At 45.5% G+C, this 1,087,706-nt stretch overlaps 1 protein-coding gene and 2 non-coding genes across 3 annotated transcripts; all 3 read left to right on the top strand.

Moving 5' to 3' along the window:
* The first annotated feature begins 319,670 nt into the window (after positions 1 to 319,670).
* Positions 319,671 to 1,059,330, top strand: LOC147707040 (protein eva-1 homolog C-like). The gene is made up of 8 exons (XM_086926252.1): positions 319,671 to 319,873; positions 545,075 to 545,289; positions 600,868 to 600,991; positions 675,381 to 675,533; positions 693,913 to 694,056; positions 1,003,597 to 1,003,761; positions 1,009,016 to 1,009,189; positions 1,057,603 to 1,059,330. Exons 1-8 carry the CDS (start codon positions 319,774 to 319,776, stop codon positions 1,057,971 to 1,057,973), a joined length of 1,446 nt encoding a protein of 481 aa, XP_086782378.1. The 5' UTR covers positions 319,671 to 319,773; the 3' UTR covers positions 1,057,974 to 1,059,330.
* LOC147707042 (5S ribosomal RNA) lies at positions 786,425 to 786,543 on the top strand. Its single transcript, XR_015296950.1, has one exon. It is a non-coding gene; the product is annotated as a 5S ribosomal RNA (ribosomal RNA).
* LOC147707041 (U6 spliceosomal RNA) lies at positions 787,114 to 787,220 on the top strand. Its single transcript, XR_015296920.1, has one exon. It is a non-coding gene; the product is annotated as a U6 spliceosomal RNA (small nuclear RNA).
* Positions 1,059,331 to 1,087,706: the final 28,376 nt, after the last annotated feature.

Below are 1,087,706 nucleotides of genomic sequence, written 5' to 3'. Positions count from 1 at the left end.
AGAAACCGGTAAATCATGTGGTGTAATGGAGCACATTTTGTGTTAGTATTACATTATTTTGGCATCTTTACACAAGTACATTTTTTTGTGGCAATGATATCACTTCCTTAGTACCACTTTGCTACCCAAATACAGAAATATTATAAGCAACAGAAAGGTGACCAGACAACCTTGTGTTTAGGGCTGTGGTGCCACATTTTAATAACTTTCGATGCGTTTGAGATAAGATTTTTTTTTTTTTGCTGGTATCTACAGATTATGCAGCAGATGATGGATTATGATGGATTATGTGGCAAATGCAGGAAAACCATTATAGTGCAAAAAACTTCACATTGGCAAAATCGCACACTTCCAGTATCCCTGCCGTTAAGACAAAGCAGTAAAAATGCCTTGAAGTATATCTTTATTACTCTAAATCCTACTTACGATTGCCGTGTTTCCCAGAGAAAAATACTGGCTATTTCTTCACGTTTTTAGATTTTTCTAAGGCGTGGGCATGACACTTTTTTTTATTTGTTATTCTTTTTATTGAGGTATATGCCAGTACAGTAAATCATTAACATGAGATATGTCGCAATTCAGTGACTGAAGCATAACAAGCGTAACTAATCCACAAACACCACAACAATGCATTGTAGGTTTGATCCAACACTGGGCCTCTTAACATTGATTATCTGATGAGTCCTTCTTGTCGACTGAGAGGTAAAGGGAGCTAGCATTAATCAAACAATCAAATTAACAGTGTAACCCATTTGGCTCCACAATAAGGACCAGGAATCAGTGATTAAAGTTAGAAGGTTCATTACAAATTAACAGTCAGGTTAAGGTATATAAATCTCAATACCATGCTGTAACAATACAGAATAACAACAGGATAGTCTAACCACCAAAAGAAGTTCAGGCAGACCAGCATTTGGCAAACAAGAAGTTCAGTTACAGCAATAGCGAAGATTAATAATACAATTTAATGCTCAGAGAAGAGACTTGGGTCCTCTCTCATCAACATGAGTACTGTCTAAAATCATCTAATTTAAAGTCCAAACTAAGGAGGATGGTTAAGTTTAAACGGTTCTCAAAGGTCAGGGAAAATGCAGGAAACGTGAAAAATATGGGAAGGTGCCATCATTTCGGAAGCTCGATCAAGAGTCTTCTAGGGACAGGGAATAAGTGTTAGCATAAGCCACACTCAGCAAAGAGTCAAAGGGAAAAGCATAGAGGTCTGTACCTCTCAAAGTCCAAAGGAATAGTGGCCTCAACCTGTGAGAACACTAGTTATTACCACACAAATCCTCTTGGGTAACACACTTGCTCACACCATCAGGGGCTCCATTGTCCATTTCCATTACCACGTTGTGAGCTCCAACATTCATGGATTCTCCCACACCAAACCTGGGAACGATATCGTCCTTCAGTACCTGTATCTCCTCACAACAATACTGAATAGAAACTGTCAGTTAACTCTCTAGCTCTCCACGTTCTTTGTCAAGGACTTCTTCTCAGACTCTCTATTGCTGATACAGAGTTACATCTATTCTCATTCTAACAAGCCATGTGAATGCACCTGCAAGGAAAGCATGCAAGCAGAAACGGAAAAGCAGTATTTTAAGAAAAAGAAATACAGGTCTACTCAAGTCAACTTAAACGTGTTAACTCAGTAGTGCACATTTAATATGCATGTGCACATACAACTACACACAAAATAGAACATGTCAGTACATTAGATTCAGAATTAGAGTCATGTTTTATTCTAAGTTTTTGTAATGTAATTTTTGAAAACATGAACATACATGTAAATGTGAACTACATTCTAAATTGAAATGTAAAAACATTAGTGCACACGTTTGATAAATCATTCTAATTTTTTAAGTAAATACATTTTAATAGAGTGAGGATGGTTTCATCAAGTGTCTAAGGAGTATACTTCATTTTGATGAGGTTAAGGCACCCAGTACAGATGAATCCCTAATTCTACAGTGAATGCACTTCATTACTGAGTTCAAGTGAAACACTTTACATTACTAACGTTAGGAGCGGCGTGGTCACGGAGAGCATGAGGGAAGACGCGTGAGCTATAGCTCCGCGCCGACCCCGCTAATTAGCCTGGATCAGGACCCCTGAGAAGAGCCCCCAAATGCCTGAAATGTCGTGTCGTTCCTATATTCCCTATAGGCTCTGCGCATTGGAATAATATATACTATAGATTTGACGTAGGACTGAGGTCTACTAGGTCTCTATCGAATATATTAGACTTAATTGTGAGTGCCAGCTACCTCAGAGGTCACTAGAAACTTTCTCGAATAAACAAGAAGGGATTCGTTTCTGACAACCACATAAACATGATAACTTTGTTTCCCAAGAATAAGAAATGTATCTCTAGATTCGCGGAAACAATAGATAGTTATTTTCCTTAGTCAATCGGGCATGCTTCGTTTCACCAGAGGTGCAGAGAAACAGAGAGACGGGCGTTTCCAATAAAAGGTATTTATTGAACAGTCTTCTTTCTCATGCAGAGGAAATGAACTGCTACAATCGTAATACTGGTTGCAAAGTACAATGCGTACAGTACGAAGAGTATTATAAAATAATCCTGTAAAAGCAGGATATGGTTTCTAAGCTATAAAATACATAGAATACATACATTAATAAATGAAGACTAAAAGTTCTCAACTGGTGCTTCTAAAATACGCCTACCCCGGTGTACCTAACCTAGGTCTAGTACAAGGGAAGAAGTAAGTGAGGTGTAGCTTAGTTTCAGTATTCTTGTGCCAAGAATCTATCCAAGAATTCTCTAAGTGTCTAATCAGCTCCCTACCTTGGTTTAGAATGAAGGAGGTCTGATATCTCTCTCTCTCTCAGGACTCGATTTCCCAACAACCCGCAAGGGTAGCTTGGAAACACTGGAGCTGGATTTCTCTGCAAGAGAAAAGACAGCGTCTCTCTCAGTGCGTCTGCTGGCGGGTCGGTCGGCTTCCTTTGGCACTTGCTGCGGCGAGCTGTGTCGTGTAGGTAGGTAGTCGAACTGCTCCAAACCACTGTGTGTTTGCCTGGGCAAGTGTGGGCTATTTATACCTTTGAAGGTGCCGAGTTTGACGTAAGGTTGAACATAATAACGTCATCAAAGACTCAGTTCTTTGAAAACTCCATAATTTCTTTGTTAAATCAATATTCAAGCAAGGGTAAGTCCCTGACTGCTGAAGGTGGGTTTTTCCAAGAAATCGTTGTGGATTTTCAGAACTAGTGGAAGTAGCCCTGCCGTATTTGGACTGCATAGGCAAGTCTAAATATGGTTATGATTTCTATGCCTATATAAGGATAGGATGATGTATACCTATATATGGACATGAATCGGAAAATTACACTAAGGTCCTAAAATCATATACAACAAAGGCACCCAGTACATATGAATCCCTAATCCTACAGTGAATGCACTTCATTACTGAGTTCAAGTGCAACACTTTACATTACTAACGTTAGGAGGAGCGTGGCCACAGAGCGGATGAGGGAAGACGCGTGAGCTATAGCTCTGCACCGACCCCGCTAATTATGCTGGATCGGGACCCCTGAGAAGAGCCCCCAAGTGCCTGAAATGTCGCTGGCTGGGGGCTGGAAACGAATGCAGGATCAGCGGCGAGATTAGTTATCCGCAAGCTGGAAGACAGACGAGGAGGCTCAATCACTGGTGGAGAGCCCAAGATGGCGGCACTAGCGGGAAAACGGGTACCGAGGAGGAGCTGAGAGGCGGCCAAGGGTCACGGAGGAGAGCAACTGAGCTCGGAGGATCGGGGCATCAGCCCCGCTGGTAGCGCTGCAGCCGTGCCACGGTGGAAGGGGGCTGGAGACCCGGAGACCCTCACAGCAGACCTAGGTAGAGGGAGCTTAACAGCGCCATTGGCAGAGACTGCAGCGGCGGAGGAGATGTGAGCGATGCGCGCCTCGGGGGCTGCGGGAGAAAGTGCACAGAATAGACCGGAGAGCTGTCCAACGGCATTGCGGCATTGGGAGAGGTGCAGGATGTCCCGAAGCGGCAGATGCGCTGCAGATCCGGGCGGGCCGCCATCCTAGCTGTTTGGCGAGGCAGAGAGAGCACTGATAGTAAGATGGCACTCACATTGCAGTGTATGCCTGTGCAGCAGGGCCGGGGGCTTGTTAACACCAGACGCCCCACGCAGTGGAGCGGGGCCCAGGAGCAGCCAAGGACTCCACTGAGCAGGAGCCAGGATTGTGATTGGGGGCTGACATATAGTGGAACTAGCAGGAGGAACTGCACTGATTGCTGGCAGACTCAGGAATAGCACAGATGTGACTGGGGCACAAGGAGGCTCTGTGGTGCACTGAGCAGAGGCCTGTGCTGCTGAACTGCCGGTAAGGGAGCGGGGCGTAGGAAAGGAGCGCTGTTTGCAGGTCCGGGCAGCCATCTTTGGCTGATGTGGGCACACCAGACAAGCCAGAAGGGCCCGCGCAGCATGCAGAGGGGATGCTGCAACAACAGGTGGATCAGATACTTAAAGCTATAACGGACACCAACGAAGCTCTTTAGCTGGATATTGCGCATGTAGCACAAGGATTGGGACTATTCCTTGCTATTGTTCTTGTAAAACAGATTATTTCAGGGAGGCTAACATTCTATCTGACAAGCTTAAAAATCGTGGTTACCCAAGAAGGTTAGTAAAGACGGCTTCCAAAAGGGCATGGTACTGCCCAAGAGAGGCCTTGCTGACACCTAAAATACGTGACAAATCAGAGAGGATATCTTGTGTCACTACTTTCTCGCCGGTGTCACACAAAATCAGGACATCCAACCTAAAACACTGGCCCATAATTAATGCTGGCTCCATTAATCTAGAAAGACCCCTTTTTGCTTTTCGCAAGAGCAAAAACCTTAAGGACCACCTGGTGAGAGCAGCCTTACCTGCTCTCACACCCAGATCCAACATTGAGTCCAATTGGAATTTACCACCGCTATTGGGACACAAAAAATGCGGGGGTGTAATGTCTGTGGTTTTGCAATAGAGACACGTAATTTCAGTCATAATGATGTCACTGTGGAATTGAAATCTTTTTCTAATTGCAATACCAACAATGTTATCTACACAATACTGTGCCCTTGTCCTAAAATGTATGTAGGTCAAACGACTCAGAAAGCAATAACCAGAATTTGTCAACATAGGAGTCGCCTCAGGTGCAGGACTCCCAATGCACCATTGGTTGAACATTTCATTGAAAAAAATCATACTGAAGACGAAATTCGCTGGACAATCTTAAAAGTCGTCAAATTCCCACAAAGGGGTGGCAACCTGGCTCAACTTCTGAATCGCGAAGAACTAAAAAGCATAATTCAATTTAACACCATAAGGACTGGCCTGAACAAGAGTGAGGATTGGACCACCTTGCTCTAAACTGATATCCGCAAATGGACTTGAATGAACAATTTGGATTACAGCTGTGCCCTGGCTCCACCTCGGGAAACTGGTCATTTTTCATTTGTCATTTTTCGCTGCCTGAATCCCTTCATTAATTGAATGTATACTTTGTCCATCATGGGAACCTTGAATTGTTTATTGAAGGTCACTAACTGTTGTACTTCACTTGCGCCGTATTTTACTTCTGCTATTAAGAACCAGTCAACCCGTCATTTACGACTCTAAGATGGCCCCCATAGCTGCATGGACTTGCTCTTCCCACTCCCAGAGACACGAGCACCGCGGTGCCGGTCACATGACTGCCACATTCAAGGCTTATCTAGAGAGCAGCGCTTCCTTCACTATGCTCACCGGCTGACAAGACCACATCGTTGCTATCACGCCCCGTCACCGCTGTGTATCCTGATACTGCTCACCCCGGTACGTTTTGCCTCACTCCGATTTCAGCCTCAATGTACTTTCCTCCCGCTCACCGCCCCCCTTTTTAACCTCCACCCCTCCTTCTTCCATCTAACGAAGACCGCCAACTACCCTGAAGGAAACCGCCACCAAGCGCCCTGTGATTCCCAATTAATTATTCATTGGGCATTATCCCTAGTAGGTTCACTTCCACTAGCGCGCCGTGCACTATTGCACGCTATTTCCCGCCATCGGCAGTCAGTGTTCTAACTCGGGTTTTTATTTACAGTGTAAGCCTTAAACTCGGCGCCAGCAACCTCACTTGGTCCTGGACCCAATTACAGTTCAATTAGCCTTCCTTGGCGAGGTAAGGTTAACAATTCCTGCTGGAATCCACCATGCTTGCCCTCAGCCTGCACGCCCTCACATCCGTGCCGTTTTTTACCGCTCTCATCTGTGCATGATTCGATATTCTTTGTGTGCAATTGTTTTCAAGGACACAAACCAAGGCTATTAGTCCGGATAAGCATTCACGTGGCTTTCGATTCGCGGATCGATTCACGCGTACCTTGTTAGAAACCACTTCTTGCGCATTTGTTACAAACCAGAATTTGCGCTTTTAAACTCACCAGTGCACCTTGTTATAAACCACTTCTAGCGCAATTGTTACAAACCACATCTTGCGCTTTTAAACTCACCTGGGCACCTGCACCTGAAGAGCTCACTGCGTTTCCGAATATTGTATATGCGTGCATACTCCACAAACTGCTGACTACTCAGGCAATGATTTCTTAAAAACTTTATTGTTTCTTTTTTTCCTCCCTGTTCCTCCCATAAACAGGCGTAATCATTTACTCAGGCAAACTAAATGTTTTTACAGTCCTGATGATGATCCTAAATTAGCAATGGATCGAAACGTCGACTCTTTTAAGTGGTCATACATGTAATCAATGTGTATCAATTTGTATGCCCCACTCTGGAGAACACTGTTTACGCTGATTTAAAAGTGTCCAGTTTGCTCTTCTTTTCTCTTGCCTGTGAACTTCACTGCTCTAACTCTTGCCTCTATTTTTCTGTTTCTCTCACTAGTTTTGTACAGGATTGTGCCCTACTACAAACAATTACTTTTTGTATTCTATTCATTGTTTTGATTGTAAGAAAATAAAAATCCTGGTCCGGCTGGACAGGTTGAACATATGGTCTCTATTGTGTTCTATATTAAAAATTGTTTTTACCTCTAATTAAGCACAGGACCACTGTTCACGTCAAATACCCTATACCCATGGTCCTCTGCCACCTTTTGGGTCCCCCTTGTTTTTTATTTAAAAAAAATCTTTGGCTGATATGGGCACACCAGACAAGCCAGAAGGGCCCGCGCAGCATGCAGAGGGGATGCTGCAACAACAGGTGGATCAGATACTTAAAGCTATAACGGACACCAACGAAGCTCTTTAGCTGGATATTGCGCATGTAGCACAAGGATTGGGAGTGACTACTCCTTGCTGACCATGCTAACCTTGCAGACAGAGTGAAGCACACAGAAAGTTTCTTGGAGACTTTAGAACCTGCCCAAAAAGTGGTGGAGGCCTAACTGGAGGATGTTCAGAAACGCTTACAAACCCTGGAGAGGAGAGTGGAAGACGATGAAGGGAGGAACCATAGGAGTAATATTCGAGTGGTAGGACTGCCGGAAGGAGTGGAAGGGCCAACATGGTGGACTACCTGGAAGACTGGCTAAGGAAGGAGGTGGCACCTGAAGGCTTGTCGACATTTTATACTCTGGAAAGAGCGATTAGGGTACCGGCTCGACTACTGGCGCCTGGAAGACCACCAAGACCAGTGGGGGCCAGATTGCTTCATTAGAAGAACAGAGGTTTTCTGCTGAATAAGCCCCGAACTGGGGGCCCTTACCAGGTGGGCAATGGTAAGGTGATGCTGTTCCCGGACTACACACTAGAAGTGCAGCACCGGCAAGCCTCCTTTTTGGAGGTCAAGAGGGCGCTTCGGGATGAAGCCCTCCAATACTCCCTGATGTTGCCGGCATGCCTCAGGATAGTCATGGATGGGAAGATGAGCTTCTATGACAGCCCTGAAAATGTCTGGGGATAGCTGGAATCGTATAGAGCGGGCACTGGGGAAGTGGGGCGAGGAGCGAGTGGATTGGTGGAGGGGCCGCAGACACCGCCCTACGGCCCAAAAACCCACGGAGACACAGACCGAGAAAGAATGCACTGCTGCTCTGCAGGCGGTACAGCCATTTCACACGAACATAGATCGGATTTACGTGTGGCATCAGAATCAGAGAAGGGCTCGTTGGGATCGGACACTGAAGAGTCGGAAACAGGAAGTGTGCATCTGCCGCATGTGACAGCTGGGACAGCAGATGAGATCGTGGATGCGTAAGCTTGTGGATTGTCCTGAAAAGCTGAGATATAGAGGTGGGGATTGGGACCAGCCCTGGAGCGTTTCCCCCGGGCCCAGCTGGAGGCTGAGCGAGGGTGGTTGGAGGGGCTGGTGCGAACAGACAAGAATACACCATCGGGGTCCCACCATAAAGTTCCCCAGGTGGGGCCGCTTAACTTTCTTGGGGGGTATGGTGCAAGCAGCTGGAGGACTAGGTGGTCGACCGTCTGAGGTTTCGGGCCCACTCCCCTAAATTTATGTGGGTGTGATTCCTTAGATTTTACTAGGGGAACAAGTTGATTAGAAGTTTGGGTGGGTACTGGCGTTGTAGCACCTGTTCTGGGGTGGGGGAGTTGGGGTCACTATTGGGGTAGAGTTTGGGTAATGTTCAGGGGAAATTGGTCACAAGATGGGAACGTTACTTAATTTGATATGTGTTACCAGGAATGTGTGGGGGCTCCACACAATGCTGAGACGTCATAAGGTGCATGCTTACCTGGTACAGCGAGGAACTCACACAGTTTTTCTCCAGGAAAAAGACCATTAATCGGACTGAGGGGCTGGCGCTACAGCGTAGATGGAGGGGCAACTGTTTTACACAACTTATTCAGCCTATGCTATGGGTGCGCTAATATGGGTCAGAGGAGGAGTCCCATTCCAACCGTTGCAACAATTGGTGGACCCAGAGAGGAGGTTTGTAGTGGTGGCAGGTCGCTTGAACGGCTTGGATGTGATGCTGAGTAGCATTTAAGCCCCTAATGTGGACCAGGTCTCTTTTTTTTTGCCACCTGTCAGAGAAATTGGCGCCATATACGACTGGCTCGATATTGATGGGAGGGGACTTCAACTCAATAGCAGATGTAGGGCTGGATAGGTCCCACCTTCCGCTCCCTGAGGCCCCAATACATAGACTGTCCAAAGCTAGATGTGCGTGGCAGAATAACTGGTGATTAGTGGACACTTGGCGAGAGCAGCATCCAGAGGAGAGGGATTACTCTTAATATTCCGACCTTCATGAGATGCATGTGCGACTTGATGCAATACTATGCACCCCGACATTCAAGCCAAGGTTCTCCATAGCGAGTACCTCACTAGGACAATATCGTACCATAACCCGCTGCTGATACAGGTAAGATGGGTCCAAGAGAGAGCTGTGATACCGACTTGGCGGCTGCAATTGGAAGCGCTGGAAGACCCGGCTTTCTGTGCAGAACTTGGGACGGGTATAGATCAGTATTTTGATGAGAATGAGGGCATGGCGACGACAGTGGCAGTGGAGTGGTAGTCCTTTATAGTGGTGGTGCGGGGATTATGTATTACCAAACTGGTAGGAGAAAGGTAAAGGACATTGAGACAGCAGATCACCGGTTGCGTGGGGCTGAAAGGGCCCACCCTGAGTACACAGGAGCGCAGAGGGAGATGTTAGAGGCTAGCCATCTGATTCCTTGAGGGACACCCATACTCGGACTTGCGGCCCCGGGGGGAAACTTGGTGTATACAGAACAAGGGATAAACGGCCTGTTTCTGGATTAGTATGCGGAACTCTGCCGCAGCAAATTGAGACAGGATGAGGATGTTATAGGGGAGTTTGTCTCTGGATTGTCTTTGCCCCAGTTGGAAAAGGAGCAAGTAGACATGCTGGGATGGGAAGTCACGCTCGAGAAATTAGGTGCCCAATTAAACAAATGGCGCGTAACAAAACTCAGAGGGTGGACGGCCTGCCTATAGAATTCTATTCCGTGACTGTTGATCGCTTGGCTCCGCGACTATTGGTGATGTATCAGGCAGCATGGAAGGAGGGAAAACTGCCGGTGACCACTCGAGAGGCTATCATCATCCCATTGCTAAAACCCGGGAAGAAGCCACTTGATATGACGGCATATCGCCCACTATCGATGCTGACCACTGATTATAACATTTTGGGTTTAAAGTATTTTATTCATGCAGCGTGACACACCAAAACAGATACACAGCAGCATAGGATCGGCAAATGAAAAGGAGCAGAAGTCTGGCATGACACAACATTTTAGTACAAACGCCCCCCACCCCCCACCCCAATGTTCCATTACCCCACCCAACAACCCCCCCCACCCACCCACCCACTGTCCAGTGCGCTACCAACAAGCAACCTATACCCCAAAGCTCTAAGTGATTGGGGAAGAGGGCTTCACCCTACTCATTGGTCCGATGCCAGCGGGCTCGTGAGCCGTAGGAGGCGTAGGTATCTCGGACAAGTGAGCTCCCTGAACTCTGTGAGGAGCATAGAGTGAAATGGTTGCCACAGTTCATTAAATTGCGTTACATCCCCAGCCACCACTAGAGACAATTTCTCCATACCTAGCACATGCCACAGTCTGTGGAGCCAGCCCGTGACCGTGGGCGTTGTGTCTGTGCGCCAGTATATCAAGATGTTCTGAACAGCAGAGCCAAGGGCGATGGCGATCTGCCTACCTCTTCTAGACCTGAGGGGATACATTAGATCATTCGGGAGTTCTAGCAGGGTATACGCCGGGAAGCGCGGGAGCTCTATGCCAAAATGCGAATCAATTTCGTCCAGCACTTCCTTCCAGTAACTAGTTAAAAGAGGACAATCCCATAGAATGTGCGTGAGTGTACCCCGGTGTCCGCACCCCCGTCAGCATGTATCGGTCTTACTACGGTCGAACTCGTGGATCCGCTCAGGCGTATAGTACCAGTAAGTGGACACTTTGGTGAAGGTATCAGTGAGGCCCATGTGATATGCAGAATGGCGCGCTCTATAGGATATGTGGTCCCATTCCTTGGGGCTCAATGTCCTCCCCAGCTCCCGTTCCCATCTAGCCCTCCCGGGATTATGAAAGTGTGTTGAGGGTAGTTGTAAGAACTTATACAAGTCCGAGATCAGTTTCGAGTGATTATAACATTTTGAGCAGAATTCTTGCCACGCGCTCCTTCCATACATGATGCACCTGGTCCACCGGGACCAGGCAGGCTTCATCCTCACACGTAATACATCTGGCATCGTGAGGAGGCTGCTCTGAGTCTAGGAAGGGGACCACAGTTTGACACCGTCTGCGACGGTACTATCGATTGACATTGAGAAGGCTTTTGATAGCCTGGAATGGCCGTTCCTGTTTCAGGTTTTACGGGCAATGGGCCTGGGTGAGGACTTTGTGGGGTGGACTAGGATTCTGTACAGCTCAGCGACGGCCGGACTGCGAACAGGGGCAATGGTTTCCCTGGCCTGTGCGGTGGGGAGAGGAACAAGACAGGGGTGCTTACTATCCCCACTGCTGTTTGCTCTTACAATTGAACCTTTCGCAGTAGATCTCTCTATACGCGGATGACCTGCTCATGTTTCTGGCCATGACGGGGGAGGCTTTGACAGGGGCAAAGACTTTACTGCGCAGGTTCAGCACTGTATCGGGGCTCCGGGTGAATTGGACAAAGACTTGCCTGTTTCCCGTGGACCGAACAACGACGAGCCAGAGCCGGGTAGAGGACATACAATGGGAGCCCCATTGCCTGCCCTACCTTGGGACTAATATTTATCATATGCAGGAGGACCTGCTAGAGGGTAACGTGGGCAGAGCATTACGAGGGATCAAAGAGAGTGTGGCATTCTGGAGCACATTGCCTCTGTCGGTGGCGGGCCGAGTGGCACTGTTGAAAATGGTGGCACTGCCCAGGCTGCTGTATTACTTCAGGACACTGCCGATTTGGATCCCGGGCTCATTTTTTAGAACGCTCCGATCCTATGGGGACATGGCAGAAGGCAGGTAGCTTTGACCACGATGATGCGACCTCTAATGGACGGTGGATGGCCAGTTCCGGATTTTGAATTCTATTACCAAGCTGCAGTGGCTTACTCAAGTGGTGGCGAGGGAGTTTCGAGCTCCGGACGGCCCGGTGGATACCACAACACGTGCTGTCATTTGTTGTACTCTGTCAACGGCTGAGGCTTGGGTCATTGACTCATGAGGAGAGGACGCTACGGTTGATGTGGATCCGGAGGCAACGCAGGGGAGGGGTTGCTTGGTCTTTCGCACTTGAGATTCCTCTGGGCATGTGTAAAGCCCTACCACATGGGGAGGATTGGTTAGTACTAGTGCTGTGGTAGGATCAGGGGCTACAGGTGATGGGGGCTTTTATGAGGAGGGAGTCCTATTGCCCTATCAGACATTACAAGACAGATACAACCTTCCCAGGGGCGATTTCCTGTGGCATTCGGCCCTTGTAACCACCATCCAACGCCACTGGGGAGGAGGGCTGTCGGAGCCGCAGACAACATTAGCTTGTCAGTATGTAGTGATGGCAGCAGGGACCTACAATCACCATAACATGCCTATATAGGTGAATGGTGACTGAAGGGTTGCAACCATTGAGCAAGTTGCAAAGAAAATGGGAGGCAGACTTAGGCAGAGAGATCCCTGATACAATGTGGACTAGGATAGTAGAGAGAGCATGGAAGAGCACGCGCAATTCCAGGTTCCAGCTTATCCACTTTTACGTTCTGCATAGGGCGTATTTGACCCTGGTGTGGGTTAATAAGTATTTTAAAGTAAATACTTCCAGGTGTCTTCGTTGTCATTCGGAGGAAGCAGATTTTATACATATGGTATAGACTTGCCCGCAGCTGGGAACCAATTGGGAGGAAGTAGTAGAGGTCCTATGTGAGGTGACTGACAGGCAGATAGAACCAGATATGGGCGTGTGCATATTGCACTGGTTTCGCCACACAGCCAAGACGAAAATTACAAGTAAGTTCCTGGACCTGGAGTTGCTCTTAGCCAAACGGGATTTGACGAGGCACTGGAAATCCAAGCAGGGACCCAGCACTGAGTGCTGGAAGGCAGAATTAGCAAAATGGGAGGTCAGTGAGAGTACGGCGCAATTTCAGCAGGCTCGGGGAGCTAATAATGACAGGGCATTGGAGGCCACCAAGGCATGGGAGACCTTGGTGGTGACTTTGATGCTGCCTGGGTCGGGTTCGGACGGAGACTCAACGGATACACCGACAGACATATCCTAAGCCGAGGGATTGAGGCGGGCCACTAGCACTTTCAGGGGAAGCTGTTGCAGAACTAGGACTGAATTGGGCCAGGCTCAACTGAGCAAACACAGGAAAGAGACACAACACAAGGAAATGTTATGTATTTTTGTTTGTTTGATCTGATAAACTGTGACAATGAAAGACACACCGGTGGAGTGGGTGGTGAGGTAAAAGGGGAGGGGTTAATAGTTAGATGGGCAGATGGTAGCGATTTTGGGATACTGGCGCAAGTGTTGGAACTGAATTGACCACTGAGTTAATTCTGCATAATAAAGACATGTATTAAGGACTGGAAGGGCAAATAAGTAAGGCTGAAAAAAAGATTTTGGAACACGTGAGGGAACAGATGGTTCAGCCACAAAATGAGGCTAAGTTTAAGGAATGTACCAATGACTAATGATGGAAAGCAACTGCCAATGTTTGTATGTGGAAAATTCAATAAAAATATATTTTTTTTAAATGACTAACGTTAGGACACTCTGAATATGTAGAGCTAAGTGCACATATATATTGCGCATTTGTGACATGTATGGGTGGAGCTAAAGTGAGGCTGCTCCAATTTCAAAAACCTAAGGCAGAGTACCTCAGGGTCGGCGGTGGTGAATATAGCTTGGCTGTTCTGTATGCACCGGCAATGGTGTTATATTGCCCCTGTGCCGATCTGAAAACTGGACCTGGGTTTTGTTTTGCTGTATTTTCCAGCACAGAATATGTACTGGTTCTAACAGGTTCTCAAAGCGAGCTAGGTTGATCCTTGCCCTCAGTACTGTAAAACATAGTGTCCCCCAGTTCATGATTGTTCTCCCTAACCTGGTATAGCCCAGAATATTTTATGCCGTGCATTTTTCATAGGCTTAGCCTCACCTCATTGATCAATCTATTCCATTCATCTCCTTTAACTGTACAAAGTACAACAGGTGTCAACATAACAAGCAGAAAGAACTTATCAGAATCTTTGCAGCAAGTCAGTACATTCAGTTACGAATACACGGCTCCAGATCCCACAAGTCGGCGTTCGGGGACGGAGGGGCAGGCAGAGTCCCCACTCCTTAGCTGCCCTACACACTCATACCTCATATTGACCATCTCACCTCTTGCTAGGGCAGGCACGGGGAAACAGCCTTGAAGTAAGTTAGGAGATCTGTGGCTTCACCATTGTGAAGCCCGCAAGATCCCCAGTCTATATTGAGAGGGAAGAAGGGGGGGGAAGCACGACCGACTACCATTTTGTGTGTGTAAAAGGCCGCTTTATTGAAACAGGTGCACATCACATTTATTAAGGCTGGCATACCGCCTTACAAAACTAAAACCTCTCTAAACATCGAGTTACCTGACCCCTTTTGTCTTTCTCCCCCCACCCCTACGATCCCCACACGATAAAATCCCCCACCCTGCAATACACAAATATATAACTCAATTACATCATAATCATATCCAATTTTATCCCCTACATCCTAACTCCAAAACCTCCCAAGACCTACAGTCCTATTTGCCTTCTTGCAACTGTAACTAACTACCCTCTAATGTTACCCCCAAACTCGTTACCCTTTCCCCGCTCCCATTCCCCAACTCCTCAAACTTAACTATAAAGTACCGAACTTCAGCCAAACTTGGCCAAGATCAAAAACAACTCCGCCAGCACCTGTTCCAAGCGACAACTTACATATAACTCTCCCTGTGCACCTGTCCCAACATCGCCTCCCTAAATAAAATAAAACCCTGACAAAAACCTCCAGAAAAACCCAAAAGCCCAGGAAGGGTGGGCGGGGCAAAAAGACTCCTAACTGCTACGCTCCCAGCCACCAGGTCTCAGTACCTAAAATGGTGGCAGGGATAACGAGGGCACCCTATTTAAACCTATTGGGTTGGTAAACTCATTTGGGCTGCTTTTGGGCTATCCCCAGGCAGCCCAACACGGCAAAATGGCCGCTCTTCCCTTCGCCCCCCTTCCCCCTCCCAAATCTGCCCGGGGGGCAGACCTCGCGGCTCGGCTGCACCCAAACCCCCCTTGGGAGAGAAGAAGAAGGGGGGCAAGCACAATCGACTACCATTTTGTGTGTGTAAAAGGCCGCTTTATTGAAACAGGTGCACATCACATTTATTAAAGCTGGCAAACCTCCTTACAAAACTAAAACCTCTCTAAACATCGAGTTACCTGACCCCTTTTGTCTTTGTCCCCCCAACACTACGATCCCCACATGATAAAATCCCCCACCCTGCAATACACAAATATATAACTCAATTACATCATAATCATATCCAATGTTATCCCCAACATCCTAACTCAAAAACCTCCCAAGACCTACAGTCCTATTTGCCTTCTTGCAACTGTAACTAGCTACCCTCTAATGTAACCCCCAAACTGGTTACCCTTTCCCAGCTCCCGTTCCCCAACTCCCCAAACGTAACGATAAAGTACCGAACTCCAGCCAAACTTGGCCAACATCAAAAACAACTCCGCCACCCAGGAAAAGGTGGAAGGGTAGGTGATTACACCGCCTCCTCCTTTTCCTGCCCCCAACCCCTCCCCCATTGACGCAGAACACTCCCGCCTTCCACAACACCCCTACTCCCGGCGCACCCCCAACAAACTGGCAAAGACTTCCCTGAGCTCCAACAAATACAGGTCCATCCCCATGCGGGAAAGGTGAACCCCATCGTCTCTGAACAACTGTGGCGCGTCATATTTTGTATCCCTATGCCAACTACGCGAGAAACCCAAATGTCTAAAAGCGCACCATCTCCACATTAATCTTACGGCGCGCTTTGTCCACCGCCTGCGGCTTCACCGCACCTCTCCATACTCTCCGCGGAACCATCTCGGTCCAAACCACCGTTCACGCCGACCATGACCTCCCTAACTCTGCCAAAACCCTCCGCATGGCCCGCATCAACCAAACCACTGTCTTGCACCATATCGTTCTCCCCCAAGTGGAGGATCAACCCGTCAGGACACCGCCCCCCGACACCAGCCCGTTCAGTGTAGCTTTCCGCTCCTTCCACCTCATGCCCCCCCGCCCGACCAGACAATTTGAAACATTGCACAATTGAACCCCAGCTTCTCCCCCAAAATAGCTATCCTGCGCTTGTAACTTGGCCCGCTTCACAAAGGAATGGCCTACCACCCACATCAACATGTCCCGGGCAAGGGGACCCGCTACAGAGCCTGAAACGAGAAACAAGTGTCAATACATAGGTTACAAAACCCACCGAGCTTCAAAGCCTCTCTTTGCTGCACCCATACTGCTGGTAACAATTAGAGGACCACCTCCCCAAACATATGATGGCCCCCCACCCGCACCCCCGTCTGTGCCCTTCCACCGCCGCCCCAATACGGAACGAGTCTGTGCCATAATGTCTCCCGTCCACCCCCCTCGTGCCCAAGGCCTTCCGCAAAACCGATAACGACTGGGAAACCGTCGCCCCCCTCCCATCTGCATGCTGAAACACCAGCCCCGCGTTGACGACACACCTCTCCCATCTCCTACCCCATCGCACCGGGCACATGGCCCCCTCCGCCGCCTTCAACAACTTCACCCATGTACTGACCCTCCGATGATCCGTCTTAGACTTACGCGACCAAAACGCACCTCCTCTCAGCACCTCACGAACGCCCGCCAACAACCGCACGCGGCGATGCGGAGGCCTCCGACCGACTAAAACCCGGCCCAACCTCCTACTGAACGTCCCCCCAACGCGCACCACTCTGCATGCCAAATTAAGGTGTCTTAACAGCGCCTGCATCTCCATCCCTGTCTCCATGAGCTCTGTCACCATCACCTCCAGCAGCCCCAACATCTGCTGCTTCTTTCCCGCTGGTAACGTGCATCCATCAACACCGAGTCCAGCTCAATACCCAAAATTGACAGCGCCGTGCCTGGCCCCACTGTCTTCTCCGGCGCCAATGGCACCCCAAGGTCACCATCACCTCCAGCTGCCCCAACATCTGCTGCTTCCTTCCTGCTGGTAAACGTGCCTCCAACGACACCGAGCCCAGCTCCATGCCCAAAATTGACAGCGCCGTGCCTGGCCCCACTGTCTTCACCGGCGCCAACGGCACCCCAAGGTCCTCCATGGTCTCCTAAAACTTGTCCAGCCCTCCTGGCAGTCCGTGGAGTCAGGGGCCCGACCAAGAAGAATCATCCAGGTAGTGCGTAACTCCTTGGTGACCCGTCCGTTCCGTAAAAAAACATTGCAGGAACGTACTAAAACATTCAAAAAGTGCAGGACATCGCGCAGCCCATCGGCAAAGCCTTGTCCACATACCAGCGGGCATTAAACTGGATCCCCAGTAGGCACCAGTCGTCTGGGTGAACCGGAAGCACCCGGAAAGCCGACTTGATGTCGCACTGAGCCATCTGCGCATCAGCACCCGCCGCCACCGAGGAGTAAGACACCGCAGTCTCCCGCCCATCAATGTAGCCATTTACCGAACCACCCTTCGGCCATGACAAGTGCTGCATAAAACGAAACTGCCCTGCCTCCTTCTTGGGCACAACCCCTATAGGGGACACCACCAACTCCTCCAATGGCCAGTCCTCAAAAGCCCCGCCATGCGGCCCTCGCTGACCTCCTTCTCCAGTTTGCACTGCACCACCTCCAGAAGCTCTCTAGCCGACCGCAAATTGTCCGCCCTTCTCCTCTGCCGCGGCCCGCGTAGCCCAAACGAACCCCCCCCAGCAACCCGGTCCGCAACCGATCCGCGGCCCCCTCATCCGGGTAATTATGAAGGGGTCGCTATCAACTGATCCACCCTAACTGGGGTACGAGCCCTTTGGCCCAGACCCCTTACCTCCTAGGACGCTGCCCGACGCCTGAGTGTTTCCTGAACGCGCGCTCCCGGCCGAGCCTTGTTGACCCCTATGCTGCTGGCCGGGGGGGCCCCAACATATTTGCCACCACCAGAGCACTCGTGTTTGAAACGGCAATGTTACCTGGCGCACGCCCCTTTATTGAAGTCCCAACAGGCTCCCCTGAACCGGACTGGTTTTCAAACCCGGCCCCCACCCCTCCCCGGGTGGTGCATGCCTGGACGGGCTGGTATATGATAGGCAAGCCACTGGCAGTAAATATGGTCTTGCCCGACCCCGCCAGTCCCATCATATGTTGCCAGAGATCGCAATCCAACTCACCCCATTTCGCCTCAGGGTTCCACGCCATCTGCGCCCGAAACTCCTCGTTGTAGTGCGCCTACGCATTGCCGCCCCCCATGATCTGCGCCTTCCGAATTACGTCCTTGTATTTAAACAAGGACACTGAACGCTCTGGGAACTTTTCACAATAAACGCTCGCAAATATCAAAAACGCCGCCGTCCAATTTTCGATCGTCAACGGCACCCTCGGCCTCTTCTGCAACTCATACTCTTCCTCCTTCAAACCCTCTTTCGACCGGACTTCACTGTGCAACAACTTTAACAACTCCAAATACTCCCCCTTCCATATCTTCTCTTTAGTAGACGCCATTAAGTGCGCCCCCAGCGGCTTTGTGACCCCCATATACGGGAACCGTTTAATCTTCAGCTCTTTGCTTTCTGGTTTTGCCGCGCCGCCCGCCGCCTCCTGCGAGGCCCCAACGGCCGCCCCGCCCGCACCGTCCCCGCCTTCTGGCTTCGCCACGCCGCCCGCCGGACCTCCCGCACCCTGCGTCCCCGGCACCACCATTCTTCCTTCCCCTGCCTTGTGGTCTCCCTCCAATCCCTTCGCCCCTGCCAGCGCGACCTCCTCCAGCCCCCACCCCGATCCACCACATACTTTCCTTTGCATAGCCGGTCACCCCCCACCTCCCCTTCCCCCCCACCGATACCATGCGCACCGCGTCCCTGCGTTTACCTGGCACCAGAGCGTCCCGTCGCCGGTCTTCGGCTCTCCTATACCTCGCTGACCCGTCCACCGACTGTGTCCAGGCCGCGGCAGCACCCAGGCCCCGTGACACCTGCAAGAAATCACTAACACCATTACTGGACCCCCGGCCGCCCTTGCCGTCCCTTAATTCTCCATCCTCCAAACTGTCCTCATCCCCTTCCCCCAATTCCACCCCACCCCACATATACTTCCTACGAGCCGGCAGCGGCGCCGACTGCCCCCTGCTGGAGGCCCACACACCTGCACTCCCTCCGCTCAAAACATAACAGTCTTCCGTGCTGGTGCTCCATGTCCGCTGATGATCCCCAAACCTCTGGGGCCCTGTGGGTGGAGGGGCCGGCGAGCCCGCCTGGGGCCTTCGTGAGCCAGCCGCGACGTGATCCCTCGCCGACTCCGGGCCTGCTGCAGGAGGCACAGCCCTCCCTTCTCCTTGGTGTCGCTGGGCCGCCCCCAGCCTTACCAAGTCCGCATCTCCATGCCGGTTGTCACTCTGCAAAAGAAAAGATACTGCTGGTGTGCAGGGCTCCTAAAACTGCATGCCCTCCCTCCCCCCACCTGGCCCCCACATCCCCAACCTCTTCATCCTCACTCCAGATTTACCCCCTACACCCGCTCCTCCATCATCCGACGAGCTCCCCCCAGTGCCCAACCCCCCCCGAAACCCCGTCACCCCTCCAACCTGCAGGTGCCGCCCCACCTACCCGTCCCGATGGACACGCCTCTTCCTCCCCCCGCCCCTCTCTGCCCCCTACCACGTTCCGCGCCTCCTGCACCCCCTCCTCCCAAGACTCAAACACATCCAAACCCTCCTACTCCCTCTCACTCTCCCCGCCCCCCGTGGCCCCCAAATTCCTACCCTCTCCCACCCGCTCGCCTGGTGCCAACCCCCCATTGCCTACCCCCTGGCCACCTTGCTCAACCCCCCCTAGCGCTCCCCCCTTTGCCCCCTTCTTTCCAGTTCTCCTGCCCCTCCCAATCTCACCCGCGGCCCCCTGCCTGGCAGGTGAGGGGCTCTCCAGTCTCACCCTCTGCTTCGGGCCACAAACCTTCCTGCAAGAGGCCTGACCCCCCTGCCCCTTCCCCCCTTTTTTCCCAACGTCCCTGACAGCATCTCCCCAAGCCCCTCCCCCCGCCCCGCCCCAGCATCCTTCCCCCCCGCCCCTCCCTCCCAACCCCTTCCCCACCCCCTTTCCAACTGACACTGAGGCCCCGCTCACTGGCCGGGCCTCCCCGTCCGCCTCAGACACACTGGGGCGACCTCGCACCTCTCTGCGCGGCCCGCCTCTCTCACCACAGCGCTCTCAACCCGCTGCCTCCTCCCGCTGACAGCCCCGCCCGCAGACTCCACAATGAGGCGTGGCGAGGCGCCACTGGAAGCACGCCTTGGCCGCGCCCCCTGCTCCGCTCCCTCCGCTCTGCCTACCACAACCAGGGCCGCGCTCCTGGCATCGGCGCAGCCCTGCAGACCTACCTGGATTCGCGCTGTCTTCCGTGGTGGCGAGCAGGCGATGACCGCCGCCGCCCCGCTGCGCCGGCGCGCCGCCTCCCGTGGGCCCACCAGGAGGTCCATCTGCCCTACCTCGCTCAGCAGGCGGATGGCCTCAAGGACTCGCACATCGTCGCAGGACACCATCGTGCAGGTAAACCACCGGAATACGCTCCAACAACAAGGGAAAAGCTCCTAACCACAAACCACTACTCGCTAGACAAAAAGACTCCTGACAAAAAGACTCCTAACTGCTACGCTCCTAGCCACCAGGTCTCAGTACCTAAAATGGTGGCTGGGATAACGCAGGCACCAGGGCCGGACTGGGAACCAGAACTGGCCCTGGCAAAGTGCTCGGCCGGCCCCCCTCTCCCCCTCCGGGAGGAGAGGGGAGGGGGGAGAGGTGCGACCGCGCTCTGTGACAGGGCCGGTTTTCGGCCGTTTTTGTTACAGGACCGTTTTTGCAGCATAACGGCCCTGTAACAAAAACGGCCCCAGGGGCCCAAAACCGGCCCCCAACCATGCGGCCCACCGGGGGATTGCCCGGTGCCCTCAACGGCCAGTCCGGGCCTGGCGGGCACCCTATTTAAAACTATTGGGCTGGTAAACTCATTTGGGCTGCCTTTGGGCTATCCCCAGGCAGCCCAACACGGCAAAATGGCCGCTCTTCCCTTCGCCCGCCTCCCAAATCTGCCCGAGGGGCAGACCTCGCTGCTCGGCTGTCCCCCAAACCCCCTTGTGTCACTCTGAGATAGCATTCAGGGAGGCGGGTGGTGATTCCAGCCCCAGTAGATCAACACTCCCCAGTTGATCCACCATATCCCCCCGTATTTCTAAGCCCTGCTTTGCACGCTCATCAGCTCTCACCAAGTTCAGCCTTCTCTCCTCTACCATTGTCCACTCTCTTTATGTCCTCCGGCCATTTGTGTTTGTCTGGAGGTCCAGGTTGCATCCCGTGTATAGCCAGGCTTCTGTTCGCTAACACTAACCCCAATAGGGCAAATTTAGTGTCCTTATTTTTTCCCCTTGGGGTGCAGGAGAACTCCCAGCAGTCAGTGTTAATCGAAAGGTCCAGGTGTATGTGAGTAACCTCCCGGAGTATCCACACCACCATCTTCCAGTACCTCTTTAAGGTATGACAAACCCATGCCATGTGTAGGAATGCAGCTGGAATAGTATGCAAGCATGATGCTTAAATATGACTTTATATAAAACTTTATTCATTTTTAACATGGCTTTTATGCCTTTCATTATTTTACTGTCAGTCGCTGATCTTTAAGGCAGTTTTAAAGCACATTTTAAAGTGCCTTCCTTTTAAGTTTGCTGCTTTAAGTCTCTAATAATAACAGGAAAAATAATTCCGTTTTTTTGTGATTTTCTCCATTTTGATACTGCCCACGACATTAGAATACTGGTGATAGTGGTAAAAAAAAATAGCCAGGGGTCAAACCTAATCCTACACTCTTAGTCATATTTAGTCGTCTGCATAATTCCTGTAATTTGCTGTACAGCAATTATGCGAAATTACACAAGATTACACCGAATTAGGCGAGGAGTGAAACCCTGCATTTAACACTATTTTAGCGCTAAATGCATCCTCACATCCATAATGGACTTAGGGATGCATTTAGCACTAAAAGATTGTCCTAAATGCATCAGAACAGCAATAGCAGCAAATAGCAGCCACTCATTCTCTGTTCCTGTGCACTTGGGTAGGCATTTTTGCCCGAAATTAAGCAAAATTACGTAAACAGGGAGCATCTTGTAATTTTTGGTATTTTCACGCCACAAGAGTAACACGAAATTACCGGAATTACTCTGATTACTCTGGCAGGACAAAAATGTCATGCAGGGCTAGGCACATTCGGTACTTTTGAGATGTTTCCACCTCCAGGACAGGAAAAACAAAGAATTCTGTTAACGAAAGCACTGCCCACCCTCCTGGGTGCTGTAAGAGGGCTACTATGGCTATAATCCTCCCTTAGTATCCAAGTTATGTCAAAGATCAAAGAGGGAGGGTGGGAGAGATTTTAATTACTGTGACAAGGGCAAGTAGGTGCAATAGCAATGAAGATTACAAGTAAATAACCAGGGCCTAGATGTAGGTAATTCTATTTTACCACTTCTTAAATACCGAATTTTACAGATTCGGTATTTAAGAAGTGGTAAAATAGAGGGGGGGGATGTAGGTATTACAGATTCTGTAAATACCGAATCGTTAAGATTCGGTATTCACCGATTCTGTAAATACCGATTCGGTAATGCCCATTGATTCCTATGGGCATTGAAGCCCATAGGAATCAATGGGCATTTCCGAATCGGTATTTACCGATTCGGTAAATACCTATTCCAGCATGGGTGCAGGGGGTGTCACTTTGACACCCTCTAGCACCCCAAATACAGGCATGTGTGCCATGTGGCACACAGACATGCCCTAAGGGCATGTCTGTCTGTCACATGGCATAGGTGTGCATGCACACATGTGCATGCACACCAGGCTTCAATGAAGATACCATAGCCGAAGCATTACGAACAACTCCGTCAATATTGACCAACCCTCCTGTCTCTACATCGAGTATATCTTCTGATGAATGGACAACCTTGACTGAAATGAAAAAAGAACTTATAAGAATTACAATCCATGGTGTCATGATGACAGAATACTTGCGGAGCAATATAGCCCCACAGGGCCTTATTGTCAACCTAGTCCCACGGTTATTTCTGGAAGACAAAAGATTCAAAGTGGACTGGTGCCAGGTATCCTGGAAGTGCACAAAGTATCTACTGTTCTTGATAAGTCAGACAGCGAAACGTCTCTCGGACCCCCTGTTGGAAAAGATCTCGGCCCTAGAGGCCTCTATGAAAAACGCAACCTCCAAGAACAATAAAACGGCATTTACCACTAAGCTCAGTGACATTAATCAAGAAATGTCTGACCACCATGATTTCCTATTAAAACAAAAAACTACCAAACTTGAGAAAGACATTGCAAAGTTTGAGAAGGAAAAAGTTTATCCCTATCTCAAGGACGGCTTCAAAGGAAAGAAGAATAACTACTCGTCCGATGATAACTCAGGCAGTGATAATAGACGGGGATCGACGAGCAGCGATTCGAGTGGGGGTTATCCCTCCAGAAATTCGCGAGCCCAACCACGTGCTTGGCAACAAGGGTATCAACAAGGCCCAGTCTTTCATGGCCCACCTCATATGACACCACCCTGGCAATACCCCTTTTTCCCGCAAGGCCCGCCACAATTTTACCCCCCTAATCCGCCACCTTTTCAAGGCAGAGGTTGGGGCAGAGGAAGAGGGCGAAAGCGAGGCGGGCAAAAGTGAGTGCAGTGGCAGGATCAACCGCCAACATCAACATCAATGGAGACCAGGAGCACAGCAGCCAGGGGGAGGCGAGTCTGATTGTCAACCTGTCAAAGAAAATCCTTTCACCAACGGAGAAAAGAGTCCTAGAGAAAGGTCTCGGGTTCGTCCCCACTCCAACTCCGGACAGTTTTCAAGAAACAATTGAACTAAAACAATTCTTCAGGAAGATACGCCTTCGGGCGTTCTTTGAAAATCAACCTGAACTTCCTAGTTCTGATACTGGGTTAAGAAAACCATCCACCTTTACCCCAAGTGATGGGATGGTCCCCCCGGAAGTCCTTACCTTCGAACGGGCAGTGCTCACTAGCATGCAAAACAAACTTAAGGTGAAACCCTTTCACAATTTGACAACTGCAGAAAGAAAAGCATCAATCGACCTGGGGAGGGATAACTCCATTGTCATTAAACAAGCAGACAAAGGGAGAGCCACTGTTATACAAGATTATGAGGACTACGATCGGGAGTGCAGACGACAATTGTCGAACACTACTCATTATAGACCATTGATGGAGGACCCTACGAAACGGCTGATGACAACCATCACCAGCCTTATCATTGAAGCCGAGACCAATGAATGGATCAGCAAGAGAGAAGCTGAGTTCCTAGTAACAACGGACCCAGTGACCCCTTATTTCTACACCCTCCCCAAGATCCATAAGGGTACTACCCCTGTCCCGGGCAGACCGATTGTCTCCGGCATCGGATCACTGTTGGAACCTTTGTCCCAATTTTGCGACGCTTTCTTCCAACCACTGGTGAAGCAGATTCCGTCGTATCTACAAGATACCAGAGACGTCCTACGCTTGATCGATGACATCGATGGAAGGGAAGACATCGATCTATTCCTGACCCTAGACGTAGAGGCGTTGTACACGAACATTCCGCAACAAGCCACACTAGAGGCCGTGGACTCTCTGATGCGACAGGAAGAATGGACCTCCCCTACTCCTGTTGCCTTCATCATGGAGCTTGCCCACATAGCCCTGACTGAAAACTTTTTTCGATACGAATCACAACTGTATCATCAGGTCAGTGGGACCTCAATGGGTTCGACTTTTGCTCCCAGCCTGGCCTGCATCTACATGGCGTCCTTTGAAAAGAATTACATCTACCCTCCAGAACAGAATCCCTTTCGAGATAACCTCTCATTATGGCGTCGATATATCGATGATATCTTGATTTTCTGGAAAGGTGTGTCAGGTCCGTTCAGGATGCTCCTCAGGATGGGGTCGATGCTATAAGGGGGCCCACCTCTAGATCAACCCAAGTCTGACTGTAATTGTGCCCAGACTGTTAAGGCGATCAAGCGGGGGAAAAGTTGGGGTCCGGAGGAGAACAGCTGGGCTCTTGTAACCGCAACCTGTAACCACAGAAACAAGGGATAAGTACTGCAGAACCCTCAACCGTGACAAATACCATGTAACAAAACCCCTGTTACCTCACCTGTATATCCCACAGGTGTGCCTTTATGCAGGAAGGATCTAAGGGCGGCTTCTTTATCCCCTGGTTATACTACTGGAAAATACAATGCAGAGATCATTAGCAAACCCCCTGGTTCCCTCCCTTCCTTGTTTCTGAAAGATTACGCCAGCAATGAACACCTACCCTTGTGAAGGATACAGATAACTTAAAGTTGCCCCAGAGCACCATTCAATGAAAACAAAATAACGATCACATTCCTGGTAACGGTGGTAAATAACAACAAGGTCTTTCTCCTCCGAGGAAATGCTGATAAGACTGACCTCAGGGTGTGCAAGACGCGACTACCCCAGGATCTCTCCAACATTCCCTATAATACAAGAGTTAGGAAAACAAATCATAAGCCCAGCTTAAAGTATGTGGATAGCGTCTCTACAGATCCGGCTCTGTAAGCGCTTCAAAGTGGTTAATGAGTACTGTAAGGTAAGGCGGCACCGAAAACAAGGTGTCCTGCGCTAACCGGAGCAAGACGCTCCCTGTAAGTACACAACAAACGGATTCTGTAAATACAATAGGACTGTAATGCCCCACTCGGTTCCGAGCAAAAACCTGGTGTTTGAATGATGGAAGGACACACGGGCGCTTCCTAAGCCCCTCCAGTTAAATCCACAAACGAGCGGCAACACACCAAGGAACACCACGTTGTAGGCGCTTCTGAAGCCCCACCAGTATAATCCACAAACGAGTTTCTGAAGACGGGAAACGCTGAACCCACACGCAAAAGGCGGCGTGTCTCTTCAGCGCAATCCAAAACTTGCCTCTGCCGATTTCCACGATCCTGAAACACAAATCCAAAGTACTCGACCCAAATAATCGGCAGCGCGTCTTCCGCCAGACTTCCTGATAATCCCTCACTGCGTCGCGTCATAGGAGCGCGCGGTGCAAAGGATCATGGGATATGTAGTTTTCTCATCCCGTTTCTCAGCACAGGGCAGGCAGTGATTTACCAGAGGTCGGGGAGGGCGAATCGTGACAGTACACCCCCTCTCACAACACTCACTGACTGCCACCAGGTTTACCAGGGTGCAACAAGTGGAACCTCCGCACCAGTCTAGGCGCATGAAACGCACCCACCGGTTCCCACGAATCCTCCTCAGGACCATAACCCTTCCAAGACACCAGATACTGGAGCCTCCCCCTGACTCTACGGGAGTCCAAGATGCGCTGCACCTCGTACTCCACCTCCTGTTCCACCCTCACAGGCGCAGGTGCGGTACGACTCGGTCCCCGGGCAGGCTTGATTAGTGAAACATGGAACACAGGGTGTATCCTGAAATGCGAGGGGAGTTTAAGTTTCACTGCTACTGGGTTGACCTGACGAACCACCTGATAAGGACCGATGAATCGGGGATTGAAAACACTGAACCTTTTAAAACGAATGTTCCTAGTGGACAGCCACACCCAATCCCCTTTCTTGTACCCAGGACAAGGCCTACGATGTCTATCAGCCTGCGCTTTGTACCTAAGCTTAGCTTTTACAAGATTGTTTCTGGCCTGCAAAACAGTCTTCCGTAACTGCACCAATCTTGTCTGCAACTGTGGAATCGGGGCTTCAACCCTGGGCACACTCAATGGGACAAATCTGGGATGGAACCCATAAGTACAGAAAAACGGGGTACACAATGTAGAGGAATGTATGGCATCATTATACGCCACCTCAGCCGACCATAACCACTCCACCCATGCTTCCGTAGAGGTATCCACAAAACACCTCAAGTACTGCTTGATGGTCTGATTTAACCTTTCGGTCTGCCCATCCGTTTGCGGATGAAAGCTGGTGGACAAGGATGAGGCAATGCCCAATCGATCACACCAGACCCTCCAAAACCTGGCGGTGAATTGTGCCCCTCTATCCGAAACAATGACCTTAGGCAAGCCATGCAACCGAACAATATGGATAAGCAGTAACTGGGCCAATTGACTAGCTGTTGGTACCCCTCTACAGGCAATGAAGTGGCCCATCTTGGTCAAGTAGTCCACGACTACTATTATAGCCGACATCCCATGATCCTGAGGGAGTCCCACCACAAAATCGACTGAAAAGCTTTCCCAAGGACTCACAGGCGTGGGCATTGTTTGCAACAGCCCTTGTGCTGGTCTATGATCGCTTTTGGCCTGCGAGCAGACCTCACAACGTTGAACCCAAGCAAACACATCCGGCCGGATGGTGGGCCACCAGTAAGCGCGTAGCAGTTTTTCCAAAGTTTTCTTCCCTCCAGTGTGTCCTGCACAAGGTAGATCGTGGCACCACTTAAATACTTGCTGTCTCAATGCAAGAGTGGGGAGAAGCAATTGAGACCCCTTCCTTGGCAGACCTTGACGTATCTTCCATTCCGGGTGCAACCGAATCCACGTCTTCCAAACAAAGGTCTGGATGCCTTTCTTTACCTTGTGTAAAAATTCCGCCGTATGGATCCCCCCTATCACCTGTTGAGGTTTGATGATGCTGGTTTCAGGAGACTCCTTCACTGCGGAGTGGCTTTCTTGACGGGTAAGAGCATCAGCTTTCCGGTTGTCACATCCCGGGCGGAAGGTGACCACAAAATGGAACTCCGAAAAGAAAAGCATCCATCTCAGTTGTCTAGGAGTGAGATGACGTGCGGCTCTTAGAAACTGAAGATTTCGGTGGTCTGTAAAAACCGTGATTTGGTGTGTGGCACCCATCAACCAATGCCTCCACTCGGTGAAGGCGTCTTTAATAGCAAGCAATTCCTTCTCTGCAATTGTATAATTGCGTTCTGCCGCATTTAGCTTGCGTGACATGAAGGCAATGGGATGTAGATGGCCTGTATCTTCACTCCTCTGGGAGAGAACAGCCCCCACTGCTAGTTCAGACGCATCCGCCTCTACCACGAAAGGGAGGTGTGGGTCCGCATGAATCAGTACCGGAGCAGAGGTGAACGCGGTTTTCAACCGATCAAACGCTGTTTGCTCTTCAGTTCCCCATTTAAAAGGGGTGTTCTTCCGGGTTAGTTTTGTGAGAGGAGCCACCAGATCCGAAAAGTGAGAGATGAACCTCCGGTAGAAGTTGGCAAAACCCAGGAGCTTCTGGATATCCTTGACAGTGGCGGGTTGGGGCCACTCCACAATGGCTCGTACCTTCCTTTCAGCCATTATCTGCCCTGACAGAGTGAGCATGACTCCTAGGAATTCCACGGTTGTGACATGAAACTCACATTTCGTCAGTTTGCAGTATAGTTGGTTTTGCTGTAAAGCCTCCAGTACTTGTCTCACGTGTTGGATGTGTTCTGGTTCGTCATTAGAGTAGATTAAAATGTCATCAATGTAGACGACTACAAAGATGTCCAGGTAGTCTCGCAACACCTCGTTAAGAAAAAATTGGAAAGAGGCTGGGGCGTTGCATAGCCCAAAGGGCATCACAAGATACTCAAAAAGCCCATACCTGGTTTTGAAAGCGGTTTTCCATTCATCGCCTGATCGTATGCGTACTAAATGGTAGGCTCCCCTGAGATCTAGTTTTGTATATATCCTGGCTGATCTCACTTGTTCCAGTAATACCGGAATTAACGGAAGAGGGTATTGGTTTTTGATGGTGATTGCATTTAAGGCCCTATAGTCTATACAGCAACGTAATTCCCCATTTGCCTTCGGAATAAAGAAAAGGGGGGAAGCTGCTGGGGACCGTGATGGTCGGATGAATCCCAAAGCGAGTAGATTGTCCAAATATTCCCGTAGGTGTTTTGTTTCGGGTTGGGATAGTGCATAAATACGACCACATGGAACCACTGACCCGGGTGTTAAATCGATGCAGCAGTCGTATTCCCTATGTGGGGGAAGCACTTCTGCTTTGGTTTTACTGAAGACTTCTTCATACTCATGGTAATACTGAGGTAATTCCACCTCTTTTTCAGCAGCTGTGGAAATGGTGTGAGTGACTGCCAATACCATAGATGGTCGGGGGTTCTCCTGGATGCAATGGTCGTGGCAATAGGAAGAGGAGAACTCCAAAGATTGTTCGTTCCATTTTATATGGGGTTCATGTTTTTTCAGCCAAGGGAGTCCCAATATTATACCATAATTAGGAGCCTGGATGAGGTTAAACGAAATCAGTTCCTTATGATCACCCCCATACCACATCTCATACTCCGGGGTATGCTGTGTGATAGGACCAGATTCCAACACATGACCGTCTACTGCAAACACTTCTTCCATGACGGGTTTGTCTCCTGGAGTCACTCCCAACTTCCGTGCTTCTGCTAAATCCATGAAGCAACCTGTTGCTCCGGAATCTACCATGGCACGTACATACTTTGGGTATTGATCAATCCATAGTTCAAGGTCTATAAAGAACAACTGGTTTCCCACTCGGTTTTCTTCTGTAATCGAAGGGATGAAATGTACACTTGAGTCCCTCCCTTCTTTAGGACTCAAGCCTCGGAGTTTTCCGAACCCTTATCGACAGTGGATACTGCCCCGGGACCCGTACGATAGCGTCCTCCTTTCGGTTTCACCGGACATTCTCGTAAAAAGTGGCCTTTCTTCCCACAGTACAAACACAGCCCAAATTTGCGACGATGCTCTCGTTCACTGGTAGTGAGGGATGCTCTCACCACCCCAACGTCAATAGGTTCGGGTTTACCTTCAGTTTTATCCCCACTAGTTGGTTTCTCCCCGAACACCAGGGGTCTGTCTCTTCTTCCAGTCTCTCCCTCTCTCTCTCTCAATCGGTGATCCAAGCGCAAAGCCAAATCGATAAATGCTGCACATGTGGTAGGCTGGGGTTCAACTTGTGCTATTACATCCTTGAGATTGTCTGTGAGCCCTTGGTAAAACAGAACCATCTGTTTGGCTTCAGGCCAATCAGTTTCAGCGATTAATCTACGGAAATGATTTAGGTAAGTCACGATATCCGAATTGCCCTGTTTCAGAACCAACAACTCCTTATCAGCTGAGAAGGTCTCAGCTCTTCTATCAAACGTTTTCTCAAATTCGGCTCGAAACAGATCCCAATCATATAGGATTCCGTCATTAATCCTGACTATATGTACAGCCCACTGGGCTGCCTCCCCTCCTAAATAGGAGATCAGAAAGGAAACACGTGATTGATTGGTCAAAAAACATTTGGGTTTACAGGTGAAGTGCATCATCACCTGGGTCATAAACACCTGCACTTTCTTTCTATCTCCCATAAACCTTTCTGGGGCGGCCAAAGGAACTGGAGAAGGCATTTCGACTACCAACGAGGTTGGTGGAGGGGCAGGGTTACCTGCATCAAACGGGTTCCGCTGCATAGCATCCATGCGTGCTTGCAACGCAGCCGTTTCCTGGTGAGAGGCGGCCAACTCTGCCTGAACTAAGCCTAAGGCTGTCACTACCTCATCTAAGGTAGCCATCCCTTGTATCAACCCAACCAGGAGGAGCGGAACTTTTAGGCCGATTATTCTGTCAGGTCCGTTCAGGATGCTCCTCAGGATGGGGTCGATGCTATAAGGGGGCCCACCTCTAGATCAACCCAAGTCTGACTGTAATTGTGCCCAGACTGTTAAGGCGATCAAGCGGGGGAAAAGTTGGGGTCCGGAGGAGAACAGCTGGGCTCTTGTAACCGCAACCTGTAACCACAGAAACAAGGGATAAGTACTGCAGAACCCTCAACCGTGACAAATACCATGTAACAAAACCCCTGTTACCTCACCTGTATATCCCACAGGTGTGCCTTTATGCAGGAAGGATCTAAGGGTGGCTTCTATATCCCCTGGTTATACTACTGGAAAATACAATGCAGAGATCATTAGCAAACCCCCTGGTTCCCTCCCTTCCTTGTTTCTGAAAGATTACGCCAGCAATGAACACCTACCCTTGTGAAGGATACAGATAACTTAAAGTTGCCCCAGAGCACCATTCAATGAAAACAAAATAACGATCACATTCCTGGTAACGGTGGTAAATAACAACAAGGTCTTTCTCCTCCGAGGAAATGCTGATAAGACTGACCTCAGGGTGTGCAAGACGCGACTACCCCAGGATCTCTCCAACATTCCCTATAATACAAGAGTTAGGAAAACAAATCATAAGCCCAGCTTAAAGTATGTGGATAGCGTCTCTACAGATCCGGCTCTGTAAGCGCTTCAAAGTGGTTAATGAGTACTGTAAGGTAAGGCGGCACCGAAAACAAGGTGTCCTGCGCTAACCGGAGCAAGACGCTCCCTGTAAGTACACAACAAACGGATTCTGTAAATACAATAGGACTGTAAATGCCCCACTCGGTTCCGAGCAAAAACCTGGTGTTTGAATGATGGAAGGACACACGGGCGCTTCCTAAGCCCCTCCAGTTAAATCCACAAACGAGCGGCAACACACCAAGGAACACCACGTTGTAGGCGCTTCTGAAGCCCCACCAGTATAATCCACAAACGAGTTTCTGAAGACGGGAAACGCTGAACCCACACGCAAAAGGCGGCGTGTCTCTTCAGCGCAATCCAAAACTTGCCTCTGCCGATTTCCACGATCCTGAAACACAAATCCAAAGTACTCGACCCAAGGCACAAGCAGGAATAATCGGCAGCGCGTCTTCCGCCAGACTTCCTGATAATCCCTCACTGCGTCGCGTCATAGGAGCGCGCGGTGCAAAGGATCATGGGATATGTAGTTTTCTCATCCCGTTTCTCAGCACAGGGCAGGCAGTGATTTACCAGAGGTCGGGGAGGGCGAATCGTGACAAGGTGATCGCCCAACCTGCGAGGCCTTTTGCCTATGGATCAATCAGCAGGACCCATACTTAAAATTTACAGGCACTATCTCGGAGACATCTATACCCTTCCTGGATCTAACGATCCAACTGGATCCATCAACGATCAGTACTACTCTATTCAAGAAGAAAACTGATAGAAACAGCCTGCTCCTGTATAACAGCCACCACACGAGAGCACTGAGGGAGAATTTGCCCTTTGGCCAATTCCTCCGGATACGGAGAAATTGCAGCTCAGTCCAAGACTATAAACATGAAGCGAGTATTCTACAACACAAGCTCCAAGATAGGGGGTACCCCACACGACTCTTGAAGACATCATGCAAACGAGCCCTCAACAACAACAGAGAGTCGCTGCTCGAAGTCCACACAAAAGACAAGGATGAAACGATCACATGCGTCACGTCCTACACTAGGCACTCGACGTTTATAAAAAAGATCGTGAATTCACACTGGGGGATCCTGAACACGGCTGGCATGGACTTGCCTCGCCCGCGCTTTGCATTCAAGAGGACGACGAATCTAAAAGATACCCTCATCCACACCCGCCCGAAACAATCAAGCACCCGACCAGTTAACACTCTATGGGATCTTCCACCAGTCGTTGGGCATTACCATTGTGGATCATGTGTAGTTTGCCCACAAACAATCCAGGGCAAAACCATTGTACTACCCAGGGACTTCACTTGGAATATCAACAGACACACCAACTGCAACAGCTCAAGATGTATCTATGTACTCATATGCCCCTGCAAGATGCTCTACATCGGGATGACGATGCGCCCAGTCAAACTACGCATCATGGAGCATAACAGTAATGTACGATGTCAAAAGACGCATACTAAACTATATGAGCACTGCAGAGAACAAAATCATGGAACTGAAAGTTTGCAATGGACTGTACTGGAATGCCATCCGTCTATGAACCAACAAACCCTCTTTAAAATGGAGCAAAGATGGGTACATCGCCTACACACTGATGAATATGGCCTGAACAATGCTGTGCCCTGGACTATGCTGTCCAGATAATATATTCTATGGGATTAAAGGTCATTCCATGGGCTTACTGTCCAATTACCAGTTTAATCCCCTATTATTGCCACCTACCACCTAACTGGCAATACTTGTCTGCCTATTCCCAACCTTTCTTAAGATGGCGCCCATTGTCACCTGCCAGGTACACGATTGGTAGTCCTTGCTTTCCATGCTTATAGGCTCATTCCATGGGCTTACTGTCCAATTACCAGTTTAATCCCCTATTATTGCCACCTACCACCTAACTGGCAATACTTGTCTGCCTATTCCCAACCCTTCTTAAGATGGCGCCCATTGTCACCAGCCAGGTACACGATTGGTAGTCCTTTCTTTCCATGCTCTAACGCGCTGCGTGTCCTAGCAACACTATTCAGACACGCCCCCTATGGCGCGCGCGCATCCCGCTTTGTTTAGCGGTGGAAACACGGACTGCCGGTACCGGTTTTCCTGCAGTCATATCGACGTGGGCGGGGTAGGTGACTAGAAGCCTGTGCCAGAGGCAAGTCAGGTAAGGCATGGTTTCCTTACGCGCAGAGAAATAAGGTGAGGAGGGGCACAGCGGTTTGTAAAAGTACGTTGTAGAAAGGTATAATGGTTCGTGTGCTCTCGAGGGTCGTGGTTCCGTCAGACCACGATAATTACATGCAGAGTGGTGTATGCATCGTGATGCAAATACATCCCCTAGTGGAGGCACAACGTTGGAGTTCAAAACAATGATTCAATGAAAGTTTGTATCCACTTGAAAGTGTTTAATCACATTTGATAAAGTTCAATCCATTGATATTTTTCGTCATATCAAGAATGTCAACATTGCAAAAATGGAGTAACGGTGATGCGGGGGGAACGCCTCCGATGCATTTCGGGCGGGTGGCCCTTTGTCAAGGAGCGCTAGAGAGAAGACAAATTGCCGTGAGGATTGGAGAGAAAAACGGGGTGTGAGTTTTAAAAGTTAAGGTGCCGATCAATGGTGAGGGTCGAATGAACTCTAAGGTGGTGAAGGGAGTGATGGGTACAGGGGTAGCGTCAGCGCGTGACGAGGGTGGCGGGCGGTGAGGGAATGAGGTCGCGGTATCGTTGGCACAAGCGGTGCCGGTGTGAACTTACTTCGTAGCGCATGTAGTGAGGCTCACTACTTCAGGAAAGCTGGACGCCTAAATTGTGTGGGTGCGTGGGATCGTTAAATGGGAATGGAAGGAGTGGAGATCGAAGAGGGACTGGAGGGGAGGGAGGATGTGGAAATCGATGACGGGTTAGGGAGGGAACTGTGGGGGCCATATTGGAAAGGTGTACAATGTTACGGAGGCAAATGGGAACAATGCATAGAATAAATAAAACAATACATGGTCAACATAGAAATCAAGAATTAAAGATAACAACTGAATTCGATACGATCATTGAGACCATGAGGTTTAAGAGTCTGAAGACGATAAATCCATTCCAGTTCTCTTTGAAGAAGGAATTTGTTCATGTTGATACCTTCTTTTTTGGAAGCCGTCTCAAGGATGATAAATTGAAGTTGAGCAATAGTGTGTCTTGCTTCAGCAAAATGTATGGCAACATTAGACTTGTCATGTTTCAACCGTATGTTTGACTTATGTTCGTTCAAACGTGTTTTGATCTTACGTTCGGTTTTGCCGACATATAATTTGCCGCAGGGACATTTCAAAGCATAAATGAGGTTGGAGGTATCACAAGAGGCGTTAACTGAAAGTTTGATGGGATAGCCTTTCATTGGGTGTCTGATGATGTTGCCTTTAATGATGTTATGGCAGTGACTGCAGTTGAGACATGGTTGGGTGCCTTTGTATTGAATGGGATGAGTGGAGGATGTAGAAAGAATTTCTTGGATATTCTTACTCCTAGAGTAAGCAAACAGAGGTGGTTGTTGAAAAATGTCCCGAAAGTCTGGGTCCATTTGGAGAATAGGCCAATGTTTAAGGATGATTTTCTTATACATTGTACTTGAGGTGGAGAATTTGGAAACAAGGACAATGCGTTGTTCATCTTTTTTAGGTTTCTTGGTAAGGCTTTCCTGTCTAGAAATTTTAGCCACTCTGGTTTTGGCCTCTATGAGGATGGTTTCTGGGTAACCTCGTTGAAGGAAACGTGTATGCATTTCTTTCATGCGAATGTCTGTGGTGTTTTCATCTGAGACAATGCGTTTGACGCGCAGCATTTGTGAAAATGGCATGTGTTTTTTGAGCGATCCCTGGTGGAAGCTGGAAAAATGGAGGGTGTTATTACAGTCGGTGGGTTTCCTATAAAGATCTGTGCTGAATCCGTTGGGATTGATGGTCACATTCACATCAAGGAATGAGATTTGTGTATCATTGATTTCCCAAGTAAGTTGAATTCTGTCATCCTTCTTGTTCAATTCCAATAAGGCATCATTGAGTGTCTCTTTGGTGTTATTCCATACGAAAAAAAGGTCATCAATGTATCGAACGTACATTTTCATGTTGTCTTGGAAGGTTTGGTTGGTATAAATGTGTGATTGTTCGAAATTGTCCATGTAAATGTTAGCGTATGTGGGCGCGGCACAGTTTCCCATTGCCATCCCGGATAACTGTAAGTACCATTTGCGATCATTCTCAAAGTAGCTGTGGTATAAAGTATAAGTCATAAGTTCCAAGATGAATGATTGTAATGGTGGATCAATGGTACTGTTCAGAAGAGCTGCTTCAATCGCCTCGATACCCCCTGAATGGGGTATTGATGTGTATAAAGAGTTGACATCTGCGGTGCAGAGGATGTATGACTCGTGATCTTGAATTTGGATGGTTGAAAGTTTGAGTAGAAAATCAGTGGTGTCTTTGATATGGCTTTTGGACTTGGTGACAAGCGGTTGAAGGTACTTGTCTATAAATTTGCCGGTGGGTTCGTGGATGGAACCTCTGGTTGAGACGATCGGTCTAAACGGTGGATTGTGGAGGTCTTTATGTATTTTGGGACTCATGTGAATGGTCGGACTTCTGGGAAACTCAAGTAGAAGAAAGTTCTTGGTTCGATCTTCGATGATTCCGTTCCGATGTGCTCTGACTACAATTTCTTGCAGGATATTGAAAAATTCCCGTGTTGAATTGTTATCCAATTGCATATAGATGGAGCTATCTTGTATATGTTCTTGGAGTCGTTGGATATACATAGAAGAATCTAGGATGACTAGGGCTCCGCCCTTGTCGGCTTTGATGCATTTGATTTCTGTGTTGTTAGCAAGAGATTTGAGGGTGTCTCGATCTTTTTTGGTGAGATTCTGTTGCTTAACTTTTTTGGTGAAGTTTAGTTTAGATAAATCGTTGCGAACGAGGTTCTCAAATAGATCAATGCTTTTGTGACTGCAGGGTGCTTGAAAGGTACTAGTTGGTCGTAAACCCTGTAGTTCGTCTGTCTTGGGTTTGGGAGCTGGTGGTAAGACATTGTCAAAGAAATGACGGAGTTTGAGTTTCCTGGTGAATTTAAACATGCTAACCTCTAGTTCCAAAAGGTTGGTAGAAGTCACAGGGATGAATGAAGTGCCCTTCTCAAGTAGATTGATCTGATGTTGAGGGATGGTAGTTTTGGAGATGTTGATTACGAGACGTTCTTTTTGTTCTTGACTGTGCTCCGTGTATTGGGAGGGTTGATTTCTTTGTCTTTTTCTTTTGCTCTGGCTCCTCCTGGGTCTTCGGTTGGTGTTGGGCCTGATTCTAAAAAAGGAACCGCAGTTGATGTGGCGGTGGAAGTGTTGGCTTGTTGATTATTAGGTGGTGTAGTTGTTGGTTTACGGGTAGGTCGGGATGAAGTATCGCTCCCTGAGGATGAGGTATCGGTTTGAAGATTAGGAGGTCTGTTGCGACGCCGTTGGGCGTAGATGTCAGCCCATGTGTATACCTCGTCAAGTTTATAATCGAGAGTATCTCTGCGAAACTTTCTTAGTTTGCGTTCATGGATTTCCTTACGATGTTTTTCAAGAATATTCTCAGTATCTTCCAGGGTTTTAGTGAGTTCTTCTGGGGTGAGCATGTTTTTTAACTCGTCATCAACCTCTTTGACTTCATGTTCTAGATCTTTCAGTATGCCAGAAAGTTCCTCTTCGATTAATAGAATCAGGTCCAAGCTGCATTTGTTGAGGATGCCATCCCATTTATCTTTAAATGATTTTGAATTCTTACATAGAGATGGTCTTAAAGAAATCCGTAGGCCACGTGGGATCCTGAGGGCCCAATGGTATTTTAACAACGTGCTCGCATGGAGCTTCTGGTTGATGTGTCTTTTGGATAAATAAAGTAGTTGTTTAATGCATTGCTCTTTATTGCGTGCAGTAGAAGTGGTGGGGATGTCTTCCTCTATCAGTGAATAAATTCGGTTGCGTTCATCATCATCATATGCCAATGTGTGTGCTCTGGCTGGAGTACTCTTGCTGATCTCGTCGAATTGCATTTTAAAGCGTGCACCCGCCTAGTGGCGGAAAAAGAATCACAAAGAAATAAGGTGAGGAGGGGCACAGCGGTTTGTAAAAGTACGTTGTAGAAAGGTATAATGGTTCGTGTGCTCTCGAGGGTCGTGGTTCCGTCAGACCACGATAATTACATGCAGAGTGGTGTATGCATCGTGATGCAAATACATCCCCTAGTGGAGGCACAACGTTGGAGTTCAAAACAATGATTCAATGAAAGTTTGTATCCACTTGAAAGTGTTTAATCACATTTGATAAAGTTCAATCCATTGATATTTTTCGTCATATCAAGAATGTCAACATTGCAAAAATGGAGTAACGGTGATGCGGGGGGAACGCCTCCGATGCATTTCGGGCGGGTGGCCCTTTGTCAAGGTGCGCTAGAGAGAAGACAAATTGCCCCGAGGATTGGAGAGAAAAACGGGGTGTGAGTTTTAAAAGTTAAGGTGCCGATCAATGGTGAGGGTCGAATGAACTCTAAGGTGGTGAAGGGAGTGATGGGTACAGGGGTAGCGTCAGCGCGTGACGAGGGTGGCGGGCGGTGAGGGAATGAGGTCGCGGTATCGTTGGCACAAGCGGTGCCGGTGTGAACTTACTTCGTAGCGCATGTAGTGAGGCTCACTACTTCAGGAAAGCTGGACGCCTAAGTTGTGTGGGTGGGTGGGATCGTTAAATGGGAATGGAAGGAGTGGAGATCGAAGAGGGACTGGAGGGGAGGGAGGATGTGGAAATCGATGACGGGTTAGGGAGGGAACTGTGGGGGCCATATTGGAAAGGTGTACAATGTTACGGAGGCAAATGGGAACAATGCATAGAATAAATAAAACAATACATGGTCAACATAGAAATCAAGAATTAAAGATAACAACTGAATTCGATACGATCATTGAGACCATGAGGTTTAAGAGTCTGAAGACGATAAATCCATTCCAGTTCTCTTTGAAGAAGGAATTTGTTCATGTTGATACCTTCTTTTTTGGAAGCCGTCTCAAGGATGATAAATTGAAGTTGAGCAATAGTGTGTCTTGCTTCAGCAAAATGTATGGCAACATTAGACTTGTCATGTTTCAACCGTATGTTTGACTTATGTTCGTTCAAACGTGTTTTGATCTTACGTTCGGTTTTGCCGACGTATAATTTGCCGCAGGGACATTTCAAAGCATAAATGAGGTTGGAGGTATCACAAGAGGCGTTAACTGAAAGTTTGATGGGATAGCCTTTCATTGGGTGTCTGATGATGTTGTCTTTAATGATGTTATGGCAGTGACTGCAGTTGAGACATGGTTGGGTGCCTTTGTATTGAATGGGATGAGTGGAGGATGTAGAAAGAATTTCTTGGATATTCTTACTCCTAGAGTAAGCAAACAGAGGTGGTTGTTGAAAAATGTCCCGAAAGTCTGGGTCCATTTGGAGAATAGGCCAATGTTTAAGGATGATTTTCTTATACATTGTACTTGAGGTAGGGAATTTGGAAACAAGGACAATGCGTTGTTCATCTTTTTTAGGTTTCTTGGTAAGGCTTTCCTGTCTAGAAATTTTAGCCACTCTGGTTTTGGCCTCTGTGAGGATGGTTTCTGGGTAACCTCGTTGAAGGAAACGTGTATGCATTTCTTTCATGCGAATGTCTGTGGTGTTTTCATCTGAGACAATGCGTTTGACGCGCAGCATTTGTGAAAATGGCATGTGTTTTTTGAGCGATCCCTGGTGGAAGCTGGAAAAATGGAGGGTGTTATTACGGTCGGTGGGTTTCCTATAAAGATCTGTGCTGAATCCGTTGGGATTGATGGTCACATTCACATCAAGGAATGAGATTTGTGTATCATTGATTTCCCAAGTAAGTTGAATTCTGTCATCCTTCTTGTTCAATTCCAATAAGGCATCATTGAGTGTCTCTTTGGTGTTATTCCATACGAAAAAAAGGTCATCAATGTATCGAACGTACATTTTCATGTTGTCTTGGAAGGTTTGGTTGGTATAAATGTGTGATTGTTCGAAATTGTCCATGTAAATGTTAGCGTATGTGGGCGCGGCACAGTTTCCCATTGCCATCCCGGATAACTGTAAGTACCATTTGCGATCATTCTCAAAGTAGCTGTGGTATAAAGTATAAGTCATAAGTTCCAAGATGAATGATTGTAATGGTGGATCAATGGTACTGTTCAGAAGAGCTGCTTCAATCGCCTCGATACCCCCTGAATGGGGTATGGATGTGTATAAAGAGTTGACATCTGCGGTGCAGAGGATGTATGACTCGTGATCTTGAATTTGGATGGTTGAAAGTTTGAGTAGAAAATCAGTGGTGTCTTTGATATGGCTTTTGGACTTGGTGACAAGCGGTTGAAGGTACTTGTCTATAAATTTGCCGGTGGGTTCGTGGATGGAACCTCTGGTTGAGACGATCGGTCTAAACGGTGGATTGTGGAGGTCTTTATGTATTTTGGGACTCATGTGAATGGTCGGACTTCTGGGAAACTCAAGTAGAAGAAAGTTCTTGGTTCGATCTTCGATGATTCCGTTCCGATGTGCTCTGACTACAATTTCTTGCAGGATATTGAAAAATTCCCGTGTTGGATTGTTATCCAATTGCATATAGATGGAGCTATCTTGTATATGTTCTTGGAGTCGTTGGATATACATAGAAGAATCTAGGATGACTAGGGCTCCGCCCTTGTCGGCTTTGATGCATTTGATTTCTGTGTTGTTAGCAAGAGATTTGAGGGTGTCTCGATCATTTTTGGTGAGATTCTGTTGCTTAACTTTTTTGGTGAAGTTTAGTTTAGATAAATCGTTGCGAACGAGGTTCTCAAATAGATCAATGCTTTTGTGACTGCAGGGTGCTTGAAAGGTACTAGTTGGTCGTAAACCCTGTAGTTCGTCTGTCTTGGGTTTGGGAGCTGGTGGTAAGACATTGTCAAAGAAATGACGGAGTTTGAGTTTCCTGGTGAATTTAAACGTGCTAACCTCTAGTTCCAAAAGGTTGGTAGAAGTCACAGGGATGAATGAAGTGCCCTTCTCAAGTAGATTGATCTGATGTTGAGGGATGGTAGTTTTGGAGATGTTGATTACGAGACGTTCTTTTTGTTCTTGACTGTGCTCCTTGTCGGCTTTGATGCATTTGACTTCTGTGTTGTTAGCAAGAGATTTGAGGGTGTCTCGATCTTTTTTTTCTCGATCTTCTCGAACTTTCTTCTACTTGAGTTTTCTCAACCAGAGGTTCCATCCACGAACCCACCGGCAAATTTATAGACAAGTACCTTCAACCGCTTGTCACCAAGTCCAAAAGCCATATCAAAGACACCACTGATTTTCTACTCAAACTTTCAACCATCCAAATTCAAGATCACGAGTCATACATCCTCTGCACCGCAGATGTCAACTCTTTATACACATCAATACCCCATTCAGGGGGTATCGAGGCGATTGAAGCAGCTCTTCTGAACAGTACCATTGATCCACCATTACAATCATTCATCTTGGAACTTATGACTTATACTTTATACCACAGCTACTTTGAGAATGATCGCAAATGGTACTTACAGTTATCCGGGATGGCAATGGGAAACTGTGCCGCGCCCACATACGCTAACATTTACATGGACAATTTCGAACAATCACACATTTATACCAACCAAACCTTCCAAGACAACATGAAAATGTACGTTCGATACATTGATGACCTTTTTTTCGTATGGAATAACACCAAAGAGACACTCAATGATGCCTTATTGGAATTGAACAAGAAGGATGACAGAATTCAACTTACTTGGGAAATCAATGATACACAAATCTCATTCCTTGATTTGAATGTGACCATCAATCCCAACGGATTCAGCACAGATCTTTATAGGAAACCCACCGACCGTAATAACACCCTCCATTTTTCCAGCTTCCACCAGGGATCGCTCAAAAAACACATGCCATTTTCACAAATGCTGCGCGTCAAACGCATTGTCTCAGATGAAAACACCACAGACATTCGCATGAAAGAAATGCATACACGTTTCCTTCAACGAGGTTACCCAGAAACCATCCTCACAGAGGCCAAAACCAGAGTGGCTAAAATTTCTAGACAGGAAAGCCTTACCAAGAAACCTAAAAAAGATGAACAACGCATTGTCCTTGTTTCCAAATTCTCTACCTCAAGTACAATGTATAAGAAAATCATCCTTAAACATTGGCTTATTTTCCAAATGGACCCAGACTTTCGGGACATTTTTCAACAACCACCTCTGTTTGCGTACTCTAGGAGTAAGAATATCCAAGAAATTATTTCTTCATCCTCCACTCATCCCATTCAATACAAAGGCACCCAACCATGTCTCAACTGCAGTCACTGCCATAACATCATTAAAGGCAACATCATCAGACACCCAATGAAAGGCTATCCCATCAAACTTTCAGTTAACGCCTCTTGTGATACTTCCAACCTCATTTATGCTTTGAAATGTCCCTGCGGCAAATTATACGTCGGCAAAACCGAACGTAAGATCAAAACACGTTTGAACGAACATAAGTCAAACATACGGTTGAAACATGACAAGTCTAATGTTGCCATACATTTTGCTGAAGCAAGACACACTATTGCTCAACTTCAATTTATCATCCTTGAGACGGCTTCCAAAACAGAAGGTATCAACATGAACAAATTCCTTCTTCAAAGAGAACTGGAATGGATTTATCGTCTTCAGACTCTTAAACCTCATGGTCTCAATGATCGTATCGAATTCAGTTGTTATCTTTAATTCTTGATTTCTATGTTGACCATGTATTGTTTTATTTATTCTATGCATTGTTCCCATTTGCCTCCGTAACATTGTACACCTTTCCAATATGGCCCCCACAGTTCCCTCCCTAACCCGTCATCGATTTCCACATCCTCCCTCCCCTCCAGTCCCTCTTCGATCTCCACTCCTTCCATTCCCATTTAACGATCCCACGCGCCCACACAACTTAGGCGTCCAGCTTTCCTGAAGTAGTGAGCCTCACTACATGCGCTACGAAGTAAGTTCACACCGGCACCGCTTGTGCCAACGATACCGCGACCTCATTCCCTCACCGCCCGCCACCCTCGTCACGCGCTGACGCTACCCCTGTACCCATCACTCCCTTCACCACCTTAGAGTTAATTCGACCCTCACCATTGATCGGCACCTTAACTTTTAAAACTCACACCCCGTTTTTCTCTCCAATCCTCACGGCAATTTGTCTTCTCTCTAGCTTTCCTTGACAAAGGGCCACCCGCCCGAAATGCATCGGAGGCGTTCCCCCCGCATCACCGTTACTCCATTTTTGCAATGTTGACATTCTTGATATGACGAAAAATATCAATGGATTGAACTTTATCAAATGTGATTAAACACTTTCAAGTGGATACAAACTTTCATTGAATCATTGTTTTGAACTCCAACGTTGTGCCTCCACTAGGGGATGTATTTGCATCACGATGCATACACCACTCTGCATGTAATTATCGTGGTCTGACGGAACCACGACCCTCGAGAGCACACGAACCATTATACCTTTCTACAACGTACTTTTACAAACCGCTGTGCCCCTCCTCACCTTATTTCTTTGTGATTCTTTTTCCGCCACTAGGCGGGTGCACACTTTAAAATGCAATTCGACGAGATCAGCAAGAGTACTCCAGCCAGAGCACACACTCTGGCATATGATGATGATGAACGCAACCAAATTTATTCACTGATAGAGGAAGACATCCCCACCACTTCTACTGCACGCAATAAAGAGCAATGCATTAAACAACTACTTTATTTATCCAAAAGACACATCAACCAGAAGCTCCATGCGAGCACGTTGTTAAAATACCATCGGGCCCTCAGGATCCCACGTGGCCTACGGATTTCTTTAAGACCATCTCTATATAAGAATTCAAAATCATTTAAAGATAAATTGGATGGCATACTCAACAAATGCAGCTTAGACCTGATTCTATTAATCGTAGAGGAACTTTCTGGCATACTGAAAGATCTAGAACATGAAATCAAAGAGGTTGATGACGAGTTAAAAAACATGCTCACCCCTGAAGAACTCACCAAAACCCTGGAAGATACTGAGAATATTCTTGAAAAACATCGTAAGGAAATCCATGAACGCAAACTAAGAAAGTTTCGCAGAGATACTCTCGATTATAAACTTGACGAGGTATACACATGGGCTGACATCTACGCCCAACGGCGTCGCAACAGACCTCCTAATCTTCAAACCGATACCTCATCCTCAGGGAGCGATACTTCATCCCGACCTACCCGTAAACCAACAACTACACCGCCTAATAATCAACAAGCCAACACTTCCACCGCCACATCAACTGCGGTTCCTTTTTTAGAATCAGGCCCAACACCAACCGAAGACCCAGGAGGAGCCAGAGCAAAAGAAAAAGACAAAGAAATCAACCCTCCCAATACACGGAGCACAGTCAAGAACAAAAAGAACGTCTCGTAATCAACATCTCCAAAACTACCATCCCTCAACATCAGATCAATCTACTTGAGAAGGGCACTTCATTCATCCCTGTGACTTCTACCAACCTTTTGGAACTAGAGGTTAGCACGTTTAAATTCACCAGGAAACTCAAACTCCGTCATTTCTTTGACAATGTCTTACCACCAGCTCCCAAACCCAAGACAGACGAACTACAGGGTTTACGACCAACTAGTACCTTTCAAGCACCCTGCAGTCACAAAAGCATTGATCTATTTGAGAACCTCGTTCGCAACGATTTATCTAAACTAAACTTCACCAAAAAAGTTAAGCAACAGAATCTCACCAAAAAAGATCGAGACACCCTCAAATCTCTTGCTAACAACACAGAAATCAAATGCATCAAAGCCGACAAGGGCGGAGCCCTAGTCATCCTAGATTCTTCTATGTATATCCAACGACTCCAAGAACATATACAAGATAGCTCCATCTATATGCAATTGGATAACAATCCAAACGGGAATTTTTCAATATCCTGCAAGAAATTGTAGTCAGAGCACATCGGAACGGAATCATCGAAGATCGAACCAAGAACTTTCTTCTACTTGAGTTTCCCAGAAGTCCGACCATTCACATGAGTCCCAAAATACATAAAGACCTCCACAATCCACTGTTTAGACCGATCGTCTCAACCAGAGGTTCCATCCACGAACCCACCGGCAAATTTATAGACAAGTACCTTCAACCGCTTGTCACCAAGTCCAAAAGCCATATCAAAGACACCACTGATTTTCTACTCAAACTTTCAACCATCCAAATTCAAGATCACGAGTCATACATCCTCTGCACCGCAGATGTCAACTCTTTATACACATCAATACCCCATTCAGGGGGTATCGAGGCGATTGAAGCAGCTCTTCTGAACAGTACCATTGATCCACCATTACAATCATTCATCTTGGAACTTATGACTTATACTTTATACCACAGCTACTTTGAGAATGATCGCAAATGGTACTTACAGTTATCCGGGATGGCAATGGGAAACTGTGCCGCGCCCACATACGCTAACATTTACATGGACAATTTCGAACAATCACACATTTATACCAACCAAACCTTCCAAGACAACATGAAAATGTACGTTCGATACATTGATGACCTTTTTTTTGTATGGAATAACACCAAAGAGACACTCAATGATGCCTTATTGGAATTGAACAAGAAGGATGACAGAATTCAACTTACTTGGGAAATCAATGATACACAAATCTCATTCCTTGATGTGAATGTGACCATCAATCCCAACGGATTCAGCACAGATCTTTATAGGAAACCCACCGACCGTAATAACACCCTCCATTTTTCCAGCTTCCACCAGGGATCGCTCAAAAAACACATGCCATTTTCACAAATGCTGCGCGTCAAACGCATTGTCTCAGATGAAAACACCACAGACATTCGCATGAAAGAAATGCATACACGTTTCCTTCAACGAGGTTACCCAGAAACCATCCTCACAGAGGCCAAAACCAGAGTGGCTAAAATTTCTAGACAGGAAAGCCTTACCAAGAAACCTAAAAAAGATGAACAACGCATTGTCCTTGTTTCCAAATTCTCTACCTCAAGTACAATGTATAAGAAAATCATCCTTAAACATTGGCCTATTCTCCAAATGGACCCAGACTTTCGGGACATTTTTCAACAACCACCTCTGTTTGCTTACTCTAGGAGTAAGAATATCCAAGAAATTCTTTCTACATCCTCCACTCATCCCATTCAATACAAAGGCACCCAACCATGTCTCAACTGCAGTCACTGCCATAACATCATTAAAGGCAACATCATCAGACACCCAATGAAAGGCTATCCCATCAAACTTTCAGTTAACGCCTCTTGTGATACCTCCAACCTCATTTATGCTTTGAAATGTCCCTGCGGCAAATTATACGTCGGCAAAACCGAACGTAAGATCAAAACACGTTTGAACGAACATAAGTCAAACATACGGTTGAAACATGACAAGTCTAATGTTGCCATACATTTTGCTGAAGCAAGACACACTATTGCTCAACTTAAATTTATCATCCTTGAGACGGCTTCCAAAAAAGAAGGTATCAACATGAACAAATTCCTTCTTCAAAGAGAACTGGAATGGATTTATCGTCTTCAGACTCTTAAACCTCATGGTCTCAATGATCGTATCGAATTCAGTTGTTATCTTTAATTCTTGATTTCTATGTTGACCATGTATTGTTTTATTTATTCTATGCATTGTTCCCATTTGCCTCTGTAACATTGTACACCTTTCCAATATGGCCCCCACAGTTCCCTCCCTAACCCGTCATCGATTTCCACATCCTCCCTCCCCTCCAGTCCCTCTTCGATCTCCACTCCTTCCATTCCCATTTAACGATCCCACGCACCCACACAACTTAGGCGTCCAGCTTTCCTGAAGTAGTGAGCCTCACTACATGCGCTACGAAGTAAGTTCACACCGGCACCGCTTGTGCCAAAGATACCGCGACCTCATTCCCTCACCGTCCGCCACCCTCGTCACGCGCTGACGCTACCCCTGTACCCATCACTTCCTTCACCACCTTAGAGTTCATTCGACCCTCACCATTGATCGGCACCTTAACTTTTAAAACTCACACCCCACTTTTCTCTCCAATCCTCACGGCAATTTGTCTTCTCTCTAGCGCTCCTTGACAAAGGGCCACCCGCCCGAAATGCATCGGAGGCGTTCCCCCCGCATCACCGTTACTCCATTTTTGCAATGTTGACATTCTTGATATGACGAAAAATATCAATGGATTGAACTTTATCAAATGTGATTAAACACTTTCAAGTGGATACAAACTTTCATTGAATCATTGTTTTGAACTCCAACGTTGTTCCTTACGCGCAGCACACCGGAGGCTCTGGATTTACGAACGTCATGACCTACTGACGCTTGTGACTCCATCTCATGGTAAGCTTGACTGCTCTTTTACATTCTGACGAACGGTGATTCGCTCTCTTCGTTTTAGGTGCTAGCTAACCAGCACTGACCCCACCAGGTCTACCGGGGGGATCACCGACCAGGGACTGCGGGTGAGCACCGCGGATCCGCTACCCCTGTACTAAAAAGTTTCGACCATTCACCATTCTCTCTGGGGGTATTCAGCACGATCGTGATCACTGAGGGTGCTATGCCCTGCTTTTAATAATCAGTGCGTTTGAGTGGTAATCTCTTTTTTAGGTTTAATTTTCTGATGTGCAAACACACACCCTCTCAAGCCTGCATGACACACACGTGTGAGCCATCATGTTGTTGCACACGATATATGCTGTGATCAAACAATCTGCATGCCAATAGATAAACTCCCGATGGCATGTTTGGAAGGACACAATACTATTGATTCTGTCCCGCATCCCTTTTCACCCTCTCTGAATGTTCTCAGTTCACCGGGGCTGTGCCCCACCTTCAATACTTAATCACTTGCATGCCATGATTACATGCATCAATGTCTGTAGTAACAAACAAACTATTGACTGTACCCTTCTGTTGTTTCTTTCTCTAGTCCCAGGGAGGGCTTCAATAAAGGGTTGATCCTGCGACACAAGTCAGGTCGTATACCCGGTTCCTTAAATTTTTGAGGAATCCACAGCAATTTTATGAGCACTTTTGGTCCTGATGAATTGCCCTTTTGGGCATGAAACATGTCGACCACACTTGGACTGAAGGTTGAATGAGGCTTGATTACCCTAATCGTCACGCCTCAGTACCCCTCACCTTCTCACGCATTTGAATGAGGCAGTGAGCCATGTTATTAAAGGTTCCCCTATTGGACTCCACTGACCTGTTTTAACCTCACTCACGCTCACTATTGCACTTCTTAGGTCCCTCACACACACGCACCCATTGGCAAAAGGAATAAAAGATCTCCGCGAAAGTGCAGCACTCCGGTGCTGCCCGACGGGCATTGCACCGCCAGCCTGCCGTTGGAGCAGGGTGCCAATGATGATACTGGACATTCATCGGGTGGAATGACAATAGCCATTCAACCTTTGGTATGTGTGAGGCACCCTAGATTCCGAAAAGGGATTACTTCATTCCCTGCTTTGTCACACCCTGGAAGAGAGAGGTTCTACTGAGTTACTTCAGTTAATCACGTTGGGGAACTTTGTACCACATTTTGTTGTTTTTCACCCTCTAGCACCCAAAATACAGGCATGTGTGCCATGTGGCACACAGACATGCCCTAAGGGCATGTCTGTCTGTCACATGGCATAGGTGTGCATGCACACATGTGCATGCACACCAGGATTCGGTATTTTACCACCCAATTGGATTGGGTGGTAAAATACCGAATCTGAAAGGCCTTTGGGACTCAGAAGAGTCCCACCTACATCTGGGTTTTACCGAATCGGTAAAATTACCGATTCGGTATTTTACAGAATCGGTAAATTTACCGATTTGGTAAATTTACCGAATCTGTAAAATGACGCCCCTACATCCCAATCACCAAATACCGGTCGGTAAGGGCCGAATTCCGCCGTTACCGACCGGTATTTGGGCTCCTACATCTGGCCCCAGGTCATTACCTCTAGGCCCCTCACCCTCCTCACCCAAGCTATAGCAAACTACAATGTCCTGGGGCTGGGCACTCCGGGACATTGCTGGACCCTGCCCTGGGAGGGGGGGTGGGGTGGTGATCCCCAGGGTCATGGAGGGCTCCCGGAGTGGGGCCACACACCCCCCTCCCATCTACATTGTAGCTCTGGGGAGGTGGTGGCCCTGGGAGTCAGCAACGGACCCCCACTTTTACTTAATTTGTGCCCAAGGGAGGTGGCAATCTCTGGGGCTGGGGGGGGGGGGGGCACATGGCCCCCGGCAATACATTAAATTAGCCCTGCTGGGGAGGTGGCGATCCCTGGTGCTGAAGGGGGCCATGTGGCCCCTGCATTACATTAAATTAGCCCCGGGGAGATAGCAGTCCCCGGTTCTCCGTGGGGGGGGGGGACTGGAGCCCCACCACGCATCATTTGAATTTATCCCCGGGGAGGTGATGGTCCCCGGGGCTGAGGGGGGCTGCTGGGGGCTGTGTGGGCCCCAGCATTTAACATAATTAGCCCCGTGAGGTGGCGGTCCCTGAGGCTTCTTGTGGGGGCACTCACTGTTGGGGTCTGGGTCTTCCTACCCTGACCCCTTTTCTTGATTTTTTATGTTTTTTCACCTTTTTTATTGTGACTCAGTTCAACCGAGTCACAGGATGGCTGCCAACACTTTCTAGTGTGAAGTGTTTGCAGCTAATCAGGTCCCAGGCTTGAGATCGTGTGGGTTCGCGGATCCTCGGTTCCCATATTTGGATATCTGAGAAATATTTACATTTCACTGGAACTACTGAACGGATTTAAACCATTTAACATAAAGAGTGCTTTCTGAACCAAGAGCTACCTTTTTGTTAAATTTAGTGTAATTCAATTCAGCAGTTCGGGCTGTAACCGCGTCTAAATTTTCCTATGCAAATTAACACAGAGAAAAAGCGTTTTGGGAACCCCCCTTTTTCTCTGCCCCCGTTTGACAATCACCCCGAAACTTTCAACACAGCAGCTGATCTGACCGCCCCATTAGTTTTGAAAATTTCTCGAAGCTTCGTCCACCACGTCAAAGATATTGCAAATCAAAAAACGATTTTTGAATAGAAACAATATATTTCTATTCAGGCACACAGCGCTCTCATGACGGTGGGGGTTTGTAGATACGGCAAAGCCCAGCCGTATTTGAAATCATCACAAGTTTTCCCACCAAAGGAAGAATTCTACTCACACTCACGGGTGAGAAACGTTGTTGATTTATTCAGACAGCAGTGTTTCTTTTGGCAAACTCAACAACCCTACGCGTTTCGGTCTGCCCTCAGACCTTGATCACGGGTACAAAGTGTTTCCATCAATCCTCAGGTTTTTTACAGAGACATTCATTGACCACATGACGTTACATCACATACTGTTTGTTAACACTTTGCATTCTGGTACGTGTAGTTGCATATATGGTATAAAACAAAGTGCAATCCAATTTATAACAAACAAGTGACTTTTGTGTTTTAAAATTGTTTCATTACAGTTGACCATATGGAGTATTACCCAGGTACCTTTAAGTAATTATTGACCCCCATTTTATAATGATGTTGAAAATAATTTTTGGACTCATGGCGCCGAGTATTTCAATGTCCCATTCCTTGAGACAAATCCCGCCCCCAAGTGGGCAGTCTTGCAACCTGATCCTAGCCATCCTTTTATTCAGATATTATTTATCTACAATGCTATGAGACCTGCGCTCTAGTAGGCCCAGTTACCATAGGTTGTACAATTTAGCCGAAAGTCTATTTATAAACATTTGTGGGGGTCGTATATGGTTACATTTTTTTCCATTTATGGTATATCATATTTCTTTTATATTTCCACATCTCCTATGTATAATCTAGTCATCTTTTGAACATTAGAAAGAGAGGCCATGTGACGTAAAATGTGCGAACCGAAAACAAATGTAAACCAAATTCTAAAAAAGTATGTGTGAGGATCATCACTCGGAATAGTACATTTTGATGTGATTGGATGCCATCTGTTCAGGTCTACATAATAATAACTTATAACAATTCACATGGTCAGATTTATAAATGTGAGTACATCTTCTCATCCTTGTTGAGCCCATTGGGTGCCAGAGTTCTAAAAGACAGGAGTGACGAGATTCTTTCTGTCTCAATTGCAATTGCAATTGCTTTAGAAAAAACAACTGCGCAACTAAGAGAATTGGAGAAAGAACTTGACAAAATGTAAATGAATGGTGAACTATTAAAATTCAAACAGGAGCTGGAACATCAAATAGAAAAACATAAGGAGGCAATTCAATTACGAAAGCAGACAAAATTCCAAAGAGACAAAGATGACTACTCAGAGGGACGCATATTTACATATGCCAGGAAATTTAATATTTTGAATGTCTCTGTAAAAAACATGAGGATTGATGGAAATACTTTGCACCCGTGATCAAGGTCTGAGGGCAGACCGAAATGCGTAGGGTTGTTGAGTTTGCCAAAAGAAACGTTGCTGCCTTAATAAATCTACAGCGTTTCTCACCCTTGAGTGCGAGTTTAATTGTTCCTTTGGTGAGAAAATTTGTGATATATATATAAATCGCAGGCTTGAGATCGTGTGGGTTCGCCGATCCTCAGTTCCCATATTAGGATATCTGAGAAATATTTAAATTTCAATGGAACTACTGAACGTATTTACACCATTTAAAAAAAGCACGCTTTCTGGACCAATACCTAAATTTTTTAAATGTTTTAATTTTTTTATTGGTATTTCAAATGTGATTCACATACAAGGGACAAAAAAGGCAACGCATACATCGCAATGATACATTTAGTAGTCTGCAGCACGTACACAGTGACTAGAAATCATAAGAAAGTTCTACAAGACAAGCATTAATGTTATCATGTGCATAAACAATATTCCCATTCGTTTGTGCGCAAGCTATTCCCCCCTCTACAGCACCAGGACTACCAGCAGTGATTCTAATCATTGGTTGTTAGTTGACTGTTGTCTCAGTGTCGTGTTCCGTCCGAACCTCTTGTGCGCCCCTCAGCTCAGCCGCCGTCTGTGTATCGCTTTGGTCATCCACACTCTGCGCCGATCTCCTCTCCAGATAAAGCGCCCAGTAGTTCTTAGGGCGTTTCCTTGGTGGGAGCAGGCCGGCATATAGTTCCGTTTGCGTGCAGCAGAATAGCATATCGTTCTGCCACTTAGACAATGTCGGAGCTGGGCCCCGCATCCAGTGGGATGCAACACACCTCTTTGCCACTAAGAAGGCCAAGTCTACCAGCCTCCGCTTGGCAGGTACTGTATCCTTAGAGTACCCCAGTAGGGCCAGCAGCGGAGATGGAGTCAGAGTCAAGCCAGTGGTTTCGTTCACCTCTAAACTGCACACCAAGGGGTGGCCAAGATGGCGGGGTGAGCGGACGCTTCCTCCCGTAGCTCCTCCGGCCCGGCTCAGCTCGAGCCCCGATTTCTGCGCTTCTCTCCCCCCGCAGCTGCTTTGCGGGTGAGAGGACTGTGCCGGAGTTCCTGGTGCACCTATTGACACTACTTTGACTCCTATCGCCCCGGAGGAAGTACCCCGAAAGTTTGCTCAAAGTTCGGAGCACGGAGGAGAGCCTGGGAGGCGGAGCGTATTGCAGTGCTGTCCAGGCGCCTCGGCTGGGCCTGGTGCTGAAAGCTGGTGATCCCGAGTGTTCGGACCCGACGTGCTCCGGAGAATAGCAGCGCCCCCCGGCCGAAGCCTACGTGACCGGTGCCACCGACACGCAGCGGACCCTGGACCTTAGCTGGCGCTTGGCCCCTCGCTACCGACGACGGCGCATGGTGCGGCGTGGACCCCGGACCTGGTGGCGAGGGACGGAGGCATCTACGCGGCAGCCGACCTGGGCGGACCCGCTGGCGAAACTGTGAGACACTGGCTGTGGACTTTCCTTGCTTATTGTGCCCCGGGGGTCGCCGGCGGTCTCGCCAGCCCGGGCCGCTCTCCCGGGCCCCGCCCTGCCGCCATCTTCTCCCTGAGGAGCTGGAGCTGGCGACCTCCACCCGTGCCTTTGGCGGGCGGGTGCCTACTTTCGCCTTGGCTCCTGACCTAATTTCCCAGGGGTGCGCTGCTGAGAGACCCTGACTTTGGCCCCCGATTGCCACCCTGGTCGGTACAACGACTGTCTCGCCCCGGCCTGAGCCGCCATTTTGTCGCTTGTGACGCAGCACCCTTGTCTTCGGCTGGGTCTCACATCTGGTGCCCACCAGCGACTGGACGCATCTACGGCGGCCGGCCCTGAACGTTGCCCACTGCAGCGGCCACGATGACTGGGAGAGGAGGCTCGAAAAGGGGTGACCGCACTCTGCCGGACATGCTCAGCAGGGCCCAGCAGCTGAGGGACAGGACGCAACCGTCGCCGGGGTCCTCCCGGGCCTCGGCAGACGCATCTGGAGGCGAACCGCCGGTCACGAGGTCCTTTATGGAGGACTTATTTAGCTCCCTCAAGGACGACTTCCAGACGCTAAAGAAGGAAGTGGCCAGCGAGGTCCGAGAAGTGCGCAGGGAAGTGGAGGGCCTTGGCGAGCGTGTTGACACGGTGGAAACGGCGGCCCAGCGCCGTGATGAGGAGATAGTCCATCTCCAGCAGGACGTTCTCCGTCTCCGAGAGCAGTGTGTCGAGCTCCAGGCCCACTCTGAGGACCTCGAGAACAGGTCCAGACGGAACAACATCCGGGTGCGGGGTGTCCCATCCGCGGACGAGGGGACGGATCTGGTGGCCTATCTACAGGACTTGTTCCGGGAGATTTTGGGAGAAGATGCAGAATTCCCGATCCGCATAGATAGAGCGCATAGAGTGGGCCGACAGCGCCAGTCATCAGCACCCCCACCGGACATTCTGGCGTTCCTGCCTGATTTCCCCTTGAAGGAGCGCATCATGGCAGAGGCCCGCAGGAAGCAGCCTTTAACTTTTAGGGAGCGGCCTGTGGCGCTCTACCAGGACCTGTCCGCCATCACGCTGCAGAAGCGCAGGTCCTTCCGGATTGCTACAGACTTTCTGCGGGAGCACGAGACGCCCTACTCCTGGGGTCACCCCTTCCACCTCATCTTTAGATGGAACGGAGTGTTACACCAGCTGCGCTCCCTCCAAGACATCTGCGGGGTGTTGGGACTCACGGCCACGGAGGAAGACGGAGCGACGCCCACATGGAGGCGCTCGGAGAGACGGAGCCGGTGGAGATCGACGAGGAGACAATCGTCGGCGACTGCGAGTCGCCCTGATTCCCCTACCATCAGGGCGGATATGGAGGTAGCCCTGAGAACGGCGGCCAGGACCTTGCCTGACTCCAACGGCGTGGCCTTGACGGCCTAACTTCACTCCGGGGGGAGAGATGCTTAGCCTCTACGATGCTGGGTTGGGGCTGGGGGTTGGGAGGGAATGGTTGGAGGTGAGTGGCTGAACGTCCACTTGATTGGTTTCTACAGACTTGCCCGTTCGGGCTGGACTGAGACAATGGGGTGTTTTTATTTGTTTGTGGTTTTGGCTAGTTGCCATGGGTTGGTTCTGGGAGGGCTTAAGAGTTGTTTTGTTGTTGGTGGGGTCCCGTCCGATAATGCCCAAGCACGCGTGAGGCCGGTCTTGGCTTTCCCTGCGCACCTGCCCCGCGCGCCCCCTCCGCTGATCCCTCGCTTGCTGCACAGCGCTTCGATTCCCTGGGGGAGATGCCATCCTTGAAAGTGGTGACCCTTAATGTTAAGGGTCTGAACAATCCCGTGAAGCGCAGAGCGATCCTATCCCTACTAGAAGGGACGCAAGCAGACATATGCCTTTTGCAGGAAACTCATCTGCTACCCAAAGATTGTCATAGGCTGCGCTCTGCCAAGTTCCCCACCCAATTCTTCTCTTCGGCAGCGACCAAGACTGCAGGCGTAGCCATTCTTTTAGCTAGCTCTTTCAGGGGCGAGGTATTGTACAAATATGCCGAACAAAAGGGGAGGCTCCTAGCGTATCGCATGCGGCTTGGGGGTATTGCCTTCACGGTTGGCTCCGTTTACAGCCCGAATGATCACCAGGATCGTTTCCTGGAATCAGTGTTGGTGGACGTCACTGCCTCGCCCGATCGCCATGTTGTCTTGGGGGGAGACCTGAACATTGTCTTCGACTCGGCTATGGATAGGTCTGCCCAGCGCTCCCCACAGACGGGGGAGCTTTCCCGCGTGGTGCAAGACCGGATTGCAGAGATGGATCTGCATGACCTCTGGCGCGCTATGCACCCCACCGATAGGGACTATTCCTATTTCTCCCACGCGCACCGCACTTATTCGTGGTTGGACTACCTCCTGGTGAGTGGACCGCTACGCACGGCCGCCACGGTGGTGGACATCGGGGTCCTGTCCCTGTCCGATCATGCACCGGTTTCCGGCGTCTTTGCATGGCCGGCGGCCTCCCCCTCCAGAGGGTTGTGGCGGCTTCGGGATACTCTTCTCCATAAGAAGTCGGTCGTGAAGCGAGTGGAGGAGGTCATTCAGGACTATCTGGTCCACAATGGCAACTCCGACACGTCTCAAGCGACGCAGTGGGCGGCCTTGAAGGCGGTCCTCAGGGGGGAATTTATCTCCATCTCCTCGGCCGAGAACAGGGAGCGGCAATGTAAGAGGGACGAACTGACTGCGCAGGTCAGGGAACTTGAGCAGGTTCACCGCCGAACAGGGGCTCCTCGAGTTTGGAGGCAGCTGAAAGCGGCGAGGAAACTCCTTTCTGCGCTGGACCTAGATCGAGCGGAATATGCGGCGTTGCGTCTGAAGCATGCCTTTTACACGGGCGGAGACAGATGCGGTAAGCTCCTGGCCCATCGGCTCAGGGCTGCGCAGCAACGCAATGTGGTGAAGGAGCTAGTGGGTGCAGACGGGGTTTCTGTTTCCGGTGACGCGGAGGTGGCGGACTCCTTTCGTAGCTTCTACGAGGCGTTATATGCCGCGGAACCCTCCTCGCCGAGGGACGCTGAGGATTATCTGGAGTCTGTGACCCTCCCGGTGCTAGAGCCCGCCCAAGCGGACCACCTAGAGAGGGACATCCATGTGGAGGAAGTCATCTCCGCTATAGCACGATTGAAACACGGTAAAGCCCCGGGCCCGGATGGCTACACGGCCTTGTTCTACAAGACCTTCTGTTCCACAGTGGCGCCTATCCTGGCTCGCCTGTTCAACTCCTTCTCCGAACCGGGGGCTATCCCGCCGGACCTTCTTTCCGCGACTGTGTCGGTTATTCCGAAACCCGGGAAGGACCGGACCCTGTGTGGTTCTTATAGGCCTATTTCGCTTCTGAATGTTGATCTAAAGCTCTACACGGGGATCCTAGCGGCCAGACTTGGACTGCACCTACCAGGCCTGGTGGAGGCGGACCAGGCTGGCTTTGTACCCGGTAGACAGACAGTTGACAACACCAAGAGGGTAACGCACATATTAGAAAAGGCCTCGCGCGTCCCGGGGGAGCGGATGTTACTGTCGGTCGATGCGGAGAAGGCCTTTGATAGAGTTCATTGGCCGTACCTTGAGCTGGTTCTCGGGAAACTGGGAATCCGCACCATGGTCTTCAATTGCTATAAAAGACCATCAGCATCGGTACGGGTCAATGGGCACAGCTCTAGTAGTTTTGTCATTGAGCGCGGTACGAGACAGGGCTGCCCCCTCTCGCCGCTTTTGTTCGCCCTCTACATGGAGCGGTTTGCCCAGAGGATACGCGATAATCCGGACGCTATTGGGGTTAAGATGGGTCAGTATACCCATACTTTTAGCCTTTATGCGGACAATGTCCTGTTGACCCTGGATGACCCCAGGAGGTCACTCCCTGCTTGCGTCCAGGAACTGAACGCCTTTGCACGCGTGGCCGGCTTTAAAATGAATATGGCCAAATCGGCTGCCCTGGACGTGTCGCTCGCCGCGGACACCAGGAGAGACCTTCAGCGTCTCTTCCCCATGCAGTGGTCCTCATCCACGGTGCCATACCTGGGGATCCTGCTGGCGCCTACGCTGCCTGAAATGGTCAAAGCAAATTACTCTTCCCTTAGCAAGAAGATTAAGGAGGAACTCGGCCGATGGAACAAGGGCCTGCTCTCGTGGCTGGGCCGTATCGCAGCGGTGAAGATGACGGTGCTGCCTCAGATCTTGTACCTTTTTCACGCTCTACCTCTCCAGCCCCCTGTGGGTTGGATACAGCAAGCGCAGGCTGACATCTCCCGTTTCGTGTGGCAAAGCCGCAGGCCTCGGATGAAGAGAGTTCTCTCCACGCTTGCTCCGGAGGCGGGGGGTCTTGGTATCCCGGATCTCCGGAAGTATTTTCAGGCGGCGCAACTCCGATATTTGGTGGAATGGAGCAGGTGGGAATCTGACAAGCACTGGCTCTTTCAGGATCAGGCGGTAGCGGGACGTACCCTTCAGGAGGTTCCATTCCTGCGGCGCGCACATCGCCCGGCTAACCTCTACGCCTCCTTTGTCACCCGGGTTCCCCTGCGGGTGTGGGATGCGGTTTGCGAGCTCCGCGAGCTAACTACCTTCCCATCACCGTTTACACCCATAGTTGGTAACCCGGACTTTACTCCGGGCTTAGAGCCGGGAGCTTTTTCCCACTGGGTGAGTGCGGGTTGCAGGGCACTTTTTCAGATTTATGGGCCGGAGGGCGTGCTTCCTTTCCAGCAACTTCGACAGGAATTTGGTCTGACGGAGTTAGACAGATTGCGCTACATGCAGGTCCGCCACTGGGCTCTCCAACCCCAGGTGCGCGACGTCGCAGCCCGTCAAATCACTCCTTACGAGCGGTGGCTAGTGACCCGGACCTCGGATGCCAAGCTTATTTCCGATCTATATAAATTTCTCCAACCCCTGACGTTTCATTTCCATAATCCGGGGAGGGAGCGCTGGCACAGAGAGTTGGGCAGGACCCTGAGCCACAAGGAGTGGGACAAGATCGCATATCGGGCGAGGCACTCGGCATACCACACTGGGCTGACGGAGACCTTTACTAAGGTATCCACCTACTGGTATTACACCCCGGAGAGGCTCTATGAGATGCACAAACTCACCGACAAGGGATGTTGGCGGGGCTGCGGACAGGAGGGTACTCTATCGCACATTCTTTGGGATTGCCCGGTACTGACTGCTTACTGGAAAGAGGTCTTGGATGAGGTGGATAGACACTTTGAGATTGAACTGCCGCGCTTCCCGGCGTATGTCTTGCTAGGCCTTCCCAACGACTTAATGTACCCGCTGAAGACCCGCAGGGGTAGGCAGATTGCTATTGCGCTAGGCTCAGCGGTCCAAAATATCCTTGTCCACTGGCGCACCTCCACTGCCCCCTCCATCACTGGTTGGCTACATAGACTCTGGCAGGTACTGGGTATGGAGAAGATGTCGCTTACAGTGGCTGGCAATGTAGATCAGTTCGAGGAGCTCTGGCACCCCTTCCTGGCACTGCTGTCCACAGAATTCCGGGAGCTCACATGTCCGAGGTACCTGCGCCTTCTTAGGCTGACGCCACCGGCGGCCCCGCCGGATTAGGAGGGATGGGGCTGGGGATTAGGGGTTGGGGGTAGGCGGTTTGGGGCGGATGCTTCTATTAAGGGCTATTGGACGGGGATGTTGGGGTATTGTTTTTTTCTTTTTCCTTTTTCTGGGGGCGGGGGGCTTGGAGGGACGGCGTTGTGTTTTGCTGTGTTGCAGGAAGCTACTCGCTCTTAGCTTTGGTTGGGAGGTCGGGGAATATTGGAGGGTTGTGCGCACTACCTTACTGCCTTACAGCTTATATCTTCCCTTCCCCTCCTGGACCACCGACCTCCCCCCTTTCGACCAGAACTGCTGCAACATGTCTCTTTTTCTTTTCATTGTACTGTATGTAACCTTGACCTCCTACTTCCCTTCCCCATGTTTCTTTCGTTTTAATAAAAATGCTTTAAACCTAAACTGCACACCAAAAGGTCGCAATCTGCGGACACCACCAAGCCAGATGCAGAAAGTCTGCTGTTAGTCCTCCACATCTCTTACAGTTCGCAGTTTCACGCAGGCCGTAGCGGCACAGTCGTTCAGGAGTGTAATAGACTCTATTCAGGAATTTGAAGTGCGTCAGGCGGTGGCGCCCATTCATAGATATCTTCTTCACGTTGGCGCAACAGTATCTCCAGTGGTCCTCGGTGAGGTCCACATTCAAGTCAGTCTGCCACGCCAGCCTATGTTTAGTATAATCCATTGTTCGCTCCGCTAGAGTAATGCGGTACAGATTTGTGATTAATTTATTCGGCGTTTTAGCCGTCACTACGTACTCATACGCCGTCACCGTCTGGGGCTCAGTCATGTCTTCTCCCAGAAGGTTTCTTAAGGCTTGTCGGAGTCTGTGGAACTGAAAACGTGGCAGGAGGGAAACTCCCTCCTCACCGTCCAAGACTATGTCGTCCCAGGTGCGAGTCTTACCGTCCTTGAATAGGTCCCCTACACTGACGATTTTCAGCTGAAGGAGCGACGTTATCACGCCTCCGTCCGTGCAAGGGGCGAGCCACGTGCACCATGCTAGGTTTGCATTCGGGGCGTACAACCGTGAGCAAGCCTGGGCATCCATCAGGTGATACCAGGCGTGCATCACAACGTTCAATGAGTGAATAATACCAGTATGTCTATCTCTAGGTTGAGACATCAAGGCCGGTAGCGGGGTTGGGGCAGCCACTATCGCCTCAATTTGCAAGTGTGGCGCATCCTTCGGGCCATGGATCCAAGCGTATGCGTGTGCTCCCTGTTTGGCCCGATAATACAGTTCTAGGTCCGGAGCGTGTAGGCGGCCCTCCTCATAAGGCCGAATGAGTATATTCTATGCCACTCTGGGTTGCTTCCCAGCCCAAGCCAGTCTCAGCACTAATGAGTGGAGTTGTTGGAAGAAGGTCCCCGACAGTACCGTCGGTATGTTAGTGAAGAGAAACAAGAAGCGGGCAACACTATCATTTTCAATAGGGATATACGGCCCATTAAGGACAATGGCAGCTTTATCCATCTGTCCACATCATCTTCCAACTTGGACACAGCTACCCCGTAATTTTCCCTAAGCACCACCTCAGAGTCTGTGTGTAGACGAATTCCTAGGTAACGGACCGAATCCATGGTCCACTGTATAGGAAACTCCGGGTCGACGCGCTTAGTGGCTGGAGTAAGCGGGACCATAATTGTCTTGCTCCAATTCACATGTATCCCAGAGAGCGAGCTAAATAGCACCACCTCTCGTAATACCGTCGGGAGATTATCCTCCGGTTTCCTGACATACAGCAAGGTATCGTCCGCGTATGTGGACACTATTAGATTGTACGTGGGGAAACGAATACCACGATGGCCATGATATTCTCTCAAGGCGCAAGCTAAGGGTTCCGCTACCAATGCATACAGGAGAGGTGAAAGGGTGCAGCCTTGCCTGGTGCCCCGGTCTACAGAAAAAGGCCCCGTGGTCATAGACCCGATTCTGACTCGTGCAGAGGGGGAAGCGTAGAGTGTATTCACTAGTTGTATGAAAAGTTCTCCCACTCCCATACGAGTGAGTACCAGCCGAAGAAAAGGCCACTCGACAGAGTCAAAAGCCTTTTCCATATCTAGAAAGACTGCGATTGCCGGTACGTCCTGGCATGTGTGTGGAATGCCGCAAACACAGTGCGCAAGTTGTATGTGAGGTTACGATGAGGTATAAATCCCGCCTGTTCCGGGGCCACCAAAGTAGTAATTAAGGGGCTCAGTCGATTCGCTATAATTTTTGCAAAAAGTTTTGCATCCACGTTCAATAATGATAGTGGCCTATAGGAGGCGCAGTCCTCAGGGGGCTTTCCGGGCTTGAGTATAGCTACTATAATAGCTTCCCTCATCGTGGGGGGCATTTCTCCCGCTTCTGCAATCTGTTCCACCAGCGTCAGCAGTCTGGGTATCAGCAGATCTGAGTAAGTTTTATTAATGGAGGCTGCCCGGGGCACTGCCCGCTTTCATCGAAGACAACGCCCGACAACCTCCTCCCTCTCAAAAGGTCGGGCAAGGAACGCACGATGCGTATCAGTCAGCCATGGCAGTTGTATATGTGTCAAATAATCTAGAATACGTTCCTCCGTAGCCGGATCCCTAGAGGCATATATAGCGGCATAGTATTCTCTAAATCTGGTAGCCACTTGCTCCTCCGGTAGCAACTCGCCGGTCTGTGGAGAACGCAGTGAAGGAGTGAATGTGCGGCGTCCACTCTGCCTCGCTATATTTGCCAGCACCGCTCCCAGTTGTTCCCCCTCCCCATACGATTTAGCGACTGAGTATTTCCCCAAATGTTTCACCTCAGTATCAGCTTCCTCATGATATTCTCAAGGTCGGGCTGCAGGTCAACACTCGAGTCATGTAGTCTACTTTCTTCGATCTCCATGAGTCTGTTTTCCAGAAAAGATAGTCGGCCACAAATGGACTTTAACACCCCTGCGTGTTTGGATATATCCACCCCCCTCATATAGGCTTTGAATGCCTCCCAGACCGCCAGGAAGGAGTCCACCGAGCCCACGTTGTTATCAAATAACTCCTCTATGGTAGTAGCTAGCTCTTCCCTGAATGCGTCATCCATCAGAGAGTAAGGGGGAGTCGCCATGAGAAGGTCGGCGGTTTGCCCATCATAGTTCTTAGAGTGAAGAGCACCGGCGAGTGGCCAGAATAAGTTTGAGGCAACGTCTTACACGCCTGCACTCTGTAGAGGAGGTGGGTCTTGATCAGCCAATAATCAATTCGAGTGTGGATGTCATGCGGCGCAGAGTAGTGTGTGTAACCCCCCTGAGTCGGGTTCCCAGTGCGCCATAAGTCCTGCAGTCCAAGTCGTAACATTTCAGTATCCAAGATCCCAGCTGAAGCCGAGGGGCGCCGATCCGGGCCATCAGATCTGTCTAATCTCGGCAGTCTTGCCATGTTAAAGTCGCCTCCCCAGACTACTTGATCCCCACAGAAGTCACAAACCTTCCCAGCAAGCATGGTGAAAAAGGAGGGACAGTCATAATTGGGTCCATAAGAATTAACAACATGGAAAGTCATCCCCTTCCCCTTGCATTCCATAATGGTGTATCGGCCCTCGCTATCCGTAGCAAGAGGAGTTAGAGTCAGAGAGGCCTTGGGGTTCACCCATGTCAATACGCCTCTGGCATGAGAAGTAAATCCAGCTGCATGTATGTTGTTATGTAACCCTCTATAGTGTAGAATCGGGCTGTCTGGACGCAGGTGTGTCTTCTGAAGTAGTGCAACATCTATGGCATGTCTTGTGAGATACTGGAGCACGCGTCGAACCATTCTATGATCGTTCAAACCTCGGACATTCCATGTCAGGAATGTGATAGTGTCAGTGTCAAGTGTTTGTTGTGTCATGTCGGGTGCCAGAGAGCGTATAAGTGGTCCATTGTAACTTGTCCGTGCCATGTACATTGCTTCCAGTGCGTAATATGTGTGCCAAGAAGAGTCCCTAAAATATATGCTCCAAACAAACTTGTCTTCCTACCTATCGACAATAGAATTAAAGAAAAATACAAGTCCTCCCTCAGTCCCTGCCACGCCCATTCCCAACTCGGCCACGTCCCAGAGACAGAACTTCATCCCTTTTCCAAACTCAGGATACCTTGCCCAGCCCCTACCCACCCCACTCCCTCCTAAAAGGAAAGTCATAACCCAACACACACAGAATCACACCATCCCCAAAAATCTCGCAACCTCCCGTCTGTCCCCTCCCCTTCTTGTCATTCTCAACCCCAATACCAAATACAAGCAAACCATCAGCCAAACCAACAAAAAATATAACTCCCAATAACGGGCTTCAGAATGGAAAAAAAAGGAAGGGGTGTTATACACACAGGCACGTAGGTAGCCAGCTCACAATAAAGCAGTTATAATGTTCAAGCAGCATCCCCACCCTACCGTACCACCCCTTCGCCTCTGAGAGAAAAGATAAAATAATAACCAGTGCCTTCCTATGCATGAAGAGTTCTAGCATATCCATGTAAAATATTGAGTATCAACTTCCAAACCTACCACCCCCCTCCTTATTTACAGTCATGTGGCATAAATCACTTTAGTCACAGAATATCAATATCTGTACATTACACTTATCTGAGTCACCTCCCTGCATAACGGCAGCAAATGTTCAGTCGCCGTAGGGGTGCCTCCGCTGTAGCTGAGGGATTGAGGGAATAATAGAAGATGGGTAGTCAGTGCAGGAGAAAGTTTCCCGCATCTGTCACTCAGATTAAAGGACAATGTCCTCGTGATATCAAAGCCGAGTAGAGTGGGTCAAGAGTCTCTACGTAGGTGTTATTCATCGTCCCAATTAGTGTCGCCAGGTGCCATGTGTCGAGCTTCTCACTGTCGCGACCATCGGTAAAGGTAGTATCTCGCCCAGATGCTGATCATGTCCTCAGTCCTGATCCTCCATGGAGCCTCCAGTGGCCTTGTTCATTCGTTCTTCTTCCATCTCATGTGGCGAGGCCCTACGCCAGTTCCTCATGGCTTTTTGCAGCGCGCCAGGATCCGTGAAGATCGTCGATCTCCCTTGTATGTTAACCCTCAATTTGGTGGGGTATAGCATGGCGTAGTCCACACCAAGCTTTCTCAGCTGTCGCTTCATCGGGTCAAATTGCCGTCTCGCCTCCTGTACTCTGGCCGTGAAATCCGGGAACAGAGAAAGGGTGCTGCCCTCGTATGTCAGTGGCTGCTTCTCCCGGGCAATTTTCAACGCAGTGTCACGGTCCCTGTAATTGAGAAGCTTGGCTACGATGGGGCGTGGAGGGGCCCCCGGCTTAGGTCTCTGGCCCAGGGTGTGGTGCGCTCTTTCAACTACGAACATTGCAGAAAAGGCATTCTCGTCCAGCAGTTTCTTCAGGAGGGATTCCACAAAAAGTTCCATGTTCCCCGCTTGCATATTTTCCGGCAGGCCCGTAATACGTATGTTGCATCGGCGCGATCGCGCCTCTAAATCCTCCGTCTTGTCTTGCAAAAGTTGGATCATCTTGCCTAGCTGCTTGTGGTCAGTGTCTAGAGTTGTCTGCGTCTCTTCCACCTCACCAATTCGGCACTCCGACATGTCCAGGCGTTCGTCGTGCTTGTCTAGAGATTCCGCCATCCGATCCATGCGATATGTGAGGGCATCCATTTTGGTGCCTAAGGAGGCGATGCCGCCCTGCAAGTTCTTTTCCATTGCTAACAATATACATCGGATGTCCGATTCCGTTGGTTCCCCATCTGTCGCATGTCCAGCTCCTTTGTTCGATTCATGCGGCGTGGGGTCAGTGGATTTGAGCTTCTTGTTGGAATCGAACGTCAATTTGGGTTGCGAGCGATCCGGGCGTCCCATGGCGGCGTATTCGGGGCACTCCGCAGTGAGAGTCGCCAACCCAGTGAGTCCTCGGGCCATCAGCGCAGGAAGTGGGGGGTGTATGGCTTGAGTAAATACCTCCAGCTGTACAGCCGGGTTGATAGTAGCGGACGTAAGAGGCCCGAGTCAAGTTCTCCGAGCTGCGGTGGCTATGTCGCTCAGTCCAGGTCTCAAACCTATGTTTGGGCCCTCTCGTGCTGTAGGAGCCATTCCTCCTTTGCGCAGGTCCGTCTCCGTCGGTCTGCTCACAGTGGGGAGTGGGGTTCACTCCGTTTAGCCAAGTTGTCGTGCCTGTAGTGTGGTTCCTATATCATAAGAGGCAGGCTCTGCGTCGCGTCAATGCGCTCCAGCTTGGGTGCAATCCACGTGCGTCGGACCGTCTCTCAGGCCCCCAAAGTGTTAACAATTTTTGGTACAGAGAGAACTGGTGTGGGCCCCGCCAGCTCTCCAAGTTAATGTTGAGAAGGGGAACAGTCCGGCCTCTGCAGATGGTGCTCAGTCTCTGGTGTCACGTATTTTGGGCCTCTGTAGCATGTCACCTTCGGGGGTTGGGCAGCTCCGAGTTGTTAATCCCAGCCAAAATAAATTATTAGAGCCCCACAGCGTGATCTAGGGGGAGGAGAGTCTATTCCTTCAGAAGCGCTGAGACTTGCGCTGGAGTGCCTCCCTGCCCCTCCAAGGTCGTAGGGTGTTTCCCTGTGGAAGCTTCTTGGGGCCTAGTAGGCCCAGGTGAGGCCGGGGGCTAGAGTTAGGGGTCGCGGCCGTCGTGGTGCATCCGGGCCGCGCGACCCTTCCCCCGCGTTTCCCCGCTCACCTTGACTTGCCGCTGTCAGTCAGGCGGCGCCTCCCGTTGCCGCATCCTCTCCACAGTTCTTCCCCGACTACTCCGAGCGTCGGCAAGCGGTCCACACCTCCGGGGCAATGACGATGTGGAGAGCGGCGCCTCAGAGGCAGCACCACCGCCTCTCCCGTCGGCAAAGCAGGCGGGTCGTAGCTGGGCCTCCCGCAATTGTCCACAAGCAGAATTTCTCTAGAGGGCTCCCCCGGAGCTCGATGTATCTAGGCAGACTTTTTTTGAGCGGAGGGCACCGCTTATGGCAGGATAGTTGGATGGATCGTGCTCAATGCGGAGGAGCGAACAGATCAGGCGGCCATTCCTCTCGCCGGCTAGCTCCACCCCCTACCAAGACCTACATTTTTGCCAAATTTGGTGTAATTCCGTTTGGCAGTTCGGGCTGTATCTTTGACTAAAGTTCCTTTGGAAATTAACATGGGGAAAACGCGTTTGGGTCCCCCCCTTTCTCTCTCGGCCCTCTCTTGACAAATCACCCTGAAACTTTCAAAACTAATGGTTCAATCAGGTCAGCTCCTGTTTTTAAAGTTTCAGGGAGATTCTGCAAGTCAGGTCCCGGGGGCAATGTTTCCCCTCCCCGGGGCTTAGTTTATTATGCACGGGGGGCACATGGCCCCCCGCAGCCCCGGGGACCACCACCTCACCGGGGCTTTCTTATTAAAATGCATGGGGGCTCCTCCCCCCATGCTGCCCTGGGGACCGCCACCTCCCCGGGGCATTTGGTAATTATGATGGGAGGGGCCTCGCTGGCCCCCATAAGCACCACCTCCCCGGGGCTTAAATCAGTTGGGAGGGGGCCACGCCGCTCCCGTCCTGTAGCCCTTGATGGCCCTGGGGACCGCCACACCCAAGGGCCGGCTCCTGCAGGTTTGCTTCTTGGAAGCGAGAGCAGGAAAACTGCTCTCACTTCCAAGAAACAAAGCAGAATTGCTTTTTGGGCAAGGAGAGCTGCATGTCAGCAGCTCCCTTTGCCCAAAAGCAATGCCGGCTCCCGCAGGAGGCGGGGAGCAGGCTGGGACTGCGGGGAGATTGGGGCTTCCCTGTGAACCTCAACTTTAGGGCTGGCCCCAGGGGATGTGGTCTCCGAGCCAGAAGTGGCCCAGGGGCGGGGGGCCACACGGCCCACCTCCTGGAAAAATAACAAAAAACTAGGCCAGGCCCTGGGGATGGAGTCCCCGGGGCCAGAAGTGGCCAGGGAAGGGGGACCATGCTGCCCCCCTCTCGGGGAAAAATAATTACAAAAAAATACAAAAACTAGGCTAGGCCCCAGAGGATGGGGTCCCCGGGGCCAATAGTGCCCCAGGGAAGGGGGGCCACACGGCCGCTTCCCATTTTTAAAATTTGTAATGATAAATGCTCAGGCCCTTGGGTATGGGTCCCTAGGGCCCAAAAAATACTAAAAGAACGGGACCACACAGCCCGCTTCTAAAATATTTTTAAAAAAAAAAGCCGCCATCTCGCCGAAGGCCCCGCCCCCTCCCTGCACCACTGTTCAAACGCGCCTCCTGGCACGTTCTGAATTGGGGGATTAGATCCCCTTTAATCCTAAGGGTCCGTAGGGGTCAACTAGACCACCAGGTACCTCCAGTAATCCCCACAGTGGGATTGCTGAGAGGTGGCCGGAGGCCACGCCCCTTTTTATACCACTCTGCGAACGTGCTTCTTGACGCAATGCTGGTGGGGCGATGAGGTCCTCTTGTGTCCTGAGGATCTCAGGACACAAGTGGACTTCATCCCCCGAGCAGCAGTGCGCCAGGAGGCTACAGTGCGCCAGGAGGCACGTTTGCAGAGTTCAGCTGTGTGGTGCTAACTGGAGGCACCTGGTGGGCTAGTTGGCCCCAATGGACTCTCAGGAGGCAACAGGACATCACCCCTCAACCAAGAGCGTGCCAGGAGCTGCATTTGCAGAGTGGTGGAGAAAGGGGGCGTGGACTGTGTCCACCTATCAGCAATCCCACTATCTGGGGCATATTGGAGGTATCAGATAGGCTAGTTGGTCCCTAAGGAACCCCAGCAGAAAAGTGGACTTTAATCCCCATCCTAGAGCACGCCAGGGCGTGCGTTTGTAGAGTGGTGGGGAAAGGAGGTGTGGCCTGCTAAGAGAATTTAGCAATGCTGCTGTGTGGGACTTACTGGAGTTAATAGGAGGGGATGTTGCCCCCCAAGGTTGTCCTTGGGGGCTAACTACCCCTCCTGTTACCTCCACTAAGTCCCACACAGTAGGATTGCTAAGAGTTCTTCGGAGGCCCCTCCCCCCTTTATCCACCGCTCTGCAAACACGCGTCCTGGCACAGTACTTGTTGGGGGACTTTATTCCTGATGGACTTTGGGGGCCAAAAAGCCCTCCTGGTACCTCCTGTAAGTCCTACGCAGCAGAATTCCTGAGCACTGGTTGGAGGCCTTGCCCCCTTTCTTCACCACTCTGCAAACGTGAATACCAGTTAAAGAAGCATTTGTAATTCAATAGGCCTCGCATTTGCAAGATTTAGAGTTATTGGCCTTGTAAATGTAAACGTTATTTACTAATGTTTTTTGGTGTAGGGTGGATGTACGTTGTGTGTAGTGGAATTATGTGGTAAGTTGTGCAGTGAAATTATGTGGATAGAAAGTATGTGGTATTTAGTGTAAACAAATTATGTAGAGTGGGATTATGTGTTATGGAGAGCAATTATGTGGTATGGTAGTCTGTGTTGTGGACTGGTAACCTCAGGTTTAATCTTCCTTGTTTCCATAGAAGCTAAACTATGAACTCTATGAGACAAAAAAAAGAAGCACTTCTGGACCTAGTCAGAAGTATGAGCAGGGCCACTGGAATTATGCGACTGTACTGGTGCACCAATTTTCACATAATTAAACATTTTCAGCATTTGCCAAATATTCCATCATCTGTTGCCTAATCTGCAGATTTGAACAAAAAAAGGCTTGTTCCCTCTTTCTGCACCCATTTTTCCGGTTTCTGCAACTCTCTTGCCTCTTTCTGCAGTTCTCTTGCCTCCTTCTGCACCTCACTTGCCTCTTTCTGTGCCTCTTTTGCCTCATTCTGCACATCTCTTGGTTCTTACTGACTGATTTTGCTTCTTTCTGCTCCCCTCTTGCTTCTGTGTGCACCTCTTTTGCTTCTTTCTGACCTTCTCTCCTCTTCCTGTACACCTCTTGCTTCTTTCTGCATTCCTGTTGTCTCTATCTGCACCCTGTTGTCTTTTTATGGACTAGTCTTCCCTCTTGCTTCTTTCCGCACTTCTCTAGCTTCTTTCTGCAACTCTTGCTTCTTTTTTGCACCCTTCTTTCCTTTTGTGCATACCTCTTGCCCCTTTCTGCTGTTCTCTTGCCTTTTTCCTTACTTCTCTTGCCTCTTTCTGCACCTCACTTGATTTTTTCTGTACTTCTCTTGCCTGTTTCTGCACCTCTATTGCCTCTTTCTGTACCTCTGTTGCTTCTTTCTGCATCCCTCTTGCCTCTTTTAGTACCCCTCTTCCCTCTTTCTGCACCCCGCTTGCCTCTGTATGCACACCTGTTCCCTCTTTCTGCACCATTTTTGCCTTTTCCTGCAACTCTCTTGCCTCTTTCTGCACATCTCTTGCCTTATTCTGCACATCTCTTGGTTCTTTCTGCACTGCTCTTGCCTCTTTGTGCACCCCTCTTGCCTCTTTGTGCACCTCTATTGCTTCTTCCTGCACTTCTCTCTCCTCATTTTGCACCCCCTTTGCCTCTTTCTGCACCTCCCTTTCTTCTTTCTGCACTCCTGTTGTGTCTTTAAACACCCCTGTTGTCTCTTTTTGCATTCGTCTTCCCTCTTTTTGCACCTCTCTTGCTTCTTTTTGAACTTCTATTGCCTCTTTCTGCACCTCCTTTGCTTCTTTCTGTACCCTTCTTACCTTTTTTGCATCCCTCTTGCATCTTCTGCTGTTCTTTTGCCATTGTCTGCACCGCTCTTGCCTCTTTCTGCACCTCAATTGCCTCTTTCTGCACTTCTCTTGCTTCTTTCCACACCTGTGTTGCTTCTGTCTGTATCCCTCTTGCCTCTTTCTGTACCCCTCTTCCCTCTTTCTGCACCTCGCTTGCCTCTGTCTGCACAACTGTTCCCTCTTTCTGCACCCCTTTTGCCTGTTTCTGCAACGCCCTTGTATCTTTCTGCAGTTCTCTTGTCTCCTTCTGCACCTCACTTGCCTCTTTCTGCACTTCTCTTGCTTCTTTCTGCACTCTTCTTCCTTTTTCTGCACATCTCTTGCCTCTTTCTGCACCTCTCTTGCCTCATTCTGCACTTCTCTTGGTTCTTTCTGCATTGCTCTTGCCTCTTTCTGCACCCCTCTTGCTTCTTTGTGCACCCCTTTTGCTGCTTCCTGCGCTTCTCTCTCCTCCTTTTGCACCCCTCTTTCCTCTTGCTGTACCTCTCTTGCTTCTTTCTGCACCCCTGTTGTGTCTTTAAACACCCCTGTTGTCTCTTTTTGCACTCGTCTTCCCTCTTTCTGCACATCTCTTGCTTCTTTCTGAACTTCTCTTGCTTCTTTTTTATACCACTTTTGCTTCTTTCTGCACACCTCTCCCCTTTTTCTGCAACTCTCTTGCCTGTTTATGCACCCCTGTTCTCTCTTTCTGTACCTTTCCTGCTTGTATCTGCACATCTCTTGCCTCTTTCTGTACCTCTGTTGCTTCTTTCAGCACTGCTCTTACTTCTATTTGCACCTCTTTTGCAAATTTAGGCATTCCACATAACTCTTTCTGCACCCCTCTTCTCTATTTCTCCACCTCTCTTGCCTCTTCCTACACTTCTTTTGCTTCTTTCTGCACTGCTCTTGCTTTTTTCTGCACCCCTGTCCCCTCTTTCCGCAACTCTCTTGCCTGTTTATGCACCCCTGTTCCTTCCTTCTGTACCTTTCCTGCTTGTTTAGGCACCTCTCTTGCCTCTATCCGTACCTCTGTTGCTTATTTCTGCACTCCTCTTGCTCCCTTCTGCACCATTCGTGCCTCTTTCTGCATCTCTTTTACAAGTGCATGCATCCCACATACCTCTTTCTGCACCCTTCTTCCCTATTTCTCACCTCTCTTGCTTCTTTCTACAGTTTTCTTGCTTCTTTCTGCACTTCTCTTGCTTCTTTCTGCACCCCTGTCCCCTCTTTCCGCAATTCTCTTGCCTGTTTATGCACCCCTGTTCCTTCTTTCTGCACCCCTCCTGCCTCTTTCGGTAACCCTCTTGCCTCTTTCTGCACCTCTCCTACCTATTTCTGTACCCCTCTTTCCCCTTTTTGCACCACTGTTGGTTCGTTCTGCACTGCTCTTGCTTCTTTCTGCACCTCGTTTGCAAATGTCTGCATCCCACATGCCTCTTTCTGCACCCCTCTTCCCTATTTCTCCACTTCTCCTGCTTCTTTCCACACTTCTCTTGCTTCTTTCTGTACCTCTGTTGCCTCTTTCTGCACCTCACTTGAATCTTTCTGCACCCCTCTTGCCTCTTTCTGCACCCCCTCTTTCTGCAACTCTCTTGCCTGCTTATTTGTTTTTGTACCTCTCTTGCCTGTTTATGCACCCCTGTTCCTTCTTTCTGCACCCCTCCTGCCCCTTTCGGTACCCCTCTTGCCTCTTTATGCATCTCTCCTACCTATTTCTGTACCCCTCTTTCCCCTTTTTGCACCTCTGTTGGTTCGTTCTGCACTGCTCTTGCTTCTTTCTGCATCTCGTTTGCAAATGTCTCTACCCACATGCCTCTTTCTGCACCCCTCTTCCCTATTTCTCCACCTCTCTTGCTTCTTTCTACACTCCTCTTGCTTCTTTCTGTACCATTTGTGCCTCCTTCAGCACCTCTGTTGCTTCTTTCTGCACTTCTCTTCCATCTTTCTACACCCCTCCTGTAACCCTCCTGCCTCTTTGTGCACCCCTCTTACCTCTTTCTTCACCCCTCTTGCCTCTTTTTGTACCTCTGTTGGTTCGTTCTGTACTGCTCTTACTTCTTTCTGCATCTTACTTACCTCTTTCTGCACTTCTCTTGCTTCTTTCTACACCTCTGCTGCTTCTTTCAGCAATTCTCTTGCCTCTTTCTGTACTTCTCGTGCTTCTTTTTGCACCTCTCTAGCGTCTTTTTACACCTCTGTTGCCTGTTTCTGCACTTCACTTGCTTCTTTCTGTACCTCTCGCCTCTTTCAGCACCTCTGTTGCTTCTTTCTGTACTTCTCTTGCCTCTTTCTGCACCCCTGAGTTAGAGGTAGTTGTAATCCCCCCTGCCCTATTATGTACTAGGGCCATACATAGGAGGTCATGCCAATCACAGGGTACCCTGACCCATAGTGTACCCTAGTGTATGTAGGTGTTTTCACTGCATTCTAAGTGTCTTTCAGGATAGCACTGTGTGACGGGGTGGGTCATTCTCCCGAGGGACAAGACAAGATACCGGAATGGTGGTCAGTCCCACTCTCACCGGCTTCTGTCCCCTCTCAACAGCATCCTAAGCCGTATCCAAACAAGGAATGGTTTCCAGGTAATCAGCCCCTATGGAGTCAGGAGGAAGAAAATGAACAAGGCTCCTTTAATTGGGGATTCCAGGCAGATGGAACTCCTCCCCTGGTTGACGTCATCGCGCGGAGCCCGTCAAAAGAAGGAAGAACCAGGTAGAAGGCGAACGGCGGTTCCCCGGAGGAAGAAGGCGCTCGCGAGTGGAGGAGAAGAGAGAACCCGAAGACCCAGGAGGAAGAAACAGACGAGACGCGCAAGGCTTGGAGCAACATCAGCGACCACGACAAGCCAGGAGGCCAACGATCCCACGCCGCCCTGCCACGTTTCCACGGGAGGAGCGTGGCTTGAACAGGTAAGGGGCAGGGTAGCGGGTTGGGTGGGACGACGTAACCAGCCTGCCGTTTAAAAGCCCGCCTGTACATAGCTGTAAATAGTCTGTAGAGTCTGCACCCACCCTACCCTCTTCACGAGCACCTGAACACAACAGCCGTACTCGTGTGAGCACTTGAGCACTCGGTTTCCTTCACGCCCGGCCCCCTCGTACTTCTAACCAGGACACCCGTCCTAATCCCTGTGTTTTTTTTTTGTGTTTCCGGTTTGGTATCGACTACTGAGGGAGATCCCTGAACTACGGAGGGCCTAACATATCATCTGCAGCGCCTACAGTCTGGATCCCCTAAGAAATACCAAAACGGACCCGGCGGCGTTCGCCAGAGAAAGACTTACAAGCCGACAAAGAAAAGTGTTTATATAAATAAAGCTGTCACTTAAACATATCACTAAGGCCTCTGACTCAGTTACTCTTGCCCCGCAACACACTGGCTCCGGGCCTGGTTAGTCAGTCAGTTAACACCAGTACCAGTCAGCAAAAGTTTGAGGGCACAGGATGACTTCGCAACAAGGCCTCTTTCTGCTCCTCTGTTGGTTCTTTCTGCACCTTTCTTTGTCTTTCTTGAATTCTGTTGCCTCTTAATGCATTTCCCTTGCTTCTTTCTGCACTTTTCTTCCTCTTTCTGCACATGTCCTTCCTCTGTAGGCATAATTAGAAATTAGCACTTAAAGAACCTTTGAAATCCACTGAAAAAAACATAGGTTTCAGGGACGTTATAGTTAGAACTTAACATTTAAAAAACCTTTGAAATTCACTGAAAAAACCATAGGTTTCAGGGAAGTTATAGTTAGAAATTAGCATTTGAAAAACCTTAGAAATTCACTGAAAAAAAACACAGGTTTCAGGGACGTTATAGTTAGTTGGACATTTTACTCGTACAAATCCAGAGGAATTTCGGCAGTTATAGTTAGTTGAGCTAACTATAACTCGGGCCCCTGCAATGCCCTGCTGATGACATCACATATTATATCATTCATGACATGGTCAGTGACATCACTGATGACATCTCAAATGACATGATGACATCATCCATGTGATAATCTAATGCACCTCCTCACACCCTAATATAACCTTTGATATATCCACTCTAAAATACAAACTACCATTTTCGAAACCATAGACACACCAATACCAGTTACTACATACCACTCACTGATTCCTAGTTCTGCGCACACATCCACTCAAATCAAAACCAAGCTTTATTCGATTTCTGTGTAGAAAATCACAAAAGCACATAAAATCACATAAGTGGTTCACAAAATATCACAGCAGAAACATGAATTAATTAGACATCAATACATTAAGTAATGCAGTATTCTGGCGTTAAAAATCATTTGTTTAGAGCCCCTTGACATGTTTCAATTATTCAACGCATAGATCATCACATTATAATAGATTTCCTACATTTTACTACATTTTTTAAAAGCATTGATAAAATCCAAATTATATATTAATTTTCTAAGAGCTGCAATGTTAAAAAAAAGGCGGGATGGCATTGTCTAAAACCAAACTTTGGAAAAAAGGGTAAAATCAATTTTTTCCTTTGAACTATGTAAAATTTACAAAAGAACACCACATGAGGAGATGTAGTTTGCTCCGAGCGATTGTCACAGGGCCATGATTGCATTACTCTTGACCAATCATTCATGTTTGGGAAGCTTATTAATCTGTGTAATATCCCTAGCTTAAATGTTGTCAACAGTAGTCTATTGTAAGTACCACAGACCAGTGTAAGATAAGGTTGAATGTTATACGTGATTAAGATCGTTTGGCTATACAGGACTGTGGGCTTTACTATTTGTCCTGTTAATCTAAGTGATTGAAATAGGGTCAGGCTTTTCCCTTTTAATACTTTTCTTGTACAGCTGGTCATTGTACTCGGGTCAGTGTAAAACTCTGTGTGACCTAGGTCATGCATAACATTCCAGACGTATTTTAGCCATCGAATTCTTAAAGCACTGTTCATTTTTAAAACTTCATTTAGAATGTTCCTACATATCCACTCATTCACCCATACAGTCACTCATACATTCAGCCACTCATCAATACAGCACTATCATTTGCACTCATACACCTATACACACCGCCACTCATCCAGAGTTACTCACACACTTAGTCAGTCATGCAAAGAATCAATTACACTCCCATTTACTCACTTATACAGTTATACACACACCACCTAACATATTCATACAGATACTAACACATACTTACTCTCTTATACAATCAAGGACACAAGCACACACTCATCCATACAGCCACTCTCACAATCACTCACTCTGACATATAGTCAGGTATATACTCCAACACTCACATATACTGCCTTTCACATATGGAGTTATTCACATATGTACCACTGAGACATCCATTCACTCACCAACACACCCACCCACCCAAACAGACCTTCACAGATGCATTCTTGAACCCATACAACTAGTGAACCACCCACTCACACATCTATGCACAGAGTCACACACCCCCCACCAACCCACACACTCAGTCACCCATACAGATACTCAGACAACCAATCAATAACCCATATAGACATTCAGATAGCTACTCACCAACCAATGCAGCTGCTCACACACCAAGTGACAGACTGATACAGACATTCACACAGTTTAGTCACTAACCCTTGCATTCAGTAAGACACATTTAATCACTCACTTATACAGTCAGTCAGGCACCTACTAAATCATCCATTCTGACACTTATACACCCACTCATTCTTCAATACATGTTGGTATATATATATATATACATATATATATATATATATGTATATATATCTCAAAGCAATCCTATTCGCTATCAGGCGCGAGCGAAACAGGCGCAGACCTCTTCTCCTTATGATCGAATCTGCCTTTTTTAATAAAGCGCCATCACACCGTCAATCGTGTTAGCAGTGGTGATCTTTACTATCAGCAATCACAGAGCGAATGCTCTCCTCGACGCGTTTCGCTCCGCAGGCGGAGCTTGGTCACATGACGCGCCAGAAGTAGGTGTTGCAATTTAAAGTGTTCAAAGTGTATTAAAAAGCTCAATCACCCGTAAAAAAAGGGATGAAAGCCAAGGATAGACAAAATAGCATAGTGGCAAATATTAAAACGATGATGACAGATTGTACATAGTGCAAACATGAAAAATGCAAAGCAGCAATGAGAGCATAGTGCTCTTATTTCAATTTGCTAATGTAGCCAGAAATGTATTTGCGCGTGACGGCAAGTGCCTAATCACCCAGATTAACATATCTAACATTACCAAAACCAAAACCAAGTTATCAGCAGTGCATGCAAATTGTAACAGGAATAAAGTGCTAATGCAATCTATACTACTATAATAAAGGAAGGACTTTGCACCTTTGAGGCGGGTAAACTCGGGAACCACAGCGCCAATCCACACACCCGATACATCATTGTAATCGTCAGGGTGTGCAGATGGACATAGGCTATATAAATAAAAAAAATATATGTTATTTAAAAAATTGACGATAAAAAAAAGTAGTCCCTTGCAAGTAGCGCCGGACGCGACCTGCGTGGTGACATCAGAAGCGCGGGAAGGAGCGGCGTGCAGGAGCGGAAGAGGAGCGGCGGACATGGCGCGGGGGAGGAGCAGTGACGAACGGCGGAATGGCGGTGAGGACCGGCGGACAGGCGGGAGGAGCGGTAAGCGGCGAGGAGCGGCGGAACGGTGAAATGAGCGCGGGGGAGGAGCGGCGGCTGAGGTAAGGCTCCGGGCAGGCGGGGGTCGGGGCAGGCGGGGGACGGGGCGGGCAGGGGCCCGAGCTGCTTGACAATGTCAGGGCGGGCGGGGGGTCGGGCTGCTGCACAATGTCGGGGCGGGCGGGGGTCCGGGAAGCCTGATTGCTCGCGGGGGACGGGGTGGGCAGGGGCCCGAGCTGCTTGACAATGTCAAGACGGGCGGGGGGCCGGGCTGCTGCACAATGTCGGGGCGGGCAGGGTCCGGTAAGCCTGATTGCTCCCGGACAAGGTCGGGACGGGCTGCTAGTATTCAATAAATTGTAAACAAGGTACATTGAAAGCGAAATTCTTCCAAAGGTAAAGTGCATAAGTATTCACACTGGCCACAAAACATCAAATATATATTGTCAGTAGAAAGCGATGCACAAAGAATGTCTATCACAATCTAGAGCATGCTGATTTGACTAAAGTGCTAGTGCCTAATGGGTGAAAAGAATTTATATACTAACTATATAAAAAGTGACAATGGCGGCTGAGACACAAACTTATTCACCTGGTATTTCATGGCAGTTCGTGCAAGCAACGAGTTCAATAAAATTTAATTTTCAAAAGATTATCAAAAAAAGGAAATTACACTACAGAAACAAAATGGTGAAAACTGAGATGCATGGTTTACAAGAAATTGTGTAATTCATCTATTATGTTCAACCCATTTGGTGCTTTGGAATCAAGCAGCAAAATAAAATGTGTCTCTTTTTGCCTGAGAAGTTTTTCTCGGTCACCTCCCCGTCCGGGGTCAGGCACAGAAGCCAAAAGAGTATAATGTAGGTCTTTAAGTTTGTTGTCATGGACAGCTTTAAAGTGGCTAGCCACTGGATAGTTGCTGTCCGAATTAACTATGGCTTGCACGTGTTGCAAGATGCGTTGATTAGCCGGCAACTTCGTGCTGCCAATGTATGATAGGTTGCAAGTACAAGTTAATTGGTAGATGACAAACTCGCTGCGACATGTAAGGTATTCATTAATGGTGATAGGTTTGTCACTAAATGCTGATTTGTAGTGCGTGCCATTTTTCGCAAAGGTACATGCGCGGCATGACGTGCACTTGAAGAAAACCTGTTTTGGACAACCAAGTACGTTTGGGTGTTAACTCAGGTCCAGTGCATCCTTCATGGAGGGAGCCCTCCTGAAGATAATAGCAGGTAGTTTAGGTAAGATGGGACCTAAAATAATGTCATTTAAAATAATTGGCCATTCTGAGTTGATAATCCGTCTTAGTTTACGTTCCTGTGAACAATAAGTGGTGATGAGACGGACAGGACCAACAGAGGTTGAATCAGATGTGGCTACATTTTTAGGAGTCAATAATTCATCTCTCGAGTGCGATGAAGCTCTCAAGAGTGCACGGTTCAAAAGATCTAACTTGTACCCGCGCTGAAGGAACCTTCTGAACTGACTCTGCTAAGCACTGGTTGGATGTTATTGGATCACTGCTAAGCATGGGCGGAAAATCCGTTCCGCTCGCGGATTTTGCAGATTTTCGGTAAATTCGCAATCCGCGAACTCTCGCGAATTTACCGAAAATCCGCAAATTCGCACGCAGCGGATTTTTTTGCTTGGTGATACAATATTGCGGCGTTCACTTACCGTCATTCAGCGTTTGCCGAGTTATTTTTCTTGATATTTTGCGAGTGCTGCGCCATTTTGGATCTTGCTGCGGGATCCCGCGGGAGTTTGGCGACGCATCGCGAGAGTTGGCAATTGCGAACATGTAGATGCGGCGGGCAGCAACAATCTCGCACTTGCGAAATTACAAAATTTGCAATTCTGCACAAGAAATCCACCAGCAAGCAGCATAAACCTTCTGAAAATGATGATTTTTATCAGAATAACTCCTCAGGTTGACATTTGCCTGCACTTTTTTGGATTTGAGGCCTTTTTGACTTTCTTTGGATCACTTTTGGATTAGAAATCAACTTTCACAAGTAAGTTTGTTTGGGGCATTACAGTTGCTGTTCTGCAGAAAAACGAGTTTTGCAAAACTTAAAGCACTCAGCAGGTGCAAAAGTTCAAACTCATCATTAGTAACCATTCCCTGTAGTGCTTCCTGAGGTGCCCCTCCAGAGTTCAGTTGCCTACTTGCAACTATTCTATGACCCTGCTCTGACCCTCACAGCAGGCTCATAGAATAGCTACAAGTAGGCCACAAAGGTCCTGGGAAAAAAAATTGCACTGCAACAGAAAGCAAATTACAGATAAGGAAGCAGGTGCCAGACAGGAAGTTTAAATTCAGTGACACATTAATCAACCCCAAATTAATTCATGTCAGTTGAAGCAGGGCAGGTGTGCTTGCTTCCCCCCCCCCCATAATCTACAGTGATGAATCAGAGGGTGGCAGTGATGTACCAGAGGGTGGCATGGGTGAATCAGAGGGTGGCAGTAGTGAAACAGAGGGTGCTGTGAACCTGTGATGATGAACCAGACGTAGAAACAACAAAGTCACGACCGTTGCGAGCCGACAAGTACGTTTGCAATTGCGAACTGGTACAAAACCCTTGCGAACTGGCAGAAACCCTTGCGAACACAAAAAAAAAACCCGCCAGATTCGCAAAATTCGCCCATGCTTAATCACTGCATATTCTCTTAATATGATTGAATTAGCCAAAAGTTATGCTGTTTGTGGTGTGGGATGGATGGGCACTCCGGGTGGTGAATGGAGTTCCCCGCGGTTGCCTTTCTATGGTGCTTGGTACAAAGCTTGCCCTGTTCGATGTAAATGTGCACATCCAAAAACTCAGCCGAGCTTGATGTGATCGTAGCAGTGAATCTCAAATTACGAGTGTTGATGTTGATCTCATTCACAAAGGTGTGGGCCTGTTCCTGCGAACCTTTCCATATAACACATATATCATCTATGAAACACCAAGAGTGGGCTAGATGGGGAAGCCACTGTCGATGAGCTCCATGTAGTATGTGCTCCTCCCACCAGCCAACATGTAAACATGAATAGCTGGGGGAGAAGCCCGAGCCCATGGCAACTCCTCTTTCCTGATGATATATGTAATTTTCAAATTGGAAATAATTGTTGGTTAAACAAATTTTAGTAATCTCCAACAGCATGGCGTTGTGGTCTCGCAGGACTGCATTGCGTGTGTCTAAATAATATTTAGTTGCCTCAAGACCCTGGGGGTGGTGAATACTCGTATATAACGATTCAATGTCCATCACCAAAAAACAGAAATCAGAACACCAATTTACATCTTTGATTTTAACCAAAAAGACTTTACCACCGGTAAACACAGCTGTCTCCGGTTACTCCCTCGTGTTGCCATTCGAGCTCGTTTGCTTTCTGCTCCACGCTAGTTGTCAGCGTCTTGCTTCCCATTTGCCTTTTCCATGGCGTACTGTTGCTCGAATGGCGGTGCGTTCACAAATATCTCTTAGCTCCTGCTGCACTTAGTTCACGCACTCATACACGGGTGCTGTACATGCGGAAAGTGCTACCGCAAAAAGCAAACGAGCTCGAATGGCAACACGAGGGAGTAACCGGAGACAGCTGTGTTTACCGGTAAACGCGAGGAGTGGGGCACTGCAAAGTACAGTGAAACGGATCGGCAGGAAGCGGCTCAAAACGCTTTTAAGAAAAGAACTAACGGCAGTACCAAAAAGGTTGGTGAAACAACAACAGGAACCACACTAGCAAAGCAATTTATAAACCTTGAGAGACTGTTTGAACGAGAAGTGAGGAAGTGGTGGGAAGCCACCTCACTGCAGCAATATGTGGAAGTTAACAGGGTCCCAAGGGGTCTTCGTATATATACGATCCCGGCATATGAGAACCCTGACCCCTTATATTTGGCGGAATGGTCGGAGTTCACGGCAGTCTCATGTCAAGGGATGTTAAAAATCTTAATTAAATTTGCATGGAGCGATCATGAGAAAGCACGCAAAGACATTGCCGAATTAGAAAAAGAAATTTCAGCAAATGATGATAAAAGTAAACAAGAGGAATACCGACAGGCTGTGGGCAAAAGACTAAAAACATATGAAGACAAAATCAGAATGAGGAAGCAGGAAAAGTATGAACGGGACGAGCGTGACTACGAAATGGGAAGGGTTCTTACATTTGCTAAGAGATATGATACCCCAATACGAGCCTTGGCAAATAAATGCAAAACCCAAGGTAGTGAACATGAAGATACGACGGAATCGGAGTTATCCGAAAAATGAACAATCTAAAAGCAGAACAAATGCAGCTGTGCCACAACAAATGCACAAACTTCCTTTTCACGAGAAGTTCGAAATCCTGAGGCAAACAAGACAAAAGGGGGGGAGAGGCAAACCCCCGGACCAGCAAAGAAACGACCAATGCGGAGAGGGGGCGAGTGGCGCAAAAAGCAACTTCTCGCCGCCATTGACCCGGAGTCGCAGCAAGAGATACAACAAGCGGCGCTAAGAGATGTGGAAAGCCCCGAAGATAATCTCACGATAATTAATCTAACTCCGAGGATACTAACAAAGGAAGAGGAACATGTGCTAAAATTGGGACTATCTTTTTGTCCAGATAAAAAACTGGAATACGCTCAAGCAAAAATAGTCTTGTTTAAATTCTCACGAAAGCTCAAACTACACAAGTTTTACAAATTACGCCCCAAAAAAACGATTAGGAGCGTGAATACGAGAGCTCCAAATGTGATGGACATTGTTCAGGTCAAAGACATAGCAACCCTTCAAGACTTAAATGTACTGGAAGCAGATTGTGCTAGTCAGGAGAGAGGCGTTATTCCCGAGCATACCGGGATAGAGCAAGAAGGAGGCAATAGTCCATTCAGACCTGCATCAACTTTTATACCGCAAATGCCAAATGACAACATAGACGTGTTCATGGACATGGTAACAAAGGAGTTGTTGAAATGGCGCAAGAAAGATGGGTATAGAATCAACAGGAAAGAAAATAATTTAACATTGAAACATTGGGAAGCAGTAAAAAACATCGAACAAAATGCAAATATAATTGTAAAACCTTCGGACAAAGGTGGGAAAATTGTTTTGCAAACCTATAAAGCATACAATATGGAAGCGATGAGGCAATTAGCGGATTTAAACTGCTATAAGAAAATTGACAAGGAAACTTATTTGAAAAGTTTAACGGAATGCCATCAGTTGCTTCGTAAGTGGTATGACAAAGGACAATTGGAAACGGAAGAATATTTGTATTTGCGCTGTATGAATCCAGTGACGCCGAGTTTCTACCACTCACCAAAAGTTCATAAGGACAACAAAGTACCCCCGGGACGTCCAATCGTGAGTGCACAAGGAAGTCTTTTGGAACATTTATCAGTTTATATTGACTATTTCCTCACTGATTTTGTAAAAACTTTACGCAGCTATATAAAAGATACCAAGGACTTTTTAACACACATAGAAAAGGTAGTGTGGAAAGAGGGGGACTGCATGCTAGTTATGGACATAGCTAGCCTGTATACTAACATAGGCCATACCGAGGGCCTAGCAGCCATAGAAAGTTTCTTGGGAACTAGATCAGCAAAGTTCACAGAACATAATGTAATGCTGCTAGAATTATTATCTTTTAGTTTGAAAAACAACATTTTCTTATACGAGGATCAGTACTACCAGCAATTAACTGGAGTGGCCATGGGCACATGTTACTCCCCGAGTTTTACGAATCTCTTTGTAGGATGGTGGGAGGAGCATGTAGCCTGGGCCCAGACTAATGGAGAATGGACACAGAACATCGTAGCCTGGTATAGGTATATTGATGATCTCTTCCTGATTTCGAGGGGATCAATAGACACAGCAACCAACTATGTAGAGAAGCTAAATGCGAATGAATTTAATTTGAAATTTACAGCTGAAATAAGTTGCACCAAAGTAAATTATTTGGATTTGGAAGTGATGGTGAGGAATGGGAAAATCAACACCTGACTGTACCGCAAAAGTACGGCGGGGAACTCCATTTTACACTCTTCAAGCAGTCACCCCCCAAGATTAATCCATAGTATCCCCTATGGGGAATTACTAAGGATAAAAAGAAACTGCTCAGATGAGGAAGATTTTACAAGTAGTGCACAAGCCAGCGTAGCTAGATTTAAGGCTAGAGGCTATGGCGAGAAAATCTTAAATATGGCCTTACATAAAATACAGAAGATAGCCAGAAAGGACCTATTGAAGGAGAAAAACGCAGGAAAGGGAGAAAACATAAATGCACTCAGAATGATAACAACTTATTCTAGAGGGGCGGGCAGACTCCGGGCAATTATGAGAAAAAACTGGAATCTACTAAAAACGGATCCAGTGATAGGAACAGATTTACCACCACGCCCCATGATAACTTACAGAAGGGCGAGAGCTTTGAAAGACCCACTGACAAGGAGTCATTCAGTAAAACCTGTTGTCAAACCTGTTGGAGATCCCCCCCCTGGCTTTTTCCCATGTGGGAGATGCAAAGCGTGTAGGAACAGCAAAAAAACGCTAACATACAAAGTTGGGGAAAAAGAAATGAAAATAAGAAAGTTCCTAACATGCATGACACCATATACAGTTTATTGTTTAGTTTGCCCATGCGGGCTGAGATACATAGGCAGCACCATCCACCAAACCAAAATTCGCATTTTAGAGCACCTGAGAGCCATTAATAAGGGGATGCGAATTACCCAGTGGCGAGGCACTATCAGAGGTATCATGGAAGTAACAATGAATTAATTTCGTACTTTGCATTAGATCAAGTTCCTATGAGCGTAAGAGGAGGTGATAGATTAATGAAATTACGCAGATTAGAATCTAGGTATATAATAGATCTTTGTACCAAGGCGCCGAATGGCCTCAATAGTCATGAGGAATTAGCGGTACATCTGGGTTAAAGGGCTCTTTACCCAGGATGATACACTCTGTAAGAAAAATTTAAAAAATTGGTAATCAGGAAAAGATGTTGGGATGTAGTCTGAAATGAAATGAGAACATTATTGCCGATAAATTTGCATTGCTGAAGTGAAATTTGTATTATGAAAAAAGTATTTTATAATTAGCATTTTTATGATTTGGGAAGCACGTTTTTTGAAAATTTGAGGACAAATATACACTCTAGCCCATACAGGGCATGATTGGTTAGAAAGCGTTAGCCCATCCAGAGCGATATAATGAGAACTATGTAACATCTATGTAGGATGTGGTAATGTGTTTAATGAATTTACACCATTACAAGACGGCGCTCACACTATGAGTGTAACATAAGGGGATTTGTCCTTTTTTAGTGTTTATGTTAACTTTGTGAAAGTGATCACATGTGTATGTATAAAATGTGGCCGCGGCCACCATACCCTGTACCACAGAGGAAGGCGTATGCCGAAACGCGTCTGGTGCGTTTGAAAGTCTGAAATAAAATCTACGACTTTCCTCCCGCGAGTGCTGTGTCTCTTTTAAAGGATAAAAGGACGAGGAGCGTGATATATATATATATATATATATATATATATATACATATATATATATATATATATATATATATACATATATATATATATATACGCATAAATGCACATACACAAAGAAAGGTTAAAGGTTGCCCTCGAGAAAAGACGCACTCACAGGTAGGTGCACCTCTTTAATGAAGACTGCTGCGGGAACAGCAACTCTCATCACATCATATCAAAAAGGGTCTAACACGTTTCAAACTCTGCAGTTCTTGGTCAGAGGCCAACACACAACAAAACAGCAAACAAATTGCAGCCACCTGCTTTAATAGTAATCCTGCCCTCAGTGGACCTCACTTGTAAGTTACAGTGCATTCTGGTAGTTGTGGTACTGCAATGTCATCATATCCAAAGTGGGTTCTGCCGTAGTTCTAAACTTAATCACCAGTTCATTACCCTCCAGTGGGTTGATTTAAGGCCACATTCCTGGATTCCCTGCAAGTAATATGTCACTCATTCAGAGCGTCCCATTCTGATTGCAGCTCACCATCTCTTGTCACCACAGATCGGCTTCTGCTTGCCACAGTTTCCATAGGTAGAGCGTTTTTTGTTCTACTAATGTCTGGTGCCATTTCACAGATGTTCTTGTATTTTTCAAAACTAATATAAAGCTCACTTCAGCTACTGTCTCGAAACATTTGGGGTGATCCATAAAGCAGAGGCCGAGAAAAAGGAGGTGTCCCAAAACTCATTTTCCCAATGTTAATTCCCAAAAGAAAATTGAACAGCGATAATGAAAAATCTGTTGAATGGAATTACACCAAATTTGGCAAAAATATAGCTCTTGTTCCAGAAAGTTGCCTTTAGTGATTTGGTGTAATTCCATTCAGTAATTTCATATATATTAACCGAAATCCAAATTTGTATATCTCGGGGTGCAGATCCTCCGTGGATCCAACAGTCCCAGTGCTGAAATCTGATTGTGTTGGCAGCCATCCTGGGACTCCGCTTCAACAAAAAACATAAAAAATTAAGAAAAGGGGGCAGGGTATTTCTACCCTGACCCCCTTTGTGTAGTAGTGTTTAAAAAAATATTTTTTACATTTTTTACACAAAGTCGTAAGTAAATCCGCAAATTTGTGGCAAAAAAAATAAACACAATCCCCCTTGCTTATTTACACTATAGTTCATCTGGCCCTCACGAGTATCATCAACTGACTGTGGAGCTCATAATAACCTTTATTTTTCCAGGTTACTTGGGTTATGCATACTGTAAAACAAAGCTCTGTATAAAACATGGGGTTATTGCATTTTCACTACCAAATGAAATTAAGCACCCGATAAAAGCGCTGCAACTCAACAGTGTGGAAAGTGTAATGCAAATATGAAATTTCTTCCAGGGGATGGTGTAGAGCAGTTAGCACAAGAAAACTGGCACCTTAACCACAGATATCATACCAATAAGACTTCAGGGATGCATCAGATTGCCGTAAGGATTGTGGAACGTTTTATTGGTATTTAGAGCATGGCCTGCAAGCAGTATCCACCCAGACAACTACAAAAAACAGGTTGTCCGACTGGGAATCATTGTGCCTACTGATCATGCACGATTTGTTACATGGTGTAAAGCTGCCTTGCATGCCTCAGGCCTTCATATTTAGCTCCTGCTATGTGGACGAGTGTACCACTTCTCACCTAACACACCCTGGAAATGTAAATACTTGCTTATGTAAGTTTACGAACCACTGGTTCTTCTGCTCTCACCACTGCAAATTATGCTTACCAGATAAGCCCTTGCCTTTACTTTATTCCCCTACAAAACCGATGAATAGGCAGAGTAACAAAGGTAAGACATAACATATAAACTCAGGTGTTAAGACAAGGTGAACAATCTATAATACCTAATAGTAAATATATCCTAATGACGAAGGAAAAGAGGAAAACGTTGACAATGGTAATGTCCACAGCATTGAGAATTCAAGGTGGTCTGAACCCAACATCTTCCACTGGAAAACTGCAAACAGAAGCAATCTAGAGCAAAATTGTGCAAATCACATAAAATGGGTCAGACTCTAGGCACTTTAATTTTAGACTGTCATTCTTTTGGAACGCCTCTATGGAAAAATACTGTACAGAACCAATGAGCACTTGGTTGAGTAAAGAGCATGCACAGATGAAGTTATGTCACATTTGAGGACTATCTAGTGTGCGATTTATACGTATTTAATGTGATTTATTTGTTCAGACAGTTTTATTTTTAGGAATGCACATTCAAATAGATGCACAGGCAGCCGTCCCTAAACCACTCATAGTTTTATCCACGTGCAAGCACCACACCTCCAACACATCTTAAAAACTGTTGGAAGTAAAGATAATATTTTAGTGGAGACTAGCATGAACCACTAGAGCAACAATATTTGAATGCGTTTATTTTTTTTGATCAAGCACTCATTGTGTCTAAGTATAAAGCTATGTGTTTCACAGGGGTGATAATTCATTAATTCTGCCAATGCAAAACACATTTCCAGACGAAAGGTATATAAATCTAGTACAGTTGTGCTTGGCACCAGCATTAAGGGCTGCAGTTCAAAATTCCAAAATTGAAGTCTGGGAAATTGAGATATAAGAATGACCCATGTAATTTGAATGTCTTCCTGAATCTGTTTGTCTGATGGCCTTAATAAATATTCACGTAAAAGAGCATTAGGTAGATAAACAATGAAAAATTGTCATACGTACATATACTCTCTATACCTTCAGATAATATTTGTTGTGAAAACAATATACCTTTGGAGGCAACGGTTAAAGGTTTCAATATCACTTTGAAAAGGACCAATGACAAAACCAAAGGTTGTTATTAGACACTCATGTTCCTACTCAGAGGCCCACTCAGTCACTCATGCACACACTCACAGAACCACTCAGACACTCACGCACCCAGTATACACATACAGCCACTCACACACCAACTCACCATCCTATACAGCCACTCACACACCCACTCTGAAAGGTCAAGGGTTACAGTTAGGAAATAAAATGTAAGAAAATTTTGAAATGCAATGAAAACACAAAGTTTACGGGGACGTTAAAGTTAGGAAATAGAATTTAAAACATCTTAGAAAATCATTGGAAAAAATAAAGGTTACAGGGACGTTATAGTTAGGAAATAGAAATAAAAATGAATTATTAATTAGTTATAATTAATTTACTTCTCCCCATACCCTTATAAATCCTCTCTGACACTTAACACAAACATTACCAATTAAAATAAATGTAAAAACAACAACAATTTACATTCTATATTAAAGAACATTAACAGTAATTATGCAATTTATAACATGTACAATTAAAACATACTACAATACAAAGAAAATTGATATTACTTGTGAAAGTTGAAGAAAATAATGTACATAGACAGCATTCATTCCCCTTCTTCTCCCACTCCTCTCTCTCTCTGTGAGCACCATGAATACCGTAGACCATTGACCATATCACTCTGCCAGTAAGAGCCCATACCCCTATACATATGTACAGCCATTCTAGGCACCATGGCCTATTTACCCATTGGAACACCCGGCTTCCCTCCTGCGCATATCCTAAACCCCCTCTCTTATGCGTAAGCCATGAAACCCTCTCCCCCTGTGCGACCCCGCTGCGAAAGGCGACTCTCCTGCTTGACCCGCACAAAACCCCCCATTCCCCCTTGAAGAAGCATCCTTCGCCTTGGCTGACGTAGCCCTCCCCAGCTGCACCTGGCTGCCCCCGCTCTCTCATGTACTGGTCATCAGATCTCTCTCTCTCTCTCTCTCTCTGTGTGACTCTGTCCCTGTGTCCACCCTGGCTACCCCTCCCTTCTCCTCACATGGGCAAGTCATAAACCCTCTTCTTCTGCAAGGCCCTGTCCTTGAGAGTCACGGCCGCGCCTGACCAACACCTCCTTCCCTTCCATGAATGCCCCTCTGTTGACAAGCCTTCCCTCCGCGCTCGATTGTCCACGCGGCATGAATACCACTCCTTTGATGACCCCTTCCCCCGAGTCCGGCTGACCACACATGTCCAAGGCCATCGCCTGAGCCAGGAGATACCATTTACTGCCCTTATTGTATGAAGTCACTCCTCTTCAAAGGATCCTCTATTGGTCTTAGCCACCCCACCCCCTGGGGTATGATCAGGCGTACACATCCTACGAAACACTCAGCTGCGTGATTGCCCTCCCCTCTTATCAGCAGGTCAAGGGTCCCCATTGTGAATGTATGTGGGGTAGGATCACCACGAGGATTATAGGGATGTCTTTCTTTTGCGTCATACTGTCCTGATTGTACTATCAAGTGTTTTGTAAGATATAAAAGCAAGAGTCTCAGCTCACTTGTTAGAGCACCTCCCGAAAGACACTGTGTTTCGTGTCCGAAATGACTGGCTCTCCTCATGAGAATTAAACTCTGTTCTTGATTCCTGCTTCCAGCGCCCGTCTCTTTATTTGGTAATTATTCAACATGGGAACTAAGAGGCGGTTTGCGCCAGCGGCCTGGGCATCGATAGGATTATGGGCACATTTTCCACAATTGGCGTCCCAACGCGGGGTCCATCAGTGACATAGGGTCCGATAAGAGAGATCCAGACGAAGAAGTGAACATCTAAATGATCGGGGTATGCCTGCCTTGAGAGGGCCCTCGCCCGGCTGCCGATCGAAAGAACTTCACCAATTCTGAACTGACCTCTCTTGAGTGACCTATTGTCCTGACTGGAATCCCATAGGAATGCTACATGGAGTAAGAGAACGATCGGGCGCTGGAGGAGGGAGTCGAAGAACTATCCGTATGGTCCGGTCCGGGTAAGATTAAGTAGGGTGTTTTTACGCCTGATTGGTAGGGTGGCTCTATCCACCTGATTGATTGATTGTTTGTATTGGAATCGGTATTTGTATACTGATATTGTTGGTATTGGTTCATTTAGCTTTGAAGGCTACTTGACATATTGGTTCTCTTCTGAGAACGAGACATTCTCTGTTTGCAAACAGCGGCGAATAGGAACGTCGTCCCTCTTTGCAGATAGAGAAGGGTAGGTAATGCAGACTTTTTGTCCCCGTTGTAATTCGTCATGCCTACTTTTCTCCCCACTGGATTGTTTGAAGTCGATTAATAATCGATTGTTGTTCTTTGAGATCTTCCCTGTCTACAAACTGAGACGAGTAGAAATATTCTGCCTTCCTTTTTGGATAGCGAAGGGCAGGTAATGCAGACATTTGTCCCCGTTGTAATCCGTCATGCCTGTTTTTCTCCCCACTGATTGGTTGGTTGCCTGGACATTGTTGTTCCAGGAATTGTTTCGTTTGAGGTATTTTCTGCCTGCAAACAACGTGGAATAGAAATATTCTATCTAGTCTTTGCAAGTAGTAAAGGGTAGGTTATGCCCCTTTGTGAATTCGTCAGTCCTACCCACTCCCCACTGTTTGGTTATTTGGGAGGTAGCTCGCATGGTCCGCCCAGGAGACTACCCTTATGGAGGACATATGCTCCCCGCTCATGGGCCATTTAGTGGTAGTAGACCATCTGGTCCGTCCAGGAGGCTACCCTAGTAAATGGAAGTACATCGCTCGGTCTGTCCAGGATGATACCCTAATGAAGGAATATATGTTCCCCTTTTGATTGATTATCTCGTTCCACCCCGGACCATTTATTGGAGGGAACTCGTCTGGTCCGTCCAGAAGTACCCCCTAGTGAAAAGGACACATAAAAAATATGAAGTGATCACCGTTCCCTACTAATAGAAAGCTTTAGCTCGAAACACGCTAAGGAAGAGAAAGAAAAATAGAAAAGGAAATCAGGCTAAGTCAGTAACCCCCTGATGAGCTTTTGACTTCACTAAAAATAAGAAACATTAGAAATAGTTCATAATAAGAAATATAAAATGGCGAAAAGTTTGGCAGCAAAAATAGCCACGAGGTAGCTAGGCTTCACTGCCTGTTCCTGCTCCCAACATGCCTGCCTCATTGCCCGCCACGCCCAAATAACGGTCACATGAAATAGAAACAATCCAATAGGTACCTACCCCCATTCCGGAAGCTCCCGAAGTGCAACAGGTTCGCGGTTACGCCCATCCGGAAGGCGAGGCCTCGAGGCACGAGGGGCTCGCCTGGCCACGGTCAGGAGGAGATGATGTTGGGCAGGCGGTCCAAAGAATGACAGAGACCTCTCCTTCTCTCCTCTTCTGCTGCCCTGCAGGCCACGGGGGGGGCTGTCTTGCCTCAGCCACCGACCACCCCCCCCCTTCTGTCTCTCGCCTGGTCCGACCCACGAAGAAGGCCGAAGCCAAAAGCGAGAATGGCGGCGCTTCCAAGTAGTCCCGCCACATGTCAAATTCCTGGATAGTTACAGGTAGTGCCGCCACATGTCGACGCCTGGACAGTTCCAGGTAGTCCCGCCACATGTCAAGAGAAAAGGGGGGGCTGTCTTGCCTCAGCCGCCGACCACCCCCCCCATCTTCAATAGCCAGCACGGCCAATATCGAAGCGACGGAGCCGAGGAACGGTGCGGGGTCGCTGGAAGGGGGAGGTGACGCGAACGAGCCTCCCCCACCTCCCTCCAGGTGGAGGCTTCCAGCGACACCCCAATGCTCTTACTTAAAGAGGGTCAACATCAAAAAGCGGTCTTCTGCCCAGGACTGGCACACGCTCCATGCCTTCTCTCCTCGACCTTGAAGATTCTATGAGAGCCGGGGGGGCACCCCGACCCCTCCTCATGGGCGCCCCCGCCCCCTCACTGGGAACCACGACATCGGTGCAACTCCTGCCGGCACCAGCCTCGGATTGGAAATGGCTAAAATGCAGCCACGGCACAGACTTGTTCAGTTCCGGAGGAACACCAGGATGACCCGGTAGGAAAATTGTTGCCGCCCTTCCCACTCTTTGACTCATGGTCCATATTGTTAGACTGTTAACCACATAGCACAAAACTTTTTGAACTGCCAACGGAAGGTTCTGGGCCAACCATGCGAGACTAGAGACATTCTGACTATGCTGGAACTCGCCTGACCCCTCCCAAAATGGCGCCGACACAAAATGAGACGTTTTGAATAAACTTTGTTGCACCCTGATTGCGCAGCTTGTTGTCCCGAGATCTATATGCAGTTTTTGGATAATGAAAGTAGATATGAAGGATGTTGAGTATGTGCTTGGATAATGAACTGACTTAGGGTGGGTACTGATTATGATTTGGAAAATGAATTGGTGTAATTTAGATAAAGAATGAGTATTGGATAATGAATTTATGAATTAATTAAAACTGAATTCTTGACATGCATCATGCTTGCTCTGTAAGAAAATTTTAATACGATTTTATTGCACTGCTGCACTTTATGCAATGAACTGCCACCAATTTCGTTTATTAAAAGTATTTTGAAAAAGAAAGCATGGTTGTAGCAGTTGCATTAATGAGTTTTGGATACCCTACTACTGTGAGCGAAGAATAAGTATGATGAAGGATGTAGATCAAAAGGGATCAGATATTTAGCAGCTACATTATGTATCGCAGGCAGCCAGGAAAAGTGTTTTAGACACCCTTAAAACGACACCACAGAAATGCCACCTGGCCGTCACCCTTGCACCCGACAGAGAGGGTTACGACCGAGTAACTCATGTAGATATGTAGATCGTCAATGATCATCTATCTGACATTACTGGTCCCTCTAGGCTTAAACGCCGAGATGGTAAAGAAATGCAGTACGCGGAGATAGGTCGAGTAGGTGGTAGGTAAAAACATTTTTGGACTACTACATGCTGATGTACTTTGAATGCTGCCCCCCCCACCCCTTCTTTTCCCTCCCTTCTGCAGGTCACGTCAGAACGTCGGCTGAAGTGTGGAAGAGCGACGGTCGGACCACTGACGAAAAAGGGAAAGAGGGAATATGTGTGTAGTCGTTATAACGATAAGTTTTTTAAAAGACGTAGGCTTAACATGACTGTTCCTCCTTAGGACATAGCGACTGAGAGGATGGACTGACATAGAAACTGGACAGGTACTGAATGACGAAAAATTGACTAGAAATGACGTGTTAAATAATGTAACTGGACGTTTGACTAGGTAGGGAAAGGACAAAGAAAAATTATACGGGTAAGGGTTGCCACGGCACCACCCGTCTAGGAAGTTAGAAATGTTGCTGATGTTCAAAATGCACTACCCCCTTTCTCACACTCTTATAGATATAGCCAAGTTGTCCGACTGTTCTCCCGATCAATACTTGCCGTTGCCTCAGCCTGGAGAACTTCCCACCAAAGGAGGGAACAGAAAAATGGTTTAAGATCCAACCATGGGTAACTAGCACGACCAGGTTAATTACTGATCGACCAACCGAGGTGTGAGTATTGGTAATTGGGAACGCTCGCAGGCGTGACAAGCGAGAAGGGAAAGGGGGGAAGGGTAGAAAGAGCTAAGCACGTAGATAAATAGGATAGTAAAGATACGTAGGATATATATAAAAACAGATCTTGTAGGCTAACAACTGTTTCCTGTCTTGTCGTGAATGTCTTGTATATGTGTAATACATGTGCCGTCTTCCCTGTCTGAGTTTGTGTGTGTGTAATGTACGAATTTATGTCTTCCCTCTGTCTGTATCTGCGTGTTACCTGACCTTTGCTGTTCCGTGTTGTGAGCGCACTAAATGACCTATTTTCGTACACGTCTCTCTCTCTGTCTCTCTCTCTCTCTCCACCCCCTTATCTCTCTCTCTACATGTCATACGTGTACCGAATGGCTCGTTTAGATTGCGGACGACTCTCACTCTCTATGAGAGTCTCCCTATTTTCTCTCCCTCTTTTTGGTAAAACTGTACCCCACCGGTACCAGTCTGATTTGATACATATTGAACGCGAAGGTGTTCAGCGAAATTGACCGAAAACTAAAATGACTGTATCTCGCCATATTACTGCCTCTCCTTTCTGCAAAATGAATGAACTTGAATTGGCTGAGAAGGAAAGGACAGGTAAGACGACTAAAGTCCCCCAAATCTGGCCATTTATAGGGGAACTGTATGTCAATGGCACCTTATGTCTGTTCTTCAGAGACGAACGCCAACGTCTAGATTGACCCCCAATGCCCAGATTGCCCCACCCCCCTTTTTGCACCGAAGCGTAAGCGCCCGAAGCATCCCCGCCCCATTTTGATAGAACCCAGTTGCTGTCCCGGATATAAACATGATGACCATGAGTAGCTGTTGACCCTCGAGAAAATCTTGTTTTACCTGACTGTCGATGATGGCACCCCCGCCCTGTCTGAAAATGTTAGCCAGTCCTGAAGGGAAATGCTCCGTAATGTTGAATATGATGTAACGCACAGTTGATGGGAATCTCATTTATCCTCACTTGAGTTATAAACAGGACAATGAATAAACCTGCCATAAACTCAGTAGGAATGCTGACACATGCACTGCTTGGTAATAGGACCTCTGACTGTGACCAATGAGCGTATCTCCCAAATGCGTAGAATTGAGGGAGGAATTCACATGCGTAGATATCTTCTTCTGCCATTTCTCTAAAACCTTGTCTTGTACCTATTCAAAGATTCACGATCACCGAAGGAGATGGGTCAGATGTGACGTACAGCCTGACTGCGGATCTTGGGACTCGTGTGACCTCGACCAAAGGTGGAGCCGCAGAGCAACAGGATACGGGACGAGACCGCAATTTCAACGTGGAAAATGAAAAACGATGGGCCGCCTCGAAGCCCCCCCGCCTGCTAACCCACGTGTGCCTGGAGTCTCCGTCCCCCTTCTTTGGGCCCGATGGATGGGCCTGCCTGCTTGTTATCCTTTGCTCCCTTGGTCCCTTTTGCGTGTCCCAGGAACTCTGACCCAACTCCGCCCTCTCACCTATCGACTATTTGAACCACACTCACCCTCTTTTCCACGTGACTTTTTGCCAAGGGAAAGAACCTCATTCCACTGGGAATAGGGTGCTGCCATAGAACTATGGGTGCCGAGCATAAGGCGCCACCAACCGGATTGTTTAGGGAACAGGACTGTGGTCTAACAGCAGAGGACTGACCGCACCCTGCAACGCGAAAGGATAGGACTGAGCTGGACCTATAGCTCCACCGCCGGTGCTCAACAGCGCCAACGAAAGTACACGGACTAGAGCCTACCAGTGATGGCTCAATGATAAAAAGACACTGTGACGAAGAAATCTTGTGTATTGAACTGAATTCCGCTCTCAACTACCTGGTCAAAACTGTTCATTGGTCACATTTTTAAGTTAGAAAGATTTATGCTATGTAGTGCGTGTTTTTTATTGTCAGGAACACAACGAAAATGCAATTTCCTATGTGCTGCACTCTGCCCATCACCTCGACTGTCTATGATTGAACACCAAATGTTAGTATCGACAAAATGCTAATCCATCAACGATGCCTGTCTACCTGTAATCCCATCAATTGCAAAAATGACTGCTGTTATGTAAAAAGGGGCGACTGTGAAAGTTGAAGAAAATAATGTACATAGACAGCATTCATTCCCCTTCTTCTCCCACTCCTCTCTCTCTCTGTGAGCACCATGAATACCGTAGACCATTGACCATATCACTCTGCCAGTAAGAGCCCATACCCCTATACATATGTACAGCCATTCTAGGCACCATGGCCTATTTACCCATTGGAACACCCGGCTTCCCTCCTGCGCATATCCTAAACCCCCTCTCTTATGCGTAAGCCATGAAACCCTCTCCCCCTGTGCGACCCCGCTGCGAAAGGCGACTCTCCTGCTTGACCCGCACAAAACCCCCCATTCCCCCTTGAAGAAGCATCCTTCGCCTTGGCTGACGTAGCCCTCCCCAGCTGCACCTGGCTGCCCCCGCTCTCTCATGTACTGGTCATCAGATCTCTCTCTCTCTCTCTCTCTCTGTGTGACTCTGTCCCTGTGTCCACCCTGGCTACCCCTCCCTTCTCCTCACATGGGAAAGTCATAAACCCTCTTCTTCTGCAAGGCCCTGTCCTTGAGAGTCACGGCCGCGCCTGACCAACACCTCCTTCCCTTCCATGAATGCCCCTCTGTTGACAAGCCTTCCCTCCGCGCTCGATTGTCCACGCGGCATGAATACCACTCCTTTGATGACCCCTTCCCCCGAGTCCGGCTGACCACACATGTCCGAGGCCATCGCCTGAGCCAGGTGATACCATTTACTGCCCTTATTGTATGAAGTCACTCCTCTTCAAAGGATCCTCTATTGGTCTTAGCCACCCCACCCCCTGGGCTATGATCAGGCGTACACATCCTACGAAACACTCAGCTGCGTGATTGCCCTCCCCTCTTATCAGCAGGTCAAGGGTCCCCATTGTGAATGTATGTGGGGTAGGATCACCACGAGGATTATAGGGATGTCTTTCTTTTGCGTCATACTGTCCTGATTGTACTATCAAGTGTTTTGTAAGATATAAAAGCAAGAGTCTCAGCTCACTTGTTAGAGCACCTCCCGAAAGACACTGTGTTTCGTGTCCGAAATGACTGGCTCTCCTCATGAGAATTAAACTCTGTTCTTGATTCCTGCTTCCAGCGCCCGTCTCTTTATTTGGTAATTATTCAACATGGGAACTAAGAGGCGGTTTGCGCCAGCGGCCTGGGCATCGATAGGATTATGGGCACATTTTCCACATTACTAACAATGATTTTTTATTAACTGCATAGATATTTTGTAACATTGATATTAACAACATATAGATATTCTTGTAAATTATATTTATCAATATTACTTACCTTAGAAAATCGAAATTCTTCTCAATGATGTTCCTTATTGTGGATCACGATATTAAAAATCTGACATTTCTACATCTTGATATTTTTTACTCACTATTTTGTCTGAATACTGTAATATGTGAGGTCATAAGCAGTGCATTGCAGGGGCGTAAGTTATAGTTAGCTCAGGTAATTTTAACTGCTGAATTTCACTTGTTTTGTACGAGTGAAATCTGAGCATAACTATAAGGTCCCTGTAACCTTTGTTTTTTTCGGTGAATATATATATATATGCCTCCTCCTCCTCACTTCAGCTACCATTCTAACCCTCACGGCGGTGGTGCGTGCCATAGAAACTTGCAAGCAACCCCATTTCAATCCAAATCTGTTCTTGTCCGTTGCTAGTCAGTAAATGCCACACACTCCAAATGCATAAAATGCAGGATTTTTTTATTCTGTTCCCATGCGTACAATACCAGTTCATATCCAAGCCTTGATCATGGATACTTAATAGTCTCCAACTGCCTCCTAAAAAGTATGTGATAATAAAAACAAAAATTTACTGTTTTACATTGATTGCCATCCAGTCCTATACAAGACAGTTGCCATCTATTAGAATGTAATACTTGCATACATATTATCTGTTTTGGATATATTCTGCTACCCATTTGAAGGAAATCAACCATATATCACTTATTTTTTCATTCATTTGTGATCACTAAATAAATCATAATATGTTCTTATCGCAATTCTATTTGTTTTTTTTAGGTTCAAGTATATTAGCGTAATCCACTGTATTTCTTATTTTCAACTGGTTTGTCATACATACCAGTCATTAAAGAAATTTAATTTCAAGCATCATCAAATGTCTGCTTTTTTGTCCACATGATCTAATGCATTATTGTCGACTTACCTTCCAAAATAATTGTTCGCAATGTGGTCTTGTTCCATTTTCCCTCCATTGATCTCTTTTCCTCCGAGGCAACGTTGGAGGTGCAATATCGTCATCTTCAGGCTCAGAGTCTGACATTGTGATGTGTAGTCCTCTAATGTTGCCAATTTTGGGCAGCATTGTACAAGTTGCAATAATTTAGCATGATGCTTTTGATGCATACTTTAGTGCTCCTCCAATCTAGTTTAAACACTGAAATCTGTTTTTCTACTCAAACATCTGCTCAATGATCCCTCTGGTGTGTTTATGTGCTACGATCTAGCGCTGTTCAATGGGGTTATTTAGTGAAAGGTATGGTGTTATTATCTAGGGTCATAAGACATACGCACTGACACCTGTGAAAGACATGCACATGAGTGTCTGGTCACAGCATTAATGTCAGAATACTACTCTTCACACATTGCAGTACTCTGCATTGCCAGATATCCACCGTCAAACTCCGATGTTCTATCCATCGGGAGATGGTACTGTGCCTGAACATGAAGGACTCATGGATGTTTCCGGGGTACAATGTCATTGACAATGTATGTTACTACCACTTGTATGTAAAGTGAAAGTGTGTGTTTTGCAATTTTGGAAAATATATTCCAGGTGCACTGGTGGCCATATGGCCATATGTGTTCCATCCACACACCCTAGTACATGCCTAAAATTGGCAATCGTATAGAAATCCAATTATGTGGCTTGGATTTCAGTGGCATTTGTGGGTAGGTAGATGTATTGCTTGATAGATAGTAACATGGCATTGAGGAAAACGTGAAAAAAACGTGACAATGCACTCTGACACACACCACCAGCAACAGCAATGACACCCTGGTAACTACCAGATGCTAACAGGTGTGGTGAGCACAGCACCTTCACATGTGTGGGGATGGCATTACTGTGCAGTGTATTGCTTTAAAGGTGTGGTCTCAGGAGTGCAAACAGATCTAAAATGACAGCACTACTCAGCCTGTATTTGTCTGATTGAAGATGGTCACCCTGACTCTATATATCCGCTCCTGTCTCCTCCTCTTCCTCTTCCTCAGCTAAGCCGAAATCCTCATTCTCCTTGCTATACCTTAAAATGCCGCCATTTTGGAATCACCCTGATGACTTTATTTATAGGCTGCAGTCAGTTAACACCTGTTCTGACTTGATGATAAGTTGAACATGGTAATTTGCGACTAACTCCCCATTTGCAAATTGCAACTGTATTGAGCATACAATTTGTGATTCGTTATTTGGTATTTCCTGATATCAGGTCACAATATTTAGGGAATCGCAATCTGTGTGCTCCGCTATTCCCTGCTTGCGAATGGGTTTCGGACATACAGTTTCAGCAAAATAGCGGTCGCAAAGTACATAGCGACCAATTTTGCAAGCCGCTAACGCTACTTACAGCTGACCTAAATCAGCTGTCCAGAAATGCAAGATTGCAGCTGTGACTAGCTTGCAAGCTAAAATTGGCACTTAAATAGATTCTGCAATACAAGCATCACACCATGGCAAATCCCTGCCTCTGGAATCCCTGCAAAGTAGGTCAATATTGCAGGACTTGATGGTCTTCCTAATGCCTCAATATCAGGAGTAGGTGATTGTTGTCATGCGTCTGTATGCAATTACAAATAGTATTGCTTTAACTTATATGTAGATGGGTTTTTAACCCTTACAGATATCACTTGGGTGGTGTTTCTTTATTATTAGTTGAAGCAATTTTCTACTCCTGTTAGGGATACTTCACCTTCATTTGAAGTCTAGTTCCCATACTTTAAAGAAACAATTGCAGAATATGGAAATCTGGCTCATGATCTTAATCCTAGGCATCAAATGTTGTATTCATTTTCTTTCCTAAATTCCTATATTAAATAAGGAGTTCAGATACAGAATTCTGCTGTTTATCTACTGAATGTTTGGGGCAGATGCAAGTGTCTGACACTGTCTTTACTGCACGCTATACCAAAGAGATTTTGTATTTCTTAATGATAAAAACAACAGCATACGAAAACTGCTGGAACATTACACGTGGAGATTTCCACATTTGCCTGCACAAAATGTTCAGATTTTTTGGGATTTATTAACCTTTCCTAGACATATATGTGTCCAGAAAGCTGTTTCCGGCACATGTTCCTAGGCGTACTTATACGAAAGTCAGGGAAGACCAGGTGCAAATGCACATTTCTAATACTTCCCAGCAAGTTTCAGTGTGAGATGTTCCCCTTCACACACTGAAAGGGGAGTTACACCAGCCCTTGGATAGAGAACATGTATGATCTTTTTACAAGGTGGGAAGGGGAAAGATAGAATTTAGGGAATTTAAAATGCCCACTTCTTGCTTGTGTGGTATTTGCAGCTATGGAGATAGATCTTTGTACTTGTAGTGGAGATCTCCACCCAATAATAGGATCATGCCTATCAGTGATCCCTTAATTAATTGCTGGCAGGTGTTAGAAGATATATGCTTTTTTCTTTCTATCATCTTTTTTTTGTTTTTTCCTTTTATTCTTTCTGTACACCTTTCTTTCATTTTGTCTATTCTTCTCTACCCCATATGTCCATTTTTTCTAGCTTTCTGTTCTTCATATTCCTGTATTCTTATCATCTTCCCGTCTTTCCTTTGCACCTTCTTTCCATCTTTTCAGTTGTTAGTTCTTTTCTTTTCTTCCAGTGACCTTCCTTTTATCTAATGTTTCTTTTTTCTGTTATTTCATTATTCTTTCTGCCTTTCTTCTTTCTTTCTCTCTTCCATTTTTCTTCTTTGTTATGTTTTCCTACTTATTGTCTTTTTCCCATCCTTAATTCTTTTTATTCATCTTCCTTTACAACCTTTTAGCTTATTTCCGGTGTTTTTTGCACCCTCTCTCTTTCATGCTTCTTTTTCTTTCCTTCTTTAATTACTTGCATTTCCTTTGCGCTCCTACTCCATTTACCTTTGTCTTATTTTTTCTTTGCCATTTTAATACATTTTCTTTCTTTCGGTCACATTTTAGTTTTTGTGTGCATCCTTTGGTACCCACCTCATAGCTGTGGTATTGTAGTTTATTAATACAGCTTTTATTCGTTTCTATTTCTGACTTGAGATGACTTGCAAGCCAGAGAAAAACGTTCATTAATCTGCCACAACTGCACCCCTGCTTAATCTTGCATAGCGGGTGCTTCACTACGCCATTGGCAAGGGAGTAGCCAGATGATTAAAATACCCCCACTTTAATCCGTACCCTTAGCGCCATTGGGTGAGTGAAGCAAGTAAGCCCTGCCCACTCTAGATGAGGTCCCCACATCCCACCTTCCTTTAATTTATCTCTTCATCTTTTAAACCTTTCATGCATGCATCCATCCATCAATCTTTTCTTGCTTGCCCCCTCTATCCTTTCAACAATCCATCTAGCTATCCTTTCATAATTATAGTCTTCCATCCATCCTTCCACTCACACTTCTATCCATTCATCTATTCTTTTATCCATCCATCCATCCATTCTTTTTTATCCAACAACCAATTCACCGTCATTTAATTTATCCACAAATCCATCCTTTCACCCTTCCATCTAGACAGCTATTCGTCTTCACAACTATTCACCCAGTCTTTTATTATTACAGACACTTTCTTACACCCACCAATAAAAATGTCAAAATTACTTACCCATGATTGCATTGCTCTGAGTCCAATTCCCTCGCTTGCAGCCATTACATTTAAGGCCCCGCTGCCTCTCCAGACACCAATCCCGCGTAGTCTTATTCAATAAAAACCCATACCCCTCCACACTTCCTGTCATTAACAATCTCCAAACAGCGACATTTGTCTGTTGTATATAGGGAGGGACCATGGCTGTAAGCGAGGGAATTGCACTCAGAGTAATGCAATTACGGGTAAGTAATTTAAACATTACCTCCTCGTCCTTCCCTCACCTGCAGTCATTACATTTGAGAAGTAGCAAGAAAAAAAACAGAATTACCGACTGCCTGCTGACCATACAAATGTATTATTAAACATTACCCACTTCAATTCAACATAAAAGATAGCACCTTATAGCCAAAAACATCAGAAATACATTGAACTTCTGCAAGTCTATAATGTTTAGCAAAAGTTGAGGAATCAGCCCATGTCGCCGTACGGCAAATCTCCCCAATCGAAGCCCCGTGCAGCTCCACAACAGTAGAAGCCATACTTCAGGTAGTTCTATCCTGAACAAAGAAAGGAGGAACCTGACCCTGAACCTCATATGCCTTAGAGATCTTAGAGTCAAGCGAGTGCTCTCTCGCTTGACTCAGCAACGGGGAAGACCCCGCTGCTGAGTCAAGCGAGAGAGTACTCCCAGACCCAGAGAAAACTCCAGTGAGGATGGAATGTCCCTGCTGACCAAATCTGCTCTTACGTAGGGAGAGCCCTGAATGTGAATTGTCCTTAGAGATAGAAGAGTACCCTGACCCATCTGCTCAAAGTTGCAGTAGCTGGTTTCTCCTTCTTCCTTGCCGGCCTAAAGTTCACATACAAAGACTCTACCTTACAAAAAGGCTAAACTGTTGTATCCAAAAGATCACGAACAAGTGGAGTAAACTTATAATTAAAGTTTATTCTTAAATCTCAAGTACAGCACTAGATATGTCAGAGTGTTCTTCCATCAAGCTTCAGTCTTCAACTGAAGATCAGAAGCTCAACATTCTATAATCACCTAGCAACCCAAGCACTTGGATAAAGACAGCCTAATGGAGAACACACTACATACAACATAACCATGAAAACATAGGATATAACACACCTCCCTTCCCACAAATAGAAACAAAAGAAAATCAAAAAACATTTTAAAGCATATGCTCCTTAGAACAGAACTTAGAAAATTAAGTGGCATATTCTTCTAAATATTTAGGTTTAGACCTAATTCTAGAACTGGATCTGGAACAAGAAACAGACACATCAGATAATCACACATCACTTTTGTTAACTTCCACATTTTCCACAGGAGGTTCAAAATTACTTAGACTTCTACCATCCCCTTGTGAACCCTGCAAGTCACTCATATATGGAGACAAAACATCCAATTCTCCCTCAACATCAACAAGATCCAAATTTGGGTGTTTCACCTTGGCAACACTACTTGTACTCCACCATTTCCCCCCAAGTACCTTAACAGCATGTTTGCTGACTTGAACAACAGTTGTTTCAGGATAAAATGTTGACCCCTTACTTTACACGGTCTTCTAATTTTTACCTTGTCTCCAACATCAAAACAAATTTCTTTCACATGTTTCTCTTGATCATATCTGATTTTAGACTTCATTTGAGCAGACTCAACATTCCTTTTAATTTGATCCAATCCAGATACATCCCCTTCGTGATAAGTCTTTCTAACCACCCATCCAGGAGATAATTCATTAAAATATTGCCTTCCTCTTAACAAATAGAACGGAGTCACTCCAGTGGTTGAATGCGGCGTGTTATTGTATGACCATATTCTGTCACTCACCACTTCTTGAACACTAACTCCAGAAGAAATAGCTAACTGGACTGCATCCTTCAAGACACGGTTCACTCTTTCCAATAAGCCATTTCCCTGAGGGCTGTATAAAGCAATGGTAAGGTGCTTAATGGCCAAATTATTTAAAAAATCTGTCATGTCTTGCGACACGAACTGTACTCCATTATCTGACACCAGATAAGCTGGTATTCCCTCAGATTGGAAAAGCTGTTTAAGACATTTTATTACATTCTCTGTGTTCGTTTCCTTTAATAACTTGAAGACAACCCACTTAGAATGATAATCAACAATAGTAAGAATAAATCTATAACCTTGATTTAAACCTCCAATCGGTCCCAAAAAATCCATGCCCAATTTCTCCCATGGACTATCAGGAAAGACAACAGGACACAATGGTTTATTCACTGTACGTAAAGCATGTGAACATTCAACACAATCATTCAAAAAGGTGTCCACACAAACATCCATCCCTGGCTACCAATAATGAAGTCGCAATCTCTTCTTGGTACTTTCAATCCCTCCATGACCTTTGTGAGCAATGTTAATAATCTTACTTCTGATGGACACAGGAGGAATAAGAGAAGAACCTCTCAAAATAAAATCTCCCTCCATGCTTAACTCTTCTCTAATTTTGGAAAACGGAAGAAGATCCTTGTCAACCTGATTCTCTCTTGGCCAACCCTCAGCAATATATTATTTTTAAATACATAGAGAATTGTCTAAAGACGCTTTAATCCAATCTGATTCAGAAACATCATCTCTAGCTAATTTCAAACCATCCAATAAATTAACTACCACTTCTTTGTCATCAAGAATAGGTTCAAAGTCGGAACAGCTTGAAGGAGATCTAGACAAAAAATCAACTGTGAAGTTCTTCCCTCCTGGAATATGTCTCATCACAAAGTTAAAATCATAAAGTTTAGAAAAAAGTCAAACTAATCTTGGACTGGCATTCCTCAAACCTTTGTCATTCCAGATGTAAATCAATGGCTTATGGTCTGAAACCAACACAAATTCACGGCCCCAAACATAAGTAGAAAAATGCCTAATTCCCCACACACAAGCCAAAGCTTCCTTTTCAATTGTACTATAGTTTCTTTCTGTCAAGGTAAGTTGGCGGGAGGCAAAAGCTATTATATTCTCGTCACCTCCATTTACTTGACTCAGCTCAGCTCCTAACCCAGCATTACTGGCATCCACAGTAATATAGGAAATAGAATTCTCATCAAAAGGTTTAAGAGCAGGAGCTCCTATTATTAAATCTTTTAAAGATTCAAATGCCAGTTTCTGTTCCTCACCCCACAAAAATTTAACTTTGTTCCTGGTAAGCATCCTCAGTGGCTCACTTATATGTGCAAAATTCTGGACAAATCTTGAGTAAAACTCACTTAACCCTAAAAATGACCTCAACTTATCATTATTACTAGGTTGAGCACAATCCTGAATTCCTTGCAACAGGTCACGTTTAGGAGTAATGTCCTTCTGAGAAATAGTATGACCAAGATACTCAACCTCATCTAATAGAAACTTACACGTGTTTGTTTATTTACGGTCATACCATGATCATTTAAGATACCCAGCACTTGATCCAGTTTAATGAGATGTTCCTCAACAGTATTAGTAGATATCAGAATATCGTCTTGATATGCTAAAACATCTCGAACCTCGCCAAACAATTGAAACATCAATTTCTGAAAAACTGAGGCCGCCGAAGCTAGACCAAAAGGTAATCTCAAATATCTGTAAGGGCCAAAAGGAGTATTAAAACTGTTAGGTCCCTAGACTCCTCACATATCTCGATCTGATGATATGCTGCCCTCAAATCTATGGTAGAAAAACGTTTGTACCTCTCAATTGAGCTAGCATGTCTTGGATACGTGGTAGGGGAAAACAATCCACTTGTATATTCTTATTCAAAGCTCTCAGATCTATGCACAGCCTAAGCTCATCACAGTTTTTAGGTCTCGCCTGTCGATGCGCATGCGCATCGAGCTTGCGAGACTATGGGGGCTTAACCACTCTTTAACTGACTTGCAAGGAATCGTGGCGATTCCTTGCAGTGCCCGTGACTTTTAAGGTCAATGCGCATGCGCATTGACCTTAAAAGCGCGTGCACATCAGTTCCCTCAGCCGCACTCCAGGCCCCCGCTCCGCCCCCTCCCCTGCCCGCCGTGTTGCATTTCTCCTCCCCCCTCCCCTTATCTGCCGTCCCTTCGTCTGTTCCCTCTCCCCGCTCCGCCCCCTCCCCTGCCCGCCGTGTTGCATTTCTCCTCCCCCCTCCCCTTATCTGCCTTCCCTCCGTCTGTTCCCTCTCCCCGCTCCGCCCCCTCCCCTGCCCGCCGTGTCGCATTTTTTTTTTAAATCCCCACTTCCCCCCTACCCCCCAGCAATGCCAACACTGACGCCGTGCTCGGTGTTTCTCTTGTTGTTTCTATTCTTTCAGCGCGACAGTCCTCTTTCTATACTCTTGTTGCCCCCCTTGCGGTGCCACATGACACGCAGCCTGCCCGCCCCGTGCTTTAATGCACCCGTACTCAGGGCGCTTTGTCGCTGTACTTCTGCCGTGGGATTTTGATTTGGATGTATCGCGTGCGAATGAGTCTTTTTTAGGTAAGTTAGTCGTACACCTTCACCTCTTAGTTTATTTAGGTAAGTTAGTCGTACACCTTCACCTCTTAGTTTAGATTCCCAGCGGTTTCCCGCTGTGTGTGTAAGTAAGCACTGACCTCGATTTCTTTATTAGTACGGCTCTGGTATACTTGCTCTCTTTCTAGAACGATAGACAATTGTATTTCCGGCTCTATCTACGCTCCCCTGCCTATTGTTTTTACTCGAGTGTGCGTTTAGCCCAATGTGTTATATTAGGACTGCCACACTGCTTTCACTCTACCCAGGGTTTTCCACCGATACGGCTCCGGAATGCATGCACGTTTTATACTAGCGTGATGGCCTATTTTATCTGCTGGCCACGTCTTCACTCTTTCCCTCCTATCGTTCTGACCCGTGGGGGGGGGGGGTTTATCCCCCTGTATTGTATTAAGATCGCTTCTTCGTACCGGGTGAGGCCCTCATAACTTTTTAACCTGTTGCAAGTTTTGGGTTTCTGCTCCTGGCATTACAGATTTTTATATTGAAATCCAGCCTGTTCATGGGGTCACATTAGATCTAGGGTAGACATTAGCCCTACTAAGTGTCGGGTGAGTGTGTGTGTGTGTGTGTGTGTGTGTGCGTATTTTGTGTTTTCTTTTACTCTGCTTTTCACTAGCATTATTTTCTAAAGTGTTGATTTAGATTGAGCTGCTTTCCATGTGGGTTGTATGCCTTTGTATTTTATTCTTCCACGTCATGCAGATCAACGAGAAGTTATCCTATATCCGCACTATAGAAATGTGTTTAATTCTTCTCGTACAACTGAGCCATTGTTTGGTTACATTTACGGCTCTGGAGAAATTTCCTTGTGATCCATCTCCATTTCTTTGTATGCCAGCCATCTACACTTGTCATATTTGGGCTTTAATTTATCAATGCTAGGTATGTAATCATTACAACATCAGCCGTCTAGTGCTTTGATTCATGTTGGCTGCTAATTGGTCAGTTCATCTTACCCGCACACTCTTGATTAAGGGACTGGTTTGTCCACCTGCCTTAATAGCATCTGTACCTATTTGAAATACGATGTAAGTCTTTGTATGAGTACTTGCATGCATGTGATAAATGTATTTTTGGCTTTTTACTGGGCTATCTATCCATAATCACATTTATTTCTTGGTTTCCTTCTCAAGCCTATACACATGCTTGGGTGAGGTTTGTCAGTATGTGTCCCAGTCCTACTCCTATTTCTATGTTGGTTACGTTTGGTGTTAGAGCCCTATGGGTCTTAATGAATTATTTTTGGGTTTCAGAGCACACTAGTTATATTCAATTTTCAGTTTATTTTATTGTTAATTGAGCGTTATATTTCCATATTATCTACAGGTAGTATCTCTTCAAGGCTACCTTCTTGTTCTCTTTTATGTAATTTTATTTTTCTTTGTAGACTACCCATATTGAAAGAAAACACAAGGAAGATTTCTCTATCCAAAGAGTCTTTATTTTTGCATTTCTGTGTTAAGATTTCAATTCTGCAAATCCTAAATTAAAATAGATCTACTTTGTTAAAGCATAGTGTATACTCTTTTGCCCTCAGTTAGACTCGTTTTTTGTGCCTTTCTGCCCTCTGCATCACCACATCACCACTCTGCACCACCACATTATCACTCAGCACCACCACATTATCACTCAGCACCACCACAGCACCACTCAGCACCACCCAGCACCACCACAGCACCACCACAGCACCACTCAGCACCACCACAGCACCACCACATTATCACTCAGCACCACCACACTATCACTCAGCACCACCACATTATCACTCAGCACCACCACATTATCACTCAGCACCACCACAGCATCATTCAGCACCACCACAGCACCACTCAGCACCACCACATTATCACTCAGCACCACCGCATCACTCAGCACCACCACAATAACATTCAACACCACCACAGCAACACTCAGAAATCCACCCTCCAAATCCAAAAAACCAAACCACCAGCTATTATGTAAGTATTAATTAATTATAAAATTTATAAGCCATTGTGATTTGTAATATCAATACATGTAAGTCAGGGAAATACTAAACATGTAGCTTTACTAATGCTATAGGTGTCACATATGCAAATTTTATAACTATTGGCAATTAAAATAACAAAATTATTAATTTTGCTATTTGAAAAACCTAAACATAAGTTAAAAAATTATTACATTTACAAGACCAATAGCTCCAACTTTTCTAATGCGAGACCTATTGCATTTCCAATGCTTGTTTTAAGTGCGACCACAATTGGCGAAACCCATAATGAAGAATTAATCTGTTCAATAACATCATCCTTACATAGCTGATGAAGATGAATTTTCAGTTTCTCCCTAATGCTTAGGGGAACATGCCTCACCTTGTGGATCACCGGCACGGCATCAGGTTTCAAGATGATTTTGTGTTCGAAACCCTTGACTGACCCAAGACCATCAGACAATACCGCTTTGTATTTCCCCATGATTTTCTCTAAGGACAATTCTTCAGTAACTAGAGCATTAATTATGTTAGAGCGATCTAAAGCAATTTCATTGTTGGTTCCAGGTCTCAAAACTAAAGGGAATTTTCCTTGATCCCTCCATCCAAGAATCTTATAGCCTTTCTTAGCTACATAAATCTTTGCCTGCACAGTACGATCCTCAAAAGTGAGATTGTCAACTGAGGTACTGGGTTTTTCAGAACCGGTACTAATCCGGTAACCCAGCGGTGTCAGGGCAACACCCAAAGACCCCGGATTCCCCTGTCTTGTCAAACAGAGACACGGGATACTTCTTGATGACGTCAAAGACCAAAGTTTATTGGTTGCAACCAGGGACAGAGATCTATGAAGTACACACGGGTAGTTCGTCAGAGACTGCACACTTCGATAAACAGAACACGGTCTTTTAAGCCGAAAATTACGCCTCTGGCAACATTACAATTTACATTTGGTGCATACAAACTGACCAATGACCACGTAGCATTTCAAAAGTAGCAAATGACGACAGTCAAAGACAATCCTCTTTTCCGTTGTCCAGCCCACCAAAAACGATCGCACACATGCTTGGTTTCCTGTTCGATCAGGCCGGACAAACCCATCATAAACCCTTCAACCCAGATCAATGAACATGTCGTAAAGGAAAGGAAGAAACAGATGGAAAGGAGATAGAGAGGTGGGAACGGTGTACCATAAACTCGGACACGTCCTGCCCTTTGATCTTTATCAGGCCAGCTGCTGCACAAGGAACTGGCTCAGCGGGATTCTCCCCAGGCGAGGAGTCAGTTCGGCCAGGTCAACCAGAAGTCAGCTAAGGCGTACGTGTCAAGGACTTTCTCGGCCGCAGTCACTGGGCCTATGTTAGGGCAACCACACAAAATGGCTGCCACATACAAAATGGAACCCGGAGGTTCAGACTAAATCCTCAAATGCAGAGTATTCTCCTATATCGATTCATACGAAAACACTCAGACACGTTACACTCGCCATTTGCGGTCTGTAGAGACCAAGATCGTCCATTTCCGACGATCTTTATAAATCGAGTTTCGGAACTTTCGAACCCAATTCGGAACCACGGAACCACACAACAAAATAGCCTATTAAATCTATTACCTTTCCATTAAACGCTACTGTGCGTATGTCAGGAGGCAAAAGTTGAACTCCCTTCCACTGTTCCAAGAAAAGAAAATCAGCAATAATAGTGACAGGAGACCCTGAGTCTACTGTAACTTTCACTATGACCTCACCAATTTTTAAATCACACACGGGTTCAGAAGTAGAAGAATCCTCTTGCCCATCTATCATATCAACTGACAATAGAATTTTCCTAACAATTTGTTCCTCACCTACATTAGACACCTCCTCAGAATTTGTAGTTTCTAGATACATTGTTTTTGTTTTGAATTTACACACTGCAGCAAAGTGTCCAATTTTTTTACAATTAGAGCATTGCTTTTTTAATGCAGGACAAGAAGTTGAATTAGCCAGATGTGACTTTGAGCCCCAGGCGAGGAGTCAGTTCGGCCAGGTCAACCAGAAGTCAGCTAAGGCGTACGTGTCAAGGACTTTCTCGGCCGCAGTCACAGGGCCTATGTTAGGGCAACCACACAAAATGGCTGCCACACAAAATGGAACCCGGAGGTTCAGACTAAATCCTCAAATGCAAAGTGTTCTCCTATATCGATTCATACGAAAACACTCAGACACGTTACACTCGCCATTTGCGGTCTGTAGAGACCAAGATCGTCCATTTCCGACAATCTTTATAAATCGAGTTTCGGAACTTTCGAACCCAATTCGGAACCACGGAACCACAGAACCACACAACAAAATAGCCTATTAAATCTATTACCTTTCCATTAAACGCTACTGTGCGTATGTCAGGAGGCAAAAGTTTAACTCCCTTCCACTGTTCCAAGAAAAGAAAATCAGCAATAATAGTGACAGGAGACCCTGAGTCTACTGTAACTTTCACTATGACCTCACCAATTTTTAAATCACACACAGGATCAGAAGTAGAAGAATCCTCTTGTCCATCTATCATATCAACTGACAATAGAATTTTCCTAACAATTTGTTCCTCACCTACATTAGACACCTCCTCAGAATTTGTAGTTTCTAGATACATTGTTTTTGTTTTGAATTTACACACTGCAGCAAAGTGTCCAATTTTTTTTACAATTAGAGCATTGCTTTTTTAATGCAGGACAAGAAGTTGACTTAGCCAGATGTGACTTTGAGCCCCAGGCGAGGAGTCAGTTCGGCCAGGTCAACCAGAAGTCAGCTAAGGCGTACGTGTCAAGGACTTTCTCGGCCGCAGTCACAGGGCCTATGTTAGGGCAACCACACAAAATGGCTGCCACACAAAATGGAACCCGGAGGTTCAGACTAAATCCTCAAATGCAAAGTGTTCTCCTATATCGATTCATACGAAAACACTCAGACACGTTACACTCGCCATTTGCGGTCTGTAGAGACCAAGATCGTCCATTTCCGACAATCTTTATAAATCGAGTTTCGGAACTTTCGAACCCAATTCGGAACCACGGAACCACAGAACCACACAACAAAATAGCCTATTAAATCTATTACCTTTCCATTAAACGCTACTGTGCGTATGTCAGGAGGCAAAAGTTTAACTCCCTTCCACTGTTCCAAGAAAAGAAAATCAGCAATAATAGTGACAGGAGACCCTGAGTCTACTGTAACTTTCACTATGACCTCACCAATTTTTAAATCACACACAGGATCAGAAGTAGAAGAATCCTCTTGTCCATCTATCATATCAACTGACAATAGAATTTTCCTAACAATTTGTTCCTCACCTACATTAGACACCTCCTCAGAATTTGTAGTTTCTAGATACATTGTTTTTGTTTTGAATTTACACACTGCAGCAAAGTGTCCAATTTTTTTTACAATTAGAGCATTGCTTTTTTAATGCAGGACAAGAAGTTGACTTAGCCAGATGTGACTTTGAGCCCCAGGCGAGGAGTCAGTTCGGCCAGGTCAACCAGAAGTCAGCTAAGGCGTACGTGTCAAGGACTTTCTCGGCCGCAGTCACAGGGCCTATGTTAGGGCAACCACACAAAATGGCTGCCACATACAAAATGGAACGCGGAGGTTCAGACTAAATCCTCAAATGCAGAGTATTCTCCTATATCGATTCATACGAAAACACTCAGACACGTTACACTCGCCATTTGCGGTCTGTAGAGACCAAGATCGTCCATTTCCGACGATCTTTATAAATCGAGTTTCGGAACTTTCGAACCCAATTCGGAACCAATGAACCACACAACAAAATAGCCTATTAAATCTATTACCTTTCCCTTAAACGCTACTGTGCGTATGTCAGGAGGCAAAAGTTGAACTCCCTTCCACTGTTCCAAGAAAAGAAAATCAGCAATAATAGTGACAGGAGACCCATGAGTCTACTGTAACTTTCACTATGACCTCACCAATTTTTAAATCACACACAGGATCAGAAGTAGAAGAATCCTCTTGTCCATCTATCATATCAACTGACAATAGAATTTTCCTAACAATTTGTTCCTCACCTACATTAGACACCTCCTCAGAATTTGTAGTTTCTAGATACATTGTTTTTGTTTTGAATTTACACACTGCAGCAAAGTGTCCAATTTTTTTACAATTAGAGCATTGCTTTTTTAATGCAGCACAAGAAGTTGAATTAGCCAGATGTGACTTTGAGCCACATCTAAAGCATGCAGGAGGTTTGTCAGTTTTCTTCCATTCAATTTTAGAAGATTTGTCACGTTGATTCATACTTTGAGATGAAACCTTGTTTACTAATTCAACATGTGTAGATTTACTACTACTCGATTCTTTAGACGCAAATACAGATCTTTCAATTCCTCTTGCTAATTCTAATGTTTCCAAAAGTGAGGGATTCCGACAACATAAAATTCTCTCTTGAACTTTGTTACTAAAGCAATTTACTACAATTTGGTCCCTAAGATACTGGTCAATAGGACCCTCAAATTCACAAGTCGCAGCTAGCACTCTCAATTCAGCTAAAAACGTATCAATTTTTTCATACTCTCTTTGCTTACGAGTATAAAAATGGTGTCTCTCTACAATTAAACTCGGCTCATCCTTAAAATACTTTTTCAAACGTGCAGTAGCTTCAGTATACTCATTCCAGTCATCTGAAGGTGATCTTACTATAGGAGGTTGATGGTCAAAAATTCTTTGAGCCTCAGCACCCAAAGCACTATATAACATTGCATTTTTCCTGACAGGAGAACATTTTACTGCATCAATGGCAACAACATTTAAAAGATTTAAACCATTGAGTCCACTTAATTTTCGGAGTACCTGGTTCAGGAAGAAATGGAGATGCAAGGACTGCAGTTTTTTGAGCCATTATGAAATTCTAGAAGATTCTTAAAATGTAGATAAAATACGTAAAGGAAATAATGAGTATATAAGGTACATATGAACACGTTATTGGAAAGTAAAAAATAGATTATGGTGCTATGTATCAGAAATGCTTTAAAATATAATGGTCAATACAATATCAACAATACCATAAAGCTGTGTGCATCAGAGTAAATGAAGCACAGTGATCCAAAGTTAGTTCATAGCTGTGTGTATCAGCGTAGATGACACACATACTTTAAAATGATGTCTGTGTACATCAGCGAAGATAAAACACACGTTGCACTTCAAAATTTAAAAATAATGAAATACCTCACTTCAAAAAAAATAACCTTGTAGCTGTGTGTGTCAGCGCAGTTGTTTAATCCCTTGAGAATTAAGCGCTGATCGGTTAGACACAACGATGCTTCCGTGTTGCTTGGTTACTCAAAATGGCTACTACGCAGTTTAACATCACGTGATGACATGGACGTCGACGTATAAACATGGTGACGATTTCCGCCGCTTCTAGAGACCCGGAATGAAGATCGCAGGAGATTTGAAGAAGCGTCACTGAAGCGCAGGGAGCGATTCTTGAAGACCAAGAATTCAAAATAAGCAGGTAACTGTCATTTCATTAATTTGACTGCCGCAATCAAAGGAAGACTTTAAAAGTTGACAAAAAAATATTAAATATATTAAAATCTGTACTCGGAAGTCTGTGAAAAAAATAAGACATTCAAAAGAATCGAAACGCTCAATATAAAATCGTCAATGAGGAAAGCGATAGCAGAAACACGCATGAAAATGGTGATAGTTTTAAGAAAAATAGTTCCAAAGTCAAATAACGGCAAACAAAGGTAAATCTATGAGCCTGCATCGAAGTACACAAGAATAACAAAGGTACATGCAGCGAAGCTCCCAATAGATTTTTAGAAAATCTTAAAATTTAAATAATAAGACTTATCTTGATAGTAGCAGTAGCAGGTGGTATTCAAGGTATTCAAAGTTGTTCAGTAGTAATCAAAAATCAAGTGTTCAAGGTCCATCAATAGTATTCAAAGAAAGACAGTTCATGAACACTAGAGTCTGACAAGATCTTCCTAAAATAATTAAATCTTGCATCTGGGCGTGGGTTCAGAGAAGTGCTGACTTGACCACCTTGTCGCCAAATTATGTTGTATCCAAAAGATCACGAAGAGGAGTGGAGTAAACTTATAATTAAAGTTTATTCTTAAATCTCAAGTACAGCACTAGATCTGTCAGAGTGTTCTTCCATCAAGCTTCAGTCTTCAACTGAAGATCAGAACCTCAACATTCTATAATCACCTAGCAACCCAAGCACTTGGATAAAGATAGTCTAATGGAGAACACACTACATACAAAATAACCATGAAAACATATGATATAACATAAACCCTCCACAAATAGATAAGAATAGCCTGCCTCACATCAAGGCAATGTAATCTCTCCTCCTCCGAACCTGGGGAAGGGACAGATTCTGGAAGAACCACACCAGGCTGTTTGTGAAAGGAATAGTTGACTTTTGGAGTGAAAGCAGGAACTGTAACCAACACCACCCTGTCAGGATATATCCTGCAAAAACATGAAAGACTCCAAAATCAAATCCAATCGAGGAACTGACCTAACCAGCCTTGGACAGGTATAAAAAATTAGCTACCTGTTGCGCCAAGGATTTTCAATTCTATTAAGGACTCAGAGGCGAGGATTATGCTTCTCTTTCATTTTAATGCTACACACAGCAGCCAATGAGATTATTTGTATATTAAACAAAAACTAAATTTCCCATGATGCAAACATCACATCACTTCCTGTAATAGCCCATAAGAGCCATGGGATACCGGATATCGTCCTCTTTCTTTGCTTAAATTAACTGAAGTCCAACATAACATCCTCCAAAGTGGAAGAACAACCAACTGGAAATAATTCCTTTTACCGGAAACACAATCAGTCCATCTTCTTCTCAGAACCTGGAAGAATGAAAAGAATGCCCGTAACATCTGCAAATACAGACTATAAACATGGGTGGGAAAAATATTACAATACATGTAATAAACCGGATGGGATAATCCTCGCCTCCGTGTCCTTAATAGAATTGAAACTTCTTGGTGCGATAGCTAGCTAATTTTTTATTCTATTACAGGACCGGAGGCTTCGTATTATGCTAGTTTAACGCTCTTGAAACACTACAGAGGAAATATCACCCACCGGTTTATAATAAAACTGTTTGAAAGTAGTTTCTAAGGACCAATCCGCTGAATGCATAATGTCCTAAACAGTACATCCTAACATGAAACTCTTAGAGGCCATGGCGCCACGTACCGAGTGGGCCCCAAACACCTGGGTATCAATACCCGCCTCCTGCATGACATATTTCAACCATCTTGGTATAGTAGCCGCAGTAACAGGTTTGATGGCTTCTGTAAGGCAATCAATAACTGCGTAACATCTGTAGGTCTAAGAGACCTTGTACATTCTTCGTAGACTTTAAGACACTGCACAACACAACGTTTAGCATTGCTCGGAAAAGCATGATAGTCAACACTTCCAGACATTGTCTTAGTCCTGGCAGTAATATTAAAAGAGACTCTCTCAGGAGTAAACACTTTACCTGTAATGTCCAAGGCCTTGACGTCCGATGACCGTCGACATGCTGCCAAACATAACAGCATAGTCAACTTGGCTGACAGTTGTTTCCTGGATAACAAATCATTTTGAGGCCAACTATTGAACAATGAAAGAACTAGGGAGACATCCCATAAAGAAGTATATTTGGGTTTGGGCGGATTCGCTACCCTGATCCCTTTCAGAAGTTTGCAAACAAGCAGATGCATACCCACAGGCTAACCTTAAATTTGATAATGATCCGCCGAAATCACGGAACGGAAATTGTTAACCCAACAATATGCCAAAACCTCTGAAGCTTTCATGTAAAGAAAGTTCCCAATGCAGGGTAATCCTGCCCCCACGGGATCCACGTGTTGTTCCACGCACCAACGAACCCAGCCTTTCCAGGCTGAAGCATATCTCTTCCTGGTTCGAAGGGGCCCAGGCTTGGTCGATAAAGGCTGAAGCCTGCTCCGAAAATTCTGGCATTTGCCAACGTTTCAGGAAAGTCTCCAGGCCATCAGAGACAGGTGCCCCAGCTCTACCATCGGGTGCATCTCCCCATGAGGGCCCTGGAGTATCATCAGAGATTCCGGGTTTCTCCTGGGAAAGTCGCAACTGACCTCCAGGGGGGTCACTAAGATCACCTCCGCCCTCTGACGCACTATCCATGAGTACACTCGAGGAATCAATGTGAATGGGGGAAACGCATAATTCAGGGACTGGGACCAGTCCTGCGTGAAAGCATCCGTTGTCAATGCCAACAGATCTGGTCTTCAACTGAAGAACTGAGACATTTGCCGATTCAACCTGGAAGCAAAAAGTTCGATCTGGCACGGCCTCCAAATCACCTGTAACCAATTGAATACCCGCGGTTGGAGTTGCCAATCGCTGTAATCCCTGAGATGGCGTGAATGCCAGTCCGCCACCACATTCGACTAACCCGAGATATACTCGGCTATGACCAAAATCTGATGTCTTAGGCAATAGTGCCAGAAGTCCTTCGCTATCTCTACTAACATGGAGGATCTTGTACCTCCCAGTTTGTTGATGTAGCGCACTGCCGAGACATTGTCCATCCTCAGAAGGATGCAATCTGACACTTTCTTGGGTGACAGAGTCCTGATCGCAAATGAGCTGGCGAGAAGCTCCTAGCAGTTTATATGGAGATCTAACTCCTTTAGGGACCACCGTCCTCCCGTGGAAATACTTCTGAAACGCGCTCCCCAGGACCAACGGCTGGCATCGGACTCGATGACTACCTCTGGAATAGAGCCGAAAATGGCTCGACCGTTCCAAGCCTCTTTGTGGCCTAGCCACCACTGAAGCTCTTGACGGACCTCCGAGGACAAAGGGACCAGATCCGTGTACGAGAGACCCTTCTGCAGATGCTGGATCTTTAATCTCTGAAGGGCCCGATAATGAAGAGGGCCCGGCGAAGATCGCTTGAATGGATGACGCCGGAAGGCCCACTATCCTGGCTATACTTCTCAGTGAGACAGTCTTTTTGGACAATAGGGCGCGTAATTCCTTCTGTATGTCCCGCAATTTGGACCTGGGAAGACTCAACTGAGACGCATGAGAGTCTATCGCAAAACCCAGAAAATCTATTGTTTGGTTTAGGCAGAGCATGGATTTGATCTCGTTGACCACGAATCCGAGATTTTGCAACGTAGCAATGGTCATGCGTAGGTGCTGATTCGCCAGTTCCTGCATTTGTGCCATGATCAGTATATCGTCTAAATACACTATCATGCGAATCCCCTGCTCCCTGAGGTAGGATACCACAGGTTTCAACACCTTGATGAAACACCATGGAGCTGACGAAAGACCGAAAGGAAGGACCAAATATTCGTACCACCGGTCTCTCCACTGGAATTGCAAGAAACTCTGATGAGGACGGAATATCGGTACAGATAGATAGGCGTCCTTCAGATCCAGGCGGACCAACCAGTCCCCCTGCTTCAGAAGATCCGCCAAGAGATGGATACCTTCCATCTTGAAATGTTTATAAACCATGTAGCCATTGAAATCCTTCAAATTGAGTACCAACCTGTAACCGCCACCTTTCTTCTGGACCAGAAAAATATTGCTGCAGAAACCACGAGGGCCCTCGTCGCAGCACGCTAGCATGTTTCTGCAGCAATTCTCCTATTTCTGAATCTATGAAAACACACTCTGTCCGGGAAAAAGACAGCTGCCTGGGACACCTGTCCTGAACGGGGACCTGAAAGAAATCTAGATGAAAACCCTGAACAGTTTCTAAAATCCAAGCATCTTGAGACAATTAAACCCAATTGTGAAAGAAGTGATGAATACGACCCCCCAGAGGCAGTGGGAAAATATCTGGAGCACTCACCTGATGATTCTGTGGCTTGGAAGCCACCACGGTAGGCTCCCCTGTTGAACCTCCACTTATTGAAGCGCTGCCTGGTAGGGTAGAATGTTCCCCCACGGGTGGAATCCCAATCGCCTCTACCACAGCCAAAGTCGTCTCTCTGGGAGCCTTGGAAAGACTGGCAGCCAAACGAGCGTCCCCAACCTCGTCCAGCCCTGTTAAAAACACCAGCCTGAAGGGCTCGCTTTATGCCTGACTGGGCTTTAATGAGAGTTGTGAAGGTGCCCACGTACTTTGCCAAATCCTTCACAAAGCGCTCACCAAATAAATTGCCATCTGGCAGAGGCCCCGGTTCTGCCGCTGCAAGTTTGATGAGGTTGGAGTCCATCCTCATGAGGGGGGACTTACGGCGCTCAGTTGAAAAAGTGCAGTTAGCGTTGCCCAAGAGGCATATTGCCCTCTGGGTCCAGCCGGCCAGAACGTGTGGGTCCATAGCCGCACCTGATTCTTGAGCCTCCAAGGCCATCTCCAAAATTTTGGCCAAGGGCTCCACAACATCCAGGAGCTTATCCTGGCATCCCCTCCATGCGCGGTCGATGCCCTTCTTCGGGTCCTTCGCAAACTTCTTGAGAAAGGTTAACATGCTGGAATCAATGTCGGGAGTTTCCGCAACTTTCTCAGCAATGTCCAGCTTAGGGCACTCAGACCTGAGTCTATTCCTTACGTCCTTGTCAAAGCTTTTTCGGAGATTGTCATGCATATAGACAGCGACCTCTGGCGCCGGTAGCTAATTGGATGACCTGGGGTGAACAATGTCTGCAGGGTTGAAGGTAAAGGGGGTGGACACGAGCGGGGTGGCTTCTACGTTCTTAGACTTCTTAGCTTTTTTCCGTGGAGGAGACTCATCCAGGGAGTCAGTGGTTGTAGTGTCAGTGTCCGTATCCGGGACCTTGGTCTTACTGGGGTCCGGGACAGGCAGGGAGGTTAAGGAATATGAATGTGGCCAAGAGTCCGATTGCGAACCAGAAGGTGCACCGTCCTTCTTAGGCTTTGTATAGGAAGAGAGCCCATGGCGCTTGGCAAATTTCTCCAACTGCTTAGTGATAGGCTTTAACGCAGTTGCCAAGGCTTGTTGAACAGTTCCCAGAACTGCCTTCTCTAGGGCCTTGTTGACGGAGTCCTGGACTGATGCGTCCAGGGCTTCAACAATATTATCCTCAATGGAAGGGGCAGCCACTTCCTCTTCATAAGTCTCATCCTCTTCATAGGTAACCCAATCATCCATTGTATCGCCAAATTTGTACATGGACTTACTCATAGGGGTAAGGGTAGTATCTTGAGAGGAGTAATGGGGGGAGCTAACCCACAGCACAATACAATCACCAGGTACCTAGCTCCTCAGCCAAAGCTGTAGACAAGTTCTTGCAGCCCTCAGGGCGTACAATGGAGCCAAAAGCAGTAAAAGAATATTCAGGAGGTGTGATCCCTCCAGGCCCAGCGCTTTTCACAGCCTGCCAAGTGTAAGGAACTGCACAGCAAAGAATCTGGAGTGAAAGTGGATGAAAAACGAAGAAAAACGGGCAGTAGCGAGGTGCGTAGCCCAATCCTACTAGAAACATGCCCAATTGGGCTACGCACGTCGAAACTATGAGGGAAAACGAAAGGGAAAGCTCCGAGCGTCCTTGGCCAATGAAGGTGGCCTCTGCGCTCTAATTTATTAACTAATGTTAATCCCCGCCGTCGGCGAGTCGGTACCGGTGATTATTCCTATTGTCAGGTTTAAAACCCCCCGCAGCAAACGCTGCATCCAGAGCCCGCCGCGCGGGGAAACCAGCGTGTGGTTGCCTAACGAGACGCGCTCCTCCTGCGAAGCGAGGGAGAATCGTCTGGGGAGCTCTGCGTGAGACTTGCGCTGGAAGCACCCCAGGCCACAGAAACGCGCCGAAAGGTTCGCGTGCACCCCCGATGACAGCGGGGTGACGCGGACGCCGAAAGTCGTCGGAAATGCAAGAAACAAGCAACAAACAGCAATACAGTGTACAATAATAAAGCGCGTGCAAATGTGCGAATCAGTGCTCAAACGAGGCACATACAAGCATCAATAATAGTTATAATCAATCATAAAAGGCACTTAAATGGCTGCGTGATCAGCAAAGAAAGAGGACGATATCCGGTATCCCCTGGCTCTTATGGGCTATTACAGGAAGTGATGTGATGTTTGCATCATGGGAAATGTAGTTTTTGTTTAATATACAAATAATCTCATTGGCTGCTGTGTGTAGCATTAAAATGAAAGAGCAGCATAATACGAAGCCTCCGGTCCTGTAATAGAATTGGATAGACCCTTCAAGAGACTTGACACCAAGCTAGCCTCATCCAACAAATACATTCTTCCAGGGACCTCTGAATGCCTGGATTGCCACCCATTGCACTCCTAGGGCCTCATTTACGAGAAGTGGCGGATTGCTGCGTGAAAGCAGCGATGCGCCACTTCTCAGTGCGCCCTCATTGCAACACCAATGATGTGCCATATTCACAATATGACGTATCATGTCACAAAGAAGGACAGATACTTCAGTATAACTGACGTATCTGTCAGCGCAAAAAGTGGCACATTGTTGGAGTTGTGTCGGAAGCCGGACGCAACTCCAGCAATGTTCCTTTGACATGGGGCAAGCCCCATGTGAAAGGGCCTGCGTCACCCTTACGCCTGCCATGAGGCAGGCGTAAGGTTGTGACGCATTGGAGTCCTAGAAGTGGCGCAGCAAAATCCACTCCTATGACCCTTTCTTTCTTTCCTGACGCAGGTATAATGTAACGCAGGGGCTTGCGAAGTGATGCATCTGCCTAGATGTGTCACTTCGTAAATATGGCGCAACATGGCGCATTATTTACGCCACGCAATGGCAGCGCAAAACTGGCGCAAGGGGCGTATAAATAAGCCCCTTAGTGTGGCCACCGTCAGTCTCAACTTGGAACCATCTTGCAAAAAATTCCATCACCATAAGCAAACTCACAGAAATAGGATCTAGACCCTTCGTCCCACACCATCTAGAAAAAGAACCCCAATGCCTATTATAGAAAACATTGAGTCACCCATTTCCTAGAAGCCTGTAAGGAAGCCAATAAGGCATTTGAAACACTCTGACCTCTCAATGACCTCCTTTCAGCCTCCAGGCTGTCAAACGGAGCCTGGAGCTTTCAGACTCTCTACACTCAAAAATCAGGAAATCCAGACGAGACGGAACCAATGGAAAAGGCCATTTCCGAGCCCTCTGCATCCCCAACAACAAGGGAAACCAATTGGCTCTCGGCCAATGGGAAGCCACCAGAATTACCTTGGCCCTCAACTTCCAAAGCCTCACCAGAAAGGGCCTGATGAGAGGAAACTGAGAAAGCCATACATCAGGCCCTCTCGCACCCGACATGACAGAGCATCCTGAATATCCCTTGTCTGGGCATGGAACTTCTGAACTTTGATTTGCTCTGTGACACAAACAAATTCCCCACTGGAAGACCCCACTGCTGAGTCAAGCAAGAAAACGCCCTCTGATCCAGAGAAAACTCCAGAGAGGATGGAATGTCCCTGCTGAGCAAATCTGCTGTTACATAGGAAAAGCCCTGAATGTGAATTGTCCTTAGAGATAGAAGAGTACCCTGAGCCCATGAAAACATCATGGATGAGATCTTGCTCAGACTCCTGGAGCGAGTCCCCCATGGTCTGTTCACATAAGCTGTGGCTGTGACATTGTCCGTTCTCATTAGAACCACTCTCCGCTGCAGCTGGGAACTGAACACAAGAAGAGCCCTTCTGACTGCTTTGAGTTCCCTCCAATTTGAGGAACGGTTTGCCTCGGTGCAAGTCCAAAGACCCTTGTGCCTGCAAGGCTTCTCTCCAGGCACCCCAGCCTGACAAACTGGTGTCTGTTGTAAGAATCACATGGTCTGGAGAATCTAGCTGCACCCCATGCAATAGGATGTCTGAGTTTAACCGCCATGCCAGATCCCCTTTCACCTGTCAGGTGAGAGGAAATAAGCTTGCCAAATTCTGTGACCTTGTATCCCAATTGAGAAGGAGCCATGCAACCAATTTGTGGAGATGGAACTGAATCCATGAAACAAAGAAGGTTGTGGATGCGATTTCTCCCTGGACCCTGAGCCACGATTCCATCTTTTGGCAATTGTGTTACAAAAAAATCATGATGTGACACTGGAGCATGGCCACACTCCTTGCTGGAAGAAAAACCAGACCCTTCAGAGTTAGGAACTGATCCCCAATGTAAATCAGGTCTACTGATGAACTCAAAGAAGGCTTTCCCCAATTGATTAGGAACCCATGAGAATGAAGAACTTCGAGAACTCTGATTGTTTGGGACAACAACATATCTTCTGATGGAGCCTGAACAAACCAGTTGACTAGGTAAGGGTGCACAAAAATGTCTTCGGAATGCAGGAGTGCCACCGCTGGAGCTAGGATTTTGGCGAACACCTTCTGAGATGATTTGAGCCCGACAGAGAGAAATCAAAACTGATAGTGGTCGTCCTCCAGGGCAAACCGCAAAACATTTTAATGTGACTGCTTGACAGGGACATGGATATGTGCGTCTTCTAAATGTATGGATGCCAGCCAATCTTCTGTTCTGGTCAGAAGAAGAAACAACTGCAGAGTCACCATCCAAAAGTGAAGAGTCCGAATCCAAGCATTGATCCATTCCAAATCCAGCACAGGTCTGTAAGCTCTTGAAACTTTCTGGACTGAAAACATAATTGAATAAGCACCACACCCCTTTCTTCTGGAGGGACCTGAAGGATTGCCTTTTTCTTGAGCAACAGTTCAACCCCTTGTAGCAGCACCAGACCTTTTGGACCTCTTGCTGGCAGATGGGTCACCTTCATATCTGTGCTTGGAGGAGTCCTTCAGAATATCACTGCACAGCCATTGCTGACAAGGTTGAGTACCCATTTGTCTGTGACATCCTGTTGTCATGCCTCCACAAAATGAAGCAGCCTCCCTCCTACTCTGAAGTCTGCTGTTGCACCATAACTGTCAGAAGCTCTTCTGCACTGGACCCTTGCTGGCAAATGGGTCACCTTCATATCTGTGCTTGGAGGAGTCCTTCAGAATATCACTGCACAGCCATTGCTGACAAGGTTGAGTACCCATTTGTCTGTGACATCCTGTTGCCATGCCTCCACAAAATGAAGCAGCCTCCCTCCTACTCTGAAGTCTGCTGTTGCACCATAACTGTCAGAAGCTCTTCTGCATTGGACCCTTCTTTTTAAAATCCTTCTTCGGAGAGAAACGTCTTGGCTGATACTTCTGATTGGGGGTAGAAAAACTTTTCCACTGCCTCTGTCTTCCAGTCCCTCATCCATAGGTGATGCCTGGCTGCCACCAAAGCCCCAGAAAACATTGCTGTAGCTTTGACCATATCTGGAGAGATATGGACAATAAGTGGGACTATTGCTTCATGCCCGATAACAGCTCTTAACACTCATAGCTCTTCTGAATTGCTACTGTCCACTGATCAAAGTCTTTAATAACAGTCTGAGCCTTATAAGCTGCATACAAGCTAGCCTTCGGCGCTACATTTTCTGCAACAAATGCTTTCTTCATCCCCACATTGATCTTTCTATCGGTAGGGTCAGTAGGCACACAATCTTCAGGGTTAATGATAGTTGTTAGATTTGGGGTTCTCTAGTTGGCACAGGTAGGGACTTGTGACAAATATGGACCCTTGCCTCTAGTCAGTGTAAGGGGGTACACTCCTAAAATAACCCCTGCTCACCCCCTTGGTAGCTTGGCACGAGCAGACAGGCTTATCTCAGAGGCAGTGTGTGAAGCATTTGTGAACACATACAGAAATCAAGTGACAACACTACAGATGGACACCACACAGATGTATATTAAAAATAAGTATTCTTTATATAGATTTACCACAAGACCACAAATGACAAAAATCTACAATACTGTACTTAAAAATAGTAGAATTAGCTTAGTTTTCTTAAGATCTTAAAATGCGACACTTTTAGTCAATGTACCTTAAGATGTGACATGCAGGTCAACAAAAGTGTTGCAAGAAAGGTGATGCAGTAGTCCTTTACACGCAAGGACGGGGATGCGCTGAAGATCTGGTGCAAAGAAACAAAGATGGCGCTTTTGTCTTGATGCGACATGCACCCCGGTGATGCGGCGGCGTCTGCTGCGACGTCGATCCTCTTCTCTGGTGATACGAGATGCTTTACACGATGCAAGTCGCGACAGGCCCTGCGACACGCTTCTCAGTGATTCGGCAGCGTCTGCTGCGACGTCGTTCCTCTTCTTCGGCGATGAGCCGCGACAGGCCCTGCGTCGCGCTTCTTGGAGATGTGGCGGCGTCTGATGTGACGTCGATCCTCTTCTCCTGCGACACACTTCCCGGTGATGCGGCGGATTCTGCTGCGACGTCGATCCTCTTCTCCGGCGATGCGAGGCTCTTCGTGTTGCGAAGCGGCAGCAGCAGTTCGGCGACACGCTTCTTGATCTTGAGTCGCGCTTCCAGCTCCTTGCGACACACAAGTCCTCAACAAATCCAGCACAACTGCAGGCACTTCAAAAGAACTCTTGGGGAGCTGGTGGGTGAAGTCTGTTGTCCCTGAGACTTCAGCAGGAGGCAAGCTCTGTTTTCAAACCCTTGGAGATTCTTACATAAGTTGATGAAAGTATACACAAAGTTCCTCTCTCCTTTCTTTGGCAGTCAGGCAACCACTGCAGGCCAAATTCCCCATGCAGCACTTCAGCTAAGGGATAGTATCTCTGGTTCCACTCCTCAGCAAAGGTTTCTTCTTGTTGTCCCAAAAGTGATCTAAAGTTCTGGGGTCTGGGTCCCCACTTTTATACACAGTTTCTCTTTGTTATCTGAAGACAGAGAGGCCTTTGCCTAGTCGAAACCAGTTCTAGTCAGTCCTGGGGCACTCTGTTTACATTACTCCTTCTTTCCTTTGACAGTGTGGGCCAGGGACATCAGACGCACCACAGGGGTGGAGTCGGCATTGTGGAGGGAAGGCACAGCCCTATTCAGGTCCCAGGGGCAACTCCTCTCTCCCATTTAGATGCAGATCTCTCTATTCAGCACTGGGCTGACTCACGCTGTCTCCTGGAATCCCCCAGCCCCTGTCACTCAAACACCAGACAAGGAATACATAACCTAGCAGAGGCAGGCTTGGATGGTTAGACAAGAAAATGCCTACTTTCTAAAAGTGGTATTTTCAAACACAGAATGTTAAAACCAACTTCACTAAAAGATGTATTTTATCATTCTGAGTTCAGGCATACTAAACTCGAATTTCTACCTAGTTCCCTGAATCAGTTAGGATTATAAGATGTAATAATCTAACTGCTTATTCTGGCCTATGAGGAATAGGTAGCCTTGCAATAGTGAAAAACGAAAATGGCTGTAATTCACTATTAGGACATGCCACACACATCAGAGCTTGTCCTACCTTATACTTACAATTCACCCTGCCCTAGGGCCTACCATAGGGGTGTCTGATATGAAGAAAAGGGAAGGTTTAGGGACTGGCAAGTGGATGCACTTGCGTAGTCAGCATGGCAGTACAAGACTGCACACAGGCCCTGCAATGGCAGACCTGAGACACACTTTTACAGGCTGCTTTTGTGGGTGGCACAACTAGTGCTGCAAGCCCACCAGCAGCGTTTGATTTACAAGCCCTGGGCACACTCAGTGCACTGTACTAGGGTCTGACAAGTAAACCAAACCAGCCAATCATGGAGTCACTAATCCATACATCAATTTACCATAGGAAGAGCATAAGAACTTTAGCACTGATCAGCAGTGGCAAAGTGCCCAGAGTCACAAAACCAACAAAAACAGGTCAGACAAAATACAGGAGGAAGGCAAAAAGTTCAGGGATAACCCTGCAAAAAGGGCCAAGCCCAACAATAGTTTTGCTGATCAGGGTAGCCAAAATAGAGTCCATCGTAACATTAAATTGAAGAACCTCATCATTTTCCAGCATGTAAAGTTTTTTGCGAAATTCGTGGAACCAACACCTTATCCACCTCTTTCCATTCTGACATAATCATATCCTTAATTACGGCAAGAAAAGGCAGCGCCAAGGCAAGAGGCTTAGAATACTGTAAAAATAAGGCTTCTGTTTTATTATCCAAGTAAAAAGGAGGAAACCCCAAATTCTGACATACACAATCTCTTCTATCCTCAGATATTTCCCTGAAGAAGTAGAAGGACGATCAGAGTTTGAAGCAGAGGAATCGCTTGGCTCATAATTGCAAGAGGACTTGCCCCCTTCTTATTGGCAGAGGCAAACGTCTGCGATACTGCGGCTTCGATCATATCTTGTAGCTCTGATTGAGGTAATAAAGGAGGTAAAGGCTCTGGAGCAGCTCTGCTACCAGATGCCACCTTCCCTGGAATCTACTGGCCTTCATCATCTGAGGAGGATGAGGAATAATGTTTCCTCTTTGCAGCTTATTTCCCTTACATTGTCAGCATTAAACATATCCAGAAACAAGCATCCATTAGAAATCTTCTCCTAAAATACCCTCTTTGCCATGCATCCACCAATATCCACATTAAGCACAGAGTAGCCAATAGAAGCAAAGATTACATCCACCAATCCTTGCAAAACACATTTTTGTAGCCCAAAAATATAAATACCTTACCACCTTAATTGGAAAGCTCTGCTCCCCTTTGACAGGCCACTGTCCCTGCTCTGATTGAGCAAACCTTTGCTCGCCCGATAACCCAGACACAGTGCCCCAACTGCATTCGGACTGCCCACCATGTCCAGGTGTCCCACACTGTCTCGAGTCTCCGCTGCCCCACAAAGAAAACACCCTGGTAGCTTGGATTCCTGCACCACTACAGACTCTCTTTGTCCAGCTCTGCAATGCGATGCAAAGCTCCTCAATACGTTCCAAATGGCTTTCATATCCAAATGTTCTCCGATCCGTAGGGCGGTCAGCAAGGCCCTGCCATTGCTGACAAAGTCTGATATGGAGACACAAAAAGGCAGGTGGTGTGGTAGGGGAGGGTTTTTATTGAGTAAGCCTTTGTAGGATTGGTGTCTGTGGAGGCAGGAGGGCATCAAATGTAATGACTGCAAGCCAGGGAAGGACGAGAAGGTAACGCAGTTGTACCCTTCCATCCATCAGTCATTACACCCTTCCACCCACCTTTTCATTCCTTTTGACCCTTCCTTCTTGTCAGTTTGATATTCATATGTTGTTCCTTTACTCTGCCTGCCAGCGCTTTCTCTCTCTTTCTCTCTTTTTCTCTTCATTTATTTACTATGATTGTGGAACAAAAGCAAAGAGAACAGATGATGGACGGAATGCTGAACAAATCAAATAAAATGACAGATCTGGGTTTAGTCCATCATTTTTTTGCTCACTAATCCACCCCAGTTTTGACCCAGACATATGCAAATCAGTCTAGACCCTGCTTCCCATAGAAATAGTACAGCCCGAACTGTGAGTCCAGGTCCCCCATGGACAGTAAACAAGCATCCTGCGACCAGTTTCGGGGTATCACCCCATATCAGCCAGGCTAGCTTGAATCCAGTGGCACGATGAGCACTGGACCTACATATGGGCATACCCTTTCCACTTAGGGCAGCAACAGCAAAAAGAACAGATGATGGACGGAATGCTAAACAATTCAAACATTCACCCCAAGTCACTAATCTGGGTTTAATCCATTGTTTTTTTGTTCACCAACTACGCCAAGTTGGACCCAGCCATATGCAAATCAGACTTGACCCTGCTCCCCAAGGTAACAGTCTAGCCTGAACTGCCAGGTCAGGTTCTCCCTGGACTGGAAAAAAGCATCCTGGGAGAGTTTTTGGGGTATCATCCCTCATCAGCTAAGCTAGTCTGAATCTAGTGGCACAGGGAGCACGGGAACCACGTCAGGGCACACCCTTCCCACTTAGGGCACACAATGCAAAAAGAACAGATCATGGGTGGAATGCTGAACAAACCAAAAACATTCACCCCCAGTCACAGATCTGGGTTTAATCTGTCATTGTTTTGCTCAACACTTCACTCCAGTTTGGACCAACCCATATGCAAATCAGTCTTGAGTCTTCTCCTCATGGGAATATTCCAGCCCGAACTCCGAAGCAAGATCCTCCATGAATCGGAAACACCAATCCTGGGACCGGTTTCGGGGTTATCACCCCCTCATCAGCAAGGCTAGTTCGAATCCAGTGGCATAGTGACCCTGGGGCCCACTTCTGGGCATACCCTTCCCCCTCTGTGTGACAAAAGGAAAAAGACAGGAGGTGTGGCAGTGAAGGGTTTTTATAGACTAAGACTTTGTGGGATTGGTGTCTGGGGAGGTGGTAGGCCTCAAATGTAATGGCTGCAAGCGAGGTAAGGACGAGGAGGTAATGCTGTGTTACCCTTCTATCCATCAGTCATTTCACCCTTTATTCCACCTTTTTATACCATTTGACCCTTCCTTTTTGTCATTTTTATTTTCATATGTCCTTCCTTTCCCTCTTCCATCCAGCCCTCCCTCTCTTTCTCTCGCTCTCTTTTTCTCTTCATTTCTTTGGTATGATTATGAAACAAGCAGCCTGGCTCTGCTTCAGGAAAAAAGCTGTTGAATAAGGCTGTTTGATTAGGCAGGTTGGTAATATCAGCACCACAAGAATAAGGCCCAGTGCTCGCTATTGAAATACAGATAGGCTGCTTATTCAGCGTGGACTGATACAGTCCTCGAATACCTGTAAAATTCTGTGTTTCTTAAATGTTTCACTAGATGGCAGTACATCCCTCTATAAAACGTGTTCTAGAGACAATCACACAGTTTAAATACTTCAAAGCTTAGATTCGCGACTCCTTGGCAATGTACATAAATCCTCTAAACAACCATTGGCAAAGCCAATAGGTCTCGCTTTTTTGACCTACCTGCTTTACAAATGATTTTTGCCAATGCTGTCGACCATCGGTGAAAGAAAAGTGTAAAAGAGGCCCAATGGTGCTGGCAGATGAGTCATTCCATAGCAGCATACATGTATGACAACATATGACGATTTATGTGTCACCACAAGGGCGCACCCCTATGGAATGATGCAGACGACATTGTATTTATTTTTTGTATTTACTGATCCAAGATGACAGCTGCCACTTGGAAAGTTGAAAGGGTAAATACTTGGGGGCATATTTACAAGACCCTTGTGACACCCATACGTCACTTTTCCCATGTTAAAAATGATGCAAAAGTGGCGCAAGGGGGTTCTAAATAAGCCCCTTGAAGTTTTATGTGCGCAAAAGCACTTTTTTGAAAGCAGAGAAGCCAAGCAGCAAATGGCAGTTGTCAGGCCCTCCAAAAAATGAACATATTTAGCAAGAGCTGAGGGCACAATGAGGCATGTGTGGGAGCTGTGGGGGTGTGGCTGGTAGGGAAGCCACCAGGAATGGGTGGGAGTTGCAGTAGACAAGCTTCAGACCAGGCGGGAAATACATAAAAATAAACAAAGGAAGCACCAGGGTGGGGGAACGAATGAACGGGAAATGTAGCAAGAGGCGGAACTTGGTCAGTAAGATTGGGGAAGTGGGGTGGGTTGAGTTTTGGACTGCCCAACTATATAATGTTAAAATTTGTACCACAAGCAGGGTGCTTGAGAGGATCTTAACGGGCAGCAAAAAGGAAGAGGAATGTGAATTTGTAGGGGTGCTAAGTGAGAGAAATTCACAATATTTTGTAAAATAATCAACATTTTTGAGAACTTTAAAAACAGTGAAAGGGCGTTTTATTGTCTATGTTTATGTAAATAAAAACCTGGAGAAATGTGACAGACACATCCCCAAACCTGACTGAAAGCATTTCTACCCAACTATTTTCCAGAAAATATATTTATTCGGGTGGTAGAACACCTCCAATACCCCTCTTGAAGCTATGCCCCTGAAAACAGCAGACAAAGTAGAATGTGAGGAGGAGGGAGCAATACAGAGTGCACAGGGCAGGTATCTGAGATGGAGGTAGCAGAGGAGAGAGAGCAAGAGCACACAGTGGAAGAAAAACTGGGGGCCTCATTTATGAGGCCCCTTGCGCCATCGGAACTTCACTTTTCATGAAGTTCCGTGGCGCAAAAGCCTGCGTGGTATTTATCAGGCAGCAGTACGCCAGTTTTTGTGGCGTACTGCTGCCTGATAAATATCAGTCCCTTTAACGCAGTGTTCTGCGTTAAAGGGGCGTGCAATGGGTGTTGCTGGGGGCGTTCCCAGCAACATCCATGGCCTTTTGACACTGCCCCAGATTTACGAGAAATCGTAACTCTGAAGCAGTGCCAAAAGCTTACGTCTCCCCAGGGGAGGCGTAAGGGAGGCGCAACAGGAAGAAATTTCTTTATTTCTCCTCTTATTTCCTTTTTCTATGTGTGCTGCATTCTGCAGCACACATAGAAAGAGGAAAAGCCTCTTGTGATTATTTTTGTACAGAAAGGTTTCCCTTCCTGTACAAAAATAATCTTCCCCGCAACGCAGGCCATTGTGCAAGGGTGCCTGCGCTGGCGCAGGCAGCCCATTGTGCGCCGGCGCAGGGAAAAAGGACAGGAATGCGCCGTATCTTATAGATACTTACAACAAGGGGTGGTGAGGGACAGAGTCTCTGAATTAAGCAGAAAGCTCTCACCCAGTCAAGAGATCAGGGCTAGATCCAACACCGTTTTTTAGCTCACTGCACCATCCCAGTTTCAGAACCTGGCTGTATGCAAATTAGTCTGTTCCTGTCCCAGTGCATGATGGGAACAGGGCAAACCAAACTACAAAAGCCAATTCTTACACTGGGAAGGAAACAAGCTCCCGGGGACCGGTTTCTGGCATTACAGCCGTCTTCGGCCCGGTTTGCTTGAATCCTGATGGTGCAATGAGCAAGGGTCTCACATCTGAGATACGGCGCATTCCTGCCCTTTTCTTTTGCCGTAGGGAAGCGCAGCAGGTAGGCCTGCTGCGCTTCCCTACGGCAAAAAGTCATAAATGAGGCCCTTGAATTTAAGATGTCTGTTTTATCTAACCCTGCCCCTGATTGCAGTAACCCACACAGAGTCCCCTCTGCATGTGCTGCAAATCTCAAAAATTGTGTTACTTTTTCTACAGACTCTCTTGGAAAGTATTCATGAGAGATGTTCTTTATGTTCGCCACTAACCTGTTGTATATGTATCATTAAACACGGGCATTGTGTCTCTCTCCTGGCTTACTGGTTTAAACTGCTAGAGAAATTATGGCCTGATTTAGAGTTTGGCCAACATGACGGATATTCTGTTCGCCTTATTGCATGTGCCATAGGATATAATGCACTTGTACTAGGACGGACGGGATATCCATCACATTTCTCATGGAGGAACCCGCCCCTCAAACTCTAAATCAAACCTATGGTTTTTACTCAGCTGTCTAGTTTTGTAGGGAATAATGGTCTCTCAGATTCTTCACAGACCAGTGATGGCTCCTCCACTAAGGCTTTTAACCACATGCGTGCGGGGGTTATTTTTGCGCGGCTTTTGCAAAAAAGCCGCGTTACATGACGAGCTCAGCTCGTCATCAGCATCGAAGGGGTTAAACAGTGTCACTAAAGGAAAAATAAAATGATAATAACTATACATGTAAAAAAGGGTTCCAAAGACAACCAGTAACTAAAGACCCTTTTTATGTTGCCCGGCGGTATCGCCTCTATGACCCACCAATGTTAACCAATGAAGAAGCAGGCGCTGGAGACTGGAAGGCAGGAAACGAGGATTTTATTCTCTCCGGAGGAGAACACATCAATTCAGACAGCAAGTATCGTCACGAGGTGCTCTACCCACATCTCTGAGGCCTGGCCTCTTATACTAGGGTTTATGACCTTTATTGCACATAACACATTCTCGCAACACTTTAGTATTTGAAAGAGCATCCTCGGAATCTCCCCTTCAGGCCCGTTCCCACATACATTTACAGTTGGATTCCCCACCCTGGTCACAACAGGTGATGGTTGTCGCACAGCAGGGCATTCCGCCGATTCACGGAATGCATGGGGTTGATCGGATCTCATAGGGTGGGGGCTTTGATCGGTTCGAGGGTCTTTTGATGGGGAGGGGAAGCTTCCTACTGTACGGGGTAATAAACAGTATCCGCAGGGCCAGGTGGCGGCCTGGGAACAAGGAAGACAAACGGGGACACAGGAAAAGGGGGTTTGCATCAAAAGGATCTGAGGCCATGAAAGGAATGAGGGGAGGTGTCGCGCTGGGAACAGGATGGGATTCCGTGATGAAGCTGCGCTGAAGAGGGGTTTATGACCCAAGGCATGAGAGAGCGGGGGTTGTCAGTGTGCGAGGGGATGCTTGCGAGGTTAAGGGAGAGAGAGACGCGCTGGCTATCAGCGAGGGGCAGGGAGGCCATGGTGCTCAAAATGGCTGCCGCTTACGCGCACGAATGGGCTCGAAAAGGGGGCAAGATGGCGCCGATAATGTTCACCATGTTTGTATCAATTTTCCACAGTCCTCCCTTTAACATTTCCAAGACATCTTGCTGGCCTATTTCCTATCTATACCTATATGCAGCGATCATAAGTAAGGGAGAGGGGACTTAGGCAAAAGAACTGTACATAAACATCACATTATAAACATCATATTAAAAAATCTCATCATCTAGTAGGCGGGTTCATCGTTAAGCTGGTTGCAGAAAAAAGTCATCGTAATGCAATATCAGACTAGAATTACGTAGCGAGGGCGTTGGGTACAGATCATAGATACTTATAGTCATTTGGAATAAGAACTGGTAAGTTATTATATAAGTAAGTCCTTTTTGTATTCGGCGGGTGCATAGTTAGTCCAATGGTGATTGGGAGAGAAAGGAGATACAGTAAAAATATCAGAGTTCTCGTTGTCTTTTGTCGTCTTCGGTTGGCACTGTTAAGTACCTGGATTACAACTCGGTCTGTCAACAGAAATGTTCATGTGGGTCGAGTCGTTGGAGGTCTGCGGGCAGGGGTACATTTCGTTTTGTTTCGCCAGACCTCATAGGAGAAATGCGTTATGGTTTTGGAGCAGGTGCACCTTCTTCCGTAATGCAGAGCATAGATTTGCAATGGAAAATGCAATTGTTCCAGAATTGTGAGATCTGTTTGTTTCTTGAGTCTGTGTGGTGGGCATTTCCTGTCGCTTCCATCATCTTCGAGGCGTTCAGCAGCGGGTAGAACCACATACTTCGTTCATCTTTTCTGTAGAGGCGACCCTTGGTGGAGTTCTAGGTCACCGTTCTAAGATTAACATAGTTCGTGGTCTACTTAGTCGGAGCTCCCTCCCTTCTGACGCAGGGAGTACTCTTCGCTGGGTAGCTCAGTAGGATTTTGGAGGAACTTGGGAGTTCGGGTGGAAAGGTGCGGGTGTGAACAGTCCTTATGGTAGGTCGGAGGAGGAGGGGATGGAGCAAGGCCAAGTCGGGAACAGATCAGGGGGGGGCGGAGAGTTTGCGACAGGTGGGTCCGTAACCACGTTCAGAGAGCGGGGACTTTTTGGCACACGTTGATCATAGAGCAGGGGCTTCAGGTCAGCCCTTTCCTTAGCTTTGTCTGAAACAGTGCCCCGTCCTGCGACTCCTCACTGCTGTGGTCTCGCCTCGGTCTCCGTCGTTGATGTTCCACAATCCGCAGTCAGGCCGCGTGCTCCCACATCCGGTCTCTTTCTCCTCCGACAGTGATACCCTTAAATGAGTTTTGAAAAGACAGTTTTTAGAGATATTGCAGAAGAAGGTAATTACATAAGTCTATTTCTCTCCCAACACCAAGCAACTGGGGTAAGCACTCGCTACATTCGAGATTTTTGCGGCTAACGTATAAACAATTGATGATGGGTTTGCCGGATTCCTTACAACCTCCTTTTGTTGGCTAATTCTTTGGCGCTTTGATGATTATTACGTTCATTTGTAATAGGTACGAGGTCTGGTACTCATTTATTGCATACGTCTATTATAGTAGATGTCAGTTCTTCTGGTAGAGACCCATTTCCCTAGTACGAGTCTTGCAAGGCTAGGCTGGTCTTCAGGGCCTTGTATTTTACAAAAAGTGCAACGTGCTATTCACCACAGTCTGATAGGCATCCTTCTGAGGGGTGAACATAGGCTAAACAAGTCTGCATTACATAAAAACATCTTATTTTCAACAAGGCTTACTGCAACAAGTTCTTTCGATTTTCGATCTAATTTTCAACTTCGCACACACCTTTCTAACTTTCTATATAAATCCTCGCAACCTGGTTACTACAAAAACTCGGGGGGTTTGCGATAATTAGTAAACTTATCCTCGGGGAAGGTGGGATCTTATGGAAAACAATTGGGAACACAGTGAATTAGAGCAGGGGGCGTTTTTCAGGCTCTCGTTCAGGGCAGCTGACACCAAACTGGGGGCATTTTGGGAAGACGGGGGTGTCTTGATCATATCTTACTGTTTGGGGTATGGGGACAATTTGGAATGGGGATGGTCGCATTACTACAGACATATTTTATCATAGAAGCCACTGACAAATAGTTCCCTGGCTGTGGGTCAAATTTAGGGAACCTCAGTCGTCTTACCTGTCCCTTTCCTATTGGCCAATTTAAATTTCATTCATATTTAGCAGAAAAGGAGAGGTAGTAACGTGGTACCGATACAATTTTATTTAGGACAAATTTGTGCAAATACTTGTGGTATTTGGGGCCAATCGAGAGGTGCACCAGGTTCGTCAATTAGGTGCCAGTCGCTAGGACGAGGGAAAGTGTGGAGGGGTGAAAGAGTGAGAGAGAGAGAGAGAGAGAGAGAGAGAGAGAGAGAGAGAGAGAGAGAGAGAGAGAGAGACAATAGGCCAAACAGTACACGTGGGACATGGAGAATGACCGTGTATTGTTTGGGCTATTCAGTGCGTTACCCAACGTTAGACGTTTCGGGTCTGTGTTAGGATGTAGAAAGCAGGCAGTTTTGGGACAGAAGAGCATTAGATCAGGTACAAAAAGGTCGTGCATTGGGTAGGACGTCCTTTTTTGTGTCGTCTTGCAGCGGTAGTCTGTTTTCATGCATCGGGCGTGACGTGGTTCCAGATCCCTTACGATACTCTAATCGGGATTCTAATGTAACCTGCAGAGGGAAAAAAGGAGGGAAAGGGGGAGGTGGGGGGACAACATTCGGACACATCTAATGTACGGGCACGAAAGTCCTTTACTTACCGCATACTCGTACTTATCTCTTCGGGATATAATCCCTTAGGGTTTTGGTTTCCGAAAGTCAAGGGGGCGGGCAATGTGATAGGTGGTTCATGGGGAGGTTCGAGGATGGCATTAAGGATCGTGTGTAGAGAAACGCTTAAAAAAGGAATCAGAGGTGTCTAGCGTGAGGTACCCGGTTTTGTAGATGTATCCGGCCTTCGGGATCCTTAAATCATTCCCAAAGCTGTGAGGTTCTAAGGCATATCAGTTCTTCGTTTAACCCGGTACCTTAGTACCTTCGACCACCATATCTTAATAACATTTTATCAATCACCCCGCTTTACTTTACCCATTCTCAGAAGTCGAGGTCCTTCTTCATATGTTAGTCCCTGAGCTTAGTCGCATATTTTGGAGGCAACGTATCATACCTGGGATCCGATCATCAATCCGGGGCCGAACAACCATTTCTCGGATAACCTTGAAAAAAGAGCAGAACGGTTGCGCACAGAAAAACCCTCCCTCCGATACCCGCATTTACAAAAGTATGCGATGCCTATTCATAGTTTTTTAAGACCTTTATTTGTATAATCATCCAGTACGTAAAATGTGAGAGCACAATCATAATTTGGCCTGACATGTCGTCGATGGAAGCACATACAGTAGGGGGTTATTTTGTAGCACAAGAACATGTAAAAAGGCCTAATCTATTATTTGCAAGTAACTGAAAACATTTCATTGCGTGACAAGGGAATCAGGGGCATTTCAGTTCATAAATGGAAACACAGTCAAGCTCATCGGAATCACATTTCCTAGATGTAAACTGTGGGTGTGCGTCATAAGCGACGTTATGTACCAGTTACAATAAATATCCAAAATAAATCATTCATTGAAATCAACATTTTTACGGAACCCCTTCTCAAACGTTCGCCAAGTGAACCCTCCTCCCTTTCCCATCGAGTGCCCAATGGTTCGTATATATATCTTAGTACATCAAGTTTCATTAGTTAAGGAACACCACGAGGCGTCCGTTAGTTTCCATTGATACCGGCGCCATTTTGGGCGAGGCCGGTTTAGTCCGGAAGTAGCACCAGAGGAAAAAATATCCTCGACGATTGGCGGTTGGACCAGGGTCCCTTTCGGCAGTTCAAAAGAAACTGTGCTAACAGAGGGGCTGGTGGCGTGGACCGTCAATCAAGAGAGGGAGGGGGTAGAGTCTTTCTTACCGGGTCATGTTGATGTTCAGCCGGAACTTACTCGAGTTCGTTAGCCCATAATGTTCCTGGGTGGTTCAGACGGAAGCTGATGCAGGCACGAGAGCACCGCCATCTTGTTGCTGTGCCGTGGTTATTTCATTTGAGATCAATGCAGCTGTTCCTCACCGGAAGCCTGAAGGGGCCGAGGGTTCTTGGGACTTTGGTAGAATCTTCAAAGTCGAGGGGATGTTTGTCGATGGCGGGGGCTTGCGCCCAGGTGGGCAAGTGCCCGAGTTGCAATTTCGGACAAAGTTACTCCAGCGGCCTAGACCCGCCTTTCGAGGGCCCAGACGCCATTTTGAGACCCTGTGGCAGCCACCTTTGCCGTATCCATCGGGAGTGGAAGAAACTTCTTGTGATGGCGAAGGACAGAGCATCATGCTGCTGGAGCAGGACATTTTGGTTCGGGGCGCCAGAGTGTAGCGGTGGAGCCTTCATCTGGGGAGGTGAGGGAGGCTCGTCCGTGCCGCCTTCCTCTCCCGGCGCATCCTACACCGTCCCTTTGAATCTGGGGCGCACATGATGACCACCCTACACCCCTGATTCCGACTCTTGGGGGACCATTGTACATCCGGTGCTCCGTAAATATGCCCTTCGGACATTGTATGTCCTGTACTATGCAAGTATACCAGTCGGGCATTGTATGTCCTGTGTTGCGGAAATATACCAGCCGGGCATTATATTTCCTGTGCAGCGTAGGTATATGGCCGTCGCCCGGCTGGAGGACGTCGGCGCCGGACCAGGGCAGGGAGGCCTCCTACCTGTGGAGGTGGAAGAGGCTCGTCCGCGTCGCCTCTTCCTCCCTGCCCACCCTGCATCCGTTCGATGGAGGAATTCGTGATGGCCGGACCAGGAGATACAAGGGAGGGGGTCATTTTCATCCGCCCCCTCCCTACTCGCGGCCCGGGGGACGCCATCCCTGGAAGGGTAGTATGGAAAGACCATTTCATTGCCTGCTTGGTGGAGCCTCCAGGACCTTCTCGCCAGCGATCTCTTTTTGGCCCATGGTTGCTGGCAGGCCCCGCCCCACACGTGCTATGTGTTTCGGATGGGCGGGACCATCGAACTGTTCCATTGGAGGACTTCCGGAGTGAGCATAATATGTTTTGTATTTTTCCTATTAGTAAAGTTTGTTTTAGAGAGAGTTCTACTAGTTATTCTATTTACCGTTAGTTGTGTGTTTTCTTTACCGTAATTAAATCCTAAGTTATATAATAGATGCTTGGCTTCCTTGAGTCTTTCTTCTGACGGGGGGTTGTTTACACTGGTCTGTAATTGTGTTTGCTTTTCAGAGTGGGGGAGCAACAGAGAGCAATCAGTCCCAGAACTCTAACATGTCGTTAAAATTGGTCTGACGAAATCTGTGCCATCGAGCATAATCAAACGGGGTGGTTCTATCTGTCCTGTCCGCACTAGTCTGATTGGTTTTTATTTCGCGTCTTTTCCCTTTCTGTCGGCCTGTCCTTTCTGTCGACCCTCCGTCCTTACCTATGCTCTGCAAATTCGGGCATTGTGCTTTCCAGTGCCCGAGGCATTTACAGAAAGCACATTGGTTCTGTTTTAAATCTATTCGTCCTGTGCGCAGTGTCGGGGGATTACCTTCGGGTCGTTGTGTCCCGGGGTTGACTTGTCGGCACATCCCTTTACACCGTTCTCTTTCCATGTCTACTCCTCGGGACTGTGCCATCGCTGGCCCTTCCCTTTGCCTACTAGACGTTTGGAGGGTTGTCCGTCGTGTCCCTTCACCTTTTCTGAATTCGTCGCCTTCCCTTCGTCGCGTGGCTTCTTTGCGCCACATACCGAGACTATCGAGCATAATAGGTGTTGTTTCATTCCTACGAAGGGCTATTTCTACCGTTTCTATTTTGTCAAGATCAAAGGATCCTCTCAGTGGCCACTGACTTTCTCGATCCTTTTTCGTATATTTATGCCACAGCTCACTATAGGCTATAGCGATCAATCCATGCTTCATGAACATGTCCTTATTAGGGGTGCCTTCCAGCGGAGCCGGATGGTTCATCTCTAATAAGCGGTCCGGGTTAAACAGGCTACTAACCAGTGGGGAGAAGACAGGCATGACGGATCACAATGGGATAATAGTCAGCACTACCTATCTTATCACTGCGTGCAAAGACTAGACAGAATATTTCTATTCTACGTTGTTTGCACGTAGTGAATACCTCATGAACCAATCTTGAGCAATCAATGTTAGGTCAAAAATAAAAAATCAATATGGTCAATGGGGAGAATGAGTAGGCTCGCAAAGGTTCGCGTCACCTACCCTTTCACTATCTGTAAAGAGGGGACCTATTTTTCCCTGTTTGCAGACAGAGAATCTCCAGAAAACAATCTATAACAGTTAATCAATGGGGGGAAGGGGCAATTGTTCAGTGGGGGAGAAAGATAGGTCCGACGGGTGCGTACCTATCCTTCGCTGTTTATAAAGGGAGAGCCTGTTGTTTCTCCGTTTGCAGACAGCGAATCTCCAATAAATTAACAAAAAGTAATACTAGTATTTTCTCAACAATTATCAATCAATTTCAATTATCTATCACTTTCGCAATTCGTCGTGTTTACACGACCTTACACGGACCGCATGGACAGTTTCTTGTCTTCCGAATCCAGCGCCCGATCGTCCTCTTCTCTTCGTACTTCTCGTGGCACTCCTGATGGTTCCCAGTCAGGACCGCAGATCACTCGAGAGAGGTCTGTTCGGAACCAGTGAAGTTCGGATGATCGGCTGTCAGACGAGGGTCTATCGGACAGGGTACCTTCCGATCGTTGCAGTCGTTCACTCTGTCGTCAGGACCTCTCCCACTGGATCCATGAGTCGCTGATGGGCCCCACGTTGGGCGCCAATTGTAAAAAAGGGTTCCAAAGACAACCAGTAACCAAAGACCCTTTTTATGTTGCCCGGCGGTATCGCCTCTATGACCCACCAATGTTAACCAATGAAGAAGCAGGCGCTGGAGACTGGAAGGCAGGAAACGAGGATTTTATTCTCTCCGGAGGAGAACACATCAATTCAGACAGCAAGTATCGTCACGAGGTGCTCTACCCACATCTCTGAGGCCTGGCCTCTTATACTAGGGTTTATGACCTTTATTGCACATAACACATTCTCGCAACACTTTAGTATTTGAAAGAACATCCTCGGAATCTCCCCTTCAGGCCCGTTCCCACATACATTTACAGTTGGATTCCCCACCCTGGTCACAACAGGTGATGGTTGTCGTACAGCAGGGCATTCCGCCGATTCACGGAATGCATGGGGTTGATCGGATCTCATAGGGTGGGGGCTTTGATCGGTTCGAGGGTCTTTTGATGGGGAGGGGAAGCTTCCTACTGTACGGGGTAATAAACAGTATCCGCAGGGCCAGGTGGCGGCCTGGGAACAAGGAAGACAAACGGGGACACAGGAAAAGGGGGTTTGCATCAAAAGGATCTGAGGCCATGAAAGGAATGAGGGGAGGTGTCGCGCTGGGAACAGGATGGGATTCCGTGATGAAGCTGCGCTGAAGAGGGGTTTATGACCCAAGGCATGAGAGAGCGGGGGTTGTCAGTGTGCGAGGGGATGCTTGCGAGGTTAAGGGAGAGAGAGAGACGCGCTGGCTATCAGCGAGGGGCAGGGAGGCCATGGTGCTCAAAATGGCTGCCGCTTACGCGCACGAATGGGCTCGAAAAGGGGGCAAGATGGCGCCGATAATGTTCACCATGTTTGTATCAATTTTCCACATACAGTTATTATCGTTTTGTTTTTTCCTTGTTGCAGCAGCTTTGCGGGTGGGACACGGCTGGCTGCTCTGCTGGCAGAGCAGGGGAGGACTGGTTTGCACTCCCTAAAGTGCGCATGAATGTTTGGCCGGCCCTCTGGGGCAGAAGTGCACAACTGGTGGTGTTATCCTTTGGTGATGATCTAAGAAAACTGGTGCATGAGGCAGAATCTGGGAGACTGGTTCTTTTGGAACTTTCTACTGCTTTCATCACCATAGATCACTCCCCTCTGATCCCCAGGCTCTGTGCAATTGGCATCTCTGGCACTACTTTGAGGTAATAAACTTCTTACTTAATTAATCAGTCCCAGATTGTCCACTCAATTGTCCACTTCTCCATCACAACCACCCTTAACACGCCCACCAACCAAACCAGTATCTCCCACAGGAGCTGGAGCAAGCCAAACAAAAATCTGTGGACCAACACCCTCAGCGCCTTCCACCCAGACACTACCTCCAACCTCGTGGTGGCCATAAAAAAACCTAAAATCTTGAACAATTGCGCCGACATAGTCGTACCCCTTAAACCTGCTAAACCAGTCAGAACGTCCAAATACGCCAGCTGGTTCACTCTGGAACTTAAAACAACTGAATGCAACTGTAAACGACTAGAAAGTATGATGCACTCCAACAAAGAGCCTAACAACCGAGTCGCCTTCAAACTGCCTCTTAACAACTACCACCAACACCTGAGAAATGCTAAAAAGGACACCATGACCGCTGCCTCAAAGCCAGCTCCAAGCACAGCAAAGAACTCCTCAGCATCATTAAAGAGTTTTCCAAACCCTCAGCAACTGAAAACACCATCACCCTGCAAGATGTCTGTGACACCCTAGCAGACTTCTTACACAGTAAAATCTCCACCATCTACAAACACTTAGACATCTAACTAACCATTGCTAGCATCCACAGCCCCCTTAACCCTACCAATGCCAAATCAAACCGGAAGAACCCAGAGAGTCTGCCTCCCCCCGTTCAGATCCTAGGCCACCGAAGTCACCTGCGGCGTACCACAAGGTTCTTCACTCAGCCCCACCCTCTTTAACATCTACATGAGCCCTCTCGCGGCCATCGCACGCCAACACAACCTCAACATCATCTCCTACGCCGACGACACTCAGCTGATCCTCTCCCTCACCAACGACCCAGCCACCGCCAGAACCAACCTACACGAAGGGATGAAAGACGTAGCCGAGTGGATGAAGAACAGCCGCCTGAAACTCAACTCAGACAAGACGGAAGTCCTCATCCTGGGACCATCTTCCTCAGCCTGGGATGACTCCTGGTGGCCCCCTGCCCTGGGCAGCACACCCAAACCAACGGACCACGCACGCAACCTGGGCTTCATCTTGGACTCCTCCCTCTCGATGACCAGACAAGTCAACTCCCTATCATCTTCATGCTTCAACATCCTACGCATGCTCCGTAAGATCTTCCGCTGGATCCCCAATGAAACCAGGAAGACGGTCACACAGGCACTTGTCACCAGCCGACTGGACTACGGAAACACCCTCTACACCGGAACCACAGCCAAACTTCAGAAGAGACTCCAACGCTTCCAGAACGCATCCGCATGACTCATCCTGGCACAGCCACATCTCTGGACACCTGAGAGACCTGCACTGGCTCCCCGTCAACTAGAGAATCACATTCCGACTTCTCACCCACGCACACAAGGCTCTCCACGACCTGGGCCCCGGGTACCTCAACAACCGCCTGACCTTCTACACTCCCACCCGCCAGCTTCGCTCTACCAGCCACGCCCTCGCCGCCGTTCCACGCATACGAAGAGCCACTATAGGAGGAAGATCCTTCTCCTACCTGGCAGCCAAGACATGGAACTCCCTCCCCATCCACCTCCGTCAGACCCAAGACCACCTCTCCTTCAGGAAGCAACTCAAGACCTGCTGTTCGAGCAGTAGCAGACCCCCCTCCCCAAGCACCTTGAGACCCCCCGGGTGAGTAGCGCGCTATATAAATTTCTTGATTGATTGATTTATTGAAGAATCACAACTTGGGAGCAACTCACCATGCAGATCACCTCACCATCATATTCCATCCACTCAGGAGCACCAAAGGACCCCTGCCCCACCACATGTTTAATCTGGGAAATAGCACCATCAGCAACGAACTCACCACCATTCTAAAGTTCTCCATCAGTTCCACCACCTTCTCAGAGAAATGGTAATATGTGGAAGTCCAAATACTCCTCAAAAAACCTCTGCTGACCCAGAAGAGCTCAAGAACTACTGGCCCATCTCCTTACTGTCTTTCTCTGCTAAAGTTTTGGAAAAAGTAATCAACCGACAGTTTACCACCCACCTAGAGAACCACAACCTCCTGGACCCATCACAATCCGGGTCACCTGCAAATTACAGCACAGAAGCTGCCATAATTGCAGCCGCAGAAAACATGCGGTCTCTCCTAGGCCAGAGAGAAACCGCTGTCCTGATCTTCTTCGACCCCTTGGCAGCCTCCGGTACTGTTTCTCACTTCACCATCCTAAAAAGACTCCACCAGATGGGGGTCCAATGGACCACCCTCAAGTGGATCGCATCCTTCCTCACCGGAAGAACACAGTGCCTCCCACCCTACACCTCGGGCCTGAAGGACATCATCTGTGGTGTCCCTCAAGGATCCTGACTAAGCCCCATCCTGTTCAACACCTATGCGACCCCTCTGGCCACCCTGGTCAGGACTTTTGACATGAACATCGTATCATACACTGACGACATTCAGCTCATCCCCTCCCTGTTTGCAGACCCCACAAGCACCACAACTAACTTCTACCTATGCTGACTAGCATCGCCAGCTGGATGCAAAACAACTGGCTCAAACTCAACACCGACAAAACAGAGGTACTCATCTTCGGGAGCAACACATGACTCTTGATGGCCAACAGAACTGGGACCCTCACCTACACTCACACTCACAGAACACGCCAGGAACCTAGGTATCGTGCTCAATAGCAAACTCACCATGCAAAAACAGATAAACGCAGTATCCTCGGCCTGCTTCCTCACTCTCTGCATGCTCTGGAAAATATTCAAATGGCTCCCTACCAGCACCAGAGGCACCGTCAACCAACCCTCGTCACCAACCACCTCAACTACAGCAACACCCTCTATGTGGGTATCACCTCACAGCTGCTAAGCATATTCAGAACTGAGCAGCAAGACTCATCCTCCCTCCGAGCCGGGCCCACATCTTTCCTCACCTCAGAACTCTTCACTGGCTCTCGATCCACAAAAGGTGCCAGGTCAAAATGTTGACCCATGCCTACAGGGCCCTGCACAAACCAGCCTACATCAACCACAGGCTGAACTTCCACCAACCCTGCAGACAACTGCGATCTGCCTTCCTCTCCCTCGCCCACACTTGTAGCTTCCACCAAAGCACAACAGGCGGCCGCTCCTTTCCTACCTGGCTGTCAAGACCTGGAACGGGCTCCCCTTCTACCTCCAAACCTTCCCCACCCTTCAGGAATCCAGGAAAGGTCTGAAAACTGAACTGTTTAACTAACTACACCAACCAGCAGCAAACCCCAAAACCTGAATACCCTCACAGGTGATAAGCAGCATGTAGCGTCCAGCTACAATGAAAGACAGACGCTTGGGATGATTACTAACAGAGCTTTATTTACCGTGTCTTCTCTGTCCCCTGTCCCTACTCTAACTAACCATATCCTGCCTCTACTCCTCCTCTTCCTCTCGCCCCCTAGCTCCTCCCACGCCCAACTACTAGTGTGCAAACATCATAACATCTCCCCCTTTTGTAACAGAACAAAAACAGAACATACTGACTTCTTAGTCCATCTCCACGATCAGTCTCTTGGGTGGACGTATGTCCCGATGAGGTCGAGGCGACCGGACTCTCGGACCATCAGTGCTCACTGCCTCAGTGATTGGAGCAATGTTCTCTTGATCATTTGATTGGGTTTCCCCAACTCGGGGATTGGTTAGGTCACTCATCATGGTTCTCGAGGTGTCTATTGGCAGTTTCTTGAAGTGCGAGATATTTCTCGTAACTCGCCGCTGCTCAGACTCCGCAGTTACCATAGTCCCTTTTCTTCGGGTGACAACCAGCGGTTCATCCTTGAATGGACAGTCGGTCTTTTTCTGCGTCTCCTGCTTGACGATAACATTGTCCCCTTCACTTAATGATAATGACCGTGCTCTCCTCCTGTTGTCGGCATAGGCCTTCATTTTCCTTTTGTTGCGCTCATCAGTGGCTCTCATCTCCCGCGAGTCCATCTCAGATAATGACGCTTTCAGGGCTCCATCCCATGTGGGAATGCGATTCCTCATGGGACGTCCCAGCATGAGGGTCGCCGGGCATTGGCCAGTCGTGGCATGAGGAGTTGTACGATAAGCTCGAAGGACTTCATTGAGTGCTGTTTGTAAGTCTTTCCCTTTCACGGTGGCATGTTGGAAGGTCTTTTTAAGAGTGGCCATGAACCTCTCAATTGTCCCATTTGCCTGTGGCCAGAGAGGCGTGATCCTGCGATGATGAAAGTCAAGGTGTTTCGCAAAGGCAGCAAAGTCGTTTCCGTTGAAAGGGGGCCCGTTGTCTGATTTGACGACCTTGGGAACTCCCCATGCTGCAAAGACTTCATCAAGAATTTTGAGAGTACTGGCAGTGTTCGTGGACGACACAAAACAGGCAATGGGGTACCTGGAATACTCATCAATGATGGCCAGCACATATTTGCCAGACGATAAAGGTCCATAAAAGTCTATGGCGATTTCTTGCCATACGCCACCAGGCAAGTTGGTCATGTGTAGGGGAGCGGGAGGATCACTCTTGCTGGTGAGTTGGCAGAGATGACAATCTTTCAAGGTGGCTTCCACTAGTTGATCAAGGAACGGAAACCACACTCGCTCCCTTAGTGCTCGTTTGGTCGATACTATACCTCGATGTCCTTCATGTGCAAGAGCGACCACTCCCTGTCTCAGTTGAGTAGGAATCACGACCCTCTGATCACGCAGCAATATACCATCAGTCGTGACGGAGAGCTCACCACTCACATGTCTGAAGGCTTGTAGTTCACGTTGAGTCGATGAATCGGTTACACCGTCCTGAGGATCATGCTTCCATCGATTGTTGCGGATTTTGTGAAGGACTCTCTGCAATATGACGTCCTGAGCTGTCATCTCCCGAATGGTCTCCATAGGGATAGCTGGAGGAAGAGCTTGATCTGTTACAAAGTGAATGTACTCTTCCGCAATGGAGGATCTGGAAGCTGATGATGGGAGAGGATGCCGGGACATGTAATCCGCTGGATTTTCAGACTTCCCTGGTTTGTGAAGTATGGTGAAGGTATATTCCTGCAACCGTAGACCCCACCTTTCAATCCTTGGGGGCATTTTGGATCTTGGATTTCCATAGATGGTGATGAGGGCTTGATGATCTGTGATTAAAGTGAAATGCTTCCCATAGATAAAGACATGAAAATGTTCACATGCCCATACCACGGCTAGGCTTTCTTTTTCAGGTTGGGAGTAGGCTCGTTCCGGCTCAGTCAGACTACGACTCGCGTAGGCAATGATGCGGCGTTGATCCGAGTCATTTTCATATTGTGCCAGGATTGCTCCTAGTCCCACCGGACTCGCATCGACAGTTATCTCAGTTTTCCGTTTCGGGTTGAAATATGACAAGTGATTTGCCGATTCAACCGCTTTCTTGATTTCCTTGAATGCCTGCTCACATTGGGGAGTCCATTCAAACGATTGACCCTGCTTGGTTAGCATGCGGAGGGGGTGGCTGATAGTAGCGTAGTCCTTAATGTAGCGAGCACAATAGCTGGCCATTCCCAGGAACGATCTGAGATCGCTGACGTCTTGGGGACTCTTGGTGTTGTTTAGAGTCATGATTTTGTCGGGATCAGGTTTCATGCCAGCACCCGAGAAGATGTGACCGAAAAATTTCAGCGTAGCCTGGTGAAACTCGCATTTCTCTTTGTTCAAAGTCAAGTTGGCTGCTACTAAGGCATGGCAGACACGATTAAGTGCAATGTCATGTTCTCTGACATCAGAACCATAGACAAGAATGTCATCGCTATAGTTGAGCGTGTTTGGAATATTTTGGATGACTTGCCGGATCATTTCCTGAAAGATCTCAGCTGCCGAGGACACACCGAAGCTCAGTCTTTTGTATCTGAACAACCCCATGTGAGTTGCAAAAGTAGTGATGTACCTGGACCCCACTTCCAATTCCAGTTGATGATAACCTTTGTTCAAATCCAATTTGGAAAACACAGTGGCTCCGTTCAATGCTGCGATCATGTCGCTCAAGTGTGGCCCCGGGTGCCGCTCTCGTTCTATTGCAGTGTTGGGCAACCGCATGTCCACGCAGAGCCTGACTTTGTTGGCCGTGCCCTTTTTGGGAACAATGACGACCGGCGAAACCCATGGAGTCGGGCCATCAGTGCGTTCGATGATGTCCGCAGCCAATAGATCTTGTAGTTCTTCCTCCACAGCGGCCTGTAGGTGAAATGGTACTTGCCGAGGGTGTTGGGCTACAGGCCTGACTTGTTCGTTGATATGAAGCCGTACTTGACAGTCTCTCAACTTGCCCAAGCCTTGAAACAACCTGGGAAATAGGCGGGTCACGTCTCGGATGTCGCTGACTTTGAAGAGAATTTCCACCAAGTGGAGTCGTTCAGCAGTTGGTAGACTCAGAAGGCAGTCTGCTTCAGGGCCCTTGATGACATGGATGACTGCTGATATGGTTGTGCCGTCGTGTGTAAGTGTCGTAGAGAATTTCCCTAGACAAGGAAGGGGCTTCTTAGCCATCCACGTGTAGACTCTCACAGGTGCAAATGTCAAGGGGGGTCGTGGACTCATTCTCTCGTATTCAGTAACTGGAATGTAATTTAGAGAGGCACCAGAGTCTAGTACAAACTTTGAGTCGTGATTTCCGACTTTGATGTCCAGCCGAGGGTATCTCTTAAGTTGGTCCGGGTCTGCTGCTAAGTTCAAGTATTCAATGGTATAAACAGAGTCTCGGGATGAGGGTCTGGATTCTCTGGACGGCGACCTCCTCTCCCACCGAGACCGACGTGACTCCCTGCTGGAGTGTGACGATTCAGGGGACCGCTCCGTCTGATCTTGGACAGCTCGCGCATGATGTCTTCGGGTGTCAGACCGCGACACTCTTGGAGCTCTGCTTCGGGTGTCAGATCGTGTAGCACCCGAGTGGCTACTTCGTTGCTCTTTGTGGTACTCCCCGCACATTGCTTCGAAATGGTTAGTGCGACCACATTTTCGACATCTCTGGCCCGAGGCCGGGCAACTGCCCGCATGAGGGAAATCATACCCACATCGGTAGCATTTTCTCACTCTTTCCTGTCGTCTCTCCTTCTTCCATGGTTCTTGACGTTGATAGCTTGATTGCTCTTGACGTGACGATGCGTGCGACCTCCATTGTTTGTCTCTGGAGTGTCGTCGACTGTCATTCCGGGCGTGTACACGTCGTGCCTGTTCATGACTCCCTTTGTTTTCCGTTTCCATGACGGCGGCGTACTTCTCTGCCTGGTCATAAGCTCGTGTCATCTCCTCTATTTCGTCCAATCCATGTGGTTTTCTCAGTAGTCGTCTCCTAAGTTGATCCGAATGGCATCCATCTATTATTTGGGATTTGATAGCATCGTCAGTGGAGAAAGAATCGAATTCACAGTACTTGGCTAGTCTCCGCAGACGCACCATGAAGGCACTCATGGGCTCATCCTTTCCTTGCCTGGCGGAGTGAAAGGTGTGTCGCTCATAGTCTACATTTCTCTTGTGAAGAAACTTTTTGTTCAGGACCTCACACGCTTTAGTATAAGTGTCTACGTCAGCCGCAGGCAGGTCTTTGAGTATCTTGACTACCTCTCGCCCCGCCAAATTGCGCAGGATAACCAGTTTCTTTGCCTCATCGGTGACGTCTGAACCTACAATATAGTCCTCAAACTCTTCCAGCCACTCTTGCCATTTGGGGCCCATGCTTCCTTCCGTTGTTACCTTGAGAGGGGCGGGTGCTCGCAAGAGCGATCCACTGGGTGGAAGTTGAGCGTCTTCGTCTCCCATTCTGCAGCGATCTCACTTGTTGTATTGCCAATGCTGGGTCCCTGTGGTCGCCAATGCTTGTTTGCTTTATCACTGCTAGGTTCTTGTAGTCGCTAATGCTTGTTTATTTGTCAAGGCTAGTTTCTTGTAATCGCTAATAGCCGGTGTTTGCTTCTCGTAGTCGCTAATGCTTGTTTATTTAGCCAAGGCTTGTTTCTTGCAGTCGCCAGTGCTTATCTATTTTGCCAAGGTTTGTCTCTTGTAGTCGTCAGTGCTTGTTTATTTTGCCAATGCTTGTTTCTTGTAGTCGCCAGTGCTTGTTTGTTTTGCCAATGCTTGTTTCTTGTAGTCGCCAGTGCTTGTTTGTTTTGCCAATGCTTGTTGCTTGTAGTCGCCAGTGCTTGTTTGTTTTGCCAATGCTTGTTTCTTGTAGTCGCCAGTGCTTGTTTGTTTTGCCAATGCTTGTTGCTTGTAGTCGCCAGTGCTTGTTTGTTTTGCCAATGCTTGTTTCTTGTAGTCGCCAATGCTTGTTTATTGTGCCAATGCTTGTTTTCTCACCAGCGCCTGACTTCAAAATGGCCGCCGTTGATTTGCACAGAGTTGTCCTTATTAGGCGCCTGACTTCAAGATGGCCGCCGCTCCTGCAGGCACACACGAGGCTGGCTCTCCAGACCCATTCACTCTGGGGGATTCAGGACTCACCGGCGGTCGGTTTCTGAGGCAGCTCACGCCAGGATTTTTTTTCACCACCACCACGGACACCAGGTGAGATCGGGGTGGGCTCCCGACTTGCTTCTGCAGTCCCGCGTTCTTCCGCCGATGGCCTCCTAAACTCGGCGACAGCGCGCCAAAATTTCCCCGGGGCAGCGCTCTTCTCCACGGCGATTTTCGCCACGACAGGGCTCTGGGCAGAGTCGGAGTGGGCTCCCGACGTCTGTTCTTTCAGGGCACACCAACTCTCACGCGTCACGCGTGATTCGCGTTTTGGCGCCGACGGGCGCTTTACTTCTTAAGCGCTCCTGCAGGCTTGCAGGCTTCAGTGGGTGGCAGGCACTCCTAATCCCACCCTCGTCGCCAGTTGTAGCGTCCAGCTACAATGAAAGACAGACGCTTGGGATGATTACTAACAGAGCTTTATTTACCGTGTCTTCTCTGTCCCCTGTCCCCACTCTAACTAACCATATCCTGCCTCTACTCCTCCTCTTCCTCTCGCCCCCTAGCTCCTCCCACGCCCAACTACTAGTGTGCAAACATCATAACACAGCACTTTACAAATCCTATTTGATTGAGATTGTACACTGCTTCCATGTGAGTCTGAGCCCAACATTCTCCGTTATGGTTTGCCCCAGTGTTCAATTTTATCCTCTTTACGCCACATGGCATTAACATCTACGTGCCCTCCCTGGCCTTTTCAAATATCGGTTGAAGCAAAGTTTCACATGTATGTGGATGTGAAAAACCGGGTTTTAGAACCCAGCGGCGCCAGGGGAAACGGCCGAAGTCTTCGAGTTCTCCTGTCTTGGCAAACAGAGACACGGGACACTTCTCGGTGACGTCAAAGACCAAATTTATTGGCTGCAACCAGGAACAGAGGTCTACGAAGCACAACACGGGTGGTTCGCTAGAGACTGCACAAATTCATAGAGCGAGACATTGTCTTTTATGCCAAAAATCACATTCCTGGCTAGCATCAATTATTTACGAACTGTCCAATCACGTAGTGACATTTCAAAATGTATCGCATAACAACAAACCCACTTTCAGTTGTCCAGCCCACCATTAATGACAAGGCAAAACCCAACTTTCTTGCTCGGACAGGCCAAACGAAGCCATAATAAAAAGGACCTCAACCCAAACCATAAATAGGCCATAAAGGAAGGAACAGAAACAGATGAGAAGTAAGATAGAAGGGTGTGTGCGTGTACCATAAACTCAGCAATGTCCTGCTCTTTGATCTCTATCTGACCAGCTGCCTAACAAGGAACTGGCTCAACAAGGTTAGCTTCGGGCAAGGGAGTCAGCTCGTTCAGGTCACACAGAAGTCAGCTAAAGGTGTAAGTGTCCCAAAGACTCACTCGGCCGTAGTCATCGGCCTATGTGAGGGCAACCACAAAATGGCTGCCATACACAAAATGGAACCCAAAGGTTCGAACTAAATCCCTGAATACACAGTGTATCCATCAGTCGATCATGACGAAAACACTCGTACATGCCACACTCGTCATTTGCGGTCCGCTGATACCAGAATCGTCACGATACGACGACCTTTATTGAACGGGTTCAGAATCACGGAACCTCAGACCCTCCTTTTGCCCTTACATAGGCAATAAACCCAAACTCACGTCAGTCTGAATCCAGGTCTATATTCATCAGATCATCAAGATGTTGCTGTAGCATCATCCTATTACTTAGCAACTCTCTCTGGACAGGTCTCCTTGCACACGAAGTACCACAATGGCCACATATAGCACGAGCACACTGCACGCAAAGACAGAACAGGAAAAGGATAGCTAAGATCATCCCAATGACCATCAGAATCTTCCATCCCCAGGTGGATAACAATCCCCAAAACCATCCCATTAACGACCAATCCCCTTTGTCCACATGTACAGACTTGGCGATCTTATGTGACTTGGAGATGGCTTGGTACACTGTGGGAGCGTTGTCTGGAATGAAAACGCAGCAGCTCGATCGAATCAATTTACATACCCCTCCTCTATCTGCAAGTATGACATCTAACGCAACTCTGTTCTGAAAAGTCATAAGGCGATCCGACTGGAGCTCAGCAGTCAAGTTACTAAGGGCACCAGCAGTTTCGACTATGGTGGACTCAACCACTCTTGTCAACTGTCGAATGTTCCTGCTGTTAGCCATAGGTCACCAAAACGGCAGAAAACCCTTCAAGAAATCTCCCAATTCTTGTCCTGCAGTATCTTCCTGACTGAAAACACTTCTAACAACTCTCGTCTTGTGGTAATCTGCCGCAGCTGTATACGTAGGAGGCAACAGGAACGAGACAAAACATGTGCCCGAGAAATCAGGGGGCAACCATGTGTACGCTCTGTCGTAACCGACAAAGTAGGCACCCTTAGCTGCTAGAAACAATGGGGAATTCTGGGACGCAAAAACATACGTCTCAGTGCAGACACTATTCCCTAACTGAGCTCTCGGATTCTTGCCTTTACCTTGCAGACAATAATACCCTGATGGGGTACAATCCAAATCGGAGAGGATCTCTTCGCTCGCTGGTTTCCACTCAGACTAACTCCATATCCAGTCACGTTCTAACCAATATATGCTTGTGTCTCATCTCTCTAGATAGTCTCATAGGACCTAATTCCTCTAATCATGTCGACTATACCCTTGACTAGAGCACTATTCTTCGGACTATCTTTCACAGAACGTAGGGGGTAAACTTCACGAGCATAGATGAACATCGTTCTGTATGCCCACACAGAACCATTGTAGCTAAAAGGCAGAACCAGGTAAGGAATACCTTTATCGGTAGTATGGGGCATAAGGCCACACACCCAACAATTAGTCGTGTTCACTACTAGCTGGTGTTGGTGCAGAAGCTGAACAAAGGAATTATTGACAAATTCCATTCTCCTAATAGATTCATGTTCGGGCAGAGGGTGAAAAGAATGCGAAGAAACAGTAGGAGGAGGCATAGGTTGTGTGGTGGGTGTAAATGTCACTTGAAAAGAGAAAGTCACATATCCTATCAAAAACATCATTAAACTAAACAGCATCAACAAACATAATATTAAAAAACGTTTTCTGCTCATCACTGTACACATTTTGCTCTTAAAGCTCATTCTTTCAACAGGTCTCTCCATCTCGAAAAACTCCATCCTCTAATCGTGCTGTTCGCGGCGGTTGCGTGTTCCGTGCTAAGGAATGCGTCTGTCAGTCCAGGGAATGCTGTTAGACCAACCAGAACCGTCGACCTAGTGTCTTCGGCTTGCACTCCAAAGTCTTTGCACCGCGACCTTACAGCTGAACCCGGATGGCGGTTCGAAAAACAAAAATCGGTCAAAACAGTTTCTCAGAGGAGAGCTTAACCTTAAAAATAGCAAAGAAAGAATTTTATTTTATTAGTCCCACGACTCTTGGTCGCAAATTATAACGGCCTTTGCCAGGCAATGTCTGATCTTGAAACAAAAGTTCAGGTTCGGAAGTATCCAAGCGAACTGACGGAGGCACAGCTTCTTGCAGAAGATCGTCGCTTTCTCGTTCAGAATTTGTCCCAATTAAATTTGCATCGCTAAAAGGCAGAAAACGAGGCACGGTGTCACTTTCAAAGTCTGGAATACCATCCTGGACCCACCGGTCGTACGGCAGAGGCAAAGGGGCCCTCTTACAATGTACGCCGTGGATCCAGTTCTTTTTACCACGCACTCGCACTGCTGAACGCGTGGACAAAAGCACAAAGTAGGGTCCAATCCAGCGGGGCTGCTCGTTCTTGGTCCGCTGGAAGTTTTTCACGAAGACCCACGAGCCAGGTTCGATAGCATGTCCTGAATCTTCAGATGCTTGTGGCAGTGTAACATGAACCTGTTGGTGCAAAACACGCAATTTAGCCGTCAATTCGTAAAGGTAATCAAGCAATACAGGGTGCTCTATCTCACCAAATTTGGTCGGCCGCGGCACTCCCCAAATATTTGCCGGGCGACCAAAAACCACTTCGTACGGACAAAGTCCCATTCGTGAATGTACAGTCATCCTTGTTGACAGAAGTGCTAACGGCAAAGCATCAGGCCATTGTAGACCAGAGCTCGCCTGAATCTTGGCTAGTTTTAGCTTAAGGGTGCCATTATAGCATTCAACTAGGCCAGCTGATTGGGGGTGAATTGCAGCGTGAAATTTCTGGCGGATTCCTAAACCATCACACACTCTCTTCATCACTTGACCCACAAATTCACTCCCATTGTCACTCCAGACCATTCTCGGCAATCCAAACCCAGGGAAGAATTCCTTGACAAGGGCTTTAGCTGTGGACAAGGCAGTGTTATCTTTCAGGGGGTATGCTTCTACCCATCTCGAAAAGGCACAAACAACCACGAGCACATACTTTATGTTGTTGAACCTCTCCATGTGGATGAAATCTAGCTGCAAAACCTCGAACGAATATGTCGGAGGCGCAAAATGACCAGCTGGAGTTGGAGTTCCTTACCAGGATTGTACATCAGACAAACCATACAATTCTTGACTAAATTCTCTGCACACTTAGGAATTCCAGCATTTTGCCATACTGGAGCCAAAGACTTACAAATCCCTTTCACACTGAGATGAGCCATCCCATGCGCCATCGTAACCACTGGAAGTACATACGCATCAGGTAACAACCATCTCTGATGCTCTGACAACTCAACCCAACAACCATTTGAATCCAATTTACCCTTACTTTCTCTCCATTCACTCAACTCTTTCTCCGTAGCTTCAGCTTGAATAAACTTCACACTCTCTATCGTATCTTCACACATACTTCTATCCGGAACCCATCTCGCCGGTCCCGCAACATACATTCGACTCATCACATCTCTTGCAGTTTCTTTCGCAACTTCATCTGCAAACGCATTACCACGACCAACATCATCAGTAACTTTCTTATGCGCACTGCATTTTATGATCGCAACTTGCAACGGCAAAGTAAGTGACTCAAGGAGCTCATTCACCAACTAACCATGCTGAATCTTAGTTCCATGCGAAGTCAGGAACCCACGCTCTTTCCACAATCGTCCAAAACTATGAGCCACACCAAACGCATACTGGCTATCGGTATACACAGTCACTCGTTTCCCTTTCAACAACACACTATGCTCTTGTCAATGCAATCAACTCTGCTGCTTGCGCTGAATTATGTGGGATACGTGCAGCTTCAACAATCGTATGCAAAGTCGTAACAGCATATGCCGCAGTCGTATCACCATTCAGAAGCTTGAAGCACGAACCATCAACCCATAAGGTACCATCACACTCTGCAAGAGGAGTGTCCCTAAGGTCTATCCTCCCTTTCGTTTCTTCCTCTGTCCTAAGGAAGCAATCATGCTGTTCAGAAACATCTGTCTCAATTGAAATCGACAACAACGTAGCTGGATTCAACATGTTGCATCTCTTTATGTGCACATGACTCGCTAAGAGTGTCAACTCGTAACCTGACAACCGAGCACTAGTTAAGTGCTGTCTCTTGGTTCGATTCAATAAGGTATCCACTGCATGTGGAACCATCACAATCAACGTATTATCCATCACCAAACCAGCAGACTGTCGAATAGAGACAGCTGCTGCTGCTGTAGCTCTTAAACAACTCGGCAACGCTCTAGCTACCGGATCCAAAGTTGATGAAAAATACGCACATGGACATTGCTTATCGCCAAACTGTTGAGTCAAAACTGACAATGCACATCCCTCTCTCTCATGAACATAGAGGGTAAAAGGCTTACTGTAGTCGGGGGTACCCAACACAGGAGCCGAACACAACGCATCGCGCAATTCTGAAAAACTCTTCTGACATTCGTCAGTCCAAGGAATAGGATTTGGAGTAACCTTGACAGTAAGAGCTATCAAATGTTTGGCAAGAAGTGAAAAATTCGGGATACACTGTCTACAATACGACGTAATACCCAGGAAAGCAAGCACTTCTCTCTGTGCCGTAGGCACACTCATTTTCCCAATAGCTTGAATTCTTTCTGGGGTCAATCTTCTTCTCTCCTTCGATAAGAGGTGACCTAAGTAGGTTACTTCTTGTCGACAATACTGCAACTTCGAAAGATACACCTTATGATGGAAGTCAGACAAATGACGCAACAACGACAAAGTAGCCTCTTTACAAATCTCTTCATTGTCAGCAGCAACTAACAAATCATCGACATACTGAATAAGGGCAACACCATCAGGTAAGACAATCGAATCAAGTTGTGTTTTCAAGGCCTGACTATAGATGGATGGACTTTCACAATAGCCTTGAGGAGCGCGCTTGAACCGGAAACTTCGGCCTTCTAAAGAGAATCCAAAAATATCCCTACTCTCCTCTGCAATCGGGATGCTGAAGAAAGCATTCTTCAAGTCAATCACCGAAAACCAGGTAGCAGAAGCTGGAATCAGAGTCAATAAAGCAGTAATATCTGGCACAACAGGGAATTGCGGAACAACAATTTTATTCACCTCGCGAAGATCAATCACAAGCCTATATATAGGCAGCTGTGAAGAATCAGTACGTTTCGGAACAGGCACTATTGCACACATTACCTCTCGTTTCTTCAATCACACCTTTCTCAATCAGATCATAAATGATCGCTTAAAGTGCTCTTTCACCATCACTAGAAATCCGATATTGGGGAATACGAGGCAATCTAGCATTCACTTTCAATGTCACAACGTATGGCGGGATCTCCAAAAGACCCACATCATTAGGACCAGTAGCCCAAAGAGAATCAGGGAGAGAAGACAATTCTGCTGGAAGTCGATCTTTCGACAAATACATCGGAGAGATCACTCTCTTTCCCAATGTAAGCTGTACTCCTGAAGGAGAACAATGTAGCGTCGCATACAATCTCTTCAACAAGTCTAATCCCAACAAGTTCTCACCACAACCTGTCGTCAGAATAAGGGGTGCTTCGAAGTCACAAGGTCCAACAGAAAGAGACAATGGTCTAGAAATCGGATTACTAACCGGGGCGCCAGAAAAACCTACTGAAACATTCGTTAAGCCAGACAAAGGTGCGCCAGGGAGTTTAGAGTGCATGATAGAACTCTTCGCAGCACAAGTATCCAAAAGAAAAGGCTCTGACACACCTGATGCAATCACTTCAACATAAGGTCCACTCTGATCTACTGGAACTGAAACAACTCCCTCTCTTTGTCTATGGCTGTCCTAGCAATCATTACCATCCATATTCTCACCTTCAACATAATAGTCGTCCGCATAGTACTGAGCCGTCCTACCAGACGCACCATTCTTTTGATCAAAACTATTCATCGAATTCTGTGGGGGCAAGGAACGTGCGTTCTGGGGGAACACCCCACGACCTCTACCTCTAGGAGCTTGCTGAACACCTCGACCTCTCACACCAGAAGCACCATTTGTGCGCTGTAACAGAACCGGACAATTATTCTTGAAATGACCCTCTTCTTTACAATACGCACACTGATTAGGGCCTACAGGAAAACACTGTTGAGAAGACTCAAACCTTTGCGAGTTTCTCTGATACTGCTGAGGTTGCTGATAATCACGCTGATTATTACGAGGTGGATACGCTTGCTGCAAAAGAACCTTCGTCTTTAACTCTTTAGTCTTCTTGTCGGCTCTATCTTTCTCATCCTTATCTATATTCTCGTAGTACTGGGCAGTAGCCAATACCTGCGCTGACGAAGAAACAGCCCAAGAACTCTCAGAATCCTTCAACTTAGTGCACAATTCTGGAAGCAAATTATGCACAAACTTATCAACAAACAAACAACCGTTGACCACCTTCCGTACTCATGTCCTGACCACTATGGTCGATAAACGTCTCTTCAAACCTAGTGAAGAAATCAGACACGCTTTCGTCTTTCTTCTGCTTACATGCAGACAATTTTTCCCAGTTGACACGCATAGCAGGCATCAAAGTCTTCATATAATTAATAATCCTACCAGGGAGTTCTGCAACTAAATGCTCAGGTTTAGCACCACCTGCTTGTCGGCCATCTGAGGCACCAATATTAGCCCATGTATCACCTAACTCTTGTGCATGATCCGTGCGACGAATCAATCCCCATAAAGGCTGTGGAACTACATTTCTAAACAACATGTCTAAATCAGCTAAATTCATCATGCATGAGTCAGCTGTCTGTGATAATCCCTTATAGTACCCTGCAGGATTTTTACTAGGATCAGGCAAAGTCTGCTTAAGGGCCAAAACTTCAGCTCGCTTCCATGAAACATGTACCCAAACACGCTGAAAATGAGCCGGCACACCTGGTGGATTATTACCCGCACCAGCAGGCACTGCTTCTTTCCACATCGGAGGAACCTCTCTCATTGGATATTGTCGCGCTTTTCCCCTAACAGAAGGATCACGCTCAAACAACGACTGAGAAGAAGACTCACTCCTAAACGACAACAATGTCGCAACTGCTCTTTCAACGTCGACACCCACTATAGTTCCCTTCGCAAACTCAGACTGTACACGGAACAACTCAGACGGAGTCTGTCCCCAATCAACATCTTCCCATTCTTCACGAAGGAAAGTACACATTGTCCCGAAAATATACCTCTGTGTCGGTGCTTCCCATTGACGGAACACATCCATAACAGACTCAAAATTATACCTCAAAGGATAAGTAACCCATTTACGCGCTAAATGATCCAATACTGTCCGCTCATCAGGACCAGGCAATTGGCTACGCAATTGTTTACTGAGCAACAGGGGTCATACCCAATGACCCAAAAAGAGGAGAAAAGAGACCAGTAACAGTATTGGTCATTATTCTCTGTCGAATAGAAAGAGGAGTTGACGAAAGAACAGGAGGAAAAACAGGATGAGACAAAGTATGCATAGGAGTAGTAGTAGAAGGAGTAGACAATACAGGCATAGGAGTTGGAGACGAAGCAGGTAGCAAAGTCGGTGGCCCTTGAGAAGGCTGCACCAAAGGAATAGGAGCCAACTGAAGAGGAGCTGGCGGTTGTACAATAGCAGGAGGCAAAGCAACCGGAGGTTGCGCAGCTAAAGGTTGCGGAGGTGCTGTAGTACTCTGCACATAAGGGGGTGGCGAACTCAATAGATGTGACATCAAAGGATCTTTCTCAAGGTCCTTCGTTGCATCCTGCTGAGGGGGTGGCAAAGCTGGATAACACTTATCAATCGCCAGTTTACGTTTCCTGTGCAACTGCTCACTTGCTTGTTCTTCTTCGTTATCTCTAAACTGTATAGCAGCTTGCATTATCGAGATACCTTTCTCTCGTTTAGTTTTCTTCGCTAACTTAATTTCTTTCTGTTTGGCTTCCTTTCGCCATAGGCGGAAAGAATCAAACATCGCCGGCCGGGCTTTCTTCTTGAACAGTTTAACTTCTAGATTATCTAAAATCCCTGCATCATAACTGCCATATTGGGGCAACCGTTCTTCCTAGTATATCTAATCCATACTTCATTATACGTGATAGGGCCCACGCCATGTTTTAAAAAGAGCTCATAGGTCGGAGTTTGAATTGGAGGCACCGGACACGAGTCCTCCAATCGTGAATCCTTATTACAACCACAACAAAATATCTTTCCAAGTCTGCTAAGACCAGGCATCTTCGCTCACTAGTCTAGCTTCAAACCTCAAGGGAATATCGAACATGATAATCTGGCGAATACACGAGTCCCTCGGCTTTGGAGCTTGCAAGTCCCAAATCAAAGATCCCAAGGGGATACCCAAAACAAAACTAAGGACTGGGAGACGCTCCACTCATACTTAACTGAAATGTCGATGACGTCGCCAGAAGACCCGTCTATTGTCTCGCTTTACAAATCATCAAAAGGCTCCAAGACAGGGCGACAGTCAGGGCAGCAGTCCTTCCTACCCGTCGGAAAGCGGGGAACCTCGCAGCAAAGAATTTCAGACCACGACGACATACAGGGGTCAATGAAGTTGCAGGCCTTCCTCCAGAATTTTCACACGAAGCTCCTCACGATCGTCAGGCTTGGACCGGTACCACTGAAGTCGCCCCACGTTGGGCGCCAACTGAAGAACCGGGTTTTAGAACCCAGCGGCGCCAGGGGAAACGGCCGAAGTCTTCGAGTTCTCCTGTCTTGGCAAACAGAGACACGGGACAGTTCTCGGTGACGTCAAAGACCAAATTTATTGGCTGCAACCAGGAACAGAGGTCTACGAAGCACAACACGGGTGGTTCGCTAGAGACTGCACAAATTCATAGAGCTAGACATCGTCTTTTATGCCAAAAATCTCATTCCTGGCTAGCATCAATTATTTACGAACTGTCCAATCACGTAGTGACATTTCAAAAGGTATCGCATAACGACAAACCCACTTTCAGTTGTCCAGCCCACCATCAATGACAAGGCAAATCTCAACCTTCTTGCTCGGACAGGCCAAACGAACCCATAATAAAAAGGACCTCAACCCAAACCATAAATAGGCCATAAAGGAAGGAACAGAAACAGATGAGAAGTAAGATAGAAGGGTGTGTGCGTGTACCATAAACTCAGCAATGTCCTGCTCTTTGATCTCTATCTGACCAGCTGCCTAACAAGGAACTGGCTCAACAAGGTTAGCTTCGGGCAAGGGTGTCAGCTCGTTCAGGTCACACAGAAGTCAGCTAAAGGTGTACGTGTCCCAAAGACTCACTCGGCCGTAGTCATCGGCCTATGTGAGGGCTACCACAAAATGGCTGCCGTACACAAAATGGAACCCAAAGGTTCGAACGAAATCCCTGAATACACAGTGTATCCATCAATCGATCATGACGAAAACACTCGTACATGCCGCACTCGTCATTTGCGGTCCGCTGATACCAAAATCATCACGATACGACGACCTTTATTGAACGGGTTCAGAATCACGGAACCTCAGATGACACTCATTTGATCTTTGGGTTAAGACAGGACCTCACACTGATTTCTTCTTTTGGCCACACCTTACATTTGATGCGCTGGGGGATGTCTCAAAACTTCTTGTAGTTTAACACATCTAAGAATGAACTGCTAATGGTGCTTGCTGTCTCTTCAGGTTTTGGGCGTGGTTCACTTCCGGTATGGCCAACAAAGTAAACAATGCATGTGTCTGCCATATCCGGACCATAGGCCTACACACATGTGGCCGACCACCTTCAACGGCTAATTTCACAGTGCTGTTGTCTGTGTCGTTGTCAGGCTTGTGACATGCGCAGACAGTCATGGTGTGTCTTAGGAGTGCAAGTGATGCAACCGTGCAGCGCACACAAGTAAACAGGCTCGGGGGTGTGAGGAGCAGCTGTGAGGCAACGTAACACACATGGATGCCGCTCATTTGCCACATGCAATACATGTCAAACATGAATCCCAAAGTCGTACACATTACACACCATTAAACTAATAAGCCTGCCAATAGAATGCAGAACCACCGATTGACATATATCTCTCTCCCCTGTCACAGATGATCAAGGATATGCACTCTGCCCGTGGATGATGACACCCCACCGAGACACGAACACCCAGGCCCAGTGGCAGTACAATGCGGCCAACAAACGCACCAGTGGCATTTTGGAGCGCTCATTTGGCATGTTAAAGTCACGTTTCAGGTGCCTGGACATCATAGGTGGAAGACTCCTGTACAGCCCGGAAATAGTGTGCAAGGTGATCATTGCATGTTGTGTGTTACACAAAATATGTGTACGCACCAATGCCCCATGGATCCAAGTGCCAGATGCACCGGACGATGATGATGAAGATGAGGCAGGTGGACCACACCCCAGTGCAGCTGCAGCAGGAATAGCCCGAAGGAAAACAATCATTAACAATTTCTTCACATGAGCACGCCACATTGTGACTGTCCTCAGCAATCATGAACAGGACAAAATGACAACAGGCACAGCATGGCACATAAATTCATTCCAACACACATTCCCTGTGTGCATGTCACTCCTCTGCATAGGCACATTATTCTGACAAGTGTGAGTGCAACATTTAGTGCTAACAATCTCACAAATGGAAATTAGATGGTGGGTGTGTCACTCTGTACACAGAGCCTGTTTAGGGTGTCACGTATTCAAAATGCCATTTGAGGGAGTCAAAGATAGTACATAATCCCACTCAACAGCGTATCACATGTTTCCAAATTCATTTTTTTTTTAAAATATATTTTTATTGCAGGAATCAGTAAATCGTTACATAATCGACCAGCATTATAGATCAAGCAAAATCAATGAGACACAACCCTCCGTCCCCCAGCAGTAGTACTCGTCACATGTTTAAAAATTCATGACATAAAGGCTGTCATTTATGACCAAGAAAAGACAACAGGGTGCCATTTGGGCTCAAATATGTACCACCATGATGCAGAGAGTTGCACCCTGTGATTCAAGTCCCACAACATTAGCAACATGGACGTGAGGGGGAATCACTGCCCATACATTCATCCATACTTTCATACTTTATTGATCATATACATGACACATCTGTGTGAATTAGAATGTTTTATTCACATTCGGTGGAGTGTTGAGGCTGGAGCAGTAAAGGGCCATGCAAACCCCACTTTACATTGTCACCCCGTGGAGGGCCAGCCAGAGTCCTTTGGGGATTGACAAGTTCATCTGTAGAGGAAGAGTTCAGTCCGCAGTCTGATTGCTGTGTCCTTGGTAACCAAACAGTATATGGCGGTCCATGTCGAGGTCCAAGGTTAGTGTTGCAAAGTCTCAGGGGACAGTGGAAGGTGATGATGCAGAGGGCAGAACCAAGCAGAAACAGGCCAAATGGCGGAGATGAATGCTATGTGGTGGCGAGCCTCAGCAAGGCCTACCAGTGCAAGGGATTCGCCCTTCTCTGCACAGAGTCCTCAGACCAATAGAAAGAAGTTGGCACAGAAACTGGAATATAAAATTCAGAGTTTATTAAACCTCATGAGGTAGAACTACATGCACACAACACCCTTCGGTAATGTATGAAGTAGCACACTGAATGGAAGGAGCTTGGTCCTTTTATACCCACACAGGGGCTCAAATGCAGGCGGTACAAGTACAAAATGCTGGTTTTAGATACATATAAGGTCATACAGAAAATGCACAGTCAACAAGTGGGAGGAGCCAACAGTTGCTAATTCTGGTGAACACATCCTGACGGTTACACACTAACAGCAGCTGCATGGACAGCTGCAAGCTCAACTGAGCATGTGCGAAGGTGGAAGATGCTAAATATAGTTCGTCTCTAGGCAGATTGCAAGAGCAGTTAACAGAAAGGTAGGACAGAGCACATGGCGAGCACATGCAAACAAAATGGCTGACAGAAATACAAAATGAATTCCACAAAACGGACAAGATAGTCTCTAAATGCAGGATGACTTCTGCTAATGCTAACCTAATCACTGCCAAATTACAACAGCTACTGCTTCCTTCTTACCACTAACCCTGCTAAATCATCTGCATCTTCATCCTCTGATGTTTCATGTGCCTCACATGTGGGTGGTGTTGTTTTGTCTGCATCACTGTGTGGCAGTGACACATCAGTGGCCGGAGGTGGATTGTCTGCAGCACTATGTGTCACTGGCAGTTCAGGGGGCAGCCATGTGGATGGAGTAGTAGAAGCAGCATTCATCCACTCCAGGCCTTGTGGCAGCAATACCATGATGAGGGTCTACAGGGCTTGGAAGAACCCAGCTTCCTCTCGCTGGTGTGCAGCCGTGGCAACCATTCTTTCCACCTGCGTCTGCTGTTCTCTACGATCCTCCGCATGTGTCCCAACTCCGGGATGACATAGCTGGAGCCACTCTGACTAGATGGTTGTTCTTGTCTCAGAATCAGGACTCCAGCGATGTCAGCCATGGATCATTGGAGAGCATGGAGCGGACTGTGGGTGTCCGTTAGGGACTGTGAGTGGTCCCTGATGGAACTTAGACACCCACTGATGGCATCTAGTTTGGATGCCATGAGGTCGAACCCCACCAGCACCTGATCAGCCATCTTCTCCTGGCACCCAACGCACAGTGTAGGAAGGCCATGTGTTGTTTGTGGGGGTCCGGGGAGACAGCTGTGGTTGTGGGTGCTTCCTGCTGTGTGGTCTATGCGGGGTTTGGGGTCTCCTCGATACAGCTGAGCTGCCCTGCTCCTAGAGGTGGGGTGCTGAGGCTGTCCATGAGCTGTTTGAGGGCGTCGGGGTCGATGGTGTGGTAGTCCTCTTCGTCATCATTGAAGAGATGTTCGGTCTGCTCTGCAGGAGATGTTGATTTTCCCTCTGCAATGTGAAGGGGAGATGCAGTTTAACATTGTGTTCACATGTATCTTGACGCATTGTAAAAGTTTACATACAGACTGCATGACAATGTACATTGTGACTGTTTGAGACTGAAGAACCGGGTTTTAGAACCCAGCGGCGCCAGGGAAAACGCCCGATGTCTTCAGATTCCACTGCCTCGGCAAACAGAGACATGGGACACTTCTCGATGACGTCAAAGACCAAAGTTTATTGGCTGCAACCAGGAACAGAGGTCTACGGAGCACAACACAGGTGGTTCGCTAGAGACTGCACAATTTCAATGAGCGAAGCATGGTCTTTTATGCCAAAAAACACATTCCAAAGAAGCGTCGATTACATACAAACTGACCAATCAGAACGTGACATTTTGAAAGTAGCGCATGACGACAATCCTATTTTCCATTGTCCAGCCCACCAGAAATGACCAAGCACATTCCAATATCCTGTTGGATCAGGCCGGACAAACCCATCATAAAATCTCAACCCAAATCAGTGATTATGTCGTAAAGGAAGGAGCAGAAACAGATGAGAAGCAAGATAGAAGGTTGGGTGCAGTGTACCATAAACTCAGCAACGTCCTGCTCTTTGATCTTATCTGACCAGCTGCTTTAACAAGGAACTGGCTCAGCGAGGTCAGCCTCGAGCAAGGGAGTCAGTTCGGCCAGGTCATTCAGGAGTCAGCTAAGGTGTACGTGTCCCAAGGACTCGCTCGGCCGTAGTTATCGACCTATGTGATGGCAACCACACAAAATAGCTGCCGTACACAAAATGGAACCCGAGGGTTCAAACGAAATCCCTGAATACCTAGTGTTCTCATTGATCGATTAAGACGAAAACACTCGTACACACCGCACTCGTGATTTGAGGTCCGCTGATACCAAAATCATCTATATCCGACGACCTTTATTGAACGGGTTCGGGACCACCGAACCACAGACCCTCGAACTACGGAACTACAGACCTCCTTTGCCCTTACATAGGCAATAAACCCAAACGCATGTCAGTATGAATCTAGGTCTATATTCATCAGATCCTCGAAATGTTGCTGTAGCATCATCCTAGTACTTAGTACCTCTCTCTGGACAGGTCTCCTCGCACACGAAGTAGCACAAAGGCCACAAATAGCGAGAGCACACTGTACACAGAGACAGAACAGAAAAAGGATAGCTAAGATCATCCCAATGACCATCAGAATCTTCCATCCCCAAGTGGATATCAATCCCCAAAACCATCCCATTAACGACCAATCTCCTTTGTCTACATGTACAGAATCGGAGATCTTATGTAACTTGGAAATGGCCTGGAAGACTGACGGAGCGTTGTCTGGAATGAAAACGCAGCAGCTCGATTGAATCAGTTTACACACTCCACCTCGGTCTGCAAGTATGACGTCAAGAGCAACTCTATTCTGAAGTGTCATAAGTCGATCCGACTGGAGCTCAGCAGTCAAGTTACTAAGGGCACCGGCAGTTTCGACTATGGTGGACTCATCCACTCTCGTCAACTGGCGAATGTTCCTGCTGTAAGCCATCGGTCCCCAGAACGGCAGAAAACCCTTAAAGAAATCTCCCAACTCTTGCCCTGCGGTATCTTCCCGACTGAAGACACCTCTAGCAACTCTCGTCTTATGGTAATCTGCCACAGCTGTAAAAGTGGGAGGCAACAGGAAAGAAACAAAACATGTGCCTGAAAAGTCAGGGGGCAACCATGTATACGCTTTGTCGTAGCAGATGAAATAGGTACCCTTAGCTGCTAGAAACGCTGGGGAAGTCTGAGATGTAAATACATAAGTCTCAGTGCAGACACTCTTCCCTAACTGAGCTTTCGGATTCTTGCCATTACCTTGCAGACAATAGCGACCCTGATGGGGCACTATCCAAATCGGTGGAGAACTTTTAGCTCGCTGGTTAACACTCAGACTAACTCCATATCCAGTAACGTCCCAACCAATGTATGGTTGTCTCTCATCTTGCGGAATAGACTCAACCTCATTAGTCCCTTTGACCATGTCGACTATACCTCTGGCCAGAGCACTATTCTTCGGGTTATCTTTCGGTGAACGTTGGGGATAGACGCTATGGGCATAAATGAACATCGTTCTATATGCCCAAATAGAACCATTGAGGCTGAAAGGCAAAACCAAGTAAGGAATACCTTTATCGGTCGTATGGGGCATTAGGTGACAAATCCAACAATTTGTTGTGTTCATAAGTACCTGGTGTTGGTGCAAAAGTTGAATAAAGGAATTATTGGCAAATTCCAATCTTCTGACTACTTCATGTTCGGGCAGAGGGTGAAAAGAATGAGAAGAAACAGTAGGAAGAGGTGTAGGTTGCACAGTGGGCATGAACGTCACTTTAAAAGAGAATGTGACATAACCAATTAAAAATATCATTAAACTCAGCAACATAAATAATCACAGTATTAAAAATCTCTTACGGGTCATTAGTTTGTATATCTTGCTCTTAAAACTTATTGTCTCAACAGGTCTCTCCAACTCGAATAACTCCATCCTCACTAAATATGCTGCTTGCGGTGGTAGGGTGTTCTATGCTAAGGAATGCCTCTGTCAGCCCAGGGCAAATCCCTTAGGCCAACCAGAACCGTCAACCTATTGTCTCAGGCTTGCACTCCAAAGACTTGCCAACCGCGACCCTACAGCTGAACCCGGATGGCGGTTCAAAAAACAAAAATCAAGGTAGTTCCTCGGAGGAGAGTTAACCTGCAAACAGAAAAATCATAAAAACTTCATTTTATTTTATTTGTCCACGACTCTCGGTCGCAAATTATAACGTTCTCTGCCAGGCAATGTCTGCTCCCGAAACAGGAGTTCAGGCTCAGTAGTGTCCTGTCGATTCAAAGGAGGCACAGCTTCTTGAAGAAGATCGTCACTTTCTTTCTCAGTGTTCGTTCCAATCAAACGGGCATCGCTGAATGGCAGAAAACGAGGCACGGTTTCAGTCTCAGAGTCTGGAAGTCCCTTCTGGACCCACCGGTCGTACGGTAAGGGCAACGGAGCCCGTTTGCAGTGTACGCCGTGGATCCAGTTTTTCTTGCCGTGCACTCAAACTGCGGAACGTGTAGACAATAAAACCAGGTGTGGTCCTGTCCGGCGGGGCTGCTCGTTCTTGCTCCGCTGAAAATTCTTTACAAACACCCATGCACCGGGTTCAATGGCGTGACCTGGATATTCAGAAGCCTGTGGTAAACTATCGTGAACCTGTTGGTGTAAGACACGCAGTTTAGCTGTCAGTTCGTACAAGTAATCAAGTAACAGAGGATGTTCAAGCTCACTAAACTTTGTCGGTATGTGCCATTCCATGAGCCATTGTAACAACTGGAAGCACATATGCATCGGGTAACAACCATCTTTGATGCTCAGACAAATCAGTCCAAAAACCATTCGAGTCCAATCTATCCTTACTCTCTCTCCATTCAATCAACTCTTTCTCTGTAGCTTCAGCTTGGATGGATTTCACACTCTCAATCGTATCTTCACACATACTCCTATCTGGAACCCATCTCGCCGGACCTGCAACATACATTCGACTCATCACATTTCTCGCAGTTTCTTTCGCGACCTCATCTGCAAACGCATTACCACGACCAACATCATCCGTAACTTTCTTATGTGCACTGCATTTCACAATCGCTACTTGCAATGGCAAAGTAAGTGATTCAAGGAGTTCATTCACCAACTGGCCATGCTGAATTTTCGTCCCATGCGAAGTCAGGAAACCACGTTCTCGCCACAAACGTCCAGAACTATGAGCCACACCAAACGCATACTGACTGTCAGTGTACACATTCACTCATTTTCCTTTCGCCAACACACATGCTCTCGTTAATGCAATCAACTCTGCTGCTTGCGCTGAATTGTGTGGGATACGTGCAGCTTCAACAATTGTATGCAAAGTCGTAACAGCATATGCCGCAGTCGTATCACCATTCGGCAGCTTGATGAACGAACCATCAACCCACAAAGTACCATCACACTCTGGAAGAGGAGTATCCCTAAGGTCTATCCTCCCTTTTGTTTCTTCCTCAGTTCTAAGGAAACAATCATGCTGTTCTTCAACATTGTCTGTCTCAGCTGAAATCGGCAACAACGTGGCTGGATTCAACGTGTTGCATCTCTTAATGTGCACATGACTCGCTAACAAGGTCAATTCGTAACCCGACAACCGAGCACTAGTTAAATGCTGTGTCTTGGTACGATTCAACAAGGTATCCACTGCATGTGGAACCATTACAATCAGTGTATTGTCCATAAGCAAGCCAGCAGACTGTCGAATTGAAACAGCTGCTGCTGCTGTAGCTCTCAAACAACTCAGCAACGCTTTTGCTACCGGATCTAGAGTCGACAAAAAATAAGCACATGGGCGCTGCTTATCGCCAAACTGTTGAGTCAACACTGACAATACACATCCCTCTCTCTCGTGCATGTACAATGTGAAAGGCTTGCTGTGGTCGGGGGTACCCAACACAGGAGCTGAACACAACGCGTTGCGTAATTCTGAAAAGCTCTTCTGACATTCGTCAGTCCAAGGAATAGGATTTGGAGTATCCTTAACAGTAAAAGCTATCAAAGGCTTCGCTAACAAGGAAAAATTAGGAATCCAATGTCTACACTACAACGTATTACCCAAAAACGCACGTACTTCTCTCTGTGTCGTAGGAACACTCATTTTCGCAATAGCTTGAATTCTTTCTGGGATCAGTTTCCTTCCCTCCTTCAATAAGAGGTGACCTAAGTAGGTAACTTCTTGTCGACAATATTGCAACTTCGAAAGAGAAACTTTGTGATGAAAATCAGACAAGTGGCGTAACAACGACAAAGTGGCCTCTCTACAAGTCTCTTCATTGTCAGCAGCAACTAACAAATCGTCAACATATTGAATAAGAGCAGCACCATCAGGTAAAACCAACAAATCAAGTTGCGTTTTCAGAGCTTGGCTATAGATCGATGGACTCTCGCAATAGCCTTGAGGAGCGCGCTTAAAGCGGAAACTTCGTCCTCCTAAAGAGAATCCAAAAATATCTCTACTCTCCACGGCAATCGGGATACTGAAGAAAGCATTCTTCAAGTCAATCACCGAAAACCACGTGGCTGTGAGGTTCCGTGACGATCGTAAGTGGTGTTTTCGACTCGCACGAATACGGTCGAGTCTGGTATCTATGAACCGCAAATGACGAGTTTAGTGGGTGTGCGCAGTTTCGCTGTGCTAACCTGAACCGTTCGTTTTGTTTCGTGGGTTTATCTATCTGTACCCACGGGTTCCATCTTAGTTATGGCATCCATTTTGTCTCTTGCCCTCAAGTAGCCAGCGAACGGACGCTGTCCGCTTCGTGACCCTGGGATTCCCAAGACTCTTGCGGAAGACACATTTCCTTTGAAAGTGTCTTTATGATGAGGGGGATGATACTGTAAGGCAGATGTCCCCGCTCGAGGCACATCTTGCCGTGCCGGTCTATTGTCTTAGCCGTGCATCTCAATAGGCACGTCCCTTTGATGCCTGCAGCTCGTGTTTCCCGATACCACCCCTTTTACACCCTTTCCGATCTCCCCACTGTTTCTGCCTTCCTCTGCACCTGTCCTTGTTCCTTCTTCGATCTGTTTACTGCCGATTGGAATGTACTAATGGTGGGAAGATGGGTTTTTACAGTTGGGAACCACCAAATGTTTCTGTACTTATGTTCCGGACCTTGAATACATCAAAGGGACCCCTCTTGGGGATAATGATGGGAACCAAGTTGTAAACCTTTGTGTATCATGTTAACGTATGGGAGAAAACTGTATAAAAAGGAGCGATCCACAGTAGCAAATTGAATCAGATCCCGCGAACTTACATGTCGTGTACTTCACGTGACTTCTGTGTTCCCTGCAGTAAATAAACCTCGAATCTTTGACGCCGAAGGAAGTGTCCTGTGTCTCTGTCATTTGTACGCCGGAACAGGTTACCCACGAAGGTTTCAGGTGTTGTCCCCTGGCACCGCTGGGTCTTAAATAACCCAGTCCTTCAGTTGGCGCCCAACGTGGGGCTGCATCAGTGGTACCGGTCCAAGCCCGACGATCATGAGGAACTTCGTGTGAAATCTCCGAGGGAAGGTGCACCCCGCTTCATCGATCCTGTTGTCGAAATAAGTGGCCCGACGACTTTTCCCGCGAAGATTCCCGCCTCCTGACGGCTGCGACGGACTGCTGCCCTGACTGTAGACCTGTTTTGGCGCCTGGCGTAGACCTTGGTACAGCGAGACGATTGACGGGCCTTCCTGGTGACGCCATCGATCTTTGAGTTAAGTATTTGTGGGTCGCTCCCAGAATTCTTGGTTGTGGTTGCTTAGTTGTTGCATGGTTCCATTGCATTTGTGGTTCTTAGTACTTGGTTCTTTGTTGTAATATTTGACGACTGCAGCCGCCAAAAACCGAGGGTTTTTGCTCTTTGCAGGGACTTGGTAAATCCTGTAACCCTTGAAGTTTGTGAAACTCGGCTAGTGTGCAAGATGCCTGGTCGTAGTACTTTGTTCAGTTGTTTCAGACGTTGTGGTACGGATTCCCGACTGGAGGACTCGTGTCCGATACCTCCGGTTGGAACTCCCACTTATGAGCTTTACAGCAAACACGGGTTAGGTCCGATTACCTTTAATGAATATTGGATCCGCTATACCAAAAAAGATGGTGTCCTTAGTTGGCCACCTCATGGTAGTTTTGAGACCCCGATTTTAGATAATCTTGAGGCTAAATTGTTTAAGAAAAAGTCAAGGCCGGCCATGTTTGATGCCTTTCGGTTATGGCGCAAAGAAGCCAGACAGAAAGAGATCAGACAGACAAAACGTAATCACAGAGATGGTGTTGCTGCCATTGTAAAGAAAGCAGAGCAGTTCCAGCGTGATAAGGAGGAAAAGGATAACGGAAGTTTTTGATAGGCTTCAACGTATGACCATAGATAAATGTTATCCCGCTTTGCCAACGGAGTCGGATAAGAAGGAGGAATTAGTTGAGGATCCCTTAATGTCCTATCTTATGAAGTCACCACCTCCGTATGCACAGGGTACCACAGCTCCCGTGGTTCCTCCTGTACCTGCTCCTGTACCTGCTCCTCCGACTGTTCCTATTCCTTTGCCCACTTCTGTTCCTACTGCTCCTCCACCTGTACTTCCTCATACTCCTGTTCCTGCTACTGCTCCTGTTCTACTTACTCCTGTTGTTTCTTTTGTTCCTGATTCTTCTCTTGTTCCTACTCTATCGTATACTTCTCCATCTACTCGACGTCGTACTCCTTTAGTTGCTGCTAATTTTGCTAATTCTCTTGGACCTATTCCTGAGTCCGCTGGTTCAGACGGTCCACAAAGACGTAGTCAGCTTCCTGGTAATAGGGAACGTGCTGCGTTGTACAATATGGCGATGTCATGGATGCTGCACCCCTATAGGAATCCACCACGTTCGGTATTGAATACGTTTAGTCAATTCAATATACCGACACAACGATATGTTTTTGAAGAAATGTGCAAGGCTTTGCGTGATCAAATATCGGCAGATGCATCGGACGATGTATTAACTACTTTGACCAATCTACAGCTCCAGTTTTCGAGCGGAATGGTGGTGGGTACTAATGTCCGACGTGCTGTCGAGAAATTATTGGCTCTTCGCCCCTCTATGATGCCTCAAGCATTGTTCGTTGAGGATATTGAGAGACAGTTAGATGCGTCTGGTCAGTACCCCATGCGCGAAGTTCCACCAGTGTGGATGCCAGGTGATGCTAATGCTAGCCCCATTATTTTACCGTATTTCCAGAGAGTATGGATACATCTCCCATGGGAACGATCGGAGGTTTTACAGGTGAAGCAATCTTTGCCTGACCCTCGCAAAAATCCTGCAGGGTATTTTAAGGAATTGTCGCAGCTCGTAGATGCTACGATAATGAATCTTGCCGATATCGATATGCTGTTTGGCAATGTTGTACCGCAACCGGTATGGGCTAAGATTCGTCAGGAAGATCATGCAAACGAATTAGGTGCTGATTGGGCTGCTCTTACTGCAGCAGATACACGACAAATTGGTGGGGCTAAGCCTGAACAGATTATTGCCGCTCTCCCTCAGAGAATTATTACCTTAATGAAAACGCTTATGCCAGCTATGAGGGTGAACTGGGACAAGTTGTCAGCTTGTAGACAGAAGAAGGACGAGAGTGTCTCTGACTTCTTTACGAGATTTGAGGAGGCATTCATCAATCACAGTGGTCAGGATATGAGTACCGAGGGTGGTCAGCGGTTGTTTGTGGATAAATTTGTCTCTAACTTATTGCCCGACTTGAGCAACAAATTGAAAAATTCTGAGAGTGCGTGGGCTGTCTCTACATCTGCTCAAATATTGGCTACGGCGCAATATTATGAGAATAGGGAGAAAGAAGAGAATGACCGCGCTGATAAAAAGACGAAAGAACTAAAAACTAAAGTGTTGTTGCAACAGGCGTATCCTCCGCGTTCGAATCAGAATGAGTCGCAACAACGTAATCGATCGCAGTCGCAATCTAATAGATCGCAATCGCGAAATGACTCCTCTTCGCAGAGATCTTCGTTAGGGTACAATCAGTGTGCCTATTGTAGACAGGAGGGACATTTAAAATTCAACTGTCCAGTCCTCGATGAGCGTCATAGTGGTAACATCTCTAGAGGAGGTCGTGGTGGTGCTCAGCAGACATCACGTGGTAGGGGTCGTGGTGCTCAAAATGATCGTTCAGACAATTCGTCAAATTCCAATAATTGTTTTGATCAATGTGGATCATCGCAAGGACGATCTGCGCAGTATAATGTAGATGACTATTACGTCAATCAGGGAACTGACGACGGCAATTACTAGGACAGCCATAGACAAGGAGAGGGAGTAGTATCAGTTCCGGTTGATCAGAGAGGGCCTTACGTCGCAGTTGCCACATCGGGCGTCGTTGAGCCTTTTCTGTTGGACACTGGTGCAGCGAAAAGTTCCATCATGCATTCGAAACTCCCATGCGCACCTTTGTCTGGCTTAACAAATGTTTCCGTTGGATTCTCTGGCGCCCCTGTTAGCAATCCGGTTTCGTGCCCTTTGCCACTTACAATTTGGCCGCGTGAGCTGAAAGCTCCGTTGATTTTGACCACTGGTTGTGGTGAAAATCTTTTGGGCCTGGATTTGTTAAAACGTTTGTATGCGACTTTGTATTGTTCTCCTGCGGGAGTGAAGCTTACTTTGGGTGAGAGAGTGATCTCTCCCATGTACTTATCTCTCGATAAACTCCCACCAGAATTGAGTTCTCTTCCTGCATCTTTGTGGGCAACAGGTCCCAATGACGTGGGCCTGCTCGACATCTCCCCTTATGTTGTTCACTTGAAATCTAATGTGCGACTGCCACGTATTCCCCAGTATCGAATCTCTCTTGACGGTGAATGGGCGCTGTTGGCGATCATCTATGATCTGATCGAGAAAGATGTTATTGAGGAGACCCGGGGAAACGTGTGCAACAGCCCTGTACTGCCTATTTTGAAACGTACCGATCCTTCCAAACCACCTGTTTATCGTTTTGTTATCGATTTACGGGAGGTGAATACAATTGTGATTCCTCAGTTCCCTGTTGTGCCTGACATCACGGCGCTACTGACTCTGATTCCAGCCTCGGCGTCATGGTTTTCAGTGATCGATCTGAAGAATGCGTTCTTCAGTATTCCGATTGCTGAAGAAAGCAGAGACCTTTTCGGTTTCTCTCTTGGTGGTCGTAGTTTCCGGTTTAAACGTGCTCCTCAGGGCTACTGTGACAGTCCATCGATATACAGTCAAGCCTTGAAGGGCCAACTGGATGCATTTGTGTTGCCGGCTGGTGCAGCCTTAATCCAATACGTCGACAACTTATTGGTGGCCGCAGATACTCAGGACATCTGTAAAATTGCTACGGTGTCGTTGTTGCAACATCTCTGTGACTTACATCACAAGGTGTCACCTTCTAAACTTCAATATTGTTGTCAAGAAGTAACCTATCTAGGTCACTTATTGTCAAAGGAGGGAAGAAGGTTGACCCCAGAGAGAATTGCAGCGATTGCCCGAATGACTGTGCCAACGACTCAGAGAGATGTGCGTGCCTTTCTAGGTATCACGTCATACTGCAGACAGTGGATTCCAAATTTTTCATTGTTAGCGAAACCATTGGTGGCTCTTACGTGCAAAGATGTACCAACTCCTTTACCATGGACGGAAGAATGTCAGAAAAGTTTTTCTGAACTGCGTGACGCATTGTGTTCGGCTCCTGTGTTAGGTACTCCTGACTACAGCAAGCCGTTTACACTATACGTTCACGAGAGGGAAGGTTGTGCGTTGAGTGTCTTAACGCAACCTTTTGGTGATAAGCAGCGTCCATGTGCATATTTTTCCTCGACCTTGGACCCGGTAGCTAGAGCATTGCCGAGTTGTTTGAGAGCAACAGCGGCAGCTGCGGTGTCCATCCGACAATCAGCAGGATTGGTCATGGATAATATGCTTACGGTGATGGTGCCACATGCAGTTGACACTCTCTTGAATCGTACGAAAACCCAACATTTGACGAGTGTGAGGTTGTCTGGGTACGAGTTGACGCTGTTGGCAAGTCATATTCAGATAAAACGTTGCAATGTTCTAAACCCGGCGACCTTATTGCCAATCAGTGCAGAGTCAGATGCAGTAGCAGCGCATGACTGTTACTTAAGGACTGAGGAGGAAACAAAAGGTCGAGTGGACCTTAAAAACACTCCTTTGGAAGATCCCGATGGAACCTTGTATGTGGATGGTTCATGTTTTAAATTGCCAAATGGTGATGTGACTACTGCGTATGCTGTGGTAACGTTGAACACTGTTGTGGAAGCTGCGAGATTGAATCAGAACTCTGCCCAGGCTGCAGAGCTGATTGCTTTAACTAGAGCGTGTGTGTTGGCGAAAGGGAAACGAGTGAATGTGTTTACCGACAGCCAATATGCTTTTGGCGTCGCGCATAGTTTTGGACGGTTGTGGAGAGAGAGAGGTTTTATGACGTCGCATGGTACAAAGATTCAGCATGGACAGCTTGTGAATGATCTGTTGGATGCACTTACGTTGCCTAAGCAGGTAGCGATTGTTAAATGTAGTGCGCATCGTAAGGTGACGGATGATGTTGGTCGTGGTAATGCGTTTGCGGATGAGACTGCTAAGGAGACTGCCCGGAACCTTAGCACTAGAATGTATGTGACGAGTTCGGTTAGGTGGCCTACAGAGACTAGTATGTGTAAGGATACTATCCAAAGTGTGAAAGCGATTCAGAATGAGGCCACTGATACTGAAAAGATGAAGTGGAAAGAGAGTACGGGAAAGTTGGATGCGAATGGTTGTTGGGTCGATTTGTCAGAGCATAAGAGATGGATGTTGCCAGATGCGTATGTGCTGGCTGTTGTGACCATGGCACACAGGCTAGCACATATTAGTGCGAAAGGTATTTGTAAGTTGTTGTCTCCTGTGTGGAAGAATGATGGTATTACGAAATGTGCTGAGAGATTGGTTAAGAATTGCATGATATGTATGTTGTACAATCCTGGTAAGGGAACCCCTACGCCTCCTGGCCATTTTGCTCCCCCGTCATATCCCTTTGAAGTGATCCAACTAGACTTCATCCATATGGAGCGATGCAATAACCTGAAATACGTTTTAGTTGTGGTTTGCGCATTCTCCCGATGGATCGAAGCCTACCCTCTTAAAGACAATACTGCCCTGTCTACTGCGAAAATCCTGCTGAAGGAATACTTTCCTCGGTATGGAATGCTCCGGATTGTATGGTCTGATAACGGAAGTGAGTTTGTAGGGAGTGTGATGAAGAGTGTGTTAAGGGCCTTGGAATTAATCAAAAATTCCATAGCGCCAATCATCCCCAGTCAGCAGGTTTGGTTGAGGGGTATAATGGCACCCTTAAACTCAAACTAGCGAAGATTCAGGCTACGACTGGTCTTTCGTGGCCTGACGCTTTGCCTTTAGCTTTGTTGTCAACAAGGGCGACCGTACACTCCCGAGTAGGGCTCAGTCCCATGAAATAGTGTTCGGCCGTCCTGCGAATGTTTGGGGGGTCCCGAGACCAAGTGTGTTTTCTAATCTTGAGTACCCAATGTTGATTGACTATCTTCATGATCTGACTGCTAAACTGAGGTTAATTCACCAACAGGTTTACGAAGCACTGCCGACGCAGACGGAGGGTCCAGGCCACCAGCTCCAACCAGGAGATTGGGTGGTTACTCGCAATTTTGCTCGCAAGAAGAATCTTGAACCTCGTTTTACTGGACCTTTTCAAGTCCTCCTTGCCACGAGAACCGCTGTCCGTTTGGAAGGACGCAAGAACTGGGTGCACGCCACCCATACGAAGAAGGTACCTATACCATTACCGGCGGACTCGTGGGTGAGGAAAGGCATTGCTTCATCTGAAACTGAGAAATTCCAGACTTTTGTACCTTTTAGCGACGCTGAACCTGCTGGAGAATCCTCAGTGCAGCAGAACAACATTGTTGAACATTTGTCATCAAAAGACTCAAGATCTGAACAATCGACTGATCAACAGAACTCTGTTCCCTCATCGGATCAATTGTTTGATGAACAGACACGTCCTGGGAAAACACGATACTTTTTGCGATCCAGCACCAAAGACTAATAAATTCTTGTTTTGTCCCTCGACACCTACATTATCCCATTTGCCACGATCAGTCTAAACACCCGTATAACTGTGATTATTTTTGTAAATATTGAGTTTCGTTCCATATATGTGTTTTTACTTCCACAGCTAAGAGACTTATATATATATTTGTGAATAAGATACCTTACATCCAGGTGTACCGTAGGGCCGCGCGTGTACTTCCTTCTGGTTAGTAGGTCTTGACACTAGGTCAAAGACCGTCGGTTCCTGGGAACTCCTAGGGATTGACTACTGCTACACAGAACGAAGTGCGTCAAGAAACGTTGTGGACGGTCTTAGGGGATGGCGTTTTCAAAGCTGATGGACTTGGAAGAAGCTCAGGCGCAAAGATTCAAACTACAGCAGATCATTCGTACCAAATGTTTTATGTTTCAAGTGTTCCTTCTGTTTCTGGTTCATTCTTCGTTATTAGCGGGTGGGGTGTATTATATGATACTGTACTTTTTACCCTCTGCTTTACCTAATCCTACTCCTGAACCTAAATCTACCTTCACTGCATCCCCTCATTCTTTCCATATCTTACCCGAACACGAACAGGCTAGACGTGCGGAATTCAGAAATAATTCCTTTATTCAGCTCCTTCATCAGCATCAGTTAGTGGTTAACACTACCAATTGTTGGGTGTGTGGGTTAATGCCACATACCACGGATAAGGGAATTCCATATCTGGTTCTTCCTTATAGTTCCCAGGGTTCAGCTCGAGCATTCCAAACAATGTTTCGAAGCGCACTAGATTCCTACCCCAATCGAGAGCCACGTTCTTCCTACTCTGGTCCTGGTTCGTACCACAAGCCTTTGGCTATAGCGATAGATGATTTAGATAGGGATATCTATGAACCGTCGCTCATTCCAGAAGAAGAGGTGCAAGCCTATAGGGTCCTGAGTAAGGTCGAGTATAGTGCGCTCACTGGTGAAAAGCAGCTTAGGAGCTCGCCTCCGATATGGGTCATACCCCACCTTGGTAATTTCTGTTTACTGGGTCGTGGCCGAAGATCGAGAGCTCGTCTTGGAGAGAGTGCTTGCTCCGAGACTTATATCCTGCCGATGCTCTCGTCCCCTGTGTTTCTGGCTGCCAAGGGTACATACTTTGTCTGCCATGATCGTGCGTATACATGGTTGCCCTCCGACTTTGTGGGCTCATGTTATATCGCAAATCTGTTGCCTCCGACGTTTACTGTTGATGCAGACTATCACAAGACTAGAGTTGTGAGAGGCGTGATTAGCGAAGAGGACACTGCCGGTCAAAAGGCAGGAGACTTTTTTAAGGGTTTCCTCCCGTTTTGGGGACCTATGGTTAATAGTAGGAACCTGAGACAATTGACTCGAGTGGTGGAATCGACAGCTAACATCACTGCCAGTGCCCTTGGTAATATCACCACAGAACTTCAGGCGGATAGGCTTATGACGTTGCAAAACCGTATGGTTTTAGACGTGGTCTTAGCAGATCGAGGTGGAGTATGTAAGGTGATCCATTCGAGCTGCTGCATTTTTATTCCAGATAACGCTCCGACTGTCTATCAAGCCATCTCAAAGTTGCATAAGATCTCTGAGTCCATACACGTGGACGTAGGGGATTGGACGCTACTTGGGTGGTTTTGGGGCCTGATGTCGACCTGGGGTTGGAAGATTCTGATGATCATCGGAGTTGTTGTGGCGTTTCTGTTCACGTGTTGCCTTTGCGTGCAGTGTGGTCCTGCCTTATGTGGCCTCTGTGCTACGACGTGTATAAGACAACCGCCTGTTACCAAAGGAGCTCAGTTGGACAGAGTTATGTTGCAGCAACATCTAGATGGTCTGATGAATATCGAATATGATTCTGACTAGTGCTTGCCTACATGAGGGCAAAAGGAGCGTCTGAGGTTCCGTGACGATCGTAAGTGGTGTTTTCGACTCGCACGAATACGGTCGAGTCTGGTATCTATGAACCGCAAATGACGAGTTTAGTGGGTGTGCGCAGTTTCGCTGTGCTAACCTGAACCGTTTGTTTGTTTCGTGGGTTTATCTATCTTTACCCACGGGTTCCATCTTAGATATGGCATCCATTTTGTATCTTGCCCTCAAGTAGCCAGCGAACGGACGCTGTCAGCTTCGCGACCCTGGGATTCCCAAGACTCTTGCGGAAGACACATTTCCTTTGAAAGTGTCTTTATGATGAGGGGGATGATACTGTAAGGCAGATGTCCCCGCTCGAGGCACATCTTGCCGTGCCGGTCTATTGTCTTAGCCGTGCATCTCATTAGGCACGTCCCTTTGATGCCTGCAGCTCGTGTTTCCCGATACCACCCCTTTTACACCCTTTCCAATCTCCTCACTGTTTCTGCCTTCCTCTGCACCTGTCCTTGTTCCTTCTTCGATCTGTTTACTGCCGATTGGAATGTACTAATGATGGGAAGATGGGTTTTTACAGTTGGGAACCACCAAATGTTTCTGTACTTATGTTCCGGACCTTGAATACATCAAAGCGACCCCTATTGGGGATAATGATGGGAACCAAGTTGTAAACCTTTGTGTATCATGTTAACGTATGGGAGAAAACTGTATAAAAAGGAGCGATCCACAGTAGCAAATTGAATCAGATCCCGCGAACTTACATGTCGTGTACTTCACGTGACTTCTGTGTTCCCTGCAGTAAATAAACCTTGAATCTTTGACGCCGAAGGAAGTGTCCCGTGTCTCTGTCATTTGTACGCCGGAACAGGTTACCCACGAAGGTTTCAGGTGTTGTCCCCTGGCACCGCTGGGTCTTAAATAACCCAGTCCTTCAGCTGTAGCCGGGATCAAAGTTAACAAAGCGGTGATATCAGGTACAACAGGAAATTGCGGAACAACAATCTTATTCACCTCGCGAAAATCGATCACAAACCTATATACAGGAGGCTGTGAAGAATCAGTTCTTTTCAGAACAGGCAAAACAGGACTATTGCACACATTACCTCTCGTTTCCTCAATCACACCCTTTTCAATCAGATCATAGATGATCGCCAAAAGCGCTCGCTCACCTTCACTCGAAATACGATACTGTAACTTAGCATTCGCCTTGAGTGTCACAACATATGGCGGAATCTCCAAGAGGCCTACATCGTTCGGACCAGTAGCCCAAAGAGAATCAGGAAAGGGAAGACAATTCAGGTGGAACTCGATCTTTAGATATATACATCGGAGAGATCACTCTCTCATCCAATGTAAGATGTACTCCTGACGGAGAACAATATAGCATCGCATACAATCTCTTTAACAAATCCAATCCCAACAAGTTCTCACCACAACCGGTCATCAAAATGAGGGGCGCTTCGAATTTACGATGTCCAACAGAAAGAGGCAACGTAGTAGAAATCGGATTCGTAACCGGGGCGCCAGAAAAACCTACTGAAACATTCTCAAAGCCAGACAAAGGTGCGCCAGGGAGTTTAGAGTGCATAATAGAACTCTTCGCAGCACCAGTATCCAACAGAAAAGGCTCTGACAAACCTGATGCAATCACTTCAACATAAGGTCCACTCTGATCTACTGGAACTGAAACAACTCCCTTTCTTTGTCTATGGCTGTCCTAGCAATCATTACCATCCACTTCCTCACCTTCGACGTAGTAATTGTCCGTATAGTACTGAGCTGTCCTACCAGACGCACCATTCTGCTGATCAAAACTATTCATAGAATTCTGTGGAGCACCATTTCTGCACTGTAACAAAACCGGACAACTACTCTTGAAATGGCCCTCTTCTTTGCAATACGCACACTGATTAGGCCCTTACGGAAAACGTTGTTGAGAAGACTCGTTCCTTTGCGAGTTTCTCGAATATTGCTGATTCCGCTGATAATCGCGCTGATTACTAGTACGAGGTGGATAAGCTTGTTGTAGAAGAACTTTAGTCTTCAATTCCTTAGTCTACTTATCCACTTTCTCTATTTCATCCCTGTGCCTATTTCCATAGTACTGGGCAGTAGCTAAAATCTGCGCTGACGTGGAAACGGCCCAAGCACTCTCAGAATCCTTCAACTTATTGCACAATTCGGGAAGTAAATTATGTACAAATTTGTCGCCGAACAATCTCTGGCCACCCTCGGTAGCCATGTCCTGACCACTGCGGTCTACAAAGGTCTCTTCAAATCGCGGGAAAAAGTCGGACACAGTTTCATCTTTCTTCTGCTTGCATGCAGACAACTTGTCCCAATTGACACGCACTTCAGGCATCAAAGTCTTCATATAAGTAATATCTTACCAGGAAGTTCAGTAATCAAATCCTCAGGCTTAGCGCCACCTACTTGTCTATTATCTGCATCTCTAAGATTAACCCATGTCTCACCTAATTCATCCACATGATCCGTATGACGAATCTTACCCCAAATAGGCTGTGGAACAACATTCCCAAACAACATGTCTATATCAGCCAGATTCATGATACATGAACCCACAGTCTGAGTTAGCTCCTTATAGTACCCTGCTGGATTTTTGCGCGGATCAGGCAAAGTCTGTTTAAGCGCTAAGACTTCAGGACGCTTCCAAGGAACATGTACCCAAACACGCTGAAAGTGTGCAGCAACATTTCCATCTTGAGGTCTCCAAACTGGAGGAACCTCACGCATCGGATACTGACGCGCTTTTCTCCCTACCGACGAATCAGGCTCAAACAGTCGCTCAGAAGGAGATGCACTCTGAAATGACAACAACGTCGCAACTGCTTTCTCAATCCCGAGACCCACAATGGTCCCTTTCGCAAACTCTGAACGTATTCGGTACAACTCAGAAGAAGCTTGTCCTACTTCTTCTACCCATTGTTCATGAAGGAACGCACACATCATATCAAAGACGTACCGTTGCTTTGGTGCTTCCCATTGATGGAAAACATCCATAATACCCTCAAGATCATCTGTGTAGTATACGTAACCCATTTACGCTCCATGTGATCCAACACTGTCCGTTCATTAGCATCAGGCAACTGACTAGGCGATTGTCTACGCTCAACAACAGGAGACATACCCAACGATCCCAACAAAGGAGAAAAGATACTAGAAACTGCAGCAGTCATTCTTTGTCTAGCAGAAGGAGAAGGTGACAGAATAAGAGAAGACAGAACAATATGAGAGGAAGCCAAAGTCAGATCAAAAGGAGTATTATAGACAGGCGTAGGAGTAGCAGACGAAGGAGGAGGCAAAGTCGGTGGCCCTTGAGAAGGCTGCACCAAAGGAATAGTAGCCAACGGAAGAGGAGCTGGCTGTTGAGGAATCACAGGGGGCAAAGCAACCGGAGGTTGGGCAACTACAACTGGTAGCGGTGGTGCAGTAGCATTCTGTGCATAAGGGGGTGGCGAACTCAATAGATGCGACATTAAAGGATCTTTTGCAAGATCTTTCTTCTCTTCTTGCTCTTTAGGTGGGTAACACTTATCTACAGCTAACTTCTGAATCCTAAGCATTTGTTCGCTCTCTTGCTCTTCCTCACTATCCCTAAACTGTATGGCAGCTTGCACCATTGACAAACCTCGTTCTCAATTCTTCTTCTTTGCTAATTTAATTTCTTTCTGTCTGGCTTCTTTGCGCCACATGCGGAAAGAGTCAAACATTGCCGGCCGGGCTTTCTTCTTGAACAGTTTAACTTCGAGATTGTCTAAAATCTCTGTTTCAAAGCTACCATAACGGGGCCACTGTAGGACACCGTCTTTTCTCATATATTTAACCCAGATGCCAATATATCCGATGGGGCCCACACCATGTTTTACATAGAGCTCATAGGTCGGAGTTCCAATCGGAGGAACCGGACACGAATCCTCCAATCGGGAATCCCTAGTACAACCAAAACCAAAAATCTTTCCAAGTCTGCTAAGACCAGGCATCTTCACTCACTAGTCTAGCTTCAAACTTCAAGGGAAATCTCAAAACGATAGTCTCGTGAATACACGAGTCGCTCGGCTTTGGGACCTGCAGGTACCAAATCAAAGCGATCCTCGAAGGGATACCAAAACAAACTAAGAACTGGGAGACGCTCCACTCATACTTAACTGAAATGTCGATGACGTCACCAGAAGACCCGTCTATCGGCTCGCTCTACAAATCGTCTATGGCTTCAAGACAGGGCGACAGTCAGGGCAGCAGTCCATCGTAGCCATCGGAACGCGGGGAACCTCGCAGCAAAGACTTTGGGACCACGACGACATACAGGGGTCGATGAAGTGGCAGGCCTTCCTCCAGAATTTCCACACGAAGCTCCTCACGATCTTCGGGCTTGGACCGGTACCGCTGAAGTCGCCCCATGTTGGGCGCCAACTGAAGAACCGGGTTTTAGAACCCAGCGATGCCAGGGAAAACACCCGATGTCTTCGGATTCCCCTGCCTCGGCAAACAGAGACACGGGACACGTCTCGATGACGTCAAAGACCAAAGTTTATTGGCTGCAACCAGGAACAGAGGTCTACGAAGCACAACACAGGTGGTTCGCTAGAGACTGCACAATTTCAATGAGCGAAGCATGGTCTTTTATGCCAAAAATCACATTCCAAAGTAGCTTCGATTACATACAAACTGACCAATGAGAACGTGACATTTTGAAAGTAGCGCATGACGACAATCCCATTTTCCGTTGTCCAGCCCACCAGAAATGACCAAGCACATTCCAATATCCTGTTGGATCAGGCCGGACAAACCCATCATAAAACCTCAACCCAAATCAGTGATTATGTCATAAAGGAAGGAGCAGAAACAGATGAGAAGCAAGATAGAAGGTTGGGTGCAGTGTACCATAAACTCAGCAACGTCCTGCTCTTTGATCTTTATCTGACCAGCTTCTTTAACAAGGAACTGGCTCAGCGAGGTCAGCCTCGAGCAAGGGAGTCAGTTCGGCCAGGTCATTCAGGAGCCAGCTAAGGTGTACGTGTCCCAAGGACTCGCTCTGCCGTAGTTATCGGCCTATGTGAGAGCAACCACACAAAATGGCTGCCGTACACAAAATGGAACCCGAGGGTTCAAACGAAATCCCTGAATACGTAGTGTTCTCATTGATCGATTAAGACGAAAACACTCGTACACACCGCACTCGTGATTTGCGGTCCGCTGATACCAAAATCGTCTATATCCGATGACCTTTATTGAACGGGTTCGGAACCACCGAACCACAGACCCTCGAACTACGGAACTACAAGTACGGCGTTCTACACGGGCGCCATCTTTAAGTGCCTATTTATTCTGATTAACAATATGCGCCATCTTGTAGCATGTTCAAGGCAAAATCTCCTCTCTCTGCCTTATTCCAAAGTAAAAGGCTACTATATCCCCTATTCTCTATATTCACCATACCGCAATAATATGATTCAACATTACTCTAAGATCCGAGATATAATTCTGTGTCAATAATTCCGGATCATGCATTCTGTATATGCGTCTACTATAATTACCTCTATGTCCTGCACATTATTGGGCGCCATCTTATAATGCACTCTAGAGTCATAATTATTCGTACAATTACTATTTCCTATAATCACGAATTATCATCAACTTTAGTTCACCAACCATTAAATCTATTATCCCACTACATATCAAATTTATCTGTAATGCTTTTCAGGAGCATCATTTGTAAAGGAAAGATAAGTTGTGTTTCCAATTATTAAGTAATAGCAGATAGTTTATAGAGTTGGAAGTCCAATATAAGGATGGTTAGGTTTTCGTAGGATAAAGAAGTGAGTTAGTAAAGGGGTGTACGTGCATGCACGTGTGCCAGAGAATCACAATAATTAATAAGTCAACCGTAATCCGATATGGTGATGGCTATATACATGAATATTAACGTCATGTACTATACTTTTCAGTAGCATCAATATGCCCTGTACACATATATACAAGCTTGCACACTCGTTGTAAATTAAAACAATACAAAAGTCATGATTTTGTACATGTGTTCTCATTCCTATTTTACATCCTTCTACTTGTTAAAACCAAAATAATTACTAACAATTAACTAACCAGTAACAGTCTCTAGGCCAATATATACCGTATTTAGTATGTGTCCAAAATATTCATAGCCTGAGTATCCATTACTCTCAGTGGTACAATATTTCTCTACACTACTATATCAGTTTAGTTTTGTCCCAGATAGAATTGATATTCATTATCGATATTCAAACCTCACTCAACCGCTCTAAGCTTCATAATCCATATAACTTCTCTCCGTCTCAGTTTCAATAGCCTGTTACCCCCTCGGGGGTCCTGTGTCACATGGTCAATCCCATAAAAGCTATATTGGTGTTTGTGCTTTCTATCCACATTCTGTATAAAATGGGCAGCTATTGGGTACCTAGTGTCTCCATTCTTCCAAGCTCTAAAATGTTCTGTCATTCTATCACGAAGTCTCCTAATCGTGCTGCCAACTTAGATTTGCCCACATGTGCAGGCTATCACATATACTACAAAAGTAGTGTCACAATTGATAAATGTATCTATCTCATATTTTTCTGAACCATTGTAACTGAAACTTGTTACCTTTTTCCTACACGAGCTGCATCGACCACACTTGTGGAATGCCTTTACTTCATTCGTTAGCCAGGTCCTTTTAGATCGGATAACTGGGACTCAAATCATTTGCCAATGTCCTACCCTTTCTGAAGGTTATGGATGGTCTCTCACTGATATATGGCTGTAAGTCTTTATCTGCTTTAAGTAAGTGCCAATGTTTATTAATAATAGAGTACAGCCTGTGGGATTCTACATTAAGGGAGTCAGTTCGGCCAGGTCATTCAGGAGTTAGCTAAGGTGTACGTGTCCCAAGGACTCGCTCTGCCATAGTTATCGGCCTATGTGAGAGCAACCACACAAAATGGCTGCCGTACACAAAATGGAACCCGAGGGTTCAAACGAAATCCCTGAATACGTAGTGTTCTCATTGATCGATTAAGATGAAAACACTCGTACACACCGCACTCGTGATTTGTGGTCCGCTGATACCAAAATCGTCTATATCCGATGACCTTTATTGAACGGGTTCGGAACCACCGAACCACAGACCCTCGAACTACGGAACTACAAGTACGGCGTTCTACACGGGCGCCATCTTTAAGTGCCTATTTATTCTGGTTAACAATATGCGCCATCTTGTAGCATGTTCAAGGCAAAATCTCCTCTCTCTGCCTTATTCCAAAGTAAAAGGCTACTATATCCCCTATTCACTATATTCACCATACCGCAATAATATGATTCAACATTACTCTAAGATCCGAGATATAATTCTGTGTCAATAATTCCGGATCATGCATTCTGTATATGCGTCTACTATAATTACCTCTATGTCCTGCACATTATTGGGCGCCATCTTATAATGCACTCTAGAGTCATAATTATTCGTACAATTACTATTTCCTATAATCACGAATTATCATCAACTTTAGTTCACCAACCATTAAATCTATTATCCCACTACATATCAAATTTATCTGTAATGCTTTTCAGGAGCATCATTTGTAAAGGAAAGATAAGTTGTGTTTCCAATTATTAAGTAATAGCAGATAGTTTATAGAGTTGGAAGTCCAATATAAGGATGGTTAGGTGTTCGTAGGATAAAGAAGTGAGTTAGTAAAGGGGTGTACGTGCATGCATGTCTGCCAGAGAATCACAATAATTAATAAGTCAACCGTAATCCGATATGGTGATCGCTATATACATGAATATTAACGTCATGCACTATACTTTTCAGTAGCATCAATATGCCCTGTACACATATATACAAGCTTGCACACTCGTTGTAAATTAAAACAATACAAAAGTCATGATTTTGTACATGTGTTCTCAGTCCTATTTTACATCCTTCTACTTGTTAAAACCAAAATAATTACTAACAATTAACAAACCAGTAACAGTCTCTAGGCCAATATATACCGTATTTAGTATGTGTCCAAAATATTCATAGCCTGAGTATCCATTACTCTCAGTGGTACAATATTTCTCTACACTACTATATCAGTTTAGTTTTGTCCCAGATAGGATTGATATTCATTATCGATATTCAAACCTCACTCAACCGCTCTAAGCTTCATAATCCATATAACTTCTCTCCGTCTCAGTTTCAATAGCCTGTTACCCCCTCGGGGGTCCTGTGTCACATGGTCAATCCCATGAAAGCTATTTTGGTGTTCGTGCTTTCTATCCACATTCTGTATAAAATGGGCAGCTATTGGGTACCTAGTGTCTCCATTCTTCCAAGCTCTAAAATGTTCTGTCATTCTATCACGAAGTCTTCTAATCGTGCTGCCAACTTAGATTTGCCCACATGTGCAGGCTATCACATATACTACAAAAGTAGCGTCACAATTGATGAATGTATCCATCTCATATTTTTCTGAACCATTGTAACTGAAACTTGTTACCTTTTTCCTACACGAGCTGCATCGACCACACTTGTGGAATCCCTTTACTTCATTCGTTAGCCAGGTCCTTTTAGATCGGATAACTGGGACTCAAATCATTTGCCAATGTCCTACCCTTTCTGAAGGTTATGGATGGTCTCTCACTGATATATGGCTGTAAGTCTTTATCTGCTTTAAGTAAGTGCCAATGTTTATTAATAATAGAGTACAGCCTGTGGGATTCTACATTATAATGGGTCACTAGTCGTACCTTCTGTTTAATTCTGTCCTCATCTATTATCACCTTAGGTGCCAGAGTCTGTGACCGTCTGAGTGCACATGCCCTCCTCCTGGCTTTATCAATCACTCCTGTCTCTTAGCCCCTTGCTTTAAATCGATTGGCCATATCACAAATATTCAATTGAAAGTCAACCTCCTCCGAGCAGTTTCTCCTTGCTCTCACCATTTCACCGTAAGGTATCGATTTTATCTGACAACTCGGGTGACAGCTAGTTGCATGTAAAATTGAGTTGCAGCTTGTCTCCTTACGATACATTTTAGAACAAAGTCTCATATCCTGGACATATAATTCTATATCCAAAAAGGTTATCCTTTTCTCATCATACTGTGTGGTAAACCGTAAGTTTACATCATTGTCATTTAAATAGTCAAAAAAGTAATTCAGATCTTCTGGGGTCCCAGTCCAAATCATAAGGCAGTCATCAATAAAGCGGCCCCAATATTGAATATGTTCCACCCACTTCCGGCCATGATGGCCACAGATCCACTCCGCCTCAAACCACCCCATGAAGAGGTTGGCAAAAGACGGAGCGAATCTGGAACCCATTGCGGTCCCAAGGCACTGCCTATACCATTTCTGGTTAAATACAAATACATTATTTTTTAGCACTATCTCAGTCATTTCTAATAGCATCTTAGTGTGCTCAAATAATTCCACTGGTCTCTTGCTTAGAAAGGTTTCCATCGCTGCTATTACCAAATGGTATTCAATATTCGAATACAGGGAGACCACATCAAGTGTGACCAAATACATACCATCCTCCCACCTGACATCCGACATTATATTAAGCACATGTTTTGTGTCTTGAATATGTGAGGGTAAGTTATGCACAAATGGTCTCAGAAATATATGAATGTACTCCGAAATTCTTTCAGTCGGGCCACCAATTCCCGCAATCATTGTTCTCCCTGGTGGGTTCTCTCTATTCTTGTGTACCTTTGGTAGGGTATACAAACAGGGAGCTCTTAGTGTTGAAATTGTCATATAGTTATATTCATCAACATCCAAAAGTGATAAATCGTACCATGCTTTCAATCTCTCATTAATACTCATCTTAAGGGGACAAAGTGGGTTACCCCCTAATGCCTCATAGTACCTAGGATCAGTCAATTGTGACAAAATTTCAGCATTGTATCTTATCGTGTCCATCACAACAATATTACCACCCTTGTCTGCCACCCGAATGGTAATATTGTCATTAGTTTTTAATGCCTTCAATGCTGCTCTCTCCCCAACTGTTAGGCTATCAAATCTTCTGGAGTAACCACCTTCAGACCGTTTCTCAATAAGCTTATCTATTTCTAATTCAACCAATTTATGGACCGCCAGATGTAAGGGTGAGTGTGGTTGTATACAGCAAAGAGATTTCAATATTAGTATTATATGGGAGTGAGTAATATCATGACTTATTTCAGTTAATTAGATATAGGAGCAGAGAACTTGAGAACGAAGGAACCAGAAACGGGTGGAATTTGGAATGAACCTCATAACAGAATAAGAGAGGTAATGAACAGGGGATTTCCGGATAATGTTACCCGAAAAGAAGTTAGGTTATTTGGGGGTAGTTAAAATGTGGGGTTGTGAGGTCCACAGTGCGGAATCCTTGGCTAAGAGTGCCTATAGTGAATGTATAGTGAATTACATATAGGTGTCTATGTCTGTGTCAGAAGTACCGTAAAGAGAGTATGGATTTAATTTGGTGATTATGTTTTAAATTTGATATACAGATGAAGCTAGAGGAATCTACTACATTATATTGAACCATGGAATAATAGGTGATTACTGAATTTTGTTGCATAGAATAAGGCATGCTACTTTCTTTTCCTCTTTTTACGTTTTAAACTTGTCTGATATGGGATTATTATAATCCTTTACACAATTTATGGGTGTATTGTGAACTTGGAGTGGTATTTCCTTTTTTTCCATTCTTCTCTAATTGAGACTTACACACCGTGTGGACTTGATATCTTTCTATACTGGTGTTTTTACAATAACACTACTAACTATAAGCCATACGTAGGTCGTGGTATATTCATGGGAACTGTTTATTTGGTTACAGCCCTGAGGAAGTCACAGTGTTGTATAACTGCACGACGTAACACGCGTTGGCTGATGTATTGTGAACCTATGGTTGTGAAGAAAATGAAAATAAACACAGAAGAACCTTGATTGAAAAAGAAAAATTGGACTTTTTACTGCAAGCAATGAACTGTGACATTTGCCAATTGATTTTTGTCATTACCTTAAATTAGCTGGATAATTGAGTGCTCGGAGGATATTGGTTCAATATCCTTGGTTGTCGATGTGTTGTTAATATATAATATATATGTAATAATGCCACTTAGACTTTGTGCTATCAACAGTATGTACTAATATGTTATTACTTTTGTACAGTCGGTTCTGATGAGGCTTTTTGTGCTTAACTGTATTCCTTTTTAATTATGAATATAAGCGTATGGTGATATGGTACATGGATAAAGAGTATTTTATATTATTATTTTTTAATTATGTATTTTTAATTCACAGCAAACTTTGTGGTTACTCCTGAAGAAGAAGTTTTTACACGCCGAAACGCGCGTCGAGAAAAAATTACGACTTTAGTGCCACATTTTTATTATATGTTTTTTTAGGTTTCATTGATTGTATACAAATTATGTGGATTTACATGTGTGAATTGTAATATATTATGTTGTCTCCATTTTTGGGAGATTTTTTAAACAAAACGAACTATTAAAATTTGTATGTACATTTTGCACTTTTTGCCTCTCCACTGTTTTTAGTTTACATACTGTACTGTTCTGTTTTATTGTCCATTGAGAGGTCTACATCTCAGATTGCCTAGGATTGTTGTTCTCAAACAGTTTTTCCCTGTCCTAGGAATCATATTATCTATAGTTCATGGGGGTCCTTGTTCTTTACAAATATGCCGCCGAAACATAGATACTGATGATGGCACTGATTCTGGAGACTGCTCCCCCCCCCTGGTATGTATATGAGACCTCTAGTAATCAGGGAGTATGCGGGGTGTGTGGGAAGGATGGAGCCTTGTTGAATGGTTATTACATTATCTTGTATCGTAATATTTTGTTTATATTGTATCAACATAAAATCCAATAAAATGTCTTTTTTTTAAGTTATAATTTACCTACGTTTTCTATAGCACATAAGTTAGGAATGGCCTCACAGCAAGAACATGTGAACCACTACAAGGATGCCCATGTTCATTCTCTTTTCTTGAAAGTGAAAAAATAATTTTCAAATTTTTCTATCTTATCACCGCTCTGGGAGCCAAATCCTACATTTTTAACTCTTACAGTGCTGCTCCTGCACCCTTGATCTTACGATAAGATTCACTACTGTCCTTAACATCAGGCCCAGAAAAAAATTAAGCAGAGTTATAGGATAGTGACTGGGATCCATCAATAACTGAGTTCTAGATCCGTGAAAAGTAAAAGGGTTTTATTTCAAGGGTCTTAAAATAGACATTACTGAGAAATGCAAAATATATGTCATGAAAGTTTATATGCACAGTACATTGTCAGAAATCAGAATTATTCTAAATCCCAATATGCTGCAAAATCAATAAAGGAACGGACAGGGTCCTTAGTGAATGAATGTACGTGAAAACCTCTGGATCACCCCCAAAACCAAGGAGTTTTTATACACATTTTATTAATAGGTAATTAGCAAAAACTGCTAATTCAGCATGGCATGACTAGTCATAGCCCATAATGAGCAAATCAGAATATAGTTAGTCATAACACAAATATAACACTAACCCATTTCTAAAGAAAAAGGAAAACTCCATTAGCTTCCACAGCAACAGCAGAGTCCGGAAATGTACAACACAAAATCAAACATGTTCAAAGACTCCTACACTAATGTGCTAGCAGGCCTACATTAGGATCATCCGGCCAGAAATGTCCTTCAGAATAATACATTCAGTACATGATGAAAATTTAATTCACAACACATGCTCTCTAAGGAAAATAAGCATTTACGTCACAGTATCTTGTGCTCTGTGAAGACTGTAGTGAGAGAAGACATGCAGGGGGACATTGATTGGGAGGGGTGATGAACAGGAGCAAGATGAACAGATCACCAAAAAAGCATCATATCAATAAAATGGTGTCTCTTCAGAAATGTGGCATAAATAAGCTGCATTATTAAACACACTTCTAAATAAAATCATAAAAAGTGCAACATTAATAATTTATCATAAAAATCATGGGTACCTAAAATAATTTGGCACCCAAAATTGCATGTTTAGGAAAAGCTTTGCCATCTTATTTGTCTCTTTTGTATCTTGTAGCGTTGCTGTATTCTCTTTTGTTGTGATGGGAACGTCAGAGAATGCCCCAACATTCATGTATCTATCATATATTAGCTTCTGTCCCTGTTGACTTTTCACATACCCCTGGCCCTTAAAGTAGAGCCAGCCATTGTTGGTTATCTTGAAAGTAGTGGTTAGGCCAAGAGGACTTGATGCAGGCTCCATATGAAATATTACAAAAAAAGAACAAATGGGTACTTTCTAGTTCTTGGGTGGGCTAGGGGAGACACTTAGGAGGGCTTGACTCTCCTACTCTCCAGGCTCCCTTCTTAAAACCACGTTTGGTGCTGCAGTTTGAGGTTTTATATGGACAAGGTGGTTAACCATTGGCAGACAGCGATAGCCAGCAAGGCTGTCATCTTCATACAGGCGACGGGCTGTTGTCTGTTTTCACTGTGAACTTGACATCAGGCTCATGGTTTTTAGGTTTCGCCTATTATCATTCGCTTGCGAATGTAATAGGCGAAAATTCAAGGGCTCGATCGACTCGTGAAACCACTGCGGTTTCTTCACAGTGCATGTGAGTCACGTGACCACAAAAGTGGGTCACGTGACCACACAAGCACGCGCATCTCCCTAATCCTTTTGCCACACTTCTCCTCCCCTCGCTCGCATTCCCGCCCCCCCCCCACCAGGCTCTCCCGCCCCCATCCGGCTTCCTTCCGCGCATCTGCCTGCCACACTTCTCCTCCCCGGCTCTCCCGCCCCCATCCGGCTTCCCTCCGGCCATTTCCATGTCTGAAGGAAATCAGCCGGGCTTCCCAATGCGATGTCTGCTCTCAGCAGTTGTGGCACCACCGCTGCACTGCTTTGAAACAATTTGAGGACTATCTGCTGGCGGTCCACTTGCAGCCATTCTTCCCAGTCACCGAACAAAGCAAAAACCTGGATTAAATAGTAACACAGCTGAGTTTACCATTGTTATGTACTCGGACAGCTATTGAACCAAACGGGCAGCAGTTTCTGCCAGCAAAGCAATGAAAGGCTCGATTCTCCAGTGCCACACACTCAGAAAAGGGACACTTCAGCCTGCCTGGTCACTGAAACAAGTGACCACAAGTTCAGGGGCGTCGTTGCAAGGGAGGGGAACGGCAGACAGAAGGCAGCGCTGCGCTTTGACAGCTACAGAGAGGTGGCTGCAGCGCCTGCAAACAGGATGCACAGCCGGGCGGGCACTAGGACATGAGCGGGTGAATCATGCACCGCCTCCGGGCAACAGAGTGGTAACCTAGCGGGCTGTGGCACGGCGGCCAATAGACACACCTAAAGTGGGAGCGGTGCAGGTCAACGAGAAGAAGCGACCCTCGCTCAAGACAAAACATGCTCAATGCAAGTCTAAGGGCAAATCCATTACTCATTCCAAGTTAAATCAGTGGCTTTTACGAATCAGTGTATGGAGACATTACACATTCAATGCCAGATAAAATACTCCGGTTACCCCTCCCAGCCACCCCAACAAGCACGCTGTCCATCGGATGGTGGGAGCGCTGAACTACCACAGTCGGTGTGACAAGGGCTCACCGTGAGCAAATTGTCCAAGCCGACCCCTTGCACTAGAGTGCAGATACTCCGTTCGCCATAAAAGCCAATGTGTGCAGCGTTTGCACCGGGCACCACTCCCTACACGCCCCATGAAGCTTCCCCTACACTCTAGTCTGCCAGCCCCAATGGGTTACCGTGCACGGCTGTCACCTTACACTGTGCCACTCCCAGCCATATGTGCGCTGTTCATACGACCCTAGACTGCAAAACCTAATGCGTCCCTTCTCCTTACCCCGTGCATTGCTTCAAGCCACCCTACCATGGCAAGGCTGCCAAGACACAGCTCCCTGTCACCCATCACACTCGTGCCGTTCCTGTCGCCCTACAGAGCACTGCCCACAGCCCAGTGGGTTTGCCATGGACCGCTTCCCACTACCTTGCACTGCCACAGTTCTCTGCAAAACAACCTACACAGGGTACCCGAGCACCGCTACCTGCCACACTAATCTGCAGACTGCCTGCGCCCAACTCCATGCCACCCTACCATGCAAGCACACCCTGGACATGGACAGGCTTCTTCGGACACGGCCCCCTCCAGCCTTCCCTGCACATGATGCTCAACACACACGCATACACACTCGTTTCTCACCAGCCTGCAGAGACAACAGCTTAAATCAGCACCTTCAGAGGCGGGCAGATGGCGCGCCCCCCTCCCCCCCAGCGCCTTTGGGAGGGGGCTTCAGCCGGGTACCCAGCCCTCCTCGAGCCGCAACAAAGATCGCTGGCACTTTCCTGCAGACATCATCAGCGCAGCACAAGATAAACATAGCAGCTCAACTGTGCCACAGAGCGGGGGTGCACAGAGCACACTTCTCCCCTGCACGTTGTCCCTTATGCAACTCTGCAACTGAAGGATTACATCACTGCACCTGACAAAGGCGCTCGCCGCGGACTGCACCAGCAACTTTGCACAGATCACGCGCCACCATCTGCTGCAAATACACCACGTTAAACAAGCATTTACAATGCAACGGTCTCGCCTTTGCAACCGTTAGAGCTATTGGCATTGTAAATTACAAAATTGTCATTTATGTGTTGGTTTTGAAAACAGAAAAATAAATGGCATTGTCATTTACAATGCCAATAGCTTAATCTCTCGCAAATGCCACACACAAACACACAGACCCACACCCACACACAGAGCTCCCCCACACACACAGAGCCACACACACACACACAGAGCCACACACACACAGAGCCACACAAACAGAGCCACACACACAGAGCCACACACACAGAGCCCCCACACACACAGAGCCATTGCATTGAAAATGATTGTTGTGAAAATAATTGGTTTGAGCCAGTCCTTCCATCTGTAGAGCAGGGCAGGTGCATCTTATGTGCGTGAATTGCTTTCTTCTGACACGTTCTGCTGGTGGAAATCTTTAAGGCAACCATATGTTATTCTGTGCATGCATTGGCCTTAAAAAAGCACTAATGACCCAACAATGGCTGTTTACAAACACAAACGCACACATACAGACTCCTACTCAAAGACTTACACACTTAACCACGGTCAAACACAAGCATAGACGCGTACGCAGGCACAAATACACACAGACTCACAGGCACACAGACTCCTAGATCCAGACACACCATCCAACACACAGATCCACACGGCATGCACATACAATCACACACGCACATACACACAGACTCACAGATTCAGACACACAGACGCAGACACACTCACAGATCCAGACACGCCATCGAACAAACACATATAGACCAACAGATGCGCACACACCAATACAGATCCAGACACACAATCAGACAGGCCCACCCACACACATGTGCATACACGAACACGCGCACACATGTAATCACGCACACACTAAGTTGCCGAGAAGAGAGCCAGAATGAAGTGTGCAGATTGGAGGGGGATAGGCACAACCCATTCCCACCCTCACCCAGTCCCTATAAATCATTCAAACATGGACCGACTCTCTGGGTCGAGACCACGGGTGATCCCATTAAAGGAGCAGCAGGAGCATAGACGCGTACACAGGCCCAAATACTCACAGACTCATAGATCCAGACACACCATCCAACACACTGATCCACATGGCACGCCCATACAATCACACATGCACATACTCACAGATCCAGACATACAGACGCAGACACACTCACAGATCCAGACACACGCCATCAAACAAACACACATAGACCCACACATGGGTACACACAAATACAGATTTAGACACACAATCAGACATGCCCACGGACGCACGCACACACAGTTTTTTGTTCATTTCCACCAATCTCTTCCAGTTTGACATCTCGGTGCAGACTGTGCGAGGCGCTATGCATAGGAGGGGAGGGCGGTGAGGCGCTGTGCGGAGGAGGGGAAGGCTGCGAGGCACTGTGCCAAGGAGGGCTTCGAGGCGCTGTGCCAAGTAGGGCTACGATGCGCTATGCCAAGAACGGCTGTGAGGCGCTGTACCGAGGAGGGCTTCGAGGGCTGCAATGCGCTATGAGAAGAAGGGCTGTGAGGCGCTGTGTCAAGGAGGGCTGCAAGGCGCTGTGCGGAGGAGGGGAGGGCTGCGAGGCGCTGTGTGGAGGAGGGGGGGTTGCGAGGCGCTATGCGGGAGAGATAAGCAGAGACGGCTACTTGTGCGGACTCCCCACCAGGGCTGCATGGGGGTGGGGAGGCGGCCCAATAGAGGTCTCAGCAGACACTTGCCAGCATCCGCTGCCTTTATCAAAGCCCCCAGGCAAAGCAAACGAGTCCTCGCTCCTGCCCAGTTAGTTAGCTCCCTCCCAAGCCACGGAGCGGCGAGCCGAGCCTCCCTGCTGTCCCCCTGTCCCGTCCCCTCGCGTGTACCAGCCCCTCTCTGCCGGCTCCTCAAATAAACACAGCTTTCACATCAGCCAGGCTGTCACGTGACCCGCAGAGCCACTTCAGAAGGATGGGGAGGGGGGGGAGGCACGGGAGCTGAAGGGGTGGGAACTCATAACGTTTAACGTTTTTCGTCTCGGCTCATATTCATAGCACACAGCGAGATTAGTTTTTGAGGTCAGACATTTTACAATGCGAAATAAAAGACGGGAAGGCTGAGCATTTGAAGAGGACGATATATATCATAATCCCCAGGTACAGTCTGCAATAAATCTCTCCTGGTAGGCTGCTCTGGAAACCTGAACTCCAGCATCACGTTTCCTACAAGCTGTTTGGAAAACAAGCGTGCGCCACAACGCCAAGACATTCTCTTTTAGCCCCGTCCTTTTCAGAAGGGCTAGGCATGACTTCCTGCTGACTTAAAAGGTTCCTTATCTTTTTTATGGGGCCATCTGAACCCATAAAGAAGATAAGAAACCTTTTACTTCAGCAGTAAGTCTAGGAACCCAACCTGAAAAGGACGGGGCTTAAAGAGAAAAAAGGACGTCACTAGGACCTCTTCTCCAACGGCTGGCCACCATTTAGGAGGCCAGCCAATGAAGAAGTGGGGCAGGGCTTAACCTCGCTAGTGATATTCTCTCTATCTCATTAAATCTCACCAGAGAGACAGCACAAGCGCAGCCAACGCAGGCTGAGACCTAAAAACTATGATAAATAAAGATATTTCTCCTCATTCCCCCTCCACTGGGGATGCGCAACATTTCAACACATTCCCAGGTCTACTAGTAATGGTAACTCTGGGTATGCGCCAAAATCCATGGGTGTTGTGTGAGAACTCCCACACACCACACACCGAATGCATCTCTGGGGCAGAGTAACGCATTACAGAGATTTTTGCTTTGTTGTGTTACTCTAGATTTATAAAGCCACTCAGGGCCACGTAATAATCTAACTTAGTATTTGCTTCGCCCTTGCGCCCCTCTGCGAAGTGCAAAGGCAACACAAATACATGCCTATTTTCACCAAGGCGCTAGAGAGCCTGCCCTGGCAAGAGAAAGCGTCAAGTGCACCACAGTGGAAGAGGCTGTGCCACCGCAGTTAAAGAGCTGAAGAGTGTAATACCTTAGTAGACCTGGCACTGTTCAGTTCTCTCCTGTTCATGCAACACAGCACATCGGCTCACTTCCTGCACAAAAACAATGCTGAAAGGCAATTTCCTCTAAGCATGTGTGCTACAGAATGAGGAGAAATAAATCAACTTCTCCTTGATATGCCAGCCTCCTCAGGGAGGCTCAGGATATTGCTGCAAATCCATATCTGCAAGTCTTTAGATGGGTAGATATCAATTTGTGCCAAAATCCATGGATTGATAGACAAGAATGCTCATGCCACCCATTGAGTGTCTTCATGACACAAAGTAACGCGACGTTGCTTTTGATTACAAACTAAAGCAAATCGCCATGCTTTTGTTTTCAATACCAACTTGAATTTTTTGTCGGGTCTCCGTTCAAAAAGTAACACAAATTCAAAGCAAAATCTTTCTAAATATGGGTCTAGACAGAGACTTACAACGTACCACTGTGATAGAAAAATACATAGACCATTCACTGACGAGTTCATGCTTGTTCTTTTAGATGCTACCACAGGGTGTCACTGTTTCACCAAGTGTGTGTTCGGTGACACAGTCTTCATCTTCTGCAGAAATTCGAAGAATGCATTCCTATTCCCACAATGAGATCCCGGTCTAAATTACCAACAGAAGCATGGTAGCAAAAAGATATAAAAGAACGACGTACTCATTTTTTCCAGGCTAAAAGGCTGAATCAATGTCTGTGACAAACCACTGCACTGTGATTAACATGAGTCACCGTGATGACCATATTAGCCAAGTGCACTATGGGATGCTGTTAGTTGACAATGGGCGGGTAGAAAGAGGCAACTGGAAAAAAGGATTGGAAAAAATCGAGATATATTGTATTGTTATGGCATTTATATAGTACTAACCCTGATAGACATTGAAGCGCTTTACGCCGCGCAGCATGCTGCTACGGGACCAAAGGTTGATGGTTAGTCCAGTGTTATTGGTTACTGTTTGTTATTTATTTTGATTAGTCCTGCACAATCAAGGCAAACCATTCCATGCAGTCATTCCAGTTTTTTATTGTGTACTTAAGTATTAATGGTTGGTTGCAATCATTAGTCGGAGGGGTGAAGTCAAACACATGGTTGGTGGGATTAATACAGGAGTTAGTGGAGATTAGATATGGTTAGGTTGCATATGTATAACTTTCAGCAGAGGGAGGAGAGATTGTGATCTTGTAAATCAGTTGTGGGAAATTTGCTGAAATGAAGAAAAGTCAATGGTGGATGTGTCAGAGTAGGTTGTGCTCAGACAGAGGAGGCATGCAGAGGATGGAAGGTAAGGAGAGGGACATTTGAAAGAGAAAAAAAAGGAGAGGTGATAAACCAAAGGTTTAATTAAAAGACAGTTTTTTAAATGCCAGATTTAAGAAACATATGTCCTACCTTCAGTTCTCAGGAACCTGGGCATCGTTCTAGATAGCCAGTGTGGCCACTAAGAATTCTGCCCAGAACCAAGCCAGCTCTTTACCATAGTGAATGCCCTTAGACAATCTAGCTTAACCTTTATGTACCTATCTCTATTACCAAAAGGGAAAGTGGTCTAAACTCTATCAACAGCAAAGACTAAGCTGATTGGTTAGGAGGGCAGACAGGTCGGTGGCCCATAAGGTAAGGGTTTCATTGGAGACCCTGTGACCAAAGTGTCCCAAATATTGATCTCTGGCAGCATTCAATAAAGAGTGAAAGGCAGGGCTTATACCTTTCCCATGAAATTAGTTGGCAAACATTACTAACTTATTAAGCTTCCTGCGAGCCTCACTTATGGACTATGAAAATGCTGCCTGGCACTTGTGGCTAATTCATGTGTACTCAGGTAAGAACAAACAATAGTCCTACTTTCTTAATGCAAATAAATAAACCCTCAAGAAAAACGCAAAGTCTTTTGAAGCCGAAAGATTTGTTTTTGTTACTCTCCGGAAAAGAATATTTTTAGCAAGATGGGATTCTGAGCGGAGAACAGCGCTCACGATGATGCCCGATTCAAGGCAGGAACAAAGGCCAAATAAAATAGGATAATTTGACATATGTGCAAGTGTGGCTAAATAAATCTAGGATTGGCAGTAAAGGGAGAAGCCATCATGCCTAGGCCGTGTCAAGGACAGACATGAGCACACTAGTTAAATTTGCCGGGGTCTGAATGAAAGTATACCTACCAAAATGTTGTCTAAACGCAAAATCAGGATTTTGGTCTTATTGCCATGAAACTTAACTAAAAACACAGCAACTTGCATTCAGAAATTTCAGTAGGTTAACATGTAGGCAGAATTAGAGTTTAAGCATTACAACGTTTGACACAAAAATCTATCAAGAGCAGAATGGCGTGCAGACTGCAAGGAACACTAAAAGGGCCAGTGATTGCTTCCTGAATACAGGCATAACTGTGGACAAATGAACAAGATGGCTCAGTGAGATAAGCTTGCAAAGCAGGTCATCAATAGAAATCCCAGCAGGGATGGTTTAGCTCCTTATCCTTCCGACAAGGTCAATAAATAAGGAAACATTAAATTGGGTAACAGCAGCGTCTATAAGTAACAGTGCTACTAAACAGCAAAAACGTTAGTAGAAAACTAGCACATGTGAAATTTGGTATGCTGAGGTGACCACTGGCATAAAACTACAGTATATTTGACTTCTGGTTCTATTTCGATTGAACTGTCTTAGGAATCAAACCAAATTATTATTACATTGGGGTGCTAGAGCAACTTCAATACGACTCAAGAATTCTGCAGTTGAAGAAATATGCAATTAACTGTGTTTTTTAGCTTTTGAATATATAAATATTCCACAATCCAATGGAATAACCAGGAGCTTCACCCACTCTGAACTAGTGCCAGAGAGAGCAGGGCTTTAAGTGGGTCGGGTCCTGCTAGTGCTCAGCACTGGCAATTCTGAAAAGTAACTTAACTCTGCAGCAGCGCCACCATTCACTGCCTTTGATGTAACTTCAAAGAGACTCTGTTATTCTTTCACACACTCATCATTTCAGAACTGAAGTATTTTCAAAATGATATACAAAAAAGCCGTTGTTTTTGCTAATTTATATTACGCAACCAATAACCATTGACAAAGCCAATAGCCTTGGCTTGATGTAGGTTTAATGTTACTTATATTATTTCTCTGGGTGCAATGACAGAAACAGCAAAATACCAGTAGGGGGCACACTATGGTCAGCAAAGAATTTTAGCTTAGGTGTCAAAAGGTCATGACCTTTAGACCCCCCCAGTTTTTTCATCCCACTCGTAGCCCTATGTGAATTATATATGTCAGAAATCTTAAGAGCAAACAAGTTCAATAACTCATACAAGCAAAGTGGTAGGAGGGAGAATATATTGAAACAGTAGCCGGTTCGTTTTCCTGTACAGTGCTTAGTTACTAACTATATGAATGCAATTGGAATGGAGTGCTTCTATTTTCGGGGCAGTCCTGGATCATACTTACTTCTTTACTCAGAAAAAGGCTACGATTTGTGGGTGTAATATCTCCGATAACTGCGTCTTATTTTGCTTTAAAAACAACAAATCAATTAACTGACTATTTCAGAAGATGTCCTGAATACTGTCCTCCAAAATGCTTGCACTTTGTAACACGTACATAGCGTGAAGTCAAAGGGATGTAAAACTAAAAGTTATCCATAGAGGGCACTCTCTGAACAAGAAACAGCATCCATTCACACTCGAAGCAAGATACTTTCGCAATTTATCTGAAACCGCTGGGTGCTCAAAACGAAGACACACGTTTCTGTGATAGGTGAAATGGTTAAGGAGGGCTACGACGGAAGCTAGTTACAAGTTGCATCCATGAACTGCACCAGAGAACAAGAATGAAACGAACTGCTGCACGCGCACCAGCGCGAGACACCGCAAAAACGATCCCGTTCCCCAGGTTCAGGCGTGAGTATTGCACGAGGTTGGAGAGCTCGAGACGCCGCTGTGAGCGTGCACGCAAGCAGAGGAGGATCGCCGGAGAAGACATGGAGCCTGATGCCGATGCCGAGACTGACCTGCTGCGGAGGGAGAGTGACACGCGGAAAGAGCCAGGTGAGTGGGGGTGTATGGTATTGGTGGGGGAATGTGTGTGCGCATGTGTCTGAGTGTGCCGCTTAGTTGTGTGGGGTGTGGGGTGGGGGTTGGGGGGTTCTGTGCGCTCCTGTGTGTGTGTGTGTGTGTGTGTGTGCGCATGATTGAGAGGCGAGAGGCTGCCTTGCTGTGCACAGTTGGAGCAAGAGATGTGCACGGCTGGGGGGGCGGGGCCAGGGGGCGCGTCCACGAGGTGTAATCGGCGCTCGTGGCCAGATCTAGGTCGCTTCACAAGGAACTCGGTGACAATAGGTCTAGCGAGACCTAATAAAAAGACAGAGCAAACTAGACCACGTTGCAGTATCACTCACCTTTCACTCGATTTCCCTTTTAAAATGAAATCCCTGGCTGATGCAGGGGAGCTGCCCGGGAGCTGCTGGGGCAGGGGCTCTAGTACGGGTCCGTATGAGCCGCTCCTGATGACCTGCTCTCGCCTCCAGTCCGCGGTACGCTCTCTGCCAGCAATGAACAAGCAGTGGCGTTGCCAATAGGTTTCGCATTTGGAAAGTTAGAGCTATTGGTTTTGTAAATGACATTTTATATTTATATATTGTTATTGACAATGCCAATAACGATATATAAATATAAAATGTCATTTACAAAACCAATAGCTCCAACTTTCCAAATGCGAAACCTATTGGCAACGCCAGTGCTTGTTGAATTTGTGTGCGATGGTCAGCTTCAGAGCTTAGAACTAAAGTTTGTGGGCACGAATGTTTGTTTTGTCAGCTAGACAGTAAGGGCCTGATTATGAGTGGGTCAGTTAATTCTGACTCGTGCATAAACCCCTGTTTATGCACAGATCAGATTTATGAGTTTGGTTGTATTTAACGCATCTGATGAATTTTCATTAAATTTCAGCCAGTCTAATCTTTGGAAATGTAACAGGGGAATTGCATATGGTATTTACCGTATCATGCGGATTTTACTGTGTTAAGCATCAAAATCTACGTGTTATTCCCCACAAACTTTTAATAGGTGCTATTTATCGCACCTGATAAATATCATAGTCATGGGCCTATACAATTTAGCACAGTCTCAAGCAGCAGCTGCCATCTACATGTAGGAACCATGGCTGGCTAGATCCTAGACAAGGCAAGGATAGGTGCTGTTGACAGCCTGTTGTCCTAAAGGTTAGCTCAAACTCTTGTGTCTCTTGACGTCTAAAAAGCTGTCTCTGCACTAGTGATGAGACTATTCAGGTAGGTCAATATTTAGGCCCTGATTGCGAGTGTAAGTGCTATTTATCATACCTAATAAATAACAATACCACGGGGTACGTAATTTTTCAGATGCAATAAATAACACCTACTAAGAGTTTGTGGGATATAACATGCAGATTTAAGGCCCTCATCACAAGTACGGGGTACATTATTTATTGGGTGTGATAAATAGCTTCTAAAATGCAGATGTTGGTGTTTAACACACCAAAATCTGTATGACACAGTAAATACAGTAAGCTTTTCCTCCGGTTAAATTTCAGCAGATTTGACTTGTTGAAATTTAGCAAAGTTTTAGGTATTTGATGCATCCGTTTATTATTTGATGCGTTAAATACAACAAACGACCATTCCCCCATTGTTCTCACGTTACAGATTCCTAGATTGGGGGGCTATGAATGACAATGGCGGTTCCATGGAAGGGCTTTAACCGTTCCTGTTTTTACTGAAGAGATCCACTGTGCCATAGATGACTATTTTGACCTCAACGCAGGGTCGGTGGGGTCCTGGGGGGCGACGCTATGGGAAGGATTCAAGGCCACTATTCGTGGGGTGTGTATCGCCAAACACGTGGGCTCTTTACTGGACATTCGATCGACTATAACCCGCATTGAGAAAGATATCTCTGCAATTGATATAGAGTTGTTGGACGACTCGACAGGACTTAGAGAGGCCAGGCGCTTGGAGCTACTGCTAGAATTTTGGGAGACTGCAGGTAGAGAGCTGCAATTTTTGAGTAAGCAACATACAGCGCGACAGTATGGGGAAGGCGATAGGCCTGGCAAATTATTGGCACAGATACTCCGACCTCCACATCATGCATCATACATCACGAAGATTGTGGATCCACAGGGGGCGGTGCATCATTCCACCCGGAGATCTGTGACACCTTTCTGTCATATTACAAGACCCTCTATACATTATACATCCACGCTTACGGGGGACCAGAAAGACCCCGGGCCTTATTTAAACAAGATTGCCACGGTTTACCTCGAAAAGCATGTGCAAGAATTTCTGGCCACACCCATCACTACGGATAGTATTGTAGAAGCCATTGACGCTTTGATGGGCTCAGCAGCGCCGGGCCTTGAGGGCTTTTCCGCTGATTTTTATAAAGCATATAATGAAGAATTGGTCCCGAGATTGGTGGAGATGTACGCAGAGGCGTTGGACTCTGGCATCTTGCCGCCAACTCTCCGTGAGGCGGTTATTGTTCTTCTCCCAAAGCCAGGCAGAGACCCCGCTTCTTGTAGCTCGTACAGGCCCCTTTCCTTATTAAACCTTGACTACAAGATCCTGGCCAAGGTTCTGGCAATCCGACTCTCGCTGTTGATGGAGTCCATCATTTCACCAGCATAGTCAGGATTTGTACCTCATCGCTCCGCCTCCCTAAACTTGAAGACGCTGTTCTCCGTATTGCATAGAATAGACCCCTTCACTCCGGCCGCTGCTGTACTCCTAGATGCGGAGAAAGCGTTGACTCCTTGGAGTGGCCCTTTTTTTTTTGGTCCATTATGAGGCGTATGTGGATGCCTGAGGTGTTTGTTTCTACAGTTGCCTTGTTATACGCCGCGCCTAAGGTTCGGCTGCGCTTGAATGGCACTATTACTGAACCATTTTCTTCATTGCGCGGCACTTGCAAGGATGTCCCCTTTCCCTGTTGCTGTTTATTCTGGCAATGGACCCTTTGGTCCGCCATTTTCAGGAGAAGCACCTCCATCGAGGTCTCCAGTTCCGCACGGGCCCTCTTTTAATATCCTTGTATGCTGATGACACGATTTTGTACATTAGAATGCCTCAGGTTAATTTGGAGCCTTTAATACTTGAAATACTCTGTTTTGGGGAATATTCTGGCCTCTGCATCAACTGGCACAAGTCTGTCGTTTTCCCGCTCACCCCTGCCACCTCGCGATGGAATTGTGCTTTTCCTCTGGAATGGGCACTGACTTGTTCAAATACTTGGGGCTACATGCCCACCTTGACACGGTGTCCATAATCCGATTGAATTATGGTCGTTCCCTGGATTTTTTGGAAGATCAGCTTGAGAGATGGATTAGCCTTCCTCTATCCATGGCTGGAAGGATCGCCATAATAAAAATGATAGTACTTCCCCGTTTTTTGTACCTTTTTAAAAAAAAAATATTTTTATTGCAAAGTCATATAGATATTTTCAATCACAGTACATAATTGCACCTACAACCCTGAGGCCGGCTTGCAGTATGTTGTACGGATGATCCAGGTACAGATATTCTAGCCTTCTCCGACTGTTGAGGCATTATTGGTCACTCAGGATACCTATTCATAAGGAACAGATACAATATATATCGAAATACAATTTGCATTTTGTGTTTTTTGTATAACTAATAAACTCCACACATAAGTCAGTATGTCAACAATTTATACATGGTTTGCTATCTGGTATCGACGCTGCCCTGCGAGAGATCAGTTCTGCAATTCTCACTAAGTTACATCCCACCCGCGCACCCCCCCTTCACTAAACCCCACTGCATTGAAGCCAGCCCCGTTCCTCTCACGTGTGCTGCCCTCCGTTGTCCTTGACCCCTATTCAGTGTCCTCCTCATCCCCCAAGCTATCAAGATCCTCCTCCAGCAATGGCTCACAAATATCCCCTCTGTACGTGTTCCATGGTTGCCAAACCCCATTCCATTAACGTGGATTATCTCTTAGTGTGTATACTGCCCTTTCCGTCAACATGAGCATATCCATGTTTCTGCTCCATTGTGCCAAGGTGGCGAGTTCCGCTGCCCCCCATTTTTGTGCGATGTCCCGTTTGGCCGTCATGAGGCCTATCGTGGTCCATATCCTCTCATAAAATGTGAGATCTGTAGGTCCCCATACATTCAATAGGCATACACGTGGGTCCAGTGTTAGTGAGGTGTTAAGTGTTTGAGCGATAGTGCGGTGTACCCGCTGCCAGTAGCCAACAATACGCGTGCAGCTCCAGAGTGTGTGTATGAACGTGCCCTCTTCCACGCAGCCTCTGAGACAATAGGGATGGTCTGCTCTCTGCAATTTATGTAATGTAGTTCTCGTATAGTATACCCTGTGTAGGATTTTTAGTTGTACCAGGCGGAACTTAGACGATATACCAGCCTCACGCGGGGATGCAATGGCCGCGTTCCAATCGGAGTCATCGAAGTCTCCGACTTCGGCCACCCATTTGTCCTTCAACTTCTCCAGTGGGTCAGGTAAGTTATTAATCAATTTACGATATGTTAAGGAGGTTGCGCCTTCCTGCATGAAGTCCGTGAGCAGACGGTCTTCCAGCGGGGAGGACGCTGGTGGTGTCGCATTCGGTGGGATCGCCGCCTGGAGGGCATGTCTGATTTTTTTATACCTATAGAGCTCATTATCTCCCAGTTCATACTGGTCCTGAAGGGACGCAAACGGGATCACGCCCTCTCTATTCCACATGTCCCCCACTGTCGATATCCCAATGTTATCCCACTGGGTGAAGCCCTTAGTGCGCCGTAGGTGTCCCAATGCCTTGGTGTCCCACAGTGGTGTGAGTTTTGTGATGGTCCCATCCCAGCGTAGCTTCGCTTGCGCCTTGTACCATAGCTGTACGGTATGTTTGGTGGGCCCTATAAGTTTCGCCGCTGTGCCCCGGTGATATAGAGGTGCTATTAAACTGTTTGTACCTAGCTGTGCCCTGTCTGACTTGAATGCTGGGTCGTCCTGTGGGGCGTGTACCCACTGGTTGAGGATCTTGAGTTGGGCCGCCCAGTAATACAACTGCATATTAGGCAGTGCAATTCCGCCATTGTACCAGCTTCTGTTAAGTTTCGTGTGAGATATTCGGGCTGGTCGGTTTCCCCAGAGCAAACTCGATATCAGTGCAGTTACCCTCTGGAGGAAACTGGCGGGTACTAATTTTGGGGCGTTTTCAAGTACGTATAGAAAGCGCGGTAGCGCCATCATTTTCAATATTGCTGCTCTGCCCAGCAATGTTAATGGAAGTTCCTTCCAGTGTTGCACATCATTACGTAGTCGAATTAGAGGGGGTTGCAGATTGAGTGTTGAAAACTCAGTGGCGTCTCGAGTGATATGTATTCCTAGGTATTTAAAGGAAGAAGAAGCCACCTCCAGCGGGTAGGATTCTGGCAGGGCCGGGAGCGGCCCTCTGAGTTCAAAGAGTATCGATTTAGACCAGTTGATAGTGTAGCCGGAGACTCGCCCGTGTGAGTTGCAGATTGCTAGGAGGTTCGGAAGGCTATTCTCTAAGTCTGTGAGGTATATCAACATATCGTACGCATATAAGGACACTCTGTCTTCCCAGTGTTGATCCCATCTAATCCCCCTCAGAAGCTGCGTACTCCGAATAGTGACTGCCAGCGGTTCTAGGACCAGTTCAAAGAGAAGGGGCGAGAGTGGGCATCCCTGTCGAGTTCCTCGTCCCATACGTATGTCGCGCGACGTGTGTCCATTCGCCACTACCCTGGCCATGGGGTCTTTGTATAGTAACCTGATCCATGAAATAAAGACGGGCCCAAACCCCATGCGAGTGAGCACCGCGAAGAGATAGCTCCATTCTACCATGTCAAACGCCATTTTGGCGTCCAATGACAATATCGCTGCTGGTTCCTTCAACAGTGGGATTTGCGCCAAAACTCCGTGCCCCCTACGAAGATTCAAGGCCGTGCTTCTATGTGGCATAAGGCCGGACTGGTCCGGGTGGATCAGCTGACCTAAGCACGGTATAAGCCTGTTCGCCAGCACTTTCGCTATTATTTTGGCCTCCGGGTTCAGGAGCGAAATAGGTCTATAGGACTTACAGTCGCTAGGCGGTTTACCCGGTTTTGGGATGGCGACTATAGTTGCCATCCGCTGGTCCGGGGGCAGCGTACCCTTTTCTCTACTCTCCTCATACATCTGAAGTAGGGGTTCACTCAGGGATTCCGACATGGTTTTAAACCATTCAATGGGCACCCCGTTGGGGCCCTGAGCCTTACCCGAGTGGAGGGAGTTAATTGCCAACTGAATTTCATCAGTTGTTAAGGGGGCGTCGAGGTCCTTCGCCGCCTCCTCTGTCAGCGCCGGCAAAGGCACACAGTCGAGGGCGGCCCGGGCTTCATCCTCCGTCACTACTACTGTCGGGGTGTATACTTCACTAAAGTGGTCTGCCAATGCATCTACAATTTCCTCCGGCTGGGTGTGTGCTATGCCATATGCGTCAGTGATTTGCAGTATGTTCCTGCCTCCCCCCTGTTTCTTGTCCAGCCACGCAAGGAGTTTACTGGCTTTGTCCCCAATATCGTAGACTCTGTGTTTAGTCGCGGCGATGTCCACCATGGTCACACGCCTCAAATGGTCGTTGAGGCGGCGTTGGTGTATCTGCAAGGTGTGAAGTGTGCCTTCTGATGGGTCAGCCATATGGGCGGTGTTGGCCCTCTCGAGGCCTAATTCCAGCCCCAAAGCTTCCCTCCTTTGTACTCTCTTGTGATTTGTTATCGCCGCAATAGCCTGTCCCCTGAACACTGTTTTGTATGCTTCCCATAATATTGAGGGGGAGGCTACTGAGGACTGATTCTCTACAAAATATAGTCGGGTCGCTTTCTTCAGGTCTTTACTAATTTTAGGGATTTTGAGATACCCTGGAAAAATCGGATAGACCCTCTTACGTTTGGTGCCTGTACTAGACATGGTCAGAGTGATCGGCGAGTGATCCGAAATACCCCTCGGCTGTATCTTTGCTTCGTCAATGTTAAGGAGGCAGTTTCCTAATGTGAAAAAGTAGTCTATCCTTGAGAGGCTATTGTGTGTTGCCGAGTAGTAAGTGTACTGTTGCTGTTCCGGGTGTAGCAGACGCCACACATCCACCAATCCCTGCGCTTCTAGAAAATTCTGGAGTTTGCTAGGGCCATCTGCGTGTGTTCGTGTGGGGAACCGATCAAGGGTGTTTGTGAGCGTTGTGTTAAAGTCTCCGCCAATAAGTAGTTCTCCTTCAGGGAGTTCTAATAGGAACTTGCCGAGGTCTGGCAGCGCCACGGCTTGCAGCGCCGGCGGAATGTAAACGGAGACCACGTTTAGTAGTCTACCCTCCCACTGGCCATGTACCGCTGCGAAGTGGCCCTGGTCATATATCTTCGTGGATTTCACTATGTATTGGGAGGACTTTCGCAGCAATATGCCTGTGCCACGTGACCCTGAGGTGAATTCTGCGTGCACTATCATGCGGTATCCCCGCCTATCCAGAGCCTGTGTGGCCGCCCTCACCAAGTGTGTTTCTTGCAAAAGAACCAGGGCGGGTCCCTGTCTCTTAATTCCTTGTAGCACCATGCCCCTTTTGATCCTATCGCCCAGGCTCCTAACGTTTCAGGACATTATTTGTAGTGGGGCTGGTGGGGTGTGACTATTTACCCTGGCCATAGGAATCGCTGGTGGTGGGGCCTGAAAGAGACCATAGGATGCAATCTCCCCCTTGTCCCGCGGAGGGATCTCGACAAGCAGCGAGGCCTTCTCGCCGTGAGTGAGGTGTTGTGTGAGGGCATGCACAAAGCAGGTGCGACGCTATCGTACCCCTTGCTATTTGGCCTCTCCAGTGACATGTGGTGCTGTCCAAAGGCAGTGTCATACCAATCAGCATGTGCGTGTGTCAAAACCATAACTTGTAGGACCAAGTGGTCCCGAGCTTTAACCATCCTCTTACCCCTACCCACCCCCCACCCTGCCCCCTGCTATACGGACTCAAAACTGCCCGCCCCCCCAACTGAGCAGAGTGCATGTCCCAACCCCAAAACATTGTTCTTGCGCGTCGGGGTGAGGGACTCTCCGCAGCCAGCGGTCTCTCAGTCTCACCCCCAGAGGCCCATCACCCAGTGTCCAATGGCGGGTGGCATGTGAGCAGCACAATAAGTCTAGTAAATTGCGAAAACTTGGAGATCATTGTTCTTCGTTCTCCTCTTGTACACCTTCGTCTCTTAAGAGCGAGCTGCTCTCCGGGCCCCCTCCCGATGCCTGGGATTCCGGATGTCGTCCTACATTACGGCCCTTTGGGTGTCGGTTGGTTCGCCGAGGGTGAGGGCCCGGCCTCCATCCCTCCAGCCAGTCTTGCACGGCATCAGGGGTGTCAAAGAACCATGTTTTATTTTCTGCTACCACCCTGAGCCTAGCCGGGAAGAGCATGGAATACGGGATCTATCGTGTCCTGAGTTCTTTCTTTACCTCGAAGAAGGTTCTTCGCCTGCGTGCGACATCCGCTGTATAATCGGGGAAGAAAGCCACAGTGGAGTTCTGAAGTCTGACGGGGGGGGGGGGCGTCCTGGCTGCCTGCAAGATGGCATCCCGGTCTCGGAAATTGAATAGTCAAGCAACTATAGGCCGCGGGACGCCCCTGTTTTCGGTTGTCCACCTGGTACACGGTGAGCCCTCTCCACGGAGAAGAAAGTGGACAGTCCTTTTGGCTTAAGTTCATTCCTAATTAGGCTCTCCACATACAAGTCCATGGCTCTCGTGCCTTCCGACTCCGGCACCCCAATAATGCGGATGTTGTTCCGCCTAGAGCGCCCTTCTTGCTCATCGAGCTTCTCACGCAGTACCTTGTTGTCCGTTGCCAACTTCTCCATTGCCTGCTGGAGTTCCGAGACGTCCTCCACGAGGGATTTTGTGACCACTTCCATGGCGTTGACTTTCTCCAACATTTTGTGGAGGTCAGCTCTGAGCAACGTTACATCCGTTGAGATCGAGCCCACTGTCGTCTGTAGCTGAGCCAATGCCTGCATCACGTCGTCTAATGTTGCCTTCTTTACTCCCGGGGCATCTGCAGATTTGCCCCCCATCTCTTTCCCCGTCGTGGGGGAGGTAGCTGGCTTGTCATAGGCATAGCGTTCTATGCGGGTCTGCGTGATGCCGCTCTTCGGTCCTTTCCCCGCCATACCTTTGGTCTTCGTGGCTTTCGGGCCTCTACGCTCCAGCTTGTTCGGAGCGCCTCACCCGCAATGGTCGTGGAGTGTTGGCGCTCTTGCCCACGTGTGTGCGCGATTAGGGAGCTTCCTTGCTTTCCACCGGCGCCAATGAGCTGGCCCCCACCAGGCCCCGGAGGGTCGAACCATTCTTATGAACCGGGTGCAGTTTGCAGAGTGTGTTCCTGCCCACCAACCGGGCACGGGTAGGTCGCTCCGCAGGCTAGCGGTCTGTTGGTGTGCAATGTCCTTCACCGTTCAGAAAATGGCGGCTGTCCCTTACAATCCTGAGCTCCCCTCCGCGTGTGGCCGTCAGTCATGCAGTATACGGGTCCGGAGGTGGCGGCCAAGGTGTGCAGATGCCGCCACTCCACCTCTGATTGTAGGCAGTGCCCAATCGGTCGGCGTGGTTACTGGGTTCCGGCCGCCATCAACAACGTGCGGGCACTTCCGGCGCAGGTCCCCCGGAACGGCCTCACTTCCTGTCGGGCTAGTCGATCAGGGAAGGTCCCGGCTTAGATGGTCGGAGTAGGCCAGTCCGCAGCTCCGACGGAGCTCGGTCTCCAGGCGTCGGATTTGAACGCCGCTTTCCGCCACTTGCTCCGCCCGGTCCTGGGCTCTGGTTCCCTCCTGCAGGGCTTGAAAAATGTGACCGATTACAAGCCGGATAGTCGAAGAGGCCGCCTTAACCGCGGAGCCTGTCCCTTATGCTGCCGCCATGATCGACTGCTAGCCACGCCCCTTTTTTTGTACCTTTTTAACAATATTCCGATTCCACTCACCAAGACCTTTTTTTCACAATTGCGCTCCTTATTGTTACGTTTGGTATGGGGTGATAGGGCTCCACGTGTGTCCTGGCGCGTCTTAACGGTCCCATATGACAGGGGTAGCTTTGGTGTCCCTGATTTTTATCTTTATTTTTTGGTCGCACAATGTTCCTACGCACATTCCTGGTTCCACCCAGATGCCCAGATTCTATATTTGAAGCCTGAGGCAGACCTGGTGCTTCCTGTGCCGCTTCCCACCGTGCTCCCCAGGGGCATTCCTAGAGACCCGCAAGACATACAGACTGTCTCGTCCACCTGTTGGGCTTGGGACAAGGTGCGCAGATTGGTTCGCCTGGACCGACTGTATTCCCCTGCCCTCCCTCTTCCCAATGCTTATTGGCTCCCTATAACTGGAGAACCCATGGTCCAATGCACATTGACTAAATATCACATACACACCGTTGGCGATCTCTTTTCTGATGGTCACACCTTTTCCATATCGGAGGACCAGCGTTTTATGGACCGCACATTCATGGATTCTTTTGTTTTGACCAGGGTTCGGTCCATGATTCGCGCAGAGTTTCCCACATTCCCGGTTCGCCCTGATGACACCGCACCGCTCACGTTTATCATTCAGAGCCGGACCGGGACACATTTGGTCTCTAAGCTGTATAAGCTGTGTTGTGCATTGCTTCCCTCTTTGGATACTAGGGTGCGCGCTGCATGGGAGGGTGATTAGGGTAAACCAATATCGGATGAGCAATGGGCGCAGTGTTGTAAGGCCATGATAGAAGTGTCCATCAATAGTAGACACAAACGCATACACTTTAAATTTCTTCGCAGGCTTTATCACACTCCAGCACTTTTGCATAAGATTGACCCCAGTAGACCCCACTGTTGTCCCAAATGTAAAGCTTCCCATGCCAACTTCGCCCATCTTTCATGGGCTATTGGGTTCAGGTACACCGCACCTTCAGTGACATGTTGGGTATTGTATTAATTCCTACCCCCGAAATTGCGCTGCTGGGCTATGTTTCTAATTTCCCACGCACAGTTCGCAAACTCGCTGCCCCTGGGTTTCTGCTAGCTAAGCGCGAAGTGGCATTACTTTGGTGTGCTAGGCGACCTCCGAGTTTACGTTCCTGGCTTCGGAGCATGGCATTCTGTAATGTTAATTGTGTGGAATATTCTACACAGGTCCCTTTGGCATCCCGCCCGTTGATATTTGGGGTCCATATCGTTCATACATTGCTAAGATTACTGAGGAGCCACAGTCTCAGTCAGGGAGCTCCATTGTTCCAGAAGGGGTGGGATGAGCGTTTGCATTTGTTTGAACGTGCGCTATCCGCTTTATTTTGTTTGTGTACGCCGCACTGGTTGTGTTGGGAGGTGTCCTCAATTGCTCTGATGATGTATACAGGATGAGTGCATTAGGATATTTTTAATGTTTTTGGTTCCAGAGGTCAACATCATTTATTGTTTTTTCATTGATTGTACAGAAATGTCATAATTGATTCATGATTATGTCAGATGATGCTCAGTGTCCGAACGATTTCTATGGTCCTTGTTGTGTGTTACACGCTTCTCCTCTGCACCTATGTTATTGGCAGTATATTCTGCTTTGTATGTTAGATGCATCATTGTACCATTTGCTTGGATTTTTTTCTTTTCGAAAATGATGAATAAAATTTAAAAAAAAAAACTTTAGCAAAGTTTGACACAAATCGTTGACAATGAATTCTTGAAGCTTTTTAACCCCTTTAATGCTACGGAGCGAGTTGAACCGCAGGTCAAAGCGGCCTTGGCTAGTTACTTTGCTTCCTTGAAGTCCCTGAGGAGAATGTTGCATTTGGTATTGGTGGCGTAACGGAAGACCATTGTTCATGCCCTGGTTACCTCAAAATTAACTGTGCAAATAGCCTATATCTGGGTCTTTCACCCTACTTCTTGCAATGGCTGCAGATCCAGAGCGCCTTATTCTTAAGTCTCCTATTCTGTTCATCTTCATCAGTTGCACTGGTTACCAGCCCTTGGCTGTATCAAATTCAAGGCATTAGTCTTCGTCTACAGAGTTTTGGTGCAGTTTCTGAGCAGAAGACTTAAAGCCCATTGTCAGGGCAGATCCCTGAGTTCCAACTCACTGAAGCTCTTGCACACCCCTAGGATTCGCTGGGTCAGACGGCGCAGGAGATCCATTACCTTACTAACGGCGAAATTCTAGAACTTGCTTCCGACTGCTCTCCATTTTGCACAGCGAGAAGTGTTCTTTAGGAAAGGTTTGAAGACTCATCTGTTAAATGCCTAGGCTGTTGACTGAGCTTGGTGGTCTGTTTTTGGGTGGTCCTGCTGCTATCTCCGGAACATTCGCTTGGGAGCAGAAGCGCACTTTATAAATGCCTATGGATGTTGTTGTTCAAGAGCCAATTACCTCTTCTTTTGTTGGGGTTACTTCTATATCTCCCTATGACACATGGCAGCCCTGTAACAGATACTAGAGAGGAAGTCTGCCTCTTGTGAAGGCACAGCTTAAGGCCCTGCTCTTGTGGGTGGCTAGGGTCTTTTACCAGGTGATGCTCCTATTCCTCCAGGGTTTTCAAAAGACTATGATGTCGTACTGATGTGCTAGCAGCTTCTTTTACAGAGGAGCAGTATAGAAAAATTCACTAGAAAACTTGGCTGTGCTGTCTGTGGGAACAGACAGCACAGACTTAAGACTAAATCCTAAACTTACTACTATTTGGTATTCACAGAATGCACTTACTACTTTCGGGATTCACAGAGTGAACTTACTACTTTTGGGATTCACAGAATGAACTTACTACTTTCGGGATTCACAGAATAGACTTAAGACTACTAACTTTACGTCCGAACTCGGGCCGTAAATTACGGCCCGTGGGCGGAATTTCCGGCGTGGGGGCGGAGCTTGCGGCCCGGAGGCGGAGCTTCCGGGCTGGAGGCGGAGCTTCCGGGCCGGAGGCGGAGCTTGCGGCCCAGAAGTGGGGATTTAGGCATGGCTGAAATGCCCACCTCTGGGCCGCAAGCTCCGCCTCCGGCCCGGAAGCTCCGCCCCCAGTCCGGAAGCTCCGCCTCCAGGCCGCAAGCTCCGCCCCCAAGCCGGAAATTCCGCCCCCGTTCGGACGTAAAGTTAGTAGTCTTAAGTCTATTCTGTGAATACCAAAAGTAGTAAGTTCATTCTGTGAATCCCGAAAGTAGTAAGTTTACTCTGTGAATCCCGAAAGTAGTAAGTGCATTCTGTGAATACCAAATAGTAGTAAGTTTAGGATTTAGTCTTAAATTCATTCTGTGAATCGGGCCCAGTATCTTCAACGACATATTGGTGCAAAAGGTTACACAGAGGGCAGACACTTGAATTACCTGATCTCTCCCAGCTCCAACTTACCCCCTGCTGCTGCTGTATGGTGTTGCCACCACCATAAATGTTGACAGTTCAGTTGCCTGATAAAATGACTGATCTGACACCATGTCTAACAGATTAACCTCCATAAAAGAGTTCCATGCAAAGTGGGGCAGACTCTCACTGAGTAGTAAATGGAGTGTTCTTAACATTCTTGGAAACACTCCCAGCATGTTCAGGAAACTAGATGTATGGGGCCTGGCAATTTTGTCCCACTTCTGTGATGCATTTCCATTATTGCTGGTGGAATCTGCCTCAGCAGTGACAGACATTCTTGTATTTTCTACCAGAATGGTTCTCCACTAATGTGGGCCGTCATATGGCTGATAGAGAAAATTTGGTGGAGATACATCTGCATCCCTGTAAAAACACTCCCAGAATAAACGCTTTTCCACAAACACCAAGGAAGAGATAATAATTCCCCTACACTTATGGATGGAAAGTCCACCAGCCAAACTTTACCTCAGGAATTAAGATTTTGAGAAAGATCATGTCTCCCACTGTCCTTTCCATGAATCAACCAATCAATCAATCAATCAATCTACTTATAAAGCGCACTACTCACCCGTGAGGGACTCAAGCCTTGAGGGAGGGGGTGTCGCTACTGCTCGAAGAGCCAGGTCTTGAGGAGCCTTCTGAAGGCGAGCAGGTCTTGGGTCTGCCGCAGGTGGGTGGGGAGGGTGTTCTAGCACGTGGCAGCGAGAAAGGAGAAGGCTCTGCCACCGGAGGTTGCTCGTTGGATGCGGGGGACAGCGGCGAGGGCGAGGCTGGCGGAGCGGAGCTCTCGAGATATGTTGAGATATCCACTTCTATGTTGAACTTTCTTACACATGTGAATCTGGTGATAAATACTGCTCGGTTCCATTACCTGGCAATCAATTTTCCACAAAATACAGCAACATTATTCCAGGGTCACCATCAAATGTGGAAGGCCCTCCACTGTGCCAGAGAGGAGACTGCCCCAACGAGACAGGAGTTCACCTAAAATGGGGATTCAAAAGATATGGGGTGTCTTGACAAGTATTTCTGCAGGGTTTCCCGTGCTGGAATTATATATTTATTAGGTGAACATCCCTCGCCTCAGCCCTTGTTTTGGGGGCGGTAAGGTGGCATAGAGAAATAGCATGGCACTTGAGCCGAAGGCACCTGGGGGAAATTGTGGGCCTACACTTCATTATGCATAATACCCACTCACGTGACGAACAACATTGACATGTACAATTAATGAGAGAATAAGACTTTTTTTTATTTCGTTACCATAGCAGCCAATACTGGCCATTGTAGAAATGTAAACAATAACTTTATACACCATCCCTTTGGGGCCACGTGTTCTGAAGCCTACCCTCTGGGGCACTCCTTCCCCAATATTTAGCTGTGTTAGCATTCAGTTGGAGTATTGGGAGCATTCTGGGAGCTGAGCAATGATGTCACATGCTGGAATTTGTAGTCCTGTTGAACCCATTATAAAAGCAGTACTAGAAAGTTCCAGAATTACAATCATCATTCCTGGACTGGATGAGCTACTCATGCATTAAATTAGGTAACCCAGGAGCTCTGATTTATACATTCATGATTGCCAGCCCGCCCATCCTTTCCATCACTGGCCCCCAACCTCAGACTGTGCCTAATCCCGATGGAACTCACGCCGCTTTCACTTTCAGCAGCGCTCACTGTGTATCTTCCCTGTCTGACTCCAAGTCAGTGCAGCCTGTGATCTAAAGTAGCTGCATCACTGCAGCCAGACAAAATGGCCGCCTCCAAAGATGATGAGTGCGGATTTATAGCGCACACCTCTCTAGGGCAAGTGTCTGGGGCAGTGTTTCCTTTACTGAGTCTGGCGAAGTAAAGTCCGTTTCGCCTGAATGGCCTATCTCCCCTCTGCCCATTTCTACAGGATTTGCGGTTGATTTCCTTGTATGATTGTAGATGCATGGTCTGTGATGTATCTGGGGTCCTATATACCTTGGGGCAGATTTATGACGGACTTGCGCCACGTTTACGCCGCCGTTGCGTGACACAACGGCGCGGAAACGTGGCGCATCCCTGTGACCTATTTACAACGTCACGCATCTAGGCAGATGCATCACGTTGTAAAGCCCTGCGCTACATGAAACATGCGTCAGGTTTCATGTGGGCGTTCTGTCGCAGGGTGGGCGTTCCCTCGTAGGAAAGCCCCGTAAAACTGACGCAGTGAAATCTACAAGATTTCACTGAGTCAGTTTTACAAGGCTGCTGCGTCAAATCCTTACGCCTGCTTGAAGCAGGCGTAAGGAGTGACGCACCACGTTATGTATAGGTGGCCTCTGTACATTGCAGGAGTTGCGTCGCACTTGCGACGCTACTCCAGCAATGCGCCGCCCGTACTCCACAAGATGCGTCACGCATCTGCCCTTCCTTGCACCATGTTGCGCCATAATGTAAATGCGGCGCATCTGTGGTGCCGCAAGGAGGGAATTGCGTGACGAATCAGTTCTGGCGCATCCCTGCTGATTTGCAGAAATGCGCCAGTACTCATAAATCTGCCCCCTTGTGTGTCTGTATGCCCCTTGTGTCCTCAGAGTAGAGCTAGTTATACTTGGTCGATTCCTTATACTGCTCTCACTAGCTTTTAGGTATATTTTTGCAATAGTGAATGGATGCTCACATCTAAAATTCCCCATTGTTGAAGTGGAATACGATGTCTGCACAAAAATAAGGGACATTAGCATTAGCAAGCTGCACTTGTTTTGTCTGACCACTACTGTGAAATTGGCAATGGACTATCAAAGATGGCTGCTCCATTATTTTGGTTCCAAAAGGAACCTGTAACTGTTAAAAAGGGTTCCAAAGACAACCGGTAACCAAAGACCCTTTTATGTTGCCCGGCGGTATCGCCTCTATGACCCACCAATATTAATCAATGAAGAAGCAGGCGCTGGAGACTGGAAGGCGGGAAACGAGGATTTTATTCTCTCCGGAGGAGAACACATCAATTCAGACAGCAAGTATCGTCACGAGGTGCTCTAACCACATCTCTGAGGCCTGGCCTCTTATACTAGAGTTTACAATCTTTATTGCACATAACACATTCTCGTAATATTTTAGTATTTGAAAGGACATCCTCGGAATCTCCCCTTCAGACCCGTTCCCATATACATTTACAGTTGGATTCCCCACCCCGGTCACAACAGGTGGTGGTGGTCGCACAGCAGGGCATTCCGCCGATTCACGGAATGCATGGGGTTTGATCGGATCTCATGGGGTGGGGGCTTTGATCGGTTCGGGGATCTTTGATGGGGAGGGGAAGCTTCCTACTGTACGGGGTAATAAACAGTATCCGCAGGGTCAGGTGGCAGCCTGGGAACGAGGAAGACAAACGGGGACACAGGAAAAGGGGGTTTGCATCAAAAGGGTTTGAGACCATGAAAGGAATGAGGGGAGGTGTCGCGCTGGGAACAGGATGGGATTCAGTGATGAAGCTGCGCTGAAGAGGGGTTTATGACCCAAGGCATGAGAGAGCGGGGGTTGTCAGCGTGCGGGGGGGAATGCTTGCGAGGTTAAGAGAGAGAGAGACGCGCTGGCTATTAGCGAGGGGCAGGGAGACCATGATGCTCAAAATGGCTGCCGCTTACGTGCACGAATGGGCTCGAAAAGAGGGCAAGATGGCGCAGATAATGTTCACCAAGATTGTATTCATTTTTCACAGTCCTCCCTTTAACATTTCCAAGACATCTTGCTGGCCTATTTCCTATCTACACCTATATGCAGCAATCACAAGTAAGGGAGAGGGGATTTAGGCAAAGGAACTGTGCATATACATTATTTTATAAACATCGCATTGAAAAATTTCATCATTTAGTAAGCGGGTTCATTGTTAAGTTGGTTGCAGGAAAAGTCATCGTAATGCAATATCAGCCTAGAATTACGCAGTGAGGGCGTTGGGTACAGATCATAGAATAAGAACTGGTGAGTTATCATATAAGTAAGTCCTTCTTGTATACAGCGAGTACATAGTCAGTCAAATGGTGATTGGGAGAGAAAGGAGATACAGTAAATATGTCAAAGTTCTCGTTGTCCTTTGTCGTCTTCTGTCAGCGTTGTCGAACACCTGGATTACCTAGCAACAGAAATGTTCATGTGGATTGAGTCGTTGGAGGTCTGCGGGCAGGGGTACCTTTTGCTTTGATTCGCCAGACCCCATAGGAGCAATACGTTACGGTTTGAAACAGATGCACTTTCTTTTGTAGCGCAGAGCATAGATTTGCAACAAATGCGATTGTTCCAGAATTGTGAGATCTGTTCGTTTCTTGAGTCTCTGTGGTGGGCATTTCCTGTTGCTTCCATCATCTTCAAGGTGCTTGGTAGCGGGCAGAACCACAGATTTTGATTATCTTTTCTTCGGGGGCGACCCTTGGTGGAGTTCTAGGTCACTGTTCTGGCACTAAACACAGTTCGTGGTCTACTTAGTCGGAGCTCCCTCCCTCCTGACGTAGGGAGTACTCTTCTCTGGGGAGCTCAGTAGGATTTGGTGGAACTTGGGAGTTCGGGTGGAAAGGTGCGGGTGTGAACAGTCCTTATGGTAGGTCGGAGGAAGAGGGGATGGAGCAAGGCCAAGTCGGGAACAGATCAGGGGGAGGCGGAGAGTTTGGCGTCAGGCGAGTCCGTGACCATGTTCAGAGAGCGGGGGCTTTTTGGCATACGTTGATCATAGAGCAGGGGCTTCAGGTCAGCCCTTTCCTTAGCTTTGTTTGAAACAGTGCCCCGTCCTGCGACTCCTTACTGCCGTGGTCTCGCCTTGGCCTCCGTTGCTGATGTTCCACAATCCGCAGTCAGGCCGCGTGCTCCCACATCCGGTCTCTTTCTCCTCCGACAGTGATATCCTTAAATGAGTGTTGAAAAGACAGTCTTTAGAGATTTTGCAGAAAAAGGTAATTACATGAATCTATTTTCTTTCCCAACACCAAGCGACTAGCGTAAGCACTCGCTACATTTGAGATTTTTGCGGCTTACGTATAAACAATTGATGATGGGTTTGCTGGATTCCTTACAACTTCCTTTTGTTGGCTAATTCTTTGACGCTTTGATGATTATTACGTTCATTTGTCATATGTCTATTATAGTAGATGTCAGTTCTTCTGGCAGAGGCCCATTTCCCTAGTACAAGTCTTGAAAGGCTAGGCTGGTCTTCCGGGCCTTGTATTTTACAAAAAGTGCAACGTGCTATTCACCATAGTCTGATAAGCATCCTTCTGAGGGAGGAACATAGGCTAAACAAGTCTGCATTACATAAAAACATCTTATTTTCAACCATGCTTACTGCAACAAGTTCTTTCGTTTTTCAATCTAATTTTCAACTTTGCACACATCCTTCTAACTTTCTATATAAATCCTCGCAACCTGGTTACTACAAAAACTCGGGAGGGGTGGTTTGCAATAATTATTAAACTTATCCTCGGGGAGGGAGGGATCTGATGGATACCAAACTGGGAGCATTTTGGGTAGATGGGGGTGTCTCGATCATTTCTTACAGCTTGGGGTACGGAGACAATCTTCAATGGGGATGGTCGCATTACCACAGACACATTTTTATCATAGGAGCCACTGACAAATAGTTCCCTGAGAGTGGGTCAAGTTCAGGGAACCTTAGTCGTCTTACCTGTCCCTTTCCTATCGGCCAATTTAAATTTCATCCATATTTTAGTAGAAAAGGAGAGGTAGTAACGTGGTACCAATATAATTTTATTTAGGACAGATTTGCGCAAATACTTGTGGTATTTGGGGCCAATCAGGGGATGCACCAGGTTCGCCAATTAGGTGCCAGTTGCTAGGAAGAGGGAAAGTGTGGAGGGGTGGAAGAGTGAGTGAGAGAGAGAGAGAGAGAGAGAGAGAGAGAGAGAGAGAGAGAGAGAGAGAGAGAGAGAGAGAGAGAGAGAGAGAGAGAGAGAGAGAGAGAGAGAGAGAGAGAGACAATAGGCCGAACAATACACGTGTGACATAGAGAGTGACCGTGTATTGTTTGGGCTATTCAGTGCGTTACCCAACGTTAGACGTTTCGGGTCTGTGTTAGGAGGTGGGAAGCATGCAGTTTTGGGACAGAAAAGCGTTAGATTTGGTAAAAAGGTCGTGAGAGCGTCTGTGTTGTGCCATTTTGTAGTGCTAGTCCGTCTTCATGCATCGGGCGTGACGTGGTTCCAGATCCCTTATGATATTCTAATCGGGATTCTAATGTAACCTGCAGAGGAAAAAAGGGGGAGAAAAAGGGGGGGGGTAGGGGGACAACATTCGAACACATCAAATGTAAGGGCACGAAAATCCTTTACTTACCACATACTCGTACTTGTCTCTTCGGGATATAATCCCTTAGGGTGCTGGTTTCTTAAAGTCATGGGGGCAGGCAATGTGATAGGTGGTTCATGGGGAGGTTCGAGGATGGCATTAAGGATCGTGTGTAGTGAAAAACGCTAAAAAGAGGAATCAGAGGTGCCTAGCGCGAGGTACCCGGTTTCGTAGATGTATCCGGTCATCGGGGTCCCTAAATCATTCCCAAAGCTGTGATGTTCTTAAGGCATACCAGTTCTTCGTTCAACCCTGTACCTTAGTACCTTCGACCACCATATCCTTATAACAATTTATCAATCACACCATTTTACTTTACCCATTCTCTGAAGTCGAGGTCCTTCTTCATAAGCAGCGTATCATACCTTCGTTTTGACCATCAACCCAGGGCCGAACAACCATTTCTCGGATAACCTTAAAAAGAGAGCAGAACAGTTGCGCACAGAAAAACCCTCCCACCGATACCCGTATTTACAAAAGTACGCGGGGCCTATCCATAGCTTTTAAGACTTTTATTTGTAGAATTATTCAGTACGTAAAATGTGAGAGCGCAATTCATATTTTGGCCTGACATGTCGTCGATGGAAGCACATACAGTAGGGGGTTATTTTGTAGTACAAGAACATGTAAAAAGGTCTAATTAATTATTTGTAAGTAACCAAAAACATTTCATTGCGTGACGAAGGAATCAGGGGCATTTCAGTTCATAGATGGAAACACAGTCAAGCTCATCGTAATCACATTTCCTAAATGCAAACCGCGGGCGTGCATCATGAGCGACGTTAGGTATCAGTTATAACAAAATATCAAAAATAAATTGTTCATTGAAATCAACATTTTTACAGAACCTCTTCTTAAATGTCTGCCAAGTGAACCCTCCTCCCTTTAACATCGAGTGCGCAATGGTTCATATATATACATATATATCTTAGTACATCAAGTTTCATTAGCTAAGGAACACCACGAGGCACCCGTAAGTTCCATTGATACCAGCGCCATTTTGGGCGAGGCCGGTTTAGTCCGGAAGTAGCATCAGGGGCAAAATATCCCCGACAATTGGCGGTTGGACCAGAGTCCCTTTCGGTAGTCCAAAAGAAAACTGTGCTAACAAAGGGGCTGGTGGTGTGGACCGTCAATCAAGAGAGGGAGGGGGTAAAGTCTCTCTTACCGGGTCATGTTGATGTTCAGCCGGAACTTGCTCGAGTTCGTTAGCCCATAATGTTCCTGGGTGGTTCAGACGGAAGCTGATGCAGACACGAGAGCACCGCCATCTTGTTGCTGTGCCGTGGTTATTTCATTTGAGATCAATGCAGCTGTTCCTCACCGGAAGCCTGAAGGGGCCGAGGGCTCTTGGGACTTTGGTAGAATCTTCAAAGTCGAGGGGATGTTTTGTCGATGGTGGGGGCTTGCGCCCAGGTGGGCAAGCGCCCGAGTTGCAATTTCGGACAAAGTTACTCCAGTGGCCTAGACCCGCCTTTCGAGGGCCCAGACGCCATTTTGAGGCCCTGCAGCAACCTTTGCCGTATCCATCAGGAGCGGAGGAAAACTTCTTGTGATGGCGAAAAACAGAGCATCATGCGGTTGGAGCAGGACAATTTGGTTCGGGGCGCCAGGGTGCAGCAGTGGAGCCTTCATCTGGGGAGGTGAGGGAGGCTCACCGTGCCGTCTTCCTCTCCCGGTGCATCCTACGCCGTCTCTTGGAATCAGGGGCGCACATGATGACCACCCTACACCCCTGATTCCGACTCTTGGGGGACCACTGTACATCCGGTGCTCCGTAATTATGCCCGTCGGACATTGTATGTCCTGTGCTACGGAAGTATACCAGCCGGGTCTTGTATGTCCTGTACTGAGAAAATATACGAGGCGGGCATTGTATGTCCTGTATTATGGAAATATACCAGCCGGACATTATATTTCCTGTGCAGCGTAGGTATATGGCCGTCGCCCGGCTGGAGGACATCGGCGTCGGGCCAGGGCAGGGAAGCCTCCTACCTGTGGAGGTGGAAGAGGCTCGTCCGCGTCGCCTCTTCCTCCCTGCCCACCCTGCATCCGTTCGATGGAGGAATTCGTGATGGCCGGACCAGGAGATATGAGGGAGGGGGTCATTTTCATCCGCCCCCTCCCTACTCGCGGCCCGGGGGACGCCATCCCTGGAAGGGCAGTATGGGAAGACCATTTCATTGCCTGCTTGGTGGAGTCTCCAGTACCTTCTCGCCAGCGATCTCTTTTTGGGCTCATGGTTGCTGGCAGGCCCCGCCCCACACGTGCTATGTGTTTCGGATGGGCGGGACCATCGAACTGTTACATTTCAAGGACTTCCGGAGTGAGCATAACATGTTTTGTATTTTTCCTATTAGTCAAGTTTGCTTTTTAGAGAGTTCTACTAGTTATTCTATTTACTGTTGGTTGTGTGTTTTACCGTAATTAAATCCTAAGTTATATAATAGACGCTTGGCTTTCTTGAATCTTTTCTCTAACGGGGGGTTGTTTACACTGACCTGCAGTTGTGTTTGATTTTCAGAGTGGGGGAGCAACAGAGAGCAATCAGTCCCAGAACTCTAACATGTCGTTAAAATTGGTCTGACGAAATCTGTGCCACCGAGCATAATCGAACGGGGTGGTCCTGTCTGTTCTGTCTGCACTAGTCTGATTGGTTTTTATCTCACGTCTTTTTCCTTTCTGTCGGTCCGTCCTTTCTGTCACCCCTCCATTCTTACCTATGCTTTGCAGAACCGGGCATTGGACTTTCCAGTGTCCAAGACGTTTACAGAAAGCACATTGGTTTTGTTTTAAATCTGTCCGTCCTGTGCGTAATGTCGGGGGATTACCTTCAGGTCGTTGTGTTCCGGGGTTGGCTTGTCGGCACATCCCTTTACACCATTCGCTTTTCATGTCTAATCCTCGGGGCTGTGCCATCGCTGGCCCTTCCCTTTGCCTACTAGACGTTTGGAGGGTTGTCCGTCGTGTCCCTTCACCTTTTCCGAATCCGTCGCCTTCCCTCCGTCGTGCGGCTTCCTTGCGCCACATGCCGAGACTATCGAGCATAATAGGTGTTGTTTCATTCCTACGAAGGGCTATTTCTACTGTTTCTATTTTGTCAAGATCAAAGGATCCTTCCAGTGGCCACTGTCTTTCTCGATCCCTTTTTGTATATTTATGCCACAGCTCACTATAGGCTATAGCAATTAATCCATGCTTCATGAACATGTCCTTATTAGGGGTGCCTTCCAGCGGAGCCGGATGGTTCACCTCTAATAAGCGGTCCGGGTTAAACAGGCTACTGACCAGTGGGGAGAAGACAGGCATGACGGATCACAATGGGATAATAATCAGCACTACCTATCTTATCACTGCGCGCAAAGACTAGACAGAATATTTCTATTCTACGTTGTTTGCACGTAGTGAATACCTCATGAACCAATTCTGAGCAATCGATCAACGTTAGGTCAAAAATAAAAAATCAATATGGTCAATGGGGAGAATAAGTAGGCTCGCAAAGGTTCGCGTCACCTACCCTTTCACTATCTGCAAAGAGGGGACCTAATCTTCCCTGTTTTCAGACAGAGAATCTCCAGAAAACAATCTATAACAGTTAATCAATGGGGCAAAGGGGCAATTGTTTAGTGGGGGAGAAAAATAGGTCCGACGGGTGCGTACCTATCCTTCGCTGTTTATAAAGGGAGAGCCTGTTGTTTCTCCGTTTGTAGACAGTGAATCTCCAATAAATTAACAAAGAGTAATACTAGTATTTTCACAACAATTATCAATTTCTTTCAATTATCTATCCCTATCGCAATTTCGTCGTGTTTACACGACCTTACCCGGACCGCATGGACAGTTTCTCGTCTTCCGAATCCAGCGCCCGATCGTCCTCTTCTCTTCGCACTTCTCGTGGCACTCCTGATGGTTCCCAGTCAGGACCGCAGATCACTCGAGAGAGGTCTGTTCGGAACCAGTGAAGTTCGGATGATCGGCTGTCAGACAAGGGTCTATCGGACAGGGTACCTTCCGATCGTTGCAGTCGTTCACTCTGTCGTCAGGACCTCTCCCACTGGATCCACGAGTCGCTGATGGGCCCCACGTTGGGCGCCAATTGTTAAAAAGGGTTCCAAAGACAACCGGTAACCAAAGACCCTTTTATGTTGCCCGGCGGTATCGCCTCTATGACCCACCAATATTAATCAATGAAGAAGCAGGCGCTGGAGACTGGAAGGCGGGAAACGAGGATTTTATTCTCTCCGGAGGAGAACACATCAATTCAGACAGCAAGTATCGTCACGAGGTGCTCTAACCACATCTCTGAGGCCTGGCCTCTTATACTAGAGTTTACAATCTTTATTGCACATAACACATTCTCGTAATATTTTAGTATTTGAAAGGACATCCTCGGAATCTCCCCTTCAGACCCGTTCCCATATACATTTACAGTTGGATTCCCCACCCCGGTCACAACAGGTGGTGGTGGTCGCACAGCAGGGCATTCCGCCGATTCACGGAATGCATGGGGTTTGATCGGATCTCATGGGGTGGGGGCTTTGATCGGTTCGGGGATCTTTGATGGGGAGGGGAAGCTTCCTACTGTACGGGGTAATAAACAGTATCCGCAGGGTCAGGTGGCAGCCTGGGAACGAGGAAGACAAACGGGGACACAGGAAAAGGGGGTTTGCATCAAAAGGGTTTGAGACCATGAAAGGAATGAGGGGAGGTGTCGCGCTGGGAACAGGATGGGATTCAGTGATGAAGCTGCGCTGAAGAGGGGTTTATGACCCAAGGCATGAGAGAGCGGGGGTTGTCAGCGTGCGGGGGGGAATGCTTGCGAGGTTAAGAGAGAGAGAGACGCGCTGGCTATTAGCGAGGGGCAGGGAGACCATGATGCTCAAAATGGCTGCCGCTTACGTGCACGAATGGGCTCGAAAAGAGGGCAAGATGGCGCAGATAATGTTCACCAAGATTGTATTCATTTTTCACATAACCTCTGTAAAAGCTAGTGGACAATTCCAAAGTTCTCCTATGCATGGACTCATCAAATTCAAAATAAAAGCAACTCATTTGATTGAGATCTTAAAAGTTCAGGTGTTCACAATATATAATGAGTTTCATTTTTGACGATTTTTGCTTCTCAGCTCTGCCAGTTATTTATTTGCAATCCATACAATTGATTCATAGAACTCGATACAATTGTACTATTATGCCATAAAAAACGAATTTCAAAATAAAATAGCAAATTAAAATATAGAAGTAAATGTAACACGAGCAGGCCTCTATACTACAAAAGCTAAAATAGAAATTCATCATTGCTAAATTATAGTCACATGATCAAATATTTTATACAATTTATCCAAAAATGTAATTACATTACAACAGATTACATTTAAAGAAATCTCCGGACATAAAACCGTTAAACTTCAACGGTGAGGCAAATATAGCTACTTAAAAAACAGTGTTTTGCATATATCGGCTTCAAAGTCTCAATACCCTTGAGCAGTCACATTAAAATGTATAGAAGTTTCTGTATCCAGTGTACATTAAAATTGATAAAAATGTTCTGCATCCAGTGCACACACTAAAACTTCCAACTGGTCATGGTCTAATACAATGAATGAATGAATGAAATGAATGAATGAATGAAAATAAATTTATAACGCGCTGATTCAGCCCATCGGGCATCAAGGCGCCTACAAAAAAAAAATGTATATTTTTCATGTCCAGAGAGTTGAATTATTGGTAGGCTTTCTTGAAACACCATGTTTTTAGGGCCTTTTTAAAAAGGGGCAGAGAGGTTAGGGACTTGAGTTCCAGTGGAAGTGCATTCCAAAGGCGAGGGGTAATTGTGGAAAATGCTCTTTCACCCCATCTGGACTTCTTAGATCGAGGTATCACCAACAGATTGTGTTGTGATGACCGTAAACACCTGCTAGGGGTATAGCCAAAGAGGAGAGATCCCAGCCCATCAGATGTTCCCGCCTTCAGAGCCCTGTGCATAAGACAGATGATCTTAAAGGAGATACGATGCTCTATGGGAAGCCAGTGAAGGCTCTTTCTGGCTAGTGTCGCAGAGGAGGAGCGGGGAATGTCTAGTACAAATCTTGCGGCCGCATTCTGTACTGTTTGGAGGCGCTGGATCAATCCCTTGTTGATCTCTGCATAAAGAGAGTTGCAGTAATCCAATCTTGCCCCAACCAGCGCGACTACTCTCTGTTTCCTAGCCTGGGGAGTAAGGTAGTGCACTATTCGTCGGAGAATTTTAATAATTCCCCAGCAAGTAGCCACAGTTCTGAAGGGTCATTGCCAACGAGGTGTCCAAAATAACCCCTAAATTTCTGGCTGAATGAGAGGGAACAGGGCATGTTCCCAGGGAAGGGGGCCACCATTCATTCGACCATACATACTGGTCCCTTCCAAATATCAGCACCTCGGTCTTTTCGCCATTCAGCCTCAAGGAGTTGAGTATCATCCAGTCAGAGACTGATTGCATACAACTCCTGAAGCTGGATGCGGAGTTGCTGGCCGGTTGGGCCAGTGACACCATGACCTGAGTGTCATCTGCATATGACACTACTTCCAGACCATGTGCTTTTACTAGTCTTGCTAGTGGGGCCACATAAATGTTAAATAGGGTAGGGCTTAGAGCCGACCCCTGTGGTACCCCACATTGCAATGAAGTAGCAGGGGAGAGGTATTCTCCAAATTTGACCCTCTGTTCTCTAAGATCTAAGAAGGAGGACAGAAGGCTCAAGGCGGGCCCCTCCACTCCTATCTCCCTCAAACGAGATGTAAGAATTGAGGGAGATAGGGTGTCAAATGCTGCGGTCAGATCGAGTAAAACTAGCAGCGTTGTCAGTCCCTGATCCACTTTCACTCTGATGTGATTTGTCACCATGGTAAGTGCAGACTCCGTGCTGTGCAGCTTCCTGAACCCATGCTGGGTCTGATCTAAGAACCCCGTGGAGTCAAGGAAAGCAGACAGGTGTGAATTCAGGTGGATCTCTAGCATTTTGGCGGGAGCAAAGAGTAAAGATATAGGTCGAAATTTTTTTAAGATGGTGGGGTCTAGAGAGGGTTTCTTCAGCAATGGCTTAACAATCGCTTTCTTCCAGGCTGATGGATAAACCCCATGAAGCAGGGCACTATTCATAACCTCCAGCAATGGAGGAAGTAGTGTATCCCTACACTTCTTCATTATTCTAAGGGGACAGGGGTCCAGAGGGGAGGAGAATTTAATCCTATTTAGCAGAGAGTTAAGGATGTCAAGAGTGATCACCGGAAAATTAGACAGAGTCGTGGTAGGATCTTTAGGCCAGGCTTCAGAGTTGGTAAGAGCCTGAATAGTGTGATTTCCTAGAGATTGTTTCTGCGTTTCCAACTGGGAGGCAATATCCTCAATTTTAGTGTGGAAAAAGGTTGAGATCTTATCGCAGAACTCCTGTGATCCAGTAACTGGGTCTTGAACTTGCAATGAGCAGAGGGAGTCCACTATTTTGAACAGCTCCTTTGATTTTTTATTTTTTTTTATTTGTTTTTATTGCAGAATTACATACGCGACATCGAGATGGGTCAACCATTACACTCATGGCATTGCATAACACATCCACTGCCGTTAAGATTGTACACAGCCATTTAGCCCACATCCTGGAGGCTGGGCGGCGTACCGGTTCGTTCCTGCAATCCGTCATGGTGGACATCTCACAGAGATGACTGGGTAACAACACAATCTAGTATCTGCTTTTTTCCCCAAACTCCCTCCCCCCCCACTAACCGCTGTCCAATGCAGTGAAGCCCCCTGTGTGGGCAACCCCAGTGACAACAGTGCGCACTGCGGCGGGGCCCGGTCTGTATCGTACTTCAGTGGCTAGCTCTAAAGACTGTCGGCCTTAACTCACTACTATTCTGAATATGCCGCCTAGTACCTCATGTCCCGTATCCACAACCCCGAACCCTCGCCTCAGGCACTCATCCTAATGGCCCCACGGTACCCTAATAACACCCCTACGACCTCTCCACCCTTCCAACTTGCTGCTGATACGGGTTATAAATGTCAATCTTGAAAGAAGAGTTCACCACTAGTCGGGTGTGTGCAATCTATCTTCCCATCTCCACAGAACTCTGCCCTCCGAACGTGCCTATTCTTCGTCCTCAATCAGGTAGTCTCGCAAAGCCTGAACTACCACTTCCCAGGCCCTCCCCATCTCTAAGCTCTTTTCATTGTCCGTTCTGGTCGCCTGTCGCATTCTGATCACACTCTCACAGCTGGCCCACCTCAACAACTCATTCGTCCATCTCCTCACTGATGGGCCCTCCCTGGATTTCCAGTGCCAAGGAAGCTCTCTCTGGGCCAGCATAAGTCCCAGGTCAATAAACTTGCTCGTGACTTTTGTCTTCGCTGTGTGGGGGAACCAGAGCAGCAAGCACGCCGCCATATCAAAGTCCTCCTCCCAATCGGTAACTGCATTCAGTAGCTCTCCCACCTCCGGCCAATACGCCCCCAGCTTCGGGCACCCCCACAGCATGTGATCCAGCTCGACCTCCGGTGTTAGACACCTCGGGCAAGCCGCACCCTGCACCTGAAAGTGTCGCCTGAGTTTCCCTGGGGTCAGATAGGCTCTGTGCAGTATGAAGAAGTGTACCTGTTGGAAGCGGGCGTTCCTGCTACCCTTCCACGTCCGTTTCAATATGTGACCCCAGACTGTATTTGGTATGGGCTTGCCTATACTCTCCTCCCATTTCGACTTCAGTGTATGCAACGGCTCTAGACCCTCGTTCAGCATTCGGGACTGGAGGCAGGTCACTGCTTTAAATGTGCCCGCAGCCATCACCACACACTGGCAGGCCATGGTCACATCCGGTTCCGCCAGCCCACCCTTCCAATGTAACCACCGCCGCATGCAGGAGATAGTGCCCCTCCGGGAGACCGAACTGATCTCGCAATTCCCTGAAGGGAGCCAGCTCCCCATCTATATAGAGGTCCCCCACCATCTGTAGTCCCAGTTCCTCCCATTCTAACAACGGGGACCAATCACCCCCGTGCGGAAGCGCCGTCAGCATCCCAAGAGGGATCTCCGGTGCGTACGGGCGGGCCACCTTCGCCCGTCTCAGACTCCTCTGCCAGCACAACGGAAGCGTTCTTTCCTCCATGGTGAGGGCTCCCAACTCTAGCCTCTGCTGCATTACGATGTACGATAAGACATGCCGTTGGATACCTGTCCCCCTCGACTGGTCCGGGCCTCTAAATTCTCTAGCAATGCTTTGGGTCAATACCTGCAGTTGAGCCGCCAGATAATATAGTTCAAAGTCCGGTACCGCCAATCCTCCTTCCTGTTTGGGTCTGACCAGGGTGTCCAGTGCCACCCTGAGTCTTCCATGTCCCCAAAGGAAGTCTATAATCATTGACCTCAAATCCTTAAAAATCCGCTGAGGGATCCAGACTGGTAGGGTACGAAAGTAGTACAGCCGCCGTGGTAGCGCTACCATCTTCAACAATGCCACTCGGCCTTGTACCGATAGGGGGAGGGAGGCCCAGAAGGACATGCATCCCTTCAGTGCCCTTATGCTTCGTCCTATATTTCCCTCCAACAAGCTGGCGGCGTCGTGGTAAACCCGGACTCCTAAATACGTGAAGCATGTGTCCTCCCAGACCACCTCCACCGCGAGAGGAGGGTATGGTATACCCACTCGCAGCGGGAACACGCAGGTCTTGTTCCAGTTCACTTTGAGGCCCGAAAGCCTGCCAAAGCTGGACAACATCTCCACTGCCCCTTCCAGCGCCCTCTCCGTATCCTCCAGGTAGAGCAACAGATCATCTGCATATAAGGAAATGTAATGTGTCTCCTCGCCCCGTCCAACCCCATCGTACATTGCCCCCGTCCGTGCTTGCGCCGCCAGCGGCTCCATCGCCAAGGCGAACAACAGAGGAGACAGTGAGCAACCCTGTCTTGTCCCTCTACACACCGGGTAGTCATCGGAAACCACTGATCCCAACCGTACCCTGGCCGTGGCAGAGGAGTATAGAACTCTCGTCCAGCGCCCAAATCCATCCCCTAGCCCGAATTTCTTCAGGACCTCATCTAGATAGTTCCATTCGAGGCTATCAAAGGCCTTCTCTATGTCCACCGATAGTACCGCCGGTTTATGGTCCGAGTCCTGGGGGGCTTCTAAAACACAGACCAGGCGGCGGATATTTATGGAGGTGTTCCTCGTCGGGATAAACCCTGCTTGGTCTTCGTGGATCAGCGTGGTCATGTGTGGCAGCAGCCTAGTGGCCAGTATACGACTTAAGATCTTATAGTCCACAGTTAACATGGAGAGGGGCCTATAAGACTTCACATCAGAAGCCTCCTTGCTGGGCTTCAGCAGCGGTACCACCAGAGCCTCCCTCATTGATTTAGGCAAGTGGCCCAGCGCCATAGCCTCAGAGTACACCGCCAGTAATTTGGGTGCCAGACTATCTATATATTTCACATAGAACTCAATCGGAAGGCCATCCACTCCCGGTGTCTTATTTCTAGCCATTTGCTTAATGGCCACCCGGATCTCCGACAGTGTTATTGAGCCACCCAAAGCCTTCGCATCTTCACCATCCAGTACCGGAAGATGGACCGTCTCAAGATATTCCCCTATCTCCGCTATCTCCACCCCCAGCTGACTCTCATACAGTGTTGTGTAATATGATTTGAAGCGTTTCAGAACTGCTGACTGCGAGTAGGCCATCTCCCCTGACTCTTCTTTAAGACTCAGAATAGGACAACCCCTAGGTTCTGGTGTAGCTAGTTTCGTCAGCAGTGTGCCCACCTTATCCCTTTCCGCATGTACCTTGGTATTGTAAAGCTTGTAGTCATAACATCGCAGCCGCTCTGTCTCTTTTGCTACCAATTCCTTCGCCTCCAGTATCCGATCCTGCAGTTCCGGTCGCTCAGGTCTACGCCTCTCTAGTTCCCTCAGCACGCATTCCGCCTTATCTAAATCAGACAAGACCGCCATCCTAGCATTCGAAAATCTGCCCATACAGACACCTCTCGCCACCACCTTCATCGCATCCCATTCTATTGACCTCGTAGCAGCCGAACCCTCGTTCTCAACAAAATAGTGCTCAATACCCTGCTGGATCGTATCACTAAATACCAAGTCCTCCAGCGTGTCAGGCCGCAGCTTCCACATGGGGACCGCCGACCTCGCCTGCTGCCATTGCACCCTCATTAATAAGGGGTTGTGATCTTAAATGGTTCTAGCTAAGTACTCCGTGTGTGTGATCATTGTGGCCAGCAGCCCACCACACAGTATTGAGTCTATCCTGACATGCAATGCATGAAGAGCCGAGTAAAAGGAGTAGTCCCTAACCTCTGGATGCTGTGTTCTCCATATATCTACAAGGCCCCACCTTTCTTGCCAATCCCTCCTGTGTGTGGCCAGTCTGCGGATCGGGGAGTCAGCTAACGGTGGATGCGACCTATCGAGCGCCACATCAACGATCGAGTTGAAGTCCCCTCCTATTATGGCGGGACCCGCCAGGAAGTGTGCGAGCGAACCAGTGAGGCCATCAAAAAACCGGGCCTGATCAGTATTGGGGGCATACAAACTACATAAGACCACGTCCCTGCCATACAGTCTCCCTTCCACTGCTACATACCGTCCTTCAGGATCCACAAGCTGGTTCATGACTTCGAATGGGACCCCCGCTCTCACCCATATCAGCACCCCCCTAGCAAATGCAGAGTACGTGGTGCCAAACACCTGCCCATGCCATCGTTTCTGTAATGCTGTACATTCTTGTTTAGTTAGATGAGTCTCTTGCAACAGTGCAATTTGGACACCACGCCTCACCAAATAGGCGTGTACCTTATACCTTCTAGACATCGTTCGAAGTCCACGGACATTCCATGTGACACAATTCAAATTAGGTAACGTCCCCATAGCAGTGAACTCCCCACCAGTTCCACCATGTCCGTTGAATACCCATATCAGAGCAGCATGACCCCCCACTCAAAACACCCAAAATACCTTCCCCAACCCCACACCCCAGAACAGGACCTAATAACACAACATCAGCCCCCATCCAAACCTGTAACACAGCACACATTCTACTATTCTGTAGTCGCCACTACAGAAAGCCTTAAGGGCAACGAGAGGGTAGTTCAGGGCCGACCAGGGGCAAGCCAGGCACCCGCCCCGCGCCCACGATCCCATACTGCTTTTGCAACACAGTACCTGTCAGTACGCCAACCTCCAAGGTAAGCTAGTCCCACAGGGCCAGCCTATATAGTCCTCACCCCAGCTATCATTCATTAAACAGTCCATCCGCCGTCTGTGGGGTGACCTTTGGACCAACAGAGCTGTCCACTTCCGAGTCATCACCTCCCGATTTCCTGCTGTCGTCTTCGGTGTCCGAGCCCATCGATACACTCCCCTGTTGCGACCCCGTGATGATTGCTGTCGCCGCCACCGCTCCCTTTCTGTCCGCTGCCAGCTGATCATCCCGTATCGCTCTTTTGAGTTTGTTTCGCTCGCGGATGCGTTGCGATTTTCGGATAGGGACAGATTTCTGACGCTCTCTCTCTCCCCTGTTCTGGCGGTCCGTGCCAGCACGGTACAGTTTGAGCCATGACCACACTTTGTTAGGGGTCTGAAAGAATTGGGTCTTTCCATCCAGGATCACTCTTAGCCTAGCCGGAAAAAGCAAGGAGTATTGGATGCCCTCTTCCCTCATTTACCTTTTGACGGCTAAAAAGGACGCTCTGTTCTTCTGGACCTCCTGGGTGTAGTCCGCGAAAACTGTAACTGAGCTATTTTCCACCTGAAAGGGGCCCTCCGAACGCGCCCTCCGGATCAGCAGGTCTCGGTCCTTAAAGTGTAACAGTCTGACTACCATTGGTCTGGGTGGGCTGCCCAGCATGGGCGGGCGGGCCGGGACCCTGTGTGCCCTCTCCAGGGAAAAGAAGGGCGAGAGGCCCTCCGGGGCCACTACTGTTTTAAACCAGGTCTCCATGTAGGCCACTGCGTCTTCCCACTCAACTTTATCCGGCAGGCCCACGGCCCTCACGTTATTTCGTCTATTCCGACTTTTGGAATCCTCCACGGGTTTTTCCAGTGTCGACAAGCGTCCCAGGATATCAGACAATGTATGTTCCGCGGTCACCACCGCTGGTTTGAGCTCCTGCAGCAGCTGTTCAGAATCCTTCACCCTGTCGGAGAGTTTGGCATGGTCCGCTCTGAGTAGGCCCAATCACCTGCGCGATATCGTGGTGCAGTGACTCCTTGGTCGCAGCTATGGCCTCCAGTATTCCATCCAGTCTTTTATTCAGCCGCTGTTCCTGTGCATCAGTGTCTGGGGCAGCCTGTGACCCACCTGTCGCTTCCAGATCGCGAGTCAGGTCTGTCCTCTGCTGCCCTGGTAGGTCGCCACCCTTGGCCGCCATCTTGGGCTCAGTGCGCACCGTCAATTGCTTGGCCCCCGGAGGGTTCCCGCCCCTGCCTCCAGCCGCTAGACGAGCAACGGGCCCCGGTATCTGCTCGCTTCACAGTGATGGTGACTTCCACTCCCCTGCAGCCGCCCCTACTTCCAGGCGTCCAATTGCCTACTGGTTCGGCGCACTATCGCCTGGTTCAAAATGGCTGTCCCTTACACTCCAGCTCACCCAGCTGCCTCTCAGGCCTCCCCGTGGCCCAGCAGATGTCTCCCAGCATGGTCACATCTCAACCTCACAAGGGGGTTGTAGGGGGCTCTGTTCCAGTTCGTAGAGAGACTTACTGCGTGGGGCCGGACCAACCGGCAGTTTCAGAGAGCACCAGGGTGCAGCCTACGCCAAGGCATCACCCCTCATCTGCACGCCACCTCACATACCCACTCCGACGAATCGCCTCTCCACCGCTGTGCCAGTGCGCCACCAGGAATTGTCGGGCTATACAAGGCAGGGCCAACCGTCAGAGCCCTTTCCTGAGCCCCGCTCGCCCTGTCCAGGAACTCCCGCGGCAGCCAACAACCAGCTAAGGAGGACCTCCCCCTCTCAGCGCTCCTGCCCGGTCTGTGTGAGCAGCCCCGAGATCGGGCGTATGTCCACTTCGTATACCGCTTCACACCCTGCTCACATACGTGGCACCACGTCGACGTCCGCTCGTGCGAGGGTCGCGGCGTGTGAGGGGCACCACTCAAGTGCGGGGCCGTGCACAAACAGCCGCTACGGCAGTGGTGGGGGATGGGCGTCCTGTCCGCCGAAATTAAGGTGGCACTGCGCTCTCCCCGTCGTTCCCGCTGCCACGGTATTCCGCACTGCCGGAACCTCCTGCTGCCCACTCCTACCCGGCCTCCGCAGTCACTGCAGTTCTGCTGCGGGCCGCTGCTCCTCTCTTCTCAGCTCAGCTGCTGTGGGTCCGGGCCGCCGCCATCTTAGCTCGCCTGGCTCAGCGCTGTCTGTCTCCCCGAACTCGGTCTTCCGCACCGTCCTCCGGCCTCCGCTGGCTCTCATCCGCGGCTCCCCACCTCCAGGACGCCTCAGGCAGAGATTCTGCACCCCGACCGGTGCTTGTAGGGTGTTTCTCGGGATAAGTTGCGGGATCAGGCGCGGAGCTGCAGGCTCACGCCGCCATCCCGATCGGCGTCCAAGCCACGCCCCCCTGCAGCTCCTTTGATGAAGTGAGGGAGGTGGTAAGGTTGGTTAAGTATTGTTGCTTAGTCTTAATGACCATAGCCTTCTATTCCCCTAACAGTTGTTTATGGAGCTCTCTGTCCACAGTGTCCCACGATTTTCTCCATTTTCTCTCCTGTCTCCTGCACCCCTGTCTCATCATCCTGAGAGGCTTGGTGAACCATGGGGCGGAGGGCCTACGCCTCGCTGAATATCGGCGTGTGACTGGAGCTAGGATGTCTATAGCCCCAGTGATGGTGTTAGCAAGATATTGTGCTGCCTTCTCTGGGTCTGACGGCCCAGGGACCAACCTAATGAGAGGGGCCAAAGAGTCGTTGGTGATATTTTTATAGTTCCTTTTACCCTCTCCTTGAGTCAGAGCCTTCATAGACGGGTCGAAGCAAGGAAGGGTCAATACTATAGGAACTGCCATATGGTCTGACCAGACCAACGGTTCAGGGGTGCCTGTTTTAACCCTGGGGTCGTTAGAGAAGACTCCATTATTCTAAAATAATATAAACATTTGTAATGTTACTGGAAGAATAACTACTGATAAATATGTATGCGTGGGAAACCGTACTCGACCAAGTTCTAAGGTATAGATATCTAAATAATTACCCTAAAGACTGGATTTACTCCTTGCAATGTTCTCACGCAGTAGGCCTTTGACTGTGCAGTTCTAAGGTTTTAGCTTTATCTAAGTTCTTGAGGGTAGTCCTTCTCCCCAGCAGAACTGGTGGCAGCGTTCTAGCTGGTGGAGAGAGGACGCGACATAAAATTAGCATGCCTGCACCAGCGCGCAGCGGTCGCGCATGGCGGGCGCGCCTTAGGCGCGCCGAAGGTAAGCCAAAGGTCAGCCCGTCTGCGCCCGTCCGTGCTTCGGACGTGGCGGACGCAGGACGGGCTGGCTGGCATTCACCGACCTTGCCCAGATCTACCATTAAATATACCCGTGCGACTTTGATGGCGCTCCGTCCTATATTGGAAAAAAGATCAAACTGCACTACTATTGACCCAGTAAGTCTTACCCCGTGCTCTGCCTGCGGTTTTGCTTGCTGTATAAATGACACGATCTATTCTGAATCCGTCTTTGAGCTGGGCTCTATTTCAGCAGCTCTAATTAACTCCCGCTCTATGAGCAAACATGCTTCTGACATTTACTCTCTGCTAGAAGATGGTACACTAGACTTGTTATTCATCACAGAAACGCGGTTGAATGACTCTTGTGCTCCTGATATTGAACTGGCAATCCCTAGAGGGTTCAAAATTCGACGGAAGGACAGGATGGTTGGTAGGGGCGGTGGGTTAGCGATTATTTTCAGAGATTGCTGGGCTCTTAAGGTGGAGGACTCAGACGATTTAGCAGAAGGTGAGATTATGAATTTTTCCCTATGTCTACCCCCTCATTTCACACTGGGTGGTTCCCTTATCTACCGGCCCCCTGTTCCCTCCGGTCCCTTTCTTAAGGCTCTTTTAGAGACTCTTGTTCCCCGCGCATTGAGGTTCTCACGCTTTTTAATATTCATGTCGACGTTCAGGATCGACGAGAAAGTAAGTTGCTATATGACTCCTTCGATCTGGCCTCCCTTACCCAATGGGTGTCCTCCCCTACCCATTCAGGAGGCCACATCTTAGACGTTGTATGCTCTAACTTTCCACTGATGGTTGAGGCCCCCCAAATTGTTACTTGGACTGACCATCAGCTTATTAGATTCTCATGGGCTGCTTTGAGAGACCTTCCCAAGTCTGCTAAAACAATGGGCCCCCCAAAAATCAACGTGGGTAATTTTACAACCTATCTTGATTTGAATAGGCCCATTTTAGGGGCAGATTTGGATTCTGCGTTGCAGACTTATGATAGTTGGATGAAAGCGGCGGTGTCCTCCTCTTCGAAGAGGGCGGATTCAGGCAGAAATAGGATGACCCCCTCACAACCCTGGTATTCGCCCCATCTCCGTACTCTCAAATTAGCCTGCAAGAAACTGGAGCGAGTATGGAGGATAGCTTACTGCCCTCAGGCTAAAGCAGTGTATCGCTCAGCTCAGCGAGAATACTATGTTAGCATTAAACATGCAAAAACAGAGTATTTTTCAAGAAGAATTGAGAGAGCTAACAACAATAGTCGCGAAATTTTTTCGATAGTTAAGAGCTTTCTCTCTCCCTGCGCTGAGCAGATATCTATGAGTCCTTCTACCGAATGGTGTGAAAATCTCTCCTCCTTCTTCCTAACAAAAATTGCCAATATCCAACATAGTTTGAGAATAATTGGAGGAGGAAATGAGATGGTAGCTAACGATGAAATTAAGATTCCACCCATCGTCACCATGGAGAGATTTATCCCCCCTTCGGTCGCCGATACTTTGGTAGCAATTAAATCACTAAAATCTGGTGCTCCTGGGGATATCTGCCCGGCCCGGGTGTTGGCCGAAGCAGCTGAAATAGTGGTATCTGAGGTCTCTCAAATAACAGGACTTTCATTTATTACTGCAATAGTCCCCAAAGAATGGAAACAGGCTAAGCTTTTGCCACTGCTAAAGAAAACAGGAGCGGACCCAGCGGTGCCGAGTAATTACAGACCTATTTCTCTTCTGCCAGCTATGGCAAAAATTGTTGAGAAACTTGCATTTTCCCAGCTCAATGCCTTTGTTGAATCCTCAGGGGCGTTACATCCAGCCCAATCTGGCTTCCGTGCAGCCTACAGCACGGAGACAGCGCTTGTAGGGGTTACAGAGGCGATCAGGGAGTGCTTAGACAGTGGCGGCAGAGCAGTTCTGATTTTATTAGACCTCTCTGCCGCGTTCGACACTGTTCCGCACTCATTACTCCTGGCGCGTCTGGCGGACATCGGCATATTGGGTTCAGCATTGGATTGGGTGAAATCTTTTTTATCAGACAGATCTCAGCAGGTCTGGATCCCACCCTATTCATCCTCGACCAAACCCCTCACTACAGGAGTGCCCCAGGGCTCTATGTTGAGCCCCCTCCTTTTTAATGTATATCTCACCCCTCTTATTGTGTTAGCTGAACAAATGGGAGCAAAAATAATAGCGTATGCGGATGACACGCAACTTTTGTTTACGTGGCCGGATGCGAATACTAATACTGAGGTCGTTCGTTCGTGTCTTTCTGCTGTGTTCAACTGGTTGGCAGCAGCACAGCTGAAGTGCAACGAAGATAAAACTGAAATCTTGTTGTATGGTCAGTTTCCGTCTAACTTCAGAGAAACTCTGTGGCCTTCCGATTTTCCCCAGCCAAGCTCCGTTAATATTCCTGCTAAGAACTTGGGAGTCTGGTTTGGAGAGGATCTGCGATTTGAAGCACACATAAAGAGACTTGCTGGGGTGTGCTTCGGATCCTTAAAAGCCATGAGAAAGATCTTTCCTTACCTACCATCTTCAGCAAGAGAGTCGGTTGCGAGGGCCCTTATTCTATCTCGGCTCGATTATGCCAACTCTCTGCTTTGTGGAGCTCCGGCTTTTTTAATCGCAAGGCTTCAGATTATCCAGAATGTGACTGCACGCTTGCTGTGCAATGTGCCGTGTAGAGAAAGTGTTCGGATTCACATGAAGGAACTACACTGGCTGCCAGTAGCACAGAGGATAACTTTTAAAATTCTTACCATAGCTTTTAAAGCAGTTCATGATCTTGGCCCTTCCTATCTGAGGGAAAGATTTAACCGGTATGTCCCCACTCGGGCATTACGCTCAGCTGACTGCAACTTTTTAAGAGTGCCCCGATTTCAGCGAGTACGTTTGGGAGGCCAGTCGCTTGCTGTCACCGCGGCTAGGACTTGGAACACTCTCCCCCACTCCCTGAGATTAATTGAAAATTTTGTATCATTTAAGAAGGCACTTAAAACATATCTCTTCAGAACTGCTTATTAGCTTATATAAAAACTGGAAAAAAAAAAAAAAAGAAACATGAACTTCAACCTTCTTTCTTTTGGTCACCTGCTTGTTTTTCCCTTCACGCGCCAGGACACTCTGGTAGTAACTGAGCGCGCTATAAAACAGCTAAATAAATAAGTTGTGCATTAAGGCTGCCTTATCAGAGACCTTGCCATCCCCTAGATGGCCTAATTCAAGTTGAAGCCCTGGAGGAGCACTTTGTCCAAACCTCAATAAACCCTATGTGCTGTGCCTTCAATAGTATTTAACTGTGCATTATAACTGCATCTAAAACCTATGGAGCCATGACATATTATATTATGAATTTCCGCCTAAAGCACTTAACAGAAGAAAGCAGAGCCAAGGAACCAAATGCATTATAAAACGTACTATTAACAGGGCCACTGGAATTATGCGATTCGGCGGCCGCTGCTTTTTCACATAAGTATGGATTTGCAGCATTTGCCACATAATCCATCATCTGCTGCATATTCTGCAGAGTTTAGCATAAAAATTGCTTCTAAGCTCAGAAGAATCTAAAATTACTAAAAACGTGGCAACGAGTTCGCGAGCCATGGAAGGCCCTTTTCGCAGAGGTTAACTCGTCATCTTTCAGTTGCTTTTTTCTGTATTTGGTTGCTAAATTGGTACTAATGAGGTGAAATATTTGGCCAGACAGCATTGCAATGTGTCAAGATGACAAACTATTGAAGTAATATTATCAACAAATGTGCCGCATTATGCCACATAATTTGGCTTTTATTGCCACATCCATTAGTGGAGAGGTGTGGCTCACTGGTTAGAGGCGGCAGACCTGTAAGCAGAGAACGGCCTGGGACCAGGGTTCAATTCTTGACGCGGCAGGGTCGTGGACCAAGGGTCAACGGACTCGATAATTCTCGCCTCAGTGCCTACTCTAACCAGGAACACACTCGGTAACTCTGGGCATTAAGCTTGCCTCATCACTACAACGGTCCCCCACAGACGCCGGGGATACCCAGAAAGGGACCATCTCACAGGGAAAACCAGGACGGGTTCCCCAGCGGTCTACAGTGCCAGGACACTTGGATAGAGTAACAGTGCGCTTTACAAGAATCCCACATTTACATTTAGTCAACATTGCTGCATAATTTGGTGCTCCTCTGACTCATAATTCCAGTGGCACTGTTTATTACTAACCCTATATATCAAACACTTTTGATTTACTGCTCCCCCTTCCCAACTTTGAGTAAATGTTAGACAAAATATTCATATTGTCTTACTCTGTCAATGTAACAACCAGAGATTGTGCACTTAAACGTTTCTGCTGCCTTGTCGTAAGGCAGAATTGTAATCTTTCGTGATTACAAAGGGTCTCTGCATAATGCCTATTGGCATGATATCATTCGCAAACCTCCAGGTTTTGTCTAAAACTTAGTTTATTGGGGTTGTGACTCAATTCGTAGGGTCCTTTATGCCTTCGTACATATCATTAAAGGTTAGAATGTTGTTGAAAATGTCCTATTTAGAGAACAAGCAAGCTTATCAATAACCAAATCAAATTGATGCCTGGAGGCTATGAACAATAGCATCACCAGCATACTGTGAAAATGCATTTCTTGCGGTATATGCTGTTGTGAGAAATTGGGTTGTTGGTTGAAGGAGGTGTGAGCTCTTCTCAAGCAACAGCCACAATCCTATTAAGGGTGAACTATAAAAGTCATTACATTAACCTGTGATTAACCTTCTGGTAGATTGGCACAAAAGCATTCTGGCTTAATTTAGAGGCAATGTGTAAAATATTTATGCAGCACTTAAACAGTAATAAAGTATGGAAAAACAACACAAGAAAAAACCCATACAAATTTAGAAAAATAGAATATAATTTAATAAATTAATTGACCCCAACACAACGGAAATCCAATCAGTACAACTGGAGAGATGCAATTTCAAAGCCTTAGATAAAAGTAGCACCAAGAAGAGCAAAGCACCAACTGTGGTTATCTAGTCACGCCGGACCGTGACAAAGTCCCAATTTCAGGCTGACCGGGATGGACTGTGACCCAGATACAGGGACTGAATTGTACCTTATGTCCTTGATGCAAAGCGTTGCGCCATGCTACTTCAGCTCCGATGAGGAGCTGTGGGGGCTGCAATGCGAGTTCCTGCATCAAGTTGCAATGTACAGTTTCAGTTTCATTGAGGATCTGCAAGGTCCTGAGCTGAGTTGTGTTGCGTTAGTTCCAATGAGGCCACCGTTCAAGGGCTGCGAGGTGCAGCAATGTGAGATCCTTTGTCACAATGCGTCAAGTTGCGTTGGGATGCATTGGTTCTGAGGAAACCCACAGTTGGGCTAGAAGGAGTAGACTCTGGGCCCAGCCAAGGTTCTAGGACCTGGGGGCAGCTCTTGGGGATCAGGACTCATGCCAGCACATGCTAGCAGCAGGGCACATGCAGGTCCAGTTGAGTTTGTGCAGCTGGGTAGATACAGGCCAGGTCTCTGGAGCCTATTATGTTCCTGTAGCTCAGAACAGGAGGCCAGTCAGCTAGTCCTCAGAGTCACTGTGGTGGTTCTGAGTTCAAGGAACAGGTCCAGTCTTCCTTCCTCATGCTGCAGGACAGTCCTTCTTGTATCAGGACAGACCTCCCAACAGCAGGGCAGTAGTCCTCCTTCTGAGACGTCCACAGTTCCAGAAGTGATCTGAAGAGTGGGTCTGAGGGTCCAATACTTATAGATGGTGCCAGCTTTGAAGTGGGAGAAACCTCTAGAGGCTTCCCCACCACAGAAGTGTCTGGAATGTCCTGCCCCCCCCCGTCCTTGTCCCAAGGATGTCTGGGGGCACAAAAGGCTAGTGTGGAGTTCTTTGTGTGAATGCTGAGGCATTACCTTGACGTGCAAGTGGGGGTGTACACAGCCCCCCTCATCCTGTTTGGATGGGCCATCCTGCCAACACCCAGTTCCTCTATTACAGAGGTCTTCAATGTGTGGGGCGTGACCCCCAGGGGGGTCGTGGAGTCCTTGGAAGGGGGTAGCAGATTCTGCCAGAGTACGCAGTTCCTGGCGGTGGGCTGATCGAGGGTGTTCATGGCAGAGGCCTAATTCACACCGAGGTCTGAAAAACATCAAAGCCTCATTAACAAGTAAAAGGTCTTCTAAAGACCTGTCAAGTACTCGGGTGTGACTGTGTGTGTGTGTCCCTGAAGCCGTTTCGAGCTGGGGGAGGAGGAGAAGTGGGGGGGGGGGAAGGAGGGGGGCTGGGGGAGCAGGCTGTAGTGTAGCCCTTTGAGGTCAATGCATATTGCACGCCTGGAGCTGTGGGTCCCATGACACGTCCCCCGCCCCCAGCAGGGAGGCACAGAGGTGCCCTCCCATGATCGGGAAAGAAGGAAGAAGAGCAGAGAGATACTGACCCCCCCATGAGAGAGGCACAGAAAAGGTGGGTGGATGAATGATGGGTGGATGGATGGATGTAAGGATGAAGGATGGATGGATGTGTGAAAAGGTGGGTGGATGAATGATGAATGGATGGATGAAAGGGTGGATGGAAGGATGAAAGGATGGATGGAAGGGTGGATGGATGGAAGGGTGGATGGATGGATGAAAGGATGGATGGATGAAAGGGTGGATGGATGGAAGGATGAAAGGGTAGATGGATGAAGGATGGATGGATGGATAAAAGGTTGTATGGATGGATAAAAGGTTGCATGGATGGATGAATGATGGATGGATGGATGTGTGAAAAGATGGGTGGATGAATAATGGGTGAATGGATGGATGAAAGTTGGATGGATGAAGGATGGATGTATGGATGGAAGGATGAAAGGGTGGATGGTTAAAGGATAGATGGATGAAGGATAGATGTAAGGATGAAAGGGTGGACGGATGAAGGATGAATGGATGGATGAAAGGGTGGATGGATGGATGAAAGGGTGGATGGATGGAAGGATGAAAGGGTGGACTGATGAAGGATGGATGGATGGAAGGGTGGATGGATATATGGATGGATAAAAGGTTGCATGGACAAATGTTGGATGTGTGAAAAGGTGGGGGGATGAGTGATGGGCGCATGGATGGATGCAAGGATGGACGGATAAAGGATGGAAGGATGAAAGGGTAGATGGATGTATGGATGGATAAAAGGTTGCATGGATGAATGATGCATGGATGGATGTGTGAAAAGGTGGGGGGATGAATGATGGGTGGATGGATGGATGAAAGGGTGGATGGATGTATGGATGGATAAAAGGTTGCATGGATGAATGATGCATAGATGGATGTGTGAAAAGGTGGGTGGATGAATGATGGGTGGATGGATGGAAGGGTGGATGGGTAAAGGATGGATGTATGGATGGAAGGATGAAGGGGTGGGTGGATGAAGGATGGATTTATGGAAGTAAGGATGAAAGGGTGGATGGGTGAAGGGTGGATGGGTGAAGGATAGATGGATGAAGGATAGATGTATGGATGTAAGGATGAAAGGGTGGACGGATGAAGGATGGATGGATGGATGAAAGGGTGGATGGATGGAAGGATGAAAGGGTGGACGGATGAAGGATGGATGGATGGATGTATGGATGGATAAAAGGTTGCATGGATGGATGAATGATGCATGAGTGGATGTGTGAAAAGGTGGGGGGATGAATGATGGGTGGATGGATGAAAGGGTGGGTGGATGGATGTATGGATGAAAGGGTGGATGGATGAAGGATGGATGTATGGATGGGAGGATGAAAGGGTGGATGGATGGATAAAAGGTTGCATGGATGAATGATGGATGGATAAAAGGTTGCATGGATGAATGATGGATGGATGTGTGAAAAGGTGGGTGGATGAATGATGGGTGGATGGATGGAAGGGTGGAGGGGTAAAGGATGGATGTATTGATGGAAAGATGAAAGTGTGGATGGATGAAGGATGGATGGATGGATGGAAGGATGAAAGGATGGATGGATGTGTGAAAGTGTGGGTGGATGAATGATGGATGAATGTGATGAGGTCTAATAGGCGCATTTATGGTTGTCAAAAGATGATGATGAGGAATACCAGTTTCTAGAAACTTTTGTCGGAAGGGGGTCCTTACCCCTAAAAAGGTTTTACAAGGGGGTCTCGGCATCAAAAAGTTTGAAGACCTCTGCTCTATTGTGTGGATGTCTCGGAGGAATACACAGAGGCCAACTACCAACTTTAGTCGTGTGACCAAGGAACAGGCTGCAGGCACCAAATGGTTAGGAGAAGAAAATGCAAAATTTCTAAAAGAATAGCTTATATCTATAAATGTTGAAAAGCTTAAATGATTTGGGCTTTTAGGACAGACACTTACAATTTGTGTTTATCCTGGTACATTTATTCAAACCTCTTCACTTAATATCTTTAGTTAAATGTTCACAATTTCATCACATGATAGAATAAAAACAATGTCTTTATAATGGATTGAAACCATATGCCGACGCGTTTCAAGTTCTGTTAAATTCTTCACAGAACTCTCATCAGGGCTTTTCTTCTAGATCTAAAAAAGTTGTAAAATAAAAAAAATGTTTAGTGTCTTCTCCCTTCCTATCAAATTCTCACTTACACTTTTCTGTATGCACCTTGTAATTTATAGTACCTGAAACAGTATGGTGAGCACCTTTTTCGCCAATGTGGACGTCAGATCAGGAATAATCCGCGCGTTTTCTGTTCATGCGAGGTTGTTTGTAAAATATGATTTATTGTTTTTTTCTATTTGTATAAATGTTTTTCATTCGTGTGAATGTTTATGATATGTCTTTTGTGAAATGAATATTGAAAGACATTGTTTTCATTCTTCCATCTGATGAAACTGTGAAAATGTAACTAAAGATATTAAGTGAAGAGGTTTGAATAAATGTACCAGGATAAACACAAATTGTAAGTGTTTGTCCTAAAAGCCCAAATCATTTAAGCTTTTCAACATTTAGAGATATAGGCTTACCCCTAGTTGTATATCTATTAACGGCCCTGCCTATTCTCTGTCCCGTGGGCCTAACTCCCCCTTGTTTTGCCAAAAATGTTTAAAAGTGGCTTTTCAGAATTGTGACTTAAAATCTGGTTTTAACATTAAAGAGGATTTTAAATTACAAGTCCATAGACACCAAACATGACATTTGTACCTGCCCCAAACAAAAGTTACCACTTATTAAATGGAATACAGCAACCCAATGTTATCCTATGGGAGAGGTACGACTCAACAGTTGTGAAAAACAAATGTGTGTGTTTCTCACAACCAGGACATGTAAAACTTCAAAGTACATGTCCAACTTTTTAAATACACTGCACCCTGCCCCTAGGCTGTTTTGGGCCTACCCTACGGGTGACTTTTTTTGTATCAAAAAAGAAGGCTTAGATCTGGCAAAAGGTTTACTTTGCCAGGTTGAAATGGCTGTTTAAAACTGCCCACAGAATGCAATGGCAGACCTGAGACGTGTTTAAAAAGGCTATTTAAGCGGGTAGCATAATAAATGCTGCAGGAACATTTAATTTTCAGGCCCAGGGTACATGTAGTACCACTTTACAAGGGATGTATAAGTAAATTAAAAATGGAAATTGGATAAAAGCCAATATTACTATGTTTAGAGGAGAGAGCACTAACACTTTAGCATTAGTTAGCAGTGGTAGAGTGCACAGAGTCCTAAAAGCAACACAAATGAATTCAGCAAAACAGCAGGGGTGAAGGCAGAAAGTTTGGGTGGACCCTAGACCCCCCTCAGAGTTAATGGACCCTCAACAGAGAGGGAGGACACATTTGAATTTATAGCTGGAGTAAACAAAATCTCTCAAGGCTCCACACGTCAAACCGAGTGTTAAGACTAAATAGATTCAACTGACTTTTAAAGTTGTGGAAGTAAAACTACAGGATGTGTCTGGAAGAATGGTTGGTCTGGAACTAGCTCAGGAGAAGCTGTAAACCAGATTAGGGATTGTGGAAGAATATTATGCGATTGTGAACACTTCCCTTCAGCAAATTGATGCTTTTTAACAATGTACAGTACAGAGTGTTCTGAAAATAGGAAAACTGGATAACCTGCTGAGGGGGGTCACTACTGTGAGTACTGGTAGTCCCTTCCTCTATAAATGAGGGTGAACTGAAGGTGGCACTAGGAAATGTTGTTGATGAAAGGAAGCCACTAGAAATGTTAAGTAAAGTCATGCTGCTTTTATCTGACCCATAGAAAGCGGATGCAGCCTGCTCTGCTCCTGCACTGTGTAGGGCAACAGTCTCACCAGAACCTCCCTATTCAATCCTAAAGAATACTCATTGTAACATTTTACTCAATCCTGGGCCCAAGACCCCTCATGAGGAACCAAACCATGAAAAAACTTTGACACACATAACAATAAGATACTACATATCCCCACCATTTCCAAAGTTTTAAACAATGAGAACATTCCTGGACGAGACTCGGTCACAATACAAATGAACACAAATAATAATACAAGCATAAGAACTAAAACTAAGAGCAAAACAAGCATTGGATAAACCTATAGGTCTCTTAGAGACCTATTCGCCCTGCCTATGCCTTTAGTTCATGCTGTGCAGCATGGGCAAAAAATGTTGTTGCATGAACAAAAGCAAACAGACAAATATGTGAGATCATGAATATGAAAATGAAGTGATATGAAAGCAGTTTTACTTATAAAGCAGATGGGCTGGCAGTATTTTGCTGGCTGGCCATCCACAAAAATAGCTAATATTATAAAAACAAAAGGGATCACAGGAGTGGGGCGTTTTGAGGGAGAGGGAGGAAATGGAAGTAGTGGGCGCGGGAAGTAAGGGGAAAAAAGCACATGAAGACGATGCAACAAGAAGGGTTGGGTGGCACACATAACGGGGACAACAGAGGAGCACATGGGCAAGAGCAGGACAGGAGGAGAGGCACATGAGGTAGAGAAACGTGAGGAAGACCGCTGGTAAACACATGCCTTTTTATGCAGCGCTTAAGCAAAAAGGAAAACATAGCTTGAGAAGTTAAAGAACATAAGAAAAGAGGATATGCTGTGGGGTAGGGAAAGCGCAAGATGGCGAAGCCAAACCATTGAATAAGAAGCAAGCAAGGGAGAGTGACAATAATGTCAACCGATGGTAAGCAATGAGTGGGCTTCAAGCCCATTGTACATTCTTGGTAAGCTAACAACGGGTCTTTTGAAACCAGACAGCTCATGCTATCTGGTGGCTCAACCTAAACAGTACCTTGGTAGGCAGGCAAGAGTGGCAACAGTGAGGCAAAAATCAAGCACATTTAAGCCATGTGTCTCCAGGGAGTAGGTTGTAAGCTACTGGTTGCTCTCCAACTACCTGTAAGTAGCTTGCTTGTGTGCAACCCAGCCTACTAAATCAATATATATGTCCACAAATTGAAAAGCATGTATTTGAGACAAAAGTGTGTGTATTTTCAGAGCTCACAAGCTTAGCTAATGTTTGAGAACAATGGGCCCAATTCACACAATTAATCCGAGAAAAAATCCTAACTTCACGACTTTCGGCATTCACAAAAGGCATTTAGGAGTAGTAAAGTTATGGTTCCTAACTTTACTACTCTTAAATGACCTATGTGAATCCTGAAATTCGTAAAGTTAGGATTTTGTCTCAGATTAATTTTGTGAATCGGGCCCTCCTTCTGAATTTCCAAAATATGTTTAAAGCGATATTTATGAGATACACAATGAGGCACTGGGGAAACCTATTACTGAAATTATAACCATAATGCCATGGGCTTTGTCACTATGGCTGTCGTGTATTAACTCTGTAGAGCGATGCCAAATTGATAAAATCATTTTCACATTTCTGTTGATCACCTTGCCTGATGCACTGAGGTACTCACTGCTGTCAATCTTGCATGCGAGGCCTCCAATGTAACCTTGTCTGCTGTGGTCACCAGTTAGCAGACTAATAATATTAGGAGCTTGTTATAATTTTCATTGAACATAAATAGCTCTTATAACCGAAAAGGTTGGAGTCCCCTCATTTAAGCAAGTTTTGTTACACAGAGACATCCATTTTACTAAAACATTGCACACTGTAACTCATGGGGCTTGATGTCAACATTGCTATCACCCTTACTTTCGTGACTCAGAGCCTTACGCCAGGCTATCTTAGCTACCCTTTCCTTACCACCTGACAAAAATAAAGCTGACCTGGACACTTCCTGCAGACTGAATATAAACTTGCTCCTTCGGAATTCTTTCGGTATGGTCAGGTACGGCATACCCTTCTGACGTTGTTACCTGGGGAGGCCGGACCTTCAGAGGCTTCCCCTCTGGAGGATAGAATATTAGACGGCCACCTACTGGATAAAACAATTTCTCTCATATATATTAAAAGGTGATTAATAATAGGATCGACACCTTAGAGGTACTCAGAAATAAGTGGGCACAAGATGGAATAGAACTAGACGAGGAAGATTGGCGGACTGCGGTTTCCTCCCGTAGAGAGGTCGCAATTTCAGCTTGTCTCCGACTTGTGCAACTCAAGATATTGCATAGGATCTGCCTCACAGGACCCAGGTTAGTGCATATGGGGCTTGCAGACTCTGGGCTTTGTAAAATGGATTGTGGACTAGTTGGTACCTTCATGCACATTACCTGGGAGTGTAAATATGTCACCACGTATTGGCGCAACATACATAACACAATAGATAGGGTGCTGGGATTTTCCCTCTCACCGGATGCTAGAAGATGTTTGCTTAATATATGGGAACCTACAGACCTGAACACTTCACAGACACAGTGGGTCACGCTGGGGTATATGATTGCTAAGCGAAATATCGCTCAGTTGTGGGGGGCGACACAGGCCCCCTCCCTGGAAGAACGGGAAAACAACGTAGACTGGTGTATGTTCAGAGAGAAGACTACGTATCTGGCGAGGGGGCACCCTCAGAAGTGGTCACTGATCTGGGGGTCATGGAATAGTTTTAGAGGAGAAATCTGTACACCATCTGTAAGAGCTATCCCTTATGACAACCCCTCCCCGTGAAAGTCTATTGATTCTGCTGTCCTCTGATGTGTACTTGACTGCCGTGTTTTACCCTATGTAATGTAATTTAATGCTGATGTTTGTTTCAATGAAAAGAAATTTAAAAAAATAAAAAACTTGACATCCCCTTTCCTCACATCACCGTACAACGTGACACACACCATGTCCGAATCCTGCAAGTCACTTTCTTTCACATTGTGCAGCACACAAAACATGACTTAACTAGAAATAGCTTTTCTCCCAATCTGAACTCGTCAGTTCTTTTTCTACATTTCATGCACTCTACTTGCTCTACACGCCTCATCAGCCTGCAAGGTTCCAAATCCCTAATCCTTTTACGTCCTTTTAACGCTTCAGTAGGTGTAATCCTGCTGTGGAATTCGGAGTAGAATCATAAGACCACCACATTTCCCTTATAATAATGCATTTTGCAGGGTTTTTCTGAAGACACATGTATGTTATATACAAATCAAGCCTACATTTTTGCCAAATATGAGTTCTAATACTTTGAACAGTGATAGTAGCTAACAGAGGGCAGGAGATTATCATATTATTAGGAAGCAGGTTGTCATTAGTAATGTTAACAAAAATAACAGAAATGCAGTGAAGAGGAAAACATCAATTTTGCTATCCAGGGAACTATGGGTCTGATTTAGATCTCAGCGAACGAGTTACTCAGTCGCAAAAGTGGCGGAAATCCCGTCCACCAGAATATAAATCCCATTCTATCCTATGGGATTTATATATCGGCGGATGGGGTATCCACAACCATTGTGATGGAGTAACCCGTCCACTGAGATCTAAATCAGGCCCTATGTATAGGACGTAATTTTGCAATGCCATCTGCTCCAGCATAGAGCAAATATGGAAGGAAGGGTGTGCTGATACGGATGTATGACATTACAACGCATGCTTTTACCACGCATGCTTTTACATCGCAGGTTTTACAACGCATGCCTTTACAACGCATAGTGTTGAGGGGTGCTATATAGTGAATAGTTTAATTTACTATTCCGACTCCAGTCCCCGTGGATAGTAGGGAAGGTGTTGGATAGTAAATTAAATCTATTCCCTATCCTAGAGCGCCCCCCAGCACAATGCGTTGTAAAAGTTGCGATGTAAAGGCACTGCGTCGTAAAAGTTGCGTTGTAAAGGATGTTTCCCGCTGATACATATGCATTCCATCTGGACATGTCTATGGCTGAGGCATTGTTTGTTCTGTGATGTGGATATGAGAGACTTCACAACATCTCCTCCTTCTCTCTCCATAGAAAATCATTGGGGAGAAAGGTATAAGAGAGCTAATAGTTGGGGAGAGGCAGACACAAAGAATGGTTGCTTGGGGGAAATGCTAGATAGCAGTTTTATGATTTCAGGCCTGGAAGCACATAACACATGGGATGATAATAATGTATATAAAACACTAATTCATTCAGTACAATGACCATGGGACTGATAATAACTTACATGTAGGCGTTAGGTATAGTTTTGACCAGTTCACTACAGCTAGTAGGGATATGAGATATGAAATTCTGAGAGTTTTCTGATGTTCCTCTTACTTTTTGTTATGGGTGCTAAGATTATTCTAATACTTTTCATCTTTCTGATACAAAATGTTTGTGTGCTGACTGTATATAAGAAATAACCTATTATTATAAAGCACTAGAGGCTGCTTGACTACTGCTTTCAAGGTTGAGGGTCCACACATCTACAAATATCCTCTGCAGATAAGAGCTTCTCTAGCAGGGTTATTTGATTCATAACTTCAACCAGCACCTGCCCAATTTCATTCTTCCTGAAGAGGGTGCAACAAGGGAAATCCCCTTGTAGCACTCATGGCATGACACTCTTTATGGAGAGCTTCATGCCCTGAAGTAAGTGATGAACACAGAATTTAACAGGAGACATCTGGGGTGTTTTATTCTCCTCAGAGATAGGAGAGGTGTCCCTACTCCCAATAAGGTTTAATGAGCACTTCACAGATATAAAAGATTGGGCATTATCATGAGTACCATATTTGATCCTTGTGAGGAATGACTGGAAAGACAAGGAAGATTGGGCTTGAAGAGGTAGAGAATGTATGCCCATTCCTACTGGCCATTTGAAGGACAGGGAATTCCCATTAAAAGAGGTGAAGTAGACATCTCATGCTCCTAGGTTTTATCTTAGCGAAGAGTGATATAGCAAGAGCCTGGAAGGCGGTGATTGTCCTTTCAGTTTCAACTTGGAAAAATGGGCTGGACTTCTGTATGGGCCTTGAAGTTCCTATCTTTGAAGCTAGAGGGTGCCCCCTGAAACATTACAAAATCTGGAGGCGCTGGGCGGATTATCGGGGTCTGGAGCTAGAGCCGCCGCGAGGGCGCCGGGGTCGAGACCCGGAGTAACCTGTTGCCTCTCCCATACTTTGCGCTTTTCTCAAGTGTTGCTTGCAGGTCTTCGGCAGGAGATGGTATGGTGGACGTTGAGCTCTGGTGTAGATCAATGGCAGTCTGAGTCAGTGATATATTGTTCCGGAATAAGGAGACAGTGCACTGGGGGTGGGGAGGGAGGGGGGGTTGGTTGTTTTGCAGGCATTGATTTTATTTGTTTTGCCTTTCATATTTTCCTTTGCATAAATGTGTAAAATCGCCAAAGTCCAATTTTTGTATCTTATATGCAGCAGTCGTCTCTGGGACTCAGAGATCTACATTGTATGTACTACTCTGACATATAAAATCTGTTTAAAAAAAAGAGGTGAAGTAGTAGTAGTGGTTGGAGAGGATTAAGTATATACTACAGAGGAATATTACTCCTGGATTGAACTAAAAGATGCAGATGCAGCGGAGCTATTCACCAAGTATGCCAAGATTGACTCTCCATCTGAATATAATACATTTATGTATACTGAAGCGCCTTAGACATACAGTGAAGACTTAACAGAATTTCAGGAAAAACTCCAACAAATGGTGAAAAGGGTGCACTTAAGACCATTTATAAAGCCAAAAAAAACGTGGCCATTGCTGGCTACATAGACTGCAACCAGAATGAGACTGTATCTCTATGCCAAAGACTAATGACATTCTCACTGAGTTTATAAATATTTATATAAATATTTATATGAAATTAATCAAAAGAAAAGGACACTTGTAACAAATCTAAACCATTGGTTAGATAGATGGAACACCCTCAAAAACTCAATGTTGTTCGTATTTAGCGGTAGATATGTTTCATCCGCCCCACATTGAAGCTATGGCAGTTATCATTGGATGCTCCAATACGTGCTCTTTGCCTGCCTCATCCAGAGGCACCTCTGGTTATAGAATGCAGTGTCCAGAGATTAAGAGGTTTCCCCTAAAAAGAAAAATTTTGTGAACAAGACAAAAGGTAAAATTAAAAAAGAAGACAGTCACCCTTGTGCTTTAATGTGAGGTGAAATTCTGCTTGGCTAAAAGTAGACTGATACTACAGAAATATCGAGTTACTGGATCTATTAGTATTTATAACATTGATTTGTCGACATGTTTCAGCTCCCTTTGGCCCTTCAGGGTCTGTGGAGCTTTCGTCAGGACTAACACACATTAATTGGATACTCACACGATTAGTGTAGTAATTCTAGAGTTCTCACTTTTTGGTACTCTTTTATTTTTAACTCTCCGCAATCTACAATAAAAAGAGAGAGATATACAACAGTATATGTAGTTCAAACAACTGTTTAAATGAATTTGGGGGAGGCAAAGGAAAATGCAAAATAGGAGAATGTACATTGATATCTTCCTATTCAAATATCATTTATTTATTTATTTTTGTAATTTGTACAGCGCGAACAATTGCCCGTAGGCGTCTCGGCGCTAGAAACTGTGCATGTATTCCCAAAGGCTGAGCCAGTAACTATTCATGATCAACCAGCCAGGTCTTTATTTTTCTGCGAAAGTGCATCAAGGACGGGCTATCTTTGATAGATGCTGGTAGGGAGTTCCATAATCTGGGAGCTGCCACTAGGAAGCGTCTATCGCCCCAAGTGACTGTTTTAGTTCGCGGAATCTGCAGGAGTTTAAGGTTGTTGGATCGGAGCGATCTTGTGGAAGAATGGAACCTGAGTTGGGATTTCAGGAAGTGCGGACCATAGTTGTGCAGTGCTTTATAGACTATGCACAGCGCTTTAAACTTGATCCTGTTCCGAATCTTGAGCCAATGCAGGTCCCTTATTGTCTCAGAGATTGGTGAGAACTTCGGGGCTCCAGACAGGAGACGGGCTGCAGCATTCAGGATGGTCTGTATTTTGTTGGTCACTCTGGCTTGGGCGTTGATGAATAAGCCGTTACAGTAGTCAAGAGATGACAACACGAGGGAGCTTACCAGCGTCTTACCTGCTGTGGTTGGTAAGAACGGCATGATTTTCTTGATAAGCCTGAGTTTATGGTGGGCGGTGGCTGCTATTTTGTTTGAGTGGGCCATAAAGTTTAGTTTATTGTCAAAAGTCACCCCTAGATTTCTGACGGTGGGGACAGGTTTAGGTGGGGTTCCGTGCGTAGGGGGCCACCAGGTAGTTGACCATCTGGGTGAAAGATGTCCAAATATGACGACCTCCGTTTTTTCAGAGTTTAGTTTTAGGCAGTTGGAGGCCATCCACTCTCCGATCGCCCGCATGCCCTCTTGGAAGTTTTCTGCTACCTTTTCTCCATTCCCGTTGATGGCCAACACAAGCTGCGTATCATCTGCGTATGAGGTAAGGCTCATCCCATGGGCCTTGATGACAGAGGCCAGGTCTGACACATAGATATTGAATAGTGTCGGACTGAGGGATGAGCCTTGGGGTACCCCACACGGTAGTGAGAGCTGTCTGATTGAAAGGGCCCCAATGTGACCACCTGTGATCTCCCAGCCAGGAAGGAGGAAAGCAGATTTTTAGCCATGTGGCGGATGCCCAAGTTTTTGGCACGGTCGACCAAGAGCTTGTGGTCGACCGTGTCGAAGGCTGCGGACAGATCGAGCAATACCAGTATTGCTGTACCTCCCTGGTCCCGGATCACTCTTATGTCCTCTGTTGCTTTTATTAAGGCAGTCTCGGTTCCATGGTACTTGCGGAAGCCAAATTGGGTGTTGTCCAATAATTGGTGTTTCTCTATGAACTCTGAGAGTTGTATGTTCATAGCCTTTTTCGCTACCTTAGCTAGAAAAGGTAGACTGGCTATGGGGCAGTAGTTTTTTAGTTGGTCCTTGTCCAGATTGGCTTTCTTAAGTAGGGTTTTGACCAGAGTGTTCTTCAGGGAGTCCGGGTATATCCCTGTTCTGAACATTGTATTGCAGATTGAAACAATGTCGGGGGCTAGGTAGTTCATGATCGGACGAATGACTTTGAGAGGACAGGGGTCTAATGCTGAGCCTGATTTAATGGTGGCCGTTATTTCCTTAATTTGTGTTTCTCTAAGGTCTATGAACTGGGATAGTTCGGTATTTTGAATCCCATTGTCGGGCATGGGTGAGTTGATTACTGTTTTCGTGGAGAACGCTTGGTATATATCATTCACCTTGGTGAAGAAGAAATTGGCCAGTGAGTCACAAACACTTGGGATTGCGGCGGATTTAAGTCCGGTGTGTTTCCCGCTAAGACCTTAGTTATCTCATAGAGTTTTTTACTTGAGTTTTTAGCAGTGTTGATCTGTTCAGTAAAATAGGTTTTCTTTGTCTCAACAATGAGGGCTTTGTATGGTCCAAGTGCTTCCTTATAACAAGCCTTGCTTTCAGCGCTATAGGATCTGCGCCAGTGTCTCTCCCTGTTTCTGCAGAATTGTCTCTTATTACGTAGTTCCTCTGTGAACCACGGGGCTGATGACGTTGTTCTGTTTCTAGAGAGTTTTTTAGTTGGGGCTAGGGAGTCAGTGGCGGTTCCTAGCCACTCCTGAAATTGTCGTGTGGCAAAGTTAGGATCAGAGGATGGATCAGGTCGGGTTCTTTCGAGTAAGGCCGTTAGCTCCATTTGATCAATGTCCTTCCATACCTTGATAGCTTGTGGTTTCCATGAGGGGTAAGGTCTGATTCTATTTAATTTGACTGATATTTTTATTAGAATGGCGAAATGGTCGGTCCATGGCATTGGTAAGGTGTCTGTTATATTTATGCCTTGTATGTTAGAAAAGATGCCGTCTAAGGTATGGCCGGCTATATGGGTAGGGGTGGTGACCAGTTGCCAAAGACTCATGGTGTCCATATCTGATATCAAGGTACGGGTGTCCTTGTCAGATGCGTTCTCAAGATGGAAGTTCATATCGCCATTACTGTAAATGAGTCTTCCAATGAAGGAGCTTCTAGTATTGCGCTGGGGTTAGCTAGAAAGCTGGTGCGTGAGCCTGGGGGTCGATATAGGAGGATGCCTTTAAAATGGAACGACGAAGTGAGTTTAAGATCGAATAGGAGGGCTTCACAGGAGGTGGAGGGGATATGTGATATTCTTACCGTTATGTGGTCGCGGGCGATGATGGCTAGTCCTCCTCCACGCTGCCCTACTCTATCTAAGCAATAGGCTTTGTAGGCTGGGGGGTCGCGACTGTCATATCTGGATCGGATGCTTCATCCGTCCATGTCTCAGTAAGAAAGAGGCAGTCTAGGTTGTTATCCATGATGAAGTCATGTATTTCCTGCCGGTGCTTTACAAGGGATTGTGCGTTATTAAGTGCAGCGGAGAGATCGGTGGACTTAGCTGCAGTGGCAACGTTTTTTTGACCTTTTCATTGGCTATCTGTAGCTTAACGTTGCAATGGGGACATGTGAATTTTGTGGTATCCAAACGTGTGTGCGGATTATATTGAACGCAGTGGGTATTTATCGTATCATATCATATCAGCATGTATTTTGCTGTAATATTAACTGGGAAATTGTTAGACGAAGGATTAAGAGATACATAAAGCATCTGCGAGTTACATCTTTACGTTGCAATTGGATGATGTGGTAAAGATATATCAATGTTAATGGAAAATAGGAGAATGTACATTGATATCTTCCTATTCAAATATCAGCATGTATTTTGCTGTAATATTAACTGGGAAATTGTTAGGCGAATATATCTTTACCACATCATCCAATTGCAACGTAAAGATGTAACTCGCAGATGCTTTATGTATATCTTAATCCTTCGCCTAACAATTTCCCAGTTAATATTACAGCAAAATACATGCTGATATTTGAATAGGAAGATATCAATGTACATTCTCCTATTTTGCATTTTCCTTTGCCTCCCCCAAAATCATTTAAACAGTTGATTGAACTACATATACTGTTGTATATCTCTCTCTTTTTATTGTAGATTGCGGAGAGTTAAAAATAAAAGAGTACCAAAAAGTGAGAACTCTAGAATTACTACACTAATCGTGTGAGTATCCAATTAATGTGTGTTAGTCCTGACGAAAGCTCCACAGACCCTGAAGGGCCAAAGGGAGCTAAAACATGTCGACAAATCAATGTTATAAATACTAATAGATCCAGTAACTCGATCTTTCTGTAGTATCAGTCTACTTTTAGCCAAGCAGAATTTCACCTCACATTAAAGCACAAGGGTGACTTTCTCCTCTGGATGAGGCAGGCAAAGAGCACGTTTTGGAGCATCCAATGATAACTGCCATAACTTCAATGTGAGGCGGATGAAGCATCTATACCGCTATATACGAACAACATTGAGTTTTTGAGGAGGTTCCATCTATCTAACCAATGGTTTAGATTTGTTACAAGTGTCCTTTTCTTTTGATTAATTTCATACTCACCCGGGAAAATAAAACGGACACTACAGTTTCCTCTTCCCTTCCAGTTGATTAACTATTGTACAAGCAGCGTGCAGCTGCGGGAACTTTTTCTAAGAGACAGTTTGTCTCAGGTATCTTCTTCATCCATTTTTTTGAAGAGGAGGGATCATGGAAGGCAATGTTGGACTAAGTTTTGATGCGAGTGATATTGATGAAATATTGGCAGCTCAACCACGTTTACACAATACAGACTTGACAGAAGCCCTGGCCCAGACGGATGATTGGGACACACTAACTGAGAAAAAAAGAGATCAAATACGAACTGCAATTCATGGTATCATCATGACGGAATATCTGAGATCAAAAACAGCACCGAGAGGCTTATGGGTAAATAATGCCCTTAGAATCTTTTTACATGACCTTGTGTTTCGTAAAGATTGGTCCTCCATCTCTTGGAAGTGTACTCTAGACTATATTGTGCTAATTATGAAAACAGCTAAGAGACTGTCAGATGCCTTACTAGTAGAGATACAAACCTGTGAAAATGAACTAAAGAAAGGCATCAATCCACAAGTATATAAAAAGAGACTAGAAGAAATAACAAAAGAGATGGAAGAGACACAAGAATTCATCATGCAGAGCAAATTACAAAAACTGGGGAAAGATCTAAAGAAGTTCAGCCAAGAACGCATGCACCCATATACAAAAGAAGATTATGCCTTCCCAGATCCAGGTTCAGACAACGAGTCAACTGGGAAGAATTCCTCTAACAATTCTGTCAGCTGTTCAGAAGACTATACCCCGAAACGAGGCCGGCAGTGGCGGCTGGTGACATTTGAAAGTGGTAGGGCGGAAACTGATAATAATACTGCTCGCGCAGCGAGCTCGCGCAGCGAGCTCGCGCAGCGAGCGATCCTGAACTCCCCAAGGAGGGTTTGAGGAGATTTAAGGTTAATAAAGCAATTGTGAAAGTACAGGGATTACATTATTAAAGAGCTGTCATAGGTAGCTGCTTATTCAGTATACCCAGGAGGTCGGGCAATTACATAAACGTAAGTGAATGGATGATCAACACGAATACAGGTTAACATAGGTTTGTGTTCTTTGGTTTGTATAATACGTAGCAGTACTGAGCAAACATTCATATTTAACTGGGCTTACTTAAAGATTAAAACAACTGGCAGATGTACACACACAAAGCAACATTTGACAGCCGGAATAAGGAACAGTTGTAAATAGGTTCTGCCCACATACCACTAATGATAGTAACTGATGCAAAATCAAACCACTGTTCCAACTAGCTAGCTTATACAACCCCCCAAAAGCTTTACACAATCTCTCTGAATGCTTGTGCTTAAATAAGACCCCCGGCAAGTAAGGTCATTCTGCAATAGAAAGCCAACAAACTGGTTTTCCACTTAGTCATTCATTTACATTATTCCTCAATATTCTGAGGAAGGCTAGATCCTCAGTGGTATTCAACTCATCCTTCTTATGCTGTAAGATAGTGCACCCACATCCATCCGTATGCCACTATAATTCCCTTTTGCTCTATTAGATTCTGCCAGGTGTGACGACGTGCTAAAATCTAACATCGCCACAGACTTTAGCACTTCTGGCAATTACCAGCTGTTTTAAACTTTTCAGAAATCAGAAGCCCACCCCTGCACAAACAGAAGGTTATCTGCAACCAAAGCAGTAACCCACCAAGCTATCAGTAATAAAATAAAGTTATCACATTTGTGACCTGTATGTTATTCCCAATGCTTTGTAATAGGCATATTAACATTCTATGCAACAGCCTCTTTACCCTCAAAAGTAATTTTACAATGCAGACTGTCTTTATAACAAAGAAAGCCAGAACAGACTTGCTATCACATTTGTCCTCGGGGCCAATCTGTGACCTGCATGTTATGTGCTGTGTTTTGCAGTGGGCACATTGACGAGTCAAGCCTGTGGCCATACTGCACATAGCACACAAATCACCTCAGCAAGTTCACGTACCAACAGTCAATGTGTTGCTATTCTACTGGAACTTTTGGGATATACAGTGTTCGCTGCAGTAGGAGCATTACCCTCATAAGATTTTTTTTAAACGTCTGTAAACAAACCAGAACAGATGTGCTGTTACATTTGTCCACGGTAGCAATGTTTTAAAAAAAATGCATGAAGTGTCACTTTCTGAATAATTCATCCATTTCCAGTGCTGCTTACGGGACATGTCCATTGTGGAAGCACCAAAGCTCGGGTGCGTAGTGCAGAGGTGTACCGTACGTTCTGCCACAGTGTGTGGAGGTGAAGGACACACACTTCACAAAGCCTAAAATTGATACCTTCTATACTAAACTATCATGGTAACTGTGGGCCCAGTAGATTTCAGTAATGGCAAAACAGTGCGTATGACGCATTGAATACCTCCGGCTTAGTAGAATTAAGGATTATCAAAACCATTTGATCAAAGAATTGAAAAATGTGTATGGAAGAACAATCTGGAACCAGAGAACTTGTGCATTCAGCTGTGAACTGTTCATTCTAGTTGTGAAAAGCCATTCAAAAGGGGCGTGGTAGGTGGGTGGATGGTGTTTCAAATACTGTGGGATGGTTCAGTTGCAGTGGGAGTGAATACCCAAAGAAAGGATTGCATGTTTTTATTCTTCTACCATGTAGGCACATTTGGGAAACTGAAAGAGGGTTTATCAATCGGCTTGCCTGCCACCTAACCAGTACTTTAATACTCTACTCTGTTTTCCTATGTAAAGGTGACTAAAAAGAATTGGAAAAAAAGCAAAAAGACAGAACTTTTCCTATTTAAAATGTTACGATATGATATTGAGTTTTATGTAGTGCTCGAATGCCCGATGTCTTGGCGCTGCCTTGAGAAAGGACGAGTAAGCAAAGCCCAACTATTGGTTGAAAATCCACAACTATAAGGGCAAATATAAGAACAAAGCAATTCACAAGTGGTTGGCAGCTGTCTAAAACATTCCAAAATGACTACAATAGCAGAGTCAGAAGTAAATGGAATACATAGAAAGGAGTCGCTCCTATCCCTTCCAGAATCACTAAACAAGACCACATGACATGGCCATAGTTTCTTTTTTCGTGGGAAAGGAACGTGTTAAGATATTGCTTCGAAAGCCTGCGTTTTCATCGCACAGCCTGCCCGACCACTGAACCCCCAACCGGACCCCCAGCTTTGCACAGCTGTGGATGCCAGAGGCCCCTGCTCGCCCCAGAAGCAGACTGATGGCACTGGCAGCACTTTTCTACTGTAGAAGAGCCGCAGGCCGAGGCCTGTGTGCATAGTGCAGATGTGCACGTTCTGTCACAAGGTGTGGAGGGGGAAGCAAACACTTGCATACTACTGCAAAAGTTCCCTTTTGTTTTTGTCCTAGCCAGAAACTAACGTTGCCGTATTGATTACAACTGCCTGGCTGCTTGCGCACGGAGCTCCCACGTGTGTTCCCGTATTTAATCCGCCCTAATTGCACATCTGTTGAAAATCATTGACAATTGGCAGCTAACGGGACCTGAAGCCAGGCCCGTGTCGTGTGGTTTGTTTCACTGCCTCGCGGTATCCGCAGCACAAAGACTGCTGAGGGGTCACCGTCTAATTATAGCCCCGCTTGAATGGGTTTTAATTCGACTTACCAGTTACCACGACACCCTTCATAGGCAGTGTCCCTGCGTTCAGCAGTCACTTCGCATCCGCCATCTGATCGCCAGTCCGGTCGTGCTAATCGATCATCGATGGTCCGGATCGGATGTAGTCAGATGATCAGATCACCAGACAGTCAATGCAGTGCAGATCACACGACTTACGCTGCTGCAGCAGTGCACATGCACGCAATCGCAAAGCTGCTTAAGCAGGCCCGTCCAGGCAGCAGGAGGTCCGAGTGAGTCCACACACACGCGCAGGCAGTCACGACGACGACGGACTCACTCAGTCCCACAACAGTCCAGCCAATCCTGGCGCAGAGTTAGCAGCGCCACTGCGCCAGGATTGGCTAAAGTGCAGACTGAAATCTGCCCATTTTGAGACCCGGGGTCCCGGGTCCATGCCTATCTATAGTGATAGAGAGGGGGGGTGGGGGTGGGAGGTCTGAAGTGTGCGCATGCGTGGGCCAGTCGAAATCTCGACAACTCCGGCCTTTTGCATGCGCACGGCACTCGCAGTACGTTAGTGAGTCACCCTCTGCCTTCCCTGTGTGCTGCCTGCCTGTCACTCTGCGCAGCCCCACCCCCCCCCACGGGCCGGCCCACTTCCTTATGGATGCCCGATCCTGTCGGGCTTCTCCCGTGGCCTTGGTGCGCTCGGCGCTCCGATTTTTAATTGAAATGGAATTTGGTTTGCTGGAAATAACGTTTTATTATACAGTCCAGTCGGCGGTCGTCCAGGCTAGTGGGGCAACGCCCCAACGCCCCCAATGGACGCACCGCCACTGGAGGCCGGAACAACTATCGATACCAACGTCCTAGGAGGGGCAATAGATGGCAACGACCATATTACCCTAATTTCAATGTACCATATTACCAACAATTCATTCCACAATATGGAGGTTGGATGGAGCCATACAATCAAGGAATGCAACAAATGCCTCAAATGGGAAACCCACAAATGACAGGGCAACTAAATCGACAACAACAAGAGCAGCCTTTTTTATCCAGAGGCCAAAACCAAACATGGGGCAGGAAAAAGTCCTTAACCTTGGCAAGACCAACAGAGGAACATACTGACCAGGAGCATGTCAGCAGCCCAACCTTCAACCAGCAAGAACAATCACTAGTAGTTAATCTTTCAGACACAGAATTATCTGAAGATCAAATCAGGATCCTCAATAAACGCCTAGGGTATGTACCCACTCCACCACTCGACACCTTCAAACTCAAATGCGAACTAGCTGAGTTTTGCAGAATACTAAAATTGAAAGCTTTCTTTTCAAACACAAGTGCTTCAATACAAGAAGGAGACACTCCGCTCAGAAGAAAATCAACGTTCAACCCTCCACCAAGTAGTGTCCCCCCAGAACTGCAAACATTTGAGCAGGCACTCTAAAAGGTGTAGACAACATGGAAGTCAACAGGAAAAAAGCCTTCCAAAATTTAAATAAAAAAGAACGGCTGGCGCTACAAGCTCTACAAAAAAACAATGAAATAGTAATCAAACCAGCTGACAAGGGGGGAGGCATTGTAATACTTAGCAAGGAAGGCTACAACCAACAATGTCTCGCCCTCCTGTCAGACTCCAAATTCTACAAAAAGATTACTACAGATCCAACAGAGAGACTCCTGAACACCGTAGCGATAATGGTGTATGAAGCTGAAACAAACATGTGGATCTCAAAAAAGGAAGCTGACTACTTATTGACTAAAGAACCAAAGACCCCGTACTTTTACTCGCTTCCAAAAACCCACAAAAACAGATCTCCCCCACCTGGACGACCAATAGTTTCAGGTATTGGGTCGATTTTAGAGCCACTGTCGAAGTTCTCAGATGAATACCTCAAGCCCTTGGTACAAAAAACACAAACATATCTGAAAGATACACGGGATCTATTAATCCAGATCTCAAACAAAACTTTTGACCCAGACAAAATGCTCCTAGATGTCGAATCGCTGTATACCAGCTTACCTCAAGATGAAACCATCCAGATGTTAGAAGACGTCCTATTCATGGAAGACTGGCATCATAATACCCCAAGACACTTCATCCTCGAATGCTGTAAACTAGCGTTAAAAGAATTTTTTTTCGAATTCAATGGAGACCTGTACCTACAAATCCATGGTACTTCCATGGGGAGTGCATTTGCGCTGTCGGTGGCGGGTCTATATGTAAGTCAATTCGAAAGCCGACATGTCCTGAATGATCTGAACCCTTTCTTTTCCAGTAGCCTATACTGGAAGAGATATATAGACAATATTTTCTTAATTTGGAACACAGAGCAGGACCTAATACTTTTCATGGACTGGCTGAACAGACTTGACCCTTGGCTCAAATTTACCTACACAGCCAATAACACACAACTGGATTTTTTGGATCTAACAATCTTCACAGAAAACAACATCTTACAAACCAAAACCTATACAAAACCAACAGCTAAGAATAGCTTATTATCTTACAAAAGCTACCATCCAAAGCCTTTGAGAGATAATCTCCCATACAACCAATTTTTGCGCTTGAAAAGAAACTGTAGTAGAGACGAAGACCATCAAACACAGGCTTGTGAACTTAGTGAGAAACTAAGGAATAGAGACCACACCCAGAAAACCATTTCAAAATGTAAAAAAAAGAGCTAATAACCAACGGAGAGAATGCCTCTTACAAATTCACCCGAAAGATGAGGTACCAAACCTAACCACCTGTGTAACCACATTCTGTCCTTCCTCCTACAATGTACAAAAATTGGTAAACAAAAACTGGCACATATTGAATACTGGGAGATTTGACTGGCCAAAACCAAGGTTTGCTAATAGAAGAACGAAAAATCTGAAAGATGTATTAGTACATACACGACCCACAAAGAAGACACCGCCAGCATTAACAAGAAACATCTCAATGACACCAATAACAGGTCACTACCCCTGTGGCACATGTGTGGCATGTAAAACAACTAAAATGTCTAAAACATTACAACTATCGGAGACGCTGGTATGGACACAAAGACAGCATACGAATTGTAACTCGACACATGTTATTTACATGATCAGCTGTCCTTGTTCAAAGAAATACAAAGGGATGACCTGTCGAAAAGTTAAAATAAGAATCGGGGAACACAGAAGTAATATAAGACTGAAAAAGAATACCACAAAGCTGTGTTCACACTTGGTGGAAATGAATCATTCCTGTGACGACCTCCAGTGGACAGTGATTGAAATGTTATCAGAAAAATCACAGAACTCGGAGAGAATACTCTTTGAAAAGGAACAGCGGTGGGTAAACCGCCTCCGAACCTCTCAGCAAGGTCTCAATGATAACGTACCGTAGCATCAATTTGCCAAATAATAACCCCTCCTGGCAAATTATAAAATAATATCAATCAATCTAGATGAACCACAGTTATAAAAAGAATCATACCCGCACCTAGCAGCTTACTACACAGCAGACTCTGTTTTATATCAAATCGAAAATAGTACTTACAATTCAACATATACTGTTAGTAACTGTTCATCAAAACAGTGATAGCCATACATCAAGCTGTTCAAAACACACAATTCCTTAAAAGAAGAGCTCAAATTGTTGAAAGAAATAAACGTGCTCGAATGAAACAATACCGATTTTTCGATTGATAAATTCCACTCCGCAGAGAATAATACCTGTACGAGCAGTTTGACATGTAAGAAACTCTGCACTATGTTTAAATCAGTCACCAATAACCTTTAAACTGAAAAGTTGTTTGTCAAATTGAGACTACAACACATAAAGCTATACAAAAAAAAGCCCAATTCTCCAACTCGGTCAGCAGCCCTTTATAAAAAGGTACGTATCACGTAGTACTGCATCCGGGGGCAGAGTCAGCACAAGTCGAGGAACCTCATACCATGCGGGTAATGGCGGCCGCGTTCTACTTGTGGAAGATAACGGTAAGACCTACCGGCGGCAACCCTAATATCCCGCTTTCCTTGCCTACAGCTTTGCGCTCATTGAAGTGGCACACCCCTGATGGAGAAGACAGCTCTCCAAAAACAGGTATGACAATTAGCGCGTTAGTGGTGTTTTTTGTTCAGCTTTGGTTAGTGTTGCCCGCAAAACCCATATGATTCACTAATGTCTCTATCTATGCAACGCTCTTTTTATGTATTACATATTTTAAGACACAAACAACTGAGACAGCAGAAACAACCCAATATGTAGTATGCTATTTTGAATATAGGTGCTGAGGACAATTCGTAATTCCAATATACTGAAAACCTCCTATTCACAACTATACCGTCATAGAGAAACCAGTAAATTAACTTTCTAGACTCTGCCTTCTAGTTCCAACAGAGTCACTAAGATGATGTCATTGCCACCCAACAAACAACCATCCATATACATACCTTCTAATAGCTGATAAAGACGCTATTTAAGAAATGGACTATTGAGCTCCAACCAAAAACATTGATATATCTTTACCACATCATCCAATTGCAACGTAAAGATGTAACTCGCAGATGCTTTATGTATCTCTTAATCCTTCGCCTAACAATTTCCCAGTTAATATTACAGCAAAATACATGCTGATATTTGAATAGGAAGATATCAATGTACATTCTCCTATTTTGCATTTTCCTTTGCCTCCCACAAATTCATTTAAACAGTTGTTTGAACTACATATACTGTTGTATATCTCTCTCTTTTTATTGTAGATTGCGGAGAGTTAAAAATAAAAGAGTACCAAAAAGCGAGAACTCTAGAATTACTACACTAATCGTGTGAGTATCCAATTAATGTGTGTTAGTCCTGACAAAAGCTCCACAGACCCTGAAGGGCCAAAGGGAGCTGAAACATGTCGACAAATCAATGTTATAAATACTAATAGATCCAGTAACTCGATCTTTCTGTAGTATCAGTCTACTTTTAGCCAAGCAGAATTTCACCTCACATTAAAGCACAAGGGTGACTTTCTTCTTTTTTAATTTTACCTTTTGTCTTGTTCACAAAAATTTTCTTTTTGGGGGGAAACCTCTTAATCTCTGGACACTGCATTCTATAACCAGAGGTGCCTCTGGATGAGGCAGGCAAAGAGCACGTATTGGAGCATCCAATGATAACTGCCATAACTTCAATGTGGGGCGGATGAAACATATATACCGCTAAATACGAACAACATTGAGTTTTTGAGGGTGTTCCATCTATCTAACCAATGGTTTAGATTTGTTACAAGTGTCCTTTTCTTTTGATTCATTTCATACTCACCCGGGGAAATAAAACGGACACTACAGTTTCCTCTTCCCTGCCAGTTGATTAACTATTATAAATATTTATAGACAGCTGAGACCATGTGTATTACAACATTTAGGTATTGACATGGTAGGAGCTGTGCAAACACCCACACAAAAACAAGCTACGGCTATTAATCCACAGACAATAAATGCTACAAAGGGGCGTTGCCCAACCAAATAGAATGAAATACCATTTTGGTTAGCAAGAAAATGCTACCAATTAGACATGTTTTCCCATTATACTCTGCAGCATAAACACTGAATACTAAACGTGTTTGGCACTGAGCATGGTAGCAAAAAACACACAACAGTTTCAGTCATTGGGAAGTGTGTTCGCTACCCTATACATCACTACATGCAGTGTGACTTCAATTGCAATATTGCCAGATATATTGAAACAAATACAAGAAGAGCATGGAGCTTCACACGCAGTAGAATTAGGAATGAAATTTATAGATAACACAAACACTGTAGCTGAGATACGTCTAATAATATTAAACATGATACAGCATTATTGGCTATCTCTGCAACTCCACAAGATCAGAAAGAGGTGGAATTACCAAAAATAATTTCTCAAGCCTTTGTCTCCAAAGAGAGATATATTTGGGGGATCAGAATACAGAGACCCTAATTACAAAGGAGGGCAGAGAATCAAAATCTTCCAAAAGTGACGAAGGTGGAGCTACACCAGCCCCAATGTGAGAGTAGGAATTTTGAGGTGGATTTAAAAAAAACAGCCACAATTTCATTCTAAAGTAGAAGAACAGGGAAAATATTACCAGAGAGATAGAAAAGAAATAATGACTCCAAAATGAAATCAATCCTCTGATGAGCGCAATTCTTATTTTTTGTGGAGATAAGAGGGCAAAGTCAAGTAAATCTGCCTGTTCTTTCCCAGGACCAGACAAGGGATGAAATTTGCAGCAGAAGAGAGGAGACAACTAAGGATTAGGACCCTCAAAACCACCAAAAATGTAGTTGGAGAGAGTTAACAAGATGCCTCACAGAAAGAGTTGTAATGAGGAATATAACATGGGTAGTGGCCGTATTAGGCAGTGTGGTGGAAATAACTATAGCCCAACAGAAATTCAACCCTCCCCACCTGATTCTGGTAGAGACTAGTTATAATGTACAAATAGAAATGCCAGACGGGTGTCTAAATGAACCCGATTTAATCTGTAAAGTTCGAATAAAAAGTGAAGTTGGTATTAAATGAACAGTCTCAGTGAATTTATGGACTAACTTAATTGACTCCTGTGACATAATAGTAACAGAAGAAGAATGGCCCCTCACAAGAATGGGAAGCCTTTAAAGTATCGATCCGGGGTGTTTCTATGGGTACGTTGGTGGGTGCCAGACGGGAGGTCGCGCATGACATTACAGAACTAGAGGCAACATTGCAAACACTAGAAATAATGGCCCAGACAGGTACAGATGTGGAGAAGAAACTGCAGGAGGCTAGAATAAAGTATGCAGAGTTGTTGGAACAACTCAGAGTAATTGATCTAAATGCATATACCCTATGCACACATGCGGAGTCAGATAATTCCAGTACATTATTAGCTCGATTGATGCAACCACACCCCTCACCTACACTAATACTGGCAGTATATGACAGACATTACACATTTGTTACCACCCAGGCCGAAATTAATAGGGTGTTTCAGGACTATTATACATGTCTCTACAAATCTCCCTCTCATGATGTAGCAGAAGCAATCACTAAATTCCTTGAGTCCGTAATGCTCCCAGTTGCCTAAGATGCAAGTATCGAAGATTTAGCGACTCCTCTTATCTCCACAGAGATCCGTGGTGCAATAAAGGAACTTGCTCGTAATAAAACACTGGGCCAGATGGGCTTCCCATTGAGTTCTATTCCACATTTGCGCCTCACCTAGTCCCAAAGCTACTGCTGTTATATAATATCTCACTTGAAGAAGGAACCCTACCACCCACAACTAGGGAGGCGATAGTAACTTCATTATTAAAACCTGACAAACCCCCAGCAGACCTCTCTTCCTATAGACCCCTATCTATTCTCAATACAGAACATAAAATCCTCAGTAAAATTCTGGCATCAAGGTTGCTCCCCCATCTCCCTTGGTTGATACATATTGACCAGTGTGGCTTCATATCCAAACGCAGTACTTCATTGAACATTCGCCGATTTTATGCCTTATTGCATGCGGCTCAAGATCAATCTCCACGTGCAGGTTGTCTCTTGTTAGATATACGACAAGCTTTTGATACTTTTTGATCTTATATTCTTGTAACACTTGCTAAGTTTGGGATTCCTCCAGAATTCTGTCATTGGGTAAGGCTACTCTACACCAGACCAACAGCACGAGCAAAAACAGGTACCAGCATCTCCACGGCATATTAAATTTTCTGAGGAACATGCCAGGGATACCAACTCTTGCCACTATTATTTGTGTTGGCATTAAAGCCCGAGCAGAGCACTTATGCCAACTACTGATGACATATGGCATACCAGTTGGCTCAGCAACCCACTCTGTGTCGCTCTATGCCGAGGATATGTTGCTATATTTTAATGCATGGATTCAGACATGCACCCCATAGCCACATTATTAACTCAGTTTGGGATAATATCCGGCCTCCACCTCAATGCCTCCAAGACTGTAGCATATTACTTTTATGATCATTATAATCTGCCCTGCCTGTAGTTTGGCCCGCTGCAACTTAAGATAGAGCCAGTTACTTTTAAATATCTGGGACACCACCTATATGGAACCACTACTGACACAATAGATGGAAATGTGATCCATACAATTAACTCTCTAAAATCACAGATGGTGTTTTGGAACAGCCTGCCACTAACGACAGCTGGCAGGCTGGCTGTATACAAGATTGTCATGTTGCCCAGGCTCCTGTACCAATTTGTGATCCTCCCTGTGGTTATACCGACGTGGATCTTCAATACTCTAACAACTTTGCTGTAGGGGTCGGGTCGCCACAGATTTGCCCTTACTAAAATGCAGCTGGCGAGCACTGGGGGAGGTATGGGAGCCCCAGATTTCAAGGCATACTGCATAGTTGGACAGGTGCAGTGGTTGGCATATTGGCTGGCTAGCCATAACTTCTTTGAAATTGGATACTCGTCTGAGCAGCTAAGACCTGGATCACTACCGGTGCTACTCTGCCCTGACTTTGGAAGAATTAGGGACGCCCCTTCATTCGCCAGACGGCACTTCACTATTGGAAGTTAGCACTGAAATATCCCAAAGTATCTACTCCATATGCCCTGAATATACCACTTTGAGGTCTGCCAACCCTTCGGGGGTTCTGTTAGCTAGTAGTTTGAGGAGATGGGCAGAGGCTGGAGTTGAGACGGTGGGCAACTTATTTACAGATGGAAACCTAATGCCCCATGATGAGTTTGTGCGAGTTAATACAGTACCTGATTGACCCAAGCTGCAATTACACATTTTATATGTCGGCAGTGGCTGATGGATCAGAGGGAGGACCACACCTTTCAATTATTACAGACAGTTCACATAATGTGCCATGGAAGCCACCTGGTTAGATGGTTTCTGTGAGGATTAGGGGGACACTTAGACATTTCGCTGTTGTCCCTTTGCTAGAAGTGAGAAACTGACATAGTCAGGGATCTCACTGACAGGGAATGGATGATGGTTCTAGAGCATCCTCAGTGAGTCTCTCGCAATGTCCGACTTAAATTTATATAGCTACTAATTTTGCTCAGGGCTTATTTAACACCACGGTCGATAGAAGCAATGTTCCCAACTGCTTCCTCAGACTGTCCTTGGTGTTGTCGATCGGATGCTGATTTCATCCATATGATGTGGTCCTGTTCCTCCTTGAAGAAATTTTGGATTGAAGTTACAATGGGCCTAACCCAAATATCTGAACGCTCTTCTTGGTCCACTATTGAAGCCTGTCTCATGGGTCTTTACCCACTCCCCAAAAAGGCGGTGGTACTGCGCCGCTTTCCTCAATATTGGCCAAGAGATTGATCATGCAACGCTGGAAATCTAACTGAGCGTCACATATGGGAGCGTGGAGAAAAGAAGTACTCAAGTGGGTTACTGCCAAAATGGCAGCCGTACAGCGTGAGGAGTACAGGTGACTTATGAAAAAAATGATTTCAATGGAATGGGCCCATTTGGTAGAACAGTTCAAAAAAAATACTGCTGCTGATCAGGGAGAATGAATGAATGCTAAACCTACCGCCCCCCATGTCTTTAATCGCATTGAATGTAATGGCGCATAATAGATGTTTTGCCGTAAATCGCTGGCTTGATGGTACATCCCTGCCCCGCCACCCCCCTCTCTCTCGCTCCATCACTATCATCTCATATGAATATCATACACGAAACAGGTGCTGAGACCATAGTGGCTTCTTTTTAGTTGTTCTGTTTAAACTGGGGTTGAGGGTTTAGAGTTGAACACGTTGATTGCCTTAAATGGTTATCCTGGTATATGTATGTAATACTTCAATATATAGACTCAAGTAGAAATGTTTTTTTTTATTTTAAAAACTTTATTTGTAAATTTTCACATCAAACTGAGTGGTCATATACAGAATCCTTCGATTAAATATTCATCGACATGTTTTCAATACACACATTAGAGTCCCGTTCACATAGCACAGCTGAATACACGTGATACTTTTCATGGATTAGCAGCAGATACAGAATCATATGCAGTTAGGATGACACAGGCACCAACCTTTAGATACTATTGTCACCATCAGTCTCGGCAGTCTGTTAACTACCTGTCCCTGTTGAATGCAACAATTCTCTGCATAGCTCTCTCCAACTTGCTATGTCCTCTTCCCACCTTTCGTCCCTACGGCAGGCTTTCATGGGTAGTTCCTCCACCAAGGGCCACTCCCCCATGTCTCTTATCCAATTTACAAAAAAGGGGGACTGCTCATCCATCCAGTAAATGGCAACCCTCCGTTTAGCCAATGCCAGCGCTAACTGTTGTAGCTTGTTGGCCATTTTCCTCTTCTTGCGTAGCGGTACCAGCTCTAGGAGGCACTGCTCAGGCATAGCCTCCAGCGCCATTCCCACCCTTCCACAGAGCTGTGCTACAACCTCAAGCCAATACTGATGTACTTCTGGGCATTCCCACGCCAAATGCATGAACCCAGTATGGGCTTCATGACAGCTAGGACATTCATGCGAGCTGGAGGCATTGATACAATACAGCCTCGCTGGGGTCATATACACCTGTTGCAAGATGTTATAGTGCAGCAACTTCAACCGGGCATTGCAAGATACCTTGCGTGTTAGTGTACATACTCTGACCCACTCCCTCTCCAGTAACGGCACCTGTAAATCCTCGTTCCAATCATCCCACGCCCAAAGCGCCAAAGACCCAAAGTCTGCCCTCACAGCCTTGTACAACAAAGACACCAATCTATGCCCCCCCTCCACATGTTAACAATATGTCCAAGGTCTCAGTGGTCAGGGGCATATCCCGATATGTGGGTCATGTCACCTTAGCCACTTCCATCAGGCCAACATATTGTAGATATTGCCCCTGTCCCAAACCGAACCCTTTACACACCTGCTGAAATGTAAGGTAGGTATCATTTATATATAAATCTGCCAAAACCATGCAGCCACCCTCACTCCATGCCTGAAATGAAATGTTGTCCACCATCCTGTGCACAGGGACCAACTGCCAGATTGACAATTCCGGGTGGAACGGAGCCCACCCCAGCACTCGTTCCACAACTTTCTGCCATATGTAGGCCTTTAGTCTAACAACATATGAATGAATGAATAAGCATTATATAGCGCATGGCTACCCGAGGGCATCCCAGCGCATTGAAACACCTAATCATTCTTCACTGTTCAGGGAAAAAGAAAGGTCTTCAGCAATTTCCTGAAACGGAGATAGTTAGGTTCCAACCAAATAGAGTCTGGGAGCTGGTTCCAGAATTTTGCAGCATGAAGTGAAAAGCGTCGGTCACCCATTCGCGCCCGTTTAATCCTAGGGACTGTCAAAAAAATGTTATGGTTCGATCTAAGAGTCCAGGTGATCTGATAGAATTGAAACATAGGCTGAATCAAAGCCGGTCCATTGTCAGTAATGGACTTATGAACAGTGCACATGGCCTTAAACCAAATCCTTTCCTGCACTGGCAACCAGTGCAACTGACGTAGGGCTGATTTAGCAGAACTCAGCTTTGGGACATCCATTAGAAGTCGAGCAGTGCAGTTCTGAACAATCTGTAAGATTTTGATAGTCTCCTGAAGTGCGCCCAGGTAAACTGCATTAGCGTAGTCAAGATGCGATAAAATAAGGGCCTGAACCAACAGACGTCTGGCTTCAAAGGGAAGAAGAAACAGGATCTTCCTTATCAGTCTAATCAGGCCATAGCAGGTGACAGCAACCTTACGAGATTGAACTAGGAAACTGAGATTAGGGTCCAGCCATACGCCCAGACTCTTAATTTGTTTCTTAGGAGAAGGGGAGGGCCAAGGCAACTAGGCCACCAAGGATCTAAATTAATTGGGGTCATGTGTCCTAACATCATAATTTCCATTTTAGAACCATTAAGTTTAAGAAAGGACGAATCCATCCATTCAAATACTTTGCTCAAGTAGGAAATAAGGTTATTGTCGGCTGTGTCATGCCGAGAGGGAGACCACCAGCTGAGTATCATCAGAGTAGGTGACCAACTGGACCCCCAGGGAAGTACCACATCAGCCAAAGGCCTCATGTAGATGTTAAACATGGAAGGGCTTAACCCTGGGGTACGCCATACTGCAGAGGGATTTGTTTTGAAATAGCCTCTTCTTCGAACACAGCAAAAGATCTGTCAGAGAGAAAATACTGCAGCCACTTAAGGGTAATCCCTGATACACCCACATCACTCAGTCTCTGAATCATGATAGAGTGATTTACAGTGTCGAAGGCTGCGCTGAGATCTAACAAAATAATAGCAGCGCAGCCTCCGGTATCCACGATTTTCCTAGCTTCTTCGACTACGGCAAGAAGGGCGGTCTCCGTGCCCTGCTTGCTTCTAAAGCCCGTCTGGGTGAGGGGCAGGGCTTTATTATTCTCCACAAACGCTGCTAATATAGAATTAACATGTTTTTCAGCAAGTTTGACGATACCTGGTAACAGAGAGATGGGGGGATAACTCACCCAGTCCTCAGGGTCTAAATTAGGTTTTTTCAATAGTGCCTTAACTCTTGCCTGTTTCCATAACAGCGGGACCAACCTGGTTGCAAGGGAAGAGGTAATTACATCCCGAATAAGTGGGGAGACAGTCTCCGAGACCAACTTAAGAATGGAGGGGGGCGCGGCGTCAGCCGGGGATCCAGACTTAAGATTCCCCAGGAGTTTCTGCATATTGGATAAATCAAGCAGAGCAAATTGCTCCAACCCAGCTTGAAGGGCGGGTGGAGGAGATTTTAATATAGGCTCCAATTGCTGAAACAGCGAATAGATGTTAGCAACCTTAGTATAAAAAAAAATTGCTAATTCATCACAACGTTTCTGTGCATTCACCGGTTCAGTCAAAGGACCAGGGGGGGTAACCAGAGATTTAAAAAATTTTTACATTTCCCTAGGGGAATTGGAGGCAGAGACAATCTTCTCCTGGTAATAGCTGGATTGTGCAATTTTTATTTTATTTTTCTAAATCCTCAGTGCAGATCTATAATTGCTCTTACTGACCTCTGAAAAATCCTTCCTCCATTTCCTTTCGAAATGCTTGCAAGCTTGCTTAAGCAGTCTTAATTCAAGAGAGTACCACGCTTTTTTTATTAGTGCCAATGCGATGACAGAATTCTGTCTTAGGAAGGGTGAGGTCCAAAGAGGACTCCAACCAGCTGTTGAAAGATGCATTCGCCATTATAGGATTTGAGCAGAATGCCGGGGTAGAAGTATTAAGGTTAGCTGCCCAGTTTTCCGCTGAGAGCTTAGGCCATATGCGACTCAGTTTTTTAGTTTTTATGACAGGTTGTGCCCGATCAAGAAGGGACCAGATAAAAGATAAGAGAAAATGGTCCGACCAAGGAACAATAACGGACTCCTCCAAAATAATATTATCAAGATTAGTAAAGAAATGGTCGAGCAGATGGCCTGCTCTGTGGGTGGGACCAGTAACAATTTGTTTCAGTTGAAACACCTCAAGACCTGCCATGAGATCCTGCGAAGGGGAAGTATCTGGCTCATCAAGGTGAATATTAAAATCACCCAAAATAGAAAAATTAGAGGTGAGACTGGTGGACGATATAAAAGAATCCCGGAAAGGGTACAAGTAGGGGAGAAACTAATAGCAAAGGAAACACTCACACACTCCGATAGAAGGCAACTAGTTCATCTGCAGCTATAAGTATTTTTATAAAAAATTGCGATCCCCCACCAAGACCACTATCACGATCTTGTCTGATAATAGAGTGGTTTGGTGGGAGGGCCCGGACTACATCGGGATCCGAGGCCGCATTCATCCAAGTTTCAGTAAGAAAGAGAGCATCAGGGCTTCTCTCTTCTAAAAGCAGGCATATTTCCCTCGCATGCTTGGGAAGGGAATGGCAGTTAAGAAGTGCTAAAGAATATGACTTTTCTTTCCCAACTTCCAAAAAGGGGGGTTCTAGAAGCTTAAATTCTAAATTACAGAGAGGACAGGAGTTCTGTTCCTTCTCAAAAGACATAATATGCGAACATATATTCGTCCTCTCATCTCTGAGCCTCAGAAGCTGCTCCTTATTGTAGCTAAAATTACTGGGGGAAATTTGTACAGTGGTTCAGGCCCCTAGCCCCGTCCTGGCGCAGACATGCGCAGACGGGCTTGCCCCTGGCACGCCTTCGGCGCGCCAGCGGCGCACCCGCCGCGTGCGTCTGCTGTGCGGGAGACGGGGCATAGTAAAAAAATAGGCAGGGGTGACTAGAGCCCTAACCTCCCTGTCCCCGCCCCTCGCCAGCCGGCAGAGCAGCAATGGAGCCGCCTGCACCCTCCACACAATCGGTACAGACCGCGGTGGACCAGGGTGCGCGGCGGAGACCGGAAAAGATTAGGCAGGCAAAATAAGAAAGTGCCAGTGCAATAAAAACAGCCCCCAACCAAGCTGATTCCCAGCCGTGTTGTAGAATGGCAACTCCGCGCTCACCCCAGCACTCTCCATCGAAATCGTAGGGAGATCCTCTGGCTGCACTCATCCGGCTAATAAACGCTTTTTCCAGTGATCACCCTCATCCAACCACTGCAACGCATACTGAAGGTGCACCACATAATAATAAAGATCAAATCTGGGTACTCCTAGACCACCCTCCTCATACCATTTCTGGAGCACCTGCAGCGCAACCCTACAACGCTTTCCTGCCCAAAGCAGGGTAACCAGGAGGGAATTCAGTTGCCAAAACACTTTAGCAGGAATCAGGCACAACGAATTCTGCAAAGCAAATAGACATCTCAGCAGCATCACCATCTTTGCCACTGCTATTCTACCCATTATGAACAGCAGCAGCGTATTCCAAAACTCTACAGAGTGCCTCAGCGGCTCATTCACCCTGTTCATATTCAGCTGGAGCAGCTTAGCGTCCACATGAGCCACCTGCACCCCTAGGTATCTAAAATGGTTAGTCTCCCATCTCAATCCCAGGCTAGTCAACTCCTGCGCCTCACTGTCTCTCAGTCCTGCTAGGGGGAATGCCAGGAATCTGATTCAAAGACGCTTAGACTATTGTAACGCGTTGCTGATCTCAGCCAACGAAAAGGACATATCTAGACTACAGGTTGTCCACATCACCACGGCCCGTCTGGTTACCAATGACCCCCCAAGAACAGCCTTCCTCCCTTTGCTACAGGAAATACATTGGCTACCCATTCAGAAAAGGATTCACTTCAAAATATGCTGTATAGCTTATAAAGCCGTACACAGATTAGGCCCTAGTTATCTCAATGAAAAATGTGTTAGTTATGTGCCTCTTAGAACTCTCCGTTCAGGAGACAAAGCCCTGATCTCAGTCCCACGCTTTAGAAAGTCTCGACAAGGTAGTAAGGGCTTCTACCATCTTGCCCCTTGCCTATGGAATGATCTCCCCATTTACCTGCGACAATGTACAGACTACCTGGCCTATAGGAAACTCCAGAAAACTCTTCTAAATTAGTCTCCTCAGTTCGCTTATGTGGCTTGAGCGCTGAGATACCCTTATGGGGAGATTAGTTTGCTTTATAAGTGAAAAAGAAAATTACAATAAAATAAAATTTACGCCTATATATGAGCAGTCCTGAATAAGTCACTTACTTGTCCATCAGCCTCAATAAGCGCTGTATGACTTCATGCAGAGACGTAACATAAACAGCCCATCATCCGCATGGAGTGAAATAAGATGCGTACTATGCCCAATTTGTATGCCCCAGCGACCCAGTTCCTGTCTTGCTCATATTGCCATAGGCTCAATGGCCAGAGCAAACAGCAGTGGCGACAGTGGACACCAGCGCAGTGTGCCCCGCTCCAACAACCACTGCACCGATCTGATTTGACCCATTCGCACACATACCTCTGAGTTTGTATATAGTATTTTAACCCATCTACGAAAGTGTGGTCCAATCCCCAACTTCCTAAGGATTTCGAGCAAGTACCCCCAATCCACAGTGTCAAACGCCTTTTCAAGGTTGATGAACACCAACGCCAATTCCTCAGGGGCCTCCTGCGTCTCATGCAATACATGCGCCAGCCGCCTTTTATTCACTGACGTACTACAGCCCGGGATAAAACCGCACTGTCCTTGTGGACTAAATGGGGCATATGTAGTCCCAACCGTTTGGCCAGCACTTACATGCATTTTTTGGGGAACATCACTTACAACGCATTTTTTACAATGCACTACCATTACATCGCAACCATTACAACGCATACCATTACAACGCATTGCGCTGGGGGGCGCTCTAGGATAGGGAATATATTTAATTTACTATCCAACACCTTCCCTGCTATCCACGGGGACTGGAGTTGGAATAGTAAATTAAATAATTCACTATCCAGCGCCTAAAAGCATTATGCGTTGTAATGGACTGCGTGGTAAAAACTGCGTTGTAAAGGCATGCGATGTAAAAGCATGCGTTGTAGTGACACCAATCTGCATTAATCATCGTCAGGGGTCGGAATTCCGCCGGGTCCTGCACATCACCGCCTGGCTTTGGAATCAGACAGATTTTGCCCTCACACATCATAGGGGGCAATGTTCCACTCTCAAAGGACTCATAAAAGTTGGCAAGTATTGCTGAATATGCTTGATAATACTCAATGCATAATACTCAATGGGCAACCCATCCCCTACCGGTGTCTTGGCCCTAGGTATGTCTGCTATCGCCTTTATCAGCTCCTCCTCAGTGATCTGAGCATCTAGATCCGTCCTAATCTCGTCAGATAACTGCCTCAACTTTAGACCCTCCAAAAAGGGGCTATAATGGTCCACACTTACCAGGGGGTCGGCCCCGTACACTGTCTGCAGGTGTTGCTGGAACACCTCTAGCATAGCTGCCCGAGAATAAACCAGCTCGCCTGACTGTGCTCAAAGACTGGTAACCAAAGGGAGGGGGGTCTGTTCCTTTTGCAATATCCAGGCCAATAACAAACCAGATTTATCTCCCTCTGCATCTAGCCACTGGCGATATTTCGTAAGGGTATACTTATCCAGCCTATCCCAAGTATCTGCAGACTGCTCCAGTAACACATGTTCTCGTTCCTGGGTATCATCTTGCCCCTGTGGCCCTGACTGAAGCTCAGCTAACATTTTCTCCATATCCTGTAGCTCACACTGTAATTGCCTCTGTACGCCATATGTCAGCCCCATTACCGCCCCTCTAACCACCGCCTTCATCGCATCCCAGTCATGAGCTCTATTGCTTACAGTGCCCCAATTAAGGGACATATACCCCGTTAATGCGTACGAAATTGCCACCTTCCCAACCGGATCCTCCAGAATATCAGCAGGGAGCCACCACCTACGGGTGCCCTGCTACCCCATTGCCCACTAAACAACATACAGGCGCAGGATCAGACAAAAAAGGCGCCAGGTGTATAATCTCTTCTGCCATAAACGCTGGGTGCTCTGTCGCTGGTGCTCCCTCCAAACATCCCGGATGCATAGGTCACTCATTTGTTTTTGCAACTGCTTAGTCATAGGCGGCTTGGTGCCCCTTCGAGGGGGGGCATCTATCCAACTCCGGCTCCACCATGCAGTTCTAGTCTCCCAACCACAGTATGGGAGTGTCCAAGTCTATAGTAATCAAATCCTGTAAATCCGCAAATAAATTTGGCTCATCAATATTAGGAGCTTAGGTGTTTAGTATACTGATATCTTTGCCATCTAGCTTGCCACGCAATAGCATGTAACAACCCTCTATGTCTACTTTGGCATACTGTAGTATGACTGCGGCCCCAGGTGCCACCCAAATCAATACCCCCCTGGCAGAAGTAGAATACGATGAGTGGAACACCTGCCCCCTCCACTTTTTGGCCAGGCGCCCCACCCCAGCATCATCCAGATGTGTCTCCTGCAAGCACACAATCATTATGCTATGCCGCTTAAGGAATGAAAGGGCGCTATGCCGGTTGGAGCAGGTGCCTAAACCCCTAACATTCCATCTAAGGAAATTTACCACGTCTTCCATGATCATACATTTGCACTTTCTGTCTGGCAACACGCCAGGACTCCACACTCTTCTGCAATGAGTTACTCTTGTGCACAACACCACCAAAGTTCACAAAATAACAACTAAACCACAAAAAAAACTCCCCCCACTCACGGACAATGCTCGACTACCATCACAGGCAATTTTGCCCACCCACTGCTCATGCCAGGATGTGCACAGCATCTTACTAAGCCAAACAGAGGCAACACGAAAGCATTGCATCCCCTGAAGAGATCCCACCCACCACAGATCAACGATCCCACTGCCCTGCTGTAACACACCAGCTTCATATATACTTAATCCAGGCAACATCCCCTCCCCAAGATCCTGTGAAGCCCACAAGTGGCACCGTTCTCCCCACCTTAAGTGCCAGAGTGACGAATAACCCCATACAGCATTACCGCACTCCTGCGTAGTAGTCCTGGATCAGCAAGCAGTGCTGTAGTCCAACAGTTAATGATTAATCACTTTCACTGACATCCCCAGAAAGATCCTCCAACAAGGTCTATTGTTAGGTGCAGTGTCTGATCCTGCATATCCGGTTCAGGGGAAGCAGCTCCCAGCAAGTCGACCTCTGTAGCACTCTCTGCAAGGGGAGCATACTGCGGCGTTCCATCATCTCCCACTCTTATGCTCCGCTGCGACATCTCCGTAGAATTTTGTGAGTCCGTTCGATTCTGCTGCCGTCGCCGGCCCCCATCCAGCCGTGTCCCGCATCGTCGCTTCTGACCCCTTGCTTCTTCAGGCGGCAATCCATCACCATGGATCTCCAACTACTCCCAAACATCTTCCCGGGAGTAAAGGAATTGCGCCTTACCCCCGAAATCACCTCCAGCTTGGCAGGATACAGGAGCATACATTGCATGTTCAGTCTTCCAACTTACGCTTCACACCCAGGAAGGATTTCCAAAGTTCCTGAACTTGCTTAGTGTAATCTGGATATATAGTCACTTTATTGTTTTCATACTGAAGGTCTGGTGTACCCTTGCTGCCCTCAGAATGCAGTCTCTATCCTAACAGTTGGGAATTTCAGCTATGATAGCTCGTGGCTGCACCCCCGGAGGCGGGGAAGGGACGAAAGCCCTATGCTCTCTCTCAATCACAAACACATCCTACAATCCCTCGAGGCACAGCTGGGTACGAATTCAGCCCTCAAAGAACTGCTTGGCCACCCCCAGTTCCGGCTGTTCCGGGATGCCCAGCACTCGAATATTGCTGCATCTCAGCCTCCTCAGCATGCGATTTTCCAGTGCTTTCATGATCACAGTCATCTGCGCCACCTGCTGCTTGAAGGTAACCACCTCTCCTTTAAATTCTGCCATATCTCCCTTGGCACTTGTGACTTTATCAGCTACCTCCTGGAGGTCCGTGCGTAGTAGGTTCACACCCACAGAGGCAGTATCTATTCTGATCTCCAGCGCCTTCCTGGAGCCCTGTTAGGCCGCCATGAGTTCCACCCTGGTGGGATTTCCCCTCCTGAATTCTGGTCCACCCACCCAGTCTGTCTGGTCAAGCGCTGGGTAGGGGTGCCTAGGCGTAGTATACTGCGTGATGCTATACGGTCGTCTTCTGAGGCTTGTCTTTGCCCATAGCGACCCCCGACGCGTGTACCTGGTGCACCCGCTGAAGCGATGCACGCACCAAGAGAGTCTCCTCAGCGAGGGTCCACTAATCAATCCAAGCAAGCAGACACAATAAAACACAGTGAGAGTGATCAAGCGGGTCTGAAGAAATTCAGTCTCATATGTACAACTCTACACCACAATACTAACCATTATTTATAAATTTATCACTAGGCCCATATCCATATATGACTGAGACATGAATTTTGACCTACTGAATCTTATGACCTAATTAATCTAACATAGCAAATCACTTTAATTAAGTCACATATAAAGGCAATGGATTAACTAATGGTAACTCAAGGAAACAAACAAGACCAGCTTGTCATTTCAAAAACTATTTTATTAACTTTATTTTAAAGCAAAATGCATTTTTGAGAAAACTCTTTTATTAGCAAGTTCGAACTAAAATCAGCATGAGAAATGCTCATACACTTAGATTATTTCTCCATAGCCTATTTCCCAATATTAGCTAAGGAAAACCTGTAAGGAAAAAGTAAAGTCTCGAAGGATCTTACGTGAAAGGTAAATCTGGCAGTGTCTCTGGAGCACAGGTACGAACGAACGGTGCTCTTAGCAAGGGGGCATTTCTTATAGTATTTTCCTATCTAAAACTAACTAAAAGAATCCAAATATTCGAGCAAGACAAAACGTGATTGGTCAAAGGATGTCTCCTGATGCGGTCATCCGACTTTCGCATAGCCAGAGTCACGTTCTTTCAAGAGCAGCATTGTTCATTATTTAATGTCACTAGCAGCTTCCGAAGGTGGTTACATTTGACAAAAGTCAATACTATTTCCTTCGTCCGCTCAAGCTTTTCCGCCGCTGAATGTCAAGTGCGGCATTGATCATGAAGAAATCTGAACCAAATGTCCTAAGCTTCCACACAGCCTTGTTTGCAAGCCATTCTCCAAGAATTAATGTAGAAAAACATTTTCACATTCCAACGTAGCTGTGCAAGGCCTACTTTTGGTAAAGCTTTTTTGGACATCCATTTTAGAAGTAGGCCACAGGCCTTTTTAGCGTGAGTCTAGTATGCAAGGAAACACAAGACAATAATTAATTCAAGAAATGATAATTATTCTGTTACCCACCCCCTTTACTAAAACTAACCCATTAACTATGTTACCTAGTTTTGCAAATAAACAAATAAACAAACACAGCCACATGAGGCAACAAAACATAAACAAAAGCACATTTGAAAGAATACACATGCTATTATTATTAATACAGCCGCAGTTAATATACGACAAAACAAAAGACAAAAGTAAATGTATTATTCAAAGCAAAATGACGAACATGACAAGAGCACAAATGATTAAACTCGCATGTTGGTGATGGTGCATACTATTCTAGGTTGAGTCAGTGAAAACGTGCAAATCATGCAACACTCATTAGTAAAAAATAAAAATCATGAGGATTCAGAAATAATTCTGAAAGTCCGCTCCATCAACTCCCTCATCTGCAATAACTGAAAACCCACAAATCCATTGGCGACAATAACCAACCATTCCTAGAAACATCCTGATCTGCCTCTGAGTTGTTGGTGGCTGTATATCATTGAAACCAAGAGGGGCTTCCTTAGACCTTACTCCACGCCGAAGTAGAGATTTCAGCGGAGCATCGAGGATAAATGCAGGAATTTGGGGAGGACCGATGGAGAGCTAAGGAGGCTCACGTCCTGTCGGCCATGTTGTTAGGCCACACCCTCTGACTCAAGTAGAAATGTATAATGAAATTAATATTTCCAATACCATGTGTATGTAATAGAAGAATGGAAATATCGCACTGGAGACTTGTTAAACTTAATCTGTATTCAAAGCAAAAGTTGTATCGTACGTATAAGCAACCTGACAATGAATAAAATATGTGTTAAGAAAAATACCTGTATATAATGCTTTCAACATATAGCTTTATATTGTTTATTATAATAGTTTAAATTACAACAAAAGTTTTAATACAGACATTATTTGACATATTTTGTTAGTATACACTTACATATTTTTCTTCATCTTTTTAACATGTTTTAATTTTTCTTTTTTCATAATAATATGTATACCTACGTAAATATATTTTTCACATTGCTGTAAATTGCTTTTTCACATATATTTAAATACTGCTTTTTTAACATATACATTTCTGTTTCAAAATAAACATTTGATAAACTTTTTTTGCAAATATTTATTTCATGTATTTAGTTATTAATATTTGTAACAGTACTTTTTAATATATTTTGCTAGTAAATATGTACATGTTTAATACATTTTGCTCCATTTTTCAATACTTTTTGCATATTTATTAATGACAAGAATGTTATACGTATATTTAATAGTCATTTATTTTTATTGATGTACAGTCCTCTTTTTTTTTTCGTTTTGCTGCATTTTTTCATTTCTAAATCTATTTGTTGGTCTATTAACATAATTTTCGGTCATTCTCGGTTCATTTTGGTTGCATTTCCCTGCTGGTGCTCTCAAGATCAGATAAGCCTCCTTTTAAATTGTGTTTTGGGGTTTGGGGATTAGGAGGATGTGGTTAGGGGTAGTAAACCTAATTTAGGAGCCATTAGGATCGCGGACGGACTTGCGTCCGTCCGTGACCTAAGAGCAGGAGGGAACCTCCGCACGGCATGCGGAGTTCCCTCCTGTGCAATTAGGATGTGACCGCCACCCTGGCGGTCACAGTCTCTATTTTTAACATTGCGACGGGTGCGGCTTCAAGCTGCATCCGCAGCAATGTTAAAAATGCACGCATTGCATTTGTATGTAGAAAGTGGCAGGCACCGCGCGGTGCCTGCCGCTTTCTGCATACAAATGCTGGGGGGTACCTAAGGTACCCCCCATGTGCACCCCCCAGCCCCCCTCCACCTAGGGGGCCCGCAACTGGCCCCTGTAGTGAAGTTCCACATGCTTTTCCACGGTGGAAAAGCCGCCGTGGAAAAGCATGTATCAGAGCCCATCCTAATCTGGCTGACGGTGTCTGAGAGACACCGTCACCATATTAGTGCTTTTCCGCCGCGGTTGTAAGCCAACCGCGGCGGAAAAGCTGCGGACGGAAACCAGGACCCACCAGCCATCCTAATGTGGCGGTGGGTCTTTCGTGGGTCCGCTGCAGATTTTCCGCATCCTCCGGGCCGGCGGTGGCTTCTGCCGGCCCAGAGGATGCGGAAAATCCGCAATCCTAATAAGCCTTTTAGTGTATTGTTTTAAAGTGTTTGTGCAGACTCGTTTTAGGTTTATTTGGCTTTTACGTACTGCAGTGATATAGTGTAGAAACAGACAAAATCTCTAAGACCCAAAACAAAACTCCGTCACAACCACCTGAGTGAGATAAAGAAAATTTATTTAACGTGCACAGGAGCTTCAGTTGGGTGCTGAGTGCTCATTTAGGCAGAAGTAAAACAAAAGCATTTATAGTCACAAACCACAACATTTCATTATAATTTTTCTCCATAACAGGTCATGTCTAGGCCCTCATGTCCCGGCAGGTGTTGAAGAAACATTTTGTGCTTGGAAACCTACAGTACATCCTTACACAAGAATGAGTTGGAAACCACCCTATGTATACATGAAAAGTCCCCTGTTTCTAAAGTCAGACAGTTAACTATTATTCTATCCTTATGTGTGTCTGGATATACAATTGAGCCCAGTTGCTAAGGCAAGCAGGCAGAATTGCAGTAACATGGTAATGTACTCTCTAGTGCAAGCCTTACTGGCAGCTTACTGGCAGGCAAAGTTCTAAATATCTTATTAGGACTGTCACACGAGTTCAAGCAATGATTATATATTTGTCTACAATTTGTCTACAATTTCCATCATAATTGAATTATCACAATGTCAAGTTATACAAAATGGATGCCAACATTGTTATCGGAACTTAGCTTCCACAATAGGACTCAATAAAATATGTGTAGTATATTTCTATTTGTTTATTATATTTGTGATTACAGTTGCTTAGTGAATGTCATGACGTTTGTAATGTATTCTCGTTATTTGTTACATGTGGGTAGGTATATTATATTTGTTTTAAAAAATGGAATTAATATTGTTTAGATTTTAACCAGGATTACAGTTTTAATTTCTTTTTATTTTTCCCGTATTCTGGGTATTTGTTACAAGTGGGTATGTTATATTTCTTTTAAAACATTTAAATTATATTGTTTATATTTTGACCAGGATTACAGTTTTAATTTCATTTTATTTTTCCCGTTTGAAGGAGGGGTTCTCAAATCTACTTTTTCAGATTTTTAAAAGTTTCCAAAAATTATGAATTTATTTTAGGGATAATTTCTTTCTTTTTCATTTTTGTATTTTGGGGGATTATTTTTGCCAATGATTGTGGATTTGCTTTTGTGGACTTAAGATCAGGGACATCAGCTATAAAATTGTATGTTAAAATAATTTATCTTTATTTTTTTGTGTGCATGGCAAATAATTATTTTTATATAGTTATTTATTTTAATGTGCTGTTATATTAACGGTTTTATATTTTATGTATTTCTTATTAATTGTTTGTTGGTTTTTACTTATGATTTAGAGTTGTATGTTTGTTTTTAACATGTATTTATTTATTTATTTTACATTCATTTATTTTTACTTAGCAGTCTCACTAGATTGTATTCAAAATAATGTTTATATCTGACTGATTTATAGAAAAACATTTTAAGTGATATTTATATGTAAATATGTTTTGTTTTGTTTGTTTCCTAACATTGGTTTTAGTATAATTTGGATTGTTTTGTTTTTGCAATGCATTCTAGGTAGTGCAGTACTTTGTTATGAATAAAATGTTTTACTTTGTATTGCACATTTTGTAGATTTCTGTGTTTTTCTGGGATGTTTTGGTTTAATTTGGATTACAGATTGCTCTATTCTCAGTTACTGGTAGCTTTGTTCTTTCTCTAGGCTTTCAAGAAATTGATATGCGGTAGGGTGGCTTCCGCTTAACGCGGCTTGGAATGTGTTGTGCCATGCTGCTACTGCATTGTTCATTTGGCTTGTTGGGCAATGATGCTATCATATATGTTCCACCATGGCATTTGATACTTGGGTTGGCATCTGTGGCCATAACAGTGACGTCTGCCAACCCAAGTATCTTTGAAATGGTCCATTAGGGGACTTAGGGCCTGATTTAGATTTTTGGCAGACAGATTACTCCGTCACAACAGTGACAGATATCCCATTCCCCGAAATACACATCCCATATTTTGGGGGGGAACTTGTTAACCTGTCCGCTGAATTGCCTAGGCAGGTGATCACCGGAGTAGGTGGAGAGCATTTGTGAGTGCTTCACAAAACACAAAAGGCAGTCCTTTGGGGCCTCTGTCTTGCCAAGATGCAGGAGTGTCAAAGACTGGATGGCCCCCATGTTGAATCTTGTCACTTCCAAGCAGCCAGTCTTTGGAGCTTAACCAAGGTGAAGATGTTTGACCCACCAATGGTCATGAGGTATGCAGTAATTGGTGAACGTGGAGCAAGGTGCTTTTAAGGGCAGCTAAGCCAATGGACTTACGTTGCTTGGAATCATTGTCCTTTAGATATTTGGCACACAGTCTTCATCATGTCCCTTTTCTTCCTTATGTAGAGTTTGCAGGCTCAGATTAATACTTAAATTAATCCAAGAGGGGAATACAATATAATAAAGGCATTTGACCCCAAGACTGCTTGCATGATTGGTTGCTTCCTACCACCCAGAGTGAGTTCAAGACAAGAGTTTCTGCTACTTATGACCCACAAAGAAGATACTCAAACAAACATACCACTGTGTGTTGTAACACCAACGTCAACGTGCCTAGGTGTAACAACAAGAATCCTGTATTTGAAATTGATCTTTGTCACACTCAAATCGTCAGCAACCAACAGCAAAGTTTTTGACAAATCTTACAAGCAGCCAGATCTTTGTTTTTAGATCTGGCTTGACAGCACAACTGGCTGTCAGACCTTATGTGATAAAAAAGGTCTTTCGGGAGTACTTCAGAGAGGTACTGTGGCTCTGCTCAGATACTGGTTTACAGAGTACAGCTTTTGATTTGCCAAAAGCTGTCTTCCATAGAAAGAGTTATTACCCTCCAAATGGCTGTGATCATTTGTTGAGCCAGCTGCTTGAGACCGGCACTTTATCAATTTTACTCACCACATGCCACTGTGATGTGTGGATGGAGCTTGCCCATTACATTTCACTTTTTTTGGACACAGAGAGATTAAGTGATTTGCTGAGGATCACACAATGTGGAGTCAAGCGCAAAGGCATGATTTGAACCTGGATCCCCAGATTCCAAATCTGGTAGTTCTAGCCACTAAGCCACGTCTCCTGAAAAGTCAGTGGGCATGACTTATTTGTGTTAAAGTCAATAAGCATTTAAGGGTGGATTGTTATTACTCTATTAATATATGCACAGAGATCTTTTTCTCACAGTTTACTGTCATATGTAAGGGTTTTAATGTAGCTTACTGTCGAAAATGAGCTCTGCTCATTTAATCCCATGGATTTATTTGCTTATTCACTACCTGGGTTTGGAATTTTACTGTAAGTGAGCCTCCCCTCTTGTGTCTTACTCAAAGTACATTCTGGGGAAATAGATTGAGAGAGCTAGCTGCCGGTGCCTGCATTTTAAAACAAGATTGATGCGGCACAGCTAGGGAAGATGCACTGGGCTGGTAATAAATGAACATGTCAGCCCATGTATATGCACATGGGCATGTGAGAGTTCAATCTAGCTCAGCCCATTATCTATGCACAGGTAGCCTGTCGAAGAAGGGACCCTTCAGGCATTGGTGCTGACCTAATGTAGTCTTATCTTATTTATTTATTTATGGAGTTTTCTATAGCGCTGGCCAGACCCGAGGGTATCGGAGCGCTTCACAACAGGATATGTATAAGTCAGATAATGAGTACAATACACACAAAGATAAGCGTTCAGCAAGTCCAAAGATAAAATATGCACAAAGATAAGCGTTCATTTAGACCACAGGCGATGAGGGCTGAGGTGTGACGCTGAGGAATAGGGATCCGGGGATCGAAAGTCCTCGTTGAGGTAGAGACGGTCAGGGAGAGATCTTGCTGACTCGGCAAAGTATTATCCTGAGAGCTTCACGTAGCGGTGCCGACCCCATGTGATGAGGAGGAAAGAGGGGGTGAGGTCAGATGAAGGTGTGTGCGATCTTATAATATGACTGGGCATTCATAGTGTAGGTCTGTAGTGCTTACTGGAAAGGTTGTATGGTCACTGCATTATACCTTATGGCTGAAATCTGTACCACCACACAGTTTTTCTGTTCTTAGGGTAAACATGTACACCTAGTGCAAATCCATCGCCACTTTTGTGATAAACATACTTCTGTTTACCCTTTGAGAATTGCCATATTACTTCCCTGGCTCAGCCATAATCAGATTCTGGGCCTTGACCAGGCCTGGACCAAGTTAATCAGTCTGCTGGCCAGCAGGAGGATCAAAATCCTCTGCCCCGTTCCTGGGAAAAGAAGAGTTAGGGAGGAAAGAGGCATGTGTTAGATAGCCCTTCACACTGCACCTGGTATGGGCAAACCCAGGCCTACAGAAACAAAAGAGAAAAACCCAAACAGAACAACTCTGGACCTAAACACAGGTGGGGCCCCTCTTTCAGGATTTGGTGGGAAGGGGGTCAAGCACCTGTGTTAGTTGTGGATGTGTCTGAAACTCTCAGCAGTGGCGGCTCGCCGAGGAGTGCTGCAGGGCGGTGAGGCGGGGGAGGGTCAGGGTGCTTGGCAGTAAACTCCGGAATACGGCACAACAAAGTTAAGTAAATAAGTAAAACAATGAGTGAGCTGCATCGCCGAGTTTGCGTTGCAGCGCGTGCAATTTAATTTCTGTATTTATTCACTTAACTCCGTTCCGCCGTATGCCAGAGTTTACTACCCTCCACCCTTCCCCTCCCCGTCTCACCACCCCACAGCTCTCCCTTGGTGAGCCGCCACTGGCTCTCAGGGAAAGTCTTTCCATAGACCACCTAAAGTTGCCATTCTGAAATGTCCCAGAATGCTGTGCAGGAGGGTTAGGGCAGGGGCGGAGTGATGACATGGCATCCTAGGACTAGGCAGAGGTGCCTACCTTCTAGAACTTTCCACCCCTATTTTTAAAAAAACAGCAAAAGGGAGAGACGTTTGAGAAGAAAATGGACCTTGAACTGCAATGCAGGAAGAAGATCCCATAACCGCTGAACCGATCTGGCACCCAGGACTAAGAGGAGTCTCTTTAGGGCCAGTGGTTCTTGCCCATTCATGCCCCCTGAGTAACAGTAGCTGGAGTCAACTTGCTGGAGGTTTTTCATTTGAATTCTGTGGACTGGCCTCTGACTCAGCTGACACACAGGTGCCTTGCACCTGGTGAGAAAGCTGAGGACCACTGGAGTGCAGTAGGGAGGGTATTCTGCTTATGTCTGGGCAAGCAAGAGAGAGCTTCAAGAGCTCAGGTAGAGGACAGGTTTCACAACAGAGCAGCAAAATCAATATCTCCAACTAAAAAGTATTCTTTAGAGGCAGGAGACTTAAATAGAATACCCCTGGTGGCCTGAGCTGGACACCAGGAGCAAAATGAGACCATGATCAGTAGAATCAGCCCAAGGGGCCAGAAAAACAGGCCTCTGAAACTCAGTCCACTGGGGGGACTGAGAGGGAAAAGGAGTGAGTAGTACCTCCACTACCCACATTTTAAATTGCCCCAGGGAGGGCCAAGCCTGCAGGGGTTTGTGCGTCCTTGTGGTATTGACTTCCATTAAGAGGAGGCATGCGTGTTGTCATCTTTCTGAGATTCTCTATGGCCCCAACATCCCTATCCACAGGGGCCCAATGTGCATGAAGATTGTCTGATGGGACCCCATCCCCAGGACAGAAGGAGCCAGACTGTGTATGGGGCAGACCAGAGCCACAGAGCAAGGCAGTTTCCCTTCCCGTTGCCCCTACCCCTTTCTAGGAAGGAGGGGAGCATACCACCAGCACCATTCCACCCTCATGCGGGAAAACGCTGAATCCTTCTTCTGTTAATTAATTAACAGGGTTTTGTTGAGCGCAAACAACCCGGAGGCCTCGTAGCGCTGTATTGTTTGATTCAAGAGAGGGCCAGAGAGCCAAGTTAGATGAAGAGGAGCGTTTTTAAGTTTTTCCGGAACTTCAGCAGGTTAGGTTTGCCGCGGAGGGAATCAGGCAGGGAGTTCCAAGCCTTGGCGGCATTCCAAGAGAAGGAACGCCCGCCCCATCTGGTCCGTTTGGTTCTGTTTACCGTGGCCAGGAAAGCTGAACTGGATCTCAAAGGTCTATGAGGAAGATAAGGGGTTGCCAGAGAGCAGATCATAGATGGGGCAGTTCTCCACATGGCCTTGTGCATAATGCACATAGATTTAAACAGAATTCTAGCCTTGATGGGCAGCCAGTGCAGTTCCTTAAGAGCTGCTGTAGCAGATTCTCGCCTGCTCAGGCCTAAGAGGAGGCGAACAGCCGCATTTTGGGTGACCTGGAGCTTTCTTGTGGTGGAAATGGGAGCTCCCAAGTATAGAGAATTTCCATAGTCTAATCGAGATAGAATAATGGCCTGCACCATGATTCTACGTGCTTGGAAGGGTAATAGTGGCAGCACTTTCCTGAGTGTCCGCATCAGGCCAAAGCAGGTGGCGGACAGGACAGTAGCTTGTTGCATGAAATTTAGCTTAGTATCCAGCCACATACCCAGACTCTTAATTTGGGTTTTAGGTTGGGGCGGGTTTCCCAAGCTAGGAGGCCATTCTAACATGGGACCAGGGGTGAGAGAGTTGCCCAGGATCATAAGCTCAGTCTTCTCACCATTGAGCTTTAGGTGAGAAGAGGTCATCCACTGGTTTACTGCTACTAAACAATTGGTGAGGTTAGGGGGGGAAGTATTAGGCTGGTTCATAGAAACGACCAGTTGTGTATCGTCGGTGTAGGTTACAATATCTAGGCCAAACGACTGCACAATTTCAGCAAGGGGTTGTAGATACACATTAAATAGGGTAGGGCTCAAAGACGAACCCTGTGGAACGCCTTGATCAAGGGGCCAGATTTTTGAATGGGCATTGCTCTCAACTACTTCAAACGATCGATTCTTCAAAAACGACTGGAGCCAAAGTATGGCCTTGCCTGAGATTCCTATTTGGCGTAGGCGATGGAGAAGAATGCAGGTATTGATGGTGTCGAAGGCGGCACTGAGATCAAGCAACATAATTGCTACAGTGCCGCCTTGATCCATCTGTTTCCTTGCCATCTCAGTCACTGTCAAAAGAGCCGCTTCCGTCCCTAGTTTAGGGCGGAAGCCTGCTTGGGACTCATGAAGCAGGAGATTATCTCCCAGATATCGAGTGATGGAGGCATTAATATGTTTCTCCAGCAATTTGCTGACCCAGGGAAGGAGTGATATTGGACGGTAATTGGCCATGTTGTCTGGGTCCAGGGTGGTTTTTTTTAAGAGTGCTCTAACTTGGGCACATTTCCACGCCGTTGGAACTATACCTGAAGTGATGGAGGAATTTAGTACATTGAGAATAACAGGCCTAATGATGTCTATGATCTTAGTTAGATAGTAAGGGGGAGCAGGATCACTGGGTGACCCAGATTTGACCTTCCGCATTAAGATGTCAAGTGAGTCCTCGTCAAGTAAGGGAAATTCATCCAGTGTCTGAGGCGTAGAATATGATGGGTTAGTTCCATTATCAGTGGCCCCAGTAACTGGTTCAAAGTTGGAGATAATGTTCTGTATTTTGTTGTAAAAATATTCTGCCTGGCTGTCACATCTTAGTTGGGTTTTATTAGGATCAGGGGGACTGGTCGGGGTATCCATGAGGGATTTTGCAATTTTGAAGATTTCACTTGCTGAGTTCGAGGCATTAAGAATTTTGCTTTCAAAATAAGCAACTTTTGAAGTTCTAATTTCTGCTTTGTATTTTTTAATTGCCTCTTGGTGGTTGAGTTTATCTAAGTTTTTACGGGAAATCCTCCACGTTCGTTCCAATTTCCTGCAACCTCTTTTCAGTTCTTTGAGTTGGGGGGTGTACCAAGGTGAGTTTTTTGATTTGGTTTTTTCTTTGAGCTCTCTCAGGGGAGCGACCTGATCCAGGGTTGTGCGCAACCAGTTGGTGTAACTATCATAGAGAGATGTAGGGTCTGTTCCCAGTAGGGGGGGAGCGAGTGACAGGGATTCGGTCCACTGGTCCATGGAAATTTTTGACCATTCTCTCCCCTGCAGAACAGAGCGAGGAACAGTGGATGCTGAAGTAATTGGTGTCCATTGTATCGGGTCCAGGTAATGGTCTGTCCAGGCAAGGGGCAGAGGTGCGCCTACCTCTAGTCTTGAGTCATTGCTGAATACCCAGTCTAGGAGATGACCTTTTTCGTGCGTGGGTTGAAAGCCCTTCTGTGTAATTTGGAGGGCTGCTAGATCATCAACCAGGGATCTGGCCGTCGTGTTGCTGGGGTCATCCAAATGGATGTTCACATCTCCTAATAGTGAAAAATAGGGATAAGTGATCACTAGTTCAGAGACTTTTGAGTGGAGTGAGTCAAGAAAGTCTCCTATTTGGTTAGGAGGGCGGTAAATAAGAATACCTGAGAAGGTGGCGGTGGGTTCAAGGTCCAAGGAAAAGTGCATACTCTCACAGTTGGATATCGTGATTGGGCTAACCCTACATTGGTAGTGGTTTTTCAGAAGAATAGCTAGGCCCCAACCTCTGCCTTGTGGTCTGTCTATCCTATAGAGGGCATAGCCCAGTTGCATAAGGGCAGTGATGTCTGTGCTGATACCAAATTCAATTCAATTCTTTTCAATTCAATTCTTTATTTATGTTTTGGAACTCATAAGAGATCCACATAAAAGAAATACAACATATATTTATACATACACATGCTTTACATAACAAGATAAAAAACATATACTATTAGACATTTGATTCCTAAGCCCTAAAATATCTAAAAAACATTTTAAAAAGTTGAATATATTAAAACAGAACATTTCATTGGGCGGATTGTACAAGGCATTTAAAAAAGAGCTCGCCGACATGAGACCCAATTTTAAACATATATGTCTAAACCATTTTCTACGTAATGTCCGCAAGGCTGGGCATATAAAGAGAACATGTACAGTATCTTGGGTGGACATATTGCAAAGATGACAAATTGCAGGGGACCCATACCATCTAGATGTTAAATTATTTAGGGGAAGGAGGTCCTGCCTCAGAAGAAACCAAAAACGCTGTATACCGTGTGGTATGTTCCATGACACGTACAGTTGCATTTTCTTATATAGGCAGGAGTCGATAAATGGTGAGGGGCCTTTTTTTGCAAGAATTGCCTCCCTGTCTAGGCTAAAACTCAATTTCAGGTGGCCAGTTTTAAAACAGCCTTCAACTGGCCTGGGGACAATGTGAATAAGGTTAATTCATCCAGTTGAAGGTATTCAACTGCCTTTCTGAAATTCCTCACAATTCTCGAGTGTTCTTTTAAGGATCCCAATAATTCATTTTTCATGAGACTCCGCATGGACCCAGGTTCCCCCCGAGCCATGCACGACACCCAGCGGACAATCCCTGCTAAAGCCTGCACCTAACTACTACGGATTCCAAACTCTAATCTAAGTGCGGCCGTTGTACAGGCAGTGTTAACTGAGGCTAATTGTCGGAGGATTTTTCCCTCTACAGTAGGCAGAAAACTCCATTGCCCCAGATCAATTAATTCAACACCATAGAGCAGGGATGCTCAAATCTTTGCGCAAAAGACCTCTAGCAAATACGGGAAGTGTATTTTCCCCGTCGTGCTGATACCAGTAAGCAAGAGCACAGAGGGACCCAGCAAGACCTGTGGCAGTGGGCTCTCTGTGTGGTCCCAGCAAAGCACTGACGCTGGGTGCCTAAATTAAAGGGGTAGGGGCACTCGGCCTCTAAAAAATTAAAAGTTGCAATACAAGGCTACATGAGTATCAAAACAAAGCGGCCCAGGCAAGCTGCAAAGCCACTCATATATAATTCATCATTGGGGGGAGGGGAACTTGCATACAAGTGTATACTTGTTTCCTGTGTTGCTCCAGGGAAGGCAGGGGCACCACAATTAATTAGCGAGTGCATTTGGGGTGTGTGGGGACTGCAGCAGCCCCTAGAAATTGTTCCCCAAAAGCGGCCCTGAGAATTGTTGTGCTGTTTCAGGTACTCCTGGAGCCTGTACTTTTACACATAGGCTCTGGACCTCTATTGGTTGGTCCTTAAAATGCATTTGCAGCCAGTTAAAGTTAGAAATAAGACTCTGGGACATGTTATTCAATCTAATGTTTTATTGGCATCGTGTGTGATTGCCCATGCAAGGTTTCATATTCTAAGAAATTGTATTGAATGTTGACACTATCCCTTTCGATTACAATGGTAGATTATAACACGTTTTCTGTTTGGCTAATGTAAATGTGGAATGTGTGTACAGTCTATGATCCTTAGTATGTTGGGATTGAAGGATATGGTATGAAACATATCTTTGTATGCAGTATATTTAAGAGAGTCAAGTCGGAACACGATGAGGAAAGCTGCTGTCACATGGCTTAGTGTTTTTGAAAACCTGGGTGTGACATCCCATGCCCCTGTATGCTGTGTTCTGCATGCTGCAAGGAAATCAAGAAATGCCAGAAATTCGAGGGCCCAGATTTATTTTAAGGGCGGGGGGTACAACCCTCTGTACCGCAGGTCCCCTTCCTGACCTGTTTAGACGCATTTTTCCACCTACAACTGCAGCGCTTTTTAATCAGGCACTACAGTGCATGCGGCAAAATATCTGTGTGTGCACCTCACTCACCCCTTCCCCTATTTCTACCTCTCACTATTACTCCCTTCATCACTGTCCTCTAAACGCTTCCTGGTCTAACCTCCTACCACTTCTCATCCCCCAAACGTCTGATCTGATGCTGGTTTGTAGGATACATGGGGATCATTTATGAGCTTGCGAGGAGCAGAAAGTTACCTTGCTGAGCTGCACTGTGTGACAGGGAAAGGGCAGAAATGTGCCGTATTAAAATCAATATATTCCTGTCCTTTCACTTGTGCCGGCGACCTTTAGGCACCCTAGCGCCAATGCTGGCACTTTGCAACCATGGTGCAAGGGTGCCTGTTCTGCATGCGGTATTGTTTTTGTGCAATAAGGTGTACCTTCCTGCACAAAAACAATCCAGGGAGTCATGCTCCTCTTTCTATGTGTGCTGCAGAATGTAGCACACATACAGCCAGATTCATCATTGTCCCATTTTGTGAGTCCTTAATAGCGATTATTAAGGAATCGCTATTAAGGACTTGCAAAACGGGATTCATGTAGGAATCGCTAAATAAATTGCGATTCCTACACATTCCTTATTTGCGATTAGCAAATTGCTAATCGCAAATAAGGATGCGATTTCAAGGGTGCCAGGGGTGTCCAAAGGACACCCTGTAGCACCCCTGAAATGAAAATGTAGACTGATGTTGCGCACACACATGTCCAAAGGACATATGTGTGGTGTGTGTAACATACAACTGAGAAAAATGCACAAAAGTGCATTTTTCTCAGTTTTCGCTATTTACCACGGAGTCAGACTTTGCGGTAAATAGCGGCAAAAAATATCAAAATCACAATTTTTTAATGGTTCATGAATAGCACTTAAGGAATCTCAAATTGAGATTCCTTAAATGCGATCGCAATTTGTAAAATCGCTATTTTTTGCGATTTTTCAAATTGCGTGTTCATGACCCATTGATGAATTCCAAATGCCATTTTTGCGGGCGCATACGGCCGAATTCAGCGATTCGCACCGTTTGCGCCCGCAAAAATGCTTGATGAATCTAGCTGATAGAAAGAGACAAAACATGGAAACCAGAGATATTTCTCCTCATTGCATCTGCCCTCGGAATGTGTAAGATTGTGGAGCATCCTCAGGTTTACAAGTTCTTGTAAATCTGGCGCTGCGTCAATATCCATGGGAGTTGAATGGGAACGCCCACGCAACGCCTTCCCCGAGCAGAGTAACGCAATGCAGTGATTTGCGCTGCGTTGAGTTACTCCAGATTTTTTTAAGACACTCAGCGCCACGCAAAGTGGCTTTGCATGGCTTCGAAAATCTGACTTAGAGGTTTGCGTCACGCGTATACCACGTTGTGTGGTGCAAACATGACGCAAGCCTCTCATAAATAAGCCCCATGGTGTTTCCGATAAGATCTTCACAGTTACAACACCTTCCTCTTCCCCTTTCTGCTATGCCCTGCTTTCCTCTCCACTAGTATTTTCTTCACATCTTTCCTGCACCTCCCTAGTGCTTTGAGGCCGCCTGGCAGCGGGCTAAAGCGCTGTACAAGCAATCAACAATTCCAGGAAAAGAGATTTCTTTCCAATCATTGTTATTATTCCTACGTGATGTAGGAAACGCCATCACGGCGTCTGTTTCAACCCACTATCACTGCATTCCTTGTTTATAAGATACATTTATCTGCAGTTCTTCCTGTGAAGCTCACCAGAGGGGAGACTGACAGAGGGAACCCGAGAGGCTGCTTTGAGGAGGGAATCTGGAGTTAAGTCAAAAAGATGCTATCTGGACCTGTTGACTGAGGTCATCGTGGCGGAGACTTCACTGGCCTTAGATGCATTTCATGCACACGGCAGAGTCACAGCTGCTAGTTGCGACCAGCAAGCTTCACATATTACCACCTTGGCAGGATTTCCCATATCTGTCATATTTAATGTTCCTGCAATGAACACGAACACGCACGCGCCTTTTCTGGAAATCCAGTTTATGAAGATGTTTCGTACATGCTTCATCCTGCCAGATTAATTCAAGATTTAATCTGCAATAACAAATTACCATTTTCAACCGATTCTTAAGAAGTTAATTAGTAGCCGATAAAGTCGCCTAACGAGCTGAAGATTCCTAGGTAAGCTCCGTTTAGGCGGGGAGCGCATAGGCTTTTTTGGAAATATAGTCGCCAGAAAATGAATCCATTATTAGATTTGTGCGGAATACAGGCGTTCCTTTATCATTTTTAAATAAACAACTGTTTTGTTTCTCCCCTCGGAGTTCGGCCTGGGGTGATAAACCCTGTGGAGTTTGCGGAATATGATCATGCGATATCGAGCCAGAGTCGGACGAGCCCAATTACGTCAAAACTGAGGGTGGTGAAAGATCAATGAATGCGTCGGCACCTTCCATTGTAGGAAGACAGGGGAGCCAGTTTGAGCCCTTGCCAGAGATTGTCCGTCGTCCCGGGGGAAGGTACCAGCTGAGGCACAAACAGAGGCCTTCCCTAGTCCATTTATAAAATCATCCCTAGGTAAAACCTTCAACATTTGTGTGTGCTGGAAAAAAGGCACCTTTCATTTCAAGTAGTGTCATTGGCGAGTGAATGTTATAAAAATAGAGAGTATTATTTAGAGTTTGGCTGATGCCTCTCCAACCAAACTGGCATTTCCCCCGCCCCATTTAGGGGAGGAAAGCACTAGGGGCCATATTTATCATTTCTTCACGCAACACAGCAAGACACCTTTCTGCGCTGCTTGAAAGCGAGAGGGCAGGAATGCGTCATATCTATCAAAATCTGGCGCATTCCTGCTCTGTCCGTGCGCTGGGGCACATTTGGCTGCTTAGCGTCAACGCAGGCAGCCTTGCGTCATGGTGCAAGGGTGCTTGCGGAGCACGGAGTATTGTTCTTGTGCAGGAAGGGGCACTTTCCTGCACAAAATAATCCTTTGAGTCTTTTTTTCCTCTTACTAAATGTGCTTCGGAATGCAGCACACATAGAGGAAAAAACTAGGAGAAATAAAGACATTTCTCCTGGTTATGTCTCCCCTAGGAAGGGACAGCTTTTTTACGCATTCCCAGGTCTACCATTCATGGTAAATGTGGGAAAGCACCAAAATCTATGGGTGGGTCGGTGAAAACACCCACGCTCCACCCGTGGAACACCTCCCAGGGGTCGAGTAACACAAGGCAGAGACTTGCGCTGCTGTGCGTTACTCCAGATTTGCCAAGCACCGCAGGGCCATGCAATGTGGCCTTGCATGATTTGGTAAATCTCACCTAGGTTTTGCATTACCCTTGTGTTGTGTACCTTTGACCCTGCTCACAGGCAGGTCGCCCCCACGCTGCTGCTCGTCACTGGACTGCCTTGGTTTCTGCCTCCTTGCTGCCTGAGTTTCTCCTCCCCTTCAGCCCTTGTTGGCTGGGTTTCTCGTTTCTCCCGCCCCCTGCCGCTTCCATCCCAGCACTTTCCTGCCGCTGCCTCCCTGCGGCCCCGGCCCCTGCACAGGCGTGCTGCTGCCGCGCCGAAGGTGCGCCGAAGACAAGTCCGTCTGAGCCAGGACTGTGCCCCGCGCCAGAACCCCTGGACCCCGCGAACGCCAAGACACCAGAATCCACTACGACGCCAGCAGCCTCCACGCACTCAACGCCGGTCGAACCCACACCTGCTTCCGGGCCGCCCCGAAACGGACCCACAGACCCTTCTCCTGCCACACCTGCAGCTTCATCTGCAACAGAACCACCAAACATCCAAAGACTGGACCCAACCACCTCAGCTGCATACTCCTCAACACCCCACGCAAACACGCCATTGAGCTCTGGGATCTGCTTGACACCTCCGCCCCAGACATGGCCTTCCTGACTGAGACCTGGTGGAACGACACCTTGGCGCCCGACATCGCCATAGCCATCCCGGATGGCTACAAGATTACCCGCAGGGATCCGGCCAACGGAATCGGAGGAGGAATAGCCATCGTCCACAAGTCCACCCTCAAGGTCGCCACCCACGCAGACGACACCCTCAACACTGCTGAACACCTGTACTTCCGGATCCACACCGACCCCAACACCACCCTCAGAGGAACACTCACCTACAGACCTGCCGGACCCCGGGCTCAGTTCAGCGACTCCATTGCTGACCTCGCCAGCACCCAGGCACTCGCCTCCACGGACTACATCCTCCTCGGGGACCTGAACTTCCACCTCGAGAACAACAACGATGCCAACTCCCCCACCCTGATTGACAAACTCGCCAACCTGGGCCTTAGACAACTCGTCACAGCACCCACTCAAGCCGCTGGCCACACGCTGGACCCCGTCTTCTCCACAGGCTCCCACGTCACCTTCGATCTCACCACCGAACTCCACTGGACCAACCACCGCTGCATCCATTTCACCTTCAAGAAACCAACCACGCACCACCGCACCCAACAGCTGCCTCGCCGCTGCTGGAGCAAAGTCACCGAAGACCAGCTGATCACCTCCCTCGCCAAGAACCCACCCACTGACCCCACCAACCAAGACACCGCAGCCCGCTACCTCAGACAGTGGATCGACGACTGGCCAACAGACTCGCCCCGCTCAAGAAACCCTCCAACAGCCACGGCAACAAGAGATCCACCTGGTTCACCGACGAGCTCCAGACCTCCAAACGCGCATGCCGGAAACTGGAGAAGACATGGCTCCACGAACGCACACTGGACAACCACGCAGCCCACAAGGTCGCCACCCGCAGACATCACCACCTCATCAGATTAGCCAAAAGATCCTCCTTCAAAGACCCCTTGGATAACAACGCACACGACAGCAAAGAGCTCTTCAGCGTCGTAAAGAAACTGTCCAACCCCAGTGCCAATGCCAACGACATCCCGCACTCACAAGAACTGTGCGACTTACTAGCCATCTTCTTCCACCGCAAGATCGCTGACATCCACGACAGCTTCGACACCACGACCGCCCCGACCATGCCAGACTCCACCTCCCCTGTGAACACCACCAGTGCCAACCACCTGACCTCCTGGTCCAACGTCAATGACGACGAGACACGCAAGGTCATGAACTCCATCCACTCAGGATCTCTGTCAGACCCGTGCCCACACCACATATTAAACAAATCAGACACAGCCATTGCACCCCAACTACGGACGGTCATCAACATCTCCTTCGAAACAGCGGTATTCCCGGAAAGCTGAAAGCACGCCAAAATCAACGCCCTCCTCAAAAAGCCCAAAGCGGACCCCAAGGACCTCAAGAACTTCCGACCTATCTCCCTGCTCCCGTTTCTGGCAAAGATCATCGAGAAAATCGTCAACATGCAACTGGCCCGCCACCTGGAAGACAACATCTTGGACCCGTCCCAGTCCGGATTCAGATGAAACCACAGCACCGAGACAGCCCTCATCGCCGTCACAGACGACATCAGGCGCCAACTAGACAACCGCAAAACATCAGCCCTCATCCTCCTGGACCTGTCAGCTGCCTTCGACACGGTCTGCCATCGCACTCTAAAGACACATCTCCTAGAAGCCGGAATCCAAGAGAAGGCCCTTGACTGGACCACGTCCTTCCTCTCCGGCAGAACCCAGAGCGTCCGCCTCCAACAGTTCCGATCCGAAGCCACATACATCATCTGTGGTGTCCCCCAGGGCTCATCCCCTCAGCCCGACGCTGTTCAACGTCTACATGGCCCCCCTCGCACAAGTGGCCCCCCATCACGACCTCAACATCATATCCTACGCCGACAACACCCAGCTCATCCTCTCCCTCACCTTGGACCCACACACCACCAAAACCAACCTCCACGAGGGAATGAAGGCCGTCACTGACTGGATGAGGAGCAGCCGCCTGAAGCTAAACTTGGACAAGGCAGAGGTCCTCATCCTCGAACCCACCCCCTCAGCCTGGGACGACTCCTGGTGGCTGACCACACTGGGAACAGCACCAACACCCACCGACCATGCACGCAACCTAGGATTTAATCCTTGACTCTTCCCTCTCCATGTTTAAACAGGTCAACGCCGTCTACTCCTCCTGCTACAACACCCTCCGCATGCTCCGCAGGATCTACAAGTGGATCCCGACCGAAACAAGAAGAACGGTGACACAGGCCCTGGTCAACAGCAGACTGGACTACGGCAACGCACTCTACGCATGAATCCTAGCCAAACACCTACGACGACTACAACGCATTCAAAACGCCTCCGCCCGACTGAAAGCACTCCACAACGCCGAACCAGCCTACCCGAACAGCAGACTCAGTTTCCACACCCCCACCCGCCAGCTCCGATCCGCCAGCCTCGCCCATGCCGCTGTCCCCTGCATCCAACGAATGACCTCTGGCGGCAGATTCTTCTCCTACCTCGCCGCCAAGACCTGGAACACCCTCCCTACCCACATAAGGCAGACCCAAGACCTACTCGCCTTCAGAAGACTCCTCAAGACCTGGCTCTTCGAGCAGTAGCGGCACCCCCCCTCCCCTCAGCGCCTTGGGACCCTCACGAGTAAGTAGCGCGCTTTATAAGCTTGCTACTTACCCGTGATTGATTGATTGATGAATATATGAACTAAATGGTGCTATAATGATGCATTCGATAGAGGCAATGTATTTTCTATATTTTAATAATACAGAAACAGTAATAATTGATCGGAGAACCAAAGTCAGTGGAGGGCAGGTGTATGGTGGGCACCAACAGAAATGTGAACACACCACAAGGTCAAAACGGACTCTTGTGGTATCACCTGGGGAAAAGTAACAGGATTAGAGAGATGTGTCAAGTCTGATCTGTTGTGAGCAGTTACTAAAGTATGATTGCAAAAAGAACAGTTAATGGACAGAATGCAGAACAATGTCTTACATTCACCCCAGTACAGGGATCTGGGCCTAAATCCATAATTTTTTTGCTCACCATGCCATCTCAGTTTGGACGCAGCCATATGCAAATCAATCTTGACCCTGCGCCTAATGGGAACAGTCCAGCCCGAACTGCCAGGGAGGTGGAGTCTGGCGTAGTCCGGGCGGTCGTTGTGTTGAAGCTGTCGTGAATGTCAGCGATCTTGCTGTGGAAGAATATGGCTAGTGAGTCGCACAGTTTTTGTGAGGGCGGGATGTCGTTGGCGCTGGGGTTGGAGAGTTCCTTTACGATGCTGAAGAGCTCTTTGCTGTTGTGTGCGTTGTTATCCAAGCGGTCTTTGAAGGAGGATCTCTTGGCTAATCTGATGAGGTGGTGGTGTCTGTGGGTGGCGTCCTTGTGTGTTACATGGTTGTCTGGTGTGCGTTCGTGGAGCAATGTCTTCTCCAGTTTACGGCATGCGCGTTTGGAGGTCTGGAGCTCGTCGGTGAACCAGGTGGCTCTCTTGTTGGCGGGCTGTTGGAGGGTTTCTTGAGCCGGGCGAGGGTGTTGGGGCAGTCGTCGATCCACTGTCTGAGGTTTCGGGCTACGGCGTCTGGGTTGGTGGGGTCGGTGGGTGGGTTCTTGGCGAGGGAGGTGATCAGCTGGTCTTCAGTGACTTTGCTCCAGCACCGACGAGGCAGCTGTTGGGTGCGGTGGTTGGTTTCTTGAAGGTGAAATGGATGCAGCGGCGGTCGGTCCAGTGGAGTTCGGTGGTGTGGTCGAAGGTGACGTGGGAGCCTGTGGAGAAGACGGGATCCAGCGTATGGCTGGCGACGTGGGTGGTTGCGGTGACGAGTTGTCTGAGGCCCAGGTTGGCGAGGTTGTCAATCAGGGTGGGGGAGTTGGCGTCGTTGTTGTTCTCAAGGTGGAAGTTCAGGTCCCCGAGGAGGATGTAGTCTGTGGAGGCGAGTGCGTGGGTGCTGGCGAGGTCAGCGATGGAGTCGTTGAACTGAGCCCGGGGGGTCTGTAGATGAGTGTTCCTCTGTGGGTGGTGTTGGGGTCCTGTGGATCCGGAAGTGCAGGTGTTCGGCAGTGTTGCGGGTGTCGTCTGCGTGGGTGGCGACCTTGAGGGTGGACTTGTGGACGATGGCTATTCCTCCTCCGATTCCATTGGCGCGATCCCTGCGGGTGATCTTGTAGCCGTCCGGGACGGCTATGGCGATGTCGGGCGCCGAGGAGTCGTTCCACCAGGTCTCCGTCAGGAAGGCCACGTCTGGGGCGCAGGTGTCGAGCAGATCCCAGAGCTCAACGACGTGTTTGCGTGCGGAGCGGGTGTTAAGGAGAATGCAGCAGAGGTGGTTGGGTCCAGTCCTTGGAGGTTTGGTGGTTCTGTCGCAGGTGAAGCTGCAGGTGTGGCAGAAGAAGGGTCCGTGGGTCCGTTTCGGAGCGGCCTGGAAGCAGGTGTGGTTTCGGCCGGCGTTGAGTGCATGGAGGGTGCTGGCATCGTAGTGGATTCTAGTGTTGTGGCGTTCGCGGGTTCCAGGGGTTCTGGCACTGGGCATGGTCCAGGCGCAAATGGGCGCACGTCCGCTGTGCGGCTGCTTTTCGGCCTGCATATTAGGTGGCTTGGTAGGGAGAAGCAGCTGGGAGGCGGGAGCGGGGAGGCGAATGGGTGTGCAGGGTGGGGCGGGGCCTCAGGGATGCAGCGGCGGGAAAGGGTCGGATCGGTAGCGGCGGGGGCGGAGGGAACTGGAAACTGGTGCACAGGGCAGAAGGGAGGAAAAACCCAGGAAACAAGGAGGCAGCAAGGAGGCAGGAACCAGGCAGTCAGGTGACCAGCAGCGGCGTGGGGGCGACCTGCCTGCAAGCAGGGTCAAAGGTCACAAAAAAGCGCAGAAAGGTCACAAGAAAGGGCAGAAAGGTTACAAAAAACGGGGGAAACGAGTGGCACAGAGGCAGAAAGGTCACAAGAAAGGGCAGAAAAGGTCACAGAAAACGGGGGGAAACGAGTGGCACAGAGGCACAAAGGTCACAAGAAAGGGCAGAAAGGTCACAAAAAACGGGGGGAAACGAGTGGCATAGAGGCACAAAGGGGAGTAGAGGCACGAAAAACGAGTGCAATCAGGGGAACAGAAGGCAAGAAAAACGAGTGCAATCAGGGGAGCAGAAGGCAAAAAAAACTGGTAAAATCAGGGGAGCAGAGGCAAGAAAAACGAGTGCAATCAGGGGAGCAGAAGGCAAGGAAAACGAGTGCAAGAAAAACGAGTGCAATCACGGGAGCAGAAGGCAAGGAAAACGAGTACAATCAGGGGAGCAGAAGGCAAGAATAACGAGTGCAATCAGGGGAGCAGAAGGCAAGAAAACAAGCATAATCAGGGGAGCAGAAGACAAGAAAAAGGGGTACAATCAGGAGAGCAGAAGGCAAGAAAACGAGCACAATCAGGGGAGCAGAAGGCAAGAAAAACAGGTACAATCAGGGGAGCAGAAGGCATGAAAAACGGGTACAATCAGGGGAGCAGGGTCACAACACAGGCAGAGCTGTGTGGTGGGGGAGCGACCTACCAGCAAGGTCAAGGGTCGCATTCATATAATATATGATCTTTTATTTTAGACATGGTGCTTTCCTACATGGACATTTATAGGTGGGACTGTAAGAATTCTTATGACGTTCTTCACAAACTACACCGCAAGCCACTGGAACAGTTTCTCATTATAGGCCTGTGAAACAGGACAACCAGTACATCTTCAGGTTTTTCAGGCAGAAAGATGTATCTTGGATTTAAGGGAGCTCATATGTATGCAAGAATGTACTTCACCTGGCAGACTGCAATATGCCAATTCTAAGTAGCAAAGACTTGGGCCAAATTTAGATCTTGGCGGAGGAGAATACATTGTACAAACATGACGGAGATCCTGTCCATCATATTACGATTCCATTATATCCTATCGAGATCGTAATACGGCATACGGGATATATGTCACGTTTGTGACTGAGTATTCCATCCGCCAAGATCTAAATCAAGCCCTTAGTAGGAAGGGCAGCTATATTGAATAACATGTCATATTGTTTACATTCTGTCACATTATTGCCACAGTTATTTTGATATTTGCTATCATAATTCGGCATACATTCTGCACTAATGTGGCTTCTAATAAAAATATTTATTATTAAATATCTAGCTGTCTTCTATATGAGGAAGAGGTGTGGCGCAGCGGCCAGGGCGACTGACTCCGGAATATGGGGAACATGGTTCGATCGGTAAGTAGACATAATATCGAGTTTTTAATTTCGACTGGACATAATATCGAGTTTTTAATTTCGACTAGACATAATATCGACTAGACATAATATAGACTACAAAAATATCGACTAGAAAAATGTAATATCGACTAAAATAGCAATAATATTGAATCAAAATATAGAATGAACTTAATATCGACTAGACATAATATAGACAACAAAAATATCAAATTTAAGGTAAGTTAATATTAATGTTTAATTTTTGTGTAATATAAATCTGTAGCGGGTTGTGGGTATATAGGGGAATAGGGTGGGAAGTAATTTAATTGTAATTAAATAAATATGTTTATTATTTAATTTATATTTATTTAAAATTAATTGTTAATTTATTATTAATTGGTAATTAATGTAAATATAATTGGTAATTATTTTAATTGATTAATTGATAGATATATAATTTTTTGTAATTTATTATCTTTAGCGGGTTGTGGGTTTATAGGGGAATAGGGTGGGAAGTAATTTAATTATAATTAATTAAATATGTTATTTAATTAATTGGTAATTATTTCAAATTAATTGTTAATTAATCATTAATCGGTAATTAATTAAAATATAATTGGCAATTACATATAATTGATTAATTGTTAATTATATTTTTTTTTGTAATTTAATTTCTGTAGTGGGCTGTGGGCTTATAGGGGAATTGGGTGGGAAGTAATTTAATTATAATTAACTACTGTTACACTCTCTGGAGTTGGAATAGTAATTTTTACCACTACGCTATCCAATGCTTACCCTACTATTACACTTAGTGGAGTTGTAATAGTAATTTTCACTCCTACGCGATCCAACGCTTTCCTTACTGTTACACTCACTGGAGTTGGAATAGTAATTTTTACCCCTACGCTATCCAACGATTTCCCTACTGTTGCACTCTCTGGAGTCGGAATAGTAATTTTTACCCCTACGCTATCCAACGTTTTCCCTACTGTTGCACTCACTGGAGTCGTTACAGTACCTTTAACCCTCTCGCTATCCTATGGTAAAAATATTGTATATGTTTAGTTAATAATATGTGTGTATATATATGTATTAAACATTTTTTTTAAGATACATTAATTATTTCTTAATTTTACGTTTATTTAAGTATTTTAAATATGTTTATATTAATTTAATTTATTAATATATTACTTTTAAGTTACTTTTAACATATTTAAAAAATTCGATATTTTGACATTCTATATTTTTGACACTCGATATTTTGGAGTCGATATTTTTGCACTTACCTGATTGAAGATGGGAAGTCGATATTCTGGCAGTCGATATTTTAACCTCGATATTTTGTCCTCTCGATATTTTGTCTGTCGAGGTTCTATCAGTGATCCGGTTCGATCCTCGGTGCCGGCGGCAGATTAGCCAAGCACCATGTGACTCTGGGCAATAACTTGCTTAATCTTCCCGACGGCCCCCAGTGCCTAGAGACCCTTACGAGTGATTGTTCGCGCTTTACAAATGTGGATTATTATTATGTGTGTCCTCTTGCGAAAGGATGGGGTGAACCCAGGAAAATATCTGTAGTTTCCAGCAGGTAATGTATGTTCCTAACATAGATCCGTTCAAGGTAAGTTTGTGAGAGGTTCATGGGACATATGTCCTTTTTCCCTGCTACAACAGCTTACCTGCACTGCATAGAGCTAGAGAACAACTACCAGGTGTGACCAGAACTGGCTTTGTACTCAGCAAACTCTTTTCTTGTTAACCTTTATCTCAAACTTCTCAGAGCTCACATGTGATGAAGACTCATAAGGATTGAAACGTGTCATGCCTTTCTGGCTCGAATAAAATAATTTGCAGAACAAGTGCTCTGGTGTGGTTCACTTCTATATATAGTTGTCACTCTTTACTTATAAATGATACAAACATTTGTTTTAAATAAATTATATTCTGCTACCAATCTGGGCTCCCCAGAGCAGGGTAATTACAGAGACCACTGGGCTCTCTCTTAATGTGAGAAAGTGCAGAGTCGCTAGTTATCAGTGCTTAAGGCACTCATTCTGAACTAGAAGGTTTGTCACTCAAATCAGTGGCAAGCACAGAAAACAATATAAAACAAAATACTCTAACGCATCACATATATATTGTTTGATGAACTGATGCTCTCACTGTAAGAATTATAATCATAAGGTGAGTAACAGCCAGAACTTTAAGAGATATAAAAGTACCATACAGTAGTACAGCTAGGACCCAGGCGGAATGTTATCCAATATGTGTGAGTGCCTTTGATTTTTGTTGATGAAGAAGTTTGATTTGTAATGAAATTTCTAAGTAGCAATTGCAGTATGGCTTCTCTTTATCAAGTCTGCTTTGGTCATGTTGTGTCCAGTTAACCCTTGGGATTTTACTGAACTGTAGTGTTCTTTGAAGTCTACAGCCTACCTGCATATAATCCATTTCCACCTAGATTTTCTAAAGACATATCCCTGCACCTATTATGCAGGTTGGTTGACCAGTTGTTGCCAACCAGCTGTTTTTCTTCCAATGAAAGACGATATTCCTTTCCACTGTTTTAAAAAAGGTGAACCTTGAACCAAATCTAAAATAACTTTCATCCCGTTGCCAGAACATTACATCTCCGGGATCACATTGCTCAACCGATCAATATGGTTTTCAGTGCAGAGACAGTATAGAGATGGCCAGTTTTCATGTGGTGGATGACCTTCTATGACCTGCTGTTGAAATGGCCCCCAAGACTGGAAAGTTTGGAAGACAGGCATTGGAAGTTGGGTTCACACAAACACTAGGTTGCACAGCCAGCTTCACCTTGCATCCCCACTTCCTGGTTAGCTTGATCCCTTCCAGGATGTTAGTGTGAGAGTCACTGTTACTGTTGTTCTCTGCTTCGCTTTAGTATGCCCCATTTACACGTCCTTGTACTTTTGTTGCTTTGTCTCTTCCTGGGACACCATGCTTAAGGTTTCACATCACTTCATTTCAAGGTCTATTAGTCTTGCGTTTGGCTCCTTGTGTTTTCCCGATTACTATTTTGATCCTCATCTTGCGATCTGTCTTCTGGCTTTCTGGAGCTCTTGTCTGGAATCCTGGTCTGGTGGGAGCCCTATACAAGACATTCTGCCATTTCGAAAGGTAGTCTTTTTGGCATCCTCCATCCACCATATTCCAGAATTTTGAATGTGTTCTGTTTACTCTCCATCTAGACCATAATCCCTTGAAGTCACAAAGATGACCTGGAAGAAGGCTCCACTGTACCACCAATTGACAGAAATCTACCTAGAGTGAGAGTGCAGTCTTGGTTTTCTCTGAGCCCTGTTCTCTGTTTTACCCTAATTGCTCTCACTAGTATTTCAGTACCTGATACCTCCATGCCGGAATTTAGGGACATCAAGAGTTCTCAGCAGATCTGACTACTCAGAACCTGACATTCTGATTGTGCTGCTGGATCTCTCAGTGGCTTTTGATGCTGTAGACTCTAGTACATGCAGTGGGGCTCTAGTACATATTCTTGACAATCATGTGAGATTAAATGGGAGGGTCCTCGATGGATTTCATGTTTGTCACTAGTCACGCTTAATGTGTCCAGATAAGTCCATCAAACACTTCATCCCCTGACTGCAGATATGCTGTGGTGGTCCCCAGCTATCCACTTTGTCACTCATTGTTTGGTATGCATATGGAGTCACTGATTTACTCTGTAATATATCCATGCAACAGCAGTAACTAAAGCCTGGATGAAGGTGTCCTGCTTGCAATCCAATCCTTTGTTTCTGCTCATCCCACCATGAACACTCTGTGTGTTCTCTGATTCTTGATTATCAATTCTTACAGAAATGTGAACAATTCTCCTTGTTCAACCCTCCAAAATGCCTTTAATATTTGTTTGATTATGAGCGTTCTCTTTGAGAGCATGTTGCAAAGAAGGCGAAGTCTGCTCATTATCTGCTCTGCCTTGCAAAAAAGATCAATCCTTTCTCCCTGCTGACCATCTTCATTCAGTGGTTCAGGGTCCTGTGCTTTCCTGTGTAGATGGTGATGGGCTAATGCAGTTATATTTGGGTTCCCCAATGCACACTTTTGCCTATAATGAGTGTCTTCAAGTTTGCATGCAACATATTACATATGTGCGGAAGTATAATAGGATAACTTCCATTTTCTGGTTGGTTGGCTGTCTCTTTACTCTGAGGGGGATATTTACTAAGATTTGACGCCTTTTTTGCATAACAAACGTGAAGCAAATCGGCGCAAAATCTTTTATTGCCAATTTACTTTCCATCTGGACCATAATCCCTTGAAGTCACAAAGATGACCTGTAAGAAAGCGCCACGGTACCACCAATTGACAGAAATCCACCTAGTGTGAGAGTCCAGTCCTGGTTTTCTCTGACCCATGTTCTCTGGTTTTAAGGCCTTATGCTCATTTATACGGAGAGAAACAATTATTTATTTTATTTTATCTTTAAATATACTATCAGAAGTATACTTCCTTTATTTTAAACCAAAATATAGAACAAATAGGGCAAGGAAATACTAATACGGTAATAGAGTACCAATTGAATGTGAGTCAAATAACACAAACAATATCCCAAATAATAATCAGCAAAAAAACAATGAAACATCACATTATGTCAATGGTCCACACATAACTTAACATTACATATCTCAACAAATACATACATTGATTGTAATGAAGTGAACTCAGAAGATATCCACAAATTATAATATTACATCCATGATCCACCAGCCATATTTACATTGAAAAAGAATTTGATTGCAACATACAAAGAAAGCCCCACTGAAAAAATCACCTAAATAGTACGTAAATTAAAAACAAGGTCCTAATGACAAGATCCTGGTCTTCAAACAAAAACAGGAGATAGCAAGTCCAAACATAACTCCTGTGAAGCCGATGGGCAATAAAAACGTTGATGCACGTTTCGGTGGGAAACTCAATATCATCTATTCACCTTCAACAGTACCAAAAGTAGATCAACATCAATAGTAGTCATTTTCAGAATTGCCAGTCCCTGGAGTCATATAAAGAATTAGAGATCTACACAAAGTATGTGGGAGATGTAATCTGCAGGGATACTTAGGGGGTGCCATAGTGCATGTGTGCATGAATCTGTTTCTTAGAATGGACGCGTGAATGCGTGGGGAGCGAACACACGAGAGGGCGACAGCTGTCATGTCTTTAACCTCTATTTGAAACTGTAACTATCATGACTTAGTGTTAACTAAGTTTTAATTGTTAATTCATGGAACCAATTACTCCTGTTAGACCTGATGTTATGTTATGTTACTTTAGTTTGTATAGCGCCAACTCACCTACAGGTCTCAAGACGCAATGTATGTGCATGGGCCACAGTGGGGTCACTAAACATTGATGTATAACAGTGATCCACATGCTTGTCATATGCCTATGTGATGCTAATATAAAAACTCAATAAAATTGGTTTAAAAAAAGAATTAGAGATCCACATCAACAATGCTGGGTAAGATGCATTTCTGGAAAGAGCAAGATAAAACATTCCACAAATGCCAAGAGACAAACATAATTAATTCCACAGTGGGGGTAGATGATAAGCAAGACACAGAGTAAGATTGATGCAATGAAACCAGTTGCAAAGGAACTCCTTGACTAATGCACAACAATCTGTGCTCAGATTCAGTAAATGGCGTCTGGCAGGAATCGCGACTGGAAGACAGCCAAATGCCTAAAAACTCCTAAAATTGTGTATATCCTCAATATGTCTGCACGGTCCGTTCCAGGTGGAGCTAGGACATCGGACTGTGCAGGCATATGTTCTATCTCCATTGCAGATGGAGCTAGGACATTAGATTCTGCAGACGTATTGAGGACGGAAATAGGACAACGGAGTGTACAGACATACTCTTGCATGTATCAGGCCATCCACCCGTGTGCTGATCAAAAGTTGCTGACCCGTATGCCAGAGGTGGTTGTTGTAAAGAGCAAGGGCTGTCGCCCTGGTGCACCGTATGCCATGAGGGAGGGCCGTCACCGTGTACAGCATGTGACCATCAATAACAGTGTGTGCCCAGAACCCTGACTGAAGCACCAGCAGTGTAGTGACTACCCCTGACCTGTCAGCAGGATCAGAGGAGCCTACCACATCATCCAAGGATTGTTGCGGACAACAAGTCACCTTGCCTGCAGCATTGAGACTACGACTGTTCACCTGCAGCTGCTCCAGGTCACGGCAACACTGGAGTGCTGAATACTCATAGAGTCTTCTGTATTGCAACACCAGTAGGATAAGGTAAGGCTGATCGTCACGCCTGTGAGCCCAGGGGAACTTGCTCTGCCTCATAGTGCTAAAGTGCTGGAACACTTGGACTTCTAAAAGCCATTGTCGAACTACTAAGAGGCCTAATCCGAATGTAACTTGGGTACAAACACTGCCAATAGACAGGGACTTGGGAGTCAGGACACTGCCCGGACAACACTAGAGTGCCAGTCTTAGGCGGGCTGTGTATATTGTTTGTGTTTGTCATATTTCACTTTGTGCTTGTTTATAGTTTTGTCACAAAAGTGTCTATCTAGTAGGACAATAAATTATTAGGGCTGCTGACAGTATTTTGAGTCTTGCACCTGTGTTCAGCTTGCACCTACCTCCACCCAGGAAGCGGTGGACTGCTCAACCTGTACTACCACTGAGAGTCAAGTACTGAAGGGGTAGTACTTGGATCAGTCACTCAGGATCCATAGCTGGTGAGACTGCAGGACACCAGGAGTAAAAGGCCTCAACACCAACGGATGGGTAGAGTAGCTCCTGCTTGCCCTGTGCCCCTCTGAACGGGGTTCTGACAGGGTCCGTTACTCAATCCACGTGGGGCATTCATAGTAACTACATGATTATTGCCTGCATGTGCAATATGAGCATGGAGTGTGTGTGCTCTGCATGCCTCTAGCAGCCAATGCATCACTTGTGTGTATGAGTGGTACCTATGAGAGAGGGTGGAGAGAGGCTGACAGATGCAATGCAATTTGCACAGCTTCTCCAAAGTACTCATGATGTCCTCTGTAATGGCTCAAACCTTAGGGTGAAGTGGTTAGGAGACAGTGGGCCTCTTTGAAGTTTAGGGACAGTCTGCCCTCTCACTAATCCATTCTTCCTAAGAAGTATTACTCCCAAAAGATGGGGAGGTAGTTAAGTCAAAAAACATGTCTCTCTGTTCTGCCTTCATTTTGGGTATCTCCTGACAGGGTACCTTGAGTCCAACCCCACCTGCTGACAATAGAAGACATGGCTGTGGCTTGACCAGCCTACACAATAGTCAGGAACTGCCTTTAGAATACACTGGGCGTAGACCTGCGGTATACACAAACTCTGTCTGCAAACTTGGTACAAAAATGGGGCACAAATCATCTGCCTGGGTACCAGGATTTCTCAGAATATAGTACATGGGGCTACACACTTGTGGATTCCGAAAAAGACCTTTGAGCTCTAGGTTTGGGGTCCCCGACTCTCAACTCCTCATTGCCAGGTTTGGAAATAGGAACCTAGAACGTCTGCTTCCTGCCAGGAATGCTGTCTTGAACTACTTTGATGGAAGGAACCCATTGATTGCTGGTGGAGGCTATTGGAGGTATTGGTGCAAGAAGCACCTGAACACTCTTTGGAGTAGCCGTGCACTTTATAAACCATTCATTAATTCATGAAGTAAAGGTTGACAAGAAGGGGAAGAAGTCAAGGGTTGTGCAGGAGAAACTGACCCATTGTAGCTGAAGGAGGTATTTGCACCACCGGTCATGGGAAAAAGCCTGACTCTGGTTATCCCTGGACCATGACCAGGAGTCATGCAACTTTGTCACTGAACCTGTACCTGCCTGAGGGCACTCGCTTCTCCCTGATAAGTCCACAAAGAGGGGCAGAAGGCTACCAGAGGTGAAGGAAATCACTACAAAGGAGAGAGTACCAGTAGAAACCAATGTAATGGCTTGGTGCTAGGACAACCCACAAATGTGATTGGTAGTCTGACAATCATAATTAAAAAAAAAAAGTACAAGTGACAGCTTGATTTATTTTTAAGGTTTTATATAGCGCTAGCTCCACCCGAGTGTATCAGAGTGCTTTACATTTGCATGGTAATAAACAGGAAAGAACAACAGTTGTTATGAGAGAAACAATTATACAAGGTGGTCTAAAAGAGTATAATGAAACATTTAGAGTACGTAGTGAGAAAGGGAAGTAGAACAAATATGTTGTTACAGAATAACAATTTTACAGTATACCAAGGGAGGTCTCGGAGAACATAGTAGTGCGGGGGATTGGGTAGGTGAGAGGGGTGGGATGGGAAAAAATGCGTTGGGAAGGGAGGTGGAGGGGTTAGGAATGGGTGTGTAGGTGCGAGAGGGAGGCAGTGGTGCATAGGGAAGGAGAGAGAAAGTAGCCACTATGGAGAGCGAGGGATTAAGTCCCCCAGTATTTAGTGAGCAGGTGTATTTTAAGGTCTCTTTTGAAACTGACATAAGAAGGGTTATGTGGTAATGTGAGCTTTGGCTCAGAATGTCCGGACCTTAGAATGTGTGATGAGGTCATAAGAGCACTGCATTCAGATTCTAAGCAGTTGCTCTGGAGGGTGCTGGAGGCAGAGCATCTCTCCTCCAGCACCCTTCCTACAAGAACCAGGTGAACCCATACTGGAATGGAAATTATGGATTTGCTCATTTAACGCATATTTAATAGCTATTGATGCTACAAAATTTAAACTGGATAGAAAAAAAGGCTTATTGTACTACCACTTGCTCTGGTGGGTGCTGGAGGCTCTGGAGGGTGCTGGGGGCAGAGCATCTCACCTTCAGCACTCTTCCTACAGGACCCAGGTGAACCAATACTGGAATAGAAATTATGGATTTGCTCATTTAACACATATTTAATAGCTATTGATGCTACAAAATTTAAACCAGATAGAAAAAAAGGCATGTTGTACTACCACTTAGGAGTGGAAGGGCAAAACATTTTTGATCACTTACCTGATTATACCGTTATAGATGAGACTGATCTTGACGAATATCAACTTGCTACTGCCCAATTAGATAAATACGTTACCAAGTACAAAAATCTTGTTGTTCACAGATTCAAATTTTTCACACGAGTACAAAAACCAACTACAGTATTGACACTCATGTTACCGCTTTAAAAGTACTAGCAGCAACCTGTGAGTTTGAAGATTTTACTTCTCAATTAATAAGATACCAACGTGTAGTTAGATGTAATTCCCCAAAAATATGAGAATGTCTCCTCACTTGTAAAAATCCATCTTTAGATAAAGCTGTTGATATAGCGAAAAGCATTGAAGGTTCTTGTCAAGATGTGAAGTTTTTGGAAGAATCTCTTAACAAAAATTCAATTTCTGGTGCTGTAATCAACAAATCTATCCCTAGTCTTGACAAAAGTGACTTCAAAAACAACAAAATTGCTTCCAAACCCACATTTTAAACCCTGCATCCTTTTTCGCAAAATCGCAAGATTATTTGTTTTAAATGTGGTTCACCCAACCATATTGCCATTTTCAAACACTGTCCTGCTCCTGGTCAACAATGTAAAAAATTTGGAAAAATAGGTCTTTTTTCCAGAATTTGCAGAGGTGGTAAACCTTTTAATGGGGGTAGATTTAACAACTCGAATCCTGTTCGTTGTTTAATAAATGATGACCATAATTCTGATGACAGCAACAACGATGTTATGATTAAAGAGTTATCATTGGGTGTCAGATGCATCAAACAAGAGAAAGTTTCCTCCATTTCTGATCCAGAAATTGAAGTTTGGATTGATAGTATTCCCATCATGCTCTTAGTAGATACTGGAGCTCGCATCACTATTATAGATCATATCAAGTACACACAGTTTTGGAGTTCACAACATTTATCACCTCCAGATGTCATGACTGTGGCCTTTGAAGGCAGTAAAGTAGACTCAATGGGTTATTTTTGGTCTTCTATTAAAATACTTGATTCTTCTTTCAATGGTAAAGTCTATGTAGCACGCAAAGGAATTAATGTTCAAGGTCTTATTCACCAGGCATAGTTTAATTTAACTATCAGGCCTGGTTCAAATAATCCCATCACTATTGAGAAATGTGATATTAATTCTGTTACCACTGTCAACATTGATTGGGAAAATAAGTTTCCCAAAGTTTTTCAGAACAGTTTAAGAAAAATTTCTAATTTTGTATATTCTGTAAAAGTCAAACAAGACATTGCACCTGTCAAGCACTAATTACGCAATATACCTTTTAGCGTCAGGACGGAATTATCTGATATGTTGTCTGACACTTGTAAACAAGGTATTATTGAAAAAATAGAGGGCACGTTATGGCTTTCTCCAATAGTTTTGGCAAAGAAAAAGACAGGTGAACTAAGAATGTGTGTTGACTTAAGAAGTGTCAATGAGGCCATCTGGGTAGACAATTTTCCTTTGCCCTGGATTGAAGATTTAATGACTAAAATGGGTAAATCCAACTACTTTACCAAATTGGATCTCAGATCAGCTTACCATCAGGTGGAATTGGACAAAGCTTCTCGTCACCTTGCTGCTTTCATTACACCTGATGGTACTTTCCAATTTTGCAGAATGCCGTTCGGAATAGCTTCTGCGGCAGCTGTGTTTCAACGTTTGATGTCTGAAATGTTTATTGGTATTTCGCAAGTAGCTGTTTTCCAAGACAACATTTTACGATTCACTAAGAGTGAGTCTGAACATGACCTCTTAATATGAAAAGTCCTAAACATACTTCAATCCAGAGGAGCTACTGTAAGAAAGGACAAATGCATTTTTAAAACTACAGAAATCGAGTATTTGGGTCATCTATTCTCTGCTCAAGGAGTCAAGCCAAAGTCTTGTCTTGTCAAAAGTATCACAGACTCACTGGCTCCTAAAAAAAAGACAGTTACTTTCTTTTCTAGGTTTGTGGGAATTTTACAGGAAATTCCTAAAGAACTTTGCTAATTTAATGGAATGTTTTTGACCCTTACTAAGGAAAAATGCATATGGTCAGATACTTGTGAACAATTCTTTAAGGAAATTAAAGAAAGAATCGTGAACGCCCCTGCTTTATAGCCTTTTCTTGAAGGCAGAACCACCATCCATTGTAACTGTTGATGCCTGTGATTATGGTCTTGGGGCTGTTCTCACCCAAATGGATAATGTGTGTGAATTTACCATAGGGTTTGCATCCAGAACTCTCAGACCTGTTAAGCGCAAGTATTCAGTCATCGAGAAGGAGCTTTTTGCTTGTGTTTGGAGTGTAGAAAAGTTCAAAGCCTATGTTTGGGGTTGACCTTTTATAATTAAAACTGATCATTGTCCTTTGGTAAATATCCTATATGGCAAGAACATCAAGCGTACTACTGCTCACATTTCAAGGTTGCAAGCTAAACTTTTAGAATTCACCTTTTCTATCGAATACATTCCCGGTGGGAACAATTCACGTGCTGACTGCCTCTCTAGACTTCTGAATGGTGATCCTGAAAATCAAGAATGGGAAACAAAAATAGAGGAGTGTTTTGTTGCATATATAGGGGATTCTACCTTTTGTGGAAAGGATTGGATTTCGGCTATCCAATCAGATCCCATTCTCAATCAAGTTATCACATTTGTAAAATCTGGTTGGCCTAAAGAATCTGTGTTACAATATGATCTTCAAACATTTTGGAAGGTCTTGGATGAATTGTCTCTTGAAAGTGACATCTTAGTCCGTGGAGATATATTAGTAGCTCCCTTTTGCTTTTGTCAACGCTTAATCAGTTTAGCAAATGGTGGTCATTTGGGTTCCACTTTGACCAAGAGGAAAATTGGAGAGAGATTTTGGAGGCCTCGCATGGACTCTGAGGTCAAAGAATTTGTGTCCAACTGTACCAAGTGCAAACTTAGTGACAACGTTTTAATAACTGAGTCTCAAGTTCAATCTGCCAATTCCTTTCCCAAAAAACCTTGGCAACGTATTGGGGTAGATTTTCTAGGTCCTTACCAGATTCTTCCCAACTACATGAGATATTTTATTGTGATGGTGGATCATCTTTCTGGATGGGTTGAAGTTGAGGCAACCTCTGAACCGACTACTAAAAAAACAATTGAATGTTTTCAAATAGTGTTTTCAAGAGAAGGTTTCCCAGGTGAGATCCTCACTGATAATGGGGTTCAGTTCACGTCTTCTGAGAGGTCTTCATTTTTAGAAAAGCGTGCAATAAAACATTTGAGAACACCCCTTGATCACCCCCAAACTATTGACAAAGTCGAACGCTTTAACAAAGCACATGTAGAATGCATTCAATCATCCATCAAAAGCAAATCTTGTGTTGCTAAGTTCATACTTGAGTTAGTTTGGTCGCATCGTACTACTCCACATTCAGTGACTGGGAAATCTCCTTTCGAATTGATGAGAGGTAGAGAACCCTCCACTGAACTTTGCCCTTTTTGGACCACAAGATTTTCTCAAAAAGACGGAAATGTGGATGATTGGTGGAAATCAACTGAACTTAATTCCAATTTTGCAAACTTTAAGAGATTTACTAAAAGTATTCCCAGTTCAAAAAGGGTAACCAGGTTGAAAATAGGTGACTGGGTACGTGCCAAGAATCCAATCCTTTTTAGCAAAGGCTTGTCCAAATTCAAAAATCCAGTTCAAGTTTGTGAACTAGGGAAGAATTCTGTGAAACTTTCTGATGGAAATTGGTGGGGTATGTCTCGTGTGGCACTTGTTCCCCATGATGTTATGTCTAGCAACACTGAAAAATATTTATCACAACGTTCCTCTTTGCCTATCAAAGACTATTCAAGAAATAATGTGACCATCAAGAAGAGTTCTCGCATTCCTTTATGACCTAAAAAATTGAATGACTTTGTTTAAATGTATTTTCTTTTCTCATTCTTTTCTCTCTCTTTTTCTTCTTTCTTGTTCTTCCTTCTTTTCTTTCTTATCTTTTCACTCGCTCACCTCCTTTGTTTTTTTTGGAAAGAGGGTATGGGTACTATTTTTAAATTTTTATGTTTAAAATGATTAAGTTGTTTTATATTTTGTATACATTTGTTGTTTCATACTTTGTTTTGTAAAAAGGGAGATGTGTGGTAATGTGAGCTTTGGCTCAGAATGTCCAGACCTTAGAATGTGTGATGAGGCCATGAGAAGACTGCATTCTGATTGTAAGCAGTTGCTCCAGGGCCACTTCATGGTGAGACGTATCCTCCTAATTAAACTCTCTAGTACTTCTTCAGACTGCATCGAGCCATCATTAATAAAGGTTACATTGAAGATCTTTGGGGAGGGTGTTCCAGATGTTGGGGACCTTCCCAGAGAAGGAGCGGGTTTGGGAGGCTTTTTTTTTTAGTAGTGGGGGTATGAGGAGAAGAGAGTTGGTGCTCTTCAACCGTCGGTCGCAACCAGCTTTATTAAGTTTGGTTGAGAGGTAGAGTGGAGTCTTTTGATAGAGGACTTTGTGCTTAATGCAGGCAATTTTATAGGAGGATCTGCCTTCGATGGGAAGATCTTTGAGGTCCTTGAGGGCAGGTGAGATTTGGTAAAACCTTTACAGTCAGTTATTAGTCTGGACGCAAGGTTGAGGACAGATTTGATGGGGGCGTGGTGGATTTTGGGAGTTCTGGAGAGAAGAGCATTGATAGGACAAGAGATTGGATAACTAATTTGAAGTCTTCAGCTGGAATAAAAGGTTTGATTTTTTTGAGATGCCGGAATTTGAAGAGTGCTCCTTTTGCCGAGTTCTTTATATAGGAATTCAGCATAAGCTTACTGTTGGAGATGATGCCAAGAGATTTGTCTGATTCGGCGAGGGAGAGAGAACAGTTTAGGGCATTAAGGTCAGCGATCCAAGTATGAATGGGGAGAGGTTTGTTTTTGGGAGAGAAGAAAATGATCTCAGTCTTGTTAGGGTTGAGTTTGAGATGATTGGTGTGGAACCAGGTTTGGATCTTGGTTAGGGCAGTGTTAAGGTGTAAGATATCAGAATGGGATTTTATTTTATAGTACAGTTGGGTGCCATCAGCATACAGGTGATAGTGAATTCCGGCTTGTTTAAGTATGAGGGTAAGGGGTTCCATGAAGAGGTTGAAGAGAGCAGGAGAGAGGATAGATCCTTGGGGGACACTGAGGGAGACAGATGTTGGGCGAGAGAGGCAGTTTTGAAATTTCATTTGTTGGGTTCTATGTTGGAAGTAGGAGGTGAACCAGTTTAGGACAGTGCCATTAAGGCTGAAGCGATCTTTGAGTGCATTGAGTAAAGTTGGGTGGTTAACTGTGTAAAATGCAGCAGTGAGGTCGAGAAGGATGAATAGGCAGGTCTTGCCCTTGTCCAGGGCAAGGTGGATGTTGTCGACTATGTTAAGCAGTGCGGTTTCAGTGCTGTAACCTTTGCGGAAGCCAAAATGTAGGGGGTCTAGTAGGTTGTACGTGTCAATGTGTTTGTCCAATTGAAGTAGGGTGCATTTTTCGAGGGCTTTGGAGAGGAGGGGGAGGTTGGAGATAGGGCGGAGGTTGTTAGGGTCATTAGGGTCAGCCTTGGGGTTTTTCAGGTTGGGAGTGATTTGTCCGAGTTGGAGGGAGATAGGAACACTCCCTGTTGAGAGGGAGGCGTTAATGATATTGGTCCAATAAGGGACAAAGACGTGCTTAAGATCTTGGACAAGGGCAGATGGGAGAGGGTCTTTTGTGTGAGAGGATGGTTTAAGTTTGGATAGGATGTTGAAGACTTCCAGTTCAGAAACGGAGTGGAAAGTCTGCCATGAGGGAGGGCGTGGCTTAGCCAGCGAACATGGCGGTCGTGTAGAGCGTGAGCTCCGACCAGCCAAACATAATTCTGCCTATATATCCTGGCCCTGAGCGACTTCGAGGGCACCCTGCGCGGCAGTCTACTGTCCTGCGCCTGGGGGTCCATTCGCCGTAACTGGGGGCCCCGTGGAGGCTCGGCAGAGTGAGTGACAGTCCGGCGAGGTGGAGGGGTCTGCCGGGTACGGCTGGGCCCGAGGCCGGGCCCTCGATTTTGGTGACCCCCGGGCTGGGAGAGCCTGGTCGGCGGCGGGCGCATACTGCTGGGGTGGCTGTAGACGAGGCGCGACCCGCTCGTTGTGCTGTGGAGCAGCGTGCCTGCATCCTGGAGCCAGCCGACCTGTGACTGCCCTGGGACCACGACGGGGGAGCAGCGGCGGCCGGCGGACTCGGGGAGAGACTGGCTCCCGGGGCGGCTGACGGCCGCGGCCGCCATCTTGAGGCCTCCGCCTGGTGGGGCCCGAGGACTGCGACGGCTTTGGCGTTCTGCTGGTTGGCGGTGGGAGTCCCGCGGCGGCAGAGGGGTCCAGGGCCCGCCCTCCTGTGCCCTGCATAGCCGGAGGGGCCCCGGAGTGTCTGACTGCACCAGTCGCATTGTGGTGAGTGGAGCCTGCCCACGTGGGGTTGGGGGGGGCCTAGGGCCTCTAGTACATGCCGTGGCTGGCTGGTCCTGCTGGGTGGAGCCCCTCCCCCCGGAGACAAGGGAACTCGGGGGCTAGATCGGGCCCCGGTGGGAATTATCTGCTGACCTTGGAAGGGCGTGGCTGTGTGGGGCCCAGTGGATCGGCAGTGCGAGTTAACCTGCCTGTACTTGCCCGACTAGACGGCGCTTACTGCTCCCTGGGTGTGAGGGTCGGGGGCCTGGTCGGGCCACGGTGGTGGCTGGTGGTGCCCGGTGAGCGGGCCACAGCGAGAACCTACAGACTTACCCCCTTCTGCCCCCGGTACTTGCAGGACTGTGCAGAGCTGGTCGGCGGACGGTGGTAGTGGGCCGCTTCAAACTTACACCTCTTTACCAGTAATTGCGCCTGGCGCGGATGGGCCACCTTTAGGCTTCACCTGCAGTGGCCGCCATGACGCGGGGCCACGCGGGTAGTGGTCCCTCTAAACAGGGGACGCTGGACAAATTTACTGGGGCTGGCTCGGCGGCAGGCGCTGCCCGATCACAGACCCCAGCCCCAGACAATGCGGCGCTCCTGGCCGCGATCACACAGTCCCGAGACATGCTAGATGCCAAGATCGGGGCAGTTGGGGCGGATGTTATGCTACTCCGCCAAGATCTGCGGAACGCAGTTGTGAGGATAACTGGTGCGGAGACCCGTATCTCCGCAGTGGAAGACGATATATCCGGTCCGAAGAAAAAGATGGCGGCGATGGAGAAGGTGCAGAGGGGCCTGGCCATACGGGTGGAGGATGCAGAAGGCCCGGCTCGGAGGAACAATCTCCGTTTTGTAGGATTTCCGGAGGGATGTGAAGGGGACAGTGTGGAACGCTTCTTGGTCCAATGGCTGGAGAGTTGGCTTCCTCCGGATACTCTCTACCGATGCTTCGTGCTGGAACGAGCCCATCGGGCCCTTGTGCAGAAATCCCCGGTTGGCTCGCGTCCAAGGCCGATAATCGCCAGGTTCTTAAATTACTCTGACCGCGATGTTATTCTGCGACAGGCGAGAGTTAAGGCCCCGCTCATGCTTGATAATGCCCCTATCCTCATCTTTCCAGACTTCAAGAAAATGGTTCAACAACAGCGGCAATCGTTCCTCGCAGCTAAGGCCCGTCTCCGCAGCCTCAAACTCCAATATGCTCTGCTTTACCCGGCGAGGTTAAGAGTCATCTACTAGTCCCGCACGCTGTTCTTTGACTCCCCGGAGAAGGTGTTTCAATGGACGGACGAGACAGTGAAGATCAGGGTCAATGCGCCCGTGGGAGGCGAATCTGACTCTTCCACCAGTGGATTGGTCCAGGAGGGACTGCGAAGTCAACGGGGGGCGGCGTAGGAGATCGGGGTCTGGTGGAGCATCGCGTGGAGGATCTACATCTCCGCGGCCTGACCCGGGGCAGGAGCAGCCGAATGGGGTGAAATGAAAAAGGGTGACTCTTGCACGGAACCCTATGTTGCCTTAGAAACGCTCAGGTGCCTTGTATTGGGCTGGACACTTGCCCGGTTGCAGCGGGTGGGTTGAGTAGCGACTCCCTAGTTATGGGGTGTGTTCAGGGGATCCATTGGAGGGGGTGGCTCTCGGTTCCCCGTTGGGGACCAGGCAGAGATCCGACCGCGACAGGTGCTTCCATGTTGGGAGGTGAGGGGTGGGTGGGTGGGGTGGGAGATGGTGGTTGAGTTGTGAAGGGGGGGTTTTGGTTGCGCTTAATCTGCTGCTGTCTGTATCTTGGGTTGTATGCATGCTAGACCATTGCTGTGTGCAACAGAACCCGGTTATCGGGGCTTTGCATTTAAACTCGTACAGACTAATAAAATGTGTTGTGAAAGTCTGCCATGAGGAATTATTTTTAAGCAGTGGGTTAGTGAGGTAGGGTTCTGGAGGGGTAGATGATGGAAAGAGAGGTGAGGGGATCAGGGGCGGATTCAGGGGGAGGGGTGGTAATGGTGTAGTATCCATGCTAGAGAAATTTGGAATGGTGGTTGCATCTCATCTGCGATTTGGAGGGGCTCTTCATTTAGGGGGCAGGTTTGATTTTGAGCCTGAAAAAGACTCTACCAAGGAGACTTCCCATCTCCCAACAGACGCCGACGAGTGTGGCTTTGAACTGCGTGTACTCATGATGCCCCTTCTTTTTCGAATAAGGGGTGTGCACCTGCGCACCACCGTGACACTGCAGAGACCTTGCAGGAGATGGTGGGTAGAGGCTGAACCCTGCACTGCCCTCTTCTCACGGTGAGTATGATTCATCCTGGGGGAAGTGAACTGTGCCCCCCAGTCCTTGGCAGGCGGCTGAATGTGTTGTTCCTCTGATTGTCTTGTGCTACCGGTGAGATCCCTGAAGCATCAAATGGTAGGACTGAATTAATGATAAGTTTTACTATTGCTGACATTATGACTATTATTATTGTTAGCATGGGTGATAGTGCAATTGTTAATACTGTTACTACTAACAATATTATTATTGTTCTTGTTAGTGATAGTTTATAATAAAAATGCAACCTATTTGTGTTTATTGTATTCTTATTAATATTATCATCATTATTATTATTAGTATCGTTGTTTTTATTATTAATAATAGTAATATTAATAATAATGATGCCACCTATTCTTATTTCTATTGTAATATTATTAATAGAAGTATTGTTATTATTACTGTTATTATTGTGAATAAATAATAAAAGGTATAATAATAATATTAATAATAATGCCACATATTCATCTTGTTAACGTATTAATATAAATAATAATAATAATAATCGTAATCGTAATAATATTAATAATTCCACCTATTCTTATTTTTATTGTATTATTATTATTGTTGGTAATAATAATAATAATTATTTTTATAATAGCAATAAAAAGTATTACAATAAAAATGGCACCTATGAATATTTGTACAGTATTATTATTGTTATTATTATTGCTATTGTAGCTATTACTATTATAGCTGTTAATAATAACCATAATAATAATAATAATCATAATATTGTTACTAGTTACATAATACCAGGGATTCGAGAACTGGTTGAAAAAAATACCATTTGATGCTTTTCAACATCTTGAAATACTTGCATTGAAGCTTCTTTGTTTTGCTCTAGCCTTGGATGGAGCTGGTGTAATATCTGCTTTTTCATTGCACCAGTACGTGAATCCATCATTCCTTACTAGTAAGGCGCAGCAATGTGTTCAGCGCTGTGGGTGAGCAGGTGAGACGCATGGCCTTGTATACAAGCAGATGCCTGCTGCGTCACGCGGACCCCTTCGGATGGGTCGGGGCCTTTGCATCACTGGTGCTGGTGGCAGGAACGGCCGTGCTTAGGACCCCGCGGACGCCGCGCCGCCTCAGGTAGGGCTCTGAAGTGCGCTGAAGTTTCTGCCTGGGAGTTCTCGGTCCCATTCATTCCCGGGAGGGAGGCATGTTGTCGAGGACCGGGGAATCCCTGCGCTCTGCCCTGGCGATGGGACCAGCAGCCTCCGTCTGCGCCGCGGAGTGACTGGTTGGCGGGAGACGAGGGTCGGTCTGAGCGCCCCGTGGAGTGCAGTCAGTGCAGCAGCGCCGGGGCTCCGGGATGGGCCCCCCAAGCCCCTGCCCGGCTCCTGCCCTGCTCCTGGGGGTCGTGTACCTCACAGCCTGCAGCCACTTCGCCAGGACGTCTCCCGAGTTCTCAGGTAGGTGCTCCATGAACCTACCTCTCCCCTGGGCTGCTGTGTGCGCGTTTCTTGGAGAACGGTGTAGTTGTGTTTGTATTTTCAGTCAGTGGAGAGCTATTGAAGAACCTGTTTTATTTTCCTCGTGCAGTAGTTCCAATCTGGTGTGTCTGGCAATAGTAGGACGTGTTTACATGCTCTGTTCTTGACCTGTGGATGCTGTTCCATACTTTATATGAGAGCATGAGAAAGCTGTGTTTTCCGTGTTGTGTGCAGGGCTCATGACTGTCTTCTGCAGCAGGAACACCCGTGGCTGTAGGGTATATTTCAGGTTTGTTGAGTTGGCTGGCAGCACAGGCAGCTGATGAGGTGTTTTATTGGGAGCAGAACTGGTCTTTTATTATTATTATCTTCTAATAGTTTGCAGCTTCTGTTTTCTCTTGTGTTGCTTTTTGAAGCCGCTAAAGTGTGACAGCGGTTTCGTTGTCACACATATAATGGAGTGACTTGCAGAAGGGGGCGTCCCCCCTTGCACGTTGTATTGTTGAAGACGCTGCTGCGTCGGACCGTGGGCGCGGAAAGCACCATGCTGGACGGAGGGGTCAGGAGAGGCCAGCCGTTCATCCTGTGTGGCATTTCTGCATTGTGCTGCTGAGTCTGGCAGCCTCTCCTCGCAGCGCATTCCTGGCGTCTTAGAGCTCGGCTCCCGCGTGCAGAGGCGCACACTGAGCATCTGTCGTGGCTGGCTGTCTGTCTCTACGGCGCTGTGAGGCCTGCAACTCGGAAATGTGGTTAAACAGTGAGGTCAATCTTAATGACACTTTCTGTATATTACAATATAGTATATCACTCTATGGTATCTGCAGTCTATTTTATTCAAGCCTGATTAATGTGATTAATAGCCTTAATGTAAATGCACTTATACATTCATATTTACAAAACCAGATTTATACTACTGAGTTTGGTTATAGCTGCACCTGTCATTCAAAGCGCTACAAAACAGCAAAACTGGAACAGAAACAGCCACACAGAAAAGGCTATTTAAGAAAAAAACTATTATTATTTAGGAATGTTTATAGTTGTGGACATGCAAAGTACCAGCTTCTAAGCGCTTCCTTGTTTATATAAAATGGAGGTGATCAATGTTCTAATCGGTTTCAGTTCTCTTTTTTTGTCCTGTGATCAGCATCAAAAGACAATTTCTGTGGCGTAGTTTGTAACTGCAGTTATGATAAGTAAAAAAAAGTAAAGGTAGCAAAATACTCTATTATGGTTCAATGTTCTCTTGTTTTTGGAATGGCCTGTGGAGGAACTGTGCTTGACCAGTTACCACTGGGCGTCCTAATGGATCCAGTTCAGCTGGAAAAAAGTCCAATTGGTTTCAATTTCATTATTTGTGACTTTTGCATGTAGTTGGTCGCCTTTTATCTGAACTGTATGCTGGACTAGTTCAGTGGCATAGAGCAAATTCCAGGATCCCTAAAAACCATTTACAGCTGGTCTTCTGGAAGTTCCACCAGTCTTGAATATATTAATTCTTAAAAACACATATATGTTGTAGTATAATCACTTCCTGAGTTGTTTGTTTGTGATCTGTGTTTTTTTTTGTTGATGAGTAGAATATTTTAGAGCTGCTCCCTGGCCACTCGGGCCTTTCTACGAGTGTGGTCGGTGTTGTGACAAATGCTGTGAGTGGAATGTTTGCCTGGCAGCGTTTGTTGACATGGTGTTTGCAGCCTCCCTCCCTGCTCAGGGGCTCGGTGGAACACAGCCTGTCCTCGCTCGCCTCGTCTCTCCACACTGTCCCTGCCAGCTGAGGAATTTGCATTTTACTGAGGGGATTTTATTTGGTAAAAGGAGGTGCTTTCTCAGGCCTTCCATTGAGAGGGGCTTGGGCTACAGTGGTCTCACGCCATTCACCCAGAGGAATGAAAGGGACCGACCTGCCTGCTCCAGTCCCCCCGACCTCCTCCTTCTTCGGGGCAGGGCAGTCCTTTTCCTGCTATTCACGGAGGATTTGCTTGCGCTCGGAAAGCACCAATGTTTTTGCAATGCGATGACATTTATTGAAGGGCTGCGGCCAGGCAGTGAAGGTGCATTGATAGAATGAATGGGCCTTATCGGACCATTAGATGCCCCTTAGACATGCACGTCTGGAGCTCTGTGAGGGAGGGAGCTTGGGAGTCCTCTGGGTCCTTGGGGCTTGGGCCACTTAGGGCCTCTGGCACATTAAGGGCCAGTGTGACCCTATATGCAGCAAATGTGGCCGGCCCACTGGACTCATGCATCCTTTGACACCAAGGCCTCACTTCCAAACTCAGGTGGGTCTACTCAACCTTTCATCTTTCTGAGGTAGATAAAATGACGTTTTGGTTGGGTTGGGCAAAAGCAAGAATTTGTTATCCGTCAGTGCCCTGGGGTGAATCTACACCCTTCAAATATCCCTGTTACGTTATTGTCAGGAGAGGAGGCGGTGTAAAGTTACTTAGCCTTTAGCAGCATACACCATTTCACCCCTCTGATGCCATGTGTAGAAATATCTTCCAAATGGCCCCATGCGTGACGTTTCTGCCAATCCTAGTTTTTTTAAGCCAAGAGCATATATACTGCAATGTCGAAGCTGGAATATAAACTTCAACATTGGGTAAGTCTGGAATCAGCAAAACTTGCACACAAAGTAAGGTCACTCCTTCACTCCATGCCATTAAGGACACTGTTTTAATTTCTGGGCTTTTTACCTGCAAATAACTGGTCTCAGATGCGTTAGTTTATTTAGTGCGCTGTATGCAAACCAAGACTACAATACCCAGAATACATTTGGTCGTCACATAAAAGTCGCAATGACATGAACTGAGGTGGTCTTTGTAACACAAAGTGCGGTTTGGCTAAAAAGCCAGGAGTGGCTGAAGGTACCACACATATAATGGGCTGTGGCAGGTACAGAACGAGTAGTCGACAGAAGTAGTTCACATTTATTTGCCTGTGGAGGGTTAAGATGTGACAGGGCTACCATGCAAGATAAAGGATTTCATAGGACGATATAGTGATCTAGTGGCTGAGTAATTTCCCTTTTGAAACTGGAAAAATGCCTGTTTTTGATTTTTTTAAAATTAATTACTTAATAATGGTACAATAAATAAAAACAAAGAGAAATATATCACAAAATTTAAAATGTGATACCAATATATGAGACCTGTAGATTACATTAATTACAATATAAACATAGAAATGTTACATGTCTTATATGTTTGCCTCAGAGACCCCATAAACAGGGGCCCTTAACACCTATAGGTGGGTGCTCTGAAGCCCACACAGGGCACCCACTATACTCTTGTTGGGGGCTGCAGGGAGGGGGCAAGGCCCCTGGGGGGGATGCAGGCTGTGAGAGCAATAATTTGATCAGTTTCTTTGCCTCCATCAGCGTGGGCAGGGGAACAGATCAAAAGCCAGCTCCCAGCTGGTGGGTGCATTTTTAAACCTTCCGCTTAATGGGAGAGGACTTGATGTTTGCTCATGCTTGGCAGAAGATTAAAAAATACTCCTGCCAAGCGGGACACAACATGTGGGCAGGCCTCCAACCCATTTTATGTAATTTCATCCTTGGGGTGGGCACTCCTTGGCCTTTAGAGGCTTGGGGAGGGGGATCATACTCTCCTCTCCCCTAACATGCAAATTTCGGCCCAGGTGTGGTCTCTCCGTGGCTTTTAATGGCTAAGGGTGGGGGACCGCATGGCCCGCTCACCTTTTTTGATGATTACGGCCCGGGGGCAGGTTTCCAGAGGCCTATAATGGCTCTGAAAGGGGGACAAGCAGCTTCGCTTCCATATACGAATGTAGCCCTGGGGTTGGGCTACGTGGCGCATAAACGTAACAAATGCAGTTGGGCTGCCCTTTATAAAAAGAATTCCAATCACGCGTGAGTCCCACAAGATCTTTGCATATTTTGCCAATTTTTGTTTTGGGCTGGGTGGGAGGGTCCCTCTGGGTCCCTCCCCATTGGCCCATGGGAGTCAGTGTATCTCTACACTGACCCATTATACTTATTTTTCTTTTTGTACTTCAGGACAGTAGTCTAAATCCCAAGTCCAGTAACGGTTTGCAGCAACATTTTTCTCATGTTGCTGACAGCCAATCTTGCGGGAGCGATATTGCCCTCGGGAAATAAAGCTCCCATGGCCAATCAGAACATTCCTTCTTAAAATTGTGACTCCCGCAAGAGTCTCTCAAGCCTCTCAGTGACCCAACCGTCCAGATATACAAATATTTTCTACCCTTAATTTCTTAAAAACTACTGAAAGGATTCACACCAAATCACAAAAAGCACAATCTGCGGACCAAGATCTAGCTTCCTGCCAAATTTGATTTAATTTAGTTCAGCAGGTTTTGAAGAAGTCTGTGGAAAATGGATGGTGATATTGAATTTTGTGACCCCCCTTTTTTCTTGGCCCCCGCTTGACCAATCGCCCGATACTTTCCATGCACAAACTAGTCAAAAAATAGCTCATTTTTAGAAAGTTTTGTGGAGATTTATCATACGGTGCCAAATTTATTAACAAAATAAAAAAGCTATATATAATATACTGTTGCGCCCCTGCCTCTGTTGGCACCATTACTTCACGCCTCTATTCGCACACATACCCACCCGCAGTGGTAGCGTGCCGAGGGAACTTGTCCAATTAGGCGCAGACAGACAAAGGAGAGGCAGAGACTCCCAGAGAGTAACAGAATGATAAATGAAATAGTGCAACAAAAAGTTTCTTTAGCTCTAATCCTACATTCAGCCCCGTTGAATGTGGGCGGAGCAGACAGATAGACTTATTTCCAACCTTAGACAGACAAAATAAAAGCATTCTTGGTTGTAGCAAGCTGAGTTCACCTCGGATGCGTTCCACAATACTGAAAAAGGGAACTAGTGCATGACTTCAATAGATTGGCCTATGAGAAAGTGAAAGAGTGTTGGTCAGATTCTGTTCATTGTCTTCGCAAGCAAGAAGTAACTATTTACAACCAAACCTGCGCACAGCTGATTTAGTGGGCTTGATAAAATGGTGTGTGGGAATTGGGCACTGAGATTGGGCAGCATAGTTTTGTAACTGGACTTTGTGCCTTTATGTAAGGTTAACTCCCCTGCGTATGTATCACTGCTTTTGCTGATGTTCGTATACTATGTAATCAGATGAGGAAGGATCTTGGATTTCTTCAACAAAAGGCTTGTGGATCATTTAATTTCTTAAAACATAATTACTGTGCCCTCAATGTTTTGGAAAAGTTGTATTAAGAACTTAGTGAAAACTGCTTGTGACCAGACACCCCTGAAGAGAATCTGTGCTTCTATCCCACCATCAACATCCGACACAAACTCTTTGGCTTAATCCAGTCTCTATTTAAGCTTGTGGCTACTAGCACTCATGCAGGCCTGATCCCAACCTCAGTCCCCCTCACCCAGCAGCTAACCCCTCCCTCTGGACCTGCTCCCCGGCACCTCGCCCACATTGTAGTTTTAATGTTTTTTCTGTATTTCTGTATTCCATTGCTTTGTAAAAAGGTTCATGCTTTTTAAGTTGCTAACATACATACACTAAAATATGGTGCTTGTGTGTGTGAAACCTAGCATGTCTGCTGTTTGTGCTATCTGGTGATGCAGGTTTGTATAACTGTACGTGCTTAGTGCAGCTCTAAACATATAATTACCCCATTTTGAAAGAAATTGTCCCTTTGACTCAGAGTCAATGATGTAATCATTCATTATAAGATCACTACTAACAAATCTTTCCTTCTAATAGACTCTGGCCATATACTGACAAATTGATAATACATGTAGCATTTCTCTTTTTTGTTAATACACCCATTATATACATTAACAACAATATATGTACGTGTGTATATATATATCTATATATATCTATATATATCTATACTACTATAATAAAGGAAGAACTTTCAGCCTTTGAGACGGGTAAACTCGGGAAGCACAGCGCCAATCCACACACCTGATACACCGTTGGAATCGCCAGGGTGTGTAGATGGTTATAGGCTATAAAAATAAAAAATAAACGTTATTTAAAAAATTTACAGTAAAAGAAAAAGTAGTCCCTCCGAATTAGCGCGGCCGCGACGTGCATGCTCACGTCAGGAGCGCGGGGAGGAGCGGCGTCCAGGAGCGCGACGTGGAGCGGCGGACATGGCGCGGGGAGGAGCGGTGACGTGAGGAGCAGCGGACAGGCCAGCGGCGGTGCGAGCAGCGGACAGGCTGGAGGAGCGGCGGCTGAGGTAAGGGAGCGGCGGACATGGCGCGGGGGAGGAGCGGTGACGTGAGGAGCAGCAGACAGGCCAGCAGCGGTGCAAGCAGCGGACAGGCGGGAAGAGCGGCGGCTGAGGTAAGGGGACCCATGTCGGGGCAGGCAGGGGGCGGGCTGGGCGGGGGACGGGCTAGGCGGGGGCCTGGGCTGCAGGAGAAAAGAGAATGCAGGCGGGGGTCAGGGCAGGCGGTGTACGGGCCGGGCGGGGGCCCGGGCTGCTGGACAATGTCGGGCGGGGAAGCCTGTTGCTCCCGGACAAGGTCGGGACGGGCTGCTAGTATATATATATTTCACTGCCTTTATCTTACATTTAGATTTAATTTCACCTAATGTAATAGAGTCTATACAACAAATTCACAACATATCCTGATCAAGAACACCAAAAATAAATACAGTCATGTAAAGTAATTTTAAAGTTCTTTGTTTCTTCTTTTATTCACAAGTGTGTAATCTTCCAAGACATAGTCTAGCCGCCAACACGTGTTTCATCTGTTGTGGTTCTCGCCACAGACTTCTTCAGGGCTATAGCTAGGCTTCCATTATATTCACTTCTTAAGTATGTTCACAATAAAATGGAGTCACCCTTCTTTCTGATTTAAAATAGTGTTCGAGTTTAGACTCCAAAGCTGAACTTCTCAAATTCTTCACTGGATTCCAATATCATGGAATTACATAAAATGACCTCTACCCGAGTGCGGACCAACAGCGTATGCACGAGAAACCGGCGTGTAATTTCACCTAATGTAATAGAGTCACCTAATGTAATAGAGATTGGCTTTGTGTTCACGGTCAGGGGAAGGATCATTAAAATATGTCCCCATTCAGTCTCTTCTTAGTTTAATACAGCTCCAGTTTTGCCAATGAGGTGTTTCAGTACAATCCAATAGCCGCTGCCTTCCTCAGGATGGAGTTTACATTCTTTATTTCAACTTTCTGTTTTCAGAAGACAGTTACGCAAGGAGTACATGCTCCTGGGAGACACACTTTATAATGAGTGAGGGTCACATTTGTTTTTGTTGTGGTCTCTTTATATGTTATTCTGATTCAATCTGTCCGGGGCAACCCCTTTGTTTATAATCATCCCCTGGATTTGCCCTTGGTTAGTGATTTGATGGACAGCCAATTCCCTACGACAATTCTAAGGAAGAAACTATCTTTATCGAGGTGCATGATAAACAAAAGTCACGTTTTGTTGTGGTTAGCAGAAACTGCTGTATAAGTGAGATGGGGGCATCTCACTCACTGTGGTAGTCGAGAGGGTATGTTTCTGTGGCTTGGGGTATGCATTGTAATATCGGCATTTAACACTTGTATGGCACTTTGTGTGACTCAGTTACTTTAGGAGAGACATTTGGACAAGACTACACCAAAATATGTGGCAGATTCGAACAAATTATGTTGCATTGAAAAAGTTGTTTGTTCTGCATTTTGCATGAGAAAAGGGATTTTTATGAGCCATAATCTGTGGTCTTATTATTTAAACATTACCACAGTTAAATGTAAATGTAATGTAATGTAAATGTAATGTAAATTGATACTTGTATAGCGCACTACTCACCCGCAAGGGTCTCAAGGCGCTTGTACGAATACCGCTGTGGAACCCATCCTGGCTTTCCCTGTGAGGCGTCCACTCCTGGGCACCCCCAAGGTGGAGGCCAGGCATCCTTAGCGTTGTGGGGGCCGTTGTGGAGATTAAGCAAGCTATTGCCCAGAGTTGCAGAGTTAACATACTTACATATTGCTGTAGACACATTTAAAATGTTTTTACAAGTCAGTTCAGTGGATACCAAGGAAATATTATTCACCCACAGTTAAAAGTTTTGTCTCGCACTGAAACACCATTTGAGTGTGATCTCCAGCATATACTCTCCTTTCTGCATTCGAAAGTAAATTTGTTTGTAAAGAAAGAAAACCTACACAATGTTGCAGTTACTTGTGTACATCTCTTGCAATTACATTTGTAACTGGTTTTATCTGCCCCTGGCACACTGTATTAAAACTCGCCCTTGCAGTTCAGGGTGAAGCTTTTTTGTGTGTTTTCTGTTAGTGGGCACTATTGGATTGGCCGGTCTTCAAATCAGTCCAAGGATGCTTGTTTCTGGTCCAGGGAGGACCTGGCTTGTCAGTTCGGGCTGAACTCTTCCCATGAGGAACAGGATCAAGACTGATTTGCATATGGCTGGGTTTGAACTGGGGTGGCGAAGTGAGCTAAAGAATGATGATGGATTCAACCCAGATACCTCTTGACTGGGGGTGAATGTATGATTCATTCCCCGTCTGCAAATCTGGCATTGGTAGATGGGCCGCCCTGACAGGTCAGTGTGCAGGCTGTATTTTTTTAAGTTCCGTGGGCAGTTTTTTTTGCTCCCTTGAGTCGGATTTTGGCAGCACCCAACCTGCTCTATTACTGTACAGCCAGCAGGTGGCACGGGGCAATCACTGTGTAAGCTCTGCCAATTTTGGGGGAGGTGGGCCTGTGACACAGGTGGTGTCACCTTGGGTAATTACATTTAAAATCCACAAACCATGCCAGCAGCAACCAGAAACGTGTTTTCCCACACCCCTCAAAGACCATCAAGGAGATATGTCACAAGGTAGCACTGTTTGAACTTTATCTGATTAGAGATTAATCTTTTTCAATTACCCCCTCGTAAGCACCGCCATGTATGCTTATCTACAGCACTTAACAACGGTAGGGTAAGTCAAATGTGTTTTACGTTCTTTCTCAAATGCTATTGGATGGTGATGAAAGCAGACGATGGTCTGTCCTTGGCCGTAGCACGCCTTGAATGGGAACAGTTGATGTGGTGGTTATATGATAGCTCTTGTCTACCATGGCGGGGAGGTTGTGAGCACCAGAGCATCTGTTACAAATGTTGAGATGTAGCTTATTAGTTCTAAGTAGGACTTGTTGTTCTGTACTATCGCTTCAGGAACATGCCAGATCAAAATGTAATGTCAGTTATGCCAATGGTTGTGAATTGTAAACTCAATAAAATATGTTAAAACAAATAAGAGATGTCACAAGCTGCCAAGATTTGCAAATAAGCGTCACCTTTTAATAACATGGGCAACTTTTTTTTTCTGGTGTAGGTGACACTTTATTTTGGAGCCAGGGCCTATCTTTTGTCCCAGTGCGACACTTTTGATGGGTGCTGTAAACACCACTTTCTCAGTCCCACCACAGTATCAGTTCAGTAGGAGAAGGAACTCTTGACCTTGCATGATTATGTAACAGTGGCTTTGAATTTGCAACATAATCGTCCATCTGCTTAATACATTTGAAATTTTAACAAAAAAGAATTGTTTCTAGATCAAAGGGATACAAAGTTATAAAAAATGTCACACTGGGGTGAAACACCACCACCTTGCAAAGGTTTTCTGTTCACCCTTCAACACGTTGATTGCTGGATTAGGTTCTTAGGTGATCATTTGGCCAAGATGGTATAGACATTCCCAAATGAGATACTGAGTGAAATGCTTTGTCTGCAGCATGAAACAACATTTTGGATATTTAAGTGTAATCACAAATGGAGGAAATAATAATTCCTTCTTAGTCATCAATATATTTTGTCTTAATATTCACACAAATTCCTGCTTCCATCACAGTCACCATTGTCAAAACGAAATCTATTTCAAAAGCGCTCTAGTTTAGAAGAATTCTGAACACGTTGCATCTATTTTTTAGGTCTGGTGTATTGACTCCCAAAACACTGTCCAGTGAAAAATGTACATAATAAATATGGAATGTACTATGTGATTCAGCAGGGTTGTTTCTTTAGTGTTTTCCAGAGATCACACTGAGTGAAGTGTAAAGATACGTTGTGAAATATAACTGGAGTGCACAGAATAAATGTGACACTCCGTTTATTACAAGATGTGTATACACTCAATTTTTGCTGAATTCCATAGTGTACATATTTCCACCAAACTGTTTTAACTGTGGGAAGTAGAAAGGACAGTTTCAATAAAATGATGATCTGTTGCATCCTTTCAAAGTGAAATCGTCAGTTATAGATTAATGCAATTTTTTCATACCATACGCTGAATATTTACACTTCTACAGCTTTGGACACTATGTAGTCTTATAGAATTCAGATGCCATAACTTTCAATGTGGGTTAACACTTCAGACTGCATAAACTGCTATAGAATGTGCGACATAATATGTTTTTAATTTCATCCTATGCTGAAAAACTCGTCTCGAATGACCTCATAATTTGCATTTCTTTGCCATATAAATCCTGATGCAATCGCTGTCCCTCCATTGGTGGCCCCGGATAGGAGGCATTTTAGGATTCATCAGGAGTGTGTATAATCATGGGGGTGGGGGAGGCAGAGTGAGAATCCTTTCAGTCTCCGTAGGTAACTTTATAATCAGAAGGGGGAAAGGATCACTGGTCCTGCTTAAACCTTGGGCTCACAAGTCAAGGACCTGGTATCTCCCAAACATATATGACTCTCATACACGTGTATATTGATAGTGATGGTCTCTCTTTTGCGGTATATACTGTGTCCCTGCTTTTCTACACGTGCGTGCGTAATCATTGAGTCATTTTTTGTCTTGTGCACCCTCCACCAGGAGGTTTGCCTTAAGGTTTAAGGCAGTAGTGATCGTGGAAAGTGGGGGGTAGTGGTGTGATTAATAAAAAATCCGGAAAGCCAGACAAGAACACTTTAATAAGTCTGGGTTCGGACTAGAGTTAAAAATTATGGATGCACTTTGCGAATTGATAAGGGATTCTAGTGCATTGCATTGGTATTGTTAAAAAGAGGTCAACATGTTTCAGCCTTTGGTAGTCAGTAGATCTATAGGCTTTCGTCAGGACCAATGGGGATTAGTGAGTGGTGAGAAAACTGTGAGAAGAATAAAGGAATATTGACCTGATTCTTCGTGACTTTAAGGTTTCATTGTACCTGCAAAAGTAAAAAACACGCACACAGACAACGACAAATAGGGAGAAAGGGTATGGAGAAACACATAATTATGTACAATAGTACCTTAATTTTTATATAAGGAACTAGAAAATGGCAATACTTCCCGTCATACTCATTTCGGGCGTCAACTCTTCCATTCTCATGCTTCGTTTCGACTTATATTGAGGTGCCCATAGTTCTGACAATAATACTGTAGTGAAGTGCCCATAGTTCTAACAATTTCACTGTGCGTGGTCTATAGTGAAATACGCTAAACAGTGCGGATGTTCTGTGTCACTGCATACATTCTGAGTATTCCAAGGATGTGGTTATGGGAGTTAAAGGCGTGCTAATGGTGCCAATGAGGTTTTCCACGAGTCGTTGGTTTAGCGTGGCTGCATTCATGCTCAATACGCTGCGCACGCTCTTTAAAAATGCGCATACCTTGTCTTACTTTGGAAATTGCTCCCTCTGGGATTTAGGCTGATCGAGAGAGGCCTTACTGCAAGGTATCAGAAAGGGGAAGTTATTGAGTGCGCTTTATTTACTTACGGTTTCCCGTGTGTTGAATGTGTCTAGGTTTACCCAGTACCTTAGTGCCTTCTTACTCGGTCCCGGCAGCATGTGCTGACTCTGCCTGTCCTCACCCGGAACTGCAGAGTGATGCGGTTCCCGGTCGATTTTAACTCCGTGGCGGTGAAAATAAAAGAAATACTTCAGCAATTGGTGCCGAAGGTCTCTTTTGAATTAAACCCACCATTATATTGGTAATTAAAAGGAGTGCAAATCGGTTCTTGTGAATAATTCATAAATAAAGAAATGGGGGAATTTTGTATATAAAGGAAACAGTGTTATTTTGTATCTCATTTAGTGAGAGGGGCTAGAGTGGGCTCATAAATTGTTGCGCTTTAAGAAGGAATGCAGAGATTTTATTTGATGGGTCTTTTTGAACTACAGTATTGGGCTTAATTTTTTGGGATCACTAGTAGAGTACATATTTGGTGATCACCAAGGATGGGCAGAGATACTGGGCCATTGGGGTACCCTATTTCGGTGGATTGTAGGAAGTTGAAGTCTCAAATCATCTGTTGAGAGATAACCATGGAACAGAATCGTTCAGGCCTAGGGTATCTGTTTTTAACCTATGAACCCAACGTTGTTCTTTCTCGAACAGTATGTTTTCCGCGTTTCTGTCGATTGTCTCAAGGCTTTCCAGGATCACCCAGTGGAGATCATTAACAGTGTGTTGTTTTTCTTTGTAGTGTGATGACATCTTGGTTGTGCTTTTCTGACAGTTAACATTACTCCTGTGTTCACCGAGTCTCTGTTTCACTTTTCGGCATGTCATCCCAATATATCTCATGTTGCACGGGCATGTAATCATATATACCACGTGGCTGGTATTACAGTTGGTATGTCTTTTCAATTTCCATAACATGTTTGGGAGTAATTGCAGTTCTTTTGTTGGTTTTGTAGTGGCACAGGCTACGCAGGAACCACAAGGATAGTGTCCAGTGATTGGAGGATTATTCCAGAGGCCTGGTTGTTGTTTCTTTTTTCTTGGTGGAGGTCTCGTGTGGACCAGCAGATCCTTGATATTGGTGCTCCTTTTGTTCGCGAATCTTGGTTTTGGCCAGGTCAGGGTGTTTGATGTTATAATCTTCCAGTTGCGGTTGATTATTTTTTTCACCTGATTTGTTATTGGGCGTTGTTACGCACGTAGTCCTGTCTTCAGTCTGTTTTGGGTGACTTTCGAGGAGAGATTCTCTCGGTTGATTTCTGGCTCGTTTCGCACAGGAGTTGATTATTCTTTTTGGGTAGTCTCTAGTTGTTAGTTTCTCACAGAGATCTTTTGCTTGAGTTTTATAGTCATTTATTGAGCTGCAATTTCTTCTTAGCCGTAAGAACTGGCTGTACGGAAGGTTTTCTCTTAGCGGGCGGGGGTGAAAACTGTTGAAGGATAGTAGACTGTTTTTTGCAGTGGGTTTGAAAAACGTTCTTGTTTGTAGGCTGTTTTCCTTGGCAAAAATGGTGATGTCCAAGAAGTCCAGGCTCTGTGCATTGGATGTGAATGTGAACTTAAGGCATTCGTCCTGATCGTTCAGCCACCTGTGGAAATCTGTTAGTGACGAATTGTCCCCTCTCCAGATTAGGAAGATGTCGTCAATATATCTCTTCCAAAAGAGTATATGACGAGAGAAGGGGTTGTGTGCGTTGTGTACATAGGTCTGTTCAAAAGTGCTCACATACAGACCCGCTACGCTAGGCGCAAAGGTGCTGCCCATAGATGTTCCATGTTGCTGGAGGTAGAGGGTGTCTTTGTATTGGAATTTTTTTTCCATAAGGGCCAATCTACAACATTCTAATACGAAATGTCTTGGGGTCCGGTGTGGCCAGTCAATGTTGAACAAGATGGTTTCGAGAGTCTCTAAAGTTTTCTGTTGCGGAAGGCTTGTATAGAGACTTTCGACGTCCAGTCCTACTAGAAGCATACAACTTTCCGAGTACTCGAAGTTTTGTAACATATTGATCAAGTCTCGTGTGTCTTTTAGGTAAGTAGGAGTGGCTTGGACCAGTGGTCTCAAGTACTGGTCCGCAAATTGCGATAGTGGCTCTAAAATAGAATTGATCCCCGAGACAATTGGTCTTCCTGGTGGTGGCATCTTGTCTTTGTGCGTCTTGGGCAGAGAATAAAAGTATGGCGTGACTGGTGTTTTTGTTACTAAATAGTCCGCCTCTTTTTTTGATATCCAGTTGTTACATTCTGCTTCTTCAATCATTAGTGATATTGTTCTTTGTAGGCGCGCTGTTGGGTCGGTTGTAATCACTTGATAGAATTTAGTGTCTGCCAGTAAGTCCATGCATTGTCTATCATATCCTTCTGTTGTGAGTATGACAATCCCTCCGCCTTTGTCCGCAGGCTTTATGACTATGTCATGATTGTCTTTTAGTTCTGTCAGAGCAGCTTTTTCTGCTTTTGTTAGGTTCTGGAAAGTTTTTTGAGGTTGATGATTCAATTCTTCAACTTCTTTCATAATGGCCTGTTCAAATGTACTTATTTCAATGGGGATTTGTGAGTTAAGCGGGCAAAAGGTAGATTTTCTTCTTAGAGTTGTATCTCCTTCTTGGGGTTGTTATTCTCCTTTGAAAAAAGCTTTCAGTTTCAGTGTGCGGCAAAAGTTGGCGAGTTCGCATTTCGTTTTGAAGACGTCTGTTTTTGGGGTTGGCACATACCCTAATCCTTTGTTCAGGACACTGGTCTGGTTCTCTGTTAGTTCTAATCCTGTCAAGTTGACTATTAGATTGTCGGACCTTGTCCTGTGTTGGCTTTGGTAACGCTCCTGGTTTGGACCTGTCGAGCTTGGTCGGACTAGGTCACTCCTTTTTGTCTTGACCTTCGATTGTTCTGGCCATTCCCTAAAAAAGGACGGCTCTGTTGATAGTTTTGGGCCCCTTGTGGTGGCATTTGATGATTCATGGGTACTTGGAAATATGGATTTGGCCAACCTTGGAACTGAGGATTGAATGGGTGGAATGGTATTCCTTGCATATTCTCATGGAAAAAAGGGGGGCGCCAATAGTTGCCTCGACCTCTTCGTTGTCCTCTTTTGTTCCTAAAGTTCCCACGGCCTCTGATTGTTGTTTCGTCTCCGCTCTGATCTGAGCTATTGTCTGAAGACATACTGGTCGTGTCTGAATTGTCATTGGGTTTGTAGTCTTTGCTGCTGTAGCGGTGAATGCGTTCCAAAGAGAATCTTTTTAGTTCTTTTGCCAACTTTTGCAATTTCGTCTGCGTTAGGTATTCTTGACTGTCTTTCATTTCTTTATTAATTTCGTCAAGACGTGTTTTGTAGATGGTTATGTTGATTGTGTTGTTCAGTTTTGTTTCCAAGATCTCGATCTTGACCGCGAGTTCATCCGTAAGTCTAGTTGCCGTTTTTATTATTAATACCAGGTAGTCTCTGGTACATTTCCAGGATATGGAAGACCAATCCTTCCTAAATGCCAGGTCTTTTAGGAAAATCCGTGGTGCATTCGTCACCCATAGACCTCTTGGTGCAGCATTCACTCGGAGGTACTCGGTCATTATTATACCATGCACTGCTGTTCTTACTTGCTCTTTCTTTATTTCGCTTAACTCGTCCCATTCTGCCGTTGAGGACAGAGTCTGGTTGAGGTCACCTTCTATGAGTAGAGGTGGTCTTGCCAAAATTTCATCATAGTCCTCAGTTGTATAACTGAGTCCCAAACTTCCTGCCATGCTGATACGTTTTGTAGGCAGTATAGTGTTAAAGGCTTTTGTTAGTGCCTATGCGATTTTCTCCCACAGCTGTTCGCTGCTTGACATGTATAATCATGGGGGTGGGGGAGGCAGAGTGAGAATCCTTTCATTCTCCGTAGGTAACTTTATAATCAGAAGGGGGAAAGGATCACTGGTCCTGCTTAAACCTTGGGCTCACAAGTCAAGGACCTGGTATCTCCCAAACATATATGACTCTCATACACGTGTATATTGATAGTGATGGTCTCTCTTTTGCGGTATATACTGTGTCCCCGCTTTTCTACACGTGCGTGCGTAATCATTGAGTCATTTTTTGTCTTGTGCACCCTCCACCAGGAGGTTTGCCTTAAGGTTTAAGGCAGTAGTGATCGTGGAAAGTGGGGGGTAGTGGTGTGATTAATAAAAAATCCGGAAAGCCAGACAAGAACACTTTAATAAGTCTGGGTTTGGACTAGAGTTAAAAATTATGGATGCACTTTGCGAATTGATAAGGGATTCTAGTGCATTGCATTGGTATTGTTAAAAAGAGGTCAACATGTTTCAGCCTTTGGTAGTCAGTAGATCTATAGGCTTTCGTCAGGACCAATGGGGATTAGTGAGTGGTGAGACGCATTCAACACACGGGAAACCGTAAGTAAATAAAGCGCACTCCGGATTTTTTATTAATCACACCACTACCCCCAGGTAGATACCAGGTCCTTGACTTGTGAGCCCAAGGTTTAAGCAGGACCAGTGATCCTTTCCCCCTTCTGATTATAAAGTTACCTACGGAGACTGAAAGGATTCTCACTCTGCCTCCCCCACCCCCATGATTATACATGTCAAGCAGCGAACAGCTGTGGGAGAAAATCGCATAGGCACTAACAAAAGCCTTTAACACTATACTGCCTACAAAACGTATCAGCATGGCAGGAAGTTTGGGACTCAGTTATACAACTGAGGACTATGATGAAATTTTGGCAAGACCACCTCTACTCATAGAAGGTGACCTCAACCAGACTCTGTCCTCAACGGCAGAATGGGACGAGTTAAGCGAAATAAAGAAAGAGCAAGTAAGAACAGCAGTGCATGGTATAATAATGACCGAGTACCTCCGAGTGAATGCTGCACCAAGAGGTCTATGGGTGACGAATGCACCACGGATTTTCCTAAAAGACCTGGCATTTAGGAAGGATTGGTCTTCCATATCCTGGAAATGTACCAGAGACTACCTGGTATTAATAATAAAAACGGCAACTAGACTTACGGATGAACTCGCGGTCAAGATCGAGATCTTGGAAACAAAACTGAACAACACAATCAACATAACCATCTACAAAACACGTCTTGACGAAATTAATAAAGAAATGAAAGACAGTCAAGAATACCTAACGCAGACGAAATTGCAAAAGTTGGCAAAAGAACTAAAAAGATTCTCTTTGGAACGCATTCACCCCTACAGCAGCAAAGACTACAAACCCAATGACAATTCAGAAACGACCAGTATGTCTTCAGACAATAGCTCAGAGCGGAGACGAAACAACAATCAGAGGCCGTGGGAACTTTAGGAACAAAAGAGGACAACGAAGAGGTCGAGGCAACTATTGGCGCCCCCCTTTTTTCCAAGAGAATATGCAAGGAATACCATTCCACCCATTCAATCCTCAGTTCCAAGGTTGGCCAAATCCATATTTCCAAGTACCCATGAATCATCAAATGCCACCACAAGGGGCCCAAAACTATCAACAGAGCCGTCCTTTTTTAGGGAATGGCCAGAACAATCGAAGGTCAAGACAAAAAGGAGTGACCTGGTCCGACCAAGCTCGACAGGTCCAAACCAGGAGCGTTACCAAAGCCAACACAGGACAAGGTACGACAATCTAATAGTCAACTTGACAGGATTAGAACTAACAGAGAACCAGACCAGTGTCCTGAACAAAGGATTAGGGTATGTGCCAACCCCAAAAACAGACGTCTTCAAAACGAAATGCGAACTCGCCAACTTTTGCCGCACACTGAAACTGAAAGCTTTTTTCAAAGGAGAACAACAACCCCAAGAAGGAGATACAACTCTAAGAAGAAAATCTACCTTTTGCCCGCTTAACTCACAAATCCCCATTGAAATAAGTACATTTGAACAGGCCATTATGAAAGAAGTTGAAGAATTGAATCATCAACCTCAAAAAACTTTCCAGAACCTAACAAAAGCAGAAAAAGCTGCTCTGACAGAACTAAAAGACAATCATGACATAGTCATAAAGCCTGCGGACAAAGGCGGAGGGATTGTCCTACTCACAACAGAAGGATATGATAGACAATGCATGGACTTACTGGCAGACACTAAATTCTATCAAGTGATTACAACCGACCCAACAGCGCGCCTACAAAGAACAATATCACTAATGATTGAAGAAGCAGAATGTAACAACTGGATATCAAAAAAAGAGGCGGACTATTTAGTAACAAAAACACCAGTCACGCCATACTTTTATTCTCTGCCCAAGACGCACAAAGACAAGATGCCACCACCAGGAAGACAAATTGTCTCGGGGATCAATTCTATTTTAGAGCCACTATCGCAATTTGCGGACCAGTACTTGAGACCACTGGTCCAAGCCACTCCTACTTACCTAAAAGACACACGAGACTTGATCAATATGTTACAAAACTTCGAGTACTCGGAAAGTTGTATGCTTCTAGTAGGACTGGACGTCGAAAGTCTCTATACAAGCCTTCCGCAACAGAAAACTTTAGAGAGTCTCGAAACCATCTTGTTCAACATTGATTGGCCACACCGGACCCCAAGACATTTCGTATTAGAATGTTGTAGATTGGCCCTTATGGAAAAAAATTTCCAATACAAAGACACCCTCTACCTCCAGCAACATGGAACATCTATGGGCAGCACCTTTGCGCCTAGCGTAGCGGGTCTGTATGTGAGCACTTTTGAACAGACCTATGTACACAACGCACACAACCCCTTCTCTCGTCATATACTCTTTTGGAAGAGATATATTGACGACATCTTCCTAATCTGGAGAGGGGACAATTCGTCACTAACAGATTTCCACAGGTGGCTGAACGATCAGGACGAATGCCTTAAGTTCACATTCACATCCAATGCACAGAGCCTGGACTTCTTGGACATCACCATTTTTGCCAAGGAAAACAGCCTACAAACAAGAACTTTTTTCAAACCCACTGCAAAAAACAGTCTACTATCCTTCAACAGTTTTCACCCCCGCCCGCTAAGAGAAAACCTTCCGTACAGCCAGTTCTTACGGCTAAGAAGAAATTGCAGCTCAATAAATGACTATAAAACTCAAGCAAAAGATCTCTGTGAGAAACTAACAACTAGAGACTACCCAAAAAGAATAATCAACTCCTGTGCAAAACGAGCCAGAAATCAACCGAGAGAATCTCTCCTCGAAAGTCACCCAAAACAGACTGAAGACAGGACTACGTGCGTAACAACGCCCAATAACAAATCAGGTGAAAAAAATAATCAACCGCAACTGGAAGATTATAACATCAAACACCCTGACCTGGCCAAAACCAAGATTCGCGAACAAAAGGAGCACCAATATCAAGGATCTGCTGGTCCACACAAGACCTCCACCAAGAAAAAAGAAACAACAACCAGGCCTCTGGAATAATCCTCCAATCACTGGACACTATCCTTGTGGTTCCTGCGTAGCCTGAGCCACTACAAAACCAACAAAAGAACTGCAATTACTCCCAAACATGTTATGGAAATTGAAAAGACATACCAACTGTAATACCAGCCACGTGGTATATATGATTACATGCCCGTGCAACATGAGATATATTGGGATGACATGCCGAAAAGCGAAACAGAGACTCGGTGAACACAGGAGTAATGTTAACTGTCAGAAAAGCACAACCAAGATGTCATCACACTACAAAGAAAAACAACACACTGTTAATGATCTCCACTGGGTGATCCTGGAAAGCCTTGAGACAATCGACAGAAACGCGGAAAACATACTGTTCGAGAAAGAACAACGTTGGGTTCATAGGTTAAAAACAGATACCCTAGGCCTGAACGATTCTGTTCCATGGTTATCTCTCAACAGATGATTTGAGACTTCAACTTCCTACAATCCACCGAAATAGGGTACCCCAATGGCCCAGTATCTCTGCCCATCCTTGGTGATCACCAAATATGTACTCTACTAGTGATCCCAAAAAATTAAGCCCAATACTGTAGTTCAAAAAGACCCATCAAATAAAATCTCTGCATTCCTTCTTAAGCGCAACAATTTATGAGCCCACTCTAGCCCCTCTCACTAAATGAGATACAAAATAACACCGTTTCCTTTATATACAAAATTCCCCCATTTCTTTATTTATGAATTATTCACAAGAACCGCCTCGGAGTTAAAATCGACCGGGAACCGCATCACTCTGTAGTTCCGGGTGAGGACAGGCAGAGTCAGCACATGCTGCCGGGACCGAGTAAGAAGGCACTAAGGTACTGGGTAAACCTAGACGCATTCAACACACGGGAAACCGTAAGTAAATAAAGCGCACTCGATAGTTTCCCCTTTCTGATACCTTGCAGTAAGGCCTCTCTCGATCAGCCTAAATCCCCGAGGGAGCAATTTCCAAAGTAAGACAAGGTATGCGCATTTTTAAAGAGCGCGCGCAGCGTATTGAGCATGAATGCAGCCACGCTAAACCAACGACTCGTGGAAAACCTCATTGGCACCATTAGCACGCCTTTAACTCCCATAACCACATCCTTGGAATACTCAGAATGTATGCAGTGACACAGAACATCCGCACTGTTTAGCGTATTTCACTATAGACCACGCACAGTGAAATTGTTAGAACTATGGGCACTTCACTACAGTATTATTGTCAGAACTATGGGCACCTCAATATAAGTCGAAACGAAGCATGAGAATGGAAGAGTTGATGCCCGAAATGAGTATGACGGGAAGTATTGCCATTTTCTAGTTCCTTATATAAAAATGAAGGTACTATTGTACATAATTATGTGTTTCTCCATACCCTTTCTCCCTATTTGTCGTTGTCTGTGTGCGTGTTTTTTACTTTTGCAGGTACAATGAAACCTTAAAGTCACGAAGAATCAGGTCAATATTCCTTTATTCTTCTCACAGTTTTCTCACCACTCACTAATCCCCATTGGTCCTGACGAAAGCCTATAGATCTACTGACTACCAAAGGCTGAAACATGTTGACCTCTTTTTAACAATACCAATGCAATGCACTAGAATCCCTTATCAATTCGCAAAGTGCATCCATAATTTTTAACTCTAGTCCGAACCCAGACTTATTAAAGTGTTCTTGTCTGGCTTTCCGGATTTTTTATTAATCACACCACTACCCCCCACTTTCCACGATCACTACTGCCTTAAACCTTAAGGCAAACCTCCTGGTGGAGGGTGCACAAGACAAAAAATGACTCAATGATTACGCACGCACGTGTAAAAAAGCGGGGACACAGTATATACCGCAAAAGAGAGACCATCACTATCAATATACACGTGTATGAGAGTCATATATGTTTGGGAGATACCAGGTCCTTGACTTGTGAGCCCAAGGTTTAAGCAGGACCAGTGATCCTTTCCCCCTTCTGATTATAAAGATTGATCAGGAGTACCAAAGGTGCCGAAGGTATCCCAAGTTAGGAAACAAATGTCAAATCTTTCCAAAGCTTCAGATTTTGTCACTGCTCTGTAAGGAGAAGTGATCCTTTGACCATGCTGGCATGAATATATGTATGCATCTCATATTATATTTTCTTTGTTAAAGCTTAACTGTTGAAAGAATGCTGACATGTTTGGCTAACACTCAGTTCGCAATAATGGTGGAATTATTTTCTCCACTATGTTGTTCAAATAGATTTTTTGTCACTATAGATGATTTACCGTATACAAAGCATAGAAACACCCCTCTCACCTGACTGCAGCGTTGAACAGGTGGCTGGAGCCTGGGTTTTATCTTTTGAGTCTCCAGAGCTGCATTTGGATTTTCATATAACAATTGATCTCTTGGAGATTGATTTAGTTTTTGCTTGAATCGATAGCTAGTGTAGCAGATGATGGATTATAATTAATATGTGGCAAACCCCAATTATGCGGATTGCATTAGCTCAAGGACTATCATACCTGCGCCTTGGTATCGATCAATCAATCAATCAGGGTTCTTGTAAAGCGCGACTAATCACCCGTAACGGTCTCAAGGCGCTGTGGATCGTTACGTATCGATACGTATGAGCTCTGCACACTAAGCATTGTAGGTTACAAATATATGGTTATATCTATGGGTTGGTTGCATGCATTATGTCGACATAGTCAGAGCTACTCTATGTACAATGGAGAAACAAATTATGCGGCACATTTGAGTAAACTGTGTGGCAAGAAAATGCAAATGATGTAGAAGGTATTTAGAATCTCTTTCCTTTGAAAGCATGTCTGCAGAACAGTATAATACACATAGCTCGTTTCAGTAGAGGGTACCTTTGGATTCAAAACATGGGACATTAAAAACGTTCACAACATGTTAGTGGTTGATCTGAAGTCCGAGTGTCCTGTTGAAATAACTTCCACTTTCGGAACATTGTCTAGGATATTTGTATTACAATAATCAAGAACAGAAAGTGACTAGTTACTTTTCACAAACAGCCCGGTCCAGAACTTTATCCCTGGGGCCATGATTTAAATAAGGTTAGATTCATTCAAGCTAGAAACACTTATCTTTACAAACTGCAAATTATGCATTTGATAATGGATTAGGGGGCAAGTGAAGCAAATACATTTTAATGTGAGATACATTGCAGCCACACAGTTGTATTTTTTCAGTGGCTTGGTTTCTCCATAATTAGGAATTTCCAGCAGGTGTCTCATAGTCCATTATCTGCTGCATAATTTGCAGATTCCAACCAAAAATGGTTTCAGTCTCAAAGGAATAAAATTCACTATACAAAAACCCAACAAATGGTGTCTTGCAGTGGCAGACCTAATGCAAAGGCTAACTGTCCACCTGTTAGTTGCTTATTGCAGGATTCAGGTGCTAAACTGCAATTGATGAGATGTACCATATCCACACAGTATTAATGTATCCGAAAATGGTAAACTAAGCATACCACAAAATACACATTACGACCCCCAATTTACCTTTCATTGCTGCATAATTCAGAGAACACTGCTGCATAATTTGGTCTAGAACGGCAGCATAAATCCAGTGGTCCTGGGTGTGCTGCCTAGGCCAGTCATATTGGCTTTGCCAATACTTATTTTTAAAACAATACCATCTTTCTTAAGGTACATGTACCACTTTTAAGAAAAGTTAAGTAAGCTGGAGTGTAAACACAGGCATTATGGTTTGCTGTTTGTTGTGGGCCACCATCCCTGTGCTTGTAGCCAACTACAGGGGTCGTGAATTGTGACCTGCCTAATTAATATTCATTAGACAGGTCGTCCTATGACCCCCTGTATCTGGAGACTTATCTATGCAACCTATTAGTGCATAGGTTGTATAGCAAAGTTAGAGACAGGTTAGTACTGAATTTGCCAACTCTGCTTGTGACCTGACTCTTTGTAAGTCAAGCCCAAATTCTTTGTCTTATAGACAGTAACATTGCGTTATTATCATTGTATTTTAATTTTTTGAACTGCTCACAGAGCAGTGGGGCTGATAGCTAGTTGCATTATAGACAGAGAGCAATTGTTGTGTTGTATTTTTACTGCATCAGGCTTTCTTAAAATATTTCATTGAGGACTCAAAATGCAATCCAGACCTACTGGCCTTGCCACCAGTGTTTGTTTTTTATGTGCTTTCAGGACCAAGTTGAAAAGCACAAAATAATAGTGGGATGTCACTGTTGTACTGAGCAGTAAATGTCTATATGTTCCACTGTCATATCAATTAAAAAAATCAAAAGAATTCTTAAGGGTTTTTTTTTCTTATTGGCTCTCTTCCGCTGTCTTTTCACTTTAATGCAATGTTTTTTGGTGAATTCACTTGTGCACTTTTTCTTCTTGGGAACCTTGATTATGAAATCGTGATTTGACATTTCCTGCACGTTAAAGTCAGCTTCCTAAATATGATGTTATTTTTTTCTCCCAGCCTTCTGTCGAGTATAAGTTTGATCTTTATATGTTTTAAGATCGTGCTAATATGAAAATAGTTCTTTTTAGACTTCATATTAAATTATATTGCTTTTTTAATCATCAGCCTTGAAACAGTCATCTTCTCGACAAAACACGTGTCAGCTGTTTGCTGTCATCTGATACTGACCTGCGTGTCAACAGAATTTTTGATTCATGTGCAAAATTAAATGCTGGATCTGCTGCATTGTCAGATCAAAAACATAACATTTGTGTAGTGCTCCGGATTTTATATATAATGTGTTAATATATTGTAGTGGGTCTACTCTCTATTTATCTACGCTACTTGGGTGGTGTAGTGTTTATCCATTGTAGCACATGTGTTTACTGTTGTTATATATTTACCCACCATAACTTGTTGGTGGTTGTGCTACCCCTTCTTAGTACCACTGCCATCTTATTTCTTCTTTACATAATAGCAATGGGATCAAGCATCCCTTAGGAGAGTTCGCCTGGTAAGCGGGTCTGTCTGAGACCCCTATGCTAATATCAGTCAAGAACTTTTAATGTTGGCACTTGTTAATTTTTGTGTGGTCACAGAATGATAATTTTTTGTGCACAGAAGATGGACAGAAAAGCAGAAAGATACTGTGTCCCTCAGAAAATCGATGGAGAACCTGGAGGATGTGCATTATATGGTCAGATTCGTCGTTGAAGGATTTTGTTTGTGTCAATATTTGGATTGCTTTTAGCTGTAGTTATGGGGATCTAACTTTGACAGAATTGAACAATTCTGACCTAAAATAAGGCTCTGAGTAGATATGTTTTATGGTCAGGAGTTAACAACTTAATTATAATTAAGGCTCACGGTTTTCTGTTTTACTGCTTTTACAGATAATTTCAGACAGAAAACAAAGTGTTTCCTGTCTGTATTTATTTTTAAAAGCGCAAAAATGCAGAAAAGTGTGCTGCTTGTGAATGATTCTACATGCTGTTCCCATGATTTTTAGGACAGCATGTGAGCAGATAAGTTAGGCTGCATGGGAAGTTAAAAATAGGTTGAGATGTCCCTGTATGCGGGTGTAATGCAACATATATTTGTATTATAATGCTGATATTCACCAGAAGGTGTAGTATTTTACTACATTTGGCTGCTTAACCTTCTAAAATGAGACAGGCGGAAATGTTAAAAAAAATACCAGAAAACCGGGAGCCCTAATTATAATCTCAAAGCAGAGGGTGTAAAATGGATTTTGTGACAAGTTGATTTCAGGCTGGTGAACGGTATCGAGTGAACAAGACTCTACGACTGTACTAGGGTTATCAGGACTGGCTCTTGACTGTGATACTTGGATAGATGGTGCGGGGAACGGGATTTTGATATCAATTTATGATTATGATAAATTTAATAAAGAATCCCATTCATCTATTTTGGACCGCTATTATCTGTCATTGAGGAAAGGACCACCCCCGCATTGGTTAGACAAACCCCATTAACTGACGCCACACTGAAGAACCACTTACAACTGATGAAGTTTCAAAAGTTTATATAAAGATTAATTTGAATACGATACAATCCACTCAGGATATAATCTCAAAAGAGTACAAAATACAAAGTCAATTAATATCTCAGTCGCTTTAAGCTTCGGTGTGAAGTGGTTCCTTCTGCGTCATCTGCAGTAAGATAAAAACAATAATCGAATTAAACTGTCCCTACTCTATGCTATGTGACAACCCTACTTCGCAAGTTTCTTCCCTAAAAAGGTGTCAGCAGTTTGACTCCCTAAGAAGTTCAAACTCTCTTTAGCCTCTAAAGGAAATCTTAAGTTTCAGAAGCAGTACCCTATCTGCCTACCCATCCGCTCTCTAAGGGTCCTCGGCCTACTGCTCCCTTGCGCTTCTGATGTCTCAGCGCATCTGCTCAAGGCATCTACCTTTCGCCCTTGCTCTGAGCAATTCGTCTCACTGTTCCTAATCTCCCAATTGCTACCTCTCGCTCATCGCTGATTGCTCTCTCCTCCCCGGGGTGCTGTCCCTAAAATACACAATCACAGTGTGGGTGGAACGCCCCTTGACGCCCACCACGGACTTTCCCCGATGATGTCAACTTCCTGCTTCTTCCATTGGTCCATTCCTTGCGTCGTCCGTTAAGTTGACCCTTCTCCTTTGGATGTCATCTTCATCATCTCATCGTCGACATTTATTGATTCTTTCAGATCATGTAACATATGACTTCTAGACAAGGCCTTAACTTTATGTCTCTTAACTTGACCCTGCTAGGTCCTGTGAATGGTCTTGTCAAAACATAGTCCACCTAAAAGTGTCTCTCCTCACGTTCGAGCAATAAGCTCCGTCCGGCATTGTCACCTTAAATCTAACAAGTGCTAGACTTCTCGGCTCTCATGTCCACATCAAGCTATTTACGACCTTCACAAGACCACTAAATTACATTTCATGCGACTCTGCTCCTTCGAATTCTTGACCAGTTAGGTTGCGTACACAAATGACCTAACTCTTCTAGCATTCCTACAAAAGCCCTCTACACAGTATAACCTTTGGCATACATTTAGATATGTTCGTATTTCAGCAAAGCTTTAGTTATACTTAAACATTCTACAAATTATATACTACATCAAGTACATGAAATACATTGAGTACGACTACATAGAATATAAACTATACATTTTCCTTGGTTACATCTTTGTGTGAGTTCTCTTATACATTTATCCACGTTTCTCAACGTTTACGCCTTTCCATGTTACATTTCTCTCGCCGCTTTTCCCAATGCAAAGTTACACATTTAAAGTTGCACACGTACACGAATTCTACTGTGCACGCTTTATTTTTCCTAAGCATTTCTACACATTTCTATACATTTACCCTTTATGTATACGGGTCTTCTAAACCTAATGCATTTTATACGTATGAATACATTTACATTTCCTATATCATATTGTCACATTCATTGGCCTTTATGCTATAGTCGCCAACTTTACATTACGATATGCGTTTCATTCCCACGTTTATAACATACACGTCTAAATATGGCTACTGTATACCTTTCGTTCAAATTGCGCTCTCTCAGTTCCCCCCTTTGATGACTTTTAGGAGTCATCACTAAAAGCAATTTGAACACGTCCATTATATAGAACTAGTTACATCAGTTCCCCTTTTTATCGACTCAAGTGTTCTCAGACTTTTATACTGTTGATCTTGTAGAACAGCTAGTCTCCTTTCTTGTTCTCTCATCGATCTTTGTAACTGGTTCGACCTATACCATTTATACAATTTTACTAATCCCAATAGTGTAATTATACAAATTAATACTATTAATACAGGCTTTAATATGTACCAAACTATACCTTTGCCTATATTAGCAAACCAACTTCCAACTTTTCCCACTCCATTTCCTACTTTTTCCCAAACATTTACTTTTGATAAATCTTCAATTTCTTGATGAATCTGTGTAATGTTCTGAATGACTTTTTCAAGTGGTTTTGAATTATCAGGAATATAAGTACAACATTCCTGAACTTTCAAAGCTTTACAAACTCCGCCTTCCTTTGCTAATATTACATCTAAAGCAAGTCTGTTCTGTAAAACCATTGCTCTAATCGACTGCATTTCACCCTCTACTAACATTAATGATCTTGCAGTGCTGGCAGACAATCTATCCACGACTGTCGCTAACCTTCTAATCTTAACATCATTAAGAATCAAACCTAACAATGGAAACATCGCTCCAAATACATCTCCTACTACTTCTGCATCTCCTACTTCCCTTTTCGTTCTCCTCGAAGCCTTTCCTTCTATTATCGCCAAATCCTTTGCATGATATATTTTGGGGAAGACAATTGCCAAGTAACACGAACCATACCAATTGTCTGGAAGTTTTACATAGGCATTTCTCCCACATACAAAATACACATTCGGAATAGCTTGCATCCCTTTCATAAAATCCTTTGTGTAGTACTCCAGTCTGAAAGAGTGCTCACAACTAACTTCACCTACAAATTCACTCTCATAATACGTTTTGCTTCGAGTTAAACATAACTTTCCTTTCTGCGTTCTATCCAATGCTATTGGACCATTGCTACCTTTCTTTTTGTGTGCCTTCTCTTCTTCTGTCCAGTCTATTTTCCATTGTCCTGACATTTTTAGAATCTTTTGCCGTCTGCATCGATCATCTACTTGTGCTATAAACCTTTTCTCTACTTCTGATACTTTGCAAGTCAGATTATTTCTACGTGCATATGATGTATCTAATGTGTCCCAAGGAAGAAAGAATTTAGCCAGTCTATCTTCCTTTTTGTAGTAGTCCCACTTATTCATTTGCTTATAATTCGGAACTTCAGGCAGTACCGAATCATAATTTGAAAAGTAGTACTCAAACCCCTCTCTACCGTAGAATATACTAAGCAGTAAACTACATGTTATCCCATAAGTCAATGGGAGATGGTGATACCTAATGCCTTCATTTACAGAAGCCGGCAATTGCATACAAACGTAGCAATCTTTGGCCTCCATGGCATCGATATATTCATACAATAATTTGGCATATGCATTTGACCTAAAGTTTCCCTGTGACTCGTCTATGTGTAATCTACGAGTTTCCTCTGCAAGTAACGCCTTTTCACGTATAACAGTGCTCTCCTCCTTCTTTCCCACAAGAGCGGGTTTCAAGGTCGTTACAATTTTTACATTTGCTATTCTTTTATCGTTTTCATGTGCTGTCATGTAAGATATCGTTACTACTATGATTATGAGAAATATCACTATTGCTATAAGTGTACCTATTATACATCTAGCTTTTCTGTTTGGGTTGCCGTTCTCCATGTTATCAAAACAGCGTACCTCGTTCTCTAGCGAAAGTGCTCTTTCCAGTCTTTGGTTGCTTGTTTGCTTTCACAGTCTTTTAAAGTGCTTTTCAACAGGTATCTTTTCACCACAATGTCTTTTTCTCTTCTTAGCAGCAGACAACCCTAGCCCTTCTCCGTCCACTAAATGTAATCCCTAATTTTATTCTTCTTTCCACTCGGCGCTAGGTTATCTTCTTCTTTTATGACATACGTACAAAAGTCTTTTATGCATCAACAATTATTTTCGGACCTGCAGCTTTCACAACAATAATTAACAGTTCAAAACGAATAACCTTTTCTTCTTCCTCTGTCATTTGCTGACCAACTGTTGGAAATTGTAGTCTTTTTAACACTAAATCTTGAATTTTACTCAAACGTGGGGGTCGGGGAAGTGTGAAAGTCAGTAACCCCGCAGTCTCAAGCCCAGGCGCCAACATCCATATCTCCACTGTCACGACTGGATCGAGAGTGGTTACTTTCACACTCTTCACTCTCCCAGATTTCTGTCCCCAATACATCTGCTAGATAAGTCCACTCTGGGGTGGCGTACCTTCTGCAGGGCACACGTACCCTTCTCGATCTTCGTGGACTCTCAGTTCCTGAATCTGTCGTCTCGTCCTCCTGATCCGATTCTTCAGCGATCGGGGCAAGAGTTCTTTCCTTTTTCCTTTCCGAACTTGGCCTTTTCCTTCTCTCCGGCCAACTGGCTTCTTCACTCTTTGTCTTTCCGCTCCTTGTTTCAGGAACTGTCTCTTGTTCACTCTCAACTTGTTCGATATCTGTGTCGGATTCCCAATTACTTTCTTCTCCTGAGGCAACTTCGGTCCCACTCGTGTCCTGACCTTCGTCGCCCTGCTCCAACACAGTTTCAGCTTCTTCGATCACCTCCACAGCTTGGCTTTCCCCCTCTATGGCTTCTCCGCTTCCCGCCGGATTCTCATCCGAGAGAGGAGCTGTGTCTTCTGGAGGTGTTGGCACTCTTCGGGTGTGTGAGGCATGTATCCAGTTTGGCAGCCCTCCACACTTCACTGCGGTATTCGTTACAAGTATGACTTGAAACGGTCCTCGCCAACGCACATCTAAGCAGTTCTTCCTGACATGTTTCTTCACCAGGACCCAGTCTCCTGGACTCAGATCATGGCACAAATCCTGTACTGATGGAACCTCTGCAGCCTGGACCTGGAGGGACACAGAATTTACGGCATCAGAAAGTCCCTTACAATAGTCCAAGATCAAATCGTCGGTGATGTTCACTAGCGCTGCAGTCGGAACCGATGGCAATCTCATAGCTCTCCCCATTAGCACTTCATGTGGAGAGAAGCCTGTTCTTCTATCAGGTGTGCTACGTATGCTCATAAGAACTACTGGAAGTGCGTCTGGCCAACTCAGGGATGTCGACGAACAAACTTTAGCCAGTCTGGACTTGATAGTACTGTTAATTTGCTCTACGATCCCTGAAGCTTCTGGTCGATAGCTGCAGTGTAACTTTTGATCGATATTTAAAGCTGAACATAGCATCTTCACCACTTCGCTATTGAAATGAGTTCCTCTGTCCGATTCCAAAGAGGATGGCACCCCAAACCTCGGTATCAACTCTCTAAGTAACAATTTTGCTACTGTAAGTGTATCGCACCTACGTGTAGGGTAAGCCTCAACCCATCTTGAAAATATACAAACAATCACTAGCACATATCGGAGTCTGTTGCATGGAGGCATTTCTATGAAGTCAATCTGCATCCTATTGAAAGGCCCCCCAGACCTTCCTATGTGACTCAAGGTAACTGGTGTTCTTTTACCCACATTTAGTTGCTGACAGATTGTACATCGCTGACACACTGCTTCTGCCGCTACTCTAAATTTAGGGTTAAACCACGTTTGTCTGAATACTCTCACCATAGCATCTCTTCCTATGTGTGCTGATCCATGCAATTTCCTTGCCATGGGACTAATGAGTTCATTTGGTAATACTGCCCTTCCATCGGCGGACACCCAAAAATTCATTTCACTCTTTTCGCACCCTGCTGTTTCCCAGCCCTTTTTCTCCTCATCTGGTGCGTTTTCCTGTACTGCTCTCAATTCATCCCACGTATCCACAGTGTCTAACAACATGGTCAATTCAGTCATTTCCTGGATTCCCCCCACTTTTGCATCAGTGTGAGAATATCCCTGCTCTGCGCAGTAACGCGCTACCTCATCAGCATATTTATTTCCTAGTGATACAAAATCCGTGTTCTTTGTATGAGCTGCACATTTGACCACAGCTATGGCCAAAGGTTTTTGCAAAGCCTCTAACAGTAGTTTCACGAATTCTCCATTCCTAATAGGAGAACCCGAGGAGGTCATGTAACCTCTTTGAGACCACAACTGCCCGTAATCATGAACTACGCCAAATCCATACTGACTATCGGTGTATATGGTGACTCGAAGTCTTTCGCCTGCTAAGCAAGCACGAGTCAAAGCCACAATTTCAGCTACCTGTGCGGAGCGTACTCCTTCCAGGCAAGCGGCTTCTATAGCTCTGGTAATCGTGCATACTGCATAAGCTGCTCTCAGCTGACCGACATCGTTTCTTACGCATGAACCATCAACGAAGAAAATTTCGTCTGGGTCTGTCAATGGCTCATCTACGATATCAGGTCTCGGTTTGGTACATAGTTCAGTCACATCGAGGCAGTCATGTTCTGTACAGTTTTCATCTTCCACTTCATTCGGAAGTGGCATCAAAGTTGCAGGATTCAAGACAGAGCATCTCTTTAGGGTCACATTCTCGGCGGCCAGTATGACCTGCTCGTAGCGTGTGAGCCTGCTATTCGTCAGATGCTGAGTCTTAGTCCTTGTCATTAACAGTTCTACAGAATGTGGTACATACACCTCTAACGGATGACCCATAACTACACTTTCAGACCTTTCAATGCTGACACCCGTTGCAGCTACGGATTTGAGACATCCGGGCAACGCTGCGGCTACTGGATCTAATGTAGCCGAAAAGTACGCCACTGGCCTGCGCGCATCTCCATGGACCTGTGCTAATACCGCTAAAGCGCATCCCTCTCTCTCGCAGCAGTAAAGCAAAAAAGGCTTCTTATAATCTGGCATCCCTAAAGCCGGGGCACGACATAAGTCCTCCCTCAGCTGCAAAAACGCCATCAAACAATCTTTGTCCCATGGTACCGGATCACTTACTCCTTTGTGCGTCAGTTGTAATAACGGTTTTGCCTTCAGCGAAAAGTTTGCTATCCACTGTCGACAATAACCGACCATGCCTAGGAACATCCTGACTTCTCTTTGTGTCGTAGGCGCGTTCATTTTCATAATCGCCTCTATTCTATCTGGAGACACCTTCCGCTTTCCCTTTTCGATCCTATGGCCCAAGTACTGCACCTCAGTCTTACAATATTGCAATTTACTTGGAGACACCTTGTGTCCGTTTTCAGCCAAGTGATTTAACAAGGTGATGGTGTCTTCTCTGCAAGCTTCCTCAGTTTCTGACGCAACAAGGAGGTCGTCTATGTACTGGACTAGAACTGAATTCTTGGGCAGTACTAGACTCTCGAGATTTCGTTTCAATAACTGGTTAAAGATCGATGGGCTCTCTGTATACCCCTGAGGGATACGACACCATGTTAGGACGCGATCTTCCAGTTTGAAAGCGAAAAGATATTGGCTCTCCTCATCTAACGGTATCGAAAAGAAAGCCTGGCACAAATCTATCACTGTGAACCATTCAGCTTGGAACGGTATCTGAAACAATATCACTGATGGATTCGGTACCACTGGACAACATGAAACAACAATGTTATTAATCTTCCGAAGATCCTGCACTATTCTGTATTTTCCACTAGGTTTCTGCAAACCCATGATCGGGGAGTTACACGGACTACCCACGATCTCCTTCAGTATTCCCTGCTTAATCATGGATTCGATCACAGGCTTAATCCCTGCAATCGTCTCTGGCGTTAGCTTATACTGTGGTGTTCTTGGATACTCAGCATGGGGTCTTACCAAGATTTTTACCGGTTCCACTCCCTTAATCAATCCTATTTCTTCCCCAGTAAAATCCCATACCTCAGCTGAGACTTTCTCTCTCAAGTCTTGTGGAAGCTCCTCCACTGTTAAGGTAGGATAAAGTTCCACACATTCCCTTGAGTTTACAACTTTAAAATCAGCGTCCTCATCATTGGTCTGTACTTCTACTCCTTCAGGTGTGCAATGTATCGTGCAATTCAGTTTGCACAGCAAATCTCTCCCTAATAAGCACACAGGACTAGAATCGCAGATCACGAACTGGTGTTCGTCACTGTAATTCCCTATTCTCACTGACACTGGTTCGGTCAAGGGATTTGTCATTCTTTTGTTTGCAACTCCTACCACCTGAACCATTTCTCCTGATATTGGTAGACCCGGGACTACCGCCGACCTCAACGTGGATCGAGTGGCCCCTGTATCCACCAAAAAGGTTGTAGGACATCCCGCTATCTCCGCTTCTACGTATGGTCCCCTCTGATCTACTTCCAAGGCGGCTCCTAGAGTACAGTCTTCCTCTCTACTCGCCCGCTGCCCTGTAAGAGGATCAACGTAGTAACATTCCTCTCCTCCTACAAACAATGGCATCTGTCTGTAGGTTTTTCCTCCGTTCGTGATGCGAGGTGGTTGAGGAAACGGGGCTCGAGGAGTCTGAGTCCCCCCTTTGACAAATTTGCCCTTCGGGGCTGTGGCTCCCTTAACCACGTTGTTCTGAACCTCTTCCTCCTCCTGCTCTAATTCCCCTGTCTCAACATTGTAGGGACACTCGCGTCGCCAGTGTCCCACTTCATTACACTGATGGCATCTCGTCGTCTTTTTCAGTGTCGCGATATCCATTCTCGGTCTCGGTCTTTCTTCCTCGTCTCTGCTCTGATTATTCTGTTTCTTTGCCTGCGTTCCTGTTCCCTGCTGCCGCGGTTTATCCTTTCCAGCAGCTTGCATTTGCACTAGCATTAACTTCTCTTTAAGCTTCTTCGCCTTCGAGTCTATCTCGTCACTACAGTACCTTGCATACCTCAAAATCTCGTCTAAAGGTTTGTTCTGCCAACAGATCAGATGCTGTTGGATCATTAGGCATATTTCTGGTCTTAATCCTAAGACAAACTTTGAAACAAATTGTCCTATGTCCTTGGGATCCATCACATCTAACCCGCTGTACTGCTTGAATGCTTTCAGCAATCGCTCGTAAAACTCATGCACTGTCTCTTTCGGCTCTTGGGTAGTTCGATCTATCTTTACCCAGTCTATGTCTTGTACCGGCACTTTCTCTTTTAACCACGCTATTACCCTCTCGTACTTTTCCATGACTCTATGAGATGGACCATTCGTCCTGGCCTCTCTCGTTGGCTCACAAGTGGGCCAGTCAACACTGAGCTTGCACGCTGTCCACAAATCTCCGGGTACTACGATGTCGAATAGTGTATTCAAATCGACCCACAGTACCTTTGAGATCTTCACAAATCTTTCTACCTGCTTATACCATTCGACAGGATTATCTCTAAGCTTTGGGAAGGAATTGGTGAATGCCGCCAAATCCCCCCTAGTCCAAGGCACATGGACGTAGCTTCCATTCGCGACCTCTCGCAAAGGGAAGGCTTCCATTCGCATCAAATCTGTGTCCTGGGAGCCCTCAAGTACACTCCGTCTAACAGAGCCCTTTCTGGACCATCTTTCCTCCCATCTATCTAGATCTCTCCATATTCTGATGCTTACGATCAATTCCCTTATGTGTACTTTCAGCGCGATCGTTCTGCGATCATCCAAATCCTGATCTGTGCAAGTCAGCCTGTGGTTACTCTGTAAAGCCTTAGTTCGTGACAGGTCTACCATGTACCTGTTTGCTAAATTAGATAAGTTCTCATGAACTGACCTCGCTCTTCGAGTGATATCTTTGGATAGAAACAGTATCTCATCTGGTGTATATGAGTTTAATCTCTCTAGTTGCACTGTACCGTCAATCAATTCATCCAGATCCGCCTTCAAACTCATCACATCAAGCCGTTTCGCTTTTATCTCAGCTTTCAACATTTCCGTTCTATGTTCTTCTCTCATATCCCTCTCACCTCCACTATGCGCCCTACGCCTGAACACAGGTGAGTTGTGAGGAGTCATCCTTCCATCTCTTCGTTCCCACCCTTCGAGATCCCAAGCCTTTCCATCTCCACGTGGGGTATGGTGGAATAATGCTCCGTCCCCCAACCCTATGTTCCGATTTTTAGGCTCGGTTTCTCCAGATGTGAGATAGGACCCACCGTTCTGTTCTAACCCATTATAACTTGCCTGCTGTCTGGTGTCGCTTAATAAACGATAGGGTCCGTCACGACCCTCCATGTTTCCGTGATCTCTTTCGCGATCACCGGAAGAATGGCGAGACGTTTCGCGACTCCCTATGTTTTCGTGACTTCGACCACTATCCCCGGATGCATGTCGAGACGCTTCGCGACTCTCCATATTTCCGTGACTCCAATGTCTCGCATTCTCACCTGGGGCATGGTGTGTGCACCTGAAGGTATTCCGGTACTCCTGTGTCCTATGTTCCCCTTCACTAAAGGTGACACGAGGCACTCCGCCACACCCTGCACTTCTGTCTTCACACATTAGCCTATTGCTGTTATTGGTAGGACAAGTATCTCTTCTGCTCTCTTGGCTTCCTCCCTCCCACTCGGGGCTGCTTTCGCCAGCTCCACAATGAGAGAGAATCCTGTTATCCTGCTCTCTCCACTCAGATCCCGTTTCTAAACTTTTATTCCGAGCTTCTTCGGCAGCGTCCCATTCTCTCAAGTATTCCCTTAATTCCTTATGAGTTTTTGGTTTAGGACCCCTCAAATCCATTGGCCCTCTTCGATCTCCCTGTTCTACTCTGGGACCTGTTGCAGAGTCTAATGGGGTACTCCGACTTATTGGTGCTCGTATCTGCCTGTGGGAATTCATTGTAGCATTCCTATTCTCCTCTTCTGCTCTTTCATTATCCCATCGTGCCTGTTCCTCCTGCTGGACCCCTTCCGGGTTGTAGATTGACACAATAGGGCCTATGGTAACCGGAACCTGCAAGGCGTCCGGCAATTGATACGACCTAGCGCATTGCGTCTCTGGCACGTTCTGGACCACAAATCTTCCCACTACTCTCTGTTCGGGACTAACTTGGGGTAATTCTACAGCCTTAGTAGCGTCCCACTCTGATACCGGGATCGACTTATATTCTCCCCACCTAGTTCCGTCCACTTGCGGTAATATGGGACTCGCAAGTTCACCGCTATATGGAGGTGGTTTATCCGTTAACAACCTATCTATCAGATCCTCCTCCGTCTCACTTTCCTCATCTTCTTGTTCTAAAGGTTTCCTTTCTCCCGTAGCCTCTATCATGGTGAACAGTTTGTCCGCTTCTACCTTCTGCACCCTCCATTTCTTAGCTTCTTCGTCCCATTTAGCATCCTGCACTGCCTTTACTGTTCTTCTCACTCTTTCTTGTCGCCTTTTCACGCCCCTTTCGTGTGCTGTTCTAAACCACACACCAAGAGCTTCAAATTGTGTTGGCCTCGGTAGAGGTCTCATTGAAAGCATCGTCGCCTTCAGTTGGTTCAACACTTCTAATTTAAACGTTCCAAATCTTGGAAACGGTAGTTCTTTTTGCCCTTCAGTTAGCCTATGCCACTCGGAAATCCACAATATGGAATGTAAGCCTACATTTATTGCCATATGATGTGCTGGTGTGCCTTCTGGTGGAGCTTCTTCTCCGGCATATAAATTTCTCCTTTTCTTTTTAAAGATTTTCCCTAAACCCTTAAAGCACTTCATTTTGTTAACGTATGATATGTCTTACCTATTTGCGTCTTAATAAAACCCACCAATCCCTGTGCGACTCTCGCTAATCAGCCTATCCCAGCACGGTTCTACACTGACGTCACTTGTCTCTTCTTCAGCAGCTTCCCTCGCTTCTCGACCCGTCTCACGATTTCACATGCGTTTCCATTCATACATTGAAAAATGACTACTTCCGTCCAAGCGATCACTTTTCTCTGACTGTACGGCCACAGTCTAACTGTAATTGTCACCTCAACTGGCACAGCGTCTTTCCTCTTACGGTCGGACACTTGCCTCAACTGATAGGTTACTTACACACAGTAAACGTACGACCAGCGTCCGCTACTCATTCACTCACACATACGCTCCCCCTATCATCGGTCTGTCGGGAAATCAATGGTACCTCATGACCCCCTTTCAATGGTAGACAAATTACTCTAGGTGTTCGATACACCCGAACCACTTAAGTCCTCTGGACATAAGATTTCATCCAGTTGCGCGCGCTCACAACTTTCCCTCAATCACACTACAGGCATTCAACTCCGCTTGACATTACAACACAGGAACAACATAAAACACCGCAATCTTACAACGCATGACCCTTATACTCACTCTCGACCGATTCTGCTGCTTTTCTCTCGACGCACCATCAACACCGTCTTCGGCTGCAATTCTTCTTCTGGTCGACGATGACTAGGGACCTTGGGGTAAACTAACCTGGCCTAGGTCGTCTTCCTCAAGAAGATAACCATCATACTCTGCTACCAACTGCGGGGAACGGGATTTTGATATCAATTTATGATTATGATAAATTTAATAAAGAATCCCATTCATCTATTTTGGACCGCTATTATCTGTCATTGAGGAAAGGACCACCCCCGCATTGGTTAGACAAACCCCATTAACTGACGCCACACTGAAGAACCACTTACAACTGATGAAGTTTCAAAAGTTTATATAAAGATTAATTTGAATACGATACAATCCACTCAGGATATAATCTCAAAAGAGTACAAAATACAAAGTCAATTAATATCTCAGTCGCTTTAAGCTTCGGTGTGAAGTGGTTCCTTCTGCGTCATCTGCAGTAAGATAAAAACAATAATCGAATTAAACTGTCCCTACTCTATGCTATGTGACAACCCTACTTCGCAAGTTTCTTCCCTAAAAAGGTGTCAGCAGTTTGACTCCCTAAGAAGTTCAAACTCTCTTTAGCCTCTAAAGGAAATCTTAAGTTTCAGAAGCAGTACCCTATCTGCCTACCCATCCGCTCTCTAAGGGTCCTCGGCCTACTGCTCCCTTGCGCTTCTGATGTCTCAGCGCATCTGCTCAAGGCATCTACCTTTCGCCCTTGCTCTGAGCAATTCGTCTCACTGTTCCTAATCTCCCAATTGCTACCTCTCGCTCATCGCTGATTGCTCTCTCCTCCCCGGGGTGCTGTCCCTAAAATACACAATCACAGTGTGGGTGGAACGCCCCTTGACGCCCACCACGGACTTTCCCCGATGATGTCAACTTCCTGCTTCTTCCATTGGTCCATTCCTTGCGTCGTCCGTTAAGTTGACCCTTCTCCTTTGGATGTCATCTTCATCATCTCATCGTCGACATTTATTGATTCTTTCAGATCATGTAACATATGACTTCTAGACAAGGCCTTAACTTTATGTCTCTTAACTTGACCCTGCTAGGTCCTGTGAATGGTCTTGTCAAAACATAGTCCACCTAAAAGTGTCTCTCCTCACGTTCGAGCAATAAGCTCCGTCCGGCATTGTCACCTTAAATCTAACAAGTGCTAGACTTCTCGGCTCTCATGTCCACATCAAGCTATTTACGACCTTCACAAGACCACTAAATTACATTTCATGCGACTCTGCTCCTTCGAATTCTTGACCAGTTAGGTTGCGTACACAAATGACCTAACTCTTCTAGCATTCCTACAAAAGCCCTCTACACAGTATAACCTTTGGCATACATTTAGATATGTTCGTATTTCAGCAAAGCTTTAGTTATACTTAAACATTCTACAAATTATATACTACATCAAGTACATGAAATACATTGAGTACGACTACATAGAATATAAACTATACATTTTCCTTGGTTACATCTTTGTGTGAGTTCTCTTATACATTTATCCACGTTTCTCAACGTTTACGCCTTTCCATGTTACATTTCTCTCGCCGCTTTTCCCAATGCAAAGTTACACATTTAAAGTTGCACACGTACACGAATTCTACTGTGCACGCTTTATTTTTCCTAAGCATTTCTACACATTTCTATACATTTACCCTTTATGTATACGGGTCTTCTAAACCTAATGCATTTTATACGTATGAATACATTTACATTTCCTATATCATATTGTCACATTCATTGGCCTTTATGCTATAGTCGCCAACTTTACATTACGATATGCGTTTCATTCCCACGTTTATAACATACACGTCTAAATATGGCTACTGTATACCTTTCGTTCAAATTGCGCTCTCTCAATGGAAAGGGATTTCAAGGGAGGAATGTCCACTACTAAAGAAGTCAAAGCTCTGTTATTGTCTTTCAAGATTCTCTATTGCTTCCATGAGTGTAAGAAAGAATATGACATTCTGAAACGTCGCCTTGGTTGGGAGGCGGCTTAGAATATTTTCTCCACAGAGCAATGGGAGAATCCATGTGTCAGCAACGTCCGTTTGGGTTTCAGGTAGCATCAGGTGATTGTGTGAGTCACAAGGCATACGTGAACACAAAAGGGACTTTGCAAACTCTATCCTTACCTTCCTCACAAATATAGATCAGATGGCACCCATTATGTCTTCAGAAAACATGGTACAGTTAGAAACATTGCTTTTCCACCTCGAAATAAGAAGTTAATGGAGAAACAGAAGACAGGACCAGTGTGCTGAGTCTCATGGGGATTTAGTTGAATGCATTGTAGGTACATCTGGGAGATAAGCCTACAAAGTCTTCTAAGATTTACTGTGCCGTACTGAACAGCGCCTTGGGTCTTACAGCCAATGGTAATGGGAAAGAAGCATAAGGTACATTTTCAATTTATGGCTATGTAATAACAGAACCACCAGCGTTTTCAGCATTTAGCCAGCAATACTTAAAGATCTTTCAATGTCAACTTTACAGATAATACGGTATAGGTTTCTGGTGCAAATGCAAAAGGGCAGGTTCACTGAGGCCTGGTTGCAAGGCTGAGATGCACACACTGCTCAACAGAGCTGTTACACAAGGGCCAGATCACATTGAAGTTCATAGGGGACCAACTGTCACCACGTGACAATAGTTTTATTCAAAATGAATGTGAGATGCCCCCTCAGACAAGATTAAAATCCTGAGGAGGCCACGAGATTGTAAGAGCTATGGATTTTTGGGGGTCCATAGGTGGTTAAGGGATGGGAAGGCTTCTGAGGTCATTGTACACTAGATCACACGTATTTATTTAAATTTGCCTGAATATTTGTAATCTGGTTATATTTCCTGACAGAGCTACTGGGATCTGGTATGACAGCCATGGCACAAAAGCATAGTTTGCAATAGTAGGTTCTCAAAAGGTTGAATAACAGTTCTGTTTGCATCTGTTTCATGACTAGTGTTTATACTCTTCGAGATCTTGGGCTCTATTTACAAACATTTTGCTATGAGTTGGTGCGACTTAATCTGTTGGCACTCATAGTTTACTGCTGAATTCATAGCTTACTTCTGGCTTGGTACTGGAATTCAAGAGTACTATAAGAATAGATTATAGTTAAATCTTTGTGAATCACTTCTTTTGTGTATGGTACCTGGGTAAAACAATTGTACCAGGCTGTATTACTAGTACCTGTAGCACTCTTTTTTTAGTGTCCTGCCCTTCAGAGGAGGGTCCTGCATATCTTCAAAGCCCTATTATTTGTTAAATCCCAGAACTGGAAATGCTTTGCCTTGTTCAAATGTTATGCAGCAAACTCTGCTTCTCTGACATGATGTGAGAGCATGCTCTGTAATGGTGCAAAGATTGTCGGCACCATAAGCACACTGCATATGTGCCTGGGATGCCCCCATCCCCAGGACAAAAGGCTGTATGTGCCATACTCAAATTCACTATGACAATCTTAGCTGTCCTTTGCTGGCAGAGCCTTAGAAACGCGTAGTACTGGGATGTTAAAAAAGTAGGGTGACATTGATTTCTGCCTCTTAACAGCTGCATAAATATTCACAATGGTAAAAACCTCGGCTACACACAGTATCGAAGAGGCTCTACGAACTCGGGAGAGGTGACCAGTATGGCGGGGGAGCTAGGCTCCTGGGGGATCAGTGGCGCGTCGCTCATCCTGGGTCGTCGAAGACGGCCGAGGGGGAGGTGTGGCCCCTGCAATGTGACCCCAAAAGCGGGCAAGCGGAGACATTGGGGCCAAGAGCCCCACCCCTTATAAGGAGCCGCAAGCGGGTCTCTTTTTTTCCTGCTTACCACCTGATCAACATCGCCTCATTGCTCCTCGCGGCCTAGTTGTAGAACACGCCCGCCCCACATCAAGATACCTTAATGGGAGCCACACGGGCTGAGTATTTATCAGTTGGTACCCGGCACTCCTTGCCTGCGTCACATAGTCCCCCGCCACATAAAAGACCTTTGCACGCTTCACCTAGGAGTGGCCCAACACCAGTATCTCTTTAACACCTCTTGGCCTCGCATTGACAAGAGCCAAAGGAGTATCAGGCAGCCTCATCGCCTTATTATGCCGTCCACCTGCATTGACAGGAGAATACCGTAAAGGAATGGGAAAGATTAATGCCAGAACATCACAACATGTTCATTCTCACAAAGCGCTTGTAACAATCAGACTTCCATGTGCGTATTCTTTGCACCGATTCTGTTCCCAGTCCCATGCCTGCTAACGCAGTGGCTGCACGGATCCTGAATGAATGAAAGTTATACTCAACGGGGTCTAACCCTGTTGACACCAGGGCTCTACTGAGGACCCTGTCAAACTGAAACTTTGTTTGTGCTGTCCCATCTTCGTGCACCAACAGGGTGCCCCACAGCCATCTGCACACATAGAGCAATAAAAACCTCCAAATTCCCCAACAGACAGCACTCATTCCCCGGCACCCTGTGCAGTACTATGTGGTATCCCACTACCCATCTGGTCTATCGTCAAGCAAATGAAAGTGACCGCCAAAGAACCATTTGGCCATTGAAACCCCCTACGTGCAAGCCACCACATTTATTATTTTGCTACTTGCAACTAGTTCCCCTACTCTTAGCACCCCATAGAATGCCAGGGAGAAAGCTGCCCTGAAAAGGTGAACTTCTGCTGGTGACCTGCACCAGGCGCGCAACACCCATTGGTCTCACGGGCTGACACAGCATTGCGCCTGGCGCCCATCTAATTACAACCGCACCCGAGTACTTAACAGGTCTTTAAAAGACCATTTACTTGTAAATTAGGCGTTTGTTGTGTTTTCACCCCTTCTTTCAATCACTCTGTCTATGGTTGGAAGAATTAGCCCCCCGAAATATTTTTCAGCCCCCCCGAAATGTGGCTCTAGTTGCCCGCCTGACCTGCACACCCTTTCCAGGCTGACTCTGATGCTAGCCAGTTTTAACATGTCTGTGGGGTGCCTGGATCTTGTCTAGCCCCCTCCAGACTCAGCCCGCCTTTCAGCACCCTTTGCACAAGGTAATCATGAATTTGGGAGGCAATGACGTGGCCGAGCTAGGGTACAAAGACTTTTTAAGCTGATTGTCTCTGTGATGTGTTGCCTCTTAAAGAGCTTCCCAGGAGCCATGATAGCGTGGTCCAAAATTATCCGAAGGATGAACTGGAGAGGTGGCAAGTCTGTCAGGGCCCACAATAAGTCGGCAAAGTGGTTAAACAAAAAGGTTGGCAAGTTATTGAACACGGTCAGGTTATCATCTATTCCTCATAGGTGCATCAAGGGTGATATTTTTTTCTTGAAGGATGGCATACACTTATCACAGGAGGGTAATTCAATGTTTTTGGAGAACTTGCTTGCTTGGCTGGTACAAGGCACATAAGGTACGGAGTGTGGGGCAGATAATAGGGGAACTCTGCTGGCCTGTGGCGGGTGAGATCATAACTGGTGGGGATATTTCCAGTGGCGTAACAAAGGCCCCCGCAGCCTGCAGTGCGGGGTGCCCCGAGTTCCAAGTGGCCCGCTCAGTGCAGCACCCTGGGCTGAGAACTCCTGAGTAAGTCCGGAAGGGGGTTCCTCTATGGACTTTGCAGGGCGGCTCCTTCAAGTTTCATTATGCCACTGGAAACTTCGGGCTCCTACGGCATCTTTTTATACCAATAAACAACATCAGTATCACTGAACCCTCAAAGGAGTGCTGACAGCAAGTTGGAAGGAGTTGATTGCAGTAGTGCAAGAGGTTGGGGCGGTGTCTGACATGTGGTTGTTACTTGTCAACCACCCGCGCAGGCGGCAGGAACTAACACAGGCCTTTTAGGGGACGAAGAACTTGCGTTCAAGGGCTGCCCGAGGTAGGTATTCTAAGGACTGCCAAACCCCCTCCAGAGCGGGAGAGGGAAGATGGGGACCTCTAATAAGGAAGGTCCTATCCTCTAGATGGGGGGTTTAAGAGAAAGGGTCACGGAACCAGCCTTGATCGCACTTGGAAACGGTTATGTTCTTGGTTGCACAGGAACAAACTAGTTATGATTAGGTGACTCCCATGTACTAGAATCTTTCGTAAACCCTTAACCGTGCCGAACGTTCCACGCTTGTGCGGAACGTTCTATTGAGCGGGCTGGGCTGCGACGGCCAATGGACGTACGCAGCACTACAAAGGTAGTGCATGCGACGGCCGTTGGCCGTCAGCCATCAGCAGCAGCCATGATGTTAAGGTTAGAATTTCACTATAATATGTAAATAATGTAATTACTATGCAAATTTTGATGTCTGACAAAATTGCGTGGTGTGTAAAAATAAATACGGCCCGAGAAATCTTGCGATCTCTAATCCACAGAGTTGGTTTCAGGCCTGGTCATTGATGCTCGGGTGCTCGGCAGGAGATTGTTGTTTACAAATGCCTCTCACTTTGGAGTCATAGAAAGAAGAGCAACGTGAATTATGTGACAATCTTGCTGGAGTACAGAGAGTGTGAAAGGAAAGACTTTTAGGATGTCCGATTTTTTGTAACATCCAACAAAAATGTAATTACCTGTAATTGAACTATACACATTCAGCAGTTCGGAAAGCACAAAGGAAACACGTTTTTTTTGTAATTCTGTAATTTTAATAGGATCAAAACAAATCAATACACTTTACTTGGTGATGCACAAATGATAAATATTCACTGAAACTTGATTTCTAACTTTAACATTTGTGTGCAATATAGTTTTGTCAGTAAAATTGTATGTCTGTGCAAATGTAGTGGCTATTTCAGTGGAAAATGTGTTGTCTGTAAATTACAGTGTGGTACCACACGATGCTTTAGTTACATAAAGAAAACACCTGCTTCCCGTCCATTAAATCTAGGTGGGTCATGAAAGTTTGTCATGCTGAAATGTGGGCCGTGGTTCTAAAAAGCTTGCCAAGTGTAAGGGGTCAGTATGTACAATAAGGTGGCAATGTATGAGTAACTGGACACAGACACACACTGCGGAGGGTTGGTCGGGCCGGAAGTCCGGAGCGACCTCCGCCCATTTATTTATAGCCTTCTGGCCACGCCTGGCCAGAAGGTGCTACATTTTGCTTACGTAGTTCTGGCCGAGGCCGGAGCTACGAACAACTAGAGCGTTACATCCCTTCCCAAATTGGTTCTTTGAAGCAAATTAGTTCAACACATAAAGTCTGCGAGTCTTTGACTGGGCCTAGGGTTTGGCCTGAGGCTGTACTGCCTTCTTCCTCTTACCGGAGTGTTCTCAGGGCATGCTCTCGCGGATGGCGTCAGTGGCTCTGCGGCCATGGTAGGCTGGGTGGATGCCGGACTGCTCAGGGTTGCACCTGTTGGTTCACTGCTGTCATCTGGCCTTTCCGGTGATCCCATTTGGCGCTCCGTGTTGGCAGGTGTTGATGGAATTCGTTTGAACCATGACACGTTTCTGGTTACTTCTTCACCTTCACGCCGGGCTGTTACTGCCGTGCCTCTGCTTGTTCTGACAACCCATGGTTCAGCCTCATAGGGTGTTCTGAACTTTCCCCCTGGCTCGAATTAGCACATGATCCCCAGGAGCCAGTAGTCGGTCTTGAGCACCCCTTCTCTTGCTTGCTTGGTCATTGGTCCTTCTCCGTCGGGTTTGAGTTCCTTCCGGATGGTATGGCTCGGATCTCCACTCGTCCGCCATGGGTAGCAGATCACGTCTGGGACCTGTAAACATGAGAGCCCACGGCGATCTTTGTGTGGTGCTGTGGGGAGTGCTTCTGTATTCTCGTAAAAAGCTTTGAAGAGCATCTTCGGGGTTAGTGCCCTCCACTGTGGAAATCCTTAACACCTTGTTGATTGTCCTCATAAATCTCTCCACTTCGCCATTGGCTTGAGGCCATTGTGGCGTGATGCGGCGATGGTGAATTCCTAGTCTTTGCATGAATTCTTTGAACTCACTCCCTTGGAAGGGAGGCCCATTGTCTGTTTTCAGTTGTCGAGGAATCCCAAATAGTGCAAAAGTTTTGCTCAATATAGGTTGTATGTTCGTGAAGCTTGTGGACTGGGCTACTTCTACTACTGGATACTTCGTGTAGCTGTCCACTAGGACTACTGTGACTCTTCCGTCCGGGAAGCTGCCAAAGTCTAGGCTTACCCAGGACCATGGTGCTGGCGCATGCTCCTCTGTGATAATTGGTGCGGGAGCTTCAGCTCTTCCTGTCAGTTGACACGCCCGACAATTCTTCACCATGGTGTCCACAGCATCTTCCAAGTTTGGGAACCATACTTTTTCCCGCATCCGTGCCTTCATCCTCCTCGTGCCTTGGTGGCCTTCGTGTGCCAGCGCTGTCGCTTGTTCTTGTAGAGATTTTGGGATTATCACTCGTGATCCTCTCAAGAGGAGACCATTCTCAGCGATGCTGATCTCATTGTGTATCTTCCAGAATTGATTTAACCGTGCACGGTCATCTTCACTCCAACCGTGCACGTCTCGCAGGAAGCCTTCCCACGCACCTGTGTGCACAGCGTTCTCCGCCCTCTTCAGGACGGCATCGTCGGCGTATTGTGCTATGATTTTATCAGCCGACATTGCCTGCGGGCATGATCCTTGTGATATCATGTTGACAAACTCTTCAGTCTGTCTTTCGAGTCCTTCGTCTGGTGCTTCTTCCTTTGCCGGATGTCGAGATAGGAAGTCTGCCGGGTTCTTTGCTCCTGGTCTGTACACGAGGTCCATTTGGTACTGTTGGATTTGGATGGCCCATCTTTCAATCCGCGGTGGCGGGTGCGAAGCTGTCACTTTGAACAATGGTATGATGGGTTGGCGATCAGTTACCATCCTGAAGGGGTGTCCGGTTATGTAGAGGTGGAAATGGTTGCACCCCCACTTTACGGCTAAAGCTTCTCGTTCGATTTGAGAGTATCTCGCTTCCGTGGTGGTGAGGGCCTTGCTCGCAAACGCCAGTGGCGCCCATACCCCTGGCTCCGTTTCCTGCGTGAGAAGGGCTCCTAGCCCAACTGGGCTGGCATCCACCAGTATTTCAGTGGGTTTTGTCATGTCGAAGTACGCCATAGTTGTCCCATCGAGGAGGGCATCCTTGATCTTCTTGAATGCTTCTTCTTCAGTCTCCGTCCATCTCCATGGACTCTCTTTCTTGGTTAGATTTCGGAGAGGTTCAGCAATAGTTGCTAGGTTCGGTATGAATCGGGTACAGTACTGAGCCATGCCCATGAAGCTCCTCACTTCTGAGGCTGTGGTTGGCGCTGAGGCATGTTTTATGGCTTGTGATTTCCGGGGATCAACTTGGACTCCATCGGAACTGAACACGTATCCGAAAAACTCTATCGATTTTTGAAAGAACTTACACTTGTCCTTGTGTAGTGTTACTCCATGTTCGGCTAGTCTTTTGAGTGTGGATCGCAACCTCCGGTGGTGTTCCTCACTGGTTTTGGCGTGTATCAGGATGTCGTCGCTCACATTTAGTATTCCTTGTAGGCCAGATAGTATTTCTCGGATTGTATTTTGAAATATTTCAGCCGCTGATGAGATCCCGAAGTTGAGTCTCTTATACCTTCTGAGGCCAAGGTGGGTTGAGAAAGTTGTGATGTACCTGCTTTCTTCTGCCAATCGGAGTTGGTGATACCCGGCGTTGAGGTCTAGCTTTGAAAACCATTGGGCTCCATTCAGATCTGTCAGTATGTCATCTACGGTGGGCGTTATGTGTCTTTCTCTCTTTATTGCCTTGTTGGGCATCCGCATGTCTATGCAAATTCTGATTTTTCCTGGTTGCCGGGGCTTCTCTGCTATCACCATGGGGGATACCCATGGCGTTGGTCCAGTGACTTTCTCGATGACTCCTTGTTCTTCGAGTTGTGTTAGTTCTTGCTCGACTGCTGCCCTTAGGTGAAATGGAACTCTTCGATGTTTCAAAGCTATTGGCTGGATAGCTTTATCAATGTGAAGTTTGACTGGCTGCCGTTTGATTGTACCTAGTCCTTTGAACAGTGATGGGAATAGCTGTAGTATGTCATCTACCTGGAGTGTCTTGACTGCATTGGCAAATGCGACTAAGTTGAGGTCTTCCGCAGTGTGGCTTCCTACCAACAGATCTGCTTCCTTATCGATTACATGAAACGTTGTTGTCACCTCGCGGTCTTCTGCTTTAACTTGTACCTGCATTTTTCCTCGTAACGGGAGCGGGGTCTGACTGCCGTAGGTCATTATCTTGATTTTGGACGGTGTCAACTGAGGTCTTGGATTGAGATTTTTGTAGTGCTGTATGCCCATGACATTCACCGTTGCACCGGTATCTATGACCCCGGTGACCTCCGATCCGTCAATCTGGATTTGGCATTTCGGTTGCGGTCTCCGCCTTCTTTTCAGGTCTTTTGTGAATGACATGAAGTAACATTCTCCTTCATCGTCGGTGGAGGAGTCATCCAGCCGTGCATGGCGGTGTTGCCTAGTCGACATGGGTCTTGAATCTTGAGTTTCTTCTAGACTTAGTTGTCTGACTGTTCCTGTTATGGTCCGTCTCCCTGCTGTGTTCCTTCCGCGAAATCCTCCTCTGCACACGCTGGCAAAGTAGTTTGGTGTTCCGCATTTAGAACATGTCTTCCCTCTCGCAGGACACCCATCTTGACTATGTTCGTCACGTCCGCAGTAGCCGCAAGGTGTTCGTCTCGGAGTTCTGGTTGGCCATCTTCCCCGTCCACCCCTACTTGAGGCGCGGACGGCATCTACCCGTTCTGTCTTTACGACGGCACTAGCTTCGGCCTGGGTGGTCATGGCAGTTTCCATTGCTGTGGACCGGACATCGGATAGTTTGTGTGACCGTGCGAGCATGAGTATTTCATCGAGCGTGATGTTGGGTTGGCGCAGTATCAGTGTCCTTAGAGTCTTGTTCCAGCACCCTTGAATGATCTGGGCTGTGACTTCTTTAGTGTGATCATCGTCGGTGCACGTGCTCACAAGTTCTCTTAGACGGGCATGGAAGGCGTCCATCGTCTCACCTTCTCTTTGTCTAGATTGCCGAAATTTGAATCGCTCGTAGTGCGGGTTGAGCTGGGGGTCAAAGTGCGCATTGAGTGCTCTTACGGCGGCGTCATAATCATTAGCATTGCCGGTATTCGGAAGGTGGGAGAATAGTTTGTAGAACTCGGTACCCCCAAAGTGTAGTAGCAAGGAGCGTTTGACGGTGTTATCGGTCTCACGAGTGGCCACAAAGTAGTTGTTTAGTTGTCCTATCCACACTGCCCATCTAGGTGCTGCCGTGGATGGTTCAATCAGTTCACTGAATGGCGGAAGCGCTTGAATTTGCGAATGTGCTGAGGGGTGTGTTGGTTGAGCGGGGGGTGCTGCTTGTTGCTGCACTACTGGTTGCTGTACTACTTGTTGTTGCGCGGCCTGCTGTGGGACTCGCTGTCGTGGCGCTGCTTGCTGGTTTTGGTTGCCTGGTTGGTTCGACATTTTGTCTGCGTTTGTCTTACACCTGTGGTTTGTTTGTAACTCAGCAGATCTCGGTTTGTCTTGCACCACTGTACTGTGTCTTTATTGTCCTGCAGCTTGTATAAGCTCCTGGCGTTAACTCTTTCTATCCCCTTTTATCTTTGAGAAGTTTTTTTTTTCTCTCTTGAATTTGCCAATGTTTGATGACCCAAGTCAGATTAGCCAATGCTTGTTTTATGTTCGTTTTTTGTTTTTCTCGAACTCAGATTCGGCGATTCGCTGTCCCAGGCGGTTGCGGGGCGCTCTGACGCTCGTAGAGGCTTCACACGGCCTTCGCGCTCACACGCGCTGTCCTTGGGCGTTGACGCTGGGCCTTGCTTCTTGTGCGCATGCGTGCCTGACGCGTCTGGGCCGAGTCGCACCCACGTGTGCAGGCGCTGTGCCGGGCCTTCTCCTGAACGCGTCTCTGCCTTGCCAGTGTTTCTACGCGGCGCGGGGCATATGTTGCTCACCGGTGGCGTTGCTGACGACGCCAGACTTCAGGGCACTGCTTGGACTTCGCGATGGGCACTGTCGCGGCGAGGATCTCCCGTGTCTGCTCCTGTGGCGCTCCGCTGCACTTGGCGCCCTGTCGGACGGCGGCTTGGGATGTCGCAGTTCTTGACCACCACTCGTCGCCAGTGTAAGGGGTCAGTATGTACAATAAGGTGGCAATGTATGAGTAACTGGACACAGACACACACTGCGGAGGGTTGGTCGGGTCGGAAGTCCAGAGCGACCTCCGCCCATTTATTTATAGCCTTCTGGCCACACCTGGCCAGAAGGTGCTACATTTTGCTTACGTAGTTCCAGCCGAGGCCGGAGCTACGAACAACTAGAGCGTTACATCCAGCACTGTATTAGGTGCTGGTTTTGACACAAGTACCAGTTGTATTTGCCCTTGTAGCCCTACTGCATGGGCTAGTTGATCCCTTCTGTCTGGAACACTTTTAGTACAGTCGAAAGGATGCAGACACCCTTGTCCCCAGTTCTCAAAAAAAGTCCATGAATATATGTCTAAATGTCTGGAATTCTCAAAGAAAACCATGAACATACCTTGGAGGCAGTGGCAACCACAGCTTTCCAGAAATACTCAAAATCCTAGGCAGTTATGCATGGATAATTCTACATGGCATACATTGTATATTTTAGTATCTTTTCTTTTAACTGAAACGATTAAAAGACACCTCGTAATGCTTGCACCAATTGTGTGGGTGTTCCAGTTCCATTCCTATGCTGGAAAATGATTTACTCCCATTTTTGATAGGAGTAACTCTCCAACAATTTCCAGGGTGGGCAATACTTAGTGAATATGGGTGTTCACTAGTTTTTTTCAGGCATCCATGCTGGAAATGCCCCCTCGTCGTAACTGGTAGAACATTTACTCACACGGAAATCTACGTCAGTAAATCTTTCTTCTTCTACAATTGTAAGGCCTTGTTTTGCGTCACGCTTGTAAAAAACAGGTTGTCTGTTCCTGTAAATAACTTGCACATGGCTTTGTGAATCGTGACCAAGGTTTCTTCTTGACAAGAAATGATTTTTAAAGTCGACTCTGGTTAAAATCGGTAATACTATTGAAGAATGCATGTTAATATAACTTTGAAAAGTCAAACTGCTTTGACTTCTGCGTCAAGGCAGGCTCCGTTGACTCGGGCCAGCCCCTGTTTATATGTCAGGTTGCTACATGCCTGTCTGACTCGGTTTATTAGGGAGAATCCGAGCTGGTTGATATTAATTAATGCCTGCTCAGTGCTCAATGCTCCGGTGCCCGAGCGTGGGACATGTTTCTTCATGCCTTGCACAAGGAGAGACATTTGGGAGCTGGGAAAGTTTTGTAAATTAAAATTGAGAAGATGGGTTTTTGGTGGGGGAGGCGTCAAAGACGAAGGAGGGGCGGTGGGAGGCCTTGCATAAACAATGGGGGCAGAAAGAACATTTTTGAAAGTAAGCGGGCACAGCTTTGTTTTCATGCACACACAGGGAAGGATTTTTCAGATATTTGAGGGCCAGCGGGGAGAGAAGAGTGGTTTTAAAAAATTCCACACTTTTCGTCTTGAGTGATAAGGTGTGGAGAGATGGGATAAGTGAATGGAAAGAGGTGGGAGCTGGTGAGGCGGCCAGTAAAATTAGATATCTATAGGGGCTATGTTTATGGAGGTAGCTGTGCTCTCACAGAGCAGTTTAATGACAGTAGAAGCAAAATACAGTTATAAAACCGGGGTAAAAACAGAGGTCCACTACATATATATTTATACTCACTCTTGTGTGTGCATAACAGACGTGAGCGAGAGCACACCCTTGCATGCGCATGATATTTACAATGCAAAGCATCAAAATCATCCCCCAATCGTCATCAGTGTAGAGTAATTCTTAACAACCAACGCTTCCCCTTAATGCACGTTCAAAAACTTGTCAACAACGCAGAGAATTAAATACTCACTGCTGACAACTGCCGCAATGTGCAGTTCAAATTATAGCATGGGGTACTCAGCCTCTATCATTTTATTGTCGGTAAATTGAATACCCTCAGATTGAGCAATGGCCACTCCTGTTGATTAGAAAGCTTAGAAACATTGCAAGTGCAGTATGAAGCGCTACATACATAGGTAAAGGTTTTTACATATTATATCGGAAATCATTGACATCGACCTACACCTGGGTTCATGACCAGTAGCGTAGCCAGTGCAAGGAAGACAATGGGCATCCTGGCTGTTAGAATTATAAAATGCAACAATAATCTGGGTTCAGTGGCCCCCCTCAGGCCCCTGGGTGTCACTGCACCTGCTGCACCAATGCAAGCTACGCCCCTGTTCATGACTTAAAAAGTACAGATTTACCGGTCACATGTTAGCCAACTATCAGCACACCTGGTTAAAAGTCGGACAGTTTTTAGGTCTGGTTACAGACAGCTTTTTATGGTTTCACTGCAAACAGCTTCTTGCTGATGATTGTACGGCTTTCCTGACTATGTCAGTTCCTTGTTCCCTATTGAATAGCGTTTTCCCTAGTCTGTATTTGTTCCTCTCTGAGAGCATAGTATTGTTTACCATTGCTAGTCATTGGATAAAGTGTATCCTTCCACTTCTAATGTATCAGGCAAGCTAGCAGACATCTTTACTTTCAAGATAGCCGCCATGTTGCATCATCAAGTTTCTGTCACACAAGATGGTGGCCATCTTGAAAGGAAAGAAAACAATGTGCTCTTTAGCTTTAAGATGGCCAGTTGCTGTTGTTGGATTTCCCAGTGCCAGAATATTTCAAAAGCATCCTGCCTCACAGCATTGACAAAACAAAAACAATTGGCTTTGCTAATGCTTATTTGTGTGCATAGTGAACAAACCTATTTACAATGCTAAATACTTTTCAGTGGGCTCTTTCCACTCTGGCTGTCTTTCTTGTTTCTTTAACCCCTTGAATGCTCATGACGAGCTGAGCTCGTCATGAGCCACGGCGCTCCGGTGCTCATGACGAGCTCAGCTCGTCATGAGCAGTGGAATGCTCGCATGCGGGGATAATTCCCCTGCTGTGCTGAGCATTCCACGGGAACGGGTGTGGCCGTGACGAGCTGAGCTCGTCATGAGCACAGGAGCACCGTGCCTCATGACGAGCTCAGCTCGTCATGAGCATGTGAGCGCTGTGCGCTCCCCTCTCCCCCCCAGCACAGCGGGGGAATATCCCCCGCAGCCAAGGGGTTAAATAGGTGTGCCTAAACTGTGAGGGTGGATGCTATTTAACTGACATAAGTCTAAAAAAAATGGAAATATGCTCAACTTGGACTTTTTTGTCTTATTAAAGAATCCAGGGCATGATTTGCAATGGTACTTTGCACTTCTATTAAAAACATCCATTTAATAGTGTAAATCCACCTTACTGATTCCCAGGGCCTGAATTACAAAGATGTTGCCATTAGTTGGTGTGACTTGCTCTTTTAGAGCTTGCGGCTTTAGCTATATTTTGGAGTCGATATGTATGTTCAAGCCGAGATTTCTGTCGTAAATATTTTGACATATAACCCCACCTTGCTGTAGAGTGCTGCTGGAGTTTAAAGTATTCTGCTATAGTTGTTAAGTGCTTCATTTTAAAGTCACGTGATTCCAGTGTCAAAACAGGAAAAGAGGCCACTGTACTGTAGAGAAGAAACAGGCCACAAAGGTTTGCCACATGACTCCACCCCACTGAGGACATTATATCCCAGCTCCGAAACATGAAGGCCTTCAATAAACTGCTATACACGTATTGTATTGCATTGTAGTTGCATTTATTTAGCACTTTGTCTGCCCTTCAATCAATCAATCAATCAATCAAGGCATTTATATAGCGCACTACTCACCCAGAGGGTCTCAAGGCGCTAGGGGAGGGGGGTCCGCTACTGCTCGAACAGCCAGGTCTTGAGATGTTTCCTGAAGGCGAGGTGGTCCTGGGTCTGGCGGAGGTGGGTCGGGAGGGAGTTCCATGTCTTGGCAGCGAGGTAGGAGAAGGACCGTCCCCCTGTGGTGGCTCTTCGGATGTGGGGGACGGTGGCGAGGGCGTGGCCGGTCGATCGAAGCTGGCGTTTGGGAGCGTAGAAGTTGAGGCGGCTGTTGAGGTATCCTGGGCCTTGGTTGTGTAGGGCTTTGTGTGCGTGGGTGAGGAGACGGAAGGTGATTCTCTTGTTGACCGGGAGCCAGTGCAGGTCTCTCAGGTGTCCGGAGATCTGGCTGCGACGGGGGATGTCCAGGATGAGTCGTGCTGAGGCGTTCTGGATCCGCTGGAGTCTCTTCTGGAGTTTGGCGGTGTTTCCGGCGTAGAGGGAGTTGCCGTAGTCCAGCCGGCTGGTGAAGAGGGCCTGGGTGACCGTCTTCCTGGTCTCGGTGGGGATCCACCGGAAGATCTTACGTAGCATGCGCAGGATGTTGAAGCACGACGAGGAGTGATCCCTTGATAGTGTAGGTTGTGTCCTTGGTCCACACTAGCTTGGTGTCACCCGGAGAATAACCCTCAAATTAAAATTGTGCTGAGTGGGCTAAATCATTTTTATTTCTTCCCAGCACACACATCAAAAGAGGCCTTCTTCATGTGCTTTCTCTGTGTTTCTCTCCCACTGTGTGCTGGTCGCGGTTCTTGTTTGGTGGGTCTGTTGCCTGTGGCTCTGAAAGTTTTGGCGGCATCAGTGGTGCAGGCCTTGTTGGAATTGAGCAATGGGCTTCCTGCTTTGGTGTATTCTCAAGTAATAAGGACTGGGGAGCAGAGGGTTGTGGATGCAATGCACCTACTACTAACTGATAATCGTCATTACTCAGATTACTGTTACTCATCCTAGTATTTATGAACCTTCCGCCATTTCCATTGCTATGGCCTCAATCCACTGTGCTTCGGGATGCCAAATAGTCAGACACTGGAATTATGTAACTGTGCGGCCGCAACGTTTTTCACATAAATATGGATTTGCTGCATTTGCCACATAATCAATCATCTGCTACCTAATCTGGCGATTTAAAAAAATATATATTTTCTAGCTCAAACGATTCAAAAGTTACTAAAAACGCAGTGAGGCGTATTACTATGAGGTGGAAGGTCCTTTGCAAAGGTTGACTGGTCACCTTTATGTTCCTTGTTGCTATCTTTAGGTGTTCAACTGGTACTAAAGAGGTTCAACCTAAACCTAGAGTGTTAACAAGTGTACAAATGAGGAAATAATAGTATCACAAAATGTGCTGTGTTATGCCGCATAATTTGTTTTTTCTTGCCGCATAATTTAGTCAACCCTGCCACATAATTTGGCCCTCTCCTGACGCATAATGGAGATTACTGTTAAGAAATTGGTGCATTAGCCTTTCAGAGGCCTTGTCGAAGATTATTTAGTTAGAAAGACAGCCTGCTGTTTACCCTACCTACATCTGTCCTAATACCAAGCCAAGACTTGAAACGTGTTTACCTTGCCCTTCCCGGCCTGCTTGTGAACTGCGCATTTGATCAGAGTGAGTCCCTGAGTGATAAAGTGTGTTGCTGCTCGTCATCAGCTTTGCAGGTGGGGTACTTGCTGCTTCCTTCCAGAACAGTCTGTGTGCGCCATTTTTGTTTACCTTCGAAGACGCTGTTTTGTCTCCCTCACAAAGAGATGTCGGGATAGAGGGGAGACAGAGCGGAAAGATAATACAGTTTATCTGTAAACTCTAGGCCTGTTTCGACCACGTTGTCTCACCAAGGGCTGGCATTCCACACTTAAAAAGCAACCAAGGGTGACCCCTTAATGAAGGTGAGCGCTGGAACGCGGGCCGACACCTCAGGCAAACGTGTCCTGGATCAGTAAACTTGTTTATCAGGAGATGCCCTTAATTATACAATTAGCCGCTGTTAAATTACAACGGCAAGTAATCTGTTGCCAAAAGTGTTGTTTGAAGTGCCGATAATGATTAATTAATCAACGTGTCTGACAATTACACACAGCCACACCATTACAGGGTGGCCACAAACTGTTTAACTAGTGCCCGTGAAGGGCGCCCCCTATACTAATGTGAAATGGAGCTCCCAGGGTGCTTAAGACACACTGTTAAAATCTGACACCTCAGTGCACCGGGCCACGTGCTTCTTTTGAGAGCCCTCGCCAGTCTTACTGGTTAAAATAATTTGTACCTTCCTAACGCCAGGTCAAACTAATCCAACGCTAGCCAACCTCTAGTCTAACAAACAGATCTCTATGTAGTAATCACTTAGTCTAACTAACCTTCCGCTAACTGATCTTTCTAATTACTTAACTACAACTAGGCGGTCTTTAGCCTAACTAATCTCTAGCTAGTGATCTCTAGTCTAACTAATCAATAACTAGATCTTTCATTTTACTATAGCTAGCTGGTCTCTAGTCTGGCATACCTATAGTATAGCTAGTGATTATTATAAGGCAGATCAGTTACCTACCGGTTAGATAGCCTACAGCTAAGTGATGTAAAGTCTTGCCGACAGCTAGCTGATCTGTAGGCTAACTGACGCATAGCTAACAGATAACCGTCTAATTAACCCTTTAGCTAGTTGATCTTTCGTTTTGATTAACTATGATTAGCTTTTCTCTAGTTTTACTAGTCTATAACTCTGACTACTTGTTGTCTTTAAAAAAGGATTCCCCTTGAGCACAGACTCTTATCACATTAGGCCCTTTGTTTCATTGGACCTTGTCTAAACAGGCCACAACATATGTTAGAACATACAAATCAAGCAAATTAGATAAAACTGAGGTTATAAAGTTGTAACAATTATTGTATTTAAAAATATATAAACAATACAAATAATTCATACATTAAAAATCAATTATCTCACAATATATTACTGCATTACTCAATAAATCACTATGGGCCATATGTATCATCAACCTGAATTGCGATTCTCAAATAGCGATTTTTAAGAAATCGCTATTTGAGAATCGCAAATAGGTATGTATGTACAAAATCAATTTTTTTTTGCGATTTCTTAAAATTCCTTAATTGCGATTAGCAAATTGCGAATCGCAATTAAGGAATAATTTCCCATTCATTACTATGGGCCAGGAGGCCCATAGAAATGATTGGGAAGGTATTCTCAATTTGCGATTCGCAATTTGAGAATCACAAATGGAGAATAATTTAAAGGGTGCAGGGGTGTCCAATGGACACCCTGTTGCACCCCTGAAATATGCATGGGTGCACATGTGGGACACATACATGCCCTAAGGGCATGTATGTGTGTCACATGGCACTTTGAAAAATGCAAAAATGTGCATTTTTCAAAGAAATTGCAAATTACCACCAACCTGAAGTTGGTGGTAATTTGCGATTCTTTAAGGCAAAATTGCTCTTTTTTTGTGCTTCTTACATTGCATTTAAGGAACCGCAAAATTTGCGATTCCTTAAATGCAATCGCAAAATAAGGAATCGCAAATTTTGCGATTCCTTATTTTGCATGCAGATTTGTGTGATACATACCATTTACCGAAAATGCGTTCGCAAACGCCGAAATTCTGCGAATTTTGGCATTTGCGAAGGCATTTGGGCTTGATACATATGGCCGAATATCTTATTTCACATAAAATACAGAAAAAGCATACATATACAATAGAGAGAAAACACAAAATCAGACAGTTGCCTTTGTCATCAAATTGACATATCATTTTGCATATGAAGACGCAATCTGGCCACACAACAGCATACCAACAGGATTATGTCATCACAGATAGCGTCGACGCGTTTCGATGGTTTTATTCCTTTACTCCATCTTTATCAAGACTTAAATTCAGTTTTCTCAAATTACTCTCACCCTTATTCCAATTATTCCTTAAATTAATTGGGGCTAGGATCTTGATATAATGGAGAAGTATAGAAAACTCTCCTTCAGGAGTTCCAGATTCATAGGTCTATTACTCTACCAGCCGTTCACTACGTTTTTGTTTTCCTTTTTATTCCATTATAGTTCCTTGTTTTAAAAATAGATAAAACGATTTTTCAATCTTAAAAACAAGGGGGGGGGGGGCTTCACGGCTCTGTCCCAGCCTGTAAGCAATCCTGCCTTTATTATGAGTGTTGCAGGTTTTAATTAAATTGCACGTCCTATTACAGCTTAATTGGAGCATAGAATAACTCCTTCTTGTTGCTACACTTGTTAAAATGCAGCCAGAGTCCTCCAGAGTGTTCGTTCCCTCTTCTCGTGGATTTGCACTACGCCAGTCAAAGATATTGCTAGTAGATTTAATGAACTGACCCATAGCTTAATAATTGATGGAACTTACCCATAGCTACTTGACCTCTAGTATAACTCATCTTTATCTAGCAGATGCCTAGTCTTATTAAACAACAGGTAGGTGATTTCTAGCTTAACTGAAATACAGTTTACTGCTCTGAAGTCTAACTGCTAGCTAATTGATCTCTACTCTCACCTGTTACAGTGTCATCTCTAGCTTCACCCACAAACAGCTAGCTAATTGCTTAGTATCACCTAGGTCTATGATCTTTCGCTTGACCTGTGATCTAACTAAGATAGCTAACTGATCTCCAGTCCACCTTACAGCTAGTTAATCTCTTGGCCAACGAAACTACAACGAATCATTCTATAGGGTGAGCCTTTTCTCTTCCAGAGTGCTGAGTGTAGGCACTAGGCGGGATCTAAGTGCCACATGTCATGTACTATGCCAGACTGAGGTACACTACACTTTTGAAATGCATATAAAAGTTGTTTGTTCCCCAGGCTCTAAGATTCTACAAAGGCCCGCTTTACCTCCACACTCTCTTGATTTTCAGGAGACGACTTTGAGTCCTCTGGACTTCTCTAATTGTCCTCATTAGTAAAAGCTTGATTAAGCCCCTCCTGTGTCCTGGGTGGGGCCATAATTGACCACTTAGACAGACGTCCTCCTCTTGTGTCTGTGTAACTGGAGAGGCAATACTTTATTCCTCGAGGCGCTTTATCTGCATGGCCTGGAACCAAGCACAGACCATTGTTTACATGTGTAAAGAACGGCTTCTTGTGAGGTGTGGCAACGCACAGTAAAACACGGAGATGAGGCCAGTGATGGGTGCATGCAGATAAAATTAAAATATATTTAAAAAAACACTTACCTCACTACAGGACCTCTTTGCTCTGGACCTCTTGCTCTGGACCTCGTCGCGACAGCAGTGCAGGCCCCAGCAACTCCCTTGACCAATCCTGGCGCTGCTCTCTTCAGTATAAGAACAGAACCCTGATTGAAGGAGCGGCCTGCCTCGCCGCTCCACAGCGCTCTGCGGGCCTGCACTTGCTCCAACATATCTGTCTTAAGTCAGCTGGGTTAGAGGTTTCAAAGTGCGCATGTCTGGCTGAACGTCTCAAGACGGCCGGCCAAAGGGACATGCGCACTTCGAAAGGTGCACATACAGCCCACCCTCTCCCTGCTGCTGCTCTCACTAAGTCCCGTCCTGACTCGCGGTTCGGGAGGGGAGGCTAAAAAATAAAATGGTAATGAATTACCATTTTATTTTTCATCTCAGGGATCAAGGGACATTTAAGTGGGGCGACGCTCCTCCGCTTCAGCAGAAGAGCCGCCCCTGGATCACGAGTCTGAGCGATGGGGAGAAGGCTGGAAGTATGGGTGGTTGAAATGATGGCATGATGAATAGATAGCACCGGATGAATAAACGGACAGGAGGGCGTTTTGGACGGTGGACAGAGAGATGAGGCTGGATAAAGGATGTTTAAGAACGCAGGTAGCTGTAAAGGTAGATGGATGCATCAATGAACTGATGAATAGCAGGGTAGGTTGAGGAATCATGCAGATGGATGAATGGTGGAGTGGAACGATAGAAGGATGGATGAATGGTTCAAGGAATGGAGAGATTACTGATCGGTGGACAGATTTTTGTAGGTATCGGTGGATGGGTAAATGAGCTGATGGATGTCGTGAAGGATGTGGAAGGAGTGATGCAAGCATGAACGAATGGTGGGGTGGGTGAATAGATGAATTGGTGCATGATGGATTGATTGGTTTGTGGATGGATGATAAGATGGATGAATGGATATATATAGATGGGTGGATAGTGGGATGTAGAGGCATGGATGAAAATGGATGGAAGGAGGCATGGATGGATGGCTAGATGGATAGAGGAAGGGATGGATGGATGGATAGATGGAAGGATGGATGGAGGCAGGGATGGATGGATAGATGGACCGATGGAGGCAGGGTTGGATAATGGATGGAGGTAGAGACGGATGGATGGAGGTAGGGATAGATGGATGGATGGCTGGATGGAGGCAGGGATGGATCGATAGATGGATGGAGGCAGGGATGGACACAAGAACTGATGAATGGGACGAGGCTGGCGAGGATGCTTGGATGATTTTATAGGTAGATGGGTAAGTGGGTGAATGATGGATGGCCGAGTATATAATTGTACCATCCATTATTGTTCATCTGCTCTCCAATTGGGAATTTTGGTTAGGATGTTTTCTAATGTTGATTTATGGATATAAGTTATGTATATATGTATATGTTATGAACTGTGCCAATACTAAGAAGATTGTTCATATTGTTTAATTTGTTTTTGAAAATAAATACGGCCTGAGAATGCTATCCTCAAACCCTGGTCATAGTATTCTCTGGCTGCTTCATTGCTGGGGTACTGATCGGGGCATTAGTTAAGGTTGGGTGCGTGACTTTTCTTGCTCACTCGGGGGGTTCCTTGCCTACGTTTTATGGCAACTCCCTGGGGCCGACCTGGTATGTAGCTTCTCTGGTAGTTTCCACTTGTCGAATTATCAGCAATGGTTTAAAGAGGAAAAATAAAATGGTAATAATGCAATCTTATGATTTTATTTTTCCGTTTCTGCTTCGGTACGGGCTGGGCTTGCCACAGCAGGGGTCAGGGGGAGGAGCGGGGAGCGCACTCCTAAGTGTGTCGGTTTGGCCGGCTGTCTTCGGCCAGCCACACAGTCATGCACACTTTGCTTATTCTCCACCTGCTGTATTGCACAGCCTGGGCGGAGAACATGCACAAGCTCATAGTCCCCGCCTGAGTGCCGAACCACGGCACTCAGACCAATCACGACGCTGCTGACAGCAGCATCATGATTGGCTAGGGGAGCCTGTGTGCTTCCTGCGTGTCGACGTGAAGAGGACCAGCCACAAGACAGATGTAAGTCATCTAAGAGTGCTGGCACGGGAACAACTGGGGTCGGGGGATAACTAGGGGTCAGGAATGACTACAGTTCAGACTTTGCTCACTCACTCCTGTCACTCTGCATGCACTCCTCACAATCAACACTCACACTGGCTCTCCTCTCACATTGCCTTCATGCAGCTCCCACGCCAGTGATAGATAACCATTTCAATGAGCTAATGAGCAGGAATTTCGAGAAGCAAATTTCGATGAAGAGGCAAAAGTGTATGCACACACACAGCCCAGCATCCCCACACACCCAGCATCCTTTTAGCCCATGGCTCCGTGAAGAAGTATGTGCTTTTCTTGGGATTATTCCTGGTTTCGCAGCTTCGTCTTTCCTGAGGCTTTTGTGACTGAGACCAGTGGCATAAAGTAAAATGATAGCGCCCCCTGCAGATAGGGCCGGACTGGGAACGCAAACCGGCCCTGAAAATTGAGTGGGGGGCAACGCGTGGAAAACACTGCAGCTGCTTTTGTTACAGGGGGCTGATATTGCAGCTATGGGCAAAATGGCCCCGGAACAAAACTGGCCTCCCAGGGGTCCAAAACAAGCCCCCCCCCCCCCCCCCCCCCCCCCCCCCCCCCCCCCCCCCCCTGGCAGCCCACCAGGGAAACCTCCAGTGCCTGCTACACCCAGTCCGGCCCTGCCTGCAGAATGTGAAGAGGAGTCTCTGAATCTACCATATACCACAGATATCCACTGGCCATGGGCCACAATGTGGCCCCCATTTTTTATCGGGCCCCTTACGTCCCTTCATAACCTACGTTACACCCCTGACTGAGCTTACAACTACTATTGTGCGTGTTGTTTCCTCATCACGGGCCCCCACTGGTGTAGCTCTGTAAGGTTATTTCAGTGATGTCTGCTTCACCCGAGTAACTTCTAGGCGCTTGCTCTGATGTCGTCAGAGTGAGCCCATAAATGCCCTTGAATGCAAATGGAGGCCTGTCTTTTGTTTTCCGGGTCAAGGTATCCTGACAGCTTTGGTTGGTATGAAAATAAATGACCCTGAATCTCCTTCCCAGACGGTTCCTGTCCATCCTTTGTAGTCACGGTGTTAGAAGTGGACACGGCGTGCTGACCTCTGAACTCTTCCCATACACTCGAATACAATGCCCGGTTAGTACAGTGACTTTTCTTTGTGAACCGTGAATCTCTTTCTTGCTCCTCTCTCAGCTCTGCATCGGTCAGCGGGTATAGGGCCTTTCAGGGAAGCCCCGCCCCCAGGGACGAAGAATTCTCTCGGAAGGCGCCTCTGAAGGTTTTGTTTCCTCCTTATTTTGCAATACCTAACTTGTGTCTCTCAAGGAGGTTTGGGGGCAGAGGGAGGGCGTGTGCCAGTGTGGTGGGTGTAGGTGGGTTTGGTGAGGACGGCTTGTTCCCAGTGGTGTTGCACATTCTCTGCCCCATAGCGCTGTACCATTAAGTGTCAAGCAGCATCATGCTTCAGTACATGGGAGGTGTCAACAATGGGCCTGGCTTAAGCACGATGTTAATGCTAAAATCCTCAGATTTGTGCAAAAGTGCTAAATTCCGAGGGGAGAATGCACCCGTGGAATGTCCTCCACCGCAGGGATATCATACAGAAGGATATTCGCCGGATGAATGCTCTTTTGGATTTAGCACTTCCCCAAGACATTGGAGGAGTTTCCAAATATTCAGCACTGAATCAGGCCTCTGGTACCACGTCCTACAAAGTAGTTGTACGTTTTATGTACACCTTTTTGCTTTTTTACAAAATCCACCTTGACAGTTTTGTTTTCATGAGCGACTCCAATTGCTGTCCTTTCCATCACAATGGCCCTCATTATGAGTGGCACATTTAATTCCTGTATGTGCAGCAATTGTATTTACATATGCACCACTTATTATTTCTGATATTACATTTTCTTAATATATAATGTAATATATCCAGAGTATATCTTGGTAGCCTACTCCGCCAGCGAGCTGAACTTGACGCGCACCACTTTCATAATCTTGCAAGCTGCACAGATGCTTTCTTTGGGGAGATTACCATGTCTCTGTGGGCAGGAGGATGGGGTACAGGAAGTGGATGTCTGGGGCTCGAAAAGGGATCTCTTACAATGGAGTATATATGAACTGCACTCTCTCACCACCTCCTTGAGTGACTGGTTAAGCTCGGTATACAATGCACTTCTTGTCTCGATTATAGGTCTTACAAGACATTGTCTGGTTCTTCCGCGAGGAGTGTTTTTAGCGATTCAATAAAGCAAGTAATACAGCAGAACCCAGAGAGCGCTGTGCAAACAGCACGTCTGTGACATGAAGGCAGTGTTGTTGCAAGAGATGTGAGTGCGAAGGAGATTTTAAAGGGCTGTCGTGTTCAACAAATGTTCATCTGACAGATAAAGTCCTTTAAAAGGGTCCAATAATCACATTGAGCCTTGAGGAAGTGTTGAGTTATGTAGTGTGCAGCCCTCTCTTCTTATAAGAAAGCAGAAACTTTTCAGCTATTCTTGGGTGCATACCTCTTAACTCACACACAAGGATGGAGGCACTCTTGAGGGTGTCTCTGCCCTTGGACTCACCTTCACCATCCAAACAAGCCAGGTGCCTTCCTTAGACTTTACTGTGGTCACTTGCACTGCAAACATTTCTAACTATAAAAAGAATTGTTTACCTCGTAGACTTAAATGGGATCATCCTTCAAAAACCCCTACTTTCACCCGCTCAAGAGATAGGGAAATATGTGGACAAGGTCCTTCTGAACTTCCCAGTCAATGGTCTCGGCATGCGTCTAGTCATCCACAAGAAGCACGTAGATTCAGGCACTCTAAAAGCAACAGTTTTGGGACATTTAGTATTTCTGTGTGTTGCTCTTTTATAGAATTTTGTGACTTTCAATAAATGATTGTCTTGAAAAATGCCTGCCCTATTGATTCTGCAAATCATTTTAATGGAAATGTTTAAGTTTGATGTTTACAATATTGTTATCATTTTGCAAACTAGAACTCCCAACAAATTCTACTTCTGATATTAAGTAAGACATGTTTAAAATTATGTATAGTATGGTGCCCAGCATATTTGAAGATTCTCTATGCTGATTTCCACAAGGCAAAATTTTACTATGAATATTCAGTACCATACAATTGTATTATAAAAAAAAAATCAAATCAAATTATTTAAAGTGATCAAATTAATCTTAAAAGACATCTCAATATTTGTTATATTTAGTAGCTGTTTGTTCAGCTACTAAAATGAGCCACTGTTCATTAAAACATTTCCCATCACTTGCCTTATTAATATTTTGCTGCCTGGAATTTTTGGTAAAGATTCTTTATTTTCAAAGATTATGCAACATCACTTCTTGTGGTGTTATCAGAGGTCAAAGAGCATATGATGTCACTTCCCATATCCCTGTGATTTCGGCAAACTGCCCCAGTATGACTGTTTTATGGCTCTTAAAGGCCCTTTAAGTTGTGCTTCAATTACTTAAAGCAGTGTTTTTTTATGTATTATATAATAACACACCATCCCCAGGAAAGCGAAAGAACAGCAGGTATTAGGATGGGTGTTAGGTGAATACGGAGTCACCTACGGTGCATGCTAGGAAGTGCTAGAAGGAAGGACATGAAGAGGAATAGTTTAAGAAGATGTGATGAAATCAAGCTGTACACATGGCTTTTTTGCAATCCAGGAGCCTAAATGGGAGTTACAGGCCAACAATCTGGGTATAAGGTCTTACACAAGAGTGCTCTCCCATTGGGTAAATATTCGGAAGAACACTGAGAGACTGTCATGGCCTCGGAGGCGTATCCCCATTAGTATAACATATAGGAAAGGAGTATATCTAAAAGAAGGGAGCCAGCTAGGCGTAAGATACAGTCGTTGTAGAATAAGGGCTTTTCATCAGTAGTTACCACATCAGGGGAAGAGAGTGGTTGGAACTACAGAAGGGATGGTGGTAGGTGGGTCTCATTTTCATTAAAGGTAGTGTAATGGGGGGGGAGTTTTAGCTGTAAGGGTTGCTGTGGGCAATAGTATAATCAAGAGTGTGATCAACTTTTTGGTTAGGTGGAGTTTACATATACGTCAAGGCTAAGTTGTAATTTTAGAAGAAGCATTGGTATTAGCATGTTGTGCAGTCTGCAAGGCTGTGGGCATGGCAGTGGGGCTATGCTAATGCATTTGTCTAGATTTGAGCAAATACTTTGTGGACACTTTGATCAGCTCCAGGAGTCATGGACAGAATGTTTATTCCATTTTTAGACATACCAGCTCATGCAAGTAATATTGACAAGTGCTAAAGGGACTAAAGTAGAACAGTCGTCGACACTCATCCTCATCAATTTAAATGTACCTAACTTACATTTCACTTTATATTAGAACTAAGGTGATATTTAAGTGTAAATTAGCGGATAACATGGCTTGCGTTTTCAGGCTTCAGTGCATTGTTCTATCACTGTTAAGCACTCAAATCAAGTTTTGTCGAGAGTGCTGTGGGTGAATAAACACTTTCGGAAAAGGATGGATGGTTCATTGGAAGGAAAACAAGGGTGTTGGGGACCAGGAAGGTTGTGGTTTGGAGGAAGTAACACAATTCAGATGCAAGGGAGTTTTGTTTGCGTGGACTCTGGGCATGGATATACAATCCCAAGATATGAGGGTGATAAGGAGGCGGTCTTGAGATTTCATTTGACTATGATGATAGGTCAGTTCTTCGACTCATCTCAAATTTACGATGTAAACCCTCACTCCTGCTGCTGACAGGCTAGAGGATAGCATAAGACTGTTTAGGTAAGCTTGGGTGGGCCGGTGGGACTGAGATGGTGATGCCATGTTTTCATTGCAAACAGACTAGCCAGGGGGCTGTAATTCAGGTTATCCATTAGGTCCTGAATGGTGAGAAAGACCTGGTAGGTTCAAGATATGAAAGAGGGTTGGTAGTTGCAGAAGGTAGGAGGGACAGTAGTTCCCAGGGACAGTAAAACGAGTAGTTCCCAATAGGTGCCAAAGGCAGAAGACTAGTACTACCAGGTGGAGTGGGAGGACTAGTAGTTCCAGGTCAGTCCAGTTAGTCTTAGAGGTTAGACGAGAGCTGGTAGGCTAGTGAAAAGAGACTGGGCAGTTTGAGATAGTAAATTAAAAGAGTGCTTGTCGCCGGTAGGGACACCTAGAAGACGACAGGGGTCTAAGTGGGTTGGGGAGAGGATTGTGGAAATAGTGAGACAAAAGCGAGTTATGAATTTCTAGATGTTTTGTTTGCTTGTTTGGGATAGTTTTGAAACGCAAATACCCAAGTTTAACAACAATTTGTGAGTTGAGACCTTTCCCATTAAAGTACCCTTTTGTAGACTACTTGGGTGTCTGTAGTCGACTGTGCCTCTTGGACTTAGTAATACTGCCATTCAGTGTCTACATTATGTAAAATGTGGCCCCTGTCAACTGCAGCCATGTCGTGAGAGGGATGTTGAGCCAGTCCTGGTCTGTCAGCACTAACTATGCTGAGACATGTTCCCCCTCAGGATCAGGGAAATTATAAACTATTTACCCCGGCTGTTGACTGAAATACCAGAATTGTCTCAAAGTCACCCTTTTGACACTGACCTATTCAAGACTTGACAGGGCATATGGGACGAAGGAAAGATTCCAGTACAGTCGACAGTGTTCAGAGTGAGATAGGCTAATGTCTTCTCAGTCCACAAGCCATGAAGGAATCCTTGACTGAGGAGCAAAATCTTTTTAAAGTCACATACATTATCTGATGCTGCTACATATTCAGGTATTGACGTATATCCTATTTTTTCAGAATGTTCCTAAAATCAATGACTTATCAGGTAAAATATCTGGACAATTGTGCAGAATATTTAATAATGTATTCCCATATAAAGAATAAAGCTTGGACGATTGTTTGTTCATGAGTTATATGATTTTTTTAATAATTAACATAAGAAGTTTTAGTTGATAGTGGGCCCATTTTTAGGTCGAAGCCTGCAGGACAGCGCAGCTGGTTGCAAAGACTTCTTGTGGGCATTCTGAAAGCTTCCCTTGGAATTCATTCCACCAATTGCTTACCATTGGCTTTGTGGTTTGTAGCTCACATATTCTGGTTTTTGCTGACTTATTTGTTTTAGGCTGTCCAGCATGTCTTCGTCTCTCCAGTGGAGCAAAGCATGTTCACTATCGCTCCTTGTATTCTTACACAAATCTTTGCTTTCTGTAAACAGGCCTTTACATTTTTTTCTTATCTTGTCACATTTGCTGTGCGTCCAGAGACGGAGGTAAAATGTCCGGCTCTGTCATCTGCTGGAGCTTGGTGTTTACTTTTCTTTCTCTGACTTCAAAGTGAGAGGGTTTATGTGACAATCTTTACAGATACTAGGAAAGAATAGGTCTTTTTCTAGCACACAACAAAAATTAAATGTCTGTAAATCAGCTGTGCAAATATTTCAGAATATATCAGAATTAGGAAAGCACAAATAAAGAAATTGTTTTTGTAATTTGGAAGTGTGGTGGACACAAATATTTTAATATGATCAAAACAAATCAGTACTCCAGGTGATGCCATTTCTACAAATTAACATTTGTGCGCTGTATTCTTTCCATCAGTAAAACTGTATGTGCAATTGTAGTGGTCATGTTGATTGAAAATGTGTTGGCTGTTATGGCAGTGCTCTAACACACTAGGCATACTCCTTTCTAAGCCGCTCCAATCTACGCCACTCCACGCCACTCCACTCTATGCTACAGGACTCCAACCTACGCCACAACAATCCACTACACCGTACTCCACTCTCCTACATGACACTCCACACCAACCTGGCCCACTCTGCTCCACTCTACGACACCCCATGCCACTCTGCATCACTCTATTTATAAAGTTTTATATAGCGCGAGCATGACCCAAGAGGGTATCAGAGCGCTTTACATTTAGGATTCTTGCGTTATAAGTTACATCATATACAAGAGCATAGAAAGGTACAGTGCACATAAACAATGTTTCAATAATTCATAGGAGGGAGGGGAGGAAGGAGTAATAGCGGGGAGACGAGGAGGAACTATGCCCAATGTCCGGCTGGCTAGGTGACGGTCAAGGGGGAAACCAGGGCCAATCTTCTCATTAGCTGTCAAGCAGCTCCACCGGTCATCAGCCATGTTGCTCAGGTCTCGGAGTTTAGGAAAAAACTGTTTTTAGTTTATTTGATTTGCGACGGTTATATATCGCTATCTAGACCCGGAGGTATGAGAGCGCTTAACCAGGGGAACGTTGCATTAGAAGGTACATCAAAAAGATTATAAAGCGCTGGCTAGACCCGTAGGTATCAGAGCGCTATAACAGAGGAACATTGCGTTACAAATTACATCAGTTGCAATAATGTAACGCACAGTAAACAAATAACGAGGTTGAGAGAATTCCTAGGAAAGTAGGGGAGGAAGGAGCCATTGCAGGGCGACAAGGAAGAACTGTGTCCAATGTCGGGCTGGGTAGGTGACGGTCGAGAGGGAAACCAGGGCAAATCTCCTCATTAGTTGTCTAGCAACTCCATCGGGCATCAGCCATGTTGCTCAGGTCTCAACATTCGGGGAAAACAGTTTAGAATAGATGTATAGGCTACGAAGATAGAAATAAGAGAAGAAGGTGGGGGGAAGGGCATAGAAACAAGCCAGAGAGGGAGCTGCAGACACTCCATGCCACTTTACTTTACTACTTGCTACACCACTTCAGTCTATGACACTTTACTCTTATCCACTTTACTCTACACTACTCCACTTCAACCTACAATACTCTATTTTACGACACCTTACTCCACTCTACGCCCCTCCAATATATGCCACTCCACTTGAGCCCCTCAACTCTGACGCTTTACTCTACTCCACTCTACCACACCCTATACCACTCGACTTCACTCTATGACAATCTACTCCATTGCTTTCCACTCCACTACACTCTACAACATTCTACTCCACTCTATGCCACTCCACTCTATCCCACTTCAATCTAGGCCACTCTACTGCACTCTATGCCATTCCACTCTACGACTCTGCTCCATTTCACCCTGCTCTACGCCACTCTGTGACATCCCACTGAACGACACTTTATTCCAGCCTATGCCCCTCGCCTCCATGACACTCCACAACACTTTCCTCCACTCTTCGCCACTCTACTTCACTCTACTCCATTCTTCCTCACTGCAATCAACAACACTCCAATCCATGACACTCTCCTATACCCCGCTAACCTTTAGCCATGTTGAACAGCAGCCACACTGATGTACAACGTGGCTAAAACACAATATGGCTAAAACGTAATGGCAAAGTCAATAATGCTTGCATAGGCGAGATCTGTTGGCTTTGCCAATGCTTGTTTCATAGTAGGCATGTGTGTCTAGATTAAGTCTGTTGTCTATTGCGAAGACATATGATTTGATATTGTGCATTATTTCAGAACAAAGACTGGCTTGTTAGAGGCTTATCTGCCAGTTCATGTTAGGGTCCTGACTGATTATGAGCAACAGTTTTACTTTGATTTAGTTTTCATTGCTGAGCAGTCATCCATTTCTGTATTTTAGAAATGCAATTCATGACATAATGAATCAATAACTCATAGTTGATTTTAACATAAGTGTTCGAGGCATATGGGCTGCAGATGGTACATTATGAATAGATCGCCATCTGGTGTTGGGCTCGGATGATTGCACTTTGTTTTTCTCTTGGAGAGTCTTTTGTATCTTGGTGACTCCTCCCTTAGTTGGTAGTGCGCATGGGCATCGGCTCCATCCTTAGATTGTTTTTTTCCGCCATCGGGTTCGGATGAGGATCGAGACGCTCCAGATCAACTTCAGAAAAAAGTGATTTATCGGCGCGTATTCCCTTTCCAATTCGACGGTATTGTTATCGAATGCGTTTCATTGCCATTCCGACGCGTTGTAAATTCAAAATCGAAGAGAAAAACTTGGATCTACGTCGAAGAACAGGAGGCCTTTCTCGACGCAGTCAAGCCCGGAGTCCATGGAAAGGACTCCATTCAAAAAATGTCCAACGTGTGGTGCTAAGTTCCCACACAAGGACCTACACGAGGTGTGCAACCTCTGTCTATCGCCTGAACACGAATCCAGGGACTGCGAAGCCTGTGCAGCATTCTCCTCCAAGCTAACGATTAGAAATCGTCGAGCTCGAAGACACGAGGTTTCCAGAATGCAGGCGGAAGCGATCCCGGAGCTGTTCGGAGACGAGCAAATCGAGGAAGAAGAGGACCAGTTGGGGTCGGAAGGGGACCAGTCAGAGGTTGAAGAACTCATCGAGCAACAAACCGTGAGTGACGACGTTCCCTTACCGAAAAACCGACCCCGTGCGGTAACGACCCCGCCCTCGGGCCCGGTCAAACCGCAGAAAAAAGTTTCCGACGCCCCGCCCTCGGGCCCGACAACGAAACTGAAAGTGAAACCGAAACACTCGGACCCCCACCATGTCGGATCCGAGAAAAGGGCGACATCGACTTCGGCACCGAGGCTAAATACAAGGGAAAGCTCGGTATCGAAACATTCCATGTCGAAACATAAATATGATTTATCGTCCAAGATACACTCGATACCCAGAAAGTCGGAATCGAGCAGACATTCGGTGTCGAAAACAACAAGATCTGACGATCGAAAACAAAAGCACCTCTCTGAACCAGGATCTTCGGTACCGATTCAGGAGCAACAGACAGATCCCAAACAAAAGATCTTGTTTATTGATCCACAAACTGGGAAAGTGGTCACGAAGAAGAGAAAGAGTGAACAGTCAGAAGATAAACCTCTTCCTTCAAAAAGGAGAACAATGGAGACAAATATAACTCCTCCTGCTTCTCCTCGACATAAAGTCACACCCTCTTCTCCTATTCCTCACAATAGGCCAAATATTCCTACACCTTCCACACCAAGACCAGCTACACCTCAGTCAGATGTAGACAGTGATCTAGGGGAGGGAGAACCTCAAGGGGATGACGAAACTATCCCAGATGAGGAGGACCCATGGGAAAATTATGATGTAGGGTCAGATGAGGACAACGACCCAGAGTGTGAAAAATGAATACAAACTTGGTGAACATTATCGGCGCCATCTTGCCCCTTTCCAAGCCCATTCGTGCGCGTAAACGGCAGCCATTTTGAGCACCATGGCCTCCCTGCCCCTCGCTAATAGCCAGCGCGTCTCTCTCTCTCTTAACCTCGCAAGCATTCCCCCGCACGCTGACAACCCCCGCTCTCTCATGCCTTGGGTCATAAACCCCTCTTCAGCGCAGCTTCACCACGGAATCCCATCCTGTTCCCAGCGCGACACCTCCCCTCATTCCTTTCATGGCCTCAAACCCTTTTGATGCAAACCCCCTTTTTCCTGTGTCCCCGTTTGTCTTCCCTGTTCCCAGGCCGCCACCTGACTCTGCGGATACTGTTTATTACCCCGTACAGTAGGAAGCTTCCCCTCCCCATCAAAAGACCCCCGAACCGATCAAAGCCCCCACCCCATGAGATCCGATCAACCCCATGCATTCCGTGAATCGGCGGAATGCCCTGCTGCGCGACAACCATCACCTGTTGTGACCGGGGTGGGGAATCCAACTGTAAATGTATGTGGGAACGGGTCTGGAGGGGAGATTCCGAGGATGTTCTTTCAAGTACTAAAAGTATTACGAGAATGTGTTATGTGCAATAAAGGTCGTAAACTCTAGTATAAGAGGCCAGGCCTCAGAGATGTGGTTAGAGCACCTCGTGACGATACTTGCTGTCTGAATTGATGTGTTCTCCTCCGGAGAGAATAAAATCCTCGTTTCCCGCCTTCCAGTCTCCAGCGCCTGCTTCTTCATTGATTAACATTGGTGGGTCATAGAGGCGATACCGCCGGGCAACATAAAAGGGTTTTTGGTTACCGGTTGTCTTTGGAACCCTTTTTAACAATTGGCGTCCCAAACGTGGGGCCCATCAGCGACTCGTGGATCCAGTGGGAGAGGTCCCGACGACAGAGTGAACGACTGCCACGATCGGAAGGTACCCTGTCCGATAGACCCTTGTCTGACAGCCGATCATCCGAACTTCACTGGTTCCGAACAGACCTCTCTCGAGTGATCTGCGGTCCTGACTGGGAACCATCAGGAGTGCCACGAGAAGTACGAAGAGAAGAGGACGATCGGGCGCTGGATTCGGAAGACGAGAAACTGTCCATGCGGTCCGGGTAAGGTCGTGTAAACACGACGAAATTGCGAAAGTGATAGATAATTGGAAGTAATTGATAATTGTTGTGAAAATACTAGCATTACTCTTTGTTAATTTATTGGAGATTCGCTGTCTGCAAACGGAGAAACAACAGGCTCTCCCTTTATAAACAGCGAAGGATAGGTACGCACCCGTCGGACCTATTTTCCCCCTCCCCATTGAACAATTGCCCCCACCCCCCCCATTGATTAATTGTTATAGATCGTTTTCTGGAGATTCTCTGTCTACAAACAGGGAAGATTAGGTCCCCTCTTTGCAGATAGTGAAAGGGTAGGTGACGCGAACCTTTGCGAGCCTACTTATTCTCCCCATTGACCATATTGATTTTTTATTTTTGACCTAACATTGATTAACTGTTATAGATTGTTTTCTGGAGATTCTCTGTCTGAAAACAGGGAAGATTAGGTCCCCTCTTTGCAGATAGTGAAAGGGTAGGTGACGCGAACCTTTGCAAGCCTACTTATTCTCCCCATTGACCATATTGATTTTTTATTTTTGACCTAACGTTGATCGATTGCTCAGAATTGGTTCATGAGGTATTCACTACGTGCAAACAACGTAGAATAGAAATATTCTGTCTAGTCTTTGCGCGCAGTGATAAGATAGGTAGTGCTGACTATTATCCCATTGTGATCCGTCATGCCTGTCTTCTCCCCACTGGTCAGTAGCCTGTTTAACCCGGACCGCTTATTAGAGATGAACCATCCGGCTCCGCTGGAAGGCACCCCTAATAAGGACATGTTCATGAAGCATGGATTAATTGCTATAGCCTATAGTGAGCTGTGGCATAAATATACGAAAAGGGATCGAGAAAGACAGTGGCCACTGAGAGGATCCTTTGATCTCGACAAAATAGAAACAGTAGAAATAGCCCTTCGTAGGAATGAAACAACACCTATTATGCTCGATAGTCTCGGCATGTGGCGCAAAGAAGCCGCACGACGAAGGGAAGGCGACGAATTCGGAGAAGGTGAAGGGACACGACGGACAACCCCCCAAACGTCTAGTAGGCAAAGGGAAGGGCCAGCGATGGCACAGTCCCGAGGAGTAGACATGAAAAGCGAACGGTGTAAAGGGATGTGCCGACAAGCCAACCCCGGAACACAACGACCCGAAGGTAATCCCCCGACATTACGCACAGGACGGACAGATTTAAAACCAAACCAATGTGCTTTCTGTAAATGTCTTGGACACTGGAAAGCCCAATGCCCGACTCTGCAAAGCATAGGTAAGAATGGAGGGTTGACAGAAAGGACGGACCGACAGAAAGGAAAAAGACGTGAGATAAAAACCGATCAGACTAGTGCAGACAGAACAGACAGGACCACCCCGTTCGATTATGCTCGGTGGCACAGATTTCGTCAGGCCAATTTTAACGACATGTTAGAATTCTGGGACTGATTGCTCTCTGTTGCTCCCCCACTCTGAAAAACAAACACAACTGCAGGTCAGTGTAAACAACCCCCCGTTAGAGAAAGGACTCAAGAAAGCCAAGCGTCTATTATATAACTTAGGACTTAATTACGGTAAAAACACACAACCAACAGTAAATAGAATAACTAGTAGAACTCTCTAAAAAGCAAACTTGACTAATAGGAAAAATACAAAACATGTTATGCTCACTCCGGAAGTCCTCGAAATGTAACAGTTCGATGGTCCCGCCCATCCGAAACACATAGCACGTGTGGGGCGGGGCCTGCCAGCAACCATGGGCCAAAAAGAGATCGCTGGCGAGAAGGTACTGGAGACTCCACCAAGCAGGCAATGAAATGGTCTTCCCATACTGCCCTTCCAGGGATGGCGTCCCCCGGGCCGCGAGTAGGGAGGGGGCGGATGAAAATGACCCCCTCCGTCGTATCTCCTGGTCCGGCCATCACGAATTCCTCCATCGAACGGATGCAGGGTGGGCAGGGAGGAAGAGGCGACGCGGACGAGCCTCTTCCACCTCCACAGGTAGGAGGCTTCCCTGCCCTGGGCCGACGCCGATGTCCTCCAGCCGGGCGACGGCCATATACCTACGCTGCACAGGAAATATAATGCCCGACTGGTATATTTCCGTAACACAGGACATATAATGCCCGACTCGTATATTTTCTCAGTACAGGACATACAAGACCCGGCTGGTATACTTGCGTAGCACAGGACATACAATGTCCGACGGGCATATTTGCGGAGCACCGGATGTACTGTGGTCCCCCAAGAGTCGGAATCAGGGGTGTAGGGTGGTCATCATGTGCGCCCCTGATTCCAAGGGACGGTGTAGGATGCGCCGGGAGAAGGAGACGGCACGGGTGAGCCTCCCTCACCTCCCCAGATGAAGGATCCACTGCTGCACCCTGGCGCCCCGAACCAAAATGTCCTGCTCCAACCGCATGATGCTCTGTTTTTCGCCATCACAAGAAGTTTTCCTCCACTCCTGATGGATACGGCAAAGGTTGCTGCAGGGCCTCAAAATGGCGTCTGGGCCCTCGAAAGGCGGGTCTAGGCCGCTGGAGTAACTTTGTCCGAAATTGCAACTCGGGCGCTTGCCCACCTGGGCGCAAGCCCCCACCATCGACAAACATCCCCTCGACTTTGAAGATTCTACCAAAGTCCCAAGAGCCCTCGGCCCCTTCAGGCTTCCGGTGAGGAACAGTTGCATTGATCTCAAATGAAATAACCACGGCACAGCAACAAGATGGCGGTGCTCTCGTGTCTGCATCAGCTTCCGTCTGAACCACCCAGGAACACTATGGGCTAACGAACTCGAGCAAGTTCCGGTTGAACATCAACATGACCCGGTAAGAGAGACTTTACCCCCTCCCTCTCTTGATTGACGGTCCACACCACCAGCCCCTTTGTTAGCACAGTTTTCTTTTGGACTACCGAAAGGGACTCTGGTCCAACCGCCAATTGGCGGGGATATTTTGCCCCTGATGCTACTTCCGGACTAAACCGGCCTCGCCCAAAATGGCGCTGGTATCAATGGAAACTAACGGATGCCTCGTGGTGTTCCTTAGCTAATGAAACTTGATGTACTAAGATATATATATGTATATATGAACCATTGCGCACTCGATGTTAAAGGGAGGAGGGTTCACTTGGCGAACATTTAAGAAGAGTTCCATAAAAATGTTGATTTCAATGAACAATTTATTTTTTGATATTTGATGTAACTGATACATAACGTCGCTCATGATGCACGCCCGCGGTTTGCATTTAGGAAATGTGATTACGATGAGCTTGACTGTGTTTCCATCCATGAACTGAAATGCCCCTGATTCCTTCGTCACACAATGAAATGTTTTTTTGTTACTTACCAATAATTAATTAGACCTTTTTTCATGTTCTTGTACTGCAAAATAACCCCCTACTGTATATGCTTCCATCGACGACATGTCAGGCCAAAATATGAATTGCGCTCTCACGTTTTTCGTACTGAATAATTCTACAAATAAAGGTCTTAAAAAGTTAAGGATAGGCATCGCGTACTTTTTGTAAATGCGGGTATCGGTGGGAGGGTTTTTCTGTGCGCAACTGTTCTGCTCTCTTTTTAAGGTTATCCGAGAAATGGTTGTTCGGCCCTGGGTTGATGGTCAAATCGAAGGTATGATACGCTGCCTCCAAGATATGCGACTAAGCTCAGGAACTGACGTATGAAGAAGGACCTCGACTTCAGAGAATGGGTAAAGTAAAATGGTGTGATTGATAAAATTGTTATAAGGATATGGTGGTCGAAGGTACTAAGGTACAGGGTTGAACGAAGAACTGGTATGCCTTAAGAACATCACAGCTTTGGGAATGATTTAGGGACCCCGATGACCGGATACATCTACGAAACCGGGTACCTCGCGCTAGGCACCTCTGATTCCTCTTTTTAGCGTTTTTTCACTACACACGATCCTTAATGCCATCCTCGAACCTCCCCATGAACCACCTATCACATTGCCTGCCCCCATGACTTTAAGAAACCAGAACCCTAAGGGATTATATCCCGAAGAGATAAGTACGAGTATGTGGTAAGTAAAGGATTTTCGTGCCCTTACATTTGATGTGTTCGAATGTTGTCCCCCTACCTCCCCTTTTTCTCCCCCTTTTTCCTCTGCAGGTTACATTAGAATCCCGATTAGAGTATCATAAGGGATCTGGAACCACGTCACGCCCGATGCATGAAGACGGACTAGCGCTACAAAATGGCACAACAAGGACACCCTCACGACCTTTTTACCAAATCTAACACTTTTCTGTCCCAAAACTGCATGCTTCCTACCTCCTAACACAGACCTGTCCCAAAACTGCATGCTTCCTACCTCCTAACACAGACCCGAAGCGTCTAACGTTGGGTAACGCACTGAATAGCCCAAACAATACACGGTCATTCTCTATGTCACACGTGTACTGTTCGGCCTACTCTCTCTCTCTCTCTCTCTCTCTCTCTCTCTCTCTCTCTCTCTCTCTCTCTCTCTCTCTCTCTCTCTCACTCACTCTTCCACCCCTCCATACTTTCCCTCTTCCTAGCAACCGGCACCTAATTGGCGAACCTGGTGCACCTCCTGATTGGCCCCAAATACCACAAGTATTTGCACAAATTTGTCCTAAATAAAATTGTATCGGTACCACGTTACTACCTCCCCTTTTCTACTAAAATATGGATGAAATTTAAATTGGCCGATAGGAAAGGGACAGGTAAGACGACTAAGGTTCCCTAAATTTGACCCACTCTCAGGGAACTATTTGTCAGTGGCTTCTATGATAAAATGCGTCTGTGGTAATGCGACCATCCCCATTGAAAATTGTCTCCGTACCCCAAGCTGTAAGAAATAATCGAGACACCCCCATCTACCCAAAATGCCCCCAGTTTGGTATCCATAAGATCCCTCCTTCCCCGAGGATAAGTTTAATAATTATTGCAAACCACCCCTCCCGAATTTTTTGTAGTAACCAGGTTGCGAGGATTTATATAGAAAGTTAGAAGGATGTGTGCAAAGTTGAAAATTAGATTGAAAAACGAAAGAACTTGTTGCAGTAAGCCTGGTTGAAAATAAGATGTTTTTATGTAATGCAGACTTGTTTAGCCTATGTTCATCCCTCAGAAGAATGCCTATCAGACTATGGTGAATGGCACGTTGCACTTTTTGTAAAATACAAGGCCCTGAAGACCAGCCTAGCCTTTCAAGACTCGTACTAGGGAAATGGGTCTCTGCCAGAAGAACTGACATCTACTATAATAGGCATATGACAAATGAACGTAATAACCATCAAAGCGGCAAAGAATTAGCCAGCGAAAGGAAGTTGTAAGGAATCCAGCAAACCCATCATCAATTGTTTATACGTAAACCGCAAAAATCTCAAATGTAGCGAGTGCTTACCCCAGTTGCTTGGTGTCGGGAGAGAAAATAGATTCATGTAATTACCTTTTTCTGCAAAATCTCTAAAGACTGTCTTTTCAACACTCATTTAAGGATATCACTGTCGGAGGGGAAAGAGACCGGATGTGGGAGCACGCGGCCCGACTGCGGATTGTGGAACATCAGCGACGGAGGCCGAGGCGAGACCACAGCAGTAAGGAGACCCCGGACGAGGCACTGTTTCAAACAAAGCTAAGGAAAGGGCTGACCTGAAGCCCCTGCTCTATGATCAACGTGTGCCAAAGAGTCCCCGCTCTCTGAAACATGGTTACGGACCCGCCTGTCGCAAACCCTCCGTCCCCCGATCTGTTCCCGACTTGGCCTTGCTCCATCCCCTCCTCCTCCGACCTACCATAAGGACTGTTCACACCCGCACCTTTCCACCCGAACTCCCAAGTTCCTCCAAATCCTACTGAGCTACCCAGAAGAAGAGTACTCCCTGCGTCAGAAGGGAGAGAGCTCCGACTAAGTAGACCACGAACTATGTTAAATCCCAGAACGGTGACCTAGAACTCCACCAAGGGTCGCCCCCGAAGAAAAGATAAACAAAGTCTGTGGTTCTGCCCGCTACCAAGCACCTTGAAGATGATGGAAGCAACAGGAAATGCCCACCACAGAGACTCAAGAAACGAACTGATCTCACAATTACCCCCAACGACTCAATCCACATGAACATTTCTGTTGATAGGTAATCCAGATGTTCAACAGTGCCGACAGAAGACGACAAAAGGACAACGAAAACTCTGATATTTTTACTGTACCTCCTTTCTCTCCCAAGCACCATTGGACTGACTATGCACTCGCCGTATACAAAAAGGACTTACTTATATGATAACTTACCAGTTCTTATTCTATGATCTGTACCCAACGCCCTCGCTACGTAATTCTAGTCTGATATTGCATTACGATGACTTTTCCTGCAATCAACTTAACGATGAACCCGCCTACTAACTGATGAGATTTTTCAATATGATGTTTATAATGTGATGTTTACGTACAGTTCTTTCACCTAAGTGCCCTCTCCCCTTACTTATGATCACTGCACATAGGGGTAGATAGGAAATAGGCCAGCAAGATGTCTTGGAAATGTTAAAGGGAGGACTGTGAAAAATGAATACAAACTTGGTGAACATTATCGGCGCCATCTTGCCCCTTTCCAAGCCCATTCGTGCGCATAAACGGCAGCCATTTTGAGCACCATGGCCTCCCTGCCCCTCGCTAATAGCCAGCGCGTCTCTCTCTCTCTTAACCTCGCAAGAATTCCCCCGCACGCTGACAACCCCCGCTCTCTCATGCCTTGGGTCATAAACCCCTCTTCAGCGCAGCTTCACCACGGAATCCCATCCTGTTCCCAGCGCGACACCTCCCCTCATTCCTTTCATGGCCTCAAACCCTTTTGATGCAAACCCCCTTTTTCCTGTGTCCCCGTTTGTCTTCCCTGTTCCCAGGCCGCCACCTGACTCTGCGGATACTGTTTATTACCCCGTACAGTAGGAAGCTTCCCCTCCCCATCAAAAGACCCCCGAACCGATCAAAGCCCCCACCCCATGAGATCCGATCAACCCCATGCATTCCGTGAATCGGCGGAATGCCCTGCTGCGCGACAACCATCACCTGTTGTGACCGGGGTGGGGAATCCAACTGTAAATGTATGTGGGAACGGGTCTGGAGGGGAGATTCCGAGGATGTTCTTTCAAGTACTAAAAGTATTACGAGAATGTGTTATGTGCAATAAAGGTCGTAAACTCTAGTATAAGAGGCCAGGCCTCAGAGATGTGGTTAGAGCACCTCGTGACGATACTTGCTGTCTGAATTGATGTGTTCTCCTCCGGAGAGAATAAAATCCTCGTTTCCCGCCTTCCAGTCTCCAGCGCCTGCTTCTTCATTGATTAACATTGGTGGGTCATAGAGGCGATACCGCCGGGCAACATAAAAGGGTTTTTGGTTACCGGTTGTCTTTGGAACCCTTTTTAACAAGAGCTATAGCCCTCAAAGCCTTCACCACCTGATGATAACACAGGTTTTGTGCAGCTCATTAATAGGGCAGCAAAATATCACAAACTAGATATGCATACAGAACCTCAAATAGAGGATTTCTTGTTAGAGACTCTACCTAATGCACAGAGAACATCAGGTACTCTTCCTATGTTGAAGGGTCTTCTTAGTCACACAGAGGAAATATTCGAAAACCCAGTGAGAGCCAGGGTGTTAAACCCAAGAATTGATAAAAAATATAAAGCGGCTCCAAAGGACCCAATATTTATTAAAGGGCATGTACCTCTAGACTCGCTGGTGGTCTCAAACGCTCGTAAAAGAGCAAACTCATTATCTACAGGAGAGGCTCCTCCACCAGATAAAGAGTCAAAGTTAATAGATGCATCAGGCAAAAGAGTAGCATCACAGGCAGCGAATAGCTGGTGTATAGCCAATACACAAGCACTACTCGCACGTTATGACAGGGCACATTATGATGAGTTAGAGAAACTTATCACACATCTCCCAAAAGAACATCAGAAAAAGGCAGATCAATTAATACAGGAAGGTAAAATAATAACCAATACTTCCATTAAGTGTGCATTAGACGCAGCAGACACTGCAGCAAGATCTATTAACACCAGTGTCATGCTAAGAAGGCATGCATGGCTTAGAATCTCAGGATTCAAACAAGAAGTACAAACAGCCCTACTGAACAAACCTTTTGATCAGAAGACACTGTTTGGTTCAAGCACAGACGAGACCTTAGAAAAAATGAAGAAAGATACAGAAACGGCTAAGTCAATGGGAGCATTGCAACAGCCAACACACAGAGGTTCCTTTCGTAGATCCACCTATAGAGGGGGCTCAAAGAATACAGGAACGAATCAGCAATCCACCTCTTTCACACCAACATCACCCAGAGGTAATTCAAGAGGCAGTTACAGAGGTAACAACAACAAGGGTAGAGGCCGCGGAAATAATAACAACCGCAACGCCTCAACACCAAAACAGTGACTTCATAGAACTCCCCCCAGACCACATAACACCGGTCGGGGGACGTCTATCACAGTTCCTACCTGTCTGGGAAAACATCACATCAGACAAGTGGGTGAGACAAATTATCCAACATGGTTATTGCCTAGAACTCACAGCTACCCCACCAAACATCCCCCCCAAACAGCGTCCAATGAGTCAAGATCATCTGACATTGTTAAGAGAAGAAGTTCTAGCACTTCTACAAAAGCATGCAATAGAGAAGGTCCCAAAAGATCAACAAGGAACAGGAGTATACTCTCTATACTTCCTGATCCCCAAAAAGGACGGGTCCCTAAGACCCATATTAGACCTCAGACCTCTCAATGCTTACATAAATTCGGAGCATTTCCACATGGTCACGCTCCAACAAGTACTCCCTTTACTGAAGAAAGGGGACTTTCTTTCTACACTGGATCTAAAAGACGCTTACTTTCATATCCCAATTCACAAAGCCCACAGAAAATACCTAAGGTTTGTGTTGGAAGGACAACACTATCAGTTCAAAGTCCTTCCGTTCGGTGTCACAACAGCACCAAGAGTTTTCACAAAATGTCTAGCTGTGGTGGCAGCACACCTAAGAAGACAACAAATACATGTCTTCCCATACTTGGACGATTGGCTAATAAAGGCCAAGTCAAAAGAAGAATGTCTTCACAACACACAGAAGACAATTCAATTGCTGCACCATCTAGGGTTCACGGTGAACTACAAAAAATCGCACCTGCAACCAAACCAGATTCAGCAATACCTGGGGGCTACAGTAGACACAGAAAAGGCAATAGCATACCCCAACCCAGTCAGGATACAAACAATGGTCGGGTTAATACAAAGATTTCAACCACAACACTCACTACCAGCACGAGTGTTTATGCAACTATTAGGCATGATGTCCTCATGCATACTGCTAATACCACATGCCAGACTTCAAATGCGTCCACTACAGGAGTGTCTAGCGACACAGTGGAATCATGCTCAAGGTCAGATTACAGATCTGGTGTTGGTAAACGACCGGACGTACCGCTCTCTGAAGTGGTGGAACACAGAAAACATTTCCAAGGGACGGTCGTTCCTAGAGCCAATTCCACAAGTAATAATAACAACGGACGCATCGCTCTCAGGATGGGGAGCGCATATGGACAAATACACAGTGCAGGGGAAGTGGAGTGTGCAGCAAAAGAAACTGCACATCAACTACCTGGAACTATTAGCAGTGTTTCTAGCACTAAAAGCTTTCCAAATGCAAATAACAGGCAAGGCAGTCCTGATCAGAACAGACAACATGACTGCAATGTATTATATTCAAAAACAGGGGGGGACACACTCTCTCCAACTATCCAAACTAGCACAGGACATTTGGAGATGGGCCATTCCTCAAAAGATCTATCTGTTAGCAGAACACCTACCAGGAGTTCAAAATCAGATAGCAGACATCCTAAGCAGACAGTCAGAGCAAGTACACGAATGGGAGCTGCACGACCAAATACTGCAGCCATTCTTCCAAAAATGGGGGCAACCAGAGATAGATCTGTTTGCCAATCATCAAAACGCAAAATGCAAAAACTTCGCATCCAGGTACCCACACCAACGGTCCCAGGGCAATGCACTATGGATAAATTGGTCCAACAAATTTGCTTACGCGTTCCCTCCTCTACCACTAATTCCGTTACTGGTTCGGAAGCTGCAGCAACACTCAATGACAATGATACTAGTGGCACCCACGTGGGCAAGACAGCCGTGGTTCACCACACTGCTACAACTCTCACAAGTACCACATCAAAAGCTAAGATTATTACCCATGCATCTTACACAGAACCATGGAGAAATAATGCACCCAGATCCGAAACAACTGAACCTAGCGATCTGGCTCCTGAGGTCATAGAGTTTGGATATTTAGATCTACCACCAGAATGTATGGAAATCATTAAACAAGCAAGACGTCCTACCACCAGAGCATGCTACGCAACAAAATGGAAAAGGTTTGCTATACACTGTAACAGTAAGCAAATCAACCCTCTGGACGCATCCACTAAACAAATCATTTGCTATTTACTACACTTACAGCAATGTAACTTAGCATATACCTCTATAAGAGTTCACCTCGCAGCTATAGCAGCGTACCTACAAAACAGGCAACATCTTTCCCTGTTTAAAGTACCAGCAATTAAAGCTTTCATGGAAGGACTCAAAAGAGTCATTCCACCAAGAAGACCACCTTCCCCAGTCTGGAATCTCAACATAGTACTTACCAGACTAATGGGGCCACCCTTTGAACCTATGCATAGGTGTGAAATACAATTCCTCACATGGAAGGTGGCCTTCCTCATAGCTATCACGTCACTTAGAAGAGTAAGTGAGCTGCAGGCTTTTACAATTCAAGAACCATTTATGCAGTTACACCAAAATAAAGTGGTTCTTAGAACAAACCCAAAATTCTTACCAAAAGTCATTTCAGCATTCCACATCAATCAGTCAGTGGAATTACCGGTTTTCTTTCCAAAACCACAAACAATAGCAGAAAGAGCCTTACATACATTAGATGTTAGAAGGGCCATATTGTACTATATAGAAAGAACACAAACTTTCAGAAAGACAAAACAGCTATTTGTTGCGTTTTCTCCAACACACAAAGGCAATCCCATCTCTAAGGCGGGCATTGCAAGATGGATTGTAAAATGCATTCAAATATGCTACTTAAAAGCAAAGAGAACATTAACTGTTCCTCCTAGAGCTCACTCTACACGTAAACTAGGAGCATCTATGTCATTTTTGGGAAACATCCCACTAGATGACATATGCAAAGCAGCTACCTGGGTTACACCACACACCTTCACAAAACACTATTGTGTAGATGTGCACACAACACAACAAGCTAGAGTGGGACAATCAGTATTAAAAACTTTATTTCAAACAGTTGCAACAGACACTGGCGACCACCGCTAGGGAGAGAACTGCTGTATAGTCTATTCATAATGTACCATCTGCAGCCCATATGCCTCGAACGGAATATGCTACTTACCAGTATGCATCTGTTCTTGGCATAGAGGGCTGCAGAGTGGTACATGCCCTCCCAGCCTCCCCGGAAACCTGTGTCTGTTCCAACATTATTCTTATTTAGATACACTTACATGGGCATTCTTGTCTGTATTCTACTACACTACTCCATCTAACCCTACTATGGCAAAACAATCTAAGGATGGAGCCGATGCCCATGCGCACTACCAACTAAGGGAGGAGTCACCAAGATACAAAAGACTCTCCAAGAAAAAAACAAAGTGCAATCATCCGAGCCCAACACCAGATGGCGATCTATTCATAATGTACCACTCTGCAGCCCTCTATGCCAAGAACAGATGCATACTGGTAAGTAGCATATTCCTTCCGCATCGTCAGCATATTTCATGCATTATTGTTCAAGAGAAGTCAAGAATTCTCCCAATGGTTCTGAATATAAATAATCAATCAATCAGTCAATGACACTTGTAAAGCGCGCTACATACCCGTAGGGTCTCAAGGCGCTGGGGGGGGGGGGGGGGGGGGCGCTACTGCTCGAACAGCCAGGTCTTCAGCTTCTTCCTGAAGGAGAGGTGGTCTTGGGTCAGGCGCAGGTCGGGAGGGAGGGAGTTCCAGGTCTTGGCAGCCAGGTAGGAGAAGGACCTTCCTCCTGTAGTCGCTCTTCGGATGCGGGGGACGGCGGCGAGGGCGTGGTTGGCTGAACGGAGGTGGCGTTTGGGAGCGTAGAAGTTGACTCGGCTGTTGAGGTAGCTCGGGCCTTGGTCGTGTAGGGCTTTGTGTGCGTGGGTGAGGAGGCGGAAGGTGATTCTTTTGTTGACGGGGAGCCAGTGAAGGTCTCTCAGATGTCCGGAGATGTGACTGGTTCGTGGGATGTCGAGGATGAGTCTGGCTGAGGCGTTCTGGATCCGCTGGAGTCTCTTCTGGAGCTTGGCGGTGGTCCCGGCGTAGAGGGCGTTGCCGTAGTCCAGTCGGCTGGTGACGAGGGCCTGGGTGACGATCTTCCTGTCTCGGTGGGGATCCACCAGAAGATCTTCCGTAGCATGCGCAGGATGTTGAAGCACGCCGAGGAGACGTTGTTGACTTGCCTGGTCATGGAGAGGGAGGAGTCCAGGATGAAGCCCAGGTTGCGTGCATGGTCTGTCGGTTTGGGTGCGGTGCCCAGGGCGGGAGGCCACCAGGAGTCGTCCCAGGCGGAGGGTGAGGGGCCCAGGATGAGGACCTCCGTCTTGTCCGAGTTCAGTTTCAGGCGGCTGGTCGTCATCCACTCGGCTACCTCTTTCATCCCTTCGTGCAGGTTGGCTCTGGCGGCGGTGGGGTCGTTGGTCAGGGAGAGGATCAGCTGGGTGTCGTCGGCGTAGGAGATTATGCTGAGGTTGTGTTTGCGTACGATGGCCGCGAGGGGGCTCATGTAGACGTTGAAGAGGGTGGGGCTCAGAGATGATCCTTGAGGGACGCCACAGATGACTTCGGAGGCCTCTGACTTGTACGGTGGTAGGCGGACTCTCTGTGTTCTTCCGTCGAGGAAGGAGATGATCCATTCCAGTGCCTTGTCCTGGATTCCGATGTTGCTGAGGCGCCGTACTAGGGTGCGGTGGCAGACCGTGTCGAATGCCGCGGAGAGGTCTAGGAGGATGAGGGCCGCTGTTTCTCCATTGTCCATCAGGGCTCGGATGTCATCGGTGGCGGCGATGAGGGCGGTTTCGGTGCTGTGATTGGCTCGGAAGCCGGACTGTGAGGGGTCGAGGGATCCGTTCGTCTCGAGGAAGGCGGCCATCTGCTTGTTGACGGTCTTCTCGATGACTTTGGCTGGAAACGGGAGGAGTGAGATGGGGCGGTAGTTCTTGAGGTCGGTGGGGTCCGCTGTTGGTTTCTTGAGTAGAGCGCTGAGTTCGGCGTGTTTCCAGCTCTCAGGGAAGATGGTGGTGTCGAAGGATGTGTTGATGATGTCTCGCAGGTGGGGTGCGATGACAGCGTCGGCCTTGTTGAAGACGTGGTGAGGGCAGGGGTCGGTCGGTGATCCGGAGTGGATGGAGTTCATCGTGCGGATGGTGTCTTCGGTGCTGATCGGGGTCCAGGCGTGGAGGGTGGTGGTGGGGGGTGGTTGTTCGGTCATGGTGTGCGTTGGTTGGTTGTTGAAGCTGTTATGTATGTCCGCGATCTTGTTGTGGAAGTATGAAGCCAGGGAGTTGCAGAGGTCTTGCGAAGGGGTGATGTCGTTGTTTCCTGCGCTGGGGTTGGAAAGCTCTTTCACGATGTTGAAGAGTTCCTTGCAGTTGTGTGCGTTGTTGTCCAACCTGTCCTTGAATGCTGTTTTCTTGGCGGCGCGGATCAGCTGGTGGTGTTTCCGGGTGGCCAGCTTGAAGGAGGTCCTGTTGTCCGGTGTCGGTTCCCTTCTCCAGACTTTCTCGAGGGCTCGGCAGTTCTTCTTGGAGCTCTTGAGTTCGTCGGTGAACCATGGAGCCTTCTTGCTGCCGGGTCTGCTAGGCGGGGTCCTCAGAGGGGCGAGTACGTCCGCGCAGTTGCTGATCCACTTTGTGAGGTTGTCGGCGGCCTGGCTGGGGTCCGCTGAGCTGGCAGGAGGGTGCTGGCTCAGGGAGGTGGCGAGCTGGTCTGCTGTGATCTTGTTCCAGCTTCTGCGGGCGGCCTGTTGTTGGTGGTGGTGGGTCGTCGTTCTCTTGAAGGTGAAGTGGACGCAGCTGTGGTCCGTCCATTGAAGCTCTGTGGCGTGGCTGAAGTCGATGTCTGTGCTGGAGGAGAAGACTGCGTCGAGTGTGTGTCCGGCGAGGTGGGTGGGGGTGGACACCAGTTGCTTCAGTCCAAGGTTGGCGAGGTTGTCGAGCAGGGTGCTGGTGTTGTGGTCGTTGTTGTTCTCCAGATGGAAGTTGAGGTCTCCCAGGAGGATGTAGTCGGCGGAGGGGAGGGCATGCGGGCTGACGAAGTCGGCGATGTCCTCGCTGAATTGTGTGCGTGGTCTGGGGGGTCGGTAGATCAGGGTGCCTCTGAGGGTGGTGTTCGGGTTGGTGTGGATCTGGAAATGCAGGTGTTCGGCGCTGGTCAGGGTGTTGTCGGTGCTGGTCGTGAGACGGATGGTGTTCCTGTGGATGATGGCGATGCCTCCTCCCATCTGGTTGGCGTTTCGGTCCCTCCGGACGATCTTGTAGCCCTCTGGGATAGCGATGGCGATGTCGGGAGCTGAAGATGCGTTCATCCAGGTCTCTGTGAGGAAGGCAACGTCAGGGGCTGTGGCGTCTAGAAGGTTCCAGAGTTCGATGGCGTGTCTGTGGACGGAGCGGGTGTTGAGCAGGATGCACTTGAGGTGGGTGCTGCTGGTGTTCAACTTGGCGGGTGCTGGTGCGAGTCTGGTCCGGATGCAGGAGAACTTGCAGGCGTGGCAGCTGAAAGGTCCGTGGGTGCGTCGTGGTGTGGCTTGGTGGCATTCTGGGAGTCGGCCGGTGTTGAGTGCGGTGAGGGTGGCGGCGGAGTACGTCGGGCGGGTTGGTCGGGCTCTTCGGGGGCCAGGGGTCCTGGCACTGGGCGCGGTCCAGGAGCGGACGGGCGTAGACGGGCTTACCTTTGGCGCGCCTTCGGCGCACAATCGGCGCGCCCGCTGCGCGTGACCGCTGCGCGTTCGCACGGTCGCCATTTAAGGCGAAGTGCGCGGGTGGGCGGAGCAGCTGGGAGGCGGGAGCGGGGAGGGAACAGAAGAGAAAGGGGCGGGGCTAATGGCGGTGGCGGGAAGCGGGAGCGGGAGCGGGGAGGGAGAGCGGAGGGCGGCGAGGTAGGCGGGCAAACAGGAAGGAGACAGGCACAATGGACAATGGGGGTCAGCACACTAAGAGGAAACGGCACAGAAAATACAGGCAAAAATACAGGTCAAAAACGGGGGAAAACAGTTAAGCTGACGATACACAAAGAAACAAGCACAAATGTCGGGCAAAATTCAGGTCAAAACGGGGGAAAACAGATAAGCTGACGATCTGACGGCACACAAAGAAACAAGCACAAATGTTGGGCAAAAACGGGTCAAAACCAACGGGGATCGCTCAAGGCGGCAGCGAGGCCGGCGCTGAGGCAGAGGCAGGCACTGGGGGCACACGCAGCAGCTGGTGGCCGTGCGGCGCGGGGGTGTCCCACAAGTGGGATAAAGCAGAATGAGGTTCAGTATTGCTAACTCTGGGACTCCAAAAGGAGTTTTTATGGTGCACGAGAAAGTGCTATCGGTCTTAGCAGTCTTACTGCACTCATCCGGATAGGAACCACTTTAAAAAATCTTATGAATACCAAAGCGAGTAGAAAGGGTGCTAAGGAATATGTGGCGGTCATATTCAAGGCAGCAGAACTGTCAATCTTGATCAGTAGGCGGGCTTAACCTTATCCCGCATCTGATAGGCATCATCTAAGATGCTGATCATAGCAGTTTTGCTCTTGTGCCATGATGTGAAGCCACACTGAAAGTTATTCAGTTGTGCATGTTTGGTGGTATAATATTTTAGTAGTTTAACTACACTTTTTTCAATAAGTTTCTCAACAAATGGTAGACTAGTTATGGGACAGTAACTTCCGGTGCTGTCTGTGTCAGACTTTGCTTTATTTTTGTTTTCAGAGTTGGCCTACTAATGCCTTTCCTTGAGAAGATATGAGTGAAACCAAGTTCAAGAGAGGTCTAAATGAAAAATTTCCAAAGAGGATGGAGAGAGAAACAGGATTTGGCATGTTGGTATAGGTCCAGTGGCTCGCATGATGTCTTAGCGGAGGAGGCTATTTCTTTCCAGATTTGTAGGGATGATAAGGTTACAAGATATTTCTGTCTGGAATGTGTAATAATATCAGGGGTTTCTGTTGTAGATGTAGTCCCATAGCAGATCTATCTATTATTTTTGTTGAAGCAATTCACCACCTGTTTACAGCACCTACCTAGAGTTTGGGAATTAACAATGTTAAAGAGGTTCCTGGTTTGAGTTCTAGCTGCTTTTTTTTCATCTTTGAGACAGAGTTCTAAAGTGAGGAGTGGGCTGGATATGTAATTAGGGGCCAGTGGCTTAAGTGGAGAAAAAATAGTAGGGGAACTGTGGGTGGAGAATTAGAGGGCGGGAATAACCTAAGGACTGGATCAGTAGGTGGGGTCAGAAGTTTGGCAGAATGCCCAAAACCTGCCAATTTTTATTATTTGTTTGGCATTTCACTGACCAGTTACATCATATTAGGTTATTTAATTCAACAAATAGACACACATGATTATTTAAGGTTTAACATGAGTTATTGACATAAAAATACGTTTAAAAAAGGGGGATATGTTTCAAATTACAGAATGTTCCACATGTGCTTAAAAGTGGAAGCACAAGCCATTTGTCTCCGTGGCATGCAGTTTCTGTCATCAGCACTTCTCCTCCCTTCACAAGAGCAGGTAAAACATGAGTAGCAAAATATCCTAGTTTGCAAATGTTTTCCAGATAATTGTGGCTCTGCCATATTTGCCACATTATATAACATCTACAACATAATCTGACAATAATTAATACATTGTTTGTAGCTCAAACGGATCAAAAGTTACTAAAAATGTGGTTTGTGTTGCTGTGAAGTGGACGGCCCTTTGCAAAGGTTGACTGAAGACCTTTCTCACTGCTGAATTTGTATGCTACACTTGTACCAAAAGGCAACATTCTTTTCAGAGACTGTTAGCAAGTGTAAAAATGTCAAAATAATAAAGTATCAGAAAATATACTGCATTACTCTGCAGCCTTTTTTTTGCTGCATTATTTTGTCAGCACTGCAGCATCATTTTGTCCCCCTTTGCTGCGTAATTCCAGTGGGCCCAAAGCAGGCAGCACATGCTAAAAGTGCTTGTGCATGAAGCAGAGACTGTGAAGTTTGCAAACTAAGTTTGGTGTGCGTCCAAATCCTGCATTGCCGATCACTTTGTGAGTTGCAGCTACTACTGCTGAAACATGGCCAATGGAGGTACCAATGGGTGAGGAAGACTGGCCTCAAGGCCTGGGCTGGCCTTAGCTCTTGTGAGGCCCAGTGCAACGTTTGTTGGTGGCCCCCAATGACCACCTCCACCATGTATCGCCTCACTACTACCCTTTAACAGTCCCCCTCAAGTCTCCATACTCACACTCTCTCTCAGATGCATTTAATGTGTTTTACAGCACCACTCATACCATTGTAGGGTGTCGTAGCACTTTACATCACATACATTACACAGAGACAATCAATTATATGTGTGGAAATCACTGTATAGGAAATGTTATATAAGACCAAGGACTACAAGGTGCAGGAGTCACATGATAACCATACTAGTAGACAGTATAGTTTAATAGTGATTGATCTGGAGAAACACAAACTCTGAATTTAAAACTTAATACCATGCGTGGGGTTTATCTTTAATAATCAGAATTGATTTTCTATCCAAATGAAAACTTTTTGTAACATTAGGATAATCAAAGACTGGGGGAAAAATACTCTAATTTATACCTTGCAGTTTGCATGCAGCTCTTAGACGATAGGTAATAGTCTACTGTTCTATGTTAGGATTTTGACTTATAAACTGCAAGTAACAAAAGGATCTCTCTGACAAAAGCAGTAACCCAGTGACCCATTTACATTATTTGCACTTTGTGATCTGCATGGTACATGTTCTTTGCAGCAGGCACATTAACCCTCTGCGCTACCTTTCCATGAGTCACAACTTCCACTTGACAAAACTCCATCTCTCTCTAGGAAGAACAGTAATCACTGGAGTGATCATAAAATCATTATTGTTGCTGAAAATTGCTGGAGTCCAGGAAGGAGGCAGCAAGCCCTTTTAAAATAATAATATGTTTGCAAACACGACGCCCCCACCCAAAGTCAGCACCCGTTATGGTTACACCAGTCGCACCGCCCTAGATCCGGCCTTTATCAAGGGTCCTCTGACCTCTGTGACAGAGTAAGGGTGTGCTGCTTCATAGGCCTGCCCGCCAGACTGTAGGTGAACCTCATTATGGATTGTGGTGGACAGGCTTTCAAGGTTAACCCACACTTGCCACCACTAGGGTCCACCTGCTGGTGCTAAGAATCCAGAGCTACTAAGGTCTTGCGGGGAGTTCTAAGGTCTAGATTGGGAAAGTGTCCCCTCAGGAGAGTGGCCTGGGGGACTGATCATGAATGCTGGACCTGGTTCCCCAGTTCCAAATTTGGCAGCTCTGACCATCGTGACACATCCTCTGCCCCACTGAACACCATACTGCCCCACTGAGAGAAACTCTCGCTGCCTTCATCTACAAACCAATTGTGCCCACTATAAACACCTGAATGCTACTCAATTCAAATTACGCACTAGACAAGAGTAATATCCTGCCTAAAGAAAAGTAAAAACATCCTGGAAAAAGCAAACATTCATAAGGGATGCCAGATTAAGTAAAGCATGTGAAATGTAAGCAGAAACAACATGGTTACCTTAACACTTTTACACTCATTATGGCCCAGAAGGGACCCATTTCAATGTCCATTGCTTATATCCTTACAAAATGTAGGCAGTATGGTTTAAAAAGACCACATCTGTAAACACAGAGCTGCTGTACACACATTGTTTTCCAATCCACCCATCAAGCAGGCATCCCAGTACCTCCAGGATTGGTGCACTTCCCCAGATGGGAAAAACAATGCTGTTCAAAGAAAGACAAGAAAACAAAAGTAGCGCTTCTTTGGCAAACTCGGTAAAGTGACGCTAATGTGTTTGGGGTGAATAAAATTAATCTGGCCAATTTGCGACCACTCTGTCTTGCATTATTTGAGTACTTATTTATTGTTCATATTTTAAAACCTTTATTCCGGAGGCTGCACTTAGGAAAAGAAAAATGTCAGAAAAAGACGAAATTATTACGTGGGCTGTGGGAGGGAGATGGCCTCTTTCTCGACGACGAGGAGTGTAGGGAAGCGGTTGCCTCCCCTAGGGATGTGGCAATCTCTGCATGTCTCCATCTGGTGCAATTGAAACTCCTGCACAGGGTCTATATCACCGCACCACAGCTGGTCCGTATGGAACGTGTAGACGGCGCAGACTGTAGGAGGGGCTGTGGACAGATTGCCACCCTAATGCAGGTCATTTGGGAATGTGAACAAATTCAGGTATAATGGAGAGGGATACATACAGTTATGAGTGAGGTCCTGCATAAATCTGTTTGCCCCGAGGCTAAGAGATGCAGCCTCAATGTACAGGAGTCCACAGACTTGATAGGGGCGGAGCAGCTGTGTTCAAAAGGGACATCGCTCAATTGTGGAGTGGGCTGTCGCCCCCTACTGTGGCGGCGTTGAAGCGAAATCTTGATTGGTGTATGTTTAGGGAGAAAACCGTCTATGTGGCAAGAGAGTGCCCCTAAACATGGTCCCAAGTTTGGGCTAAGTGGAACACATATATGGGGGATATCTGTGTTGCTCCTGCAACTCCCCAAGAGGACAAATCCTTGTCTCCCTGACTTCTCCATCCTGTCCGCAGGTCGTACTATCCGACTGCATTTTATCCCAAATGAACTGCCATATACGAATGTCATTTGTTTTCTGTCATATGTGATCTTGCCGAATGTTGATTTCTTTGTTAATAAAATCAATAAAAAGATATTTTTAAAAAAAGAAAGAAAAAAAGAAAAAGGCGAAATTTCCAGCAAAAGTGTTTTTATTTTTTAGATCAATTTCACGGATGAACAGATAAACTAAAGGAGCGGAAAGATGGAGTAATGTCCGCTCCTTCAAGTCACAGTTTTCAGCAAGTGAGGAGAGGCTAGACAGAAGGAGAGGGAATAGGAGGAAGAAAGAGAGAGGGGGCAGCTGCCAGCGACAGAGCAGAAGTGGACACTGTCCTTGTCTTCTCTGGGCAAGAACGAAGAGACAGTGTCCTTTTCCTTCTCTGTCCACCTGTCTGTCCCTGAACGGCCACGAACGACGAGCTTTCTCTAAAGGTCTTGGCTACTTCTGCCGTTCTGGGACGTTTGTTTAAAATGAAAAAGTAGGGTAATAGAATCCACGGAATTAGAGAAGTAGGGACACGCCGTGCCCTGCCGATCCCGCCCTCTTCGACCACTGATTTATCCAGTTGATGCTTCAGGTTTTAGCCATAATAAGAATAATTCATTTTGACTGTTAATCTTTCAGACACATTTTTTAAAAAGGCGAACCACCCATTGATATCTCTTTTTCAGTTATTTTTTTCAAACCAGAAGTCAAGTTGCATTGATGGCTAGAACAATTGTTCTAGCATTCTCCTAAGGAATAATCATATCTCTACTAATAGGTTAAAGTAGTCTATTGTGATAATAGCTGTGTTCATTACCTCATGAGATAAATGTTTTGTATTTCTTACCGACTCTACTTGGCTTTGGGGTGGGTTTGTAGAGGTGTTGAATAGATGGTGGTAGAGAATGAGATTACAGAGTGGTCAGAAGATTTATTTTGAATGGAGATTGTAAAATCAGCAATAACTAGAGCATGAACAGCTCTCATGCGATGAGTGTTTTTGTGACAGATATGATAGGCGATTTTCCAGCAGGAATGAGGACAGTTTAGTCACTATGCATTTTTGTTATCTTTGGAGGGTAGTATTGTGTTTGTGGTGAGGGCAATTGGCTCTTCGTTACTTGATTTCTTATTACTTGCTGGATGGGACAATAGAGAGTCATTAACTTACTTGCATTTAGGGAGCTGAAATTTAGTTTGAAAGCGTCCTTCTGAATTTATTCTGGGAAACATCCCTTACAACGCAGTCATTACATCGCACTGCTTTTACAACGCAACTGTTACAACGCAACTGCCTTTACAATGCATGCCATTACAACACATGCCATTACAATGCATGTCACTACAATGCATGCCATTACAACGCATACCATTTCAATGAATGCCATTACAACGCATAATAAGATAAGTATTGGGGATTTTTTTGTTTTAGGGTGGATATGGGTTTTGGGGTAGATGGGAATAGTAATTTTTACCCCTACACTATCCAGCACTTTCCCTACTGTTGCACTCACTGGAGTGGGAATAGTAATTTTTACCTCTACACTATCCAAAACTTACTCTACTGTTGCACTCACTGGCGTGGGAATAGTAATTTTACCCCCACACTATCCAACACTTACCCTACTGTTGCCCTAAAACTATAATGCGTTGTAATGGTATGCGTTCTAATGGAATGTGTTTTAATGGTAGTTTTAAAAAATGCGTTGTAATGGCATGCTTTGTAAAATCATGCGATGTAATGGTAGTTGCGACATAAAAACTGTTTTGTAAAAGCATGCGTTGTAATTGTTTGTGTTGTAACGTCATATATTCCTTGCTGGATGGGACAATAGAGCGTCATTAATTTACTTGTATTTAGGGACCTGAAATGTAGTTTGAAAGCATCCTACTGAATTTATTGTTAGGTGGACTGTGTATTATGGCCGGCCAGTGCACCTCACATTTTTTCCTCTTTCTTTATGCAGAATGTTGAATTTTTGGATTGTCCAACAGGCCCTTGTGGGGTTTTCTGAGTGGGAGGAGCCAAGTTTAGCTTAAAAAGCATATATCAAGATCGTATTGTCACATGACGACATCAAAAATAGATGTGACAATTCAATAGAAAATAATTAAGCTTATTTGTTGGCAGGTTCTAATTGAGAAATAGGTCTTCTCTTAAGATCAGCGAAGCTTAAGGAGGGTAAAGAAGCTAAGCTCCAGAGGAGACACAAACACACAAGATGGACAAGGGAAGCCACTGAATAAGAAGCAAGCAAATGAGAGTGATAATAAGGCCAACCAATGGTAAGCAATAGGCGGGCTGAAAATGTGGGATAAGCACAGAACTGCCCTTTAGGTTCGACTGCCCTGTCACTGTGAACTGTTTCTGTCACCCCTGATGGTTTTCATTCTCAGCAAAGGGTGGTGCACATGGTGTACCCCTCCTGACCACAGAGTGCCACCCTGGGTCACATTCTGTGCCCCACAGGAAACCCTTAGGGAACACTCAAGATTATGCATGCTGAGGCAAAAAGGCAGAAACCTACAGAACTTTATTGAGGAAACACGACCCAGGTGCAGGGCTTAATTTGAGCCGGAGGTTGTAGGAGGGACACACCAGCACTTTTTTTTCTTCAAGAGGCTTCGATCCAGAGCAAAGGATAGAAAAACACAAAAGTGGAAAGACGAAGGAGACAGACGAAAAAAAAGATTAAAAAGCAGAAACCAGCGATGAAATGGAATTAAAGAGGCATGAGGTGAAATCAAAACTGCGTAGCCTTGGTTTTCAGCACTCTTATCTTCCATAGCGCCTGCTGTGGGCTCATGGGGAACACTTTTGGGCCCCGGCACTTACTCTTTTACAAACTAAGCACTGTTATGCATGCCTGCTCTCCAGAGCTATGCAGCGGACCAACCTTTTTGTGTCCAAAAAACAGTATGTTTTTAGGTCTCGCCTGGCGTTGCAGTGGGCATGCTCTGTTTGGTCTGCGAAGCCTTCTTGGAATCAATATACTTTAAGAAGTTAACTTTCGGCTCCGCCCTTATTTTACATTGGTATGCATCATTTTGCATCATTGCTTATGCTAAACGGTGGCTTCTGATCGTAACTGAAGCTTTTTAGTCCCTCCTGGTTACCACCCTGTCCTCTTTTGGCCCCGCCCACCCGGACTGGATGTTTTACTTGTGGCATTACACGTTCGGCGTTGTATACTCGGTGAGGACTCTTTTCTTTCAGCTACTCAGCAGCCCCATCAGTGGCCGGCTGCGGTGCTTGTGGCTCACTGTCCGGAGGTGCGCTGTGAGCGTCTGTTCTTGTTTTAATTGTAAACTGCTCTTCTTGCACGTTTGTGCGTTTCCCCAATTCATCAAATCCACGGCAAGCACAGTGTGCTCGAGACACCTGATAATTCCAATTGACAGCTGATAAGCTGTTACATTGATGCACTCTATTGCACACACGCGTGCAAGTAAGATTTTCAGGCTCTGAAAGTTTTGCACCTCAGGTATTTTCTCAGCCCGTCTTGCAAGCTTCAACAGAAATATTGTCCTGTATCGCAGTTCTGTCTTCCACCGTGTTTTCTGTTTTCTAAGGCCCGCAACCGGCAATGTGGTCTCTTAGTTTTCACCCAGTATGGAGTGTTGATACCTTTGTCATGCAGCTCATGATCATTATAGCCACAACCACCGGAGTTATGCGGCTTTGCTACGACAATTTTACAGAATTGGAGTACCGAATTATGTGGCCAAGTTGACTACATTGCGCGGCCAAGAAAGACTAATTATGTGGCTTGTAATTCCGTTAAAGGAACTCTTAAGAACCGCATGGTATGTTTACATTCTTTTTAAGTTTGATTGCTGTTGTGTGAATCTGCGTGTATGCTAATAGTGACCACATTACAAAGAATGACTGAACTTAATGTGCAACATTTTTTAACTTGGCTTTTTACTCTCGAAGCACATATTTTGTCAATTTATGCAGCAGATAATGCATTATATTGTGCGTGCTGGCAGGGGTAGCTCTAGGCTCATGGCGGCCCTGGGCAGGGAGCGTAGGTAGGGGGCCCCGGAAGAGGGGGTCCGGGTGGGGCGGAGCGCGGAGGCCAGTGAAGAGGGGGGGGGGGGGGTGGTCAGGGTGTTTGGAAGTGGAACAGAGCCGGAGTCCGCCAAATCCCTGCCAGGGGCCACCACGCAAATATGTATCCATCCTCGGAGAATTATTATATTAAGGCCATATATTGGCGTGGTGGCCCCTGGGGTTTGGTGGCCCTGTGCAGGTGCACAGCTTGCACATGCCTAAGGCCGCCCCTGGTGCTGGACACTAACTACACATGAACACTGATGCACAATGGGGCTTTTCCAGTAGCTCTGTGAGTATGGTGTTCCATTTTGGTGGCCCTTCCCTCAGTGGATGAGTCTGTGATGTCATTTCTTACTGCCTCTTGCCATAGATGTTTCCTCATTTAACTTGATTGAGGTCGTTTTACCTCCCTCAATGACATCCGTGCACAGTGGTACAACCTCTACCACATGTCCAGTTACCACTTGAGAATGTAGGGCACATGATCACCTTTATCTTAGCTACAAGGGCAAAAACAAGCAGGGTTAACACCGTATAATGCTCCAGTGTAGTGTCTTGTCAGTGGCTCCTGGAGATAACAGGTTTTCTTCGTCGTAAAAATGCACACTAGACATCAGTTCTGATCAAGACATGGGTGCATACAGCTTATTTGGCCAGACTAGCCTCCAGGCTAGGATTTCTCTCCTCTGATGTGAGTGAATTTGCCTTTTTGCCTGTCTCCAGTGGAGACAGGATTTAATAACTAGCACAGATGTTGCAAGGTAACATTAACAGCTACAACTGCCCTCATCCCCACTTTTGTTTTAGAATAGGGTCTTGTCACATTAAGAAGTTGTGTGCTGACACAGGAAGCACGCATGTACAGGTACCATTATTCAGGAATAAGCTACAGGTATATAAACCTAACCACTCAATAACACATAGCTAAAAAACAATACCATTAGCAAAGCAAATGGCTCTCAAATGCGAGACCCATTGCATTTCCAATGCTTGTTATAGGGTAGTTGTTACACAGCCACTCAGTATTTTCAAAGCTGACAGACCCAGACAAGACGCTCTCCAAACACAAACAGGAAACTACTCAGTTATTCGCCGTTTTATGGCTTTAGTAGGTGTTTTTTCTTCACTTTGAAGGCTAAGGCACATATTTGCCAGCCTCTCTGCACTATAAATCTGGTCTGCCAGACAGAATGAGGTTTTCAAGGTTCCCCTGGAGTTCAGGGACGAGGAAGTAACTGTGGAATAATAACACCTCGGGGGATTCTTTCAACAAGTGTCCAGACACAGTTTGTCCATTATTTATGGGGGGCAAATGATCTCTGGCGGGAGGAAGCTCTTGTGTGCTTGCTGCTGCAGCAGAGCTAACAGAGTGACAGTGGCATACTGCAAGAGGCATTATTTACAACGAAGGCCCTGCAAGTCACACCTATTTCTTGTCTCTAGCTATAAGGATGTTGATGAATGGCGAGCTTTCTCGTACCTGTGAAATCCCGCACAGTTTCTGTAATTTGCCACTTTCTTTGAAGCTGAGGCTTTTTTTCGCTGTCGACAGGTGGCACCAAGAAGCCCAATCCATGATGCAAATAAATAAAGCATCCTTTCTGATACTAAAATAATAGTGAACACAGTAATAATGATAACATCAATAATATTAATTATACTATTCTAACTCATCACTAAACCTGTATGGGTTCCGGCGTAGCGTGCTACTCCTCGAAAAGCACTTTGATGCCTCATCAGAGGTACCAAGCGCTATAATAATGCAAACCCCTCCCTCTTCAATTCCTCAACTATCTTTTTGAACCCAAATAACAGATTCCTGTCCACCGCTCAAAGAAATTTCATATTTCCCTATGCTAACTCACCACAAATCCTTTTTGGGTTCTGGAGTAGCGTGCTACTCGCCAAAAAGCGCTTTGACGCCTCGTCAGGGTTAGTCAGCGCTATATAAATGCAATTACAATAATAAACAACACAAGTGCTAATAGTAATAGCGATAATAGTAACCGTAGTGATACCTGTATTAGTCATTATTGTAATAATCACATCAATAGTAGTATATGTGACTTTTAATAACTTCTTTTATATAGCCCTTTATACCGCATATGTGACGTTTTCAAGCAGTGTAAATGACAACTCTCACAGGTAGCCAATGAATGGCACGCGATTTACCAATCTTGAAAGACAGTAGCCTGCCTTGCAGGGTTTGAGTGTGTGACCTTGAACTTACTGCAGATGTCAGCAGCAGGCTGATACACTGTACCATCTTACTGGGTAAATGCCCCACACAGCCTCCAGGCCAAACATTACCTGGGAAGGGCAGTCGTGTTAACATAGTCAATTCTCAATTCTTTTGGTTAATATATTCTGTGTGTCACTACCTCACCCTGCAAGGGCCTTTTTACCCACTGGCATGCTTTTGTAATATGGAGCATGCGCACTTGCATAAGGATTGAGTCCCTTGTGCATGGGGCCAGGCCTACATATAATTATGGAATACGGTCCATAGAGCGGACGCCTACTGCAAGGTCAGCTCATTCTGTAATGTTAATCTCAACCTCTTTTGGGCAAAAGGACCACTGGTCAATTTATGCATGGGGTGCAGAATCTATAATACATTGTAACATTTAATGTAAGTAGCGCTAACTACCCCAATTCCAGGCGATGAAGCTCCTGCCTACAAGGGTAGTAGGGCACCCTGTGCAGGGTTTGCGGATAGAAGAGTGTTGTCCTTGTTTTGATCTTATGTGGGAAAGGTTTCCATGTTGTGAATGATGACCACAGAGGTGCGGTTATCATATTATGAGACAAAGCTTATAGCTGTGTGATGGATGCACACGTATGAGCGACAGGCACACAGTTGATGGTTTTAGGTTTGCTTTGGTCAGCTCTGTACTCTGTAGGTCCCTTTGTGATATTTATTAAGATCACATTCCACTAAGATGGTTACTGCAAAAGCTTGTTCATTCTGTGGTTGTAGTTTATGTTTCTGAAACAGAGCAGGCTGTTTGTGGAGCTGTTCCTTATCTGTGGATTGTAGACTGTAGATTGTAATTCAAGAAGTGATTATTGCTCCACATTCTGTTTCAGGGTTATGGGATGTTGCAGTTATAATAATAATAATAATAGGGGCATTTATATAGCGCTGGGTTTTTACGCGCACCGGCGTGTCCCCGCGCTTCGACCGCTGCGAAACCCTTCCTGGCTTCCCTGAGAGATGGTCCCTTAATGGGTATCTCCAGGGTGAGACCAGGCATCCCCGGCGGTCTGGTGGGGCCGTTAGTGAAGATGAGGCAAGCTAATGCCCAGAGTTGCCGAGTGTGATCGCTGATCAGAGTGGGCACCGAGGCGAGAGAATTATCGAGTCCGCTGACCCTGGTCCAGAAACCTGCCGCGTCGGGAATCGAACCCTGGTCCCGGGCCGTCCTCTGCTCTCGGGTCTGCCGCCTCTAACCAGTGAGCCACACTTGCACAGAATCATATTTTCACCTCTCCTCTGTACTGTAAATGCTCCTAGAAGCTTAAAATCGTGGTTGGTGCTGAGTTACAGAGCGTGGGGACTTGTATTGAGCAAATTGTGCCTCCTTTGGATTTCTTATGGTAAGGCTGTATGATGATCTTTGGTGCAAACCTGGGGCACAGTCCTATTTTGCTTATATTACTTGATTTAATTTTTAGGTATTGTGGTCCTTTACCTTGGGAGGTTCTGTGGACAATGTAAAGTGCCTTGAGCTTTGCTTGCCTAACTACAGGTAACCAGTGAAGTGTTTTCAGGACTGGTGGCATGTGTTCTTTGGGGCGGAGGCAGAGAAAGAGTCTAGCAATAGCATTTTAAATGAGCTATATTTTGTGTATGATGAAAATGGAGGTGCTGAGGCATAGGCGTTCGACAGGGTCAAGCTTGGAAATTACAAAATTGAGGATAAATTGTAGCCTTTGTTGATATCCAAGGTATGGGAAGCTGAGATGCAGAGATTTCATGGTGGACAAGGTGCTGCTTGTGACCATGCTGACAGGGACAGGTCTGAATCTATGGTACTCCCTAAGTGTATTGACTCTCTGGATGTAGTTGGAGGGCCTTGGGTTTCATGGGCCATGAGTCGGTAGGCTTTTGTGCCATTCTTCACAGGTCATGAACTCTGTCTGTGAAGTGTTAAGCCTTTACATTTAAGGCACAGTGGCAGTTGTCAAATCTTGACTTGTAGAGTCTTTCTGTGCTATCCATTTTTAGGATGATTTAACACCTTCCGTGCGGCGCAGATTCTTCCCCGGTGCTGGACATTCCAGAACAGGGTGCGGTCGTGACGAAACCATTCTGTCATCAGTACAGCTCAACCGTGACTGATGACGGAATGGTTCCGTCACCAGCATCGTAGTGGTTAAGTATCATTTGCGTAATTGTGACACGCGAGGTTGAACAATGTAATTGGGTCCGGTAAGGTAGATATTGACTAAATGAGGAGACAAGATGGACCCCTGAGATGTTGGGTGCTGGGGACTGATTTAAAGGTGAAAGTTACACCAAGCTTTTTTTTTATTTAAGGTCTAAGGCAATCCATTTCAGAAAATGTTCACATAGTCTGAGGATATAGGGTCTTTGTAGTAGCGTGTGGTGTTCGATGGTGTCAAATGCCGCTGATTGGTCCATAAGCAATAGGATGGCTGCTTCGTTCATGTCCACTGCAAGTTTTAGGTCATCCCATATGGATAAGAGGGCTGACTCGATTCCTCAACCTCGTCTGAATATGGATTATTGGTCTGATATCAGATCATTTTCCTCTGTAAACTTGGATCGTTGTGTAAAAACTGCTCTTTCAAATACTTTATCTAGGAACAAGCGATTAGATATTGTTCTGTAATTTGCTGGGTCAGATGGGTGAGGTTCTTCTACTGAGCAGTAGTCTAATTTAGGAGTTTTTCCACCAGGAAAGAACCTGTTTCAGGGACCTGTTACATCACCATGGAGGATTCGACCTACCTCCACTGCACAGGTTGTGTGAAAGATATCTTCAAATATTTTGTGGGGTGTTGGGTCTTTAGGTGATTCCGATTTTCTGATTACAATGATAATGTTCAATCAATCAGAATTTGTAAAATGTGGAAAATCACACATGAGAGTCTCAAGGTGTTTGTTATTGAATTATTTTCTAAGAGGTTAATAAAAGTATTAAGTGGTGGAAGATTAGTTGTGCCCTTCTTTTTGGTGGTTTAGTTATGTGTAAGAGGAGCGTTAGCTGTGTTCTTGTTAAGGACATTTAATTTGTAGAGTAATGCTATAAAGTGCACAAAGCTTACATATAGGTGTACGATATGTCAGTAGAGGGTTTTTAAGAAACTGCCTGGTGACTCTGTGAGCCTAGTTTCTATGGGCCATATGTATAAAAAAAAAGAGTTTTGCGAATCTCAAATTGCGATTTTTAGCGATTTCCAATTAGAGAATCGCAAAATGCAATGTATGTAGGATTTGCAATAAATGTTGTGAGTCCTACATATTCCTTATTTGCGAATCGCAAATTGAGATTCGCAAATAAGGAATACCCTCCCATTCATTCCTTTGGGCTAGGAGGCCCATAGGAATGAATGGGAAGACATTCTCAATTTGCGATTACCAATTAGAGAATCTCAAATTGAGAATTCAATTTCTGGTTGCAAGGGTGCCAAAAGGACACCCTGTTGCACCCCTGAAATATGCATGTGTGCACATTTTGCGCACATACATGCCCTAAGGGCATGTATGTGTGACATGTGGCACTTTTAAAAAATCAAAAAAGTGCTTTTTAAAGAAATCGTAAATTACCACCAACTTGACGTTGGTGGTAATTTGCATTTCCTTAAGGCCGAATAGCACATTTCTGGTGCTTCCAGAATTGCATTTAAGGAATCGCAATTTGCAATTCCTTAATTGTATTCGCTAAATAGAGAATTGCAAATTTAGCAATTCTCAAATTTGCGATGGTCTTTTGGGATGATACATCCCAAAAGGTTTTTTCCAATTCTCAAATGGGCCGATTATGAGAATCTGCCTTTTGCAAACGTGAAAAAGGCTTGATACATATGTCTCCTAGTAGTTCTCTGATTGGCCCCAGAGAAGATCCAATGTAAGTTCTGAATGAATTAGCAATGTGACCTACAGCCAGATTTTACCTGCCTGGACTCCGAGCTCAAAATGGACCGCCAGATCAACTCTGTCTCATCTTCCTGCTTCCACACCCTCCGCCTTCTTCGTAAGACCTTTAAATGGATCCCCCTCGAACACCAAAAGACAGTCACTCACGCCCTGGTCACCAGCATACTCGACTACGGGAACGCACTCTACGCTGGAATAAACAAAAACCTCATCCGCAAGCTACAGAACATCCGGAACGCCTCCGCAAGACTGGTCCTCAACCTGCCAAAACACTGTCACATCTCCCAGCACCTGCGCACACTCCACTGGCTCCCCGTCGAGGCGAGAATCCCCTTTAAGATGCTCACCCACGCACACAAGGCCCTCCACAGCACCGGACCAGCATACCTGAACAGCCGGCTCAAATTCCACGCACCCCAAAGGACCCTACGATCAGCCCAGCTTTCCTACGCCGTGGTCCCTCGCACCAGAAAGACCAGATCGGGAGGCCGCTCCTTCTCTTTCCTCGCGGCAAAAGCATGGAACGCCCTTCCACTCCACCTCAGACAGACAACATCGCTCCCCATCTTCGCAAGAAACCTCAAAACCTGGCTCTTCGACAGACCCCCTCCTTGATGGAATGGAACCTGCACTCCCCCTCCCCCACCCCTAGCGCCTTGAGACCCTCACGGGTGAGTAGTCGTGCTTTAACAAACTCCTGATTGATTGATTGATTGACCTGCGTTCACGTTCAGCAAATCCATTTATTTGTCAGAAGTATGTCCTAAGAACTTTGCAGATTTCCTTGGTAGCCCTCCTGTCCTTTAGTTATTCCTGAAGATTGTACTCACAGCAGACTCAAGAGTAAGTGCTTTAAGCAGCTGCTCCGTCGTTAACTGTTTTGGGGGTTACCTCCTGAACTTCAAAGAGGAGACAGAAATCCCTCTGCAGACTGCACCCACCTTCAGGGTTATGTCTGGGGATAGATGGAATCCCCCTTCTCACCTCAATAGTGCAGCCCTCAGAGACCACAAAAACTATGTGCTAGCTTTTTGTGGCACAGAATCAGTGCACCTCCTGACAGTCTATGTGCATCTGCACCAGTGTCCATAATAAAGCAACGTGTTTTCCTGATTGTCATGGTGCCCTGAATACAGACGCACATACCTGTTGCGCCCCGGGACACTGTCTGTAATACGGCGCCTGATTACCACATGCTTTGCTTCTTTCCCACCATATTTTTCCTTCCGGAATGTGTTCAAGGAAAGTTGCAGATGTGCAGGAATTGCTATAAAACTAAGAATCCCCTACACACAAACTCCTATTTGCGCCCACATTAGGTCTTCCATGGCGCTCTCCAGGAAGGCATCGATCTTCAGCCCCATCCTTACTTTGATCCACCCTCGCCTCCTCCGCCTGGTCCATTACATGCAGATGTCCTCATTCTTTGACCTCTAGTCCACATCTCATCCCATGTATGAGATGTCAGAATAATGATTTACTTGGTTTGGCTAAAACACAGCCTGACCTGAGGATGAAGACATTCTTAACCTATAAATAAATGTTCTTATTTTATGGGAACATCATGTTCAAACTCTCTCTCAGTGAGGGGATGCAGCATTTTTTGAGTGGGAAGAGATTTCATGACTGTTCTCCTTTGATCTTTGCCTCAAGTTGTATTTAAGTTTTCAAAAATACCCTTGTTTTGGAAAATACATATTTTCCGACCCCTGCTAGAGTGTGTGAACTCTTTTTTGCTCCCTTATCAAATTTTTTTTTTTTCACAGGCTCAACTTTTGGTGGACAGGGGAGCAGCAGCCTGAGCACCAAGCTTTAGGTGAATTTGTGGATTTGACTTCTCACGCATACAAATGATGGGCCCGGGGGTGTTAGTGAAAGTGCGGCGTGATGGGGAATGCCGGCAGGCAGCCACGAGCCCCGCAGGCCCCTTTCTAAGTGGTGTTTTCCTAACACTAGCCTGCTGCCTTTATAAATTGGGTCTGCCACAGCTGTCATGGCCGACGCAGCCTTGATAGATGGTGTGGGAGGGGCACTAGAAGCCTGCAGAGTTCAAGGAGGGCCTGACCTGCGAGGGAACAAAAACCCACCACAGTCGATTAAAGCCCGCCGTTTATCCACAGGGGAAAGGTCACGCCCCGCCCAGATAGGCCCCAGTGCGGGGCAGGAGAGGGGGGAAAACACTCTCATCGCTGAAGATTCTGACTGTGCAAATACTCCTAGACATGAAAAGTAGGGTACTGTCCTTTTATCTGTACAATTACACATGACAACACCAGGCATACATACGTTCAGTGGGAGGAACACTTGCTAGCCCAAGTACAACTCATTGTGCCCTTATGCCATACCACATTAATGTAACTTTTTATGTAGCGCGTCATACTGCACTTTATTTTATTTTTTATTTATTTATGCGTTTTTATATAGCGCAGACTTTACCCGAAGGCGTCAGAGCGCTTCACAATAGGAACAGAATTGATACATGAAGTGATACATGAAGAGAACATTACACATGAACAGATTACAAAAGCAGACGTTAAGTTACATGAGGTAAAAGTGACAATTGTGAGCAAACGAAATACATGAGGTAGCAAACAGTGCACAGGAGGAAAAAGTGACTAGTGTGCAGGTTACAAGAGAAATCAAAGTACAATTAGAGGTATAATACTGCAATCCCACCCAATCGGTGATGCTCAAATGTAAAAATAACACACATTTTGCCAGGAAAAGTCTAGTCGCATTTTTTGGGGTGGGGAAGGGAGAGGAGAGGGTTAAACCACTGTTACCTGCAGTGGAAGGACGAGATCTGTAAAAAAAGAATGCAATGATTCTAAATATTACAACATAAATTGGGATAATGGTTTCTTCTTTACAGAATTCTAGATCATCACATTGCAACAACTGTTGAATCTGGTACACTATTAGAAAGTAAATCGTTTTAATAGTTTTTTTAAACTGAAATGACATTTTCCTTTCTATTACAATGTTTTTAACTTTGATTGGACATTTGTTTTACAAACAGTAAATAAACATATTACCACATAGATGTCCTAAATATGAAAGTTACTGTTTGACTCCAATAACCATGCTGAAAACTCAAATGGAATGGACTGGAATTTTCTCTTCAGTAGCCCAGTAGCAACTTTAAAACCATTAGTCCTGGCACACAGGCTTAAACATAAATGTCTTTTCACTAAGAACATGCACTGATCTGGTGATGAGTGTTCCTGTCGCAGTGTCTTATTTAAACACTAAAATGTCCCTTCTTAATAACTTTCAGTATTTAGTGTGCAATGTCCTAAAACCTATATGCTACAACTCAGTCCAGGAGAAACCATTTGTAACTGGCCAACTGGAGTATCTACCAGGGTTCAGTAGACCAGCAAGCCCCCTAATGTGCGTTCTACTGTCGAAGGCCATGGATGCTTCATGGTCGGATCCCACCCCCTTCTCCAACTCACCCGCGAAAATGATACGACCCGGAAAACGGGAATTAGGAGCATTCACCACATTGGTCATAGTTATTCAAAACATTTCCGATTGTCTCTACAAATCTTAATATCGGCAGCTTTATCTGTTAGGCAGTGTCATCTTGCTCTATTTTAAATAAATATAAGAGCTTGCTGGTTGCATACTTGCTCACACTGAACACAGGTACCCATTCACATTTCTTCCATCCTCACAGGTGCAACCACCCGCATCCCGAGGGGAGATACCTTACTTCTGCCATTTCAGACTCCTGCCATGGTCCTGCCCCAGCCGGCCACCAGGTCTAGGGGTTATACACCTTGCCATGTGAGGAGGAGCTTTAGCCAGATGCCCTACTCTGCAGTCAACACCATTGACCTTCAACCCCTACCTGGTATTAAACTTCCCAAGGAATATATATATCATTTGCCCACCTCAGCACCATCCCAACTTTATTATGGGGAGGACAGACTCCACTTGGAATGTCTGCTGACCTGGCCTGCATCACCAGGTACAAATAGCTACCAGACCAGAACCTCACAAGTAGCCAGGAATTAACTAATTGAGAGGGGTGGGTGGGGGTTTCATTCTCAGTTAGTGCTGCAGAGCTATGATCACTGGAAGGAAAAATCCACCACCAAGGTGCCGACCTAAATAGCCAAATCGTTCCTACGAAACCTGCATACTTTGATGTCACACTCTTGTGACATGCTTCCCTTCCCCCTCCCCTGCTCCTAGGGTACCCAGGGAAATGGAGCAGGGGGCAGATGGTATTCTGGGTAAGAAGTAGGCCTGCGCAAAGCACTACACTACGCTCGCGTAGTTTGCGAAGTGCGCACTACGCAAACTGCACGTAGTACAGTGCAAACTCATGTAGCGTAGTGCAGCGGTCATTTTTTGCTTGCTCGCGGTCCTCAACATCAAGTTGGCGACCGCGAGCAAGCAAAATGACATGCCGGCAAGACTTTTTCCTCGTTCGCGATCAGCAACATCAAGTTGCTGATCGCGAGCGCGAAAAATAAACCTCCCAGCGAGATTCTCAATGCGGGAAGGTCAGGTTTCTCATTGCGAGTGGTCGCGTATGCTCGCGACCGCTCACGATGAGAAACTACCAATCCGCGTTAAGAAAGCTGCCGCTCGTGTAAAAATCTACTCGAGCAGCAGAAAACTACAGCTCGCACTGTGCAAGATGCCGTTTTCAATGATTGCACAGTGCCGGATGCTTGTCCACACTGTGCAATCATTGGAAACGGCATCTTGCACAGTGCAAACAAGCTACTACGCAGTTCGCGTAGTGTTACACGTAGCTCGCGTAGTGCGAAGTGCACTTCGCGTAGCTTAGCAAAGCGCTACTTCGCAAACTACCCCAGCCCTAGTAAGAAGCACCCGCGTGATTACCTCCCACCCCCGCAGTCCCAGCAGATCAAAGGGTCACAAGAATGGGGAAGAGGTAAGGCTCCTTGGGTGTCCCTGGTTTGCCGCTCACACCTAAGCAGGGTGACCGCTTTCATTAGGAGTATCTGTGGATGCATGCTTTGTGTGTTCATCTGCTTCCATTTAGAGAGCATCAAAATCTATTGAAAAGCAGCGGTGGCTTCCCAGAAAAGTCGGAGGAGCGTCGCCCCAGTGCTTTGAAGCAATTCATTGTAAAAATAAAGTGTGATAACAGAAGTTATCATTTTATTTTTTGCATTCCCGTTGCCACAAGGTTAGGGCGGGCGGGGCTGGGCACCTTAACCCAGAGGGAGGAGGAATTGCTATTGCCCATGACTGTTTGGACGGCTGTCTCCGGCCGGTCAAACAGTCATGCGCAGTTTGCATTTTCTCTACGCAGGCTGCATTACAGCCTGGGTGGAGAACATGGTCAGGCCCCCAGCTCCTGTCTGAGCACAGAACCACAGCGCTCAGACCAATCATGACACTGCTACCAGCAGGGTCATGATTGGCTGGGGGCGTCTGGAAGCCTGGGTGCTTCCTGGTCCTGGTACCTGGTGGAGAGGCGGCGGCTGGTGACAGCAGAGGCGACAATCAGGTAAGATTTATTATTTCCCAACCGCCTAATCTTCCCCAACCACTGTCCCCTACCAGCCAACTCTATTGAAAAGACATAATAGGTAATGGCAGAAAGGCTGGGTGAGATAAGCTCTGGTGCTCTGGGGTGCACTGCAGTTTTCAAGTTTGAACCCGGGCAAAATTGACTCCGCTTTTTTATCCTTTCGAGATTGGTAAATTGAGAATCATTAAATTGAGTACCATTACAATGGATAACAGTAACACCTGTTATTTGCTTTAATTAAACAAGGAAAGGTGTGTTTTGTGTATGTAATAAGATATTTATAAATACAAAGCAATACTGTCACAGGCCCTTTCCTGCATCAGCAAGAAACCAACATTGTATGCTTGCTACCACCAGACTTCAGGTTGTGGTTTTAAACTGAAAAAAAGATTTCGTCCAGACAACAAGGGACATGGTGGTAATAATGAGATTCAATAGAAGGTATTAGATGTTGGGACTGAACTGTAGGCCGGATATACAAGACACGTTTGTGGTTACAAATGCTGCAATTCGCAAAATCACATAGTTTAAAGCTGCAAGAGAGTGTTTTCAAATGTACTAAATCCCATTTTGGGAGTCAGTAAAGCTGCCAAATATTCTCATTGCAAAGAGCAACCAGGCGGGGGCCTCTTAGGGGGGTTCCCTCTTAAATATGATTCGCAATGACATGTATCACTGGGGCGTGACTGTAATTAACGTTTGAAAATGCAAATGCATGGATAAATGTCTGCTGTAGGCCACCATAGCTGCATTTGTATCCATAGCTGCATTTGTATCCAATCAAAAGAGGGCACTAATTGCGGACTGCCTAATAAATAATCATTAGGCAGGTAATTTAAAGTCCTCTGCAAATGGACAATTTGCAAAGCAGCTTCTTTGTACATAGGTTGCTTTGGAAATTATACTTCTATTTGCAAATCACTAGAAACCAGGACGCCCTCACACAGGATAATCATTGTCAGCCACCACTGGAACTGATGAGGAACTCGCTGTACAGAGTGTCTATCAGCAACCATGAGAACTGATGGGATCCTCCCCTCAAGGGCTCTTAGGACTGCAGTGGAACAGACAGACCAGTGGAGCCGGTCAACACTATTGCAATAGTCTCAATGGTGTGTCCAGAAGGGCTTCCTGGAGATCCCGCAGTCTTCACTGACCTGGGGCTTGGAAGCAGAATGGGAGATGAGTAACATATATGAATGATACTAAGATACTGCAACATCAGGACCAGAGCTAGCTGAGCCATCTGTTGGACCTCATCTCAGCTCTTCAACATCTGCATCCCCTGGCGTGGGGAGGAGAGGAGGAGGAGGGAAAGGTAGAGGAGGAGAATTTAATGATAATAATAATAAGCCCTTGTTTTTGTCCATCTTCGCAGCGTATCTGTTGCTGGACGTTGTGTGACCGCCTAACACAAACCTTTCAGGAGTACTATAGAGAGGGTTTTCAGCTCCGCTGGAATATTGGTGGACAGCAGTACATGTTTTGATCGGCAGAAGTTGCGCACTTCCACAAAAAAAGTCCTTCCACGCCACACAGCTCTGATTATTTTGTTTGTTTATCTAGCAGCACGAGCAATCAACATTACAGCTGCCCAGGGAAGGCTCGCTAACATGCAGTACGATATCAAGCTTACAATTATTCAAAGCTTGAACTTTCAGTGGCATGCACATGGCACTTTAAAGTGTCTTAGATAAGAAGATAATTTACAGTGTTTGTTTTTCTTTGGCAGCAGAACCGATTCCTTTTCCTTTCATCATTAACTTTAGACTTCAGGGTGCAGTCGCATGTTTGAGAGCAGTATGGGATTCCCAGGGCTACAGCAATCCATATTTTAGGTCTGTGTTTACAACATATTTGTTGCTGGACCCTATGGGATCAACAAAAGAGAGCTTTCAGAGTGCTATTGGGAGAGGTGCATAAGCTCCACCCACATGGTACTTTCCCTTAGTTGAGGATTTAATTGAGCCGAAGTTGTGTGCTTCCACCAAAAAGAATGCTCTATTGCCCTTTTTGGCTTCTGGAAACACATATACTCAATACAGCAGACAGAGTAGGTTACACTGACAAACCAATGATCATGATCATGGGCCTCAGGCCCGGACTGGATGTTGCGGGCACCGGGCAATCCCCCGGTGCGCCGCAAGGGTGGGGGCCATTTTTGTTACAGGGCCGTTTTTGCAGAGTTGCTGCAAAAACGGCCCTGTAACAAAATCGGCCGAAAACCGGCCACGGCAAAGAGCTGGCGGCACCCCCAACCATCCTGGGGGTTGGGGGGGCAGGTTTTGGTTCCCAGTCCGGCCCTGATGGGCCTGATCTGTTTATTACGAAATGTTACAAACAAAACAGAAGACCTGATGTATTTATTGTGGCAAGCACATGGAAAGGCCAATAGGAAAATCGGCATTTAAGACTGGTGGTTACACTCCATATTAAAACCAGTATATTAGTATTTTGTTGAATGGAATCTCACAGATTATCTGGAGCAGACAAGGCTTCAGTGTTGGTTACTCCCTCTGGCACACCGTGGGTATAGATTTCCACAGTGCGATCCCTTGTTAAGCCCTCTTAGGACACACAGTATTTTGCTTTGCCTGCTGTAATGTTGTGAACAGTTATAATTTTTGGAGGGAATGCCTGATTCTTCTCTTGTGGGGGAGCTTCTGCTCAGAGCAGTAGGCCTGAGTTGGTTATACTGACAAGCCAATTATAACACCTCTGGGCCTGATTGTTGCACAGGGAAAAGTTATGTCAGATGCCCTAGCTCTGGTCTGTTTATTATGGAAAGGGATGACAAAGAACGTAGGCATGGTTTATTTTTTGTGAGCAGCCTTTGGTAAATCCATTAGGCTTCTAATAGTGGATTGTTCTCACACTAGGTTAAATGTATTTAGTTGCATGTAATCTCACCGATTACCATAGTTGGAAAGTGTTTTGGTGTTGACCATCCACTCTGACACACTCTGCGACTAGAACATTTTCACTGTGATGAGTCTTGTTAGGCCCTCTTGAGAAGGGTAGCATATTTTGCTGTCAACTGTACATATTTGTAATTTTATAATTATATGCATGTGTGCAAAGATGAGTGATAGAGTACTTGTATGATGACTTACCTAGAGCCTAAACCCATCAATGAAACAAAAGGCACTTCCATTTTAAGCCAGACCTATTTTACCAGTGGTTGTTGATATAGTGCCTAATATGCCATTCCTGCTGCATGAAGGAAAATTTGTGGGGAACTTTCTCCTTTTTATCTTTCCACATAGAGAACATTTTAGCTTGTATAGAAAAGCAAGCTTGCCCCAGTATTGGAACTTTCATAGATTCCCATGCTTTGTATCATTCCCCGTCGTCGGACTGGGAGTCTCGGTAATAAAAAATATCATAGTAGTAGGTACAAAAGAGAAAGGAAAGGCCTAGGCCTCATTCCCTTTTGTAACATATCAGCCTCTTTTTGTAAAAGAGACCAAACTCTAGGCGTCAGCCAATCAGAAGAGCCTCACCCTTAGAACCTTCCTGAAGGAACCTCAGAGCCTCAGATTTTCTACCGCACGTTGTGCTAGGGAGTCTCCATTGAGCTCTGCTCTATTTCTACTCTTTAAAACTCATTTCTATAGATATTTCTTCAGATTTTTCTTCAGATTCTTCAGGAAACACCTTTCTTCATCAAAATGGCTGAAGTTGAGAAGAAAAAAGCCCTTTTTAAACCCTGTTCCACCTGTGGTAAGAAGAGGCTGTTTGTGGAAGACAAACACAAGGATTGTATTTACTGCCTGTATCCTGATCACAAGGCAGAGGACTGTCGAATTTGCCGCACTCTCTCCACCAAGACCTTGAGAGATCGTGCTAGAAGGCTTCTGACATGGTTGCAGAAGCAGAAGGAGAGGAAACATGGAGTTTCCAGTGATGAGGAGGAATCAGTGTCCTGCGCTTCTTCTAAAAGGTCAGTGAAAAGGGGTAGAGGTTCCCCTTCTTCCTCTACTGGGCGCCCCTCTAAGGCTTCAAGGAAGACCCCCAGTGAGTCTGATGGCCGGGGTTCAGGAGGTTCCCCCCACCGCAGTGGGTCGGGCAAGGCAGAACTGGTTTCGCCTCCTAAGGGTGAGAAGACAGACCCAGCCTTCAAGAAACCCTCTTCACACTCTTCTGAGAGGAGTTCCAAGTCCTCTACGACGAAGACATCGTCGACGGTGGCTCCGTCGACGACGAAAATGAAGCCCAACATCCAATTGGTTCCCTCGACGGGCTCGTCGACGGGAGCGTCGACGGCTAAAGCACCGTCGTCGTCGAAGAAGAGCTCGACGACTGCAGCGTCGATGGACAGTATGCCGACGAAGGTGAAGACATCGTCGACGAAGAAGCCGTCGTCGTCGACGGCGGTGGCGACGACGGCGATGCCGACGACGACGACGTCGACGACGAGCACATCGACGACGACGACGGCGCCGTCGACGATGGTGTCGACGACGGTGTCGACGACGGTCATGTCGTCGACGAGTGCTTCAACGACGACAACAATTTCGACATCGACGGCGGGCTCGTCGTCGGTGGCGTCGACGACGACTTCCTCCATTCCTATCTCGTCGACGAGGATTTCACCGGCATCGACGGAGCAGCCTACAATACTGGCTGCAGAGAGGAGGGTGACGATTTCTCTTACAAGGATCACGCCTGAAATGACGTCCCCAAGGAGAGTACCATCATTACCTCCCACAATGTTGCTAGACCAGGAGGACTCTGAGGGAGACGGTCAGGATGGCTTTGATTATGCGAATAGCCCTTCGCAACTTCTCATTAAAAGTCAAGAAACTGACTCGGAGGAAGCATATGAACAAGGGGGCACTTACTACCCACAAACTGACGACCCAAGGGGATATGAATCACAGGACATGGTTTCAGTCCCGATGTCCTTCCTACATGACCTGCACAAGATGTTGCAAGACTATAAATCCAAGGCCGAGCGCCCAGCTCCGAGAAGATCTATTCCATCAACTCCAGTTAAGGACCACTCTTCAATTGTCCCACCTATGCACCCGGTGCAGTCTCCTCCTCAACCACAGCGGCCACTGCCCCAGACTCCGTCTGAACCAGCAGATGATCCGGATAGGGATCATGATAATGAAACGGATGTGTCTTCCGATAATCGTCCGGACTCGGATCAGGATGGAGATAAATACAATGATTACGTCCACCCGGATCAGGCTTCGCCACACCAGGACCTAGGCGATTCTCCTCCTGCTGACATCAGTAGTTTTCACCAACTGATGGAACGTGCAGCCGGCCGATTTAAGTTGGTCTTGCCTGCGCAAACAACGGATTGTTTCTTGTATGACTTTAAAGACACTCACCGTAAGTCTACGAGGTCCATTCCGATTGTGGACCATATATGGGAGGAGGGGTTGAAGACCATGAAAAACCCAGCCACGGTAGTCCCTGTGCTACCACGCCTTGACAAGAAGTATAAAGCGCCGGAGGATGGACCGGCTGCCCTGACAGGTCATCCCAGGCCGGACTCTGTAATCTCACAGGCAGCGCAAAGGAAGTCACGGAACCCTTCTGCACCCTTAACGGCCCCTCCCGATAAGGATGGACGTCGGTTGGAAAGCACAGGAGAGAGATTTTCATCCATCGCTAGCCTTCTGGTTCGCGCAGCCAATGCTTTGGCGATACTGGGACGATATGATCGCCAGTTGTGGTGCGATATTGCTCCCTATTTGGATCAACTTCCTCCAGAATCAGGACTGGAAGCCAAGAAGACCTTGCAAGAAGGTGAAGCGGTCTCCATGGAGATCATAGACTGTGCCATGGACATTGCCACTACGTCCTTTAGAGGTTTGGCAGGAGCGGCAGTGTTAAGGCGCCAGGGGTGGCTAAAAGTGACGTGGTTTAGACCAGAAATCCAAAATAAGGTCCTGGATCTACCTTTTGATGGCGAGGCACTCTTCGGCAAACTAATCGACGACACACTTCAGGAGATAAAAAAGGACACGGAGACGGCTAGATCGTTGGGTACGCTCCAGTACCGCAAAACTCCTTTTAGGGGCACAAGAGGCAGAGGTGGCACTTACAGGGGCGCATATCAACAACAGCGCTATTCTTCGACCAGCTCTGGATACCAACCAAATCGCCAGTCCTACCAGCAGAGACAGGGCCAGTCCTCTGGTTATTCACGGCCATACAATAAGGGCAAGCAGGCTGCCCGTGGACGGGACTCGTCTAAACGCCAATAGCGGCCTCCTGGCTCTGCCTACTGCTCCCTCCTCCAAGAGATCATCAGTTGGAGGCAGGGTGTCAAAATTCCTTCTGAATTGGTCCCAAATTACATCGGACCGTTGGGTGCTCAACATAATCAAACGGGGACATACTTTAGAGTTTACGGAAGTCCCTCCACCCAGACCCCCATCAGCCATACCATCACGACATCTTCATCTCCTACGGCTAGAGGTTCAACAGATGCTCCGCAAGGGAGCGATAGAACCGGTCCCCTCCAATCAACGGGGCCAGGGTTTCTACTCCAGGTTCTTCCTGGTGAGAAAAACGCAGGAGAAATGGCGTCCCATCCTCGACCTCAGGGAGCTAAATGCCTATCTCATCTCCCTATCCTTCAGGATGGTATCCCTGCAGGATGTTTTGAAGATGGTCAACCCGGGGGATTATATGGCCACACTCGACCTGGAAGACGCGTACTTCCATGTCCCAATTCACCCAGCGCACAGAAGGTTCCTACGCTTCACAGTAGACAAGAGCCATTTTCAATTCAGAGTCTTGCCATTCGGCCTTCGCTCTGCTCCAAGGATTTTTACGAAGGTGCTGGCACCTGTCGCAGCATTCCTGAGAAAACACCACTTCCAGGTCTTCCCTTACCTGGACGATTGGTTACTGAAGGCCCCAACCAAAACATTAGCGCAGGACGCGGTGCAGGCTTGCACCACTCTATTCCACAATCTGGGTCTCACCTTGAACAGAGACAAATCCACGCTGCTGCCGTCACGGAGGGCTCGGTTCCTCGGAGCAATGCTGGATTCGCAGCTTTCCAAAGCTTTTCCGACTCAAGAGAGGATTCAAAAACTGCAGACACTAGCAGGAAACCTTCAAAGAAAAAAGTGTCTTTCTGTACGCAGCTACAAGTCGCTGCTGGGGGTAATGTCATCCTGTATCCCCCTGATCCCGCACTGCAGGCTCCGGATGCGCCCCCTGCAGGAGCAACTGGACCTCCAGTGGCAACAAGTGCACGGATCGTTCGACGACAAAGTACTGGTCACTCGAGACATGAAGGATGCAGTGCGTTGGTGGTCAAATCAGCAGAACTTATGCCGAGGTCTATCCTTCGCAAGCGTTCCATCGCCTCACATACTGACGACGGATGCGTCATTGGAGGGATGGGGAGCCGTGATGCAGGACCTGCAGGTCAGCGGCCATTGGTCTCCAAGCGACCAAAAGTTACACATCAACCTGTTGGAGCTGAGGGCAATCAGGCTGGCCCTTCAAGCCTTTCTTCTGCGTCTCCGGGGTTCACAGGTGCTAGTCAGGACAGACAACACCACGGCTATGCATTATGTGAACAAGGAGGGAGGGACCAGGTCACTTCCCTTGTCACGAGAGGCTCAGCAGATTCTGGAATGGGCGATTCTTCGCGGAATTTGTCTGAGGGCGGAGCACTTACCAGGAGTGCTCAACGAAGGCGCAGACAGACTGAGCAGACTCACCTCAGTCACTCACGAGTGGGTGCTGAAGCAACAAGTTCTGGATCTAATCTTTCAACAATGGGGCACACCAGAGGTGGACCTTTTTGCAACTCCAACAAACAGAAAGTGTCCAGCCTACGCCAGCAGGTTCCATCACTAAGACTCTTTGGGCAATGCCCTGTCGATAGCCTGGACGGGGAGGTTCCTCTATGCATTTCAACCGATCCCCCTGCTTCCTCGACTCATCAGGAAGATGAAAACGGAACCATGCAGACTCATCCTAATAGCCCCGGCATGGCCAAGACAATTCTGGTACACCGAACTACATCTGCTATCGCTAGTACCTCCAATAACGCTGGAGGACGTTCCGGATCTCCTGGCAATGTCCGGAGGACAAGTTTGGCATCCAGACCCAAGGTCGTTGCACCTGACCGCATGGCTCCTGACCAGCGAGAATACATGAATATCCCACTTCCCACTGAGGTCAAAGACATCCTCTCTCAGGCGAGGGCTCCGTCCACGAACAAAACATACAGATTAAAGTGGAAGAGATTCTGTATTTGGTGCAAAAAAGAAAAGATTGATCCTTTCATGTCACAACCTCATCAGCTCCTGCCTTACCTACTCTCGCTAGCTAAGTCTAATCTGTCCCATTCTACTATCAAGGTTCATTTAGCGGCGATTTCGAGATTCAGAAGGTCGGATTCGGGTCCTTCTTTGTGGTCTGCGAGAATTGTCAAGCAGTTCCTCAAAGGCCTGTTCAGGGTCTATCCACCAGTGCGATCTCCTCCTCCAACGTGGCATCTGAACTTAGTCCTGGCTCAGCTAATGAAAAGACCTTTGGAGCCGATTCACCGCTCAGACCTAAAGTTCTTATCGTGGAAGTTAGCTCTACTCTTGGCCCTCACGTCAGCAAGGCGAGTGGGGGAAATACAGGCCCTGACTGTCCAAGAACCATTTTTGCAGTTCAAAAAGAACACTACCGTCTTAAGGACGAACCCAAGGTTCATTCCCAAAGTCCCCACTGACTTTCATCTAAATGAACCAGTCATACTTAAAACATTTTTTCCGAACCCAGTCACTCCAGCAGAGAAGACATTGCACACTCTGGATTTGCAACGCTGTCTAAAGTTCTACATAGACCGCACCAAAGACTTTAGAAAATCTTCGCAATTATTCATTGCCTTCGGCGGTCCAAACAAAGGTCTCCCTCTGTCCAAACAGGGGATCTCGAGATGGATTTCAAGTGCCATTCTGCATTGCCACAAGTTAGCAGGAAAACCTCTGGTGGGCAAGATCCGCGCTCACTCGACGAGGTCGGTGGCTTCTTCTACGGCCCTCTTTGCGGGGGTACATGTCAAGGACATCTGCAGGGCTGCTACCTTGAGCAGCGTACACACGTTCACTAAGCATTATTGCTTAGACTCCTTGCAGCAGGATGATGCGGCTGTGGGCCAGGCTGTCCTGAGAAACCTCTTCAAGTGATGGGTGAGCTTTCCTTTCTATCCCACCTTCCATGGGTGACACATTTTGTACTTTCTTGCTAATGTTATAATGTACTGCTTTACAAAATGTGTTTATGATGTTTACTGCTTGCTATTCTGATACAAAGCATGGGAATCTATGAAAGTTTCAATACTGGGGCAAGAAAACAAGTTACTTACCTGTAACTTTGGTTCCCCAGTATTGGTAACTTTCATAGATTCCCATGCGCCCACCCACCTCCCCGGGGAAAGCTCAGCCTTCAGCAGGTATGGTGTCTAGCACACTACGGCTACGAAAATCTGAGGCTTTGAGGTTCCTTCAGGAAGGTTCTAAGGGTGAGGCTCGCCTAGAGTTTGGTCTCTTTTACAAAAAGAGGCTGATATGTTACAAAAGGGAATGAGGCCTAGGCCTTTCCTTTCTCTTTTGTACCTACTACTATGATATTTTTTATTACCGAGACTCCCAGTCCGACGACGGGGAATGATACAAAGCATGGGAATCTATGAAAGTTACCAATACTGGGGAACCAAAGTTACAGGTAAGTAACTTGTTTTCTTCTCTTACAGACCCCGGAAGTATGGAGGAGTTTCAGAAGCATTCTATCCCAATTTGCTCACTCCAACCTTTTTCAACACTAAAGATAGGTGTTCAGGCAAGTTTGGAAAATACATTGGGAATCTTAGGAATCGTTTGGTTGTTCCACACAACCAGTCAGCTGCTGACAATTTTTCTTGAATCTATTCCAGGTTAATTTACTTCATTCTCTACCCAAGGTGTCTGATAGAACCAACGTCAGAGAACATGTTTATTTATGTATTTGTTGATTATGTGTTTGACCATTTCACAGTTTTGTTTGGTATGGTCTATGCCAGATTAGGTCTCAGAATACTGTAATCACTTGTGGACCTGGCTAATAAGGTCTAAGAGTTACACAATAAGGTTTTACGGTCACTGTTGAAGGGTGTGGAAACCATCTAAACTTAGTTGGGCCGCTGATTCCTAAAATAGCATGGCAAAGCCAATAGGTCTTGGTTTTTTGACCTATTGATTTTGTCAATCCTTTTTAAGCAAAATGCTTTTTACTATTGTGATAACATATGCACGCACATGCGCCATCATGCATGCACACACCTAGTGAATGACGCCTGTGACATATTATGTTTTTTTAATGCATTTATCCAAGATGGCTGACACCACTTACCATGGTAATATTTCTTTAAAATAACTGGTGGGCCCTCCAAAAAAAGTAAAAGAATGAAAAAAATATCTTACGGTCTGCAAGGAATGAGGGAGCAATGAAGGAGCAGGTGGAGGGAAGGAGTGGCAAGTGGGGAAGCAATGGACAAGCTTTAGACAGTCTGTTGAATTAATTTAAAAATCCAGGGCAGAGGAAGATGGAAGCAACAGAGTGCTTGGGGTTGGGCGCAGGTTTGGGTATCAAACTGGAAAAGCAGCGCATGATGGAGAGATCAAGTAAAGGAGGGTGGAACAAAACAGGGTATGGGGCAGGTTGTTTGGGGGATACAAATCATGAGGGAGAGAGTTCTAAAACACTTTCACTGTCACACGTTAATTAAAGAAAAATATATTGTAGTTTATAAATGTGAGCAGTGGAAGGAAACACGTTAACCAGTCAAACAAATAGTAAAGAGGCTATGCCCCAGGAGAGGGGGAGGAAAGCTATTAAATAAGAAACAAACAAATGAGAGTGACAATAAATACAACCAATTGTAAGCAATGGGCGGGCTCTAAGCCCGCTGTAAGTTTCTGGTATAGTCTACAATAGGCTTCCGTCTATCAGACAGCTAAAAGCTGTCGGGTGAGTGATACCTAAAAAGTATGGTTTGCGTTATTTCATGAAGCAAGTAAGCTGTGTATCTGGGCACAGGACAACAGCAATGGAGTGCTAGATGTCAAGGCGTCATCAAGAGAAGTGTCTTGTTGCCCTCTAACGTTTGGCAGCCTGAGATGGAGGATGCGGTGTCGGTGCAGTGTGCCGCCAAACATGGTGATATTTCTTATCCCTTGGATCATAGAGTTTTGATGGATGGTGTTGCATATCAGACTGGCTATCTTGAAAATGAGGAGCCAGTGTTTGGACACCAAGACTGAGGCGGTATGATTGCTGTTACAGTCATGGGAGGTTTTGCATGATGTGATGCACGCGTGCTTTTGTGGGAGCCAGTCAACAGTGAATTTCCTTTCTTGATCCTGGACATATTAGTGTCTGTACCACAGTACAGAGGTCAAAAGTGGACATGTATATTTTTATTTTGCTCTCACAGAAAGCTGATCTAATCTGGACCAAACTGAGCCACTAAAATGCTTATGGAGTGAGAGGAGCTCTCAGAATGTTTCAGTTGAATTCAAATGTCTGGCAGCATTCTCTATTCTCTTTAGAAAGAAACCTGTCAAAAGTTTGAACTGGAAACTGAGTTAAATAAAGCAATATTAGGCTGGGATATGAGTAGAGGCCTGGCCCCTCTTTGATCCTGATTAACACCTAGCTGTATGAATGTGTGATGTAGTCTAGTGGTTTTGGGGGGTGGAGTTAAAGGGAGGAGCAGGAACGGGAGGAGCTGGGGAACAGGAACTGGGTCAGTTAGAGTAGGGACAGGGAAGATACTGGAAGTGCATAATAAAGCTCCAGTAAAACATCAAGCAGTGTCTGTATTTCTTTGTAGCACGATGCTACAACTGGCGACGAGGGTGGGATGCTAAACTCACTGCCTGCAACACCCTGAAAGAACACCCTGTCCCAGGCAACGTCGAGGAAAACGCTGCCGAGTGGAGCCACGCTGCCGCCTGAAGGACGAGGCCAGCAGCTGTTGAATCTGCCCCTCCAGAGTCTGTGAGGGGCCGCAGAAACGAACGCTGAATCGCTCGACAGCAAAGAAGCTGACCGCGTTAAAACGCGTCTCACGCTGGAAGCGTGTGCCCTGAGTGAGTGGTACGTGTACAGAGATCGGGAGCCCACTCCGACCCTGTGTTGTGCCCAAGAACGAAGAAGAAGTGCCCCCAGAGCAGCGGACACCGTCCGTGAAGTGCTGCTAGCAAGCGCCGCTGAACGCGCTACAATTAGAGCCCGGGTGCCGTCGGAGGTCGGAAAACCTCACGCCCGGTGCGTGAGGTTTGGCACGCTATCGGCGCAGAAGAGCGGGAACTGAGAAAGTGAGCTGGGAGCCCACCCCAACCTCACCTGGTGGTCGTAGTGGCCGAAGAAGAGTGAATCCTGGTGTGGACTGCCCCTGAAGACGATCGCCGGTGAGTCCTGAGTGAAGTGGAGGTGAATGAACCTGGAGAGAGAGCCTCGTGATTGCCTGCAGTGACGGCGGCCATCTTGAAGTCAGGCGCTTTTCAGGACAGAACCCTTGATTATTGCAGAGCAGCCATTTTGAAATCAGACACCGAGCAGAAACAAGCATTGATGAGAACAAATAAACAAGCATTGGCTAATGGAAAGAAACAAGCACTGTTGAGAGCAAATAAACAAGTATTGGCGATTGAAAACAAACAAGCATTGATAAGGGCAAATAAACAAGCATTGGCTAATAGAATGAAACAAGCACTGTCAAGAGCAAATAAACAAGTATTGGCGATTGAAAACAAACAAGCATTGATGAGAGCAAATAAACAAGCATTGACTAATAGAATGAAACAAGCACTGTCAAGAGCAAATAAACAAGCATTGGCGATTGAAAACAAACAAGCATTGATAAGAGCAAATAAAAAAGCATTGGCTAATAGAAAGAAACAAGCACTGCCACGAGCGAATAAACAAGCAGTGGCGAGTGAAAACCAACAAGCAGTGGCGAAGACCAAACAAGCATTGGCGAAGACCAAACAAGCACTAGCAAAGACAAGACAAGTACTAAGCAAGCAAGCCTTGGTAAAGGAAGCAAAGCAAACGGTGAACACGAACATGCACTGAGACAAGTGGACACAAATAATCACGAGCAAATGCAAGGAGTATAATGAGAAAACAAGCCCAAGCAAACGCAAGAGGCGTAATAAAGAAACATAAACAAGCACTGGAGAGAAGCAAACAAGCATGAGCAAACGCAAGCAACGGGCAAAGGTGATGGTGAACACATACCGAAGAGCGTACAAGGGAGAGGAGCTGCTGGACAGAACTGCACGAGGTTCAGAAGAGGGCAAGACTGCGAAGGACAGACCCAGAAACAAGCACAACATACACTGAAGTGACTGGAGGACTTGCACTAGTGTACAGGAAATGCCCGAACGAACAAAGATGTCAAACGTGCCCAGCATCACCGCGGAAGAGTCGGTAACCACCTGCCACTAGCATGCGACTCGAAAGAGAAGGAGCCCTGTGTCTAGCACAACGCAGCTGAGTGGTGGACATTTCGGAACGCACGAAATCTAAGTTTGATTCACTGGCACATACTGTGATGGTTGCAAAGATTATCAACGTCCCAGCACATGACCAGACCGAAGGCCTCGACTAAAGAGGATCAGCTAAGAAGATGAGAAGACGAGTGAACAGCCCATGCCCTGCGAATATAATCTATCAGAATCCTCCTCTCATGGCGGGGGAAGAAGTAGCACAACGGTCCAATCCCTGCATTGAAGTACCACCCCCAGGGGTGCAAACGGATACTTGGAGTCTATGTCTCAAACGGAACCAATGGCTGGCAACATTGGGTGACTTCCTGGACGCCAATGGTGAACAAAGAGAGAGAAAATGTCTAATGCTGCTCCTCCATTTGGTGGGTCCTGAGGGCCGATGCCCAATCAGAACATTTTCCAAAGAAGACACAGAAATCTTTGAAAGACTCCAAGAGAAGCTATGTGCCCGTCTCTCCGCACAAGCAGAGGTGGATCATGATCGCATCCCTTTCAACACAGCTCGGCAGGAACCAGGCGAACCATTGCCAACTTTCATCATTCGGTTGCAAAACTTGGTACAAGGCTGCCATTTCAACACCTTTACGAATGAGGATGCAGTTCGACTCCGGATAATTGAAGGCTGCGCAAACCCCGACACAAAGCTCAAGATCCTGCAAGGGAATTGGTCGTTGGAAGAAATCATTAGGAAGGCTGAAATTGGAACACACGTCAAGGCAAGAGACGGATCAAAGGACCTGCCTCTGAAGGCAAAATATCAAGATGCCTGGACTGATGAAACTCGGAAAATACACAAAACAAAAAGGAGAGAGAGGGAAGGCAGACCAGTGAAAAGACAACGGGAGAGACAAAGTGACAAGGAGTACTCCGAGTCAATCAGTCAAAGGACAACCTCAAGGAGTTCTTCACCCTCAAGGTGTCATTTAAAGTCTGACGAGGAGGGAGCGTCAAGTGGGACAGATCACACCCCTGGACAAGATGGCAACCTGCACAACAAGAGAGTAAGGAAGACAAACTGTAGAAGAAGAGATCAAAATGGTCAAGACTGGAAGTCGGCGCAGGGACACTCTTCGTCAAGTTGTGAAGATGAGTCTGAGGGAACGTCCAGCAGGAGAACACATCACACTCGTATCATGGGTGTCCGAGCACCAAACAAGTGGGAAGAAGAAATAGGTCGCCTAAGACGAACTGATCCTCCCCAACAACGAAAAGGAAAAGACCAACGCATCAATGACACCCGGGACAACGAAGAAACTGAGAAGAAGTCGTTGATATCAGGTGAGAAAGGCAAAGATGAAAAACCTCGAGATCAAACACGAAGAACAAGCACGTGGTTGTTGAACAACTTCGCAAATGAAACAACGTCAAAGACAAGTCGACGAAGGCGCCCGGAGAAGCGTCTTAAAGACAACCCTGAGTCAAAGAACAACATGTTACGGCCTAGTCATGTCAGAAATCCATTACTCGATACACTTTCAAAGGAACACTTTAAAAGGGGTATGGCCAGGAACTCCTCTGGCTCAGAGAGCGCGTCTGTCCGATCCTTTAAAAAGGGTATGGCCAGGAACTCCTCTGATTCAGAGAGTGCGTCTGTCCGATCCTGGAAGTCGACAAAAGACTTCTCTGACTCAGAAAGCACGTCTATTCAATCCCGTGAGTCGACCGAGTCATGGTCCCGATAACAGCCATGGCGTCAACCACCCGAACGCACCATGGAACCAAAGGACATCCTTCCCGTCAAGAGCAACATGTCACACACTAAGGTCTCTGAATACTCAGTCACTTTACAAGACAACCTGTCATGTCAGTTACAAGTATATCCAGACATAGATCATACACCGTCACCCCTGAAGGGGTCCGCGAGGCTGACTCAAAGGACCTACAAAAGGAAAACAGAGACAGTGGACCTTAGTCACCGGATGGGAAGGGACCAGCCAGTCACTCCGCAAGGAAAGCCGGACGTGTCAAGAGAGAGAGATCATCATCGGATGAGAGAGAAACATGCCTATGCACAGATAGCCCACGAGTTCGCCAGACAACCCGAGGCCGCGAATGAGTTACCGAACCAAACCAAGACAGTCTCGTCAGATAGTACCGTACTGTCTGGTATACATGACCCTGAATTGGAGGGCAGTGTTGCCCTTGACCGGACAAGACAAAAGGAAGTAAAAGTAGATGCGGGTGCTCGGAAGAGGACCAGAACATTATCCACTCATGAAAGAGATTGAGCATCCGAACCAACAGCAGTTACACCACAGGAAGGAAACATGATGATTGCGGAATGTGAGGGTAAACAGTTCACACGCAACGTGGTCAAGAATGACCTGATTAAGACAACGGAAAGATTGACCAAAGCCAAGCCCACCACTGATTCGACACTACTGAGGCTTGAAGAACAGGCTGTCCGCCGACCCGTGTGGTGGATTGAAGAATTGCGAACACTGAGGACATTAAGTTCATTTTGTTAAGAAAGGGGCAGATGTAGGAATGTGTGATGTAGTCTAGTGGTTGGGGGGTGGAGTTAAAGGGAGGAGCAGGAACGGGAGGAGCTGGGGAACAGGAACTGGGTCAGTTAGAGTAGGGACAGGGAAGATACTGGAAGTGCATAATAAAGCTCCAGTAAAACATCAAGCAGTGTCTGTATTTCTTTGTAGCACGATGCTACACTAACAAAGTTTGGATTTTACATTCGACTATTTACAGAAAAGTCCACAACCTCACTTATTGCTTATTTAAATCATAATTATAAGGTAAAATACACCAAAATACTGTTGTTCTGGTATGATGCGTATATGGAAAACGACCATAGGACAGGTGACTGGAGCACATATTTATGGTGCCTAGAGATAGTTCACACTTCCACAGAAGTTTGACTCCTTGATTTGTTTGTCACGGTTGCCATCATTTTTTTTCCTGACATCAGATTGTGACAAACAGTCCTGTAAAATCCTCCATTTGCTCAAGACCATGAAGATTCTACAAGAGCAGAACAACGCAAGACTCCAATCCGGGTAAAGCCTCACATAACCCTGAGTTAGTTCCTGTAGATGTACCATCAATACCAACCGACCAAGATGAAGTCTATAGCACCCAATAATGAATAAAACTCTAAAGCAGCCATTTTGTTCATGGTAACCCCTCATGTCATTAATGAAAATAGGTTAGTTAGAGTCTGAATGAATTCTCTACACCTTCAGTTTACAAATCAGCTATGAAGAAGCTCATAGCCGAAGAGAAGTCCAGCAGAATGAGAAAGAGCAGTTTACCCAGGTTGACCGTTAACCACTCCTCTGTGGTTGTGTTCAGGCTGTTTCTTACTGTGAATGTTCGCCCTCGGCCACAAGCACAATTACCCACTTTACTTTGGAAGAGTGTAGGTCTACTGCAACTCACCTCTGGCTGCCTAAACCGGAGGATTCGCCACTAAAGAAGCAATTATCCACTCCATACAATTAACATCTGCACTTTATCTCCCATGTTGCTCAACTTGGAACCAGAAAGTATCTCACGGCGGGACTTGTGCAATTACCGTCACTAAATAACAGGTGGAAAAGGATTAGAAAGTGCACATTATGGTAGGAGGGAGGGTGCTATGTTTTACTTTTATGGACAACCTACCTGTTCTTACACCTGTGGTTGGGGGCAAAGTTAAGTGGGGACGTAGTTATCATCTTTGATTAACCACACAAGAGGGATCAAACCGAGACAAGCCCCTCAATCCTCACACTGAGCACCCTTTTTTCTGGAGGCCACATTTGTAGATTTCTGAGGTCAGTTTGGGAGAAAACCCTGAGACTGATAGGCAAAATGTAGTATGCTTTAGACCATGGGTCTTGAGAGGGGACAGCTCAATGACATAAGTACTCTGATAGGAAGAAAGAACACAATAAATGTGATAGTGAGGTTCACATTTTTTAAAGAGGAGAATACAATGAGGACAAGCAGCAGCCATTTTAGCTGAAGGGAGTGCACTCATTATACTAGAAATGATGTGAGATGGAAGAATATGTGTCGCTCAGGAGTAACATTAGATTTTCCCAGGTAAGGTTGTGAATGCATCGTACAACTTCATAGCAGAAATGACAGAGGCTAGAGGAAAAAGTGAATTAATAAGCACTGGCAAAGCTAATAGGTCTGGCTTGCATTTTGAGTCCAGGCTAAAACAATTAAATAACACTGCTGATTTGGAAAACAAGACAAAAAATGAATACTTTCTTTATAGAATGAATCTATGAGATAAAGAATTTAGTGAAGGAGAGTTCAGTGTACTTTTTATATGTAAAACAGTCCCTCATAAATTGCCCTGGCAACAATATAAAGAAGATTTTATGATGGACTGAACAGTCAATAACATGAGATACAAGAGTAATACTCTTCTGAGAGGAGCCAAAGCCCACTCCTTGTGTATCCTAAAGAATTGGTAGCAAAAGTTCAAACCAGACCTGCCGGAGACACGGGTGGGCCAATGCACTCCAATGGCAGGGCTAGAGTTGGAGATAAAAAAGGTGCAGAATAGGTTGGGCTAGCATCAATTATTGTCCATCAACTTCTACCTTTCTAATATATGTTGTTTCCTGGCTTGCGTGAGATGGCCTTCAAAGACAAAATGGTTTACGGCTCGAGCGATCGACCTTGAGGCTTGGGAGCCGGGTTCAGGTCTCGGCATGAACGCTTAACATCCTGTGATTCTGGGCAAATCACGTAATCTCCCCGTGCCTAACTAAATGAATGTGTCCGTCTGTAACGCACCTGGTGCTCATGTAAAGCGCTCTGATACCTTGAGGTCAAGTTTGTGCTAAATAACCACCCCCCCCCCCTCCAAAACAAAATCCCCAAAACATTTTCAAAGTCTGTCTTTTGCTCATTTGTGTTTTGTATATTCCTGTCCTGGCAACCTTCACATTGTCTAATAATACAATTACTATGCTTTGACTAGTCACATGAGAAATGTTATTAAAAGTCATCAGGCCTATCGCGACCAGAGAAGAATAAGTGTAAGTCAAAGCGTGACTTTGACAACAACCATCAAGTGAGATGGGGGGTTGTGAGCCTTATTGGTGTGGTGTGTTGTGCTGTGTGACCACTGGTTGTGTTGGAATAGAATGTGCTCTTCTGAGAGGGCCTAGAACAGTCTTTATTTGAAGAGAACAGAAGCTTGGATGAGAAGATGAGAATAGAGCCTCGCCAATGTTATTTTATTAGCATTTATATAGCACCTTGTAGCATTAGTAAGGCACCAAAGCACTTTATTAATCTGGGTGCCCTTTGCCTACTGTCTTGGGATTTCCATCGACCGATTGTGCATGGTTGATTGTGTATTGTTAGAGCAGAGATAAAAATACCTACCCGCGCAACATTTTCCCAGTTAATAATTACATTCTGTCACTCACAGGCCCTCTCCATAATTGCACAAAAAATCGTCTAGTTGCTTTTAGTAGCATAGCCAGGGTGCCAGGGGCCTTATGCAAGGAAAGAAATACCCCTCTGGCACTTTTGTTAAATAAAATACAGCAATAATCAGGCCACCTAGACCTCTGTGCCCCGGTGCCACTGCACCCGCTGCACTAATGGAAGCTATGCCCTTGTTTGCTTATAGGAAAAGTTTTACACGAATCCTATTACAGTATGCTGTATTGAGCATAATATATGGTTCATATAGTATCGAAACGGCTCCATAGTTGATTTATTTTATTTTTGGGAATTATATTCATGGCTTCTGTCCCCTTAGCCGCGTTATATTGCACTGTGCAGTTGTTGTTTATATGTGCCTGTACGTATATAGGTGATAGACAACTGTACAGAAAACCCACACCTATCCCGATATATTTTCGTTGTATAGCGTTTCATTTGCAGGACTGCAGGCTTGGTTGTGCGCCTGCAGCGCAAAAACATTAATATTTCATATAACTCTATGTTTTTATCACATTCAGGGCGGCTTCAAATGTCCCATCGTACCGCTCAATTGACTTCAAAAGTAGTTTGCGGCAACTTGCCATGGTCTCTTTGCGTGGTGCTGAATGCAGCGGGATCTTTAATATTTCCATGCCCTTTTTAGCGAACATTAGGACAGGCCTAATGAGCTGTGTGAATAACCCAAGGCGTTTTCCAAGGCCAAAGCGTCCAAGCGCCTTCCCTTCCCCCACTCTGCCAACAAAGATCCTAATTGGGGCTTAAAAGAAGGCCCGCGCTTTCTGACTGAAATGCAGATTTCGTTTCTGAGACGTGTGTGTTGGGAGCTTATGAGATCCCCTCGCAGTTCACAGCCTGCCATGGCATACCTTGGTTTTGCTTCCTGGGTCAAAGTTCATGCATGGGCATCTGTCAAGAAATGGTGATTTCTGTTGGGTATTGAAGGAATTTGTTTATCCCGGGCAACTCTCATCCATAAAATATCGCTTAACTATTCGGGCTTCTGGTTTGAAGAGAAAGGAATTTCATTCACCCCCTGAATTGCACTTGGCACTATTATTACTTTGATGGACTGTTGTCATTTTATGTATAAAACCAATAACGTCACAAATAGGGCTGTACTCGGTAGTGAATTCTAGTCGTTTTCAGAATAACAGCAATTAATATACTTGATAAAAAAAATAGGCCTATTGGGAATTTCAGTGGAAATTACTGTTTGGTGCCATGTGCCGCCCCAGGCAAAAATAACATTTTAAGAGACCTCTCTGAGGAAAGATTCTTGGCTAGTAGCTAAGCCCTCCCTGATGGGTCTCTTCAACAGTGAGTTGGGACAAGATGTACGGCCATGACAATTTGCGACTCGCAAATTGCGCTTGATTGCGAGTCGCAATTTGCGAGTCGCAAAATGCCATGCACAATAGTGTCTGAGACACTGTTTACAATTCCCAATGGGGTCGCAAATTGCATGTCTCATGAATATTCATAAGCCTCTCTCACTTTCTGGCCCCATTGGGAATGGCAGATCCTCCCAGGGATGGTGGCCTGCTGGGCTCAGTAGACCTCCATGTCTGGGACTGCTTTTAAATAAAGCAGTTTTAAAAAAAATAAATGCATCCCGTTATCCTTAAAGGAAAACGGGATGCGTTTAAAAAAAAAAGAAAATTTTTTGTTTCATGTTGTAAGGGCAGGTGGGGGTCTATGGGACCACTGCCTGTCCTTAAAAAATATATTCTCCTGCATTTGCAAAGGGGAAGAGGTCCCCTGGATACCCCTTCCCATTTGCGAGTGCATTACCACCCTCTTGAAGAGGACGGTAAATTGCGAGTGTTTTTCGACCGCAATTGAGGTCGCAAAACATTCATACATGGGGTTGAGAGTCACTACTAGAAGGGACGCCCTTTAAATGCCTCTTCCTAATAGTGAGTCGCAATTCCTATTTAGCGAGTCGCAAAAAAATTGCGAATCGCTATATAGGAATTGTACATGGCCTTTTTCGTTTTTGCATGCGCAAACGGGTCGCTAACCCGTTTGCGCATGTAATTAAGGGTCATAAATCTGGACATTACATGAGCTTTGCACACCACAGTCTATAAAAAACATATGAGAATATGTGAAAAGATTGACATTCACTATACTCACTTGAAAGTAAACAACAGTAAGCACAGAAGTGAGAGGGTTAGGCTTTGCCAGCTGTCATGGTTAGACCTCATCACTCCTGGGTTGTGTGATCTGTTTTGGTCCAGGGTAACACCTGCTGCAGAAGGGTATATGTGATCAGTCCTGGGCAAACCTTTTGTTCGTGATAGAGAGAAAGAAGCCAGAGAAAGAAGCCTTGCTTCTTTGGCTCAGTGGTATATTTGTTGGTCAGTGCTCGCTTTAACTAATAACCATTTGCAATGCAATAGGTCTCACATTAGGAAAGTTTGAGCTATTGGTATTGTAAATGACAAATTTTGTATTTATGTGTTGGTTTTGAAAATAGCTAAATTAATAGCTTTGTCATTTACAATTCCAATAGTTTTAACTTTCGCAAATGTGACACCTATAGCATTTGTAATGCAATATGTGTTGTATTTACCTGACTTAGATGTATTGATATTACAAATAACAATGGCTTTTAATTTTTTTAAATAATTAATACTTGAATAAAAGTTATTGTAATTTATAATGGCAATAGCTTAAACTTTTGTAAATAACTTTTGTGAAGATTATGTTCAGTGTATTTTATTGTGACGAAAATCCAAGAACAGGAGTGAAATATTAACATCTTTTTTGTGACATTTGTAATAAAGCTTGAAACATTGAGAGAACATATTTGAACCAGTTGTTGTTGAATGGTTGCACAGACTGATCGTGGGGTGGCGCTGAGTGATGTTGTGGTGGCGAAGAGTGATGTTGTGGCATTCAGTGATGCTGTGGTTGCGCATAGTGATGGTGTTGTGCCCCTGAGTTAAGCTGTGGTGGTGCTGAGTGATGCTGTGGTGATGCGATAGATAGAGTGAGTGCGATAGATAGAGGGAGGGCAATAGATAGATAGAGGGAGGGTGATAGAGGAAGAGTGACAGATAGATAGAGGGAGGGCGATAGATAGAGGGAGGGAGGGCGATAGAGTGAGTGAGGGCGATAGAGTGAGGGCGATAGATAGATAAATAGAGGGAGGGCGATAGATAGATAGAGGGAGGGCGATAGATAGAGTGAGGGAGGGCAATAGATAGATAGATAGATAGATAGATAGATAGATAGATAGATAGATAGATAGATAGATAGAGTGAGGGCGATAGAGTGCGTGGGGGCGATAGAGTGAGTGAGGGCGGTAGAGTGAGGGCGGTAGAGTGGTAGAGTGAGGGCGGTAGAGTGAGGGAGGTAGATTGGTAGAGTGAGGGCGGTAGAGTGGTATAGTGAGGGCCGTAGAATGGTAGAGTGAGGGCGGTAGAGTGAGGGTGGTAGAGTGAGGGCAGAAGAGTAGACGAGTGAGGGTGGTAGAGTGAGGGCGTGAGGGCGGTAGAGTGGTAGAGTGAGGGCGTGAGGGCGGTAGAGTGGCAGAGTGAGGGCGGCAGAGTGGTAGAGTGAGGGCGGTAGAGTGGCAGAGTAAGGGAGGTAGAGTGTGGGCGGTAGAGTGGTAGAGTGAGGGCGGTATAGTGGTAGAGTGAGGGTGGTAAAGTGGTAGATTGAGGGCGGTAGAGTAACGGCGGTAGAGTGAGGGTGGTAGTGTGGTAGAGTGAGGGCAGTAAATTCAACCATGCAACCTATCCAGCTACATAGAGAAGACGTGTTCTTCTCAGGTCTAAGTGGGGCCAACTCACTCAACTGACACAGTGCCTGCTTGCCAAGGTACGTGCATTTCAATGCACACCACCTGCTTAGATTGAAACGAACTCCCGCACCGCCATCATTCAATCATATTTGATGTATGGAAATCACACCCGTGCATTTTCAATATACACATATTGAACCATGGGGCAAAAATGGAATTTCACAGAAATGATTATTAGAGAAGCATGTTGTGATATCGCAACTCAAGAAAAATAATCAACCCTCCTCATGGTTTTCCGGCTTCATAGTCGGCAGCTCTGGCCCTTACACCACATCCTCTCCCAAGAGGACGCACATCATCTCCTGTGCCTCGGCTCAACAGCAGATGTGCTGCTAGACAACTTGACTAAAAGACATTCACATTGACAAGGCCAATAGCTCTGGCAATGCTGAGGCCTATTGGCTTTGCCAGTGTTTGTTACTTATTTATTACTGTACTGCAGTTGCGGGGCAAAAGGTGTGCTGGCGTGGGCTGTGGGTGGGGCTGGAAACTAAGACAGGCCAAGCACACTGAGAACATGTCATGTTAATGAAATTTCGAAAGTACATGGTTGCCCCCAGCTGTGCCTTCGGCCTCTGCAGGAATTGTCAAGCAGGGCCTGCATGGTTAGAAGAGCCAGGTCCTAAGCCATTTCAGGAAAATCTCTTCACTTGGGCCTTGGCGTAGATACAGTGGTGAGGTGTTGTAAACTGTGGGTGCCATAGGTCAGAAAGAGGCCCTCCCCTCACCCCACCTGCCTGGCTCAATTGAGGCTGAGGACTTGAGCCAGCTTGAAGGTTTGACAGTAAATTGCTTAACCTTATCCGTGCGGTGCAGATTTACCGCCGGTGCTGGGCTCTAATGAAAACGGTCGTGGTCATGACGGAACGGTTCCGTCATGAGCATCGAAGGGGTTAAGGTCACTCTCAAGATGATTAGGTAACAAAGAGAGTTTTGCGGTGGCAGCCGGCACAGATCGGTGGTGGCTGGACAAGGAGGCCGGGGGGTTGTGGCAAGGGGTAAATAAAAAAAAAAATTAAACTTACCTCCTCGCAGCATCCTTCTTTACCGCGACCTCAATGCGTCTCTCCTCTGGCCGGAACAAGGCACAGGAAGCACCCAGGCTGAGGCTCCCCTGATCCAATCACAACATTGCATTGCAGCGCTGTGATTGGTCTGAGCGACAAACTACGGCCCTGAGATGGGGATAGGGAGCCAGGGCATGTTCTCCACCTAGGCTGTAATGCAGCCTTGGTAGAGAACATGCTAAGTGCGCATGTCAGCAGAGCAGCCCCGCCTTCTCGGCAAAGCTGCCATGCCTGTATACTATACAGGAAAAAATAAAAGGATAACTTTCAGTTTTCCTTGTTTTATTTTTCCTTCCACTGCTGGAAATCAGTGGGGAAATGCTGCCACTGGAGTTTTGATTTCACAGAATATCTCTTCTGCCAGGGTCTATTGATGGCAAGGGTCAGTAGAGACGAATGGGAGGAGAAAGAGCATTCCTGGTTTCTGGACAACCCAGGCACACAAAACCATCCAGCAGGCAGAGCTGTGCAGTGTGCACCACTCCAGGCCTGTGAGGGGGGAGGAAGAGCGACTTCAGCAGGTAGCAAAGGAAGGGGTTATTTATAGTGATGGCGGCCCGGACAAAAGGCTGAAAGCCCCATTCATGTGCGAGTATGGATTAGAGAGAAGGACCGCAAGCCTCTGCTTTTCAACTTCTCAACTAGTCGCCCCTAAAAGGGAAACTTGATATCCCTCGGGTCCTGGGAGGCAGCCGAAAATTAGACTGGAACTAAATTCCTCTTGGGGCACCAGTTTATTAAGAGGCATCTGTTGTGCCTCTCAACTTTGTTTTGGGGCCTTTCTGGTAAAAGCAGTAAATTACTTCCAGTCTACAAAAACATGCGCTCTCAATTGAGAAAGTTGGCAGCAAATTGACTGAAGCTCATTCTGAGGTCATATTCGGACACTAATGGCCTTATCCTGTCACAATGCATTCTGGTCTCTGTAGTTTGTGAATTGCCTGCATGAACATAAACCGCCACAAGCAGGTCTACGAAACAAAATGGCTCTTACAACCAGAAGCCATCACGAGGGTGATGGGGTATGTGACACGTCTAACCTTGTGCATCATTTTTTTTGTCCAGTAGTTCTTTCTTGAGTTTTGTATCATACAAACATGTGCACTCAAGAGTATTGCTTGGGTCACCAACAACAACAATTAAAGAATGCACGTTTCAGTCGAGTCCTCTGTGGATTTGCACCTCAGGTATCACTGATGTGTTTAACCAATCGTGAACAAGTCCGATATGCTGGATAGGTAGGTAGGTGAGGGACACCCGCGCCTCCTGCTCAGGAGATCTATTACAGCTTTTCATGGTAACTAAACAGCAATTCTTCTGCCCCAACGAGGGCTGCTAGTGCCTGATGTGTGTAAAAAAACAACCCATTAGTGCCCTTTAAGGGAGAGCCGTGCCTTGAGATGAATCAGTGTCAACAAAATGGGGGAAGAAGAGGGGAGGTTGTGTCCACCCCTCAACATGATCAAGAAACAGTATAATTGTATGTGATGTATTGGTGGGGGGGCGGTGCAGCGTGTCAGAGGGTGGTCCAGGTATACAAGCAGTGTATCGCCAATCGCCACAGGCCAAAGGGAGGGCACCCCCTTTAATCCCCCCCACATCCTGTACAAAGGGGGCCTCGGTGGGCATTTGCCAGACCTCGGGGTGGTCTCTTGCGTGTCTTTGCCTCAGTTTGTCTAAATATATGTCCCAAGAATCGGATTGTGTCGTCACTTCCTGCTGTACTGGAGTGAGAGCCATACGGTCATCTCAGCAGATGGACATTTAAGAAGTTCTCAAAGCCACAGGGACAGTATAGGAGCCATAGCAGGCTTCCACACCACGTCAACACAATGAACGCCAAATCCACAAACTTTGTAATGTATTTGTTCTTACATGTGTGAGAATCCAGCCCCAGTAAGCAGTGTAAGGGGTCTACCAGAAGAGGTTGTTCCTTTATGTCTGTGAGGGCCATCACTGGTGCCGTCCAATAGCGTTCAATCTCCAGGCAGACCCACACCAGGTGATAGAAGTCTGCCTCTGGGCATATACACAATGGGCATTTCGAGGCATTCCTGGGAAAATGTGGTGCAGCCGCTTGGGGGTGAGATATGTTTGATGTAAATACTTAATCTATGTATATGTCAGACGTGGGTTCCTAGACTCCCTTCAGACCTGCTCAACGCAAGGGACAATTTTCTATCTGTGAGCTCCTGTCCAAGCGAAAGAGTCAATTTTTCTCTCAGACTGTGTAGGTTCGGGCTGCAGGAGTCCAGCAAAAACTTGTGGAGCAATGTAATTGCCCGTCTGCCCAAATCATGCTCCAGTAGTAGTTGCTGTATTAAAGACACAACGGGCTCTGTGCGGTCAGGGACCCATAGGGCCCCTATCGCAATTGCCAGTGCGTTTTGTGTCAGGAACCTGCCCCCGTTTAGATTGTAGCATTCTCTAAGATCTTGGAAGATCAGCAGGATTTAATGTCCGTACAGGTCACTTGAGGCAGTCCACCTCCGTCTATGGTCTTGTACTATGACTGCCCGATTGTCTACAGCATGCCGGGACTACACACAGCCGTAAGAAAGGTGCATATGGTTTAGGGCAGCACCTTGGAGGCACATACATGTCACAATAACATTTGGCCACCTTAGCAAGGTCTCTTCGGGATCTGTAGGCCAGTCTAATATACCATGCCCTCCCATGGCCCGTATAACAGATAACCATTCAGGGTTGGGCGCACCCAACAGCCAGCGTATGGGCCATTGCATCTGTGCCACCACATAATACAGCTAATAGTGAAGAGCCCCTCTCTCCAGTGGGGCATACAGTTTGGATGAACCCACTCTATTTCTCCCCGTACCCCATATCAAGTCAGATAAAACTAGGTTGAGCTCCTGAAAGAATCGTCTGGGGCAGGGGAATTGGGAGTGCCGAGAAGTGGTAGAGCAGCCGGGGCAGCAGCAACATATTCACTATCACACCTCTTCCCATTGGAGTGAGAGTATCAACTTCCAAAATAGCAAGGAATTACGCATGCCTACCATCACAGCCCCCAGATTGCCCTAAACCAAGCCATCATCAAGATTTCGGAAGGAGTCATACTAACATATTAACCTCAAATGCTGATGTCCTTCCTGTTCTGGTTTCTGGAGTTTACAGTGAGGGAAACGGCAGCATTTGGTCAAGTTCACTTTTAAGCGAAAATAGCATCCTACAACGCATGCAATTACATTGCGTTCCTTAACAACGCGGTTGTAACAATGACCGCGTTGTTATAACGCAATGCCATTACAAGGCAAGTCATTACATCGACTTGCAGTAGATGGCGCTCTAACATTCTAACATTCGGAATAGTATAATTTACTATTCCAACTCCAGCCTACGCAACAGTAGGGAAGGTGTTGGAATAATAAATTATACTATTCCGAATGTTAGAGCGCCATCTACTGCAAGTTGATGTAATGACTTGCGTAGTAATGGCATCAGGTTCTAACAACACAGTCGTTGTAACGACCGCGTTGTAAAGGTATCACGGTGTAATGACTGTGTTGTGAAGGTTGTTTCCCCTTTTAAGCCTGAGATCGATCCAAACTTGTCCATCACGTTCATCACTCAGGATAAGTTCCTGCATACGTCTCTAAGGTATGTTAGGGTGTCATCGGCATAAAGCAAGATTGCCTCTCACTTGTCGGTATCCCCCATCAAATCAAGGTAAAAGGAAATATAGTGTACAGTCAAATCACTTGTTCGCAGCCATGGAGATAAGAAGTAGGCCTAACCTGAGTTCTTGTGAGATATCATCCGGGGTATGGGCGAATTCGCAGAGAGGTCGGGCAAACTTGCCACTAGACCATTTTGAGACCATTTTGAGACTGGCATTCGCCAGTGCCTGCTCGCTTGCTGATTGCTACTCCATGTGCCTGCCTTTGGGGTTACCGTGTTGCTGTCACCTGGGCCTCTGATGGCGCTGGCCTCCAGGTCCTGATGATGCACATGGAGGTGGGGTAACTCCCTTGGATTCCAGCCAATCCCAGGCCTCAGCCTGTGTTTTAAAGAAAAGTGTATATCCAGAATTGATGACACAGAACTTGGCTGGAAATATGATTGAGTATCGCAGGTCCACCTAACAAAGCTGCTTGATAAGCATGAAGGAGCCCGACAGCTCTGCACTTCTGCCATGTAGTCTGGGTAGATATTCACTGGGCTATTTTCTATCTGCTAGGAGCCCTTCAAAGGGGCATCTTTTAAGAAGCGAGCCCAGCGAGCGTTGAGCACTAATATAACCAGCTTGCATTGTTATATCGCCAGCATGAAATGATTATGCTTTTTAAAAATTGTATGAATTGTTTTTATAAATATTAACGCTGTCACTAATCACGTGCTGCACATTACCTGTTAACTGAAAGGCACACGGCGAGTCTCACTACTCCACCACCAAAAGTTTGGTTGTGTGGAGGGGACTAGCGCCACTAAAAGGAAGTACTGCACACCCACTTCCGTTTCTACAACACTAGCGGCAGGTCAGCACTCTAGTGCCTCGCCTACCCCGGCCATAAAAGACCTGATGTAGGCGCTCCCCCTCAGATTCAAAGCAGACAGAAACTTTACCAGCCTTAAACAACCTTGGGACTTCGTCAGGTTGCAACTACTTGTAAGCTTTCAGCGCTCCTTGCTCTCCCTGTTCACTGGCTCCCTCGTGCACGGCGGCTGAAGAAGCGCCCAGCGAGCGTTGAGCACTAATATAACCAGCTTGCATTGTTATATCGCCAGCATGAAATGATTATGCTTTTTAAAAATTGTATGAATTGTTTTTATAAATATTAACGCTGTCACTAATCACGTGCTGCACATTACCTGTTAACTGAAAGGCACACGGCGAGTCTCACTACTCCACCACCAAAAGTTTGGTTGTGTGGAGGGGACTAGCGCCACTAAAAGGAAGTACTGCACACCCACTTCCGTTTCTACAACACTAGCGGCAGGTCAGCACTCTAGTGCCTCGCCTACCCCGGCCATAAAAGCCAATGCTTCCAGTTCAGCGCAGCGGACGTGCGCAGCGGGCGCGACGTCTGCGCGCCGGAGTCGCGCCAGAGTCATGCCCGTCTGCACCCGTCCGCGCCGGGACCGCCGGACCTCGGACCTGTTACCCTGATGTACCCCTCACTAATCCTTTACACAGATATCAATACTCTAGGGATCAGCTACTTTCCATTAGGCAACCTTTACACTTTCCTCACTCCTGTCCTACTCTCCTTAATCCCAATACCTTATGTGGGCCGATCAACTGTAACTCCTGTACTCCCCACCAATCTACCCCCGCTCATAACACTATTATTGCCGCTCTCCTCAATACCCGTTCCCTTCCTAGACATAAATGGGACATTTTAGAGCTCTTATCGTCTAAATCCCTGGACTTATTATTTTTAACAGAAACTTGGGCAGACCAATCATCGGGACCAGACTTTTCGGCCGCTCTACCCTTAGGATATTGTGTAAGTAGACTGGACAGAAAAGGACAGAAGGGTGGTGGAATAGCCATAGTATACAGAGAAGAAATCCGCCTCCATACCACACCCCTATCCCTCAAAGAATGTGAAGCCATGGCCTTCAGTTGCACCCTGTCCAAAAAACAATCATTCGCTGGGACACTAGTGTATCGTCCCCCTGGTTCACGTACTAAATTTCTTGCCAATTTCCATTCCATCTTGGAAAATTCTATAGGATCGACGCATTACACTATCTTGGGTGACTTAAATTTTCACCTAGAGATAACAGATGATGCAGACTCTATTACTATTCTAAATGATTGCCTAGCAGCCGGCCTCCATCAATTAGTTGAAGCCCCTACCCACATCGCAGGACATACTTTGGATGCGATATTCACGAACAATGTACTATCTACACAATCGACAATGTACTATCTACACCTGTGCCTGCAGATCTAGGGGTTCCACAAGGATCCACCCTCTCTCCTACACTGTTCAACCTCGTTATGGAACCCCTCGCCACCTTGCTTCAAGCATCCAATGTTCAATTCCATATGTACGCTGATGACACACAACTCTACCTAAAGTTACAGTCCCCGGAAGATATCAAACAGCTGAATTCCACGCTTATTAACACCCAATCCTGGCTGGCCGATAATCACCTCAAACTGAATGCTCTAAAAACTGAGTTCCTACTCATCTCACCTCCGGCGAAAATCTCCACCACCCAAACCTGGCTCAACAACCTAACAGCACTCAATGTCCAACCTACCATCGTGGACTCGGCGAAATCCCTAGGCATCACACTCGACGCCAAGCTCGACATGCAGCAGCACGTCAGCAAAGCCACAAAAGCAGCTAATTTCCAAATTAACACGCTGAGGAAAATTAAACCCTTCCTCCCGGCCAAAGACTTCCAAACTGCTGTACAAGCTCTAGTCATCCCTTGAATAGACTACGGAATTGCGACCCTCAGCGGTCTCCCACAATCCACAACAGCACCCTTAAGAGCCTCCCTGAACGCTGCCGCGAGACTCATTACTGGCTCTAGAAAGCACTCGCACATATCCCCAGACCTAAAGTCTCTAAAATGGCTGCCTTTTGAAGCCAGAATACAGCTAAAAATTGCAACTATGACACACGCGGCCGTGCACCACAAGGCACCCAACTACCTCGCTCAAAAGCTGTCTATATCAGGAGGTTCGAGATCCAATAGGAGTACTAAAAATCTACTCCTGAAACCTCGTAGATTTCGGAAAGCGAAAACTTACAAACGCTCCTTCTCTGGAATGGCACCCAGGATCTGGAATGCGCTCCCTCCTGAAACAAGGCTAATCACCTCCACTGCACTCTTCAAGAAAGAGGTGAAAACAATGCTTCTGGCCAAGATCTCCTGATCGCTACAGATGTTGGGTCAGAGACTCTGCATTGCTTGTACCGCTGCTCTGCCTATCCCCTGGCACTATACTTGACTTGTTGGGGGCACTATTACGCTACTCTCTTACTACCGACCAAGATATGATACACGTTGGTTTACTGATCCACCTGTACGCCATTGTAGTCGGATCAATGACCTGTGCTGCTCTATACTACTCCCTTACCTTATCATATATGGATTGGTTTTATGTTTGTTTTTATCATCCATGTTATTACCATGTTACTTACCATGTTATTACCATGTTATTACCATGTTACCATGTTATTTACCTGATCATATATGGATTGGTTTTATGTTTGTTTTTATCATCCATGTTATTACCATGTCACTGACTATTATACTGTTCCCATTATCTCTGTTTACTCCTATTGCCCCTCCCTGTCTTTGTGAAGCGCTCTGATATCTGTAAGGATCCTGTTCGCGCTATATAAAACTTTGAATAAATAAATAAATAAATAACGACATCACGGTCTCCAGAGTAGAACCTCTTACATGGACTGATCACTCGGTGGTATATTTTAACATCAAATTGAATCCTATGACTATAGTACCAACTAAACCACCACCCCATACTACATCAAGGAACTGGAAAAATCTTAACATCCCTGAATTTTCCACAATGTTAACGGAATCACTGCAAAACACCTACTCTGATCCTGACATAGCATCCAACAACTATCTTACACACCTCACCCAAGCATGCAATACTTTCGCCCCCCTCAAAACTTCCAATAGAAATCGTCATACCCCATCAGCACCTTGGTTCTCGGAGGATCTCCGTAGGCAAAAACAACACTGCCGAAACCTAGAAAGGAGATGGCGCAAGCATTATTTTTCATCCGATAAATTAATCTATAAATCAGCCTTGACCAATTATAAACAAATAATCTCCACTCAGAAGACTAATTATTTTGTGTCACAAATTAACTCGGCACAAAACTCCACCAAACAATTGTTTCAGGTAGTGAACCAGCTTTCCAATCCCCCGGCACCCCCGGAGGACACATCCCAACAACTCTGTGACTCGCTTGCCAAGTTTTTTACAGACAAGGTTATGTCAATCTTTAGCACTTTTTCCCCTTCCATCCATCCTAGGGCATCAACATCTTCACCTGACCCTTTAAACACCTCAGTCACTTTTTCTCATTTTCAAGAAACCTCCCAAGAGTGTATCCAACACCTCATAACTAAAATCAAATCTGGTTCCCCCACTGACCCATGTCCACCTTCTATCCTTAATTCGATCGCCCACATTATTTCACCTGCAATTTCTAACATTTGTAACACCATGTTCAGTACAGGAATATACCCCTCAGTATGGAAACAAGCAGTCATACGTCCACTTCTTAAAAAGCCTAACCTAGACCCGGGAGATCCAGCTAGCTACAGGCCCATTGCCTGTCTACCCTTTCCGTCCAAGATATTCGAGAGTCTTATGAACACGCAACTCTCTAACTTCATCGAAACCAACGATCTTCTAGATGACACACAATTTGGTTTCAGACAGGCACATGGCACAGAAACAGCACTTATTAAAGCAGCTGATGAGATTAGGTCTGCTATGGACAAAGGGGGAGTGGCGGTCCTGATATTATTGGACCTGTCCGCAGCCTTCGACACGGTCGACCATACCACCTTGGTCGACCGTGTCTCTGCCTTAGGGATTACTCACAAGGCAAAAAATCTCATCTCTTCATTCCTTGAGAATCGATCCCTAACAGTCAAACTGGGTCAATTTTGTTCGCCTACTTTCTCACTCCCATGCGGCGTTCCTCAAGGATCCTCGCTAAGTCCGACATTGTTCAATATATACGTGTCGGACTTGGCGAGGGTAATCAAAGCCCACAATATCAGCCTTACAACCTACGCCGACGACACACAGCTCGTCCTATCTATCCATCAAGATGGTGCTGATGTGGCCGCCAATTTTCAATTAGGCATGTTAGCAATAAGCGACTGGATGGCTGCCAATTGCTTAAAGTTGAATTCCTCCAAGACAGAGATAATGGTCTTTGGTAAACTGGAACCCATCTGGTCTCCCGTCTGGTGGCCTGACAAGCTAGGTCCTCCCCCCACCCCGGTCACCAAGGTGAGGAACTTAGGGGTAATATTTGACGATAAATTGCTATTTACCCATCACGCTAACAATGTGGTGTCCTCTTCATTTTTTACGTTACGGAAAATAAAAAAGCTACTACCTTATATCCCCAGTTCTCATGCAAAAACACTCATCACCTCCTTGATTTTTTCACGTATAGATTATTGTAATGCTCTTTTTTTGAATGCACAGGCCAAAATTACTAATAAACTTCAGCTAGTGCAGAACGCGGCAGCCAGAGTCCTTCTCAAGATTCCCAAATTTCAATCCATCTCCTCTCACTTGCAAAACCTTCATTGGCTTTCCATCAAAAACCGCACCAGATTTAAGTCCCTCTGTATAGCATACAAAGCAATCAATAACATAGGTCCTGTTTTTCTCAGAGAGGCCTTTAAACCTAAAAACAACCCCAGAACCTTGCGCTCCTCTTCCTATCATTGTGTTAACATTCCTCGCACCCGAAGAGTTAACTGGGGAGACAGATGCTTTGTAATAGCCACAGCCAAACTTTGGAATTCTCTCCCCACCTACATCAAAATCAGCCCCACCCTCATGACCTTCAGGAGACAGTTGAAAACGTGGCTTTTCACTCAGTAAACTGCTCTTTCTGTTTAATTATTTTCTGTCTGACTACTTTTGATCTATAGCGCCGAGACACCTACGGGTATTTGCGCGCTTTAAAAGTCGCATAAATAAATAAATAAATAAAAAGAACCTATCTCTGTCGTGATAATAATGCAGTCGTGCCATCACTCGCCAAGGTCGAGCTCCAGGGAGGAGAGCCCTGCTGGAGACCCTGTGGGCTATTCATTTGTGGCACGAGCATCACTCCACATCTTCCGCTCTGTCGCCCAACACCACAACTTCTGTTTGAAGGGCTTTGATTTGGGCCTACATGTCCACCGTCGCATTCCTGTCAATGCGGATTTCTTTGATTCCACTCTATCCCGCAATGTGGCTGGGTCAGTTCTCAAGAGGCCCTTCTCGATCATCAAGGCATCGAGCTTTTGGATCCAGCGTGGTTTTGATGGCTTATAGGGGGTCATTGAACCTGTCCATAGGTGTGGGCTGGACGTGAGCAGTGGCACCATCCATGTCCCCAGTTGCAGCGAGGAAGACCGGGGGATGAGACAGGCAGGTGCAGTAAGTAACTGCACCCTGCTGCAGAGTAATGTCTTGGGAGTCCATGGGACTCCCTTTCTCCCCTTCAGGGACTGAAAGTGTGCCTCCTAAGGACCTGTTTGCTGCTACACCAACAGGCCCGGACTGGCCGTAGCGGACACCGGGCAATCCCCCGGTGCGCTGCACGGGTGGGGGCCGGTTTTGGGCCCCTGGGGGCCAATTTTGTTACAGGGCCGTAACAAAATCGGCCAAAATCCGGCCCTGGCAAAGAGCTCGGCGGCACCCCCCCCCCACACCCCCCTACCCAGGGGGGGGCGGCCGAGCACTTTGCCAGGGCCGGTTTTGGTTCCCAGTCCAGCCCTGTGCACCAACATCCCTAGTAAGGCGCAGAAGCAAAGTGATTTCCTCATTTGCGTGAGGCTACACCCCATGCAAATGAGGGAACGCCCTCTCATGATCGCGCTGGAGCTACATGTTCGCCAGTACTACTAGTATTACAGAAAATGCTGCACAAACACCTGCAGTCCCTTATGTAATACCATTGTTCACAGGGGTGCACAATGCAGGGGCACACTCCCTTTGCGCCCCCGGGATCGTGTGACATGTGATGTAGTGAGATGTTGAATGTCATTGGGGAGTTTCTGATATGGCCAAGGTTCACCATAGACTTTCACTTGGGTTGGGATGCGTCATCTTCATGTGAATATAGGGGCTGATTTACTAAGATTGTGCATTGGAATTGCATCACTTTTGTGGCTTAGCCCTGAAGCAAAATTATTTTTGCTATTTATTAAGCCATGCAAAGCCACTATGCATGTCTTTGTGTGGTTTAGGTAATACAAAGTTACAAAAGGCAGCGCAAAGTGCTAGCTTGTGTTACGTTGCGTTGGGAAGGATAGACGTTCCATGAATGTAGCGTGGGCGTTTCCATGCATTCACCCATGAGATATTGGCACTTTCCCAGAGGCCTAACAAGGTGAAATACCTTTCTTTCTCTTCGTTATTTCCTCATTTCACTTGTTCTACATTCAGCAGCACTCATAGAAAGAGCATAATGCTGTTAAGGATGTTTTTTGTGCAGGATGGAATCCCCTCCTGCATAAAAATAATCCAGCTTGTAAAGCAGGCACCCTAGCAGCATGGTTCAAGTGTGCCTGCGTTGGCAATAGGCAGCACACAGAGCACCAGTGCTAGGAGACAGCTGAAATTCACCATACGGTAATTGATATGGTGGATTTCTGCTGTCTCCCTTTCATGCAACGTGGAGCAGAAAGTTGCCTGGCTGCATTGTGTGAAATGTAAGTAAATCTGCTGCTACATTCATGGCTTGAGGTTATGATTTTCTTTCAAGAAGTGTGTTTTTATATGAATCTTTGAGAAGATAAGAAAGGCACACTATAACAGACTCCCTGTGATTACTGTGTTGGTTACTGCCTATGTGACAATATGGACTCATTTTGTGTACCACGACATATGTGCATATTACGTGTTAACTCTACAGCGATGTTTCTACTTGGAGTGTTATCTCCTTGAGGGTGGAAGGAGATTTATTGCTTGTAGAGCACCACATTGTACTGCATAGATATCTATATGACTTTCCAGCTGAATTGATGTATAGATGAGCATTTGCAAGTAGGCATTGCCATCTTTGCTTTTTGTGGACGACTGATGTATAATTATATCCTTCAACTTTAACTTGTCACTATCATGGCTCGTGGCAGTGATAATCTGGGCTAATGAAATAGCAGCTGCTGTGTTTGATTTTACAATGAAATTAATATAGGCCTCAGCCATCTTGGATGGAGTACTATGACCTTGCATAGACACTCTGAAAACGTAGTCAGCAGGGTTCTGATCCTTCCCTGGATGATGCACAATGTTAAAACTGTACTCTTGTAACCATAGCTCCCATTGTTCAATGTGAGGAGGCATTGTGGCCTTTGGATTGCCAAATATAATCTGTAACGCTTGATGATCAGTTACCATTGTAAAAGGTTTTCCATGCAGGAAAACATGGAAATGTCCACAAGGTCATACCAAGGCTAAGCTTTCTTTTTCAGGTTGTGAGTAAGCATGTTCTGTTTGGGACAAACTTCTATTTGCATATTCCGTAATATGCCTTTGAGCATTCATGTGTCCAGTGTGCTGTTCAAGGATAGTGCCTAACCCAACTAGGCTAGTGTAAAAAAAAAAAATCTGAGTGTAAGGGATATCTCACCCTAAGATGATAGGTTTTAAATCCTGTAAGGACTGCTGCAAGCAGATGTCTGTGACAGATGTCAATCAGGTATGCCTGAGGGTGCCTGGGGTCGGGCCAGGACTTCAAGACCTGCAGAGACTGCACGTCAATGATCCCGAAGGCCATCAGGGAATGTGATGTGAAACTTTATGTCACCAACCACAAGAAGGCGCAGAGTTCTGATTGCTCCAAGTCCTGCTTTAAATCCAAGGCTCAATCCGGGTCCCACTCCCATTCCTGGATTCGATTGAGCAGCTCTAGAGGCAGGTCTTTGTTGCGCTCCAAATCCTCCGATAAGCACGAAAAACACAAGAAGTCGAAGCAGAGCTCCACTCCTCCATGCCATTCCTACTCCCTCAACAAAGCCCATAGGCGGCTCCAACTTTCTTGCTCCCATTCTTGAAGTTGGCTGCCTTCAGAGCTGATTCAGCACCTGGTTCTGGTTCAACTTGAGTTTCTAGGGCCTTCATCAATGCCGCACCAGATCAAAGAGCTCCACGCAGCTGTGCTCCGTCTCTTCAGATGTCTACTGACTCCATCTGGTGTGCCTTCAGGCCCCACAGAGCTGAGACGCCTTCCATCTGGTTTACCACCAGCAGGTTTGCCCTTTCAGCTAGGTGGACCCTCTGAGCCACTTCTGCCCCCACTCCAGTTCCGAAGGCTCAGTGGGTGCCCAAACCCATGTTAGACCCGGGTGCATCAATGCCGATGCTGAACTCACCTACCAAGGAAGTGGTTCTGTTTGTCCTTTCTGATTCAACTGACCTGTGCCCTATTCTGAACTTCTACATGGCAGACAGCGTTCACTGCATTCCCTCTTTGGCACTGACTCTGACAACGACTATGACCAGGGTGCCGAGCTCACTTAGCCCTATCTCAAGGACAATTGTTGTGAGGATTTGCAGAAGGCTAGTGGGTAGATACCTCATTGAGTCCATCAGGACTGGACCATGGAAATTCTTGACTCATTGGAATTCACAGATTGCATCTAGTTCCACTCAAAACAGCCTTCCGAGCAGCTGCCAGGCTGGACATGGACACGAGAGAGTTAGACTACTTTTCATTGATTTGTTTTTTTGCTTAAGAAAGTGGCCTACTCTGTGAATGGACTCTGATATTGCTGTTAGGGCTTGTCTCTTCTCCTGACCACAGTTTCACAGCTGGAAGAAGAGGGAAGCAAGACACAAACCATGCATAAAATTAGCACCATTATGTTGAATATGGCTTGAGAGTCTCACCGCAGAGCGGCTCCAAAAGGTTGAGAGGCCTGCACGAGGTGAAATTAAAACTAGATATTTGTCAGCCTGGCTTTTGACAACACCAGTGGCGGGCTCCTAAGAAACTCCTTGGGCCCCTGCGCTTGTTTATTTTTTTTTTACACAGTGAACACTGCTTAGCGTCTAAAGATCCCCTGAGTTTATATTGTGCAAATCTGAATTTTCAACTATGATCCCAAGCGGAATGGGCGGGTCGGAATATGTCCCAAGTGGAGTAAGCGGATAGAACCCGGGCGCGCGCCAGGCCTGTGGTTTGCTATGACGCGCGTGCGTGCAGGCGGGCAACCTGTGGGCCGTAAACGGTGCCACAGGGATCTAAGATTGCACATTGTCCTGCCCCGAGTCTGGTTATTGTGCGAATCGGTCTTTCATCCTTTGTGAGGGCGGCGAGGCACAGACTCCCTGTCTGATGGGCGCCTTTGAAGCGCTCCTGTCAACAAAACATAAAACTGGTGTTTTCTTCAGGTAAGGATCAGCCAGACAAGTTTGGACCGAAGATTAGTATAGTTTACAAGACCACACCGCCTATTTCACCTGCTCCTGTCAGACACCACAGAAACCCGTTCAGCACTGGCGGGATAGGCAGGGCGAGCTGGCCTCATTCACAACAGCGAGCTGTCAAAGTCTTCCCACCGCATGTTTCATTATCCGGAAGAATACTTTTAGTCTCGCCCATTGTACCTCAATTTGCTTCCTCCATCCCTTTATTTTCTTTTTCTTTAAGAAAAACGTTTTTTTTGAATGGCTTTGAAAAGTCCTGGATTAAAGGCGCTCAAAATTGGATTATTTTTCATGACAACCTTTTAGACTGTTTTTCACCACAAAGCAGCAATCACTAAGCAAAGAGAGAAAAAAAAACGAAACTAGAGGAAGCAAAAATGAGATGGACAAAGAGGGCGCGCAGGGATGCATTGCTTCGTCAGGCAGAGGTAGCATTGAAGTGGTGGTGAGCTTCTAAGGACAGCTTTGATGTAGCTGCTGAAACAGCGTAGTGCAGTTGGGCCATGACACTGGAAAAACTAAGAAATCAGATACAGCAAACAGCCATAGCTTGACTACTTCAAGTGCTTCTTTTTTACTCAAATTTTTCTTTTATGTAAACACATTGATGTGATTTAGTCTAGTTTTCGTTGGAAGCCAGCCACATTTTAAGGCATGGGCTAAGAAGTCATATGCCCAGGGTGCCCAGAGTCCTCACCTTCCAAAGGGCCCCCTGAAAAGTTAGCTTTCTCTCTAGTTCACTTCTGTGTATTTCTGTACATCAACCTTCAACATATAATTCAATATTGTTAGGCCAGATAGGGCTTGAACTACCAGAACATGGGTAATGCAATTCAAAGTTGTTCCAAACGGGGGTCCCAAAATATTTCTTTCCATGGGCCCCCAAAATCCTTAAAATGACACTGTTGGAAACTAAAGACTTGGGTGAACAAAAGTCTTCTGATCGTGTACCAATCACGTTAGTCTTCATTCCCATGTATGGGCCACACCAATTTGTGTTCAAACCTGGTTTTACTCCCGATTCCGCATTACAGGTAGTGTGAACTTGCAGGCTTGGCAGCCACACATATTTCGCCAAGTTAAGTGTAGTAAAAAAAACTGCAGGGAATGACTGCAATTTACTGCAGTTCACAGCTCAAAATGGGAGTAAACATGTGGTATTGCTTATACATTAAGCAATATATGATGCATACCCAGGTTACCACCGTTGGACCTTAAAAAATGGATCGAAGCCAGATTCTCAAGATATCTTCATGAGCAAAATGTACTTTAAATTAATATGATACATGGGAAATAGGCATGTGATCTTGAATCAAATGGCAATCCCTGAACTGATGAACAGTAATCAATTGCCCCAGCTCAGCTTGTGCTAAATAAATACAGAGACATTTCCTTTTAATATCTGATAAAAGAAAACGTGTGCACAGTGCTTACCTTCTGTACTTAATGGCGAAAATAACCCCATTTTACATCATCGTGGTTGCTGGCTGCTTTACATTTGTTGAAGGGTCCGTTCAGATCACCTTCATGGATTGTTTGTTTACAGAAGCATAATGACAGGCTCAAATGGAAATGTATTTGCTTCTATGTACTTTGCGGCTGAAGTGCCGCAATTTCTCCTCACAACCAATATGCCTTAGAGGTTTGCTGGATTCTCTTCCCCAATATTAAGATGTTTGCTTAGGATGGGATAACGTTCTATAGCATGTCTGCATTTCACATCAGTGGATTTTAGTGGATTACAGCCTGCATGGACCAAAAGAGATCCCATCCATCTTCACGCTACTTGCATCTTAGCTTACAGAAACACCAATCCACCAAACATGCTTCAGAGTGGCCTCAATTTTCATCGTTTGTCAATAAAGTTTTGATTGGTTCAAGTGTATGGATAAGTCCTGCATGTAGGCAGTTCCAAAGAAAATACACTAAAGTAGCTTCTGTGAACCCATAGGAATGCATTCCCGGTCCATCTTTGGGTCTGTCTTGTGTGGGGGTACAGAGGTGTGTGGCTGTTAGTGAGGATTTTATATTGACTTACTCTTCATCTCGAATTTTATGCCATACCTCTTGAGTTAAAATACTTGCCGTGGTCCATTATTCATTCGTAATGCCCTTAATATCTACTGTAAACACTGCCTCAATTATATGCCTTTTTCAGTTTGTGCACCATTTTTTACTTAATACTTCATTAGTGCTGTGACCGGTGGTGCCTTGGAGATTTATGTCTGTAGAACGATAGGTAAACCACAATCTGAAAGTTTTTTTTGCATTTTATAACATAGAGCAAAGATCAAGAAAGCGGTACAGGTGTAACAGGGCCTAGGATGACAGACACTGGCCTCTGTTTGAAGTTTTGACTGTGCAATCCATTGTTCCTTTATGGAACACACAATGAGGACATCTTTTTATCTTAAAGTACTCATGGGAGAAGCACCAGTCCCCATGTTGTGGGTACCACTTCCATGTTAAATTTCAAGTCAGGGTAATGTCCATTACTGTGTTGATACCCTTCCTTATCTTGCCATCCTCTGAAGTGCCCTTTTTAGGTTGAACATACTAGACAGTGCATGTGCTATCTGTTGTGAGGCATATTGTGACTTACCAAGAACATAGAGGGGCTTGGAGCCCACCAATTGTTTACCTTTGGTTGGCTTTTCTTGTCACTCTCATTGCCCTGCTTCTTATTTGTGTCACAGCTTGTCAATCTTGTGGCAGAGCGGAGTTTACCAGCAAGCCCACCCCAGACATCTTCCTTCAAGAGTAGTGTGCGAGGAGGCGCATTTGCAGAGTGGTTGAGAAATGGGGCGGGCCTCTGACAATGTCCCAGAGATGCCTGCTGTCAGGTACTTTCTTGTGGCAACAATAGGGGTTCTTGGCCCTCAATGACTCACAGCAGGCCAAGGGGAGTTCATCCCCCCAACCAGTAGTGTGCCTGGAGGTGTGTTTGCAGAGTGGTTGAGAAAGGGTGCGGGCCTCCGACAAGGTGTCAGCAATCCCGCTGTGGGGGACTAACTGGTAGCAAAAATAGGGGTTCTTGGCCCCCAGCAACCATCAGCAGCCAAGAGGACTTTATCCTCCAACCAGTATTGCACTATGATACCCGTTTGCTGAGTGGTTGAGAAAGGGGTCAGGGCCTCTGACACAGCAATCCCACTGTGTGAGACGTACTTGTGGCAACAATAGAGTTTCTTGACCCCCAACGACCCTCAGCAGTGAAGAGGACTTTATGGAAATATACCTTTTACGGGGTACACTGGTTCAGGGTCACCCTTTAGTCCATGGGTTCAAAAACCAACAAAATAGAGATCAGCACTGGAGTTGGAAATAAATTGCAAGTTTATTTATCACTCATGAATGGGACCACATCCACACAGCACTCTCAAGGGCTGGAGGAGGTAGTACACTGAAGTCACAGAACATAGGGATTTTATACAGGTCTTTTGCAGTGTAAGCATGTTATTAGAAATAGGGAGAACAGGTTTTAGAAATAGTTTTCAGAAAACAAGGGCAGATAAATTACTACGTGGTCAGCAAAGTGGGAGGGGGAGCAGGAGTGCATATGGCAGCAGTGAATGATTGACAGTCTTCTCCAGTTTTCGGCATGCACGTTTGGAGGCCTGGAGCTCGTTGGTAAACCATGTGGCTCTCTTGTTTGTGTGGCTGTTGGAGGGTTTCTTGAGCGGGGCAAGGGTGTTGGCGCAGTCGTCGATCCACTGTCTGAGGTTGTGGGCTGCGGCGTCAGAGTTGGTGGGGTCGGTGGGTGGATTCTTGGCGAGGGAGGAGAGCAACTGGTCTTTGGTGACTTTGCTACAGCAGCGGCGAGGCAGCTGTTGGGTGCGCAGGTGCGTCGTTGGTTTCTTGAAGGTGAAGTGGATGCAGCGGTGGTCGGTCCAGTGGAGTTCGGTGGTGTGGTCGAAGGCGACGTGGGAGCCTGTGGAGAAGATGGGGTCAAGCGTGTGCCCGGCGGTGTGGGTGGGTGTGGTGATGAGTTGAATGAGGCCGAGGTTGGCGAGGTTTGCGATCAGGGTGGTGGAGTTTGCGTCCCTTGTTGTTCTCGAGGTGGAAGTTCAGGTCCCCGCGGAGGATGCAGTCCGTGGAGTCGAGTGTGTGGGTGGTGGCGAGGTCGGTGATGGAGTCGCTGAACTGAGCCCGGGGTCTGGGGGGTCTGTAGATGAGTGTTCCTCTGAGGGTGGTGTTGGAGTTGGTGTGGATCCGGAAGTGCAAGTGTTCGGCGGTGTTGAGGGTGTCGTCTGCGTGGGTGGCGACTTTGAAGGTTGACTTGTGGATGATGGCTATTCCTCCTCCGATTCCATTGGTGCGATCCCTGCGGGTGATCTTGTAGCCTGCCGGGATGGCTATGGCGATGTCGGGCGCCAAGGAGTCGTTCCACCAGGTCTCGGTCAGGAAGGCCACGTCTGGGGCGGAGGTGTCGAGCAGATCCCAGAACTTCATCAGGGGTGGCCGAGTAATACTCTGCCTGCTCACTGAACTCAGTGGAATTTGGCAGAGTTTTTCAGTGACTCCTTGAATTCTGCGGAGTGAAACTCTGCAAGCTTTGCCCAGTCCTATTTAAAACAAGCAGCATAAGGTTAAGGCATGGAGGTAGGAGACATTCATCTCCATTAAAATGAAAAAGGGAAAATAAAAAGATAGGAAAGAAAGAAGGAGGTGTGCTGCAACATGGAGGCGGTCTGCTGAAGCCAAGCCAAACTTATTTATCGGGTTGCAGCTCACCTCCATGTTAGTACAGTCCTCTCTCATTTAACCTGCCTTTGAATGACGCTGTTCCCCAGAGAAACAGAAGAATTCCGGTTGGCACAGCCATTACTCAAAAAGTATGCTAGGGTGTGGTTAAAAAAGACTGAAATCCTGGTGATCAGTGTTAAAATCGTCTTTGCAGTAGCCCACATTCTACTTTGGTTCAATGTACGTTCAGGTCTTTGCTGCGGAACAGTAACTAGGTTGATCACCAGTGACGGCCGGTGCAGGTAAGAGCGGTGGGCGGGGTAAGGGTGGGGGAGTTGACATACGACCACGAGGTAAAATAAAAGAAAACCACTTACCTTGCTGACGTCTGTTGACTCCCTCCTCACCCCATCCCACCCCACTGCTCTTACCTGCACCGGCCTTCACTGTTGATCCCGTACATTCAGAGCTGAAATTAAGGTTTTGGGGAGGAAGTCATACATTTTCGTGCACAGAATTTTGAAAGTCCCTTCACTTTTTCGTGAGTATTAAATGTATTCATTAACATAGTAATGGGCGCTACTAATTTCCATGACAAACTTACTAGAAGCCAGAAGTTAGGTGAGGAGAGCACTAAACAGAAGGCAGACAGACCAAAGGCATGCACAAGAGTCCCGCTTGGGCACAAAATGAAGGTGTTTGCTTGGGCAGATGACAAAGGGAAATGCAACTGTGTTTTAGCCCGTTAAGGATATAGGGCCAGATTCACAAAGAGCCTTCGCAGCCATGGCGGAGTCTCCGCTGTTGTGGCGAAGTCTCTGCACTCATGACCGAATTTCCACAATGAGACATTGAGGCGATTTCACCACGAGTACGAAGGCTCCACCATGAGTGTGGAGCTCACCGCTATGGCAGCAGAGGCTCTTTGTGAATTGGGCCCATATATAACGCTTCGGATTTATAAATATAATGCAATTTGTGGAAGACTTTCTGGAATGTACATTTGGAGATTTATAACTTTTCAGGACTTAAAATGTCTCAGAGGGCTTACTGAATGTCTCTTATGGGTAGCCGTGGGTAGCTATGCCACACTCATGCAGAGGTGCCCTTGGTACTGCTGTTGCTACCTCTGGTCTTAGGTCAGTAAGTCAAAGTTAGGAGCTGAAAGCAAGCAGAGTTTTGGGAATTCTATCTCGGATCAGTCTCTGATATCCCTGCCCTTGGTTTCGATTTCCCAATCAATGTCTAGCAAACCAACCCTTATCGGTAGAAGTGCTTCTTCACTTGAGATTTTAAGGGTTACTTTGACTACATATTTATCCAGCAATAGCCTTTGTGGTAATGCTCTGCATGTTTCATTTATGGCTGTAACTCAAAATGTATTTGCTTCCCACAATTTACAATGTGCTTCAACTCTTTAAATATCTTCACCATCTTAAGTGGACCTCCATCCTTCTGGTTGACTCTAGTCTCCTTTATGGGGAATTCCCATGATTTCACCATGTCCCAATATAGCTCTCATTTGAACTCGTCTTATTCATAAAATAGTTAGGCATTATATCCAGGTTATCACAAGTGCCAAGATGCACTTCGGGTGAGATGTACGCTATACAAATGCACATAACATAACATAACATCAATGGGTATTGCGTACTATAGGTCTGTGAGCGTGTCACCAAGACTGTAGCATTAGCATAAGCAATCTTCCAAAATATAACGGTTCCTTTCAAGGAACCCATTTGGGTATCGAAAATAGTTTATAGGGACAACATAGTGAATTGTGTCACAACTGGTACCAAACGCAGTCATACCTGACCAAACAGAGGGACCTTCTAGAACCCATAGCTATGTATTTATTGGTTTTGTATTTTACATGTATCCTTCTGGACACTGCATTGTACTCATGACTCAGACTGTGCTGGTTCAGGAGAAAAAGTCATGCAGAACTGGACCCAGGTCAGATCTGGACAGCATAACCAGCTGTGCAGACAGATGATTGGAGATGAAAAGCTCCCGCCACTTTTTTGTAGTTCCAGAGGTGCATTTACTAATCAAAAACGTTTTTTTCTCACATGTACCCCCGGTATGTACTTAAAAGCAGGAAGGAAGGTTAGTTCTTCAGAATTTTAGGTTTAGTTTGTTCCAGAGCCTAGAGACTTCTCTCCTATTTTTCACTTGCCAGATTGGTTTCTTTGTAGTATGTGGTTGCCAGTTTCCAAGTGATTGAGTAATCTATTAAGTGAATTAGTATCTCCCATCTACAACTAAACCACCACTGCTGCGTCCATGAGTCACTGCACAGGTAATTAATTTGACTGACAGGTGAGGCAGCAGCAATCAACCACAAACCTAAACCACAGACATAGAGATGTGCTCTGTTGCAATGATTCACAGTATATTTAACGATTATGATTGACAGATGATGCAAAACGCCACAACCACAGATTTGAAAGTTCATCACCTTGTCAGCAGCAATTGGCCGACCTCAAGTACAGCAAGAGGACGAACATCACAGGGGCAGGGACATAGGACTCCTGTGCTCCTAAGTGAATGTTATTTGATGTTCTTTGCACAAAAGGTGCATTTGGGTCCACAAATGACAAAGCCTAATAGAAGTACTGCAGAAAATCTAGCAGAGAGAAATGTGAAAACGATGGGGTTGATGCAGGAAAATCGATGTTTTCATGAAGCGCCCTACGCAGTGGCATTGATATTATGATGAACAATGACAAAGCATTGTGATAAACATGATGGTGATATGCGTTGATTCTTTTGTATTGGCGTTGTAAACACAGTGTAATAAATACAACAGTTATTCCAAATGTTGTCCCAGGTACGAGTTTCCATTAGCGAGTGGCAACTCGGCAACCATAAACTCCTGTACTGTGATGTGCTGTAACACTCTGCCAGTACTTTGCAGTTACAAGTGAATCTCCGTGGAATGGGGAATAACTGTGAGGATTAACTCTGCGGACCCCGTTTTACTATGCAGAATTCTGTATGATATCTCCTTTTCTATGAGCATTCACATTCACCTTTACCACCTGCTCTCAGAAAGTGCTAAATGTGAGCGGGGACAGGCGCCGCGTGGAGGGGGTGGGTATAGGGGAGGGAAGGAGAGGAAAGGAGTTTGCTTGGCTGTTGGGTACATTAGATGCACCCCGTGACTTGGGAGTAATTCGGGCAGGGGCCAGCGTTGCATTTCTTTGTAGAGGTTATCTACACAGTTCCGGTGGCGTCTTACAGCAGTTAGTGGTGTTTTATGGGTGAATTATGTGCAACTTGTAATCAAGTCCTAAGTGACTTCCAAATAACAATAACTTGTGACAGGATCACTATTTTTAGTTTTGTTTTTGGTGGAAATTTCATTCATGTTCCATCGCTAAATTGGTGACTAATACTTCATTTCATGCCAAATGTTTATCTGAATTGTAAGATTATCCCATCCTCCATGGGCAGGCTAACTTGACACCTCGCTAGAAAGTTTTTTTAACCATTAAAATATGCATTTGTTGTATCTTCTTAAGGCACTTTGTGGTCATTCCACTCTTTAAGAGACTCCCCATGAATTGTGGTAACGTCCTGTACCATGAAACAGAAACACGATTCTGGTGCATGGGCATGCAGGGAGGCTATGCAGGTTTTACCCAGAAACATGCGCTTTAATGCAGTTGAAGAATGTCTGGGTGTAGAAAAAACACATTCTGTAGCTGTGGTCAGGACTCAGTGCCACGAAAGACATGGAGGCAAATTGGAAGAATGTAGATGATAAGGAAAAAGGCACAGCCTTGTCCAATATAGAAGGCACCATCTTTCATCTTTGCGCTCCGCAATGAAAAAAAATGTAACAGATGAAACAGCATATAGATGGCAGAAAAATAATCTTTAGTTTACACTTGCCAAGGGTCAGAGCACTGTCACATGAGGGCAACTGCAGATCTAACCTAAATCAAAAAATGGCCTGCCTAATAAGAAGTCTGTTTCAATATGGAACCAGTCAGCTAAGCTTTAGATACCTGCGTTGTCACACGCAAGCGGGTCTAATTGTGAACACGAAGTTGTCTATAGTAGACAACAGCAGTACTTAATCTCCGGCGTTTGATTTGCAGATGATGCGGGTCTGTCTGAGGTGAGGCTTCCAGACTACAGCACTTGCCCCACGAAGATACTCCATCACTTGCTTTCATTTTATTAGCCTGTGCGCTTTATGGTGCCCACTTTAGTGTATCGTGGTTTCTGTAACACTGGAGCAATTGAGAGGCAGGTGTTAGCATTACAAACCTGTACCTAATGTTTGACAATGCTTCTCGTTCCCAATCCACACATTTAGGAGAAAACTGATTTTATGATCTACTTACTCTCTGACGTATCATAATCCCAGTCCACACCTATTGCAAGTCTGCAGGCATTTATTGTAATGTGGTTCTCGCTATGAAAGGCAATGCCCAAAACCAACCAAGTCCAAGCATCCTGCAGAAATCAACCTGACATTATGTCATGCCAATGTCAACATTCAACCAATACATTTAGCCTAGCATTTGGTGCGTACCATCCTTCCCTTAGACTCTTCCTGAATGTTCTGGGTATCCTCACCCACAGCAACAACACCAATCAAACTGAGTACACCTGACAGAGCACCATAAAGACACCAGACTGGACACCAAAACAACCCTGCTCCAGCCTCATAGCTGCCAGACACACTATCACTTTCTGCTGCTTTCTACCAGTGATACCTAGATGACAAGACCTCTCCAAATCTCCAGAGTATTGGCTGTGCAAATGAAAACAGAAGTGCATTTATTGTGTTTATTTACTACTTGTTTAGTAGAGTGCCTATATTACACATTATGACGTATATTTAGCAAGGACCCCCTGAAAACATAGATACTATAGTTCCTAGGTCAGGGAAAACAGAGCAATTGACAAACAACAACCTAGGCAACTGATGCTTAGAACAGGTTATAATAGAAAAGGACAATTGGCTACAACTTACTACAAAACTGGGTATTTTATTAAATGGTTAAAAAATAGAAAAATCAATGACATAGCATCCCACCAGTCGAAGCAGTGGAAATCTATAAACATATTTATTTATTTATTTAAAGAGTTTTATATAGCGCTGGCTAGACCCGAAGGTATCAGAGCGCTTTACCTGAGAATCAACAATGTAACAGAAAAAGTTAAACAATTACACAATACATCAAAAAATAGGCAATATAATTAGGAGAGGAGAGAATGGAGAGAGAAAAGTAGTGGAGGGGAGGTGAGAAAGGGAGGATAAGGGAAGAGACAACAAGGAGAGACGAAAGGAAGTCTGTCTAAGGACCGACTGGGTAGGTGACAACCAAGATGGAATCCACGGCCGATCTTCCCTATAGCTAAACCAGGTAGCTCCATCGGGCATCAGACAAAATAGTTCAGTCTCAGTACATTGAGAGAGGAGAGAGGGAGAGACATAAGTAGAGGAAGGGTGAGGGAGGAGACGACAGGAGAGACGAAAGGAAGTTCAACAATGTGGTTCAACAGTATAACAGAAAAAGATCAACAATTACACATCACATCAAATAATCAGCAATAAATTAGGAGAGGAGAGAAAGTAGAGAGAGAAGTAGTGGGGGGTAGGGGAGGTGAGAAAGTGATGATAAGGGAGGAGACAACCGTAGAGACGAAAGGAAGTCTGTCTAAAGACCGACTGGGTAGGTGATGGCCAAGGAGGGAATCCACGGCCCATCTTCCCTATAGCTAAACCAGGTAGCTCCATCGGGCATCAGACAAAATAGTTCGGTCTCAAGTGGCGAAGGAAGAGGTTCACAGAAAAACAGGGTGGGGACAAAGTGCAAGGGCAGATGAGGGCAGAGGACAGAATCTGGAAAGAGTGGGAGCGGAGGGGGGTGAGGGTTGGGGGAGGGGAGAGGGGGAAGATAAGGTCAGGAGAGATGAAGGAGCGTTTCCCCGAGGTTCGGCTGGGTAGGTGATAGTCAAAGGAGGGAGTCCAAAGTCAATCTCCCCTATAGCTTGCGCGGTAGCTCCACCGGGCATCATACAAAAGTAGCTAGATCTCAGCTGTCTAGGGAAGTAAGCAGGGAAAAGGACCAGGTGGGTGGGCGGGGACAGGGACGGGCGAAAGCTGGTTGAGGTCCTGGGGAGATCAATGATTAAAGACCAGGGGAGGAACGAAAACATAACCGAGGGTCTCAGTGAGTCGGTCATCTGGAACTCAGGCAGATGGTATACGACATTGTAAGTTCAGCTACAGTCAGTCAGAGGGGATATAAAATGGCCTCAGAAATAAGCGCTCCTCACAGGCAACTGGCAGCATCAGCGCAACTGTCCAAAGTAGCCCAGAGTTCAGCGACAGTACAGTGGAAGCGTGCCTCTTCCTCCCCCCCCCGGTACCGGGGGAAACGTCACGTATGTTAAGACCCCATCCGGCGATGTTACGGCTCCTTCAGGGTCCTCTGGGGGTCTGCCGAGGGCCCACTCCCGCTCCTCAGCTCGTGGCTCGTGGGACGGGTGCTGGATCAGCAATACATGCAGGAGTTCTTCGCAGGGCAGGGGAGAGGAGACATGAATGGCGGCCGGAACCCGCGCACCCCTCCTCCGCCGCCGGGGCTGCCAAAGTCGCCAGCGTGTGATGTTTCAGCCTAGAAGAGTTTGCAGCATTAGATCTCCCAGCGGGGGTGGTGTACACGCAGGGCCACATCAAAGAGTAAAATTTTGTAGTCTCCTGCCACATAATTCCAGTGGTCCTGCCATTTAGAGGGTGAAGGGGAGTCGGAGCAGGAACAGCCAGAGGTAGAGGTGTATCGCGTTCACCAGGGTGCTCTGATGGGGGTTGTAGTACCAGCCTCCCGTCAATTCCGGTTGTGTTGTACATAGCAGGAGTTGAAGCAGTGAAACTCATAGACATAGACAAGGGGCAAGAGACAGACCACATCATGCTTCATTAGTACACCTCTCAGGAGCAGAAGTGGTGAACCCCCTTGGACAACACAGGGCGCCACAAACAGCTGTCCGAACCCCTTTAAAATGGAGCTGGGCGTCGAAGACACAGCTGCTCATTTCTGAAGCTGCCCACTGTGAATATCTCAAGATGGAGGAGCCAGGGGTGACAGGAAGACGTTACGCGTGTTTTGTTGCATTCTTTCTCCACCTAATTGAACTCTCGCTGTATAATGAGGAACCAATAAACACTCAAGTAATGTCCCGACTCCTTGTTAAATAGAGAGCAAGCAATAACTAAAGGGTTTGGGACCAAATGGTGAAGCAATTAACTAAATAGCAAGCAGCAAGTGAGACAGTAAGTGTCCAAATCTGGGACTGTGTGAGTTCTATAAATATGACACCAATGCAAACATTTGGCCAAAGCCCACCCGTCTGACACGAAGGGGGTCTCTCAGGCACATGCTTACTCTGTCTTCGAGAGGCAGAATTCAGGTTGGTCACAGTCAGGGGAAGAGAATATATTATGCGTTCTGCCTTTCCATTTCTCCTGGTTCCAGTGAGATATTAAATGGAATATTAATAGGACGAATGCACGGCGAAATTCATGGTGAACTATAGATGCATGTTATACTAAGCAATCTTGGTGGCTTTTGGGTGTTAAAGGATATCCTATACTAGCCTGTCTGATGCAGCCCTCCCAGGTTTCCTCATTCCATCCGTGAGTACCTCATCCACTCTAGGTTTATTTCTTAGCAATTTGGTTCTCCCAATGCTATTTTTTCAAATTTAAGTTCAGGACTGTCCATAATGCAATGAAGAAACCTGGACTGGATCTTAAAATCGTGAAGAATAAGCTCTCTACCAATGCAAGAAGTATCGTGCTGAGTAGTCACAGGGAATTTCATTGGTATATAAAAAATATGTGAGACGTGATTACATGGGATAGAGGGAAAGGAAAGGCTGGAAGTTAGCGACAGGAGAAAGGAACTTGGGTAGCATTTTGAGAAAAACATACCCTGTAAGCAGGTTTCTATCAATTGATTGGGTTCAGTGATGTAGGCCAGGAAGTGGCAGCTAAAAATGCCTGGAGGTGGCAGATAAAAAGTATGGGTGATAATCCATACTCAGGAGTAGCCCTACAGTTTTACCACTGAGAAGGGATTATTGTATTTAGTACAGGAGGGCTAGGACTGTAGAGTTTATGAGAAGCAGATTAATTACCCCAACATCTGCGTAGCATTCTGCTGCCACTGGTTTGAGTGGATTGCTCTATTTCCTTAATTATACGGTGTACCGTGCATTGTGCCAAAGTGCATGAATGTGATGCTATCTAAATGCGAAGAGTTGGGTGTCATGCACGAGGACCAGAGATGTGCTCGGATAGTGTCGCACAAATGTGACGTATTTCCCATGCGACCAAATGTCACAGGTGTGCTAACATTTTCATGGCAGACCTTTGTGAGTTCTTGCATCAGGTATGGAGTGTTGCCAATGAATCCGGCAGGCATGAGTTTACAGTAGTCCCTGTGAATTATTTAGAACTATGACCACTTTTACCCACTTATGGTCTCTCCAGATGAGCTCTGCTTCATGTTAGTTCCATCCAGGTGAGTGCACAGAGATAAACTGATAGCAGTTCATTTCTTATTATATCGCTCTCTCTTGTGCAATATACTGAGATCCGCTCTTTCTTGTGCGCTATACTAAGATATGCAGTGGAGACTGACAGTTATTGAGAAGACCACCTCTTCTCAGTAAATGGTTATCAGGAATAGTGTATATAATAATGTAGGACAAATCAAAGAGGAGTGGGAAAGCTATCAAATACCTTAGAGGTGTCCCTCACACAAAATGTGAAACAAATGCCTTTAGTTTTTTTAAAAAAAAGACCTCTGACCCACCAACCTAGTTTGTGGCATGCTTCGTCATTGGGGTCCCACCCGAGACCCCTAGTGCGTCACGGGTGTGCTTCGATGCCTGATTATAGCAGAGTTAAGTTTTATTTGTGGGTGTATTTTGTCTCAAATGAGACAAGAAGGTGAATTAAAATTGTATTCTGAGTTACTCACCAATATTGTGTATTTTTTAAATAATGGTACCCTTGGACAAGGATTAAAAACAGTGGTGGAAATATGGTGAGGAACTAATGACCTCTCACATCCTCGATATAGGTCGACATTTTTCAGCCATAATTTCTATGCTGTCTCTGGGGGTCAGCATGGCTTTCCTCAGGACAAAAATTGTGTGCACACTAAGGCATGCGATAGTATTTACAGTGCAAATTCTATATTACTCTATTTTAGTTTTTGTCGATCAGTAGTCTTTACTACATGGATGTTCTGTGGGGGTGAGCCGTGTGCTCACAAATTTGTCAAGGGTGATCGCCCGTGTCAATACCTATACTGACGCCTCCAGAGCTCCCTATCTTCTCACTTTCACTCTCTTCTTTGTTACCCTTCATAATAATGTAAATTCAGCAATGGGACGTTATTCCAAATTTTTACCCACGCTGAGCAGTACAGCTGTAACCCTCATAATAATTACTCTCAGCAGTAGTACTGTATCACTGTTAAATATGATCAACATGAGTGCTGTTCCACTGGTAATAATCCATGCTCAGCAGCAATGCTGTATCCCTGATAATAATCCAGGCTCAGCAGTAATGCTGTATCCCCGAAAATAATCAAGGGTCATCAGTAGTGCTGTGTCACTGTAGTAATCCGGGTTTGGCTGTAGCTTTCTATCACTAAAGTAATCCGGGCTCAGCAGTAGTGCTGTATCACTGATAGCAATCCGCGCTCAGCAGCAGGACTTTTATCACTATTGTGATCTATGTTCTGTATCCCTGATAATAATCTACCCCCAATCCAGAAATACCGGTCTTGTAAGATTTGTTATTTCTCCAGGGTGAAATTGCCGTAGTGGTCTGGGTATCACTGTATAATTACAGCAGGAATCAGTGTGTGCACTCCGATTGGTGCATTTTTTTCAGATGTACGGCGTTACAACGCGTACTTTTACAACGCGTGCCGTTACTACGCAACTTTTACAATGCAAGTCGTTACAACGACTTGCGTTGAGGGGTGCTGGATAGTAAATATTTTAATTTACCATTCCAACTCCAGTCCCCGTGGATAGTAGGGAAGGAGTTGGATAGTAAATTAAACTATTTGCTATCCTGGAGCGCCCCCCAGTGCAAGTCGTTGTAACGACTTGCATTGTAAAAGTTGCGTAGTAACAGTACCTCGTTGTAAAACCTTTGTTGTAAAGGTTGTTCCCCATTTTTTTCATCATTCGGAGCATTTCCCATGCACATTTTGCCAGGATTTTCACTCATTTTTGGGGTCAGGAACTTATTTTTGCTCACCAGATTTTGAGAGAAAAACACAATAAGCTGAACGAAGGAGGAAAAGAAAGATGGAAAAACAGTGACGAAGGAAGAAAAAATGTATAGGAGGGAGGTAGAGTGACTATCAGAGTCTCGTGGTAGATTAAAGAAGCATGAGGTTGAATCAAGGATACGCTGCCTTTGTATTTTGCACCCCAACATTTGATAGCGTGGGCTGCGAGCTTGTGAGAAAAAACTTTGACCCCGCCAATTATTCTTTTACATATTAAGCACACATGGTGCTCTAACAGGGATTTGTGCAAACGCTAGCCCATTCAATTAAGCCCTTTTGTTTCTGTGAAGGTACATTACGCCCCAGGTTCACAGCCTCTTCGAACAAGCTCTCTGGTGACAAGGGCAAGTAGGGGTCACTATGCTCCAATTGCATCAACTAGAGGGTTCCCTACTCGCTTTTGGCTCTGAGGATAGCAATAATATATAGTAGGAATATACTTATGTATTGAGGTTTAGTAATGAGAATGAGTATATGTAAGTACAGAAGGACAGTGTGCATCGAATAACTGTGCTCCATATTAAACGTTTTGGGATACCGTGGGTATAAATCTAATATGTCTTTCAATATACAGGTGCAGTCTTTAAAGGTGTTTGCAACTGGATTACAGGGTAAAGGATTGACACAGTTTGACAACTACAAGAATTTTGATTCCCAGAGGTGTCACTATGACAGAGATTTTCAACTGTATTTTAGGACCAGCTGTAGTACAATGTTTTAATCCTTCTTTTTGCTTTTGGAGATAATGGATTTCTTTTTAAGTCAACAGATACAGCATGCGCCATTAATAGCACAACTATTGCAAAGCCTATTGCTGCCAAAGTTTCAATTATAGAGGGTGCTGCACCCACCTGTTTCGAGGACGATGTATCATGGTTGTGAATATACAATGGTTCAAATTGCGTCTGCTACGTACGATATCATTATAACAGAAAAGAGAATGCCAGGGCTCGAATTCAAGTCACAGCAGCTTATTTATTCAGATGCTGTGTGCCTTCTATAAATTACTTTAAGAAGGTATTATGTACATTTGTGAATTTTCAAAACATTTTTACATTTTATACAAACTTCAGAGGATTGAGCGTTCCTTTTACTGTGGAAACAATACATACAATGTTTCAAACATTACAACACTTTCTGTGTTTTTAAACAAAACAAATTAGAAAACATTCATATGTGGTTACACTATTAATACAAAACAAACATTGAATCATATACACCTAGAGTAATTCAGGTACTGATCCTTATGAGCTAGTAATGATTGTTACATGGATCAAACACATTGGGCTATCTGGCTTTGATTACATCGCCCTATGCTTGTGTGCCAACCCCTAACATTTGGGTTGCTTCTTTGGAACAGCCGTATAGCCGACGCGTTTCCAAACCCTTCTTTCTGTCAATAGGGTTCTTCCTCAGGGCTGAGCTGTGTACCTGTGGTGTGGAATTGGGGGACATTTAGTATCTCCTTTTCTCTGAACAATTTAACTGTCTTCTAACATAGGTAAAACCTATACAGAATTTTTACCTTTTATCACGTTGTTATGGGCTGTGATTTTCAAAGGCTGGGCATCGAATTATCCATGACTTAACACCATTACCTGAATAAAATTAAATAATGGTGGGTTCATGAGTTTGTGAATTTCTGACACTTGTTTACACATTTTGTGTCAAAGTTCGCACTGCGCTTTCACTTACTTGTTGTGTAAGTTCCTAATCACTCGATGAGTTGAAGTGACCGTTTATGGAAATCTAATTGCAGTTCCGCGGTGTTGGCGTTCTGTTTGGAGGAAATTTTAAATAAAGTTTTAAACCTGCTCGTGAATGGGGAAGAACTTCTATCTTCTACACGCACTAAAGCGCTGATATGCTTACTTGTGTTTGGGCGCCAAGGGGGGACTCAGGCACTGCTGCACTTTGTGTAGTTTAGTCCGTTTGTAGCGTTGGAACGGTTAACTGTTCTGTGGATTAAACACAAAGGTGCCGACCGTTACTCGACAATCTTATTTTAGTTGAGACCGCGCTACGGTCTGTTCGTTACAAGCTTCTTACCTCTGTCTATCAAAGCAGTGCTCGAGGCTCACTATTAGAACCATTAGCCAAGTATGTGGATGTGTTCCTAAAACCCTTTCTGTCTGAAGTCACATCACACCTCAAAGACACTACGGATTTTATCAATAAGGTTGAAGGAGTCCCATTTGATGAAACCCAAGATTTGTTGGTATCCTTTGATGTCACATCCCTTTATACCCAGATCCCTCAGGAGGAGGGACTGGAAGCAATGGAGTACTATTTAGACACAAGACCACGACCACAAAGAGTCCCCACAAACTTTATAATTGATTTAGCGAGAATTGCTCTCAAAAGAAATTACTTTCGGTTCATGGAAGCGTTCTACGTGCAGGTGAAGGGGACCGCCATGGGGTGTCCTTACGCCCCAGAAATGGCGCTTCTCTTCATGGCCCTGTATGAGGAGCGCTTCATTTACCACAACAACCCATTTCAACAACATATAACAACATGGTATCGTTATATTGATGATATCTGGTGTCAATGGAAAGGGTCTGAAGAAATGCTTGCCGAATTCCACCAGTGGCTTAATTCCAGACATCCAGATATTAAGTTCATGATGACACACAGTAGAACATCCCTCACCTTCTTAGATGTGGTGGTCTTCCCCCATGAAAACAAATTGACAACTACTTTACACCGAAAAAACACTGACAAGAACACAATCCTGCATTTCGCAAGCTACCACCCCAAAAGTTTGAAAGCCAATTTGCCATATGGACAAATGCTGAGAATCCGACACAACTGTACAAGAAAGGAAGATTTCATAACTCACTCCCAAATACTCAGTGATCAACTCCAACAAAGAGGTTACCCCCGGAAACTATTAAAACATTCAACCACACGGGCATGGCACACCCCACGTGAAGAACTATTGAGAAAAAAAGACACTAAACCCCTTGACCGGCCGGTATGTGTCACCACATTCGGGCCATACACCAACAAACTCAAGTCCATCATTCTAAAAAATTGGCACCTGATAACGAACTCGGAAGTCCCAATGGAGAAGCCATTGTTCGCTTTAAAGAAAAATAGAAGCATCTCACAATACATCGTGAGAGCTGACCTGGGAGTCAGCCAAGCCAAAACAGACTTACGCACGCTGTGGAAATTACCACCCATAACAGGCCATCATAAATGTGGCACGTGTGCGTCCTGCCCCAACACAATCGAAGGGGAGGAATTCCAATTTAACACAGTAAAATGGACACACAAGGGATTCTCAAACTGCAAAACAAATAACGTAATATATGCAATCACATGCCCTTGTCCCAAGTTGTACATTGGGAAAACCACCCAAAAAGTCAATCAACGAATAGCTCAACACAGATCCAGGATCAGACACAAAGTGATGTCTGCGCCCATGGTACAGCACTTTGTGGAACACCAACATACCGAGACAGATTTTAAATGGACGGTGTTACAAGCTATGAAAGTTCCTCCCAGGGGAGGAAACGTAGATACCATGCTACTGAAAAAAGAAGCCTACTTAATTCTTAAATTTAATTGTGTGATGGATGGGTTGAACGAAATGTCAGAACTGCAAAGATCCAACTACTGAGTCCTCTGTTAGCCCTCTCTTTATCAAAACGCACATTTAATGAGACAAACCAGTCACTGCGCCAACCACCATGTCATTCACTCTTTTTCTATATAAAAAATGGATAAAAAAACGAAGTGCATAGAATGGCAATATGTGGAACACTACAAGTCCCATAATGCCTAGCAGCATATAATAACAGGAAATCGAGTTCCACCAAGAGTTGGAAACCTGACTTTTCAGCAGCGATAGGAGTGAGAGTCACGCGGCCACTTGGAGCCTCGAGCACTGCTTTGATAGACAGAGGTAAGAAGCTTGTAACGAACAGACCGTAGCGCGGTCTCAACTAAAATAAGATTGTCGAGTAACGGTCGGCACCTTTGTGTTTAATCCACAGAACAGTTAACCGTTCCAACGCTACAAACGGACTAAACTACACAAAGTGCAGCAGTGCCTGAGTCCCCCCTTGGCGCCCAAACACAAGTAAGCATATCAGCGCTTTAGTGCGTGTAGAAGATAGAAGTTCTTCCCCATCCACGAGCAGGTTTAAAACTTTATTTAAAATTTCCTCCAAACAGAACGCCAACACCGCGGAACTGCAATTAGATTTCCATAAACGGTCACTTCAACTCATCGAGTGATTAGGAACTTACACAACAAGTAAGTGAAAGCGCAGTGCGAACTTTGACACAAAATGTGTAAACAAGTGTCAGAAATTCACAAACTCATGAACCCACCATTATTTAATTTTATTCAGGTAATGGTGTTAAGTCATGGATAATTCGATGCCCAGCCTTTGAAAATCACAGCCCATAACAACGTGATAAAAGGTAAAAATTCTGTATAGGTTTTACCTATGTTAGAAGACAGTTAAATTGTTCAGAGAAAAGGAGATACTAAATGTCCCCCAATTCCACACCACAGGTACACAGCTCAGCCCTGAGGAAGAACCCTATTGACAGAAAGAAGGGTTTGGAAATGCGTCGGCTATACGGCTGTTCCAAAGAAGCAACCCAAATGTTAGGGGTTGGCACACAAGCATAGGGCGATGTAATCAAAGCCAGATAGCCCAATGTGTTTGATCCATGTAACAATCATTACTAGCTCATAAGGATCAGTACCTGAATTACTCTAGGTGTATATGATTCAATGTTTGTTTTGTATTGATAGTGTAACCACATATGAATGTTTTCTAATTTGTTTTGTTTAAAAACACAGAAAGTGTTGTAATGTTTGAAACATTGTATGTATTGTTTCCACAGTAAAAGGAATGCTCAATCCTCTGAAGTTTGTATAAAATGTAAAAATGTTTTGAAAATTCACAAATGTACATAATACCTTCTTAAAGTAATTTATAGAAGGCACACAGCATCTGAATAAATAAGCTGCTGTGACTTGAATTCGAGCCCTGGCATTCTCTTTTCTGATATAATGTTGTTGTCCAGCCAGGACCCGTAGGACAAAACCCCTCCAGTGATAAACGTACGATATCATGGTATAAAGATAAAGGATAATGATATGTACTATGACCCTAAGTATATCATTGAAGGGGCTGGGTGGAGGAAAAGGAAGAAGGGAACAGGGGAGGATGTATGCGAACAGAAAAGGAATATGGGTAGGCCCAAATGGAAAGATATGTTTAACAGCGATATTTCTTGCCCCCATGACCCTACTTTTTCATGGCACACCACTTGTAGTAGGTAAAGGAATGATCAGACTGTTTTCCTAAATGTTGGTACGAAGTTTGAAATGGGAAAAGGTACTTCCGCTACCCCAGGCCACTTCTCCTCCCCACATTAAATGGACTTCCTCAGCTTGCCCCCCCACTCAAACTACAAGTATGTGTTGGTTATTGTGTGCATGTTCAGCACATGGACTGAGGCATACCGATCCAAGAACTGCAATGTACAAACGATTACCAAATTGCTCCTGAAAGAATTCATACTGCACTTTAAAGTACCTTCGCCTTTTCTCGGTTCTGACAATGAACTGGCATTCGTCCCACATGTGATTGAGGGGTTGCGCTAGGGGCTAGGAGCTACACAGAAACTACATGTGTTCCACTGAAACCACCAAGTAAAAATGGCATCTCAAGCTCATCCTGAAGGGCTGCACATGCTCCACACAGCTAAGAAAGGAAGAGTGTGTGCTTTTCTTCAGCTGCTGCTGTTGTAATCTTATCTCTCTGTCTGCCATTTTCTTTTTAGGTCTTCCCTTAGATGTTCCTTTTGTGGTGGGTAGTCTGTCCTTCCACTGGTTTCTCTGTGACCCAGCCGCTTCTGGCGTGGGCCTTCTCTTCTCGTTGCCCCTTGTCTCCATCTTAGCCCGATCTTCCATGGGTACGGTGTTGAGCTCCCTTCCGTAGGCTTGCGTGTTTTTTTGCTCTCCTCTAGGTGTCTTGTGTCCTGCTATCCTTAACGGAGTGGGTTTGCTTGGTGCTGAGATGCCCTTAGTACTGTCTCTTATGTTGTTGCTTTCCTCCTGGATGGACCAGAACCCTTATGTGCCTTACCCCTCTGTTATTTGTCTTTTTTGCTCTTTGTGTGGTTGGTTGGTTGGGGCTCTTGCGGTACTGTTGTTTCTTTTTCCACGGGATGCTCCCTGCGCTCTGCTTGTATCATCTGCTTGCTTGTGCACCCACGGTTGAGGCCCCCACGGTCGCACCTCGGTGCCCAATAGGTCGTGCTATGGGTTCCTTGCGTCTGATGTCCTAGTTGGACACCCTGTCTTACTTGTTTGATGGTGCTCGCCCCCCTATTCCCAGCGGTTTTCCAGCCTTCCCCTGGGGTAGCTTCTCACCACCGGGTGTGGTTGTGGCTGAGGTGAGGGGGTGATTACAGGTCAGTAGATTGGTGCTTGCGGTGCCTGTCAGCGGTTGAGCACTTCTCAGCACATCTCAGGGTGTGCGTTTCTCAATTCACAGCGTCCCCCCGGGGCTTCTGAGGTTTCCCGGTCTGTCCCGGATGCGGATCTACACTGACGCTGAGGCAGGGCCGGTCCCCAGGGTCTGTGTGAGACAGGGGTCAGCAATTGGGTTGCTGCTGGGTTTGCCCCTGCTCACTGCATTTTCAGCATCCTGCACAATAAACCAAAGTATGTCTCGCTAAGCATTTTCAGTAAAGTAATGGTAAATGATGTCAGCTATGGTCCCCTTCAGGGTAGGATCTTGCGAACCTGGTTATTTGCTTATCATTCTCTTGTTTTAGGCAGCGGAATAGATGGCAAATATAACTCCAGAACAATGGATGCAAGGTTAGGCAGGACTCAACAGCTATCTCTAGTCAGGCTAATTGTGAGAACATCAGTTAAGATACAAACAAAAATCCATTCCGAAATAGGATCTTGGAACCAAGTCATCATCATCAAGATCTTTATTTCGACAACATTTGTCATAAAAGGTACAAATAACATTACATTTAAAACAGCAAATGTTAAAATAAATAAAAAGATATTAGAACATGTGAGATCAATGTACAAATATAAGAGCCAGGCATTGAACATACAGATGAATCGGTGTCATAGTTTATAATTTTGGCAGTTTGTCATAGGTCCCCAACTAGGAGATATCTCCTATTATGCCAAACTATACCCAAATATTTAGCTAAAGCAAAAACGATATGCCCTGATAAGTCGGTCTTAAAGACCCTATATGCATGCAAACAGTGAGAGAACCCCAGGTTTACATACTGGGACAATCCATTTCCTCCGCGCCTGCGCATAAGCATTACAAAAAAACAATATGTGCAAATCAGTTTCCTGTTCAAATTTGCACCCTGGGCAATGAGACGGGGAAGATTCAGCCCATTTGCTAGTATAGGCCCGTAGTGGCAAGCTACCATACCTCCATTGGAGATACAATTTCCTGATGGACGTTGGGGATATGACATCTAAAACAGTATCAAACCTATAGCTGTCCTTAGTTATTAAAAATGATGTCGTTAGAGTGCCTAGGCCTGTTCCTTGTAAATATGTAGCAAGTTTACTTTCTTGATACTGGGTGATGAGCTGTCTCCGTGTGACCCTGGGACCTGATGAGTGCGGGTCAGACCATAAGGTGGGTAGCCCTAATTTCCCTAGTTCTTTCTTTATATAGTTTAGCCAGGGAATTTTCCTAACATTTGGGAGGGTGAGAATTTCCTGCAGTTCTAGCCTATAGTTAGCTAGCTCTGGAACGGACCAAATCGTGCGCCAAAATAATAAAGGTTGTAATCCCATATCTTCATCAAGGGGTCTCAGGCCCAAGTCGAGTCTTATGGGCAACAGGGGGGTGCTAGGGGGAAGTGATAGAAGCTGTCTGATAAATGTATTCTTAGTTGCTACTAGATCGCGGTTACACATGTAGCCCCAGAGTTCGCTTCCGTACATTACCGCTCCCCTAGCCTGTGCTCTATAGATCTCTAGTTGGGGGCCGACCGGCTTGGAAGAAGATTTATTTTTAGAAACCAGTTTGATGATCCCACCTGCTATCTGGGCCAGCTTTAATTGTGATTTCTCCCGTTGGTGCGTCCACGACATCTTTTCGTTTAGGGTGATTTCCAAGTACTCGAAGGTTCGAACCCTCTCTAGCCTGTTAGCTCCGAGGTGCGGATTAGGGTGAGTCTTGGATGGAGGGTTGAAGACCATATATTTTGTCTTCAATGCATTGATCTCGAGGCCATGAACTTTACAAAATGCCTCGAAACCATTGAGGACTTGCTGAATCCCCATTGGCGACTTGGAGAGCAGCAGGGTGTCATCTGCGAACATAATCGCCGGCACCCTGCTTCCTCCAAGTTTGGGAGCATCACTATTCTCGACCCCATTCAGGTGGGCAATTACCCCGTTGACGTAGAGGCAAAACAGGGTCGGTGCAAGCACACAACCCTGCCTGACCCCCCTGTCAACGGGGAATTTATTAGACAATGCTCCCTCCCTGCCACATCTGACCAGGGCATAGTTATCAGTATGTAATCTGATAATAATATTTTAGAGATGTTGCGACACCCCCAGACCATAGAGGACAGACCAAAGTTTCCTACGAGGTACCAGATCAAAAGCCGCACGTAGGTCAACGAATACAGTGTAGAGGCTGCCACCCTCCAACTGTACCGTTTTCCAAAATAAGATGGCAAGACGAAAGACCTGATCTATAGTGTGGTAAATTGAGTGAGCAACCCAGTAAACCTTTGGGGGCTTGGGTAAAGACGTAATAGAATGGGTAAAGTTGCCTCCAAAGGAGTTTGTTATCTTAATTAAATTGGATCAATTATAAAACTGAGTTAAATGCAGGTAACTTAATTGTCCTGAGTGAAATTAATTCCAATAGATTAAAAAACATTCATATACTTAAAGCTGATTAGACATAACAATACTTAACATTAAGACAAAAACAAATAGACGTGTGTATAGGCAAAAAAGTGAATTTTATCATATCATATGCATTTAACTCAGTTTTATAATTGATCCAATTTAATTAAGATAACAAACTCCTTTGGAGGCAACTTTACCCATTCTATCTGATCTATAGTGGACACTTTATTCCTGAAGCCCGCTTGATATGGGCTCAGGACTGAATGATCTAGCATCCATTCTGAAAGGCGGTCCAGAATCAGCCTGGCAAAGATCTATTGGGGGACGTCTATTAGGCTGATAGGCCTATAGTTGGTTGGGAGAAGGGGTGAGCCCTTCTTGAAGATAGGAACAATCTCTGCCCCCAGCCAAGTAGTAGGCACCGGCATCCCCTCTAGGATTGCATTGAATAGGACCTGTAGGTATGGAGCCCAAATCGTGGGTTCTTTTTTAAATAAGTCACCGGGGAGTTTGTCCAACCCTGGGGCTTTTTCTGAGGCAAGTCTGGCAATAGCTGCCCCTACTTCTGTCAGGGTAAATTTATCAGTTTCCAGACATGGCGTAGGGGTCAAGCCTGCCAGCGAGTCTTCTTGGTCCCCTGAGAGACCTACGTTGGCCTGGGTACAGAGAGATCTAAAATGCTCCTCCCATACACTAGGTACAATATTAGCCTCTACTGCAGGAGTGGGATCGGCCGAGCCATTTTTGACAATCTGCCAGAATTTCCTGGCGTCTCGGAGCTTGAGACCGTCCGTCATATCTGTCCAGTTGTCATTATCCCATTAAGTCTTGGCATTGGAAATAAGAAGTTTATACTCCTTCCTCTTGGCTCTAACCAGAGAGATGTTATCCTGTTGCTTCATGATCGCTAGTAAGTCGGCTTTAGCCTTTCTACAGACGGCATTATATCACGGGGCACGTGCCCCCCTGCCTTTTCCTTTCCTTGGCCCCTGCTCAGGGTTCAGCACATCAGCTAGGGTGCTGCACAGCTCTAGGTGAATTACACCAAGTTCTCTATGAGTTTCCTCGGACGGGAGTTGGTGAATAAGATTATCAACTTTTTGCAGGACTCTTTTTCCTCCTTCCCTCCTCTCTCCACTGAACTATTTCTAAATCTACTGATCAAAATCAAGTCCGGTTCCCCCATGGATTGCGCGCCAGCACGCATTCTTAAAACCCTCTTCACCACTTGCTCTGGACCTCCTCTTGCTCTCCTTAACTCCTCTCTGGCTCTTGGATCTGTCCCCTCCTCTTTCAAATCTGCCATAGTCCTTCCGATTTTAAAGAAAACTGGCTTAGATCCCTCTCTTCCCTCCAATTTCCGTCCCATCTCTCTCCTTCCCTACCTTGGCAAGATCCTCGAGGCTCATGTCACTTCTTGCCTCTCCTCTTACATTGAGGAGAACAGCCTCCTTGCATCCCACCAGGCAGGATTTCGCCCGGGCCACTCCACGGAGATGGTGGTCCTCGCAGTCTTGGACGAGCTTAAGGGGAAGGCTGATTCCAATCTCCCCCAAGCTCTGGTCCTTCTCGACTTGTCCGCTGCGTTTGACACGGTCGACCATGCCATCCTTCTCGACCGTGTCAGCGCAGCGGGCATTCGGGGCGTGGCCTTTTCCTGGCTGGCGTCCTTCCTTCAGGATAGGTCCCAGGCAGTTCATCTTTCCGGTTTTTCCGCTCCTCCCCGTCCTGTCACTTGTGGAGTTCCCCAAGGCTCTTCTCTTTCCCCTCTCCTCTTCAATCTCTATATTCACCCCCTCATCACTTCTCTTCTTGAGCTGGGGGTCTCTGTGTATAACTACGCAGATGACCTTCAGCTCGTTTTCGATCTTTCTTCCTCCCCTGACTCTCTTCCCAAGTTCTGTTCCACTTTAGTTTTCATTTCTGACTGGATGTGCGCTAACCAACTGAAGCTCAATCCAGATAAAACTGAACTTGTTCTCACCGGTGGCTCTTCCAACCCCTGGACTCCCGCACATTGGCCCCTCTCTTTTGGTCCCCCCCCTGTTCCCTCTTCTTCTGTCCGCACTCTTGGCATCAAAGTCAGTCATGACTTATCCATGCACAGTCAGATCAGCTCTGTTGTGTCCTCCTGCTTTCTTTCCCTCCGTTTAATCCGGAAAATCTCCCGCTTCTTCTCCTCTGATGCTCTCAAATCCATAGTCATGGCCCTCGTCATCTCTCGCCTTGACTATGGGAATGGCCTGTACGTGGGCATACCTGCTTACGAATCTCGCCGCCTACAGGCCATTCAAAACCAAGCTGCTCGTCTCATCCTTTCCCTCCCCAAATCCTCTCATATCACCCCGGCTCTTAAATCACTTCACTGGCTCCCTGTCCGTCTCAGATCCTTTTTCAAACTGGCCTGTCTAGCTTTCTTGGCTCACTCTCGCTCCGCACCCCTGTTCATCAACACTCTTGTCTCTTCTCATGCCCCTGTCCGCACCCTCCGTTCTTCCTCTCTCTCTCTTCTTCACACCCCTCGTTTCCGCAAATCCAGAACCGGGGGAACCCGATTCTCAGTCCTTGCCCCCCAGTTCTGGAATAGCCTTCCTCTTTCTATTCGCTCCATTCCCATCTACTCCCACTTTCGCAAAGCCCTTAAAACCTTCCTCTTCCTTCAGGCATTCCCCTCTTAATCTTCCCTGGGTCCCCTCTGCCGAGTTCTTGATCAGGTCCCCAGCGCCAGGAAGCCGCTCGGCCATCGCGCGCTTTATTAAATATTTTATTCATTCATTCATTCATTCACTAAAACAGTCTTTGCATACAGCCTCTGGATATCCTGGGGGTTACCTACAATTTTGGGCCAACGAACTCTACGCCTGTTAGTGGATAAGATCATACTCGAGTCAGTAGGATCATCACCACCCTACATATGAAAGGTGAACATTTTAGAATCAGCGCATTGTGATCGCTGTCATCTCGAGGAACTACATTAAAATCCACGACTCTGGCCCATTCAGACATTTCCACAAGTATGTAATCCAAACGAGAATTATGCCCCGGTTTATTAAAAGTTGGTTTGGGGGGGATGTCTCCACTTACCCGGCCATTACAGGCCCTTAGAGAATTTGATAAAGTCAGGCAAGTAATTTGTGTCGCTAGTGGTGACCAAGACTTCACTGGTGGGCCAACCAGTTTCGGAATTCCCCATTGGTCGTCTTCCTTGTTGGTTGCACCTTCTAGGAACAGTGGGAGAGGCTCAAATTGACAATTGAAGTCCCCCCTAACCACGTACGGGGTACCCTGAGGAAAAGTGCTCAAAAACAGTGCTAGTTCCTCAATGGTGCTTGAAACTTTTGCTATGCCCACTGGCCCACTGGTCTTGAGTAAACATTGATCAGTGCCAGTTTTACGGCATTCCAGGAGTACGCATTGAATATTTGGAGAATTGGTTGCTAGAGCCCTCGCTTTACAACACAGATGTGAGGCCACCCAAATGAGTAATCCACCAGACGGCGTCCCTTCCCCTTCCAATTCGCCCAGGTTGAAAATGTGTCAAACCCTGCACGCCGATGGTCCTCTCTTGCCCATGTCTCCTGAAAAAGGCAAACGTCCTGTAAATCTATAAATGCCCCCCAATCCGGGCAGTCAAGTTTGTTGGCCAGACCCGCCAAATTCCAGGAAACAATGAAGATGAAGCCCCTATCGTGCAGATCTACATTAGAACAGTTGATTGGCCCGTTTGCTGCTGGATCCACCAAATCTCGCATAGCCTGTAGATGATTCCGATTACAAGGGATAGGACTCCTCTTATTAATAAGGGGGGAGGATTTCTTACTTGACCTGGGTGCTATAAGCTCACAGTGCCCATTTGCTCTCCCCCTTAGGGCTTCACAGGCCGACCTCCCACCCTCTGGTGGGCTAATAGAGTTTGGCTGTTAGTCAACCATCTCTAGGCAACAGAATCTGTTAGCTGTCGGGAAGCCACCCCAATTGTCCCTATATGCTTGTTCTCTGAAGCCCTGTACCCCCCAAGTCCCCCAATTTCCACTCCTTACGCGATGCCCTGCAGTGTGCCAATCACTATTATTGTTCCAGTTACGTATCAGTCCACTCCTAGGGGGGTAGAAGAAGGAAAGACGTCGAGTTACGATCCCTTCATGTCTGTCCTGAGTATTCCAGGTGCATATGTAATCAGCTTTATGAGGGTCCGCAAGGTTAACCAGTATACAATCTCCCTGGACTGTTTTCCTTTCATGTCCCACCCAAGGTACCCTGTGTATGTATGTGTGTTCTTATATGTATGTGTGTTCTTATATAGCGCTCGACTTACCCTAGGGCATCTCGGCGCTTGCCTTGGGAACCCGTCCTGGCTTTTCCCTGTGAGATAACCCATACGGTGAAAGCCAGGCATCCCGCCGCGGGGGGCCGTTGTGGAGATTAAGCAAGCTAATGCCCAGAGTTGCAGAGTGTGAACCTGTTATTAGAGTGGGCACCGAAGCGGGAATTATCGAGTCCGTGGACAATTGGGCTCAAGACCCTGCCGCGTCGGGAATTGAACCCTGGTCCCGGGTCTGACCTCTGCTTCAGGGTATGCCTCCTCTAACCAGTGAGCCACACTTCTCCACCGTCAAGATCTTGCTAATTAGGTTAGATGGTAGGGGACGATTTATGTTGAGCCAGTGTTGGACTTTGTTTTTTAAAGACCAATTAGCTTCCTCATCAGCATCACCCAGTTCTGGAACCCCCGTCATGACCACCACATAGGGACTTGCCTCAGGGGGCAAGTTCACCGGTCATCTCCTATGTGGTCCTCCATCATTATTGTTCTTACTTGGCTGCATCGTGAGGTCCCTAGATGGAATAAGCCCCTCTCGAGGAGGGGTAGCGCAGGTTTTAGTTTTAGGTGCAGATGACTTCGCAGTGGGCAAATCCGGTTAGTTTTAGGGTTAGTCACTGGTGCTGATGGTTTTTTAGTGGCAGGAACAGTGGGTTTATCTGAGTTTGAATTAGTTCCCCCTGCTTTCTGAATCCCCTGTGCGTTCAGTTTTTTTGGGGCAGCACACAAGTCAGCTATCTGTTTTTCAATGTGGGCTAATCTTGTCTTAATGGGGGTTAGGTAAAGTTTAAAGAATTCAGCAATCCTAGGTAGGAGTGAAATATTTACCTCATCATCCCTAACACTGATCCTATCTAAAGTGTCCGGGGCCTCTGCATTCATACTAGACGATGCCTCAATTGTGGGACATTACTAAGGGGATCAGGGGCTGTAGTCAAGTTTGGAACAGGAACCCCAGAAGCCTTTCTCAATTGTTGTTTGCCCCTCTCCCTTTCGTTTTTTGACTTGGATTTTTTGGGGATGGCTCCCTCCCTCCTGCCCTTCAGCTGGGTAGTGCTTAGGTCAATGGGTTAGGTAATAGCGACTAGGTCCGGGGTTTTTTCTAGGTCTAGACTTAATTGTGGGTCTGATGAAAGATGGGATACTGATAGGTCTACCGTACCGGGTAGACTCTGTCTGTGGACGTGTATGTCCGCGTTGGTTATTGCAGGGATTTCTATGGGGACCATAAGTAATTTAATTATGTTAAATTATTTATTAATTAGTAGGAATTATTAACTAATTAATTGAGAATTATTTTTTAATTAATTTTAATTAATTGATTAATTGATAAATATGTTCTGTAGCGGGGTATGGGTTTATAGGGGAATAGGGTGGGAAGTAATTTAATTATGTTGAATTAATTATTAATTAGTAGGAATCATGCATTAATTTTAATTAATTGGTAATTACATTTAATTAATTTGGTAATTATTTTTAATTAATTGATTAATTGATAAATATGTTCTGTAGCAGGTTATGGGTTTATAGGGGAATAGGGTGGGAAGTAATTTCATTAGGTAGAATTCATTATTATTTAGTAGGAAGCATACATTAATTTTAATTAATTGGTAATTAATATTAATTAATTGGTAATTAGTTTTAAATAATTCATTAATTGATAAATGTGTTCTGTTGCGGGCTGTGTGTTTATATGGGAATATGGTGGGAACTAATTTAAATGTAATTAAGTAATAATGATTTAAAAATCATTGTTAAGTTAATTTTATAATTGTTAATTATTTATTAATTGGTAATTAAATATTATAAAATTGTATTTTTTAATGATTATTTTTGGTTACATATTTTTAGCTAATCATGTTTTTAATAATTATGTATATGTATTGTAAATGGTTTATATTTATTTAATAGTTCATATTTGTATTATTAAAAAAAAAGAATTTGTCATTTTAACCCCTACGCTATCCAACACTTTCCCTACTGTTGCACTCTCTGGAGTGGGAATAGTAATTTTTACCCCTACGCTATCCAACACTTTCCCTACTGTTGCACTCTCTGGAGTTGGAATAGTAATTGTTACCCCTACGCTATCCAACACTTTCCCTACTGTTGCACTCTCTGGAGTTGGAATAGTAATTTTTACCCCTTTGCTATCCAACACTTTCCCTACTGTTGCACTCTCTGGAGTTGGAATAGTAATTGTTACCCCTACGCTATCCAACACTTTCCCTACTGTTGCCCTCTCTGGAGTGGGAATAGTAATTTTTACCCCTACGCTATCCAACACTTTCCCTACTGTTGCACTCTCTGGAGTTGGAATAGTAATTGTTACCCCTACGCTATCCAACACTTTCCCTACTGTTGCACTCTCTGGAGTTGGAATAGTAATTGTTACCCCTACGCTATCCAACACTTTCCTTACTGTTGAACTTTCTGGAGTTGGAATAGTAATTTTTAACCCTACGCTATCCAACACTTTCCCTACTGTTGCACTCTCTGGAGTGGGAATAGTAATTGTTACCCCTACGCTATCCAACACTTTCTCTACTGTCGCACTCTCTGGAGTGGGAATAGTAATTTTTACTCATACGCTATCTAAAATGTATTTAGCTTTTTTATTAGTTTTATGTTGTTATTAATTGTTATTTATATTATTATTTTATGTATATAAATGTATTAGTAATTTATTATATTTTTATTTGTTTATAAGTTATGAAAATAATTAATTTAGAGTTATTAATGAAAAATATATTATGTATTATATATTTATTATTATTAATTTGTATTACATTATGTATTAATTAAAAATATTATAGTATATTTTTAAATATGTTTATTACATGTATAAGTATTATTTTGTTAATATTAGATTTTTATTTTATAAAAATAAAACGATATTTTACAAAAAACGATATTTTTGTCATTTTATATTTTTTTCCGATATATTTGTACTTACCTTGTTAGGGATAGGATTCCGATATTTTTGCCATCGATATTTTTGTTGCGATAATTTTGTATATCGATATTTGTGTATTCGATATTTTGTCAGACATTCATGTGAAAGCGGAAACCAACAAAATGTACAAAGTTCCCCAAGAAAAAGAAGACAAGTAATGGATTTAAAAGGGGGTGACTCTCTCAGTGCAAGATGTGTGAAATAGTGACAGGGAATAAAGGTAATCCCTTATCGGAACTAAAGGATGCCTCACACAACTAAAAAGCTGGACGACTCTTGTCATCCTACCTGATGGTTGTATTGTATCATCATTGGCCTCCTGCTCCAGCGACAGGCTGGCGGTGCAATGCCTGACGGGTAGCACAAAGTGCTACTCTTTAATGGAGTTCTTTTGTTCCTGGCCAACAGATGCGTGCGTGTGAGGGGCCTATAGGGTGAAGTAGTGAGCGTGAAGGAAAAGTTTAAAAAAGGTCAGTAAAGTCCACTTCAGATTACTTTATTCGTGTGGCTCACTGCCTTGTTAAAATAATGAAGGGAGGGGTACCGAAGCACAAAAGTAAGGTGGTTTGGCCTCGTTCAACCCTCGCCTATGGTGTGGTCAACATGTTTCATGCCTGAGCGGCAATTCTTCAGGACCAAAAGTGTGCTCATCAACTGATTAGAAAACTCTATCACACTTGAAAGAAGTTTCACATACAACCTGCGTGGTGATTGTACCACAGCAGGAAGGTGTCCTGTGTAGGTTCCCGCCCTGAGTAGGGGAAAAAAAGAAGAAAAGGAGAGGGAGACTGAATCATTCACTACAGCCTTAAATTCTATTAACAAATCAGGACATCACACAGGTGGATCTTTATCCAATGGTCGGTGTGGCTACGGAGCTCACACCTATGTGCAGTGAGAGGTGAAAGAAAGAGCAAAAAAGAGTAAAACAAGTACACCGTGTGTTTCACGGCGAGACAGGTGTCAGTAAATTCAGGTTACAAATGCATTGGATGTATATACATAACATTTTACACTCCATACTGGTCGCATATTTGTGTTTTAACGCTAAGGGGTAGTGTGGATACTGACAAAATGAGCCTACAGCACTTCAAGGGGGGAAGAGAATTGATGAAACACAGCAGTGTCATGCTAATCAAAAATTCTTACCCCTGGTTCCCGGATGAAGGGACCCCAAAGACTGTCCTTGTGGGGCCTGAGTAGTTAGGTGATTACCTGGATAAAGGAGGGGGAGGTTTTTTTTTAGGTTAAGTGGAGGACAAGAACATGGTAACAAGGTCCTCTTTATGAGGGGACCCCAACAATCACAGAGGTAATGGGCTGGATTTCCCAGCGAGCATCATGCAGATAAGTCACGGACCCGTCGGAGCCCTGGGGGGACGTGATCCGAACCTAGCATAACCCCGGAGGCAGTGGCCCCCTGGACATCAACCGGCCACCGAACAGCGCCGCCGCCCGGAGCCAACCGCGATCAGATCGCCAAGGGGGCGTTGCTCCCGAAAAGCGATTGCCACAACTGCCCCATTCTAGGCAGCGAGTGTGCCCCGAGCACGACGGTGCCCGGCGGGCAAGGTACCCCCGCGGCAGCCAGGACAGGGGTCGTCCAAGCGGTCGCTCACCAGGGTTCCGTAATCAAACCGGCCCAAAGCTGCGTCGGTAGATCAGCACAACCGGAGGATGCCGATAGGCATCACCCATTTCACCCGTCAGTGTACCTTACCTGACTAACTCGTGGCACTTGCTGGCAGGCACCTACCCATCCATGACGGCGATGCGGGGTCACAGGACAGCCGGTAACTGAGCTAGAGTCTCAGTGGCTTTAAAAAGCGAGCTACCGCGATCGCTGTAGGTGGGCGTGGTCAGGGGCGCGTTACTAGGTAACGTGGCATCACGTGGTGTGTCCGAAGGGGAGAGGGGAAGGCGGAACTATGGAACCGCGTCCAAAGGGAGCGCCATTTTGGAATGGAGTGGTCCCCACACAAGTGGATGTGTAAGGTTAATTACGCCGGTGGAGAAGGCGAGGCTACAGGGTAGAGGGCCCCCTAAGCCTGTGAGGGATCTGTGGCACATAGTAAAGATAGGTTGTTTGGTCCGTGTGGGAGGATTGAGAAGCGGCATTAAGGAAGGGCACATGCTATACTGTTGCTAAGGAAGACAGGCTGGTATTTGTTATTTCTACAAGATTTTAGCCAATAGGCAATGGTTAGTCTCCCTCGTTTGGAGAACGAATGATTATGACCACCGTAATTTAGTACTCATGAAATAAATGGAAATGGGATGCCCGGAGCGTGGAGCGTGGTGTGTCAGAGGATGTAAGCAATGCGCAATGTATAAACAAAACACAAGGAGGGCAGGAGTAGCAGGTCCCAAATGGGTAGTAGTCCCATATGTCAAAGAATTGTTCAAAGGATACTTCGTTGCCTTTGAAGAGGCTGGGGCAATCTCAGCATGGTTTATCTGGCTAGCATATTCCATGGCACAGAATCATTAAGCCCTTGTGTGTCTGTCTGCAGACGATGCACCCATCGCTGTTCCATTTTGTATAGCGCTTGTTGGTTGATGGACGGATGGCATTCAAGGACAGTCCATTTTATGCTCTCAGCGGTATGGCTGTGTTGACTACAATGTTCATATAACCGGGTGTGTGTCTTCTTGCAACGGATGTTACTATTGTGTTCCATGATGCGCAGTTTCACTATGCGCATCGTCATCCCGATGTAGTTTAGCCCGCATGGACAGGTCAACATATAGATGCATTTAGAACTATTGCAGTTCGTGTGTTTGTTTAGATGCCAAGTAAAGTCATTAGATAGCACTATGGATTTCCCTTGGGTTGCCTGGGGACATATCACACAGGATCCGCATCGGTAGTGACCCGTGACGGGGGGCAAGTCCCAGAGGGTGTTCTGAGGGCGAGTGCTCATCTTTTTAGGGCGGGTATGGATCAAAGTGTCCTTAAGATTGGCTGTTCTTTTAAAGGCAAATCGGGGCCGAGGGATGTCCAAGCCTGCCGAGTTGAGAATCCCCCAGTGGGAATTCACAGTTTTTTTGATAAACGCAGAGTGTTTAGTGTAGGAGGTAACGCAGGTAATGGTATCCTCTTTTTCCTTTGTATGGATTTCCAGGAGTGAGTCTCTGTTATTGTTGAGCGCCCTCTTCACTGATTTTTTGAGGAGTCTTGTAGGATATCCTCTGTCCTGGAGTTTATGTTGTAGGGTAGTGGCTTCTTGTTTATAGTCTGTGACCAAGGTACAGTTTCTGCGGAGCCTCAAAAATTGTCCAAATGGCAGATTGTCCCTCAATGCTCTGGTGTGGTGGCTATTGTACAAAAGAAGGCTGTTTCTGTCAGTTTCTTTTTTGTAGAGGGTAGTTGTGATTTCTGTTTGATTCAACTGAATCGTCAGATCCAGGAAGGGTACGGATTGATCAGAAATGGTACCCGTGAATTTCAGAAAGGGATCCTGAAGGTTGATCCACGTACAGAAAGCCTCACAGCTGGTTCGGTCACCTTTCCAGAAAATCAGAATATCGTCGATGTAGCGACGCCATAGGGTGAGGTTTTCAAGGAACGGGTTGCGTTCAGATGGGTAGATGTAGTTTTTTTCAAAGGTCGCCATGTAGATGCAAGCCAAGCTCGGTGCAAACATAGAACCCATCGAAGTCCGACGGATTTGATGGTAGAGTTGTGACTCATATTTGAAAAAGTTTTCTGTTAGAGCTATGTTCGCTAGTTCCATAATGAAGGAGATCGGGGTGGGTGATGACCATTCTTCCAACCTCAATGTCGACTTGACGGCCTCCAGAGTTGCCTGTTGCGGGATGTTAGTATATAAAGCCTCTACGTCTAAGGTTAAGAGGATGTCAACGTCTTCTGTCCACTTCATTGATCAGGCGAAGAACGTCTCTGGTGTCTTGAAGATATGATGGAATTTTCTTCACCAGTGGTTGTAGAAAGGCATCGCAGAATTGGGACAATGGTTCCAGGAGTGACCCTATTCCGGAGACAATGGGTCTCCCGGGAACAGGGGTCATACCCTTATGAATTTTTGGAAGGGTATAGAAGTAGGGGGTGACGGGTTCCATAGTGATGAGAAAGTCTGCCTCCTTTTTAGTGATCCATTCATTGGTCTCTCCCTCGATTACTAGGCTCATGATGGTAGTTGTCAGCCGTTTGGTTGGATCCACAGTGAGGATGGATCACTAAAAAGGAGGCAGACTTTCTCATCACTATGGAACCCGTCACCCCCTACTTCTATACCCTTCCAAAAAATCATAAGGGTATGACCCCTGTTCCCGGGAAACCCATTGTCTCCGGAATAGGGTCACTCTTGGAACCATTGTCCCAATTCTGCGATGCCTTTCTACAACCACTGGTGAAGAAAATTCCATCATATCTTCAAGACACCAGAGACGTTCTTCGCCTGATCAATGAAGTGGACGGGAGAGAAGACGTTGACATCCTCTTAACCTTAGACGTAGAGGCTTTATATACTAACATCCCGCAACAGGCAACTCTGGAGGCCGTCGAGTCGACATTGAGGTTGGAAGAATGGTCATCACCCACCCCGATCTCCTCCATTATGGAACTAGCGAACATAGCTCTAACAGAAAACTTTTTCAAATATGAGTCACAACTCTACCATCAAATCCGCGGGACTTCGATGGGTTCTACGTTCGCACCGAGCTAGGCTTGCATCTACATGGCGACCTTTGAAAAAAACTACATCTACCCATCTGAACGCAACCCGTTCCTTGAAAACCTCACCCTATGGCGTCGCTACATCGACGATATTCTGATTTTCTGGAAAGGTGACCGAACCAGCTGTGAGGCTTTCCCTACTGTTGCACTCTCTGGAGTTGGAATAGTAATTGTTACCCCTACGCTATCCAACACTTTCCTTACTGTTGAACTCTCTGGAGTTAGAATAGTAATTGTTACCCCTACGCTATCCAACACTTTCCCTACTGTTGCACTCTCTGGAGTTGGAATAGTAATTTTTACCCCTTTGCTATCCAACACTTTCCCTATGTAAATGGTTTATATTTATTTAATAGTTCATATTTGTATTATTAAAAAAAAGAATTTGCCATTTTAACCCCTACGCTATCCAACACTTTCCCTACTGTTGCACTCTCTGGAGTGGGAATAGTAATTTTTACCCCTACGCTATCCAACACTTTCCCTACTGTTGCACTCTCTGGAGTTGGAATAGTAATTGTTACCCCTACGCTATCCAACACTTTCCCTACTGTTGCACTCTCTGGAGTTGGAATAGTAATTTTTACCCCTTTGCTATCCAACACTTTCCCTACTGTTGCACTCTCTGGAGTTGGAATAGTAATTGTTACCCCTACGCTATCCAACACTTTCCCTACTGTTGCCCTCTCTGGAGTGGGAATAGTAATTTTTACCCCTACGCTATCCAACACTTTCCCTACTGTTGCACTCTCTGGAGTTGGAATAGTAATTGTTACCCCTACGCTATCCAACACTTTCGCTACTGTTGCACTCTCTGGAGTTGGAATAGTAATTGTTACCCCTACGCTATCCAACACTTTCCTTACTGTTGAACTCTCTGGAGTTGGAATAGTAATTTTTAACCCTACGCTATCCAACACTTTCCCTACTGTTGCACTCTCTGGAGTGGGAATAGTAATTGTTACCCCTACGCTATCAAACACTTTCTCTACTGTCGCACTCTCTGGAGTGGGAATAGTAATTTTTACTCATACGCTATCTAAAATGTATTTAGCTTTTTTATTAGTTTTATGTTGTTATTAATTGTTATTTATATTATTATTTTATGTATATAAATGTATTAGTAATTTATTATATTTGTATTTGTTTATAAGTTATGAAAATAATTAATTTAGAGTTATTAATGAAAAATATATTATGTATTATATATTTATTAATATTAATTTGTATTACATTATGTATTAATGAAAAATATTATAGTATATTTTTAAATATGTTTATTAGATGCATAAGTATTATTTTGTTAATATTAGATTTTTATTTTATAAAAATAAAACGATATTTTACAAAAAACGATATTTTTGTCATTCTATATTTTTTTTCGATATATTTGTACTTACCTTGTTAGGGATAGGATTCCGATATTTTTGCCATCGTTATTTTTGTTGCGATAATTTTGTATATCGATATTTGTGTATTCGATATTTTGTCAGACATTCATGTGAAAGCGGAAACCAACAAAATGTACAAAGTTCCCCAAGAAAAAGAAGACAAGTAATGGATTTAAAAGGGGGTGACTCTCTCAGTGCAAGATGTGTGAAATTGTGACAGGGAATAAAGGTAATCCCTTATCGGAACTAAAGGATGCCTCACACAACTAAAAAGCTGGACGACTCTTGTCATCCTACCTGATGGTTGTATTGTATCATCATTGGCCTCCTGCTCCAGCGACAGGCTGGCGGTGCAATGCCTGACGGGTAGCACAAAGTGCTACTCTTTAATGGAGTTCTTTTGTTCCTGGCCAACAGATGCATGCGTGTGAGGGGCCTATAGGGTGAAGTAGTGAGCGTGAAGGAAAAGTTTAAAAAAGGTCAGTAAAGTCCACTTCAGATTACTTTATTCGTGTGGCTCACTGCCTTGTTAAAATAATGAAGGGAGGGGTACCGAAGCACAAAAGTAAGGTGGTTTGGCCTCGTTCAACCCTCGCCTATGGTGTGGTCGACATGTTTCATGCCTGAGCGGCAATTCTTCAGGACCAAAAGTGTGCTCATCAACTGATTAGAAAACTCTATCACACTTGAAAGAAGTTTCACATACAACCTGCGTGGTGATTGTACCAAAGCAGGAAGGTGTCCTGTGTAGGTTCCCGCCCTGAGTAGGGGAAAAAAGAAGAAAAGGAGAGGGAGACTGAATCATTCACTACAGCCTTAAATTCTATTAACAAATCAGGACATCACACAGGTGGATCTTTATCCAATGGTCGGTGTGGCTACGGAGCTCACACCTATGTGCAGTGAGAGGTGAAAGAAAGAGCAAAAAAGAGTAAAACAAGTACACCGTGTGTTTCACGGCGAGACAGGTGTCAGTAAATTCAGGTTACAAATACATTGGATGTATGTACATAACATTTTACACTCCATACTGGTCGCGTATTTGTGTTTTAACGCTAAGGGGTAGTGTGGATACTGACAAAATGAGCCTACAGCACTTCAAGGGGGGAAGAGAATTGATGAAACACAGCAGTGTCATGCTAATCAAAAATTCTTACCCCTGGTTCCCGGATGAAGGGACCCCAAAGACTGTCCTTGTGGGGCCTGAGTAGTTAGGTGATTACCTGGATAAAGGAGGGGGAGGTTTTTTTTTAGGTTAAGTGGAGGGCAAGAACATGGTAACAAGGTCCTCTTTATGAGGGGACCCCAACAATCACAGAGGTAATGGGCTGGATTTCCCAGCGAGCATCATGCAGATAAGTCACGGACCCGTCGGAGCCCCGGGGGGACTTGATCCGAACCTAGCATAACCCCGGAGGCAGTGGCCCCCTGGACATCAACCGGACACCGAACAGCACCGCCGCCCGGAGCCAACCGCGATCAGATCGCCAAGGGGGCGTTGCTCCCGAAAAGCGATTGCTGCAACTGCCCCATTCTAGGCAGCGAGTGTGCCCCGAGCATGATGGTGCCCGGCGGGCAAGGTACCCCCGCGGCAGCCAGGACAGGGGTCGTCCAAGCGGTCGCTCACCAGGGTTCCGTAATCAAACCGGCCCAAAGCTGCGTCGGTAGATCAGCACAACCGGAGGATGCCGAGGGCATCACCCATTTCACCCGTCAGTGTACCTTACCTGACTAACTCGCGGCACTTGCTGGCAGGCACCTACCCATCCACGACGGCGATGCGGGGTCGCAGGACAGCCGGTAACTGAGCTAGAGTCTCAGTGGCTTTAAAAAGCGAGCTACCGCGATCGCTGTAGGTGGGCGTGGTCAGGGGCGCGTTACTAGGTAACGTGGCATCACGTGGTGTGTCAGAAGGGGAGAGGGGAAGGCGGAACTATGGAACCGCGTCCAAAGGGAGCGCCATTTTGGAATGGAGTGGTCCCCACACAAGCGGATGTGTAAGGTTAATTACGCCAGTGGAGAAGGCGAGGCTACAGGGTAGAGGGCCCCCTAAGCCTGTGAGGGATCTGTGGCACATAGTAAAGATAGGTTGTTTGGTCCGTGTGGGAGGATTGAGAAGCGGCATTAAGGAAGGGCACATGCTATACTGTTGCTAAGGAAGACAGGGTGGTATTTGTTATTTCTACAAGATTATAGCCAATAGGCAATGGTTAGTCTCCCTCGTTTGGAGAACGAATGATTATGACCACCGTAATTTAGTACTCATGAAATAAATGGAAATGGGATGCCCGGAGCGTGGAGCGTGGTGTGTCAGAGGATGTAAGCAATGCGCAATGTATAAACAAAACACAAGGAGGGCAGGAGTAGCAGGTCCCAAATGGGTAGTAGTCCCATATGTCAAAGAATTGTTCAAAGGATACTTCGTTGCCTTTGAAGAGGCTGGGGCAATCTCAGCATGGTTTATCTGGCTAGCATATTCCATGGCACAGAATCATTAAGCCCTTGTGTGTCTGTCTGCAGACGATGCACCCATCGCTGTTCCATTTTGTATAGCGCTTGTTGGTTGATGGACGGATGGCATTCAAGGACAGTCCATTTTATGCTCTCAGCGGTATGGCTGTGTTGACTACAATGTTCATATAACCGGGTGTGTGTCTTCTTGCAACGGATGTTACTATTGTGTTCCATGATGCGCAGTTTCACTACGCGCATCGTCATCCCGATGTAGTTTAGCCCGCATGGACAGGTCAACATATAGATGCATTTAGAACTATTGCAGTTCGTGTGTTTGTTTAGATGCCAATTAAAGTCATTAGATAGCACTATGGATTTCCCTTGGGTTGCCTGGGGACATATCACACAGGATCCGCATCAGTAGTGACCCGTGACGGGGGGCAAGTCCCAGAGGGTGTTCTGAGGGCGAGTGCTCGTCTTTTTAGGGCGGGTATGGATCAAAGTGTCCTTAAGATTGGCTGTTCTTTTAAAGGCAAATCGGGGCAGAGCGATGTCCAAGCCTGCCGAGTTGAGAATCCCCCAGTGGGAATTCACAGTTTTTTTGATAAACGCAGAGTGTTTAGTGTAGGAGGTAACGCAGGTAATGGTATCCTCTTTTTCCTTTGTATGGATTTCCAGGAGTGAGTCTCTGTTATTGTTGAGCGCCCTCTTCACTGATTTTTTGAGGAGTCTTGTAGGATATCCTCTGTCCTGGAGTTTATGTTGTAGGGTAGTGGCTTCTTGTTTATAGTCTGTGACCAAGGTACAGTTTCTGCGGAGCCTCAAAAATTGTCCAAATGGCAGATTGTCCCTCAATGCTCTGGTGTGGTGGCTATTGTACAAAAGAAGGCTGTTTCTGTCAGTTTCTTTTTTGTAGAGGGTAGTTGTGATTTCTGTTTGATTCAACTGAATCGTCAGATCCAGGAAGGGTACGGATTGATCAGAAATGGTACCCGTGAATTTCAGAAAGGGATCCTGAAGGTTGATCCACGTACAGAAAGCCTCACAGCTGGTTCGGTCACCTTTCCAGAAAATCAGAATATCGTCGATGTAGCGACGCCATAGGGTGAGGTTTTCAAGGAACGGGTTGCGTTCAGATGGGTAGATGTAGTTTTTTTCAAAGGTCGCCATGTCGATGCAAGCCAAGCTCGGTGCAAACATAGAACCCATCGAAGTCCGACGGATTTGATGGTAGAGTTGTGACTCATATTTGAAAAAGTTTTCTGTTAGAGCTATGTTCGCTAGTTCCATAATGAAGGAGATCGGGGTGGGTGATGACCATTCTTCCAACCTCAATGTCGACTCGACGGCCTCCAGAGTTGCATGTTGCGGGATGTTAGTATATAAAGCCTCTACGTCTAAGGTTAAGAGGATGTCAACGTCTTCTGTCCACTTCATTGATCAGGCGAAGAACGTCTCTGGTGTCTTGAAGATATGATGGAATTTTCTTCACCAGTGGTTGTAGAAAGGCATCGCAGAATTGGGACAATGGTTCCAGGAGTGACCCTATTCCGGAGACAATGGGTCTCCCGGGAACAGGGGTCATACCCTTATGAATTTTTGGAAGGGTATAGAAGTAGGGGGTGACGGGTTCCATAGTGATGAGAAAGTCTGCCTCCTTTTTAGTGATCCATTCATTGGTCTCTCCCTCGATTACTAGGCTCATGATGGTAGTTGTCAGCCGTTTGGTTGGATTCACTTTGAACCACTCCTGCTCTTGATCCGCTGGGGTGTTTGCATGTGCAGACATAGTAATGGGGGCCTTAGCTAGTCAGGTCTCCTGATATGGACCCTTTCTCCACACCTGCTGTCCACATCTTGATATGGGCGTCGGAAGAGGAGGGAGTTTTTTTTCTTCGGTTTTCCAATCGATTCAGACCTTATTGCTACCTCATACATCGCTCCTGTGATGCAGAAACTCTTGCAGAATAGATTTATTGTTGTCTTGTAGATAGATGGGTGCCTCCTATGGGGGATATCCCCATTCTAGGGAACCCAATGCCCGGAGATCAGTAGAGACGCTGCATGCCATCTCTCCAACCAGACAACCATACTATGTATATTTTAAAGAATTAGTAACAATAGGTTTAAAGACAGATGCATTTTCCAGCCAGACCTAAAAGGATGTAAAGCTTCTTTAATAATGAAACCAACCAACACTTCCACTAGCAAACAACTACCAATCGATCCTTTACCATTAAGGTGCTTCCTTAAACATGAAGTTGTTGCACCTGTTTCCGAGCCACAAAGTAGCGCCCCTACAGGCTTCAGGACTAATTTCAGTCTTACTAATAACGCCAACCCGCATTGCTCATTTCCGGTGATGCGACCAAGGCATTACATTCAATGAAGGGTATTTTCGAACAAAAGAAAGAATACCAAGAAAGAGTCCTGTCCTTGGGCAGTGCATGGTCTTTTACTTTGAAAATACATTAGCGCTGAGTTTTTGGGGTATTTGAATTCTGTGCGTGACTGTCTAATATTACAAGTGGTTGGAATTGAAACGAAGAGGGTTTTGCAGATCCAAAAGACAAACAGTGCCATTAATTGATCCACTGATATGCAAGACCTGTTTACTTTGCTTAACAAAAACTATTGGGTTCGGTGTCAAAGAGTTTAGAGACTGTTAGAACATTTTTAGACTTTATCTTCTTCCTTCAGGGCACATGTTTTATTAAGCTAAGTAAAAGACCATAGAGTTAATTTTTGACTATTGACCATAGAGCTCATTCTTGGCTATAAGTCCTAGTGTTAAGAGGTGTTGAGGCATCATGGCTTTGTATCTAATTCCTAACCACAGGAGGTGGAGAGTGGCATTGGAGACCTTGAGGCCTTTTCAGGCTCTATTTCTTCATGTAGGAGTGAGGTTTCCATGCGCCTGAAACTGCCGCGACCCGTTGCTAGTCCGCCGCAGACCTGATAAATTGTCTTAGACATGTGTTGGCCTCAGAGGCCGTACGCTACCTTTAATGGTTTTGTTGCTTAGCATACTACCAGAGGTGGTTCTTGTGAGAACATCATAAGATTATATCACTTTCCTGAGATTCTGCTTAAAATTTGTGGAGTAGCAACGGAATACTCCTCAATGAAAACGTGACTGTCTCCCCCTGCTCGTCCCTTGATTCCACAATTAAACCACACGGTGGAAGGTGTCATGGGGTGTGCACAATGTGGGAGCGATGAAAGGCATTGATCCTGTTTTGTTACGGTTTTAATCCTAAACAATTTTTTGAGAAAAATAAGTTGTGGAGAAATAAAATAGTTGCCTAAAATCACACAATTTAAGTGGTGAATCCACAATTTATCCAGGTACTCTGGTCTAACTTTGTACAAATAAGTCACAAAATGGGTATTTATTTGTCCGTCCTTTTTTTAAAATTATTTTTATTCGAATTGGTAATGGTCATAAAAACAGCAATGCATTTCATATTAATATGACGGCAGATTTGATTTGAAAACACTACTCAGAAAGTAGGGGAGCAACAATAAAATTATTCATATAAAAAGGAAACAGTGCAAACACCTGAAGACAGCATCCTAGATCAGCTATCAAATATAGTGGCCCAAATATATTTAAAACTTTTATACCTCTTAATCCCCTTAAGCTTGGAGATGGCTGCCTCAAGCTCAAATATCTGACAAAGTGCCCACTATTCAGCAGTGCTTGGGGGCGTGGTACTAATCCATGCCTTCGCCACACGTAGACACGTAGATGAGCAACAATAATGGCAATAGGAATAATAACAGATAGTCTAGAACTATTGTTGGACCTATATATTATAATATTCTTTGTAGATATCTGTAAATCAAACCCCAGATACTGAGAAAGAGACGCAGATACATTAGACCAATAATAATTCAGTGATGGGCACCCAGCAAACATATGCACCTTATCTGCTGCCTGCAGAAGCACTGTGGACAGTAACACTTGCTACTGGTTTTATTAATATCCCACTTTGAAGCTTTATCCAAAGTATAGTAAAACATACAGAGAGTTTTATGTTGGTGGTGCTTAAGATTAACTGAGGACACAGAAAAATTGATCATATCTACCGATTCAGAAATACCTTCGGGTAGCACCTCTGTCCTAGCCTACGGCTCTATTTAGATGCTAGGTTAGCTAAATCTTGATCACATACAATTTTACATAAATCTCTGATCTTCGGCTTACCCGCTACTGTATAAAGATATATTAAAATATCAGGATCGTTGAAATCAATATTATATATGGAGTTGTTAAAAAATAATAACGAATTTGAAGAAAATTTTAAAAAGTCTGTTGCGGAAGATCATAAAGTGCTTGCAGTGTGGTGAACGTACCCTGCCCACTTGTCCTTCCTTATGTAAGGCTTTGTTTTATCATCTTTGTGCTTTTTCTGCAGTTTTTATAAAGCGCAAACTTGATCCCAATGTATTGGAGCACTTCACATGAGCATCAATTCCATTATAGAAGGTCACATTCACTTCTCATAGGCACTGGGAGATTAAGTGATTTGTCCAGGAACACAGGATGTTGAGCTGACACGGAGACTCGAACCTGGTTCCCCAGTTTCAAAGTCAGCAGCTCTGGCCATAGCACCACATCCTAAATAGAAAGAGAATGGCAGACAGAAGCCACATGAAAGGTTGGCTCATTATGGGCTCAAGGCTCCATGTGCTGGTCCGACTGTTATTTCTATGTGAATCGAGTTTTCCATCGCAGGCCAGAGTTCCATTCATTCCATGCTCTGTTTTTGGAGAGTAGAACCAGTTAACATTCTGGGACCTTTGTTGATTGGAATCAGAGTGGCCTCTGTATTACTGACATTGAGTCCTGTTCTCTGGTATCTGATTGTGTCGTTTTATTTGAGCTCTGGGTGTATGGTTTAGGTGTGTAATGGTTCAGTCGCAGCTCTGTACTCATCACTTCTAGGTTTGTTGACTTGCCCATTTCCTGGTGGATGATGATGTGCATTAATGTGTCCATTCCTCGGGTAAATAGGTTTGTATACAGTAGAGATGCTTGCATGATCAACGACAGGGCGGTGACATATTGGTGCTTTCTGTATCACAGGGTCCAAATTCCCTCAGCGTCACAAGGACCCAACCCCATTTGGTTTTTCCGGCATGATCAACAAATGCACCATCATTGATACTCCCCCTGTATATTGGAATACTCATTGGTACTCCACCAGTATACTGGAATCCTAAGAGTACAAAACTGCCACTAAAGAAAATGTTTAATGCTGTTGAATCCAGGCCGCAGCTCTAGCAGTACTAGCTTGTGAATTGCTCAACGGTGGAGAGTACGACTCTGGATCCAAAGTCTATATGGAGTATTTACAGCACTTGTAAACGTCAGAAATGTGGTGTGATGTGCTGTATAAAAAGTCGAACTTAAGCTGAATCTCTTGGTATACCCACCCAACACTTAGTACAAGGATTTCTGGTTCCCTAGGTGATGTGATTGTTTGCTCCTCCTCGCCTAGGTTCATATTTGATGGAGTACACACTGCCTATCGACACCAGAATATTGATGGGACAGATTATCGAGGACAAAATATCGAAAATAAAACATTGACAGGTAACTCTAGGGGGCATATTACCAAGCAATAGCGATAATTATCGCTATTGCTTGTTTAGAGACAAAAATTTACCGCAGCGCTGCGGCGATTTTTACTGCAAATAAACCTTGGTATTACCAAGGTTTAACGCAAATGCGGTAAAAATCGTCGCAAAGCATGAATATCGCTGAAAAGTCCGCGATATTCATGCATTAGCGAGCTAATGCTCTTAGCCATGTTATCCACCTCCCATTGGATAACATGGCTAAGAACTGCTCAGGGCAGGTGTTAGCTTTTGGAGATATTCGCGCTTAGCGCGAATATCTCCAAAAGTTGGTAATAGGAGATAGCGATGTTAGCGACTGTTTTCAGTCGCTAACATCTTGGCACGCCCACTTTGCATCTCATTAGTGATAAATATCACTGACATGCAAAGTGGGGCCCAAGATGGTCGCTATCTCCTACTAGCTGTCGCTAACTGGTGTTAGCGGCAGCTAGGTAATAGGGAGATAATTTTATCTCCGCTTTCTTGCTTTTAAAGCCAAAAAAGCGGAGATAAACCCCCTTGATAATATGCCCCTAGATTTTCTATCCCTAACTCCACAAATATATGCTTTAGCAATGTGTATAACTTCAAGTTACATAGATGTTGAGTTAGAGATAGTAAATCCCAACTTCTCTATATGCACTTAACTTTCAATATTTTTTCCCTCGATAGTCTGTCGAGGGAAACATCCTTTTCATTGCGGTGATTAAACTGCAATGCATTTAGAACGCAGCCGTTACAACGCAAGCGTTACAACGACTTGCGCTGGATGGCTCTATAACCTAAGGAATAGTAAGATTTACTATTGCAAAACCTTCCCTATTGTACGTAGACTGGTGTTGGAATAGTAAATCTTACGATTCCTAAGTCCAGCGCAAGTCGTTGTAACAACTTGCGTTGTAAAAACTGCGATGTTACATACCGCGATCATTTTGATCTCGTTGTAACATCACATATTCTTCTGTCCACGATATACCAGGGGTCGATATTCAGCAGTACAGCCATGTTGTTTGATGCGCCTGGCTGCAAGAGACGCCCTTCCTTGCTTTCGCTGCTCCACCTGGGCTCCTAGATTGCATAGTCCCTCTGCTGCGACAGAAAGCTGCGTCCTTATGCCTGCCCCCTCCATGAAGTTCGAAACCTCAAGAGATGCTCATTTATCCATTGGCTCGGGATTATGTGTCTTTTAAAGAGTTTAACAAGTCGTGTTGTTATTGCAGCCCTTTCTCTTCCTATCCTTTTACAAGCACCTCACCGGGGATGACCTGCCCTCGACTCCAGCATTGTCCAGATCCACTCAATAAACAGCACGTTGTTTGTCCCGTCATTAAAGCGGAAACCGAGCCCTGGTGTGATGGAAGGCTGCCCGCATCAGGCCCTGATGTATGCCCCGCGCTGTCCTCCTGAAGGCCCGGTTCTGCTTCACGGGGCTGGAGGCATCTGACAGTCCCCGCTCCCTGGCAGGTTGCCTCAGACCCCTGACCTCGTCGCCATTGTAGGCCCTAAATCTGAAGCGGAGGGGAGATGGAGTTACTGTTTATCCGCCGTCTTCGCTGTCCTGCCCTTTGTCCTCCGATGCCAGTGACAAGGCCCCCCCTTGTCGCAGATACGATACCTTGCACGCGGCTCTCTGGGCGTCCGGTGGACGCGGCCTGAATGCCGCCCATTAATCCTGTCTTCCAAGGTGTCTTTCACCCTCTGCTCAAAGAGTCCCTCGTTTCAAGTCCTCTGGTACTTGTGCGGAAGAAGACTCGGTGCTGGCACCCAGGCAGGCTTCTAAGCAGCTCTGCCTGCTAAGGTAGCTCATGTCAAAGATTATAAACATTTGGATAACTATATCCAAGTGTAACTGTGGGTTTTCTGTGATCCACGTGATACATTATGTCTAGTGGTAGAGAACGTGTGTCAAGGAATGCAGGGAAAAATGACAGAAAAAGAATGTGAGTGTGTGTGATGGGATTTGAGAAAGTGGACCACATGCAGATGGGCAGCAATTTGAGGTGGAGTCTTGTTGAGGAGTTAATGCTGAGAATGACTCTTCCTCTCTGTCGTCCCCTCCCCTCCCTTAATATTCTAGTTCCAGACCAGTTCCTAAGAATGTATTCCCAATGAGCCTCTTGACCAAAGGAGACCACAGTCCCTTCAGAATACAGTAAACCTGTTTGTGGTCCACAGAGATCCTGTGGGAATGTCTCCTGACAGAGAGATGCGTATGCAATTGGCAATGTCCTCCGGCCTTAATCCTTAAATGGTGTGGGGGTAATGAGAATGCAATGTGCAAAGGTCTTAAGGGGAAGCAGCATTTACATTGCATGCGCTACAACACATGTGATTACAACGTGGTCGTTACAATGACCGCTTTGTTACAACGCAAACCATTACTTCGCCAGTTGTTTCTACGGAATCGTATAATTTACTATTCCAACACCTTCCCTGCTGTTGCACATGCTGGAGTAAGAAAAGTCAATTTTACTAGTCCTAAATCCAGTGCCCCCCTACAGCAAGGCGTAGAAAGGACTTCTGATGTAATGGATTGGGTTGTAACAACGCAGTCGTTGTAACGACCGCGTTGTAATCACATGCGTTGTAGCGCATGCGATGTATCGTCGCATATTCGTGTTAAGAGGCCAGAGCAGTTTCAGAGTGCACACAACACAAATGACGCTGTCTGCATCGCACTTACAGTGACAATTTGGCAGAAGCATCTTATCATACCATTCCCCTGCCCGGCTGCACACCCTGTTATCTGCCTTAGCCCCATAGATCTTGGTGGGCGGGGAAGGAGTGCTTGCCCCTAGGGAGGTAGACTAAACTCCCTCAGTGAAGTCACTTCCGGTGCAGGATCCTCCTTATATATGACATTGCTCCAGGGGCATTCTCTTTAGGCAAGCCAGGAACGCCATTGTGGGGTGCAGAAGTGGGGTATACCCCCAAAGGTTTAGTGTCAGCCTACCATTCAAAAGGGTCAGTCTGTTGTAACGTGCTGCCTTCCGTCAGTTCGAAGATTGTTTTCTCCCTAGTACATGCATGCGGAGTTCTGTTTATTTTCAGGTCGGACTTGTATTTTCAAGATTTTTCTTTTTAAACTTGTTTTTTAATAACAGTGGAATATTACATATCATGACATTGCAGTACATATGTCAGTGTCATAAACAGTTGTACATCTCAGTCCGACAACGCCCCCATTCAAAAGGAACACTTTGAAGCAATCTTCTACATGTGGGGCTGAGAACCCCTCACACTGACCACATCAGGCCTGACATGTAACTACACACCCCACTAGCAACAAGCTAAAACCACGCCTTCCTTTCACCTGCACAAAAAAGGAAAGAAAAGAAGCCCAACAAAACAACAATAAGAACCCAAGCAGCAGCATACACCCTTAGTGGTATCCCCTCCCTATGACCCCCCAATGTGACTCCAGGGGGGGAAGGAAGACGAGGGGGAACATTCTCAAGTTTACACAACAATCAAGAACTCCCCTCGCTTTTCTTAAGTTTTGGATGAGGAGGGATGTGATGCCAAGTATTGTTAACAATCTTAGGCCCACCCAACAAAGAACTGTGCGGCAAGAAGTTGCAGATGTGACATCGGGTAAATGATTTCTCTGAGAAATCATCACTGGAAATCTTCATGCTTCGTCACATAATATACAGTCCAAAAATATATGCATGCATACTGTGCCGTTGTGCATTTCCATTACCCCAACCCTGCCGTCCATCTATTAATGCAGACCGAGTCTGGAGTTTTCTGCTCCTGGAGTGGTCTCGTGTGGTGGTCTCGTGTACTTTTTTTGAGTCCTATTAGGGGTGCTATTTTGTGCTATGTTACTGTGCATAAGCCTTGGGACAAGTTGTCTTTCGGCCCCATCACCTGGCAATGCCGCTTTGCAGACAGACCTGACTGTACCATTACCAGCTGAGAGTGCTTGCTGACTCCCCTCCATATGCTGTGAACACAGGCCGATTCTCCTGAGTTGGTACCTCTGCTAATGGTCAAGTGCTCAGGGCAGCGGCACACATCCATAGGTCTCCATGTGTCTGTCTGGTCTTTTGTGTCCCTTTTACCACCCAGGACTGCGACTAGGTTTCCTCAGGTTACAGCTCTAGGTTCTTCTTGAAAATATTCTATGGGTACTTGCAAAGATATCGCCCATGGTGCATCCTATGTAGGTCTACCTTTTCAGTGCAGCTTAATGCAAGACTCACTGGTACCAATTCTCTGAAATATACATAAAGTGGGCTTTGCTCCACCACCAAGGTAATTCTTTCTCACCTCCTGCTATTGTTTTTTTGGTGTAGCAGTCCACCATTTCTGCAGAGCATGTGGGACTCTTTTACATCTCAACACTGCTCTGCATCTTCACATAATACATACTTTACCAAGTTGATGCATTATATCCATGAAGCAATCAAGTGGTGTTTTATTTTTTTATTAAAGCAGGCTTTTGACAATGCCTATTAGTCAGTCAATAATACTTTTATTTGTTTTAGTTTTAAAATCGTAAAAGATTGTACAAGCTTTGTTATGCGCAATGGTTTAAAAATGGTAATTTAAGAAGTGCAATAAATAAAGACATTATACCGTCATTACTCAATCCTCATCAACAGTTGAGAATAAGAAGTATTAACTATATAATCAATACAATACAATAAAGAAAAAACGATGGAATATTCATTGAGGAGAAATCAGAAAATTGTTCAGGAGCGGGTGAGGAGAGACCGGTCTATATTTTAAGAGGCACTCAAGTTGATTCTTGTGTATTATCTAGTTCTTTGTCTCCCATTTCCCAAAACGTAAGGGCTTTGCAGGACAGTTGGATAGACAGACCTCCAAGGCATTCGATGACAGCTGCTCTGCATGTCCTTATTGCTGAAGGTCTCACAAAGGATATTTTTTTGAGTTTCTAGAAGCGAGGGGCAGATGCATAGGAGGTGTAATAATGTCTCTTCTCCCTGTCCGCACAATCGGCATTCTTTCGTCGGCACCTCCATTTCGGAGTCAAATCCTTTGTGGGGAAGTGTCCCAACCTTAGCATCGTTAGATAATGTTTTTTGTGATGTGCAAAGTGTTCTGACAGATATTGTTGTGGTTTCAGCGTCTGATAAGATTGAATCACTGCCCATGTGTGCCTTTTTTTTGCAAAGGCGATTTTGATTTTGTCCATTAAGAAAGAAGTTCGTTTGTTTGCAATGTTCACAACGTTTTTGAACACAGAGTAGGAGGTAACTGTGTGTAAGGCCTCTTCAAGGTGTAGATCTGCAAGTGATTCTTTTAATGCAGTGACGATGAAGTTGTTTTGCCTTGCTTGCTGTTCAATTTCTGCCCAGCAAGAGTGGGCTAAGGTGTTTTCCTCTGCTTGCCTCATCCACCAGTAATATTTGGCCATTGCTCCTTGTCTGGGTGGTTTCTGGTTTTTGAGCCCATATTCCAGTCGAATCTGAGACTGGGAGATATGCCTGGGTATGCCTATTATTATTTTTCACTTTGGAAACACGATCGTCCTAGAGGAGTAGGCCTAACGTCTAGGGCGGTCGACCTCGAATCTGGGGAACGGGTTCGAGTCTCGGCAATGACGTTGAACATCCTGTGATTCTGGGCAAATCACGTAATCTCCCTGTGCCTAACAAAAATAACGGTGTCATGATGTAAAGCAACTGGTGCTATGAAAAGCGCTCTGCTACCCGATACCGCGTCAAGCTCGCGCTATTTAAAACTCTGTAAAAAAAAATATATATTACACTTTAACACACCACTTTTTGACTGAGTGACATCTGCAGTGACTAATATATATATATTTTTTTAACTTGCTACACAGAACCAAAAATGTCTTGTAGAGCTGTGCAAGAGGAATCTTGGTAGGTTCACAGCATACAAGTGACGTGTCTGCAAAGTGTTAAGACTACAGTTTTACAGGTCTTCCCAGTGCTTAATTTGTAAAATAAAGAGTGCCGGAGCTCTGGCCAGGAGGCCACTGTAGCTTGCACCACGCATTGCTGTCATTGCTGCCGATGACAGTACCAAAACAGCTTTCTCGCCTGCAAGTGCGAAAGTTCAGATTAGTCGAGGTCCCCAAAACTAAAGGAATGGCTGGGGAGGCAGGTATTAGTAATTTTTGATGTATATTGTATTCATAAACAACCCTTATTCTGCTCATCTTAAAACTTGATGACCAGCACCACCATGTGGCAGACTGTCATACCTGTGAGGTTGACAAGAAGTGCCGGTGTCGAGCACCAGAAACCAATTAAGTGCAGGTGCTGAGCACCTGACTCAAATTAAGCACTGCGGTCTTCCAAAGATACGGCAGATGCCAGTTGCGTAGGTGTGTCTAGCAAAGCATCAGTTGCCGCGTAGGCCTGGTGATTGCAAAGAAAGGATCAGGCTGGTGGAAAAAGAAACAAAATGGTGATGTCCTGAATGAAGGCAGTGATTAATTTGAGCCGGTGGTTATAGGTGGGGCGTACCGGCACTCATTTCTGGTGATTTTTTTTCCTCACCAGACTTTCACCTAGAACAAGAGACAGAAAACAAACTAGAGGGGGAAAGAAAGACAAAGAGAAAGACAAAAGCAGAGAATGAAAAAGAACCTGCTATAGTGAGATAGCAGAGCAGGGAGTGTGGCGTGGTGGTTGAAAGAAGGATGAGGTGGAATCAAGATTACACAACCTTATTTGGCACCCCTGATATTTGTAGCGCCGGTCACACTCTTCTGAGCAAAACTTTGGCCGCAGGCACTTACTGTTTCACAAATTAAGCAGTGCCTGGAGGAGACCATGAAACATTAATAAGCAGGAACACTATTTGGAGGAAGAACAGTAACTGGTCTTAGTCATCTGACTGGACCTCTATACACCACAGTAAAAGACTCGGTGACAGCTGGAGAGAAGTTGGTTACATTTGCAACCTGGAGAATTGTGGGCCTGCAGCAGAAAATGCCAGTTTACAAGCCAGGTGGCACTGCATCTTTATTTAGAGGCCAACTTCAAACCAAGAAGTGGTGCATGACTTATTAACAATTCACACAGCTCAGAAAAGTCCTAGGGTCTAGAGAAACTACATAAACATTGTTACTAAGATGGGAAACTTCCTTCCTCACATTATTTTTGTTTTAAACAAACACACGTCCAGTCCTTCATCAATAATGCTGTAATGAGCCTCAGCCAGTCTGTGGTGACCCAGGCCTGGTCAGAAGTGTAATCTTAAAACAACAGAGAGGCACTTGCAGTCTGCCTGATCACAGACAGCCAGTGCAATAAATGAGGTGTCTCCATTAGCTGCCTGTCTGCTGCTCCTGTGATGAACTGCAGGCCAGAGGTGCATTGCTCAGCAGTCAGTGTTTTTCTTCCTCTGAAAGCTTAGGCACTGATATGAAAGAATAATACTGCTCTCGTGTTTTTGGCTTAGCACGGGATATGCACATGTGGGCAGGGGATAGAGAGAGTAAACACAAGAGTTCATTTCATGAAAAATAGAACACCACATGGAGAAATTACAATAAGCATTGGCAAAGCCAATAGTTCTGGCATGTGCTGCCCGTCTTTTGGCTTTGTGAATGCTTGTTTTGTCTTGGTGAAGTGGACGGATCCTGTAATCCTAAGGCAAGCATTGGCAAAGTCAATAGATCTATTCTATGGGAGAGCTATTGGCTTTGTCAATTTCTTTTAGCCATATCATACAGCAGTGTGGCTGCTATGCAGCATAGCTAAAAGCAAGGGGAAAAAAGCGCTAGGACGTGGCCAGCGCTGACCGCAAGGGGCAGTGACCGGTTTGCTTAGTATGGGATTATTCTCTGCCTTCACCCCAAAAAAATGGTTAATTATCTTACATCCGAGCTGAAGTTTGCTGTATTGGCACCAAAAGAAGACAGAGCCAAGAAGGCCATACAGAGCACAGAGTGCTGAAGCTGCATCTTTATAGCATCTTGAAACCCACTGGCGCAACTTTTGGGAATTTTTTTGTGGTTGGATGGGCGGGGACAAGTAATACGGAGAGAGGAGGTGTGGAGTGGACAGGGTAGGCCATAACGCAGCAGGATAGTGAGGGGGCAGTTCAAGCAACAATGTGGGGGGCAGAGGGTAGAAGGGGGTACATGTAAAAGGGAAAAAAAGAACCTTTGAAAGCAGCAAGCAGTGAAAGGACACTAAGAAATTGAAGCAATACTTGGGCCATGCTCTAGGGTACAGACAAACACACAAGAAAAAAGAAAAGCGGCACTCGCTGACCAAAGAAAAGCAAGGAAATGAGAGTGCAAGTGAGGATAAGGCCAATCAATCATGAGCAACAGGCTGGCTCCAAGCCCCCTGTAAATAAACAGAATGTCTCGCAAGCAACAGTGCATGTGCTGTCTCAGGCGAGACCTAACGTATGGGTAGTGTGTTGGGCAAGGGCGTAGAGAGGAGGCAAATGGTCATAGAGGTGAAGGTGCTGGGAAGTCTTACTGAAGGGCACTTAACAACCGACAGTTCCCCAAAACATTTATTGGGCACTAGGGTGAAGGCAAGAGAGGGTTTAAAGAAGGGACAGGGAGGTATCCTGCATGAGGTCAAGCAGCCTTTACCATGCAGCTTTTACCACACAGAACGTTTACCACGCAGTCTTTACCATGCAGGCAAGTCTTTTAAAAAAAAAGACTACTTGTGTTATTTCAAAAAAAATATTTTTGTGTTTAAGGATGGGTAGAGTTAAAGGGAGGTGAGGGTGACTTGAGGGTTCAGGGGTGGATAGCTGTATATAGGGAGGTAAGGGTGACTTTAGGTTCGGTGTGTATAGAGATAAAGGAAGGTGAGGGTCACTGGAGGGTTTGTGGTGGGTTGAAGGAAAGGGAGGTGAGGATAACTTGAGAGCTCGGTGGGTGGAGGTGAAGAGGATTGAGGTGACTTGAGGGCACTTGAGTGGTAGGGTTAAAGGGAGGTGAGGGCTCTTGAGGGCTTGGGGTGCCTAGAGGTAAAGTGAGATGAGAGTGACTTGAGGACTAGAGGGTGGGTAGAGGTAAAGAGGAGTGAGGGTGACTTGAGGGCACTGGGGTGGGGAGAGGTAAAGGGAGGTGAGGGTTCTTGAGGGCTTGGGGTGCCTAGAGGTAAAGTGAGGTGAGAGTGACTTGAGGACTAGAGGGTGGGTAGAGGTAAAGAGGAGTGAGGGTGACTTGAGGGCACTGGGGTGGGGAGAGGTAAAGGGAGGTGAGGGTTCTTGAGGGCTTGAGATTTATTTATTTATTTATTTATTTATTTATTTATAGAGTTTTGTATAGCGCGGACAAGACCCGTGGGTATCAGAGCGCTTAACATAGAAAGAATTACAGATAGACATTATAATAGCAGTTATAACAACAAAACAGATATGAGGTAGAAGGCAATATACTGTAAGGAAGTGATTAGATATATATATTCCTAACGCCTGTGCAATTAGCATTAGGTGGCGAACAAGGCTTAGCTTGTGTCATAGTAATATAGCCAAGCTCGGTGAAGTAGGGTTATAAGGCATTACAGTGCATATCAAGGTTCAAATAGATAAACACAGTGAGGTAGAGGTTATATAGTTTTGTCTGTGAGAAATAGGTATAAGTTCACAAATATATGAGGTAGCAGTAAAGTGTCTAGCCGAGGGTTGGACGTGGAATCAGTCAATTGTCAGATATTGATCTTCAAATTATTCATGAAGAGGACAACCCTCTTTTATCGTAAATGTCCATACCAGTTATCTGTAGGTTTCTCTATGTAGGGTATTTACTCATCAAGTGGCTCTTCAGTTCCCGTTTGAATGTTACAGTATTTTGAATCTTCCTGATGTTTGGAGGGAGTGAGTTCCAGATTCTGGGGGCAGCTCCGGAGAATGCTCGGTCATAGGTCTTTATCTTGTGGAAAAAGGCTGGCCGTAATAGCAACTCTTTTGCGCTTCTAGTTGGTCTGTTGCCTCCTGATAGCTTAAGTTTCTTGGCTAGGTATCTAGGCATGTTGTAGTGCACCGCTTTATGGGTAATACAGGCCATCTTCATTTGAATTCTGGCCTCGTAAGGTAGCCAGTTTAGTGCTTTCAGGTGAGGAGATATGTGATCAAATTTCTTCGTTCCCGTAATGAGTCTAGCCGCTGCGTTGAGGCAGGCTTTTAGTGGTGCTGTGGATGTTTTCGGTAGGCCAGCTAACGTGGTTCAACCGTATTCGATCCTCGAGATAACTAGTGATTGGATAGCCAGTTTTAGATCCGCCTCTGAGATAAAGGGTTTCAGTTTTCTTAAATAGTTCAAGTGGAAGCGGGCGCTCTTGGCCATTGAGTTAATGTGGTCTTTCATGTCGAGGATCTCATCTAACGTAATTCCTAGTGATTTGGCTGAGTTAACTAGGGTCGGGTGCAATTTAGCGCCGTCACCAATTTAGTCCATTCCTTTACCTCAGATTGGCTCCTTTTCGGTGAAATTAGCAGGAATTCTGTTTTATGGGCATTTAGTTTCAGATGATTCATTGTTAACCATCGCAAAGCTCTCTTTAGTGTCTTGTTCATTAGGTCAATGCCATCAAGGGAGGCGATCTTTATGTATATTTGCGTGTCATCTGCATACATATGATAGGATATCTGTGATTTTCGAAGGATCTCCGTGAGAGGTTCTACATACAAGTTGAATAGGTCTGGGGATAACGTTGAGCCTTGCGGGACCCCGATTGCGTTAGGGCGCGGGGAAGAGATTGCTTGGTTAACCAGGAATCGCTGAGTCCTGTTCTGTAGGAAAGAATTGAACCATTTCAGCACGTTTCCGGACAAACCCATCCTGTCTTGTAGCCTGGTCATTAGTACTTCGTGCTTTACCGTGTCAAATGCTGATGACAGGTCTAGGAGGATCAGTAGGCATGCTTGATTTCGGTCTAGTGCTTGTAAGGCGTCATCAACAATATGCAGGATCGCAGTTTCAGTACTATGCCCTGTTCTGAATCCTGATTGGCAATCATCTAGTAGTGAGAACTTAGCGATGTGTTGACTCCGTTGGCCCTGCACGCATTTCTCAATGAGTTTGGCCAGTAGAGGGATGTTGGTCACTGGCCGATAGTTATTCGGGTCTGTTGCATCAGCTGTCGGTTTTTTGATGATGGGCACTACCTGCCCTGTTTTTAGGCAGTCAGGGAGGGTCCCTTGTGCAAGTGAAGCATTTATTATCTCGGTCCAGATCGGAACTAGAGTGTGGCTGATTTCTCTTACACACTTAGCCGGTAGAGGGTCTTGATAGTGGTTGTTCGGTCTAAGTTCCGCTAGCGTTTTGGCGATCTTTCCCTGGTCGTATAATTCAAATGTGTCCCAGTTTGCCTTATTTTTTGTTTGGAGACCCTCTGTTGACACATTGGCCTCATTTTTAGGTGGAGGAAGGGTCATAAGGTTAGCTGCTGCACTTGTGAGTTCAACTTCTAGCAGTTTGGATTTTTCAGTGAAAAATGAGGAGAATTCCTCGCAGCTTATAGGAGTTTTTGTGTTCTCTTGAACCGTTTTGGCTAGTTTATTTGACTGATGTTTTAAGATCTCGAAGAGTTTTCGTGGTCTGTTTATGGCACTGTCCAGTTCAGCTCTGATAAATTCTTTTTTGGAGTTAATTATCTTTTTGTTATATTCATTTCTGGTTTTTCTGAGGGCTTTCAGCACGGGGGAGGATGGATGTTGTCTCCATTTCCTTTCGGCCATTCTCATTTTGCGCCTGTCCTCGTTTAGTGACTCAATAAACCAAGGATTTTTTGGCTTCTCAGAGACTTTTTTCAGTTTTTGGGGCATGGTGTCATGGACGATATTACCGATCGAGGTTATGTAGTGATCCGTCAGCTCATTGACATTCTGCTTGTTGTTAGGTGGCTTCAAGTCTTTCTCACACCTTTCAACCAATAGTTCAATATTAGCCTCTTTTGTGTCTCGGATCAGTGTCTTGAGCTTGCGTGGTTGCACGGTCCTGCCCTTTTTCATTGTAGGTATCGTGAATGTTATGACGTGATGGTCAGACCAATCACATGGGTCTATAGCGAGGATTGATGCCTCTTTATTTCTTGAAATAATCCAGTCTAAGGTCGCTCCTTGTGAGTGAGTGGGTTGGTTGCATGCTTGTGTAAGGTTTAGCTCACTGAGGAAGTCTTTAAGCGAGTTAACCAGTTTGTCATTGCCGTCGTCCCAGTGGAGGTTAAAGTCGCCTAGAAATATGTTATTGGCATCCGAGTTAGAGTTGGTCGTTATGATCTCTATCAGTTGCTCTGTGAACTTTGCGTTCTCTCCTGGTGGGTGGTAGAATGCATGCAGGTTGCAACTTTGATTATTTAGTGCTCTTACATTAATACCAAGGTATTCACAGGATTCTAGGGGGTCAGATTGGAATAGGCTGACCTCGATCTCTGAACGGTGAATGCAAGCTATACCTCCTCCCACTTTCCTTGGTCTGTCTAACCTGACGATGTTATATTGTGGTTGTACTAAGAGATCCATGGTAGGCGATGATGATTCACTGAGCCATGTTTCCGTGAGGATGGCCAGGTCGATTTCCTTGTTAATGATGAGGGCAGCTATGTCTGATGCATGTTTAGTTGCCGAACGACAGTTAAGTAGTAGGCAATTCAGGGGTTTCTGTGATTCAACGAGATTTCCATTTTCGGATTCGGATGCGGTTAGCTGAATATGTTGTAAGTTGTGGTGAATTGCTTTCCTGTCATTCTTTCTGGTTGTTCTATTAGAGTCAATAGGTACTATTTTGATATTCTCCTCCCTACCTCGGGCCGGTTGTTCATAAGATCGGAGTAAGGCCAGGGCTTCTTCATTTGACAAGTGGAGAAGCGTGGCTCAGTGGTTAGAGGCGGCAGACCCGGAAACTGAGATCGGCCGTGGACCAGGGTTCGATTCCCCGCCTCGGCGGGTCTTGGGCTCAAAATTCCATGGAGTCGACAATTCTCGCTCCGGTGCCTACTCGACTCACGGGGTCACACTCTGCGACTCTGGGCAATAGCTTGCTTAATCTCCACTAAGGCCCCTCGCGGCGGGATGCCTGGCTTTCGCCTTGTGGATACCCGGCCAGGATATCTCACAGGGGAATACCAGGACGGGTTCCCTAAGCAAGCGCCTTGGGACCCCTGGGTTAAAGTGCGCTATATAAATCGAAACACATTTACATTTACAAGGGCTTGGTCCTGTTTGGTCTGTTGGGTCTGAGTACCAGATTCTGGATGTGTGAAACCTTAGTGTGCGTACTTATCACCATCTCCCAGATTTTTCCAATTGTCTGAGAGACTTTCATCGAGTCTTGTGCCAAGTTTCCTACTCGTTTCTGGAGCTCCTTGACTTCTTTCTGTGTTTGGGATGATTTCTTATGTGAGATAGACCTGGCTGGTTGGGTACTGCAGTTTCCTCTTCTCCGTGAATGATCTGTTCTCATTGCCACAAATCTTTCCTTTGTATCCTTAGTTTGGTTGTGATTCCTGGCACTATTAGAGGTGTCCCCATTATTTCCTGTGTTATGGGATGTAAGGGGTGTTTTTGTGGATAGGGATCTAGTGGACTCAAGTCTCACATTCGAGGGAGGATGGGGAAGGTAGATATCGTCTGCCTTGTTCATTTCGTTATCTTCATAGAGAGACTCGCTTGGAGCTGGGGTACACTCTTCAAGCGAGGTGGCGTCGTGTGATAGCGGCAACGGCTCTTTCCTTGGGGTCTGGTTCTTCTCTTTGTTTCCAAGGTTAGTAGACATCGCTATCCTTTCTATCTCATTCTCTGGTATTACCATCCCGTTTTCGGTTAAATCTCCGGTGTTAGAGGTTTGATTGTTCTGGCCATCCGTTTGATTGGTGTCTCTAGTGATAGAGTCGTTGTTGTCAAGTGTGACATCTGGTGGTGTCGTGTTTTGTTGGTAACTTGATCCTTCTATGTATTCCTTTAAGTTTTGGAAAGTTATCTCAAATTTCTCGAGTTCTCTGTTGGTTGCTTGTATCAGCACTATTCCCGTTTTATACATAGTAATGCATAATTCAGTCTTACTTCTTTTAGTTAATGAGGTCGTTATTTTTGTGCCGTATGGTATGTTTTTTATAGTTTTAGTGAACAGCATTTTTGTAAGGGCATTGCGCCATTTAGCTGTTTGTCTGTGTAGAATATCAGGTCATTCATCATGATGCCTTTGACTCTATCGAAATATGGGTCAGCGAACAGAATGTCCGGGTTTTTTCTCAAAGTGTTGTGTTTGAATTTTTTGGCAGCATTTTTGGATAGAGTAGAAGGGTATTCTATACTCTTTGCATTAGACCCAGTCGACCCTCGGTATCTTCCATCCATTTCGGCTTCACGTTGTGGGTCTTCAGAGGCCTATTGACTGTTTTGTACTGAGTTGTTCCCAGTTAGTGTATCATGGAGGATATAGAAGTCTAAGTAACTCAGTACTACTGTTTCGAGGTGGTAGGTATAGTTTCCTTTGTAGTGTGGTTTGCTCTTATTATTATACCTTTGTGAATGTGGAAGATATAGAAGTTAAAAGTGACTTCCGAACTACTGTTTCATATTGGATCCTCTAATCAATTAATCCTTTGTAGTTATGTTACCTTATTCTAATTCTAATCAGTCCTTTGTAATTATGGTGCCATCAATAGTAATTTATTAATTAATTGACTATCCCTATTTGTGAAAGCGAGTTGTCTGGAGATAAGTTAACCAGTGCAAGATGTCAGCCGAGTCTGTCCCTGATGATCTCCTGAGAGGGGGAGGACTTTCTCCCGTTCCCTCTTGAAGTGGTTTGGTCCCTTTTTTCTTTTCTTTGTCCCTTCTCTCTTTCAACTCCTTAACTTGGTTGGTCCCTTATCACTTTTCTTTATCGGTTAGGTGGGGTCCGGTATGTCTCCCTTCCCTTGCTCAAGCCGCCAGTCCTATTTCATCGTCTGTGCCTTCGGGTTGGTGATTGGAGGATTCATTTGGATAGCGTGAGTGTAGAAGTCCTATGCGGCCGCCATTTTAAGGACAGGCGAGCCGCTTCTCATTCCTCTTCTTTTCCAATAACCCAATTTTTTCCCCTATGCCTGTACTCGGGGAGTTGCGATCTCGGGGAGTTGCGATCTCGGGGAGTTACGAGCTGGTGGGGCCGCGCTAGGGGTGTGGATGACCATACCTTTCCTGTCGGTCCCGAGGTCTCTCAGCTCTGCCTTCCGCGATGGACAGTCTGTGATTACAGGCACCGGAGCTGCTGCCGATTATTCCTCTGAGTCCCCAGACCCGCTCACATCCGAGGGAATGTCCGTCGTGGCTTCTCCACGACCGCTCCGCATCAGGTGGTCCGCATCCACGGAGGGTCCGCCGTCCGAGGAGTCCGAAGAGAGGAGTCAGCCTTGTCCTCTGACCAGGTACAGGATTCTCCCCAGCGTCTTGCGTCTTCTGTGTTCCTTTTGGCTATATGTTAGCTCAAATCATCTGGCAATGGTTCCGCTTGGTCCTGGGTCGTGATTAGGGGTTGTTCAGGGATTTAATCCATACTTGGAGATCCCTAGCCCCAGAGCTCCTCACTAGGGCTCCCCTTCAGCGGCCATTTTGAGTAAACTTGGATGTATAGAGGTAAAAGAAGGTAACAGTGACTTGAGGGCTTTGGTGGGTAGAGGATCTTGAAAGCAACAAAAAAATAGTGCCACTGCCATATAGCAAGCAGAGCACAAGAACACTAAGCACAAAAACAGTCAGCTCTTAGTTCCTGCTCCAGGGAAGAAATCAAAAACACACAAAGATAAAGTAAAGTCGAGAGGCGCTGACAAATGATCACCAATGAAAAAGAAAATAGGATTGACAGTGAAGCCAACCAATGGAAAGTAATGGGTGGGCTAAAAGCCCCATTTTAGATATTTTTTCTAGGAATAATAGATCGTCACAAGCAACATTGCATGCACTGTCTCAGGGGAGACCTAAAAAAATAATTGGCTAAAATATTGTTTTGGTTTCAAAAGCACACATTGCTATAGTCGGCCCTGCACTGAAAGGAAGTACTTTATGCATGGATTTGCTCCTTGTGAAAGAGAAAAATGCCATACCTTATGTTGTCTGCTCTGGCGGACAGAAGAAAAATGAGAATGACTCAATGGCAGACCATTATATAAAGAGCAGTGGCTGAAAGCACAGGTTCATCCAGAAAACAGCAATGACATTGCACAAAAGTCAAATGATGAGCAGCTGCAAAATAATACAACACAAACAAGCAATCAATATGTAATAGTAACAGGGACATGAAAATCAGCTGCACTGCATGGCACTTATGGGAAAACATTGGGCAGCACCATTTTCTAGTCAGAGTGAGGCACTACCGATATCATGGGACGTTCTCAAGCTAAAAAACAGTTTTAGTGCAAAGCTTAGCTTTTTCAAACAGCACAAAGACAATCAAGCACTGGCATGCACGAGGTTTGTATTCAAGATGCAACAGCCCACATCTCAAAACAATGACAACCATCCAAAGGTAAGTCTCATGAAATTACTCATCTTCCATCCATGGGCGTTTGCACTGTTCTTGCCCCTTTATGCCCCTTGTGCATAAATAATGAGGAGGGATAGTGCTCTGTAGAGTAAAGTGATTCTTGCACTGTGCACAGGTTTTGACACAAAGTAGTTCTGCAAACAAAAGTTTGCCAGCACTGCCCTTTGTGCAGCTAACCGTCCCAGTGAAATGTGCCAGGATCTGCACATACACATAGTAAGCCTGAGCCTAAGCCGCCCGGAGTAGAAACCTTCAGTCTTGTACATTTGTTTTATGCGTGGGTAGGCCATAGTGTAGGTGTCCATTTGAAGAGCACATTCTGCATGCAGAACTTTTCCAGTCTCATAGGAAACCCTTTTTTAGACTAATATGCTCTTCTGGTTCCCTCTAGCCTCGTGATGTTTGGACGTGACAGTGACTGGCATATACTGTTGAGAAAGATCCTTAGGATAGAATGCTTCAAGGTGTGGTTACCCATGAAAGTTTGCGAACAAGCAGACAATTTGAGATTGTAAGTACTCACAACCATCTCTTCTACCCCTTTCCGACTTGGAAATAGTTGGATATTTTACTCCTGTCAAAAGCAGGAGTAAAACTCAGTTGCGAGTGGGAAGGAGAACAGTATGTATCCCAAATTTCATGGGATGTAGAGAAAGGTGTTTCCTCACACGGAGAACTATTTCTTCCACCGAGAAATAAAGAAGAATATAGTAATGTTTGCCATTACATGACGCCTAATAGAACAAAAAGTGCAATTCCAAATTTCAGGAAAATGCCAACCAACTCCAACTTCAAAAAAGAAATGAAAAATGTTCAATTCACCATTACACCGAAAAAAAGTCCAGCATAATTTCTAGGCATAACTGAGACAAGTGTTCTGAATCGTTAATGCATTACAATTTGCCTATGAAGATGTGAAAGGAAATATCTGGGCGAGGTTTTAGACATTTGTTTGTGGATTGTGCCTATAATGTTTCAGTCATGGGACTTGTCCTTGAACGAGTGATACAGCCTTAGAATTCAAGACTGAAAGGGCGTAAGAAGGTAGTGTGAGGTTAGTTTATACTCTCTTGTAAGCTAAACGAGTGACTTGAGCACTTCTGTGGCTTTCCAATGTCTTAGCCATCCAATTAGATTGTGTGTACAATGTAACTAATTAACTGTCCCCAGTCAGGATGGATGGGGTGGCTCAATTGTCTAAAGTGCTGAGAATTTGACATGGACATGCTTCTCTTCACTAGATGTAAGGTTTCAGGCTTAGGCATTGCTACTTGCCTCTTGTGATAAAGTACATACCATCACAGTGCTCTGGGGAAGGATATGTGGCCAATATCCAACTTATAGAAGAAGGATGATGGTGGTTACCATGGCGACTGCATGTACCACCAGTAATTGATACAGGCCAAACCTGCTGATCCAGCTCAGGCTGATGGGCATAATGAGAGGCTGGGGAGGCGAAAAACTGATAGTGACTATTTAGTCTCTGCAGAAGGTACACTTGAGTGTCTATGTAATGAAATGGACACCACTTGTCTGGGATTCGTGTCACTGGCAGTTAAATGTTACGAGCCAAATGGTGCCAAAGATGGGATGCGTCTTGTAAATTGCTTGTCGGGAACAGTAAACGTCCTCGAGCCTTAAAAATTGGTGCTTTTTTCAGTGAGAAAGAGGGCACCTCTTTTTCGAGGATTATTTCGCTGGGGTGCACTTGCATGCAATTTTGTGCTCATACGAGCAAAATGCTTCAAGCACATTTTTTAGATGTTTTTGTTCAATTCTTTAGACTTCTACTAATGTCAATTAAAGATTGTGTTCGTTTTGGGCATGTAATATTTGTCGACTTCCAGCACATTGGTTTCAACTGTATCCAGCGGGTAGAATTGATATTATGTTGGGACATATAATAAATAGGCAATTGAGACATTTTTTCAGCGGCATGATAATTCTGGAGGCTACAGGTGTCTATATAGTTTTTCAGGCAATATATTTTAATCATTAGTATTTCAATACTGGAGATATTATCCAGAATCACCTATCCATATGCAATTGGTCAGCTGGATTTTATTTAGCAGGGATTTAGTAAAATAGCTTTAAAATACGAATCTGTTGTATGATATAGTGGTATATGTTATTGGTATCATTTGTTTCTGTGCATGGAGATATGTTGCTCAGTATTTACATTGAAACCATAGGCTTCTGCACTTCTTAACGATGGGAAGGGTGCAGTAGTAAATTTGAGCCTGTGGGGGCCACCGGCACTCTTTCTGGGGACTGGCACTTATTTTTCCGCATCAGACATTAACAAAGAGCTAGAGGGAGAAAAACACGTAGGGCCTGATTCACAAATGTAAACTTCCACATTTGTGTAAATGTACAATTTTTTTGCTATTCACAAACTCTGATTTAATAGTAAGTTTACGACTGCAGGGACTCCGCACTCGGGGTGGAAAACTCAGTGCATAAAAAGATAGGACAGGCGTAACTGTTTATGTGCAAAGTTCTCCGCCCGACTGCGAAGTCTTCTCAGTTGTTCACAAACTCCAATTTAACAGCAAGTGCATAACTGTAAAGTCTCTGCTTTACTGCAGAGTGACCATACAAAACATTAGGAGAGGATTCGTTTCAGGCTCCAAGAATACTTCAGGTTACCTCCCATTATTTTCATGATGTTGGAGGTCTTTGCTTATAAGAATAACTCTTCTGGGCTCTATTTTCCATCCATCCATTTAAAAGAGATATATGCAGTGCTTAATTTGAGCTGGTGGTTTCCTGGTACTCGTCACTGGCACTTAATTGTCAACACCGGCGCCTGTGACGGTCTGCCACGAGGTTTTGCTGTCTGGCTAATTCCAGATGACCACAACAACAGATAATTATTTATGTAATATACATTATAAATGACTATTACCTGCTGCTGAAGTCCTTCTTATAGCTTTGGGGGCCTGGAATAGTCCGAATTGTCACACTTGTAGAAGTGTGATGGTTAGTAGTTGTGTTGGCACTGTCATTGGCAGTGCTGGCAGGGCTGATGGGTGTTGTAGGCTGTAGTGGCCTCCTGTTGAGAGGCCTGGCACTTACTTATCTACAAATTAGGGCCTGGATATATGATTGTGAGTCTAAAGGAAGGAGAGTCCTCTCATTGCCGCGCCTGGAGCCAGCAGCGCTGACTGATTCTCTCCTTGGTTTATTAACTCCTTCACTGCGGCGGCTATTCCGCCGCAGTGCTAAGGGGGGAGGGCGGCCGAGCGGCGGGCGCATGCTGGTGACGGAACCGCTCCGTCACCAGCTGCGGTTGCGCTGTGCTCATGACGGAGCGGTTCCGTCACGGCCCCGCCCGCTCATTGGAACGCTCAGCGCAGGCGCGGTATCCGCGCCGCGCAGGCGTGCCGAGCGGGCTGTGACGGAACCGCTCCGTCATCAGCACAGCGCGACCGCGGCTGATGACGGAGCGGTTCCGTCATCAGCAGGGGAGGGGTTAAAGGCTGATAGCCCATCTTGTGCAGGGACAATAACTGATTATGCATTGGAGCCTTTCCAAGCAATTCCTTAACATAAGGACACTACTATTAGATTCCAATCCTACCTAAGTCTACAGCAAAGTAAATTAATGTTATGTGGTATCCCTGGTACAAATGTATGATGTCTCTAAATTAGTTTGAGGCATGGAAGTTTCATCCCAAACTACACTTACTTTTAAACATTCATGTTAGTCACCCCTGCTCCTGGGAGGATCTCTCTAAAGCCTATTTCGATATATCCAGAGGTTTAGTGGCACATGGACTCAAGGCTTCTCTAGGTACACATGTGTTGGCAAAACCCAGGGAGGCTGAAATAGATTGACCATTAATTGATGTCTTAGTCACATGTCACTCTCATATTACCAACTTAATGAGCACATAAATGAAAGGCTCTCTCCATTTACAGAAACACACGAAGGCTGGGACAGTTATCCAGACCTCAGTCTTCGATGGAGGTAAACACCGAGGTACAGAAATGGTACAGTGCTTGGAGGCTCATATCAGAGCCGATGGCATCCTTACATACGGAATACATCAAAACATGTTCATTTGACCGGGGCACACTGCCCTGCCGTGAGCACAAGCAGGCTCTGTGACACACATTCTCTGCCTACAAAACTTAAAAGCAGGTTAAATGGGCGCAGCTCGGGGTCATGTAAGCAGCACACTTCTGCAGAGCTTTCAAGAGTGTTGTGTTTGTGATAAATCTTGGTTGAAACATTCCAGGTCACACGAGCCTGCCTCCTGCCAATTGAACAATTTGAAAGTATTTATGGAGAGAGCCCAAGGCGTTGGGAGACTTGCCTGGTTAATAATTCATATGATGTGGTCTGACATACAATGTCCAGGGGTTGAAGCTTCCTACCACTGGCGGGTATCACGGGCATGAAACACAAGCCGCTTCTCTAAACACCACCCCCTCCACCCGTACAAAACCCGAGGCGAAAGAAGCGAGGGTGTGAAATGTAAACTCTGCCCAGAGGTTCCAGACGAGGCTTCGGGCCGACAATCAGACAAGGAGGCTTAATTAGACGAATAAATAAACAGTTCATCCTACTTAACAGTTCATCCAGACTTAACAGTCTGTAACTGAGGAGCGGCCAGGGGACCTCTAATGGGAAACAGCTGCTCTGGGCGCACAGCTGCTACAGTGTCCGGACGGGCTCAGCCTGTGACCTTGGTGCAAGGTCATGCCAGGCTTCTTGTCAGCAGATTCTTTTGATCGATAAGCAGGAAAACACATGTTATGAAGGAATTGACTTGAGAAACGTGTATTGTATTTAGTTGTATTTAACGGTTGTGAATTACATTGGTAATAGTTTCATCTGCTGTTTGCAGTTCTTAAAACTACATAGGTGTGGTGTCTAAGAGCTATGATAGAAGAAGTTATTATTTGAAAACATTATGTACACATTATTTGTTGCACCGACAAGGTCAGTTGTGTGGAATTTGGGCACGTGACACGTTCACGTGGTCCACACTACAGTAGATTTTGGGCAAGAGGAGCATTTATTTAATGCATTTTTATAAAGCGCGCACTTTACCCGAAGGTGTCAGAGCACTGTACAATAGAACCAGTTACGTTACATGAGAGAAATGTTACAAAAATGGAAACAAACAAAGATAGTAGGCCGTAGAATCAAAGCAATGCAGGCAAAAGGACCACACTATTAAACGCAGCAAGCACAGAATATACAAACAAAAATATAAAAATATAAGACAAATTTACAATGACTAAACAACTTCCTGGCGGGGTCTGAGAAGGAAGGAATTAGTTCTGAAAGTGTCTTTGGAATAGAAGAGATTTGAGGTCCGCTTTGAAAATCTGGATGGAGGTGATGGCACGGAGCAAAGGAGGAAGCGAGTTCCAGATTCTCACAGCATTACCCGAGAACGATTGAGCCATCAATGTTTCCCTTTTGAAGAAGGGTGACTCAAGCAGAAACTTTTCTGCATTCCGAGAAGGTCTTGAGCCTCCAGACAATTTCAGTTTATTCGCCAGATAGCGAGGGGTGGAAGAGTGCAAAGCTTTGTGGGTGATGCACGCCGTTTTGTAAATAGCTCTAGCCTCGATGGGAAGCTGTGGTACTGCAGATTTGGACCCCGCTGTTTTACAGATATCGAGGTCCAACACTCGCGTCATAAAACATCGTCGTACCATGACGAATTTGGTATCTACGAACCGGTAATGATCAGGACATTATCCCTATGTATTTGCGTCACGATTGAGTGATGCTAACACCCCTAAATCTTGGTTTCCGTCCCGAACCCTCGAACTCCATTTTGTAAACGGCATCCATCTTAGGGCTTGCCCTCATATAAGTCAATCGATTAAAGCCGATCTAAAGGACACGTCCTCTGTAACCGACTTCCCCATGACCTGGCCGAAGCTGCCTCCACTGCCTCCAGCCAAGCCTGCTCGGGCAGCTCCTCGCCCAGTGGCCGAGCAAGATATCATCAAGGCACAACATGTCATAAACCATTCACCACATACAGACTATGTTTTCCATACACACACACACCTGTCCATGATTCTTGTTTATGACCCGTTTTATGATGGGAGGGTGCTCGACCTTATTTGCATTTCATCGATATCTGATGGGAGTTCTGGATTTGGCGGGGTAATCCATCACCAACCGGACATCTGAAATATGTGCTGACCAGCATGACTTCGCTCTTTGTATTGTTACGAAAATATGTGTATAGCCATATCATAAACTCAAGAATTCTTGCCTACAGCTATTATTTATGTATATAAGGAGAAGGCTGGTTCTGTAAGAACGAACAGTCTCCTGAGAACTTACGGCCCGTGTTGTCGTACTTCTAGGACGCATGTTACTTGGTTGCAGCCAATAAAACTCGATCATTGACTTCACCTAGAAGACTCTGTGTTTCTGTAAGTCCAGAACAGGGAGAACTCAGAGGTCTTTGGGTGTGATCCCCTGGCACCACCGGGTCTCTAAAAACCCGGCACCTCAAAGCCATCGGAGAGAAGACAGGATAGGAGTGATGTGGTCACTTCGTTTGAACCCTGAAATGAAGCGAGCTGCTGAATGGAGGACGGATTTGAGGGGGGAGAGGTGAGATTTGGGAAGCCCAGTCAGAAGAGAATTACAATAATCTAGTCTAGAGAGAACTAGCGATTGGACCAAGGTTTTTAGGCCATTCTCCGGGAAGAAACGACGAATCCCCCATAAAAGGCACAGCTGATAACGTGCGCTCTTGGCAATGGAGTTGATGTGTGAGATTAGGTTGAGTCTTTTGTCAACTATGACATCTAGGGATTTAGCGCAGTCAACAATGACAGGTTTACTGTTGAGTAAATTCAACTGATCCATCCAGGATTGAACAGGAGGCGGAGAGAGAGAGCTAGATAAGAGGAGGAATTCCGTTTTGGAGGGATTGAGAATGAGTGGTGAAATAACATCCAGTTGTGAATAGAGTTGAGAGTAGAGTTGAGTAGTGAGAGATCATGAGAGGAAGACACCTTGAGGTAGATTTGGGTGTCATCTGCATAGAGATGGTAGAGGTAGAGCATGAGGGAAGTTCCTTAGGGTCACACTTATCCAGAACAGAAATTTTTATAGCGGTGTATTGTCACTAATAATGCTTCCCAGCGCTGTCAAGTTCTGGCATCTTCATGCCCTGGTCTCAAGGATTCTATCTGTTTTCTAGCTGTTGTGTTTTGTTGGGAGGTAGTGATTTTACTATTGTGTTTGGTACTGTTGTGAACTCTGTGATAACCAACAATAAGGAATACCTATGCCATGTTGCACGTGCCCAGAGTGCTCTTTCTAATGTGCTCTGTTAGGTGTTGTCTTTCACCTATTGGAATTGTTATGTGCACAGTGACATCTAAATACTGGTAGGGTCCTGCTTATAATGGATCATTGTGTAAGGTATCTTTAGAGGCCTGCACTAACAATATAGGGCCTCTGTGCTCTCTGTTTCCTCTCTTCTTAGTCCCATCTGGGCTGTGTGTGTGAATGGGTTGGCAGGCTGATGCAGTAAACTGTCTCTGCTTGTCGCGGTGAAGGATGCATCAAGAACTAGATTTAGGCTATATGGTATTGATAATCACTGATCACTATTACAATATCCCTTTTCAAGCTTTATTTGTAGTGTGGTCCTCTGCACAATTTAAAAACAGTTAATTGACATGTCTTTACCTTGTCAAAGGTGGCTGTATTAGTTTTAGAGCTTCATCAGGACACCTATTTGCCTAGACTCCATTACTTACAAACCTTTACACATTTTCATGATTGCAGTGCCTGGGTTCACAGTGCTTATCATATAATCGTGTTTGCTCTGAGAGCACTCGTTGTTTCTTTTTGCAAATGATCTGTACAGCTAGGAGAGAAAATATAGATAATGTGGAACACACCCTCACTTAATGACTATTAGAAAAATGGTTCCTGTTCACACTATTGGTCTCAGAAGGCTATTCACAAACATTACTGTTTTGGAGGGAAAAGCTTCTATATTGTAAGTATAGTTATGTTGAGTTGGCAGTGGTTAGAATTGTCCCCTCTTTGTATCTTGAGGCGATTTTCTAATGGTCGTAGGGCCCAAGTGCTAACTTTGCCACTGGATTCAAGCGAGCCGGGTTGAAGACGGCTGGAATGCCAGAAACCGGTCCTCGGAAGCTTGTTTCCGGTCCAGGGAAGGCATGGCTTGGCAGTTCGGGCTGGACTGTTCCCATGAGGCACAGGGTCAGACTGATTTGCATATAGCAATGTCTGAACTGGGGTGGCAGAGTGGGCTAAAGAACAGTGATGGATTAAACCCAGATCTTTTGACTGGGTGTGAGTGTTTGATTGATTCAGATGCTCCGTCCATCACCACCCCCTTTTGTACCGCTTTTGGCCGCCATAAGTGTGGCAGGGTATGCTCAGACGTGAGTCCCTTGCTCACTTTGCCACTGGATTTAAGCAAGCCGGGCTGAAGACGGCTGCAATGCCAGAAACCGGTCCTCTGAAGCTTGTTTCCGGTCCAGGGAAGACATTGCTTGGCAGTTCGGGCTGGACTGTTCCCATGAGGCACTGATTTGCATATAGCCATGTCTGAACTGGGGTGGCAGAGTGGGCTAAGTAATGGTGATGGGTTAAACCCAGATCTTTTGACTGGGTGTGAGTGTTTGATTGATTCAGATGCTCCGTCAATCACCACCCCCTTTTGTACCGCTTTTGGCCGCCATAAGTGTGGCATGGTATTCTCAGACGTGAGCCCCTTGCTCACTTTGCCACTGGATTCAAGCAAGCCGGGCTGAAGACGGCTGCAATGCCAGAAACCGGCCCTTGGAAGCTTGTTTCTGGTCCAGGGAAAACATGGCTTGGCAGTTCGGGCTGGACTGTTCCCATGAGGCACAGGGTCAGACTGATTTGCATATAGCCATGTCTGAACTGGGGTGGCAGAGTGGGCTAAAGAACGGTGATGGATTAAACCAAGATCTTTTGACTGGGTGCGAGTGTTTGATTGATTCAGATGCTCCGTCCATCACCACCCCCTTTTGTACCGCTTTTGGCCGCCATAAGTGTGGCAGGGTATGCTCAGACGTGAGTCCCTTGCTCACTTTGCCACTGGATTCAAGCAAGCCGGGCTGAAGACGGCTGCAATGCCAGAAACCGGTCCTCGGAAGCTTGTTTCCGGTCCAGGGAAGACATGGCTTGGCAGTTCGGGCTGGACTGTTCCCATGAGGCACAGGGTCAGACTGATTTGAATATAGCCATGTCTGAACTGGGGTGGCAGAGTGGGCTAAAGAACGGTGATGGATTAAACCCAGATCTTTTGACTGGGTGTGAGTGTTTGATTGATTCAGATGCTCCGTACATCACCACCCCCTTTTGTACCGCTCTAGTAATCATACGTCAGCTTATATCCTCTTTCATAATATCAAAGTCTTCATAGCCAGTGCCTCCATTCTGACACCTAGGCCTCAGTCTAAAACATCTCTTTCACGAGCAAATTACTCTCCTGCTCCTCCAAACACAACATCCTCTTCTTCCAGCACAGACTGACTCACGCCAGAGAGAAAAGTTTCCATTTACCAAGTGCTGCGCATTGTCACAAGACCTCTGTCCATCGCCTTGACCGCAGGGCTAACAGGCGCCACATGATCTCCTCTGCTCACTCTGTGTATTAAATTATAAAGAAAGTCTTTAACAGCATTACAACAGGTGCCATCTTTCGTCACTGCACCGCCCTCCACAGACAATTGTTCTCTTATCTTCTAATACACTGCAAAAACTTGCGATTACATGTTTCCGCTAGACCTCTCACTCAACAGATAATTCTTCCGCTTGTTCAACATCACATCTTGTAAACTTGCTCACCACCAGACCTCTTTAGTCAGTAATTGATGTACCTCTGCCATCACTAAAAGCCCCTGCACACTCTTCAGTATTGACCTTGGGCAGCATTGCTTCCTGACCAATAGACAACTTCGAAAGACAATCTGCTCTGACATTGCACGAACCCGGAATGAGTCAGTAAAATGTTATTTTGTATAACTTTGCTAATAAACTCATCAACCTCAACGGCTTCATTTTTAGACGGGAATGACTCCAGTGGTTTGAGATCTGTTCTCATCTGAAACTCTCTTCCCTACAAGTATGTCTTGAAGAGTTCCACACTCCAGGCACCCCCCAAAGCCAGCATCCCTCTCAAGCCTGAAATATCTTCTCTCCGCCTCCAACAGTCTAATTACAAATCCTACAGTGCGTCGACACCCCCTCTCTCCTGACTCAAGACCACCCTTCCTCCCCTCTCCCCAGCCTGAATGGTTGGGACCCACGTTGGACTTTGCAACTGGGCTTTTCGGTCCACCGAAGAGTAAAATCTAGGCACGTTTTCAAAATGAACGCACATGAAAATAAAGTCCATTGTAATTGATTGGATCTAAATGTGCCTCGTGCTCACGGTGCTGGGGCGATTGCGTAGCGATTTCAATGTTTTCTGCTGACTTCTGCAGGTCATGGATTGGAATCCCGTTAGAGTCCAAGCCATCAGGATCAGTGCACTGAGTACCATGAAACTGGCAAGAGGTCACGCCTGTTATTTATAGCGCTTAGAAAAGGCAGGAATGAGACAGCAAACACTGTATAGTAAAGAATGTGTTATTCCTATATGCTTGTGCATTAATTACTAGGAAATCTGACTGGAATTTACTATTCGGCCGGTGGTTGCGCCTATCCCTTGCTTTCTGAGACCACGCGGGATGTTTTCAATTGTACAGGGGTGTCCAGCTGAAAAAATGCACAGATGCAGGCCAGGATTTCAGGATAACCCCAACATGTAAATTCGTTCCATTTAGATTTCTTGTTGGACATTATTCTTACCTGTTTATCAGAAAATCTGGCACCGATCTAACTCCTGGACCAGTGTTGGAGCGCCTCCGACACTCTCACTCCCCCACCTCCACTCACCAAAGTTGTGGGTGAAGTTTGTGTGAACTCAGTTCCCAGAAGCCTTGCATCAGAGGGGTTGCCGGGAGTAGCGAGGGTGCCTGCCAGCTCGCGCGTGATTAATGTACGGCGCGAGATTAAAGCTTACAGCAAATAAAACTAAACAGTCTCGGCAAATACGCATAAAAATAGAGCGAAGTTTTCCTTGTGATAAGACGAGGCCGAATTCTTCACAGGTCACGAAGTTGAACCGAGGCTTGAAATTAGTTCTTGTCATCCGAGCTCGATTTAATTGAGCGTCAGACCACACAGCCGCGATGAAGCACGGGCTGGATGAGGGGGCGGCCCTGGGAGGACCCCGTCGGCCGCCGCCCTTCTTTCCTCAAGGGTTTCCCTCGCATAGTGTACTCAGGCTGTGTGGACGGCGCTTCGAAGCTGTTGACTCATCGACGCTTCAGTGGCGCTGTTAATGCCTTCATCCCGTTCTCTGCCAAGCAGGGAAGGCCGTCGGCTTGTTTATACAGCTCTGTGAGACATTCCTACCTGTTGAAGGGAAGGTTGCAGGGTGATTTTGACTAGACACCTCCATTTAGTTCCAGAACGCAGTTTGTGTGAGGTGTGAAATAAGGACAGATGTACAAACCAGTTTTCCAGTCGCAAACGGCCCTATTCGTTTGCGACCGGAAAAATGCTTTTTCAAATGTACTAAATGCAAGTTACGGAGTCGCATTTTGCATTTGCGATTATGAGGGACGTGTTTAGGCCGTCTCTTGCAAATACTGAATCGGTATGTTATGTACGTCTGGTTGCACAACAGTAATACGCTATCATCACCAGTTTAAAACTGGTGGTAAGCCTTCACAAAGGTGAAGGGGTCGCAAGGGGACCCCTTCCTCTTTGAGAATGTAAATACAAATATTTTTAAAATCAGGCAGTGGACCCACAGACATTTTCTACTCTTAAAAAATTAAACTTCAAGGTTTCATTTTTTTCTTTTTAAACACATCCTGTTTTCCTTGGAGGAAAAAAGGCGGAATAAAAAAAAAAAGTTGCTTTATTAAAAAGCAATCACAGACATGGTGGTCTGCTGACCTTGGCAGGCCACCATCCCTGTGATGGCTGTGATTCCTAATGGGAAGGCATGGCTTGGCATTTCCGGCTGGACTGTTCCCATGAGGCACAGGGTCAGACTGATTTGCATATGGCCATGTCTGAACTGGGGTGGTGTGGAGTGCAAAAAAACGATGGATTTAGGCCCAGATCTCTGTACTGGGGTGAATGTATGACATTGTTCTGCATTCTGTCCATCAACTGTGGTTTTTGCATTCATGATTCCTAATGGGTCGCAAGCTTAAATATTCATGAGGTAGGTCGATTTGTGACCCACAAGGAATCCTAAATAAACTCAAAGAGTTTCATACATTAGGAATACCAATTTCCTAATTCGGAGGAAATCGCTATTCCTAACATTTGTACATCTGGCACTCAGTTTCTCGGAAAATTCTTGATGGCAGCTAAATTACTTTCCTCCCATTCCTTCTTAGTGCTCCGAGTTTTCCCACCTAAGGGTATTAAGAGAGTTAAAGTGCTTTGCCAAAGATCCCCAATGCGCTGCAGTCACGACTTTATGATTCCTAAGTTAATTGTCTGCCACAAGGCCACTGCAAGTAAACTCAGTTCTGTACACCAAGCCATGACTAATAGAACATGATGTTCATAGTCCTACTCCTGTTCATGATATTACAGGTGAAAGACCTTGACATAGTTCCTGGTTACAAAAATGGCAGCTGTAACTCTCCATATCTGTCACCCCTGACCTCGCTCTACTTCCATTTTCTTTGCATTACTCCATAGTGGACTTTCTCTTTCATTATCCCAAATCTGGCACTGGCAAGTCCAATTTGATGCCCACAGCGTGGACATATATTGGGAGTCCTGATAAGCACATTCACCAGATAGCTGCCAAGAGATGATTTGTCCAAATTGAATCTTCCGAAATTTTGCAACTGGCAGAACCACATTGCAGTAGCAAGGGGCACAAATAAGTATTTACATTCTGCATTGCGAGCCTCATAATCAGCATATGCACATAATTTAATGTATTTTCCCTGCTTCCTTCTTTATCAGGATTAAGACCTTAGAGGCCATTTTATGACCTTCTGATAGGCAATGTGTGTAATTAAGCAGCAGTGGAGAACTTTTGTATTCTTGATTGGCGGCTTTATAGTTTGATGCTTCGTGGTTCCTTATGGCTGAAAACATGATTTTACACTGCCAGTGCCTGACCTCAACTTAATTTCATATTCTGACAAGCTCCCTGTCAACCCTCCAGAAACCTCAAAAGCCAAGCCTGCCATGCGGATCCTTTAAAATTCCCAAAGCAAAGAGGTCAGCAGAGAAATAGAAGTGAGCAGGTGTGCCCACATCATGTCGACAAGACTGTATTACAAACTATAAACCAGCTCTCAGAGGTATCTCTCTTCCTTACCACAGCCATACAGTAGACATGTTTTTTCTCAATAATATCAGCCTCCACAGGCTTGAAACCAGGTTTGGGATTCTTCCCTCACCATGACTGTAGAAACATAAGTAGGATTAATATCATGTAAAGATATTTGTGCTGGTGACATTGGAATTAGTCTGTGGTTTGAGGTGGGTCACATGACTATATGTCTATTTGGAAATGTGTTGGCAGGCTTGTTTGGGTCTCATGACTACAAACATGCTGGAGACCTGGGAATGTTTTGGCAGTAAAAACATTCACCTGTATTTCAATTTGTCGGGGGTTGGAGTAATTTGCGTAGTGCTTGGTGTTAGTATGACATTACCCACATAATGTATTATCGTTGGTTCCACTAGCATTTCAGTAATCAACGCTCTGCTCAACAGAATAGACTACACAGATAGCTTATGGTGGTGAGGGATTCGAATACTGGCACAAATCCAACGTGCTTTTGTTTTGTTTTGCATATTTAAATAGCGCGAACTCGACCCGAAGATATTGGAGCGCTTTACATGAGCACCGTATTTACATTACACATTCAGGCACGGGGAGATTAAGTGATTTGCCCAGAATCACAGGACTCCTGTTAACAAAAAGGTTCCACAGGGCTCCTCTCTGAGTCCAACATTATTTAATATCTATGTGTCCCCTTTTGTTCAAATTGTCAAAGCAAGTGATTTCAAGATTATATCCTACGCTGATGTAAATGTAATGTATGTAAATGTATAGGCATTTATATAGCGCACTACTTACCCGTAGGGTCCCAAGGCGCTTCGACCGCTGCGAAACCCTTCCTGGCTTCCCTGAGAGATGGTCCCTTAATGGGTATCTCCAGGGTGAGACCAGGCATCCCCGGCGGTCTGGGGGGCCGTTAGTGAAGATGAGGCAAGCTAATGCCCAGAGTTGCCGAGTGTGATCGCTGATCAGAGTGGGCACCGAGGCGAGAGAATTATCGAGTCCGCTGACCCTGGTCCAGAAACCTGCCGCGCCGTGAATCGAACCCTGGTCCAGGGCCGTCCTCTGCTCTCAGGTCTGCCGCCTCTAACCAGTGAGCCACACTACTTATCTTCTTTTTTGGACATAACCCTGATAAGGTGAAATCTTGTTTCTCTGACTGCATGCGAAAAATTGTGAATTGGATGACAACTAACAGTCTTCAATTAAACAGTGACAAGACTGAGATACTGTTATTTGGAAAGGCTCAGGGGCTCTGGTCTGCTGACTGGTGGCCCATTGAACTAGGTCTGGCCCGATCCCGAGGCAGGCAGTAAAAATCCTCAGCATGAAGTTGGACCAGACACTATCAGTGAAGGATCAGGTTATCACTACATGTGGCACATGCTTTGCTAGCATGTGCCTCTTATGGAAAGCTTTTCCTTAGTTTCCACCAGCCTCTAGTAAAACTATAGTCCACGCCTTAATTACAAGTCGCCTGGACTACAGAAACTTGCTGTTGGTTGCGGCTAATGACATGCTGATGTCCAAATGACATGTTGCGCAGAACACAGCTTCCCGATTGGTTTGCAATCTTCCCTCAAGCTCTCATTCAGCACCCATTTTGAGTGCCTTGCATGGGTTACCATTTAGGAAGCGTGCAATCTTCAAGTTATGTCTCACTCACAAGGTGCAAACCAGCAAAGCCCCAATTTATATGCACAGTATGCTCTGCCATTATTACCCCCTCACAACAAAGCTTTAGTAAGGATTCCTTGAATCTGCACCATGAGATTTGGAGGCAGATCGTTTTCGAATATTGCCCCGTTCCGTTGGAACAAACTCCCTCTGCAAATTTGCTTATGTACGGAGCTGGGCAAGTTCAAAACACTTCTGAAGGCGTGGCTGTTTTAATGTATTCTGCAGGCCTGAGTTAGTGAAGTGCCGAGATACACCTTTGAAAGTGAGTTGTTGTGCTATAACAAGCAGGATTGTGGAATTCCTGTAGCCCGACATCCAGGGCATATTATTTCTGGTCAAGAACAAGTTTAAATGTGTCTTTTGTCCTCAGGACAAGTAGGCCCCACTCCTTGCAGCATAAACCCTTGGCTGCCAGTTTACAGTACCACATTGTGTATCATGCAAGGGCACTGTCTGCATATTTGTGTTCATATGCTGATACTGTTCCAACTTGTATTTATGGTTCATTAATGCAAAGCCTTTATTATTAGGGTGAGCATTCTAAGGAAATGTAAGCTCGGACTGCACTACTGGCAGTGGTTCCAGTATAAACATGTGTACACAAGTTTTCAAAGATTAGCAGTATGAGGCTATGTATAATGTGCACAGAATGCTCTCTGATTAGATGCAAATATGTGCAGAAGTTTGAAAGCAAGATAGATGATTATGTGCTTTAAAAAAAAGTTCACAAAAGAATGCAACTCTCAAAAAACCATTTAGCTAAAATACTGTGAAATGTAGGTACCATTTCTTTGTAGCATCATTTATAAAATGTGTTGATGCATGTTAGTATTTCCCAAAAATATTCCTTATGGAAAATCGTTGAAACCAGTTTCAACAAGATTAAGGGAAACATAACAATAAACAAGCATTTGCAAAGTCAGTAGGTCTGCAATTGGTAGTCAGCCTTTTGATTTTGTCAAAGCGTGTCTGTGTTGGCATAGTTTTTGTAAAACCTTATTGGTGTGAGAGGTGCCAAGCCTTCACCATTAAAACAAGCATTTGCAAAAAGCTAAACACATTTTTGGTCTCCAAAAGCACACATTGTCACATTAGTTCCTGACACTGAGAAAAAGTTCTTTGTGTGTTAATATGCTCCTTGTGAAAGAACAGAATGCTGCCACTCATAGTGAATCCAGCCGATAGATAGACAGAGAAAGAGATAATATTTTAATAAACACAAAAGGTCTTGTTTAACACCAGACTTAATTAGAGGCCCAATTATTAAAGAAATCGCAAAAGTGCACCCACTGTATATGTACTTGCATTCGTGCAGATTTACGGCTTTCATGATTCACAGAATTAACAGAAGTAGGTCAAGAAATCATAGTCCTAGAAAATATTTGTGAACTGCATTTTAGCACGAGCAAACATGCATGTGTAGATTTGCGCATGTGAAAATCTGTTGAGCCTTTGCAAGTTCACTCTACCTCCAAACACTTTTTTCCCAACCCTGGAAGAAGTTTTACGTCTGCCATTGTCAGGAGTAAATTTCCAACCTTTCTCAGTACGGGAAAAGATTAGAGGATAGCTGGTGAAAACCCTTAAAACATGCAAATTATTAGGTTTGCACAAACTCAAAAGGGCATTACAATCCTGGAAATATTGCTTACCACTCCCCTAAGCCTCAGTATGTAGATCTGCAAAAAGGTGGCAAAATAAGGGAATTACTAGTATTCAATCCCAACTATGGTATGAGCCCTGGCATAATCTGAGAGACTATATCAAAGCCTCTTGCCTGCATATCAAAAATGTAATTTTGTATTGCAATTGACTTTATATAGTGCTTACTACCCTTGAAGAGGCATTGAAGCGCTCTCAGCTGGGTTGGTTAATATCCTTATGGATACTGGTGCCCGTGGAGATGAAGGTCTCTTTTGAGTAAAATGGCACATTGTCTCCGCCTATTGCTGCAAGCAATGGGCAAGCCTGATAGTCTATGTGTTAAAGCTACCCATCTTTCCATGCACACCCACACTGCTATGCATGCAAACCTATTTCCCACATGTGCAGAGACATCCCTTTATTTTCAGTTTCCCTACTTTTTGGGGCTATGGCAAGACACCCAAAACTACATTTCCCCTGAATATTCAAGTACTTTTCTTAGAATACTAAATTATCCTGTTGTTGAATATTTGAGCCAATTTCTCTGCCCAAATACTCGGAAAGCACAATAAAACAAGCATTGGCAAAGCTAATAGGTCTTGCCTATGCAAGATCTATTGACTTTGTCAGTGCTGTTTTATAGTCATTTTGTACAGCAAGGATATGACGGGGTCAAGAAATATTGTAAAATTTTGTGTACTAATAACACAATGAGCTGTTTGAAACCAGGTTCATGATGCACCTCGCTCTAACTAGAGTTTTATTCAGGGTTGCTAAATGAATCACTTACTAAGGACCATGTAAGCAGTCAATGTTCTGTACTAAAGGTTGCCCTGTCAGCCCGCCTTGTAAATGAGTTGTTTTGTATCAGCTGAATCGCCCAAGAATGTTCAATACTGTGCTAGCCTTTGTCTGGTGTCCATGGCTAGTTTTCTTTGTTTTAACATTTTTTTGTCGATTGGACAGAGGTCTTGTGCATTTTGGTGTAAAATTAGTGTCAGAGTATTAGAGTACATCTTTCAAGAGATGGATCCCTTGGCAAGAAGTAACTGATTTGTTCTTCACACATTCCATGCATTCAATCGCGTGGTCTTTCATTGCTTTAAGAAAGTAGGGCTATTATCTCAGTGCATGGGCTTTAAACCATCTATTCAATTTGGCGAAGATGCATTCATTGAAAATATGCTAATGACTTTCACCATCTTGCAGTGACAGCCAGAGTTTTGACTAACATAGATGTGTTGCTAAAGCTGGAAGTGAGACTGCAAGCGACAGCAGAGTCACACATGTTCAGAGTGCTGGCATGACGTTAGCGTTCTCCAACTCTGTTTGCACCCGTCAACATGTCCCATTCTGCTCGTAGGACCCCCTCAGCAAATTCCCTTGACTTGACCCCATTAGACTTTCCAAAGTCTAAACACTTCCTGCAGCAGCAAGTAGACTGTGGCATAAGCCTTAAGGGCCCATATGTGGGGCAGTTGTATCTGATTGCAGGAGACACGTCTTCTATGATACCCCTACAATCAACTACCACCACATAGTGCCCACAAAGTGTAGGTGTCCAAATTAGGTGTGAAACGGCACCAGCTATGTTGTTGACCATCTACAAAGTTAGGATTTTGTAGATCTTCACTAGATTCCCATTGGTCACCCCTAAAAATTCTATCATGTCATAACCCTATATTTGTGTTGTATCATAAAATCTGAAAGTTGTATTACTTCTTGTTAAAATGTTCCCATACTATACAGTATTGTGCAACTAGCCTCTTGCCACACACTAACTTTAAGCCTAATTATTGGACCATTTATTTTAGCATTACGTACTTGGGAGAGAAATTGTGTTAAATTATGAGGTTCGATATTTCAATGCTGTAACTTGACTTGTTGAGTCACAAGGATTAAATAATTTTTATTTTTTTATTTTCCTTGGCAGGCTATATTTCAAAAGTGTTAAAAAATTATACAGACCACGCCTGCGACGGAGAATATATTTCGCTCCGTTGTCCTCATAGAACCACCATCAGTATCCAGTCTTCCTTTTATGGCCGAAACATGCCGAGCCACAAGATGTGCCCTTCTCGGTATCAACAGTCCTACGCAATGTTCCTGAAGGAAGACGTCTCTTGTTCAACGGATACGTCACTGCAGGTACAGAAGTGGTTCATGGTCTATGTTTCACTTATCCGTGTAGTATGTTATAATGCACAGTCGGCCATTAATATGGCCTCATAGCGGTATCAGCTGTAATACCATATCTAACATTTTTCTCCTCAGTAATCATTATCCTTGGTAAGGAAGGAAGATAGTCCATGTGTAGACCTTTCATATATTCTGTTTGTCTGTAGCTTTACCTCCTGCACCACTATGAAATGATTCACAGAAATGTACTACTTTTCAAAACAATTGTGCCCTAGTTTTGGCTCCTTCGTTATGATAAAAGGATAAGAAATTGATAACTGAGATCTCAATTTTAGCTCTAATATTTGCAGTTAATTAAAATACAATCTGGTTTGTATGTAGGTAGCTCCACCATCCAATTGTGTTATGTATATCTGAAATGATAACACCAGTCCAAGCATTAATGCAAATTTCGAGTATGTAAATTTACAAACATACATGTCAAAAGACCTGATTCAGGCGGGAGAATCCCGATTTCTTAAAAGCCAAATTTACCTTTATTTTAGCTGATTCCTATTTAAAATATCCTCTGCTTCAATGTAAGTCAACAGGGAAAAATACCTGCCCTTTTTTTTTTAATTCCCTCACTATCCAGTTTCAAAAGAGTGGCCTGTATGTACTAAAGTAAATATTGGGGCAGCTGTCAGGATGATTTAGCTTTTTGATTGGGTATTGTATATGGTTTGTTCGTTCAGTGTAGTCCTTCATGTTTAAAAAAAAGACAAAACAAATTTCTATGGTGTATACCACTCATTCTGCACTAAGGTGCGTGTGTATTAGAATTCAATAAGCACAAGCCTAGCTGGGTCACATCCAAGCACTGTACATTATTACATTTTGGAATTACACAATTGTGAGAGAGCGCAATTTGAATAAAACGTATATCTGAACCATATTCACAAGCATATCACATAAACATGGAATCTATAACGTGAAGTTAACACTTGTAGCGTAAAGTTAGCCGATGTAACCAATGTAATAGGAAATGTATTTGTATTCACTTTAGCAAATGCATTAGAAGCCCGTATACCTAGTGGGCTAATATAGAAATGTATAGTAATGCTTAAGAATAGTAGAATGTATAAAACTGAATAGACGTATGTAACATGGAACGAAGAAAACGGCGAAAACGTAAAGTGACGAAATGTGCAGAGAATGTATAGCACGATGTAAGCACGATAAGGAATGATGCGTTATACGTAGAATGTATTCACTTATAAGCAAACGATTTGCTAAATACGATTATATATAATGTGTGTTAAAGGTTATACTGTGTAGAAGCTTTTTGTAGGAATGTTAGAAAAGGTTTAGGTCATATGTGATTTTAACCTAACTGACCAAGAGCTCGCAGGAGTGTAGTCCGCTGTATGTAATTTAGTGGGCTCACAGGAGTCGTGAATAGCCTTGAGTTGAATGTGCGAGACAAGAGTCAAAGGTCTTGCTAGATTTAAGGTGACAATGTCGGACAGAGTTTATTGCCTAAACGTGATGAGAGACGCTTGGAATTTGAGTCTTGTTTAGAAATAACCGTTCACAGGATCAACTAAGGTTATGAATACAGTCGTAAAGGGTAGAGTTCTGCTGAGGTGATAGACTTTTGCTCCGAAAGTGTCAAATGTAATGTCGAATGAAGTCACCAGCAAGAAGACGAAGATGGCGTCTAAGGAGAAGGGTCAACTTAACGGATGACGAGAAGAGGTGAAGCCATGGAAAGAGTGAAGAATGACATCATTAGGAAAGTACGTGGTGGGCGTCGAAGGGGCGTTCCACCCATACTGTGATTGTGTATTTTAGGGACAGTACCCCGGTGAGAAGATAGCGAAGAGCTCAGAGCGCAGATGACTTGAGCAGATGTCATGAGAAGAGAGAGAGAGAGATCAGAGCGCAAGAGAGCAGTAGGCCGAGGACCCTTAGAGAGCGGATGGGTAGGCAGAGAGGGTACTGCTTCTCAATAGGAATTACCATTAGGAGTTAAGAGAGTTTGAACTTCTTTGGAAGTCAAACTGCTGACACCTTTTTAGGTAAGGAACTTACGAAGTAGGGATGTCACATAGTACAGAGTAGGGACAGAATTAACTTGTCTATTCTTTTGTAGATGACGCAACAGGACTACATTGTATCTAAGCTTTAATCTGGAGATTGGAACAGATTTGGAATTGACTTCAATTGTACTCTTTTGTATACTTATTGAATCTTATCCTGAGAGGATTGTATATGCACTTAATTCTGATTTTATATAAAACTTTTAAAACTTCATCAGTTGTCAGTGGTCCTTCAGAGTTGCGTCAGTTTATGGGGTTTATCTAACCTATGCGGGGTTTGTCTTTTACTCAATGACAGAAAACAACCGATCCAAATTGATGAATGAGATTAGTATCTAAGTGATCAAAAAGGGTATCAAAATCTCATTCCCCACAGTTGGTAGCAGAGAAAGATGGTTTTCTTCTTGAGGAAGACAACCTAGGTCAGGTTTAGATTACCCCAAGGTCCCTAGTCATCGGCGACCAGAAGAAGAATCCCTGCCGAAGACGGTGCTGACGGTGCGTCGAGAGAAAAGCAGCAGAGTCGGTCGAGAGTGAGTATAAGGGTCATGCGTTGTAAGATTGCGGTATTTTATGTTGTACCTGTGTTGTAATGTCAAGCGGAGTTGAATGCCTGTAGTGTTATTGAGGGAAGGTTGTGAGTGCGCGCAACCGGATAAAATCTTAAGTTCAAGGAGAGCTTAAGTGGTTCGGGTGTATCGAACACCCAGAGTAATTTGTTCACCATTGAAAGGGGGTCATGAGGTACCATTGATCGCCCGACAGACCGATGATAGGGGGAGCGTAAGAGTGAGTGTATGAGTAACGGACGCTGGTCGTACGTTTACTGTGTGTAAGTAACCTATCAGTTAAGGCGATCGTCTGACCGTGCGAGGAAAGACGTTTCGTCAGTTGAGGTGACAATTACAGTTAGACTGTGGCCGTACAGTCAGAGAAAAGTGATCGCTTGGACGGAAGTAGTCATTTTTCAGCGTATGAATGAAAACGCATGCAAGATCGTGAGACGAGTTGAGAAAGGAAGGGGACTGCTGCAGAGGGAACAAGTGACGTCAGCGTAGAGCCGCGCTGAGATTGGTCGGTCAGCGTAGAGTCGCGCTGGGATAGGCCGATTAGCGAGAGCCGCGTAGGGATTGGTTGGTTTGTCATCGGGACGTAAATAAGGAAGAGAATAGAGGAAAATCATAGATTATCGAAAATGAAGTGTTTTAAACGTTTAAGGGCGATCTTTAAGAGAGATAGAAGAAACTTGTTTGCCGGAGAAGAAGCTCCACCAGAAGGCACACCAGCTTATCATATGGCAGTGAATGTAGGCTTACACTCGATATTATGGATCTCCGAGTGGAATAAGCTAACGGAAGGGAATAAGGAACTGACGTTTCCGAGATACGGAACGTTTAAGCTAGAAGTATTGAACCAACTGAAAGCGGTAATGCTTGCAACAAGACCTCTACCGAGGCCAACACAGTTCGAAGCACTTAGTGCATGGTTTAGAGCAGCACACAAAAAGAGCTTAAAGAGACGCCAAGAAAGAGTGAGACGATCGGTAAAAGCAGTGCAGGATGCTAAATGGGACGATGAAGCTAAAAAGTGGAGGGTGCAAAAGATAGAAGCAGACAAACTGTTCACAATGTTAGAAGCTACGGGAGAAAAGAAACCTCTAGAGGAGGATGAGGATAGCGAGCCAGATGAGGATCTGATAGAAAGACTATTAACTGATAAACCACCTCCGTATAACAGAGAAGCCGAAAGTCCTGCATTACAGCAAGGGGACGGAGCTAGATGGGGGGAATATAAATCTCTCCCAGTATCAGAGTGGGATACCAAGAAAGGTGAGGAAGTACCTCAATCTAGTTCCGAACAGAGAGTAGTAGGAAGATTCGTGGTCCAGAAGGTGCCAGAAACACAGCATGCAAGGTCGTATCAAATGCCCGACGCTTTACAAGTTCCTGTTACCATAGGCCCTATAGTGTCAATCTACAACCCAGAAGGGGTCCAGCAGGAGGAACAGGCACGATGGGACAGAGAAAGGGCAGAGATAGAGAGTAGGAATAATACGACCAATTCCCAAAGGCAGTTGCTAGGACCAATGAGTCGGAGTACCCCACTAGATTCCGCAACGGGTCCCTGGATAGAACAGGGGGGCCAAAGAGGACAGATGGATTTGAGGGGACCGAAACCGAAATCCTATAAAGAATTAAGGGAATATTTGAGAGAGTGGGACGCTGCCGAAGAGACTCAGAATAAAAGATTAGAAACAGGAGCCGAATGGAGTGACCAAGATAACAGAATCCTCTCTCACTGCGGAGCTGGCGAAAGCAGCCCTGAGTGGGAGGGAGGGAGTCAAGGAAGTAGAGGAGATACTTGCCATACTGCCAGTGGCGATAGGCAAATGTGCGACGACAGGAATGCAGGGTGTGGGGAAGTGCCTCGCGTCACCTTTAGTGAAGGAGAACGAAGGACGCAGGAATACCGAAATAGTTTCAAGTGCACTCACCATGCCCCGGACAAAAATGTGCGACATTGGAATCACGGGAACATGGAGAGTCGTGAAACGTCTCGCCATGCATCCGGTGATCACGAACGAGATCGCGGGAGCATGGAGGGCCATGAAGGACCTTATCGATTGTTGAGCGATACCAGACAGCAAGCGAGTTACAATAGTTTAGAACAGCACGGAGGATCCTATATCGTACCGGAAGAAACCGAGCCGAAGAGACGGAATGTAGTGATGGGGAATGGAGCAATGTTCCACCACACCCCAAGGGAAGATGGAAAGGCTTGGGATCTAGAGAGGTGGGAACAAAGAGATGGAAGAAAAACTCCTCATAACTCACCTGTGCTTAGACGGAGGGCGCATAGTGGAGGTGAGAGGGAGGTAAGAGAACAACCTAGGACTGACGTACTGAGAGCTGAAATAAAAGCAAGACGGCTTGATGTAATGAGTTTAAAATCAGACTTGGATGAGATAATTGACGGCACTGTGGCAATAGAAAGGTTAGAGCTGTATGAACCGGATGAAATACTGTTTTTATCTAAGGATGTTACTCGGAAAGCAAGGGCAGCTCATGAAAAATTATCTGAATTGGCAGACAGGTATATGATAGACATGTCACGGACTAAAGCCTTACAGGCCAACCATAGGCTGAACTGCACAGATCGAGATCTAGATGAGCGTAGGACGATTGGGCTAAGAGTACACATAAGGGAACTAATCATGTGTATCAGGATATGGAGAGATCTGGATAGATGGGAGGAAAGATGGTCCAAGAGGGGATCTGTCAGAAGGAGTACACTCGTGAAGTCCCAGGATGGAGAGCTAATGCGAATGGAAGCTTTCCCTTTGCGAGAAATCGCGAACGGAAACTACGTGCATGTGCCTTGGAGTAGGGGGGATTTAGCGGCATTCACTAATTCTTTCCCCAAGTTAAGAGAGAACCCCGTGGAGTGGTACAAGCAGGTAGAGAGGTTCGTGAAGATCTCTAAGGTGCTGTGGATCGATTTGAACACCTTGTTCGATATCGTAGTACCCGGAGATTTGTGGACGGCATGCAAACTTAGTATTGAATGGCCCGCTTGCGAGCCTCCGAGAGATGCCAGGACGAATGGTCCATCAGATAGAGTCATGGAAAAGTACGAGAGAGTAATAGCATGGTTAAAAGAGAAAGTGCCAGTGCAAGACATAGACTGGGTTAAGATAGATCGAACAACTCAGGAACCTAAAGAGACAGTTCACGAGTTCTACGAGAGGTTGCTGAAAGCATTCAAACAGTATAGCGGGTTGGATGTCATGGATCCTAAAGATATAGGACAATTTGTGTCGAAGTTTGTTCTAGGATTGAGGCCAGACATAAGCTTGATGATTCAACAGCATTTGATTTGTTGGCAGAACAAACCGTTAGATGAGATTCTGAGGTATGCAAGGTACTGTAGCGACGAAATAGACTCAAAGGCAAAGAAACTTAAAGAAAAGCTGATGTTGGTGCAGATGCAATCAGCTGGAAAGGGTGGACAGCGGCAACAGGGAACAGGCACACCAGTAAAGAAACAGAATAATCAGAACAGAGATGAGGAAGAAAGACCGAGACCGAGGGTAGATATCGCGACACTGAAAAGGACAACGAGGTGCCATCAGTGTAACGAGGTGGGACATTGGAGACGTGAGTGTCCCTATAATGTCGAGACGGGGGAGTTAGAACAGGAGGAGGATGAGGTTCAACCCAGCATGGTAAAGGGAACAACAGTCCCGAAGGGAAAATTTATCAAAGGGGGGAATCAGACTCCTCGAGCACCATTCCCTCAACCGCCTCGCATTACAAATGGAGGAAAAACCTATAGACAAATGCCATTGTTCGTAGGAGGAGAAGAATGCTACTACGTTGATCCTCTTACAGGGCAATGAGTGAATAGGGAAGAAGACTGTACTCTAGGAGCAGCCCTGGAAGTAGATCAGAGAGGACCATACGTAGAAGCTGAGGTGGCTGGATGTCCTACGACCTTTTTGGTAGACACGGGGGCCACTCGATCCACGTTGAGATCAGCGGTAGTCCCAGGTTTGCCAATGTCGGGAGAGACGATCCAGGTGGTAGGAGTCGCAAACAGGAGGATGACGAATCCTCTGACAGAACTAGTGTCAGTGAAGATAGGGAATTACAGTGATGAACATCAGTTTGTAATCTGTGATTCTAGCCCTGTGTGTCTGTTAGGAAAAGATCTGTTGTGTAAACTGAATTGCACTATACATTGCACACCTGAAGGAGTAGAAGTGCAGACCAACGATGAGGATGCCGATTTTAAAGTTGTAAACTCGCAGGAATGCGTGGAACTATATCCTACTTTGACAGTGGAGGAGCTTCCACAGGATTTGAGGGAGAAAGTGTCAGCTGAGGTGTGGGATTTTACTGGAGAAGAAATAGGATTGATCAAAGGGGTAGAGCCAGTAAAGATCATGGTAAGACCCAATGCCGAGTATCCGAGAATACCACAATATAAGTTGACACCGGAGACGATTGCAGGAATAAAGCCTGTGATCGAATCCATGATTAAACAGGGAATACTGAAAGAGATCGTGGGAAGTCCTTGTAACTCCCCGATTATGGGTTTGCAGAAGCCTAGTGGAAAATACAGAATAGTGCAGGACCTTCGAAAGATTAATAATATCGTTGTTTCATGTTGTCCAGTGGTACCGAATCCATCAGTGATATTGTTTCAGATACCGTTCCAAGCTGAATGGTTCACCGTGATAGACTTATGCCAGGCTTTCTTTTCGATTCCTTTAGATGAAGAGAGTCAGTATCTTTTCGCTTTTAAGCTGGAAAATCGCGTTTTAACATGGTGTCGTATCCCTCAGGGGTATACAGAAAGCCCATCGATTTTTAACCAGCTGCTGAAGAAGAATCTTGAAAGTCTAGTACTGCCCAAGAACTCGGTTCTAGTCCAGTACATAGACGACCTCCTAGTTGCGTCAGAAACTGAGGAAGCTTGCACGGTAGACACCATCACCTTGTTAAATCACTTGGCCGAGAACGGACACAAGGTGTCTCCAAGTAAATTGCAGTATTGTCTGACCGAAGTACAATACTTGGGCCACAGGATTGAAAAGGGAAAACGGAAGGTGTCTCCAGACAGAATAGAGGCGATCATGAAAATGAACGCGCCCCAAACACAAAGAGAAGTCAGGATGTTTTTAGGCATGGTCGGTTATTGTCGGCAGTGGATAGCCAACTTTTCACTGAAGGCAAAACCTTTACTACAACTGACGCACAAAGGAGTAAGTGATCCGGTACCATGGGACAAAGAGTGTCTGATGGCGTTTTTGCAGCTGAGGGAGGACTTATGTCGTGCCCCGGCTTTAGGAATGCCTGATTACACAAAACCATTTTTGCTTTACTGCTGCGAAAGAGAGGGATGCGCTTTAGCAGTTTTGGCCCAGATACACGGAAATGCGCGTATGCCAGTTGCTTATTTTTCGGCTACATTAGATCCAGTAGCCGCAGCGTTGCCCGGATGTCTCAAATCCGTAGCTGCAACGGGTGTCAGCATTGAACGATGTGAAAGTGTGGTAATGGGACATCAGTTAGTGGTGTACGTACCGCACTCTGTAGAATTGTTAATGACCAGGGCTAAGACTCAGCATCTGACGAATAGCAGGCTCACACGCTACGAGCAAGTCATATTGGCTGCCGAGAATGTGACCCTAAAGCGATGCTCCGTCTTGAATCCTGCAACTTTGATGCCACTTCCAAATGAGATTGATGATGAAATTTGCACAGATCATGACTGCCTAGATGTGACTGAACTATGCACCAAACCGAGACCAGATATCGTAGATGAGCCATTGACTGACCCCGATGAAATATTCTTTGTTGATGGTTCATGCGTAAGAGACGATATCGGTCAGCTGAGAGCAGCATATGCAGTTTGTACTATTACCAGAGTCGTGGAAGCCGCTTGCCTGGAAGGAGTACACTCCGCTCAGGTAGCTGAAATCATTGCTTTGACCCGTGCCTGTTTAGCAGGTAACAAAATTCGAGTCACCATATACACCGATAGCCAGTATGGTTTCGGGGTAGTTCACGACTATGGGCAGTTATGGTCTCAAAGAGGTTACATGACCTCCTCGGGTTCTCCAATTAGGAATGGAGAATTCGTGAGATTATTGTTAGAGGCATTACAAGGTCCGTCAGCCATAGCAGTTGTCAAATGTGCCGCGCACACGAAGAACGTAGACTTTGTGTCGCAAGGCACCCGTTATGCTGACGAGGTAGCGCGTTACTGCGCAGAACAAGGTTATTCTCACACCAATGTAGAAGTGGGGGGAATACAGGAAAGAACTGAATTGACAATGTTGTTAGACACTGTAGATACGTGGGATGAGTTAAAATGTGTTCAGGAGAATGCACCGGACGATGAGAAAAAGGGCTGGGAGACAGCTGGATGTACAAAAAGTGAAATGAACTTTTGGATCTCTGCAGATGGGAGAGCAGTTTTACCAAATGAACTTGTTAGTCCAATGGCAAGGAAATTGCATGGATCAGCACACATAGGTAGAGATGCTATGGTGAGAGTATTCAGACAGACGTGGTTTAACCCGAAGTTTAGAGTAGCGGCAGAAGCAGTATGTCAGCGTTGTGCGATCTGTCAGCAACTAAACGTAGGAAAGAGAACACCAGTCACATTGAGTCACATTGGGAGGTCTGGGGGGCCTTTCAATAGAATGCAGCTGGATTTTATTGAAATGCCTCAATGCAATAGACTCAGATACGTTTTAGTGATTGTCTGTATATTTTCTAGATGGGTTGAAGCTTACCCGACACGTAGGTGCGATACACTCACAGTAGCGAAATTGTTGCTTAGAGAGTTGATACCGAGGTTCGGGGTGCCATCCTCTTTGGAATCGGACAGAGGAACTCATTTCAATAGCGAAGTAGTGAAGATGCTATGTTCAGCTTTGAGTATTGACCAGAAGCTCCATTGCAGTTATCGGCCAGAAGCTTCAGGGATTGTAGAACAAATCAACAGTACAATCAAGTCCAGACTTGCCAAAGTTTGTTCATCGACGTCCCTGAATTGGCCTGATGCACTTCCATTGGTTCTTATGAGCATACGTAGCACACCAGATAGGAAAACAGGTCTGTCTCCACACGAGGTGCTAATGGGAAGAGCTATGAGATTGCCATCGGTTCCGACTGCAGCGTTGTTGAACATCACAGACGATTTGATCTTGGACTACTGCAAGGGACTATCTGATGCCATTAATTCTGTGTCCCTTCAGGTCCAGGCTGCAGAGGTTCCATCAGCACAAGACTTATGCCATGACCTGTGTCCGGGGGACTGGGTCCTGGTGAAGAAGCACGTTAGGAAGAACTGTCTAGACGTACGCTGGAGAGGACCGTTCCAAGTCATATTGGTTACGAACACTGCAGTAAAGTGTGGAGGTTTGCCCAACTGGATACACGCCTCACACACCCGAAGAGTGCCAACACCTCTGGAAGATACAGCTCCTCTCTCGGATGAGAATCCAGCAGAAAGCGGAGAAGCCACAGAGGGGGAAAGCCAAGCTGTAGAGGTGATCGAAGAAGCTGAGCCGGTGTCGGAGCAGGCCGACGATGGTCAGGACACTAGTGAGACCGAGGTCGTCTCAGAAGAAGAGAGTACATGGGAGTTCGAATCAGATAACGAACAAGCTGTAAGTGATCAAGAGACAAGTCCAAGAACAAGGAGCAGGAGGACAAGGAGTGACGAAGCTAGTTGGCCGGAGAGAAGGAGAAGGCCAAGCTTAAAAGCAAATCAAGAAAGAACCCTTGTCCCGGTTTCTGAAGAGTCGGATCAAGAAGAAGAAACTACAGATTCAGGTTCTGAGAGTCCAAGAAGATCAAGAAGGGTACGTGTGCCCTGCAGAAGGTACGCCACCCCAGAGTGGACTTATCTAGCAGATGTCTTGGGGACAGAAATCTGGGAGAGTGAAAGAAGTGAAGGTAATCGATCTCGATCCATTTGTGTCAGTGGAGATATGGATGTTGACGCCTGGACTCGAGACTGAGGGGTTACTGACTTTCACACTTCCCATACCCCCATACCTAAGTCGGATCAAAGATCTAGTGCTAAATCGATTACAGTTTCCGACTTTTGGTCATCAAATTCCAGAAGAAGAAGAAAAAGTTATTCGTTTTGAATTATTGGAACATGTTATAAAAGCTGCAGGTACGAGAATAATTGTAGATGCATAAAGACTTTTGTGTTTAAGCTATAAAGAAGATAACCTAGCGCCGAGTGGAAAGAAGAATAAAATTAGGGATTACATTTAGAGGACGGAGAAGGGTTAGGGTTGTCTATTGCTGAAGATAAAAGACATTGTTGTGAAAAGAGACTTTTGTTGATAAAGAGCACTTTACAGACTGAGAAAGCAAAGAAAGCAAACCAAAGACTTGAAAAGAAACTTTTCTTCGTAAAAGAAGGAGTTGCGCTGTTTGATAACATGGAGAACGGCAACTCAAACCGAAAAGCCAAATGCATAATAGGTACACTAATAGCAGTAGTAATTTTTCTTATTATTATAGTAGTTACCACATCATACATGGTAGGACATGCAAGTGAAAAAGAGACAACAGATGTAAAGCCTGTAACGACTTTGAAACCTGCTCTTGTTGGGAAGAAGGAGGAGAGCAATGTCATCCGTGAAAAGGCGTTACTGGCAAATGAAGCTCGTAGATTACACGTAGACGAGTCACAGGGAAATTTTAGGTCAAATGCATATGCCAAGTTATTGTATGAGTATATCGATGCCATGGAGGCCAAAGAATGCTACGTTTGTATGCAATTGCCGGCTTCCGTACACGAAGGCATCCGATATCATCATCTCCCACTGACTTATGGGATAACATGTAGTTTACTGCTTAGTATATTTTATGGTAGAGAAGGATTTGAGTACTACTTTTCAAATTATGATTCGGTACTGCCTGAAGTTCCGAATTATAAGCAAATGAATAAGTGGGACTATTACAAAAAGGAAGACAGATTGACAAAGTTCTTTCTTCCTTGGAATACATTAGATACATCATACGCACGCAGAAATAATCTGACTTGCAAAGTGTCAGAAGTAGAGAAAAAGTTCATAGGACAAGTAGATGACAGATACAGAAGGCAGAAGATTCTAAAAATGTCAGGACAGTGGAAAACAGATTGGACCGAAGAAGAAAAAGCACACAAGAAGAAAGGTAGCAATGGTCCAATAGCTTTGGATAGAACGCAAAAAGGAAAGTTATGTTTAACTCGAAGCAAGACGTATTATGAGAGTGTATTTGTAGGTGAAGTAAACTGCGAACATGCTTTTCGTTTAGAGTACTATACGAAAGATTTTATGAAAGGGATGCAAGCGATTCCTAATGTATATTTTGTATGTGGAAGAAATGCCTATGTAAAACTGCCCGACAATTGGTATGGTTCGTGTTACTTGGCAATTGTCTTCCCCAAAATATATCATGCAAGGGATTTAGCGATCATAGAAGGAAAGGCTTCGACAAGGGCGAAAAGGGAAGTAGGAGATGCAGAAGTAGTTGGAGACATATTTGGAGCGATGTTTCCTATGTTAGGTTTAATACTTAACGATGTTAAGATCAGGAGACTAGCTACAGTTGTAGATAGATTATCTGCAAGTACTGCAAGGTCATTAATGTTAGTAGAAGGAGAGATGCAGTCGATTAGGGCAATGGTTCTTCAGAACCGACTTGCTTTAGATGTACTGCTAGCAAAAGAGGGCGGAGTTTGCAAGGCTTTGAAGGTCCAAGAATGTTGTACTTACATTCCAGACAATTCAAAACCACTTGAGAAGGTCATACAGAACATTACACAGATACATAAAGAAATCGAAGATTTATCAAAAACAAATGTTTGGGAAAAAGTAGGTCATGGAGTAGGAAAGGTTGGAAGTTGGTTTGCCAACCTTGGTAAAAGCATTGTGTGGTATATACTAAAACCTGTATTAATAGTATTGATTTGCATAATCACATTGTTAGGATTAGTGAAATTGTATAAATGGTATAGGTCGAACCGGTTGCAAAGGTCCATGCGAGAGCAAGAAAGGAGATTAGCTGCTTTGCAAGATCAACAGTACAAAAGTTTAAGAGCTCTCGAAACGGTAAAAAGGGGGAATCTTGTAACTAGTTCTGTGTAAAGTGTTATTCAAATTGCATTTAGTGATGACTCCTAGAAGTCATCAAAGGGGGGAACTGAGAGAGCGCAATTTGAATAAAACGTATATCTGAACCATATTCACAAGCATATCGCATAAACATGGAATCTATAACGTGAAGTTAACACTTGTAGCGTAAAGTTAGCCGATGTAACCAATGTAATAGGAAATGTATTTGTATTCACTTTAGCAAATGCATTAGAAGCCCGTATACCTAGTGGGCTAATATAGAAATGTATAGTAATGCTTAAGAATAGTAGAATGTATAAAACTGAATAGACGTATGTAACATGGAACGAAGAAAACGGCGAAAACGTAAAGTGACGAAATGTGCAGAGAATGTATAGCACGATGTAAGCACGATAAGGAATGATGCGTTATACGTAGAATGTATTCACTTATAAGCAAACGATTTGCTAAATACGATTATATATAATGTGTGTTAAAGGTTATACTGTGTAGAAGCTTTTTGTAGGAATGTTAGAAAAGGTTTAGGTCATATGTGATTTTAACCTAACTGACCAAGAGCTCGCAGGAGTGTAGTCCGCTGTATGTAATTTAGTGGGCTCACAGGAGTCGTGAATAGCCTTGAGTTGAATGTGCGAGACAAGAGTCAAAGGTCTTGCTAGATTTAAGGTGACAATGTCGGACAGAGTTTATTGCCTAAACGTGATGAGAGACGCTTGGAATTTGAGTCTTGTTTAGAAATAACCGTTCACAGGATCAACTAAGGTTATGAATACAGTCGTAAAGGGTAGAGTTCTGCTGAGGTGATAGACTTTTGCTCCGAAAGTGTCAAATGTAATGTCGAATGAAGTCACCAGCAAGAAGACGAAGATGGCGTCTAAGGAGAAGGGTCAACTTAACGGACGACGAGAAGAGGTGAAGCCATGGAAAGAGCGAAGAATGACATCATTAAGAAAGTACGTGGTGGGCGTCGAAGGGGCGTTCCACCCATACTGTGATTGTGTATTTTAGGGACAGTACCCCGGTGAGAAGATAGCGAAGAGCTCAGAGCGCAGATGACTTGAGCAGATGTCCTGAGAAGAGAGAGAGAGAGATCAGAGCGCAAGAGAGCAGTAGGCCGAGGACCCTTAGAGAGCGGATGGGTAGGCAGAGAGGGTACTGCTTCTCGATAGGAATTACCATTAGGAGTTAAGAGAGTTTGAACTTCTTTGGAAGTCAAACTGCTGACACCTTTTTAGGTAAGGAACTTACGAAGTAGGGATGTCACATAGTACAGAGTAGGGACAGAATTAACTTGTCTATTCTTTTGTAGATGACGCAACAGGACTACATTGTATCTAAGCTTTAATCTGGAGATTGGAACAGATTTGGAATTGACTTCAATTGTACTCTTTTGTATACTTATTGAATCTTATCCTGAGAGGATTGTATATGCACTTAATTCTGATTTTATATAAAACTTTTAAAACTTCATCAGTTGTCAGTGGTCCTTCAGAGTTGCGTCAGTTTATGGGGTTTATCTAACCTATGCGGGGTTTGTCTTTTACTCAATGACAGAAAACAACCGATCCAAATTGATGAATGAGATTAGTATCTAAGTGATCAAAAAGGGTATCAAAATCTCATTCCCCGCAATTGCATGTCACATATTTACATTTGCATTTCATATATTTACATTTTTAGGCAGAGGGAGATTAAATGGATTGCCAAGAGTCACACGATTTTCAATTAAGTGCCAAGGCTCAGGTTCAAAGTGTGCATGTTGACCTCTTGTAATTTGCTCAAGTAATGATGCCCTTCAAAGGCAGAAAGTTAATAAACGTATGCTCACTTAGACAGTGTGCAGACATGCCATCCATCTTTAATATTCCTTCATAAATCAAAGATAGATAATATTCCGAGCAACAATGTTTGCAATGGTGAGAACAGCGTTGATTGAAGGCAACCTGTGGCTGTGAAGTCAGATTCTTTTACTCTCACCTCCAGGGCCTGTGTGAACCCATTTTTTTGTTGGCTGCCAATCAAAAGTGTTGTAAATTTTGAAATCTAAAAGCAATCTAAAATGTAACTGTCTGAACATGACAGATGACTGCAATAAACGAAGATTACTGGCATGCATAGCGTTTGTTTAAATAGTCCAGACAAGCTTCTACACTGCTATGTGATGCATATTAAAGTTTACATTGACAATTAAGATCATAGCATGAGATTTGATCCTGCTGTTGTTCATATTCAACATATTTTGAGTTTCTTTAATAATGTAAAACTAATATGAGTTTATTGCACTCCGCTCCCAACCAGCGAATAGGACCCTGTACAAAAGTTGTCCAGCGAGATAAGAAATGTAAAAAGAAGCCAGGATTGCTTCCTAAACAAACATTAGCTAAGCCAATAGGTCTAGCTTTAAAAAGGCCTTTAAATTCCTGAGCTATTGGTTTGCCAGTGCTTGTTTCTATTGCCAAAGTGAAAAAAAATAATAATAGATTCCTGTGCGTTATGGCCCATTCGGACACATGGGTGGCCATCTTGAAATATTTTGCATGCATGAGAGAAATGATTCCAAGAGATGAGCGGGAGAGGGAGGCGGTGAGTAGATGGCGGAGAGAGCAACAATATGTCTGCTGTGCACCAAACCTGGCACGTGGCCAAATTATTTTTTTGTGAGTGATGAGTAGGGTGCGTGAAACCAGGCAAGGACATCTCTCTCTTGCCCGTAACACCATTTCCTATAGCAGTAAAACAACCGGCATGCAATGATAGGAGACACTGGGGTTGAGAGATGCCATACCACAAAGAGGCACAATCAGGACCATAATCCATTTTCGCTGCTTCCTGCATCCCAGGCCAGGATAGGCAGGGCAAAGTGGCCAAGTACTCATAGGCTGCTTTACGAGTACTGCTCCAAGAGCTCCTCAATCTTTACACTCTTAGAAGAGTGAAGAGTCTAATTTTTGGAAAACTTCAAAACCTTACATGCACTCATGTCCCTACAGAAAATATCCAGCAGACTCCATTCCCTTGTAATCAGCTTAGAATCGGCGTATAACATAACCCCTTGCTGCATCCTTTCTTATTATCCAGAGATCCATGGCTAAGCTTCCTCCTCGGCCTTCCATAGGGCACTGCAGAATGTTGAACCTGCTGCCATCTTTCTGCACTTTGCATTCATGCTAGCATTGACACTTACGTATATGCTAGGAAAGTTGTCCAGAGACTAATGGGAAAGAATGTTCATAGTACTAAGTGTAGTTAATTGGGGGAATGTGGGTGATCGCAGGGGAGAGGTGAACACGAGAAATGTTCCGACACCTACAAAGTTGGACCTTTATGGTTATTTACAAACATTTTGCATGCTTCAACACTATTAACCATCAAGTGCTCGGATGGTTTCGATAGCAGAGGCTTAGGGCTAGATGTAGGTTATTTTATTTTACCACTTCTTAAATACCGAATTTTACCGATTCTGTATGTAGGTATTACAGAATCGGTAAATACCGAATCGTTAAGATTCGGTATTTACCGATTCTGTAAATACCGATTCGGTAATGCCCATTGATTCCTATGGGCATTGAAGCCCATAGGAATCAATGTGCATTACCGAATCGGTATTTACTGATTCGGTAAATACCGATTCCAGCAAGGGTGCAGGGGGTGTCACTTTGACACCCTCTAGCACCCCAAATACAGGCATGTGTGCCATGTGGCACACAGACATGCCCTAAGGGCATGTCTGTCTGTCACATGGCATAGGTGTGCATGCACACATGTGCATGCACACCTGGATTTGGTATTTTACCACCCAATTGGATTGGGTGGTAAAATACCGAATCTGAAAGGCCTTTGGGACTCAGAAGAGTCCCACCTACATCTGGAAGTTACCGAATCGGTAAAAATACCGATTTGGTAAATTTACCGAATCGGTAAAATTGGCCCCCTACATCCTAAAAACCCATTTACCACTCAGTAACGACCGAAATCGGCCGTTACCGGCCGGTAAATGGCCACCTACATCTGGCCCATAGTCCTTACCTGGCTGGATATTTTTTTGTCAGACAGCACCCCAAGTCTCGATGGACTGTTTTTATATGAAGTAAAGATTCTGCCTAATGGAGTTCGGCAAGCATCAGTGCTATGCCCCTTACTTTTTAATTTATTTATGGTCCCTTTGGCACATTAAATACATTCAGATGGACTGATTGTATTTATGCGCGCTGGCAACATACAATTTCTGTCTACAGTGGACAGTAACTCTCATATGAAAGTGTAAAATTTGTGTCATTGCTTGACAAAAGTTCGGAAATGGATGACACAATACTGCATGAAACTTAATGGAGAGAAACAGACTTTTTGCTTCATTTTTGTAACTCAGCTGTATAGAGCGGTTCCTTCGGACCATAGCCTATGGATTCAAAAACCTATGCCAGTGTATACTTTAAGAAACCAGGATGCAAGGTCTGAAATGGGCCTCCCCCAGAAAGAGCAGATTATGACAGTGGTGAAGGCCCGCCTTTTTCAGCTCAAAATTCTGAAACAAATTATGAGCCTTATCTTAATTGCCAAAGAATTCAAATCTTGAAAAAGCTAATTTCTACTAGATTAGATTATTGCAATGCAATAGACATATACCTACCAGATAAACCGATGAATAAATTACAATTTGTACAAAAGTTTCAAAGAGGATTATCCTCTACCTTAAAAGATTTTATTCTATATCTCCGTCTTCTGCCAGACTACCTTGGGTTCAAGCGAATAAAAATATATTGTTTAAGGCCCTCTGTTTGGTCAATAAAGCTTTATATTATCGTCAGCCAAGTCCACTATCAAAGCCATGTTTTTTTGCAAACCAAGAAGATCTTTGAAATCTCTAAAGGCATTTATTCTGGCTGCCCCTACATTTCAGTGGATTTCTAGTGGAGGTAGAGCTTTCTCAGTGGCTGCGACCACATTGTGGAATTGTATGCTTAATAAGCTACTTGCTGAAACAGTTTTGTTGAATTTCAGGAAGTCGTTAAAGATGTGGCGCTTCAATGATAAGATTATTTATAATCAGCAGCACACGATAGATTTTTCAAAACTTTTATGAATTGAAGCATTAGGTACATTTTGGGTGAAAGTTGCACATTTGAAATAAACATTTTCCAAAAATAAATGATAATAGTAGTCATTTTCACTCGCCAAACACTGGTGTAGATAAGCGTGATTATTTGGTGGGAATAATATACAAATACTCCCTTATTTATTGGGGAAAGGATTTGTCTACTTAGAAATAAATGTCTATTAGATGGAGAAAATAAAAGTAAGGTTATACCAGCTAATACATTTTCCTTGTTCATTTTCTTCTGAGTACAATCTGCATTGCTAAGCATAGGGAGGGCTTCTGGAAATCTGCAATGTGCATTGATTTATTATCAGTGCACTTCTGGGATTTTTTGTGAATTCCATAAAAGCCAGATATCTGTGCAAATCATAAAAGGAAAGCATAAGAAGCACTCTGTAAATCCTGTGCTTGTAAGCTTAACATAGCGTTATCCATTGTTTGCTTGTGTCTGTATTTGTGTACCTAGCAATATCTAGGCTTACCTGATATCTAAAGAAACTGATATATCCTCTGCTGCTTTTAGCAGCTTTTCTTTCAGAACAATGGCTGGGATTTAGCCTTTATATGCACACAGCTTACTGTGATGGGTGGGGTAGGCACTGTACTGTGAATAAAGGCAGGCACGTTTACACCATAACTCCGGGGATTAGTGCCATGCTTTATAGAAAGTACAGCCCAGTGGAGGAACATGAAAACACTTACTGAAGCTGCTTGGATGAAACTCTCGACACTGTGTGAAATCAACATATTTTAATATAGTACCATTAAGGTTCTGAGAGGGGAATGCACAAGACTCTACTTTAAACTATCCAGGTACACACCGGTTAGGCATTTCTGAATAGTATTTTATATATATATATATATATATTATAATTTAAGACAGTGTTTAAAGAAGTGGCAGCAGTGGGTTACTATTTATAGTTCATACAGGATCGAATAATACTCTGCAAAACATCAAAATACTATGGACCTCATTACGAGTTACCTGGCGCAGTAGCCCTATAGAATACCCTTCCAGGCAACTATAAATGGTTGGTTATTTCTGAACCCCAAAATAAGGGGTCCAGAAACACCAGACATGGTTTTACTAGGTGTGGATGGATGTCTGACAGAATATGGATTCCAACAATATCGAGGGACATAAATATTGAGTCAAAAATATCAGTAATACAAATATTGTTTCCTTATACATATAATGGTTAGTACAAAAATATTGAATAAAAATATCGTTGTACACTAATATTGTTTAAAACATAACAAAAGAATCGTTTTTTAAATATATATAGTTTAAAATAGTAAATCGCCAATATTTATATGTAAAACATTAATATAATGTAAATGAAATGAGTTTTAGTAAATTTTAATACTATATATAAATATATATTTATATAGACATACATACATAAATATATATGTGTGTATATTTATATGTACATATATAACACTATTATTAAACAAATATATTTTACATTATAGTAATTTTGTTATTCACTACAATAAAAAGCATATATTTATATATATAAATAAATACAACATTAAAAAACTAAGTAATCAAAAGCAAATTATTAACTACATTACAAAATTACATAAATATAAAAGAATTACTACAAACATTTTTAAAAAGTTGTTTAAAAAATATACATATATATATATATATATATATATATATATATATATATATATATGTACATATATATATTATATACGAGCATTAAAATCTGGGAGTAATACCTATCCTATACCCAGTCCAACCTATGCAACAGTAGGGAAAGCGTTGGGCAGTAGGGAAAACGTTGGACTTCAGAGGGGCAAAATGTATTATTCCCACTTCAGTCTGTGCAACTGTAGGGACGCGTTGGACTCCGGAGGGGAAACATTTACTATTCCCACTCCAGTCTACAACAGTAGAAAAAGTGTTGGACTTCGGAGGGGTAACATTTACTATTCTCACTCTAGTCTGTGCAACAGTAGGGAAAGCGTTGGACTCAGAGGGGGTACGATGTACTATTCCCACTCCAGTCTGTGCAACAGTAGGGAAAGTGTTGGACTTCAGAGGGGTTAAATGTAATATTCCCACTCCAGGCTGCACAACAGTAGGGAAAGGGTTGGGCTCCAGATGTGTAACATTTACTATTTCCACTCCAGTCTGTGCAAGAGTAGGGAAAGCATTGGACTTCGGAAAAGAAAAATCTACTATTTCCACTCCAGTCTTCACAACAGTACGGAGTGCTCTGGGCTTCAAAGGGGTTAAATGTACTATTCCCACTCCAATCTGTTCAACAGTAGGGAAAGCGTTGGACTCCGGAGGGGTAACATTTACTATTCCCACTCCAGTTTGTGCAACAGCAAGGAAAGCGTTGGAATCCAAAGGAGTAACATTTAGTGTTCCCACTCCAGTCTGTGCAATACTAGGGAAAGCATTAGTGTTCGGAGGGGTAAAATTTACTATTTCCACTCTAGTCTGTGCAATAGTAGGTAAAACATTGGACTTTGGAGGGGTAAAATGTACTATTCCCACTCCAGTCTATGCAACAGTAGGGAAAGTACTTCACTTCAAACACAACACATAAATGAAACATAACCCTATTAATTGAATAAAAATATAAAACTCTTAACATAAACTTTATGAATTAACCCAAAAATATATATGTATAAAAAACGAATAACATAATTATTAACCAATTTAATCATTATCTATTTAAATAAGGTGGCCATTATTTAAAGCTTAATTAACTTACCCCACTATACACCTACAAACCTAGCAGCCCACACTTAAAATATAACTAAAATAAATAAATGTAAAAAATGTAACCCAATTAACAGCTAGTTACATATTATTTAATCCATTAATACTTAATCATGAATTATTAAATTAAATAGTTATTTAAAAAAAATAATGATTATAATTAATTTCCCACCCAATACCCCTACAAACCCACCAGCCCACACCGAGCGAATAACTTACAAAATATAATTATTACACAATTTGCATAATTAATAACCAATTAAATAATCAATAATACATTAACAATTGATTAATAAGTATAGCTAATTACCTTCCCATCCTACACCTCTACAAACCTAACAATCCACTATGACAATATAAATTACTATTATAAAAAAATTATAAATCACTTAACATTACAAACTATGTTAAAAAATATTATTAATAATTTACAATTATAACCTAAAAATTGTATATATAAACTAACAGACGTAAGGATAATTTAAAACTATATTGTTTTACAACTGTATAATTGAAAACAATATTTACAACAACGATATTCTTGAAAAAGATATTGCTTACCTAGTAAATCGATATTCTTGACAAATATACTTCTCATCACCATAATCACCATATTGTTTTGTTGTGATATTTTTGGCCGATATTTCTGCGTCAAATATTTCCAACTCGATATTTTGTCCAAACATCGGTGTGGTGCCTAGATTTGGGGTGCTTCTCCTACAGTTGGAGCCTTGAGGTTTTACACTTATGCTGTGATGTGAGCCTCAGACTGGGAGTCTGCTCACCCAGCCCACCCACCAGCCCTATTGAGCCAAGGCCAGACTGAATAACTACTTCAACTTCTGCCTGCGAAGTTTAGTCACACACCCATGCAGCGCCTCAGCCGGCAACAGCTATTCTCAGTGCTGACATCTTCCAATGCAGCATGTGTCCTTCTTAAAGTAAAAAACAAGCATTCCATTTCTGCTCTACTCATTTGGAGCACATCCCATTTTTGCTTTCTTTTATGTTGCAGTTCTGTCAGAGCTTATGGCTTTTTTAACATATTTAAATGTAAAATTAACTATTTAACATAGTTCTTTTCAGAGTTTTCTAAGGGTAGAATCTCTGGAACCTCCTGGCTTTGGATATTGTCCAAATGGGTAGCAGATCGTGCTAGTGCTAGAAGTGCACAGCTCCGCTGGTGGATAGGTGTCACCAGTGGGGAAGTCGGTGATGGACTCCTGTGAAAACGATTGGGCACCCATGCTTATCTGTAGACAAACTAAGCATTGAATGTACCTATGCTTGATGGCTATTGGTTGCACCATAGAGCCACCGTGTTGGTGAATAGACTGGGTCTTCAAACGTCCACAGCCTTAGAAGAGGTGCCAATATTCTGTGAGGAGATAATGTTGTTTTCATGCATGCACTTTGTGTGCAGTGAATTAGACAGGAGCTTCTGTGGTGCTGCAACTGATGAACGTGCTGGGTCCACTTTTGGTTCCATAGAATTTGGCTTTCACTCTTTCTTCCCAATGCCACACTGGAGTCTCAAATAACCCTGCTACAGAAGAGGCGCTTGACCGCCATGTGGGTAGATGTGGGTGAGAGAGCGCAATTTGAATATAAAATATATAGTAGCCATATTTAGACGTATATGTTATAAATGTAGGAATGAAACGCATATCGTAATGTAAAGTTGACGATAATAGCATAAAGGTCAACTAACGTGATAACATGGTATAGGGAATGTAAAAGTATTCACATGTTAAACATGCATTAGATTTAGAAGGCCCGTATACATGATGGGTAGACATAGAAATGTGTAGAAATGCTTATGAAATGTAGAACGTGCACAGTAGAATACATGTACGTGTATAACTTTAAAATTGGAGTAACATGAGAGAAAAACGTATGGAAATGTAACTTGGAGAAATGTGCAGAGAACTTATATAACAATGTAACCAGTGAGAATATAAAAGTTGTACTCTACGTAGTTTATATTCTAAGTAAAATGTATTCAAGCATGACTAAGACTTTGCTAAAAGTACGAATATATAAATGTACGTTAAAGGTTTCACTGTGTAGAAGGTTTTGTAGGAATGCTAGAAGGGTTTAGGTCATTTGTGATTATAACCCGACGGACCAAGAGTTCGCAGGAGCTTAGTCAAATGTATGTAATTTAATGCGCTTGTAAAAGTCGTAAATAGCTTGATGTGGACGTGAGAGCCAAGAAGTCTAGTACGTGTTAGATTTAAGGTGACAATGCCGGACGGAGCTTATTGCTCGTACGTGAGGAGAGACACTTTGAATGTGAACTGTGTTTTGACAAGACCATTCACAGGACCTAGAAGGGTCAAGTTAAGCGACATGGAGTTAAAGATTTGTCTAAGGTCGTTTGACTTTTGCGCTAAAGGTGTCAATGAAGGTAGCCAGCGAGATGATGAAGATGACATCTAAGGAGAAGGGTCAACTTAACGAACGACGCAAGGAGTGGACCAATGGAAGAAGCAAGAAGTTGACATCATCGGGGAAAGTCCGTGGTGGGCGTCAAGGGGCGTTTCACCCACACTGTAATTGTGTATTTTAGGGACAGCACCCCGGGGAGGAGAGCAATCAGAGAAGGGCAATGTGAGGAGAGCAGAGCAATTAGCATTAGGCTAAGGCGAGAGCAAAGACAAGGGTAGATGCCTTGAGCAGATGCGCTGAGAGATCAGAGCGCAAGGGAGCAGTAGGCCGAGGACCCTTAGAGAGCGGATGGGTAGGCAGAGAGGGTACTGCTTCTAAAATTTAAGAATTCCTTTAGAGGCTAAGAGAGTTTGAACTTCTTTGGGAGTCAAACTACTGACACCTTTTTAGGGAAGAAACTTGCGAAGTAGGGATGTCACATAGCATAGAGTAGGGACAGTTCTAACTTGATCATTTTATCTTACTGCAGATGACGCAGAAGGAACCACTTCACACTGAAGCTTTGATTACGGATCTAGAGACTGATTTTGTATTTTGTATACTTTCTGTAAGGATTGTATTGCATTCAAATTAACTTCATATAAAACTCTTAAACTTTATCAGTTGTAAGTGGTTCTTCAGAGTGGCGTCAGTTAATGGGGTTTGTCTAATCTATGCGGGGGTTGTCCTTTCCTCAATGACAGATACTAGCGGTCCAAAATAGATGAATGAGATAATTTATTAAATTGATCATAATCATAAATTGATAACAAAATCTCATTCCCCGCAGTTGGTAGCAGAGTATGATGGTTATCTTCTTGAGGAAGACGACCTAGGCCAGGTTAGTTTACCCCAAGGTCCCTAGTCATCGTCGACCAGAAGAAGAATTGCAGCCGAAGACGGTGCTGACGGTGCGTCGAGAGAAAAAGCAGCAGAATCGGTCGAGAGTGAGTATAAGGGTCATGCGTTGTAAGATTGCGGTGTTTTATGTTGTTCCTGTGTTATAATGTCAAGCGGAGTTGAATGCCTGTAGTGTGATTGAGGGAAGGTTGTGAGCGCGCGCAACCGGATGAAATCTTATGTCCAGAGGACGTAAGTGGTTCGGGTGTATCGAACACCCAGAGTAATTTGTCTACCATTGAAAGGGGGTCATGAGGTACCATTGATTTCCCGACAGACCGATGATAGGGGGAGCGTATGAGTGAGTAAATGAGTAACGGACGCTGGTCGTACGATTACTGTGTGTAAGTAACCTATCAGTTGAGGCGATCGTCGGACCGTAAGAGGGAAGACGTTTCGTCAGTTGAGGTGACAATTACAGTTAGACTGTGGCCGTACAGTCAGAGAAAAGTGATCGCTTGGACGGAAGTAGTCATTTTTCAGTGTATGAATGAAAACGCATGTGAAATCGTGAGACAAATTGAGAACGGAGGAGAATTGCTGCAAGAGGGAACGAGTGACGTCAGCATAGAGTCGCGCTGAGATTGGTCGGTCAGCGTAGAGTCGCGCTGAGATAGGCTGACTAGCGAGAGTCACACGGGGATTGGTGGTTGTCATCAAGGCGCAAACAAGGAAGAGAATTAGTAAGGAACATCGTACGTTATCGAAAATGAAGTGTTTCAAGGGTTTAGGGAAAATCTTTAGGAGAAAAAGGAGAAATCTGTATGCAGGAGAAGAAGCTCCACCAGAGGGCACACCAGCTTATCATATGGCAGTAAATGTAGGTTTACACTCGATACTGTGGATTTCCGAATGGCACAGGCTAACTGAAGGGCATAAAGAACTGGCGTTTCCGAGATTCGGAACGTTTAAACTAGATGTGTTGAAGCAGCTGAAAGCGACAATGCTTTCAACAAGACCTCTACCGAGGCCAACACAATTTGAAGCACTTGGTGTGTGGTTTAGGACCGCACACGAAAAGAGCGTAAAAAGGCGCCAAGAAAGAGTGAGAAGATCGGTAAAGGCAGTGCAGGATGCTAAATGGGACGAGGAAGCTAAGAAATGGAGAGTACAAAAGATAGAAGCGGACAAACTGTTCACTATGATAGAGGCCACGGGAGAAAGGAAACCTCTAGAACAGGAAGATGAGGAAAGCGAGTCGGAGGAGGATCTGATAGAGAGGCTATTAACAGATAAACCACCTCCATATAGCGGTGAACTTGCGAGTCCCATATTACCGCAAGCGGACGGAACTAGGTGGGGGGAATATAAATCGATCCCAGTAACGGAGTGGGACGCTAACAAGACTGAGGAAATACCCCAAACTAGTTCCGAACAGAGAGTAGTGGGAAGATTTGTGGTCCAAAAGGTTCCAGAGACGCAATGCGCAAGGTCGTACCTAATGCCAGACGCCTTGCAAGTTCCTGTTACCATAGGCCCTATTGTGTCAATCTACCACCCAGAAGGGGTCCAGCAGGAGGAACAGGCACGATGGGACAGTGAAAGAGCAGAGGTGGAGAATAGGAATGCCACAATGAATCCCCAAAGGCAAATACTAGCACCAATGAGTCGGAGTACCCCATTAGATTCTGCAACGGGTCCCAGGATAGAACAGGGAGGTCAAAGAGGGCCAATGGATTTGAGAGGTCCTAAACCGAAGTCTTTTAAGGAATTAAGAGAATATTTGAAAGAATGGGAAACTGTCGAAGAGGCTCGGAGTAGGAGTTTAGAAACGGGACCTGAGTGGAGAGAAGAGGACAACAGGATTCTCTCTCATTGTGGAGCTGGCGAAAGCAGCCCCGAGTGGGAGAGAGGAAGTCAAGAAAGCAGAGGAGATACTTGTCCTACCATTAGCGGCAATAGACAAATGTGCGATGACAGGAGCGCAGGGTGTGGCGAAGTGCCTCGCGTCACCTTCAGTGAAGGGGAACGTAGGACACAGGAGTACCGGAATACCTTTAGGTGCACACACCATGCCCCAGGTGAGGATGTGAGACACTGGAATCACGGAAACATGGAGAGTCGCGAAGCGTCTCGACATGCATCCGGCGATAGTGGACGGAGTCAGGAGAACATAGGGAGTCGCGAAACGTCTCGCCATTCATCCGGTGATCACGAAAGAGATCACGGGAACATGGAGGGCCGTGAAGGACCTTATCGTTTATTAAGCGACACCAGAAAACAAGCGTGTTACAGTGGGTTAGAACAGAACGGTGGATCCTATCTCGTATCTGGAGAAACCGAGCCGAAAAGACGGAATGTAGGGTTGGGGGACGGAGCATTATTCCACCATACCCCACGCGAAGATGGAAAGGCTTGGGATCTAGAGAGGTGGGAACAGAGAAATGGAAGCAAGACTCCTCATAACTCACCTGTGTTCAGGCGTAGGGTGCATAGTGGAGGTGAGAGGGATATGAGAGAACAACACAGAACAGAAATGCTGAAAGCTGAAATAAAAGCAAAACGGCTTGACGTAATGAGTTTGAAGTCAGACTTGGATGAAATGATTGATGGCACAGTGGCACTAGAGAGATTAGATTTATATACACCAGACGAAATATTGTTCTTATCCAAGGATATTACTCGGAGGGCGAGGTCAGCTCATGAGAACCTATCTAATTTGGCAAACAGGTACATGGTAGACCTGTCGCGAACTAAGGCTTTACAGAGTAACCATAGGCTAACTTGCACAGATCGGGATCTGGATGAGCGTAGAACGATCGCGCTGAAGGTACACGTAAGGGAATTGATCCTAAGTATCAGAATATGGAAAGATCTGGATAGATGGGAGGAAAGATGGTCCAAGAAGGGCTCTGTCAGACGGAGTACACTTGGGAAGTCCCAGGACGCAGATTTGATGCGAATGGAAGCTTTCCCTTTGCGAGAAATCGCGAATGGAAGCTACGTTCACGTGCCCTGGAGTAGGGGGGATTTGGCGGCATTTACCAATTCCTTCCCAAAGCTTAGAGACAATCCCGTCGAGTGGTACAAACAGGTAGAAAGATTCGTGAAGATCTCGAAGGTACTGTGGATCGATTTGAACACACTGTTCGATATCGTAGTACCCGGAGATTTGTGGACGGCGTGCAAGCTTAGTGTTGAATGGCCTAATTGTGAGCCTCCGAGAGATACCCGGACGAATGGTCCATCAGTTAGAGTCATGGAAAAATACGAGAGAGTAATAACATGGCTAAAAGAGAAAGTGCCGGTGCAAGACATAGACTGGGTTAAGATAGATCGAACTACTCAGGAACCGAAAGAGACAGTTCATGAGTTCTATGAGAGATTGCTGAAAGCATTCAAGCAGTACAGCGGGTTAGATGTAATGGATCCTAAGGACATTGGACAGTTTGTTTCGAAGTTTGTCCTCGGATTGAGACCAGAGATATGCCTAATGATCCAACAGCATCTGATCTGTTGGCAGAACAAACCTTTAGATGAAATTCTGAGGTATGCAAGGTACTGTAGTGACGAGATAGACTCTAAGGCAAAGAAGCTTAAAGAAAAGTTAATGCTAGTGCAAATGCAAGCTGCTGGAAAGGATAAACCGCGGCAGCAGGGAACAGGAACGCAGGCGAAGAAACAGAATAATCAGAGCAGAGATGAGGAAGAAAGACCGAGACCGAGAATGGATATCGCGACACTGAAAAAGACGACGAGATGCCATCAGTGTAACGAGGTGGGACACTGGCGACGCGAGTGTCCTTACATTGTTGAGTCAGGGGAATTAGAGCAGGAGGAGGAAGAGGTTCAGAACAACGTGGTTAAGGGAGCCACAGTCCCGAAGGGCAAGTTTGTCAAAGGGGGGACTCAGACTCCTCGAGCCCCGTTTCCTCAACCACCTCGCATCTCAAACGGAGGGAAAACCTACAGACAGATGCCATTGTTTGTAGGAGGAGAGGAATGCTACTACGTTGATCCACTTACAGGGCAGCGGGCGAATAGGGAGGAAGATTGTACTCTAGGAGCCGCCTTGGAAGTAGATCAGAGAGGACCTTACGTAGAGGCTGAAATAGCGGGATGTCCTACAACCTTTTTGGTGGATACGGGGGCCACTCGATCCACGTTGAGATCCGCGGTAGTCCCAGGTCTGCCAATATCAGGAGAAATGGTTCAGGTGGTAGGAGTCGCGAACAAAAGGATGACGAATCCCCTGACCGAAACAGTGTCAGTAAGGATAGGGAATTACAGTGACGAACATCAGTTTGTGATCTGCGATTCTAGTCCTGTGTGCTTACTAGGGAGAGATTTGCTGTGTAAACTGAATTGCACGATACATTGCACACCAGAAGGAGTAGAAGTGCAGACCAATGACGAGGATGCTGATTTTAAAGTCGTAAACTCACAAGAGTGTGTGGAACTATATCCTACCTTAACAGTGGAGGAGCTTCCACAGGACTTGAGGGAGAAAGTCTCAGCTGAGGTATGGGATTTTACTGGGGAAGAAATAGGATTGATCAAAGGAGTAGAACCGGTAAAGATCTTGGTAAGACCCCACGCTGAGTATCCAAGAACACCACAGTATAAGCTAACGCCAGAGACGATTGCAGGAATAAAGCCTGTGATCGAATCCATGATCAAACAAGGAATACTGAAGGAGATCGTGGGTAGTCCATGTAACTCCCCGATTATGGGTTTGCAGAAGCCTAGTGGAAAATACAGAATAGTGCAGGATCTTCGGAAGATTAATAACATTGTTGTCTCATGTTGTCCAGTGGTACCGAATCCATCAGTGATATTATTTCAGATACCGTTCCAAGCTGGATGGTTTACAGTGATAGATTTGTGCCAGGCTTTCTTTTCGATACCTTTAGATGAAGAGAGCCAGTATCTTTTCGCTTTTAAGCTGGAAGATCGCGTCTTAACATGGTGTCGTATCCCTCAGGGGTACACAGAGAGCCCATCGATCTTTAACCAGTTATTAAAACGAAACCTTGAAAGTCTAGTACTGCCCAAGAATTCGGTTCTAGTCCAGTACATAGACGACCTCCTAGTTGCGTCAGAAACTGAGGAAGCTTGCAGAGAAGACACCATAACCTTGCTAAATCACTTGGCCGAGAACGGACACAAGGTGTCTCCAAGTAAATTGCAATATTGTAAGACTGAAGTGCAATACTTGGGCCATAGGATTGAAAAGGGAAAGCGAAAGGTGTCTCCAGACAGAATAGAGGCGATTATGAAAATGAACGCGCCTACAACACAAAGAGAAGTCAGGATGTTTCTAGGCATGGTCGGTTATTGTCGACAGTGGATAGCAAACTTTTCACTGAAGGCTAAACCGTTATTACAACTGACGCACAAAGGAGTAAGTGATCCGGTACCATGGGACAAAGATTGTTTGATGGCATTTTTGCAGCTGAGGGAGGACTTATGTCGCGCCCCGGCTTTGGGAATGCCAGATTACACTAAACCTTTTTTGCTTTACTGCTGCGAGAGAGAGGGATGCGCTTTAGCGGTTTTAGCTCAGATCCACGGAGAGGCGCGCAGGCCAGTGGCGTATTTTTCGGCTACATTAGATCCAGTAGCCGCAGCGTTGCCCGGATGTCTCAAATCCGTAGCTGCAACGGGTGTCAGTATTGAAAGATCTGAAAGCGTGGTAATGGGACACCAGTTAGTGGTGTATGTGCCGCATTCTGTGGAATTGTTAATGACCAGGACGAAGACTCAGCATCTGACGAATAGCAGGCTCACACGCTACGAGCAAGTCATACTGGCTGCCGAGAATGTGACCCTAAAAAGATGCTCTGTCTTGAATCCTGCAACCTTGATGCCACTTCCGAATGAAGTGGATGATGAAAATTGTACAGATCATGACTGCCTCGATGTGACTGAACTATGTACCAAACCGAGACCTGATATCGTAGATGAGCCATTGACAGACCCAGACGAAATTTTCTTTGTTGATGGTTCATGCGTAAGAAACGATGTCGGTCAGCTGAGAGCAGCTTATGCAGTATGCACGATTACCAGAGTTATAGAAGCCGCTTGCCTGGAAGGAGTACACTCCGCACAGGTAGCTGAAATTGTTGCTTTGACTCGTGCTTGCTTAGCAGGCGACAAACTTCGAGTCACCATATACACCGATAGCCAGTATGGTTTCGGGGTAGTTCACGATTACGGGCAGTTATGGTCTCAAAGAGGTTACATGACCTCCTCGGGTTCTCCCATTAGGAATGGAGAATTCGTGAGACTTCTGTTAGAGGCTTTGCAAAAACCTATGGCCATAGCAGTGGTCAAATGTGTGGCACATACGAAGAACCTTGATTTTGTGTCACAAGGAAACCGCTACGCGGATGAGGTAGCGCGCTATTGCGCAGAGCAGGGATATTCTCACACTGATGTAAAAGTGGGGGGAGTCCAGGAAAGAACTGAATTGACCATGTTGCTAGATACTGTAGATACGTGGGATGAATTAAGAGCTGTACAGGAAAATGCACCAGATGATGAGAAAAGGAGCTGGGAAACAGCAGGTTGTGTAAAAAGCGAGATGAATTTTTGGGTTTCTGCCGACGGAAGGGCAGTTTTACCAAATGAACTTGTTAGTCCAATGGCAAGGAAATTGCATGGATCTGCACACATAGGGAGAGATGCTATGGTGAGAGTATTCAGACAAACATGGTTTAATCCTAAGTTTAGAGTAGCGGCAGAAGCAGTGTGTCAGCGATGTGCGATCTGTCAGCAACTAAACGTGGGAAAGAGAACACCAGTTACCTTGAGTCACATTGGGAGGTCTGGGGGGCCTTTCAATAGGATGCAGCTTGACTTTATAGAAATGCCTCCATGCAACAGACTTAGATACGTTTTAGTGATTGTCTGCATATTCTCTAGATGGGTTGAGGCTTACCCTACACGTAGGTGCGATACACTTACAGTAGCAAAATTGTTGCTTAGAGAGTTAATACCGAGGTTTGGGGTGCCATCCTCTTTGGAATCGGACAGAGGAACTCATTTTAATAGCGAAGTGGTGAAGATGCTATGTTCAGCTTTGAATATTGATCAGAAGTTACACTGCAGCTATCGACCAGAAGCTTCAGGGATTGTAGAACAAATTAACAGTACCATCAAGTCCAGACTGGCTAAAGTTTGTTCATCGACATCCCTGAGTTGGCCAGACGCACTTCCAGTGGTTCTTATGAGCATACGTAGCACACCTGATAGAAGAACAGGCTTCTCTCCACACGAAGTGCTAATGGGGAGAGCTATGAGATTGCCATCGGTTCCGACTGCAGCGCTAGTGAACATCACAGACGATTTGATCTTGGACTACTGCAAGGGACTATCTGATGCCGTTAATTCTGTGTCCCTCCAGGTCCAGGCTGCAGAGGTTCCATCAGCACAAGACTTGTGCCATGACCTGAGTCCGGGAGACTGGGTCCTGGTGAAGAAGCATGTCAGGAAGAACTGCTTAGACGTGCGTTGGCGAGGACCGTTTCAAGTCATACTTGTAACGAACACTGCGGTGAAGTGTGGAGGTCTGCCAAACTGGATACATGCCTCACACACCCGAAGAGTGCCAACACCTCCAGAAGAAACAGCTCCTCTCTCGGATGAAAATCCGACGGGAAGCGGAGAAGCCATAGAGGGGGAAAGCCAAGCTGTGGAGGTGATCGAAGAAACTGAAACTGTGTTGGAACAGGACGACGAAGGTCAGGACACTAGTGGGACCGAAGTCGCCTCAGGAGAAGAAAGTAATTGGGAGTCCGACACAGATATCGAGCAGACTGAGAGTGACCAAGAGACAGGTCCTAGAACAAGGAGCGGAAAGACAAGGAGTGACGAAGCCAGTTGGCCGGAGAGAAGGAAAAGGCCAAGTTCGGAAGAAAAGAAAGAAAAAACTCTTGTCCCGATCGCTGAAGAATCGGATCAGGAGGAAGAAACGACAGACTCAGGAACTGAGAGTCCACGAAGATCAAGAAGGGTACGTGTGCCCTGCAGAAGGTACGCCACCCCAGAGTGGACTTATCTAGCAGATGTCTTGGGGACAGAAATCTGGGAGAGTGAAGAGCGTGAAAGTAATCGATCTCGATCCATTTGTGGCAGTGGAGATATGGATGTTGACGCCTGGACTCGAGACTGAGGGGTTACTGACTTTCACACTTCCCATACCCCCATACCTGAGTCGGATTACAGATTTAGTGTTGAACAGATTACAATTTCCAACATTTGGTCATCAAATATCAGAGGAAGAAGATAAAGTCATTTGTTTCGAGTTGTTGGAATTTGTTGCAAGAGCTGCAGGTACGAGAATAATTGTTGATACTTAAAGACTTTGTATATAAGTTATAAAGAAGAAGATAACCTAGCGCCGAGTGGAAAGAAGAATAAAATTAGGGATTACATTTAGAGGACGGAGAAGGGCTAGGGTTGTCTGCTGCTAAAAAGAGAAATGACATTTTTGTGAAAGAAGAGATTTTGTTGATAAAAAGCACTTAAAAGACTGAGAAAGCAAACAAGCAACCAAAAGGACTGGAAAGGAGAACTTTTGCTGGAGAACGAGGTACGCTGTTTGATGACATGGAGGACGGCAACCCAAACAGAAAAGCTAGATGTATAGTAGGTACACTTATAGTAGTAGTGATATTTCTCATAATTACAGTAGTGACAATATCTTACATAATAGGACATGAGAACGATAAAGAAATAGCAAATGTAAAAACTGTAACGACTTTGAAACCTGCTCTTGTGGGGAAGGACGAAGAGAGCAATGTTATACGTGAAAAGGCGTTACTTGCAGATGAAGCTCGTAGATTGCACGTAGACGAGTCACAGGGAAATTTTAGGTCAAACGCATACGCTAAACTGTTATATGAATATATCGATGCCATGGAGGCCAAAGATTGCTACGTTTGTATGCAATTGCCGGCTTCTGTAGATGAAGGCATTAGATATCATCATCTCCCATTGACTTATGGGATAACATGTAGTTTACTGCTTAGTATATTTTATGGTAGAGAAGGATTTGAGTACTACTTTTCAAATTATGATTCGGTTCTGCCTGAAGTCCCGAATTATAAGCAAATGAATAAGTGGGACTATTACAAAAAGGAGGATAGACTGGCTAAATTCTTTCTTCCTTGGGATACATTGGATACATCATATGCACGTAGAAATAATCTGACTTGCAAAGTGTCAGAGGTAGAGAAAAGGTTTATTGCACAAGTAGATGACCGATACAGAAGGCAGAAGATTCTAAAAATGTCAGGACAATGGAAAATAGATTGGACAGAAGAAGAGAAGGCACACAAAAAGAAAGGTAGCAATGGTCCAATAGCATTGGATAGAACGCAGAGAGGAAAGTTATGTTTAACTCGAAGCAAGACATATTATGAGAGTGAATTTGTAGGTGAAGTTAGTTGCGAGCACTCTTTTAAACTGGAGTACTACACGAAAGATTTTATGAAAGGGATGCAAGCTATTCCGAATGTGTATTTTGTATGTGGGAGAAATGCCTATGTAAAACTACCAGACAATTGGTATGGTTCGTGTTACTTGGCAATTGTCTTCCCCAAAATATATCATGCAAAGGATTTGGCGATCATAGAAGGAAAGGCTTCGACGAGAACGAAAAGGGAAGTAGGAAATGCAGAGGTAGTAGGAGATGTATTTGGAGCGATGTTTCCATTGTTAGGCTTGATCCTCAACGATGTTAAGATTAGGAGGTTAGCGACAGTAGTGGATAGATTGTCTGCCAGTACTGCAAGGTCATTAATGCTAGTAGAAGGTGAGATGCAGTCGATCAGAGCAATGGTTCTTCAGAACAGACTTGCTCTAGATGTAATACTAGCAAACTTTGTAAAGCTTTGAAGGTTCAGGAATGTTGTACTTATATTCCTGATAATTCAAAATCACTTGAGAAAGTCATACGGAACATTACACAGATTCATCAGGACATCGAAGATTTATCAAAAATAAATGTTTGGGAAAAAGTAGGTCATGGAGTGGGAAAGGTTGGAAGTTGGTTTGCTAATCTTGGCAAAAGTATAATATGGTACATATTAAAGCCTGTATTAATAGTATTAATTTGCATAATTACATTATTAGGATTAGTAAAATTATATAAATGGTATAGGTCGAACCAGTTACAAAGATCGATGAGAGATCAAGAAAGGAGATTAGCAATGTTACAAGATCAACAGTATAAAAGTCTGAGAGCACTCGAATCGATAAAAAGAGGAAATGAGGTAACTAGTTCTGTATAAAAGGTTGTATTCAAATTGCTTTTAGTGATGACTCCTAAAAGTCATCAAAGGGGGGAACTGAGAGAGCGCAATTTGAATATAAAATATATAGTAGCCATATTTAGACGTATATGTTATAAATGTAGGAATGAAACGCATATCGTAATGTAAAGTTGACGATAATAGCATAAAGGTCAACTAACGTGATAACATGGTATAGGGAATGTAAAAGTATTCACATGTTAAACATGCATTAGATTTAGAAGGCCCGTATACATGATGGGTAGACATAGAAATGTGTAGAAATGCTTATGAAATGTAGAACGTGCACAGTAGAATACATGTACGTGTATAACTTTAAAATTGGAGTAACATGAGAGAAAAACGTATGGAAATGTAACTTGGAGAAATGTGCAGAGAACTTATATAACGATGTAACCAGTGAGAATATAAAAGTTGTACTCTACGTAGTTTATATTCTAAGTAAAATGTATTCAAGCATGACTAAGACTTTGCTAAAAGTACGAATATATAAATGTACGTTAAAGGTTTCACTGTGTAGAAGGTTTTGTAGGAATGCTAGAAGGGTTTAGGTCATTTGTGATTATAACCCGACGGACCAAGAGTTCGCAGGAGCTTAGTCAAATGTATGTAATTTAATGCGCTTGTAAAAGTCGTAAATAGCTTGATGTGGACGTGAGAGCCAAGAAGTCTAGTACGTGTTAGATTTAAGGTGACAATGCCGGACGGAGCTTATTGCTCGTACGTGAGGAGAGACACTTTGAATGTGAACTGTGTTTTGACAAGACCATTCACAGGACCTAGAAGGGTCAAGTTAAGCGACATGGAGTTAAAGATTTGTCTAAGGTCGTTTGACTTTTGCGCTAAAGGTGTCAATGAAGGTAGCCAGCGAGATGATGAAGATGACATCTAAGGAGAAGGGTCAACTTAACGAACGACGCAAGGAGTGGACCAATGGAAGAAGCAAGAAGTTGACATCATCGGGGAAAGTCCGTGGTGGGCGTCAAGGGGCGTTTCACCCACACTGTAATTGTGTATTTTAGGGACAGCACCCCGGGGAGGAGAGCAATCAGAGAAGGGCAATGTGAGGAGAGCAGAGCAATTAGCATTAGGCTAAGGCGAGAGCAAAGACAAGGGTAGATGCCTTGAGCAGATGCGCTGAGAGATCAGAGCGCAAGGGAGCAGTAGGCCGAGGACCCTTAGAGAGCGGATGGGTAGGCAGAGAGGGTACTGCTTCTAAAATTTAAGAATTCCTTTAGAGGCTAAGAGAGTTTGAACTTCTTTGGGAGTCAAACTGCTGACACCTTTTTAGGGAAGAAACTTGCGAAGTAGGGATGTCACATAGCATAGAGTAGGGACAGTTCTAACTTGATCATTTTATCTTACTGCAGATGACGCAGAAGGAACCACTTCACACTGAAGCTTTGATTACGGATCTAGAGACTGATTTTGTATTTTGTATACTTTCTGTAAGGATTGTATTGCATTCAAATTAACTTCATATAAAACTCTTAAACTTTATCAGTTGTAAGTGGTTCTTCAGAGTGGCGTCAGTTAATGGGGTTTGTCTAATCTATGCGGGGGTTGTCCTTTCCTCAATGACAGATACTAGCGGTCCAAAATAGATGAATGAGATAATTTATTAAATTGATCATAATCATAAATTGATAACAAAATCTCATTCCCCGCATGGGCATTTGTTAGATTTGGCAGCAAGATCTCAGTTGAAGCTACTGCTTTCTCTCCAGCACCACTCTGTGGATGTGGCTATGAGAAATAATCCTTATATGATTGATCTTCACTTGGGTTGTGACATTATCGACTTGACATGTCGGCCTATAAACCATATCTGAATTATTGTTCAGTGGAGACGGTTGTTGATGCTGGTACATTCGTCCTCCCCTATAATCACTGCACCCTGCACTATTGGACTCTTACTGCCTTGTCTTGATCTTTGTTGGTCTAGTTAGATGCCAGATCTCGCAGCCAGGCTCTGGAGTGACTTATGATCATGGTTTCATGCCTGTCATAGAATACAAAATGGATAATCAGAGGCAATGTTTGTGGATTGGAGTGTGCCTATAATGCTGCCACCACATTATCATAATGATTGTCAGTCCAATGTCTTCTAAAAAATGAGTTCTACCCGAGCGCTTTATTTGACTATACAGCGCTACCTCAAGTGCGGCAGTGTGTCAGTCAGCGGCCGCAAAATTCACTGATTTGTGGCGCTATGATTGGTTGTATATTTAGGCGCTTCCTGCCTTCAAGCGTGACGTGTCAGATCGAAATGTGTTGAAAACAGGATGGCCCTGCTTACGGCCCTGTAAATGAAAAATGTAAGGGGAGTGGGTGAGATAATGAGATTCATAAATCACAGAAGCGATGAGATTGGTGTTTGTTTTGCCTCGGCGCAAAGGCCGGGGTCTCTTTATCTCCCTGCGCCTTCAGGTCCCGGGCTTCCCTCCTGGGCACTGTCTGTCAGCCAGGCTCGGCTCTGACTTACCACTTGAACCCAGGATTAAGCTGTGCAGTGTGTCTGTTTCCACCGCCCTCTGCCTCTCTCCCCAGGCACCATTCCGCCCCCATCTTCACCCAGGATATGCTGGTGTGATTGAAGGAGGGCTGTAAAATTCCGCAGTTTGACAGTGTGACAGGTAAAATCATTCCGCCTGACTAATTCCCGCTTCTGAGAAACATGCACTGCGCATGCGCACAGACAGGCGGGACATTGGTACTCTGAGCTACCCAAGCCTGCAGTGCAGTGAGAGTCTAATACTTTAGTAATGAAGCTGGTATATTGTCATGCCTTGCTATGAAGAAATATGGGGCCTAGTCACATCTCGAATCTAGGGGAGATTTGTATGGAAGGTATTAACAACACCCGGTAAATACATATGGGGCTTTATTTGCAGTGTTATGGAACTACCACCAATTAAGAGGCTACCAGGGAAACACGAGGGATTTTAAGAGAAAAGACTTGTATACTTCGCATTCTCCCTCAATTAGTTTCAGCATGTTTGACCTGTCGGAATTTGTCAGGGGGAAATTGTAGGGGTGATGTTTACCTTAATGGTGTTTACCTTCAACCTCGCACAGGGATCAGAATTAACCCTCCTATTCAGAATCAGCACCTCAGATTGGCAATTACATAGTGCATACTATGCAACAAGGTCCACGTGATGTGCATATTATATGCCTATGCATGTGGATAGATTATTTATGTTCGGGTATTCATCTAGATTTCCTGGGTAAGGGCGCACAAAGTACACATGTTATAATGTACTACGTAAGTGCTCAGTATTTTTGTACTACGCATTAAAAAAAAAAGTAAAATAATTTTTCCATTTCCTAGGGCCAGATGTAGGTAAGTATATTTTACCGACTCATAAATACCGAATTTTACCGATTCGGTATTTATGAATCGGTAAAATTGAAGGAGGGAGATTTAGGTAAATTCGGTAATTGAATTACCGAATCTGTAAAAATCGGTAATGCCCATTGATTCCTATGGGCCTTGAAGCCCATAGGAATCAATGGGCATTACCGAATCGGTATTTACCGATTCGGTAAATACCGAATCCTGCAAGGGTGCAGGGGGTGTCACTTTGACACCCTCTAGCACCCCAAATACAGGCATGTGTGCCATGTGGCATTAGGGCATGTCTGTCTGTCACATGGCATAGGTGTGCATGCACACATGTGCATGCACACCTGGATTCGGTATTATACCACCCAATTGGATTGGGTGGTAAAATACCGAAACTGTAAGGCCTTTGGGACTCAGAAGAGTCCCATCTACATCTGGCAGTTACCGAATCGGTAAAAATACCGATTCTGTATTTTACTGATTCGGTAAATTTACAGAATCGGTAAATTTACAGAATCGGTAAAATTGGCCCCCTACATCACAAATACCCATTTACTGGTCGGTAAATGGCCTCCTACATCTGGCCCCTAGTGTGCATGCTTGCAGAACTTACACAGTTTTGGAAAATGTCTTACTGAACAGTTTTCCAACACTGCTACGATTCCTATGGCAGTAATAATTACTTGTGTTTATGTATAGCACTCCTTACCACACTTCTGCCATTTATAAGGGACGTAAATGAGAAGTACTACTATTATCCAATTTAATTTACCGACTTCGGAAATTAATTTTGTGACCGCGGAAGGGGAGTCGGATTCGAACTGAAACTCGGAAATTTCGGATCGCCACATTCCTCATCAGCAAGCCTTCAATGCCCCATGCCATACTACACTAACACCTGAACTGTATATTTGTATTCACGTATGTAAACAATGGAAATTGTAAGGATTCACCAAACAAATAGTAGATGAATACGCAAGTGTGTTCTGTCCATGACGTTACCTCCAGCATACAGCTTTCCAATCCACTCATGCCTCAATCCGCCAGAGAATACCTTTCCCCCAGATTCCAAATTCTATAAGACATATTCAAAGTTCTACCAACTCTACGCATCACCCCCTTATACTTACAGATGATAATGATCAACAAGAAGAAAACAAAAACGTATGCTTTTACAACATTAATGCAATACTAAATGAGTATCTCTACGAAACATATGTACACAAGAAATAACTTGTAAGACTTCATAATGACATGTACGGATGCATACAATGCATGCACTTAGTAAATTGTCTATAATACGCATATGCAAATGCTCAAGATTTTATACGACTGTTAGTCAATTCTTCTTCATCATTCATGTCTCTTTTTAGCCTCAATCCAACAGAGAATACATTTCCCCCATATTCTAAATTTTATATTACAAATTCAAAGTTCTACCAACTCTACAGAAACACATTCCCAGTGTCATAAACGTCACCACTTTAAAGGTGCTTGCATGTTTTGTGTTGCATGGGCTTGGCTGCGACTCCAATGTCTACTTTTAACTCCCACTTTTCCACACACCCTTAAAACTTACGTCTATCACAAAGGATCATGAGTTGTGTGCAATATGCATAAATAGAATGTAGTTGAGTGTCTCTTGGTGAATCATATGTGGAGTATGCAGGCATGCTTTATTACTTGTCCCAGGCGTAAAAGCTTTATGATCCTCTGCATGCAGCCAGATGAAATTCCCTCATGTTAACACAAACGTACACAGACGTTTGTTCTCATTTAATCACTACACTCTTCGACACTGTCATCACACCGCAGCTCCAAAGCACAACCTCCTAGCATCTGCTGTTATTCTCACCTCCTGTCACGCTTTCCTCTTTTCTTCTTTTGCTGTATGTGTTTGTAGAACTTCCGGCCCATCTCCCTGCTCCCCTTCCTGGCAAAGGTCATCGAGAAAATCACCAACATGCAGCTGACCCGCCACCTCGAGGACAACAACATCCTAGACCCATCCCAGTCTAGATTCAGACGCAACCACAGCACCGAAACTGCCCTCATCGCCGCTACAGACGACATCAGGCGCCAGCTAGACAACGGTGAAACTTCAGCCCTCATCCTCCTGGACCTGTCAGCCGCATTCGACACAGTCTGCCACTGCACACTAAGAACACACCGCCAAGAAGCCGGCATTCAGAAGAAGGCCCTTGACTGGACCACGTCCTTCCTCTCCGGCAGAACCCAGAGAGTCCGCCTCCCGCCCTTCCGATCCAAAGCCAACGACATCATTTGCAGCGTACCCCAGGGCTTATCCGTCAGCCCGACCCTGTTCAATGTCTACATGGCCCCCCTCGCACAAGTAGCCCGCCAGCACGACCTGATCATCATCTCCTCTGCTGACGTCACCCAGCTCATCCTCTCCCTCACCAAGGACCCACACACCGCCAAAACCAACCTCCACGAGGGAATGAAGGCCGTCGCCGAGTGGATGAGGAGCAGCTGCCTGAAACTGAACTCGGACAAGATGGAGGTCCTCATCCTAGGTCCCACCCCCTCTGCGTGGGACGACTCCTGGTGGCCGACCACACTGGGAGCAGCTCCAACACCCATGGAACATGCACGCAACCTAGGATTAATCCTCGACTCCTCCCTCTCCATGTCGAAGTAGGTCAACGCCATCTCCTCCTCCTGCTACAACACCCTCCGCATGCTTCGCAGGATCTACAAGTGGATCCCGACCGAAACAAGAAGAACAGTGACCCAAGCCCTCGTCAGCAGCAGGCTGGACTACGGCAACGCACTCTACGCAGGAATCCCGGCCAACACCTGCGACGACTACAACGCATCCAGAACGCTTCAGCCCGACTGATCCTCAACGTCCCCCACCGTAGCCACATCACCTCCCACCTAAGAGACCTGCACTGGCTCCCCGTCAACAAGAGGATCACCTTCAAACTCCTCACCTACGCACACAAAGCACTCCACAACACCGGACTGGCCTATCTGAACGACAGACTCAACTTCTACACTCCCACACGCCAGCTCCGCTCCGCCAGCTTCGGCCTTGCTGCCTTCCCGCACATCCAGCGGACGACCGCCGGTGACAGATCCTTCTCCTTCCTCGCCGCCAAGACCTGGAACACCCTCCCCACCCACCTACGGCAGACCCAAGACCTGCTCGCCTTCAGAAGGCTCCTCAAGACCTGGCTCTTCGAGCAGTAGCAGCACCCCCTCCCCTCCCCTTCAGCGCCTTGAGACCCTCATGGGTAAGTAGCGTGCTTTACAAGTTCTCTGGTTGATTGATTGATTGATTGATTGATTGATAGTATTCATGTACTGTAGTCTTAGCTGTGCAGTAACAGAGTTATCTATGTTCATTGGGGATGTGCACATTTGCATTTCACAATTGCATTGCTTTTCAGACATATTCACACATTTGGACCTAGAGCTATTTAGAGAATGCCCAGAATCACACAGACTGCAGTGCCAGGGCCAGGATTAGGACTAGGTGTCCAGATTCCAACGCTGACAATGTAGTTGCTAGATCACATCCCATGTATTGTGATGCCCTTTGTACAGCACGCTACATAGGGCGAAGACTACATAGGTCATGAATGAAATTAATGGTGTATTCCTGTTTCTGTTCATGCTATTATGTTGTCTTCATGCCAATGGTAGTGGAAGTGACAACACGTAACCTTTTACCACTGATGACATAAGAGGTTTGACTTCGTGCCCTATCATAGGCCACTCAACAGACTCCTATTTGCTGCTAAGTGGTCAGGGAAGGTCCAAGTGTGGAAACTTTATTTCCATTTTCTCTCGCTGCTTCTGTGACCAATAAGATTAGTGGTAGTTACGTCATTTCCAGAGGTACTAAAATATAAGCTGTACCAGCCACCATTCTGTGCTAAACCTCCTTGGCTCCAGGTTTCTCAGTTCATCCACTTCTGCAAAGCTCTGGCACCATAAAGGCCTACATAAAACTGATCCAGTAAATATATATTCCTAAAATATGTACTTCTTTCCCAATACAGTTTTGAGCAGACAAACTGTCTCCTTTGTGGAATGGAGGCAAAGTTCTTAAAACAAGAATAAAGTTTACCGCAGGCATAGGAAGTATAACAGCCTGTTCTTTAAAAGACAAACTTGGGGCATTGTTCTAGAGATGATTAAGATTTGTTTTTCAGATGCCCTTCAACCTTACACACCTGAAAGGCTGATAAAAGTATTGCCTCTCACAGAAGTATTTCAGGTGTCTGGCTCTTCCTGTCGCACAATAGACGCTATCACTTGATTCAACAAGTGAGTCAACACACAGCAATGTTCGGCTTGTAAGAGCCTTTTGTGTGGCAGGAAGGCCTGACTACCTGGGTTACTGAAAAGAAAAGCGAGGTAGAAAGTGCGGTTAGCTGTAATAACTCGGAGGTGCTAATCTACTCCAAGTTATCCATTTGACACTTTTGTTGAAAAGCCAAGACTCTGAAAACAAAAACGTAAATGTGTGAGCTGTCTCCACCTGCACAGACAGAAAATTGTCTCTTAAGAAACAGGCACTTCTTTGCTAATGGTTCATATTTCCAGGGGGGAGGGCATTCAAATCTGATTGCATACGCAAGCAACACTGGAATGGAACTTAGATTCCTTGGGGCTTCCCTCTGGCAATTTTGTTTTCTGAGGGATTCAAGTTTGTAAACACAATGCAAGTTAAGCTTCATTTAATCAGATAAAACGACCTCAGATATACGATGTATGCTGAGTCTGGTGGCTTAGTGGACTAATGCATCCACAACAGGGGTCTTTGTTAGACCTCATGGTCACAGGCTCAAATCTCGGCAGCTCCACTCAGCCTTTCATCCATCTGAGGTCGATAAAATGAGTACCATTGAGTTGGGTAACAATAAACATGTGTTATTCAGCGCCTTGAGTCCCATTGGTGATAGTGAGCTTTACAAATAGACATGTTATGTTATGTCGTCTTGTAGTGGCAGTGTCCCAGCCACACTAACACAGAAGCCCTTGAATGCCGGATATTGAATGACAGAACAATGAATGGTAAGGTTTAATGCAAAAGGCTCAACCTAAATCCACAGCCAGAACCTATGAAAATGTCCTTGAACAAAGCCACACGGCGGGCCTGATCTAAAGATGTTATCAGGTGGGCCCATTTATCACAACACATCCTTCGCTAGAGGGTGGAAGGATCAAGGACCACGTACACCCCTTGTTAGCACTCATCAAGTAGTATGCATGGCAGGGTGAAAACTCCATTGGACCTGGCCACTGCTTTCAGGTGCTGCCCATTCCCCCACTTGCTCCCAAGAGGAATTAACCACGAGCAAAAGCTCATATCCCCTACCTGTTGTGTTGGGGGCCCTGGGCCCCCATGCTGCAAAGGACTAACGCAGACACAGTTAGCTGTAGGGTACAACTGGCCCAGAGCACGTGCGCTCGGCCTCTTTTTATTAGACCTGTGTCACCTGACCAGTGACATCAGTGGTGGGTGGGTGTTTAGTGTGAGGTCACAAGAAAACAACTAGACTGTGTCCTTGCAGGACACTACATCCCTCCCAAAGTTTAAGGAAGAGAAAACAAAATGTCCAACCTGCAAGAGAACAGAATAAACAATTTACAACCCCAACAGATCTTCTTCAGGCGATCGGCTGGGATAATGTTGAAAAGTTCCAGGATTACAAATCCAGTCAGATGAGCTTCACCTCAGCGGTGTACTTCAGATCATCCTTGTCTTGCTGCGCTTATGTACACTGTTCAATACTTGGGGTATCTGGAGCAGAATGGGATTGACCCTTGAGGGTTCTCGCTGGTGTTCCGAGTCCGGTGAATGACAACGCTTGTTGGTTGTTGGAGACGACTGCGGCACGAGAGGTCTTTCTTTGTATTTGCTGATCTTGATGCTTTCACACCTCCTGCCGGCCAAGTAACGTCCGACTTGCCTTTCTTGCCCGACTCCTCTCTCACTGGAGCCTCGGAGATTGGCCTCTCCTGCTTGGACTCTTCTCTCACTAGAGTCGCTGGGAGGACCCTCTTGCTGGACATGATGGGACCCAGTGGACCGTGCGGGGCTTCGCATGAGCCGCGCAAAGGCGTCGCTGAGGAACTGCCAACGGACTCACCGCCAAGTCTCTCATGATGTCCTCGGGGGTGTTGATGTCATCCGCCAGGATGGTCTTGCCGTTAGGACATGGGTTCAGTGTCTTCATCAGACCGTTTCTCGTTGCCAGGTGTTTACCTGGGGCCTTCGTGCTTCCTGTTGCCTGTCGTGAAGCTGCCGCTACTGCACCTCTCCCATCCGGATTCCTCTCTCACAGGACATGCGGCCGAGGCCCTTGTCCCCTGGACTGCCACTTGATCGCGTGGGCTGTGCGGGTCGCTGCGGAACTTCGGACATGGCCTCAGTCGCGTCTTGTGTAGTCCACAAGGATGGATTGTCTAGTGCTCGGGTATGCGCTGCTTCGGCAAGCTTCATGTTCACGGGGCACCCATGCGGTTCTTCAGTGGTTGGTCTCCTCAGGTGCGAGTTGTCGGGATTACTGGGATCCACACGGATGTTGCGATGTTCCTTGGACAGCACCAATATTCCTGTGTGCTGACTGTTGCAATGCTCCTTGGACAGCACCGATGTTCCTGTGTGCTGAGTGTGGTTCTCTCTCTTCCCCTTGTGGAGTGATGTTGTGTTACTCCATTCTTCCTCTTCAGCCTCTTTCTCGACGCGGTCCAGTCCTCTTTCTTGCTTGCTCTTTCTAACCAGGCTTCTCCATGTAGCGGGCACTCTGCATGTATCTCCCCTGGTCTTGTCCATGCGGTGGGACACTGTCTTCACTTGGCTTGATGACTAGACCTGCCGTCGTATCTTCCCTCTACTTGATCATTTCTTTTACTTTTCATCAGGAAACCCTTCCTTGGTCATCGGGTTTCTTTGTCTCTACGGTTCTTTCTTCGGCGGCACTTCTGCAATTCTCTGGCGAATTGGCTTCTTCCCTTTCTTTGTGGAGCCGCGCCCTTCTTCTCCCTGTTCCATCTCGCGACGCGGTCTGGTCACCGTACTGTCTTGCTCTTCCCAACCAGTCTTCTCCAGGCAGCGTGCACTCCACCTGTTTCTCTCTGGTTTGGGCATAGCTCTCCGACACTGTGATCTTCTCTTCTTGTGACTGGACCAGTCGTCGCGATCTTCCCTCTTGACTCAGAATGTTAAACTGTGGTTGTCGACGTCCGCTGGTCCATGTCTTGGTGGTCGAACTTCTTTGCTTGGGTGTGACCTTTGGTGGGTCGGCTTCTTTGTGTGGGCACGACTATTGGTCGAGTCGTCTTCCTGCTTGGGTGCGACCTTTGGGCAGGTCGGCTTCTTGGCTTGGGTGCGACCTTTTGGGCAGGACGGCTTCTTGGCTTGGGTGTGACCTTTGGGCAGGTCAGCTTCTTGCTTGGTGCGACCATTGGCGGGCCGGCTTGTTGGGCGCGTCACGGTGTTTTGGCGTTGGCGCGCTTTGTCTGCGCGGAGGAGGGTTGCATCACCGCTCCTGGTGCATCTCTGGTGCATGCCGCCATGCGTGCTGACGATGGTGCTCTGGTTGCTGCGAGATGTCGCTGTCTTTCTTGGGGACCTTTGTGAGCTGTCCCGTGGCATTAGCGTGTCGCTGTGCAGCGTCACTCTGGAGCTCTTGATCCTTGGCGCTCTTGGCACGTTCCGGCGCAGTGCTGCGCGGTCTTGTCGTGCGGGTGTGGAGTTCTTGCACACCTGTCGCGTTCTTGCGCTTTGTGGTACGGTTCCTGCATTGCTGGCGCGTTCCTGCGCTTCTGGTGAACTGCGCCACTGCTTCGTTGACCTTCTTGGGCGTGGAGTTCCTTCACTCCTTGCGCGTTTCTGCGCAGTGTTGTTTTGTCCTGTTGTGTGGAGTTCCGTCACACCTTGCGCGGTCCTGGAGTTTTCCGGCAATGTCTCCTGGCGCGTCCCTGAAGGTTTTGGCACGTTCCTGCGCTGTCTGGTGAGGCAGTGCTCTTGTTCTTCTGGCATATTCCTGCGCAGTTCTCTGCTGTCCTGTGTCACTGGGCAGTGACGGTGGGTTTGTGAACACTGTGTCCGTGCAGCAACTGCAGTCCCTGCTGTGTCCTAGTGTTGCTGTCTGCTAGTGTCTTTTAGTTTTGGGGTTAGAACCCTCGTCAGCTGCGGTAGATGAGGCTTGTTCTCTACTTTTCTCCTTGTGAGTGAGAGACGTCCCTGTCTCCCCCTGGTGTTAGGCGTGTGCTGTGCAGCGCCTCCTTCTGGCTGCGTAGGGCTCTCGCTGCTCCTCTACTTTCTGATAATAGTGGCAGTATGTATTGTCCTAGGGCACCTGCTTAGTTCCCATGGCCCTGTACAGTGTCTCTTGGATTGCCTTGCGCTTGTGTGCTTTACCCTGCTGCAGTACCAGGGATGGCCATTAGACGGCGGGGGAGGTCCTCGGCAGGCACCAGCAGTCTTTCCTTTCGTTGCTCTTTTTGTTTTCTATGGCCATTGCTGGTTTCTACAATGCAGTTGAGGGAGTGGGGCACCAGGACCACAGTAAGTGCTTTTCACTGCCTTTATGACTCTGGACTGTGCCTGAGGGCGCCACACACGTTCAGTGCTTCTATTGTTGCTAGGGGTGAATTCTAACGTTGTTGCCGGGACCTGCTTGCTCCATTTTGCCAGCCTTGGATCTGTGGCTCCTGTGTCCTTTCACTTGCTGGGCGTAGCTGACGGTTTGTATCCAGTGGGCACAGGTTGGATGCTGCATTTGGTCTCTTGCGCCCCGCCGCCGCAGCTTCACTTCTCACTCGCTGCGCGGCGGGGTGTCGGCGCTACACAGAGGGAAGGCTGTTGGCCCTCGTGTGCATTGAGCGTGGGAGCTTGTTGCTTGCGGGGACGTGGGTGGCCCCTGCACGGGTCAGGTTGCAAATGGGGCTGGTGTGTTTCTTGATGCGGGTGGGCTCCGCTTTAATTACTTGTGCCCCCTCTTCTTTGCCCTCTCCCGCCGCAGCAGCCACACACTGTTCATTGAGCTGCGTGCGGGGAGAGGGGGTCTCTGGTGATAAGCCGTGGGTGGGCTCCGCCGAGGATTCGGCTTGTCGCGGATGGGCTGCGCTTCACTTAATCGGCGCCCGGCAGCTCCCCTCACGCTGCGGGCGCTCTCCGGTCAAGTCTATTCACCCCGCCGCCACACTTCACACACGCGGCGGAGGAAGGGCGCTGTAGGCAGCCCGCGGGTGGGCTCCGCTGGCTCTGCTTTACTGTTAGTTTATTGTCGGCGCTCGGCAGAGTGCCACGGCTATGCAGGTGGGCACCGCTTGTCATGCAGTCACGGGGGGTCGCTCCAGGCTTGCTCGCCCCCCTCCCAGGCATTTCGCAACGCCCGGGCTCACCTTCGGCCGACGGCCTTTTCGACCATGCGGGTGGGCACCGCGATGGTCTTCCTCGTCACGGGTTCAGTGGCGGCCGATGCAGGTGGGCTCTGCACGGCTCTCTCTCTTCACCCCAGGCAGGGGCTCAGTCGACGCGGGTGGGCTCCGGTCGGACCGCTCTTCTTTCGCCTCGCGCAGGGAGGCTCACGCTGGGCACAGAGGTGCGGGGTGGACTCCCGGACACCTCACCATGGATCTTCAGGCCCGGGGCAGAGCACACGCTCCGCGGGCCTCTCGGCGGCCGGCGTCGCTTCCTCAGGGGGTGCCCTGCACATGGGCAGTTCCCTTCTTCTTTCCGGGGATATTCAGCTGTGGCAAGCGTGGCATTGTGTTACCGCCTCGTCGCCAATGTTGTGTTGGGGGCCCTGGGCCCCCATGCTGCAAAGGACTAACGCAGACACAGTTAGCTGTAGGGTACAACTGGCCCAGAGCACGTGCGCTCGGCCTCTTTTTATTAGACCTGTGTCACCTGACCAGTGACATCTGTGGTGGGTGGGTGTTTAGTGTGAGGTCACAAGAAAACAACTAGACTGTGTCCTTGCAGGACACTACACTACCCATGCCACCGGAGAGCAGAAGCTGAACTTCGAACACGTTCCTCACTAGCTATCACCACGGTCCCAATGAGCACTAGATGCTTTCTACCGCATCTCCGTTCGAATACTCTGGTTCTTCAAGTGGAACCCTGCCAGGTCGACCACCCACTCTCTAATGTTTGTGTTACAACACTGGAATGTTGAGAGCGCCATTGAAGACAATGGAGTGCTCCGGACTGTTAATGGCCGGTAGAAGCTCGGAGCATCAACATTCCAATATTTGTTCACAGCTGTTGCTGTGAACAAAGGCTTCATGGAGCCCGAGAGGATTTCAACTCACACAAGCTCCGTGAGGCCTTTTTTTTTTACAAATTAGAAAATTCTGCCCTCCAGGGGCGGAATGTTCTAAAGCCTTAGAGCCTTCCACAGCGAGCTTTACTGGCCATTAAAGGCCCGCTCTCTTGTTAAAGGCCCTCGCCTTCAGCTCAGGCCTTTAACGCTGGAGCGGGCCTTTAATGGTTGGTAGAGCCTGCTACTGCGGGCTCTAAGGCTGTATTGGAACATTGGAATGTTGTGAGCTCTATTGAAGACAATGGAGTAGCTCTGGACTAGTAATGGCTGGTATAAGCCTGGAACTCCAACATTCCAATGTTTGTCTTCATGTTTCTCTTTAATGTAGAACATTCTACCCTTAGTGGGTGGAATGTTCTAAAATGTATGTATGTATGTAAATGTATAGGCATTTATATAGCGCACTACTTACCCGGAGGGTCCCAAGGCGCTTCGACCGCTGCGAAACCCTTCCTGGCTTCCCTGAGAGATGGTCCCTTAATGGGTATCTCCAGGGTGAGACCAGGCATCCCCGGCGGTCTGGTGGGGCCGTTAGTGAAGATGAGGCAAGCTAATGCCCAGAGTTGCCGAGTGTGATCGCTGATCAGAGTGGGCACCGAGGCGAGAGAATTATCGAGTCCGCTGACCCTGGTCCAGAAACCTGCAGCGCCGGGATTCGAACCCTGGTCCCGGGCCGTCCTCTGCTCTCGGGTCTGCCGCCTCTAAGCATTATAGCCCTTCTGCCCGAGGCTATACCAGTTGTTTAAGGCCCTCTCCCACTTTGTTGGCCCTCCCCTGTGGTTCTGGCCTGTGACTCTAGATCAGAGCTTTAACAGCCAGTATTGCCCTCAGCAGTGGGCAATAAGGCTATATAAGATGCTTGAGAAGGCTCTGGGAACTGTTGATCTATGATGAAACTGAACGCAGGCTCCTTGTTTAGATCCTGTGGGCAGTCTGGGGTTGAAGGTGCTTTGCCTTTGTAATTGATAAGGAACTGTGACCTGATTCACGGTCTGCATCCAAATAAGCACATGTACCATTCCTGGGACGAAAGAGTCACAGTTTCTGATCCACAATACATAAGAAATCCTGGCTACAGCTTTGTCAGCATCTGTTGGAAAGCTATATTTTTCTTCTCAGGGTCAACGTCATCTATCAGTCTCGCTCTTTTTTTTTTATTCTGTCGCTAAACATATTTCATATACTTTTTGTTAGACCATTTAATAAAGGTTTGCTAGGGATAGCATGACGTTTGAGTTATGGCTTCTCTCCTTGAACAAAACTATTTTCTTTAAAAAAGTAAGATTTTAAGCCTGAAAAACACCACCGTCTGCTCGGAGTATGATAACTATTTACTTCAGCTCCGTCCTATGTGTAATAATCAGGGGTTCAGTTGTAGTTACACCCCCTTTCACCACTGCAGATTGTGTCTGTAGCTCTTTGAGGGCAGGGTTCCCGAAATTAGAAATCAGAAACTAATTTATTTCATTTTAGCACTTTTAAGCTTTGTTTGGTACTTATGTAAGTTGCAAAGAAAATCAAACAATATCATTCGGATTCCAAAGTAATATATAACAAATCATTTTATGGAACGCAAATGGAGGTATTTGGCCCCAGACTAATTATTGGAGTAGGTCAGATAAATGTTATACTTGAAGGTGTTGTAGAAAATAATACATTTGTAACTGTAGTCAATGTGTAAACAAGGAATGTGTCTGTGTGTTTTTTTCGGTTCTGCATGTCCTTGGAAAGATTGCACATCCTTCTCTCCGACCACATGACCAGCAATGGCTGATCTTAACTGCCTGCTGGTGAGGTAAACCCCTAAGCAAAGGCCATTTATAATTCAGTTTCCTAGATTTGCTTTCGATCTGTGAGCCCTAAGTGCAATTATACACTCTCTTTTTTGTGTGTATAAGAAAGTATTGGCCAGAGCAACTTTATATCCTGAACATTTTCACAGTTGACATCAGAAGATGAACCTAGCGGTCCTCAAACGCTAAAGTTCGTACTGTCATTTATTGCGACAAAGGTAAGCTTAACCTGGAGCGTTTGGTTTTGTAGACTGGACTAACTTGCAGCGGTTGACTTCTCTTTGCACAAGTTGAGAAAGTGAAATTATGTACAACACAGATCAACTTGAAACTCAGTCTTGTACCAGGAGTAGGAAGAAGATGGCATCACATTGTAGGACCCGCAGTCAAGAATGTCTGACCTTCCAGTGTAGGATGCAGTACCTTAAATATTGTTAGTAAACCTCATAGCACAGTCAATTCAATTCAATTCAAAGAATCTTTATTCGATGATTAAAAATCACCATAAAAGCACATACATATTTACATGAATAAAAAGTCATTAAACATTTTCCAGATCCTGATATTAAAATATTAATGTTAACATGGGACACAGAACAGAGGAAAAAATGCAACACATTAAGAAAAGAAAAAACACATCATTCATCTCCCCTAGTTAACCTTAAACGGACCGCCACTTTGATAAAATTCATTATACAACACAGGGTAAAAGGGTCCGATGCTTTTTGTAAAAAGACTAGTGCCTCACTAGCATGTTCCAGTTTAGCTTGTTTTAAAACTTTTACTAGAAATCTGCGCCTGGGCATAGTGAAAAAAGGGCATAGTAAAATAAAGTGAAGGGAATCCTGCGGAGACCTATTGTCGCAGCCGCAGGATCCCTTCTGTTCAATTGATGTTGAACACCCTGCTGGTGATGCCAATATGAATGGAAGAAGGTTAAGTCTAAAACGGCACATCAAAAATCTGTCCTGTGCATTGTGCATAAGGTACAAATATGGCTCCATTCCCTCAACTCTCTTAACCAGGCTATGGGCCCTCACTGTCTTTTTAAGCCCTTCAGCCTCAGCTCTACGTTGACATAGCACAGTCACATTGTACATTTTATTTGTTCCATGAGACTGTTCCACCCACTCCCACCTCTGGGATTTTTTTTCTTTGAAGAAATCAAAAATCCATCTTCGGGGATGGTGGCGACCTTCTTCTGATTACCGACCTTCAAATCGGCATGACTCATCACTTCCCTGCAGGGGATAAAGGAGCAAGTCCACCACTGCTACGTTCAGCCACCTTCCCCTTAACATCAAAAGCATTTGAGAGGGCAGAGAGGCCATGATACACCCTTGAGACCATTCCCTATCACAATCCATAGAGACGGGTGACAATTTAGTGCTGCGATCTCCTAGCAGAATTATCCAACAGCACCAAGAAGGAATGGGGCTGTATAAGAAACTAAATGGGACAGATCACAGTCACCATTTAAGATTAAACTTTTAATAGTGGGAGCTGTCTCCTGGCCTATTGTTACCAATTCTTTAAAATATATCTATAGTGGGCTTGGCTCCTCCCAGAGGTGTATTACCAGTTCACCTTATGGTGTACCGTTTGATGTATCATTCTGCCTCCTGTGGAAGGTTTCATTAGAATGGATGGTAAACTATTTTAAATCTGCTAGGTACACTGAACGATCAAATTGGGTTGTATGTCGTTACAACGCATTCCGTTGCAACACATGCCTTTACCACGCATGCGTTACAACGCGAATTCCATTACCACGAATAACATTTACCACGCAAATGCCTTTACCACGCATATATTTACAACAATTTGCATGATAATGGCATATTCTTGGTAAAGGTTATTTTCAAACCATGCCCCAATTCCTTTTACTGGTCCCCTGCCCCGTCCCCTCTCCATCTCTCTTTTTTTATAATACCCCTTCCCTGTATGACCCCCACCCCCATTCCTTCTAATAAATTCCCCTTCCCTTAACATTAAAATGTTTGCCCTGCGCGATTCCCCCACCCACAAACCCTTTTTTCAAATTTCCATCCCCTGATCCCTATTTATTTACCCCTTTGCTACACATCCCCCTCATTAATTTCTTAAACTGAAATTCCCCTTACCTCTCTACGTCCTCTCTTCTCTGTAAGCTCTTCCGATCTCGCACGTCGTAAAGAGGAAGCGAAGGGTCTTTCCGCTTCCTCCAACGACGCCGATTTCCTCCACATCGTGATGTAATTAGGTGCTTTTTGGGGGGGGGGTTGGAGACCCCCCAACCCCCTTTTTGATTTGATTTTTTTTGGGGGGGGTCCCCCAAGCCCCCTTATTTAATATTACCAATAGCACACATGTCTTTCATATGTATCTCGTACTAAAGGAATGCGTGGTAAACGGCTGAGTTGTAGTGGCCATTTCCCCTCAAATTGTCTATCACATACTATACTGGAAACAATCCTTTTTTGCTATTTTCCCCCTGCATTGGACAAGTCTGTAGGTCTGACTTTAATGTGCTAAACTGCATTTGGTCATGCAAGAAACAAAAAGAGCATTTGTGAAAGAAAGCCTGTGGTTGTATGTGTTGGCACTTTAAAGCCGGGCCCATTGCCTTTGATGATGCTTATTTATGAGCTGTTAAATGAGATGAAAAAATCTCATGGTGCAAAAATATGCCTTGAGACTGCATTTAGTGCAGAAATTAATAGAAATCACTGCAAAACAACATTGCAACGTGGCGTAATGAGGTTTGGGAAGCATATTGTGCCTGGACGCTGTTAAATAGAGGTGTATGGAGCTACAGCAGAGTCTGTTTTCATCTGTGCTCTATTGTTTTGAATTAATTGCAGTTTCTTGATTCATCCTTCAGTCAGTTAAGCTACAGGGAGATCAAATTGTTGGCTACAGTCTGGATCTTAGGAATGGGTGGATTTAAAGTCACCACTGAAACAATAGTGCATTTATTTGATTATCAATAAGGGGCAGTAGAAAAGAATAGTGCACCTTTTACAAAGTGGGTATCTCTTCTAATACAGAAGCTTGATAACTAGTATTTTACCTCTCTCAACCAAGCAGGAAACAACCATTTTGTGTTGCTTTCTGGTGTCCAGTTAGGACCTGCACTGTGTCTGTCATTCAGTTTTCAACAGGGGAGGTGAATATGGTGGAAGTGGGAGACTAGCCTGTTTGATCAAGCGGTGCTCTGAGATGCTTCTGGTTATTGTTGATTTCCTGCCCTGTGTGTTTCTCCTCCCAGCCCATGCCTCTAACACCTTGTAGGAAGCATTAAACAGCATCCAGGGCAATGCCAAGCTCTACTTGGCTGTGCACCATATTCCATATTATCGTCGACAGTGTTTCCCGTCCTAAACGTTTCACTGACAAATCATTGTTATTAGGTGGGGCAGTGGGTGGGGTCTGAATATATCAATGGACTACCTTTGTGGATGGGTTTGGCTGCCACCCACAATCCTAGGACTGGACATTGTGTCCATAATAACACTGAGAGAGATGATCACTTTAAGCTCTGGTGTGGAGAGAGCCGAAAGAGCACTGTAGGGCCCAAGGATAGTTGTGTTTAAGAAAAGATGGTTCTGAGAGGTGGAGCGGAGCCCACAATTTTGAGTTCTTATGAAGCCTCACTGCCATGCAAGACACAGAAGCAATGGAGTGAGCTGGGCAGAGCATATGTTAATTACTTTGGCAATCAAAAGTATTTGGATATTTTCTTGTACTTGTTTGTGATGTCTGGACTGGTCCTTCTGAGAAGGGGTTGTCAATGGCTTGATTTTGTGCACAATACACACTGCCCTTCACTTGCATTCAATTTGTTCGGAAAGTGAGACTGCGGCCTAGACTGAAATAGAGTCCTTTTAGAGTCAGATAGGTCATTGCATTAGAGTACAGGTCAAGGCCTTGGTCATGGATTTGGCAAGTGCTGTTCATTATATTATGTGCTGTTTGAAGAGAGGGCGATGCTGGATCTGGGTGAGGGTATAAGTCTGTGAAGTGTATGGAGGGTCACATGTTGAGGCAGGGCGTGGCGAGCCATTGAAGTTTGAATATGGCACACAGGAGTGTTAGATATGCCTCAGAAGGATAGTTTAGGGATGTGATTTGTGCTCAGCAAGCTCTGGATGTAGGAGGTATTTAATCTGCCGATTCCATTTGGGATGAGTAGTTTGATTCTGTTATAGGGTAATCCTTCTGCTGTCCTTCCAATAAACACTTTCCGGGCCACCCGGAGTGCGTCTTTGTATCCCTTGTTGGCAGCTTGCTGAAGAGCAGCAGTAGGGCATTATGGTTTGGTCTTGACCGTTCACCACATGCGTTGTTGTTACGCTTTTGCATTAGTTTTTTTCCCCCTTATTTTGGTGGACCAGGCTTGTGTCATGGTCAGATCCTGTCCTGTGAGAAGTGGTTTTCCAAAACTATAGGCAATCTAGGCGGCCACGTGAAGTCCCTGATTGTTGCTGTGGCCGTTTGATGAGGAGCAGGCTGAGGAGTGTTGTGGTAAGACAAACTGTGAAAGAATTGCTTCTGTATCCATCCCCTGTTCAGACCCTTGTTGGAACCACATCATTTGTGTTGAGGCATCTGGTGCAATCTTAAGATTCTGAGTGTGTCTGTCAGTAAGAGGCTGGAGTAAGAGCCTGATGGATATAAAACCTTTAGGTGGTGAGTGTGTAATCCAGTTTAATTAATCAGTCAATCCGTCAACCCTAATTGCGTGTTATACTTTTGTCAGTCTGAGAATGTGTAGAAGAAAGATACAGCACAGTGCTTTCACAAATATAGGGATGATATGCCCCTTGGAAGAAAGCCTATGCATGGATTTGTCTGACTCAAGCAAGCTATGTGAATTTAACATTTAAGAAAATCAATAACTACTTATGCCACGTCAATATATGTTAAATGTATTGATGTGGAAGATGGGCAGTTTTTTGTCATGGATTGGTTTAAAAAGACAGGTATTGTCATTTTGTGTACTGGGTATATGTAAAAATATATTTAAGTTAGACACATAATTCTTTGGTGTATTCCACATCCTGTGTTAAAAGATGGATCTGTCACTAGCGTCTCATTATGTGTTTTGTGCTGTGACTGGATTTGGAAGAATTCTCTTCTGTGCATCCTGCTTTTTAGGTCGAATCTACTGATACTGGCTCAGATCTGCAACTAAAAACAAAGAAAGAAAGCAGCTGTGTCATTTTGTAGCCGTGCCTTGCTTGGTGCATGAACCTACAACATTTTGTAAAAGTGCTTTCTTTTTTGCTTAGCTTTAGCCATTCTGTACATCATCGGGATGCTTTGCTGCCCGACTAACAATCATTGGCAAAGTCAATAGATCACAAAGGCGCAGCCTATTGGCTCTGGCAATGCTTTCTTTCAGAATACAAACATCAGTGAATTTATTAGAGAGATGTTTTGTTGTTTCCTTTGGTGAATGGATTTCGCCTTCAGAGGCTTCGATTGTAGAAATGAAAGACAGATGTAGTGAACGTTAGAACAAGGAGGGAATTGATGTCTATATTTGTTACGGTCATGCTTAATGATTTCTGAAACGAGCCACATTCATTCTGCTTATCTATCCACTGAAATCTTAACTAGCTGCTACACTTTGTGTCACCAATTGAGCTCACAGTGTTCAGTAGGCCACATCAGTTATTCTAAGATCAAGTCTATTATTCATCTTCTCAAATTGATTTTAGGCAGAACAATTTCACAAATTGGCCCATACATTTTGACATGACAGTGCAGGATATATGTGCCCTAAATGTAAGTATTTTTAGATGCATGGTCTCTTAAGAGTCTGAAAGAGTTAGCCGTGTGTATTTGTACTGAACTTTACATTTCTGAAGTCCAGACCCCCGTGAAACCTGGACTAAAGACAGATTGTCCCCCGGGGGCTCATGCTCTACATACTAAAGGGCCTCTGTTTTCTTCTCTGTGCACCTGCCTTTGTAGAAAATGTTGGACGAGTGCCAGGACCGAAGGAACTGCCAGCTTCTTGTCAATAGCCGACTGTTTGGTGCAGACCCGTGCCCCGGAACCAGCAAATATCTTGTTGTGTGGTACAAATGCAGGCCCAGTAAGTATGTTTTACATAAATGTCACCCAAGTAGTTCCTGTTTTTAATCTGTCGGCCATTTTAGATTCACTGCGCAAAGGAAATAACATTGAAAACAATTGCTGTGTATTTGAACAATTGCCAGTAAACCAGACAAAATACACTGGAAATATTTGTGGACTGTTCAGGGCCAAATAGCAGATCAATAGGATTATTTGTTGAACAAAGACTAGGTTGTTTCATGTTTGTAGGTACTGGTCTTGCATTAGTATGAGGCAAGTAATTGTGTAACACCCTCTATTTAATAGTGTGCTGGTAAAGCGGGGGAGGGGAGGAGCAGGTAGAGCACATGTGACAATTCAGATACAATCTCCCACAACTCATATCATAATACATACTGACTATTTGAGGACAGGGGCAGGATGACAGAAAGGAAGAGTATCACAAACAGGTTGAAAGGTGGTACAGAACTTGGGTTGCATGGCTCGTGCCTTTCTGGTGTTTTATTTGATCTTCCTGATCGTTGTAATACGTTATCTTGTCCCAAAAAACCAAAAATGAATATATTTGCCGCCTACAGGGATAGGAGATTTCGAAGGTAAATATTTCAATTCACTAAAGGTACAAGCCCTAAGAATCTAGTCCATAAAAAAAGAATGGAGGCATGACTCCGGAGGCGTTGACCCATAAAATAAGAATAACAAATCTTGGGACATTGGTGAAGAACTTTAGTGGTCTGGAGGAGATGAGAGCAGGACAACAGCTCAAAAGAGCAAGCATTGGCAGAGCCAGTACATGACACCTTTGGGACATTTTAGTCTTGCAGCATGGCTAAGAAAGGGCAAATTAGCGATTGCATCATTTTGTTGGCACACACAGCACCCATGCATGCATCTACCAAATGATGCGGCCACTTTTTTCTTCTTTTTATTTGCAAATCAAACTCGGAAGAAAATACACTAAAGCTTTTTGGTTTTAGAAAGTGGGTTTGGGAAGCACCACAGGGGGGGAAGCAACATAGGGCAAAAGGAATGGTGTAGCAACATGTGTACGGGGGGGCACAAAAGCAACACAAAGAGGCCAGTGGGTCTGAAGTAATATGGGGGAGCAAAAGCAGGGTGGGGGAAAGCAAAAAGAACAGCATTGGGTGAGCAAATGTGTGACAGGTAGAGCAACGTGGCGCATGGAGGCTGGGGAGAAAAGCAAGCGAGCAAGAGAGAGGGGAACATGGAGCAGGTAGAAACACATGGCGAGAAAGCAATGTAGGTAGGGAGCACATGAGGAAGAAAGCATCATGGATGGTGTTGAGGAGGAAAACACATGAGAGAGAGGAGTGTAGAGAGGGGAAGAGAAGCACACTAGGGAGACTGCTACAAAACATGTGGACTCACATGGAGTGCTTAAACAAAAAGAAAAAAAGTAGTCCCTGAAGCGAGTAGTGGAAGGAAACAGTAATGCGTTCATGCTCCAAGGGAGGGACCAACACAAGAAGAGAAAGAGAAACTTACATGCTAACGAATAAGAAGCAAGCAAATGAGAATGACAATGAAGAAAACCAACGGTAGGCCATGAGCAGGTTCTAATCCCACTGTAAGCTAACAATACGTCTTGCACAGACAGCACACTCTCTGATACTCAATAGCTGGTAGTTTAGACATGGCAATAATATGGGCACTAGTAGACTCAATAAATTACTTGATTAGCACCAATATGCAAAAATACTTTTGCAGTTTCAAGTGACTTAAGCAAACAAACAACAAAATGTACACTTTGTCGATGTTCTTGAGACAGTGGGAGTTTAGGAAAATTCACCTCTTGGATACAAAATAGTAACATTGGTATCTGTCTTGGTTGTTTCTGGTGCAGGCATAGACCATAGTGGAGTTCTGCCACACCTTGCCTCCCTCTGCCCTCCATTCTCCCTACCTAGCATTAAGAAAAAGCCAGAGAGGCTCGGGATGCCCTAGCAGGCCACAGATTCTTGATGCAGGGCTCAAGTGTCCAAGTGTCACATCTTCCTTAGGTCCTGGTTCCCTTTTTGACTCTCTCTGGCCAACAAAGCACTACAGTTGGTTTTGGGGTCTTCGGAGGTCAAACCTACACCTGTGGTACAGGATGTCCCTGTCAGCACACAACACATAACATAACACATGCTATGCCATACTATATGGAAACATTCACAGAGTTGCACATCAGCCCTGAAACACATTAGGTGGCACAAGTTGCACTACATTTTTAGACTGCTCACCCGACCCGCACGCAAGTGTTCACTACCTTAAACAGGTAACCCAACTTGAGTATTACTTCTGACAGTAGTCTAACAATGTGTTCACAGATTGTGGTTACTGGAAAAATAGACTATTACTACCTCCATTTTATATGCAGGTTGCTATTGCTGTTGTGGAGTTGCAAATTAATAGTGTGGGCATTTATATGGGATGGACACGTCGAGTCCCTTCTGCACCCAATCAACTAATATACAGGCACCACCCCCCGTCTTCCCGCTTGTCGGTACACAATACCCTTCTAAACAGCCTGTGAGTCCACACCATTGGGATTTTGGTTAATGATTGTAAAATTTCAGGTCGTATTTATTCTACATTCAAACTTTTCTCATTCAAAACACAACTCAGAAATGTACATGATTTTATATTGTTTCCCTATGTTTAACAGAGTTAGCTAGACATCGAGTTACCTAGTCCGTCTACCACCCCGGCAAGAAGCAACTTCTGTGAGCTCATGGTTGGTCTGTACCTGCCTCGCTCTGCGCCCAACTCTGAATTTAACGCTCTTACGCGAAAATCCCAATATTTCTCTATCAAAGTGCTGTTTAAGCAAGATAGCAGAGCCCATCTCCATGCTGGAGGCCTGCTCACCCCAGAGTGTTCGCTCCTCGGGCACCCTCCACACTCATCAGCGAGCCAATCTGGGTAACCAGGCCATGCCTTGGTCACCTGGTGCAGACTGATCCTCCATCTCTCCAAAGGGCCCGTGTCCCATAGCACCAACGCATACGTAGGAGGCTGGGCTAAGGGCTTTGGATGAGACCATCCCAACTCCGCCATTTGAAGCTTCTCTAACGAATGCTGCAAGCATGCAGTGCTTCCCTGAAGCATATCGCCCAGTGCTCCCACAGGTCACATCAAGCAGTGCTCTCTTGAGCGGTATCCCTAGTGCTCCCTTGGTGTGCCATCACACATTGCTTTTGAAGCACATCACCCAAGCACATCTCCCAGTGCTCCGTCAGGTCACATCAAGCAGTGCTCTCTTGAGCGGTATCTCTAGTGCCTCCTAGGTATGCCATCACACATTGCTTCACTGAGCAAATGACCCAGTGCTCCCACAAGGCACATCAAGAGGTCCTTTCTTGCGCTGCATCAGTAGTGCTCCTTTGGTGTGCTATCACGCTGTGCTCATGATGCACACCAGCCTTTGTTCTGCAAAGGCACGTCACCCAGTGCTCCCTCGAAGCACATCAAGCAGTGCTTTCTTGAGCTGTTTCACTAGTGGATGTATGACGTTACAACGCATACATTCACAACGCATGCCATCACAACGCAACTATTACAACGCAGGTGCCATTACAACGCATTGCATTACAACGCATGCCATTACAATGCAGGTGCTATTACAACGCATGCCATTACAAAGTAAGTATAGGTAAGTATTTATTTTTATTAATATTTTTTACATTTTAAATACATTTCAAAAAATGTTTATTAAATAATTTTAATTAATTTTAAATTTATTTAAAAAAATTAAAATTTAAAAATCTAACTCCTTGGGTGTGTAATAGTAGGGTAAATGTTGGATAGTGTAAGGGTAAACATTACTATTCTAACTCCAGGAGGGTGTAATAGTAGGGTAAGTGTTGGATAGTGTAAGGGTTAAATTTACTATTCTAACTCCAGGGGGGTGTAATAGTAGGGTAAGTGTTGGATAGTGTAGGGGTTAAATTTACTATTCTAACTCCAGGGGGGTGTAATAGTAGGGTAAGTGTTGGAAAGTGTAGGGGTAAAAATTACTATTCTAACTTCAGGGGGTGTAATAGTAGGGTAAGTGTTGGATAGTGTTGGGGTAAAAAGTAATATTCTAAAATAAATTTTATTAAAAAATTAAAAATGTATTAATTTAAATTATAATTTAAAAATATTTTAACTGTATTTAAAAGGTTTTAATTATTTTAAATAAATTAATTTATAATACAAAAAAAGTCACATTAAAAATATAATTATTTTTTTTAATTACATTTATTTTATAACATTAAAAGAAATTAAAATTCATTTAATAATAACAAAATTAAATACTTATCTATACTTACGTTGTAATGGCATGCGTTGTAATAGCACCTGCGTTGTAATGGCATGCGTTGTAATGCCATGCATTGTAATAGCACCTGCTTTGTAATAGTTGCGTTGTGATGGTACATCACCCAGTGCTCTCTTGAGCTGTATCTTGTGGTGTGCCATCCGCAGTGCTTCCCTGAGACACATGGCTCAGTGCTCCCTCCAGGCACATCGTCCAGTGCTCCTTTTGCGCAGGGTTATGTATAAATATTGGTCTGTGTATGGGTGCCTGTATGGTTGTTAGACTGTGTGCTTGGATGCATCTATACTGGCTGTGGTTGCTCTTTGTGAAAATGGCTGTCTTAGGGGTAGTTGCTTCTATGTGTCTATCAGCATACTCTATACATGCTCCTAATCTATGTGCTTCTCCCACAAAATCCACACAACACGATGTTTGGACATTTATTGACACCTATACAAAATCCCAAATTCATCCAGTGAAGATATGTTTTCCACGGTTAATTCTGTCACATTTTCAAATCTTACTAGCAGAAAGTGAACACTTGGCAGCTGCAACATTAAGTAAGAAAGTACTTGTATATTTGTGTTAACATAGCTGGAACATACATAGAAGCAAAGAAGCACTTTACATTACGAATGACAGGGAGAACTGTGTGTTTGGGTTTGAGGCAAGATCATGCACATTAAGTGGGGATTTGCATTTTAAGTAGACAATCACACAGGGCAAGTAATTTTCATCACTATCTTTTCACTCTGTCTATGAGTACTTACTTGTATCACCACACTATCACTATCCCTTTCTCTCTTTCCCTGTAAATACAGCATTTTCCTTTTCTTTGGTGCTGTCAGTATTTCGCCAGCTGTATACCTCCTTCGCACAATTTCACTTAAAATGGTAATTACAGTTGACACATATATGACCATCTTTCTGTGTGCTCTGCTGAGAGGTCAAGGACTGGATGAGCATGCAGTCTACTATCGGTACTCCTTTATGACACACTGACAGGCATTGGGAGAGTTTCAAACTGCCTTCAGTCTCAACTCCAGAGCTGCAGGTGCCTCCCCTTGAACACACACCCACAATCTCAACTCGCCCACACACAAAAAAGACGACTCATCACAGTATCCGCTATACAAGAGTCATATGTTTCAATAAAAAAAAACCTACAAGAAAAGGAATGTAAAAAGCAAATATCCTATGTAATGCAGATGAAGTAAACATTAGGAATCTAAACCGGAACTGCATCGCTGGCATGGTTTACTCAGTTAAGAAATCGATTAATATTTTTGCCTCTAAAGTTAAAGACATGAATATAAGGCCTAAAAGGGACCAGTTTAAAAAAAGTTTTGTAACTACTTCCGTGTCTGAGACTCTAAAAGACCTGCCCCACTTAAAGCCCTGCATGTGACAGTCAGGTGGCCTGTGCTGCACGGCATCTGATTGCCTGTGTGCGAGGATGAGATTGGATCAAATAATACACAATTTATTTTCTCCAAGCCTCGCATAGCAACTGCATTTGTGCAAGCATGTACTTGCATGCTTCACCACAATAAAATCATTATCAGACCTGTTGGCTTTGCCATTGCTTGTTTTTACACTTAGATTTAATATTTTATTCCTCGATGTAGGTAACTGCAAAACGATGTTTTATTACGTTTGTCTAATTTAATGTTTTTCGTGTTTAGTTTGAGGTAATATCCGGGTCTGCCGAAGGCAGAACCGGAAGTACCGAGATTTAATGTTTCTTAGTGTGGACTATTTGTCCCACCTCTGTTTTTGCCTCTCTCCCATTGGCTGGCTTCCTAAACGGAGGCCAGCCATTGGAGGAGAGAGCTGTCCCTCCGAATAGGCTCAGTCCTTTTCGGATTTGGAGGTGTGTTCGGTGTTCTTCTTTCCACTTTTAGGCCACGCCCATTCTGAGAACACCGAACAAGCCCCCAATCCGAAAGATTTTGGAAGCTTGAGGCCGCCATTTCTGCCCGACCGCCAGACGCAACAGACCCTCCGTTGTCCCGATGCTGTATTTTCCGACCATTAGTAGGGGGCACGACAGGTTCCCTGCTTGAATGTACCGGCGGGAAGCCTCTGGAGGAGGATGAGGCAGGGAGGTTAGGAGTGGAGAGGTTCAGATCCCGGTAAAATAGTTGGTTTCTGTTCCGTATGAAGTAAACCACACCGGACCCGAGGCCCCGTCCGGAGCCTCCCTGTCCCCTCCTCACTACTTCCGATGCCTTGCCTAGGGTGCAACCACAGCTGGAGGACAACTGGAGAGCCACAGTGAGTAAAGTCTACAACCGGAGGTGCATCTCTGTTGCCGGGCACGGCGCGGCCAACTCTCCGTCCGTGCCTCGCACAATACGTGTGCCTCTGTGTCTGCATCCCGGTCCTCGACACCGAACTTAAACACCACCCTTCATGTGGTACTTTAACCAGTTTTGGAAACTGTAGTGAAGCCCGGCTGCCTGGATACAGCCTTCCTCCTGCCGCTAGCGTCTGTTTAAAGGAACCGGGGCAGACCGCCAGACGCAACAGACCCTCCGTTGTCCCGATGCTGGCCGTGAACTGTCCATGTATGTTTCCCGCCCTGGTTCGGCGCTAGGTGCCTGCTCCCAATGTTTCTTACTATGCCCGGCTCGACGTTCTGCAGCAAGGTAAGGATTTCCATATATACGGCTGAAAAATAGCACAAGGCGAGGATAATAAAATTCAACAGTACTGCAAAAGCATGGCTTACATTCATGGTCTATCAATTCATTCAGGCTCTTTGATTTTTTGCTGATTATTTAGCGAACTCGACCCGAGGTATTGGAGCGCTTTAAATGAGCTCTAGCTACGTTACACAAGGACGCATTCAGTTTTCGGTAGGAACGGGAAGATTAAGTGATTTGCCAAGGATCGGGCCACAACAACCTCTCTTTAGTGGTTTCGCGTTACGAGCTTTTATAAACTACCGTGCCTGCTGCAAGTGAACGGTCCATTCAGCTGCAGGCTCCAAGTGCAGTGCCCTCCTCTAACTCATGAGGCCTCCCCCTGGTTCACTATCTGATGGACTCTGGGAGAATGGTCCGTTCACTCGTATGTCGAGCGAATGGTTCTCCGGCTGGGAGACTCCGAGAACAGTCTGCTGGCTAGTGGATGAGAGAGTGAGTAGTCCCGCTATCGGAGCGAAACATCCCCGGCCTGGTGGGCCGTGGAGAAGGATAATCCGCTGGCTGATAGACCTAAAGAGAATGTCTTCCTGGTTATCAAAATGTTTATAAGGAAAGTGCAAGAACGTCTCTGCTCTTTTTGGTTGTAGATCAGAAACGTGTTTTTGTTTGTTGCGAAAACTTGGTGTGTTGTGTGTTTGGCAGTTTAACAACGCGGTCAGTGTGCGCTGGGAAGGAGTTTTTGCAGTGGGAGGTTGTGGACAAAGTAAGGTGTAAAGATGAAAGGAATCAAGCCTTTGTGTTTGTTACACAGCCATTCCTCCTTTCCAAAAGTCCTTCCTAGGTTTTTCTGAAAATCGCATTTACGGGGTGTGACTCCTAGAGTCTATGCGGGTCTGTCCCTCGTCGTAGGAGGCACTTGAAAGAAGAATCTGCGCCTTGTTGCCGTTCAGGTCCCTAGTGCTTTCCAGTTTTGAATATAATACCAGCAGTGGAGCTCCCCCTGGAGGATTCTACAGCTTTTTACCTACGACCGTCCTGTTTATGCCATTGTTTGCGCAAATCTCGTCCTGTAGTCTATTATTTCTTTACTTTTATTTGACAGAATCTTTCAAACTTACTCATTTTCATGTTAATTATCAAGCTAAGCTGTCTTTGACCAATTTAAGGTAAGTTTTTGCTACGTATTCATTAGCAATATAGCTGTCTGTCGACTTTTGTTACTAATTCTTTAAAGACCGCATAATGAGCTTTGTCTCAAGCCAGAGGAGTATTACTCCTCTGGCCGATTCGTCACCTGTCCAATCCATATGAAGTGCTTGGCTTGCATTGCAACACATGGGCCAATTTTACATTGAAAATACACTCAGTCATCATCGCTTTAATACTGTATCTCATGCATGCATTGTTGATGGCAATGAGTAATTTTTTGTGTCCTTTACTTTAGTGACCAGTTTTGTTTTTATCTGCACTCGGGTGTGAGGCATTGCCTTCTCCCCACACACATTTTTGTTCCCGGACCAATATAATTATCACCGCTGCCATTACTGTCACCTTCATCATTAACACTACCCCCAGTACTACCACACCACAATCACCAGCTCCCCACAGCATTTGTTGTTGTCTGGTTTGAATGCTTTACCTCATAAAAACAAGGCATATTGATTTTACCACTGCTTGTTTTTGTTATTGCTTTGCCGATCTATTGGTTCCCAAAACCAGAAACGATATGCCAACCTACATATGGAAGGAAGGATCCTTTCTTGTCATCATACAAAGCTTCCCTGAAAATGATCCTTATTTATCAGTTTGACTTTTGATGAAACCCTAACTCTACTGAGCATGGTATTATACAGGAACTCGAGCCTCCCAACAATCCAGGTCTCTGCTTCCTGGCCTTCTCATTCTCTTTTAAGGACCGTATACTCCAGTTTTTTCTGGGACCTTTTCTAATTTTCCCTTTCCGTTCTCTACTGAAATGTACTCATAAGTTTGTTTCTTTAAACTTATACTCTGACCTCAAGAAGATAACTAACTGTTCAAACACAAGTCAGCATGAAACTATTGTCTAAATCAGCTTTTCAATGATGTTAGGAATTGGGCAGTTTAATCTCAGCCTTCACTGATGGTGCTGCAATTTTTTCATTTCATGTTGCTCTTCTGATATCTTAGAGACTTTTAATGATGAGGATGACATCTCTTCTATCGACTTTCTTTAGATGATAGAAGCAGTTGAGTAGTTGCAGCTTATTAAAGGACCCAAGTGTGTTGGCGGCCATGTTCTCTACTTGTTGTTTTGTCCCACAGTCCCAGGTTATGTCCTCCGTTTGAATGATCTGCCTGACTTTTGATTTGGTGTGGCCATTATCTTCTTTCATTTTTTTGCAAAACTTTTTTTATTAGATGATGTTAGTAACAGTTTACAACAATGTCCACTGAGCTGTCAAGTCACAACCAGCATGTGCATATTCGCACACAAAGCCAGTTGGTTGTATGAATATGCAGCATGACTACTCAAAAATGATATATGAGGAAGAAAAAGTAATAACCCCCCGCCTTCCCCCACAAACACTAAGTAGTGCAAAACCCAAGGGTAAAAAAGTAACCTACCCGTCCTGCAGTTATATGTGTTGTTAATATTTTACCCGTCAGTCCATTGCTCCACAGTACCGTTTTAAGGTTACAATAATGTAATGCATGTCAGCAATTTTGTTGATGTATGTGCCCGCATGGACTGGCACCCACATCTCATTTGCACGCCCTACCATTTCTAATAGGTGGCAGCCACCACTGTGTCTGGGGGGCTTCATATGAGAGCGGCACCCAGTATAAACTTGAAAGGGTACCTTTAGTGCCCACTAATGTAGGAAAAAGTGTCTAGAATGTAGTTGTATCTCTGTCTCCCTCGGTCGGTCTCCCTCTCCTTCCCTCTGTCTCCCCACACATCCATCCATCGGTTCTCACGTTCACCCTTTATTCATCCACATTTGCATGCTTCCTTCATTGTCCATCCACTCGTTGGTATATGCATGCATCCATTTATCTTTTTAGCCATTGATCCAGTCACTAGCCCATCACCTATCCTTCCACCAATCCTCAATTCACTCTGCTACTTATTGTTCCATTTCGCCATCCATCACTCCAATTGGTTCATTCTAAAGTCCATCCATCCTTCCACCCTTCACCATTTCTTTCTTCTTTGTTTCGAAGTTTCCTTCCTTCTTTCACTCTTCCTTTCCCCTTCCATTCTTGTCTTTCTTTCTGCCCATCTTACTTTTTCCTCCTGTGTAGATAGCTTTTTTTTGTAGGTGGCTCTATGTGTGGGTGGCTCTCTGTAGGTGGCTCTGTGTGTGTGGGTGGCTCTATGTGAATAACTCTGTGTGTGTGTGTGGCTCTGTATGTGTGTGTGTGTGTGTGTGGCTCTGTGTGGGTGTAAATGCAATAGGTCATGCATATGCGAGCGATTAAGCTATTGGCATTGTAAATGACAATGCCATTTATCTAACGATTAAGCTATTGGCAATGTAAATGACAATGCTATTTATTTATGATTTAAAAAAAAAATGATAAGCAATGCCAATAGCTCTACCTTTAATAATGCTGATACCATTGCATTGTAAATGCTTGTTTGTTACATGAGGTCAGGAAGGAAGTTATTCATTGGCGAGTTTTTTTAAACGTGTTATTATTGTTTTGCCTGACCAAGGTCTACATACTGATTCTAACATTTCCTGACATCTTCTAATAACATTTCCAAAAAGACTCAAAAACGCACCTTTTCAGATTGCATTGCAATAACCACTAAGCCCAGTTTGCATCTCTGTGCATTGTAGGTCTTCCTCCTACACCCATATTTGCTTGATTCCTTGGTTACCTGTCCCCTGAAGCTCTTCGCCGGAAATGTTCAAAAGTTCACTCTATGAAAAATATGCTTAATAAATACATTTAGAAAATCATATTTAACACTTCCAGCATTCAGGCAAAAGATAATGTATTTACGCAGTGAATAACAAAGACAAAGCAGAAGCAATATGGAAACTTGTAATCAGTATAGAACCCTTGTTACCACATGGCAAAGACGTGTAGAAACATGTACACATAATAATAGTCTGTGGAGTTTACTCGGGTTCCTGTGAGTTACATGACGTAATGTCGGTGAGAAGCTGCCAAAGCCTTATCTTCGGAAATATTCTAAATATCCAAAGGCAACCATGTCTGCTTGTCTGCCGCTTTTTTAAAACATGTCTGTCTTGTTCACTCTATCTGATTGATTTTCTTTCTAGATGTTTTTCCAACGTTGATAACGAATGTAGACTGAATCTGTTACTCCAAAATACATTTAAATGTCAGATATTTTGAAAAAAAAGTCTTTTGAGGCCATTAATAAACAGGATATGGCTGTCTGCTAAGTATATCACTGCTAAATAAATTAGGTTCTTCTCTTTAATGGCCGTGTGTTAAAAAAATGCTTAAAAAAGGTCACGACGCAGCCCTTGTTTTGGGGCCTGGAGTGGGAAGGATGGACCATGTCATATTGACCAATTGTAGGCCATGTGGAAGCCATTTCTCAGTGTCAGCCACAATGCAGGCCTGCAGGGCACGGAAAGCGCGCCCACAGCGCACAGAGTCTCCACCACTTTTGTATCCGAGGTCAGAGGTTGTGACCTTCGACTCCCAGACGGAATGCTGTTTACCCACCTTCCTTTGTGAGGGGCTGTTCCGAGAGACAGAAATTGCTTTGGCGCATTGTCATCTCTCAGAGTCCAAATGGAGCTGAGAGAGTTTAATGCCGCCATTAGACGCGGGGTGCAATTGGGAGGGTGGGGTGCAGACTGAGTGCTGCAGGTGCACGGGTCAACTCCTGGCCGGCCATAACTGCTTAGAGTTAACTCTAGACTAGTGATTTACAGGCGGACTTAAAGGACTTAAAGGATGTTCACTGATGGTCTAATAACACTTGGGTCTATAATATAGCCACTCACATTTTCCCAATGGCAAGACAAATATTATCCCAATTTTTTTTTTTCATTCTCAATTGGCTACACGTTTTTTCTGTTTTTAGGATGCAATTGTATATTTTTTATTTTTGCAAAACAATCTTTCAAAAATATCTTGACAAGTAAAAACTGTTTTATTTTAAATAAAACCATTGCATGGGGGAAGCAGAGGGCCCAGCGCTACACTTCTAGTTGTATTAATGCTTCAGAAAATCGTGTAGGCAGTAGTAATGTGTGTAATCAGTAGGGATGTGTTTCTTGTAAAAGTTATTGTGTGCCTTTAATGCTTTGGAGTGGGAGAACCAGGTTCGAGTCTCGGTGTCCTCTCAACATCCTGTGAATCTGGGCAAATCACTTAATCTCCCCATGCCTACCAAAAATGAATGTGTCCGTCTGTAACGTAACTGGCGCTCATGTGCTCCAATACCTTCGGGTCGAGTTTGCGCTATATAAAACTGCAAACAAAAAAATTAATTGTATTGTCATTCCACTTGAGTCAGTTGAACTGTGGCTGGCGACAGGAGGGTCACGTTTCTTTACGCTGCTCGAAATAAATATACAAAGCCTCCGTGGGAGTCCTGCCTTTCAATCATAACATAGGCCTGCTTTTTTTTGCTTTTGTCATGTACTTGTGACGAGAACTGTAACTGTAGCTACCACTGAGCTGCTTCAAAGTGCATCCAAGTTTATTATTTTTATTTTTAAAGAGGTGCTCGTGCCACCGGAAAACGGTAGCGGGCCTTTATTATTATTATTATTAGTAAACAAGTTTTATAAAGCGCCTAGCTACCCCATTGGGGTTTTCCAGCACTAACGCATTAGGTAACGGTTATTACAATTATGCTATATTAGATCAATGGAGTCTTGAGCTGTTTACAAAAGATCATTAATGTTGGACAGTTTCTTAAGACCTCAGGAAGTTTATTCCATAGTATTGGACCCTGAAATGTGAACGACCGACCTCCCTGCATAATGTATGTGACTCAGGCCCCAGAAGACCATCTGACGGGCCTGAATTTAACCTCTTCAATGGGGCCGTCCGACGTCATGGTGGGCGTGTGCGTCAGACAGCCGAGGGCCGTCTAATCTGCGCACACGTCAAACACTGTGGTGGAATTTGTGCCGCGGCGCAGCCGTTTAGCGCCTGTCGTTTACAAGGCCAACAAACCGGCTATCTTCATTACTCTGAGTCCTGCTCTTCCTTGTAACAGTCCTATTTCTAGTGATCCTCCTCTGTTGCAGTGACGTAAGGAAGCTTGTCAGGGGCTCTCAGGCCAGAGGCCCACCCCCGTGCACATGACCGAGGGGTCCCACCCGCCCCGCAGGAGCTGTGGGGGCTAATGTTACGTCACTGCTTTGTTGGTTTCATCTGCCAAGACTTGTGGCTGTGTGCTGTGTGGTCTGGGGTGTGTTGGAGCTCAGTTACTGCTGTTCAGGCCCTACATCTGTGTCGAGTCTCATGGGTAAAGTGGGTAGGGCCAGGGTGAATAGAAACAGAAGAAGGGCTAAGTTCACAGGGCTGACAGAGGGAAGAGCTGTCTTCCCAGATGTGAAATAGTGGTTTATCTGTATTAGGGTGAGAACCCAACCGAGTGTGCAGGAATGTGACCAGGTAGACAGACGAGGTCAGGGATGCTCACAAATATTTACAATAGGCTCAAAAGTAAAGTTTTAGAGGCTGCTTTGATGTGTGTGTGTGTGTGTGGGCAATCATAGATGAAAAGTAAGGTTGAAAACGACAAATGCAGGCTTTCTTCTGAAATCTACATAAAGCATACATTCTATATATATATTTTATTTTCTCTTCCTCTCCATGTGGGTTTTGTTAATATATTGACAAACAAGAGAAGTTAAGAAAAGTTCACCAAGAAAAATGCAATCCAAAATTAAGTAAATGATTTACATGATTTATATTTAAAACGCAAATACGATATACTAAGGTGCCTTAGATACTTGTCCATTTCCTCTTCTGCACGTTTCTCCTGTGCTCCAAGTGCACACTGCTAGTTTGTTTACATTTACATAGTAAAAGAGGGAAGCAGATCTGACATGAAAGTGGCTGCTTTCACTGGTTCAGGCTTCATGAAGCAGCGGAATGCTCACTCCGGCAGCCCCAAAAAAGGCCCTGGGGGGCCCCAGGTGGTCCCTGGGCCGTACTTTATGGGTTCCGAAGTAGTGTGTTACTCTCCAAAAAGCGCTTCAACACCCCATCAGGGGTAACAAGCGCCATATAAATGCAAACCTTTTTCCCTCTTCTATCCCTCCGCTATCCTTCTGAATCAAAATAACTGACTAACCTATCCATCACTCAAATTATTTTCATATTTCACTATACTAATTCAACACTAATCCTTCTTGGGTTCTGGAGTAGCGTGCTACTCGCCCAAAAAAGCGCTTTGACGCCTTGTCAGGGGTAGTAAGCGCTATATAAATGCAATTACAATACAATACAACACAATACAATGAGTATCAGTAACAAAGGTGGTTATATGCACCTTGGAAATATGAACCACTTCAAAGTATTAGCAGACTACATAAATAAAGGTATAAAATATTACTTACTGGTGATGTTCAGGCTGTCACTAAGAGCTCCCATAGGAAAGCCACTGAGGCCCAGGGAGTGAGAGTGGTTTGTCGGTGAGAGAGAGAGAGAGAGTTTTTTTTTCTTCTTTTTTTCCACCAGTGCAGTAATCTGCATTCCCCTTCCATAATTTGTTAAATTGCATCTTTATGCATCAGCTGTGCGCTAGGAATGCAAAGCTCTGGGCAGTGAAATGAAAGAACTTGGCCTGTTTTGGAGATGAAATGGGATTGTTGCTGCAGGAGTAGCAGAGACATGCGGCATTCTCTGGGGTCTTTCAATCAAACGTGGCTCTGCCGACACCACCCACTGAAAGCAGCTAAGTCACTCTGAACAATGGCTTGAACTTCTCTTGCCACCAATAAAACTGTCTGCTCAGAAAGAGGAATGCTTTTCTGAAAGGGCTGATGAGCAGCGAATGACCAATAAACGCCAGCACGCGCATCAATCAGCCAGGCCAGAAAACAAGCAGCAGCACGTGACCTCGGGTCCCTGCTCTGATGCTCCTGCAGTGTAAAGAAGCCATGCTTCCGAGCATCCTTTGCTGTGCTTGCTGCAGCCTGCAGAGGATCACACGAGGCGCAGTTCACGAAGCCTTGGTAAGAAGGCAGAAAAACATTCCTCCCTAATTTTGGGAAAATAATGACAAACCATTATGCATCATTATAAAATGAAAGGTTTTCCCCTATCCTTACCCATCTCGAAAACCCAGTAACCCCAACCTGTTTAGGAGTATCTTTACAAGTGTATCCAGTGTGAGATGGGGTGGGATAATTAAAGAACAACATAGAAGTCTGATCCCCATACAAACAGGGATGAATATTTACTGCACAACTCCGAAGTGGGGCCTAAGTCTCGTCTCTTCTCTTCTCTTCTCTTCTCTTCTCTTCTCTTCTCTTCTCTTCTCTTCTCTTCTCTTCTCTTCTCTTCTCTTCTCTTCTCTTCTCTTCTCTTCTCTTCTCTTCTCTTCTTCTTATTATTAAAAGGCTCTTCTATAGCGCATGGCCACTCGGGAGCATCCCAGCGCTTAGGACTAACCAGAAAGAGATGGATTAAAAGATGCAGGTTTGTATTGTCTAGCATTTTGGGAACAGGAAAGTTTTAAACTTTTTCCGGAAGGCGAGTAGGTTAGGTTCTTGACGAAGAGGTAGAGGAAGAGCATTCCATAACCCAGCCGCATTATGCGAAAAAAGACTGCCCCCTTTGCGGGCCCTGTTAATCCTGGGAGTTATCAGCAGATTTTGTTGTTTCGAACGAAGATTCCTAGGAGGTTTGTATGGCCTAATCATGTCGTCTAAAATGGGGGGGCCTCTCCCGTAGAGTGTTTTATGGACCGTGCAAAGTGTCTTGAAGTGGACTCGCTCCTTTATGGGGAGCCAGTGCAAGGTGCAGAGCGCGGGCCTGGCTGATGTACGATGGCTAGTGCCCGTAAGTAGCCTTGCTGCGGAATTCTGGGCAACCTGAAGTTGCTGGATAACCGAGACAGGGGCTCCAAGCGCGTTTCCATAGTCCAGCCTAGATAAAACAAGGGACTGGACTATGGTTTTCTTAGCTGTTTCGGGTAGCCGAGGGAGGATTTTTCGAATTGTTTTCAGCAGCCCAAAGCAGGTGGCCACTGTCTTCCTTGCCTGGATCTTAAATGACAGCTCTGCATCCAACCAAAACCCGAGACTTTTGATCTCGGTCTTTGGAGTGGGTCCGGGGCCCATACAGGAGGGCCAGTGTGTCAAGTTGTTGAATATGGCCTTTTTCCCTAGAAGCATCAACTCCGTTTTTCCTCCATTCAATTTCAGGTGGAACAAGTCCATCCATTTCGCTACCGCCTCCAGCCAGCAGCAAAGATTGGAAGGGAGGGACTCCACCTGATTAAGAGAAACAACTAGCTGGGTGTCGTCAGCATAGCTTACTAGTTGGATTCCGAAGGGAGCTACTACTTCCGCCAGGGGCGCCATATAAACATTAAACAGTGTGGGGCTAAGGGAGGAGCCCTGTGGCACCCCACACTGTAATGGTATTGGTGGAGAGCAGCTGTTTTCTGAAAAGACCTTGAAGAATCTGTCGCCAAGAAAGGACTCCAGCCACATAAGCGCCCTGCCTTTGACTCCGATCCTTCTGAGACGAGACAGGAGGACACGGTGATTCACCGTGTCAAAGGCGGCGCTGAGGTCCAGGAGGATAATGGCCGCGCTGCCACCTGCGTCCAGAATCCTCCTGGAATCCTCTACCACCCTCAACAATGCCGTCTCCGTTCCCTGTCCTCTCCGGAACCCGGTTTGAGTTGGATGAAGCAAATTGTGGGTCTCCAAAAAGGATGCTAGTTGTTTGTTCACCCATTTTTCGGCAAGCTTACTGATGCCAGGGAGCAGGGAAATGGGACGGTAGTTGGAGAAGTCTTGGGGGTCAAGGTATGGCTTTTTTAACAAGGCCCTGACCATGGCCAGTTTCCAGTCTTGAGGTACCTTCCCGGATTCAAGTGAGGTGTTAACTAGGTGGGTAATGTATGTACTAATATAGGGCAGGGCTAGATTTAAGATGTTCATAGGGGCAGGGTCTAGCGGAGAGCCGCTTTTTATAGAGTTGAAGAGCGAGGGTAAAAGTTCTTTACTAAGGGGAGAGAAGAAAGGGAGGCAAGGCGGAATAGTATCAATATCGTCTGCCAAAGAAGGAATTGGTTCTTCCAAGGGTAGGGGAGGAAGGGAGAGGAGGATCTTTTGAATTTTTTCAGCAAAAAAATTTGCCAAATTAATGCAGTGAGCGTCAGCTTCCTCAGTGCAAGGTGGTGATGATGACGGATCAGGGACTTTTAGCAGAGATTTAGCTATCTTAAACATCTCTCTTGGGGCGTTGGCGGAGACCTCAATTTTTTCTGCATAGAAGATGGATTTGGCCAAGTTAAGAGCAGATTTATATTTCTTTAAAGTGAGTCTGTATTTGATTTTTTTCTCTTCCTCAAAGTGTTTTCGCCACTGCCTCTCCAACCGTTTACATTCTTGTTTTAGGGACCTTAATTCTGAAGTAAACCAGAGTTGTTTAGTGGGACCTTTCTTTTTGGAAATATGTTTTTTTGGGAGCACACTATCCAATGATAGTTCGATCCATTGATTGAAGTCCTTATTTGCCCTGTCAATATCCTGATTGGTCTGGGGTTCACTTGTTTTCAATGCCTCTACCCAATCATTCGCTTCTAATTTCGTCCACCGCCTGCCCAGGACTTTACTAGGGGGTTTCGTTAGGCCGGGTGTGGGCGTCTTCCATGTGAAAGGAATGACCATATGATCTGTCCAAGGAATTGAGTATGGCTCGGCTGATGTTAAATCCACAATATTTGAAAATATAGGGTCTAGAAGGTTCCCTTTAGAGTGGGTGGGGTGTGAAACTATCAGATTTAGTTCACATGCCGCTAAGTCCTTGGTTAGTTCTGTAGCAATAGTATCTGAGGGATTATTGAAATGGAGATTCAAGTCTCCCAGTACTATGAAATTTGAGACCCTGCTGGCTAACTCTATGGTGGTTTCGATAGTTCCTTCCAGAAATTGTCCAATTGAGCCAGGTGGACGGTAAATTAAAAGTCCTGAGAATTACACTTCTGGGGATAATGTGATGGAAAATTGGGCACTTTCACAGTCAGAGATGGAGCTGTCGGTCATACGACAGATTAGGTGCTCCCTATATAATATAGCTATCCCTCCTCCAACCTTGAGTTCTCTATCCCTGTGTTGAATCAGATATCCCGGAGGAAGGGCCTGAGCAATATCTGGGCCAGACGTGGATCCCAGCCACGTTTCAGTTAAAAAAAGAATATCAAGCTTGAGATCTTGGATTAATAAGGATGTTTCAATTGCATGTTTAGGTAGTGAGCGGCAATTGACCAAAGCCATTTTCAAGACACCTTCTGCTTTTGTTGTGTTGATATCAGCTTCCGTAGTTCTAAAAGGGCAATGTTGACAGAAGGGGCGACACATCGCTAGGTTCACAGAATGCGTACAAGAAGATGGCAGGACAGGGGGGCGTGGCTTGGGCGCCGATGGCGATGGTCGCCTGAGAGCTCGGCTCCGGGACTAAGCCCGAGATTATCCTGAAATTCGGAGGCTGCGGGGCACCCCAGACCCCGCATTCTGCTGAGCGTGCCGACGGCAACCTGCCGGGGGCCCTGGTGGAACTTGGACGAGGGTTGCTCCGAAGTAATACCGAAGGTTGCGGAGTTGCGGAGTGCGACCCAACATGGCGCCCGGACTCTTTTGTCCCCCTGATCGAAACTACTGAGTTGAAGAGGTGTCGCGGGTGTCGACTGGCGCCCGGCTTCGCCATCCTCGGTTGTTCTGGACATTGGACATTTACAGGATTGGACCTTTTTGCAACGGATTTGCACTCGGTTGGACGGCCGAACGGGTGCCCGCGCACTGGAGGGCACCGGGAGCGGACGCCCTGTGATCCAAGTGGTGGCCCGCCTCACGACTCCGCAACTAGCTACGTCTTCCTGGCCAGTCCAACTACATGGGAGGCGCGACACTCTGGCGCCACAGATCATCCGAGGGAGTTGGTGGCCCTCACCCCGGGGCTATAGTGGGTGAACGGGTCTGCCCGACTCGGCGACGGCTGTCTCCGCCCCCTCATCGGTGCCCTCGGACGCCGTGGCGGTGGCGTGAGCCGAAGCGGCGGAGTCTCCACAGGCTCTGGAGAAGGAGATCGCCCATACCCGAATTGAGGACAAGCACCCGGGAAGGTCGTGATCGACACCTGTACACGGAGACACCCACTCCGGGACCCTCACGGAGTGCCCCTGGCAGCATGGGGAAACCTAGAGGAGCCAAGGGATCCAACCAAACCACCTCGGACTCTGAAGCCCAGGACAAAGAGGAGCATGGGGACCCAAAAAGTTCTGGTAGCGCGCCACTGCAGCAACAGTTCGACCGTGTCCTAGAGGCGATAGAGGCTACGAGATCGGCCCTCCAACAGGACATTGCTCAGGTGGCGACGAGCCTGGGCCTCCTCAGGGCGGACCATGGCAAACTCTCAGACCGGGTCAAGGAGGTGGAGGGCACGGTGAAAACTTTGGAGCCGGCGCAGCGAACCTTGGCTGCGACGATAAAGGACGCCTTATCCCGAATCGAGACCCTCGAACGGAGGGCGGAGGATGCGGAAGGCCGCAACAGGAGGAACAACATCCGAGTGGTGGGCCTGCCGGAAAAGATCGAGGATGGCGACATGGTGCGATACTTGGAGACCTGGCTCCGAGACACGGTGGTCCCGGAGGGTCTGTCCTCCTTCTACACTCTAGAACGGGCCCACAGAGTCCCAGCACGGCCCCCACAGCAGGGACGTACCCCGAGGCCGGTGGTGGCGCGGTTGCTGCATTTTCGGGACAGGGACTTAATCCTCAATGCCGCCAGGCACAATGGCCCGTTCCAAGTTGCGAACAGTCAGGTGAACATCTTCCCTGATTACACCTACGAGACGCAGCGCAAGCGGTTCTCCTTCCTAGCGGTTAAGCGCGAACTCAGGAGCGAGGGCATTCAGTATTCACTCCTATATCCTGCAAGGCTCCGCATCATTGTCGACGACAAAACCCAGTTCTTCGACACCCCGGAGGAGGTCTGTGACTGGCTCGAACTGTACCGGACAGGGAAAGATGGTTTTGGCTCCTCGTCCCAACAGGCGGATGAGCCGGAACATAGGAGGCGATCCAAGAGGGTCAGGAATCGCCGCACGGGAGGGCCCTCGACTGCGGAGACATCATCGGAACGGAGGGGAGTGTTGGAAGTATTGTCGGAACTGTCGGGAGCAAGAGACGAAGCCACCGAGGAGGAAGAAAACCCGGGTGCTCAGGGGGCACCATCGGACTCGGAGGATTCAGTGGCAGATAGTACCCATACACCGGTGATCACACCGAAATCGGTGGAGGACCTTCTAGATGGACAAGGGTAACGGGGTATACGGCCTTGTTTTGGGTGGGGGCCCGGCAGGGGGGAGGCGGTTGCCGTCCTTTATTGCTGACAACGAGGGAGAGAGGGTTGGGGGGCCTCTGCTTTTGCCCCGGAAGGTTTTGACACTGTTTGGGGCTTGTTATAGTCCTGGTGGCCTGGGCGACGAGGGCCCACTGCCTCCGCCCAGCCCGCACCTGGCCCATAAGGCCTTCCTACGGTGGCGACCGTAGGATTAGTGGGGGTTCTGGGGTTGATGTACGACGAGGTTTGGATGGGATCTAGATGGCGCAGTTTGGGTCCTGTTCTGGGGTGGGTGGGGGGGGGCTTGGTTGGTTCTTGGGTGGTTTGGTTTTGGTTGGGGAAAATGGCCGCCATCAGCGCTGAGAGGGTTGATGCTTTTTCTTTGTGGGGACCCAGATGGGGGGACTGTGCAAGAACAATCTGGGACAATGGCTGATGTTGCTATCTTGAAATGTGTTACTTGGAACGTGAGGGGGCTTCACACTATGTCCAGGCGCCACAAGGTCCATGCTTATTTAGTGCGTAGGGGAGTGCAAATGGCGCTGCTGCAGGAAACACATCTGAACAAGGCGGAAGGGGCGGCGCTTCAGCGTAGATGGCGGGGGCAGGTCTTTTCCACGTCGTACTCTGCTTATGCCAGGGGGGCGCTAATATGGATCAGGGCAGGGGTCCCCTTCCAGGTCACGAGGACAGTGTTGGATCCAGAGGGGCGTTTCGTGGCCATCTCAGGCACTCTAGGAGGGAGGGACCTGAACGTTTGCTGTGTGTACGCTCCTAATGTAGACCAGACTGCCTTCCTTTCCAGGTTATCGGGCTCGTTGGCCCACTTTTTCGCCGGGCCCCTCCTGTTGGGGGGAGACTTTAACTCCGTAGTGGATGTGGACATAGACCGCTCGCATCCCCCGCTCACCGATTCCCCGGTCCGTCGCACGGCTAAGGGTCGTCAGGATTGGCAGACCCGCTGGGGTTTGACGGACATTTGGAGGGCGCATCACCCCGCATCTAGGGATTATTCATATTTCTCGAGCCTCCATGAGTTGCATGTCAGGCTAGATGGCTTTCTTGGTTCGCCCGCACTGGTTTCGGCAGCGGTCCGATCAGAGTACTTATCGAGGACCATCTCGGACCATAACCCCCTCCTGCTGGACATTCGCTGGTTTCCTGGGACGCCGGCGGTACCCACCTGGAAGATGAGACCCGAGATCCTCGAGGACAGTGTCTTCAAGGCGGACCTGGGGGAGAGAATATCGGATTATTTTGCGTCCAACGGCGGCTCCGCGAGTACTAGGGCGTTCGAATGGGACGCTTTTAAGGTAGTGGTGAGGGGCTACTGTATCTCTAAGAAGGTGGGCATGAGGCGCGTCATCCTGGCTGATTTAGACACAGCGGACCGGGCACTCCGCGAGCTTGAAGTTAGCCGCCCCGGACACCCGGAATTGCAAGCACAAACGGTGGAGGCGAGGGAGAGGGTAGCGGTGGAGGTCGAACGGCTCCGCTGTTTTGATTATAAGGCCTATACGGTCCGGTCTATCGCGGAGGGAGACAGGTCGAGTGCGTTGCTGGCGTGGTTGGCCAACCCTACGCGCCAGTCCCAGACGACGACGAATATGCGTGGAGCAGACGGGACCGAGGTATGCACCCAACCGGAGATTCTTAGTTGCTTCCGGCATTATTATGAATGTTTATACCGCAGTCGCTCCGCACGTGACCCAGACCGGCTTGATAATTATCTTCGCCCACTGGAGCTCCGCACAGTAGGGCAGGAAGTGGCGAAAACTCTGGGTTCCGATATCGACTTGGGGGAGATCCGCGGGGCCATCAAACGGATGGCGAGGAACAAGACCCCGGGCCTAGATGGCCTACCAGTGGAGTTCTATGCAGCTTACGCTGACCTCTTAGCCCCTCGGTTACTGGTGGTCCACAGGGAGGCGAAGAGGTTGGGGCGACTCCCGAGCTCGATGTGTGAAGCGTTGGTGGTTCCTCTCCTCAAACCGGGCCGAGACTCATCCGACCCGGGGTCCTACCGTCCCCTATCAATGTTGACGGTGGACTACAAAATATTGAGCAGCATCTTGGCCTCGAGGCTGCTGGGACATATGAGTTCCCTAGTGCATGAGGACCAGGCCGGCTTCATCCCACGGCGGAACACGACTATGAATATTCGAAGGTTGTTCCGCTTGCTTGGGGAACCATTTGTGGATGCCCCGTCCCCGGTAGTTTTGTCGGTGGACCTGGAGAAGGCTTTTGATAGCCTAGAGTGGGACTACCTCTGCACGGTGTTACGGAGATTCGGCCTCGGGGAGGGATTTGTCAGATGGACCGCGGTTCTTTATGCTTTTGCTTCGGCCAGGGTCCGATCGGGCCCATTGATTTCATCGCGGTATCCGGTGGAACGAGGCACGCGGCAGGGATGCTCCTTGTCCCCACTTCTTTTTGCGCTAGCGGTGGAGCCACTGGCGATGCACCTTCGCTCGGGAGCCCACTATACGGGCTTATGGACGGCTGCGGGCCCGCATTATGTCTCGCTATATGCGGACGACCTGTTGCTCTTCCTGGAGGACCCGGTCGACGCTTTGCGGGGAGCGGAATTGGCGCTCACGGAGTTCGGAGCGGTCTCAGGCCTCCGAGTGAATTGGTCTAAGACCTGTCTTTTTCCGGTACGCAGGGGTACCCCCACCCCTGCGCTAAGTAGGGAGATCAGATGGGAGCCCGACTGCTTTAAGTACCTTGGGGTATTCGTTTACCACGACCAACCCGACCTCCTAGATGGGAACATTGCCCGCTGCATTCGAGCACTCCGAGGTTGCATGGACTTTTGGGCCACGCTGCCGCTCTCAGTGGCGGGACGTATCGCCCTGCTCAAAATGGTGGCGCTTCCCCGGTTATTGTATTACTTCCGAACTTTGCCGATCTGGGTCCCGCCGGCCACGTTTCGTCGCTTGCGCTCTATGGTGGTCGGGTTCCTCTGGGGAGCGGGCCGGCGGCGGGTGGCCCTCAATACCTTGATGAGGCCGAAGGACGAGGGGGGGCTCGCTGTGCCGGACTTCGAGAAGTACTATCTGGCGGCGCAGCTCCAGACTTTCGCCCAGGAGATCGCCAGGGAATTCAGGGGCCCGGAAGACGGTAGAGGGACGGGTATGGCCAGGCATGTTCTCTCCTTTATAGCGCTGCGACAACGCTTGGTCCTGCGGGACTTGTCGATGGAGGAGCGGACTATCCGACTGTGTTGGAATCTGGCTCACGCCAGAGGCCAACTAAGAACACCATATGCGCCTGAAATACCGTTGGGGATGCTGACGGCCCTCCCCTATGGAGGCGATTGGTCACGATTGGCGGCCTGGGAGGATTCCGGTTTACAGCTCGTCGGTGATCTGTACGAGGACGGAGCGCTCCTGTCCTTTCAGGATCTCATTGACCGCTTCGGGATCTCCCGGGGCGACTTTCTGCTACACTCGGCCATTGTGCGAGCGATCCAGGCACACTGGCAGAACGGGCTGGAGGAACCCCACTTGTCTCAAGTGTGCCAGTACGTAATGATGTCGGCGGGCACGGTGAAGGCGGTCACTTGCCTCTACGGCAGGTTGATAGCCAAGGGATTGGCTCCTCTCACCACATTGAGGACCCGCTGGGAGGAGGACATTGGTAGGGAGATCCCGGAGACGACCTGGGCCCAGTTGGTGAGACGTGCCTGGAAGGGCACACGTAGCGCCCGTTTCCAACTGGTCCACTAATATGTTCTCCATAGAGCGTACCTGACCCCGGTGAAGATCAGGCGTTATTTTGCCACGGCTTCAGCGGAATGCCCTAGATGCCCGGCTCAGGAGGCGGACCTCCTACACATGTTATGGGCCTGTCCAGGACTGACGTCCTACTGGCAGGAGGTAGCGACGACTCTGGAGGAGGTGACGGGGAGGCGCTTATCATTCGATGCGGCGGTGGGGCTCTTACACTGGTTCCCCCATACCCCCCGGAATAAAATTTCCAGAAAATTTATCGACCTGGGGCTCCTCCTTGCTAAGCGAGAGGTGACCAGGAACTGGAAGGCACGAGCTGGTCCGGCAGGCAGCAGATGGCACAGTGAGCTTTTGAAATGGGCGGCGGGAGAGAGCGCGCTGAGATATCAGCTGGCTTGGAGGCAGGGCAATGAGAAGGCGCAGGAGGCCGCGTTGGAGTGGGAAATGCTGGTGCAGGCCCTCAGGGATTATTGTGCCCCCAGCGACTCCGAAAGTGAAGAAGCGACTCGCCCCGAGTCCCGATGAACGTCAGCACTGACAGTCCTATTACCTTCCCCGGGGGTCAAATAGTAGATCCTATGTTGATAAGCTCCCTGGCGCTGGTGGTGGGGGGGGGGGTTCACAGTTAGTAGGTATTTTGGGGGGGGGTTTATTTTGGGGGTTTTGGGTTTGTTTGGAAAAGCAGATGACGGACAGTGTATTATCCGGACCAGCTCCAGCATCCTACTGACCCCTGTTGCATTTCGCCGCCCGACCCCAGGGTTGTGGGCCGGTTGGCTGTGTACAGACTTTACGGAGGGGGGCCAGAGGGCTTTATTCTGTATATGTTGCTTATAATACAAGGCTGGTCGCTACTGTACTGATTTACTGATTCCTGCAATAAAAATATATTTAAAAAAAAAAAAAAAAAAAAAAAGAAGATGGCAGGACACCCTTGAGTGCAAGAAGAGTCGAGCGAGAGTAAGTTCTTCTCTTCTCTTCTCTTCTCTTCTCTTCTCTTCTCTTCTCTTCTCTTCTCTTCTCTTCTCTTCTCTTCTCTTCTCTTCTCTTCTCTTCTCTTCTCTTCTCTTCTCTTCTCTTCTCTTCCTCTCTCCTCTCCTCTCTCCTGCCCTTCCATCCCATCTCCTCCTTCTATAATAATTCTAACCACATCTAATGATTTTCATAGATTCTTGGCTTCTTATGAGACTGCTTCGTAGTTCCCTGGGTCCGCATGCGCTGTAGCAAAAACATAAAATAGTAGAACTGTTGAGTATAAGAATGTTACAAAGAACAAACAGGGAAGCACAATTATAGATAGTGTGAGTTGTCGGCATTGGTGATGTCATCAATTTAGGTATTTGTCACGTCGTATGTGGTGACATGTATGAGGTCGCAAGCAATGCAGCGGGCGAGTTAGGTTGCATCGCTACTGCAACCAGTAAAGTTCAGGAGAGGAGGTTTGTGGTTTTGTATCATCAGCCTACCACCACCTCAGTTACACAACTATAATCATGTTCTTTGATGGGAAGATAACCTTCACTTCCAGGTAGCACGCATTTATTAATTGAACTTTAATTGACTCCATAGAAATGCTAAACACAGCCTGCAGCCTTTGGTTCTCTTTCTTCTTTAGTTTATGTGCATGATTTCCACATTGTGCACCACTGTCTGTGCCACTCGAGTACACCAAACTTTGCCTACAGCCTTTGGATAGAGACCATGATCAGTCAGCAGAAGGGCATTGTGTTCACGACTCAATCCACAAATCATATGCTTAGCAGTATTCTGCAATCTGTGCTTAATGTATATGCATGGTACACATGAGCATTTACCACTCAGACACACTGAACATGGTCTGGAGCATTTGACTGAAGACAATTTTTTGATTAGAGTATGTGTGAAATTGTCAGAGAGCATCCTTCGCCTATGGGCCCTATTTACTGCTTGTGTATGGTCCTCACAGACAAACATCAACTCATAGTCTGATTTAGAGTTTGGCAGACCGGATTATTCCATCACAAACGTGGCGGATATCCCGTCTGCCGTAATACTAGTCCATTATATCCTATGGCCTTTTTTTCTTTTTTTTGTAGAGTTTTATATAGCGCAGACTAGACCTGAGACACCACTGAAGACACCATCCGCCTGATGAACTCCATCCACTCAGGATCGCCAATCGACCCGTGCCCCCACCACATCTTCAACAAAGCAGACTCCATCATCGCACCCCATCTCCGCGATGTCATCAACTGTTCCTTCAACTCCGCTACCTTCCTGGAAATCTGGAAACATGCCGAACTCAGGGCCCTTCTGAAGAAACCCACAGCAGACCCCTCTGAACTCAAGAACTACCGCCCCATCTCGCTCCTCCCATTCCCTGCCAAAGTCATTGAGAAAGCCATCAACAATCAGCTCGCCGCATTCCTTGAATGCAACAAATCCCTCGACCCCTCACAGTCCGGCTTCCGAGCCAAACACAGCACCGAAACTGCCCTCATCGCAGCTACAGACGACATCCGAACGCTTCTGGACAACGGAGAAACAGCTGCCCTCATCCTACTTGACCTCTCCGCTGCCTTCGACACTGTCTGTCATAACACCCTTATACAACGCCTCAGCAACGTCGGAATACAAGGAAAAGCCTTGGACTGGATCATCTCATTCCTCGCCGGAAGAACCCAGAGAGTCCGCCTCCCCCCATTCAAATCAAAGGCCACCAAAGTCATCTGCGGCGTACCACAAGGATCATCACTCAGTCCCACCGTCTTCAACGTTTACATGAGTCCCCTCGCATCCATCGCGCGACAACACAACCTCAACATCATCTCCTACGCAGATGACACCCAGCTGATCCTCTCCCTCACTAAAGACCCAAACACCGCCAAAACCAATCTACACGAAGGAATGAAAGAAGTAGCCGAATTGATGAAGAACAGCCGTTTAAAACTGAACTCGGAAAAAATGAAAGTCCTCATCTTAGGATCATCCCCCTCTGCCTGGGACGACTCATGGTGGCCACTGGCCCTGTGTACAGCACCCATAGCTACAGATCATGCACGCAACCTGGGCTTCATCCTGGACTCCTCCCTCTCGATGGCCAGACAAGTCAACGCTGTCTCATCATCATGCTTCAACACCCTACGCATACTCAAAAAAATCTTCCGTTGGATCCCCACCAAAACAAGAAAGACGCTCACCCACGCACTGGTCACAAGCCGACTGGATTACGGAAATACCCTTTACGCCGGCACCACAGCCAAACTACAGAAAAAACTCCAACGCATCCAAAACGCCTCAGCCAGACTCATACTGGACATCCCCCGTCAAGCTCACATTTCCAGTCACCTGAAAGACCTCCACTGGCTCCCCGTCAACAAGAGAATAACGTTCCGTCTCCTCACCCACGCACACAAGGCCCTCTACGACCTAGGACCCGAATGCCTCAACACACAATTATCCTTCTACTCCCCCACCCGCCAATTACGATCGTCCAATCAAGCCCTCGCCGCAATTCCGCGCATCCATAGGTCCACCATGGGGGGAAGATCCTTCTCCTACTTAGCAGCCAAAACCTGGAATTCTCTCCCCACCCACCTCCGCTTTACACAGAACCACCTCTCCTTCAGAAAGCAGTTAAAAACCTGGTTATTCGATAAATAAAGCACCCCCCCCCCCAAGCGCCTTGAGATCCTCTGGGTGAGTAGTGCGCTATACAAATCTTTGAACTTTGAACTTAGAGCCCTTTACATGAGCACATGAGCACCAGTTTCATTACATGAGGACATATTCATTTTTGTTAGGCACAGGGAGATTAAGCGATTTGCCCAGAATCACAGGATGTTGAGCATTGTTGCCGAGACTTGAACCTGGTTTCCCAGCTTCGAGGTCAACCGCTCTAGCCATAAGGCTACATCCACTTGTAATACGGTGGACAGGATATCTGTCATGTTTGCAATGGAGTAACCTGTCCATCAAACTCTAAATCAGGCCCTATGTTTAAATGCATGTGTGGAGTACACATAGTGCACTACCTGTGGGTGGCATGGGTAGCCCTCAGGTCATAGCCACTGGCTATTGAACTCTTGTGGTCTTTTTGCATAGTTCATTCAGATGAACAAAACGAGGCCTGCCATCCTAGGTTCCATACTGTGTTTAAGGCATGCTGAATGTATACAGAATGTAGAGCATAAAGCCATGCACTGATTACACCACTCATAGACACCAAACTTTGCCTTCCTTCTTTGTCTTCAGAGACTTTTTAAGAGTACGAGCAAGGCCAGTCTGCTCTTGCCCATTGGCCCACTGTGTGTTACTAGGTGCAGTACTTCTTCCTGAAAGTAACAGGCAACTCAGTATTATGCTCCAGAAATGTTTAGGACGCAATGATGAGCTGACAGAAGACAAAACTGTGCATCAGCAAAGGGGCCAAATCACAAAGACATAAAAGTACCGATAGTACTATTTGACATCTTTTTTAATGCCTTTGTGAATTGGCCTTAAACAATCTCAAATGATTATAAAATAGGAACATTCAAGGATTATCCATATACAATTAGCACACATAGAAAGGACTGTGACCTCTTTCCACTATTTCTGTTAGGAAGTTGGATGTTTTGGGGCTGATTCATGAAGGGTAAGTAAGAGTATGTAAAGGAATACTCTTGTAGCAGTATTTCTCGTAATCGTAGATGCTTTTGTGAGTCGTTCCCAAAGTATTTGAACTCAGCAGATATATTCCAGTATTCATCAGATGACATCCTCTGGGAAGAGTTAAGAAACATCATAAACGTGAGAGCTTGCTGAGAATTGACAATATTGCATCCATGGCATCAAACCTATTGCAAAGCTGTAGACTTTGCATTGTCCGTATTTACCCAAATGCAGATCTGACTGCACTCTTAACTGGGGCTCGCTTCAATTTTCAACCGAGACTTCTATATTGTATGCAGCTTTCAGCACACCTCGGTGCCCTTTTCCAGAAAAAATGCTGTTGCTAATGCTATTTTTTGTCAGTACATGTATCAACACATCAGTATCTTCAAATAAAGCCTGGAATTCTAACCAGAAACTTTTACAGTACAGAGTTTTTCTTTTCATTTCATTGGTCAGTGAAAGTAAATAGACATCGAAATACTAATGAAAAACTATCCACCACAAAGCAAGGGCTGTCAAAGTCCGCTTTTTGTTTTAGATAAAGGAGACTTATAAAATGCATTGTATTCAATTAATGGATATTCCTCATTGTCTACGGTTTCAATATCCATTACTCCAGAGTTCTCCTATAAAGCCAAGTCAGTGAGGTCACCTTCATAAATATCTTATTTCACCCTTATTTAGAAGGTTTGCTTCCAGCACCCATCCATTAATTGCCTGCCTTCCGTGCGTGACTCTAGTGTTGAAAAACCGGGTTTTAGAACCCAGCAGCGCAAGGGAAAACGCTTGAAGTTTTCGGATTCCCGTGCCTCGGCAAACAGAGACACGGGACACTTCTCGATGACGTCAAAGACCAAAGTTTATTGGCTGCAACCAGGAACAGAGATCTACGAAGCACAACACGGGTGGTTCGCTATAGACTGCACAATTTCAATGAGCGGAGTATGGTCTTTTATGCCAAAAATCACATTCCAAAGTAGCATCGGTTACACACAAACTGACCAATGACAATGTGACATTTCAAAAGTAGCACATGACGACAATCCCATTTTCCGTTGTCCAGCCCACCAGAAATGACCAAGCAAAATCCAACATTCTTGTTCGAACGGGCCGGACAAACACATCGTAAAACCTTAACCCAAATCAGTGATTATGTCGTAAAGGAAGGAGCAGAAACAGATGAGAAGTGAGATAGAAGGGTGTGTGCAGTGTACTGTAAATTCGGCAATGTCCTGCTCTTTGATCTTTATCTGACCAGCTGCTTATCAAGGAACTGGCTCAGCGAGGTCAGCCTCGGGCAAGGGAGTCAGTTTGGCCAGGTCACTCAGAAGTCAGCTAAGGTGTACGTGTCCCAAGGACTCGCTCGGCCGCAGTCATTGGCCTATGTGAGGGCAACCACACAAAATGGCTGCCGTCCAAAAAATGGAACCCGAGGGTTCAGACGAAATCCCTGAATACGTAGTGTTCTTATTGATCGATTAAGACGAAAACACTCGTACACACCGCACTCATGATTGCCGGTCCGCTGACACCAAAATCATCTATTTCCGACGATCTTTATTGAACAAGTTCGGAACCACTGAACCTCAGACCCTCAAACTACGGAACTACAGACCTCCTTTTGCCCTTACATAGGCAATAAACCCAAACCCATGTCAATCTGAATCTAGGACTATCTTCAACAGATCATCGATATGTTGCTGTAGCATCATCCTAGTACTTAGTACCTCTCTCTGGACAGGTCTCCTTGCACACGAAGTAGCACAAAGGCCACAAATAGCAGGAGCACACTGTACACAGAGACAGAACAGGAAAAGGATAGCTAAGACCATCCCAATGACCATCAGAATTTTCCATCCCCACGTGGATATCAATCCCCAAAACCATCCCATCAGCGACCAATCTCCTTTGTCTATATGGACAGAATCAGAGATCTTATGTAGCTTGGAAATGACCTGGAAGACTGATGGAGCGTTGTCTGGAATGAAAACGCAGCAGCTCGATTGAATCAGTTTACATACTCCACCTCGGTCTGCAAGTATGACGTCAAGAGCAACTCTATTCTGAAGTGTCATAAGTCTATCCGACTGGAGCTCAGCAGTCAAGTTACTAAGGGCACTGGCAGTTTCAACTATGGTGGACTCAACCACTCTCGTCAACTGGCGAATGTTCCTGCTGTTAGCCATCGGTCCCCAGAACGGCAGAAAACCCTTAAAGAAATCTCCCAACTCTTGCCCTGCGGTATCTTCCTGACTGAAGACACCTCTAGCAACTCTCGTCTTATGGTAATCTGCCGCAGCTGTAAAGGTGGGAGGCAACAGGAATGAAACAAAACATGTGCCCGAAAAGTCAGGGGGCAACCATGTATACGCTTTGTCGTAGCAAACAAAATAAATACCCTTAGCGGCTAGAAATGCTGGGGAAGTCTGAGACGTGAATACATAGGTGTCAGTGCAGACACTCTTCCCTAGCTGAGCTCTTGGATTCTTGCCATTACCCTGCAGACAATAGCGACCCTGATGGGGCACTATCCAAATCGGTGGAGAACTTTTCGCTCGCTGGTTAACACTCAGACTAACTCCATATCCAGTAACGTCCCAACCACTATATGGTTGTTTCTCATCTTTCGGAATAGTCTCAACTGCATTAGTCCCTTTAACCATATCGACTATGCCTCTAGCTAAAGCACTATTCTTCGGATTGTCTTTCGGTGAACGTAGGGGATAGACACTATGGGCATAAATGAACATCGTTCTATATGCCCAAGTAGAACCATTAAGGCTGAAAGGCAAAACCAAGTACGGAATACCTTTACCGGTCGTATGGGGCATTAGGCCACAAATCCAACAATTTGTTGTGTTCATAACTAACTGGTGTTGGTGCAAAAGTTGAATAAAGGAATTATTGGCAAATTCCAGTCTTCTAACTACTTCATGTTCGGGCAGCGGGTGAAAAGAATGAGAAGAAATGGTAGGTGGAGGTGTAGGTTGCACAGTGGGAATAAACGTCACTTTAAAAGAGAATGTCACATAACCAATTAAAAATATCATTAAACTCAGTAGCATAAATAAGCACAATATTAAAAATCTTTTCCGTGTCATCAGCTTATGTATCTTACTCTTAAAATTCATTGTCTCTACAGGTCTCTCCAACTCGAAGAAATCCATCCTCACTAAATATGCTGCTCGCGGTGGTAGGGTGTTCTATGCTAAGGAATGCCTCTGTCAACCCAGGGCAACTCCCTTAGGCCAACCAGAACCTTCGACCTATTGTCTCGGGCTTGCACTCCAAAGACTTGTCTACCGCGACCCTACAGCTGAACCCGGATGGCGGTTCGAAAAACAAAAATAAGTAGTTCCTCGGAGGAGAGTTAACCTGTAAACAGAAAAATCATAAAAACTTAATTTATTTTATTTGTCCATGACTCTTGGTCGCAAATTATAACAATCTTTCCCAGGCAATGTCTGTTCTCTAAACAAGAGTTCAGGCTCAGCAGTGTTCGATCGATTCAAAGGAGGCACAGCTTCTTGCAGAAGATCGTCACTTTCTTTCTCAGTGTTCGCTCCAATCAAACGGGCATCGCTGAATGGCAAAAATCGTGGCACAGTTTCAGTTTCAGAGTCTGGAAGTCCTTTCTGGACCCACCGGTCGTACGGTAAGGGCAACGGAGCCCGTTTGCAGTGTACGCCCTGGATACAGTTCTTCTTGCCTTGCACTCGAACTGCAGAACGTGTAGTCAAGATGACCAGGTGCGGTCCTGTCCAGCGGGGCTGCTAGTTCTTGCTCCGCTGAAAATTCTTCATGAATATCCAGGTGCCGGGTTCAATGGCTTGGCCTGGATCTTCAGCAGCCTGTGGTAGACTATCGTGAACCTGTTGGTGTAAGACACGCAGTTTAGCCGTCAGTTCGTACAAGTAATCAAGTAACACAGGGTATTTGAGTTCACTGAACTTCGTCGGTCTTGGCATGCCCCAAATGTTCGCCGGGCGACCAAACACGACCTCATACGGACTCAAACCCATTCGTGAATGCACAGTCATTCTTGTGGACAAAAGTGCTTAAGGCAAAGCATCTGGCCATTGCAAACCAGAGCTCGCTTGAATTTTAGCCAATTTTAATTTCAAAGTGCCATTATAGCACTCAACTAAACCAGCTGATTGGGGGTGATTTGCAGCGTGGAACTTTTGCCTAATTCCTAATCCCTCACATACTCTCTTCATCACTTGGCCCACAAATTCACTCCCATTGTCACTACAGATAATTCTCGGCAATCCAAATCTCGGGAAAAACTCTTTGATAAGGGCTTTCGCTGAGGACAAGGCAGTATTGTCCTTCAAAGGGTAAGCTTCCAACCATCTAGAAAAGGAGCAAACAACCACCAAAACATATTTCAGGTTGTTGCACCTCTCCATGTGGATGAAATCTAGCTGCAAAGCCTCGAACGGATACGTAGGAGGAGCAAAATGACCAGCCGGTGTTGAAGTTCCCTTACCAGGATTGTACATCAAACACACCATACAATTCTTAACCAGATTCTCTGCACATTTGGAGATTCCTATATTCTGCCAAACCGGAACCAACAACTTGCAAATCCCTTTCACGCTAATATTTGCCATCCCATGAGCCATCGTAACAACTGGAAGCACATACGCGTCGGGCAACAACCTTCTTTGATGCTCAGATAAGTCAATCCAACAACCATTCAAATCCAATCTACCCTTACTTTCTCTCCATTCATTGAACTCTTTCTCTGTAGCTTCAGCTTGGATGGATTTCACACTCTCAATCGTATCTTCACACATGCTTTTCTTAGAACCCATCTCGCCGGACCTGCAACATACATTCGGCTCATCACATTTCTCACAGTTTCTTTCGCAACTTCATCCGCAAACGCATTTCCGCGACCAACATTATCCGTAACTTTCTTATGCGCACTGCATTTTACAATCGCTACTTGCAACGGCAAAGTAAGTGATTCAAGAAGTTCATTCACCAACTGTCCATGCTGGATCTTCGTCCTATGCGAAGTCAGGAACCCACGTTCACGTCACAAACGTCCAAAACTAATCGCCCGCCAACACAACCTCAACATCATCTCTTACGCGGATGACACTCAACTGATCCTTTCTCTCACCAATGACCCCAGCACCGCCAAAACTAACCTACACGAAGGAATGAAAGAAGTTGCCGATTGGATGAAGCACAGCCGTCTGAAACTGAACTCAGATAAAACAGAAGTCCTCATCTTAGGTACATCCCCCTCTGCATGGGACGACTCTTGGTGGCCGGAAGCCCTTGGAAAAGCACCCATCCCGACAGACCACCCACGGAACCTAGGCGTTATCCTGGATTCTTCACTCTCAATGAACAGACAAGTCAGCGCCGTATCCTCACCCTGCTTCAACATTCTTCGCATGCTCAAAAAAACATTTCGCTGGATCCCTACCGAAACCAGAAAAACAGTCACCCATGCTCTGGTCACGAGCCGACTGGACTGCGGAAACACCCTCTACACAGGTACTACCGCTAAACTCCAGAAGAAACTCCAACGAATCCAAAACGCCTCAGCCAGGATCATATTAGACATCCCACGCAACGAACACATTTCTGGTCACCTGAAAGACCTCCACTGGCTACCCGTCAATAAGAGGATCACTTTCCGACTGCTAACCCACGCACACAAATCACTCTACGACATCGGACCAGAATGCCTCAACTCACGCCTGTCCTTCTACTCCCCCTCCCGCCAACTACGTTCTTCCAACCAAGCCCTCGCCACTGTACCTCGCATCAACAAGACCACCATAGGAGGAAGATCCTTCTCATACCTGGCTGCTAAAACATGGAACTCACTCCCCACTTACCTTCGCCTTACCCAGAACCACCTAGCATTCAGAAAGCAACTTAAAACGTGGATATTTGACAAGTAATCCTCCTCCCCTCCCTAAGCGCCTTGAGACCCTCTGGGTATGTAGTGCGCTATATAAATTTCTTTGACTTGACTTGACTTGACATCACACTCTGGAAGAGGAGTATCCCTAAGGTCTATCCTCCCTTTCGTTTCTTCCTCAGTTCTAAGGAAACAATCATGTTGTTCTTCAACATTATCTGTCTCAGCTGAAATCGGCAACAACATGGCTGGATTCAACGTGTTGCATCTCTTTATGTGCACGTGACTCGCTAACAAGGTTAATTCGTAACCCGACAACCGAGCACTAGTTAAATGCTGTGTCTTGGTACGATTCAACAAGGTATCCACTGCATGTGGAACCATCACAATCAATGTATTGTCCATAACCAAACCAGCAGACTGTCGAATCGAAACAGCCGCTGCTGTTGCTCTCAGACAACTCGGCAACGCTCTAGCTACGGGATCTAAAGTCGATAAAAAATAAGCACATGGACGTTTCTTATCGCCAAACTGTTGAGTCAAAACTGATAATGCACATCCCTCTCTCTCGTGGAAGGCTTACTGTAGTTGGGGGTACCCAACACAGGAGCCGAACACAACGCATTGCGCAATTCTGAAAAGCTCTTCTGACATTCGTCAGTCCAAGGAATAGGATTTGGAGTATCCTTAACAGTAAGAGCTATCAGAGGCTTCACAAGCAACGGAAAATTAGGGATCCACTGTCTACAGTACGACGTAATACCAAAAAACGCACGTACTTCTCTCTGTGTCGTAGGCACAATCATTTTCGCAATAGCTTGAATTCTTTCTGGGGTCAGTTTCCTTCCCTCCTTCGATAAGAGGTGACCTAAGTAGGTTACTTCTTGTCGACAATATTGCAATTTGGAGAGAGAAACTTTGTGATGAAAATCAGACAAGTGGCATAATAGCAACAAGGTAGCCTCTTTACAGATCTCTTCATTGTCAGCAACAACTAGCAAATCGTCAACATATTGAATAAGAGCAGCGCCATCTGGTAAAGCCAACAAATCAAGTTGCGTTTTCAAAGCTTGGCTATAGATCGATGGACTCTCGCAATAGCCTTTAGGAGCGCGCTTAAAGCGGAAACTTCGTCCTCCTAAAGAGAATCCAAAGTTATCTCTACTTTCCACGGCAATCGGGATGCTGAAGAAAGCATTCTTCAAGTCAATCACCGAAAACCATGTGGCTGTAGCCGGGATCAAAGTCAACAAAGCGGTAATATCAGGTACCACAGGAAATTGCGGAACAACGATCTTGTTCACCTTGCGAAGATCGATCACAAACCTATATTTAGGAGGCTGTGAAGAATCAATTCTCTTCAGAACAGTTAAAACGGGACTTTTGCACACATTACCTCTCGTTTCCTCAATCACACCCTTTTTGATCAGATCCTAAAAGATCGCCAAAAGTGCTCGCTCACCATCACTCGAGATACGGTACTGTGGAATACGCGGTAACTTAGCATTCACCTTCAGTGTCACAACATATGGCGGAATCTCCAAGAGGCCTACATCATTCCGACCAGTAGCCCACAATGAATCGGGTAAAGAAGATAATTCAGGTGGAAATCCATCTTTAGATATATACATCAGAGAGATCACTCTCTCACCCAATGTAAGATGTACTCCTGACGGAGAACAATACAGCGTCGCATACAGTCTCTTCAACAAATCCAATCCCAACAAGTTCTCACCACAACCTGTAGTCAAAATGAGGGGTGCTTCAAATCTACGAGATACAACAGAAAGAGGCAACGGAGTAGAAATCGGATTTGTAACCGGGGCACCAGAAAAACCTACAGAAACATTCTCAAAGCCAGACAAAGGTGCGCCAGGGAGTTTAGAGTGCATGATAGAACTCTCGCAGCACCAGTATCCAACAGAAAAGGCTCTGACACACCTGTTGCAATCACTTCAACATAGGGTCCACTCTGATCTACTGGAACTGAAACAACTCCCTCTCTTTGTCTATGGCTGTCCTAGCAATCATTACCATCCACTTCCTCACCTTCGACGTAGTAATCGTCCGTATAGTTCTGAGCTGTCCTACCAGACGAACCATTCTGCTGATCAAAACTGTTCATTGAGTTCTGTGGAGGCAAAGAACGCCCATTCTGTCCACGACCTCTACCTCTAGGCGCTTGTTGAGCACCTCAACCTCTCACACCAGAAGCACCATTTGTGCGCTGTAACAAAACCGGACAACTATTCTTGAAATGGCCCTCTTCTTTACAATACGCACACTGATTAGGCCCATACGGAAAACGTTGTTGAGAAGACTCGTTTCTTTGCGAGTTTCTCGAATATTGCTGATTCTGCTGATAATCGCGTTGATTATTAGTACGGGGTGGATAAGCTTGTTGTAGAAGAACTTTAGTCTTCAATTCCTTAGTCTTCCTATCCGCTTTCTCTACGTCATCTTTGTGCCTATTTTCAAAATACTGGGCCGTAGCTAAAATCTGCGCTGACGTAGAAATAGCCCAAGCACTCTCAGAATCTTTCAACTTACTACACAACTCGGGAAGCAAATTATGTACGAATTTGTCGACGAACAATCTCCGGCCACCCTCAGTAGCCATGTCCTGACCACTATGGTCTACAACGGTCTCTTCAAACCGCGTGAAAAAGTCAGACACAGTTTCATCTTTCTTCTGCTTGCACACAGACAGCTTGTCCCAATTGACACGTACTTCAGGCATTAGGGTCTTCATATAAGCAATAATCCTATCAGGAGGTTCAGTAATCATATCCTCAGGCTTAGTGCCACCTACCTGTCTATTATCGGCATCTCTAAGGTGTGCCCATGTGTCACCTAATTCATGTGCATGATCTGTGTGACGAATCTTACCCCAAATAGGTTGTGGAACAACATTCCCAAACAACATATCTATATCGCCCAAATTCATAACACACGAACCCACAGTCTGAGTCAGCTCTTTATAATATCCCGTTGGATTTTTCCGCGGATCAGGCAAAGTATGCTTAAGCGTTAAGACTTCAGCACGCGTCCAAGGAACATGTACCCAAACACGCTGAAAGTGTGCAACAACTGGTGGAGCAGCATTAGGATCAGCAGGTATCCAAACTGGAGGAACCTCACGCATCGGATATTGACGCGCTGCTCTCCTAACTGACGAATCAGGCTCAAACAGTAGCTCAGGAGTGTCACTACGAAATGACAATAAAGTCGCAACTGCTTTCTGAATCTCATGAGGACCCACAATGGTCCCTTTCGAAAATTCGGAACGTATTCAGTACAACTCGGAAGGAGCTTTACCTACTTCGTTAACCCATTGTTCATGAAGGAACACACACATCATCTCAAAGACGTACCGTTGCTTTGGTGCTTCCCATTGATGGAAAACATCCATAATACCCTCAAGATCATACTGTGTAGCATACGTAACCCATTTACGCGCCATGTGATCCAAAACTGTACTCTCATTAGCATCAGGCAACTGACTAAGTGATTGTCTACGCTCTACAACAGGAGACGTACCCAATGATCCTAACAAAGGAGAAAAGAAACTAGAAACTGCAGCAGTCATTCTCTGTCTAGCAGAAGGAGAAGGTGTCAGAATAAGAGAAGACGGAACAGTGTTAGAAGAATCCAAAGTCGGAACAGAAGGAGTATTATAGAGAGGCGTAGGAGTAGCAGACGAAGGGGGAGGCAAAGTTGGCAGCCCCTGAGGAGGCTGCGCCAAAGGAACAGTAGCCAACTGAAGAGGAGCTGGCTGTGGAGGAATCGCAGGTGGCAAAGCAACCAGAGGTTGCGCAACTACAGCTGGAGGCGGTGGTGCCGTAGCATTCTGTGCATAAGGGCGTGGCGAACTCAATAGATGCGACATTAAAGGATCTTTCGCAAGATCTTTCTTCTCTTCCTGCTCTTTAGATGGCAAAGCTGGGTAGCACTTATCTACCGCTAACTTCCTAACCCTAAGCATCTGTTCGCTCTCTTGCTCTTCCTCATTATCCCTAAACGCTATAGCAGCTTGCACCATTGACAAACCTCGTTCTCATTTATTCTTCTTTGCTAATTTAATTTCTTTCTGTTTGGCTTCTTTACGCCATATGCGGAAAGAGTCAAACATTGCCGGCCGGGCTTTCTTTTTAAACAGTTTAACTTTGAGATTATCTAAAATCTCAGTTTCAAAGCTGCCATAACGGGCCACTGTAGGACACCGTCTTTCTTCGTATATTTTACCCAAATGTCATTATAACCGATGGGGCCCACACCATGCTTGACATAAAGCTCATAGGTCGGAGTTCCAATCGGAGGAACCGGACACGAATCCTCCAACCGGGAATCCCTAGAACAACCACAACCAAATATCTTTCTAAGTCTGCTAAGACCAGGCATCTTCGCTCACTAGCCTAGCTTCAAACTTCAAGGGAAATCTCAAGACGATAGTCTCGTGAATACACGAGTCCCTTGGCTTTGGGGCCTGCAGGTACCAAATCAAAGGGATCCTCGAAGGGATACCAAACAAACTAAGGACTGGGAGACGCTCCACTCATACTTAACTGAAATGTCGATGGCGTCACCAGAAGACCAGTCTATCGTCTCACTCTACAAGTCGTCTAAGGCTCCAAGACAGGGCGACAGTCAGGGCAGCAGTCCTTCGTAGCCGTCGGAAAGTGGGGAACCTCGCAGCAAAGACTTTCGGACCACGACGACATACAGGGGTCGGTGAAGTGGCAGGCCTTCCTCCAGAATTTCCACACGAAGCTCTCCACGATCTTCGGGCTTGGACCGGTACCATTGAAGTCGCCCCACTTGGGGGGCGCCAACTGAAGAACTGGGTTTTAGAACCCAGCAGTGCCAGGGAAAACGCTTGAAGTCTTCGGATTCCCCTGCCTCGGCAAACAGAGACAAGGGACACTTCTCGATGACGTCAAAGACCAAAGTTTATTGGCTGCAACCAGGAACAGAGATCTACGAAGCACAACACGAGTGGTTCGCTAGAGACTGCACAATGTCAATCAATCAATCAATCAATCCTGGCATTTATATCGCGCACTACTCACCCGGAAGGGTCTCAAGGCGCATGGGGAGGGGGGTCTGCTACTGCTCGAACAGCCAGGTCTTGAGCTGTTTCCTGAAGGCGAGGTGGTCTTGGGTCAGTCGCAGGTGGACTGGCAGGCAGTTCCATGTCTTAGCCGCTAGGTAGGAGAAGGATCTTCCTCCGGCGGTGGCTCTCTTGATGCGAGGCACAACGGCGAGGGCGAGGTTCGCCGATCGCAGCTGGCGGGTGGGCATGTAGAAGGTCAGGCGGTCGTTGAGGTATCTAGGGCCCAGGTCGTGGAGGGATTTGTGTGTGTGGGTGAGGAGTCTGAACGTGATCCTCTTGTTGACAGGGAGCCAGTGTAGGTCTCTCAGGTGGCTCGAGATGTGGCTGCGTCGGGGGACGTCCAGGATGAGTCGGGCGGAGGCATTCTGGATGCGCTGGAGTCTCTTCTGAAGCTTGGCTGTTGTTCCGGCGTAGAGGGTGTTTCCATAGTCCAGTCTGCTGGTGATGAGGGCCTGGATGACCGTCTTCCTTGTCTCGGCGGGAATCCATTGGAAGATCTTGTGGAGCATGCGGAGTGTGTGGAAGCAAGACGAGGAGACGGCGTTGACTTGCCTGGTCATCGATAGGGAGGAGTCCAGGATGATGCCCAAGTTGCGTGCGTGGTCTGTTGGCTTGGGTGCGGTGCCTAGGGCTGGGGGCCACCAGGAGTCGTCCCATGCGGAAGGGGATGTTCCCAGGATGAGGACTTCTGTCTTGTCCGTGTTCAACTTTAGGCGGCTGCTGTTCATCCATTCGGTGACGTCTTTCATCCCTTCGTGAAGGTTCGCTTTGGCGGTGTCGGGGTCTTTGGTGAGGGAGAGTATCAGCTGGGTGTCATTGGCGTAGGAAATGATGTTCAGGTTGTGGTTGCGGGCGATGGCAGCTTGTGGTTTCATGTAGATGTTGAAGAGAGTGGGGCTGAGCGAAGATCCTTGTGGGACACCGCAGATGACTTCGGTGGCCTCCGAGCGGAACGGTGGGAGGCGTACTCTTTGTGTTCTTCCGGAGAGGAATGAGGTGATCCAGTTCAGGGCCTTCCCCTGGATGCCGGTGTTGTTGAGTCGTTGTACTAGGGTGCGGTGGCAAACAGTATCGAATGCAGCGGAGAGGTCTAGGAGGATGAGTGCCGCTGTTTCACCGTTGTCGAGCAGGGCTCGTATGTCGTCAGTGGCTGCGATGAGGGCGGTCTCGGTGCTGTGATTGGCTCTGAATCCGGACTGCGATGGGTCGAGGGATCCGTTCGTCTCGAGGAAGGCAGCCAGCTGCTTGTTGACGACCTTTTCGATGACTTTGGCCGGGAAGGGAAGGAGCGAGATGGGGCGGAAGTTCTTGAGGTCGGTCGGGTCCGCTGTTGGTTTCTTCAGTAGTGCGCTGAGCTCGGCGTGCTTTCAGCTCTCAGGGAAGGTGGCTGTGTTGAAGGAGGTGTTGATGATGTCTTGGAGATGGGGTGCGATGGTGGGGGCCGCTTTGTTGAAGATGTGGTGGGGGCATGGGTCGGTCAGCGATCCTGAGTGGATGGTGTTCATCATGCTTGTCGTGTCTTCGGGGGTCACCTCGGTCCATGTCTGGAGGATGGCGGCTGGGTGCGTAGGTTCGACCGGTGGGTGCGGGGGTTGAGCGCTGAAACTGTTGTGGATGTCGGAGATCTTGCGGTGGAAGTACGAGGCGAGGGAGTCGCAGAGGTCCTGTGAAGGGGTGATGTCGTTGTTGCCGGTGCTGGGGTTGGAGAATTCCTTGACGATGTTGAAGAGCTCCTTGCTGTCATGGGCGTTCTTGTCCAGTCGTTCCTTCAGAAATTTCTTCTTTGTGGTGCGGATGAGCTGGTGATGTCTGCGGGTGGCGAGTTTGAGGGCGGTCATGTTGTCGGTGGTCTTGTTGAGGAGCCAGGTCTTCTCGAGGGTGCGGCAGGCCTTCTTGGAGTCCTTGAGTTCGTCTGTGAACCAGGGAGCCTTCTTGCTTCTGGGTCTGGTGAGTGGGTCCTTCAGTGGGGCGAGGTCGTCAGCACTTGTGGTCAGCCACTGCGTGAGGTTGCAGGCTGCTGTGTTAGGGTCCGTTGTTCTGACGGGTGGGTTCTGGCTGAGGGAGGTGGCGAGCTGGTCGGCGGTGATCTTGCTCCAGTTCCTGTGGGGAACCTGCTTCGGGTGGTGGTGTAGCCTGTTCTTTGCGAAGCTGAAATGGACGCAGCGGAGCGGAGCATGGTCTTTTATGCCAAAAATCACATTCCAAAGTAGCATCGGTTACACACAAACTGACCAATGACAATGTGATATTTCAAAAGTAGCGCATGACGACACTCCCATTTTCCGTTGTCCAGCCCACCAGAAATGACCAAGCAAAATCCAACATTCTTGTTCGAACGGGCCGGACAAACCCATTGTAAAACCTTAACCCAAATCAGTGATTGTCGTAAAGGAAGGAGCAGAAATAGATGAGAAGTGAAATAGAAGGGTGGGTGCAGTGTACTGTAAATTCGGCAATGTCCTGCTCTTTGATCTTTATCTGACCAGCTGCTTAGCAAGGAACTGGCTCAGCGAGGTCAGCCTCGGGCAAGGGAGTCAGTTTGGCCAGGTCACTCAGAAGTCAACTAAGGTGTACGCGTCCCAAGCACTCGCTCGGCCGCAGTCATCGGCCTATGTGAGGGCAACCACACAAAATGGCTGCCGTCCACAAAATGGATCCCGAGGGTTCAGACGAAATCCCTGAATACGTAGTGTTCTCATTGATCGATTAAGACGAAAACACTCGTACACACCACACTCATGATTTGCGGTCCACTGACACCAAAATCGTCAGAAATTTCCGACGATCTTTATTGAACGGGTTCGGAACCACCGAACCTCAGACCCTCAAACTATGGAACTACAGAGTCCGGCTGATGACCTCACTAACACCTTCTTCCAAGCTCTCATCAGGTGAGGCTGCCAAGTTGTGCCATAGACTAAAACCCAGTTTCTTTAAAATACCAAAGATTCAGATCTTCCTGGTCTGTCTATGTTATTGAGGATGATCTTGAAGTGAAAGCTGAAAGCGACACATAATGAGTCACCAAGCCACCGGTAGAGAAGCAGGAAAAATATTTTCCAAGGTGCCTTTTTTGCAAGTATTTAGAACATGGCCCATCATCGCCCCAGAAGAAACTGCTGCCAATATGAAGTCCAACCACTCAAGGGCCTCTTCGAAACCCTGTCCCCACCATGCCTGCCCCAGAGGAGTGTAACCCATCAGCGCCATGCTCACACCCATTATGAGCGCATACACCTCTTCTGTGACCTTCCCAGATGCTTGGAAACATGCAACACTCTTCCCATTGGTGAAGAAAACCTCTATGTACCCTTCAATGCTCTCCTACTATAGACCGATCTTCCTGCTACCATTCCTGGCCAAGGTCATAGAGAAAACCATCAACAGACACCTCACAGAATGAAGTTTGAAGTGTAAAGTATTTGTAGAGCGCTCTGTGGCCAAGCAGCTTCCTGGCGCTAAAAAATTAAAACAATTACCAGAAGACGGAACACCAGGAGCTGATTAAGACTGGAAAGCTTGGGAAAACAAATAGGTTTTAAGAGCCTTGCGGAAGTGCAGATAGACGGATATGGATCTGAAAATCAAGGGGATACCTCAATGACCACCAACTCCTCGACAAGGAAGCTGGGCTGCGGGTACACCCCACTGTTGTAAGAAACTTGAGGGGGCCTCTCTGCAAGGTACGTGGAGGGGCCCACTCCGGGCTTAATCAGGAGCTCTCCAGACAGAACGCGGTGCTGAGGGGGCCCCCTGGAGCTTGGGGCACCGCAAGGGCTGCAGGGGCCTGTGTTTTCTAAAGAGTCTACTCTCCAGTTTAGAGTCACGAATGTACAATTCCACATCTAAAAAGCATATTGAAGTGCAACTCATTTGGCTAGTGAATCCAAAATTCAAGGTGTTAGAATTCAAATCATTGATGAAACTAGAAGCTTCATCCTCAGAACCTTTCCAAATTATCAGAAGGTCGTCAATATATATATATATATATTTTATGTATTACTTTTAAGAGATCTGGCAAGACAGCTAAAGCAATCCTTTACCCCAGATCTAATAATGAAGCGTTAGCGCATGCAAAACGTGAAAAGGTGTATATGTGCCTGAATCCCTGATTTCTTTATTTCCGGGTTCACCACCTGGGTGTGAAAGATCCTCAAATTACGTGTTGCTTAATTTCCAAACAAAAAAAAATGGCTTAAGTGACAAACGCACCAAAAAATCCCTTTTTTTTCTTCATTATATACACCCCTCATGTCGCTATAATGTATGTAATGTCATGAGCTTTCCTTCACTTGACAAGAAAGTCCAGCTCAGTAAATCACTACTATCCTTGGGAAATTGTGACTGACATTCTTTAGAAAGCTTGATTACACTTTCAGAATAAAACGCTGGCAGACAGGATTTTTCCTCTGATGGAAATGGCAGGGTGAGTGGGAGTTTGAAACACTGCAAGATGGATGAGCACATCACATAGGGTGGTTTTAACAGGGCCAGGCACGTTTTACCCCCAGGGGCGCTTAGATTTAGATACAGCTTAGCAGTGAAATCTTCATTTTGAAGGATTGCTGGTAATAGATTTTTACATTAGGCACAGTGGTATGTTAGGGAAATACGCACATATAGTGCCTTTTTAGCTTGTCTTTATCAGCTTTCCCCTGCTGGCTTGGGAATACTCATGGTTTTCCTCCTCCTGTGGGGAACACGTAAGTTTTAAATATAATGAACTGAATTAATTTTCGCTAAGTTCAAAAAGAACCAATGTGGTGGTGTTTTCGTCTTGCCATTAAAAAGTAATGTGGCTCAGTAAAGCATGTTGCTTGGATCAACTGTTCTAAAAACCCTACACCGATAGATCTGCTACCACAGTGCAAAAGTCAAATTCAGTGATTTTAATGTAGTGGAGCCTAATGTAAGAATCACTGATCACTGGATCACAAATGTGTTGCTATTACTGAAGGGGAGGGGCATCGCGACTCACCAAGGATGGGGTCAAGCGCCAGTCAAATGATCACTCAATATGATCTTCGTCAAGCAATTAGTGATTGCATTAATATCCCAAATAGTCAAGCACTGAACAAACAAAAACAAAGCAATTGAAACCAAGTAAAGGTGATGAGTCTTTATTGTGCTGAGAATGAACCCATCGTATGTTGGCACCCCCCGCCCTCTGTCTGAATATCATCAATATGATAGTTGTGCCTGGGCATTTTTGTTGGTGCCTAAACAGTTGGGGTTGTCCTTGGCATTTGAGGTTATGCCCCCATGCACATCTTGCCTGCACTCCTAATGGCTTTTGTATTAAAATATAGTTGGTAGCTAAAAGACATGTTTATCTGTAATAGGAACATTTTTTTCAACTTCTGTGCTGCAATTTCCTCTGCTTCAAGAACCCCATTTTTTTCAATAAATCACAATATATGCACAGGTATGTCCAGACGTAGGTCCCTAGCATACTGTGCCATTAGAATGTAAGCTAAGTCTCAATATGAGCTCAGCAAGAGTAATTGTGTCTGGAGTTGCGCGTGTTGATGTTTAAACATAACCTAGTCTGTCACTTTGGGTAGGACTGTCCCTTTTGAACCAGGGTTAAGAGTAATTTGCAAGTAGTTGGTTCCCTGCCTGTCATGGTTGAGGTTCCGTGATTCTAAACCCGTTCAATAAAGGTCGTCGTATTGAGACGATTTTGGTATCAGCAGACCGCAAATGATGAGTGCGGTATGTACGAGTGTTTTCGTCATAATCGATCAATGGAAACACTATGTATTCAGGGATTTTTTTCGAACCTTCTGATTACATTTTGTGTACGGCAGCCATTTTGTGGTTGCCCTCACATAGGCCGATGACTGCGGCTGAACGAGTCCTTGGGACACGTACACCTTTAGCTGACTTTTGTGTGACCTGGACGAACTGACTCCCTTGCCCGAGGCTAACCTTGTTGAGCCAGTTCCTTGTTAGGCAGTTGGTCAGATAGAGATCAAAGAGTAGGACATTGCTGAGTTTATGGTACATGCACACACCCTTCTATCTTGCTTCTCATCTGTTTCTGTTCCTTCTTTTATGGCCTATTTATGATTTGGGTTGAGGTCCTTTTATTATGGGTTTGTCCGGCCTGTCCGAGCAGGAATGTTGGATTTTGCCTTGTCATTTCTGGTGGGCTGGACAACTGAAAGTGGGTTTGTCGTTATGCGATACCTTTTGAAATGTCACTGTGTGATTGGACAGTTTGTAAGTAATTGATGCTAGCCAGGAATGTGATTTTTAGCATAAAAGAAGATGTTTCGCTCTATGAATTTGTGCAGTCTCTAGCGAACCACCCGTGTTGTGCTTCGTAGACCTCTGTTCCTGGTTGCAGCCAATAAATTTGGTCTTTGACGTCACCGAGAAGTATCCTGTGTCTCTGTATTCTAAGACATGTGAACCCGAAGACATCGGGCGTTTCCCCTGGCGCCGCTGGGTTCTAAAACCCGGTTCTTCATGGTCCAGTGATAAAAACAATGACGTAGACCTCACCCATAGTAATTAGCAATGGTGGATTTGTTCAGCCAGTCCATCCATCAATTGTTTTCCCTTGTGACACCATTGGTGTGAAGGGTCATAGGACATCACTTCCTGTGATACCATTGGTGTGAAAGGTCATAGGACATCACTTCCTGTGAATTCATATGGAGAATCAAAGAGTGTGTGTCTCCATGTCCATTGCCTCTGGCATTTTGGTGGATTGCTGCTCATGCCACAGCAGGGACCCACCAGTATGGAAGGAATGTGAGATACCCTTGCATTTGGTTTGGATCGAATGTAATAAGTTACATTTATAGTTGTATATGTAATATTAGAAGCAGCATTTTGAGGATTTCAATTGTGAGGGAATGTAGGAAAGGAGGCCAGTACTGGTAATATTTTTCTCCAACCTCACTACATCCTTATGCATTCTTTCCCAGGCCACGAATCTTGCACAGCTCTATTATATATAGCTGAAAAATCGCATAATGCTGTTAGTGGTGGCAGCCTGAGAAAAGAGGGGTAGGGAGTGAATATCTTGCTTTAACTAATAACAAAGAACATGAGCTGCGCAGGTGGGAAAATGATTAATTCTCCAGATAATGTACGGATGATAAATATAAGCTTAATTGCCTTTAACTATAAGACAAGAAGTTGTATTATATATATAAAACGGTAACCCCTTTCTATAATCTAAGGATATTGTTTCCACTGAGGAGTTCTTTGACCATGTAGATGTAGGTCGAAAAGACCGAGAGTTACGCAGTAATTTGCAACTTCCAATAGATGGTAACTTGTTCCGTGGCTGCACTATCACTCTCCCTGCAACACATGGTCAAACCCTTTGTGTCTTGCTCCTTCTCACAAAAGAGAGGTCTTTTGGTTGCAATTAAGTAGACTAGTAGAGCCCATATGGAATAAGAGTTGTACAAATATTTACTCCAGTATACAATTTGCAATTTTCCATAGTCAAATAAAGTTTTGTGGTTTATAATGATTGGTAACTTACAGTTACTCCGAAAACATGACTACCTTCTGCAAAGGGCAGCACCTTTGAATGAGAGGGCTTTGTCTTAGTATGTGATGGAAATTGATTCCATAGGTTAGGGAGGAGAGTGGAGAAGGATCGTGTGTATGAGGCATGAAATCCCCTTAAAAGGAAGCTTCATAAACCTCTGATTTCTGGCAAATATACTGTAAACTGAATTGCTTAATTTAAAGCAAGTCAGCTAGAGAACCACCTGTTAGTTTGTACGTATTCTGTTTGTTTTAAGATGATTTAATCAAATGTGGAATACTTTATAACATATCTTTCGCAGAAGTCCACCTCTTGCATGGGCCGAGATGTTCTTTTTTACGTTTGCATAAAGTTGTGTGAAATTATAAACTGCTTAGTAATCAATGGGGTTACTTAGAAAATGTCTAAGTTAAGAAGAATAATGTTGACCTAGTACCTCTTCACCACGTCAAGCATTTTTAGCACCATGGTGAAGCTGGATGCAGATTGTTTATCTGCATCCAGCTTCACCATGGTGCTAAAAATGCTTGATGTGGTGAAGAGGTACTAGGTCAACATTATTCTTCTTAACTTAGACATTTTCTAAGATTGTTAGATTGTTTATCTACAAGATTGTGTGACTGTCCTCAAAGAGGCAATGTGATCTTCTGCCTGTTGGCAAATACAAAAGGTCGAACAGTATCTACCATCAAACTGGAGGCATGAAGCGGGTGAGTTAGAGCAGTTTATAGACAGTCCAGCACTGGTCACATAGGATGCAGTGAAAGGCCATTTTTGGGAGAGAAATCGTTTTCTCATTTATTATGAAAGGTCACCTTGTTGAAAGAGCTGTTTAACAAAAAAAAATGTTAACATTTGTTTTTATTGTTTCATTAAAGTTTGATAAACAAAACCGTTTATAGACAGTCCGTATACATTTTTGGTAATCTGATATAGGTGTCCAATACAGTGTACAATATGGTTATGTACAATATACAATCATATATAAAAGAAAAAGGTTATAGCTCAGCCATCAGTGAGTATAATACACAGTCCAATAAATTGTGAAGTTGAGAAAACAAATGTAAATGGAGGGAAAAGAAATCAAAAGGATATATTAGTTAATGGGGTCTCAAACAGTACATATATGTGGAATCATGTTTTACAGTAATACCGTCTCATAGTCTGAATTACATGAGGTTAAAAGGAAAGGGTATTACTCCATTCCATTAAAGTACGGCTGACTTAGTGACAGACCCTAGAATAGGTATAAAAATTGCCTTCTGTGTGATCGTTGTGCGAGTTAAAATTTCAATGAGCACTAACAACCAAGTATGCTGCAGCCATTTATTAATGGATCTGGGTGGGTGACATTGGTGGGACAATGTCGTCATTGGTATGTTCTGCCATGTTGGTTGTTGCGCGAGTACGTAGAGTTCACTCCTTCCGCTACTGAGAGCGATTTAGGAATACGAGACGCCGGTTTTAGGAAACCTTCCGATGCGAGTGAATTGATTTAAACACGACGCGGCTACCCGCCCTGATTAGGTCTTGGCTTTTCATATTACGTTACGGTTCCTACCCACCATTGCATTAGACACCTTTACGATCTACCCTAAGACTTTGATGAATTGAAAAAGTGGATTTCCTCAACTGATTATCGTATGAAAATACCTCTACGTGCCATGAAATTGTAGTGCACCCCTGTTTAAACCCTTGTCCTGATGAAGACCCCGATGTAAGGACTCAAGTACGCCTACTGCTGTAGCGTGGGGCCGAAACGTCGACGGCTACCTCCCCTCTTTCTCAGTTGACACCGCCCGCATTTTTTGGGATATTACATACCAGTGTCAAATAGACGTTTTTTGATAAATAATGGGATAATTCATGATTCCTTTCTTTGGCTCAGGGATCTGAAGCCGATTTATTGTGTAAATAATTCAGGAATTTGATATATCTATTTGTCACGAATATTATCATTCTTTATCTATTCCTTTCTTCTTCACAGCATCACGCTACCTCACGTCTTCTTCCTTTGGGGCACTGTTATTATAACTTATAAATTGCAGTACTTCCTCATTGTGATTAATTTACTGTGTGTTTACTTTATTTCTTTGTTATTGTTGCTTTAAATAAATGTGAATAATGTCTACACAGTTCACAGGGACCCTCATTCCATATACGATGTTGGTTGTTACGTCCTGATCTAGCTCCGTCGAGCGAAAATCTAACAATTGCATCTCATTCCGGTGCCAGTGGTTGCCTACGTATCCCTATCACATCTGAATCGCGGCGAAGTGCAACACTCTCCGCCTGTGCCCAGCATAAGAGGGAGCAGTACCAGACTTTGGCCACTGGGGGTTCAGGAGATTTCCAATGGTGTGTGAGTAACCGTTTAGTCACTGAGGGCCAGATGTAGGAGCCCTAATACCGGTCGGAAACTGACAATTTCGGCCGTTTCCGACCGGTATTAGGGTTTTCAGATGTAAGGACATGTTATTTTAAGAATCGGTGATTTTACCGATTCAGTAAATATACCGATTTTGTAAAATACCAAATTGGTATATTTACCGATTCGGTAAATCCATATGTAGCTGACACTCCTGAGAGTGCCACAGGCCCTTAAGAATCGGTATTTTACCACACAATCCTATTGTGTGGTAAAATACCGAATTTAGGTGTGCATGCACATCTGTGCATGCACACCTGTTTAATGTGACACACAGACATGCCCTTAGGACATGTCTGTGTGCCACATGGCACACATGCCTGTATTTGGGGTGCTAGAGGGTGTCAAAGTGACACCACTTGCACCCTTGCTGGAATCAGTATTTACCGAATCGGTAAATACACAGATAAGAGCAATTGTCTACCCTCAGCTCACCTGGCTCCTCCAAGTAATAGGGAGGGACACGGGGGAGCTGGGATGTCCATTAGAACAGCTTGGTTGTCATTACACGCAATGGCTCAACTTCATCCCCATGTAGTACACCCACTGGATCTCAAACACACGTCCCAGGTAGACAAAGGCAGCAGCATCACAGGCAAGAGAGACTGCACAGACGATCAGGAGGGTGGCTAGTAACTCACTCCAACTCAGGTATAGCTATACAGGCTATAGATGTATTACTTCCACCACTGACAGTCTACCACAGCCTGGGTAGGGGGCAGTAGCCACTCTCTGTGAAATAGGGCTGCACAATGCATGCCCCCTCGACATCAGAGTTCAGCTGTAGGGTTTCAATCCATGTAAACAGGGAGACCCGCAGTGGACATGCATGATTGTCATGTTCACTGAGGTAGATAGCTAGAAAACCTCCAGTAACTTTTAAGCGACTTGCCTGAAGAGCAGCATAAGGCAGGGGAAACACGCTCTCCAGAGACATGCAGAAGTCTTCCCAACAGGGACACTCGGAATATACACGTTTTTGCCCTGGTGGTTTTAAGACCTGACAATCTCTTGAGCTCCTCCAGGTATCTCACACTCTGGTAACCCTGAGAAACAGAAGTATGTATTCAACATATAGTAAGATAACCTGTACACCATATCTCAGAGAGATTCTCTTCTCACACCCCTCTATCCAAATTAGGTTCGCAAAGGGATGAACCCATTTTGGTTGCTAAGGACGAGGACCAGTTCCTGTAGGTGGACATAGAGGTGCCCAGCCAGTAATTTACTAAGAATTTTGCAACCCAAATTTAACATGGATAGATGCCAATAAGCGGTCACATCTAAGTTGTGTTTGTATGGTTTCTTGATACTAAAGCCTCCTTTTTGGTGGTGGACAATGTCCCACACTCCAATGTTCCCACATACATCTTTACTATTATTATTATTATTATTATTATTGGGCATTTGTAGAGCGCCTGGTTACGCCACTGGCGTGTCCCCGCGCTGTAGTAAGTGAGGTGGCTGTCCCCCCCCCCTCCCACAGAAGACTACCTGCTGAAAAGGTGGGTTTTAAGCTTTTTCCTGAACAGGACTTCAGATGGTTCAAGTCGCAGTTCTAACGGTAGGGCATTCCAGCATCTGGGAGCGAGGTGTCTGAAAGATCTTCCTCCCATACGCGCCTTCCTGACTCTGGGGATCTTTAGCAGTCCAGTCTGTGAGGACCGTAGACTACGTGTGGGCTCATAGTGGGTCACCAGACTCTGGAGCGGAGCAGGGGCTTTACCGCTCAGAATGCGGTGGCATGTGGAGAGGGCTTTGAACTCTACCCTCTTCTCCACGGGGAGCCAATGGAAGGCTTGTAGAGCTGGTTTGGAGGGTGACCTCCTAGGGAGCCTGAGTACAAGCCGCGCCGCGGCATTCTGGAGCACTTGCAGGCGGCCCAGGACCTTGCTCGCGGCCCCCAGATATAACAGGTTCCCGTAATCGAGCCGCGATGTGACCAGGGCGTGCACCAGCGTCCTTCGAGCAGAAATAGGGAGAAGGTCTAAGACTTTCCTTAAGGCTCTCAGGACACCGAAACACACCCCCGTCACCCGGCTGATCTGTGGGCCAAAGGCAAGGTCCTTATCCAGCCACACGCCGAGGTTCCTGGCCTCACGTCAGGGAACGGGGACCTCACCCAGGCAGGGTGGCCACCACGCCGACGACCACGCAGACGGACCTCCCCCCACCACGAGCACCTCAGTCTTGCTACCGTTCAGCTTTAAACAGTTTGCGGACATCCAGATTGCTAGGTTTTGCATGCAATTCCTGAAGATGTCCGCTGCAAGGCCGGGAGCACGCGATAGGGAGATGACCAGCTGAGTGTCATCAGCGTAGGACACCAGGTGAAGACCGTGGCCCTCCACGATGGCTGCTAGGGGGGAGACGTAGATATTGAATAGGGTTGGGCTCAGGGACGAGCCCTGAGGCATGCCCTGGCCCAACTTAATCTCCTTCGAGTAGCTCTCACCCAAGCGAACCTGAAAACGCCTGTCGGATAGGAAGGACCCGATCCAGCCGAGCGCTTCTCCAGTGACCCCACCTTCATTCAGACACTGTAGCAAGGTGGAATGTGCTACAGTGTCGAATGCTGCGCTTAGATCGAGCAAGATCAAAGCCATAGTTTGGCCCTCATCTGAGCCCTGGCGTAGTGCTTCGACCGCCACTAGAAGATGTAGTGCTATCAAGGAGGCACATGTATAGTAGAAATTGTCTGGTAGTCAGTCTGTTCACAGTCTTTTACACCTTGTAAGATCCTTAAGAGATGCTGTTATCCCCACTGCTGGTGTAAGCCCTCCCAGGGTCTCCTTAACATCTTCACACACGTGCTTTAGGTTGGCTCTGTTAAAGTATGCTTCAGTATCACCATCTGGTGCTTGCGTTTCGGTACTAAATAATTCTAAATGGGGCTGGAAGAACACATCATTAATTACATGCTGGGCGTGTATTATTGCAACAAAGAGGCTCTTTATTTGTGTTATGGGGATTCTCTTACTCCCTGATTGTATCGAAGAGGCCAATAACCAACCAACTTTGCCTCCCTCAGCATGCTCTTTGGTCATACAGTCCCTGTGATTCACACAATGCTGCAGCTCCAGAGTAATGGCACATTTTTCTTTCTCCTCTAAAAGCCTGGTTCTTATTGATGGGTTTGCTGTAGCTTCTTCTTTCATTGCAGGAATGGGTCTTCCCATTACAGCCAGTCCTCCCTCTAGGGACATTGGCTAAACAATTTTCCTACAACTAACTTAAAGGCCTCCAGTTCAGTGACACATGCAAAGCTGTGTAGCGGTTTCCCTGAAAGTATTCTCTAATTAATTATGCTCGTGAGTCTCTGAATGTTGGGTCTTGTAGAAAGAACCCTGAAGCTACCATCTCAGAACAGGGCATGTTTGACGCCCCCACTGCAATACCACCAGGAGGGGTTATGGTCTGACAGTGTGTAGCCAAGGTAGTCTATGTATAGAGTTATCTCACTGGGCCACCATTTTGTCAAGTTTGGCATCTAAATCATGAACTGGGGAGTAGAAGAAATATTTGTTATTTAACTTAGTCCTCAGTCTCCATATATCTGACTGGCCCCAGTCTCCCGCCCATTTAGCAAACTCCTTTGTCAACTTAAGTGCCCTTGTATTTTGTCCATGGCAGGATGGAGCTGTCCAGGACAACATCCAAGGCACAGTTGAAGACACCGCCTAAAATCATATGGGCGTGGATGCCTTGGGCTAGGATGTGGGCAGAAGTTGCCAGAAATTGGGCCTGCCAAGTTTTCAGGACATCTATGCTGCCAAGTGGCATTGCAACACCATCCAGCCACCCCTGCAGGATAGCGTTATGTTCCTTCGCAAAATAATTACTTGGGCTGCAGTGCGTTGCCTAGAGGTGGAAAAATACATCAGGTCAGCTGAATGAGGGGGAGTGGGTAATCAATCAATTAGTAGATATGTGGAGCGCTTCTTGTCACCCATGAAGGTATCCAGGCACCGGCAGGGTCCAGTTGATTAGCCGAATAACCAGGTCTTCAGGGACTTTCACTACTCTGGAAGAGATCAGGAGGTCTGTAGATAAAAGGGTAACTTGTTCCATGTTTTCGCTGGTAGGTAGGAGAAGCATCGACCTCTGCATCTGCTACGTCGGGGTGAGGGTTAGAGAAAGGGAAGCGTAGCGGAAGTGTCTGGTGGGCTGATGGAAGTTCAGGCGGTTGTTCAAGTAGGTGGATCTGCAGTTGTATAGGGCCTTGTATGCGTGGATCAGGAGCTGACATAATTTAATATATTAAAACTGACATATTTTCTGTATAGGGAGCTAGGGGAGGCCTCTAATGTAGGGGGGATGTGGGTTAAATAGAGAGCTGAGAGGCAACAATATACAGTACAGTACATAAACAAAGCGGTTTTCAAAGGGTATTCATATATGTTCACAAAAAAGAGTAGCGGTCCTTCAGATTATTCTTCAAAGAATTTTTTATTGCAGTCTTCAAACACAGTCTTGACAGATGACAGCCAACGCGTTTCGCCCAGATTGGGCTTCCTCAGGGCAAAATAGTATTTTAAATGTCAACGGGACTTCAGTGTGATGTCACACGGAGGGCGAGCCTGGTTTTCGGGTGTCGAATTAACGCTGTCTAAAAGAGAAGAGCTATATATCAACAAAGAGAGAGGTAGGGAGAATCAAGGACACTCTCTTAATCCCCGGTTAAGTATCAAACAACAAAAGAAGAGAGGTCTGGTCAGTCACAAGGCTGCCAGAAGTATGGAGCAAAGAGATAAAAGGGGTTTTTTTGTACACAGTCACTCTGATTGAGTAGGAAAGCCCTCACACACCGACCTGGTCAGTGTCATGCTTCATCATCGGGCCCCACCGAAGAGACCGAGTGTCTCTTCGGTGTGCTGCGACGCCAGAAAGACTGCGGAGCTGGTCGTGTGGGCAGGACGTGTTGTGAAAAATAGGAAATTAAAAGTGCCTAACAGGGTATCAAAAAAAAACTTTTAATGAGTGATCCCTAAGACACATGTAGGTGGTATATGTGTCTGAATTTAAGTGCCAAGGTTGTGAGGATTTGGTTAAATTCAGCTAAATACCACGAGTTTTAAAATAATCAGTCAACATGTTTCTGCCGTACTAGTGGTATGTATTCACCAAGGCATTCTTCAGGACTATACCCCGGCGGTATGGACACTCTAATAGTCCACCCTAACCTGGGGACGTGAAAGTGAAAAAAGGAAAAGTGAAAAAGTGCTTAAAAATTAGAAGAGCAAATGCTCATTCCAAAAAAGCCCCAAGTTCAGGGGTGTATCAGCACTTTAAAACAGGGCGCTATTAGCACCATGGGTCTCGGGAGGAGGATTGGAGCGCGCCTGGCACATCGCCCTCAGCGCTCGCAACCCGCTTCTCAACCTGCGAGATTCCTCAGAACCGGACCCCGACGGTCTCTTCGGTGGGGCCCGATGATGAAGCATGACACTGACCAGGTCGGTGTGTGAGGGCTTTCCTACTCAATCAGAGTGACTGTGTACAAAAAAAAACCTTTTATCTCTTTGCTCCGTAAAAGAGAAGAGGTCCAAACGCGCGTTTTCCTTGCAAGACCGACCCCTACGAAGACTCGGAACCGGGTGCTGGATGGCTCCACCGCGCTCTGCAACTTAACTTGTTACATCCAGTGACACCTATCATAGTGTCCACCGGGAACATTATGTATTACTGATTCAGACCTGACCATTATACGCATTAGAGGAAGATTCATCAGAAAGCAAATTTTTGCGCCAGCACCGTGTTCATGTTCAATGTGTACTGGCATCCATCTTTAAATAGAAAGCGTGTGGACCTCTTCTCTTTTAGACAGCGTTAATTCGACACCCGAAAACCAGGCTCGCCCTCCGTGTGACATCACACTGAAGTCCCGTTGACATTTAAAATACTATTTTGCCCTGAGGAAGCCCAATCTGGGCGAAACGCGTTGGCTGTCATCTCTGTCAAGACTGTGTTTGAAGACTGCAATAAAAAATTCTTTGAAGAATAATCTGAAGGACCGCTACTCTTTTTTGTGGACATATATGAATACCCTTTGAAAACCGCTTGGTTTATGTACTGTACTGTATATTGTTGCCTCTCAGCTCTCTATTTTGTCTGTTTAATTAAGGTTCTATAGCAGTGGACCTAAGAGTTGGGCAACTTTGGCAAATAAGGTTTTGCTTTGACTGTTGTGTATATATCAGGGTAGTGCAACCATTGATTCCTACTGCTATTTGTTGCTTCGGTGATGTGGGTTAGTCTACGGAGATCTAGGACGAGTCTGACTGCTGCGTTCTATATGGTTTGTAGTCATTGGATGAGGTGAGCTGTGATCCCTGCGTAGAGAGCGTTGACGTAGTCCAGTCAGCTGGAGATGAGGGCCTGCGTGACGGTGCATTTTGAGCTTTGGGGTATCCATTTGAACATCTTACGAAGCATGGGTAGAATGAAGAACCAGGAGGAGAGAGAGTTGACCTGAGTCGTCATGGTTAGCTTGTTGTCCAGAATGATACCTAGGTTCCTAGCGTGGTGGTCAGTGGGTGAAGCAGTAAGCCTGATTCTGAGGGCCACCAGGATGCGTCCCATGGGGAGCTTTTGTTTCCGAAGATCAGTGCCTCTCTCATGTCCTTGTTAAGCGTCAAGCAGTTGTCATTTATCCAGTTTGCAACGTCTGTCATGCAGCTGTGGGCGTCAGTCTTGTTGGTGTCTCGGAGAGGGAGAGGATACGTTGCGTGTCGTCAGCGTAGGATATGATTTTGAGTTTGTGGGTTTTAACTGTGTCATACAAGTTTTGAGGAGAGTGGGGCTCAGCGAGGATCCTAGGGATACTCCACAGATGAAGTCCTTGGTTTTAGAGGTGAAGGCTTACTTATTGCTTCCTCCCTGTGAGGAAAGAAGCGATCTATCTGAGAGCGACCCCTTGAATGTCTGAGTTTTACAGCCTTGTGATAAGCATGTTGTGGGAGACCATATCAAAGGCTGTCGAGAGGTCTAGGATGATCAAAGCCACTGTTGAGTAGGGCTAGGATGTCATTGGTAGGCGCTATGAGGGCTGTCTCAGTGCTGTGGTTGCTGCGGAATCTGGATTGGGATGTGTTGAGTAGGAGGTTCCGATCCAGATGTAAAGAGAGTTGTTGGCTGGTGGCTTTTTGTAACACTTTGCCCAGGAACTTTAGAAGGGAGATCGGTCGGTAGTTATTGTGTTTGCTGCGGTCTGCCGATGGTTTCTTTAGTAGGGCATTCACTACTGCACGTTTCCAGTCCTTGGAGAAGGTGGCTATGGTAATTGAGGTGTTGAACAAGGTGATGAGTACGCTGCTGATGCTGGCTTTGCCTAGGTTGAAGATGTGGTGAGGGGCGGGGTCTGTTGGGGCCTCTGGGTGGATTAAGTTCATGATGGAGGTGGTGTCCTGTGGGGTGACCTTGCTCCATTCAGTTAGTTCAATGTCTGTGGTGGTAGCAGGGTCGTTGTGTTGGTTGAAGAAGTTGGTGGCCTTCGGATGGGGTTTGAAGTTTCCGTAGATGTTGGCAATCTTGTTGTAGAAGAAGTTTTCAAGGTTGTTGCCGAGTTCCTGTGAAGGGGTTATTTTGTTTGTTGCAGGTGAGATGTTGGAGACTTCTTTGACGATTTTGAGGAGTTCTTTTTTGTTATTGAAACTTAATTCGATGCATGAGGCTGCGGCCTTTTATCTTCGATTCTCTCAACTGTCTGTGGAAGAAGTTGAGGGCTGGCTTCGATGTGGATTTGTCTGTTGTGTTTTGCTGGTGTGCCATCTCCTTTTCAGTTGTTAATAGTGTCGTTTAGCGGTTCTGAGGTCTTCAGTGTACCAGCTAGCCTGCTTGGTGGACCTTCTGTGGGTGTTGTTGCCAATGGGAGTGATGTTGTTGGTGCAGTTGGTGATCCAATTATTGAAGTCTCTAACGTTCTGGTCTAGGTTGTTGGAGGAGATAGGGTGGGGGGTGTTGAGAGCATTGACCCAAATGACCCTTGGAACTTTGTTCCAGCTACGGTGGGGAGTATTGAGCAGAGTGGGGGCAGAGTTTCATGAGCTGGTAATTTTGAAATGGATGAGGGAGTAGTCGGTCCAGGCTGGATGTGGTCCTGGAGGGCAGTAGGCAAGTGTGCCGCAGAGGGAGGTTTTGCTGCATGTTTGGAGTCGGAAGTTTAGGTGTTCCATGACTGGGGTGATGTCATTTGTAGTGGTGTACAGGATGGATTCCGTGTGTATGTATGCGATCCCTTCGCCAGGCTTGTTGATGCGGTCACAGTGGGTGATCTTGTATCCTTCGGGTATTGCGGTGGCAATGTCAGGCACGGAAGTGGGACTGAGTCAGGCTGTGTGTGAGGGTAGAGATGAGGTCCCAAATCTCAGCGGTGTGTTTGCCTAGTGAGTGTGGGTTGAGAAGGGCGCATGCGAGATGGTGTTTTTGTTCAGGTGATGTCTGCGGTGTGTTCGGGGCTGGGCTAGTATATACCGGTGTGAGTGTGCTGTGGCAGGTGAAGTGGCAGTGGGTGCAGGTGAAAGGTCCTACCGCGTAGCGTGGGTTGGCGCAGTGGCAGTGTTTGTTGCGGCTTCCGGGGTTGCCGGTGTAGAGCTAGGCGATGGTGCGACTGGCAGGATGGCCAGGGGTCGTGGTGCTGATCGTGGTCCAGGCTTGAATGGGCACAGACAGGCTTGCATTCGGCAAAACCAGGTGGGAAAACCAGGGTGGCAACAGTGTTACTTGGTCAAACGGCGACCCCTGTCTCAGGTTGGAACATGCAGGAACTGGAGGCCACAGGCAAGTGGCAGGCTAGGTGCTCACATGCCTACTAGTGTGGTGGCGCTGCACCCTGCATTAAGTAGGTCCTCGGTTGGGAGGGTCTTCTTTTGCTGGGAAGAACAGCGGGTGGGAAAACCCAGGCGGGAGAACCCTGGCAGTGGCGGTGTCACTTGGTCAAATGGCACCCCCTGGTCATACTGGAACAAGCGTGAACTGAAGGCCACAGGCAAGAGGAAGGCTAGGTGCCCAGGTACCTTCTAGTGTGGTGACTCTGCGGCCTGCATTAAGTAGATCTGTGTTAGGAGGGACTTCTGTTGGTGGAAAGAACGGTGAGAGGGAAAACCTGGGTGGGAAAACCCAGGCGGTGTCAACTGGAACAGACTGGAACAAGCAGGGCCTGAAGGTCACAGGCAAGTGTCAGGCTAGGTGCCCTGGTGTCAATGATCGTCTCCCCACTCGTTCAGGACCAACACGACACTACTTCATTTAGGGGTCAGCAGGCATTGCAGGTACTACTCCTGTCTTGCCTCTTGCAACCCCTGGCATTGCCTTTGCAACCCCTCACCTCAGAAGTGTAAAAATAACTACCAAGAACACAGGGGCTGCTCAGCCCTCATTTTCTGACCATGTTGTATTACGCTGATAGAGACTAATACTCTATAAAGGTCATATGATGTTACTTCCATTGGTGCCATTAAGGTCAAAGGGTGTGTGATGTCATCTGGCATTTTGGTGAATCGACGTCTATGACAGTACTAGTGCAAGGACATTTAGACAGTCCTTGTGAGTGGTCCTGCTGCCAGAGTTCTCGAGCGCAGCCTCGTCATTTGAAGCCAACCTACAAAGACATTTTCTTTTGTGTGGCTGGAGGTGAACTCGAGACCTTAGTGAGGAAATGGGTCAGTGTCCACGGACAGAAGTAAAGGAAGTTGGGTTCACACCAGTGGACCACTTGGTCAGAGTTATTCCACAACTCTCCACTCGTGAACCAGTCACAGCAGCTGAAATTGGTGGCGGAGCGTCAACACGTGTCCTTAATTGTGCCAAGTGAAGTGAGTGAGTTCATGTTTTCCAAGGAGGGTTCAAGGAAAAAAGGGAGACCATTTGGTAAAACTGGGGTCAAATGGTGGATTTGACAACACATTTACATGAATTTGCCATGATATGTATAAGTTAGATGCACCAGGCAGTGCCTGCGTCATACGCTGCTTTCTGACAATGGCAACCACAAAGAGAGCTTGCACCAAGCCGTCCATACCATTCCTATGGATGTGTGAGCCATTGATGTGAGCCTCACAGAAGACACTGAAGGTTGGTAGCACCTTCCAGCTTAGTCCTTCTGTTTCATCCACACCACTATGTGGCACAATTTCAGGGGCACATAATACACCGTCTGATCTATAGGACCTTTCAGGAGCTTGTCTCAAGACAGGGATTCTGTGGCAGCTGCTTCCTAGGCTAAAACATATTTGAGTAAGTAGTCCTACAAGGAATAGACGTGTCACTGTCTAGATTGCCAAGTTGACTTTGTCACAAGTTTGGTGGCATTTCCTTCCATTCTCCAGGATGTTCAGGAGTTGTCTGATCAGTTTCATTGTACCTGTTCATGCCCCTCGTCCCTCCTTCATAATGCCATTAATGTATGTGAAGTGTTTTACCATCTCCAAGCCGTATACTTATATTGCAATCATGAGTGTTTATAATACTTATGAAAATTCTGCCCTTGTGATTAGCATGGCTTTTCATCACAGAAATCTGAATATACCTATTCACTACTCTAATCTTGTACTTCCGTGAGTATTTACTTTTATTACTGTTCTCATGCCACCTTGTTCTAATGTTTCGTTTTACACATAGAGGTGCCAGTGGGATTACGGGCTGGTGAAGGATGGGTTTGTGGGGACTGGTTTGTGCCTGCACATCCTGCTGCCTGCATGTGTAAGCACTGAGGGAATGTGAGGGGCTTATTCACCCTCCCTCGGAAGTTTACTCTCTTCATCTCCTGCATTAACCACATGCTTGGTTTTAATCCATTACTTATGTGGTATGTTTATACACCGCATAAATTCAACAATGCCTCTTATTTTAGAATCTGTGTGAGAACTCTGTCGAACAAGCAAATTATCTTAAAGAAAAGTACTTGTATTTGGTGACTTTAATAAATATGAAAAAGTTTCAAGGATTTTAAAAGTAATTCCCTAGCCATTGTACATTGATGTTTGTGCTTCTATGCAAACGATTGCCTAATTGCTGTATCGACCTGGTCGAAAAGCATAAATGGAGCTCTCAAGAAGCTAAAACTGTAATTAGATATTTGTCACTTCGACTGACCAGTGCTCAGGGGCAGTAGGGAAGTGGACTCCTGATATCCAGATTGAGGGATGATGTATAATGGCTTGAAGGCACTTTCCACATCACATCAAGCCACAGACTTTCCAACAGGCAGTCGCCAAAAATAATTTAGGTAATTGCTCAGGTTTCAAAATCACTAGTTTGCAATATAATGAAGTCACTGAAAATCATCCACGCGAGACACAGAATAGAAGCAAATAGAAGGTGGCTTCTGATCCAATGTACATCATAACTAGGGCTCCCGTTTTTATGTTTATTTTTTATTTTTAACATTTCCGTCTGTATTTATTTATATTTATTTTTGGGCCATTTTATTGATATTTATCCATAATTATTTAATGTTTTGAGAATAAGTGGACTAGTAAAATGGCATATTTCCACGTTTATTTAACTGATAAACATGCACTCATACTTTGATACTTGTCTCGTTTTAGCAAATTAAGTAGGAACATATAACAAAACACTACAATAACAGGTAAATATTAGCATTATATACAAATATATGTTAACATATGCCTGTAGTTCGAGGAATTTGATTCTGTTTTTAAATTCCCAGGGTGTCTATCTGCTTATCAGGTGACCTGGAATTCATGAGGGACAAGGAGAGTCATGTATGAGAAGCCCAATTTTCTGCATTTTTCTGCTTTTAAAAACATAATACATTCAGGAAATAGATTGTTTTCTTTCTGTATTTATCTGTAAAAATCAGTAAAAACGGAAAACTGAAAACCTTCATTATAACACATTAATGACATTACATAGTTGAGATTATGAACTTGGGCCGCTTCATTAAAACCTCTTACAAATGCAAAATTGTCACCTGCAAACAAACCTGTGCAGTGTTGACCGTTACTCACTGAGCTGCAGCTACGAGTTATTCTTTTCAAACATTGTGCGGTTTGAAGGGAGTAGAATGCATATATGTATCTTTCTACACAGGAAGCAGGGTTTGATGTAATCTAATTAAGCTTCATAGCCCAATGTCGAGGGCATTAACAGTTGTAGAAGGAACCGAATCAGTGTCATAGATGTGGCCTTTTATAGGTAGCTGCTGACTTTAAAACTGGGAAGACAGGTTTGAGTCTAGGCATCTGCTCAAAATCCTGTGATTCTGGACAATTCACATTATCTGTCTGAAAAAGCATGAATGTGACCTTGTGTAATGTAACTACAAAAAATACCTTCAGGTCGAGATGGCAGTATATGAAACTGCAAAAAAAAAAAAAATGGAAAGCAATCGCCTATAAGTGTGAGGACATTTATTAACTGGTGCAGCCTGAGGCTGAGTGACCATAAGTATATTATCACCTTCTGCCCACTGTGAGTAGAATGTTATAAACTAAAAAGAGAGAATCAAAAAGACAAACATTGGAATGTTGTTGCAGGGACCCTATACCAGTCATTATGGGCCCTTCGCCACTCTATTGTCCACAATGGAGCTCTCAGCAGTCCAGACCTCTAATATGACTTCCCTCAAACTGGCTAGGGTCCCTGAATAATATTCTACTTTGTATTAACATATGCCGGTTCGAAAAACCCTCCCCTATAGAACCATAAACGATTAGGTTATGTTGAATTCAGTGATTTACCTCCTGTGTATTAGCTGCTAGAAACCTGAATCAGCCACAAAGTTTTAGTGTGGCGGTGGCCCTGCCTCAGGACTCTGAAGTAGCCTCCTGTGTGGGTGCTATACAGAACCACAAATAAACTAGATATTGAGAAGCATGAAAAGAAAATTTAAAAGTGATTTTATCTTTAGCGATCTGATTGCATACTAATAGATGATTCCCATATTTGACACCTGTAGAGTGTCTTTAGTATTCGGCCACCTGACTGTACATCCAGCTGGAGATAAATGTATTGTTTCAACTGTCCCATCCCCTCTTCTTTGCCTAGGGTCGTACTTCAGACCCGAATGGCGTGCTACCATAATATTGAAGTTTAAATATCAGTCAGCTCTCATATCGACCCCACATTATTGACAACTAACATTTTGCCAGGTCAGTAGATGTGCAAGAATAAAAAAATCTGTGATTCCTCATGTATGCTTAGTTGCAGTACTTAATTTGAGCCAATGGTTTCCGGTGCTCGGCACCTGTTCTTAACTGTCAACAAATGGCGTTCTGCCACTCAGTGGCGCTGTCTGGATAATTTAGAGATGATCACAAGTCAGTTTTTAATTCAATATACATTAGAAGTGACTATCACCTGTTGCCCAAGCCATTCTTATAGCTTTGGGGACCTGGAATTGTCCAAATTTTCACACCTGTGTGATGGTTAGTAGTTGTGTTATTTTAATTGTCAGCATGGCACCACAGTATGGTGCAAGCTGCAGTGGCGTATTGATGGTAGCCCTGGCACTTACTTTTTTTTTTTTTTTTTTTTACAAATTAAGCATTGCTTAGTTTCCAGCGTGAACATTGTGCAAGGTCATTTTGCCTTTGGTCACCAGAGCAGATTGTACTTGTTCTCCCTCAGCCTCTATGTGTGAGTGACTGACAACCGTATACAATGCACATTGGCTCCAAACATGGCGCGTGCCCATTGTGTGTGATTGACAGCAAAGGGGCAGCAAACGTGGTCCGTTACCCAACCGCTTTAGAATAAAGGCCCATTTTGTTCCTTTTACCACCCTGTGCTGTCATTCACACTGAATACTATGCCCGGTCTGCTACAGCCTGCCGCCGCCAGGCATTCATGACGCATTCTTCACAGAGAAGAGCAACACCAGACTTGGCTGTGCTCCATCAGAGCCCTGGATTTCAAGTTGGACTTTAAGTGGTGCGGGTCCCGCCGGGCCCATGATTTGGTAATAATTAAAAACTGAGATTGAAACTGGTCTCTATTGGTCTGTATATTTAGGTCCTACTCTGGGCAATAGCTTGCTTAATCTCCACAACAGCCCCAACAACACTGGGAAGCCTGGCTTCACCTTGGGGGTGCCCAGGAGGGGCATCTCACAGGGAGAGCCAGGAAGGGTTCCACAGCGTTATACAGCGCCGGGACGCCCCGTTGCTGGGGCAGCTGTGCGCTTTACAAGTATACTACATTTACATTTACATTGAAGTCGAAGCTAAGGCAAAAACACTGATCGATTTCTCAATAAAGACTATACAACATTTTTAAGGCATTCCCTGTCAGCGATGCAACCCTTGTATATGTTTCACATGTTTTACTTCATCTTGTATTTCCTGAGGATATTGGCTTTTTTAAGATGCTGTGTTTTGTAGTATTTTTCATGCAGCATATGACACTTGGATAGAGCCTGTTTTAAACTGAGTTGCCCCCAGGTGTTTTAGTGAGTACATTCATGGGTGGGGGTTTATAATGGGGGCGCTCTTGAGAGCTATGAAGTTGAGGCACAAAGTAGTGCAAGGTTCTCACAGTGTTTTTCAGTGGATAATAAAGATGTTCAGACTGCATACCCATCCAATCCTTGGTCTCTCTGCAGAGCTCACAGAGTAATGGTACATATATGCCAATTGTAATTGTGGGCATGTGTGAGGTAAGCAGGTGGTGCATTTTTGAAAGATGAGGGGAGAAAAAGGGCATAAGTGGCTAACAAAGAGTCTGCACAAGAATGCGGTGTGAAGGGATGAACGCAAGTGTCTGAAACACCCCCAAAAGCCACTGCCCCATCCACAGACCTTAGTAATGTTTAATTCACTGGCTCATATTTTCATAATTGAAACATTTTCAATTGTAATTATTCATAACAAAATCATTTTTGCTGTTCCTTTACCTGATACAGCTAACGAGCATTGGGAAGCAAATAGGTCTCGCTTGTTTTAGTTATCACGTTGGTTGTTGTATGAGATGTCTGGATGCAATAACAGAAAACTCACAGATAGGGAGTCAAATATTGGTCAGGTGGCAGGCTGCGTGAAGCACAGGATTTTAGTTTACATGTTTAAAGCCACGCCATTAACTGCATAGGCCATGCCTCTTTAAAAGGATTCCTAGTGCCCATTGTTTGGTCACCCCCCTTTTGGAACCCCCCCACCCCTTTTTCATCACACTTACAGCACTGGTTCCTCAGTCGGTGTCCCCTGATCTCTGATTTATTTTATTTATTTTATTTTATTGTATTTTGAAAGTTTTATATAGCGCGAACAAGATCTTTGCAGATATCAGAGCGCTTTACAAAAACAGGGGGTAAGAAAACAAGAGAGTGATTAACAGTGATTAACTTTTGAGCAAAGAATAGTTGTAGGTAATAGCTGGGTAGCAAAATAGTCAATCAGCTAAAACCAATGATACAAATCGACAATCAGAAAAACGAATAGTACAAATAGGTGCAGAGTCTCAAATAGTTCCAAAGTAAAAGTTCAGGTGAATTTAGTCATGAGGATAGCTTTTACTTCTTTCTTGAAAAATGTAGTGGAGGAGATAAGCCTGGTTTCTGGAGGGAGTGAATTCCAAATCCTGGGTGCCATTCCTGAAAAGGAGCGTTTATATGTTTTTTCCTTCCGAAATCTATGAGGTTTCAGAAGAAGATTCTTTGTACTTCTAGTGGTTCTTGAGCCTCCAGATATTGTCAGCTTCTGAGTGAGGTAGCCGGGTGAGTTTTGGTGTACAGCTCTGTGTGTCATGCAGGCAATTTTCAGATGTATTCTGGCTTCAAAAGGTAGCCAGTTCAAGGATTTTAGGTCAGGGGAAATATGCGAGTGTTTTTTTGATCCAGTGATGAGTCTCGCTGCAGCGTTCAAAGAGGCTCTCAGGGGTGCAGTTGTAGATAGGGGGAGTCCGCAGAGAGCGACGCTACCGTAGTCTAAGCGAGGAATGACTAGGGCTTGTACTGCAGCTTGTAAGTCCTTGGCTGGGAGGAAGGGTTTAAGTTTCCTCAGGGGATTGATTTGGAAATTAGCTCCCTTAGTTGCCTTGCTGATATGCTGTTGCATGTTGAGATTGGCGTCAAGTGTTATGCCTAAAGATTTTGCAGAGTGAAGATTGTGTTTAACATTAGAGTGAAAGTGCGCATGTGCAACAAACCGCCCAGCCAGTACTATGAGTGCGCTTTAATTCACTGTGTCAGATGCTGCCTGTCATTCATAATGATGGCAGAGACATTAGCTATCCTCATATGAAGCATGATAACCGAGACGTGGAGGGTCGAACCGGATGACCATCATCATTTAAAGAAAAGCACAATACGGTAAAAAGTTGTCATGCAGTGTTGGAGCTTAGGCCATGGGTAACACCCATATGAACTAGCCTCTACTGGCTGCAAGCATGTTATTGTGCAAATACAGGTATTCTCTGTGCCACACCACAGTGGTACAAAAAGATGTGTAAAACTTCTGAAGCAAGCACCAAACTCCTGGATGCTCTCCTTCATCCTCTTGTGCTCTGGAGGGAAGTTGTAGGAAAATGAAAGTGAAGGACATGTTTTCATAGTGGACAACCTACAGTCATACACAGAAGGAACCAAAAGAGACAGACCAGGAGGGCCCATGTGGATCCTTCTGAAATGTGCATGTGCAACTCTGTGTCTCATTGGTGGTGCTTCCCAAAAAGTTGCTCATTATTGAATAAACTGTTCACCCCAAGAAGTGCAATGTGAATTGCTTAATAGCTGGGTAAACACCACAGACTGCAATCTGAAAAGAAGAACAAGAGTCTGAAGTACCATAGGAAGATGGAGGTACATTTCAGCTGAATCTGGAATGAAATATCCTTAGTCAATATTACTATAGCGGTTCTCTTGTGGATGCCATACAAGAGCTGAATGCCTCTCTAAAGAATTCAGTCTTAAGGTGTTTTCTGAACATTAGGTGGACAGACCCTACTTTAAAGATAGCGTCCTGCCCTAGGACGCTATCTTTAGAGTTCTCAGGGTCTCTCCCTTCATATTCTTTTATCTTTAAAATATGTTTTGATGGAGGGGGTGTAGATTTGTCGATCGAAGGTTCATGGGGACCATGTTTTTAAGAAGGCTGGGTCCTTTCTTCAAGTGGTACCCAAGGGTGATGAACATGACTTTGAATTTAACTCTATTTGCCACTGGGAACCAGTGAAGAGATATCCAAGCTGGTTTTGCATGGTTGTGTTTCTGGAGGGCGAGGCAGAGTTTGGCTGCGTGTCTTTTCAGTCTTTCAGTAAGCTTATTTGGAACCCTGTGCAATTCACATTACATAAACCCAGTTGACTCATTACTGAGGCTCTTTTTAGGGACTGTCTTGCAATAGTGGCAAGCTCTTCCAGTGAGCTGTAGGTTAATGCTGTAAACAACAGTACTGAGCTATGCGGAGAACGCAAGACCTGAATCAAAGATTATTACTCAGTTTTTACTTCTTGAGATATAGAAAATAGCCCTCTCTGAAGGGTCGCTCTAAACCTTTTGTCCTATTTTTCTGACCTTATTTCTGTTGGCATTAAGAGTCTGAGCACTTTACCACTTCTAACCAGTTCTAAAGTGGGTTGGGGATAGAAGATAGTCTCAAAGGCTGGAATGGGAAAGATCATTTTGTTGGCCATAGTAGCCATGTCTACCTACTGGGATGGGTCTGTAAGCAAATTAAGTTTAGGTGCTGAAAAGATGGGTTCCACAGGTAAGAAGGATTCTCCATGGGTCTACTCAGTGTCCCCAGAAAGGGATGTATGACGTTACAACGCATGCTTTTACCACGCATGCCTTTACAACGCGTTTTTTTACAACGCATGCCTTTACAACGCATAGTGCTTTGGGGCGCTGGATAGGGAATAGTTTAATTTACTATTCCAACTCCAGTCCCCGTGGATAGTAGGGAAGGTGTTGGATAGTAAATTAAACCTATTCCCTATCCTAGAGTGCCCCCCTGCGCAATGCGTTGTAATGGTTTGCGTTGTAAAAGTTGCGTCATAATATTAGTGCGTTGTAAAAGTTTCGTTGTAAAGGTTGTTTACCCCCAGAAAGTATAGACAGAGGGATCCAACTGGGTTCAGAGGGATCCAACTGGGTTCAAAGAGGCGTAGAACTGGCAAGTGCCCCTGCAGTAGTGGGCCATTGCCCGTGTTCTATTGCCCTAAGCAGGAAAGTCCATCAAGGTATTAATTCGGCTTCCCTGCCTTTAGGCTGAGGGTGGGGGTTGTGTTGGAAAATGGCCCTGTCTGAAGGGTCATCTCAGACCTTTTATCTTTCTAGTCCTATTTTTCTGACCTCGATTTTGTTGGCCTTAGTACTCTGAGCACTTTACCACTGCTAACCAGTGCTAAAGTGCATCTTTCTTCTCTAAACATGTTTGTGATTAGTGTGTCCTAATATGCGAAATTAGGAGTCCCAGCTGGTAGCCCCAGAAGGGTCGAGAGGTCCTCCAGAAGAGAAGATGTAAGGGACACGTCCTCCCTAACATTGGTTCATGAAACACACAGTATATCCCCTCAGGAACCTGAATGGTTTCTGTGGAAGAGAAATAGGCTGAGGGATAGTTAGTACGCTAGGTGGTAGCACACCAGCTATTGCAGGTGGGTAGGAAGAGGGATCCTTTTTTTTAATATAACCCTTCAGAAAAAGGATCCCTCTTCCTTCCCACTCACAGTAGCAGATCTGCTACCCCCTGGCGTACTAATTATCCGTCAGCCTTTTTCTCTTCCACAGGTACTGTTCAGGTTCCTGAGGGGATGCCCTTTGTGATTAGTGTATACCTGATTGACATACTTAATGTACTTGGAATTCCCTTGTAGAGTGGTGCACCATGTACCCAGGGCCTTTAAGTTCAATGCTATTGGAGGACCTGTGTGCGCAGTTTAGTGCCTCTTCAACTTGGCATTTGAAACCTACTTGCCAAGCTTTAAACTCCCCTTTAATTACATATAAGTCACTCCTAAGTTAGGCCCTAGGTAGCCCTAAGGGTAGGGTGCTATGTAAGTAGAACCCTACCCTTAGGTGCCGATCTAAGTCACTGCCGCACTCCCGGTGGCAGCAGTGCCTTCCAGCGTGGCTCTACTGCAATGCCTTTCCAGAGTGATCAGGGGCGTGTCCAAGGGCGTGAGGTTCGTCAGCCATTGAAGTGCATGTTGTTTTGACCCTGATTAGCCGACAACATGGGCCCTGCTCACGATGCCCAATGACAACTCGATTGAAAGGTATTGTATTGAGGAGTCGGACCCCCGAGGTTCCAGTCACCGACCCACACATTTCTGGGCAGTTCACCTTTAGTTGAATTTCCTCTGTCCCGAGGGGCCCGTATAAAAACGAACCTCTGATGCCAATGTGCACACTGCTTTGCCCAGTCACAGTGAGGAGGTAATACTTCTCAGTAACCACACAATCGTACATGCTACTAGCATGGGGTTTACCTTAATGACTGCAAAACGTGTTTTGTTTAGCACTGTGATTAACGTGGCCATTCAATGTGATAACTTGGAAATTATTCCTTGTATTTTTGTCGTTTTAGTCTTTTTTTTTTGTTTGTAATACAATAACCTATTTTTATGAAAGTGTGGAGTCTTATTGAGGTGTATTCATTGTGTTACTGCATGTGTATGCACAAATACTTTACACTTTGCCGCTTTAGGTAAGCCTGACTGCTCTGTGCCAAGCTACCAGAGGGTAAGCATGGATTAGCTTAGTTGTATATCTAGCTTATCCTGAATAGAGTGCTGGGTTGTGCCTGCTTGGGTGTATACCATAGCCGATCAGAAACCCATTTTCTAAGAGTTGTGGTTGCATTTTCTTGGACCAATAATTCCATGCCAGTCTATCCCGATCACAATGAAAGAGAACATATAGAATTTTAGACAGAATGTCAATAGTGTAGAGAATAACTTCTTCGTGAGGCTTTGCCAGGTAAAACTGCCCATCTATTGAGCCTATTCATACAGATCTCATGATCCACAGTATCGTACAGTCGAAAGAAATCAAGGGGAAATGAGAGCTTGCTTCTACACCTCAAGGGTGGAGAGGAGGACTCCCCTAATGCTGCTAGTGTGGTTTCTAGATATTTCCCTGCATGGGCCAGAAGTGTTTCTGTGACTGGACTCAGTGTCTTCTTGTAGCTGGTTAAAGTTCCCCATTTAGAGGACTTTGCTGCTACAGGACAGGTTAGATAGTGTCCAAGGTCTTCTAGATTTGCTGTGGTTGGGAGCTCATTCCCTGCAAAGAGTTGGGTTAAAAACCTGTGTTATGCCAGTGGAGCGAATAACTACTTTAGTTGTCCCGAAGGATAGAGTTCAACATTCAGGTTGGAGACTCTAATTTGTAATGCAAAAATCACTGCTCAGTCTGTTTCCAACTATTTGAAGGATAAGAAAAAGGCCACACAGGGAGGGTTGTATCAATTTATGCTTATACTTGAAGGTAGTGTACCTTTGAAGTCTAGATGTTAGAAATATTGTCCACGAAAAACCTCAGGAGATCCTTGCAGTGCCCTTTAGAAGGACACAAGATTGTCTTTAGGGCTTCTAGGTTAGTCTGTTTTTGTTTTTTGAATAATACTGACTATACATTTTGTATTGATACACGTGAAAATGTAGCCTTTTTGGAAGTTCTGTGATGTCCTCTCCTCTCCTTACATCAAATGTGTTCCAAATTATGGCTTTTTTGTTTTAGATTGTCCAGAGTTCCACTGAACCACTTATTTCAGGTTTTTAGTCTAAATTTTCGTTAATGCTATTTGATGGAAGCCACCTTTGTGACAATGTCCATGGTACTAGGATGCAGCCTATTTAGATGGATCACTATGTCGGAAGTGTTTTGAGTTTCCCTTCAAGCAGTGTTTTTGGAGCTTTAAAACATTCTCTCATCATCTCCCATCTGCTCCTAGTGGTCGTGGGACCTGTCCTTTTGTGTGCTAATGGGCATCGGAGCATGCTTCTGTGACTGACTACAATTAGCAATGATTTGACTATACATGCAGCGTTACCACAGTGCTTGTGACTTAGATATCGAATGTGAACCTAGTTCAGGATGTGACTTGCAGGATTTGTGGGTCCGCTAATACGCATACAGGTATTACTTTGCAGTTAAAATCTGGTGTTTTCTACTGGCCAGGTTTGATGACATATGCCCACTGGGACTACTAATAGAATACCAACTGCACACAGGAGGATGTGAGGCGAACTTGGCTCTGGGAAATTTGGATCTGTATGAGGGAGCAGTTTTTAGGTCGATTCCTCGTCCACACTGCTGTAAGCAGTGGTGGGCGGAGCAGAAGATTTAATGATGTCTAGTATGGGGGCTTGAACCCGCCCCTCTTCTCCATTGGCTGGCTTCATAAATGCTGTCCAGCCATTGGAGGAGAGGGGCGTCACTCGGTTCCAGCCCCGGCTTGAGCAGATTGGGTTTTTTTTTTTGCAGTTTTTAATCAGTGATGTCATCTGTCACCAACTGCTAAAAACACGCCCCCCCGTCGCAAAATGGCAGCGCGTTTCTCTGAGGCATTTCTGCTTTGCCTCAGAGAAACGTGGTGGTGTGGAGCACTCCTCCTCCATAGCAGTATATGGAATGTGTAAAGCAGCACTCTGCGTCCACTCTCCTTTCTATAGTCGCTTCCATGCTGAGGGACAGGATCTTACAATAAGCCGACACACTCCGTAAAGCACTCAGGCGGGGGGTGAGGTGGGAGCTGCTCGGAAGAACAGCGCCGGCTCCCCCGTGCTCCGGTGAGCCACAGCTGACCAAATTGTCCTGCAGCAGCGAGGGAGCTCTAATTACCCCGCCGCTCGGCCGGCTTTCAACCCAGATTGCCCTCAGCTACAATTACACTCCCAAATGAAGCACTTTGCGATATCAAACGCAGTGTCACCTACTTTTGTGCCTTGGAATACAAAGGAAGTAAAACTGCACTTTAGGGGAGACGAATCAGATCGGAGGCGCGTCCTCGCTTCTCACCGTCCGAAATTGTTCAATTTGCACAGAGTAATCGGTTTTAATGTAATTGCATCTGTTCGGTCTCTGCTATAACAACACAGTTTTAAAGCTTCTTTTGAGCCTTTCCTCATTCTAATCTGTCTCTCTGTCTAAATGTTCAGCGAGGGCACACAATGCACGACTCCCGTCTGCTGCAGCGCTTTTTTGCCCCCCCTGGTGCACTCCTTGGACGGCTTTACCCTGCTTCTACCTTGTTCCGTCCAAGGGTTTTTCACCTGGAGGCTGGGCCTCTCTCTACTCTGTTAGCAGCCCCTGGCCGAAAGCACATTAATGGACACGGGTGGTCATGCGTGTAAATGTTGCATTTAATTACACTTAATGCAGCGATGTCTCTATTGGCTTTGTGTGTGTGACTCTGTGTGTGGGTGCAAATGCAAATGGTCTCGCATTTGCGAGAGATTAAGCTATTGGCATTGTCAATGACAATGCAATTTATTTATATGTTTTAAAAACAAAAACATAAATAAAAATAATGTCATGAGCAATGCCAATAGCTCTAACTTTAACAATGCTGAGACCATTGCATTGTAAATGCTTGTTTAAAGCAGCTACTGTGGGAAATGACTTGCTCTGCAAAACACAGCGAATCCTACTGTTCCCAGACGTGACAGGAGTAAAAATAATTTATAGGAAGAGTTCCAAATTCTGGTATCCCTTTGGCAACCTCCAAAGTGATGTGTCAGTTGTAAAGGGAAAATGCCTATGTTCAGTTAGACAAAGGCAGTGCCAAAGTTCGTAGATGATGCGAGGGAGGAGGTAGGCACTCTACAAGAACGACTGTAGGCATGATTTGGTTGTGTAGCGCCTTGCAAATGTTGGAGAGCGGATAGCTTATGCTTCTTATATAATTATTTTAAATCCACTGCCAATGAGGGAAATATTGTAATTGATCATTGGACCCGCTATTCACTTAATGAATAAGATAAGTCGTTTTATAGCTTGGTTAGCTCCAGACCCGCATTTCTGCATACATCTTAAGCACCGTAGAGTTGTGGTTTGCAAAATGCACATAGATATTTGATAGAGACTGTATCTCCTAACTTTCTGTTTATTTGCGACATTTCTGTTATGTATGAGCATTTTGTAGTGTGGAGAGATTGAAAACTAACTTCTATGAAACACAACAAGACAGTCAAGGGGAGCTTCTCGGGCCAGGGAAAGATGTTCATCTGAATGGCAGAATCAGTAAACAGGCAGGGAGTGGAAGAAGGTGGGAACACAGGTAAAGCTGATCCCAACCAATGCCAGGTTGGAATTGGTTCAGTTCTTCTACTTAGGGAAAACCCAGATCACACCACAGATCTTTCCAGAATATACCCACACAGATCTTCAGCATGCACCAGATGTGGGGCAACGAGGGCGTGGTTTTTGCATAAGGTCTGGGAGTGCCCCAACATACAGGGGTTTTGGGATGCAGTGGTGATGAGCTAGGTAATTTGCTGCCAGAAAAAAATATTTAAAAATGTCTGTTTGGAAAAACACAAAATAAGGCATAAGTTTGTGGCACTGTGAACAGTGTTAGCAAGCATCGAATAACGATTCTTTGGACCAAAGAGAGAGCACGGAGATCCGAGTCATGGAGGAAAGACATTTTAGAGTGGGCATTGGCAGAGAAACAACATATCAGGGCTAGACGAAAAGAACAGAGGGTGACTGATGATCTTGCAGAATGGGTAGAAATGCTGAGAAGTCTGACAGATCCGCCAGATAACAGGCCACCGTGAATAAGACTTACGGGCAGGACAGTGTTCCATGATTTAAGTGTTATGAGGGAAGGGAATGAGAAGTTAATATCGATCATATCAATGTCACTACATTTTTCTAGGCAAAGTTGAGGAAACCTGAGAATCTATATAAGCAGAAAGAAAAATGCCTGGAGATGGAGAATGTATCCATGATTTATTATGAAGCCTAGAGTTACGTATAATCGTCAACCAAAAGTGTTGACTTCGTATCATTGCTTGTTTCTACGCAGTGGTATTTATTATAATGTATTGCTTACACAATTCAATAAATATATGATTGTAAACAGTAAGGACATTTTGTGTATTTATCAAAATGCCTGTACAAATATAATCACTCCTAAGAAAAGAAAATATATAAATATGAATCTCAGACAGTAAAACAGTAATTTCAGTGGCTTTGCACTCTATGTAATACGACATAAAGAGATGGTACCTAATTTCCAGTGCCTTGGGTCTTCACTTGGTATTCCCTGTTCCCCAACCCCAAGGTTACTGATACCAGGGTTATCAATAACTCAAGAAGAGGTAAGATTGGGGGATTATGAGGTGTACCCTGAGGATACCCTCAGAAGTGACTTCCAGGGTAATCCATAATTCCATACTACAATCTCCGGATTTTCCCATGGAGTTTCACCCAAAGGTTTTACCTTATATGAGCAGGTGAATTGTGACGAATATCAAACCCACAGTTGATTTGCAGATCTTGTGAAAACAATGGGACCAGTACCCTCTGTTACCAGCCCCATCGGAATTGCAGGAGTACTTGTAATAAAGCCTATTGTACTTAGTATACATAAAGCACCATATCTGTTTTTGAGGCGCCATGGTCATTAGTGTTGGAAATTAATTGTTGCGTTGTCTATTTTATATATGTGTTTGTAAACTGAAGATGCCTTTCTCTCTCTGTAGACGAGTACAAGAGCAAAGTAGCCTGTGAAGATGACAAGCTGAGGCTGAGCTGTAAGAGAAGCATGGTGATTGCCATCTATTCTGCCCTCTTCGGAAGGTCCCAAGGTGGCAGCCTGGAATGTCCCTATCGAAACCTGGGTGCGCCCACGATAGGTAAGAGAGGCATCTCTAAGGTTTTCCCACCTGTTACCATGAAGAAATGCAGTAAAATGACGCTAGGACAAGTTCTTATCAGAGAATGGGATGGCCCTAGCATTTGTAGTAGGGGGATACTAAGGGATCGTGGTCCCTGGACTGGGACAAGCAAGGAGGATGACCGGATTGATTTTGGAGGAGGCCCAGGCGAGTCTGTTTGTCCTTCGCCACCAGCCAGCAATCAAGGCATGATGGGTTCACCAGGTTCACTGGGAGTCTGTTAGCTGTAGAGGATGGTTTGGGTTGGGAGTGCAACCAGTTTGGCGCTTCGCCACATAAAGCCTTTAATTTCTCCTGAAAACATATTGTATCCAGAATATCGACTACCATTATATCGTCAACCTAAATGTATATTGGTAAGTCTATTTACTATTATAAACTCCTCAGCAGTGTACCTTGATAATATATAGATATTTAGGGTATGGGGAGCTATGAATAGTAAATCTATACTTACCTTTTCTATACTGACTTTGACAAAATATAGTTCTACTCGTTATTTTGGTAGGTGTGCTTCTTGTAGAGGAATATATCTGTTCTTAATATTCTGGTATACAACCTTGAGCTCCCTTTCACGTTACTGTTCTAAGCATGGAGCGTCCGAGTAGTAAAGATACAATTGAGGATCCAGGGAAACTTTTGGGTTCAGGGATTTCAAAGTGACTGCTTGTGCCGTAATACCACTCTTTTGCCACAAACAAATTTCGCCCGGTAATACCTCGCAGATGAGTGTGGAAGAAACACCACGAATTCTAAGTTTTGCAGCGTTTTGCAGCTCCGAAAGAGGGGAAAGTGTGGTATTACCATGCCATTCTCATGCTGATATGTGGAATTCAGAATATGGTTGATATCAGTGCAGCGTTAATATCCGCAATTAACTGACCACAGTGCTCTAAATGGAAATATAGAAGTGCAGGTACTCACTATTTACAGTACCTGTTTTCTACTAGTAAGTTTCTGCACTCCTCTGTTAAATGTATAGCAGCAGTGCTGAATAGTGCAGGTTGCTCCTTTTCATATTAAAGAAGTGCGGGTGCTCAGTATTGGACAGTACCTGCCTATTTAAAGCACTGACTGACCAGTTGTAATAAGGACCTAAATTTAAATTTTGCATTAATTGACTATGTAATGTACATCTATTGCTAACTGCTTCTCCAACAAAAGGGTATTAGTTTTTCATAATTACAAATGTAGTACTTGGCCATTTACTCCAACACTCTCAAAATAATTCAAAGAAAATACATATAAGATCAAGTTGTAGAATACTGAAAACACACTTTTCATCGTGTTGCAGTAAGATCTATTTACGTATTAAACAGTTGAGCCCTGACACCCAATCAGGCAGTGTGGCACACTCATAACAAGCCAGCATAAGGAAGAAATCAAAGATCAGGCTTTGACTCAATGTAACCATCTTTATCCCACTTCCTATTGTGGAGCCACTGGCAAAGATAAAAATAACTATTGTAACACTGTTTCGGCTTTCTGCAGACTGTTGTCTAAAACCTTCTTCAGGACATTTGCCTGAACTTAGACAAAATACAAAATATCACCATCAAGCTCTTGCATCTTTTCCTGGAGTGTGAGCTGCACCTACCTGTGCCTCTCCCGCACCTCCGCCATCTGCCTCTCGCTTGTACAGAGCTCCATTGCTTTGTAGCTAGGTTTGCAACAGATGGATCCTGTACATAGTTTTATAGATAATTATGACTAATTTGTACAGTCTAGGACTGGTGCTGGGGAGGATTTCTTCAGGATTAACCTTTTTGCAGGATTAACCTTTTTCTGGTTTGAGATCCTTACAGTGAATAAATAAGGTTCTTCAACATTCAGTTGTGTTTGTTTTTTGGTATGTTCCCATTAGGGTTTTCTAGACCGCTTTACCTGTCTGCAAACATATTGTTTTCAGTACTTTAACATATGCTTTGAGTGGGACTTTAGTCTGCCCCTTTCTCATGACTGGATGACTTTCTTGTCAATCTCATCTTCCTGCTTGCAATTGCATGGCTTGCCTCCCTAGTCTTTTGTTTATCCCACCCAGAGGATCAGTTCTGCCTCATAATGTTTTGATTAGTTTATGCTTTGTATCCTTTTTCCGTCACTTGTACACAATAAACACGGTCACCCACCTTCCGCCACCACTGCTGGCTACTTATCGCTGCTGGTATTTGCTTTATAAAGACAGTTGGCTTTTAAAAAGCCAATGTTGGCAGCAGCAGCCATCTTGGAATTATATTCTAGTCTTTTCATCTAAACGTAATGCCAGTTTATATCATATTGCACATAGACATGATGTTGCGCAGTATGGTGCAACCTGGCAGGCATCTTGAAATTCTGTTTTGTTGAACTAGTTAACCCATTAATACGGTTCCAAGAAAGCTGTAAAATGATTTCTTGGCGCAATGTGATGGTCATCTTAAAATAGTGTAACTATATTATACAACAAAAGAAAATGGTATTTCATGATGGCCACCACATTATGTCACATTTCATATAGAAGCAAGATGATGCAACATGACTCAGCGTGGGAGCCATCTACTTTATTCTATTATTTGATATCAGTTATACTGCTCCAAGAAAACTGCCATGTGGTTTTAAGGTGAGACCTGGTGGCCATTAGTGCATAATTAGTTCTGAAATAATATTTGTGCTTTTGTCCAGTGAAGAAGTTTAATTTTAACAAGCATTGGAAAAACAAATATATGCATTAGCAAAGCGAGCCCAGTTCACTTTACCAGTACTTGTTTTTAAGTTGAAAGGAAGGATTCTGGATCAAATAGCACAGTGGGTAGAAGCTCACTATTATCTTCCCTGAAACTTATGTTTTCTTGCCTTTCATTTCTATGGCGCACCAGATTAAAACTCCTATGCTTTAAATATTCTAACCTGACTAATCAAATAACTGTACAGTGGAAATGTTTCTATTTTGGTATACTTCTGCGTGTCTCTGTACTTTACCTAGAATACTTCTGCCACACTGTGTTGGGTGTTCATTCAACGTTAACATCAACGGTAAACATTCAATAAGTGACCAAAATAGTCAAAAAATGGTAGATAATAACACAGTTATCTGATTTATTTTAAATCATGTATGTCGATCCGCAAAACTGCCAGCAGCACTAGTGCAAGGATTTATGGTAGCTCTAGGGAAAATAAAATTTCTCCCTTGATCGCAGTAGAGTTTTTAAGCCAGTAATCTGGTACTATTTTGTGATTCTTGTGGAGCAATAATGCAGTATCCTATATTTGGTTTTATAAATACTGACCCTGATGGGGACATGCTGCCCAAACACGCGAAATAGAACAACCCTGATTTTTTTTTTTGTATATCTGCTTTGTATTCCCTTCAGTTTTCTACTGTTCTTATAGTCACGGTCTGAAACGACGCATAGCCTCTACTATTCGGAGGTAGAATCAAAACAGAGTTGGGTTGCTCTTCAGAAGCAAGATCCCTGGCCTGCAGGGCAGAGCGGTGCATGCTGGGATACTCAGGCAGAATGTACATGGCAACTAGTGAGACAGAATATTTATTCGCCATGCCCAAAACTGCAAAGGATATAGCTTTAAGCTACACTTCGTTTCGTTTCCCCCTGAGTGTGGGATAATAGGAGCTGTTGATCCGTTAATCCAACCGCCTCTGACACCGATGCGAAATGTAGATTAGTAATGAATGAGGAGCATAAGGCCTTGTTTGGTAAAGAAAGGGCAGCTGTGTGTATAAGGATGAACCGGGAATGAAAGACACGAGTCTCAGAGCTCAGACTTCAATTTACAGGCAGAGCGCTCTCCCTTTTTAAGACGCCATTTTCTACCGCCTTCATTCTGTCGAAATATGGCGGCCGCCATACTGCTGTGGTCATTTTCAGACTGATTAGAATTATGTAATCGAGAAGTTGTTCATCCGTTATTTGTATCTTATAATTTTGTGTCTAATGCTTTAAAGTGTAGCTCGTGTTACACAAGGAAGAGAGAATTGGAAAACAATTACTCATAAAGATCAGGAAATAAAATCCCCTTCGTTCCTTGGTAAACATGACTCACCCACCCATAACAGTCTAGGAGTAGAAACAAAGTCAGGCTGAGAACCAAAAACCCTATATGCTGAAACAGACCCCATATAATGAGGTCACTACCTTTCTCGTAAAGTTAACTTGGTCTCCTTAGTCAAAATTGTAGAACGAGTTCAGTAAATTAAGTAATGCACTTTCAGAAGAGAAACAACAATAGGTGCCTCTGTAGAGTTTAGACGTCACTCTAGAATTAACAAATAAAGACATGCAGAAGAATTGATATATGTATAAAAAGTAAGGATTTTGCCTCTGTTGGCTTATTCTTTTGTTTGGGGCAAATGTAAAACTCTTGTAGAATGTTGAATTAATTTCAAGAGTACTCCTAGAAACTGTCAGCATTCGGAGTATGCCAGGTGTTTTCAAATTTGTAGCAAATACATATGTAGAATTTTCACTTCATGGAATAACTGCATATGGAAGTGCAACATAAAAGTGCATTATCACTTGTAACTTTTTTCCCACGCGGAAAAACACATTTTACCTATTGAGTAACCCCTTACATTCACGCTTATTAAATATTGGGGATATCTCTCTGTTGCTGTCCCGGAGACGCACTTAATCCTGTGTATTGAAAGAGTCCATTTTCAGAGTTTCCAAAGCAGGGGTCTCCAAACCTTTCTGTAATAAGAGCTATGGATGTTCAATAAATATCGTCCTGAGCTTTTATTATTATTATTACACTTGTAAAGTGCACAGCTACCCAAAAGGGTCTCCCGGTGCTAGACATGTGGAGGCCGACACAACTAGACAAAGACAAAAGAGCAGAGATTACAAGGATTAAAGAAAAGAGAAATCAAACCAAGTCACTAATCAGCAGCTACTAATATTAATATTATACTGTTGTAATAGAGACCACATCGGACAAGATTGCATTAGTGGCCACTCCAGGCAAGTATGTCAGCAGTCATCACTTCAGTGCATCTGGCAGGGTTACCAGCAATAATGTAAAAAAAGGTTTTATCAATTTGGAATCAATTTGCCTCTCCATGGGTAATAATACAAACGCTATAGCTCCAATGTTCCTTGCACCAAGTCAAACATATTAGTAATAAGTACTGCCAGGCCTCATGATTTATCACTCAAACACCAACTTTAAATATTACATGTGTTTGTAAAGCAAATGTTCAACCTGAAGGAGTGTCTTGGTGCTCAGGTAGCATATGTTTATTGTTGCCCAAGCGAACGGCTGGAACGGTTAAAATGGAAATTCAAGTGGAAATGCAACTATTTAAGACAAACATCCACTTATGAGTTCTGAAAATACTCACATTTTCATCTCAAATACACGCTCACAGTTTTGGTATGCATATTGTAATTGCATTTAAATAGTGTTTGCTACCCCTTATGAGGCGTCCAAGTGCTTTTTCGGCGAGTAGCATGCTACTCCGGAACCCACAAGCAGGAGAGTTACTTACAGGTAGCTGGAGAGCTAACAGCAGCTCACGAGATACTCGTTGGAGAATCCTGTTCCAGTAAATTGTGGGTGAAAATCCACAAACCTACCAAATATGATACACTGATTTTCACATGAGCCCACCCAAACGCTGCTCCGCAACCACATTTGAAAATTCAGAAGGTGGCCCCATATTTTGTGGAGGGAAAATGAAACAATGAAGATTTTGTGTAGTTTCATTGTAATCAGGTGCACAAAATAAGTTATGAATGGGATGCTGCCTGGGCATGTTTCACCGTTCAGGCGTAGTACTACACTCTTTTTTTCTTTTGAATTTTCATGAAAACATTACGTATGTATAATTTACAGAAAACATAACTCCCAAAACGTCTCTGGCTGGAGGGTGAAATATGAGATCTAATATTACCTGAGATTGCAAAGTGGGATGTTGAAAGAATAATTGGGAGCAGCAATGGGGTGGGGGTGGATGAAAAACAGAAAGACAGACAGGACTCAGCCTCAGAAAGGGGCCCACCTGTTGAGTTTTAGGATGGGCCGTAGGCAAGAATTTTTTTAATAGCTAACGAATGTTGACTTATAAAGGAAGAAAAGAAGAAGTCTCGCTTATCTCCTGCTCTTTCACTCACAGCGCTTGGTAGAAGTTAAGTTGTCTGTTATGTGCCATACAAAGTAAACATTGTATTGAACTTGCATTTATATAGTGCTTCTTGCCCCTGATGTGATGCTGAAGAGCTTGCAGATGGTTAGCGTGCTCTTCTGCTGTGGCATCATGGATGCATAGTGTTGTGGTCATGCATGAGGACTAGAGGTGTGCTCTACTCTTGTTTGTGTCACTCTGTCTGTGCATAAGTTGGAGGCAAAAAGGACTAAAGGAAGTCATGCAGGGGGACATGCAGGCAGTCGCATAACTTCAGCGTTTGTTGTAAAAGAGAGTAAAAATGATTATTAATGCAATCCCAAACATTGCAATTAACATCAGTGGTAGTTTGAGTCCGTTTAAAAGGGCCATCTGGAGAATGTTGTCATATTAAGCCTCAAAACCCAAGCAGACATCATCAAACAAAGAAACATTCTGGAATGTTTACGGCTGGTGATTGTTAGTGATGCAGGACTAGGTGAAGATCATGCTTGTCTTATGCTGGTCGGCCTCTTTAAAGTTTACTAATCTCTGGTAGTATAATTCTAGGACTGATAGAAATGCTGTGCAAATAGCACTGTGAGGGTACAATGCAAACACAGCCAGTGACAATAGCACCATTGGTGCTTGTGCAGAAATCAGGTCATGTAAGGGAAGCAACAGAAATCATACCTTTGACTGAAGAGTATTTCATGTTGCCAGAGCCTGGAGAGCACGTAGCCCACTACACCCAGACAGAAGGAACAGAGGCAGAAGTTGTCAAATGAGGGGGTGGTTCCATAAGAGAGGGACACAACGAAGAACCCACCTATTCAGGATGTTGATGGGTGGGACCAGCACACCAGAGCCCGGAAGCAAGACTGTTAGCTTTCACGAAGAGTGAATTTGGTGACAACCACCTCATGCAAAATACATGAGCCGGAATGTCCATGCCAGAAGCTGACTGTCTGCGTCCGAGAGTTTAAAACCTCAGGAACACCTCAGATTTGTGTCATAAGAGGAGATGATCAAGGTCTTAATAGCTTTGGGTGGATTGACACAGTAGGAGCCCTAGAAGCATATAGTGTTGATTGTATCCAAATAACTTATCGGCTGCATTCTGCAGATATCCCCATCTGCCCCACCGAGATAAAGTAGAGTGAGGAAGGTCGGTAAAGGATTGTCGTCTTCTCGAGTGTATGTTGTAGCCAGCAGCAGCTGCTATTGCTTTCTGTGGTTGTGGGCTCTCACTTTGATCTTTTATTCTACTATGGTTAGCTTATCACTATGTACTTGGTGGTAACATTACCTAGTACTTTATCTGCCGCTTTCTTCTCCCGAAATCTGAAGTTATTCTTTTACATTATACCCTTGAAGTAATCGGGGGATTGTGGCATTAATTTCAACATTTGGTTGGAAGGAATATGAGCAGTCATAGAGAAGAAATCCCGGAAAAAGTAAAGAAAAACAAGAATTTACAAGACTGTGAGATGATACACATATTACAAAAAGTCAACAAAATTGGAAAACACAACCATTAGCTGTGTAACGCTACAAGCATACAATAGTATGGTCATTTGGGAGTAGAAAAGGGGAATGGACAGAACAGGAAGGTTGGAACAGAGGAAGAGGGGATGATAGGGAGAAGGAACAGGTGAAATGGCCATAGAAAGGTCCATCTGCTTTTCTATCATTGTCCGAATTGTGTTTTCGCTCCAGCTTGTTTGCATTTTATAGCATTGAATGTTCTTGTGTTTCTGGGTACGAAGAGCATTGTCAGAGTCAAAAACAGAGGAGGGACATGTCAAGAAATGGTATGAGGGTTCAGATTTGAAAGGGACTTGCCACAAGAAATAATCTCAAGCCACTTAGTGACAGAAAGCACCAGTTGTGGCTGCACAGAGACGATTCCCAGAGCCGAACTGCATTGTATGGTTAGAACTCAATGCGAAAAATGTATCGTTTTGTTGAGTGTACCTTTAATTTGTTGACCTGTTGGACTATATTGGAGGTATGACTTGATCCACTGCAACTGTTATTTGTGTTGAAATTAAATGTTAATAAAAATATATTTTTTTTAAACCAGAGGAGGGAGGGAATTCATGACTAAGAATGTCAAATGAATCAGCCATGTTCTGTGACGGGTCATTAAGCAACCAGACTTCCAAAAAGGAGCAACAGTCATAGGGGCCAAAAAAAAGCTGCAAAAAGTTCAGTCAATGATTAATTGAAAAGAATAGGTAATTACTTTAAGAGGCCAAATTAAGATTTATTTTGTCGCTGGTTAGAGATTTGTTGTGGAGATTGACAATGGGAAATTGAACACAGGAATCTATGCAATTTCTAAAAATGGATGCAGGAATTGTTGACCCTCAAGATGGTCCTTAGCTTTGGGATCTAAATCCCTACTGTTGAGGGTCTGTACATCAGAAGGTATGACTTTCATCTGATGTTGGTGGTTCAGTGACCATGGGTCTCCCGCACACTGATGTTTCTCAGAAGTTTCAACATACTTAGAGTCTGATTGGTAGCGTCTCGTTAATTAATGATTGCTATGCAAACAATTCAGTTATCAGCATTATGAGTTATGTGATGTTTATCACCTCGTGATTAGAAGGTGCAATAAAATGTGCACCATCCATTGAACTTCAGCAAATAAACCTGAAGGAATTTAACAGGGTAAGAAGGACCGGTATTTAGCCGGACAGGCAGGCTGGTGCAGTAAACGCCAAAATGTGCATGTTATCCCTCAAAATTTTGGGATACGTAATACTTATCACTATCAATAAATTCAGAACACCTTTGTGTCAGATTGTATCAGTGCGATAACCATCATATCCGACACAGGAAACCCGTAATCATCCCTACATGCTGATGATATGGACTGAAAAGCCCAAAACGCATCCCTTTTGCCTTTTGGGACAAGTTTTATGTTTAATCTGTGACACTTCTCACCATATAATATGAGACAGGCAAATATTAAGATCAGTAGGCCTCCACTCTACGTTGTGCTGGATTGCAGGTGATCCTGACAACGCTGACTCATTATTCTCATCACGTCTTTCCTGTATGAATATTCTAGACTGAGAAGTTGCTAAACTGGAGGACTGGGTTTCAAAGCTTGACACTATAGCGTCTTACCATTTTTCCCCCCAAATACAGCCCTAGCGACTGTTGTGCCACCATTTTACCCCACCCGTCATGCCTCCTTTGGGTTGCATTTGGAAGGAGATTCTTCATCCATAACCTGACATCCAGTGGCGTAGCTAGACCTTTGGCCACCTGGGGCGGTCCCTGCGTTTCCCGCTCCAGGTGGCTGCATGTAAGAGCGGGGGAGGTCGCTGCCCCCAAAACTCGTGCCGCCCTGGGTGGACCGCCCCCCCCTCCCCCTGCTACGACATTGCTTACATCATGTTACCAAGCAGCACATCCTATTGTTAACGTTCGATATCTGCACACTAACTTTTTATATTTCCTTTACGTTTTTCCTTTGGCATAAGCCGCCATCATCTGTGACCTTTTACTTACTTCAAAGCTAGACATGAATATAAAGTTAAGCCAGTAACGTAAGGCGTTTACTCCTTGTGGAATTTTGAAGCTGACTAACACGTTTTGTATTGTTACCCAACTCAATGGTACTCATTTTATCGACTTCAGAAAGATGAAAACCTGAGGGGACCTAACAGGATCTGAACTTGTGGCCATGAAAACAAATACAGGCTTCCGGGAGCAGATGTACTAGTCCACTAAGCCATCAGACAAGGCATTCAGAGCCAGGCTAGCATTCTGCTCTATTCGACACACAATAGTACCAGGTGATGAAGTGCAGGTCTGAGCAGGCTTTCAGTGGAGGGCCACAACAAACCCCTCCCTTTGACCTAGAGGGTCTTGTGGTTAAACCACCCTGACACCCTCTCATTTAGTCCAGCCCACTAGCAGCTGACCTCAATTCTGGGTCACTGAACTTAAAGCACATTCATTACTGGCTTCTTGAAGCTGACAAGCGGTATTAATTGAACAAATACTAACCTTTCCCCTTTCTCACTTGTTTCTACTAAAATGATCTGCGTGCAGACAATACCGGCAAAGGAAGTGCATGCGCCGGTGGGTGGCCCCACTGCTTTCTGGCTTGGCCCTTTTAAAACTCTCTTTGGATCAGTATTCAATCTTTCCTTTGGGAGCTTTCTCGGCCTATCAAAACCACTCTCCTGCCACACAATAAGCACATGCCACAAACCTGCTCTGTTTGTACCTTTCAGATACTACCCTTGAGTGTGGTGGATACTTTGTGAAAAATGCCTCTTCGTTGTATTAAAGCAAGAGTTCCCTTTTTGTGAAGGGAAATTCCTCCCAACCATAGTTTAATTCAAATATTTTAGGACATGGAGTTTTTTTCAGTGATGATCATGTTGGGTTTTTGAGCCATTGTTATAGTAATATATTTGAAATGTGATTTTATATTTCAATCAAACTCAAACCATAAAAAGTATACTGTCAAATCCAGTAGTACTAGGTTTCAGGCCCGAATGAGAACCTAAGGTGGCACGGATGCTAAATATTATCTGCCATATTCGATATTGCAGACCACTTGATCCTTTTCAAGTGCTAAACCAAATATTCTGCTTTGAATTGGCACAAATCCTTTCGATAAGACATATACTAGACCACCATCATATCAATTTATCCATTTGGATTTACTCCTCTTGGTTGTGGGGGCTTGTGTCGCTCAGCCTTCCGCTAATCAATTTGTTTGTTTAAATTGTTAGTTTATAATGGCGCCAATTTTACTTGGACGACCAACTCTGAATACGTTTGTCTGAGGAAAATCCTCCAATTGGATTTCAACTGGTTTCCAGTTGGAGGATGACAGTCGAAAGGTGCAATTCCATCTTTACTTTTTTCCAGCTGAAAATATTTTTCAAAATCTCAATTTTGTATGAGTTAGTAACCAAGCTGCTGTTCTGAGCACAAAAAGTAGAAGATGGGATAGTGAATGCCTAGCATACCAGTCTAGATTAGCTACAATCACCAAAACTATTGTTAAACACAAATAACACGCTCTTTCCTTGCTCGATATGAAACATGAGAGTGTTTGGATATTTTTCAGCTCAAATTTGCACACCTAAGCAGTCTTTTTGCATGAAGCAATTGTGCACAAAATGTACATGAAAATACTCCGGGAAGAACGGTGAATACCCACAAAGGTACAACTTTGTGAGTGTTCAGTATTTTGCAAATGGACGCCCATCCCACCCTGGAGACATACATTTTTTTATTGTTACTTCTCTACTACATTGAAAATCCACTGTATTTATCGATTTTCTACATCAAATATGCTGGTTTAAGATTTAGAAAACCTCATTCTTCTTATAAGGATTTGCAATTTACCCCCACAGATGAAAACCTTTCATCACCCACATTATACCTAATTGTGCAAAAGTGTGTGCAAACTTGTCACATAATCTTCTAGTGCCTTCATCTGCTTGATTGGAATGCTGAGAAATTGACCAAACACCTTTAGAAAACACACTTTAACATACTTTATGACCATAAGGCTTAGCCTAGTGACATATTTGTCCATGCAAATCTTTTCACTGGAACATGTCATTTATGGACGGAATTGACTCGAATGACTCTCCTGCAGCATGTGAACATGAAAGAATGTTAAATATATACCAAGTCCTGATCAATGCCGCGGATCGATAGAGGCCACGACAGCGAGAGGTAGAAACATGTTGACGTGTCACCAGGGAACAGCATTGTATGGAGTCCCTGTGCATTTTGATTTTAATTATGTATTAGGGAGGTACTAATAAAGAGTAAAGACTTAAACACCTTCTACACATTTTTAACTCTTATTGGTCCCATCAGCGTAATCAACTTTCCTTCTGTACACAAGGCTTTTTTTCTCCAAAAGAGCTCCCAGGGAGGCATTTGTGAATAAAACTTGCCTGTCAAAGTGAGGAGGGGCCTGATGATGACGCACGCCACTTTAATGAGTGAAGGCCTTCCTAGTTTTTTTTTTGTGAAATCCACATACGAATTATCACAATTGTTGCACCCGTGATAGTATTTTTTTTTAAACAAATGTTATTAAGTTTTGCATAACATTTCTAGATACCATTGATGTTACGGATTCACCACTTAACAGGAGTCTCAGTTGACAAGTTCGCTTTTACATTTAATACAAATAAAATAGCTTTGCTATGGGTGAAGTCTCCCCTCCCTCCCCTGCAATCTAAAAGCAATATACTAGTCGGTTTTCATTTTTGCACCCATGATAGTATGATGTGGGTACCTAACTGAATACTGTAAATCTTAACTTGGTGTCAGCTTTTATTTTGGGGATCATTAATATACACCAGTCTCGTACAATCTTCACAGGATAGAGTGTCCACCTTCCTCCATTTCATTGTAGACACTGTTTTCCATCCTAGACTTTTTTGTGATAGCCAATTGCATTCTGGGTGTTGTAGTCCCTTTTTGCATCCATTGAACTGATTAGTATAACACTCCTGAAATCTGTGATTAGTAGGTGAAACGTTCAGGACTAGAGACAGTGTCCTTAAAGACCAGGAGTGAGGTAGTCACCCTCCTAGAAGAGATTCTGTGATATTTCCACATACGGCCTATCTAGTTGCATTTTTCAGTTATTGAAAAACATTAGAATTTCTATAAGAAAGGTGCATGTATTAAAGTCCCACAATATATGGACATTATTTGCTTGGACAGTAAAAGCGAGGAGGAGGATGAATTGAAACAAAGAGTAAGCAGGGCTAACATTAATACGACAAACCCAAACCATACATTAGGCAGCACAATAAAAAAGAAATACTAGCAATATAGACTTGTATCCTTCCAAAACTGGACACAGCTAAAATCATATTCTCATAGTTTGCATCCACTGCTGCGAAGCTGTGCTCAAAACTAACTCTACATTCTACTTTGCAAGTAAAATGCTGCTAAACTGCGCTGCTCGAGGTCTGAAGCGCTATCTACGAGCCTCAGTTTCCACACCTACGCTCAGCTCTAATAAATGACACTGCAAACAACACCTTTTCCTCATCCGTGCACTGGACAATTGGGTTACTACCTACTGACCAGTTGGAGAGTGCTTTGAGGCCTTGACAAGAGCTAGGAAAGCGCTATAGAAATGCCACAATACAATACATTGCTATTTTATTTATTTATTTTAATTTTATTTAACCCCCCCCCCCCCCGCCCCCAACATGGCAGGAATTTTTGAGTGCATTTTTATTTATTTAGTGCATTCTTATAAAGCGCGGACATTACCCAAAGGGGTGTCAGAGCGCTGTACAATAGAGCCAGGTACGTTACAAGAGAAAAGTGTTACATACTAGAACATTACAAAGATAAGCATGAGACTTAAAATGAAGGGTACTCAAACACAAAATCCAACACTGCATCCAGGGTGAGGAATGTACAGGGAAAAATACAAAGTTATAATGAAGAGCAAACTCCCTAGAGGGGCCTGAGAATGAAAGTATTAGTTCTGAAAGTGTCTTTGAACGAGGAATGTGCTCTTCGATGGACCGCCCGGGGCGGGTTGTTCATAGTTCAATGAGCCCGCATTGAGGTCACGGCGCTGACGAAGCAGAGCGTCAGTACGCACACGTAACCGAACTCGACGTCAATGGGATCCTTTTGTGAACCGAGCCCAACGGGACAGGCAGGAACCTTAGAAAGCACGCATAGCATTTGATATTGGCCCGGGGAGCTAATGCTGCCATCTTTACCTCAGTTGATACCACGGACAAGCCTCCTTGAAAGGGCGGCCTGTCATGTCCAATAGGGAAGGAGCCGGCATGATTTATGGCCGAGCCTGATAGTCATCCATCACCCAGCTGCCTGACAGATGTGTGGCTGACACCTTCCATACACGGAAGGAAATAATATAGGCTTCAGACTAGGACACCCCTTTTTATCGCAGCCTTTGAAGAAAGGCTCAGTTCTTTTCTATCGAAAAAGATCCAGAAGGAATCCATATTTAATATGACCATAGATACTTTGTATAACTAAAACGAGTTTTACTTAATACAATAATTTGATACTTCATTAGAATTGTTTTATTGATCTGAATTTTGAGTTACAGTTAACTTTTTTAACACGGTAAGCACGCATGTTTGTAAAGTGCACACTCACCCCTTTTGGGACTTTTGCCCCGCAAAACATTTTTTTAAATGCTTTTCAATTTAATGGTAATCATTTTCTCGACTAGAAAAGGGTGAAAGGATGAGTGGACTCACTGTTTCAAACCTGTGACAGGGAAGTTAAACACAAATTTATATGGTGGATGCCTCTGTTCGCTGAGTCATCAAACCCAGTTAATGTAAGGTGCTTCCTCAAATATTGATTGACTGACATGATACCAACAGAAAAATAAAACGTATAATGTCTTCAATGTAAGGTGCTTCTTCAAATATTGATTGAGTGACATGATACCAACAGAAAAATAAAATTATTATAATGTCTTCAAATCAATCCCTTTAGTATCCTATTTATTCAAATGTGATAATAATCGTCTCTGTGAGATGCCAGTGAAATGTTTCTGACAGGAAGTGAAGTTCTAGCAGAAAGGGGCCTGATGGGCGGAGCGGGAGACTATCGTTTGCAGGTCTTGGAAGTTCATTGTCCAATATTAGGAAAAACGGATCAAGTCCGTTCTCTTGCAGACAGCTTTTTGGGGCAGTAATGTCTCCTGCATGGAGTTCCTCTTCCGTGGACCCAAATAGATTTCATCTGGTATCCTGACTTTTTGACACAGCAGCACATCAATCTAGTGTGTGCACAAAGGCTCTTGACATGAGTAAGATACTCAACCTGGAGGGCATACTAAGCGCACCTTCATTGACAGCCAGTAGAGTACAGTCCTTGTCCTGGGTTAGGCCAGTGCTTAATTTGAGCCGGTGGTTTCCGGTGCTTGGCACTGGCACTTAACCCCTTCGCTGCGGGGGATATTCCCCCGCTGTGCTGGGGGGAGGGGGGCGCGCACAGCGCCTCCATGCTCATGACGAGCTGAGCTCGTCATGAGCTACGGCACTCCTGTGCTCATGACGAGCTCAGCTCGTCACGGCCACACCCGTTGCCGTGGAATGCTCAGCACAGCTGGGGAATTATCTCCGCATGCGAGCGTTCCACGGCTCATGACGAGCTGAGCTGAGCTCGTCATGAGCACCGGAGCGCCGTGGCTCATGACGAGCTCAGCTCGTCATGAGCATTCAAAGGGTTAACAGCCAACACCGCCATTTATGACAGTCTGCCACATTGTGGTGCTGTTTGTTTTATTTAGAGATGAGCACAACAACAGTTGTTTTTATTAAATCAATATAATTCAAAATAATTAATACCTGCCACCCAAGCCACTTTAGGCCTGGAATAGTTTGAAGAGCCACACTTATAGGAGTGTGATGTTAGTAAGTGTGTTTGTACTGTCACCAGCAGCGCTGGCCGAGGCAATGGGTGGTGCAAGCCACAGTGGCCCCATGACGATGGCCCGGCACATATTCCTTTACAAATTAAGCAAATAGAGCGACGGCGGCACATTTTTTCTTTTTTGCAGATCGATATATCGCACACTCGACCCAAAGGAATTGGAGCGCTTTACATGTGCATCAGTTACGTTACACAAGGATGCTGAGCCGAGGCTCAAACCTGGCTCCCCAGCTCTAAAGTCGGTAGCTCTAGCCTTGAGGCTACATCCTCTCTGCACAGTATTTTGTGAATCCTTAGTTGTGACCAACCCTTTTTTCTGTGTCACTAGAGTTGCTAGAGTGGAGGCCTAGAGGCCCACTAATGAGCTGACCTGTCTACAGCTGTATAACCATGTGAAACTTTCTATTCTGTTAGAAGCCATGAAATACTCTCAAGATGTAAGAATATTCTGAGTACACTATGCCCCTTGGCTCTTCCACCCCTCTGGCAAAAAACCTACTTCTCACCCCCAGATCATGCGATAGATGAAAGGACTGACCCAGATCCCCAAATTTAGGCACAAGGCTTAGGTGGAGTCCCTTTCAGGCACATCATTTGTCAATGAGAAAGAAAACTGATTACACACCCCATACAACCTTTAGGCCCCCTCCCCTTCGATCAGGAAGCACTGTGAGGCACTGACATCAGGTCACCAGAATGCCAGTGCTAGCAAAATAGAAAACAATCGCCCTTTAAGACCCTTTCAAGGTGTCGGAGGAAGTGCCATCACATGACTCTGGATCCTGATGATGTCATACATACTGTAACATGACTTTTGACTCTCACCTTAAAAAGGACATTTTTAGCCATTTATTGCAATTTTCCTTGTGGTAGTTTTCTTAGCACTCCAGAAAGCTATCTGCCATCTTTGCTACAGTATTCTTAACGTATTTATAAAGCACACGCGTGCCCGATGTGGCGCGGAAGCTCTTTACAGACAAGTAGCATGTTATTTTGATTGAGCGCTGTACTAGTGATTGTCAAGTATAAGGATGACATTTGATCATGCTATTTTAATGCAGCGTCCTGCATTTTGCGTTATGATTCACATGCAAATTAATTGTGCTGTTCATTATATATAGAGGAAACACTGCAGTGTGTGCTGAGTTATAGGGAATGCTTTATAAAATCAGGGACATTTTCTCAATGCAGATTGTACTGTTGTGGTATTGCTTGCCCTCTAGATGTAGCGCTATTTGTGCACAATTCTTCATGCCGCTAGTTTTGAGACTTTGCAAATATCATGCAGTTTAAAAACATTTTTATTATGTCTTCTTTGAAGTTCTCCTCCCTTTTTTGGTTACATTCTTTCATGCCGCTATGAAAGAAAAAGCATAGTTTGAAAAAACAATCTAATAATATAATAATAAACAGGCAGATGTCATTTAGACAGAGGGACTGGATAACATGTTTTTATGCACTTTATTTGGCACATATCAACTGAGGATTGGTGGATGAGAGGAAAACATCAGAGAAATGTTTTACATCATTTAATAGATTTGTAAACCTTTTAAACAAACAAGTCATTCAGAAGTGAACGAAGTGCAAATTATGTACATGTTACAGTCTTGTTTGTACTCTTTACATTACATTTTACTTTCTACTGTGGTGCAGCTTTGTACTTAACTTTAGAAAGCTGAGGACATATGCAGGCTATTTGGATAAAGTAGTAAATGTAACTATTGTTTCTAGTTTGTAGTGAATGGAGTTTTCTTATCACCCTTGATACCCCATTTTCACTTACTTTCATTTTCACAATGTGTAAAATGTTCTGAATTGCAGGGTGGAGTGATGGTTGACAGTCAGGAAGTCGTAGGAGAAGAATAGGGGTTGCAAGCATAATCCCAAGGGCTACTGCTGCTCCATCATTTCAATGCTTGTCTTTTTTCTCACTGCTTATTTTAGAACATTCAGCCCTCGGTGAATGAAATGCTTTATACCACCCCATCACCTTTTGTGTGTGTAATGTAACGCCCCGAGTGGCCAATGGTATTGCCAGATGTGGGTCCCCTGCTTTTGGTGGCATAGGATTCAAGCTATATTTTGCTTATGAGGCCAAATGGGGCAGAAGCCTGCCTGGGGTTGCTTATGTTACCATTTGAAGGGGGCTTCGTTTGGCAGGTAAGGACAGACAGTTCCTCAGACGAGCTGGGTCAATATTGATTTGCATAAGGTGCAATGGGTACAGTGGGTGAAAAACAACAGAATGGAATGATGCTCCGAAACCGGTCCCAGGATGCTTTTTTCCGGTCCAGGGAGGACCTGGCTTGGCAGTTCAAGCTGGACTGTTCCCATGAGGCACAGGGTCAAGACTGATTTGCTTATGGCTGGATCTAAACTGGGGTGACATGGTGAGCAAAAGAACAATGGATTTCAGGCAGATCTCTTAGACTATTTGATTGTACCCCACCACATTTTATGTGTCTGATAGAATTGTAGCCATTCTGCCTCGGGCTTTACGGTTGATAAAGGGCCTTTACCTCATTGTGGGCCCTTGCCTGAATTTGAAGCCTAGATCTTGGGTTTGGGGCCTTTAACAACCTTCAAAGCTCTTGCTAGCAGGCTGTAATGCTTAATTATATCATTCGCTTAGACCTGTTCTTCCAAACCATGTCTCCTTTGTTTACATTTTCAAGATAAATTCTCATAAATGATATATTGAGACACTTGTAAATCTCATCACTAAATCCCCTCAAACATTTTCAGATCAGCTTTGTTGAATAGTAGTGTTCCTATGCTTCTTTTCAGAGTGCCAGTCAGCCTCTGCCCTGCAGTTGATGACACAGCGCTGCCACGGCAGGAGAAGCTGCAGTGTGTTTGCCAGTACTTATGAGTTTGGAGATCCCTGCTACCCAGGAATCCACAAACACCTCAACGTCATCTACACCTGTGGTAAGTCAGACTCCTTGTACTGGGACCTAATTTGTTAACCAAATTGTAAATGCTACAGCGTGTTACAGAGTAAATGCTTATCCTTGGCTTGTTCTTACTGTCATTATTATCACCGTTTTTGGCATATGATTGAGCCACTGGAATTATGTGGCAGGCTGGACGATATTACGGGGCAGCGTGACTAAATTATGAGTCAAAAAAGGCAAACGATGCAGCATAATGCCGCACATTTTATGATATTATTTCTTCATTAATTTGTCATTTTGACACGTGTTAACACTTTCAGAGCAAAGGTTTCACCTCATTAGCTCTAGTTCAGCACACAAATGCAGCAATAAGCAACTGAGAGGTGACCAGTCAAAGGCCTTTCCTTGTCCATCAACAGGTGTTGCTGCATTTTTAGCAACTTTTGATCCATTTGAGCTAAATACAGCATTTTGTGTTAAAATCTGTAAATTATGCACCAGATGATGAATTATGTGGCAAATTAGGAAAATCTATACTTATAGGGAAAACACTGGGATCGCTGAATCAAATAATTCCACTGGTCCTACCTTTAGTCTCTTGCATGGTAAAGTAACATGAAACGGTTAGGCACTAAAAAATAATACGGTTTTCTCTTGTTTCATGATGATGTTTGACATTTTTGCATACACCTCACATGATTTATCCTCGCAAATTGGGGAATATTATGTGACAGCCTACTATAGTGTATATTCAAGTGCATAGTTCGTGAAGTGTTTTCTGTTCTCGGGACAGGGGAGATGGAAAGGGGTCACTTGTTGGGGGAGATAGGAGACAGGGGGAAGTGAATAGTTGAGTTGAGAGTGACATGTTGCTAGTTGGTGGGCCTATTTAGCGTGTATGGAAACACCATACTTGTTTTTTATGAACTGCAAATTCTCCCTAGTGTTTCAAGTGTAGTTTTTTTTTTACTTACATTACAGGGTGCTAAAATGGAGTAGTTCAATACACTGTTCATTATAATGAGTTTGGGCAGGTGCCATGACTCACTCGAGGCGAAGCGATTCATGATGCCTCTCACAAAAACAGTAATAAATAGAATATTTTACTCTGATTCATCAAGGCCGACTTACAGAACACTCCCACCTTTTGATAAGCGGAGGCTCCACACTTGTAAAGATACTACTCGTAAATCCCATTGTGAATATCAAACAATTGGAAACGTACACAAAAGTGTAAGTTTACCCTTGTGAATCAGGCCCTCTGTGTATTTGCTTATATGATTTTTGGCATGGCTCTGTTTTCTTCTGTATGTGTTTTAATACATGGGTTCACCTAAAATCAGGATGCAAGGGGTTAAATTTGTGCAGCAAAGTAAATCCCAGTCATGGCTATTAGCCGAGTTGTTTCCATGTGTAAATCAATTGTTGCATGCAATCTGTGTCATATAACCTTTGGTGTACTGTAATAATAAATGTGTGAATGCGTCTTTATTAAGGCAGTTGCATTAAATAACATGCGTTATTGGCATTTAGTCAAATTTGTTATATATAGTTGATTACACTCCTCAATAATTTGGCTTCGGTGTACTCTGTGTTGCCCGTTTCCGTCCAGTTTACGATTATAGGATATTTTATTTAGTCTGACACCTAAATACCAAAATCAACCTATTTTGTGTTTACAGTGGCCTCTTTTCTTTATTACCCATTTCCATCAGAAATTCAATAATTTCAGTTATTATGTCTAAGCTCAACTCAGTGACTTAATTTTTTTATTTACAGGAAATTAGGCCCCATGTGTGTTAAAACATATTGTAATACAGTGTGAAATATCATTTACAAAGGAAAGCCGCCTTTGGATTAAGCAAATGTATTGAAATATTTGTAAGTGAAGGTGGTGCAATATATTGCCCACCCACGTCGCTATACACTCAGTTGTCTACTGGAGTTCAGGCACAAAATAATTTTCATGAATAAATTAGCATTTGTCTCAGAAAGTTCCAGCGGGGCACAGTTCTGCTTCTGCTAAGTGCGGCATTACACAAAGTGGGTCTGTTGAATACACAACACTAGTTACTTACTTAGGGGTTACACAGTCACTTACACATCATGATGCAAACATGTGAAGAAAAAAGAGTTATGAGGAACACAGGGTTACCCCATTGATTCTTAACGCCTGCTAAGCACTACAGCACACCAGTCTCTTACACATTACCACTGGCTAGTAAGGCAATCTGTTTCTTTGTTTTGGAAAGCTTGGCTTTCAACTGCATATTCAGAATTGTTGACATCTATTAGAGAAACATTTCCACAAGCACCACGAAAGCCAAGTGGCATCCAATATACAAAAACTAATATTCAAAATGGAAACAGGGTGTCAGTTTTATGGCACAGACTTAGGAAACCTTAGATACATGTGATGAAGTTTAGCTGTGCATCACATTACAATTGTATGTAGAGGCTTGAATGTCTTGTGCGGTTGTAATAGACGGAGGTTGTAATGTAATGGTGTTCACTATTACAGACTGCTAAGGTGAGGGAGCGGCCACCGATGACATTAAAATTCGTCTGTGCTTGTTGTGACCACAGTGGTGTTCCCAAGGAAAGTGAAAGGGCCAAAGGTGGTTTTGAGCTCCTCCTTGGACTTGCCATAGTGCCTTGGTGAGGGATGTTTAGTTACTCTCCTGAGGGACAGAGGGGTAATGCAAGTTCACCGCTAATTACATGGCGTTTGGCAGGCTTTTTAGCGAGCGATGTGCATTAGCACAAGCCAGAGCCGATTGTAACTGGTGTCCTTGGTGACCTCTGTATACATTCCCAGTTGGCGTAGTAAACAAGTGTTGCTCTCCTTCTAATGTCTTGCATTAGTATACGTCGATCTTTTAGGTGTGACTTGAGAGTGCTGGTGTCTGTACTTTCATGATCTCTGAGTTGATGGTGTACATGAGGCACTGGATTACTTGTTGATGATATTGACTTTGCAGGAGTAAATATTGTGGGGCAGGTTATGCCCTTGATTTGTGTGCTTCTTTCTTAAAAATGTATTCCTTATAGTGCACTTTGTGTGTGCTCTGCTCTTAATTAAACCTTTTCTCCACATATGTCTGTGTCTGTTCTCCTTTTATAGTTGTGAAATGCTATAATTGAGTGGTTGTTCCTTGGCGGGTGGGTGTGTGAAAGATGGAAGTTTTGATCATTAAACTGGGTTTATCTCTGTGGATGTTAGTCTTCTGTTTGAATTAGCAAATGTGTTGCAATGGAAATATCTTACCTCTTTTTCTCAATGAAATGTCCCTTGGATTACTTTGGAGTTTGGGAGTTTCTCTGGCCAAGTGACTCTGTAATTCCAATTTTCTTGCATGGGTTGGTTTATTGGATTGGACCCTAACAATTCACTATTGCAATGAATGTCCCCGTTGTCCTCACTAACTAGAGGCTAATTGCTTGGTCCTCTAAAATCTTGAGAAGGTGATTGTAACATAGATGCGCAACATGTTAAGAGGAGGAACGAATCCAATACAAATAGAAGCTAGGATTTAGTCCTTAACATGGAATGGAAACAGGACTGTTAGCGGTGCTGGAAGATATTCTTGCAGGAATGAGTAAATGAAAATATGTTTATAAAGCATATCTGTAACTCCAAGGGGTATCCTGTCACGGGTAGATGATAGCATTCTATTCTCCCAGTCGTGTTGGATCTGTCCGTGGCCTTTCACATTGTAGCTAGATCACACTGTTCTGAGAAGAAACACCTTCCCCAACAAACCCATCAAATACAAGAAAGCTGCTTTCCCAGTTACGACCTGGAAAGACACTGTCTTTGGCTCATGATAGTAGTAAATTTGCTAGCATTTCCAAACTAAAAGACTCCCTGTAAGGCTTACTTGAATACCTCCATAACTGAGTTTGAATTCAGATGTGTTGGCTTCATAATGGCATGCATGTAGAGAAACTTCTCATATCTTAAAGGAATGCTTCAATCACAGAAAATAAGATTTCATTCGTTGTTTAGTTCTCAGAATATTGTCCTGTTTCCTACAGGCACCGTTATCACCCACAACCCTCTACCACCCCAATACCCTTCACCACCACTATCCCATCCACTCTCCCTTGAATCTGAACACCCGCCTCTGCCACTCATTGCAACTTTTTAGTAAGGTACACCTAGATGGTTTTTGGGAAATATTAGATTTAACGTTCAATATTCTCACAGACTAAGATACGCTCCTGTTCCTATTATAATATACATTTTGAGATGCTCAGTCTTTTCAGTGGACCATACTTGGGTTCGAGGCGATGGCTCTACAGTCAGGAATATTTCATCGTAGGAGGAAACCTGCATCATAAAAAATTGAATGGCCATTGTAATCATGACCTATGTTTTCTGAATTAGTGAGGAATGTAGAGAAAAGGGTCTTTGTGTTTATGTTTTATTTTTTACTGCAAACAACCATTCTGGTCACAAATATTGTTTAAGTCAACACAAATATATGCATTGTGTGTTTCGTCTTACGATCTGTGTATATTTTCTACTTTTAGAAGTTTCTCAGAGACCCCCAGAATTCTAAATGGACGTCTATGCTAATCTTTCACTTTCATGCATAACCTTCCTTCATCATACTTACTCTTAAGGATTCTCCACCGAGCAGACAATACATAGTGTATCGGACATGCGCACTAGAACATGAACTTTCTATTTCTTAATTCTCCACCAGGAATTTATTTTTCAGGGTGGAGAAATCCAATCATGTGCATTGTCATACTCATAAACGATACTTATGGGGTCTAACCTGGAAACAATATTACCTTTTCAGAACTAGATATCGCATTCTTTCACGGTGGCAATGGCCACGCAAAATGTTTTTGAATATCCTCAGTGGCGGTCACCGCACTGCTATGAGCTGCTGCCCATAACACTATCACCACAACTCAGTGGTCCTCAAGCATGACATTGAAACACTCGACACATAGGATCACAAAACAAAGACATCACCCTTCTAACCGCCCACCCTACATGGCGTAGCTTCTTACACATGTAGGTAAGAACTTCAGAGCCCTTGTAGGAGTAGCACATGCTATATAAATGCGGCACTACAAAACATTAGAAAGTGAAGCCTCTTAGATTTATTTAGAGGTAGGCGAATATGGGACAGCTGCAGCAGTGGGCTAGAGGTTCCATCTGCCTTATTAAGAGTGTATTGACACTCTAAATGCGGCAGACGGAACAGGCACCATTTTATAATGGATGTCCCTTTCCCCCAAACTATAAGTAAGGTGCTTACTGAGTGGTTAAAGTATTTTGTATGTTTTCTCTCTTATCTACCTCCTCCGTTCCCTCCCAATAAGCCACACTTACCACTGCAGAAAGACCACCATAATAGTGAATGTTCACAGTCCATTCTAGTGGATTTTGTGGTTCCAAAACTGTGCAATTCCTGATTTTGTGAATAGGGTTTCGCAAATTTGACTCCTGCACGTATAACTTGCTCTTACTGGCATAAAAGTCTTGTGCATCGGATCTTATGTTCTCAGATGAGCGTGACAATGCTGACACTATAAATGCTGTTATTAACCACTGCTGGCTGCAAGTATCCTGTGAAAAGTTTCATCTCACTTGGGGATTTGCACTCTGTATTTCTAATGCCTGCTGCCTTTATTGTCAGACAGCCTGGAAAGTGATGTTTCATGCTGCACTATATCTCCAGAGCCTTCTGCGGGACATCTGTGTCCACAGAAGGAAGAACTTGGATCTTCTGGCTTGCTAGTAAGTGTCAGCTGGGTGTAGATAAAAGAGTTTTATGTCCATTAGGAGTCCATTAGCCCAGGCAAAATAACAGGTTAAAAAGCTTTAAGTTGCGAAAAAGCAAAAATTCCAAACTTGCAACCCAGTGAGAATGAAGTAATAGCGCTGGGCACGGTGCCAACCTGACACAAAGGTATGGTATGTTGGTGGATTTAAAGGAGTTCAGCTCAGCGTTGCGGAATTGACAAGCGAAGAGCAAGTCTATTCAAGATGAGCTCAAGGGGTGATACACAGACCACCTTCAGACCACCCGCGGCTGAGGTAAGTGCTCTTTTGGAAAAGCATCTGTGCTTTTTCACTGCCGCCAGGGTGCCTGTCACATGTCAACAGGATCCCTGATTTACAGAAACTGAAAGATAACATCGAGGTATCCAAAAGAAAAGTGGGTTTTGGGCATCCTACCAAAGATCGCGCGCACACACACATTTATTACAAAGGGTTCTTATGTTTTTTTACCTATCTCAATATTTCCCACAGTAGGCTTTCACATGCCAGTCAAATAAATCACCTACACAAAGTGAATAGCGACCGGTTTAGTGAAAGTGTGATATAAATCCAACGTAGGCTAGACCCTGTTTACAGTATATTCAAGAATCATTTCAACCACTCCTAATAGTGACAGGGTTGAAGAAATTCCTGCAAGTATTCCACCAAGTGGGAATACTAAGGTTACCCTCAGTTGTCACTATGTAACTTTCGAGCAGATAAAGAGGTCCTCTTAATTTACGGATATTTGGTAAACCTAGTGGCAATGCCTCTTTCTAACACCACTGAATACCTAGAGACGGTGATTCATTTATGGAAAAAGAAGTGCCAGGGCGCAGTTTATTTCTCAGTAGGACACTACAGCTTTTACCGCCCACTCACCCTGCCAGTGCTGCCAAATGCCCGTACCATCAACCTACCATTACACCGCTTCAGATGTGAGAATATGAACTATTCCTGGCCACCTACAGCTGCAAGAATGATCTAGAGGTGCTGGCAATTCATATTTTCATGTATTTTGTAATGTTATATCGTCTGCCGATGTTTAAAAAGAAACAAACCTCGCCACCAGGTGGTGTACTATCACAAATATGTGCCAGTGCAGGGCAATACGTGCCCGTGCCAAGCACCAGTAAACACCGGCACAAATTAAGCATTGGCCTATATTGAAGAACACAACCTGGTTTTATATATAACACTAGCAGCCCGTCCCGACGTTGTCCGGGTATGAATTGCTGCCGGCCAGTAGTATATTGTTTTGTAGGATTTCTTTTTGATAGCATTTCTTATCTTTGACAGGCCTGTGAAACGCTCCGATTCACAGTGCACTGCTGATGCACTTAAGAGTGCGCGTTCAGTAGTGTGTGAACTCGAGTTTCCCTACTTTATTTTTCCTTGCAATATTATATAGCGTGAACTCGACAACATGGCATGAGCACAATTTACATTACAGAAGAACACATTCATTTGTGGTAGGCACGGGGAGACAAAGCGATTTGCCTGGAATCACAGGATGTTGAGCTGATGTCGAGATTCGAACGTAGCTCCCCAGCTCTAAAGTTTGCAATTCTAGAACTTGTGGCGGGAGGTGTGTCTAAACGTGTATGTCGGTGCTGGCCATCAATGAGAGAGACCTGTGCATTTTTCAAATGGGTGGTGAAAAGTATGTTGCTGGAGATGTGGGCCGCCGTGCCACCAATGTACTTACCCATTATTCCGCAACTTTCTTTCCGCATACCATCACTCCGCATACTTTCATTATGAAAGTACCATGACTCCGGAATGCCCTTATAACGCATGGCGTTACATTTTATATGGTTTTACCACGCATACATTTACAATGAAATTCGTTGTTAATGCATGAATGGTAAAAACATGTTTTTTTTAATGTTTGGATAAGGTAAGTATGGGTATATATGTTTTGGGGTACTAAGGTATATGTTTTGGGGTGGTTAGGTATTTTAAGGGTTCAGATATAGTTTTGGGTTATGGGGTACAGGGGTAGTTTAAGAGTTTAGGGATAGGTTTGGGTTTTGGGGTACAGGGGTATTTTTAGGGTTCAGTGATAGGTTTGGCTTTTGGGGTACAGGGGTATTTTAGGGTTCAGGGGTAGTTTGGGGTTTTGGGGTACAGGGTTATTTTTAGGGTTCTGGGCTAGGTTTGGCTTTTGGGGTACAGGGGTATTTTTAGGGTTCAGGGGTAGGTTTGGGTTTTGAGGTACAGGGGTATTTATAGGGTTCAGGGCTAGGTTTGGATTTTGGGGTACAGGGGTATTTTTAGGGTTTAGGGATAGGTTTGGGTTTTGGTTATATTTATAGGGTTAAGATGGGTTAATGTTTAAGGGTTTTGGGGTATTTTAAGGAGTAAGGGTGGGTTATGATTATGGGGTGCAGGGGTATTTAAAGGGAGCAGGGTGGTATTAGCACACAATATGAGACATGGCATGAAGGGCTGAACGTACCACATGCCTCCAGCGTTTGTTACGCCCCCAGCACACGCCCACAGCACAACGCAGACACGCCCACAAGGGACTACTTTGCTGGCACAGTTCTTTTACCTTTTAAATGTATATGGTGGGCGTCTGCATAGCATATGTCCTTCTGCTGCAACTGCCCTTTCCAGCTCTGTATTGGGTGTTGTGATTGGTGCTGTGGTTCCTGAGATTACCCGCCTCAAAGGTTTGGGCTCTCTCTTTATTATATTAGTATGGATTATTTGTATTGATTAGATATTTTATGCAGAGGGGCTCCTGTCTCTCACCTTGTGATCACAGGATCCTGGTCCACTAAAAGGAACTTCAGGAATGTTCTATGGACTACCAACAATCTGCATCCCCTCTGTGGCAGGCTCTCTCCATCTTCCATTTTGTGAACCTCTCTTACGCAGGAAATCCAAGATTACTTTCTGTGACTCTGCACTCTCACACATGTACAAAATCTCTGGAGTCATTCTGCCACTAAACATAATGCAAACGTGTGCGCCTTCCATGCCACTTATGGACGAAGGTACTGACAGAACCTTTCTTCTTAAGTAGGAAAAATGGAAAAGCCGGCACCCACTACTAGAATTATCTGCTAGCACCACTGCCAGAATTTTGCAGTCACTTGAAGGAATAGTAGTTATCTCGACTAAAAAAGATGCCCTTGGTATGCCCGTCTTAGACCACGGACCACTCACTCTTGGCCTCACATCATATCACAAGTCTTTACCCTTTATGCATGATTCTTGTGTTTGCTGAAGCACAAAAATGGTTTAAGGCACAAAGACTAGGTAAGAGGAAACCAGGGAGGGAACACGCCCTACGTTGAGCCATGCAAGGTCCATTCCTGTCCCAACAGTAACCGTATTAATATAATCGGTTCTAATGTTATCAAGAAAATTAGGTATCTGAAGGTGTCTTGAAAACATATTCTTATTAATATATCATTCAGATTGGATCTTAATAGAGGGGCATAATAACCCATCTTTAAATCCCTGGCTAGAAATCTCAGCCTGCTGCGACATACAGCAGCTGGCATCCTGCAACATTTTTGGCAACGAAGAGTCATCCCATATTGGGGTGTACCTTTTATATCTGGTTATTTTGATATAGTTTTGTAAAGTCTGGCGACAACAATAGCAGGCAATGCGCTTGGGGCTGTCATGCACGTGTGTGTACATCTATATATATACATACTGCTATATATATACATATATACATTATTCTAAGAGTGTGTGCACAGACCCAACAACATGAAAAAAAAATACAAGTTTCCCTTCTTAGTAATTTAAATGAATATAATTCTGGGATTCTTTCAAGTTAGACAGACATCCAAAAGGGTACAGTCTCTGTACATCAAAGACACCTCAGACATGATGCGTGCTCCATAGACATATGCTGAGAATGTGAAAAGAGAAGGATGCTACTCCGGGGTAGGTGCGACTAGGGCAAAATATTCTTCTACATTTGCACAAAATTATTTGACTGGTCGCTATAAATATTGGTGCAAAATTATAATGCACTGGTGCAAATTACACAACTGATCTCTGCCAGTTTTCTATATGCAGAACAAGCAAATACTGAAAAAGGATTATAATAGCTTGTTTTTAAATAACACTTTATACTACGTTTCTGCCATTTCTAATACTTCTAAATACCACTCAGTTTAATGGCACTCGATTGCCCACATAAGGATGAAGGGCCGAGTCAGCTTTGTTGGGATTCAAACTCATGGTCCGCAGATCACTGCAAGTTTAAGCACCAACTTTCAACTCACTGAGCCCCATTGTATATATTCAAATCACAGTGCCGGTCACAGTGTTTGATATGTTTATATGTGAAAACCGTTTCTTTATGGCAAAGTGCATATTATCAGATTATTTTTAAAAAAACATAGCAAAACTCAATCATACATCTGTTGATCAAATATTACACGATACACAGTAAGCCTAGACTGTGCAAAATCTAATTTATTACGTAAAAGACCAATCACAAAAACACTTTTCAGGTGTCGCCTAAGACAGGGTGCATGCGCTGTTACTTGCAAGAGATATTGTGTACAAGGGCTTAGAACGCGCCTGTTGCTCCTCATTCGCTGTCTTCATTGCCACTTTTATCTGCTGCCTCGTAATTGGACAGCGCATGGCAGCTTCCCTTCCTCTTTCTTCTGGAGCATGGACCAAGTAATTCATCTTGATTACGGTCCTTCCACTACATCTGCTGTGCTTGAGATGCTATTTTCTTCTTTCCCTGTTGAACTTGTCAGTGTTGGTTCTCCCCCTCCCAACCCCTCCTTGTCCACGTTGCTTCTTCCCCTCTCTCACCCTTGTCCCTGTTGCTTCTTCCTTCCACCCTCTACCCTCTGGTTGTCCATGCTGTGTATTATATTCTCTCACCCTCCCTTTGTCTGTGTAGCTTCTTCCTTCCCACCTGCCCTCCTCTTGTCCGCTTTGCTTCTTCTCTTCCGTTGTCCATGTTCCTTCTTCTCTCACATCCCCGTTGTCTGTGTTGTTTCTTCCCTCACACCCCTCGCCCTCCTGTTGTCTGGTTGCCCCCCAGCTGCAAAAAGAAAACATAGCATAGTACTTTTTTGCTTTCCGTTGCATCCTTCCCGTTGTCCATTCTCTCTCCCAATGCGTGAGAAAATGCAGCGTGCCTAATTCACATACAAACAGTAAAGTGGAGTACTGACTAAAAGTGATTATATTCCCATCAATTAAGGTTTTTTGGTTTCCCCAAAAACATTTTATGGGTGTTGCACTGGGTTAGGAACAGGCCCGGTTCAAGGAATTTTCATCTGGATGGGCCATGGGATCGTTTGGGTGGGCCAATGCGGGCCTAATTTTTGTCAATTCTATAGGTAGCCTACAAACCCAAGATTTTCATTATATCTTCTTCCAAATAGGCTTACAGTGCATCGAAAAGGTTATTTGAGAGTAAGAGCTGATATCTATACTCAACAGCCCAACTCTTATCATTTCCAGCAGGCGAGGCTTTAGCACCAGCACCAGGTTTTTAAGCAGAGTGCAAGAGTAGTTGAAGGTTAAGGAGGTCTCTGTTACCACAATCCTTGGCATTTTGCACTAGGAAGACTTGCACTGAAAGCTTGATTTGGGCTTACGCCTGAAGCCTAAAAAAGGTAGTCCAGGAATCTGATACAAATTGCATCAGTTTGGTAGCCCCATGAGTTGTTTGAAGCGCTACATACATGCTACAATACAATCTGTACAGAAATTGTTTTTTTTTCTTGTAAAAATAGTAGTTTTGGGTTGTTTGTCGCGTACCAACAAGGCCTTTTAGTGTCTGTGAGGACCCCAATAAAATGCGGGAAGAACATCTGAAATCGTTTGTCACAATTTGCGGTGTTAGTCCTGTAAGAGCACGTGCCTCATTGGCATTCTTTTTATCTGTTCATTCTTCTGTGATGTCATTGTTCCGCCCTCTATGTGAATCTACATCATAATGTACTTGTACAAACTTTGTGTGCAATACACACACACAGCTCTCATTCAGGCATGCGCCTGCTCCCTTTGGTAAGTCATCATGATATGTGCCCATCTGTACAGTAGGACACTTTTCCAAGTGTAAGCAGTGCTTAATTTGTAAAACTAAATAAACAAACTGATAAAAAAGGGAAAGCTTTTCTAACAGTCTGCGACCCACGCTACCAAAGGCCAGTTTGCTGAATACCAGGACTGCCTTGCCCAAATTCTTTCCCATTGATCAAATGCAGAGCTACTGGCCAAAAGTTCCAAAATCGGATACAAAGGAAGCTTTTTCCACGTTTGCACCATTGCAAAGTCATAAAAAGAGATGCAAACTGGTATAAAGTCTTTCTAAACTAAAACTACGTATTTTCCTGCACAAAACTTGTTTTACTCCTGTGGTTGAAGGGTTAATGCAAAGAGGGCTTTGCTAGTTACACTACTTTGCTCACGGGGGTATTCCACAGGTAGTACATGGGCTACCCATGTAATCACTCCTGGTTTTGAAGCAAAGTTCTAGCTACTAAACATGGTAGAGAGATATTTGCTGCAAAACATAACTCCCCCTCAAGGCAGGTGTTAAAAATGAGAAATGTTCTTAATTCTCCTGACTTTTCTAACATTGCATGTGTTCTGTACTGTAAACAGATTCAATGCTGGAAAAGTTTGAAAGTTAGTCTAAGGGTTGAACTTTGTACTGGAAGAATCACCTTCCAGTACAAAATCCATAGTAGACATAACACACATACCGTAGGCGCAATGTGACAATGGATCCATATTTGATCCTACCAGTTGTGTTTTGACATTGTAACCCTTTAAGCTTTACTGCACCCAGCCTGTCTGTGCTTGAACAAGCAGGGAAACATATCTTCATTGGTATGAGAATATAAACAAAGGCACAAAATAGGTGTATCATTTCAGATGACTTAAATACTTTTGATTCCTTTAAACTGTTCAGCTCAGAGATGCACCACCACTAGCCATGCTGGAGAATAAGAGGGCAGTAATGGCAACTTATTCACTGAGGCATGTGATAGACCCCACCAGAAACCCAGGCCATCACTCAGAGGGGGACACGTGCAATGCAATGCTGCCTCGCAACTTCAGCTCTCTCACTGACAGCTAGATCAACAAGAGGACAAGTGTGAAAATTGTTTGCTTAATGGTAGCTCACTCATAAATTCCCCTCCTCCCAGGCATATTATGGGATTTCTAAGCATAGTGATGACTTTGACACAAGGTGACACTTGACTGATAAATGTGGCCATTCTGCACATTGCGGTGGGACGCTTCTGGTTATATGTTGAACATATGGAACCTAATTGTAGTAGTCATGGATGTAAGATATCTATCCATGGCTACCATTTGGCATCCTGAAATAAAGTAGACATCTCTCACCTATGGTGGCTACCACTAACATGTTATATGTATCTGTGATTTGTAATTGATGGATAGATGAGGCTGATGTTGGCAGAGGGGAGCAATTTATGAATTGACAATCTAGTATTTAGGAATCAAAATCATGGATCCACCTCAAATGTAAAACTAGTATAAAGATAACAAAAGGTTAATTGAAAGAACTGAGAGGCTTTTATAGGGGGGGGGGGCGGATTATGTGCTCACAATTTAAACTGACATTTGGAAATAATATCTGTGTGTTTAGATGGTTACAGAAAATGTCTAATATTTGAGTATACAACTTTTGTAGTCACAAAATGTATGTGTAGCTGAGTTTTGAGTGATACTGCATGCCAAGTTGGGGGGACGCCTATTCCTAATCTTATTCGCTTGGTGCCGGAGGGCAATTTATGGTATGGATTGTATATCACAATCTACATTGATAAAGAAAAGTATGATCTTTTTCTCACTTCTGCTAGCGCCTGTAAGATTGGGGTACCCTTACAGTTATGTGTTATCTGAGGTATACACCCGTTACAACGCATCTTTTACTCCGCACTACCATTACAACGCGACTTTTACTCCGCATACCATTACAACGCATTGCGCTGGGGGGCGCTCTAGGATAGGGAATAAGTATAATTTACTATCCAACACCTTCCCTAGGGTCCACGGGGACTGGAGTTAGAATAGTAAATTATACTTACCACTATCCAGCACCCCAAAGCGCTATGCGTTGTAATGGTATGCGTTGTAAAAGTCGCGTTGTAACGGTATGCAGAGTAAAAGTATGCTGAGTAACATGTTACATCCGTTATCTGAACATATAAGGTATTTATTTTTTATTTATTTAAACTTATAAGGCGCACAGCTACCCGCAGTGGGTTTCCCGGCGCCAAGGGATAGACTAGAGAAGAAAGAACTATTTGCAACCTATGTGGTAACTATAGTGCCTACGTCTGTGAGAGATGGCTAACCGGAAGGGCAGAAGTACTGTCCACTTACTAAAGTTATGAGATCTGTGCAGGTTTTAATCCTCTTAGTATGTGACAACGTTCTTCGAGGGTCACGGGAGGGAAATTGAAGAATGGTGAAGGTCGACGTAAAGAGAGATGTTCAATGCTTCTCAAAAATGTATAGCAGGCCATCTGAAAATGCATGCGTAGATTACCTGAATCTGCAAAATATTTGTTTTTTCTAGCCAATGTTTGCGGACCCCAAGGATACTTTAAATCCTTGGAGTATAAGAGGGCTACATAGAAGTGCCCTATAGTGAGAGGCACATTTTATGTTTCTCTGAAACCGTTTGATTGTGAAATTAATTTAAATAGATGTGCTGTATGTTTTTCACCGCTAAATATTTTCAGAGCTCTATTAAGCACTTTAAATAATTATGTAACGTGATATTCCCTGAATGTCCACTGAACAGCTTACACTGCACCCAAATCTGAAATTTATCTTGGAGGAATCTGTAACTTTCAGGGAAGTTACTCAATTTTTTTTATTTTTTTTTAGGTGAGTGAACCCTTTTCTGTCAGTAGCCCGTACAATTTATATGGCACATTTGCAAAGTTTAACTTGCAAGCAAAAAGATTTAGGAGTCAAGAAAACTGCATTTGTCTGAAAGAAAAAACAGACGTGAACATAAGGAAGCAATGTATTTATTTGTAGGCAGCGGTGACGTGTATTTTAAGAGCGCGCAGCGCCACTTACAGGCCACTGCGTAAAGTACCTTCAACACAAACCTGCATACGTTTTGTTGTTTACTTGGCTCGAGTTTTCAGGCGGCTCCACAGAAGCCTGAGAAGTTTATGTATGTTGAAGTACATTTAAACCAACGGGGCAGATAGGGTAAAGCGATGCAGACAGTTCATAACGCGAAACACAGAACGAAATGAAATTGTCCAAAATACAGTGGGTTCGATTCTAAAAGTCACTTTCACCCGTAAATGTATAAAAAGGGCTGAAAATGGCTCAACTTACACACTCGCGGGGTATTTACAACAGGAAAACTAGCAGCTGTAAATTCTTATACTACTGTGTTATTGTATGTCAGGCCTATACACAACGATGCTGCAGGTAGCTCCTTGAAGGGAGTGAACGGAAACTCTGAGAATGTCAACAAACTTGTGAGTTTGAGGGCATTCACAGATTCCTCTCTGACACATCTTCATTCCTCTCTGATACATCTTTATAGAAGTATAAATAAAAGCAAAAAATAGGTGTATAGTTTCAAATCGCTTAAATATTTTGGTTCCTTTAAACTGTTCAGTTCATACAGATGTGCCCAAACTAGCCGTGCTGGGAAATTTAAGGCAGTAATGGCAACGTATTCACTGAGGCATGTGACAGAGGCCCACCAGAAACACAAGCCATCACCCAAAGATGGGAAACCGTGCAGTGCAAAGCTGCCTCGCAACTTCAGGCCCTCTTACTGACAGCTAGATCAAAGAGAAAGCAACCATGCTGCAGTAAACTCCTTGAAGGGCAGGGAGTGGGCGGGAAATGTGAATGTCAACGAATGCCTGCGTTTGAGGGCATCTACAAACTCCTCTCTGACCCTTTCCCACCCTAGAAATCGTCTGAGATTTGCTTCCGAATACCCATAAAATGATTGTTGTGTTAAAGACGTGGTTTATCCACTAGGCGGAAAAACATCCCCTCTAGAAAACAAGCATTGGAAATGCAATAGGTCTCGCATTAGGAAAGTTTGAGCTATTGGTATTGTAAATGACACTTTTTTTTATTTATGTGTTGGTTTTGAAAGTAGCAAAATTAATAGCTTTGTCAGTTACAATGTCAATAGTTTTAACTTTTGCAAATGTGACACCTATAGCATTTGTAATGCAATGTGTGTTGTATTTACGTGACTTAGATGTATTGATATTACAAATAACAATGGCTTTTAATTTTGTAAATAATTAATACTTAAATAAAAGTTATTGTAATTTATAATGGCAATAGCTTAAACGTTTGTAAATAACTTTTGTGAAGATTATGTTCAGTGTATTTTATTGTGACGACAATCCAAGAACATTGCATTTGCACCTACACACACAGAGCCACACACATGTGGATGTGGTGGTGGTGGTGGATGTGGTGGTGATGGCGGTGGATGTGGGGGTGGATGTGGTGGTGGATGTGGGGGTGGTGGTGGATGTGGTGGTGGTGGAGGTGGTGGTGGTGGTGGTGGTGGTGGAGGTGGTGGTGGTGGAGGTGGTGGATGTGGTGGTTGTGGATGTGGTGAAAGTGGTGGTGGAAATGATGGTGGTGGGTGTGGTGGATGCGGTGGTGGATGTGGTGGTGGTGGATGCGGTGGTGGTGGATGAGGTGGTGGATGAGGTGGCGGTGGATGCGGTGATGGAAGTGGTGGTGGTGGTGGATGTGGTGGTGGTGGTGGATGTGGTGGTGGTGGTGGTGGATGTGGTGGTGGTGGTGGTGGATGCGGTGGAAGTGGTGTATGTGGTGGTGGATGTGGTGGTGGATGTCATGGTGGATGTGAAGGTGATGGATGTGATGGTGGATGTGGTGGATGTGGTGGTGGATGTGATGGTGGATGTGGTGGTGATGGTGGATGTGGTGGTGTTGTGGTGGATGTCGTGGTGGTGGATGTGGTGGTTGTGGATGTGGTGGTTGTGGTGGATGCGTTGGTGGATGAGGTGGTGGATGAGGTGGTGGATGAGGTGGTGGATGAGGTGGTGGATGAGGTGGTGGTGGATGCGGTGGTGGATGCAGTGGTGGTGGATGCGGTGGTGGATGTGGTGGTGGTGGTGGATGTGGTAGTGGTGGATGTGGTGGTGGTGGATGTGGTGGTGGATGTGGTGGTGGATGCGGTGATGGTGGTGGATGTGGTGATGGTGGATGCGGTGGTGAAGTGGTGGTGGATGTGGTGGTGGTGGTGGATGTGGTGGTGGTGGATGTGGTGGTGGATGTGGTGGTGGATGTGGCGGTGGATGTCATGGTGGATGTGATGGTAGATGTGATGGTGGTGGTGGTGGATGTGGTGGTGGATGTGATGGTGGTGGATGTGGTGGATGCGGCGGTGGTGGATGCGGTGGTGGCTGTGGATGTCATGGTGGATGTGGAGGTGATGGTCAAGTAAGTCAAGTCAAGTAATTTATATAGCGCACTACATACCCAGAGGGTCTCAAGGCACTTAGGAAGGGGAGGAGGATTACTTGTCAAATATCCACGTTTTAAGTTGCTTTCTGAATGCTAGGTGGTTCTGGGTAAGGCGAAGGTAAGTGGGGAGTGAGTTCCAAGTTTTAGCAGCCAGGTATGAGAAGGATCTGCCTCCCATGGTGGTCTTGTTGATGCGAGGTACAGTGGCGAGGGCTTGGCTGGAAGAACGTAGTTGGCGGGAGGGGGTGTAGAAGGACAGTCGTGAGTTGAGGCATTCTGGTCCGATGTCGTAGAGTGATTTGTGTGCGTGGGTTAGCAGTCGGAAAGTGATTCTCTTATTGACGGGTAGCCAGTGGAGGTCTTTCAGGTGACCAGAGATGTGTTCGTTGCGCGGGATGTCTAATATGATCCTGGCTGAGGCGTTTTGGATTCGTTGGAGTTTCTTCTGGAGTTTAGCGGTAGTACCTGCGTAGAGGGTGTTTCCGTAGTCCAGTCGGCTCGTGACCAGAGCATGTGTGACTGTTTTCCTGGTTTCGGTGGGGATCCAGCGAAATGTTTTTTTGAGCATGCGAAGAATGTTGAAGCAGGATGAAGAGACGGCGTTGACTTGTCTGTTCATTGAGAGTGAAGAATCCAGGATGACGCCTAGGTTCCGTGCGTGGTCTGTCGGGATGGGTGCTTTTCCAAGGGCTTCCGGCCACCAAGAGTCGTCCCATGCAGAGGGGGATGTACCTAAGATGAGGACTTCTGTTTTATCTGAGTTCAGTTTCAGACGGCTGTGTTTCATCCATTCGGCAACTTCTTTCATTCCTTCGTGTAGGTTAGTTTTGGCGGTGCCGGGGTCATTGGTGAGAGAAAGGATCAGTTGAGTGTCATCCGCGTAAGAGATGATGTTGAGGTTGTGTTGGCGGGCGATGGCCGCGAGGGGGCTCATGTATACGTTGAAGAGGGTTGGGCTGAGTGAGGATCCTTGTGGTACGCCACAGATGACTTCAGAGGCCTCGGACTTGAATGGTGGAAGGCGGACTCTCTGGGTTCTTCCGGTGAGGAACGAGGTGATCCATTCAAGTGCTTTTCCTTGTATTCCGATGTTTCTGAGGCGTTGTAAAAGGGAGCTGTGGCAGACTGTGTCGAATGCTGCAGAGAGGTCGAGGAGGATGAGGGCGACTGTGTCTCCATAGTCCAGTAGAGAACGAATGTCGTCTGTTGCTGCGATGAGGGTGGTCTCAGTGCTGTGTTTTGCTCGGATTTGCAAACAAAACAGGTGATGGACCGAATGTGGATCAATGTCACACATTCATCCCAGTCCAAAGATCTGGGCCCAAATCCATCGTTTTTTTGCACTCCACACCACCCTGGGTTAGACAATGGCGATATGCAAATCAGCTCTGACCCTGTGCCCCATGGGAACAGTCCAGTCCGAACTACTTTTGCTCGGAAGCCAGATTGTGAGGAGTCGAGGGATTTGTTGGCTTCGAGAAAAGCGGCGAGCTGGTTGTTGACAGCTTTCTCGATTACTTTGGCCGGGAATGGAAGGAGCGAAATGGGGCGGTAATTTTTGAGTTCGGTGGGGTCCGCTGTGGGTTTTTTCAGAAGGGCGGTGAGTTCAGCGTGTTTCCAGTTTTCCGGGAAGGTGGCGGAGTTGAAGGAGCAGTTGATGACGTCTCGGAGGTGCGGTGCTATGACGGAGTCTGCTTTGTTGAAGATGTGGTGAGGACATGGGTCTGTGGGTGATCCTGAGTGGATGGAGTTCATCAGGCGGATGGTGTCCTCAGTGGAGATTGGGTTCCAGTCGTTAAGGGTGTTCACGGGGGGAGAATGTGCAGCATATGGTTGGGTGGGTTGGTCTCCGGGTTGGTTGTCGAAGCTGTTGTGGATGTCTGCAATCTTGTTGTGGAAGAATGAGGCTAGGGAGTCGCAGAGGGCTTGAGAGGGTGTGATGTCGTTGAAGTTGGCCGAGGGATTGGAAAATTCCTTGACGATGTTGAAAAGTTCCTTGCTGTTGTGGGCGTTGTTGTCAAGTCGATCCTTGAATGCTGTTTTCTTGGCCTTTCGGATTAGTTGGTGGTGAGTGCGGGTGGCGTTTTTGGAGGCGTCCTTGGTGCTAGTGGTTGGGTCTTTTTTCCAGGCCTTTTCAAGGGAGCGGCAGAGTTTCTTGGACTTCTTAAGATCATCGTTGAACCATGAGGCCTTCTTGTTGCCAGGTTTGCTTTGACGTTTTTTCAGTGGTGCTAAGGTGTCGGCGGTGTTGGATAACCATAGGGTGAAGTTGGCGGCGGCTTGGTCTGGGTTGGAAGAGTGGGCTGGGGTGTTTAGAAGGAGCGATGAGGAGATCTGGTCGGTGGTGATTTTGTTCCAGTTTCTTTGCAGAGTTGGTTGGAGGTGGTTGGTGGGTTTTGGCTTGTTGTAGGTGAAGTGAACGCAGCTGTGGTCAGTCCAGAGGAGATCCGTAGTGTGGCTGAAGGAGACATGATTGCTGGAGGTGAAGATGGGGTCGAGTGTGTGACCTGCGATGTGGGTGGGGGAAGTGACCAGTTGTTTAAGTCCGAGGGCGAGGTTGTCCAAGAGGGTGGTGGTGTTGCGGTCGTTGATCTTTTCAAGGTGAAAGTTGAGGTCTCCCAGAAGGATGTAGTCTTTGGAGGGGAGCGCGTGTGGAGTGATGAAGTCTGTGATGTCCTCACTGAATTTTGCGCGAGGTCCTGGTGGTCTGTAGAGGAGGGTGCCTCTGAGTGTGGTCTTGGGGTCGATGTGGATCTGGAAGTGAAGGTGTTCGGAGTTGGCGAGGTTGGCGTCAGAGCTGGTAGAGATGCGGATTGATTTCTTATGGACGATAGCGATTCCTCCTCCTGTGTGGCCGGTACGGTCTTTGCGAGTGATCTTATAGTCTTCAGGGATGGCAATGGTGATGTCTGGGGCGGAGGAAGCGTTCATCCATGTTTCCGTTAGGAAGGCGATGTCTGGAGAGATGGTGTCTAGTAGATTCCATAGGTCAATGGCGTGTCTGTGGACCGAGCGGGTGTTGAGAAGGATGCATTGTAGGTGGTTGGGGTCGGGAATCTGTGGTGTGGTCGTAGCGGAGATGTTGTCGGTGCCGCTGAATTTGCAGGAGTAGCAGGAGAAAGGTCCATGGGTGTGTCCAGGAGCAGCTTGGACGCAGTTGGGGGCGCGACCGGGGTTGAGGGCTAGGAGGGTTGCGGCATCGTAGGTAATGCAGGAGGGCTGGGAGGGATGGGGTCCAGGGGGTCTGGCGCTGGGCACGGTCCAGGCGCGGACGGGCGTAGACGGGCTTACCTTTGGCGCACCTTCGGCGCGGATTGGGCGCGGTCGCTGCGCGTGAACGCTGCGCGCGGGAACTACTGTCATATATGGATAGTGAAGGGGGAGGGGCGAGGGCGGCTCAGCTGGGAGGCGGGGCGGGCTGCGCACGACAACAATAAACAAAATGGAGGAGGGGGGAGCACAACAGAGCGCTTGGGGAGAACGCGCTAATGCAGCATAAAAAGTACAATCACAATCACAGGTTAAAGCGCATACAGAGCAAAGCGGCAGCCAGGCACAGCTGAAGGCTGAAATCACGATGCAAATTCGGCAAGAGCGCTGCTAACGATACCAGTGAGGCGCTAGGGGCACTGGGAGCGACCACTCCGGCCAAAGCGTAGAGCGAGTCACAGCGCTTCCAGGTCGGGAAGCGCCGTTTGTAGTCTGTGGGAGGGCGGCTCAGCTGGGAGGCGAGGCGGGCTGCGCACGACAACAATAAACAAAATGGAGGAGGGGGGAGCACAACAGAGCGCTTGGGGAGAACGCGCTAATGCAGCATAAAAAGTACAATCACAATCACAGGTTAAAGCGCATACAGAGCAAAGCGGCAGCAAGGCACAGCTGAAGGCTGAAATCACGATGCAAATTCGGCAAGAGCGCTGCTAACGATACCAGTGAGGCGCTAGGGGCACTGGGAGCGACCACTCCGGCCAAAGCGTAGAGCGAGTCACAGCGCTTCCAGGTCGGGAAGCGCCGTTTGTAGTCTGTGGGAGGGCGGCTCAGCTGGGAGGCGGGGCGGGCTGGGCACGACAACAATAAACAAAATGGAGGAGGGGGGAGCACAACAGAGCGCTTGGGGAGAACGCGCTAATGCAGCATAAAAAGTACAATCACAATCACAGGTTAAAGCGCATACAGAACAAAGCGGCAGCCAGGCACAGCTGAAGGCTGAAATCACGATGCAAATTCGGCAAGAGCGCTGCTAACGATACCAGTGAGGCGCTAGGGGCACTGGGAGCGACCACTCCGGCCAAAGCGTAGAGCGAGTGTGTTGGTGGATGTGTTGGTGGATGTGGTGGTGGATGTGGTGGTGGTGGATGTGGTGGATGTGGTGTTGATGGTGGATGTGGTGGTGGATGCGGTGGTGGTGGATGCGGTGGTGGTGGTGGATGTGGTGGTGGTGGTGGTGGATGCGGTGGTGGTGGTGGATGCGGTGGTGGTGGAGGTGGTGGATGCGGTGGTGGTGGTGGTGGATGTGGTGGTGGTGGATGTGGTGGTGGTGGATGTGATGGTGGATGTGGTGGCTGATGTCTGATGGCAGCCTTTAGTGTCTATGACCTAAAGAACTGCGCTGATGTCTGATGGAAGCCTTTAGTGTCTATGACCTAAAGAGCTGCGCTGATAACTGATGGGAGCCTTTAGTGTCTATGACCTAAAGAGCTGCGCTGATAACTGATGGGAGCCTTTAGTGTCTATGACCTAAAGAGCTGTGCTGATAACTAATGGGAGCCTTTAGTGTCTATGACCTAAAGAGCTGTGCTGATAACTGGTGGGAGCCTAGAGTGTCTAAGTAACCTGGGTGACCGTTCTGCTGTCTTTATTGGACCTAAGGAACTGTGCTGATGTCTGATGGGGCCTATAGTGTCTTGGTAACCCAAGGAACAGTTCGGTGGTCTGCTGTCCATAATGCGAGCGGGCTGGTGCAACCCGAGGGTAGCTCTTTGTATCTTGAGGGGCAGCTCTAGTATTTATGATATTCAGGTGTGCTTTTCTTACTTAAGAAATATCTATACTTTTTATGATGCGAGTGCATGTTTATGTAACCAGAAATATTACTCCACTGAAATTTACAAGCCTGGAAAACAGCGAAAAGTTACTAACACCCTTCTTCAATGACTGAGTCAACCTTCCACTTTTGATGTATTAGCTTGTAGGTGATTTAAAGGTAAAACAAACCCTCGAAACATAGCTAGGAAGGAGTAGATGCTCCCCAGTTTCCTCACATGGTTCTCACAAAGTTCCCTGCTCCACAATGAGGCTTTGCATCTATGTTTCTATGGCAACAAAGGAGTTTTGCATTAACTTGTTTACAGGCCAGGTTAAAGACAAGGTGGAAAAACACGCTGTTCGATAAAGCATTAATCAGGTTTCCTAAACTTGCTGCCATATCGTTGGCTTTCGAAATGCAACTGAAAGTATACTCATTTTCATACATAACTACATTTTAGAAGATTAAAGTGGGAGATTAAAAAAAAGAATCAAGAGCCCGTATTTCTCCCATTGATTTCTACTCGGGCCTGAATCGGGTCCATGTCATGTATGTGACTGTAAACTGCTGCGGCAGGATCAGATATCAGAAGTGCAAAAAATACTGTTTTTCCTTATTAGTCGGAGCAGGGAGGACGCGCTGTGCGAGGCAGGAATAGCATGACAAATGCTGTGCACCGGCAGTGCATACTCGGAGGCAGACAAGACCAGTCACTGTCCGCAGAAGCACACCAAGGAATTGGGCTTCTGCATTCAGGAATCGAGAGAGTGGAGACTAGCCTTAAAATCATAACTCTCCCGCCGGAATCAGAAGGGTGGGCATTTATGCGTTTAGAAAATTTAACGCATTCTTTTCTCATTAACAACGACTATCAACGGTCTTGAAAGATGCACTTGCCCTTGCTTAACACCTCAATCGGAAAATCTTTGGGGGCGAATTCTAAACAATAAGTTACCGAGTGGGTCAATATTCATCGTGTGACTTCACGAAGCTACGTTTAATAAGCTAAAACACCAGAACAGCGCTCATTGCGTCCAAAATCCTCTCAAAAGAAGAACAATTGCACCATTAAATACAAAACGAGCACAATCACATCCAACATGTAATTGCCTGCATATATCAAATAACATAAGGCGATCATGCGAATGTGGAGGCAAGACGTCACCAGCAGCTAACTACCGGCAAAGATGAGAGATCTGTAAATTAAAAAGCAGAGGGGCCGTGACTCAATTTTAAGTGATAGAAATTAGCCTTCCCCATTCATCCTGCCCCTCCCCCATCCATGTCAAGTTACTTTATCAACCTCAGCTTCCGGTCCAGCGGTTAAAATTCTGTTCACAAAATGGTAATGTGACGTTCCAAACTAGGCTCAGCCTTTTATCAGCAGGGGCAGCTTCTTAGCAGAGGGTGATTAGGTGAATGAAACAAAGTGCTGCTGCTGCCGTCGGTGCCTGGGGGGCGGAGTCTGGGCTCTCGGAGGGGCTTCCCGGGGACGGAGGGTCACAGCAGGGAGGTGGAGTCCGTGAATGGGAGAAGGCACCCGGGGGAGGAAGCGGAAAGGTGACCGGTGCCGCATGAGACTGCTGCTGCGTCTCCTCCTCCGCCGCTGTGTGCAAGATGGGTTTGAAGTGACGGGAAGACGGTCTTCTAAATAAGAAGGGAGCAAAAGAAGTATGAGGGACAGAGCGAAACAAGGATAAACACGAGAGACGGCCTGCGGCCGTCAAAGTGAAAGTACGGCGGAGGGCATTGCTGTGGGGAGGAGAAATGCGACACGGCGGGCAGGGGAGGGGGCGGAGCGGGGAGAGCGGCATGAGGGTGTGAAGCAGCAGGGGCCTGAGACGCGGCCGAAACAAGACGGAGGGAGAGAAGGGGAGGGGGAGGAGAAATGCGACACGGCGGGCAGGGGAGGGGGCGGAGCGGGGAGATGGTGTGAAAGCAGCAGGGGCCTGGAGTGCGGCTGAGGGAACTGATGTGCACGCGCTTTTAAGCTCAATGCGCATGCGCATTGAGCTTGAATTTCACGGGCACTGCAAGGAATCGCCACGATTCCTTGCAAGTTAGTTAAAGACTGTTTAAGCCCCCATAGTCTCGCAAGCTCGATGCGCATGCGCATCGAATAGCGAGACCTAAAAATTAAGAAAAAAATGTGGATTTGCACAACAGGCGGCCCTTCTCCACTGCAGGGGTACTGTGCATTCAACTCCTCACTAGGGAATAGCAACTTGAGAGAATGTTACATGACATTCCCATGCAGTACTGTGACTGTTGCTCCATATGTACTGCTGGGAGTGTTAATCGGTACTCAAAACTTGTAAATCTACACCCGTGCTGAAGTACAAGTATGGGTGTATTTACGAGTGCTCTTTGTAAATCGCACCCAAGGTGACCTTGAAGTCCAGACTGAACCAAGGTCTTTCAGGTTCAGTAGCACATCAAGAATGCCAGGGGCCCTGGTGCAACAAAAGAAAATGGCCCCTTTGACTGCAGTTGGGGCTGTAAAATACAGCAACTGTCAGTGTTCGGTGGGCTACTTAGAGCGCTGGGCCTCGGTGCCACTACACCTGCTGCATCAACAGTGGCTACACCCTTGCTGAGATCACGTGAGTGTTTGCAGGACAGACAACACCAGAAAAATTAGTTACCCAGTTTCACAAGACATGCACCCACATACCAAAACTCCCCAGCATAATCGAGGACACCATTTAATCCGGAAAGCGGCAACATTGAAAATGAAAGTGGAGGGTTTCGGGTTAGAGTTGTCTCATGGTTAGGGCAATTTCTATGGCTTGGTTCAGTTGTAGGGTTAGCATTAGCCTTGTAGGCACACAACCAGCACCAGACCTAGGCCCAAAAATGAGGGTTAATGTTAGGGTCTGGGCAAGGGTTAGTTTTTAGATTAGGTTTTGGTCAGGGCTCGGAGTAGGTGTAAAGTTAACATTAGGCGTACAGTCTGGGCTAGGGTCACATATAGGCTTACGGTGAACATTAGGCTCAGTTTGAGTATTTAGGATTATCATGAGTCTTAGGGTTAGGACATCAGTCTGGAGTTACTATAAGGATCATCATTGGATTTACAGTCAGGACTATGGTTAAACCTATTGTAAGAGTTAGTGTTAATCCCTGGATTTGGGTTGTGTTTAGTTTGTAGTTAGCATAGGCTTATATTTATGCTTTGAGTGAGTGTTACACTTACGATTAGATCTCCTTCATTAGATTATTTTTTATCCCCTTTTTTATGCATTTCAAATTTACATTCTCATTTATAGTTATAATAATTATACCTTTGCTTTTATATAATTGTCTGTATTTCGTTAATATCATTGACGAGATTACAATGTGAGTATTACGATCAACAATAAAAGAACTAATCTACAGTTGCAAGGCAAGGCACACTTGTGACGAGGCACACTTGTGACAAAATAAGAACCGCAATAAAGCACGCGCCTGGAATGGGTTAAGCATTTACTTATTGATTTATTTATGAGTACGTATGCATGTGGTATTTCTGCAGGACCAAAGACAGGGGTACAGTCAGTGGGCGATGGAGGCGGTAGCTGGGTGCTCAGAGCGGAAGTGAACTGTTACTGCACTGTGATGTAGTGTTCTTGAGAAGGGGTGTCTTCACCTCTTTCCTATTAGGGAGCATGTTTGGGAGGTGCTAATGGATGTGGGATGTCGTTACAGATCCTGAGTACATCGCCAGAGAAGGCCTGCCATCTTGATTTGTCTTTGAGGAACGTTATATGGTAATGCAGTAACAATCCACTAACCAGCTACCTCTCCCATCACTCGTAGACGTAGATGCTTGTCTTTGACCCTGTACACCTCTCGGCTGCGTTTTTGACTATGATCGCGCCTCACAGATACCAGATACATGCAGCAGCACGAAGCATGCTGGGACGTATAGTTTTACTTTCCCATTATAAGTACAGGCCTGCAAGTCCCAGCAAGCTTGCTGGTTATTTATCAGTGGTATAATGTGCAGAAAAGGTGTGCTCCACCTGCAAAACTTGGTGAGGTCAAATTCTAAAGTAAGATGTTCGCCTCGAGGATGTACAAAGGCCTTGTTGTTTTGCACCTGGTGTTCACAGCAGGCCTTGTTGGAAGTCACCCTGATGACATGGGGGCCAATTGGCAGCAATGGCGGACGACTGGTTTTCACTGGCCCTCTTTATACTGCAATAAATCATGAGTGGAAGCAGATTTCCGTTATTCCTCCATTCCGCCTGGGATCCGCGTATGCCTCATGCTTTTAATCTTTTAATTAGAAAAATGTCTGTCCCATTCTTCTCACAACGGGGCTGGACAGGAGCCGAGCTCTGCCCCCTCGGCCCCGTGAAGCAAGCCAGAGCGCAGTGACACAGTGGCGTTATGAAATCTGCCCGCCCTGTCAGCCTTGATCAAAGGCGCCCGGCTCCCTTTCCTGTAAAGCCACGGCAGCTTTCCCGTCAAGAAGAAAGGTGAACTTTCCCGTGAAGTGAGTCAGTGTTTGGGAACGGACTGTGTACGGCTGGTATGACAGGAAAAATGGGGGCGTACGGCCCCGCAGCCCAGATACTCCTCTGTCGAGAGGGGGCGGCCTGTTAAAAGAAAATGGCGCCAGGTTGTGAAACTCGTGCTTCCTATCAGAGGTACGCATGACTGGTGCGCCGCCTCACTGTACACTCAGGGCCTACGCATGTCTGAAATCACCAGTTCTAATTGAGTGAAGCCTTTCACGGATCCCTGTTGCGCCAGCCTTTTAATTGCTGCCAACATTTGTCTCAGATTAGAGATAATGCGTAATATTGTTAGGTGAGATGGAATGTTATTATGATCAGCGCAGAGGAATAATGAAGACAGACGTAGCAGAGGCGGGCAAGGTCTCCTGTGTGCGTTTGAATGTGTCCTGCAAAGCCCCCACCATTTTTGTTTGCTGAGTATTTACGGCAAATATTGCAAAGTGCGCCATCCGTACAATTAGATCACTTGCATGAGGGAGCAAATGCATTTTCATGCCTCCGAACGGGAGCTGTGGCCAGCGGCAAAGGCTGGTTTTATAACATTCAGATTTATTTTTACATTTCTAGTAGCTTCTGTTGCGGCTGCATTCAGAGGCTGTTGCTATTGATTCAAGGGCCTATCCCAAATGAGCCGGTGGCTACCATCTAATTGGCAGCCCTACAAGGGTGGTTAAAATCGAGTGGGCCTATATACTCAGCTGCCACAGCCCTCTCTGTGTCTTTTTAGTGGAGCAATGTAAGTTAAATGGCACCTTTACGGTTGTGTGGTTAGCTGGAGGAATTACTGTCGCAGGTGTGTACAACATACTGTCCTTACACTGGATGTTGCCCTGTAAAGACCGGTGGTCGGTCCTGCCATTTCGTATAATATTATTTTTAGAATGCAGCCCAAACTGAAGGGCCACATAAATTAAATAAATAAATACTCAAATTTGTAGAGCGTGGCTAGTCACCATTGGGGGTATCTAGGCTCTGTCTAAAGGCACGTAGAGATTAAGTGATTTGCTCAGAATCACAGGATGTTGAGCCGACGTTGAGACTCGACCCTGGATTCCCTGCATGAAAGACGGCAGCTAGAAAGCTTTGCTTCAGTTTGTGGTGCAGCAACATCTTGACGGCTGAAATAGCCACAGCAGCCCCATCCTCAGCACACAAAGAAGCCTGCCACCTTCTTCAGCTAAGAGTGTTGGAGAGCCACAATGTCTTTCAACTAGGCTTCACTGCCATGAGCAGAAGTAGGGGTCTGTGATCAGAAAACTTTGTGGATCTGAGACTTAATAGATTGATAAATATTATAGGCACCGTAGTGCTGTCACCATTGCCCCTACCACGAACAGCAGCATGTGTTCAGCTCCCCATCCCACATGAGTGTACCTCCCAAATTACTGAGTCAGCCCTGTGAGGTCTAGGAATGCATGCACTGCGTTCTCAAAGTAGATGGAGAGATTGAGAAAGAAATTTGGATTGGGGATGAATTAAGTGTAAGGCCAGGGCTACTTTGAAATGCTAAGTATTGGATTCATGCAGCATGGCTCGCCCAAGGTGTGCATGCGGTGCGTTCCGCTTGTGACAATGGTAGTGTTGTCCACTTCTCCTGTGCATGATGGATGGGGCTTCAGGCTCTCATGGGATCAAGTGATGAACGTACCACCCAGCCACTATTTAAAGCAATGGGAATATTTTAGACTGGGTTTTTTGTTATTTTATTAATTTTACAGAAAATCCGTTACCTATTTCACTTAAAGTACTTATTGTGAGGTAACTAGTGTCAAGGGTCACTTGCATTGACCTTGTGACAAGTGAAGTCTTTAAATACGCCAGCTAATAGTTACTACTACGAACCATTATCCCTTTCTGATTTAAAGTGGTTATTACTCTGGGGTTTTGCATTGCTTATGGACAAGCACTGTAAATACTCTGTGAAGTGGACTGCACTCCATACATTCCTCATTCTCGCCTCCCCCCATGGCCGCGGCTAACACATAGCAAAATGGTACTATAGCATCTTCACTATGGCATCTTCACCACTGTGCAGTATTGCGTTGCCAGGTCCACAACTCCTTGGTGAGAGTTCACTGTGCCACAGTGCGAAAAAGGCACCGTGGTGTAATGAGCAGATAAATTACCAAGACAAATCCAGTCAAGTCAAGCACCAAATTGCCACATTTTCCACTGAGCTCAAATGCACAAACCTAGTACACACAAGGAATTCTAATAGCTTTGAAAAGTTCCGTTTGTGAAAGGTAGACATGGTTCACTACAGCAAAATATGAGCAAAAACTTTAAACTCATTTATAGATATAAGGACTTCAAAGATAGTTTCTGGTTAACCACAGCCAGCAGGTAAAGAAGTTGTACCAGTCCATGCCAACTTTCAGAGGCAACTGAAAGTATGATGCAGAATTTTGTTTTAAGTAATAAAGGAGCAACCCTTGAGAAATAAAACGAATCCTAGTCTATAGCAGTTTTTGTTTTATTACACAGTTAAGTTGCACTACTAGGAACATATGTTGTTCAGTAAATTCACATCAGCGTTTGCACTTTTTAAAATTTCACCTAAACTTGTGATTGATGTCCAAATTATTTCTGGGACCACAAAACACATTTAAACGAGAGAAAAAGCAATGATTTATGGTAATGGTTTCTGGAAGCAGTGACTCCAAACCAGAACAAATAGCTGTTTTGACCTCAGCAGTGAGCCCTCTCATTCTGACCGCACTTAGGAACCAGCGCACGCCTGCTTCCATCAGCTTTGTTTCCAGAGAAAATTGCACCACCGGCCCAAGTGGAAGTGACAATAATAATTGAATTACCTCATCTAATGAATGATTCACGTTTAATTTAACAGTAGGTTTCATGCAGATAGCAGAGGAGTGATGTTAGAAACACGTAATTGAACTCGAGTGCGACAGCGCGTATGACAGTACAAATTTAATTAAATTCAAATTGATAACGTGTTGATGACAGACTGACTGGTCAAGCTATTTTTCTCTCAGTGGGATTTTCCCAATCCATCATCTTCTCACCCCAACACAGTACGACTGTTTTCTCGTTGATGGACTTTAGAATAGTGCCTCCTATGAGATATCCTAGGGTTTTATGCAGAAATCTAATCCATTGGACAAATTTAATGGACGCTTTTTGAATCCGTCAGTTTCCACACCCAATATTCTTGAGGGCTTTTTAATATGTTTTTAGATAAACTGTCATTCTGGTTGGCAGATATATTCTTGAGCTCTGGCTGGAATGCTATGTGATTATTAATATTTTTTTTTCGTAATGTGGTTGGGTATATGTGCATGTTTATATTTGTTATATTCCTGCTTGAATCTGCCTATATATTTGGAGTCTGTGTTGTACCATGAGACCCGCATTGGTTCAGCGCTGGCTGGTGTTGATTGGAACATGTCTGTTTGCGTCATCGTTTCTCAGAATACCCAGGGTAATTACTTGCCATCACTAATGCCACCCGGGAGGGAGGTGTGTAAGAGCCGCAGGGTCAGGACATAGAGCTAGAGAGAGTATGACTAAGAACCGAGACCTGTTTTTTCTGGTGACCTCAGCAAATGTAAATGTACAGGAATTTATATAGCGCAAATCACCACTGGTTTCTAAGCGCTTGCTTAGGGAACTTGTCCTGGTATTCCCCTGTGAGATAACCCCGGCAGGGTATCCGCAAGGTGAAAGCCAGGCATCCCGCCGCGAGGGGCCATTGTGGAGATTAAGCAAGCTATTGCCCAGAGTCGCAGAGTGTGAACCCGTGAGTCGAGTAGGCACCGGAGCGAGAATTGTCGAGTCCATGGACATTTTAGGACTCAAGACCCCGCCGAGCCGGGAATTGAACCCTGGTCCCGGGCTGACCTCTGCTTCCAGGTCTGCCTCCTCTAACCAGTGAGCCACACTTCTCCACTCAACGAAACCTGCCCCAATCCCCCCTCCACCTCCCCAGCGCCTTGAGACCCTCATGGGTGAGTAGTTGTGCTTTACCAACCATGACTGATTGATTGAATCCGAAGGCAGACGGTGGGAACTTGGTGGAACCAGAATTGAATCTATCACTAGGAGCTGCGTGAAGGATTGCACCACCAAATCTGGGTACCAATGGTCCCAAGAGAGGGGCAGAAGATGCTCTTGCCAGGAGGATTATGGACAAATGTGTGTCTCAGCCCAGAAGTGCTAACAGCAGTATTAGTATGTCCCAAAGATTGGACAGCCCTCATGACAGACAGCTTCTTGAGTAAGGGCTGTGGTACATTAGAGGCAGCAGGAGAACTGGAATTTTGAGCTGAAGAAGAAACCTTGTACTCAAGCACAAGGGCTAGAATAACTCGCAGTTTTCACAGAACACATATATTAACTAAACTTGGAGAAATTTGAGTAAACTTTGTTCATTGGGTCCCACTTATATTTATTCATCTCTGCACTCCAGCAAGGCCGTCATTACAAGTGTCCGTCATAATTACATTATGTGGTAAATAATTCTACAGCACATTCAGGGATTATGAGTTTGCTGGCTAGTAGCACACATCCACATTTTTCCCCCAATAAATGTTGTTGGGTCAAAATTTATTGGGGTAAAAATGTCTGATAAGCACCACAATTGTCAAGTTGTTCCCCGTTATTGGCGTCAAACTCTTAACTGGGAGATATTTATCACACTTGATAAATTCAGAGCCAGCAGAGTCGGATTTTATTGAGTCCAAAAAGTATAAACCCAACCACAAAGTTACACGTAATACGGTCCCAAGATTCCAATTCTATGCCATCAAAATCTTAACCAGATGTGATGTTACTCTGCTGTGGTTCAGGAAAGGAATAGGGACAGCGTTTAATTGGCAGAGCTTATAACTCAATTTTTGCATGCTTAGCAAGACCCATGACTGCTTGAACTCAAGACAGAAGTTGTGTTTGTTAGAAAGAGCTGGCTACGAGACTCTTGTATGACCACAGTCTATGAGATCATGGGACCTTTTTTGTCTGGAACAAGGAATGTAAATTATGCAATAAATGTTGTTTGTATGGGTAATATGAATGGGGCAAAAGAGGCAAAGTCAATCTGGGATCCCAGATTAAGTCCTGAATCCATTTTAAACCCAAATGTTGTTCTTAGCGATGGAGGGATCAGAAGTTGCCTGCTTGAGAGTGGCCAGAATGGAAATTAAATAAAATCCAGTATTTGTAAAGATCGAACACTTACCCAAGGGTGTCAAGGCACGGGGGCCGTTGGGAAGATTAAGTGAGCTATTCCCTAGAGTCACATGGTGCTGGGCGAAACTGCCGCCTGCGATCGAACCGGGAGCCCCCGTGTTCCGGAGTCTGGCGCCCTGGCCGCTGCTTCACACCTAAAGGACCTCAGGGTTCTGTATTATGGTTGGCTGACAAAATATCGAAAAGAAGAATATCGTGTCAAAAATATTGAGACGGTATGTGCAGATAGGTAAGTATAGATTTACTATTCTTAACTCCACATATATATATATCATCAAGGGACATACATGTATGTGGAATTAAGCATAGTGAAGCTTTGCTTTCCCATAGAAACTTACCTTCAAGATATGTTTGTCCTCAATATTCTTGACACAATATTTGTTTGGTCTACAGGATATTTTTTCTACGATGTTTTGCCCAAACACCCTGCCACCACCACTATCTCCTATTAGCATCATTCAGATGGTGCTAGTTCCATGGTCACGAAGTTGTTCATCAGCATCAAACTAATGCCGTACTTAAATGACCTGAAATACTGAGTCCAATCTAAATGGGGTGAGATGCGGCTGCAGCCTTGTAGATAGAGAAAGGAAACCCCTGAGAGTAATAAGTGGAGATAAAGACCAAAAAAGAGTCAGTGGAACCTCATACAACTAACAGTGCTCAATTAGCTAGATACAGGTGAAGACAGTCCAGTAGAGAAGCTTGAAACTCATCCCCATAAGTCACCCGATTAAAGAAGGACAAACACCACAGAGTGTATCTGATAATACCAGGGTCCTACCACCACCACCATAAGCAGTCAATGATAGGTCGTCAAGGACAGACACCAAGACAGACTCTGTAATTGCCTTCAGCAGAATCCATCTTGTTACTCATCTGAATGGTCATTTATCCACATTTTCAACCTTATGGGGACTGTCTGTTCCAGAAGTTATACAGAAACTTTGCATGGTCATTAAAGTTCCTAGTAGTGTTTTTGGCAACAGAAGTATCGTAAATGATTTTATACAGTCAGGTACTGAGCATGAAATAAGGAGAACATTAATAACTTAAGCTATTGAAGGTCTTGCACCTTTGTAAAAGCCTTGTAGGCTAGTGACCTTGAAGGAAACCACTTTAATACTGCAAACCAGTGGTAACATTTTAGCTTAGGTGAGTATTTGAAAGGTTTGCCTGCCAGCATTTACACATATGTTTTGCGTAAAATTGTAATTTTTTTCTTGAAGTATTATTTTGTTATTTATAAAGCACACCATACGCCTAAAAAAGGGCTTTGTGGCACGGAGTCATATAGATCTAGAAAAGCAGGGATTTAGGTTCATCTGGAAGGAGAAAGAAAAGAATTCTCAGTGGAAGATAAATGTCTTCAGGGCTTTCCTAAAGGCTGGATGGCCTCTGTCCGCCCAGTATGTATTGGCAGCTTGTGCCATTTCTAAATGATCCCGTCACCACAGATTTCACATTTATACATGTAATCCAGAGTTACAGAAGATTACCCGAGTGTAGACAAGGATCAAAAACGTACTTTAGAGGGTGACTGATGTGATCCGAAATCTTGCGAATCAAAAAATATGTATGTACCAGACTTAGGGCCGTATGTTTCAACATTCCGTTTTGCGATTCCTAAATAGCGATTTTTAAGGAATCGCTATTTAGAAATCGCAAAATGGTATGTATGTAGAAATTAGCTTCTTTTTAGCGATTTCTTAAAATTCCTTAATTGCGATTAGCAAATTGCTAATCGCAATTAAGGAATAATTTCCCATTCATTTCTATGGGCCAGGAGGCCCATAGGAATGAAGGGGACATTTGTGATTCGCAATTTGCTAATCGCAAATTGTGAATATTTTCAAGGGTGCAGGGGTGTCCAAAGGACACCCTGTTGCACCCCTGAAATCGGCATGGGTGGAAATGTGGCGCACATACATGCCCTAAGGGCATGTATGTGCGTCACATGGCACTTAGAAAATAGAAAAAATATGCATTTTGAAAGGAATTCGCAACTTACCACCAACTAGAAGTTGGTGGTAAATTGCGATTCCTTAAGGCCAATTTGCTATTTTGTTTGGCTTCTTACATTGCATTTAAGGAATCGCAAAATTTCCGATTCCTTAAATGCAATCGCAAGATAAGGAATAGCATATTTTGCAAATCCTTATTTTGAAAGAAGATTTCCTTGATGCATACCAATCGTCCAAATTGCATTCGCAAACGCCGAAATTCGCGAATTCAATTTGGCTTGATACATATGGCCCATAAGCGCTTAAATTGAACCTGCTGCTGAACTTTCCATACTGCAGAGATATGATTACATTTACAGGGAGTTTACACAATTTTAACTGCAAAATTAAGAACCTGTTGCAAAGTGGTAAGTACATAGGCAGGCAGAATTAAGACATGTACCAATTCAGCAATCAAAGCTCAACAGCGGGCAGAAGCAGGAGTTGGAGACTTCTTTTAACTTCGCTTTCATGGAGACAGACTGGTCCACAATAACCCTCTACATTTTAATTTTTGGGGCTGGTCTCAGTGGAGACTCCACACTAGGAGGATGATGCTGCAGGGGTGGGTCCCAGAGACCCTCCGCTCGATTTTTCCCACATTGACCTTCAAGGAGTTGTAGCCCATGCATTGTTGGGCGGCCTCCAGGCAGCACCCGGTTCTCAAGGCAGAAGGTTATGCCTCTCTTTCGAGATGAATAATCAGCAGAGGGTTGTCTGCGAATGAAAGTGTCATGCAAACAACTGATCTGATCAGCTCTGACAGGGGGCTTCGTTTGCTTTAGTCATTCTGTAAACACCTGCATCAGGCTGAATTTTTCTGCACTGACAGAAAACATTGCAACCCAATTACTGAACGTTGATATGGCCTTGTGATGGTATTTGGTACCTTACAAATCACCCCAAATAGATAAATAAAAATACTATACCGAGACACATATATATTGACAACCCCAACCTGTACATTCAGAAGCTGAAACCTTGCCCTTTGGCTTCCTTACGACTAGAGGAATGACTTTTACCTACAATCAAGCTAGTGCAAGAAGCCAACGTGGCCAATAATCAGGAGAGAAGGCTATGGGTAACACGTGGTGGAGGTGGTGGGGGTTTAAGTCACCTCATCTTCCATTGATCTGGAGTCAGCACGGTAACAGGCGTGTGCCAAAGGTTCCTGGCAGCTAGGCCTTGTGGGTATTTAGAGGCATCTTCCAGAAACAGCTAGGATTCACAATGGACGCAACTGATCCTCACCGCATGAAGCATCACTGACCATGTTTTATATCTGAGAAGAACCAATTGGCTTCCTTCGTTTTTAGGGGTTTAGGTATGTGACCTCTCGGATCGCACAGACAGGTTTAGGAGTGAAATGGCTTCAAGAAGGAGCTTTAAGGAAGTAGCCTTGGAGCGCCACCTGGTGGTAGAGTTCTGTTACTGCAGATGGTTTGAAATGTGCCTGCTTTAAATGCTTACAGGCAGAGCCACTGGAATTATGCGGCAGAAGAGAGCCAAATTATGTAGCAGGGTTGAGTAAACTATGTGGCAAGAAAAGACACATTATGCAGCATAATGTGGCCCATTTTGTAACAGTATTACTTCATTATTTCTTAATTTTTAATCTTGGTAACAATGCCTCGGCATTGATTGCATGCATTGATTGCACCTTAGTACCAGTTTAACACCCAAATATAGCAATAGCAACAGAAAGTTGACCAGTCTAGCTTCAAAAAAGGGTCTGCCACTGGGTGGAAACACGTGTTGCTACATTTTTAGTAACTTTTGAACCGTTTGAGCTAGAAACAAAACATGTGTGTTGTTAAATCTGCATATAATGTGGCTGATGATAGCTTATGTGGCAGATAAGGCAAATCTATAATTATGAGCAAATCGTGGCAGCAGTACAATCGCATAATTCCAATGGCCCTGCTTATAGGTAGCACTCCTGCAAGCATGTTTCTGTTTTGCCTGAAGTGCTGAAAGTCTGTCCGCAGACGAGAGCGTGGGGCATGTCTCTTTCAGTGGTAGAGTAAAAAGTAAAATGCAGCTCGTCTGAAATTGGAGAGTTTTAGTGCCCAGGCAGGTGTGGCTATGACTCCTGAGGATGCACGTGTAGTTTGCAGTTGTGAAGGTGCTTACCTTAAAATATCTACCATGCTACCATTGCCTCAGTATGGTGAAAATATTGGTGAGTGGCTCCCTTAAATTCCTTCTGAGGTTTTCTTGAAAAAGAGGATTTGCATTTATTGGACTTATTAAGTATTCACTTAATTTGGAACATTGGCAGAGACGCTTCGTGTTTTCACTGCTCGTTTAACTGTGTCTTTTCTTGTTAGGCAAAAGTCACATGACCGAATTAAATTTCGAAAACTAATTTCCTTAGAATTTTCCTTTTTTTGGGGTGTGAGTGAGCATGCGTACTCAGGATACGCCTCTGTGCATATTCCATCTCTGTTTAATTGCCACTGGGGACACCCTTTCCAGACAGCGCTGCTTGAGGTCCTCTTGCTAATGTGAACCCTCTAGGCACAGAGACACATCACAGTATAAATGTCTTGGGTCATGTCCTTCCACACTGGAGCTCATTACTTCCTGTTCTGAGAAAATCTTCCATAGGCTTCAGACTGTGAACTTAATCTGGCTGGCGGCTACAGCTTCATTTATTACAGGGGTGCAAGAATACTATTCTTCAGGCTTTCAGCAAAAAGTTGGGTATAACTGTCAATCATCAGGTTTTCAATTCGTTGGTTATAACTGTCAATCATCATGTATAGGTTTTTCCCTCTCTAGTTTTGACAGGCAAGAGGATTAAATGCTCGCTGCTGTCATCTGCATGCGACCTGCAGGCCATGACTTTGATTTCTGGCAAGGCCTACTCGGGCTTTCTTCTTCCTAATGTCGGTTAACTATGTACAGTGAAATGGTGAATAGTAGCACTTGTCATGTGCAGAGTGTAGAAATGGCAAATAGTTGTTTTACGTGCTAAATTAACACATTATTATTAGTGATAGCACACCTAGTTCATGTGTGAACTTGCACTGCTAGCTAGTGATCAACTACTCAATATGGTACTGGGAGTTGTAAATATATTGGAATATTTACTGGGAGTTATTGCTGACCTGAACAGTTACATAGAAAGAGACAGCAGAATCAGGTGCGTAGCTTGGTCAGTAAGATTGGGGGAGGAAGGTGAGCTTCAGATTTTGCAATAATCACGGTGGTATATAATGTTAAAATACATTATACCACAAGCAGGGTGCATGAGAAGAGCCAAACGGGTAGTAGAAAGGGGCGGAATCCGGATTGGTAGGAGTGCTAAGTGAGAGAAAAGACAATATTTTGTAAAATAACCACCATTTTCGAAGACTTTCAAAATAGCATTTTTATCTGTGTTTATGTAAAAATTCCTGGTGAAATTCAACAAATAACTCCCCATACTCGACTTAGAGCATTTGGACCCAACTATTTATCAGAAAATACATTTATTAGGGGGGTGACCACCCCAGACACCCCTCCCCCCCCCCCCCCCCCGCCCCCCCCCAAGCTATGCCTCTGAGCAGAATAGAACAGCGCAGTCTTAAAATATGACAATTCCTCCTATATGTTTATGCAGCTTTGTACACTGTTTGCTTTATGCCTTTACTCCAACGCCGACTAAGTGTAGTCATGGTCTCTCCCTTTACGAAATATAATTTAGTGATTAGAGGAGGGAGAGGGCCCTCTCTAAGCAATTTTATAAAGTGTTTAATGTTTTAATCCTAAAATGTGCAGTGAGGAGATGGCAGGGCCCAGGGGATGGGCAGGTGCCATCTCTATACGTAGCTTAATCAGTTGGTCGCATATAGGCAGATTTCTAAGAACTGGGGAGACCTGAGAACGCATCGCAACCTGTGGGGCACAGGGTAAAATGTGGCTATGGAACTCATCCTGTCAGCACAGACTCTCAGATTCAAACCGTCCCATATCACTCAACTGAAACAGTGTCCTTAGATTAATTGACCAATCGCCGCGCAGATAATATCAGGTTCGCTGGCCAATCGAAGCATTACTATTCCAGCCCTCAGTTCTGCCCGGTTGGCCATAGTATGGCCAGTCTACGACAGAATAGTACTTACTGGCCTATTCTGCCCTGTAGGTGGCGCCCTAGGGCTCATGAAACTCATCTATGCCTTGATCTATGTCCCAATTATCATCACGTACAACTTCTAGTCAGTAAGTACCTAGGGGCAGATTTACAAGCCCGTTGCGCCACTTTTGCGTCATTTCCCCCATGTTAAAAATGACGCAAAAGTGGCGCAGGGGCTTGTAAATCTGCCCCCTGAAGCGCAGGCCTTCACCAAGGGCGGGGTCTCTCTACCTGCCAGTGCCTGGCAGTCCCAGTTGTGAATTTAACACGAGGGGTCTTTAAGAAATAATAAATAAAAATAGCTGCATTTTTCTGTTTTTCTCTGTTCACGTCGACTTGCCCCATGGGCTGCTCCGTTGGTGCCGTGGAGCCCGGCCGTGCCCACAGTGCCAGCCGGCCGGGAACGGCATATGCTGGCTCGGCAGCCCCGCCCCTCCCTCCATACCCGGCTGTTTCCGCTGCTCTGGCGGTAACCTCTCGCCCGGTGCACTCAGCTGCACGAGGCTCCCGCTAATCACGCTGCCGTCAGTCTGCTGCTCATTTCTCAATCCGAGCTCGTGGGTCTGTGACGCAAGCAGCCCATGGGCGCGCGGAACATCCCACCAGCCCGTCGCCTGCTAATTGCTGACATGTTATTTTAATGCATCTTTTAGGGTGATTGCGCATGTTGTAAGAGGAGCATTTCAGATGAACGATGTCTTGGAGCCTCCACCCCCTTAGGTTGATGGAAGCCAGGAAAGATACAAGCATAATAAACGTCACGAGTTTACATCGAGAATTTCATTTTTTTGCCGGCGGTGCTTTTTTGTATAATCGCAAAATGACAGTGTTTGCAGTTCTCTGCTGCAGAGTGATTGCTGCTGTTTCATTCGTATTGTTGACGTGAGAGACAGGGGCTAACTCAGGGCTCTGCGACGCATGGGTGGCTCAAAGCTTCCAGTGGGGCCCCTCCCTTCAAGGGGGTCACATTCAGCCCACGTTCAATGAATATCTGTGAAATAGGGGAGACTCAGGGTCCCCTTGTCACATTCTACAGGGGGGCCATCATTTTGCGCTACGCCACTGATGAGAGGCAGGCGTCAGATTAGGATGGTATTAGTTGGGCTCAAGGTGCAGCTGTCCCTAGGGGCTTAGCTTCAATGTGGGAGGAGGGGAGGTGTTTTGGGTGTTACTTTATACAGTGACGGATCTTCCGCTATGGTGGAGGAGCGTCACCCCACTGGTGAAATGCCAGCGCACAGAAGAAAAATAAAATGACAATAAAACTATTTTGTAATTTTTTTTTTTTGTGTTCAAATCTTTTTTATTGAAAAGTAACATAAATGAGCGGCAATACATCATCAGATTCCATATGAGCATATTGGTACAATGCCGAAACAAAGATGGGTCAATACATAGGAAATGATACATGAAATAAAAGAAGAAAATGAAAACAATATAGTAAACATCGTTCCGGATCCATAAAGAGGTGATCGTCAGTAACCAAACAATAGCAAATCATCATCACATTAGTCCATCATCTCACAGTTCCGTAAGGCATTCCATCCAGAAATAGCTCATGTAATACCATGCGTTACCTCGTCAGTCCTGTACAGTAACTCTATAATCATAATCATTTTGCCCCTTCATTTAGTGCTGATTTAGTCATATAGACATCTCATGGTGGATCGAAGGTGAAGGAGGCCTCATCTAAGGATAACCACAGTTTTTTGTTGGTGACCTGCCACGGTGACGAGTGTAGAGCGGGATTGTCAGTACCCCTAATGCAGGACAGCCATTTCCTCCAAGCATTAAAAGAGACCTCAGCCGCTGTTTTCCAATTGCATAATACAACCTTGCATGCCAGTGTCAGTAAAAGGTCTAGAAGCTGGCGGTCATGGTCTCCCCTCACTATTGGGTCTATAGCTCCCAGGATAATATAAATGAATTCTCTTTTGGGTTTTATGACAAATATGTGTTCGATATAATCAAAACATTTTCCCCAGTATGTGTGAAGCATGGGGCAATTGAATAACATGTGTGGTAGGTCACCAGTACCCATTGAGCAGTTCCAGCATGTTGGTGTGTCTCGTAGGCCAGCCTTAAATAATCTCTGCGGGGTCCAAAATGTTCTGTTAAGTATCATATACTTAGTTTGTGAGAGTATCGGTGATACCTTATGTGTAAGTGCCGATGCGTGTATCCTGGTCCAGTCTATGTCTATACCGGTGTTATTCGGTTCTGCCTCCCATTTGATTTCATTACGTCTCATCGTTTTGTTGGGCGTTGGTGCAAGTAGTTTATAGATTTTTGAAACGAAGTGCCCCGAGGATTGTAAGTGCGGTAGCATAGATTTTAGCCAGGGTGTCGCTAATTTGAATGTGCGTGTAGATAGAGCTGATTTGAGTTTCAGGAAGGCATAGAAGTCAATCGGTAGTAGGGAGTACCTAGTCTGTAATATCGAGAAGGGTAATGGCATGTTATTCTCACTGAGATCTGATACCACATTGATACCTCTGTCTGACCAATGGTCCCATATGGTGGACGAACCGCTAATTTTGATCAATGGATTGCGCCATAAGGATGCAGAGGCAGATTTGTGAATCTGCAAACCGGTCTTATGAACTTGATCTAATCGTAAGAGGGCTCTCTTAGTATTAAGCATGATGTATTTAGAGTGCGGAAGGTGTGAAAGGTCCATTGTGAGTGCAGCAGAAAGCGGGGCCTTGCCCATGATGGATTTCTCAATATCAATCCACAGAGGCGTATAATTGGGGTCCTCGGCAAACCAGGAAGCCCCTTGCTTGCAGAGAAAGGCGGTCTGGTAATTTTTAAAATTCGGTAGACCTATACCTCCTTTAAGCTTAGGGAGTTGTAATTTTTTCATGGCAATTCTGGGTTTTTTCCCTTTCCACAGGAAGTCCGTGAATGATTTATCAATTTTATGTAGGAAATCCTCCGTGAAGGTCATGGGGAGCATACTTGCCATATAATTTACTAAGGGGCTGATCATCATTTTTAATGTCTCTGCTCTACCCCACCATGAAAGGAACTTCGGCGACCACCCATCTAGTAATTTTTGTATTTTTTTATAGAGTATATCCTCATTGATTTTTAGGGTGGTTATCAGATCTTTCTCAAATTCCATACCCAAATACTTAAAACTCTTCGGTTGCCAGGTAAGCCCGGAGTCACCCAGAATATTTTTGTCACACAGGTTATTTAGTAATTTCACTTCTGTCTTATCCTTATTCAGGGAGTATCTGGAGACACACGAGAATTCATCAATTGTGGATAGTAATGCAGGAATAGCTTTATCAGCTTTTTCACTCAAGACCAGCACATCATCGGCGTAGGCCGTCAGTTTAATTGTGCATCCTGTGAATCGAATTCCTTGAATTTCGGGGTTTTCCCTTATGTAATACAGGAAGGGTTCAATTGCTAGTAGGAACAGGGACGGGGACAGGGGGCAACCCTGTCTTGTGCCTTGTCCTAGGTTAAAAGGGGAGGAAAAAGCACCACCAGCTCTCACTCTAGCGGAAGGACAGGCATATAGGGACATGACTAATTTAGTGAATAGAGGACCCAGGTCAAATTTGTGAAGCACTGCATTCAAATACGTCCAATCCACTTTGTCAAACGCTTTTTCTGCGTCTAGTGTTATCGCCACAGCTGGTGTGGATAAAAGTTTTGCTTTTTCTATAACGTGAGCCAGAATTCTAGTATTGTCGCTTGACAGCCTATTTTTCAGGAATCCCGCCTGTGATGGATGTATTAAGGACGGTAGAACCTTCTGGATGCGTTTTGCAAGAATCGAGGCCAAGAGCTTGCAATCTAAGTTTATCAGCGAGATAGGTCTGTAATTTTTAGGCTGTTTAGAATCTTTACCTTCCTTGGGAATCACTGCAATTACGGCTTCCGCCATTGTTCCTTTAACCTCTCCTGTGATACTAATTTCTTGGAATACTTCCAAGAGCGGAGTAGCTAGAGCATGGGCGAAGGTCTTATAAAAGGGTGCCGTGTAGCCATCCGGGCCAGGGGCTTTCCCCTTTTTGAGGGATTTGATCGCGGTAAAGACCTCTGATACAGAGATCGGCTCATTCAGAGACTCCCTTTCTGTGGCAGCGAGTGTTGGGAGTGCACAGTTTGAGAGATATTTCTCCATTTTTTCCCTGTCGACATGTACGTTCCTAGCATAAAGTTTCTCATAGAATTCTTTGAAAATATTCGCAATTTTATTGGGGTCAGAGCTAGGAGCGCCACTTCCGTCTAGTAGAGAGGCTATAGTGTTTTTTTGAATTTTAAATTTGAGATATGCCGCTAGTCCTTTCCCTGCCTTATTAGAGTCACATATTTTAAAACGCTTCCTTTTATCAAGCCAGATTCCCGCCTTTTCACTAATAAGATTATTATATGTGTATTTTTGGTTGGACAATTCAATCAGGTCTTCGGGCTTTCTATTATTTAGGTATTTGCGCTGGAGTGTAGAAATGTCCTCTTCCAATTTCAACAGGGCCGCGCTCCGGTTCTTGTTAATTGCAGAGGATATTTTTATGATAAGCCCTCTAATAGTGGATTTTAGCGCCTCCCATCTAATGGTGTCTGAAGTGTCCCCTTTTTTGTTTGTCGTTAGGAAGTCTTTAATGGCGTTGTCAATGGTTTCTTTGTGGTTTGTGTCATTAAGAATAGCGTCATTAAATATCCACATAGATTGACGAGTGGTTGGTGTGATATTAGAAAGTGTGAGAGAAACGCAAGAGTGATCAGAGACTAATCTGGGGACAATGTCCGAGTTTTCAACTCTGGCCAGCGCATTTTTAGAAATGAGTATGTAGTCAATTCTCGAGAACGAGTCATGTGGTGGGGAATAAAAAGAGTAATCTCTACCATCAGGATGTAGTAAGCGCCACGTGTCTACCAAATGGAACCTATTGCATAATTTCATGAACGTCTTGTGAGCTTTACCTGGGCGAAAGGCGCATTTGGAATCCCTATCTAATACTGGGTCATACGGAAGATTGAAATCACCCGCCAAAATATGAACTGCCGTGTCTGGGATGGAGTCGATCTGTTTCGTGAGGCCTAACCAGAAAGACTGGTCATGGGCATTAGGTGCATATATTGATGTAATAAAAAATTCAGTATCATCTTTAAGTAGTTTCGCCGATACCCATCTCCCTTTCGTATCCGTGGTAGAGGAGAGTATCTCCACATTCGCAGTCTTTGCTACAAGCATTACCACCCCATTCTTTTTAGAGATTGCCTCAGAGCCTATTACGTCAGTGTAGTACTTGTTCCGTAGTGTGTGAAATTGCTTTGCTTCTAATTTTGTTTCCTGTAACAGGGCTATGTCCCCACGTTGCCTACATATATAATCAAGTATCTCTTGGCGTTTAACCGGCTGATTTAGGCCTTTCACATTCAGCGATAATATTTTAAGATTAGCTATGGTTGTTGTCCCTAAGGGAGTATCTATAACAGGAGCCATCAATTATGCAACGTCTGATATCGTATCATAACACATGTGTATGCACGGGATACAGGCCTGAAAGAGAGCAACATACATTTGACACTACAGGCAGTGACATAATTCGCATTAATCACAGGGCTAGCAGTACTCTGAAATACGGAACGGAAGCTTCGGAATGCAAAATGGTACAGTGTGCACAGTGTGTGGAATAAAAAAAGAAGAAAAAGTAGAAAAAGTGAAAAAGTAAACTCCCCCCACAATCCCCCGCACCACCCTCCTCCCTCCGCCCCTCCCCTAGGCCCACCCCTCCCTCCCCCATGGAAGAATAGGAACATGGCGACTCGGGAACGACCACGAGGCCGCCTCCAAGCAGGCGTAGTCAACAGAATTTAACGTCTGAGCTGCTGGAGCAATCATAACAAGAGAGCTAGACAGCTACCAATAACCATCAACAGTGTATAACAATAGACTGCTTCACTTACAAACGCGAAGTCTTTTAGAACAAAGAACCATTATGACTAGATTTAGAGAAAACTATTTGTATCTTGGACTGTAAGTATAAGTCGTGTGAGTGAACAACAACATGTCCACCAGTTGGAGACCCTCCTAGAGAACAGTTCAATAAAAGGCGTCAACTAGATCCTTCAGGTATTATTTCAATAAGCATTCAATAACATGTCAGTCCATCACCATAACACAGTGGAGTAAGTCATTGAGTTCCGCATGGCGCGAACATTATGAGCAACACGAGTGCGGTTGCGGGGCACAGCAAAGAACATTTGAGATCATATAAGGCACATATTGGATCATTATAAACTTGTGATCCCTATATAAAGGGGAAAATTTCACAGGTCAAACAAATCCAGAGGCTCCTGCGCCTCCAGCACCTTCCTGACTCGAGAGAGCAACCTCCATATTGGCCTCTTCCTGCGTGGAAAGTAGATGGCGCAGCCTTTGTGGGTCAAAGAGTATATGAGTCACACCTCTTATCGTCACTTTGAACTTTGCCGGACCAATGAACCCATACATGAAACCAAGTGACTTCAATTGTGGTCTCAGTGCAAGAAAACCTTTCCTGACATCCATCGTTTCCTTACTATAGTCTTGTGAAATGTAAATCTTATGACCTTTCCATAAGACATGGTTGTGTTTGCGAACGAATGAGAGGATCTGCTCTGTGTGTTGGTATCTCAGCGGTTTGCACACTATCGCCCTCGGTCCCTTCTGTTCTCTGGTCATTCGTCCCGGGACTCTATGTGCTCTGTCAAATTCTAATGGTTGAGTGAAGGTTAAGTTTGTTGCTTGCTAAACCAGTTCTCAAGGAATGGAACGCATGATCCAAAGGATTCCTCTGATTTTTCTGGAATTCCGAAAATTCTCAGGTTCCCTCTCCTATTTCTGTCTTCCAACTCTGCAATCTTCTTTACCAGATGGTCCGAGCATAAGGTGAGATTTTTAATAGCTCCACAAGTTTTATTCTCCGTATCTTCTAGTTTACTTATTCTACTTTCAGATTCTGACATTCTTGAATTAATATCCTTTATGTCTTGTCTTATAGCAGTAACCTCCTCTTTGGTTGATCTAGCCAGATCTCTGACTTCCTCTAGCCTATTCAGGATAGTGTCCATTGCTTCTGCCATATCTTTTCTCCCCTTGATCGGCGTCGGCGGATCAGCTTTCAGGCGTTTAGGGGTCTTGCCATTCTTTTCATCACTCATTTTAGTCCACTTCAGTCAGGGCACAAGTCCTAAAAAAAGAAGTGGGGGGACTCTCCAAGGTAGGCGTGGTCACAGGAAGTGACATCACGGCAGGAAGTGACATCACGGCAGGAAGTGACATCACGGCAGGAAGTGACATCACGACAGGAAGTGACATCACATGTAAGGCAGATCCATCGACCCTTTCACTTAGCCTTCCTTCCATCCATCCATCCACCCACCCACCCACCCATCCATCTACTCATCCACTCATGAATCCATCCATTGCCCCTATCACTCATCCATCTATCATTTCACTCCTTCACACATCTATTCATCCTTTTGTCCACCTACCCTCCCTTTCACTCACTCATCCATCCTTACACCCACCCTTTCACTCATATGTCCATTCATTCACCCTTGCACTTATCAATCCATCAATCCATCCATCATTTCACTCATCCACCTACCCCCCATCATCCACCCACCATCCACGCACCCACTCATCCATCCTTTCACCCACCCACCATCCAATCCACTGATCCATCCCTTCACCCATCCACCATCCACCCACCCACTCATCCATCCATCCTTTCACCCACCCACTCATCATCCATCCATCCACCCTTTCACCCACCCACTCATCATCCATCCATCCATCCCTTCACCCACTCTCCATCCATCCATCCTTTCACCCACCCATCCATCCCTTCACCCACTCTCCATCCATCCATCCTTTCACCCACCCATCATCCATCCATCCATCTGTCCTTCCCTTCATCATCCATCCATCCATCCCCTCATCATCCGTCCATCCTTTTCCCTCATCATCCATCCATCCTTTTCCCTCATCATCCATCCTTTTCCCTCATCATCCATCCTTCCCCTCATCATCCATCCATCCTTTTCCCTCATCATCTATCCATCCATCCATCTGTCCTTCCCCTCATCATCCATCCATCCTTCCCCTCATCATCCATCCATCCTTTTCCCTCATCACCCATCCATCCTTTCCCCTCATCATCCATCCATCCATCCATCCTTCCCCTCATCATCCATCCATCCTTCCCCTCATCATCCATCCATCCTTCCCCTCATCATCCATCCATCCTTCCCCTTATCATCCATCCATCCATCCTTTCACCCACCCCCTCATCATCCATCCATTCCCTCATCTTCCATCCATCCATCCCCTCATCATCCATCCATCCACCCTTCCCCTCATCATCCATCCTTTCACCCACCCCCTCATCATCCATCCATTCCCTCATCTTCCATCCATCCATCCCCTCATCATCCATCCATCCACCCTTCCCCTCATCATCCATCCTTTCACCCACCCCCTCATCATCCATCCATCCTTCCCCTCATCATCCATCCATCCATCCTTCCCCTCATCATCCATCCTTTCCCGTCATCCATCCTTCCTTTCATCCATCCTTCCCCTCACCCACCCATCCATCCATCCCATCCATTTATCCTGCCCTTCATCCATCCATCCTTCTCCTCATCCATCATCCTTCCCCTCACCCATCCATCCATCCTGCCCCTCATCCATCCTGCCCCTCATCCATCCATCCTTCATCCTTCCACTCATCCATCCTTCCTTTCATCCATCCTGCCCCTCACCCATCCATCCATCCCATCCATTTATCCTTCCCCTCCATCCATCCATCCTTCCCCTCATCCATTTATCCTTCCCCTCATCCATCCATCCTTTCCCTCCGTCCCTCATCCTTCCCCTCATCAATCATCCAGCTACCCTTCCACCCATACATCCAGCTATTTACATTTTCTCTCCATCCTTCCCCTCACTCATCAATCCATCTATCCTCTCTCATTATCCATTTATTCAATCTTTCATTCATCCATTCACCCTTTCACTAATTCATCCAGCCATTCACACATCCCTTCACTTACTTACACGCCCACCTTTCCATATTAATTTTGAGCTGAGCCCTTTTGAGAAGAGGCCCATCAAGAACTTCACCCTCGCTGCAGGGGCCGTTCCAGGACTGGGATAGAAGCCACCCAGGGCGGAGACAGGATCCACCACGGGGGGGACAGGAGCCATCACAGGAGGGGGTGGACTGGAGCCACAACATGGGGGGACAGGTGCCATCACTGAGGGGAGGGCAGGAGCCATCACAGGAGAGGGAACACAGGGGTGGGCATGCAGTATTCTAGTATCATCTTGGGCTCCTCTCCTGCACAAGGCAACGAGAAGACAGGCTCTCTGTTCAAAATGCCATCCCCCACTGTGATGTACTGTACTTACAGGAGATACTCCGAGAGAACTGATTGAACTGATTGTCCTCCATACTTTGTTATTCAGTGTGGGAGCGATTGTGCCATTTCTTTATTTTCTTACATTATAGCCTGCATGTTTGAAGAACTGAGGTTTGCTTACAATTTAGTGACAGTAATTAAACTATGTGAAGAGAACCACGTGGTGCTTGGGTGTAATCCGGGGTGTAATCTGGCCGAGTCTCCGATGTTTGGGGCCCTGGGTAGAAATGGAATGTGTGAGCCCCCCTCTAAATAGCAGATACAAGACGCATTCAGGGCTGTTTGCATGTGAATAGATGCCCCTGCTCCTGAAGCGGCAGCCCCTCCCTCTCAGTCACCTTCAAGCACCTCTTAACAGCTCATCAAGGGCTGGAGGTGTGAGGGTGCCATCCCGCTGTGCCTCTCCAATGCTGCGGGGCATCTGAGGAGCTTTCATACAGCATCGGAGTCAAGAAGGGAGGTGGGGGCAAGCTGTGCCCGTTTAAAATTACGGACAAATGCGGGAATGCTTTATTTGTGCGCGCCGCGCTCCCGTTTTTTAATGGTGGACGCGGTTTTGATTTAGCAGGGTGGACGGCGTCCACCCTGAAAAACCCTCGGAAATAAGTGGGGGGATGCCGTCCACCCGCGTGGTACCCCGACTCGTGCCCTGACTTCAGTATTTGTATTGGAGGTAGATAGAGCAATGACCCACTAGCCCTAGATGCCTACCTTGTATCTATGTGGCTAATAGCAGTAGCGTGGTAGGACAGTATGGGTGAATGGCATTTCAATAGCAGTTCAATTTATACACACACAGGTACAGGAATCTTATTTTATATCCAGCATAGGAGCTCGCTATGTGTCCAACCGTCAAACCAGTGAATCTCCAATGCACATAGCATAAATTAGCAGAGTGGTGGTGCCTGTTGATAATTGTATTTGCTGTATTTGCTGTTAGGCCCCTTAGATTTAGAGCAGATGCTTATTTATCCCAATCACATGGCTTGGTTAAAGTTCAATGCATCAGTCATCATTTACATATTTGGCAAGATACTATTTATTATAGGTGCTAGCACGTGAGGTTAAACATCTCTGTATGTTTCTTTTATATCGGCTGATTTTCACCTTCTTAGCACATTACAGGCACTACAATTGGGGTTCTAAAGTATGCTTGCAGCAGTAGTGACAGTGTATGTTTGAGGATAGTTGAGATTCCCAAGAGTCAGGTCAGGAGACACTGTGGGCGCAGACTGTGTGGTTAGGAAGATGTATATCCTTAAAGTCCGCCATTTTAGGTGATCGCTACCTTCCCGTCCCGTTTTTATATATTTGCACTGCAATTCAACTTTATGGAGCTCATAATGTCGAGCGTTCGGGTAGGCGCCCCTCGTTTTGCTCTTACTCACGGTGTGTTGTCTGACCGTGTGCGCAAAGCCTCCTCGTCAGAGCTCCGTAGGCGGACCGGGGAGCCTCGTGGCTGCAGGCGGCTTAAGGCTCCGTCTTCAAGCGCGTCTGCCGGCGGTGAGTAAAGAAGGGCGATTCACGCAGCTCCTTCCGAGCGGAATTGCTCCAAACTCACATCGCTGCTTGACTACGGCTTCCGACGCCCATTGACGTGTTTTTGGGCTTAATCAAGCTCGTCCAGCCGCTCTTTTTATTCGGAATTCGCTTGCTGCCTGGAGGAAGACCGAAGTTACGTCGCCATTTCTCCGACGTCCAAGCCACACCCCCCTGTAATTTTATTTTTTACTTCTAGTCGGTTAGTCTGTGCTGGGGTTGGGCCATGGCTCCTCGCCAGCAGCAGGGGTGTGTGAGTGGCAGCGGGCACTGAAAGTGCACATGTCGGTTTGGCCGGCCATGGACAGCCGGTCAAACTGACATGCGCACTTTGACATCTCCAGTCTGTACCTGGGAGATTATCATCAGTGATCAGGACTCAGGCTCCCTGTCCCTGCTGGAGCATTAAACTGGTCTGCTCCGCCTAATCCCAGCACTTCTGTCATGCTGGAAGTAATTGCATGAGAGGAGCGCTGGGATTGCGTAGGGAGTCTGGAAGCCTCTGCTCCTGGGGATGGTAGTACCAGGAGCAGCGAAGCAAGGGAGCATAAGATCGCGGGCCAGCAGCAAAAGGTAAGTGCCACTCCACTTTATGCTACTCTACTCTGCGCTGCACCACTCCACTCCACATCTCTATGCAACTGCACTCTATGCCACTGCACTCTACTCTGTACCACTGTACTCTATGGAACTGCACTCTGTGGCACTGCACTTTACACCACCCTACTCTACTCTGCACCACTCTAGTCTATGCCACTGCAATCTACACCAGTGCACTCAAAACCACTGCACTCCATGCCACTCTATTCTGCACCACTGAACTCTATGCCACTGCACTATACGCCACTCTACTCTGCACCACTGTACTCTACACCTCTACATTCTGTGCCCCTCTACTCTACTCCCTGGAGTATGCGTTCGCTATACAAATGCCATTTCATTAGTTCATTTCATTCTGCAACACTCAACGTTACTGCACTTTAATCCACTGCACTCTCCTCTACAGCACGGCACTCTATGCCACTGCACTCTACGCCACTCTACTCTTCACCACTGCACGCTACATAACCTTTTTTATGCCACTTTACTCTACACCACTCTATGCTATGCCACTGCACTCTATGACACTCTAGTCTGCTCTCCACCAATCTACTCTATGGCACTGCACTCTATGTCACTCTACTCTGCACCGCTCTACTCTGTGCTACAGCACTCCACGCCTCTACACTCTACTCTACACCACTGTACTCTGTGTCACTCTACGCCACAGCACTTTACTCCGCACCACTGTACTCTACACCACTCCACTGTACTCTATGCCAGTACACTTTAGTCTACTCCACTCTACTCTATGCCACTTCACACCACTCCACTGGACGCCACTCCACTTCACTATATGTCACTCTATGCCACTCTATTCTATGCCACGCTACTTCACACATTGCCCCTCTTTGCCCTCTACCCCACTCCTCACAATGCCATTCTACTCTATGCATTGTACTCTGCCCACTCTACCCTACATCACTCCACTCTATGTCACTCTTCTCTCGCCACTCCAAGCCACTCGACTCAAGTGTGTGCCACCTTACTCTTAAGCCATTGCCCTCCACTCCACTGTGGGCTACTCCATACACTCCACGCCATGCCATGCCATGGCACTCCACGCCGTGCAACTCCACTCTGCTCCACTCCACTGTATGCCATTCTATTCCACGTCACTCCACTCTGCGCCACTGCACTCTATACCACTCTAAGCTATGCCAATCTACTCTACACCAGTTCACTCCACTGTACTCTATGCCACTCCACTCTACAGTACACCACTCTACGACACTCCAATCTACGCCACTTCACTCTGTCACTTCACTCTACTCCACTCTGCACCACTCCACACTATGCCACTCTACTCTATGCTACTCCACTCCACAGTACACCACTCTATGCTACTCCACTCTACGCCACTTCACTCTGTCACTTCACTCTATTCTACACCACTCCACACTGTGCCACTCAACACCACTCCACACCACTCTACTCCATGCCACTCCACTCTACTGTACAACATGGCTAAAAGACATTAGCAAAGCCAATAGCTCTTGCGTAGGCAAAACCTATTGGCTTTGTCAATGTGTGTTACATTTCTCAGCATACAGATGCCTCAATGCATGGCTAGATAAGAAGGTCTACAAGTATATTGCTCATTTGTAGGTCTCATCTGAGACAACGCATGTGATGTCACTTGTGAAGATCTTTTGTTAGCTTAAAGGGGCTATCATCATGTCCAGTTTCACTTTGTCTTTGTGTCCCTTCTACCCAATGGAGCATTGACTAAGTACATATTGATTCTTTTTAGAGGTCCCTCCACTGGTCACACTTGGATGGAGGTACTTTTTATTCTCTCTTCTGCTCCATTAACTGTTGATGTCGTCACTTCCACCCCGTTGCCCTCGTCTCTCTCTTATTTCCCTGTTTGGTCTTCCTGTTGCATGTCAGCCCAACCCACTTGCCCCCTTTGCTTGTTTATTTATAATGCCAACTCGGCCTAATGACATTGGATTACCTTACATGATCACATGTTATCTTACATATGGTTGCATTAATTTATTGAGCACGAATAGAATATTTGATATGTCCAGGATCAGAGAATGTTGAGCCGGCGTCGGGACTCAAAACTGTTTTCCCCAGTTCCAAAGTCACATCTTGCCGGTGTACTAAGCCCCTTCCTGTGTCTTGCTTGAACCCCAAGCCCCCATCTCCCTCCTCTCCCCCCAAGTCGGTCCATGGGCATTGGAGCGCTTTACGTGATCACCAGTTACATCGCACAAGGCCATGATGCTGTAAAATGAAGTATACGGTGCGTTCATACTGATTGGGACGGAGACAGTATGACCTGATGCATACGATATATCATCGATACTGTATCTGCCGGTGCATCGGGTCACGTTGCATGCTGTGTGTCATTGTTGAGGCTTGTAAAAGAAAACTATCCAATTTAAGGACAGTTCCCAGGTCAGAGGTCCCTTACTGCAGCCCTTGCAGGTTAAAACTGTTGTGATGATTAGGCCCAGGCACCAGATAAAAATGCCTTTATTTATTGATGTTCTCAATATATCTTCAATCACAATTTAGATTTTCCTACAATAATCTGCTGTGCTGTAGTAGTTGAAGTTCATGTTGGGCAGACTAACATCTGAAGATAAGGCAGTGTGAATGGAGAGCTGGGGAGTGAATTATTCTGTTTTTAACATGTATATAAGTGACTGCACCAAATAACAACAAGAGAGAGAGGGAATCTAAGGAGCACTCTTGGTCCCCCAGCTTATATAGTCAAAACAACAAAAGAGTGTGCCTCTTCAGGAGAAGAGCGAGCATGAAGAATCAAACTTGATTATATAGAAAGCCCTCACTCACCAACCTGGTTGGTGACATGCTCCATCATCAAGCCCCACCAGGAAGGGGGGAATTTGGCCTTCCTGGTGGGGCCCAATGATGAAGCATGTCACCAACCAGGTTGGTGAGTGAGGGGTTTCTATAGGATCAAGTTTGATTTTTCATGCTCGCTCTTCTCCGGAAAAGGCACACTCTTTTGTTGTTATAAGTGACTGTATAAATAAGTAAATCTTTTATCATAATTATTTATCTGCAACCACTTCACTATTGAATTATAAAAATATATACATATTTTATTTAAATACAACAACACTTGAAAGCTAGAGTTTATTAAATGCATCTTTAATCTACCTATACTACCTTCATTATGCATATATATATATACCTTCCTTGTACTTATGTATCTATATATTTATTAATTTTCTTCTTATTCAGCATATCAAATCCCTAACCCTATTTCTCGCCCTATACCGATCTCAATATATCATCTACCTCAACTCTCTGACTCATCCCAAACCATTCTACTATCCTTTCCAATGCACTACCCTATTTTTACTGTATACCTCTATCAATATATCCTCTATCTCCACTCTCTCATTACTATGATCTCCAAAATAATTCCTTCTAGACTCTTCCCTCCTCTACCCCTCCTCCCATCATCTCATACCTCTTTTACCATTCAGATCTCCCAAACAAGACTTTTTAAACCCTTACCTCGACTCTTCCCCCTCCACTTCCCTTTTACACATCTCAAACCTCCTCCTACAGCAATGAACTAAAAAAATACAAATATTCTAGACCCTTCCCTCTCTATCCCTCCTTCCCTCTTCTATCTCTCCACTATTTCATTTCAGTCCAAAAACAGAATAACATGTCCACCACTCAATTAATTTCATATTTGCCTATACTAACTCCCCTCCACCTCCCCTTTGCTCACCCCAACCCTCCCTCCTACTTCTAGGAACTAAAAAGAAAATGCCTAGACCCTTTCCTCTTTTCTCCCTCCACTATTACTTTTCAATCCAAATAACATACTATCATGTCCGCCACTCAAATTAAGTGCATATTTCCCTATACTTATTACCTTTAATCCTGTTTGGGTTCCGGAGTAGCATGCTACTCGCCGAAAAGCGGTTCAACTCCTCATCAGGGGTAGCAAGCGCTATATAAATGCAAACCTTTTTCCCTCTTCTGTCCCTTCACTATCCTTCTCAACCCAAATTACTGACTAACATATCCACCACTCAAATTGCTCTCATTTTTCACTATACTAATTCACCACTAATCCTTTATGGGTTCCAGAGTGGCGGACTATTCGCCAAAAAAGCGCTTAAAAAAATCATCAGGAGTAGCAAGGGCTCTATGTAAATGCAAACCTTTTTCCCTCTTCTATCCCTCCACTATCCATCTCAATTCAAATAACTGATTAACATATTGACCACTCAAATTACTTTCATATTCCACTATACTAATTCACCACTAATCCTTTATGGGTTCTGGAGTATCGTGCTACATGCTAAAAAAGCGCTTCAACGCCTCTTCGGTGGTAGTAAGCGATATATAAATGCAATCACAATACAATACAATACAATCACTGTGTCCGTGTTGAGGTGGAGTCATCTGATACCAGTTAGGGGAAGAAATTACCTCCTGTCACCAGGAGTGCTTCACTTTGAATCGTTTACCCTACAAAGTGTCTGTCATTGGGAAAATGGTTAGATGTATCGGTTTATTTGCACTTTCCACGTGGTGCATCATGTTACACAAGGACACATTCATTTACTTGTCATGGGGAAATGTATTGATTTGCCCAGGATTACAGGATGTTGAGCTGATGCCAGGACTGGAGCCTGGTTCTCCAGTTCCAAAGTCGGCAGCCCTGGCTGTAAGACCACATCTTTTGCACCGCCCTCCTTTCTTTCATGTTGCTAAAAAACAAGCATTGCCAAAGCCAATGGGGCATGCATACCCAAGACATATTGGCTTTATCAATGTTTTGTCAGCCGTTTACAGCAGCACAGCTGCTGTGCACTTTGGCTGAAAGTAAAATAAAAAAAAATGTGCTCTGATGGTCAACCCTGGCACATCTTGGTGCTTTTTTAAACTTTCAATCATGCTGCACAACAGCCGTAATGCTATACAACATAGCTAAAAGAAATTGACAAAGCTAATAGATCTCGCATAGGTTGTTCAAAATATTGTTTAATTTCACTGATACCCTTAACAACTACAAACTCTCTATACTCTCACTGCCCTTTGAGCACATCCTGGCTGTTGTAAGCCAAATTTGGTGATATCAAGTCCAAATAGTGGGACGATTGAAGCTTTAAAAAACATTTGAGGCTGTTATATATATATATATATACTTCTTGCAACAACTCCGTTCTCCGACGAAATTAGACAGCACTCCAAGGTCGTGTTAAAAAAAGATTTATTGGCAGACCCCCTGCCCCCTCCGACAGACGCGTTTCACCTTTCGGCTTCGTCAGTGTCAGCGAGTGTGTTGAAAGGAAACCATTATGTCGTCCACAACGCTTGTAGAAAGTGAAAGTGGACTATCCCAACCTGTGTTTTACGGTGGCCATCTTACAGTGGACTGGTGGGATAGGTTTTAGATTAAATTTTTGTTAAAAATAATTTCTAATTTCTAATTTAAAATACTTCTAGAGCGCAGCGTACACCTTGCGGTTTCTTGGCGCTGAGGGGATCAGCAACTGAGGGGGGAAAGACCAGGGAGAGGTGAAGGGGATATTGAGGGAGTTTAAGTGGGGAAGGCCTGGCTGAAGAGGAACGTTTTCAGATCTCTGCGAAAGGGGAGATACTGAGTGGCAGAGCGGAGGTGGTCAGGAAGTGAGTTCCAGAAGGTTGGAGCCAGGGTGGAGAAATTGGCCCCGCCCCACTTTTTGCGAGTGAAGCGAGGGATCTGGAGGAGGGACTTGGAGGAAGACCGAAGTTATCTTGCAGGTGCATAAGACTTGATTAGTGAGGAGATGAAGGCGGGGGCAGTGCCCTGGCGGGCCTGGAAGACCATGCAGCCGATCTTGAATAGGGCCCGTTCCTTTATAGGGAGCCAGTGAAGCTCCCTGAGAAGAGGGGTGGAGTGGTGATAACGAGGGAGGCCGTACACCAGCCGGGCTGCTTGGTTCTGGACGGTCTGGAGTCTACGCAAACTGTACGCGGGGATACCGTGGTAAAGAGCGTTTGCGTAGTCCAGTTTCGATATCACAAGTGCGGCCATGATGATCTTAAGTGCCTGGGGGGAAAAGAAGCGGGAGACAGTGCGGATAGTGCGGAGAGAGAGGAAGCAGGAGGACACCACGGAACTGATTTGTGAATGGAGGGTGAGTTGGCTGTTTATTTTGACACCAAGTGTTTTGACCGTGGTGGAGGGGGTCGGTGCAGAGCCAAGAGAGGGGGGCCAGAAGAGAGAGTTCCAGGGACTGGACGAACCACCGGTGAGAACCAGCTCGGTTTTATCCGGGTTCAGCTTAAGGTGGTTGTGGTTCATCCAGTCCCTGATGAATGTCATAGTTGACTGGAAATTAGAGACCGAGAGAGGAGAAGGGGACAGATCAAAGATGAGCTGGAGGTCATCCGCGTAATTATAGACGGTGACCTCCAGCTGCTGTAGTGCAAAGATGAGAGGAAAGATATAAAGGTTGAAAAGTAAGGGGGAGAGAGAGGATCCCTGGGGAACACCACAGGTGACGGGGAGGGGAGTGGCCGTGAAGTCGCCTAGCCGGACCGCCTGAGTGCGTTCCCTCAGAAAGGAGGAGAGCCAGATCAAAGCTGATCCTCCGATGCCGGCCGCCTTGACACGGGTGAGTAAGATGGTGTGGTCCACCGTGTCAAAGGCGGTGGAGAGATCAAGGAGGACCAGTGCCTGGTGTTTGTTTTCATCCATACCCTTTCTGAGTTTGTCCAAGACTGAGACCACGACTGATTCGGTCGAGTGCCTGGGACGGAACCCGGCTTGGCGGGATGCCAGTCCCCCATTTGCCTCAACATGGGCGCTGAGCACCGCGGTAACGTGGCGTTCCATCACCTTGCCCAGAAAGGGAAGCAGGGAGATGGGGCGATAGTTGGCCGAGAGAGAAGAGTCAGCGCCAGGTTTTTTCAGGATGGGCACTATGGTAGCTGCCTTGAGCGCAGAGGGCACTACGCCCTGTGCCAGGGAACTGTTGAGGAAGGCAATGGGGGGGTCAGGGCAGCTGGAGTAGATTTGCTGCAGGACTCGTGCTGGGCAGACGTCCGCGGGAGACCCCGACTTCACTTTAGGGAGTATCTCCAGAAAAGAGTCCTGAGTGAAGGGGGGGATGGAGGTAAGAAGGTAGGGGAGGGGAGGGGGGGAGGGATCGACGAAGGCAGAAGAGGGTGGAGGGATATTGAGCTTGATGGTTGCTATTTTATCTAAGAAATAAGTATTAAGCTGGTCGCAGAGAGGCTGGGAGGGAGGGATATTGGGCGAGGTTCGGTCTGAGAATGCCAGGTCATTCACTATGCCGAAGATTTCCCTGGGTTTATTTTCAGCAGAAGTAATTTTTGACGAGAAGTAGGTGGTCTTAGCAGCCAGGATTGCTGTTTTGTATTCGTCCAGTGCTGATATGAAGTGGGTTTTTGATAAGGGATTGTATTTTTTCCTCCATTGCCTCTCTGCCCGTCGGGCGCTCAGTTTGAGATCTTTTAGGTGGTCATTGAACCAATGGTTTCTAAAGTGCAAGTGCAATATTAAAAACAAATTCTGTTACACAATTCATATTCTAGCTAATAATCTTGCACATACCACACATGTTATTTCAGGCAAAATCGATTAGGTTGTTAAACACAGAGAAATATTCGCATTTCAATGTTCATGGCTAAGATAAAATCCTAAGGGTGTAAATTCCCAAAACTTTATATAGGGAATCCTCTTTTTTCAAAACATATATATAAATATTTAAACTGCACAATTATCCTTAATAATACAGTCATAGCATGTTACACTGTCATTGTAGTAGCCTATTTGTTTCTGTGTTCACCCTCTCTGTGTTTATCGGTATGTGTCTACATATATATAGCCCTGAATGGGCATGTTCGACTCCTTCTATTTTTTTGTGTTGCTGGTTGTGCCCTGTATGGGCCTATCTGATCTGTCCTATTTTAGCTCATGGATGTTGGAGAGTGGGACCGGCCAGATGACCACTTCGAAGCTGTATGTTGTAAAAGTACTAGCATTAATCTAGAAACTGATGGATAATAGATGTTGTTATGTATCAATCAGAGCTGGTTAGTACAATGGTCCCATTGTAAGACCAGTTATCCAATCATGTTTCTCTTTCATATCATTACATTTTTTTAAATTTTGACCCAGTACCGATGGTGCCTGTCTCTTGTATCTATTCTAAATGAACCCACAATTCCTCATCGTTATTTAGCCCTGTTGGTTGTTTGCTCTGCAAGTCAATTATATATTTCGATTCCAGCACCCTTAGAGCTTTAACCCGGTCTCCACCTCTCTCCCTTCTATCCACCTGTTCCAGGCAGAAGAATGTGAGTAAATCTCGATTGCTGTTGTGGTGGGTCTCAAAGTGGCGTGCCACTGGATAGCTTTTATCATGGTTTGTTATCGCACACATGTGCTCCAATATACATTTTTTTGCCGGGTTAATGGTGCTGCCAATGTACCTTTTAGAGCATGGGCATTCTAAATAATAGATGGCAAAATCAGAATTGCAATTTAGAAATTGCAAAATTTCTCTAGTGGGGCGTGGGTCATTAGGTCCCCCTTCATATTTTGTTCTTTTCCTGCTATACTTGCATGCCTTGCAATGCATGCAGGGAAAGAAGCCTTTGATGGGTTTTATCCTGGTGGACTTGGGTGGGTCCTTAAAGTGGCTTTGCATCAAATGGTCATTCAATGACTGACAGCGTCTATAGGTTATGGACGGATATAGAGGTATGATATCTTTCAAAACGGCATCAGTTTTTAAAATGTGGCAATTGTTGTTAAATACCTGAACCAGTTCACTGGATCTCATATTGTAACTGGTAATCATCCGTGTTTCCCCTCTCCGAATCAGTTTTCTTTTTATCTTTCAGAAGATCCTTCCTGTCAATTAGATCTACTCTACTTGCTGTATTTACTAGCAAAGTTCTTGAATAGCCTCTTTCTTGAAATCTTGTTATAGCAGCATCCCTGGCTTGTGCAAAATCTTCCATGTCTGAGCAGTTTCTTTTCAGACGGAGCAATTCTCCGAATGGAATATTGCGGATCATGCTCTTGGGATGATGGCTTGCCGGGTGCGACACTTTGTTGCCCGCTGTAGGCTTTCTATAGAGTTTTGTGTGTAGTGTATTTCCTACTACATAGACCTCTAGGTCCAGATAATACACTGAGCTATTACTGATGGTGCTGGTAAATCTCAAATTTAAATCGTTACAGTTTAGAGCGGCCACATACTCCTCAGCCGAGGCCCTGTCGCCGCGCCAGACAATAAAGAGATCGTCGATGTATCTGGCCCAGATCATAATTTGATCTAGCCACTTTTCGTTGGTCCCGCCCCAGGCCACGTGCTTCTCCCACCAGCCCACGAACAAATTCGCGTAGCTGGGGGCGAAGCACGTGCCCATCGCTCTCCCCCTAGTCTGTCGATACAGGGTACCTGCGAATAGAAAGATGTTATTTTCAAGACAGAATTTCGTCATTTTCAAAAGCATACAGTTGCGCTGATGGAATCTCAGTGGTTTCCTGCCAAGAAACCATTTGACCGCGTGAACGCCATCCTCATGGCCTATGCAAGTATACAAATTTGCGACATCAAGGGTAATCAGAAGCATGTCTGTGTCCCACTTGATGTCGTCAATTTGCCTGAGGAAATCCTGGGTGTCCCTTACATATGATGACAAATCGTTTACAAAGGGTGCCAAATATTATCAATGAATCTGGACGTGTTCTCCAAAAGGCTGCAAATCGAAGAGACTATGGGTCTCCCGGGGCGTTTCTGATGTCTTTGTGCACCCTGGGAAGGTGATAGAAGGTGGGGATCACTGGATTCTCACACTGTAAGTAATCAAATTCGTTTTTATTAATCATTCCCTCATCCCTCCATCCCTCCAATAGGGCTTGATACTCAAGGGTGCATTTAACATAGTCCGTTCTTGTGATTATTTTGTAGCAGTCTTTATTCTGTAGTTGATTCATTGCCTCTTGTTTGTATTTTTGCTTGCTGAAGATCACTATATTTCCAACCTTATCGGAGGGTTTGATTTCAATAGTAGTGTCCAGCTTGAGCGATTTTATGGTTTCCCATTCTTTCCTTGAGATGTTGGAGTTTTTTCTCGTCATTTCCATTGTCTTTGTTGCCATTTTTTCAAGATCCTGGAGGACTGCATCTTTGAACACGTCCACTGCATCATATGTGGCATGTGGGAGGACCCGTGATTTTCTTTTAAGGTTGCTCGGATCTCTCTTTTGGTTGATTTCTTCTCTCCTTAGTGTATCAATGGAGTTGGGGACATCCTCGATACCAGATAGATTGTGCGTCACCATAAGTGTCTCCAGATCATTGTCTCTTAGTTCCACATCCTCACTCTCGGTGTATTCAGAACTCGTTCTTATTGCAGATGCTGATGGCAATGCAAATATTTTCTAGAATTTAAATTTTCGAACAAACTTAAAGAGGTCTATTCTAGTTTGCACATGGTCAAATTTTGCTGTTGGACAAAAGGTTAGACCTCTTTTAAGTACTGTTTCTTTGTCTGTCATAAGCTTTCTTTCTGATAGGTTTATTATTGTCTTTTCTTTTCCTACCATCTTACCCTCCTGCCCTTGCTGCGGGTCACCATTGGGGTAGCTGCTTGTGCGCCTCCCCCTCCTACCGCGCCTTGTTTTCCTCCTCTTTTTTGTATTGTTTTTGGAGGTTGTTGTGGCTTGATTTGGGGCCGCTGTCGCGTTTCCTTTATGACCTGGTACTCGTCTTAAAAAGGAACCGCAGATGTTTTCTCTGTGCCTGTTCGCTTCCCCTTGTTATTGGTTGCTTCATCCTCTGAGGCTTCTGCCTCCGATTCTGATGTATCTCTACTGGCAGGATTCTGGGTGCATCTTTTTCTTGTGGCATCAAACTCACAAGCAAAAGTTAATATTTGCCCAGACAAATAATCCTGTTCGTCTCTCTGGAATTTTGTTTGTTTCCTCTTTTTAATCCCAGACTCATAATATTTTAACCGTTTTTTCATTTCATTGCGCAAGTCTTCGCTGGTTTTTGTGTCCTTGTCTTTGATGATGTTGTCCTCTAGTCTCTGTATCTCTGCCGGGCCTTATCCCTGTCACTCCAAGCATATTTTATGAGCATTAATAGCATTCCTTTAGGAGAGTCCGCTGTGTATGCTGCCCAGTCTTTTAATAATTGGGGGTCCGGATTCTCGTATGAGGGAACTGTGAATATATGAAGCCCTCTTGGAACTCTATTGCATTCCACGTAGCGCTGGAGGGAGGTAGCCTCCCACCACTTCCGGATCTCTCGCTCCTGGGCTTTTTCCTATTGATATGCAAGTTGCTTACGGGTGCAGCGGTCATCCGCTCTGATCGTTGGTGCTGTACTTCTTCTGAAAATGTCATCCACCTCCCTCTCTCCTTCCTCCATGCTGGACATTATCGAGTCGAACTCGTGTGCACACTCTTTTGTAATCAAATCAAACTCCAGTGGTAAAAGTTCACGGGGGTCTGCCGTTACCGTACCCAATATCGGGACTGAGGCTCAACTGATTTAAATAAGATTTTGAGGTAATCGTGCATGCAGCACTTACCCGGGCTGAAGTCCCACGGAATCAACAGGTATCCCATGTTCACACAGGTCCGGGTTCGGCGCAGTCAATTTCCCTCCGTATTCCACCAATCTGGGTTCTGTTCATAATCTCTTGTGTGCCCCGGGGCAGATGGCCAAATTAGCTTCCAACACAGTTCCCGTCACCGCCGTCGCTCCTCCAAAGTCCCGGGTGCTCGTATCTTGCGGTGGTGAGCCGCGATCAATTCTTGCAACAACTCCGTTCTCCGACGAAATTAGACAGCACTCCAAGGTCGTGCTCAAAAAAGATTTATTGGCAGACCCCCTGCCCCCTCCGACAGACGCGTTTCACCTTTCGGCTTCGTCAGTGTCAGCGAGTGTGTTGAAAGGGAACCATTATATCGTCCATAACGCTTGTAGAAAGTGAAAGTGGACTATCCCAACCTGTGTAAGTTTGGGTGGTAGACTGTGTCAAATGCAGCAGTTAGGTCAAGGAGGATAAGTAGGTAGCTCTCACACTTGTCCAGGGCTAAGTGAATATCATCTACTATGTTTAGCAGTGCGGTTTCGGTGCTGCAACCTTTGCGGAAGCAGATTGAAGGGGGTCTAAAAGGTTAAGTGTGTCAATGTGATTGTCCAATTGGTGGAGGGCGCATTTTTCGAGGGCTTTGGAGAGGAGGGGGAGATTGGAGATAGGGCGGAAATTGTTAGGTTCATTTGGGTCGGCATTGGGATTTTTGGGGATGGGGGTGATTAGTCCGAGTTGAAGTGAGGTGGGAACATTTCCTGTAGCGAGGGAGGTGTTAATGATGTTGGTCCAGTAGGGGACAATAACGTGTTTGAGATCTTGGACGAGTGCGATCAGGAGAGGGTCTTTAGTGTGGGAAGATGGTTTGAGTTTAGTTAGGATGTTGAAGACTTCCTGTTCAGAAACGTGGAGGAAATTATGCCATGAGGCATTATTTTTAGGCGATGGGATATTGGGGGGAGGTTCAGGAGGGATGAGCGATGAGAGGAGGAGTGGAGGAATCAGATGTGTGTTCGCAGGGAGAGGAGGATAGGGTGTTGAAACCCGGGGTTGTTGAGGGGTGGGTGGGGGTGGAGGGTGGAGGAAAGGGTGGTCAATTTTCGCGTTGTTTCACTGAAAAAGTTGGCGATTTCTTCACATTTGGTAATGGAGGCCACCGGGTTAGGCAGTGCAGGAGGGGTTTGATTTCTAATAATGTTGAACAGTTCTCTAGGTCTGTTTTTGGCGCGAGAAAGTTGAAGACGAAAGAATGATGCTTTCTCAGAAAATATGTGTTTTTGTAGGACGATCTGGCATTTCTGAGGAGAGTGAGATGGGATGGGGAAGGGTGTTGTCTCCAAGTTCTTCCAGCCAGTCTCAGTGAGCGCGTCTGTCTTTATTAAGGTCAAGGGTGAACCATAATTTAGAGGGCACATTTTTTAGCGTTTTCGTTTTTAGAGGGGCGAGTTTGTCTAAAACCTCTGAGACAGTTTTGTTAAAGTGCTCGTGAGTTCATTTGCGTTAGAGGAAGAGGCGGTGCGACCGAGTTGGGATTGGAGTTCATGTTCTAACACGCCAGAGGGGATTTGCCTAATATTTCTGGTCACAGTTGTAGTCTTAGTGTTTTGTTTGGGGGCAGGTGGCGCTAGAGGGGAGATTGTAAACAGGATAAGATGATATCCAGACCATTCGATAGGGATGATGTTGGATAAGGATGTTAGATCAGGTTTGGAGATGATGGCGTCTAGAGTAGCTCCTTTGGCGTGGGTGGGGGCATTGCAAATCTGCCTGAGGTCACTAATCTCGAGAAGGTTGTTGAGAAGGTTGGTTGTAGGGTTATTGGGTTCATCCCAGTGGAGGTTAAGATCTCCAAGGAAGAGTTCGAAAGTAGCCAAGTAGTGATAATGTTGGTTAGTTTCTCAAATGGGAGGTGTTCACCAGGAGGGTGGTATATGTTGTGGAGTCGTATTGGGGGGGGGCTTTTTTTATTTTGAGTTCGGCTCCTAAGTATTCAAAGGTTGTGTAGTCAGGGTTGTTAATTTGGGCGAGTTGTAGATCTTCTTTGTAAATAATTGCTAGGCGCCCCCCCCTATTTTTTCAGGTCTGTCTTTTCTGAGACTAGAGTAGCCGAGGGGGGTCAGAAGGTCAAGGATGGGTGTAGAGTGGTTTTTGAGCCAGGTTTCAGTAAGGAAGGCGATGTCCGCATCCTCGTTGAGGATGGTTTCGGAGATTTCAGTCGCATGACGGACAGCTGAGCGGCAGTTCACGAGCATGCAGGTAAGGGGTTTAGGTTTGGAGTTAGGGGTGGGGAGGAGTTGAATGCTGGTGAGTTGAAGGGAGGGTCTAGGGGAGCTCGGAGACTCCCGGCTTCTGCAGATCCCCAGGATGACAGGAATGTTGGAGTGAGGGGGGGAGGGGTCTTTAGGATGGGGATTTTTAAGGTAGGCATTGCAGAGGGCAGATAGGTCGGGCGGAGTAGGTATTTGAGGTGCGTAGAGGTCTGTCAGAGCAGGGAGGAGAGGTGTAGTAGTCCAATGTTTGGGGTATGGGTGTTTTCTGTGGCTAGGGTTAAGAGCATAGGGCCAAGAGGGGCAGGCAAAGGGTTTGATGGATTTTATCCGATTGAAGTCTTTTCTTAGCAGGGTTAGTTCAGTAGCTAGGGTAGAAAGATTGTAATCTAGGTTACGAAGTAACTGATGGTGGTTGGGGAGGGGCTGAAGGAGGGGTTAGGGACGGAGTGGTTAGGCATGAAGGGTTGGAAGCTTGGATTGGTAGTTTTATTAGGGGGGGATAAAGTGAGTGGTTCCGTGTTAGGAGTAGGATTGGGGAAAGCCAGGGGATGGGAGGGGTGTATAAGCCGGAGAGGGGAAGGGGGTTGGGTGCAATGTGTGCTGGACTGGTAGGGGGAAAGGGGTAGGTGGGGGGAGAGTATGCGGGGCAAGAGGGGATGCGGAAGCGGTGAAATGGGTGGAAGTGCAGTTTGTGAAGGAAGGGGTGGTGGCATGAGGGGAAGTGGTCGTTAAGGGACTAGTAAGAGGGGGAAGAGGAATTATAGGGAGGTTGTAGGGTGTTAGAGTTGGTCGGTCATTAGGGGATGTGGGGGTTTGGAGGAGTGTATTGTAGGGGAGGGTGGGGGATGGTTCAGGAGAGGAGGGAAGGGTAGGATTTAGGGTGAGGGAGGAATCATTACGGGTAGGAGTGTCATGGAGGAGTGGAGTTTGTCTCTGGGGGGCAGATGAGAGTTGGGAAGGGGTCTGGGGGGGGGAGGTGAGGGGAGGTGGAATTGGATTGAGCTGTGGCTGCACGCTTTACACTTCCTACATCTTAAAAACCCTTGCTTTAGTATAACCAGGTAGTTTTCCTTTGTTTCAGATGGCTGCTCACTGCAAGGTCGTTAATAGGTAGGTTTTTTCTGTAGGAGAGCGAGGGTGTGATGCCAACCTTTGATTTAAAGGATGTGTCCTGTGTTAGGCTAACCCATCTTTTTTTCAGGATCTGTTTCAATTTGTCAGCCTGCGTGTTAAAAGTTGTGATAAACCTTATTGGTGCTGTATCAAGGTTGTTAGTCTCTTTTCTCTTCTCTGTTCTGTATAGGGCCTCAGTTATGTTTACCTTATCACCCTAAGTCACCCCTTTCCGTAACATTTTGGTGGCATACCCTCTTCCTTTGAATCTTTATATCATGTCAGTTTTGGTTAGAGTGTAAGACTCCTCAGAGCTGCAGTTGCGCTTTGCTCTGAGTAACTCCCCACAGGGAATGCTCCATCTGAAACTTGGTGGGTGGCAGCTTGCAGCGTGGAGAATGCTATTTCCATCTGTCTTTTTCCTGTACAGATCAGTGGATAGATTCCCTTCCTTGACTGTCAACTTGAGATCCAGGAAGTCAATGGTCTACTGACTGTGTTGTATGGTAAAAATCAAATGCATACTCTTTTTATTAAGCGTGTTCAAAAACAGAAAAAGATCACATTCATCAATATATCGCAGCCAGATATTGACATTCCTAGTCCATGATTCTAAGTCGTCACTCCAGAGCACTTGCTTCTCCCACCAGCCTACCGTTAGATTGGCATAACTGGGGGCAAAGCATGTGCCCATGGAAGTCCCTTGTATTTGTTTGAACCATTGTCCATCGAAAATAAACACATTCTCAGTAAGGCAAAATTCTGTCATCTGTAGGATCATGCATGTGTATCCCAGTAAATGTATGTTCCTGGTTTTGAGGAAGTCCTGGCAGGTCTTGAGACCATCGATGTGGCGAATGCTGGTGCATAAGCTCTCTACGTCAAGACACACCATCCAGTGTCTCACACTCCAGTGTAAATTCTCAATCTTTTGTAAGAAATCCTTTGTGTCTCTTACGTAGGAACTGAGTTACCTAACATATGGAAAGAGGAAGTGGTCTACATAGATCGATGTATTTTCAAACAGACTATTTTTGAAAGACATTATAGGTCGCACTGGGGACTTCAAGCTATCTTTGTGAACCTTTGGTAGAAGGTAAAGGGTTGCAGTAGTGGGTGTTTCGTTCATCAAGAACTCTTTCTTATCCCAACTGATGAGTTGTTCGTCAGCCCACTTTTTGAGCATGTCACGGTACCTTTCTTGGAGTTTGGTTAGGTAAGACCTATCTACCTTTTCATAGCAGGTCGTATTGCTAAGATGTCGGTTGGCTTCCTTAATGTAGTTCTCCCTCCTCATGATGACCACATTTCCCCCTTGTCTGATGGCTTGATTACAATGCCATCATCTTTCTGTAGGGTAATGATGGCTTCCCACTGTTCTTTGGAAATATTCCTCCTTTTAGGTTTTTTCTGCATGTATTTGGCTAGGTCACGAATGATCGCTTCCTGGCTTCCTGAAATACATCCATATTATCTTTTGGAATTTGAGGGATGTATTTGGAGGTGGCCCTAAAGTCAGTTTTGCTCGCTAAGCTGGTGTAAATTTCAAGTGTCTGCCTAATCTCCTCTTCCTGTGTGTGGTCAAATGGATTAAAGGGATTCAGTTTGGGTGGTGATCCTTCAGTTGCTACACTGGATGTCTCAGATATTAAGTCACATAAAGTATTCAGGCTCTCTATGTCCCTGATGTTAAGTGTAGATGTTCCTATTGATGCTGGTTGACTCAATGCCTGTGTATAAGTTCTTCTACGTATTGAGTGAATTTTAAATAATTTTAACTTTCGCACAAATCTATCCGCATTTGAGCATAATCTAATGGTAAATCTTTTTGTGATAACCCTGTCAGAAAGTTTAATTACCGTGAGTGCGATCTTGTCATCCATGATTATTTCTCCGTGTTTTGGCCCCTTGATCCCATGCCAGTAGTAGTATTCTTTTCTTCTGCATTCTTGTCTCTTTTTGCTTTGATTTTTCCTCCTCTGCCTCTTCCTCTGGGTTTTTCCCGGTTTGAATGTTCCATGTTATTTTCTATGAGGCGTAGTTCCTCTGAAAATTAGGTAATCTCTTGCGGGTTGGATGTATTACTGTCCAGTGATTCTAATTCTGAGCTCAGATCTGTTGTTGATTCGTAGGGGGTTTTGTCCGCTCTGCCCAGCGCTTTATCTCTTGTCATTTCTGCTCTTGCTTTGTCAAATTTTCTGGCATAAGTCAGTAATCTGCCCATGTTGTAATCCCTTTCAACCCTCTCAAACTTCCATTGTTTACTCTCCATTACCTCTACTTCAAATTTTCTGATTCTTTCATCAGTGGTTGTAAGTGTCCTTTTTGCCTCATTTTGATCAGTCTCCTTCTCTAGTTCATCCAGAAGAGATTGTATCTGTAACATCAGTTCGCTGTGCTCTTCCCATGCATTCTTTATAAGCTTAAGTAGCACATTTTTGGAGCACTCATTGGCGTTGGACATCCAGTCTTTCAACAGCTGTGGTTTGGGACTATTCAATGTCGGTATAATGAGTATTCTCAATCCACTCGGATCCTAATCACCTCCAGGTAGTTTTGGAGGGATGTCGCTTTCCACCACCGGCTTACTTCTTTGCATCTTTATCTCTCCAAAATATTCCCTTTTTGTTTGAGGCTGGAAATTGGGCGTTGCGAGCGGATCGTACTTCCGTCTGCAGGGCTTGTCCCATTATTGGTTGTTTTTCTAAAAATTTTGTTTGCCGACGCCTCCCGGCCTATTAAGAACTTGAATGCCAGCCGTGTGAATTTGTAATCCTCTCGATATATATCAAGTAGGAAGACATTTGGGTACTATGCTACATTGTGTTTCTGTGAATTTGCATAGTGCAACAATTGCAATAACTTGACTTCTTGGTGCTTTGTACTATTCAGAATAAGACTGACGCCCTCTGGCTGTGACCTCCAAATCTGTACTACCCTGTCAGTAGTGTAGCACAGAGCCCCATACCCTAGATATTTCAGACGATATCTCAAAAGGCACTGCGTTAGGAACTGTCTCACCAATCGAGACGTTTCATCCCCTCAGCCCACCATTTTGGGATGTTATTAATTCTGCTTGCCGATCAGTCAAGAGTTGAGGAATCTTGGGCTATTTAAATGTGCTTTCATGTGGTAGTCCTCACATGTAGGTGCCATAGCAACAGACCTTTGCACCATCTACATGTGTAAGAGCAACATGAACCATCCATCCTAATGACTGACACACACAGGTGCCGATAAAACCTGATACCTGAATCCATGTACAACCTGTGTCCAAATACTTGTGAAACATGTACGACCTACGCACAATGCCTCAAATATGGACGGAGTTCTGGCCTCGTCTGTGTACAACAAAAGTACAAGACATGTAAGCAAATATCCCCTAGTGGTCCAGCTTAAATTATTGGTGTCCTCTTTGTGAACTTTTCAACTAACTGGTTTGCAGACTAGATGAAATCACATCCTTCTAAAACACACATGAACTCATTGCGAGCTACTGGATAGTGGTTAAGAAGTTAACCACACATTTCTACCTTTCCCACTCATTCGGAATACTGCAATCATTCTGGTTTTCTTCTTAGAAATTACCACCATAACATAAAATATGTATTTGTAAAGTGCATGTTCACCCGTAGGCATCTTGGCGAGGAATAACATATTTTTATTGTTACCCAACTCAATGGTACTAATTTCATCAACCTCAGATGGATGAAAGGTGAGTGGACCAGCCAGGGTTTGAACCTGTGACCATGAGATTAAACACAGGTCCCTATATTGGACATATAGTCCACCGAGCCAACAGACTTGGCAAAGGCAGGTGGCATTGGAGAACAAAAAAATGGTAGAACCTGCACTACATCAGGTGCGGTTCTTGCACCCACTGTTCTGCTTCTATTTCTGCCTTCTTTTGGACTCTTGCCTTTAAGTCCTATTGTAATGCTGAACATCCCAAGCACTGTGACATCATTTCCGTCCAGTGGTATTAGCCCAAGATTCAGCTCCTAGTGCTAAAAGTGTGTTTTTGTACTACAAAGAGTAGGGATGGCTTTGGAAACTAACATTATTTCTTTAGCCATAGATTCTGTATGAACAGTGTGTATTTGGAGAGCAAGAGTGAGGATTTTCTAGGTATGACATATTGCTAACAAGGCAACTATACCCCACTATGGTATGCTCTGTGAATACCGAATCAACAGTATCGATGGAACAGAATATCGAGGAAAGAATATCGAAAGTGAAATATCAACAGGTAAATAAGTCTAGATTTTCCATACCTAACCCCACACATATGTACTTTTGCAGTACATATATCTTCAATGTATGTAGATGTGGAGTTAGGAATAGGAAATCTATACCGAATACTACATCTATACTTCCATATATGCACTTATCATTTGAAATTTTGTCTCTCAGTATTCTGTCCTCGATATTCATATGCCACAATATTGTTGGTGTCGATGTTTAGTAAAACTATATAACTGTAATTTAGCAACTATACCCATATACCATATACCAACTATTAACTGCCCAGTTTATTCTTCAGTGCCTTGTGAGTAACAGCCTTTCCCTGACTGATACAATGTCAGGTAGGCGAGTGAATATTGAGGGTCACCTTTAATCTCAGTCTTATGTATTAGATTGGTGGACCAGATAGCTGCGAAAGCTCAAAGCTGCACTTGTGTACCACAGCTGCATGCTTGCATTGCAACTCCACTGGCTCCAAGTCAACATGAGAGCCACTTTCAAGCTCCTCACTCACCTCTACAAAGCCCTATACAACGAAGGACCAGCGTACCTGAACCACCGCCTCACATTCCACGTACCCACCAGACAACTCTGATCCGCCGATCTCGCCCTCGCCTCCATCCCCAGGATCCACAAGACCAGAACTGGAGGAAGATCGTCCTCCTATATCGCCGCAACGACCAGGAACACCCTGCACCTTCACCTCAGGCAATCTGAGTCACTGACCCAATTCAGGAAAGACCTCAAGACCTGGTTCTTCGAATGATTCTCCACCCAGTCCAACCAGCAGCCCCTCCTCCCACCCTGAGCGCCTCGAGACACTCGCAGGTGAGTAGCGGCGCTTTACAAGCCCCTGATTGATTGATTAGTTGCCTGAGCATGGAAGATGCTGGCCAAAGGGAGGCACCTGTTTGTGTGGCCAATACGAGCAGGCAGGAGGGGGCGGGAAAGAATGGGGATCTACCAATTTGGTGAAATTGATTGTGATACATTAAAAGAGCGCACTGCTGCCCACAGGATTTCCTGGCGTTAAGTGGCAAGTGCAGGTCTAAACAGAAAAAGAGAGACATGTCTGCAAGCTCTTCCAAAATATCTTGTAGCCCTGGTGTGTCTGAGAAAGTAAGGTGGTGAGTTTCATAACTTGGGCAATCGGTGAAAAAACAGAAAAGCAGGCGGCTAGGCATGTAGCCTATTCTCAAGAAAAGGGGGTCTAAACCCTCTGCAGCCCCAGTGGGCCACACGGGTGACCTTAGATGGATTTAATGACAAGATTTGAGAAGAGCTGAAGTAAGATCTCTGATTTGGCTGTGCGCTCCAATCCTTCCAGGACTAGCATCTGAGTCTGACAATGGTGGTTATGCAACTAAAAGCCAGAAGAAAGTGCCAATGGAGAGATGCAAGTGTTCAACGACACTGCGCCATAAGGGTTGAATGAGGAGAAGGCTGACAGTGGAAGGAAGTCCAATTGAAATACAATTGGTGTGTCAGAAGGTGACCAAGGAAAATGAAAATAATTTAGAAATGTTACAAGCTCAGGCAAGGTAATGACTTTGTAAGCAATGCCACGAAAAGGTCCTGATATTCATCGGTAATTCGTTAATAATTAATCAGTGGTCATTCACCCATCTGTACATTGAACAAATGTCGATACTCATTAGATGGGAGAAAAGACATGACACCAGGCCGCCCCAGAGGCCTGCACATAAATATTTCAGGCTTTATCTGACACAAACAGAAACAGATGTGCAAAGCATTCTGTTGTCGCTCTTGACTAAGCCAAGACAAGCTATGGATTTTGTGAAACCCAATTTCATAAAAAGCGGCTTTTCTTGCCGAACTTTTGGCGCTTTGATGAAAGCCAAGCTCCAGCATTTTGTGCTGTATTTGGCTGGTAGAAGATGAAGCTTATGTGCAGAAACTCAATTTTGTCAGATTACTGCCTCCCAAAACTAAATTTACCGCTCAGTCTATTGAATTTCCCACGATTTCCATTGCCAGCGATTCAGCCGCACGCCTGTCGTTTGCGTTTTAATATGGATTGCTTCTGCAAAACAGGTCCACATGTGGAGAGGCCTGTTATTTGGTGCAATATTACCACACCCCGTAATAAGGATATCGCTAGGTGTGTGTTTGCGTGATGCCACAGCATTCTCAGTCGCACACCTCAAAACGGGGGCCTTCGAAGCACTACCGCCTGTCAGATGTGCATGTTTTCCCCTCACAAATTGTGGCAGGTTTTACCTGGCAAAAATTGGGCAGGAATAAATCTGTTTGATGCGGTAATTAACACTCAGTTATAAATCCAAAATTCAGGTGCAAACTATTCTTGGCGCCAAAATGGGGATTATCAGGGAGTAAGGAAGAAGCCGTTAGTCCTTTCTGTTTTTAACAGTGAGCATTATTTATTGATTATCCATTAGGCAGAATACGACAGGTTTTCCCTGGGGAGTTTCCCACAATGAAGATGGCAGATGAAGGGGTGGAGACACCGATTGCAAATCGCCCTGAGCTCTGTCAAACCAGTTTTCCAAACTGAACCCTGTTATGTTGAGGCAGACATTTTGGGAGAAGGGTGTGGTATGTGTCACTGACAGAATGAGTTTAGCTGGTCTCCCGCGAGAGTACCACCACTGCCGCAGCACTTTTTACTCTTTTGGTCAGATGGAAGGATGACAGTTTAGGATGAAGAGAGGATAGAGTGAGTGTCCATTCACAAAACCTTTTGTGCAGCTCTATTTTACGTAGGTCAGGAAAAATAGTTGGATTTGGGTTGGAAAATTAAAATTCGGGTTGCCAGATTTCTGACCTTAAACTCTTCTTGAAACTGGAGTTTCCCAAATAGGTTTATGGTTAGGGGGGAATAACATGAGGGTACTCGTGGGGGTGTCATGGTGTAGGAACTCAGGGAGCACCCACAATTTCGATGGTTTGTGGGTATTCATATACCTTCGGAGAGGTCCTAACACCTTAATTTATGCACCCAGATTTAGAGCAACGAAAGGCAGGTGCAAGAGATCCATTATGAGTGGGCCATAAAAGGCCCCAGTTTCCACCCTTCCCGGAGATTCCATTCCATTCCATTCGGGGACAGGGAATTATCTCCTATCACAAGTCGGACCCCAAGGGTCCCTAAAAAAGAGGAATAATCAGGAATACCACTCCAATTCCTGCGGGTATTCCCCACTTCCACCCAGGCATTTTGGCTACTTTTTTTATCCCTTATGTGTCCGGATAGAACACACCGGATCCATAGAATTACTACTTATCTTTTATTGCTGTAAATCCTGCTATCAATCATACCCAAATCAGCTGAGGCTTCATATTAAGGCCCTGATTGTTGTGTACCGTAGCTGTGGAAAACTCCCTCACACCCTCACATTTCAGTAAGTGTTAAAGCAGACTTCTCCAGCGAGTAGCTCTCCAGCTACCTGTGAGTAACTCTGCTGTGTGCAGTCCCGCCTATTGATCTTGAAGCCTATCTTGGCTAAATTAATTTATTTACACCAACATTTGGAGAAAAATGTTTACGTTTCCAAAATACATTTAAAATTGATATTTGAGTGATAAATAATGCAGCACTGGGGCACCTATTACTAGTATTATTACCTCGGCGCCTAAAGTATCTAAGCGATACGGCAATGTATTGCTTTCTAATGGCATTCTTAATCAGCAAATCTTTTTTTACATTACTGCTGTCAACCCAGCCAGGTGCACAGAGGTGGTCGTTGCTGGTAATCTTGCATATGGTGGCCACTAATATTATCATGTCTGATGTAGGCGTAGTTACAGCATTAATAATATCAGTAGCTTGGGATGATTTTCATTAACCGTAAGTAGCTAAGGCTGTAGACCCCTGCCGTAGAGAAATGGATTTGCCCACCTGGAAAACATTCTCCAGGTGCTGAAAAAAATGAAATGGGCATGCCTGCGGAGTATCCACTGTGTGTACAGTCTGCGGGAATAGGCATTGGGATGGCGGAGCATGCACAGAAATCTACAATCTGCAAAGATTTCCAAGCACACTCTGCATTTCTGTGGTTCTCCTAGAAGTCTTAAATGTGTGCAAATGGTAGAATCAACCCTACAATCAATACGTTTCTGATGGTGGCTTAACACGCAATGGAGGCTGGCGTGCCCGGGTAGAGCTCCTACCTGAGCTCCCCTACCCCGGGTCATTTCTCCGATAAAACATATCCTTTATGGCCCGAAACTGCTGGCGGACCTGCCCGTAACCCCTCCCTACACGCTGGCCGACTCCGGAGAAAATTGGCTGATGGGCCCCGCTCCGGTGCCGAACGCAACACTAAGGCCGGTCTGACTGCGGCGCTGCCGGGGTGCCCAGCTACGTGGGGCCGGGGCTTCTGGCGGGCTGCTGGGCCCCGAGTCGCGGCCTACAGGAGACGCTGCTGGAGCTGGTGAAGACCCGCGGCGATAGCTGGGTGGCCCCTAGCAGGGTCGGATTCAGCCCTGCAATCCGCTCGAACCGAAGCAGCGGCACCTGTGACCTCCGAAGGTGCCGGCGGGAGCGACGACGAGCCGAGGACGGCTGAGATCCTGTGCCGACGGAAGCCGATGACAGCGAGCCTGGAGGGACTCGAGGGCGAGGAGGTGAGCGCCTAATCTGCGGAGACGTTCCCGAGCTGGGGCTCAAGAACGACGGTGCGGCGCCTGAGAGAGGACGGTACCTTCCCCCTCCTCCACTACACGCGGTCCCCTCCGGACACCGCCGGGCAGAGGCCAGAGCTGGGTGGAGCGGCCCGCTCTCGGGGACGCTGGGTCCAGGAGACACCTGGGGACGGCCGTGTGCCCCCCCCCCCCGAGGTAACCCGACACGGTGGACTGCTGAACCTGGGAGCCCCCCTACCCCCCACCCCTCCTGAAGGGAACTACTTGCTGGGAGCCGCGGACCGAGGCAGGCGAGGCCCGGACATGGGCAGGGACACTAGTGGGGCGCGGCAGCCTACAATGGACACTCACACCGCCCCACGCCAGTGAAGGCGGCGCAAACCCCGAGAAGCCGCCAGGGACGAATTGGAAGCCCCCCGGGGCGAACCAGCGCCACTGCCAGTCAAATCCTGTGGGTCACCACCGCGCCGGGCCCGCGCGCCTGGGCGCCACGGACACTGCGAGGCTGTCTTGTGAGGACCGGAGACACCAGTGAAGCTGCGAAAGCTAACGGGGGACGCTCACATCCCGCCTAACCGGCACTAACCTCCCACGGACTGGCACTACTAGCGCTGCGGCGGACGGCGCTAATCGCATCCCGCCTAGAAATCCACTACCGCGGTATCCGGACACTTGAATAGTGGGCGCCCCTCTCCCCGGAGGAGGCCTGAGACTTGCAGAGACAATCCCACCCCTGCGTCTGCATTTTGCACATTGAGACATCTCCCCCTCTTGATAGCAGGAGCTGGAGAAGTGTGGCTCAGGGGTTAGAGGCGGCAGACCCGGAAGTTGAGATCGGCCCTGGACCAGGGTTCAATTCCCCGCCTCGGCGGGTCTTGGGCTTAAAAATTCCACGGACTCGATAATTCTCGCTCCGGTGCCTTCTCGACTCACGGGTTCACACTCTGCGACTCTGGGCAATAGCTTGCTTAATCTCCACAACGGCCCCTCGCGGCGGGATGCCTGGCTTTCACCTTGTGGATACCCTGCCGGGGTTATCTCACAGGGGAATACCTGGACGGGTTCCCTAAGCAAGCGCTTAGATACCGACCTCGGTCAGTGATTTGCGCTATATAAATACATGTACATTTACATTTACTTGCACGCACTGCCTGGCCCATGTCTGGAGGGGTGATGACACGCACTGGGTCAGGAAACGCGTCGACGAAAGGGAAGCAAACGAAAGCGGTGCCCAAGATGGATGCAGAGCAAGTGGCGTCAAAATTGGACAGTGTACTGGCGGCCATGGAGAGGATGGAAGAATCCCTTCAACAGAAGCGCACCTCCCTAGAGACCAGGATAGATGGCGTGGCAATAGACCTGACCCACCTCAGAGCCGACCACAAGAAACTACAAGATCGCACCGCGACACTGAAGGGCACAGTGGCAGCCATTGAACCGAAGGTGACCCAGGCAGACAAGCACATACAAGACCTCCTGAACAGGGTGGAGTTTCTAGAAGACCGCGCTGAGGATGCGGAAGGACGAGCGCGAAGGAATATCATCCGCTTAGTGGGCATTCCGGCGAAATGGGAAGGGATGGACCCTGCTCGCCGAGTAGAGGACTGGCTACGAGACCTGCTGCCAGAAGACACGCTCTCACCCCACTTCGTGGTGGAACGGGCCCACCGAGTACCCACAAGGCCCCTTCCACCTGGCTCTAACCCCAGGCCATTTATCCTTCGTGTCCTAAACTACAGAGACTGCGACCCGATACTGCGCGAGTCTAGGAAGCTAGGGGAAGTCACCATAGACAACGCCACATTGATGTTCTTCCCTGACTACAACGTGCAAGTACAGAGACAGAGACACTCCTTTCTGGCAGTGAAGAGACGACTGCGCCAAGCGGATCTCAAATACTCACTACTCTTCCCTGCCAAACTAAGAGTGGTAGCATGAGACAAGACACATTTTTTCACAAGCCCTGAGGAAGCGGAGGCCCGGCTAGATGAAGGAATGCCAGAAGCGCCTAGGAATGCACAGAGAACCACTACCACGGAGCGAACACGTGGGCCGAGACGACGCCGCCGCCACAAGACGCCCACATCACCACAGACTCGAGATACGACAACGCACTCTCCATCAATGGACCAGATCCTACAGGAGCAACGGGATGCCCTGCGCAGAGTGGCGGAAATCAGCAGCTCCCCTGCCCAATCGCCACACCCGAACGCCAGCCCAACTACATCCCTAACGGACGATGAAGCGATCTACGGCATACCGGATACCCAATGCTCTGAGGAGCCCCCCGACGTCACACCGCAGACAGTGGAACTTTTTGGCTGAACGGGATCAAGACGCACCTTACCTCCGGAACACAGCGCAGACTCAACCAGACAGTTGCCTGGCTGACTCGCCTCTCAATGGGTAAACTGTGTAACTACCTGTAGTTGAAGCCTCCCCAACTTGGGGGATCAAGAGTGGGCCAGACACTGTGAGTAGCTTTTTGATTTATACACACGGCTCAGCCACCCACTGACACAAAATAAACATTTACACTATAGCAGTATACATGCCAACTGCCACTACTTTGGCCATTCGAGGAGGGGGATCTCCCCCGGAAGCCCTGCCCCCACCCCTCGATGCTTGGGGGCGCCGCTGGTGTCGCACTGAGCGGCAAGGACTGGGCATCCACCAGACAGCAACGGCCTCTCTGCCCAACCGGGAGGGATGCCGCACTCCCCATGGACTACACCGTAATTCCTATTGTTACAACATAAGTCACACGATACCCCTTAGAACTCTATAGTTTACGAGCTCATTCGAGTGTTTGGACGGCGACATGTTGTGCAGCCGACCTTTTGGCATTTTTGATTATGTTGCCATGTTGAGGCTATATGTTCTCCCTTTTTTTCCCTACCCTTCCACACCGCTGGAGATCATTACATTTTGTGCTGAGAAATATAAGCAATTTTGCGACGAGAATGAGACACTGGGCTTGGTGGGGAGTCATGCTTGGGGATTTGACATGTGGGGGGGCTGGAGGAACTTGCACATGCGGAAGCTATGGCTGAAATACGAATATGCACTTGGAACGTCAGGGGAATGCACACACCAGCTAGGCGCTACCAAATTTACTCATACCTAAAGCGACACAAGATAAGCATAGCACAAGACCACCATGGGAGGCAGATCCTTCTCTTACCTGGCTGCTAAAACATGGAACTCACTCCCCACTCACCTTCGCCTTACCCAGAACCACCTAGCTTTCAGAAAGCAACTTAAAACGTGGATATTTGACAAGTAATCCTCCCCCCCCTCCTGAGCGCCTTGAGACCCTCTGGGTATGTAGTGCGCTATATAAATTCTCTGACTTGACTTGACTTGACTCCAGGAATCACACCTGAACAAGGCAGAGGTACAAGCACTACACCGCAGATGGCGCGGACAACTCTATGCCACAGACTACTCCTCATATGCTCGCGGTGCACTGATATGGGTCCGCCCTGGGACCCCCTGGACAGTCACGGATACTAACATAGACTAGGAGGGCAGGTTTGTTGTCGCACAAGGCAGGCTAGATGGGCAACAGGTAGTACTAGTGTTCCTATATTCCCCAAACACTGATCAGGGAGGCTTCCTGACGCGCCTCTCCACAATAATGGCGACCTGGCATGCGGCTCCATGGATACTGGTCGGAGATTACAACTGCACACTAGATACAATACTAGATCGCTCCTCCCCATCCCCAATTGGCGCACCTATGCGAGGTGCCACAAAGGCATTACTCGAGTGGGCTGCGCAGTGGGACCTCCATGATGTTTGGAGATCACACAACCCTGGGACACGGGTATATTCCTATTACTCAGGTGCTCACGACTTGCATGTCCGCCTAGACAGATTCATGGCATCTACTGAACTCCTACCCCTAGTAACAGATACGCGCTACATGGGCCGCACACACTCGGACCATAACCCACACTTTTTATCCATAGCTTGGTAACGCCCGCGCCTCCCGTACCCACCTGGCGACTGCAGCCTGCACTGCTACTTGAGGCGGCTTTCCGCGATTCCCTCCTCACACGCACTGCTCAGTACTTTGAGGACAACGAAGACACAGCGTCCTCCCCCCAGGTAGAATGGGACGCCTTCAAGGTAGTGATCCGAGGCCACTGTTTGAGGACACAGGGCCACATGAGGCACCAACTGGAGGGTGACTTGACTAGGCTGGAATCTGACTTGCTCGACAGGGAGGAGGAGGCTCTCGAAGGCGATGCTGACTCGCTGCAGGGGGCACACACAGAGCATGCGCGCCTACTGGAGCGACTCCGCAACATCAACTACGCTGCACATTCAGCGAGGACGCACCACCTGAGTGACAGACCTGGCAAGCTACTGGCCTGGCTGATTTCACAAGAGACTCGCTCGACCCTAGTGACAGCCATACACGTAGAAGGGAGGGGCTTATTGTATTCGCAGCGCCATATACATGACGCGTTCACCACCCACTATGATGCACTATATCTCTCCCGATTACCAAACCCCCACCCGGACATTGCTGACTACATCTCCCCCCTGCAGCTGCCACAGCTGACTACTGCGCAACAAGACGAACTGGGAGCCTCGCTCGAGCCTGATGAGGTCCGCGAAGCAATATTTAACTTGTCCAACGGCAAATCCCCGGGCCCAGATGGGCTCCCAGCCGAATTTTACAAGGCTGGCTCAGATATCCTCGTCCCAGAACTTCTGAAAATGTACGCTGCAGCGGCGGAGGACGCAGCCTTACCCCCAACGTTAAATGAGGCCAATCTGATCTCTATCCTCAAACCTGAAAAAGACAGTACACGGATGGGCTCTTATCGCCCCCTGGCATTGCTAAACACGGACTACAAAATACTGGCCTCCACGTTAGCCCGGAGACTGGCCCCCTATGTGCCCCGCCTGGTGCACCAGGACCAGAACGGCTTTGTCCCGACGCGTCACACCTCCCACAATATCCGCCGCCTCTTCCGGATACAAGTCAAGTCAAGTCAAGTCAAAGAATTTATATAGCGCTCTACATACCCAGAGGGTCTCAAGGCGCTTTAGGAGGGGAGGGGAATTACTTGTCAAATATCCACATTTTAAGTTGCTTTCTGAATGCTAGGTGATTCTGGGTAAGGCGAAGGTGAGTGGGAAGGGAGTTCCAGGTTTTAGCTGCCAGGTAGGAGAAGGATCTACCTCCCATGGTGGTTTTGTTGATGTGAGGTACAGTGGCAAGGGCTTGGTTGGATGATCGTAGCTGGCGGGCGGGGGAGTAGAAGGACAGTCGTGTGTTGAGGCATTCTGGTCCGATTTCGTAGAGTGCTTTGTGTGCGTGGGTTAGGAGCCGGAAGGTGATCCTCTTATTGACGGGAAGCCAGTGGAGGTTTTTCAGGTGACCAGAGATATGTTCTTTACGCGGGATGTCTAATATGAGCCTGGCTGAGGCGTTTTGAATTCGTTGGAGTTTTTTCTGGAGTTTAGCGGTAGTACCGGCGTAGAGGGTGTTTCCGTAGTCCAGTCGGCTCGTGACCAGGGCGTGGGTGACCGTTTTCCTAGTTTCGGTGGGGATCCAACGAAATGTTTTTTTGAGCATGCGAAGAATGTTGAAGCAGGATAGAGAAGGCCTTTGACTCGGTCGAGTGGCCGTACCTGAGAGCAGTTACTAGGGAGAGGCTATGAAGCCATGGTGGGTCTACTGTATGACAAACCACAGGCTCACTACTCTCAGACACAATCCCGGTGCGAAGGGGCACTAGGCAAGGCTGCCCCTTGTCATCTTTACTGTTTTCTTTGGCCATGGAGCCCCTGGCCACAATCCTCAGGACCCAGGGACCTGAATGGGGGATCCCACTGGTGGATGGCCTGCACGCAGTGTCGCTATATGCAGACGACTTATTGCTGTACATTAGAGACATAGCCGACATCCCTGCCTCCGACATCCCTGCCTCCCTAACTGACGTCTTCCAAACATTCGAGGAGATGTCAGGGCTACGAGTTAATTGGTCCAAATCGGGGGCTTATCCCTTTAGCCCGGATACGCCCGAATGCGACATCCGCCTGGGCGGAGGACGATTGCAATGGTACCCCACCACGTTCCGATACATAGGGATACAAATATACCGGGACCCAATAGACGTCCTGGAGGGGAATCTCCTGCGGACAATCGCCTCGGTTTGGGCGCAAATCGGCTTCTGTAACACCCTACCCCTCAACGTGCCTAGTCGTATAGCACTGACCAAAATGATTGTGCTGCCTAGACTGCTGTACTATTTCGCCAATATTCCCACGTATGTGCCCATTAAAAAATTTCGCGATCTGGAGATTCTACTGCGTAGCCTCATCTGGAATGCGGGCCGGCCCCGTGTGGCGCTGACCAAGCTGTACATGCCCACTGAATCGGGAGGCCTGGCGGTTCCCAACATGGAGCTGTACTACCTTTCGGCACAGATGCAATGGGTGACGGGGTGGCTCAGCGGCAACCATCTAGAAGATACTGCTTTGGACACTGCTGCCTGGACGCAAGCACAAATTTGCACGCTGTTCCATCCGATAACTCGAACTCCCTGCCCCTCCCAGTTGCACCTTGCGGTGGCGCGCAAGTGCTTCCTGCGATGTCTACGACTCACCAGGGCAACGAAACCATATGCCACGATACTAACCCCTTCTGGGCACTCCCGGACCGACGGGCGCACTGACTGAGACTCGCTTGACCAGCTGGACACAGGCAGGGGTGGACACGCTGAGTGACCTGTATGCAGATGGGGAACTGCTCACTTTCGCGGACTTAGCGGCTAGCACGGAACTCCCAGCTGGTCAGTTCCTACTACACGCGTCTCTCTTGCGAACGCTTACTGCCTCCTGGGGCGACATGACAGAGGAACTGCCGATGCACAACTTCATGCAGTATCTGCACGTTATGGGCAACGGCTCACACATCATACACTGGCTGGCGCAGGCCCTACAGATGCACTCGCAACCGTCCACGCTGCCGCTACGGGAAAAGTGGGCAACAGACAGGGGAAGGGACTGGACTGATAAGGAATGGGCGATGATCTTAGCCGAACCAACGAATATCCCACGCAACCCCCGCTTCAAAATTATTCAATTCTACATATTACACCGTGCTTATCTCACGCCCGACAAAATGAATAGATACTTTTCAACCACTGACGCCGCCTGTCAACGCTGCTCCCTGACTGGAGCAGACCTCTTGCACATGCTGTGGCACTGTCCTGACATAAGAACATACTGGGACGAAGTCATAACGCTACTCACACGTAACACTGACGAGCAGATACCACACACGTGGGAGGCATGCATCCTGGGACTGTACAAGCGCACGAAACTTAACAAAGTGCAGACGCGCTTCAGGGACATGGGACTCATAACGGCCAAGCGCCTGCTTACTAACGACTGGAAGGCCGCGACCCCCCCCATGCACTCGACACTGGCACGCCTCCTTTACCAACTGGGCACGGGCGGAAAGCACGGTGAGGAAACTGCGGGACTCCGCAAATTCCCCATTGCTCAGCTCTGGGATGACCTCCTTAAAACATTCCAGCGAACCTGCCCGGAGCAGGGGATAACTTGAGATAACGGGCCTCGTCGTCACTACGACGTCAGCCAGCATTAAAAGCGATCACTGCACTGTACCCCTCTCCCCCACCCCCTCACCTCTTCCGGCCTTAAGCCCTACCTTAGCAGATACTGGCACTTATACCTCTCCGCCATGCAACTGACACTCACACCGCGCTGCGCGCCTAACACTTCCCTCGCCTCAGCCTGCTTACGCCCATGCTGACCGCCCCCCCACATTTCTCCCTTCAAACTGCAGGATACCCCGCCATACCTCGCCTCGCAGCAGCTGACCCCCCACAAGAACCTATGCTGATCTCCCCCCCCCCCGACCTCGCTTGCCTTCCCAACCCCAGGCTTTCCCGCCATTGCATAGGCATAGGGAACAGTTAGTTTACTGGTCATGTTCCCCGACCAGGCCCCTTTCTTATTTCAGTCGAAGACAACGGACGCATTATGTCGCTAACACGAAGCGATGCCTTTTTGAACACACGCTACCCACCGACTGCTGAGACACGACAACGCTTACAGACTACAAAAGGTGCGGACTCGTCCTAAACCTCACACACACTAGCCAAGGATATGTTGCGCCGTACACTGACCACCGCCTCAGTTTTTGCAACCTCCCAATAACAGCACTGGGGAGATGCACATGCACCACACTGCCGGATATCCGGGCCTTAACTAAAACGGCTGTAGACTAGCTCCGCCGAACATAAACGCTTGCTTCTATGCCTCAGTGAGCTATACCAATACACATTTTACCGCACCCACGTAAGCATTACGAACACGAATCTGGTGATCTGTCTATCGACAGTTCCCCCACTATTGACTAGCCTCAGCGGATTCCTAGGCTCTCTGTGGGGACTTGAGCGATGTCCACAATGGCACTAATGCTAGATTAAACCTGCACTGTTCTTATTGATAATAAAAGACAAAGTCATAGACCTGTCACTTATTAAGCTGAATACCAGATGATTGTAAATGCATTTTCTTAAGTTTCGCCGCCGAACCCCCGGGTTACCGGCTAAATGGCTGTGTCATCCAGATAAGGATTTACCTGATTATTCTCTGCCCGGCTGGCCCCTGTGCGCTGCAAAATGTAATCTGTATGATGACAAAATTGTGCAAAATAAAGGTCTTCCAAAAACCAAAAAAAAAAAAAAAGAAAATCAATACGTTTCTGATTTTCCCAAAAAGACTTTTAGGAACTGGGCACATAAACAACGTATAAGCACATGGGTTAGCTTCAGGGGGTAATAAATGTATTTTATTGCAGCTTCAGAGGGTAAAAATAAATGTATTTTGTTGTAAATAGTTGGGTACAGGTGATTCCAGTCGGGTTTGGTGAGGTGTCTGTCGGAGTTTTTCATAGACACAGACAATAACACACACACTCTCTCTCCCTCTCTGTTTTGAAAGTCTTCAAAAAAGTTTGTTATTTTACAAAATATCGTGTTATCCCTCACTTGATACCCCTACCAAACTGGATTCCTCTCCCTTTCCACTGTCCTTTAAGCCCCTCTCATGGGCCCTGCTTGTTGTATAATGTATTTTAACATTATATGGCAGCGTGATTGTTGGAAAATCTAAATCCACCCCGACTCCCCCGAATCTTACTGACCAAGCTACACCACTGGATAGCCACCTACTCTTTGCTCAGTGGTTCTTTGAGCCTTAGTGTTTCTGGGAAAGGGCCCTTCCAGATGTTATCATTGCCAAGGTATATGCTACGGAAAAAGTTTGTTGGGAAGTTTTGACTAACTTCTTGCACTACTATTCTGTGACCTTCTTCAGGCGGGCTATCTCAACTTTTCAAGAACGCCAAGTGATCATAGCGCCGGTGCTTCGTAGCAAAGCCTGCTTTTGCATCAGCCAGCAGTACCCCAAAAAATGGAGAGCTACTTGAACGCCTGAGTAACGATCAAAATGAGATTTCAGACGAGAAGATAAAAGCAACAGAAAACGACTTATATTCAGCTACTTGAATACAGCCACTGGTTGACAGAAAAAGAAAGTGTAATACTTCGATGAAAAATAGGCCCTGAGCAATAACAGTTTACCAGATTTTATCAAAGATTAAAAATGGTCCGTGATTGTTCCCAGGCCCAGTGTTTTTTTTCATGTTCAGCATGTATTTTCTCTGCGGCTTCACTACCCATTGCGACCTCCGGTTTCATATTTTTTTTAAAATTCAGAATTTGTTCTTTTTTTGACGGGCCCTCGGCTTTAAAGTGAAACCAATCGGTCAGTCAAACAAAGACATAAAATGTCTTTGTGTTGTCATGTTGATTTTTCCCCCCTGTATAGTGCTTTGAGCTACTGATAGGCCTCTTCAAAGCACTCTATGCTAAACAGAACAGATCATGGCTTGAAGAGCTTCTGATCGATGAGTTTTTAAAAAATGAGCTTGATTCTGGGGTGACTTTCATCGATAAAAGGGTGGGTGTTGGGCAGATGTTCATGCAGGGGCTGTCCTTTCTACAATCCTATATCAATGACAATGGTGGCCAAGGCTTGTGTCTGTGTGGGGCATGAGGAACTGGCTGGCAGCTGGCTCCTTTCTCCAATCTGTCAGTGGCCTAATAGGATCACCTCCCTGTCGCTGATGCCTGATGCAGGGATGGGTCATTTACATTAAAACCGTAGGTGCATGACACAAAGAGAATAGGTGGTAAAATACCTCCTTCCATACCATTAGCGGCTCGCACAGGTAGCGCTGTGGGACGATGAGGCGGGCGGGGGCGGGGCTGGGTGGGGGGTAGTGGAGTGTGCCATACGACGGGAAAGTGGAGATAATATGGAGGAAATAAATAAATAAAAGCACTTACTTTGCACTCGCAGCATCGCCGACTCAGTGATGCTGCCAGCACAAAGTAAGTGCTTTTATTTGTTTATTTCTTTACTATCCACTTTCCCATCGTATCTCACACTCCACTAGCCCCCACCCAGCCCTGCCCCCGCCTCACCGCCTCACAGCGTTACCTGTGCGAGCCGCCACTGTCCAATATCATATCTTGCACTTCATCATGTGGCCTTTGTTGACATTCAGATTCTTCCCAGGTTCCGCCGTGGCGAAGGAACGTCGCCCCACTGAAAAATAAAATATTAATGGAACCAATGTATTATCATTTTTCTTACCTTATGGCCAGCGAGCTGAGGTTAGAGCGGGGCCATGCTGCCTAGAGCCACGTCAGCAGTAGGGAGGAGTGGGAGGCACTTATAAGTGCACATGTCGGTTGTATGACAGAAGCACACATGGCTGAACCACGCTTGCCTCTGTAACGTGGTGCAACCACAAATGCGTCTTAAACATACATTCCTTTACCATGCATGCCTTTACCACGCATGTCTTTACAACTAATTTCATTGTAAAGGCTTGTTTGCTAAAGGGATATGCATGATAAATTACCATCACCCTGACCCTTCTTCCCAACCTAAACCCCAAAGTCCGATCCCCCATCCTCGGCCCCCCCTCCCTGAACCCTGAAACTGACATCACCCTGCCCTTGAATCTACCCTTGCCCCCTGCCCACCCTGAGGCCTGAAACCCTTCCCCCTACCAAAAAAGACCCCAACACCAGGCCCCAGGCTCTGAGCCCTAAAATTTACCCTTGCCCTGCCCTTAAAACTACCCCTACCTTGAGCCCTAAAATCCTGCCCCTTCAAAAAAACTATCCCAAACCCCCTCCCTGAGCCCTAAAACCGACCCGTGCTTCCAGTGAAACTACCCCTTTCCCTTCCCCCGCTCTGAGGCCTAAATCTTTGCCCCCTACCAAAAACTACCCAAACCCCAGCCCTCCAACCCTGAGCCCTAAAACGTACTTTGGCTCTGCCCTTAAAAATATCCGCCCACCCCCACCCTGCGACCCCCTTTAAAAAGACTAGCCGCCTCCCACCCAACGCCCTGAAGCCCTGCCCCCTACCAAAAACTACCCCGACCCCAGGCCCCCAGCTCTGAGCCCTAAAATTTACCCCTGCCCTGCCCTTAAAACTACCCCTAGCTTGAGCCCTAAAATCCTGCCCCCTTCAAAAAATCTATCCCAAACCCCCTCCCTGAGCCCTGAAACCGACCCGTCCTTCCAGTAAAACTACCCCTTTTCCTTCCCCCGCTCTGAGGCCTAAATCTTTGCCCCCTACCAAAAACTACCCAAACCCCAGCCCTCCAACCCTGAGCCCTAAAACGTACTTTGGCTCTGCCCTTAAAAATATCCGCCCACCCCCACCCTGCGACCCCCTTTAAAAAGACTAGCCGCCTCCCACCCAAAGCCCTAAAACCCTGCCCCCTTAAAAAAAACTACCTACCCCACACCCTAAGCCCTAAAGCCCTGCCCCCTTTAAAAAGACTTCCTGACCCCCATCCTGAACCCTGAAACAGACCCCATGCCTAAAAACTACCCACCCCAAAATCGGCCCCATTCCCACTTACCTGCCCATGTCCAAAGCTTCCTGTTCCTCTCTGCTTATTCAGACACTAGACCGATATCTGCCTTAACCAGGCAGATGTGTGGTTCAGGCAAGCTTTGTTACGCTTGCGAGGAAATGGCATGCGTGGCTCAGACCGCATTGTAAAGGCAGTTTCCTGCGCACGTCAGTTTGGCTAGACGTCTTAGGCCGTTCAAATAGACATGCGCACTTCGGTTTCTCCAACCCATCTGTGTTGTACAGCCGGGTTGGAGAAAAGCTGCAGGCTCTCTGTGCCTGAGCAAGTGTTACACCAGCCTGCTCAGGCCAACCCAGGTGGTCCTCTCATGCTATGTATAGCACGAGAACAGCGTCTGGATTGGGTGGGGGGCCTGTGCAGTGAAGCCCATCCACTTCTGGGATGAGAGGAGCAACGATGCGGCCGGCAACGGGGGGTAGAGCGTCAGGGAAGCCTTTTTTTAATTATTTTTTGTTAAACACAACCCTCAGCAACGTCGGAGTCCAGGAGAAGGCACTGGAGTGGATCATCTCCTTCCTCGCCGAAAGGACACAGAGAGTCCTCCTCCCTCCGTTCAGATCTGAAGCCACCGAAGTCATCTGCGGCGTTCCTCAAGGCTCCTCGCTCAGTCCAACCCTCTTCAACGTCTACATGAGCCCCCTCGCAGACATCGCACGCCAGCACAACCTCAACATCATCTCCTACGCCGACGACACCCAGCTGATCCTCTCCCTCACCAACGACCCCGCCACCGCCAGAGCCAACCTTCACGAAGGGATGAAAGAGGTAGCCGAATGGATGAAGAACAGCCGCCTGAAACTGAACTCGGACAAGACGGAAGTCCTCATCCTGGGATCCTCATCCGCCGCTTGGGACAACTCCTGGTGGCCCCCCGCCCTAGGCAGCGCACCCAAACCAACAGACCACGCACGCAACCTGGGCTTCATCCTGGACTCCTCCCTCTCCATGACCAGACAAGTCAACGCCGTCTCCTCGTCGTGCTTCAACATCCTGTGCATGCTACGTAAGATCTTCCGGTGGATCCCCACCGAGACCAGGAAGACGGTCAGGCAGGCCCTCGTCACCAGCCGTCTGGACTACGGCAACTCCCTCTGCGCCGGAACCACCGCCAAACTCCAGTAGAGACTCCAGCGGATCCAGAACGCCTCAGCACGACTCATCCTGGACATCCCCCGTCGCAGCCACATCTCCGGACACCTGAGAGACCTGCACTGGCTCCCGGTCAACAAGAGAATCACCTTCCTTCTCCTCACCCACGCACACAAAGCCCTACACAACCAAGGCCCAGGATACCTCAACAGCCGCCTCAACTTCTACGCTCCCAAACGCCAGCTTCGATCGACCAGCCACGCCCTCGCCGCCGTCCCCCGCATCCGAAGAGCCACCACAGGGGGACGGTCCTTCTCCTACCTCGCCGTTAAGACATGGAACTCCCTCCCCACCCACCTCCGCCTGACCCAGGACCACCTCGCCTTCAGGAAGCAACTCAAGACCTGGCTGTTCGAGCAGTAGCGGACCCCCCTCCCCCAGCGTCTTGAGACCCTCTGGGTGAGTAGTGCGCTATATAAATGCGATGATTGATTGATTGATTGATAGCCATCCCCTGCCCTACCACTTTACCTTCGAGGCCGCCGCTACTGGCTCCACGGGCTATTGAGTGATGACCGCAGTGGAGGCCACAGACATGGTAGGGATAGAGACCAATATTTGCCCACTAGGACACCTGAACCTCGATGTCACCAAAAAACTGGCCACACCGCTTACACTTCGTCATGACAACAGCTCCTGCCATCCTTGCACCATTGTGCCAGGGGTAGAGACATGTAGGGCACGGTGAAACGTTCTGGGGCACACATCCTGCTAGATTGCATGTATTAAGAGACCACTTTAGAGGGAATGTAGTGTATCGGGGCAACACTGCGCGTGTCCAATGAAGGAGAAGCTTGGCTACGCCTTCTCAACCCACAAATCAGTGTGAACGCGTTAATTCTATCATTTAACATGGACTGGTAAAGATCTCACCCTGACCAAGATCCAAAAAACATCTGCAAAAGTGTGATAGCTGCATATGATTTCCTGCAGCTACTGTATACCCACAAGGGAAATGAAAAATCTTCAGCCTTTCCACTAGCGCGTACAGTAGCCGCCTACGCGTCGACCACCGCATGGCTCCCACGTCATAATAAACACACTCCCTTTCCTTTAAACCCTTCTGTGCTTCTTGGGCTCGTGGTGTAGACTTGGACATGATGAATGTATCACACCAGAACCGCAGTTTGGAAAAATCCCTTCGGTTAACTTATTCATTAACATTTTTACAAATGATATTCTCCATGTGTACGTCTCTTCCTGACAAATTGCTTGGCTTATGGTTCCAGGCGGACATATTTACAGTTAGTGGAATACAGATGTTCTGCATTAAAAGGGTGAGCGCCTGCTATGTATTTAAAGGTACAATCCTGTGAATGATTTCACAATACGTCTCAAAACCCAAGCACACATCATGAAACAAAGAAATATTCTGGAATACCTATTGTTTCTGATTAGTAGAGATGCAGGACTGGAAAAACAGGGCCCGATTAACAGAACTAACTTAAGACAAAATCCTAAACTTACTACCATTTTGGTATTCACAGAAGGCACTTACTCATTTTGGTATTCACGGAATGCTCTTACTCATTTCAGTATTCACGGAATTTAGGAGTCCTAACTTTACTACTCCTAAACTGAGAAAAATCCTAACTTTAAGACTTTCGGTATTCACAGAAGGCATTTAGGAGTCCTAAAGTTAGGACTCCTAACTTCTGTGAATACAGAAATGAGTAAGTGCATTCTGTGAATACCAAAATGAGTAAGTGCCTTCTGTGAATACCAAAATGGTAGTAAGTTTAGGATTTTGTCTTAAGTTAGTTCTGTGAATCGGTCCCACAGTTTTTTTGTTGTACACTGGATGAGCCCTTTAATGTTTTCTATTTATCTCAAGGAGGGCCATATAACTTGCACATGAAATAATGCTTATTCCAACTCCATTTTGAGACACTTTTTGGCACCATTTTCCACTAACGCTTCAGTTGCTTGTTTGAAAGTTTGTTGTTTTTATAGCTGTTAAAGCAGCGAATATAGGACAAGATGTATCAAAGGGTTTTACCCATTCTGTGTCTAGGGGAAAATGTGTTTGTACATATGGCCCATCATTATGTTTCCTAAGGTTTAACACATTCTGTTGACCTTCGTTTCTAACCCTCTTGCTTGGAATGTTAATATTTTCATCCCGAACCCAAATGACGTCATTTGATGGAATGAGTGGCAAGTCAAGCTGCGGTTCTAAAAAGCAAAGTGTGGGGACCTTACGGGTCAATATTGAACATGAGGGTGGTCGCTTTTCCTCAGATGAGAACCCACTTGAGGCATGTCTCTGTTCAGCGCCCTGATGAAGCATAAAGGGTCTTTGTGGGAGCTGGCAGTCTCAAGCACGGCTGCGCCGCTGTATCTTAAAATAAATTACATCGGTAAACTACTGCTGTCATTTTAAAAACTGCTCAGTTTCTTATGAATGATTCATCAAAGTGTCTTTTTTTAATTTCTCCTGGCCCTGCTGTTGACTCTGCTCAATCACCCGGGGCAGCCAGTCCACTGTCATATTTTGTACACTCCGCACATTCACTGTCAGTCACGAGCTTGTGGGAGGGGATTTGTGTTTGGAGTGTCCTTCTGAGACTGTGGGTCTTTGAAAAACTCTGTAGCATGCGTTGTGGTTTGAGTTTGGTTCGCAGCACGTTTAATATGAGTACACACTGTGGAGGCAATTACCTCCTCGTTAGTCTTCCTCGCCCCCTGAGTTACATAGTGAGCTTTAGCTCCACAACAGAACCCTCCAAAGCAAAAAGAAACCACCTCCCACCCCCTCCCAACATGGCCGACCAGTCCCACCTGACCTCTATAAGAGGCGGGCCGGCCCAACCAATCAGCCTGTTTTTTTTGTTCTGCACGATTCTCTCCAGAGCACTGTTCAGGTAAGATGGGCCGGCGTGAGCTGGCCCTGGGGTGTTAGGGTGTGGACCTGCTCTAGCGGTCTCTGGTGCCTTATGCCTAAAAATTCCCCCCCCCTCTTCCTTCCCCCGGTCCTGTGGGGCCGGTTAGGTGCTGCTATAGCGTGCCAGGGGTTTACAGGGGGGGGGGGGGGCGGCCGGGGATGTGGGGTGTTTGGCATTCCCTTGTATCCCCTGTTCGTTACTAATGGACCCTGGCCTCTAAGTGGGCTTTGGGTCCGGCACTGGGGGTTCTCCTGTATGTATGCTGGGGCCCCGGTTACCTTTGAAACGCCTGGCGTGGGTCTTTGGGGGCTCATGCTTTCTAGCAGTGGACTGTACCTACGGACCTGATATTCTCGTCCCGGTGCCGATTCCAATGATGGTGTCGCTCTTTACGACTCCGCTATCCGCTTTCTCCCTGCATGCGTTAGTGCGGCGCGTTTCCCTGGTAGTCCTGTCTGCTGAAGAATTGCTCAGTGGTGGTGCGCATACTTTGCATGTAGGAGGCGCCGGGTTCAATCCCCGGCGTCTCCAGTCTTTTGCCATATACGCGTCACAGTGTGCGACCCCAGGCCATGCCCCCGTGTTTTGGCCGGCCTACGTGTAACATGCCTCGCACGAGGCAAGCTATTTATTACCCGGGTGATGGCGCCGGACCTTGGTCACTGTTACCGTTACACGGGGGTCATGTTCTTGGCTGTGCCCCAATCCGCTCTGTCTTTCTAGGCGCTGCTAAATCCGCGCGCCCTGCCCCTCGCAGGGCGCCTGCGGCGGAAATCAGAGCCGGAGTGACGCGCTACGTTTAAGTCGCTTCGGCGCTTGCCCATACCGTTGTTCTTCGGTACTACGATCCTCGAGAGCTCTGCTGGTCGGACCCGGGTGTCTGGTCTGCAGCCTGGGGTCACAGCGCTGGTCGCTTCCGCCTCCTGACGGGGTTTTCTAGCATTTCCTGGGTTGGCTACGGATGCCTCCCGCCTCTTGGGGGCGGGGCATCGCTCGGCCAGGTGCGGCCTCTGTAGCGGCCAGGGCTGTAGGTTCGCTTGCAGGCGACAGGCGCGGCGGCACGCGGAGCGGTGCTGACGCCCTTAGGGTACAGGGTCCGAGGCGCTGGAGCTCACAGGTGAGGCTCATGCCGTGGTGGGTCTGCCCCCACGATGGATCCGTTCCTGCACAGTGATATTTGTTTTGTTGGCCACCCACTCCGCTGTTATCTGCCGTCCTCGGGCGGCTCTGCTGAGGCGGGGAATTGTCCCCGGCGCCTGGGGCGCGTTCAGGAACGGCTGTTCCGGTTGTCATCCGGGTGCCCGTGTTTCCCCCGCGGACTGTGCGGTCTGGGGCGTGGAGCCAGATTGCTGGCTCAATGGGCTGATGCATCCTCTCCAGGATGCCATACTCGACCTCATATAGTCCTGGCCCCTCTTCCGTCACCATCGACGGAGCCTCCCCTTTCCGGAGGGGCTCGCTGCGGCTGCATTTTTTACTACGTGGGATACTGAGGGGCTATGGCTCTAAGGTAGGTCTTGTTCCTTTGGTGCGGACAACCCTCTCGGGTTCGATTCCTGCCAGGGCTGCAGGGCTATCCCATGGTGGTTTGGCCCGGGTGCCGGGGTCGGTCCCCTGCCACCCGGTTTTTTTCTCGCCTCGGTGCCTTTCCCACTCGTGGCCTCCCATTCTGCTTCTCTGGGCAATGGCGTGTGTTTGTCGCATGCACGGCCCCCACGAGGCTTAGGTTGCCTTGCCTCCACCTGATTGTGCCAGAGGGTACCACTGCGGCTTTGGGACATTCCGCCCTGTAAGCGCCTGGTATCGTACGCTATCAGTAAAGGAGCAGGGTCGGGCCTGGTTGGTCCCTGGATGGGAGTCGGCCTGGGAATACCGGGCGCGGTAGGCTTTAGGCATTCTTTCCGGCGCCTTGAGACCCTTAGGGGGTGTTGTGCGCTTTTCTTGGGTCGCTTACGCGACGGAAGTTTTGGCGTGGCCCCTGTGCTGGGTGGTCACGCGCCAGGCTGTGGAGAAGTGTGGCTCAATGAATAGGCAGCAGACCCTGATGCGGAGGTCTAGCTCGGGGCCAGTGTTCAATTCCCCGCCTCGTCGGGTCTTGGGCTCGTAAATTCCACCGACCGGATTGTCCTCGCCCCAGGGCCGATTCCTACCATGGAGTCCCGCTCTGCTACTCGGGGCTATAGCTTGCTTCGTCTCCAGGGGGGCCCCCACAACGCTGGAGTTGCCTGGCATCCACCTTGTGGGTGCCCAGGTGTGGACGCCTCACAGGGAGAGCCTGGAGGGGTTCCACAGCGGTATTGTACGTCCCTAGGGGTGAGGGCGTCTCGCCTTCTCTTGGGAGGGGGCCCTTCGTCATTCCCCCGGATCTCGGGGTGTCAGCCTTCACGTGGGGTGTTCTGGGCTTTCGGGCCCGGGTTTTCGAGTGCTCGCTTCAGCAGCACTATTACTAAGACTGGCTTTTCCCGGTCTCGGGCTGGTACGGCCGCTCCCGTTTTGTTCGCCCCTTGATCCTGGCTTTCGGCCATCTCCCTCCCTGGGAGTCCCGGGGTGGGCGGGGGGGGGCTGTCGCCTCCGTTGCGTCCCTTCTTGGGTCGTTGCTGTCAGGGCTCCTGGGCTCTTTGGGCTTACTGGCCGGTGTCCAGTCTTGCGGTTTTCCGCGGGATCCGCCTTCTCGGAAGGTTAGGGTGCCTTCTCCTTCCCTTGTCTCGCCTGTGGAATTTTCTGGGCCCGTGGGTGGGGACTGTGCTCCTGGCCCGCCTGGTGGAGCTCCCTTCGCCGGGTGGGGGTCTGGGTGTTCCCTGTATGGAGCCTACAGCCATACCACCCTGACAGCACCTGATCTCATCCGATCTCAGAAGCTAAGCAGGGTCAGGCCTGGTTGGTACCTGGATGGGAGTCCCCCTGGGAATACCAGGTACTGTAGGCTTTCGTTTTTGTGGGCGTCTCTTCAGGCGGTGTCTCTCCGCCGTCGGCTCCCTGCACTTTGTGCGGTGGTCCCTTCGGCCCCCGTCTCGGGCTTGTCCTCCTTTGGGGGTCGTGTGCCTGGTACCGGTTCTTCCCTCTGGTTCTTCCGGGGGGGGTTTGGCCGGGGCGTTTGGGGGTCGTTGGGTTCTCCGGCAGTCTCACAGCTCCTCGTGCTTCGGGGGTTGCTGGCAGTCCTCCTGGCCTGCCGTCTTTTGCACCAGTGCTTCGGGGGTCGGTCGACCTGGTGCCTGTCCTGTCCCTTCGGGCGGTCTTTCCCCCGGGGGCCGACTTGATGGAGGCGGTTCGACTGTGTCGGTTCTGGCCTTCGGTGCCTGGTCTCGCCCCGACCCCGGTGGTGTTTCGGCCTCCGGTGGCTCTGTGCACGGAGGGGGTCTCGGTCCTCCTGCCCAAGTTCTGGTCTCTCCGCCCGGGTCATTGTGGTGGGCCTGTCTTTCGCTTGACCTTTTCGGTCTACGGTACGCGTTTCCCCCGTGCCCTCTGTTATCGCGGGTCCTCTGCTGGAGTCGCTTGGGTGCTCGCTTCGGCGGCACGTACGCTAAATTTGGAACGATCCTGAGATGATTTGCGTGGCCCCTGCGCAAGGATGATACGCGATTTCGTACAGCATTCCATATTAGCCGGGCCGGGGTGCTCCTGGGTGCTCGCTTCAGCTGCAAGTGGATGGGACGTTACGGTGCAGTTTGACATGGCCCCGACGCATGGTTGGCACTCGCATTCGGGTGGCGTTCCTGTTTGGGTTCCCGGCGGGGTCCGCCGCCCCTGGTACCCTCTCCTTTTGCGAGCTGGCGGTTCAGACCTGCGGGCGGATCCCGGTTCTTCCCGTTCCGTGGTTGGTCCGGTGTCGGTGTTGGCCGGCTCCTTCGGCTGGCCTGACTCCGTCCGCAGGCCTGATTCTGGCGCGTTGTGATGCCCGCGCCTCCGTGGACCCCTTGCGGGTCTTGGATTTCCCGGATGAGGGGTTTTCCTTGGGCATGGCCCCTTCTTCCCGGGGGGGGGGGGGCCCGATGGGCTGCCTTGCGGGCCTTCCGCAGTGCGGTGTTCGACGGGCTGGTTTCCCTGGTGGCTCGCTTGGCTCCGGAGTTTGTTTTTCCGTCGCCCTCGGGCGCTCTGGCTGTCTCCCCCTTGGGTTCTCTCTTTCGTTCTACGAGCTCTTCGGGGTCCGCCCTTGGTGCCCCTGGCCTCGGTGGCTTTGCGGTTCCTCACCTTTTCGGTGGGTTTGTTCCTGGTAGCAGTGGTGTCTGCTGGGCGGAGGGGCGTGCGGGGGTCGTGCCTCCGCTCCCCTCCCTTCTTGCGGGTTTTGCCGGACTGGTTGTCCCTCCGGCGTGTCCCCCGTTTCCTTCCCGGGGTTCCTTCCCTGGTGTACCGGGCTCGGGTGGTGTCTTTGCCGCCTTTTTCCTGCCGGCGAGGTTCCTCTCTTGTCCGTGCTGGTTGCCCGGGGTGCGGTTTTGGTTTCTCTTGACCGCTCGTCGTCCCATTCCCGGTGGGATGGCCTATTGGTGTCTTTTGGGTCCGGTTCGTTCGGGCCTCTAGCCCTCTCTTTCCGCCTTGGTTCGCTGGCTTACACAGGCTAGCATCCTTCCCTACGCTTTGCTGGGTTCGGTGGATCCGGCGGGGGTCCTGGGTCGGTCCACGGGGTGTGGCTCTGTTCCCTGGGCCCCCTTCAGGGGTGTCTCCTCTGTGGAGTTTTATCTGGCTTCGGCGTGGTCGTCCCCCGCCTGGTACGTGGGTATCTAGCAGTCCCGGGGGGGACTTCGCTGGGGCCGTTCTGAGTGCTGGAGCTGCGACTCCTGGTTGGCCTTCTTTTCCTGGAGGTCTTGATTTCAGGTTTCCTGTGATCCCTGTTTTCTTTTCAGTTGTTATACTTCAACCTTGGGTTGGTTTCTCTGCATCACCGTGTGGTGTTGTTGTTATGGTGGTCAATGAAGCCTTGTTGGCTTGGGTATTTGCTCACTATGTAACTCAGGGGGCGAGGAAGACTAACGAGGAGGTAATGCCCCGGTTACTTACCGGTAATCTTCATTACTCCGAGTATAGTCTTCCTCGCCACATGAGTTCCCTCCCCCCCTCCCTGTCTGGCTATCGGCTTCATTGTTTGCTTGGTAGATCAGGCTGATTGGTTGGGCCGGCCCGCCTCTTATAGAGGTCAGGTGGGACTGGTCGGCCATGTTGGGAGGGGGTGGGAGGTGGTTTCTTTTTGCTTTGGAGGGTTCTGTTGTGGAGCTAAAGCTCACTATGTAACTCATGTGGCGAGGAAGACTATACTCGGAGTAATGAAGATTACCGGTAAGTAACCGGGGCATCACTGCCTTTCACACGAGGTTGGGCCAGAAGTGTTCGGTCTCTGCTGTTTCCGAGTCTTTTTGTCTTTCTGACTCCCATTGGAGCTCTGACGCATATTAGCATCTGTATATTGTCACCCACCCTTTAAAATTTCTTTCATAATAAAGACAAAACTCCGTGCTGAATAAGCATTGACAAAGTCAATAGGTCTGACTTTGGCTGCAGGCATTTTGGCTTTTCCAAAGGTTGTTTTTTCCAAAAACTTTATCTTAGGAGAAGGTGCTGGGACCCCGCCAATCTGCAAGAAACATTGATTTAAAGAAAAAATAGATTTTAATGTCAAGAAACTCAAAGCGGGGTCTGTTGGCTTATGGCCAGATTCATCAAACCAAAATCCGCTCGCAAAGGGGCAGATTCTCAGAATCTGCCCCTTTGCGACCTGTATTTTTGCATTTGGGATGAATCATCCCAAATGCAAAAATCGCAAATAGAGAATTCGCTAAATTGCGATTTATTGCATTTAAGGAATCTCAAATTGAGATTCCTTAAATGCAATGCATGAAAGTTTAAAAAATAGCGAATTTGCTAAAAGGGCACGGAAATTACCATGAAGTACAACTTCATGGTAATTTGCAAAAACTTTGAAAAATGCACTAAAGGGCATTTTTCAAAGTTTCATGTTGCGCAAACACATGCCCTAAGGGCATGTGTGTGCGTAACATATGTGCAAAAATCAATTTCAGGGGTGCAACACGGTGTCCTTTGGACACCCCTGCACCCTTGAAATCGCAATCTCAATTTGCGAATCGCTAATTGCGATTCGCAAATTGAGATTGTCTTCCCATTCATTCCTATGGGCCTCTAGGCCCATAGGAATGAATGGGGAGGTATTCCTTAATTGCGACTCGCAATTTGCGAGTCGCAATTAAGGAATGTTAAGAAATCGCTATTTTTTTGTGATTTCTTGGTGCATTCCATTTTGCAATTCCTTAATAGCGAATCGGTATTTTTCGCTATTAAAGAATCGCAAAATGTGTTCTTGATGAATCTGGTGGTTAGTGCACTAATGCCTCCACTGTAGGGGCCTGTGTTCAACCTCATGGTCACAGGCTCAAATCCCAGCAAGTCCACTCAGCCGTTCATCCATCTGAGGTCGATAACATGAGTACTGCCAACCTCCTACCATGGCCACAATCGTCTTTCTGCTCATCCAGTGTGACGTGGCTGTTTGCGTGAGTGGGTAAGTACTGGATGCTATGGGTGGGAGGTTGATGGTAGTATAAGAGCAACAGAGCTCAGTCCCAACCGCTTTGTAGATTCAGAATGACATCTGTTAAAATGAGTTCTGTTATTCTATTAAACAACTAAGTGCAGGACCCAAAGTTTTTCCTCGAAGCCTACCACCAGCGCTGCCATATTCCCGGATTGCTAAATACCAAGGCTGCCTGCTTTTGATTCAACCTCATGGCTCTTTCTTCCACCACCCTACTCTTCTGTCTCTTTATCTCACTCTTGCTCTGGGTCAAGGTCTGATGCAGAAAAACAAAGTTCTGGTCCACAAAAGTAAGTGGCCATCACCTGCAACCACCGGCTCCAATTAGGCTCTGATTATAGCTCCAGATGGGTTTGTCATTGTGAATATTGTGAATACTCCTGTGATCTGTGTTATGGAAGCACCAACTGCTATAGTTCCATACACCATTAAAGACTTTTTTTCTCATGTGTTTTTACTTCCTTTAGGTTTGTCAAAATTCGACTCAGGGCCAGGTAAGAAGTCGAAGAGACTTCAGTGGCCAATCAGTTCACAGCAGACATAAGTGAAAAGTCACAGATAATAATATTACGATTTATATATTTCAAATGTCAAGCTGGCGTTAGTACCAAACTGCGATAATTTAAGCCTCGATTACGGAGGAAAACCGTTAAAGGCATGTCTTTGCTCTTTGCTGACAGCTTTAATAAATATACGGTTGTCAGCAGTTACAATAAATGAGAGAACATTTCTTGCTAAAGTGATCATGAAAAAGAAAAAACCTTTAAAGATGCCATCAAGCCGATCCAAGGCTGTGCATCCCTCTGTGGGCATCGAGTGTCATGCTACTTGAGAAGCATCCAGGAGATACCCACGACCAGATGCACCTGTTGTCCTCCTATACTTCTTCACCATCTCCCTTTTAGAACTTAACTATCTACTGACTTCCTCGCCAAAAGGAACTTCCACCAAAGCAGTCCATGGCTGTAGGACCCTCTTTATACATCTACTAGCTGCCTGCCTGCATGAACTGGGAGGGAGCCTTTTAATTTTGGCTCAGCCCCACCTGCAGCAGCCACGGTTTCCTCAGAGCTCGGCTTGCTATTAATTCTGCTTTTGCTGAAACCTCCCATATAGAGTTTCAGAATATTTCTATCCTCTTATTAAATTAAATTAGATCCACTATAAAATGTTAAGGCGCATTGTATTCCTGTTCATCGTATTTTCACTCTCATGCTTTCAGTGATTTAGTACATATGTGGTTGCCCATTCCCCAGAGGTGCTGGCAGGTGCTAGTAGAGGAAGACATCTTCACAGATGCTTTGGTTCACCTGTGAAATAGCAAGATTCAAGGGGGGCGAAGCTCGCTCGCCTCACGCACATTAAACGTTCAGCATCTCTTCCACCTCTTCTCTGTCTGCGACGTCATCACGCAGAAACAGATAGGTTTCTTCCACAGAGGCAACATCCAGCAAAGTGGTATCAACAGAATATTCTGAAAATGGCTTAAAATGGCTTATGAATAGTGCGCTGGATATAAATTATTTTAAACATTGAAAAAGAAGGGGTGCTGGGAGAATATGTTTTGCGGTGTAAGCAATATCTGAAAATAAGAGGGCTGCTGTTCCTCAACCTTCAAACCCCCATTTTTGGTACCTGTGCTTTTTGTATTGAATGAACTGTATTTATAGCTTTTTTTTAATGTGTTAACTACTTTAGTTTAGTTATAACTCAAACATTATTTATATTTAGCTAACAATGCGACTCTCTTTTCATATCAAGCGTCTTTCTTTCATTTTATGTTGACCCTCGACATTGACACTACCTTATATCGAATAAAGTGGTTTTGACTTGACTTGACTTGACACTACCTTATGTTCAAAGGCGGGAAAAAAGGCCCAAATATGGAACAGCTCTTAGCAGTGGGTTGATTATCGGGGTTTGTATCTTGAACCTGTCTCCCCTACACTAGGCAATGAATATTTGCCATAAAGACCTAATGCTGGGTACTAATATCGAGAATGATCATACCTGTACTCCAATATTACGATTGGAGATTTTGTACGATAACATATATATAGACCTTGTGACACCAATGTTTCTTGTTTCTAATATTTATTTGCATTTAATTCAGATGTTTGCATATTCCTATTTTCGACAACTGTATATTGTAAAAGTTGACATCTTTACCTTTGCCATGTATACAATATGTCTGTCAACAATAAAACCTGTTGTGAAAACAAATATGGAACAGCTCTTAACGGGAAACATCATTTACAACGATGTCTTTTCCACGCTTGACGTTTTAAACGATCCACTTACCCCGCAAACGTCTCTTCAACGAGGGAGCCTTCAACGACCGTCTTGACCACGAAAAAACGTTCAGCGTGGGTTGGGGGGAGACGTGGTATTCCGTCCAGTCGTGCTGGGGGGGCTGGGGGAGGGTTGGGAGGGGGGCTGGGGGGGCTGGGGGGGTCTCCCCCCCAAAAAATAACAAGCGAGCGAGCGAGTTAGATTAAAAAAAAAACGCTCTGTGGTATTGATGAAGAAAAAGGAATGACCCTCTGTTAAAAAGGGTTCCAAAGACAACCGGTAACCAAAGACCCTTTTATGTTGCCCGGCGGTATCGCCTCTATGACCCACCAATATTAATCAATGAAGAAGCAGGCGCTGGAGACTGGAAGGCAGGAAACGAGGATTTTATTCTCTCCGGAGGAGAACACATCAATTCAGACAGCAAGTATCGTCACGAGGTGCTCTAACCACATCTCTGAGGCCTGGCCTCTTATACTAGGGTTTACGACCTTTATTGCACATAACACATTCTCGCAATACTTTAGTACTTGAAAGAACATCCTCGGAATCTCCCCTTCAGACCCGTTCCCACATACATTTACAGTTGGATTCCCCACCCCGGTCACAACAGGTGATGGTTGTCGCACAGCAGGGCATTCCGCCGATTCACGGAATGCATGGGGTTGATCGGATCTCATGGGGTGGGGGCTTTGATCGGTTCGGGGGTCTTTTGATGGGGAGGGGAAACTTCCTACTGTACGGGGTAATAAACAGTATCCGCAGGGCCAGGTGGCGGCCTGGGAACAGGGAAGACAAACGGGGACACAGGAAAAGGGGGTTTGCATCAAAAGGGTTTGAGGCCATGAAAGGAATGAGGGGAGGTGTCGCGTTGGGAACAGGATGGGATTCCGTGGTGAAACTGCGCTGAAGAGGGGTTTATGACCCAAGGCATGAGAGAGCGGGGGTTGTCAGCGTGCGGGGGAATGCTTGCGAGGTTAAGAGAGAGAGAGACGCGCTGGCTATCAGCGAGGGGCAGGGAGGCCATGGTGCTCAAAATGGCTGCCGCTTACGCGCACGAATGGGCTTGGAAAAGGGGCAAGATGGCGCCGATAATGTTCACCAAGTTTGTATTTATTTTCCACAGTCCTCCCTTTAACATTTCCAAGACATCTTGCTGGCCTATTTCCTATCTACACCTATATGCAGCGATCATAAGTAAGGGAGAGGGGACTTAGGCGAAAGAACTGTACATAAACATCACATTATAAACATCATATTGAAAAGTCTCATCATTTAGTAGGCGGGTTCATCGTTAAGTTGGTTGCAGAAAAAGTCATCGTAATGCAATATCAGACTAGAATTATGTAGCGAGGGCGTTGGGTACAGGTCACAGAATAAGAACTGGTATGTTATCATATAAGTAAGTCCTTTTTGTATACGGCGGGTGCACAGTCAGTCCAATGGTGATTGGGAGAGAAAGGAGATACAGTAAAAAATATATCAGAGTTCTCGTTGTCCTTTGTCGTCTTCTGTCGGCACTGTTGAGCACCTGGATTACCTATCAACAGGAATGTTCATGTGGATTGAGTTGTTGGGGGTCTGCGGGTAGGGGTGCATTCTGTTTGGTTTTCGTCAGACCTCGTAGGAGGAATGCGTTACGGTTTTGGAGTAGGTGCATCTTCTTCCGCAATGCAGAGCATAGATTTTGCAATGGAAAATGCAATTGTTCCAGAATTGTGAGATCTGTTCGTTTCTTGAGTCTCTGTGGTGGGCATTTCCTGCTGCTTCCATCATCTTCAGGGTGCTTGGTAGCGGGCAGAACCACAGACTTTGTTTATCTTTTCTTCGGGGGCGACCCTTGGTGGAGTTCTAGGTCACCGTTCTGGGATTAACATAGTTCGTGGTCTATTTAGTCGGAGCTCCCTCCCTTCTGACGCAGGGAGTACTCTTCTCTGGGTAGCTCAGTAGGATTTGGAGGAACTTGGGAGTTCGGGTGGAAAGGTGCGGGTGTGAACAGTCCTTATGGTAGGTCGGAGGAGGAGGGGATGGAGCAAGGCCAAGTCGGGAGCAGATCAGGGGGACGGAGGGTTTGCGACAGGCGGGTCCGTAACCATGTTCAGAGAGCGGGGACTTTTTGGCACACGTTGATCATAGAGCAGGGGCTTCAGGTCAGCCCTTTCCTTAGCTTTGTTTGGAACAGTGCCCCGTCCTGCGACTCCTTACTGCTGTGGTCTCGCCTCGGCCTCCGTCGCTGATGTTCCACCATCCGCAGTCAGGCCGCGTGCTCCCACATCCGGTCTCTTTCCCCTCCGACAGTGATACCCTTAAATGAGTGTTGAAAAGACAGTCTTTAGAGATTTTGCAGAAAAAGGTAATTTCATAAATCTATTTTCTCTCCCAACACCAAGCAACTGGGGTAAGCACTCGCTACATTTGAGATTTTTGCGGCTAAGGTATAAACAATGGATGATGGATTTGCTGGATTCCTTACAACTTCCTTTTGTTGGCTAATTCTTTGACGCTCTGATGATTATTACGTTCATTTGTCATATGTCTATTATAGTAGATGTCAGTTTTTCTGGCAGAGACCCATTTCCCTAGTACGAGTCTTGCAAGGCTAGGCTGGTCTTCAGGGCCTTGTATTTTACAAAAAGTGCAACGTGCTATTCACCATAGTCTGATAGGCATCCTTCTGAGGGATGAACATAGGCTAAACAAGTCTTCATTACATCAAAACATCTTATTTTCAGCAAGGCTTACAGCAACAAGGTCTTTCGATTTTCGATCTAATTTTTACCTTTGCATGCATCTTTCTAACTTTCTATATAAATCCTCGCAACCTGGTTACTACAAAAACTCGGGGGGTGGTTTGCGATAATTATTAAACTTATCCTCGGGGAAGGTGGGATCTTATGAAAAACGATTAGGAGCACAGCGAATCGGAGCAAGGGGCGTTTCTCAAGCTCTCGTTCAGGGCAGCTGATACCAAACTGGGGGCATTTTGGGCAGATGGGGGTGTCTCGATCATTTCTTACAGCTTGGGGTACGGAGACAATTTGCAATGGGGATGGTCGCATTACCACAGACACATTTTATCATGGAAGCCACTGACAAATAGTTCCCTGAGAGAGGGTCAAATTTAGGGAACCTTAGTCGTCTTACCTGTCCCTTTCCTATCGGCCAATTTAAATTTCATCCATATTTTAATAGAAAAGGAGAGGTAGTAACGTGGTACCGATGCAATTTTATTTAGGACAAATTTGTGCAAATACTTGTGGTATTTGGGGCCAATCAGGAGGTGCACCAGGTTCGCCAATTAGGTGCCAGTTGCTAGGAAGAAGGAAAGTGTGGAGGGGTGGAAGAGTGAGTGAGAGAGAGAGAGAGAGAGAGAGAGAGAGAGAGAGAGAGAGAGAGAGAGAGTGAGAGAGAGAGAGAGAGAGAGACAGACAATAGGCCAAACAGTACACGTGTGACATGGGGAATGACCGTGTATTGTTTGGGCTATTCAGTGCATGACCTAACGTTTAGACGTTTCGGGTCTGTGTTAGGATGTAGAAAGCATGCAGTTTTGGGACAGAAAAGCATTAGATCAGGTAAAAAGGTCGTGCATTGGGTAGAGCGTCCTTGTTGTGCCGTCTTGCAGCGCTAGTCCGTCTTCATGCATCGGGCGTGACGTGGTTCCAGATCCCTTACGATACTCTAATCGGGATTCTAATGTAACCTGCAGAGGGAAAAAGGGGAAAAAAGGGGGGGGTAGGGGGACAACATTCGAACACATCAAATGTATAGGCACGAAAGTCCTTTACTTACCACATACTCGTACTTATCTCTTCGGGATATAATCCCTTAGGGTTCTGGTTTCCTAAAGTCATGGGGGCAGGCAATGTGATAGGTTGTTCATGGGGAGGTTCGAGGATGGCATTAAGGATCGAGTGTAGTGAAAACGCTAAAAAAGAGGAATCAGAGGTGCCTAGCGTGAGGTACCCGGTTTTGTAGATGTATCCGGCCATCGGGATCCCTAAATCATTCCCAAAGCTGTGATGTTCTAAGGCATATCAGTTCTTCGTTCAACCCTGTACCTTAGTACCTTCGACCACCATATCTTTATAACATTTTATCAATTACACCGTTTTACTTTACCCATTCTCAGAAGTCGAGGTCCTTCTTCATACGTCAGTTCCCGAGCTTAGTCGCATATCTTGGAGGCAGCGTATTATACCTTCGATTCGACCGTCAACCCAGGGCCGAACAACCATTTCTCGGATAACCTTAAAAAAAGAGCAGAACAGTTGCGCACAGAAAAAACCCTCCCACCGATACCCGCATTTACAAAAGTATGCGATGCCTATCCAGAGCTTTTTAAGACCTTTATTTTGCTAGAATTATTCAGTACGTAAAATGTGAGAGCGCAATTCATATTTTGGCCTGACATGTCGTCGATGGAAGCACATACAGTAGGGGTTTATTTTGTAGCACAAGAACATGTAAAAAAGGTCTAATTAATTATTTGCAAGTAACCAAAAACATTTCATTGCGTGACGAAGGAATCAGGGGCATTTCAGTTCATAAATGGAAACACAGTCAAGCTCATCGTAATCACATTTCCTAGGTGTAAACCGCGGGTGTGCATCATGAGCGACGTTATGTATCAGTTACAACAAATATCAAAAATAAATTGTTCATTGAAATCAACATTTTACGGAACCCTTCTTAAATGTTCGCCAAGTGAACCCTCCTCCCTTTATCATCGAGTGCGCAATGGTTCGTATATATATATATATATCTTAGTACATCAAGTTTCATTAGCTGAGGAACACCACGAGGCATCCGTTAGTTTCCATTGATACCAGCGCCATTTTGGGCGAGGCCGGTTTAGTCCGGAAGTAGCATCAGGGGCAAAATATCCCCGACAATTGGCGGTTGGACCAGAGTCCCTTTCGGCAGTTCAAAAGAAAACTGTGCTAACAGAGGGGCTGGTGGTGTGGACCGTCAATCAAGAGAGGGAGGGGGTAGAGTCTCTCTTACCGGGTCATGTTGATGTTCAGCCGGAACTTGCTCGAGTTCGTTAGCCCATAATGTTCCTGGGTGGTTCAGACGGAAGTTGATGCAGACACGAGAGCACCGCCATCTTGTTGCTGTGCCGTGGTTATTTCATTTGAGATCAATGCAACTGTTCCTCACCGGAAGCCTGAAGGGGCCGAGGGCTCTTGGGACTTTGGTAGAATCTTCAAAGTCGAGGGGATGTTTGTCGATGGTGGGGGCTTGCGCCCGAGTTGGGCAAGCGCCCGAGTTGCAATTTCGGACAAAGTTACTCCAGCGGCCTAGACCCGCCTTTCGAGGGCCCAGACGCCATTTTGAGGCCCTGTGGCAGTCACCTTTGCCGTATCCATCAGGAGTGGACGAAACTTCTTGTGATGGCGAAAGACAGAGCATCATGCTGCAGGAGCAGGACATTCTGGTTCGGGGCGCCAGGGTGCAGCGGTGGAGCCTTCGTCTGGGGAGGTGAGAAAGGCTCGTCCGTGCCGCTTTCCTCTCCCGGTGCATCCTACGCCGTCTCTTGGAATCAGGGGCGCACATGATGACCACCCTACACCCCTGATTCCGACTCTTGGGGGACCACTGTACGTCCGGTGCTCCGTAAATATGCCCGTCGGACATTGTGTGTCCTGTACTATGCAAGTATACCAGCCGGGTCTTGTATGTCCTGTACTGAGAAAATATACGAGTCGGGCATTGTGTGTCCTGTGTTGCGGAAATATGGCCGTCGCCCGGCTGGAGGACATCGGCGTCGGGCCAGGGCAGGGAAGCCTCCTACCTGTGGAGGTGGAAGAGGCTCGTCCGCGTCGCCTCTTCCTCCCTGCCCACCCTGCATCCGTTCGATGGAGGAATTCGTGATGGCCGGACCAGGAGATACAAGGGAGGGGGTCATTTGCAGCCGCCCCCTCCCTACTCGCGGCCCGGGGGACACCATCCCTGGAAGGGTAGTATGAGAAGACCATTTCATTGCCTGCTGTGTGGAGTCTCCAGTACCTTCTCGCCAGCGATCTCTTTTTGGCCCATGGTTGCTGGCAGGCCCCGCCCCACACGTGCTATGTGTTTCGGATGGGCGGGACCATCGAACTGTTACATTGGAGGACTTCCGGAGTGAGCATAATATGTTTTGCATTTTTCCTATTAGTAAAGTTTGTTTTTTAGAGAGTTCTACTAGTTATTCTATTTACTGTTGGTTGTGTGTTTTACCGTAATTAAATCCTAAGTTATATAATAGACGCTTGGCTTTCTTGAGTCTTTTCTCTAACGGGGGGTTGTTTACACTGACCTGCAGTTGTGTTTGTTTTTCAGAGTGGGGGAGCAACAGAGAGCAATCAGTCCCAGAACTCTAACATGTCGTTAAAATTGGTCTGACGAAATCTGTGCCACCGAGCATAATCAAACGGGGTGGTTCTATCTGTCCTGTCCGTACTAGTCTGATTGGTTTTTATTTCACGCCTTTTTCCTTTCTGTCGGTCCGTCCTTTCTGTCAGCCCTCCATTCTTACCTATGCTTTGCAGAGTCGGGCATTGGGCTTTCCAGTGCCCGAGACATTTACAGAAAGCACATTGGTTTTGTTTTAAATCTGTCCGTCCTGTGCGTAATGTCGGGGGATTACCTTCGGGTCGTTGTGTTCCGGGGTTGGCTTGTCGGCACATCCCTTTACACCGTTCGCTTTTCATGTCTACTTCTCGAGACTGTGCCATCGCTGGCCCTTCCCTATGCCTACTAGACGTTTGGAGGGTTGTCCGTCGTGTCCCCTCATCTTTTCTAAATTCGTCGCCTTCCCTTCGTCGTGTGGCTTCTTTGCGCCACATGCCGAGACTATCGAGCATAATAGGTGTTGTTTCATTCCTACGAAGGGCTATTTCTACTGTTTCTATTTTGTCGAGATCAAAGGATCCTCTCAGTGGCCACTGTCTTTCTCGATCCTTTTTCGTATATTTATGCCACAGCTCACTATAGGCTATAGCAATTAATCCATGCTTCATGAACATGTCCTTATTAGGGGTGCCTTCCAGCGGAGCCGGATGGTTCATCTCTAATAAGCGGTCCGGGTAAAACAGGCTATTGACCAGTGGGGAGAAGACAGGCATGACGGATCACAATGGGATAATAGTCAGCACTACCTATCTTATCACTGCGCGCAAAGACTAGACAGAATATTTCTATTCTACGTTGTTTGCACGTAGTGAATACCTCATGAACCAATTCTGAGCGATCAACGTTAGGTCAAAAATAAAAAATCAATATGGTCAATGGGGAGAATAAGTAGGCTCGCAAAGGTTCGCGTCACCTACCCTTTCACTATCTGCAAAGAGGGGACCTATTTTTCCCTGTTTGCAGACAGAGAATCTCCAGAAAACAATCTATAACAGTTAATCAATGTTTAGGTCAAAAATAAAAAATCAATATGGTCAATGGGGAGAATAAGTAGGCTCGCAAAGGTTCGCGTCACCTACCCTTTCACTATCTGCAAAGAGGGGACCTATTCTTCCCTGTTTGCAGACAGAGAATCTCCAGAAAACAATCTATAACAGTTAATCAATGGGGGAGAAAGATGGGTCCGACGGGTGCGTACCTATCCTTCGCTGTTTATAAAGGGAGAGCCTGTTGTTTCTCCGTTTGTAGACAGTGAATCTCCAATAAATTAACAAAAAGTAATACTAGTATTTTCTCAACAATTATCAATTATTTTCAATTATCTATCACTTTCGCAATTCGTCGTGTTTACACGACCTTACCCGGACCGCATGGACAGTTTCTCGTCTTCCGAATCCAGCGCCCGATCGTCCTCTTCTCTTCGTACTTCTCGTGGCACTCCTGATGGTTCCCAGTCAGGACCGCAGATCACTCGAGAGAGGTCTGTTCGGAACCAGTGAAGTTCGGATGATCGGCTGTCAGACGAGGGTCTATCGGACAGGGTACCTTCCGATCGTTGCAGTCGTTCACTCTGTCGTCGGGACCTCTCCCACTGGATCCGCGAGTCGCTGATGGGCCCCACGTTTGGGACGCCAATTGTTAAAAAGGGTTCCAAAGACAACCGGTAACCAAAGACCCTTTTATGTTGCCCGGCGGTATCGCCTCTATGACCCACCAATATTAATCAATGAAGAAGCAGGCGCTGGAGACTGGAAGGCAGGAAACGAGGATTTTATTCTCTCCGGAGGAGAACACATCAATTCAGACAGCAAGTATCGTCACGAGGTGCTCTAACCACATCTCTGAGGCCTGGCCTCTTATACTAGGGTTTACGACCTTTATTGCACATAACACATTCTCGCAATACTTTAGTACTTGAAAGAACATCCTCGGAATCTCCCCTTCAGACCCGTTCCCACATACATTTACAGTTGGATTCCCCACCCCGGTCACAACAGGTGATGGTTGTCGCACAGCAGGGCATTCCGCCGATTCACGGAATGCATGGGGTTGATCGGATCTCATGGGGTGGGGGCTTTGATCGGTTCGGGGGTCTTTTGATGGGGAGGGGAAACTTCCTACTGTACGGGGTAATAAACAGTATCCGCAGGGCCAGGTGGCGGCCTGGGAACAGGGAAGACAAACGGGGACACAGGAAAAGGGGGTTTGCATCAAAAGGGTTTGAGGCCATGAAAGGAATGAGGGGAGGTGTCGCGTTGGGAACAGGATGGGATTCCGTGGTGAAACTGCGCTGAAGAGGGGTTTATGACCCAAGGCATGAGAGAGCGGGGGTTGTCAGCGTGCGGGGGAATGCTTGCGAGGTTAAGAGAGAGAGGGACGCGCTGGCTATCAGCGAGGGGCAGGGAGGCCATGGTGCTCAAAATGGCTGCCGCTTACGCGCACGAATGGGCTTGGAAAAGGGGCAAGATGGCGCCGATAATGTTCACCAAGTTTGTATTTATTTTCCACACCTCCCCCAAAGACGTGGAGTGTACGTAAAAAAAAACAGTCCTTTTTTTATTTTAGAAGACGTGTTTTGACGCTTGTTTCCATGGTAGATAGAAGTAAGGGGCTGCAGGAGAAAGACCTGCAGGTAAGACGTTTCTACCGTGGTACAATCCTTCGTTGTCAATTCCAGCGTGGTAAAGCCACTTGCGATGTAAAATTCGCGTGGTAATGCCATGCGTGGAACTTGTATTAGTTGAAAAATCATATATTCCTCTTAACAACACAATGTACTGCTCCATCTGTGGCAAGGAAACGTAGAGTGGTGGGAATGTGGAGTTCAGGTGCAAGGAGAGACCAAAGCCAAGTAGTTCTATGTTTAGAAGCGCATCCAATCCACCGCGCCCTCCTCGCGCAACCCTGCATGTGGAACCAATCACTGGGCTACTGATTGCTGCAAATGAGGGCGCCGACCAGCTCGCTTTGTAATTGACGTGGCGTGGCAGACATGAGAATGTTCTCATTAGCTCTGAAGATACGGGAGGAAGACTTCTGATTGGTTTGATTTGCCCTGAAATTACTTCTAATTAATATGAGCATTGTAGCAATTTTGGTTACCCTCTGCCTGTTCAGCACAACAAGCTGGCGTCCACAAGAGGCACATTTGTGTTGCTAAATACACATGCATCACCAGGGACAAAATATTCTGAGTGCGACATTAAAAAGGCTGGCTTTGGGCTACTTTGTTATTTCTGTCTCAGCCTCTTTGAAGGTTATGGAAGATTGTGGACTCCTCCCATGGTATCAAGCAGTCTTTAAACGAGAAACCGCCCTGTGTTTATTTTGTAATTGTGCGTTGGACAGGGATGTAAGGTGGGCCCCAGCAGCCCCTGTGGTGCAGGGGATCTCCAACCCTTCAGGGGACCCCTATGAGTCGAAGACCAATGGATATGTGTGAGATATGGAAGGCTCAGGGGCCCATCCACATGTTCTACGGAGGAGGGGGGCATAATATTTTATTACGCCACTGGTACTGGAGGATACCACTGGGTGGATGGCGGCCACTGCACTGCATCTAATTGCGTTATATGCATTCAAACATTTATGTATTAGTAAGTAACCATATCCAGTAGCCTTCAATGGTAACACATGCTTCGTGTTGAGTTCACTTAATGGCAAGTCTGAATATTTCAAAGGTTTCCAGAGCAACTTGTGATTGGATTCCAATCTCAGCCTGTGTCTGGGGGCGTCCAAGAGCCTTGGACCTTTTTCCTCCCAGGAATCTCCTCCCATGATTCACTCTCTTAAAGCATCATTGGTCGGTGAGTTGGGTGCAGATATTGAGTGAAGGTCTCTGGTTAGGACGAGTGAGGTGTCAGTTTTCGCAGGTATCACCCAAAGTATTAGCATTAGTTGACGTTTTAATATTCAGAAAGCAGTGAACGTCATCACACTTGACAGTCTGAGAAAAAGGTGAGCATTTTTAATACTGACCTTTTAGTAAAGATGCCTGCATCTGACTGACAAAGCCAGGACTCGTGCTTAGAGTATGCCGTTATGCTAAGCTTTTTCTTGGAATCACTCAATTTAAAAAACATGAAACTTTCCCAGTGAGAATTTGCATAGCCCCAGCTCCTGGCATTTCCTTCTGACTTAATGTCCCATGACAGCAGACTGCCGAGCAGCTCTGGGCTGCACGTAGAGGATCAGGCGGGCCCTGCTTTTTGACTGCACGCTGCAGTGGCCCATCTACCCCATATCTATTCCTCTCCCTATCGACGAGGATGATTCGTGTTTACATTTGTGAGATTGCGCTTGTGGCTACTTTAGTTTTCTTCACAATAATAACGTGATAGTGAAGTAACAATTCGTGCTCCAAATAAACCACATACATACCAACATGTGTATGCCTTAAAAATGACTTGTAAAGAGGGGGACCAAAACTCGCCATTTACTTTGTTTTCCTGCATCTTGCCAGTGGAGTCAGCCGGGCCAAACCAGAGTGAAGCGCAGCGCCTGGGGTCTTTGCCTGCCCGCCTTCCGCCGCCTAACTCCTTTGCCATCACGGAGTAGGGCCGCCGAGCGGAGCGTGGGCGGGCCTTTACAAAAACTACATACCCCAGCAGCCCTAGCGGCATACAACGTAAGCGTTTGGCGCCAGGAGGCGCTTAAATAGAGCGTCAGCTCCGACGAGCGGGGGGACCAAAACTCGCCATTTGCTTTGTTTTCCTGCATCTTGCCAGTGGAGTCAGCCGGGCCAAACCAGAGTAAAGCGCAGCGCCTGGGGTCTTTGCCTGCCCGCCTCCCGCCGCCTAACTCCTTTGCCATCACGGAGTAGGGCCGCCGAGCGGAGCGTGGGCGGGCCTTTACAAAAACTACATACCCCAGCAGCCCTAGCGGCATACAACGTAAGCGTTTGGCGCCAGGAGGCGCTTAAATAGAGCGTCAGCTCCGACGAGCGGGGGGACCAAAACTCGCCATTTACTTTGTTTTCCTGCATCTTGCCAGTGGAGTCAGCCGGGCCAAACCAGAGTGAAGCGCAGAGCCTGGGGTCTTTGCCTGCCCGCCTCCCGCCACCTAACTCCTTTGCCATCACGGAGTAGGGCCGCCGAGCGGAACGTGGGCGGGCCTTTACAAAAACTACATACCCCAGCAGCCCTAGCGGCATACAACGTAAGCGTTTGGCGCCAGGAGGCACTTAAATAGAACAGTAGCCCCGTCTCGCGGGACGCCGGGCGAAGCCCAGGCCAAGGGCGGGCCCGTTTTAGCCCGTTCTAGACCGAGCTAGGCTGGGCTGGGCCACCCCTCTTAGTTTTTTTTTTTATTTATCCGGTCTGCAAGTCTCCCATCGAAGGTACTGTTACTTCTTTGCTTTTTGAAACGCCGTTATTTGTACCCCACAATTCCTGTGCCAAGAAACCTGTCCAACAATCATGACAAGGGGGTCCCGAAGTAAAACAGCAATGAAAGCTGCATCGATCACTGGACCAATTGACCAATTCATTTCCAGACCTAATGAGGCCATTGACCTAAGTATTTCCCTGCTGGAGCGAAGAGTGTCACAAGACCTGGCAATCGCTAGGAGATCCTCCATGGGCCCCTTAGCTTCTGCGTTATCCCCACTCCAATCAGCCTCGCCCATTCCAGTCTTATTGCATTCAAATGTCATGGCAGAGGTCCATTCTATCCCGAAATCAGTTGATTTGTCAGCTACCAACCTCACCTCTGATTTTGACTCTACGGGGAACCTTGAGAAAACCCCAGACCTTCAGCTATTCCTATCTGAAGACACAGGCCCTGAGAATTTGCCTAAGGGGGCAAAGGGGGGCGCTATACCGAAACAGGGCAAAGAAAAGAAGAAGGGCAATTAAAAAAAATATATATATATACCTAAAAACAAGAAGGGGGCAACTGCCCCTCTGCCGTTGGGTGCCCCAAGTGATTCCATTACTTCACTTATTAACACATTAGATCCTATGGTAAACCTAATGACTACGGGTAAGGAGGGTGGTATTTGTAGTTCATGTAGTGCTAATTCCCAGCTTTTAGCGAATATTAGGGAACTATTAAAGCACTTTTTGCAACCGCTAGAACGGAGCATAATGTCAATTGAAAAACAACTTGCAACACTTTCCCAGAAGCCCTCGATTGAGCATAGCTTGGGTCAAACAAACCCAGGGGCAGGTACAACGAATCCTTCTAGAGCAGGAACTCAAGGGGCTCATTTGGATGGTGGAGCCAAACCCTTTAAGGCGACAAAAGCTCAACCTAATCAAACCAAGCCCAAAAAGCCAGAAACCCCTTTATCAACTATTCCTGGGAGTGGGTCTACGGCCGAGACCATGGTTATTAATTCTTCTACCCGGCCCACCATCTCCCAGCCCACCCCCACTCAGCCAAGTACCAACAAGAGATCAACCCAGCTTTCGAACCAAAAGCCCACCCTTCCATCAATGCCCCAGCACCCACCACCGAACCGACTGGATGAGGGAAAGAGGGGTCACAGTCCAAGCGCCCTGTCCACCTACCCCCGGAAGCATCCCCCTACACTGTTATTCTTACGGGGGTCCCGGAACTGCCTATAAATAAAGAGGAGCCGTCCTGGTCCCTTAGGAACAAAGTCTCACAGTGGCTTAGCATAAACAGGCCCCTACAACCCCCCCATACAAGCCATATTTCAGCAGCGCGTAGAGCCTCGTGGATAGGGGCTAAACCCAAAAGCATTCAGGGAGACTGCATCATCGTAACCTGTGATGACCCAGATATTGTGGACTATATTTGCTCTTGGATTGCCTTGGACAAGAAAGGGGGCATCGATGCTTATCACCTTTCCTTCTTTTATCCACATGTGCGTAGCCACCAATACCCGATAGCTCCAAAATGGGTGCAACCATCTGAGCGTCAGCAGTCGATAGCTCCAAACTGGGCGCAACCACCTGAGCGCCAGCACCCGATAGCCCCAAACTGGGTGCAACCACCTGAGCGCCAACATCCGATAGTTCCAAACTGGGTGCAATCTCTTGAGCGCCAGCACCCGTTAGCTCCAAATTGGGTGCAACCATCTGAGCGCCCTTGGAACTATGCGGGTCCCTGGCATACACAGAGGAATAGGAGTAGTGACTGGGAACATCGTCCATGGTATCCCAGCAATGACTATCATATAACGGGGGGGTGGCGAGGCATTCCTGTTAGTAATAGATACAATTGCCTGGATATGGTCGATTGACCGTCAGCTATCCCATATAGTAGTAACTCGATTCAGGGGGCACCAGGGCGAGATGTGAAGCCTAGGTGTACCTCGGTTACTTACTCTGAAACCCCATACAGCACCAAATTTACCTAATTACCTAAACATCACTATACAGACAGTGGGTACTCCAAACCAAGGTAGTACATCTGATATAGAAGAAGATTTACTAGTGGACCAACAGGAGTCTTTGGTAGTGTTTACAGGCGTTAAGTTGGGTGCCCCTGATATAACGACTGCCCCGCAACGAGAAAGTGATATCTTAACCCCAGCTGTAGCTGTGGGGTACACAATTTTTACCTGGAATATAGCTGGTATTGCAGGTAAATTGAATACCCCATTTTGGAACGAGCTTATTGGGGCCGGTCATGACATAATCTGTCTCCAAGAAACATGGTGTCAAGAACCTATTTACGTAGAAGGCTACTCATCTTATAGTTTAAATACTTCTAATTCCTCATCAGGCAGAGCTAAGGGGGGCCTACTGCTATTAATTTCCAACAAGCTGATTAACTTCAAAATTAAAAGATACTCTACTGTAGGAACACATAGTCAGGTGCTACGGATGGAATCCAACAAGGGTAGAGACCTAATTCTTGTACATTTTTACAATAACAATTTTGACGCTTCCAGAGGAAATATTTTACTCTCCCTGGAAAGCGAAATCAAAAGGGTACTGGCGTCATCATGTAGACTGGCATCCATTCTATGGGCTGTTGACTTTAATATTCAGCCATGCCCTTTAGCACTGGGTAACCCCTGTGGTTTTAGAAAAGAGATGGGCAACGGCTATGTGGCAGACAGTTCGGATTGTTTGCACTTTCCACACTGTAACTATGGCACGATAATAAATAAACTGTTGGTCAAATTTGACCTAGATCTGCTTAGTTGCAATAAAAACAAGTTCAATCTCACCTGTCCCACATTCACCGGTAGGAATGCTAACACCAACATAGACCATATTCTGCTGTGTAACGATAGTGAATATACCAATCTGTGGGTTAGGGAAGTCAAGTCAAGTCAAAAGATTTATATAGCGCGCTACATACCCAGAGGGTCTCAAGGCGCTTGTAGAAGGGTGGGGAGTTACTTGTCGAATATCCACGTTTTGAGTTGCTTTCTGAATGCTAGGTGGTTCTGAGTAAGGCGAAGGTGAGCGGGAAGTGAGTTCCAAGTTTTAGCTGCTAGGTAGGAGAAGGATCTACCTCCCATGGTGGTTTTGTTGATGCGAGGTACAGTGGCAAGGGCTTGGTTGGAGGATCGTAGCTGGCGGGAGGGGGTGTAGAAGGATAGTCGTGTGTTGAGGCATTCAGGTCCGATTTCGTAGAGTGCTTTGTGTGCGTGGGTTAGGAGCGGGAAAGTGATCCTCTTATTGACGGGGAGCCAGTGGAGGTTTTTCAGGTGATCAGAGATGTGTTCTTTACGCGGGATGTCTAATATGAGCCTGGCTGAGGCGTTCTGGATGCGTTGTAGTTTTTTCTGGAGTTTTGCGGTGGTGCCGGCATAAAGGGTGTTTCCGTAGTCCAGTCGGCTCGTGACCAGAGCGTGGGTGACTGTTTTTCTAGTTTCGGTAGGGATCCAGCGAAATGTTTTTTTGAGCATGCGAAGAATGTTGAAGCAAGATGAAGAAACGGCGTTGACTTGTCTGTTCATCGAGAGTGAGGAATCCAGGATGACGCCCAGGTTCCGTGCGTGGTCCGTCGGGATGGGTGCTTTTCCAAGGGCCTCTGGCCACCAAGAGTCGTCCCAGGCGGAGGGGGAGGTACCTAAGATGAGGACTTCTGTTTTGTCTGAGTTCAGTTTCAGACGGCTGTGCTTCATCCATTCGGCTACTTCTTTCATTCCTTCGTGTAGGTTGGTTTTGGCCGTGTTAGGGTCTCTGGTGAGTGATAGGATCAGTTGAGTGTCGCCGGCGTAGGAGATGATGTTGAGGTTATGTTGGCGTGCGATGGCCGCGAGGGGGCTCATGTAAACGTTGAAGAGGGTGGGACTGAGTGAGGACCCTTGAGGTAAGCCGCAGATGACTTCAGTGGCCTCTGACTTGAATGGTGGAAGGCGGACTCTCTGGGTTCTTCCGGAGAGGAACGAGGTGATCCATTCCAGTGCTTTTCCTTGGATTCCGATGTTTTTGAGGCGCTGTAGAAGGGTGCTATGGCAGACTGTGTCGAAGGCTGCGGAGAGGTCGAGGAGGATGAGGGCGACTGTGTCTCCATTGTCCAGTAGAGTTCGAATGTCGTCTGTTGCTGCGATGAGGGCGGTTTCGGTGCTGTGCTTGGCTCGGAAGCCGGACTGTGAGGAGTCGAGGGATCTGTTGGTTTCGAGGAATGCGGCGAGCTGGTTGTTGACAGCTTTCTCGATGACTTTGGCCGGGAATGGAAGGAGTGAGATAGGGCGATAGTTTTTGAGTTTGGTGGGGTCAGCTGTGGGTTTCTTCAGGAGGGCGCTGAGTTCGGCATGTTTCCAGCTTTCCGGGAAGGTTGCGGAGTTGAGGGAGCAGTTGATGACATCTCGGAGGTGCGGTGCAATAATGGAGTCTGCTTTGTTAAAGATGTGGTGAGGGCAAGGGTCTGTGGGGGATCCTGAGTGGATAGAGTTCATCAGACGGATGGTGTCCTCAGTGGAGATTGGCTTCCAGTCATTGAGGATGTTCAGGGGGGGTGGGGGTCCTGCAGGGGATTGGGTGGGTTGGTCTTCGGGTTGGTTGTCGAAGCTGTTGTGGATGTCTGCAATTTTGTTGTGGAAGAATGAGGCTAGGGAGTCGCAGAGGGCTTGAGAGGGGGTGATGTCGTTGGAGTTGGCTGAGGGGTTGGTAAATTCCTTGACGATGTTGAATAATTCCTTGCTGTTGTGGGCGTTGTTATCTAGACGGTCCTTGAAGGCTGCTTTCTTGGCATTTCGGATTAGTTGGTGGTGTATGCGGGTGGCGTTTTTGAAGGCGTCCTTGGTGCTGGTGGTTGGGTCTTTTTTCCAGGCCTTCTCGAGGGAGCGACAGAGTTTCTTGGATTACTTAAGATCATCGTTGAACCAGGAGGCCTTCTTGCTGCCTAGTTTGATTTGTCGTTTTTTCAGTGGTGCTAGGATGTCGGCGCTGTTGGATAACCATTGGGTGAGGTTGGTGGCTGCTTGGTCTGGGTTTGAGGAGTGGGCGGGGGGCTTTTGAAGAAGCGATGAGGAGATCTGGTCGATGGTGATTTTGTTCCAGTTTCTTTGCAGAGTGGGTTGGGGTGGTTGTTGGATGTGGGCTTGTTGTAGGTGAAGTGAACGCAGCTGTGGTCAGTCCAAAGGAGAGCTGTGGTGTGGCTGAAGGAAACATGCTTGCTGGAGGTGAAGATAGGGTCGAGTGTGTGACCTGCGATGTGGGTGGGGGTAGTGACAAGTTGTTTAAGTCCGAGGTTTGCGAGGTTGTCCAAAAGGGTGGTGGTGTTGCGGTCGTTGTTCTTTTCAAGGTGAAAGTTGAGGTCTCCCAAAAGGATGTAGTCCTCGGAGGGGAGCGCGTGTGGAGTGATGAAGTCCGTGATGTCTTCACTAAATTGTGTGCGGGGTCCTGGTGGCCTGTAAAGGAGGGTGCCTCTGAGTGTGGTCTTGGGGTCGATGTGGATCTGGAAGTGAAGGTGTTCAGAGTTGGCGAGATTGACGTCTGAGCTGGTTGAGATGCGGATGGATTTCTTATGGACAATAGCGATGCCTCCTCCTGTGTGGCCGGTACGGTCCTTGCGAATGATCTTATAGCCTTCCGGGATGGCGATGTCTGGGGCTGAAGAGGCATTCATCCATGTTTCTGTTAGGAAGGCGACGTCCGGAGAGATTCTACTGGGATGGGGTACAAAGTCATCCGCTAAGGAATCCTGCTCCACGGACATAACCCCCACGAGACTGAACGGCCTAAGGATTAAATGGGCCGGAATTGATCCAGCGAAAAAACACAAGGAGGTAGTGCAAATGTGTAGAAATGAAATTGCCTATTGTCTTGGAGATGTCATCAACCCTGCAACCCTGCTTTCAAGCTTCATTATGATTAACGCAAACATCGAAGGAATATTCACAAAGAAACAGCCTATAACCAAAGTAGCCAGGATGGGTTGGTTTGACAAACTCTGCACCTCGTCCCTCCGCGACCTTAAAAAAGCACTAAGTAATAAACCTCGCAATATTATCAACATCAAACTATTGCATGCTAATTACAAGGTGGCCCTTTCCAACAGGAAAAAGGTTCTGCAAGAAGAAGCATGGCACAATCTAAACGTAGCAGCTGAAACACTAAACAGTAAACTTTACTGGGAAACTATCAATAGCCCCTTTCTAAATACAGATGGCATCCCGGAATAAACATCTTACGTAGCATGCAACGCATGGATAGAACATTATACTAACATTTTCAATCCAGAGGGGAAGGCCCTAGAAACCCAGGTCCTTAAGGTTTCTGCTTGGTTGTCTTTACCATTAAGTATAAGTCTGGATGAGGTCTACGAAGGCCTGTTCAACAGTAAAGGAGGAAAGGCTCCGGGCCCGGACGGAGTACCTATAGACTTACTCAAAACCGAAATGAATCTGTGGGCGCCTATCTTAGTGACGGTTTTTAATGCAGCAGCAGAGGGCTGCCTTCCACCATCTTGGGGCCAGTCAGTTATTATACCATTATTCAAGAAAGGCAGTAAATCGGAAGCGTGCAATTATCGTCCTATTTCTCTGCTAGACGCATCAGTCAAGGTAATGAGCCGCATCATGCTGAAGAGACTGGAAACCTTGGCAAATGACAAGGCTATTTTAACCAAGGTCCAATACGGATTCAGGAAAGGCATGGGGACACTAGAACAATGTGTAAATCTAGATCTTTTAATTAACAAATGTACGGAAGTCAAGAATGGCAGCTTGTTTCTTTGCTTCGCGGACCTGAGCAGCGCGTTTGACCTGGTTGACCACTCTATATTAATGGCAGGTCCTGATAGACCTGGGTGCACCCAAGGAGATTGTACACTTCCTGGCCAGGCTTTATGAGAGGCTGTCATGCAAGGTGCGTTATGGCCCCCTAGGCGAATGCACCCCTTTCTTCAAAGTTTCAAGAGGCATTCGCCAGGGTTGCGTACTGGCTCCCCTTTTATTTTCTCTTTTTATCAACCAAATTGATTCCATTCTGTGCCAGATTCCCGCAGATGCACCATTGATAGGAGGAAAACCGGTCCCAATTTTATTGTATGCGGACGACGCTGTGCTATTGTCTCGCACACAGATTGGTTTACAGCGTTTTATCGATAGATTTATGTTGTTTATTGAAAGTAGGAGACTATTAGTAAACAAATCTAAAACCTTTGTAATGTCTTACGGGATGAAAGCCAAGAAAGCCAAATCCAGTTTTTTCATAGAAAAAGTTAAAATGACTCAAGTTAAAACCTTTTGCTATTTGGGCATCACCTATGCAAGCAACGGGTTGTGGCAATCCGAGTTTGACAATATTAGTCTAAAAATGGCGAGGTCTACCAACAGTATTTTTAAATTTTCTTCCAAACTTGGGGTGAGGAGTATCAAAGACATGATGAACATTTATAATGTAAGGTGCGTCACATCAGCGCTGTATGGTGCGGGGGTGTGGGGTCATTGTGTTGGCCCTACCATACAGAGAGATGAAAATAAGTTTCTTAGAAAGTTGCTATGTGTACCGACTTCAGCATCTGTAGAACTGACTCACGAAGAAGTCGGAATCAATCGCATCTCGGTTCTAGCAGCATTTCGTCCCCTGCTGTTATGGCGCTCAATCTGGGCCAAATCCGAAACACTATTTACCCAGGAGATAATCCTTGATTGCCTCAGGCTGGACCACTCCCCACGTATTAAGTGGCTTAAGTACATACAATATTGGTTTCATCTTCTATTTCAGTTTGATATATTCCTTGACCCCAAATCTGTTGTTTCCATCCCCAAAAAAGACATAAAACAAAGGTTTTTAAACTACGAGAAGGAGAGTCACAACAGGGTGTCCGGAACGTTACAATCTGTGATGTTCTACCGGGACTGCAATTTAAACTCCGGTTTCCAACCTTACCTTTCTGGTGTCACTCGCAATTCTCACCGGTTTGTTCTAACTCGTCTAAGGTTGGGAATTGTACACCATCTTGTTGCATTCCCTGTAATGAAAGCCAGATCTGATACTGCATGTCCTTGCGATAATATTTCACGTCAGAGCTGCTGCCATTTTCTATTGTTTTGCAAATGTTATTATTCTTTTAGGGTACTATATTTAAAACCCATCTTTTTAAAAAACAACGTTCGTTCTACGAAGAATGCTTTACAACTTTTATGCTCTTTAAAGGATCTGGATATCTGTTTTTTCATAGCGTCATATATACTAAAATGTACAGCTGCCAGGAAAGCCATGGTCATTTGATACATCTGATCGTGTTTTGTTATTAATTATGGCTTCCTGTCTGTAGACTTGTTCGTATATCTGTATGTACTATAAATGAACTTAGTTTGTATTAGGAAACAGACCGTGTATCATCCAAATCCTAACTTTTATTGGTCAAACCCTGTTTTTAGAATATCACATACTATGTTTATTTTGGTTTTTTAAATAGTGTTTAGATCTAGCATTTTAATGAAATTTTAGGAATTAATGTAATACATGTACTTGTTCTGCTTGTATGGTTTGTTTTACAAATCGAATAAAAGCTTTTGAACTGAACTGACTTGTAAAGAGAAACCTTTGAGGGTGGTTATGTGGGTTGTAATAATGCTTAGCTGTACTACCTAAAATCAGTGTGATTGTGAGCAACCCTGTGAGAGCAAACGGGTCAATACAGCAGAACCATAAAATACAACCATCTGTTATTGTGTACTGCCAGTACTTAATTTGTATGAAAATAAGTGCCAGGGCTCTCGTCAGGAGGCCCCTGTAGCCTGCACCACAAATCGCCCCTGCCATGCTGCCACTGGTAGTAACAACACAACTGTTAACCGTCACACTCCTACAAGTGTGACAATTCGGACTACTCCAGGCCCCCAAAGCTAAAAGAATGGCTTGGGCGGCAGGTGATAGTAATTTTGAATGTATATTGAACTACTAATTGACTGTTGTTGTGGTCATCTCTAAATTAGCCAGAAAGCGCCACCTTGTGGCATACTGTCACAAGCTCCGGTGTTTAATTAAGTACTGGTTCTGAGAACCGGAAAGCACTGGCTCAAATTAAACACTGCCGTCAGTTCTTCTGCTTTTCAAGATACAGTGGAAATATATTACATGTTGTTTTATCCATATGGTTAGTACAAACTAAAATGTCTGTATTCTGCAACAAGAACAGAACCAACATGCAGGAAGTATACCTTACAGAAATGCTAGATTGAATTGAAGACACAGAGGCAAGTTGCAGAACACAGATAGAAAATCACAGCAAAAGAGAGGTATCTGATTGGCTCACTGATAAATAGTATCTTAGCCTCATTGGGTCTGATATCCTGTAATGACTTCTCCCCTGATTTGCGGTGATTCAACCGATCACAGCCATAACCAATCGTAGCTCGTCAGGGTGACCACATTTCCTCTAGTTCGAAGAATTCCTGAATCGCCTACATCATCCAACACGTTGTCTTTTAAGCTGTCATTGGATTGCTACCTAGGCACACATGATTAAGAAAACATAAGAGTAACCCACAAAAGTCTCGAACAAAGAGCTTGCCTCTGTTTTTGCAGCTATAAATGAATGTATTGGATGAGCAATCCAAGTGGGCCTCGACCTTGTATCGGCACAATACGGCCAATGGGTAACGTGTCCAGATGTCCGGCATGGGGAGCGCGTGATCACTCCGCGTGCAATGTGTGTGCCATGTCCTGATTGGCTATGTGTTCCTAACTTCATGTGGCATCTGCGCACTACTTCGGCCATATGTGCTTCATTGAGGCCAATCCCCCTGGGCCATTGTAATGTCGCTGCGCCTATCTTTGGGATTGATCTGTGATTTCAGTTCGAGCGTTTGTCTGCTGGCTACGTGCCACTCCACCTGTGACCTATCAATCCATGACCTTGGGCCTGGGTCTCAGGACCTGCCTAACTATGTATTTCTGAGTCAGGGTTGACGTGCAGTTCACAATGGGAAAATTTGTCAATAAAGATGCAATTTCATTTTTATACATGAATGTATTGTTCATATTGATATCGATTTTTTTCATTGTTAACATCAACCATCCTCCTCCAACGCCTACATGGCATCAGAATCATCCAAGGACATGCACTCTGATGGATCTGGTCCTTTCTGACTGGACGTACCCAGTCAGTCAGCTTGGCACGTGCAACCTCATCCTCCCTGAGCCCGACCCTCTTCAACGCATACATGATCCCGCAAGCCAACATCAATCGCTCTCACAACATCAACATTCTCTCCTATGCTGACAACACACACCTCATTCTGTCCCTCATGGACAAGATGCCCAGTACCGTATAAAGAATAATGCCTGCGTGACAGAAGTCACCCACTGGATGAGCCCAACTGTGTAAGGCTGAACACGTAGAAGACCAAAGTCATGATCTTCAGGAAGAGCACATCACAGTGGGATCAACCTGGGGGTCCACAACTAGGACCTACAGCCATCTCTAGCACCACGCCGAAGAGCTTTGTATCATCATTGACAGTAAACTCATATTGATCAGACATATCAATGCCTCACCCTCCTCCTGCTTCAATACCCTGAAGATTCTGAGGAAGACTTTCGAATGGCTCACTGTCAGCACCCAGTAAACCATCATGCACGCCCTGGTCACAAGCAAACTGGACTACAGGAACACGTATGTCCAGATCACCAACAAACTCACCAGAAGGCTGCAGACCATTCAGAATCAGCAGCCAGAATCACCCTCAACCTCCCACACTGCACTCACATCACAACACACTTGAAGGAGCTCCCCTGTCCCAGTTCACCAACAAGCCCAATTCGAATTCCTCACCCACACTTTCAAGCCATTACCTAACACTGGCCCAGAATACCTCAACAATTGCATGTTCTTTCACAAATCTACCAGATACCTCGCTCATCTGGACTATTAGTTGCACACATCCCACTCATATGGAAATCCAGATACGAAGGTTGAGCCTTCTACATCCCTCCTAAGGCGTGGAATGACCAGCCACTCACTTTTTCAATTCTGCAAGAAGCTGAAGGCCTGGCTTTTTGAGTGGTCCCACTAAGCCCTAGGTGGGGTTAGATGCACACCTGCTCAGCGCCAGGATGCCCTCCTGTGTGATTGTGTCCTGTGCATACAAATCAACCTCCTTTGATGCATGTTGCGCATGGCCATTGGCTGGAGATGGCTGCAGGGCCTGGCCTTAGGTCAGGCCCAGTTTTTTCAGAATTGTATTCGTTTGCAGACCCTGCGGGGGTTCGCAAACCTTTGGTTACTTTTGGACCCATGTTGGACCTTTCACACAGTTCACGGTCCTAGGGCCACAAACCCTGCAAAAGGTCAAATATGGGTTCAAGGAACTTGGTCTGGGTTTTCAGTCCTTTGCCCATGATCCCCTTTCCTCAAGTGGCCGCACTGGGTGCGTAAACTCAGTCTGGCGTCTGCATATCGTGCAGCAATTTTATCTTTACTTAACCCCTTCGATGCTGATGACGAGCTCAGCTCGTCATCAGCCACGGGTGACGTGTGCGGATGACGAGCTGAGCTCGTCATGTAACGCGGAAAATGGAAAACAGCCGCACAGCGCAAAAATCACCGCAGCAGCGATGCGGTTAAGCAAATTTGGGTTCCCATCTCAAAATGTATGATGTTCTAAAAAGCCCTCTTGTCCAATGAGATGTGAATTTTTTTTTAAATTTACGGCCCACAGAAGATACATAAACACAATGCAGATTAACGCTCCAGATACCTCTATAATTTAACCCTTTCAAGCTCACTCCCCCAAAAAATGTAAGCACTTATCTCTCTAAAACTAGTGAATGAATTTACACCCAACCAAAGACAGTTCTTTCTACTCTTATTCCATCAGCGTGTTTTTTCTGTATTGGATGAAGAGCGAAGTAACCTAGGTGAAACTAACTCCTCAAGGCCTAAATCGAATACACATTTTAATAGAAAGGATTCATGCACATTTGTCAAACAGTAACCAAGTTATAACGAAAACAGAAAGCGGCTTTTCAATGGAAGCTCTGACCTAACCATGAATACAGAGGCCTGTCACCGCCCGTGTAATAAATATATGAAAAAAATATCTATCTTTTTTTTATTTATGTATGCAATTTGACGAAAATGTGAAATAAGCCATGAAAGCAAAGTCTGAATATTTTGGACTCATGTGAGGGATACTTTTTCTCCCTACATTTTAGATAACAAGCAAAGCTTGTTTCGAGTAATTACCCCATAAAGAACCTACAAGTGCCAGACAGGTACAGAGCTGCAGGGGAACCGAGGCGGCGACATTTATTTATGCGTCTCACTCCCTTCTACACACACCATATTTTCAGATTTTTCTGTCCAGCGAAATGAAACCACCTTCCTTCAAAATAACGAGTCAGGTAAAGCAAACAGGGCCATGTTAAACCCAAAAAAACTTGTTTGAAATGGCGGGTCACAGGCGTTTATATAAGGGCACAAGGCAGACAGCTGGTCTGACTTCAACATGGCCGCATTGGGCTCAAAAAGAAGGCGTCTGGTCTCAGCTTACTTAACCAGGGAGCGCGAGGCCCTCTGAGAACAAATAAACAATTGAGAACTAAAGCACGCGCACATTTGCACTGTTAAAAAAGTGTGCCTTGAGTCTGGTGTGTAAGATAAACAGTGTCTTGCGTTTCAGGGCATAGTAATGGGTAAATGGTACAAAAGGAGGCACGTTTAATGATATTACACCCTCTAAAGGATTATGTATGGGGTTGTGTCCTAGAAATATCTTGACGAAACCACTCATCAGGCAGATCTTTCGGGCATTTCACACAAATACACGCGTTTAGCTTAATTTGGGCATCATAAAATTACTATTTTAATGTATTCATTGGAAGGAGGAGACGTGGTCCAATCTCTACATTTTTGTTTTTAATCCTGTATCATCCTCATCACTATAGCGTCAACTGTGATCCTGGACAAATTGCTTTAAATCCCAGTGTCTCAGTTTTCTTATCTTCGCAAAAATGTAGATCACTTAAAGAGGGTTTTTCATTCACTGATGAAGAAATACAAACCTACACAGACGTCAATGCTCAGAGTGCGCCGAAGAGCACACCAGCACACTTTAGTATTCGTTGGCATGCTAAACAGTTGGTCAAATATTCGGCCAAAGTTTATTTTGGAGCCAATGGTAGTGAGTTTGACAACTATGGCTTATTGTATTGAAAGTGACGCACCACACTCAGACCTAAATTACAACATATCCGAAATTACAAGGCGCCTCTTTGGACCTGCGTGTAGGGGGCCTCTTGGGTTATTGCTTCTCTGCTCTTCCTTTCCTGCTCCCCACCTCTTGTGACTTCACATATGACATCACTGGTGACATCACATATGTGGCCAACAATGTAATTGTCAATTTAATTGGCACACAGAGTTAAAACCTTTCTATCCAAAACCGATGTTTTTGTAATGCAGTGTTGCTAAAATGAATACCTCACGAACACAGGCAGGTGATAGGGTCATGAAGTTTTAAATATATGTCCAAAGCTGCATTGCACCTGACCGTCACTAGGTGTCCCTGTAATTTTTGGCTTGTGAAGCAAGGTCACAGAACCATTGACTGTGTGTTACTTGATGTTCACACAGTTGAAAGCATATTTAAACATATATTATTTTCTGTGGCAGCATGCAATACCAGTTTGTACCAGTCTTAAACGTATACAGAGATGTGCTTTCATGGAAAAAAAGAGGTGTTGATGCCTCCCGCTGGCTTTGGCTAAATGTAGTTTTTGTTGGTGAGAAAGGTGTGCTTGTCACCACTCAATTGGAATAACCGCAGCCTATCCTCTGTTTCGAGCGATGTCCGAAGACGACAGTTCAGTTTCCTGTGGATATCACTATTTTGCTCTGGTACAAGGCAACTAAAATTATGTGGTTCTGCAGCTTCAATATTTTCTTTATAAATACAGATCTCCCACCATTGTCACACATTTCAGCGTCTGCTGATAAATGTACATATTTCAATAAAAATCTGTTTCTAGCACATATGAATCAAAACAAAATAAGGCCCGAATGTCGTTCCCAGCAGAGGCGTACCCGTTGTAAAGGAAGGGCCCCTTATGAGCGGCTGATTGCTGCATTTTACTGTTTAACTGGTGCTAATGAGGTGAAAGATTTGCCTAGACAATATTAATGTGTGTTAAAATGACAAATTTGCAAAATAATGTTGTTACACAATGTGCCACATTTTGCTTCACAATATGCCCTCTCTCGCTGCATAATATAGTTCTTCATTGCCGCATTTAGGTGTTCATTAGGATGGCGGACGGACCTGCGTCCGTCCGCCACCCTAGAGGAGGAGGGACCGTCCGCAGGGGCAGCGGCGGTCCCTCCAGTGCAATTAGGATGTGACCGCCACCCTGGCGGTCACATCCTCAATATTTAACATTGCGGCGGGTGCTGCTTGAAGCAGCACCCGCCGCAAGGTTAAATATGCATGCTTCGCATTTGCATGCACAAAGCGGCAGGCACCGCGCGGTGCCTGCCACTTCATGCACGCAAATGCGTCACCCTGGGGGCCTGCAACGGGCCCCCAAAGAAATCACCGTATGCCTTTCCACAACGGAGAAGCCGCAGCGGAAAGGCATCTGTTTACCGCCATCCTAATATGGCTGGCGGTGTCAGTTAGACACCGCCTCCATATTAGAGCTTTTCCACCGCGGTCGTAAGTCGACCGCGGCGCAAAAGCGGCGGACGGTCTTCCTGACCCCCCCGCCATCCTAATCTGGAGTGGGGGTCTTTGAAGCCTCTGCAGCGGTTTTCCCGCATGCTCTGGCCCGGCAGACACTTCCGCCGGCCCGGAGGATGCGGGAAAACCGCAATCCTAATGACCCCCTAAGTTCAGTAGTCCTACTTATAAATAAATGAAATGTTTTAAACTTCATAAAAACACTGAACTAATTGCACTAATCTGGAAATGTGCTCATAAGAAACTGACCTCTGCACAAAGCAAACCTGTTGTCACTCTGCCCTGCAGATTTTTCGGTCCAGAACTCCTTTGCCTGAACAGCCTGAAAACTCTCCCCTGTTCACCCCATCCCCCCACACCTACCTACCCTCCTCATGGCCAATATACATGAAACTTTTAAGGAGCAATCTATTTGAATACAAATGGTATCTTTTTGTGGTAAACCTCTTGCAGATTTGTTAAACAATGGCAAAATTATTATCAAAACTAAATGTGCTTTTCCTATCAATTTACTAATCTAACCATAAGTTCCCATGTACATTCTCTGCTCTCTGGGACATATGTTTGTATATAGTAGCAAGTTGAAGGTTAGCAGTAGAGTTACTTATATCAATGCAGTCAATAGACTGCATTGATATGCACAGAACTGCACTTGGATAGAAAGGGAATATCAGCATGTTTTTTTAGTGAAATCATTAGCACACCACAGCTGAGAGGCATTGCAGGTATCTGGGTAATTCTGTGGACTGGCCTATTGCCTAGCAAGAAAAACATGAATGGACTACAAATACCCTCCCAGCAGCAACTTGCTGCATTATTTATGGACTACAGTTGCTCCTGCTGCCAGAGGGTGCCCCACCCCCAGGTTTATGTTCCCTCCAGCGATTTGCCCCACGTTAACACTTGTCACTCAAAGGCTGGCATGATTTATTTATTTGAAGACGGTCTGGATTATTTATAAACCATGTGTCTTCAGTCATCTTGGGTGCAGCAGTATCCCCCACTGTACACATTTTTAATTGTGCTGGTTAATTATTAGCTAGTTTAGCCCTTTTTGAAAGCAGCACATTGCCTGGGGACCAGATGTACTGTAAATTATCAACGTTTTGTAATGCAAGTGATTAGCAATGATTTGTACTTCCTTTCCTGTTTGAGAACTCTGAAGCTGTCTGTAGGCTGATGCAAGGAATGCCGCTTCTGTGCCCTGAAGCAAGTCCCCATGGTTGGCATTTGGCACATGCTAACATCAAAAACCAATGAGATATGACCATTTTAGTTTATTTGCATGAATATATTTATTCATTTAACTTTAAATTAAAAGTATATTTATTTTTTATCTATAAATTACATCAAATCTAGATGTTTTTACATGGACCCACTGAACAATTACAGAAAATCCTGGTAAAATAGATTCGTGGAAATCCTAATATATAAATATAATTGTATTTTGTTCATGTGGTATCCGAAGCATAAAATGTTTGCCCATCTAAAATCAACTTAGGCACATATATAAGATGGTGGTGTGGGTAAATCCACAAATTCACGTGCTGGTGGATTTTACTCTTCTAAAGACTTTTGTAAATGTGGAAATTGTTCCAGAATGGTGGAATTTCTCATTGTGAATAATTTTGTGTTACAGCAGGGTTGTGGGCATTTTTCTGCGGTCCTACCTGCACAAGTAAATAAATACACAAATACAAACTTGAGATTTAAGGGTTATTCCCTACCTTTTGCAGGTAGTTTTCCCTCCCTCCTGGAAGAACACACAAATTTAATCCTGAAAGAGGGAGGATTATTAGTGTTTTCAGACTGGGAATTTGTTGGGGCGTAGAAGAAGAGATTTCTCCATGGGGAAAGCAAAGTCCTTGTGTAGAGAATACATGTGTCAATGCGTATTGTATCATATTTGTGAATGCATAATGATAGAGAAGGTTCCGCATCTTACAATTCAAATGTGTGAATACTGCGGGAGGATTATGACTAGGATAGCTTTCACTGACTACATACACAGTAATTTCTTTATAAACACAGTGAAAGTCGTAAATGTAATCTATTTGGAAAAGTCATCGTATAAAAGCAAATTCTTGAGTTGAAAAGCTTTGTGAACTGGGTGAAAGTTGTACACTTCCCGGGCACACACAGATCAAAATGGGATGTATGATGTTAGCACGCACACTTTTACCACGCATACCATTACCACGCATTTTTTACAACGCGATACCTTTACAACGTATAGTGCTTTGGGTGCTGGATAGTGAATAGTTTAATTTACTATTCCAACACCAGTCCCCGTGGACACTAGGGAAGGTTATTGGATAGTAAATTAACCTATTCACTAGCCATTCCCTAAGTCAGATCGCCTCAAAGCGCTATGCGTTGTAAAGGTATGCGTTGTAACAGATGCGTGGTAATGGTAGAGCGTGCTAAAAGATGCGTGCTAAAGGTTGTATACCATCAAAATGTCCAAGGCCCTGCATGAACTCCTTCACTGTGTTCAGATTTTAATTCAGGGTCAGGGGTGAGTTCCTTTGATCTTTGCTTAGAGGGTCTGTAGGCCCAGGTTCTTGGGTTTACACAAGAAATCATCCACTGTCCATGCATGGGTTGTTGTAAGAAATAGCCCTATTAGCAGCGTGGATATATGATCAGAGCTCAAAGCAAGGGCCATTGCAGAAGAGAAATCTATCGTTATTAAGTACAGGGTGGATGTTCTAAAACGGATGTTAGGAAATATAATGGTAAATTTATATTCTAGCGCAGTGATGTGCCACATAGGTCCAGGAGGGCCAGATCCATGCTAAATCTTCAGGATATCCACATAACACAATTTATTTTAAATACCCATTTCTCATAACTCACTTCCGTCGTTAGCAGCTATCCTAAAAATCTGCCCTTGAGCTGGCTGTCCTGTGAACAGTCATCCAAAGAAATCTGTGACAACCCTTGTTAGTGTTTATGTGTTCCAAGTGCAGCTTGGGGGGGATAGTGTTACAGCTGTGTTGGTGGGTGTAAAGAGACGGCTCCTGGCTATAATTGGCCTGTGTGAGAAAGGAGTGTGTTCAATGTAAGTATAAGTTATTCTGAAGTTACTGCAGTGCTTGAGGGATCATCTGAATTTAAGGCAGTGATTTGTGGGTTCTTTAACGCCGTTCACTCAACAGCCTCCATTTTGTACTTTTGGGCGTACACTTCACTTTGGTTGTGATGTGTAATTTTGTGGGAAATAAGAAATATACTGGTGTTTATGTTTTTCATAGGAAGGGAACAAACACCCATAAATATCCACTGATCTTGGTGAGGATTCGCTTATGCATTTGAAGGGTTTCCATTTTCGAGGTTTGTCTCGCTACCCGCATGTGACGTGTCATTAGGTCCATGTTGGTGTATTGCTTTGGAATGTGTTTCGAAGTTCACCATAGTATGGGTGGAGTTATGACAACATTACTGGAAGACGGGAGGTACTCTATGATCTGATATGACTGTTGAAGCTGAAGAAGTCCCTCATGTATCAGCAAATGTATTATCGAATTGTGAGTTTGCTTTGTGAACTTTTGCTGCTGAATTGTGAACTTTGTAGCCAGAAAGAAGATTGGCTGTTTTTAAGCACCAATACCTTCAGTATGAGTGGCCGGTATTTAGTCCAATGTTTGTTGCATCTGATAACATTTGACTGTGCTTGGGCAATAAATAGCACTTATTACAAGTTTTGGAGGAATAACATGTGGATTTTGGGGCTTAGCACACCACAATCCACATATTTTCGAGGGCATTTTTGTAAATTCCAGTAAGTGCCAACATTTACCTGTGGAAATTGTGGCTGTGCGGTTTTAGCCGCAAAACTCAAAATTCCATAACTGGAGGCATCACACATAGTGGACTTTAACAGCTTATCACACATACAGGAATGTAATGGTTGCATGGCAGGCATGTTGAGTACCTGGATTTTTCTGTTTTGTCAGGTGTTAGCATATTTTGTATGGTGCGAGATGCTAGAGAATGTGTACAAGTGTCACATATCTGTAATAATGCCTGCATAGTTGTATGGTTTTTTAGGCTGTTATGTTTGAGTTTCAGGTCTGCAAAAGATTTGCTTGGATTTGTGGATCATGTATTATGGAATGCTGAATTATTTGTATGCCCAGTTATCTTAAACTAAGTCATTTATTGCACCTAATGAGGATTTTCCTTGCAAATTGATGTGTGCCCTACTTTGTACGTTGCACCCATCTGATATATGAAAATTGCGCTTGAAAGGGTGTTAGAGAAGTTGCTATTCATACTTGGGTTTACCTATTAGTGTATTTATGTTGTGTGCCTTTTTCATCAGTTTTTCTTTGTGTTAGAAAGGCACAGACATAGTTCTATTGAAGATGGGTTAGAAGTTAAAGGATTGATGTTGTTTGATGTAGTGGCGGCCGACACAAATAAAAAGTGGCGGGGCGGGTGGAGGAGGTGCAGGGGGAGCGCGGCCTTAATTATAAATAAATAAAACTGATCTGATGATGCCGGCGCCTCGTGCCTCGGTGCTCCTCTGATTCTTGTTCCCAGCAGTCCCTGGAATAGCATCAGAGACTCCCCATCGAATCCCCATGCTGCTGTCATGCTATATTACCATGAGATCAGCGCAGTGATTGGCCTGAGCGGACTGGTTTAACACTCGCTCTGGCACAGGGAGTCTGTGCTGTTTCTCCAACCCGGCTGTGCAATTCAGCAGGTTTGGGGAAACTTAAGTGTGCATGTCTGTTTGCCGGCCTAAGAAGGCCAGCCCAACTGACATGCAAATTTATCAGTGCACCTCAATCCGCTTTATCTGCTGTGGGTCGGCCCCTCCCCAAACACGCTGGCTCAGACAGCAGCTGAAAAAGAAAACGATATTAAAATATTCTTTTACTTTACAGATGCTGGCTCTGAGCCCGGGGGGCGAGACCATTGCGGAGGAGCCGAGTCCACTTAGTCCTGCTGAAGAATTGTAGTTCTTTGTCCGGTTACCAAGGCTGTGTGAAAATGTATGAGGGTTTGCGGTTGCTGTAACTGTTGCTAAGGACATGTAATTAGTGTTGCTGTATGTGAGGGTTTACGAGCCTAAGTTGCTGCCCTGCTGCTGAAATAAGAAATGTAGTGAGTTGAACTGGGCAGTGATGACGTTGACCTGCTGAAATGGGCAGTCCATGGTTTGGTGCCCTTCTGATAGCTGGGCTCTCTGTTGAGTTCCTTGTGTGTGTATTCTGTCTTGGAATGTTTGGGGGCTATGCTGTGAGATGTTGGCTTCAGTTTCAGTTAGCATGGACGCTCCTGTGTTTGGTTGTTGTACAGAAGGGTTGTTTTTGTGCTGGGAATGTCGTATATCCTAGTGTGTTTCCCATGTGATGTCTGGGTGAGTGCAGTGGAATATGGAAGAGAAGAAGTTTGATAGTGGTAGTTTGTGGTTGAAGCTGGCTGTAAATGGTAGCCAGTAGCTAGTTGGACAAGTGTCTGGTGTATCTTATCTTTACATGCACCCAATTAACTACAATCTTTTCTACAAAGTACCAGAATCTGTGTCTCATCAGATGTGTACCATGTCTTTACCAGCATTTATAATCTTGCTGGTTTCCCACTGTATTGTGGAACCTGTAGTTTTGTATTTCACATTTCATCTATTACATTAGAATGTCAGGTTTCTATAGCCCTCATTTTCATGTTCCAATGTATTATGCATTGGGGCATGCATAATGCATTCTCGTTGTAGCTGTTTATGTGGCACGTGTATTCTATGTGTTTGTTTAATTGCAGCTCCCACTAGGGGTTTTACTCAGTTGGAAGCTCATCAGAGCAGTGTGTGTGCGTTGATTTGTAAGCAGTTGAATAGCAATTAAACGGTCCCACCTCATAACGTTCCAATCATTTTTCTAAGAACAGACTGTTATGCAGGACAGCATCTACCCCTGTGCTCTGCGTAGGCAGATCAGGATACCTCTACATTATTCAAACAAAGTGCTACAAAGCACTACATGAAAGCGCAGTCTGAGAGGCGTATCCAGTCTAGCGTTCAGGATTTCCACAAGTTATATTCCTGATACTATTTCACTTGCAGTGGATCTGAACTAGAGTCATTTGTATATTTGGTATTTATTGACCACCTAAGTTGGAGCATCGCGGAGGACCATCAGCGAGCAACCAAAGCTCAAAGGAAATTGTTACGTGGTTACCTAAGCCATCGTGACCGGCACTCCCACTTATCTTGCAGACAATCTGGGTATCTCTGGTGGTCTTTGGCATACACACACCCAGGACACCACCAGACTGCAGCCTAAGAAGTGTTAAAAAGATAAAATAGGGAAGCAGGCCATTTCCATCTGTGCAACCAAGATCTGGAGCAACTTGACTGTATCCATCAGGAGCACCCCAACGCTGCTTCAATTTAGGAAATAGATGAAGCTGTACCTCCTTAAAGGACACTATTTCACAATACATAAACCATCCACCTTCTATCACAGCTTGACTTTATACTTGTCTTTGACCCTGTACATCTCTCTGCTGTCTTTTGGCTAGTTTTATCATATAAAAATATCACATACATGATATTTTCATGGGAATAAGAAGTTTGAGTCCTCCGGACACTATTCATTTTCATGGTTCTATTGAGCTTTGGGATATTATCACAAATTGTGTCCTGTATGTCAATCAGTCAGTCAATCAGGGGATTGTAAGTGCGCCACTCACCCGTGAGGGTCTCAAGGGGCTGAGGGAGGTGGGGTCAGCAGGTCCATTTAGCCGAAGAGCCAGGTCTTGAGAGTCTTCCTGAAGGTGCTCAGGGAGGGGGCGCTTCTGACGTCTGCCGGTAACTCGTTCCAGGTCTTGGCCGCAATGTGAGAGAAGGATCTTCCGTCTGCCCTGGCTCTGTGGATGCGCGGGGTTTCGGCCAGTGTGAGGTTGGAGGTTTCTTTTGGGTACGTGGAAGCTGATTCTATCGTTGAGGAATTTCGGTCCGCTGTTGTGCAGGCATTTGTAGGCATGAGTGAAGATTTTGAAGGTGACTCTTTTCTTCACGGGGAGCCAGTGGAGCTTTCGCAGGTGTTGGCTGATGTGTTTGAGCTGGGGATGCCGATGACGAGTCTGGCGGCGGTGTTCTGTATAGTCTGGAGTTTGCGTAGTAGGGACTTGTTGATGCCGGCTTATGTAGGTGAAAAAGATTTTTATTTCATTTTTCATGGACCAAGAAGGAAAGAATAGCAGATTGCTAGAAATAATTCCTCGAATTTTAGTAATCTTGTTGATAAAAGCCATATATCACAGATGTATTTATACTTTCTAAAACGATACAGGCCGTTACACACAAGCAACCACTTTTCAAAAGTACATTACCATATTTTCCGGCGTATAAGACGACTTTTTAACCCTTTAAAATGTGCTTGAAAGTCGGGGGTCGTCTTATACGCCGGTAACCAAATTTTGGGAGTGGAAACAACGCTTCAAATTGGAGCAGATAAGGCCTATGCCTGCCTTCTGTTGTCCTTACCGGCTATGGTAGTCGTGCCGCTCCGCTTTCACGACCCAGGTGTTGATGCCACTCAGCTGGGCCAAAAGATATGCCTCCGCGTCGGTGCAGTCAGTGATGGCAGTGCAGCAGCTCCAGTGGGGAGGAATTCGGGCGCCCTGTTATCTGCCACTGCTCGTGGGAGGGTGGGGGGATGCAGCAGCATGTGCTGATCTGGCGTTTCCCTCCTTCCGATGTGGTTATAAATCTCGCGTTCATCGGAAGGAGAGGAGCGTCAGTTAATGGCCATAGAAAGGGGACTGTAATATTTTCCCGCCGGCAATACAGCAACATAATGTTTTGCTGCAGTTACCGTACGGTATTTCAGAAGGGTGAATCACCAAGACACTGCATTCTTTTTAAGATCGGATGGACAGTTCTTTACACTTCATGTCACGGAGGGGGGCTAGAATCATGGGTAGTCTTATACGGCGAGTATAGCACAAAACCTAACTTTTTTCAAGAAAAGTATGGGATCGTCTTATACGCCGGGTCGTCTTATACGCCGGAAAATACGGTACTTCAAATAGCATTTAAAAAGTCCTAAAAATGCATCCATATTGTACAGTGTCATAGTTACCAGATGCTTAAGGCTATTCATTTGTGTAACCGTTTCACTGTGTTAACCACCATCTGACTGACAAGTTGACCATGGTATATTGCCCGCTGGGTCCTGCACTCCCTGTGGCTAGTGAACATGTCTTTTTAGCAGTCTGAAGACTTTTCTTGCTCTGCAGAAGCTTCCCTTGAAGTTATGCCATTGTGTCCGTTTTTTATTTCCACTGTGGATAATATTTCTGTGAACTGCTTTTGTATACACCTGCAGTGGGGCACGTGCTGTTTGTTTCATCTCCTTGTGGCTTCTTTGTGATGAGGGAACAAAGCACCTCAGAACCTCCAAAGGCAACATGATAAGGCCCTGGAACAAACCATGTGGTTACAGCCTCGCTGGTAGAAACCATTGAATCTGTGAATTGTCTGAGCACAAAGGCGGGCTGAGTCACTGCGTCACTGACGGGGGGAGGCTCAGCATGAAGGCCTCAGCTCCTCGGTTAAAAGAAATGCGAGCTGAAGTGAAAGTTGCAGACACGGACGTTTCCTGATGGCAGATTCTTAATTGTAATGGCGGACGATGAACGCCTATATTTGGATTTCTGACATTGTGTTGACGGGTTTCTTCAAAGGGCTGCGTTTTGTCCCTCGGGGGCACGTTCTGCCACAGTCCGGGCAGGCTGGTACAGAATACAGTCATTGTGCAGCACTGTCATTCAACCCAATTACTGCGGCTTCCTTATATGAAAGGACTGTTCTTTCTTAGGAACTGTAACAAACCTTTTTCACGTCTAGGGTAACTTTCAAAAAGTTACTTTACGAATTGGGCCCTACTTTTTGGGAAATAAATATTATTGGTCATGTTTTAGGATTCTAATAAAAGATACAAGGTCACTGGATCATGTTAGAAATTCTCACGTTTTACAAATATAAAATGATGTCTTCCTTCACGAATAAACAGCCCGATTCATGAAACAAAATTGCGCTCGCAAAGGGCCAGATTCTGAGAATCTGGCCCTTTGCGAGTGCGATTTTTGCATTTTGGATTCATCATCCCAAATGCAAAATCTCTATTTGCGAAATCGCATATTTGCGAGGAATTGGATTTAAGGAATCTCTAATAGACATTCCTTAAATGCAATTCATCAACTAATTTGAAATTGCGAATTCGCAATATTTGGTCACTATTTACCACGAAGTCTGACTTCGTGGTAAATTGCGAAAAAATAGAAAAAAGCACTTTAGTGCATTTTTCTCTTTGGCATGTTACACACACACCAGTCCTTTGGACATGTGTGTGCGCAACACCTGTGTAAATTAGCATTTGAGGGGTGCTACAGGGTGTCCTTTGGACACCCCTGGCACCCTTGAAATCGCTATCTTATTTGCGATTAGCTAATTGCTAATCGGAAATAAGGAATACTCCCCATTCATTCCTATGGGCCTGAATGGGGAGTTAGTCCTTATTTGCGATTAGCAATTTGCTAATCGCAAATAAGGAATGTGTAGGAATCGCAATTTATTTTGCGATTCCTACATGAATCCCGTTTTGCGAGTCTGTAATAGCGATTCCTTATGAATCGCTATTAAAGACTCGCAAAACGGGTCTTTGATGAATCTACCTGAAAGTTAGAATTTTATTCGGATGGGTGTCAGGACATTTTGGCGCGAGACCTTGCAACAAGTATTGTGTTTTATTCTTCAAACCACTGGAACAACATTCTGCTACAAGCTAAAGAATTACCAGCCACTTTCTCTGCTGGCTTTGACCTTCAGGCGGTAGTAAAGCTGAACAGCCAAAGCTAAATCTTGAAGGTTGATGTGGGATCGAACATTAATGTAGCTAGCACAAGGATAAAACACAATAAATACTTTGTGTTTTCACAGCAGTGTTATAGACTTTTAACAATACACAAAACTTTTACTTATGTTACCTTCAGTTAAGTCAAAGTGATTCCAGTAGTAAAGATAAGAGAAAACTCATGTCGAGTCCTGTAAGAAAAGGACGCTCTTATAAGATCCACCTGATAAGCGCCATTCCATCCCTGTACAATGTAGCCAACTGTTTTGTGAAAATGAAAAAATAAAGTTTTGAAGAAAAATAAAGTTTAGAGAAAACTCAATTTCACCTCTGCAAGAATCTTCTGAAAGTCCTTCTGTGCAGTGGGGCTAGCATGAGTTTTATACCTCATAGTAGTCTCACACAGGCTGAGCCTGATTGATGAAAAAAGGTTAGTTAGCTTGGTATACCCTCACTATGTAGCATTTGTTATACAGTACAACACAAATTATGCAACTACAATGACCCAACCACTGCATTGCTTTGCAACTCTAGCAAGTTGACGTGGAGGTCAGAATACTAATTATACTCCTTCCATGATGCTGTAGTAGTAGGCAGTGTACTGGATGCAATTATATTGCAGGTTGATGTTGCCTACCTTTATATATGGTCATAAACCAAAAGCTAAGTTCAGCAGTTTTACTCATTTTCACGTGCACGTTGGCCCATTTGTCTCATGGATGGAGTTCGCTCATCAGTGTTGTTAGCAGTTTTCATCCAAGTAGACAGTGAGGTTCATTGGCACTTTAGAGGATCTCCTGCCACACGATGAAGACTTCCCATATCCTTCAGCTCTCCCGGTCAAGCAGCGTTGTTCATCAGGGTTCATCTCTGCAAGCCAGAGTCCAGATGTACTTCAAGGTTTCTGGTCAGCAGCGGCACTGAAGAGATCGCCAGCTGTAGCACTAGAAATGGGTATAAGGTGGTGCAGTCGTGGAGGGCAGTATGGTTATGGACAGTAGCGCTGTGTGCCACGTAGGAGACCACTGCACTCAGGGTACACCAATCAGCGGAAAGTCAGCCTTAGGCAGAGGGAAACATCCTGCTGACAGCCTGTCGCATGGGCTTCTTAACTCTTCCCACTGTCTCACCAGATAACAAATGTCATGATGGATTCCATAATGTCTCTGGAGAAGTAGAAAGGTGATGGTGAGCGCTGCTCTCGAGGCTGGTGATTTTGGATCGTGCTGGTTGGCGGAAACAGACCATGCCAATGCTTTATGATCAATGCCTCAGAACACTATGCAAAGCAGCTGAGCTTGTAGGCCTGGGATGGAGTAGGTTGGTTCGCAGCCAGGAAATCTGTCTTTTCTGGTTTGGGTATTGACAACAATACATCTCTCCCTACATCCTCGAGCATTTTCTCAAGTCCTTTCTGCTGTAGATCAGCCCATGCCGTTATGCTGGTGGACAGAGTTCCTTCAAGTTACAAGGTGCACATTTCACCAGCTATATTTTTAAAAAATGTGGCAGTTGGGCCTAGGCTAGGCAGCCTTTCAAATTCACAGGTGCATTCAAACTTTGCAGAAACCAGTCAGTATTATGCGTATCTTGCTGGCTTTGGTGTGAGCTACCTGGAAACCAGCTTACTAAGTCATTCTGGTGAGATCACTGGAGATGTGTGACAGCGTCAGATTGGAAGGCAGCCTTCTCCTCAGGGAAGATGAGTTGTATTAGCTGTGCCTTTTGCCCTATCCTTTTTGGGGACCCTTATTTAAACACGCACCTCACATGTTGGAATTTGCTTGAACCAGGGATCACAAATATACGTTCCTGCTTTATTGAATGTGATGTGAATCCAAAACAAGATGCACAACGCTTGGCTGTAAGTGGCTAATACCGGCCGGGGGTAGAGGATGAAAAAGAGCATGGGGTGTATAGCAAAGAGTAGACATCGCTGTTTGTCGCTACTACTAACCACATGAAGAACTCTAGAAACTTGAATCTTTATACACACACACACAGTGGTGTAACAAATGGTCCCCGCGGTGCGGGGAGCCCCGAGCTCCAGGGCACTCCCTCAGCAAAGTACCCTGGTCTGAGCGCTCTTGAGTGAGTGTGGAGGGGGCCCCCCATGTATTTTTTAGGTGGGCCCTCAAGTTTCATTACGCCACTGCCCACACACACAGGGATACGCCCCTCAGTATGCATGCACTGCTTCACACACATCTCAGACACTCATACTCAAAGGGAATGATGGTGCCCGGCCAAGACATGAGCAATAATAATAAGGCATAGAAAAGAGATCATCATAATGCCCGCCGAGAAAGGGGGGATGCAAAGACAGCATGCATGTACGAATGCCATTGAATTTTAGGAGACACAAGAAACGATCGGATCCTTGAAGAAGGCCCAACTAACGCACTAAAAATGAAATCAGAGTGAAAGTAGAGGACGCTTTCAACAAGGTTTGTATGACGGAACCCTGCACGCGATTATAACGCATGCCTTAACAACGTGGTCTTTATCACGACTGTGTCTTTACTACGCATTCCTTTACTACGTATGCCTTTACAACAAATTTCGATGTAAAGGCATAATTGGAAAATGGATATGCGTGGAAAAGATTACACCCCAGCCCCCTGCCCTGAACCCTAAAATCTGACCCCCAGCCCTGCAAGCACCCCAGCCCCTGCGTCCTAAAACTGCCCCGGCCCTAAAATCTAAGCCTACCCCTCACTATGAGCCCTAAAACCCTGCTCCTAGGCCTAAAAAGTACCCGATCCCAATCCTAAAAACACTGTTGCCCTGAGCCCTAATACCGGCGCCAGCTTTAATAACTACCCCGATCTCCCCGCCCTGTGCCCTAAAACCCAGCCTCCAGCCCAAAAACGACCCTGACCCCAACCCTACTCACCAAGCCGCGGCCTGATCCTTTCTGCTCCTTCCATTCTCACTCCCCTCTGCTCTGAATCTAGAGTGCTGACTTCCTTTACTGCGCGTATACGTGGTACAGGCATAAGAATGGTAAAGGCTAGGGTGGTAATGCTTGCGTGGTAACGGAACGCATGGTCTGTCTGCTTTGTAAATGCTGTTTCCCGTCAACAGCTAATGGATTTCAAAGGATAGACGATCTGAAGGTGGGCAGTAGAAGCCGCGCTTCCATTGCTTTCTTCCATCTTGGTGCTTGAGCTCCACTCAGCCCCTTTGCTTCTTGCTTTCTAAGCCAAATCCTGAGCCACAGAAAAATAAAGCATTCCTTGTAACATACACCAATGCGGGAAAGGGGAGAAGGTGCCAGTCACTCTGGAGGGCTTTTAGTCATCCAGATCACATAGACAAAGAGTGCCAGGCTTTGCTTCCACTTTAATCCTTCTGTTTTCAGAGCTCACACATCCAAATGTATCTGCTTTTCTGCCTCCTTAAAGGGTAGGAATCGTACTTAAAAGGACAGGGGCAATCTCAAAGAGATATTACATATATTATATTGCAGATTGCGGTACTAACTATATCTTGCCAATTTCACAGATTTTTTTTCGTTTTAATTCTCAACCATAAAATTTGTTCTGACTTTATCAAAAAACTCCAAGACGTGGCTCCCTATTTAGCGGTCCAGGATAGCCAGGAAGTAAAAGGAAGAGAATGCACAGCCAACCCTAGCAGGGATCATGGAATTTGAAGTGTTTTTCAAAAGTCACTTGTTTATTTTATCACCTACCTCACAACGAATTGTCCTACTTCCTTCTAACCCACATTTATTGGTGTCTCATTTACAACCCCTCTCAGCGCGTCATACAAAATACATCTCTGAGTAGCTGTGCGTGTTACAAATGCTTTAACATAAATAAATAAATATTCGCGAATTGACTGCAAACGACCCTTCTGATGTCAGTCATGACACATCATTGAAAGGCCCTGTGTCAAAACATAAATAAAAAAAACATCTTTTGCAAAAACATAGGCTGTAAAATTTAGATTGTCAAAATATTGACCATCAAAAGGGGCAGGGTTGGGGGTAGAAAACTACGGTTTACGGCTAAGTAGAGGTAAGTAAACATATAAATAAATAAAACGAATTCCGTTGCGCGCGCAACGGAATTCGTTTTATTTATTTATATGTTTACTTACCTCTAATCAGCCGTAATCCGTAGTTTTCTACCCCCAACCCTGCCCCTCCTCTCCCCACGTCAGCGCCCGGCAGCACTCCCACCACGGGTCCCTACTGGTAGGGAGGTGATTCTGTAAGGTTGTGACTCTGAGCCCATGTTTTCAATCTGTTTTTGCAACGTATTTCCTCACTGTTTATATTTCATAGCACAGCTTACGGCCCCATGCCCTGAGGGGTTGGCCAGAGGACCTGGCAGTGCACCTAACCCCCCCCACTCCCCGTGAGCAGTCAATCTCTGCGTTAGGCCATCCCTCAGCTGAGCATGGCCTATGGCCCCATGCAGTGAGGGGTTGGCCATGGGCCTTGTGGCTAACCATCCACTGGCCATAGGCTGTGCGTAGGTGGAGGAGGGGTTGGTAAGTTGCAAAGGTTGAATGCTCACGGGGTGGGGGCAGAGTGCAGTGCCTTGCTGCAGGCCCACCCTCCTCATTGTGCACAACCTTTGACCATATGCAGCTGGGGGTTGACCGAAACCCCCCGCATCCTTGAACGGCCAACCTCGGGCTGGACACTCCTCTAGAGGCCAACGTCCAAATATTTACGCCATGGCGTCACATTCCCTTACTTACAAGTCTCATTCACTACTGTTGATAGTGTAGTACTGGTACCCCAAAGTGAAGCTTGCTCATTACTGCAACACCATAGTAGGGAAGCTTAATATATTTGTGACGCCTGCGGTAGTACTGCAGTACCAAATGGTGAGCTTTTCTGGCTCCTGTGGGTGTACTGCGGTACCAAATGATGGCCTTAGAAGGTCCTAATTGTAGCACCGGAAGATCCATTTGTACCCACCTCCCGCATGGGTGTAGGGGTTAGGGTGTGCTCTCCCTGCACCCTTATGTGCCGTTTGTAAAAGAATGATGACAAGACTCGAGGACCGAACCCCTGAGTCCTGCAAAATGTTCTCCAATGCTGCGGCCAGCCAGTCAAATGGTTTTAATACCACGGTTCCTTCTTCAGATCTGGGGTACTGAAATCACTGACAGGAATAGAAGCTCCTGCTGCTAATCAGAGAGACTATTTTCCAAACTTTTAATACCCTGGAAGTACCATGATACTCCAGTGGCACCCAATAGTCCAGTTGTCTCTAACTTTTCTGAGGTTTCACTCTTTCATGACCAACCTGAGCCCCTCTTTAAACGCGAATGTCTCTAAGACGGTTGAATGGATTTACACCAAATCACAATTTAGCATGGTTTCTTAAGTAAGTTCTAGCATCTTACCAAATTTGGTGTAATTCTGTTTAGCCATTTTTTTTGTATCAGACAGAAAACATTCCTATGGGAATTCAAATGGCAAATCACAGTTTTGAGGCCTTCTCCTTCTCTTTTTCTTGGCCGTGCTTAATGTATCAGCACAAAATTTGCTTTGAAGTAGTCAAAATTCATGAAAATTACCGTTTTGAACGGTTTGGTAGATTTTTGTCAAACAGTGCTAACGTTATCACGAAAATATAAGAATGTCTTCCATATGGAAAGTCTGACCGAATTGTAACTACACTGGCACTAGAGCCACTAGTGCAATACGAATGTCTGTGAGAGATCCTCATTAAATTTGCCTTTCGTGCTTGAATTCAGACCCCAACTCCAAGGCCTTGATGCATCTGAAGGCCATCCAAGACCATGAAGTGAAGCTCTACGTCACTAGACATCACAAGACTCCACACCAAGAACAGTAGAAGGGAAGGCCCTTTTCCAAGACCCAAAGTAATTCCTGCAATAGACCATCATGGCAGTCGTAGTCTTCAGGAAAGCCAAAGAAAAAGCATAAGTCCAAGTGGGACTTGGCCCCTTCCTGCCATTCTTGAACTCCAGAAACGGTGCGAGGGCATCACCGTGCCTCCTAATCTTACTCCTGATGCTGATCCCTTTCGGAGCCAATTCCGACCCTTGTCCCGAGGCTTTCCAAATTTCCAAGGCCTTCTGCACGGCGCAGAAAATCAAACAATTTTGTAATTCCTTTCGGCCCAAAGGAATGGAGAAGACATCGAAATGGGCCTTTGCCGGCGGATGCACTCTTATGGCCCTCTGGAACCTCTGGACCTGCTACGAACCCTGCACCAGTATCGGTGCTGAGTCCAGTTTTAGTGCCATGACCCATGTTAGGTCATAGTGCAGTTCACACCGATGCCGTTGATGCCAGATGACAAACCGTACCCCATGGTGCTTTTTGACTCTGAGTCAGCACCGTTTCAACCTTGACCGAGATCGCATGCTGCTCCACCTCACTCGCAGCCCTTCAGCAACCCTAGATATATTGCCTCAACCCCATGGAAGTTCCCAAGTGCTTCTATCTTATTCCGAGCTGACTCAGAAAATGATTATGATGCAAGGGACGAGTTTGCACGACCACTATACCGATTACAATTGGTATGAGGGACTTCAAGATCTCTCTCTTGAAGATGCAATCTGCTTAGATTGGAGCTCGGGACACCTGTATGCCTTTCCACCGCTACCTCTCCAGTCCCGATTTCAGAAGACCAGTTACAACTGAGTCCAAGTCATACTACTGACATCTGACTGGGCAAGGAGATTGTGGTATCCAGAAACCCTGGGCCTGAGCATCTGTTCTGTAAGTCAGACTGCTGCATCAGGAGGAGCCAGCACAACCTCCACTGCCATGTTTGAAGATGGAGTGGAGTTGACTGCATTAAACCTTCTTGTAGAGGTTGCTGACATCATTTTAACAACCAGGTGTCCCGTTACCATATTGGTATATGTCTGTCATTGGGACAAGTTTGTAGATTTGTTACCTACTCAGTAGAGTGACCCACTTCAAGCCAAACCTTCTGATGCATTGCTTGTTGTGTTTTTCCTAGCCCAGCAAAGACTTGCTTTCAGCACAGTGAAAGGATACTTGTTGGCTCTTTCACGTTTCCTGCGGAAGCTGGATTAGCCCTGTGTTTAAATCACCCATTTTGATGTGTTTATTGAAATGTTACTATTGTGAATTTATTCTCTCTTTCAGTGCATGTGGACCCTCAGCTTAGCACCAGGATGCTCGATTACGAGTGACAGTGCGCTCTATAAGTTCACGATTCATTCATTCATTCACCCTCAAGACATTTTTTCTCATCGCCGTAACATCAGTGCGAAGGGTGAGTGAGCTACTAACACCTCTTTGTCAACCCACCCTACATCACATTCTGACCAGATAAACTGGTTCTGAGAAACTGAGCCTCCGTTTCATGTCAGCCTCTTGACATTCTTTGCTCTGCCTATCTCATCCAAAGAGGAGGAGAGACTCCATCGAAAGGATCCTTAAAGAGCTCTTGGCTGTTATATCGATCATACCAGTGAACAATGTGTGGACAATCAGCTCTTCATTGGATTCAATGGGTTGAGAAAAGGCAAGGCAGTCCAAAAGAGTCTGATCTTGTTGGATCGTGTTCTGCATCAAAATCTGCTAGACATTGGCTAAGAAACAACACTTGCAAGGTTTGCGGGCTCATTTCACCAAAGCCAAGGCTACGACCACTGTGTTGGAACGCAGAGTGCCTCTTCTGGACATCTGTCAGGCTGCTGCGTTCACGAAGCACTACTGTCAGGACAGCCAGGTCCATCGAGATTGGCCCTTTGTCCACTTAGTCCTGCAAGAGTTTTTGGTTTGAGCCAGTTCACAGACCCCCGCCTGGGAGGTACTGCTTTGGTATCTGTTTAAAAAGTGAATAATCAGTGGTTGAAAGTATTGGACGAAAAAGTTACCTACCATCGGTAAAACTCTTTCTGTTAAATACTCTATTCATAGATTCCTCACCGACCCTCCCACCTTCCCGTTCTGTAAACTTGGCTCTTTTTTCATATATCAAGGTTCCAAGTTTAGAGATCGGCACACTGGTCAAAGCTAATTTGTTATTGGGCTCTGTGTCTGGGGGCACAGACTGCCTAGAAAGCTATTGATCATAGTGCACCTGAATGGCGCTTATATCCGACTCTGTTCATCACTTCTGAAGGGGAATGACGTTGGCGGCGAGCTGCATGATGCCACCTACCAGTGTGCAGGGCTACTGCTAATGGTTTTCTGGATTCCGTGTGATGCCTGGGAATATTCAGAAAGTGAGGAAACTGCAGTCAGATAGAGTATCTACCAGAAAGAGCGTTACTGAAGGTAAGTAACTTGTTCAATAAACACTGTGTTTGTGTACCTTTTTTTTCAAATGTTGTTATTTATCCCCACAGAGAGTGATTCATTGAAATTATCCCTTATACCCTGTTTTCATTCGCAGCCTTAGAATAGTGACCGTTGTGAGGAACCTTGTCTATGCAAAATGACAACACACACTCAAATGAAAGCAGCATTAATAATTAAGATGGAAGGGTAATGAAAAGCCATTGCATCGCGTCTATTCAATTATTTAATAATAATGTGGTTGTTTTGTAATGTACTGCTTCCTTTGTATGGTGTTTTATGATTTATATAAAAGTATTTGCCACGGTGTGTCCTGCAACAGCAATGTGTAATCACTTTTATGCGGGTCATGATTACGCAGTGCAGTGTTTAAATATCTGTCTGAAATCATGTATGCGTTGCATTTATAAGCCTGGCTATAGGAAGGCCTTTTGATGTTACTGAAACTATATAGGTAAATGTTTTTACGTACAGGGGCTTTCAGTCATCCCTCTTCATCGATTGGTCTGTTGTTGTGTCAGTAACATTTTTCTTCTGCCCACCACAGCATACCACATGAGTTAATGGGTCAGCCCCCATCAGTCACTGGCTAACTTCACAGCAAGTGACAGCATTCTGCTCTTTCATAAGAAGCACATCTGCACACAAAGCAGTCCCCTTCAGCATCAGGGACTACAACAGCAATGTGTGGGTTTTGAGACCAAGAACGGTTTTTCTTTTAGCCATTGTTTTATATCGACTACCCTATAGTAAAGTTTCATGAAAGTCATGACAAAACAACCAATGACAGTGACAAAGACAAAAGACTTCCTACCAACACCAAACCTATTGGTTTTGCCAGTGTTTGTCTACTTAGCATTTATACTTACAGCAAAGGCTGTGAATGCTAAGTTAATTTATTTATGATTTATTCCTCTATCATTTCATGTCTGTCTCTTTTGTGGACCAAAAATCATCAAGTCACGCAACATGTTAGAGTTTAAATGCATTTTAACTGAATTTTCAATTGTTGCTCATGATACCATCTGCTCTGACAGTATGGTATTTTGCAAGTCCAATTTTGTATTTTTTAGATCTTTTGCTATTTGCAGATGCTTAGTACATTTGTATTTCATAATTTTGTAATCACAATTTAAATTAATATTTGTGATTATGCACTTTTTGTTAATAAGTCAAATCTTTGTCCATCGCAAGATGCTGTTTTGTAATTTATAAGCCAGTTTGCAACTGATTTGCTAATCGCAGAGTTTTCATACATCTGGCCCTATACAAATAAATAATACAGGACCTTGCTCAGGATGAATGACTTTCTTATATGACTTATGCGTGTGTTCTGTAAAAGCCACTTGTCTGTACCCACAACTTTGCGCATCTCCTCACGTTATTATAAAGTCCTGTCCTTTTATTCCCCAGCAGCTTTCCTGTTTTTATTTGTATATAGTAATAGAATTCTTAATGTTCTGCTTGCCACAACAATGTTGCTGTTTTGTAGTGCAACAAATTAAAGGTGGTCCTTTTGAGCCAATTTTAATGGTACTGGATTTATGTGTTGACTCTAGAAGCAGCAAGATCTGAGTAGGCCCTGCAAAGCTGCGATTGAGGTCACTCAGATATTGAGGGGGCAAGAGCTAAGCTTGCAGAGCTACCTATCGACTAGATCAACTGGTCGCATGTCTGTCATCGCCCCTAGATAGGTAGGATCCAATAACACCGGGTCAGCGATCTGGACACACTTCAGTAAATCAATGGGTATAGATTGACCAGAATGGAGACAGGCGCAGTCCTAGCCCACTGCTACCCGAAATCCCTCTAATTCCTCCCCTCTTGGTTTCAGAGAGAGCTCCCTTGTCCTGTACACAATCTCCCAGCCAAATAAATCTGATTGGCCGGCTCTGCTCGTTGCCTTTGAAATCCTAAACACTGCTGTCCTGTCTCCCTTAATCTGCTTAGTTATGGGATAAACTTAGCAAAACAGCTCGCCTTTCCTCATCACTCCTCTCTGACAACCTATCTGCCATTCATGCCTCTCCTACAGTTTCTTTTCCTTCTCTTTAGGAGAGCAGAACATGCATCCCAAATGCAGAAATGTTGCAAGTTTTTAATTTGTGGTTTCCCATGACATGTGTCTCCTTCCGCCTCAAAGTTCCATTAGATAAAGGCTCTGTCTTGGCCTCGATCCCCGGACTGTGGTGCGCTGATTGTGAAATCCATGTTAAACAGCAGTGCAAGGCCTGTCTGTGAATGTATTTAATTAATTATGTGTCTGTAGAAGTTAGTGCCCATTTATCAGATGACCTCTCTGTCCAGGGCACGAGGAAAGTGCACAAGAACAACTTGTAATATTTTCAGCGTGGGAGCTGAGCAGAAGGTTCAGGGGAGAGAGAAGTTATTATTATATATTTTTTTGTTGCTGTGTTACATAGCACGAACTTGACTCGTATTGAAGCGCACATCAGCCCCAGTTGCATCACAGAAGGACACCTTCATCTTTTTGGTAGGGGCTGGGAGATTAGGGGGCATATGTATCAAGCCCTTTTCCCGTTCGCAAACGGGCCGATTCTCAGAAACGATCCGTTTGCGAACTGGAAAAGGCCTTTTGGGATGTATAATCCCAAAAGGGCATTGCAAATAAGAGAATCGCAAAATTTCCGCTTCTCTGTTTTGCGATTGTATTTAAGTGATCGCAAATTGCGATTCCTTAAATGCGATGTAGAAAGCACCTAAGTTGTTCACATTTGGCATAAGAAATCACAAATAACCACTAACTACAGGTTGATGGTAATTTGCGAATTCTTTGAAAAAAGCACTTTTTTGCTTTTTACAAAGTGCCTTGTGGTGCACATACATGCCCTTAGGGCATGTATGTGCGCCACATGTGCACACATGCTCATTTCATGGGGTGCATCAGGGTGTCCTTATGACACCCTAGCACCCTTGAAACTGCATTCGCAATTTGAGAGTGCCTAATGGGTACTCGCAAAGTGCAAATGTCTTCCCATTCATATTGGCCTCTAGACCCATAGGAGTGAATCGGAAGCCATTCCTTAATTTCGTCTTGCAATTTGCGAGTCGCAATTAAGGAATACTGAGGAATCGCAAAATATTTGCTAATTATTTATTACATCTCGTTTTGCGATTCTCAAATAGCAATTCTCAAAAAATCGCTATTTGAGAATCGCAGACACAGTATTTGATACATATGCCCCTAAGTGATTTGCCCAGAATCATAGAGTGTTGAGCCTGCGCCGGGACTCGAATCTAGTTCCCCTGCTCCAAACTCTACAGCTCTGGATGTTCTGCCAGACGTTGGGAGATGGAGGGTTGATTGTTTGGGTTCTTTAGAGCAATACGGTTAGATTTGGGGTCTTTCCTGAACATTTTTGGGGCTGCTGGCAGCGCGGATATGCTAGTGGTGGGCCACGCCTGTAAACGATCCGAACCAGAGGGGGGAGGGGTTGCAAATGTACAAATGGAGGAGGGTGTGGCTAAGTGTGAGGGAGATGGAAGGCGTGTACTAGCAGCTAAGTGCAGACAAGTTGCTGGCATCACCTGAGGCTGGGTTCTAATCCTGGCTTTGGCACTTGACCTACATCCAGGTGGTTCTGGACAAATCACTGTGTCTTCCTGTGTCTTAAATTACAAAGAAAATATTGAATGTAAAAACGTGGGCTGGAATAGGTACAAAAGATTGTCCCATTCACCTCCGACCACCTTCGTCAATTCTTCAAGTCTCCGGTCTGCCTCCAGTGACAGGCAACTAACACAGCGTTTCTGGCCTAATACTTTATTTGTGTAATGATATCAAATGGAGGCATGTCAGGTGTTGAGCGGCTGGACCCTGGCAGCTGTAGTGATGGAGGTAACAAGGGAACAACAGAGAGCCATCGAGTGTCTGATGGCTGTGAGGCAGACCGAGATTTTGGTTTGGAGAAGAGATTTGACTTTAAAGACAGGGAACAAGGTAGTTGTGCAGCTGGAGTATGGATGAAAAGAAAACCAAATGCTTGCATAGAGGGAGAAGGGAGAGAGGAAACCCCAGGATTGTTCTCAAGGGCACACAACAGGCCCCGGTAATGATGAAAGGAAGGAGCAGTAAGGAACCCAGAAGGAGCGGTTAATGATCCAGCAACAGACCTGCCCCACTGTGAGGTCCATGGTAAGTTAGGGCTGCCGGGAGGTAGAGGTGAGTACGTGTAGAACAAAGTTAGCTGTGCTGGTCAGAGGTGGGACAGTTGCGTAAGTGCATTACAGCAGTTTCAGTAGAATAACATTAGCAAAGTCCAGTGTTCTAAGTGGGCAAAACCAAAAAATGCATAATGAACGATGACCCTATGTGGGTGTCTATTTCTGTCATTCACTGGCTGAAGAAAATAAGCATTTGCAATGCAATAGGTATCGCATTTGCTGTAGTTTAAGCTATTGGCATTGTAAATGACAAAGCCTTTTATTTATCTGTTTTGATAATGAATACATAAATAAAAGGCATTGGCATTTACAATGCCAATAGCTCAAACTCTTGTAAATGCGCGACCTATTTCATTTCAAACAAGCGGCCGCCATTGTCCCAGGCTGCATGGAAAGTGAAAGCTCTCATGGCGCGCTGTATGTTGCAGGAAAGCGAGACGTGCCTGTAGTAGGAGAAACTCATTAAACAAAATAGTGCTTACAGACTAAATAAGTAAATAAGACATATTGTGTAACAACAGAAGTAAAATGGCCAGTCCTCATGGGAGGTTACAAATGAAGACAAGGCAGTACTAAGGAGGGACTAACAAGCCTATTAACGAAGCAGAAGCCAGCATTTATGAAGGACAATGGTACAAGCCAGTGACAAATATGGGCAGAGAGTGGGCAGGGCTTCAAGTCCATACTCAAATACAGCATCCCAGGCAGAGCAGCGCATGCGCTGCCCAGGCTCAGCCTAAAAAAAAAATCTACTGTCCTACCTGTCACATGCTAGAGCTGCAACGCAATATCATCAGAACTCCCTAAGTGACCAGTGGCCTCTGTTGTTTACCATTGGCTTTCCAGGGCCTGAAGCATTATTTCATTTCAACCATATAACTAATGCATTGCCACTTTTAAACTTACCTTGTCATTCTTTCAGCCCTGGATCAATAAATAAATAAATAAATCAAATAAAACTATTTGTCCAGGAAGGCCGCATTTGTGAATTTGTCAAACATGGCATGTTATTTTGCATGTATAAATTACATAGGCCAGATCTCGAGTAAAGGCTTGTCAAGCCGCACCTGTTTTAGGGTGCCGCCTCCTTTTTCATCTCACTTATTTCACTGGTGAAATCCAAATTTCTGTGAATTATGTAGATCTAGTGAGGAGTGGGAAACTGTAATATTGTTGATATTCAGCCATTCCAAGGTTTTGGAGAAGCCAGAAAGGCGTAATGCAAAACAGAAGGTATATGGAGAAGAAGAAGGTATAGTGACATGAAGTCCCTCAGTGCACAAGAAGATGACACAAAGACACTCAGGGCCTGATTCACAAAGGGCCTCCGCACTCACAAAGGCCTCAATCACAGTGACACAAAGACAATCAGCGCTATAGCACAGTGACACATAGTTTTAGTGCTCAAACACGGTGACACCAAGACATTCAGTGCTCAAGCACTGTGACACGAAGACACTCAGTGCCCAATCATAGTGACACGAAGACACTCTGTGCTCAAGCAAAGTGACACGAAGACACTCAGTGCCCAATCATAGTGACACGAAGACACTCTGTGCTCAAGCAAAGTGACACGAAGACACTCAGTGCCCAATCATAGTGACACGAAGACACTCTGTGCTCAAGCAAAGTGACACGAAGACACTCAGTGCTCAAGCAGAGTGACACAAAGCCACTCTGTCCTCAATCACAGTGACACAAAGACACTCAGTGCTCAAGCCCAGTGACACATAGACACTCAGAGCTCAAGCAGAGTAACTCAAAGCTACTCGGTGCTCAAGCAGAGTGACAAGCACAAGCAGACACTCAATGCTGAAGCAGAGTGACACCAAGACACTCAGAGCTCAAGCAGAGTGACACCAGTACACTCAGTGCTCTAGCAGAGTGACACAAAGCCACTCAGTGCTCAATCAGAGTGACATAAAGACACTCAGTGCTGGAGCACAGTGACACAAAGGCATTCAGTGCGCAAGCAGAGTGACACAAAGACATTCTGTGCTCAGGCACAGTGACATAAAGACACTCTGTGCTCAGGCACAGTGACATAAAGACACTCAGTGCTGGAGCACAGTGACACAAAGGCATTCAGTGCGCAAGCAGAGTGACACAAAGACATTCTGTGCTCAGGCACAGTGACATAAAGACACTCTGTGCTCAGGCACAGTGACATAAAGACACTCAGTGCTGGAGCACAGTGACGTAAAGACACTCAGTGCTCAGGCACAGTGACATAAAGACACTCAGAGCTCAAGCAGAGTGACACCAGTACACTCAGTGCTCTAGCAGAGTGACACAAAGCCACTCAGTGCTCAATCAGAGTGACATAAAGACACTCAGTGCTGGAGCACAGTGACACAAAGGCATTCAGTGCGCAAGCAGAGTGACACAAAGACATTCTGTGCTCAGGCACAGTGACATAAAGACACTCTGTGCTCAGGCACAGTGACATAAAGACACTCAGTGCTGGAGCACAGTGACACAAAGGCATTCAGTGCGCAAGCAGAGTGACACAAAGACATTCTGTGCTCAGGCACAGTGACATAAAGACACTCTGTGCTCAGGCACAGTGACATAAAGACACTCAGTGCTGGAGCACAGTGACGTAAAGACACTTGGTGCACAATCGCAGTGACATGAAGACCCTCAGTGCTCAAGCACAGTGACATAAAAACACTCAGTTCTGGAGCACAGTGACATAAAGACACTTAGTGCTCAGGCACAGTGATATAAACACACTCAGTGCTCAAGCACAGTGACTCGAAGACCCTCAGTGCTCAAGGACAGTGACATAAAGACACTCAGTGCTGGAGCAAAGTGACATAAAGACACTCAGTGCTCAAGCAGAGTGACATTAAGACACTCAGAGCTGGAGCACAGTGACATAAAGACACTTAGTGCTCAGGCACAGTGACATAAAGTCACTCTGTGCTCAGGCACAGTGACATAAAGACACTCAGTGCTGGAGCACAGTGACACTAAGGCATTCAGTGCGCAAGCAGAGTGACATGAAGACATTCTGTGCTCTGGCACAGTGACATAAAGTCACTCTGTGCTCAGGCACAGTGACATAAAGACACTCAGTGCTGGAGCACAGTGACGTAAAGACACTTGGTGCACAAACGCAGTGACATGAAGACCCTCAGTGCTCAAGCACAGTGACATAAAAACACTCAGTTCTGGAGCACAGTGGCATAAAGACACTTAGTGCTCAGGCACAGTGATATAAAGACACTCAGTGCTCAAGCAGAGTGACACGAAGACCCTCAGTGCTCAAGCAGAGTGACACGAAGACCTTCAGTGCTCAAGCACAGTGACATAAAAACACTCAGTTCTGGAGCACAGTGGCATAAAGACACTCAGTGCTCAGTCACAGTGACATAAAGACACTCAGTGCTCAGGCACAGTGACATAAAGACACTCAGTGCTGGAGCACAGTGACATAAAGACACTCAGTGCTCAGTCACAGTGACATAAAGACACTCAGTGCTCAGGCACAGTGACATAAAGACACTCAGTGCTGAGGCAGAGTGACATAAAGACACTCAGTGCTCAGGCACAGTGACATAAAGACACTCAGTGCTCAGGCACAGTGACATAAAGACACTCAGTGCTCAAGCAGAGTGACATAAAGACACTCAGTGCTCAGGCACAGTGACATAAAGACACTCAGTGCTCAGGCAGAGTGGCATAAAGACACTCAGTGCTCAAGCACAGTGACATAAAGACACTCAGTGCTCAAGCACAGAAATGAAATGAAAATGAGATTTATAAAGCGCTACAGTTGCCCTGAGGCGTCCAGGCGCTGAAAAACAGATGGGGCCCTCTTGAGGTTACTTTGCTATGCATTAAACAGCAAGGTTTTTAGCTGTTTACGGAAAGTGGTCAGGTTGGGGTTGTTCCTTAGCTGCAAAGGGAGTGAGTTCCAGAGTTTGGAAACGTTATACGAGAAGGAGCGACCTCCTGCTCTGACTCTGCGAGTTCTGGGGATCTCGGCCAGGAATGCTGTGACAGCATGTGACATAAAGACGCTCAGTGCTCAGGCAGAGTAACATAAAGACACTCAGTGCTCAAGCAGAGTGACATAAAGATACTCAGTGCTCAGGCAGAGTGACATAAAGACACTCAGTGCTCAGGCACAGCGACATAAAGACACTCAGTGCTCAAGCACAGTGACATAAAGACACTCAGTGCTCAGGCACAGTGACATAAAGACACTCAGTGCTCAGGCAGAGTGACATAAAGACACTCAGTGCTCAGGCAGAGTGACATAAAGACACTCAGGGCTCAGGCACAGTGACATAAAGACACTCAGTGCTCAGGCAGTGACATAAAGACACTCAGTGCTCAGGCACAGTGACATAAAGACACTCAGTGCTCAAGCAGAGTGACATAAAGAACCTCAGTGCTCAAGCAGTGACATAAAGACACTCAGTGCTCAGGCAGAGTGACATAAAGACACTCAGTGCTCAAGCAGAGTGACATAAAGACCCTAAGTGCTCAAGCAGAGTGACATAAAGACACTCAGTGCTCAAGCACAGTGCTCCTCTAGGTGAGAGGTTTAGCTGGAGTCTGGAGAGGCCTAGTCCTGAGTAATCTTGAAGTGATTTATATTTCTCTAAACAGGGGGGGTTGGGCCCAATGCCAGATACTTGAAGCAAGAGCTCTCAGTGTGGTGAAACCGGCTGCTCTCAGAGGACCGACCAGCAGGAAGGGACAGCGCGTGCTGCACGGATTCCGTGTGAAGTCCTTCCGATGCCTCAGATTCCTTCTCTGCCTAATTTTCTCTTTTTAAAGTGTAGCCTGGGAGATTCATGGCACCTTTATTTATGGTTATTGGCCGTTGAAACAGTTGTACCAGCCGTCAAAATGTGTTGTCTCCATTCCTCCCAGCAACCTGCCAAAAAGCGCATTAGGAGGCCCTGAGATGTGTTTTCCTTGACAGTTCATCCGGTGAAACTCGCCTCGGCAGCTCTTGGGCTGCAAGTCCAGCGCTCTGAAATAACCGGAAACAGACCCGCAGCCCTATATAAAATCGATAATTAGATAAATATGTCTGCGGCATAGCACTTTTTTTCTGGCATGACGAAACAGGCCAATCCACCACCACTAACCCCTTCCCCCCACACTCCACCCCAGAGGTGGACTGAACCGTACAGCTAATTAATTGGCAGAAGTTGCTGGCTCTGCTCCAGGTATGTAATAGAGACCCCTTCAGTGGGGCAGGGTTCAGCCTACAGAGGGTCCCTGCTGCTCTTTGCAAATGTGTGACACAGACGAGTTAAGTAAAACATTGGTGACCCTCGTAACATTTTGCAGAATGTCACTGAAGCACAGACTTTTCTGGAAACTTCTGAAGTTAGCAAAAAGGCCAATCTACTCCCGATGGGAATCACACTCGACCAGTTCCCAGGGGATCCAGTTGATTGCACACAGACATCTGCTGAATTACAACGAATAACATCCCTGGTGGGTACTGTTGCATCTTGGGACTGTTTGTTAGTGTTTAATGGCGCCTGGTGGGTTCAGTTGATATTTCCTTCTTAGCAAGAGGTCTGTTGCTCGTTTTCCCTTCTTGGCAGGCCTGTCCCAGTGTTCAAGAACTCCCCTCCTGCAATGGGAGCGAGCCGGACGCCTTTGAGACTGGTTTGTTGCAATTTCCATCAGGGCCTTTGGGTGCCCCTGAAGTCCTGCATGACCGCTCCTGACCTTGAGAAGTTGGTTCATTTGGGGCTCACTGAGCCATGCAGACAAAAACAATTTTCAGTGGCTTTCAGCTCCCAAGCATAAATCCACCTTTATTCAGAACAAGAGCAAAGCCACACAGAAGTGTAGGGTTATAGATGTATTTTATTCAGAAACATCAGCTGTGTCAACTAGATGAATCTTTGTAAAAGTGAAGAAAGCCCAGACCTGAAAAACACAATAATAAGACCCTGTTGCCAAGAAACCATGACTAGCATTTTTTAGTTACATTTATTACTATTGGTCATTTATTTTTCGAGGAAGCCAACTTCTCACCTAACCCCTCAACTACATGCATAACGCGCTCCAGGGTCGCCCCTTAGACATGCGCAAATCCCTATATTTGTGGTTATGTATTTTTTTTCCAGATATTCGGCTTCTCCCTTGGGGTAGAAACGTTGACATAAGACCAGCAAGGCATGACAACTGTTTTACATTTGATTTAGGATTGGAAACAATTCAGTGATGTACATAAAGTTATTTTTCCTCTCCTTTGCTTTAAGCTGTGAAGATTTGCATTTGGTTCATCTGCAGACTAGCTTTGATCATCTTCCTCGCCTCATTTCCAGCCGCACGAGTTTCCCCAGTCTGGCTTGTGCCCTTTTCCCAACACCCAGTAGCTGCAGCTAGATAAGAACATACTTGCGGTTCACAGCGTGACTATAATTTCTGAAGCAGTTCTTCAGGTCAGAGCACTAACTCAGGAGGGGTGGATAAAGCCGGAATAGCTAGTTCAGGGCTTTTAAAAAACATTGTATTTAGAGTCAACTCAGTAGCAGTTTCTCTTGGACTCGATAAGTAATAATCACTATTTCTCACGTGTTTTAACTTCTGATCGGTGTAAAGTAATTATTATGTGGTCAATTAATACTCAATATTGACTGTTATATTTTTTATTTAGAATATATCAGCCAGCTTTAAAACCAGTGATACAAAGAGCATGAGATATGTGGGAAGTGCAGTGTTGTGGCTAGTCCCAAACATTGTAAAGAGCTAGGAGGTAAGCAGGGAGGATGGCTGAGTGATCTGAACCCTTGCCAAAGAGATAATGTGCTAATAGGCAGGTAAGCAGGGAGGATGGCTGAGTGAGCTGAACTCTTGCTAGAGATAAGTGGGAGCAGGTAAGCAGGGGGGTGGGTGAGTGAGATGAGCCCTTGCTAGAGATATGTGCAGGCAGGTATGCAGGGGGATGGGTGGGGTAAGCAGGGAGAATATCTGAGTGAGCTGTACCCTTGCTAGAGATAAGTTGAAGCAGGTACACAGGGGGATGGGTGAGTGAGATGAACACTTGCTATAGATATGTGCAGGCAGGTATGCAGGGGATGGGTGAGTGAGCTGAACCCTTGCTTGAGATATGTACAGGCAGGTAAGCAGGGGGATTCGTGAGGGAGCTGAGTCCTTGCTAGGGATAGGTGCAGGCAGGTAAGCCGGGAGGATGGCTGTGTGAACTGAACCCTTGCCAAAGAGATAATGTGCTAATAGGCAAGTAAGCAGGGAGGATGGCTGAGTGAGCTGAACCCTTGCTAGAGATATGTGCAGGCAGGTAAGCAGGGGGATGGGTGAGTGAGATGAACCCTTGCCAAAGAGATAATGTGCTAATAGGCAGGTAAGCAGGGGGGAGGATGAGTGAGCTGAACCCTTGCTAGAGATAAGTGCATGCAGGTAAGCAGAGGGATGGGTGAGTGAGCTGAACCCTTGCTAGAGATAAGTGCAGGCAGGTAAGCAGGGAGGATGGCTGAGTGATCTGAACCCTTGCCAAAGAGATATGTGCTAATATGCAGGTAACAAGTTCAAATCCTGGAACATCTATTTCAGGTTAATACGTTCGCAAGTTTGGTAACTTTAGATCGGCTGTTACTTATTCTCATCACGTCACTGGTGCACGATGCCATGGAAAAATATAGTCCCACACCTACTCGACGTCTGAACAAGTTAATTAAAAACTAAAATCAATAAGTCACATAATTAGGCAACAACAGGTCCTCCGACACACATGAAGAAGATACAACTAATGTCCCGCTTTTTCATACACAGGCACCAGTGGGATCACATGGCTGAAACCAAAACAACAACAAGCATTTGCAATTCAATAGGTCTTTCATTAGGAAAGTGTGAGCTATTGGTATTGTAAATGACAATTTTTTTTTTATGTGTTGGCTTTGAAAATGTATAAATTAATAGCATTGTTATTCACAAAGCCAATAGCTTACACTTTCCTAATGCGAGTCCTATTGGCTATGGCAATGCTTGTTGGTAGCAAGCAAGGACAGTGCTGTTGTGGTGCTGAGTGATGATGTGGTTGGGCTGAGTGATGTGGCTGTGTATTAGAGTGATGTGGTGGTGTATTAGAGTGATGTGGTGGTGTCTCCGAGTGCTGTGGTGGTGTCCCCGAGTGATGTGTTGGTGTCCCCGAGTGATGTGTTGGTGTCCCCGAGTGATGTGGTGCTGTCCCTGAGTGATGTGGTGGTGTCCCCGAGTGATGTGGTGGTGTCCCTGAGTGATGTGGTGGTGCCCCCGAGTGATGTGGTGGTGCCCCCGAGTGATGTGGTGGTGTCCATGAGTGATGTGGTGGTGTTCCTGAGTGATGTGGTGGTGTCCCTGACTGATGTGGTGGTGTCCCTGAGTGATGTGGTGGTGCCCCTGAGTGACGTGGTGGTGTCCCTGAGTGATGTGGTGGTGCCCCTGAGTGATGTGGTTGTGTTCCTGAGTGATGTGGTGGTGTCCCAGAGTGATGTGGTGGTGTCCCCGAGTGATGTGGTGGTGTCCCCGAGTGATGTGGTGGTGTTGCCGAGTGATGTGGTGGTGCCCCTGAGTGATGTGGTGGTGCCCTCGAGTGATGTAGTGGTGCCCCTGAGTGATGTGGTGGTGTCCCTGAGTGATGTGGTGGTGCCCCTGAGTGATGTGGTGATGTCCCCGAGCAATGTGGTGGTGTCCCCGCGTTATGTGGTGGTGTCCCCGAGTGATGTGGTGGTGTCCCTGAGTGATGTGGTGGTGTCCCTGAGTGATGTGGTGGTGTTCCTGAGTGATGTGGTGGTGTCCCTGACTGATGTGGTGGTGTCCCTGAGTGATGTGGTGGTGCCCCTGAGTGATGTGGTGATGTCCCCTAGCAATGTGGTGGTGTCCCCGCGTTATGTGGTGGTGTCCCCGAGTGATGTGGTGGTGTCCCCCGAGTGATGTGGTGGTGTCCCTGAGTGATGTGGTGGTGTTCCTGAGTGATGTGGTGGTGTCCCTGACTGATGTGGTGGTGTCCCCGAGTGATGTGGTGGTGTTCCTGACTGATGTGGTGGTGTCCCCGAGTGATGTGGTGGTGTCCCCGAGTTATGTGGTGGTGTCCCCGAGTGATGTGGTGGTGTCCCCCGAGTGATGTGGTGGTGTCCCTGAGTGATGTGGTGGTGTCCCTGAGTGATGTGGTGGTGTTCCTGAGTGATGTGGTGGTGTCCCTGACTGATGTGGTGGTGTCCCTGAGTGATGTGGTGGTGTCCCTGAGTGATGTGGTGGTGCCCCTGAGTGATGTGGTTGTGTTCCTGAATGATGTGGTGGTGTCCCAGAGTGATGTGGTGGTGTCCCCGAGTGATGTGGTGGTGTCCCCGAGTGATGTGGTGGTGTCGACGAGTGATGTGGTGGTGCCCCTGAGTGATGTGGTGGTGCCCCCGAGTGATGTAGTGGTGCCCCTGAGTGATGTGGTGGTGTCCCTGAGTGATGTGGTGGTGCCCCTGAGTGATGTGGTGATGTCCCCGAGTGATGTGGTGGTGTCCCCGAGTGATGTGGTGGTGTCCCCCGAGTGATGTGGTGGTGTCCCTGAGTGATGTGGTGGTGTCCCTGAGTGATTTGGTGGTGTTCCTGAGTGATGTGGTGGTGTCCCTGACTGATGTGGTGGTGTCCCCGAGTGATGTGGTGGTGTCCCTGAGTGATGTGGTGGTGTCCCCGAGTGATGTGGTGGAGTCCCCGAGTGATGTGGTGGTGTCCCCGAGTGATGTGGTGGTGCCTCTGAGTGATGTGGTGGTGCCCCTGAGTGATGTGGTGGTGTCCCCGATTGATGTGGTGGTGTCCCCGAGTGATGTGGTGGTGTTCCCGAGTGATGTGGTGGTGTCCCTGAGTGATAGGGTGGTGTCCCTGAGTGATGTGGTGGTGCCCCTGAGTGATGTGGTGGTGCCCCTGAGTAATGTGGTGGTGTTCCCGAGTGATGTGGTGGTGTTCCTGAGTGATGTGGTGGTGTCCCCGAGTGATGTGGTGGTGCCCCTGAGAGATGTGGTGGTGCCTCCGAGTGATGTGGTGGTGTCCCTGAGTGATGTGGTGGTGTCCCTGAGTGATGTGGTGGTGTTCCTGAGTGATGTGGTGGTGTCCCTGAGTGATGTGGTGGTGTCCCTGAGTGATGTGGTGGGGCCCCTGAGTGATGTGGTGGTGTCCCTGAGTGATGTGGTGGTGTTCCTGAGTGATGTGGTGGTGTCCCTGAGTGATGTGGAGGTGCCCCTGAGTGGTGCCCCTGAGTGATGTGGTGGTGTCCCTGAGTGATGTGGTTGTGTTCCTGAGTGATGTGGTGGTGTTCCTTAGTGATGTGGTGGTGTCCCTGAGTGATGTGGTGGTGCCCCTGAGTGATGTGGTGGTGTCCCTGAGTGATGTGGTGGTGTTCCTGAGTGATGTGGTGTGTGAGGGTGATACAACTAATGTCCCGCTTTTTCATACACAGGCACCAGTGGGATCACATGGCTGAAACCAAAACAACAACAAGCATTTGCAATTCAATAGGTCTTTCATTAGGAAAGTGTGAGCTATTGGTATTGTAAATGACAATTTTTTTTAATATGTGTTGGCTTTGAAAATGTATAAATTAATAGCATTGTTATTCACAAAGCCAATAGCTTACACTTTCCTAATGCGAGTCCTATTGGCTATGGCAATGCTTGTTGGTAGCAAGCATGGACAGTGCTGTTGTGGTGCTGAGTGATGATGTGGTTGGGCTGAGTGATGTGGCTGTGTATTAGAGTGATGTGGTGGTGTATTAGAGTGATGTGGTGGTGTCCCCGAGTGATGTGGTGGTGTCCCCGAGTGATGTGGTGGTGTCGACGAGTGATGTGGTGGTGCCCCTGAGTGATGTGGTGGTGCCCCCGAGTGATGTAGTGGTGCCCCTGAGTGATGTGGTGGTGTCCCTGAGTGATGTGGTGGTGCCCCTGAGTGATGTGGTGATGTCCCCGAGTGATGTGGTGGTGTCCCCGAGTGATGTGGTGGTGTCCCCCGAGTGATGTGGTGGTGTCCCTGAGTGATGTGGTGGTGTCCCTGAGTGATTTGGTGGTGTTCCTGAGTGATGTGGTGGTGTCCCTGACTGATGTGGTGGTGTCCCCGAGTGATGTGGTGGTGTCCCTGAGTGATGTGGTGGTGTCCCCGAGTGATGTGGTGGAGTCCCCGAGTGATGTGGTGGTGTCCCCGAGTGATGTGGTGGTGCCTCTGAGTGATGTGGTGGTGCCCCTGAGTGATGTGGTGGTGTCCCCGATTGATGTGGTGGTGTCCCCGAGTGATGTGGTGGTGTTCCCGAGTGATGTGGTGGTGTCCCTGAGTGATAGGGTGGTGTCCCTGAGTGATGTGGTGGTGCCCCTGAGTGATGTGGTGGTGCCCCTGAGTAATGTGGTGGTGTTCCCGAGTGATGTGGTGGTGTTCCTGAGTGATATGGTGGTGTCCCCGAGTGATGTGGTGGTGCCCCTGAGTGATGTGGTGGTGCCTCCGAGTGATGTGGTGGTGTCCCTGAGTGATGTGGTGGTGTCCCTGAGTGATGTGGTGGTGTTCCTGAGTGATGTGGTGGTGTCCCTGAGTGATGTGGTGGTGTCCCTGAGTGATGTGGTGGGGCCCCTGAGTGATGTGGTGGTGTCCCTGAGTGATGTGGTGGTGTTCCTGAGTGATGTGGTGGTGTCCCTGAGTGATGTGGAGGTGCCCCTGAGTGGTGCCCCTGAGTGATGTGGTGGTGTCCCTGAGTGATGTGGTTGTGTTCCTGAGTGATGTGGTGGTGTTCCTTAGTGATGTGGTGGTGTCCCTGAGTGATGTGGTGGTGCCCCTGAGTGATGTGGTGGTGTCCCTGAGTGATGTGGTGGTGTTCCTGAGTGATGTGGTGTGTGAGGGTGAGGGTGTGTGGGTGCGTGAGGGGGTGAGGGTGAGTAAGGGTGAGAGGGTGGTGAGGGTGAGGGGTGTGAGGGTGTGAGGTTGTGAGGGTGAGTGAGGGTGTGTGAGGGTGGGTGAGGGTGTGATGGTGAGTGAGGGTGTGTGAGGGTGAGGGGTGTGAGAGGGAGGGTGAGGGTGACGGGGTGAGGGTGATGGGGTGAGGGTGTGTGAGAGGGAGGGTGTGTGAGGGTTAGGGGGTGTGAGGGTGAGGAGGTGTGAGGTTGAGGGTCCAAAGTAAATGGTGACAGGGCAGACATCATAAGATAGGGAGATGAGACTGTGTGGTGACTGCGTTAGGGCAGAGTCAGCACAGTCTGCGAGGGATCAACGTTTCTAGAGGCAAAGCATAGCGGATGTAGCATTGCAGGTAGCAAGTCGAGTGTTTTCAAGCTGAGTGTCCCTAGAGAGATGGCAACACAGCAAGAGCATTTGAGGAGCAAGGCTACTGTAAGCAAGCACGGTAGGCTTTCACTTTCGTCCAGAAACAAGCTCTCGGCATTGCTGTGGTGGGGGGGCGGGGGAGCGGCTGCCTTTGAAGTCTGATGCCGAAAATGGTGGTGTGTTATGTGGCTGGCGATGGTGTGCACGCGCATAGATCACATGAACTGTATGCGATCCGCAGCCATTTTGGTAGACTTTTCTTTTCCGCTTACTATAATCTCGCCGGAGCAATGCGAAAGCGCATTGGCTCAGGCGAGACCTAAAACCGTTGGAGGTGCCAACTGTGCCTATGAAACAGAGAACATTCACCCACAAACTGAAACAAAAATTAACACTTTCTGGCTCTGAGCAAGCAACTTGAAAATTCTCCCTTACTATTGGAAAGCATGAAAGTGAGGTTAATACATCTGAGAAAACACACCTTGGTAAAATTGTTAGCGTATGCAAATTAATGGAGGCAGTGCTCACAGTAGCTCCGGGGCAAATCAGAAGGGTTTCACAATCGATAATCAAGTGCCAAGCACTTGAGGTTTCCTAGAAGTTTCTTGGCTGGCATCTTAGTTAAATGCTTTAAAGAACAGTTAGGTTTTTAATGTATCCCTGCAGGTAAAAAGATCTTCTGTGAAGAGACTCAGCTTGCAGTTTAACAAATCTTGGGGGCGGAACATCTGCCAAGGGAGCAAAGGTTCTCCAGATTCAACAACCCTACATGATTTCCTCCCAGCATCATATAGGTGCTCACTCCTTGATGGTAGGTCAGTCATCAAGCATTCTTCAAGCATCAAACATCTAGTTAGCAAATGCTCTATACTTCCACTACCTGCAACCTCACAGCATCCTACAACTGATCAGTGCACTCTCTGTCAGCCTCCTTCCACTATCCAAGACCTGTCTTAACCAATATCTATCAAAGATCTTACAACCTATTCCCGGCTCTCTGCCTTATCTTGCGTAAAACTTGACCTTTGGTAGAAGAGGTGGAGCTTCCATCACGTCCACTGTTTGTAACATTCTTGAAGAGCTTAGCAATGAGAAGTTAGACCACCTCCTCTGCAGATGGACCACCAGCCCAACTACCTTTTTCATTTGCTCACTGGTCTACCACCTCCCAAGAAAAGCCTCCACATTGTAGTCGAGCCATTCACAACACGACTTTGTCTTTGTCAAAATAGCTCCTCCTCCTGCGTGATGTGAATATATGGGCTGATGAGTTTGCAAATGCACATGCTCTAGGAATAGTGCACTACAAGGAAAGCATAGTCTTCCAACAAATTGCGAAAGGCTTCCTACACCTTGCAGCTGCAGCTCCTCCATAAGAATGGAGGACCGTCGCCCCTTCTGCTGCAAGCGCAGCAGGCAAACACACATAAATAAAATGGCATGATTATGGCACTATTTTGCCACCAGCTTGCGCTGTGGATAGTGTGAGCGTGAGGCAGGTGGCGGGGCTAAATCCTGCTATGGCAGGATTACTGCTGCCCCTTTCAGTGAGCATGTCGGGTTGGTCGGCTGGCTATCTACGGCCAGTCCGACATGCTCAGTGGGCACCCAGCAATCTCCCTGCCTCAGGCCCTCCACCTAAAAAATGAGCGCTGGGTTAGCCTGCTCCTTTCAATCATGGAGCTACTCACACGCTGATGAGAGCAGCTCCAGGATTGGTTGGATTTGCGTCCCACTGAGCAGGAAGGAAGTCCTTCCATTCCTGCTCGTGGAACGCCGGGGAGAACGGCAGCATTTATTATGAGTTTGGTGCCATCACACTCCATCGTATGTTTTTTACGGGAGTCACCACTGCACACTTGAGCTCGTGGCTGTGATGTCCATGTCTCCCTAATTTTCCCCTTCCATCACACTGCAAAACCAATTGCATCCCGCTCAAATCCCAACTAATTTCTAACCTTTACTGCCTGCCCCCAGCCCCAAAAAGTTATGGTAATGTCCTCTACAGAGAAATCTTTCAAATTCTATCTGAATACCGTCCTGGAAGTGTTTCTATCACTATCAGCACTTTAATTCCAGTGTACAACCAGTGGTTGGGGAGTAAATGCCGCCATTACTAATTATCACTAAGAGTACTTTAATTCTTGCGTACCACCTGTAGGTGGGGGCAAATACTGCCGGTAGTAAATACCACCGGCTGAAAAACAGCAAGAATTAATGGAGCTGTTTCCATGACTTTAGCAGGTAATTCAATACTGCTGGGGGCACAACTCACCACAAGTCAATTAAAATGTAGCTGTCTGGAAAATAAATCCACAGGCCAATAAAAAAAAAATGTCGCGGTTCGGAAAATAAATGTCATTTTTGGGATCAGGAATAGACTCTATGCAAAACAAAACATCCCTGCATCATTGACTCTTCAGTGACTGATGGCTCACACTAAGGGGGCCATTAGGATGGCAGGCGGACTTTGCCCGCTCGCCATCCTCACTGTACTTGGGACCGCCCGCCATAAGGGCGGGGGTCCAGTGGGGGGTATTATGATGCGCGGATTGTGGCGGGCAGTGCTCCCAGCACCGCCCGCCACAATGCTAAAAATGCATGTATGCATTTGCATACACAAAGCGGCAGGCACCGCGCAGTGCCTGCTGCTTTGTATATGCAAATGCTGGGGGGTACCACAGGTACCCCCCATGTCAACCCCCACCTCGTCTTCACTCCGGGGGCCCGCAGAGGGCCCCCGAAGTGAAGACCGCCTGCCTTGCTACCACGAAAAGGCATCTGTTGCAGCCCCTCATAATATGGCTGGCGGTGTCTGATAGACACCACCACCATATTAAACCTTTTCCGCCCCGGTCGCAAGGCGACTGGGGAGGAAAAGCGGCGGATGGTCTTTCAGTCCGCCGCGGACCCCCCAGCCATGCTAATTTGGCGGGGTCATTCTGGTTAGGATGGCGGCGGATTGCCCCCGCCAGGCCGGTGGTGGCTGCCGCCAGCCTGGCGGGGCAATCCGCCCGCCATCCTAATGGGCCCCTAAATATTCCTGACATTTGTCTTACTCGTTTTAAGGTCAAGACAGAGCTCATCTTCTGTTAAGTGGTAAAACCCATCAGTTTTGGGCAATATTTATTTCCGTGATGTGGACTGTCGGCAACCAAACAACACCAGACCGCAGATCATCCTACGCATCTGGCTTCACTCCAGCTCTAACCCATTTACGTGTTTTCCTGTTACTGTGCCTGTGCTCTGAAGTGGCCTAATTCACCTATAGCGCTATATAAACACGTATAGCGCCGTTACAAAACAAATCCTAAATTAATAACGCTATTGCCACTGGTCACATTAACACCAGTGCTAATCTAGCAGAGATTTATCTGGTGTACAGCAGGATGTAGCCAGTGCCCAGGACTTTGAGGGGCCTTCTGCACCCCAATTATAGATGTTTTTACCGCCCAATAAGTGGCAGGATCGCATTTTCTATACTTGCATTAGGACCCCTCACACCCCTGCTACATACACCAATGTGGCTGGAAGGACTTCTAAAGGTTAGTTATTATCCTCGTCTGCATTATCAAATGCCACCTTAAATATTACTACTACCTTATAAGCAGGGGCACATGAATTATTAATTCTGCAGTCGCTGCTTTTTTCCCATCGTTATGGATTTGCAGCAGTTGCCACATAATCCATCATCTACTGCATCATCTGCAGATTTTACCACCCAACAAAATGTTGTTAATATCTTAAACCGATCAAAAGTTACTAAAAATGTGCGATATATTCACGACACTAGAAGGCCATTCGCCAAGATGAACTGGTCATCTTTTAGTTGCTTATTTCTCTATGAGTGTTAAACTGGTACTAATGAGGTGAACTCTTTGCCCAGACAGTACCAGATGTAAAAATTTCAAAATAATCAGGTACTACTATCAAAAAAATGTGCTGCGTTATGCCGCATAATTTGGCGCATAATTTAGTCAAACGTGCTGCATAATTTAATGCTCCTTCTGCCGCATAATTCCAGTGGTCCTGCGTATAAACTCCACCGTGGCCTAGTGTTGTCAAAGTAAGAGGGTGGCACATCGGTGACCGTGGAATGGGTGACCGTCTTTGCTCGCCGACCCAAGGTGAAGGCCAAGGTGACTGAATGGGTGACCGTTTTTGCTCGCCCACCCAAGGTGAAGGCCAATGTGACTTTACCAGAAGGGTGTCCTGGGCGCGCGTGAGCAGTCTGCTCGAGAGCAGATGCCCAATCACAACAACAACAGGAGCGCGTGCTCACCCGCAGCCTGCTCGTTGCACGGTCCAGTTATATTATTAACCACTGCTTAAGGGCGCCGCGGGGCGCGCGCTGGCCCGAGCTTTCTCACAAGAGGCCTGCTGACGTCATCCCTCAGAGTCAAAACAACCTTTTAAAGTACTAAGAGGCCTGGGAGGGCTGAATGGTAAAAGCCTGAAATGTTTAGAGCTTTCCCAGCGTGTTTTATATTTAGAATGGTGACGCCGGATCGGGCGAACTTTTTCAACATTTGAAGTAATACATAATCAACTTGGTATGATGAATGGCGCAGGGAATGTTTTTTAATTGAGTTTTTTTATAACGAGCGTGCTGATCCGATGTCAGAGGTCACAGTGGAGTGGCAGTGAGCTGATTGGAAAGGCCCATACGTTCGTCAAATTGGAGAGACGTGTGTGAGAGAAACCTACAGAGACAGGTCTCTTGCCGGCAGTGGAATACGTCTGTTTGGCACCAAACCGCCCGGGTACCCCATCAGCAGGGGGGGTGGGGGGACTAGGAGGGGGCATCATTTTGTGTTATGCAACTGAACGGTCCTCTTTGCCTATAAACGCAAGCAACCCTTGTGCCCTGTTTCTGTATTTTATTTAATTGTTTTGTAAAGCGCTGGCATGGGATAGATAGCGCTTCCTGGTGATTATAGCGCCGGTGGCAGCCCGTTCGTTAGCTCCCTTGCTGGGTGATGGTCAGATGATGACGAGGATCGGAGCCCACATGTGAATTTAAAGATCCGATCTGGGGGTAGGCGACTGAGAGGCCAAACTGCACTGGGGGCGGGGAGGTAGAAGGAGGATAGACGTCTTCTTTGAAGATGTTTGTTTTCGGTGTTTTTAGGTCTTTTGATCGTACTAAAATTATAAATATAGTATACTTATAGCAGGTTCAACAAGTTTCTCCATCCATTGGTCTGTCGTGTCATTCACATTTTTCTTCCACTCCCTACGCCATACAGTGTGGGGCAGTGGGTCAGCCCACTTCAACCAATGGCTAACAACCTCTCTGTACATGATGGCTTTCACAAGGAGCACATCCGCAAACGAAATCGTTTTCTTCAGTTCCAGGCACTACTGTGGCAATATATGTGTTTGCACAAAAAATATTTTTGTTTTTAGGCAATAATTTTTTTATATTGGCAGAACACAGCTGATCCCATAGACATAAAGTTTTATACAATCCATGACAAAACAAAACATTGAAAACACCAAAAGGTTTCGAAGCCAATCATAGATCCAGTGGTTTTGCCATTTCTTGTTTATCGAATATGATCAAATTGGTTGAACCCTCAGATCTAGCTGTAAACGTACCAGAGCAGAGCTCCAATAACACGGTATATGGTTTGGGTATTCTCTGCAGTTGATCACCTGAGCTTGAAAGACAATGTACAAAAGTTTCACCTTTTTTCTCTGTGCCATTGTGGTCCAACGTACTTCTGGGAGGACAAACGGGTCCCCGGCTGGTTTTAGGTGTACGTCAGTAGCTGTGTTATATATCTGGATGCAATAACAGTAAGCTGAGAGGGGCAACAAAATACCAGTCGAGTGGCACACTTTGGGAATCACAGAATGTTAGTTTACGTGTTTAAAGCCACGCCCTTAATTACACAGGCCACTCCCCTTTAAGAGACACCACAAATACACACTTTTTTCATCCCATTTAAAACCCTGTGTAGGGTGGTGGAATAAAGAGGCTTGAGGTGGAGTCGGATGTAACTTTCTGTAGAATGGGTGCCAGGCCCATAAGAAAACCTTCAGACCCTATACTTACTTTTTTACAAATTAAATACAGCTTACTTGGAGACTGGCAATTTTCTTGCAGTCCAGCATGTTTAAAAGATTAATTCAGTTAAATCTGACAGGGAAAAACCTATTGGGTAAAATGAGAGCTTCTAACAGACTCTGCCCTTAAAAAACAGGACTAGTTCTGCATCAGTCACACACTTAAGACTCATCAGACCTGTAACTGAATTTCGCCCAGTCAAACACAGTAGCGGCTCACGTCCCGGCAGATTGGCGAGGCAGGAGCTCGACGGATGACGAACAACAAAGGAGACATAAAAAAAATAAAGAACTTACCTGGTGCATCGCCGCATCTCTGCTATTCTGCTCCATCCTCACCAGCACAGGTTCATAGACTCCCCTGCGGCCAATCCTGACACTGCTCTCATTCTGCTGGCAGCATGAAAGCATTGTCAGGATTGGCCTGAGTGTCGATGATTTGCACTCCCAGTGAGACTGGAAGCCTGTGCTTGCTGTCTCCAACCCGGCAACACAATTGAGGTTGGAAACAGCTTCAGTGCGCATGTCGGTTTGGCCGTCCACACTGACAACAGTTGCCCACTACTCCCTCTCCATGACGGCCCCCAGTTAGCCCCCCCCCCCGAGACTCGTCCACTGAAAGAAAAAGAAAACAATAATAAACACTTTTATTATCATTTTATTTTTAAGTTTTGAGGCTGGTATGGAGGGACGATGCTCCTCTGCCATAGGGAAGGAGAAACCACTGTGCAAACAGTCATTGAAAGAACTAATGTGTCATGAAAATTGTGGAACCTTTCAACAGGAAGGCCAGTAAGGGCCAGGAGGTGCCAGTCACTTATCAGGCATATGAGATCTTGCAACTATGAATGTGACAGATAAGTAAAGTCCTGGCCTGAAACCTTTATTAAGGATGATAAAAATGTAAAACACATGTCAATGAAAAAAACATAAAAATCTCTGGGCGATGTGGTACAGGCATTTACAAGAGTTTTGATCCCCATTCACAGTCAACTAGACATCGATGTCCTGACCAGTGAAGACCACTGTTTGTCCAGGTGGTAAGGAAGCAGCAGGTCTGGCAGGCAGGTGGTGTTCCCAGCTTGCCTGCCAACTTTGCGAAACTGTTACCCTTAATTAATCAAATACAAACAGTTGACACAAGCTTTGTTCATGAATTGGATGGAAAATAGATGGAGGAACAACAAAACCCCGGAAGCCCATGCAACTTTCAAAGCTGCCGTCACCGCACACTTCCTCCTCCTCAAAACCACAAAGAAAATACCCCTCCAACACAGAATCAACACCAACGCACACAATAGCAAAAAACTCTTCGCAATAGTCAAGGAGCTTGCCATGCCCAACAGACGTCCCACCCTCCCAAGACCTCTGCAACAAACTTTGCTCCTTCTTCCACCACAAGATCAGGCAGATCTACGACAGCTTCGACACCCAAGACCCTCCCACCATGCCCGGCACCATCGCACCCAACCACGCCATGCCCCAACATATCCTGGTCAACTGGACCCTGCTCACCACAGAGGACACACTCAAGACCATTAAGAGCATCCACTCCGGAGCCCCCTCGGACCAATGCCCGCTCCAAATCTTCCATAGAGCAGTCACCTCCATCGCCCCAAGCTTCGTAGCACCATCAACTGCTCCCCTGAGACCGCCACCTTCCCCGACGACTGGAAACACGCAGAGATCAAACCCCTGCTGAAGAAGCCATCTGCCGACCCAACAGACCTCAAGAACTTTAGACCCATCTCCCTTCTCCCCGTCCCAGCCAAGGTCATCGAGAAGGCCATCAGGGCTCAACTCTCCACGTTTTCTAAGCGAACCATGTCCTGGACACCTCCCAATCCAACTTCCGAAGCAACCACAGCACCGAGACCGCACCCCCCTCAGCTTGGGACCATTTCTGGTAGCCTGCTGCATTGGGAACACCACACCCCCCCACGGACCATGCATGAAACCTCAGCATCATACTGGACTCCTCGCTTATAATGAACTGCCAGATCAACGCTGCATCCTCATCATGCTTCCACATGCTTCGCCTGCTTCGAAAGACACTCAGACGGATCCACACCGAACCACGCGCTCATCAGCAGCAGACTCGACTACGTCAATGCACTTTACGCTGGCATCGTCCAGAATCTCCTCAGCAGACTACATAACGTTCAAAATGCTGCAGCCAGACAGGTCCTCAACCAGCGTCGTATTGGTAACGCGGGCATTCGGGCAATGCCCGGGGGGCCAGTGTCCGTGTTCTGCTGTGGGGTGATTTTTTGAGCAGTCTTGGGGGCCATTTGGGCGCTGTCTCTATTGTTCGAATACAGCCAGCGGCCCAGTGGGTGTCAGAGTGACCTTTCTAGAGGCAGATGGGCGCTCATTACCTCCGTTTAGCAACAGGCAGAGGTGTCAGTCCCTTTGTGTAGCTGGCCGGCCCATTAATGTGTGCACATACTGAGCGGGAGCAGGGGGCCTGAGTAGAAGTGTCCTCACTTGTTTCACCAGTGTAAACTAACGCATGCTTTTTTATTAAACCCCCCTAAAGTTTTTTTTAATAAGATTACGCCAAAGCAGTGATTTGAGGAGTGATTATGCAAATGTGGGCCTATTTTTTGGGGGGGCGTGCCCGGGCCAATTTCAATCCCAATACAACCCAGTCCTCAACATACCCCGCCACATCACCAAACACCTTTGAGAACTCCACTGGCTCCCATTCAACAAAAGAATCACTTTCAAGCTCCTCACACGCGCCTACAAAAGGCCTCCACGACGCAGGGCCAGCATATCTGAACCATCGCCTCTCATTCCACCTACCCACCAAACTCGTCCGCTCCACCCAACAGGCCCTGGCCACCGTCCCACGGATCCAAAAGACCAGAACCCGATGCAGATCCTTCTCTTACTTCGCCTCCAGGACCTGGAACACCCCGCCTCCCCACCTCAGGCAAACCCTGTCGCTGACCTAATTCAAGAAACATCTCAAGACCTGGCTCTTCGACGGAACCTCCCTTCCCTCTCACGCCTTGAGACCCTCACGGTGAGTAGCCATGCTTTACAAACCCCTGATTAATTGATTGAATTCCACCCTTCGACCTACAAGTTGAATCTATATCTTTGCATCAGCTACTCAACCTACGGAACTATCCTGCCACATAAATGAATAATGCTCCCATTCCTGTCTGATTGAACTAGCCTTTAGGGTAAGATACAGCCGCGTAAATTCACGATAAATTAAAGCTGGTGGACAGAAATCTCTGTAGGCCTAAACAGAAATAAGGAAATATTCTACTGGGAGAAAGTCTGTCACTGTAGTTTTTCCCTTCACATGAAAAATGTTTTTCCATGTGGAAATTCCTCTTCTTCTGCAGCCCCATTCAATATATTTTGTTTATAGAAGCATCTGTACATGTGTGCTTCCAGGATTAAGGGGTCATGCAAAATATTTGGGAATCTCCACAAAGTTCTGACGTAGTGAGTGAGCCAAGCATTTTATTCTCCCTTAGCCTCTGTTTTTCCATGCAGCGGCCCCAAGAATCATGTCTGTAGAAAACCCGATAGACTTGCACCGTTCTCCCCACCCATAAGTGGATTTTGTATTCAGAAGACTTTGCAAATCTTGACTCTGGGTGTCAGGAATTGTGACTCTTAACTGTAAATTCAATGTTTTGCGATCAGAAGTGACAGTTGTAACAAAAATGGTAGCGATCGCGGTCTCGGTAAACAAACGGTCCAAACACTTACAGCCTGATTCATCAAGCCGAAATCGGCTCGCAAAGGGCCAGATTCTGAGAATCTGGCCCTTTGCGAGCTCTATTTTTGCATTTGGGATTCATCATCCCAAATGCAAAAATCGGTAATAGCGATGTCACAATTTTGCGAGGAATTACATTTAAGGAATCTCTATTTGAGATTCCTTAAATGCAATTCATCATCCATAAAAAAATTGCGAATTCGCAATTTCGGCCCGCTATTTACCGCGAGGTCAAACTTCGTGGTAAATAGCGAAAACTTAGAAAAATGTTTTTAAAAGCATTTTTCTAAGTTGCATGTTGCACACACACATGTCCTTTGGACATGTGTGTGCTCACATGTGTGTGCTCAACATCTGTTTCAATTTGCATTTAAGGGGTGCTACAGGGTGTCCTTTGGACACCCCTGGCACCCTTGAAATCACATCCTTATTTGCGATTAGCAAATTGCTAATCGCAAATAAGGAATGACTCCCCATTCATTCCTATGGGCCTTTTGGCCCATAGGAATGAATGGGGAGTTATTCCATATTTGCGATTAGCAATTTGCTAATCGCAAATAAGGATTGTGTAGGAATCGCAACTCTTTTTGCGATTCCTACATGAATCCCGTTTTGCGAGTCTGTAATAGCGATTCCTTATGAATCGCTATTAAAGACTCGCAAAACGGGTCTATGATGAATCAGGCTGTTAGACACATTGAAAAGGCATCTTTAATCCCCAATCTGTAAGTATACAACGAAGGCAGGGCAGTGACAAAACTGATATTACTGGACTGGAAAACATCACAATTGAGATGTCCGTAAAGTCAAACTACACTTCCTGACCTGGGGCCATTTTTAAGTATTCTAAACGAATGTGTCATTTTCTCCAGTATGACCCGTCTTTGTGACATTTGTGCATTATGTAAACGAATGGGAAAAAGGCACTCAAATTAAGGACATTAGCTGCTAATCCCGCCACCAATTCCACGCATGGTGCAATGGCGCTAATCTGGATACAGATAGCTAGCACCTCAGCACCGGACAAGCTGATTGGTTAATCCAACACCGATCATGATGATTGGCTCCTCGGAGTTCATTTGAGCTCAGACCTGAACACTTCTTATATTTCATTGACTAATTGGGAATCAGCGCTTGTTAACTGTGAGACAGCTGATACCTAAGAACCTCACATTCATGTCCCCCTTGAAGGTCAAGGAAGTGCTTTTAGGGTTAGGGGGTCGTGACCTCGGCTGACATCAAAGCGATTGGAGGACAGTGGCGGAATGACAGATCTTTGAAATACGTTTTGTATTCAGGGCTTTTTGGGCTTAGAGTAGAACACCCGATACCTCTATGTCATAACAACAATGGCTATTTTTCAGAAGGAATGTGTGCCTGGCGCTGTCAGGATACAAGAGGCTGTTTATCCGTTTAGCCCCCACCTCTGCTTCTGGGCACCAGGGATCAAAAATCAATACTAAAGGGATCGTCAGCAGGAAGGCCGGGAGGTGGAGTTTTAAATGTCATATTTGAGATTATACCACGTACAATTTATAACTGCTTTCAGAATTCTAAATCTTGAGTTTAAAAATAATATGTGAGCGGCCATTTTCAGACACACAGGTCTGGAAGGGGCAGGTGCAGAGCGGGTGACTTAGGAAGTAATGCAGAAAATAGTCGTCCACAGGCACATTAATATTAAATGGGTATTCATTATATTTTTCAAGATGGCGACGCTCTTTACACTGGGTAAATGAAATCTTATTGCCAACATGTCCATTCTTAGTAACACGCAACCATCCATGAAGAAAATGTCTGCAAAGAAGTGCCTCACAATTTCCTGCCATTTTAAGATTTTTCCTTATTCTGCATCTCAAAATGACATTCCCATGAAGAATAAGCAAAGATTCTTTGAAACACTTCTCCAAATCACCCACTTTTGAACTTTGGAGGGTATTTCGCCTGTCGTTGGATTCATATAACATGATGCGGCCTACTAAACAGATTTTCCACCTTTTTAAATGAATTTAGTCTTTTGAAAATTCCACTACTCATGACTTTGTGGTTCAGGAAGTGGAATTTTGATTGTCAATTTTATATTTTGCACAAATAAGTGAAATTCTAGTGCGCATGCCCTGTTGTGAATGGGTCCACCGAAGAAGAGTATGGTATCCTAGGAAGGGCAGGAGTAGTTCATGTTGCCAGTGTGCCCTACCACAGTGCTCCAGATGTGAAGTGTGCCACGCCCCTCTGGAGGCCTTTCTTTCTCTAAGAGCACATCTTACATTTACACCAGTTCAAGTACAAGTGAGTGCCTGTACTCAGCGTAGGAGCTAATTAAAGTTTTAAGTAATTAACTAGGGAATTAAGTTGTATTGCAGTTTTTTTTAATTTTTTCGTTTGAGAGATTGATATGTGTCCATTCAGGATTTATTTGTGTATTCGGTGCCATATGTGTGAACACATTTTTCCATAGACACAGACTAGGTAACCCCCTTTGATACATTTGGCCCTATATGCAGTTCTAATGCTATGTCATTCTTTACGCAGCCAGGACATTATCTCACAGATTATAATTTTAAGATTAATTTTTAGCAGATCTCACGTTGCAGGATTTGTGCTAGAATGTAACATTGGCCATGAGGTTTTCTGGGTGAAAATTAATTAACTTGTTACCCGTCTAGTCATGTGTGCTAAAGTAACATTTTAAATGTCTAACTTAAAACTCCATCCACTCTTTTCTCAAAAAACCTGCAGTCCTGCTCATGGGCCTTCCCCTTGACACTACTTTTAATGTTTTGGGGCTCACCTTGGAGGAGATACTAACCTTGGAAGCTGGTAGTTCACTGCTGCCATCACCAGCCACGCCTGCCCTCCCAGTCTCACTAGTTGGCTGCTTACAGTAATGTCAAATACACATACCGGTCGGTGCCTCTGTGTGGGTTTACTGTGCCGCGGTGGCATTAGTGCCAGGCAGTCTGAATGAAGGTTTCGAGTTTTCACTGGCAACTGCTGAGATAAGTAAGACCTCCATGGCACCTCAAAACTCCCAAATGGTCCCATGGAGGGCATATTCATGATGTAGGGGCTGTTTTACGGTTGTTTTATTTAGATTCCTCTTTTAGCTGTGCTTCTTTATGCAGTTGCTTGTGCCTCGTTAGGTGTATATTATTTCCTTTTAATATTTGATGGCAAGAAAGGGCATCCTGAGGCTCAGGTGACTGAGATATGATTAGTTGTGTCGTGTTCTTGAGTCAGACATTAGCGTTCCCCATGACTACAAGGAAGTGGGTCCATTTTCCCAGACTCTGGTACAGACAGCACGTATCTTGCACTGCATCACAATCAGTTTAAAAATCAAATAAAAATCAAATCACAATCAGTTTAGCTGGGATTACATTCGCACTTATCATCATGTTGTGAAGCCTTGATTAAAGCTCATGTGAAAACTCCCACTATTGAGTGAAACACGTGTCCACTATAGAGCGAAACATGTGTCAGCTGAATGTTCTTTAAGTTTATTTGTCAGCCTCTAGGTGAAGTAACTAAGATACATGGAACAATGTCTAGTGACACCACACAGGACTTAAATGATAAAAATACTTCTTGTTAACCAGAGTGAAGCAAATGTATTTATTCTCAACATATTGAATACAAATTTTGATTTTCTCTCAGTATGAGCAGTGCTTAACTTCTGAAAGAAAATTAAACATTTCTGCGGCAAATACCAAGGCCGGTAGTCTTTAATCCCCTATCACACAGTCCCTGCCCCACTTTCTTGCTCTTGTAGGTTCCTGCTTTCTCCATTTGTGGCTGTTTTGTGGTCTATCTCCGTCTTCCTGATCTGTGCTTTTTTCCCTCTCTTGCACTTGGTAAATATCTGATGTGGGGAAATAAGTGCTGGTGCCAAAAATGGGTACTGGTGCCCCCCACCGGCTCAAATTAAGCTCTAAGTACAAGTGGACCTTACCACCTTAGCGAAGACCTTTGTGACATGTTATGAAAAGGAACACTTTTTAAGTGTTTGTTAAGAGATGGTAGCTACTCCTCTACTCTTGTCTAAATATATTGGGTTGCCGGAGTAGTTTTTGCATGTGGTGCTCCCTAGTATATTGAAATGAAGGCTAGCTAGCTGTCTGCCTGTTGTGATGGGTCAGTGAGTGTGGTGGTTGGTGTAGTCACGGGGGCTGTGGTCCAGGTGTCCAGTTATGTCTGAACTGTAATCAGAAAATAATCAGGGATTGACCTGGCCAGAAACATATATATATATATATATATATTGTGTGGTATTATTACTGTTTGAGTGTACCTTTATTGCTCCCTGCAGGCTCTTTGACACTATATCCAGGTCAATAATGACCTACAAAAATATTGCATCCACCACTTCGCCTATCACAACATTGTCATGGTAAGTTTATAAATACTATTCTTAATGCCACATCTAAGTACCTACACTTACTCTACACATTAGTAGCCAGGCCAGTGGAGTTCACATTTTGTCATGCGGTGTAATGCCTGCGATAATGCTCCGATATACGTGGATACATCTGGCATTCAACTGTTCATTCAGTCTAATACAGCCAGTGCCGCTGTCACTAGAGATTGCACACATACTGCCGAGTTCACAGTACAGCTGCTTCGGGGCGCTTTGTTAATAAATGTATCATTGGTGGGTGGGTGGCGTGTGCACATGTTCATTGTGTCAGAGATAAATACAGAATTAATTATACGACATACACGAGCAGGCGTGCTCATGTGCAAAGGGGCCTATCAAAAACACATAAACACTGGGCCTGTAAAAACCGAACGCCACTTAGGTGTCCCAATGTCCATGGAACCGTTCCAAGGCCATAAAGAGCTTTTTTTTCGTCCACGTTTGAGATTTCTTGGAAAAGATTCTCTTAAATCCTTGTTTTCAAGAACTCCATATGAAGAGTGATAATTTGCAGAATTGTGCTGACTCAGTCGAAGAAGTATGTAATTGTACACATATTACAGGGGCGAAAACAACTGTGCTCAGCTGTTACACATAAATTACCTTAAAGGGCTATGAATTGACAAAGAATAGTCGCAAACACAGATCAACGCCCTTTGCACGGGTTTAGTCATTCCTTTATAACACGAGGCCAGGCCTGTCCGGGGTTTGTTCGCAAGTATGCCATTATTAATAACGTGTTTGTAAAGGCAGCGTGTAAATATACATAACAATATGATGGCATTCCTATCGACCTTGGAAAGATGAGACAGTGGCCGTCTCTAATAAGGAATAAAGACGGCGTCAAGCTCAAAGCTTTCACACGGATCTCTGCAGCAGGCGCATCAACCCACTGAAATAGCTCACAACATCTGTGCATTGCCGGTGCAGCGTTAAAAGATTAGCTCCCACCTCTGTATCTCATTTCTGGTTCACTTGGAATGGGAAACAGGTTGGTTCAAGGTTTTCCCTATTCTAGGCAGAGAGCGACCGCTGGCTGCCTTCTAACAAACCTTTTGGGATTGGCCTCTCAGCACCCTTGCATTTCCCAGGTGGGCTGCAGGAGTCTGACTTCAGAGGGGGTGGGCTGCCATCACCAAGCCTTGGAAGCCCCGAAGACCCCATTTTAGTCGACACACCGTTGCTTAGAACATGCAGGTCAAAGGTGAGCTTGGTTTTCAATCCGGCCCTGGGATTGTGGTTGCAACCTGTGGGGCGGCCAGGAATCCTTGCATGCCCCACCCCCTCTGTGCGGAACCCATGTTACATTACTACCATCTCTCCAGGCAGAGCTCGCCCAGCGTCACCCATTCCAAACCCCATGATGCGGATCCGTGTGCGCCTTCATCTCTGCGCCTGACCGGTCACACCTGTTTGAAGCCATTTTACCGATGAGTACACCGCTCTCAAAACAAACCGGTGCGGATGAGAGAGGGCATGGCCGAAAGCATAACCCACTGTCCTCCTGTGTCTGTCCTTCCCTGGCTCCTCTGCCGACTGTGCGGGCTGCCGAAGGTTGACTTTCAACATAACCAGAAACCTACGCTCGCATTCCAGTTTAAAAAGAAAACTGTGTGATCCTCGGCACATTCCCTCGTCTGCATCTTTATCTGCTGAAGTCGGGAGTTCTTATAGATCTAACTCGTGTGCGAAGGCAACGTGGTAAAATGCGTTCTTAAATTTATTTAGATGCCCATTGCGCCACTTTTGCGTCCTTTTTCGACGCAAAATGACGCCCCTGGCTTATTTACAAGCCTCTTGTGCGTCATTTTCCCCACGTTAGAAATGACGCTAAAGTGCGCAAGGGGCTTGTAAATCTGCCCCTTTTGCAGTGGGTGCTCATCGATGCTTCGCAGCGCTACAGGCTTGCTCGTTGGTTCTTGCTAGCAGATGACACGAGGGTTCGGTGGCTTAGAGAAGTCCTGTCACCCCTCGCCTTCTTGCCCCTGCTGTGAAAAGACAAACTGCCCTGGGTGGAGGGGGTGGTAAAGGGGCCAGGGCCCGGCCCCTCCAACACTTCTGGCTGCGGTCTCTGCCTCCCGTGCGGTGACCGCGGGGGGCGGCTCAGAGGAGGCGGGGAGAGCCATCCAGACAAGCGGACCAGGTCGGGACTGGCTCTCGGCGAGGGGCTGCGTGTCATTTCCTGTTTCTGCCCAGTCCTCCGCCGCCTTCTCCCCTCCCCTTTCACTGCTGCCCTCCCCACCCTCCTCCCCCTGTGCCGGCAGGATCAGGCGCCGCTCCTGCGCTGCTGCTGCCGGGGCTCTCGGACGCGCACGGAGGGACCGTCCGGGGCTGCCACCCTCTGCCCACCGGGTGCCCATCACAGGGTCCGAGGTAAGACCGCGTCACCTCGCAGCGCTATGTGCCCTCGCCCGAGTTCTGCGGACTTGCGAAGTGTGTAAAAGTGCCGAGTTTCAAGTGCTGCTCAGCTTTTTGGGGTGACGTCGGCAGCTCTCTGCGCATCTATTTCATAGTTTTCCGTAGTTTTCCCACTGCGTCTCCGGTGCCAGAGTTGTAGTGCGCGTAGAGCTAATGCAAGCGATTGCTGCTGCACTTTATTTTCAGTTATTGCCATAAAGTGCACCAGTCCCCTGAGTTTTTGAATGTTTCGGCTGCAAGAAAGCGATGCTTGGCATCGGTGTGCACATTTTGTTTCTGGAAAGCCAGTCTCGTCCATAGAGCGCGCCTCTGGCTGGCGGGCGAAGCATCCCTTTAGCCGTGTTTGCCCCCGGATAGGATGCAGGGAGCGCAGCCAGAGCTGGGAGGCATTTTGGAAAGGGCGTGCTCTCCCGCGCCAGTCGAGTCCCCCTTCTCCCGGGCTCTGGTGCCACAGACCCCCTCTGGACCTGAGTGCCATGTCCACAGCCACCAGGGCAGCCAGGGCAGGACGGGGGCCTCTACCTGCCCGATCTCGGACCACCCACCGCGCGGTGTTAGTGCTATTGCATTTATTGTATCACTCGGCCACGCCCCTTCTCCTTAATGGCATTATTTCATGTATGGCGTTCATTGGCCGTAGAGTTTCATTGGTGACTACACGCAGCCTCGCTTGGGCAAGTTAATTGACTTTCACAGTGATTTCACGCTCGGTTTTCACTGTGAGTGCACACTTGGTTTTCACTGTAGATGCAGACTTGGTTTTCACTGGATGCACACTTGGTTTCCACTGTGAGTGCACACTTGGTTTTCACTGTGGATGCAGACTTGGTTTTCACTGGATGCACACTTGGTTTCCACTGTGAGTGCACACTTGGTTTTCACTGTGGATGCACACTTGGTTTTCACTGGATGCACACTTGGTTTCCACTGTGAGTGCACACTTGGTTTTCACTGCAGATGCAGACTTGGTTTTCACTGTAGATGCAGACTTGGTTTTCACTGGATGCACACTTGGTTTCCACTGTGAGTGCACACTTGGTTTTCACCGCAGATGCAGACTTGGTTTTCACTGTAGATGCAGACTTGGTTTCCACTGTGAATGCACACTTGGTTTTCACTGTGGATGCAGACTCGGTTTTCACTGTGAGTGCACACTTGGTTTTCACTGTGGATGCAGACTTGGTTTTCACAGTGGATGCACACTTGGTTTTCACTGGATGCACACTTGGCTTCCACTGTGAGTGCACACTTGGTTTTCACTGTGGATGCACACTTGGTTTTCACTGTGAGTGCACACTTTTCAATCCACTTTGGGGAACTCATCTCCCAGCTTACCATCAATAACACCAATGTTTTAGTTTTAGGCGACTTCAACTACTGGCCCTCTGACCCCCACGAAACTCCGGATTCCCTTGCCTTCTCCGACCTCATGCTGGGTCTCAATTGCACCCAACATATACATACACCCACGCACATAAAAGGTCATATTTTGGACCAGGTATGGACCTCCTCTTTAGTTATTTCCACTCCCCTTGTCCTTCCCTGTTCCTGGTCAGACCATCTACTTATCACCTTTTCTCTTGCCAAGCCTCCCTTGGCCAATGTCACTCGAGAATCCAATTTTCTGGCACGTAACTGGAACAAGGCTGATCTTAACAAATTTACTTCCCTCCTGAGCTCGTCAGCCCCTTCCATCACGGGATCCATTACTTCCATTGACTCTCAGTCTGACCATCTTACTCAATGGCTTGTTTCAGCTGCTGACTCGGTGGCACCCCTAAAACCTGTTAAAACTCGGCGTAGTCATGACGCCCAGAGGTGGTTCACCGAGGAACTTAAGGCACTGAAACTCAGTCTCCGCCAGGCCGAAAGGCGCTGGCGTAGAGGATATACCCCCGAGACAAAGGCTGTCTTTTCTTCTCAGATGAGGGAATATAAATTTGCTATAGCCCGGGCTAAATCTAGCTATTTTTCCAACAAGATTTTGAATTCCATCAATAAATCTAAGGATATTTTCGCAATTGTCGAGGAACTGTCCAATCCAGCTAGAGTCACTATCGCCCCGCTCCCCTCCCAGCCCCTATGTGATTCCCTGAACCAGTTTTTCGTGGATAAAATTGTTAAAATCAAGACCAGCATTCCCACTCTTGCCCCACCCGCCCCTCCCCCCGTCAGCACTCCTTCTTACCACATCACCCACACCCTCTCCCAGCTTCCATCCATTTCATTAGAGATTTTTCTTTCCCTCCTGCTCAAAGTCTCCTCTGGTTCCCCTAGCGATTGTTGCCCCCCCTCTGCTCTGCGAGAAGCTTTTACTTCTTGTCCGGACCCCCCTTTGGCTCTTTTAAACAACTCCTTAACCTCAGGGGTGGTCCCGGCCTCTTTCAAACGGGCAGAGGTGGTTGCTATTCTGAAAAAACCCACGGCTGACCCGTCCACCATGAGCAACTATCGTCCCATTTCCCTCCTTCCTTTCCTCAGTAAAGTTTTGGAGTCTCACGTTACTCAAACCCTCACTTCCTTTATAGAGGACTCCTGTGTTCTGGACCCCCAGCAGGCTGGGTTCAGACCTGCGCATTCCACAGAAGCAGTCATCCTCTCTGTGATGGACGAACTTCGCAGGGGCGCCGACTCCAACATCTGCCAGGCCTTGGTTCTCCTGGATCTGTCGGCCGCCTTTGACACGGTCGACCATGCTATTTTGGTCGACCGTGTCAGAGAGGCTGGCATCCAGGGTACAGCTCTGGACTGGGTGCGCTCTTTCCTGACCCATCGCCATCAAGCGGTCAGGCTGTCCCAGTTCTCTGCCTCTCAAGTCGAATTAACTTGTGGTGTCCCGCAGGGCTCCTCTTTATCCCCCCTCCTTTTTAATTTATACCTGGCCCCGTTACTCCGATCCCTCCGTCGATTCAATGTCTCTGCGTTCAACTACGCAGATGACATTCAACTGGTTTTCACCATTGACTCCGGTGATCATTCCATTTCCACTTTTCAAAATACCCTCTGTTTTATCAGTGATTGGATGGGCACAAACCATCTGAAACTCAACCCCGACAAGACAGAGCTGGTTCTTGTCGGGGGGCCCTCCAATCCCTGGCACTCATCTTTTTGGCCTGTCAGTCTTGGCAACCCTCCTTGCCCTGTCAACTCAGCAAAAAGTCTGGGAGTTGTCATAAGTAACGACCTATCTATGACACCCCAGATCAGCGCGGTAGTTTCCTCTAGCCATTTCCAGCTCAGGAAAATACGTAAGATCTCCCGCCTACTCACCCCTGATGCCCTTACCGTGGCCTTGCTTGCGTTAGTCATGTCTCGGCTTGACTACGCAAATGCACTGTACGTAGGCATTCCTGCATACCAACTTAGGAGACTCCAGCTGATCCAAAATCAAGCTGCCCGCTTGATCTACCACCAACCTAGAGATCAGCATGTCCAACCTCTCCTAAAAAGTCTTCACTGGCTTCCGGTATCTGCCCGTTGCAACTTCAAGCTTGGTTGCATTATTTTCAAATCCCTCACCGGTCAGGGCCCCTCTTTCATTTCTTCTTTGCTCCATCCTTATGTTCCTTCTCGCACCCTTCGGTCATCCCAATTGGCTTTACTTTCCACCCCCAGATTCAAGCGTAAGAAACACGGTGGCCTCAGGTTTTCCTTTTTAGCCCCGTCTTTCTGGAATTCTTTACCCCTCTCTCTCAGGCTGTCCTCCCTTTATCCCACGTTCAGATCTTCTCTTAAAACGCACCTGTTTACCATAGCCTATCACTAGCCTCATCTTCAGCTGGGTTATTGTTTTTTCTCCTCCCTGCTCCCTCTGTATAGCGCCAAGAAACCTAATGGTGTTAGCGCGCTTAATAAATTATTTTAACATAACATAACATAACATTTTCACTGTGGATGCAGACTTGGTTTTCACAGTGGATGCACACTTGGTTTTCACTGGATGCACACTTGGTTTTCACTGGATGCACACTTGGTTTTCACTGTGAGTGCACACTTGGTTTTCACTGTGGATGCAGACTCGGTTTTCACTTTGAATGCACACTTAGTTTTCACTGTAGATGCAGACTTGGTTTTCACAGTGGATGCGCACTTGGTTTTCACTGTGAGTGCACACTTGGTTTTTCACAGTGGATGCGCACTTGGTTTTCACTGAATGCACACTTGGTTTTCACTGTGGATGTACATTTGTTTTTTACTGGATACACACTTAGTTTTCCCCGTAGATTGAACACTTGATTTTCTGGATGCTCTCCTAGTTTGCATTGTCGATGCACACTTGGTTTCACCGTGGGTGCACACTTGGTTTCACTGTGGGTGCACACTTGGTTTCACAGTGGATGCACACTTGGTTTTCACTGTATGCGCACTTGGTTTTCACTGTGATGCACACTATCGCTGTGATGCACACTTGGTTTTCACTGTGATGCCCACTTAGTTTCACTGTGGATGCATACCTTTTTTCGCTGTGATGGACACTTGGTTTTCACTGGATGCACACTTGTTTTTCACTGTGGATACACACTTGTTTTTCACTGTGGATACACACTTGTTTTTCTCTGTGGATTCACACTTGTTTTTCACTGTGGATACACACTTGGCTTTCACAGTAGATGCACACTTGGTTCTCGTAGTGGATGCCCATTTCTGGTTGTTACGCCGTTGCACGGTGGTTACAATGCCTGGTGTTCTAAAGATAGCACAGTCGGTTACACTGGCGGCAAGGCTAGCATCCGGATACAATGTTTGCACAGCAGGAAGCCGGAAAGTGTGGCACCATTTGTGAATAAAGGCGCATCTTTCTTCTTTTCGGTTTATCTCCTTCACTCTCGCTTTCTCTCCTCTGTCGTTTCCGTTTCTGTCTGTCTCCCTCTCTGTCTGTGCCCACCCCTCACCCTCAAGGAACGGCTAGAGGGAAAGTACGAGTTTAGCGCACTTCCAGAGTGAGCACAGACCGGCCTGGTGACGCCTGGGCTTGCCTCGTCTCGAGCTTGTCGATGAGTGAGGGGGCGCAGACAGGGCAGATCAAGGAGAGCTCTACGTCACCTGACACCCCTCCCCCCAAAAAGTCACCCTACACTGCAGAGCAGGCATTCCAGTGTATGGCATGAACCCGCAAAAAGGGTTAAAGAGTTTTGTAGATGATACACTTTATTTTATGGTGTATTTGTAATATGGGTCGCCCTCAGAATATCGCCTACATTCCGAGCCCCTGAGATTCTGAGGCTCAATCCTAGGCTTTGTAAAGGCCCGAGCTCAGCTGGGACCACCTTGGGGGAGGGGCGGCAGTAAGCAGACAGACTCAAGGAGTTGATATTGCACTTTCTGGCTCCCTGGCACTTCACTGAGTTTGCAGATCTCATTTGTCCTCTGACAGACAAACTCGTCTTGCATTTTTGATTATTGGAGTCAGTTTTATTGAACCCTTATTTAGGGGGTTGGGCGCTCTGCCCTACTTTCATGTTCCTTACAAAGTAGATGACGTCATCAAACTATTTTCCGCTTCCTATTGCATGAAGGATCTTCAGTAAAGGTCAATTAAAAAAATCTTTTCTGATTGGTGGTAGTTTTTGCATCTTAGGCAGAAAGAACTCCTAGTTGATTTGCGTTTCATGTTTGTTTATGGAGTCAGTATTTATTCATCAAATGCTGTAAGCTTGTTACAAATGCAAAAGCAACAATTGATGGACGGAATGCAGAACAATGTCATACATTCACCCCAGTACAGAGATCTGGGCCTAAATCCATCGTTTTTTTTGCACTTCTCACCACCCCAGTTCAGACATAGCCATATGCAAATCAGCCTTGACCCTGTGCCTCATGGGAACAGTCCAGCCCAAACTGCCAAGCCATGTCTTCCCTGGACCGGAATCAAGCATCCTAGGACTGGTTTCTGGCTATCAGCCGTCTTCAGCCCGGCTTGCTTGACTCCAGTGGTGTGGAGAGCACGGGACTCACGTCTGAGCATACCCGTCCCACTCGGGGTGACAAATGCAAAAACAATTGATGGACAGAATGCAGAACAATGTCATACATTCACCCCAGAACAGAGATCTAGGCCTAAATCCATCGTTTTTTTGCACTCCACACCACCCCAGTTCAGACATGGCCATATGCAAATCAGCCTTGACCCTGTGCCATTGGTTTATAGAGGCTGATGTCATGAACCAATAATGGCCGTCTCATCAAATCCCTTTTTATGGGCACTTTGATCATGGCCAAGCCTCCTCAATTTAAAATCGCTTTGTCCAGGCCACTCTTTGCCACGAGCCCCCTGCACTATCACTACAGGCTTTCTACTGCCATCTGAAGAGCAGCACGGTGGCACCATGTGAATTGTAATAAGGGCATGGGGTATAGGAGTGTATTTTTTTACTGTCTTTTTGTTGACTCTGTTGCAAAGACAATTTGTTATGACTTCTCCATTTAAAAAATGCCATAAAAGTTTTTTTGTAGGTTTATCAGATGACCACATGTCACAGAGATGCACATTTTCAAACATTTTCCTTTTACAAATCCACATTTTCATCTTTGTTAGTAAAATTGATTTAGTTGAACTAAACCCAGACTAAAGTACCAGAATGCACTGATTTGCTAAATGCAAGACCATGGACTGGAAATATGTTCACTTATGTCAGTGTGGTTTTGTAAAGTGCTGCATTTACCAAAGGGTCTCTAGGTGCAGAAATGCAGCGGGCACTAACCAAGAGGTGCGGAAGAAAAGAATTTTGAGTTCTTTACGCACTCCAAATGAGAGGCTGTGGCTTTTAAACTCAGGAGTAAGGCCACCCAGGCTCTGTGCCAGAATATGAAAAGGAGGGACCACCCAAAGCTGATTTGTAGATTCTTGGCACATGTAGCAAGAGCCAGGTCGCAGAACGGATGGTTTTGGTGGTAGCGTGAAGCTGGATTCAAGAGGATCACAAACTGAGGGGTGGGTGAGTGGATGTACTGGTAGATAATGCAGAGGGCCTTCTACTGGACTTTGGTGTGAAGGGAAAGGGGAGACGGATTTGATAAGGCTGTGGATGCTGATGCAGGCAGTAAAAACAGACTGGCGGCTTAGTTCTGATCGTATGACAACCAATGCAATTGTTTTCACCAAGATCATGGTAAGGTGAGCGGCAATAATCCAACCTAGAACTCTTGAGGGTGATGACAGCGGCTCCGCATCCTTCCTGAGAGAGGCAGAGGGATATTTTTCGTAAGTTACTTAGATGATAATTGAATTTATATGCCACTTCAGACACCTGAGTAGGCATGTTCATATTTTGATCTAATTTAACATCTAATCTTTCCAATTTCCAATTTAAGTTTATTATGTTTTTGGCTCTCAAAAGAGGGCCACATAAAATAAACACATAATTATACATCATTAGTTACAATAAAATCACAAAGAACAAAAAATAAAGGAATCACTTCATATTCACTGGTCGAACAGTTATCTAACATTTCTCCAATCTAATCTAATCTTTCCACAATGGATGAAGTAGCAAAAACTGGGGCGAGGTCGGTGGACCAAAAGAAGGTGCTCCAGACTGCAGGAGTGTCGCCTACCACTTAAGTATCAATCTTTCCTAGTTCAGTTTCAGTCAGTTTTGAGAAATTCACACTTTGTTCTTATGGAGACAGTGTTGAAGGTCGCCTTCGCCTTGAAGGGGGCTTTTAAAAAACAGAGCAGCTGTGTGTTGTCTGCATGGGTGTAGAATTTCAGCCTGCAGGATCGAATCAAAGAAGCTACTAGTCGGAGGTAAACACTGAGCAAGTAAAGGGGCAAGGTGGAAGGAACCCTTTGGACCACGTAATCAATAGTGGGGACTTTGGAAGGATAGTAGCCAAAAATGAGTTATTTGTGTCCACTTCCTTTGGAAGGAGGAAACTTGGCATCCTGGTGGCATACACATCTGGTAATGCTACATTTGGGAGCAGGAAATGTTGTGGGGGCTGAGTGACATACCACCCACCCCTCGAGATAACTTCTGGGTAATTTGGGATATTTGAACGAAGACTAATTCTTGCACTCTGGTTCTATCAGTTAAATACTGAATTATGATTTGGGTTTAGTGTTCCGAGTCTGGAGCAATGGCAGCTGAACGAAAACCTCCGCTGCTTGGAATCCGCACCTACAACAGGAACAGAGGGAAAGATGCTCTACTAAAGAATCCAGCTCTTTTGTTGATTGGTGGCCCTTATAACTCAGCATGTACCCGGGCTGTAGAACAGGACAAGCACAATGATCTGCCAACAAAAAACACAGCGCTGTAAAGTTGAATACAGTTGACAGTCTGTGCAAATGTCCGTCCAATCCACATTTCTTATTTGGTTTCAACTAAAGGACCTTGGCTGTCTGTGAAGTAGTCACAGCATAAGGTTCACTCCTTTATAATTTAAAAACTACCCACCAAGCAGTACACCTGAGGGATACATTGGCACACCATGGTTGCTATTGGTTCACCTGTGACCAGGATTCACACTGTGGCTACTAATTTTGCTTGACTTTGTAAATTCTCAGGCAAGAGGTACTGTGCTCAGCTTTGCTCTCTGCCCTTTATCGGTACAACTGCAGAGCGAAGAAGCTAGCAGTGGCTTCTCAGTGTTGTGCACAGTGTAACATCAGGCGGCAACAAATGCTGTTGTGTGTAGGGATGACGTTGCAAACAGTAGAAAATCCTCTTTCCTTGCTGCCTTTTTTCTGCTTGAAATCTGTGCACCACCGCTGCCAGTGCCACAATGCCACGCCTGCACCAACACCCACATCCCACCTCTGCCACCATCCTTCCTCCAGCCTCTGCAGCCTCTGTCTGTAGCCCAGCTGCTGGCATACAGGCACCTCCAGCACAGATGACCACAAGCATGCACCACACCACCACCACACTATAGATAAATATTTGCATATGTTTCATGAAGTTATTGTTTATCAACGAGTGCTGCCAGTTGGCATTGCAGACTATTGAATTGATGCTCTTTTTGCTACAGATCTCTGCTGGAAGTGAGTCTCAATCTGCCTGGGGTATTTCCAGGATCAGTAATGTTCAGTCTGGAATCTCTGGGTTGGCTTGCACGTATGCTTTCCGGAGTGTGCATTCACTTCCACTGTGTATGCAACAGGAAACAATGTTATCTGTTGTTATAGCTGGAAGAGCAGCGAGATATGGGTTTGTTGGTGTGGAAGCTGCTGTTTTTTTGGCACTGGTTGGCAGTGGCACTCACAAAGCACTGTACGGAGTTAATTGACACACAGTTGTACGTCTTTTTGCGCCGCATGTGTCATTAGATTGCATAACACCTCTGATTTAATTAATAACTTGGATCAAGAGGAAGGAAGAGCCGGAAGTGGGAGGATTTAATGAGTACGAACAAACAAGGCCACAGCATATGTTTGTTGTCTTTTGCTTGTCACATCCGGATTGTTGATGGGAAACTATGAGTCTTTATTTTTTATACCTGATTATGAAAAAGGTGGGCTGTAGTGTGCTGGACCAAGAAAGAGCTGCACATGTGTGGTTTGTGACACCTTTCATTAGAAAAATAAAGATTAAAAACTAAGGTCAGTATAACACGTCAACATGCAGTATTCCGTAGTCTGTATGTCCTGATGCTGCACAGTCTGTTTTGTGGATGTAACAGCAATCCGAAACTCTTCTTTTCCTTGCTATGATTTTGTTTTAGCAGCCTTTTAAAGTATACCTTGCAAAGATGTTAGAAAGTGCTGTGTTATCTTTGAACCTGCATAAGTCAGCCAGCAGGGATGATGAAACTGGAGGCGTAGCTGCCATTGTCACCTGTGCGTCAGGGGTCAGGATGCCATGTGCTGCAAACAGATCGACAACTTCTTTCCCTCTCGTACCTTGTGATTCAAGAACCTAAATAAATATGGTGACCTGTTTACCAAAAGGTAGCAAATCTGCATCCATAGAAGTACTCTTTGAATGGATATAAATGTACTACCTTTTAGAATTCACAAACATTGGCAGTCTCACGTTTCCAGCCATACTACGGCAATCAAACACCCAAAAGGTGATGGGACTAATGCTTGCAAATAGTCTAGCCACTGGCAGTCTCTCAGGGGTAACATTCCAAACCATCGTTTTTATCCCACTGTAGTACTCTAGACAGGGAGGGTGGAGGGCTGATTGAGATTTAGGCAGTTGGAGTAAAGGCTGATAGGGTGGGGGAGGACTTTACTGCCTTTACTCTGCCTGCCAAGTTTAGAGATGTCTGATCGCCCTGCAGACATCTTTATACATAGGCAGGAACCACCTTCATAGGGGTGTAGGATAAGTTTGACGGATGGCACCGTCAAACATGACTGCTGGACGTCAATATTTGATAAAAGTTTTTATTTTTCAAAAACAAACTCCCAAAGTGGAAGTTTGCTTTTGAAGAAAACCCCCCCACTAATTCAAAAGACTTTAACACCAAGGGAGTTTTCTCCCAATGTTTGGGGGGATTTGTTAATTGTTCTTTTTTGACTGTTTCTCACCACTAGGATGTGCCTGGAGTTAACACACAGTCAATAAACACTTCAACAGTCCACTCTAAATAGGGCTTAGCTCTGATGGCACCTTCTCCGTCAGGCCATCGGAGAAAGTTTTACACCGAACAAGTAAATTTTACTCAGTCGGGGTAAAACTTCCGGTCTGCCTGACTCAAAACGGGGCGGGCGGACCTTGGGTTTGGTGGACATGGCACTTCGTCACTACACTTTAAATCAGCCCCGGAGTCCCACCTAATTCAAATCAGAACTGACCCTGCTCCTCCGTGGATCAATCCATCACCCTTTCACCCTACGGCCCACTGCTTTTTCAGCTGGGAAATTTGAGAGTCACCCCTCTGGAATCTCACTGACTTTAAATATACCCCTGAATGGACCAGCCAATCCCACAAGAGTATGAGAGGATGGCCTTATAGTGGTCCTCTGCTTTACAAGGCACGCTCCAGTACAGCATTGTGGAGGGCTCTGCCCTCATGCCTGGCTCTGACAACCCTCGTGAGCAGTAGGGTCTCTCTCAGCAAAGCTCCTGTGTTCAGTCGCACTCAAGCGGCGCCTCACCCCGGGATCACTCACGGCTGGCTGAGCTCAGAATGGAGGTTTGCTTTTCTCATCTGAGCTTGAGGGGAGAGTTGGTCACTTTTTTTTTGTTCCTCTGTGCTCGAGCCACGAGCCCTTTGTATCGCCCTATTATTCATGTCCTGAAAAAAATCCAGCTGATGAAAGGAAAGGAAAAAACGTTTCCTTCTTGAACTTGTTGCCTGCCTCCTTCTGTGTCATGTCTGGATTCTGTCACAGATCCATTTAGTAAATAAAGATATGTAATGCATATAGAATACTCCCCACTGGTAGTGGATTGGCATCAATATTTTTCCTGTGAATAATCCAATAATATTCAAGGCATTACATTTCTCTTGAAATGCTCTTCATGTAGGAAAAGATCACCCCTCGTTCCAGTTGTCACATTCAGTTGTCCCTCTGACCTCAAACGCCTTTTCGGTCCCAAACTGGAATCTTACTAGCCCAAACTGTGCAAAGACTTGTGTGCCAATGGTCATCGAGTTATAGCTGTTCGGGCATCCAGCTGCGCTTTCCTTCTGAGATTTAAGGTTCTTTAGCGCCTTGAGGCTTTTGAAGCGCCACATGCTTTTTTCACCAAACACATCAGCTTAAAAACCTATGTGAGTCTCACCAGTGAGTAGCAAGTAATAGGTGGTCCCATGTTTTTGGAAGTGACATCTGACTTGTGGTTACGCTTTCTTCTTACTGGAGCTTCCTGGGTTCTTTTAACTTGAGTGACCAGCACAGGCTGTGCATGGAGGAGTGGGGGAAGAGCACCCTGATACAGACCTTGACAATGGGGATTCCAGTCACCAAGTTGCAAAGCCCATGATGGCGAGAAGGCGGCACAGAGGTGGGGTGACCTTGTTTTTGATACCCATCACCCTCCCAGAATAGGGCCTAAAATAGCAAGTAGTGATTAATAGATACACATAACCTACCTTTAACCTTTCGTTTCCTCATTGAGGCGTATGTTGGTACCCCAAAAGGGACTCTGCATCCGAGTGCCAGTCCATAATGCCTTGGTCTACCTAGTGGTTATTGCTTCACCTTGCGTGCTCATATGGCTGACGCCCCTAGGACTTGAGTGTCACCGCACAACAGGTTATTATTATATTCTGGGCCCCGAGGGCAATCTTTATCGTACTTGCATTATTTTTGTTAAGTCTTTTTTGTACCCGGGAATTGTTGCCCTTTACCCCCAAAGATGAAGCTGTTCATTGTATTTTACCACTTCTGGATCTGTCGTCTCTGAAGCATTTTCAGGTCATGCAGGGAGACTTTTGCCGCATCATCCATGTTCCTTCTGTCTGTCCTTGTTTATTTCCCATTTACCTACGTACGTGTTTGTAATCACAATGGACTTGGTTCCCAAACAATTGTTTGGCGAGTGTGTTTTAATCTGAGGCATTCGGGTCCTATTCTGAAAGGGATTTGCACAACTAAGTGGAATTTAAATGCGCAAATACCTGCATTTCTAAGTGTAAGCTCACATTTGTCATTCAGAAAATGGAATGTTACAACTGTGAATTGACTTGCGAACACATTGAATTGTATCAGTAGGGTGTCATTTTATGTGTGAGCAAATCTGGTCAAAGAGGCAAGTTGTGAGAGACCGTCCCATGGCATCGATAACTAAGTAGCTGAGAAATAGGCAACAATTTTTCACCGAGGTATCAAGCAAGCCAAGTGTTTTAATTATAGGACACATCTGTAGTCCAAATGCACTCATTGCAAAAAGACAATGCAGCATGAAACTGCAATTCCGTGCAACAACCATATTTAATTCAGAACAATTTGTGAAAAACAAAGATGAAGAAATATCGCCTGGGGCCAATGGTGAGCACACACTTAGAGGTAGACAGGTATTGTGTAGCTATGTGGCTGCTTAAGCATGAGATCATTTAGAAAGCAGTACCCGGCCTATGGAAACCAGAAAAAATCCTGTTCTAACTGCTGATAGTAACAAAAAACTAAACAAAATAACCTGCCTGATCAAAAAAATAAGCGGGATACCTCGCCAAAATTCTAAAGCGCTAAACCAGTGGTCTCCAGCCATTTCTGTTATGAGAGCTACTTATGGTTAATGAAAATCCTCCCAAGCTACTGATATTATTAATGCTGTAACTACGCCTACATCAGACATGATAATATTAGTGGCCACCATATGCAAGATTACCAGCAACGACCACCTCTGTGCACCTGGCTGAAGATTTGTTGAGTTAGAATCAGTTTAGATGAGTAATACATTGCATGTATCGCTTAGATGTTTTTGGCACCAAAGTAATAATACTAGTAAAAAGTGCCCCAGTGCTGCATTATTTATCATTTAGATATCAACTTTAAATGTGTTTTGGAAATGTAAACATTTCTCTCCAAAAGTGGGTGAAAATATATTATTCAAAATTAGTAGGCTGGACTGCACACAGGAGAGCTACTTACAGGTACCCGGAGACCTACCATTAGCTCACAAGCTACTCGTTGGAGATGCACGTTTTGGTGAAAACCCTAATTATGGACACACCTTCTTCAGGGGACAAAATAGGTAAAGCCAGTCGGGATGGCGAGGTCTCATTTAAGGCGATTCAAGAGAATAACTATATATAATACGGGTCGATAAACATGGCAAAAAAGATTCTGCACAATAAGGGGGAAGTTCCCTTTACATGGACCACAATGCCTCAACATCAAAAGAAATCATCAAAAGATTGATCAAGAGCGGGGAGGGGAAATCACCTATTCCATAGGTAAACTGTCGAAAACACTCTGCAGGTTTGATCCTGTCCAGAAGCCTCACATGCTACAATAAGCCATGTCTGGGCAAACTTCCGCCTGTCTGTGTACTGTTGTATTCAGGGGTCCTCTTTTCTCTTTTGCTAAATGCTGATAGTGTCAACAGTGTTTCGGCTTGTATGTTACTGATGGACCATCATCAGGACGCCTGAAATTCACAGTACTTGAGCAGGGTTTGGAACATCGGTTCATTTAATCCACAAGAATGATGCCCTCAGGGATCAGGTGCAGTGGAAGTTGCAGAGGCCAACCGGTCCTGTGTGTTCATCATCACTGTATTATATACCTAGTGTACAGTCACTTGAATTTGCAGTTGTGTTAAAACAGCAATCAAGAATCAGAATTCACAGTGTTGCGATGGGCCACCCAGTACCAAGTGTACCAATGGTATCCCATACAATTACATAATTCGTTCATAAGGCATGTCTTGAAGAGATCAACTAGTTCCAGTTAACAGAAGAAATTCAGTATGATGACCTAAATGAAAAATTAACCAGGGCTTTAAGTGGGAGGGGTCTGAACACCAGCAGTTTTTTAAAAGGGGCCACGAAACGGGTCTCTATCTGGCTCTGTTTTGTGTCCTGGTACAGGCGGTTCGCTTTTTTCTGGACTGCAGTGACAGCATGCACATTGATGTGCACTGCTCACACTGCTCAGTTTTCACTAGTGAAGAAGTTACGTCATGGCGTCATGCCAGGTGAGCGTTGTAGGGGAAGGGAAATCCTTTAAAGAGAGTAATTTTCTCTATAGAGTTCCCTCCTTTTTTTGAAACACAGGAGTAGCAACATTATAGTGGTGTCACCAGAGCTTTAAGTTGAAGCTTTTTCAATATTATATACAAGCCATAGTTGCTGCTTATTTATCTTATGCAACTAACAACCATTGACAAAACCCATAGTCCTGACTTGTTGTAGTTATGATGTTACTTGTATCATATATCTGGATTCAATGACAGAAACAGCAAAATACAAGTCGGGTGGCACACTATGCAAAGCACAGATTTTTCGCTTATGTGTTTTAAGCCACGCCCTTAGTTACATTGGCCACGCCCCTTTGAGAGACCCACACAGTTTTTTCATCCCACTTAAAGCCCTGTCATTAACTATCTGGATCTTTCTCAAAAAGGCTCAATATTTAAAGGATACATTAATCGAAAGAAGAGCAGCGTCTGTGTGTGTGAGCACCGATCGAAAGAAGGGCAGCGTCTGTGTGTGTGAGCACCGCGCCAAGGTACACCCCCCCTCAGCCCGCCTTAATGTGGAAAACAGACCTGCAGTGCTCTGCATGTGAGGAAGCGACTCTCACCGGGGCTTATCAGAGCGAGCTCATTAAAAGTACATTAGGCCATAATAAAACACATTCTTCCTTTTCAGATGTCAACAAAGGAGAGAATTTGCCGGCTGGAGGGAAAGGCTGACACCACGGCATAATCACATCTAGTCCTCCCTGATAAATGCACACACAGGTTATCAGGCGTCTCTTTTAATAATCTTAGGACACCGCCGGCATGCTCCTAGAAGCATGTTCCTGTACACAGCCGAAAAGCAGCTGAGTCCTGGTCATCCGAGGTGCAATTTCTCGGAGTGTGTGGGGCGGAGGGTGGCGGGGGGAGGTGGGGCGGGGCAGCCCCACTTATTTATTTATTTATAAAGTTTTATATATTGCGAACTTGATCGAAGGATTTCAGAGGGCTTTACAATTTGAGGCAGAGGTAACAAATCAGAACACCACTGTTAATAGTTTGTTTCTTTTGATTAAAATGAAAAAAAAATTCTCTTAAAAAAATTATTCAAGAACTAGGAATTAAAAGGGTACAGACGAACAACGTGAAAATATATGTACGATCTGCTTTAATATACTTAGGCCCTGACTGGGAGTGGCAGAATTTCAACCTAAGTAATACCTCTGGGTGGAATACCGCCCAGAATTACCAGGTCTGCAAACTCCAACGTGGTTGAATTCAGCCCCTCCACGCCAATGCCCTGACTTCCCATTTCCAGCGAGCCATACACCCCCTCTCCCCCTCACCCCACACTCAAACATGCCGAGCAACGGAAAATAGCAGTGACTTTTTCCCAGTCTCGGAGAAAACACAAGGAAAAGAATAACCAATATATCTGGTTCCCTGTGGAGAAGTGTGGCTCAACGGTTAGAGTGGCAGACCCTGATGCGGAGGGCTAGCCCGGGACCAGGGTTCAATTCCCCGCCTCGGCGGGTCTTGGGCTCAAAAATTCCACAGACCTGATAATTCTCGCCTCGGTGCCTATTCCAATCATGGAGTCCCACTCTGCAACTCTGGGCAATAGCTTGCTTAATCTCTACAACGGCCCCCACAACGCTAAGGATGCCTGGCCTTCACCCTGGGGGTGTCCAGGAGTGGACGCCTCACAGGGAAAGCCAGGATGGGTTCCACAGCGGTATTCGTACAGGCGCCTTGAGATCCTTGTGGGTGAGTAGTGCGCTATACAAGTATCAATTTACATTTACTGTTTGGTTATTCCCCATTCTACAGAGATAACTTGTAATACACAGCGATATTCAGGCTGTGTTATGCTGACCAACTACCTATCACAAAGCAAAAACTCAAAACAGCAGTAGGACTTATACGGCATCCAGATCACAAAAATCTGCCCAGATTTTTCTCAACAGCAGGCATCCTGACTGTGGACTTCGTGGCAGCTTCTCTTGCCCAGTTATCTGAAGATGCAGGATTTATATCTCCTTCGAATCGCATCCTGGAGTTATTTGGGAAAATCAGTTTTAATGCCTCATTTAAGCAAGATTATTCTTAAAAAAACAACTTATTGGAAATAAGATTCAGGTCCAGAGAAACTGTGTATAGTTACAGCACTTCTTAAAAGGCTGCTGAACATTAACCGCAAGTAGACAGAAGATGCATTTCAACAAAAAGCAGTCAGCGCCAAAGTTAGCAAAGAGCGAAAGTAATACACAAAGGATAACAAAACAGGAGAATTGAAGGAGGTGGGATGGGACTGGTGGAGCCAGAAGATGTGGACTCGATCATGGAGATACCCTAATGTGGGAAGGTTGTTACAGCAGATTAGTACAGGTTTCAACAACTGAAAACCTTCTTTGTGCCTTCATTTCATCTTATACCATTACCTGAAGTGAAGTTAATGACACTTCCAAGGGCTTTTATGTTAATGCAGGGGTTATGTTGCTAAAACTGCCTTTCTTGTTCGGAGCCGGTCTGGGGAAACAAGTTAGAATTACAAAGGTAGGGAAAGAATCATAAAAAAACATTATACACATAAGATAGAACCCTGAATGCTGACCCAGGTCTGGTAACAGAGTCCCACCTGAATTCCCTCCAGTTCTGTTGTGGTATCCCCAGAGCCCTGATTGGATGTTTGAAGGGGTGGAGCTAATGGTCTCTCCCAACTCATTTCCATCACTGATTCACTAAACCATCATTGGCTTTTCACCTTAGCCCACTTCCGTTTTTCAAGATCCAGACAGTAGATCAGACCAGGAAGGACCAAGCAGACCCACCCGCCTGACCCCACTGTCTGTTTGACGTACCATTCAGGGCCGGCTTTAGGGCGGTGCCAGCAGTGCAGCCGGATAGGGTGCTGACCTGGGGGCGGGGGCTGGTCTCAAGGGAGCCCTGTGTTTAGCAATAACATATGATTTAAAAGCACCTGTTGTAGAGTTCCTTGTGCATCCAGCTTTCAGGCAGCAATAAAAATGTGAAGAGAACAATTGTGATTAATGTTCCTGCTACAGAGAGAATTCGGAGTTTTGCCTAGTGGCAGTTTTGACTCACCATAAAGTAGTGCAGACGATTAACATGCCTGCTGCAAAGAACACGCACTCTGCAGATCACAGGTTTGTATTTTGTGTGGCTAGCTGAGTTGATTAGTAAAGTCAGCCTTTGCTAGTGCTTTAAAACAAATTAAATGTTTGTGAGAGAGGGCCTGAGGAGGGATGAGGGGCACTTATGCACAATGGTAGTGAGGGAATTCGAGGAGGAGGTCATGGGTTGGGGGGTACCAAAAAAGATTGTCACATCAGGTGCTATCAGCGCTAAAGCCTGCCCTGGTACCATTGATAATCCAATAACCCAGAAAATGTCCACCCACTTACTTATAGCCCTACAGATTTACCATAAAATAATATGAGTATTGTAAGCCACCTTACCTTCTAAGGCACTACACCTAACCAAACTCAACACTGGTAACGAAAATGCAGGTAGGCATACCCAGAATGTCAAAACTCCCTACTGGTTTTCTGAATTTTAGTATTTTGTCACTTTGGGGGAATTGGAGGTCGAACCATTGCTCATCCTCAAAAAATGAAATCATAATCCCCAAAGAGACGATGGTATACAGGACTATAGATTGATCGGGCAACATCCTGGTAGCCTATGTTATGCAGTATACATTGGATAAGGAAGCCTCACCAACACTTATGTGGCATGTTTCATCATAGGTTGTCTATGATGAAGCATGCCACTAAAGGTTTGTCAATCCACTATATACTGTATATTATAGGTTCCTATGTTGTTGACTGATCAATCTATACTCCTGTATGCCATTGTATCTTTATAAATTGTGTTTCTGAATGTTAGGCCTGACTCAGTTCATCCAGCTGACATCTGTGACCTAATATAGCAGCATGTAGGCTAGTGAGAAGCTTTTGTGGGGCCTGGGTCAGTAACGTCATGTGCGGCCCTGCCTGGTGCTTGACCATTTCGTTTAAAGGAAAACAATGCTCTGGCACGCGTTTCCAGCTAGCTCCAGTATCTAGTGCCACCTAGTTGAAGCGAACAATAGCTTTTTCATGGATACATCACTACAGCGAATATAGTTTGTGCTATATAATTACATTTAGCAGTGACAGCTATGGCCTGGGGCAAACAGCCTGGGTCCACCTCTCCCCCCCCCCCATTACGGTTCTGGTAGTATGCATGTGATCTGTTGGCAGTCTCGGTGGCATGGCATGGCATACCATGACGAGCTAAATATGCTTTTAAGTATCACAAGACCCAAACCTCGATAATAAATTCAAGGAGTGCCATGAGATGCCTAAAGACAGCCAGCGGGGTTTGAAGAACAGCAAAAACAGTGTCAATTCAGGGCAGCCAAGTGAATCAGCTGCTACTCCTTGAAGTCCCTTGATACTTGTGGAATGCCTTTGCTGTCCCTGGTCTCAGGTGTGAAGAAGAAGGCATCAATAACAGGAAGTAAACAGGGCTCTTGGAGTCCTCAACTTTCCTGTTATTTCCAGTACGTGTTTTCCGCAATTTTGTCAGCAGCAAATAGGAGGTTGTAGGGCGGGGCTAGAGGAGGGACTACATGGCAATCCTGTGACATCATCACAGGGTGACGGAGTTTGTGACGCCACTTCTGTTGGTCTCACCCTTATGGTGAATCAAAGCCAATGAATGTGACTGCCCTTAGTATGGGGAAGCATAAACGAGCAATAATGCTATGTTGTCTGGATAAAAGTGGCCAGTATTTCTGCTCAATGGACATTGGCAAACTTAAATGTCCTTTATTCAATGAGCAAAAAGAAAAGAGTGTTTAGCAAAAGATTCTAGGTGCAGTGTATGGTACAAAGGTGATTTAGGAATTGCTTATACATTCCTTGTACTATTTCAGCACCCTTCAGTTGTCTCCAAGATAATTCTTAGAATGATACACATAAACCGTTTGACCTCAAAAGCAGAATTATCAACATTTACCATGTGTCCTCTGAGATAGTCTTGTGGTCATTTTTCTCCACATCCAGAGGCAAGTACATATTCACATTGGGTAATAGTAAGAAACTGGGATATTAGTTGGAGGGGGTGAGTACCAATGTTCCCTCTAATTTTTTTCCTCTGTGTGCAGCAGTAGAGGGTGTCTGTGCGCTGCAACCATGGCTATGCGCGCCAGAAACCAAACCACGCATGTCTGCGGCGCCAAATGGCACTCAAAACGTTTACTTTAAAAAGTGAAATGATGGTGCATTTTCACACATACAGCGCCACAATAAGGGTCTTAAGGGCAGTTTGCAAATTTATTGTATTGCCTGTATTTTCATTGCTGTGTCTGTGACTGCTGTTGTCTGTCTTTCCCCCTGCCTGTACGTGGTCCGTGCCCCTTTTTCTTCCCTCTGTTCCACTCGCTGTCCCCGTGCTCTCACTGCCCAGTCTTTCCTTCTGTCCCCCTCGCTGCCCGTGTCTCTGCCCAGTTTTCCCTTCTGTTCCCCTTGCTGCCCCCGTGCCTCTCTACCCGTTCTGCCTTCTGTTCTTAGCTGCCACTATATTTCTGTATTCTGTATTTTGCCTCTGTGCCATTAGTTTTTTGTGCCCGTCTGCCCTCTGTGCCACTCGTTTTTGTGCCCCTTTTGCCTTCTGTTCCACTCGTTTTTTGTGCCTTTCTGCCCTCTGTCCCACTTGTTTTCCCTTCGTTTTTTGTGCCTTTCTTCCCTCTGTTCCACTCGTTTTTTGTGCCTTTCTGCCCTCTGTTCCACTCGTTTTTTGTGCCTTTCTGCCCTCTGTTCCACTCCATTTTCCCCTTGTTTTCTGTGCCCTTCTGCCCTCTGTTCCACTCGTTTTTTGTGCCCTTCTGCCCTCTGTTCCACTAGTTTTTTGTGCCTTTCTGCCCTCTGTTCCACTTCGTTTTCCCCTCTTTTTTTGTGCCCTTCTGCCCTCTGTTCTGCTTGTTTGTTGTGCCTTTCTGCCTTCTGTTCCACTCATTTTCACCTCGTTTTTTGTGCCCTTCTGCCCTCTGTTCCACTCGTTTGTTGTGCCTTTCTGCCCTCTGTTCCACTCATTTCCCCCTCGTTGTTTTGCCCTTCTGCCCTCTGTTCCACTTGTTTTTTGTGCCTTTCTGCCCTCTGTTCCACTCATTTCCCCCACGTTTTTTGTGCCCTTCTGCACTCCGTTCCACTCGTTTTTTTGTGCCTTTCTGCCCTCTGTGCCACTCGTTTTTCCCTTGTTTTTGTGCCCCTTTTGCCTTCTGTTCCGCTTGTTTCCCCAGCCGCTGTGCCCCCTGTGCCCCCCACTGACTGCCCACTGTGGCCTTTTGTTTAATTATTGCTGTTAATCAGAGCCCCTTCACGGGCTCTGATTAACAGCAATACTTAAACAAAAGGCCACAGTCTGCCCCGCGCTTTACTAACAAAAGCGTAGAGACAGTTTCCAAACACAGCGCGTGCTAAAGTACGTGCTGTGTTTGGAAACTGACTTCGCTTTTGTTAGTAAAGCGCGGGGCAGACTGTGGCCTTTTGTTTAAGTATTGCTGTTAATCAGAGCCTGTGAAGGGGCTCTGATTAACAGCAATACTTAAACAAAAGGCCACAGTCTGCCCCGCGCTCCCACATAGCCACAAGCCCCCCGCCTCCTTACCTGCACTCCTCACGACCGCTCCGCCGCCACCGCATGGAAAAGTGCCTCATGTTCCACGCTGCTCGATTCTTTAAAGCGGCCGGCGGCGCGACTCTCTCGGGCGACATCCTGTGTGCGCGCTCCACGCTAGGAGGTGCGCGTTGACGTCAGAGGAGGAGCGCGGGCGCCCTAGAGGGAACGGTGGTGAGTACCCACCTCAAGTAATAATTAAATAAACAGAACCTTTGTCAGGGTGAACCACCAAAGTCACTTAATTGACCTGAGCTTAACCCCCTAGTAGCTATGGCACAGAACAAACAGGCTTAACTTGGAGGCAACATGTATATGATTTATGCAGTATGAAACAGTAATCTAGTCAAAACACAACACAAGAAAAATCACAAACCAGTTTAGAACAATAGAGCAGGTTTTAATAAATACGACACCAAAATGACACAAACCCAATAAGGGAAAACTGTGTTATGAATTATTGAAGTTTACATTTTAAAATAGCACCAGAAAGGGTTAAGTGCCAACCGCTGTCTTCTGGTTGCATTTGAATGGTACCTTGGAACAAGTTAAGGCTGACCGTGGTGGAGTGTGGGTCGAATACAGAAACCAGGTTTGACCTGGTAAAATGAAAGTCTAAATTCCTCAGCAGGGCAAGACAGCAGGTTCTGGCTGAAGACGGCTGCGCTGGACAATGTTCCAGTGAAGCTGTTTACTTTTGATAGGAAAGCTCAGAGTGCAAGTTTTTATTTTTAGGCCCGGATTCTTCCACTGGGGCAAAGATTTAGCCAAAAGAGCTCCACGAGGACAGATACCTTCTCCACTAGGTCCTGCTGAATCAGATTTGGCACTGTGGGAAAGCTCAAAGCAGGAACAACCGGAATTTTGGCCCAGCGGCAACACATTTCCATCGAATCGGCTTACAGGTTGGTCCTGGTCCTTGGTAGGTTCTAGAAGTACAAACGTTTTAAAGTCCCAGGTAGTTTGAAATGTTAGGTGGAGGGTACTTTGACAGCAGCCAAGGGTCCAAGACCTGGGGGAACCGCACTTGGGAGCTAAGACTCACTACAGCAGAGTCCAGCATCAGGGTCCCGGGCAGGCCCAGTTGAACTGGTCATCTGAGCAGTTGCACGAAAAGGCCTCGTGTAGCTTGTTGTGTCCCTGCAGATTGAACAGTAGGTCAGACATAACACTTGGAGTCCACTTCTTTGTCCTGGGTACAAGAGGGAGAACATGTCTTGTCTTTCATGCACTTCTCAGGTCACAGACAGTGGTCCAGGCCTCTTCAGTTCTTCCACATGTCCAAAAAGGTTTTTGAGGAAGGTACTGGTTGATGCCATATGTAAGTTTGTTGGTGGGGGGAAAATCTCTGGCTACTCATTTACCTATGGGATAAAAGTTGCCAGGAGTAACTCTACCCACTGTTGAACATTTCCTGTATGCCCTACTGCAAACAATCCCACAGTGTCTCTCTTTAACTAAAACCAAGATAACAGAGCTCCTGGGCGCACCCAAGAGATGTGACCAGAGAAATCAGCCACCCCTCCTGTGTGGTCACTCAAAACCAGTTCTGGGGGCAGCTCATTCCCCAGTGGGATAGGTGCCAGCCTTTCTGGGGGAAACAAAGAAGAGCACTGCCCAGGTATCAGCTAACGTTTGCCAGTGACAGGGCAGGCATCTTCGAAGTTAATCGAGAACCTTGGCACTGCCCTGATGGTTATCCTGTCAGAGGAACTAACACACCATCCCATGCTCAAGGTCTTTGCCCTGCACTGGTAGCAGTTTTCACATCTCCTCAATGGGGATATCCAGTTTCAGGTGACAGTTGTCCTTGCAAATGGGCTTCTAGAGTCTTTAGGCAGGGAAAGGGAAATGTTCTAAGAGTACCTTTTCCTATATCTTTATTATAAAACTGATTTCACTGGTGAATTGGGCATGTAATAACTATTTTTAAAAAGTCCAAGAATTACATTTGTATGTGTTTCCTACCAGATGATAACATTATTAAATGTAATATTGTATCCCAATGCTTTCCTGTGGAACAGCAAGCCCGGCTACAATGAAAATAGCTTTCGGGGCCTTTTAATTGTAGGGACTAGTGTAACTTTAAACTTTTACATGTTATACTTTTAAATACCATGCACCTTGTCTTAAGGGAAATAATGCCTACTTATGGGTGACTGATTAAAAAGAAAACAAAAAAAAACAGTTTTGACCAGTCAAAGGGGGCTATTTTGATAGATCGAAATGTTATGTTATGTTATAGATGATTTTTAACACGTACGGCTACTCAGAGGAGTGTCCCGGCGCGACCCAGCAAAAAGAAACAGAGAAAAGGGAGGAATTGCAGTTTTAAACTGCCTGCCTATAATTTGTAGGTCTGCAGTCATGTTTGCTCTGTGGGTTGCAAAATGGGTGCAGAAGTCCACTATTGACATTTAACTTACGGACCCTGGGTACACTTTATACCATATACTAGGGACTTATAGGTAAGTTAAATATATCAATTACGGGTATGGCAATTTTATCAGGTTTAAAGTGGTAGCATAGGCACTTTATCTGTGGTTAACTGAGATAAAGTGCACAATTCTATATCCAGCAAAAATATAGGGTTCATCAAAAGATTACAAATCTAGGGTGCTCGTGCAGAAAGAGCAAATTTACTACAGTATTGCGAATTGACCTGTCCCTTCTGGCAATAGAACTGAATCCGAAGAGCTAACCAAAATGTCTTGAGTGGTCTGTTTTTTGCCAGTTAGGGTTTGTTTTCTGGCCTGTGTGGTCTGTTTTCTTAAAGGTAAGTGGATTCCTATGAGCTGTAGTAGGTGGGCAGAAGTGCAGCTGGAGCAGGGGCTAAAGTACCAGAGGAGGCAGTTGGTAGGGACGTAATCTGTAGGAAAGTCGTGCATGCATATTAAGCCTGCACTGCAGTCACCTGCCACTGCATGCTTTATATGCACTTGTTGGCAGGAATTCACCCCTAAATTCCTTAAGAGAATATAATATGCCCGGTAGTAACAATACATGAAAACATCTGTCCTGCTTGGCACCATGTTACAGTCTTAATTTGCTTAAGAAATGTACCACTTGGTACAATTTTTCACCACAGTGCATACCACTTAGCACGTCAAGAAACGTCTTGAATCACGGTTCGTGAATACAGGATGCATTTCTTTTTGGTGCCTGAGCCGGGTTTGTCCCGGTCCATCACAGAGCTTAGAAACTGCAGAAGTATGTTCTTTAGCACTATATAAATACTTATAAAGCTGTATTATTTTGGGCGGAGGCGCCTTTCTGTAAAGTTACTACGAACCTGTGCTGTTATCTTCAAGTTGATTCTGGTGTTTGGGGCTTTGCGAGGCACAGCGCCCACTCACCTCCTCAGCACTTGCTGCCTGCCCACGGTCAGGGGGTGAGAAGGACAGAAGATGGGAGCTGGCGCAGAGTTCACACGCCGGGTCACCGAGGCCCAGCTGCCACCAGCCCTCCCATCCTTGCATTCCTCGGGACAGAAGACACCGCCAGGGCCCCAGGAGCGTGTATTTCTGGAATAACGCGAAAAGCTGTTGACCTCCGCAGTTGCTGATGCTGCTGGGCTATCAGTCAAAGTTTGTCAGCGGTGCAGGAAGGACAGGCTCCAATCAGACATGATTTTTTGTTTTATTTATTATTTTATTTAATGCTATTTTATATAGCGCGAACATTACTCGAAGGTGTCAGAGCGCTTTACAAAAGAACCAGTTGCGTTACATAAGGACTTTGGATTGCATGAGTTACATAAGAGATACAAACAGAATTTTTTTTTGCAAATGTACAAGGTGTAAAGTCACTCAAGGAAGAGATAAAAACAGAAAAAATTGCACATGTACAAGTTGAAAGTCACTCAAGGAAGAGATACTAACAGATAAACTCTAAAATCACATAGGAATGGTAGTAAGTACAAAAGTCTACTACATATATTAGTGGCTAAAGTTCTATATATACATATAATAAATTCACACAGGATTACATTTTAACAGCTTGGATAATTACATATTTACATATATATTTAAAGCCCCCCAGCAAAAAGAGAAAAACGATCAAGGGTCATCAGGAGGAGTCCTGATGGAAGAAGGAACGGAACAAAGGTCAGACAAAATGGAGGGTCGTGGGTATAAACGGAGACCATCTCAGGCGGGAACCACAAAAGTCAGGAAAGTCAAGAATCCAGAAAAAGAACAGAGAGCAGGATTCCATGGAGTAGAGTCAGAGGGGGGACGCAGCATAGGAAAGGATTCCTTGGCGAGGGACTGGCTGTTGAGATGGTCCGGAGTTATCAGGAGGCATTATGTCCTCTGTAGGCGCCATTTTGGAGTCAGGCAGTGCTGATTTCAGAATTCGGGGGTTTCGGTATATAAAAATCATTGACCTGCATGTCTCGCCCGTTTCTGTGTCCGCTGCCACCCCCAGATAGCTGCCTCAATGCCTGCCTGGGCATTCGGCTTCTCTCTCCAAGCTGTGCGGCATCAAGGGGATATGGCGGCCGCGTTTTCCCGTTTTGCTTTGAAGGGATATGAATAAATCATTTTCAAGTCCACGGTGATGCCCATTGATACTTGGACAGACAGGTGGCGCAAAGTACTTTATTCCCACATAAGGGGACACACAGATGGGGTAGGTGGTCGCCAAAGGATTCCCCTCAGATACAAAGTAGTCTGGAGTTACCTGCATAAGTTCTAGGTTCACTGAGCCCGAGGTGGGAGGGAGCCCGGGGATGTTGATAAATTATGTATAAAGTCATATGGATGAGACAATGATTTGATGTAATTAGCAAAATGTATACAATGTTATTACTTATTCAAAATGCCAATACAAACATATATAACCATAGGGAGTAAAACTTCTCTGCCTTCTGACTTCCACAATATGCAATCCACTTCCGGTCTTCCCTAACTTAAAATTGCACATCTCCCAGTAGACCAGCCCCACTGGTTTATTAGATGTCTTTGTTTCATAGAAATGTATATGTATCTATATCTAGATATAGATATGTACAATATATGCTGCTGTTAACCAAGTTATGATAACCACTTTTCTCACCTGAGAAAGATGGATGGCTGAGTCTGCACTCAGACTCGTGAAGGTGGGAACACTTAATTTGTCAGTGGCAAGCATAAGCTCACTGAGCCATCTCCCCAGCATATGCACCTGAGGGCAACAAACCTCTCTGTCCATAGGAGTTTGTAACCCGGAGTACATTACAATAGGGTGAATTCATCAATCAAAATATTACCTCTATCCACTTCATCAGCACAGATTACATGCCCCTATGGGTAACACGCGCCATAAAGGTTGTGTTTTGCCTGCAACACAGTATCGACAGAAGACAAAAGTTTGTCTCGATGCTATGAAATAATGGATATTGGCTGGATTTATGTAGCAGCTGGGAGAAGTTGAGCCCAGTGTCTATATATATATATATGTGTGTGTTCATCTATTTTACATCCGAGACAGAGCACACTGTTTGTAGGTCGAGCCTGGGTATTTCATGCACTGTTCTGCCAGGCATGCTGTATTCGAGAATGCATTTAAAGCCCCGCCCACTCTCTGCCCATATTTGTCATTGACTTGTGTCATTGTCCTTCATAAATTCCGGCTTCGGATTCGGTAATAGGCTTTTTTGTCAATCAATCAATCAAGGCATTTATAGAGCGCGTTACTCACTCGTAAGGGTCTCAAGGCGCTCTGATGGGGGTGGGGGAGGGGGGGTCGTGGTGCTGCTACCTGCTCAAACAGCCAGGTCTTGAGTAGCCTTCTGAAGGTCAAAAGGTCTGCGTAGGAGGATGGGGAGGGCGTTCCAGGACTTGGCGGCGAGGTAGGAGAACGATCTGCCGCCGGTGACTGTTCTTCGGATGCGGGGGACTGTGGCGAGGGCGAGGTCTGCGGAGTGGAGCTGGCGGTTTGGGGTGTAGAAGGTGAGTCGTCTGTTGAGCTATGTTGGTCCGATGTTGTGGAGTGCCTTGTGTGCGTGTGTGAGGAACTTGAAAGTGATCCTTTTGTTGACGGGAAGCCAGTGCAGGATTCTCAAGTGGGGTGTGATGTGGCTGTGGCGAGGGATGTCAAGAATAAGGCGTGCGGAGGCGTTCTGTATGTGTTGCAGTCACTTCTTAGTACCGCCTTGTCTTCATTTGTAACCTCCCATGAGGACTAGCCCTTTCACCTCTGTTACCCAGTATGTCTTATTTACTCGGTAAGCACTATTTTTTTAATAAGTTCCTCCTACTGCAGACACAACATGCTTTCCTGCAACATTTATCGCGCCATGCGCGTTTTCACTTTCCAAGCAGCCTGGGACAATGGAGTTTGCGTCTTTGCATTTACAAGAGTTTGAACTGTTGGCATTGTAAATATAAAAACAGATAAATTAAAGGCACTGTCATTTACAATGCCAATAGCTTAAACTCTCGCAAATGCGAAGACCTTATGCATTGCAAATGCTTGTTATGATTGATTATTCAATAGTGTTCAGTGTTTTGGTTTATGAGATATGCTGCCTCAGCTCTAACCAGGTTTATGGGCAGCTTTAACATGGGAATGTGCGCTAGTGTAAGCCACTTAAGGTGCGTATTTACTCTGTATGACTCAGTGCTGAATGTGTTAAAAAGTAAGTGCCAGGGCCCAAGGTATTACATAAGAGGCTATTGCAGCTTTCACCACCCACTGTCACCTGTCTATATCAGCGCTGCCACAAGCCAGTACCAATGCAACTACTAACCACCATACTCCTACAAGTTTGGCCCTGATGCGCTGGTATTATACATTTTTCATGAATTTTTATTGTTAAATATGCTGCTAATATGTTCACTTCAAGCCTAGACAAACAGCGCCACTATGTGGTGAACTGTCATAAGAACCGGTGTTGAGAATTAAGTGCCGGTGCCGGAAATCACCGGCTCAAATTAAGCACTAATATGGCTCTATGTTTTAAATACCTGCTAACCAATGTGCTACCATTTCTTGTGTATACCTTAGACACTAGTAAATGTGATATTCCTAGTGTCTACTGTAGACACTACGAAACGTGATAACATTTCTTGTGTCTACAGTACTTATTAACATAGAAAATGTGCTAACATTTCTTGCATCTACAGTACTCATGTACATAGCAAATGTGATAGAATGTATTGCTTCTACAGTGCTCACCTAAGCAAGGAAAGTGTGTCCCGCATTTGACAGTACAGTCCGTATTGATTGAAATTGCAATTGAACTGAAATCTGTTTTTTTGCTGCGCTCTGTTGTATACCGGCCGTCCCATGATACACTTCGCTTTAGGAGGGGACTTTGGTGGCTACTATATAGGTCCAAAAGAAGCCAAGTTAGTGTCTGTTGTACTATGGTTAGATATTCTATATCTCTCGACATGCAGATCTTTTAACGAGGAAACTTTCGAATGCACGTACCCCCATCTTAAAATTCCTTTTGAAATATAATACACAAGATCCTTTCGACCGAGCGTAAGAATCAAGAAGGCTGAGGTAAAAAGAAGCTGCCTAATTTCATCAGTATGATGTGTGCAAGTGTACGCGTATCGTATCTGACGGATTCTCGCTTATAAAATGAAAGAGACCGCCTCTGCTTAACCCCTTCGCTGCTGATGACGAGCTCAGCTCGTCATCAGCCATGGTGGTCGTGTGCGGATGACGAGCTGAGCTCGTCATCTAATGCCGCTTTTGGAAAAAAGCCGCACAGCGGAAAAATAACCGCCGCAGCAATGCGGTTAAGGACGATAAAGGCAGAGAGGTTATGGAGGCTGCATTAGTGGTCCGTTCCAGAGCCTTTAAACCAGCCCTTGTATAATGTACATATGCTTGCATGGAACAAAACTTTAGATATTTTTCTTCATACCGTTTCTCAGAACAGTGTGTCTCCAGAAGAGATTGTCCCTTCGGAAGCCGCAATCACGGTAGAAAATTAGAACCACTATATTTAGTCTATCTACCGGTAAAGCTACCGGGGAGGATAAAAACAGTGGCGTCACTAGGGGGGTGCGGGGGGTGCGGCCCGCACCGGGTGACACCATTAGATGGGGTGACACCAATCAGGTAATAACCAACTCGTTCCTACTGCGGCAGCCCTCTGAGCAGGCCTGAAATAACTTTACATATGAAAAGAAAAGTGCTGCACGCTTACGAGCGCCGGGCGGGGTCACCCCTCTGTCTGAAAGTCAAATCTATTGACGTCTGGACGTCACGTCTATTGACGTCCAGTGTTTGCAGCAGCAAGGGGCGAACTGTTCTCTCTTCAGCTCAATGAGGCCACTTGTCCGTAACATGACTGCTTAAAAAAAGGATTTTTAAGCATTTTTACACCTTTTTCCAAATTTACAGAGTGGTTCAACCACTCGGTAAATTTAACCCCCTAATTGCGAATTCGCAATTTGAAAAATATTCATGCATTGCTTTTAAGAAATCGCATATTTGCGATTTCTTAAAAGCAAATGCAATTTTAGAAATCGCAAAAATGATGCAAATTCTAAAATTGAATGATGCATTCCAAAAAGCTATTTTGGAATCGCAAACGGCCGATTTTAAGGAATCGCACCGTTTGCAATTCAAAAATGCTTTGATGCATGTGGGGGATTATTATTGCATACCAGAACAGATCGGATAGCTGGCTTTTGCCAGTTAGAGAGTTCATTGTTTAGGAGTGGAAAATGCGTCTGCGGCTAGTATTATTCTCCACAGAGTCCTTCTCTACAGCCCACAGGGTGGAAAAAGATGGGTCTATGGCTATACATTGTAAAGGACTTGGACCAGTTGCCAATTACTATCTCACTAATAGATGCTTGTGGGTGGCTTTGGGTTCTCGAACAAAGCTATTCTAAATAAGTGTCTGTCTTCGAGCCAATAAGGTAGAGGGCCTAAGTTTTTAAGCACACTCAGGCACTGATGTATTCTTAAAAATTCAGTCCACTGTTCTGTAGAGGAGCTGTAATAATTGTGTAAACACAAAAAAGACCTGTCCCCAAGAAAAATGCTGTTAAGTGATTGAGTTGTGAAAGGTGAAGCTATCAATGAGGCACACGAATGATCTTGAATATATTGCACGTGATTTTTTTAAGATCTCATTTTTTTTTAATTTTACCTCTTCATCAAATTATAAAGAATTAATGTACACTCGGATATTTCCACACAAATTTTCTTGGGTGATCCTATGGCAATGGCACAGTTAACAAACGCAAGCCAAACCTATAGACGCCATACTCCATAGGAACTGGGATTAATGTATTGAATCACTCTCCTTTTGGACGGGGCCTTGTAAAATCAAGTTAAAAGGCCATTGGGAAGAGTTGCTGTAGACTTGTAGTAGTTCCAGCTCTGTTTTTCATCTTGCATTGCTAACTACGTTCTGTGATCTTAAAATAGGAAAAGATGAACTACGCTGGGCTGGTAAATGCTGTTATAAATACCTATAAAGCAGAGTGAAATTTGAAAGCATAAAAATGTCAATATTAGTGTCAATGGAGGAGCATTGCAAATGGTTTATCATGGACCTAAATTTACAAACTTTACTAAGGATTCTGTATGGTCCCGTTATTTGCCAACTGTGTCCACTGGGGGGAACAGCGTTTACAACGCAACTTTAACAACGCAGTACCTTTACGACGCAACCATTACAACGCAAGTCATTACAACGACTTGCGCTGGGGGGCGCTCTAGGATAGGGAATAGTTTTAATTTACTATCCAACACCTTCCCTACTATCCACGGGGACTGGAGTTGGAATAGTAAATTAAACTATTCACTAGCCAGCGCCCCCCAACGCAAGTCGTTGTAACGACTTGCATTGTAGAAGTTGTGTCGTAAAGGCATGCGTTGTTAAAGCATACGTTGTAACGACGTACATCCGTCCACTGGCGGACTCGGAACGGACTCGGTCCATGCGGTAATTCGTGAGGGGGTGACACCAAGAGTTACCCGCACCGGGTGACACCAACCCTAGTGACGCCACTGGATAAAAATACTTGTGTTTCCAAACAAAGGGTGAGCCAAAGGCTGATCGGGAATCATAGCAGACATTTCTTTTGTTAACCAAGATGCAAAAATGTATTGAAAAACGTTTGCTACCCATCTTGGGGAGATGATTTATAATATAGTGTCTCATCAACAATACTCGGTTGTGATACCACAATACTTGTAAATATGGATATACACCATTATGGGAGGGAAGCTTCTCTTCCTGATATTTTGTGTGGTGGTATTTATATTGTATGTGAGAATGTGGTCTGTTTTAATTGGATCAGTTATTCTGTAGGGAGAGGACAATGGGTTCATTTTTTACTAAATATGAATTGATAAGATTTTTGGTATTAATTGCAAACTGTCAAGGATTCCGTTCATTGAAATCTTAGCTTTCAGAATGATAGAAATTACTACAGAGGTTTTGCATGCAATAGTTCAAGAGTCACTCCCTGATTATGTTGATTGATTGGCGGCTACCTGGTGGACCAAGAAAAAGAATAAAGAGATTTTGGAGGATTTGCTCACATGAAGCATTATTAGAAGCACAGAAACGTTATTAGTAGCAACTCTGGACTTACAATACTACCGAACATTATATATGTTGTATTATAACCTAATTGGGTTATTGCTCCGAGGAGGTCAGGTGGATTTGAATTGTCCTAGATGAGGTGTAGATGATCTGCGCATGCTCATCAGCTGTTAGACACTTGGACGGTTCTGGGATACCATGCTGTATAAATTAAGTGACACCAATCTTGTTTTGGAGACTAAAGCTCTAACTTTTGGTATCAGTGAGAATCGGGATGGTAGCAGTGCTTTGTGCTTTGTGTTTGGATTTATTGCTATAATTGTAGCTCGATTATGCATCGCCAGACACTGGAAGAAACAAGATCCTCCAAGTTTTGAAGAGTGGTGGACATCGCTGTGCAATATTTATGAAATTGAAATTTCACGTTATGGGAAGATGGGTCAGGCGGTAGATGAAAGGATCTTGCTATATGGAGACCACTGGCAGAATGGCTGAGTTGTCAAGGCCCATCTAAGCAGTGTAATACAACATGCAAAGGACTATTCCTTTCTGCTCGGTACCTGTGCTTCATATTTTTGAATTTTTGGTTGTTTATTTGCATTTTCTTTGTTACTTAGACATAAAGAGAATTAAGGAGAAATTGTGTAGAGGGTCACAGGCCAAAACTCTACAACGAGAGACCACAACACCTCCTATTTCAGCTTAAAAAAAGACCTCAAAATCCACTCCCCCAATTATTATTGGGGGACCTAACCTGTGACCTTCACCTGATCTCCAATTCACCATGTTATATTAGTCCAGTAATATTTGTCCATTTCCTAAACATCATCTACCTAATTACTTGATATGTATAGCTCTTGCCCCTGTTTATCTATTTGATTTGTATATTTCACATGTTTTTTTCATGATCTTTTATCTACTTGTATGGCATGTTTGGCCCAACTATTATTGGGGGGCCTAACCTGTGACCTGCACCTGATCTCCCATCACCATGTTATATTTGTCCAGTAATATTTGTCCATTTCCCGAACATCATCTACCTAATTACTTGAAGTGTATGGCTCTTGCACCTGTATATCTATTTTGATATGTATATTTCACATGTTGTTTCATTATCTTTTTATCTACTTTTATGCCATGTTTGCTTTATATTTATTATCTTCTCATGTAAAGTGCTCAGATACCTCTGGGTCTAGCCAGCACTATATAAAACTAAAAAAAATAAAAAATGATATGCAGCCTGTATAGGGTGAAATGAAATGAAATGAAAGGAGTCTTATCGTGCGCAAACTTAGCCCAGTGGGCGTCAAGGCGCCTAATAGTAGGTCGGTAGGTATACCCAGGTAGGTGTTCTACTTCAATTGATATACCTTTTTGTTTTTTGGGCTCCTTAAACAATAACTAGAGAGGTATAGCAGGAAACAGGTTTGAAGTTGGTCAAGGATGGTTGGGCTCATTTCACCATCAAATGGTAAAATCCAACTAGTTGTCAGGATAATCACAATGGATATCCACGCCGAAAATTTAGTAGGTGAAGTTCTATTGATTGATTTTTGTAGTACTATCAAAGAGTTCTGTTAACTCCAGTGGATTTAACTATGTGGGTGTTCAGTGAGGTGAGACACTCCAGTACAAATATATAGAAAATAAATAAATGGTACTTGACAAGAATATGTGCTCAACTTTTATATCTGAAGGATTTTTAGTTTTTAACTATAACAATAATAACAAAAACTAACAAAACTAATAATTATTTCAGCCGGACTAGTGCATATTTCCAAGCCTTGCTGTGTAGCTAGCATGTGGTTCCCTCTCGGACTTGGACATCTTATCTGGCCGTGATGCAATTTCCTGTGTCTCGTGCTGGTGGTGTGAGGAGCTGTCAGCACTTCCGGCTTCCTTTGTCGATGATATATGGCGGCCGGAGTGAGTGACTTGTTAATATAAGATGGCTTCCTGCAGTCTGCGGATGGCGCAGTATAATAACGGCATAATATTACATAACGTGATTTTGGCTTCGATGCAATAAGCTCTAATAGTCGCAATTCACATCTTGCCTCTGAAGGGCTGAAAGATGAGGAGACGTGGGCTCCTTAGCTCTGACACGGCTGCCTGCCCTTACAGAGAAAGGATGTGCAGTGTTGAAAGGCCTTCAACCAGCAAGAGGATATGAGCCATCTGGGTGGGGGTTTAAGGGATTCACAAAAATCCCCAGTAATAACGCAGTTTTTATGGTGCAAGTCTTAATATTAAAGTTTTATAGTGAACAGGTGCCCTCAACTACATCCAACAGGCTGGTGGTGGTGGGGGGGGGGGGGGGGGGGGGGGGGGGGGGGAAGAACCGAAGGAGGGGCGGTGGGGGCATGAGGGGCAATTGAGGTGTGGGGAACAAGGGCAAACTTGAGGTAGGGAGGGGGAAGGGGATAGTAGGAAGGGAGGAGAGGTTGGGAGAGCTCAGTGCAATAATGTCTAACAAGTGTGTGTCGTCCACTGAGGAGGCAAAAAATTGTGTGCAGCCCCATCTTCTAGGTAGTGGGTGAATATTCAGGTCTGTGAGTCGGAGGGCACGTAAATATCTGGGGCAGGCGAGTTCTCTGAGTTCCTGCGCCAAGAATTGTACACAGAGTGCCCACATTTTATCAAATTGCGGCAGGGTGTTCTCCATAGCTACTGCCATCTTTTTCATCCCAGCTAGTTCACAAAGTTTGTGCATCCAGTTGTTGTGGGTTGGGGTTTTATCTGTGACCCAATTAGCTAGAACCACTTGCTTTGCTGTGCAGAGCGAGGGTCGTCACTCTCTCCTTGCGGTGCTGCATGGAGTATGGCAGAACATTGGGTAAACCCAATAAACTGTAGCTGGGGAAGGGAAGCGTGGAAGTTCTGTGTCGAAGATTCTGTTGATATAATGCAGGACTTCTTCCCAGTATCTATGCAGTTTGGGACAGCACCAGAGAAGGTGGGTGAGGATGCCCGTCTATCCGCAGGAACGCCAACATTTATCTGACGTGCCCAGGTTCCATGCTGCTACTCGAGCTGGGGTGTAATAATACCAGGAGTGAGTAATCTTGATTAGGGTTTCCATTCCTGCCTTGCAGGTGGCAAAGGTGCGGGTTCTATGCAAAATATCTGACCAATAACACAATTTTTAATTTAGTGTACCATTACCGCTCTTCTGCTGTTTCAAAGTCCTGTACATAAAATATGTTGTCATTTCCTCATTTAATGGTGCTCAATTTACCAACCTGAAAAACATGGAAGTCTGGGGCATAATGCAGGACCCTACTGTAGAGGGCGGCTCACAGCCCTTCAGGGGCCCCTGTTCATCCCAAGGCCAATGAATATCAGTGACATTTGGGAGACTGCAAATGGGCCCATTATTTTCCGTTACGCCACCGAGTATGCCTTCCAGGATTCTGACTTGTGGAATACAAATCACTACAAAAGTCAGTGTCTGTTAGCTCACTGAGCTATCTTGTAGGGTAAAAGTGATAAGGGACTCCACCAAACTCATTGATTTCTACTGCTCTGTGAACGTGCATTAGAATATCCTTTTTTTTTTTTGTCGACCCGAAACATATTTTTCCCTGATGGAAGTATCTCTACACTGTTAGGCCCTTATGAAACATGTGAATGTGTGGGTGTTTTTCATGCTAACTTTACACTCTCACTGCAGCCTTTTTTTAGCATGCTTTGTGGGCACACAAATTGGGTGTCCCAAAAAATTGACAAGGATTGTGAATAGCCATAAATGTATGACTTTTTGATTATTCACTACCTTTTCAATGGCAACATTCTTACCCTTTACTAAAAGAACACATTTGTTCCGAACCGTACCTCTAAAGTTGGTGAAAAATCATCAGGACGGGTTCATTTTCCTCTGTACTAAAGTCCATCATTGAGGAAAACAAAAAAGTGATCATTGCAATGCTGGAAGTAGTTTCAGCCACTGGTAATTCCTCGTGGCCGCATCCTAGTCTATTGTTCTCTTTGCTCACCATGCCACCTCTGACATGACCCAGCCAGGTGCCAGTCAGTTTTGGCCCTGCCTGAACTGACCGGCTCCGTACCCTCTGAAATCAATCCATCAAGTTATATTTATAAAGTGCTGCTTGTCACCCCAAGGGTTATCCAGGTGCTTGCTGAAGGTCTCAGTCGAAAAGCCCGGTCTTGAGCCCCTTCCTGAAGGTGGTCAGTCTGGTTTTGGCCCAGTGAGGCCTCGTCCGAGAGTTGTACCTTGAATCCTGTGACGCAGTGAGCGCGGGACCCAAGTCATGGCACGCATCGTAGGCCATGGCGTTTTTCCACAAAACGACACCGAGATCGGAACCAGACATATGCAGATCAGCCTGGGGCCTGGTCCCAGCAGGAACAGTCGAGTCCAAAGGCGAACTGTCCGGGAATGAATAGCACACTTTATCCAGACGCCAAGAGATAATTCAGTGTATCGTGGCTTGTATCAAACGGTGAATGTCGTTATATTATGCATCTGACACGGTTCGCCGTTTGTGCTCAGTTCCCAGCATGGGTGCGACAGCGCCACCCATTCAAAGAGCTCTCTGGCTGAGAGATTGCATTTCTCTGCTCTCCTTCCAATGACGTATTTCCTGGCACTACCGCCTCTCATGAAGGATGTAAGGTTCACAAGTGAGGACAACACGGCAGCCTGCCAGTCTCGGTTTCCTTAAGTCTGCTCTGACATTGACTGAAGATGGCTCGCCCAAGTGGAACATTTTCTCCTGAGGCCACCATTTTCTAGGAGTGAACACGCGCTAAGCACAAGACATTTTCGTCTTCTCGTAGAAGTTTCTTTTTTTTATGCTCCAGTGAGATATTCCCGGAAGCAGACCCCGACACTAGGACACCGCATCGCCCGGCCCAGCTATCACACCATAATCCCGCTGTGAAGAGGGACACTGATCTCCGATCCAAGGAGTCGCTGCATCGCCCTGCTTCAGGCCATCACGCTTATTCCCAGGACACGTACGTGCCTCTCCCAGTGGGACGCTCTTCTCATGTCCATATTTCCTTGCACCACTAGGCAACCGGTACCCAGCGCCCTCTCAACCACACCACCTCGGATCAATTATTCCTTGAAGTCCTTCATTTCCAGCACCTACTAACAGGCATGCTTATTTTATGTCCTGAAGATGATCCTTGCATTCCTTTCTAGGATCGAAACGCCGTCGACACCTCTCAAAACTTCTCATACACACACAGTGATGTTATTACCTTCTGTGTAGAGTTGTTACTTGCGATTTGTTTGTCTATTTGATGATTGCTCTTGGAAACAAGCTGTGAGCACTGCCTGAATCTTCCATGTATGTTTCCCCAATTGTATGTCTTTTCGCTTCTATAGTAGGATGCAGGCTTGTGTCCCACTTGGAGTACTTGTGTAAATGTAAATTGATACTTGTATAGCGCACTACTCACCCGCAAGGGTCTCAAGGCGCTTGTACGAATACCGCTGTGGAACCCATCCTGGCTTTCCCTGTGAGGCGTCCACTCGTGGGCACCCCCAAGGTGGAGGCCAGGCATCCTTAGCGTTGTGAGGGCCGTTGTGGAGATTAAGCAAGCTATTGCCCAGAGTTGCAGAGTGGGACTCCATGATTGGAATAGGCACCGAGGCGAGAATTATCAGGTCCGTGGAATTTTTGAGCCCAAGACCCGCCGAGGCGGGGAATTGAACCCTGGTCCCGGGCTAGACCTCTGCATCAGGGTCTGCCGCTCTAACCATTGAGCCACACTTCTCCAATGACCTTAAGAATTTTGACTAATTAAACTTTGGACCACTGTCCGGCTGGACAAGTCCCCCTAATACAGCACTGATTGGGTCTGTATTCATTGTCTCTTGTCCACTCTCTCTTAGAGACCATTGTTGTATAAACATTTTTTTTAAACAGTGAGATATGGGGCATTGATTCTTCAGTCTGCAGTCTTCTTAAGGACAAACTCCAGAAATATGCAACATTTCCTCTTTAGGCAACAGCCTCTTTCAGGGACTGGTGCAGTTGCTTCTGATATTTGAGAAAAGCTCCGCTTGAGGGAGCCGAACAGCTTCTTTTAGTTTACTCTCAGATCTGTGCTGCTGTTGCCTGAACCCTCTTAGCTACCTTCTGGGGTCATTCTGCAGAAGCAGGGCACAGGCTGGGGCCAGCACTGTCTGACCTCGTCTGCTGTTCTGCTTAGCTGTCTCCCTTCTGTCGTGGCAGACTGATTACGTACCAGTCTCTCCATATCACAGTACCCACGACAGTGGGGCTGTGGAACAAGGAGGGTTTGAAACCACATCCACAAAACTACCTCCTCCTCTTTTTTTGCAGTTTTAAATAGAGCGAACTCGACCCGAAGGCATCAGTACGTTTTACAGAAGCGCCAGTTGCATTACAGACGGACACATTCATTTTTAGGCCCGGGAATATGAAGAGGTTTGCCCAGGATCACAGGATGCGTGAGCCTCTTGCGAGACTCGAACCTGGTTCCCCAGCTCCAAAGTCGGCCGCTCTAGCCGGCACGTGTGAGGTTCACGGACGCATCATTCTCATAAATCCATTTCAGATTGGCATGTTTGAACATTTTATTCATTGCCACACCTATCAAATTAATCTGCCTAATGCAAAACCGGAAACGCTTCCTGGCTCACACTGCACATCTATTTGACTTTCAAAACTAGGAAGCGCTGCACACGCACCACCAACATAAAGAAAACAGTGCACTGTGGAGTGTTTGCACACTTTGCATTCCCCACTGTTGTTTCAGGCCAGCTCTGGACAAGTCATTTCCAGCTGCCCTGTGTTCTTGCCCCTCTGACCCGGTGGTCAGTTTCCCAGGGTGCAAATGTTGACATTAAGTGAGACCACTTGTCCCCCTTGATGTCACGGTCTCCAGGGGGGCATGAATTACAAGGCCCTGGGACATGCCTGCACCCCCTCGCGTTGATATGCCCACCTGGGCTATGACCCGGGAGGAGGGGGGAGGGCAGTCGCAATTCTTCAACAAGCATTGGCAAAGCTCACAGGTCTGCCGTTGACTGCCAACCTTTTGACTTTGTTAATGTTTCTTTTGTTTTGTCCTGGTTTTTGCAAAACCTAATTGTTGGGTGGCAGCCAGGCCCTTCAAACATTGAAACATGCTGTATGGTGTGATGGGTGGAAAAATGTGAATGACACAATAAAAGACTAGGAGAGGTGTGCCGCTGAGGCCAGGGCGACTGAGGCTGGAATCTGTGGATCACGGTTCGATCCCTGGCGCTGGCGGCAGATTAGCCCAGCACCATGTGACTCTGGGCAATAGCTTTCTTAATCTTCCTGACGGCCCCCAGCGCCTGGAGACCCTGACAGGTGATTGTTCGCGCTTTACAAATGTGGATTATTATTATCATTGTTACCAGTGGGTGAAGAGGGCTGCCTGACTGCTCCAATAAGGTGTAGTAAAATCAAAATGTCCTTGCTAATGCCTGACCTAAAAATTGTGATTGTTCAGTGCTCATCTTCTGTTAAGGTCATTGATAAAGGATTTTACGTTCTTTACTGTGTCTTGAAGAGACCTGCCACAATCTCTAATTACCCTAGCATTCGGTGGGTATACCGGCCTGTTATATACCTTTTATATATGTAAAGTAGTTTTAAAACTCAAAATCAGCAGGACTAGAAAATGGATGCATTAGCTGATCTCATTAGAGAGATCCAAGCACTGTGCCGCAAAATCCATAAACACGCCTCCACCCAGGACCCAACATTATAAAACTGTTTTGGTTAGGTTGTCGTCTCAGGTTTGTGGAGGTATGTCCTAGTGTTAAAGGCTCTAACTTTTTTTATTTGTTATCTAGTTCTGGTTTTCCAGTGTTCTATTATGTGTTGCTGGAGAAACCGTACAGCCAGCCGAACCTCCTGAGATTCTACACTCAGCGGTAAATCCTGCAACAAATACTAGGTCTTCGGTGTTCAGGCGCCAGTAACCTCAAACTCTGCCTGCTTTTGGATTGCATGACGTTGTTCAAACTCAAGAGTTTAATTTCATGCTGGGGCCTAGTTACCCCGTTGCACGGTTCAAGGTTAACAGGCACAGCAAATATCTCAGGATACCAGATCTACCAGCTAGACGGGACTCACCGGCCGCATTCTGCGGAGGGAATTGTGCCATGCTTAGAGATTGGAGCGAATGAGGGAAATAGCATTGTTGCATGATAAATGACAATAATTGTGGTTGAAAGCAAAGGTATACCATGTCACATGTAAAGTAGCAGTGGCAACGTAGTAGGCCATTATTGGTGTGATAAAATTGACATTCCGAGGGGAAAAGGCCTGGATACATGATAGGTTTGACTGTGGTTTCCAGCTTAGTCCAGATCGTATGTCTCCTGATTGATGATGTCTTATTGTCTAAAGTTGGTAGTGTCCGGTAGAAGGGCCAGTTGAGAATTCAGTAGTTCCGATTGGTCTGATATTTTGGTTTTCGCTGCAGGAACCGGTGCTAGTGCCGGAGACAGATCAACCGGAAACCCCTATTGTAAAATTCTGAATGTCAACAGGTTAGGATCTATGATGTCTTCTTAGCGCACCAATTAGTTTAGAAAACACTCATTTCTCAGCCATCTATGGAACAGGACAGACAATTCAGTTTTATATTCAAGTACAGACCACACCAAGGAGGCATTGTTGAGTGGCTGCTAGTAGATTGGGTTATATACTAATAGAATTTTTGCCTGTATCTGGTGAAAACAAGGACCGCGCCTGCTCTCTTTCCTTCTCTCAGCCCCATTCTTTGGAGCACATGACCTGCCTTCTCAAAACAGGCCCATTAAATGCGAACTTTAAGTGACTTCTGAAAAAAATACACTGATACTTAATTTTGCCTTTACTACAAAGGGGAAATGTACTCTGTTAAATTTATAAACAAACAAAAAAAGAAACAATAATAACGAATAAAAAAAGTGCAGGGGATCAAATGTTTTCCTTGGGATCCCCTTGACACAGCTGCTGAATGCCGGGGTTGCCAAATGCTGGGGATGTCTAGCCTAGATTCGACCTCATGCCTCTTTCGCCCACCACCTTATACCTTCCTGTCTCTTTACCGCACTCTTTCAGATTCTTTTTCATTCTTACGCTCTCTCCCCGTCACTGTTTTCCCATCTTTCTTTTCTTCATTTTTCACTTTTCATCCTTTATCTCTCTATGGCTATGGGTCATAGTCTAGTTATGAAAAACCAGCCCCTGTCGCAAAAATTGGGCACCGGTTCCCATCACCTGGACCACCTGCACAAATTAGGCACAAAGTGCTGATGAAGTAAAGTTGCAAAGATAGTGTTTTGTTTTTATGCCTCAGTGGAAAAGCATATGCTGTGAAACATCATTAGCTCATAGGAACTTCACCAGAGTACTGCCTGTGCCTGGAGGAGGGTTGGTTAGTGCATTACAGGAGTTCACGCGGTAGCTACCTGTTCCTCAACCCAAGAAAACAGACTTTAACGATGTGATCTCATCATTTATTTTCCTGCTCTCTGTTCACTGTACCTGAAATAAACAATGATTTCATATGTGGTGATGCTCAATATTCTGGGCGTGGGCTGTTTGTAGGTATGTTGCTTGCCATACCTATTAGGCTGTGCGGGGTTGAGCTGGCCTATTGAGCAATCTGGCAGTGAGGGACAGTTTTTTGGCTGTTGGTGGACCGGTTTTATGGTCTGCTGGGCCGGTTTGGATGGTTGATTTGCCTGATATTAGCACAAATGCTGCCTGCGAGCACAAAGGACAATTTTTACAGTTGATTTGCATAATAGTAGTACAAACGCTACCCGCATCACACACAAATTCATACAGTCTCCCATACATTGCTAAACACCTACATAGCATGTCTTTAACTGCCCCTGTTTGCAAATATGACCCATTTCTGCCCTATAATTGAAGATCTCTGCTGTCTCATAAAAAGAAGAAAATATTCCCCTAAACTTTAAGGCCACAGTATCAAAAACTGGTGTGCAAAGACTGACATTACACATCCATTCGGGGAATGCTCTGGGGCAATCTTAGGGGCCATAGCCCAGATCACCAACCCTGCCTTCACCTGCCCTCTGGACGAAACAACACTTCTAAAACACGGAAATGTTTACGTTTCAATATCCACAACTTGCAAGATTCTTAAAAGAAAGCGATTAAAGGTATCAGATTTTCTCGTAACACCAACGTCACTGTAGAACCATATTAAGTTATTAAAAAATATATATCACCCGCAAAACAAGCTGTTGACCCCTCACCAACCAACTAAACAAAAGGCTGGCTATATGAGTAGGAAAGTGGATGGGGGCAGTGCTAAACAAGCATTGGAAATGCAATAGGTCTCGCATTAGGAAAGTTTGAGCGATTGTTATTGTAAATGACACTTTTTTATTTATGTGTTGGTTTTGAAAATAGCAAAATTAATAGCTTTGTCAGTTACAATGTCAATAGTTTTAACTTTCGCAAATGTGACACCTATAGCATTTGTAATGCAATGTGTGTTGTATTTACGTGACTTAGATGTATTGATATTACAAATAACAATGGCTTTTATTTTTGTAAATAATTAATACTTAAATAAAAGTTATTGTAATTTATAATGGCAATACCTTAAACGTTTGTAAATAACTTTTGTGAAGATTATGTTCAGTGTATTTTATTGTGACGAAAATCCAAGAACATTGCATTTGCACCTACACACTCACAGAGCCACACACACACACACACACACACATATAGATGTGGTGGTGGTGGATCTGGGGGATATGGTGGTGGTGGATGTGTTGGTGGATGTGGTGGTGGATGCGGTGGTGGATGTGGTGGTGGTCATGGATGTGGTGTTGGTGGATGTGGTGGTGGTGGATGCGGTGGTGGTGGAAGTGTTGGTGGATGTGTTGGTGGATGTGGTGGAGGATGTGGTGGTGGTGGATGTGGTGGTGGTGGGTGTGGTGAAAGTGGTGGTGGATGTGGTGGTGTATGTGGTGGTGTTGGATGCGGTGGTGGATGTGGTGGTGGTGGTGGATGTGGTGTTGGTGGATGCGGTGGTGGTGGTGAATGGGGTGGTGGATGCGGTGGTGGATGTGGTGGTGGAGGTGGTGGTGGATGTGGTGGTGGATGTGGTGGTGGATGTGGTGGATGTGGATGTGGTGGTGGTGGATGCGGTGGATGTGGTGGTGGTGCATGCGGTGGATGTGGATGTGGTGGTGGATGTGGCGGTGGATGTGGTGGTGGACTGTGGTGGCGCTGAGTGATGTTGTTTTGGGGACAAGTGATGCTGTGGCGTTCAGTGATGCTGTTGTAGCACATAGTGATGTTGTGGTGCCCCTGAGTGATGCTGTAGTGGTGCTGAGTGGTGCTGTGGTGGTGCCGAGTGGTGGAAGTGTGCACTGCCGGCTGGTGGTGTGTGTGCCTGGGGGAAACGTGCCCCGACGCTGGTGGTGTGTGCCTGGTGAAAGCGTGCCCCGACGGCTTGTGGTGTGTGTGTGACTGGTGAAAGCGTGCACTGATTTGGTTGTGCATGTGGTTGTATGTGTGGTTGTATGTTGTATGGCGGGCGTGAAACTTAAAGTACGGCCGGCCGGCCGTAAAAAAATAATTAGGGGAGGAGAAGCCCTTTGATGTGGTGTCACGGCCAGGCGGCCGTGAAAAAATGCAATTAGGAGAGGGGAGAGTGTTGAGGAGAGTAGTGTTGAGAGGGGAGAGTGGTGGTGAGAGGGGAGAGTGGGGAGAGGGGAGGAGAGAGTCAGGCCTGGAGAGAGTGAGGAGAGGGGTGAGTGAGGAGAGGGGAGAGAGGCGAGAGAGAGGTGAGTGAGGAGAGAGAGAGGGATTGGAGAGGGAGTGTAGTGGTGAGTGGTGAGAGGGTAGAGTGTTGAGTGGTGAGAGGGGAGATGGGGAGAGGGAGAAAAAGGAGAGGGTAAAGAGAGGGAGAGAGGAGAGAGGGGGAGAGAGGAGAGAGAGAGGGGGAGAGAGGAGAGAGAGAGGGGGAGAGAGGAGAGCGAGAGGGGGATGGAGGAGAGAGAGACGGAGACGGGGAGAGAGGAGAGGGAAAGGGAGAGAGGGAAGTGAGGAAAATGGAGAGAGGGAAAGGGAGAGAGGGTGGAGGGAGGGTAAGAAGAGGGGGGGAGGACGAGAGCGAAGGACGGAGGGGAGAGAGAGGGGAGGGAGAGAGAGAGGAGAGCAGGCAGAGGGGGAGATGGGGAGAGGGAGAAAAAGGAGAGGGTAAAGAGAGGGAGAGAGGAGAGAGAGGGGGAGAGAGAGAGAGGGGAAGAGAGGAGAGAGAGGAGAGAGAGAGGGGGATGGAGGAGAGAGAGACGGAGACGGGGAGAGAGGAGAGGGAAGAGAGGGAAAGGGGGAGAGGGAAGTGAGTGAAAGGAAGAGAGGGAAAGGGAGAGAGGATAGAGGGAGAGAGGGAGGGTAAGAAGAGAGGGGGAGGACGAGAGCAAAGGACGGAGTGGAGAGAGAGGGGGAGAGAGGAGAGAGAGAAGGGGAGAGGAGAGAGAGAGGGAGAGAGAGAGGGGGATGGAGGAGAGAGAGACGGAGACGGGGAGAGAGGAGAGGGAAGAGAGGGAGAGGGAGAGAGGGAGAGGGAAGTGAGGTAAAGGAAGAGAGGGAAAGGGAGAGGGAGAGAGGGAGGGTAAGAAGAGAGGGGGAGGACGAGAGCGAAGGACGGAGGGGGGAGAGAGGGGAGGAAGAGAGAGAGAGGAGAACAGGCAGAGCCAGCCGACCTCACAGGGACAATTTATACAGGTGCAGTGGCAAATCACATACCAGCCGACCTCGCAGGGACAATTTATACAGGTGCAGTGACACATCACATACTTGCCGAACACTGACAATTCATACAGGCTCAGCAACACATCATATCCCATAACTCATACGGACAAATCTTGTACTTATGAAACTCGCAGTAACAAGTCACAGGGCAGAAGGGGGCTCCATGCACAGAGAATGTATTTGATCATCGTGTGAGAGAGACAGTGGCTGCACACCTTTACTCGGAAATATCCATGTGATATTTGTATAATTCAAACCTAGACGAGAGGCGAAAGAGCCTTGTAGACGGCCAAAGAGAGTCAACAAGGTACTGGAGGGCATCACTGGGTGCTGAGAGTGGAGACGGGTTGTTACTTTGCCCTGAAGTAGTGTTCTTCGCAGAGGTGTGTCCTTCGCTCTTTCCTAAATTGAAGAATTGTACGGACAGTCCTGAAGGACATGGGGATTTTGTTTCAGGTCCTGCCTGGGTGTGAAGGAGGAGAAGTGTAGCGCAGAGAGCCACTGGAGGTGGTGAGCTCGTCAACCAGCTAGGCAAGGGTGCTGACCGTGATGGCTTCTTTGATGATGCAGCTGGTTTAGAAGATGGTGCAGGCTGGCATGGGGCGCGTGTGAAGTTCAATGGAGGAGGGTGGTTGGGGAGATAATGCACCATATTTCTTCAAGCCCTTGATGAGAAGGGCTACAGCATGCAGGGAAGGGGAGGGTGACCAGTATGGAGGTTGTCATGCATGTGCATTGCCACCATGCAGGAAAAGGGAGGGGGCGGAGCGGGTAAAAAAAAAAAACAAGACGGAGGGAAGGCAGAGAAGGGGAGGGGGGAGGAGAAATGCGACACGGCGGGCAGGGGAGGGGGGAGGAGAAATGCGACACGGCGGGCAGGATCACCTCCCTCGTTCTGGTCCGGCTGGAGGGGCTCCGTTCACAGGGAGGAGGAAGTGAACGTCCTGCTGGGGAGGGTTCATTAAAGGAGATCAAAGTCCTTGGCAGACCCAGGGCCACATTAACTCAGCCTCGGGGCAGCTGTGCTACCAGAGTGAAGGCAGGAAGGGGCACACAGAGGTAGGGTAGCGGAGAGTACTCATCAATGCAAAAGAGAAAAGAAGCATGGGCAAAACCAAGAGGCCTTGCCTTTGAGACAGACTTGCTCTGTCAAAGTCTTGTATTCATTTGATTGTGATGTACGGCATTGGCAAAAATGCACGCTGCGATTTTTATTTTTTATTTTAAGATTTACCGATCTGAGATAGATCTGTAAATAACAAGAAAAAAGTATAAATTGGAGTAACGCAAAGGCATTTTTATTCATAAATTGGAAGGATTAGCAGTAATTTGATGTCTAATCCTCCTTAAAACAAGCAGTGCCGTAAAATATATTTTTGTAAAACAGTACCTTGTTCATAGAGGTGAAGACATGGTGAAGAGTCCTCTGGTCAGTGACTCCGGGGAAAAGGGAGGGGGCGGAGCGGGTAAAAAAAAAAAGACGGAGGGAAGGCAGAGAAGGGGAGGGGGGAGGAGAAATGCGACACGGCGGGCAGGGGAGGGGGGAGGAAAAATGCGACACGGCGGGCAGGGGAGGGGGCGGAGCGGGGAGAGGGTGTGAAAGCAGCAGGGGCCTGGAGTGCGGCTGAGGGAACTAAAGAAATGCGACACGGCAGGCAGGGGAGGGGGCGGAGCGGGGGTGTGGGAGGAGTGCGCCTGAGGGAAAATACATGCAAGGCAGGCGGCTGGGGGCATGTGCACGCGCTTTTAAGCTCAATGCACATGCGCATTGAGCTTGAATTTCACGGGCACTGCAAGGAATCGCCACGATTCCTTGCAAGTTGGTTAAAGTGTTTAAGCCCCCATAGTCTCGCAAGCTCGATGCGCATGCGCATCGACAGGCGAGACCTAAAAATGGTGAGCTGTTGTGGCTTGGACATGAAGCAGCAAACAGGTTGCAATTACCACCCACGATGTCATTCTGATGATGTCACTTCCGGACTGCGACGGGTGCGTGTCCCGGAATCAGTTCCATTTGGGTTGCAGGGGCCAGAAGGGACTGCAACGTTGCAGGAAGGGTACTTTCTGACGTGGCCCCCACTTTCACATCAAGTTCACGGCCAGCCTTCTCTCCCTGCACCCCATCCGGGGGGGGGGGGGTGCGTTTTTATTTTTATGAGCAACCTTCAGACCTCTGTCATCTGTTTCCCATCAAAAACATCCCCAAAAATGTTATTGTCCAAGTTAAGTAAAATAAACACCCACTGTATTCTGTAGAAGAACTAAAACATTCCCTACCTCCAACTGCACACCATGCATGCTGGGTAGCCCATACTCAACGTTTTTTTGCCTTAGAATCAGGCCACAAATTGAAAGGGAAAAGGCTTGTGCAAGGGAATATTTATCATTTCAATTATTTTAAACACGGCCGCTAATTGGGCGAGGCAGGATTCTGTGGTAGTCAGGGGCCCCACCAGCAGGGGTCGCTGCCCTACCCAAAGAAGCCGCAAAACTTGGCTTGGTCAGCAAAATATCCTTTCAATTAGTGAAACAAAACCCCAGACAGTGGCGGCGGTTCCAAGCTGGATTGATCTGACATAAAATATAGGAGCCTTTTCTATTAAAACAATTACATCTCGAAGAAGTCAAATTCCGTGTAATTGAAGAGCTCCAGAGTTCTTTTTTGGCTTTCCAGAACCATGCAGTAGTCGGGCTGTCTTGAGCGGTGTTTGGTATCCGAGCGGTGCCTGTTCCAGAGCCCTGCCCTCTGACCCCGCCCCGAGCGCGGGAAGTCTGCCTAGGCTGGTTGCGATCAGGCTGTGCTCATTGTGTTCGAGGTGCCCCCAGAATGCGCTCCGCACATGTTTCCCAGGGCCGGGCCTAGATGAAAGGCGCCCTCGTCACCTTTCTTCCGCTCAGCCTGGCTGAGCCCAGGCATCGGCGGGAGAGTAGGGAATGCTGTGGAAACAGAACAATCCCTCTCGGCCGGTTGCGGGTTCACAAACTTTTTTTTTTAAAGGAGCATACATTTTTAGACTTCTGTACTTTTCAAAGATTGATGCTTAAGGAGTCGAGTCTCTGCATAAATGTTTATTCCATCTCATCATATTCCCATTTAACCTCACTGTGTGACTATATTTGAAAACAGGATTGCACTTAGTCCAGGAATCCATCTTGTGGCAGAGTATACGATTTCATAGCACCCAATATAAAATTTTGATTAAATATTACACTGCATCCATGCATCCATTAGTCGCGTGCGCAATAATGTATAAAAGATTTCTAGGTGTGTTTAACTTAAAAAATTGAAAACCTTAAAATGAGGTAACTACAAGGCTTTAAGTGGGATTAAAAAAACTGGGGGAGGTCCCTCAAAGGGGCGTGGCCATTGTAAGTAAGGGCGTGGCTTAAAAACACGTAAACTAAAAATCTGTGCTTAGCATAGTGTACTGCCCAACTTGTATTTTGCGGTTTCTGTCATTGCATTCAGATATATCATACAAGTAACATCTTACTTACAACAAATCAGGACTATTGGCTTTGTCAATGGTTGTTAATTGCATTAGTTAAATAAGCAGCAACTATTGCTAGTATATAATATTGAGAAACCTTCCACCTAAAGCCCTGGTGATCCCATGACGTTGTTGCTGCTCCTGAGTTTCAAAATGAGAAGGGAAATCCAGAGAGAAAATTACTCTCATTAAAGGATTTCCCTTCCCCTAAAACGGCTCACCTGACATGACGTAACTTCTCCACTAGTAAATGTAAATTGATACTTGTATAGCGCACTACTCGCCCGCAAGGGTCTCAAGACGCTTGTACGAATACCGCTGTGGAACCCATCCTGGTTTTCCCTGTGAGGCGTCCACTCCTGGGCACCCCCAAGGTGGAGGCCAGGCATCCTTAGCGTTGTGGGGGCCGTTGTGGAGATTAAGCAAGCTATTGCCCAGAGTTGCAGAGTGGAACTCCATGATTGGAATAGGCACTGAGGCGAGAATTATCAGGTCCGTGGAATTTTTGAGCCCAAGACCCGCCGAGACAGGGAATTGAACCCTGGTCCCGGGCTAGACCTCTGCATCAGGGTCTGCGCTCTAATCATTGAGCCACACTTCTCCACCAGTGAAGTGAAGTGAAGTGAGCAGTGTGAGCATGCGTACATCGATGAGCCTGCTGTCACTTCGGTCCAGAAAAAAAAACCGGACCGTCTTATAGCCTTGTGCAGGGCTTTGTAGGCGTGTGTGAGAAGCTTGAAGTGAAGGTCTCTAAGGTGGCCGGTGATGTGGTTGCAGCGTGGGATGTTCAGAATGAGTCTAGCGGAGGCGTTCTGGATGGTCTGCTGTTTCTTTTGGAGTTTCTGGGTGGTGCGGGCATAGAGTGGGTTGCCGTTGTTGAGTCTGCTGCTGACAAGCACATCAGTGACCATTTTCCCGGACTCTGTGGAGATCCACTTGAAGATCTTACGAAGGAGGCAGAGCTTGTGGAAGCAGGTGGACGTGACAGCATTGATTTGGTGGTTTATTGAGAGTGAGGAGTCCAGGATGATGCAGTGGTTTTGTGCATAGTCCGTGATTGTGGGGGGATTCTGAGCGCTGTGGGCCACCAAGAGACATCCCAGTTTGATGGTAGGAGCCCAGGAGGAAGACCGGAAGACTTCGGTCTTGTCTGGGTTAAGCTCGAGGCAGCTGTCCTTCATCCAGGTGGCGACGGCCTTCATCCTGTCGTGGAAGTTGCTCCTGGCGGCTGTCAGCTCATCTGTGAGGGAGAGAATCACTGCTAAACCAATACCCCTGCCTCTCCCATACACCATAGGAACACTCAAATATAATTAGAATAAATATATCTCAACCTTATGCTCACAAAGTTGCATCAGGATTAGCCAACAGGATCGTGATGCATATATAGAAATCACTTTTATTCAGTCGAATAAATAACCAACCATCCAATCAGAAAAGTTCCTTGGTACATCCATCGAGACACATCGTAGGCCACTACAAAGATTTTCTAAGATGAAACTCTTTTTACTTTCACACTAGCCTATTTAAATTACCTATAAACGAATCATTAAATAAAATGTGTACTAACATCACCCAATTATGCTGTACAGCCAACTTATGACACTGCCAGACATGTTAATGTTAATATTAATGTTATGGAATCTTATATAGCACATGGCTACCCCAGCAACGGGGCGTCCCAGCGCTTGCGGACATGCCTGAGGCTAGTACGACAGAGGAAGTGCTAGATGGACGCAAACAGCCAGGTTTTTATAAGTTTTCGGAATTGCAGGTGATTTGAAGTGGCCCGAGCTTTAGGGGGGATAGAATTCCAAATCTTAGGGGCCAAATACCTGAAGGAGCGGCCACCGGCTCTGCTCCTCCGAATCCTGACAGTACGAGCTAGAGAAAGTCCGCTGAACGGAGTGCGCGCGTGGGAGTATAAAAGGAAATGTAAATGTAAATGTATTTGAGCTTATATAGCGCACAGCTACCCACAAAGGGTTTCCCGGCGCTTGCTTAGGGAACCCGTCCTGGTATTCCCCTGTGAGATAACCCCGGCAGGGTATCCACAAGGTGAAAGCCAGGCATCCCGCCACGAGGGGCCGTTGTGGAGATTAAGCAAGCTATTGCCCAGAGTCGCAGAGTGTGAAGATTAAGCAAGCTATTGCCCAGAGTCGCAGAGTGTGAAGAGCCGTGAGTTGAGAAGGCACCGGAGCGAGAATTATCGAGTCCGTGGAATTTTTGAGCCCAAGACCCGCCGAGGCGGGGAATTGAACCCTGGTCCAGGGCCGATCTCAGCTTCCGGGTCTGCCGCCTCTAACCCCTGAGCCCAGGAACCCTTTAACATGCGCTAAAGGGTGCCGTGATGCAATACTAATGGCAGTAAATGCCATAGAAATTGCAGTAATGTAACACATGAAGCACCTTCTATCATTAGGTGGTCTCCCAATGCGTTCAGCCTATCACACTTTGATATAAACTGTCTGGAAAAGAGCCCCACTACCTATGCACAAAGGATCATACTCTCACAAGCAAAGCACACAAACATTTTTGTCTTTATATCCATTTAACAGTGGATTAGATCTTCTTAAGTTTCCAATTTTTCATAGTAGGAATTCACTAACAGAGATCCCAAGGCAGACGAAAGCATCTTATATGGATGCAATATCCACCCTTCACTATTTCTGACTATACACTCACAGTCGGAGAAGAACAACCTTTATTAGGTCTGTGGTGGTCGCAAGCAACACTCGCTATGAAGATTTAAAGCTGGAGTTACTGGACCCTAGAGACACCAATAGGTAATTCAAATGTTCTGGATCTAACAAAGCTCTAATGGCTATCTTTGACTCATGGCACAGGTTCTCAGAGGTAACTAATGCATATTAAAGGAGAGAAGGTCTAAAGGCCCAGAGCTAGAGATGCATTTAGCATCCAAGCTGCTGTGTTTTGTACTAGTTGATCTTCCTAGTCACTTACTTGGAACTGCGAATCAAGGCAGTACTTATTAACCCTTTCCATGCTCATGACGAGCTCAGCTCGTCATGATGCACGGTTGAGATGTGCTGATGACGAACTGAGCTCGTCATGGATCGGTAACACAGTGTAAGAGGAAGGTTTACGAGTTTTTAATAATGGGTAAAAAACATTAAACGTTTAGTAAAGTTCAGTCTTTGTCATGAAGAAATATTTGGGAGGGAGTGTGTGGCACAGATGGTCCAACAGCATGGTTTATGCGGTATGTATTGTTTGAAATTGATCTTGAATTATCTTTTTAGCTTTTGCTAGTGTAAACCTTAAAATCAAAATTAGCTTAACTGGGACAATCTCAAAGTATGATCGCTCTTCGCAGGGATGCTCTGAATTCCCTCAGTGTATTCATAGCTCACTGTCGGCTGGTATACCAATTTTCTGGGGTTAGATGCGTGTTAGACAATAGGACTCTGACCTGCCTTCCACGTGCAGGTAAGATAACAGATGAGGCTGGCTGGGACTCATTTCTCAAACAACTACTTCCTGCGTGAACAGGAATGTATTGTGACAGCAGGTTGAAAAACTTGTTTGGGGTGTCAGTCATGTGCGATGTAGGTTTTCTTTTCCTTAAAACTTTGTTTTTAGCTAATTGACCAGCGTGTCCGGTTATTAAAATGTCTGCTACATTATTCAGTTTCTCTTCTCTGATCTTTTTAAAATGGCCTATTCTTACGGGCATTTTGGAGATGAAAAGTAGGGATCACTGACATAATATCGAGGGACAGAATATCGACCATCAAGAATATCGTAGAAAAAATATCGACAGTCAAAATATCGAGTTTCTATCTACAAACAGGTATGTACAAAAATATCGTTTACTAAAATATAGTTTTTAAAAATATCGACTTTACTAAAAACAATGTTAAATTAAATTAATATTAAAAATTAATTACTAAAATATACTTAAAAATACTTAAATTAATTTATAATAATTAATGAAAGTTAAAAAAAATGTTATTCATATTTGTTAAAACATATATATATAGTAACAAAATATAATTAAATATTAGCCAATATTATTAACGTACAATAACAAAAGTGTAAAAATTACTATTCCCACTCCAAAGAGTGCAAGCGTAGGGAAAGCGTTGGATAGCGTAGGGGTTAAAATTACTATTCCCACTCCAGTGGGTGCAACAGTAGGGAAACCATTGGATAGCATAGGGGTAAAAATTAATATTCCCACTCCAGTGGGTGCAACAGTAGGGAAAGCGTTGGATAGTGTAAGGGTAAAAATTACTATTCCCACTCCAAAGAGTGCAACAGTAGGGAAAGCGTTGAATAGCGTAAGGGTAAAAATTACTATTCCCACTCCAAAGAGTGCAACAGTAGGGAAAGTGTTGAATAGCGTAGGGGTTAAAATTACTATTTCCACTCCAGTGAGTGCAACAGTAGGGAAAGGGTTGGATAGCGTAGGGGTTTAAATTACTATTCCCACTCCAGTGGGTGCAACAACAGGGAAAACGTTGGATAGCGTAGAGGTAAAATATACTATTCCCACTCCAGTGGGTGCAACAGTAGGGAAAGCGTTGGATAGCGTAGGGGTTAAAATTACTATTCCCACTCCAGTGGTGCAACAGTAGGGAAAGCGTTGGATAGCGTAGGGGTTAAAATTACTATTCCCAATCCAAAGAGTGCAACAGTAGGGAAAGCGTTGGATAGCGTAGGGGTTAAAATTACTATTCCCACTCCAGAGAATACAACATTAGGGAAAGTAAATACTTCATATATTATTTAAAAATGTAAAAATGAATATCTATTAATAATTAATTAAAAATAATTAAATGTTTTATATAATATAATAATTAATATATTACAATTACTAATTAACAATAATTATTTCAATTGATCACCTATTAATACAAATTAATTAAAAATTAACAATTAATTATTTAATAATTAAAAATAATTTAACCATTATTTCCAATTAAATAAATTTAAATAAATTTAGTTATTTAATTAATTATTAATAAATTACTTCCCACCCTATTCCCCTATAAACCCACAACCCGCTACAGAAAATAAATTATTACAATTAACATAATTAACAATTAATCAATTAAATTAAATTAATTGGCAAATAAAATTTCTATAATTACCCATAAATACCTAATTAATAATTAATTCTAAATAAATACCAATAAATAATTTTACATATTTAATTCATTATAATTTAATTACTTCCCACCCAATTCCCCTATAAACCCACAACCCGCTACAGAAAATAAATTAGTAAAATTTACATAATTACCAATCAATCAATTAATTAAAAATTAATTACCAATTAAAATGTAATTAATTAACAAATATAAATTAATTAACAATTAATTAAATATTACTATCAATAAATACATTTACATATTTAATTAATTATAATTAAATTACGTCCCACTCTATTCCCCTATAAACCCACAACCCGCTACAGAATTAAATTACGCAATAATTATAAAAACAAAATTCATTATTTAAAATTAATTATAACATAAATACACACTTTTCACACATATTATAACATAAAAATACACTATAAAAAATTAGATATTATTAAAAAATCGATATTTTTAACTATCTATATTATATACTTCGATATTTTAACTTTCTATATTTTTAACAGTCGATTTTAAATCACTTACCTTAAAAACGATATTTTGGTTATCTATATTCTGTCCTGTCGATATTTTGTCCAGTCTATATTTAATACTCGATATAATGTCCAATCGATATTTTGGAGTCGATATTATGTCTGTGCACCGAAAAGTAGCTCTCATCTGGTAGTCTTTTACACACTCCTGCCTTTGTGAATCAACCCCAAGACATATAAAATGGGAACAAAAAGGGGCTAATTATGGGAATATTCAAATACAATTAGTACAAATAGAAAGGCATGTGCCCTCTTTGTAATGTTACTAGCAAAGAGTTGGGAATTTCTGGGACAATTCCCAAAGTTATGTCAGACTATCTGAAAAAGTTCCCCTTGTAGAATATACTTCTCCTATTCAGACATTATTTTGGGAATTGACCCAGTCTGTCTTGTTTGAGCTAAGTGGATTGACTACTGGCTTTTTTATTAACAGATTGGGACAAGACCCTCCACTCGTCTGTAGAAATAGTGTACAAGAGATGGAACAATATTACAGATACGATTTCTCAAAACTCCAAAGGGTGAAATGCATTATGCCCTGATGTAACATTTTACTTAAAGGAATGACTTTAAGAGTCTGTCTTTGATAATCAGAAACTGCTTCAACTTTAATTACTCGGGTCTAATCAATTAAACAGAAGTGTTTTTGTGGTTGTACACTTTTATGGGACAAAACATTTCCAAAAACTTGATCATGTAAACAAACTATAACATAATTAAATCATATATTTTATGGAGAGTATTAAGACTTCAGGGAGTACAATCTAATAAGATTAACTGTGAAGGAATGGTGCAGAGATAAGTAAAATAGTTTTAACTAGTGATAAGCCTATAAGTATGGATTTTTTTCTCTTCTTTTAATTATTAAAATAGTTACCCTGGAGCATTTTTCTTAATCACTGTCTACTCAGGTCAAGTAAAAAAAATCTTCATTCGGCCAAAAAACACCATAAACGTGCCTAGAGAAGACAATAGATGATAAAATCAGATAGAGACAGTGCATGATGGTTTAAAACAGACCAACAATTCATATACAGTTTCCATTTAAGGGTGTCTGAACCGTCTAAAACCTTAGGTAAAAGAGCTAAAACAAGGCAGCATTAATAATGCACAAAGAGTGCAAAATCTAAGCTGACTACTCATTTAGAGTGGCGATGGACTTTGCTTTTTCTACTTGAGTTCTAATACCAAATAGTCCACACACGTATTTAGAAATGGGAAAGGCAGAAGAATTAGACACCTCTATGATATTGGTTTATCTTGGTTAACTATGCTGTGTAAAAATAGCAGATCCAGTTTTCCTGCAGACTGTGGAGATAAGGTCGAGGGAGAAAATGACCATCTTAAAGAGAGACAGAAGCAAAGTATACAAGTGTGATGGATACTTAAACCTGCCTGAGAAGAGTTTCATGATACTAATCTTAGATTGATTTATAAATATAAATGTCTCCCTGTCTCAATTTTATTAGAAGATTCTGTCTGCAAGTAATCTAAAGTTGGCACTGACACGTGGAATGTTGTGTAGGTCTGGTCAGTGCCATACAGGTGTTTTGTTACAGACAATACCAGTGATGCCCACAACCTCAAAAAACAAACGTTTGAACAAAAATAAAATAGCTCCCCCCCCATCCCCAATAGCCATGTGGCAAGTTATACACAGAATGTAAATCTATAACTACTCAAGAAGTCAAACTATTGTAACAGGGAAGTGTCTATTTTCTTTCATAGCTTAGTCTGAAGCTAGAACATGTTCCCCCTTAGATGGCTAAAAGTAATCCACAGATCATGTAATATGTTCTTTGGATTAAATAGGACAATTACATTTTAAGAAAGAATATTCCTATTTATTTTGCTTATAATCTTTCTTGCTTGATCATTAAAACCGTTGCAATACAGTTGACAAATGTTTTTAAGAACAAAACACATATGCATAAAACAGGCACGGTTCCTGCACTGTAGCTTCAACTGTGTTGCAATACAGTGCACTATAAATACGTTTGAGATAAAAAAAAAACGTATTCATAAAACAGGCTCAGTTCCTCCAGTATAGCTTGGACTAAGTAGGCCCCCAAGCAATGTGTGGAAGCTATCTGGACTGCCGGGATACGCATACATAAGGCACGGCGATAGAGTACAGCCGATTTCCAAGCATATTAAAATGAATAAAACCATAAAAAGTGCAGGAGCGGCAAGTAAAGTGCAATAAACCTTGTTGGTGTTCGTCTAGTGATCAACATAAATTAAAACAGTGTCCAAGTGCAAGGTGAACAAGGTGCGAGGAATGTTGTCGAAGAAATGTGCAAGTGCAGCGGTCAAGGCATATAAAAGCTTTATCCGGCCAGTGAGCCATCATGCACGAAGTGAAGCAGGGGTAGTCACCGCTGGAGCTCCAAGTAATGAACGGTAAAAGCAGCGACAATTAAGAAGCGGCGACCAAGGACAGGGTACGTGGAGTGTTCTGGCAACTAATTACTTTCCCCATCTTATAAAGCCTACATACCTGTAAAGAGTCAGGGTGGGATTGGACATAAATAGTAAGTGATATATCATCGAGGTAGTCACCTCGCTCCCCTTCCACTACTTGAGCCTCTTGTGCCATTCGCAGAAAGGGTACGACATTCCACCTATCGATAAGACCCTTGCAGAAAGTACTCCCAGACCGGACTCTGGGCCCTCTCCTACAGGTAATAAAAGCTCGCTTACAGCCTATGCTCACCTACGGCAGCGAGGCCATGAGAGGGAAAGACGCAACAACACTAGACAATACCATCAGTCGAGCATACAGGGCAATACTCCATCTCCCCAACAACTCATCACCAGCACATTTCGGCTAGAATTCGGCCTGCAGAAACAAGCAGTCGAGAGAAGAGGCGCATACCTAAAAAGCTGGCGGAAAATCAGAGATGCGGACCAAGGGTCCTTAAACGCCCATCTATGGACGGAACTATCGATTAGAGACAACTCACCTGCAAGGACTTACTTAATGGACTCACTGAAGGTCTTAGGACTCACAGACTTATGGGAGTCGGCAACTGACCCTCGTACCTTCAAAAAAGTGGTGTCAAAAGTCACCAAGATGGTTTCACTAATCGAGGACAAAGCCACCCTAGCTAAGAGAGCGCACGGCTGGGCGGTGCTGAAAGGTTACAGCGCTCTAAAACCACAAGACTACCTAATGATGGGCCTCACACAAAAGACAAAAAATAAGTTTCTTACAATGCGCATGGGCAGAATTCCTATAGCTCCGCACCTGGCACCATGGGCAAGGGAAAACCCCGCAAATCAATGCCGTCTCTGTCTTTCTGCGAAAGAGGACCTTATACATATAATCTGCATTTGCACAAAACTCCTGGACATAAGGCGCTCACTGCTACGAACATTATGGAACCAGAAAGGCATAACGAGCTGCAGGCAGGCCGTGATGCTCTGTTTTAACCCTGATGAAACTCAGCTAAACTGCAGAATAACAAAATACTTTGAGATAGTGGCCAAAAGACTAAACGAAAAAACCAGAGGGTCTTCTCTAGCAGAAGTCAAATAACAACAAAACAAACACCCCTGGCTACCACGGTCATCAAAGTGGAAGCAGTAAGGACACGAAAACTCCACAGACTCATATACAACAATAGCTGAGACTTTTTACATCTGAACTACTGCACTTTATTAGTTTTAACGAAGACACCGACTTTTTTAAAATGTGTACGTTTTATAATTGTGAGTTTTTATTAACTGTACAATAAACAAACCTAAACACTACTTGAGCCTTGTCCTCAACCTTTTTCATGATTCTATGGAGGAATTTCACCAAGGCACAGCTTAGCCTGATGTCAGATGGTTAAAAACAGGCCATCACTGCCTCCCTGCAGGACCTGATGCCTTGTTGGTTTCACATTCTTCTAAGGAGATCTCACTGATCTCCCATGAGTGTGGGGCACAAAAAAAGTACATGAACAATGTCTTCTTAATCCTGAGTCTTTTACAAACAACAAGGGACCCCAATAGTATCAGCGAGGGACCCTGGGGAGCTTATTATACAAACACAACAATGGTCCCAAGCAAGGAGACAGAGGATAGTTGAAAATAAATATAGACCCAGTCAGTTCTATATTGGTGAAGACATGCCCAGCCGGACAGAGGTCTTCAAAGTTTATACTTAATTAGGAGTTTATAACACAACGTAATACCTTCAACAATTCACGTGTGTGGGGCACAAGCCTGTACCCAACCACAACAATACATAGACACAGACAACACATGAAAGGGCTTGCAAGGCAAGAGCAGCAGTTTCTGTAGAATTCCAATCATAAAGAAAAAATGTTGTAGGTACCATTACATAGCATTGCATAAAGATTCATTACACAAGTATATGGTACTAAAGGTCGACGGCGTTTCGGACCCCCTACTAAATCATGGGGTCCATCATCAGGACAAAACAATAATTGCCTTTGAATATAAGCCTCTTTTGCCTATGGAAGGAAGGAGGGGGGAACAGAAATACATTTAGTTTAACCAAATACATATTATTATCCAAACAATTGGTGACAATTGTGTAGTGATTATACTAATAACAGTGGTATACGGGGTGGTCTATTCATCAACGTCTGTATATAAATTGTGGTGAGGGTTCACAAAAAACGCAAGTGATATTTACACTAAAGTGTTCACATGCGTGCGACCGAGTGACAAGAAACACAATTTTTCTAGTGATACTTGGTAGCAGGCATACAACTATAATGTCCAATTTGTGAAGTGAGTTGGTGAGTTATTTATAAGGGACAGCAATGAGCAATTGTATCAGTGCCAAACGTAACCGGCGCAGTGATAGAGGTAAGTTTCAGAGATAACCTTCATTCAAGAAAATTGCGTGGGCTCACCACAAGGCGTATTGGTGAGAAGCTCACAAGCGAGCTTGAAGTAAGTTCGGGCCAGCAGGGCCAAGGTCTGGGATGATTATGCCAGCGACTTGGGTAACTAGACAAAGGAAAATGATGAAAAACCATATAGTGGGCTCGCTTACCGAGAAAGAGTTAATTTTCTCGGTAATTTAGGTACCAAGCGGAAATATGGCACTACGTATGCTCCGCCCCTGGGCCCGAGACCATAAGAAAATTAACTCTTTCTCGGTAAGCGAGCCCACTATATGGTTTTTCCCCCCCTGAGTCCTGCCCTGAGCAACATAACGTGACCAACCCCCGGAATTAATTGGGCCCCCGGTCACAGCAGCGAATTGTCCTCCTTAGCACAGTAGCGATTTGTCCTCCTCAACCCAGGTTGTACCTTGCTGAATTTTAACTGCATAAATTCCCTTTGTCTAGTTACCCAAGTCCCTGGCATAATCATCCCAGACCTTGGCCCTGCTGGCCCGAACTTACTTCAAGCTCGCTTGTGAGCTTCTCACCAATACGCCTTGTGGTGAGCCCACACAATTTTCTTGAATGAAAGTTATCTCTGAAACTTACCTCTATCACTGCGCCGGTTACGTTTGGCACTGATACCATTGCTCATTGCTGTCCCTTATAAATAACTCACCAACTCACTTCACAAATTGGACATTATAGTTGTATGCCTGCTACCAAGTATCACTAGAAAAATTGTGTTTCTTGTCACTCGGTCGCACGCATGTGAACACTTTAGTGTAAATATCACTTGCGTTTTTTGTGAACCCTCACCACAATTTATATACAGACGTTGATGAATAGACCACCCCGTATACCACGGTTATTAGTATAATCACTACACAATTGTCACCAATTGTTTGGTTAATAATATGTATTTGGTTAAACTAAATGTATTTCTGTTCCCCCCTCCTTCCTTCCATAGGCAAAAGAGGCTTATATTAAAAGGCAATTATTGTTTTGTCCTGATGATGGACCCCATGATTTAGTAGGGGGTCCGAAACGCCGTCGACCTTTAGTACCATATACTTGTGTAATGAATCTTTATGCAATGCTATGTAATGGTACCTACAAAAATTTTTCTGTATGATTGGAATACTACAGAAACTGCTGCTCTTGCCTTGCAAGCCCTTTCATGTGTTGTCTGTGTCTGATCACTGAAATAATATCGATTGCCAAAATATCGAGTTACAATAATATCGTTGACAAAATATAGACTGTCAAATTTTATTTTATTTTATTTATTTATTTGTATTCTTATAACGCGCCTGAATCAGCCCCGAAGGGTTATCTCCGCGCGTGGCTCCTGAATAAGAGGGATAAATCGTATTAAGGGGATGACAGAGAAAAAGGTCAGGTTAATCAGATGTGAATAGGAAAGTTTTTAGTTTCTTCCTAAAGGAAAAAAGATTGGAGATTTGTCTCAACTGCGGTGGTAGAGAGTTCCACAGCAAGGGGCCTTTTAGGGAGGGTGCTCGGCCACCCTGCCTTGCTCTGGTAACTTTCGGTATGTGTAGCAGCATAGTGTTGCTAGATCGCAGAGCACGTCCGGGAGAGTAGAGGAAAAAAATATCTTTTAGATATTTGGGACCAGACCCATATATGCACTTATGCATAATGCAGCAGAGTTTAAAACTCACCCTCTGTTGCACTGGGAGCCAGTGCAGGTGGCAAAGGAGGGGACGAGAAGGGGTACGGGGAGGAACATTCAGGATGAGTCTTGCCGCGGTGTTCTGCACCACCTGCAGTCTGCGTAGTTGTTCTTGGTTGGCGGAACTAAGTAGACTATTGCAGTAGTCTACCCGTCCAAGGATTAGGGCCTGAACCAGCGTTTTCCTATGGATGTTTGGTAGGAAAGGGAAGATACGCCGTAGGAGACCAATTGTGCGGAGACACGTTCCCGCGACCTGGCTGACATGATCTTTCATAATCAGATTTTGGTCCAGGCGTACCCCCAAATTTTTGATGGTCTGTTTGGGTGATGGGACAGGTCCTAGCTCAGATGGCCACCAATCCGGCGACCATAGCAGGGTGGCCCCTCCAAACAACATGACCTCCGTTTTGGTCACATTGCACTGGAGGAAGTTCTGGGCCATCCAACCAGCCACCGCTCTCATGCCGTTTTGAAAAGATTGCATGACTGCAGGTGTGATGGTTTGAAAGGGAAACAACAGCTGGGTATCGTCAGCGTAGGAAATTGGAGAGAACCCATAAGATCTAATAATCTCAGCCAGAGGGGCCACATATACGTTAAATAACGTGGGGCTCAAACATGAGCCCTGTGGCACACCTTTGGTAAGCTTCCTGCAGACACATTTATGGGAGCCTAATTTAACACCTTGTTGTCTGCCTTCAAGAAAGCTTTCAAGCCATGCAAGAGCGGTCCCCCTTACTCCCGCTCCCTTCAGACGGTCGAGAAGAATTTTGTGCGACACCGTGTCGAAGGCAGCGGACAAATCCAATAGCACCAGGATCACTGAGCTCCCCCTGTCCAGTGACATTCTGATGTTATCTGTCACTGACAGGAGGGCTGATTCGGTGCTATGGTTGGGCCTAAAACCAGATTGCGAGTGGTCTAGGCCGCCCGCTGCCTCGATGTAATTCGACAGGTGTGCATTTACATGCTTCTCGACCATCTTGCTGTAATACGGCAGAAGGGAGATGGGACGGAGGTTGGAAAGTTCCGTCCACGGGAGAGCCGCATTCTTGCGAATAGGGTTCACCACTGCAGTTTTCCATTCAGTTGGTACTTTTCCCTCTTTAAGAGACTGATTGATTACATCCTGAATGTAGGGAGCTAACAGGGTAGGGAGGGAGGTTAGGATTTTAACAGGGATGAGATCATCCGGCGATCCAGATTTTATTTGGGTCATTATGGTGTGGAGCTCATCAGTGTTAATAGGAGGAAATGTGGTTAATGTAAGGTTGGTATTTCTGCTGGGGGAGGAAACATTCAAAGTATCGCTATTTAATTGGGATACTAAAAAATTTTCATGGATGGTCTCTATTTTGTTTTCAAAGTATAATGATACTTCATCACATAGGCTTTGTGAGAAGTCATCTGGACTTATACAAGCCATAGGTTTTACGAATGTTTCCAAAATCTTATACAGTTCTTTAGGAGAATTTCCGGCTTCAATGAGCTGTTGGGCAATGTTATTTTTACGGGCAGCTTTAATGTGTTTGTAGTAATTGGTTTGAGCTGCTCGATGTGCCTTGTTGTTCTCCTCCGTGTGTGATCGCCGCCATCTCTTTTCTATCCTCCTACACTCCTGTTTCTCTTTTCTGAGAGCCTCAGTATACCATTTTTCTTGTTTGGCCACAGGTAGTTGTCTAAAAGTTTTCAGGGGGGCAATTTTATCAATGGCCACAGTTAGAGAGTGCTGAAGCGTAGTTAGCTTATGTTCTACATCCTCAGTATCTCTAATCTCAGGTTTTTCCCACACCTTTTCTAGCGCCTCTAGCGTGAGTTTCTGCCACTGTCTACGTATAGTGGAGGGTAGAGATTTCTTCTGGGGACCATTGTTAACTTTAAAAATAGTGAAGTGTAATAAAAAGTGATCTGACCAGTTGACTTTGGTGGGTTTATAACACAATATATTATCGAAATTAGTGTATATCAAATCAATACAGTGTCCACCTTCATGAGTAGGATCCTGATTCCTTTGTGTGAGACCAATGGTTGTCATATCGGTAAACAAACCGTTGGTCCCGATGGAGTCAGGTTGGTCAGTATGAATATTAAAATCTCCGAGGAGAAGAAAATCTTCATTGGCCCGTATATAAGGGCTTAAAATCTCTAAAAGAGATGTGGAGAAGCTGGGACATGGAAAGGGTGGTCTATAAACAAGAGCACCTTTGCTGGTCTTTCTGTTAGGGAGGGTAGTTCTGAAGATCATAATTTCCATTTCCTTGCAACATAGTTTATCTAAGATGTCTAATTTAAGAGACTCTTTATAGATTATGGCGATGCCGCCACCAGTTTTGTCAGGGCGATCAGAATGTTGAAATTTGTAACCCATAGGCACTCCCACATTAATGGCAGATACCGTATGTGGTTTTAGCCAAGTTTCAGTAATAAAGCAGAGATCTGGAGTCAAGGAGTGTATTAAGTCCCAGATCTCAATTTGGTGTTTGGGCATCGAACGAACGTTAATAAGAATACAATGCAAATCATATGGCGACTTGGTGGGTTCTTGAGAATCACAATATCGAGTTTCTATGTACTAACAGGTAAGTACAAAAACATCGAGTTTTAAATATCGTTTACAAAAATATAGTTGTAAAAAATATCGATTTTAATAAAAACAATGTTAAATTACATTAATATTAATAATTAATTACTAAAATATATTTAAAAATACTTAAATTAATTTATAATAATTAAATAATTAATGAAAGTCAAAATATTTTTTTTAAATCATATTTCTTAAAACATATATATATAGAGTAACAAAATATAATTAAATAATAGCCAATATTATTAACGTACAATAACAAAAGTGTAAAAATTACTATTCCCACTGCAAAGAATGCAAGCATAGGGTAAGCGTTGGATAGTGTAGAGGTTAAAATTACTATTCCCACTCCAGTGGGTGCAATAGTAGGGAAAGCGTTGGATAGCGTAGGGGTAAAAAATACTATTCCAACTCTAGAGAGTGCAACAGTAGGGAAAGCGTTGGATAGCGTAGGGGTAAAAATTACTATTCCCACTCTAAAGAGTGCAACAGTAGGGAAAGCGTTGGATAGAGTAGGGGTAAAAATTACTATTCCCACTCCAGTGGGTGCAACAGTAGGGAAAGCATTAGATAGCGTAGGGGTAAAAATGACTATTCCCACTCCAGTGGGTGCAACAGTAGGGAAAGCGTTGGATAGCGTAGGGGTTACAATTACTATTCCCACTCCAGTGAGTGCAACAGTAGGGAAAGCGTTGGATAGCGTAAGGGTATAAATTACTATTCCCACTCCAAAGAGTGCAACAGTAGGGAAAGCGTTGGATAGCGTAGGGGTTAAAATTACTATTCCCACTCCAGTGGGTGCAACAGTAGGGAAAGCATTGGATAGCGTAGGGGTTAAAATTACTATTCCCACTCCAAAGAGTGCAACAGTAGGGAAAGCGTTGGATAGCATAGGGGTAAAAATCACTATTCCCACTCCAAAGAGTGCAACCGTAGGGAAAGGGTTGGATAGCGTAGGGGTTAAAATTACTATTCCACTCCAAAGAGTGCAACAGTAGGGAAAGTGTTGGATAGCGTAGGGGTAAAAATTACTATTCCCACTCCAAAGAGTGCAACAGTAGGGAAAGCGTTGGATAGCGTAGGGGTTAAAATTACTATTCCCACTCCAGTGGGTGCAACAGTAGGGAAAGTGTTGGATAGCGTAGGGGTTAAAATTACTATTCCCACTCCAGTGGGTGCAACAGTAGGGAAAGCGTTGGAGCCAAGTTTCAGTAATAAAGCAGAGATCTGGAGTCAAGGAGTGTATTAAGTCCCAGATCTCAATTTGGTGTTTGGGCATCGAACGAACGTTAATAAGAATACAATGCAAATCATATGGCGACTTGGTGGGTTCTTGAGAATCACAATATCGAGTTTCTATGTACTAACAGGTAAGTACAAAAATATCGAGTTTTAAATATCGTTTACAAAAATATAGTTGTAAAAAATATCGATTTTAATAAAAACAATGTTAAATTACATTATTATTAATAATTAATTACTAAAATATATTTAAAAATACTTAAATTAATTTATAATAATTAAATAATTAATGAAAGTCAAAATATTTTTTTTAAATCATATTTCTTAAAACATATATATATAGAGTAACAAAATATAATTAAATAATAGCCAATATTATTAACGTACAATAACAAAAGTGTAAAAATTACTATTCCCACTGCAAAGAATGCAAGCATAGGGTAAGCGTTGGATAGTGTAGAGGTTAAAATTACTATTCCCACTCCAGTGGGTGCAATAGTAGGGAAAGCGTTGGATAGCGTAGGGGTAAAAAATACTATTCCAACTCTAGAGAGTGCAACAGTAGGGAAAGCGTTGGATAGCGTAGGGGTAAAAATTACTATTCCCACTCCAAAGAGTGCAACAGTAGGGAAAGCGTTGGATAGAGTAGGGGTAAAAATTACTATTCCCACTCCAGTGGGTGCAACAGTAGGGAAAGCATTAGATAGCGTAGGGGTAAAAATGACTATTCCCACTCCAGTGGGTGCAACAGTAGGGAAAGCGTTGGATAGCGTAGGGGTTACAATTACTATTCCCACTCCAGTGAGTGCAACAGTAGGGAAAGCGTTGGATAGCGTAAGGGTATAAATTACTATTCCCACTCCAAAGAGTGCAACAGTAGGGAAAGCGTTGGATAGCGTAGGGGTTAAAATTACTATTCCCACTCCAGTGGGTGCAACAGTAGGGAAAGCATTGGATAGCGTAGGGGTTAAAATTACTATTCCCACTCCAAAGAGTGCAACAGTAGGGAAAGCGTTGGATAGCATAGGGGTAAAAATCACTATTCCCACTCCAAAGAGTGCAACCGTAGGGAAAGGGTTGGATAGCGTAGGGGTTAAAATTACTATTCCACTCCAAAGAGTGCAACAGTAGGGAAAGTGTTGGATAGCGTAGGGGTAAAAATTACTATTCCCACTCCAAAGAGTGCAACAGTAGGGAAAGCGTTGGATAGCGTAGGGGTTAAAATTACTATTCCCACTCCAGTGGGTGCAACAGTAGGGAAAGTGTTGGATAGCGTAGGGGTTAAAATTACTATTCCCACTCCAGTGGGTGCAACAGTAGGGAAAGCGTTGGATAGCGTAGGGGTTAAAATTACTATTCCCACTCCAGTGGGGGCAACAGTAGGGAAAGCGTTGGATAGCGTAGGGGTTAAAATTACTATTCCCACTCCAGTGTGTGCAACAGTAGGGAAAGCGTTGGATAGGGTAGGGGTAAAAATGACTATTCCCACTCCAGAGAATACAACATTAGGGAAAGTAAATATTTCATATATTATTCAAAATTCTAACAATGATTATCTATTGATAATTAATAAAAAAATAAATAAAAATGTTATCTAATAGAATAAATAATATTTTAAAATTACTATTTAACATTAATTATTGTAATTAATCACCTATTAATACAAATTAATTATACATTAACAATTATTATTTTATACTTAAAAATTATTTCACTATTATTTCCAAATAAATAACGTACAATATTTTTTTTTAATTTAATTAATTAATAAAAAATTACTTTGCACCCTATGCACCTATAAAACAACCAACCCACTACAGAAAATAAATTAGTAAAATTTACATAATTACCAATTAATCAATGAATATAAATAAATTAATAATTATAATTAAATTAATAAACTAATATCAATTCATTAACAATTAATTACTAATTAATATCAATAAATAAATTTACATATTCATGTAATTATAAATAATTTACTTCCCACCCTATTCCCCTATAAACCCACAACCCGCTACAGAAATTAAATTAGTAAAATTTACATAATTACCAATTAATCAATTAATATAAATTATTTGAAAATTCTAATTAAATTAATTAACAAATATAAATTAAGTTACAATTAATTACTAATTACTATCAATAAATACATTTACATATTTAATTAATTATTATTAAATTACTTCCCACCCTATTCCCCTATAAACCCACAACCTGCTACAGAATTACATTACGCAATATTCATAAATAAAAATGTCATTTAATAACATTATTTATAACATAAATACACACTTTTCACACATACTATAACATAAAAATACACCATAAAATATTATATATTTTTAAAAAATCGATATTTTTAACTATCTATATTATATATTTCGATATTTTATCTATCTATATTTTTTACAGTCGATATTACTTCACTTACCTTAAAAACGATATTTTTGTGGTCTATATTCTGTCCTGTCGATATTTTGTCCAGTCTATATTAAATACTCAATATTTTGTCCAAACGATATTTTGGACTCGATATTATGTCTGTGCACCGTCTGTGTCTATGTATTGTTGTGGTTGGGTACAGGCTTGTGCCCCACACACGTGAATTGTTGAAGGTATTACGTTGTGTTATAAACTCCTAATTAAGTATAAACTTTGAAGACCTCTGTCCGGCCGGGCATGTCTTCACCAATATAGAACTGACTGGGTCTATATTTATTTTCAACTATCCTCTGTCTCCTTGCTTGGGACCATTGTTGTGTTTGTATATGTATATTCTTAATCCTGAGAGCATAGCCGACAAGACTCCAGCGCCTCCCGTCTTTTCCATTCCGGCCAGTGATTTAAGATCAGTAATAACCCCATCCTACATTTCATGAACAATACCTTAGTCCAGTCATTGAAGGTTTTACATAAGTACATATGTGGTGAAGGTTTTACATAAGTACATATGTGGTTTCAGCCTTATGTAGCTTTGGAGCGTCATCAAGCTGTGTCTTCTTTGAGACAAGGAGTCCTTATCCTCAAGCAGAGAAAGAAGATGTGTGCTTTGCTTTTGCCAGGCTTTTAAACTCCTGAGGCCTCATAGGAAAGTCCCAAGTGCTTGTTAATCCAGGGTGCTCCAGGCCTGCGACAGGTCGGTCCTGGCCGGGAAGGAAGCTAAAGTTTGTTTCCAGTTCGGTCCAAAGAAAACAACCCAGTGAGCTTTTGTTTATCAGCTGGAGTTTATGGCAGCACATCTTGAAGGCCAACTTCAGTGCAAGTGAGTGCCTAGCAGTGCCAAACTCTAGCCTAATCTGGGCTGGGGGTGAGTAAGAGGGTTGCTGTAAAGAGCCTCACTTCCATAGGATGAGGTGGGGAGAACTTTTGCTTTTGCCACCTGCAGCATCGACATGAGCATAGTGTCTTTCAATTTTGTGTAGAGAGACCTCAACCCATAGGCCAAGGTGTTGCCCTTTTTTTCTAATTCCTTCTAATTGATCACGGTACCTCCTGTTCTCATGAAAGAAAACTCCAAAGTACTTACAAACTTTTGATTGACCCTAACTTTTCTTGATCCAGAAACCATGTCAGTTTACGTGATCTGGTGCTTTGAACTGTGAGGATTTTAGTTTTCTTCCTGTTACTTGTCAAACCATTCCGTGCTGACTAAGCTGAAGTTGCATCGAGAAGGCGCTGCAAGCCAACCTTAGCTCTACTAATCAGGAATAAATCGTCCCCATACAGCAGATTCGACAGATTGAAGCACCCCAGTTTGGGCGGATGGGAGTTCACTGCATTTTAATGCAGAGGTGAGATCAGATAAAAACAGATTGAATAATTTAGGAGCAAGGACTCAGCCCTGCTTAAGTCCTTGTGTGTGTTTAATTGGCCTGGACAAGCGAGAGCCGTCTCCAACTTTAATTCTAACCCATGTGCCTTCATATAGTAATGTCTGGTCCCTTAATAGGCTACCCGGAATGTTAAGCTCAGCTAGTTTCCGCCAGAGCCTCCCACTGTCAACCCTATAGAATGCAGTCTTGTAGTCAATGAAACCCAAGTATAATGGGTGTCTGTTAAGCTTTGCCAGATCAGTTAATATGGTGAGTGCCATGATGTTGATGGAAGTCCTTGAATGCTTGGTGAACCCAGTCTGACTCTGCCGATTGATGGTGTTAGTCACGGCCCAATCTTCTAGCTCTTCCAGTAGCACCCCTGTAGATTATGAGGCATTGTTGTCAATTAGGGCTACCAGGGGGCCCTTTATCCCCACCCTTGGATATTCCTATATGTAGATAAACAAATAAAAAATGAAGTAAGCCATTGTTGGTTGCTTCTTATAAGATTAACAAAGAAGAACACCATGGCTATATTCACAGCGGAATTGATAGAGAACAATGGATTCCCTAATTAGTGGAAATAACTGAATATATATTATTAGAAGATCACATAGAGTTAACAGGAGGAAATAATCGGCAAGTATGCATGAAATCCATTATGGTAATAATTCAAGTATATATTAAAGTTTTTGAGTTTGTATTCAGACACACAAGAGATTCTACTTGAATTCTGTCAAGAACATTGGTTGTAGTCAAAACATCCTAATAAAAAGATAGTAGTGAAACTACATAGGCGACCACAGAAGTGATGGAATGATTATAACACACATGATACACACGCTGAAAGAGTAACAACACTGTTAAAAGATCTTTGTGCTTATTATTCACTTTCCCATGGTGTGATGCAAATGTAAAATAGCTACATGTTATTCACCTTGTAAATCTAATTTAGCGGGATTCTCAGAATTATCAGTTGTGGTAATGGAATTCATTTGACCTGCCCGAGACAATGTGAGTGCATTTGTGTTAAAATAGTCTCACTTAGGTGTGCACCAAGAGAAAGTGCAGTTTAGAGGTTTAAAAGACTGGGGTTTTGTTATTCTTATGTGAAGACTAAATGCAGCCTCTAATCGCTGTTAATTCTTGTGGGCATACTACTAAAAACTGTACATTGACCCTACCTCAGTGTGTGCACTGACAATAAAGAGAGCGGCTGAAGTTACACTTGTGTATTTGAGTGACTTAAAGGGGGAGGGAACAGACTGCTTAGTATACTGGTACACAGCTCGCCCAGATGCATTGTGGTTATTGCAGTGCATGATAAAACTCACTTTACTTGAAATTCTTTTGTATTCACCGTTGTTGGTGCAGACAGTGCTGTGTATCTCTAAGCATAGGTTTCAGGATTTTTGTCCTGGTAACTTTACCAACATGGGGATAGTTGTCATGTCATGATATCCTCGAGTGGTTCTGGAGGTTCGAACCACAAAAAAATTGCTCAGTTCCCCACTTTGCGTTCAGATTGAGCCATTTCACATAGATTCTGCAGAATCCTTCTTCGATTAATGTCCATGCAGTGTTCCTGATCATTCCACAGTCCCCTTGCTCTTATTCAATGGTTACATGTGTCTCCGGTCTCAACGACTTGATCAATACAAGGTTCACTTCCAAATGTGCGCTGTTGACACACAAATGCATGTACGTCTTGAAACTACGTAGAAGGCCACCATATCACCAATCGTCTTAAGCACATGTGAAGACTGGATGAGAGAGTTTCCTTTGCGAAAATAGCCAAAACAAAAGTCTTCCCGTTAGGAGGAACTACCTGTCTACCATTTCTCTGGCTTTCCAGTCTAGGCAATCCCCCACTACTCAGAAAGCAAACAGCCTGGTCATAACCTTTCATTTAATACTTTCATTCACCCCCCTCCCTCCCACAATCAACACCACAATCACATTGGTAAGTGTGCACCTCTTCTTATTCCCCAAAAGCCTCCCTCCTCTGCAAACCTTTTGTTGAACTTAAACTGAGAATGTGGCTCACTTTTGAGCCGTTTCATTATTGCGGCGAGACCAAAGAATTGGACCGGTAGGCTACAGGACTACAAGGCTCGCCAAAGAATTGGACCGGTAGACTCCAGGACTACGAGGCTCGCCAAAGAATTGGACCGGTAGACTCCAGGACTACGAGGCTCGCCAAAGAATTGGACCGGTAGACTCCAGGACTACGAGGCTCGCCAAAGAATTGGACCGTAGACACCAGGACTACCAAAATCAAGCTGCCAAGATTTGCCCAAACCCAGGTAAATTTCAGCATGCCAAGGCAGCTCTGGGTGCGCTCCACGTGTACTCAGTGGGTTCGAGGGTGAAATGCAAGTCTTTCTGCATCATCCACAAGGACTTCTGGAACAAATGCCCAGCATCCTTACAAAACATGGGCCTTCCTTACATCCCTGCTGCAGGGAGCCTTAGGTCAGCAGCTTTGCGCCTGATTACTCGCTGTCCCTTCAACCATCAGAAGCCCAGAAGCGATCCTGGAATGCCCGGACACAAACCTCAAAGCTGAGCCTAGCTTCAGAAAACTCCTCAAGACCGAGCTCTAAAAGAAACACCCTGGGCCTGTTGATAGTTGGGTGGATGGGCACCCCGCCACATTGTGGCGTAACAATAGTTCCGCAGCCCCCTGTGGTTCAGGTTTCCGCTGAGCTCCTGGAGGCTGGGCCAATGGACCCCTGGCCTGAGAGTTCCTTGATGGGTCTGAGGGCACTACATGTACTTTGCTTGGGGGTCCCCTTAAGTTACGTTATGCCGCCGCTGTCGCAAACAGGTACATTGGATATAATGCACTTGTAATGAAGCGGACGGGGATGTGTCATGTTTGTGATGGAGTAACCCCTCCGCCAAGCTCTAAATCAGGCTCCTTGTCTAAGATGATACGAGGGTGCACGATGGAAGAGTCTCAGTAAAGATGACGTCACTCCTGACTAGACTCATAGCAACCTGGCCCCTAACCTGTTGCACTGAATAGGAAAATACGTTCCCCCCTCTGTGATCTGTAATGTCAGTTCCCCGAAGTTATTGGAAGATGACATGCGGCGCCTTACAAAACATCTAAATATATAAATGAAGGATGCAAAGCTACAGAGTCAGTTCCGGTTTCCTGAAGGGCTTGAGTGTCCTGCCAGCACATCTCACAAGTCAAGAGGTGGATGAAGCCACCCACCGACAGCCACAGACAAACGTGCGCCGGACTGTGGGGGGAATGTGGAGCCGGGGCTGGGAGTGGACAGAGAAGGGATGGCCCCGCTTCAGAGAGGCCCTCCCAGCTGGTGATGCCCGGCCCGGCTCGGGGGCCTCTCGCGGTCGTGTCAGTGCCTGTCGGTGCTTTCTGTTCAGGATTGTGGGGGTAGGAGATTTAATGGCGTGGAGAGGGGAGAGCGAACATTATACACGGAAATGAGAGATGCTTCTTCCATGCCATAACTCATCTAACTCGCCAAGCATTTCAGCAATGTTGTGTATACATTGTGCTGTGCACTGAGCTCTCGCCTGCTCAGGTGTAAAGGGGGGAGCCATTAATCAACACAGACGCAAAAATTCACGGACACCTTAACACGGGCTCTGCCCAGTGCTCTACGTTTTACATTGATGCCAGATGCTTTTAGCAGAGCAGCATGTGATGTGTGCATGGTTGTGGAGTATATTTGTGTATTGAAGCGTGTATTTGTGACTGTGTGGAGTGGAGCAGCCTGTATTTGTCCTTGCCTAGTACTGGGTGCGTTAGAAGTGAATGAATCTCCCTGTGCATGTCTTTGGTGGACCTGTGTGAGTAAAAAAAGGCTGCGGAAAGGGTGGGCTGGGGGTGCACAATTTTGTGTGGGACAGTCTGGTGGAACAGATCTGGGGCGTGAGTGTGCGTCCGTGCAGGGGTGAATTGGTGTGTGTCTTTGGGAAGACAACAAGGGCTGTTCATACAATCTGTATGCATGGTTGTGTGTACGCACGTTTGAACTGTGGAGCTTTGTGGGCGTGTTATTGTGTATTTGTAACAATGTGAGTGGATTGCCCAGGAAGAGGTGGGATATAATGTTTTTGTGAGCGAAAGTGTTGGATGCAAGAGTATTTTTGGAGTAGTCGGATAGCAGGTTAGGGCGTGCTTGCATGTGTGGATAGGTGTATGTGTGCAACTGTGCATGAGGGTGGGGGGGTAAGTTTGCGCTTGTGTGCACTTTTGCCGGCGTGAGTTTTTGCATTGCGGCAAGGCCCAGACACATGAGTGTTTTGACAGTGAGGGTTGGTTAGCATGTGTGCTTTTGTGTGCCTGTGTGGGAGCGCGCGGTATTCCTTGCACGGGGAGGGCAGATGACGTCGCCGTGTGTGCGTGGGACTGTTTTCCCTGGCCGCGTTGTTCAGGCAGGGCAGCGGCTCGGTGTCTTTCATTCACGGGAGGCCGAGGCTGGAATAACACAGATAATGGGTTTAGCTCTTTCAACTCACAAAGCAGATGTGCGGGTCCCTGCGCCCGCTGCCGGGGGGTGAAGCCTCTGATTTGTGCTGCTGCTCACACACACTCTTGTCCCCGGCCTCGGGAGACAGCCCCTCTGGCGGGTCTACCGGCTCTCCTTCGGGGTGTACAGCCGGAGAGGGCGACCCCCCAACCAGTGTTGCCGGCCTCCTCCTTGCGCTCCACGTGGGACCCTCGGGCATGGATTAAAGGGACTGCGTCGCATTTAACTTGCTGCACTAAAGGTAAGAAGATTTTGGAGAGGAACAGCTGGAAGCACTGGTTTCCAGGCTCAATGCTCTGCTGCTCTGGCAGATAAGTGAAGCCTTGTGCAGGGAGGCGATGTGCTGCCCAGGAGCGCACAAGGTTTACTCGAGGCTGCCGGGATTAAAAGCCCGGTCTGCTTGTTCAGACGTCAGCAACGAAGTCACTCCAGAGATGGTCGGAGTGCATGTCTAGGTAAAGACGCGCTCTCGTGACTATGGGCGGATGTACCAATGTTTTTTTTTTGTTGTTGCAATTTTATTTAGCGCGAACTCGACCCGAAGGTATCGGAGCGCTTTACATGAGCACCAGTTGCGTCACAGTCGGACACAGTAACTTCTAGGCAGGGGAAGGGGAGATGGGCCCGATGTAGGTGTCCATTTACCGACTGGTAACGGCCGATTTCGGCCGTTAACGACCGGTAAATGGTCATTCCTGATGTAGGGGCCCTATTTTACCGATTCGGTAATGACCATTGAATCCTATGGGCTTCAATGCCCATAGGAATCAATGGGCTTTACCGATTCGGTATTTACAGAATCGGTAAATACCGAATCTTAACGATTCTGTATTTACCGAATCTGAAATACCTACATCCCCCCCTTCATTTTACCACTTCTTAAATACCGAATCGGTATGATTCGGTATTTAAGAAGTGGTAAAATGAATTTACCTACATCGGGCCCGTGCTTTGCCCAGAATCACAGGATGCTTGAGCCTAGTTTCCCAGCTTCAAAGTCGGCCGCTCTAGCCGATAAGCCACACCCTTTCCCTCTCCGAATATCCTGTCACAAAATACTGGGTGCAAATTGTGACCAGTATTTTTGCGACCAGTAAAGATTTTTACAACTTCACCAGTTTACTTATAGATCAGTTCTCAGAAATCTAATTTTCAATCCAAACTACCTCATGAATATTAATGTGGGTGGCTGCAAATTTTGGAGCACTACAATTAGAGGCTATCGCAGGGTTGGTTGCCTGGTGAGAAAAGCAGAACACCATGTTTGTCATTGACTTGCAGTAACATAGACTTGTTTTTACTGTAGCCTGATTTACTTAAAAGAAACAGGACTGCGTTTATAAAGAACATTTTACTTTTTGTTTGTTTGTTTAGTGGTTTTGTGGACCTCTGCCTACCCTTTAAAAGTTTTTTTTGTAGTCCCCTCCCCTTGCTGCCTCCCTCACTTACGATTTAAAAAAGCTTTTGCACGGTATTTAATTTTTTAATTTACTAATCCAGCTTGGAGCGCTAAATAAGACAAAAGGTGTCGGCATAATTTATAGGACCATGAATGTGTGGTGCACATGCCTACCAAACTACATTGCAGTTGCATCAGAGGCTATTTTTCTTATTAGTTTTTTTGGGCCATGCGGCACAGCATGGCCAAAACCATTGACAATCCAGGAAGTCCCAGAGTCAAGATCTAGTGGCTTGGCCGCCAATGCTTGCTCTTTCATCTGGTTGTAGATGGAGTCCCAAGAATTTGCACCAGAGAAATCTCAGCATCCACTGCCTTGGACTACCCCTTGCTTCTCTCTCCCGCCCACCCCCCCTTGGGATCACACACATTCTGTCACATTGAAGTGATTTGCTGGTCTCAGCTGGGAGCAACACCATTCATTACCTGTGTCTGCTTGAGCATGTGGGAAATGGCTCTGCCCCCTGTGTCGGCTGGCCCTGCCAGCCAAACACATGTGGCAATTAATCAAGGTGTAGGAGGCATTGCCACCATCAAAGGGCAGAATTATTGGCAGAAAGGTATCTGCTTCTGTTTTTTGCATTTGGAGCAACAGCACACATTCCGCCTCTGTATGGCCTCTTAGTGCTTCCAACATTGGTTCCAGGGTTATCATAACAGACTAGAGTCTTGTGCAGATGTGTCATGGGTAGTGTGTCCTGGTCGCATTCTTTGTTAGGCGGTGTGTTATTCATTCAGCTGTGGGTCTGTGGCTTCGATCAGATATGCCTGTTTTAATCTTCAAACAAACCCAACGCCATTCCACCTTTGCTAGGATGCATTAGATATTTATGAGGTCTTGCATGCAAACAACTTTTTAGGTGTTGCGGAAACACCTATTGTGTACAACATCAATACTTATAATGGGGTTTGGTCGGCTCATTGCTTATCATTTCATGGATATGTAGTCACATTTCATCTGCTTGCTTTTATTCAATGGCATTTTTTTCCTCGCCTTGTATTTGTCCAACGTGGAGAGCGGATTCTTTGCCAGCCTTTGGATGACTTGTATCCTTCCATGGGAGTGCATGCGCTTTCTTGTTCTCTGCCCGCTACCCTGTGTGCTGCTTCCCCCCTTCACATCTCTTACCTCTGCCCTCTGAATTTTTCCCCCAGGCCCTAGCTTGGCTGTTGCTTCTCCCACTCCATCCTTTTTTAATTTTTTTATTTTTTTTGTATCCCCCGCGGCCCCTCCATTGCTCCTGCACCCCTACCTGCTCACTGCATTATCTTGCTCGCCCCTCCTCCCACTCTTTTTTTAATACATCAACCACCTCCCACTTTTACGTACCTTCCCTGCCCCTCTGATCCAGACTTATATTCTTTCTTCTTTTTTTGTACTTTTTAGAAAGACCCTGCAGCTCCTGCGTCTCTCCTACCTTTAGATGTACTTTCCCACACCAGGTATGTTTGTATTTTACCGCCCTACGCTGGGCGTTTGCCAGAACACATCAACACTGTAGTAGACTTCTCAGTGCAACATCACCCAAACTCTTCGCCCCTGGCAGCATGCGCTGCGGAGCGCTTCACTGGGCCTGCGTCTGCCTCTTGGATACTTGAGAAGGTCTGAGTGTGAGTGGGGGCTTCCGTGTGATGCTGACATACTTGGAACTTATCACGTATGCAACACTATAGACCTTGAAGGGTCTGCCGGCCAGCTGATCCAGCCATACTGTGATGAGATCAGCAAGTGGCGGGTCAGCTAGGGGACGCATCACCAGAAGGACGGATCTAGGGCAGGTCAGACATGGGCTGCTGAAGCGCTGTGTGATAGTGCTTAATTTGTAAAAAACATAAATGTCAGGGCCTTTCTCAGGAGGCCACCGGGGCTTCCACCAGCCACTGCCAGCATGGCCAAGGACAGCACCAGCACAATGAATAACCATCACACTCCTACAAGTCTGACAGTTCTGACTGTTCCAGGCCCCCAAAGCTACAAGTATGTCTTGGGCGAGAGGCACTAGTTGTTGTTAATGTATATTGAATGAATAAAGAACTTTTCTGCTGATCAAGTGGAGTGGTGTGGCTCACTGGTTAGAGGCGGCAGACCCGAGAGCAAAGGACGGCCGGGACCAGGGTTCAATTCCCGACGCGGCAGGGTCGTGGACCAGGGTCAGTGGACTCGATAATTCTCGCTTCGGTGCCTACTCTAACCAGGCATCACACTCTGCAACTCTGGGCATTAGCTTGCCTCATCTCCACAACAGTCCCCCACATACGCCGGGGATGCCTGGTTTCACCTTGGAGATACCCAGTAGGGACCATCTCACAGGGAAAGCCAGGACAGGTTCCCCAGTGGTCTACTGCGTAGAGATACTCCTTCGGGAGTCGATTCTAGCACATTACAAACCCACAATTAATTAATTAATTAATTAATCACCAAATTCCACAAACACTGACACCATGTGTCAGTTCTCATAAGTGCCGGTGCCGAGCACCTGAAACCACCGGCTCAACTAAAGCAATGTGCGTGAACTGATGCACTTGTGCTCCAAAGGGAGTATCGAGAACACAGTGAAAGAGAGGAGGAGAGCCAGACAGATGATAGAAATATTCACGTTCAAGGGGGAAAAACGTAAAACAATTTCCCAGTGAAAGGTAGGGTGTCCAACGCAGCACCAGAAGGGCTGGATCCAGGCCAGATTTTTTTAGATGACCAATGACGACGTGAAACAGTTCCATTAGGATTCATTGTATCTTATGTGGATAGTCCGAAATCTGACATAGAGCCGTTTTTCCTAGCTCCACTTTGAGTGCCCTGTCTTACGCATGTTAGTCATGTAAACTGATTAGTGGGGGCTCCGGAGTGTAATCCAAAAACAAATATTCACAGATTAAGTTGTATGTTCTTTGAGCAGCTTTTAGCGCGAGTGGTGGAGAGAAAACACAGTAAATGACTTATATAGGGAGAGGCAGGCCAGGATAAAGTTGGAAACCATATACAACTTATAAGATAGAATAGAGAGGGCATTGGCTGAGGGAATGGGTCAGATAATAGGTATTTACAGTCACACTCCACATTCCTATCACCAGTGCATTATTGTGACAAAGAATTCGGGATGATGTGGTCTCGCCGCTAAATATAATTTTGGAACCTGGTGACCTGAGCTCTAATTCAAGTCTCTATACCTGACTGAATTATCTTGTGATTCTTTAAAAAGCACTGGAAACCGTTTGCCTAAAACTTGTCACACATATGTGACAATCATGATATTTAACATCTGTGTTAATTACCATTCGATGTATAAATTATCTTTATTTGCCTTGCAACCACCCCCATTAATTTAGAGAGATATGTTGCTCTCCCATTAAGTTTGTAATGTAGGCAGGGCCATTGGAATGATTTGATTTTGCGTCCGTAGCATTTTCCGGATAATTCGGAATTGTCTGCATTTGCCATGTTATCCATGATCTGTGGCATAGTCTGCAGATTTCACCCAAAAGATTGTTTCTAGCCCAAACAGATCAAAAGTTACTAAAAACACAGCATTACGTTTCCATGTAGTAGTAGGCCTTTCGCACAGTTTCACTGATCACCTTTCGGTTGTTTATTTCTATACCTGGTTGTCAAAGTGGTACAACTGAGGGGGAAATCCTTGCCCAGAAAGCATTAACAAGAGTAGAAATTCCCAAATAAAGAAGTAATATTGAAACAAAATGTGCTGCATTATGATGCATAATTTGCCTTTTGTTGCCACATACTTTGCTCACCTTTGCCATATAATTTCGTCCTCACCAGCCACATGATTTGAGTGGCCCTGACTAAAGGAGTATTAAAAAGTACATACACATGATAGAAGGGACCTACCTCCTAACTATATGTGAGCCGCTGCTCAGTATGTACATCTCGCAAAGGCCAAGCAATGCAGAAATTGACCTGGAGTAGTGCCCAGTCAGTGTTGCAAAGTTTTGTTGCTGATCATGTGACACTTGCATAAATGACTCATGAGGAAGTTCTCACTCCAAATGAAATCTCGATCCTGCAACGTTGGGCTTCTGTGGGAATGGCATCCACAGAGAGCAGACATGCCACCATAGCCAGGCCCACACTGAATATAATTGAGACCAGGCCAGTGTTTGTGGTTGTTGTAAATTATATTGCAGTTTTTTTAAGGCAAAGTAATGGATTGATTTACGAGCGATCCAAGGGAAACCGGTTATGGTAAGACCTAAGCAGACTGCCAGCCTGATTAGCCAATAAACACCATGACTGCTCAATGTCTGGTGCCAAACCTGTGGGGTTTGCCTCATAGCCCAGGAAAATGAGCTCTGCTGCAGGAAAGACTGATATCAGGCAAGCCTTGTTGCTCTTAGGAATAATGTGTCTGTTGCCTTCATCCCGGCGCTCTGCTGTAAGGGCTCCTGGCTTATTGGCATGGATCACCCCTTTGGGGTCTTTCTTGAGGTTGCTCTCTGCAACCTAAGTCTCATGGGGTGTCCTGTAACTCCACCAAGCGTCCTTCGTTTGTTCCATTTTGCGGGAACATACAAATTACATACATTTTAGGGACTCAGTGATGCTGTGGCCAATTCAGGTGAAATGTGATAACCAGTGGCGGCTCCTCTGCTAATCGCGGAGGAGCGTCGCCCCACTGCTTTTCAGCAGTGTAAAAAAAGTTTACTAAAAAAGATAATTTTACAAGGTTATTATCATTACATTTTTCCCTGCTGAAGCAGTTTTCTGCGTGGGACGGGGCTGGGCTGCACTGCTCACACAGCAGAGGGAGGAGTGGTGAGCACTTTGTAAGTGCGCATGATTTTTTGGCCAGCTGTCTTTGGCCCACCAAACAGTCATGCGCACTTTGCATGTATTCCACAAAGGCTAAATTACATCCTGAGTGTAGAACATGCCCAGGCTCCCTGGCCCCATCTTTTTGCGCTCAGACCAATCATTACGCTGCATTGCATGCTTTCTGATTGGTTCCGTTCGGAAGTGACGGAGAGACAACCGAAGAGAGACTCAGGGAAAAGGTAAGTGATTTTTTTTCTACCCCACCACCCATGATCCAACCGTCACTGGGGAAAACATATGTAAAGTAAATATGTAAAGTGCTTATGTCTGTGTTAGAACATGCATTTGTTAAGGGCACCTTCACCCCTTTCATTAGAGCTTAATATCAGACGTATATTGTTTTCAAACTCAATGGTATTCTTTTTGTTGACCTCAGAAGGATGAACAGCTGAGTGGACCCATCGAGGCCATGAGCTGAAACACTCACAACGGGACTGGATACATCAGTTCACATAGCCAACAGATAAAGCTCTAGCTTTATTTTTGGTATTCTTTTACTGATTGCTATTTAATGAAGCAGCATTTGCAAGGTGCTGCTCCACCATTTGCATGAAGCCGTCATGCTTTTGGAGTTTTCCGTACAGTGCTGGGTTTTTAATCAAGCAACTGGTTGGATTTGGTTAGTGAATATTTGTTTGTCCAATGCAGTATTAATGGTTCATATTAATTCATGTGAAAAATAAAATGGGTCTGATCCTGTCAGTTACATGCAAATTGACCGTATCTATCTGACAAAGAATTGGTAGCGCCTAGAGGCGATTCAATTTAGTGTCGTCTAGTCATCAACATGTATTCATTTACTTCGCTAAGAGTGTCCTCTTTTGCATCCCAAACAACACACAGAAAGCACAAGTACAACAAAATGTACTTCGATTTTTGTGAATCAGGTGCACTTTAAGCATGCATAAATTATATATTTTTTTATTGGTGCTTATAAGATCAGGAAATTCTTCTTTATTTGAAAGAATATACGTGTAACCTTAGTATTTCCAAGGTATACCATTTACATTACTACCCTTTGGTCAAAATGTTAGATTGAATGCAATTAGCACATTTACCAATTCTTTATAAGCAATATTATCTGAAGCAATAAAAAAATATTCGAGCAGGATGCTTGGAACAGATCATAGGCTAACCACCCTTATACAGTTCCCTCTTCTCCTCTAATAATAATAAACATTCAACCAGGATAACATTTTTCATTTCTCTGCAGGGTTTAAAGCTCATTCACTAGACGTTTTCCTCAAGTTGTTTCTTTTTTTCGAATAGTTTCTTTTTAACAAAACTTTTCACGCTAAAAAGCTGATAAGGAATATCTTATGAGATGGGTGCAAAAATACTGCTGAGTTTATTTACAGAGTTGTTTACGCGGGGGTCATACTGTGTTATTTTGTGTAAATTACTGTTAGCACGTGGCTCTTGTGAAAATTCCTAAAAACTGTAAGGGTGCATTGCCCACGTGGGATAGTTCCTATTTTTATTGACCTCTGCAATCATTTTGCTGCTGAGACATCAGAACTATGGGCTTTCGATCTTGCTCCTCGCAATCCTATGTGGCAAACTGCACAACGTTTTAAAGTTTTATGTTATTGAGACATGGGCAGAGATTGATTTTGAGAGAAAATGATTTCGCAATCTGATCGAAATTCTCGAGCAATGGGCAGGAAAACGTAGCACGAGTAAAAGCGAGCTAAAAACAGGACACTGCAAATCATAAATGGTGAAAATTGGAAATTTTGCCTGCGGGAAAACCTTTGCACGCTACTAAATAACAAGAGACAGTAATTTATTTAAAAAAGAACTTTTCCAAGTGCACTTGTCTTCCACTCCTAATCTTATTCCTGTTGACCCCCATGCAGAGGCTTAACCCTGTGGAGTACCCCTCCCCCTCCAGCGCGAACATGATCAACCCTTTCCCAAAACACTGGATCTGGAGTACTGTAAATAAGGGATTGTTCCATGTTTTGTCTTCTTGTAAATGCCCTGCAGGGTAGAGATTGTGTAGAAAGGACTCCGCATTCATAAGAGAGCGACTCCAGCTGTTGCACTTCCTAGGCTGACAAAAGGCTGCCTGGTGACACTGACCCAGTGTGTGTCACTCAGCCACAGCTGATGCAAGCCCCATCGCCTGCTACACATTTTAGCCAGTGTTTGTTCCCAATGGAGTTGAAGGATTCATCACACGTGTGTAGGGCAGGCTATGGCTCATGCAGCCAGCTTAGAATCATTTTTCACTGCTTGACTGGAGTTTGGGGCATCTGAGGGGGTGTGGCCTGGACATGGTTCGGGGCTTTTTAGCTACCACAGCCAGAGCTGGTATGGAGAGATGTTGGAAGAGGTGAAGCTTGGAGAAGAGGTTACTAAAGCCCCTTGCCATGTGTGACCTTGGGCGGTTGTGAAATCCTTAGTGGATCTTTTGGTGCTCATCATTTGATGTTGGCTCTTCACCAGATGACCGTGTGAAGAGAGCCGATATTGTGTGACACACGGTGGCATTGTGCGAGTTGGCAGTGCTGCCACTTCATGGCTAAGTCTCAAGGAAAAACAAGGTAAACCCTACTCACATCGGAGCCAGGGCATCATATTATAACATAGAACAACGGTTCCTGTGGTATTATATTTGTATAAATTACTCAAATATTTGCTTAATAGCAATTTATCGTCACACAGAAAGGTATGACAGAGATGACAAAGAGAGGTGCAAGGACAAGTTGCAGTCAGTCTCAGTAATGTTTATATTTCAAAACATACGTTGCTTAATTGTACAATGATATAAAGTTTGTCACATAATCATGTGAAAAACACAACAAAAGCTATAAGGATGCACAGTGTCCCAAGTGTATACATGTGAAACCAAAAAATGATTACAACACACAAATAAACATAAGCACAGCGGTTTCTTATAGGATGACCAGTTAAGGAAAATGACCCAAGTATTGATAAGTAATTTTAACTAGTGACCATATCTAGTCATAGGCACTAGTGGCAGGTTCAATTCCTTATAGCGTCGACGGCGTTTCAACCCTTGAGAATATGGGTCTCATCAGGACAGGACATATGGGGACATCTACAAATAAAGAGGACGAAGTGAAAATTAAGTGTATGAAGTGACATATTCGTAATCTAATCGATGTGTAAACGATGCGTTGTAAAGGTTGTTTCCCTCTGTGCCCAGCTCCTGTGTCTCAGTCTCAGGCACACTGTGGCAACAACAACAAAAAACTCTCCCTCATCCTGATCCAATAATATGTCATGTTAGATGCATTTGTATAGTGCTTTAATGCAATTTGTATGGTCCTGTTACACTTTGTGAATCTGGGCCAACTCGGAGTAGTTTGCTTAACTTTCATTTGGTTCTGCTTCCTATCTAGCGGTGAGACGCATGAGATAGTGGCCTGCGAGGTTAGAACTGACCAGCGAGCTGTTTAGTGATGGGTTGTAATGGATTGTGGTGAGTTGGCCCCTGGTGCATGTGTTGAATGAGAAATGTGGCTACCTTGTTGCGATCTGAACCCTTTTGCTAATGTATGCAAACATTTCCCAATTGATACACACCTGCAGATTATTTCCTTGCACTTGGAATTTTAACTGTTGCTGTACAGCTATTTCTGCCAGTGTGTGATCTCATCAACACCTAAAACAATCTTGTGTTATAAATCGCTTTCTGTAATATTTTTTAAGTTTTCAGTAAGTTCTGTATATAACAGGTGCCACTATTATCCAATGTTTAAGGAAACCCAATCTGTTTCAGAAGGATGGAAGCCTGGGTTGGCCCTGCTTGCTTTCGGTCGTGTATGCACGCAGGATATTTAAAAAGCACAAAGCAGGCTGGAAAGCAACAGAGCTCTGTGCAATAGGGGTTCAGATACAACGTGAGGGCAAGGAATACTTGCTAGCTGAGAGAGCTCTCTTGGTTGCTGTCCCTATGGGGTAAGCAAAAAGTCCTTAGCTCGCTGAGCCAGCTTTCCAGCAGCATTGTGGCTTTTACTTTTCCTGATGTAAATAAAGCACCGCCATCCAAGTTAACTCAAGGTTTTTGTGAGCTAAAAGTCCAGGACTTCCTGGATACATTACTCCAGGCAAAGAACAACTTCAGAGCCATGCTTTTATCTGTTTGGAGTCATCAGATTTTTATGTGGGTGAAGTCTTTTTTCTCTATTGTACACAGGGCTTTGAGTACGTAATTATATTACGAGCAACCAGTAATTTGCTGTAATGACTCTGCCCCTCCTCCACCACTTTTGGAACCTGCCTCCTTTAACACACTTACTTTTATACCTCCAGTGCTTGGAATGGTAAAGGAGCACGCGCAGGTCGGGGCTTGCTTCCGAAAGTGCCAAGACAGCCTCATTAGAGGTAACGAGGCCCTGGTGGGAAAAGCCAGGGCTCTGCCTTCGTATGACAAGATGTGATTTGTATAGCAGAGGGTGTTCGAGGTCGACCGCTCTAGCCGTTAGGCCACAAGGCATTCCCAAGGCAGGGAGGTTGCACTCAAAAACCTACGAGGGCAGGGGGAGGGGCGGAAAAGAGGGAAGCCTTGCATCCTAAACCAGAGGCAGACCGCTCCAGAGCTGCAGATATATTGTAATTAGTATCCCAGCCGACTGCAGAGCGCTAATCCGGCCACTAAACTTCAAATTGCCGCTCTGCTTACTTTGTCAGACAGATTGCTACACCAGGGCTGACGGAAGGCGTCCCGGGGCGCGCGCTGCACGCACAGAGGTCCTGCTGACGCGCGCCGCCGCCAATCAGCAGCCAGCCCCGGGGCACGGCGGCCATTCGTCATTAGTGTGCCCTCTGGTTTCAAGGCTGGAGGTAATGCGTCTACAACTGCACAGATCTGTTTCCTAGGAAATTACTTCTCATAATGATAGGGCTTGCAGGGCTTTGTAGGCGGCACCGGTTGTTAATGTCGAGGTGGACGTTTAGTGGAGTGGCTTCTGATGGGTTACTGTTTTTTTTTTCTATACTAGGGTGTGTTAGAAAAACCAATATGGTGAAATAAAAAAAAAAATCAACTGTGGGACACCAGTAACTAGTCCCAGGATGAAACAGCAGTCAACTGCAGTGTTTTACACGTTTTGGAACTCTATCTGTCTCAACGTAAAGGAGTGTTTACTTGGCGAAAAAGGTATTGCATCTAAGAAGAACACTGGAAATATATTCTGATCGGATCGCAAGGTTTGGGAAGTCAATTTATCATTGAAAATGACATTCAGCTGCGGAACGTTTTGGTCGTAAAAGTAGACTTTTCAGGTTAGAGTAATTCAAAGGCAAAAGTGCCTTTTCTTTCTAGTAGGTTAAATCACATTTTCCTGAGATGTACATTAAAACTAGCCAGACCTACAGACAGACTCTGACAATGCTCGTTGTTTTAGAAACCAGAGGCTGTACCCCCGAGCAGCTCAGCCAGCAGCCCCTCTCCACTTTCAGTATTTTCCTGTAGCATGCTGCTCGCCCACTTGTGCTGCTAGCTTTGGGCTGCCCTCAGCGGGCTGCTCTCCTTTGAGGAATGCGAGCCTCCAGTGGGGCTGGGGAAGGGCGGATTTGAAGCACAGTGGTGGGGGGTGGGGAGGGGGACTTTTGAACTGGCAGGAGCTCTAAGCATCAAAGAGGGAGAAAAAGAAAGTTTAAAAAATAATTGGACCAAACACAGAACAATGAGAGGCACAGAGTGAGTTGGACACAAACCAGCCGTCTCCGCAAGGGCCTTTTCTCTGCCCCTTCCCCCATCGCCCGGGGAGCCTGTGATGCTCTGTTCTCTGTACCAGTTCCTGGAGAGCTTTGGTAACCTGCCTCCAATGGCTTCTGCCTACTCCGCCCCTGCAAGTCTAGGGAGTCCCTTTCTTCGCCACCCCCCAGCGCGGGGTGGGGGGCGAGGGGGGGCATTGATAAGGTTATCAGGACACAGAGGAAGCTGGTGGGCCACTTTCCCCCTGTCCATTTTTTGCCTAACTGTGTGTGCATGCAAAACAACATTTAAGAACGTTTAAGAGGGAAATTTAGAGAGGTAAAAAATGGAAGAAATGAATTTCACCATTAACTTGCAATGGGGTGGAGTGAGTTTTAAGAGGGATAATGCAAATATCCGGCAGTGTGTGTGTGTGGATGAGACTGGATTATCTGCCTCCTCCACACTCCCCCATGATTTCTTTCACCCCATTAAGGTGCATCGCATCGGTCATCAGGGATTTCAATATCAGTTCAGAAAACGTGGAGCAAAATTGAGGCAAAGTAACTTTTTCTTCTTTAGTAAATGGATGATGCTAAATCCAAAGCAATTTACACACACGCCCAACACAGAAACATAGATAAAGAGCTCCACAGACATAGATGAATGCTGGCAGAGATGTACAATGGGAGGCGGGAAGGCAGACTAAAAGACTGAGAGGCGCTGAAAACAGCAGACCAGCACCACTCTGCATTGCGGTGTGTACTTGGCTGTAAGGATGCTGGATTGTAGTGTGGCCTCTGAGAATTATTTTGGTATTCTGTGTGAAGATATGACTAGTGCCCTTATCCTGTCACTGCTTTTAAGCATAGAGTGTCTCAAAGAGAGGAGAGGAATAGAACACTCGAGTTTGGTGATAGGCTGGTGTGTGGATTATAAGTGGCGTACGTGGAAAGTGTTGTGGTATCAGTTGTGATGAGTAGCAGATTACATTTCTTTATCCACTGCAAAGGTCTCGCTACGCATCTCTGTACAGTAGAACGAAATGGCGTGAGACGGTGTTGCCCGAGTGATTGTGTGGGGGAAATGTGTCTGGTTCTTTGGAGGGTTTGATCTCCAGTCATCTGATGTCTCCACTTTCCTTACGAGGGCGATTAGATCTGTTGATTGGGTGGTATGAGCCTCCATAATCTGTTTGGGAAAAGCCAGATGTTTACCTCCTTTCTGAATTCCAAGTGATCTTGGATATTTCTCGTGTTTGCTGGGAGGGAATTCTATGATTTTGCTCACCCCGGGTAATTCCAGGGGTGAGGGAGGGGCTAATGGGAGAATAATGGCTATTATGAGATTTTGGGAAAAGGACATGGAGGAATCAGACATAGCATGCCGATTCCTCTTTATTTTTACCTTGTGTGGTGGAATCTCCAGGTGAAATAGCGTCAATTCCAATGGGACCGATAACTTTGGTTGTTAGCTCCATTGGAATTACTTGTCTACTCATAGATATTTATTTATTTATTGCTATTTGTAAAGCGCGGCAAATACCCGTAGGCGTCTTGGCGCTGGTTAGTTTGCAAAATTCTGAATGATGTTAGAGTTCTCTGTATTTACTGATATTTGTGAGGTTATTGAGTGAACAGCCACGTTTTGAGTCTCTTGCGAAATTGGAGCAGGGTTGGACAGGTTCTAATGTCCAACGGGAGAGTGATCCACAGTTTTGGTGCAGCGACCGTAAATCGACGGTCGCCCCAAAATACTGTTTTAACACTGGGGATCACTAGGTGGTTGCAGTTGGAGGACCGGAGTTGACGGGAAGGCTGATATGGTATCAGTTGCTCACTCAAAGAGTGTGGGCCTTGCCTGTTGAGTGTTTTATAAACAATACATAATGACTTAAATTTGATCCTGTTTTGGATCGACAGCCAATGAAGTCGTGAAATGGCGTCCGAAATGGCAGCATATTTAGGAATTCCGAAAACCAGGCGAGCCGATAGGGCTTAGGAGATGTATTGTGTTCAGTAGTGACTTACAGTGAAGTATGTGATTGATGGTGGGGGGTTGGTTAACAAGTACTTACTTAATTAGCATGGACTTTTCAGAATATCCTTTGTATTACTGTTCTTGGCTGCCGCTATAGTAAATAGATGGCTAAAATGAAAGTGGTTTACTTTGGGGTTGGCACAGGTGCACATATTTGTGTGGCTTTGGTGTTGGTTAGTGTATAAGCAAGAAGATAGGTGAAGGTGCCACCTATCACGCAAGCTAGCTCAGACTCTGCATCATCATGGAGGGGGGCAGTAAAGGTGGCCAGGAGCAACACAATGGTGGAAACAACACAGGGCGTGTATGAGATGTAACGTACCAGACAGCAACGTGGCACAGACGAGGGAGAGGCAAATGGGCAAGCAAGCAGTGTGAGCAAAGTACGAGGGTGGGGACGAGAACGGGCAAAGTGGATGCCGTGGCTATAGAAGAGAAGCAATGGGCGAAAGAGGAACATGAAGCGGATGGGGTGAAGTGACAAGCTGGGACACGAATAAGAAGCATGCAAACGAGAGTGATAGAAAAACCAACCAATGATAAGCAGTGGGTGGTCTTCAAGCCTTGTCCGTCTTGGGACGCACACAATCTGTCTCGTAACAGACAGCGCATGCGTTGTCCAGTAGGCAAGACCTAAAAATAGTTGTTTACAATTATGCTGGTCCAGAAAAGAATTGTGTTTATCATATTTATGTATGGGGTGAAAACAAGTAATTTAGAACTAGTACAACTATTTAGAACTATTTGTTCTAAATATCAAAACTGTTTTCTTTTATTTACATTAGTATACATGTGATTCTACCATGAGTTGTGAAAACAGTCGGATCCGCTTACATAAGCAATGCTTATATAATATGTGCATCAAACACACTGTTCCATGACATGTTTTGACCCGCGCATTCCTCCCAGTTTTGAAAGGCTTTGTGTCAGACTGTGGTTGTTCTCTCACTGAGCCGCTCGTGAAGCCGGCGGGTCTCTCTACCCCTTCTCCTTTGTGACTTTCATAACTCTGGGCTAATCGCTTGTGGGCACAAGTTACATGCATGGCTGCATGTGAAGAAAGACTTACACAATACGATTTCCATATTCAGCGGCTGCATCCGCTAGCCCGCTCTCAGCGTGCCTTGGCTATCCATGTTTTAACGTTCTAATGATGGTCCTTTGACGTCACTGCGTTGAGCCAGTATCAACTTCAAATTAAAGGGCCATGGTGATGTGAACAACTGCATCGCAGTTATTGTATTCGCTCTCTTTCCTTCTTTAACCTCCTCGCTTACTGACTATCTGGCGCACAAGGCGCTAAGAATAGGATCCTGAACAAATACACTGGACTTGATGTTTCCTTTCTAAGTATCTGCAATTGTTTGTCTAATGGAAGCTCCTTCCTTCTATATCTAGACGCTGACAGATAAGGAAAATCACTGGATTTCCCAGTGTTTTTTTTTTTCTCCCTAGATTGTGCTAATGGTACTTGTGCAAAGCATCAATTGGGACAGTTTCAGGATGCAGCCATCACACCTCATTAGTTGTTTTCCCCTGTAGTTTCTGTATAGGGGGAAGTAAGTGCACAAGGAGGAAGCAAGAATCTGTGAGCTTGTAGGCTGACAGACAGAGGCCTAGCTTGAGACTTATATGTTGGGGTGAATGGAGGAAGTGGGATAACACCTCTGCATTTTACGGCACCTCTGACCCCTATGCAGCATTAATTCTGAAGCCACTTGCAGAGCAATGGACGATTAATAATTCAATTCATACAGCAAAGAATGCATTATAGACTACTCGGCCATCGACTCCTAGCCCGTCACTCCCTGAAGTAGACATAGAAAAAGGACTTTCCTTTCAACTGCTGCAAAACCCAGAAAATATACAGAAAAAATACCAGGATTCGTCAGAGCCATACAGGAAACTTTTTGTCCCAGCACAACTGTAAATAAATAAATAGCTTGGGATTTTTAACTAATTAGGCTATGGCTGAGTGCTAGTAGGACAATAAAGGTAGACGGAAAAGTAGTTTGGCTGGATAGGATTTAAGAGCAACTTTAAGGGACTGTAGTTTCTGCATGGTGTTGGGTACGTTAGTGGTGAATGGAACAGTTAAGGGCAGATTGGGTCGTTCCCATTGGTTAAAACTGGATAAGCATTAATGACAAACCTAAAAGGAGGGTTGGGGCGGGTCTCCCCCGTTGAATGATTGTGAAATGTGCTGTCATGGAGTAGCTCTTGTCAAAACTAGTATTGGAAGCACATTTTCTAGAGTGGGGATGGGCTTGGGGAATTTTGGGTACTGCCCCAATGATGTTTTAAGCACATAGGTGCCTCGTTGGGCATTTTCAAGTACATTAGTGAAAAATCCACATCATTGGAAAACAGTTTTACATATAGAAAACGGCAAATTGTACAATGTTGGAAAAAAAATGATTTGCCACAAGCAAAATTCCACACATAGACGTAAAAAATAAGTATATGGGGAATTGTAGGTAACCAGTCAGCAGCTTTGTATTTTTTTAAATAGTTCTTTTAAGTCCCAAAATGTTTTAAATGCCAGTAGAGGTTTAGTATATTGGGACTAGTTTTCCAGGAAATTAATAGAGCATTTTAGATTTAATATGGAAAATACTAATTTACAAATCACTATAGGAAACACGTAGCTGCACGTTACTGCTTGAAGGAAATAGGTTTGTGCAGAAAAAAAGGGTTTAGACAGTGACACTTATGATATTAAGAAATAGGCTGACAGTAGATGCCCTACTTGCAGCAAAAGATCAGGTTTTACAAATTGGAGCATATGATATTGGTCAGCAAAATATATTACAAGTGATCCGTTAGGATCTGGTTGCTAAATTTATAGAGTAGAAATATGTTTTGCTCATTTAAAATAAGATTGGGTTATTTCCAGTTGGGTGTATTTTTTCTGCTTTCCCTCGTCTATTTTTATGCCTGGGGCAAAATACCTCCTTTATTACAGTAAAGATGTGCACCAGCGTTGAGCTACGGTGAAAGTAACTTATCTTCAAATACCAATAGGACACGTTTGGTCCCTTATAGAAGGATAAAATGCACAGAAGGTGAAAATGCGGCACCGTCAACGGCGATCTCCAGGTGTCCCAAGTGTTAGTACATCATCCACTCCTGGTATTTGTAGTCCTGGTAAATATAATGGAGAAACCAAACTACAAGTACCAGCATGCAAAGTGTGTTATTGCCACGAGGCCTTCAGCTGCAGTGTTGTGCGGAGGTAGGAGAGAGATTTAAGTGAGTGAGGAACGCTAGGGGAAAGGAAATAAGACCAGAGACATAGACAGTTTTCTGCTTGCCTCAGTTTGAGTGACCCTAGTCCAGGTGTTTTATTAATGCGCATGTGGGTTACTTGTAATCAGTTCACGGGCAATACCTAGTGGCTGTTTAATAATGCTACTTTATACATGCCAACATTTTAGAAGAGGAAACTAGGCGAATTAAAAAACATAATGGGGGAACGTGCTTCCCCTATTGACTTCTATTGAAGCAGAGGCAATTTCAGATGGGAAACAGCCGAAATGAAGCCAATTTTGGCATGGAAAAATATTGGGAGTCTCCCGCCTGAATCGGGTCTGTTGGCATGTATGCTACTTGTACAAAGCCACTAATGTTTTACTTAGTGAAGGCCCTGGTTTTGGTGGCAGTACTGTACCAGGTGAATTGTGCGGTATTTACCTGCCGCGTAGGACCCACCTAGCTCTATGGATCAGAATGAAGCATACCACGCACAAGGAGCTCGTTCACCCAATTACTGAATTGGGTCTATTTCCAAACAGTTTTCCTCTGACAAATTATGGCAAAATGTTCCTAACAATTGCAAATGTGTTGTTACTACCTCCAAATTCAGAATCCTGTTTCGGGTGCAAACTGTTTGCGCCCACACTCGGATTTACACCATGCATGTCAATTAACCAAAATGCCAGGGGTAGCAGAGGTGACATTGCACGCCCTTTGACCTTTACTTTCACTCACACACACATGCTTATATATACACACACATTCACACGTACACACACTAACATAAACACACTGTAACCCGCGAGCATGCATACAACATACATTTAAAAGCATTTTTTAAATACCTCAGCTGCCATAGAGGGTTAAAAACTGACGTCCATAAGGAAGAGCTGCTGCTGTGTTCCTGGAACTGATTTTGCCACCTCTGAGGCTAGTGGTCTCAAAGGTAGTGACAGGAATAGCAAGGGGCAAGCCAGGGGTCGCAGCAGACCCCTAATTGACGTCCATGACTGTTATTCTGCACGGTTGACAAAAACATAGAACCGTAAAAACTTGAGGCCTTGTCAGAAGTAGTATTAGAACAGAGCCACCCAATAATCCCACCGGGACTGGGTAATATAAATCATATAAGCTAAGTGTCCAGGTAGGAATCATTTATAAGGTAAATTTTGCATTCAACAGTGTCATAGCTATGATCACTAAATTGAGGAAAGTGACCGAAGGGTTTCAGTAACAGCAAACATTGAATAGTATTAAAAATATATATTTATTCTTTTTTTGGTTTTCAATTATGAACCTTTTTATATATTACAACTTTATCCAAGAATCAGAAGTCCGGCAACATTAAACCACCAAAACCATATCTCACAAATCATATGGTGGCATATAAACACCTTTACCACATAGTGTGGACACAATGAAGGACCACATGCACGTTATTATATATGCAGCCTAATTCACAAATTGTTATTTCACGTGAATTATACAATATGGTTGTGTAAAAGGTGTTAGGCGTCGACGTTTCGGTCCATGTAGGCCAAAAAGATCCGGAGGACCATCTTCAGGACAAAAAGGTTGCACAGGGGTATCTAATACAAACATAACAACATCAAAAAATATAATCAGTGAAACCCTAGGGTACACGGAGATTATTTTACAGCTCAAAGTAAAGAACAAAGTGACAATGCACTAGTGACAATACATTTAACTAGGTGTGGCATGCACCTTTAGACAACCACCAAGTGTACGCAAAACTAATACAAATGTGCCAAAAAAGGAGAAAAATGCCAGAAACAAGACCAATTGACCAGTGCCTAAAGGACCTTATTACTACCAAGCCAGAAAGGTTCAGAGCGATAACCACTGTAAGTGCAAACACTAACAAAATATACCTGTGTACTAGGTAGTATTTGCAAAGCCAACAACCAAAAACGCCTCACAGGTCGTTCTGTAAACCAATAAATGACTAGGTCAAAGGCGCTGCGTGAGTTAAAAAGTCGCTGTGAAAATGAGCATGCATATGCTGTAACTTACATCTGGCGGCCGCCCACAATTCTGAAAAACAGGCAAATACGTATTAGGGACCTGTATGTGCCCAGGCTATTTTAAATCTCCAACTATCCTGCTTTACACTTACTTTGCCGACCGAAAGACGCCGGCTCTAAGGAGTCCGAGTGTCTTCTCCGTGAATGAACGCGGAAGCGGTCTGTTTCCGCATATGGCGTATATAACGTTAAGCGCCCGGACGTCAATAACACTATTGAACTAGCAAGCCTCTTATGCTACCCCAAGTTCGACTGTCACATACGGTGGTGTGTAACTATTAGTTATTTAGAGCAGGAAGCTTTCTGGGGCGTAGTACTTTTGGATATGTCGACTTGTATATTTAGATTTGTATTTTCACCCTCTATGGTAGGTTTTCGTACTGTTTTGTATTGAAACCAGCAAGCCTTCTAGTACACTTTAAGATGGCCGCCATGTCCACCGTGTTATTGACGTCCGGGCGCTTAACGTTATATACGTCGTATGCGGAAACAGACCGCTTCCGCGTTCATTCACGGAGAAGACACTCGGACTCCTTAGAGCCGGCGTCTTTCGGTCAGCAAAGTAAGTGTAAAGCAGGATAGTTGGAGATTTAAAATAGCCTGGGCACATACAGGTCCCTAATACGTATTTGCCTGTTTTTCAGAATTGTGGGCGGCCGCCAGATGTAAGTTACAGCATATGCATGCTCATTTTCACAGCGACTTTTTAACTCACGCAGCGCCTTTGACCTAGTCATTTATTGGTTTACAGAACGACCTGTGAGGCGTTTTTGGTTGTTGGCTTTGCAAATACTACCTAGTGCACAGGTATATTTTGTTAGTGTTTGCACTTACAGTGGGTATCGCTCTGAACCTTTCTGGCTTGGTAGTAATAAGGTCCTTTAGGCACTGGTCAATTGGTCTTGTTTCTGGCATTTTTCTCCTTTTTTGGCACATTTGTATTAGTTTTGCGTACACTTGGTGGTTGTCTAAAGGTGCATGCCACACCTAGTTAAATGTATTGTCACTAGTGCATTGTCACTTTGTTCTTTACTTTGAGCTGTAAAATAATCTCCGTGTACCCTAGGGTTTCACGGATTATATTTTTTGATGTTGTTATGTTTGTATTAGATACCCCTGTGCAACCTTTTTGTCCTGAAGATGGTCCTCCGGATCTTTTTGGCCTACATGGACCGAAACGTCGACGCCTAACACCTTTTACACAACCATATTGTATAATTCACGTGAAATAACAATTTGTGAATTAGGCTGCATATATAATAACGTGCATGTGGTCCTTCATTGTGTCCACACTATGTGGTAAAGGTGTTTATATGCCACCATATGATTTGTGAGATATGGTTTTGGTGGTTTAATGTTGCCGGACTTCTGATTCTTGTCAGAAGTAGGCAGCGCTATCTAAAGTATTCAATACAATACATTACTGACATCCATAGATTACGAATATTTAATCTCTTAATAAAAATGTGAAATATTCTCGATAGCTGCATTATCTCTGAATATACTTTACCTGCAATATTATGGTCGTTTCCCTATTTTTTTTGTGAAAAGTGCCATTTTCTATTACTGTAGCTTCCCTCTGGGATGCTGCGGGACCTATAGACGTGCCTTTTAATACACGTGGAAAAGTAAGGCTTGCAACTTTTTTGTGGAACAAGAAAATGGCTATGAACTTAGCAAATTAAAAATATAATAATATGGGTAATGTAGCTGGCAAAGTCGTAAAAAGCCTTAAGTATTAATCCTAAAGCCATGGGGCAAGATGGGAGATCAGGCCAGGCCTTCCGTTAGCTCCAAGTTTCTGCTTATTAATGGCAGAGTTCGTGTAACATTCACCTTGGTGTTGACTGTTCGTGCTTTTCGCGCTGTAGCAGAACACCTCGTATAGATTTTGGGGCTGTTTCAATACCCCCTTGACACGCCGTTCGAGGGTGTGAAAGGATAAAGTTCACGCGCACAGGCTCGGCATTGTGCCCGGGTCTCGCTACACCTGAAGTGCGCGATGCAGGCCTTCAGCGCAGCAGCGCCCAAGAATGCGGGGAGCCAATCGGCCGGCTTTGATCAGCCTCGCGCTGCTCGCTCATTGGCCGGGCTGCTTCCGCCTCCATTGTTCTGCTGTCTCACCTGAAACTCGGTGACAGATGTCATACACGCCTCTGAAGGGAAATCAAGTTAAAAGCATTCCACAAAATAATAGTGAAAAAAAGTCTGAGGAGAATAAAAGGCACCTTGTAGTCGTGTGGGAGGAAACACACCGATTATCGATCTTTCCGTCTCTTACTTTTTTACTTTAACTGACCTTTGTTTGAGTTGTTATAATGGGTTACCAGTGAGGCTGCTGTATTTATTGAAGTGAAATTCCTGTGTAATTCGAGAGGATGGCACAGTTTATGGCAATGGGCAATGCCAGGTGTGCATCCTTTTTTTTTTCTCTGACGTGTAAGCGTTTTATTTTAGCGAGAGAGTGTAACATCTAGGACTCAGCTGGTATCACTTGGTAAAATAGTGTTCTGTAGCTGGTGCAGTGCGATTATAGCACCCGGTTTTGTTCTGTTCCTGGGGGTTGAGCTTATTGAAAAGGCATATCCAGTGGCGTTTCAGAGAGATGAACAAATATGTCACTGTTTCCACTCTGCACTATCTGTAAATCTAGCTTACAAGTAATCTTTGCTTTAATACTGAATGCATGGCTTGTTCTGAAGGAATGAGTCAAGCAAATTGTGGGCCGACACCCACAATATATGCCTAACTCAAAACGTGATTTCTGGACCTCGCCCGTGTGGAATTGTAAGCCTCGAGTGGAAGAGGCAAGAGAAAATACGACCATAGATTCAAAACACAGTCTCACCAATTTGCAAAGGTGTTCAACCTAGGTGTCATTTAAAGTAATACAAAACCAAAGGGGATGATGGACGGAGCATTTGAGCAATGCAAACACTCACCCCCAGTCAACTGATTTGGGTTTAATCCATCATCATTCTTTAGCTCACTCCGCCACCCCAGTTCAGACATGGCCATATAGAAATCAGTCTGACCCTGTGCCTTATGGGAACAGTCCAGCCCGAACTGCCAAGCCATGTCTTCCCTGGACCGGAAACAAGCATCCTGGGACCGGTTTCGGGTTCATAACCCTCATCAGCCAGGCTATCTTGAATCCAGTGGCAAAGTGAGCAAGGGACCCACGTCTGGGCATACCCTGCCAACTTAGGGCGAACAAAGCAAAACCAAAGGGGATGATGGACGGAGCGTTTGAGCAATGCAAACACTCAGCCCCAGCCAACTGATCTGGGTTTAATCCATCATCATTCTTTATCCCACTTCGCCACCCCAGTTCAGACATGGCCATATGCAAATCGGTCTGACCCTGTGCCTCATGGGAACAGTCCAGCCCGAACTGCCAAGCCATGTCTTCCCTGGACCGGAAACAATCATCCTGGGACCGGTTTCGGGTTCATAACCCTCATCAGCCAGGCTATCTTGAATCCAGTGGCAAAGTGAGCAAGCGACCCACGTCTGGGCATACCCTGCCAACTTAGGGCGAACAAAGCAAAACCAAAGGGGATGATGGACGGAGCGTTTGAGCAATGCAAACACTCACCCCCAGTTGTCTGAACCGGGGTGGCGGAGTGAGCTAAAGAATGATGATGGATTAAACCCAGATCAGTTGACTGGGGGTGAGTGCTTGCAATGTTCAACACTCCTTCCATCATCCCCTTTGGTTTTTATTTAAAGTAATGCATCAGGCTGCAACTGAAGATCTAGCTTTCTCTACAAAACAAAGGTAGTCACTCAGTCAAAAAGGTGCACATTTAAGGACACTTCATACCTTCATAGTCCTACCACTTTTTCGGACAATTAGGTCAAATATGTTGATGTCCTGTGGAGCTGCTGGTATTTCCAATGATTGTTTTAAAAATTATTTATTTGTATTATAGCAGTATACAGCAATGTACCGTACGAAAACAACATACAGATAACTTTGTGGTAAAACGTGCCAGGAACACAACCTCAACCATTAGCTGCCTTTGTTGAGTTATCGGTCCGATAAGACCGCAAGTCTTGTGGGCCAGGGTGCCTCCACCTAGCTGGCTTTTATATGGGGGTAGCCATTAGGATGCTCCGTTCATCTTTCCAGTTCCCATGCTTGCTTCCATGGGCTCCTTAATATGTAAAATTTCCTCAATTACCCATTGTTAGAAATTGTGTTTCTGGTTGACTAGGGTATGCAACAAAGCCAGACAGAACCCACCACTCTAGTTGGGGTAAGTAAGTTACACACCATAGATAACCTGTACTCACCCTTTGGTAGTCTGGTGCAGAGCAGGCAGGCTTATCATCAGAGGCAAGGTGTAAAGTGTTTGTGCAACATACGCACACCAGCAATACAGTGCTTACTGTGCATACTATGCAGACATGTGAAATCATACTCGGTATCCTAAACAGGACAAGGTGTAAAACGACATAATAATCCTTAGGGCACGTAATGCAACAGGTAATGAGCAAAGCACATCAATGGTCAATGATCATTATAATTACGTAAATCACTGTAACATGATAGGGCACAGCACACCTGCATTGCTATCAAATGTGATACAGTAATTGTAGGCTGCTGGAACACCTGTGTGCCTTCTATATCTTTTACAGTAATTTCTTAGTAGAAAACCCCACAGCGCCTTCCTGAATGCGGCAAGGGTTTGAAAAGTGATTGGGACCTCTGTCTAGGCTTCTCCTTGGCACCAGAGAGGGATGCCCCCCATGGTATGTCAACACGGAGGGGGCGGCATGCAGACAGAAGATTGTAGCAGGGACACCTGCTTCATGGCTCTGTGTGCAAAAAAAATGTCCAGGGCAATTGCTGGTATCTTGAAGGTGGCAAATGAATCTGAGCTAAACCAATATCCCCAGCGGTGTAAGCACCAGCAGCGGGCCTGGGGCCTCAGAACTGGGCCTGCGCCACACAAACTCAGCCTCGCCCTGAGAGGCAGGATACAATGGCAGCGACGCCTGCAGGCGTCTCCTACGGTCGTCTGGTGCCATGTCCAGGGAAGTGCAGCTTGGCGATTCAGCGCGCCTAGTGCAGCACAAATCGTAAAAGGGACACGACAGTCCAGGGGCCGCACTCAGTTCACATAACACTGAGGGAGTGCCAGGCAGGTCAGGACAGTGCTGGTCCTCAGTTAGGCGCTTGGCCTTGCCATGCAGGGAGCAAGTAGCAAGCAGCAAGGGAATCACCAGTGGTTCAGCCCTGCATTAATCGAGTCAACGCCCGCTGCTGGACTCACCAGGTATCGAGTCCTATGGCAGGGGCAGAATGAAGGAATTTTTCGAGGGCCCTGAGATTCTGTGAACAGAGGGGAGGGGGGCAACAACCAAGACCTTAGAGAACACTGGGGATCTAAGTAGGGATCTTGCATCAGGCCAGCTACACCAACCTAATTTACAAAGTGCTAGTCCCTCCTTCAGCCCAGCAGGTAGTAGGCCATTACAACAAAGCAGTTAGTAGGGATTCCATCATAGCTGTATCCAGTTAGACCAGAGTCAGGGAGCAGCTGGCTGGCAGCAGAGCAACACAAAAAAAGCAATCCAGTTAGTACTTTAGGCCACCCAGCCAGTAACAGGCAGCAGGCCAACAGCCGAAGAGCTGTCCAGATGAGTCCTTTAACACCTTGGCTGCTAAGCAGATCCCCCTCCTGTGCTGAAATTTACAGAATCCCTTTTTACATAATGAGCTCAGTTCGTCATGAGCACACAAGAGGTGTACCTCATGACGAGCCGAGCTCGTCATGAGCATCGAAGGGGTTAAGCAGCGCAGCAGTTCTTCTGACAAAGATTCAGTTCCAGATCCAAAAGTGCTCTGTTCAAGGGGTGACTTCAAAAGAACCCGTAGAAGTGCACAACAGTCCCTTTCAAACCAGTCCTTACTGAAGACATCAGTAGGGGGTAAATCAGCCCTTTGTGTGAGGGCAGGACACATCCTACACAAATGTGAGTGCACCCCATTTCTCTCTTTCTCTGCCCAGGAGAAAACTATCAGTATGCAGATGCAACCCTGTCACACCCAACCCTTCCTGCTGTGTGATGGCTTTCTGGAAAATATGAACAAGGTGTAGCTGTCACCCAGGCCCATACTTGGATTGGAGTCAGGCTGCAAAGCACAAAGAGTCATAAGCACAGAGAAGTGCCCACTTTCTAAAATTGGCATTTCTAAAATAGTAATATGAAATCCAACTACACCAGTAAGCAGGATTTAGCACCACTATTCAAAACATACCAAACATGGTAATGCTTCTCCTTTCTGATACGGAATTACCACTTAAACATATATAAGGGGATTCCCAATGCTAACCTAGGAGAGGAGTAGACCAAACAGTATTGAGAAACAAAATGTTCTGTTTGTCACTACCAGCACATGCCTCACAATAAAGGCACATGTCCATTCTATCACTTACACAGCACCCTGCCCATAGGCCTACCTAGGGCTTACCTTAGGAGTAACCTATATGTAGTCAAAGGAGATTTTAATGCTTGGCAAGTATTTTTAAATGCCAAGTTAAAGTGTCAGTTACCTCCACAGACATGCCCTACAGAGGCTTGAAGCAGGTTTGAAAGGCTACTTCGGTGGGTGGGGCAAGCAGCGCTGCAGGCCTTCAAGTAGCATTTAATTTACAGGCCCTTGGTATATGGCATACCGCTTTACAGGGGACTTATAAGTAAATTAAATATGTCACATGAGTGTAAACAAACCATACGATGTTTTAGGTGAGGGAGCACATACTCTTTAGCACTGTTTAGCAGTGGTAAAGTGCCCAGAGTCCAAAAGCCAACAAAAAGAGGGTCAGAAAAATGGGAGAAAGGCAGCAAAACGTTTGGAGATAACCCTGCAAAAAAGGTCCATGTCCAACACCTATGTGCTTAGTATCCAGTTTCTCTTCTGCTAACATTCACCAATCCATGTTCCAAGCCCACTAAGTTGTCCGGGTTACAGTCCCGCTTCATCATAATGGTATAATGTCCCTTGTGGCCACCATTAATGCTATATTACAAAACAGACAGGAGTGCCGGCATATTGTATGCTCTCTCCACAGTCCCAGACATATCACCTGCGCTGTTAGATCAACTAGCTGTCTTGCTATCCTCTCCAGGTGGAAGTTCTAATGATTGAATGATTCTTAAACAGGAAATAATCGAATTTCATTGTAAATGGTTAGTAGTGCAGTGCAGAATTGTGATTTACAAACAAGAAACATAATCCAGTAGGGCCCAGTAGCAAACAACCCCTGCAATGCCAATAGGTCTAGCATTGGTTGGAAACTTTGCTTGGTTTGTCATGTTGTTTCAAAACTTTATTGTTAAGAGAGCTGCTGGGCCCTCGTAAGTCTAAAAAAGGCTAAAAGTAAAAACTCTTTTTTTTGTTTAAAAAGAAAGGGAAAAAAACACAGATTGCCTTAGCAGACCACAGCACTGAAAATACCTCCATTGTGTGCAAAAGCTCAACGGGAGAAGCCCCTCTGTGTATCTATTTATGTATTATTATTTTTAGGCAAAATAGTAAAGGTTTTGCAAAGGCCATACCATAAAAAGGGCCAACGCTTAATTCAATTGGTATAAGTTTCTCCATGGCTATCTTCCTGATGTGCAAGGTCACCTGCACTGAATTTATTCAGAGCAGTTTACACCTGGAAGTACTTCACAATGGTTAAATGACATTGTATCGTTGGCCTTCAGATCAAGTAGATTTTCTTGTTACCTGTGACAGAACACCTGGGCGAGGCGCAGACTTACCGTGCTGTACAATGGACTAGAATGCCATGCACAGGTGAACTCAGTTCCATTTATGAGAAAACAGCACCTGTATTCAACCAGTCTTCCAACTCAATCAGTCTTTGGTAGAAATAGGATCACACATTGAGTTATACCAGAAGGCGGCTTCCTAAATAATGGCTTGCTGACAAGGCTAGCTGTCTGCAGGCATTTGGGTCCAGTGAGGCATGCTCTCATCCTAAATGGAGCGCGAGGGTCAGAGCATGTGATATCAGATGTCCTCGCTGGTTATGTTTCAGCTTCATTTCTCTGATACATTACTTGTGACATTTCTGTGCGCCTGACGTTTCCTTAGTTGTGAAACAAGAAGCATTTGATACAGCGCTAAACCACTTCATTTTTTGTATTCTTCCCCCCTTTACACTGCCCAACTGCAGGGTCATAGTAAATAGTACATTTTGCTCAGACAAATCCTGTTTGCAATATCTGTGTTCAATGCAAACAGGAGGATTGTATCAGGCCAACTCATACTCTCCTTTTCAGACAAGACGCACACGACTAAGACCTACTTCAACACCTGCATGACCGGAGTAGCCACGTGGATGAGGCCCAACTGCCTCAAGCTTAACACAGACAAAACTGAAGTGGTGATCTTCTGAAACAGAACCCCCCTACGGGACTCCACCTAGTGACTGACAGACCTCGGACCCACCTCAAACCTTTGCAACCCATGTCAGAAACCTGGGACTCATTTTGGACGAAAACCTGAACATGACAGCACAGGTAAGCGTAGTTACATCCACCTGCTTCCACTTGCCTAAGGTGCTACAAAAAATCTTCAAGTGGATACAGGAACAACACCAGGAACAGCTCACATAAGCCCTCATAACAACCAAACTGGACTAGGGCAACACACTCTACACCAGAATAAGAAAACAGCTCCTGAACAGACTCCAACCATCCAGAACGCCGCAGCAAGACTCGTCCCCAACCTCCCGATTCACACCCATAGTTCTCCACACCTCAATGAAAACCACTGGCTCCCATACACCAATGCATCTATTTCAAACTCCGTACGCACACCTAAAAGGTTCTGCACAACACAGGGCGTACTTCCTTCAACACACGCATCCACTTCCAGCGACCTTCCAGGCACCACTGCTCATTCGGTCTCTCACTCGTGCACATCCCCCACATACACAAGATTAGAGCAGGATGTCACGCCTTCTCACACATCGCCCCCAAAGCATGGAACGACCTCCCGTACCAGATCAGGTCCTCTGTGTCACTACTTGAAATCAATAAGAAGCTGAAGACCTGGCTCTTCGATTAACTCCAGGCAAGAGTATTTTGCGTGACAGCACACTTAAAAAAACAGAGGCAGACCTCTGGAACGGTGCGATCAATGTGGCTCATCCATGATATCAAACAACTAGTTAAATTAAGCCCAACCTGATTCTCAAGTCGAATTTAATGCACCAAGTGGAGTGTGCAACTATAGCAAGTTGTCACTTTGTTGCCTTCTGTACCCTGTGCCCATTCCGGTTGTACACGGGTTATTGTAGCCGAAACAGCTTTCTGCCCTCCTGGGGTCACATAGGTAACACATGGGAGAGGGGCAGCTCCATTGTTCAGGTAGACAGGCTGGCATTTGGGGCTGGGGTGTGTAGTGCCCTTAGTAGCCACACCCCTGGATTGGGCTAGGAAGCCCAAAATGCTGAGAGAGGGGTCCTCCCATATTGGAAGTGGGCAAAATGGTGCATCCTGGGATTCCCAGATGCCACACTTTGCGTGAAATGGTCACCAGGTGGAAGGTAACTTGGTAGCCCATTGGCTACCAACTTTATCCTCTCCTGAGGCCATTTTCTGAGCATAAGTAGCCCCCCCCCCCCCTGGCACCCTGAACTCAGATCTCAACTGGACTGGAAGAGGACCAAAGGTGCACTGCTCTGCTGCACGGTGGAACTATCAAAAAAGCTGCACAGGCATGGACTGCACCTGCTGAACCTAGTGACTAGCAAAGGAGAGGGATTGTGCCTGGTGTGTCCTTCTTGAGGAGAAGATGTCCCTAGAGCCCAGCCAAAGTCAAGGATCAGTGAGCTGGCCTCCTGTTCACAATAGCTGAGAAGCCTGCTGAGACAAGTTGGTAGCCCAAAGTCTTTAACCCGCCACCAATCGCTACTGTGCAGCACCAGGGACCAGGACCCAAGGCACCCGAGATCACTGAGCCCAGGCGTGTTGTTGAAGTACAGCTGGGATCCCCTGAGAACGAGTTATCGACCCAGGGAGGATTGGACCTTTGACCGAGATACTGCGCTACAGGTAGTCCAGTGTTGACTAGACTTCTGCCAGCACAGAGAGGACTTCAAATGGACATCGATCCCCTGACGAGGACTGCCTCACCCCATTCGTTGACAAAGGAGTAGAGCCCTGTTAACTGCAACGCATCCTCAGCATCCTTCATCCCTCATATCAGGACCACTTCCATAGAAAAGTGTCTGAAACTGACTGAAGACTGCTTCACCTGCTGAGGTAACAGTTTCTGAGCACCTTGACTGGCTCCCTACTGAAGTTGGTCACCTAAAGTGACTAAGTGACCGCATTCCAACTAGCCCAAATTTTCTAGTGAAAAAGTTTCTAAGTGTCAGATTCGTTGAATTTGCCAATCGTTCACAGTTGAGTGAAATAACCCGATTTACTATACCTTGTAAATTCTACATCGTCAGAACCCTTCATTGGATCTCCTTCGGTTTTGTATTTAATAATACATCTAAATACAGTCTATGTTTATGAATTGGTATCAAATTTCATTGGCGCCTTGTAGATATCTTCTTCAGTTGTTGGTGCTCTTAAAAGCATTACACTCGTTCCTTTCGGTTGCTCAGAGCCACAGCTACCTAGGGTTCACCTGAAGGTTTGACCAACAAAACCTAAGTGTCTTAAAGGGGTTGGTAGGCGTAGAATATGGAGAGGTTGCGCAACCACACTGTATACTATGCCCCATTTCCTCACAGAAAGCCATCAAATAGCAGGAGCCAAGCAAATGAGGCTGGCAATAAAGCCAAACAGTGGCAAACAATGGACGAGCTGTAAGCCCTTGCAAATGCTTGTCAAGCACACAATAAGTCTTTTGCAACCAGACAGCTGGTGCTGTCAGATAGGATTGACCTAAAATATAGTTTGTTCCGCTTCATTTTATCTTATTTTCAATTTTGCTTAGAAAATAAATGTGTTTACTTGTTAATGAACTCCCAGCTGCATCTGTTACATCCTCTTCGCTGAGAAAATGGCCAACTGAAACAAGTTTAATAAAGTTAATAGAAGACAGAAAAACACAATTTGGGAATTATGTTTTGGGATCATTATGTTCCTTCACATCATTGTTTCCTTCTATTGCCCCTCCCACCCCCGTTTCTTCTTCTCCCACTGCCTCATTTGCTTCATCCTTGATTTTTTAGGTCTCGCCTGTCGATGCGCATGCGCATCGAGCTTGCGAGACTATGGGGGCTTAAACACTCTTTAACAAACTTGCAAGGAATCGTGGCGATTCCTTGCAGTGCCCGTGAAATTTAAGCTCAATGCGCATGCGCATTGAGCTTAAAAGTGCGTGCACATGCCCCCAGCCGCCTGCCTTGCCCACTCTCTCTCACACAGCCTCCCCCAGCTCCGCCCCCTCACTTCTTGGTTGCACGGCCGCTAGGCCGTGCCTCCCCTACTCTCCTCCCCCTCCTCCTCCTACTCTCCTCCCCCCTCCTCCTCCTACTCTCCTCCCCTGCCTGCCGTGTCGCACCTCTCCCCGCTCCGCCCCCTCCCCTGCCCGCCGTGTCGCAGAACACAGAAGCTTGCCTGTTAATTCACTTGTTGAACTTGCATCTATTCCAACAACAACGAAACTTGGATATTGGCATCAGTATACTAGAAGGCATTAAGGCAGCAGATAAGTCTTGAAAGCGGCTGTAGCCAAGCCATTATTACATTTCAGTTTAAGTGCTCTCTCCCTGTTACGCAAACTAACAAAAGAATTATAGAGTACGAAGCTGCTGCCTGATCACAACACTGCCACTTCCTTTGTTACAAATTAAGCACTAGTAGGGCGGCTGTCACTCCGTGTTTGCAGCTATACACTAATAGAATTAGCAGTGTAGCTCCACTTTAGGTCATATTTATTTTTGGTGTGTATAAGAATATGTCCACAATCACAGGCTATTAAGCACAATCGGACATTAAAACCTAGTTTCCAAACGCGTTCATTGGCAGTTTTCCCCTTTAAACAAAATCCCTCCCCCATTTGAACACCTTATGTGCTCTGTGTACGTCTCCTTCGCCCTCCCCCCACTCACCCTCTCTTCCCACCCTCACCCTATCTCTAATTTTACTTTTAACTTCTCTCTGACCCCTCGTCTCCTCTTCCCGTGCCCCTCGCGCATGTCTGCCTCGCCCCCCCGCTCCAGGCGCTCATGTCTCCCTCGACTCCTCCTTTCTACCCTCCTCCCTCTTTCCTTCTGTTTCCCGGCATCTTTTCTCGCACGCATCTCTCTAACCTCCCCCCCCCATCTTCCGTTTTTAATTTGCGTAACAGAGAGCACATAAACCGAATTTTAATAGTAATTTGGCTACAGCCACTTCAAAGCGGCTGTAGCCAAGTCATTATTAAATTTCAGTTTATGTGCGCTCTCCCTGTTACGCAAACTAACAACTAACAAAAGAATTATAGAGTATGAAGCTGCTGCCTGATCACAACACCGGCACTTCCTTTGTTACAAATTAAGCACTAGTACGGCGGCTGTCAATGCGTGTTTGCAGCTATACACAAATAAAATTAGTAGCGTAGCTCCACTTTAGGTCATATTCACTTTTGGTGTGTATAAGAATATGTCCACAATCACAGGCTATTAAGCACAATCAGACATGTTGCATTACAAAGGCTATAGGTGTCACATTCGCGAAAGTTATAACTATTGGCATTGTAAATGACAAAGCTATCAATTTAGCTATTTTAAAAACCAACACATAAATAAAATATTTGTCATTTACAAGACCAACAGCTCCAACTTTTCTAATGCGAGACCTATTGCATTTCCAATGCTTGTTTATTATTCATTGTTCTCCCATTGATTTTTGTCTGTTCTAGTGATAGTCTTTTCCCACATTCTTAGCAGATTGAAACCGGTGGTTTAGGTGTTGAATACATCCACTTGACATAATGCTTCATTTTCCTTGCCAGCCATACATTCCAAATGTTCTTGTTCTGCGATTGTACTGGGAAGTGTCCCTTCCAACTTTCTCACATGCACATTTTGACTTTATTATTATGCGTATTTTGTAAAGCGCATGGCTACCTAAAAAAGGTTTCCCAGCGCTAAGGTTTTCCTTACTCAACTGCGTTGAACGCTGGGAGAGCTTACAAAACTCTCAACTAGTGGCATGTGTTTCTCCCTGTCCATGCTATTCCAGTAAAATCATGTTCTTCCCAGGCTCCTGTCCAAGTCAGATCCTGTTCCTGCCCTTCTGTGAGCTCCTTCCACAGGTAACTTTATGTGGGCCAGATTCCCCCAATATCCATATTTAGGGTCTGAGAGAGGAGACCAGGGTTGTAATGGCTGTCCTTTCACTTTGTTACTTGGAGTGCAAAAGAGCAATGCAGACAAGTCTCACCTGTGTATTTGTTCAGTGATGGTCTGATCTGCTTTCTGCTGTCAAGGTCAAGCTCTTTTGGGTCCGTTTCTCTTAACAGAACTATACGTGCCTTTCCTTAAAACATAAACATGTGAAGTATTTTTCAGTCTGTAGCATTTATTAAATCTTAACTCTGCAAACACAAGGAGACCCTAACAGACTTGGTGTTGAGTTGAAAACAAATGCGATATTGTTTTTCATATTTCCTCTGGTATGATTCACTTACAATTATCTAGAAACATCATCAATTGTGTTTGCACATTTTTTGTTGTCCCACATCATTTTTGTTCTTTTTCATTGGATACAAGATTAGATGTACGTGCATTTACTTTACATTCATGCAGAGGCGCGCACATTCAGGAGCTTACAGAGCAGCAAATAAAGTAAATAAAAATGGTTATCTTTATCCAAAATGACCACATAGATTGCAAGCCACCTTGGATTCAAGGGAGGCCATCTTTGGTGTCTTTCCAAAGGTTGGTTGGTCGATGCAGGACTTAGGAGTGAGCGATCATGCCTGGATCATTTCCTCGGTGTATTCAATACACGGATAAGCATATTCCAGCGAGCCACACGTGGCAGTGGGACCTCGAGGAACCATTCATAAGACCTGGACCCCTCTGAGATGCTTGTTAACAAGGCTTCCATAGGGCTGATTACAGGAACATACATCTATAGGCATTTGACATCTTCTGTGTAGGGTGGGGATGGGAGACTGATTACAGGCATATTCCCTCTATTTAAGATGCCAATTACAGGCATGAATCTCTACTGAAGTTGCGAATTACAGGCACATATCTTCTGCTGAAAGGTTCTGTTTACTAGCAAATGATGTCCTCAGAGAGGGTGGAACTGATTGCATCGATACAGCGTCGGCTAAAGGAGCTGATTACAGACATCTGATTATAGGCCTCTACCTAATACCGAGAGGGCTAATTGGAGACATATTACATCGGCTAGAGAAGGGGGCAATTACATCTATATACCAAGGAGACAGTGGTACAGTTTATTGTTAAGTAGCAGTACAACAAATATTTATTTTGTAACAGAAACAGTAGAGTGGTGGTCTAAAAATAGAGAGCCAAAGTAACCGAAATAATCCTTGAAAAGGTTAGTGTAATTAACCTTCTTTCCTAAAAATCCTGATTGTAGGTTATCCTTCTTGTAATTATATAGTGCTTATTACCCTCGGGGCCTCTTCTAGCTCCCTCATCCATGTCATCCCTGCCCCACCCCCTGCCCCTTGATGGTAAGTCATCAATGTCGCTATGTCCCATTCTGAGCTTAAGCACACTTATATGTCAAAAGTAGCAAATGTAGACGTACTAATCAGGAATGTAACCCTATAAAAACCATAATAGACTTTGCCATTAAAACTGAAGGATGGACATACAATGACAAGTGTATCGCACTTTTTTTTAAATTAGATTTAGTATAGTGCTGCTTTATGAACACTGGAGTTAAACTATTGCATTAGTATTGTGCTTAACCAGATGGGTTTTGGTGTATTTGGGCCTCATCAGTAGGGCACAGCTTGAGTTCTATGGCACTGTGAACATGGGACCTATGCCTGGGCATACCCCTCTCACTGAGGAAAACAATAAGCGATGAGTGGAATTCTTGAAATAATCTCAGCCACTGGTAATTACTTTGGGCGCAATTCATTCCATCATTTTTCTTAGCCCGCTATGCCACCTCAGATAGCCAGCCATATGCAAATCATCCTTGGCCCTTCTCTAATAGGAACAGTCTAGCATAAACTACCAGGTCGGGTCCCCACTGCTCTGAAATACAAGCAACCGCAGACCAGTTTTGGCCTATTTGGGCCTTGTCAATAGTGCAGCTTGAGACATTTTCGATTTAAAAAAAATAATAAATTGTTGTTGCATTTAATAGTGTTACATGCTATTAAGGTCAAGGCTAAAAACTGATTTGTAGTACGGAACGGAATGGGGTTTGTTTGAGCCCCATGAAAACGTGTTCATCATAGACATAAAGAGATTACTTTTCGAATTGATCAAACTAAGTTCGTAAAAACTGTCTTCATTCAAATGATATAATCATGAACGCTGCCTTTGTAAGGTTCTTAAAGATAGTAATTACAAAACTGGGTGAATAAATTTGAAAAAATGACTAATGAAATGTTAACGAACTTTTAAGGATATAATAGCTTTTATTGTATTGTTATTAGGCATATGTTTTTGTACTGGAAATATTGTAAGATTTTAAATAATCAAACAATAATGAATTTTTACTGTTAAAAAAAAAAAAGTTTGTTAATGGAATATTCTCTGCAACCTGAACTTGTCAGTGTTAATGCTGGGAAGATAGCGGGCATAGCAAGTTAATATGCATATATGAAATATAAAAAGTAAAGGTGAGAATGGTGGCACAGAGTGAAGGCTTTATATTCAGCTGCAACAAAGAATTAGGCGGAATGTGTTTGAGACAGATTTAATTCTGTTGTACTAATAGGGGATATTAAATAAATTGATTATCGCTTTTGTGCATTGTGACCTGAATTGCAACGCCAACTTACCAATGAGGCAGAACGCCTCACGCGCATTAGTACATCCTACCTGCACAGTCACAGGTCCTCATGCAAAGGAGCATTGATGGGGTGCGCACATGGGCTCTCTTGGGAGCTGGGAAGTGGTGCAAATGTGTCCTTGGTGGCAGGAGTCTTCAAAGGTGCAGTGATACCAGGCCAGGTGTGGTCGAGCAGATTCCGCAGCCCAATAGGTGGTTATGACACAGCACTGGCCTGCCATCGTGGTCTGCATCGCTGCACCTGCCCGCCATCAAGTCGACTCAAGTTCATGTTGACCAGCTCAGCCGCCTCAGGCACAGGGCCTTGGTGCCAGGATGGGTAGGTGCAGTGTACCAGCAACTCACACTGTACTCTCAAAAAGACGCTGCTATGCAAGGGCTTTCCCAATAGAGCATTCCTTGCATTGCAGCCCTTAACCGTTTGCATGCTCATGACGAGCTGAGCCCGTCATGAGGCACGGTGCTCCGGTGCTCATGACGAGCTCGTCATGGGCCGTGGAACGCTCAGGTGCGGAGAGAATTCCCCTGCTGTGCTGAGCGTTCCACGGGAACCAATGCCCCTGTGACGAGCTCAGCTCGTCATGAGCACAGGAGCACTGTAGCTCATGAGGAGCTCAGCTCGTCATGAGCATGCGGGCGCTGTGCGCACCCCCTCCCCCCCAGCACAGCGGGGGAATTACCCCCGCAGCGAAGTGGCTAATCCTGACCCTTAAAATGGCTAGTCTGTAGGAGTGAGAGAGTGAGGGTTAGCAGCAGAAGGGGTTCCTGCTAACAGGAGGTTTTATTGATTCCCAGGTATAACAACAATACTTAATTTTACCTAGCAAAGGTCTGGGTCAGCTGTTCGCCTTTTTAGGAGTTATTTTGTGGACATTTTTAGATACATTTTTAATTTAGATAAAACCTAAAAGGTCCTATATGACATGATGTCAATCTAGACTCTCCCAAGTTTTAAACGTCTATGGGAACAACTCCTGGCAGATCAAAATCATTTATAGCTACCCCAGCAGGTTTCTTAGCTTGCCACAGAAGCTCCCCAGTGATCTACAAGGGTTGCAGACTCTAATGCGGCACCACACCAGGGGCTTCAGGGCTAGCGGGGAGGTAGGGCTTCAGCGGCTTACAAACTAAACATTAGTCTTTCAAACACTAGCCTTCTAAAGGAATACCTGTCCCCACAAGCCCATCATTGAAGCTGAACAATACTTCCTGCTTGCTCTTGGTTTAAAGGTTCTATTACTAGCAAGAGCTTTCAAATTCATCTCAGACAATAGCATGATAAAAGAAAATTGAGACACAGCCATAAAAATAATTCGATAGCACCTTTGCTGGGCATGTTTGACAGCATTTGTCAGGAGCTCTCCGGTACCCCGAATTACATACATAAGGGCTGATTAGGATTGCGGTGATTCCGCATCCTCCGGGCCGGCGGAAGCCACCGCTGGCCCAGAGGATGCGGAATCACCGCAGCAGTGCCTTTAAAGACCCCCTGCCAGATTAGGATGGTGGGGGGGTCATCGGCAGACGGGAAAACCGTCCGCCGCTTTTCCGCCGCGGTCGCCTTCCGACCGTGGCAGAAAAGCTCTAATATGGTAGCGGTGTCTATCATACACCGCCAGCCATATTAGGATGGGGCAGGAAACATGCTTTTCCACAGCGGCTTTTCCGCTGTGGAAAAGCATGTGGTGTTTTGAGTTTGGGGGCCCGTTGCAGGCCCCCATGGTGCCAGGGGGTCGGGGGTGCACATGGGGGGTACCTATGGTGTCCCCCTGTATTTACATACACAAAGCGGCAGGCACCGCGCGGTGCCTGCGGCTTTGTGCATGTAAATGCAATACATGCATTTTTAACCTTGCGGCAGGTGCAGCTTCAAGCAGCACCCACCGCAAGGTTAAAGATACGGGATGTGACCGCCAGGGTGGCGGTCACATCCTAATTGGCATGGAGGGACCGCCGCTGCCCCTGCGGACGGTCCCTCTACCTTGGGGGTGGCGGACGGAGGCAGGTCCGTCCGCCATCCTAATGACCCCCTAAATCTTCATCTAAATGTGTACTGTTGACACCTGCATAGGCAGTACTACTCTCTTTTGATATATGTGGCTCCAAAGCTCATGCAGATGTGGCACTGTGCTGGCGGAATTCCAAATTCATAAACTCTCTTTTGGTAAGTCCTTCGTACATGCAGCTTAGTCTACTGATCTTCATTGTATTGCATTGCAACATTTATGTAGAGCTTACTATCCCAACGTGGGGTGCTGAAGTGCTTGCATGCATGGGTAGCATACTACACTGTGTAGGGTGTGTGGTTAAAAGGGTGTTGTCTTTGTTTCGATCCTATTGGAAGTGTTTGAGGACCAGGAAGATTTAATACTCGCCATAGTCCTCCTCATGAACTGGGGCTTCAATTTAAGATTTCTGACTCCCAATTCACCAAACTCAGGGCTAAGTCGCGATACCTTTGAGTAAAAATCCGAACTGCTGGTTGCCATGGGGTTTAAACTGAACGTTCACTGCAATCGGATACAGGGAAGACTCGTCCAGAGCTGCCATTACCTGCCCGAGGCCTGTAACTCAAAGGAATATTTTTCTTGGTTAGAGTACTCGCTCAGGTGCTTATGAACTTGTAAAAGAACCTTACGCCATGCATTGTTGTAAATAATGCCAAGGAGTGACAAGCACCCATGAAAACTCTTCCTTATGGTTCTGACAACCTGCCACTACTCCTTTCAGTAACGAGAAAACTAGCTTCCTGTAGGACCATCTCATAGTTAGTCTCTGAAACGTGTTAGCTGGCACAATAGGCAGGGGGCGTTACTTGGTCAGTAAGATTGGGGGGAGGAGGGGGGAGCTTCAGATTTTCTGACAATCACGGTGACAAATAATGTTTAAATACATTATACAACAAGCAGGGTGCATGAGAGGGCCTAAGGGGCAGCGGAAAGGGAGACGAATGTGGATTGGTAGGAATACTAAGAAAAAAAATCAATATTTTGTAAAATAACAAATATTTTTGAGGACCTCCAAATCAGAGAGTGAGAGTGTGTTTGTAAACATTCTCTGCTGAAATCCGACTGACATCTCACAATACCCAACTGAAAGCATCTGTACCCAACTATTTATCCAAAAATACATTTGTATGGGGGGTTTTACACCCCAATCACCCCCACTGAAGCCACGTCCCTGACAGTAGGCCTCCGCTTGAAAGGGGCACTGGAGAACCCCAATATGAAACGGATGCAGAGAAGAAACAGACATGAGACATTTTTACTAAAAAGTAGCCCAACTTCAGAAAGTCTTGTTTGTGATTGACCAGCCCAAAGAATGTCAGTTAGCTGCAGAAAATAGATGGCAAAGGAGGAGATTGTTTTGGAATGGGATGAAGGTCGACTGTGAAAGATTTATGTGTAGCTTTGTGGGCTTGCTGTTTATTGACAATTCATGAACTTGCCCTTCAATGGAAATTTCCTGGCATGTATCCATGCCGTCATCGAGACAGCCAGGATGCATGCAAGCGCACATGCTGAGGGGTAGATAGTAAATCTTTCGCGCCATGGAGTGGCTGCGGTCAGGTGCATTAAATAACTTAGTGCATGGGTAAGCTTTTCAGGGGCAAGTGGATTCCTTATGCCAACTGGTTATGCTCCCACAGGACATGCACAAGCAGAAATGTAGCAGTCTAGCATAACTTCATTGTTGCCCAAGGGCTGTGGCTCTTAACCAGTAAGGCCTGATCCGGAGAAGAGTCCCAACTACTGTACAGAGAGTTAAAGGAATTTTAGAACTACAAGGAACAACGAGCATTGGCAAAGCTAAGAGGTATGTTTATTTTTTAAAAAGGCATCAGCCGGCGTTTTGGCTTTGTCCTTGTTACCGGTGCTAAATAGCAACGACAAAAAATAAATGTGGGTTGCCAACGTGGATCAGCATCGGCAAAAAAAAAGATATAAAATCATCCAAATGTTGCTCCCTGCATGGTGGTGTGAACGCGCATACATCATGATGCAGTGCTCATTTTGGCTTTTGACCTCTGTGTGAATGTTTGCGTGCACGTGTCACAACACATGAGCACACATAAGGAATGATGGGACAGGCATTTGTTTTTTATTTAATTTACTGTTCGAAGATGATGCACGACCTTCTTGATGTGCTATATTAAGAAAATATAGAAAGTGCACAAAAGTGCAATAAGTGAAAGTAGTATCTTGGTAGCAATTTGAACCTCCTAACAAGTAGAACAAAGTTGTTATAAAAAAATAAAACAGGATGGAGACAGGTGAAGGGAGCAATGAAGGAGTGGTGATTGGCGCCCAGACGTGGCGGGTGAAAAGCAGAGGAGCCTGGATGTGGCAGGTATACATTAATAGCTGAGCCAGACTTTGAGATGTGGGGCTAACAGTGGACGAGCTGGGGGTAGGTATTTGAAAGGAAGCAGCACACAGAAGAGAGAAGGACAGAGGGCAAAAGCCAGAAGACACATACGCTTACATGGAGCGCTGAAAGCAAAAAGAAAAAAAGTAGTGCCCTAAATGCAAGCAGTAGAATAATATAGTAAAGAAGCTACGTTCTGTGGAAGGAACAGACACAAGAAGAGTGAAGAAAGCCATAAAAAAAGCAAAAAAAAACAGATTGACAAACAAGCCCAACAGTGTTAAGCAAATGGGCAGACCCAAAGCCCACCATAAGCATTTCTATTGTCCATAATAGGTCTTCCAACAAGTCTGTAGGCGAGGTCTAGACAGAAGGAGGTTAGTGCTTTGAATTTTCTGAGTGCATTTCTAAATTGTGAGTCTAGAGAGAATATTCCTTTGCATGCGTGGGCCACTGCCATTAAAGCTGTGGTATCTCAGTCGTAACAGAAATGTACATGGCCGCACCAATATGATAGTTAGCATATCCTTTTCGAGGGTCCTGCTTTCATTACCCAAGACCATGTGTACTGTGACCTTCAAAACATTAACCTTGCACAATCTAGTATTCTGGAGCCAGCCTTTCCGAGGTGGGAAACGCTACGCAAACCCACACGTACACCTCTGTGTACGTGTGGGTTTGCGTAGCAAGGGTGCCATGGGCCCAGGTGTAAGCAAAGAAAATGGACCCTTTGACTGCTGCTCGGGTAATAAAATGATCAGAGTTCAATGGGCCCCGGGGGACTCTGTGCCACTGCACCTGCTGCACCAGTGGTAGCTACACCCCTGTGAATGACCCACCTAGTCCCATGTTTGACCTCAAAATAAGCATGGGCAAGCAGAAGGTTGCGAAATAGGGAGCTGTGCACCAAGACTGGACTGGCCGAACCGGGCATTTCTCTTGGAGACTTGAAGGGTGGGGGCCGTTTGTTGTTACTGGGGCCGTTTTTGTAGCAGTACAGCAGTTTCAAACGCACTGCAGATTTCCTTATCTATCCAACAGTTTTCAGATAACAAGTAAAGTGCCAAGATAACTCTGCTGATTAATATTCCTGCTGAAGAGGGATTGGAGTTTTGTCTAGTGGCAGTTTTGATTCACCCAAGGTAGCACAGAGGGTTAATATAACTGCTGCAAAGAGAGTATACTATGCAGCTCACAAAACAGTATTTTATATGCATAGGTCAGTGGGTTACTGCTTTTGTCACAGAGATCATTTTGTTACTGTGCAATATATATATAAGTTACAATCCTCATTTATGTTAGAAAGTTATGTTTATTTGTCCTAGTCTTTCATTATCCTAATTTTGCTGAAAAGGGTTTGTTTGGGTAGAAATAAATTCTTATTAGTAAAGTCTACCCTAAGCACTGTGTTACATTCTGAATCCTGAGTTTGTTCTTCCCCAGACCAAGCACTTTAAAAACGTATATATATGATGTTACAAAGCAAACAATTATAACGCATGCCTTTACAACGCAGGTTTTACATCACAGCTACCTTTACAATGCATGATTTTACAACGCATGCCATTACAACACATTTTTAGAAACTACCTTTACAACACATTCCATTACAACGCATAATACTACGTAGGGTAAAAGTTGGATAAGTGTTGGATAGTGTAGGGGTAAAAATTACTATTCCCACTCAAGTGAGTGCAACAGTAGGGTAAGTGTTGGATAGTGTAGAGGTAAAAATTACTATTCCCATGTACCCCCAAACCCATACCCAACTTTAAACAAAAAAAAAACTCCATTACTTACCTTATAATGCATTGTAATGGCATGAGTTGTAATGGTTTGCATTGTAATGGCATACGTTGTAGTGATATGCTTTCGTGTAGTGGTCAGGCCTGCTTGCTGCACTCACTCATTATGCACTGCATGGGGGCTGGTCTGCCAGTGCCTGCAAAGCGCTTCGTTACTCGTAAGGGTCTTGTATGCGCTATATAAAACTCCAAATATATGCTTTGGGTTCAAAATCCGGCCCTGCAGTGCACAGAGGTTCAAACAGACTGCGCCGAGTTATTACCCTCATTACAGCCCAAATTGTAGTGCTGCTTAACTGGACGAGACGCGGTTTCATTGCCCCTCTTCCAGTTCCTCCAGAACCATGCTCTTCACCCTGGGGGGTTTCTGTCAGGCAGCTCGCGGCCTGCTGAACTCCATCAATGGGCGCTTGTCAAGATTGGCTGGAGGCGAGCAGGAGGAAGGCGCGGCACGCGGGCGCCGGAAGTCAGTGGAAGGCCGGCTCAATGAGGGCTCCATTGTGTCTCAGCCAAGGACAAAGAGGGCCAGCAGCCGCAGGACAAGTTCATTTATGACCCAGCCTCCCCGCGGGACGAGTGAAAGGCCGTTTCCGAGCCTGTGCCATACAAAACATTGATTTGTGGACGTTTCATGTTGTCTTTATCGGAGGACGCCTCTCTGCTTGGCCTGTGATGCCGCCTCCCTCCGTCCCTCAGGGCTTTGGGGACTAGTGGCCTTATCTCAGCACGCTTGTGAGAATTGCCATTGGATTTAAGCGCTGGGTCTCCTCTCGGCTCTGGAGTTAGTGCCTCGGTGGCAACTAGTCCAGCATGCTCGCTCCATGCCACATCTTCAAGATATCCCCATAAAATACATTTACATACGATAGGTCTAAATGGAAACAAGTTAGTCAGTGGTTACCCTGAAAATGTGGAATGTATTCGGCCCACTTAGAGCTATGACGTTTTAGTGGTACCGGGGACCATGCTTCAAGGCACTGTGAAATGAATGCAGCAAACGCTTTTGAAACAGCTACAATCTCAATAATCCATGAACTTTAGCCTACAATGGACCATGGGGGTCTCTCATTAAGGAGGCGCGGCTTGTGAAGTTCAGAGCTTTGAGAAAGTCCATTGTCCTTGCAGATCAGAAAGTCTGTTCCTTTAGGGTAATTTAGTTACCTGTGTAATGAGCAGGTAGGTATAGCTGAGCTCTCCACCAGGATGTTCTCTCAGTCCAGTCTACGCCGAGGCTCCCAGCACACACAGGTGGAATTCTGTCTGGCTTTTCTGTGGCACTGTTGTAAAGTCACAGCAATGAGTGAAAAAGCGGCTTGGATTTTCACTGAAGAGAAGTCTGGGCAGCGAATAAGTGGATTTTGACAACTCTGGTGATGAACGGCATATGTGAGAGAGCCGTATATTTTACAACCTACACATGCACAGGTCTATGTATGTCTTTTCAATGGAGAGTGCATGTAAAGCATGGCCATGCCTTTACCATCACATCACCAACTGTTTAGTATCTATTCCCAGAAACTGAAGATTCAGACTTGCTGCAGTTGGCATCGGTATAAATGTATTTAGATGTAGTGGTTTTCGCCTAAAGTCATCTAGCAACTTAATTTATATTAAAAGATTACTTCTCACTTTTCCATAGAAAAGGTTACATTTTCATGTTGTAGGGTGTACCATATACCTGTCACTCACGAGTTTTGATGACCCAGCCTGCATAAGGTTACCAGTGACTTCCTATCACTGAGTACGAAGCCGTGCTGAAATAGTGGGCGTTCGGCTAACAGTGTAATGCATTCTGGGAGTTGTAGTCGAATTCACTTCCGTTGATCCAAGCAAACTGACTGGCCAGTTCCTCTGATTAAACTGAGAACGTTTGTGGCTAAGGACTAAGCGCAGAGGACTGAGAACGATCTAAACCAGAAATGCTAGACCTTTGGTGAGAGGAAGGCGTCAGAGCGAAGGAGGTGTTGCTGTATATACATAGTCCAGCAGCGCCTGTCAGTCAGGAGAATTACAGGGATATTTTTTTTTTTAGTATTGAAGCAGTTATGTTTTATGATTTGTACAGTCAGAGGTCATAGCAGTGGTCATAGAACCTTTATGATGTAATAATGATGCTCTAAGTTAAAATATATAAAAAAATAAAAAGAACACTCATTGTGGAAATGAGCTGGAACTCCTGTAACTACCGAAGTGCTCTGTGACGTTCCAGTAGACTAGGCTAAAGGTTAAATGATTGTGTGATGTCACAGATACCAGAGGAACTGGATACACGCGATTCGATGGAGTTACAGGTTGAGTTTATCCTAAATAAAAAACATATGTATGACCCCCTTGTCCTTGCAGGTAAAGACAGGGGGGGGGAGGAGAATTTGATGTCAGCGCAAGAACTATATATTCCACCAGTCTCAGCATGATGTCAGAATTGTACTGACATCAGTTTGTATGAGATATCGGCTATAAACATGTACATCACAGTGGTATTAGCAGGTATGTAGTAGGTACCTGATTAATTTTCTACAATTTACAACTTTTGCTCACTTTGGCTGTAGGCCTGTCTTGCAAAGTTATATCTACTAGTTTTAAGTACAGAAATGTATTTATTGTGAGAAAAAAAACAAGTCTCAATGTAACTAAGAGAGTAACAAAATAATGTCACATGAAGTAGCCATTAAATGGAAAGAAATGAAGGGTATATATATATATATATATAATCATAGTTAGTCCTTCTAAGCAGAGAAACAAGATCACAGATACATAATAAAATCACACAATATACAACTGTAAGACATATAAAAATCATAGAGCATATAAAACAAGAAATCAAGGAGGTTTGGGAACTTCTTATTGTGTAGGGGTTGGAGAAGATGAACGCTTAGCACTAGCTTCAATGAATGTGGTAACAGGTAGCCACAGACCCAGACGTTTTGTGGCCATGGTAACAGGGTATACAAAAGCTGTATCTAGTCTATGATTATAACAGATAGCATACCACCAAGCTTGATAGGATAATTTGGTGAAGTCTTTCCAATTTTTAGTGATCTGTTGGAAGGCAACTGCAAATAGGAGGACAATAATTCTTGTATTAGGGGAATGATCTAACCATATCTGGGACAAGCTGCCCAAAAATATATTGGGAACAGAAAAAGGAAATTGAGAATTTAAAATTAAGTTGATTTGAGTCCAGACCTTTTTCCAGAAAGCCTGAACCGGTGGGCATGTAAAGACTAAATGGTGAAGGCCTGCCTGGGAAGAAGAACATGTCCAACATGCATCTGAAACACAAGAGTGTTGTCTGTGCAGAGCTGCTGGAGAAAAAAGTAACTTGTTATAAATATAAAAAAGTGTTTGCGTGGTATTAGCAGCTCTTGAGGATTTTCTAATCTTACTCCATATTTTGTTCCAGAGAGTGAGTGTCCAGTCAACGTCAAGATCTTTTTCTCAAGAGAGTTCTGTCTTGGATTTGTTATGCGGGGCACACACATTTTGTAAATAATTATAGATGGTAGACGCCTTGGGATTAGTTTGTGAAAGGGAATGTAGTATATCAAACCGGGGAACATGAGGGGTTGAGAAAGTATTAGGGGGTGTGCAACAAGCATATGCTTCTAAGATAGCTTGCTTTAAGAGTGTGTATTTAGGGAGAAAGGAAGATGGTAAATCAAACAAACTTTTAAGTTGTGTGAAGGATATGATTGGTCTTGCTGATATAACTGATGAACCCATATTAAACCCCTTTGTCTCCACGTTTTCCAATAAAAGGGTTAATCCCTTATTAATATCATGTTGTTATACCATATCATGGAGTTACAAAGGGAAATTCCACTTACGGAGTCATTAGAGTGTGTATGTTGCAAAACCTTAGATGTATATTTAATTATGGGGGTTGAAAGATATTGTGGTTTCCGTGAGAACGAGAGGTATTCTTGAAAGGAAAAGGGGGATAAATAGGAGAGTTCAAGTTTAGTCCATAGGGGACATCCTGCAAAGGCATGTGAAAGCCATCTAGATGATTGACGTAGCAAAAAGGATTTTTGATATATGGGGAAATTAGGAAAATTAACACCGTCCTCGGATTTTGGACGGATCAGTTTAGAAATAGACATACAAGGTTTTTTATTGCTCCAAAGGAAAGAGGACAGCAAAGAATTATTTATTTTTGTAAAACATTTTGAAGGAATGGATAATAGAATGTTGGATATTGTGTAAAGGACTATGGGGGATAGCATAATTTTTATGGTGTCTAGACAACCCCACCATGATAAAAAGAGTGGGTGCCATTTAGTAGTTAAATTCGATATTCTCTGTATGCAATTGTCCAAGCATCTAGAGATTGTATTTGAGATGAAAGAAGTGAAGTAGAGGCCTAAATATTTAATATACTGGGGACACCCTGCAAATCTTGCAAGGGCATAGTCCTCTTTAAAAGTGTATTTTGTCAAGGGTAATATTTCACACTTATCTTTATTAAATTTATATCCGGAAACTGCTGCAAATGAATCAACCTCGGTCAAAAATGCAGGTATAGAGGAATGGGGTTGAGAAATAAATAACAATATATCGTCAGCATATGCTGCCTATTTAATATGGGTGTCAATAAAATTAAATCCATGAATATTTTTACTCTGGCGAATCTGTAGGAGAAATCTTTCTAAGGCTAGATTGAAAAGAAATAGAGATAATGGACATCCGTGACGAACACCTTTCCGCAAGGTAATAAAAAGAGGAAGACATGCCATTAGCGCACACTGCTGCTCTTGGGTTAGAGTACAAAAGTGAAATTAAAGAAATTATTTTAGGTCCGAACCCAAACCACCTAAGGTTCTGGAAAAGGTAGGACCATTCCACCCTGTCAAATGCTTTCTCAGCATCCAATGCTGTGGCAGCCAGAGGGTGTGTGCTATGTGAAGATTTAGATAAGATATAAAAAAAAATAAGCGAGTGCTGTCTGTAATAAAACGTCTTCTAACAAAGCCTGACTGTTCTAAGCCCAGCAAGTCAGGCAAGTGTGAATCTAGTCGAAGAGCTAAAGATATCTACTAGTTTATCTTACTAGAAGGATGTTTTTGCTTTGTCCGGTACAGGCCTCTATGAAAAGCTACTCTAACACTTAAAACAACAAAAATATACTTTCCTGCTCGAAAAGAAAACCAAACATTCGCCCTTTCTCAAGAATATAATACCATGTGTTGTTTTTTTCCTTCACTTGTTGGATCTAGGCTGGGTTTGGATTGGCCGATGTTCTGTCATCCCGACTGCATCCTCTTGGTGCTCAGAATAGGTTTCCGGTGGATTATTTGCTCTGCTTTATTGGCGTGCCTTCAGTAATTTATCATATACTTCTTCAGGCTACTCTTATTTCATTTCACTTGTACTGATGTTTGAGTTGGATGTCTCTTTCTTCATTTATCACCCATATGTTGTATTTTTAGGTCAGCTTTGTACTTGGCTTCAAGGGGAAAATACTGGCACTTCTGTCCATGGCTGGAATTCTTTTCAATGAGAATAATCTATTTTAGAAATACATCAATTAACTTTTGATCTGTTTGACCTAGAAATATTTTTTTTAATTAAAATCTGCTGATTTTGCAGTAGATGCTGAACTATGTGGCCAGTGTGACAGATCCTTAACTATGCGGAAAACACAGTGGACGCAAAATTGCAAAATTCCATTGGCCCTGCTTAAGGACAGAATGCACTTTCTGTAATACGGAATGTGTGTCTATCTTGTGCTAGGGTCGCCACCTTGTCCAGAGAAACATACTAGCCATTTATTCATGTTTTACATTTCTGCAAAGGCCCAGACATGATACTTAAATAAAACTTCAAATAAAAGTGACTGTTTTCATTTTTAAATTGCCCTTTCTGTCTTTGATTACTTCAATTATCAGTCAGGTGTCACTTGGGTAGGTCTGAAAAACATTGTGAAGTGCTTTGTTTTTATATTTACTCTTTTAAATGTGTACTAATAAGTGAAAAAAATAGGGGCTTCCAGTGATTTTTCAAATTTTTGTACCGACTGGGGCATAAAAATACTGGTTTGGTGGCACCCTACCTATGGAAGAAATGTAGTCACGTATGTGTGTTAACTCATTTACAAATGGAGGAATCCCTGTTCATTCACATTCTGTTATCAGAGCATGCGTACAGACAGAGGATATGGACAGAAAAATGTGCTATCCCAGACGTTCTCCTCTGGTTGGATGCTGTCTGGCACTCCACCATTATGTAGGGTGGACAGGCCCAGTTTCTGAAGCATCTCAACTTTCCAGTCTCTCTCGCTATGGTACCTCACAAAGGAAAATCACCTCCTTCTTTGACTACTGCTACCAACCCACCAGGAATTTATGGTCCGCCAACCAGAACTTGTTGGTCACATCCAAACCTCTATTGCAGACCCCTGATTCTGATCTCTCTATCACAGTGGTCGAAGTGTGGGGATGTGTGGGGCACGACGTGCCAATACATTTTTAATTTAAAAAAATAGTTCCTCTACTTTTGTGAAAAGACAACGGTCCCTGGATGGTTAATTCTGATAGGTAAAATGCTTCCGCTGGCGTGTAAGGCAGGGAGTCTCCTGTGCTGTGAAACCGAGGGAGGGGAAGACAGCTAAACAAGCCTTCTTGCCAGAGTGCATGCTACCTGAAAGAAATATAAACATGCATAACTGGTCATTCTGAAATGTAAAAGGTGCTTGAAAGCCGGTATTGGCTTTAATTGATGGAGTAACTTGAAGCTTCTTGATGATACACATTTATTCTTTTTAAGAGGTATTGTAAGGGAGCTACCAGCTAAGCTGAGCAGTGTGTGTTTAATAAAACAGTTATAAAAAAAATTGCCCTATGTCCAGTCTAAGTATTACGGAAATCTATATTTTAGAAGCACTTTTTTACCTTAAACCTTTTTTGTGCATTTTGTAGCAACCTATCTTATACTGTGTCTAATGCAAGTTCAAAGTAATGTCTTTGCATGTTCACAATGCTTTCTGTCACATACTGGGACCTTATAGCAATAAACATTGACAAGTCACTATTTTCAACTGTACCAACAATGATTCAGTTCTTTGGCTCTCTGGTGCAGTTCATTAAATAATAGGTTTCATAATATATGATAGTGCATTTCCCACTGATTAACATAACTTGCATTCCATTTTGTATGTGTGTTATTCTATATATCATTACCTGAATATAAAAACCCCCAAAAATTACAGAATATTTAGTTTTCTTACCAAGACCCTTGACCACGCCCCCACCCCATTGCATGCAGCATCACAGTTCCCATATGTTTGTGGGTCAAAACCTGGGCTGCGCATGCGCTGCTCTGCAAGGCATGCTGTATTGAGGTAGGGACTTGAAGCTCCACCCCTTTCCACCCACATTTTTCATTGGCTTGTGTCGTTGTCCACTGTAAACTGTGGCTGTTCATTGGCCAAAAGGCTTAGTAGTCCCTCCTTAGTACCCCCGTGTCTCATTTTGTAACCTCCCATGGCGACACCCCCTGTTACGTGTGTTGTTGCTGGGTAGGCTTTAATTACAGCCTCCGAGCACTATTTTCTCAAATAGCTTTGTCCTGCCTGGACACGCTCTCTCTGAACGCTTTAAAAAAATTTTATAACACGCATTCGCAATGCAATAGGTTTCACATTACCGAGAGTTTAAGCTATTGGCATTGTAAATGACAATGCCTTTTATTCATGTTTAACCCCTTCACTGCAGGGGGTTATTCCCCCGCTGTGCTGGGGGGAGGGGGCGCGCATAGCGCCCCATGCTCATGACGAGCTGAGCTCGTCATGAGCTACAATGCTGCTGTGCTCATGACAAGCTCAGCTCGTCACAGGTGTATTGACTCCCGTGGAACGCTTAGCACAGCAGGGGAATTCTCCCCGCACCTGAGCGTTCCACGGGCCATGACGAGCTGAGCTCGTCATGAGCACCGGAACGCCGTGGCTCATGACGAGCTTAGCTCGTCATGAGCGTCGAAGGAGTTAAAAAAACACAAATAAAAGGCTGGTTGTTTACATGCCCATAGCTCAAATTATCATAAATGCGAGACCTATTGCATTGCAAATGCTTGTTTTAAATACACTTCAACCCCTGCTCTACCATCTAGTTCTCACTTCATTGGAACTCACTACCTTTAAGACCCGTGCTTGCCCTTCACTAAGTGAGTTTAAAAATACCCTGAAATTTCATTGAATGTGATCACAACAACTAAACCCCAAGTCAAGGCGTTGACCTCCTCCATACATTGGATTTTGAAAACTATTAGGAAGGTTCTCCCCTTCTTACCAGAGGGAAGCAGAAAGATGGTGGTGACGGCACTCGCTCTTTCGCGCCTCGACTACTGTAATAGCCTTTTTCTTGAGGCCCAACAGGGGTTGCTCAATAAACTTCAGGTCCTGCAAAACGCGGCAGCCGCCTGATTGGGGGCTTGCCTAAGTTTTCCTCAGTTACTAGGGAACTGGAGAAGTTGCACTGGCTCCCGGTGCGGAAGAGGATTTTGTTTAAAGCCCTCTGCATTGTCTTTAAGGCACTGCATGGATTGGGCCCGGTGTTCCTTCAGGATCATTTCCAATGGTACAGACCAGGGAGACAACTAAGGTCGGCCAGCACATGATTGATTAAAACAGCTCGGATCAGGAAGGCACGCTGGGGGGCAGGAGATTTGTTAGGAGAGCTGCAAAGGCATGGAACTCCCTTCCCCTTACCCTTAAATTAAACACCAATTTGTTGGCATTCAGAAAAAACCTGAAAACATGGCTCTTTACTCTCTAGCCCGGGAGGTCCAATCTCAGGGAGCTACCACTTCAGCGCCAGGACACCGATTGGTATTAGCGCGCTTTATAAGTGTTATAAATAAATAAATAAAATAAATAAAGCACACGTTGTCGCTTTGTTATGATTTGCTGTTGATCCATCACAAACATCTTTGGCCCATCACTCTGCTTTATGGTATCCATCTTACCTGCCCTTCTATTTATGTGCAACTGTTGTCCTTTTGTAGAACTTTTCTGTCAGAAGTGTTTGGCCTTTCGTACAACTAAATAAATAAAAATGTATGTTTTTCATAAATTCACTGAGACAAAAGCGTTTTCAGGTTGAGCAACATGGGCTCTGGCCAAGGGCCCCAGCCTTTCAAGGGATCCCCTCCATAGAGCCAGCTCTGTTCTGCCGAGAGTCTTGCCCTGATCCCCTTTAATAATTGTTAAACAGATTGTTTTAAATACCGTTGGCCGTCAATTTATTTTTAATGTGAGTGGTGTGTCAAAGTGTCTATACAGATGTTTTTCAGAGAAATGTTCCCTTTATGTTGCATGCAACATCATTAAAAATTTCTTTTAGATCAGTACAGGACCTAACATATGAGAAATGACAGTGGGGGTCACAGAGATTATTTGCAGTAATATTAGTGAGCTGCTGTTGTGTTACAATAATGAAAACACACATCAATACCCCTGAATATTAGATGTAAACACATTTGGTTGCTGGACAAGTGTTTCCGTGCACTGACCAAAGACAGCATGAAAGAGCTGAAATTGCATCATGAATTCAAATCTGTTCCAAAAAGGAGCTCCCAAAATACGTTTAGCCCAGGGCCCCGCAAATCCGTCAGATGTCCTTGAGGTCAAGCATTGATTCCACCGTTATTTGAAAATAAAGGCAGTCATGCTGCAGGGAATTTCCTGTCACGGACTAAGGAAGGGGCAAGGTCTTTGAAGCCTCTAGCTCCGTGGTACTTCTAGTACGGCCCGCAGGCATGCAGAACTTGCAGGTAATGTACCCATGGCCCCACAGAGAGAAAGAGAGAGAGTGGAGAGAGAGAGTGAGTGAGAGAGAGTGGACAGAGAGAGTGAGTGAGAGAGAGTGGAGAGAGAGCGAGGGAGAGAGAGAGAGAGATAGAGAGTGGAGAGAGAGAGGGAAGAGCAGGGCTTTAAGTGGGATGAAAAAACTGGGTGGGTCTCTCAAAGGTGCGTGGTCAATGTAAATAAGGGCGTGGCTTAAACATGTAAGCTACAAATCTGTGCTTTAGCATAGTGTGCCGCCCAACTTGTATTTTGCTGTTTCTTTCATTGCATCCAGATATATGATACAACAAGTAACTTCATACATACAATAAGTCAGGACTATTTTCTTTGTCAATGGTTGTTAGTTGCATAAGATAAATAAGCTGCAACTATGGCTAGTATATAATATTGGAAAAGCTTCCATTTAAAGCCCTGGTGACACCACAACAGTGTTGCTGCTCCTGAGTTTCACAAAGAGAAGGGAAATCCAGAAGGAAAATGGCTCCCTTTAAAGGATTTCCCTTCCCCAATAACGCTCACCTGGCATGACGCCATGCCGTAATGTCTCTAGTAGTGAGAAGTGAGTAGTGTGAGCATGTGCACATGATGTGCCGGCTGTCACTGCAGTCCGGAAAAAATCAGACCGCCAGGGTACGAAACGGAGCCTGATAAAACAGAGCCCGATAGGGACATGTTTCGAGGCCCCCTTTCAAAAGCTGCCGGTGCTCAGCACCTGTGAGACCCGGCCCACTTAAAGCCTTGTTGGAGAGAGAGAGACAGTGGAGAGAGATTGGAGAGACAGTGGAAAGAGAGTAGAGAGAGAGACTGACTGATTGAAAGACTGAGATACTGATAGATTGACTGACTGAGTGTTTGACAGAGAGAGACTGACTGACTGAGAGAGAGACTGACAGAAAGAGAGGGAGACTGACAGAGAGAGAGAGAGACTGACTGACTGAGAGAGACTGACTGACAGAGAGAGAGAGACTGGCTGACAGAAAGATTGACTGAGAGATACTGACTGACAGACAGAGAGAGAGACTGACTGACTGAGACTGAGAGAGAGAGACTGACTGAGAGAGAGACTGTGATGGAATTGGGGTCAAAGTGTGTATGAAGCTATGCAATGCCTCTTAAGATTGCTATTGTCTGCTAATAAAAATGTATTATCAAAATGTGCTCTTTGTAGTTACATCTGCTTTTGAAATACAGCATTGTCTAATGTTTTGAAATGGGTTCGATTTTTTTTACTCTAGCCCGACCCCTCCCCCCCACTGACCCCACGGCCCTCGGCCACAAACCACACTGTAATTTTGGCCCGACAGAAAGTTTGTGAGTACCCATGCTCTAGATAAAATACCTGCCATAGACCTATCCCGGGACAGCGACGTAGATGCGCGGGCGATGGATAAGGTTAGGCAAGACTTGGAAGCACGTGGGAGGCTCACCGTATTTCCCAGAAATTAAACATCCCTTCTAATCGGATTCCCGCTCGGTGCTTGGAGTGTGTTTTATTTGCGTGAGTCAGTTGCCACGTCTTCTGAAATTCTGTACTTTTCTATGTAAACACGTCTGCCTGAGGTTAGCCGTCTCAGGGCATTCTTCGGCATTTAGTTTCAGGATGACGAGTCGAGGCGAAATCTCTTAATGTGGGTAATTTTTCAAGCAGTTAAACATATGATCTCATTTGAACTATAAAATATCTGATTTTAATTGTTCTCTTTTTCGATTTCAAAACAACAGCATCATTGTGACTTGGGAACAACATTGTATGCGTGCTCAGCCCGGTTACAAACCTCTTATTCACTGAGAGGTGGTACAGGCTGACTGCATGAGATCAGATAAAATTGGTATAAAACCACAAACCTCAATGCAAGTTTTACAAACCCTCCTCTGACAATTAAGAAATAATGGTTTAAAAGTGAATGTGACGTCGCTGGGGAGGTTCACTTTCAACGAGTTTGTCTCACATTTGTTGACAAGCTGTAGATATTCTGGCCTTGCAGGTCAGAACGTAGAACATCTAAGTAAACAAGCATTGGCAAATCCAACAGGTCTAGCCTATGTAAGAGCTATTTGCTTTGCTAATGTGTTTTAGCCATGTTATACACTAGTGTTGCTGCTGTTCAGCATGGCTAAAAGTGATGTGCAGGGGAGTGGCATGTAGGAGCCTTGAGTGGCATGGCTTAGAGTGGAGTGGATTGGCTTAGAGTGGAGTGGCATACATTGTTGTGTATTGGAATGAGTGGCAAACAGTGGAGTAGAGTAGAGTGAACTGGTGTAGTGTGCATTGGTATTGCAGAGTAAAGTGGCATAGGTCGCAGTAGGTTAGAGGGGAGCGGCATAGAATTCAGTGGTATACAATGCAGCATCATAGAATGCAGTGGCATAGATTAGAGTGTTACATAGTAGAGTGCAGTGGCATGGAGTTCAGTGGAGCAGAATAGAGTAGCATAGAGTGCAGTGGAATAGAGTGGTGTATAGTGCTGTAGAATGCAGTGGTATACAGTGCAGTCGCATAGAATGGAGTACTGCAGAGTGAAGCAGCATAGAGTGGAGTGATGCATAGTAGAGTGCCATACAGTGCAGTGGCGTAAAGTACATTGTTTCAGACTATAGTGGTGCAGAGAAGAATGGCGTAGAGTTCAGTGGCGTAGAGTGCAGTGTTGCAGAGTATAATGCCGTAGAGTGCAGTGGCATACAGTGAAGTGGCGTGGAGTACTGCAGAGTGAAGTGGCGTTGAGTGGAGTGATGCAGAGTATAGTGACGTATTGTGCAGTGGCAAAGAATGCAACAGTGCAGAGTAGAGTCACGTCGCCTTCAATGGCGTGGAATGCAATGTTGCAGAGTAGATTGTCATAGAGTGCAGTGGTGTAGAGTGGCATATAATTCAGTGGCATAGAGTAGAGTGGTGTGGAGTAGAGTGGCCTCGAGAGGTGAATAGCGTGCAATTGTATAGTGGCTAACCGTGGAGTGGAGAGGCGTAGAGTGGATTGGTATAGAGTGCATTGGCGTTGGAGTGCTGCAGAGTACAGTAGTGCAGAGTAGAGTGGCATAGAGATCAGTGATGGAGAGTACAATGGCATAGAGTGCAGTGGGGTAGAGTGCAGAGGTGTAGAGTAGAATAGCATAAAGAGCAGTGATGTAGACTACAGGGGTGCGGAGTAGGGTGCAGTGGCATAGAGTGGAGTGACAGAGTGGATTGTTTCAGAGTAGAATAAAAAGGTGTAGAGTGAAGTGACGCAAAGTAGAGTGCGATTGCGTAGCGTAGAGTGGTACTGAGTAGAGTGAGGTGGCATAGAGAGGAGTGGTGCAGAATAGAGGGAGTTGGCGGGCGTAGAGTGGAGTAGTGCAGAGTAGAGTGCAGTGGCATAGAGTGCTATGGAGTAATGGTGTAAAGGGGTGTAGAGTGCACCGGCATAAAGTGCAGTTATGTAGAGTAGATTAGAGTGGCGTGCAGTGGATTGGCATTGAGTGCAATGGTACAGAGTGGAGTGCATTGGCGTAGAGTGTTTTGGCTTAGAGTGCAGTGGCGTAGAGTAAAGTGTTGCAGATTGGCGTAGAATGGAGTTGTGCATAGTAGAGTTGAGTGGCATAGGCTGTAGTGGTGTGGAGTGCAGTGGTGTAGAGTACAGTGGCATGGTGCAGAGTGGAGTGCAGTGGTGTGGAGTGGTGCAGAGTAGAGTGGAATATGCATGATGTTGTAGCACACTTCCATTACAGACAGCACATCTTCAATTGAAATCACCATTACATATGCAGGCATACAGTTTCATTGATAAAAGCATACAGCGCATAAATGATCATGTGTGGAAATGTCTTCAAAGTGTATTGATTTGTTGTGATTGTTTTAAAATATTTATTTCCACCGAACTTCAGAATTTCCAATAAAATGTGCTTTATTTGGGCATTTCTAATTCTGAAATCTCTGCACAGCTCATTTACAGGCATTTAAATTTTGTTGAGTGCTGGAAAAAAAACAACATCATACAGCCTTCCTAAAGCACCCTCCCAGAGCCTGCATGATTGTCACATAAATTCTCTCACTTTGAAGTCTGAGAAAGAAAAGTAAACACCAAGCTCCCTGGAAGAGAGAACCTGACATTGACCCCTGTTTTTGAATGAACAGCAAAGGTGACCAGATAAGAACAAGATTCAAAGGTCTATTTACAGAAATCAAGCATTGGTGGATGAATACATTTGGTTTGGGCAAGGGAAGGGATGAACTCTAGCTGGATACCCTAAAAACAAATAGAGCCAGCAAATATAAAGCAAGCAAATGTGCATTACAAACCACAAAGCCCATGGTAAACAACGTGCGGAATGCATTCCCAGGGAAGCTTTCCGAATGTCCCTAAGATGCTGTTGGCAAACCAGACAAATCACTGATGTGCCATGTCTTATGCATGCACGTGCATGGGGTCATGTGTGCATGCATAACTTCACAAACTGCAGCTGCAGTTTGGCTTTTTTTGGCCAATGTTTTTCAGCATCAGCAACAAGGATATTCTTTTTGCCGATGCTGTTTGGCAAAGCCAAAGTTCGCCTAACGCCTTAACATTGGGCTTTTACTCATTCTTGTTTTGTTTGCTTTTGTACGCCGCTTCTAAATGTATTAACCCCTTAAGCGCTGCGACCGTCCAGCGGCCGACGGCACCACTACCTCGGGAGTGCTGCCGTCGGCCGTTGGACGTTCCAACTGCACCTGCGCACATGGGCGTCCGCAGGGTGGGGCAAGGGGGGGCACTTGCCCCCCCCTGGATCTGGTGAGTTCAATAAATAAAATGGAAGAACCGGACTTCGGAGGTTTTTATTTTGTGAGCAGGCCTCTTCATTTTAGAATTTTAGGCCAGCAGCAGCACCAAAATCCCTATGACATCATGACGCCGGTCGCCGGAGAGTGCTGCGCCACCTATCTTACGCTGCAATGTACCGCGCAGGGCACGCCCGCGCGTAAGGTCACACACAGCCGGGCCCCACACACACGCAGTGGTGTTTGTTTCCAGGGCCGGCCTCGTGACACACAACAATTAGGAGCAGCCCCGGCGGCGCAGAGCAGGAATTCGGGAAAACGGCTGCTGGCTGCCTTGCCTGTTCGTTCCGAGTAGCATTTAGGTCTGCAAGTAAGAGAAATCTGTTTCTGTTTCTCATAAAAAAATAATCGTTTTTGTCGTGCCGTGTGTATAATATTATCTGCGGTAGTGGCCTGGGTTCACGACGAATCACGACCTTTCCCTCGCATATCATCTCACAGCCCCCCCTTACGTCTGCTTGAGCCGCCGCCCAGGACCCTTTAACTGCAGAAAGCCTCACAGGTATTATTCATTTCATGCGCATAATTTAGTCACCTGCTGCCCTGCCGCATTATTTGGCCCTCCCCTCCTCCCTTCCCTTGATGCCTAATTCCAGTGGCCCCGGCCCGATCTAATGGCTATCTACTCCCCAAAACGTTGTAAAGCGAGGTGACGCCAGCGCATAAGTAAAGGTTTTAGAATTGCCCCCTTTTCTTGAATGAATGGAGTGAGGAATCCAGCTGCAAAAGTTTATTTCACATGTAACACCGGACATCTTTTCAGCATCCGTGCACGGCTACAAAATGGTCATGTAGACTATGTTGCCGAATGTTGAAATTAGACTGCTGCCTTTTCATGTGTCTTTTCTACGCTGACAGAGGCAGGATCCATCGAGGAAACCTTTTTATTGCTCGGTAAAGCAGGTGCCCCCGGGTAACCCCGCTTCCAAAAAGGCCTGTTGCAAGACACCTTTCTGTCTGCAACAACAACCTAGTTAAAATCAAATTAGTAGCAGGCATGAGTGGTTCTCGTGAGGAGGCGGAGGGGGAGTGGAGTCGGCGCTATGAAATCTCCAAAATGAGCCCCGGCCAGGATGGAAGGCCTGGCAGTCTGCGTTTAATTTTCGCAAATATAATTACACGTTTTGATCTGCCTACGCAGAGTTAAGAACGACCTGAATGTACATCTAGTGAGTGCTCTGCTCCTATATTGTCATAGAACTACGTTCTCAAACACAATACCATTAAACTAGCTTTAATACATGCTATATTCGTGTGGGAAACTTTTAGTGTGTGGGTGGTTTTTGACAATTTTGCTGTCTTCAAAAGTGCAGAACAAAATATGTGAAATAAAGAAAACAGCTGCCAAAATGTAACTCGTGGTGGACCGAGTATTTCCACTCACAAAGATCCATTAGCACAGTGGGTTATTGCGTTTGTCACAGAGATCCTTTGGTCACTTACTTAACCCCTCACCACCCTCCTGTTTACTATCGGGGGTCCAAGAGAAGGAAAGGGGGTGCCAACTGCAGACAGTGATAGGGTTCTCGAGGCACTATGCGCTTGGGTTATTCCTGCCTGGGCATCACTGGCTGGTGAGAGCAGAGGAAGTGGGGGCAGGGCTGAGGGTATCACAGGACAGGCAGTGAGAGCAGCCACTGCCCCCGGATACAAGCAAAGATGCCCCTCTGTGCCCCGTGATACTATAAACACGGCTCTCTGATGCTCTTCACCCTCGTCCGCCCTCACACACATGGCGTTCACTACTGCAGGCCTGCCCACTCAACGCCACACCAGCGCCATGAGAATCATACCCCTGCCTCTGCCCGCTCACCCACCACCTTTTAATGTACAGGGTTCTCTTTTGATTAACTATTTCATTTGTTAGTCAAGATTTTGAAATAATTACATGCAAAGGGTAATGTAAGTTTTTTTCCCTGTTGTTTCCTAGAAACCAGAACTTTTGTGAGCCCCCAACCAGGGCATGTCCCTTCTGGAGCAGCCCCCTGAGTATGGCCGGGCACTGAGCCCGGAGCTCGCAGGGATATTTAGGTAGAAACCCCTCTGGCCCAAACCCCCCTTCTGCCTCCCCCCTCCCACTGCAGGCACAGTAGGTGCATTCCTGAGCAAGGGGGTTGTGCCACCTGCCCCTCACTGGCGAGGCCCCATCAGGTGGGACCCACACCGGCCCCAGGCTACCCTGAAGTGCTGCGAGAAAGAAGCCAGCTAGTGCTTGGCAGAGTCCAGTTAATGTCCTAGTGTAGCACAGTGAACTATTAACTGGCAACAAAGAGCTGCAGGCAGACTATAAGACATGGATTACAAATGTATGTTTTTCCTCTGTCTTAATGTGTATCATTTCTAGTTACAGGCTTAAATCATAAAGCATGTTAGGTGGCTAATATGGCTGCTGCAGAGCACTGTGCATAACGTGTAGGAGACAGATTTACTTTTCTGTGTAAACACAGCTTAGTGGGTTAATGTGCCTGTTGGGAAGACCCTGTATAAACTGCTGGTCACCAATTACAATCTTGGTTCAGCAGCGCGGTGCCTTACTCACCAGCTGAAAACAATGGCAAGGCACTTGAGAGGCTTAAATTGAAATCGCTGCATTACACTACGAGGCTCACCTCTCTGCATGTTTTATTTACGGGGCAGAGGTCACGGCAGCCGCCTTACCCACATAACGCTCTCATAGCTGCCACTGGTAACGACAATAGGAGGGTGCCATTCCTCGCCTATCCCTTCACTGTGCAGTCTCACCTCCTCACCACGCCAACTCTCGACCTCAAATCTGCTGCTTCGTTACAGGCCCAGTTCTAGGAGGTGGGCCGGGTCAGAACTTAAATGAATATCAATGCGCCCAAAGCAGAGTTCCTACATACCATCAAAGCACATCATCAAACAGTGCATATCACCCATCCAACACAGTACTAATATACTAGCAGATGGACATCAGGTTTCTGCAATAACACTCTATACTCAGTTAATTGACACTCATACAAACCTGGCGAGCTGGTAATGAGGTCAACCTTTTGCCCCCCCCTGGAAAAAATTCTGCGGACGCCCATGCCTGCGCAATGGAACGTTCAGCACTGGAGCTGGACGTTCCAAAGCAGCTAAGGTGTTAAGAATCGTCTTTCAAGCCATTCCATAATTGCCAGCTGGCATGTGGTTTCCGCACATTTTTATAAAGCTTTAGAGATAGAAAATATATTTAATTAGCCTAGTTTGATAAAAAGAGAAATAAAAACAAATGTAATGAACTTTTTTCATTTTTACGTTCCCTCTTTCTTTAAAAGCGGCACAATAAAAATAAAGAATTGCCGAACAAAATACAAAAAAGACAGAATTATATAAAAGTGAACATGTTATTTATCCACAAAAAAACTTAATATGCTTATTGAACCTCATGAATAAAATTGAAAAAAGCGATTGAACTTGTTTTTCAATTGGGGGAGTTTGGCATATAGCTACTTGAGACTTAGGGTCCCTAGCCTGCATAGAAGCACTAGATGAGTTAGGCTCACAGTATTTAATGGCTGTGCCCGTGGCATCTGAATTTCAAAAGTGGTCTTAGCCATCCTTTGCAACTTCTTTATCACATTTTTCAGGTGCTTAAACCGTGCATAACAACGTTATAGCCTGTTCACTGCGCAGGATATAGAGTTACAGCTGAAGTAGGAAATGAGACCTGAAAAAGCAGACACTCTTTGTGTCAAAACTTTAGAAACATAATTGGGAATTACCCCTTATATCTTTATTTCAGAGTTTCTTTCAACCATTACAGAATTGCAATGTGTTAGTTATAAATATTGGAATCCAGTACAGAGCTCCTAAAATCTAATTTACTAGGTCCATTCATGGGCTGGGCGTTTCACGCTATTCCCATAAAGATGGCGCTTTGCACAGTTCTATAAAATAAGCTACAATTGTTGTAAGGGACATGCTATTATTATGGGATTACTACAGGGGCTCATGGGATAGACAGCGTTGATGAAGTCAAGAGAAATCAAGAGATGTTGTAATGTTAAAAATACCTACTCAGGAGGTAGATCACACCTTAGCTTGAGAAAAAAACAATGCCACGTTATTAGATTTTTAGACTTCGCCTCAAGAGCAATGCATAAACTCGTTTTTTCCTTTTTCAGTACATAGACATAACGGCATAGCTATGTAAAAAGTAGAAAATACAAAAATAGCTCCTGAGGTGAAGTTGGAGGTGACTCCTTGTTTTTTTTAGATTTTGCATCATTTTGAATAAATTATTGGGCGATTAACACACCAGATATAATGGATATCCAAGGGCTAGCCATTATTTTGAGAACACTGTCCCTTGGCCTATAGGATGTTTCCTTGAGCTGATGGGCCTGCTGCCGCCATCTGTGTGTGAGTACAAACAAACTAGTTTATACCCTAATGGGTTTGACTTGGCATTTCATCTTCCAGAGGTAGAGAAAATCTCTTTTCTATGTGTCAGTGGCACAGGGATCAAATATGACTCGGCCACCATCCCACGGACAGCCAGTTTTAGAGCTAAAGTGAGAACGTATCCACATTCAACCCTGTGGTTTACTCGCCAAAATAAAGACAACCCATCTAAAAGTCGACATTCCTTTAACATATCAAGAATCATCACTGCAGCTATCAAAATACACACACACCAGCATACCTTGACACCATGACTGGTCAGTGAGAAACTATGGAAATGCTTGCCCAGAGTGCTGTGAGGCCATAGATACAGCAGAAGTGCCATATAACACAGGGTTACACATGTCTCAATGCACACATTGAGTTTAATTGAATGTTAAAGCGAGCACAGTCATTGGTAAGCTGCCAGGTCAGCAAATGTGAAAAGGTCTTTGCGACCAATGTTGCCTGACTCTGATAGTTGTACCACTCAGGCTGGACTAGTATTGAGCCACATCGAGTTCCAAAGTGCCAAATTGTGTTCGACTTTGTTGTTGAACATGAAACACTAACCCACATTTTACTTCTCGTTCAGGTTTGCGCTCAGTTGGGCTTCACCTCCTAATGCTTCCATCTGCATTCTCTTTTTCTTTCAGTGCCTAAGAAACTCCTCCATGAATCCCAGCCAAAGCCAACCAACTACCAAGGACCCCAGAGACCCCATTTCCCACAGCTGCCAAGCGCCTACGATCCCAACGTGATAGGCGATGGTGCCTTCTTCCCCGACGTCTCCCATTTCATAACACAGCACCGCCAACCAGGTATGGTAGCCTCAAGCCGACGTTTTACAAATTGTTTCTGGGTTATTTTTTATTATTGGGCATCAGTTGCGTCACCCTCGGTAATCGTGGCTTGCCCGAGGCCGAATTGAAGCAATGAGCATTTTTTGGTATTGGTTTTTATAGCCCAGCTGTCAAACGGACCTATTGCTGGGAGTATTCAGAGTGGGCTTTCATTCCGTTCCCTTCAACCATTGGCTTTCTTCGACCAGCCCTTTCAGCCACTGGCTTGAGACTTTGCCAATTGCATCTTGACTCAGCTTAATGGAGTATTCGTCTCTTACTTAATGCTGTTGGCTATTTGGGTGTATCCTTCCACCTCTGCTCAAATGCTTCAACTGAACTATATAAGGGACTACTTTACAACCATACCTCTCCCTCTTCGCATCTGCCGCCTCCCTCATGTGTGTGCTACTGATGAATGTGTTAGCACCCTACAGCAGACCTATTAGCTTTGGCAGTGCTTGTTGGTGGGTGGCTTCTTCCCGCACTAAGACTGGTAGTTATGGGGCTGGGCTAGTTTTGAGAGGATGAAGTGGCTGAGTACAAGAAAGAGCAGGATCTATGTTTAATCACAATGGTCTATACAAGAGTCTTTAATTCAGCTCTACAATGCAGGCCTGTCTCACTGAAACCCCTTCATCTCCTGTCCAGTACTTACCTCCAACCTTGTTTACATGAAGACAAAAGATGTTTTTTTAAGGGTTGCCTTAGTCAAGTGAGTAGATAAGCATTCACTGCTGCAGCAACTGAGGTGGTCTACTTGGCTGCTTGTGACACAGATTTTTGTTTTCTGTAAATTCTAGAATGGGACGGAAGGTGAAGCCTTGGTTATGTCACAGATAAACAGATCTCCTCCACTTCTTGTCTGATCCAAGTTTTTTGAGTATTTTTTCATTTTAATTTATAGCACTTGTAGTGCTCACATCAAAACCCCGATTTTTTTTAGAGCAGAACATGGATGACTGATTGAACACAGTCAGGGAGAGAGGCTCTCCAGCCGTGCTGTAGGAGGCTGCTTGGTGGGGTGTTTTTTTTATCATGTTTCTGGAGGAGGTGGGAAGAGGCAGGTCCTGATTTCTGGTGGAAGATTGTTCAAGGGCTTGGAGCTTGAAAAAGTTGAATAGGTCACCTCTTCCTGTTTACCCGGAGTTATGAATGCTTAGGCAGTTGTGCTTCTCTGGCCTCCTTGGTAGTCCATGGCATATCTTGATATGTTGTCACAGAAGTAGGTGAGCATTTTTTCAGGTATTTGTGAGCTAAGCAAAGAATTCAAGACTTGACCCTGTCCCTTATCGGTAGAGGAGTTTGGCAAGAACTGGATGATGTGATCGTCTTTTTTAAAGAAGGGTGGAAAGCATATTGACTGTTAGATCAATTTTGGAGTTTGTTCATTTAATATACTCTGAGAGACCAAGTGCACTGCCGTAGTCCACTTTGGCACGCGTGAACCCACCAGTGACAAGCAACATGGAGGACTAGGTAGATGTTAAGTAAAGCCTCTTTTAGGTAGTGCATGCATCTGTGTGACCATACTCACATCACCTAATTGATGAAATACTACCATTTTACTAGGTTAGTAGAGGTGAGGGGGGATTGAAGAAAGCAGAGTGCAGGCCTTGCGGCCACCTATTGAGGTCAGTCCATTGTGTTTGGGGCTTCCGGTAAGTATTATCCTCAAGTCCTCCATAAACACGGTTTCCTTGCTGAGTCAGGCCTAGCTGAGTTCACTCATTTCCAATGTTCCCTTCTCCCATACATCCTCTTCAGCTGGAGACAAGGCTAAGTTGCAGGGAGGAGGAACATTCCCAAAGGCTCTCCTGGTCACATCCCTCATGCATCCTCTGATAGTACTTAAAGGGAAAGAGTAGACGGGCCAGGTATTAGCCCATCTGTCACCTGTTTTCTCTGTTATTGCTGCCAGCACACTTAGTGTTAATCGTTGGACTGAATTATGTTCGTATGCATAGTTTCCAAGGAAGCAGCCAGTCATGTCTCCCTACCTTCCAATTATGAGTAGGGGGTAAATTGCTGAATCAATGTACTCTTCTTATTACAATGGTAATATCTGAAACTTCGCATTGCCACCTCGCATGACAGACACTGCTACTACTCATCTCATGCCTTGTATGTTTCACTGTCATTATGTTAACCTTTTCACCACCATTATTATAACCATTTCACTGTTAAGGGTGTTCATGCACTTATGTGTGCGAGTTTCTTTAAAAATAGAAAAATAGTGTTAGGTTGTACAAATACATGTACCTTTTTGGGCTCTTTGTGCCCCCCATACAAAATATATGTTTAATTTTGGCACATTCAGAATGATTTAGCTGTGTAATCTTTGCAGCCTGAAGATATAAGGAATAATAGGAATACATTTTGAGTTTTTAACAAATTGTCTCAGTTATTTGGTACAAACCTTAATCCCAGAACGCTTGCCAGGGAAATTATGCCAAAATGTCTAGAGCTTGGCAGTACTAAATATATGTGGGCTTACCTAGGAATGTGGACTGCACAATCAGTTACGAAATATAAGCACACATCACTAAACTGAAGAAGAATTACTGCTTATTATGATGCACTGTTCTTTTAATAGCATATATCAATATCAGGACTATATGCAAAGTATAACAATGATATATTTTCTAATAGTGTACAACTTAATGAATCTAGTGATGCAAGTCAGACCTCCCTTGCTTTGTACCCGACATGTATAGGAATGCACAGTTCTGTGCCCCAGCAAAAAGAAACAAATCTCGCAATGTCTGTCTCAGGTCTGGGGTACAGATACACATTTCCCTGCTCCAGCAAAGAGCCAAAGGTGGTTCAGAATTTGTCTTTGGGAAAGGAAAACTTCCAGCAGAGCCTAGCTCCTTCCTGGGGTACAAAAGTATGTGTCGTGTCCCAGAAAAGAGGCAGGCTCTGCTTTGTTTTTTTCTTATTCTTAGAAAAAAGCCACACACTATCTAAAGTTTTGCTGGGAGCATTGGCACACAGGTCCTTTCTTTCAACATGCTTCATATGGATACAGAAGCATTGTGTTCGCTGCAAGAAACTTTGTGCCTATAGCCCAAAAAGGAGCCAGGCGCTGTTTGCATTTTGTCTTACGCTAACAAAAAAAACTAAGCCACATCTAGCTCCTTGCTTGGCATCAGAATGGCATGCCTGTGCTGACAGCCCTCTACTGCAGCACAACAACATCACTGCATCATTAGCAAAGGGGAACCTGCACGCTTGGGCAGTTTCTGTGCAAATAAAGGACAAAATGAATGTGCTGCTTAGCCTGGACTCTGGCAGACAACGCCATTTTGGTGCTGCAATTCCACCGAATTTCCCCTAAGCTGAAGGCTGGCACCTGTGAACATGCCATTAGTGATGCCAAGCATTCCTCTGTGTTCCATTGAGCCAGGCACACATAACATCAGTTCACTGAGCCATGAAGGGCTCAGCGCTGAACACTTGTTGTGCATGGCTACTCTCTGCTGTGATTGTACATAACCACCTTCATGGTGCACTACAAATTCTAGGCTGGCCTTGGAGGCCGCTATCCAACATGATGCTCTGTTATCAATAAGAAACGCAACCAATGCAGTGTCAATAGACCACATTGACTCCAGCCAATGAGAATTCTAGCTCTGCTGCGGGTACCAAGATTGCAAGTGGTAAGGACCACACTTATGCTAGGGTGGCGCCCATACCAATGTAGGTACCGTAACAACACGATAATGTGCTTTGAGGCATGTATAGCGCCAGCATCAGATGAACCTGTGCTACCCGTTACAGTATAACATATAAAAGAGCCGCTCTCCTCCCGCAGTCACCCCCTTCCGGGCTGCAGTAATCAACAAACACTATCAAATCATTAACCAGCATTATGCAGCAATCCCCACCCTGCCAAGGGAAATTTGTGCTCTGGAAAAACTCAATGACAACTTACTCTGAAAGAAGCATGGAGTCGAGAGCCACCCTGTTATTAATACAGCGCCGGGGCACGGCCTTTCCTTGCCCATTGCTGTAGAATTTGGGGAAAGCCGTGCGCGCGTGGAGGCGCGAGCCCGCCCTGGGCTGTCTGAAGCACTCCAGCCTGTGTTTACTGCTGTTACAAAGCACTTTAGAATGGCGCTGATAACGCCCCTTTGATTCCCCCCAACACAGATTACACGTTAGCTTTACAGCTACTAATTTCATTTTGTGGGTGTGTTCAGTGTGCAAGAAAGTAGGGAGGCGATGCAGAACAGGAGAGGACACTGGGGGGCTGCAAGCACCGAGCAGGTAGGAGCTGCCGAGGCGAGCAATGAAGAAAGGGGTGAAAGAGGAGGACGAGAGAGAGAGGTCGAGGAGGGGAAAGAGTGAGGGGAGCAAAAGAGGGGACTGAAAGATGGAGAGTGGTACAAAGAAGTCGATGGAATGTGAGAGGAAGGAGCGGGAAGATAGAGAGAAGGTTGGGTTGGGGTACGAGACGATGGTGATAAAAGATAAAGAGGTGAGTGAGAAGAAGGGTATGGCTGTGGGATGGAGGGATACCGGAGACCTGGGTGGAGAAAAAGCTGTAGATAGTGGTAGACTAAGTGTTTTAAATGGGCCGGTGCTGTCAGGTACTGAGTACCTGCACTTCTCAGCAGAGCTCCAATACTTTTAGTTGGAGAGTACCTGCACTTCTCAGAAGCAAATAGGTACTCTGGTAAAGGGTACGTGCACTTCTATTTGTTCATTTCAAGCACTGGGTAGATAGAGTGAGAGACAACTAGAGATAGGAGTAGATGTAGAAAGCCTGGTAGTGAGGCCCGGGCGTAGCTTCCACTAGTGTAGCAGGTGCAGTGGCACCGGGCACAGAGGCCTGAGGGGCCAATTCAACCCTGGATATTGCTATATTTTACAATTCAGTAGCGGCCAGGGGTACGTTTCCCTTCTTGTGCTAGGGCCATTGAAACTCTGGCTATGGAGCGCTGGGAAGAGTCAGCGGTGAAGGGTATGAGATGAGAAAGGAAGGAAGGAGGAAGGAAAGGGCGCAGAAAGGGTGGAGTTAAAAGAGGGAAATGGAGAGGGAAAGAAAGAAAGAAAGAGGTGGCTTCAGGAAGATATAAAGTTGTTTATCACTGTTTGCACGATAGTGGTTCACAAGTATTTCACCAGGAGCCCTGGTGTCCAATCCCCAGAGGAGAATTTAAGCACTGGTCTTACGGGGCACTACTGACTTGGACTTTCATCGGCCTCTTTCCTTTCCGCCCCACAGCAGAGAAGAAGAAGGGGAGGTCGGCAACCTTTTACCCGATAGAGCGCCCTCTGATGCCTCGTCTGGATGAGACGCCAAGGATGGGATTCAACACCAGCACGGACCCCGTGGGCAGAGTCAGCACGGAGATGGCGCTGATCAGCAACCTCCTGGCGGCCTACTCCTTCATCTCAGGTAGGTGCCGGCCCTGCTGCGCATGCGCGTGAACTCCATGGTGGCTGACATCTTTCATGTGCGCGCATCCAGCGCCCCAGGCGCCTCTGTAGGAGGAGGCTTCTAGCCCACATCCGCTCGGCTCTGGCTAGTGAGGCTGTTGCAGCCCAGGAAGGTTCTACCATATCCCCAGGGGGCATTTTAGGCACTCACTATGCTCGTTCATCAAAGTAAAGCTGGAATGAATTACCAAGTCCTGAATATTTAACTTGCCTTACTTCTGCAGAACAGGCTGTTATGGACCACTGGAAGTTACGGATATTGTTTTTAACTTACTCAGTCAGGGCTGCCAAGTTTCCAGTTTGCTTCGGTGTGACGTTAGCATGGAGCTCATGTGTGTCACTTCCCAGACTCCTGTGAAACACTTCGAGTGACACGTTATTACAAACCTGAGTCTTTGGCCCAAGCAGGGAAATGTCATCCATGGGTAGTACAGCCCTGCCAAGAAGTCCATGTGTGACCGGCTCCTCCATTACAGGTGTTTCTTTGCATTATAATAATAAATAATAATCCACATTTGTAAAGCGCAAACCATCACCTGTTAGGGTCTCTAGGCGCTGGAAGCTGTCAGGAAGATTAAGCAAGCTATTGCCCAGAGGGGACTTGCATGTGGATTTTTACCATTATCAACCTAGTACTACAAATCCCAGAATGCAAAGAAAAAAACTTAGGAGGGGACCACCTACCCTCGTATGGACCTGGAAACGGGAACTTGACAGCTGTGGTAGCAGGAATTTCCTTTAAAGGTATATAACCACTGCCCCTTAGCAGAGGAATTGCCTTAACACCAGCAGAACTTATTGTAGCAGCACAAATTGACTACATTGTGGCCTCCCACATAATTGGGACTCCACATGCAGTAATGTTTACCTGAAGGGCTATCTTCATCATCACATACCCCAGTAAAATCATGGGCACAGCCCTCCTCCCAAGTGTCACTAGACCTTGTGCTGCTGCGATGGCATGGTGACTAATTCATACACTAAACTTAGATCATAATTTGTAAACGTAAATGATTGAAAATAACCCATGCTGTGGAGTGTTCTTGCTTTGGGAGATACCAATATGAAAACCGTAACACATCTAAATGGACAAGGAACACAAGTCCCAAATGTGCTCCACAAGTCATAAATGAGAGTGCTTGTTCAAATCACTGATGCCTTTTGTGTGAAGGTGCAACAACTTGTTTTGTTTATTGCTCTTGATTTTCGAAAATATAAAAGGACTGCATGCAAATAATACAAGCTGATCAAGTGCATTCATGAGTGCCAGTTCTATTGTTTTCATTGCATAGACAAGACACATCTTAATAATCCAGAAGTGTTATTTCTCTTTCCCTCTGACAACTGTCCATTTATCCAAAGTTTGCCAGTGCGAGGTATGCGCTCTGTTTTTCCATTCATATAGTTGTGGTTTTAAAAAATTGTATAGCAGATTGAAACTCAAAGTCAGTCCACAGCGGCTAACGAATTTCTAGTTGTTGTCTTTTATCGTCTGATGTTCCAGTCATGATTTCCCCTGAACACATTTTAAATAAACATGTGAACAATGTTTAGCTGCGAAGAGGCCCTTTATCGTTTATGATGCCTCCTGCCAGTACTGACAGTTAAATCTATAAGTCTTCGAGATCTGCTGTGGCTGCCAGTTAGCAGACTGAATCAATTTAAGACCTGATGCTTTGCCTATGGGACTTTCTTGAATAGTGGCCCATGCTTCCTCCACAATCTGATAATTTCCTATATTCAGTCAAAAACCCTTTGCTCATCTGATTCTCTGTTGGCCGTGATGCCTCTAATTTACAACGCGAGACAAGGGGGACGCTTGTTTAGATACCTAGCCCCCAAATGATGGAGCATCCTGCCTCTTCATCTGCAGAAGAACCCCTCCAAAGCAATTTTTATAAAACATCTGAAAACATGGCTTTTCTAACCCTTCCACTCACCTCGGGTTAGGTATTCCTCCGGACAGAATCGTTACACTGGAACGCTTCGTTCAAAGCAGCCATGTAGTCTACAAGTGAAATAAATATAAACATGCACATATACGCATTATGCCTTTGACGGCTCATTATCTGCTGTGTATGCATTCTACAATGTAGGAGTAGGTAAAATGTACATTTGCACATTTTGCCCAAATTCTCTCAACACAGAATACATGTTCAATGCAGAGGAATAATGTACCCCACATCCGTAAACATGTGTTCCGGACACTTTTTCCAGCACTATTGCATCACGTTTGGCTGCGTGAAGTAGGCTTAGATTTATAAGCCAAAGAGGGAAAAAGAAAAGTCAGGACATTGTGGGTGTCAGTCACAGTGGCAAAGCCTCCTCCCAATGTACTTCTATTGGCCATCATCTGCCCCGCCCCCAACCCACATCACAACTGCAGAAATCCCAGCTATCTGCCACATATTCAGCAGTAGTATGTATCATTTGATCTCCCTGGAATCCACTGATCCTCGTTCTGTGAATTTGAATATGCCATTTGCAGGTGTACCTTTCAGTCAAATTTTCTGACTACATCTACAGCTCCTCTTTCACCTTCCAAGCATTAATGGCTTATACATTGTATGTGCCTGGAAAGACAACCACACATCTCTGGCCTCTTGTAAATTTTTAGAAATTGTGCAGTTCTTTTTAATCGTTTGTTGACATTGAACAACAAAGGAAAACACAGTAGTAGAATGGTTTTGGAGGCAGACCTTCAACACTACGAGGCAGGGTGGATGCTGCAAGGTGAGGGTGACCTCAGACACATAAATTCTGCTGGACCTGGTGCCCGTTGTAGGAATTCGTTTCCACCATAAGAATGACTCTTGAGCCAGTGGTTGTGGTGGAAAATTGTATTTGTTCACCAAGCGCCGGGGAGAGCATTCGACAGGCTCAGAAATCGCGGCTCTCTATCATGGCCGCACTTCCGGTTCCGCCCGCGGCGCAAGCCCCGAACAACTCGACCGTCACCACATATCTCCCCCCCATTAACGCCCTCACAAAGAACACATTTTGAACATGATACTTCTCAGTCCACGGGCATGAGTGCGGGGAAAGGGAATGAGGAACAGTCTTACTTGATCTCCATGCTGAAATCTTCACATTTTTGGGGGATCTTGACCGGTCTTCCCGACCTAGTTCTCGTTTGCCCCCGCCGGTGGTTTTGCCTTGGGTCTTGTCAGGGTTTCCTTCTTCTTCCACCATTGTTCTTGTTTCTCGACTGAGTCTATCACCTCCTTGACTCCTTGGCGTTGGGGACATGGCTCTTCCAACTACTACCTCTCCTTCCTGGTAGCACTGATCTTCATTGCCTTCCCAACGTGTCCGGTCTCCTGACCTGTCCATTTCCTCTGTCGCTTCGGGTCTCTGTTCCTCACCGCTCATTCCACTTGCTGGACTTGTCTCCTCAGGGACCTCCCACTTCAGGATTTTGCTGCACCTCGCCATCCTGTCTTTCGACCATACCTTCCCATCGCTGAGGAGAGCCGATCTGGTATACGGCTCTATCACTCGTAGTGGTGGTGTGAATTTGCTGTCACCCTTCCTTTTCATGATTGCCTGCTTGACTCTCACCCATTCGCCCCTTTTCCAGGGCCACATCCTGGACATTCCGCCTTGCGTTGAAATGTTCCGTGTATAGGGCTTGTGCCCTTTCAATGTTTCGTCGCACCACTGCAGGGGACCATTTGCTCTGGACAACTAGATGTTTCCACGCCAGATTGTCCTTTGTGAACGGTTCCCGCCCTCGCAGTATGTGGAAGGGGCTGTACCCCGTGCTGGCCGGAGTGATCCGGTACGCCCACAACATCTTCAGGAGTTCTCTTTCCCAGTCTTGCCCAGCGCTGATTGCAGCCTGCACCAATCCCATTATTACTCTATTGAATTGTTCTGCCAGTCCATTCCCTTCTGGGTGGTAGATGGGGGTATGTTTGACTTCAATTCCGTTACGGGCCATGAAGGCGTCCGATTTCGCGGACACAAATTGTGGTCCGTTGTCACAAGTGATCACCTTGGGGATGCCTTCCCTCACGAAGGAATGTACTGTTTCTGTGTCCGCAGTCTCTTTCACTTCCACTTCCGCCCATTTGGAATACCGGTCCACCAAAACTATGGCATAATTCGGCACTCCATTGGTGTTGAGGATGGGTCCTAAAATGTCTACGGATAGTATTTCCCACGGGCTGGAGGGAACAGCACATTTTCCCAGGGGCGGCCTCAACAGGATCTGTGTCTTGTCCGCCTGTTCTGCCTGCCAACCAGCCAAACACCGCAGGAGTGAAGAATGTCCCAATCCCCTACCCTCGCCGTGACTCCCCAACACTCACAAATATACTCCGGGTGATGGAGACCACGACACCGGGAGAGGGTGGGTAAACAAAACAGGGAAACACAAGGTCTTGGGGAATACAGCGTGTCTCTTTGGATCCCCTGGTAGCGGACTGCTTGAGCCCAGCCGAGACCTTCAGAAAAGAAAAGGGGGACAAGATTAGACACACCTTACCAACCCAATGTGTGCCAAGTACACACACAAACTCACCAACCTCCCAGCTTACCCCAGTCACAGCTCAGGAGTAGCTCAAACGTAACAGGAAACAATCGTCTGCTTTTCGTCATGGATTTTTCATTCGTCAACCCAGACCAACCACGCCCCCTCGGGAAACACCGAGAATAACAAAGGGGGTGGAACAAACAAGAAACAGAAAGGAATAGTGTAGGATAGGGGAAAAAAGGTGTCCAATAAACGAGGAAGACACCCAAAAAAACCCTATATCTAAAAACACGAAGGTAGCGCAAAAAACGGCCGTTATTCAGCCCCTTCGTGAAACCACCCACAAGATGCACAACAAGGTGGTTTGGCTACAAAAAAACAGGAAGTCGGGACGCCCAGCTCTCAAGGGAAACGCAGCCGCGTATTCCCTTGTGTCTCCTGTAACGAAACAGGTCCCCACTAAAGGTTCACAGGAACACCAAAGGTCAAGAAAAACAAAGTTCGTAGGAAGGGGGAACGGGATGTCAACAACCAGCCCTCTAGAGGCCAACAGCCGTGAACCGCAATAGAGAAGAAAACAAGGTAGGGAAACAGGAACAGGAAATCACACGGCAAGGGACCATCAAAGAAACCATGCCCCGGTTTCCTGGGGGCAGGCCCATTTAAAGTAAGCCCAAGGGAGCGTCCATAAATTCGTACATGCACTTGGCACACATCACTAAAACCAGTGAACGGGGGTCTAGACAGAAGGCACCCGCCCCCCTGAACCCCAACACCGCCCTGCTACATGGTTCGCACAACCTTAAGTGTCTTTCAACTTGGCTGTCCATGGCTGGCCACCAGTAAGCTTGTTTCGCTCTGGCTTTAGTTTTCATTATACTGAGGTGTCCCTCGGGGAGGATAGTCAGGAGGTGTTCTACTAAAGTCTGAGGGGGAACTACTTTGTCCCCTCGCAGTAGGAAGACTGGGTTGTCTCCTATCGACAATTCCTCTAGCACTTCCCAGAATTTCTTCAATTGGCTGTCGAGATGTTTCTTATCCGGCCATCCATGCCCCACGTAGCCTTTCACCGCTTCCAAAGCTTCGTCTTGCATGTACGCCTCTTCCCATTCCTTTTCGCTGATCACTCCTTCATGGTCTTGCGTGACTGCAACCATGTAGCTTTCCCATCCGGAGGGTTCTTGGTCTTCTGCCTGTTCCATGGCCACTGCTCTGCTTAGGAAATCAGCCACTTGGTTTTTGTTTCCTGGAATGTATTCCACTTCATATACATAGTCCAGTAGCCTCAAGGTCATCTTGACTATGCGGGGCGTCACATGGGCATGTCCACTGGAAGTGAGGACTTTTACCAGGGGTTTATGGTCCGTGCAAAGTAGGAAACTGGAGCCCCACAGGAACTGTCGGAACCGCTCCATGGACCCCACTGCCGCCAGCATCTCCTTTTCAATGATGCTGAATTTTTCTTCGTTGGGCGCAAGCGACCTCGAGGCGAAGCTGACTGTGGAGACTTCTCCCTCGTGCGACCTCTGCATCAATACAGCTCCCAAACCTTTGTCGCTTGCGACCGTGGTCAGTATGGATAGGGCTACTTGGTCGAATCCCTTGAGGGGTACTGCGTTGCAATTCTCCTGCTTCAGGGCATCAAACTCTGCTTGTTCCTCTTCGGACCATTTGAACACATTCTTCTCTTTCAGAAGCTGCCTTAGGAAATGAATTTACTGTCAAATACAGCCATTCCTAGAAAGAAGCGAATGTCCTCCATCCTCGTTGGTGTTGGTGCATCTTGGATAGCTGTCACGTTCGCTCTTTTTGGTTCCATTCCCCTCTCGCTGACTTCGTGACCCAGGTACGTCACTGACTTCACTCCAAATTTGCATTTCGTCCATTCCGCCGTGAGCTCATTTTTCTCCAGTATGGACAACACCGTGTGTAGTTTTGTGTCATGGTCCCTTTTTGACTTCCCCATTATGATTATGTCGTCCTGGAAGTATTGCACTCCTTCCACCTTTTGGAACAGTCTATGCATCAGTTTTTGAAATACCGCTGCTGCGGACGCTAGTCCAAACGGCATCCTTAGGAACTTGTAACACCCAAACGGGGTTATGAACGAAGTTAGGTGACTACAGGATGGATGCAATGCGATTTGGTGATAAGCGGAAGAGAGGTCCACTGTGGAGAACCACTTTATTCCTTTCGTCTTTGACAGCATTTCGTTGATCCTGGGTAGAGGGAACTCGTCTACCCATATGCTCTTGTTCAGTTCCCTGAGGTCCACACACAGACACACCTTCCCGTTGGGTTTCTGTGCCACGACCAGATGCGCAAGCCATTCGGCACTCTCAATGGCCTCTATGATGCCGATTTTTTCCAAGGGCTTCAACTCCTCCTGTACTGCTTCTCTACTTCGGAACGGAATGTTGTGGACCTTGTGGCTCACCGGACGTGCACCTTCTTTCAAGCATATTTTATGCGTGAACTTGGTAATCCGACCTATAGTTCCTTTGAAGACCTCTGGGTATTCTCTCCTCCATGCCTCCTCCTCGTATCCACTTGCTGTGTCCTTCATTAATACTTTATCGACTGCTCCTTGGTTGAGCTGAATGCCCAAAGCGCCCTGATCCATCCAACCTAATACTGACAGCCCTTTTTCGGCCACGTACAGCTTGACGTTTGCCTTGCGTCCTTTGAATTCGAAGGCAAGGGGGCAATACCCTACCATGGGTATAGGTTCACCGGTGTATGTGACTGGACGTATGTCCGGGGGACTTAGGCTCGCTTTCATCTCATTCTGAAAGTTCGTCTCCCACACCGATTGTTGCACTATCGTGTAAGGGGAACCCGAGTCTGCCACTATGTCGATCTCTAATCCTCCAATTCTCATTCTCAGTACGGGTTTTTTGGAACCTGCGCAGTTTATCCCCAGGACTTGGTCATTTATGCATAGAACTTCCTCTTCATCTTCTTCTTCTCCCTGCGTTTCTCCTTTTTCCTCGTCCCCTCTTGGGTTACATATTTCACTTTGGCCTTCCTGGGTCGGCGTCGGCACACTTTTTCGTAGTGGCCCATGATGCTACAATACGAGCATTTGGCCCTGAATGCTGGACATACCTTGTCGTTGTCCGCGTGCGTCAGGCTTCCATATCGGTACCAATTTTCCTTGCTGTCCCATTTAGGCCTTTGCATTCCTCCCGCTTTCTGAGGGTATCTTTTCTGGGGCTGTGTCTTGACTGGTCCTATCTGCTGGTTCTTGCTCGGTCTGTTCCCTTCCGTCACCTTGCATACCGTTGTTTTGCTGATCGTGTCTTTCCTTGCTGCTTCTGTGCATCTCTTCGACAATTCAGCCTTTTTCACCAGCGCCATTACTTCCTTGAGTGGGGCATCACCGTTCACCCACAACTTCTCTGGGATGGCCGTGTTGAATGTGTGCATTACTATTTGGTCTCGTATCAGTTCGTCGTGTAATATTTCAAATTTGCAGGTCACTGCCAGTTTCTGTAAGGCTGCTACGTATTCATCGATCGATTCCCCTCCACCTTGCTTTCTCTGGAAGAAATTGCATCTGTCTATGGCTACACATACTACGGGCCGGTAGTGCGATTCTAGATCCTCAATCGCGTGTTGGAACTCGTCTGTGTCCGTGGGAGGCCTGGTCTTCTTCACTAGGTTGTAGTATACTCAGATTCCCTCTGGGCCTAGATTGTGCAGGAGTATCTTCTTCCTCCTGGTGCTCTAATACGCCCCTTCGCCCTCTTCGACCTGGTTTTGCGGTGCGACTGCGCTTGGTGGGCTACCTGGCGCTTGCCTCTCTTCCTGTCCGCCTTCTCGTGCGGGCACCGGGCTTCCTTCCTCACTACTGGACGTACTTGGGGGGTCCAGGGCTGCGTTTTGGGACACTAGTGCTGGGCCTCGGCTTGCTCTGTGCTCCGGTAGGGTCGGTCGGAGGCTGAAACTTGTGTGGTTTATCTCGCTACTCCTCTTCTAGCTTCTCTCAGATGTCCTCCTCTTAGGTGTCTCCGTGGACCTGTGTGCACTTCCTCTTCCTGTACCTCCTCTTCCCTTGACCGCTAAGGCTGCATGCGCTAGCGCTCTCCAGGTCCTTATCTGTCTCCTTCAGGCCCGGACTGGCCGTTGAAGGCACCGGGCAATCCCCCGGTGGGCCGCATGGTTGGGGGCCGGTTTTGGGCCCCTGGGGCCGTTTTTGTTACAGGGCCGTTTTTGTTGCAAAAACGGCCCTGTAACAAAAACGGCTGAAAACCGGGCCTGGCACAGAGCGCGGTCGCGCCCCCCCCTCCCTCCCTGGGGGGGGGGGTATTTGGGGGGGGGAGTAGGGGGGCCAGCCGAGCACTTTGCCAGGGCCGGTTCTGGTTCCCAGTCCGGCCCTGGTCTCTTTACTCTATTAGCTGGGTGTCTAGGGTGAACTGCGCACTCACCAGCTGTACACGGGTGGCTGGTTCTCTGGTGGCCTGGTCTTGCCTGCCCATGCACCGCTCCCTCTCTGCTGGGGGCCACTTCCTCTGCCACGCTCAGTGTTCGTGGGCCTCCGGGTGCACTGCGCCATTTCTGCCCGCAGTTGGACTATCCCGTGCCTCATCGCCATTTGTAGGAATTAGTTTCCACCATAAGAATCACTCTTGAGTCAGTGGTTGTGGTGGAAACTTGTATTTATTCACCAAGCGCCAGGGAGAGTGTCCGACGGGCTCTGAAATCGCGGCACTCTATCATGGCCGCACTTCCGGTTCCGCCCGCGGCGCCCGCCCCGAACGACTAGACCGTCACCACACCTGTTCTGTGGGGGTGCTCTTCAGGTGGACACTTTGGGCAATACCTTTTGAACAAGGTATTGAATGGGTCTCAGACATGGACTGAATATTCTGATTGCTGCGGTGTGTTTATCTACTGCCTTGTTATATTTTTAAGTTGGTGGGTGTTTACATAACATATGTTTTATATTATAAGTATAGTTTATGTGTGGTGCATATCATGCATAAACCTCAACAATTCTCTACGGTATTAAGTATACCTCTGTTGTAAGTATAGAAAAGGGTCTCTCTGTGTTCTTCTCATTGTAAATACTGGTATGTATATATATGTATCTATCTCTCTCTCTCTCTCTATATATATATATATATATATATATATATATATATATATATATATTATATATATATATATATATATAAATATATATATATATACTCACATACAAACAGAGACATATTCAAACATTTTAAGGAAACATGTAGGCTCATGTATTGTCTCAAAATAACGATTTCTTTGCAGTGAAAGGTAAGTGGATAATTAATGTGTGCGGCAAGGTCAGTTTTTTATTTACTCTCTTGCCTCCCGCCACATTGAACAGCTGTGTTGGTGGGGCGCAAGGGGAACCAGGACAAATCGAGCTAGAGCACGGGTCCCAGCTGGCTCCCCTCTAGAGATGCCAGTGGCATCTGCTCTTCTAACCAATTGCGTAGGGACCTAGAACACCATACACTGCACAGCTCTGCCTGCCCCATGTGCCACACAAGGCGTACACACACACTAGTTCCATGTCTGGGAGGCTGGCGGTGTCCTGCAATGCCTGGCGAGCGCTTCTCCTCTAAATGTCCTCCAATGGCGGCCATTTTCACTCCACCACCCCTCTCCCTCTGGCTTTGTAGCATATCAGCGGAAGGGATTATTACACTGTGATTATTTCTTTTGGATTTAAAGTAAATTTTTGCTGGTGCAGTTGTAATTTGACTATTAAATTTGTTTTATTTAGTAGGGAAAACAATGTTCATACTGATACCTTTATTTTTGTTTATTGGGTAAGAAAATAAACATTAAAATACCACAACTACATACTTATAATGAATTAAACATAATATTATTGTTAGAACAAAGTTAACAGCGGTTCATGGCGTATGTTATGTTAACAGATTTGAAGTGCTATCAGAAGATATTCTACAGGTACATGTGGCTGAACATATCAGTATTCAAAGAGATGGCAACGAGAAGGCTTGAATACAACCCCACATCGCAAATATACTGAACTTGAGGGAAGTGAATATCCATTAATTTAAATAAATACGCTTGTGCAGCTAAAATAAGATGTGGAAAAAGATAACTACCCTGAAAGTAAATGAGTATATTCATAAAGCACATGCACTTCAGAACTTCGACCTCAAGGTGTAGCGCAAATTCTGAGAAGAGAGACCCACCGAGCAGACAGAGCGATACAAAGTTGTCCTCTGACCTCTGCAGCCTTCTGAGGCTCACCTGCCAGTCTTTCATGGGTCTTAAATAAAGAGTGAGGCCGTTCTAGATTATATTTCCCAGCACCCCCCGGCCTCCTTTTGCTTTTTAAAATTTTGGATCCCAAGTAGAGCGGGCCAACCAAAAGGGATGGGTTGGCGAGTCTACAATGGGCAGGACATAAGCCAGAAACGTAAAATATCCACAATCTTAAACCTAATCCTGGTGGGAATAGAGAGCATGTCCATCCGAGGACCTGATCGCCCATTTTACATCGCACAAAGATGGTAAAGGTGGTAGGTGAGCTCATGAACCCACATAGTATTTCGATATTCTCAACTTGTTCTCACTAGAGACCATTTTTAACTGGTTTTGGTAGATGGAAATGTTAAACAGCATAGCAGCGTGGCAACTCACCGCCCTCACAAGACTTTCCTGTGAGGGGAGTTTATCTTCTAGCATAATGAACATTCCACCCCTTCACTGATGGCTTATCTTGGCGGCGCCTACAACCTGTTTACCTTAAGCATCTTCTGCTGTGCAGTGTGAGGTGTCAGAGTGTTGCCTCGCCTTTCATAACTATGCGGGTCATTCTGCTTAATTAAAGGTGTATCTCCACTGCCACGCCTCCCTGTCGTAGGATTTCAGCACCGCAAATCATTACAATTAACAGATATAAATATCACAGTGATATGGCCTTGCATCACATGATAGGAGCTATTTATCCTGTGCAATCCGGAAAATAAAACAGAATTGAATGTTATATATTTATGTATCTATTTATTACACCTATACTCGTGGTATTTGCTGTAGGTGGGCATTTTAGAGCACTGATGCGAATTCTAATTCAGAGATGTGCTGTGCGGAGGGCTTAACTACTTGTTCTGTTTTTGTGTTAGCTAACAAGTCACTCCATACATTTTGTCTATGCTTTTTATCAGCGTTGCCAGCTGTGATCAACTGTGATCATGTTCCTCGTTTTGATGCATGAATCAAATATAGATTCAGAGATTCTCATTCTGTGTGTAATTCCAATATACAATGGCTGGGCTCGAATGGCATCTTGTTTTTTTTGTCAGATATAAAAATTGGCCCATCAACAATATCTAAATGGCTAACAGTGAGCAGAAGAGACCCTTAATACCACACACACACCATAGCAGCCATGCTCGTTTGTATTTTTTATATGACAGTATCAAAGAGTCATCTGCGATAGTATTGTTATAGGAAAGTAACTTCTTTCTTTTCTGAGGATTATGAATCAAAACAACGAATAAGATCTGAAGCAGAATAGCAGGTGAAGTTCTGTTTCTTTTTTTCAATGTCCTTGGTTAAGTAACAGTTCTTCTGTTATTGGCGGTGCCCTGACAGAACTGATGATTCATTATATATGTTATCTAAATAGAAATCCTGTGTAAAAACAAAAAAGGCGCATAACAATTATGAAGTGATAGAACATGTAATATGTCTAAATGTAAATTATGTTGGAGAGGTTAATTCTCACTACTAGAGAGAGGAAGGTCTTGGCTGAGTATCTGTTCCTTATTTTCCTTGAATGCCAAATCTGGGAGCCCCTTGAATTGTTTGAGTTCAGAGCATGCAGAGTGCAAGCACAACAACCTAACTCGAGTATAATTTAGTAAACTACTATAATGTTACATAGATGTCTGTTAATATTACCCAAAGATACAGAGGTCCTGACAGACTGACTTGTCTCTAAGATCTCACTTGGCAAGTTGTCAGGGCACATGGGGAGGGTATTCTTGATTTTTTAAAGCTCCTGTTCAGAAACCTTTCGTTTTAAGAAATTAACTCAATGCATGTATGTCAGAATATCAAGAACAAATATCTGCATGCAAACTATTGTGGCCAAAATGTACTCAGTCAGAATATTGTGAAGATAAGAATACATAGTAAAGTATACATCTTCATGCCTTGAGGATCGCCAGGGTACGTATATGTGGATTTAAGTATACTAAACGTATACTTACGCACATATACTCGCTGTCATGGTAATCTATTATTCAACTTTCTGGGCATTATATTATTTCATGTCGATATTTAAAACACCTTATTTTGACACCAGACCCTGAATTCAGTGATATAATATGATGTACTAAATTGAAATAATTAGTTAAATAAAATACATTCTGTTCAATTTTAAATAGTGGTATCATGTTTCTAAATGATATCTGTTGCGTGACTTACAGGCCAAGTCCTTCAATGGCTTGGCTTATGATTTACCTCATAGGACAAAGCTGGTGCTCTTGATCTGCTCACCTGGTTATCCGACCGGTGCAAATCACAGTAATGCATGCAACAACATGAAGAAAATGTTTTCTCTGGGTGGTATAGTTATATGAATGACATTTGAAAATATATACAGAAATTGATAAATAAGTGAATCATGCGCCCACCCTATGACCAAGGAAAGCACTTGTAATCAAAAGATCCATGCAACTTTGGTGTTATATTTGGTAAAAACACATTTGACCCCATAACTTTATTGGGTGTATAATAAGTGAACAACAAATTAACATTGAACTCTGGGTAAAAGTTGTTTAAACACTAAGGACCTCATTACGATGTCGGTTAGAATGCATTCCAACCGACTCTGTTTCGGAGTGGTTTCTGACCGACTTAGGTTCGGGGAGTCCGACTGACCGATTACGATGTTTCCGAACACCGTTCGGTTGGACTTCCATTGACTTCAATGGGAGCCTGTGTTCCGACCGACAACACAGGCTCCCATTGAAAATAGGGGTGGTCGCGGAAAACCTTGCACCCTGTGGCAGGCACCCCTTAGTTCCTGCCACACCGTGCATGGTTGGAAAGAGTGGACCCATGTGTACCCCAATGGGCCCCAACTAGAGATTTCCGGGTGAAGGGGGGCGGCCTGCTTTGTGTCCCCAAAGTTGGATTCTGACAGCTGATTGTGTTGGAGATACCGATTCGGAAAGGCTGTCCGAATCTGACATTGTAATTTGTCGGTCAGAAACGCGGTCCGTAGAAACATATGAGTCGGCTTCGACCGACTCAGTGTTTCTGAATGCCGTTCGGACGAGAGTCAGAACTGAGTCGGACAGTCCGAACAGTTTCCAAACATCGTAATCTGTCGGTCAGAAAAATTTCCGAGTCGGTCGGAAACAAGGCTTCCGACACAGATTCGGACAAACCGAATGGCGTTTGGAGCCTTTCCGACCGACATCATAATCTGCACCTAAGTATTTTGAAGCTTTCCATTAATAACTCCTCGCATTAGACTAAAATGCAGTTACAGAAGCTTAATTTATGGAATTAGACCATTTAAGGTTTATTGCCGTGTTGCATGATTAAGGAAAAAGAGAAGAGTTCTAGCCGGGATTGGGCATCAGTTAGCAAGGCTCCACTAACTAATTACAGGACCATTTTATCCAGCGAATAATAAAAACATCACTAGATGCAATATGAAGCACAAGCACAAACGAAACATCCTGGCGTCTAGAGTTTGGCCATGTCAGATTTGCAATACTTGAAAAGGCTGGAGGATACTTTGAAGAAAATACCCTAAAGGATAGACAACTCGGAGTTATACTTGATTCTTTTGCTGCTGCACTTTAATCTAATTCAAGCGACAAGCATTGGCAAGTCAACAGGCATTTTGAGTTCTGATTAAAATATTATTATTATTAGAACATTGGAATGTTGGGAGCTCCATTGAAAACAATGGAGTGCTCTGGGCTTGTAATGGCTGGCGTAAGCCTGGAGCTCCAACATTCCAATGTTTCTTTGTTCACAGCTCTGGCTGTGAACAAAGGCTTCAGGGAGCCTGAGAGGATTCAAATCCCCTCACGCTCCCAAAAGGCTTTGTTTTTTTTGTTAGAACATTCTGTCCTCTAGTGGCAGAATGTTCTAATAGCCTTATAGCCCTTCGTAGATGGGCTATACCACTATTAAAGTCCCTCTCCCTTGTTAAAGGCCCTCGCCTTCGGCTCGGGGCCTTTAACGCTGGAGAGGGCCTTTAATAGCCGGTATAGCCCTCTACGGCGGGCTATAAGGCTATATTAAGCCTGCTGCAGTGAAAAAATAAAAATCAATTGAGTCTGCATTTGAAAGATAGATAATTTAAGATGCGATGAATCAGTGATATTACATCATGCTTCCAATAGCTGTGCTGTGCTGTCAAGTCAACAAGCATTTGGGGCTTAGAAGGTTTTCCAGTAGCTTTAGCCATGCAGCTCAGCATCCTGGATGTTGCTCCGCATGGCTATAGAATATATATTAAAAACATTTAATGTAGTTGGCTATGTAATGAAACTAACACTTTCACCCCTTCTTTTTAGTTACTAATCCAGGTCAAATTGCTAATTAAAAGGAAAAGAAACCCACGCAAAAGCATTCCATTTTTAAGTGGGTGTGGAAAGCAACATGGGGAGGTAATTGGGGGATGGAAGCAACATCGGGGTGTGAGATTGCTGGTTTTTAAAGTCAGAGGGGGAAGCAACACAAGGGGAAAGAAGCAACAGGGGGAGGAAGCAACATGGTCATGCAGGTCAGGGGCAGAAGCAACACTGGGGATGAGGAGTGGAAGCTACATGAAGGCATGGGTGGAGTAAGCAACATGGGAGTGGACGGTGTGATCAAACTGGCATAAGAGAGCAATGTGGAGCTGGCGGGGAGAAATCACACGGGAGAAAAGGCAACACAGCGGTAGTGGGGGAGAATAATATGAGTGAGAGAGAAAATCATGAAGGGCTGTGGGGGGAGAGAAGCAACCGAGATAGACAGCTGAAAACACATTATCTCTCGTGGAGTGCTTAACCACATGGCTGCTAGGCGTTTTCCCGTCCTGCGCTGAAAAACCAAAAATCACCAAAATTCATGACGAGCTGGCCTTGTCATCCGCGCACGGCAGGTAAGCGCCATGACGAGCCCAGCTCGTCATTAGCTTCGAAGGGGTTAAACAAAAACAAAAAAGTAGCACATGAAAAAGCAATCAGTGAAAACACATGGTTATGCCTCCATGCTCAGGGGAGGGACAAACACAAGAACAGGAAGTAAAGCCCACACAGTTAACGAATAAGAAGCAAGCAAATGAGAGTAACAATGAAGTCAACCAATGGTAAGCAATGGATGGCCTTTAAGCCCACTCTTAAGATAATAGTATGTCTCGCAACAGATAGTGCATGCACTGTCTTAGGTGAGACCTAATAGTGGCTTTCTCTGGAACATGCATTGGGCAGCTAAATGTGACCTTCAATTTCTTGCTGGATAACAACAAAAGATGGGGGATATTCATATGTGGATATAGTAAATGTTGTAAAGAGAAAGGAACCGAGCAATTAACAACTGGTATTAGAAGAATAACAACATTTATTATTTTTTAAATGATTAGCGTCATACTATATTTTGCACTTGACAAAAAATTGGGTAATGCATCACACTTCTTTAGAAGTTGTAGTTTATTTTCTCATAGTTTTTGCATGGCTCATTCGATTATGCCTGTGGAGTTGCATTACTGGATGTCGGGTTTTCTTTTGATTTGTGGGACATTTGTTTGATCTGTTCTCATCTGATATTAAAGTCATGAAATGTATCTGTGGTATTACCAATGGAATGTCATTCTTTAAAGATCAAAGTGGTTTCTTACCAAGTTAGACCGTATATTAACTGGATAACTTTAAAGTATCAATTGTCAAAAAATGAACGCTTTAAAATAGCCTGGCCTATCTGACAAACAGAGCGAAGAAACCCAATATGCTGCATGGTGTAATTACCATAATCCCCATTCTTGTCTTAAAATAAAGGGAAGTCCTTTATTCTTTGGTATCATATGGGTTGTAAATTTAGCGAAAAAGACACAATTCATAAAAAGTAAGAATATTGTGTTCTTGAGCAGTTTAAATATAAATTTTTAAATGCTCCAATGACATTCTAACACCTAGCTGTTTCAAACCATTATGACTTTTTCTCAATTCATAAGTCAAAGGCGCCTGCCGGACATCCGCTTAGTGTTAAGAAAAATATGCATTTGCACATGTTTTTTTTCTTCCACACGGAGATCTTTTTCTGTGTATAGATATCGTTTTCTTTGCCCTTAAAAATTCGCGCAGCAGCACTTTTGTATACTTACCACACTATTTGCACCAACTTCTTTAGTTGTAGTTTTACAAACTTGGAACGTATGGGAGGCCTTTGTTTAGCCACAAATTTTTCTTGTTCACTCCTTTAATAGGCCAAGGGAAAAAACTGTTTCCCCAAAATGCAATGGTGAAAAAATCTGCATATCTTGTATTGTTCCTGTTTATAATGGGAATGTCCATGCAGAATTATCCATAGATCCTAATTTTGGGGCTCAGGACCTAGGATTGAGTAGCAGAGATTCCATACTTTGCACCCATAAGTTACACCTATGTGTGACAAACGTTTGTGATGGCGCCCACCGGTGTCTAGTTTGTGCCATTTTATGTCTTCCCAAAGCACTGCATAAGCTTTAGCTGCGAAACTTATTGTTTACAATAAACTGCTTGGAGCCGTACCGTTGCTTACCATTTCTTGGCTTCATTGTCACTCTTCTGTGCTGCTTCCTAATTGGCTTCTGCATGCCTGGCGTCACTTCCTTTTCTTACTCTGGGGCATGGACCAAGCACAGACTGAGTCAACTCAATTAGTGTCCCCCCCGCTGATTGTGCTGGTAGGTACGCCTTCCTCACTTTTCAGTTCTATTTCTGTTTTCTCCATTCGTTCTATTTTCAAACTCAGTTTTGCACATTGTTTATCTACGCCTACTTTATTTGGCTTACTCGTACAACTAAAATAAAATGACATTTTACATGGGTTGGGTGAAGCCTTTATAAAGTTTAAATGCTACATTAACAACACTTACAACTTAATGAAGCTTGTTGCGGAACGCCTATTTTAGTTGCCTTTCAGGTATTCATCCCCTTTATGCCTCATACCTTTCCACTGATTTTAAGCTTGGTTGCTTGTTTAAGTTACTTACACACACAATTGTACTACTCAACACAACTCTACTCTATGCAACTCCACTCTATGCCACTCCATGCCTTGCTATGCCCCTCTACAACCCTTCACTTTATGTCACTCCACTCCAAACTATGCCACTTCACTCCACGCAATATCACTCTGCGTCACTCTCTCTATGCCACTCCAAGCCAATCCACTCTACACAGTGCCACTCTACAGCACTTTACGCCACTTCATTCCACTCAATGCCACTCTACACCAGTCTACTCAATGCCACTTTACTCTGTGCCGTGTTACTCTACTCCACTCCACTTTTCAAAACTCCGTTCCACACATTGCCACTGTACCCTATGCCACTTCACTCTCTGCGGCTCCACTCTATCATGCCACTCCACTGCACACAACTCTACTTTACTGCACACCATTTCATACCTCTCTCCTCTATGCCACTCCACTCTACCCCACTCCACTCTGTTCTATGCCGCTCTATTCTACACCTCTCCATGCCACTGTACATGACTGTACACCGCTCCATGCTATACACAACTCAATGCCACTCCACTCCACACCACTCCAATTACTCTATACCAAATCAATCTACTGTACTCTACTACAAAACTATTTGACACTCAAAGCCACTCCACTGCATCTAATGCCGCTCCACAGCACTTTACATCACTCCATTCCACACAATGCCACTCTACTCCAGGCCACTTCACTCTATGCCATTCCACTCTATGCCACTCCACTCCATTCTACTCCGTGCCACTCCACATCACTCTACTGTACGCCATCCCACTCTACACCACTCCTCTCTATGCCACTCCAATCAATCAGAAAATGTTTAAGAGCACACTACTCACCCGTGAGGTTCTCAAGGTGCTAGGGGGTGAGGGGGTGCTGCTACTGCTCGAACAGCCAGGTCTTGAGACATCTCCTGAAGGTCAGCAGGTCCTGGGTCTGTCGCAGGTGGATGGGGAGGGTGTTCCATGTGTTGGCGGCGAGGTGGGAGCAGAGCCGGACTGACCGTAGTGGGTACCGGGCAATCCCCCGGTGTGCCACATGGGTGGGGGCTGGTTTGGGGCCCTGTAACAAAATAGGCCGAAAACTGACCCCAGCAAAGAGCTCGGCGGAACCCACAATCCCCCCGGGGGGGGGGGGGTGGGGGGTGGGGCGGAGGGAGACCACTTTGCCAGGGCCGGTTTTGGTTCCCAGTCCTGCTCTGGGTGGGAGAATGGGCTGCCGCCGGTGGTCGTTCGGTGGATGTGTGGAATGTTGGCATGGGTGAGGTCAGCAGAGCGAAGCTGGCGAATCAGGGTGTAGAAGGTGAGTCGTTTGTTGAGGTAAGCTGGTCCGGCGTTGTGGAGTGCTTTGTGAGCGCGGGTGAGGAGCTTGAAGGTGATCCTCTTGTTGACGGGGAGCCAGTGCAGGTCTCGCAGGTGGGCAGTGATGTGGCTGTGGCAGGGGATGTTGATGATGAGGCATGCAGATGCGTTTTGTATGCATTGGAGTCTTTTCTAGAGTTTAGCCGTGGTTCTCGCGTAGAGGCCGTTGCCGTAGTCCAGCCTGCTGCTGACGAGGGCCTGGGTGACCGTCCTTCTGGTTCCAGTGGGGATCCATCTGTAGCTCTTGCGCAGCATGCAGAGGGTGTTGAAGCAGGGGGAGGAGACAGTGTTTACTTGCTGGGTCATTGATAGTGATGAGTCCAGGATGAACCCCAGGTAGCGTACGCGGTCTGTGGGTGTTGGTGCAGCTCCCAGCGCGGCCTGCCTGCAGGAGTCGTCCCAGGCAGATGGGTTGGAGCAGAGGATGAGGACCTCCATCTTGTCTGAGTTCAGGCGGCTGTTCTAAATCCAGTCGGCGGCGGCCTTCATGCCTACGTGGAGGTTGATTTTGGCAGTGGCGGGGTCCTTGGTGAGGGAGAGGATCAGCTGGGTGTCATCGGCGTATGAGACGATGATGAGGTTGTGTGATCCGACGATGTTGACGAGCTGTGCCATCTAGACGTTAAAAAAAGGTCGGGCTGAGGGATGATCCTTGGGGTACGCCGCAGATGATCTTGGTGGCTTTGGATCGGAATGGGGGAGGCGGGCTCTCTGATTTCTGCCGGTGAGGAAGGAGGTGATCCACTCCACTGTACACCACTTTATTCTATGCCACTCTACACCACCCAGCACCATTCTATGTCACTCCATGCTACTCTACACCACTCCACTCTATGCCACATCAATTTACTCCACTCTATGCCACTCTATTCCACTCACTCTTCTGTATGCCACTCTACACCACTCCACTCTGCCAGTCTACTCCACACTCCTCTATGCCACTAACTTTTAGCCATTCTGCTGTATAACATGGCCAAAAGATACTTTCAAAAACAGTAGCTCTTATATGGGCGAGACCAGTTGGTTTTGCAAATGCTTGTTAGTTATTTGGGCTTAATATCAGCTTGAGTGCCCATTCAGTTGCAGCCCCCAGTTGTAAGCTTTTTTCAAGCCTAAAATTCACAGGCACCGTGACCTTGAAGTGTAAGGTATAACACTGTGTGACTCCACTTATTCACAGTGCAAAAATACTTGATGAATCCAAAACCAATTATTAGAACAATTCATCAAATGTAACTTTGCCATTGTGCAAGCAAATTGCATGACGTCACCCACCATGCTTTGACACCACTCATCCTTGGCAACGTTCACACTCATCTGTGGTATTTTGTTGATTGCACCACTGTAACTTCATTATGGTATAATCCCGGCGTTCACAACAAATATCTATCTTATTTATTGTCGTTTTGGGCATAGCACCACTGGGGTTTTCTCTCATGTAGGACCGTGTCAATAGGTTTTTAAGGTTAAAACACGCCCCAAGTGGCATGAAAAGAGGATTGAAGCAAACCCATCCCTACATAATTATGTGTATATATGGATTTATAGTAGACATTCATGTTGTAACCTAGTTCTGGTTTCCCCCCTGCAACCTTTGGCAAGTGGTGCCTACCAGCTCTCCTGCGCGAGAGCATCCTCTGTCCCCTGCCCTCCTGATTGGTTCCCCTACATTCCGGACTGTCCTGGTTCCGTCCCCTTGCCCTCAACTGTCATAATGATTCTAACTAACTGACCTACGCACCGCCTTAAGGTGTGGGGCTGATCTAATAAACTTCTACTTCTTCATCTTACCTTGACTCTGACTTTGATTGCAACAATTCATCTCAAAGCAGTAAAGAACACCCTGCATGGCAATGGTATTTTGTATAATGTAACATTCACAACCACAGAGAGAGAGAGAAAGAGCCTTTTGCAATTTTTACAGAAAAGTTTCCTTATGCTAGTATTTCAATTTAGTAATACCTGGTGGAATACAACTGTGGGGGGGTTATTTCCGTGGTTTGCTACTAAAACGCAAAGCTTAGTTGGTAAGGTGGGAATGTGGCATATCTTGCATTACAGTTTGCACCCCTGTAAAAAAGTTTCCAGGTTTTCCCGAGTAACTTGGTATGTGGAGTAAATCCGCACTACTTGGAATCTGAATTTGTGCACACGTGCCCAATTTGAGATTTCTATTTTACTCCGAATGAGGCCCACAGCTATATATATATAGATATTATATATGTTTAGAAAAACCTTTGTTGTAACGGGCCCTTTAATGCAATACAAACTCTCTACCAGAAATGTTTGAATATGAATCCAAGAGTCAAGGCCATCTGTTTTCTTCCAAATGTGGTTTTTGGCAGGTTATAGGTTTGATCCGATGCAGGATAAGCCTTTGACCTTCAATAAGTTACAAAAAATGAGCTTTCTACAGAATACCTAGTTGCCGGGTGGTACCATGCTATCTGTGAGACTATCATATATTCTGTTTTTTAGCCAACCACATTTTTCATGCCGGATTTGTTTGTGGCTTGCGTAAATTGTCAAAAGTAAAACTACAAATCCCAGAAGGCAAAGTGCTGTTGAATACCCGGTCATGGCAGACGTCTCGCTAAGATAAGGGGCCTCTTGGGAGCTCTGTGGGTTTTGTTACCATCCTTCGAGGGCTACTGCATTCTCCTTTAGACGCTGTACGACTCAATATGCATACATGCCAACTAGAAGATTAATGTCACTGTGTGAAGAGGAGGCAGGGTCTCCTGCTGGGAAGTAGTTAGGAGACACTTCTTAACCTAGCCCTCCCTCCCCAAAGCCCCCCCCCCCCCCCCAAAAAAAAAGCTTGCTGAGGATGGGGCCGCTGTCCAGCGGTGTTATCACACCCCTTAATGGACGTTGGCAGTTCAAAGCCTCGGAAAGCGACTAGAGCTGGAAAACCATAATTTACAGTGGTTGTCAGCTCGTTTCCCCTGCCACAGCGATATCGGGTCCTCACCTGGAGACCTTGTGATAGGAGCCGATATTGTGTGTCACACGGTGGCACCGTGTGAGTTGGCAGGTATACTACTATATTAATTATCAGTAATGACCAACGCTTTAGCCTTTGAAAGGGTTCACACTGCGAGGCGTGGTGAACATTTGCGGCATGAGATTTGTATGTGCTGCTGATTTTAGTAAACTCTAAACAATACTCCCACTGTGCTGCTGCGCTGCCTCCGCCATGCCTGCAGGCGACTGGTGGAAACAGGAAGCCGCTCGCGCGCGCTTCCGGATCTCGTTGACCTCCCAGCACGAGGACATCATTAGCAGCCTGTGGTGCCGGCTGCGCAGCTCCCATTAGCGGCCTTCAGAGGACAGGGACACCTGCTGCTGGCAACTGGCGGCCCTTCAGGTGGCCCCCGGCGGTGCAAGCCACAGAAGATCACACTTTAAAGCTGTCCTCGGTACTGAACAGCACCAGACGCAAACACACCAACCGCGGGAGCCGTGTGGGCCAATTCCGCCTTGTCATGCTAATATTGTATGTGTGACCTGCGGGCTCCGTGCGTATCTGTGCCAGGGTTACAGTGTGCGTCCTGCAGATTAGGCACAGATCTGAGCCCAGTTAAAAATGTATGCTCTGCATTTTAGCACTGTATCTCCCACGATTAGAAATGGTGCCCTGCAGACTAGACACAGTTCTGAGTTCAGAGTAGAATGTGTGCCATGCGGACAATGCCAGGATTAGAAACTGCTTTATAGATGAGACACAGCATTACAGTTTTTGCCATGCAGACTACATCTAGTTTTTGTCCCTCCAGAATAGAATGTCTGATCTGTAATTTTGATGAGATTATGTGAATGTAATACTACAGACAGATCTCACTCCAGAATAGAAATTGTGATCTACTGACCGCACACAATAGCTGGCACACGCTTCATCTGTTCCACTGGGTAAATGTGCAACCCTGCGATAGTTCACTATTCCCGCAATATAATGGCTTATAAGAACCGTGGATGGTTCTGGCTCCATGTTCACTGGCACTTGGCCACTCTTGTGAAGAATGTGTGGCATACAAGGGGTGTTTGATAGTGGCCCTGCAGCTATGCTGAGTGCGTCCACACCTGTACAGGTTGCATTGAGCTCTTGCAGGCCTAGGTGTACATAAAGCTTCCTTCCATCTGGGACGAGCAGGCCTTCAAATCACATCTTCAACCAACCGCTAAAGCAATCATCATCAGTATGTAATATGAAAGCCACACAGTCAGAGCATTTGCTTAAAACCACTCCACAGACATGCATCATTTCTGCTCCACCATGACTCAGCGGTCTCTGTTAATGCACACGGATTTATAGTTTGCCAAATCCCTCAGCTTTAATCTAGAAGTGTCTTAGGTGGAAGGTAGTCTTTATAATTGCCACTCTGTGCCTGGACTTCATTTAAGTGGTCCGCCCCTGGCACTGTAAAAGCAATGCCAAGAATAGAGCGTAAACAGTGTTCTGATTAGCACTTTTTACATTCTGCAGTGTGGGATGAAACTTGTTGTTAAAAAATACTTGCATTCAGAAGTGCAATGTGCACTTTTTCGAAACAAAATAAAATGGAACAAATTAAACTGTTCTCTGCTGGTGTGATAATTCCTTGCAAGTGATCATACATCAACACTTATTAACAATGATAAAGTAGAAATAAAGCCATCAATGTGGTTCATGTGCAATAAATGGCCCATATAAATTAGTGCCATTTGGCCTGGCCCCTATTGTTTTCGTAAATCTCGTGTCCATCACGTTGTGAATTAGCAATACAGTTTCCCTCAGAGTAATACGCTAAGCTTCAGTGAAGTCAATTATTGTGATGTCATCAAGATTATGGTATTGTGGTATTACTTCCGAAGATTCATGTCACAGGATGTCATTTTATGTGATGTCATTGAGGACAAAGGTTGTGTGATGTCATTTCTACAACCTGTGGCATCGTGATGAATCGATGTGCATTGTTCTGGGGTGCTGTAGGCGTACATGTACTCTGCAATAGATATGGCCTGTCAGCATCATTTGGGTCTGGACATTATCACGCTGATTTTGAGGAATCAGCTCGAAGATTGGTTGGGTTTATGAGCTGTAACTTGAGCAGTGTATTTGAAGTTCAACATGTTGTAAGTGTGAGGACATTAACCGGAGATAGGAAGACCAATCAATGGATGTGACTGAAGCTTGCCATAGACTGATAGGCAATGTACCACAGGTCCTTGCATTACACAAGGCAGCTGTTCTTCCCCTGCACCCCATTCCCCTTCTCCCTGGAGACATTTTGGTGTGGTCCGTCACTCTGGCATTTTAATCCACCTCCTCCCGGGCATTGTCTGATTAGTGTCAGGAGACTCACCTTAAGTGCGGATTTTCATTTTCAGAATCGAGATATGTGTCTTGCAGCCGCGGTTTACCATCAGTGCCTCCGGGCAGGTGTCAGGTGGAAAGTGCGGTTAGATGTTAGGGGCGGTGGAGAGAGGAAAGTAGAGGGGTTTACGGGGGAAGCTCAGGTAAATTTTAATTCCTGCAGAGTTGACATCCGAGGGTGTCTCTTGCCTCCTCTGGTGTAATGCAAAACCAGGGGCCAGGCAAAAAGGTCTGGGGTCATGGGATCACCACTGATGGGTGATTCCACCTGTACACCAGCAGCTTACAGTATGCCGTGGATGCTGCCTCATTGCATAAAGTTTGGTGAAATGTGTAATTAGACTGCGGATTGGCTACAGTGTATGAAGGTGGTGTTTTTTTCTTTACCTATATGGGAATTAACATTATTAATTACTTAGAAGGGTTGGAGTGACTTCTTAGCCCTTGAGTTATACCTAGCTTAAAAATAATATACAGAAATTTGTGTCACGCCCATCTTTCTTTTCTCCATCATCATCAAAGATTGCAAAACACAAGAATCTATTGCAGACGATTAGTATGCAGGACGTATGGTAGTCTTTGCACTAAGGAAGAAAACTGTTAGATGTATTACTAATATATTTATCATAGTTATGTTTTTGGAAAAACACGTTAATTCTACAACTACTGTTTGCATAATGCAATCAATATAACAGTTATGTTGTCATTAAAAGATTATTTTTTAACCCTGGGTGTTCAGATCAGGTGCATGCTTAGTTAGTACTTTTTCAAACTTCATGTGCTTGTGTTCAAGTTAGTGGGGTCAACAAATACAGGTGGACGGGGGTACAGCAGCATTCCTGCAAATATCTCACCGCAACCACAATTCAAGTAGAGACCTGATCAATGTGCTTGGTGTGCTGAGCATGCGTTGTGGGACATTGGTGAATCATTTATACTATCATTAGCTGTGCTTATTTACAAATTCACTATCACATGTATTTTTACTCATGTACTATCACCAACTGTCTTGTTACATATTCACTTACACCAGGGTTTCTCCAAAGTCAGTCATGGAGGGCCAGATCCTTGCCAGATTTTTAAGATAACTACATTTATGTAAATGTGGATATGCAAAAAACCTGGCCTAGATCTGGCACTCCAGGACCGAATTTGGAGAACCCTGACTTACTCCAACAGTTCGCCTTATACTGCCATCCACTACTACCAGCGGTGTGCATTTATGCATTCAGTAGTATCACCAGCTGTGTCCTTATCTGTTAACTTTCTGTCTCAAGGGATGTCTTTTTAAGCAATTTAAACCTAACCCCTCATGTGGGTATTTACTAGTGAAGCGTAGGACACAATCTACGTGGCTTTATGGTACACCCAGTCACACAGGAACCTCCAGTGGCTCCAAATCCAGAAAAGATGCCAGTTCAAGATACTGATACACTCCTACAAGGCTCTCCACAACCAAGGACCAGTACCCATCAACCACTGCCTGAACTACCAAAACCCTTCAGACACCTGTCCTCCGACTCCCGCGCCGTCGCTCACACCCCTGCCTTGGCTGGAGCTACACCGAGGGACGCGCTTTCTACCTCCTCACCAACTCCTGAAACGACCTTCTCCTCCACCTCCGAACATCATCCTCACTCATTGAATTCAGAAAGGGGCTTAAGACCTGGTTCTTCGACTGATCACAGCAGGATCCTAGCACCTGAATACCCTCATGGGTTATTAACCACACTCTACAAGTCCCGATTGATTGATTGACAGTCGTGGGCTACGCACCGTTACACATATATCCGTATGTGTTAATTTACAACACATCAGCGTGTGTCTTTCAGTATCTGCTACTCACACAGTATATGCGCCTCAACTGTAACAAGCAGAGTATACGTAGACATCACATTCACTGGAACTGTGCCTTTACGTAGCTGTCACTGTCAATTTATAAGGAGTATTATATAACTCCACACGATGACTTAGTACTAATACAAAGGGCTCTACATACAAAAAGCACTTCTATAGATCAAGATTCAGTGGTAGCTAGAGGCAAGGTGTAAGGAATGGCATTCTGAGAGGTTGCTCGGCGTCTGCCCTGGGTACAAGAAAAGTTTGATGCACTTCTTACCAGGACCTTATTTTGAGGTTTCTTGGTGCGCATTTATGCTGGTTGAGCCCTCCAGGTTCAGTAGGTAGGAGAGTTTAGGACCATCCTTCTCTGTGATTGACCATCATATTTTAACTAACTGATGATTGACCATCATATTTTAACCAACTGATTATTGTAGGTCAAACAAACTGGGCTGATACCGAAATCTTGGAGAGGGTCATTAATATCTCCTATCTTTAAGAAAGGAAACTGGCAATTACCTGAGAACTATCGTTTGATTAAACTCCAAGATACTGACGCAAAATTGTTTGCGGGGCTATTACTATCAAGTTTAACAGACTGGGTTAAGGATAAACGGGTTTTGCCCCCGAATCAATCTGGGTTTATCAAAGGTTTAGAAACCTCCACAAATATACTAATCCTATCTGTATTAATGGATAAGGCGCTTTTAGCTAAACAGCCCTTGTATTTTTGTTATGTTGATTTCAAATCGGCCTTTGACTGTGTGAATAGGCACCTTCTGTGGATGAAACTTAAGGATCAAGAGATTCCAGACTCACTCCTAAAAATGATACAATTATTGTACTCTGACAATTGGGTCAGGGTGAGAATTGTTGATGGCCGTACACTAACCAACAAAATACATACGACTGGAGGATTAAAACAAGGGTGCGTCCTTGCCTTACTGCTTTTTAATTTATTTCTAGGAGATCTCACTATTGCACTGAACGAAGTAAATGCAAACCCGCCGAGGCTAGCTGGCAAGCAAATATCTAATCTGTTGTATGCAGATGATGTTGTACTTTTAAGTCAAACTAAAGTGGGGTTGCAAAGATTAATCAATCGTATATCAATTTACGCAAAAGAAAATGAAATGCTAATAAACGAAACGAAGACCAAAGTAATGGTAGTTACAAAAAATATAAGACTTAAAAATAAATGTAAATGGATGTTGGAACAAATTTGATTAGAACAGGTTGATTCCTACCGGTATCTTGGAGTTATATTTAATGACAGTGGAAATTTTCTTCCGCAAAACAAAATATTACCAGGAAACCTAATACATTTAGGATTATACAAAAAACAATAACAGCCTTGTCTTATTGTCCTTTACTAAAGATCATATCGGCAAAATTACTACCTACCCTGACATACGGCTGTGAGGTATTAAATGGGAAAGATGCAGAGATTATTAATGACGCAGTTGCCAAAACGTGTAAAATCTTATTTTGCCTACCGAATAATGCCTCGCAAACGCAGGTGATGTTAGAATTTGGGATAAATAACCAGCTATATACAAGTAAAGGTCAAGCCCTTAAAGTGTGGAACCGAATAAAAAACGATCATGAAAACCAAATTTCCCAGCTATTATGGCAAGAAGTCAAAGATAATCGGAAACTGCAAGCCTGGTCTTATCTAAATCAAGCAAAGGAAGAATTTGGTGTAATACCAATTTGGGAGAATACATTTACCGAGGAAAGTATAATTTTTTTTAACAAACTTACTAATCAACTGTCGCTGATAAAATATAAAGGTATATTTGTAAAAATAAGACATGCATGGCCACTTATAAATGGATTTATGAAAAAAAAGTCCCAACAATATCTTGAAACATCATTGTCACAGAAAAATAAACAAATCTTTATCACAGCACGTTTTGGATTATTGCCGGGTTTATGTCATTTACCTACTTGGAAGAGCAATGAGGAGAACACTATGTAGGTTATGTAAATGTGAACAAGAGAACATTATACATTTATTATGTTTTTGTCCTGAATTAGAAATTGAAAGGAAAATCACTCTTAAGAGACTATTCAATGCCCGTGAAGTAAGGACATGTAGGCAAGCATTGATGGCATGCTTTACAAATACACATGTTATGCCTAAACTCTAAAGATATATTGATGTGCTATTGGAAAAAAACTGGAGGAGTAACATCTGAACTATGTAGTCACTGTATCCAAAAATATACTGTGTTTTGCATTTTAGTAAGTATACAATATGAGAAAAATCGTGTGTATAGTGTTTTACATTTTTTTATACTTGGTGATATTTTAAGCCTTTTTGTAAGATTTTAATTATTCAAACAAATAAAATAAACTTGAAACTTGATTATTGTAGGTCTTTCTTGTTTTGCACATTTTAGTCTTCCTTTTGTCTTTATAAAATCCATAGATCCTCGTATAGCCAACAGACGTCTCGTTCACACAAAATTAAATGAAACGTGGATTTCCCGTAAGGGTATCCAGGCGCTGTCCATAGGCACATTGAGATTAAGTAATTTGCCCAGAATCACAGGATGTTGAGCTGATGCCGATACTCGAACCTGGATGCCCAGCTCTGAAATCGGCAGCTCTGGCCGATAGGCAACATCCTCTCCTTAAGCAACAAACTTTATCTAGGCGGTGTTGTAAATAGAACATATTTTGTGTACAACTCATGAAACACTGACTCATGTAAAAAATACTTATGCTGTGGGAACCCTAATGTACAATCAAGTTTTTCTTACTTTCCGGTCATTCCCCGGCTGGATAGGGATTTGCTGCAGAGGCGCTTCACAAGAAACCATCTGCGTGACTGATATATTTATGATAGCAACACAGTTCGACAGGAAGAAGCAGATCCATCATGGAAACCCATATGTACTCTTTCATGATGGACAATCATGGTCTATTGTGACATACGCCGTACAGTGGTTGAGGCAGGTGAGGGCAGCTTGTCGTCTTCATTGAGGGTAATGGGAAGGGACACTCTGATTTTTGCAAAGGCGAATTCCCTTCTTTTCAGTGTCCTATTTCTCTCAATGACGTAAATCCGCACCAATGATTGTGGAAGCCCGAGTTTAATTCAGCATATTTTTGCAACCGTTCTCTTCTCACCAGTGCTGTTCTGTGATAATCGCTATCACGATCTCCGTTCATTTGGATAGACTTCTAGAGGGACAGGCAAGAGCCAAATACATAATTTTCTATGAGTAGGAAACCCGGGAACAAGAACCCAGATGACAGGAGGTCTCAGGTGACCAGTTACCTCAGACCTGGGAGCTTTGGGAGTCTACATATCAGCAGAGGCACCAGAATTGTGAGCTATTCATTTTAGGGCTAACACTATTCATCGCATCTACACCTTTCAGTAGATCTACTAAAATATTGAGTTTAATAGTGGGGCTTAAACACATTGCTATAACAATCCCATTTTGATTGATATTTTACGAGAGAGCACCCCTTCCATAACTACTTCAATTTGTGCCCAGTTCTCTCTTTGTAATTCTAGAAGGATTAAGAGAAGATTTGTAGGAATTTGATTTTTTTTTTAGCATTTACCACAACAGTTTGTGGTCCACCAGATCAAGTGCAGCACCAAAGTTTACAAAGCACCAAAATAGGTTACCTTTTTGCTCAATAGACGTTTGCGCTAATGGCCACAGATGGAAGCCATAATCTAGGGTGGAATGCCCCTCTTTGAAGCCTTCTTGATCAACTGGTATTATGTTCTTTGATTCAGACCATCCTTTCAGAAGGCCACAAATTGTTATAGAAAACAGTTTTTCTCCCACATCTAACACATTTATCAGCCTGTAATTTTGTTGGGCAAGTGGCACTTTTTAATCAATCCGCCTGTTGAGGACTTCCATTAGGTAAACTGCTGTTACAGCCGCTTTCAAATGTTATGGTTACATGGCGACGGCAGGCCTCAACATGTATTTAATGATGGAGTAGTAAAATGTACAGGAACAGGGAAGCCCTCAGTCCAGATCACAATGGCCGACTGGCAGTGGGGGGGGGGATCGTGACGGCTGCGTCAGAAGCAAGTAGCAACAGTGGTGAACAGCCGTGAACTTCCAACACTTCTGACGTGAGCAGTAGGCTTTGGGAGGGCACGTTTTGCGTATGAGCTTGCTTGCGTCTGACGTAGAAAATGATATGACAATACGGTGGTATTTGAAAGTCAAGGGAGACCAAAGCCCTGAAATCCATGAGGTTGAGCGCACAGCGAAGGCTGTGAACAAAGGTTGTTCCATAGGAAGGGACCCATAGCTGAAATATATGTATCTCCTCTTGAATTTTCTCTTTTTTGTCTAGAGAAGGTTATTCTCCCTCTCCCTCATGATTTCATTTTAGAACAGTAGTCTAGATAGAACCTAAGCACTTCTGCTACCATAGTTCTGTAGCTTAAAAATGACTCCTGATTTTTGTTCCTCTGAAAAATGGGCAAACAAAAACATTACTTGGTGCTTTGCGTTTGCTCTTTTCGAGAATTTATTTAACAGTTAGCCAAATATAGTTCTCCATGTGTCTCCCATTCTGCCTGTATATATTTCTTCCACTTACCCGCATTTTAACACATTGGTTTACCCAATCAGTGCTGAATATTAAATAATTTAAAAAAATGTACTTCGTCTTTAGGTGAGGGGAAAGCCTGAGACACCATGTTACTTCCCTTGCTGACAAATTAATTTCAGGTGTGTTAGACCACTTGGGTCAGTGTAAATGAGCCAAGACTACAAATCACAAACTGCAAAAGCCCAGAGGTAGATGGTTTCGCTGATGAAATGGAGGCATCTAGTAATTTTAGCTCCTGTTGAAACAAAGGAGTTAATCATGTAGCAATCAGAAACATAACTAATTACACACTAAAATTAACGAAATGAGAAGTACACACTTTTGTTACTAAAAGTTCAAGGTCCCTGTCCTGTAAGTGGGTCAGGTGCCCCTTAGATAAGATATTGTATCAATGCAATCAGCTCTAATGCATATGGAGCAGCACAGCTCTTTGAGTCTGTGAGCTCCCCGCTGGTTCATTGATTGTTTCCGGTTGCGACCTCAGTGCAGTTTGGCCTCTGGCTGTCTTTGTTACTTGCAGCATAAGGGGTTTGTGTGTTTGCACATGAAAGTTAATATCTGAGCACAGGAAATTGTGTGCTTCAAGGTGGAACACAGCTCTCACGTTTCATAGGTCCAGGTGTGAGTAGCTTATCCAGTGCACTTCAGAGGAGCCAGAGGTAGCTTTAGCAGCCTTGAGAGCCTTGTTTTTTGTATATAAGAAACTATAAAATACAAATATATGCATACATGGGCTTTCCATCACCTTTCTTCATCCACATATTGATAACATGCATTGGCAATGCCAGTCGGTCTGGTTTTAAAGGAGTGTTCAATGACAATGTGAAGCATTACAAGTAGAAAGCATGGGAATAATGGGAATAAATATGTATTTTTGTGGAAGCAAAGAACAGAAGAATAATATTGGTGCAGGTATGGTTTTGCCCAGTATTTGGCACTGAATCAATCAGTAGATCAGCAATTGATGATCTAAGGGTGATTGCAGATAATGGTGTTTCTGAAATAGCAATACTCATTACCACTGTGTTTGATAACTTGGATCATTAGACCCTACTGCACTGACTCAAGGATCTCCACATAGTAGGGGAAGCCTTTTCTTGGTTTGAGTGTTTCATTACTGACAGGTCCCAACATATCTCTATTGGACTCCTTTCCTCCCCTACTTTGGGGCACGCTGCAAGGTTTGCCATTCTCTCCCTTTTTAGTCAATGTAGATCTTCAGCCCTTAGCAACCATCCTGCCCACAGCTTAATGTTGCAGCTTACCTGTATGTGGATGACACATAGAACCGCATTAGCCTAAAAGATGCCACTATGAATGACATTACCCAATCGATAGTCAAGAATTAATCTTTATCTTAACCCAGCTCTAACCAAAATACTACACGTCTTTAACAATTTACCATAAAATCTGAATTGGTTTCTGTTAACTATACTGGTTGCTGGTAAAAAATACATCCTGTTTAAAGCAGCATAGATGATGTATAAAGTCTTTAAGGGTACAACACCCAATTTCTTCTCCAACAAAATTCAGAAAGAACAATTCATTAAGAGATCTCAGATCCGCTTCTAAGGCAAACTTTGTAATTGCCCGCTTTAAGTCCAAAAAAGGGGAGTCAGAGGCCTCTCGACACAAGGAGCTAAAATCTGGATTCAATACTGCTCGAGCTGTCCTTTCACCCCAGCTAGTAAAACTCAGGAAGGCATTAAAAACCTGGCTCTTCTCAATCTTACCCATGAGCGCCCAGTACTCTGCATCGAGACTCCTCAGCTCCACGAGACTGCCTGTATTTTACAAATAAATTCAAGTATGCAAATAAAAATAAAGCCATTGTCTGGTCAGGTGTCATTCACATTTTGCTTCTGCCCACCACAGAATACAACATGGGACAATGTGTCAGTCAACTTCAACTATTTGCTTTCTTTGCTGTGAGTGACAGCATTTTTATTTTCCACATGTGCACATATGCCTAAAATGTAGTCCAAAGACTCGTGTACTAATCTTTTTTCATTGATGTTTTAAAATTGTTTTGTGATTGGATAGATTTTTTCCTTTTTAAGTCTTGCCTTGTGAGATCTGTTGATACTTAAAAAAAATAAACAGGCTATAGGTTAGCTTACAGTAACTATCCTTTCCTTGCTTCTTATTGGTCAGCACTTACCACTTTCACTTTCTCTCTTTGTGTGATTGTCTCTTCGATGGAGCATGGACCAAGTACTGATTAATGTCTCTATTAGGTCTTTCCGCTGCTTATTCTCGTATTCAGGTACTTTTTGTTGTTGTTGCTTCCATCATTATAATTTCTTCCTTGTCATTGTTGCTTGTTTTTTTCTTTCTTTCTTAGTTACCTTTGACCGCAACTTAGCTGTCCAGATTTCTCCATTTATCTGCTGACTCCGAACTAAGTTATTGGGGCAGTGTCTTTGTCACATTTGTATCGATGGTGTGTGCACACTGGAGGTGAATGCAGGATGAAACTCGTGAGTAAGGTTACTAGATGACGCATTGTGATTGGAGATGCCATGCTCAGTCCTGAGCATTTCTCTAAACGCAGTGCATTCTGGGAGCGGTAGTCTAGGTTTGCTTCAATTGCCAAATTTTATTTCTCTTCAGACATGTCCAAGAGAGGTTGACCTTGCACCCTGGAGGTGGCAGCACACACAGTACAGTGGCAACTCACAATCTGCTCTGACGCACTTCGTCCTGTTTGTTTTTTCTTCACGTCTTTAATATTCCTTTGGTTTAGGTGTTGCCTTTTTATCCAAGCTCACACATTTTTCCAGTACAGGGTCCACACTGGATACTATTTTCCCTATCTACTCCAACCCCCCACCCCCCCCCCCCCACCCCCCACCACTCTGGCAACTTTCTCCCAACTCCAATTCACACAAGCTCTTAGCATGCACACTTGGATGTGCCATGAGAACATGGGAATGTTTCTTCATTTGAGACTTTTCCAGAGTCTCACAAAAATAGCACCGACTTTAAACCTTCACTCCACTTCGATTTCTTCCTAATTTAGACTTCTGTCCTTGCTCACTCAATATGGCTTTCCCTTTAATCTCACACAGCTAATCATTATAACTAGAACGTACACTGAGATAAGGTCTTCATACATGCAACAAAGATTTCTACATACATGACAAAGAGTAGGATCACAAACTGGGAGATTGGCAATGAAGTTAAGTTCTGTGGAATGCTAGCAGAATGCAGATCTTCATGGAAATATGTGCTTTAGATGACTTGAAATCTACTTCCTCCATTGGCAAAACAACAGTTCTTTACAGAAGGAAAGAGATACTGGGGAAAGTGTGATATCTCCATCTATTCCAAACACAGATGAGAATAAAGATAAAGGAAACAGGCTACATGGTGAGGCTCTTTGGCCCAGGTACTCCACATACCATGTCAGAACGCAGCGAAGCCCCGCCCCCTCAACACCCAAGGTTAAGTGGTTTCCCCAGCATCTTGAAAGGTAATTGAGTAAACACAATACAAAAAAGTATTGGCAAAGCCAATAGGTGTTACCCATGCAAGATCTATTGGCTTTGTCAATGTATTTTTAGCAATGGTATACAGAAGCGCAGTTGAAAGAAAATAAAATAGCACTATAAGACGGTTACATTGATCTTGTCATAGTTTTTTTAAAAATTTGCTTTCAACCATGCTGCGCAGCAGTCGCACTGCTGAACAACATGGCTAAAAAAACATTGACAAAGCCAATAGTTCTCACACACACACAAGAACTATTGGCTTTGCCAACACTTCCTCTTTTTGAAAGTATGTGAACGTCACTTTTAGATAGCAATATTTTCACTTTTCATTACTTTTTACCTTGCAATGTTTATTGCATAAGTTTGTACAAAATAAATATATAAACGTTTCAGCCTTTCTTGTTTATTTGTGCTTTTACTGCAAGAGGAATTTTCAAATATCTTATTTGGGACTCAAAATGCAAGCCAGACCTAGTGGCTTGGCTAATGCTTATTTGGTTTACACTGTGGTCCTACACCATTATAATTTCAGGACTACGAATACCAGAATGCAAAGAGAAAACCTGGACTTGATTAACTACTCATGCACGGAATAGGTAACTTGAAAGCTCTGGAGCGTGTACATGTTTTTTAGGAAGAAAAATGCAAAGACTAAAACCATGGTCGTGTGATCACACAGACAGCACAACAGGGCAACAATCACCTGTGATTGTGGATGGTATTTGAGAGATGAATCGGCTTGTATGTAGCCCAGCTAAGTAGCTGTTCTCCTAGACGTGATGTTGATGTTTTCTATGTAACTCATAACCAAAAAGAGTTTTATCCTTTGCAGAATATATACTTGAATTAAAAAAAATAGTAGTATACAATATTATTGAAAAGAGATGTTAGGGTAAAAAGGTCATGAGAATATATTGAACATCTGTTTAATAGGTGTCCTTAACATGAATTTGTACATACAGCGGTATAGATATGACATTTGATAAAGTCATTTAGTATAACTGAAACATAGTAAACATCATTTTCAGTCAGCAATTAATTTGTTATGTACAGCTGAAGACAAAAACCATATTAAATCTTTCTGTAGCAAAGCACAGACATAATTAAATCCTATTAGGAATGACTTGACGGTGTGATAACTGACGGTATAATAACTATGCATGTTTTGGCAGAAGTGCCTTCATCTGGGAGCCATCACTTCAGTATCTAGAACAGCGTGGATATTGTCACAGCTTAGTGGCAGTGATTATAAGGTAAGGCCCAAAAGCTTCAGAAGGGCCTCTTGTGGTCAAACTCGGCCAAATTACGATGTTCGACACTGATTTATTTGTAATGTTGCATGTTGGTTAGAAAATGTGTATGCCCGCAGATCTATATGTACTATTCCTAGCCCAAGTATGGTTCCAAATGTATAGACATTCTTCCCTGCTTTTGGCAAGTTATTTGTATGCAGGGGCCACTTTTTTCTAAAATAGGTGTTTGCTACTTAAAACATACACAGCTTTTATTTAGACCTTGGTTCGAGGGTATAAAGGTTTTGATAGATAGCATGTGCATGTTCTTAGGTATGGTTACCACATGATTCCATGTCACTACAACACTTTGTGTCCAGTTCTGCACTTTTTTTTACCCATGGAGTGCTTTCTGTAAAAAATAGTTTGGAAGATATGTGCATTTCAGCTTAGGCTATTTTCTTATTAATTAGCTATTCTGAAAAGCCACTCCATTACTTCACTTCCTGTTTCTTGGGTCGGGGACTCCACCCCTCCTCACCATTTGCTCAATGTAACCGGGGACTTCATGTTTCACTTCTGGGCTTTGCTCTTATTTGCATTTAGTTGTGTTGGTTTAAACTGTTAAGCTGACGTGTTCCTAGAGTACACTTCTCAGAACACATTTGGTTGTTGGAAATTCCCAGAACTCTGCATAAACAGTGCCCTGTAATAACGAGCAAATGGTAACTCTATTACTGCCAAGCCTATGTTGGCACCACGCCATGTTTCCACTCCGTGGCGTTTCTGAAACATTACAATTGCTACCAATTACTTCTACTGAATTAAAACAAGACTACAACTCCCGTGATGCATTTCTGAAAAATGAAAGCCAAAGATCGGAGACAATTCGGGATTTTAAAAGGGTTACGAAGTGATGCGATTTAAGACCTCAAGACTCAATTTGCAATCCACAGTGTAACCGGTGTGGGAAAAGTTACATTCTTAATTACTTTTTATTTTTTTGAGGGGGGTTGGTACGCACGAAAGAGAAGAAACGAGCATATTTCTAGAGTGTTTATTCAGGGGCAATTGTTGGTGTGTTTGTAAACGGGGGGAGGTGCAGGGAGCGAAGCCCGCTCCTCTGAAACCACCCAGACTGTAATTCAATCTCTTCAGACCTGTCTGCTTCGTTGACATATGGCTGTGGTTTATGAGACCTTAATAACAAACTTTTTTTTCCCGAGCCGCATTACTTTGCTTGGGGTCCCCCAATTCAGAAGCTAATTGGAAACACATTTCAGCAAAGCGGGACTCGGAGCCTCGGTTTGTAGATTTCTCCCTGCTCCATTAGTCATGTAAAGTTCGGATCTTTCCCTAGAAACCTCCTGAAGTCATCGACAGAGTTAGACAGATCTCTCTAAAGAAGAGATATCGCACTTCCCAACACCACAAAATGATCAGGGCTTGAGGTTTTTCCGAGGAAGATGGGGGTTAATGTCTCCAGTTCTGTCCTCGCTGGTCTGTGTGTTTAGTGCACTCTGGTGGTCTGGGAGCAGAGCCAGGCTGCTAAAAGATACACAAATCGGGACTATAAAAAGTGGACTACTTTATTGGTGAAAAACCCGTTGTTTTTGGCATGTCAAATTATAAAAATAATCAAACGCTTCATAGTTGGTACATTTTCGTCAATAAGCAAAGGAGAATATATTTTGGGTTCAAAGGCTACATTCCTTTTTAGGGCTCGCCTGCTGTGCGCATGCGCATAGCTGGCGAAGCTCTATAGGGGCTTAAATAGACTTTACCCGACTTGGCGATTTGGTGCTGTGCCCGTGGCTTTTAGGTCAATGCGCTTGCGCATTGACCTAAAATGCGCGTGCACATCACCAAATCGCCGTCTGTTCCCTCAGCCGCACTCCTCCCACACCTTTGAAGCGAAGCTTTGCTTCACTTCAAAGGCCCCTGCTGCTTAACACCCTCTCCCGCTCCGCCCCCTCCCCTGCCCGCCATGTCGCATTTCTCCTCCCCCATCCCCACAGCAATGCCCTCCTAAGTATACTCAAGACTGTGTAAATGTGCATCACACAAAGAGTCTCTGTAGTAGTGACTTACAATGAACTATCCCGGGCTGAAAAGTAATTTTGGAAACGATAGCACACTTTGTGCCTGATTATTTGATACAACCTCACTGCCTGCTTGAAGCAGAAGGTACACCTAGTTCTTTGCCAGTAGGATGCTATTGACATCAACATCTGTTTGAGCTCCTTTGCGTCAACACGCCCATACATGTACTTGACCCGATTCACTAACAAGATATTTGCATTTGCGGTGGAGCCGCACACGAAGTTCATGAGCCAAGCACACGTGGCTTCCGGATATTCGCTGAGGTTGGGGATGGCGTCACCTACGACTCCACCCGTGATCTACGCAGCAGTGTGAAATTAGGCCATTTTCATAATATTATCTGTTTCACGACAGAGCACAAAATTGTCACCATCAAATATTTTTGTTAAATTTGGTCGTACACATGTGACCACTACATGCAACCTTCTGGTGGTGGCCGTTGGGCTGGTTGGCGTAGGAAGCACTGCACAAAGATGCCAAGACACGACTCTGGCTCACACACGCTCACACACAGGGGCGCAAGTAAACTCAAACTTCCTTGAGGGGTGGGGGCAATCACATGGATTAGTAGAGACATCATAAGGATTGAATCAAACTTACTTGTGGGGGGCTCCCTTCGCTTTTCCGATGTAGTGAAACACAGTCATTCTTTGAGGGAAATAGTGCATTTAAACCACACAGGGTCATTAATAATATTCTCGGCATACCATGATTTTGTGACTCTCGGAAAATGTTCTATTTTAATACACATTAGGTCATTATACCTGGTGCAATGTGAAACACCAGATTCTATTTTACATCACACTCTCGGCCAACCTAACTAGTCTTAAAAATCTTTCTACAATATATTTTACCATCCTTCGCTCCAAGGAAAGGTTTTGAAAATTAAAAGCTAATAATGCATTTTAAACACATATTTTAGTTACTCCTCTGTTCATGCTTCATTTACCTGCATACAATACTTTTATTTTATTTTCTGAATTTGATATTCGTATAGTAAACAGCTTTGTAGCTGTTTGGGGGATGCTGCCACATGTTGACCTATATGATGGGAGGTATAGCGCTTCTAGGCACACATCCACCATGACATCCACCGCCACATCCACCATGACATCCACCGCCACATCCACCACCGCATCCACCACCACATCCACCGCATCCACCACCACATCCACCGCATCCACCACCACATCCACCATCACATCCACCAACACCACATCCACCATCACATCCACCATCACCTCCACATCCACTGCCACATCCACCACCACCACCACCACCACATCCACCACCACCACATCCACCACATCCACCACCACCGCATCCACCACCACCACACCCACCACCACTACATCCACCACCACATCCACTACAACCACCACCCCATCCACCACTACCACCACCACCGCATCCACCACCACCACCACCGCATCCACCATCACCACATCCACTGCATCCACCACCACCACATCCACCACCACATCCACCACCACCTCCACCATGACATCCACCGCCACATCCACCACCACCACCACATCCACCACCACCACCACATCCACCACCACCACCACATCCACCACCACTTCCACCACCGCATCCACCACCACCACATCCACCACCGCATCCACCACCACCACATTCACCGCATCCACCACCACCACATCCACCACCACCACCACATCCACCACCACCACCACCACATCCACCACCACATCCACCACCACCACCACATCCACCACCACCACCACATCCACCACCACCACCACATCCACCACCACCACCACATCCACCACTACATCCACCACCGCATCCACCACCACCACCACATCCACCACCTCATCCACCACCGCATCCACCACCACCACATCCACCACACCCACCACCATCACTTCCACCACCACATCCACCACCCCCACATCCACCACCCCCACATCCACCACATCCACCCCCTCATCCACCACCATCACCACCACATCCACCATCAACACCACTACCACATCCACCACCACATCCACCACCACCATATCCCCCAGATCCACCACTACCACATCCATATGTGTGTGTGGCTCTGTGTGTGTAGGTGCACCCACCACCATCACATCCACCACCACATCCACCACCACATCCACCATCACCTCCACATCCACCATGACATCCACCACAACCACCACCCCATCCACCACCACCACCGCATCCACCACCACCACCACCGCATCCACCATCACATCCACCATCACCTCCACATCCACCGCCACATCCACCACCACACCCACCACATCCACCACCACCACATCCACCACATCCACCACCACCGCATCCACCACCACCACCACACCCACCACCACTACATCCACCACCACTACATCCACCACCACATCCACTAGATCCACCACCCCATCCACCACTACCACCACCACCGCATCCACCACCACCGCATCCACCATCACCACATCCACTGCATCCACCACCACCACATCCACCACCAAATCCACCACCACCACATCCACCACCACCTCCACCATGACATCCACCGCCACATCCACCACCGCTACATCCACCACCACATCCATAACCACTACCACATCCACCACCACTTCCACCACATCCACCACCACCACCACATACACCACCACATTCACTGCATCATCCACCACCACCACATCCACCACCACCACATCCACCACCACCACCACATCCACCACCACCACCACATCCACCACCGCATCCACCACCGCATCCACCACTACCACCACATCCACCACCACATTCACCACCTCATCCACCACCGCATCCACCACCACCACATCCACCACACCCACCACCATCACTTCCACCACCACATCCACCACCACTTTCACCACAACCACCACATCCACCACCCCACATCCACCACCCCCACATCCACCACATCACCACCACATCCACCACCTCCACATCCACCACCACATCCACCCCCTCATCGACCACCATCACCACCACATCCACCATCAACACCACTACCACATCCACCACCACATCCACACCACCATATCCCCCAGATCCACCACTACCACATCTATATGTGTGTGTGGCTCTGTGTGTGTGTAGGTGCACCTACCACCATCACATCCACCACCACATCCACCACTACATCCACCATCACCTCCACATCCACCATGACAACCTCCACAACCACCACCCCATCCACCACCACCACCGCATCCACCACCACCACCGCATCCACCACCACCGCATCCACCACATCCACCGCATCCACCACCATCGCATCCACCACCACATCCACTACAACCACCACCCCATCCACCACTACCACCACCGACGCATCCACCACCACCACGGCATCCACCATCACCACATCCACCGCATCCACCACCACCACATCCACCGCATCCACCACCACATCCACCATCACCACCACATCCACCACCACATCCACCATGACCTCCACATCCACCACCACATCCACCACCGCCACATCCACCACCACATCCACCACCACCACCACTTCCACCACCATCGCACCCACCACCACCACATCCACCACCACATCCACCACTTCCACCACCACCTCCACCACCTCATCCACCACCACCACATCCACCACCACCACCACATCCACCACGGCATCCACCACCACCACATCCACCACCGCATCCACCACCACCACATCCACCACACCCACCACCATCATTTCCACCACCATATCCACCACCACTTTCACCACATCCACAACCACCACATCCACCACCTCCACCACCACCACCACCACATCCACCACCACATCCACCCCCTCATCCACCACCACATCCACCACCACCATATCCCCCAGATCCACCACTACCACATCTATATGTGTGTGTGTGTGGCTCTGTGTGTGTGTAGGTGCAAATGCAATGTTCTTGGATTTTCGTCACAATAAAATACACTAAACATAATCTTCACAAAAGTTATTTACAAACGTTTAAGCTATTGCCATTATAAAGTACAATAACAATTATTTACAAAATTAAAAGCCATTGTTATTTGTAATATCAAGACATCTAAGTTACGTAAATACAACACACATTGCATTACAAATGCTATAGGTGTCACATTTGCAAAAGTTAACACTATTGACATTGTAACTGACAAAGCTATTAATTTTGCTACTTTCAAAACCAACACATAAATAAAAAAAGTGTCATTTACAATACCAATAGCTCAAACTTTCCTAATGCGAGACCTATTGCATTTCCAATGCTTGTTCTTTTGTAATGTCTACTCTTATCGAATTCCCTTGGTTTAAGTGTAGTTTTCACGTCATCCTATATGCATATATTATAATTCACAGCCAGGGCATTAAACTTATAGACGAGCTGCACCTCCCTTCACTTCTGGAATTAAGGAAATATTAAATATTGTATTCTCACGTTTCCTGGGTCTATGCGTGAGTTGGTCATACGCTCGGGGTTATTGCTTTGCATTCTGGGATTAATAGTCCTCATTTTATAACAAGTCAAACCAAAAACCATAGAATAACAGTGCTTAAGTTGAGCAGGTGGTTTCCGGTGCTGCACCTACACTTAATTGTCAACACCGGCACTTACGACTGTTTGCTATATGGTGGCGCTGCTTGTCTAATTTAGAGATGAGCACAACAACAGATGTTTATTAATTCATTGTACATTAAAAATGCCTAATACCTGCTGCCCATACCATTCTTATAGCTTTGGGGGCCTGCATGTTATTACCCTGGCAGCCATTTTGTTTTTTGTGTTTTTTCTTTAATTTACTGTTCTAAGAAAGATAACACCTTTTTGCAATGGTAAGAAAATGTTTTTTGCGTTGCTGCTGCGGAAATGAATGGAAGTGAGTGGCCCAGTAGTAGCGTATAGTCAGTCCTTCACATAAAGAATGGAAAAAGCACATGAAAAATAAAGCTGGAGTCAGCAAAGAAAGCAATGAATTCACATAAAAACTCAATTGTCCTTGGTAGAAATGCACCTTTGTTTGACGGGAACTGTTGCCCTGTACATTCGCTGCTCTATTTCTGACTGTGTTTTTGAGAGTACTACACCTACATCAGATATTCCAGACCTGCTGAAAACCCCACTTAATTAATATATCACCTTAGGAGTAGAAACTTCAATGTACTTATTTTTGGGCTGTTTTAACATATGTTTCTTCCATTTGGGATCACAATATTATCAGCTAGCAAATTAATATGACTGTAATCATAGTTCTGTTAAGTCAGATTGGCAGCCTCTTATTTCTTCTTCATGTTACTTACTGTATTTTTTTATACTTCATTTCCCACATGTGCGACATGAGCTCTTCTCCATCACATCACTTTTCCTCGTAGCACCTTGATGTAATTACAATACAAATCTTTTGGCTGTATTGGACAGGTTATTCTTTTTCATTGATAACTGTCAGACCTGACCTCAATAGTGCGTATTTTTACTAGTTTCTCTGTTTGGGAGGTTGCTCTTTCCAACCCTCATACAGGCCAATTTACTAGTGATGCTGAAGAATGTATCCAGGCCTAATATTAGTTTTTTGCATCTTCTCTCATTCACCCCAGTTTATCGACTGCATCCCAGGGAGAACGAAAAAGTAGTCGAGGAAGTCAAGAGAACTGGTTTCTAAAATAGATCGTGCCTTAAAACAGTGATACTGTGAGCACACAACCAGAACTTCATACATTTCTCTACTGAGTGACGAAGAGAGCAGGCTGGGAAATGATAGACAGATGTACATGTTGAAGTGTGGAACATAAAAAAGTAGAATTTAACAGAACTAGAGAGCTCTCAAATTGATCCATTTCAGTCATGATTGATTTATACAGTAGTGAGTTTGTTGTTGGTATTCTGATCATTATAGTTTTGCCTTTCCAGTACATGCAAGATACAATACCCGCTACTCTATTTTCGAAGGGTATTGCAAGCCAGTGAGGAGTTTTGTGATCTTATAGAGCAACAAGGCTGTAGACCAGGTATTTAGGTCTCGCGACCTATCAATGCGCGCAAGCGCATTGAGCGGAGCGAGAATTCAAGTGCTCCAAATCCTCGTGAAACCACTGGCTTTTTGCTGCGGTTTTCATTAAGTTCACGTGGCCACAGGCACGCGCTTTTGGGCCATAAACTTGCATTTCTCCTCCCCCTCCCCAGCCAGCTTCCCCCAGGCCGTAGCAGCACTCCCCCCACACCTTTGAAGTGAAGCTTAGCTTCACTTCAAAGGACCCTGCTGCTTCACACCGTGTCGCATTTCTCCTCCCCCTCCCCTTCTCTGCCTTCCCTCCGTCTTGTTTTCTGTCCTCTATCTCCCTACTCCTCATTGGTTTCTCTAACATCGTTCTTTCTTTCATCCCCTTTGTATCACTCCCTTTTGTCCCAACTGCCCTTCGAGGACCTAGCTATGTTTCCCAACTGTTCATATCTCATCTCTAACCCATCCATCCTCTTCTTCCCGCACTTCCACGCCCCAGCGCTAGCCTTTCTCTGAAAACACAACTGTCCCAACTCGATTCCCCAAAGCTGGCGTGCCCTCTTGCCTTTTCTCCCCTTCTCAACTCAGTCTCTCTCACCTTTCCATCTCCTTTCCCTTGCCTCCTCTCAATCTCGGGCCCTCTTTTGTACCGCCATGCACTTGCCAATATTTGAAATCGGGGAAAAAAATATGAATTCTTTTTCTTTAGTGGCTTACACTGAAGTGGCGGCAATTTTAGGTGGTAGACAACTAAAATAAACGTGTTGGAAAAGGTATTATCTGAATAGGCGAGTTTGCATTTGTGTGTACACCTATCCTGTGACTGCAATACACATCCTCTCGCAGTGTCGCCGTCTCCCCTCCATTTATTTGCAGTCACCTTGTCTTCTTTTGTACTTCCTGCCTCGCTAGCTCCCCATTAATTGCGTTTGCTCAGTCTCGCCAGGGGTGTAAGCAGGTCAGGGGGGCGCCCACACTTTACCCCATGCAACGGGTTGGGGGTGGAGCCCCTCCAGGAGGCCGCCCATTCGCATTAAGGCTTTGTAGGTGTGTTTTGTTTTTTAATTCCTGAGTTACTCGAGTCTCAGCGGCTCGTTACCACTTCTGAAGTGTGCCCCGTCATGTTGTGTTACGCCGCGGTTTCCCGCGTCTCACCTCCTCTCTGGCCGGGCGGGGGGCCCCTTCCCGTCGCTCCCCCGCTGCCTTCCTCTCTCCTCCCACGTGACGCCCTGCCGGGGATGCGCCGGTCAGATGCTGCCGGGCAGCACAATGAGGATATTGTGTTTTGTCACTCACTGATCGGAACCCGGCAGGAGAACAAGAGGAGACATTGAATGTCTGGAGAAAGACGGGGCTTTACACTTCGGGGCAGCAGACAAGGCCCTAGGTGTGAGAGCGAGGCCGTCCTCACACCAGGCCCTTAACCGCGCCGGCAGCGCCAGCACCAGGCCGGCCAGGCCAAGGAATGTCACCTGAAAACCCAGAGACAAGCCACCTCCAGGCCCAGCAGAGCCGACGTCACGCCAGACCCCGAGCCTGGCCTGAAGCAAGTCAGGCAACAGCATGAGTGGAGGTCCCAGCTGTGTAAGCACTGAACCTAACACCAGGATGAGGCCTAATGGCCAGAGCTGTCGACTTTGGACCTGGGGAACCAGGTTCAGTCTCGGCGTCAGCTCAACTCCCTGTGACTCTTGAGCAAATCACTTCATCTCCTTGTCCATACAAAAAATGTGTGTGTCTGTGTAATGTAACTGGCAGCCACGTAAAGCACCTCAGTATCTTCGGGCCAAGTTCGCCCTACATAAAACTGCAAAAAAAAACAAGCACTGGCGTTGCCAATAGGTCTCGCAGTAGGAAAGTTGGAGCTATTACAATTGCAAATAACAATGCCTTTAATTTTTGTTTTCATTTTAAAAACATAAAGGGCTTTGTCATTTACAAAACCAATAGCTCCAACTTTCCTACTGCAAGACCTATTGGCAACGCCAGTGCTTGTTTTATAAAGTCACACAACCAATACCTCAGCCTTATTCATGCCATTTACTGCCCAACAAGTACTAATCCTTCATCATTCATTGCTAAGATCTAGCGGCATCCTAGGCAAGTCATAGTCTGACCAAAAGCAGACCTTGTAATCCAAATTCATATATAAGTGGAAGTCCGGAACTCTGTCCACGTATGTATTGAACAGGCCAACGGATAGTTCAGAACCATGCAGGACTTTAAGGCTAATCAGGAAGGAACTGGAACATTTTAAAACAGGACCTCTGGGTTTAGTGGCATTTAGTGGCATTGACCACATTGACCACAAGAAGTACTGATTCTGTAATGCAATTCAACAAAACACCATGTGAAGCCAATCAAAGCAGTTATTGGATTCAGGCGTGGACCGGCCATATGGAACACATGCAAAGACCCAGTATTCTGAGGACCAGGGGTAGGTTTGAGAGGAAGATGGATGGAAGGATCATCAGCTATCAGACTAGCAAACAACCTAAGGGAACACACACAAGTTTATTACATGCACATGTAATTTGATTTACTCGGTACAGTCTCTTTGTACAATATGTGGTTGTTGCATGTTTCCAAGGGATTCGTTTATCTCCCAATTCACCACTGATTGGTTTCTTGTTAAATCAGCAGACGAACCCCAAAAATTGCTTGTGAAATTTTATGGGTAACTGACACTGAAATCATCTATATTGGAAGAATTTAAAAAACGTTTCTACATTGAATGCAGTTGTTGAAATATTCAGGATTTCTTCATGACAAATTCTACCTTGCCTCTTTCTGCAAGTGAACACAGAAGAGTGGGTCTAAATCTTATAGCATTTGCACCTTTGCTCTTACGAATAGGGTAACAATGCTTTCTGCACAGTATCAAACTCTTGGTGTGCAGTTCTGATGGCATTGCAAGTTTTCTTCGGCGCATTGGTTTTGCATCTGGGCATACTTACTGTTGGACATCCCTACATGCCCACAGCGTTATTTTTCTCTCAGTCCAAACAGCATTTTACCTGTGTCTGTTGAATTTCACTTATTGTTATCTAAATGTTGTGTTTGAGCATCTGACATATCTGTTGTATTTTATGTGTCTCAAAAACAGATTCTGTTGTGCTCTGCATTATCTAAAGAAGCATTGACAAACCCAATAGGTGTCACATTTATAATGTGTGCCAAGCTGTTGTTTTTGCTAACAGTTTTTGTTATACCATAGTTGAAAACGAAAGTAAAAAAAATCTCTTGGGACAGGTTTTCCCCAAATAGAAAACATTTCCACATACTGACTAGTACGTGTGCATGCATTGTGATATAATAATGCGTGCCCATGCAAAAACAACGATTTTGGCTTTTTATTTTGAAAGTTTAATTTTGACCATTTTCGAGCAGAACATTAAATTAGAAAAATGAAAATGTGCAGGAGTGCAAAAAGAAAAGAACAGAGTGGCCTGGTAGCATTGTGCAACTTCCAAGCCCTTATGAAAAAATATTTTTATTTTCTTATAAAATAAAAAAATGTAAACCAAAGTAGGGACCAGTGTACTGTTGAGTAGCAACAGGAGAATGGAGGTAATGAGGAGTGTGCCTTTGAGGGTAAATCAGAGGTTTGGTTGGCGCAGAGCAATGGAATACGCCATTCCTTGGTATGCTAAAAATAAAATTAAAATAAAATGAAGAACAATGAGGGCGCAATTGAGAAAGTAGGGGCAAGCACCATTCACAATAGAAGAAGAGGCAAAAATGTAAAACAAAACAAGCATACCAGAGAGAGGGAGTTAAAAACCAGTACATTCCTTGGGAATGCTCAAAAAAGAAAAAAGTAATTTCCTGATTGTAAGCAGTGAAAGGATACGGTAACGCATCCAGTTAAAAATAGTGTAAATCAGCTGTGCTCCAGGGAAGGGCAAATATAGGAAGAAAACACATTTATTAAATAGCAAGGAAACAAGATTGTCAATAAATGCAACTAAAAGATAAGCAGTGGGCTGATCCAAAGCCCACTAAGTATTGGTATTGTATGCAATTGGTTTGAATCGTGTAAACTGTATTGAGGTTCTGTGCAATAGGTCTTTCAATAGTAGACAGCAAAAGGTCTTGGTATGCAAGACCTAAAAACCATAACATGTTAACTGATTGAAAATGCTTATCTGATAGGACATTGTTTACAAAGCAATTGGCGCAGTCATACTGCTGTTAAAATATTGGGATAAAATTGCTGAAAATTAGGTATTTTATTAATAACACGTTATTGTAGATGCTCTAACAATCCATGAATAATGTCCATTTTACCTTCAATGCAAGCTTATATCGTTGTTCAGATGTAATTTGCTGTCCTAATCTTGACTTTCGGCAATATTTGAAAAGTTGCCCATGTTTTGTATCAGAAATATTAATAAGGCTAGTGATAATAATAACCGTGACATGTATAACTGTAATAGTTAATAATATTAATAACATGATCATTTGTATTTTGACTGGGTGTGCATTATTTTTGATCTGGGTCTCGACTCGTATAATACTTTATTCACAAGATAAATGAAATACATTTTCCTAGCTTCATATGAAAACGTGAATTAGTTAATTGCACTATGCTACAAATGATATATTTATGTGATGTTTAGTTAGATGCTTTGTTCGCAGTATTGTAACATCATTCTTAATTCTATTTTCTTGGTGTAATACTGACTGCTGTATTTTCTTTGTTTTCCACCAGAAAATCCAGAACGGGCTGCTCTGTACTTTGTGTCCGGCGTGTGCATTGGGCTGATATTGACACTGGTGGCTCTGGTTGTGCGGATATCCTGCCAAACAGACTGCAAGCGCTCCACTGTAAAGAAGACCCCCAGAAAACAAGACAACGACAGTGACAGCAGCGACAGCGACGACAACTCTGACACCACCTCCGACCTGTCAGCTAGGCGGCACCGCCGCTTCGAGAGGACTTTGAACATGAATGTGTTCACGTCGGCCGAGGAGCTGGAGCGGGCACAGAGACTGGAGGAGCGGGAGCGGATCATCCGCGAGATCTGGATGAATGGGCAGCCGGATATCCCAGGGACTCGAAGCCTCAATCGCTACTACTAGTGCTGCAATGGGATGTGCAGCTCATCCTATCACCTACTACCACCATTCAGGGGCTAAGGACCTTTCTGTGTCTACAGAGGAAACCAGATGGTCGGTAAAGGGAAATGACTCACTTTCTTGACCCTACAAAATGGTCATTCAGTGATCAAAATACTCAAGGAGCACAGTTGTCCACAAGGTATATTTTACCTTTTTTGGTCATCCAGAAGTGCTGACCGAAGGCCAAGCAAATTGCTAGTGAGTGTTGTACTGCGGAGTTCTGTTCACAAGGAATAGAGAAAAGCTGATGGGAGGGTACTCTCCCTCTGCGTGCTCACCCTCAGGACTTGGTGCAACGACAGAGGGACAGAGATTAAAATGAACCTAATTGTTTTATTTTCAGCTGGATATGCTGTAGGGAACAACTATGTTTACCTAGAATGGATGCTAAATTATCTAATTGGAGAATGAAGAAAATGGCTGTAATTTCTAGGTGCTTGGCGGGAGGGAAGGGGTTGGATCCGTGCAAATTCTGAAGACTTTGAAGGGATATCAAGCAAACCTTTGATGATAACGTGACTGCTAAAAGAAAGGCAACACTGACATAAAAAGAGCGAAATGATCAAGCATCCTGTGGCTTTGGGAGAAAGGAGATCAAGCTGGCTGATGTGACTTTATAGTAATCGGAGACTCCTATAGAGTGATATCATCTCGAAATTGAAGCTGTATCCATTCGGTTCTATTATTTAACACTGTTAATCTTCTTCAGTGGCAGCATTTTTACTGACACCTCAGGGATGAAATCCTATTGTATTTGAGAAATTTGTGGACAGTAAAGTATGGTATTATAGGAGACGTGTCAGAGATCTGAAAAACGATAACCTCAAAGAGGTTGTTATTTTAAAGATATGAAAGTATATATTTTTTGAAGTCGCAGCACAGTGATGTGCCTTATTCTTTCTTTTTGTTCTTTTTGTTTTTGTCGTTTGTTCAAATATTAATTTCCCCGTGGATAGCAATGCACAATGTTTTATATATTTTATTAAAAAAAAGTTTGTAATTCAGCGAGTTAACTGGGGTTCATTGAGACCAATTATGATGCTAAGAAAAGTAATAAACAAACGTCGGCTTTACATATGATTCTTAACCCCTCTCCCATGAAATGGATTACTGAATGAATAATAGAGATAACGCCAGGTAAGAAATCCTCCATGTCTGAGTCTGGAACTGTCTGAAGCCAGTGGGATATATTTCCTTTGTCTTTAGCTAGTTCAAGGAGAGTATGCGTTTATGGTGCAGATTATTTGATTAATCACAGAACTAAGCCAAGACTTTATAGTACATTATCCTTCAAATTATGCAGATCACAGGATGTGAAATGGGTGGATAGCATAAAGACCAGAGCAAAGACCTTAGATGAAGTTAAGATAAGCGATTCCCGCAGTAAGTAGCAAAGTCTCATGCTTCAGATGCTGAAACAACTGAGTTCGGATTATTCAATGTCTTGGACTGACCTAAGCCAAGAAAAATCGACTTTATTTTGCACTTCTAGTAGAGATATGTGAGACTTTTATGCTACTGAGAGCATTGTGTCACGACTCTGTACCTTTTGCATAGCTGCTTAATGCGTTCTACGAGCTGTAATTTTCCTTCATTCCAAGAGAATCAACCAAACCAAGAGACAGACTGCAATATTTCTGACCAGAAACTATGGGCTCCAAATATGGTGACATGCTGCATCTGAAAGCACTACCATTCATAACATTCGAGCCATTTCAGGGAAGGTGGAGATGTAAAATGTCAGTATAATTAAAAGGTGCTGAAAGCTTATTTTTTGAGCTTAGAATTTTCTAGTAGGAGTTTTTATCAGGGGATCCTCAACAAGTTTAGTCTGCCGAAAACTCCTAAGTGACAAACTTACATGCCTTTTTATGAGTAGTGCTACTGGCGATTATCTTTGCTTCACAAATGTGAAAGGAAACAAAATGAGGAGCAGGTTGAAATCAGATGTGTAAGTATTAACTAGAAATATGTGATTATGTTGATGGAATGCCAGGAAAGAATACTTTCTCATGTGACTCAACTCACAAGGTCAGCATGAATTGAGGGTAGGTCAAGAGAAGCTTGTCAGTACCTAAAATTCAACATTGAATTGATAAAAATATGGCAAAAGCCACTCGGTCACAACACTTCCTTCTGAAGCATTTAAACATGTATTTTAAATGTATGTTTTACTGGGTACGGCACTGATAAATGCATATTGCTACTAAAGCATTTTTATAGGTCTAACAAACCATTTATTGATACCAGCCATATTTGGATCAATATATCAGATCATACCATAGCACCAGCAATACTCAGTTTCTCACCAGCATCATGGATCTCATCTACAATTATTATGACTCAACCAGCGATACAATGTGATTTTGAATACATATACAACAAATACACTTGTAAATAAACAAAGATGAAAATCTTAAACAATTGGTTTAGACAAATTACTCTAGTTAATCAATCAATCAATCAAACATTTGTAGAGCGTGCTACTCACCCGTGAGGGTCTCAAGGCGCTGAGGGGAGGGAGGAGCAGCTACTGGTCGAACAGCCAGGTCTTGAGACATCTCCTGAAGGTCAGCAGTTCCTGGGTCTGACGCGGGTGGATGGGGAGGGTGTTCCATGTCTTGGCGGCGATGTGGGAGAATGATCTTCTGCCGATGGTCGTTCGGGGGATGCGTGGGACGGTGACGAGTGCGAGGTAGGCAGAGTGAAGCTGGTGGTTCGGGGTGTAGATGGACAGTCATTCGTTGAGGTATGCTGGTCCGGCGTTGTGGAGTGCTTTGTGAGCATGGGTGAGGAGCTTGAAGGTGTTCCTCTTGTTGACCAAGAGCAAATGCAGATCTCTTAGGTGGGTGGTGATGTGGCTGTTGCGAGGGAGTCCTTGGATAAGGCATGCAGAGGCGTTTTGTATGCGTTGGAGTCTCTTCTGGAGTGTGGCCGTGGGTCCTGCGTAGAGGGCGTTGCCATAGTCCAGCCTGCTGCTGACGAGTGCTTGGGTGACCGTTCTTCTGGTTTCAGTGGGGATCCATCTGTAGATCTTGCGGAGCGTTTGCGGAGGGTGTTGAAGCAGGAGGATGAAACTATGTTGACTTGCTGGGTCATAGAGAGCGTCGAGTCCTGGATGACTCCCAGGTTGTGTGCGTGGTTGGTGGGTGTCTGGGCAGCTCCCAGCATGGCCGGCCTCCAGGAGTCCTCCCATGCGGAGATAGTGGAGCCAAGGATGAGGACCTCCGTCTTGTCTGAGTTCAGACGCTCTGTGACGGCCTTCATTCCCTCATGTTGGTTGGATTTGTCAGTGGCCGGGTCCTTGCTGAGGGAGAGGATCAGCTGGGTGTCGCGGCATATAAGACGATGTTGAGATGGTGCGTTTGGACGATGTTGGTGAGTGGTGCCATGTAGATGTTAAAAAGGATCGGGCTAAGGGATGATCCTTTGGGTTCACCGCAGGTGATTATGTTGGCTTCGGACCTGAAGGGGGGGGAGGCAGACTCTCTGCGTTCTGCCAGTGAGGAAGGAGATGATCCAGACCAGGGCCTTGTCTTGGATCTCTGCGTCTTGGAGGCGTCTGCGCAGGGTGTGGTGGCAGACTGTGTCAAAGGCGACTGAGAGGTCCTGGAGGTTGAGGGCTGCAGTTTTGCCTTAGTCCAGTATGGTCCTGATGTCGCCGGTGGCGGCCATGAGGGTGGTCGGTGCTGTGATTGCTGAGGAAGCCGGATTGGGAGGAGTTCAGGATGTTGTTCTCCTCCAGGAAGTGGGTCAGTTGTCTGTTGGCGGTCTTCTCAATGACTTTCCTGGGAACGGGAGCAGGGAGACAGGTCGGAACTTAAGCAGGGAGATGGGTCATTCTAAGCCTTGTTAAGAAATCAGTAGATATGTTTTTATTCCCTGTCCAGATAATGACAATGTCACTATGTTATCTACGACTCATACATAGATGTTCTTAAAAGAGTACTGTCTATGTAGGTGGTTGTGATCTTAAAGTGATGAACATAGAATCTTGCCATACTACAGTAAAGGTTGCCCCCATAGATGTATAATGCATTTGATGATAAATTACCTTGTCAACCTCAAATTGATTTTTTTTAGGCATGTGGGCTGCTGAATTCATATCTGTGCATAGATCGCCGCCTAGTGTTGGGTCCGGATGATTGCACATTGTTGTCCTGGAAGAGTCTTCGAAGTATCACGAGATAGGTGGCTCCTCCCCTGGACTACAGTGCGCATGGGCATCGCCTCCATCCCCAGATTGTTTTTTTCCGCCATTGGGTTCGGATGTGTGTCGGTTCCCTCTGTCGGAACCGATAGTTGTTAACTTTCTTAACTCGAGACCAAAAGGTCTTTAGGCTTGGCGCCGGTATCGTTTTCGTTCGGGTCTTACTGTTTCTTCAGCTCCGAACACTTGCTGCCCTTCCGCGTGCTGTCGGCGCGGACGGGCCTACACGACGCTCCAGACATGGAACGGACTCCGTTTAAACGGTGCCCGGTGTGCAACTCGAAATACTCGCACCTCGACGTGCACCCAGTGTGTAACACTTGTCTGTCGCCGGACCATGACGAGGCCAGGTGTATGGCCTGCTCCAGGTTCCGGTGTAAAAAGACCCTCAAGATTCGTCGCGCTGCGAGACTCCAGGCCCAGATGTCTGCGCCCCCGCCGGACGACATCTTTGAAGAAGACGTCGGAGACGACGATGTCCAACAGGTTTCGGACTCTAGCCCTGCGTCCGAGGGGGATGCCTACGACGCAGGAGACGAGGAGTTTGACGAAGCCGGCGACGAGGTAGGGGACGACGATGGGGCCATTGCCACTGTGGGGGATAGCTCGGAGGAAGAGCATCCCCGGACTGACTCAGGGGTCGACCCCCTTCCTGCGGCCCAGGTCGAGGGATCGCCTTCGGGCCTTACCCAAGACCTCGTTCTTAGTCCAGCAGCCCCGCCTCCGGGCCCGGCCACGGACATTTTGGAGGTGCCACTCACGTTTCCAAAAACGAAAGTGAAGCCTTCGGGCTCTGCAACTCCGGTTTCAAAACCGAAAGTGAAAGCTGTACAGAAGGCTCTGGAGGCGTCAAAGTCTGAGAAATCCAAAATGGCCAACGTGGAGAGTCACGCCAAGATGGCCGACCCGAGGGCCTCAGGGTCGATGCCGAAGGCGAAGTCGACCGACGCGGCTGCGTCGGCGCCGAAGATGGTCGCGGTCGATGACCCGAAGAAGCCTTCAAAGAAGCGTCAAGGCGATCCCAAGGCTCTGGCTTCGCCGGCTCCGGCCGTCGGGGCCAAGGACGTTGCAGCGTCGGCTCCGAAGACGGGGCCTCTCGCCGACACCACTCCCAAGACGGGGAAATCGCCCGAGCCGGTCAATCCCTCTCCAGCCCTATCGAAGAAGGTCGAGGAGTCCCTGCAACGGATTCGGAAGGTCGCTGTGCTTCCCGAACCGGAAGAGGGGGTGTCGAAGCCCGCACTGAAGCCGTCAAAGGCGCAAACGCCTATCCGCTTCACCCTGCCGCCGAAGTCGACGCCGAAGGCTTTCGCTTCGAAGCATGGGGCAGGCGTGCCCTCGAAGGAGGTGTTGACGCCCAAAGCGTCTCCAGTGGTGTCTAAGCCTCGGCTCCAGCCACTTGCGGAGGAAGAGCGTCGTGAGGTCATCATCAATGCCAATACCGGGAAACTGTCCCTCCTCAAAAGGAAAATCACCACGGAGCCGGTGTTGGAACATTTTCGCATTCCTCTCAAAAACAAGAAGGACTCTGCGGGTACTTCAGCACCTATGGAGCCAGCGTCTCCAAGAGACCTGCCGCGTTCACCAACTCCTTCTACCGCGGGTGATGGTGACGAGGAGGAGGTCGAGTACAACTATCCAGCGTACTCGGATCCGGAGGAAGAACATGAACCTTGGACTGCCGGAGGCGACCCCGAGGACCCGCAGTCGGGTCAAGAACCGCAGCTCTTTGCGGCGAAAACTTCGCCGACGGAGGACTCGGCAGCCTTCAACGCTTTGATCGAGAGAGCTGCAGCTAACCATGATGTCGAGCTGCACTCCGATCCTGTGGATGTGGACTTTTTATTTGACACTTTCTCGGTGGCTGAAAAGTCAATCAAGACTCTGCCAATGCTCAAAGGAGTGCTCAAGCACGCGCAGGAGGTCTTCAAGGAGCCCACTCGGGCACATGTCATCAATCCACGCATTGATAAGAAATATAAGGCAGCACCCTCGGATCCAACATATATCAAGGGACACTTGCCACTGGACTCTTTGGTGGTATCCAACGCTCGCAAGAGGGCGAACTCACAGACAACTGGTGACGCTCCTCCCCCAGACAAAGAGTCGAAAATATTTGAGGCCTCAGGGAAACGGATTGCTGCACAAGCAGCTAACATTTGGCGCATCTCAAACACGCAGGCCCTACTTGCACGCTACGATAGGGCTCATTACGACACCCTAGAAGCACTGCTCCAACACTTGCCTGACCAATACAAGGAGGCAGGGGAAATGTTAATTCAAGAGGGAAAGCTCATTACAAACGCTTCCATCAAATGTGCGCTTGATGTGGCTGATACAGCCTCCAGGGCAATCAACACCAGTGTGTTGCTCAGAAGACATGCATGGCTTAGGATCTCAGGGTTTAAACCTGATATACAAACAACCATCCTAAACCAAACGGTTAATCCTGACCATTTGTTTGGACCCGAGGTTGATGCGACGCTTGAAAAGATGAAAAAAGATACAGACACTGCTAAGTCTATGGGGGCCCTCCAGTCTCAGCAGTTTCGGGGTGGTTCCTTTCGCCGCTCCAATACCAGAGGCACCTCAAGGGGTCAGGCATCGCAATCCACCCAGTACTACAAGATCAATACCCAATCCTCATACACCAACAAGGGTAGAGGTGGCTACAGAGGCAACAATGTCAAGGGCAGGGGACGTGGAAACAACAGCTCCAGGTCCACCGCCGCCAACAAGCAGTGACGTCTTGTCACTGCCCCCCGACCACACAACACCGGTCGGGGGGAGACTCCAGCAGTTCCTGCCCGTGTGGAGCTCCATCACCACGGACAGGTGGGTCAAATCTCTTGTCCAGTACGGTTACTGTCTGGAACTTACTTCCACTCCACCAAACATACCTCCAAGAAGCCGTCCTATGTCCGGCGAGCACTTGCACTTGTTGCAGCAGGAAGTTCAGGTCATGCTGCAAAAAGGAGCAATAGAGCTCGTCCCACTACAAGAAAGGGGAACAGGGGTTTACTCTCTGTACTTTCTAATCCCCAAGAAGGACGGATCCCTACGGCCCATCCTGGACCTCAGGCCCCTCAACTGGTACATTCTCTCGGAGCATTTCAATATGCTCACGTTGCAGCAGGTACTCCCTCTGCTTCAACAGGGGGACTTCCTGGCTACGTTGGATCTAAAAGATGCATACTTTCATATCCCCTTGCATCCTTCCCACAGGAAGTATCTCAGATTCACAATTCAAGACCAGCACTACCAGTTCAGGGTTCTGCCGTTCGGGGTCACCACAGCGCCAAGGGTCTTTACGAAGTGCCTGGCGACTGTGGCGGCGCATCTACGACGCCAGAATGTCCACGTCTACCCTTACATGGACGACTGGCTCATTCAGGCAAAAACAGATCAGCAGTGCGCCGACCACGTGTCCCGCACCATTCATCTCCTGCACGATCTGGGATTCTCACTGAATTACCCAAAATCCCATCTCCAGCCCGCCCACATACGGCAGTATCTGGGCGCGACGATAAACACTCTGGCAGCCACTGCGCAGCCAAATTCAGTGAGAGTCGCCAGTATTCAGACGCTGATCCAACGATTCAGACCTCAGCACTCGCTTCCAGCGAGGGTGTTCATGCAGTTGATAGGCATGATGGCCTCCTGCATCTCCATTGTCCCGCACGCGAGGTTACATATGCGCCCGCTCCAGGAGTGCCTCGCACGTCAGTGGACTCAGGCTCACGGGCAATTAACAGACCTAGTGTTGGTGAGCGGTCGGGCGTACAACTCTCTGCATTGGTGGAATCCACAAAACCTTTGCAAGGGCCGACCGTTCCAAGAGCCTGTGCCACAGATTATCCTGACGACGGACGCTTCTCTCCAGGGATGGGGAGCGCATGTACTCCACTACACAGTGCAGTGACTATGGACACTACAACAAAGGAAGATGCACATCAATGTATTGGAACTGATGGCGATCTTCATGGCCTTAAAGGCATTCAAAGTACATCTGTGCAACAAGGTCGTGTTGATCCGAATGGACAACATGACGGCCATGTACTACATTCAGAAGCAGGGAGGCACACACTCTCCGCAGCTGTCTCATCTGGCTCAGAGCATGTGGAAGTGGGCCATTCAGAGGAACATCTTCCTCATGGCAGAGCATCTCCCGGGCAAGGACAACCAGATGGCGGACCTGCTCAGCAGGCACAGCCATCAAATGCACGAGTGGGAGATACATCCATCAGTACTCCAACCGTACTTCCAAAGGTGGGGTCATCCAGAGATAGACCTGTTCGCCACAAAGGAGAACGCAAAATGCCGAAGCTTCGCCACCAGGTTCCCACACCCGCAATCACAGGGCAATGCGATGTGGATGAACTGGTCAGGCAGATTTGCGTACGCTTTTCCCCCAGCACCTCTGATACCGCTGGTGGCACGCAAGCTCAGGCAGCACTCGATGACTCTCATCCTGGTTGCTCCAACGTGGGCTCGCCAACCGTGGTACACCACGTTTCTGGAACTCTCCGTGGTACCGCATCAAAGGCTTCATCTCACTCCCAGCCTTCTGACGCAGAGCCATGGCGACATTCAGCACCCAGATCCGCAACAGCTCAACCTGGCGATCTGGCTCCTGAAGTCCTAGAGTTTGGCTACCTCAATCTTCCTCCCGATTGCATGAACATCATTCGGGAGGCAAGAAAGCCCACTACTAGAGCTTGTTATGCGGCTAAATGGAAGAGGTTCGTCATTTACTGTGTTAACCACGATATTGACCAGCTAGATGCTTCCATTCAAAACATCATTTGTTACCTGTTCCACCTGTATCAATGCAATTTGGCGTACTCTTCCATCCGCATTCACCTGTCTGCTATGGCAGCATACCTCCAGAATAGGCAACACCTGTCACTTTTTAAGGTCCCTGCTATCAAGGCTTTTCTGGAAGGACTCAAGAGAGTCATTCCGCCAAGGACCCCACCAGCTCCAGAATGGAACCTCAATGTGGTTCTTACAAGACTGATGGGTCCTCCCTTCGAGCCACTGCACTCTTGTGAGCTTCAGTTTCTGACTTGGAAGGTTGCTTTCTTAGTAGCAATTACATCGCTACGGAGGGTTAGCGAGTTGCAGGCGCTCACCATCCAGGAACCTTTCTTCCAAGTACATGCTAACAGAGTTGTTCTCCGCACTAACCCTAAATTCTTACCCAAGGTTGTATCTCAATTCCATATGAACCAGACAATTGAGTTGCCGGTGTTTTTCCAAAACCCGGAAACGCTGGCGGAGCGAATGCTCCACACCCTTGACGTTAAAAGAGCCTTGATGTACTACGTGGACAGGACAAAAGATTTTCGCAAAACCAAGCAGCTTTTCGTTGCTTTTGCCACACACCACAAGGGAAACGCTATCTCCAAAGCTGGGATCCCTAGGTGGATTGTGAAATGCATTCAAATCTGTTACGCTAAAGCTAAACGCACTCTCACTATCCCACCAAGAGCCCACTCCACCAGGAAGTTGGGGGCCTCTATGGCTTTCCTAGGTAACATTCCCTTAGAAGATATTTGTAGGGCAGCCACATGGTCTACCACACATACTTTCACTAAACATTACTGTGTAGACGTGCACTCCAAACAGCAGGCAGCTGTTGGTCAGGCTGTTCTCAAAACACTTTTTCAGACTGCTGCAGCTGGCACGGGCGGCCGCCGCTAATGGAGGGACTGCTATATATTCTATGCACAGATATGAATTCAGCAGCCCACATGCCTCGAACTGCAAATGCTACTTACCAGTATGCATCTGTTCTTGGCATGTAGGGCTGCTGACATTCATATCGCCCGCCCTCCTCCCCGGCGCCTGTAGCAGCTGCAGTATTCATATATTTATATGCTCATAGCATGGTCATCACTCACATACTTCACTCCATCTCTGCCAATGGCTAAAAACAATCTGGGGATGGAGGCGATGCCCATGCGCACTGTAGTCCAGGGGAGGAGCCACCTATCTCGTGATACTTCGAAGACTCTTCCAGGACAACAATGTGCAATCATCCGGACCCAACACTAGGCGGCGATCTATGCACAGATATGAATGTCAGCAGCCCTACATGCCAAGAACAGATGCATACTGGTAAGTAGCATTTGCAATTCTATCATATGTGACCAAGAAGTAAGAAGACCCTCTTTGACCCCACGAGCTCATTATAGTGGAATGCTTGCGTACACTGATTTTTATTTGTTTTATTTATCATTTCTTTATTTTAGTCAGTACTGAAGCATACAACATACATTGGTAACCTTATACGGAATGAAAGCAGAAACGGTCAAGTCTGGACAACAACTCTTTCTTTCCCATTCATAACAACAATTTGTTATCTCATTGACAAATGAGAAGAAAAACATCCAACTGTACAGTGATTCAATGTCATGTGGAATCATGTGTTCACTGTTAGAATTGTAAACCAGATTCTGAATGAGATTTAACATACCTATAGTTAAATGCACAGGAGGTGACCAAACATGTCATACAGTAATCAAAGAGCTTAGGCAAGTATTTGAGTGCTAATCCCAACTCTGAAACAATAGGGTGTCCCACTGGTGGGCTTCTGGTTCTGTAGATCTTAAGTAGTGTTGTCAAGACCTCAATGGAGTTCAGGTTCGGGACTCCAACGCTCCAAACAAGGCTTAACCCATAACTACTGAAGAGATGCAAGCACCACAGATACAAAGTCTGATTTGTTTTAGTTTTAAAACAAGTCTTGCAGCTGAGTTCTAGACTAATTGTAGTTTCCTTATTGGGTTTCTGGTAGGTGAAGATTAATGACATTGCAATAGTTAAATCTTACAGCTATAAAAGTATTTAAGATCTGAATTTAATGAGAAGAGGTGCAAAAGTGGATGATACCATGACCTCTGAATTTATCTGCCCTAGTAAAGTAAGTCCTGAATCAAATGTTATGCCCAGATTCTTTAAAACAGATTTAGCATATGCGCATGATGGCCTGATGGAGAGATTCCAAATTGTTGATTCTCCAAACAAGAGTAAAAATCTGAATTTTAGCATAATTTAACTGGTGCACACCAATCTATGTGTTAACTCACTGTAACTGATCCATGCAGGACACAGGTCCTTGGATCAGATACCAAAGATGGAACAGAAACATGGACTTGTCTGTTTAATAAGACACTGAATAACTCATCAATTGCAGTATACGTAACTCCAAAGGATTGATTTAATTTGTTTAATAAGAGCTGGTTTTGACTGCATCGAAGGGTGTGGAGAGTCCTAAAAGGGCCAGTGCCATTAGAACACGGTAATTGGCTAATATGGAGTTTATCCAGTGCAGCTGTTTAAATTCCTTCAATATTGATACCAGCTCAAAAGTCAGCTTGCAATGAAAAGAGAAGATTATTATACTTCACTACTCTGAGAGTTAATTGTAAATAGAGTTTTCCAAGAGTTTGGACAAGTGTGGCGTTTGAAAGATTGATCCATAACTATCCAGCAACTCTGGGACAAAAGCAGTTGCATGAGTAACTTGGGCTATTTTCCACAGAGAGCACATAATGCATGTAGTTTAGGAGGCATTTATGATCATATGTACCCCTCCATGGTTAATTTGTAACATGTCGTTGTGTAGTTTAGTTGATTAGAAGTTTGATCCCAAACCAGAAGGCTTACTGTATTTTTCAAGTGCTGTAATTTTTCATTATATAGTAATGAGAATGAGGAAAGAGGTGGTTTTATTTCAGGAACTGGAAGCAGCTTCACTCCACAGACTAATGCTTGAGCTGCATGATTGACAACATTAGCTCTAATTTTCTCAGTTTTGCCTCTGAAGTGGTCTGCAAAGTGGTTACTGAGCCATTGATGTAAGTGATTTTAACTCTGAGGTTGGCAAAAATAGTTGCTGAGTTATTGGGAGCCATACAAAATTCTGCATAATAGGCAGATTTAGCCATTTTGATTTTTAAGTATAATGAAACTTTTGCCATTTCCTTTTAGCTTAATGCAAGTTATACCACCTGGGAGTCCATTCTAGTTTGTGAAGAGTAAGATACCCATTGTTTTTGGTGATCTATATTGCTCAGTGTTGAATTTAATTACCGCTGCTTTTAATGAATCATTATACTCACTAGGAAGGCCATTTAGTCCGACAGCCCACAATGGACAATGTTTAAAAATGAGGGTAATTTCGACACAAAAATGTTCATTCAAAAGAATTGGGTGGCATGAATATCATGTAAAAAATATCTTCTTTACAAAAATATAGAGTGACTAAATGTAGAAGGTAAGAATATAGCTTTTTCTGTACATGATATTTTTGAAAATATTGTATGTAATATAGTTTATTTAATATAGTTGTATTAAACATCTTTTTAATTATTGTAGTGTTTATTAGATAATATATTAATTTTCCTGTTAATAATATTAACGTGATTGTTTAAAAATGTCAACGTATGGGGTGCCATTTTTAATATGTAATTAATTTGTTTAGATTTATTGAGTAATTTAAAATTTGCCTTTATTTCAGTTATCATTTTTTTTCTTTTTATAATTTGTTTATGTTCTTTAAATATTTAATTGATGATTTATTATGTAAATTGAATAATTGATTGTTATTTAAATTATTTAAATATATGTTCAAATTTTCGATGAATATTTTATTTTTGGATAGTTAAATTATTAATTCATATTTTAGTTCCTTGTATATTGAGTTTGTAACAGAGTCGGTTGGAAAATTGTTTAAATTATATATTTTTTTATAGAATCTTTATTTTAATTAAATATTCAATTGTGTATCACTTATGTTAATTTTTTTATTTGATTATTTACTGTGCACATGTTTTGTTGTTTTTTAATTGTTAATTGAAATGCTAATTGCTTTTTTAATTCTATGTATTTATATAGTATATATTTTGTATTCTGAACATGTTCTAATAATTCTATGTTGTAAAGTATTTAGATGCTTGTTTAAAACGCATTAGTATTTGGAATGCTATATGTAACCCTTCCTAAGTACAATACTTTCTATGATTTTGCTTATATTGGAATGGGAATAGTAATTGTAACCCCTCAGTTCAGTACTTTCCATACTGTTAGTTAGAATGGAGTTAGAATGGAGTAGAAACAGTAAGTCAAACGTCTTCAAAATGTAACTCTTCTATTGTTGCTTAGCTTGGCGTGTGAATGGTAAGCCTAACACCTACTGTTGTTTAGTTTGCAGTTGTATAGTAAATCAAACGATTCCAAAGTCCAACACTTTCTCTGATTTTGCTTACGTTGCAGTGGGAATAGTAAATTGAACCCCTCAAAGACCAACACTTTCCCCATTGTTGCTTAGATTGGAGTGGAAATGGTAAATGTAACCCCGTGTACATCCAACTATGTACTGTTTTTAAGATTGCAGTGGGGATAGTAAATGTAATCCCTCCAAAGTCCAACACTTTCCATGCTATTCTTCATATTGCAGTGGGAATAGTAATTCTAAATCCTCAAAGTCCTAAACTCTCACTGCTTTTGTTTACATTGGAGGGGGAATAGTAAATCTAACCCCTCAAAGTCCCAAACTCTCCCTGCGTTTGCTTATTTTGGAGGGAGAATAGTAAATGTGACACCTCAAAAGTCCAACACTTTCCTTGCTTTTGATTACGTTGGGATGGAAATAGTAAATCTAACCCCTCAAAATCCAAACTATTCCCATCTTTTGCTTATGTTGGAGTGGGAATAGTAAATATGACCCCTTCAAAAGTCAAAAGTCCAACACTTTCACTGCTTTTGATTAGGTTGGAATGGAAATAGTTTATTTAACCCCGCCAAACTCCTGCAGTTTTCGTACATTTTCTGAAATTGGAGTTAAATTACTTAATCTGACTTTTTTGAAGTTCAGTACCTTTTCTAGTGTTGTTTTGTATTTTTTTACTCTCTTAATATTGTTTATTTCTTAATGTTTATATTATTTTTAAATGTAATTTTTTTAATGTAACTTCTATTTCCACAATAATGATATATTTTTAGTAATTGTGGTATATGTTATTGTTAATATGTTTATTAATTTTAATTTTCAAGTTATAATTAATATTATTAAGGTGCTTTTATTTATTTAATATTATTTTAATATGTGTATTATTTGCTCATTTAGTTAACAGTATTAAGTATAACCGTTGTTTACATTAATGTTCATTTTTTTATTAGATTACATATCTGTTTTGTTATGTATATGTTAATTTGTATTTTTAAGTTATTTAATGTATTAAAAAAATATATATTTAAAAACAAACTATAAAAAATTTGTGTGTATTTCATTTACCAAAACTAATTATTATATTATTCCCCTGTTGATGTCATCAGTGATGTCATCAGGGATGACATCAGTGATGTCATGAGTGATGTCACTGACCATGTCATGAGTGATGTAATATGTGACGTCATCAGCAGTGCATTGCGGGCGCGCGAGTTATAGTTTGCTGAAATAACTATAAAAGGGGAATTTCATAGGTTTTGTATGAGTAAAATGACCAGCTAACTATAACTGGTGTGAAACCTATGGTTTTTCCAGTGAATTTCAAAGGTTTTTAAAATGCTAATTCCCAACTATAACGTGAGTGAAACTGATGGTTTTTTCAGTGAATTTGCAAGGTTTTTTAAATGCTAATTCCTAACTATAACATGGCTGTAACCTATGTTTTTTTAAGTGAATTTCAAATGTTTTTTAAATGGTAATTCCTAACTATAACGTGGCTGAAACCTATGGTTTTTTCAGTGAATTTCAATGGTTTTATAAATGAAAATTTTGTAATGTAATAATTGTTATATTTTTTATACTGATTTACTACATTATTTTAAATTATTTCTTTTTAGATATTTTATTTTTTAAATTACATTACATATTTTTAATATAAAATGAAAAAAAAATGTCTTTACACCTCTCTGCAACGAAGCCCCCTGACGCGTTTGCATACAGGGGGTCCCTGGGGGCCAACTAGCCCACCAGGAACCTCCAGTTTTCCCCAGGGGGCTGCTTTGCAGAGAGGTGTAATGAGGTCAAACCCTTTTTTACAACTCGCTGCAGCGTAGCCCACGGGCGCGTTTGCAGAGGGGGTACTAATTCCCCTTGCATACTGGGGGTCCCTGGGGGCCAACTAGCCCACCTGGTACCTCCAGTACGCGCCAGGGGGCTGCATTGCAGAGAGGCGTAACGCACCCCGCAATTTCCCCCCCCCCCCAAAAGAAAATCATTTTTTTGCCCCTGAGCAGGCATAGGGGGTCAGGGTGCTTCTACCCTGCCCCCTTTTTGAGTTCTACACGTTTGTTTTTCGGCTTTCTTGTGCCTCAGTCTACTGAGGCACAAGATGGCTGCCATCAATTTCTGTTTTGGAGTGTTGACAGACAGTGGCAGCCAATCAGCATGAAGCTCGTGCACGGCAAGGTGCGCGCTTATAGATATATAATTGATTTCAACTTTAATTTTCTCAGGAACTACTGGAGGGATTTACACCATTTAAACAAAAGCGTGATCTGCGTACCAGACCCTAACATTTTCCCAAATTTGGTGTAATTCCGTTCAGCGGTTTGGGCTGTAGCCGTGTCTAATCGTCCTATGGAAATTAACATGGGGAAAACACGTTTTGGGACCCCCCTTTTTTCTCGGCCCCCGCTTGACAAATCTTCCCGAGACTTTCAGGGAAGGACCGTAGCGGAGCGGGCCATCTTCTTTGAGAAATTCGTGGGGATTCATTAACCGGCGCCAAAGTTATTCCCAATAGAATGTTGCGGATTTCCTATGGAAACTAGGTCCTAACTATAACTACCTACTGGCGACCGCCAGTAGGTAAATATATATATATATATATATATATATATATATATATATATATATATATATATATATATATATATATACATCCACAAACATCAGCTCTTTCTGGCAACACGGGCCCCGTGGGAGGTGGCGCACACGCCGGCGGAGCACGCCGGTAATCAATTCTCACGAAAACAGTTCCAAATACGTGCGATCTCAGTAATTCAAATCCGCCAGTCTCCATCACTTCCAAGGGTGTTTATTCAGGTGCATCATGTTTCAGCTTACGAGGTGCCTGCCACAGGGTGCAGGGATTAACACGGGGTACCATAGGTGCTCCCTCAGCCCCCAACCGGAGGCTGCAAGGGGAAAGGGACCCTGCTAGGGCCCCCAAACATGTTTTCCGACAGGGTTATCATGTTGTAAAAGGCCGGCTAGGAACTTCTGCCAGAAGCTATGCATCGTAATCTGGATTGCGTAAACTGCCGTCCATGTGGATTACGGGCTGGTTCCCACTGGCCAATGGGCTCCATGAGCCTGCCAAAAGCCAGCCGGAAGGACCGGCCGGTTTCAGTTCCAACTGGCTGAATCAAAATCAACCGGTCGGGATTGAAACCGATGATGCTGGTCGTAAGGCCTCTGACCTGAGGTCGGAGGCCTTATGACCGACTCGTAATTGACCCCAGAGGATGGAAACACAATATTTTTGCAAATGATATTTTTGACATCATATTGCCATGATATTGTTGTCCTCAATATTTAGTTATACAAACCATCAAAAGCTTCTTTCGGTTATGGGTCTTATCCTCTATTAAGGAACTGGTACCCTGATTCAAGATGGGGTTGCATGAAGCGAAAAAAGGAAATGCTGAATGGTCAGGGCCTGTGACAGCAAGTGGTAAATCACAATTTTACCAACCATTCTCTGTGCAGACGGTATCTAGAGAGTGGCCACCCACATGTGCTAGAGGTTATCTGGAAATTAGACAAGGATAACATTCCTCTTAAATGCATTTGATTAGTATCAGTTAAAATATCAAAGTGAATAATGTTGCCTAATACTATAATATTCATTTTAACAGAAAACACTTCAGCCAAATATGAAGATTAAAAATCAGATCCTGTGTTAACATTGTTTTGGGAAAGACAATGGCATAAAAAAAGAATCACGTTCAATAAGTGTTTCCAGACTTGGATGTCTTTTATTGAAAATACTAAAGCATTGAGGGAATCCCTGACAATCGCTGCACATTGGCACCCACATTTGCTTTCCTAATGCCTAATATGATGCAATATCCCACCGATACTACATCCTTGATTATTGAACTACAGTCCTTCTTTGACCAAGTCTCAATGAGACAGTCTAGGTTGAATTGTGAAATAATGTTGGGAATGTTGTAGCAAATAACTGCAGTTGAGTGGACATTAATGAACAACCCTCTCAGTGATTTTATCATGGAAGGAAAACAAATTTAGTGCAAAGAGTATGAATAGATGCCACAATGGTTGCAATTAAATTGCTTTAGCTTTAGACAGAAACCTGTTCTCATACATATTATTACCTATTGGCCATAAGGCTATTCAGTATTAACCAAAAAATGTTCCAAGTGCCATTGTTAAGTAGGTCATTTATATCATCAGAAATAATATTTTCTTTCCATCTTCAGTTTGCAAAAGTGTCAAAATAATCATCATAATATATGGTTTCTAAAAATCTGAAAGAAAAGCAAAGCTCATGCAAGTAGTATTCCGCACAGTTTAATTTCTCTACGATGCATTAATGCTGGAAGTAAAGGATCAGTGCACTGAATTTACCAGTAGTTAGTTCCTCACACTCTCTTCTCATTCTTCTTCTAATATATATAACGTTTTTTTTTTTATAGAAATGATTCTATTAACTGTGGTCAATATAGGCTTCTGTGATGAGTTATCAATATTCTTTAAATTTTTTCAGGTTAATGCAAATAATAAAGTGCTAAAGGTCAGAGCTGTTATCACTATTAAAATAGGGGAAACTATGCCAAAAACATTGAGAACTGTAAGCTGCAAAGTTCCACAGTGCTTTCATTGTATACAATTATATTGTTCTCTTTGGCTAGTTGATCAGTTAATGTAGTGGTGCCCATTATGATGAAACAGAACATCTACTGATGGTTATCTGCGTGAGGATATCAATGTTCATTGTCCAGTGAAACATTTAAACTTAAATCAGTCCTCAGTTGTTTAACTGTATTGATGTCTAATGAACTTGCAAAAGGATTTGTAGTGACAATGTTATCTAATGAAATTCTCAGAACATAGGAAATTTAAATCATTTCTCCAGGGCTCAAAATCTAATTTGACACCCTTTCCTAAATACCTCCATTTGACAGTGGATATGCATTGATGTTAATCGGATGAAAGTATCTTGTAACTTGTATGATGTCTAGTGTGGTTGCAACTCCTGTATTAAAGACAATGGTGTCAGTCTTTCATGAAGATAATGCCCATGCACCATAAAAAAAAGTATAATTAACAAGCAGATACACTCATCATGGTCTGGGCAACAGATAAGAATCCATCTGTAGCATTGGCTTTTTGTAGAAGTGGATGTTTCTTGGAGAAATGCAAGAAAAACAGCTCCTGTTTCGGGATCTGGATTGCTCCTGTTCTCAGATACCGTAATTTCTTGCATCGTTTATATTTTCAATTGATGTAGATTCTTTGCAGTTCTAGCAAACATATATATGTATGTGTGTCCTTCCAATACTTTTCAGAGAATATCTGAATCGTTAATTCATCTAAGGGCTTGAGCCACTCAACATAATGTGGCAAATGAAGTCTTCCAAAGTTCAAAACTCCCCTTAGGACTTGCAACTTTCTAAGTGTATTTGTACGTTGTAAATTAGCACACGTCTGTAGGAAATCTAGTGTCCTTTATCATTGCTGGATAATTCTTATCAAGGCATCCTTGTTTTGAGTTTACACCTGTAATAACTGAACTAAATGGCACCAAAAGGGCAATAGCCGCTGTAGTTCTACCACCTTCTCTGCCTGCGGTCTTCTGTGCTCCCACAGAACACTACATACATAATTAGAGGTTCCATTCCAGATTAGAACATCATTCCAAGCCCATAACAGAGGGTGTATAAGTTATGAGTTTCTAAACATCACTGTTGAGACATTTTCAAGGCTATGAAACATTTTCATTCCATTCTTACTCGGGTGAGTACACAACTCTGGTTTTACTTTTCCATTAGGTTCACACATACTTTAAACAAGCTGGCAGTTATCTATTTGTAATTGTAACTTTTTGACTCCTGAAATCTGTTTTTGTGTAGAATGTTCCTTAAGGTTGATGGTGTTGTTGATCACTTACTTATGGACAGCCTCAGTCAGTTGTATCAGGCATTGGTGTCCAGTAACTATTTTAAGCTCAACCCATCAAAGGTGGAATTCCTACTATTCTCTAACAGCTCCAAACAATCTCAAAACCAAGCATGGCTTCACTCCCAGCTAACAAGCAATGATACATCTCTTGAAATCACCCTTGACACAGTCCTCACATTCAAGGAACATATTATCAGGACAACCAGCACAGTACCACCTCCTCCCGAAGAGCGTGAAACTATTCCTTCCAGAAGATGTTTTCAGGACAACAGTGCAAGTCAAGGGCATTGATGGAGGCAACACCCTGCTCAATGGTTTCCAAGACAAAACCCTAACGCCCCTGAAAGGTATCCACAGTGGCACATCTTATCATGGGTGAGCAGAAATTCCGTTTTTTCATCTAACTCTGAAGGAAGCACACCTGCTCCCACCACAGACCCAAATCATATTCAAGACCAGCTACATCATGTACAAGACTGCAAGAAATAGCACCTGATATGCCTGTTCAAGAAACTAACCACTGTTGGCTTACAGTTGACACCCCAGAAGCCAAGGCTTTAAAGACTGCATACCAAAAGCTGCTGGAAGGAAAATAACACAGAACAAATGCCTTCTTCTGGAACAATGCCTTATTGACATCAGAACTGCTCGAAACAGCCTATACGCCATGAAGAATCTGAACACACTTTCCTTTAAGGAACGTTGCACCACCAAAACCCCACGTTTTTCACCAAAGTTACTAGTCATGGAAGTTGCCCTTTCAAGTCTAGCCAAAATTATGGGACTCTTAAATCTGTTGAACCCCAATTGCCATTACCTTCTTTTTCTAAGCTTAAACAAATGCAGGCTCTTCCAAATTGACATTGAAGAGAACAGGAAGAAGCAATCTACTGAATGGTAATGCTGTTGTATGTCGTTTTAGATTACGAATGAATTTTCCCGATTAATGCCCCTATATAGGTATAATTTGCGTTGCTCTTATATAGGCATAGAAATCAAGCCCTTATTTAGGCATAGCCCGTGCTACCCAAATACAGGCATGGCTATTTCCATCCGTTCATCTACGTCACAACGATTTCTTGGAAAAAGACTATTAAGCTGTAAGGGACTTCCCCTAGAATGGATATTGATTTCTCCAAGAAACCCATTATTATGCATGAACAACTATTCCTTAGGGGTTCGTCCATGAAGTTCATATGCCTGACTTTACGTTAAAGCTGGCATTCCTAAACACCTTCAAGGTATAAATATACCTTCACTTGCTATGGCAAAGCACGGTGTGGTTCGGTGCAGTTCGACTACCTACTTGCCCGACGCAGCTCACTACAGCAAGTGCCGAAGGAAGCCGACTCTCCAGCTGATGCACCGACAAAGAAGCCGACATCCTCCTGCCAAGAATCCAGCTCCAGTGTTTCTGACTCCCCTTGCGGGGTATTGGGAAATTGAGTGCCGAGACAGAGATACCATCCTTTCTCATTCTAAGGTATGGAGCTGATTAGAACCTAGAGAAACCTTTGGCAATTCTTGGCAAAACTAAACTTAGCTAAAAGAAAGCACTTACTTCTTCCCTGTTACTAGAACTAAGTTAGGTGCATTGGGGTAGGCGTATTTTAGAAGCACCAGTTGAGTATTATAGCCTGTGTTATTTATTTATGTATTTTTACATGTCATAGCAACAAACAAAGGCATTACAGTATTTTTTTATAATACTATTCTTGCTGTACGCATTATACTTTGCATTCTGTCTAACGGTTGTAGCAGTTCACCTCTCTTGCATGAGAAAGAAGACTGTTCAATAAACCCTTTTTTGAAAACGCCCGTCTCACTATTTCTCTTCAACTCTAAAAAGAAGTGGGAAAATGGCAAACAAACTTCTAAGGAGAAGCGTTCTCAATCCAGAGGTATGTCTTCTCTAAAGGAGCCCTCCGAAAGGAGGTATAACCTCAGGAATAGGGATAATTTGAGAAAACCTGATAGATATCAAGATACTGATACACGTTCCACTCGTACCTTTCAGACTTTGTCATAGAAATCCGAAAGAAGAGGATGGTCAGAAAACAAAGAAGAACGCATGAAGTCCAAAGATGATCAACACATTCAGAATAACAAGAAACCTCAATTCACCAAGAAGAAGGTAGCATGCCGAGGATCTTGAGGACACAACTCAAGAACAGAGAATGGGCTCAGATAATGTTGAACAGCACAGCAGAAGTCACCATAGCTCGCCAGAATTTGAAGGATCATGTGGAGACAGTGGACTTGAATGAGTACATTCAAGATGAAACTGCAGATACCAGGGTTAGTTCTCCACATAGGTTTGAGGAAATGTATTTTTTGAATGACAATCATTTTTACAGGACTCCATTGATTTTTTACATTGCCATCTCGTGGCAAACACTTTCCACAAGACCCACCTGGTCGTTTTTCCTGATGTACGTGGAAAATTCTATCAGCACGACAAAAATCAATTTTTGCAGGCCTGCATTTCTGCCCAGGAACTGTCACCCGCCCAACCCCCTGTTCTCTTCAGTTCATCAGAAAGCCACATGGCCCTCACCCCGAGTGAATGATTCATTTTTCCTCTCCTGCTCCCAGCCTGATAAAACATCCTTGACACAGTGATCAGGTTATGTAGACAATGGTCTGACTGCTGGACTCTAATCAGGGTAAATAAACAAATGACTTGAAAGACCAGGCTTTGATCAGGCAATTGAACTATGACCTGAAAGAAAGAGCCCTGATCAAAGCAGAGTGGACAATGCTCTGTGTACCAAGCCTTGACCAGGTCACCAACTACAAGCATAGAGTGGACAATGCTCTGTGTACCAAGCCTTGACCAGGTCACCAACTACAAGCATCGCCTTGATCAAGCTATCAACTACAAACACTGCCCTGATTGGACAATGGACTGACTGCCAAAACAATGGTATGAGAAATGTATTAAAGGCTTGTAAGCTACAGAGTAAAGTAGCAGCCTCCTGGGTTTTGTCTCTGACTAGCTTGGGACTCTGTTCCATAGCCCGGGCTATTGAATAAATCTGGGTTCTTCCTGCAGACGAAGGCTCCTATGTCGCCTTTTACTACTTATGAAGGGTATGAAAGATTTAAGCGGTTCCCCCGCCGCCGAGACCCTGTAAGTGGGTTATTCCGGTTCTTCAGGTTGTATGAAATAACACTCCAGATGAAGGGAGACATACCAAGAAAACTGAGAGCACTCTTTTGGGAGTGACATTCTAAGGGTTATGACATTCTTCTAGCTGAACAAGACTGGCCACCACAATTTGTCAGGGAGTGCCTACATGGCGAGGACATCATTATGCCAGCCTTCTCTAATCATATTCCAATTCATTTAAAGTATACACATACCAGAAAATGGGCAGTCGCCCAAGCTCCTGCATTATACAAAAATCATGTAGGATGGGATGAGGACTCTCCTCACCATAAAATTAATTTGAAAAATCAACCAACTGCACAAAGGCAGTACCCAGTTAAGCAAGAAGCTAAAAAACAGGTCAGGGAGATATTAGAACAATTGGAATACCAAGGGGTGATTGAAACATGCACCTCGTCAATTAACAATCCTTTATTTCCTGTCTCCAAACCAGACAATACATATAGTCTAGTATTGGATTACAGATATCCAAACTCTTGTTGCAAAAGATTTACAGTGCAAAATGCACACAGTACAGCACTAATGAATAACATTGTGCGTAAAAAATATAAAACCACATTAGATATTTCTAACGGTTTCTTTTGTCAAAACATTGCACCAGAAAGTAGGTATTTGACCGCTTTCTCAATTATGGGGACACAGCGTCACTTCTGTCGTTTCCCACAGGGATTCAAGAACAGTCTTGGGTTATTCTCAGCAAGAGTAACAGAGTTACTACAAACATATGATGATGAAGCATAATCATATGTAGATGACATCTATCTAACAGATGACGACTTTGATAGGCATTTGACCAGAGTTCAAGTTCAAGTTCAAGTTCGGGTATTTGTATAGCGCACTGCTCACCCAGAGGGTCTCAAGGCGCTTGGGTAAGGGGTCCATTATTTGTCGAATAACCAGGTTTTAAGTTCTTTTCTGAAGGAGATGTGGTTCTGAGTAAGGCGGAGGTGAGTGGGGAGTGAGTTCCAGGTCTTGGCAGCAAGGAAGGAGAAGGATCTGCCACCCATGGTGGATTTTCGGATGCGCGGGACATCGTCGAGGGCTTGATTGGACGATCTTAGTTGGCGGGTGGGTTTGTAGAAAGACAGTCGAGTGTTGAGGCATTCGGGTCCAAGATTGTAGATGGCTTTGTGTGCGTGGGTGAGAAGGCGGAATGTGATTCTTTTGTTGACGGGAAGCCAGTAGAGGTCTTTTAGGTGTCCGGTGATGTGATCTTGGTGAGGGATGTCTAATATGAGTCTCGCTGATGGGTTTTGGATGCGTTGGAGTTTTTTCTGTAATTTTGCTGTGATTCCGGCGTATAGTGTGTTACCATAATCCAGTCGACTCGTGACCAGTGCGTGGGTGACATTCTTTTTTGTCTCGAGGGGGATCCAACGGAAGATCTTTTTGAGAATGCGAAGTACGTTGAAGCAGGATGATGAGACTGCGTTGACTTGTCTGGACATCGAGAGAGAGGAGTCTATCATGAAGCCAAGGTTACGTGCATGGTCTGTGGGTGCGGGTGCTGTGCCCAGGGCAGAAGGCCACCAGGAGTCGTCCCAGGCAGAGGGGGAAGATCCTAGGATGAGCACCTCCGTTTTGTCTGAGTTGAGTTTTAGACGGCTATGTTTCATCCATTCGGCTACTTCTTTCATGCCTTCGTGGAGATTGGTTTTGGCAGTGTTAGGGTCTTTGGTGAGGGAAAGGATTAACTGGGTGTCGTCGGTATAAGAGATGATGTTAAGGTTGTGTTGACGCGCGATGGAGGCGAGTGGACTCATGTACACGTTGAAGAGGGTGGGACTGAGTGAAGATCCTTGTGGTACGCCACAGATGACTTCAGTGGCCTCAGATTTGAATGGGGGAAGTCGGACTCTTTGAGTTCTCCCAGCGAGGAATGAGGTGATCCAGTCTAAGGCTTGTATTCCGATGTTGCTGAGGCGCTGTATGAGGGTGCTGTGGCAGACTGTGTCGAAAGCGGCGGAGAGGTCGAGTAGGATGAGGGCCACAGTTTCACCGTTGTCCAGTAGTGTTCGGATGTCGTCTGTTTATTTAATTTATTTAATTTCTTATATAGCGCAAGAATAGACTCCTTACGGAGTATCTCCGCGCTTTGCTCGTTTTTGATGTACATATAGAGTAGTTGTAGTAATTGAGCTGAAATCATTGTTGCTGCAATGAGGGCGGTTTCGGTGCTGTGTTAGGCTCGAAATCCGGATTGAGATGGATCGAGGGAGTTGTTGGATTCAAGGAAGGCGGCGAGCTGGTTGTTGATGGCTTTCTCGATGACTTTGTCCGGGAATGGGAGGAGGGATATGGGTCGGTAGTTTTTAAGTTCAGAGGGGTCAGCTGTGGGTTTCTTCAGAAGGGCGCTGAGTTTGGCGTGTTTCCAGCTTTCTGGAAAGGTGGCAGAGTTGAACGAGCAGTTGATGATATCACGGAGATGGGGTGCGATGATGGAGTTCGCTTTGTTGAAGATGTGGTGGGGGCAGGGGTCGGTTGGCGAGCCGGAGTGGATGGAGTTCATTAGGTGGATGGTGTCTTCAGTGGTGATTGGGTTCCAGGCGGTGAGGTTGTTAGTTGGCAGAGTAGGATCTGAGGGGGGTGGGGAGGGTTGAAAGCTGGGAGTATTGTCGAAGCTGTTGTGGATGTCGGCAATTTTGTTGTAGAAGAAGGAGGATAGCGCATTGCAGAGGTCTTGGGAGGGAGTAATGTCGTCGGTGGGGTTGGTGAATTCTTTGACAATGTTGAAAAGTTCCTTGCTGTTGTGAGTGTTGTTGTCGAGACGATCCTTGAATGCTGATTTCTTAGCCGTTCGAATCAGTTGCTGGTGTTTGCGGGTGGCAGCCTTGAGGGTGGACATGTTGTCGGTAGTTGGGTTTTTTCTCCATGTTTTCTCTAGAGTGCGGCATAGCTTCTTGGATTGTTTAAGGTCATCATTGAACCAGGGAGCCTTTTTGCTGGCTGATTTGATCTGGTGTTTTTTCAGGGGTGCTAATTCGTCAGCACTGTGGGTGATCCATTGCTTGAGATTGGTGGCCGCTTGGTTTGGGTCCAATGAGAGGGTGGGAGGGTTTTGGTTGAGTGATGTGAGGAGTTGGTCGGAGGTGATTTTGTTCCAGTTTCTCTGAGGAATGGGTTGTGGGCGGTTATGGGTCAGGGTGGTTTTGTAGCTAAAGTGAACACAGCTGTGGTCCGTCCAGTGGAGAGCTGTGGTGCGATCGAAGGAGATGTGCTTGCTGGAGGTGAAGATAGGGTCGAGCGTGTGTCCGGCTACATGTACACATACATATACACCATTACATATACACCATTATACTTGGATTCGCATCTGAGGGTTACAAATCTAATTAAAAAAAATCTAGAATTGCCCATCTCAACGTCCTATTTCTGGGGTATGAATTATCAAGTGAAGGCAAAAGCCTGGCAACAAACTTTCTAGAGAAATGTGCGCTGCTCCAATCTCCAAAAACGCTAAAAAACCTACAGTCCATTCTAGGATTCTTAAATTTCGGAAGAACTTACATTCTGAATTACGCAGAAAGGGTTAAACCTCTCTACGAAGTAATCAATCCTGATTTCAAAACAGTAAATTGGACACAAAAACACACAGAAATGTTGCGTTCATTGCAACAGACATGTTAGCATCTAAACATTTACAAACACGCGTAAACGTACACAACTTAGTGATCCAAATCATTCCAGGTCAATGCGGATTCACCTACTTAACTTTTAACAAGGGTGAAAAAGTAGCAATCCCATACAAATTACATTTGTATACACAAGCTGAAATGAAATTCACTTCAACAGAAAAAATTCTGACAGCTGTTCAAACTGCAGTAGCAAAAGAAAGAGCCCTCGCACAGGGAAAACGCATTATGGTCATAACTCCTGTACCTGCCTTAGAGGCAGTGATAAAAGCAAGCATTCCAAATGCTAAAGCTTTACATCTGAGATGGATACAATGGGTTAATTCTCTTGCTGCAACAGACGTTGAATACGTTTTTGATCCCTATTTAAAAACACAAGCATTTCTACAATACGAACATGAATGTCCTCTGCCTACTGAAATTCTGCCTCTAGAGAATTATGAATGTATAAATTATGCTGACGGATCAGCTCAACCCGCTACAGGGAGAAAACAAGCCTATAGTGCGGCGTGCGCGATCGTTAAAGGTCGTTGGCGCGATGGCAAATTTAGACCAATGGTCACTAAAACGTAATCCTTAGGAGATTGTACAGCTCTGCGAGCTGAACTACAAGCATTCAAGATGGCACTTGAAAACACAAATTGAGAATTCCCCACACTCATAGTGTGCGATTCTTATTATTAAGTTCAATCTTACAATGAATACTTGCAAAACTGGCTTCAAAACGGTTTCAAAGATGCAAAAGGTGGCACAATCAAGCATAAAATGCTTTGGGAACAAGTTCAATTACGAGAAGGACTACAAAACACTCACGTGATACATACACTGAGTCATCAACGTGATGGAGTTCACGTTGAATGGAATTCATTGGCTGATGAAGCCGGGAAGGCAGCTGTGCAAATGGCTTCCGTAGCTGCAATTACTCGTTCAAAAACTAAAATAGACAGCGAAATAATGCTAGCTGTTAATGCTTCAAGCAAAGACAGTGGTAAAACATTACCGAAAGGGTTTCCACTCAAATACTCATACATAACTGATGCGAAAAATGTTCCATTTGCGTTTGAGGGTAATTCCAAACGGGAAACATCCTTTGCAACGCGGTGTTTACACCGCGCGACCTTTACGACGCAGCCATTACAACGCAAGTCATTACTACGACTTGCGCTGGATGGCGCTCTTGCTTAAGGAATAGTTTGATTTTCTATTCCAACACCTTCCATACTGTTACGTGGGCTGGAGTTGGAATAGAAAATTAAATGAATCCTCATTCCAGCGCCCTCCAACGCAAGTCGTTGTAACGACTTGCGTTGTAAAGTACCGCTATCAAAATGATCGCGTTGTACTGACTTACATCCTTCCAAAAATGGAACATTTATTTATTTCTTTTGAAAGTTTTATAGAGCGCGAACCAGATCCTTGCGGATATCAGAGCACTTTACAAGCAGTGAAAATTATACAACACAATACAAAATACCCATATATATCAAGCAGTGAGAGTTATACAACACAATACAAAATACAAATATGTGTGTACATAGTGTGCAAAAATACAACAAACGAGAGAGGTACAGCAAAACTGAATCCTATGTTGTGCCAAATAGGATACAGAGAAAGGTGCGGGCCGAGAGAACCTAAGGGGGTCATTAGGATTGCGGGCGGACTTTGCATGCCCGCCATCCTCGTGGTAATAGGGACCGCCCGCCATAAGGCAGGGGTCCCGTGGGGGGTATTAGGATGTGCCCGCCACAGTGGCTGGCAAATCCTGCATGTTAAGCATTGTGGCAGGCAGTGCTCTCAGCACCGCCCGCCACAATGCTTAAAAAGCACTTTTGCATTTGCATAATCAAAGCAGCAGGCACCATGCGGGGGGGTACCACAGGTACTCCCCGTGTGCACCCCCCTACTCTCCTTCACTCTGGGGGCCCCCAGACTGAAGTCTGCATGCCTTTCCATGGCGGCATTGCGTTTAGAAGCCTTTTGTGAGAAGTGTAAATGATATTGATGTATGTGTGCCTAAGGGTTCCATATTACGTGTAGAGCAAAGATAGCAGTGTGGGTGCCGAGGGTCGTTGTGGGATAGGTTGTGTGGGTCACAAACAAAACCCCCAAACAAAATAAGTAGGTTGGGGAGACATCAGCAACCAGATAAACGTAGGGCCATCTTGTTCCATGAAGCCCAATATTGTTTTAGTATATTACAAGTAAGCAAAAGTCCTGATACCAGCTGAACGATATACACTAAACAAAAAGCGAAAGAGAAAAACTGAGAGTTATCCCCTAAAGTTCGGGACCTATCCCAAAGAGAACAGAAAGGCAGCGTAGGAGGAGGGAAAAGATATTCACTTGCCTTTGCTTATGTGGAAATCTCCTATGTTGTGGGGATGGGGAGACAAAGATGCTGTGCATCAAATCCACAGCGCTTTGCGTGAGCGTTAAGCTCATGAAGCCGGACAGCGCTGTCCAAAAGGTTGGGCAGAAGGCGGAGAGAGAGAGAGTTATGTGCAATGTTCACTGTGCGAAGTCCGCTGGTGAGAGGACGAGAGCCTCCAGATGTCTATTCTAGGCTCCTCGACTCCGGCACTGGGGACCGTCACCCCGTGGGCACCGTCCCTCCGGGGGTCCGCAAGGCTAACCTTCGGCACGATGAAGGACAGTCGGGGGCTCTCAGCACTTCGCGCGTGACCGTCAGCACACGCGCCGCCCCGGTGCCGCAGTCCCAGCCGGATGCGAATCAGGAGCCGATGATGTGCCCAGCAGCGTGGAGATCCATATCGTGGAAGGTCCGCTGGGTGATCTGCTCCGCCGTTGATGATAGGTAAGCCGTGTTAATCCTGTAAAATGCTCCGGTTACTCCAGTTACTCTTGAGCCTTCTTTTTCTGTTCCGTTGCGCCGGCAGGACTGTCGCTAAACGCGGATAATCCACGGAGGGGATCCCAAGCGTTAGGAGCTCCTTCGTGGGGCTCCTACCAGTCAGTAGGACTAATCTTAGCAGCACATGAAGGGCTTGCCTCTACACATGCAGGTGTTTCAGCCACAGTGACATTATTAAAACAGAGATATTGGTGGCCACACATGTGGAAACAAACCAGAAATTATGTTTTGGAATGTGAAATATGTCAAAAGATGACAGTGTCTACTGTGAAAAGTCCTGCGCAGACGCCCCTGCTAATTTCAGATAAACCATTAGCTTGCGTTTACCTGGACCACTGCGGTCCCTTACAGAGGGATGGTAACAATTAATATATCATGGTCGCAGTGGATTCATGTTTAAGATTCATTTGGATGTGGCCTCAGCGCTCAGCTGACGCCCAAACTGTTATAAAAGATTTGCGAGTCTTTATCGGCACATACGCTACATTCTGACCCGGGTCCTGCGTTTAGCTCTCGAGCTTACAAGGAGGCCATGGCCAAATTGGGCGTCGCATTGCAGTACTCTAGTCCATTTCATCCTGAGGGAAATTTGGTTGTAGAGAGAAAAAAACGGGACATGAAGCAATCTATAACAGCTAGGGTATT

This window comes from Lissotriton vulgaris, chromosome 6, assembly GCF_964263255.1.
Source record: "Lissotriton vulgaris chromosome 6, aLisVul1.2, whole genome shotgun sequence".
NCBI classification, from domain to species: domain Eukaryota; kingdom Metazoa; phylum Chordata; class Amphibia; order Caudata; family Salamandridae; genus Lissotriton; species Lissotriton vulgaris.
This window is presented reverse-complemented; position numbering and strand designations above follow the sequence as displayed.

Bases quoted from the DNA above. Each gene is read 5' to 3' on its own strand.
- LOC147707040 (XM_086926252.1), top strand. From the start codon at position 319,774: ATGGGCCCCCCAAGCCCCTGCCCGGCTCCTGCCCTGCTCCTGGGGGTC. The intron at 545,290-600,867 runs GTACAGAAGTGG...CTGCCTTTGTAG, and splicing joins CAACGGATACGTCACTGCAG to AAAATGTTGGACGAGTGCCA. The intron at 1,003,762-1,009,015 runs GTATGGTAGCCT...TCCGCCCCACAG, and splicing joins AACACAGCACCGCCAACCAG to CAGAGAAGAAGAAGGGGAGG.